The sequence below is a fragment of the Lissotriton helveticus genome, chromosome 8 (assembly GCF_964261635.1).
Source record: "Lissotriton helveticus chromosome 8, aLisHel1.1, whole genome shotgun sequence".
NCBI lineage: Eukaryota > Metazoa > Chordata > Amphibia > Caudata > Salamandridae > Lissotriton > Lissotriton helveticus.
The window spans coordinates 1,658,411,618-1,659,268,527 of record NC_136069.1 but is presented as its reverse complement, the minus strand read 5'-3'; the positions used below and the strand labels follow the sequence as shown (position 1 = coordinate 1,659,268,527).

Genomic DNA, 856,910 nt, shown 5'->3' with positions numbered 1-856,910 from the left:
AGCACTCCTATCACAGGCACCTGCTATGTTACAAAGTCACTTAATCACTTTATAACACCTCTTTAAAAGGAGGCGGAAATTAATCACCATTTAACTGGGACCTGAATTGCAGGAAAAGGTAAATAGCCAGTGTTTAAAGCTAGTTTAAAAATGAAATTGTATACACACACTTTGAACTAGCTTTGCAAATGGAAAAACACTATTTTAAAGCAGGTGTGAGCAATGTGCACTGGCTTTGTGTAGTCACTCAAAGTAAACGGGGTCTGACCCATTGCCTCATCCTGTATGCCTGTGGTCTTCAAACTTTTTTATAGCCAGCCCCCTCCCCCCTCAGAGCTTTTAACCCCTTCCCTGCGGGGCATATTCCCCCGCTGTGCTGGGGAGGGGGGCGCGCACAGCGCCCCGGTGAGCTTATCATGAGCAACGGTGGCCGTGTGCTCATGGCGAGCTGAGCTCGTCATGACCACACCAGTTTCTTTAGAACGCTTGCACAGCAGGGGAATTAGCCCACCGTGCGAGCGTTCTAACGGTCATGACGAGCTCAGCTCGTCATGAGCACACGAGCACCGTGGCTCATGACGAGCTCAGCTCGTCATGAGCACACAAGCACCGTGGCTCATGAAGAGCTCAGCTCGTCATGAGCATGGAAGGTGTTAAAGTGGGGGAATGGTGCTGAGGGCGAGGGAGCTTACTGAATCATCAGCACATTAAGAATTGCAGTGCGGGGGTGAAATCCTTTGCATATCCCTCATCGAAGACCCACCCAGACCTCTGCAATGTACCACTCTGACCCTTCTCTTCTAGGTCCTATTCTGAGCACTCTTTAAGTTCCATCCCATGATCACACCTCAAAGCGGTCACCTAGAATCCTATACCAATCTCCATCCAGATCCCCCTCTGTGACTTATTCCACATTCATCTGCAAAGCACCACCCAGATCCCACTTGCAGAGCCCCCTACCCAGGTCTTTACCACAAAGGACCATTCAGACATCCTATACAAAGCTCCAGCCAGGTTTCTCCCTACAGCTCCCAATTAAGGCCACCTCTTTCTGATGGATACTTCTGGCTGCAGATTCTTCACCTTGTGAAGTTCTCCAGATGCCAGACTACATTCAGAAAACTCAAAAGTGCGTGCTGGTAGGTGGTGCAGTGTAACCCTGTCAACTCCATTCCACTACGGAAGTGACAAACGAAGCAAAATATAAGCACCACCCATGTGCGCAGACATCAAGTTTTTCTTTCTGTGCCTCCAGACTCCGACACGAAGAACTGCTCCCTTTTTCTTCACTCCATGAACAGATTTTCTCCAAATTTTCCAGTATTACCTCCTAAAACAGCAAGGTTTAAACCCTTTATGGACTGTTGCTAAAGGATGCCAGTGACTGATCCCAACGAGGTGTACCTCTGGTGCCTGGCAGGGGAATAACGCAGGTCCCTGCAGCAGAGAGACCCGTCCAGGCAGCAGAGGTACTCGACCCTTCAAAGAGGCCTCCAACCCTTCAAGGGGGACCCCATTTAGCACAACATCAATAAATATTTGCGAGAAATGTTAGATTTGGCCACCTCGCCATATTTTGCAGGGGAGACTCATGATTTTGCGGTATGCCAATGGTGCTTAGGTTCGATGCACGATTCTAGAGCCTGAGACAACGCACCCGTATTAATCCAAAGGCCATTCAAGAATGCAAATATCTATGTGGCTAAACACTTGAAGGCTCTGTGCCTGTCCGGCTCCAAGTCATATTTGAGACACCGACCCACTCCCGAACCCGTACCCAATGCTGCTGCTCTTCTTTGTGGTCGCTGTCTTCAGGAAAGTCTGGGTGAAAAAACATTGAAAGTCCAAGCGGGACTTGCCCATTCCTGCCACTCTCATTCACCAGGAAAGGCTCAGGTGCATCACCGTGCATCCAGGTCTCGCTCTCTTTCCATAGAGGAGCAGGTCGAATCTTTTCGAAAGGGTATGCTGAGCATATTTGGTACTCTTCCGGCTTTGATCTGCAGGACCCCCAGCCAGGTTACTGCTGGCAGGTTTGCTCTTGGTGATGTCTGGGCCCCTTGAGCTTGATTTGGGTTCCACACCGGCATCTGGACTGGTCCCAAAATCTGCACCATCTCCCCATGCATCGACACATGGTTGCAGTCCAGGTCTTTTCTCTGACTGCTTGGATTTGTAATTCTGGTTTTGTAATGGGCTAAAGAAGACAAGTTCCATAATTCATTGAAAAAGCTTGGAGTGGGGCAGCTTGTTATGCATGGACCTAGAAAACTTGACCGGGCTGGAAAGCCCATACACCCACTTCAAACACCCATTCCCTTTCAAGCACCATGCAGAATACCCCTGCCGCTTTCAGTCTGTTTCCTGCTCTCGCCATTTTAAAATAGTGGCATTATCCCACAAACAGTGTATTGTATTGTGTTTTAGTGGAACTCAGGCTAAAAAGTCTGCTAAAAGGTGAGCAAGTAGTGCAAAGTGCTTTCGGGTCACAATGCTTCAGCCTCCATGACCACACTGCAATAAGCACCCGTCCTTCTACCGAGAACATGCCATCAACAGTACACGAGCACCTGAGGAGGGCATGGAGTTGTACCCCACTTCAGATTGCCCCACAACCTCACAGTTTGAAGCCACTTGGGTTTTTTGTGGTAGGTGGAATCAAAATAAAATCCATTCAAAATTGCCTGGCAAGACAGTTACAGCTTTCTAAAAGTCAAGACCTAGAAAAAAAGGTAGCACTGGGGCAGGTAAGTGGAGTAGCTGTGAAGACAGGGTTAGATGGAAAATGTGCAGTAAAGTAAGTTGGGTGCAGTATGCTCTTTAAAGTTGCTCTGGTTACAAAGCAGGGCTAAACAAATCTGCTCTATTGGAGCTCTAGAAAGTAAATCGGGCATGAGTTCTGGCTGCCTGAATTTCCCTGAGCTGCAAAGGTTCTCCAGACGTGCAGGCTGCCCATTGATATTGTCAATGGCTGCCTCTCAACCAATCAGATTAGTCTGAACTACAAGGCTCAGCTTTGATTGGTTGGGATCAGCCAATCAGAAGTGGTCAATATGGTTAGATGATTGTGATTGGCTGCTGGCTAGCCATTTAAAAAGGCCCTCTCACAGCAGCCCATCGTTATGTAGAACATGCTGTGATTTCTTTTATCTTCACAGCTGGAGCTATTTATCCCAGATATTGCAGATTCGCCCAGTTATATGGTTTGGCATGCAATGGACACATTAAAAACACAATAAAAACAAATTTATATGCCATAAAGTTAGTCCTACCAAAACTGGCCAGACCACAATAACTTCTGTGTGTAAGACTAGCCAGAAAAGGATTATGTGGTATTAACCCCTTCTGTGCGGGGCAGTTTCCCCCGCTGTGCCGGGGGGCAGGGGGGACGCGTACAGCGCTCCCATGCTCATGACGAGGTCAGCTCGTCATGAGCTACGGCGCTCCGGTGCTCATGACGAGCTGATCTCGTCATGACCACGCCCGTTCCAATGGAACGCTCAGCACAGCAGGGGAATCAGCCCAGCATGCGCACGTTCCATGTAACGGGCTCGTCATGAGCACCGGACCGCCGTAGCTCATGACGAGCTGACCTCGTCATGAGCACTCAAGGAGTTAAGGTAGCGTGTGGTATTAAAGCAATTTGGAACAGTTTTCTGTATGGGTGCAATCACATTTTTTGTCATCAATTTGAAGGGACACAAGAAAAAAAAAACTATTTCCAAATCGCACTATAACAGTTTCCTTTTGCACCTCTTAATAAAAGAGCGAGGGCAATATGTTTTTTTAAAATAGAGCTTCAGACTGGATTTTAAGGGTATGGTACAAAAAAGTGAGGTGTGAGGCCTGTATTCAGTATTATGCAAGGACACCCTCATGTCCAGAGATGTTAACCCTGCGCATGAAGTGCTTTTGCCTAAACTAGTATCTTTTAATCTTGGACCAAACAACTGATGGCTTGCAAATAATGGATTTGCTGACGGACACTTCTTCCTGCAGGTTCCTCACCATTAGAATAATCCCAGCGTCAGACTGGACCCGGAAAGTACAAGTCTCTCTTGGTGCCAGTATCGGGCACTTGCTTCATATCAATGCTAGAAAGTGGCGTCAGATGAGGTCAGCGAAGCCAAGTTGCTCTCACCCACGGACCCGGATCTCGCTCTCTCCAGAGTCATGAGTTTTCCTCACACAGAAAATTGTTTTAGTTTAGTACTAGTGCCTCCTTCAGGACGTTTAGGGGCATATGTATGAAGAAAGTGTTTTGCGAGTCCTTAATAGCGAATTTTTGTGATTCGCTATTAAGGACTTTCAAAAGGTAATGTATATAGGATTTGCAATATTAATTGTGATTCCTACGTATTTCTTAATTGCGAATCGCAATTAAGAAATACCTTCCCATTCATTCCTGTGGGCCTAGAGGCAATAGGAATACCCAATAGGTACTCGCAAATTGCGAATGCAATTTCAAGGGTGGCACAAGGACACCCTGTTTTCACCCCTGAAATAAGCATGTGTAATCCACGCCCTCGCTCCACATCATCCTATACACGCTGCACATTGGGGGCAAGAGTTACACTTTCACATTGCTCTCTGGTGATAACTCGTACCGAGTTGAAAACAAATGTTCGCTTTTTTTTTAATTAAAAACAAGGCGGCGGTCTTTAGTAAGGGGTTCAACCAAACACGGGGGCTGCGTAAGAAAACTTGAAGGGGCCTCTATGCAAGGTACGTGGAGGGGCCCCCTCCGGGCTCAATCAAGAGCGCTCCGGTCACAGAACTGGGCTGAGGGGGCCTCTCGGAGCTTGCCCCCCCACCCACTGTGGGGGGGGGGGCTGTGTTACCCCACTCTGTCGAATTTGTAAGTGGATTCTAAATGGCGAGAACACGTAAAGGTTTAGTTATAAAACCACTTACTTTCCTTGTGTGTCCCATCTCTCTTGTGGAAGTGTGTAGACAAGTGTGTGCTGCCCTTAAACATGCGTAAAGGGTGCGATTAGCCGTGTGTGCACACGAGCATGTGATCGAGGTCAGTTGCACTCGAATATATGTGAAATGTGTTAGTGACCCTGGCTAAGTGTGTGCCAGCGAGATCCGCTGCCCATTGTGTATGCACAAGTGTGCAGGAGCTCTCGTGTTGGATGCCCGCCGAGGGGGTACAGATAAGGGTACTAATGCGCAGGGAGTCTGTGCACCAGGGTGCTGGAGTCTCCGTCAGCGCCCAGGATGCTATCACTACCTCGACGCGCCTGCGTGTATCAAGGGTCTCTGGTGGGAAGGGCAGGCTGACCATGAATAAACATGTTCATAGAAATAAAGTAAAAGGGTACATTTAAGTAGAAGATGATTGTGAAGCCCAAACCCTCACTGTGCCACCCTTACACATAAACAAGATACAGCCGACCTGAAGCCTGAAGAGCGGCTTTAAGTTTAGCTACTTATGGTAGAGACGGTGCAGGACCAGTGTGTAGGGTTGCAAGCAGCTCCGTGAGGAAGAGACGCACACAGGGCGCGATCTTTGAAAAACCGTTCAACGGTGCCCGCACGAATCCAGCAGCTGGATGGAACAGTCCCATCGGTTAAAAAAGGCGTAAGAAGTTTCACTTAGGGCGGTATATTATTAGGATGTCCCGTTTTCCTTTGCCTGACCTCGGACTCCTCTGTCTGTGAATGAAAGTCAATGAGTGGATCACCAGACAAATATCCTGGAAACCTAGTGCACTGCTAGAGTCACTCAATTGAATGTACTACACAGAAACATTTAGCAACACATGATCAGTACCATTCATTATCAGGATACTATTAAACATTTGTATCACCACATTTAGAAAAAACTTGTAAACTGTAGTCTTCAAACGTTGACTTGATGCTTGTTTTATTTAAAGTTCATGGAAGTTGTTAAAGGTTTCACAAATTCCAAATGTATACAAGTTCTGTAGTGACATCGTGGTATAAGTTAAAAGTCCCAATGCATTTCGGGCAGTAACATTTGCCGTTCTTCAGGGGAATCTGTGGAGAACAATAGTATACAATATAGTGTATTTGCCTCATACAGCGGAAACAACTACAAACTTAGAATAGAGATACTGGAAGGCGTACAATCTACTTAAAGTCTTATAGGAGAAGCGTGGCTCAATGGTTAGAGCGGCAGACCCTGATGCAGAGGTCTTGCCCGGGACCAGGGTTCAATTCCTGCCTCGGCGGCTCTTGGACTCTATCTCCCCAGACCTGATCATTCTCGCCTCGGTGCCTATTCTAATCATGGGTCCCACTCTGTGACTCTGGGCAATAGCTTGCTTAATCTCCACAACGGCCCCAGCAGCGCTTGGATGCCTGGCTTCACCTTGGGGGTGCCCAGGAGTGGACATCTCACAGGAAAGCCAGGAAGGGTTCCACAGCGGTATGAATACAGCGCTACGAGATCTCTGGGTAGAAGGCGCTATATAAATACAAACACATTTACATTTACATAAATGGCGATCGTAGTGAACAGCTAATTTAACTAAAGAAGAAAGAGTTAGGTTTGGAAAGCATATGTATTTAGAAAAATACCAAGCCACCAGATGAATAGTGAGTAAAGGTGATTTAGCACCCAAGTGAGCTAAGTCGAAAGTTATGGCACGTGGCGAGGGATGAAATTAATCCTTACCCAGTAAGGTCAAACACGCAAAAAAACGGTAGGTGAAGGGTAAACTTCACGAGGAACCAGAGCCGCGTGAGGGCTTATCTCTGAGGACAAATGGCTGTGAAGAAGATTGACACAAACTATTGTAACGTATTGAAGAGCTGTTAGAGTAGATGGAAAATCTAGTAGTGCATAACTGACTTACCAACCGGGGTTTAAAATTGATAGAGCGTCGTGTTCTTAAATATCACAAAGGTGGAGTACACCATTCAGGCAAAGCGGAACGCTTTGTTTGATTCTAAAATGCGGGACGCTCTGTTTAATTAAAAAAAACACACAAGGCGCTCTGATAAGTTAAAGTGCAGAAACGCGATAGAAATCAGAAAGAAAGGTGTAGTTTACAAGCATAACTCACCAAAACGTGAAGTGTGCTCAAGAGCTAAGCTGTGCACCAAACGTTCAAAAGAGTCACCGGCAGCACGAAAGTAGTACCCGGAAGACGCGAGTGAGTCAGGCTACTATTCGATATAACAGTGCATACTAGACAGTAAAGACAGCCGAGAGGATTAATGGCGGCCATCTTCGAATGTATTTTAGATATGAGAGAGAGGAAAAGGTAAACTTAACAAATGGAGAAAAAAAACATTCACATCAGGGTTGGCCCAGCAGTTTGGGACATATTAAAACATAAGTACATTGAAAGCAGAATGAAAAGTGAGTGAAAGTCAGGCATTGGAATGTGCAGAAGTGGCAGCATGTCTTACATGCAAGGGTAGACTAAACACTAAGAAAGCACAAACAGCAGACCCAAGGTCAAGCACATTAATTCCGTGTCTTCCAAATATCAGGTGGTGCAGTCACTTCCAACATCCGCTGTTTAAGGATGTCTAAATTAAACCGGTATACAAAAACAAAAGGGATGGTGCACTCCAATGAAGTCAATAGAGTAAAAGGTATTTTAAAAAAAAGTCTCTTTATTCAATATCAAAGTTTTCAATCGTTGAAGGCACAGCCAACGCGTTTCGTTCCCCTTGTGCCACGGGAACTTCGTCAGGGCTACAAAGATTGTAACATATATATACATAAATATACATACAAATACCAAACAATCCACAAGTTACATTGCTAAAAAAGTCAACAACGTACATAGAATTTGACCCAAAGAAACACAGCAACTACATGGATATCCATTTTTAACAATTCTACAAAAAAGAAAACACAACACATATATATTAAAAGGCACCATAATTTTCTTAATCAAAATTAACAACTGAATCAGTGCATATAATTAGAGATAAAGGATTTAGAATCTGGTGCAGCAACATCTGCTGTAGGCTGTACTCCTGTTTTATTCTTCTTAGATAGAGAAAGTACCAGAGAAAATAAATAAAAAGAAAAAAAGACCAAGAATACAAATAGAAATAGGAGAGAAAGGAAAAGATAAAGACCAAAGAAAGAAAAACCAAAATTAGACTAAGAGAAAGGAAAAAGATGAGTCCATGTCTCGACGTCAGTGCTTACCAATAAAAATATATTTGGTGTGAATCCCAAAGTCAAATAGAAGAGTAGGCTGTCCTGGTAGTAAGCTTCCCAATGGTACAGAACTGGTGAAGATAAACAATATAGTATGAAGATCTAATAAAAAGTTAGTTTATAAAATCACATGGTCAGAATAGTATGACCGATCTATCATAGACCCTGTGAAAAGGTCATGCCCATCATAAAGGTCTTAAAGATATGTATACCTTTTTTTTATTACAACGATTCTGAGGGTACCACATTCATGTTCCCCAGGGCTTTCTTCAATTGTTCTTAATACAGTCCCATTAGTAGCTGAAACAAAAGACATGGGACGCCATTGAATAATACATACATCACGATAGTCTAAAGTGAACCGAACGGCATCATCACCCGATCCAACTCGACAATAATAAAAGGCACAAGAGAGCTAAGGACACATAAGGTAAGTGTGTGTTCTTACAACCGCAGAAACATACTGTACACACCAAATAAGCGCCATAATTGCTCGCTGATCTGTTTGGTTGAAGGGTGATTGCGAAAGTCGTAATAAAGACTAAAAAGAAAAAGTAAAATGAGGAGGAACATATCAGACACGCAGTTAAATTGATGTTCGTCAATCCAGTATTACTGACAACATTGTCCCTTGCAATCAATCAAATCGAAACGTACACATAAACCCTTCTTTTGATATCCTAATAATACTACATACCTTTTGCTCTATTCACTTCATTGGAGTGCACCTTCCCTTTTGTTTTTGTATACATGTAAGGGTAGATCGTCCTTCAAAGACTACTGAGCGGCGTCTTCCACTCCCCTCCTGTCCTGACACTGGGCCACTGACTTCAAATCCTACAAGATCTTCAAGCAGATAGGTTTTCACCAGAACATAAGCACAATAAATCCGATTGTTCGCTTCTGTGCAATATAATGGAAAACAGTGATACTGGAGAAGAGCCATGTGGTTTATGTTTTAAAAGCAGCTTTTGGCTTATAATCCCTCGCCACAAACTCTGATGTGTTCTAGTTACTCATGCATTTACCACCTACACACAAAGTAAATGTGTATTCAGGTATGTGTCCATCCGTGGCGCAGTGGCAGCGGGGCCTAGTTGACTCCACCTGCTCCACACGTCTGCAATTATTTTTAAGCCCGTTTTCAGGTGACTGCCTGAGGCCCTGCTTAGTGTTTACTTTTCAGAGGGAGGTGGAGGGTGGGTCTTAGGATGTGAGGAAAGGCTTGCTGTCACATGAAGAACAAGACAGGCTTCGAGGTGAGAGTGGAACCAATAGAACATAGAGGATGCCTATACCAGGGCGTGGCTGCTGCTTATCATAACCTGAGCTGCTGTGTGGACCACTAGCCGTCCAATTACAAACCAGTACTGGTGTGGAGGCTTCAAGAGGGGCCACTACCAGCCACACGCGCCAGGGGTTCATTTTGCTGCCTGACCACTCTTGGAATAGGACTGGATCCAACTGTAAAGATCTCCCATGCATGTTCCCAGCGCTAGACCGGGCGCAGGCATCCGTGGGAAAGATGGAGTGACTCTGGCATAGAGCTTCTTGGCTCTGCTCCAGTAACATGTGTTGCCCTCAGACCCGAACGTTCCAAAAGGGTCGAAGTATTCGAAAAGCGTAACTAACCTTTTGCAAAGCTGTAGCTCTTCATTCCTTTCTGAAACTCACTGGCCCTGGATAGGTGTACCCGGGGCTGGGTGATGAAGTTTGGTTTGTTTTAAGTTCCTTATCATAACAAGCATTTGCAATGCAATAGGTCTCGCATTTTCAAAAGTTTAAGCTATCAGCGTTGCAAATGACAATGTCTTTTATTTATGTATGGCTTTTAAAACATAAAAAAAATGCATTGTCATTTACATTGTCAATAGCTCAAACTTGTTAAATGCGAGACCTATTGCATTGCAAATGCTTGTTTCGCTTGCCTCAACCCTTGAAGGAACTGGGGAGGCACTAGACCCTAGAAGAGCTCAGAGCTTTTGCATCTGAAAGAAACAGGTTACCTTAGAATATCCCCAGGCGTCAGACTGTATCCGGAAAGTTTTGCGTAGCAGTAACCCTGCGCGTCGGTAGGCGTCGTCCGCGGCTCCGCGTCCGTCGTTGGCGCCGTGATGACGTCATCGGAGTACTTAGACGCCGCCCTCGTGCGCTGACATCCGTTCTTTTTTCCACACCAGCAAACGCCGATCCGGAAAAAGATGTACCCTAGTCAATTTTTGACTAACTTTTTCGATCCTTTTTGATCATCTTTCGAAGTCTCTCGACTCGGACGGTGCCGGTAGGGATGCCCGGGTTCAAACCCTGCGTCGATTGCAGCCGACTGATGTCGGTTACCGACCCCCATCGCCGGTGCCTTCACTGTCTGGGCCCCGACCACGACGACAAGTCCTGCTCCGACTGCCGAGCCCTGACGTCCAAAGCTAGACGGGAGCGGTCCCGCAAGCGACTCGAGCTCCGGCAGTCAGCCCCGTGCCGCTCGAGGTCCCGGTCCGAAAGGAGGTCGAGGGACCAGTCGCGGGGCTGGAGTCATCACAGTTCCGGGAGTTGTCATCAGTCTCCGGGCTCGAAGTCCTCAGGTAAGAGGCACAAGAAGTCGAAGAGGCGACATCGCTCTTCTGACTCCCCCCGATGCTCGCCCGACGCGGCCGGGGGTTCGGGCGACACCGCCTGCGCGGCTCCGCTGGAGCCGCAGGTGTCGCGGCCTGCTCCTTCCCCGTCGGTCCCTGGGCAGCACGCGACGCCGGAGGAGATCGAGTCATTCCTCATGGCCATGAGGTCGCTCACTCCTCCATCGGGTTCCGCGGCACCTTCGGGCCAAGCGGCCCCGACTGGGTCCCCTAGCGGGCCTGGTGCTTCGGCCCCGGCGCCGTCGGGTGCTTCGGCCTCGACGCCGTCGACGACTTCGGTCCAGACGCCGCAGGGCCCCGCTGGATCCGGACCTGGGTCCGGGTCGCCGCCGGTCGACCTCACGACCTCGCCGGCGCCGGCCCCCAGGGTGTCGCCTCCGGCGCCGTCCCAGGACGACGTCGTCCTCGGTCCTACCCTCGGTTCGGATCCGGCGCCGTTCTCGACGCCGATGGGAGACTTTTACTTCTACGACCCGGCCCCATCCTTTGAACCTAAGTACCAGGCGATGGGTGATGAGGGGGAGGGGGAGTGGGAGGGGTCCGAGGACCCTCTGGCACGTGAGTGTCAGTCTTAGCAGGACTGGACAGTGAGCTTGGGGAGGCCAGTGGTCTGGACACTTCGCCCGACACTGGTTTTGTCTCCCCTCCTACCGTGGCTACGGAGGAGGGGGCTGCCTATAGTGTGGGGCTGACGCGGGCTGCCAAGGCTTTGGGCCTTGAGCTCGCTGTCGCGGCTGTGAGGACTAACCTCCTCACCGAGGTCCTTAAACCGCAGGCAAGCTTGGCCAAGCCTTTTAATGAGGCCTTGTCAGACGTTCTTCTGGGCACTTGGTCCAAGCCCGCTACGGGTCCGCCTGTAGATAGGAACGTGGCCAGGCGCCACCGCCCGGCTCCGGGCGACCCTTGCTTCCTGTCCACCCACCCCACCCCCGAGAGCCTGGTCATCCAGGCCTCTAACTCCCAGACCGCATTCCCGACAGCTCCCCCCGATCAGGAATCCAAGAGGTATGAGCAATATGGGAAGAAGGTATTCTCCTCCCTGAGTTTGGGGTTGCGGTCAGTCAACACCGCATGCCTCTTGGGCCGTTACACCCACTCTCTGTGGGACACGGTCGCGGACGTGCTGCCACAATGTCCGGAGGAGGCCCGGACTAAACTCGCCCAAGCCCTTGCGGAGGGTCGAGATGCGGCACAGTATTACATCCGGTGTGGGCTGGATACCACGGATTCACTGGGCAGAGCGATGGCAACAACGGTGGCGATTCGTCGCCACGCCTGGTTAAGGTCCGCCAACTTTTCGGCTGATGTCCAAAACACCCTTCTGGACATGCTGTTTGATGGCCGTCGCCTCTTCGGCGACAAGGCAGACTATGCGCTTGAGCGCTTTAAGGACTCCAGGGCTACGGCCAAGTCCTTGGGCCTCTCGGCCCCGCGCCAGCAAACGGCTGCCTTTTGCCCCTTTCGTGGCCATGGAAGGGGCGCCCCAGACGTCCTGCCAGCCATGGGCCGCAGACTACCATCCAGCGTGGTGGCGGACGTGGAAAACGCCGTGGCAGCGGTCGGGGACAACGGTGAGGCCAGTCCACACCTGTCCCTGCAGCATCCGCCTCAAAAGCCTCCTAGTCCGAGCTTTCAGGCCCATGTGACGCCAGTGGGGGGCAGGGTTCGCCATCACCACCACCACTGGCGCATTGTCACATCGGACAGGTGGGTGCTGCAAATCGTCCGAAGGGGCTACTCCCTTCCCTTCGAGGCGTACCCTCCAGCCATGCCACCGCAGTACCACCGCGTGTCGGGGGATCACTTGAAACTTCTACAAGAGAAAGTTACGTCCCTCTTGGCCAAGGGGGCCATCGAGCGCATTCCTGGGCCAGAAGTTGGGTGTGGTTGTTACTCCCACTACTTTCTGGTACCCAGGAAGGGCAAAGGGGGCCTACGCCCTATCTTGGACCTGCGGAACGTCAACGGCTTCCTCCGGAAAGAGAAGTTCAAGATGCTGACACTGGCTCAGGTCCTGGCTGCCCTAGACCCAGGACACTGGATGGTAGCGTTGGACTTGCAGGACGCTTATTTTGCCACCGGCGTTACCTGCGGTTCATGGTAGGCCACGAGCACTTTCAGTTTACCGTGCTCCCCTTTGCCCATACCAGCGCCCCACGGGTGTTCACGAAAGTGATGGCGGTGGTCGCAGCTCATCTGCGCAGGCTAGGGGTTTCAGTCTTCCCCTACCTCGACGACTGGTTGTTGAAGGCGGGCTTGCCCTAGACAGTCGTCAGCCACCTCCAGACTACGGCCGACCTCCTGCACCTGCTGGGGTTCTCCATCAATGTGCCGAAGTCGCACCTGTGCCCCTCTCAGAAGCTCCTCTTCAACGGAGCAGTTCTAGACTCGGCGCAGTTTTGGGTTTATCCTCCTGAACAGCGGGTTCGGGATATTCAGGCTCTGATTCCGATCTTTCAGCCGTTATCCCGAGTCTCGGTCAGGTTGACGCTGCGGCTTCTGGGGCTGATGGCCTCCTGCATCCTTCTGGTGCATCACGCCCGGTGGCGGATGCGGGCTCTGCAGTGGGACCTGAAGTTTCAGTGGACCCAGCATCAGGGCAACATGTCCAACCATGTCTTGATCTCGGAGGGCACTGCAAGACAGTTGCAGTGGTGGCTCATGGACCGTGATTGGGTCAGCGGCAGATCCCTCTCCCTACCCCAACCGGAGCACGTAGTTGTGACTGACGCGTCCCTCCAGGGCTGGGGAGGCCACATGGGAGAGGCGGAGATCAGAGGCCTCTGGTCTCCGTCGGAGTCCCAGCTCCATATCAACCTTCTGGAGCTCCGGCCGATCCAGCTTGCACTGAAGGTATTCCTCCCCTCTGTCCGGGGGAGTGTAGTGCAGGTGTTCACGGACAACACCACCGCCATGTGGTACTGCAACAAACAGGGGGGGGTGGGGTCGTGGACCCTATGCCAGGAGGCTCTGTGCCTCTGGCAGTGGCTGGAACATCAGGGCGTGACCCTGGTGGTTCAACACCTGCCAGGTTCCCTGAACGCCAGTGCGGACAAACTCAGCCGTCGGTGCATGATGGATCACGAATGGCGTCTGAACTCGGACGTGGCGCGAGGCCTCTTTCGGCAGTGGGGAGAGCCTTGGTTAGATCTATTTGCCACAGAAGAGAACACGCAATGTCATCAGTTTTGCGCTTTAGAATTTCCAAGGCGGCACTTGCTCGGAGACACTTTTTGTCGCGAGTGGAGCTGCGGTCTGTTGTACGCCTTTCCACCTATACCACTTCTGCCCAGAGTGCTGAAGAAGATCAGGCGCGACAGGGCCCAAGTTATCCTTGTGGCTCCAGACTGGGCACGAAGATATTGGTATCCAGAGCTACTCAGCATGTCTGTCGATCCCCCGATTCATCTGCCTCTTCAGGAGGACCTTCTGTCGCAGCAGCAGGGGACGGTCCTCCACCCGAACCTGTCCAGTCTCCACCTCCATGCTTGGAGATTGAGCGGCGACAGTTGGGGCCATTTGACTTGCCTCCTGAAGTTTGTACTGTGATTCTGGCAGTCAGGCATCCCTCCACAAAGTCGGTATACACCTGCAGGTGGAACAGATTTGTGGCATGGTGCACAGCAAAGGCTGTGGATCCACACTCTGCCCCCCTTTCTGAGGTTCTCCTCTTCCTTCTTTCTCTTGCCCAGCAGGGCTCTGCTCTGGGCACTCTCAAGGGCTACCTTTCTGCCCTTTCCGCCTTCTTGAGGCTACCTGATTAGCCTTCTTTGTTCAAGTCCCCGATTGTTAACAGATTCTTGAAGGGCATCACTCATATGTTCCTCCCCTGTTCCTTTCGTGATGCCCCAGTGGGACTTGAACCTGGTTCTGACTTGTGCGCGCCCTTCGAGCTGCTTCATAACTGTCCTCTCCGTCTTCTTACGCTTAAGACTGCTTTCCTGGTTGCCATCACCTCTGCCAGGAGAGTGAGTGAGCTCCAGGCTCTTTCCTCTAAGCCTCCTTTCCTTTCTGTCCATCCGGACAAGCTTGTGTTGCGGACAAGACCCTCTTTCCTGCCCAAGGTAGTCACAGCCTTCCACATCGGGCAGTCCATCACCTTGCCCACCTTCTTTCCACCTCCGCATTCCTCTAAAGAGGAAGAGCGGCTCCACCGTCTGGACCCAAAACGTGCGCTGTCATACTATCTAGATCGCACACGCCAGTTCCGGGTGGTGACCAACTCTTTGTTGGTTACGTGGGCGCTAAGAAGTGGCGGGCGGTGCACAAACGGACCATCTCTTGGTGTTTTGTGTTGTGCATCAAGGCATGCTACTCTTTGGCTAAGAAGGAGCCTCCTGTTGGGCTGAGGGCCCATTCCACTCGGGCCACGGCGGCTACTACTGCCCTGGGCCGGGGAGTCCCCTTGCAGAACATCTGTCAGGCACCTACGTGGGCCTCGCTGCACACGTTCGCAAGACACTACTGCCTGGACAGCCAAGTCCGGAGAGATGGCTTTTTCGGCTGTTCCGTTCTCCAGGACATTCTGGTGTAATTATTGGTTCGCAGACCCGTTTCTGGGGTTGGTATTGCTGGGGTATCTATTCTAAGGTAAGGAATCTAATACTAACCTGTTTCTTTCAGATGCAAAAGTTACTTACCTTCGGTAACGATATATCTGTAAGAAACAGTAGTTAGTATTAGATTCCTTACCGCCCCACCCATCCTCCCCGTTCTGCGAACCGATATCTAGGGTTAAGGTTCATCCCTTTTAGGGCCCTAGTTTCATGGCACCAGTGTTGGTTTTTATCATGGCTCTGCGTTTCTGGCGCGGAAAAGCTGTGTATAAGAACTGACGTCAGTGTCTAAGTACTCCGATGTCATTACGGCGCCGATGACGGACGCGGAGCCGCGGACGACGCCTTCCGACACGCAGGGTTACTGCTACGCAAAACTTTCCGGATCCAGTCTGACGCCTGGGGATATTCTAAGGTAAGGAATCTAATACTAACTACTGTTTCTTACAGATATATCGTTACCGAAGGTAAGTAACTTTTGCATCAAGCACATGAAAGAATGGGTTTATGACCAGCTTTTTATCGGCTTTACCGGTGCGAAGAAGGAAAAGGCAGTCCAGAAGCAAACCTTGTCCAGGTGTCTCGTCCTGTGCATAAAGAGATGCTATGCTCTGGTCGAAAAGGAGCCTTCAGGTCCATTCCACCTGAGCCAAGACTACCACTATGTCAGAAGCAAGAGGTGCTCTGGTCCTGCCAGGCTATTGCATGGTGAGCATCCATACACACCTCCACCAGGCATTACTGTCTCAACAATCAGGGATGGCCATTTCGCCCACTCGGTCCTGCAGAGCATCCTGATGCACGTACACTACTCAGACCCTCCAACTTTTGGCTGGTGCTACTTTCGAATCTGTGACCTTGTCAATCACGAGACGGGTTACATGTTTGTGGAAAGGATGCATTAATAATTACACATAGAAATGTCCATTACATAATTGCCTAGGTTTGAAACCATCAATCATAAGTCTCTCATCCCAACGCTGGTGATAGTCACCGTCCCTGTTATAGGTTCTTGACCATACGTCACAGGAGAGATTCCGCCTCCTCCCTCCTTAGTCCTGGTATTTCCTCAGCTCTTGGTGGGTTTTGGGTCCTTCAACCTAAAATGAAGAGGAATCTGTTGTCAGGAGTGGCCCCACCTCCCAGTGGGAGTCCATCTTCCCTGGTGAAACCCTGGCATGGCCTCCATAAATGCACCTTTAACAGGGGGTATGATTCTAGGATGGCTGTATTGTTACCATACCCATATGCAAATCTTCACTGGTATGTGTCAAAAGATGAGAATTGTGGTTAGAAGTGTCCATCAGAAGAACAAGTTACTTAATCTCGCACACTGTCACTCTTCCAAATTGTCATCGATGATCCGCATCCGAAGGCGCGGAAGAGGATGAACTCACATAATTGTGCTGGGGTGGCACCTGTCTATGGCGCTGTTTCTTCAGTTCTAGAGGTAGTGAGGTGACCCCAGAATCCAGTGGTGCCACCTACCGACACACATGCGCTATTGTTATGAAAAGGTTCCAAATCCAGTTAGGGAGAGTCAACCGTTGCGGACTCTGCGGCTAGGGTATCCATCAGAAGGAGCCTTAACAAAGATAAGTAACTTTTTCTTCCTTGCATTTCTTCTATCCTTTTTTTTGTTACTACAATGTGCTTCATCAGCGTATTACCTTTTGTTAACATGAATTCTTGCCCTTGAGGGATGGACCGTTAAGGGTGTGCAACATATGCAGCAGACAATTTGATGATAAATCTCTTCAAATTTCACTAAAGCAACCTTCATGGATATCCTTGTCTCAACTTCAATTACAGGGCATGAAGGTTGATAATTTAGCAGGTACAAAGTGCTACTGGACATGTGGCAAATGATACGGAAATCTGCACTCCCCCCAACTTTGCAGGAGCAGGGCTAAAGAAGCAAGTGTTGGCTGATCATTGTCTGTCACACCTGATGCAGGAGGCACCGACGCTCTTGTTGCTCGAAGCAGGCATCGGTACAAGGAGTACAGCTTTTTCCATGATTCGGGGATTCTTTTTAACCACACTTTGATGGCCCTGGTGGGTGAGTTTTACTACACACTTTTTCCCAAGTAATCAGCCAAACGCTGTTGGGATAGACCTGGATTCATCCACTGGAACAGTTTTAAGAACTTAGAGGCATATTATCAAGATACGTTGTTATCGGCGGAAAACTGCAGCTAAAGCGGCGATAACGGGCTTGATAATATGCCCTTGTGAATTCCCTTACAAGCCCATGTTCTGGTGTGAACATGGGCTTATATGTGAATTCTCTACGGCGTAATTATCAAGCCCGTTATCGCCGCTTTAGCTGCAGTTTTCTGCCGCTTAATCGTCGATAATGTTAACGCCGAGCTTGATAATATGCCCCAAAGAGCTAGAACATACCACTGAGCGTGTTTGATCGTTCAAGTACAAGGTGTCATTTAACCATTTCGAGTAATAGAAAGGGGGGGAAACCCAATATACCCTTGTAGGTATGGGCAATGCAATAGTCAAGTAAAAAGAACCTGCAAGGGATTTTGTTTGAGTAAAGTAACTTCTGGTAAATTATATGATTTGATCTAAAAGTTTCACTCCAGCAGGAAATGACTTTGTGGTGTCAATAGACAACAAAGCAACAATGCAAACAGAAGGAAAAAAACAACACAGGAGGACTTGGATATTTTGAAAATGTCAGTCTTATTTAGACATTAAATATTAAAGTAGGGTACAAAATAAAAGAAAATATTTACAGCAACATATTTATGCAAAGAAGCCAAATACACATTGTGCTAACAATACATAAAAATGACTTTTCCAAATGTGATGATGAAAGTCACAAATCAAACAATAAGAATATGTAACTCTCAAAGGAATTTGGCTTCTTTGCATAAATATGTTGCTGTAAATATTTTCTTTTATTTTGTACCCTACTTTAATATTTAATGACTAAATAGGACTGACATTTTCCAAATATCCAAGTCCTCCCGTGTTGTTTTTTCCTTCTGTTTGCATTGTTGCTTTGTTGTCTATCGACACCACGAAGTCATCTCCTGCTGGAGTGAAACTTTAAGATCAAATCATATAATTTACCAGAAATTACTTTACTTAAACAAAATCCCTTGCAGGTTCTTTTTACTTGACTATTTAACCATTTCAGCTTCACTGGCCCAGAATCAGGCCATATATTTACTACAGCTGATCCAGTCCGACAGTATATTACCAAATCTTAAAGGGTACCTGTGTGTTGTCTGGCTGTTATTGAAACACCAGAGCCAAATCCAAACACACCTCACCATTGAACAGCGTCAGTGACAAATAGAAGTCTAGGGGCATGCCACACTTCACTGCCTTCCACCTTAATTGAAATCCCTCCAAGACCAAACAACTGATTCAGGAAAGAAGGTACCCAATCTTTTTCAATCTAAGCCCCTTGGACACCATCTCAGATTCAGTAGGACCATGTGGTCAAGGGAGTCACAGGCCAGCGTTGGGCCTTTTTCAGAAGCCTCTTTAACATGGTTCTGCAGGACTCAATGACTTCATTACTTGATCGGCCTCTTAAAGGGCAGTTCTTATCTAGTTCTACGAGCACTCAAGGGCGGCCAGTACCAATCACAAGACCAACCATCTTCAAAATGCATATTGTCAGCCACTCTGATGGAGAATGTCTTGGATGTCTTTTTTCTTTGGAAGAAAGGGGCCATCTTAAATAGTTGAAGGCAATATTCTGGGAAATTACCAGTAATCTTCATTACCCTTAGTCAATCTCCCCCTCATCACAGCCTAACATAGAGGTTGCTATCACCTCGAGACAGGAGCAAAGCGGGAGCATCCTATAATGCAAGCCCACCCACCCATACTAGGTACCATAAAGGGGCTGGCAATTTCAGGCTCCTCCTGTATGTATTCGAATGCCGCCAAAGGACCGAAAGGAGGCCAGTTGGATGCCATTTAATGACTGAGATGGACTGAGTGTAATGAAGAATAATGAAGAATACCAGTAAGTAACCAGGCCATTATCTCTACATCCTTCATCCTCGTCATTACTGATGAGGAATACAAATGAATTAAAAAACAGGCATGGTGAGGGTTCCTAAATATGCAACACCCAAATGTAACGCATATAGAAGAACACATCCAAGAGTAGTGTAGAATTCATTATGATAATGTCGATTTGAGGACCCTTGTACCCAAATTCGATTGCAAGTCTGACACATTATTCAGTCAATAATGTCTAACAAAGTATGTCCTGATGACTATCTTGCAGCTCTGCAAATCTTATAAATTCATAGCTCTTGCAACTCTGCCCATGATGGACCCCCCTCCTGTTGATCTTTCTTGAAGTGGAAGATTTCCATTACCTTAAAGTCCTGCCAGCAGAGGCGGATCCTCTTAATGGCGCAGGAGCTACCCCCATTTGTTTTCTGGACCGTGTGTGTGTGTGAATATATATATATATATATATATATATATATATATATATATATATATATATATATATATATATATATATATATTCACTGAAAAAACCATAGGTTATAGATCATATATAGTTAGGAATTAGCATTTACAAAACCTTGAAAATTCACTGAAAAAAACCATAGGTTATAGACCATATATAGTTAGGAATTAGCATTTAAAAAACCTTATTTTACTCACACAAAACCATTGAAATTCCATATATAGTTAGTTGCACTAACTATATATCGCGCACCCGCAATCCACTGCTGATGATGTCACATATTACATCATTCATGACATGGTCAGTGACATCACTGATGACATCACTGATGACATCTCAAATGACATCACTGATGACATCATCCAGTGACTGTGTGTTTCTGTAAAGTTTAAATATGTTTTACATATTGAAGAATGAGTAGATGTATAACTGTCTGGACGAAGGATTTAGTAGGTGCATGACTGAATGTATGAGTGAGTGATTAAATGTGTCTCACTGAGTGCATGGGTTAGTGACTAAACTGTCTTAATTTGTGCATCATTATGTCTGTTGTTCTGTAAACTGCTGCATGTGTTGATCAGTAGCTATATGATTAACTATATGGGTTATTGATTGATTGTCCAAGTATTTGTATGGGAGACTGAGTGTGTGTGTGGCTGGCTGGGAGGTGTGTGACTCTGTGCAGATCAATGTGTACTTGTATCAATGATTGTATAAGAAAGTAAGTATGTGTTAGTATATGTTTGAAAATGTAAGGTGCTCTATGTTTAACTGTATAGACAAGAAAATGGAAGTGTGATTGATTCTTTACAGGACTGACTAGGTGTGTGAGTAACTCCATGGATGAGTGGCAGAGTGTGAGTGTCTGTATAGGTGTATGAGTGCATATGATAGTGTTGTAAAGATGAGTGATTGTATGTATGAATGATTGTATGGGTGAATGAGTGAATGTGTGTGTAGACGTAGGAATCAGTGAGTACGTATGTAGTAACTAGTATTGGTGTGTCAATGGTTTCAAAAATTATACTCTGTATTTAACACTGGGTGAAACAGAGGTTATATTAAAATGTGAGGAGATGCATTGTATTGTCACATGAATAATATCATCAGTGATGTGGTCATTGATGTCAAATGAGATGTCATCAGTGATGTCATCAGTGATGTCATTTGAGATGTCATCAGTGATGTCATCAGTGATGTCACTGACCATGTCATGAATGATGTAATATGTGACATCATCAGCAGTGGATTGCGGGTGCGCGATATATAGTTAGTGCAACTAACTATATATGGAATTTCAATGGTTTTGTGTGAGTAAAATAAGGTTTTGTAAATGCTAATTCCTAACTATATATGATCTATAACCTATGGTTTTTTCAGTGAATTTCAATGGTTTTTTAATAGCAAATATCATAAGCTGTCGAATGTCAAGTACGTGGTAAGTGAAAACATTTTCGTGTTTATGCACACTGATCTGCTTTGAATGGTGCCCCCCCCCCCTCATTTCTATAAGAAGTACTCTCTCTTTGCACATAGTGAAGGGTAGTTAACGCAGGCCTTTGCCCCCGTTGTAATACGTTGTGCCTGCTTCTCTCTCCATTTGATTGATTGTTATCCAAGTATTTACTGTTTTAGAATTGGTTCTCTTTGGTTCATTCTCTATTTACAAACAAACACAGAGTCGCAATACTCTGTTTAGTCTTTGCAGATAACGAAAAATCGTGTAAAAAAAGAAAGAAAAGGAATCGAGCAAAATCAGTAGGCCACTAACGGGATCTCTTTTTGACCTCGCTAAAATAGAAACATTAGGAACAACCCCTCATGACAAATACAAAACTAGTGAGATGAACTGAACTCCACACAATGATGGCTGCAAAACAGCTCGGCTCCGCCACCCACCCCGCCCAAAATAACGATAAAGAGCGGCTGCCATGATTGGTTGCGGAATGGCCACGACGGAGCTACGAAATGGTACTGCTCTCATGCTAACCCCAGCTTCAGTCTGAAACATCCAGAAACACTGTAGACTACCAATTCGATCAGTTCCGGTAGCGCCCCAATGTAACCCGGTAGAGAAGAACTAGCCCTCCCCTCTTTGACTGATGGTTCTTGTTGCCTGTCCCTTCTGTTGTCATTTAACAGAACTATTTAGCCTGCTGAAAGGGGTTGTGTTCCGACCGCTGGTTGGTGGAGACATTTTGACTATATTCTGGACCTGCGTTGTCGCGTAATGCGTCATATGACGCGCCGCGTTAGCGCATCCGGAAGTCATCCGGGGCGCGCAGCGCGTAACGTAAGCATAACAAGTCATGTGACTTGTTAATAAAACTTTTCATTGGTTCCTTTTACTTTTCTTATTCTAATGATGAAAGGCTTGGTCATATGACCTAAAAATTACGCTTTTTATTACTTCCGAACATTATTTTTTCTTAAATATATGTTATAATGTTCCAGGCTAATGTACTTTCCCGGAAAATTTACAACTGTCCTGCAAGTAAAATATATTATTTTTTCGAAAAAAAGAGCGTTTCTTCGTCCCATGACGGAGCCGTTGAGCAAAAGAGGGTCGACCTGCTGTCTTAGTCGCCGATACGCCTGAATATGAGATTCTTATCGATCACTTTATGTTGCAGGAATAGAAAACACAACAGCCCTTGACCATTTATCTTTACTGCGTTCCTTCGTATTATACCTTTTACCCTTCATGTAATTGGTCTGCTTTATTTCACTTGCCTTTTAATGATTCTAAAACAGTGACTATTATTAAAAACTTTACCAATGTATATACTACTACCATGTTTTCTTTTAAAAACCTTTATTGTGAAAATTTCATTATACAAATACGAGCCTATAACCACGTGGGCCGGCCACGGAGCAAACTGTAATCGTATATGATGAGTAGACATTTACACTGTAGAGGAACGTAACGGGCGGGCCATTAGGTTGCAAGAACTAAGGTGTCTAACAGTTACGGAATCGGTGGACGTACATTTTATAATTAAAATACGACAGGGCCAGTTACAATAAAATTATCTAGATATACATTTGCGGGCAAGTACCATGGGTGACGTTAATTCGAACTTTCAATAGTACAGTAATCAATAACACATCAGAACTTAATATCAATAGGGATGTCGAAATATTCAATCAATTCTCGTCCCCGCCCGCCATGTGCTTCAAAACTGCATACGTATCTCGTGATTTCAAGGTTCTGCAACCAGTACACAACAAGGAGTTACGAGTCCCATTTATTCCGGCGCCATTTTGGGCGAGGACGGGCAGGTCCAGGATATAGTCAAAATGTCTCTACCAACCATCGACTATGATGATGTTCATATGCTGTATTTATTAGAGTAACACTCATCTGTCCACATGAAATTAATTTGCCACAATCTAAACATGTCATTTTAATCTTTCCAAAGTTCTTCTAAATATTTGGGACCGTTTCCCTTGCCTCTGATGCTGTCAGTGCCACTTCTTTGATGAATGTACTAGCAGGTCAGGGGTTCTCCTCCAAATCTCTCTTTTATGCAGCACTATAATTAATTGGTGCCACCTCTCCATATGACGATGCATGGTATAGTTACCATAACTATATTTTTTTTCGGTTCCTCTGGAGAGTTCATCGTGGCAGATGAAGCGTGTAACGTACCGGGCATTTACCTTTTTTTGCATGTACAGGAAAGGAAAAAAAAATCGAGCGTCCGAGTTCTAAGGTGTCCCAGGGCCATTTTAGTGGACCAGGCCCAAATCCAAAGAACAGGCCGCCATTTTGAGAGTCCTGTTGCAGCCGCCTGTCGCTGTAGCATCAAGAGCAGCCGAAACTCAGCTGAATGGCAACAAACGGTAAAGGGGCGCCCCACTACAGCAGACGAGCCTCCACCTAGGAAGGCCCGTTCACGCTGCCTCCCCCCCCCCCCCCTTCGGGCACCCCACGCCGTTATTCGGAGCAGTATTGTAGGATGGCCACACCAGTGCGGCAACTTGCTAGACATCACCTCGGTGGTAACCGAATCTCAACGCCTTGTGGTGTCTTCTATTCAGAAAACATTGTTATGCTGCCTTCGACCTATTCGCCGCAAGTGCGCACACAACTCAACTGCATAGCTTGCTAGACACCACCTCGATGCCATCCGGATCTTGGAATCTCAGCGCCTTTTGGTGTCTTCTCTTCAGAAAATATTGTTGCGCTGCCTTTGGCCCCATTCGCACATCGGTCCGCTACTGACGCCATCTCACAGGCTAATGGGGCGCCCCACGCCGACTTTCAGCATTGTAGGATGACCACACCAGTACAGCAACTTGCTAGACATCACCTCGGTGCCATCCGGATCTTGGCGCCCCACTGCAGATGAAGTGCCTCTCAACTATAAAACCACCACGGTGACATCTGGATCTTGGCGCGTTGTGCTGCCTTCGGCCTATTCGCACATCGGTCCGCTACTGACGCCATCTCACAGGCTAATGGGGCGCCCCACGCCGAGTTTCAGCATTGTAGGATGACCACACCAGTACAGCAACTTGCTAGACATCACCTCGGTGCCATCCGGATCTTGGCATCTCAACGCCTAGTGGTATCTTCCATACAGAAAATATTGTTGCGCTGCCTTTGGCCCCATTCGCACATCGGTCCGCAACTTAGACATCACCTCGGTGCCATCCGGATCTTGGCATCTCAGCGCCTTGTGGTGTCAGTCAGAAAATATTGTTGCGCTGCCTTTGGCCCCATTCGCACATCAGTCCGCTACTGACACCATCTCACAGGCCAACAGGGCGCCCCACGCCGACTTTTACCATTGTAGGATGGCCACACCAGTGCCACAACTTGCTAGACACCACCTCGGTGCCATCCGGATCTTGGCATCTCAGTGCCTTGTGGTGTCTTCTATTCCGAAAATATTGTTGCGCTGCCTTTGGCCCCATTCGCACATCGGTCCGCTACTGCCGCCATCTCACAGGCCAACGGGGCGCCCCACGCCGACTTTCAACATTGTAGGATGGCCACACCAGTGCGGCAACTTACTAGACACCACCTCGGTACCATCCGGATCTTGGCGCGTTGTGCTGCCTTCGGCCTATTCGCACATCGGTCCGCTACTGACGCAAACTCACAGGCCAACGGGGCGCCCCACGCCGACTTTCAGCATTGTAGGATGGCCACACCAGTGCTGCAACTTGCTGGACACCACCTCGGTGCCATCCGGATCTTGGCGCGTTGTATTGCCTTCGGCCTATTCGCACATCGGTCCGCTACTGACGCCGCCTCACGTGCCAACGTATTTTCTCCGCATTTTATACCCTATGCCGCATAACAGGTCATGTGACTTGTTTATAAAACTTTTCATTGGTTCATTTTACTTTTGGTTTCCTAATGATGGAAGGCTTGATCATATGACCTAAAAACAACACTTTTCATTGGATGAAAACTTTTTTTTTTTCCCAAACGATGAAAGCCCCACCTTGTTTCTGGATGTTTCAGACTGAAGCTGGCGTCAGCATGAGAGCACCACCATCTCGTAGCTCCGTCGTGGTCATTCCGCGAGCAATCATGGCAACCGCTCCCCACCAGAAGCCTACAGGAGTCGGGGGCCCCCAAAACTTTTGATGAATCCTCAAGGCGGAGGGGACGCTTTCGAGAATGGGGTCCAAGACCTAGCAGACAAGCGTCCGATTTCCAAGGTGTCCCAGGGCCATTTCAGTGGACCAGGCCCAAAAAGGAAAGAGCCTGCCGCCATTTTGAGAGTCCTGTGACAGCCGCCTATCGCTGCACCGCAAGAGTGGGCGCAACTCAGCTGAATGGCGGATTTTGACACAGTGGACCAAAAACGGACGGAATGGCAACTGAAACGGTAAAGGGGCGCCCCACTACAACAGATGACACTCCACCTGGAGAGGCCCGTTCACGCCGCCTCCCCCGGGGCGCCCCACGCCGTTATTCGGAGCAGCATTGTAGGATACCAAAACCAGTGCGGCAACTTACTGGACATCACCTTGGTGCCATCGTTCTGCTGCCTTGGAACTATTCGCACAACAGTTTGCTACTGATGACCCACCCCCCGCGACGCCCCACGCCGGAAATCTGGACGTTGTGCTGCGTTGGGACTATTCGCACAGCCGACCGCTACTTCGTTGTTTTTCCCTAAAAATGTTTATATGTTATTACTATTTTTGTTTTCTTGTATATATTTATAAGTTATTAAATTTTTATAATCTTACTACTTTGTCGGAGTGCTATATATTTTTAATGTGACACATAATTGTAAAAACTTTGATGTACAAAGAGTCATCCCTGGAATCTTCCGCTTCAGGCTCGGTCCCCTCCCCAATCACAATACAGGATGGTTTTCAGATAATAGGAACGCGTCTGCTGTGACGGATCTCATCGAGTGTGGGCCTTGATCTACTATAACTCCTTTGAAGAGGGGTGATTCTTTACAGCTGGGGCCATAAACTACATCTGCAGGGCTAGCTGATACCCTAGGACCAGCCTGGACAATCGGACACAGAGGAAAAGGAGTGTCAGAGGGTGCGGTAGTGAATAGGGCGAAAGGGAGGTGTCGGGCGGGCACAGGGTGTGATTCTCAGGGAAGAGCAGCGCAGATGGGGGGAGGTTTATTACCCATGCATAAGACAGAGAGCGGGGGTGACCACTGCCTGGGGGAGATGCTTGCGAGGGTGGGGAGCAATGCTAAGGATCGACAGCGTGCACAGAGTGGGTCTGGTCAAGGCATCTAAAATGGCTGCCGTGCACGACAAAAGTGTGGCATTTGAAAAAAGACAAGATGGCGCAGACAATGTTTTTCAACACTTCCTGATTTCCTTCGAATCGAACGTTAACAGACGTTGGGGCATATTACCAAAGTTAAGCGATATTTATCCCTAACGATGCTTAGCAACGATTTTTTTACCGCTAAGCATCGTCAGAAATTATCGCAGATAAACCTTGCTATTATCAAGGTTTATCGCAAATACGATAATAAACGACCGCAATGCATTAATATCGCTGAAAACTCAGCGATATTCATGCATTACCGAGCTAATGCTCTTAGCCATGTTATCCACCTCCCATTGGATAACATGGCTAAGAACTGCTCAGGGCAGGTGCTAGCTTTTGGAGAAATTCGCGCTTATCTCGAATATTTCCAAAAGTTGATAATAGGAGATAGCGATGTTAGCGACTGTTTCCAGTCGCTAACATCTTGGCATGCCCACTTTGCATGTCATTAGTGATAAATATCACTCACATGCAAAGTGGGGCCCAAGATGGTCGCTATCTCCTACTAGCCGTCGCTAACTGGTGTTAGCAACAGCTAGGTAATACAGATATAATTTTATCTCCGCGAAGCGGAGCGCTGTTACAGATATATATCTTGTTTTTGAACGTTAATTTCTCAAAATCCACTGAAGCACATATATTGAGACCTAGCAAAGGCACATCGAGCTACCAGTCCCTACAATTTTGCCAAGTTTCGTGCAAATCCATTCAGCCGTTCGATTATTATTATTATTTTTTTTTTTCCCGCGGGGCCCTTTTAAAACCTCCACATCAAACCTAAGAGGTCAAGGAGGATCTACTATGTCCCCTTATGGTCATTTGCCCCTTCGCTTTGGCCTCCTCTTGTCTCTCGATCCTACCGAGAGACAAGATGGCGGCCGCTACGGACTGTTTGCAATGTTTACAGACGCCGGAGAACCAATCAGCTTCGCAAACCTCCGTTACGCGAAGCGGAGCGCTGTTACAGATATATATCTTTTTTTGAACGTTAATTTCTCAAAATCCACTGGAGCACATATATTGAGACCTAGCAAAGGCACATCGGGCTACCAGTCCCTAATATTTTACCAAGTTTCGTGCAAATCCATTCAGCCGTTCGATTATTATTATTATTATTATTTTTTTTTGCCCCGCGGGACCCTTTTAAAACCTCCACATCAAACCTAGGGGGTCAGCGAGGATCTACTATGCCCCCTTATGGTCATTTGCCCCTTCGCTTTGGCCTCCTCTTGTCTCTCGATCCTACCGAGAGACAAGATGGCGGCCGCTACGGACTGTTTGGAATGTTCACAGACGCCGGAGAGCCAATCAGCTTCGCTACGCGAAGTTCCGTTACGCGTAAAGTCCGCGAACCGGAGCGCTGCCCGGTCCGCTGTTACAGATATATATCTTTTTTTGAACGTTAATTTCTCAAAATCCACTGGAGCACATATATTGAGACCTAGCAAAGGCACATCGGGCTACCAGTCCCTACAATTTTGCCAAGTTTCGTGCAAATCCATTCAGCCGTTCGGGCTAAAAGTGAGGCCAACCGCCCTATGGAAAACTCAATGTTAAAAACACGTTTTGGGACCCCCCTTTTTTCTCGGCCCCCCCTTGACGAACCCCCCCCAAATTTTCAAGGGCTGCTCAGAAACAAAATGTGCCATTTTCCTGAAAATTTCAGCCAATTCCGTCCACAAACGCCAAAGTTATTAGACATAGAATTTTCAAAAATCCCATAGAGAAAAAATCCTAACTATATATACCTACTGGCGACCGCCAGTAGGTAATATATATATATATCCAATTACCGCTCCAGGTGCTAAGATCCACCACACAGAGAAAACGGACACTTTGCAATTCAATTCACTTCTGACTGCAGTAATTCTTTATTTTATGTTTTTCATCAGCGCAAAAGAAGGACGAGATGACGAGTTTCGACCAGCAGGGTGGCCTTGCTCACATGTATATATTTCAGCTAAGCTCAGCACGCCCGCGGCATGCTGACCACCGCTCTTTCCAGAACTGACTTCTTCTGACCCCTGTCCATCCTAGAACCTCGGCGCTAACCCCCTTTATCACTGATAACCCTTCCCCACCCCCACGTGAACTCCGACCACACCCAACGTGACCCTCCCCGATACGCTATTCCCCCAGCTCATACCCCGTTACAAACCTACCTCCCCACCGGAAGGACACCCCTTTCCTTTGCACCGATCCTATCAACCCTGCACCCCTCCGTTCTCCCCCCCCCTTCCTACCCCAGAGGTCTTGCCTCCCCACTGCCCAGCTAGGATGCCACCGGCCGCACAACTGGTCACTCATTTCTGCCCCTCTCCCAACCACCTATCCCCTCAAGGGCAGAACACCTTCGCTATAACATTCCCACGCAACCTCTCCTTCAAAGCTAAAAAACGCTTCAAACAGAATATAATTAGGCAACACCCCGAAACGCTAGTTGTTGACTTCTACCACTGCACAACTAGAGGTCTGAAGAAAATGGACTTCATTTTCCACACCAACAGACCTGACGTATGGGCCACCATCTTCAACTCATCCCTTCCCGTCTCCAAAACCACCTTCACTGATCACAACCGCAAACTAACTATCGCCCCCCTGAACCATCAATCTCTGCCCGGAGACATCTCCATCACCATTTATGAGAATGGCACCGTCCTAATCCAGGCGAAAGACGAGAACCTCGAGTTCTTCGACTCTCTCTTCCCCACACTCAAGATGGCTACCACCCACTACCCTCACAAAACAACCCCCTCCACACCGATTGGCTCCTCACAAACTCCCAATCTACGAAACATGTCCTTGCCATCCCAGCGTCCCCTCACTACTCTACCTAGTCACTCCACCAATCAGATGCCACCATCAGCCCCAGCCCCCCCATTTCGCTACTCCCGTCCTCCACCCCTCACACCCAACCTCCCACCATTCAGCCAACATCACACCCCCTTAGGACCCCCAACTCCCCTCCCCCCGGCTCCCGAAACACCCCTTACTCTCAGTCCTCTGCCCTCAAAGATCCACCCCAGCGTCCCCTCCCTTCCTTGCTCTTACAATCTGCCATTTCCAGGCCCTCTCCAGCCCCAGCTCCCCCTTTCTCCCTACCCTCGTCCTTTCCCCATCGCTCCCAAACGTCCAGCATTCAGCCGCCCCCTCGTCCCCAAAGGTCCCCCACCCACCCATTCCTTAGCCCCCAAAGCACCACTAACTCTCAGCCTCCCCCTAGAGATCCTAGACCAGTCCCTAGCCCCCAAAACACCTCCAACTCTCTAACTCTGCCCCCCAGGGATTCCAGACACCGTATCAACTCCGTTTCTCAGTCCCCCACCCCGCCCATCCCCACTCCACTAGTTCAGACTGCCCCGATAAGGAAGAATACCCTCACCCCCTTCTGGTCAACAACCCCAGTCACGCTCTGACCCTCCCACAACAGATATATAGACCCGACAACTCCAATTCTCAACTCCCCTACCCACCTACCCACTCCCCATTAGTTCCCACCACCCCCCTCATTAAAGACAACTTCCACCCCCGAAGAGATCGCAACTCCCCGCCCTTAACAGCCTACTCACAACCGAACCCCAAACCTGATCTAGCCTCCTCCCCTCCTATTAACCCCCCGAGTAGAAACTCGCCCCAAAGCCCCTCACATCCATGGCTCAGTTCCGCCTACCCTCCCCTGCTCTCCCCTCGACCCAAGCTGTCGCGCCACCTCGACCTTATTGAAGCACAAATCACGACCCTGATCCTTGGCCTGAAGGAAACCCTATCTGCCCTTGGGAATCTCCAGCTACCCTCCCCCCCCTCCGCTCCACCCCACATCCCTCCGCCTCTCCCTAGGAATGACTATCCCCCCACCAACCGGCCTCATCCCCACCTTGACTCCCTGCCTCCTCACACTAAAGACCTGACGAAGTCGCGAACAGTCAACCCCAGAAGAAGTTTAACCTCCCTCTCCCCCCAGGAAGTGAGCGCACTCGTCGCCTCATACGATCTCCACCCGAACCAACCAGCCCAGGCCCCTCTCCTGAACTCGACTCTCACCTCCTCGATCCAAGTCATCACCGGAGTGGGTAGGAACCTGCCCCCATGTAGAGAATCTAGACCCCCATTGTTTCTCTCAGCCATTCCCAGAGCCAAGCCTGACAACTCTAATCCAAAAGAAGACCCCCCCTTGAACTGTATGCTTATTAACAGCCGGTCTGCAGTCAAACATGCAACAGAAATAGCTGAATCCATCCTCTCTCATGACCTTGATGTAGCCTTCATCACGGAAACCTGGCTAAACACCCTATCCCACCCCATTCTGGACATGCTGGTGCCACCCGGTTTCTCAATTATCCGCAAAGACAGGCCCATACACAGAGGTGGCGGCATAGCTATTATCCACAAAAGTGACCTCCACATCTCTGAAGCCCCCTCCTGCCTGTACAGCTCCTTCGAATGCCTATCAGTCAACATCAAATCACACGGTCATAGTTCACGTCAATGCCATCTCCTCTACCATCCCCCAGGCAACTCCAACGAATTTAGAGCACAGTTGTCAGATCTGATCACCCAATCTGCACTTAACAGCGACAACAGCTTAATTATGGGCGACCTCAACCTAAGATGGAACGATTCCAATAACCCGCTGATTCAATCTCTCAACACCCTTCTGCAAGGCAACGATTTGATCCAACACTGCTCAGAGGAAACGCATTACAGAGGAGTGACCCTGGATGCCATAATTGCGAACAAAAATGCAGTCTCGATTGATCACATCATCCCGGTGGACTGGTCAGACCACCACATCATTCTCTTTCAGATCATCCAGCCGGCCCTATCCCTCCCACCCACTCACGCCCCCCCTAAGTGGGTCAGGAACACCTCCAGAGTCCCCCGAGACAAGCTTGAGGAAGGACTCAGCACTCCTCCCGAACACGACAGAGTCCCCCATAACCTCGGAACTCACCTCGCTCTACCACTCCAACCTTGAGCTCGCCCTGGATCAGCTGGCACCTCTGAAACTAAAAAAACCCAGAAGCATTCCCTCTAGGTCATGGTTCTCTACTGACATTAATGATGAAACAAGACACCTAAGATCCTTGGAAAGAACCTGGAGACACAACCCCACCGCCAGCCATCGGGCCCAACTCAAGGCAGCACGCAAAAACTACTATACCCACATCAAAAGCAAAAAATCTTCCTTCTTCTGCTCTGCATTAGATACTGCCAAAAACCGCCCCAAAGAACTCTTCAACATCATTAGGAACCAAACCTCCATTCCTAAGGCAGCCAACTTAGGGGCGTCCAAGACACAATGCGACAACTTCGCAAGCTTTTTCAATGAAAAAATCGCCAAAATTGATCGTTCCTTCAGCTCGAGTCCTGCAACCAACGCCACCCACCCAATAACCCCGTCTATCCGCTGGTCTTCCTTCCAACCGGTCAAGGAAGAAATGACAAGCAATCTTATCGCCACTGCAAAACCCTCATCTCACTACCTCAATCTACTTCCCTCGAGACTGACCAAGGATTTGAAGCTCACTCTAGCCCCAATCTGGAGCAAGATCATCAATAGCTCCTTGAGCGAGGGCCACATCCCCGACTGCCTTAAACTAGGACAAGTCACACCACTGCTGAAAAAACCTGGCCTTAACCTCACGGACATGAACAACTTCAGGCCAGTCTCGAACCTTCCGTTCCTAGCCAAAATTCTAGAAAGATGTGTGCTTTCACAATTTAACCATCATCTCGAGAATTCTAACCTACTGGATCCCCTCCAATCAGGGTTCAGGAAAGGCTGCAGTACTGAAACCGCAATCCTAAATGTTCTCGATGATCTGCACTTGTCACTCGACTCCAACCACTGTAGCCTTCTCATCCTCCTTGACCTCTCGGCTGCGTTCGACACAGTAGATCATACCCTCCTACTTAATGTCCTCCGAGAGAGAGCGGGCATCGAAAAGACAGTCCTAAAATGGTTCTCCTCCTTTCTTAACAACCGCACTCAAAGAATAAAGATCAACAGCTTCGAATCAGACCCCCTCCCCCTCAGCAGAGGAGTCCCTCAAGGATCAGTACTCTCCCCACAACTCTTCAACATTTACACGGAACCCCTCACCTCACTTCTTAGGAAATCCAACATCCCCTTCCACCTATACGCGGATGACACTCAACTCTATTTAGAAACCACTTTGATCGCTGACATTCACAGATTAAATGCTACACTCATGGAGGTCCAACACTGGCTCTCAGCCAACCACCTCAAACTGAATGAAGAGAAAACGGAAGTACTCCTAATCTCAAACAAAGATGAAAACCCACAAATAGTAGAATGGCTCAAAGCCTTAAATGCCCTCAATGTCTCCATAACGCCAACAGACTCCGCAAAATCCCTAGGCATTACTCTCGACCCGAAACTGTTCATGAATAAACACCTCTCTAAAACCGCCAAAAGCGCGTTCATGAACCTGAAACTTCTCTATAAAATTAAACCCTTCCTCCCTCCCAAAGATGTGAAACAGGCCACGCAGGCACTTGTGCTCTCCAGAATTGACTATGGCATCGCTGTACTGACTGGAACAGCCAAGTCGCACCTGGGACCTCTCTCCTCCACCCTCAATGCAGCAGCAAGAATGGTCACAGGAACAAAGAAATATGACCACATCTCTCCGGCACTCAAAGAACTGAAATGGCTCCCAATCGACCAACGAGCCAACTTCCGCACAGCCTGCCTCACACATAAAGCCCTGCATACAGGCAAACCAGAATACCTAGCCACCAAACTCAAAAGGGCGGTTCAAACCAGGAACCTCAGAAGCTCCAACACACTACTACTCATCCCTCTGAAATCACAGAAAAGCAATACCTCAAATAAATCCTTTGCGGGGAACGCTCCCAGGATCTGGAATGCCATCCCCCCCCATATCAGAATGACCGCCTCCTTCCCGCAATTCAAATCGCTACTCAAAGCCCTCTTCCTTGAACGCTCCACTGCTTAACGAGAACTCCACGCCTGTTGGTGAAGTCCAATATCTCTCTGGATCCAGAGCCGATTGTTTCGCTCTTGAACTCCGTCCCATCTTGCGCTCGAGTTGTTGTTTTACAGACTCTATTTCCAACTTGTTGCTCCTGATTCTAGTTTTTCTTTGTTTAATTTTCCTGTTGCATTTCTCTATTTGCTGTGAAGCGCTCTGATACCCTCGGGTCCAGTTAGCGCTATACAAAACTTCAATAAAAAAAAAATATATATATATATATATATATATATATATCCATCCATCCATCCATCCATCCATACTAACAAAGAGTGTCCTCATTTAAAGGAAGCCGCATACAGGGGGGTAAATTCACACGTATTTAATAGAGAGCTGCAGCCAAGGAAACAGGATACTTCCCCAAACTTTCAAACACCCGACACGTTTCGTGTTGACAAGCACTTAATCATGGGCAAAGTCATTAACAGCGTTTAACTCTCAGCACCTGATTTAAGTGGGTGGGTGAGTTAGTGGCTGTATGGTTTAGTGCGTGTGTAAGTAAGGGGCTATATAGGTGACAGGGTGTGTATGTGGGTGTCAGTGAGTAAATGAATGTGTCGGTGGTATGTGGGTGAGTAACTTGATATGTGAAAGGCAGTATAGGTGAGTGGTGGAGTATATGAGTGACTGTGTGAGTGAGGGATCGTGATAGTGGCTGTATGGGTGAGAGTGTGCTTGTGTCTGTGACTGTATAGGTGAGTGAGTATATGTTAGTATCTGTATGAATAAGTGAGTGTGTATAACTGTAAAGGTGAGTAAATGGCTGTGTGAGTGACTCTCTAGGTGAGTGAGTAGGTGTCTGAGTACCTCTATAAATGACTGACAGTGCGTGAATGCCTGTTTGGGTGTATGGGTGGATATATCAGTGGCTGTATTAGTGAGCGAGTTGGTGTATGAATGGCTGTATGGGTGACTGAATGGATGTGTGAGTAGACCTATGAATCAGAGAGTGGGTGTGCAGGTACTGGTAAGTGTATGTCAATGTTTTTTAGAATGGTAGTGTGGAAGTTTAGAATTGGTGTAAGAAAGGTTATATGAGTGAGTGAGTGGGTGCGTCAGAGATTCTGTGGATGATGTCATCAGTGATATCATTTGAGATGTCATCAGTGATGTCACTGACCATGTCATGAGTGATGTAATATGTGAGGTCATAAGCAGTGCATTATGGGGGCGTGAGTTAGCTGAACTAACTATAACTGCTGAATTTCCCTGGTTTTGTACGAGTGAAATATTAGCCTAACTGTACCATCCCTGTAACTTTATTTTTTCACTGAATTGCTGTGATTTTTTAAATTCTATTTCCTAACTAGGACGCCCCTGTAACCTTTGTTTTCTTTAAGTGAATTTTTAAGGTTTTTGAAATTATAAATCGTCCCTATAAAGTTTTTGTAACCTTTGTTATTTTCAGTGGAGGAGGTCAATAAGTGACAATGAGTGAGTATGAGTGTGAATGAATTATAGTGAGTCAGGGAGAATAACTGAATGTAACTGTGAGGGATACTGACAGTGAGTGTTACTGTGAGAGCAAATTACAGTCAGTATAAGTGTGAGGGAGAGTGACAGTGTGTGTTACTGTTTGTAAAACCGAGTGAGTTACAGTCTGAATGAGACTGTGAGACTCACTGAGATTGATTTTGTCAGAGTGAGTCTGAATGAATGGGACTGAGTAGGAATGAGTGAGAATGATTGAGACTAGTTGAGTCAGTGAGACTGAATGAATCGGAGTAAGATTGATTGGCTGAGAATGAGTGAAAGCGAGTGGGACTAAGTGAGACTGACTGAGAATGAGTGAGTTTGAGTGAGTCACAGAATGAGCAAGACTAAATGAGTTAGAGAATGAGTGAAAGAGTCGAATGAGTAGGACTAAGTGGAAAAGAGTGAGACTAGGAGAGTCGTGTGAGGTTGAGAGATTGTTAAATCTGAGTGAGATTAAGTGAGAGTAAGCGGGGCTGAGTGAGCATGAATGAGATTGATTGAGACTGAGTGAGTTAAGTGAGAATGACTAAGACTAAGTGAGTGAGTCAGAGTGAGGACGAGACAGTGTGAGAAAGCCAATCAGAGTGGGACTGAATGAGCTTCCCCCTCCCCCTCTGAGAAGTCAGGGTCACACACTGGAGTTTGAGACACAGATTACACCCCGCCACTTTTAAAGCAGCAGTTGCCTCTGCCTGCTAGCAGCATGGTTCACTTTATCCACCTGCTCAAGGTAATTTTTGTTGCCTTCTTACCCCTTCCAGATTGCGCAAATGTCACAAACGAGTGACCCGTTTTCCTGCAATGCTGAGACCTGTCAATGTAAATTGAGAGAGCTCTTTTAACATGCAAGGTGCTCGACATTTTCTCTTCAGCAGTAGAAGGAGGATGGAAAGAATTATAATTGTCTGCAATCTGTGAAAACATAACTTTAGGAATCCAAGTAGAATTAGGTTCAAGAACCACACTGTGAGAAAGCGGATCATTCGTTGAAATGGATGGTTATCCTCTTCAAGTAATATTGGCACCATTCCTAACTAGCTCCAGTTAGGTCTCAATAATTTAAACCTGAGCTCAGTTCTAGATAGCTGTAGCATAGAGCACCCAGGCCTAACTTAGGAGAAATGTGTAAAACATGTATCAGTACTAAAACAGCTTCAAAGAAAAAATACAACACAATAAAAATTCCACTGCAATTCATAAAAATAGAGAAAATGTTAATCAACAGATAGGCACAAAAATGACAAAAATCGGAAGTAGGAAACCGGATATGTTATGTTATGTTAAAACCACACTTTTAGAGCGCACGGCTACCCCAAGAGGTGTCCCGGCGCTTTGACAAAAGGGGCCAGAGGTCCAAAAAACACGAGGCAAAAACACTGCCGTCACACAGGTTACACGGAAAAGAGCAGGGTCTTCAGCTCTTTTCTAAACACTAGGAGGTTATTAGCTTTGCGGAGGGGGAGAGGGAGTTCATTCCAAAAGCACGCTGCTACGAATTGAAAGGCCCGTCAATGGGCACCTCCACTGTAGCCAAGTCGGCTGATCGTAGCAACCTCCGCGGTGCATAGAAAGCAATACGCTTCCTGATGTATTTAGGACCGACGGAGTGGAGGGCTTTGAACGCCAGGGTAAGAATTTTAAACCTAATTCTTTTAGAGATAGGTAGCCAGTGCAGCCTGTTTAGAAGCAGAGAAGCACTGGCTCTTCTAGGCAGGCCAAATATGGCTCTGGCCGCCGAGTTTTGGACGATCTGCAGTCTAGCCAGGAGGTACTTGGGCAGACCAGCAAAGAGGGCATTTGCGTAATCTAGCTGTGACCCTACTAGCGCCTGAACTACCGTCTTTCGATATTGCAGGGACAACAGTGGAAGGAATTTCCTCAGCATTTTAAGAATGCCGAAGCATTTCCCAGCTAGTCCTACAATATGAGGCCGGAAGGAAAGGTCATCATCAAATACCACTCCCAGATTTTTCACTTGGGAGGATGACCTTTCAGGCGGGAACATATCCTGGGGCCACCACGACTTCCAGTTCGGGTCGGGGGCACAGCCAAAGAAAAGCAACTCAGACTTGTCCGAGTTGCATTTAAGGCTGTGCTGCTGGAACCACGCAAAGACTGCACTCAGACAGTCTTTGATCCTGCCGCCGTCGAAAACCTCTCCTTTGCCACACGTGAACAAGAGCTGGGTGTCATCAGCATATGAGATGACCCGGGCTCCGAAAGCCTCCGCTACCTTCGCCAGGGGTGCCATATAGATGTTAAAAATGGTGGGGCTCAGAATGGAACCTTGAGGAACCCCAACCTCTAGCGGTGCCATTTCCACGGAGGACGGCGGAGCCCAGATCACTTGTCGGCGGCCTGATAGAAAAGATTGGAACCAATCTAACACCGTCCCCCGCAAGCCGATCTCCCTGAGTCTTAAAATGAGACCCGCATGAGGGACGGTGTCGAAAGCCGCCGACAAGTCCAACATGACCAACATCGCCTTTCCCCCTCGGTCGAGTGTCTCTCTGATGGCGTCGGTCACTTCCACAAGGGCTGTCTCCGTGCTGTAATTTGCACGGAAACCTGATTGAGAGTCATGGAGAGCGTTGTTGTTCTCAATAAAGGTGGAAAGTGTATGCTGAACATGCTTCTCAACCACCTTCGCCAGAGCAGGGAGGAGGGAGATCGGTCTGTAGTTAGACGGTAGCAAAGGATCTAGCAGAGGTTTTTTGATCAGCGGCAAAATGAGTGCGTGTTTCCATCCCCTTGGCACCACTCCCGAACTCAAGGACAGATTGAGCAGGGGGTTCAGCAAGCTGTTTATAAGCTTTTTAGAAGTTTTAAATAATTCTACCACCAAAAAGTGCAAAGCACCAACCATGAGTATATGGTGGTGCTAGACCGGGTCAAAATCAAGTTATGGCCAAGCATGTTGGAGTGTGAAAGTTTACCTTTGGACTCAGTCATTTTTAGGGAGGAAAGTCCTTGTGGATGAGGTCGTCGGCAGGTCAGGCTGCAGGCTCGATGGCAGCCGGTTGAAATGCAGGGCCTCGGAGGGAGCCTCAGCTGGAAATTCGAGGCTCTCAACCTCAAAGGCAGGAAAACCTCGTGAAGGTGAAATCTGAAGTTGGAGCCTAGGAAAGCTTCATCAAGGTGCTGCTGCTCGACATTGGTTCTGGTGAAGTCCTTTCTCTGGAGCAAACCAATAAGCCAAGCTGCAGTTTGACAAAGGCGGCTGCGACTTGGCAGCAGTCCAACTGTACCCTAGTTCTTTTGGTGAAAAGTTCAGAAAATGTTTTGATATGTCCCGTCTTGCAATCTTGAAAGGACAAAAGGCACACTTTAACACCTGCCAAGGGTCGAATACCTTTTGGGTACGACTTGGGGGTTAGAACTCAATCCGCCAAAAGCAGCAGTGGAGTGGTGTGGCTCACTGGTTAGAGGCGGCAGACCCGGAAGCAGAGATCGGCCCGGGACCAGGGTTCGATTCCCGACGCGGCAGGGTCTTGGGCCAAGGTCAGCGGACTCGATAATTCTCGCCCCAGTGCCTTCTCTAACCATGGATCCCACTCAGCAACTCTGGGCAAAAGCTTGCTTAATCTCCACTTACGGCCCCATCAGCGCCGGGGATGCTTGTCTTCACCTTGGAGATGCCCAGGAGGGACCATCTCACAGGGAAAGCCAGGATGGGTTCCCCAGCGGTATACAGCGCCGGGACGCCCCTTTGCTGGGGCAGCTGTGCGCTTTACAAGTATACAACATTTAACATTTGTCCATGACAAATCCAGTTGGAACAGGTCAGCTGGGCTCAGCAGAAATGTGAGCTTCTTGCAGCTTTTGTGTTCATGGAGCTGAACAGGAGGCTGGCATCTAGCCCTTGGAGCCCAACCTTCTTTTCTGGAAACAAGTGAAGGAGTAGGTCCACCCCTTGGGGTGTCTCGCCACAGGTTCAACAGGAGCTGCAATTCTTCTTCTGTCTTTCACATGCCCAGAGATGTTCTAAAGAGGATACTGAGGGTGCCACTGTTATGCCCAGTCCCAGGTGGAGGAAACTCCTGGCCACTACCTAACCAATGAGGTAAAGGTTCCCTGGGGCACCCCTACCCACTTTTGCAGCACTTCTTGTGTGCTTAGCTGTAATCTATCCCACAGTTCCCCTCTCTACAGAAAAGTAGTATGATCAAACCTTTCTTCCCTTGTGCAGAACTCACTGGGCCCACTCAGAGGTTTGGCAAACCCTCCCGCATGGTCACTCTGAACCGATTCTGCGGCAATCACTCTCCCACTGTGAATGGTGGGCAGTTGACTATCAGGATAATGAAGCAGCAAGCCTAGCTGTGGGTTATATATACTTGTGACAGGGGGTAGGCACCTTTTGAAGTATAATTAAATTTCTGTGCACAGCCCGGAAGGCCATCCTGTTAGGGTGAAATCTGCCCATACTTTTTTCCGTTGTCTGGGAACAATACATATCTCAACCAAATAGTACCATTAACAGTCAGGTGACACTGACCACTGACAGAGACACATTTGGTGTAGGCAGGAAAATGCCAACTTTCAAAAAGTGGCATATTCAAAATAGTACAAAGTCTATGGGTCGCACACTTCTGACCTCACCAGCGGGTGTAACCCTCGAGCATCATGGTAAATGCAGTTCTTAGGCGAGTGCGCCTTTCGTAGCTCTGGACGTGTAACAGGCAAAGTTGCAGCACCAACTCTGTACACCGGTGTTTCGGAATTGTTGTTCCTCATCAGCAGAGTGTAGGTTATTCAGGGATTACTGGATAGGTCGCCAAAGTATTAACAGGTATGGTACCCCTCGTGGCGCGAAGATGCGGTGTCCGAGCTCGTCAGCTCCAAGGTTCAAGGGAACCATATATAGTACAAAGTCTATGGGTCGCACACTTCTGACCTCACCAGCGGGTGTAACCCTCGAGCATCATGGTAAATGCAGTTCTTAGGCGAGTGCGCCTTTCGTAGCTCTGGACGTGTAACAGGCAAAGTTGCAGCACCAACTCTGTACACCGGTGTTTCGGAATTGTTGTTCCTCATCAGCAGAGTGTAGGTTATTCAGGGATTACTGGATAGGTTGCCAAAGTATTAACAGGTATGGTACCCCTCGTGGCGCGAAGATGCGGTGTCCGAGCTCGTCAGCTCCAAGGTTCAAGGGAACCATATATAGTACAAAGTCTATGGGTCGCACACTTCTGACCTCACCAGCGGGTGTAACCCTCGAGCATCATGGTAAATGCAGTTCTTAGGCGAGTGCGCCTTTCGTAGCTCTGGACGTGTAACAGGCAAAGTTGCAGCACCAACTCTGTACACCGGTGTTTCGGAATTGTTGTTCCTCATCAGCAGAGTGTAGGTTATTCAGGGATTACTGGATAGGTCGCCAAAGTATTAACAGGTATGGTACCCCTCGTGGCGCGAAGATGCGGTGTCCGAGCTCGTCAGCTCCAAGGTTCAAGGGAACCATATCCTGTTAGGGTGAAATCTGCCCATACTTTTTTCCGTTGTCTGGGAACAATACATATCTCAACCAAATAGAACCATTAACAGTCAGGTGACACTGACCACTGACAGAGACACATTTGGTGTAGGCAGGAAAATGCCAAATTTCAAAAAGTGGCATATTCAAAATAGTAATTTAAAATCTGACTCAACCATTAGATTTGATTTTAAATTACTATTGAATCGTTGAATCATGGTTCTAGTTATTCCCAAACTGATGTAATGGTTTATAAGGTGTTATGATGTAACCCAGCTCTTATCTATGGGACAGCCAGCCTTGCCACAGTGAAAAAAGACTTTGGAGATTTTTCACTGCTACGATATGAAAATTGTAAGTACACACGTCCTACATTTTAAACACCATGCACCCTGCCCTATGGGCATTTAGCGCCTACCTTAGGGTTGACTTACAGGTATTAAAAAGAAAGTTTTAGGCCTGACAAAATGCATACTTTGCCAGGTCAAATTAGCAGTTTTTAAACTGCACACTCAGGCTGCAGGCCTGAAGACATGGTTTGTCTGGTCACGTTAGTGGTGGCACATTGTCCACTAGTGACAAGACAAACTTACAGCACCCTGGATACCCTGGGTACCATATACTAGAGACTGATAGGTAAGTTAAATGTGCCAATTATGATTTTTAACTAGTTATAAGGGGTCAGAGCACATTTACTGGGACCTGGTTAGCAGGGTCCCAGTGTACAGAGTCCAACAGCATCAGTTCAATAAAATGGATAAGGCATTTTTTATACACACCACGCTTCAGTCATCTGATACAAATAGGATGACACTTCAAAGCCCCTAATTACCCAATCCTGCATGCAGAAGTAATGGCCTACAAGAACAGAACCAGGAAAGATAGAAATTTTAAATCCACATGTTCCAGTGTTTCAAAAGAATGAATCTGTAAGGACCTTAACACCAAAGGAATGACCTACGCCGGAGACATAGAATTTGATATGGGTTTAGCGACAAAAAAGCTTTTAAACAACATGGAGATTAAAGAGTCCTTCTCAATATAGGTTCGAAAAATTCTCTAAAAGACTCAATAGCAAACTGTTAAGATCTCAAGGCTGAAAGATGAAGACCAAGGTGAAATCCATCCAAGAGAAATGACAAGACCAAAGAGAAATCGCAAGATGGAGCAGAAGCATTGTGAACAGAACATCATGTGTCAAAAGACCCCAGTGCGAACAGTAGGATTTTATGGTGGATGGTCTTTGGAAACCTTGAATGACCTCCAGCAATCTAGGAGAAAGTCCCTTGGTTAATACATTCAACCACTCCACTTCCAAACCAAAAGTGAGAAGAAGAGACCGAACAGAAGGCTTGAGAGCGCGCGGCGCTTGAGGAGGTACCCAAAGAGGCAGCACTACCAGGGACTTCAGCAAAGGGAACCATGATCTCCATGACCAAAACGAAACCAGAATTATCAAATTTGCTTCCCCTCCTGCAGTTTGGAGAGAACTTTCTGGATCAGATGAAATTGGATAAAGAAGCCTCGTGGGCCTCTTGATCACAAGTGTATCTTTTCTCCAAGCGCTCTCCTCTGGAAATCTGTAGAAAACCTGCAAAGAAGAGCATTGTCCTTTGTCGCTAACAAATCCAGGAAGGGTTTGCTGATCCTCTTGCACACTCTCCTAAAAGTCATTCTGGATAATGAACATTCCTGTGATGAAGGTAACTTCCTGCTTAAAGTGTTATTACATTGTACGTTCTTCTGAAATGGACTGCTGCAAGATTCAACAGGTTCCTTTTGTGCCCAAGAACTTGAGACTCTTGGACTGAATACTCCCATGGTGCATGAGACTGAAATGGCGCGGTTTATTTTGACCACAAATTTGTGTGAAGTACTAGGCTCCAAAAGAACTTCAATTCTGGAATCCATTATCAAAACCACTGGAGGATCCTGGTGCAGCTTCACCCCTTGACTAGATTTTCTACATTCAGTCACCACATCAAATCTTCCACCTTTATAAAAAAACCTGCACCAGCTTGCCCAGAGAATGAATGGACTGTGACCAACATCTGCTGCGATACCACAGAAGAAGGCATAGATGGAGCCTTGCTGGTTGAATTGTGTGGACACATGACACCATATGACCTTGAACCTTTATATGCAGCTGGCTGGTGCTTCTTGGATGGACAGCATGTTGAGAGGTTGGAAACATACAATCCTCTTCTCCGGGAGAGAGACGCCTTCCTTCGTCAGTTCTGAAGCACATCCGATGAAATTCAGGTTACTGGAAGGTTGAAGCTGACATTTCAGAAAGTTTATTAGAATACCCTGATATTCACCTGTGCTCCCACATCCGAACTTTGCTCAGATGGAGGATGGAGCAACCAGTCGTCTAGGTAAAGAAATATTGCTATTCCTTGTAGACACAGATGAGTCAAAGCCTTCATCTTCATGAAAAGCCAACTTCAGCTCAAAGGGTAGAGGTCTGAATTGCCAATACTGATTTCCTTCAGAGAACTTGTGATGGTATTCCGCAATAGAAATGTGCACTAAGCATCCACGGGCGATTGAGAGGGATTAACAGAAGCAACCTCTGTAAAGTCTCCATCTTGAATCATATGGTGTATGAAGATGTTGACGTTTTTCAGTTTGATGGAGTAAACCTCTAAGCCTCTCTCTTCTTTGGGTATCTGAACAAATGCTTCTTTCATCAGAGGAGTGGAAACTCTGCTGCTGAGGACAGCTCCCTGTTGACAGGGTTTTGAGGAAGTAGAAAACAAATGGCCCCAGCCCCAATAGGGTCTGACAGGATGAACTCTACTCTCCCATGTAGACATTTCCGACCACTTTCAGTACCCAACTAATTCATTGTGACTACCAGCCACTCTGAAGAGTATTAATGAATTTGACCTCCAACCTCTAATAGAGAATTCTCTTTGGATAGTCAGAAGAGCTCATTGTTTCCTACCTGCATCCTGTCACTGCTTCTTATAAGCTATGAAAGAGGAGGACTTCCCTTGAAATCTGGAAGGCTGGTCTTGACCTTGCTGTCTTCTCATGAACACTTGAACTTCGTTGAACTTGAAGTTCTTGCTGGTTGTTGATGGGAGGACGATGAGTGCTACAGCTACTAAAAAAATTTTTATGATATTTACCATCAATTTCAGCCCCAAAGAGTCTAGAGCCTTCGAACCGCATTTCCAAAGCTGCTGCCCTCAAAGCTGCTGCCCTCGAAGCTGCATTGATATTCCAGTCTTTGAGGTATAAGTTGCATCTAGAAGCAATACATGCCCCACTTGCCAGATCACACCAGATGTGAGAGAAACTATTTGCCATTCCATATCTTCCAACAAAAGTAAACATTCCACTGAATCTTGGATAGCCCTGAAACATTTGTAAAGTCTTAAATGAAAGACTGTGCTAAGCCAGCATTATACGTCCTGTCACTCATAGCCATATGCGAGCATGAGTATACCTTTCTGAGAGCTTAGTTGATTTTCCTATCAGCTGGTTCCCTAAGGATATTCTTCCATGCCACGAAGGAATGGCCCTCTAGATGGGCCACTTCAGAATCCACGTGAATGTTGTCCCCACGGCTTCTTTGAAGAATCTGCCAACCTGATGACGCGCCTGACCGAAAGGGGCCACCCGGTGAGTCTACTCAAGAAGGCCCACAAACGGGCATAGGTTTATTACAGAGAGTTCCTTTTAGAGCCCAAACAAAGGGCAACTCCTGAACAGGAACGACTGGTTTGCGTCACTACATTCTGCACTAAGAGTAATGAGATCAGAAACATTGTCAACCGCCATCGGCACCTTGAGGCAGATGAGATCGGGATCATTGAACCTCCCATGCATGCAATCAGGAAAGGCAAAAATGTGAGAGACCACATGGTTAAGTCTTTACTTCCCACCAAAACCAGGGATAACCAACTGTCGCTTTTGGAACATACCGCCTGTTAAAGGGCACTTCAAATGTGGACAGTGCAAGGCCTGTCCGATGACCAAGGAGATTAAACATTACACACAACAACTACACTCATACATTACAGGACCACACCAATTGCAACACTATGGGTGTAACATATGTGTACATAGCCTGGTATATGCTGTCCACTAATTATAGTAGGCAGCTTGCACCAGTCCAAACAACCCTTATGGTGATTTAAGAGGTCAAAGATAACCTTAGAAAGCTATCCAAGTGGTAGCTGTGGAGAGCAGCCATCAGGCTTAGTCTTGAAGGAATGTTAAGCAGCTTGTTTTACCAGAATGCAATCTTATTGTATTGATAAAATGAAAGGAGAACCACACAGTAGTTATAAAAATATGTATTTGTTATTATAACACACGTTAAATACCTCACAGTATCTGCTACACGCAGATCAACACAAAGCACACAACACTGTAGCACTAATACGCTGTGGGCTCCCGGGGAGACCAAACCATATACTAAAATAGAGGTACAAGAACTACGACTCGAGTCAAGACAGTGTCTAAAGGATGAGGAATCGCTGGGATCCTAAGGAACAGGAGAGTAAGTAGGGACTTCATGGAGGACGGGTGCAGTGTGTGAACACAACAGCGTGCTACGTACAATTCAATGGGAGAGTCGCGGTTGCAGTTTTACAGTTTAAGGACCCTTCCCAGTGGATTACAAGGAAACACTTTGGAACATAGAAGGTTAAAGAGCCACCCCAACCATGGATACCGAAGTACCAGAGTTACCTATACCAGGGAAGCTGGGTGCATAGGAAAATCAGAAAGTGCTGTTGTTCTCAATGGGAGTCTACAAATAAATGCCACTGCCGGAAAGAAGAAAAGTGTCTGGTGGAACCCACAGGTTCATTCTTGATGAAAGGAACCTGAAAGCAGAGGGGACAGAGTCTGGGTCACTCAGGAGTGACCAGGGGCTCGGTAGACGAATGCCCACCGATGTCAGGTGCTTTAGGTGTGAAGATGGAGACCTTGATTTTAAAGCTGCAGGGACCAGGAGAAGTCGAGGACAACAAGGAGCCGGATACGAGCCATCCCACGAAGAATGTTGAGTCCTGAGGGTTCAGTGTTCTGCGGGAGCACCAATAAGTCTTGGCAGCAGCAACCCCCGAAGAAGGTCAAAGAAGGTTACGTTCTTGCCCAGCAAGGACCAGGGGACTCACCACAGCAAGGAGAAGAGGGCAGGCCTGGAGCAACCAGGGGAGCCCAAGAAAAGCAGTGATGTCCCTCAAGTGAACCCACAGGCCGAAGGCACAGGAATCGCAAGGGGATCTCTAGCAGTTTCATAAAGTCAAAGCTTGCACGGCACAGACTGTTAGAAGGCCAAAGTCCTTTGAACAAAATGTGCGCAAAGGTTGGGGCTATCGATAACCCAATGCACTTTTTTCGGGAACGCCAACAAGCATATGTACTTGCAAAAGTACGCAGTACACAGGGGTTCGGGTTATCAGTCCCTACAAGAGATCCTGGCCTCAAACTCGGTGAGAGGGCAGCTCGACCTCAAGGAGCATAGGAACCCACCTCCTGTGCTGCTGGAGCCTTAGGAGTCTGCAGGAGCTCAGGATCAGCAGACTGGTCAGTTGCATTATGGTGCCTGCGACTGCAGGGGAGTGACTCCCTCACCCCAAGGGAGATACTTCGGTTGTCCTTGATGCTTCACAGGTCCTGCATGGAGCCTGTATGGTGCACAGGCACAGACAATGCTTTGGACGGAGAGGGAGACGAAGAAGGGCCTAGTCGAAGTCAGCAAAATCCAGAGTGTCCAGATGGTTTAAGGTCAGTTATTTCTTGATTAAAATCTTATCCACGAGGGGCGTGGCTTAGCCAGCGAACATGGCGGTCATGTAGAGCCGGAGCTCCGACCAGCCGATCATCATCCTTGCTTCAATATCCTAGCCCTGGTCAATTAACGAGGCTCCCTACACTTTGTCCTCATCCCGGGACACTTGAAATCCGCAGCCGGGGCCTCCTGCGTTGTATTCTGTGGTGGTGAGGCGCCCCGGAGAAGAACCGCGAGGCGGGCTGGTCGATGCGGCCTGTGACGCCGGGGCCTCGATTACTGGAGTGTCCCGCCGGGCAGGAGGGGCCGCGCAGAGAGTTGCTGTGGTGCCCGGGCCGAGTGCTGCTGGAGTGCCGGTACTGCTGAAGATCGACGGCTCCGGGCCCCTGGGGTGGCGATCCCCGCCGGACGACGCTGCGGGCGGCTGCGGCGGAGTGGGCTCGGCGGATCCCTGCAGTGAGGAGAACCAGGGAGCGCGGCCACCATTTTCGCTGCGAGGAAAGCCGCCATTGACGTGGAGAGAGCTGCGCTGCCCTGACGGGTGACTGTCTTGGGCCCGGCGAGAGATTGCTGCAGAGCCAGGTCAGAGTGGTGCCTGGGGGAAGGTGTGCTGGGAGGTCGCAGTGCCACATTGCCCTGTCGGGGGTCGGGTCGGGCCCCGGGCTCTCCTCCGCCCGTATTCCTGAACGACGGTCCGCCGCGAGGCCCAGACCCGCCTAGGAGGAAGGCGCTACCGGAGCCTGCAGGCCGCCGCGGAGGGTCTTGTGTGACCCGGGGTCCACATATCGCTGATCGGAGCTCCTGGGGGACTGGCTTGGGGACGAGACTGTGCTTCACGACTCGCAGAGTGTGAACAATTCCTGTGAGTCGCTGTTTTATCGCGAGGCACCCGGTGGCGGGTGGCACCGTCTGAGCGGCCTCAACCGAAAGCGGCAGGCGACAGGCCCCGCATCACGCCACCATGACTCGGGTGGAAGTGAGAGCCAGGGCAAACATGGCCCCATCGACAAGTTTACTGAAGCCGCTGGCGTGAAGGGGGCGCCCTCTCCAGTGCCGGACAATGCTGCACTCTTAGCCGCGATCACACAGTCCAGGGACGTCCTAGATGCCAAGATTGGGGCAGTGGGCTCCGATGTTATGCTCCTTCGGCAGGACCTGCGCAATGCCGTGGAACGCATAAAGGGCGCGGAAACACAAATTTCAGCCGTAGAAGACGACATGACTGCCATAAAGAAGAGGGTTGTTGCCCTTGAGAGGACGCAGAAAGGGTTCGTGGCGAGAGCGGAGGAGGCGGATGGTCGTGCCAGGCGCAGTAACCTTCGCTTCCTGGGATTTCATGAGGACTGTGAACAGGGCAATGCTGAACGTTTCCTAACACAATGGCTGGAGGGGTGGATGCCGGCCGACACTCTCTCACGCTGCTTTGTGGTAGAGAGGGCCCATCGGGCCTTGACCCAGAAACCTCCAGTGGGAGAACGCCCTCGATCCATGATCGCCAAACTGCTGAACTATGCTGATAGGGACGCTATCCTGAACAGGCGAGGTTGAAAGGCCAACTTATGTTTGAGAACTCTCCTATCCTTATCTTTCCAGATTATACGAAGTTGGTGCAGCAGCAGCGACAATCCTTCACCGCGGCAAAGGCCCGCCTTCAGGGCCTGAAACTACCCTATGCATTGCTATACCCAGCTCGATTGCGGGTTGTCTTCCAGTCCCGAACTTTCTTCTTTGACACTCCGGAAGCTGTCTTTCAGTGGACGGACGAGACTGTCAGAGTGCGGGTCAACACGGCAATAGGCGGAGAATCTGACTCCTCGTCCGGGGGCCCCTCGGGTAGGGGTCCTGAAGACCAGCATAGGCGCCGAGGCAGATCCCGATCGACTCGCAGTTCACAATCGCGGTCCAAAACACGCAAGAACGAGGAGTCGCAGGAGGCTACCGACGATGTGCCCTGACTGTGGGGGGAACAGAACAATTGCCCATTCATTTGACTGTTATCGTTGACCAGGGCGCTTTAGCTTGGCTGGGAGCCACGCTTGCTCTGGGTTGGGAGGGGGTCACAGCCTAGTTTGACATGGGTTGTGCTAAGGGGATCCATTGGAGGGGGTGCCCCCAGGCTCCCAGTTGGGGCCGGGAGCACACCCCGACCACGACAGGTGCTTCCATGTTTGGGAGGTGCGGGGTGAGGGGGGTGGAGGGGGGATTGTTGGGATTAGGGGTTGTTCTGGTTCAAGGGGAGGGTCTGTGCCTATTGTGCTGCTTCCAATCCGTGATGAGTGCTGTTGTTGTTGCTGGTGACGCACAGGCCTAAGCTATACGCCTTTACACAAATGTCATCTAAAAAAAACTAGTAAGTAAATTTATTATGTATAGTTAATTAAAACCAGTACATTCGTTACATTTAAAACAATTTCTTAAAATATGATGACAGTATGGTCTGTGTAATCGTCTTTGTAAAAAAGGCATGCAGTGAGAAACCGAGGGTGATTGTCGGACAGTATTTCCTGAGCCAGGGCAGGCTAGTCTTTTGTGGCCCAGAGTTCGTCCTTTAGGTCTCAGAGCCAGAAGTTGCTGCCAGTTGTAGATTTTGCAGACTTTGCTCTATCGTGGTCAGAAATTTGACATATCTGCAATTCAGTTTTGTATTTGCAGGGTTTAAGCATGCAAGCACAGCCTGCCTTCACGTGCTGGTCCCTATCTGCTTGAACTGGACCCTTAATAGCAATCAACTAACTTGTCGGAACTCTTCGCAGAGGCAAGTCATATGTAATATGTCTCCGATTGCCGATTTGCAGTGCGGACAAACTTCATGGCCGTTGCTCCTGAGCCATGGTGGTTGGTGCTCTCTGCTGGGCAGGATCCCTAGTCTATATTTCAAAAACTTCAGTTTTGTTATTTTTGGGTAGCCCTGGCTGAAGTAAGGTTGTGGTGTCAAGGATTTGTACGTGTTTAATGTCATCCACGCATGGTTTCTTTTTGCAAAAGCGGCCTTGTCCTCTATTAGGGATATAGTTTTTACGTTTTTCCAAACCACTTTTTTGAAAGGGTTATGCCCCAGTTGCATGTCCCAGAGTGCGGATGCCTTGACAGCCCCCAAGGCTGCCTTCAAGTAGGAGCGTGCCTGAGATTCGTCCCTGCTTTGTATGTCTTGCCACAGCGTTGCGTTTAAGGTGTCTTTAAAGGCTGAGCGAAGTTTGTGGCAGCAGATAATGAAAGCTCCTTGTCTTGCGAGGGCTTGTTTTTTTAAGCCAAACTCAAGCCTTATTTGGGCAGGTGAGGTGTAGGACGGGAGTGAGAACAGAGTTCTATATGCTTTTACCTGGATGTTGTCTAGGTTCTTGGAGTCTCTTCCTCGTAGTGCCTCGCTACCATAGGAAATTGAAGGGAGCAATTTAGCCTGGATGACTTTTAAGTATGGTGTTAGAGTCGGTCCCGCTAGTTGGTTTGCTAAGTTTTTCAGTGTGATAGCAATCAAGGCCCCTCTTCTTTTGATTTCCTCCATCTGCCGGACAAATGAGCCTTCGGTGTCGAAGATAAGTCCCAAGTATTTATATTCGCGTGAGGACTCTATTTTTTTGCCCCCCAGAGTCCAGGGCTTCTGGTGTTTATTCCTGGTATTGATCGACATCGTACGCGTTTTGCTTAAGTTGATTTTTAAGTTGTTTTCCGTTGCGTAACTGTGCATTTCGATCAGCAGATTCTGGAGGCCGATGTATGTGTGGCTTAGAAGCACCACGTCGTCCGCGTATAAAAGATTGCTTAGGGTTTTTCCTCCCAGCCTTGGAGAGTGGGAGTTGCATGTGTTGAGTCGGCCAGATAAATCTGCCATAAACAGGTTGAACAAGGTCGGGGCCAACACGCACCCTTGTTTTAGCCCTTTGGTCGTACGAACTTTGGAAGACAGATGAGTTCCACTTCCCAGCTTCACCTGCACCCAGGTGTCGTGGTGTAGTAACTTCAGCATGTTGAGAAGTGGTTGAGGTATTTGTGAGAAGTTGGCCTGATATATAATGTTCACTATTCTAGTGAACACTTTGTATCAGTCCAAACAACCCTTATTGATGTTTGGTTGTAAGTCAACCTGATAGACCAGCTATCCTAGTAGCATGGACACGTGCAGTCTTTAGGCTAAACTCTAGAGGGCGTGTTAAGCCAGCTGTTTTACCATCACATTTACCCCTTGAACACCAAGTGAAAGGACACCACACAAGTTGTTATGAAAATAAAGTATATTTATTTATAACAAGACTACCCTGAACTCTTTATGAGTCAGGGAGCTAAGCACAATACAAAACTCTTAAAGAAATACTTAGTCGCACAATTTACACAAATGCCCGAGGGGCACGAAAAACCATATACTACAAAAGTGGAATGCGAATTACTAGCAGGTAAGTAACTATTCTCATAGGCTTTGGGATCGCTAGGACTGGACTACTGAACCTTTAGATTACGAGCAGGAGGCCTAGGGACGTTGTGTGCAGAGTGGGAACTCTCGTGCGTAAGGCGGGAAAAAGTCTATGGAGGCTAGTAAAAGCAAAGTTAGTGTTCTCGGGCGAACCCGACTAGGTAGAGCTGAAACGACAAAGGATCCTGACACTTAGATAGTTAAACTATGCTGGAGCACCGAAATGCTTAGGTTACCTAGCCCAGGGGCTGCGGCTGCATAGGTCTGAAAAGACGTCGGGAATCCTCGTTGCAGTCTATGGAGCCTGAAAGAAGAAGTTGCTGGCGGCGACCAGTGAAGATGTTCGATGTGATCCAAGCCTGGATCGATGAAGATGGAGACCTGTAAGCAGAGGGGACCAAGTTCTGAATCACTAGCCAGTGATTAGGTGGGCACCAGGATGGCACCGGACGAAGTCACCTCGACCAGGTGAGTGGGTGACGCTGGGCTCTGCAGTCTCTCGGACCAGGAGGCGTTGCCGGCGACCAGGATGGAGGTGCGAGCTGTCCCACGGTGGTATCTGCTGTCGACGTCGCTGGACCCAGGATTGGGGCAACAACTCTTGGCAAATGCAAGCCCACGCGGTGGACTCAAAATGGCGTCTGGAGTGGTCCAGGAGGGTCCGGGGTGCTCCTCTGCTGGAGGGGAGCAAGGGCCAGTCTGGAGCAACCAGACCAGCGGTGTTGTCGTCGTAGTTCGTTGTCAAAAGGGCCACTAGCCAACGGGCAAGTGACCTGGACAACGCGGTGAGCAGCAAAGAGCAGAAGGGCCCCACGCAGATCTCGTGGATGCAAGGGGGCTGTACTTCGGTGCTGGAGCTGCTCAGGGTTGGGGCTTCTCGGTCCCCAAAGCACTTAGGCGAGGGTCACTCGGTGGTCGTGCTGGGCAAGCGTCGTGCAGTCTTGAAGATGGCCGGTCCCTCGAGGTCTCGTCACACCCATGAATCTCATCTGGGCTGATGATGCAGGTAGAGGTCAGAGGTGCCAGGGAAGCCGGTTCTCGTCGAGCTGGGCAGTCTTGATCCGGAGGAGAGACTTACAGCAGACCGCGATGCTTGGATGGTGCCTGCTGCTGCAGGGTGACTACTACTTAGTCACAAGGGAGAAATCTTAGGAAGAAGTCTTGAGTTCCTTTCGTAGAAAGTAGTTTCAGGATTCAAAGATGATCTAGTTTGGAAGGGGGCCTGCTCCTACCTTTATCCTGAGAAAGGGGGCTGGCACGCAACCAAGTCCTGCCCTATGGGTGGGACTAGGAGGGGGGTGGTTACACCCCTCTCCTTTGGCGGGCTTTTCCCCAGATCAGGGGCTGGAGTGCCCCTGGAACTGGTTCAAGCCGGCCTATGCACAGTGAGCACCGGGGTGCCACTTGCAGTCACCTTCCTCTAAAGCCCTGCCTACCTGGGATACACAAAATCCTGTCTGGGATGGTGCTGGCACCGCCCCTGACAGGAAACCCTTTGTCCAGGCCTCCGTTGCTGGAAAGACTCCCAGCAGCAGGAGGTCAGACTTGTGTCTGTGGTGGCAGCATCCATTTTGTGATGCTGAGGCTTGAGTTAACTTTAACCGGGGTTCACAGTTACATACATGTCGTGTCCCTCTAGAAGGGTGGAATGCTAACCCCGTCGCCAGAATTGGCGAGGGGTTAGTATTCCAATTCGTATGAAACCTTACTCGACATGTTTTGATAAAGCGATACCAGAGTTGGCATATAACCGCGAGGATTATAATGCACTTAAGAGTATATGGTATGCGTTATCATGGAACAGCTATTAGGACTTGGTTCCGCAAGCTGCAAACGGGCTTAGCTCATGCCAGAGCACCATCTCACATTATTCCAAGCACTCTGCCTTCAGGATTGATAAGGCCTGCCATAGGAGTGACTGATAGGAATATATGTGTCCATTTTAGGGTTAGATATAGGAATACTATATCTAAAGCAAAGGGTGTGTACACCACCTTGCCCCAGCTGTCAAGCAGCCAGTTGTGTCTGTTTTAGTTAGTCAGCCCAGGGGTGGCATAATACATGCTGCAGCCACTGGGAGACCTCCGGGTACACCTCTGCCCTGGTTACAGGGACACAAGAGAGGGCCCAGTGCCAATTCAGTACCTGGGTACAATTTGGAATAGAGAGAACAGCTAGGCTGTGGGTTTGATTAGCAGGCCCACAGCCAGGGAAAGTCGTAAACCAGTGAAGCAAAAAGCAAAAATCTGGGTGATCATAGGATTGCAGACCCTACTCTCCTACATGACCCCCCCCCCAAACTTTGGGAAAATAAACTAACCTTGACCAGGTGAGTCTTCTTGCTCTAAGTGGAAATACCTGGAGAGCCCATCAGCATTGCCATGATCAGTACCAGGTCTATGCTCCACTGTAAAATCCATCCCCTGTAGGGAAATGGACCACCTAAGCAGTTTGGGGTTTTCACCCTTCATCTGATTTAGCCATAAGAGGGGCTTATGGTCGGTCTGAATCTTGAAGTGAGTGCCAAACAAGTATGACCTCAACTTCTTCAGGGCCCACACCACAGCAAAGGCCTCCCTCTCAATAGCTGACCAATTTTTCTCTCTGGGGGTCAGCCTTCTGCTAATAAAAGCAATGGGCTGGTCGTTACCATCAAAATTCAGCTGAGATAGAACAGCTCCCACACCCAACTCAGAAGCATCTGTTTGGACAATGAATGTTTTGGAGTAGTCTGGACTCTTTAGGATAGGTGCTGTGCACATGGACTTCTTTAGGTCATTGAATGCTTTCTGACAGCTTGCTGTCCACTGAACTTTCTTTGGCATCTTTTTACTTGTCAGGTCATTAAGTGGAGTCACAATGGACCCATAATTCTTGACAAATTTTCTATAGTAACCAGTCAGGCCCAAGAAAGCTCGAACCTGAGTCTGGGTGGTTGGAGGAGCCCAGTCCTTGATGGCCTGTATCTTGCTCTCCAATGGCTGAACCTGGCCTCCACCTACAAGGTGGCCCAGGTACACAACCTGTGTCTGCCCTATCTGGCACTTAGTGGCCTTGATAGTGAGACCTGCCTTTTGCAGTGCCTCTAACACTTTCCTCAGGTGGACCAGGTGATCCTCCCAGGTGGAACTAAAGACAGCTATATCCTCAAGATATGCTGCACAGAAGTCATCCAACCCAGTGAGAACTTGATTCACCAGCCTTTGGAAGGTGGCAGGTGCATTTTTCAAACCAAAGGGCATTACCACAAATTGATAATGCCCACCAGGGGTAGAAAATGCTGTCTTGGGCTTGGCCTCCTCAGCTAACCTGATTTGCCAATACCCAGCTGTCAGGTCAAATGTACTTAAGTAGTTGGTAGAAGCCAATCTATCTATAAGTTCATCTGCTCTTGGTATTGGGTGGGCATCAGTCTTAGTGACTGCATTGAGTCCTCTGTAGTCTACGCAAAACCTAATCTCTTTCTTACCACCCTGGGTGTGAGGCTTTGGCACTAGAACTACTGGGCTAGCCCAAGGGCTATCTGAGGGCTCAATGACTCCCAGCTCCAACATTTTCTGCACTTCTGTCTTGATGCAGTCTCTGACATGATCAGGCTGTCTGTAGATTTTACTCTTGACAGGCAGGCTGTCTCCAGTGTCAACTTCATGGGTACACCAATCAATTTGACTGGGTGTCAGAGAGAACATATGTCTAAAGGATTGCAGAACCTGTCTACAATCCTGTTGCTGATGTTCAGAGAGGCTGCCACAAAAGACAACACCATCTACTGATCCATCATCAGGATTCTGAGTGAGCAGGTCTGGGAGAGGGTCACTCTCTTCCTCCTGTCCCTCATCTGTGGCCATGAGCAAGCCCATGTCCTTCCTGTTGACATATGCCTTGAGCCTGTTTACATGGAGCACCCTGAGGGGGCTCCTGGGAGTTCCAAGGTCCACCAGGTAGGTGACCTCTCCCTTTTGCTCAATGATTGTGTGGGGCCCAGACCATTTGTCTTTGAGTGCTGCTGGGGCCACTGGCTCCAGCACCCACACCTTCTGTCCAGGCTTGTACTCAGTCAGGACAGCCTTTTGGTCATGCCAAGCTTTTTGGAGTTCTTGGCTTGCCTCAAGGTTTTTAGATGCCTTTTCCATATACTCAGCCATCCTGGAGCGGAGACCAAGTACATAGTCCACAATGTTTGTTCCAGGCTGTTTGAGAGGTCTCTCCCATCCTTCCTTTACCAAACAAAGGGGTCCTCTTACAGGATGCCCAAACAGAAGCTCAAAAGGGCTGTAGCCAACCCCCTTCTGTGGGACCTCTCTGTAAGCAAACAAGAGGCAGGGTATCAGGACATCCCATCTTCTCCTGAGAGGTTCAGGTAGTCCATGAATCATCCCTTTAAGGGTCCTGTTGAATCTCTCAACAAGCCCATTGCACTGTGGGTGATAGGGTGTGGTGAACTTATAGTTGACACCACATTCCTTCCACATTGCAGTCAGATATCCTGACATGAAGTTTGCACCTCTGTCAGAGACAACCTCCTTAGGGAAGCCCACTCTGGAGAACACTCCAATTAGGGCTCTTGCCACTACAGGTGCTGTAGTGGTCCTAAGGGGAATAGCTTCAGGATACCTGGTGGCATGATCCACTACCACCAGTATAAACTTGTGCCCTGATGCTGTCTGGGGTTCCATTGGACCAACAATGTCAATCCCCACCCTCTCAAAGGGTACCCCCACCACAGGTAGTGGTATGAGGAGGGCCTTTGTTGGGCCACCTGAATTGCCACTGGCTTGGCAGGTGACACAGGAGCGACAAAACTCCTTGGTATCTTCATTCATGTGGGGCCAGTGAAAGTGTGTGACAAGTCTGTCCCACGTCTTGTTCTGGCCTAAGTGACCTGCAAGGGGAATTTCATGGGCCAAGGTAAGAAGGAAACCTCTCTGAGACAAGGGGATGACCAGCCTCCTGGTTGCACCAGGATTGGGGTCTCTTGACTCAGAGTACAGGAGTCCATCATCCCACTATACCTTGTGGGTACCTGTGGCATTCCCTGCAGCCTCAGCAGCAGCCTGCTGTCTGAGGGGTTCAAGTGAGGGGCAGTCTAACTGTGCCTTCTCCAGGTCTGCTCTGGAGGGTCCCCCTGAGCCCAGAAACTCAACCTGATCAGGTTCAAGCTCTTTAGGCTCAGTTTCCCTCAGTTCCCTGAGATCAGCCTCCTCAGAGACTTGATCCACAACCTGGGGCAAGGGGGAAGGCAATGCCTTAACCCTACTGCTCCTCTTCTTGGGAGGTGTCTGGTCCCTTGTTCCAGGATCCAGCACCTGTTCAGTGGGGCATCTTTTGGCCTGTGACCTAGTCACAGCAAGGACATGTGCTGGCAAGCCTAACATTTCCATGTGAGTCCTCTGCTCCACTTCTGACCATAGGGATGTTTCCAAATCATTGCCCAACAGACATTCTACTGGGAGGTCTGAACTAACCACAACCTTCTTTGGGCCACTTACCCCTCCCCAGGAGAAATCAACAATTGCCATACTGTGATTGGTAGTGACATTGCTGGCATTGGTCACCAGGTAATCTGCACCTGGCATGATCTGTCCAGGGAACACAAAGTTAGGTGTCACCATTGTGACACTGGCACAAGTGTCCCTGTAGGCCTGAGCCATCTTTCCATTAATTAAAGGTGTCTGCCTGTATTTGCCCAAAGTATTGGGACTGGCATCAGGGGATATATCCACATCCCCTGTACAGACAAGGACAGCCTGAGTGAGTGTGCCAACTAAGTTGTCAGACCCCTCAGTTCCCAAGGTTAACCCAACTATTCCCTTGGGAGGTGCACTACCACTACTGACTGTACTAGGGGGTGCAGTTGCCTTAGGGGCTGTAGTGGTAGGAGTTTGCCCTCCTCTCTTGGTGCACTCACTAAACCAGTGTGACTTACTTTTACAGTATTGGCACCACTTTTTTGACTGGCCTTCTTGAGTCTTCTTTTTCTGCTGTGAAGCCTGACACCCACCCTCTTTGGTTTGTTGGGGACCTGTTGAAGACTTCTGGTCATTTTGTTCACTCTTGTTACTACCCTTTTGGTCTGCTTTCTTCTGACCACCCTGGTTCTGAGTCTGATTCTGCTTGACCCTTGTTCTGACCCATCGGTCTGCCTTCTTTCCCAATTCTTGGTGGAGGTCAGATCTGAGTCAACAAGTTGCTGATTCAACAACTGGTTCTGACAGTTATTTAAAATCTGCTCTCTCATGATCAGATTGTACAACCCTGTATAATCAGTAACCTTACTGCCCAGCAACCAGCCTTCCAAAGCCTTAGTGGCACAATCCACAAAGTCAGACCAATCCTGAGACTGAGTTTTCTGGGTGTCCCTGAACAGCAACCTGTACTGCTCAGTGGTTAGGCCAAACCCATCAACCAGTGTATTTTTCAGGACTTGGTAATTGTTAGCATCCTCAACTCTAGTAGTGAGGAGCTTATCTCTACCTTTGCCTTCAAAGGAGAGCCACAGTATAGCTGCCCACTGACTCTGGGGGATGCACTGGACAGTGCAGGCCCTCTCCAGAGCAGCCATCCATTTGTGGATGTCATCCCCTTGTTTAAAGGGGGGCACTATCTTACTCAGGTGTTTAGTATCTAAACTCCTTTCCTTATCTCTAGGGAGATTGCTGCCACCAGTGGGAACTGCCCCACTCATCTGCTGCTCTCTTGCAAAGGCAAGCTTCTCTTTGGCCAGGGCAAGTTCTTCCCTTTCAATCCTCAGATTAGCCTGCTTCATCCTTGCTTCATGCTCTCTTCTCTGAAGTCAATCTCCACTGGGGAGAATTCCTTCTCCTCTGAGAAGAGGCATTAGAGTGCAGAGATCTATTGGAGTCCCTAGAATGAGATCTATCTCTTCTAACTCCAAGGTTAGGCCTTATTAGGGTCAGTACTGGGGGTCCCCCAGATCCTTCCCTAAGTAGGTCTAAGTTGGCCCTAGTAAGTCTGCTGACTAACTCAGACCTGTTGTCTGCCTCATCCCCAGAGAGTTCCTCTTCTTCCTCCTCCTCAACTGCATTTTCAGTGTCAAGGAGGTCTGGATCACCGATGGTACCCTCTAAGGCTGACATCTTCCCATCTGTATGTGAAGCTTTCTTAGCATCATACGTCTCTAAGAGACCTATCAGAAAGGGAATGGTGGGGTTAGACCCCTGTTTCAGTTTCCTGGAGGTACACACTTGTCTCATCTCCTGGAAACTGAGAGCTGCATATCTTGATTTGACCTGTGGAGGGTCATCAACCACCAGGGGAGTCTCTGAAGACTCTCCATGGGTAGACATGCTTTTCTAGTGAGGTGTAAGTGGTGCACTTACCTACACTATTTGTTTGCCTACTGATCCCTTGCTAAGAGTTGTAGTTTAGGGTGTGCTAAGCCCTAGGAGCTACAACAGCTGGTTCAGTAGAACTCAGGGTATTCTAAGCTAAGTTATATGTACCTTAGTACTTATGTGATCTTTCAAATGATATTCTTAGGATATGTGTGGTAAAACAACAGCAAGCTCAAATCCCAACCGCTGCTCACCAATGTGAGAAGTTGGCCTGATATATAATGTTCACTATTCTAGTGAACACTTTGTATCAGTCCAAACAACCCTTATTGATGTTTGGTTGTAAGTCAACCTGATAGACCAGCTATCCTAGTAGCATGGACACGTGCAGTCTTTAGGCTAAACTCTAGAGGGCGTGTTAAGCCAGCTGTTTTACCATCACATTTACCCCTTGAACACCAAGTGAAAGGACACCACACAAGTTGTTATGAAAATAAAGTATATTTATTTATAACAAGACTACCCTGAACTCTTTATGAGTCAGGGAGCTAAGCACAATACAAAACTCTTAAAAAAAATACTTAGTCGCACAATTTACACAAATGCCCGAGGGGCACGAAAACCCATATACTACAAAAGTGGAATGCGAATTACTAGCAGGTAAGTAACTATTCTCATAGGCTTTGGGATCGCTAGGACTGGACTACTGAAACTTTAGATTACGAGCAGGAGGCCTAGAGACGTCGTGTGCAGAGTGGGAACTCTCACGCGTAAGGCGGGAAAAAGTCTATGGAGGCTAGTAAAAGCAAAGTTAGTGTTCTCGGGTGAACCCGACTAGGTAGAGCTGAAACGACAAAGGATCCTGACACTTAGATAGTTAAACTATGCAGGAGCACCGAAATGCTTAGGTTACCTAGCCCAGGGGCTGCGGCTGCATAGGTCTGAAAAGACGTCGGGAATCCTCGTTGCAGTCTATGGAGCCTGAAAGAAGAAGTTGCTGGCAGGCGACCAGTGAAGATGTTCGATGTGATCCAAGCCTGGATCGATGAAGATGGAGACCTGTAAGCAGAGGGGACCAAGTTCTGAATCACTAGCCAGTGATTAGGTGGGCACCAGGATGGCACCGGACGAAGTCACCTCGACCAGGTGAGTGGGCGACGCTGGGCTCTGCAGTCTCTCGGACCAGGAGGCGTTGTCGGCGACCAGGATGGAGGTGCGAGCTGTCCCACGGTGGTATCTGCTGTCGACGTCGCTGGACCCAGGATTGGGGCAACAACTCTTGGCAAATGCAAGCCCACACGGTGGACTCAAAATGGCGTCTGGAGTGGACCAGGAGGGTCCGGGGTGCTCCTCTGCTGAAGGGGAGCAAGGGCCAGTCTGGAGCAACCAGACCAGCGGTGTTGTCGTCGTAGTTCGTTGTCAAAAGGGCCACTAGCCAACGGGCAAGTGACCTGGACAACGCGGTGAGCAGCAAAGAGCAGAAGGGCCCCACGCAGATCTCATGGATGCAAGGGGGCTGTACTTCGGTGCTGGAGCTGCTCAGGGTTGGGGCTTCTCGGTCCCCAAAGCACTTAGGCGAGGGTCACTCGGTGGTCGTGCTGGGCAAGCGTCGTGCAGTCTTGAAGATGGCGGGTCCCTCGAGGTCTCGTCACACCCACGAATCTCAGCTGGGCTGATGATGCAGGTAGAGGTCAGAGGTGCCAGGGAAGCCGGTTCTCGTCGAGCTGGGCAGTCTTGATCCGGAGGAGAGACTTACAGCAGACCGCGATGCTTGGATGGTGCCTGCTGCTGCACGGTGACTACTCCTTAGTCACAAGGGAGAAATCTTAGGAAGAAGTCTTGAGTTCCTTTCGTAGAAAGTAGTTTCAGGATTCAAAGATGATCTAGTTTGGAAGGGGGCCTGTTCCTACCTTCATCCTGAGAAAGGGGGCTGGCACGCGACTAAGTCCTGCCCTAGGGGTGGGACTAGGAGGGGGGTGGTTACACCCCTCTCCTTTGGCGGGCTTTTCCCCAGATCAGGGGCTGGAGTGCCCCTGGAACTGGTTCAAGCCGGCCTATGCACAGTGAGCACCGGGGTGCCACTTGCAGTCACCTTCCTCTAAAGCCCTGCCTACCTGGGATACACACAATCCTGTCTGGGATGGTGCTGGCACCGCCCCTGACAGGAAACCCTTTGTCCAGGCCTCCGTTGCTGGAAGGACTCCCAGCAGCAGGAGGTCAGACTTGTGTCTGTGGTGGCAGCATCCATTTTGTGATGCTGAAGCTTGAGTTAACTTTAACCGGGGTTCACAGTTACATACATGTCGTGTCCCTCTAGAAGGGTGGAATGCTAACCCCGTCGCCAGAATTGGCGAGGGGTTAGTATTCCAATTCGTATGACGCCTTACTCAACATGTTTTGATAAAGCGATACCAGAGTTGGCATATAACCGCGAGGATTATAATGCACTTAAGAGTATATGGTATGCGTTATCATGGAACAGCTATTAGGACTTGGTTCCGCAAGCTGCAAACGGGCTCAGCTCATGCCAGAGCACCATCTCACATTATTCCAAGCACTCTGCCTTCAGGATTGTTAAGGCCTGCCATAGGAGTGACTGATAGGAATATATGTGTCCATTTTAGGGTTAGATATAGGAATACTATATCTAAAGCAAAGGGTGTGTACACCACCTTGCCCCAGCTGTCAAGCAGCCAGTTGTGTCTGTTTTAGTTAGTCAGCCCAGGGGTGGCATAATACATGCTGCAGCCCCTGGGAGACCTCCGGGTACACCTCTGCCCTGGTTACAGGGACACAAGAGAGGGCCCAGTGCCAATTCAGTACCTGGGTACAATTTGGAATAGAGAGAACAGCTAGGCTGTGGGTCTGATTAGCAGGCCCACAGCCAGGGAAAGTCGTAAACCAGTGAAGCAAAAAGCAAAAATGTGGGTGATCATAGGATTGCAGACCCTACTCTCCTACAGTATTCCCCATTGTGCAAGTTTCTGCCACAGCATGCCTCTCTCGATGTTATCAAAGGCTGCGGAGAAATCGATGTAGCACAAATGCAACAGCAGTTTTTTTGTTTTAGCTCCGTCAATAATCAGCGAGATTGCCAAGATGTTAGTTGTTGTTCCGTTTTTTTTTTTCGGAAACCCGTCTGGTTCCATGGTATAATCCGCTTGTTGTCCGCCCATGTCATGATCTCCTCCAGGATTGCTCCAGCAAAGTATTTCGCCTCGTTGTCAATGAGGGCTATTAATCGGTAGTTGTCGGGGGTCGTTTTGTCTCCCTTTTTGTGTATGGGGACAATCGTCGACCCTCTCCAAGAGTCTGGAATTCTGTTTAGGAGTCTGACTTCTGTGAACAAAGGTTGTAGTATTGTTGCCCATTCTGTGTCTTTCGCCTTGAACAGGGCTGGCGGGATGCCATTAGGACCTGGAGCGCCTTCTTTCCTGCCCTTGCTGATCTGTTTTTTTCTTAGGGCTATTTGCTGGGCTACTGATGGTGCCAGAGTGTCGCCGGGTTGGGGTTGATCTCCCCGGTTTGACGATGTTGACATGGTCATTGCGAGTGCTTGCTCACCATTGGTACTGCTTTGCACCCCTGTCTGTCCCAAGGGATCATTGAAGTGGCTGCCAAGGTAGTTAATCCACTGTTCTTCCCCAATGTGCGAACCGAGGTCCTTATGATCTGGGCGTAAGATCTTATTTACTGATTGCCAAAAACAGGCACTATTGTTGCTTTTGGAGTCATATAAGAGTTTAGCCCAGCCTTCGCTTTCTGCGTCTTTCTTTATTTCCCATTTTGTATGTTTGAGCTCCGCCCTTTGTTTTTTCAATGTGACTCGGAGTTGTTCATTTTGGGGCGCTGCTCTAAGCCTCCGTAAGGATAAATTTACAGCACTTTTTTGTGAGCGTAATTGTGTTCGTTGACCCTTCTTTATGCTACTTCTGCTGTGCTCTGTTTTGTGGTTGTCTTTAGGAGCTGTCTTTCTTGCCAGTTTGTTTACCAGTAAGTCTGTGTATTGCTCCCAGTGCGAAATATGCCCAGCTGCGTCTGATGTATCTGTTTTGTATAGTTGGAGTGCAGTTTCAGCCAAGGTGGTTATATTAGTTGGCGAACATTTGATTTTTCTTAGATTGATTGTGTAGATCTCCCCCAGTGTGTTGTCTGGCCTAATTGCCGTTTGCGTCCTTGCTGTCAGATGGCTTTCCTGAGGACGATGATCACTTTCCCCCTGATCCCCCATTCTAAATTCCCAGATGTATGGGAATAGTGCCAGACTGGCAAAAGTGTAGTCCAGGATGGAGCTGGCACTGTGGGAGTAGAAAGAAGCTACTGGGGGGGAGTCCGTCGGAAATCTGCCGTTTAGTGCCCGGAGATTTTGATGTTCTAAATCCTGTAGAAGAGCATTATTTTGGCGCTTTCTCCAGTTTGGAAAGGAGCTTTGAGCTGGTATGCTGTAGATTTTGTTGAGTGAGAGGGCATCTTCGCCTTGTGACGAGCCAAGTAGGTTTTGGTTAAAGTCCCCCGACACGAAGAGGAGTGGGTTCTCCAGTTGGGTGGCGTGCTCTGCCAGTTGGTTCAGGATGATCCTTGAGTCTTTGGCTCTGTTTGTAGGTTGAACATATATATTAACAAAGCAGACTTCTTCTTCTTTGGAGCCCAACTGTAACTTGATCTTTACGGATAAGGTTGAAGATGTCGATGAGGCCAGATGAACTGCCGAGGGTATTGTTATGGTGAATACATATGTTGCCAAACCTCCTGACCGATGTCCAAATTTGTTGGTTTTGGCCGCGGCTGTTGAGAAGCATGTGAAACCCGGGATGTGTTTTGTGCTCGAGAGCCAGGTTTCCTGCAGCATTATAATGTCGAATTGTGAGATGTACTTAATGAAGTCCGGGTCATCCATTTTTGAGGCTAGGCCATGTATGTTCCAAGAACAGATGCCAAAGACTGGCGCCCTTCCTCTGGTGTCTTCTCCCAGTTGATGAGGGCGTCATACCTCTTCGGGGCATGTGAAAATCGTGCGGGACAGTGTTCCTCTTAGTAGTGCGTGGTTTGAGTCAGTTGCTTTCTTTGTGCATACTTCTTGCATACTTCTGCCCATTCCCCCGAGCTGTTTCCCTTGGAGTTGGCGATGGGGGATATACGAGGCTGATGGTTCCTTGGGGCTGATTTACGCCACCCTGTTGTGAGCACTGACTCCGCGCCAGTTGTCGTTGTCAGCCTGTCCAGTGGTTGCTGCCAAGCGCTGTTATCCCTTTTTATCGGTGATCTTCCCAGCGCACCCCTTAGTATGCTGCAGGGGTTGGTCTGTTGCATCGCTGGTACAGCACTGTTACTTCTGCGGAGTGGCGAAGGGTATGCTGGTCTTTGTAAAGGAACGAGCTTAATACCCCAGTTCTTAAATTGGGCTGCTTCTGATGCAATTAGGTCAACGACATCGCTGGAGGACCAAGTCGTCCTAGTCGCCTCCTGGCTGCTTGTATTCGGAGCGGGCAAGAATTCAACCAAAAGTAAATCTTTGGAGTTTATGCCCCCCAAGGTGGGGACACATTTCATCAATTTGAGAATGTTGCCTCTGTTCAGCACGTCCTGCTGCCCTTTCGATGTATATTCCGGGTAGAAGACAAGGATCTCAGTTAGATGCATTTTGTTACCGACTTCCTTCAATTTTACGTTTGCAGCATGGGCGAGTGCTGCAACGCCAAGATCAGATGGAGTAGTATACGCTACTGGATTTCTGCCGTCACCTGGCGAATTGGAGCTGTGGGTTGGTGCTTTGGTTGGTGCTTTGATTGCTTCAGTGTTGTTTGCATCTCTTGTGGCCAGATTGTCTTTGACTGTTCGGATTGGCTGTCGGTAGAGTGGATAGTTACGGTTGTCGTAAGTGTAGCCCTGGTTTGATCGTCTTGCGATTGGCATGACGTATGGCCTGTTGGTCTTTCTCTAACCCCCTCCCTGATGGTCGGTGGGTTAGGTGTTTTTGTTGCTGCTGAGGTTTGGTGGATCTGGTTGAAGCACTCGGAGGGATTGGCCGTTCGATATGAGGCTTCCCTGGTAGAAGATGTCAAGGCTGCCAATTGTTGTTCAGTGAGTGGCTCCTGCTTTGCGCGAGACACTATGGACTGTGTGTGCTGGCTAGTGCTTGTCGCAGTTGTTGTGTGTGTATCTAGGAGTCCAGGTAAGTTGGCAGCCGGTCGGGCTTGGGACCCCTGTCCGTCCTGATGCAAAAGGCTGCTAGTTGAGTTTTGCGGCTGGGTTAGACTGATAGCTGCTGGGGTTTGCCCTGCAGGGAGGTTGCTCGTATTTGAAGGCTCCATTCGTTTCCTGGTAAGGCCAGAGAATATTGGAAAGAGTTTTGTTGAGGTTGGCGACAGATTTTGTTTACGACCTTTTCTTTTTTGTTGTCGTCGTTGTTTTGCATTAAGTTTTTTGGGGGACTCAGATTTCTTCTGGGCAAGTTCCTCGTTCGCAAGGGATTCGTGGTTGATTGAGATTTTGTCATGTGAATTGCTGCTGGTGTTACTTTCTGCGAAGTTAGTGGAGCCCGTTTCTTTGGGGTCTTTGCCTTTGTGAAGCGATTTTATGTCCGCTATTAGATCTGTTAGCATTGAAGGCAGTGTAGCAAGTTTGTCTACTGCCTGATTGCAGTTACAGCTTAAATATGTTTTTGTTTGTGCTCTTTGTATCAGGGTGTTCAGGTTACCTAACTTTTCGTCAATCCCTGCAGTAAAGACTGCCAGTGTGTTGAGGAGATTGAGTTGCAGATCCATTTTGTCCGATTGATATTGCATAGCTTCCACAGCTAGCTGGATTGTATTTAGGAGGGAGGTCAGGCTCCGGTATTGTGGTCTTTTCCCTGGTCTCTGTCGATTGCTCCGATATTATGATCTTTTTCCTGCTCTCTCTCATTTACCAGTTGAGAATTCGCAATTGGGGCAGTGTTGATGGTATTTTTGTCAACCAAAGAGGAGTTGAGGGAAAGCAGGTTATTGTAATCTAAGTTGTCTAGGTTGTTGGTTGTTAGCATGTCCTCTCGCCCCTGTGCGTTCTGGTATGACGGTCTGGCCCTTCGTTCGGCATCCCAACTGGAGTTATGCTGGTTGGGCTTGTGTTGGCTGTATTCCGTGCTGAGTGCTGCGCTGCACGGGAGACTTGATGTTGAGGCATAATTGCCCGGTTCTGTGAGTGGTGAGGAGCCTGAACCAGCCAGGTGGACTTTGGTGAGGATGCTGTGGTTGGGGCTCCTGAGGTGTCCGCCCTGGTCAAGTTGAGTATCCTTGGGAGTGGCCAGAGTTTGTGTCTTTACCGCTGTTAGAGGCTGTAGTCCAGGCCCTACTTTGCCCGCACTCAAGCGTTTGTATAGAGGGTCCGGGTTTTTAGGTTTTCCTACTTCTTGTGCCTCTAAGGTGGATTTCAGGTTTGCAATGGTCCCCTCCGATGGTCGTTTTGGAGTACAGCTGGCCAGGTGGGCAGGTGTTGACTGCTGTTTGGAGGTAGAGTCTGGGGACTTCCCAAACACAGGTGAGGTCTCTAGAGGCTCAAATGATGCACTTGCACTTATTGACCTGTGGTTTGGAGTACCGTTTTGATGGAAATCAGCCATGACCGTGAAAGTTCCCTGGGGCAGGGTGCTTTTAGCACGTGTGGTAGTGTCGCGCAGTGGTGCACCTTTGCCCAGCGGCGGTAAGGGTGACAATGGGGATTGCAAACCCTGGAGGTGCTTGTTGCTTGAAAAGATGGCTGAGCCTGCGTCCTTTAGGAACTCAAACTTAGTGTAAATTTTAGGCTGGTGGAGCTTTTTCCTATTGAGGGACTCAGTAGCCGGCGACACTTGGGGCAACACTTGGAGCAGGTCCTTTGAGTGCCCCTGTTTCGCCACGTGCTGTCCAGACCCAGTGGTGACTCAATTAGGGAGAGAAGATCCTGCTCTATTCCGAGGGGTGTTGGTCCGTCGGTGGCTGTTTTCTTATTCTTATTCCCCTTTTTTGTCTTTGCTTTGTTGCTTGCTTTGTTACTTGAGGTTAGCTCCGGTGAACCCCTGATCTTTCCAGACCTCATTTTGCTCTCTCAGTCTGTTCTCTGAGACTCTCACCGTGACCCCCTCTGCACTTACTAATCGATCGATGCAGTGATCGGTGATGATTGGTGATAACAGCTGGAGCAGATCAGAAGTAGGAGGAGTCTGGTGGAAGGTTGCGAAAATATCACTGGGGGCCTAGATCACCTGTGAGCGGAGCGCGCCGGGGGGGGCCCCCTAGTCAGTCAGACCTGGTCAGACTGCCCATCAGCCAACCCCTGGGGCTCTTACTTCGCGACCGCCTCTATCGGCTGCCTCTATCGGCTGCCGCGCTCACAGCTTCCCCCCTCTTCAGGATCCTTCGGTGCTGTATCAGAGTGGCGCGCAGTCAGTTGCTTGGACAGCTTCCTTTCCTCGCCTTGAGCCTTGTCCTTGACCTTGCCTTGCCTCTTTTCTGCCAGTTAGTGCCTGAGTTTCCTTGGCAGCTGAAGGGCGCCGCAGCCTCAGTGACCTCAGCTTTGGCCGCAGCTTTGGTGCACAACACTCATGCCAACCACGGCTCCCCCATGGCTCCGGTACAGATTTGGTCCGGGTCGGTCCGGGTCAGGGGGTTTGGGGCGAGTGTGTGAGAGTGCAAGCAAGCAAGCAGGTACAATCATGGTGCTGACAGACAGAAATGTGCGTCAGATCCTGTATGTCGGACTCTTCCCAGATCAAAGGTATAGGTATAGGTGTATAAAGGTGGAAGCAGACACTGAAAAACCGAAACACTGAAAACACTGAAAAACAGACGAGTACAGGTGCAGGCAGATACGGCAGATACGGGTTCAGGTTACCTCTGTAATGCCTGCCTGCGTGACTGCCGGTGCGGACGCGGGACCTTGCTGCCTCTGGTGAGAGTCCGGTGACAGGGAAGAGGGAAGGTGCGCGGCCACCGCTGCTGTCCCCGCAGCGCCCGTGTTCACCGTGTTAGTTCGCGATTAGGAGCGGTTTCTCAGCGGTTTGCAGCTCTCGGCAGCCTTCCCGGCGTCCGAACCGAAATGGTGATACACAAATGTCTTCTGATACTGGGGGTGCACGACTAGGTCCCTGCGGGACACGCATACTGAGCTGGAATGTACGAGGTATGTTGGACAAGGTGAAGAGAGGGGCTGTTTTTGCCTGGGCTAAGAGAAGGGGTACTGACATACTACTACTTCAGGAAACCCACCTGTTGGGCACTAGGGCCTTCCACTCAGGCTTCACTAGGGGGTCACGAGGGGTGGCCATTCTGATCCACCGTAGAGTCCCCTTTACTCATAGACGTACGTGGCTGGATGCGCAGGGCAGGTATGTGTTTGTGCAGGGTGAGATTGGAGGTGTGATGGTAATCATAGGTAGTGTATATGCGCCGCCCCCACTGCAATGGGCCCTAGTGGAGAAGCTGATGTCCCTATGGGTGGATATGCCTACAGCTTTATCTATTGTGGGGGGGGACTGGAATGACGTCATGGACGTATCGAGTGATAGCGAGGCGACTGGGAGGGTGGGGCAGGTGTCTCGACTGAAGGCTATGGTCATGGATTGGATTGGATTGACTCCTGGGGATACAAACGAGGGGCGAGCAGGGAATTCACTTATTTTTCCTCTGCGCGAGACTCGTTCTCGCGCTTGGACTACATCTTCCTTCCGCGGGCAATGGCCAATAGGATCATGTCGGCGGAGATCCTGCCCCGGGCGCTGTCGGACCACTCTCTGATCTCTGTCTTGATCGAAACGGGGCTCTCCAGGCAGCCATTTAGGTGTCGCCTGTCGCCTTGGCAGTTAATGCAGCCCTCCTATCGCGCCCACATTAAATGCGAACTCGCGCACTTCCTGTCCACTAATGTGGGTTCGGTGGCATCCCCGGCAGTACTGTGGGAGGCCATGAAGCCCACTATGCGGGGCATAGATATTTCGTAGTGCTCAGCGGCTCGCAGGGAGAAGCGTAGAGACCTGGTGCGGCGGGAGGCGGAACTGGTGGATCTTGAGCGTAGGAGTCGGGGGGCAGACGACGAACGAGAAAGACGCCAGCTAGTGTTGGCGCAACAGCAATATACCTCGATACTGCTGGACGAGGCCCGCCAGGCTTGGCTAGCCACGCGAAGCCGCATATACCAATGGGGCGACAAGTCCTGTAAAATGCTTCATCGCCTGTGCCAGGGCGTTATGCATGCACAGCCACTACCCCAGATTGTTGCCCCGGACGGGTAGTCGCTGTTGGAACCCAGTGCGATAGCAAGTAGCTTTGCCTCCTACTTTGAGAATTTGTATGCACCCCGGGAGTGCCTGGATGCCGACATGGTACAACGGTTCATAGATGATCTTCCGCCGAGGGCCGTTACGGATGAGGTTCGCGATATACTGGACCGGCCGCTGACGGACGACGAGCTGGCCACGGCCCTGGGCGAACTGAACCCGGGCAAGGCACCGGGCCCGAACGGGTTTCTGAGCGAATTTTTTCGGCACTATGCGACACAGTTGACACCACACTTTCGACCAGTTATCGAAGAGGCACGCGAGAGGGGTACGCTGCCTCCGGACTGGAGACATGCGGAGGTGGTGGTCTTCTTGAAGCCAGGGCGGCCTCCGGAGAGACACGAGTTCTACCGACCTATTTCGCTGCTTAATACCGAGGCCAAGATACTGGCGAAGGCCCTCGCCAACAGACTCAAGCCCCATATCACGGACCTGGTCCACCCTGACCAGGCCAGCTTTATGCCCCAGCGAGCCACTCGGCATAACATTAGGCGAGCTCAAGTTGCGATTTCAGCATGGCGGGGTCTAGAGGAATGAGCTGCGCTACTGCTGGCGGACATGGATAGGGCGTTCGACTCCTTGAGCTGGACATATTTATTCGCCCTTTTGGGCCGTCTGAACTTGGGCCCCCGCTTCCTGTTATATATACGGCTCCTGTACACGGATCTAACAGCAGCCGTACGTGTGGGCGGGAGAATCTCCCGTTCTTTTAGTATTCAGCGGGGAACTAGGCAGGGGTGCCCCCTCTCCCCGTAGCTTTTTGCACTCGCAATGGAACCCCTCGCGGCGTGGGTGCGGGTCGATGCCCAATTGAGGGGTTTTCAGTGGTCGACTGGTGTGGCGGATAGGATAGCCCTATACGCCGATGATGTGCTATTTTTTCTCACCGACTTGGATCGATCGGGGCCTCGCATTCTGCGGATCCTCCAAATTTTTGGAGAAACATCTGGGCTTTAGATGAACCCCGGGAAGTCCACCCTCTGGACTCTGGGGGGCCCGCAACCCATTGGTGAGTGGGCCGCCGGGATTCCAGTGGCTGTAGATGGAGTGAAATATCTGGGGGTGTACCTCACGGAGGATGCATCCGTGGCCATGGAGCGTAATATTGTCCCTGTCTGGGAACGCACACGAGAAGATTTTAAAGCATGGGCCAGGATGCCGCTCTCCATTCAGGGCCGCTCTGCCATTTTTAAGATGGTCGCGCTCCCGCGCCTGTTATATCAATTACAGAATCACCCGGCGTTGGTTCCACAATCTTGGTTCCGGCGCCTGAACGCGGCACTGAGTGGCTTTCTGTGGGAGGGGGGCGCGGTGCGGGTCGCGCTGCGGACCTGCTTTCGCTCCACTTATACCGGAGGCCTTGCTACGTCGAACTTATTGTCCTACTACCAGGCATCCCACCTTCTGGTACTAAACGACTGGTGGTACGCGGACAAGGGAGATCCTGCTTATGCGGTAGAACGAGCCCTCATGGGCTCTGCTTCCTTACACATGCTGCTATACTCTGCATCTCTTCGGAGAGCCCTGCCTTCCGTCACGCAGGTGGTCTTTCAGATATGGCGACAGGCACTGCACAGGGTAGGTTGGTGGAATGTCCTGACGCTGGAGACCCCCTTGTGGCAAAATGGTAGGTTACCTCAACTAGCGACCCTGGTGGGCTTCAGGGGTTGGGATGCGATAGGCATCTCCACACTGGGTGATGTCATATCGGGGGGTGTGCTCAAGTCCTTTGCCATGTTGCGGGAGGAGTTTGAAATGCCACGCACACAATTCTATAGATACCTCCAATTACGTCACGCTCTGGCTCTGTATCTCCAGGGAGTGGAAGACATACCAGAATTTAGTCCTATTGAAGCCAAAGTCTTTATGAGAGCACTGCCAGATAAAAAGATATCTCGCATATACCACACCCTTGTGCGACACAGTGCACCTGACCTTGCCCATCTCAGGACCCAGTGGGAGCAGGATGTCGGGGAGCTAGACGAGGAGGATTGGGTGGAGGTGTTGGAGGGACCCAGGGGAGCGGCCATTTCCAAGCGCTTGCGACTGATACAATTCAGGTACCTTCATCGCACCTATTACACTAGACAGCGCTTGTGGAGGGCGGGACTGATAGCATCTCCAGATTGTATTAGATGCAGCACAGAGGTGGGGACGCTATTGCACACGGTTCGGGACTGCAGGGTTTTCCAGAGGTTCTGGGACAGAGTGTTTCAATGTTTGAATGAGGTTCTGGCCTGGGAGTTACAGAAAGACCCTAAATTGGCTCTCCTTCATGTGCTGGCTGGAGTGGGAGGTAATCGATATAAGCGCCACTTGCTGCTGTTGGGGCTGACCTTGGCCAAAAGGGACATTGTGAGATCTTGGAAGGCGCCCCGGGCCCCTTCTTTCATTGCTTGGCAGACCGGCCTGGACTTTTGCATGGGCCTGGAACAGCCTGTGTATGTGGCAAGGGGGTGCCCGCCCAAACACTACAAAATATGGAAGCGGTGGGTGGACTATCGGGGCCTGGACCTGGACCCACCCCCGGAGGAGGATGTATCACAACTGCTCTGACAGCCTAATGGCCTATGGTGTGGCGGACGTTGCAATGCGCCTTGCACGACACGGACGGAGTGAGCAGCAGCACAGGTGGGAGGGAGGGAGGGGGGGGAGTTGGGGGTAGGTGGGGGAGGGCGAGGGGGGTTGTACAATACTGCATTTCTCTGTTTCTTAACTCGACTGCCTATTGCATATGGAAATGTCTGCATGTTAAAGCCCGTGATAACTTGTTCTAGTGATTACCTCTGGGTGTCAGGGGATTACTTGATGTGTTCCTAACATGCGACAAATAAAATCTGTTTAAAAAAAAAAAATTCTTATCCACGTCGAATCTAGGGTCGTATAGCCAGGTAAGCCCCTTTGTAGCCACGGGAGAGGGTTGGACAGATTCAGGGTACTCTCCCTGGGAAGGGTCAGGACAGTGGGGGAGGTTACTCCCATGTCCTTTGTCCAATTTCGCACCAGAACAGGAGCCAACGGCTCCAAGGACTGGTTTGAACTGGACTATGCAATAGGACACCAAATGTGCCCCTCGTGCAGACTTTCAGGCACTTTGAAAGTGCACCCACCCAGCTCCAATACACTAAGGGCCAGATGTATCAAAGGGTTTTACCCATTTTGTGTCTATGAGAAAATGTGTTCATAATATATGGCCCTCAATCCTGTCTGGGAGGTCACCTTTTGTGCTGCCTTCCACTGCTCGAGCTTGGCTCAGCAGCAGGAGGGTAGACACGTGTCTCTGGTCGGCAGCAACCATTTTTGTTCTGTCTGGGTCGAGAAGGCTGGGACCGGGAAGATCAGGGACCCCATGAAGCTTGCTTCTGAAGGGTGGAATCATACCTCCCGCACCAGTTACCGGTGTGGAGGTATAATTCCAAGACGTGTTTAATACCAAAGACAACATAGTTTGTTGCAGCTGTTTTCGAGATAGCATTTTATGCACGTATATATTGCACCTCTACCCATATGTCGGGCTGTGTCACCGACAACTCGGGAGAATGGTCTCCGAAGGCTGCAGGGGTGCTCTGCTCATGCAGGGAAACCCTCTCACATAAGACTCAGCACCCTGACTTCAGGATTGTCAAGGCCTGCTATAGGGGTGACTTATAGGTTTTAAGTGTAGTGCCTATAGATATAGTAAGTATCTAAAGTAAGTGGTGCATGCACCATCTTATACCGGCTGCAATGGCAGGCCTGTAGTTCCATTTTGAATGGTCTTCCATGGGTGGCATAATGCATGCTTCAACCTGTAGGGGACCTCTGGGAAGTACCTATGTCCTGGGTACCTTAGTACCATATAGTAGGGACTTATAAAGGAACCCCAGTCCGACCTGGGATGTACCTAAGAACTGAGTATAACAATTTAGGGAGAAAGCAGATAAAATGGGGTCCTGATTAGGAGGATCCCAGTCAGACTAGTCAAATACAGCTTAGAACCAGGCAAAAAATGGGGGTAACCATAGAAGCAGATCCTACGTTCCTATATTGCCCATCACTGCTTAGTCATGATGAAAAATGTAATACGTTTGTCCCGTATGTCTGCCTTTTCCACCTGCCCTTTGACTGCATTGGCTTGCCCTCATCCTCGCTTTATCCCTCCCTTGTTGGCTTGCCAATACCAACCCTCCCTCCTTCCATTGTTTGTGTAGGTATGCCATTACCCTCCCTCCATTCGTTGTCTATGTTAGCTTGCCCCAATCCTTCCTGCCACCGTTTATTGTCTGTGTTGGCTTGACCCACCACTACTCACTCTCCCTCCTTCTGTAGTCTGTTTTGCCCTGACCCCTCCCCCCATTTTCCTTGTTGGTCCTTCCACCCGGCACAACAAATAAAAGTGACATGACAAAGACACCGCTGCCCATTTTATATTGCTTTTTTTATTCCTCCACCCTTTGGGTTGCAGCTAATGTAAAGTCCCTAAGGTCCAACTCCATTCGGCCAGGACCCCCACTCCATCTCGGACAACACTTCTCTTGAATTCTGCCAACTCACTGTCATACCTATTATGACCAACAATGACAAGGATGTTGCCTGCCCTTGTAATTTGTAGAACTGAGAGATTGTCAAGTCATTCTGATAATGACCTACTTATTACACTTAATGTGACACCCAGTCTGGAGCAAGTTTTCCTTTATCAATGTGTCAGGGCCATCTAGGAACATCCTTAGATAATTCTTCAGAGATATAGTCAGAATTGACGCCACTCGTCTCCCATTGTCCTAAAGATACGTCTAGGACCCTTTCCCTGGCGTCCTGAAACTGTCAAAGGTTTTTTTATCCCCAAAAATACTTAGGGCTTCATTTACTATATTTTGATGCACGGCAGCACAGCAAGCCTGCCTGCTGTGCATTAAAATAAAAGGCAGGAATGTGTTGTAGCTACAAGATACGGCGCATTCCTGTCCTTCTCACCTCCACTGGTGAACAAACAGTAGACGTTTGCCAGCGCAGACACCCATGCCCCATGGTGCAAGGGTCTCTGCGTTGCAGGGATGATTGTTGTTGTGCTTCCTGAACAAAAACTATCATTAATGGGGTTTTGTTCCTTCTATGTGTGCTGCAGAATGAAGCACATGCAGAAAGAGCAAAAAACAAGGAGATTTCTCCTTCTTGCACTACTCCTACAGCTCCCTTGGGGGGCGTGGGATTCTGATGCATTCCCCGGTTTACAGCACTTTGTAAATCTGGGAACGTGTCCGGTTCCATGGATGTTGCTTGGGACACCCACAGCAACACCCATGGAACGCCCCTTCCACACAGAGTAATGCGTGAAAGGGGCCCATGATTTCAAGTCCATGAAAAGTCAAACAGGGTAACATTAAGTGGCCTTTTAAATATGGGCAGGCACACTGCGCTGAGGGTGTGTCTAGAAAAGTGATGCACGGGCAGCGCAATTGACTTGTAAACGAGGTTCTTAGGGCCTCTTTATGACTTTTTGCCGTAGGGCAGCGCAGCAGGCCTTCCTGCTGCGCTTCCCTACGGCAAAAGAAAAGGGCAGGAATGTGCAGTATCTATAAGATACTGCGCATTCCTGTCCTTTTCCCCTGTGCCGGCGCACAATGGGCTACCTACGCCAAAGCCGGCACCTTTGCACAATGGTGCAAGGGTGCCTGTGTTGGGGATGATTATTTTTGTACAGGAAGGGAAACCTTTCTGTACAAAAATAATCACAAGAGGCTTTTCCTCTTTCTACGTGTGCTGCAGAATGCAGCACACATAGAAAAAGGAAAAACAAGGAGAAATAAAGTCATTTCTCCTAGTTGCGCCTCCCCTGGGGAGGCATAAGCTTTTGGCACTGCCTCAGATTTACGATTTCTCGTAAATCTGGGGCAGTGTCAAAAGGCCATGGATGTTGCTGGGAACGCCCCCAGCAACACCCATTGCACGCCCCTTTAACGCAGAACACTGCGTTAAAGGGACTGATATTTATCAGACAGCATTAAGCCCAAAAAAAAGTGGCTTAGTGCTGCCTGATAAATATCACGTGGCTTCTGCGCCACGGAACGGCTCAAAAAGTGACGTTCCAATGGCGCAAGGGGCCTCATAAATGAGGCCCTTAGTATTTAAGGACCACCACTCGACCCCCTGGGTAGAGAGGTCCTTCGCTCCAGACTATCCTGCAAGGTACTGTCTGGGACGATTTTGGTTATTACCGGCACTCAGAGAAGATGACGCCTCTTGCCTGACAGTTATGAGAGCCGAGCACACGAGGGAGGCTGCCACCTCGGTGTGTTTGCCTCTCTCAGGGAACGCTTCCTCCGCAGCTCTTTTGGTAGAGACAGTCTGAGCTGTCAACAAGGTATGTAGAGCACAACTTCTCCCTAAGAAACTCTAGACTGCAAGTAACGCCATTACATGCTCTCCTAGGGCCAATCAATCAGGATTTGTATAGCGCGGCTGCTTCACCCTTGGGGTCTCCAAGCACATACAGGTATGTTTTAGGATTTTAGATGGTATTTTAACCTGTTAGAAATTTTCATTTTATTCTCATTGTTGACAACGTGCCTTCTTGCTGTTTTTATGATTTCTAGTGTGATTATTTTAGTTGGACTAAGAAACAGGTTTTGCCCTGTTGTAGTAAATGCTTTTAGTTAAAAGTGTCTTCTCTTCTTACTGCTGTGTGTGATACTGTGAAATAAGTTTATTGTTACCACGGTGTCCCTGGTCCCTTTCCAGTTATTGTTAGTTACCCAAAAGCAATGACTTGACTTCAAATATGTATTGGATGGGGTTCTGTGAGACTACAATAACCGGTCTTTCACACTCTGCTCTGGTGCACTGAGCTAAGTTCATCTGTGTAACTTGTGGGTGGGAATGCAAACTTTGTAGAACTGTTCCACAATACCACCTGCCAGCAATTAAAAATAAAAAAGCACTATGACACCATTCTTCTGGACCCTGAGTCACATGTCTGTGTATAGGACAGAGTGCTTCTTGTTCAATACAGATGGGATTTGGCGCTTCACCTAAGCACCCATGTACTAGATGCCAGCACATATGTCCCCATCTCAATAAAGGCCAGGGGATAATCCTCATTAATGCTTAAAGCCATGGATGCAGAGAGGCAAACTTTACACAGCAGTACAGATACTCATAGTTCATTTTAATAGAAATCTAATATAGGGCCTATACACAACGAAGCAAGACGTTGAGCTCCTGCTCTGGCTATCACAACACGCTAACCGCATGCACATGCCGCTGGCTACACACGGATGGGTCCATCTTGGAGGTGAGTGGCAGGAACATCACAACCTGCTCCTGTGCTCGAATCACTTCATCCCCAGCGGTGCCCACGTAAAGCGGGCACAGGTACTTCGGAAACACTGAGCTTGTACCACACTCCTGCGTAGACGTGCGGACGGCACGGATCCACACCTCAGGGATGCTGCATGGTTTGCTGGAAAGGGTCTCTTGTAGGATGGACAGCCTGGTATCCCAGAGAGCATTGCGCACTTCAAGGCCTGTGAGGTAGAGTCCATGCTGCAGGGCTGACTTTGGTCGCACACTTCTCTGCATGACCTGAAAATAAAATACAGGAAAGTCAGAGGCCTGCTCTCCTCTAGAACTCAAGTGGCACTTGCATCAAATCGTGTTTATTTCCCTTAAACGCAAATGTAATCACAGCCTTTAATGCCCACACCTTTAAGGACATTAACACTCACTTTAGGATATTGCACTACAAAAATACATATTCAAAAACAAAGTACACTAAGGGGGGATTTTCTAAAAAGCGCAGCCCCCCCGCGAGGCTGCGCCGCGTTGCGCGACAGGAAGGGAGCAGGGACGCGCCATATCTTCAGAGATATGGCTCTCTCCTCCCCTTTACCTTGCGCTGGCGCTGATTTCAGCTGCGGTGTGCCATGCACACACCTTGGTGCCGCAGCGCTAGGGAGTGTGCATGAGTGTAACATAGGTTTTGTACAGGAAGAATATCCCAAGGGGCCGAGGACCACTCCTGTTACCCTAATCTATGCGCTAGTGGCATTCTGTTCTCACTGTGCATCTGACTGAATAGGAGTGTACTGGCAGGCCCCTACACTGGCAATGAGGCCAGAGAATGATGCCTCAATGTGCTGACAAAGCGTGCAGTCTTGCAGAGCCCCAGCACATTCTGTCACTCACCTGCTGGAAGAAAGGGAACAGCGTGAAGATGTGGTGTCCTTCTCCCCCCCTGCCACCCAGCAACATACTGAAGTACTGGCCAGAGCAGGCCTGCTTTTCTAGCTACCGCCCCCCTCACAGCTGAAGGTATCAGGAGCAATGCACACCAGCAGCACTTCAGGCTGCAGAACCTTCCTGGTCATGTGCCCGTGTGGGTGAGCAGCTTTCCTACCGTGCCACCGGTTGGCAACCTATTGGTCCATTCTCCGGCCGGTGAACCGAGGCCATCTCTGAGAGACTTCCTCAGGTGAGGATCCACGTGAGAGGCATAGAGCAATTAGAGGTGTGGTACAGGAGAGTGCTGGCCCACACACAGCGAGGGGAACAGGGAGAGGCATTAAGTTGCCACCTCTGGATCATCAGAAGGAAATACAACGAAAGTGAATAAGAGTGTGTCGTACCGTACCACCGGTCCACACACCTCACTGGCGTCATCCTGAGAATCTCAAAAGAAAAAAATAAGTAACCAAGGTGGTGCGGGGGCGCACGTACACCTAGACAATGGTGGACGACTGCCCCTCGGCGTCAAAGACCCCCTCAACCTCAGCAAGCGCACATGCATCCATGACTGCACTGCCACCCATCAGTGAGCTCTGCGACCCCTCCACAGTGGTCTCACAGTGGAAAACCTGGGCTGCAAGGCTGAACAACTATTTTTACGCCATGTACAAAAATGCTGACATGGTGAAGTGATCATTGTTGCAATAATTCGGAGGCGAGGACATCTACAAATTGTTCAAGAACCTCCCAAACAAAGAGGAAGAACACAACTATAAAGTGGCAGTTGCAGGCTTGAATGTGTATGTTGACCCCCAGTTGCATCATAACTATGAGAGATTCAAGCTGCACCAGGCTCGCCGGTGGGAAAATGGAACCATTGACGGGTGTCATGAGTAACTGAGAGCTCTAGTCTGCAAAAGTGTGGATGATGACCAGACCAAAGAAGTTTGAGCCAAGATCATACAGGGCTGCAGATCGTCCACCATAAGACTGACCCTGCGGCAACGAGTCTTCAAGTTCGAGGAGAGCCTCATTTTAGCAAGGTCACACAAGCTCTCCAACAGCAGGGTTGAAGAGATGAAGGTGGCTTTTTCAAAAGGAGGGCCAACAGCGGGAGGGGTCAGTCGACTTGAAATCAAGAAAGAAAGAGTCGATGTGGTGTACAGATAGCTGATGGGGACACACCAGCCGAAGGCGCCAGGTACCAGCCAAAGTGAAGGCCAGAACTGTGCCTGGATCTCCATGTACCTGATGTTTGCCCAGCTCATGGGAAGTCATGCTCACAATGCAGAAAGAACAACCCTTTTGTTTGTCTGTGCTGGAATGGAAACAAAGGACGCAGGTCACAAGCCAATACATGCAAGAACCCAACTTTGAGGCAGCTAACCCTCAATGATGAAGAGCAAGATGATGGGACGACCTGGCGTGTAGCAGAGACGCACACGAGAGACTGTGAGAATGATGATGATATCTTCATGGTGTGCACTATAATGATTGACAGAGTCAAGGTGCCAGCCCTGATTTATACTGGAGAAAATACAAGTTATTTACCTGTACACTGTGGTTCTCCAGTATTGTTAACTTTTAAAGATTCACATGCTTGAATCTTCCATGTCATCCTGGAGGGAATCGCACGGTAACAGTAGAAACAGTAGTACTGAATACATTACTTAGACCTCCATAGAGAGAAAATTCAATTGAGCACTCTATCACCCTCATTTTATAACATCCAAAGTTCAGTTAATCACAGCAGAAACCTCAGAGTAACCCTCACCACAGAGCCACCACACCTCAGATTTCGAGTAAAAGTCTGCAAAAATATAGATACACTACTGAGGTAGAATGGTGAGCCTAACCAGGGAGGATTGCGGGTCGCATGTATTTATTTATTTATTTATAACACTTATAAAGCGCGCTATTACCAGTCGGTGTCCTGGCGCTGAAGTGATAATCCCCAGGGAAGGTATTTCCGGGAGCTAGAGGGAAAAGAGCCATGTTTTGAGATCCCTTCTAAATGCCAGCAGATTCTCGTTCTGTTTAAGGGAAAGAGGGAGGGAGTTCCACGCCAGCGCTGCTCCCCTAACAAAGCTCCTTCCGCCCCAACGCACCTTCCTGATCCGGGTGGTTTTAACCAGCCCTAGATTGGCCGACCTAAGTTGTCTACCTGGTCTGTACCATTGAAAATGATCCTGAAGGAACTGAGGGCCAAGACCATGTAATGCCTTGAAGACTATGCAGAGGGCCTTGAACAGAATCCGCTTCTGCACCAGGAGCCAATGCAGCTTCTCCAGCTCTTTGGTAACTGTGGAAAACTTGGGCAGTCCCCCAATGAGGCGGGCGGCCGCATTTTGTAGGACCTGAAGTTTATTGAGCACCCCCTGTTGTCCCTCGAGGAGAAGACTGTTGCAGTAGTCGATGGGTGACAGTACAAGAGCTGTCACCACCGTCTTCCTGCTTCCCTCCGGTAGGAAGGGGAGAACCTTCCTAATAATTCTCAGGGTCCAATGTATGGAGGAGCTCAGTGCCTTGACTTGGGGTTTGAAGGAGAGTTGGTTGTCGATAATGACCCCGAGATTCTTCACCTTCAAAACCGGGCAAGGTGGCGGTCCCATGTCAGTGGGCCACCAGCTGGGGCCCCAAAGACTGGTATTTGACCCAAAGATAAGCACCTCAGTCTTGGAGGAGTTCAGTTTTAAACAGCTTTTTGTCATCCAGGTGCTAACTGCTGACATACAGTCCTGAAACCTGACTGCCACACCCACCTCTGTCCCCGGGAGCACCGAGACCACAATCTGGGTGTCGTCTGCGTAAGATGTTAGCTCAAATCCAAAGGATCTAATCACTGGGGCAAGGGAGGATACATAGATATTAAATAAAGTGGGGCTTAGGGAGGAGCCCTGTGGGACCCCCCCTGGGAGTTCGAAAGATCTTGATTCGGACTCCCCCATCGCCACCACTTGTACCCGGTCCGTTAGAAAGGATTTCAAGATGTTAAGTGCTTGACCCTGGACCCCGCAGCCCTCCAACCGATCCACCAGCAAAGCATGGTGGACTGTATCGAAGGCCGCCGACAGGTCCAAAAGGATCAACACTGCCTGGCCCCCTTCATCAAGCACCTTCCGGACCTCCTCTGTAGATTTAATGAGAGCGGTCTCGGTGCTGTGACCCTCCCTAAACCCATGTTGGGCTGGGTCTAGGCCCTTGGAGTTACGCAGATAAGAGCAGAGCTGGGAATTCATGATTTTCTCAACCAGCTTGGCCGGCAGTGGCAGCCTGGAAATATATCAAAGATATTAATACTGGAGAACCACAGAGTATAGGTGAGTAGCTTACCAATAACACTGGACCATTAATAGACGATTCCTTAAAATGGCGAGGAACCTCTTCCTCATAAGGATAACACGCCTGAAAACATTCTGGTAGCTGAACAGTAACCAAGTCAGTGAAAGAATACTCTCTTGCAAGGTATGAGAAAGGATTAATGTCCTCTAATTCCTTATCATCCTCAAAGTCCTGACATGTAACTTTTTATTTGGGAAGTACTATAGGTAGGGCTAAACGTGCCGTCATTCTCAGACTCATGGCAATCAAGCAAACGTATAGGAGACAACGGAGAAATTTTTGAAAAATACGGAACATTTGAAAGTCCAAAATTGATTTTTTCTCCTGTTGATTGTGTCAACGCTGACATCACCACTGTCAGAGGAAAGGAGGGCAGCATCGTCAACCGAGTGGTCGTATACAGAGAAATTCTCTTAGACGGAGCAAGGCTCGTCCACGAAGGTCTCGTCGTCGGAGATGATCTCGTCGAAGATGACGCCATCGTCAGAGTTACCAGCTGGCCGTTGATGCTGTTGCTGTAAATGCTGTCGATGGCAAAGAAATCACCTCAGGTCTGACAGAAATAACTCTTGTCGACGACGCTGTCGACAGATGAGAAGAAAGATCTCTCACAGGGGTTATAGAAGCAGAAACTGGAGCAGAATATGATTTTAAAGTTACGTCTACCTGCTTTCTGTGGCGTTTCTGCTCAGATCTTTCCTGCGATTTCGATATCTTGGAGTCCCCTTGGTGAGAACAGGAGCTACCTTCTTTTCTTTTCCTGGAGGAAGAATGCTAATTTTCCTCAGTGTCAGAGCCAGATACAGAAACTGCTTTTTCTTCTGGAGGCAAAGGAGCAGCCTTCCTGCCCTATCCTTGAAGGTTTTGGCCGTGAAGGTGCAGCAGTATTTGCATTCCCTGGGCTTATGGTCAAGGTAGGGGCAATAGAGACATTGCTTGTGGGGATCTTCTGAGAAAAGTCTAGACTTGCCACAAGTCTTACAGGGCCTAAAGAATCTTTTTTTATCTGGCATTGTGAAAGTCACAGAAAGGAATACCTTGAGCTGAAAGCTGGAGGTCAAAAGTTGAAAAAGCCGACTCCCAATCACACGACATGTGGTAAAAAATATGAGGTGTGGTGGCTCTGTGGAGAGGGTTACTCTGAGGTCTCTGTTGTAATTGGATGAACTTTGGCTGTTATAAAATGAGGTTAATAGAGTGCTCAGTGGAATTTTCTCTCTACGGATGTCTAAATAATGTATTCAGTACAACTATTTCTACTGTTACCGTCGGACTCCCACCATGATGACGGGGAAGATTCAAGCATGTGAATCTATAAAAGATTCAAAACTGGAGAATCAGTCAACATCATGGATCTGCAACGGTTCAAAGCACTAAGCCATATACTGGCCCTGGTGCCCCCCACAGCTAAAATCTATATGTATGGTGGACACACCCCATTGCGTCTAGCAGAGTGATTGAAGTCCGTGTAGCCAGTGGAGACATTGTCAAGCACACAAAGTTACACATCACCAAGGAAGGGACAAGCATACTAATGGGGTGCCACACAGCAGAGGATTTAGGGCTTGTCCATGAGATGCAAGCATAGGAAGTGATAAAGTACTTTCCACAGATATCTGAAGCCACAGGATGGGCACTCGGGTCAAGCTGCACATTGACCCTTTAGTAAAGTCCATCGCCCTGTGTCAAAGAAGGGTGCTTTTTCACCTGCAACTACTGTTGGAAGAAGTGCTGCAAAAACTGGAACAGCAAGAGGTGATTGAAAAAGTAATCTGATCAACACACTATGTTTCCCTCAGCTGGCAGCAATCCCAAAAACAAAACAGATTAGGGCGCTTCCCTGCAAGGAACGTGAAGGGGCCCTCTCCCGGCTCAATCAAGAGCTCTCCGGCAAGAGTGCTGTGCTGAGGGGGCCCCCTGGCGCTTGGGGCCCCCCCACACCGCGGGGGCTGCGGCAGCCTGTGTTACGCCCCTTGTGGACATGAGGCTGCTCAACAAGGCAATCGCATGGAGTGTCACCTCAATGGATGCCATCATCATGGACCTGAATTGCGTTTAGTGGTTTTCCAAGTTAGATCTGAATACCAGATACCACCAACTGGAGCTTGACCTATCTTGCTGGTATATCACAACTTTCTCCACACACCTTGGCAATAGGTACCAGTGCTGCGAAATGTCACTAAAGTCAGGCGCTTCCAAGGGATGGCCACATATTGTGGGCGCATCATGCCTGACATAGCCATGATCTCGGAACCCTGAGGACCATCACTAAATCCAACAAAATCTGGAAATGAGACAGTAAAGCAAATGCATAGTTTCAAGGTGTGAAGACTACAGTGCTGAGGGATGCCACAATGGCATACTCTGACCCTCAACACATCAATGAACTGATTGTGGACGCCAGTCCCGTCGGCTTAGGAAGACTATTCTTGCATGAGACGGAGCTATGCCCAGAGTGAGCGAGAGGCACTGGCCATCCAATGGGCCTGCACCCATTTCCATTTGTATCTGTGCAGGAAGTAGTTGAGTTCCAGGAAATTGACCACTGGTCTCACTCTTTGCCGTCACGTCCAGATACCCACCACCATGAATCGAATGGTGGTCGGTCTAGTTCCAGTTATACATGTTTGACATCATATGCAACCCAGCTGATTATTGTTTAGAACACCTACTGGAAAGCAGGAAAGAAGAAACAGAAAAAGATGAACGGCTGAAGAGTGTTTGAGGATGGTGATGGAAGGGGCTTGCCCAAAAGGCCATGACACTAGAAGAGATTTAGAAGTGACAGAAGAGGATCCCAGCCTGCAGAAAGTGGCTGTAGCACCACACCAAACTACATAGAAATACTTCCTGATTCATGCCGGAGCATGGGACCCCCAGGGAAAAGCAAGTGATGACACAACTCTGGAGAGTGTGGGACAAGCTCAGCAGCACCGGAGTTGGACTCCTGCTCTGAGGCAGGCATATAGTATTACCACAAGCACTGTAGAGCTGAGTAATTGACATAGCCTATTAAGGCCAACAAGGAGTGGCGAAGACCAAAGCAATATGTTGAAGCAAAGTCTGGTTACCAGCAATGGACAGGGCTGTTGATGACAAGGTGAACTTGTGTCACACTTATATGTATATATGTATTTTGTATTTATAAAGTGCACTGTGACCAGAAATGGTATCCTGGCGCTAGCTAAACCACTATGTAAGGGAGTCAACTGGAATAAGTCTGAAGAAGAAGACCCTAACTGTTAGTGAAGAAAGAGTCACGCTTTCAGAGACTTTCTAAACATAAGCAGATCAGTATGGGATCTCAATGGGGCTGGCAGTGTATTCCATATCTGAGCTCCTCTTGCAGTAATGCTCAACCTCCTTTTTGAACTTTTTTAAATCTATACTCTTAGACATAGTTACCTGTAGCTGATCAGAGGAGTCTGCCAGGGGTATATTTCCTTAGTTTGGCTTGTAAAGGTGTTGGTTCTATTGTTGTGTAATGTCCTGTGTACAATACAGAGTGATTTGAATATTATTCTCTATTTAATAGGCAGCCAATAAAGATCTTTAAGGGCATTTGTAGCAGAAGAGTATCGGGGTCTATTCAGTGTTAGCTTTTCTGTGACTACCTGGATGAGTTCCAACTTTTTTACTAAAAAGCTTGGAGCTCCTAATAGAAGAGCTTTACAATAGTCCAGCCTCCTTAATATTACACCTTGCCAGATAAAGAGAGAAGGAGTGTGCTCTGCACCCGTCATGACGAAGGAACGCCAACCAGACCCGTGGATTCACCACAAAATGTATTTTGGGAGTTTTCGGGATGGGCGAACTACAGTTGTGAGCATAGAGAACCATTCCACATACTTGGAGCCGAAGAGGTCAACAGCCTTCCTGTAGGTGAAGCTCAGCCTGGAGAAGATGTAAGCCATGCTCAGCCTCCACAAGGAAGTGGAAATAGACAATGGTTCACCATTCCAAGGAGAGTTCAAATAGTACTTAAACTCCTTAGGGATGTTTCGCCAAAAGGTAACACAAGAATGGCCCGAAGTCAATGTGGAGTTGGATTTCTTCACGTGCACCCTCAATAAGACAATTTTGGATTAGTGTAGACCAAGGAGAACACCAAGGACACTGCCTGGACCAATTCCAGAGGGTGTACCTCCACATCTTCACAACACCATAGCATGCGCCCCTATTTACCTAATGTTTCAGAGGCCAAATTGAGACAGCATTCCAGCTAGGTATGCCTGGTAACCAACCACCCTGCAAGTGGTGGCAGTACAGGACAAGAGGAGAGCAATAAATGACAGTGCCAGCCGACATAGGAGAGCAGAAGTCCCCATGACAGAGGTGGGCGACTGAGTGCTAATAAAAGACCAGCACCCAGTCTGGAAATCCAGATCACCCTTTGAGAGAGACCCATGTAAGGTTACCTGTATCCAAGTAACTATGGTTACCATCTCCCGGGGAGGCGAACAAGAGTTCTGGAATGTGTCCTGTTTCAACAAAGCAAACTTTGCAGGCACCTCGACCGCGACATTGGATGAATCTTCAAACAATGCCAAGGAAGATGAAGCATGGACCCCAGAGAAGCCCGGCTGGGGTATTCTCAGCAGTACCCAGCCGGTGGGTGAGGAATTACCCAGAGGAGCCTGTCACCACCCTGCCACACCAACTCAGCCTAGGAGAGGGCTGGGATCGTCCCTTTCGAGTGTAGAGGAATGTCAGGAAGAAGTTTGTGATTCCACCTCCAGACCAACCCTGTTCGCAGTACATCACTAACAGACTAGGTGTGTGAGCTCGAACCCCAAGACTAGCAAACTGCATAGAGTAGGTGTCTTCATCCACTAACTTCGCATCTACATCACGCCTAGATACCTCACATGCACTTCTTGGCTGGGCTCGCCCAAGCAGATAAATAACAGGGACGTGGACCGCTCATGTTACTCTCATCTATGCGGTGATGTAATTCTGTTCTCCCTATGGGCCTGACCGACTAGTGATGAACTGGCTAGACCTCTACAACTGCCAAGATCCCTGCTCCTCATCTCACTCCCCTTCACCCTACTGCTGGGCACTGGAACACTCTCCTGGCCGACCCCAGAACCACTCATCTAGTACTGCAGCAGACACAAACTACTGAAGCCCACCTCATCAAGCTTGGAACCCATCAATAATGACACACAACCACTGCTGCCACTGTAAGCCACACAGGCATGAGCGTAAAGCCCTGCTGGGCCCAAAGCTCTGAAACAGTCTCCACATTACTTAATAACAACACCACAATCTATTTATGCTCTTCCCAAGCTGCTGCCCGGCCCTTTGATTTGTGACTTGTTTGTATGGTCTTTAGGTTCATAAAACCCACAAATAAACAAATAAAAGGTCACACTTATAACATCTTGCCCTTCCACACTGTTCACGTTTTTAAGGTGACAACAGCCTTTTGGACACTTCGCCTTACCCTGGCAGTGCTTGGTGGCATGAGGGACAGCCCTTGAACCACCAGCGAGTGAGGGTGCAAGGGTCTGTGATTTCCTTAGTCTTACTGTTGTCCTCACAATCTATGTAGTCCTTGGTGCCACCCTCTTTAAATAACCAAAATAACAGAATTCTACACCAGGTGGATTAGCGAGGAATATGCTTTTTGTTCCTCATGTTAAACGAAGCAGTCACAGGCATTCCAGCATTTTTACAAAATTACATTTCACAAGAACCAGTCATGGAGAAAACCATGAACATCATTTGACCCGACAACCAATCAAAGACTGGAAGTCCTCAACGAAGTTCAGGGAGCCCTTGAAGCTGACTCTGTTGAACATTTTAAGAATAAACAATTAGAAGTAAATCCCCAGCAGCCTTCCACTTGCTTACATTGTGTCAAAACTGGCCCATTGTTTAAAACAATGATTTAGAAATGAAGATATCAGTTTCTATGAAGCCTGGTTCATTATTTAAAAACAATTACTGGAGAACGTCATTCAATCATGCAGACAACCCAAATATATTCAAGCAGATTTGAGGTTCCTCACATTATATCCAGTTAATCTCCATAAAATGTCTTGTTCAGTTTGTACCTTGTTCTAGGTAGGTGAAAGCATGACACCAAACACCTCTGAGGCTTGCTTTTCTCATCATTAAAGTAGATGTCTGAGGCCTGGTGTTCTTGTGGGCTATGAAACCTGGCTGCAGTGTGCCTTTTGCCCTAAAAGGGCCATTGGGGGTCTAAAAGGTCATGGCAAGTTTAAAAGTGCTGTTACTTTTCTAACAAACTAACAGATGTTGACCTTGAGAATGGTAAGCAAAGGCGACACGTAGAAGAAAACAGCAGGAGGATCAGCCATGCTATTAAGGTGATCATGATGTCCAGAATGTCAACACTTCTTCCTGATCCAAATGTGTTCTATGTTGTGGGGCGTGTGGTGGTGTAATTTAAGACTTGACCTGGTACAAGAGACTTGTATATCAGCAGAACTTGGAGGGTCTATGCGTATGCTAAATTCATCAGTTGTCGGTCTGGACTGAGTGCTTGATAAGGCTTCCTTGTGGTCCTTCAAAGTCCCCAGGGGCAGGAGTTGCATTCAAACATGATACTGCTAGACACCTTTCTGGAAAACCATTCCTGGGGACCACTCCATACCAGGAAAGAGCTTCTTGTCGTGCAAGAGCAGAGGTAACAATGAACGGCCCATTTTTGAAGCAGCTCAGGCCTTGCGCTGGATGGCTCTAAGCTCCACATACAACCTCTGGGAATACAACCATCTGTTCCTTACATATCAACTGGAAGCACCATGAGGTGGTTTCAAGGCAGATTTGTGAGTTCCAGCAGCCAAGGAGACCCTCCCTGGAGCCAGGACTACAGCTACCAAGGTTATTCCCTTGTCCTGGGGACCATCCCCCCGATTCATCATGCTTCTCTTTTGCGAGTCCTTAATAGCGATTTTTAAGGAATCGCTATTAAAGACTCGCAAAACGGGATGCATGTAGAAATCGCAAAATTTATTGCGATTTCTACTGCTTCCTTATTTGCGATTCGCTAATTGCTAATCGCATATAAGGAATGACTCCCCATTCATTCCTAACAAGCGCTCGCACAGGGCCAGATTCGCAGAATCTGGCCCTTTGCGGGCCAATTTTGGCTTGATGAATCTGGCTGTATGTGGCTGTCAGGAGAAGAGCGGAAACCTTGACTCTTTTATGTGATTCTAGAATTGGCTTCTGGAAAACCCAGAGCCTGAGCAAGAACAACTACCATCAGCTTTCAGCCTCATTCCCAAATGGCTTTGAATGGGTCTGTCTTCCTCATTTCTTGAAGGAAGAAAAACAGTGTAAAAACACAAAAACGAACTTGACTAAATACACGTAATAAAGCACTTCATCGATCAAAGTTCTATAAAGGAAAACACTCAATATTTGTTTTCCTCAACCAAAGCCTGAGCACTGAAAACCCTAGCAGATAATATTTATCTGCAAAGAAGAAAGGCTTCGATCTGGAGGAGTGCAGAAGGGGGGTGGTATATATTGCACCCAGTAAATTCTGTTACTCAAGGGGGGCTTAGTTACAGGGCGTGAGAAATACCTCCTCTGACAAGTTTTCCAGGTGGGAATGCCGCACAACAGGCAGTTCTCAAATGATGGAATTCTGTGTGTAGTGTCTTTACTCAGGGCCTTTCCCACCAGTAAATGTTGTCAGGTTCTTCTTTCTAAAATGTGTCAGAGGAAGAGAGTTTGGTGTGATATTTAATGCACTATTTGGATTTCTGCTCCCTGCGAAAATTCAAGCTCATTTGGGGATTGGAATTTACACCACAACTTGGAAACAGGGGCCCCAGTATCTTCAGAACCCCACCCAGTGGATGAAACCCTGATTCTAGCATGGAGAGGGACTCGTCTGGACTTTGGTGGGCTCGGTTCGGTTTGGCCTGGGCCTCAGAAGAGGTCTTTTTTTGAGCATTTTAGGGAGGTAAAGTCAAGCAGCTGGGTGGCCAAGGAAGTCTTAGTCAAACATTTTTATTTTAAAGTAGCCCCTCCCCTTTTATCATTTATCTACATATTTTTAACCTTATTTGCATCAGGTTTCTCATTTACCTACTTGGTCATTGCTTTGGTCAACTAACTACCATATTACTCAACCTTGGTGAATTGAGGGAGCAATTTCTCTGTATTTGTGAGTGACTATCGACGACTGACTGGCTCTTCTCTTCCAGAACCCCTCCACACCCATATTCATCTTCCCTGCGGCTAATGGTGACAAAAAAGTATCACTGTGGGCCTTAATGATTGCACCTCGAGATGTTCGTGGTAATGATGTTAGCAGGCCGAACCCCGGTGCCTTTGAGCATCGTGACAGCGCCTGGTGTAGGTGCATGTCGGACTGCCGCTGCGCCATCTTTTGTGGGATTCTATACGCAAAGCCTTTCGATCATCAATAAGCTAGCACGGCAGCAAGCGTTCGGATCACGAAACATACCTGTGCTTCGATGGAGTAATGGTCCAGGTCCTGACTTTCATTCTGGGCGCGTTCCTGCATCACTGCTACCAGGAGCCTCTTGGGACAGTGGAAAGCAGACAGGTTGTACAAGATGCTGTGGGGATCAGGTTCCATGTATTCCACCAGCAGCTGTTGGCGGCGCTGGAGATGTTGTAGCCACTGGAGCAATGTCTGCGGAGACTGGTCTTTGGTGTACATTGACCACGAGCTGGGCACTGTGCCCTGTGCAAGTCCTCGCGCGAGGTCATCACACCGGCTGCAGAGACAAGGGTCACCCAGCAGCTGGTCCTGGAAGCAGCACAGGTCTGTCAGCAGCCGGGAGATCATTCCAGTGAAGAGGCGGCACTCGTCAAGAAGGAACCTGTGCAGAGGCCTCTCCCGACTCCCGCTGTCCCTCTCCCCCACGCGGTTTACCGCCAGCGCCATATCCTTCAGCCGCGCCACACAGTCACTGAGGAGGGTCTTGACGCTGTCTGCCTGCGGCACTGCAGGAGGGCATGGCTTCCAGACTCCCTGCGACCTCTGTAAGTCTGCCAGAAGCTCTTGGCTTCTTCTGGTGTTGATCTTCTCTGCCATCCCTTCAGAGAGGCCGAAGATCACGGGGTCTGCGGAAACAGGCAGCTGCTGGATCCTCCTCTGCGTCTCCTGGATCCAGGACTCAGTCACTTGGGTACCTGTATGAGGAGCAGAAATGAGACAAGGCCTAGATCAGGTCACAGCCAACTCAAATATTTGAGGATATACCCCACCCTTCTTTCCAATTATCATGCTCTCTTATTTTTAAAATATGTAATACATACATCGATAACTAGGACACACACGGGCATCAGATCGATCGGCCCATCACAAACTTTCATTTGCAGCTCTGATTTGCTCTTGCACCAAGACTGCTCCTCTGTAGCTGTCACAAGACTTTGTTAATTCTGTCCCACCACTGGGCTGTGAAATTAGCAGAACACACTGAAAACCTGAACTTCAGTACTTCATCAAACTTGTACCTTATAGTCGGGCAGTACTGGGAACCAGAGGCCTACTGGACAATGACAACAAAAGAGCAGAAACAATTTGCTGGATTTTTTGCAACCTCATTGGCTAAGGCCCTTCCCAATGAATTAAACAGACCTTTCCAACTTAAAAAACAGGGCGTAGGCTGATGCCGCTGTGGGCAGCGGACTCTGCCTTGCACCACCGCTTACACACATCTCATGCACTGGTCACAAATAATTTTAGTCCCTGAGATGTTCGAACACATCTAACAAAGCTAAACAAGAGGTGCATGAACGAGTGGCAGATCTACTAACATACTGTGCTAGGTGACACAAACATGCATACAATATTTATTTAGGATTTCTTTCTCAGCACAAAGGGTTATCTGTGCGCAGGAAAGTAGCCCTAAAGCAGTGCAAAGTCATGCTAGCGCTGCTTTGTGTTACTTTGCGTCACAGGGGTGTACCATGGATGGTACAGGGGTGTTCCAATGCAACCAACTATGGTTTTTGATGCAAAACCCTATCTCCTAACATTTGTGGTCAGAGCTGTGAGCCAACGCCAGATATGGTGCTCCTGCTCCCTCCCTCTCTTTCGCTGCTGTGCTGCATCGTTTGACTACTTGGTAAATCCGCCCACAAAATCAAAGAACAAACTAAGCAGCCGGGCCGGCCACCATGCTGCTGTTACTTTTCTCCAGGTTCAAATGTTTTTGCAGCAGGTTTGGTCATATGCATAACATATCAGACTGTGTGAGCTTTACGAGCTCTGCATTTCTTCCAGAGCCTCTTTTTAAGTTCCACTACATCTAAACGCAGAGGATCAGAAGGTTTTAAGAAGGTTTTTCAGATACCAGCAATTTTAAATGTGAAAATTTTAGAAAGCAACTGATAAAATACATTAGGTAACTTTAACTAACATCTCTTACTGCTGCAAGGGCAAGGCATATCACCTTGAATTAATTTCCTTGATTAATTAATCATTATCCTGATGAAGGCCATGTAAAACTATTGCCTGCGGCCAAAACAATCAACACAATCTTTCCAGTGATCAAAACCATTGAGACTGGTCATGACTTCACAAGATCGACTAAAGTACTGCAAACATGCTTAATGCTTGTAACTTTTACAGGATCAATGCCCTTTTGGAAATACTATATCACCTTAGCATCGTGAGAAAATATTAAACACATTATCAAGGGAAATGCCCCTTACTGAACTATGAGATTCTAAACCCTGCATTAAATATAATTTGGAATGTATTTATTATAAGTGCAGTAACAACTAGGCCTCTCATTAACTATCCAACTGAATGGTAGATATTGTGTGCATTGGCAAAAGAGAAGAAAAGGCTCCATTTGAATAGCATTTGTGAACAGTCATCTCACGTTAACTCATTCATTTTAATTCCACTGGAGATACAGGGCCGCCACGGGTTCATCGTACACAGACAAACTCTGAGGTTTCGGCTCTGAAAATGGGGGGTAAGCAGTAACCCTGAGCAGAGCTGACGTGGTGCCTCTACGCGGAGTTCCACAGAGTTGGAAAAAACTCGGTGGAACTCCGCTCCGCTCCTCTCCCTCTCCCCTCCCTAATTAATTATAATTTTTTGAAAAGGCATTTACCTGCTGTGGCTGCCTCCTCCTTGCTATGGCCGCTCTCCTTCCTCGTCCTCCTTGTCTATTGGAAACCCCTACATTGTACGCCTTGCGCGCAAGGCATACAACGTAGAGGTTTCCAATAGACAAGGACGGCGAGGACGAGGAAGGAGAGCGGCCATGGCGAGGAGGAGGCAGCCACAGCAGGTAAGTGCCTATTTTAAAAATGATTATTAATTAGGGAGGGTGGAGGGGCCGGCTAACTCCGCTCCGCCAACGAGTCGGAGTTTTGCCTAAACTCTGGATTCACAACGGAGCGTGGAGTAGGCAAAACTCCGTAAACTCCGCTGGCGGAGCGGAGTTACCCGCCCGGGGTTAGTAAGCAGTGCTTCATTCAAGCCGGTAGCTGCTGGTGGGGGCCACGGCACTCATTTATGGGAACCAGCATTTATTTTTCCTTATGAGACATTTCCTGAGAGCACAGGGGGGGAGCGTCTGGTAGTGGGTTACGGAGATCTGGGGATAAATTCTGCACTAGCACCCTTGACATTCAGTGCACTAACATTTAAAAGCGCTGCCTGCAGACTTCTGAGCAGAGTTTTGGGCCCCGTCTCTCATTTTACAAATCAAGCGCTGGGGGTAGGTGATCAGTGTCAGCCAACACTCAGTTGTGGCATAGGGCTCTGGTATCCGGGCACGGTGCCCACACCCTCTGTTGTACCTCTCTACTGTGGTACTGGTATTCGTTCTCTGAGCTGGAAGCCAGGCTGTCAGTGTAATCTAGTACAGCGTGAAGGGTTGTCCCCCCTAAGTACCACTGAACAACTCTTCAAAGCCTCACCCTGCCCCTGTGTGAAGGACCCCATGTAACGTTACCTGCGAGTGACCGGCAGGTGAGGGCGGACAGCAGGCTGTGGACCCCACGCACAGGCAGCAGGCGAGAGCTGGTGTCCAGACACTGGCGAGCCACGCCCAGGACGGCTGCTTCATCCCCGGGGTTCAGGACATGTCCTCCGTAGATGACAGAACCTAAAGGCAACAGAGGGCTGTCAGTAAGACCTGCTAGAATCACACTTAGAGGACAGTTGATATCACGAAGACAGACAAACATTTACGAACTAACTTACATACTGAGCAGAAGGTTGGGAGTGGGAGCTAAGAGGGGTGAACATGAGCCAAGCGGCTCAAGCAGAGGGTGTTTGTGAGTGTCAAATGAGGGGGGCGGATGACGCCACTTCAGAAAAGGGAGATATTCTTCCTAGAAGAGCAGCAGGCGAGGATCAGAGATACTTCCATCACCAGAGGGGGGCAGGAAAGGACCTAAGTAATAGGAAAGGCGGACAGATGAGTGTAAGCCCTGGAGACGCAAGACTTCAGCACCGGTATAAGGTCGCATCGTAGCTTAATTCTTCAGCAGCCCACAAGAGTCTTTGAATGATCCTGTGGTCCAATCCGAGGTTTTACCACTATTACTGACAGGACCAAGTTACTATCACAGATGTTGGTGAAGGCTGTGAGCATCTTTAAAGGGTTGTGTGGCACACTGAGGTGCCAACTGTCTCACCACTGTAACTGACAGATGGTGGTGAATGCTGGGAGCATCTTTAAGTGATCCTGTGGTACACTCTGAGGTGCCAACTGTCTCACCAGTGTTACTAACAGGATCTAGTCACCCTAACAGATAGGACTATTTTGGTCTGCAACACCCAAGGCCTGTGGTGGTGGCGCCTCCCTGGGTTTTGCCTTTGGTGTTCTGTGCCTTGCAGGGGATGTTGTTTGTTCCTCTGGAGTCAGTTGGGCTGTGATTGGTGGCCCTCGAGGTGGTATGCCTGATGCGTTGGTGTGTTGGTCTCTCTTCCTTTGGTCAAAACCACATTTGCATTTTTGGTTGCTGGGTTGGTCTTGCAAGCTCACCTCCCCTTTGTTCCGATGGTTGTCTCTTGTTTCCACGGGTATGCAGTGGTAGTGCTCCCTGCGTTTTTTGCCCTGTTCCTATCTCTGTGGTCGAAGTTTGGTTCCATCTGTTGGGTGCGTTGAGGGTGTTGTTGAGTTACCTGCCTCGGACTGTGCCATTCTAGGTGGTGGTTGGTTTCTTTGGGCCCTTTGGCCCGGTGTGGAATGGGCGGATACCCTCAGGCTCCACTCTTTGGGGGTGGATTATACGGGTGCTTATGTTGGGCTTCTGATTCCCTGGGCCGAGTTGTGGCTGGATTTGTGGATGGTCTGCTGGATCCGTGGAGGCTTCTGGGCCTGCTCTCAGAAGGGTGTCTATGTTGGGTATCTGTGTTGAAGCCATATGGGCGACTCCTCCTACCATATGGACCTCTTTAGGTTGGAGGTTGTTGTTTGCTACTTCTGTGCTACATTCTAGTTTGGTGTAATTTATATGTGTGGGAACATATTGTAGTCTTCTGGATTGGACTGTGTTCTGCACTTTCTTCCGTTGGTTTACGTTTTCACTGTTGCTTGATAAAGCCGATTCTTCCTTTGGTATCAGCTCATTGTGAAATTACTGTGGCGAGGAAGACAGACGAGGAGGTAATGCCCCAGTTACTTGCCGGTAATCTTCATTACTCCGAGTCCTAGTCTTCCTTGCCACAGTATAGTATCCCATCCCTCCCACCTGTTGCGTGTGGCTTCATTTTTTGTTGGTTGTGACTTTGAAGACTCAATGTGCTGTGGGTGAACTCCCCTTTAAAAGAGGGACAGGACACCGGCCATATTGGAGGGATGGGAGGCTAGTGGGCTAACTTTTGACTTGGGAGATTCTGTGGGAGGCTAAAGCTCATTGTGTAATTACTGTGGTGAGGAAGACTAGGACTCAGAGTAATGAAGATTACCGGTAAGTAACCAGGGCATTACACCATTTCAGATCTTTATTACAATCCATTCATCTGTGCCTTCATCCACTTTCTTGCCTCTGATCTAAAGACTACAATGTCTCTCTTCCTACTTACTGCATCTAATACTTAGGCACCTGAGCACTAAGACACCCTGAATATGAATATGTCTTAGTACAACTGCTTGGTTTAGAAGATAATGACAAGAAGACAAAGCATACGTGAGTTGGTCTGATGCACCGTTCCCTGGATCTTCTGTAGTCTGAGGTGAAGCACACACCTCCAAGGTGCTTTTCTGAAAAGTCACACATTTTCTGATCTGGAGGCGTGGGAGCGCACATTACCATCAATGAAGCCGATTGAGTCTGGCTGAAAAACAATTCTACGCCAACGCAAATTCAGGACTCCGTTAATGCAGACGTCACCCCTAGATCATTTCCCTCAAGCCCCCAAAACAAACTGGAGAAATAAGAAACTGAAGCAAGAAGATCAGCAGAAAGACAATAGAAGAGATGCGTGAGCTGGTCAAACTGTTCAGCAAATAAGTGAGGAAACGGCAACAGAAACGTACAAGATCACAGATCCCCCGTAGAAGGATCTGTCAACCCAATGAGAAGCGGCCATGCAACTAGTAGAAAGCATGACTATGACATGCCAGCAATGAACTTACCTTAGCGTATCACTGCGGGGTGAAGCTTGGTGAGAAATAACAAACATGACATTAATGCATGAGACTGTGATATGGAGCGAGAGCCAATATGACATGTAGAGCAGCCATCTCTGCCACGAGGTCTACGGGCAGAGAGTCAGATGGTAGAAAGAGTTATGATGAAGATGGCTGGAACATGAGAAGCATATGGCTCCTCCAATAAATCTGTAACCAGTTCCCTCCGTTACCTGCTAGGAATACCATAGCTTCCTCCAGATCATCGCACAGGTTCCACACCCTCTCCAGGACGCTGAGAGCAGCAAACAGGTCCGCCTGGGTCCTACATCAAGAACAACGACGTGTTAGTCGAAAGAACAAAGAGGCTTCTATAGGCTCTGATGCTTACAACCATGGGAAACCACCCCAGGGCAGTGTTACTTGTAGAGAATACCCAACATACGAAGATGGGTGACACATGGCAAAGGACTGGTTTGGTAGACTGGATGCCAGGCTTTAGTAGGATTCTACATCATTTGCCACATCCAACTGCGGGCACCTCTCACCTTCAGTCATTTAACACCATGATCAGGATCTGAGCAGGTAAAGAAGACTGCTCCCAAAGGCTGATTAAATACATGAACAAATAATAGGTATGTTTAACATGCTATTTATTACATTGTCCGAGTGGGCGCGGCATAACTGGCGAGAGGAGAGCCATGCGTGGGTCCTCCTGCCCGCATCTCACTCAACAAACCAATGGCAATAAATACCATATCAGTCTCAGCAGATCTGCATGTGGGGTCTATGCCATGCTGGTTTCTATGTTGAGAAGTTGTAGTTAAGGGCATTTATCCAGCATCAGACCAGAAGGGGTTAAATCTCTGCAAGGGCATAAAAGGGCATTACATTGGCATCATGAGTATAATCCCATGTGTTTTCCAAATGGCAAGCACACATGGATCCACCCAATGTCTGATAGATACCCAGCAGTCAGGATTCTGTTCTTCCCATGAGAGTGCAAGCACCATATTGAATATCCCAGACAATATTAAACACATCCTAGGCATGGGAAGCCTGGCCTAGGTCCTTGGAGACTGGATGCAGACCTTGTACTTGCTGCACTAAACTATCTCAAACTGAAATCCTTGAAGCTGGAACTCTGAGAATTTGATCAATTCCTCAGTGTGACCCAGCATATTCTGGTCATTTTTGTATTTAGAGCTTTGTTATTGGCTATTTCTACACTTTTCATCTGTACCCTCAGTATCCAGCCTTCCACCCTGTGATTATTTGCATATAATTAATATAGGTGCAAAGTAAAATCCCAGTCCAATGTCAGGGAATCCGGATTGGCTGAACTTCACATTTCTAAGCACCGCTTGCACCTGGGGAAACCTTGTCAGTGTTTCACGACTGCTGCATTTGGAAGCTGGGCATTGAGGGCAGATTTGTGGGCATTTCTGCCAAAGACGGCGAACACCCACACGTTGGTCGGAATGCACTTCCCGCTGCAGATAGGTGCCATCCATAAAACATATGAAAAAGTGTGTTTACAGGGAGGGGGCGACAGCCTCCTTAATTAATGAGAATGTAAGTAAAGGATTTTCTTGGTGACGAAATTAGAACAACCATTGGCAATGCCAACAGGTTTGGCTTATAAAAGTGTCTCTTCAGTCAGTGCTGAGATTAGATGAAGAATAAATCGGCAGAAATACAGTCTGTCACGCATCATTCATTCATGCATCCATTTATCGACCCACTGACTTACTCTTGCATTCAACCTCTCACCTATCCACAATAAAATACACAGACTAAAATAGTAGTGGACAGTTTCCTTGCAATGGTGTTGGACATAGAGAACAGTTGTTTTAAAGTTAGAATATGGCCTCCATGCTTAGAAGCAACACGATGGCTAGCATTGCATAGCAAAACAATTGCACACTATTTTGTTTGTAAACAGATTTGTATTAATTTGTGGTAAAACAATCGATGGCATCGCATCAATAATACAGTGATGACAATCTAATTCCAGTGTATAACCTACTCTGGTTACACAGACTAACCTCAGGCTGGTATTCCGCAAAAGGTAATAGTCCTGCTCCAGTGCAAGGAAATGGTAATTCACCTAATGAAGCCTAATTTCTGCAGTCCTGTAGTGCTCGGTATCACACTTATCAGGTGTGAATCATCCCAGTAGTCTGCTCTGCTATTAAATCCTAATAAAGCAAAGAAAAAAGAAACCCTCCTCCCTCCAAACGCCCTCCCCCCCCTCTCCCCAGGCATGTCGCTTATTCATGGGATTCCCTGCATGTTAATGCTAATCAGACCAATAGGGCACCAGCATGCTATGTCAGGTAATGCAGTTCCGCAGTTGGGCCATGCTGAACAGGAGCTCCACGGGGCATCTCGATCCCTCGGGCATCAGTCCGGGTCGCCCAGTCAACTATTACACTCTATGGATAACACCATTCCAAGATGGCTGCCCGGTTTACAAGCAGCAGCCACACTGCAGATCAAAAGTGTCTGCCCGTGTTTTACACAAGGAGACATATTTGAGGGACAGCATCTCAGTGCTGTATTCATATGCGTACAACCCAAAGCAGCTTAGGGTGAGGCCTACGCAAGAAGAAGACAGTGGCGGCTGGTGACATTTGAAAGTGGTGAGGTGTAAACGTTCTGATGAGTGAGCTGTGGTGAGCGATTGTAGCAAGCGAGCCCGACTGCCATAAAACAGGTTTATCCCCTGAGATCATTTTGAAAAAAAGTGGGCAAATGGTGCATTTTCAAGCAAAGTTTAGAAAGCAAAAAGGTTAATAAGACAGTTGTGAAAGTGTAGTTATGACATCAATAAAGAGATTCCATATGATAATGATGTAGGTAGCTGCTTATTCATTATAACCACCGAACTTCAGTCCATTGGGAATGGGATTGATATGTACATTCTTACATACAACACGCCAAGAAGTCTCACTCAATCAATCAAGAAGGAGTTTGTAAAGCGTGGCCACTCACCTGTGAGGGTCTCGAGGCACACCACAACATATGGACAATGACAGAGATAGATTTCTGGTTCATTGCGTCATAATTGCCAAAACTAGGGTCTGTATGAACACCGGGACATGTTTTACAATACACTAACACTACCAATCCGCGAATACATCAATGCTTCAATTAATATTGTTTTCCACTGTATCACGTGAAATTGTTTGGTTCATTAAATGCTCCCGACTACAGTAGCACACTGTAGCAAGAAACATTACTAACAACATTTCCACCAGAATAAAGCAAATCGATATGGTTACTGTGAAAAACTGGGTGTAATAAAAATGTGCATAGAGGTTACACGTTCATCCTTCTCTACACTATAAATTCTCTTGATGCGTCAACAGGATTCCATTTTTTACCCATTCTCAGATATGGTCGGAAGGTACAACTGCCCAGGAGATGAAACATAAGAATACCTGTTTCATACACCATGGAACCATATTGTAATACTGAAACTAGAGCTTTATCAGCGGTCTGCAAGCTAGCAGAATGGTTGGAAATATTCTTTCAAGTGAATCAATTCAATTGTCAAACCTGGCACCTCATGGGGTCACTTTCTACAGACCGAGTCCAAAGTTATCTCTTAGTATTTATGGCGTTACTCAACAAACATACTGTGGTGCCGTGGCATGTACTGATAAGGCAGTAGTTATAAAAAAAAAATCTTTTGTGACACACACGGGGGCATATCAACAAAACATAGCGATAAACATCGCTGAGCGGGCTTAGCGCAGATTAGCTTAATGCCGGTTATCGCTGGATTTAATCGCAGAGATATCGCCACGGCGATATTAAATCCGGCAATAGCGGAGAAATCTGTGCACATTGCTGGAAATCCTGCGCTACAACGGAAGCGATCAGGTAATCCTTGCTAAAAGGGAGATGTGGATTCAGCCATAGAATCCACCTCCAATCATATGTATAGATAAGTCTGCTTTTTAGCAGACATTAGCTTTCTGCGTTATCCGCGGTTAGCGCGGATTCTAACGTCGGAATTGGTGTCCTGGGCCAGATTGTTGATAGGGAGTAGTGCTCTAACTCCTTCATTCCCGTGTTGTGTTAGTAGGAAATGCCCACTTTGCATCTCATTAGAGGCAAAGCTAGGCGTTGGTAATAAGGTTGCTAACATGCGCTAATGAATGTTAGCACTGCCTGTAAATAGGGCGAAAGCATTATCTCTGCTTTTTTGGCTTTTAAAACCAAAAAAAGCGGAGATGAGGCCCTAGATAATACGCACCTTGGTAACTACAATACGCTCAATGTTTGCAGCAATTAGCAGAGTGGGGCACATGTTTTTTTAAACATTAAACTATGAGGAATAAGGTACGGCAGAAGGCTAAAGGTGCTCAGCAAGCAGGCACTATTACTGAGTGTTGCAGAACTCGGCCACTTTTTTACCGTACGTGTCGTGTCGTGATGCAGTCTAGTGGTTGGGGGCGGAGCTAGGGACGAGGAACAGGAATAGGAGGGACAAGGACGGAAGGGGCAGTTATGAGCAGGCATGATAGAATAAAGGTCATGTTGCAACCTGCTCCTGGCTCCTGTGGTAATTAAGGGGAAGGCACGACAATGGCGACGAGGGTGGGATAGCAGCTGAAGCCCCACACTGCCTAAGTCCCCTGCCGCCCGTAGACGGCCAAGAAAACAGAGAGCCTGCAGCCTGTGTCAGCGCAACGCGTGAGGAGCGCGAAGATGAAATGCCCCACACGCCGCGCCTGAATGCTGCCTTTCTTGAATGACCAACAACTGAAGAAAAGAAGGGAGCTGCCCGCCGAGCACGGTGAGTCTGCAGCCTGTGTCGGCATAGCCTGCGGGAGCTCGGAACCAGGATCACAGCCAGCAGTGCGCGCGTATGCTGCTCGAAACGCGAAGATCAGCGCTACTCTAAAGAAATTGCTGCCCGTGCCCCAAACCTGCTGATCAGCATAGCGGAGGCATTGCCCGCCTACATGTGTGCCTCCAGAGGGTGACCCGACACCTGAGAGCCTGCAGGGGTCCCGACGTGATGCTCAGAAAGAGCGCGTAAAAGAGAAAGCGAAGACCGGACTCGAGACTGCCGGCCGACAGCACCAGAGAAGTTTGGGGTGAGTTCTGAGCATTTGCGCTCCCACATAATGAGCCAGAGAAATAAATAAATCAGAGACTTTAAACTCAACACTTACACGAAGAAATCTCGAGCAAACACAAGCAGTCTGTCTCGAGTGGCGGCCATCTTAGAGTCAGGCGCCAGCCATAGGCCCCATTAGACTGTATGTGTCGGCCATGTTAGAGTCAGGCAGTCGTGGAATCTGCCAACAAGTGTGAGAACATACAAGAGAAAAAAAAACACAAGCAAAGGCAAGAGGCCTAACAAAGAAACAAGCACAGGCAAGTGCAAGAAGGAAATAAGCAAGATGCAAGTGACGAAATAAGACTGACACACACACGACAAGCATTGATTGAATGCACGACAAACAAGTATAAAATAAGACTGCGTAGACACAAGAGATAGAATGAGGAAACAAGCACAAGTAAAACAACAGTAGAGTGAACAAGCACAAGTGACCGCAGGAAACAATCAGTGGTGAAGACTAGGGGAAACCACAACATGCATTGGCAAATACAAGAGAACAAGCCCTAATGAGAGCACACGACCAGTGCAAGCAAACACGAACGACCAAGTGACGACCAAGCTGATCTCAAGAAATCAAGTCTGTCTACCGGAAGCCTGTGTACTACACCATCATGCCTATGAGGAAAGACACGCATAAACCCAATCCCTGCATTGGAGTACCTCCTCCAGTGGCACAGAACAACGCTCACTGTTTAGGTCCTGAATGGTCCAAGTGGCTGGAGTCGGTGAACGAATTCCTCACAACGATCGGTGAGTGGAGGGATAGCAGACGTCGACTACTACTGCTTCAGCTGGTGGGTCACGAAGGCCGACGTTTAATCAAAATATTTCTAGCAAAAGACACAGAGACATATAGAGGACTCAGAGAGACGCTGGTCGCTCATTTCTACGCGAAGGAAGACGTGGATCATGAACGCACTGTCTTCAACGCAGCACGGCAGGAACCATTCGAATCCTTACCAAGCTTCATTACCCGGCTGCAACGTCTAGTGAAATGTTGCCACTTCGACACCTTCACAAATGAAGATGCTATCCGACTGCGGGTGATTGAAGGCTGTTCAAAACCTGACACCAAACGCAAGATCATTCAAGGGCGGTTCTCGCTAAAAGAGATCATCAGGAGAGCCGAAACTGGAGAGCGGGTCACAGCGAGGGAAGCGTCCAAAGAATTCCACCAGGACGCAGGAAACGACAAGAGAAGAAAAGAGTCATTCTCCATGTCCGCGAGGAAAGCTCAGGAGTCAAACAGAACCCGAGAGAAGGAGGGCAAAAGCGGACTAGAGGCAAGATGTCATGAGAGACAAAGTGACAAGGAAGCAGGAAACAAAAAGAGAAGAAAGGAGACATCCAAGGAGACATCCTCCATGTCCGCGAGGAAGGCCCAGGAGACGAACAAAACCCGAGAGAGGGAGGGCGAAGGCGGACCAGAGACAAGATACCATGAAAGACGAAGTGACAGGGAACTCCCTGAGTCACCAACACAAAGGACAATGGACAAGGGTGTACGAAAGACTGGGACAGCCAGGAACAACCGGATTGACATAACGCCGAGAAGTCACTCAACACACTACTCTGGAGACAACTACTCTGGAGACATATCAAGTAGTGACACAGACCACACAGAGGAGACCGAGACCAGTCTACTCAATGGTCATGATGAAAATACCAAACACCGGCGAGGGGACAAGTCACGTTATATTCGGAAACTAACATACTACTCTGGAGAACCATCAAGCAGAGACACAGATCACACAGAGGAGACTGACGACAGTCGACTCAACGACTATGAGGAAAGGACCGAACACAGGCGAGGGGACAAGCCACACCACCCTCAGAAACCAATATACACATACACTCGAATGACTCAAGACGCAGACGCTCAAGCCATCTGTGATCAGGAGAAAACAGAGAAGAGTCGAACATTATCCCAAGACCAAACCAAGAAAGTAAATACGGAGCTAGCAAACAAACCCGTCACAGCAATAACACAAAAGACACTTCAAAAGATGCACCCAGAGGAATGTCTCCTCGATAGCATCGACTCCAAGAGAGTGTCATCGCTTCAAGGGATGCACCCAGAGGAGTATCTCCTCGACAGCGTCGACTCTAGGAGTGCGTTATCGACCGATTCAGAAAGCATGTCCGGACAATCACTTAAATCAACAGAATCCTGGTACCGAAACGGTCACGGTGTCCACCACTTGAAAACACAGGGGAAGCAAAGACCGTTATCCCAGTCCGAAACAACACTCCTCAGGCCAACAACCCGCAATGCCTGAACTCTCCACAAGACACCATGCCATGCCAGCCCCAGGAACATCATGACGTGAAGAATATACCGTCACCGCTGAAGGGGTCAGCAAGGCTTACACAAAAGGGACACAAAAGAAGCACAGATGCCGGTGACTGTACTCATTGGGCGGGAAGGGACCACCCAGTCACCCTACCCAGAGGGGCCAACCCGTTGAGAAAGAGAGGTCTATCATCAGTCAGAAGGGAAACGGGCACCTGGGTTGTCTAGTATGCCTGTCCACGGACAGGAAGACAGGGAGGCCCCTGACCGAATAAGACAACGAGAAATAGAAGTGCATGCAGGCACTCGGAAGAAAACGAAAACAACAGACACACGTGTAAGAGATCAATTGCCACTCAAACAAGAACCACAAAAGAAAACGGACAGCCGACATCTAGCGGAGCCATCAACAGCCACATCACAAGAAGTGACACTCCTGTCAAGACAGTCGGAAAGACACAATGAAGTACCTCCATCAGACTGCACCCTGCTGACGCCTGAGAAACAGACCGAGTTTGAGTTTGTAATGGAGAGGTGTTTCATGACTCAAACAGGCGGGCCGCAGCCCTGTGCAGCTGACCACGGAACTATAGACACTTTGAGAATCAACTTTATTTGTTAAAAAGGGGGGAGATGTCGTGTCGTGATGCAGTCTAGTGGTTGGGGGGCGGAGCTAGGGACGAGGAACAGGAATAGGAGGGACAAGGACGGAAGGGGCAGTTATGAGCAGGCATGATAGAATAAAGGTCATGTTGCAACCTGCTCCTGGCTCCTGTGGTAATTAAGGGGAAGGCACGACAGTACGGAGCCAGGTGATTTCATATTTAACAAACACAAGGAGATGATGGACGGAGCGCTGAAACTTTTAGGACACTCACCCCCAGTCTCAGATCTGGGTTAAATCCATCATCGTTCTTTAGCTTCACCACCCCACTTCAGACCCAGCCATATGCAACCCCCGTCACTAATGTGCAGGCGGAGAGAGGCCTCTAGTGAGCATGTCGGGCTGGCCGGAGAAAGGTAGCCATCGAACCGGACATGCGCGCTTTGGGTCTAGGTGCTGTGCGCTAGCTGGCTTCATTTACTGGTGAGAGCCTGAGGTCAAAGCCCCCCTCTTCCCAGCTGCTGTTACGCCCGCTGCAGAAGGCTGACTGCGGCAGGCATGAAAATGAATGCATTCGTAGAAAAGTGTTTTAAGCTAAGTCATTTTATATAATGCACATAAAAGGGGGGCAGGGCCAAAATAATGAATGGGGCAACGCCCCAACGCTCAAATGCAGTAACCGCCCCCGCCATAGGGCCCCTTCACACCTCCTGATGTTAGGCTGGTTCTTCACTGAGGCCAGGATACTTAGCTTTCAGCAGCATCCTCAGCTCAACCTTTTTTGCAAGCCCCCCCCAAAACAAAATCATTAAAGATATCATTGCCAACGGAAGCTTTGGTTTTGAAGACATAACCTCATCAATGCGTAGGTGGATGGCTACTCTGAGAATGAGAGGTCCATTTTTTCACAACTGGACCAGTATCTGCTATTGATTGGTGGGCTGTGTTGGAGTTGGCTGCCATTAACAAGTGGTCCAGGGTAGCAGCTAGTGGGGGGCTCAGTGCTTGGCCGCCATCCCCTAAGCTTGGCAGAGTTGCATTGCGATTCTACTATTTTGTTACGTCAAATTAAGCAAGACATTGTTCCCGGAAGAGAGGGCTTTGTGACAATGCCGCTGCCATCATTCGGCAGGCCCTGGTGAAAGCAATGGTTCACCAGGATTGCCCGGACAGCTGCAGCCTGGCAGCCGGGGTGCTGGCTTGTACATGCTCCACCATCCGTGGGAGCTAGCCTCCCTTGGATTATGGTCTCGAGATGTGGAGTAAACCCATTCGGAGCAGTTTGAGTATTGCATCACTTGTAATTTGCCCCGACGCGTGTGTAAATCAGGCTGGTAGGTGGTATCATCATTGGCGGCTTTTGGATCGCCCGTAAGTTAACACATTGTCTTAATAAACCTGCAACATGCATTTCTTCCATTCGAATAAAGCATACTGAGTCTAATTGTACTTGATCTGGATGCAGTTTAAACATTCATACAATTGTGTCAATTAGTCAGGGTTGGTTGCTTGGCTTTGGGATATCAGTGCTATGACGTACGGTGCATTGCAGAGCAAATGAGTGACAAGCAAGTGGCCCATTGGCACTGTCTGGGGAACTGAGGTATGCTTTACAAAAGAAATAAAATAAAGAATGGAGAAGGAAAGAAGTGAAAGTTGATCTATAAAAGGAGAAGATGTGAAATTAAAGGACTGAACCATCTAGGCTGCCACTGAGCACATGCATTTAGGCGAATGTACATATGTGATCAGGGAAAATGCAGTCAATCACAGGCTAAAACAGCTAATGTCTGAAGTGAGCTGAACTACTGTCCTATACTGTTTGATGTAACGGAAGGGAGTGGAGTATGAATGACAAGTGAACAGACCAATAGCAGAATGAGTGGGGGTCAGGGCAGGAGAGGGGAAAGGGGGAGAGGAAGAGAGGGAAAGGGGGAAAGGAAGAGAAAGAGAGGGGGAGAGAGAAAGAGAAAGAGAGAGAGAGAGAGAGAGAGAGAGAGAGAGAGAGAGAGAGAGAGAGAGAGAGAGAGAGAGAGAGAGAGAGAGAGAGAGAGGGAGGGAGAGAGAATGAATGCATGCACACAGGTGTTTTTGTTTTGAATATAAGTACCTGAGACCTAAACCTCTCAGGCCGCTCTAAGAGGGTCTAACAAGGATTATCACCATGTAAATCTTATACACCCAATGTTTGTCAATTTGGGTAATTAACACTAAAAGCCTTGCCTAGGAAGGTCATGTTTGTGATTTGGTGTAAAAAATACATGCCTACAAGCTTTAACACTGTGTAATAAAAATCCACCCTTAAAGGCTCATTGAGATTAACATACATATATTCATAATAAATATGTGAGGCCTATTGCCTTTGTAGGTTTTCCTATGGCCTCAGTGATCTATTTTCTCAATGAAACAATCAGGCCCATAAGCCCGTACCATTGACACGTCACCAGGACCAACTGAGGACAACTATATTGCCCCACAAAATTAAAATTATCTATAAAACATCATACACCTCCTAAGTGGGTTTAGAAGAATCATACCAGTGCAACTCTTCTACCCCCGGGTTAGCCAAAGGGGGTTATCGACACCAAAACTCTTGCCTACTACGGTAATCTGTAAAATTCCATGCAACAATATGTCTGTCTACGGGCATTAACATAATCTGATAACAATTCATTCTTCAATGGTTATTTTCTTTAGCATCTGTACTTCTCAATACTAGGTCAGGCCTCCTGCCTTTGTTGAGCTTGTCATAATAAAAGGATCAGACTTGCGGCTCCTACCGAGCCAGTGAGGCCTGTAGCCTTTATCACTGGCTTTCACTAGAATCATGTTAGGTGTTCTAAAGGAAACATCAGCTTCAGCAACATGAGGCAAACATCAGGCACACAATCATAACAACAGAACTCATTACAAAATACACTTAGCAAAGCAATATACAACTCTGCTAAGCAGGGTTAACAAGATTGATGACAGTGCAATTCTTCTTCAGGTGGGATACCTGTTAGATTTGGGGGTCTCTGGTTGGCACAGGTAGGTACTTGTGACAAATAGGGACCCTCTCCTCTAGTCAGGACAGGGGGATTACACTCCTAAAATAACCCCTGCTCACACTCTAGGTAGCGTGGCACGAGCAGTCAAGGCTTATTTAAGAGGCGGTGTAAGTTAAGCAGTTGTGACCACATACAGTAACCCAGTGACAACACTACAAATGGACACCACACAGGTTTTATATAAAAAATAAGTAGACTTTATATAGAGTTACCACAAGACCATAAACGACAAAAATACACACTATGATTACTTTAAGATGGTAGATTAAGCTTAGTTCAGTTCTTAGATGCGTCACTCTGCGTCAATGTACCTTAAGTTGCGTTGTGCTTCCACGACAAGCAATGTCGCAGCGATGGGAAATGCGGCAAAGTTCAGATACAAAGAAATAAAGACGTGAAGATCTTCCAGATGCGGCACGCTTCTCGGGGATGCGAGAAGTTCTCGGTCTGATGCGTGGACTTCAGCGGCGACATCCAAGATGCGACGGCAGCAGCTCAGACGGTGGCGCGCTTCTCGGGGATGCGAGGTGCTCTTGATCGATGCGGTGCAGTGCGACAGTTCCAGCGGCGACACCCTCCTTTCTCCGGAGTTGCGATGGCAGGCACAGCGACCTCGACAATGCTTCTTCTCGTTGAGTCGCGCTTCCAGGTCCTGGCGACATGCAGTTCCTCAGAAGACCCAAAACAGCAGCAGGCACTTCCAAAAGAACTCTGGTGAGCTGGGGGTGAAGTCTGTTGTCCATGAGACTTCAGCAGGAGGCAAGCTCTTTTCCCAGACTTTGGAGATCCTTCACAAGTTGAAAGCAAAGTACACAAAGTTCCTTTCTCCTTCCTTTGGCAGTAAGGCAACCACTGCAGGCCAATCCCCCAAGCAGCACTTCAGCTTGGGAATAGTCTCTCCTCAGTTTCTTCAGGTTCCTCTGCTCAGTAAAGGTTTCTTCTTGTAGTCCAAACTGATCTAATTTAATGGGATCAGGGTCCCAATATTTATACCCAGAAATCCTTTATTCTCTGAGTGGAGAGGGGCCTTTGCCCAGTCCATACCAGTTCTGAAGCACTCTGTTTACCAGACTTCTCCTGTCCTTTCACAGTGCAGGGCATGCACATCAGACGCCCCACAGGAGGTGGAGCCAGCATTGTGGAAGGCTAGTACAGTCCTGGAGCACTTTGTTGACAGGACTCCTTCTCTTCTTTCAGTGTGCAGGGCAGAGACATCACCCGCTCCCCAGGGGGTGGAGCCAGCATTGTGGAAGGCAGTCACAGCCCTATTCAGAGTTCAGGTGCACTCCTCCCTCCCATCTAGATGCAGATCTCTCTATTCACCACTGGGTGACTCAGCCTGTCTCCTGGAATTCCCCAGCCCTGTCACTCACAGAAACTAGACATAGGAATACACAAACTAGCAGAGGCAGGTTTGAATGGTTAGACAAGCAAATACCTACTTTCTAAAAGTGGTATTTGCAAACACAGAATATTAAAACAAACTTTACTAGAAGATGTATTTTATTATTCTGAGTTCAGGCATACTAAACTCGAATTTCTACCATGTTCTCTGAGCCTGTTAGGATTATAAAATGTAACAATTCTAACAGCCCATTCTGGCCTATGGAGAACAGGTAGCCTTGCAATAGTGAAAAACGCAAATGGCTGTAATTCACTATTAGGACATGCCACACACATCAGGGCTTATCCTACCTTATACATACAATGCACCCTGCCCTTGGGCCTACCATAGAGGTGACTGATATGAAGAAAAGGGAAGGTTTAGGGACTGGCAAGTGGGCGCACTGCCCAGTCAGCACGACAGTACCAGACTGCACGCAGGCTCTGTAATGGCAGACCTTAGCCACATTTTACAAGGCTGCTTCTGTGGGTGGCACAACCAGTGCTGCAGGCCCACCAGTAGCATCTGGATTACACGCCCTGGCACTCTCAGTGCACTAGACTAGGGTCTGACAAGTAAACCAAAATAGCCAAACATGGAATCACTAATCCATACATCAATGTACAATAGGGAGCACTTGCACTGTGGCACTGGACAGCAGTGGCACAGTGCCCAAAGCATCTAACACCAGCAAAAATACATGAGGCAACAGCAAAACTGGAAGGAAGACCCACGCCAATGGTGCCAGGTCTAACAATACCCAACACCAAAACCAATGTCCATCATAAATAATGTTTGGAACCCAAGGCTTTACCACAGTACAGTAACAATCCACCCTTAAAACCTACTCGCTTTAACAAAGACACTTTACAATAAATATGTTGGGCATACTCCCTTTGTCATAACTTCTACAATAACAGGTCACACCTACGCCATCTACAGAATTGTCCTGAATGAACACATCAGATTTCCATACTTTATCTGTGGTCAGTCACCATAACCCTCTCAGCCTTCTGTGTCAAGGATAATCTTCCCCACAAGGTAAACATCATGCATACAATCAATCAATCAATCAGTGACACTTATAAAGCGCGCTACATACATACAGACATCTAATTACAAATGCATATACAATGAGAGTTGGCAAAACAACATACAACCCCTCATAGGTGTTAACAGGGAATATCACAGCGACAACCTTCCACCCAAGGATTTGTCAGAAGGGGTAACCAACACCAAATCCTTTACTACTGTGGTAATCAGTGGTATTCAATGTACAGAAATACCTCCCTACAGGCTTTTTTCTTTTATTTTAAAAACAGATTTTATTGGGTTTTCAGATAGTCATAGTTTACGTTAGGTCTTATCCACATTATGCATTTATAATTAGGTATAAGCCCTCTGGCGTGCTCTAACCTTAACACTAATAAACTCCCCCCTCCCCATTCCGCCCCTTGAGTGGCATTCAGTTACGGATAGTTTTTCCCATCCGCCATTACGCTCATGTTATTGATTTTACTTTTATTCTGGGTGTTATAGTGCTCAGATCACTATGGTGGCATCATCTGGTCAATCTGTCCCTGGTCTACCAATTTGTTTCCCCTTCTTCCTGGTCTAGTACTACTGGCTGCGGGGATACCGCTCTGCTGGAGCCATGCTCATTAGCTGTCAATTCTCCCCCTAGGCGCTCCCGTACTCTTGCTCGGTCTATGTTACCTGTTCCCCGCTTCGCTTCTCTGACTAAGAGTCTACTTTCTGCTCCGCCAATTTTCCCAATTCCTTTCACCATGTTCTCACCTGCGGTCCCCCTGGTGCCAACCAATGTCTAGCTATCTCCCTTTTGGGCAGGACATATGCTAGGTCTTGGAATTTTCCGGTTGTTTTTAATTTTGGCCGTGTGCGGGAACCACCCTAGCAGGTAATGGTCGGGGGTCTGGGGCAGTTTCTTGTCTATCGAGTCTCCTATTGTATGTCGTACTTCCTCCTAAACAGTAAGCAAGGTAGGGCAGTCCCAGAACATATGTAGTATGTGGGCTTCTCTCTCCCGGCACCTAGGGCATAACCTCCCCACAGGCTTTAACACAATGTAATAACAATTCACCCACCTGTTTGCATGAACACATGCTGTTCCTAACAAATATATCAGACCTACTGCTTTTGTTGTAACGTTTCATAACAAACAGACCAGGCCTACGGTTGCCATCTCAGTCCTGCTGCATGGAGCGTAAGCTTTCCTACGACACAAAAAGTGCAACACAGCACTGTTTCACAGCAGAAGAATGTGGGTTCCCCATGGCTTTTTTCAGGCCTACTCAGACCAGCTTGTGCAACCCCTTCTGCGGGTATATGAGGAGGCCTTCAATTTGGGGGTGTTACCACCCACAATGCGTAAAGGTGAAATCGTTATGCTCCTTAAGCCAGGTGGGAATGTTCAGAATCCCTCAACATATCGACCTCTGATGCTTGAGGCTCTTCTATACTCTTCACGGAACAGCTGTTTCTCGTTGGAGAAAGCCATTTGAGAACCCTCCACTCAAGGTACTCCCCCTTTTTTTGGTTTTACCTTTATTGCACTGTTCTTGCCCCTCGAGACGATCACTTCCGAGACACTGCCTGACCTTAAAATGGCGACCAAGATTGTTCTTCGATCCGAATCTACCCGCAACTCACCACAATATTCTGTCTCCTGTGTCATTTCTGATTTCCTAGTCTGCCTGCGCTCTCTTCTCTGCTCTCCGACTCAATTCAGTCCGAATACAGATGCTTTTAATAAAGCTATGATCTAAATGGTCCCCTACACTTGATAATTGACTGTTTAGAACCTACAATATTATTACTACCATCATTTGCTCTATTTGGGGGCAGCATTCGCCTGGGGACTTAACCAGGGTTTCAACTTTCAAATCCTCCTACAGTAATGACGGCCCCTAAGATGGCCGCCATGAGTGGGCCCTTCTTCAAAGCCCTCCTTCTCCCCTTGTTGGGGCATGTTTTCCCTGAGTTTCAGAGTCCCTTCTGGATGAGACCACAGCGACAAGGGAGACAGACTCAGGAGAGGATTGGGAATGGCCCCACTATCATTGGGAGCACAGCACCGTACACCGTGACCAGCGCTCTCGATGGAACTTTTTTTTGACGATGCGCCCCAAAGCGGAATTTAGAACCTTCTGTATACATTGCAATGCCTGACCTACCTTTGGCCGATGACTGGTAGAGTTGTCATATGCAGCTGTAGAGGAGTTCGGCCCTGGTTCACCCCTCAGCCGTCACCCACCTAGCCCGACGTCTGACACTGTTTTCCTTGTCTCCCCGTTATGTTTCCTAACCCCGCCCCGCCTCTTCCCTCTTTGTCTACCTCCTTTTCTGTCCCCCCCAAAATTTCTCTACCCTTGCCTATTTTTCTTCTTTCTAATGTTTATACTATGCTTTGGTAACTCATGTAACTACGTTCCTTGCAACTGATGTAATTTTGTAACTATGTTCTGAAACAATGCTCTTCCTCATGTAAAGCGCTCTGATACTTCCAGGTCTAGCCAGCAGTATATAAAACTTTTAAAATAAAGAAATAAATAAAACGATGATGAATTTCAATGTCAAAATATTATCCAAAATCCTGGCTGTTCAGCTGACCTCTCATATGACTCACTTGATACATAAAGACCAATGTTGGTTCATACCAACCAGTAATACAAGCATGAATATCAGAAGGTCATCCCACATTCTGCATGAAACGACAAAGAGACGAGGACTTGGCCCTAGTTTCTATAGAATTGGAAAAGGCCTTCGACCCTGTGGATTGGGGGTATTTACTGGAGGTGCTAAGGGTCTCAGGATTTGGCCCACGTTTTAGACGATGGGTGCAGATACTATACACGGCACCCAGTGCTAGAGTCAAGGGGGCCAACAGCAGGTCAGGATAGTGGAGACTAGAGAGAGGGATGCGACAGGGCTGCCCGCTTTCCCCACTATTACTGACTCTGGCAATGTAACCCCTGGCGATTTGGGTGCACAGGGATCTGGCCGGTTGGGGCATCGCATGTAATATCTTTGAATGTGGATGACGCTTTATTCTACATTTCTTCGCCTTGGGAAGCGGTACCAAGACTGGTATGCGTGTTGGAGGAGTTGCTCCGGGCTATGTCTAAATAGGCTCCAATCTTTGGGATTTCCCCTGGCTCATTTGGCTGGCCGCTCCATGGAGTTTAAGATGGGAGACAGGACATTTTAGATGCCTGGGCATCCAGGTAGTGGGTGAGGTTTCACAAATATTACATAATAATATTGATAAAATGATGGATACTTTAAGGGGCTCAGTCGCCTTTTGGAACACTCTTTCACTATCCTTAATGGGCAGGATAGTGATAGCTAAAAGGGAGGTTCTGCCTCGTTGCCTATAAGCGTTATAGAATGCGTTATGCCCCATACCAAGAAGAATATTCAGGGCCCTGGACTCCATATAGATCTCTAAGGGGCGAAATGGCACAGTGAATTGGCGCTTGCTACATTGAATCCTATGTATGGGGGGTCGAGGCTCCCAGAATGGAGCTGTATTATGCTGCCTAACTGCAGCACGCCACTATGCGAAAACGCCTTTGTCATAGACCAGCATTTCAAGGCGCTGAGGCCGACCCTTGGGCTAAAGCCGGACCCACCTGCCGGTCCCTCCCCCCAGAGCCCCGTAAGGCTGGGGGAGACCCTCAAGCTCATCAGGTTAATGCTGCACTACAAAGTCTGTTAAATCTACAGGAGGACCACATTGAACCAAGCCAAAACTGGATCAGACGAGGAACTGCTTGGAGCTCTCTATCGCCCACTTTGTAGGACCCTGTCACAGTCTGTGGCCTGAATGGGCATGGTGGTCTCAGTTCTGCTCTGTTTCGTCTATAGTTCTGCAGTTCACAAGAATCCTAACATAGGTAGTAGCCCATTGGGCCGACACAATGGCACCCAGGACACTTGTCTAAGCTCATGAGAAGCTCACAGGGTTGATGACAGCTAGTTTGCCTTCTGTAAGAAGCCACAATTAGGAACAACACACAAGCTGCTCCCTATGCCCAACTCACAACAACTAGCTATGGGCCATCTTCGCTCTGCAACCCACCAAGATATGTCGCCCCATGGCGCGAGTGGGGGCTTCATCCAGGGGAGCAGGGAAATCTCCGGTGCCTGATCACTCTGACCTCTTGCCCAAGCTGGACTCAGGACGGCAGCGGTGGAAAAGATTGGCACGGCGCTGGATCAGACCCACACCTCCCATAAGAGCAGGATAGACAGCATCACATCTGACTTCACGCTTTAACGGGCGGATCATCAGAAAGTGACCAAGCGTATCCATGAAACTGAGCTTACACTTGCAGACCTCCAACCCAAATCCCGCAACCATACAGTGACCTTACAGGATCTGCTGTATACGGTATGCACCCTCGAAGAGACGTTGGACGATGCAGAGGGTTGTTCATGCCGCAATAATATGTGTGTAAAAAGCATACATGAGGGGACGGAGGGGCAGGACCCGGTAGGTTACGCAGAGACCTGGTTGAGAGAGTTGCTTCCCCCAGGAACACTTTCCCTCCAGTTTGTGGTCCAGCGTGCACACAGGGTTCCCACCCATAGACCACCTCCTGAGGCTAACCCACGACCCTTCCTATTACACCTGTTAAATTTCCGTGACAGGAAAGCCCCGCATGCAATTGCCTGGCACCGCTCCTTGCTCAACTGGGCTGGGGCGGAGGGTGTGGCCCTGCAGAGGGAGGACCTGCTGTGACTTCGCAAATTTTCCCTAGCCAGTAGCTGGTAGGCTATTGTGGCTGATCTGTAGAGACTAGATACACCCACAGGGGATTCCCAGGGGGGGATGGGAGTCTGGGAGGTGGTCCCAATGTTGCAGCTTGCAGTTGCTTCCGTGGTGACACAGGTGGGGCAGAGTTCCACAATTTCTGTTCAGCCAGTTATAGCATAGATATTTAGTACAAGCTACAAGCAGATAGACATCTGATGTAGTACTTCACAGCAACAGGTCACTGGTGGTTATCCCTCCCCTTTATTGAATTACTTTGTCCTCATTTTGTTGAACCCGACTCCCACTGTTCAAATATGCGACAGAACACATATATACATAATTGTGACACATGTCACATGGCAATATCTAACTGTTATTGTTGCAGGCATGCATCCTTGGTTTTCTCATACATGCCACGCTAAACACACGATAATACCAACATCAGAAGGTCTTCTAATGTGATTTATAGTGTATGTTGACACCAAACTATTGTTGTTTAATATGAAATGTCAATAAAAAGATTTAAACAAAAAATCAGGGCACATGCTGGAGGTAACTGAGGTTAGGGTAAAACTGCTGAAGGGACATGTGGCTAACTTTGCACCACAAAGAGGGACACCAGGGTTATTCTTGAAGAGAAGTTGGGTCTGCAGAATGGCACAAAATTGAGGGTGTTCAGTGTACCCAAGGACATGTTCTTCAATGCCCTGCGGGTCAGGCTGGCTGGAGGTCTGCCTGGATTGCTGGCCTTACAATCTAACGAGGTAGGAGACATTGTGAAAATGACTATTAGGCTTGTGTCAAGGGTGCAGAGCTCAGGTGGTGCGTTGGGTGTCACTATTGTGGTGATAATCAATTCAAAAGAATGGAGGGATTGGGTTATCAGAGTCTATGCAGTGGATGATGTGCTTCTAAGTGGCAGGATGGCTTTGCTTTTTCCAAATCTGCCCCACCATTGTATGTTGGCGAAGAAGAAGACTTTAATTGAATCAAACTGGAGATGTTGGCAAAGAGCTCACAGTGAAGGGGCTCACAGTGAAGGGGCTCACAGTGAAGGGGCTCACAGTGAAGAGGCTCACAGCGAAGGGGTTCACAGCGGAGGGGCTCACAGCAAAGGGGCTCACAGCGAAGGGGCTCACAGCGAAGGGGCTCACAGTGAAGGGTCTCACAGCAAAGAGGCTCACAGCGAAGGGGCTCACAGTGAAGAGGCTCACAGTGAAGGGGCTCACAGTGAAGGGGCTCACAGTGAAGGGGCTCACAGCGAAGGGGCTCACAGTGAAGGGGTTCACAGTGAAGAGGCTCACAGCGAAGGGGCTCACCGTGAAGGGGCTCACCGTGAAGGGGCTCACAGTGAAAGGGGCTCACAACGAAAAGGCTCACAGCAAAGAGGCTCACAGTGAAGGGGTTCACAGTGAAGAGGCTCACAGCGAAGGGGCTCACCGTGAAGGGGCTCACCGTGAAGGGGCTCACAGTGAAAGGGGCTCACAACGAAAAGGCTCACAGCAAAGAGGCTCACAGCGAAGATGCTCACAACGAAAAGGCTCACAGTGAAGAGGCTCACAACGAAAAGGCTCACAGAGAAGAGGCTCACAGCAAAAAGGCTCATAGTGAAGGGGCTCACAGTGAAGGGGCTCACAGCGAAGAGGCTCACACCAAAAAGGCTCATAGTGAAGAGGCTCACAGCGAAGGGGCTCACAGCGAAAAGGCTCACAGCGAAAAGGCTCACAGTGAAGAGGCTCACAGTGAAGAGGCTCACAGCGAAAAGGCTCACAGTGAAGGGGCACACAGCGAAGGGGCTCACAGCGAAGGGGCTCACAGCAAAGGGGCTCACCGTGAAGGGGCTCACAGTGAAAGGGGCTCACAACAAGAAGGCTCACAGCAAAGAGGCTCACAGCGAAAAGGCTCACAACGAAGAGGCTCACAGCGAAGAGGCTCACAGAGAAGAGGCTCACAGCGAAAAGGCTCACAGTGAAGAGGCTCACAGTGAAGGGGGCTTACAACAAAAAGGCTCACAGCGAGGAGGCTCACAGCGAGGAGGCTCACACTGAAGGGGCTCACAGTGAAGGGGTTCACAGCGAAAAGGCTCACAGCAAAGAGGCTCACAGCGAAGAGGCTCACAATGAAAAGGCTCACAATGAAAAGGCTCACAGCGAAGAGGCTCACAACGAAAAGGCTCACAGAGAAGAGGCTCACAGCGAAAAGGCTCACAGTGAAGAGGCTCACAGTGAAGAGGCTCACAGTGAAGAGGCTAACAGCGAAAAGGCTAACAGTGAAGGGGCTCACAGCGAAGGGGCTCACAGCGAAGGGGCTCACAGCGAAGGGGCTCACAGCGAAGGGGCTCACCATGAAGGGGCTCACAGTGAAAGGGGCTCACAACGAAAAGGCTCACAGCAAAGAGGCTCACAGCGAAGATGCTCACAACGAAAAGGCTCACAGCGAAGAGGCTCACAACGAAAAGGCTCACAGAGAAGAGGCTCACAGCGAAAAGGCTCACAGTGAAGGGGCTCACAGTGAAGGGGCTCAAAGTGAAGGGGCTCACAGCGAAGAGGCTCACACCAAAAAGGCTCACAGCGAAGAGGCTCACAGCGAAGAGGCTCACAGTGAAGAGGGTCACAGCAAAAAGGCTCACAGTGAAGAGGCTCACAGTGAAGGGGCTCACAACAAGGAGGCTCACAGTGAAGGCTCTCACAGCAAGATGGCTCACAGTGAAGAGACTCACAGTGAAAAGCCTCACAGTGAAGGGACTCACAGTGTTTATGAGCTTCCCTGTAAGGCTGAAAGTTGAATACAAGTCAATGAGACATATATTTTCACAGGTCGAGCCTGCGGGTCTTTCATAGACACCTGAACCACAGCCAGAGATGATTCTCTTGTGTGGTGGTACTGGGTGCTACTTTCAATAGCATACACATGTTACAGCAGAAGCCTATACATCACTCGTGGCACCACACCATACTGTCATGTTTGAGTATTGAGCAATGATCCGGTCTTTGGGGTGATGCCCGCTAGGCAAAGCTTTTCAGGAGAGGAGGTTCTTTCTATTGGTATGATGAAGATGTTTAATTTTTATTTACTCTGCTATTGGAACTAAGACACTGGGACTTTCTTTCTCTGGGAATAGACTATTAGGAACAAGTGGCTATGTTTTCTTTTATGTTGCCGGATAACGGAGTTGGTACTACTGGCCCGGTAGGATTGAGGGTGGGAATTTGTGTCCCAATATCATCTAATAAATATGGTTAAACCTAAAAACTGTTCAGATGTTGTCAGTGTTATTCCCAAAGAGCACTATGAGGCATGGAATGAGCCAAGTAAGTTCATTTCTTAGTACAGCAGACTACTATCCAGCAACAACCCAAACCAGCTCTACTCCTAGAAATGAAGAGCCAAATGAGACACAGAATGACCCACGTGAGGTCTCCTCCTAGTAAAAAAAAACCCTAGGAGGCATGGAAATACCAACATCAGTTCTACTCCTATTAAAGATGGGTGCTACGGGACATGGGATAAAGCATGCCAGTTCTTCTAGCAGAGAAGAGCACTACAGGGCATAGAATGAACTACATACGTTCTACCCCAAATACAGAAGAGCATGCCCATATCAATGAACTACCACTGACATGCATGTGTAAGACCCTGATTCGGAGCAAGCCACTGATGGATGCCAGGGCAGATCTGGTGAGTAGCAGACCAGGAATAATACAATCCAAGTGGAGTGGCATGGCCTAGAGACAGGATGAAGCTGGTCCTGGATACGGGGTGAAGTTGGACCTGGAGACTGGGTGGAGCTGGTCCTGGAGACGGGGTGAAGCTGGTCCTGGAGACGGGGTGGAGCTGGTCCTGGAGATGGGGTGAAGCTGGACCTGGAGACGGGGTGGAGCTGGTCCTGGAGACGGGGTGAAGCTGGTCCTGGAGACGGGGTGGAGCTGGTCCTGGAGACGGGGTGAAGCTGGTCCTGGAGATGGTGTGGAGCTGGTCCTGGAGATGGGGTGAAGCTGGTCCTGGAGACGCAGTGAAGCTGGTCCTGGAGACGGGGTGAAGCTGGTCCTGGAGACGGGGTGAAGCTGGTCCTGGAGACGGGGTGAAGCTGGTCCTGGAGACGGGGTGGAGCTGGTCCTGGAGACGGGGTGAAGCTGGTCCTGGAGACGGGGTGAAGCTGGTCCTGGAGACGGGGTGAAGCTGGTCCTGGAGACGGGGTGGAGCTGATCCAGGAGAGTGGCCGGTGATGTGCCTGGGTTGCAGCAGTGATGGAGGTGGGCTTGGCTGAGACTTAAAATGGATCTGTGCAGCTGTAAGAAAGGTGTGTTTGGGCAGCACATAGACCATATATGAGGCAGGGCTGTAAGAGAAAAGTGAGGGAGGTGGGCTTTGATAGGATACTGACTGGATGGGAGGCATAGTTGTAGGAGGAAGCAGGGAAGGGGTGAAGCAGAATGGGTGAAGCAGTATGGGTGGCGGGGTTGAGTAGGACACTGACTGGATGTTAGGCATAGCTGTAGGAGAAAGCAGGGAAGGGGTGCAGCAGTGAGGGAGATTTGCTTGGATAGGATACAGATAGGATGAGAGGCAGGGCTGTAACTGGAAGCGGGAAAGTGGTGCAGCAGTGATGGACGTCACCTTGTGTACTAACATAGACCAGATGTGAGGCAGGACTTCAAGAGGAAGCAGGGAAGGGATGCACAAGTGATGGAGCAGGGCTTGAATAGGGCATAGATCAGATGTGAGGCAGGGTTCTGACAGGAAGCAGGGAACAGTGGGAAGAAACTCTGTGTGAGGCAGTGAGTTGGACCCATCACTAAACCACAATCACGATCCAATGCAGATGTTGAGAACAGAAGCATCGCCAAGGCTGTTCCAGGTACTTGCATTATAGCGATCATGCACGACTTCAGTTGACTGAGCCACTGAACTATGCAACACTGTCCTTGTCTTACTGACCTTCCATTTCACATCGGACAGTCTAGATCTGCCTCTAGTCTACATTCTGCATGGCCACACTCACCAGTGATACACCTCTGCCTCCGCCAATCCACGATAGTGCTGCCTGTGCAGCAGGACCGCATGCAGCAGAACCAGCACCAGTATGTGTTGAACAGGCGCCTGTGACGACAGCTGCCTGGTGCCTTGAGTGAAGCTTCTCTTTAGTGTGGATCTCAGCTCCAAGGGGGTGTCACAGAAGACCTTCATGGCCTGCTGCTTCAGGAATGCTGAAACAGAGGAGACATGATCAGTGAGACAGACACAAATCCAGCCTGCTGCCCTCCTCCTAAACCCAAGCTCTTTCGTTTCTGTGTATCATGTGTAAGGAAACCTTAGTCCACAATTCCTTCCAGGTAACTCCATCATTAGTTGTCTCACAGTGCCAAACTATTCTTTGACTTAGGAAAACTAGCCTCAAGCCTACCTTGAATGTGTGGTTAAAGAATTAATTAGGTCACTTCTATTGAAAAGGCCATGTATCAACAAGCAACTACAAAAGATTCCTATAATTTAAGGGATTGTATAATTGTTCTAACACATATTTTAGAGGGACATAACATCTCCCTGCTTCTGTTTTCCCCCCCTCATTTTGTCTTCTATGCTGAGCCAGATATTAGGGTAGTAAAATGTTGAACTCGCATTAAAATATTTGTTTTTCTTTTCAGGATACACAATCTCCCTGCTTGTACAATACCCTATACTCAAGAAACCAGGGGCGGACCCCAACAAGATCAACAACCTAAGACCTATCTCCAATCTTTCGTTCCTAGCTAAAACATTAGAGAAATGCGTTCTCCAACAACTCAACAAACATATTGACGGCTTCAACCTGCTGGACACCTTTCAGTCGGGTTTTAGGAAAGGCTGTAGCACTGAAACAGCGATGCTCAATATTTCAGACGATATCCACAGAGGCTTAGGTGAAGGTGAGGCCTGTCTCCTCATCCTTATTGACTTATCAGCGTCTTTCGACACAATAAACCACCCAGCTTTACTTGAGACTCTGAAGAGGCATTCTGGCATTAATGGCACAGTACTAGAATGGTTCACGTCCTTCCTCCAACACAGCTCGCAACAAATTAAAATCAACCCCTGCCTCTCAGCACCAACACGAGTCAAACTTGGAGTCCCGCAAGGAACGATCCTCGCACCATCCCTCTGCAATCTCTTCATGGAACCCCTTGCAATTATTTTGAAGCAAGCAAGGGTTCAATACCACCTTATACAGATGACACTCAAATATACCACAAAATCAAATCACCCAAGGATGTTCAACACCTCAATGCCACGCTACACAAGATCCAAACCTGGTTTAAAGCAAACCATTTAAAGCTGAACCAGGACAAAACTGAATTAATACTGTTCTCTCCGAAAAGTAACCACCGACCTCTCCAAGGCTGGCTCAAGAAGCTTGATGCCCTAAACTGCCCCCTCGTCCTATCTGACTCGGTACAATCACGAGGCATTACCCTGGATTAGAAACTATCAATGAAAGACCACATCAAGAACTCTGCAAAAGGTGCACTTTACTCTCTAAAACACCTCAGAAAATTAAACCTTTCATTCCCCAGGATGATCTTAAGACAATTGTACAATCCATAGTCCTTTCTAAACTAGACTACGGGAACGCCATTCTAACAGGTGCTCCAAAAGCTCACCTAGCCCCACTAAGGTCAATCCTTAACAAGGCAGCCTGAATCATAACTGGCGGAAAAAGATTTGAACACATCTCACCAACCCTCAAAGCACTCAACTGGCTTCCCATGGAAGGTAGATGTATTTACAAACTGGCCTGCATTACACACAAGGTCCTACCCGCCCAATCCCCCAATTACCTGAACAGCAAACTGGTAAAAGCAGGAAAATCAAGAACTCTGAGAAGCACCAACTCACTGCTCCTTATCCCCCCGAAATTGAAAAGGAAAGTGACCCAATGCCGTTCCTTCTCTGGTAATGTTTCCAGGATATGGAACACACTCCCTACGGACCTCAGATGCAACCCCTCCTTCCCCTGCTTCAAAAAAGACCTGAAACTCCTGCTCCTCAACTTCTCTGACCAAGCCAACCAACCTAGGCATCAATAGACTAATGGACTCCCCTCTCACGCTGAATTTCAAAGATGGGGGTTATCTGACTGTTCCAACCACCTGGGGTTTCCACTACGTCACTGTATACTTAAGTGTGATGTCTTTGCTTATATATTTATACATCCTCATGTCCTGTGATGTAGTGCAACTTTTTCTTTTCCTTTGTGTTTGTAAAGCGCTCTGATACCCACGGGTCTAGCTAGCGCTATAAAAAACTTTATAAATATATATATAAAACAAATAAAAGCTCACTTTTACCTTGTTCATGGTTCTGTCCTAAATTTGGTAGAATCAAAGCATTGCAATTATGTATATTCTTATTGTGCAATCAATGAAGGTAATTTGTTTATTCCTCTTGTTTGCCACAATTACATGATAGTCAGTCGATCCTTGTATGCTACTCTCTAAATATCTATTATTAGACTATTCATGTTAGCCTACTGTATATCGAGGCCCCTTCCCCTTGCTCCCTGTAACTTTTAGATACTGGCATAAGCCATCCCTTTAGCATAAGTTCTCCTGATTTTTATCGTAGTTGTATGTAAGACTCAGTATCGTCTTTTATTTTCGCTTATCTGATTGTTTACTGACATTCTATTAGAACATGACTGCTATCCGATCATGCTACTGACGTTTATATTGCACCCAATATTATGTCGCGTCACCCTCATGCTATCGTCACCCCCTGTTTCTGTGAAGCGCTCTGATATCTGTAAAGATCTTGTTCGCGCTATATAAAACTCTGAATAAATAAATAAATAAATAAAACTGCTACCCATGAGTTCTCTTGTGTGGAGATGTACATGTCCTTAGAAACCTTTCCAGCTGCTGAGGTCTCACCCAATGTATCATGTCTCGCAAGGGCCGACTTGGACCACAGAAGGCAGCACTGATCCATATCCATATCCCTGACCTATCATGGTACGTGAACTAGCATTGAGATAAATCAACATGGAAGGCAGGAGAGAACATTGATAAACATAATCACATTTATAAAGTGGGATGGAGCGCACTGAAAACCATCAAAAGCAGGCTTCCCACCGGGGCTGGAGGCTCTCAGCATCTAGACCATGCTAGAGCACTGACTGCCAGAGACCTTGAAATCAGCGATAAACACAAATTTCATAAATGTTAGTAAGCTTCATTCTGAGGCCAAGACTGAAATTAAGACATAGGAATAAGTGTGAAGAGGCCTAACATAGAATTGAAAGGAGACAGAGAAGAGGCTATTTCAGCAGCAACAGAGATAAGCACTGGCAAACCCAATAACCCAATGACCTCTGGATCCCAAAGTCCTTCCGTGCAGCACACAGGTAGCACACCACATTAGGCTCATCAAATTACCATACCAAATACCATCAATAAAGCCACCGACGGAAGCTGGACGCTTCTCAAGACAATCAAGCACTGCACCAATCCCCTCCTGTAGCCACTCCACTCAAAAGTGCAATGCCATCAACCTCTTTCAAAACGTACATAAGATCTGACAGCACATCGACAATACTAAATCTGCTTCCTCTCTTACACCCACCCCTTCCTGTAGAATCCCACACCGGTCAGTCTTCAAAACCCTGTCTCTCACGATCTCCCTGACATACTCCCTCAAAGCCACTTCTTATCAAGATGATGTTTTATCCTCATCCTTCAACAAAGTTCTTTCTGTAGATGCTCTCTTAGCCCTGCTTACCACTGCCAATGCCTCCCCCACTCAAAGCATTCTCAGAAGCTCTCAAGACAGGCCACATCCCCCCACTCCTAAACAAACCTACACTAGACTGTTCACTTGGTGCGGTTGTATCGGGACATTAAACCATTTTTGGAGGTGATATTAGATTACGCTATCAAGAAATTGGAGTAATTGATATGTAGAAAAGGAATGTAATAGTTTAAAGACAAAACTTTAAGATTTCAGGTTTATAATTTTGGAGTAATTGATAATTAATTCATAAGAAGACACTTTAAGATTTACATTGCTTAGTCCTGAAGAAGCGAAATGTTACAAAAATACATGTTGATCACACTATTGTCATCGGGGAATTTTAAATTTGGGATCAATGAATTGATGAGAATTGCAGCAATTTTATGATGATCATTCTCTGGAACTGAATAACAAACTGTGATTTGAAGACCATAGATTTGTCATGCTGAGAGCAATATATTTTCTCAGATTTCAAGGAATGAATATATATGGACATATATACAAACACTGATCAGGTTGCCAGTGACCTGGGAGCTAAGTGCCGGGCATTATTCTCGTTACCCAAATTGAATACTACACTAGACATCGATGACCTTGCCAACTACCAGCCCATCCCTCACCTTCCATTCATCGGCAAGATCACCGAGAAACAGTCTATGTTCAACTCCAATCTCACATCAATAATAACCATCCCCTGTATGACTACCAGTCTGGCTTCATATCACGCTGCAGCATGGAGACGGCTTCATACACATCATTGGCAATGCCCCTTAACTTTAGATGAGGAGAACCACTGCCTCCTGATATTGCTGGACCTCCCAGCTGCCTTTGACACAGGTGATCATCAAACCCTCTTATGCACCATAGAGATGTGTATGTGATTTACTGGAAATACCCTTTGCTGGATCTCCTCCTAGCTTTCCAACCGAAACCAGTCTGTACACATGGGCACCCCAGGTCACAAAAGATCTCCATCACCTGCGGAGTCTCCCAGGGTTCTATGGTGCCTCCTGTCATCTTCAACCTCTACATGCCTCCTGTCATCTACCCTAAATGTGGCCGTCATGCATGTTATTAGAGAACAATCCCTTATGTGTATGCTTCACTAGTGATTAAAAAATAACTTTTCATTTGTGCCATTCTGTTATTTTTATGTGAAAGCAACAAAAAGATATCATCACCCAACCAAGCACTCAATTTGCCCGGCAGCTACAATGTCACTTTAAAACGTTATAACAGCAACTTTTAAAAAGGAGAAATAAACCATCCAACTGGGCACTGGAAGTGCAGGCAAAATAAAGATCTGTTTCATACAGAAATAAAATTAAGCAACAACACTTTGAACCAGATGTGTCACTGAAGAGAAAGGAACTATATTTCAGTGTATGTAACCAATGTTTTCAAACTTCAAAGTGAACGAAGCCAATGGGTAAATTGGGCTAAGCCATGCAAAATGTAAATGACAATTCAGCACACAAATCGAAGAGGCGTGCAGACCAAACAAACCTCTGTGTTTATTATACTATGTAGAACGTTTTTGGAAACCAATAGACTAGCGAGGCAGCTAATGCTTTCACAAAGGCCAGATCTAAAAATGAATTTAAGATTTGGAAAGAACAGCCTACTTTTCCCTACTTAGTAGGGAACCCATTGAAGAAAATATTTTAAAGCAGCAGAAGGTGGTGGTGGTGGGGGCTGTAGGTGTGAACCTGCCTGTTAAATGGAAGGTTGTAAAAAGGAAGCACAATAAATGCTTTTTGGAAATCAAAGTAGGTTGGCGCTCTAGTTGGACCGAGGGAAGATGCAGAGAAGGCATTCCCAGTGGAAAAGACCGAGGTGAGGTAGCCGGTGGTGCGGAGACTGATGGACATTAGGAACCGGAGGGAATCCTAGAACAAGGAGACAGACCTGGTTCCTTCGGTACCTAGAGAAGGTAGCAGAACAAGTTAGGGTCAGGAAGAAGAAGAATTGAGACCAGGACTTCTGTGGTTGTGGTTATATATAAAGATCCACTTTCCTAATGTGTAAGAGTTGTGGAAAAGATAATCAGAGGCAGTGTATTTTCTAACTTACACGGTTTGAGTAATAATTCAGTTTAGAGTCAATTAAGTGTAAGCGGTGGGGGATTCCCAATGATATGCAAGTATTTTTTAGAAGGAAAACCAATAACAACTTCTTCAAACCACTTTTTAAGTGTCTCTTGTGGGATGGAAAGAAACTCTGCCACTTTAAGAAGACTAAAGCACCACACTGAGAGCGGGGGCTTTACCACCAAAGCTTCTCTGATTTGCAGACTAATCCCATGTACAACTTCTCCATGAATTTCCCATCTGACTGGCTGATGGTGTGTATTTATCTTGATAAATATCAACCTTTACATGGAGCTGCTTGGCGCTCTACTCACAAATAACAGTAGCAAGATTATCCTAGGGGGATCTAGGTGCTTGGCTTCATCTGCTCTAGACATCCAGACAGCTAGATGGACAACAAAACATTTTTTTAGCTTTGGCTATTAATGTCATTAAGGATAGCTTTTTCTAGCTCTAGCCAGGTCGGTGTATATTTCTGTTTTTCTGAAGCCCAGTGCAACACTTGTCTGGCTATGCAGGCCGCCTGGAATGTTTTTAGGTCCGCTAGGTTCAGGCCTCCTAGTGCTTTCCTCAGTCTAAGTTTTGGTAGAGCAATTCTGGGTTTTTTACCTCTCCATATGAATTTGTTTATTGCTTGATCTATTTTCTTGTGGAAGTCGTCAGTCATCTTTAGGGGGAGCATACTAGCTAGATAGTTAGCTATAGGAGTAACCATCATCTTGACTGTTTCTGTCCTACCCCACCAGGTTATAAATTTGGGTGACCAGTTGTCTAGTGTATCTCTTATTTTTGTCAGTGTCCTTTTTTCATTCCGGTCTATGGTGGTCTTCAGGTCCCTACCAAAGTCGATGCCTAGATCGATTGTGGCTGCCATACCAGCCCTGAGTGCCCTAGTACTTCCCTGGTCATGTATATGTTCATGGGCATGCATTCTGATTTGTCTCGGGGTAGTTTGTATCCTGAGTGGGTGGCGTAAGTGCTGATGGTGGTCATGAGTGCGGGTATGGATGATGTGGGATCTTCTGTCATTATCAGCAGGTCGTCTGCGTAAGCCGCTAGTTTGGCTGTCGTTTTGTTGATTGAGATGCCTGTTATGCTGTTGTTGTTGGTAATGTCTTTGATCAAGGGTTCTAGAACTAGTAGGAATGGCAGTGGGGACAGGGGGCACCCTTGTCTGGTTCCTCTCTGTAAGTCGAAGGGAGCTGAGTTTGTGCCGTTAATTGCGATCTGTGCCTTCGGGCTTTTGTACATGGCCATGACTCTCCTAGCAAACGTGTCTCCTAGATTGTATGCATGTAGACATTCCTCTAAGAAGTGCCACGAGACTCTGTCAAACGCTTTCTCTGCATCAAGCGCGATTGTGACTGCTGGTTTCTGTGTCTGTGTACAGTGTTCTATGATTTGGCAGAGCAATCTGGTGTTGTCGCTGGACAGCCTGCCTTTCATGTACCCTACCTGTGTGTTGCCTATCAGTTGTGGTAGCAGGTTATTTAGCCTCGTTGCTAGTATCTTGGCGTATAGTTTGCAGTCTAGGTTAATGAGTGAGATTGGGCGGTAGTTCTTCGGCCATTGTGGGTCTTTGTTCTCTTTTGGGATGACTATGATGTTTGCCTGTGACATTGTGGCAGTGACCTCCCCCGTGTTCCCACAAAACCACAAAAATGTAATGTTTTTGTTAGCGTGGGTATGGACATAAAGTCTTGGAAGGCACGAGGTATCTCACACCCAGCACACCTAGAAGAAGCGGGCAGCCCCCTCACCTTCAATACATTAAAGAGTAGACTCGGACTCTCGGAGGCGGAGCTGTACAACTTTCTGACCATTAAGACAGCGATTACAAAAGCGAATCTCAGAAGCCTAACCCCCTAACTCTTCAAATTCACAGAAAACCTAAACAAAATGGGGCACCACATATCTCACATATACAAAATCCTTCGACCTGCCACATCAAAACTCAACGACAAAAACAAAGTACTGGGAAAACAAGATAGGCAGAACACTCACAGAACAAGAGCTAACACACTTCTGGACCTCCTCCTCGCACAATATAGTTTCACCAGTACTCGCACAAAGCAAATTCTGGCTACTGCACCAAGCACACTGGACCCCAACAAAGCTGGCAAAACTGAACCTCAGAGAGGATGGCCAATGTTGGAATTGCAACAAGGCAACGGGCGATCTAGCGCATCTTGAGAGGGGCAGACAACACGGCTCTTAGAAATACTCCATGGAAAAAAACAAACAGACAGATGTGGGCATCCCTGGACAAGGCACTGGTCCCTTTCAAACCGCCCTAGATAATGAGTGAGCAGAGAAGATACGAAGCAGATTGCCGCACGCCGATCACCAACAAACGGCCAACACCTATATGTTTTCATGTTTTATGGTATATGTGTAAGAACAAACCTAGCGCCACCAGAGCCACATCAGGAGTATGTATGCAATGTTAACAAGGACAATGGGGGGCGTGGCCAGGCGCCGTAGGAAATGGCCGCCTGATTCCCAAGCTCCGCCGGGACCGTTAGTGTCCCCTACGAAATCCGTACATAATCCTAGCTGGGAGGCTCTCCCATAGCAGCCCCCAGCTCCCTCAGGCTTGGTGCTCCCTCGGAGCTGTTTTGCCGACCCTGACGACCGGCGGAGGCTCCGTGCGGTGGTTGCGTCTCCCGGCGGCGGCCCGACACCTTGCGTCTGGAGCCCTGGAGCCGCTGCCTCCGTCAACCGAGGTCCCGGCTTCAGGCCTACTACACAGCGCCGCCTGGGTGGCGCGAACAGCGGTGGGCGCGGCCTCGATTGCGGCGCCGAGGTGTCGTTGCCCTGGAGATGCTTGGGGAGGCTGACTACGAGACCCTACAGATCCGGAGGGCCTGCACAGCGGCATAGCAGGTACAGCTGGCCGCCTACCCTGGGAGGAAGGAGGGCTCTGCCATTCCCCTGTGATGCTGCCACCTGAGCGAGGGAAGGAGACGGACGGCCTGCGGTGGCCCGTAGCCTGACTGGCCGCCACGACCGCTGTATTGTGCACTGGGGGCGCCCGCCAGGTGGAAGGCACACTTCCACGGCTAAGGTGGCGGATTGAACATTGGAAAACCTGCTGGCGGCGCGGGGCAGTGGAGCGTGATCGCAGGCCCCGAGGCGCTGAGGACCACGGAGGACAAACCACGGCGCGCACCTCAGAAAAGGGGCCCCACGCTGCGCTACATCTTGGGAAGGGCAAATAGTGCTGGCTGCTGCGCTCCAGCGGAGGGGAGTGGACTGGAGCTGGCGCTGACCCGCGGACATTCCGGACAAAGGGCGGGCGAAGGAATATCCGGTCCCAAGGACACCAGCTCAAGCATGCGGCCCAAAGGGGGTCTTGTGACCCAGACTAACATACTAGACAACTACACGGTAGCTAAAACGCCGACGTAACCCGGAGGGGCGACAAAGGAGAGTACAGGTCAGGCGGAACCCTCCCTGACGTCCATAATGGCTGCAATCCAGACCCTCGGCACCAGCCTTGAAACAAAGATGGACAAGATCACTATCGAGGTGAACCTGCTCCGGACCGACTTGGGGAAAACCACGGACCGGTCCAAAACCAACTAGGTCGACATTAAAGCCCTGCAGGAGTCGGAGAAGAGGCTCGAGAGCAGGGTCAACGAGCTTGTCCACCAACACCAGCAGATGGCCCTACGACTAGACGACCAGGAAGGTAGGGCCCGGAGGAGCAACATACGCGTGGTAGGTGTGGGGGAAGGACTTGAGGGTGATAGTATGGAGCTCTTTCTTGAGGATTTGATCCTCCACCATCTGAAACCCAAGAGACTATCGAAGCTCTTCACTGTCTAGCGGGCTCACAGGGCCCCGATTCCGAAACCCAAACCAGGGGCCCTACCACGAACCATTATTGCTAAAATACTCAACTACCGAGACCGGGATGCAATCCTCCAGGCTGCCAGACAACATGGTGATTTACAGTACGAGGGGGCCACAGTTCGCTTCTTCCCGGACTTCACGCTTCAGGTGCAACAGGAGAGGCGCTCCTTCCAGGGGGTCAAGGCGGCACTACGTGACCGCGGAATTCGGTACATGATGTTTTTTCCCGCCAAACTGAAGATCATAAATGGCGGTCGATCCCACTTCTTCACTTCGCCTGCGGCGGTGCAGGAGTGGCTTGACACAGCGACGATTGCGGCCCATCCTCTGCAGGACGGCGGACAATGGCGAGACACAGGGCACCCCTCCCCGGGGTCAGCAGCGGGGGGAGCGGAAGGTGCTGAGCAGAGCCAACGTTCCTGGCGTTCGAGGTCGAATAGTCCCTGCTGGGACTCACCCAGAGATAACGCGGCGAGATAAGGCCACGCACACTTGATTGAGAAGCCGCCGAACAGTAATGTATACAGTGTGTTTATTGTAAGACTTGGTTGCTCCAAGGGGACAGCGTGCCTGCCGGCCCGGGGTCTCTGAGCCGGACTCTCTGTTTTATCTGAAGCACTCCTAGCCTGAGGGGCCGAACGACCTGGGGCACCACGGGAGGGCGGCCAGGACGGGGCTGGCCCGCGTTATTCCCGAGTAAAGTTTCCTCGGTGTCTCACCGGGGTAGGGTTGGGCGACAGGCGCTCTGCTAATTGGGGTGGTGGGTAGTTTGGAACTCACGGAGCAGGGGGCAGGGAGGGGGGGTTTTGTTTTCGCAGAGGAGGGGTGGATGCTGGGGACAGGTGGGAGGAGGGGAGGATGGAGTCAAATGTCTGCCAGAACTTTTAACGTTTGCATTGATCACACTTGCGGGGTGGGAACCAGGGAGGGATGGGAAGTTGGGGATTCACTACGCTGGGGGGGAACCAGGGACGGTCGGGGAGTTTGGGGTCTGTTATGGTCGTACAGAGTGAATGTTCACGGAGTCTATGATAGTTCCGGGGTGCTGAGTCGGAAAACCTTGCAAAGTAATGGTTATGGCTAAGAGATGGGAAAAAAGTCTGAAAGTCATGAGCTGGAATGTAAACGGATTGGGGGACAGACTTAAGCGCACCATAGTCTTGCAGTTCATTAAACGGTACCAACCGGACATAGTAATGCTACAAGAAACTCATCTAATGGGTAACACATGCCAGGCCCTCAACAGATGGGGCTACACTCTCGCTGCACACTCCGGCTTCACATCAGGTTCAAGGGGGGTGGGAATCCTCTTACGCCGCTCACTGCCCCTACATATCGACAGCACTAAATCTGACCCGCAAGGCCGCTTCACGGTAGTCACAGGAAGATGGGAGGGATACACATTGAACCTGCTTTCGGCCTATGTCCCGCCTGGCTTGCAGGCTCGAGCTTTCGCAGACCTGGGCAAATTGCTACTCTCCCTCCCTGACGGTCAGTTGGTATTGGGCGGGGACTTCAATTCAGTTGTGTCAGGAACCCTAGACAGGCGGCCCTCCAGAGACCTACCCCTAGGACAAAAATGGTTAGCTGACTTTCTTGAGGCCTTCGGACTCACTGACGTTTGGCGCCTTCTTCATCCCACAGATAGCCAATACACCTTCTTCTCTGGGCCCCATCATTCCTTCTCACGCCTCGATTACATTCTCACCTTACTGCAGCAACACACTACAGTGCAAGAAGGAGCACTCCTAACTCGGGGCATTTCGGACCACTCACCGGTCACTACCCACATCACATTCGGAACCAGGCGAGAGGGCTGCGTAGCGCCAATACACCCCTGGCACCTAAAAAACGAAGACACGCGGAAAAAACTTGACACCTCAATCACCCAGTATTTTGAAGACAATGTGGGAACAGTGAACTCCCCTGTTACGGTATGGGAGGCGTTTAAAACTGTGGTTAGGGGGAAAGCGCTGTCAGCCATCTCTGGTAAACAACGAGAAAAGCGCTGTCAGGTCACGGTAGTTGAGGCAGATCTTGCAGAACTTGAGACGGAGGCGCTCGAACAAGGGGCCAATACGTTCGACATAAGTTGCAGATCAAATTGGCCGAATACAAAGCGCTGATCTCTCAAGAGGCCCAGACGGTGGCCAGGCATAAGATGGGTAGGCTGTATGATCAGGGCGACAAAGCCAAAAAACTCATAGCCTGGCTCGACAAAAAGCAGCAGGGCAGGAAGGTAGTACCGATAATACATACGTTATCCGGGGCGGTTCTCACAGAGCCTCGGGACATAGTGGAGGAGTTTGCTAGACACTACAAGCAGGTCTATACGCGGGTGTCTGACCGTCCAGAGGAGGACTCTATAGCCCTCCTCGCTGATATACGAATGCCGTGTCTATCGGATGATGATCGGGAGGCCATTGACAGCCCACTCACGGAGGCCGAAATACAGCGTGCAATAGTGGAACTCCGGCCAGGTAAAGCGCTAGGTCCCAACGGCCTCCCGATAGAATTATACAAGCTTCAACCTGATACTATTAGTAAGCACTTTAAATCCATGTTCGAGACCAGCAGGGAGACGGGAATACTGCCGCGTGACCAACGAATAGCTACTATAGTGGAAATCCCAAAAGAGGGGAAACCCATGGAATCCTGTGCCTCCTATAGGCCAATTTCCCTCCTCAACGCTGAGCCCAAGATCCTGGCAAAAACACTCGCCAATAGGCTTAAGTCAGTACTGAGTACATTGGTCCATCCTGACCAGTCAGGCTTTATGCCACACCGCAATACAGCCCTCAATATTCGACGCCTAAACGGGGTGATCGGGCAACGACATAGACTGAAGGAGGACGCGGTTGTGGTCTCCCTGGACGCCACCATGGCGTTTGACACCCTAGAGTGGCCCTACATGTTCGCTGTCCTGCACAAACTGGGCTTCGGACCCCATTTTATGGCTTGGGTTTGTCTCCTTTATTCAGAACCGCTGGCACAGGTACTAGTGAACAACAAGGTGTCGGAGGTCTTCACTTTAGAGCGAGGGACTAGACAGGGCTGCCCCCTTTCTCCACTCCTGTTCGCCCTTTCCATGGAACCGCTGGCTGCCTGGATCAGACAAGACGTCTACCTTAGAGGAATAGAGTGGGCGGAGGGATGGGAAGACAAAATATCCCTCTACGCAGATGATATTCTTCTATACCTCTCCAAACCACGAAGGTCTATACTTGCTGCACTTGATATCTTCGCAAGCTTTGGTCGTAATTCCGGCTTCCGAGTCAACTGGGACAAATCGTATCTTTACGTCCTACGCGGGAACCCCCCGAGGCTCCCCGACACATGTCCCTTCACAGTAGCGGAGGACGGCTTCCAATACCTGGGAGTATTCATCTCCAAGGATAAGGCCCTGTCCTACGAGCGCAATCTTCACCCACCCCTAAGGCGACTTCAAAGAGAGGCCAAGTCCTGGCAGAACCTGCCATTGTCGTTACTGGGCCGAGCTGCCTTATTTAAAATGATGGCGCTGCCTAGGTTCCTCTACGCTCCCCTAAAATTTCCCTGACCTAGTGCCTAATGCCTACTTCACAGCAATTGAGGCGGCCCAACGTGTCCTCCTGTGGGCAGGCGCCCCACGCATCGCATTGTCAAAACTCACACTGGGGTGGTATGACGGTGGCATAGCCCTCCCCGACATCCGTAAGTACTACTGGGCTGCCCATCTTGCAGCAATTAATCAAGGGACATATGGGGATGGTAATGACCTGGCCTATGGGATGGACAGATGGCTACTCCCTGGGGGGAACTATGAAACTGCACTCTACTCTAAGACGGGCAAACATCAACTCACGGGGCCTACACAACACTCGGTACAGATATGGCACATAGCCCAGAAAAAACTGGGTTGGTCCGGGGTCCTCACCATGGCTACACCACTCTGGGCTTCTGAAAAGTTAGGCAACCTGGGTCGCACAAAGGGGTTCCGGAACTGGGACCTGATTGGGATCTCCCAAATAAAAGACATCTGGGGCCCTAAAGGTATTCACACATTTGCTCACATGCAGGCAACGTACGAGCTGGCGCACACCGAATACTTCAAATGTATGCAGGTGAGGCACTCCCTTCAGGTAAATATTCCACCTAACACTACACTGCCCCAAATCTCCCCTCTTGAAGACAGACTACTAGATGGCCATATGCCAGAACACGCCATATCTCTCACGTACAAAAAACTAATCAATAATCCCCCCGGCCTGCTCCTTCCCTTGAAAGAGAAATGGATTGCCGATGGGTTGGAAATCGATGAGGAGGAATGGATGTATGCTCTTGCCTCACCTCGTGAGGTGGCGATATCAGCCCGAATGCGCCTAATTCAACTGAAAATACTACATAGAATTTATATTTCATGTACGAGACTGCAAATGATGGGGAGAGGGGGGGACGGACTCTGCAGAAGGGGATGTGGTGCAACAGGTACCTTTTCTCATATACTGTGGGGATGCCACAAAGTGCAAACGTACTGGAGGAGGGTGGTGCACTGCATGCAGGAGGTGTGGGAGGTGGAGATTCGACTAGAGGCCAATCGATGTCTACTCAACATCTGGGAACCCACGGACTTATCGCAAAAAGGGAAACTTTGGGTAACGCTTGGGCTAATGGTGGCGAAAAGGAACATTGCTAGATTGTGGGGTGACCCTAATCCGCCGAAATTGAGAGACTGGCAATGTGACATGGACTGGTGTATGCTGCAGGAGAAGACAGTGTATGTCACAAGAGGCTGTCCTCGCAAGTGGGTGGAAATATGGTCCAGGTGGAACGAATACAGGGGTAACATCTGTGAGCCTCCTCCTGCCGCGCAGACTAGCTCATTGGACATATAACGCAGCTTATTACTACCTGACTCTAAGCACTTAAACGCAATTAGATACCATTTACACACCGGAACTGCACTGTACCCGATTGTGATGTAACTTATCGACCAAGTTAAAGGGGGGTTTGTTCTTTGTTTGTTTCCTTTTTGGACAAAAAATAAAAACTGTGGACCTTATCATATGCATTAATCTATAAAATTGGACCTTTCTCATCCTCCCTTATACTTCATGATCTCATGCACATATACTTTACAACGCCGCCGTACCCCCGGGTTGACGGCACAGGGCTGTGTCTTTCATGTTATGGTAATAACACTGCTTTGATTGTTTGCCGGCCTGCTGGGTTGTAGGCTAGAACTGTATGACGTGATCTGCTAAATAAAGGTCTTCAAAAAAAAAAAGAAAGAAAAAAACAAGGACAATGGACTTGAACTATACGCCAAACATACTTAGGGGCAACCCTGTATAACAGCACTACAACGCCCTGTCAATGCTTTATATGCTCATACTCCTGTGCTTACCGTGTGTATGTAAAATCAATACAAATATTTTTCACAAAAAAAAATAAAAATTAATGTCATTAAAAACGGTTGGCTCCAGAACTTCCATCCAATCATTTTTTCCCCTAATAAATGAATTGTTGACTCCTCAGCAGCCAACTGTAGCTCACATATGCTGCACAATAACTCTGTTATACTGCTTAATCCTCTTAGACTCACATACAATATCTCTGCTACGGGTCCTGTCCATCGCCCAGTACTGCAACCACCCATAAGAGAGCCATCAGCAACTGAGCAGGCATGGAATAACTTGATAGATCTGTGACATATTGATAGCCAATCAGAGCACGATAATCTGGTCCACCACTGCATGTCCTCAAATATCTACACAGTATGACTGCTTCTTTACATCTCACAATGACATTCAGATATGGGATGACCAACACAGCAGATCTCCCCACCACTTCTCTCTCCTACCATGCTTGATCAGGAAGTGTAAACACCATATGAAGTTGGAAACGAGTGTAGTAACCAGCTAAGAAACATAGGAATTACCATAAAGGGGCCTGCAGAGCTGCTCAAAGCATCCAGTGTACTGAAAACCATAAATTGCGCGTCTGTGTCTGTCACTCGTCTTCCTCCATCACACTGCTAAGTGATATGTCCCATAATATGATAACGCACATCGGTGGTCATCACGAACAATGAGAAAACCATTCTCACATAGCATTAAGGACAACACCCTTCCAACTACACACTCTACACAGCTTAGCTGGCTGCCCATGTAGGCAAGCGCTTCAAGGCCCCACATAGGAGTAGTACATGCTATATAAATGTGGCAATACAAATTAACACTATAAAGATACACTGAACACCAGTACAAGGTCAATCATGAAATCACAAACAACTCAAGGGGCCCACCTCACTAACTTTCTCCTGTGATGTCCTTTTGTATTAATGCAGGTTTTTTTCTTGACTTCTGGACCTACCTGCTCATAGCAAAATCTGTGTACATTGGGCCAATGCACTCACTATACAGATTAAAATTGTTCCCTGTAAAGTAAACCAGACTGTTATTGAGGACCTTGAAATCCTGAAATGGTCCAATTTCACCACATTTTGGGTAAAGGAAATGCTCAAGATCCCTGAATCCTAAAAACGTGACTGTGTGACATATTCAAACAGGTGCTTCAGGTGGTTTTGTTGCGACAAGAAAAGCATGCTCGGAAATGATTTCAAACAGGTGCCCATGGTGACAATCAATGGGAACATCATTGTGTAGAGCTGGGAAGACTTGCACATTCTTGTGAGTGGTGGGAAACATAACTGCAGACACCTGAACCACAGGTTCTGTGACAGGTGAGACCAATTGCAAGGTAAAATGCATCAGTTAACACTGCTTTAACAAGACAAATGCTGGATGTACGGTGTGTCCAAGGGGCCTTGTGGCCACCTCATCTGGACTGCTTAACAAGACAAATCATGGATGTACCGCGTGTCCAAGGGCCCGTGTGGCCATCTCATCTGGCCTGCTTAACAAGACACATCTTGGATATGTGGTGTGTCCAGGGGCACTTATGCTCACCTCATCTGACCTGCTTCACAAGACAAATCCGGGATATGAGGTGTGTCTAAGGACTCTTGTGGCCATCTCATCTGGCCTGCTTAACAAGACAAATCCTGGATGTGTGGTGTGTCCAAGGGCTCTTGTGGCCACCTCATCTGCCCTCTTTTCACACTTGAAGTAATTCTTCAAGAGGTTATCATTGAAAGACTAGACTTGGCTGTCCAATCACCTGTGTAACTCTCTGCTATACTGTTATTCATTTCTTTGATGTTAATGTATTAATTAACTGTAAAGCACTGTGACACTTCCTATTTAGCGCTTCAACAAATAAAGAAATACATGCAAAATGTAGATTCCAACTTGAGAATTGACCTGTTCTTCGTCCTTCTTAGAACCTTCACCAGCGCCTAAGAAATTATCAATAATCTGCACAGTAGGGTGATAGACCCATTGCCTCTGGACACAAATGTTTGGCAGTGGAATTATGGTGGAAGAAAATAACATTGACCTAATCGTAATAAATGAACTGGCCTTGTTTCAGGTGGCAATGGGATTTTATCCAAATGGTGTAATAACTGGATCAGTAAGCTGCCATCTGGTCTCATCACAGCACTGTTTTAGCAGAATACCCCCACTATTATCCAGCCAGTTCTTTGTATTGCACTGAATGTACCGATCCGGCACAGTGCAAAAAAGACGATACACAATTAGTCGCATAAGTTATGCCTGAATAATATTTAAGAGATTAGATTTAGGTTTGCGCTTCACTGCAACAGCTATAAATGCAGGGATGTGAGATACACAAAGGAGAGGAGACCTTTATCTCAGAGATTGCCTTCTCAAGCGGCCATAGTGAGAGCAGGCAGTAGCCCACAGACCACTGTTTGTCCTCCTAGAGGCCTCCACCAGTAGGAGCTGTCCACCATGGACCACTTCCACTTTGTGAAGAACTATTGATTGCCCTCAGCAGCCAGTCACCGTTCAAAGCTTTGCGGCTGCAGGAGCAGTCACAAAACTTGGCTTCCAAGTCAGGTGGAGAAAGAACTCTCCTTTGCCACTTCCCTTTGTATACGACTCACAAGCACTTGAAATGTAGGTGTTGCAATTCACAAAGGCATCTGTGACGCTGTTGTACATTCACATTAGGTATTTTGTGCTCCTTGTGTTTCTATTTTACGCTTATTTCTATGTACAAAATCAAAAAATCCTTCAAACGAAGCAAGACCGTGCTCTACGCATTTAACATCTTTGTTGTCTTCGGCAAATAATGTAATCTTGCTGCACTTTAGCCAAACCAGTGGAAAGTTGCTTTCGTTTGCAGGGAGGATTTTGCTATGAAACAATGTCATTTCCTGGCAAGGCTCTGTAGGGTGGGTACCTGGCAAAGACTGAGTGGCATCTCCGTCTACAATGATCCAGAGGCGGAAGTCAGGATGGACTTTACTCCTGGAGTCTTCTGCTGGCGCCTGCTGCAGTCTTGAGTCAGGTCCTTCTAGTATCTGTGGGTTCTTAGGAAGCATGCCACCTACAAGAAAATGAGCAAAACAGTAAAAGAAAAACAGAGTAAAAGCATAGTCGGCTGTGCTCAGAGGCTCAATGCACAACATAAAAAAAAATAGGAGTTGCCACATATTGGATCTTTTGAAATATCTGCATCCTTGAAGAAACATAAAAGAATAAGGTCACCTTAAGTAGTCACCATTACTCGCAGTCCTCAATCTTACTTCCACTCGCAACATGTGTGTGTCCTAAACACTAGTGGTGGGTTGTTCTCAAAGTCCTCGCATTCATGTGCATGACATATGCAGCTCTACCAGCTTCTCCAGTATGGTTGCACACTCTTGTCAGTTCTCTCTCTCAAACAAGCCTATTTGTGTTATTTTTTTAACCTGTGGCTCGGAGGGAGTTGGGGGAGGATACAGCATGCAGAGGAGAGGTACCAAAGACACCATAAGGTAAAACCTATGGACTAGCTCTCTCTTATTGCTAGCCTGTGGGTAGACTGTACATCAACAGCAAAACCAGGAGAAAGGCACCATTGAGCGGCTGATGACTTTATAAACATATTTAACAGGACTTCTTGACCTCATAAGGCCTGGTGACCTCAAGAGGCATTGTGCCTCCGTGCAGAATGTGTTTGGAGTGGTCCATATAGCTGCCATGCACCCCTTTCTCACAGGAACATCCAGGCCTGCTGGAATGTGCATGAACATTCAATGTTGGAGACACTGCCTGTGAAGTACAACAATGACAGATAAAGAAGGCAATTCTTTTGGCAACTGCAGTTTTAGAAATATGTTTCTGTTCACCACACAAAGGGATCATGTAAGAACTGGGACCACCAGTTCCCCGGGGGTAGCCTGGCACGAGCAGGTAGGCACCTGACAGCTCAGGTGTTAAGTGGCTACACGGCACACACATCCACTGAGACCGTAAAGCGCATGCAAGGACTGAGACCACACCAGTGAGTTTGGATTTAAACAATGTGCTTTTATCTGGAATAGAATGCAGGGTATGCAATAATCAATACATCAACATCTCATCACATTATTTCATCTGGGGTTCAGTTCAGTAAGCAAAATAGCATGACTCCCTAACCATGGCATTAAAGGAAATCAAGGGTCATTACTACAGCATCAACCAGTTCATTAGGCGAAAAAAGAACATTTCATTGGACATATGCAGAGCATTTCATCAAGGCAAGAATAAGCAGTGCCTAAGGAAACCAGGCAACATCTGATTATGTGAAAAAAATAACCACCTCCTTAGGTAAGAGTAAAACAGTTCCTTTAAGTAGAAATAACCACTTTCTTATGTAGGTCAAACTTTGCACCAGGCAGGAATATACATTTCATTAGAGATCATGCAACCTTTCACTATGTAACTGTAGGCAGTCAATCAATAACTCACTATAACTCCATGCCCATCTATCGTCTGGTAACTCACAGAATATTTCGCTGGGAGGCCCATCAGTAGCCCTGGCATCAGCAGGCTCGATGTCACCAGTCTGGCAGATCTGTCGCGTCTGTCCAGCTTAGGCCTACCCACAGTCAGCAATGAGGGCTAATGCCCAGTTCAGCGATCTCAGCAATATACCTGGGGCCAACAAGGCCCAACTACCACTTTCCCCGGGGGATGGGCAAACTCAGGGCCTCCTCCCTCCTCCCCGGGGGGGTTACCTGGATTCTTCGGCCCTCCAGGGCCCTTGCGGCGGTTCTCTGGCGAGGGGGGGGGGCTTCCTTTCCCCCTGAGCCCTCCGGAGGGTGTGGGGGCCAGTCAGGGCCCTCACTGGGCTGGCGCCGGCAGGTGGGGGCTCACTTTGAATCTTTGGCCCGTGCGGGGCTGGCTCTGACAGGTGGAGGGGCTCTGACTCACTCGGAGCCCTCCCCGATGGTAGAAGGCTGTTTCCGGGCCTCGCGCTGTGTCCGGGGGTCCGGGAGCCCATCAAGGACGGCCTCCGGGAAGGCGCGCCCGCAGCCGCCAATGGCAGTGCGGCCTGCCATGGGCGCGACTATCAAGGCCCAACGAGTGCGGGGCGGGGCGGAGCTTCCCCCGACACCCCGTCACGTGAGCGAGGTGGAGGCTCCAGGCCTCGTCAGGCCTACTGCGGCATAGCGCTGAGGTGCGGCGGCCCTCTCCTGCTCAGGGGGCCGCCGAGGGGCCTGAAGTTGGCAGCGCCGGCACCACCGGAGGAGCGTTGGGGCCGCGGCGGGGTCAGACGGCCTCGGGTGCGCTCCGGTGCCCCGCTCGGCAGACGGGAGTCTTTGCAAGACAGCAAGGGTCGTGGCGGTGAATCTTTGTAGCGCTACAAAGTCGCAGCAGCGCTGTGAGGCGGCCACAGTTTTCTTGGGCACTGCGCAGGGCCAGCACCACGAGGGGACCAGGGCCGCGGCGATGATCACAGGCAAGTCTGTTTCAGGGCAGCCCTCAGAGGGGCCAAGACCAGGGGCCCTGGCAAGGACGGCGCTCGCAGAGGAAGCGCTTGGGGCACAATAGGTCGACAGTTCACAGCGCTTCTCAAGGGCACAGTAGGAGAGCGCTGATTAGGTAGGGCAGATTTCGGCAGGACAGCAATTCAGACAGTTCAGTCAGGGGGAGGCAGGCAGGACAGCGCAGGCCCAGGTGGAAGCAGGGAATGCGCAGGGGCAGCACAGTCCAGTACCTGGTTGATCCCCCAGTAGTCCTTTGTAGTACAGGCAAGTAGTCTTCTCGGCGCTAGATAGGTCCTGCGCCCTTGACGGGTTGTTTCTTAAAAAGGGGGGGGGGTTGAGTTGGAGGCTTGTCAGCAGGTCACTGCAGATGGTCCCTGGGTTCCCCTCCCGCCGGGCCAGATCAGTGGGCTAGTTCAGGGTTCCTCACCCTACTTGGAAGGCAGCACCTAAGCCCTCTCACTCCCAGTGGCATAGGCCCCTGACTAGGCCCTACCGCCTAAATCTCCTGCGTGGGTCCCCCAGGTCAGTGATGCCCCAACTGACTAAAAAAGTTTCCCTCCCTTCCTTATATATGCCCAGGTCAGGTGACCACTCTCTAAGGCGGCAAAAATAGGCTCTGCCTCTCTTCTGGAAGGTTCCAGGAGCTTCCCCACTCTATCTATGGGCAGGCGATGGAAGGCTGGCATTGGGGTCCCAGCCAGCTCCTGGCAACTAGGGTGCTACTAGAAAAAGACCACGCTGCAGTAGCAGGGGCCAGTGGCAGCCATATTTGAAGTAGAGAGCACCTGCACCTTAACATGGATTGGCCATGGAAAGGTACCCGGAGACCTAAGGGCCAACAAAAAAGAAGGAGGGAAAAATGAGGCAAGGGCGAAAAAAATAGGGAAAGACCACCCTATGGCTGACAGGTCTAACATGCGTCCTCGAAAATAGAAAAGGAGAAACAACCCTGCCTTGTGATATAAAGGTCCTAAAAATAGGATCCAAACAGTATATGCGGGGTGATTTATCTAAGGGCCAGCATTGCACATGACAAGAATCAGATCAATCCAAGTATACTCAAAGAATTTTTTTTAGAATATATATATATTTTTATTTTTTTTGTATTCTTAAAATTGATATAACAAAAGGTACAAAAATCGATTGCATTTTAAATCCACATAATATATTTTAGAACATCAACGAACATCCATTAGTGAGGGAAAAGATAAAAAGAAGGAAAATTCATCCTACATTGAGACCTACCCAGTAATTTTTCACACTTCATTCATACTCTCATACTTACTAATTTCAGTTCACTCGACCTAAAATTCTTTCATTCACCTTACATTCAACTTTCATTCATATAGTCCTGGTATATACAACACATAGATGGTACATTTGTTGTATAAGTCAGAATGTTATTCCAAGGGGCAGATAACATATACACGGTCCTGATGGATATAGGACAGTATGCCGTATTCCTGGAAACACAAGCCGACGCGCGTTTCGGTGACAGGCCAATTGGGCCACACCTTCGTCAGGGCTAGAAGATGTTTACTGGGAGGGAAACAGGTATAAAATCTGTAAATAAAAAAAGGTTTTAGATTCTTGTTCTACGCAAACAATACAGGGTTAGATTATTCCATCATACATTTTCTATTTTTTAATAAATTTTACATTGTACATCAGTATTGGTTATTAGTATGATCACTGTACGATTGACTTCTTGAGGCTGTGCAATGCCCGACTACTTAGTGACACTCCCTACAACAGACTCCCGATTAGGTGAGATCTGCTAGAGGCAATATGATAACCTACCTAAGTGAACCATAAAATACATTTCATAACACCTCTCATACTCAAGATGTTTTTAAATATTCTTCATACATACACACATTCATTCTTTGCGCACATTTGACAGACTTCTGGCAAGAGGACCAAAGACTCATCGAGTGATAGTATAGCGATCAAAAATAGGGATCGGGAGTTCCGGTTTAGAACACCCGACCTCTATTGGACAGGTATCAATTATTGTCAAGTATATCATTTACATAATATTTTCCAAACAAGGGAGTTATTGGCATAGTCCTTTAGGGTGGTAGAGGTTTTCAGACTTTAGGAGTATGACATAATAGTCATATATCCTAAACATTATATATAAACCTGGTTTAGACATCAAAAAAAAAAAAAAGGGTTAAACAAAATGTTACCTATATTGGAATTCCAATCATAAGGTCCCAGTTACTTGTGGCTGGAGGTCCTAAGAACAAGAAGGGTAATGCTCTCTAATTCAATTCACACTGGGTGCTGGACGTTGTAGTCCTGTAGTTGAGATAAAGTTCAGTTCAGTTAGAGCCCGGAGGTATTTATGTATAGATTTAGAACACTGTTTAAAAAATTTTTTTTTTGTTTTTAAATATTAGTGCAGTTGTTTTATTTCGGAGAAACTTTTTATTATTCACAAAGCCATGGTTACACCTCCATATTTATCGTAAGACACACTATTTGGATATTGGCTCCAGTATTTTTATTTTTATTTTTAATTACGGTCGAAAGGCCGTCTAAGGTCCTAAAATCCTATGTAGCTGAACGGGTTAGCAATGTACTTTATAAAATACCTGAAGGATCCCTGAATGTACCCTCCAGTGGAAGTAGGTAATAGATAAAAATCCAGGGAACCGAACAATGTGGCTTTCGATAATAGTTCCTGATGAAAAGAAGAGGAAACACTGATTATGGCCATGTTCATGATCCTACTATGGACACTATTCGTTCTTACATACAAGGAATTGTTATCTCAATAGTCCAGTCGCTTATCAGAGAGAGGTTAAAATTGTTCACCTGAAGCACTATGTAGAGGATACAGTTCCGTGGACCACGGGTAAATAGTAGTGGGTGGGACGCCCTGCCGACATATGCTGCTATGTGGGTAGAACGCGAGTGGGTATAGATGGAGATTCCTAATGGGAAATAAAGGGCTTAGTGAGGATATAATTAGAGTAATAATCTACACGGATTCCGCCTAAGTAACCTAATGCACGTACCTTAACGAGAAGGAGAATCGTCCCTGAATTGGATTCCGTCAACTAGCCGGGTCGACCGACCGCACCGAAAATTGCAATGGACACAATTCCGTTGAAGGCAGTCAGGTAGCAGTAGGTGGGGCGTCGTATTATCGTTTGCTGCTAGGCGGATAACGAGCGAGTGGGTATAGATGGGAGTTCCTAATAGGAAATAGAAGGCCAATAGTAAAGATGTAATTAGAGTAGTCTACAGGGATTCTGCCTTAATAACCTAATACCAGGATTTGCACGTACCTTAACGGGAAGGAGAATCGTCCTTAATTTGGATTCCGGTGACTACCCGGGTCGACCAACCGCACCGGGAGACAGGGCGCTCGCCTGCTTAGTGCCTGTTCTCATTTAAATAGGCAATTCTTCGCGCCTCTGATGATACGCCTCAGCTGTATTAGAGCTGCAGACATAGACGACAGACCTATTTCTTCTAGTTGGCAGGTGGCGGCCATCTTGGAAGAGTGAATTTTAATCTAATAAGGTTGCTATTTAAACTTCCCTATCTCTTAGGGTCATGTATTAGTTTTTAAAAAACAGTGTTTATATTTTCTATTACGTTTATATGGCAGAACATGGCAATAAAGTGTGCCGTAATTTTGCATTAACTTATATAAGCCGCATTCAGACATCTACGGGTTCATTGTATTGGTCTATTCCATAAACTTCTATCGAATATTGGAAATACCCCCAATATAGGATTTTTGCCAGATATTAAAATGTATTCTCCCTGTTTATTATGCAATTCAAGAATCTAGTGATTGAAAATTGTTTTTACAGGAATGCCTGGTGCCAAGGACATTCTTCATTCAGTCCTTTGCTTACCGTATTCAAGAAAAAAATCCAGAACACCTCTCGTTTTTTTCGTAGACCCACAGGATCCACTCCTGGGCTGGCTTTTATTTTTTCCAAAATAAACCAACGAAGTTCCAGTTCCTTATGTTCTTTTTCTAGCCAATGTGCTACAATAGGGGCTGCAGTTTTCTTACTCCTGATGTTTGATTTATGTTCCCCTATTCGCACTCGACATTCTCTGCCCGTTTCTCCGACATATGGAAGATCGCATGGACACAATATCAAATAAATGATATTGCTGGTACGGCAATTAGTCATAGTGGCATTACGTCGTACCGACACCGTACGCGTGTTGGTAGTAACAGTTTCTCCTACAATGGCCTGTGGGCAAATATGGCATGTCCCACATTTATGGTTGCCATATATAGGTTCTAATCCAGTTATTGGAGTTTGGATGCTTTCAGATATTTCTGGGATTTTGCCTCTTACTAGGTGATTTTTCAAGTTGTGTTTTTTTTAAAAAGCAAATATGGGTCGACTCAAATGTGTCCTGTCACTCTCCAAGTTCAAGATGTGCCAACTTGAGTTGATGGCTTGTCTAATTCTGTGGTTCATTTCAGAGTGGCGGGTAACACATACTAGCTGGTTTGTTTTTTCAGAGTTTTTTTTTGTAAACTTCGCCTCTCTGTTTGAGTATCTAGCTCGTTTAAATGAATCTTTAATCAGTCTAGCTGGATAACCTCGAAAAAGAAGTTTTTCCCGCAAGATATCAGCTTGGGTCAGGAAGTCACGCATATCAGAACAGTTTCTTCTAATGCGAAGAAACTGGCTGTATGGGATGCTATCCCTCTGACTCCGTGGATGAAAGCTGGAATACTGGAGCAAGGTATTCCGTGCTGTGGGCTTTGTATATAAGGATACCTTGATGGTATTTTCGTGGTGTTCGATCCAAATATCCAGAAATTCAATTTTGGATGTACTGGTGTGGCAGGTAAATCTCAAATTGGCGTCCGCCGCATTGAGCCATTCAATGAATTCAAAGAGTTGTTCCTCGGCCCCCTTCCAGATGAAAAAGATATCGTCAATGAACCGTTTCCAGTTCTTGACGTTCTCAAAGAAGGGGGCCATTTCATTGAAGATATTAGTTCTTTTAAATTCTCCCATATATATAGGCAGGCTATACTGGGTGCACAGCTTGCTCCCATGCTAACTCCAGTAGCCTGCCTATACATGGTGTTGTCGAATTCAAAGTAATTCTCAAAGAGCACTACCTTGAGGCATTGTAGTATGAATTCCTCATTGATAATATTGGTGTTTCTTGAGAGTATGGTTTCGATAACTTCGTACGCACCTCTTTGGGGGATGTTGGAATACAATGATTCCACATCAAGCGTAACCATTATCTCAGAGCTCTCAAAAAATGGGGTACCTTCCACTTGTTGGATAAAATGTCCCGTGTCTCGAACATATGATTCTAGTTCTGTGACCATCGGATTTAGGAATCTGTCAATATATTTGGACAGAGGCTCGGTGGCAGAGCCAATTGTTGAGACAATCGGTCGCATAGGAGGATCAGTACTGTTCTTATGAGTCTTAGGTAACCCATATATAATGGGTATTTTGGTGTTACTGGGGGTGAGAAATTCAGCCTCTGCCTCACAGATATGATTTTGATTGACTGCTCTTTGAACCATAGTCAGTATCCGTTTTTTCAAGGTGTTTTCAGGGTTCCGAGTAATCCTTATGTAATGCCCCGAGGAGGATAGCAATTCAGTCATTCTCCTTTTATAGTCTGAGGTATCGAGTAAGGCGATGCCGCCCCCTTTATCATAAGGTTTGATTGTGATATTTTTATTCAGTTGGAGTTCTTTAAGGGCTTTACTTTCTGATGTAGACAAATTTGCTTTGGGTATGGGTACATATTGAGTCATTTTGTTTATTTTATTCATGACCGTTTTTTCAAAGATATTTACCTCAGGGCCCACCATTTCCAGCGTGGGTGTGAATGAGGAGGGAGGTTTGCATCCAGATTTATTGTCCTCGTTGTTGGTGGGCGGTGCTTCTAGGAAGAATTTTTGAAGACGTACCTTCCTAAAGAATAACTGCAGATCTTTGTTTAGTTCAAATTTATTGAAATTGACAGAAGGTACAAATGATAGGCCCCTCGTTAGAAGTTGGATAGCCATGGGATCTATAGTCTCGCTGGACAGGTTAAACACAGGGAGCCCCCTTATGTTCGCCAATACTGTTGATGGCGGGTCTGTACATACATCTGTGGTTGTCCGCGACCCTGACGGTAGTTCCTCGTTTGTGGGGCCCTCGACGGGGGACGGGTATTGCCCCGACGATTCCCTAAAAAACGATTCTGTTGATGGTTGCGATCATAACTATCATTTCTATTTCCTCGATTGGAGTTATGTCCTTGATCATAACTGGGGTCATATTCTTCAGGGGTATCCCCCTCAGAATCAGTGGTGTCTGAGAAGGTGGTAATTTTTCTCTGGCCCCATCTCTGTGCCTGTCCACGAGGTACACTCTCCTCCTGGGTAGTATAGAAATTGGTTCCCAGGTAGGGATATGCCCTTTCTTGAGAAAACATTCGAATATCTTTACGTAGTTTTTCTGTTTTTCTTTTTAGAAGATATTCGGAGAAGGACTCTAATTCAAGTTGGATCTCTTCTAGCTTCCTTTTACCTTCATCTACTGCATCTCCCTCCTTCAATTTATCTTCCAATTCGCGGATTTCTTTATTGAGGATGTCAATCACGGCACGGGCTGTTTCCACAATGAGCATCATCCAGTCCCTGGAGCAACGGTTGGAGATGAGGGCCCATCGCTCCAGGAACTGTCTGATCTCAATGAACATCCCTGGGATATTACGGACTCTAAGTCCAATGGGGATGGTGCCGGCTCGTAAGTAATCGAGCATGAATTTAGCATGTAATTCTGTCCTTTTTGATTTTTTTCGGAGATTGAGCAATTTATTCCAATCTCCATTTAGCCCTTTAGGAACAGAGAAATCTTGGTTACCATCAACTGGGAGCCCAAGCATTTTGGAAAAATCATCATCGGTAAAACCGAATGTTTTTATAGCGTCCATTTTAGGTGTTACTCCAATAGAAATTATTAGATTCCTGTCCTTTTATATTTGTATAATGAAATAGGCAGTCAAGGATTAAAGTCTAAGGAGAATATAAGCCAGCCCAGGAGTGAATCCTGTGGGTCTACGAAAAAAACGAGAGGTGTTCTGGATTTTTTTCTTGAATACGGTAAGCAAAGGACTGAATGAAGAATGTCCTTGGCACCAGGCATTCCTGTAAAAACAATTTTCAATCACTAGATTCTTGAATTGCATAATAAACAGGGAGAATAAATTTTAATATCTGGCAAAAATCCTATATTGGGGGTATTTCCAATATTCAATGGAAGTTTATGGAATAGACCAATACAATGAACCCGTAGATGTCTGAATGCGGCTTATATAAGTTAATGCAAAATTACGGCACACTTTATTGCCATGTTCTGCCATATAAACGTAATAGAAAATATAAACACTGTTTTTTAAAAACTAATACATGACCCTAAGAGATAGGGAAGTTTAAATAGCAACCTTATTAGATTAAAATTCACTCTTCCAAGATGGCCGCCGCCTGCCAACTAGAAGAAATAGGTCTGTCGTCTATGTCTGCAGCTCTAATACAGCTGAGGCGTATCATCAGAGGCGCGAAGAATTGCCTATTTAAATGAGAACAGGCACTAAGCAGGCGAGCGCCCTGTCTCCCGGTGCGGTTGGTCGACCCGGGTAGTCGACGGAATCCAAATTAAGGACGATTCTCCTTCCCGTTAAGGTACGTGCAAATCCTGGTATTAGGTTATTAAGGCAGAATCCCTGTAGACTACTCTAATTACATCTTTACTATTGGCCTTCTATTTCCTATTAGGAACTCCCATCTATACCCACTCGCTCGTTATCCGCCTAGCAGCAAACGATAATACGACGCCCCACCTACTGCTACCTGACTGCCTTCAACGGAATTGTGTCCATTGCAATTTTCGGTGTGTTCGGTCGACCCGGCTAGTTGACGGAATCCAATTCAGGGACGATTCTCCTTCTCGTTAAGGTACGTGCATTAGGTTACTTAGGCGGAATCCGTGTAGATTATTACTCTAATTATATCCTCACTAAGCCCTTTATTTCCCATTAGGAATCTCCATCTATACCCACTCGCGTTCTACCCACATAGCAGCATACGTCGGCAGGGCGCCCCACCCACTACTATTTACCCGTGGTCCACGGAACTGTATCCTCTACATAGTGCTTCAGGTGAACAATTTTAACCTCTCTCTGATAAGCGACTGGACTATTGAGATAGCAATTCCTTGTATGTAAGAACGAATAGTGTCCATAGTAGGATCATGAACATGGCCATAATCAGTGTTTCCTCTTCTTTTCATCAGGAACTATTATCGAAAGCCACATTGTTCGGTTCCCTGGATTTTTATCTATTACCTACTTCCACTGGAGGGTACATTCAGGGATCCTTCAGGTATTTTATAAAGTACATTGCTAACCCGTTCAGCTACATAGGATTTTAGGACCTTAGACGGCCTTTCGACCGTAATTAAAAATAAAAATAAAAATACTGGAGCCAATATCCAAATAGTGTGTCTTACGATAAATATGGAGGTGTAACCATGGCTTTGTGAATAATAAAAAGTTTCTCCGAAATAAAACAACTGCACTAATATTTAAAAACAAAAAAAAGTTTTTTTTAACAGTGTTCTAAATCTATACATAAATACCTCCGGGCTCTAACTGAACTGAACTTTATCTTAACTACAGGACTACAACGTCCAGCACCCAGTGTGAATTGAATTAGAGAGCATTACCCTTCTTGTTCTTAGGACCTCCAGCCACAAGTAACTGGGCCCTTATGATTGGAATTCCAATATAGGTAACATTTTGTTTAACCCTTTTTTTTTTATTTGATGTCTAAACCAGGTTTATATATAATGTTTAGGATATATGACTATTATGTCATACTCCTAAAGTCTGAAAACCTCTACCACCCTAAAGGACTATGCCAATAACTCCCTTGTTTGGAAAATATTATGTAAATGATATACTTGACAATAATTGATACCTGTCCAATAGAGGTCGGGTGTTCTAAACCGGAACTCCCGATCCCTATTTTTGATCGCTATACTATCACTCGATGAGTCTTTGGTCCTCTTGCCAGAAGTCCGTCAAATGTGCGCAAAGAATGAATGTGTGTATGTATGAAGAATATTTCAAAACATCTTGAGTATGAGAGGTGTTATGAAATGTATTTTATGGTTCACTTAGGTAGGTTATCATATTGCCTCTAGCAGATCTCACCTAATCGGGAGTCTGTTGTAGGGAGTGTCACTAAGTAGTCGGGCATTGCACAGCCTCAAGAAGTCAATCGTACAGTGATCATACTAATAACCAATACTGATGTACAATGTAAAATTTATTAAAAAATAGAAAATGTATGATGGAATAAGCTAACCCTGTATTGTTTGCGTAGAACAAGAATCTAAAACCTTTTTTTATTTACAGATTTTATACCTGTTTCCCTCCCAGTAAACATCTTCTAGCCCTTACGAAGGTGTGGCCCAATTGGCCTGTCACCGAAACGCACGTCGGCTTGTGTTTCCAGGAATACGGCATACTGTCCTATATCCATCAGGACCGTGTATATGTTATCTGCCCCTTGGAATAACATTCTGACTTATACAACAAATGTACCATCTATGTGTTGTATATACCAGGACTATATGAATGAAAGTTGAATGTAAGGTGAATGAAAGAATTTTAGGTCGAGTGAACTGAAATTAGTAAGTATGAGAGTATGAATGAAGTGTGAAAAATTACTGGGTAGGTCTCAATGTAGGATGAATTTTCCTTCTTTTTATCTTTTCCCTCACTAATGGATGTTCGTTGATGTTCTAAAATATATTATGTGGATTTAAAATGCAATCGATTTTTGTACCTTTTGTTATATCAATTTTAAGAATACAAAAAAAATAAAAATATATATATATTCTAAAAAAATTTCTTTGAGTATACTTGGATTGATCTGATTCTTGTCATGTGCAATGCTGGCCCTTAGATAAATCACCCCGCATATACTGTTTGGATCCTATTTTTAGGACCTTTATATCACAAGGCAGGGTTGTTTCTCCTTTTCTATTTTCAGTGTTTTTCCCCCCTATAGCCTGCCTTCATCCTTAAAACCCATTGGGGAACCCCCTTCTTTCACTAATTGTCTCACAGCCCGGTGCTGTGGGGGTATTCCGGGTCTTTGATCTAAGTGAACCATTGTGAATGTTGTGATGTGAGATAATAGATGTAGGAAACGAATGCATATTTGAGTGTGTGGCGCCTTTGACTTATATTCTCCTTAGACTTTAATCCTTGACTGCCTATTTCATTATCTAAATATAAAAGGACAGGAATCTAATAATTTCTATTGGAGTAACACCTAAAATGGACGCTATAAAAACATGCGGTTTTAGCGATGATGATTTTGCCAAAATGCTTGGGCTCCCAGTTGATGGTAACCAAGATTTCTCTGTTCCTAAAGGGCTAAATGGAGATTGGAATAAATTGCTCAATCTCCGAAAAAAATCAAAAAGGACAGAATTACATGCTAAATTCATGCTCGATTACTTACGAGCCGGCACCATCCCCATTGGACTTAGAGTCCATAATATCCCAGGGATGTTCATTGAGATCAGACAGTTCCTGGAGCGATGGGCCCTCATCTCCAACCCTTGCTCCAGGGACTGGATGATGCTCATTGTGGAAACAGCCCGTGCCGTGATTGACATCCTCAATAAAGAAATCCGCGAATTGGAAGATAAATTGAAGGAGGGAGATGCAGTAGATGAAGGTAAAAGGAAGCTAGAAGAGATCCAACTTGAATTAGAATCCTTCTCCGAATATCTTCTAAAAAGAAAACCAGAAAAACTACGTAAAGATATTCGAATGTTTTCTCAAGAAAGGGCATATCCCTACCTGGGAACCAATTTCTATACTACCCAGGAGGAGAGTGTACCTCGTGGACAGGCACAGAGATGGGGCCAGAGAAAAATTACCACCTTCTCAGACACCACTGATTCTGAGGGGGATACCCCTGAAGAATATGACCCCAGTTATGATCAAGGACATAACTCCAATTGAGGAAATAGAAATGATAGTTATGATCGCAACCATCAACAGAATCGTTTTTTAGGGAATCGTCGGGGCAATACCCGTCCCCCGTCGAGGGCCCCACAAACGAGGAACTACCGTCAGGGTTGCGGACAACCACAGATGTATGTACAGACCCGCCATCAACAGTATTGGCGAACATAAGGGGGCTCCCTGTGTTTAACCTGTCCAGCGAGACTATAGATCCCATGGCTATCCAACTTCTAACGAGGGGCCTATCATTTGTACCTTCTGCCAATTTCAATAAATTTGAACTAAACAAAGATCTGCAGTTATTCTTTAGGAAGGTACGTCTTCAAAAATTCTTCCTAGAAGCACCGCCCACCAACAACGAGGACAATAAATCTGGATGCAAACCTCCCTCCTCATTCACACCCACGCTGGAAATGGTGGGCCCTGAGGTAAATATCTTTGAAAAAACGGTCATGAATAAAATAAACAAAATGACTCAATATGTACCCATACCCAAAGCAAATTTGTCTACATCAGAAAGTAAAGCCCTTAAAGAACTCCAACTGAATAAAAATATCACAATCAAACCTTGTGATAAAGGGGGCGGCATCGCCTTACTCGATACCTCAGACTATAAAAGGAGAATGACTGAATTGCTATCCTCCTCGGGGCATTACATAAGGATTACTCGGAACCCTGAAAACACCTTGAAAAAACGGATACTGACTATGGTTCAAAGAGCAGTCAATCAAAATCATATCTGTGAGGCAGAGGCTGAATTTCTCACCCCCAGTAACACCAAAATACCCATTATATATGGGTTACCTAAGACTCATAAGAACAGTACTGATCCTCCTATGCGACCGATTGTCTCAACAATTGGCTCTGCCACCGAGCCTCTGTCCAAATATATTGACAGATTCCTAAATCCGATGGTCACAGAACTAGAATCATATGTTCGAGACACGGGACATTTTATCCAACAAGTGGAAGGTACCCCATTTTTTGAGAGCTCTGAGATAATGGTTACGCTTGATGTGGAATCATTGTATTCCAACATCCCCCAAAGAGGTGCGTACGAAGTCATCGAAACCATACTCTCAAGAAACACCAATATTATCAATGAGGAATTCATACTACAATGCCTCAAGGTAGTGCTCTTTGAGAATTACTTTGAATTCGACAACACCATGTATAGGCAGGCTACTGGAGTTAGCATGGGAGCAAGCTGTGCACCCAGTATAGCCTGCCTATATATGGGAGAATTTGAAAGAACTAATATCTTCAATGAAATGGCCCCCTCTTTGAGAACGTCAAGAACTGGAAACGGTTCATTGACGATATCTTTTTCATCTGGAAGGGGGCCGAGGAACAACTCTTTGAATTCATTGAATGGCTCAATGCGGCGGACGCCAATTTGAGATTTACCTGCCACACCAGTACATCCAAAATTGAATTTCTGGATATTTGGATCGAACACCACGAAAGTACCATCAAGGTATCCTTATATACAAAGCCCACAGCACGGAATACCTTGCTCCAGTATTCCAGCTTTCATCCACGGAGTCAGAGGGATAGCATCCCATACAGCCAGTTTCTTCGCATTAGAAGAAACTGTTCTGATATGCGTGACTTCCTGACCCAAGCTGATATCTTGCGGGAAAAACTTCTTTTTCGAGGTTATCCAGCTAGACTGATTAAAGATTCATTTAAACGAGCTAGATACTCAAACAGAGAGGCGATGTTTACAGAAAAAAACTCTGAAAAAACAAACCAGCTAGTATGTGTTACCCGCCACTCTGAAATGAACCACAGAATTAGACAAGCCATCAACTCAAGTTGGCACATCTTGAACTTGGAGAGTGACAGGACACATTTGAGTCGACCCATATTTGCTTTTAAAAAAAACCACAACTTGAAAAATCACCTAGTAAGAGGCAAAATCCCAGAAATATCTGAAAGCATCCAAACTCCAATAACTGGATTAGAACCTATATATGGCAACCATAAATGTGGGACATGCCATATTTGCCCACAGGCCATTGTAGGAGAAACTGTTACTACCAACACGCGTACGGTGTCGGTACGACGTAATGCCACTATGACTAATTGCCGTACCAGCAATATCATTTATTTGATATTGTGTCCATGCGATCTTCCATATGTTGGAGAAACGGGCAGAGAATGTCGAGTGCGAATAGGGGAACATAAATCAAACATCAGGAGTAAGCAAACTGCAGCCCCTTTTGTAGCACATTGGCTAGAAAAAGAACATAAGGAACTGGAACTTCGTTGGTTTATTTTGGAAAAAATAAAAGCCAGCCCAGGAGTGGATCCTGTGGGTCTACGAAAAAAACGAGAGGTGTTCTGGATTTTTTTCTTGAATACGGTAAGCAAAGGACTGAATGAAGAATGTCCTTGGCACCAGGCATTCCTGTAAAAACAATTTTCAATCACTAGATTCTTGAATTGCATAATAAACAGGGAGAATACATTTTAATATCTGGCAAAAATCCTATATTGGGGGTATTTCCAATATTCGATGGAAGTTTATGGAATAGACCAATACAATGAACCCGTAGATGTCTGAATGCGGCTTATATAAGTTAATGCAAAATTACGGCACACTTTATTGCCATGTTCTGCCATATAAACGTAATAGAAAATATAAACACTGTTTTTTAAAAACTAATACATGACCCTAAGAGATAGGGAAGTTTAAATAGCAACCTTATTAGATTAAAATTCACTCTTCCAAGATGGCTGCCGCCTGCCAACTAGAAGAAATAGGTCTGTCGTCTATGTCTGCAGCTCTAATACAGCTGAGGCGTATCATCAGAGGCGCAAAGAATTGCCTATTTAAATGAGAACAGGCACTAAGCAGGCGAGCGCCCTGTCTCCCGGTGCGGTTGGTCGACCCGGGTAGTCACCGGAATCCAAATTAAGGACGATTCTCCTTCCCGTTAAGGTACGTGCAAATCCTGGTATTAGGTTATTAAGGCAGAATCCCTGTAGACTACTCTAATTACATCTTTACTATTGGCCTTCTATTTCCTATTAGGAACTCCCATCTATACCCACTCGCTCGTTATCCGCCTAGCAGCAAACGATAATACGACGCCCCACCTACTGCTACCTGACTGCCTTCAACGGAATTGTGTCCATTGCAATTTTCGGTGCGGTCGGTCGACCCGGCTAGTTGACGGAATCCAATTCAGGGACGATTCTCCTTCTCGTTAAGGTACGTGCATTAGGTTACTTAGGCGGAATCCGTGTAGATTATTACTCTAATTATATCCTCACTAAGCCCTTTATTTCCCATTAGGAATCTCCATCTATACCCACTCGCGTTCTACCCACATAGCAGCATACGTCGGCAGGGCGCCCCACCCACTACTATTTACCCGTGGTCCACGGAACTGTATCCTCTACATAGTGCTTCAGGTGAACAATTTTAACCTCTCTCTGATAAGCGACTGGACTATTGAGATAACAATTCCTTGTATGTAAGAACAAATAGTGTCCATAGTAAGATCATGAACATGGCCATAATCAGTGTTTCCTCTTCTTTTCATCAGGAACTATTATCGAAAGCCACATTGTTCGGTTCCCTGGATTTTTATCTATTACCTACTTCCACTGGAGGGTACATTCAGGGATCCTTCAGGTATTTTATAAAGTACATTGCTAACCAGTTCAGCTACATAGGATTTTAGGACCTTAGACGGCCTTTCGACCGTAATTAAAAATAAAAATAAAAATACTGGAGCCAATATCCAAATAGTGTGTCTTACGATAAATATGGAGGTGTAACCATGGCTTTGTGAATAATAAAAAGTTTCTCCGAAATAAAACAACTGCACTAATATTTAAAAACAATTATTTTTTTTTTAAACAGTGTTCTAAATCTATACATAAATACCTCCTGGCTCTAACTGAACTGAACTTTATCTCAACTACAGGACTACAACGTCCAGCACCCAGTGTGAATTGAATTAGAGAGCATTACCCTTCTTGTTCTTAGGACCTCCAGCCACAAGTAACTGGGCCCTTATGATTGGAATTCCAATATAGGTAACATTTTGTTTAACCCTTTTTTTTTTTTTGATGTCTAAACCAGGTTTATATATAATGTTTAGGATATATGACTATTATGTCATACTCCTAAAGTTTGAAAACCTCTACCACCCTAAAGGACAATGCCAATAACTCCCTTGTTTGGAAAATATTATGTAAATGATATACTTGACAATAATTGATACCTGTCCAATAGAGGTCGGGTGTTCTAAACCGGAACTCCCGATCCCTATTTTTGATCGCTATACTATCACTCGATGAGTCTTTGGTCCTCTTGCCAGAAGTCTGTCAAATGTGCGCAAAGAATGAATGTGTGTATGTATGAAGAATATTTAAAAACATCTTGAGTATGAGAGGTGTTATGAAATGTATTTTATGGTTCACTTAGGTAGGTTATCATATTGCCTCTAGCAGATCTCACCTAATCGGGAGTCTGTTGTAGGGAGTGTCACTAAGTAGTCGGGCATTGCACAGCCTCAAGAAGTCAATCGTACAGTGATCATACTAATAACCAATACTGATGTACAATGTAAAATTTATTAAAAAATAGAAAATGTATGATGGAATAATCTAACCCTGTATTGTTTGCGTAGAACAAGAATCTAAAACCTTTTTTATTTACAGATTTTATACCTGTTTCCCTCCCAGTAAACATCTTCTAGCCCTGACGAAGGTGTGGCCCAATTGGCCTGTCACCGAAACGCGCGTCGGCTTGTGTTTCCAGGAATACGGCATACTGTCCTATATCCATCAGGACCGTGTATATGTTATCTGCCCCTTGGAATAACATTCTGACTTATACAACAAATGTACCATCTATGTGTTGTATATACCAGGACTATATGAATGAAAGTTGAATGTAAGGTGAATGAAAGAATTTTAGGTCGAGTGAACTGAAATTAGTAAGTATGAGAGTATGAATGAAGTGTGAAAAATTACTGGGTAGGTCTCAATGTAGGATGAATTTTCCTTCTTTTTATCTTTTCCCTCACTAATGGATGTTCGTTGATGTTCTAAAATATATTATGTGGATTTAAAATGCAATCGATTTTTGTACCTTTTGTTATATCAATTTTAAGAATACAAAAAAAATAAAAATATATATATATTCTAAAAAAAATTCTTTGAGTATACTTGGATTGATCTGATTCTTGTCATGTGCAATGCTGGCCCTTAGATAAATCACCCCGCATATACTGTTTGGATCCTATTTTTAGGACCTTTATATCACAAGGCAGGGTTGTTTCTCCTTTTCTATTTTCAGTGTTTTTCCCCCCTATAGCCTGCCTTCATCCTTAAAACCCATTGGGGTACCCCCTTCTTTCACTAACATGCGTCCTCCACAGCCGAAAGAGGGGAGAGCTATCCAACCTCTAGGGAGATCTCGTCACTAAGGCGGAAAAACCGGGAGAGACCGTCAGCATTGGCGTGGTCAACTCCGGGCCGGTGTTCCACCCTAAAATCCATCCCCTGTAGGGAAACGGACCACCTTAGCAACTTGGGGTTTTCGCCTTTCATCTGCATGAGCCAGCGAAGGGGTCTGTGGTCGGTTTGAATCAGGAAGTGAGAGCCAAAAAGGTATGGCCTCAACTTCTTCAAGGCCTAGACCACAGCGAAGTCTTCTCGCTCGATGGTACTCCATCGCCGTTCCCGAGGGAGGAGTCTTCTGGAGATGAAGGCCACAGGTTGGTCTTGGCCGTCGTCGTTGAGTTGCGATAACACGGCGCCTACGCCGTGCTCTGAGGCATCCGTCTGCACGATGAATTCTTTCTGGAAGTCAGGAGTGGCCAGCACCGGAGCGGTGCACATCGCGCGCTTCAGTGCTTCAGTGTTTCAAATGCCTCTTGGCAAGCCGCCGTCCAGATCACCTTGCGTGGCTGCTTTTTGGACGTCAACTCGGTCAAGGGGGCTACGATGGTGCCATATCCCTTGACGAACCTGCGGTAGTATCCAGTGAGGCTGAGGAAGGCTCGGACCTCAGTTTGGGTCTTGGGGGGCTCCCAGGTCATGATGGTCTCAATTTTGGCCTGGAGGGGCTGCACTTTACCCCCGCCCACCAGGTGTCCCAGGTACACGACAGATCCCTGTCCAATCTGGCACTTGCTAGCCTTGATGGTCAGGCCAGTACGTTGCAAAGCCTGAAGCACCTCCTGGAGATGCTGCAGATGGTCCTCCCAGGTGCTACTGAAGACAGCTATGTCATCCAGGTACGGCGCTGAGAAGGACTCCAGGCCAGACAGCACCTGGTTCACCAACCGCTGGAAGGTGGCCGGAGCATTCTTGAGCCCGAAGGGCATCACTCTGAATTGGAAGTGGCCCTCGGGGGTGGAGAACGCTGTCTTCTCCTTTGCTCCATCGGCCATGGCAATCTGCCAGTACACTGATGTTAAGTCGATGGTGCTGAGGTACTTGGCTGCTCCCAGCCGGTCAATCAGCTCATCTGCCCGTGGGATCGGGTGAGCGTCTGTCTTGGTGACAGAGTTCAATCCCCGATAGTCCACACAGAACCGCAGTTCTGGTGTGGTGCCCGGTGGGGCCGCCTTCGGCACCAACACGACCGGACTAGCCCACGGGCTACTGGAAGGTTCAATCACCCCCAGTTCCAGCATTTTGGACACCTCACCCTGGATGCTGTTCTTCACTTTCTCTGACAGCCGGTAAGACTTGGTTTTTACTGGCGGACTGTCCCCTGTGTCCACATCATGGGTACACAGATGCGTAATTCCAGGCGTGATGAGAACAACGAGGCGTGCTGCGCCAATACCTGGCGGCAGTCCCTCTGTTGCTCTGGGGTCAAGGATGGGGAGAGGACAACTCCCTCCACTGAACCATCCTTCTCCTGGGCCGCCAGAAGGTCAGGAAGAGGCTCACTCTCCTCCTCCTCGCTCCCATCCGTCACCATGAGGAGAGCAAGCTCCGATCGTTCATGCTGAGGCTTCAGGCGGTTGACGTGGAGCACCCGATGGGGCTGACGGGGGGTCTTCAAGTCAACGACGTAGGTGGTCTCGCCTCGACGCTCCACAATCTCGTACGGACCAGTCCACCGGTCCTGGAGGGCACTAAGCTCCCCAGGCTCCATGACCCACACCTTCTGTCCAGCGTCCAACTCCACCGTCCGAGCGTTGCGGTCATACCACTCCTTCATGACGGCTTGGCTAGCCTCTAAGTTGTCTGAGGCTTCCTTCCACAGCTTGGCCATCTGGCTGCGGAACGCCAGCATGTAGCTGACGACATCACGGGGAAGCTTCTTCGAAGTCTTCTCCCACCCCTCCTTGACAAGGCTGAGGGGCCCCCTAACGGGATGGCCATAGAGCAGTTCGAAGGGGCTGAACCCGACTCCCTTCTGTGGTACTTCGCGGTATGAAAACAGGCAAGGGAGGAGGATGTACCATTTCCGCCTAAAGTCCTCTGGCAGGCTCCGGATCTTCCCCTCCAAGGTCTTGTTGAAGCGCTCTACGAGCCCGTTAGTCTGGGGGTGGTAAGGAGTGGAGAACCGATAGGTCACTCCGCACTCCTTCCACATGGCCTGCATGTAGGCCGACATGAAGTTTGTGCCCCTGTCCGACACCACGACCTTGGGGAATCCCACTCGGGTAAATATCCCCATCAGGGCCCGCGCCACCACAGGTGCAGTGACGGTCCTCAGAGGAATAGCCTCCGGGTACCGAGTGGCGTGGTCCACTAACACCAAGATGAACCGTGTCTCGCAGAGGTCGGAGGGTCCAACGGCCAACGATGTTGATTCCGACCCGCTCAAAAGGGGTCCCGACCACCTGGAGCGGTTCCAAAGGGGCCTTCACTTTGGTCCCCATCTTGCCACTTGCCTGGCAAGTCTTGCAGGTCTTACAGTAGGTGTCAGAGGCAACGCTCATCCGGGGCCAATACAAATGTGAGACTAGCCTCGCAAAGGTCTTGTCCTGGCCCAGGTGTCCAGCCAAGGGTATTTCATGCGCCAGTTCCAATATGAAGGACCGGTAGCATTGGGGGACCACTAAGGCCCTCGAGGATCCATGCACCGGAACCTTAGGCTCACAGTAAAGGAGGCCATCCTCCCAGTACACGTGAAAACTGCCGGTCTCCTGATCAGTCGCTTGGGCTTAGGCCTGTTGCCGCATGCCTTCAAGCGTGGGGCACTCCTTCTGCGCCCGACAGAATTCCTCCCGGGTAGGCTCTCCTTCCACATGCCACTCGGCAAGGGTTGGCAAGTCCCCCACGGGAACAACATCCACCTCCACGGGCTCCGGGGGTACCTCCGCGGGCTTCCCATCCATCACACGGGGTGTGTCCTCCACAACACTCTCCTCTTCACGACCAGCATTGGGTTGGGCCATTATCTCAGGCTCCAACCCTGGTTGAGCTTCTTGCCGGGCAGCCATGGACCGCGTGACCACGCAAGTCCACCCTGGTAACCCCAGCATCTCAGTGTGGGCCTTAAACTCCACTTCCTTCCAGGCGGTATGTTCCAGGTAGTTTCCTAGCAGACAGTCCACAGGCAAGGCAGGGCTTATCGCAACTCTCAACGGGCCTTGAACTCCTCCCCACTCAAAGGGAACCTGAGCCACGGGATAGTAGCTCAGACTGCCGTCAGCCAACACGGCCGGATGGAACACATCAGGTACTACCTGCTCAGGGGACACCAGCCGCCTCACTACGGTGGTCATGCTGGCACTTGTGTCCCTCAGAGCGTCCACCTCCTCCCCATTGACCTTCACCCTCTGCTGGTACTTAGCAGTATTCGATGGTAAGGGCGTCACTGGGACCATCTCTCTATCCCCAAGTGAAACCAGGGTCAGGCCTGTTCACTCCCCTTCCCTATCTAGGGGCAGCTCCATCCCAAGCGCTACACTAGCCACCCCGGGACTCTTGCCACCTGTGGGGGCTGGGGGTCGTTTGCGACACTGGGCATCTCCCTTGTAGTGTCCAACCTCCCCACATTCATAGCACCGGACCACTTTTGGCTGCTGACTCTTGTCAGGGTAAGTGGGTTTTGGGGAACTGGACTGAGGTGGGGTACCTACTCCTCTCCCAAACTGTCTAGTTTGTGGGCCTCATGAGAACTCCTTCTTTTTATCTCCCCCCTCTTTCTCCTGGGAGACGCCCTGTCCGCCTTTCGGGCCATCTCCCCCGGTTCCCTTGTGTGACACCCGGGTGCTAACCCAAGTATCCGCCTCCTCCGCAAGCTCACGGGGATCAGTCAGCTTGCGGTCCACCAGATGTTGGCGCAGCTCCGGAAAACATTTATCCAAGAGGTGCTCTCTCAAAAAAAGATTGAACAGGCCCTCATAATCATGCACCTTGCTGCCACGCACCCAACCATCCAGAGTCTTACGGGCATAGTCAAACAAATCCACCCAATTCTGCGTGGACAGCTTATGGCTGCCACGGAACTTCTGGCGGTACCTTTCGGGGTTGAGGCCAAACTTTTTAATGAGCGCCTCCTTAATGGGGGAATACTTGAACTGGTCCGCCTTGTCCAAGTACAGGAGGGTGTCCCTCACGTTGGGAGGTATGTAACTGTATAGGCCACCTCCCCAGTGTTTCTCGGGCACCCCATGGGCAGTCAATACGCCTCCAACCACCTAGAAATGTCATCCCCCTGTGTGTAGCTCGCTATCACCTCCTTGGGTAACCAGAATCTGGGCTCCTGTTGAGCCCCTTGTACGCTGCCACCATTAGGACTTCCTGGCACACCCAACTGCAATGCTCGCAGCTCCATTTCTTTAAGCTGGAACTCGTGCGCCAATTTCCTTTCCTCCATAGCTAACCTTTCTTTCTCCAAAACAAGCTTCTTATCTTCCCTTTCTCTCTCCCTCTCGTGCTCTAGCTTGGCAAGCTCCCACTTCAATCGCCTCTGCTCCCTCCTGTCTTCATACTCCTGCGACGACACACTCCCCCTAGATGCACTACTCCCTGCCCCGGAACGTCTTCCTGGCAACACATTGTCGGACATATCAATGTTGAGCAGGCCGGGGTCTTCTGGAGTGCCCGCCTCCCCTTGTGTGACCTGTCACTCCTGTTCCCCATCCCCTCTCTCCTCTGGGTGGGCCCTTACCCATGCCCTCAAGGCGGTACGGAGTGCTTCCTTTGCGGCTCTCCGCCCAACCGGCATCCCCATCCCCTAACAAAATTCCCTACGCTGCACCACTGTGTACTCCTCCAGTTCGACTAGCTGGAACTCCATTTTGCCAGGTGGGGACCCAGATAAAATCAAGGAAAGATGCTAGGGCGTAGGTAACAATGCTGGATCAACACAGGGCCCTACACACTCTGCAAGCTAGACAGTGGGGGGGGGGTCAATTGAGTACGCTGGTAGGCACAATAGGTGTCCAGTCTAATTGCAGCACACTCTGTCCCACTGGAGGGTGCTGTATAGTCACAGGTCCTGGATCCCACCCCTCGGCACCAATGTAAGAACTGGGACCACCAGTTCCCCGGGGGTAGCCTGGCACGAGCAGGTAGGCATCCGAAAGCTCAGGTTTTAAGTGACTACACGGCACACACATCCACTGAGACCATAAAGCGCATGCAAGGACTGAGACCACACCAGTGAGTTTGGATTTAAACAATGTGCTTTTATCGGGAATAGAATGCAGGGTATGCAATAATCAATACATCAACATCTCATCACATTATTTCATCTCGGGTTCAGTTCAGTAAGCAAAATAGCATAACACCCTAACCATGGCATTAAAGGAAATCAAGGGTCATTACTACAGCATCAACCAGTTCAGTAGGCAAAAAAAGAACATTTCATTGGACATATGCAGAGCATTTCATTAAGGCAAGAATAAGAAGTGCCTAAGGAAACCAGGCAACATCTGATTATGTGAAAAAAATAACCACCTCCTTAGGTAAGAGTAAAACAGTTCCTTTAAGCAGAAATAACCACTTTCTTATGTAGGTCAAACTTTGCACCAGGCAGGAATATACATTTCATTAGAGATCATGCAACCTTTCACTATGTAACTGTAGGCAGTCAATCAATAACTCACTATAACTCCATGCCCATCTATCTTCTGGTAACTCACAGAATATTTCGCTGGGAGGCCCATCAGTAGCCCTGGCATCAGCAGGCTCGATGTCACCAGTCTGGCAGATCTGTCGCGTCTGCCCAGCTTAGGCCTACCCACAGTCAGCAATGAGGGCTAATGCCCAGTTCAGCGATCTCAGCAATATACCTGGGGCCAACAGGGCCCAACTACCACTTTCCCCGGGGGAGGGGCGAACTCAGGGCCTCCTCCCTCCTCCCCGGGGGGGTTACCTGGATTCTTTGGCCCTCCAGGGCCCTTGCGGCGGTTCTCTGGCGAGGGGGGGCTTCCTTTCCCCCTGAGCCCTCCGGAGGGTGTGGGGGCCAGTCAGGGCCCTCACTGGGCTGGTGCCGGCAGGTGGGGGCTCACTTTGGATCTTTGGCTCGCGCGGGGCTGGCTCTGGCAAGTGGGGGGGCTCTGACTCACTCGGAGCCCTCCCCGATGGTGGAAGGCTGTTTCCGGGCCTCGCAATGTGTACGGGGGTCTGGGAGCCAATCAGGGACGGCCTCCGGGAAGGCGCGCCCGCAGCCGCCAATGGCAGTGCGGCCTGTGGGGGCGTGACTAAAAAGGCCCAACGAGTGCGCGGCGGGGCGGAGCTTCCCTCAACGCCCCCGGCACGTGAGCGAGGTAGAGGCTTCAGGCCTCGTCAGGCCTACTGCGGCCTAGCGCTGAGGTGCGGCGGCCCTCTCCTGGTCAGGGGGCCGCCGAGGGGGCTGAAGTTGGCTGCGCTGGCACCACCGGAGGAGCGTTGGGGCCGCGGCGGGGTCAGACGGCCTCGGGTGCGCTCCGGTGCCCCTATCGGCAGACGGGAGTCTTTGCAAGATGGCAAGGGTCGTGGCGGTGAATCTCGGTAGCGCTGCGAAGTCGCAACAGCGCTGTGAGGCGGCCACAGTTTTCTTGGGCACTGCGCAGGGCCAGCACCACGAGGGGACCAGGGCCGCGGCGATGATCACAGGCAAGTCTGTTTCAGGGCAGCCCTCAGAGGGGCCAAGACCAGGGGCCCTGGCAAGGACGGCGCTCGCAGAGGAAGCGCTTGGGGCACAATAGGTCGACAGTTCACAGCGCTTCTCAAGGGCACAGTAGGAGAGCGCTGATTAGGTAAGGCAGATTTCGGCAGGACAGCAATTCAGACAGTTCAGTCAGGGGGAGGCAGGCAGGACAGCGCAGGCCCAGGTGGAAGCAGGGGATGCGCACGGGCAGCACAGTCCAGTACCTGGTTGATCCCCCAGTAGTCCTTTGTAGTACAGGTAAGTAGTCTTCTCGGCGCTAGATGGGTCCTGCGCCCTTGATGGGTTGTTTCTTAAAAAGGGGTGGGGTTGAGTTGGAGGCTTGTCAGCAGGTCACTTCAGATGGTCCCTGGGTTCCCCTCCCGCCGGGCCAGATCAGTGGGCTAGTTCAGGGTTCCTCACTCTACTTGGAAGGCAGCACCTAAGCCCTGTCACTCCCAGTGGCATAGGCCCCTGACTAGGCCCTACCTCCTAAATCTCCTGTGTGGGTCCCCCAGGTCAGTGATGCCCCAACTGACTAAAAAAGTTTCCCTCCCTTCCTTATATATGCCCAGGTCAGGTGACCACTCTCTAATGCGGCAAAAATAGGCTCCGCCTCTCTTCTGGAAGGTTCCACAAGCTTCCCTACTCTATCTATGGGCAGGCGATGGCAGGCTGGCATTGCAACAATGTTTGGGGTCCCAGTCAGCTCCTGTCAACTAGGGTGTTACTAGAAAAAGACCACGCTGCAGTAGCAGGGACCAGTGGCAGTCATATTTGAAGTAGAGAGCACCTGCACCTTAACATGGATTGGCCATGGAAAGGTGCCCGGAGACCTAAGGGCCAACAAAAAAGAAGGTGGGAAAAATGAGGCAAGGGCGAAAAAAATAGGGAAAGACCACCCTAGGGCTGACAGGTCTAACAGATCATAACAATGCTAAAGCCGAATTTTATCCAAACTGAGCAGGACAGGATCCTGAACATCAATACAATGCAGCCCGTCTTTCACCGAGGAGATAGGTGGGCGTGGGATGAAGAACAAGAGACAACCCTCCCTGTTCAAAGGAATTCTGGAAACCCCTATGCAAGGAAGGAAGAGAGGGTTCTAAGTATGGCCTTGTCCTGATGAATAGAATATATGGCCCATAGGGCGGGCAGCTGAATTATGCACTTGCAGTTCATCTATGCATCTCTCGAAGGTGAAATTGTTATCAAGAGGGACTGCGGCGTATGGGACTGGGCGAACCCTTTCTCCAAATGATCAGAGCCTTATATCACGACCCGTCTGCGAGACTGCGAGTGGGGGGCCTGGTGACAGACCCTTTTCCTTTAGGCAGAGGGACTAGACAGGGATGCCCCCTGTCGCCGCTGCTCTATGCGCTAGTGGCGGAACCGCTGGCCTGCGCATTGCGCGAATACCATTGGCATGAGGGTGTTAGTTTTCCGGCCCATAAGATCATAGTTTCTACATATGTGGATGACACCCTGCTCTACGTTTGAGACCCAGAAACTAATCTGGCTTCAGTGCTGAGGGAAGTGGTGCGCTTCAGCGCTCTCTCCGGCCTGAGGGTCAATTGGTCCAAGTCGGTGGCCTTTCCACTTACTCCGGCTACCAGACGATTCGAAGCGGAGTATCCTCTACAGTGGTCCCAGGAACCGGTACGGTATCTGGGGATTCAATTGCCGACGGATTTGGACGTCCTGATACGAGAGAATTATGGTGTTGCCTATAGCAGACTGGAGGATGAGGTGGAGAAGTGGTGTGGGTTGCCGCTCTCTCTAATGGGCCGCATTGCCATAATGAAAATGGTGGTGCTTCCAAGGTTTTTATTTCTGTTCGGTGCGCTCCCGGTGGTTTTGTCTAAGGCGTTTTTTAAGGCAGTCACGCAACTTATGATTAAACTTGCGTGGGGAGGTAAGCAGCCCAGGGTGAAATGGAGTACATTAACACTTCCATATGAGATGGGTGGTCTGAATGCGCCAGACTTGGAATTGTACTACAGGGTAGCGTAGGCCTCGCACCTGCATACCTGGATACACGGTGAGACCAACATCCCGCACGTCAGGCTGGAACATCTGTTCGCAGCTCCCCTCTCCCTCCCAGCCACGGTGTGCCTGCCGGTCGATCGTAGAATGGGCGTTCTGGACTCCTTAGCTGCTACGAATCATGCATGGCACTCCCTGACTCGGGCTCGAAACTGTGAAATTCTGTATTCCCCAGACATGCTACCGGAGTGGGGGCTCTGGCTTCCGCCATTGAAAGACAGAGGGGTGACGCAGGCATTAAGCACACTGGGCATTACTAAAATAGGTGACTTGTTTCTGGAGGGATGGGCGAAGATTTGGGAACAGGTATCTACTGGAGATGGTGCTATTTCATTGCTGACTCGCTTCCACTTCCACAGAGTGCGGGGAGCCTTGCTGAGCCTGCTGGGCCCGGACCTCGCTGAGCCGCCGGAAGTTCCAGAGCTCACACATACGATAAGGGTGGCGGAGCCCCGCAAGCTGGTCACAATACTATATAGGAAGGCGATTGGGTACAGGGAACAGAACCTTATGAAGGCCAGGGTTGAGTGGCAGCGTGATCTTCAAATTACTATAGATGATGCCATGTGAAGGTACTGTTGCGGGAACACAAAGAGGATCTCCCTGAACGGTAGACACAGACTTATTCATTTTAAGTTTTTGCAAAGGGTATATTATACTCCGGAGTGATTATACAGGTATGGCCTAAGGCAAACGGCGGAGTGTGAGCCATGCCATGCGCCGGTAGCGGATTTTCTGCACCTGGCATGGAGCTGCCCGACAATCCAGAAATACTGGGACGGTATATTTATGGAGTTGAGTCAGATTCTGGCGCTAGATATCGACCCGGACCCGGCGTTGGCACTATTGGGATATTCAAAACGATTGCCGGTGACACTGCGACGACTGGCGGATATGGGTATGTTGATGGCCAGGCGGGTGGTGGCGCTCCGATGGATGAGGGGACCGCCCCGACCATTAAGAGATGGGAGCATGACATGCTTTATTGCTGCACGCCGACAGAACACTATAGCGAACTGCTCCCCCCGACTTCCCAGCCTAAGAATTTTTGGGGGCTGTACCGCACACATTTGAAACGGATGAGCGAAGGGGAGGAGTCGGGGGTGGTGGGTGATGGTACACTTGGCTTCAGAGACTGCGTCACGACAGGGGACAGCTTAGACACATTTCCTGGGACTGAGGCTGCGGCACATAGGGCCTGGGGCTTGGGTGTTGCTCTGCACCTTCTTTACAGGAGGAGGCGAGCGACTGTGTGTGGGCTATGGCAGCGCAGACTACCACCTGAATCAGTTGAGGCGCTAGGGGTGTGTAGGATACACGATTTATCGGAATGCTCAGGGCTGTTATTGTGGGGTGGGGGCGGGAGGGATGGGGGTTGAGTTTGTTTGCTGCCACTGAATCGGAGTTTACTTATGCACTAGGGCGCTGTTACTCTTTGCTAAGCTTAGCTTGGTTCCGGGATGGAACTTACAGGGAGGGGGTCCTCTCTTCCACGTCAGAGTGAATAGTAGCTTATTTAATAGACCTGTGTAGAGTCAGCATCCAAAGATTATTACATTGCCGCCGAACCTCAGGGTTGTCGGCCTCTTGGCTGTGTTTTAGGTGTATGACATCATTTCCCTATCCGAATTTTGACTGCGGCCGGCCTCCGGGTTGTAAGCCTGAAGCTGTGTACCTCTGACTTGGTGACAATAAAGTTTGTTTAAAAAAAAAAATGTTATCAAGAGGGTTATTCTCCAGAAAAACACCTTCATGACCCATGTGGACAATGGGTCATGTTAGATATAATAGGACAAGGTTTAGGACCCTCCTGTCTCCACCCCATATTACAAAAGGCTAGTCAGATGTCCCTTAATGGCCTCACTTAAGGTAAAAATGGATCTTCTTATTTCTGTTGCCAATATATACGTTATAGCCTTTTAGCCTGCTGCTGAGGGTTTTACTGATTGTTAAAGGCCCTGAACATGAGTTTAAGGACCCGAGCCACTGGCGAGGGGCTATAACGAACAGTCCACCCACTCGGGTTACAATGTTACAAATTAAAAAGGGAGAATCAGAAAGACAGGAATGTTGGAACTCAGGGCTTATACCAGCCATTATAAGCCCGCAGCTACTCCATGGTCTTCAGGGGAGCTCTCAACATTCTAACATTCTAATGTCCATTCTAATGTCCTAGTGGAAATTATCCACGGACATGCCTGCTCAACGTATGGGGGCCCAATGACCTCTCCAGATACGCACAACAATGGTCCACGATAGGTATGATGACCGCCAAACGAGACATAGCACAGAAGTGGGGAGCGGCAGATACCCCGACACTACCACTATGGTGCACCAACATGGACAGGGCCATGATAATAGGAAGGACAGTATACACTGTTAGAGCATGCCCGCGCAAGTGGAACAAGATTTGGACCCCATGGAACGTCTTCAGGGGGGGTATATGTGAACCGCTGGAAGAAGAAGACGCATTGACATCAGACGAAGAGGGTGAAGATGATTAGAGAGGGAGATGGGGGGGGGGGGCGAAGTAGGGACACAAACACAGACCTGGGCACGTAAGGGGGAAGGGGAGGGAGATGGGTGGACTACTCTGTCCCGCTAGCTTGTAGTACGATACCACCCCGGCATGGGCGCGAACGGTAACAGCAAGGTTGAGGGTCCTAGACCTGCCTACACGACACAGACACATGACAACTAAGGCCAGATTAGGGTTGTTACACCCACTTTCTGTAGCATTGATGACCGAATGGGGTGACTTCATGTTTATTCTGTTCTTGTTGTAAAAAACAAAATTAGACCTATACGGATTAACACTCTGATTGTGAACCACTTACATACGAGAAGTTATAACGCCGCCGCACCTCCGGGTTGGCTAAAGCCTGCAAGTGTACAATAAAGGTCTTTTTTTTAAAAGAAAAAAAAAAAGAAATTATATATACAATTAGAACATTGAATTTTGAGAGATGCACTGAAAGCTATGGAGTAGCTCCAGGATTCTAATGGCCAGTATTCGCCTGGAGCTCCATCATTCCAATGTTTGCCTTCATGTTTGTCCCTTTTTAATTTAGAATATTTTACCCTTAGTGGGTGGGATGTTATTATAGCCATATAGCCCTTCTGCCTCGGGCTATACCAGTTGTTAAAAGTCCTCTCCCTCGTTATAGCCCCTCTGGCCTATAACTCGGGTTCAGGGTCTTTAATAACCAGTATAGCCCTGGCAGCAGGTTATAAGGCTATAATATATTTATATACAAATATATATTATAGCTGTATAGCCCACTGCCAAGGGCATACTAACTTGCAAGGGGCTATAACAAGGGAGAGGGCTTTTAACAACTGGTATAGCCCGATGCATAAAGGTTATAAGGCTATAATATAAATGTGTACATATATATATATAAACACACACACATATATATATATACACACATATATATTATAGCCTTATAACCCTTCTGCCTCCGGCTATACCAGTTGCTAAAAGATATATATATGTATAAAATAGCCTTATAGCCCGCTGCCAGTGGCTACACCGGTTGTTAAGCTCCCCGGGGTATATCCTCGCCATGACATATTGCAGTAAGAAGGCAAGAGAGACCGCAAACAAATTAAACCAAGCAATGTGACAGCACCTTCAAACCTCAATAACCCAGAGACTTGGGTGTGCAACAATGGACATGTGGGTGCAAGAGTGAGGCAGGCAGTGATGTGAGGTCTGGGTGGCTAAACTGGCACTGGGGAGGCAGTCTCTGGCTGATATGCATACACTCCCAAAGAAAGGGCGGTCATGATGAGATATAACTGGAAAGGCAAGACTAAGATAAGCTCTGAATTAATATACAGGTTTCTGTGCACAACAGAATGGTGAAGAACAAGCAATCCAGGACAGGGCAGATGCCAAAAATAGATCACAATGCTGCAGGCACCAGGGCCGAAGTGCTGACAGACACAGGCCGACCTTAAGTTGCCCATAAGACAGGAAGACATCATGGCTGCAGAGACATTAGCCACAACTGAAATGACCAGTAAGAAGCTGGAAAACAAGATAGATGCAATAATGCGAGAAGTGAATCCACTGAGAAGTGAGCTTTGGAAGGTTGATAAGAGACCGCTAAACGAACAAGTTACTTAACTTCGGTAAAGCATTATCTGGTAGAGACTTACCTTTGAATTTCCCAGGCGCCAGGCTGGATCTGGAAAATTTGGCTGAGCAATACCCTTGCGGGCGACATCGGGCGGCTCCTTTCGTTCCACGTGACGTTGTTGGCGTCAGTAGCATCGGTTATGACGGTGCGGTGCCTATATAGGCGCCACCCAGGTGTGCGGACATCAGTACTTTTGGTACTTCCCATGCCAGAAGTGCAGAGCCATGAAGTAACTGACGTAGTTGTGTGCAAAACTAGGTTCCTGAAAAGGTCGGGCCAAATGCAAATCTATCAGGGCGGGCGAGGTTACTATAGAGCACACTAAAACATTCTCCTATTTGGGGGTGCGTCTGGAGGGTGCGGGCTCCTGGGGCCCTGCGGTTAGGAGCAGGACCCTATTGCTCAAACGCTCAATCGCAGCCCTAGTGAACTTTGCTCAAAACTAGGTTCAAAACCACCAGAGATTCTCTTAAAAATATACGCCGCTAAATGTAAGAGTATAGCATTATACAGGGTGGCATTCTGGGGTATTCAAAATGTAGCGCCAATCCAAATTGCAGAAAAACATTTTTTAAGATATATTTTAGCGCTACCTCAGGGTTCTTCAGTTTTTAATTGCCATGCAGAACTAGGAATGGAATTTATAACAGACCTTATACAGCTACAACCTATGCTCCTCTGGCATAGAGTGTGGTCTGCAGACGCGCTGGGTCTCAACCGGGAAATCATAAAGGATGTAATGGCACTAGATAACGCCAGATGCATCCCTTGGTTAGCCTATGTGCATGACATCAAGGAAGCAATTGAAAACCCTATGTATGAACCATTTTGATCTGCTCAGATCAACGGGTGAAATCACCAAAACATCTGTGACCAAACACCAAATGACCTTGGCTTGCAATACTATTCAACCCTATTTACGCCATTGCATAAAGGGTTTTGATAGATTTATTCTGACCAGGCTCAGATTCGAAACATTTCATCGCCTGGTAACATTTCCAGCCAAAAATGATTGGTCAAGGAATCTGGATCCCTGTCCATGTGATAATGTATCAGTACAGTCCACCTTCCACGTGGTTTTATTCTGTAAATATTATGAGAACGAACGTAAAAGGTGGATTAAGCAATACTTGAAGCAGGGCGCTTGGCGGCAATGCCAACCAGCGTACTTATTCCTACAACAACTGGAAAATGAAGTGTGTATAGCAATCATGTCTGGTTTTCTAAAAAGTATCCTGAGGAAACGAAATCTTTTAGCCATTGACTGTAGTAATGAAAGACTTTATTCTGTAAAGCTAATGTATAATGAAATTGCTTACTATGATTGTCGCTTTTATGATTTTATGCTTGCTCGAAAATCGAATAAAGCTTTCTACTACTACTACTACAGAGCCATGAAGTAACTGACGTAGTTGTGTGCAAAACTAGGTTCCTGAAAAGGGGAACAACCCAAGTCCCCAAAGCGGGGAGGCTTGGGTGGCACTGTAAGGAATCTGCAGCTAGATAGAGTCTCTACCAGATATTGCGTTACCGAAGGTAAGTAACTTGTTCATCTGATAGAGACTTCTAGCTGCAGAATCCTTACCATTGAATCAGATACCCGAGCAATTCCATCCCAGCGGTGGGTTGCAGACTCACATCCTAGACTAAGACTGCAGGACTGAATGGGCAAAATGTCTGTCACTGCGTACTTGCCCATCATGGCAATAATGTTTTGCAAATGTGTGCAAAGATGCCCATGTCGCTGCCTGACAGATGTCTTGAACTGGGGCACCCCAAATCAAGGCCGTAGTCACAGCCTTTCCCTGGTGGAATGGGCTCTTAGTCTTCCAGGGGGCTGCTTCCTTGCCAAAGCATAACAAATCTTGATGCAGAGAACGACGCAGCGAGAGATGGTCCTTTTCTACCCTTCCCTTCTTTGCTCCCACGTACCCCACAAAGAGTTGGTCATCCACCTGGAACTCTTTTGAGCGGTCAAGGTAGAATGACAACGTTCTTTTTGGGTCCAGTCAGTGGAGACACTCCTCTTTCCTTTGCGGAGGAGCAAAGAAGATTGGCAAAGTGATGGACTGACCCAGATGGAATGGGGTCACAACCTTTGGTAAGAAGGATGCCCTGGTGCGAAGCACCACCTTGTCCAGAAAGGACATAAGATAAGGAGGCGAGCTGAATAACACCTGCAGCTCATTTACCCTCTGAGCAGATGTAATCGCTAATAACAAGGCTGTTTTGATGGTCAACAGCTGGAGGGGACAATTGTGCAAAGGCTCAAAGGGAGCACACATTAAGTAAGTGAAGACCAACTTAAGGTCCTACTGCGACATAACAAAGGGCATGGGTGGATACAAGTGAGCCAGCCCTTTGAGTAATCTATTAACAATAGGAGAATTGAAAAGAGAGGGTTGGTCTGGCAGCCGCAAAAAAGCAGACAGTGCAGAAAAGTAACCCTTGAGAGTTCCCAAGGCAGAGCGCTGCTGGGCAAGGGTTAAAATAAACAAAAGCTTCGCCCGCTGTTTCCTGGGAACGCAACATGGTGCCGGTGTGGGACCGGGTACAGTCCGAACTGAAGTCCTGGGCCCGTATGCCCCTTAATCTGTACGGCAGGTCGGCGATCTTTAAAATGGTTGCCCTCCCGAGACTCCTATATCAGTTACAGAATCACCCATTCCCGATTTCGCCGCATTGGTTCCGGCAAGTGAACTCGGCTTTGGGCCAGTTCTTGTGGGCAGGGGGGCTGTTCGCGTGGCTCTTCGTACCTGATTTTTGTCTACCTACTGTGGGGGATTGGCCACGTCGGATATTCTATCATATTATCAGGCGTCCCACCTCCTCGTCCTCAATGAATGGTGGTACGGGGACAGAGGCGACCCGGCCTACGCCCTGGAGCGTTATTTGATGGAGCCGCACACGATCCACACTCTACTGTACTCGGCGCGGCTGAAGAGAGGATTGCCCAATGCTACGCAAGTGGTCTTTCAGGCCTGGCGCCAGGCTCTCCGCAGAATGGGGCGGTGGGGCAAACTTACTGAGGAAACTCCGCTATGGGGCTATGGCCGTCTCCCAGCGTTGGCGTCCTTACAAGGTTTCAGGGGGTGGGATTCCATTGGAATCTCGAACCTGGGCCATGTTATGCGGGGCACATCTCTTAAATCGTTTCAGGACCTCAGTCGTGAATATGACATGCCTGGGACACAGTTTTTCAGATATTTGCAGTTTCGCCATGCTATTATGCCCGCTTTGGAGGGCCTCGACTCTTTGCCCGAATTCAGCCCTATAGAAGCTAAAGTGTTCATGGGGGAACTGGAGGACAAGAAGATCTCCCGTATTTATCAGACCCTTGTGGTACACTGTTCATCGTCCCTACAACATCTGCGGGAGGTCTGGGCGGGGGACGTGGGTGATTTGGAGGAGGAGGATTGGCGGGAGGCGCTTGAGGCCCCCAGGGGAGCGGCTATTGCTGTGCGCCTGCGCTTTATTCAATTTAAATATTTACACAGGGCCTACTACACCAGGGAACGACTGTGGAAAGCAGGATTGATTGCGTCCCCCGATTGTCTGAGGTGCGGACGGGCGGTTGGCACATTCTTACACACGGTGTAGAGCTGTGATGGGTTGGCGCAGTGGTGGAGCAATGTATGGGACTGCCTGTCGGAGGTGCTGGGCTGGGAGCTCCCGCGCACCCCCAAACTAGGGCTCCTTCATGTCCTTGAGGGAGTGGGGGGTAATATCTACAAGAGACATTTGTTGTTGTTGGGCCTCACTCTTGCGAAACGGGACATAGCACAAGCCTGGAAAGACCCTCGAGCGCCTAGATTGACAGTATGGAAACAGGGCCTTGACTTTTGTATGGGATTGGAACGCCCTGTCTATGAGGCCAAAGGGTGCCCTAAGAAACATTACAAAATTTGGACAAGGTGGGCAGACTACCAGGGGATATGGCTGGAGCCGCCGCCACTGTCTAGAGATGATGAAGGGTCGGCGAGATGTGGCCAGGGGGTGATATAGTACACGATGCATTTGTTTTCTTTTCATTGCTGTTTTGCAAGGAGACATGGCAACACTGGGCAGGGCCGGGGCTTGGGGATGGGATGGGAGTTGTGGGGGGGGGGTTTCTTGGGAGGTGGGCTGTTAAGGGTCGGGGCATATATCTATATAACTTACGGATCGTAATTGCTGTTGGAATGACCTGCTTGCAGTGCCTTCGGGGCTCGGAGACCTGCGTTTATATTGTGATCTTTCAATAAAAAGAGTTTTGAAAAAAAAGAAAAAAAAAAAGAACAGAAGAAAGAGAAGCAGAAAGGTCAATGGACTTTTCTGTAGAGTATAATACAAATTATTGCCAACGGCAGGCCTATTCCGTCTTAGTGAAGTGCTGCCTGGCCGCCAGAATAACGTTACAGACTTCGGGAGGAAGGTTAAATGCTATCAACTGTCGCCCCTCAATCTCCATGCATGGAGGTGCAGAGTTGACAGGTTCGGGTGGAGAACCCTCCCCTGCTGCTACGACAGAAGATCACGCAGAAGGGGCAGCCTGATCGGAGGATCAACACTCATTCTTAGAAGCTCTGGATACCAGACTCCCCTTGCCAGTCTGGAGCCCACAAGAATGACTTGGGCCCGGTCGCTCCTGATCTTCTTCAGATCCCTGGGTGGGAGTGGTATGAGCGGAAAGCATACAATAGGCCTGAGCTTCACATACAACAAAAGGCGTCGCCGAACGATAGCCGCCTTGGAAACTAAAGTGCGCAGTACTGCTGACACTGCGCATTGTCTTCGGAGGCGAACAAATCAAACCAAGGTTCTCCCCACTGCTGAAAGAGACCTGTGCCACTTCCGACTGGAGACAGCACTCGTCATCCGCTAGGCATCGACAGCTGAGTTTGTCCGCCCTGGTGTTCAGAGAACCTGCCAGGTGTTGAACCATCAGGATTACGCTCTGCTGTTCCAGCCATGTCCAGAGACGCAGGGCCTCTCGACAAAGGGTCCACCACCCCACCCGCACTGCTAGTTGAAGTACCACACGGTGGTGTTGTTGTCCGTGAACACCTGCACGAGCTTCCCCTGACAGAGGGAAGAAAAGCTTTCAATGCCAACCGAACCGCTTGAATCTCCAACAAATTTATGTGGAGCTCCGACTCCCCCGGAGAACCAGTGTCCCCTGATCTCCACCTCTCTCAGATGGTCGCCCCATTCCAGAAGTGACGCATCTGTCACGACTGTGAGATCTGGTTGAGAAAAAGAGAGGTGTCTGCCGTTGACCCAATCGTGGTTCGTTTAACACCACTGAAGATTTTTTGCAGTTCCTTCTGAGATCTGAACCATGTCGCAGAGATTTCCCCGATGCTGTGCCCATTGGAACTTCAAGTCCCACTGCAGAGCCCGCATACACCATCTTGCGTGTCTTACCAACAGAATGCAGGAGGCCATGTGGCCCAACGCCTCAGAGTCAGTCTAACCATAATGCAGGATAGAGGCTGAAATATCAGAATCATAGCCTGAATATCCAGGACTCTCTGCTTGGGAGAATAAGCCCAAAACTGCACTGTGTCCAGAACAGCTCCGATGAAAGGGAGCGTCAGAGAAGGAGTCAGGTGTGACTTCGGCACATTTATAGAGAACCCCAGCGAATGCAGAAGGTTCGCCATAGTCTAAAGGTGGGAGACAACTGCCTGGGACGAGGATGCCTTTGATAGAGCAAGATTTCGCATATTTCGCGACTTGCTTGAGTCAGGAACCTCGAATTTGTCATAACCCGGTAATCCAATTTGTTCGTTTGACTAATTTCATTTATTTTTGGATGTGTGTGTATCATAGTGATGCTTGCCTATGTGTTTTACTAATATAAATAATCCTTGTTCATAATATGGCCGCCGCTTAGAAATTCTCTTCTGCGCATGCGTTAGTCACACTCACGTGACGTGACGTAGTTGCAATTCTGGTGGGAAAATGTGCGCATGTGTAATAGCCACAAGATGGCTGCTTAATGTATTAAACGTGGTGAGGCTTGCGCAAGATGCTCTTGTGTTATTGTCAGTTGCACTAATACATAATGGCATAGTATATTTTTTTAGTAAGAAGTATAAAGCAAACTACTCATGGTATATTGTGAAATCATTTATTTCTATGTTTTAATTTGTTTTCGCTTACTTTTCATGTACCGCGATAATGTGAGGGTCTGAGTAAAACGTGAACCATCTTGAAGGTCCCTAGTGCGCATGTCCAGTATGCTGCTGATGGCATTGACCGAGTGCCAACTGAAGGTCCCTGCCAAGACGTGCCTGGGAAGATGCACCTTCACCCAGCAAGAGAAACTAAAATGTTCTGCATTTGTTACATTTGTATAAATCCTATTGTATTCTGTAGAATAGGTCATGGGAACCCCAAATCTGCTAGGCGGTACCATAAGATGTAAATTGAGACTTGTAGAAGTTTGTTCTGATTGGTGTGTTAACCTATCCTACTTGGGGACCAATCGAAATTGGGGATTCTGACACTTTGCAACATTGGGGGGTGGTACACTGACCCGAAAACGGTATATCTAGCCTAGGTTCAGCTAGAGAAATTGTCCGACTTGTCTGAATAGCTGACCTGTCACTGACCCAACGCACTCAATAGGTGACTGAATAACAGAGCGCTGCGGAGCACTCTGTCCGAATTTGACCATAGATTCTAAAGGTTTTACTAAACCTTAAGTGCTGGTGGAGCACTTGGCTGGGGAGTTCGCTAACCCAATCGGGGTTCTGACTGATAGCTGCAGAGAGGGTGGAGCGCAGGCGTTGCTTCCAAACTGCGGGTGCTGGTCGTGTCCTGGTGGTCCTGTCCTGATCCTAATCTGGTTTTCCTGTCCTGTCCTGGGTTGTCCATTCTGCACCTGCTGTCCCATTGATGACTATCCTTCCTTGGGGTATTTCCTGTCCTTGACTGATCCGTGGCCAGGGTTGGTTTTCACACCATTCTAGGTAAATATATCGCTGAGAACTCTATACTGCACCTTCTATTTTCCGTCTTTGCTTCAATAAAGACATACTTTTGCATACGTAATTTTCCATGCTTTCCGCAAATCTACTATATGAAGAATCAAAGCATATATTTTCATAGCGTGTTCCTATGTTTCCCTATCTTTAGGGTACAATTTCTCTCCATACTGTTTATGAATCATAGATGTGGTTTATAGTTTTCTCCTGAATTCTGATTTGAAGTAATGATGCTAGAACTATAGCGTGTTCCACTTTTTACCCTTACTATAGATGTATAGGTTTCACTAGAATCTCACTCATGAAATACGTTCCAATAGTATAATTCTGGTACGTGCATAAGCTTGCCCATTTATAAGTGTTATCCTTAAGTTCCATTTTTGCTTAGCGTATTCATTTTTCCCAGATTAAAGCCTTAAATGATTGCTCTTATATTCTTCCTGTATGGTTACGTGCTTTTCGTTATTCTAATTATCGATTGCCTTTTAACTGTAAGCCTAATGCTCCCTGAAACTGAATACTAAGATAAACTTTTAAAACTTCCCAGTTGTCCGTGGTTATTTCAATGAATACAAAGTGAGATATAAAATTGGGTATTTGTATTTTTGCCTACCTTTTCCTTTCACAGCTAGCTCCCTGATCTATCGTGGTCATAGGTACCCGTAGCGGTGAATGGTAAGTCGGGTACCCTAGAATAAAAGAGGAAGGAATCAGGGTTACTGGTAGTAGATTTGTGAGGTCATCTGATTAATGTATAGGTTGAACTGAAGTTTATGGGCCCGAAAACTATATGGTGAAATTATTGATCGGGTGACCCACGATCGCTATCAGTAATTTTCTGGTAGCAGAGGTGATTGTGTTTATGCTGATATGGAAGTAAAACTATTTGCATGACTTGATCACTCACGTAAAATGTTTGCTTTGAAAAATTATGAAATGTTTTAAATTGTTTTTCTTATTATTATACTGATATATGTATTGACCCACTCGTTAGTAAAGTGTTTATATGTCTGTTGGGAATCCCCGGGGAATTGAATAGCGAGTGGTGAAGAGAATCCACTTGCTTTGAGGTCACTGGCTCTAGGAAAGTTGGTGCAGGTTAGGCAGGACTGGAAGCACTAACTAGGGTTTTCTGAATGTATTTTTGAATAAATGATAGCGACGAGATCACTGGCAAAACTTCTATTGTGAGAAAAACTTAGTGAGGATCACACCGTAAGGAGTAGCAGGTTCATCGGAACTTGGGTGATAGCAAAGGGGTTCGCTGGTGAAACTTAGTATATATCCCGGAAAGAAGTAGATAAGTCAAAAGAAGTAGTAGGTTCCCTAATGCTTGCGTGAAGGGTAGGCGGAAGAGATCTATCCGTAGTGAATGAAAAGTAAATGGAAGTAGTTTACTTGCAGTGAAACAAATCTTTCCTGTCTAGACACTTGAGTACAGTGGCGAATGTGTATTCGTTTTGTAAAATAACAAGCACTTGCACTTTTAGAGAGAAATTAAGTTTCCGTTACCTTGTGAGGGAGGGAGTCAGTTGCGGAGCTGCTCTGACGTCACTCTGTGCCGCGCTGGGATTGGTAGACGCAGCGGGTGTGTAGCGGAGCTGAAATTGTAAAGGAGGGGTGAGTGCCGAAGCGCGAGAACCTGTCTCGCGAAAAGGCCGCGCACCCATTGGTCGAGACTATTTGAATCCGTGCACTCTATTGGTTGCACGGAAATAAGAGACGCACTTGGATTGGGAGTGATTTGTAAACAAAGTCGCTCGCAGAAATCGTATGTGGCACTCGTATAGACCGCATACTAGACCTGATCCACGATATTTAGGGTTTGAGAACGATCAGTGGAAAGGGCATAAAACCGACATTATGTACGGAAATAAGAGAAAAATATCCCTTGTAAATAAGGTGAAAAATTATTTCAAAAAGGACAAACCGATTAAAACCAGAGAAGGTGTTGTCATTCCGCCGCCTAATACTCCCGCATCTTTCATGATGTTTGATAAAGGGTACCACTCGTGGGTATGGTTAGAAAATTGGGCGGAATACACCAAGGATGACGGAATTTTGGCTTTTCCGTTAGAGGGTACATTCAATGGCAGAATTTTATTTAATTTGAGAACCCGAATGAATGATTTACATCCCAGACCTAGACTAACGCAGTACGAAGCACTAGAGGAATGGGAAATCGAAGCTTTTGAAAGGGATAAGCCCCGGATGGATAAAGGGTTAACTAAATTTTATCCGAAACTGAAACAAGAGACCTGTGACAAAAAGATGAAACAGTGGAGACAGAATATGATTGTGGAAGGACTGTTTCCAATGATGCCAGTGGGTGGTCCTCATGTAGGAGAGAAGAGAACAGAAAAATGCAAACACTGGGTGCCCATTGGAGAGTCGGATGATGAGTTGTTAGATGACATGTTTATGAGAAGTCCTCCTCCTTATAATGAAGGACACCGACCTTCTAGTGAAGGGGATAATTCTCGAAGACCTCCGCCCCAGGATGAGGCCAGATCCGCAAGTGTAGGAGGGAATTGTCAAATACCTCCCTATACCGAGAGTTTAGGACCCATAGATGCAAGAGATATTTATCCTAGAATACCCGCTAGTGGAGAAGCGAGATACACACGCGAAAGAGACTTTTTTCCTAGATCTCCCTACGTAGGTGAGGCAAGACCATCCAGTTCAGGAATGCCGTTCCTAAACCCTCTATATGAGGAAGAACCAAGATCCCTAGGCACAGGAACTTTGCACCCAAGACCTAATTATGGTGAAGGACCCAGAGAGACACATCCCACTGCCCTGAGTTGTGCTCCAACTTTAACCCCACAAGTATTACATGACAATTCAGTCGAAAGGATATTGGAGGACAGAGAACGAGAGGCACTAGCTAAACAGAGAGCCGAGATAATTCAGAAGATTTCCCAGTTAAATACAAGTCCTGAAGCCTTGACAATCCCGGTAACTATTGGACCAGTGGTTCCATTGTATGGGGACCGACAGGGAAGTCCAAAAACTCCAGTTATTACCCCAGTTATAGCCCAGCCGAGATCAGAGCCCTTAATTGTAGATGACTTAACAAGTGAGTGTGAGTTTGAAGTTTCGCTAATGGATCTGCCCATTAGGGAAACAGGAAAAAGGATGCAGAAAAGACATAATCCTTTCAATACGAGGGAGATTCAAATGGAATCAACTTCGGGTACTAAGAGCGTCACGGTAGTAACTCCCGAAGAAATTGAAAGATGAAGTCGAGAACTAGAAAAACAAACTCTTCAGTCGAAACCTCTAGATCTCTACAAACTGAGAGTAGAAATAGAAGAACTTATGGCAGGAAATGTAGGATTAGACAGACTAAATACCTACTCGGAAGAAGAGCTGTTGTTTATCTGCAAGAGCCTTACTCGAAATGCCAGAGTACTCCATGAAAAACGAACTGACACTGCAGCTAGTATGGGAATAGATATCTCGAAATCAAAACCTTTGCAAAAACCGTACAGAGCAGATTTCTCAGACAAGGATCTGGAAAACCTGAACATGTCAGGGAAGAAGGCACAGGTCAAAGAATTATTGACAGTATTACAGAAATGGGGAGATGTGGACAGATGGAAAGCCAGGTGGGCCAAAAAGAAAGCGGAGGCTAGATCCAAACAAGTGACTCCTGAATTCGTTCTAAAAGAAGCTGATAAACCAGAGCAGTTATGTCCCATGCGTGAAGTGCCAGGTGGAAAATACGTGCATGTTCCATGGTCCAGACAGGATATTGTGTCCTTTACAAATGATTTCCCAAAATTACGAGAGAAACCTGTGGACTGGTACTGGCAAGTGGAAAGGTTTGTAAAAGTACAGAAATGCCTGTGGAAAGACTTGGATGGGTTCTTTGATATAGTGGTTCCTGTAGACTTATGGACCGAGTGTAAGATCGCCATAGCTTGGCCTAGTGAGGAATACCCGAGGGATCCTAACACAGGAGCACCCTCTAATGAAGTGATGAAAAAATTATGATCAGGTAATTCTACACCTAAAGCAAAAGGTGCCTGCAAAGGAAACTGATTGGACAAAAATAGATAGAACCACGCAGGAAAGGGATGAGACTGTGCACTCCTTTTATGAAAGACTGTTACAGGTGTTTAAAACGTACAGTGGTATAGATAACATCGAGATGAAGGACATGACCCACTTCATTTACAGGTTTGTAAACGGTTTAAGACCTGAAATTTGCCAATGGATCAAAGACAATAAAATCTGTTGGCAGTCTAAGAAAATAGATGAAGTCTTGCGATACGCAAAGTATTGCGAAGACGAGATGGCAGACAAACGAAAGGCTTTGAAGGAGAAGGTGATGTGGGCACAAGTAAAGTTAGCCGAGCAGCAGGAAAAGCAATTAAGTAAAATGAATAAGAATACCCAAAATCAAGGAGCTGGGGATGGAGGGAAGCCCAAGGTAAAAATGAGTAGAGAAGAAGCTAAAAAGAAATTTCCCTGTCACCAGTGCGGAGAAATCGGGCACTGGAGAGACGAGTGTCCATATTTACAGCATGATAATACCCAAACCCCTGATTTAACTCCACAGACGCAGAATGAAAAACCAAGAAAGACTCAGCATCAGGTAAAGGCAAGTCAATTGCCCCGAGCGCCAAAGCCAAATTATAAGGGAAAATCACCACAGGGTGATGACATAGAGATCTGGGGAGGCGATGAAAATAGAAATGCAGCAACTTCGCAGTTTTTGTTGAATGATACCTTTTTCTGTGACGATCAATACTGACGGGGCCTGAGAGGGGAGGACAAGGAGTGTGTTCTTGGCGCCTCCTTGCCGGTAGACCAGTCAGGGCCATACATTGAAGGAAAGGTTGATGGAAATGATGTCACCTTTCTATTGGACACTGGTGCTACCCGTTCTACTGTGAGAACAGCGGACGTTCCAAACCTACCCCTCTCGGGAGAAGCAATCCAAGTAGTGGGTGTGTCTAATCAATTGATTAGTACCCCAGTTACTGAGCCCATGGAGATCACAATAGGGAATTTTAAAGAAATGCATAGATTTGTAGTGTGTGATACCAGTCCAGTAAACTTACTGGGACGTGATTTGTTGTGCAAAATGAACTGCACCATCTTTTGCACACCAAAAGGCGTCGAAATTCAAACCCCAGACGAGGATGGCATATATAAATTAATGTTAATCAGACCTGACTCAGAAATTAAACGAATGACAATAGAAGACTTACCCGAAGAACTCCAACAGACAGTGAAACCAAAAGTATGGGACTTTACTGGAAAGGATGTAGGATTGATGGCAAATGTAGACCCCATACAAATAGCCATGAAAGAAAATGCAGTTTACCCCAATACAAAGCCATATAAAATGAGTGCCGAAGTGAGAGCAGGAGTTGCGATTGAAATACAAAAATTGCTAGAAGCAAACATCATACAAGAAGTAATGAGTAGTCCATGTAACTCACCCATAATTGGAATCAAGAAGCCTAGTGGCAAGTACAGAGTAGTGCAGGACCTGAGAAAGGTAAACAAAATTGTTGTTCCTTGCTGTCCAATTGTCCCGAACCCAGCAGTGATCCTGTATCAGATTCCCTGGGATGCTGAGTGGTTCACTGTGATAGACCTATGTCATGCATTCTTTTCGATCCCATTGCATCCAGATAGCAAATTTCTTTTCTCATTTGCTTTCGACAGTCACGTGTATGTTTGGAATTGTGTCCCCCAGGGGTACACAGAAAGCCCCTCTATCTTTAATCAGATTCTGAAAAAGTGCCTTGAATCTTTAGTCTTACCTGGAAAGTCTGTTTTGGTGCAATATATAGACGACCTCTTGGTGGCGTCCAAAAGTCATAGAGATTGTGTGATTGACACCATTGCCTTGCTGAATCACCTAGGTGAAAAGGGACATAAGGTGGCCCCTGAAAAATTGCAGTTCTGTTCAAAGTCAGTGAAATATCTGGGGCACCAGATAGAAAAAGGCATCAGAAAAGTCACCTCAGAGAGAGTCAGAATAATTCAAAAGATGCAGTTACCCCGTACTCAGAAAGAAATCAGAATGTTCCTTGGGGTTGTAGGTTACTGCAGGCAATGGATTGTGGGATTCGCAGTCCTGGCAAAGCCTTTGATAAATATGACAAAGAAAGGAGCAAAAGACCCAGTGGAGTGGGATGATGAGAGCCTAACAGCATTTTCGAAATTACGAGATTGTCTGTGTACAGCCCCTGCTTTAGGGATGCCTGACTATTCTAAAGAGTTTGCCCTGTTCTGTGACACACGTGACAATTGTGCACTGTCAGTCTTAACACAGGAGCATGGTTTGACTAGACGTCCAGTGGCATATTTTTCTGCCAATTTGGATCCAGTGGCTGCTGGATTACCCGGATGTCTGAAAGCAGTAGCTGCAACTTGCACGAGTTTAGAGCAAAGTGAATCCATTGTAATGGGACATCCTGTAACTGTGTATGTTCCTCATGCAGTTGTAATTTTACTAACCCGAACTAAGACCCAGTATCTCACCCCTAGTCGGCTGACTAAATACGAGAGGATTCTCGTGGGTGCTGCAAATGTAGTCATTACTCGGTGTAATATCCTGAATCCAGCCACCTTACTCCCTGACTCAATGATTGTAGAAGCAGAGGGAGAAAATGAGCATGACTGCATTGACCTGACAGAATTCAGTACTAAACCCCGTCCAGACATTAAAGAAATACCTTTGCCTGTTAATGATGAGGAGCTGTATGTAGATGGCTCATGTATGAGACACGAACTAGTGGGCCTAAGTGCTGCTTATGCTGTAGTCGCTTTGGACAGCATTAAAGAAGCATCCTGTTTATATGGAGTAAAGTCTGCACAAGTAGCCGAATTGATTGCATTGATAAGAGCATGCAAAATTGGGAAAAACAAAAGAATAACAGTATATACTGATAGCCAGTACTGTTATTGGGTTGTGCATGACTTCGGCCAATTGTGGCTACAAAGGGAATTTTTGACTTCATCAGGTACACCCATTCGAAATGGGAAGGTGGTACAAGATTTACTGGAGGCAATCCAATTACCAAAAGAATTGGCAGTGGTCAAATGTGCTGCTCATAAAAAGGGCCTTGACTCTGTATCTTTGGGAAATAATTTTGCTGATGAAGTGGCCAGACATTGTGCAAAAAATCGCATGTCTGTGAATATTAAACTGGGGGGACTTGGAAACAGCTGCCAACTTATGGTGTTTGAAGAGGTGCCTACCTGGGATGAGGTGAGAGATTGGCAGCATGCTGTGCCATCGGAAGAGAAAGAAAAATGGAGGAAACTTGGTTGTAGACCAAGAAGTGAGGATGGTGTCGTTGTGGGCCCAAATGGTATGCCTGTGTTGCCTAGACATCTGCTTGCTTCTATGGCCAGACTGATACATGGAAATTCACACACTGGTAGGGACGCCATGGTTCTGGTTTTCCAACAAACATGGTACAATCCGAAGTTCAGGAAGGTAGCAGAATCACTCTGCCAAAGGTGCTTGACATGTCAGCAGTTCAACGCTGGCAAAAGAACAGTAGTTGAACTGGGGAAAATTGGGAAGTCAGGAGGTCCCTTTGTGAGAATACAGATTGACTTCATCGCCATGCCTCGTTGTGAGGGAAAAAGATATGTCCTTGTCATTGTCTGCCTGTTTTCAAAATGGGTGGATGCCTACCCTACCAAACAGAGTGACGCCATAACAGTAGCCAAATTGTTATTGCAAGAATTGATACCTAGGTTTGGGGTTCCAGTCACTATTGAATCAGATAGAGGCAAACATTTTCAGAATGAGGTAATCGATCAGCTCTGTAAAGCATTCCAGATCACACAAAAACTGCACTGTGCATATCGTCCAGAGGCTTCTGGAGTAGTAGAGCAAATAAATGGCACTATAAAATCAAGATTAGCAAAGATGTGTGACTCTACTGGCATGAACTGGATAAATGCCTTGCCTCTTGTTCTGATGGGACTCAGAAGTATTCCAGACCGAAAAACAGGCCTGAGCCCTCATGAAATCCTGATGGGAAGAGTGATGAGACAAGCATGGGTACCAGGATACAAACTGTTAAACATTTCTGATGATTCGGTACTTGAGTACTGCAAGCAACTAGGTGACCAAGTGCGTTCTATCTCTCGCCAGATTGGGGAAGACGCCGTCGCCAATCCAACAACTCCAGTCCACAAATTGGTCCCTGGTGACTGGGTCAGAATCAAGAAACATACTCGTTCGAGTTGCCTTGCACCTAGGTGGGGAGAAAAGCGCCAAATAATACTGGTGACCACGACAGCGGTGAAGTGTGCCGGCGTTCCAAAGTGGATCCATGCCAGCCATACACAGAAGGTGATTCCAGACGAGAAAAAGGGCGCTGAAGGTTGTCCAGCTGAGGGGTCTGCTGACGTTGGTCCTGAAGTAGCTGATGACGAACAACCAAGCACCACCCAAGATGATTGGATACCCATAATCGACCTAACCGAAGACCCAATCAGAACAAGAGAGCGAACCCACGAAGATAGAGAGTGGAATATAGAGGAAGAGATAGGCACAGGCGAAGACCCTCAGATCATTGAGATTCACGTCAAATCTGAGGAAGAAGAGGAAGGTCAGACAGGGACAGAACAGGTGATTGATACACCTCCACAAACTCCTGAAACTGAAAAGGGACAGACTAGAACTAGTACAAAAGTTTGAGCAGAAGAAAATCAAGAGATCGAAGTGATTGAACAGGATCAGATAGAAATAGAAGAACATGTTCAGGACTCATAAATAGAGACATTCGAAAGCCAAAACAAAAATTCTCCTGAACCAGGCCAGCTTAGTAACCAGGCAGAAGAAACAGATACAAGACCTGGAACTAGTCAGACAGGAAGGGAAGAATCAGAAGTGCCACAAACAAACGAAAATAAAAGACCATTAGAAGAAAGCCAAATCACAGTGCCAGCTAAAAGACTAAAGAAAAAGAAAAATATTGAACCAGGATATATTAAGAAACTGAGACTGAGAATAAAAACAGTAGAAGAAAAGCTTGCAGAAATAAGGAAAAGTCCCCGTATTACAGAACAAACTGGAGAAAGCTCCAAAAGAAGGAGTGATCGAATAAAAAGACTGAATGAGAAATACCAAGATCCTGAATGGACATACCTAATTTTGGAAGAGTTAGAAGAACTTGATATTACTGACGAAAGTGACGAAGAACAGGTTACTGATCTGTCTGCCGAAGAAGACGAACCAACCTGAAGTTGTGCAGGGTAAGCTACCTGTGCAGAGTTACAAAGAGGGGTTGAGAAATCTTCTTCTGAACGAAAATGTCTGATTCAAATGGGAATGGAAGGCCTGGACGCAATTGTTGCAAAACATGCTGCAAAGTATGTATATGTAGTATAGCTATAGTGATAATAATATGGATAGGAATAACAGTTTTTATTCCTTTTATGGTGAGCAAAAATACTAATATTGACCCTACTCAGACTGTGACCACTGACACTGAAGAACTGACAACACGAAATGTAGAAAGACGTGAAAAAGCACTCAGACAAACAAAACGAGACTTAGAAGCATCAGATGAGGAAGGACTACATTATCATGGAGTTAAAAACCAGACACAATTAAATGTTTTCGCTAATCTTTTAGTGCATTATGTAGAAACCATGGAAATAGAAGACTGCTATGTCTGCATGAAGCTACCTACTTCTGTAGCTGAAGGCGTGACTTATCATCACCTACCCTTGACTTATGGAATTTCCTGTAGTATTTTAGCAAGCTTATTTTACAAAAGAGGACCGTTACAGTACTACTACTCTAACGCAGACGTAATATTTTCTGAACTTCCTATACGTGGAAATCTAAATCCTGGACATACAAAAGTGACGTTACACGTTATATGGGAGAATACTTTCTGACTATAGGTACCATAGACTTAAATGAAGCACACAGAGACAACTTGACCTGTTCATTACATGAACAAGAGAAAATATTTTTAAACATGGCAGAGAAAAGAAGGGAGAGTTTCCAAAGAAAGGCAAATGACAAGAGACAGAAAACTCCTAAATGGGCTGAAAATATGGAAAGCATCTCAAATGGTGGGGCTGGTCCTGCTTTGTTGCTGGATTTCGAAAGGAAAGGGAAACTCTGTCTTCACCGCGAAAGAACTAGTTATTATAATAACATTTTCATTGGTTCCAGTCAATGTGAACACAATTACAAGGTAATTGGAGGTTGGGGTTTCAAAAATGGGTCAGAACCTGTGTTTCCCGGAATTTATTATATATGTGGAAACAAGGCTTATTTCAAATTGCCGGATCACTGGTATGGAAGCTGCTACTTTGGCATTGTCTTCCCGAAAATATACCATGTGAATAAAATTGCTGGAAGCAATGAAAACACTAATGGCTTAGTGCGTAGTAAAAGAGAAAGCGTAGGTGAAATAATGGGTAGTATTTTTAGTGCACTGATACCTGGAGTGGGAGTGGTTCTGAACACACACAGAATTTGCAAATTATCCACAATAGTGGATGTGCTGTCTACTGACACAGCTCATGGATTTCTATTGGTCAATACCGAAATGGTTGCGATCAGATCAATGGTTTTACAGAACAGACTTGCGCTTGACACCTTATTAGCAAAAGAGGGTGGAGTCTGCCGGATGCTGAAAGCGCAACATTGTTGCACTTACATACCGGTCAAAAGTGTACAGATCAAAAAATATGTGAAAAACATTACTAATTTGGAAAAGGAACTCAAACCACTGGAGGTTGATAGTGCCTGGAAGAGACTCGTTTGATGGTCTCTCCAATATAGGTCATTTGTTTGCTAATTTAGGTATAGGTTTATTGTTTAAGGTACTGATGCCAATTGGAGTGATAGGTTTCATCATATTCCTCATATTTGTCTGTTGTAAATGTCGCAAACACACAAAGAAGTACACCATGAATCGAAGAGGTGTGAAACGGAGTGTGGATGAGCTTGAATTGGAAGACTTAAATAATAAGATTTACAAAAAAGCGAAACATTCTCACCCTGATAAAGATGTGAAAGAGAAATTGAATCGAATGTTGGAAGAGATGGAGATGTACAAAGTGTGAGAAAAGTTGGCATCTGGTTCCATTAGATTGTGATGATAGTAAATATCATCAAAGAGGGGATTGATAGAGCAAGATTTCGCATATTTCGCGACTTGCTTGAGTCAGGAACCTCGAATTTGTCATAACCCGGTAATCCAATTTGTTCGTTTTACTAATTTCATTTATTTTTGGATGTGTGTGTATCATAGTGACGCTTGCCTATGTGTTTTACTAATATAAATAATCCTTGTTCATAATATGGCCGGCGCTTAGAAATTCTCTTCTGCGCATGCGTTAGTCACACTCACGTGACGTGACGTAGTTGCAATTCTGGTGGGAAAATGTGCGCATGCTTAATAGCCACAAGATGGCTGCTTAATGTATTAAACGAGGTGAGGCTTGCGCAAGATGCTCTTGTGTTATTGTCAGTTGCACTAATACATAATGGCATAGTATATTTTTTTAGTAAGAAGTATAAAGCAAACTACTCATGGTATATTGTGAAATCATTTATTTCTATGTTTTAATTTGTTTTCGCTTACTTTTCATGTACCGCGATAATGTGAGGGTCTGAGTAAAACGTGAACCATCTTGAAGGTCCCTAGTGCGCATGTCCACTATGCTGCTGATGGCATTGACCGAGTGCCAACTGAAGGTCCCTGCCAAGACGTGCCTGGGAAGATGCACCTTCACCCAGCAAGAGAAACTAAAATGTTCTGCATTTGTTACATTTGTATAAATCCTATTGTATTCTGTAGAATAGGTCATGGGAACCCCAAATCTGCTAGGCGGTACCATAAGATGTAAATTGAGACTTGTAGAAGTTTGTTCTGATTGGTGTGTTAACCTATCCTACTTGGGGACCAATCGAAATTGGGGATTCTGACACTTTGCAACATTGGGGGGTGGTACACTGACCCGAAAACGGTATATCTAGCCTAGGTTCAGCTAGAGAAATTGTCCGACTTGTCTGAATAGCTGACCTGTCACTGACCCAACGCACTCAATAGGTGACTGAATAACAGAGCGCTGCGGAGCACTCTGTCCGAATTTGACCATAGATTCTAAAGGTTTTACTAAACCTTAAGTGCTGGCGGAGCACTTGGCTGGGGAGTTCGCTAACCCAATCGGGGTTCTGACTGATAGCTGCAGAGAGGGTGGAGCGCAGGCGTTGCTTCCAAACTGCGGGTGCTGGTCGTGTCCTGGTGGTCCTGTCCTGATCCTAATCTGGTTTTCCTGTCCTGTCCTGGGTTGTCCATTCTGCACCTGCTGTCCCATTGATGACTATCCTTCCTTGGGGTATTTCCTGTCCTTGACTGATCCGTGGCCAGGGTTGGTTTTCACACCATTCTAGGTAAATATATCGCTGAGAACTCTATACTGCACCTTCTATTTTCCGTCTTTGCTTCAATAAAGACATACTTTTGCATACGTAATTCTCCATGCTTTCCGTAAATCTACTATATGAAGAGTCAAAGCATATATTTTCATAGCGTGTTCCTATGTTTCCCTATCTTTAGGGTACAATTTCTCTCCATACTGTTTATGAATCATAGATGTGGTTTATAGTTTTCTCCTGAATTCTGATTTGAAGTAATGATGCTAGAACTATAGCGTGTTCCACTTTTTACCCTTCCTATAGATGTATAGGTTTCCCTAGAATCTCACTCATGAAATACGTTCCAATAGTATAATTCTGGTACGTGCATAAGCTTGCCCATTTATAAGTGTTATCCTTAAGTTCCATTTTTGCTTAGCGTATTCATTTTTCCCAGATTAAAGCCTTAAATGATTGCTCTTATATTCTTCCTGTATGGTTATGTGCTTTTCGTTATTCTAATTATCGATTGCCTTTTAACTGTAAGCCTAATGCTCCCTGAAACTGAATACTAAGATAAACTTTTAAAACTTCCCAGTTGTCCGTGGTTATTTCAATGAATACAAAGTGAGATATAAAATTGGGTATTTGTATTTTTGCCTACCTTTTCCTTTCACAGCTAGCTCCCTGATCTATCGTGGTCATAGGTACCCGTAGCGGTGGATGGTAAGTCGGGTACCCTAGAATAAAAGAGGAAGGAATCAGGGTTACAGGTAGTAGATTTGTGAGGTCATCTGATTAATGTATAGGTTGAACTGAAATTTATGGGCCCGAAAACTATATGGTGAAATTATTGATCGGGTGACCCACGATCTCTATCACCTTCAATAGCCAATCTTTGAGGTAGGGGAAGACCGACAGCCCTAACCTGTGCAGATGAGCTGCAACCACCTCCATCACCTTGGTGAACAACTGAGGGGCATTGGTAAGGTCGAAAGGGAGCACGGTAAACTGAAAGTACTCACGGCCTACCTTGAACTGCAGGTAATGCCTGTGGCCAATCAGGATGGGAATGTGAAAATACACATCCTGCCGGTCCAACGCTACCATCTAGTCTTCCTGGTCTAGGGCAGATAAGACCTGAGCCAGAGTGAGTATTTTTAATTTCTCCTTTTTGAGTAAGAGATTGATGGTCTAAAGATCTAAAATGGGCCATAGCCCCTTGTTCTTCTTTGAAATCAGAAAGCAGTGGGAATAACAGCCACTGCCTACTTCTGAACCTGGGACCCTTTCTATAGCTCCCTGGCCAAAAGAGCCATAACTTCCTCTTGGAGCAACTTTAATTGATCCTCCATCAGTCGTTCCTGACTTAGAAGATAGTAGGAGGAAAAGAAAGGAAGGGTAGAGAATTTCCTGGACAATCTGCAAGACCCACTTGTCCGATGTTATGGATCTCCAGTGGGGGAGATGATGATGAATTCTACCACCAACTGGAGTAGTGTAGTCCCACAGAATCAGCGGAGGAGTGCTTGGAGGCTGTGGCTGCTGGGGGCAGTATGGCAGGCATCAGACTGGGTCTGGGAATTCCTGAGCAGTACCTCTTTTGTGCCGGTAGGTGACGTCCTTTGGCACTGCACCGAAAATGACATGAGTGGTGCTTATACAGACACCGCCCCAACATGATGACATCAGTTTCTTTTTGTGACTTTTCTGCACCAGAGGCACAGAACCACGTAAAATGCTGATAGATCAGTGTGCAGACTCCAAAGACCTACAAGGGTCACCCTATGCAGAGACATCCATTTGCAGAGCGGGAAGGATGGGAGGGTCGATAAGAAATCTGCAGCTAGATAGTTTTCACTGGATGCGACATTACCAAAGGTAAGTAACTTCTTTATCTGATAAAGAATTAATACTGCAGATTACTTACCTTAGAATGGATACCCAAGCATTACCTTCCCAGAGGAGGTTTTGCAGTCAGATTTAGACCAGGAAGTACCCAGAGGGCTGAACAGGTAAAGTAGAGACTATCTAGCCGCAGATTCCTTACCTTTGAATTTTCCTCGTGTCAGACAGGATGTGGAAGATTTTTCAAGCACCACTTTTGCCTGCTGGTAGGTGGCATGGAGTGGCTCCGCGTGCATCTTTGGCATTGTCCACACCGGAGTGACATTGCAGATCCTATATAGGCGCCACCAGGCATGCTGACATCAGTTACTTTTTCACAAAAGCGCTGTGCCATGAAGTGCACTGACACTGGTTTCTCCAAACTAGGGCCATGAAAGCGATCAGCCCTGACCCTAGAAATCTGTCCGCAGAGCTGGAAGGATGGGTGAGTCAGTAAGGAATCTGTGGCTAGATATAGTCTCTACCAGATAAGGCATTACCGAAGATAAGTAACTTGTTCATCTGATAGACTTCTAGCCACAGTTTCCTGACCTTTGAATGGATATCCAAGCAATACCATCCACAGAGGTGGGTCTTCGGACAAATTTAAACTAGGAAGTCCTGCAGGACTGAATGTGCGAAGTGCCCCTCCCTGTTGACCTGACTATCCAGGCAATAATGTTTAATAAACGTGTGCAGGGATGCCACGTTGCTGACTAACAGATATCCAGGACCGGAACCTTGCATGCCAACGCAGTGGTGCCAGCCTTAGCTCTTGTGGAATGAGCTCATAAGACTTCAGGAGGCTGCCTCTTTGCCGGTGCGTAGGAAATCCTAATGCAGAGTAAGACTGATCAGAAGATGGTGTGGTGCTGCGCTTCCTGACTTTTTTTTGCACCAACCAACCCCCCAAAGAGTTGGTCATCCAATCAGAACTCTCGTGTGAGGTTAAGGTAGATCAACAATGCTCTTTTTTGGTCCAGGCGGTGGAGTTGCTCATCTTCCTTGGGAGGATGTGGAGGAGCATTGAAGGTGGGCAAAGTGACAAACTGGCCCACATGAAATTGTGTGACCACTTTTGGAAAGAAAGAGGCCATAGTGCGAAGCACCAGTTTGTCAGGGTAAAGTGTGAAAAAGGGAGGCTTGGTTAACAAAGCCTGCAGCTCGCTCACCCTTCGGGCAGATGTAATTGCCAAGAAGGAAGGCTGTGTTAATTGTGAACAACCAGAGAGGACAATTGTGAAGAGGCTCAAAAGGAACACGCATCAAGAATGTGAAGATCAAATTAAGGTCTCACTGAGGCGTAATAGAAGGAAAAGGGGAAACATATGTACAAGTCCCTTCAAAAATGTATTTACAATGACTTTCAGAGGAAGTGAATCTGAGTTACATTGCTGAGGTCCCTCCCCCCCCTTTTGGGCATTCAAATTTGAGGAGACAAAGAGTTAAAGACTCGTTCAGTCTTTATTGGATGTGGGAGGATAGGAAAGTTACAGCAGATTTGTCCGGTTTAGTTTACGGGTAAAGCAGCTTGGTATGAAAAGACGGCCCAATACCAGGAGGCAGAGACACTGCTGGCAGGGACTGGTCATATCTCAATCAAAGCTATCTAATAAACAATATGTTTTGAGACAATACACAGTGCACATCGATTAACCTCATTACGTGGAATGTAAGGGGGCTAAAATGGTTTGTAAAGAGACAGAGAGTGCTCTCATATCTCCAATGCTACAAGACTGGACCAGCATTTACCCCAACAAACGCACCTCACTGATTCCGATGAGACAAAAGTGGAATAAACTGGAGGGACAAACACACTCAGCCATATACTTAGCATATGCTCGTATGGCCTCCATTTAGATATCACTGGGTATTTCACTCCAGACAGAATACACCGAGGTGGATGCAGAGGGGATATACAGATTTATTTATGGCTTATTAGATGGTAGAGCGCTGTCACTCATTAACATATATAGCCCCTAATACTCATAACTGAGCTTTCTATCGAGAGATCATGGAGATGGTATTACCATTCCTTGACCTCCCTTTCATATGGGCAATTGATTTTAATTGCATGTTTGATGGGGACAGAGCTACTCCCCAATGAAAGAAATTCTAAATATTATGGGGTGTGGAGATAGCTGTGAAAAAGACTATTCCTATCATTCAATCACACACAACACATACAGCAAATTAGATCACACACTCGTCTCTTCTGAATTATCAAATAGGATGCAGGAGGTGTTACCAGAACAGGTTCTTATCAGAGGGATCCAGGTGCTAAGAGACCATTAACCATGAGAAACACTGGTAGCAAAATTATTTATAAGGTACCAGCTAATAGGCTCCAGAGGGAGGTCCCTGTCCTGGTGCAAGAAGATCAATGTGGCCTTGTTTCTGTGCACAATACTCCTATGAGTGTTGGCAGACTCACACATGTAATACAGCATCCAATTACAAATGTGGAGGGGTCTGCAGTGGCAGCAGTGAACCTGAAAAACATTTGACACATTGGATTGGTCTTGTCGGACGGTAGTGTTGCAGCACACAGGATTTGGGATGGATCCAGATGCTGTATACCAGACTCGTGGCAAGGGTCAAATCTGGTGGGAAGGTCTCTTAGAGGTGGAGGGTGAAGCGTTAGAGAGCAAGTGGGGGCGTCCACTCTCCCCACTGCTCTTTGTCCTCACAGTGAAACTACAGTGATACAACTTAGAAGGTCACTACAAACATGGGGAATAACATATATGGCCTACTTTAGAAAGTAACTCTGTCCCAAACATGATGATTGTCCGTCCACTGTATTACAAATGCCATAGGATAAAATGCAATTGTAATACAGCAGACGGGATATATGTCACCATTGTGATGGAGTAGCCCATTCACGAACTCTAAATGAGGCCAATAGTCTCTCTGTATTTGGATGACACTCGTATTACCTAAGATGGCCCAGAGATTCAGTCCCAGTACTACTAAAAGCACTGGACAGGTTCAGAGATGTCTCTGGCCTGAAAATGATCCTCTGTATTATTCCCACTGAGGGCTTGACTGAGTCATTAAAAATTTGCCAGACTTAAATGTCACCTGGGAAGAGAGATTGGGGATGATGGCAGCACACATCCTGGGGAAACAATATGATTACAATATGGGCAGAGTGCTGGATAGATTAAAGGCTTCAGGGCAGCCTTTGAAATTCTCTTCCACTCTGTATAGTGGGCAGGGGTGACATAGCAAACATGATAGTCCTGCCTTGTTGTTTATAAGTATTGCAGAACTCCATGTGTCCAGGCGTTCGATAACATAATGATATTCCTTGTGTGGGCTGTGAAGAGACGCAGGATGTCTTTGGGAGCAATAAAACTAGACCTGGAGGACAGGAGACAGGGTATATCAGATCTGAAATTGCATTATACAGCTAGACACCTACAGCATACAGCCAAGTGGTTCAATGAGGTAGATACCTGGGAGAAGAGCTTGACACATGGTGGTCTCCTATGGTGAGCAGCTCATAAAGGGAGGGAATACACTGAGCTGTCATCCCTATATTTAAGGATCCTGTATATTTCAGTTATTCCTGGATTGTGGGCAGTGTTGCTGAACATTGTGGATCCTTACCTACAGTGGTGGGAGCTTGTCACTATTACCGATCACATGCCTATCTTAGTCTGTTCTGGTACATATTCTTTGGTGTGAGTGTGTGTATATTTTAGAGCACGCTTGTGCATGCCACCTGATTGTTGTGTATATTCTTAGATGCTTGTGGGCTTTGGTGAGTGCTTGTGCCTTTAGTTGGGCGCTTGTGAATGTCAGTTAGTGCTTGCGTATATTTGGATATTGGTGGGTGTTTGTAGATGTTGGTGAATTTCTTGTGGATGTTGGAAGGCGGCACTGGATATTGGTGATTCTGGTGGATGCAGTTAGAGGCTTAGAGGCTTTCTGGTGGTTGTAACTAAGAGCATGTGGTTTTTATTGGCTGGCAGTGGAGGATAAGAGTTATCAGCAGCTGGTTATTAGTGGCTCATATCGTTCCTAGTTAGGTGCCTGCGATTGTTAGTGGAGGGCACTTGGTTTCAGTGGGTAAGGGTGCTTTCATATGATTTCTGTGCTTATCATGGGCTGGCCTGTGGTTTCAGTGGATGTTTGAGGTTTGTAACCTGTCAATGTTAGTGAGATTTAGTAGACGCTAGTTGGTGCCTTTTGTCTGAAGTGTATGATTGTGTTTTGAGCATCTGTTTATGGCTGTTAGGGGGTGCTCTTGGTAGCTGGTGGATCTCTGTATTTGTGATTGGGAGTCTGTGATTGATAGTGGATTTGTGCGGGTGGTTTTGCACACCTGTAGGCATGAGATCACGGATTTATCTTTCTCACCCTCACATGTTTCCAGCAGCTCCCTCAAGTGGCTGGTAGCCTCCTGGCCCCAGTGGTCCAACAGGTGGCAGTTGTTAAGGACCAGCCAGTGTCCTTTTGCCTTCCCTTTCTGGAAGGCTTTCGGCAACTCAGCTTCGGAATCTGGAGATCCAAAGGACAGAACTCTGAGTTTGTCCTGAGTGAGAAAATGTGAGAGCCGGAATTAGCAGGGTGCAACCGGTACAGCTGAGCAAAGCAGTGTGATAAATAAAAGTAAGTTCAAAACACATGTATATATATCAACAGAGAATAAAGTATACACGCAAAATAATGTGTGACTGAATATGATGTCCATAAGAATCAACAACAATTTACAGAGATTGCAAAGCGAAGAATGTTGTTAAAAAAAAGGGGAGCTGTTGACTGAGTTATATAAGAGCTACTCTCCACATCTGAGGGTTTCCTACACTTTAGTATGTTTTTCCTTATTATGTTAACTTATAATACTGGATATTAAAGTTTCCATGTACAGTAATGCACATGATCATTATCTTCTGTTTGTTAAAGATATGAGCTTGCAGTCTCAAATGTGTGTGGACACACTACATGGCTCCCCTGCTAGGAATAGTTTGCTAACATTGTTCCCTCCTTCAGAGCACTTTAGAGCAGAGACTTTATAAGGCATGGGCAAAGTTGGCTCTGGACCAGGGCCCCCACTTTTCTAGGTGGCCCATTATTAAGCTTTCAGGACAGTTCTGGACTGTGGCATAACACACAAATAATGGGGCCCTCTGCACAATATGAAAGGGTCTCCCAAGTCTTTAATATCTCATAAATATTCAAAGGCTTTGCACTGAATCGAGGCCCCTGAAGGACTGGGGACCCCTTAAAGGATTGGGGGCCAACAAAGAGGGTTGTCAATGATCAGCTCATAGTTGCTGATGGAGTGAATGAGCTGGAAAGGGATAACAAATTCAGAGTTTATCTGAGTAGTAGGCCCCAAATTATGTTTGCCCCGGGTCCCCCAAAATCCTTAAGATGTCACTGAATTTGAGAAAGGATAGATTACATAACCTATTCGCCTACAATCTGTTCTTACACAATCAGAGACTATCACTACTTCCCCCAAAGATAAGTAATCCAAAGAGCAGAAGAACCCACTCAATGGCGCCTCACCCTCTGTGGTGTTGCTTCCAACCCCAGGGGAGGAGTTCTGACATCCAACACCACTACTAGGTATATGAGATACAAGGTATGGTAAAGTGCCTTACTATTTAGGGCATGGAAGCTCATTAACTGCCCTCACTAACGTCTTTCAGTCTTTCCGATATAAGCCTGTAGGTACTGACAATATTTTTTGTGGGCATATCGTCAAAACTTTATGATATGATTAGTACATAGAAATCCCCAAAGAAGCACTTATCATCCTCAACCCTGCTCCATCTCCTCTTATACGTTGACTTTAAGTTTGTCTTTGACCATGTACAGCCCTCAGCTGCCTTTCTGATAGGTCGAGCAGTAGAAATACTATTTACATACACACATACACTTACATCAGTTGTAATTGCTGGCATGCAATATACTAGGAGCCAGTGCGTGGAGCTTCTGCCAAAAAACTCAGGAGCAGAAGGTTGCCTTACCGCCCTGCTCAGAAAGGGGCTCCAGGAGTCACAGGCCAGCAACAGGATGCAAGATATGTTAATGCAGCAATGGGCAACCAAGCACCTGCATGCATCAATGGGCAACCAAGCACCTGCATGCATCAATGGGTAGACATGCACCTGCATGTGTTAATGGGTACCCATGCATCTACAGGCATCAATGGGTAGTCACGCACATGCATACGCATTGGAATTTGTTTTTCTATTGTCAGACTGTGTGTTTTTAAAACTAAAACTGCCACCTCACCTACTTCCTTTCTAATCGCGACCCCTTAGCTACAGCTGGAACTCCCCCTGCTCTCTCCCCTCAGGCCTCAGCCAATCGGCCTTCAAGGGGCAGAGCCTGGAGGCGGGACACTAGATAAAAACCTGCCCATCGCAGCAAACCGGCAATTGTGTATGTTGTTCGCGCTGCTTGTCGCCATCACGCTGCTTTGATTTAATAAGGCGCGCGTTTTAAACAAATTGATTTGGAATTTGTTGTTCTATTGTCAGACTGTATGTTTTTAAAACTAAAACTGCCACCTCACCTACTTCCTTTCGAATCGCGACCCCTTAACTACAGCTAGAACTCCCCCTGCTATCTCCCCTCAGGCCTCAGCCAATCGGTCTTCAAGGGGCGGAGCCTGGAGGCGGGACACTAGGGCTAAATGCAGTCCTTCCAACGGGAGCGCTGCAGACGCGCCGGCGGCGCACCGAAGGCGCGCCAGAGGCAAGCCGTCTGCGCCCTTCCACGCCAGGCCAGGCCCAGGGGCCGGGAGCGCTGCACAGCCCCTCTTTTATCCAGCAAAGACACTGAGAGAGCTACAAAACTCGAACATACCGCCCCCCTCAGGTGCGGTCGAGCAAATCTGGGCCGCAAGTATCCATCGCAGGGCTCGGAGCCCCCCTGATAGCAGGGAGCGTGAGACCACCCCCCTCCCTCTAACACCCTGCTTTTGGCACCAGGGAATGACACATCTCTTCTAGTGATGTATCTCAATACGCGTTCCATGGTAAAGCACCAGTTGGACTTATTCATCCTATTGACTACTGATAAACCTGATGTGCTACTAGTCACCGAAACCTGGCTCACCTCAGACTCCCTCCCGGACATTCTAGCGGCTCTCCCCCCAGATTACTACATCCTCAACGCCAATCGTTCATCCAGCCGCCCGGGAGGTGGGGTAGCAGACATCATACAGAAACAATTTAAATTCATCGCCATTGCCTCCCTGGCTTTGCCAGAGGTGGACAACTTAGTCATCAACCTTGAAACAGAGGCAGGGGCCCTCACGTTCGTACTTATTTATCGGCCCCCTCAATCCATGCCCTCGTTTCCCATCTCCCTGAGTGAACAGTTGGCAAACTTGATGATGCATCACACCAGAATTGCTCTCTTCGGGGACTTTAACTACTGGTTCAACGATGTCCGAGCTGGACCGCACGCCACGGAATTATTTGAAGCCTTAAACAGCCTTAACCTGGCTCAACAAATTACTGTACCTACTCATATCAAGGGTCACACTCTTGACCACATCTGGGCACACGATTTAGCAATTTCTAGCCCAGTCATCTCCCCCTGCACCTGGTCGGACCACCATTTGTATTTGTATTTGCGGATTTCTAGAGCGCATGGCTGCCCGTGAGCGTCCCAGCGCTAATGATAGAGTAGGTGGAAACAGATGAGTGGATTTAAGGGAACAGCCAGGTCTTCAGGAGCCTGCGAAAGGAGAGAAGATTGGGCTGGGACCGAATGTCCAGTGGAAGTGCATTCCAAAGTCTGGAGGCGTTGTACGAAAACAGGCGTCCTCCTGATCGGGACTTCTTGATCCTGGGTGTTGTCGTCAGGTGAAGATGTGTTGAGCGAAGGGTTCTACTAGTTTTATGTGGGGTGATGAAGTCTTTTAGGATAGGAGGGGCTTTGCCATGCAAGATTTTATGGGTGATACACAAGGCCTTGAAGTGTATCCTTTCGAGTATTGGCAACCAGTGCAGTGACCTAAGAGCCGGCTTCGCTGAGCAGCGGTTGTTGGTGCCCGTAAGAATCCGCGCGGCAGTATTTTGTACAACCTGCAGTTTGGCTGTCACTTTCTTTGGGGCGCCAAGATAAAGTGCATTTCCGTAGTCCAGTCTGGACAGTATAAGGCCCTGAATCAGAAGCTTTCTGGACTGTGAAGGCAGCAGTGGGAGAATTTTTCGCGCGGTGCGAAGGAGGCCGAAGCAGGCCCCGGCTGTCTTCCTGGCTTGAGTGTTAAGTGTTAGGCCTTGATTCAGCCAGATCCCAAGGCTTTTGATGTCGGACTTTGGGGTTGGGGATGGGCCCATACATGGCGGCCACAGCGTCTCAGGACGGAAATGTGACTGGTTGCCCATAACCAGGATCTCCGTCTTATCGCTGTTGAGCTTAAGATTGGACCTGCCCATCCAGCTGGTTATATCCTTCAGACAGGAGTGCATATCGGTGGGGGGATGTTCCTGTTGGCTTAGTGATACCACAAGCTGGGTATCATCAGCATATGTCAGGAGCTTAATACCTTAGGGGGTGACGATTTTTTCAAGTGGGGACATGTACACATTAAAAAGTGTAGGGCTCAGGGAGGAGCCCTGGGGGACACCACAAAGAAGTGGGGTTGTGTTGGAGCTAAAATTGCCCTCAGCTACCTGGAATGACCGATTATACAGAAAGGACTTAAGCCAAGATAAAGCAAGTCCTGAAATGCCCAGATCTCTCAATCGCTGAAGCAGCGTAAGGTGATTGACGGTGTCGAAGGCTGCGCTCAGGTCCAGGAGGATCACTGCCACTGATCCCCCTGCGTCAATGATCTTCCTAGCCTCTTCAACCACCGCCATCATCGCCGTCTCCGTACTCTGTCCAGGTCGGAATCCCGTTTGTGAAGGTTTAAGTAGGTTGCATGCTTCTAGGTAGCCCGATAGTTGGCGATTGATGAATTTCTCAGCCATTTTGCTAATACCTGGCAGAAGAGAGATAGGCCGAAAATTATTCATCTCCGTAGGGTCGAGATTGTTTTTTTTGGGAGGGCCTTGACTACTGCCATCTTCCAACTCAGGGGTACGATCCCCTGTGACAGAGAGATGTTAATCAAGTTTGCTATGGGGGCCAAAATATAAGGTGCAACTGATTTTAGAATATGTAGTGGGGCAGGGTCAAGCGGGGAGCCGCTTTTGATTGACTGAAAGATAGGAGAAAGGGTTTCGGTTGTGATGGGACCAAACCTATCTAATCTATGCTCAACTTGCTGTGTTACTAATGAGGGAGGCTTCAATAAATCAGTTGGGCTATCAGCAGGGAGATGATCGATGCCACCATCACAGTCAGAGGCAGGGTCAAGGCCCCCACCCTGGCAGGTGGGCTGTCTCGTAAAAGGAGCTCTTATGACTGCCAAGGCTTCCTAGATTCTTTAGCCAATATTCGACCCACCATCTCTCCTGACTCTAGTGTCGACTCGATGGAAGGAGAAATCGCCAACTGGCTGCAGACAGCTAGTTACCGGTTTGCCCCCCTCACCAAATTTGCGCGCACCAGGCATGGTAACTCGCAAAGATGGTTCTCAAGTGACCTTAAAGCACAGAAATTGAAGCTCCGCCAGCTAGAACGGAATTGGAGACAGGACTACTCCAATTCCGATAGACTGCTCTTTGTAGCGGCCCGCAAAGATTATAAAAGCGCGATCTCCACGTCCAAATCCACACACGTCTCAGACAGAATCCTCTCAGCCCACAATAAATCAAAAGAAATTTTTAAAATCATGAACGATCTCACTACTGACGACAGAACTCTCCCTGTCCAGGCTCCCACACAAGAGACTTGTAACGCACTGAACACCTTTTTTATCGAAAAAATTATGGATATTAAGAACACTATCCCCTCTTCCACTCCCATCAGGTCACCGGACTCCTCTCCCCCTAACCCTCTGTCTCTGACTCATTTTCCCGCCCTCAACCCCAACACCCTTTCAGAGCTCTCTATTCGTATCAAATCAGGGTCCCCTAACGACTGCTGTCCCCCCTCGGTTCTTAGGGATGTCTGCCTCTCCTTACCAGACAGCATCCTCCCCCTTCTGAATGCATCCCTCAGCACTGGCATGGTTCCTAGCTCTTTTAAGGAGGCCATATTAGTACCCCTATTAAAAAAGCCTGGAGCAGACCCTGCCACTCTCTCCAACTACCGTCCTATCTCCCTCCTGCCCTATTTGTCAGGAGCTTGGGCTCCTCGAGGCCCACGTAACCACCTGCCTCTCAAAATTCATCGAGAGCTCCTGCTATCTCGAACCCAATCAAGCTGGTTTCAGGCCGGCTCACTCCACCGAGGCCGTCATTCTGGCAGTACTAGACGTCCTGAGGGGGAACGCAGACAAAGGAGCCCTGCAGGCATTGGTGCTCCTGGATCTGTCGGCCGCGTTCAATACGGTGGACCATAACATCCTTCTCCACCGTGTCGGACAGGCCGGCATCCAGGGCCCTGCCTTTGAGTGGATTAAGTCCTTCCTCTCGCGCAGAGCGCAAACGGTTCGCCTGGGCCCCTTTACTGCGACTAAGGCACCTACGGTATGCGGAGTCCCTCAGGGATCTTCCCTCTCACCCCTACTATTCAATTTGTACCTCCGACCACTGATCCACTCGTTAAAGAGGTGGAGGATCACCGTCTTCAATTATGCTGATGATCTGCAGATCATCTTCCCTCTTGATTCCCCCGACGCTGCAACTGGATTTCATATAAAGGTAGAACAATATCCCAGGAGGTGTAAATTTCAAGACAATTTTCACTGTATGCAAAAAGCATTACATAACGTATTGGAAGGAGACACCTATTCAGATAGTTTTTTGCAAAAAAATATACTTTTTAGTTATTTTATATTGAAGCAACAATTTTTTTGAGACAAAAAGTAATCTACAGCACATATACCATATTTCAGGGTGACAACCCTAAGAAAGACTTGGTGCCCAGTATTTACAAGTGAAGGGTGGCGACTCAAGTGCAAGCGTGTGCAGCGGCGGACGGCGCAAAGTGAGCAAAGTGCAATATATACAATAAGTGGCTCAATAGTGACATAAAATCAGTGACAATTTTATAATACAGTCTGAAATTGCAACAAAAACAATTGGGGTCACAATAGTATGTGCCTGAAATTTGCACTGGGGAGTCGACGACGTTTCGGTCCTTAGTCAATGTGGACCATCTTCAGGACAGGGTTGTCTCGATTAGGGGTGCTGCGCGCAGAGGATCACGGCCGGGATTGAAATGAGCCGGCACGTTGTATCTGATCGCCCAGGGACTGAATCCTACATCTGTTGGGATCGGCGTCTCAGGAGTTCAATTAATGGTGCAATCCCCTGTAGTAATTAATTCCCCTCTTCTTTCGTATTGACGATTCGAAGGCTAGGAGTACTGGATGCCCGGGGACCTTTTAATTAAGAAGTTCACTCCGGGCGAATCATCGGGGAAGCGGCAGTAATGGCGAATCCCTCTCGGTGGTCAGGCTCCTGTGTTTTAGGGTGAAAAAACACACGCTAGACCCAGTTAATGAGGTCTAACATCGCTTGTCCACGATTCAGGCGAGTGCTTCACAGCATATCGTTGATATATTGCACTTTGCTCACTTTGCGCCGTCCGCCGCTGCACACGCTTGCACTTGAGTCGCCACCCTTCACTTGTACATACTGGGCACCAAGTCTTTCTTAGGGTTGTCACCCTGAAATATGGTATATGTGCTGTAGATTACTTTTTGTCTCAAAAAAATTGTTGCTTCAATATAAAATAACTAAAAAGTATATTTTTTTGCAAAAAACTATCTGAATAGGTGTCTCCTTCCAATACGTTATGTAATGCTTTTTGCATACAGTGAAAATTGTCTTGAAATTTACACCTCCTGGGATATTGTTCTACCTTTATATTTAGCACCCCTATCCCAACTGGTTTATGGGTTACACTCCTGTTCTTTTTATTAAAAAAAAAAAAAAAAAAACTGGATTTCAAGCAGTGCTGCTCCACATACAGCAGTGGATGAATCTTAACCAATTAAAGCTTAATCCAGGGAACACAGAGCTCCTCCTGCCAGGTAACAGCTTGGCATACTGGGGCCCTCAGTTCTGGCCTAACGAGCTGGGCCCATCCCCCGCACCGTCTGGCTCGGTAAAGAGCCTTGGGGTGATTATCGACTCGGACCTCTCCCTCAAAACTCAGGTGGGGGCAGTAATCTCGTCCAGTATGTTCCAGCTGCGAAAAATCCGTAAGATTTCCCACCTGCTTTCGCACGCGGCATTGGTACAAGTTGTGATCTCCTTGGTACTATCCCACCTCGACTTCTCTAATTCCCTCTATCTAGGCCTACCACAGTCATTGCTTTGCCCCCTTCAAATCGTGCAAAACCAGGCAGCAAGACTAATCCACAAAACTCCGAAATGGCAATCAGCAAGACCTCTGCTGCGTAAATTGCACTGGCTACCAATTGAACAAAGGGCAGCCTTCAAGAACGGCTATCTAATTTTTAAAGCCCTTTATTGCAACAGCCCAGACTTTATGAAAGCCCTCATCGTGAAGCACCACCCTGCTTGTAATCTCCGGTCAGCCCGCCTCCATCTGCTGGCCGCCCCTTTGTCAAACTCAAAAAATTAGGGGGCCGCAGATTCGCCCACCTGGCACCTAAGCTGTGGAACCCCCTCCCTCTATCTGTCAAGACCAGCGGCTCCCTACTGAACTTTAGAAAGTCCCTAAAAACCTGGCTTTTCTCCCAAACCGGCTAGCATGCTCCGCCGCAACCTCTGCACTCTCTTAGCGCCAGGAAACTTATGGTGTCAGTGCGCTTTATAAATTAAGCATAAGATAAGATAAGATGCGTCAATGGGTAGCAATGCACCTGCACATGTCAATGGGTAGCCATTCACCTGCACATGTCAACAGGTAACCATGCACCTGCACGTGTCAACAGGTAAACATGCAGATGCATGCGTCAATAGATAACCATGCAGCTGCACGCATCAACAGGTAGCCATGCACCTGCATGGGACAATGGATAGCCATGCACCTACAAGAGTCAATGGGTTTCCATGCACTTGCACCCATCAATAGGTAGCCATGCACCTGTACGCATCAACAGGTTGCCATGCACCTGCCCGCATCAATGGGTAGCCATGTACAGCACATGTCAGTGGATTGCCATGCACCTGCACGAGTTAAAGAGTAGCCATGCACCTGTATGCGTCAACAGGTAGCCATGTACCGGCACGCTCATTAGGTTGCCATGCACCTGCATGCATCAACAGGTAGCCATGCACCTGCAGGCATCAATGGGTTACTATGCACCTACATGTTCCAATGGGTAACCATGCACCTGCACACGTCATTGGGTAACCATGCACCTGCACACATCAACGGGAACCATGCACCTAAAAGCGTCAAAGGATAACCATGCACCTGCATGTATCAATGGGTAGCCATGCACCTCAATGTGTCACTGGGTAACTACGCACCTACACGCTTCAACAGGTAACCATGCACCTACACTTGTCAATGAGTAGCCATGCACATGCATGCGTCAATGCGTAACCGTGCACCCAAAAGTGGCAACAGGTAAACATGCGCCCATCAAAGGGTAGCCATGCACCTACAGGCATCAATGGGCAGTCAAGCACCTGCACGCCTCCATGGATAACCATGCACCTGCAAGTGCCAGCAGGTAGCCATGCACTTGCACACGTCAATGGGTTGCCATGCACCTGCAAGTGTCAAAGGGTAGCCATGTACAGGCAAGCGTCAACGAGTTGCCATACACCTACAGGCATCAATAGGTAGTCATGCACCTGCACACATCAATGGGTAGCTATGCAACTGCACGTATCAATGGATTGCCATGCACCTGCACATGTCAAGGGGTAGCCGTGCACCAGCACAGATCAACGGTTTCCATGCACCTGCACGTGCCAACGGGTAACCACACACCTGCTCATGTTAATTGGTAACCATGCCCCGCATGTGTCAATGGGTAGCCATGCAACTGCGCGCTTCAACAGTTATAATGCACCTGCAGGCGGTAACGTGTCACCATGAACCTGCACACGTCAATGGGTTGCCATGCCCTTGATGCTGGGCATACATCGTAACTAGACTCAAAACTGTATAGCCTTATCTTTTTGCTTAAACGTCAGACCAGCTCCTGGGGGAGACGTAGCTGGTTGCTCCCACCTCAGGCCACGTTCCAGTAATATGTCACAGTGGCATGAGCACACATGCCTGTTTACTTCTTGCCCGGGCCCAAACCTTCTGATCAATTCTGGGTAAGAATGCGGTTGGCTGCTCCCCTCTCAGGTCACGCTCTGCTGAAAAGCAACTTGGTTCCTGGCCCATGAATTCCAGTTCCCTGGCAGTGATGTGGCTGGCTTCTCTCTGCTCCGGCCATGGTCCGCTCACACCCCCGACACTGGTGCTTCAACGTAAAACAACACTAGCACAAGCTTTGCCTACTATTCTTCATGTGTGGTGCCAGGTGCGAGCGAGGTCCAGCATGGAGACCATGTACAACCTCCCATCTACAACTCTTACACAACGTTCTGATGGCCCCGCCACACACCTGCCTCTATGCCTTTACTAAATTACCGCCTCAGATTACAAAACTCTGCCGCCATGGCACTGTGGTTACTCATGATGGTCCCTGGCCATCTCCCCTTCTACTAGTTGCTACTGTAAGAAGTGAGTTGATAAAGATATATGTTTTGGCCAGTCATGCCCAGCTCTCTTTTGCTGAGTTTCACATAACGTAATGCATCGTATACATAAACTCCTCTTTAAAGGACGTGAATCTGCTAAAGAAAAGGAAATAACAGAAAAGAAGGAAAACCAGGGAAATGTAAACTTGCCTTGTTGTTGAACACAGGTCCAAGTGAGTTTCGGAGTCTTACTAATGGGACTTAGGAAAGGAAACTGAAGGAGTTAGGGAAGGAGCCAAAGCTTATGTAATGAGAAGGCGTTACATCTTGTAAGCACCATGCTACTTCAGTGCATTGCACTTGAATAAATACCCCTGTACTATGATAATATGTAAAAAGATTGATTGCCTCCTAGCCTATGGCCGGGATATCTCAGAAAAGATTAATCATTAGAAGGAATCTGGAGGCGGGAGACGCTCCTTGCCTCTGAGGTGGTCCGACACTCTGCTGGACTGGTTCTGAGGAATAGTCTATTAGAGATACCAGATTCCTGCCAGATGTGTTGAAACACGAATGTGAGTTGTGAGTGAACTGTGGGTGTTCATTTGTTGTAGAAGATGCTGGTATCCCTACACACTGTCCTTTCTTGTGAACTTGGCAGCATGCACATCCCTGTGCGCTTAGGACCTCCTCCATGAAGGTGGAGTAACCTATAGTGTGAGGTTGGATTTTCTGTCTCTTCTACTATTTAATGCAGGTTTCTCTATTCGATTAAACTCACATTTCCTGTGTTGATGGCTCTTGCCTAGGAATGGTGGCCCTCTGCTTAGCTCAGCCTAGGGCTAATGTATAGCTTGACTAAGATCACTCTAAACCACCAGACCCATTACTAACTGAGCTAAAATTCCATGAAAACCAAGGTCAAAGAGAAAGGGTGAAAAGGAGTAGGCTGTGGTACAGCAGGCAGGAAGCTTGGGCCAGACAAAGTAGGAGGAGTACAAAGTACTTTAGACAGAATCTGGGCCCACACATGGGTGCCAGTGACAGAACCTCTACTAAAAGCTGTACAGCTCAGGCTGGGGGCACACCCGAGACACCTTAATGCTGGGACCTGAACACGAGAAAGAGGAGATAGACTGTCCTGGGAGAAGAAGGGTTAATCTGGGACTGCCTGAAAGAACTGCACAAGGATCAAGTAACTTGTGATTATGCGTGGAGAACATTTCACAGAGCTGAGATTACCATCAGATTCCTGCAGTACAGCTGCTCTGGAGAAAAAACCAACAACCACATATCATACATTGCATTGGGTGTGAAGCAGCAGAGACAATGTCCTGTGAGGAGCAGTCCCGCCTCAGTGGTGTGCAGGCACACTGCGTTATGTTACAATGCTATAGACTCTGTAGTTGTTAGTGGAAGAAGTTGCCTACCTCAGAGGTGTGCAGTTGTCTTATCCTGTGCAATTTACTTTCATGACATGTAGTCTACACTACTGATGCTCGCTCTTACCTCGTGTCCTTGTGTTATGGCCATCTGCTCAATGGAGTAGAGAGGATGAGTAGACGGACCTCCTAATTCTGGTCCTGGCATGACAAACACCACCGGAACACTGGTACAGTTGTGAGAATCTTTTGAGTCTATGTCATTCTCAGGATCTTCTGTTAAAGACTGGCCAAGAATGCACATGGTGAGATCACTGATGACGTTCAGCAGCTTATCAGGACGCAAAGTGCGCCACAAGATGGCCTTTTCAATGAGGGTTAGTCGCGCGTGACTGGCACATGGGATAGGCCCAATCACTGAGGAGGAGAGAGCAAAGTACTCTTGCCATTGGCAGGACCGGTACACCAATGATGATCTCAGATATCTGAAGGCAGGAAGAATTTCTAAGCGGGAACATTCTGTCCATGCATCAGCAGACACCCACTGGGGCCGCGCAATGGGTGATTCTGAAAGGCTTTGGCCTACATTGATGTCTTTAAGCCCATGGAGGAAGACAAGCCACTCCAGATTGGTCAGCTGTCCAACAAGCCGCATTTGTACTGCAGCCACCAGAAAGTGAAAAATCTTGGCATGGCTTTCGGTGAGACACCGCCTTATGTACGATAGGATGCAGCTGGAGAGGGAGTTCATAAGATCCAACACTCTGGTCTGTAAGACCTCACGTTTCACAACCTCCGACCTCTTCTTGGACAACAAGACATTTTTAACCAGTGAAAGGAAGGTTCTGAAGTGAAAGCTGTAGATTTTGTGGAGGTAGGACACCTCTTGTATTGTGCTGTAGAGGCCAGCTCCAAGTCGGGCACATTTCCTATACTCATCCAAAGACTCCTCTTGCTGCTGTTGCAGCGCCACAAGATCCTGGAGGTTGGAAAGAAGTACAGCCACCTTCTTCTGACAGCGATGAACCATGGGAAGGAAGTCATGTTTCTGTAGCAAAGGCTCATTGGCTTGGATCACCTCCTCCAGTAACGAATCCTGTCAATGACAGAAAGAAATTGGGTTACAGGTCAAAACAAACAAGCACTGCTCAAGCTAACAGGTCTGGATATAATATGGTAGATTATAGAGCACCCTTGCTGCTGAGACCTGTGAGGTCAGCCTGTGTGTAGGGATACTGCAGTGTTGTCTTGGTGGGTAGAAACAGGTGTCACCAAGCTTCAAGGGGCAGAAGGGGTGTCGTTTTGGATCACTAGCTTCACGGGTGAAGTGAGGAAGGACAATTGATCACTTGCGACCCTCTTCTCGGTACGGTAAAGCGAGTGGCAGAGGTTGAGATGGGATGGGATGATGTAATTCTAGCTGCAGCACATACCGGTCTGCAGCAATGAGTTCAGAAGAAGCAGCATACCTCTTTCCCTACGCTGGTGAGAGGTCACTAATCTCAGCAGATTCTGAAAGAGTGAGCTCATTTACTACATGGATACATGGCGGCCATCTTAGAATGTGGTTTTCATTATCTTCATTGTAAATCCCTAGTCTAAGATGGTAGCCATCTAGCTTTATAACTATGCATAGCTCCCATCAATTACCAGCAAGAGAGGAGATAGGCAGCCTGTCACCCACGGCTCCTCTCTGTGAGGTGGGAAGCAGGCTGCAGTGGGAGAGCACAAGCCGAACAACACTCTGCAGTTACGGCACTCTGTACAGAGGGCAAGGCGGTGCTCTGCTGCAATGCCTGAAATGGAGTTGTTTGTCTTATTAATCAAAGTATTGAATGAAAAACTGTGCAAAACGTTGGAGCCGATAAAAAAAAAAAAGGGCAAACAAATAGTGGCTGAAGGGGAAGGAGCTAAAGTCAATCCCTGAAGGGGGTTATCCCAAATACTGCTCTCTGTACTTTGTTCACAAAAGGTCTTGACTACAACAGAAGTAAAAAACTCATCAACTAGTATGCAGAAGTGAGACAGGAAAAGTAGTCACATCCTAAATGGTGTTTACTGGTCTAAAACATCAAGGAAAGCTCTTTGTCCTCCTGTCTAGGGTCCTGTTCTCTTCACTATGAAAAGTACAGCTTCACCTTCTTTGAGGGCCGGCTGCCTTTGCAGTACTTCTCTAGAACCCAGGACAGATCCCAGCTTTGAGGGGAAATGATACCCACATTCATGTTCTGGACCAACGCCTGTCAGTGCTGATGCGAAAGAGCGTCTCCTTCAAGTGCAGATGACATGTACCTCATTGACTCAAGGGGGCAACGTTACCATTCTTCATAGGCACTAGCAGGACTTTGGGCCTAACTAAAACCACAAACAAAATAAAACCTTTGTTAGTTTAAAAATTACAACCTCAATCAAACTTTAGCCTACTATATCTCTGCAGGCTTTCTTCTATGTTTTTGCAGGACAAGTGAGGGGCAGGCTTCTAATGGTCAGGCTGCAGGTGCTGGGGGTCACTGTCTCCCTCAGCATGGGTAGCTTGCCATTGTTAGGCTAAACCCAGCATAACACATGGGGAGGAAGGGAGCACAGCTAGTGTGCCTGGGCAGTTGGTCTATCCCGACAAAGAAGAGATGTATACTCCCTTCTCCACCAGACTCCTCCGAGGTCCCCAAGAGTACGCTCCGGCCAGCAGCAGGAAGGTTCTTACTATGAAGTTCCAAGTTGTACATGCAACGTGGTGGCCCACTTTTGAAGTATAAAATAACATTCTAGAAAAGCTGAACAATATTTTATATTCTTTCAAGATGACTGGCTGGTGGTATTGGCTTTACCAACGCCGGTGAAATTGCACTGGCAAAACCAATAGCAGTGGAGAGTGGCATCTGCAGAGCAGAGTGAGAGAGAGGCAGAGAGAGAGAGAGACCAAGACACAGCAGTGTTTGATGCTGGGGGGGCGGTGGGGGGGCAACGAAACAAGAAACATAGAGGCAGTAGCTTTGAAGGGGAGAGAACAAAAGATGATGGTGGGAGATGCTGAGGCTAAGAGAGTGACTGCGAGAGGAGCGTAAAGAGCCTGCTTGAGAAATAAAAAGTGAGAAACAGATAGAGAGGGAGCAAGAGGGAGAGAGAGAGAGGCAGCAAGCCAGCAAGGGCAGACAGCAGCATGACATGAACTTTCCTGCAGTGTCAAGCCAGAATTCTTTTTTTTGTGTGTACTTCTTTGACACTGCAGTGGAAGGATACACCAAACCAATAGAAAATTAGGGATACATATAACTGCTCCGATGGTAGGTCAGGAGAAAGGACATCAGATCAAGAGGGGGGGAGTTGAGATAGACAAGACAGCCATCCATCCATGAGCAAAGGGGAGGCCCAAAGCCCACAATAAATATTGGTTACAATGATGTCCCAGACAAGTAGCTAACGTGGTCTGCAGCTCCCCCATATGAAATCTCTACAAAGATCATGCTTAGCTAGCCGCCCCCTTTCATGGAGCCAACGTACATCATGGGACTCTGTAGAAAGGCTTATAACCAGCAGAAGGAACAGCACCTCTTATCCTGGCTGCACAAATTGATATCGGGTGACGTAAGGCCATGACACTGACTTCAACCCTATTGATCATTCCATATTACTAGCCCTCATTGGGTGAACGGGAGTCCACTGGCAGAGTTCGCACAGACAATCACTCTTCCATTTTATGTTGTTTGCTTAAGGCTTAGATCTCAGTGTCTCCGGACACAGCATTTTCCCCCTCCTGATCCTTGATATATGTACACTCACTTACATTGTTTACGGCAACAACACCATAGTTTACAACTAGGAAGACAGGTATTTCATGCTGAAGCTGCAGGGCCCAGTGAGGGTCTTGGGTGACTACTCTGCAAGATGTCTATTAAAAGTGGACTGCTGTCCTAACCACAACGCTACCAAGACAGAAGCGAATAATCAGAGGCTTACGGGAGATGCTCAACACCTGAATAAACTGTACAAAATAGGAGGGGGGGATAAGTCTGGACAAGCCACATGTCAGAGCAGAACATGTATCGGATTGTGGAGTTCCCATTTTCTAGTGTTGGGATGAATTTATGGACTGATTCAGGGTTGGGTAAACGATACCTCTATGAAGGGGACATTACACTGGTGGGTTCTCCACTGCATGTAGATTTGTTTTTACAAACTGGAGGTTTTTCCATTACCTCCCAACCCTAAAAGAGGCTTTGAATTCAGATTTTTGGAGCCTCTACATTTCTTGAGTTTGTCTGCATTGCAAAGAGGCAGTTGTGGCTTGGTGGATCTGTATGTTTTGAAGGCTAACCTAGAACCAGAGTAATCCTTTAGGATCCAAGTAATTACATTGCATCTTTATGCCTGCGTGCTGATAGGAGAGTATCTTTTTGGGGTGCCACGATGAAGCTAGAGATGAGTCAAGGTTGCATTTTCTGAATTATTGCAGAATATGACTGTTGCTTGATTAGATGTAGGCGAGGTGCAAAATGCCTGGGATCTCTTAGTCTGGCGGATGTGGGGGTATCTTAAAAAAACAGTAGACAGTGGTGCTTCAGCTGGCTCCATTAAAAACCTCTGACCTAATGGCCTGTCTGCCACAGCCCACCAGGTCATAGTGACAGAGGCCTTACCCAACTTAGAGATGGCTGCCGACCGCTAGATTTTTCTAGTCAACAACAGCTATGAGAAGCATAGTGATTCTGGGCAGGAATATTAGGCAATGGCACTGACACAGAGAAAAAAATATTCATACTGACTAAGTATGTCAAGAGACACAGTACCAGGTGAGTGAAGTCGAGGACCTCTGCTTACCTTCGGCCTGGAGGAACAACATGATACTCCAAACGACCCCCTTAATAATCTTGTGTAGATATAGCTGGAAATTAGATCTTTCCTCCATCTTTCTGACTAATTCCACTGTTCAATCATCCCTTCATACCTCACAGTATTTTACACCTCCGCATCTGCAACTGCCAGCTCTTTCCAGGGTCCACCTGCCACGCATCCCTCTGCAGAGACCACTTCTCACCTGTATTTGCCTTAGCTCATCATCCACCTGTTGGACACTAAGAGCCAGGCCTCGTCTTTCACTCTGCAGTTCTGGCTTCTCTGAGTTCAGAATCTCCACCAGGACCAGTTCTTCTAGATCTGTTTCGCTGATTCCCATGTAAAACACACTCAGGTTCTTCAGCAAGGCAGAGTCAAGCACTAAGAAGAATAAAACACAACATTCAAGTATTGTGTTCATTCCTGTCTAGTTCAATTGCATCTCTGTGCACTTGATTTTATCAGATATATCACACATCATGGAGAATAGCTGCAAAACCTTCATCACATTCGTTTTAGGGCTGAAATAAATTAAAACCACCTTTAAACAATATATCTTATGTTTACATATAAACTAATCCACACTTATGTGGGGGAACTCAAATCATGTAATTCTGATGGTCTTGAACGAAGAGCGTGCAAGCAGAAGTTTGGCACAGAGGCTGGTCAGCCTTCCCTTACTGAATACACGGAAGCTGGGTCTCTCCTATTATATATATATATCTTACATTCAAAAGTGATTTTTCAAGACACTTAGAGGTGATGTGGTAGTTGCATTGGTCAGTGATATGCAGCACATTTCAGTACAACCTCCTAGAGTAGCTGAAAATTGTCAAGAAAACAAGAGGATGGGTCTAAAAATACAACTTTAATCTCCTCATCTTCCATCATAAAATGAAACAAAATAATGGAAGAAAGTCCTTGTCAAGAGACGAATGGCATGGACATAATATAGAGTTTCAATAAATCTCAAGGGGAGTGGGTAACTTTTAGGTTTCAGTGTAAATGTATACATGACCTGTGCCTATGCATGGGTGTGACCTATGCATGGGGGTGACCTCCAGAAATAATGATCAATGTGGAAATGGTTGTTGCCTAAATAACCTTTTTATCCTCCACCACAGCTTCAGGAAAGCCCACAGTTAGTATCTTTGCTGACCCACGGCTGCCTCATGCTTTTGGATTCCTGGCTCATGACACAAAAACTGTCTGGGTTAACATTCAGTAAGGAACTTATGGGTAGATGCATCATTGTTGCCTTTTGCGATTCCTAAATTGCGAAAATTAAGGAATCGCAATTTAGAAATCGCAAACGGCAATGCATGAACAATTCGCAATTATTTTTGCGAATCGGTATTTTTCCTTAATTGCGATTCTCAATTTGCGAATCGCAATTAAGGAAAACCCTTCCCATTGATTCCTATGGGCCAAAAGGCCCATAGGAATGAATGGGAAGGCAATCACTTTTTGCGAATTTCAAATTGCGATTCGCAAAATGTGAATGCAATTTCAAGGGTGCAGGGGGGGGGTCCAAGGAACCCCTCCCTGCACCCCTGAAATGTAACTTTAAATCCAATTTACACACACACATGCCCCAAGGGCATGTGTGCGTGTAAATTTAAACTTCCAAAAATGCAATTTGTGCATATTTGATAGTTTTAGGTAAATTAGCATGAAGTTCAATTTCATGCTATTTTACCCCTTCCAAACTGCGAATTCGCAATTTAAAAATAATCATGCATTGCATTTAAGAAATCTCTAATTGCGATTTCTTAAATGCAATCGCAATTTTAGAAATCGCAACATGGTTGCGATTCCTAAAATTGCGAAATGCATGATGCATTCCAAATTAGTCAATTGCATTCGCAAACGGCCGAAAAAAGCGATTCGCACCGTTTGCGAATGCAATTCCGTTTGATGCATCTAGGCATTAGGCTTGTCTAACAACATGGGGTGCAACTAGTTGAGGAATGGGAGCACCCAATACCTGATGGCCAATAGCCAAATGCTGATATTTTGGAAAAGGATTTTTCACAAATTCTGGACAGCTTGCACCATCTGTTTGAAAATTACTTAGAGCTGTGTTTTATAAGTCAGGGAGTAAAGGGCATGCGGACCCATGTATTCCGCGTGCATCCCACGTGTCCAACAACCTAGATAAGCGCTCCCTTCATCTGAAGGTTGAACCCACCCAGACACACTCTGTGTCTGGGTGGAGTCTCGTTGAGGAAACATGCCACTAGCTTGTTCTATTGGGGGAGAGTCCTTTTAATAACTTCAAGGGATTTAATCTCTAGTTGGGTTGGGCGAGATTCCTGGATCTTTGATAACCAGTGGAGTCATTAGGACATATCCCCTTCTCCTCTGCAACCAACGCACTCTCTCCATCCCCTGCTTGCCCCCCCTCATCCCATAACTCATCTAGCCCTCTCCTCTGGACTCATCCCACCCCCACCTCCTCTCTTGTGCCTCCCCTTACATGTGCTTCCCCTGCATGGTACAGAGATTGTCTGATTTTAAGGAGGACTGAGGTTTCATACTGTGATCACCTCTTTGTGACACCAGACAGCTTCGGAGGTGCTGTGAGGCTGGAGACTCTGCGAGGTTACAAATTGTGACACTGCACAGTCTCCAGCAGTGACATCACACAGGCCGTGCAGCATTTTTGTGGAAGGCACTTTTCTAATAACTGCAAAATACCATACAATTTAAGGATTCAGGTTGAAAATGTTATTTGCCCACAAAATTTGCAGGTCGCTGCTGTAGGAAGGTGGATACCTGACTATGGTTACCCCAGATTTTTTGCCTTGTGTTTAGCTGGTTTTCGACTTAGTTGGCCTGGGATACGGCTAATCAGGGCCCCAGGCTGTCGGCTCTCACTGTAAAATGGACTCCATGTACTTTAGGTACATCTCCAATTGGACATTGGATCACCTTATGAGCCCCTGTATAGTGTACCATAGGTACCCAGGGCATAGGTGCATCCAAGGCCTACCAGGGGCTGCAGCATATCTTTTGCCACCCCTGGCTGGCCATCCAAACTAACACAACTAGCTGATCACTCAGCTGGGGCAAGGTCGTGTAATCACCCCTTGCTTAGATATAGTATTCCTATATCTAACCTTATATCTAGACACATATACACCTATAAGTCACTCCTATGGCAGGCCTTAACAATCCTGGAGGCAGAGCTCTTGGTTTTATGTGAGATGAGGCTCTAGCATGAGCTGAGCCTGTCTGCAGCTTTCGGAACTATGTCCTTATAGCTGTTCTAGGATATAGCCATACCATATACTCTTAAGTGCATTATGAACCTCGCGGTTAAATGCTAACTTCGGTTTGGCTTTATCAAAACATGTCGTGTAAGGTGTCATACGCTTTGGAATATTACCCCCTCGCCAGTTCTGGCAACGGGGGTAGCATTCCACCCTTCTAGAGGGAGAAGACATGTGTTCCTACTAATCCCGGTTAAAGTTAACCAGAGCCTCAGCATCACAAAATGGATGCTGCTGCCACAGACACAAGTCTGACCTCCTGCTGCTGGGAGTCCTTCCAGCGAGGGAGGCTTGGACAATAGGTTTCCTGTCTTGGGAGGTGCTAGCACCACCCCAGACAAGCCATAGTGTATTGGGGCAGGGAGGGCTGAATGAAATGAGACACTGGCTGGGGCACACAAGGTGTCCCATGCATAGTCCGGTTCAAACCGGTGCTGGGGCACTCCAGCCCCAGCTCTGGCACGAAACTGGACAAAGGGAAAGGGGTGTAACCACCCCCTTCCCTGGTCCCACCCATAGGAGGGACCTAGCAGGTAATCCAGCCCCTAAATTTGGTATATAGGTAGGAGCTGAGTCCCAAGACTTTAGATTTTATCCTGACTGAAACTTGAAACGAAACTCTGGACCTTCGACGTTCTACCTGAAGGTAGAAGACTGAAGAATCTCCCTTGTGGTCAAGGAGTGACCACCCTGTGTAAGCAGGCACCATCAAGCGATCAACGGTTTGCTTTGTCGACGCTCCCGCCGGAGCCCGAGCACAGAGCCTGACAAGACCCGGACTTCCGGACTTCCAACAGCCCGATCCACAGCCACAGCAAAGCTGAGACCCGTGGAGGCGACGAGAGACGTGGGACAGGCCATCTTGGAAAGCCAGCGAATTGCTTTCCGTGCAACTTCTGAGGCACCCTCGAAGTTGTGCATTGGGGATTTAGAGACCCCAGCCCCGAGCACCAACTGCACCGAAGATTAGCCCTCCACACTCCACGAGTTCTGCGTGGGGCCCTTCTGCATTTTCCTGCTCGACGCGTCTGTCCGGTCACTTGCCCGTTGGCTAGTGGCCTATGTGACGACTAACCTTTGTATGTATAGGCATTTAGAAAGCGCACTACTTACCCGTAGGGTCCCAAGGCGCTTCGACCGCTGCGAAACCCTTCCTGGCTTCCCTGAGAGATGGTCCCTTAATGGGTATCTCCAGGGTGAGACCAGGCATCCCCGGCGGTCTGGTGGGGCCGTTAGTGAAGATGAGGCAAGCTAATGCCCAGAGTTGCCGAGTGTGATCGCTGATCAGAGTGGGCACCGAGGCGAGAGAATTATCGAGTCCGCTGACCCTGGTCCAGAAACCTGCCGCGCCGGGAATCGAACCCTGGTCCCGGGCGTCCTCTGCTCTCGGGTCTGCCGCCTCTAACCAGTGAGCCACACTACTTCACTTTGAATTTACACCACTGGTCTGGTTGCTCCAGACTGGCCCCTGCTTCCCTGAAAAGGAGAAGCCTATCAGACCTTGCTGGTCTGATCCAGAAGCCATCTTCGATTCCTGCGTGGGTTGCCTTTGCCAAGGCTTGTTGACTCCAATCCGGAAGCCGACACCGCCGACAGCGAGAGCCTTCGTGGGACAGTCCGTATCCAGCTCCTGGTCTTCATCGACACCTCCTGGTCCACGTGGCTGCAGAGACAAGCTTCATGACATCGCCTGGTTCCTTCCTGGTTCCTTCCTGGTCACTGGTTAGTGACCCAGACTCTGTCCCCTCTGCTTTCAGGTACTCTTCATCCTCGATCCGCCCTTGGATCCAACCGGACACTTTCCTCCTGGTCGCCTGCAGCATCTTTCTTCACGGCTCCACAGGATTCAGCGACGAAACCCGACACACTTTGACACTTATGCACCCGCTTCCTGTGGGTGAGGTAACGCGAGTACTCCGGTGCTCCTGTGGGTATTGACTATCCTAGTGTCCTAGTTTTCAGTAGCTTTCTCCTAGTCCATCCAGAACTGACCTAAAAGAACTAGTTTCCAATTATTTCGTTCCCATTCCAACTCTATGGTAACTCGCGTGTGTGTAAAGACACTGCACACACATCCCGTGGGCCTCCTGCTCCCTATCCTTTGGTAGTACAGCGTAGCGCCAGCGATTCTCCAGGCCCTAGGCCTACCCTTTGTTCGTGACGTGGTTCTTATACTACTATTTTAGTATATGGTTTTACGGGCCCCTAGGGCTCCACTGTATTTTGTGCAACTTATTGTATGATAATTAAGTATCTTGTTATGTGCTTGTGCCTCTGATCTCATAAAGAGTTCAGAGGATTAATTTAGTAATAAATACATATATATTTTATATATATAACCTGTGTGGTGTCCTTTCATTTGGTATTAAAGGGGTTACATATGGTAAAACAGCTGGCTTCACATGCCCTCTTGAGTTTAGCCTAAGACTGCTTTGTCCATGCTACCACTAGGATAGCTGATCTATAAGGTTGACTTTACAACCATCACCATAAGGGTTGTTTGGACTGGTGCAAGGTGCTCACTAGAATAGTGAACATCATATACCAGGCCAACTTCTCACAGCTGCCACAAAATCCTAGGGGGGTCTGTATAGTTGAAAAGGTTTTATTCTTCCTTTGGATTAAAACATTTTTGGCCAACAAGTGTTAAGCGAAAAATTTGCTTCCTCTGGGTCTTAATTTTGTGTATTTACACAAAAAGAAAACAATCAAATTTACAATTGGAAATCTTCATATAAAATAATATGTATAACTGACTGAAAATAACAGTCAATTAATTTTTAAATCATTCAGAATTATAATTATTTTCCATTATACCACATAAATGCTCATCTCAAACACTTAATCAGAATATTTCAAAGAAAAAATCATATTCACACAAACAATATAACATCTATTGAAACTGTGTATATCGCCTGGTATCAACCTGTACTCATAAACATGTTATATCATTATTACCTTTTATTGCACCTTTGAAATATATAGTATCAACTTTAGAATGAATTTCTGTGTTTCACAAAACAATACCATATTCACATCAGCAAATCCTCTTGAGCACCACCCTGTTCACACTGCCCTTCCTCTGACTTCCTAGCATCTTACATGTAGTTGTTCAGGACTGGTCGCCTTCCTGAAAGTATCCTCATCTTATGATTCTCCTTCGGTATGTCACCTTCATGAAAGTATCCTCATCTTATGATTCTCCTTCAGTATGACGCCTTCTTGAAAGAATCCTCATCTTATGATTCTCCTTCGGCATGACGCCTTCCTGAAAGTATCCTCATCTTATGATTCTCCTTTGGTATGTCACCTTCCTGAAAGTATCCACATCTTATGATTCTCCTTTGGTATGTCACCTTCCTGAAAGTATCCACATCTTATGATTCTCCTTTGGTATGTCGCCTTCCTGAAAGTATCCTCACCTTATGATTCTCCTTCAGTATGACGCCTTCTTGAAAGTATCCTCATCTTATGATTCTCCTTTGGTATGTTGCCTTCCTGAAAGTATCCTCATCTTATGATTCTCTTTCGGTATGGCGCCTTCCTGAAAGTATCCTCATCTTATGATTCTCCTTTGGTATGTCACCTTCCTGAAAGTATCCTCATCTTATGATTCTCCTTCACTATGTTGCCTTCCTGAAAGTATCCTCATCTTATGATTCTCCTTTGGTATGTCGCCTTCCTGAAAGTATCCTCATCTTATGATTCGCTTTTGGTATGGCCCCTTCCTGAAAGTATCCTCATCTTATGATTTTCCTTCAGTATGTCGCCTTCCTGAAAGTATCCTCACCGTATGATTCTCCTTCAGTATGTCGCCTTCCTGAAAGTATCCTCATCTTATGATTCTCCTTCAGTATCAACAGCCTCTTAGGTGGCTAAGATGACACTTAAGTGGGAGATGTATCCAGTGGCTTTCAAGATCTAGACGGCCCATTAAATGGTTTAACAACTGGCCTTTTGAAACATCCAGATAGGATAATCGACTATATTGTTATCACTGTCATGGTCTTCGCGGTCCTCGTTGAAGTTGGTATTGTGTATGCCACAGATGTGGTTATCATCATCAATGAAAGGAGTTGGCAGTACGGGCGATGGCAATGGGCGTCAATGGTGAGATGCTGATGGTGGAAGCAGGGACTGTCATTGGCACAGTCATTGACGGTGTCTCAGATTTTCTAAGATGGTTTTTTGGTGCTAGCGGAGTCTAAGAAAATGCTGTGCTCAGCTTGTCTGACTGATTTTTTGTGGCCTTTTTAGGTGGTTCTACAGATGTACAAGGCTACATTTTGTCCTGTCAGGTCGTTGTTTTTCTAAGTGTCTTTTGAAGGATTGCTTCTGCTCAGGGGAAGTCTCCTCTCCTGAAAATGAATGGAGTGTTGCTTTTTCTTTATTAAGCCATCTGAGCAGGTGACCTTCTCAGTCCCTGAAGGTCTTGTTGAGAAAGAGCAATATATTTTATAATCTTCAGATTTATGTCTCCATTGGCAAGCAGATAAGCCGCACAATTTATTTGATCGTATAAAGCACTAGGTCTTAGATGAAATATCCTGCTTGCAAGACACCAATCAAAGAAAGTTATAGGTATAAAGAAACTGAAGCAGCAGTTATCAGCAAGTTTCAATTCTCAGTAAGTTTGTAATTTTAAAGAGTTTGCATGTTTTAAATGTTGAATGAAAACCTGACTTTTTAGGCTTTGAAGATGCACCTGCTGATGCTGTACCTTACTTGTTAGATCAGAACCTTCACAGACACGAACATGCTTTGCACTGTCCATACGCACCAGTACTTACCCTTCTCGATGGCATCAAAAGGCAGCGAGGTGCTGATGTACAGCTGAAAGGTGGGGGAGACCTGACTGGAGCAGCTTTCCTTCCTCAGTAAGGCCTGCAGCACAGGGCTGGAGCATCCTCTCTCTATGTGTGTCACCAGAATGGCAGCACCTGGGAATGGTACATTTTGCAGAGAAGATAAAATATTAGCCTGAATAATATTCTCAAGAGAAAACACAAGGACTGTGAGGCTTGAGATTGGTTGCTCCAAAACTGTGATAGGGTCCTGCAGGTATACAGTCAAAATATCGAGTTAAAAATATAGAATTGCATTAATATCGAGTTAAAAATATAGAATGGACTAAATATCGAATGGACAGAATATAGACAACAAAAATATCGAATGTAATGGACAAAATATCGAATGGACAGAATATAGACAACAAAAATATCGAATTTGAGGTAAGTAAGTTAATATCGATTTACATAAATATAGAAAGTCAAAATATCAAAGTATATAATATAGATGTTAAATATATCGATTTTTTAATAATATCAAATTTTTGTAATTGTTTTTTATGTTAGTATATGTGTGAAAAGTGTATATTTATTTTATAATTTATTTTAAGTAATGAATTTTATGGTATTTAATTTTTGCGTAATTTAATTCTGTATCGGGTTGTGGGTTTATAGGGGAATAGGGTGGGAAGTAATTTAATTGTAAATTGGTAATTAATTTGTATTAATAGGTAATGATTTCTAATAAATATTTTGTATTTGTATTTTTTATTGATTAATTATTCTATTATATTAAATTGGTAATTATTTTTTATTAATTTGTAATTGGTATTAATATATATATTTTTTTAATATTATATGAAGTATTTACTTTCCCTACTGTTGCACTCACTGGAGTGGGAATAGTAATTTTTACCACTCCGCTATCCAGTGCTTTCCCTACTGTTGCACCCACTGGAGTGGGAATAGTAATTTTTACCCCTACGCTATCCAACGCTTTCCCTACTGTTGCACTCTCTGGAGGGGGATTAGTAATTTTTACCCTCCCGCTATCCAACGCTTTCCCTACTGTTGCACTCTCTGGAGTGGGAATAGTAATTTTTACCCCTACGCTATCCAACGCTTTCCCTACTGTTGCACTCTCTGGAGTGGGAATAGTAATTTTTACCCCTACGCTATACAACGCTTTCCCTACTGTTGCACTCTCTGGAGGGGGATTAGTAATTTTTACCCTCCCGCTATCCAACGCTTTCCCTACTGTTGCACTCACTGGAGTGGGAATAGTAATTTTTACCCCTACGCTTTCCAACGCTTTCTCTACTGTTGCACTCACTGAAGTGGTAATAGTAAATTTTACCCTTTCCGCTATCCTACGGTAAAAATATTGTAAATTATGTATTAATATTACGTTCATATATATGTATATATATCTATTAACAAATCAATTTATTACGTTTTTTTAAACTTACATTAATTATTTATTAATTTTAAGGTTATTTAAGTATTTTAAGTATGTTTAAGTTAATTATATTTATTATTTCATTAATTTTTAATTACTTTAAAGCATTTAAAAAAATTCGATATTTTGACTAACTTTATTTTTTACAACGATATTTTTGATTCAATATTTTTGTACTTACCTGTTTGGAGATAGGAATTCGATATTTTTGCATTCTATATTTTTTACTCGATATTTTGGTAGTTCTATATTTGTGCCATCGATATTGTTTCAGTGATCCGGTCCTGCAGCATAGCTAACAGTCCACTAGACCAATCCTTGGCCACTAGAGCAACCTTAATCGAATCTTATACCTGAACCCAACACAACAATGTTGATTACATTAATAATACCACATCCATGTTTCCACATTAAATGATCTTTCCTCTTTATTACTCAAGAAATACTGCACAGTGAGCTTGAGCGGTGGTGTGGGCACAGTGTAGCTAAACACTAAGGAGACACCTGGCGCCACACGAATGCAGGGCTTTTGACATTTCAGAACATTGCATCCCTAGGTGTCAAATTACTGACTCAAAGTAATGCACCTGACAGAGGTATGCCCACCTTCACTGGACGCAGCCCGGAGCTTCTCATCAATATCCGGGTCTGAAGCCGGCAACACGCATAGCTTCTGATGGTCCTCTTTTGGGTCTAACATTGGTGTGGGTAGGTTTGACCCATGCGCTTCAGGGGCAGGGTGGCCATCAACAGTTTCCACGCTTGGTGTCTGCAAGACTACAGAGAAGACGCAGTGTAAGAAGTCATTGATTCCACTGCATTGGTATTTGTTTCAGAACTGCTACCTTCATGTCTGTTTCCACCTTCCTCAATGCCTCTGTAGATTTCTAATTCAATTCTACTTTTTAGTCACCTTCACCTTTCATACTAATGTACCTATTTGTATGCTCATCTTTTGTACCACTCTTTCTATTGGTAAGCCCTTCTTCCACACCATTATGTCCTTTTGTATGCCCACCTTTCATACCAGTGTCCACCTCAAGGCACATCTTTCATGACATCCTCCCTAAACTTCCACGCCAATCAAACAACCACTCTGTCTATTCGTATTGCCATCTTTTAAACCATCGCTCATCCTTTGGATATCTTTCATCATGCCACAATGCCCAATATGATCTTTCCCTCTGTGTCACTCTGTTCAGTCATGACCTTTTTTTATACTCCTCTGTCCAAGCACATGCCTATCTTCCATACCACTTTGCCTTTTTCTATGACCGTCTTCTATACCACTCGGTACTTTCGTACACCCATCTTCAATACCTCTTTTATGAATCAATCTTATCCATCCTTCTCCTTGTTTGTCAGGATCCACCAGCAGCGGCCAGTGACGGCAGGAGTAGCGGGCGGAGGTCCGTATAGAAAGTGCTAAGCTCTGACCTGCAGGTTGTTCACAAGGCATGGTTTGGTACCAAACCCTCTTCTCACTTGCAGAACTCAGGAGATCTATACAGCTGAAATCTTCTCGGATAGGTAGTGGACAGTTTGTGGGTGCAGGACAGGAGGGAACATAGAGACATTTTTCAAGTTCCCTGCTCAAGTCATCTGGGGGCAGAGACACATCCCAGCCCCGACAGAGCCTCTGCCATTTCTCCATAAGCTCCTCTCGTTGCTTCAAGGAGAACGGGCCCAGGTAGCAGGTAAAGGCAGCAAGAATTAGAGCATCTCCCGGGATTGTGCGGGAGTGGTCTTCCAGCACCTGTAAGGTTTAAAAAGAGAGTAAAAGAGGGACATCAGAAAAAGCCTCCCATCACAAGCAAAGTCAGAGATGAGCAAGGAAAGTGCCTTCAGGTGCCCATCTTGATGGAATATTACGGTGCTTTTACACTCTTCACTCTGCAAAACCCAAACATAAGCTATTAAGCAACCTGAGCCTCCTTTACGCTCTCTTGGCTCGGTATTCTCAAAGCAAATTACTGAACTATGAGCATCACAATCCCTATGAAGTAATTTTTTCTAAATTTAATATATTAAAAAAAATTATGAATCAAGGGGCCTATGTATGAATGCTTTTTCCCATTCGCAAATGGGCTGATTCTCAGAATCGGCCCGTTTGCGAACGGGAAATCATCCCAAATGGCCCTCGCAATATAGGGAATTGCAATGCGATTCCCTATTTTACTAATGTATTTGAGGAATCACAAATTGCGATTCCTTAAATGTAATGCAGGAAGCACCTAAGTTGTGCGATTTTGCCCTAAGAAATCGCAAATTACCACCAACTTCAAGTTGGTGGTAATATGCGATTCTTTGAAAAATTCACTTTTTTGCATTTTTTAAAGTGGTTTGTGGCGCACATACATGCCCTTAGGGCATGTATGTGCGCCACATGTGCACACATACATATTTCAGGGGCGCAACAGGGTATCCTTTTGACACCCTTGCACCCTTGAAATTGCATTCGCAATTTGCGAGTACCTAATGGGTACTCGCAAATTACGAATGTCTTCCCATTCATTCCTATGGGCCTCCAGGCCCATAGGAATGAATGGGAAGGTATTCCTTAATTGTAATTCGCAAATTGCGATTAGCAATTTGCGATTCGCAATTAAGGAATACGTAGGAATCGTAAATAATACTGCCACCCCAACATATATTTCATTTTGCGAGTCCTTAATAGCGATTCGCTACAATTCGCTATTAAGGACTCGCAAAACGTATTTTTGATACATATGCCCCAAAAATCTAATCCACGACCAGTACAAAGGTTTCCAATATCTTCAATCATTAATTCAGCATCTTGTTAAAAAATTTAAGCAACACATGCAATACAAATAATCTATGCAGCTTTAATTATGATTAGCCGATAATAAACATATCAACCCAATGTATCAGCATGTAACCGCCCAGGCCTCTTATGGCTCCCTGTACTGATTTTGTGAAGATCAGCCATTGAGAAGAAATCGCTGCGTGTGCACCAACTGCTTCTCTGGATATAACTTTGAGAAATATTCCTATTAATCAGCAAAAACATATGCACCAAGGCTGTGCCGGTCACGTTTAGCTCCTGCATGTAGCAGAGACTACCAACCGAGTTAGAACAAACTACTATACCCATAGGAGATTCCACCTTCAGAATCTCTATTCTGAATGCAGTGGGTGTTGTATTTTGGCCAGTTGATACAACTGAGGGATCACACAAGAGCCTGTATAGGCCTCTTACTTTAATTATGGGTAAATCAATGGGCAATAACTCCTGCGGCTTCAAAACGTCAACATAGAGGGAAAAAGATGTAGATGTAGGTGTGCTACTACTCGAGCTATCTGCTTCATTTAATATAGTTAATCATACCATCCCTCATGGTCTTAAGGCTGTGCAACTCTCTGTTCTCCGGGGGTTACTTTATTTCTTGGCTATCTCGATTCAGGTGGTATCTCTTCCCCTGTACGATTGGCTGAGGCAAAGGTTCCCTACGGAGTTCCACAGGACTATCTCCTATTTTTTTTATTTGTATATTCCGCTATTCCGATAGCTCATCCAGTCTATTGGCTTTCAAATGTTGTCAGATGTTAGTTACACTCATTTTATGTGTTGCTGAAATCTGACCTATCTTCTACAGACTCTATTGCCCAACTGGAGATAGTGTCCTTTGGATCCAAAGCTGAATCCTAGCAGGTCTATCCCTACTAGGAGATACCAATATTTCTGCCCATACCACCTTGGACAAAACACAGATGAAAACAGCCCTCCATGGGGCCAAAGGGATTGAATATCTCAGAAAAAGCTGTTCCTAAAGGTTTCATAATATCAAATAAGCCAATGATCTTACAAGAGGTCCTCCACTTTAGAAGGGAATGGCTAAATATTGCATGGAAATGCACCAGGGATTAGTTGACCTTAACAGTTGACCTTAATAGTCAACACTGCTGAAATAACTTATGACACCATATAGCAAGATTAGGTAGTAGTGTTCACAAAGGAAACGTCCGCACTATTCAATAAAACACAATATTATTCTGCAAATAGTTGAAAGCGTGACATATTATTGAGAATTCGTATGAGTTTGGGTGCTAAAGAGCCGCAAAGCACCTACTACCTCAAGGTGCTATAGGTACACAAAGCTGTGAAACCAAACTGAGAATATTGGGGTTGAGGTTCTAATTACAGCACATCTTGCAGTCAAAATATTTTAGTCTTGGCTAAAGTAATATACCATCAGTAGACAAGTCTAACTACTATACACAGCATAAATACAAAATAGCATAGAAAATAAGTGAACAGGGATCCAAACAATCCACAATAATTCTAGAGAGAATCCTCTTCAGATTTCATCAGGTCATTCTTTATTAATGTTCATAATTTCTTAAAAAGATCTCCCAGCACGTAAATCGCCAACACCTGTTTCGTAGCATCAATGAGGGCAATCACCATATGGGCCCATTCAACACATCCACTTCTGTCTGTATCCAATGAAGAGATCCTACAGTGAATGTTTTAGGCCTTTTAAAAAAGCTCCCTTCACTTCGATCTACGTTCACACCTGTTTTGGCGTTCCCACGTTTGTTGTTTTTACCTTTCCCCGGTTCCCTCTGCAATTAGTTTCCTCATAGGCAGGGTTCTAGCCTTTATTTCACTATCCCCTTCTTTCATACAATCCCGCGCTATTCCCCAACTGACATTCCTTCTTCTCCTTGGTCGCCTTTAGAAGATTAACAGATCAAAGACTGGCTGGGCCAAGTTACATCCCCTTCGGTTCTCTGGCAGTTTCCTGGAATCTGGGGGCTGATAACAGAGCATCCTCTTCTTAACCCTGGTAAGTACCATTCTGAGTTCTGGGCCTTGGAAATGCTAATGGTAAGTAGTGATAGGAGTCTAATGTCTCCTGTGCTTTCTTATATGGAAACCCAAAGGTCTAGTGAGTCCTTTAGAACATCCTGTGACATACTGAGCCGTGCTACATGAGGACTTCACCTGTCTCTATCTTTTCCCCTCTTTTCCCCAGGGTAGTGTTATCCTCAGGCTTGTCTCTTTTCACACAGAGGGTATGCTTTCTTGGGGAGAGAGACCGTGTATCACCACTCCAGAGCAACCCTAACCAGCCTGGTAGGACCAACAATAATAACAAACGTAGAACATCTCTGAGCTCCTTCCTTAAACACTGGAAGTAGTAGCTCCCAGTGTTGACTAGGTTTTCAATTCTGGTAAGGAGGCCCCATATGATGAAGCATGTCACCTTCGGGTGAGTGAGGGGTCTTATCCTTAAGGGATGCCTTTCCCCCTTTTGGGTGATATGTATCACTATATTTAGTTTTGAGAGAGCCTAGGCATAATTTTAAAACAAAACTGATTTAATACACATGGACATGACTAAAGGTGTGTTGTTTGTTATTTACTAGGTATGACTTCTTCTTATTGTATCTCTTTCATATCCTGTAGTGTAGTGTACAAAGCTTCGTTTTTTTTAGGCTTCTCTGAAATTGTGTGTTCAGCTCCTTGTACATGCTTGGAGTCTGATCGCGTGAGGCACCCCCTTGGAAGATTCCCAACAGGATATCCTACTGACATATAACTACCCTTGACAAACCTCTTACAGAGGAAGAGATCCAGGAAACCATAACTGGGCTGTCTTCCAGGAAAACACACGGACCAGACAGCTATCCATTAGAATATTATTGGAGGTTTAGCGACGTTTAATGATCAACAAACACAACCTCTACACAGCTAACCTTTGTAGCTCCTATCACTCGAGCTCTCTCATTAACACTGAAATGAAGATTTTCGTGAAAATCATTGTATCTAGGATCTGACAGGTTACTTCCAGCCTGGTCCTCTCGGACCAGTGTAGATTCATTTCTAATCGGGCACCGATCACTGTATATGCCTCTTGCAGGTCGACTTGGCACGAGTGCGTGCGATACCTGAATCCTGAGCAGTCTTACTACATGACTTCGAGAAGGCATTCGATTCAGTGGATTGGAGTTTTATGAGGACAGTACTGATCAGAATGTGTTTCGGTCCACGAATACGGTGCTACATTGACCTCTTGTACTCCTACCCCGCAGCCCAAGTGCTGGTTAATGGGGTGTTCTCTGATCCTTTCCCTATCGACACAGGTACCTGTCAGGGGTATCCTCTGTCACCCCTTTTGTTTGCTCTTAATAAATCCAAATAAGTTGCTTATAGTGCCAGTTTGTGGCAACACTGTGATGACACAATGGCAGGCCTCCATACCCATGAAACGCTTGAGCTTCAAGTATATGGGGATTCCTATTTCCCTTGTCCCTGACATGACATGGAACCTAAATTTGCCACCCATTTTTACCCGGGTGAAGGTGTACCTGCAGTGCTGGGTGCGCCTCCCACTTACCCTTCTACGCGAGCGCGCGATGGAATAGCATAACACACTCACCCAGCAGACCCCACTGTGGCACGGCCACCAGGTCCTCGAGGGATCTAATCAATCACAAGACTACATAGGTATTACAACCATAGGCAACATCTGGGAAGAAGACTATATTAAGTCCTTCCAGCATACACTTGCGATTTATAAGGACGGCCTCAGCATACTCCCCGAGTGCCGTCCACTTGGAGCACAGTTGCTTATGGGTGAGATGTGTCCCATATCTATCATTCCGGGATTAACTGTGCCCCCAACGTATTGGTCCCCCTAAGGAAAAAATGGGAGGACTGGGTGGGTCCAATGAATGATGTTGACAGGTGGTTTGTCCATATGGCCTCCCAAGAGATAGCAAGTTCCTCACGGTTACATCTTATTCAGCGGAATTATCTTCACTACATGTACAGTACACCCCTAAAACAGTGGCAGGCCCAGAAATTGGATTCCAATACTTGCTTTCGCTACCCTTCTCTAAATGCAGAATTTTTTCCATAAGACGTGGCCATGTCCCCTGATTGCGAATTAGTGGAAGAGAATAGCCCAGTCCCTGTCTCGGGTTCTGGGGTACATGCTAAAGCTGACACGACAGAGGCTCTACTGGGGTTTTTAAAAGATCTTGACCACACCAGGGGGAGAGGTACCTTCTTGGGCTTGCCACGGTGGTAGTGAAAAGAGACATTGCTTGTAAGTGGAAATTGGCCATTGCACCAACGGTACTGAGTGGAGAAAGGAGATGGACTGTTGTACAGCACAGGAGGAACCCTTGTACGTGGCACGGGTTGCAACTATAAATATTGTCTCATATTGGGCTTCTAACTGGATCATTATGGTCTGACGGTGACAGTATAATGGTCACCGTTAGGAATCCATTGTTTACCATCATGAGGGGTGTGGTTGGTCGGCGAGGGATGTTTCTATATTCTTTTACTCTAATGTGTGTGGAATCAACAAAACTGGTAATCAAAAATAAAGGTGCGGTGAAAGGATATGATTATAATGGAGGCACCATTATAGTCAGGTGTCATTCCCAGAGAGGGAGCAGGTCTTGTTCACTAAAGAAACTGGGTAGAGGACTAAAATAATTTATAGCCTTAGAAGTGGACTTCACACTGACCACACTTCACACTGACCCATTCAGAACTTTAAGTATTTATATACATAGGTTTTTGAGAATTTCTCTCACCGTCCTGAGTTGTTCAACTCGACTGAAAAAATATTGCTTTTCATTTCCAGATAGAAGCCAGAGTAGAAGGAAGGGGAGATCTCTAAAATATACAGTGTAATTTGCATGTGACACCCTTCAAAGTCTGAGGGAGAGATGGGTAACTGACTAGGGAAAGATTGAATAAAGCAATAGGAATGACCCCCTGATGCATCCTAGATGCTTATCCTGGCCAGTTTGAGGTTGATACACTTCAATATTTAACAGATCTAGGGGCGTGGCTAAGATGGCAAATGGGTGAGCTACGTTATTAAGTCTGTTAGTCCTCAATGCTTCAATCGATCCGCACAGCGCACTTCATGCCATCCTTGCTTCATTCCCTCTGCCCTCCCAGAGCAGTGACCAGAAGAAAACATGTTGGGTGAAGCAGCAAGCCTTTTTTGACACACCAGACGGAGCTGCAAAGTGCTGCCTGAGGGTGTGAGGGATGGCGTTCAGTGGCATGATGGCAGCCACCCGACTGCGTTGAGATGTAGCGGCTCACGGGTGGTCCTCCTCGGGCTTTGCGCTGGTGGTGAACTACGCATGGGACCTACGGAACTGCAATAGCCTGAGCCACATAGCTATTTCATGCCGCAACTGAGAGGTGAGCTGGAGGTGTATGCTGACATGTCACAGTGCTAGAGGAGTGAACGTGGCCGTCTCCTGGACAGAGGGTGTGAAGCTGCTGCGTACGATGTCCCCAGTGGCCCAGGTGACGTCTCCAGTTTAAGTGGGGGGTGGTGATTGCAGAGAGTTTCCCCTCATACCATCCTTTGAGAGCAATGGCAAGGGGCTCCCACTGATCGGAGGAGGGAGAGGCGAGGACTTAACAAGGGCCTGACATTTCCCCACCTGGCTTTACCCACAGTTGGAAGCAACATAGCGGCAGCTGGGGGGCTTTGAGGACTGGTGGCCTGAACTTACCATCCCCCCTGGTTATAGTTCCTACAAGAACACCACACTGACACCGCATTAAATCTGCAGTCCTGGCTTCATGACGTAGCCCCCTCACCTATCTGCAGTGTGATTGCTGCAGGGGCACAACTCACTCTAACGTTGTACCTGGGGGGCTAGCCTGCATGTGAGTGCCTTAAATGACTGGTGTGTCTTGAGACCTTGCATTGTTGAACTTGGGGGGGAGGGCCTTATACTCCCTCTCTGCAATGCTACCGACCAACATCATAGCTGCAGGCCCCAATTGGAGCAACCATGGTGGCGGGGGCTCATTGTGGGTCTTTTGATTCACTGGGTCATCCTGGGGCCCATCACTCACCCCATGAATCGACTGTCTGTACAGGCAGTGTCCTCCATGATGTGAGCTCGCTCCCCCCCCAGCCCAACGTTGTGTGGTGGAGCAGCGCTGGACTGTTGGGCTTGCTATTGGACCCTTCTCTGTCTGCCTTGCCGTGATCAACTTAGCACCTCTTCATGGCTACTGCTACTGCCCTGAGCTGCTCTTCCTTTGCCTTTCGATAGAACCTAGCACCTGATGTTGGGGCATCCCGTTGTCTACCTCTTCATTATCACACTTCAAGATCACACCTCCTGTGCATCCTGGTGCCACTGGCAATGGGTTCAGAGGGTGTCTGAGGCTTAGAAGGAAGGCCTCCTTTTCACCACCTTGCTGATAGACATAAATGTTGGCAGGGCGCCCCATTAGACTCGCAGTTGCACTACGCAGGTCCTATGTGAGTTTCTCCTTGGGGATTTTGGGATTAGGGTACACTCGAGGGACGGCGTTTTTCCTCACAGGCAATCTTTATTTCTGTTGTATGGTCTGGGGATCCTGAGGGCCAGCCGCTTGCTTTGAGATACATAAGGAACCCACTATGGTTGGTTCCCTGACAGGCACTAAACTGATGCTTTGCTCTTTGAGATTGGAGCGGGTCACGGTGGGGCAAAGAAGAGTTCAGACTTCTGTGCTACGCAGGGGACGGGGGGTGCCACCATCTGGGTCTACCACTTGAGTTTCTCTGTGGAGGGGATCCTCGACAATTCCTTGTCCAGGACAAAGAAAGACCGCTCTCTCAGAGATATGCTTACGATAAGACACCTACACCCACTATGAGCCATAACGCTGAAGCAGATGATCCAGATGGTCCAGTGACAAGGTCATTCTTATAAGCTCTCTCTGGATCCCTTCAGGATGACCTGCAAGCAGTAAAGAAGATCCTTTCAGCCGACCTGCGTGAAGCTTGATGGGATTTGGAAGGGGTCAGGGATAGAGTTTCTGCCCTGGAGGAGCGAGAGTCTGGATGGGACGAAGAGATTGAATGGCTCCAACAAGAGGTTTTCTGTTTCAAAGACCAACACCTCAATCTCCAACCACATGTTGAGGACTTAGAAAAACGCTCTTGGTTTAATAATGTCTGTACTAAAGGGGTCCTTACACAGAGGAACTGGGAGTGTATATCGGGGCCCTCCTGTGGCACATCCTAGGCACCCAAGAAGATGTGGTAATCAAAATGGAAGATGTCCACTGAGTTGGTCTACCAAAACTGGATAGAGCCCCTCCTTCGGATAACCTGGCCTGTGTGCACGATTTTCAATTGAACTAGAAGCACAAGTTACTACTTGTGTAACAATATATCTGTAAGAGACATTAGTTAGTGATAGATTCCTTACCTTAGAATATCCCCAGGCGTCAGACTGTGTTATACCAAGACTTGGGCGCTATAACTCTTCAGAAACGCACAGACTTTTGCCCTGTCACAGCACATCTACGAGAAGCCGGCATATCCTATTCATAGGGACACCCATTTTGGATCATTTTTTGAGTCAATGGCAAGCCGTATCAATTTAGATCCTTGATGGAAGCATGCAGTGCTCTTGGTATTACTGACCACTCAGCAGAAGAGCGCCGCACCAACTCCCAGGATCGCGAGCCGGGTAAACGTTCCCAGTGCCGGCGCACTGCGCGCTCCACTGCCAATGCAAAACCAGAAACTGCAACCATGGCAAAAGAAAGACAATTGTTTTTGAAAACATTGACAGAGGGCACTGAAAACCGGAACTGCTGTGAAACCATCAAAACGTCTGCTCTGCAATTCTGTTCCTCTTGGCAGGAGGGCATCATGATGGTGGGAGAGGGAGAGGGCACACGTGTTGGTCTATGTGTCAGTTTATTGTTTTCCCCTTGAGCGAACGTTAACCACTTTTACAACCATGGCTGATAATACGCTCACATGCATGGCTCACGTTCACAGACCTGCATCATTCTCCGAAGGACGATGTTTCTGGTTAGATCTATTGTTTATATATAAAAGTTTTTGACAGATGAATTTCCTTTTTGTTTTCTTTCACTCCTCCGATTAGGCCTCCTTTCAAGCCATCTTTTGGATGCTCTTTGGGTTCTTCTATACTGGGGCTGCTCCTCAGCGATAGGCTCACTCCCTAAGATAAGACAGACATCATGGCTTATTATCCCCCCCCCTCCCAATATTCCAGGATCTTAAGATCACTAGCCAAAATGTATGGGGCTTAAATAACCCTACTAAACAGTCCGCTGTGCTCTCCCTTTTTGAACAGTCCGGCAGAGATATATGCCTGTTACAGAGACACATTTACTCTCAAAAGAAAAACCCAGAATGCATTCCTGCTGGTTCCCACGTCAGATCTGGTCTTCGGGTCCTACTAAGAAGGGGGGTGGCAATTCTTTTCTCTCAAGGTTTCGGGGCGGGGGGGATCTTGGATACAGTAACCAAAGTCAAGGGACGTCTTCTTGCGATCAGACTTAAATTGGGCGCTTTCCACTTCACCCTGGTGAACATCTGTACACCTAATGAGTCTCAGGAAGTCTTTATCATTAACTCATTGAACCCCGCATTCAAATGTTCTGACGCAGCCATTCTGATTGGGGGGTCATGAACTTAGTAATGAACACTGATGTAGACCGCTCAAGACAGCTCCCTGCCCAAACAGGAGCTTTTTCTACTGTGGCATTACAGTGGATGGCGGATTGTAGATTACAGGGCGTCTGGAGCCAGCTCCATCCATTGTCTAGGGACTATACATTCTACTCAGAGGCCCACAAAACTTATGCACACATTGATCACATTATGACAATGACAACTCTTCCAGCCCTTGTCACTGCCCCCTCTCACTTTCTAATCATTCCCCACCCTCCCTTTCTCTTAGGTTAGATGTTACCACAGATTTCATTTTGGCGTCTTAGAGATTCTTTGTTGCACTCCCTCGCCATGGTCGACTCTCTCCAAAATGTCATAACAGCTTACCTCCGCGCCAATGACACCGGGGAGGTTACCTTGTCATGAGTTTGGTAGGCCCTGAAACTGGTAGTCTGAGGGGACCTCATAAGCGGCTGAAAACAGCAGATGCCAAGACAAGCGGTTGCAGAACTCAAAGCTATTTATAAACGGGCAGGCGCCCCTAGAGTGTGGCAAGAGCTTGAGAAGACGAGGCTCCTCCTTAAACATCTTGACCTAGATAGAGCAAAGTAAGCGCTAGTCACCCTAAACATTAATTCTACCTCTGCAGCAATCCCTGTGGGAGGATGTTAGCACATCCCCTCTGTAGCAAAATCCATGCAGGGTTAGTCAAAGAGATACTCACTAACTCCCACTCTGCAGTCCGTTCTTTTCAGGCCTTCTATGCCTCCTTGTATTCCATGGAGGATGGCCCTGATGGAGAGCCGCTTCCCTACCTTAGAGAGGTCAACCTTACTGCTTTCCGGGTTGCAGAGGCTGACACCTTGGACCAACCCATATGAATTGAGGAAGTGATCTCTGTAATCACTTGCCTGAAGCCACTGAAATCTCCAGGACATGGTGGCTTTTGTGCTCAATTTCATACTTGTTTTGTCATGAACTTGCCCCTCTATTGACGCAGCTTTATCATTTTTACGCAGAATACAGTTCCCTCACTGACACTATGCTAGAGGCTGCCATTTTGGTTATCCCAAAGCCATACAAAGACCCGACCCGATGTGGATCATATAGGCCCATCTCTTTATTAAATATAGATGCCAAATTGTTTATCGGTATTCCGGCCAATCCCTTAAACCCACTCATTCCAGGTTTGATTGATCCGGACCAGGTGGGATTTATTCCAGCATGCCAATGTGGTGATAATACCATATTCTGGATAAGATACACAGGTCCCAGAAAGAAGTATAGCTCTTCTCAATAGATGCTGAGAAGGAAATTTACTGCGTCCATTAGCCCGGTCCCCCCACAACTCTACGCCGGTTACGCCTCAGAGACAAATTCTGCCGTTGGATCAGCTGCATATACAGTGTACCTTGAGCATCGGTGAGGACAAACAGTCTTTCTTCCGCTAGTTTTCCAATCTCTTGGGGCACTCATCAATGGTGCCCTCTATCCTCTCTTCCTTTCGCTCTCTGAGTGGAGCCCATGGCGCAACGTCTATGGCACAACCCAGACATTACTAGGATACCCTTTGGATGTGGTCAATACCTCATCAGCTTGTATGCTGATGATGTAATATTGTCAATAACCTACCCTATGTCCTCACTCCCTGCATTGGTCAAAGAACTCCAACTATTTGAAGGGATTTCAGTCTTTAAAATGAATTTGCAAAAATTGCAGGTTTCAAACCTCTAAGTAACTCTTACACACAAAAATGCCTTGCATGCTCAGTTTCCTTTTGTGTGGGCGAAAGATTCTATTGACTACCTAAGTATCAAACTGGCTGGGAGTCTCTCCAAGACTTTGGCTTATAACTATTCCATCTTAACATAACAGTATCTGGTGGTCAAAAGATAGAGAGCAAAAAAAGACCCCAGAAGTTACCACAACTAAAGTGTAAAGAACACTGAGAGGTGACCTCAATAAGGAAAAGTCAGATTTCCATCAACTGCCCAGAGTGGCCAGTGTCATCATTTGGATATCCTACCATCACCTCTCTTGATGATCGCAGAAAGAGGTGTAGAAAAAGTTACAAAACCATGAACCACAGTCATGAAATATAACAGATAGGGTAGGTGATGGAAAAGGAGATAGTGCAGTGCAAAGTGAGTAAACATTAAAAAGAATTCGGAAGAAAAAACTTCTTTTATTCTGACATCTCTTCCAATCCTAATAAAAACATGTCAGCAAGCGGCCTTCAACAAATAGGCCGCTTATCAAAAGCTGGTCAACTAGTTTCAGCCTCTCGGACCTTACGCCCAGGCTTTCTTCAGGACCTTGACTACAAATCAGCTACTGCATGCTTATTATGTGTAAATATGCATACTTATATTCATATACAAAGAGTACCTCAATACCGGCAGGGTGATCTTCACACCTGCTTAGTATGAGTTCTAGGCCTCACCTCACCTGGTAACTACTCAGGAGTAAGAGACCCCGCCCTCTCCGCCAGTGCCTCAGGCTTTCCCTGAGATTGTGGGAGGTCCAAAATGGCAGGTTTCAAACCTCTAAGTAACTCCTACACACAAAAATGCCTTGCATGCTCAGTTTCCTTTTGTGTGGGCGAAAGATTCTATTGACTCCCTAGGTATCAAACTGGCTGGGACTCTCTCCAAGACTTTGGCTTATAACTATTCCACCCTTATTTCCCAGATGCGCAGTGCACTTACCACATAGAATCAGCTTCATCTTTCTTCAACAGACCAGATTGCAGCTGTAAAAATGACTATACTTCCACGTATACTATATGTGTTCTAGATACTTTTGAGGACCCATCCACCCAAAGATCCTCATTCTCTGCAATTAGAGATTAATACATTTCTGTAGGACAGCAGATGACCTCACCTTAATCAACAGATACTCTACAGCCAGAAACGAGATGGAGGCCCGGCGGTCCTTTTGATACTCTGCTACTACCATGCAGTACAATTCCTATTTTTAGTAGAGTGAAATCGTCAACTTTCTGGAAAGCATTGGTCCTTTATAGAGCAAGCAATTGCAGGCTCCTGCATTTGGAAAGAGAGAGGTTTACTGCGTAAACATAGATGTTGGGGCTTATACTCCTCGCCAGGAACGAGTCCAGCGCTTAAAGTATGGGATTCTATGGTCGTTCGGGATGGCCTCACTATGTTCCCTCTCCGATGACTCAGATCTTGGCTAACCCTGATTTAACCCCAGGACAGGCTCTGGAGATGTTCTGGAGTTGGCCTGATGGAGAATGCAAGATAATAGGTTCCCATTTTGATCAGCATGGGAACTCAAAAATTACTATTCTTTGATGGATGCGATCACAAACACCTTATAACTGAACTGTATGTCCTGCTAGCTAGGGAGGCCTCATTAGCAAAAACCAAGGGGCAACTTCGGTGAAAGACACAGATCGGACTGGCCCTTACTCACAAAGAATGGGAAGACATTTTTACAGAGTCCATCATACGGCACATCGCATGGCCAGCACTGAAACTGCTTATAAAATTGGCTCCTACGGGTACCTGGCACCTGCACAAATCCACAAGAGGAACTTGGGATGTTCTGGGGAGTGTTGGATGGGGTGTGGCAACACGGAGACTCTCCTGCACCTCTTATGGCACTGTCAAAAACTTGCTAAATATGGGGACCAAATACTCTCTGACATTGACACTTCTTTTAATACATCCATCCCTATGTTTCCAGCATACACTATCTTAGGACTCTCAAACCCCCTGACCTATCGTCTACGCTCCATCCGGGGTAGACAAACGGCACTAGCCTTAGGAGCAGCACATCAAGTAATGTATTGTAATGTAAGTCAGAATTTATAAAGCACATACTGTCACTCCGCAAGGAGTATCCTGGCGCTGATCCTATTACTATGGGGTACTGATAGAATATCTGATCATACCTCCTAGTTGCACAAACTGTGGTTTATCCCGGGGATGGAGAAGCTGTCCTTATTGATGGATCCCCACAGTGCCTCCTACTCCAATAGCTGGGCTCCCTTCATCCAAATTCTGGCATCTGAATTTAGAGAACTAAAGTGTTTGTCTTATTGGCAGTTACTCCACCTGATTCTCCATGAGCCTCCAAATACTGGCTAGATATCAATGACTATTCAACTAGATATCCCTCTTCCTTTCTGAAGCGTTCTCGGAGCCCTACGATATATAGCCTAGAACTGGTGGTTTGTGGGGGGGAGGGAGGTTTGGTTATGGGTTCTTTTTCTTTTTTCTTTCTTGTTGATGTTATTTTTGCCTGACTTATGCTGCGAGCCCCAGTGTTATATGCATTCAGCTGCGTTATCTGGGTCATATTTAGTTATACGGCCGGCCGTTGGTTATAGGCAAACATCTGCACACTATGCTTGACATGCTTAATAAACAGAATGGTTTCATAAAAAGATCTATCTTGTTTGTTATTGAGCCAGAACTTGACAAGAAAAGCTTAAACCCCATTATATGAAGTTGCAATAGAATTCACAAATTGTGTGAATTTGTTAACGGAACTCAAGAAAAAGCACTACCACTTCCTTCCCATACAGCAGGTTTGAGTATAAAGGCAGACAGTCACGTGTGTAGGTACATGTTCACCCAATACACAATAGGTCTTTTGCTGGCCCAAAGGAGGGCATGGTAACGTGAATGGGACTGTGAATTATGAATGAATGGACTTGCTGGATTTTTGCTTTACTGTTGGACTGTGATGGGATATTTCATGACAGAAGTGATCTGTGCTAGATTTTTTCCATATTAGATTTTGTTTGTACCAGCCAATAAAAAAACAGTGATTTCTAGTCTATCATTTGCTTATGACTCCTGTCTCTAGTGGTGTCTGCATTTTCTGCAATCCACTCACCATGTTTTTTGTTATTGAAATAACCAATAAAATGTATTTTAAATTAATATTTCCAACCACCCAACATAGTCATATTACCTAATGGCCGTCGCCAGTAGGTAGTTATAGTTAGGCCCTAGTTTCCATACGAAGAGTGTTTTTTGTTTTGACAATAACTTTGGCATTGTTTAACGGATCCTCACAAAAGTTTCAAAATTAAAATGAAGCTCCCTGTAGCTGCTGTCTTGAAAGTTTTGTGGTGATCCGCCAAGCAGGGGCAGAGAAAAGGCGGAGTCCTAAAACAAATTTTCCTCATGTTACTTCCCATAGGATTTTTAGCCAAGGCTACAACCCGAACTGCTAAAGAGAATTACACCAAATTTGGCAGGAAGGTAGATGTTGGTCCAGGGAAGTGCTTTTTTTCAATGTAGTTTTAAAGATATGAACCGAAATCCAAATTTGTAAGTATAGGGAAGAGGAGGGTCCGCGACCCCTCCAGATCTCGCACTGAGATTTGATTGGTTGCCAACATTCAAACCAGGAAGTGTTGGCAGCCATCCTGGGACTCAGCTTGAGCTGAATCCCACAAAAATCATGAAAAGAAATAAGAGAAGGGGGCAGGGTACGAATGCCTTGAACCTCTAGACCTCTTGTGGGGAGGGGGTCCCAGAAGCAAAAAACCTTCTTAAAAAAAACTATTTTGTTGGGTATCACGGCTCCCGCCAAACAAAAGAGAAACGCGGGCTCCTGTGCTTCTCTACTGTTAAGCCCTTGGGTGGGTCAGGTCCTGGGGGCATGCAGGCATTATTATTTAAAGCAAATAGGGGGTCTTGTGGACCCCGTTTCCTCGGGACCAACATCTCCCGGGAGCTTATGCATAAGTAAAAGGAGGGGGTCTCACAGACCTCGCTCAGTGCCCCGGAGACAACCGCTTCCCCAGGGCTATTGTTTAAATTAATGTGGGGGTCCTCTGGTTTCCCCTACGGCCCAGGGACTCCCACCTCCCCGGGCTAAATGAGACAATTCGAGGGGGTCTCGCAGACCCCCATGCACCGGGGACCACCACCTTCCTGGGGCCACTTGGCACCCTCTTCCTGGGCCGTTCACGGTTCCGGGACCACTACTTCCCCGGGGCAGGCCCTACTCCAATAAAGGAGGGGGGGCACTCGCTCCTCTTCCTTGAGCCATAGATGGCCCTGGGTAGGAAGTGGAGCAGAATTGCTTTCAGACACAGGTAGCTGCATGTTGAGCAGCTCCCTATGTCTGAAGGAAATGCCAGCTCCCGCAGGAGGCGGTGAGCCATCAAAGACCGCAGGGGCCTTGAGACTCCCCCACGTTCCCCGAAAAGCATGACTGAGTGCTGTGGATGGGTCCAGGGCACCCACAATGGAGGCTGGGCCCTGGGGGATGGGGTCCCCGGGACCAAAATCGACCCGTGAAGGGGAGCCACGTGACCTCTCCTCCCCAGTAAAGAATATATTAAATGAAAGTGCGAGCCCCGGCGGTAGAGTCCCTGGGAGCGAAATCGGTCCAGGGAGGGGGCCACGCAGCCCCCATCGTAAAAAGACCTGGGCCAGTGGTTATGGTCCCGGAGGCCGAAATCGGCACAGGGAAGGGGGACACATGGCCCCCCTCAACGGATATAATTACAAGAATGTAAAAATTGTCCACCCCAGTAGAAGTCATCGGAGTCTAAACCTACATTCTCAACCATTGTGCAGAGGGGCTTCCTGGCGCACAACTTGTTGGGGGACAACTTTGGGTCCTTAGGGGCCAACAACCCCTCCCGTTACCTCCAGTAAGTCCCTCACAGCGGGCTTGCTGAGAGGTTGTTGAAAGCCATGCCCCCTTTCTCCACCACTCTGCAGACAGGTCGCCTGGAACACTACTGGTTGGGGATGAAGTCCCCTTGGATGCTGATGGTGCTTGGGAGTAAAGAACCCCTCCTTTTACCTCCAGTAAGTCCTACCCAGCGGGATTGCTGAGAGCTGGTTGGAGGCCCCACCCCCTTTCTGCACCATTTTTCAAATGCCCCTCCTGGCGCACTACTAGTTAGAGTCTGAAGTCCTCTTGGATGTTGAGGGCCAAGATCCCCTTCTGTACCTCCAGTAAGTATCACACTGCAGGATTGCTGAGAAGTCTTTGGAGGCCCGCCCCCTTTCTCCACCACTCTGCAAACACAAACTACTAGATAAAAAACATAGAAATTCACTTACAAAAAAACAAAGGTTACAGGGACGTTATAGTTAGGCTCAAAATTCACTCGTACAAAACCACTGAAATTCAGCAGTTATAGTTACCAGAGCTAACTATGACTTACTCCCCTGTAATGCACTCATATATTACATCACTCATAACATAGTCAGTGACATCATCCAGATAACCACTCACACACCCACTCACACCCAGTAACGGCTGTGTGGGGGTCATAGTGGGGGGTGTGACGGATGAGGGGCCGTACTCTCCAGCTCAAGAAACAATCTCCGGCTCGGGCCGGATACAGTGCAATCAATGGGCTGTAATGCAATTTTTACAAAAATGAACATTAGGAATGTAAGATAAATGGTAGAGGAGGTCATGAAAAACAGTTTGGGCAGGGATAAGGGTATGGCCAGACACTATATCATAACCCAGAAAAGTTTGCTTCTTTGTATCATGGTACAATTTGCTCTCCCCTCAGTGTTGACTGTAGTGTCAACACTACAGTCAACACCAAGGGCGCTCCCCTTAGTGTTGACTGTAGTGTTGACACCGTAGCCAACACTGAGGGGAGTGCTAACTGTGCACTGTATGTACCATGATGCAAAGGAGAAAACTTTTCTGGGATATAATGTAGTGTCCGGTCACACCCTTTTTCCTGCCCAAATTGATTTTCATGATCTCCTCTACCATTTATTAAACGTTCCTTATGTTCCCTATGTTCCCTTTTGCAGAAATTGCATTCTGGCCCATTGATTACACTTTATCCGGCCCGAGTCGGAGATTACGGCTTGAGACGGAAAGTATGGGCTTAGCCGGAGAGTACAGTCCGGGTGAGGAAATTCAAGCCCGAGTGCGGATGTAAAGATACGAGTTGGAAATGACTTTTGTGAATACCGAAATTTGTAAGTGATTTCTGTGACTACCAAAAGTCGTAAAGTTAGAATTTTGGCTCTGGTTACCTTTGTGAATTGGCCCCGCATTTCCTAACTGTAACGTCCCACAGTGTGCCGGTCATTCTAGTTGTGCATGGAAAGTCTCAGGGCGACCTGTCAAGCGGAGGTCGAGAAAAGGAGGTAGGGTTAAAAACAATTGCATTTCCCGTGTTAATTCCCATAGGAGTATTGAACACGACTACAGCCTGAACCACTGGATGGAATTGCACCCAACTTGGCAGAAAGGTAGATTTGGGTCCGCGAATCACCCTTTCAGATATTTGGTGTAAATCTGTTCGGTAGCTGTTGAGACTTAAAAAGAAATCAAAATTTAGATATATGGGGCCGCGACAATTTCCCAACGAATGAGCATGCCAACATGAATGCCATGATTGGCTGGCCGCAGCCTGAGCAGAGAGTTGCACCTTTCATTTACTTCATCAGAACAGTCTCTGGGGCTCAAATGAAATGTGAGAAAGTGGCATGAGGGGTCGGCTTGGATGTGACCTGATCCCATGTCTGCAATATAGGGATCATTGAGAGATCCCTGATGTGTGTATGTTGTGACAGAAGAAATTTTTTTCCATGCAAAATATTTGCGAATTAAATCCGTGTAATGTCGCTATGAATTCGCGAATATTGCTGATAAAAAATACATTCAGAGATCCATGCACACACTCATAGACCCACTCAGAGATTCATACACACACACACCCATGTACTCACTCTCAGACTCATGTACCCTCTCAAACACCTACTCGGACACTTACGCACCCATACACAGACCCACTCAGAAACTCATGCACCCACTCACAGTCATGCACCAACTAAGAGACCCATTCAAAGACTCATATATTTGCTCCTTGAACCACTCAGATACTCATGCACATACTCACAGACCTAAACAGACAGTCAATTAGCCACTCACAGGCTTACTCAGAGACTCACACACCCACTCAAGACACTAACACACACACTCACACACCCACTCAAAGACTCATGCACCCACTCAGAGACTCATGCACTCAGACACACACATACTCACAGACCCACTCAGACAGTCACACAGTTACTTATGGAGCCACTTATAGAGTCATGCACCCACTCAGAAACTCATAGACCCAATCAGAGACTCACACCCTGTCACAGACCCACTCACAGACTCATGCACCCACTCACACATGCACACTCTTACAAACCCACTGAGATAGTCACACATTCACTTAGTCATGCATCCACTCACAGACCCACTGAGAGACTCACACACCCACTTACAGATGCACTGAGAGACTCATGCACGCACTTAAAGACCCACTCAGATACTTACGGACTCACCCATTTGGAGACTGATGCACCCACTCACAGAGCCATTCACACAGCCACTTACCCTCTCACAGATGCAGTCAGAGACTTATGCACCCACTGACAGATGCACTCAGAGACTTATGCGACCACTCACAGATGCACTCAGAGACCTAGGCACCCACTCACAGATGCACTCAGATGTGCGGACACCTAATCAGAGCTCCTTTTGGCACTCATAAACCCACTTAGAGACTCTTTCAGAAAGAAATGCACCCACTCACAGATCCACTCAGAGACTCTGGCACCCACTCACAGACCTACTCATGCACCCACTCATAGAGATACTACTCAGAGTCATGCCCCCATTCACACACCCCTCAAACACTCATGCGCCTACTAACAGACCCACTCAGAGACTCATGCACCCACTCACACCCCCACTCAGACACTCATGCACCCACTCACAGATTCATGCCACCCACTGAGACACACACACACTCACAGGCTCACAGATACACCCACAGAGTAATGCACCCTCTCAAACACCTACTCAGACATTCATGCTCCCACTCTCAGAGTCATGTACCCTCTCACACACCTAGTCAGACACTCACCAGGGGTGTTGAATTCCTATAGTCCAACATATTGTCCTTGGGACAATTAGGCCCAACCCATTAGGCTGCAACACAAACCCTTTGGCTGACACTTGGCGCCGCGGCCAGGGCGACTGACGCTGGAATCTGGGGATCACGGTTCGATCCCCGGCTCCGGCGGCAGGTTAGCCCAGCACCATGTGACTCTGGGCAATAGCTCGCTTAATCTCCCCGACGGCCCCCCAGCGCCTAGAGACCCTTACGGGTGATTGTGCGCTTTACAAATGTGGACTTTACTTTACTTTACACTTTGGCTGACAGTTTACAGTGCGATATTATGGATCGGGGAAGGGCATTGCCTGCAGTTAAGGTAATATTTGTGTCCATATGTTAATACTGTTCAAACTTGTATTTATGGGTCATTAACACAAACCTTTCTTATTAGGGTGAGCACTTTAGGGAAATGATGCAAGCTCAGACTGCACTTCTGACAATGGTTCCAGTGTAAACATTTGTACACACCATGTTTCAAAGGTTTAATAATGGGAAGCTACATACAATGCTCCCAGAATGCTCTCTAAATAGATGCAAATATCTGCAGCAGCTTAAAAGTAAGATTGTTGATCCTTTGCTTTTAAAATAAAATGTTCACACAAAAATGGAACCGGGAAACAAAATGTTTTGCTAAAGTCAAGAAATTATTTATTTCCGCCTAACAAGGCCATAAAAACACAATTAAAAAGAAGTACAACACAATTCATGCAATATAAATTTTCCATGAATAAAATCCATGTGCATTAAAATAATGTTAGAAAATTCCTAAGGAAGTTTAAAAGTATAATACATATTTTAAAAATACACATTTGTGACACTTAAGATATAATAAAATCAGAATTGTAAAACAACCAATCACAGTGGTGGAATATGGTGATTTAATTGGGTGGGCCCTAACTTTAAAATAGCTTGGCGTGCGCACAACATTGAAAACAGATAGCGAGAAACTGAGTACGCAATGGGCATACTAGAATAGTATTTTAATATCCTAAAAGTCTGTGCACAATGAGTTGTTCCGAGCTTTCTGCATAACTGCAGTAACAATTGGTGTCTCCCTTTCTTGTATGCCGGGCAAAAAAATAATACATGTTGGTCCGTCTCCGGTTTATTATTAGATATCGGGCAGCCCTGGGTTGAAGTGCCCCCCCCAATTATTTGTAAAAAAACGTAGGGGCAGTGTACCGTGCCTAAACTGCAGATATATCTTTTTAGCAAGGGCTGGCTGCATATCATCAATAACAGGTTCTGACCTATATTGCAGTTTTAACTCTAAGAGGCTGCAGTCAATACAGCAGTTGCGGAACTCCCCTGTAATAAGGTAAGATTGTATTCCTTGTAATTCTTTGACAGGGCCTTCCTAGGTGTTGACGGGCAACTATCTTCGGTACTAGCCCATAGAGCACCCATCCCATAGCAATTAGAGAGTTTTTGATATGGGCCAACCTTGAAATTTTACTTGCTCCCTGTAAATCTACCACTTCCCTCAATTCTGGGGTGCTCCATAGGCGTCGCCAGTATAACAGGTGTCTAAGGGCGACCTCCGCTGCAATGGGGACAACCCCAAGATCCATTTGAAGCGGTGTGAGCGGTGTACTTTTGGGGAGACCCAGGAGTTGTCTAGCAAAGGAATTCTCGATCTTAGAAGGAAGATCAGATGGCCGATGGCCCCAAAAGTTCTGCCCCGTACAAAGCAGCCCCTCTAGCTTGTGCCTTGTAAATTTCCAACACCGGCCCAATCTTTTTGTATGTGCACTTCCTCTGCATCTTTGCTACCCCCCCCCCGTTGTCTTGGACAACTTTAAGCCTGGCTTCTTTATTTGTACACCCCACGCCATTTTCTCAGTGAGTGACAATCCCAACTATTCAAAAACAGACACTTTCTCTAATAATTTCCCATCTAACTGGGCATTAGGTTGTGTAGAGTACCCTGCATTAAAAGCCATGTATTTGGTTTTCTGAGTATTTATATCCAGGACCCTACTCTTGCAGAATAAATGGAAAGTATCTAAAGCCCTCTGTATTCCCATAGGGGTCTTTGAAAGCAGGAGGGTATAGTCGGCGAACATCAATGCTGGTACCTTGCGGTTCGCCAACCTTGGAGCATCTAAGTCCCTGCCTGCTATCAAGGCCTCTACTAAGCCAATAATGAATAAGCAGAAGAGGGTCGGGCCAATACGCATCCTTATCGTACACCTCTATCTATAGGTATGTGATCGGTAAGCTCTCCATTTTTCCCTTGCCTAATTTGAGCACAGTTATGTTCATGTAGTCGTTTGAAATGGTGGCAGAGATACGGGGGGACCCAGGTCTAGTAAGATGGCCCATCATTTCTCCCTAGGGACCAAATCGAATGTCAATTTTAAGTCCACAAAGATCATATAGAGGCTGCCACCCTCCAAGATCACTCTCTTCCAGTGCAGTAACTGCAACTTGAAGATTTGGTCAATAGTGGACATTTTTGCTCTAAAACCGGCCTGATATGGGCTAAGAATAGTATGCTTCTCAATCCAATTCTGTAATCGGCCCAGCAGCACTCGTGCGTATATTTTCTGAGTGACATCAATGAGACTGATGGGGCGATAATTTGTAGGATGGAGGGGTGAGCCCTTTTTATAGATCGGGATGATTTCCGCTCCCAACCAAGTTGTAGAGATCATCATTCCCTGGAGAATAGCATTAAATAGGGTCCATAAGTATGGGCCCAAATACTAGGCTCAGTACAAAAGAGATCACCAGGGATCTTATCTAGACCTGGGGCCTTTGCAGGAATTACCCGATTCAAGGCATCCGTTATCTCTTTTAGGGAGATTTCTGGAGCATCGGAGCAAGATAACTGTGGGTAGGGACACTCATTTGTAGCTTGCCCTACATCACCCTCTGCCCTTGCGTATAAGGACTGAAAGTGAGCCTTCCAAACTTCTGTCCCTAGATTTGCTTCTATTGCAGATTTACCCTCTATGCAACAAGTATTTATTAAGTTCCAAAAAGTCCTCATGTCCCTGGTGCTTAATGTTCTTCTCAGGCTCTCCCATTTATCTTCTTCCCAATTTTTTTTTGCCAGGTTAACAATGTTTTTGTAGGCTAACCGCTTAGCCTTTATTTGCAGCTTGTCATTAGATTTAATATCTAAAACAAGAGTTTGCTTAGCTTTGCGGCAATTTCCATCATACCAGGGGTGCCCAGGTACCCCCTTTTCCTTTGTTCATATGTTAGGGAAAAAGATATTGGCCTGGACAGTTACTAGACCTCGATGGTTTTCCACAATTTCAGGGAATGTGCTAGAGGAATCAACAGTCCCAATCAATTGTTTTTCAACCTTCCGAAATGGAATAACAGTTTGGTAGAGGGAGGCTATCTTTTCCTGGGATTGACAAAGTATACCCCATCTTACTCTCCTCCTACAACTAGTTAGGTTTAACCCAGGGGCAGTTGGAGATTGGCCTTTAAAAGCGTCCCTGGTATAAGGCAAAACCATCTCAAGAATCAGGGCATTGTGATCACTGTTATGTCTGGGCTCAATCTTAAATTGAATTACCCGGTGCCATGATTTGGTGTCCACCAGAATATAATCTAGAATAGAGGGACAACCCGATCTATTGTAAGTGAAATCTGCCGGGGAGTCAGATTTGGAGCGCCCATTGCAAGCCCTGAGGGAGTGATTCAATGAGAGGGTATTAATTTGAAGTACCAATGGTGTCCATGCCCGAGTTGCCGGGATATTGGACTCTGGAATGGCCCTGTGCAAGTCCCCTTCGCTGGTGTTACCCGCACCCAAATCTTGCAAAGGTTCATACTGACAATTTAAATCACCGGTCAGAATTACCAAATTATTGTCAGGATTGGTGAGCAAAAAGGATGATAGATGATCAAGAGTAGCAGACTCCTGGCCATACCCTACTGGACGAGAGTAAACATTGATCAACGTTATCTTGATCCTAGCAGGAAAACTCAAAATAACACAGAAATGTGACACGAGAGAGTGTCTCTACCTGTTTTGCTGAACACCCTAAGTGTGTAGCAATCCATGTGCAAAGGCCCCCCGCTGGTCTTCCCCTTCCCCCGCATGTGGCTGCTATGCTAAAAGTTGCATAGCCTAGTCTGTGGGTAACCTCCCTTGTCCAGGTTTCCTGAAACATGCAAATGTCGTTTTCTTGTATAAATGCCCCCCACTATGGGTTGTCGAATTTGGAAGAGAGGCCTGCAATGTTCCAGGATAGTACTTGGAATAATTCATTCAATGACTGTCTGGGGCCTCTAAACTTCTTTCCTAAGGGCCTTAAGCCAATCCCAGCAGTAGGATGATCGACTACTGGGGTTGTCGATATTAAGTTCTTTGAAGCATCATTTAGTAAAATGTTTTGATGCATGCAAGCATTTCCAAATATTTAGAATGGAAAATCAGTCAACCAGATTCAACAAGATAATGGGAAACATGAAAATATACAAGCATTGCCAGAGTCAAATGGTATGATATTGGTGGTCAGCCTTTTGGTTTTGTCAGTGTGTCTCTTGTTTTGATATGGTTTTTGTAAAGCTTTGAGGGAGCTGCTAAGCCCTCACCATTTTAACAAACATTGGCAAAAAGCAATCATATTTATTTGTCTCAAAAAGCAAACACTGCAATTCAGGGGCTATATCTGTGACCCGCCAATGCCAGACATGGATGAAGTGTCCGAGTGAGAGGGAGGGTGGGGTGAAGATGCCAACAGTAACATGTATGAAGCAACATGTATTATTAATGTGTGTGTGTCGCCGACTTTTGTTTCGATACGCAGTGATCAATGTAAAAGTGCCATGTGATTTTACAATATCCTGATTTTCTCTCAATAAAAAGTTTCCAAAAAAACAAAAACAAAAACATTGCCACAGTAGTCCCTGGATGTGTGCCGATATGCTCCTTCTTAAAGTGGATAGATGGATAGATGGATAGATGGATAGATGGATAGATGGATAGATGGATAGATAGATAGATAGATAGATAGATAGATAGATAGATAGATAGATAGATAGATAGATAGATAGATAGATAGAATTTTAATTTTAAAAAAGGCATTGGTTAACTACACACCTAATTAGGGGCCCAATTCTTAAAGGAAGTCACAAATTTGCACCTATGGTATATGTCCTTGCATTAGTGTACATTTACGCAAAAAGAATAATTGATGGACAGAATGCAGAACAATGTCATACATTCACCCCAGTACAGAGATCTGGGTCTAAATCCATCATTTGTTTGCTTTGCTCACCATGATATTTCAGTGTGGACCCAGCCATATGCAAAGCAGCCTTGACCCTGTGCCCGAACTGCCAAGTCAGATCCTCCTTGGACTGGAAACAAGCATCCTAGGACCGGTTTTGGGCTTTCAGCCCTCATCAGCCAGGATAGCTTGACTCCAGTGGCATGGAGAGCATGGGACCCACGTCGGGGCACACCCGTCCCACTCAGGTTGACAAATGCAAAAAGAACAATTGATGGACAGAATGCAGAACAATGTCAAGACCTGGCTTGGCAGTTCATTCTGGACTTCTCACATGAGGCACAGTGTCAAGACTGATTTGCATATGGCTAGGTATAAACTGGGGTGGCATGGTGAGCAAAAGAACGATGGATTTAACCCAGATATCTTGACTGGGGGTGAATGTATGATTTATTCAGCATTCCGTCCATCATTTGTTTGTGTAGCACTTTTCCCCCTGAGTGGGATGGGTATGCACAGACGTGGGTCCCTTGCTCACTGGGCCACTGGATTTAAAATAGCCTGGCTGATGAAGGGTAATACCCAGAAACCGGGCCCAGGATACTTGTTTCCGGTTCAGGAAGGACCTGGCTTGGCAGTTTGGTCTGGACTGTTCCCATGAGGCACAGGGTCAAGACTGATTTGCATATGGCTAGGTCTAAACTGGGGTGGCATGGTGAGCATAAGAACTATGGATTTAACCCAGATCTCTTGACTGGGGGTATATGTATGATTTATTCAGCATTCCGTCCATCATTTATTTACATAGCACTTTTCACCCTAAGTGAGATGGGTATGCCCAGAAATGGGTCCTTTGCTCTCTATGCCACTGGATTCAAGCTAGCCTGGCTGATGAATGGTAATACATAGAAACCGTTCCCAGGATGCTTGTTTCTGGTCAAATAAGGACCTGGCTTGGCAGTTCGTTCTGGACTGTTCCCGTGAGGCACAGGGTCAAGACTGATTTGCATATGGCTAGGTCTAAACTGGGGTGGCATGATGAGCAAAAGAACAATGGATTTAGCCCAGATCTCTTGACTGGGGGTGAATGTATGAATTATTCAGCATTACGTTAATTATTTTTTGCGTAGCACTTTAGTGTAGATTTACAGCTTTCATTAATTCAGAAGAATTTACAGAAGTAGGCCAGGAAATCATACTCCCAGAAAACATCTGTGAAGTGCTTTTTTAGCATGAGCAATTATGCAAGTGTAGATTTGCTCATGGAAAAATCTGTTCAGCATTTACAATTTCACTTTCTCCCAAACAACTTATTTCCCAAACCTGGAACAAATTTTACTTCTGCCATTGTCAGGAGGACATTTTCAACCTTTCTCACAATGGGAAAAGATAAGAAGATTTGGCAAAAATCCCCAAACATGCAATTTATTAGGTTTATAAAGACGCAAAAGAGCATTCCAACCCTGGAACACTGCTTAACGCTTCCTCCAGCCCCAGTATGTAGATTCGCGGAAAGTTGGCAAAATAAGGAAACTATTAGAATTCAAATTTTACCATGGCATGAGCCCTGGCATAATCAGAAATATTAGAACTCAAACTTTACCATTGTATGAGCCCTGGCATAATCAGAGAGGCTAATATCAGAGTTTTTATATAATTAAATTGCTGCTGTAATTTGCAGTTGTACTACGTGGCACCAAAGGGACAAGTGGATTTTCTTACAGAACAACTAGATTAATGAAGCAACCAGTCCCATGGGCCTTCTACACCCCTGCTCATGCACCCACCGAGACACTCACGCACACACTCACAGATCCACCCACTGACTCATGCACCCTCTCAAACACCTACTCAGACACTTAAGAACCCTCTCACAGATCCACTGAGAGTAATGCCTCTACTCACACACCCACTCATACACTCATGCATCCCCTCACAGACCTACTCAGAGACCCACTCACACAGCCACTCAGACTCATGCACCCACTCACAGACCTACTCAAAGACTCACAGACCCACTCAGAGACTCATGCACCCACTCACAGACCCACTCACAGACTCATGCACCCACTAACAAAACCACTCAGAGACTCATACATCCACACCCACTCACAGACCCACTCAGACACTCATCCACCATCACAGACCCACTCAAACACGCACCCACAGACAAACCCAGAAACTCATACTTGTTTTAATAGAGCTATTTAGATAGTGATGTACCCAGTAAGATGCCCAGAATAACTTATATAGTTATGAATTATTGAATGTGCTGGTGTCTATTGAATGTCTGCTTTTGCTTTAAGTAATCACGACGAATTCGCAAATATTTTCAAAAATGGAAAAATAAGATATTTCTGAAGAAAATTAACAACATTTTGGGCAACAAGGTGGCTCTAAGAAGAGCCTTTGTATTCATTGTGAGTATCTGACAGCTACACATAACACAAGATGCAGAGTTTGAGGTTGCTGAGAAACACCCTGTTGCCTTATTCTGTGAAGTGACCTCCATAACTTCTATGGATTCCATGTACATCAATACATAGGTTGTTTTTGTAGATAGTGCCCATGTTATGGTCTCTGAGGAATGCAGAAATTGTTTTATTGACATGTTTCCTGGCTTTGTCAATCTGTGGACAGAACTGATGTGACCACTACCATTTCTAGCTTTGGCATATGTTGGAGTACACCAAGCCTTCATGAGGATAAAGTGTCATTAATTATGCAAAGGTATATTTCATTAGGATTTCCAGTCAATCAATCAATCAATCAATTACATTTGTAAAGCGCGCTACTCATCCGTGAGGGTCTCAAGGTGCTGGGGGGACAAGGGGGGGGTGCTGCTACTGCTCGAAGAGCCATGTCTTGAGTTGCTTCCTGAAGGAGAGATGGTCCTGGGTCAGCCGTAGGTGGGTGGGGAGGGAGTTCCATGTCTTGGCTGCCAGATAGGAGAAAGATCTTCCACCGGTGGTGGTTCTGCGAATCCGTGGGATGGTGGCGAGAGCGAGGCTGGCGGATCGGAGCTGGGGGGTGGGTGTGTAGAACGTGAGGCGGTTATTGAGGTATTTGGGGCCCATGTCGTGGAGAGCCTTGTGTGCGTGGGTGAGGAGCCTGAACGTGATTCTCTTGCTGACGGGGAGCCAGTGCAGGTCTCTCAGGTGGGCAGAGATGTGGCTGTGACGGGGGATGTCCAGGATGAGTTGTGCAGTAGCGTTCTGTATGCGTTGAAGTCTTTTCTGTAGTTTGGCTGTGGTTCCCGCGTAGAGGGCATTCCGTAGTCCAGTCGGCTGGTGACAAGGGCCTGGGTGACCGTCTTTCTGGTTTCGGTGGGGATCCACCGGAAGATCTTTCGGAGCATGCGTAGGGTGTTGAAGCATGATGACGAGACAGCGTTGACTTGCTTGGTCATTGTGAGGGAGGAGTCCCGGATGAAGCCTAGGTTGCGTGCGTGGTCCTTGGGAATGGGGGATGGTCCCAGGATGAGGACTTCCGTCTTGTCCGAGTTCAGCTTCAGATGGCTGAGCTTCATCCATTCTGCGACGTCTTTCATTCCTTCCAGGAGGCTGGCTCTGGCGGTGGTGGGATCGTTGGTGAGGGAGATGATCAGCTGGGTGACTTCAGCGTAGGAGATGAGGTTTAGGTTGTGTTGGCGTGCGATGGCTGCGAGGGGGCTCATGTAGACTTTGAAGAGGGTGGGGCTGAGCGAGGAGCCTTGAGGAACGCTGCAGATGATGTTGGTGGCCGCAGAGCGGAAGGGAGGGAGGCAGACTCCCTGAGTTCTGTCTGAGAGGAAGGAGGTGATCCATTCCAGAGCTTTTCCTTGGATCTCCGCTTGGAGGAAGCGGGCAGTCAGGGTGCGGTGGCAGACTGTGTCAAATGCTGCCGATAGGTCGAGGATGAGGGCGGCAGTTTCCCCGTTGTCAAGCAGAGACCTGATGTTGTCGGTGGCTGCGATGAGGGCGGTCTCGGTGCTGTGGTTTGCTCGGAAGCGGGACTGCGATGGGTCGAGGGAGCCGTTTGTCTCGAGGAAGGCGGTCAGTTGTTTGTTGACGGTGTTCTCGATGACTGTAGCGGGAAAAGGGAGGAGCGAGATGGGGTGGAAGTTCTTGAGGTCCGTGGGGTCCGCGGTGGGTTTCTTCAGGAGGGCACTGAACTCCGCGTGCTTCCAGGTCTCTGGAAAGGTGGCAGATGCAAAGGAGTTGTTAATGATGTTGCAGAGTTGGGGTGCGATGATGGAGCCGGCTTTGTTGAAAATGTGGTGTGGACAGGGGTCGGCTTGGGAGCCGGAGTGGATGGTGTTCATCACAAGGGTGGTGTCTTTGGTGCTGATGGGGGTCCAGGTGTAGAGGGTGGTGGTGGGGGGGCATTGGTTCTGTTGTTGGGTGCGTGGTTGGGTGCGTGGTATGGGCGCCAAAGCTGTTGTGTATGTCAGCGATCTTGTGGTGGAAGAACGAGGCGAGTGAGTCGCAGAGGTCTTGCGAGGGCATGATGTCGTTGTTGCTGGCGCTGGGGTTGGAGAGCTCTCTGATGATGCTGAAGAGTTCCTTGCTGTTGTGGGTGTTGTTGTCCAGTCGTTCTCTGAATGCTGTCCTTTTGGTGGTGCGGATCAGCTGGTGGTTTTTGTGGATAGTGTTCTTGAGGGCTGTCATGTTTTCTGTTGACTGGTCCTATCCCAGTCAGTGTGCCTAGGTCATTGCCACCACTGTGCACAATCATGAGGTCAGGGGGTTAGCAAACTACAATGCTTTTAACCAAAGACAGCAACTGATGTCACTTCAATCCTCTCTGGCCAATTCAGGAAATGTCCACATTACGCAAAACCAAGTCCATGCTAATACCACTCTTTCTAGCAGACTCTCCAGCCCAAAACATATAGCTGTGGCCCTCAAGCCACACTCCAACCATTTTGAAGGGAAGCAGCAGAAGTAGAAAGGAGAAGGCTGGAGCTGAATGAGAAGGTTTGGAAAATGAAAAGCAGTTATAATGGAGGTGTGCTCCAGATTTTAAAAGAACATAGTTGATTGGATACTGTGAATATAGAGGTGAATAAAATTAGGTAGTGTCTTCAAAGGTTAAGTAATTAGATCTATGATTGGCTGTGTTAAAAATAGAAAAGTGTAAGGGAGACTTGGATATGGTTTTCATTCTGTTAAGTAAACCGCACCTGCTGCAACTCATCTTGTAATTAGTATGGTCCTTCTAGAATGTGCTTCGAACTCATGACCTAATGATGGTAGTGAGTTGCTATGGAGACTGTGCTAAGAGCGCATTGGGGGATAACCGTTAAAGAGAGGTGTCTTGTTATTATTAATTAGAGATGTTTAGGTTCATTGCTTTGTAACAAGGGTTACAATTCCTATCGAAGGCTTGCTAATAAAAAGTAAACTGTGCTCTAAAGTTCTAAAACTAGCAAGCTAAAAAGGTTTTTGGAATCCCACATTTCGCCAATTCGTCGCAATGATCGCAAATAAGTCGCAAACATTCACAAATGCACTAACATATTGGGCTTCTTTTTATAAGTACATGAAAGGGTTAACACATGCTAACTATTCAGAAGTGGAGTTACAAAAGTAAAATATGAAAGATATGTTTTTATTTGCTGCCTTCCGCAGTCTAAGAGAGTACAAAGTTGAAAAGGTTGCCATTAATGGTTGCTTTGTATGAGAGTGGTGTGCCATTCTTATGCTCAGTTTTTACAATTCCTGGGAGTACTGAATCTATCTAAGATCAAAAAACTATTTCATCAACAAACTCAATTTTCAGGTATGTGAATTACATTTAATTTTCAGAAAGAAAATTGATTGAAAACGAATACGTGTATGTGAATTTGTTAAAAGTGAGCATGACATATATAGAAAAGATTTGAAACTACAAGAGATGATCTACGAGTGGCAGTATGCGTGCATTTATAAATATATCAATAGGTGAGTAAAATGCTTTCCGAGTGTGTGAGTATGGAACAGTTTGTGTGAGGTGAAGGGTAGCTGAGTGACAAGTTAGTTCACAATGTGCTGCCCTGGAAATGAATATTGTGCATGTGCTGTTTTACTACATGGCCTAATTGCTAGAAACAAAACTGATTGCTAAGGGTTAAAGTTATACTTAACAATGTATTAGAAGATCTGCAAAGTTTTACATATCTATACGTGATGTGCTGCAAAGAAAGAATGTTTTTCTTTGAACTTTGGGACTTGTAGTCCAATTTATTCCATTTAAAAAAAAAGGACTACAAGACTCAGAACTGAAAGGAAAAATCATGTACTGTAGGTCTACATAACACGTGAACCTGTGAAACTTGACAGCTGTGTATTAGATACCCTTTAGGGTAGGTGCTTAGATGGTAAGACACACTCTTTAAACTAATACTGAGTCACATGTGCTGCATCAGAGTGCTAGGCGTGGTTAAATATGCAGTGTTTAAACATGGGTCAGGCCTACTAGTGAAGACCCTGTCTGTGCACCCTCACTGCTAGTTTGACTTGTCATGTAAAAGCTGTTTGTTAAGTCTTTAATCCATGTTTTAGTACACATAACTCACCTCTGAGATAAGCAAAGGGTATGCTATAAAGCACTGTGCTTTGTGATTAAGAGATAGAGAGATGTCCTATTGAATTTAAATGAGTTATTGATACATTTGCAGGATCCTATGCCAAGCACTACATAGAGTATACCACCCAAATGTAAATGACATACATGTTTCCAAAGTATTGAGCCTCTCTCTCACCCACTCACAGAGTGACACAGGCACTTATACATTCACTCTCATACTCAGAAACTACTTATCTATACAGTAGTATGAAAGGCATTTGCAGATATACCTACATACCCCTTTATATCCTAATATAGGCACTGAGGTATTTGTTCAGCCACTTACATACACATTTAGGGGGCCATACAAGTACTAAAACAGACAGTGACATATTGGCACATTTGCTTAAACATCTCTTGGCACAGCTATAGATGGACTCCTACAGTCACTCAGATATGTAGGTAAGTAGTGAAACAACCTTATCATCCATCCCGACAAATATTCCTTGAAACAGGGGGTCAGGCCTACTAGTGCAGACCCTGTCTGTGCACATTCACTGCCAGCACACCATGCTTTGTGCTTAAAAGATTCAGAGATGCTGTTTGGTGTTTTTGTAAGATAACCATGCACTTGTATACTCATATACTAAGCAGGGCATAGAGTATGCAGTCTATAATGTAACTGACAGATATTTCTAAAGCAGAGACCCTCTCTCTCACCCAATCACAGACTGACACAGGGACGTAAATATTCACTCACATACACAGAAACTATTTATGTATGCAGCAGTATGAAAGGCATCTGTAGATATACCTCTATTCTCAAACACAGGCACTGAGGTATTTGTTTAGCCACTTACATACACATTTACAGAGACATGAGCATACTAAAACAGACAGTGAGGTACTGGCACATTTACTTAAACATTTCATGCAAACGCCAAAGGTGGACTCCCTCACCCACCCCGAAATGTAGGCAAGTACTGACAGAACCTCATCATCCATCCAGACAAATAGTCCTCTAAATATGGGTGAGGCCTAGTAGTGCAGAGACTGTTTGTGCACTGTCACTACATACTCGACTTGGCATGCAAAAGCCTTTTGTCAAGCCTTACATCCATGTTTTTGTACACACATCTTACCTCTTAGATATGTATGCCATAAAATACGGTGCACTCTGCTTAAAATGTAACAGATGTCCTTTAAAGTTTAAGTAAGTTAGTTATGCACTTGCAGACCCCTATGCCAAGCACTACATAGAGTATATCACCCATAATTCAACTGACATACATGTTTCCAAACCATATAGCCTCTCTTTCACCCAGTTACACTGCAACAGAGGGACTTGTATACGGCAGTTGCAGACATACCCACATACACCTCTAATCTCTAACACAGGCACTGATATATTTGTTCAGTCACTTAGACAGGGTTACTAAAATAGATAAGTCATATACCAGCAGACTTTCTTAAACATCTTATGCGACTGGTGCAGGTGCATTCTTACACTCACTCAGATGTGTAGGGAAGTAGTGACACAACCTAGTCATCCATCCAGACAAATAGTCCTTTAAACATGGCTCAGACCTACTAGTGCAGAGGCTGCTGATGCACTGTCAGCTGTACTTGGCAAGTAAAAGCCCTTAATCAAGTTTTAAACCCACATATTTAAGCATTTAAACTAGGAACTAGCTAAGTACTTACTAGACCAAGAACTCCTGGACCCTTCTCAGAATGGGTTTAGGAGGAATCACAGTATTGAATCAGCGCTTATAGCTACCTCTGATATTATTTGAAGACAAGTAGATCAGGGAGGTACAGCAATTCTGGTTCTGCTTGACATGTCAATAGCCTTTGATACCATCATCATCATCATCATAAAATCTTTATTCAATAGTTAGTACAATCATAAAAGAACATAAAACCATAAATACATTCATATATCAACATAAAAATGAATTTAAAATTCAAATAATATATAGATGAAAAATGCAGCTTTAGTACCCTAACCCTATTAATCGGGCTTGGAACACCTAAATCTTACAGCAGCACACAAAAAACCTGAAATCACAGCAAGAACATATACATTAGGAAGTAGTTGTAATTACATGAGTGCTTGGCGGGCTTGGGCAAAATCAATAGCTTTCTTAATTGGTAAAAGAAAATTGTTACTAGGAATACTATAAAATATTTACACAGCGATACAAAATACCGCTATTGCCTAACACAGGCACTGAGGTATTTGTTCAGCCACTTAAATACACATTTAGAGGGCCATAGATGTACCAAAACAGAAAGTGACGTACTGGCACATTTGCTTAAACATCTCTTGGCACTGCTATACGTGGACTCCTACAGTTCTTCAGATATGTAGGCAAGTAGTGACACAACCTTCTCATCCATCCACACAAATAGTTATTTAAACATGGGGCAGGCCTACTAGTACAGACCCTGTCCCTGCACTCTCACTACCCACTTGACTTAGCAGGTAAAGCCCTTTGTAAGGTCTTATACCCTTGTTTTAGTACACATAAGTAACCTCTAAGATAAGCTGTAGGTAGCTCATAAAACATGGTGTTTTGTGATTAAAAGATTAGAGATGTCCTTTTGGGTTTAGTAAGTTACTCATGAACTAGCACACCCCTATACCAATTACTACTTAGAGTATGCAACCCATAATGCAACAGAGATACATGTTTACAAAGCATCGACTCTCTCTCTCTCACCCAGTCAGAGAACAACAGGACGTATACATTCACTCACATATTGAGAAGTGACTTATGTATGCACATTATAAAATGCAGTTCCACATACACTTACATACCCCTCTGTTCCTTAATACAGGCTCTGAGATATTGGTTCAGTCACACACATTCACATTTAAAGAGCTCTGGTGTTAGTAAAATAGATAGTCATATACTGAAAGACTTATTTAAACATCTCACATGACTCTTACACTCACTCAGCTATGTAGGGAAGTAGTGACACAAACTAGTCATCCATCCAGACAAGTAGTGTTTTAAACATAAATCAGGCCTACTAGTGCAGTGGCTGTCTGTGCAGTGTCACTGCCAGCTGTACTTGGCATCTGAAAGCCTTTTCTCAAGTTTTAAATCTAAACTTTAATACACATAACTCACCTCTGAAATACGCTGTAGGTATGACATAAAGCATGGTGCTTTGTGATTAAAAGATGAGAGATGTTCTTTTTAGTTTCATTAAGTTACTCATGCATTTGCTGACCTCTGTGACAAGCACCACATAGAGGATACCACTGATAATGCAATTGACATACATGTTCACAAAGCACAGACACTCTCTTTTACTGAGTCACATAGCAACAGAGGTAGTTATACATTCAGTGACATGCGCAGCAACTACTTAGGTATGCAACAATATCAAAAGCATTTGCAGAAATACCTACATACCCCTCTATTCCCTAGCTGCCTAAGACAAGAACTGAGGTATTCATACAGCTACTTGCATACACATTTACAGAGCCATAGAATTGCTAAAACAGACTGTCAAATACTGGCACACTTACTTAAACATTTCATGGCACTGCGACACTCACTCACATATGTAGGCAAGTACTGACACAACCTAGTCACCCTTCTAAATAAGTAGTCTTTCAAACATGGGAAGATACACAGGAACTCAGTAATGGATATAGTAGTGTCCCCAGTGAGATACTAATGCATACAATAACACATAGAAAGAAACGGAGACATAAACATGAAAATTAATTGATTAATGTTAGCTATATTATAATAAGAGAACTGTTTACGATGGTAGTTGACTACTTAAAATATGTAATGGGTTAGTAGATAATGAAAAGGTAAATGTACTTTGTTTCCTGTTCAGACATCAATTTCTAGTTAACTACAGAGAGATACAATGCCATCAACAAGTGAGAGAAGAAAGACACAGAGGAAAGGATACTATCTACTCACAAACAAGAAACCAAAGGGGCAAAATGCAGAGAAAGTGGTGAAAGAGAGAAGAGCTGCTGGTAAGAGAACAAATACTTAAAAAAATACTATGTGGACAACTTGAAGGCAGAAAAATCAAGTAAATAAAAAACAAAGTGAGCTCAACTAAGAAAGTATAAAGACTACATGATATGAAGAGTAAAATGTAGTATAAAAAAACAGAGAAATTAACCTTTAAGGAAATCAGACTTAGAATGTCCAGCTGCAGAGTAGTTCAGAATCTAATAAGATCTATGAAGAAGTGTAAAAGAAGCTGTCAGACAATAGGAACGTGTTGAGGCTGAAGTTGATAAGGTCTTTGCTCTCAAGAGAACAGTATTTTTTTTACATTTTAAACAGAATGAGCACACTAGATAAAATAGTACTGTCTATGAGGAAAAGAAGCCAAAAGAAAAGTCTTGTCAATAGAAGTAACTTTTGCCAAATTTTCAGTGGCGAATGGAGACTTCTAGTACTGAACCTTTCTTTAATGATGTCAGCTACTTCCAAGAGAACACACTAGTGCATGCAGTTGAATCTGGACAATGCTATGAGATGAAGGATGGTAGTTGTATTTCAAAAGAGGTGATGGTACCTAGAAATGTAGAGGAAGTTATAGCTGAAGAGGTACAGGGAACGAGTAGACAGACTCCTGTATATAAATGAAACTGTAGTGTTCTGCAGGAATCAGTTGATATATTGAGAGCCTTCATACGCCAGTTTCCCTGCAAAAGTCTGAAACAGAAAATTTGGATTTCGCAAGGCTTCAATCCCTGAAAAGTAAGGAAATATAATAATTTACAGGGACAGTCACTAGCATATCTATTGAAGAAAGTGTGCAGAAGAATTTTTCATCACTTTAGAATGTTAGATGTTTACCACTCTGAAATGCAAAACTTTGTTAGGAGTCTTTACTATGTTAAAACTCCTGCCAAATGTTTAGGAGAAATGAATAGAGCTCTTTAGCATGGTACAGTAGCAGAGTTAGAAAAAGTTTGTAATGATTGTTCAGTTTTGTTTATTTGGTCCCGAAGAGGAGTGTAGGGAAAATTAGGTCTTGGTATCTGCATCTGTAGTGGAACAGGACACAGGTCTTAATGTTGATAACTTTCAGGAAGAGATAAGAAAGTTTAACACAGTCTATTCAGGGAAACCAAACTGTATTTTGATGTTGTCGACACACTCACTACAAAAGTAAAACTCGTTATGTTATTGTGTCTTCAAAAATTGAAGAAGACAACAGAAATTAATGGCAAGAATTTGCAGCATATTTATTTGTAGAGGAACGCTTTGATTGTACCACACGACAAAATATATGTAAGTACTGTCATAATAAATTGGAGGATAATAAAATGCCAGCTAGGGCACTCCACCACAAGCTAGAATTAGCTCCAATCCCACAAGAACTTGAAGATTCAAATGTAGTGAATCAATTCCAATACAATGTATACGTCCATTCCAAGCTATCATTTGTACAGAGCCAACAACAGGGAAGTTACCTCCAAGAGAGCTATAAAAAGGTCTTAAAGGTAGAGTTGTGCACTTGCAATTAGATTTCAAGCAGAATATTGAAACTGTAGGGGTGCAGAGAGATTTGGAAGAAGCACTTATTATTCTAGTGAATGGTGTCCCTACCAAGAGCAAAACAATATGGCAAGAGTTAGTGGATGTTAGTAAAGTAAAAAAGCAACATAATATCCGGTAAAAAACAATATTTATTATAAAATATAGATCTTCAAGATATTACACATATGGCGGAAGACATATCATCATCAAGAGGTCAGATTGAAAAGGTGGATCAATCGAGATCAGGAGAAACGTAAGAACACTACAGTATTCCTCTTCTGCATTCTAAAGAGATTATTGGTGATGCTATTGATCACTTTCAAATGAAAGAAGAGAAAGGAGCTTCCTTGAGTGCGTGGGAGAAAAGTTTAGAAGCTCGCTGTTTCCTGCATTGGAGTAGGTGGTATATATGATGATAGGCCGATAAAAATACCAGCAGCCGAGTACAGATCAATTTGACTATATTCAGAAGATCCTAGATTTCACCAGTGTATTCCCTATATATTTCATCTGCTATCTGAGAGCGACTTGTCAGAGATTTCCTATGCTGTAAATCACATTCTCAAAACAGGAGTGAATCTGCAAAATCTCACTGCAAGGACATTTGTTGACAAAGTGCAAGGAAAAGACGAAAACATGGAATACAACTAGATTAATTTGGTGGCATGCCAGCATGGCACCAACAAATATTCATATCATCATCACAGTGAGCTGAAAAGCATGCTGAGAAACCTAGGAGCATCTACTTGGTTTCTAACACTAAGTTGTGCTGAGTATGTGCAGTATGACCTGCTTGAATTCTTGTGAGAAGCAAAGGGTAAAGTATATCAAAGTAAAGACAGCTGGAGAACTTTGCTCATTGGCTTCTGCAAATGTTTGCAGATATTTCAACCATTGGTTTCAAGCCATGATGTCTTTCATCTTCAACAAAAGTAATCCCCCTCTTGGTGAAGTAAATGATATCTTTTGGCACTAAGAGTGCCAAGTAAGAGGTTCTCCAGATATTCACATGCTGTTAGGGGTAAAAGATGCTCTGAAATTTGGAACAGACACCGATGAGTCTGTCTTGTCTTTCATACAAGAGTATGTGACATGCACATCCCAAAAGATGATGCTGACAAGGGCTTGAGACAATAAGAACTGTCATCAAAAATACGGATGCAAATGAAAATTCTACACAAGATGTCGTTATGGATTGCCACGATCTGTCATCTGAGAAGGAAGAGTCAACAACTTTTTGTCTGAAGTCAGATACAAACTGACACGGGAATCACAAAAAAAATACAGACAACTTCAGAACAATAGATGCTTCAAAGGATATCAATGACTACAACCGTGCGATTCTGAAGATGTGGAATGCAAATATGGATCTACAGTTTGTTGCAGACAGCTCCATCTCTGTTGATTGTTATGTAACTTCATATATAAGAGAAGGCAGAGATGGAAGAGATGTGGAAGAAGATTCCTGCAGAAAAGAGTCTTACGAAGAAATTGTAGTTTCAGTTTGACAATACCTTCCACAGAGAAATAGGATCCTATAAATGCTCGGACCAATTGAGCTTGGCTAGTTTGTTCTCCAAGTCAACAGGAATTATATGGGAAAGCCTAGGCCTTGCAAGCAGTTGGAACAAAAGTCTTACCCAGAAATACAGTACCTAGCAGAATTTGATCCAGAAAGTAGAGATTTTTTTAAAACTTATATGTTGGATACATACTACCCTAGAAGGAATCCTCATCTTCAAAACATATGTCTCTAAGAAGTACTTCAGAATAATACTCATTGAAATAATGTGACTGAAAACATAGACGAAGGGAGATATGCGGTAGTTAGATGTGACAGTTATTTGGTGAGACATAACTAAGGAAAACTAATTAACCACAGAAAGCTTAGTTGCCAAAGTCCAGAGAGAAGAGAGTTTTCCTACTTTTGCAGTTGTTCAAGCCATGGCGTGCTGAGTCAGACTTACACGGACACTATGACAGTTATGAAGACTCTTTCAATGCTGTAAAAGACATCATTGAGTGTTCTGTCTTTCCAATCGACTTGCAAATGTTGAAAGGTGCATTTTAACAGGAAGAAACCATTGCTTGCTGAGATAGCCAGAGAGAGCTCACAGAGCAGCCAAAGTTCTGCACCAGCAAGTCAAGATCCTCGTGGAGAAGGAGTAGTTTCTGTCCTGTAACTCCAGTTCTGTAGTAGGGGTATCTTTGTTATAGTCATAATCTAGTGAATAGTCCCACCCATGTGCGTGGAACCCGGAGCAATCAAAAATAATCTCTTAAGTTGTCAAACCATGCAGAACTGCATCGACACTTAAGAGAGAATTTAAAGACAGATAATGCAGCCTATATCCACAGGCTACACTGTCCAGTACTTCAACTAGAAATTCCACCAAAATCCACAAACAGCACAGCCTGTCCAGGGTTTTCCAAGAGAAAAACCTTGCCTTTAACAGCAAAACCCTCTGGAATGATAGAGAAGAAGCAGTGGACAGACAAGCCCCATAGGCTGCCATTATGTGGCTCAGAACAGGATACTGTGCCTTTAAGAGAACTTTCCAGAAATCTCACAGTATCCCAGAATGCACTGCAGGTCCCTTTTACTTTCAGTTCTTTTTGAAGGCAAAACACGCCAGACCTGTAGCATTTCTTACATGAATATCTCTCCCCACCGGGGAGGAGGGCGGGCGCTTATGACTATAACAGAGATATCCCTACTACAGAACTGGAGTTACAGGACAGAAACTACTCCTTCTGTAGTAGGGGATCTCTGTGTATAGTCATAATCTAGTGAATAGAATGGCAAGCCCATCCCCACACCAAAGCGGCGGTGGAGAAAAGAGAAATAACACCACTACTGTGCGAACAGATTTTGCAGCGAAGCCTGCCCAACCTGAGCGTCTGACCTGGCATCAGTGTCCAGGCAGTAATGCTTAGCAAAGGTATGGACCGACTTCCAAGTGGCCGCCTTGCAGATTTCTGCAATTGGAACATTACGGAGCAAAGCAGTCGTGGCAGCTTTGCCCCTGGTGGAATGAGCCTTAGGTTTACCCCCTAAGGTCTTATTAGCTTTTTGGTAACACAATTGTATACAGGACACAATCCACCTCGAGATGGACTGTTTAGATGTAGCAAGACCCGTCCTGACTGATCCATAATTGATAAACAATTGGTCTGACCTACGAATATCCTTGGTTTTATCCAGATAAAATTTCAACACCCTCCTAACATCCAGGGAATGTAGGGACCGTTCCGCTGGAGAGGAAGGATTCTGAAAAAACGTAGGTAAAGTTATGGTCTGGTTAACATGATAGTCAGATATAACTTCAGGAAGAAATTTAGGGTGAGTACGCATAACAACCTTAGAAGCATGAAATACAGTATAAGGTTCTTGGCAACACAACGCCTGAATTTCACTCACCCTGCGGGCCGATGTAATGTACGAGGAACGCCGCCTTCCAGGACAGGTGCTGCAACGAAGCCTTATGAATAGGTTCAAAATGCTCCTTCATCAGTCTGGACAGCACCACATTCAATTCCCATGAAGGCGATGGAAGCCGGACAAGAGGGAACACTTTCTTCAAGCCTTCCAAAAAATCTTTGATCACAGGGATCTGAAAGGAGGAAATCTGTGAAGGGCATTTCCTGTAGGCAGTCAGCGCAGCCAGATGAACCTTAATGGAATGGACATTAAGGCCAGACTGCGCCAGATGTAGAAGATACGGAAGGATGACATCTTCCTTACATGTTGTTGGGTCATAGTTCTTGGACTTGCACCAGATGCAAAACCTCTTCCACTTGTAAGCATAAGAAGTCCTAGTGGAAGGTCGCTTAGCCTCCTTCAGTATGTCCATGCAATCTTCTGGTAGATTCAGATGGCCATATTGCACTATCTCAGGAGCCATGCCGCCAAACTCAAAGACGAGAGGTTGGGGTGCAACATCTGCCCCCCGAACTTCGTGAGAAGGTCCGGCCTGCCCGGCAGCCGTATGTGTGGAAGGAGAGACCGGTGAAACAGGTCTGTGAACCACCACTGCCTAGGCCATACTGGGGCAATCAGGATCATCCGCGCCCTGGACTGGGACAGTTTGATGAGCACCGTCAGAATCAGGGGAATGGGTGGAAAAGCGTACAGAAAGCTGTTCGACCAGTTGATCCATAACGCATTCCCCAGCGTCCCCGGCTGGTAGTACCTGGAGGCGAAGTCTCGGCATTTGCTGTTTTCGGCGGTGGCGAACAGATCTACGTCTGGAGTCCCCCACCTTGTGAAGACTTCTCCTAGTACTTCGTCGTTTATGACCCATTCGTGGTTTTCCTGAATCAGTCTGCTCAGTGCGCCTGCCTGAACATTCTGCACACCTGGTAGATGGGTAGCCGTTATCGTCAGTCCTCTGGCTAGAAGCCAGTGCCAGATCGCCCGCGCCTCCTGCGACAGAGTGCGCGATCTCGACCCCCCCTGCTTGTTGAGGTAATACATGGTGGTCGTATTGTCCATCTGTACAAGCAGAGAGTTGGTTCGGAAGGACAGATGAAAGGCCTTCAGTGCCAAGTGAACAGCTCTGAGTTCCAGGAAATTGATGTGGTACGTGGACTCCGTCGGGGACGACGTTCCCTGAATCTGTAAGTCTCCGGAGTGCGCCCCCCAGCCGTGGAGAGACGCATCCATCATGATAGTCTGTGTGGGAATGTCCTTGTGGAAGGGAACCCCTCTGAGTAGATTCTCCGCTGAACACCACCACTTCAGAGACTGAAGAGCATGCAGAGACAGTCGTATCCTGTCGTCCCAGGATCCTTTCCTCTGATCCCACTGATCCTCCAAGCACTCCTACAATGGTCTCATGTGCAGCCGTGCGTGTGGCGTGAGGAAAATACAAGAGGCCATCGATCCCAGTAGAGAAGACACCGTCCTCACTGTTGTAGATGGAGCGGTCATAAGAGCCTGAGCCTTCCGAAGGAGTGATAACCGTCTCACCTCCGAAGGAGACACGATTGCTGACAGCGTATTGATGGAGGCTCCCAAGTACTGTATGCACTGGACTGGAGTCGGGACAGACTTGGACATGTTGATGTGCAACCCCAACCTGTTCAAGAGAACGCACGTCTTCTGGAAGTGCTTTTGAGCTTCCGAGAAGGAGGAGGCCTTGATCAATCAATCGTCCAGGTACGGGTAGACAAACACCTTGTTCTTCCTCAGGTGTGCCGCTACCACTGCCATGCACTTCGAGAATGTTCTGGGCGCAGACTTCAGCCCGAATGGCAATACTGTGTATTGATAATGATTGGCGCCGACTTGGAATCACAGGAACTTCCTGTGTTTGTGTGCAATGGGCACATGGAAGTACGCATCCTGTAGGTCTATAGCACATAGCCAGTCTCCCTGTTGCAGCTGAGGATAAATCTGATGCAACGACAGCATGCAAAACTTCTCTCTGCGAATCCACTTGTTTGCTTGTCGCAAATCCAGAATGGGCCTGAATTAGTTCTTGTCCTTCTTGCGAACCAGAAAGAACCGGGAGTACAGACCTCTTCCTCTTTGAGACAGAGGTCGTCTTCAATCGCCCTTTTCCTTAACAGGATATCGGCCTCCGCCTGGAGCTCTCGCAGTCGAAACTGCGAGCTGACCGGAGGAATCACTGGAGGCGGGCTGGTGAAACGAAGACTGTATCTATTGCAAACAATATTCAGCACCCACTTGTCCTGAGTAATTTTTCTCCACTCTGCCAGGAAAAATTGAACGCTTCCCCCCACCGTAGTGGGTAACGGATGTAGAGGAAGTAACCGCTCAGGGTCGAGACCCAGCCGGGCCTTTGTTCGCTGTAACGGACTGCTGGCCGCCTCTACCCTGCTGGCGCTTCTGGAAGGGCCTCCGGAACTGCCGCTGCTGTTGTTACTGCTGTCCCGAAGCCTGCCCTCGCCCTCTGCCCTGTGCCCCGAACCGTCTCTGGAACGGGCGGTAGGACTTCTTCTCTTTGGGCTTCTCCAACCCAACAGCCGTCAGGGTCTCGGCCTCCGCTTTACTGCGGGCCATCTCATCGTCCGCATGCTTGCCGAACAGAGTTTCCCCAGAGAAGGGCAGATTGGCCACTCGCTGCTGAGCCTCCGGCTTGAGTGATGTGAGCCTAAGCCAAGCATGGCGCCGTTGGTTGACCCCATGGTAGTACCCATGTGCCGCCAAAAGGGACACATCAGCAGCCGCGCTGATGGCCTTGTTCGACACCAGAATCCCCTCCTTCAGGATCTCCTGAAAATCCTCCTTCTTCACTCGGGGCAGGAGTTCCATGAACTGCTGGAGGGACTCTCACAGGGCATGATCATACCGCCCTAGCAGAACAGCATCGCTCGACGCCTTCATAGCCGTAGATGCCGTCCCACAGGCCTTCCTGCCAGCTGAGTCGATCCATCGGCTCTCCTTATCAGGAGGTACAGTAGACGACGGGGAGGTAGCATGTTGTTTTCTTGCCGCCGTCACAATAACAGAGTCCGGAATCGGATCCATCCGCAGAAAAGCCGGGTCAGAATCCGGGGCCCTGTACTTTTTAAGGAGCTGGGAGGGAGCGGCCTTCGTCACTGCTGGTGTGAGGAACAGCTCCTCCGCTGGCTCTACCAATCCCGGTACCAGAGGTAGTAAAGGGCGAGCCAAATGCTTCTTATGAAGTGTCTCAAAAATCACGGACGTCGTGGGTGTTGGAGCCGTCACCGTGATACCCAACTTTGCTGCACCCCGCAGGAGAACATCCTGGAATGTGCTGATGTCGTCCACCGGGGACACTCTCATCCCTGGGGATTCCGACAAAGTCGGTGAATAGGTCCTGGTCCTGGAAGAGTCCGTGCAGGACCGAGATCCGCGCCTCCTGTGGCGCCGTCTTGACCGCGTGGAAGACCTGTGCCGACTTCGCGATCTCCCCCTCCGTCCGGAGCGCGATCGCGACCTCCTTGGCTTCGGTCGCTCCGCCGGTTCCACTGGGGCGGACGACTTTGGCTTGGCTGGGGCCCTCGGCCGAGGGGTCCCCATATGAGGAGTCAGATATCGTGGCAGTGAAGCCGTCCTCGGAGGAATCGGAGGAGGCTTGTCACCTGGCAGCTGAGGTTGAGGTAGAGGTTGTTGAGGCTGAGGTTGAGGTTGTGGCGGAAGTGGTGGAAGTGGAGGCGGGGTGGGAGCCCGCGGAGGAAGCCCTCTCGGCAATGGAGGAGGCGGAGGAGGCGTAACCGACTTCTGCCTAGAAGGGGTATACACTATGGAGTACACCGAGCCCGGTAACCCGTCCTCCTTTCTAGGCTGGGACGTTGGAGAGTCTCCCATAGGCACTTGGCGCCTGCTAGACTGACTCCTCGCGCCAGAACTCCTTCCGCGCCTTCTTGGCGTCGAAGAACGGCGACCCGATGGCGAGCATTGGCCCCTCGACGGCAAGCGTCTTCTCCTCGACGGCGAAATGCTGCTCCTTTGACGGCGACCTTCTTCGCCTCGACGGTGACCTCCCACGCCTCGACGGCGACCTCCTGCGCCTCGACGGCGACCTTCGCCTCGACGTCAAGGATCCCCTCGACGACGACCGTCTCCTCTTCGACGACGGCGAACGGCGGTGTCGCCTTCATGGCGAGCGCCGACGCCGTGCCACCTCTCAACGTCGATTACTCGCCGGCGACGACGAAATCGTCACCGGAGACCTCGACGGCGGTCTGTTCAGTTCCCTCGACGCCGAACGTCGACGTCGCTTCGACCCAGAGCCCTAGGGAGACGGAGTCTTCCTGCTCCTGGGGAGCCCCCCAGAGGACTCAGCATGGGCAGAGGAAGCCCTTCCAGACCCACCTTGTGCCTTCAGCCTTCTCACTTCGAGGCCCTGAAGCCTGATCTTCATCCTATCTCTCAGGGTCCTGCTAGAGAAACCCTGACAAATGTCACACTCCTCTGGGACATGAGATGAAGGAAGGCAGATGATACACACCTCGTATGGGTCCGACTTGGCCTTCTTCCTGGAGCACTCTGGGCATTTGTCGAATAATGCAGGCATAATGACAATCAAGAAGTGCACCAAAATACACACAAGGAAGAAAAGCTCCAAGTACTTCAAGAAAAGCACTCAAAAAACTTGAAAACAGATTTTATGCAAACAGGTGCCACCTCACTCACCTATCGTAAATTGCTGAATAATCTCCCAGACCCCCTGCTCAAGCTGCGGGAGAAGTGGGAAACTGAATTAGGGTCCATGGATGAGACAGACTGGAACGCCGCACTAGTGTCACCTCGAGAGGCGGGCGTTTCAGCTCGATTCCGACTGATACAATTCAAAATACTTCACAGGGTATACTACACCAGAACCGCCCTGCATAGAATGCACAGGGCAGAACACCCGTATTGTCTTAGGGGATGTGGGGAGGAGGGGACATTACTGCACACACTTTGGGATTGTCCCATTATTTTGACATATTGGCAACAGATCATGCGCACTATCTCCCAAACCCTTGAAACCTCATTGACGCCAGATGCGCGTGGGTGTCTGCTGAATGTGTGGGGGGGAACCGACTTGACACATCGGAAGCGGCAGTGGATAACTATTGGGCTCATGGTAGCCAAGCGAGACATCGCGCAGCGGTGGGGAGTGCCTGACATACCTACGTTGACACTGTGGTGCAGAACGATGGATAAACTCATGTTAACTGAACGGGCAGTGTACGAACTGAGAGCCAACCCTCGCAAATGGAACGAGATCTGGAATGCATGGAATAGATATAGAGGGGGACTGTGTGAACCCCTTTCTGAGGAAGTGGAAGACAGTTCGGGAGATGAAGGGGACCTGGATGAATGAACATTGAGAGGTGGGACGGGGCAGAGGGGAAGATAGCGACCGTATGACATGGGGAACGCCCGGCCTAGAGCTCAGGAGGGGATTAGGACGCATACTGCAACACCTACACCGGCAAGTGGCGACAGAGATGCCACGAAATGTCTAACGATGACTATTTGATCTGTAAGAGTCTAAAGTTTTGTTTGATTTATATAAAAATGAGACGATGCATGATCCGAGACTACTTATGTATTGCCTAGCAACATTGTTCGAATTTGCTGCCGGACCAGAGAGTTGTCGGCTAAACAGCTGTGTACATTCATAGAGGTGATATCGCATGTGTAACAGTAACTGTTGATTCGCTGACTACTACCTTGTATTATTGGCATACTTACAATAAAGTCTTTTTAAAAAAAAAAAAAAAAAAAAAAAAAACTTGAAAACAGTGAAAAATCACCAAATAAACCCTTGAAAAGGGAGAGCTCAATGCTCCAGGGTTCTGCTTGCAGGACCCGGAAAAAAGAACTGGAAGTAGAAGGGACCTGCAGTGCATTCTGGGATACTGTGAGACTTCTGGAAAGATCTCTTAAAGGTACAGTATCCTGTTCTGAGCCAAATAATGGCAGCCTATGGGGCTTGTCTGTCCATTTCTTCCTCTCTATCATTCCAGAGGGTTTTGCTGTTAAAGGCAAGGTTTTTCTCTTGGAGAACCCTGGACAGGCTGTGCTGTTTGTGGATTTTGGTGGAATTTCTAGTTGAAGTACTGGACAGTGTAGCCTGTGGATATAGGCTGCATTATCTGTCTTTAAATTCTCTCTTAAGTGTCGATGCAGTTCTGCATGGTTTGACAACTTAAGAGATTATTTTTGATTGCTCTGGGGTCCACGCACATGGGCGGGACTATTCACTAGATTATGACTATACACAGAGATCCCCTACTACAAAACCAATAATTCAAAATAAGCAGCTATAGCTATTCATGAGGTGGAGAACGCAATGCAGCAAGCAAGAGAGGAAACTGTAGATTTTGAACAATTAACAAAAATAAATTTACAACGATGTTAAAGATAAAATCGAGAATGGATTTTCCATGAAAAGAAACAGTGTGAATGTTCTTTGTTTAAACCAATGCTACCTGTTGAACATGACAACAAACAGGAATAACAGAAATTATCTGGTGATGCTTGTCATGAGGTATCAAGAGTACTGAAAGAATTGAAGCTTCTAATCATTGAAGAAGTGATCATGGTATCGAACATAATGCTTGCCTTCATACACTTAAGAAAGCAGCAGGTTTTAAGAACAAACTATGATCTACTCCTCGGAGGAAAGAATTTAATTGTGTTCAGTGACCTACTTCAACTTACCTCTGTAGAAGGACATCCTTGTAGATAATGAAAGCAGAAACTGTCCAGGATATATTGGGAACGTAAATATTTGGTTAAACTTTGAATAAAAGGAACCAGTGAAAAATATGCGTCAAGCATCTGATTTGGAATATGGGGATATAATGAAGAACATTAGAGTAAGAGTTCTGACAAAGAGGAGAAACGTGCTTTGGAAAGTCGCCTTGTCAAAAGACTATTTCTATCTCACATTACAGCAACAGAACTAATGTACAATGCGATTGAACAACAGAAATCTTTTAGTTTGTTTAATGCCAACACTTCAACAATGCTCCAACTTTAATAAACAATTACTACAACTGGAGAAAGAAGATATATTGGAAATTATAGCTATTGATAAAATGGAACATCAGGGAGTCACAATACTACTCACAGATAAAGTACAAGCAAAATTGGATTATTCGGAGAAGTCTGCATCAAAACGTTTTGATTTCATTAATTTCCCAAATAGAGATGAGGTTGAATAAAAAAAATGAAAACATATTTTTATTAAACCGTTGCTCAGAATACCAACACAGAATGAGACAAAGAGTTCATGGCTTACAATAATAGGACAGTAGTACATTTTGATGATTGACAAGGAGAATCAATTAATCATGAGGTTGAATAATTGGCCATAAAACTTGATCAGATTGATGGTATCAAACAGATTGGCTGATGCGTTGTGCATTTTTTGCTAGTGAAAGACATATGTGCAGCGCCTGCAGTTCTGCCTCTCTCTTGTGTATTCTGTAATTATCCATAAATCACAAGGTTTAAGTGTAGATGCATCTTTTGTTAATATTGAAACTACTGTATTAAAAGAAAGAATATCATATGTAGCATTGTCGCGAATTAGAACATTGACCGGTTTGTTTTTGATTGACTTTGATGATAAGAAAGTTAGTGCTGATGCAAACTATGTAAGAGAGTACAACCGGTTAAGAAGTCTATACGCTCCTCATTTAGGCCACTCCCCTGCTTATGAGAAATGGATAATCTGTCGAAAGCGGATGTTTTAGAAATAGTTTACGGATTGACAAGAAAAGAAAGCACACAAGGACAACCCAGAGAGTGTTAAGAAAAGAGAAAACTGGAAAATGATAGTGAAATTGTGGGTTAACAGTTGGAAAACAGTTCAGGTGTCGAATGCTATGCGGATGTTGTTCTGAACGTACTGTTCCATTTATGACATCTAGTAAACGAAATTCAACAAAAATCAGATAAGAGAATGTGTTCTGTACTATATCATTTGCTCCAATGTTTACTGACTGACAGAACTGTAATACATTCCGCTTCAGGTATCCGAGATCTATATAGCGGATCACTAATATTTACTCTGAACCTTCAATGAGACGCAGAAGATTTTTTTATGGTCATCCTTGGAGCTTTAGAACAAGAAGAAGTAAATGTTGATGATTTATTTGGCCTGAGTTACAAATAGAACCATGACTGTGAAGAATGCTCTTTCACATATAGCACTGAAATCAATTCTGAACGATTTCTCTATTTAAAATTACTGGATTCTAAAACTGTGCATTTTGAGAAATTATTGAAAAAGGCTAACCAAAATATGACCTGCCCAGATGCAGATCAGACATTTAGTCTACATTGTTTCTAGGAACAATTGGAAAGTACCTTATAGTAATGCTACGATGATGTAGAGCAGATGGTTCCAAACTGGAAACTCAAATTTCAAACTTCAAAGCTTCACAAGTGTCAATTTCGGGAGGAACGTTTACTACCTTGGCTATCATCTTAACGAAGGAGTTAATACAACCTCTGGACACTAGACTGTCTATTTAAAGAGCAAAACTGGAGGGAAAGAATGTAATGACAGTAACCTTGCACTGAAACCAAAATGTCCTTTCAAACTACCAAACTAATTAATTTTCTTCCTTCAACCGAAGTTCTAAAGAGGAACTGTGGAAAGTGGTGTTAAGTGTTTCTTGTATGTGGTTCATCTGTGTTTTAGACATTATTCGGTATATTGGGGGTATTGTCTTCAAAAAGTTCTTAAAAATTCAAGAATCCTTTTAAATTCCAAAAAGGACTTAATATAACATCTAAATACTGAACTCTCTAATTAAAGTCTGAAACTGGATGGACATAATCCAATTACAGCAGCGTTAAATTGAAAGCAGAAACTGGCTTTGAAACTGAAAAGTTGCCCCTTTTTGTTTCTTCAACCAAACCTCTATGTTCTACTTGTGGAAAAATCATACTGTGTGGGAATTGGTTTACATTGATCATCATCAGTTTACACATTATTTGGCCTGCTGAGGTGATGTTTTCAAGAGGATCTTCAAAATTAAACAGTGGTTTAAATGTAATTGTAGTATTGTACCAGACATAATAATTTAGACAATATTTCTTACATAGGTTTGTTTAGATTAGTATGGTAACTACAGATAAAACAACTGATTCATGAATTGTAGTGGATTATTTATAGTGAAATACTGTGCATTTTTTGTTTTTTTATAATCTATTGATTGTTTTTCCCCACTGTTCGAGGATGATGCTTCGTACAGACCACCATTTATTGTGAAGAAATATGAAACTGAGAACAGTAAAAAAGGGAGATTAAAATGCTTTAATATAATGTGAGATACTATTAAAGCATACAAAGATGTCTACTGTTTTATATATAATATCAATGTTTTCTTTGTAGAAATTAATGGTTTATTATGTAATTTGTAAAATATAATACTAACTTATATTTATGTTTCTTTTTTTTAAACAGAGGAATCCCAGCATCTACTGTAGTAATGTAATCTCCTAATTAATTCTTTCTGTGTTGTTCAAGAAACTTATATTGTAAAGGTACACACAAAAGCAGAGAGTGATACAGCCACTGAGAAATCCATTCACACACCCCCTCACACACTTGTATGTGCACTCACACAGCTACTTATTTACCCATACAGCTACTCATGCATCCTCTCAGTCTCCCATACAGCCACTTACACATCTACTTACTCACCTATACAGCCACCGATACACCCACTCACTGACCCACAGCTACTCACACACCCATATACCACTCAAACACTCACTCACCCATACAGCTACTGTTACATCCATCCACTCACCCATGCACCTTCTCACTCACTAATAGAGTCGATCAGTCTCTCATACAGCCCCTCACACGCCCACTCACTCACAGATAGAGCCATTCACATACCCACTCACTCACCCTTGCAGTCACTGACACACCTACTTACTCACCCATACTCCACACAAGTACCTTCCAACTCATTGATATAGCCACTTACACACCCACTCACTCACCCATACAGCTACTTATACACCCACTCACTTACCAGTTACTCACATACACCACTCATGCACTCAATCACTCACACATACAGCCACTGACACACAAATTTACTCACCCATACTCCACACAAGTACCCTCCAATTCATATAGCCACTTACACAACCACTCACTCACCCATACAGCCCCTCATGCACCTACTCACTCACACATAGTCACTCATGCACCCACTCACTTACCCACACAGCTACTCACACACCCAATTACTCACCCATACAGCTACCGACACAGTCACTGATCTACACATGCAGCCACTCACAGTCACTCACTCAGTCATAGAGGCAGCCATGCACTCATTCACTCACTCACTGACACATCCTCTCACACAGCATCCCACTCACTCATATAAGCACTCACACACACTACTATCTCACTCATACAGCATGTAATACAGCCACTCATTTCCTCACAAACCCACTCATACACTCACTCACTCACTAATACAGTCACTCACACACTAAAACAGACATTAATCCATCAAGTCACTCACTCATAAAGTCAGTCACTCACCTATATAGACACTCACAAACTCACTCACACACCCACTCATGCACTCACTCACACAGTCACTCTCAAACGTTACAGGTTACAGTTAAGAACTAAGGGCCAGATGTAGGTACATTTATTTTACCGACTCATAAATACCGAATTTTACCGATTCGGTATTTATGAATCGGTAAAATAGAAGGAGGGAGATGTAGGTAAATCCAGATGTGCATTTACCGAATCGGTAATATTCGAATACCGACCGGTAATGGCCATTCATTCCTATGGGCTTTGAAGCCCATAGGAATGAATGGGCATTACCGATTCGGTATTTACCGAACCGGTAAATACCGAATTTCACAAGGGTGCAGGGGGTGTCACTTTGACACCCTCTAGCACCCCCAAAACAGGGTCGGGTGCCATGTGGCAGGCATACATGCCCTAAGGGCAGGTCTGCCTGTCATATGGCACAGGTGTGCATGCACACATGTGCATGCACACCGGAATCGGTATTTTACCATCAAATTGAATTTAATGGTAAAATACCGATTCAGTAAGGCTTGTGGGACTCAGAAGAGTCCCACCTACATATCAAATTTACCGAATCTGTAAAAATACCGATTCGGTATTTTACAGAATCGGTAAATTTACCGATCGGTAAATTTACCGATTCTGTAAAATGACTGGCCCTACATCTCAAAATCCAATTACCGGTCGGTAACGGCCGAATTCGGCCGTTACCGACCGGTAATTGGCCACCTACATCTGGCCCTTAAATTAAAAAACCTTAGATATTCACTTTAAAAAAAAGGCTACAGGGATGTTGTAGTTAGGCTCAGTTTTCACTCGTACATAACCATAAAAATTCACCAGTTATAGTAACCTGTGCTAACTATAACCTATGCCCTAACATATTACATCACTCATGACATATTCAGTAACATCACTGGTGACATCATCCACATAACCACTCACACACCCATCCACAGATCCATACCAGTACTCACACACCCAATCGATCAGCAATAGGGCCACTCAAACACCCACTCACTCAAACAGCTTCTCACTCATCCACTCACGAATACAGCTATTCTTATAACCAGTCGCTCACCAATACAGCAACACACCTACCCACTTATCCACCTAAACAGCTACTCACACACCCTTTCTATCACCCATGCAGCCTCTTACCACAGCCATTTACTCATCCATACAAGCGCTCACACATTCACACAACCTCTTACATATGCATTCACAGATCTATACAAGCACTCATACATCCGCTCATTTACCCATCCAGCCATTCACACAGAGAAACACTCTCCAATACTGCCACTCACACACCAACCCACTTAACTAAACACCCATTTAAACAGCCACTCACACACCCACTCACTCACTCACTCATAGTCATTCAGATACACACTCACACACCCACTAACCCACTCTTACAGCCACTCACATAGCCACTCACTTATTCATATAGCCACACACACACACCCATTCACTCATCAATGCAGCCACTCAGAGCCATTCACTTACACATACGGCCACTGACATACCCACTCACCCACTCACCCACACAGCTACTCACACACCCACTCACTCACTGATACAGCCACTCACAAATGCACTCACATACCCATAACCACTCATGTACTCACTCAAACAGCCACTCACACAACCACTCACTCTACAGCCACTCAGAGATCCACTCACCTACACATACAGCCACGGACATACCCACTCACCCACACAGCTACTTACACACCTACTCACTCACCCATACAGCCACTCACAAACACACTCACTTACACATATGCCACTCATGCACTCACTCACTCAAACAGCCACTCACACAACCACTCACTCACCCATACAGCTACTCATATAACCAGATACTCACCCATACAGCCATCACTCAACCACCCACTTATACATCCCTACAGCCATCACTCACCCACCCACTGGTACACCCCTATGGCCATTCAGATACCCACTCTCACACAGATGCATAAAGTCAAACACCCACTCATATATTATATGTTAGAAGTAGTAACACTCATTAGTAGCACACCTATCATACTACTTTAACTTTTGTAGTACCTCAGTATCTATGGTTAACAATAATAAACTCTTAGAAAATACTAACACTTACTGGATGATGTCATAAGTGATGTCATTTGAGATGTCATCAGTGATGCAACTGACCATATCATGAGTGATGTAATATGTGAGGTCATAAGCAGTGCATTGCGGGGTGTAAGTTATAGTTATCTCAAGTAACTATATGTGACAGTGCCACCCCGGAGGAGGACCTCATGTGCCCCGGGGTACCACGAGGAGTGATCTAACAACTTCAAATGGGTGTGGCCGATGGGCACTTCTGGGTGCGCAGTACGTGAGGAGGGCCAGAGGAGGAACAGGCAGCAGACAGTAGCTCGGTGGTGGATGGAGAGCAGGATCCAGAGCTGAGAGCCCCGAATGAGGACTCGACTGCGGAGGAGGAGACCCAGACCATAGGCGAGTAGAGACGAAACAGAGCAGCAGTGTCAACCACCCAAGCGCTGTACAGAATCTCGGCGGGACCTTGGGAATAGTATCCCTTCTTTTGTTTTGGGACAGAGAGACAGGCCCATAATTCTTTACCTATTAATTGTTTATTTTCCTTTTTGTTCTGTGTTAAAGTCCGCAAGGGTGAAGACAAAACCCAGGGATAGGGACGTGTACGGACTCAAAGGGCCAAAGAAAGAACCCACCCGTTTATATTACACCTGCTATATCCCTCATTTTGAGATTCTATAGTGCTGTTCTAGGTGGTCACTGAAGCCTGGGAACCCATATCCGTTTCTTTTTGTAAGCACGGCCCGGGGTGTTTTGGTGAAGGAACGAACTCTAGTGGTCCTAGGCCTGGGTATTAGCCGCCTGTCAATTCATAACCCTCCAGAGGGTGTTTCGGTACTGAAGAGGACCTTAAGGACGTATGTCTAAAGCAGGGCGCCCCATTAGGCCAGGGGGAACGACGAAGAAAGAGAAGGAAAAGTGTGATACAGAGAAAAGAAAATCGGGATCAAACGAAGGGAGGCATCCTGGGTTGTCACCCTCCTAGCAATGTTTGTTTTGTTATTGTTAATAAAACATCGACTAAGCAACCACTACGGTGTCCCTTGGCTTGTCCTGTGAGACTATAATTGCTAAATTTCTATGGTTTCTATGGTTTTGTATGAGTGAAATCTGAGCCTATTATATTTATATATATGTAGTCACTGAAACAAGAAAAGGTTACAGGGACATTATAGTTAGGGGATAGACTTAAAAAACCTTAGAAATTAACTGAAAAAAACAAAGGTTACAGGAACATTATAGTTAGGCTCACAGTGCACTCGTACAAAACCAGGGTATTTCATCAGTCATAGTTACCTGAGCCAACTAACTTATGCCCCGGCAATGCACTGCATATGACCTCACATATTACATCATTCATGACCTGACATGGTCAGTGACATCACTGTTGACATCATCCAGTGATTTTGAGTGTTTTCTAAAAGTTACTGACTGTTAAACATATATAATATGGTAAGTGGCTGTGGGAGTGCCTGTATGGGTGAATGAGTGGGTGTGTAAGTGGTATATAGAAGAGTGAGTGGGTATGTGAGAGACTGTGTGCATGAGTAATTGGGTGTGTGAGCGGGTGTAGGAGTAAGTGAGTGGCTGTGAAAGTATCTGTATGGGTGAATGAGAGGATGCCTGAGTGGCTCAATGGGTGACTGAGCAGGTAAATAAGTGTCTGTATGGGTGAGTGATTGGGTATATGAGTGGCTGTATGAGTGTATGAATGGGTGTATGTGTGGGTGTGTGAGTGGGTATATGGGTGTGTGTGGCTGCATGAGTGAGTGAATGGGTATGTAAATGGCTTTATGGGGCAGTGGGAACGAGAGAGGTTGCATGGGAGAGTATGTGCTTGTCTCAGTGACAGTATGGGTGAGTATACGTGTTAGTATATATATGAGTGAGTGGGTGTGTCAGTAATTATATGGGGGAGTGAGTGGCCATGTAAGTGACTATATGGGTGAGTGAGTAGGTATGTGAGTAGCTGTATGGGTAACTGATTCTGTGTGTGAGTGGCTGTATGAATATATGAGTGGGTATATATCTGTCTGTATGACTGAATATGTGAGTGGCTGTATTGGTCAGTGAATAGGTACATGAGTGGCTGTTTATGCGAGTTAGTGGTTGAGTTAGTCTGCCTTGGTGATCTCCCGGCTAGACTATGCCAATGCCCTGTACAACGGCATCCCGGCATATAGTCTACGCAAACTCCAGCTTGTGCAGAACCAAGCAGCCCGGCTGGTGTATGGTCTTCCCCGTTCCCACCATTCTACACCACTGCTGAAGGCGTTGCACTGGTTGCCTGTCCGGCAACGATCTCTCTTCAAGATTGGGTGCATGGTTTTTCAGGCACGGCAGGGAACGGCCCCTGCTTTTATCTCTTCCCTCTTAACAGATTATGTCCCTGTTAGACATCTTCGTTCTTCCTCTCAGTCCCTTTTGCAGGTTCCTCGCTATACCAGGAAAAAATGGGGAGGCTCCAATTTCTCAGTCTTAGCCCCTGTATTTTGGAACTCCCTTCCTGACCATTTACGAGCGATAAAACAATATTCCCTCTTTCGCAAGGGCCTGAAAACCTTTTTGTTTGTCCAGGCCTTCCCTCTCTAATAATCCTCTTTACTTTTCTCTGCATGCTGCCAAAAGCGCCGAGAAACCGTTATGGTGTATGATGCGCTATACAAGTTTTTTAAATTCAAATTCAATTCAAGTTAGTGGCTGTATGGGTGAGTTGATGTGTGAGTGGCTTTATGGATGAGTGAGTAGGTATATGAATGAGTGTTAGTACAGTTCTGTGAATGGGTATGTCAGTAGTTGTGTGGGAGTAGGTGTATGAGATGTATGGGTTGTAAACGGGTATCTGAGTGGCTTTGTGGGAAATGTCATCAGTGATGTCATTTGAGATGTCATCAGTGATTTCACTGAACATGTCATGAGTGATGTAATATGAGGTCATAAGCAGTGCAATGAGATGGCATGAGTTATAGTTAGCTTAGCTAGCTATAACTACTGAATTTCTCTGGTTTCGTACAGGTGAAATGTGATCCTAACTATAACGTCCTTGTACCTGTGTTTTTTTCAGTGAATTTATAGTTTTTTAAAAGTATTTTGCCTAACTATAACGTCCCTGTAACCTTCGTTTTTTTCAGTGAATTTTTAAGGTTTTTTTAATTCTATATCCTAACTATAATGTCCCTGTAACCTTTATTTTTTTCAGTGAATTTCAATTATTTAAAATTGTATTTCCTAATTGTAACCTGTTAAAGTTTAATTTCTGTGAAATGATCATAGTGGCAGACTGAATCCTACTCTGCATATTTATTCACTCTACCCAACTGAAGTACTTTTAATTGGCTAATTAGTTAGTGCTACCTCGTTGCCTAAATGTATAGTGGATCTCCTACACTACAGCTGTGTAAAGTGCACAGAGGAAATGTCTCCAGTGACATTGTGTGGCAGTAGCTTTGCCAATATGATTGTTCCTCAAGCGTCTTCTTCAGATTAACTTTACAAGTTAGAACTGCAGAGCAAACACACTTGGATTATTTGTACTTTACAGAAGTAAGTGCTTCCTGGTTTGGAAAGATGCGTTCGTATTCATAGGCATCAAGAACCTGTCTCCAAAATCACCGGGAAACGCGCTGGGCCGGCCTTCTAGTAAGCTGTCCATCATCCTGAGAAAAGGGCGGGAAGACGGTGCATACATCTAATGTATATGGTGTGGGGCCAACCAGTTGTTTTTCTAGGCAAGTTTATATACTTCTAGCTTTTAAAAGTTTAAAACACGATCTCTGGTTTCAGCAGCAGATGACAAGAAAGTTCCCTTTCATCACAAACACTATGTGAGACATTGCGCTCAAGAAATAAAGGATACAAACGCCTGCATCACGTATTACAGATACGTTTTCATGGTGGAAATGCAGAGAAAACACATGTGGCCTCCCCTTCCCTGGCTGATTTCGGCCTCGGGGCCCAGCCATTTAGAAATAGAGGGGAGGTATCACGGCCACCCTGGCTGATTTTGGTCCAGGGGGCCCCTGGGCCCAGCCTCCATTGTGGGTGCCCTTGGGCCACCTAGGGTACCCAGTGATGTCCGTTGGTGACCACAGGGGGATCCATAAGGCCCCTATAGCCCCTGCCAGCACCCTGCCTCCTGCAAGGGGATGGCATTACTCTACCAGACAGGGAGCAGAATAAAGGCAGCTCCCTGTCTGGCAGAGCAATCCTTTCCTCTGTTTCCCTGCTCCCTTGAAAGTGGGCAGGGAAACAGAGGAAAGCTCCACTTCTAGCAAACAACAGCATTTCTACGCTCTTGTTTGCTGGAAGCAGAGTGTTTGCTGTGACTTGGCAGGGGCTGTCAAAGCTCCCACCTAGCCATAGAAAGAGCTACCTATGTCCCAGGGTGGGCACCTCGGTACACAACAGGAACCGGCCTTGGGGGGTGGTGATCCCCCAGCATCATCTATGGCTCCAAAAGGGGAGCCGTGTAGCCACCTTCTTTCTCCAGAATGAGCCACCGAGGGGAGGTGGTGGTCACCAAGGCTAAGAAAGGGGAGGTCTCCCATCCAAGTACTAACCCGGCCCGACCCTGCTTAGCTTCCGAGATCGGGCGCATTCAGGGTGGTATGGCCGTAGGCTAAGAAAGGGGAGGTGGTGGTCCCCGGGGCACAGGGGGGTAAGCAGGGCTGTGTGCAAAATTTTACAAATAGCCCCGGGGAGGTTGCAGTCCCCAGGGCTGAAGAGGGGCCACGCGCTCCCCGCATACATATATTTAAATGCCCTGGGGAGGTGGTGGTCCCCGGTCTGTGGGCAGGCCGTGCAGGACCCCCCCCATTTATTTCACGTTTTCCCTGGAGAAGTGGGGTTAGCGAAGGGACGGGGTTTCCATACGGGCACCCCCGGCATAAATGAAAAGCACAGCCCCAGGGAGGTGGCGGTCACTGGGGCTTTTATAAGCCTGAGGAGGAGGGCCCGTGCACCCCCTCCCATTTTTATGTTATGCCACCGGGACCTGGCCCATCCAGGAGGTCATTTAAAAGCAAGCATGGGAGTTCATGGTTGGTCCTTTTAAAATTGTTCCAGTAAATTTGCAAATATCGAGATTTTGGGGCAATTTATTTTTAATGCTTTTTTGGCCTGGCGGAGTCTCAGGGGGACCTCATGACCAAGGCTTGGTGGTCAGGGTATTCCCACCCTGCCCCCTATTCTTTTTTTAAACTTGTTTTGTGGGACTCGGCTGAAGTTGAGTCCCAATATGGCTGCCAACACTTACTGGCTCTGCATTTCCCTGCACGAGCTCATTATTTCTTGCAAATTCTCCACAGCCAAAGATAGCACTAACTTTATTTTATTAAATCTCTCAACAACGACTGAACATATTCACACCAAATAACCTAATGCGTGATCTGCGTAACCAAACCTTCCTCTCTGCCAAATTTAGTGTAATTCCGTTTAGTGCTTTGGGCTGCAGCTTTGACTAAAGGTCTAATGGCAATTAACATGGGAAATGCACTTTTTTTATCCCCCTTTTTCTCTGCCCAGCTTGAACAATTGCCCCGAAACTTATCATGCACAACAAGATTCACCGGGACACTTTAAAAAAAAAAGGTTTGTGAAGATTCATCAAATGGCGTTAAAGATATAGGCAAGTCAAAAAAAACTTTTCCTATGGAAACATGGTCCTAACTACAACTTCCAACTGGTGTCCGCAGTAAGAGATATATATAAATATATATTCTTGATACCTTCCCCTATCACCCATGGCAGTATCCTCCTCAACCTTGGCATCTTGTCAGCATCCCCAACTATGCTCAGTGCTAACCTCCCTCTCCTGCAAAAAGTTTTGCCACCCTCCCTGTCCACTCTGATATACCATCTGCATAGGAAACTAATACATGGCACCCTGTCACCCTCTCCACATTCCTACCTGCTCAGTCTCCACCTAGCACAGCGTTCTTCGTTCTCTGTACAAAAGACCACAGAACCAACATTGTACTAACAGCTGCTCTGTGAGAATAATTGAGGAGCACACACAGTAATCCCCTGCTTATGTGGGTCTTCAAAAACCCATGACTCACACAAAAATAGTGCCTCCCGCATTCCCTCACCTTCCTCTGACTTTTGCAAACCCAAGAGGGGCAGATGAAAGCAGACACAATGGTAGGCCATCAACCACCATTCCACAACATTTCCATAGTTTGCAGGATACCCTGGGGATGTGTGAGATCAGCAGCTGTCAGATCTCAGTGCATGGTTTTCACTGGTCTGATATCGCAGCAGAGGGAAAACAAAACTTGTTTGGTTCAGTGCTCTGACACTAGAACAGAGCATAAACAGGGTTCAAAACCTGTATTTACACTATTGGCTTCCTATGTAACCCAAACACAAAATCGCCATTATGACATGGAGAAAAGATATATCATGTACCTGGGTTTAAGAGCCATACTAACGCCCATTGCAAAAGCTCATGTACTTGGCACAAATCTCCTCATTATCAGAGGCCTGAAGTGGAATTCTCCAGGACAAAACACATTGCAGTACACCCTCCTGAACTTGTTGTGTAACAGGGTGAGCTTATCTGTTTCCCTTCGCCCTGCTTTTGCTCCTGTTGTACAACTTAAAATGGATGAAGATGATGATCATCAGGATGATGGATGATGATCATCATGATCATTATCATTAATATTTTGGGGGCTTGGGGTATTTCTAGATCTATCACTCTGAAAGAGTTTCTTGATGCTAAGTAGCTTTGAAAGAAGAGCTGCTACTACCACTGGGGGATCTACGAATGAGATGTTGAGGGTGTAGATCCAGGTTGTTAACTCTTTTCTGAACCTTGACAACATCAGATCTCAAAGGGGATTGGGTTTTATATTATGGCCCCTTGATTCCGGATGACTCTACCACCCCATTTCTTGTAGTTTAAATGGGGAACCTTAAAGTTGGCTTTGTTCATAGGTCTGAGATTGCAGGCAGGTGAGTATGTTTTGAAATTATTTAGGAGAAATTTGGGGGCCAAGCCATGGGAGATTTTATATATCATGCAGGATATTTCAAGCTAAATTCTCTTTCTTACCGTCAGCCAGTGGAGTTGTCGGAGTGTCTTTGGATTGAATACCATGGTGTTTTAGATTTTTGAAGGCAATAGATAAACTTGGAAGGGAGGCCTGAGTAGGCAGAGTTGACATAGTCTATGAATTAACAAGCACACTTGTCTGTGTTATCTTGTGGGAAAGGGATAGAAAGGGTCAAATGTGTCAATATGCCCTAAATTGATGGAAGCAGATTTGTGTGACCTTAATAATCTGTGGATTCAGAATTATTGAGTCTAGTATAACACCCAAGTTTCTGACTGACAGAGTTGTCGCAACAGTTAATCTTGTTAGAAATGGACAGGCTCTCTAATTTGGTTGGGTTTAACTCCAGGTAATGTTTAATCATCCATCCGGATATCACTGTCAGGACGGTAGGAAGGCCTGTTGTGGGCCTTTGACAAGGTGGCTGTGTGCCGATGAGGACACACCTAAGAGGTTTGGAAGTGGGGGAAGCTGGAGGGCTGTGTTTTACACTGCCCCTCTTGCCCGTGTGGTCACAAAAAGGCTGATGAGTTTTTTGGGCTGGCTGTATCTGCTCTTGTTTTTGGAAACCAAAAAGCAAATGGCATATCCATTAGGCTAGCTTGGACATCACTGGAGAAGCTTGTAGACCTCACAAAGAAATGCCTGAGAAGGGCCACACTTGTGCCTACAGCCCTGCCCAAAGATTTGGCAGTGTCCAAGACGCAACAAAGTGTGAACTTGGCACCATTACAACCATCTTGTATTGCTTGCATCAAGAAGGCATGCACTTCATAATGTACTGCAGGAAGAACCTGTCCTAGGAGTCCCTAACAGCATGGAAGTAGCGACCCAAAAGGCAGCTGAAATTTTTTCAAAGTGAAGAGTTGGACTTGCGGAGGAAAACATATGTTTCCTAAATGTTTCAATCCGTTTAAATTCCCTATATGGTGGTGTAATAGGGAACTAGTAAGCAATAACCTTACTTGCTACATTCTACACTACAAGACTCTCAGGAGTGGATTGGTGATTCGAAATGTCCGGGTCACCTGGAGAAGAGCGTTGATACATCGCAATCTGTCAACTGACTGGGGGATGCAGAGCAAGGTTTTGCTCATCTTCCCAGAAGGGTATCCATTACCGCCTTGCTAAATGGAAGAAAGGGCTCAGAATTAATTTGCCCCAGTTGAAGGACCTCAGTCAATATGTTGGTCTTGACTTACACTGTAGGCAGAAATAGGCCAAACACCTCAGGCAGCTTTTGCATGACCGTTGGAAAAGAGGCCCTCTCTTCTGTTGCAAGGCTGGGAGGAGAAACCAACCCAGTATCTCGTGAGGTGTACAGTCCACTGGCATCTTGGAAGACTTCTTACCAGCTGTCCTCAGTTAATGGCTGTGTCATATGCATCATTATCAGAGTCAATAAATAAATACAAGTATTCAAGCCCTACACAGTATATGGAGAGGAAATGTGATGGGGACAATCACAACAGATTTTACCTTCAGAGTGGTCTCCCAGTCGAAAGAATGAGCTGATATTGTCTCCTGAAAATGCTCCGCCTCATTCTTCCTTTCCACCAATTTGTTCAGCTCCTGCGTGAGCTGGTCCTCTTCTGCCACAGCCTTCTGGTAGCTTGTTGAGCTCACTTCCACTTTCTGTTTAAGAAGCTCTTGCAGATGAATGGCCTTACTCAGTTTAACTTCTTCTTTATTGACTTTGGCTTCGAATTGCTGCAGTTGTAAAACTTTGGGGTGAAGCTGGCGCATGCGGTGGCTGTAGGTGTATACAGCCCGAATCCAATCACACAGTGAGGCGGTGGCTACGCTGGCAGTTTGGAAATTGGCAGGATTGAAATGGCCTTCACTTATTACTTGCCCTAGAGCTTCGTACATCTCATCAGACATGTGGTCCTTGTCATAAAACTCCAGGTCCTAGCAAGAGGTGAGAAGATAATACACATCAATGGACAATGTACCATGACCCTGAAAACAATATACATTGGAGAACTACGAAGTTTCAGGACAGAAATCAAAATTCAAAAACTCCAGACGCTCAAAATTTGCATCATATCAACCCATTGTTTTCTAATATAAAACAGATTTGCTAGCTTATGAAGATTCCTTGCTTAAGCCCTCAGAACAGCTGACCTTGACTGATACATATTATTTACAACTATTAATCACCACGACCACCTAGATACTACCGCAACCTATGGGTCATTTAGGCTTGTAGTAACTACACACAAAATAAGGCTAAAAGAGGGGGTAACCGTTTTTGACAGTTGTACCTCATTTATAAGTTATCCAAAAACATTCTCTGTTTTGCCTCTTAGCATAAAGAAAGTCAGCACTCAACTTTCAAAGTAACTCCACCAAATTTATTTTGGCAATATGTTTCAACCTCAATGGGTCTTCGTTATGTTATGTTATTTATGTTATGTTATTTATTGTTTTGTATAGCGCAACGGTTACTCAAAAAGAGTGTCCCGGCGCTTTAGGTAAGGGGAAGTAATGCAGGATAACACAACACAGTTTAAAAGAACATAAACAACCAACAGACAATAAAAGAAGAACTACCTGGAGGCCTACTGGGAGAACAGCCAGGTTTTGAGCCCTTTCCTAAACTCAAGAAGAGTAGTAGCCCCCCGAAGTGGGAGCGGCAACGAATTCCACATCTGTGGGGCCAATAGACTAAAAGAACGGCCACCCAGGCGGGCCCTCTTAACACGAGGGACCGCCGCCAAGAGTAGAGATTCCGACCTCAACGAACGAGCCGGATGGTAAAAGGCCAGTCTCTTTTGGAGATACTGCGCCCCCACCGCGTGGAGCGCCTTATAGGCCACGGTCATAGCCTTGAAGGCGATCCGTTTGCGGATGGGTAACCAATGCAGCGTCAGCAGTAGCCCAGAGACGCTGGTACGTCTATTTAGACCAAAAATGGCCCTGGCCGCCGCATTCTGCGCAACTTGAAGCCGCTGTAGCAGGTACTCTGGTAGGCCCAGGTAAAGAATGTTGGCATAATCCAACCTGGAGCCTATCAGAGCCTGCACAGTCAGCCTCCTATGCTCCTCTGACAGAAGAGGCAGAAACCTCCGCAGCATTTTTAATAGGCCAAAGCAGGTGCCGGTCACCCGGTCAGAGCTTCATGGGCATAGAAGGTACATTTTAGTTCCTGTCCCAATGAAATTAAACGGGTGAAAAATACAGTATTTCAAATGAAATAGAAACTAAATAGATCATGTCAAAACAGGCTACTTCTCAAATTCGAAATTAATTATAAATAGGGCTCCCTATTTTCCGTTTTTACTGATTTCTACAGATAAATACAGACAGAAAACATTTATTTTTTTGTCTGTATTTATTTTTAAATGTGGATAAAAATGGAAAATAGGTTGCTTTTCCAGTAAATCTAAATACAGTCTGCCATGCCTGCCAGGCCAATAGCTGTATGGATTGATAGGTACGAGGGTTAAAAAAGAAAGTAATTTTAGCAATGAGGCTTTACCAGCAGGAGATATGCACAAGGTTGATACTGAAATGTGCATATTTTCATATAAGTGCATTGATTTATCTTCTGTGGGTGTTCATAGCATTGAAACTTGGCAGGCCTTCAAGCATGAGTGCATATTTATTGGTCAAATAAATGTGGAAATATACTAATTTCAGCTTTATTTTGCCACAAAACCCAAAAGATATATGGATAAATACAGATAATATTAGCAAAAAATAAATATGGATAAATACAGGCGGAAATGTCAAAAAAATAATTACCATAAAACCGGGAGCCCTAATTATAAAGTAAATTAGCTTTTTCGTTATTTGAGGAAACGGTCTTTCACATCAGTGTCATTGATGCATGTATATTTTCACAGAAACGATGCTGATATTATGATAGTCAGTAAATGTATTACTCACATGTGCAGACATCATAGAACCCCAGGCGCATGTGCTTTTATTCATTACATTTGTCTCTTCATGTGGGGAAATTGTATCCAAAAACACACAAAAAAGAAATTCACATTGTAAATGCCAGCCCAGTCATCCTGCATGGCAGGGGGGGTTCGTCATTTTGGCCACTGACTTTGTTGGTGACTGGGGACATTCGTTTTCCTCTCTTCTATTTTTTCCGTGTCGAGAGTGGCCATCTTGCTCCTTTGTTCTGCCTGCACTGTATCCGTGGCGATGGTCATGCTTGGAGAGGTTTCATCGTTCTGGCCAGGGTTGACGGTGCTCCTCGCCTTGGCTTTGCTTGACCGGCTGGCGGAGACCCGGACTGTACTGTGTTTTACTATGCTGAATGTGTTGCATGTGCAGCTTTTCCCCATTTTAGATTGCGATTACTAAATTCTGTGTGTGTTGTGCCCCCTGACTTTACTGCTTACAAACTCGTGTACTCCTGGTGTCTCTGTGGAACTTTCTGCCACATTCGACGGATTTCCTGGTGACTCTTTGCGGCCATTTTGCGCTCCCATGTGGCTCTTTGCCATCGACTACCCGGCTGGCGAGAACGAGAATGGGACTGTTTTGTACATGCCTTGAGCGCGCACTGCGTGATGACTTTCTCCGCCTGTATTAGTGTGGCTATTTACTACTGTATTGGGTGTTCAGGGAGGGAGGTTTTGTGGATTGCGATCTTCCTACCCCAGCCCTACTACTATGTCTCATGCCCTAGGCGGCTAACAGCCTCGCCCTCAGCATTCCTGGAACCGTTGCTATAATACCTGGTTATCCTGGCCGACTGCGCCTATTCTGTGATGTTATCGATAAATTGTACTTTGCACCGCACTGATGTTTTGAATGCGTAGCTCCTTTTGCTCGATGGCGCTGTTTGGGAACGGTGGCGTCCATTTTGTCTAGGACCATCTCCTTTATGTTGAGTGCGGCCATTTGGTCTCTTTGTTTTCAGTGGGGGCGGGCCCTCTGGGGGTGTCATGTTCTGGGATACGGTTGCGGACGGGCCAGGGCTAGGGGGCTGTCATAACCAAATTGGGGGGGGGGGGCATTTGTCAAATGTTTCAATTTGCTTTGGAAGCCAATAACCTTTGATTAGTCATGTACAATTCATATAGCACATTTTTGGCCATTGGGCTGGCATTTACTTTTTTTTTTTTTTTTTTTTTTTTTTTGAAAACCTTTATTGTGCATGAAAAGGAACAAATACGGGCCCACAACCGTCAGGCCGGCCACGACACTGTGAAGCACAATCGCAAGCAATACAGTCCCTCAGCGGCAACGGATGACATAGCAACAAGTAAGAATCGTTACACTGAATAGAATCAGGTCACCGAGGAAAAGGAGCATTAAAGGTTAATTTTAAGTTCGTTCCCAATCTGAACAAAAATCAGTAAAGAATAAGAGATAAGGGGAACTGAGTCCACACATTAGAATCACAACATAGGCAGGTGGCATCATCATTGAGAACAACAACGGAAAATAAGACCACAGACAGTATGGCGGTGCAAAATAAAACAACAAGATAATGAGCCAGCATTTACGCCCCGCCTACAGCGCCATCCCCACCCCATCAACCCCTACCGCGGACCCAGTACAGAAACAGAGCAAGAAAGCGCAGAAACATAGAAAAATAAGGCCCATAGAAACTAAATGAAAATTAAAACCCTCCCCCCACCCTACACCAATGCGGAGGCTACGGCCTACCCCCCCCCCCGGCAAAGTGTCTGTCGCCCGTTAAAGAACCCGAAATATAGACCAAGAAAAAGGAAGAAAAAGAAAAGTAAAGAAAAAGGAAAGAAACCCTTCACACTTGAAATATAGGGAGTGAGAAAAGAATAAACCAATCCACAACTCCCAGAAAAAGAGAAGGTGGGGAGGAGCCCACCCAATATCAGATCTCCCGGACTCCCAGCCATACAAAACCGTCACACCGTGCAGAGCAGTAGATGCGGAAGAGATAAGTCCAAAAGAATGGCAGAATCAGTCACACTCAGATCCCCGGCCAGCACAAAGTATGCCCCCCCATCAACAAGAGTAAAGAACCTGACATAGCAATTACAAACTGAAGTGGGGAAAATCAGCACATTCAACGCTAAAAACATAATACAATGTCGTGCAAACTGGGTCCCCCAGGGCCAAATCTATATGCTCCCGGTCACCCCGGCCACAAGTAAATCGTCCACCCCGAACACAACAGAACAGCCCTAAGCACACGAGAGAGTGGGGAAAGTCAGTATAGAGAACAGCGACACATAATGAAGAAGCACCCCAGCCCGAATCCCACCCGCCAATCAAGCACATGGGCATAGAAAAAAAAAGGCCCCCTAGCCCTGGCCCGTCCGCAACCGTATCCCAGAACATGACACCCCCAGAGGGCCCGCCCCCACTGAAAACAAAGAGACCAAATGGCCGCACTCAACATAAAGGAGATGGTCCTAGACAAAATGGACGCCACCGTTCCCAAACAGCGCCATCGAGCAAAAGGAGCTACGCATTCAAAACATCAGTGCGGTGCAAAGTACAATTTATCGATAACATCACAGAATAGGCGCAGTCGGCCAGGATAACCAGGTATTATAGCAACGGTTCCAGGAATGCTGAGGGCGAGGCTGTTAGCCGCCTAGGGCATGAGACATAGTAGTAGGGCTGGGGTAGGAAGATCGCAATCCACAAAACCTCCCTCCCTGAACACCCAATACAGTAGTAAATAGCCACACTAATACAGGCGGAGAAAGTCATCACGCAGTGCGCGCTCAAGGCATGTACAAAACAGTCCCATTCTCGTTCTCGCCAGCCGGGTAGTCGATGGCAAAGAGCCACATGGGAGCGCAAAATGGCCGCAAAGAGTCACCAGGAAATCCGTCGAATGTGGCAGAAAGTTCCACAGAGACACCAGAAGTACACGAGTTTGTAAGCAGTAAAGTCAGGGGGCACAACACACACAGAATTTAGTAATCGCAATCTAAAATGGGGAAAAGCTGCACATGCAACACATTCAGCATAGTAAAACACAGTACAGTACTGTCATTTCCTGAAAAAGAAGAAATATATTATATTTATCTCTCTAAATTACAGCTTCCCACCAGCCCATGTTCAACATGTCAGAATGTCAAAACCCATTAAGTCATACATGTCCACCCTCCCTGAACCAAAACAAAATAAGAAAAACAGTTATGAAATTAAACAAGAAATATCCTTAAAACAACACAATAAATATATGTAAATCATTGTGGACTCACATAGAGCAGGTCAGAGGTCCACCACATCACGACACTGAAAGGAGGTCAAAGGCATGGGAGAGAAAGCAGATAAATGATGTAAGATCACTTTAATAACTACCACGTCAGCTGATGTGTACATGAAGCTCTTCATCCTCATTGAGCCCACCAGGGGACATGCTCCTGAGCCGAATAATATATTCTGACTCCAAAAGCCTGAGTCACTTTTCTCTGTCTCCTCCTCGTACATTCTTCTCAATCCTATCAATGCCAAGAAACAATAGGGGTCAGGTGTCTGGTTATGTTCTCTGGCTCAATGTCTCCCAACAGGGTAAGATGCATCCAGATGTTTTATTGCCCTGTAATGCTCAGGGACCCTCTTCTTCACACGCTGATGGTATTGCCAAGGTGCCCATAACCACAAGGACATTGCAAAACATAAACACAGTAATCGCTGCCACACGCGATGAGTTTGTTTATGTGTTGTGTCTTCCCATTGGCTATCCTGTATGTTTTTATGTTGTTACTCTTTCTGCTGGCCTTACACCTACCACACTTATAAAATCCCTTTTACTCCTGAAGCCAACCCTCCCTCCTGCCTCGTGTACTGGTATAGCTGTGTACTAGGATGTCTTGCAGTGATTTCGATTTGCAATACATGATCTGGGGCAGGGAGGTATCTTGTCACCTATTACTTGGTAACTTCCCACTAAGTGCCAGTGTTTAGCTAACATACTTTTGATAGCTGTGCTCTCACTGTTATATGTGATAATCAGTATTACTACCTGCTGGTCTTTCTTATCTATTTTCCTTTTGGTCAGTAGTATCTCCCTTGTGGTTTGTGTTGCATTAACACCTGCTGCCTTTGAGGCCTCAAAAGATAACCTCCAGGCCCGAATCTGCTGATCATCCTTGCCTCTTCCTCTTTGTAGGTCTTGTTGGTACTGCAGTTATGTTTGGCTCTGAGCAATTCCCCATTGGGGATGCTCCATTTCCGTTTGTAAGGATGATGGCTGTTCGCATGGAGAATGCTGTTGCCAGCAGTGCTTTTATGGTATAAATTAGTATTTATTTCCCCTTCCACAATATTAACTGAGGCATCATGGGAAAACAATCTCTGTGGTATGAATTTCGTGTGTAAATGTAAGGTTGAGATCATTACTTGCAATGTGTGCCAGAAAATCATGTAATTCCTGCAACTGACCTTCCCAGGTGATAAATAGGTGATCAATATAGGGGTCCGGAATGTTATATGTCTGGCCCATATCACATTTCCTTCCACCCACACATGCTTTGCCACCTACCAGCCCATGAAGATTCCTGCATAACTTGGAGCAAAACAACTGCCCATCAATCGACAGAACCAATCATCAATGAATACAAAAAAGTTGTTCTCCAAACATAAACATAACATGTCTAGTAATATCAATGAGTGGTCATACTTAAACATCAATCTACTACGGAAGAAATACCTAACCACCTGGATCCCCAGGTCATGAACAATACAAGTGTATAGAGACACCACATCCATGGTGACCAGTATGTAATGAGGTTACCACAGGATACCACATAGTTCGGTGAGGAATCTGTACTCTCTCTACAATACAAAGTTACGGCCAAGACAAAAGGTAAAAGGAAAAAATGAACGTAAATTGAGGTATGTTGAGGTATCTTCAAGGAGACTGCTATTGGCCAATAACGTTGGCACTTAGCGAGAAGTGACCCAGTAATAGGCAACAAGACATCTCCCTTCCTCCAGATCATGTATCGTGAATCAAAATCAATGCTAGACATCCTTGTGCACAGCTACACTTGTAAACAAGACAGGAGGAAAGGTTGGCTTCAGGAACAAAAGGGATTCTATAAGTGCGGGTGGTGCAAATCCTGCAGTAACAGTAGCAACATAAAACATACAGGATAGGCAATGGGAAGGCACAATGCAAACAAATTCATCAAATGTGATAGCGATTACTGCGTTTATGTTTTCCAATGTCCTTATGGTTATAGGAACATTGGCAGTACCTGGCTCAGATATTTATGAGACTGGAGTATCTATCTCTAGTGCAACAAGCAGCTCAAATGAGGAGGAAGAGAAAGAAGAGGAAGGAGAGGGTCCCGATGTTGGAGAGAGGAATACAATATACAAACTGTCTACAACAATCTTGGAGGCTTCGAACATCACAGTAATGGGTGCGCCTCAGGCATTAACCCAAGATACTATCCTTAAAGGGGGTAAAAAAGAGGAACGGGGAAAAAGAAGAATAAGAAACAGAAGGCACCGCCTTTCAACTGGCGAAGAAACTACAGATCCCGGAGGCAATACGGAGCATGACAAATATGGCAAACATAGGAGCGGCCGCGCAAGGGAATCAAGAGCACAACACTCACATAGCCAACATTGGCAAGAGCCACTGAAAAGTAGTATATTGCCAAATGAAGAGGGTTGCGATGTGCAAAATACGGGGGAGCCCTCTTTAAGTGAAGTTCTAAATTCAATTGAGCACTTTCATAGAGACGTTAAGAATGATAGTAACAGGAATCATGCTGCTATCCAGGAACTGCGAGGAGCCATTGAAAAAGTAGACCAAACATGTTCAGAAATTTCGAATAGAATGGCCTCTGTAGAGTCTCGCACTGAAAACTTAGAGACTGACTTCAGTAAACTCCAGAAGCAAGGGACAGAACACGAAGGAGTTATCAGGGATCTGATGCAAAAAGTCGAAGACTTAGAGAACAGAGGCAGGAGGAACAATCTTCGTTTCCTTGGTATTCCCGAAGGAGTTGAAGGAGATGACCCAAGGGGGTATATGATCAACCTGGTAAAGACAGCCTTTCCGGAGCTTGAAAGCTGGGATATGAACATTGAACTTCAACGGGCACATCGCTTCCCCCTGGCACTTCCAAAACGCAGTCAGAACACAGCACAGTATCCTAGAGCCATGCTGGTCAACATAGGTAATTTTAGGCTAAGAGAAGCCATTTATGATATCGCGAGGCCCACAAGGAAAAAGGAATTCAACGACTTTTCCTTCTTCGTGCGCCCAGATTTCGCCCATGCGACTGTAGAACGCCGTTGGAGGATGAGGCAGCTGATCACTCCTTTCGAACAAAAGGGAGCAAAGATATTCCTTCAAAACCCAGCAAGATTAAAAATTATCTATAAAGGCACAATTAAAACCTTTACCAGTGAAGTGCAAGCAGAATCCTACCTGAATGAAATCGGGGGAAATACTAATCAAAAAGCTGGCAAATAGCAGTAGTCCTGAAAGTTTTTTGGGAATGAATAAACAAAAAACAACAAATCAAACTCGGGACATAATTCATATATTAGAGCAAAATAAGTAGATATTGACCAGAATCTATATTGTAAGGCAGAGGCTCTAATTATTTTTGTAAAGCAGAGGTTTCTATTTACGTACTATAGAAATGTAGGGAATACATATGTTTGATTCCGGGCCACGGGACACGTCTGACACGCACTGCCCTAACTGACAACCACACCTGGGAATGTTGTACCCAGGACGTCTCATTGGGGAGGGGGGAGGTGGGTGGGGGGAGAATAGAGAGTGTAGGGCACGGGGTGTGAGGAAGGGTGGGATAGCAGGGGTGGGAGGGGTTCGGAGGGGAAAGGGCAGAAATGTTGCACAAGGATATGGTGTTTTGGTATTGGCATTACAAGCTTGGATAGGGAAAAGAACACAAGATATACAGCAAAGAAAAAATAAAACCGACAAATATCAGCATATGGTCAAAAGTACTAAAGCTATATGGCATGTAGAATAGCTTCGATAAATGTCTGCGGGCTCAATGAGCAAAAAAAGAGGTTTAAGGTAGCAGCACTACTTAGAACACTGCATGTTGATTTGGTTTGTTTACAAGAGACCCATATAGAGGGCAGCAACGCACACCTGTTGGGCCAATTAGGGTTTGAAGTCATGGCAAAATCAAATCAAGGGACCAAAACTAGAGGGGTGGCTGTGCTGGGCAGGAGTAGGGACACAATTATAAGGAGGAAGAAATAAGATCAATGGGGTAGGTGGGTGTTGACTGATATAGCCTTTAAGGGAGAGACATTCACCTTAGTTACAATATACGGATCTACAGAGGACGACCCAGATGTATTTCACTATCTGGATGGGGAATTAGCACAGTGGCCTGAGCCAATTGTATGCTGTGGCGATTTCAATTTGCACGACCCAACAAGTTCATTTTTGCATCTAGGCTCACAATATCGAGGCAGGAAAAGGAAGGTGTATAGTGCACTGTCTGACATGGCGACCCACAACTCATTGGAAGATCCTTGGATAAAATGGCATTCAAACTTAGATGGTAGCACTTTCTTCTCATCACCTCACCAGGTGCTGGTCAGACTTGATTACTTTTTAATTTCAAATAGATTAATTGGCGAATCAAAAATTGAAAAACAACCCCGAATTATATCCGATCACAGCCCATTGGTTTTGACAATAAAATTAGGGAATCTTAATAAAAAAGAGGTGGAATGGACTTTTGAAAGTTCGCTGCTGCAAGATAACGTATATAGGGAGTACATGAAAAAATGGATCAAGGATTTCTGGGATATGAATAGAGGGACAGCACCCCCAGGGATAGTCTGGGATGCCTTTAAGGCTGCTGTTAGAGGGGAGACGTTAAGCTTTGTATTGTCCGCACAAAAAAAAGAGAAACAGAAGATAGAAGAAATACGGCTAAATCTATTAAAGGCTGAAGAAGAACTAGTAGTAGCTATTCAACAACAGGTCGCGATAGAACAAAACATACTTAAAATAATATCGCTGAGAGCAGATGCCCTGGAAGGAGTTGCCCAAAAAATGGCTGAGAAATATATGGCGAAAAGGGAGAACGCACATGAGCTTAGTGAAAGGGTGGGACATATCTTAGCCGTGCGGACCAGGCAGAGAGTTGCAGCAGCAGACGTTAAAGAAATAGCTGATGCACAAGGAAATTTGGTAACAGAGTTAGGACAGGTAAGGGAGGTTTTTAAACAGTTTTACACAGATCTCTACTCCTCAGACATAACAGCAAGTACGGAAGAGGTAGAAACATACCTGAGCGAGGTGCCTCCCTCAGTACTCTCCATAATGGAAAAGGAGGAGTTAGATGCTGGACTCCGGGTAGAGGAACTAGTTACTGCTCTTGGCAGTTTGCCCTCTGGGAAGGCAGCAGGGCCGGACAAGATCCCGGTGGAATTCTTTAAAATATTTCAAACAGCGATTATAGGGGACATGTTTAACATCATGGCAATGGCACAAAAGGGTAAATCCGTCCCTGAGTCCTGGGGTGCAGCCAATATAATCGTAATATCAAAGAAAGGTAAACCAATAACCAAACCAGGTTCATACCGCCCAATCACCCTGTTGAATGCTGACGTTAAGGTTTACTCAAAGATATTAGCTAAAAGATTAGCAGGGGTGGTTGAGGGTTTAGTCAGTCCTTCCCAGCATGGGTTCATCCCAGGTAAAGGAACCACACAGCATGTTAGGCAGGTTATTACCATGTTTGATGCAGCAGGTACCCTAGGAGACCCTATGGCAGCACTGTTTTTAGATGCAGAGAAGGCATTTGATAGGGTCTCCTGGGGATACCTATGGTCAGCCATGAGGCGGAATGGAATTGGGGAGGGCTTCATCAAGGCCATTCAGACCTTGTATATCAATCCAATGGCTAAGATTAGGGTCAATAGGGGATACTCGGCAGCAGTCAAGATATGTAGAGGGACTAGACAGGGTTGTCCGTCATCCCCCCTGTTGTTTGCGTTATACCTGGATCCCTATCTGCGCCGGTTGGAACAGAATCCACAGATTGTCCCGATGAATATAAACAGCTGTGGAATAAAAACTCTTGCATATGCGGATGACGTCGCTATTTTGACACCCAACCCCTCCACTGCCATTAGGGAAATTGAGGCAGAGGCGGAACGCTTCGGTCAAATCTCGGGATATAAATTGAACAATCCCAAGACACAGATTGTTGAAAATAGATATTCAGGGTGTAATGACGCTAGGGTAGTTGGTTCAGCCATGTACTTGGGGGTGGCTATATCAGCAAATCTGGATAGGGTGGTAGAGATAAACATGGCTCCTCTGATGACAAGAGTAAAAACAGATCTAACAAGGATGAATAACTTACACCTCTCACTGATGGGTTGCACTAACGTTATTAAGATGCTGATTCTCCCCAAATTTCTTTATTTTTTTAGATCGATTCCTTTATTCTTTGAGAATAGTTGGTTTAATACATTAGAGACATTATGCAACAGATTTATCTGGGCCCATGGAAAGACGCGTAGGGCATATAAATATATGACGCTCCCAAGAGAAAGGGGGGGGTGGGGTGCACCGGACTTCAGGTTATACTATACGGCAGCTGCCCTACAGTACATGCAAGGGTTAATAGGAGGAAATGGCCTGGATGAAAAAGTTAATAACTTGTCTACGAAAGTGTATGCTACGGTCCTAGGGACAGATGCGGGAAACTGTTTTTTAAACTGTATTGATTACGGCTACTTTAAAAGAACAAGGTTCAAGACGGTTTCAACTGCTGTTAAGATATGGACTGCCTTTTTGAAAAGAAGTAAAATTGGGAAGTATAATAGATACACTAGACTCTTTAGAAACAGGTCGTTTCCCCAAGCAATCTTTGCAGATGAAGTAATGTTAGAATGGGCAAACAGTGGGATAATCCAGATCGGGGACTTATTTGATACAGAGGGGATCGCACAGTTTGCAGATTTAAGAACTATATATGGTATTAATAATAGAGATTTTTTCAAGTATCTCCAGGTCAGGAGTTTTTTTAATGATAAAGCAGGGGGGGTCTGTGGGAGTAGGCAGGAATGAGATACTGGAAAAAATTAGACTTTTGGGGGATCGCACCATTAGGTCTTTTTACGCTTGTTTGGTTAAAGGGAAAACTGATGACTTAGGAAAGGTGGGCAATAAATGGGCGGAAAAACTTAGCGTGGACGCAGGGTGGTTCAAAAAATCATTGGACCTGGGCCGTACTATACTGTGCTCATCCTCCATGCAGTCACAACACTATAAAACGCTGTATTCATTATATCATACCCCTGCCAAGATAGCCAAATGGGGAGGGAGCAGGGGTATATACTGTCCCCGATGCAACGCTAGTGAAGCAGATAGTATTCACATTTTTGCTACATGCCCTCAACTACATACGCTAATAAGGGACATCAAGGGTTTTCTAGATAGATCCCTGGGGATTCAAATTAATCTTACCCCAGCTAGAATAATTTTAGGTCTGGGTTTGGATGGGGCTGACACACATCAGGAATTTCTGTTTGTGGCAATGTCAGTATACAGATTGACCTTAGCAAGGGCTTGGCTTGACACAAACCCACCGGCACTGCAAACCTGGCTGGCTAATCTCTTGAATGCGTATAATATGGAGAAGAATATTTATGCACGAAAAGGGAAAAGGGGAAGGACATTAGGCCTAAGAATATGGCAATCCATAAGTACTTGGAAGGAAGGAATTGGATCGCAGGTAGTCCCAAGAAGGGCTTAAGGTTTAATTTTGGTTAAATAAGATCTTTATAAACACTGTTTGTGGAAATGTGTAACGAAAAGCTTGTATATCTTGAAAAAATTAGTTTATTTAGTTATGAAGCATGAAGTATTAATGCTGAAAAAATGTATAATGTACAAAGTGTGTGCAACATGGAAAAAATAAATATAATAAACATTTTTTTTAAAAAGGAACATTGGCAGTACCATCAGCCCTGTGAAGAAGAGGGTCCTAGAGCATTGCATGGCAATAACAAATCTGGATGCAACTTACCCTGTTGCGAGACATTGGGCCAGAGAAAATAACCAGAATACTGACCTCCTATTGTTTTTTAGGTATTGATAGGATTGAGAAGAATGTACGAGGAGGAGACAAAGAGAAGAGACTCAGACTTTTGGAGTCAGAATATTTTATTGTACTCTGTAACAAATGCCCTGGTGGCCTCAACAAGGATGAAGAGCTTCATGTTCACAGCCGCTGATGTGGTACTTATCGAAGTAATCTTACATCATTTATCGGCTTTCTCTCCCCCCGCTTTGGACCTCCTTTCAGTGTAGTAATGTGGTGGACCTCTGAGTCCACAAGGATTTAGATATATTTTTTGTGCTGTTTTAATTATATTTTTTATTTCATTTCACAGCTGCTTTTCTTATTTTTGTTTGGTCCAGGAAGGGTGGACTTTTATGACTTAATGGGTTGTGACAATCTGACATGGTGAACATAGGTTGGGAAGCTGTACTTTACAGAGATGAATATAACATTTTTATTTTTTCAGGAAAAAAACTGGCTGTAATAATCAAATTGAGGACGCATTTTTCAAATGTTTAAATTTCCATTGGAAGGTGATAACCTTTGATTGGTCATATACAATTTGTTTAGCATATTTTTGGCCACAGGGACGGCATTTAAAGCGTGAATTAAATTTTGGTGTGTTTTAGGGTACAATTACCCCACATGAAGAGACAAATGTAAAGGCCAATCTGACCTCTTTGGTCATGTTTTTATAATATATGCACATGCGTCTGGGGTTCTATGATGTTTGCACATGTAAATAATGAACTTCCTGTCTCTTTATCATAACCTCAGAGTCTCACCTGTGAAACTATGCATGCATCAATGACACTGATGTAAAAGACCTTTTCCTCAAATAAAGAAAAACAAATTTACTCTAGAATTAATTTTGAATTTCAGTAGCAGTCGGTTTTGACGTGATCTATTTTGTTTCTATTTCATTTGAAATACTGTTCGTATTTTCACCCGTTTAATCTAATTGGGACAGGAACTAAATTGTACCTTCTAAGTCCATTGTTGTGCTTTGTTTTAAATGGGGTTGGCCACTTTTACTTTGTATGAGGCTCTGATGAAGACCCGTTGGGGTTGAAACGCGTTGCTGAAATAAATTTGGTGGAGTTACCTCGAAAGTTTATTGTGGGCTTTCTTTGTGCTACGAGGCGACACAGAGAGTGTTTTGGATATTATAAATGGATCTTCACCAGTAACCCTGCTTCAGCCCGAGTGGTGGACGTGGCCGGCATTTGTGCAACTGAGCAGAACTCATTTATAAATTCTAGATGCTAAATTGCATAGCAAAGCCTAGCCTAAGTGGTAAGTGCTTTGCAGGGTTTGCCTCTCAATTGTGTGCCAAACGCCAATGGGTGGGTTTAATGGAAAATGCTCTCTGCACAGCCAAAAGCATTTTCTATTTCCTTGGCAGGAGATACATTTTGGCGGTACATAAGTCAATGCAGTGACCACCCATATAATACTATTCTTTCCCCCACCTTGAGAGGTCTTCTGGAAGTAGATAACCGAAGTCTATGTAGTGTATACTACCAGGAGAGGCCGAGGCCTTCCCTTAAAATAAGCCTTGGAGATTCCTAGCACAGAGACAGACAGCAAGTCTGGATCTGCTCTCATTGCTTCTCGTCCCTGTCTTGAAAGGGAGCCCAGAGACTCTTACGATAAAAGGTGCAGTTAGTGTTGTTGCCAATTTGTGACTTGTTAGAGTGGCTGCATAGCAGAATAACATGAGTTGTGAACGTAAGTTCAGCTCCCATTGATTTCCATCAGAGTTAATGGTATTTACCTGTACAGGTACTGACAGCCTCTAATCTACATACATCTTCTTAGTGCAATTTTTCATATGCATCTTTACACTTCTTAGTAAGAAGCTCAACTAAAGTACAGTACCTGAATAAAAGATGGAAGAGCATTTTCATTTTCACCTAATATTAAGAGATGTATACACTAAAAGGCAGTTTGCTAAAATCTCTACATGAGACCTCTGGCTTCCTCTCTCAAACACACAAATATTGTGTAACATACCTATGCGAATGACAGTGATCTGAAAGTTACCTCACCTAAAGACATTGACCTTGCTGCCAAGTATTGTCAGACAACTAGGCCTGGATGACAATTCACTTCCTCAAACTTACCACACTAAAAATGGACACCCTTTTGGACACCCCTGTTCCACATTTTGTGTAGCTGCTGTGACCATGCAGTTTGATTTCGGTTCTGTGCTGAAAAACCAGCCTGCCATTATGGAACGTGCCAACTCTTTAGGCATCCACCTGGGAAAGACCGTGAACCTTCAAGAACACATCAACGCAACTGCAAAAGGAGCTACCTAACAATTTAGACTCCTTTGAGGTATTAAACCCTCCATCTCAGATTATGATTTTAAACAAGTCACCCATGATCTGCTGCTCCCAAATCTAGAATACAGAGACTCACTATCGGGCGTAATCCTTTAAATAAACCAAGCTCTTCAAAAGGTAGTTTAACATGCAGAGGCAAGAATGGCTATCCATTAAATATGCTTTGACCATATTTACCCTGATCCTGATTACCCTTAACCCAATCCCCATTCAGGCACGAACTAGCTAAAAGCTACTATATATTGCCTACAAGGCTCTGCACAGCTGGAGAGCTTCCGCAACAGATTGCCACCTACCTTCTTTTTGAAATCCTATGATTAAAAAGGACAAAAACATTAAAGCAGTGTCCTCTGATAACGTCACCAGATTCTGGAACTCGATACCCTCCGACATTTCCTGATTCGATATCTTCATCTCTTAGAATAAGGATCTACATTCAACTGAAAATCCTGATGAAGTGACTAAAACTAACAGATACCCATCAAATAAAAATATCCTTTAGTTATATTTTGATTCTTGTCTGTCTGAATTATCTCAACATGTTTATATCTTATTTAATCCAGGACATAAGGTTGGCAAAGCCACGCTCAGTGTTTTTATTTAATTTAAGCCAAACCACACTATGAGAAATATTCCAATGTTTCACGTTCTAAGGTATCCCATTTGCTGTGATCTTTGTTTAATCTACTTTTGTAAGCTGATAACCTGTAACTTGTCCTGAAGCGTACTACTGTGCCACCCCTCTCAGTCTACTCTGTTTTGCATAAAACTTCCAATGTATAAATAAATAAAAGTAGCATTGAGCTCCACCTGGTTGTAACTTCCATAGGAGCAAGGATGTCAAAGTACTGAACTGACTATAAGGATCTCACCTCGTAAAAATCCTCCTTTCCAATCAGTAACTTTGCACTCTCCCAGCCCGGGTCTCGGCCAAACATCATACAAAGCACATCTGTTACTAAGATCACAGGGTGAGGTGGTGCCCGATAACTTCTGATCTCTTCGATATCATAGACGGTCAGCTTTCCGGCAATCGCATAGTACTCCTGTGCAATCTAGAACAAAACAGAGATTAGTGTCAAGGTCTTGAGGTCTGTCCTCTTTACAAACACTCAATTCTCCTTCTGCCTAGATATCAATTGTACATTTTGTCAAATAAACTTGCTGCTCACTTGGTGCAAAGATGTCTTCCTTTCATTCTGTAGTGTCTCCAGTTGGCAGAGTAGGCGCTCATGCGTGGTTTCATGGTACTGACATTCACGGATGATACGATCAAGGCTGGCTCTCTCCTCTTCCATCCGTTTGCGTATATTCCGAGTTTGCTGTCATATTGAGTAAATACAGTTTGTAAAAAAGAAATAAGATACTTTCAACAAGACACTTGTCTGCATTTGTCACATACAACTGATGACAGCAAAAAGCACATGGTATGGAGGTGAAGCTTTTTAATGATTGATTAAAGGGCTGATATACTACCACTAGGTAGTTCTACAACAGCACAATATCAAGGGGAAACAAAGAGGGGAGATGAAACAGCTCAACTTATAGTGAAGACGGGCAGGTGGATCCTGCCTTCGGTACCGCTTGAAAGACTAATGTTATGTATGATTTGAACGAAATGTTAAGGCGCACCGAGTGCTAAAAGAGAAACATGGGTTAGCAATCTTGGTAACTACCATTGCAGTAGCAAAGAGTGAAGGAGCAATCTGTGCATTACGTATATGTGTGAACATTATATTAAATCATTAACAGTAAGAGGATCTAACATTTTCAGGGGTCGCTGGAATTCTCCTTGACCTTGCCTCACAAGTTCTGTTTCTGGCATGTTGCTTATCCCTAAAAAGAGTCAAGCTGTGGATTCAATACTTTTAACTAATTTACAAAGCCAGATTAGTTTAAGATTTGCACGCAGCGTTGCTACTTTCAAGAGTGTAAGCTTCCCAACATATATGGATTTTACTTCGTTCATTCCACCAAGAGGAGTAGTTATGTGCATTGTCTCAGGACCATGCAGTGCAAGTGAGATGAACACTCAAAAAGTCATAACTCTGTGGTTACTAATAAACATTTGGAATCATTCCCCACGCTTATCTGCTCTTCTAAGGATCAGGTGTAAGTGTGATGGAAAATGTGAGCAAATGTGACAAAAATGCAAACATGTTTTAGAAGTAAAAAGACAAAAGATACACACTACGATTCCCTGTAATGTAAGACAGGGATTCTGTGGTGTTACTAAAATAAATGTGTTTACGCGTAGAAATGTATGTGAATACATAGCTGGTTGTTTAGTGGATCAGTTGAGCAATCATTGGCTGCAGTGCCTAGATGTTAGGAACACATCTACACATTCACAAGTGTCTTTTTGAATCAGGTGGTTTATGTATTCAGGAATACAGAAAAAATAAAAATACTTGTATTAACCGCTTGTGTTCTCCAATATAATTTATTTGTTTTATAACCCTTAGAATGTTGTTCTACTTTTCTTATCTACCGTTTTTCACAATTTCATAAGTTGATCTTCTATTCGAAATGATCTAGTTTGTAAACAGGAGATTTCATCCAGAGTATGTATTCTCCCATCTTACTCCTGGCTAATCTGATCCAAGATCTATATGAGGTGCCATGGACTGATTCCCAACAATACTTGGAATCAGCTGCTGACATTCAACAAAGCTTTTAGTCTAGTTATTTATAATAGCAGATCGCATGCTAAAGAGAAGGGGGTCACTGTTAAAAGTCTTTCAAACCTGTCTATGAATTTGAAAAACGTATGTTTCTAGAATAAAAACATACAGGGCACTGTTGCACCTTATATTTAATTCTCTTGAAGAGCAGAGTTGAAATGTGCCAACGCATGTACCCAATAGAAAAAGTTTTTGCCAGAAATGCTCTATTAGTATTTGTATAAAGAACCTCTAAGTTATAGCAAACCTTAAGGTGATCTGCTACACATCCTCTGTAACTTACCTTATTTTTTGGTACTGTAACCTTACTGAAAATATAAATCAAACGTTAAGCTGTTAGAAAAGACCTGGATGAATCAGGATGGGCGACCAATGTAAGCGTGGCTCTTGGAGTGCAGGCTGTGGTTCTTAAGTCAAGGGGCCACATGTATGACCGCCAGACTTTGCGAGTTCCTAGTGGCGACTTTTTGCAACTCGCAATTCGAAAGTTGCAAAATGCGACGTACTGATGTGTCTCAGACCAATTTAGCAATTCCTAACGGGGTCGCAATTGACCTATCTCATCAATTTGTGACAGTTGGAAATTGCTAAAAACACAGGGATGGTGGCCTGCTAGGGACAGCAGACCACCATATCCGTGCTTGCTTTTAAATAAACCAATGTTAAATGCTGCCCGTTTTCCTTAAAACAAAATGGGATCCGTTTCAAAAAGAAAAATGAAACATTTCAGTGTAATTTTTTAAGAGAGTGCAGTGTTCCATCAGGCCACTCCTTGCGATTAAAAAACATTTTTGGGGGGCGTGGCCTGAGGCGTCGAGATGGCGGGCGCACTTTTAGAGTGCTCTGGACCCCCTCTGTCATCCGCCCGTCCTCAGCTGCAACCTACCTCCTTCAGATGAAGATCTTGATCCCCTGCACTGCCTGCTCCACTCCGATCCCTCTCGCGAGCGGATCGGGCTTTTCCTCGCCGTGAACTGCCTTCTTCCCTCCGCCGGCTCTACCTCCTCAGAATGGCGGCCCCGGCAGCCCACCGCGCCTAGAACCTGCCACCGGAGCCTTGAACAAGGACGCCTTCCTCCTCTGGTGCTGGGGCAGCGTGGGGTGATCGCGGGGGTGGCGCTGCCGACCGGGGTGGCCTGCGCAGGTGCCCCCGCTGAACTGCACTGCAGCCTGGTGATTCCCGCCACGCCTCGGCTGTCACCACCAGACAGCGGCGCTCCTACCTGACGCCTCCACCTGGGCCTGCTGTAGATCGGACTGACTGGCGGGTCGGCAGGGCGAGGCTCGCCTGGGCTGATCCTCGTGGCCTCGATCTGCCGCCATCAACGGGAGTGAGTCACTCATCACCCCTTGAGGCCTGCGGGGGACGCGGCTCATCCTCTGGGGGCGCTGTGTCCTTACCCTGGAGGACCGGACCGGTGGATTGGAGCAGCTGCTGTGTGACCGTTTGGACTTCATCGCCGTCCCTAGAGCCCCGCACTTACTGTGAGTGGGAGGGATCGGCCACTTGGTCGGGTGGCGGCCGGAGTGACAGGGCAGTGCTTCGGCCCCCCTCCTCCTTTCCCCCTCCCTTGAGGGTGCCTCCAGTGGTGTTGCAGTGGGGTCCTGCTGAGCGACTCCCCCTGGCCGTCCCACGCCACTTTCATGGCCATTTTGAACTGACTGAAGGCGGCTGCCCTCCTTGAGCCTGAGGTTCTGGGGACGTCCTGCTCGAAGTGGTGGCCCCGGTGGCTGACGTGCTGGGGGGGCGGAGGGAGATTGGCCACTGTGTGGGGTTGCAGGCGGGGCAGGGACATCTGCGCTGCACCCCCCCTCCTGGAGCGCACTTCCTTCTGGGGGCACCCTTGATCATATTCACCAGCCTGGGGTAGCATCGCCTTGAACTAGCCCCCCCCTTCACTTAACTGAGTCCTCCATCTGCCGCTGTTGTACCGGAGCGCCGCAGAGGCCTCCCATTTCCTGCTGGGTCCACCGGCCCCTGGGTCATCTGGCCTCCCGGGTCTGCACCGGACGTTCCGTACCAACACGTGGCCCACCACTTTTACTGCTGCTGCGCTCGCTGAGGAGGCCTGAGTCCGGCTGGAGTTGTCGTGTGGGGGGGCACGGCGTCCTCTCTGTCCCTGATCGCACTCCGACCCCGTCTGAACTGAACAGTTCGTGCAGGCCATGGGTTCTATTGCGGGCGTTGGCCCCTCCCGGGACCCCTCACTGCTCCGGGCTGTTCCCTTGGAGGTGAGGTCATCCGCTTCGGTCCTTGAGACCAGGCTGGAGACGTGTGGCGGTGGTGGGTGTCTGGCTGGCCTGGCCCCCCTTCGCTGGGGAGCTCTGCTTGGCCCCGTGGGTGGTTCCGAGACACAATTCACTTCTGGACCCGAGGGGTTGGACTTGGACGCTTGGGCCCGAGCATTGACGGCCTAGGTGCCGGGGGGACCCCCTCCGGCCCTTGTTCCCCAGCAGATCTGCCTCCCGCCCGAGATTGGCAGAAACCGCCCCATCCTGAATCCAGTCCCTCCAATCCAAACAAAAATGGATCAATTTACCAAGTTGGATCGGGATCAGAGAGGTGAATCGCCTGGCAAGCCGGGCGCCGCCGGGGGAGATCTCTTCACCATCCTTCAGGCGATAAGCACCTCTCATGCCTCAGTAGAAACTAAGATCGGCGAGGTGAGGGTGGATATGGCTCTCATTCGCCAGAATCTACTCAATGCCACAGCGCGCATCACAGAGGCGGAATCACGTATCTCCACGGCAGAGGACGACATCAGCCAACTTAAGACCCAGGTGGCCCAACTCCAGACCCAGACCTCGGAGCTCCACCGTAGGGCTGAGGACGCAGAAAACAGATCGAGGAAGAATAACCTGCGTCTCCTGGGGTTTCCCGAGGGAGTGGAGCAAGGTCACACCAACACGTTTGTGGAAACCTGGGTGAGCTCCTGGATGCCAAAGGATGCCTTGTCACCCTGGTTTGCTGGTGAAAGGGCTCACCGCTCCTTGGCACCCAGGCCTCCCCCTGGGGCCGCTGCCTGACCCATAATCTTGAGGTTCCTCAACTTTTGAGATAGGGATGCCATCCATGGGGCAGCCAGGGCACAAGGGCCACTGCACTATCAGAACAGCAAGATCATGTTCTTCCCGGACTACACCACGGAGGTGCAGGCCCAGCACCGGACCTACGATGAGGTCAAGCAGAAGCTTCGCATCATGGGTCTCCGATACGGTCTCCTCTTCTCGAGGTCATCTTCCACAACAAGACCTTTTTCTTTGATTATCCTCAGGTAGCGTGGACCTGCCTCATGGAGGAGAGGCCCCTCCTGCCCCGGCCGGCTTCCTCCCCTCCCCGGCGGGTTCCTCAGCAGCCGCACCCGACCCTCCCCAAACCGCAGAGGCGCCGGACAAGGTCCCACAGGAAGACTGGCTGTCATGGGGAGACATCCCACTCTCCGGGAGCGACGTCCCAGCACCCTCCATCTCGAGCCTCGGTCTGAGGTTCCAACACTACCAGCTCGACCACCTCACTGATTGACTTGAGTAACCGCCCGGGTCTCTCGAACAATTTGTGCCACGCCATTTCCGACTCTGATCTGTCTAGCAGTCCAATGATCCGAGAAACCGGAGAATCCGAGGTCACCTGACTGATGACGCACATCGAGAGCGCATTTTCATAACCCTCGGAGGCGCCCTAAAGGCGATGGTCTTCGAGCTCCTCTCGATGGGGGTGATCTGCTCTCCTCAAAACCAACGGTTTCAAGAACTACTCCCTCCTTCACTCCCTGGACTCAATTTGCATTCCTTGTTGTTTATCTGTCCAAGGTGTATTTGCAGCTGTTCATGATTCTCTTATCCGATCACATGGAGGGTGGGGGGGATACATCTCTGCCACACTTATGTTCCGCTAATGGTTTTAGCTTAGCGACCAGTCTCATTGTAGCTACCTTGTTTTCCTTTTCAGGGCGACAGATGCTTCATGTTCGGAAGTGTAGGGTGGGGGGAGACCGTTGTCTCTAGTTCGTTTGTGTTTTTAGCCGCCCACGGGCCGCTGTTCTCTGTTCCTTTTGGTAGTCAAACATGCATGCACGCCACCAGTGACGACACATGGCTCACCTTGGTGCACATCTCTTGCCCAGAAGCTCTGACTAAAGGAATATGTTCACGCTGGGACCAGACACTGCCTGCGCTCACACCTCCTTTTCCCTGTACCACTCACCACGATGGCATCCACCTTACCTAGGCCCCTCCACGTTCTTTCGTGGAATGTAAACGGCCTACTAGACCATATAAAATGCACTGTTGTCCTTCAAGCGCCCACCAGCACGCACCAGATATCGTGTTCCTGCAGGAAACGCACCTTCTGGGCTCACAATGTAATTTCCTCGCCCGGTAGGGTTTCGACAGGGTCTGGCACTCTGGGTTCACGTGGCCATTCTACTCCGGAAAGGGCTGCCCTTCACCCTGACACAAGCTGACACATACACACAAGGCCGCTATGTGGCCCTGACGGGTAGGATTGAGGGACACCCCATTAATCTCCTATGCACATACACTCCTCCTGCCAACATGGCCCCTGCCCTCTGCTGCCTCACACAGGTGCTTTCCTCCTTTCCGCAAGACGTGACTGTGATAGGATGTGACTTCAACGCCATCCTACAGCCCTCACGTGACACGACAGGTACCCTGTCGGCGGCTCGCCTTGCCTCTGCAAAACGCCTATCTGACTGGTCCTCGGCCCTGGGTCTCTGCGATGCCTGGAGGGTGTGGAATACCCGTAAAGTCCAGTATACCCACACTCCGGCCGCTCACTGCACCCACTCTCGTATCGACCTGTTCCTACTATCTGCCGTGGACTGTCAACTGATGTCCGGGTCCACAGTCTTACCCAGGGGCATCTCAGACCACTCCCCAGTCTCCCTTCATCTCAGACACCCCCCTGGAGGTGCCCGCACGGTATGGTGAATGAACGCCTTGTTCCTGCAAGATGCAGATTTCACGGAGTCCCTCGGGCAGGAACTGCAGCAATACTTTGATGAATGAGGGCTCGGTCCCCTCGCCGGGCATGCTGTGGGAGGCCAGCAAGGCCGTGATGCGCGGGGTGGCTAGGGGTCTGGTAGATGCGAAACACCTGGAACGAACCGCCCGACTCACGCAGCTGGAGGCACAGGCGGCGCAGCTAGAGGATGCCCAGGCCACCAATGATAGCGTTGACACCGCCCGACAGCTTACACTGATCCGAGAATAAATATGTCAGATCTCGCTGGAGTCCGCAAAAATGCTTTGCCGCTCATCGGTTGCGCGTGTGTATGGCTGGGGTGATAAAAATGGCAAACTTCTCCACAATCTGGTGTCCTACCCTAAAGCCAATCGCATTATTCCTGAGATTTGGGATGGAACCGGAGCCCATCACACTACCTCCCAAGGCATTGCCCAGACGTTCGCAGGCTACTACGCAGCCCTCTACGCAGCTCACCCTCCCCAGACCTCGTTCGCAGCTTTGCTGACCGAGACCGGGACTCAGCTGCCATGCCTCTCCCAGTCGGACTCCGACTCCTTAGACCGGCCTTTCACCCCAGAAGAGATACACAGGGCTATCTCACTGTTGAGCTCCGGCAAAAACGCCCGGGCGCGATGACTACCCCCAAGAATACTGTGCGACCTACCGAGACACGTTGGTCCCGCACATACAAGACCTGTTTAAGCACGTAGTCGAAGTGGGGTCCTTCCCTCCAGAGACTGATGTGGCCACTATTGTAGTCCTCCCGAAGACGTAGCCACCTTCTCTCCTATGTACGGACTACCCCCCATCTCCCTTATCAATACGGAAGTAAAACTCTTCGCCACCATGGTGGCCCAACGGCTACGCCCCCACTTACAAAAATTAGTGCACCCCGATCAATGTGATTTCATGCCTGCCCGGGGGACCCGGCATTGCATACGTCGTCTCCACCTAGCCCTTGCACATCGCCACCTCCTCACCCCGTATTTGCCACTGCTTTTCATAGACTTTGAGAAGGCATTTGATACAGTGGATTGGGGCTACCTGGGGGACGTATTGGGAAGGATGGGCTTCGGCCAACCTTTCCTACGCCTCATCCGTGTCCCTTACTCTACCCCCAAGATGAGGTTCCTCATCAACGGCGCGGTTTCGGAGGCGTTCCCTATCTGGAGGGGCACCCGCCAGGGCTGCCTGCTCTCGCCGCTTCTATTTGCACAAGCAATGGAACCCCTGGCTTTCCTCATCCATCAAGACTCCCTCATTTGAGGCTGGGCCTGGGATCCACACCAGATTGACAAAATTGCCCTGTACGCCGATGACGTCCTCCTTTTCCTGGCGGACCCGGAGAGCTCTGGCCCATGTTGTCTAGAGGCCCTTTCGGCTTTTTAACGGGTATCTGGCCTCAGGCTCAACCCGGGGAAGTCTACCCTAGCTCCCTTGCACGCTTCCTGGGGGTGCTTCGACTGGCAAACAACCATCCCCCTGCGGAGGCAGTCCTTCAAGTACTTCGGGGTGGAGCGTGAACTTACACAAGCCTTGGGGTGGGAGGTCCGCCATGATCCGATACGCCTTATCCTGGGAGTGTTCAATGGCCTTGAAGGATCCCGGGCCGACAAGTGCTTTCTGGGCACGGCTGTGGCGGTGGCAAAGCGTTATATCACTGCACTCTGGTCCCAGTTTAAGCCGCCCACCATGAGGGGCTGGAGGCGGGGGGTGGATTGGTGCGGTACCCAAGAAGAGCCCCTCTTTGAGGCCCGCGGTTGCCCAGAACTCTTTGGCAAAATATGGGGCAAATGGTTTAATTTATCGCCATTGTGAAGGGTCCAAATGGTTGGGTATGTGGGGAGCAACGGGCCAGGGAAGGATTTCGCCCTTAAGTGTCGAATGAGTCTAAATCGTATTCCCCTTAATATTATGTATCTGTGTGACAGGTCTGATTGCTACCAATGTTTTCTGATCTGCAAACATTTTATAAACTTGATTAACGAAAAAAAAAACATTTTTGCAACCATTCACAAAGGGGAAGTTTTCCCTTGGGGACCTCTTCCTGTCTGCAACTGGATTACCACCTACTTGAAGTAGGCAGTAAACTGTGAATGTTTGGCAACCACATTTCGTTCGCAAAACATTCATAAATCCCCCATGACTCACTATTAGGAAGGGACGCCCTTGACACACCCCTTCCTAATACAGACTCGACAACCATATTTTGCAAGTCGGTAAAAGTTACCAACTCACAAAATACAGGTAGGACATGACAAAAGGCTTTTTAGTGGTCTCAAAAGGCCAGATTCTCAGTTTGGGACCACTAAAACCTTTTGCTCAAGTGGGCCAAGGTCCCTTCTTTCCATATTCCTATTATTATCCGTTATTCTTTCCAGTGGCAGCTTGACTTTTAGAGTGTTTCGGTATTGTCCTTCCAATTTTGTTTTGTCTCCATCAAGCCAAAACAAAAAGTAGAAAAAAATGTAAATTGAATATGTCAGCTTGGGGAAGCCTCTAGGCTCATCCAAACAGGCATGCATTCTGAGAAGTGCTGACTGGTAGAGCTGTGCTTGAGGGTTAGCAAACCAAGCAACGCTATCGGATGAGGCACTGGTCATCAGCCCTCTTTAGTGATGGAAGGTTCATTGTTACACTTAAAAGTGGAATTGACTGTATAGGGCCCCATCAAACCCTGCCCTGTCAATCACATAGTATGTAGCACACCAGGTCTCCAAAGACACCCGAAAACTGACCAGGAGCCTTGCAAGCAGTTCACGATGCATGAGCGCCTGAGGAAGTGATCCAGATGAATGCGCTTGAGTGGGACCCATACAAGCAGCCAGTGGATGTTGGGCACAGAAAGAATCTCTTGAATGCTGTGATGTCTGTGTGTAAGTGCAGGTGAATATGTGTTAGTGTGTGTACTGCATGTCTATGTGAGTATGTGTGTGTGTGTGTTGGTGCCAAACACTTACATATTTTAAGCAATTCTTGAGATTGAAGGGCCATTCATGACATGATGATGCCCACCTAGGGCAAAATGCTTGCCCTGGCATATTGATGACACTTCTTGGCATACAGGGGGCATACATGGCATCAAGTTGTTCATTCTAGCTAAAACACTGATATACTGCTTAAGTCTTGGCATATTTGGGGCGTTCATGGCATGATGGTGTGCACTCTTTCTCAAATGATGGCCCTGGCATGTCGATAGCAAGTCTTGGCATTTTGAGAGTAAGCATGTCATGATGGTGCCCATACGAAGTAAAACTTAGACGCAAGATTGATACAGTACTGGAGGATGTGAGGTCATTCCAAAGGTACTTTCTTTGCGGTCTCAGAGAGGGACAAGTGTATTCCCAGGCTGAGTCTCCATTACCCTTTCAGCGAGTCGCATACGTATAGCTGAAGGTAAAGTCTGATTAAAGGCCACATTTACTCCTCTGGACCTTACAACCATATGCTGGGTCTGGTGGCTCAGTGGACTAATGCATCGACTGTAGGGGTCTGTGTTTGACCTCATGGTCACAGGTTCCATACCGGCGGGGCCACTCAGCCTTTCTCCAATCTGAGGTCGATAAAATGAGTGCCATTGAGTTGGGTAACAACAAACATCTGTTATTCAGCGCCAATATACCCGCAGTGGTGAACCTGCGCTTTACAAATACATATGTTATGTTAGTTACACCATGGAAATGTAACCTAAAGTCCCCATCTCCATGATGGAAGATGTGCATCACTTGAAGTGCTTTCTCTCAAAGGTGTCAAAATAGAGTAGGAAACAAAGAGGCGCATGGAGAGTTCCCATCCTGCTACTGGGACATTAGGAACTAAGTGATACAAAAGGGGATGATGGACGGAGCGTTTGAGCAAATCAAACACTCACCCCCAGTCAACTGATCTGGGTTTAATCCATCACCATTCTTTAGCTCACTCGGCCACCCCAGTTCAGACATGGCCATATGCAAATCAGTCTGACCCTGTGCCTCATGGGAACAGTCCAGCCCGAGCTGCCAAGCCATGTCCTCCCTAGACCGGAAACAAGCATCCTGGGACCGGTTTCGGATTCATAATCCTCAACAGCCAGGCTATCTTGAATCCAGTGGCCAAGTGAGCAAGGGACTCACGTCTGAGCAAACCCTGCCAACTTAGGGCGAACAAAGCGATACAAAAGGCTATGAAACTAAGGAACTAAGCCAGGATGTCCCAGTAACGCAGGTGCTGAAAGCCAGAAGCGCTGGATGCTGAATTACTTACTCATGAGACAGAGACATCCATGATTCACTTTTCGTATTCATTCCTGGAAGCAGGAGTTTACTGGTGAAGGTATAATCCACCCGCTTTCAGGCACCTCTTCCGCTATGTTTTGGAGTGCAACAACAGGCTGAGACTGCCAACTCCCTGTTGTGTTTGATGCATTAATAAAGAACCTGAAACCCTTGCTGACCTTCACACCTTGATTCAAGATGTGCAATTTACTGTCTTGATCCAGGTAACTTGGAGGGTCAACCTAAATCCACCCTTCTGCCGATGTCGGCGGTGCCTCGTTATGCAGCTAGACTGCTGTCGGGCTATGGGAAATCCTACCACATTAGTCCTTCACTGCTGCACTCACACTTGCTGTCTCTGCTGGCTTGGGCTCAGTTTAGGATTGAATGTTTCAGACACAAGGAGGTTAGTGCCAACACTTTGTCACCTTACTTGAGAACTGCAAAATGATGACAGTTGCAGAGGATTAGATGCGAAAGCAGCTAATACTTGAGATAGCCAGATTTTGCAAAGGTGATACATTGTATTGTTCTTGTGTTCCAGGTGTTCCAGTAGGAGTATGGATTTGCTCCCTATTGAGTAAAGGATATGGTGAGTTTCTTTCTTTTCATACACTCGTTTAGGTTATTGTGCATGTTTTCTTTTCTCAGTGTTTTATTTATGTATAACCAAAGAATGACTGTGTCCTGGCTGAAGCTCTTTTACCTTTGTAAATTGGATTTTGGAACATTTGTGTTTATATTTTACAGAGTTCTGATAAACGTGTGTGCCTGGCTCCCAGCTTCAGAACCATACATTTAAAAAAAGGAGGCATCTGTTATTGAAAAAGAGGTCATAGTTTCCACCAAGGCCAATATGGTTCGAACTGTGTTTGCAGGGTAGTAGTTTGCACCCTAAGTTTGCAGGGTGATAGCTTGCACTTTGTTTGCAGGGTGGTAGTTTGCACTGTGTTTGCAGGGTGGTAGTTTACACTGTGTTTGCAGGGTGATGGTGTGCATTGTGTTTGCAGGGTGATGGTGTGCACTGTGTTTGCAGGGTGATGGTGTGCACTGTGTTTGCAGCGTGTGCTACACAGACAGTTAATCATATAACTAATATTCCTAGACCTGGGGTAATAAAAAGGATGGGTGTGTACCACTTGAGGAGTTACATGCAACAACGAACTTGGCCAGCAAATCAAACACCACCAATATGTGAGTCTGCAAATTATCTGTCAGGTGGTGAAGCGCTCCTATCAGGGGGTAATGTTTGTATTGTTTGTACCTCAGCTGCCTTCTGCTGCTTTTCAGTGACTTCAGCAACTTCTGTCCTGTATCTCTCAACTTCGTCTTTGACTTCGTCTGTCCGGGATACAGCTTTCTTCATTCTGGTCAAGTAGAAAAGTGAAAGAGTCAGGATGAGCGCTCCATCTGTATCTCAGGATGCTGAACACTGAATGACAACCCATTGAATCACCACTTTATTAGGCCTAAAACACTATAACAGACTCAACCACCCTAAAAACCCTAGGAATGTATATGTTAAATCCCAAATGTAAGCCTTCGTGAGGCTTAATGTTCCATTAAGAGGTTTCCCTGTATAAGCCGCACGGCCCACCGATGATGGTGGCAGACCTTTCAGCCATGAGTGGAAGGCATTGCAATGGTGGCAGTAGTTGTGTTATGGCACTGGTGGTATTGCCATTGCCAGAAGTAACGCTGCTGGCTGCAGTAATGCTTTTAGCTCAGGTGTGAAAACCACCAGTGGCAGTACTAGCTGTGGCCTTGAAGACTAGAAGCAGGCAGTTCATCCATAGTGAGGCTATCGGACCGACAATATTACCCTCTATGCAAAGCGATTTGTATTGTATTGTATTGTAATTGCAGTTACGCTTACTACCCCTGGCGAGACATCAAAGTGCTTTTTCGGCGAGTAGCACGCTACTCCGGAACCCAGTGTTGAATTAATATAGTGAAATATAAAAGTAATTTAAGTGGTGTCAGTTATTTGGATTCAGGATAGCGGAGAGATAGAGGAGGGGGAAAAGGTTTGCATTTATATAGCACTTGTTACCCTTGATGGGGTGTTGAAAAGCTTTTTTTAGCGAGTAGCATGCTACTCCGTGTGCTCAATGTCTTCGTGCATCTGCTTTGGCAAGAAATAATACTGGGTACATTTTCCAGGAGTTTCTTGCTTCTTGGTGTAATTTCTTCCTACAGTTAAAGTCCAAGAACCGTCTGTACAATTGTACTCTACATAAAGTTATTCTATTTTTATAGTTAGCTCTCCAAGGGGTGAGTTGCACAGTCAATGATTATTCCAAGCTGAGTAGCTTTGGAAAGTATTGTATGACACTGTCATCAACCACAATAAACTCAGTATCCTGCCAGAGGCAATGCTTTTAAAAAGGATAGGTCTTTAGGTATCTTAACACTTTAATAATTTGCATAGGAGGCAAAAGGCACCAGCAAAGTCTGAGTCCAAGGTGTGGCCACAAGCATTAGGGTTCTACAATGCACAATATCGGTGAGGACCACGGAGGTGTATTACCTTTTACGGCTACCTTAGAAAGTCCTTAGGTCTCCATTATTGCAGAATGACAGTGCCTACAATCCCTGGCCAAGTGAACCAAGTTCCAGCCCTGATAAAATGTATCAAATCTTAGTTTGCCAGCGTCCCACAAGCAATGGGGAGCAATCTAGGCAGCTAACAATCTGCTGAATTGCCCCAAAAGTCAAAGATACAGTACAACCTACAGCCTAAGTGAACTGCGACCCTCTACGTCTCCTCCTCACCGTGACTTTCCCCATTCTATCTCTTTCTCTTCCCACATGCAACCGAGCTTGTACCCCAAATTTTTTTTAATGACAAACTTTATTGAATTTCTTGGCATGGTAAAACAGCCTGTGAGAGGACCTCACCCATCGCCATCCAATGGGGCACCGCATATCATCCCAGAGAACAATAAGACAGAACAGACCTACTATGGTACATAAACTACATATGATAAATCATAGAGTCACACACCCACCGGCAACACCGAATAGTCCTACCAGGTGCCCCAGATCTTCGCATATTTATGAGGACAGCCCCTTGCTCTGTAGATTGGCTCCCCCATCCTGCCCACCAGTACCTCGCCCTCTGCCCCTCCAGTACCCTGAACTTTAATTTCAACTGCAGTTTCCCCAAGGTTGGGTGAGGGGACGTTGTAGGTCTTATTTTGTGTTGGTGGTTGTCGGTTGGCAACACCGGCACTTCCTTCAGGAGACCAGTTTTTTTTTTTTGCTCGAGCACTATCCTGATCCACTCCTGGGCACCTATTTCTGGAGACTGTAATCTTTTCATTTGCTGTAGCACTATCCTGATCTGATCTGCGCCTGGGCCATAGCGCCTTTAGATGTGTTGCGCAGTATGCCGTAGGTTGTTGGCTTTATTCCATGTGTGCTTATTTGGCCAGGGTGCTGGCTCTTCTGTGCCACTTTAGGCATGTCTGCTCTGCTGACTGACTGCGAGCCCGGCCCTATGTACCCATGAGCTTTAAGTGGGAGCGGATACCACCTGGGTGTAGTTTTGGGAGGTGAGGGGGCAAAGCGCGGCTGATGCTTCAACCCAAGATACCTGGCTACCTCTCCAGCAGCTGTGTTATTGGCCTGCGGTGTTTATAAAGTCCACATTTGTAAAGCGCACAATCACCCGTAAGGGTCTCTAGGCGCTGGGGGCCGTCGGGAAGATTAAGCGAGCTATTGCCCAGAGTCACATGGTGCTGGGCTACCCTGCCGCCGGAGCCGGGGATCGAACCGTGGTCCCCAGATTCCAGCGTCAGTCGCCCTGGCCGCGGCGCCACACCTCTACCCTATACTGTGGGCACCGGCACTTATTTATTCATCCATTCATTTTCTATTCTTCAGCATATGAAATACTGGGGAGTTGCCAACTACAACCCCTAGGGTACACAGTATGTCAGGGACAATCTTGTGTCCTGCTGGTGAACAACGTATCAACAACATGAAGCACATCTAGTGGGCTTGCAGCTGCCATGTACACTGGAGGAAAACAAAGGTCCAGATGGAGCGAATCAACATTTCAGGATAACACAGTTGCCCACACCAGAGTGAGAATGCTCCCCCCAGGTCATTTGCACAGGAGCCATTCCATGCCCGCTATCTATCTGGAACACCTGCTTTAAAGTCCGTCAGCATTATGTTGTGGACCACTGCCTGCCCTTAAAAAATATTTTCCTAAGCATTCCCTAAGGGGAAGGGGTCCCCAGTGGTAGGGTTCCCTGGGGACCCCTTCCCATTTGCAAATGTTTTACCACCTACCTTAAGTAGGAGGTACATTGTGACTGTTTTGCAAGTGCAATTGCGGCCGTAAAAAAGTCCTACATAGTTTTCAGACTCACTATAAGAAAGGTATGCCCTTGAAATGCTGTTTCCTAATAGCGAGTCACAAATCCTAATTAGCAAGTTGCAAATAAATTGTGATTCACTAATTAGGCTTCTGTTTGAGGAAGCCGGTCAAAACGACGCTCATGGGGACCCCGTAGGATTGCTCTTATCACGTTGCGACCCTGTCACTCATACTCAATTGGGCTACCTGTGGCATCTTTGTCTGCTGTTTAACTATACGTGTCCCCTAATAAGGATATAGCATTCATATCCAGCTCATAGATGATTACTCCATTAGACTAATGATTACTCAAAGACTGACTACTGCCACTAATCGTCTTCAAGTTCAACTTTCGGAATTCAATCAACATTAGAAGAGGGTATTGACAGACCCCCAACTCAGAGCGTATAATCATCTCTAATTTATTGTACCCAACACGTGGATAGTCTCTTGAAATATAATTCATGTTGTAGGAGATATAGTTCCTTTTTTATTGATGGTACCGCCCGACAGAGATCGCATATACATCGCGCTGAAGAAGTCCTATAGCAGGACGAAACGATTCGGCTGTATTGTTCTTTCCACACAACAAGAAAATGGTATAAAGAACTTAAATTGAAGATCTCGGACTTTTGCTATCTATTGTTTTGTGAACACTAAAACGAGTCCTACTTTGAATCATTGTTTATGTGATGCACCTGTGCATTTTTGTTTCAGTTTGTACATGGCCCTTAGGTATTTTTGCATGTGCAAATGGGTCGCACATACTTATTCGTACATCCGGCCCCTAGACCACAGACAGTCCATCCACATCATTAGAAGTGACCCAAACATGAGACAATCAGCCCCCTGACAGAGGTTTCCACCTGCCAAATTTTCTAGCTCGTCCCAGTGTACAACTGATCAAGCTAGATTCTCATGAACAGGTAGGTGGGTGGGTCTCAGGAAAATCTAAGAAGACCCAAAATTACAGGTAAGTAACCTTTTTTCATTCACCAGCATTGGCTCTTTCATAGATGTGCATGCTTAATTTAAGATGAGCAAAGCAACACAGTAAGCAGTGGAAGGTGGGGAAACAGGCTCGGGAGCACCACTCGTGCCACTGCTACTTCCTTTCTTGTCTGAATATCCATGCAGTGAAGTCATATGCTGAACTTCTACCACCTGTACACAAATAAAGGTGTGGGGTCCTACTACTGATCAGCCTGGACCTCAATAATCGCAAAACAGAACAAATTGGCTGATCAGGATTATTAATAGCAAATTGTGCAACAACACAGTCAGACCGTACTGTGTAGCCAAGAGGTTGTATATTTCCAAACAAATGTATTGAGTTCTAAGAATAAATTTAAATTATTTCATCAAAACACATGACATCAAAGAGACATTCCATCAAAACAGTTAGTGCAAAAACATAGAAGAATATATACAATATATACAAAAATATTTACAAAAAAGGAAACATACACTTAAGGAAAATACTCAGAATTTTTGGTGACACCAACTACAATGCTTCAAAACAAATTAAATAGCACAATAATTGCAATGTGTACAATTGTTACAATTTACGAGTGAAACAAGCCAGTCCTTTGGTAACAAAACCAGTGAGCCAGGCGGATCTAGGATGGATTTGCCTGCCTGTCACACAACACCTGTGGGTAGCGATTTGTAAGAAATGGCAGAAAGGGCCCACATGAGTGGTCTGAATTTGTCCCTAACTGCACCCTTTGTTCTTGCCACAGGCTGGGGGTCAACGCGTTTCGAACCTTAATGAGTCTAGGTTCTCCTCAGGACGAGGACCGGGTATAAGTGTGCCTGAAAAGAAATTTGGGAAGGGTGTCAGCAACTGTATACATAGGATTTTAAAGAAAAAGAGAATACTCTCTGACTAGATACCCATAAGTAAAATGGTTTACCTTCTCGGCCGACACAGAGGCTGCGTGGGGAGAAGTAGGAAAAGTCACCAGAATATGTTTCTGCAAAAAGCAAGGGTGGAGGCTGTCAATACAGGGGTGTATACAGTTTACTGAGTGCAAGAACGGACTAGGTAAGGGTAAATCAAATACCTGGATGCAGTGTCAAGATGCCAGAATCCGAGGCGCCCTAGGCGAGATGTGTGATACATTGAAGACTCACATTCTCTTATTTTAAATTGAGGAAGGCTGCGGGACAAAACACACAGTGGAAGCATCAGGCTCTAGCGCAAGGGTGACCCTACATCGAGTCATTAGGGAAATACATCACAAGAAGAGCGTCTCCTACCTGCACCAAAAGTGTGCTCGTAAGGAGAAGAACGGGCCGCGAGGAATTCAAAGTGGCGGGACGGGAGTCAATCTGCCGCAACCAACTGTGAAAAAGCAGTGATCAAAGGATTATTTTTTGGACCAGTTAGCCATGCGGCGTCAAGAGATAGGGACAGCCTGGGGGCCATTTACTTGAGACCTTCAGTGGACGGAGTCAAAACTTGTTCGTGCCTGGAAAACAGATCACCGAGTGAACGCCACCCTCGTAGGGAAAGAAGTAAACGCCCGGGGGCGTAACGATGGAGAACGGACAAAGATATGTCCCCGGGGATCCTGGTATTCGTAGTCCCCTAATGGTAACAGGTGGATTACTGAGTGTCTTTGAAATTATGACGATTGGTGACAAGGTTCGCGTAAGCAGGGGTTATGTTTCCAAGACAGGATATTTCCTAAGAGCCCCTTTTTTCAACTAAGGATAAGAGGGACCATTATGATATGACCTTTCCGGGATGAGGACATTATGCCATAAAATGTTTGATGAGTCTTTACAGCGCGATCAATTGGGGTTTGATACTATACTTGTTCCATCTCCATACAGATGTATATGTCAAGTGACACTAGGGGCCACTGTTTACCTCCATGGCATGTACTTTGACTTAGAAGTAACACACATTCATATGAAGAATCTGTATTCTGTGTTTGAAACGTGTTAAGTTCCTCAAATGTTTATAGACTGTGATGTCTTGGTATACTGTCGTTCATCTAGGTTGTCATATGTGAGTAATAAGTAATGTCATTATGCATTCATGCCTTGTGAGTTATTGGGATTGGATGTTTGAAACGTTCTAAGCCCCTCCCAAATGTGTATGTACTGTCAGGTCCGGTCATACTGTTGTCTACAGAGGCACTCACTTTCGATTAAGATGTAACTCCAACACTCATGTTCTTCGAGTCAGTTGGCGTGTACGTTCTAAATGTCCACATATCACAAATACGTCCCTGCTACATCTGGGCATGGCCGTCTATTAATCATCTATGTACCGTGTCAAGAGCGACATCCCGGTACGGTAAGGGTTGCGCTTCCTCACTCCCTCCCCCTGTAGCCGGCACCTGTTACCATTAGGGGACTACGAATACCAGGATCCCCGGGGACATATCTTTGTCCGTTCTCCATCGTTACGCCCCCGGGCGTTTACTTCTTTCCCTACGAGGGTGGCGTTCACTCGGTGATCTGTTTTCCAGGCACGAACAAGTTTTGACTCCGTCCACTGAAGGTCTCAAGTAAGTGGCCCCCAGGCTGTCCCTATCTCTTGACGCCGCATGGCTAACTGGTCCAAAAAATAATCCTTTGATCACTGCTTTTTCACAGTTGGTTGCGGCAGATTGACTCCCGTCCCGCAACTTTGAATTCCTCGCGGCCCGTTCTTCTCCTTACGAGCACACTTTTGGTGCAGGTAGGAGACGCTCTTCTTGTGATGTATTTCCCTAATGACTCGATGTAGTGTCACCCTTGCGCTAGAGCCTGATGCTTCCACTGTGTGTTTTGTCCCGCAGCCTTCCCCAATTTAAAATAAGAGAATGTGAGTCTTCAATGTATCACACATCTCGCCTAGGGTGCCTCGGATTCTGGCATCATTGACACTGCATCCAGGTATTTGATTTACCCTTACCTAGTCCGTTCTTGCACTCAGTAAACTGTATACACCCCTGTATTGACAGCCTCCACCCTTGCTTTTTGCAGAAACATATTCTGGTGACTTTTCCTACTTCTTCCCACGCAGCCTCTGTGTCGGCCGAGAAGGTAAACGATTTTACTTATGGGTATCTAGTCAGAGAGTATTCTCTTTTTCTTTAAAATCCTATATATACAGTTGCTGACACCCTTCCCAAATTTCTTTTCAGGCACACTTTTACCCGGTCCTCGTCCTGAGGAGAACCTAGACTCATTAAGGTTCGAAACGCGTTGACCCCCAGCCTGTGGCAAGAACAAAGGGTGCAGTTAGGGACAAATTCAGACCACTCATGTGGGCCCTTTCTGCCATTTCTTACAAATCGCTACCCACAGGTGTTGTGTGACAGGCAGGCAAATCCATCCTAGATCCGCCTGGCTCACTGGTTTTGTTACCAAAGGACTGGCTTGTTTCACTCGTAAATTGTAAAAATTGTACACATTGCAATTATTGTGCTATTTAATTTGTTTTGAAGCATTGTAGTTGGTGTCACCAAAAATTCTGAGTATTTTCCTTAAGTGTATGTTTCCTTTTTTGTAAATATTTTTGTATATATTGTATATATTCTTCTATGTTTTTGCACTAACTGTTTTGATGGAATGTCTCTTTGATGTCATGTGTTTTGATGAAATAATTTAAATTTATTCTTAGAACTCAATAAATTTTTTGGGAAATATACAACCTCTTGGCTACACAGTACGGTCTGACTGTGTTGTTGCACAATTTGCTATTAATAATCCTGATCAGCCAATTTGTTCTGTTTTGCGATTATTGAGGTCCAGGCTGATCAGTAGTAGGACCCCACACCTTTATTTGTGTACAGTTTGGTTGAGCGGGCTCTTGCTCGCAAGGTGTCTCTGTTTTTTCGACTAAAAACTGTGGTCGATTACATGCATTAATTACCTTCAGGCTTCTCTGAAAATTTACTATGGCTGAAAAGGACACTCTATCTTTCAGTGAGGATCACATCCAAAAACTCCTCTCTGACTCTACCCTCTTTTCTTCTGTTAAACTCAGCAACACAGCAAAACAGCTCAATTTCAGTAACAAACTTATCAGACTTCGAAAAAAACATGTGAGAACTGAGCTTCATGGCCACTTTCTACTTGCGAACCTCCGAGCCGGGACTATTCCGTGGGGGCTCCAGATCAAGAACGTTCCCGTGATATTTAGGGATGATCCAGTCTATCGCAAAGGATTCAGTTTTATCAGTACTAAATGCAGCAGGGATCTGATGGTGCACACCGTAGAAAATGCCCAAAGGATTTTGAAAAAGAAGGAGGAGGAAATTGAGGAACAACTGCGAGCAATCAAAGATAACCATACTGAGAGTGAAGTGAAAGCTCTCCTTGAAAAGATCGACAAGGAGTTAGTCACCTTTAGAGACAATACCATCAATTTCAAAACTTCTAAATTTGAGAAGGATCAAAAGAACTTCAATATTGAGACAGTGTATCCATATCTTAAGGATGAGTTCTACTCAAAATCTGAGTCCACACGATACCTTAATACAAACCAGGGTAGATCAAAGAAACGGTTCACCACCTTTTCCGAGACATCATCTTCAGAGTCAATGGAAAATTCCGATGCAGGCGAGGGTCCATCCAACAGGAACCAACAGAACAGAAACACTCCCAAGAGGCCTTTTTTAGGGCAGGGCCAACAGCAAAAGCGGACAAGATTCAAACCCCAGTGGGAGATGACGACTCGCAAACAACACTACAAGTCGTAGAACCTTCCTCAATTATAAACATCTCTGGCAAAGTTTTATCACCAGCCGAAAAGGAAGTGTTGGAACTTGGTCTTTCCTTTGTCCCTGGGATCGCTATGGACTTCACAAGAATCAAAATGGAAGTAATGGAATTTTTCAGGAAAATTCGTCTTAGATGGTTTTTCCGAGACTCGCCGGACCAGGTATCCTGCGAAGCATCGGGTCTGAGGAACAAATCCACGTTCTGTCCCCCTAATCACAACATCTCTAAGAATATCCTCGCTTTCGAGCGTTCGGTCATGTCATCCCTGTACACTCTCGAGAAAAAACTCCCGTTTGTACTAGCTAACATCACGAAAAAACAAAAAGAGGCCATACACCAACTCAAGGACCAACAGGAAGCTATTATAAGACCAGCAGACAAGGGAGGAGCAGTGGTCCTGTGGTCCAAGGACCTCTACAGAACCGAAGGACGTAGCCATGTCTATAATCAGGAGTGGTACCGTCGTATCACACAAGACCCCACCGCACAGATACTGAATGAAGTCACGAAACTTGTCAACAATGCCAGAGAGTCAGAAATACTGGGACCCAGAGAATCTGAATATCTCGTGAAGAAGCACCCACGGACCCCGCATCTGTACTTTCTGCCGAAAGTACATAAAGACTCGAAAACACCCCCAGGCCGTCCTATTGTGTCCAGTTGTGATTCAGTTCTGGAGCCGATCTCACAATTCGTAGACATTTTCTTGAAACCCCTGGTGGTCCAAGTTCCATCATACCTCCGGGACACCATGGACTTCATTAATAAGGTGGAAGGACGCAAGTTTGATCCATCTTCCCAATTGTTTGTGACTATGGACGTCTGCTCTCTGTATACACAGATACCCCAACAAGATGGCCTAGACGTTATCGAACTATACCTGGAAAGCAGACCCCGTCCCCACAGAGTCCCCACCGATCTGATTGTTTATTTTGCCACATTGGCTCTAAAAAAGAACTTTTTCACATTTGAAGACGAGATGTTCTTACAGGTGAAAGGCTCAGCTATGGGCTGTCCGTTTGCGCCCGAAATGGCTATTCTTTACATGGGCCAATACGAGGAGAAATGTATTTATAACAACAACCCCTACAGAGAGCATATTGAGCAGTGGCTCAGATATATAGATGATGTCTGGTGCATCTGGAACGGCTCTACAGCCCTCCTTGAAGATTTTCACACATGGCTCAACAACAGAAGCCCGGACATCAAATTTAGTCTGAGCCACGATGCCAAATCTCTGCCCTTCCTGGACGTGGAGATTGCAGTTAGAAATGATGAACTCTCATGTACATTATACCAAAAGAAAACTGATAAGAACAATGCGCTCCACTACAAGAGCTATCACCCGAGGAGCTTGCGGGACAATCTCCCATACGGACAATTCCTCCGGGTGAGGCGGAATTGCTCCTCAGTACAACAGTTTGAGCTCCATGGACAAGCACTCACGGCCAAATTACAGGAAAGGGGATACCCGCACAAGTTGTTCAAACACTCCATGAAAAGAGCCAGATGGACGCCCAGGGAACATCTCCTGGAGAAAAGATCGAGAACAGCTTCCCAAAGGATTGTGTGTGTATCCACCTTCGGACCCCACACCAGCCAATTGCAAAAGATCATTAGAAAGAGCTGGCATTTGGTCGAAGAAATTTTACCTGAGGCTGGAATACCCTTGTTTGCCCTCAAAAAGAACCGGAGTATAGGTCAGATGATCACTTCCACTAGGCCGCCGGCCAATAAAGACACCCAAAGTACCATCTTTGGTCCGATCCCGTCAAGGGACATCGCAAATGCGGGACGTGCACTGTGTGCCATATCACGATGGAAGGCTCGCTCTTCACTGATGGTAATAAATTCTGGCGCCACGAAGAACATACCAACTGCAAGACCAAATACACGGTGTATGCAATCCAGTGCCCTTGCAAAAAGCTTTACATCGGCAAGACCACGCAGGAAGTGCGTCAGAGAATCATACAACACAGGTCCCGTATAAACAACAAGAACTTAACGGCACCTTTGGTTGCCCATTTTTTACAATACAAACACTCTGCGAATGACATGCGATGGACTGTGCTGGCTGTGATTCGAGGTGGCAGCGGTGACCCAGATGCACGTCTGTCCCAAAAGGAAGCGTATCTCATCTTAAAATTCGACACATCAAACACTGGCTTGAATGAAATGTCTGAACTTTCGAACTTGGGATCATAGTACTTCCCTGCAAGCACCTGTACCAGTCTCGTCCTGGTGAACCCTGGCTTGAGATGTGATGCTGCTGCTATAGACTTTGGTGCAACTTTGTGCTGCACGAAACCTAATTCCTTTTTCCTTTGCTGTAAACTCTGTGTCTCACTTTTTCTGTTCTTTCACTGCAAGCTCCACTTTGCGATCAATGAGGGCATAAGAAGTGTGGATTACTGAGTGTCTTTGAAATTATGACGATTGGTGACAAGGTTTGCGTAAGCAGGGGTTATGTTTCCAAGACAGGATATTTCCTAAGAGCCCCTTTTTTCAACTAAGGATAAGAGGGACCATTATGATATGACCTTTCCGGGATGAGGACATTATGCCATAAAATGTTTGATGAGTCTTTACAGCGCGATCAATTGGGGTTTGATACTATACTTGTTCCAGCCCCATACAGATGTATATGTCAAGTGACACTAGGGGCCACTGTTTACCTCCATGGCATGTACTTTGACTTAGAGGTAACACACATTCATGTTTTATGAAGAATCTGTATTCTGTGTTTGAAACGTGTTAAGTTCCTCAAATGTTTATAGACTGTGATGTCTTGGTATACTGTCGTTCATCTAGGTTGTCATATGTGAGTAATAAGTAATGTCATTATGCATTCATGCCTTGTGAGTTATTGGGATTTGATGTTTGAAACGTTCTAGCCCCTCCCAAATGTGTATGTACTGTCAGGTCCGGTCATACTGTTGTCTACGGAGGCACTCACTTTCGATTAAGATGTAACTCCAACACTCATGTTCTTCGAGTCAGTTGGCGTGTACGTTCTAAATGTCCACATATCACAAATACGTCCCTGCTATATATCTGGGCATGGCCGTCTATTAATCATCTATGTACCATTAGGGGACTATGAATACCAGGATCCCCGGGGACATATCTTTGTCCGTTCTCCATCGTTACGCCCCTGGGCGTTTACTTCTTTCCCTACGAGGGTGGCGTTCACTCGGTGATCTGTTTTCCAGGCACGAACAAGTTTTGACTCCGTCCACTGAAGGTCTCAAGTAAGTGGCCCCCAGGCTGTCCCTATCTCTTGACGCCGCATGGCTAACTGGTCCAAAAAATAATCCTTTGATCACTGCTTTTTCACAGTTGGTTGCGGCAGATTGACTCCCGTCCCGCCACTTTGAATTCCTCGCGGCCCGTTCTTCTCCTTACGAGCACACTTTTGGTGCAGGTAGGAGACGCTCTTCTTGTGATGTATTTCCCTAATGACTCCATGTAGTGTCACCCTGGCGCTAGAGCCTGATGCTTCCACTGTGTGTTTTGTCCCGCAGCCTTCCTCAATTTAAAATAAGAGAATGTGAGTCTTCAATGTATCACACATCTCGCCTAGGGCGCCTCGGATTCTGGCATCATTGACACTGCATCCAGGTATTTGATTTACCCTTACCTAGTCCGTTCTTGCACTCAGTAAACTGTATACACCCCTGTATTGACAGCCTCCACCCTTGCTTTTTGCAGAAACATATTCTGGTGACTTTTCCTACTTCTCCCCACGCAGCCTCTGTGTCGGCAGAGAAGGTAAACCATTTTACTTATGGGTATCTAGTCAGAGAGTATTCTCTTTTTCTTTAAAATCCTATATATACAGTTGCTGACACCCTTCCCAAATTTCTTTTCAGGCACACTTTTACCCAGTCCTCATCCTGAGGAGAATCTAGACTCATTAAGGTTCGAAACGCGTTGACCCCCAGCCTGTGGCAAGAACAAAGGGTGCAGTTAGGGACAAATTCAGACCACTCATGTGGGCCCTTTTTGCCATTTCTTACAAATCGCTACCCACAGGTGTTGTGTGACAGGCAGGCAAATCCATCCTAGATCCGCCTGGCTCACTGGTTTTGTTACCACGGACTGGCTTGTTTCACTCGTAAATTGTAAAAATTGTACACATTGCAATTATTGTGCTATTTAATTTGTTTTGAAGCATTGTAGTTGGTGTCACCAAAAATTCTGAGTATTTTCCTTAAGTGTATGTTTCCTTTTTTGTAAATATTTTTGTATATATTGTATATATTCTTCTATGTTTTTGCACTAACTGTTTTGATGGAATGTCTCTTTGATGTCATGTGTTTTGATGAAATAATTTAAATTTATTCTTAGAACTCAATAAATTTGTTTGGAAATATACAACCTCTTGGCTACACAGTACGAACTTCTACCACCAACAGCTTGTCCGAGAGACATTAGATGGCCCCTGAAGGGCTATCTCCTAACGGTTTACAGAGCAGGAAGAGGTAGCGAGAGACCTGAAGCACTTGGATGGTGGAATGAAGGCTAGGGCAGTAGCATGAAGCACTAGTAGACATGATGCTTTCTGTATTTGCCCGCTGAAGAGGGCTCAGCGGGGATCAGCCATAAGCATGCTGGATATCCAGGGCCATGGAGCAGCACTGATGAGGCGGAGTGGAAAGCCCCTGGGTGGGAGGGAGCTCAATCTTTGACTTGATAATGGTACACCATGTCTTTGTCATGTATGTACAACTATGCGCTGCAGAGTTCTGTACTTTTTGATTTTGTTATGCCCTGATAATAAAGAAAAGTTAAAAACGGATTTCTCCTTGCAGTTGAAAAGGAAGCAAGATACTTCTACAGTTGAGAAAGGCAGCCAGAATCGATGTGAGGCATTCCCCCCAAGCACATGGACTATGCCAACATTATCCAGCAGAGAATCTCTCGGCATCGGCTCCGGACTTGCTCAATCTGGTACAATAAACTGGTTCCCCTAGGAGCCTCCGTCTGGTGCATTAGTACAGCTGCCTGCAGAAGCATTCACTTTATCATCACCTCAATTGCCTTCCTCCTGATGATCATCATCCTCAGAGCCTGGTTTAACGCGGTCACTCTCAGCTGGCACCATCCACAGGAAGGGATCTATGGATTGATGCCACTGATCTCGGTAGATGATCACGAGGAACATGTTTTTCCTACAATGTTAGGGTGGTGGTGGGGTTGATATTAAGTTACAGTACCGTTTTGCTGGGGCTCCTGGGGGCAATCGCTGCTAAATATCTTGATGCATGCTCTTGCTGTCAATGGCAGTTAGCAAATGAATCAGCTTTTGCACTAGAGGCATCAAAGGTAAACCCCTGATTATCTTGAATCCGATGAGGTCTTACAGCAGGTGTGTCAACTTGGAGTTACGCTTAGGTATATCTATCTTTTCCTCCTCTGCTTCTTCAGCCTGAGTATCCAAATATGGGGCATGCAAATCAGCTGGCCATTTGGTTCCTTCACCCTCCGAGTGATCTTCATCCTCGTTAAACAAAGTATCTCTTTGGCCAGAAGTGATTTTTCATCCCTCTCGTCACTCTCCTGTCCCACGGATGCATAATGTAAGATCCACCTTGGGAATTGCAGTGGCCGTGGTGAGACTATCAGGGATTGTAGAGGTGTAGCATACAACAGAAGAGAAATCTCAGAAGCTGATGACACCAAAGAAAGGACTGTTAAGTGTGCTGACACTGGAAAATCTGTAGGTGGTTGTAGAACATCCGTTGTCAATGATGGGCTTATCCATAGATGTAATTGCGCCATCTTAAAGGTACAGCTTGTCATTGACACCTACATTGTAAATGTAGGTACTGTAGACATTGACAGATGTGTCATCGGCAAAGGAGCGATGACGTTAACAGTGGATGTTCCTTTGATGGCGCTTGTTTCAGTGGGCTTTACGTCATGACCAGGGTAGAGTGCTGCCTTGCCTGAGTCCTCATCAACTTAAGCATTGTTGGTACCATAGGTGACACCCTTGTCGCCATCCTCCTTGTCCGCATATTTAAGAAAATGTATTAATAATTAAAAAAAAATTATTGGAAGAACAAATGAACATCTCAAACAATGAGCACATTACATGTCATATCAATAATCATCAATATTAGGCAGTCTTATGCAATAAGTCTAATTCAGAACCATACAGTCCGTGTCACATACCAGGCAACCTTTTACAGAATCCATCACCTAAACTGGTAGCAATGGACCATTCTGTCCACTGTTCATTAGACCCTCCTGTTCACTTCTGTTCAATGGTGGAATTGACGTTCTTTCGGTCAATGAGTCCGTCATTATAGGGGAAGCAATACCCTCTGCCAACACCAAATTATGGAGTGCTCGCAATCATCCAGTACCTGTTTGAATTTCTTGGGACAATCGCTGCTGATATACACCACTTTTGCAGCACCGTGCACCTGTCCACCACAATTAACAATTGATTACTTTGGAGGCATGATTGGAGAACACCACTATTGAGCTAGGTACCTTTTGCCACAACCAGACCTAACTGACAAAATAACAGCTGCTTGAGTCGTAGGTATTACGTGGGACATCCAAAAGCACAAATGAAGGGTTGATTTTACCTCAAACTCAACAACAGCATTCAGTTCATTCAAGATTGTAGTCCAATATTCCTGAAGCTTGGGACACTTCCAGGGTGTAACATGAAAAGAGCCCTCCACAGAGCTACATTTCCAACACACAGGAGTCAGGCCTACCCAATTTTGTTCAGTTCTGACATACCAAAGAACAGTTTCTTGAATGGGATCAGGCATAATCTTGCCCTAAAGGCCACTTCCAGGTGTGCATCGGGGCTGCTTCGCAGTCAATATCCTTGAGCCTTCCGGGGTCTTTCCTCAACCGCTGCCAAAGGGCCTTGAGGTTGTCAGGTATATTATCAATGAGTATTTTATATTTGAAGGATATCACACCTTTTTCGAGCTAACCCTGCAACACGCAGCTCTCTTGTGGAGCCCAATTAAGGACTTCTGTACGTACAATCATTAATGGCGGGAGGCACAGGCCTTTAGGTTTTCTAAGTATGATCTTTAGGCAGCTCCCTCACTTTCTACCTGCCACTAGCCAAGAGCGGCTAACCAGATGTCTAACACTTAGCAGCATGGTCAAATGGTCCTTTTGCCAGTGTCGAAGTCTTAGGAGCCTATGATTTGCAGGCATGCTATGCCAAGTGTCTTTCTCATGAGTGCAAACTGTAGTCATATCAGGGGTTAAGTGTAACAGATAAGCAAATTGGTCAAGCACGTAGTGTTTAATAGTCTGTGTGTTGAAAAGGTGCTGGTTTTACTTCCATAAAGAAATCATGGTGGCAGGAGAGAGGTTTAGCTGGCATGTTCATTTCCTTTTGGTTATAATTTAGCTGAGCTCCCTGCTGAATCTGGTGCTCCCTGGTGGCTCACCTCACAGATCCTGGTCAAAATAGTATAAAGGCCACATCCTTCATCATTCAGGGCCTCGGGTTGGGTTTGCTTGAGAAACAGGACACCTGAATCCTTCTGCTTTGTCAGCTTCATCACCTTCTTCCTGAGGGGTGGCACATGAAGCTTCACTTCATGAATGTTAACTCACAAGATTTCTCTCAGAATTCCTTCACTGAATTGTGGGGACGACAAACAGAGCAAACAAGCAAAACTTTAAAAGTTCCAAAAAACACTCCCTTTTATAGCACATGCTCACTGATGAAAAGCAAACATTGCAGGAGGGTGCCCTGCTTCTTCCTCCAGGGCTGCTCTAAGGCATCCATCATTCTTTTCAGTATTTTGGCAAACAGTACCCCAGGCTGTTGGTTTGGGGGAGTCGTACAATACAGGGAATTCGTAATGAACCCAACCCTCAGTTATCCCACATGGTCTTCACATGGATGCACTCTGTGTTGAAGACCACAACCTGCATGGGATAAAATCCCCAGGAGTGCTCTCTCTGGAGGGGAGCCACTGGATATGGTTTCAGCCACTTCAGTGAGAGAGTATATGTGCCTGTGGTTCTTGGTCAAAAGGGAACACAGGGCTACAAACAATGAGTTATTTGTCAAATGAAATCCTCTTGGTATATTTCTACATGTTATCTGTTGCATGACTTACAAAATAGGTCTTTCAATGGCTTGTACTTTGAATTTTAGGGTTAGGCCATCACCTCGACTCAACTCTAGGCCAGTTCACCACTTCAGCCTTACATTTGCTCAGTGACCTCACATATCGCTGCCCCTTTTCACATGATTAATCGGCCCTGCATCTTCTCCTCCAGTATTAGCCCACAACGTGCAATACTTACCTCACTGAGCTGTCTAGTCCCGTAACTGGATGCCTCAATTATGCACACTACCAGCCACCGCACTGATTCATTAGAATTAGAGGCTTACAGATTGTACAACCATAATTTATGCATGTACACAGCATCAGACTCCTGGTCTGCACAGGAGCACTGCACTGGAACATGGCCTTTAACAGCTCTCTCCTTCTGCTCTGGCAGCTGCCCAGTAAACAGTACATACTTTAACAACAGTAATTATTATCAGAGTTCATGAGGACTACACGCCCTTTGAGATGTGCACGGTCCTCACACTGTACCTCCATACCTGTTCAGATGAGCTCTATTTGCCTCCTGTAGTTGGGTCATCAGAATAAGGAAGATGTCAATAAAATCCAGGAAGGTCTTGGGTGTGAGGAGAGGCAGGCATGGGCTCAGGTGCCCCGCGTACTTCACAGCCAACAGGTGGATTTGGGTGAGCAGTCGACAGATGCATGGCAGTAGGCTCTGAACTTCCATCATCAGTGCAGATCCTAGAAACAAGCATCCGGAAGACATGAGGTTATACGTCCAATGCTGCATCATGCCTACATCCTCCAGGTGATGGGATGTTAGCAGCAGCTTGTCCAGCAGTGCTTCCCAGCCATCGAAGAGTTGTAGAGAGGGAGTCAAGACTAAAATCTCTATTTTACTATATGGCGGTAGAACTGAAACCCATTAACCAACTTACCTTTAGTCTGTGTAACCCACATGATCCTCACTGCTGCCAAGAAAGCCTGGACAGTGTGACACTCACTGGAACCTGACGAAAGAGGGGTCAGTCATTCATCTCTACCAAAACTGGTGAAGAGAAAGGAGTTGATGCATGCATACCTCAGTCTGCACTTGTAGGAGGACCCAGTGAAACTGCTACTCCTGGTCTACCCTTTGGAGCCCCTGGCACTGCCCTGGTGACCACAGAGATGGACCCGGAGCCCTGCATTAAGTCAGTGGGAATGCCACCCCACCAAACTCAAAGCTCCCCTGCCTCATTTAGAGGTGGGAGAAGCGACGAGTTACAGCAGAAGAACCTCAGCTGCTTACTCCATCTGAAAGCTTTGCCTGCCAGCTTGTGCACCATAAGTCCATCAGTCAATGTATGTCAAAAGGACCTAGCTATGTAAGGTAAATGCCTGGTTGGCCCACACAGGATATACTACAAATGACCCCCCCATTCAGGGAGAGAGATCCCTGGCAGATGTATATCTCATAAAGCAGCATGCCGTTCTCCACCAAACTGGCAGCCTACCACTCAAACAGAAAATTAGTCTTTTACTATAACTGGACACGGTAATGTTATCGCAAGGCACTAAGACTCTACAATTATTATCACCCTTCTGTGGAGCCAACACAGTACCTGACAGTGTCTTACTATGTGCCCACAGGGGTGGAGGGCGGCCTCTTTAACAAGAACTGGCACTCTTTGAAACAGTCCTGGCCTAGTAGAGCGACAAGGCTCAGAGTCGATAAGGAAAGATTTCGGTCTCAAATGGACTGTGGCGGAGCCACTGGCTGCTCAGCACTGATCCAGTTAGAATGCCAGAGGTTAGCTTCTAGAGCAGCAAGAAATATAGGACCTGATTCACAAACTGCATTTTGTAGTACGTACAGTACATGTAGTACTACAGTAGTACTGCTTACTTACAACAAAATGCATTCACAAACCTATGAGTGGAAATCTCCACCGCTTCTATCTTTGCTATTGGGAGATACTCACATATATATGTTTACTACTTAGGAGTAAATGTGGGAAGCACAAGGGCAGTGGCTGAAAAATCAGAATATTTACTACTAAATTGCTAGGGTTTAGGTGGATAAATTAGGGGTTTAGGGGGGCCAAGGAGGCGTTTGGAGAGGTGCAGACACCCACCCGCTGCTACTTACAAACAACACTTCTTAAAGTTATTACATCAAAAAGGCCTCACAACAGAAAATGTGCTCCAGCTCAAACCTGGAGTAAGTCCAGCACTACAGATGGCAAGTCACTGGTACAGCAACACCCGCCAATAGAAAATAACAGAGTCAGGGCCTTGAAATAGAACCCATTGGAAATAATGTTAATATTAATTACTTTGTTAAATATTTTTATGATAACATTTAAAAACATTTTAATTTTTAAATAAATAGAACTGTAATTTTTAAATAAATTAATCACATTAATTTAAATTGATTCCATATATGACTTTTTGTAATTTTGAAAACAATAAATAACTGTAAACATTTTACTTCAGGTGGGGTTTTTAAATGAATCTTTAAAAAATAATTTCAATTTGATACATTAAAATTAAATACTCAATCATAAATCAAGGTAATGGTGAAGTAGCAGTTTTTTTTGTCTACATTTATAATAAATATATACAATTAATTTACATTCGTATTTAACATGCACATATTTTTTCTAGTTTGTTATAAAGTTTAACAAACTTTCTAAATGTTTCCTATACTTTACCATAAGGATATCTCTACCACCTCTTTCAGGGGGTGAAGACCTGTAAATCCACACTTTGCAATACATTTACATGGTGAATAGTCAGAAGTAATAACTTCACTATAAAGTGTAGGAGTAAATGTACACATGTAAATTTAGTCACATGTAAATTTAAAGGGCCCGTTGCGCCAAAGCCTCGATGATCCATATAATGTATATGAGGTTGAGGCTGATTCACAAAGGCATCTAGGAGCATGTGAAGTAGTAACCCAAAACATCAACAGTGGGACTCAAATGGGAATTTTCAGGGAATATTCAAAGACAATTAGAATAAACACAAAGCCTTGTATGCTCTTTGCACTTTTACTAATAGGGATTTTGACATTTTATAGCCAAATAACATAGGTATTTATGAGCACATGAAGCAATAAGGTGGTAATACTTCTCATATTCGTAAATGTCTTTGTGAATAAGACCCATTATATTATTTAGGGCTTATCCCTAACAATGCTCAGAAAATATCTGAGCAAGCATCAACTGTGGCATATTAAATACCAGCATGATAAATGTACATAGAGAGGTGATTCAGCCCTGATGAAACTGTAGAAAATGCCTCATGAAGGAGAAGGTGTTTCTAAGGGAACTTCAAAAAAAGGCAAGTAGGCGGAGGGGTGTACAGAAAAAAGAGGGAAGTTCCACAGCTTAGGAACACAAAAAGGAAAAGATCTAAATCAAGGAAGGACACACTGTGTGGTGAATCACAGAAAGGTGAGAAGAAACATTGAGTGGTTACAAGGTTGTTAGGTATGGGGTAAGGGGACAATGTGAACACCTGTAAAGACAAGAAGCAGAACTGGGGACAGGGGGAGTAACAGAACAAACCGTTGAGGTGTGGAGAAAGTTGAGCACAGGAGGACGACAATTAAAAAGCAGACAATGGTGGACAGATTGTAAAGGAACACGTGTAGACAGGAGGGAAAGAACTGACCGGGGATGAACCCTGATCAGGACAAGTTGAACAAGAGTGAAAAAGAGAGCTTTAGTGACCTGGAATGCCAGGAATCGGCGAATATTGCTTAGATTGTAAAATTGAAAGAAACAAGAGTAAGAAACGATGGAAATATGTTGGGAGGAGAGAAAACCAAGATTTTGAGCAGAGAGAAAGATGGGAATTGGGAAAAGATCAAAAAAGGGGGAAAAGGCGAATGAAGGGAAGATGCAGAAAAAAAGGACATTTGTTGGATATGTGTTACAGGGTAGGGTATGAGAGGACATCAATTAGTGTATTGCCGATACACATGAGGAATTAGTGTCATCTAGGATAGGTGAAAGAGAAGAGGAGGATGAAGAGCTGGGAATCATCTGCATAACAACGGAGAGAAAAAATAAGATGCATGGGGCACAAACTGTTCACGTCATAAACTTGTGAAAAAAATTACTTTGAAATTCCTCACCCCAGGATCCTTAGGAAAGATCATCCAATGGTGGTTATTCCATTGTGAATCCCTTTTAATTTGTTCAGCACTGGGATATTTGACCTATCAATTAACCTATTGTCAGTGTCATCTGCTGCAAATAAATATCTATTTTTCCGAACCTTTTTTGAGAATTTTGTTGTCTAATTTGAGGCCAGTATTCACGTTCAGATGAAAATCAGGGCAGCATTGGTTTGGCTGACCAGAGAAAAAGCTGATCCGAAACGTAGCTTGGCTCAATTAAAAACCTCTCCCTGGCACCACAAATATGTTGTGGGCCAAACTAGTCCTAGTCAAAGCTTTTGAATTGGCAGAAATCAATGAGCGGCAGATGAAGGAAGCACTAAGGGCACATGTAGCAAACATTAAGGAATACATAAATAGAAAGTGATACTAATTCTAGAGAGTGCAACAGACCAGCACAAAACACCAAGAGATAAATCACTGAAGCCTTGGCATGGACCTTACACTATGTGGTTCTTGAACGACTTGAATCCTGAACTCACTTGGGCCTTGAGGATTAGTACAGCTGATGGCCATCCGCAGCTGGTGGGACGCGACCTCCATCAGAGTCTCCTCGCTCCAGGAGTGATACACATCCACGCTGCTGGCCAGCTTCAGCAAGCCAATCATGGGCGAGGAAAATGCCTTCTCTCCAGTGGATTCGATCAGTATCACAACATGCAACTTGTTCTTGACCATCTGGTGAAACCTACAAGGAACAAACAGAAGATAAGTCTAAGTATAAAGAGGATATTTGACCCCAGCTTAACTGGGGTCTGATCAAATCTTATTTGTTGAGGAGGTCAGAATAATGCTTCGTCAAAAGACATTGGTAGGTGATAATTAGTAAACTATTGTAAATGATAATTAGTAAAATATTGTTAATCTTACCTTTGTTCACATATTTTAAGATAAATACTAGGTCCTGAGGAAGGAAACAGTAGGTTCCCAAAAGCAGTGAGCAAAAAGAAGCTAATCCTCTATTTAAATAATTTAAAAGCAATTAGCAAGCTCTTGAAAATTAATGTAAAAGTAATGAATACATAAGGATATAAATTGGATAAAGTAAGTCAAAAACATGTGCCCCTTTTAAATGGCACAGTTCTATAAAAGATACTAGTAAAGTATACAGGCGAGCCATCATCGCTGCTTACCGATGGTAAGTAGTCAAAATATGTTCTTTGTAGCCTGACAAGAAAATAGACAAGCATTTACAATGCAATGGTCTCGGCTTTATTAAAGTTAGTGCTATTGGCATTGCAAATGGCATTTTTTTAAATTTTTTGTTTTTTTAAAAACATAAATAAATGGTATTGTCATTTACAATGGCAATAGGTGAGCATTAGAGAGTAGTAGAGAGTATTAGCGGACACAGAGCCACACACACACACACACACACACACACACACACACACACACACACACACACACAGAGCCACACACACAGAGAGCCACACACACACAGAGCCACACACACACAGAGCCACACACAGACAGAGCCACACACAGACAGAGCTGCATACAGACAGAGCCACACACAGACAGAGCCACACACACTCAGACAGAGCCACACACACACAGACAGAGCCACACACACACAGACAGAGCCACACACACACACAGACACACAGACAGAGCCACACACACACAGAGCCCCCCCACACAGACAGAGCCCCCCCACACACACACAGACAGAGCCCCCCCCACACACACACACAGACAGAGCCCCCCAACACACACAGAGCCCCACACACACACACATAGTCCCACACACAGAGCCACACACAGAGAGAGGCACACACACACACACAGAGCCACACACACACACACACAGAGACACACACACACACACACACACACACAGAGCCACACACACACACAGAGCCACACACACACACACACACACACACACAGAGACACACATACACAGAGCCACACACACACACACACACACAGAGCCACACACACACACACACACACAGAGCCACACACACACACACAGAGCCACACACACATACACACACACACACACACAGAGCCACACACACACACACAGAGACACACACACACACACACAGACAGAGCCATAAACAAACACACACACACACACACAGCCGCACACACAGAGAGCCACAGAGAGAGAGAGAGAGCCGCACACACACACATAGAGAGACACACAAAGAGCAACACAGAGAGAGAGAGAGAGCTACACACAGAGGCCAGAAAAAACAATCACAACGAGGGAACAGGGGGCAGAAAAGCAAGCACAATGAGGGAACAGGGGGGGGGGCAGAAAAGCAAGCACAACAAGGGAACGGGGGCAGAAAAGCAAGCACAACGAGGGAACAGGGGGGCAGAAAAGCAAGCACAACGAGGGAACAGGGGGGCAGAAAAGCAAGCACAACGAGGGAACAGGGGGGCAGAAAAGCAAGCACAACGAGGGAACAGGGGGGCAGAAAAGCAAGCACAACAAGGGAACAGGGGGGCAGAAAAGCAAGCACAACGAGGGAAGGGGGGCAGAAAAGCAAGCACAACGAGGGAACAGGGGGGGCAGAAAAGCAAGCACAATGAGAGAACCGGGGGAGGAAAGCAAGCACAACGAGGGAACGGGGGCAGAAAAGCAAGCACAAAGAGGGAACAGGGGGCAGAAAAGCAAGCACGAGGGAACGGGGGGCAGAAAAGCAAGCACAACGAGGGAACGGGGGGCAGAAAAGCAAGCACAACGTGGGAACAGGGGGCAGAAAAGCAAGCACAACGAGGGAACGGGGGGCAGAAAAGCAAGCACGAGGAAACAGGGGGCAGAAAAGCAAGCACAACGAGGAACGGGTGGCAAAAAAGCAAGCACAATGAGGGAACAGGGGGCAGAAAAGCAAGCACGAGGGAATAGGGGGGGCAGAAAAGCAAGCACAACAAGGGAACGGGGGCAGAAAAGCAAGCACAACAAGGGAACGGGGGGGGCAGAAAAGCAAGCACAACGAGGGAACGGGGGGCAGAAAAGCAAGCACAACGAGGGAACAGGGGCAGAAAAGCAAGCACAACGAGGGAACAGGGGCAGAAAAGCAAGCACAACGTGGGAACAGGGGCAGAAAAGCAAGCACAACGAGGGAACAGGGGTCAGAAAAGCAAGCACAATGAGGGAACAGGGGGGGCAGAAAAGCAAGCACAACGAGGGAACAGGGGGCAGAAAAGCAAGCACGAGGGAACGGGGGGCAGAAAAGCAAGCACAACGAGGGAACGGGGGGCAGAAAAGCAAGCACAACGTGGGAACAGGGGGGCAGAAAAGCAAGCACAACGAGGGAACAGGGGGGCAGAAAAGCAAGCACAACAAGGGAACAGGGGGGCAGAAAAGCAAGCACAACGAGGGAAGGGGGGCAGAAAAGCAAGCACAACGAGGGAACAGGGGGGGCAGAAAAGCAAGCACAATGAGAGAACCGGGGGAGGAAAGCAAGCACAACGAGGGAACGGGGGCAGAAAAGCAAGCACAACGAGGGAACAGGGGGCAGAAAAGCAAGCACGAGGGAACGGGGGGCAGAAAAGCAAGCACAACGAGGGAACGGGGGCAGAAAAGCAAGCACAACGTGGGAACAGGGGGCAGAAAAGCAAGCACAACGAGGGAACGGGGGGCAGAAAAGCAAGCACGAGGAAACAGGGGGCAGAAAAGCAAGCACAACGAGGAACGGGTGGCAAAAAAGCAAGCACAATGAGGGAACAGGGGGCAGAAAAGCAAGCACGAGGGAACAGGGGGGGCAGAAAAGCAAGCACAACAAGGGAACGGGGGCAGAAAAGCAAGCACAACAAGGGAACGGGGGGGGGCAGAAAAGCAAGCACAACGAGGGAACGGGGGGCAGAAAAGCAAGCACAACGAGGGAACAGGGGCAGAAAAGCAAGCACAACGAGGGAACAGGGGCAGAAAAGCAAGCACAACGTGGGAACAGGGGCAGAAAAGCAAGCACAACGAGGGAACAGGGGTCAGAAAAGCAAGCACAATGAGGGAACAGGGGGGGCAGAAAAGCAAGCACAACGAGGGAACAGGGGGCAGAAAAGCAAGCACGAGGGAACGGGGCAGAAAAGCGAGCACAACGAGGGAATGGGGGGGCAGAAAAGCAAGCACAATGAGGGAACGGGGATGCAGAAAAGCAAGCAGAACGAGGGCTGCGGGCAGAGGGAAGGGGGAGGCGAGAGTGGGACGGAGGAGGGCTGTGGGCAGAGAGAAGGGGGAGGCGAGAGCGGGACGGAAGAGGGCTGCGGGCACAGGGAAGGGGGAGGCGAGAGCGGGACGGAGGAAGGCTGCGGGCATAGGGAAGGGGGGGAGGCTAGCGGAGCCGAGCAGCTCCAGAAAGAGCCAAAGTACGCGATATCTGCATTACAAAGCTGCTTCAACAAGAGCCGTTTTTACACCCAGACTCATGCCTCCCACAGTCCCACTTCGTAAGAAAGTGCAGGCTGCTGAAGCTTGGGGCGTAAGGCACAGCAACATGTCGCCATACGCTGACACAGTTGAGTAAAGCAGTTAGCGCTCTAGTTGTTCGTAAGAGCTGCAGAATGTTCTCTGACTGTGTGAGCCGTTACCGAGAGGCACATTCTGGCCAGTAAGAAAGTGTCGGAGTCCCTAAGTAGGCGGGGGAACGGTCCCGGGGCGTGGGAAACATGGCAAGCTTATGGATGGGAGATGTGAGTATTTAGTTTATACCTTTTCTTGAGCCGCTTTCTTTATGGGATTCAAAGACTGGTACGCCACCTTTAGCTCTAACGTGCAGGCTGTATCTTGCCCACTCACTGCCCACGCCGCAGACCTCCAAAAAGGAATCCCTGACTGCAACCCCAGTTCCTACGGTACCCACGTAGTGCATTTCTACGCACAGCACCTCAGTGTACGCACCCAATACATCCCCATACTGCACTCTTCTCCACAGTGCCTTCTGTCTCCGCTATACACCCAGCCCCCGGTGTTCTAATCCTCCATCTGCAGGAGTTCCCTTTCAACTGCACTGCCAACTTGTCTGCGTTGGTGCCCTCAAACTTCGCTTCAAGGCGAGAGTAGGACGGAGGAGGGTTGCGGGCAGAGGGAAGGGGGAGGCGAGAGCGGGACGGAGGAGGGCTGCGGGCAAAGGGAAGATGGGGAGGCGAGCGGAGCCGAGCAGCTCCAGAAAGAGCCGAAGTATGGCCCTGCAGCAGGCAAAGGATGAATGCGCAGCCTACATGTCCCAGTGTCCCCGGCGACCCTCGCAGTTCTCAACTCTCCTGCTCTCCTGCCACCCCGGCTGTTCCCTCAGCTTCTCTAAGAACTAAAGCTTAGCAGCCAAAAAGTCCTGCAAAGGGGCGGGACGGAAGCATCCATTTGTCAAGGGAGGGGCGGAGCTGAGAATCAAACGACCGTGAACCTCTGCTTTTGTAACGTCCTTTTGTGGTTTGTGTTATGAGAAGATGAGGAAGACAGAAATACCGTATTTCAATCGACACGTTTGCAATAATTCATTTTTGGTGTGCTTGGATGTGCGCGTCTGTCACGGACGAGGACACCTCTCCCCGGAGTGGAGGGGTCCATTAGCTGTGGCAGCGAAAGACGCCGGCAGGGCACCGGCAGCACGTGAGGCAGGGGATAGGGAATTGTAGACTTTGGATACCCAGTGGTCTTGTGCCGGCACGTAGACACGCACAACCTTGAGAGGGCAGTCCTGCAGACTCAAGCGCAAAGGAGTAGCTGTAAAAATGAAAAGTCCCACCCCCCTTCAACTATATCGGGAGTGGCATCAGTGAAGCGAGTGAACCAGGCACTCGTTCGATTGCTTCCCTCTTGGAATTCTGACAATGTGTCCTAATAGAAATATGCAGGCCGAGACCTAATAAACTGTCATTTCACCAGAATGACATACAGCCTGATTCATCAACGTTTTGCGTGGCCCTAATAGCGATTCATAGCGAATCGCTATTAAGGACACGCAAAACGGTATTCATGTAGGAATTGCTAAATAAATAGCGATTCCTACACATTCCTTATTTGCGAGTAGCAAATTGCTACTCGCAAATAAGGAATAACTCCCCATTCATTCCTATGGACCAAAAGGCCCATAGGAATGAATGGGGAGTATTCCTTATTTGCGATTAGCAATTTGCTACTCGCAAATAAGATAGCGATTTAAAGGGTGCCAGGGGTGTCCAAAGGACACCCTGTAGCACCCCTTAAATGCACATTTGAACAGGTGTTGCGCACACACATGTCCAAAGGACATGTGTGTGTGTAACATGCAAAAGAAAAAAATGCACTAAAGTGCTTTTTACATTATTTTCGCAATTTACCACCAAGTCAGACTTGGTGGTAAATTGCGACCAACTATTGCGATTTCGCAATTTCTAATTGGTTGATGAATTGCATTTAAGGAATCTCTATTAGAGATTCCTTAAATCCAATTCCTCGCAAATATGCGATTTCGGTAATAGAGATTTTTGCATTTGGGATGATGAATCCCAAATGCAAAAATCGCACTCGCAAAGGGCCAGATTCTCAGAATCTGGCCCTTTGCAAGCGCAAATCAGCTTGATGAATCAGGCTGTAAGTACTGAATGCTCTGGTGCAAAATACGAAAAGTAAAAACTGTGCATTTTTCTGAATGGATTGGCAGAAGGCACTCTATTAGATAATAGAAGTTCAGTGGAAAACCATGTATTTCCTTTATATGCCCGGCACCGAAAAACGATGAATCGATTTTGATGGTGGAAATGTTCAACCTCCATTGTGGTGAATATCTTGCCTCTTTCAAGCCATCACACAGAGTTCTCAGCTAGGACACCACAGGTTATTCTACCAAAACAGCAGTTATCGGCCAGTAAGGAGCTGCTTTGTAGAGGGTCATTGTTGGAAAATCCACCAAAACCTGTAATGGAATTTCTACAATCAAATGTGAGCAGAGTAAATCTTATCCCAAAGTCAAGGTACATCATAAGTTCCTACATATCAAATTTAACTAAAATGCTGGTGTAGTTTTCTAAATTTATGTGTAACCCTCTACTTGACTTGCTTAAGTTTGTCACATTTCTGTAGTGCTATTTCAAGGAGATAACTCCAGACAAGGTGAGGGCACAGCCACTCTAGTCAGGTGGATGAATTCTCACAATTTCTGGCAGAGGTTTATCTGCACATTGGTCCAGAAGACAGAGGAGCTGGTCGAGTTTCCAATGACAAGACATTCGTCATCCACCAAACACTACTGGGAGGATATGCAGTGAGATGGGAATGCAGAAAATCCCCCCTCACAGCAGATCTTTATTGAGGTTTCTCTCTAAATCAGGCTATTGGCCATTAGAGCACCCACTTGTACAATCTGCATGTGAACCCGCTCACTCGTACCACAGAGGGTAGCCACTTGGGGGAATAAGAAACTTCTCATAATGACTCTGTTCAGTTGAGACTGGAAATTTAAGTTGTTAAGCAATCAAGATAACAGAGTCCTTTGTTGACAAAGGAGCCTCTTTAAATATCACCAATATTAAGGCCTAGTTACCTACTATAGAATGTCAATAACACAAATTAGAGGAGAAATGGTTGTACTAACTAGAGCCATAATTGCAACATTGTGTAATGATGATATTCATTCGGAAATGAACAGTTAACTTACTATTCACTTACTATCTATTGGAATATACCTGAACCTAAAGAAGGTTATGAAAGAGGCAGGAAATTACTGCACATATTTGGCCAAATGTATTTAGAGATGCTAAACAGAAGTTTTGAATCTGGCTTCCCAGTAAACTAAAAGGCTGGTTCTGTGTTCTGTCTTCAAATACTTTATCCTTGAAATAACCAAGCTATATGGAACTCTGAAAAACAATAATACACAGTGCCACAACATGAATAGTGCCACTGCGCTGTTGCATAAATGCTACCGCCCTGTCCAAGTCTCTCAGTTTCCCTTAACTTTTCAATATGGGCTTCAGAAGATTTGAGGTCCATGAAAGAAGAAAGGTTTGAGAAATAATTAATATAAAGATGGAACAAAGTATGTAACTTTCTTATAATACATATCTCCTCTAATGAAACAGCAGTGGCAGATTGGCCACTCAGCCAATGTGCAATAATTCCTAGAGAAGGAGCCTCACTGGTCGCTTCTTAGCCTCCCGTAACCTAATGCAAAGTCTGTCTCAGAACATTTACACCATTGGAAGGAATACCATGAGCAAAGAGTAGATGCCTGCCCATTTTATACTCGTCAGATGTGGTCCCTTCTCAGTTTAGATAGTTGAAGAAGAAGAAAGAACGTGGAAATTGGACTGATTGAGTCATGTGAAATTATAATCTAAGTCTGCAACATAGACTATTTCACCTCAAAGTTACTCTGTCGCTAGAGGAAAGTGAGGATGGTAGATCTGCCAACATCATACACGTGACCTTTTTGGATTAATTTTTTGTCTCCAGAAAAGCAGTCTTGAGAGTCAATAACTTCCCATCACAACTGTGCAGAGGCTCTAATCGGGAAACCATAAATTAAGGCAAAGTCAAATTTAGGTCACATCATACCACGATGCAATGTGCAAATGGCAATCTGAACTTTCCAGGAACTGTCAAGCAACAGAACTCTCAGAAAGTTAAGGTGCACCCAGCTTCCTCAGAAAAAAGGAGCAAGCCACTAAAAACCACAAACATTTAGGATATGTACCCCTTCCTTTACTCGCTACAACTTCAAGTTCAGTAACAAAGACAAAGAAAGCTGAGAGGGGATCCAAAAGACAGATAATGCCATCTACTGCCTCTTTAAAGGAACCGTATGCATAACCTTCAGAATTCCGCAAAAACATTCAACTCTTCAATGGCATGTCTATAAAAGCTTAACCTTTCAGGAGGCATGTGTCCAGATGAAGAAGTTATTTACCTTTGCTAATGCTCCTTGTGGAAGACACTCAACATGACCACAGATTCCTCAACTCTAGAATTATCCCCAGGTGCCAGACTGGATCCAGAGAATTATTCAGCAATACTCCTGTGCGCTGGTAGGCGGTGCTGTGCAGCTCCACAATGACTCTGTACTGCCCCAGAAGTGATGGAGCAGAGCCACATATAACTGTCACCCCTGTGCGCTGACATTTTCATGTAACTCTGTTTCTGCACCCTCAAGACAAGATGAGTAGACAATATTTCTGAGGTAGTGTGTTGAGTTTCTTCTGATGGATACTTCTAACCACAGGTTCCTCACCATCAGAAGTACCTCACAAGATGAAGGGTGCGTGGAGAGGAATCAGACCAAAAAGTCCTGCCAGACCGAGCAGCCAAAGTGACCATGCCCTCTGGTCAGGAGTGTTTTGTGAACATATGCACTGTAGCCCGCATTTCAGCCAGACAGATGTCCAGAATGGGCACTCCTTGTGCAGAGTCATTGTAGCGGTCTTGTGGCATGAGCCTACAGTCCTTTAGGGGACTACATCTTGGCCAGTGCACAGAGGTTTTCCTGCAGAGGACTATCTATCTGGACAGATTCCTCTTTTGCACCGCCTTGCTTTTCTTAGCAACAGAAAACCTCCACAAAGAGCTGATTATCCACAAGATAGTTCACATCACATGACCAACCTCCCTTTGCTGGAAATTTGTATTTGGAATTTATAATCATCAATGCAAGCTGTATAGACCAAGACAATTTTTTTGTGAACTCTTTTCCCAACCCCCTCCCATACCTGCCTGCTGCCCTTATTGTTGATCTCAGTAGAGCTTTAGTTGTCCCACCCCCATTTTCCGAGATTTATACCAATCAGGAGCTCAATACATCATTTGATAGCTGACAAATTGTTGATTACTAGTCGTCTCGTTTATAGATATCTAGACTCTTTAATGCTCGAAGTCTCTCGGGCGCGTGAGTTTGGTGCTAAACAATTCAAGTAGGCAGCCCCATTGTTTGGTAAATTCTCTTTCTTCGCCTCTTGCAGCTTCGGAGAATGTTTCCATACCAGGATCCACTACATTCCCTATTGGCCTGTTCCATTATCTCTCTATGTACTGTCCTTGATCTAATGTTGTGCCCAATTCCCTTTCCCGGAAATGTTGGAATGTAAATGTGCAGTCTCCCCATCTCTTATTTAAGATAGATTTTTGAGGTGACATATTTGTCCTCGGAAGCTTGTTTCCTTTCCAGTAAAGAATTGGCTTGGTAGTTTGGTCTGCCCTGTTCCCATGATGCACTGGGCCAGGGACAGACTAATTTGCATATAGCCAGGTTCTGAACTGGGATGGTGCAATGAGCTAAAAAACGGTGATGGATCAAGCCCTGATCTGTTGACTGGGTAGGAGTGTTCTGATTAACTCAGATACTCTGTCCATCACCACCCCCTTTTTGTAATTATATTTGTCCCCTGTGCAGTGTAAGAGATATTCTTTGAATGGGGTGAAGGCTCTATTCACTCCCTGCTTAATTTTTGGATTGAGCAACCAGTGGCACAGTTGCATATAATGTAAGCACTCTGTCTCGGGAAGGGCATATTCGCCTTTAAGTTGCTTGAATGTCATCATTATCAAACATATCCCTAAGGTTTTTGCATCCACCCTCCAGCCATTTGGAAAAGGGAGTCCTAGACAACCCTGGAATGCTCTTTTGAGTTCCCCACAGGGAGTGGCAGGGGATGGGAACAAAGTGATCTTGTATTTATTTCATACAGCCGGCAAGGCCCATGTGACTGGGGATATGTAAAGTGTTTTGTTCCACTGCGCATTGGGTTGCCAGGATACCTCCCAGAGTGGTCCTGCCACCATTGTGCGATTAATTATACATCATCTCTTCTCATTCTCCCTATGTGTCTTGTGAATCAAAATTGGGAGGTGAGCTGCCTCATAGTAGTGGGCTAGGGCAGGGACTACCAATCCCCCTTGGAGTGAACACAGTGAACACTTGTCTTCTGGTGAGCCATTCTCTTTTGCATATCCAAATATAGGAATAGAGCATTGACTGGACGTCATTCATATAGTCCCTGGATATGTGAATTGTCAGTACCTGGAAGATATATAGAATCTTGAGAAAAATTGACATTTTGTAGGCTTCTATTTGGTCTAGTACTGGAAGCGTCTTATATTTCCAGCTGTTAAGTTTGACCTTAACCCATCTTTTGCGTCATTGTAAACCTTTTCCTTGGTTTTGTACATGAAACAAGGCAAAGCCAGGCCAAGTTAGGTGATGTGGCCAACCTCCCATCGCAGTGGGGTTAACCTCCGCAGTTGTTCAACTACAGTTTTAGTACTGGAGATGTTCGGGATTTTTGCATTAGAAATATGGTATGTGGTCAGCTCCTCTAATACCGTAGAGAACGAGCCTTAGGGGTTTGTGATCGAAAGAAGCATACCATCTGTAAACAGGGTAATTTTTATTTCCTGGGTTTTTGGTGCCCTTGTTATGGGGGTGTGCTCAAATACACTCAGCAAAGGGCTCAACAGTTCGGGAATAGCGGTAGAGGGATAGTGGCACCCCGTCTCGTGTCTCTAGTGATGTTAATCGATTGTGAGTGGAGCCCAATAATTCTTACTCTGGTGCTAGAGTTACAGTGCCTCGCAAGAAGCCAGACAAGAAAGTGATCTTCCAACCCTATTATCCTCAATGTGTCCACCATAAAGTTCCAGTCAACCCTGTCAAATGCTTTTTCAGCATCCAGGGTGACCAGGATAGACTGTTTGGACCCTATGGCTTCTATATCTAAAAGATGTCTGGCCTTTTTAGTATTGTCACCCACCTGCTGTTCTTGAATGAAGCCTGACTGATCAGTATGCACCAATTTGCCGGTCAACATCTGTAATCTCAGTGTCGTAATTTTGGTAAAGATTTTTGGTTCAATCTTGTGGAAGTAGATCGGTTGGTTTGAGTCACATGCCCTTGGCTTCTTGCCTGCTCTGTGGATCAGCGATATGGTGGACTTGGGCATTCAGGGGGTCATCTGGCCATCCTGAAGCATCTCTTGATAGACGTGAAGTAGGGGGAGGAGTAAGGATGCTAAACATTTGTAATGGGCAGTTGTGAAGCCATCTGGGCCTAGTATTACCAAGCGGCATGCTTTAGCTATCACCGGGAGAATCCCCTTTTTAGTTATGGGTTTGTTAAGGCACTACCTGTCTGCCTGTTTCAGCTTGGGTAATGTGGCTCCCATTAGATAGGTAGCACAAGCTTTCAAGTGAGATATCGCCGCTTTTTTAAAAATACTATGGTTACATTGCATTGCACTTGCTTCCACTAGTGCATTTATCCTTCCTGAATGCTAGGAACCACCTGACATTCTCGAGCGCTTCACTTACCCGATTAGGTTATCTATCCCCTTCGCAGCCGAGTAAACGCTGACAGGGGTGTGACTGGCTTTAGCGCCCGCCATCTTGCTGCTGAAAATTGTGAGCGGTCCAGTGCTCGGCCCCTCCCTCACCCACAACTACAAAATGCCCCCCCCTACAGGGAGCGCAGCGGACGGGCGCAGCGGGCGCGCCGAGGGCGCGCCGAAGGCGCGCCAAAGGCAAGCCCGTCTGCTCCCGTCCGCGCCAGCACGGGGCAAGGGGCACCATACTCTGCGCATTTATTGAAATACACCGCAGTAGATTTACGCAGCCTACATGGAGCGCACCAACTATTAGATAAAGTCACAAGGGACCGCCTTGATAAGCTGGGACTACAGCAGCATCGTGACAGATTCCCGGAAATACAATGTGTTCTAAGGAACAACAAGGTAACCACTCCTCACAAACATACGAATTTTTGGGTCTCTTATCTAAATACTCGCTCCTTAGTCAAACACCAACTGGAGATTTTTACATTGCTCTCCACTGACTCGCCTGATATCCTGTTTCTAACTGAAACATGGATAACCCCCGACTCTGCTCCTGATATACTGGCCGCTCTCCCCACAGATTATTACATACTTCAAACCGACCGCCCATTAGGAAAAACTGGAGGAGGAGTGGCCGCTATTATCCGCCGCAAACATGATTTTATATCGATCGACTCCCTTAACTTAGCTGTCGCAGATAAATTAGTGATTAAACTCGAGTCGGATCACACATCATTGATCTGCGTAGTCGTCTATAGGCCCCCTCAGTCCATGCCTCTCTTCCCCATTGCCTTGAGTGAACAGATAGCCAACCTAGCAATCAAATATACCAACATTTTGCTGATTGGCGATTTTAACTTCTGGTTTGGTGATCAAAGTGGTGGTCCTCACTCACTTGAATTCACTAACCTTTTAACGAATTTTAATCTCACACAACATATTACTGTGCCAACACACAACAAGGACCACATATTGGACCAGGTTTGGACGACACATCCAATCATTTCCGCCTTGAAGGTATTGCCATGCATATGGTCTGACCATTTTCTGGTGACATTCCATCTCACTCTAGCCATCAGGGCTAAATCCCCTCTGGCAGAGGGTGGGACAGTTAGATGTTGGAAATCCATTGATATACCTGAGTTCACGAACTTCTTGGCCAGCTCAACACCTAGCCTGGCCCAGAATGTGGATTTTTCAGACACTCTAATCTCCTGGTGGTTAAAATCAGCAAGCGATCACTTTGCCCCTCCCAAAAAAATTAAGATAAACCGAAAGGCGGAAGCTCATAAATGGTTCTCGACCGAACTAAAGGAGATGAAATTATTACTCCGCCAGAAGGAGAGGAAATGGAGAGCCCGCTATGACCCAGGAGACAAGCTCCTCTATAAACAAGAGCAGGTAAAATACAATAAAGCTATTAAGGCAGCCAAGGTAGAATATTTCTCCTCCAAGATCTTAACGTCCACCAATAAATCGAGAGAGATTTTTTCGATTGTGGATGAATTATCCAACCCTGATAGAGTGTCATCTAAACCAACTCCCACACTGGAATTATGTGATAAATTGAACACATTCTTTCTAGAAAAGATTGCAGCAATTAAAGCTAGCATTGTCTGCGCCCCATCAGTCGTGAATCCACCTGACTCCTTCAGGAATACCTGTACTATGGATAGTTTTCCTACGATCGATTATGAATTGTTCATCTCCTTGCTGTCCAAAGTCAAATCTGGATCTCCCCGGGATTGCTGTCCCCCGCACATTATGAGGGAAGTCTTCTCCACTATTCCTCGACCTGCTCTATCTTTATTAAACGCATCACTTACTCAAGGTTGCGTCCCAAAATCATTTAAGGACGCCACAGTGGTCCCTTTGATAAAAAAGGTCGGCGCCAACATGTCAGAACCATCTAATTATCGCCCCATCTCCTTGCTTCCATATTTAGCTAAGGTCTTGGAGGCACATGTCACAAAATCCATGTCCACCTTCATAGAACAGTCTGGACATTTGGACTCCCATCAAGCCGGCTTTCGTCCAGGCCATTCAACTGAGATGGTCATCTTGGCAGTTCTGGACGAGCTCCGTAGGGAGGCTGACATTGGAACTCCTCAGGCCTTGGTGCTTTTGGATCTGTCAGCCGCGTTCGACACGGTGGACCATAAGATCTTGGTGGACCGTGTCGAACGCGCAGGATTTCAGGGCAAGGCCCTGAGTTGGGTCACCTCCTTTCTGGAAGACCGAACACAGGCCGTTCGCCTGGCTAACTTTACAGCGTCGGGACTGAATATCACATGTGGGGTTCCCCAGGGCTCCTCCTTGTCCCCACACCTGTTCAACATCTATCTACTCCCCCTGATCAAAGCTTTAAAACAGAGGAAAGTAACAACATTTAACTACGCAGATGATCTGCAGCTTTCCTTCACCATAGACAATTCCACTGAATCTGTTACCAACTTTCAGGATACTATGGTGTTCATCCGCCATTGGATGGATCATAACCATCTGAAGCTGAACCCCGGAAAGACGGAGGTACTGCTGATGGGAGACAGTCGCACCTCCTGGGGCCCTCACTATTGGCCGGCAGAACTAGGGCCCTTCCCCAAACCCTCCTCTTCCGTAAAAAGCCTGGGGGTGACTATTGATAGAGATCTGTCCCTAAACGGCCAAGTGGGCACAGTGGTTTCTAAATGTTTCTTTCAATTGCGGAAGATCCAGAAGATACATCACTTGCTCACCCAGGCAGCACTGATACAAGTCGTGATTGGCCTAGTCTTGTCCCATCTAGACTATGCATATTCAATCCACCTCGGCCTTCCCTCTTATCAGATCAAGAGGCTCCAGCTTGTACAGAACCAGGCGGCTCGACTGATTTATCAGCAGCCTAAGCGGCAATCGGCTAGACCCCTAATAAAAAAGCTACACTGGCTCCCACTGCTTCAACGGGCCACTTTCAAAACGGCTTGTCTCACATTTAAGTCCCTTAATCGTTATAGTCCTATTTTTATTTTCAATCTGATCTTGAGATACATTCCAACTCGTGACCTCCGTTCTAAGCACCAAAATATGTTGGTAAGCGCAAAGTTTAAACGTAAGCGGCATGGCGGGTGTCGCTTCGGTTATCTGGCGCCCCAACTCTGGAACTCACTCCCATGGGAGATCCGTTCCTGTCCCGATCTGCTTCAATTTAGAAAGCAGCTCAAGACATGGCTGTTCATACAGGCACATGAGTAAACTAGTCCTACTGCAGTCAACTCAGAACAGCTCGAAACAGCGCCATGAAACCTTGGCCGAAGTGCGCTTTATAAATAGATTATAACATAACATAACATAACAAGTCACTGGACTCCTTTGTATAGAGTTGTGAGCAAAACATGTGAAGACATCTGGCTCTCTCTGAGTCACAGGTGTGTGTTCGTACATCCTTCGACTGTACTTCAGCTATTATGCTTTTGACGTGGCATATTTGTAAGAGATTGGCCAGCAATTTGCCAGATTTATTTTTCCATGTATAATATTATCTAGTTTAGCCTATAAATATGCTGCTCAATCCGATTCTAGAGTTCTGATGTGGCTGCGAACCATGGGGATTTTCCTCCAAAGTTTTGGTGACTATGTATGTTTATGCACTTGCTCAAGTCCGATAAGCTCTTTTATAAGCTTTGTTTGCAATGCTCTGTGCATTTTACATAGAAGACCTGCCTCTGCAATGAAATTACATTGGTGAACAGCTTTTAAAGTGTCCTGGAGGTTGGCCGCGTAATATCATCTATGTCATTATGATGAAAATTTGAATATCAAATGCTACAGCGTTAGTCTGGCATTGCCAGGGTAATGATTGGCTGAAAAATCCTGAATCTGTTCAACAACCTTTGAATCTTTGAAAATGGATGTAAGGCAATGGCAGCTGATAAATGTAGGACACACCATTGCCTGAATATTCTTGTGCACAGAACATAGGATACATTGTGCTGAGGGATTTGAAAGCTAACCGACCTCAGGATAACCACACGTTTTTAACAGCTTTGGGACTAAGGAAGCCGGAGGAAAGGTCCACTTCAGCAAATATACTTGGAGGCTAGTGAAATCACTCATGTAGGCACTCTCCTCCCCATCCGCTGTGTAGCTTAGAAATGCATACCTTTTGAGATAGTCCAAATGCACACAATCGTAAATTGTCCTGCATACATTTTGTTGTGTCGACCAAGCCCTGATGTGTATTGATGCTCCTGGTTCTACACCTGTCTCCCCATATTCCTTACTCCCACCTTCCCATGCCTCTTATGTAGGTAAGAGCCTTCCTAAATATGCACCTTACTTTAGCTTTACCACATGAATCAGTTAGTTCACTGCATTTGTACAGTCTTGGAGAAGGCGCTTATAAATGTGGGGGATTCGCAAGAGTAACGCTGATATTAGCGAGTATCCTAGGCTTCTGTTAGCCTCCTCTCTTAGAAAAGAGAGGAGCCCAGGATATCTTGTAAATTTAAGAGAGTCCTTTCGTCTCCAGAAGGTTTACTTCTTGGTTTGAAGCAAAGACAATGGCCTAAATACAAGCGACAGCAAACCATACCAAATGTTACGTTACACTAAAGCATTCTTGAAAAACAGAGAATGAAGATTTTCTAGGTTTTAAAAAAATGATTATCTGATGGTTGTATTATATTTTCTTTGGTGCTGTCCTACTCTTTGATAAAGTCCCAAAGTGATGTCCACATAGCAGCATATGTAGCTATCTGGAGGGTCCGACCTGATGTGGCAGCAGTTAGCAGTGTTTTACATATGGGGTGTATACAACAATGTTCACAAGAGATGTCACTTTGGATTAGGAAAGCCGATCGAGTGATATGCTCTATAAATCACCTTGCTGGATATGAATTTGGTTTGTCTTTGCTGCATAGGCATCGTAAGTGTTTGATGCATAAGGCAACAAGGACAAACCAAATTCAGATAAATGCCGGATGCACAATATAAACTTTACTGACATTTATAACAGAACACACTGCAATTTTATATGTAAAGCTCAAACTCACACTGTGTGTTCACCTTTCACACTGGGCTCTCCCTTCGAGCCTGGTTAGATGTTGATGAATAGCATGTTAAAAAGTCGTGGTCATTTCTTTTTTCATGAATTGTTCTGTAATCTATTGATTAACTCTATTGGTTGGATGTATGATTCTAAAGTGCTACTTCTCGAGGACGTTGTTGTTGCATACCTACTAATGATCTTTAACCTTCTATAAGGGGTGAACCAATCCATGCCCTTTTTATTAATACCTAATCGCAGGTAATAAGAATGAAATCTTTTGTCCGCCAGGAGACACTTTAACAGCTCTTCCTTACTTTTTCCCCCTGCACCATTTCAAACTTGACACCCTCATCATTCATAGGGGATTCTCACAGGTATTTCACACCTCAAAAGCTTCTATCCATGAATGTTGCAGCCCAGATGGTCACCGGCTGCGTAGTCCATCAAAAAGGTGACAGATGTGCCATCCACCAAACTTGGGTTGCCTCACTCTGGTTAGAGTTGTGGGATCGCACCATGGTTCAACCGCCCATAGGATTTACAGCCATCAGTCAAAGTACTCCAGATCGTCTTCCTCAGTTAGTGCGATGACCAAAGTGCTTTTTACCTGCTCGGGACAGCATGTTGGTAACAAAAGACATTCCCCCCACACACTGGGAAAAAACACAATTCTTTTCTGTTTCTCAGTAACAAATTCCTGCATCGGAATGTTGTTTGTCAAGAACAGAAAGCTTTGCTGAGCAGGAAAATAAAAAGTGGCTCTAATTCAGGAAAATCTCATTGTCTTCAACTGAGTCACCTCCACGGAGGCTTTGCTGAAGACAAAAAGCCTGCCTGTCTGACCCGTGTATGATGGTTGATCTTCCACCATGCTAGCGGAATACAGCCTCTTCGCTGCCCTGGCGGAATGGCAGATTAGCTGCCATACTCTAAATCTGCCCATGATTATTTTTTATTAGGCATAAATAATCCGAATATTAAACATTGAAGTTTATTTCTGAGTGATTTGAAAGTGGTAGATATATCGATCCCACCCTACTATTCGATGTGGAATCTGTTACAGAACACAGCTTTCGTCCGTTTTCTTTGGAGAACCGAAAACATTTGTGATCCTTTTCTCTGGCAATTAAAGAGGAACATTTTTAACATCTTTAAACAATTAGGGGCAATATGTATCAACATTAGGAATAGCAATTACCTAATTGAGATTTTCTGCGAACCGCAATTAGGTAATCACTATTCCAAATGTATGAAACTCCAAAAGTTTCATTTAGCGATTCCTACGGGATCGCAAATCGATCTACTTCATTAATCTTAATGAGATAGGTCGCAATTTGCGCCCCCCTAGGAATTGCTAAAATCACAGGGATGGTGTCTGTCAGCAGAACGCCATGTCCATGACTGCTTTTCAATAAAGCAATCATTTTTTTAAAATGCAGTCTGTTTTACTTTTAAACAATATGCGTTTAAAAGAAAAAAATTACAAGTTTTCTTTTCATTATTTAAGAGCAGATAATGGTCCGTAAGACTGCTGCCTGCTCTTAAAAAACGTTTTTTTGCCACCATTCTTAAAGGGGAAGGGGTCCCTTGGGGACCCTTTCCCATGTGCGACTGGGTTACAACCAACTTGCAGTTGGCGGTAAAAATGCAAGTGTTTTACGACCGCATTCACAGTCACAAAACATTCATACATACCGCTGCGATTCGGTACTTGGAAGGGACACCCTAAACTCGCCCATTCCAAATAACGAATCACAAACCCATTTTGTGATTTGGTAACAGGTTACCAAATCACAAAATAGGATTTGATACAAACGGGCCGATTCTGCAGATCGGCCTCTTTGCTAACACAAAATAGGTTCATACATGTGGCCCCTATGACTTTTCATCATGATCTTATATTAGCATAATCATTAGTATATTTTAAAATTATCAAATATATATTTGTAGCATTTATTGACAAAAAGGTGATTTATTCTTAACATCAATATTACTTTTTGCACATAATTATTGTCACATTTCCTGTGGAAATAATGTTTGTGAGAGGATGCAAGATTTGTAAGTGAGTAATAATGTACTTCTCTAGATGCTAAGTACAAATTATATTAAATTAGACTTTTTGTCAAAATATATCATGTAGGCGGCTGAGGAAAATAGGGGGATTCATTCCTCGAAGCTAAAACAGTCGAAATTGTCTCATTATGAGTTGCATGGTACTCTAAGAGCGCAAACTCCGCGTGCAAAATTAATATTACCATGCAGTAACACCACACCAGTACTGTGCAAATATGAGTTAAACCTTGTTGATTGGGGAATAAACAGCTAGGACCGGATTTATCATTTGTAAAACCACACATAATTCCCAGTTCCTTGGGGTATTAACACATGCATTGACCGCCTGCTTTAGACAGTGGTCTCTGTGTGCATAGTGGTGATGGAGGGAGTGGGGTGTGGTGAGTAGGAGAGGGAAGGAAAAGTGTTTCTTACCTGTCACTGCAGTTCTCTCGTAGGGGTATTTCCATGATAGTCAAAAGCGTAGAATAGTCCAGCCCGTCGGCGAGGGACCCCCGGAGCACTTTTTCCAATATGTCTTCTTAACTGCTGAAGTTTGCGTTTCTTCAGGAAGGCTTTGAATAGTAACTTAAGAAAGTTAATATACAGCCTAACAGAAAGGCTACACTGGTCAAAATTCTTCATTTTCATGTAACAAAAGGGAGAAAATCCAAAGAAACATGCAAAAATGCATGGGAATTTTGAAGAATAACTGGAAAAATGTTTCACAGATCCCTTTTGTAATGTGAGAGAAGTATGAAGAAGTGCAGAGCAGTGTAGCCCACAGGCTGCCATTATGAAGGGAGAAAATGGAGACTGTACCTTTAAGAATCCTGGGACATCCAGTATCCCGTTATGCTCAGCCAGAGGCAGTTACCTCAGTTCTTTTTTTATAGGTGGTACTAGCTGAATTGAAGGAGAGCATGAAAGTGTCTGTCTAATCCACCGGCGAGGCGGGAGGGTTGCTTATGACTATCATGGAAAATACTTCTATGAGATAACTGGAGTTGCAGCTAAGAAACAATACCTTCTCTCGTAATGATTTCCATGTATAGTCATAAGCGTAGAGTAGCGAGTCCATCCCCCATATGGCGTTGGAGTAGACAGAACAATAATGAGATTGGCAATCAAGGAAAGAGATTCCCGAGGGATGCCAGCCCCACTTGAGTATCCGCTCTCGCATCAGAGTTGTGACAGCAATGTTTAGCGAATGTGTGGACTGATCTCCTTGTAGCAGCTTTGCAGATATGTGCCAAAGGGATATTTCTCACCAAGGCAGTAGCAGCTGCCTTGGCCCTAGAGGAGTGCGCTCTGGGTTTACCATTAAGAGACTTGTTAGCTAGCTGATAGCAGAAAAGTGGAGTGCAAGGTTGCGGAGAGTCTGACAAGGTGGGAGAATAGTCCCTGGTAGAAGACGATGTATTCCCATGGTGACGATGTGATTGTGATCAATTGCCTGACCTATGCCTTGAATGAGTGTGCGTCGATCTGGTATTAGAAAGATCAGATTCATTATGTCCATGACGTGGGTGATGGCATGACCTTGACTGCGAACGCGGTTGGGAAGCTGGAGATGGAGGCACTTGAGGCACCGAAGGAGGTGGAATGACAGGTGCTGCCAGGGCTGGCTGAGCAGTCAACCCTGGAGGCATTGGTACCCCTGGAGGTGGAGGAGCTGGGAAAGGCAGCATAGGATCCAAAGGCAGCGTCAGGCCCAGTGGATAATGAGGGATGGGAGACAAAGGCAGCTCTATCAGAGAAGAAGATCTGGCACGCTCTGATGATGATGAATAAATCCGCCTTCCCTAACAGGATTTCTGAGCATTGAGGGACTCTTCAACACCGATCTCCATCTCCTCTGTCTAGAATCTTCTCCCTGTCATGCATGGTGCATCTGGAAAAGGTTTTGCAGATGTCACAGGAAGTAGGCAAATGAGAAGAAGACAGGCAGATGATATAGACCTCATGGGGGTCTGTTTTGGCCTTTTTCTTACCACAGCAAGCACATTTGTCAAAAAGAGAAGGCATTTGAAAGCAGAAAAAGGTCTGTGTTCTGTCAGAAAAAAATCAGAAACTGAGAGAGAAAGACAAAAGACATCAAGTGAAACAGTTGTCACTGATATCTGAAGTACTTTTGTAAAAAAAAAGTAAAAAAGGTTGAATTCAAGGTTCCAAGGGTCCTGTCAGCAGGAGCTGGATAAAAGAACTGAGGTAACTGCCTCTGCCTGAGCATGATGAGATGCTGGATGTCCCAAGATTCTTAAAAGTACAGTCTCCTTTTTCTTCCTTTTAATGGCAGCCTGTGGGCTACACTGCTCTGCACTTCTTCATACTTCTCTCACATTGCAAAAAGGGTTTTTGAAAGACCTTTCCTGTTATTGTTTAAAATTCACATACATTTCTGCATGTTTATTTGGACTTTATTTTACATCAACATGAAGACTTTTAAACACTGTAGCCTATCTGTTAGGCTGCATATTGACTTTCTTAAGTGACTTTTCAAGGCCTTCCTGAAGAAAGGCGAACTTTAGCACTTAAGAAGACATATTGGAAAAAGTGCTCCAGCGTCCCCCGCAGGAGGGCAGGAATATTCTACGCTGTTGACTATACTTGAAAACCCCCTACGAGAGAAACTAAGTCCTGGCAGGGGGAGTATTGTAGGCTCCCCAGTGCCAGAAAAATAGTGTGAAAGAGATTTGGATGCTACTGCTGCAGTCAAAGCATCATGCAATTATCCATGTAGAATTACCACCCACGTAAACTAGATCTGGTGTTCCAACATCCAGGTAAACCAGATGTGGGAACACCAATCCATTTGGAATCAGGCAGAGCTGAATTCCATATGACAACTCCACTCTACCTGACTCATAATCAGGGTCTAAATGCAGCTCTGTAAAGGGAGGAGGATCCATATTCCTCTTACTCTGCCCCAGAAAGTACAGGTGTGAACCCCCTGCAGCGACAAACTCTAAATCTTGTAGTCACCACAGCTCGTGATCAAAATTGAGGCACTTGAAATCGACCCGTTATTATGTCTCAATGTTGAAGGCTCAAAGTACTCTGATTCAATGTAAGGGCTTCAACACTATTTCAACAGTGAGGTCCTCACCAATATGTATGTTTCCACTCTTCACTTGAATGTCGAGGTCAAATTCGAGAGCACAAATTGGTGTTTACAGTCAAATTTACTATCATTTGTCAAATTTGGTTAACTGGATTTATTTATAGGCATCTTTTCTTCTTAAAACTGCTTGCAAAACAAGTTTATTGAAAAGCATTGTCCTGGGATCTGTCATCTACTGACGGGGAAACTAGAATTTAACTCAAATAGCTTTTAGCCTCCACTGGTCCATTAGCAGAATAAAGTAATTGCAAATTAGATCCCACTAAACTACTCCCACAGTTTGTGCTCATTTTTGAATATGAACGGATTCACAAGAGATCCCAGGAGGAGTACTCTACAGGCAACTGTAGTATTCTTGGTGAACTCCAATGTGGAACCTTTACACAAGTACTATATGCAAAGCAGAATTTTGCATGCATACATGTGCAGTAAGTATGCTCTTACATATACAACATGGGTAATATAATCCTCCCTCAGTAGAAATGTCTTCTTCTGCAGCATCATTAAATATGGTGAAAGAGAAATGGCTTTTCAGGTGGCCGAGTTCTACAAGGAGGTTACTACAGACGTGGAGGCCTGATTTGCAAATAGTTGTCATTCGGTTGATAATTTTTCATGCTTATGGAATTGCAACGTTATGTCGTGGTGCGAAGCATAAGGCTCTGCTGGCTTGGAAATAAAAGGAAAATTACCAAACTAAGTAGGAGGGTTGAAATTAAAATAAGAATGGCCATTGATCCAAATAATTTAAATGATTTGCTTGATTCAATAAGGTACAGCAAACAAGAAAGTGGCAGAATAAAACAGCACCATATGAATAGTTTCAAAGAGGAGAAAGGACACTGACAATGCAGATGTGTAACATGTAAATGACTCCTACCTTTCAAACACCACTTCAGGGTTTATTGTCTTTTTGATGTTCTTGTTGGCTTTTAGGAATCCCTGAAAGAGGTCTTCAATATCTTCAGGCAGGTAAAGGCCTTGAAAGGTGCCCTCTGACATCACTGCCAAGAGTTTCTGCAAGTTGTGGGCCCCTGCCCTTTCATGTACCAAGAGTGTGGTGCTCTTTGACAGAATCCCAGCATTCCAGATAGCTTCACGTATTAAAGTGTTGATTTCTGCATCTGTGGCATGGTCTGGTACTTCAAACAACATGGATTGGGTGAGCTTGGCTGCTAGGCTAACCAGCAACCGTCTACCAGTGCCCAGACTCATAGCCATGAGGATGCTGTGCCCATGAGGTGTGATCAGGATTCGGAGGAGACGAGTAAGGTGCTGCAGAACCTCTTTAGAAAACACAAGTTCCTGCCCAATAGACTTCTCTGAATGTGTTTTATTTAGTTGTGTGTAAAGTTGATTAGCGAGTGTTTCTGGTTTGCATTCCTGGTATGCTTGTGTACCTGCTACACTGCTATTGGTTGGAAATGTAGCCATGCTAAAAATAAGGTCTTGCAGCTTTTCTTCTGGGCCCCGTAACAGGTTTGGTGGCAGAAGGGGGCCTGTGACAGTTATAGCCTGCTGTGTTCCATTTCTCTTTTTAGAAGATGCTGTTCTCCGTCTTCGCCTCAATGTGCGATGCCTTTTAACTGAGGATCCAGCACCTTGAGACCTGGCTGACTGTGGTGGCGGTGAAGGCTGCAAGGTCGGCTTCGTTTTGGCAGTACCAATGGCATGTTCTCCTTCCTTGCCTTTGGTCTTGGTTGCTATTGAATGACCAGGTGCAGAACTCAAACTCTTTGGCTCATCAACAGAACTAGAAAGTGGGACAATAGCCTTGGAACGGTTGTTCTGAACAACTGAAGGCAGTGTGTCGGTATCACTGGTGGTATCGTCAAACTCAGTCTCTTCCTGGCTCTCGCTCTCGTCCTCCTCCGCTGAAGTGGTGGTGTTGCTGGACAGCCGTCCACTGTCACCCAGACAAAAGACATTAAATGCATCGAATGTTATTGTGGGATCCACCATTACTCTATACTCATCAGTGACAGTATTTCCCTCTGTTTCTTGTCCTGGTTTTCCTTCCTGCTCTTGGCTCTTTTGCCCAGGTGTTTCTGATATGACAGTTTCATCTTTTCTATAATGTAAATCATGACTAGCTATGGGGTCTCCTTGAGGATTTGGGGGAAATAATTCATGCCCATCACTCTCCCAGGTTTGACCCGAAGACATATCTCCCACTGTCTCCAGCTCTTTAAAAGACAGCTTACGTATAGCATCCTTGGTGCAGAAAGATGATTCTGCAACGGCTGCCAATATCTCAACAAACTGAGCCTTTTCCTCTTCTGTCAGTAGACGATCACAATACGTGCGGAGGGATTCGTGGAGCCAGAGGCGGGCAAGAACTCTTGCATTTAGAGTTGAAGGAGAATACTCCTCTGGAATAGGCTGACTGCTGAGTAACTTGGATCCTTCCACTGCGTTGGAGAGAAGTATCACAATTTGGGGCGAGAGTAAGAACAAGCCTTTGAATAATTTCTCAATGTCATGCAGAGAGAAGAGATAATGGCTGTGGCTTGGAGAAGGCCTAAAGGCTCTTTTTGTAGAAAGGTAGATGTTAATGGTGGCGCTGACCAGAGCAGCGGCAGTCTCTGCTGGCCTGGCTAGTGAAGGGGCCTGCTGTAACCACTTTTCAGTCCTTGGAGTAAAAATGCTAATTAACGATTCTCTGGTTGCAGTTGGGAGTGAGACAACGGTGAAGAGCCTGGTAAAACGTGGTGAGATGGGGCATGCAGGATCTGCTGGTGTTGATATTGTGGCAATATAATTGAGTCCCTGGGGGTTGAGGTAATGCCCGAGCTGGAGCGACTCTGCACTTTGACTTGCATGTTCAGCGAGAGCTTGGCGGAGCACCTCAAGGATGGGCAGACTCTCTTTACCAGCAGCTGAAAGGTAAAAATACAGACACTCAGGTATCAGAGGAACAACTTGCATTTTTTTGCTTAACAAACTAACTGTGCTTGCCTCGAAGGCAGGTACTTAGCCTTTCATTTCTCTACCATGAGTGGGCAATGAGACCATAACTTGAAAAGTATGTACAAGTTCGTACTGCACACCAATAACTCCTCATGTCCTATTCTCTATTAACAACAGCAGCAATGTGCTCTACACTCACTCATATCAGTGTTCACCAACAGATCAAATCCTTTACCAGTCCTCTTGACCCAACCACACAGTTCTTACTCAGTTGGCATTAATTCTGTAACCGTTTATTCCATAATCATAAATGGGAGGCTATTTCCATACAAAAAAGACACTTCTTCGAGGGTCCGTCAAAATTAATAAAAACATGAACAAACATTGTACAATGGCTAAAATAAGTCATGGTGAATCAGAATAGCCCCAGGACAGTCACAAAGTAAAAGAAAATCAGAACCAGGATAACAAATGTGATAATGTTTGCTATTGGTCGATTAATCCCAAGCGGTAGTCCTCTTAGCAAGGGAAGCCACACTTTCGCCTAGAGAAGTGTCATGCGTTGCAAGTCAAGTTGGATTGGTGTTACCACAAGTTAAGCCCTTTCTCTCAGGGAATGGGTCATAGCTGAGCAAAGGAGAAGCTATATCCAAGAGAAAATGAATGCTGATTGGCAGCTGTGCCCCTCCTTGCCAAAAGATGGTTCCCTATATGCTGGTAAGAAAGCTTGTGACAAGGACATGGTTATATGGAGTGCCTGGAAAAACCCAATGCTGGGACAGTGGGACCCAGGCTCTATTGGGCCGGGTCTCATTATGGATTGTATGTGCATCGCAAAATCATTGATGTATCACCTTTTACCTGTGGAAAAAGTAAGAAACCTGAGCGGCATGGTCAGGAAAAACCAAGGCTGGAGTCAAGATTTGGACTGTAGTCAAGATATGGATGGCACTGAGAATTCTCACCAATGGTCAATAAACCATCTCTCTTTTATCGAGCACCCTGACACCTCCTGCTTCCATGCACTGCACTATTCTAGAAATGCTCCCAGTCGCTGTGGCAGAAGTCATGAAGATGAAACATTCACCAAGGGATATTTCACAGAAGCATTCAATACGTTAGCCTTCTAAGAAATAAAGTACAGATCCTATCATTCTGTCCAACTACCACCCAATTTACGACCTCACCCGCATTAATAAGACGTTAGAAACCAGATTCACATGACAGCTCTACCCACACTTAGAAACACAATATTCTCAGCTATTTTGACCCAGGAATTCACAATCACTGTAAGACCTGAACAACTATAATAAACAGAGGAAAAGAACTACTGAACATTCCTGCTCCTTGGCATATTAGCGTCATTCAGCACCATCAACCAAATGGTAGTGCTGTAATGACTACAAGATGTACCGGGTAATGTCCACAGCCTTCACCTGATTCCCATATTTCTGGGAAACTGCATTCACCAAGTACAACAGTTCTCTTTCCTCTCCAAGATCATACTCATCACTTGTAGAGACTTCCAGAAATGGACACTCACTCTCTGCTGTCCAATATGCTATGTGCATAATTATAAACATACCCATAATACTAGTTCAGGCCATCCCAACGCCCTATTGATAACAAAAAAAGCCCAATGCAATAGACCTCCACCCACAATTCAATGGTACTCCTCAACTGAGAGCTGTCATTCACAGCCCAAATCTCTGAAGTCATAAAAAGGGCCTTCGATCCTTTTATGCCTCCATAAGGTGTCTTCCACCTCCTGGCCGTTTGCCAAAAGACTGCGCCTCGGCACTAGAGTGAATATTTCCTGCCTAGATTATTGCAATGCCCTTTCCATAGGTCTACAAGGCAAGTCTTTGGGCAAACTCTAGATCCTACACCGCTCATTCAGCTTTTAAGCTTAAATGGGCGTCTTTTTCTCCTGGTCATGAAGTGCACACTGGCTGCCAGTGCAGGAAGGGATGCAGTTCAAAACTCTCTGCACTGCCCTCAAAGTTTGACACCCTCATAATTCCAGCTCCCTCAGTCAGATCATATCCAAATCAGCTCGCAACCAGATGCCTACGGTCAGCTTCCCATAATCTGCTAGCCTTATGCACATTTCAGTCCACATCTTTGCATCCTTAACACTTGTTCATACTGATCTGTTTTTAATTCATTATAGAATAAAAAATACATCAACCTTTAGTTTATCACATACATTCTTTTCAGATTAGTGACAAAATGTAACCTTAATTCGACAACATTTTCAAGGGTAGTCTTCACAAATAAAGATCTATGATTTCGTTTTATCTTTCCCCAAGAGAAATGTCCCTTGTCTCCCCATATAAGTGAGTCCAATTGAAGGTTTGTACTTTTTTAATCCTGATATGCTGGACCAGGCACTTAAAGTTTATTCAATAACATCTGCACTCTACAGGTTTATTTATACATCCACTCACTCAAGCAAAAGTGATAGTTCTGTCCTGTAGGTGAGACTTTCCTCTCCACAGTTTTATCCCTCCCTCCCTCTCTTTCTCTCTCAAGTGCTCCCTCATTGTTACAGACACATGCATGCTTTTACTCCTTATCACCAGGATAGCCTTGAATCCACTGACATTTTACTTGGATCCTCAGATTTGTTCTCTATCTCACCTAGTTCACTGTTGAATACACATCCCTGATGAAATAGTAATCACAAGCAAATGGAACAGTAATCCGTGTTTTCCCTGCATGACTGAAAAAGGTGTGAGAGCTCAGAAATAAAAGAATGCACGTACCAGGAGAAGCAGCATGGAGGTCTTCCAGGAGTAAAAGATAACGAGTTGGTAGACCTCGCAGAGATGTCATCTGAATCTCATGAAGTGGGGATAAATGGATGCCGGCCCTCTTGCCTTGTGGAACCTTACTGGCCAGTAGCTGCCGCAGGTGGGTTGCAGTTGGGCAGGTGCTGAGAGGAATGCGGTGATAAATGTGGCTGTGGTTGAGCAGCATCTTCATGAAGGACGACTTCCCGGACCCAGTCTCTCCTGCCAGGAGCACAGGGTGAGAAGAGCCCAAAAGCAGATCCATCAGGTAGAACAAGCTCTCATACTGCAAATAAAGAGACAGGTGAAACCACAATACAGCAAATACAATAATGTATTAGTATATATGACACGACTACACACCGACCAGGGTGAAATCACACTACAGCACATACCATAAGGTATTTATATATTATACAACAACACACAAACCAAGGTGATCCCAACTACAGCGCATACCATCCAGTATTAGTGAACTAGTTACTTACCTTTGGTAATGCCTTTTTCTGTTAGAGACTATCTAACTGCAGATTCCTCATCTTAGAATATTTCCCAGGTGTAACACTGGATCAGGAAAATCTTCAGTGGTACCACTGAGTGCTGATAAGTAGCATCGAGCAGCTCGGTATCCACATCGTCCATGTTGGTAGTGACATGCACGGTGACTATATAAGCGTCACTCTGCATGTGCTGACATCAGTTTCTTTCGTGGCTAATTCTGCACCAAAAATGCTAAGCCAGACTGAACTATGTGTGCCCATTGTTTAGATATTAACAAGGACTTTCTGGTAAAGAGCCCATTTCACAGAGGGGGAGGGTCAGTGAAGAATCTGCAGTTAGATAGAGTCTGTACAAGAAAATGTGTTTCAGAAGGTAAGTAACTTGTTCATCAGATAGAGATTTCTAACCACAGATTCCTCACCTTCGTGTAGATTCCCAAGCAATACCTCCCCAGAAGTGGGTCTGTGATTGGGCTCAAACCAGGAAGTCCTGGAGATCTGAACAGGCAAAATGCCAGACCCAACAGATATGACCGTCCAAGTAGTACTAGGTGGTGAACATATGAAGTGAAGTGGCAGCTTGGTCGATGTCCAAGACTGGTACCCTGTGTGCTAAAGAAGGCTGCTTCTTAGCTAGTGCATAGCAGATTTTAATGCAGAGTACAATCCATCGAGAGATGGACTGTTTCTCTAACCTTTTTTTGCTCCACTGAAACCAATGAAGAGCTTATCAACCACCCAGTATTCTTTGGTATGATCAATGTAAAAAGAGAGGGCTCTTTTTGGATCCAAACAATGGAGTCTCTCCTCTTCCTTAGAAGGATGAGGCATTGTGAAAAATGTTGGTTGATGCTTTCAGCGACGTGGAAAAGAATAACCACTTTCAGTGGAAAGGACATCCTAGTATGAAGTAGCAGTTTGTCTGGCTAGAAACAGGTGTATGGAGGAATAACCGAAAGAGCTTGAAGTTCACTGACCCTCCTTGCCTATGTTTATTGAGGTCCCATTGGGGTGTGACAAAAGGGCAAAAGGGGCAGGAGGGAACACATGTTGAGGGCCTTAAGGATATGATGCAAAAAAGCAGAAATGACGGAAAGATAACCTTTAATGGTGCCCATGGCAAGACCTTACCGCGCTAACACCAGCACAAACAACAGCCCCTCTGACAAGGAGGCAGAAACCAAACCAACTTAAAGGGAGGAACACAAAGCCACAATTTTGCCACCGGCAGGTGTATAGAGTTTTTGTTGAGGGATGCTTGGCTGCCAGGATGAAATCACAGAGCTCAGAAGGAAGATCGAAAGCATTCAACTGTTAGTGCTCAATCTCCATGCATAAAGGTGGAGCATGCACTGGTTGGGGTGTTGAACCCTGCCCTGCTGCTGTGACATGTGGTGCTCCAGAAAGGGCAGCCTGATCGGTGGGCAGAAGCTCATGCTTAAGAGTTGGGCATACCAAAACCTCATGGCCCAGTACGAAGCAGCTGAGATAACTTGGGCCCGGCCAGTCCTGATTTTGTTGAGAACCAGCAGCAGGAGTGGTATCCGCAGAAAGGTGTACAGGAGTCCCTGGTTCCTGTCTAATCAGAAAGCGACCTCCGAGCTAAAGCCACTTTGGAAACTTCAATATGCAGAAGCGCTGTCATTGCGCGTTCTTGCAGAGCTAAACAGATCGAGCCACGGTTCGTCCCATTCGCAGCACAGACTTTGCTCCACTTTCAGATGTAGATGTCATTCGTGATCTCAAGGCATTGATGGCTGACTTTGTCTACCCTGGTGTTCAGAGATCCCGCCAAACGGTGTACGTCCAGGAAGATGTTCAGGTGCTCCAGCCAACTACCACAGGTTCCAAGACCGCCCCCCAGCCTACTTCTTGCAGTACCACATGGCAGTGGTGTTGTCCGTGAACACCAGAACCAGCCTTCTCTTGATGGATGGGAAGAAGGCCTTTAGCACCAAGTTAAATGTATGAAGCTCCAGAAGGTTTATGTGGAGCACTTTCTCCACCGGAGACCAGAGTTCTCTGATCTCCACCTTCTGCAGAAGTCCAGCCCATCCAATTAGAGATGAATCAGTCACCACTGTCAAATCTGGGTGGGGAAGGCACAGGGGTCTGCTGTCGATGCAATCATTGCTTGTCAATCACCACTGTAAATCTTTTGCAGTCTCCTCCAAAATCTGGATTAGATGGGGAAGATTCTCCTAATGCTGTGCCCACTGGGACTCCCGATCCCATTGCAGAACTCACTTATGCCACCTGGCATTTCCAGCAGTGTCACTGTGAAGATTAGCCTATCAGCCTTTTACAGATAGAACTCATGTTCATGAAGAGTTGAAGCAGTCTAATCCAAAATCCTTCCTATTCAAGGATTGTAAGGAGTGGAGAGCTCAGGCATCTGATTGAGTGCATGTTTCTCCCTCTTCTTGGAATTTTAGCAAATGATGCTCACTATGTAGCTCAAAGTGGTCCATACATTTTATGTAGTGGCATCTTCCTTACTAGAGGCTTGCATGTTTAATTAGGATCCTCTTGGGACTCATGACACAGTGTACAATTAAGTAATTCTAGCCAGAGTAAATTGGGGAGAACAAGGGGCTCCCTTTGAGGAACGAAGACTGGTCACAAGATACCAAAGAAACATCCTTCTTTCAGAAAGATCCTCTCTCCTTAAATATAAGGCTCTTTGGCAATAATTGACAGCAGGACTAAGAGGTAAGTAAATACAATTTAAAGACGTTGCACACATGAGAGGTAAGATAAACAGAATAGGTCAGGCACTAACTACAGAGTCACCTGAACAAAACAAAATGAGACATTTCTGTTCAGCTATAACAAGGGAACTATAGGGTGAAACAGGTGGTGAAGGAACACACATAAGTACCTGCTGTTGATCTTAACTGCCCAACCACAAACAGAAGGACTGAAGGTAGCTAGAAGCACGGAGTTAGGAACAGAGCAGCACAGATGCATGTCAGACATTATACTAAAGTACTGTTACTATTGAGGACTTTCCATAATCAACAGCTGCTCTACAGTCCACAATGCTCATCACAACTTCACAAACAGATGAAATTGGAGCGAACCAGAGCGACAATTTCCCCAGTAGCTTTTCACCAAAGACACCCATTGGTTCTAGAGACAAACAGTATCCAGCATGCTATGAAACACCCACACAAAGACAACATCGCTTGGTCAAGGTAGGTTGGACCCCTTGGTGCCCTTGGAAATTAGTATTTTGACTTAATCATGACACCAAGCACCTACCAGGAGTTAGGTTTTTAGACCAACAGGCACCGTACTCACTCTTCTACCACTGTGACAATGGAGGCCAGGAATCCATGGAATTTCAGGGCATCCAGTAACAGCAATATATCCAGAAACAAATTGCAGTCCAGTGGCTAGCACAAGTCACAGTACTAGTCACAAGACCAGGGGTACCAATGACCTTCTCGGATACACTGCATCCATTCCCCCCCTGGAGCTAGCATTCGGCACGAGTAAGGGCACCCCCACAGACTGAGAGGATATGAATGGAGCACTCTTAGACATTCATAAGTGGCACAAAAGGACATAGCACAGCAATAGAAATGGCAGACTAAATATGTACCTGAGGGAGAGCAGTACAATTGGCTAGTATGTGGCCTTTGAGATGACTGCCATCGAAGGTCTTCAGAGAGCCCACCACTGGATCAAGATACAAGTCAAAGATGGAGCTTGCGAGCGGCAGTTCAACCTGACAATGGCTTCTCAGGAGGGCTTCGCGCACAAAGGCATCAAACTGGGACCAGTGCCTGTTAGACATGAAAGAGGTTTCGTGGAACAAAACGGGTACCAAAACCCTGAACATTCCGGATACAATCATACAGTCATTTATAGTCCTCTGCATTCTGCCTTAATGTTTCTGGTGGGGTCTAAAATGCTCTGTGTCAAGTTTACATTGATTTGTCTGCATGTTTGCAGGGGTTACAGTTTCATATATACATGGGTACTTTGGATTTATCGGATAATCAGTATGTGTATAGCGGGCAATGTCCCTTTATGTACCCGGAAAAACCAAATACAATATGTTTTAAAAAAAACAAAGAGGTACTGAAAAAAGATTTAGTGAAGAGAAGAGGAGACAACTGAAACAGGAACAGGAATGCAAAGGACTGGCCCAGTAAAGGGAGAGAGAGAGAGAGAAAGAGAGAGAGAGAGAGAGAAAGGGAGAGGGGGAGAGAGAAAAATATATATAGAGAGAGAGGGCGAGAGCTATTAAAGTAATATGTTAAATATGTTAATTGAAGAATAAAAGAGGTGGGATTCTTGGAGCAAAACAGAGAGTAGTGTAGACATTCATAACAATCTGAGAGAGACAAATCATAGAAGGCAATGTATGTGATTAAAATAGTGGTAGCATTAGCTGGAAATTATTTTATTTTGTGTGGGAAAACTTTTCTTGTCAATTGTATGCATTCTATGAGCACTTTGTCGTTTGCTGTCTTTCTCCAGAAGATTACCTACTAATTAAAACTAGACTTGCTCTATTTAAGGCTATGCTAATGTTTTAATTTTTTCATTACCTATTAATTGAAGCCCCAAAATTCTACTAATGTGCCGCACAACTTGCTGAATTTAGATTTGTAAAACAGAATATTTTTAAGCTTTTTTATACAGGTTATTTTCTTATGCATCAATTGATTTTGTAACTAACTGGGTGTCTACTTAGAAATCATTTTTTGAGAATTTAATTTATTTTTCTTATTCGGTTTTGTAACAGAATAAATCTTTTTTGTCTTTTTATTATAAGAATTTTGTGGGGGAACATGGAACCTTGGTATTTAATTTGAAGAAAAGAAAAAATTCCCCAAAATCGGCTGAATTTGCCTTTTGCCAAATTAAATTTACCAAAAACTAGTTACCTCTGCCTATCCAAATATTGCTATGAAAGAGAATGTCTGCATAAGAATGCATTGCTCATTCGGAAAATCTTTTATCCGTACCCCAGCTCACAACTGTGACCTATGATGGTTTCTTTGAACTTTGTGGCAGATTCTGCCCTCTAATCATTTTAATTATATATTTTTTACAGTGGCTTAGCCGACCAACTGACTTCCTTTTGTCCTGATAATCCCAGCCCCCTGATATACCTTGGTAGAAAAATTATTGTCCAGAGATTTTCATTTTTGATTTGGGTTTTTGGATCATTAGAGAAGTAATTTAGCTTGGGTAGAAATTGCTGAAGGAGACAATTTGTATTCTCAAAATGGCAGATGTGTTGCAGTGATGTTTCAGGAACCATGAGACCTATAGTCTTAATTTGGGGGTCATAACATAGGTTTTGGGGATCTTATGCAAACAGAAAATAACTCCTCTGGGCAATCCTTCTGCCATTTTCCAAAATGGTGGCTATATTAGAGGAAGAAGAGACATATATAGAATTTAAACAAATAATAATGTTTTTTGATCCCTTTATGTATACACTAAACAATATTTATGATCTGAATATGAAAAAAATGAATGTTTATCACTTCTGTTTTAGACATATTTTCATAGTTCCTTTTATTTATTTGTTTCGGCAATTGCTCGTGGTACATTTGCAGAATGCTGAACATTTGAGAAGAGCATATCGACAGGGACTTACTTCTGTAGCACAGGTTTTGCTCAATACTGACTACAGTTTTGCATCTAAAGATTTCAGCATCAATAAGTGCATTGTCTACGCCACATCCACTGAGATAACTTCCTGCACACCACAACACAACTTTTGTCATGTGGATAACACCTATCATTGGATAAAGATCATCAAATTCTACTGAATTGCTCATAAAAATGTCAGCTATAATACGGAAAACACCTTCATAGCAGAAAATTGACAGGCTAAGCACGCACATTTTGGAATTTCTTTAGAGCTGTATATACTGTTGCGTAGTTTGTGACTGGAGATGGTGTTAATAGTAAAAACCCATTTTTCTTCAGTGAGACTGTATTCTGGGAGATCAAAGAATGAATTCCAGCCCACGGTGGAACTGGCTTCTCTGTTCTCTTCATTCTTCAGTCTGCACTCAATAAGCAATATGATACATTCAGTTAAATCAGCTTCGCGGATTGCAGAATCAGGTAGAAGACCAATGTCATCAGCCTCGTTGGAACTTTCTGGTAGACTGGGATGTGTTGATGGCTTGTAATGATTTTGCATAAGTTGGCAAGGCAGTTGGGGTTATAACAGACCCTCCAGGATATAGCGGCATGGATAAGCAAATTTAGCGGTACAAATATGGAAATTTAGCGGCACAAATATGGCAATTTAGCAGCATTTTTGCGGCACTTTATTTTACTCATAATCATTAATTTTTAGCCTTAAATCAATGGAAACTGTTTTAGCAGAGTATTCCACTTTGAAATAGGCAACCTGGGATATGGAACAGAGGAAGCAGCCCACAGGTGAAGGCCGTTATCCCTTGGAAATGCAATCCTCCATTTGCTTTAGCATAGGTTCTGAGAAGCCCATCAAAGATGGCCTGGTGGCATTCCAGAACCTGCAAACCAGGCGTAAGGCTTTCTGTGTCTCAGGTAATTTACTTTCCTTCCAGGCATGTGGATCTCAGCCAATGGGTATCGACTGAAGGAATTACCATCACAAAACCAGGTTCTGTGGGCCAATTTGGTGGGCTGTCGAACTGCCACAAACTCGGTTTCTGGCGAAACCCCCACAGTTACTCTAACATGGTCGAAACAACAACGTAAACGGTTTAACCAGCCTGCCGCCAGTGTTTAGTTTGAGACGGTGCTTTCAGGTGCTTGGCACCAGCACTTAATTGTCAGCACCGGAGCTTGTGACAGACTGCCCCTAGGTGGCACTGTATTGCCATATTAGAGATGCCCACAACAACAGTTAAGTATTATTGAAATATTTTTCACAAATGACTATTACCTGCCACCCAAGTCCTTCCTATAGCTTTGGGGGCCTGAAAAATTTTCAAATTGTCCCACTTTTGGAAGTGTGATGATTAATAGTTGAGTTGTTACCATCATTGGCAGTGCTGGAAGGGGCAATCTGTGGTGCAAGCTGCAGTAGACTCCTGACGAGAGCCCTGGCACTTAATTTGTTACAAATTAAGCACTGCCTGCCACTCAAGGAGAACAGAAAGGGGCCAGAAAATGGGATGGTGAAGCAAAAGGGTTTTAGTGAAATTAAATATTTCCCTAAGATCACGCAATTTCAGCATGGAAGCCACAATTTTATCCTGATTTTCTGGTTTCACTCTGTACAAATCAGCAAGTACGTGGGTATCTATTTGTCTTTCCTTATGTTACGACTTTGTTTTTAGTTTTAACCTCCTAGTGCATTCTTCTGTAGTTTTTTCAATTATAGCTCCAACTTGACCCGAAGGTATTGAAGCGCTTCACATGCGCACCAGTAACACTACACAATTACAACACAAACACATGCATTGTTCCTAGGCATAGAGAGATTAAGTGACTTGCCCAGAATCACAGGATGACGAAGCACTACTGAGGTACTCGGATGCTACTGTAGGCTGTACACAGATAATGACGGCAGATAAGGTCCGGCACATCGCGAAAATCGTGGAGGGTCTGGTTAACTGTCAAGGGAGGAGCCTGGCTACCTCACTGAGTCATTGTGCCATCAGCAACTGCCAAGCAATCCGTCTGACTACCTCATTGATTCACAATGCCATTGAGTCATAGCGCCATCACCAACTGCCAAGCCGAGCTACCTCCGTGGGCCTTGGTGTCTTCAGCCTCTTCACAGCGCAGTGAAATCTTCATCAGCTGCTGAGCCAAGATCTCGCTTGTGACCAAAGCTTTTTTTGTAATAGGCAGACTTCCTAAAATTTGCTATTAATGTGAATGATTTTAAACTACCTACAAAATTCAGGGCCTTCAATTATTTTCAAGGGCTAAAATCTAACACTTTTTTTTCACTTAAATCTATTTATGCTAATTAACAGTTGCAGACAATGGGTGGCAGTTTGGGGGAGGTCAAGCAAACCCAGGGTCACACTAAAGGCTGTGTCATGGTGAGAGGTAAATCTTCATGTATTCATCAGCAGGTAATGACCCGCTAACGTGGCATTCCCAATCAGTTGATAGGCCTGGCAAAAGCGTGCACATGCAAGGCCCAATATTAGGCTGAGGGTGAGAGTGAGGCTAAGCAACACAGTGAAAGTTCATAGTTAGTCAGTGTGAGGGTAGGGGCTTGCACGCTGGTAAGGAGTAGGGTCATGGTAGGGAGTAGGGTGAGGTTTAAGGTTGAGCTACAGGCCAGGAGCAGTGTGAGGGGGCCTGGAAAATTACAAGCATGGACAATATTATTAACAAGGCTAGCACAGACATGGTTCCAAGAAGAGCTGCCTGATGTATTAGGCTTGATACCGGTGACACTATGACGGCAGCAAGGTAGTGTCTGTAGAGACAGGGACAGATTCAAAAACTGGAAGTGAGGAACCCGTGGCATCAGGGTCAGAGGGATCCGCACAAGGTCACCTGTTTTTCCACACCTAGTTAGGGATAAGAGACATTAGTAGGAAGTACAGACAATAGATACCATCCCTTGAGCCACTCCCTCACAAGGTCTCCCCATCTTCTTACCTCAGATGCAAGTGACCACCGAATCCCCAGATGTAGGCGTACAGAAAGCTATGCTGAACCACTGAGTCATGTTCATCAGGGTTGAGTTCCTCCAGTCGCTGTCTCTGCTTAGTAAAAACGGAGCCAGTGGCACTAGTGTTTAAATCATGACCTTCAACGGATAAATAAAAACATTAAACCATTGACATCTCAGCAGACTACCAATTCACGTACTCAACTCACCCTACTGTCTTCAGAATGCATGATCTTCAACAGTTACTGATTGTAGTTCTCCAGAGTAGTGGCACAGTCATGCTAAAATGTTCTCAGTTTGTGGCACAGTCATTCAAATATGTGTTCAGTTGAGTTGTATAGCCATATAAAAGTGTGCTTAGCTTAGCGGCACAGTCATTCTAAACTGTACAAAATTCAGTGTCATTCGAAAGTCTGCTCAGTTCAGCCATTCTAAAGTGTGCGCAGATTAGTGGTACAGTTATGCTAATGTTTGCTCACTTCAGAGCCAAAGTAATTCTAAAGTGTGTTGGTACAGTCATTCTAAATACATTAATTGATAGCTAAACAAACAAGTTACATACCTTCGGTAACGCTCTTTCAGGTAGATACTCTGTCTGACTGCAGAATCCTCATCTTGTGAATATTCCCCAGGTATCTGACTGGATCCGGAAAACTCTAAGGCAGTATTCCTGTGCCCTGGTAGGTGGTGTTATGTATCTCCATGCAGACGTCATTCTGCTTTGGAAGTGATGAGCAGAGCCGCCTGTAAGCACCACCCATGCAAGCTGCCGTCAGTTGCTTTCTAGGCTATTCCCGCACTGAGACAAAAGGGCCTACTGTCAGATTGGTAGGACTAGTGTGCAGATCTTTAGACTGAAACCTTTTTTAATGGGAAAAGAGTACAGTTCACAGAAGGGGGAGTTGGGGGGTCAGTAAGGAATCTGGTCTTGGATAGCCTATCCACTAAAAAGAGAGAGTAGCCCAAAGTGAGTAGCATATTCAAGAGGAAGGTCCAATGGAGTCACCTGTTGCCACTTAATCTCTAGGCATGGAGATGCTAACACAGCACCGAGACCGCCCTCATTGCAGCTACAGACGACATCCGAACACTACTAGACAACGGAGAAACAGCGGTCCTCATTCTACTCGACCTCTCCGCTGCCTTCGACACAGTCTGTCACAGCACCCTCCATACAACGCCTCAACAATATCGGAATTCAAGGAAAAGCGCTGGACTGGATCGTCTCCTTCCTCGCCGGAAGAACCCAGAAAGTACGACTTCCCCCATTCAAATCAGAGGCTACCGAAGTCATTTGCGGTGTACTACAAGGATCATCACTCAGTCCCACCCTCTTCAACGTCTACATGAGCCCACTCGCTTCCATCGCGCGTCAACACAACCTTAACATCATCTCCTACGCTGACGACACCCAGCTGATCCTTTCCCTTACCAAAGACCCTAACTCCGCCAAAACCAATCTTCACGAAGGTATGAAAGAAGTTGCCGAATGGATGAAAACCAGCTGCCTAAAACTTAACTCAGACAAAACGGAGGTGCTCATCCTAGGATCATCCCCCTCTGCCTGGGACGACTCATGGTATGACATTTACATTTATGGTGGCCTTCAGCTCTGGGCACAGCACCCACACCCACGGATCACGCACGCAACCTGGGCTTCATCCTAGATTCCACACTCTCGATGACCAGACAAGTCAACGCCGTCTCGTCCTCCTGCTTCAACATCGTATGCTCAAAAAAATCTTCCGTTGGATCCCCTCCGAGACAAGAAAAACTGTCACCCACGCACTAGTCACGAGTCGACTGGACTACGGAAACACCCTCTACGCCGGAATTACAGACAAATTACTGAAAAAACTCCAACGCATCCAAAACGCATCAGCGAGACTCATCTTGGACATCCCTCGCCAAAATCACATTACCGGCCACCTGAAAGACCTCCACTGGCTCCCCGTCAACAAGAGAATAACATTCCGTCTCCTTACCCACGCACACAAGGCCCTCTACAAGCTAGGGCCCGAATGCCTCAACACTCGACTATCCTTCTACACACCCACCCGCCAATTAAGATCTTCCGATCAAGGCCTCGCCGCAATTCCGCGCATCCAAAGATCCACCATGGGAGGTAGCTCCTTCTCCTACTTGGCGGCCAAGACCTGGAACTCACTCCCCACCCACCTCCGCCTTACACAGAACCACATCTCCTTCAGAAAAGAACTTAAATTCTGGCTATTCGATAAATAATGAACCCCATCCCCAAGCGCCTTGAGACCCTCTGGGTGAGTAGTGCGCTATATAAATTCTTGAACTTGAACTTGAACTTAATTGTGTGGGCCGGGGTGCTAGATCCTGCCATGCTGCTGCAACAGAAGATCTCCCGAACTGAGAAGCAAGGTCACATTCCTCACAGAAACTCTCACACCAACTGGATAACAGGCTGGAAGATGCAGAGCAAAGATCCAGAAGAAATAATGTACGGTTCATTGGAATACCTGAGCGAGTGGAGTGGACCACGCCAGAGTGCTATATAGAGCGATGGATAATGCAAACGCTGAGCCCACCGGCACTGTCCAAAATGTTTGCAGTGGAATGTCCTCATTGGGCATTGGTGCAGGTGCCCCCTCTTGGAGCCCCACCTAGGGCCATCATTTCTTCTAGTTTTAATCGTAAAGATAGGGATACTATACTGCAATATTCATGAAAAAATGAAGAAAAAAATGTGAGGGCCATCTGATCCACATTTTTCCCAAGTGCACCCACATAGTAAAAAACAGCACAAATCCTCTGACATTATTAAGGAAAAATTAAGAGCAATGGGGGTATGGTACATGTTGTGGTTTTCAGCGAAGCTGAAAGCCATCCACAATGGACACTCATTTTTTCACATGACAGGAGAAAGCATGGGAGTGGCTGGAGATGGGAGACAGAACCAGGCACGGAATGGGTACTCATCTGCGGTAGGAAGGAGGCAGCGGGCGGGGATGGACAGGCAGAACTCATAATGCGACACTGATGTAGATGACTGCACCCACTCTGAGGGTGCGAATCTTGGGAGGATGGCACCTTAGTGACAGACTCCTAGTGCTGCAGATCTATTGTTGACCACTTTTGAGGGGGAAGGGGGAGGGTGCCAAGTAGCAGATGCAATAATTCCAGGGACACCTATGTCAAAGGGATAATTCCCACATACGGAGACTCCTGACTCCTGGGTGCAGGGGGAGAATGCAATTACTGTAATGCTCCAAATACTACTGTGGTGTATGTGATTCTGCAGTTGCCAATGAACAAAGCTTTCCATTTGTGATTGATTGTGCAGTTGCCTGTGGACCTGTGGCGGAACACTGCACTACCATTCTCTAGATAGATTAGGGGCCCTAGGGGGGTCTGGTCCTGGGCGAGAGCGCATCTCCTCTTGCGAGGTGGGTCCCTGGCCTGCAGGGGATTGGAGCCCTTCAGACATGTACATATAGTAGGAGATTTTGTATAAAAGATGGGGTGGGGGATTTGTTTACATTTTGTTATTGCGTATTACATATGTGAAGTAACGATGTTCAGGGTTGGGCAAAGTGGGTAGATGCTCTTACAGGTTTACAGGTGCTCACTCTGGGGCAGGGTTGGGAATGGTTTATGCCAAACATGACTATTGTAACTATCTGTGAGCATAGCACACAAACACTGCACGGGGTGATGATCATGACTATATCATTGAGCAGGCCTCTGACAAAGTCAGAGGCCTGACACCCCATAGTATTAATGGTTGAATGGCACACACTAGTAGAAGCACTTTTGAATGGCAACTTGGAATTTGTGGGGCCTAAATGAGCATGTGTAGTGATACAATATGCTCACATACCTTAAAAGTGCAGGCAATACGATTTTAACAGATTTGAGAAGCCATTTAACAAACACGGATGCTGACAAGCTGTGCCGGAAATGGGAGGCCAGAAGCGGTCTGACACAAATTCATCCTATGCACAGGAACATAAGGCATTTAGTAGTCTTAATTTAGGATTTTGTCTTAAATTACGATTTTGTCTTAAATTAAACTTAAGTTTAACTTAAGTTTGTCTTAAGACAAAATCCTAATTTAAGACAAAATCCTAATTTAAGACAAAATCCTAATTTAAGACAAAATCTAAACTTAAAACAAAATCCTAATTTAAGACTACTAAATGCCTTATGTGAATACCAAAAGTAGTAAGTTTATGTTTTTGTCTTAAGTTAGTTCTGTGAATTGGCCCCGGAGTGTCTCTGTGGATAGGTCTTGGAGTCCCCTTTCAACACCAAGGTTCAGAGGCAGATACAATGGGGAGGTAGATAATGGTGTATGGACTGTTGGATAGGAAGGAGATCTGTTTTGTTAATGTTTACGCAGCAAATCTATATGATGGTCAGTTTCTCTGGGGACTACTGGAGCTGTTTGCTCATTATGTAACTATACTAACAAGATGGGCTGCGTATTTTATTTGCGTGCTGGATGATGAGCAGGTCCGGCACCCTCCCCGCCTTCACGCAAAACCCAGCACGAAAGGTAACATTAGAAAGGTGATGGACAGCATGGCCTGTGTTGATATCTGGAGGGTGCTACATCCTGATGAGAGGGAGTACTAGTGCCACTCAACAACTCACAACACAGACAGAAGACTGGAGTGCATATTGATCACAGATAGTGTGGGACACAGAGTAGAGAAGGGGCGGTACCACTACAAACATCTGTCTAATCATTCAGCACTGATAATTGACTACACAGAAACGAGGAGTAGGTCCTTTGAGCCCACAGGGAGGTTGAGGCTGGAGATACTACAGAATGCTGAGTTTTGAGCAGAAATTTAGGAGGCTCTGACAGTATATTTTGAGCACAACTGGGGCAAGACAGACTCTAGTGCTGTGGAGAGGGAAACATTTCAGTGTGTGGTCAGGGGGGAGTACATGGAAAAAATAGTGGGAATTCAGTGGGAGCTGCAAAAAGACCTACTGCGACACGAGGAAACAGTGATGGCTCTGCAAAGAGGGGAACCACTGGCCCCCAAAGATAGCCTAGACTTGCTCGCAGCATGCATGGCACTCCATGTCACATGGGAGGAATTGGACAGATTTACTCTGCAAGAGTATAGGCAATGGATGCACAAAGAGGGGGATAAATCTGGTAGACTACTTGTGTGGCTCCTGCGCCGTGAGATGCCACACTCACAGATCCTCTCCCCCACGAATCCGGAAGGTATGGTGGTTAACACACAGGCGGACATTAAGGAAACATTGATTCACAATCTTGCCAATACATATAAGAGCCCAAGGGGCTGGACAAGTAGCATAGAGGAATACCTGCATGGATGCCCACTAACTCGGATCTCTGAGGAGCAACGAGTATGATCCTGCGGAGAGCTTACACATGAAGAGCTGGCACCAGCACTCAAGGAGATACCGCACAACAAGACGCAGGGCTTGATGGCCTCCCACCGAAATTTTATAAAAGCTTTGCGCCCCCGGTCACTGATAAACTACAGGCAGTGTATTGCAAGGGTGACACTGCATTTTAACTCCCACCTTCGATAAGGGAGGCAGTGATGGTCCCTAAACCTGAGAAGAAGCCAACACAAATGGGATTCTATAGACCCCTCTCCATGATAAACGCAGATGCTAAAATATTGGCCAAGATTTTAACCAACAGGCTATGACCAATGGTTAATACATTGGTGCATGAGGATCAGTGCGGTTTCATCCCAAGAGGAGCACCACATTTTTTAAAACATATTTTTATTGGCATTTAGTTATTGTATTGCAATCACACATGAAAGAGCAAAACCTTCCGCATAAAATACATAAGGGCATATGTAGGTAAATTGAGAATACCGAATCCTTAATACCGAATTTTACCGAATTGGTATTAAGGAATCGGTAAATGTGATGTACATAAAAATTCTTTAAAGTTTACCGATTCGTTAAAATTCGGTATTAAATACCGAATCTGAACGAATCGGTAAAAAAAAAAAAATAAAGGCAAATATCGGTGTTACAGAATCCATTACCGAATCGGTAAATACCGAATCGGTAATTCAAAAATTCGTAATTTGTTGAATCAGCCAATCCTGATTCACCCAATTACCTCCCAAACAGGAAGTAGCCACACCCAGCCAGGTGCACAGGACCTGGAGCTCACTGTGAGGCAGGCAGGCAGGCAGGTGAGCTGAGGAGCCAGCAGCAACACAGCCACACAGCCACAAGCAAGACTGAAAAACCATAACAAGCATTGAAATGGCAAGCCAGGACAGGGAGAAGGAGGGAGGCGACAGAAAAAGAAAACTGAAGTTCAGTGACAAGGAGCTGGAGGTCCTGATCCAGGATGTCAGCCAAGAGCACCACAAGCTATTTGGAGCCCAGTCCCAACAAGTGCCAGAGTCACAGAAGAGGCAAATCTGGAGTGGCATTCGGGACAAAATCAATGCCATAGGTGTGACCAAGCGCACCATAGAGGACATCAGGAAGAGGTGGTACGACCTCAGGAAGACTGCAAAACTGAGAATGGCAAAGAGACAGAGGCAGGCTGGCAAAACTGGTGGAGGGAAAAACCGAGCCCCAGCACCAACACCACTGGAACTGATGGTGGAGTCCACCATCCAGCCGGAGAGTGTGAGTGGCGTGGGAGACGCAGACAGCTCCGCCAGAGCAGCAAGAAAACAAGGTAAGAAGCATGCCCAGCATGCTGTGCTACCCCCTACCCAACCCCAATCCCCATAGTTGCAAAGGGGCTCCCACTCCACCCCATGTCTTACTGGTTACCTGCAATGCATTATGGGTGATGTAGTCAGAGGGAACTCATGAGTAGGACAGTCAGGCTAGCAAACACAATAGCACGGTAAAGTGATTGGCAACGTCAGGACAACCACTGTGCTCTGTAGGCATGTTGTTTAATGTAATTCCATTGCAGACAGAGCATTGAGTATATCTACATTTGTGTCATTACAGGCGAGTCATCTCGCAGTGCAGCAGAGTGCAGCCGAGCTAAGTCAGCCAGGCCAGAGGGGAAGCAAAATGAAGATGTCAGCATGCCTGCAGGGACCACAAGCTCTGCGACATCACAACCATCTATTCCTCCACCACAGCCATCACCACAGCGCCATGGAAGTCCGCAATACCCTCTCACACAGTCCCCACTGCAAAGATCACCAACACCCCCACCACCACAGTCAGGCAGGAGGCATGCCGTGGCCACGCACCAGCAGATGGAGGAGTCGGAGGAGGAGGGCAGAGGGGGCGAACAAAGTCCCATAGGAGATAGATTCAACAGGGAGAGGGCTGGTTCTGCATCCGAGGGCGCCCGCATCTCATCAAGACGCCGCAGGGCAAGGCCGGACAGTCCTGAAGCAGCCGAGCAGGGTGACAGTGTGTTTGCTGGACTGGAAGGCAACATGCTGAAGGTCCAGCGCCTGCAATGGAGAGAGATGAAGTCAATGCACAGGGAGGTGGCACACATAAACAAGCACATGCACAGGATGGAGAAGGGCATCAGTGCTATGGGGGAGAACTTGTGTGCAGGAATGGAGAGAGTAGCTACCTCGGTGGACAACCTCTGCAGCCAGCTTAAGCAGGACCGTCTTGGCAGGCGCAGGGAGAGACAGAGGCTCTAGGCCTATACCAAGTCGGTGAACCGGCTGGCCACTGCAACATCACTGATGTGTCGCAGGTCCATCGCCATGCAGGAGGAGATGGCGCATTGCAGCAGGGATGTGGCCAGGGGGATGGTGTCCATGACCTCAGTGCTAGAGCTCATGCAGAATGCTAAGGCGGCCACAATGGAAGGGGGGGGCAGTGAGGAGGCCACCAGCCATGGTAGCATTACGCCCTCACCCACCGAGTGCAGAAGGCGTAGTGAACGCAACGTGCCTGCACAGGAACAGTCCAACACACCAGACAGTGTCGATAGGGAACGTGCACGTGCAGCACGTGGACGCAGGAAGTAAAGACCTATGGCTGTTTCCATGCATGAGTTGGGTGATGTAACCCATGTCCAATTGGACATTGCTCACAATACTGGAGGTGTGCCTAATAAACACCTTAACATGTAACTGTAACTGGCTCTGTGCCGTTACTCACTCAGAAATAGTTTGACGTAATCTCTGACCGTCTCTGTCTCCCATCATGTTCAATAGCAACACCTGCTGCGCAGGGCTCTGGCTGAGGGTTGTCCTCGTCCTCTGAGTCAGTTAGTTCCACTGCAGTTCCTTTTTTTGTGGCCAGATTGTGTAGCATTGCACATGTAGCAATTATCTTGCAACATTTGATGGGGCTGTACAGACGTGCACCTCCAGTTTTGTGGAGGCAACGGAATCTGCTTTTGAGCAATCCAAATGTGCGCTCCACCACGTTGCGTGTGCTCCTATGTGCCACATTGTATCTCCTCTCCCTTGGGGTGGCTGGGTTGAGATATGGTGTGAGTAGATAAGGCCGGAGGGCATATGCGCTGTCACCTATGTACAGATGTAAGTGGCATTAATTTGTGTGACCAACAGCTTGAGCCAGGGTGTACATCAGGGTGTGTCACATTGACTTACCTAGTATGTATCTGTCTCCAAATTCACCAGCAAGCAGACGTGTATGGATGCCACTGTTCCGGAAGATGTACGCGTCGTGGCTACTCCCGGGGAATTTGGCCACGATGTCAGTTATAATGTACTTGGTATTACATATCACCTGTACATTGATGGAGTGGGTGGATTTGCGGTTTCTGTATATGTATTAACTTGCTGCAGGTGGGCAGATGGGTATATGGGTCCCATCGATGCAGCCAATTACGTGTGGGAACTGTGCAAGTTGGTAAAACTCCAGCTTGGTCCTCTGCAGCTCCGCCTGTGTACTGGGGAAGGAAATGTAATGTTCCATTCTGTCCATCATGGCATCTAGGAAGGTGTTGAAGAAACGGGATAGACAGCTCTGTGACACTCCACCCACTGCAGCTATCACACCCTGGAAACTTCCTGATGCAAGGAGGTGCAGGCAGCAGAGTACCTGGACATGGGTGGGGATAGCGTGGGCCCTTGGTGTCTGATGCTCCAGATAGGGTTTTAGGTCCCGTATTAGCTCCAGGATGGTATCTGGGTGCAGTCTGTATCTTTCATGGATTTCAGGTTCTGTCAATTGGAACAATGTGATGCGTAGTCGGTACACCCGCTCTTCACGTCTCCAGATCCTCACTCCTGCTGCTCTCAAGCGTAGCCTCCTTGCAATGAGGTACAGGGCCGCCATTGTGTTCACACAGTTGCATTTTGGGCCTGTTTTTATGCACTGCACCTGATTACCACATGCTCTTGAAACGTGGTAAATACCGAATCGTTATTACCGAATCTGGTCATATTCGGTATTAACGAGGTTTGCTACATCGCATTTTTGGGGATTTTACCGATTCGTTATTTCCGATTCGGTATTCTTTGTTTCGGTATTTTTGATTCGGTAAATAAGGAATCGGTAATTTTTTACCGATTCGTTATCGATTCAATTCGGTATTACGTACATCTCACATGGCTAAATACCGATCGGTAACGCCGAAAACGGGCCTTTTTCGGTGTTACCGACCGGTATTTGGCCACCTACATATGGCCCATAATGGTTCACATCCTAGTAGGTTCGCCTTTCAGCCCGAAACGTACTACTGGTACCCGACCAGGTAATCACCAATGGAAGCTTCTGAGAACTCCAGGATCATTATATATTAACAAGGAGCACTTATAATAGTTTCAGTTATGGTGAGCTTCAGATTACATGAGTTAATATACCCTGTAATTTTCAGTCGAGGATGGAACAAATATATACATCAGTATTCTGTAATGCTCCATGTAATCATTGATAACCGGGAGTCGTGATAGTAAGCACACACATGCCTTAGATAGCAATCATGTCATTTAAACATGCAAACTGATACAACAAAATGAAAATCAAACAGAAATCATAAGGTCTCCTGGGGGCCTAGTAGGTCTAGCTGTAGAGAAAGTTGTGTCACAAGGTCTAAAAATAAAAATGTACGTCTTGACATGCTGAGGTAGGGGCTTGGGAGAAGGCGCTACTACATCCTTTCACTCTAAATTAGCTGCCTTCTGTCCAACAGAGACTCCTCATCTAGGGGGTTCTACAGTACCCTCATCCAAGTGTGTGCCATGTATCATGCCTTCTGGTGCTGCATTGTGTCGATTGTCCCAGGCTCTAACCACCTCCGTCCAAAGCGCCGGCAATAGGCGGCGCCTAATTCCCTGGGCATCCTCCCTAAGTAAAGCCTGCTCCTCTGCTCTGGCCCATGTATCAACGTGGATTTCCCAGACCTCGACTGTGGGGCCCACCCCAGTCCTCCATTTCAGAGGGAGCTATGTGCTTTTTGCTAGAATCAATGCAAGATCCACAAATCTAGTGTCTACCTTACGGGCTTTGGTTCTGGGCAATAATCCCAGTAGACAAACTTCTGCCGTGCAAGGGAGCGAGAGTGTTGGTACACCTTTGAGCATGGCAATTACAGCCACCCAAAAATCCTGCAACCTCAGGCAGTCCCATGTTACATCTGCAAACCCAGGGTCCGGTTCCTCGCATCTGGGACCTGCCCGTGGTTCACCTCCATACATAACCTGCAATCTATGGGGGAGTTTGGTATGTGATATGTAAGTAGTTAAAGTGGACATATTTGAAGTTAGCGTTTCTAGAAATGTGTTTAGGGCTCTCCATAGTCTTATTCCATTCGACGTCTGTTAGGTCTCTGCCCAGTATCAGTTCCCACCTTTCCTGGACCCTGGTCAGTGGTTTTGTGATCATTTCAAGTTGTGCTCTTTAGAGCCACTTCACAAGATGCCGCGCAGAGCCCAGAGTTAACAGCGCCTGTAGGACATTATGGGTATCCGGTTTCCGTCTACTCCTAGGCCAGAGATCCTTATACTCCCTTACCATGGCATGATAATTTAGAAATTGGCCGGGGGCAGGCCCCATTGATCTATGTGATAGTTCAGTGGGAGAAGTTCCCCCAGTTTGAAGCAGTCACTCACCGTAAAGAGACCGGCCGTTGTCCAATCAATGAATTGTTGGCTCGTAAATGGAGAAGGAGGATCCCCATGCGGCAGTCCCACCAGTGGCAAGTCCGGAGCATAAAGAGTTGCTCTAAACATGCCCCATACACATCTCTTCCAGTATTGGTGTGAGACTTTCAGTAAAATCTCCGGGTTGGGCGTGACTATCTGGGAATTAAGGAGATTCTCAGTAGGAGTCCCTGGCTATTAGCCTGTCCAATAGGGCCCAACAGCTCAAGGTCTCTACCATCTAGCCAGTGGGACAACAGCTGAAGATGAGCGACCGAATAGTACAATTAAAAGTCCAGAGCGCCCAACCCACCTGCCCCCGGGGCTGACTGCAAGACCCACACGGAAACCCTGTTGCTCCCTCCATCCCATATTGATTCTCAAAGTAAGGAATCCAGGCCATTAAACCAAGAGCGTGTCAGCATTAGAGGGAGATTTACAAAGTGATATAAAAGTCTGGGAAGCATAATCATTTTGGATAAGGAATTACAGGTCATCACCAGTAGCTTCAAGGAGCACCACAATTGTGTGCAGGTCTTAAGTGATCCATCACCAGTCCCACGTACCATCTTTCAGATCATCCAAGGTATGGAACACCTGGATACCCAGGTAGCAAAAGGATCGAGGTGGCAATGCCAGTCCAAACGGCACATCGGGTGGTCCTGCCATGCCGGCCATCATGGGGAAAAAGAGGATCTTTGGCCTTTTAACCCGAAGGCCAGAGAACACTGAAAACTCATCCAGTAGCATAATAGCATTGGCAAGGCTCACGCTGCGGTTTCCCAGGTACAGCAGCAGGTCAGCTGCGTATAAAGATATAATATGTTCCCTGCCCTCTAAGACCACTCTATGATTCGCCCATTGTCGGAAGAGCACTGCCAAGGGCTCAATAGCCAGAGCAAATGGAATGGGAGATAATGGGTATCCTTGTCCGGTGCCTCGGCAGACAGTATATGAGGCCGAGACCACCCCACCCGTCTTAACCTTTGCCTTAGGGTTGGTGTATAATAAGTGCACCCAGAGAGCCCAGCCCTCACCCAGTCCCATCCACCTCATGGTGGCTACATGCAGGAAATCCCATCTCAGCAAAACGAAGGCCTTCTCCAAATCAACTGACATGATCAAGGCATCTGAGCAATGAGAGCTATCCAGATGATATAGGATATGATATAATCTGCAAAGATGCCTCGAGGTGGACCTGGCTGGAATGAATCCCTTCTGGTCTTTGTGTACAAGATCTATCATATGGGGAAGTAATATCATATTCTAGTATTTTACTAAGAATCTTAAAATCTACATTTAACATAGAAAGAGAGAGGCATCCTGACGGGTATGCAATAGATGATTTAGATCTAGGGAGGGGGACCACCAGTTCCTCTCTAGGTGACGCCGGTAACAATCCCAATCGCAACGATTCCACATTTATGGTTTCTAGTTTGGGGGAAAGGATGGATGCAAATGTAGAGTAGAACTCTCCCGGCAAGCCATCTGGGCCATCTCTTTGATGGCTAGGAGAATTTCTTGTACCGTCACGGGCCGTCCCAGGTCAAAAAGAGCACCACATATAATATTCGCAGACTTACACATGTACTTCACTTCACGGCAGGTATGGATATAAATGGGGCCCTGGTGGCCCTAGAAATAGAAAAAGCCTTTGACATGGTGAGATGGGGCTATATGATTGAAATGCTGCGGAGCAGCGGTCTTGGCACATGCTTTAGAAAGTGGTTGTAACTGTTACACAGACTGCCCCCAGCAAGGGTGCGGGAGGGGGGCAATGTGTCGGAGGCTTGGAAAGTGGAAAAGGGGACCTAGCAGTAACTGGCGAACCCTGGCATGGCAGGAATACCCAGCGTAGGACTACACTAGGAAAAGCAGCAATTAAGATACCTGAGTGTAATAGTGTTGCATCAGTGTGAGAAGGAATATGTGCTTAACATAGGTAGGACAGTCAAGGAACTATAAAAATCAGTAGCCTGGAATACCTTACCACTGTTGCTGATCGTATAAGAGGATATGGCAAAGAGGGTTTTGCTGCTGCTGTCCCTCTGCCATCTTCAGAAAACACTCTGTGAGATCCCTAGAACCACTTTCAGAGAACTGGACTATGTTGGTATTGGTCTGGTCCGGTAGACATAGTAGAGTAGCACCAAAGCACTTAAAAGCTGGACAGGGAGGAGGGGGGGCCTTGCCCTTCCTTAGTTAGAATGATATTACTATGCGGCACATCTACAGCATGCCTTTAGTTGGTGCACCCAGATAGCTGATTGGGAGAACGGCTATTTGATGTATGCTATGGCAACCATGCACTACAAGCTGTACTGATGATGAGGAAAGAAGCACCCCCAGAACTCCCAGAAGTGATACGGAATACAGTGAAGATATGGGAAGATGTTGAGGGCTCAGGGGGCAGGAGCTAAATTGGCTACAGCCCTCCCAGAAGAAAGCCAGGGATAAGACCATGGTACATTGGCATGCAGGGGGTGCACAACATTGGGGGACTTGTTTCCGGGAGAACAGCTTCTGACATTTGTAGAGTCGCAAGACCAGTTTAGGGTGGAAATGGGGCTATTCTTACAGTACGTAAGGCTAACCAAGGGGATGAGCGAGATCTGGCCGGGATTTCCTTCATCCTCCCAACTTCTGGGACCTTATCAATACTCCTGGAGTTGGGTATGGCCGTCCAGGCTGTGAATAGACCATACAGGTACTAAAGGCTGAGAGGCGGAAGCTGGAACTGCCAATCCACAAACATACTAACAGACAGAGAGCTAGGGGGGCTTGTGCGCTTGTCAAAACAATCTCTAGTAATGCCAGATTCCAACTAACACAGTTTAACTTTCTGCACCAAACGTATTATACCCCATTAAAATATTTCGGAATCTACCCAACCAGATACTTGGACTGCTCCAGAAGCGGACAAGAACATGCTCATTTCTTACAGATAACGTGGACTGTAGACAGTTACAGGGCTAATGGGCATCTGAGGTTGCAAACTTACATAGGACCACTGAACTGCTTATTGATAAGATGCCCCACCACTGTTTGCTGGGCACTATACCACTGCCCAAGGGGAAGAGAATTCAGTACAGGTTTGAATTAGTGGGGATGGTGCTGGCAAAGAGGCGAATAGCAATCAGAGGGCTTAAGGGCAATGGGACCACATATCAAATCCTGGGAGAGAGACATGATGGAATGGCCCATTGTAGAGGAAAAACAGATGCAGATGGTCTGCACGGACGAGTCTTTGGCAGATATCCTGGAGGACTGGTCATTAATGACCAGAGATTTAATGGCGAGAGTGGAGGGGGGAATGAGGAGGCATTTGAGGACACACTAGTAGCAATCGAGCGGTGTATATGTGTCATGAAGTTCCATGCGATATAATATGTCATGATGTATGTCGCAATATGATCATGCTTCTGTTCTATGTCAAAAGTATAAATAAAATAATTTAAAAAATAAAGTCATAAAAAAAAGGAAAGCAAGAATTTTTCTTTGGTTACATACAATGGCCAACGGATTAAATAAGATGAACTACATAAAGTGGGGTAGGAAAGACATTAGCACGGTGATGTCTACTAGGTCTACTTGATATATTTGTCACCCCTAGGACACATGAAAAAAAACATGGGTTCATGGCGTAATATATATTATAATAAATTGTTGCAACACATAGATCTCTTACACCCTCAGGAAGAGCAAGACATTATCTGCAGTCAATGAATGAATACCAGAATTAGAAAATCCACTAGAGAACAAAAATGGGGGGAAAGGTTTAGACGTTAATGAAAATCTCAACACAAAGAATATGAATAAATGCGGACAGGGAGGTGGGAAATAACCAGTTAAATGGAATGCATCCAACCAAGACAATCCGTGAATCAAACAGTCGAAAAAATGCCATGTGTCTACGATGAAACAAGAATTAGTCTATAAGATGATCCGTACTTACCCAAAAAAAGGATAGGGGCAATGCCAAGTAGAGAGGTATGTATGACATGGTTACAATCAAATGGAGAGGAACAAATAGCTTCAACACATCCTGGCATTCCCAGAAGATCAGATTGTGAATAAACACTAATTGCAAAAGCCTGCATTGTGATGCACAGAAGTTGGTCCCTGGTGTGGGTTCCTGATGTAAGTGGGATGAAGAAGTAGGCAGGAGTCTTTAAGTGAATTTGAAGTCTTCTTTATTGTAGAAGATAAGAGACACCCACAGGTACACAGCTGCTCTGCTCCAGGACTCCAGGCAACTGACAAACGTTGCCCAGAGCACTAGAACAGAACAGAGAACTAAGAATGCATTCTCGCGCTGGGGGCAGCACGAGAATGCATAGCAGTATACCACAACTTCTCCCTCTTCACAATGAAAGAAAATAAAACATACATGAATAAAACAAAATCAGTTACTGTAAACCAAATGACAAATTTCAATCCAGAATATAATCATTAAACCTGACTGGTAACCTCCTACACCTAACAGTCTAATCTGAAGATTGACGAGTTTCACTCTCTACACCCTCTGAAGAAGAGAAGAGAGGAGAAACTGTGGGATTTGAAGGAGAACCTAAATCTGGATGAATGGATGCACCATCTAAAGTAGAGGAGGTATGAGAAACAGGAGCATTTATCCAAAATGACCAATCACATTGATCAAATTGTTCCTTAGTCAAGTTGAGCAACGAACGTGCTTGGGAATTAGTTAAATGTACCAAAGCCCTCTTACTCCACCATCCTCTACTACCAAGCAAAGCAGAGGCTTTACTAACAGAGGTTACCTGAACAGGAGTAGAACATTTGGAGAGACCTTTCAAAACTCTCTTTGGATTCCTAATAAGGACCCAATCACCAATCTTCAGATCAACAGATGTAAAACATCTTCCAACATCATGCTTTTCTTTCATCACATTCTGTTTTTGTAAAACTCTACTAGACACATTACCATCATGATAAATAGAAGTTTCCTTTTTAAGGTTGGTCTCAAGACTCTTTTGACATAACCAAGTGGGACACAATTTAGTATGAACATTCCTATTTCTTAACAAAGAAAATGGAGATAAACCTGTGGTACTATGAGGAGAAATGTTATAGGACCACAACTTATTTTCAAGAAAATCTTTTACATCACAGTGAGAGGAAATTGCAGTCTGAACAGCATCTTTCAACAATCTATTAGCTCGCTCTACTAAACCATTTGAATTAGGTGAATATAGAGCTACTTTATAATGAACAACATCATGTTCAGTCAGAAATGAGGAAAACTTCTCAGCAGTGAAATGAGACCCATTGTCGGTAATTACAATGGAAGGACACCCTTCAATCATAAAAACATTCTTAAAAAACTTTACTGCATTGTTTGCAGAAGGAGAGTCACAAAACATGTGATACGCCCATTTTGAGTGATAATCAATCAACAAAATGATATATTTCATATCATGAGGTAGTAATTCAAAAGGGCCAGAAAAATCCAACCCAACTTTTTCCCAAGGTTTGACTGGAAAAGGAACTGGATGAAGAGGAGTGTTCATCACTTTCCACTTTTTATCTGAAAGTAAACATTCACTACAAGAATCTATAAAAAATTTAACCTGTGACTCGATAGAAGGCCACCAGTAATGGGATTTGATAAGTTGAGACGTTTTAGTAATACCAAGATGACCTTGATGTGCGAATCCGAATACCAGAAGGAGGTACAAAAACATCATGCCTCATAACTAAATTGTTGACCAATGACAATTCAGAGGAAATCATGGCAAAAGCTTTTAATTCATTTGAAAGCTTCCTAGTCTCAGGCCATCCTTTGGTGACGTACTGTGCTACTAATTTTAAGTTATGATCATTATCATAAGGCTTGGACCAAGATTCTTCAGTAATGCATGGACACAACTTGACAGCATCAAGAGTAGCAACTACACATTCAATATCATCAAAGTCTTCCAAATCAGATGAATCATCAAAAGCCATTCGTGACAAACAGTCAGCCCTAAAGTTTTTACCACCCGAAATGTGTTTAATACAAAAATGAAATTCATGTAATTTAGATAAGAGTCTGACAAGTCTTGACAAGGCTCTTCCAAGGCCATCTCCATTAAGAAGTTGAGTGAGAGGTTTGTGGTCCGTGAACAAATCAAACTCACGTTCCCAGATATAGTTTTTAAATTTTTCTATGGCCCAAACGCAAGCTAAAGATTCACGCTCTATAGCACTATAATGCGTTTCTGAATCTTTTAGTTTTCTTGAAGAAAAAGCAATTGTGTGCTCTCTTCCTGAAACCCACTGCCCCAAAACAGCACCCAAACCAGTCAAACTTGCATCAACCATTAAAAAGCATCTAGCAGAATCTTGAAAAGGATGCAAAGCAGGTGCTCCAACAATCATGTTTTTTAATCTGAGTAAAAGATGCACCAACATCTTCTGACCACTCAAATTTTGAACCCTTGCGTAACAAAGCACGAAGAGGTTCCACAATCAGAGCATAACCTTTTACAAAACGAGCATAATACTCTGCCAATCCGAGGAAAGAACGAAGAGCATCTTTGTCCTTGGGGGGAGTGGCGTTAGAAATGGCCTCAATGAGAGAAGACTTAGGTTTGATTCCTTCTGAAGTCAAGGTATGCCCTAAATACTCTAAAGATTGAGTTCCAAATTTACATTTATCGGCTCTGACCGTCATGCCCGCATCATTAAGTTTATTCAAAACTGAAGTAAGATGTGACAAATGTGTTTCCCAATCAACCGAAAAAAATAAAATATCATCCTGATAGGCCTGCACACCTGATACGTCATGAAAAAGATGGTCCATGATCTTTTGGAACACGCTGGCGGCAGATGCCAGGCCAAAAGGAAGTTTTAAGTATTTGAAAACTCCGAATGGAGTTACAAATGTGGTTAGTTCTTGGGAAGCCTTAGTGAGGGGAACTTGATGGTATGCAGAACGCAAATCAATAATGGAAAAGTATTTTGCTCCACCCAAATTGGCAAGGAGGTCTTGAATTTTGGGAAGGGGATGGCAGTCAATCAAAATATTTTTGTTTGAAGTGCGCAAATCGGCACATAACCTAACCTCGCCATTTTTTTTCTCGCACGATAACGATGGGCGAAACCCATTCAGATGAATCTGAGGAAGCAATAATACCATCATCTTGTAGTGAAGTGAGACCAGACTTAAGTTCCTCCCTCGCACTAATAGGAACTGGTCGAACCTTATGGACAACAGGTTGAGAACAGGCTTTCAACCTAATCTCATGTTGGAATCCTTTAACCGTACCTGGTTTTTTTGAAAATACTTTTGGAAATGTATCCAAAACCTGCTTAATATCAGACTCTTGGTCATTGACATTCAGAAACAAAAGGTGGAGCAGGAGAATAATCCTCAGGTGGTTCACCTATTCTTAACGGGTTATCAGAACCAGGCACCAAATACAGACCCATTTTCGCAAGATCTTGCCACCAAATTATGTTGCGACCCTTAACAGCAACATACATTTTTGTAATAATGGACCTTCCCAAACACTCTAATCTGTAGTTGAAAAAGCCAAGCATGATAATGTCAGCTTCCCCAAACGCCTTAGGACTGACATCAGACTCCAATAAGGCAATAGAATTGAGCCATTTTTCATGAAATGTAACGTCCGACAATATTGTGATTGGGGAACCAGAATCTGCCATTATGGAGATTTCAACTTCCCCAAAAAGTGCTGTGCCCACCGGACCTTTGACCAACTTTGGAGTTTGAATATAATTGCATTGAATAGAAACAACTAAATCCTGAAACTCATCCACACATTCAGCAAATTCTGAACATTCAACTGTATTAACAGTCCTACATAAACTCTGAAAATGTCCCATTTTTTTGCACAAAACACATCTTCTGCCCAGTGCAGGACACGCTGGACTATGACCAAGATGAGATTTTGAGCCGCATCTGAAACAAAAAGAATTTGAATTTGGTTTCCTAGGCAACTGCTTAAAAGGCCTGTTAACATTTACTACATTGACATTTGAGTTATCATGTGGGAAAGACTTAAGAGGATTGTAAGGTTGATCATTGTTAAGAGCATTTGACGTTGTAATGGATCTCTCAATACTCTTAGCAATGTCAATGGTCTCTTGAAGTGTAGGCTTTTTGCAACTTAATAAGCGTTGTTGGATTTTCTTTGAATAGCAAGAAAAAACAAATTGATCTCGGATGTAAATATCAGGGTTTGACTCGAATTCACAAGTTGACGCCAAAATTCTTAGCTGTGCAATATATTCTTCCACAGTTTCGTCTTCTCGTTGTTTCCTTTTAAAGAAATTATGTCTTTCCAGCATTTCATTAGGTTCCTCACCATAATGCCTCGCAAGGCGAGATAAAGCTTCCTTATATTCATCCCAGTGGTCACCTGCCTCACCTGTAGGGGCAGGGGACCTGGGAAGATTTTCAAAAACATTTTGTGCAGTAACACCCTAACAGCCATATAAAATAGCCACTTTTCTCTCCGGGCTAAACTTCACAGCATCAATTGAAACAATATGGTTAGAAAATGCTCTAACCCATTGACGCCATGGAATAGCTGGTCTGCCAGGAAGTTGAAGAAAGGGTGGGGGCTGTGCAAATTGCTGTGGAGAAGCCATATTAAATAAAGTATGAGGAGAAATAGCTTCAATTAATTGTTAATTCGATTTAAAATTATTGTATTTATTTCCTAGAAAATATATCCTGAGAGACAGGCAATGGTGTGCCTGTCACCGAGAAAAGAAAACCATACCTTTGTTTTCAAAGTGCCCTAAATATAAGCCATCCGATGAAGGGCGAAATGCGAAGTAATATGAGGAAAGAACAAAGTTCGAAGCAAAACGGAGTCGGCTTCGTGAAACAGCTGTTCCGTGTTGTGTTGCTAAGTGACCTCCAAAATGGCCGCCAACGTCAGCGTGATAACGTCACCACGCTCTGGTCTGCGTGAGAACTGCGTACTCACAGAGTGGTCTCACGTCAGCTTCACGTTAGAATCCTCGAACCTCACAGATGATGACGAGTAGCATCTCAATACTGGAACACTCAGACGAAGCCTTGAACCGTTTGTCGATGACGTCACCAAGTATCCGTAGAAAGCCGAAAATCATCAGTTAAAGTCCACGAGGTATTTCCAATTAAACCTCCTACAATGAAGACAAAGTGGACCAATTTTAGATCGTGAAGTTGTCGAGAGCTGCTGTTATGAGGATGCGCCGAGTATCTTCCTGGTGGGTGTCTTTAAGGGGTTCAACCACTCTTTGCCAAATGATGTAAGTGGGATGAAGAAGTAGGCAGGAGTCTTTAAGTGAATTTGAAGTCTTCTTTATTGTAGAAGATAAGAGACACCCACAGGTACACAGCTGCTCTGCTCCAGGACTCCAGGCAACTGACAAACGTTGCCCAGAGCACTAGAACAGAACAGAGAACTAAGAATGCATTCTCGCGCTGGGGGCAGCACGAGAATGCATAGCAGTATACCACAGTTCCCATAGCAACGTTATTGAAGGATTGTCCTTGTAATCTAAAGATGCAGATTGAACTGGATACCCCGTTTGATGCCAGTTGATAGCTTGAGTAAAACACTGATAAGAGAATCCATTGAGACTTTCTCCAGATAAGGAAAGAAAAGCAGAATTCAAGGTACAACACAAAGGTATATGATTTAGAGAAGCTTAAGTGCTACAAAGAGTGTTATCATGAGTATGAATACATTAACACAATCACATGTATTGCATTTTGAGAGAACATCTCTCCATCAATTACTCGTGAAAACAAAAATAAAATATGCTAAGAGCTTTTTATCTGTTATGGGTGCTCACTACTAAGCATGTAGATTAAAATGTATGTTGTGGAGCAACTCTATTCATTCAAATTTCTGGACCACAGAATTCCTACCAAAAGGTGGCACTAAAGAAAAGATACAGTGTATACAATTCAAGCTTCTAGAGGCCAACTGTAATATAAAGTAAAATGTTTCTAGTGTGTACTGCCACTAATGAGTGCAATGTTTTTAAAGTTTTTCATATTAGGCTGGCATATACTGAGGACTGTAGTCCTGATGAAGACCTCCAATATTGGTTCTCTACCTCTACTAGAGGTTGAAACACGCCATCTCTGCATGATTTCTAAGAATAAAGGACTTTTTATAGCTATGAATGACCACGTATAGTCAAAGCAATTGTGAATTATGGACTTGTATATATAGCCCTAATCATCCTCAGTGGGTCACACGTAATGTATTGTATAGAATTTTTCAAAATTACAATTTGTAGTAGAGAAGCTGATATTTGAAATGCACATGTATAAAAACTTTGTTGCGCTGATAAGAAATTCCAAACAGTGAAATGAAAATAAGCGATGCTAGAAAAGAGTCTAAGCGCCAATTGTAATAAGTGGTAAAATTACAACTTTTGAAGTGAGCATTTCTGGCCAGAGCCTCGTCCTATCCCTGTTCTCATATAACCACCACATTATGTCACAAAACCGAGAGCTTGGAATGCATATTAATGAGGTAGGTTTTCCTCTAGAAATTGTAACCCTTGTTCCCTAAAGGGCAGAGACTACAGTATTTTAAAAAGTCGCCATGAATGAATGGGGGAGGAGCATGAAATAATTCTCTTGACTGCTACATGCTTTTCGTGATACTGTCTATTTGGCAAATGGAAATCGAAGACCATATAAATATATTTTTTGAACGGTTGCTGGAGTGATAGGTCACAAGTGACTGCAGGACATCTTAATGCATGCCCTATCAAGAGAAAGTTAAGCAAAATATTTCTGCCAAGACATAAAAAATACAATTCATAACCCATTTAAATCTTGAAGAGACTGCGGACATGAATATCGAGGTGGATTCAAAGTCACATTTTTCTAAAGAGAAGAACATTGTAACTTAACAGAGCAATAATATAGTATTTTATACATAATACTATCTCATCCCACTACTTAGTTTGAACCTTACCTCCTGCCATGGGATCCTTCCATGTAGGGATCTGTGTCTTGTCTCGACAGAGGTGCAGATCCAAGAGCACTTGGAATATCTTTTGAAATGATGTGATTTCCTGAAGCCCGTTGGCAACAGATCCCAAGCCCGTGGTCGCCAAGTGGGCATGTGGTTCTAGGACTGGACTGCATGTTTGCCCCAGAAAGGAGAGCGTTGCAGGGAAGAGATCCTGACTGAGGCTTCTGATCATGTCAGCCGTGTTTTGGGTGACACTGTACCTAATGCAGAGAGAAGACAAGCAAGCCGCAAGGACGGCCCGCCACGTCTGATCACCACGGTAGTACACAAGGCTGCACTGGGTGGACAAGGATGGAGAGATATTAGCCAGATCTGTAACCTCAAAGATAAACTTCATAGATGTAGGTGTTCCTATCTGCTCAGAGTTTGGAAGGCTCAAGAAAGGATGAGGACCAAGCAAGCAGCTAACCTGATCCAACAATTCTGATTTTGGCAAACCATCAAGTACCACCCACTTTTGGGGATCATACATGCTGCTCCTGAGACAGGTTTGCACTTTGTGAGCCTTTCTTGCTGAGTCCAGATGAGTGAGAGGAACAGTGCCAGATGTGCGAAGAAGCTTAGCAAACAGTCCATCATTCCATTTCCCATTTTCCCATCGACCTAAAAATTCTTCTGTTGTAAGGCTGCTAGGATAGAAGCATTCCGAGGTGACGGGTCCATAGCATTCACTACTCGGGATGACAGACTCTGTCTCTTGTTCTTCTTCTTCAACATATTTGATGCTTTGACAGTCATTGGATGCCAATCTGTTAAGTGCTCGGGCTAAGATTTTCCAAGAAGTGGTTTTGCCACTTCCTGGTGAACCCATAACGATGACCCCTCGTGTCTGAAGAAGAGCCTGATACAGTTGAAGCATTGTGCCAGTGAGATCTGGATTCGCGTGAAGCTTGGACTCCTGAAGCTCAGAATTCACAGCACTACCTAATCTGGGCAAGTAGACCTCTTCCGAAAGGAGGCTTACTGACATTGGGAAAACATTTCTTAAAAGTTCCTTGAGGTTGCTTAGTTCAGGAGAGGCTGGGGCAGAAAAGAGAGGAGAAGCGAGCAGAGCTCTGATCAAAGCCCGCTCCTCCTCCAGACCAAGGTTCACCGAGAAAAGTGCATTAGACCTTCTCCGATCTAGGACTAGAAGATGAACCTCTGTGCTTGGTGTGCACAATTGCTCCCCCTCTGCTTCATCTGCCAGGGTCTCAACATCTTCGTGGAGACTGGCAACACTCTTCCATGCGACTGACCCAGACTGATGTGACAAACAGCTGGCTGAACGACAAGATGCTGAATGCTTATCTAGGCATGCAACTGAAGCGATTATGATGCTTCGAACCATTTGGTGACAGCTGGAATGATGGACAGAGCCTAATTTTTGCGCCAATTCAAAAAAGGAATTCATTTTTGCAGCCAAGTGTGTCGCTTCTTGAAAACCAGCAGCAAGCATGCTCCCTTCTGCCATCCTTTTAATGTTAGGATAAACCACGGACACAGGCCTCATTACCATAGACAGGTCTGTAGGGATATTCTTAGCTGGATTGCATTGAGAAAGAGTCATGAAGCACCCATAGCTCTGTCGCACACTTATTAGATTACCATTAAAATTAATACTCCCAATAACGGACAGTTTCCTGGGGCTGGCGTTGTCGTTGGCCCTCTCAGCGATCTTTTTGTGTGCATCCTGTGTCCTAACAGCATTGGCCTCCTGTTCTTCTTGCCACTCATAACCTGCAGTCTCTTTATTTGAATAATGACTGGGATCTTTTGCTTGCATCATAGCAACACATGCCTTGCGCAAATCTGCCAGAGGTTGGCTTATCATTCCAAGTATCCCTTGGCTTAGTCGGTCAGCCGTCTCCAGGAGAAGCCATGCTCCAGCCTGCACTGCTCCAGAGAGATTTTGTGTGATACACTGCAACCCTGTCTGTTCTGAGCAGGTGAGGACAACAATATGGCGTCCAAGGGCATTGGCTAAAGTAAGGATTGTCTCCATTTTTGTCACTCCCTCGTGGCTGATTAAAGATGCACAGTAATACTCTTGTATGGCTAGAATTAGACCCAGCAGACTCTTCTCTGTTGAGGTGGAGCCCATGTGCATACTGTTAGGACCTGTATACTCATAGTCATAGGGCAGTCTTCCATCGAGAACTTCCAAGTAACAGTCTGTCTCTTGTTTCTGAGTCAATTCATCTTCAAAAGCGGAGGACCTTGGTTCTAGTCCTGTGCCATCTGGAAGATGGACGTTCATACGGTACTTAAAAAGCTTCGCCCATTCAAAAGAAGCTTTTGTTTCCACCCTATGCTGCAGAAGGCTGCTGATGGTGTCCCGATGATGCACGGAGTGTAAGATGAGAGCAGAGAGTAAAGCAAGGAGCAGGCTGTCTGGTGGGGCAAGGGATCTACGGTACCTCTGTGTATATTTCACCAAACCTTCAATCTTTAGTCTCTGCTTGTGCTTCAGGGTGGCCATTTTGGCTGGTGTAGTAAACAGGGTTTCTTCTACCTCACTCCACCAGGACACCTCTTCGGCTAGTAGGATACACTGGAAAGGGAAGGTGGATGCTAGTTTGCGCCAGAGCTCTCCTGCCATGTGCAGCTCAGGATCCTTCGCGCTGCTGGTGGTAGACCCTGGTCTGCTCCCATACACAGCTTCTAGTTTCTCTTTCATAGACATCCTTTCAGCGAGGCATCCTCTCAGCAAAAGTGACAAGCTTTCCTTCATGGAATGCTCAAAATGACAAAGCCACACTGTGGCTTTTAGGTCTCCTTTTACGGGAGAATACAGGGACACCCTTTCTCCGTGGTACCCTATGATGGCTTTGGCTATTGCTCTGGGAGCGTACAGTGCAAATGCTGAGCTGCTGTTGTCGGTCTCACGACTCTCGAATTCCACATCCTGCACATTCCGGAAGCACCTTTTAGCCCAGGTCACCCTATGAGTCGCCTCAACTGAGGCTGTCAGGAAAGCTATGACTTCATCATCACTGAGGAAATAAAGGCGTGGGCAGCTGGCTCTGGTGGCCTCCAACAGATCCTGCAGCTCCCGGATGATTCCCTCCATGACCGTGATTCCATCGGAGAGCGTCGCCTTCAGCGGCTCTCCCCGAAAAGCCCAATCCCTTCTGCTTTGTCCATGAGCCAGAATGGAGAGAACTAAAGAGTCTTGACACGTGGTCTGGATGAAGGCGCGATAACTTCTGTCCACCATCTCAAAGTTGGGAACCTGAAACAATATTAGATCTATAAGAGACTCATAAAATACTTCTAGCATGATCAACAATATCTGGTACTACTTAAGTCATAATGTACAGCACATGTAATACAGACAGCAGTGTATCAGTGATGATGGCCAGAATCACGCACATGTAATACAGACAGCATTCAATCTGCGGTATTGGCCAGAATCACACACATGTAATACAGACAGCATTCAATCTGCGGTATTGGCCAGAATCACACACATGTAATACAGACAGCATTCAATCTGCGGTATTGGCCAGAATCACGCACATGTAATACAGACAGCGTTCAATATGCGATATCGGCCAGAATCACGCACGTGTAATACAGACAGCATTCAAGCTGCGGTATTGGCCAGAATCACGCACATGTAATACAGATAGCATTCAATCAGTGATAATGGCCAGAATCACGCACATGTAATACAGATAGCGTTCAATCTGAGGTATGTGCCTGAATCACGCACATGTAATACAGACAGCGTTCTATCTGCGATATTGGCCAGAATCACGCACATGTAATACAGACAGCGTTCAATCTGCGATATTGGCCAGAATCACGCACATGTAATACAGACAGCGTTCAATCTGCGATATTGGCCAGAATCACGCACATGTAATACAGACAGCGTTCAATCTGCGATATTGGCCGGAATCACGCACATGTAATACAGACAGCGTTCAATCTGCGATATTGGCCAGAATCACGCACATGTAATACAGACAGCATTCAATCTGCGGTATTGGCCAGAATCACGCACATGTAATACACATAGCATTCAATCAGCGATAATGGCCAGAATCACGCACATGTAATACAGATAGCATTCAATCTGCGGTATGTGCCTGAATCACGCACATGTACTACACATGGCATTCAATCTGCGGTATTGGCCAGAATCACGCACATGTAATACAGACAGCGTTCAATATGCGATATTGGCCAGAATCACGCACATGTAATACAGACAGCGTTCAATCTGCGATATTGGCCAGAATCACGCACATGTAATACAGACAGCGTTCAATCTGCGATATTGGCCAGAATCACGCACATGTAATACAGACAGCATTCAATCTGCGATATTGGCCTGAATCACGCACATGTAATACAGACAGCATTCAATCTGCGATATTGGCCTGAATCACCAAGCCTTTTGTGCATGTTAGGTAAAACTAGGGATGCAAAATATTCAAACACTATAAAAAACAAAGGTCCTAGTAGTAAGGCAGAAAAATTATGTACAGTATATTTTTATAGACTAGAGTCAGCACTATAAACTCAGTTCACTCTGTGTACCCAGCCGGGCCGCAGGTGTTTATTTGACAAAAGATAAGATAATAACAATTTGACATACAAACAGGTGATAGGGCACAGTCCTGTACCTATCATTCAAAGCGAAGGAATAAATAACGTAAAGAAATAACAGGCAAAAAGAAGTGGAGCCAATTTTGTGACTTGTAAACCGTTACTTATCATTGCTAGCTCACAAATACAGTTACTACACGCATTTAAACACAATGGTCATATATGTAGTGCTGTATTTAAAAAGGTGGACGTTTCGATCCCCTGGCTCCTAATAAACCGGGATCATCATCAGGACTATTGTAATTAGTTGCCTGGTGTAGTTCCAACCAAGTCCCGTTATTAAGGCTGCTAGTATGAGAAGCCACAAGGCTTGTCGGGGGTTCAGGGTATTTGGCACGGTTGCAAACTGCTGGAGTGACCTGATAGGGAAAAGTGCAGCCGTACTTTTTTTAAAAAACCTTAATTATTGACGGACTCCGTGAACTCTCAGTAGGGTCGGGAGCCGCGGTCCGTTTGGTGAAACATATAGAGCCGCGAGGAATTGCCGTTTGCGTGCTCTTGTTGTGATGGGCGTCCCACGGTGGGGAATGGGCCCTTCGAAGATGGGCAAGGTGATGGCTCGATGGTCTCAACCTTTTAGCAGCAGTGCTGGATATCCATTATCTTATCTTTTGTAAAATAAACACCTGCCGCCCGGCTGGGTACACAGAGTGAACTGAGTTTATAGTGCTGACTCTAGTCTATAAAAATATACTGTACATAATGTTTCTGCCTTACTACTAGGACCTTTGTTTTTTATAGTAGTTGATCACCCATGGTCCTAGCTTACCCAATGGGTTCCCTTGTGTATTAAAAAAAGCAAAATAGTCAAACTGCAAACAGAAAATCTCAATTACATTTCAATTCCAATCACTATCATAGAATTTCACATTTATAAGTTATACCTACAAATGCTGCAATTCAGCCCATGCAGTAGAATTGCAAATTTCTCATTTTAAGGCTATGGGACTGGATTCTATAAGTGTTTGGGGAGCAACGTCCAAACGTGAACACCCTCAAAACTGAAAGTTGGTGGGTGCTCAAATATGCCTTGCAGGTAGTTTGACAAAATACACACAGCTTTGCTCCCCTAAAAACTAAAAGTAGGGGCTTTTCCATTGTGAGAATGGGGCGTGAACAATACCATGGTTGAGAGAGGCCTCCAGAGAAAGAGTTTCTCAACGGAGATTTTACAGGAAGAAAAAAAAATAAAGGTACATGTGCATGTCACATTTACATATACAGAACTTTCCACCAAACTCAAAACTTCAAAACATCAGTGTATGTTGTGTATTGTTGGAGGGCCCTTGGGATCCACTGTGATTCCTCGAATAGTCAGAAATGCGTCCCCATAACAGGAACAGTCCAGACAAAAAGCATTCTGATTTTCTTAATCTGACACTTGTGAATTGGCCCGAAGAGTGACGAAGATTCTATATAAATCAAATTTAAATAACTTATATGCAGTTATCAGACGCATTTACTGTTATAGGAGCACAGTCTGCAAAATAGAAACTCAAATATTATTAATCTGAATATAAATCAAGACATTTGTATCCAGTCACATGAACAAAGGGCTACAAAGGGCTCTCAAGTTCTTGTGATGAAGTTCTTTTGTCATCTTACATCCTATATTATCTGGGTCCTTGCACGGAATATATAGCTAACTTTACCATTATATATTGTATCACATGCACAGCATATACAATTAGTACACAGAATGTCCAGCAGTCTAAAGGCTTCCTTGCAGGTGAGTCTTACTTCTGGCTATGGGTAAGTGGCATCTTAAGATTTCCCTTGAAGTCCCCTGTGAGGACATTCCATAAGAATTATTTGCCGACGTGCTGCCTTAAAATCTGCTGCCAACCCTGGCTGCCTTAGACAACCCATATATTGAGTCTAATTGTCATGACTCTTGTTTAAATGCATGAAGCACCTATTGCTTCCAGCCATGATCCAGCGTATCTGAAGGATGTGGCCTAACGGCTAGGGCTGTCGATCTCAAATCTGGGGAACCGGGTTCGAGTTTCAGCAATGAAGCTCAACATCCTGTGATTCTTGGCAAATCACGTAATCTCCCTGGGCCCAACAAAAATCAATGTGTCCTTCTGTAACGCTACAGGTGCTCATGTAAAGCGCTCTGATACCTGATACATTCCGGTCAAGTTCGTGCTATATAAAACTCCAGAATTTTTGGGGGGATTTGGTGGAGTGGCATGGCCTTGTTCAGAAGACACTTTTAACTACAGTAAAGCAGATTCTTGAGTGATGTCAGGATGACACAGTGAGAGTAAAGTGATGAAGTGGGTAATGCATAGTGGACTACCATAACTCTGTAGATGTTCTGCAAAGACGCTCCCAGACCATAAATTGACATGACATCAAACTTGGCTTGTATAATATGATCACCTTTAGGTTTTTTTAATGAAAATCTTTATTCTTAAAAACTTCAGCAACCATAGAATATTAGAATCCATTAGATTTACAGACACAGACAAGTATAAAATAATGCCAACATAATTCTCTTTGACTGCTTCCAGCAACAGTCTCAATATTAGTATTCACTGATACAAATCGGTGTGCACAAATATGTTATGTTATGTTATATCATTTTCTAAAGCGCACAGCTGCCCCAGCAAAGGGGCGTCCCAGCGCTGATAGCAGAAAACTGCAAAGCTACAGGAGTGAAAGCCTGGAGCAGAGGCAAGAGGTACATTTTGATTGCCTTACGAAATGACGGATAGTTATCCGTGCTGCGAATATGCAGAGGTAGCAGGTTCCAAAGTTTGGCTGCCAAAGTACAAAAGGTGCGTCCGCCGCCACGTGCCCTCCTCACCCGAGGAACAACCGCCAGAGGCTGCCCCATCGACCAGAGTTGCCGAGCAGGAATATAAGGTACAAGCAGGTTAGCCAGGATACTGCCGAAGAGAGCTTTAACATTTTTAAAGCAATGCCGAGGGACTTAAACTCTACGCATTTGGCCCCAGGCAGGCAGTGTAGCCGACGAATGGCGCTCATCATAGAACACGTTCTGGGCAGGCCAAGAAGAGTTCTGGTAGCAGCATTTTGAACCCTCTGCAGTCTCTGGATTTCAGTCTTGTTTGTTCCTAAATAGAGTGAGCTAGCATAGTCCAATTGCGATAGGATGGAAGCCTGCACAATGACCTGCCCAATAGGTGGGTCAAAAAACCCCAGCAGTGGTTTAAGCCCACGCAATATGCCAAAGCAGGTCCCTGCCACTTTCTTGGTTTGAATCTGAAAAGTAAGGGCAGACTCCACCCAGACACCTAGATTTTTTACCACCTGTTTAGGGGCTGGTGCACAGCCCGAGGTGGCCGGCCATCAGTGTTCACTCCACAGCTCAGGATCTCTCCCTACTAGCAAGACCTCCGACTTGCTGGCATTGAGCTGGAGACAGTTGGCAGTCATCCACTCAGCGACAGCCTCGAGGTCGCTCTGAAACTTACAAGCGTCCCGTACGGAGTTGTCAGAGAGTGCAACTACCAACTGTATATCATCTGCATATGGTACGGCTGTGAGCCCTCTGCTCTTGGCAGCTAATGGTTGGACATAAAGATTGAAAAGTGTGGGGCTCAAAGCTGAGCCCTGTGGCACCCCATGTTTGGAAGTATGGAACATGGAAGCAAAAGGGGGGGCTGTTACCTGGAAGGTCCTCTCAGCAAGAAAAGAGGCAAACCAATCCAGGGCCGATTCCATAATGCCCACTTCCTCCAACCGCTGTAACAAGATCTTGTGAGAGACGGTGTCAAACACGGCACTGAGAGCTAATAAAATCAGTGCCGAAGTGCGGCCCTCATCTAGATAACCCCTCAGATGTTCGGTCACAACTAGGAGAGCAGTCTCAGTGCTGTGGCCAGAACGAAAACCATTCTGGGAGGGGTCTATTATGTTATTGTCCTCCAAAAATCTAGACAAAATGGAGTTAGTATAGGCCTCAGAGATCTTGGAGAACCAGGGCAGAGGAGAAATGGGACGAAAGTTTGCTAGCTTCGCTGTGTCAAGGTTGTTTTTTTTTAACAATAGGATCACTCTAGCTTGCTTCCAAGTCCTAGGGACAACTGCCGTGGATAGGGACAGGTTAATCAGCTGGCCCAAAGGTGAAAGGAGCACAGGTAGTGATTTCATGAATTGCTCAGGCTTAAGGGGGTCAGCCGGAGAACCAGACTTGAGCTTACTACAAAGCCCATACAACTCATCGTGAGAGATCAGAGGGAGAGCGGCCAAAGTGAGCATCAGAAGAGATTTGGACATGGGGTCAGGGCACGTAGTAGCTTGTGAGAAGGTCTTATAGTTATTTTCCACTTTCTTATCAAAGAGGAGGCAAGAGCCTCACATTGCTCATTCAACAAAATCACAGGCGCTATAGAGACCGCCAATGATTAGAGTATCGAAAAAATGCTTTTGGAGGGATTGCTACTGTTCCTAATCTCAACCGAAAAGTATGATGCCCGTTCAGTCTGAATAGCCCTATGATACATCTTAATGGCTGCCTGATAATACCCCTTCGAAATTGGGTCATAGTGCCGTATCCAGGCTCGCTCCAACTTTTTACAGGCTTTATGCAAGGTGAAAAGTTATCATTGAACCAAGGACTGGATTTGATGGTACTGCTTTTAGACCACTTTGCCAGAATGAGATAATCCAGAGAGCGGAGAACCCAGTCAGACAGTGCCCTATTGGCCGCATCTGGATCATCTGGCATGATAAAGGTGGTTGTAGAGAGAAGGTCGTGAAATTGATTGATGTTAAATTTGTGCCAAGGGTGCATAAATGAGAACTTCAGGGACACCCTCCGGGCGGGCACAACCCCTGAAAGGGTCATAGAAATTAGATAGTGATCGGACCAACACACCGGGGTAGGGGTGTGGACAGTATGGAAGGAAAGGTTGAAGAAAACTGGGTCCAACAAATGTCCCGCCGAGTGGGTGGGACCATGGGCCAGTTAAAACAGTTAACATGCCGTCAGGTCAGCTAAGAAATTACCCATTTCGGTATCATCGGAGCTATCAAGACGTAATTTCAAATCCTCGATAATGCTAAATTTGGCAGCTCTCATTGCCAAGGAGTTTATAGTGTTGATAAGTGCAACCCTAAACTCTTCAGAAGGTCCCGGCGAGCGGTATATCAATAGCCCAGACATGGTATAGCTAGCACTAAATGCAATCTCGAAGCGCACACATTCACATCCAGCAAGAGACTCTTTAACAAAGGTGCAAGAGTAGCAAGATTTAAAAACAACTGCAATACCATCCCCTCTAGACTCTCTAGTCAGAGTTACAATACTGAAACCCTGGAGGAGCGCCAAACCCGATTCCATATGTTGGGGGGAGGTACTGTGTCACAGTACTGGGGATGTGGGGGGCCAGGGGGCACGCAGTACTCAGGAGTCATCTTCGACTACCATTTGTCATATCCCATATGATGGGGGTTATGTGTCCCAAGTTGGGGAGTGTTCTAATCAGGTCCTCCATATCTCATAATATTTCTGAGGACATTCTCTGGCTTTGTAAATCTCTTCTTCCACAACTGAAAATTCGTTTTTTCCTGTCCCCCAGTCAGGAATGTTTGCACAATGTCTCTCTTACCCAGTATACAGCCCAATCTCAGGAGATGATCACATTTTCTAAGTATTGGCACCTGATCCTTCATGACCGCATTTCTGAAAACTGCCTCAAAGCCTTAGGCACAGTTTGCCAGCTTCTGGTGGGTAACATTTATTGGAACTCAAACTGGAGTAAATGCTCTTGAACACCAGTTTGCTTTATAAATCAGATTTATTATACTCATTTTTAAGGAGGAAAAACTTTTATATTTTGGCTTTATTAGTCCTTTGAATACTTTCCTCATTTGGGCGTTGTTACATAATATAGTAATAGCAGTAGCAGCAATTTATCTATACAAATATATTGATATAAACAGTACATCATCCTTTTTGTGCCTGAAAACATGAACATAAACAGAAGGTTTAACACTGGACTTTACTTGAACAGAGTATGATCATCTTTTGATTAACGCTTTGAACCAGTAACAGCTGAACAGCTATTGCAATCTAAAATGAACATTCACAGAGATATGGTAATGTTAAGCATGTACAAACCATCATATTATACTAGATTCTCGCTGGCACATGATGGACAAAGTGGATGGCTTGTAAAGTTATGTATGAAAATGATAATAAAAGATGTGTTCCATAGAATGAACATTTAAAAGTGTGACTTTTAATCGACTGATACTTTAAAGTTAGTTGAAAACCTATCCACCTATGGCTGAAACAAAGTGCAACTGTTAGTTTAATTGCCCCACAACCTGCTGAAATAAAGATATTTATTTCTAAGATTCAGGATATGTGGATAATACATAAAAGAAGAGCAACTGATTGAAGGAAGAGTTTACAAATCAGCCATTTGTGGATTCTTTTGAAGCTGCCCCTCCATGCAGCCTTAAACTGAAGAATGGGAATATATAGAGAAGAAATTCCGAAGTACCTTTTTTTAGGCTCAGATATCAAGTTTGACCATACATGGCATTGCATAGATGCAAAAAGGTGCCCACAGCATATTGTGCATGCTTATCAGATGCAAATCTAGCCACATCTAAAGCAAAGCATGATTTTTTGCTTCTTATGGTTACCTTAAGAAACACTGATCATTTGCTGTTTGACAACCATGATAGGTAATCCCACTGATTGGATTGGTATGTATCAAACAGTTCACATAATAAATATATTTCAAAGACCCATAGCTTAGGTGGACTGTAGTTTTTTTTAAATGTCTTTGAGTGCCACAGCTGTTGAGTGGCATGCTCAGAGCAATAACTGTGCACCCCCCCTCCCCTGTCACTTGCAGGACATCGGACAGTCCAGTCATTCATTACCAGGATGTGCATCATCCCTTGAAGATTGTCCACAGTGGGCAGGGGTACCTTACTTTAAGCCGGTTTGGGGGGCCCTGAAGGGCCCACTATTGATGCGCTGCTATCCCTTTTGAAGTTGCTTGTCAATGCTGTGCCGTTTCTGTCCCTTGGCCTGATTTGACCATCGGTGGTTCCTCCACTTACGACTGCCCTTTCTGTGTACCTCCCCCCTTTCTAGGGTGTCTATGCCCAGCTCAGCTCAGTTCTCCTGTGTTTCCATTAGTCCTTGGTATGCTTGCTGGGTGTACTGTAGTTATTAGCCAGTCCAGTGCCCAGAGCTGCATTTGAGGGTTCAGAATCAACCTTGGCTCTAGGCAGACCACCTAAAAACCAGGCATTTGTCACCCAGAGTACAGAGGGCGGCGATAACTAGTTGTAGTTGAATCATGCAGTACGGGGTAGACAAGTACACATTTAATAGCAGGCTAATACATGTAATGATCAAAGCATCAAACGTTTTACTGCCCCACACATGCATGTGTGGGTCAGGGCACCCAAACCTCCCCACAATCTGCCATTGACTGTTTAAAACTATGAATATACCTTGGTATTGTTAAGTGGTGTTTACAAAGTGTGAACATCAACTTAGTGAATTATTTCTTGTAACCCCTAAATATAGATATTTATTAACTTAGTTTTTTAACTGTTGACTTTCCATGACAATTTAGATGATTACCTTGAGAACCATATCCCTTAATTTAGCCTAATGTGCTCCTTTTACTCACTGAACAGGCTGTATAGGCCAATCCATATTGCTGCAGCCAGAACAAAGGGCCCGATTACAAGTTTGTCAGGCACACCGCCAGCCAGCTGCAGTCGAGAGAACGCCGCCAAGTCGGCTGCATCCTGACCGCTGCATCGCAAGTTTACAATGGGGCTGGTGGTGTGCCGCGGAGCAGCCACAGTGGCGGCATGCTTCAGCTCTAAGAGAGAGCCTGAAGGCAATGCCGGCCTCACTGCTGCGCCTCCAGGACATCAGGCGCACTGTTGCCATGCAACATGTCGTGCATGGCAACCAGTGCGCGCCCGGACAGTGCAGGCATAGGAGGGCACGTCATGTGTCACCGGCCACAATCCCCATGGGATAAATCACCCTAAATCACCCTGGGGCCCTTTGTGTCACCCTTTACCTGTCTTTCTGCTGATTTTTTCATGGGACCTTTGGCCCATCAGACAGGGCTGAAGGCTTCAAAATGTCTTCCACAGGCTGTGGTCTGACCCCAAAGTAAATAGTTGAAGGGAGGTGTGTCGTACTCGAAATGGGGCTGGTGGGGGAATGGCCTAAATCTGGAGCAGAGCATATCTGTTTTTTAATATATTTTGATGCTGGAATCCCACAAGGTGAAGATTGGCGCATGGGGAGAGAGGAGGCAGAATTGATCTGCCTGATAAGGGGGACAAAGGGCGGCTTTTACCTGCTACGCAACTGCAGTAATGGCGTGGAATCACTGTCCAGCGATGTTTGGAGGCAGCGCCTTCTGTTTTTGAAGTCTCTTGACTGTAAGGGCTCACGCAGTGGACTCCAAGGCCTAGCATGCAGTTGGGCTGCAGGAACAGCGCGAGGTGCCTTACACCTGTGAGGCGAAGGAGGGGCGAGTGGTCACGTGATGTGGAGTGGCCACACCTTTCACATCAGAGCAACGGACCCCCTTGAACACCAAGGACACATCTGAAACGGGCACTGAAGACATTTAAAGTCTGAAACGCATCTGCCTAGCGTTTCAGGGACCCTTTGCTTGCCTGCGCAATTTGCATCAATAATGCCGTCTGTTTGTTACCCCCAGAGCTGGTCACACTCTTTCTTTTTGAGGAGAGAGACTGGTTGTGATATATATATATTTATATATTATCATTAACATCCTATAAAAGCAATTCACTGGAGGTGGTGTATCTGAGTATGCTTCGGATCACAAGAGCACACACTGGCATATGTTGTTACATGAATGATTGTGGCACGCAATACAATACAATATAGTCAATGTTATGCTACAGTAGTTGATAACTAGAGGATCTGCTGCTGTGCCGTTATTTAACATGCACCCCTGCCTGGAAGAGTGCCGGTCCCCATTACTGCGACTTACACGCAGCACTGTGACCTGCTCTAAGGCCACCACACACCACAAACATCAGTGTCCGAAGCACTTTTACTCAACCAAGGGCACTTAGGTAGGGCCTGTTCTCCATGGACCTCAGCGAGTGCTGTGGGATAGCTCTCCTTCTGCAGTGCCAAATAGTTGACGACCGGAGCCCAAATATCTCAAGGGCGGGATTTGCCAGGCATGAGTTCCCAGTATTGTTCAAGCTGTTTGTGGCAGTACACTCTGTCCTTAAGCCAATTCTGCGTCCCACGGATCCAGTTTATTACTTAGCTAGTTTGAGCAATAGGGCTACGGGGCGGCTAATCCCTGCCGGTACATCCTCAACATATCCTAGGAGTGCCACTAGTGGAGTACTCTGGGGTCTAAAGTAAGTAATATTGCAGGTAATGCTGAACATGGATTCCAAATACCAATCAACACGAGAGTAGTCGCATAATAAATGCAAGAAGCCAGGGTCTTTGGCACTACAGCGGCGTGGTCGATAAGAACCATTTCTTTAACAGATCTTTTTATTCATTTTCCATTACAAAACAGTGCAGACACAATTAGTTGGCATAAGCAACAAAGCCTCCTGCCCTCCCACCACCCATCAGTGCCAGCAGTCCGCCTAAAAATCCTGCTAGGGAGATAGCTTTTCGTAAGGAAATGGCGTAAATGCTAACCCGTGAAAGGGAGGGTGTCTGTGGATGGGAGGAGGAGTCGAAGGAAAGGAGGGGGGTAGAGCTGGGGGGCCGTGAAGGGCGGTAGAGCTGGGGGCCGTGATGATGAGCATCATCCTAGTAGGGGAGAGGATGTGACCTTACAGCCAGAGCTGCCCACTTTGGAGCTGAGGAACCAGGTTTGAACTCTGGAGTGGCTCAACATCCTGTGATACAGGGGATATATACAAGACAGGGCCACCTGGACCACTGTCAGGAATCAGCACTTTTAGAACTAGAAATACTGTTAGAAATAGCACGTTGTAGATCATAGAATAATAATCACTTTAGCACACAACCAGTAACTACTGGTAACAGGTAAGTACCACCTACGCAACCCTAACCACCTTAGGAGAATATTGCGCAGGGAACCAGGACCTCACTAGCAACACCTGTACTAGGAGAAAAACAACCACCTAAGTATCACAGTTCATGTAGGGGTATAGGAATAAAAGCACAACACATGATGCAAAGAAACATTCAGAGGTGTAGGGAAGGAAAACACATGATGCATAAACATACAGTCAGAGGTGTAAGCACAATAGCGCAGAAATCACATTAGTCACCACCTGTGACTGTCCCTAGGCCAACTGGCCTTGTGGGGGCTAGGACGCCCTGTGTCCCAAAGTCAGGGGCCTAAACGGAGCAGCTGCCCACGAAGTACTGGGCAGTTGTGAGGACAATGATAGGGCCAACGTGGGAGCCTCGCAGGCTCTGGACAACTGACTGCCCCCTCTTGTAGCCTCGCTGGGCTCTCAACACAGCACTGCCCCATAGCCTCTCTGGGCTCTAAATAAACAAAATGCCCCCTCGACCCTCTGGGCTCCAAACGAAACAAATCTGCCCCAACGAGCCTCTTGGGGCCCGTAACTCAAATAGGCCACTTGAGCCTCTCAGGGCTCATTCACCAACATGCCCCCGGACGCTGGAGGAGCCTCGTGGGCTCTGAAAACAAAGCGGCCTCTCATGCGCTACGGGCCTGCCTGGAGCTCTCCCCCTGCCCGTCCACACTCACCGGGCTCGAGGGCGGAGGCTCCGACATCGCGCTGGCTCTCTGGCGAGGGCAGGGCCCTCCTGTTCACCCGGTCCCGCTCCTGGGGGCTGGGTACTGCTCACAGCGGCGGGCGGGGCTCTCTTCCTCGGGAGAGCCCCGCGGGGGGACCAGCACACTTCTTTCCCCTTCTCCTCTCTCCGGAGCGCGGGGTGGGCTCCCGTCCGCTTCCGGTTGTCCCGATGTCCCGCCCCCGGCCTGCCTGACTTCCGGTTCGGCCGCCAGGTGGTGGCAGGGACGATCTCGGGCACAATTTACGGGCCAAAATAGAGGGGTGGGCACCCTCGGACGTGGACAATGCCGGGTGGGCACCGGCCTTAACAAATAAAGCGCTCCCAGCGCTCGTGGCACACCTACAGCGCTCCCAGGCGCTAGAGGGAGATATACAGGTCCCAGTAAAAGTAAAAGCGCTCCCAAGCGCTAAAGGCAATACAAAGTCCAGTAGAAAGTCCTTGCAAGAATGCAACAAGATGGGGGGGGGGCAAGGCTGGGCCATGGGCCAGCTCACTGGGCCCTCCAGGCAGGAAGGCAGTCCCAAGTGGTGGTTCCTCCTGGCGCCAGCAGCAGCAGCCCCCTCAAGTAGGATCAGGAAAAGAGAACAAACTGTAAGGGGACACAGCCCCTTCTTATACTGTAAAATCCTTTGTCTGGCTTCAGGGTGAGGGGAAAAACCAGTTGCAGCTGGTTTGGGAGCATCCTTGATGTGCTCAGCCCCTCACTCTATTCACTGGCAGGGCTAGGGTCATCAGTCGCACCACAGGGGGCGGACCCAGGATTGTGTGGGGACAGCCCAGCCCTATTCAGGACCCAGGTACACTCCTCTCCAGCCATCAGCATGCTAATCTCCACACTCACCACCGGGCAGACCCATACAGACTCCTGGAGCCAGGCTCACCAGCCAGCTCCAGCCAATCGCGTGCCAGTACCTTTGCAGCACACGCACAGCCATGTCTAGAAGTGGCACTTCCAAACTAGACACATACACGCCACATACATCATTTCGCAGCATTCAATCCCACGAGTCCGCACATACCAGACTCGAGCCTGTACACCCCACGCATCAGGAACTACCAGGGACACATACATTTCCCATGCATTCCTATGGGAGGGCAGGCCTATCTCACCACATGCACTCAGAGTGCGCACGCACGCACTTTCCACTGGGACACAGTGAAAGTGTGTAGAAACCAAAAATCACTACTACTGGTTCACCATTAAAAGCAAAAAGTTTAGGGGTGAACCTGCCAGAAGGGCCAAGTCCAACAGTCCTTGTGTAAAGTAACTGGTACTCATGTAAAGCAATCCAATACCGTCAGGTCGAGTTTGCGCTATATAAATCTGCAAGAGTCTTGGATGGTGGATACCCATTGTCTGAGCTGGTAGTACTGGAATTGAAACATTTCTGTGATATTGAAATTTTATTTGCATTGTTCAAATGATTTAATGTTGTTGCCCCACAAGAGGTCACCCATATTTCTGCAGTCACCCCTCTCCCACTTTGGGAAAGTGGCGGGCTGTAGGGCTGGCATGAATTCCAAGTTTCTAGCAAAGGGAGATGGGAAGACCGTGACTCTCTTTCTGACACCTATCACATCGGCGTGCTCCCAGATATCTAGAGCCGTCTTTGTGGAGGTGTGAAAGCCTCTGTAGCCATGCTAAGTTCCAGACCAGGAGGCAGGTCACCACCCAATGCATGTGCAGCCAATGTTTGTCACTTTCACAGACTGTCAACACCGAAACATGTCGGAGGTGGGCCGCCCAGTAATATTCCTGGAGGTTGGGGCATGCCAGACCCCCATTTCTTGGGAGCTGTAAGATTTTGTTGAAGATTCGTGGAGTTTTCCCCGCCCAGATAAATGGGCGTCTATTGTTCTGGAGCTGGATTATGTCCTGGGTTAGTATAGAAGTCGGTAGTGTTTAAAATTGATATAGGACTCTGGAGAGGATATTTATTTTAACAATGTTTATACACCCTAACTAAAACAGGTAGAGTGGGTGCCATCGCTGGACGTTTTTGAGAGCATTTTTGCAGAGTTGCCTCCAGTTAGTTCCCAACCACCCCTCTAAGTGAGGTGTTTAGTCCCAAATATTTGATTGACTGCTGGGCCTACAGAACGGGGTCAATTCTTTGAGGATCAGGAGGTCAATTGGTATGATTTTGATATTCAGTTGGTGAGATTAGATCAAGTTTACTCTGAAGCCTGAGACTCTTTCAAAGTCCTCCAAGATGGGGTTAAAGCTGCAAAGAGTCTGCCGGGTTGGGCAGTGTGGAGGAAATCATCTGCAAACAGGCTTATCTTGTGTGATTGGCCGTGCTACTGTCGAACTATGGTGGCTAGAGGTTTGACTGCCAGAGCAAAGGGGAGGGGGAACTGGGAAAATCCCTGTCTCATTCACGTGTCAGGGTGATGGGTGCCATGCGTTGTCCATTTAATATGATCACTGTGGTGGGGTTAGTATAGGCCGCCAAGATATTTCCTCTAAAACCCAGTCTCTTCAGAAGTTTGTGTAGGACCACCATCATGAAAGCCCACCTCATGCAGTCGAATGTTTTCTCTGCATTGAGAGAAAGGAGTAAAGCTGGGCCCACGTGATTTTTTATTTTTTTATTTAGATGAGCCAGACGACAGATGTTGTAATTTCCTTGATGGTTACGAATAAATCCTATCTGGTCCGGATCTATGAGGCCTGGGAGTAGGCCATCTAAGCCATTAGCTAGTATTTTAGTACTGATTTTGGCATTTGCGTTTAATAGAGCAATGGGCTGGTATGATGCACATTCTGTCAGGATTTTAGCTGGCTTGGGGACTAGTGATATCTCCGCTTCCCACATGGTGGTGGTCCGGCTGTTGTCTGAGTTGTGGAGTAGGAGCAGATGTTCTAAAATATTAGATAAAAACACTTTGTAAAATTCTAGTGGTAGGCAGCCTACCCTGGCATTTTACTTGTTGGTTGGCATGGCTCAGATCGCCTGACACAGCTCTTCAGTATCCATGGGGGTTTCCAAGGAGTCCATGCATTGACTTACAATGGGTTCAGAGTCACATTTACTTAGAAAAAGTTGTGTGTGGGCAGGATCCACAGTGTCCTGCATATAGAGAGTCTGATAGAATTCACAGAAGGCCTCTTACTTATCCCTCTCCTTTAGCACCCAGATTCCCACAACTAGTTGTACCTAGGTGTATGGTCCTGGCCTGCTGGGCTTTTAATTTGTGGGCAAGGAGGGAGCTCACTTTGTTGTCTTGGTCGTAGAAGCACTGCCCTATTGTTAGGAGGATGTGTTCCGTGCAGTTGGTTCTATGGAGTTTTAGTTGAACCCTAGTTATAGCCAGTTTCCGTTTAAGGAGCTTTGTGGGCTTTTGTTTGTCAAGCACCTCCAAGTCTTGTATCACTGCTGTCAGAGAATTTTCCACGAGTCTTGCCTCTTTGGCCCTACCCTTCTAAATGCGTATGATTGTGCTCCGGATTGTGGCTTTGAAAGCATCCCAGCGTGTATGTACCAGGAGATCTGGGGATGAGTTGTGTGTGAAGTAGTCGTTTATGGCCTCCAAGATAGCAACCCTGTTCACCGGATCTCTCCGTATTTGAGAGTTAAGACTCCACAGTGCGGGATATCAGGGAAGACGAGGGTCTCTATGCCAAGTGAGTTCCACATGGATAAGGTCTGAGATAGATATATCAGATATGAAAGCCGAGACAACTGTAGTGAGAAGAAAGTAGTTTATGAATATGTAGTCAATGCAAGAGTAAAATGTGTGGACGTGGAACAGAAAGTGAAGACCCTAGTGTTGGGGTGGAGGCAGATTGTGGGTGGAGGTTCAGTGATTTCCTTTTTTAATAGGGCTGACATCACCCCTGCCCCCTGGTAGAAGTTATTGTTTGTATCATAGTCAGCATCCTATGCTAGATTGACATCTCCCCAACTCTGATGCCCCCTGTGGCTCCTCATAGCTGTTGCTCTGTTGGTAGAAACGAGTCTTGAGACATGTTTGAGGCATATATGTTAAGCATTGTAATTGTTTTCGCGCCTTTGTGGGAGATAATATTTTGGAATCTGCCCCCTGGGTCTTGTGTCACCGAGGTAGGGTCTCTTCCTATGTGTGATTTTCAGAATATTTCGATCCCTGCCATTTTAATGGTGGGGGATGCCCAGTATTGGTGAGGAAAGCGACAGTAGTCTTCACTCATTAAATGGGTCTCTTGTAAGAAGAAGATGCCAGGGACCTACTGAGCCAGATAAAGCCAATTTTACATAGTAGCACAATAGTGTGGTACACCCTGTGGAGGAATTTGATGTGTATTAGTTGCAATCAAAAGTTGAGTGAGAGCACACCGGTCTGAGTGCAATAGTACTGACATTGTTTCTCTGTGGGAGAGGGACACAAAGCCCTCGGCCATGGAGTTTTTGCTTTGGGGGCAAGTGCTTTGTCTTCCATGGTAGTGTACAGTCAAGAAGTTCTCTAGTGCATGCATGGGTACAGGAGCGATGGGAATGTACTGTGAAGTGCTTTGCAGGTAGTTCCGAGTCAGAAAAACTTGAACATGTCTAAGGGCGTGCAGTGGGAGCGTTCCCTAAGGGACTATAGCATGATACATGTTTTTCCTGGGTACAGATCGTCTAGGGGGGTCAGAAGCAGTTGGCTTATTTGAAGGCAGACTGTACAGTCTACCTTAAGTGGCAACACTGGGTTTCTAATTGTAGGAATCTTATCAGCAAAAAGACAGTTGAGTATTGCACGTTGCCTAAGGTGGTTCTAGGACCAAACAATGCATTTTACTGTATCTATTCCCGCTTTGGGGCATCCAGCAGGTACCCAAAGAATAGTGTTCAACAGGCATGGTGCCACATTGTCAGTCTCAATGGCAACATGCAGCCTAAAGGGCGTGGGGTGGTACAACAAGTACCCAAACTCCGCTTGGATGCAGTAATAGAATAGCTCCAGGTCCGGCGCACAGATCCCTCCCAGTTGAATGGTTATTTGAGCCTTTCCTATGTGACTCCAGGCGGTTTACCGGCCCAAGTTAAAGTTATTAGATTAGAGCAGATACAGTGGTGTTAGTGCCTAGTGAACAGGACTAGTACATTAACAAAGAGGCATAAAAACTTGGGGAGAAGTATTGTTTTGGCAACAGTATTTCTGCCAGCCGGTAACAGAGGAAATTTAGACCACACTGGGACACGGTCTTCAAGCCAAGTGAGTGCCCTGCAGTAATTCTCATAGTAGATCTCATCTAGATCCCTGCTTATTCATATGCCCAGACATGTGAACGCTGGTGAACTCAAGAATGAATTTGCTTGTTACAGCAGTAAGGGGAAGGAGAACTGACTTGGACTAGTTAATGATTATTCTCGCGAGGCAGGGAATTGCATAAGCTATCTACGCATTGGCGAGGTATTAGAAGTAGGGTCTCTGACATGCAGCGTAATGTCATCCGTATACATTGTGACAATTAGTCACCTGCTTGTATAATTCAATCCTTTATCGAAATGGTGTTGACACAACCTAGAGCAGAGCACATTAAGTGGGAGTTAATCCAGAAGAAGTGCGACCAGACTTGTATGCAGGTGATGCATTTGGGCATGGCTTAGTACTGGAATGTTATGGCCTGTAGGTGGCACACAAAGAAAAGGAAGAGGGCTCAGACTAGAAGGGGAAGGCCCACCTGTCAATGAATCTGACAAACAATGTGATCTTATTTACTCTTGGACTCTTTCAGCTAACTCATAAACAGGATCCTAACCAATGAGATGCTTCCAATTAATCCTCCCTTGGATTGGAGCACTACGACTAATATGGCTCACTACTGCGCACACGCAATGAAAGTCCAACGTTTGTATACATGCTTTAAAAACCTGACATGTATGTACATGTGAGACTATTCCATGTCTCATTAGCATGCATGCTTAATAACATCAGGAACTGCGATGAATGCATGCCTTCAATGCAGAATATGTTATTATGTACAAGTAGGAAGATGTGTATTTTTGTGATTTGCAAAAAATACAAAGCCTCAATAAAATCGAAGTTGTAAATAAATTGAAATGTACCAGACACAAATGTTTTGAGAAAGTACAAAATCCTCTCCTCATAGATTTACTGATAAAATTTGAGTAGCTTTACCACTTTTAACAATTCCCAAAAAATCCAAAGAATAGTCCTGGAAGTTTACATATAGGTCAATGTGCATGGATAAACATGGTGGATGTATCCATTGGGACATGTACCCTTTTATTCCTTTTTCCTTCATGGTTACACTGCTCCCTGTAGAGAAACACCTTCTACTACTTCCCGGAACCATATTTCAGCCTTTTTTCAGGAGTACCATTTAGGGGTGAGAATGGCAAAATGCTTATGATTGCAAACAGATTCATGTATTTGTAGTTGTGCCAATCAATTGACATAACCAACACCCAGTCAATGAAACTTCTCTTTCACATTCCCAAGTCAGAGTATGATTTGTCAAAAGTTCCATCTTTGGCCATAAACCTCTGCACGGCTTGATTATATGAATCTGGATCTGTGGACTTACGCTTGTAGATGATTTTGCTTGCACAAAACAGTGAATCCCTCTACCGGCATTCCTTCTCTAGCTCCCCATATGCATCCTCATATGTCTCACTCCTCCACTGCAGACTCCGGTCATCTGGAAATCAAGGTCCCAAACACTAGGTTTGTCAACACTAAGAGCCTGATTTAGTTTGACAGACAGGAATACTCCGCCATAAACATGGTGGAGTACCATGTCCACCACCTCACAGTCTGGCTCCTCTATTTTGAGTTGCACAGACTATCATGCTTTCAACAGTGGTGCCCCGCTGACTCTGCCGACAGAAATACTCCACTGAAGGTGCATCAGACCATCTGCCCTATTTAGAGCGGATGGGCTGATGAACTTTGATATTCAGTTTGGGACCACCATGGAAACCCTGGAAAAAAATATAAATGACCCATACATCCTTGAAGAAAACTCCCAGTTTGTCAGAGTCATTAGTTTTCAAAAACAAACTCCTACTTTGGAAGTTGGTTTTGAAAAACAGAAAAATCTGCTGAGTGGCTGCCTAATACATGGGCGCCGCTCATCAAACTTGTAATGCCTTCAACTGAGTTGCTGTGGTGCTGGCTCCTCTCAAGCAACAGAAATTGCAGTACCACTGGCGAAGATCTCAAAGTATGGCAGCGGGTAGTCTGGCCAGGGTGACAGAACGAATGCCAACCACTGCCTTGACGGTGCCCTATAGGGCAATCTATTCATGATAATGGGGTAACTCCATTTCCCTCAGAACCTTGGTGTTGATAATATAGTCTACAGTTGGTTCTATCGGGTAACCCAATTGCTTAGCACTTAGTAATCAATACAACACAACAAGGAACGTTTTGTCAGAGTCCAAATTCAAAATACTAATATTTTAGAGCAACCAACAAAACAAACCAATAGTACCAAGTAATTAGTTCAGAAACAGTATTTACTCTGTTTTCAAGGAAATTTATGGCTGTCACATAAACAATTTTTCCATTAACAAATAGACAAAGTGACTTTTGTGAGTCAAGTGCAATAAGGTGGTAAAGTGATATCATGAGTGAAATCTATACAGAGGCATACAAATAACACAAATAAATCCTACAAATCAATGTGTGTTTGTGTTTCCATAACTTGATATCCCATGTTTTCACAACAACCCTATCATATTTTTATGGCCTTGGGGTGAGAAAACTGGTGGACATGAGTTGAAAGAGCATCAACGCTTTGACCCAAAGGTATGCACCGTTCAACACCAGTCGCAGCCGGTCTTTTTCAGGACTGAAAACACAGATGTGGACAGCCAAATCTTACTCTGGTAAGTAGGGCAATCTGGCAATGCCCAAGGGGTGGTCTGACAGGATAGTGTGTGGGCCTGGTTTGTGGTCCTTTTTATGTTCTTTTTTTTACTGTTGATTTCCCTTGATACTACCACAAGCATCACCAGCAACAAGCACAAATATAGTCCCTCTCATACCTTGCAAGAAACATATACATCATGTTGTTACACATTCAAAACTGCTGATTTGCAAATGCAAGCCACTTTTTAAGCTTTCTGATTCGCTAATCAGGGCCATTTTTATTATGGTGGCAAGGCCTATTTTCTGTCCTAGTCCAAACCTGCACCCTCTATACTTTAAATGAGACCCTATCTGTGCTTAAAGATAGTAAATGCTGATGAAGAAAGAGCGGGAATTTGAGAACAATTGGAGGCCTCTGGAAACAATTCATTGATGTACACATGGGACTTCGGGTTAAACAGATTCACACCATGGTTGAAGAGGATAACAACAAAAAAGACTCCCACATAACATGAGCAGAGAGGGAGATAAGCAGACCCAACTTACCATTTCTGAACGTGGGAAAGGAACGTCCATCTCATGTAGCACTTTATTCAAGAAAATCCACTTCTGTTGGAAGGTGATCCACAGTTCTAAGAACAGCTCTGTTGAAATATGACAAGAATGAGGAAGTGTGTGATCTGAATATAGGGGTGATCTTAAAGAGGGCTGCAGGTACTGCAGAACTTCATCCCCTCCTCCTCTCCCTCCACAAACTATACCTTTGTTTACTGCATGATAATCAGATTGCAGACCTTTGACACAAACCACTATTTAGGAATAATACAGTTTTACCGTGTTACTGAATTGAAGTCATACTGCATTAAATCATTCATGGGAGAATCATGACCGTCACCCCCATTTCTCTGTAAGGAAAATGTGGAACCCCTGCAGTGAGATGTGATCACCACAAGTGATTTGCCAATGATAACTGGAAAAGGTTCCATCTGGAGTAACTGCTGATTCTGAATGACTGCACTGGAGAATTGTCTGATTTAGCACAACAGCCTAAATGAGAGCCCAAGAGAACTTCTTACCAAGCCCTGTCCCCTCCCAGCCTCAGTGGCACTCAGCAGCAGGAAAGCAACTTCCCCTCTGTTGAGTTCAGTGCTTGAGATGGGAAGACGCAATACTCATGCTAGAGGTGCCGCACCTGCAGAAAAGGGCACGTAAATATTCCAATATTTAGCGCTTGATGGCTCCTGCCTACTTGTAGGGCTGAATTAGCTAGATTTTTAATGACTACTGGGGCCATATTATGGAAGTGCCCTGGGGGTGCAACAGGCATTTACGCCCGCTTTGTGCGCCACCGGTCCACCTCAATATTACAGAAGGGGCAGCAGACGCTTGTGCGGCCCCTTCTGTAATACTGATTGCGCTTGTGCCCATAAAGCGACAGCGCTATCTTCAGAGGGTGTTCCCTCATTTGCATGGGGGCGTGCCCTATGTAAATGAGGGAATCCCTTTGCCTCTGCGCCCGTGCCGTATTACAGACGCAGGCCCAGAGGCAAAGAAGCTCTCAGGAGGCGCACTGACACCTAGGCCCTTATTATGCACATGGTGACTTTTCATTGTTTGCGCTGGGCTCACCTTTTAAAAGGTGTGTTAAGCGCAAACAATGAAAACGTGCTGCATTATGGTGACTGCGCTGCCCCCAGGGCAGCTGCGTACTCGTGCTGTCCTGGGGGGCAGCGCATTCCCGTGAAACCGCAGCGGCAGCTTTGAAGCCGCTCCGTGGTTTTCACAGTGCAGCCGGCAACCCACCTACGCTTTTAAAGGGGATTCGAGATCCCCTCGCAAGCGGATACAGTGAGTGACCGTACCTGCCTGCAAGGGGATGTCTGGGGGGTCCATGGGACCCCCTTCCCCCGCCAGAGGGCTGCAAAAAGGGGGAGCATTTTCCTTGATTTAGGTGCACCAGGCGCAATTAAGGAAACTGTGCTGTATGTATAATAAGGTCCCAGATGTTAAAATGTTATATTTAAATTTGATGTTTAGATTGATGAAATTAAAACATTGATTTAATTTTAGGAAGTTATTCGTTTAGTGCAAAGAAATGCCTTGGTTGTTGGTGAATAGGTCTGCATACATTTACATTTTCTGGAATTGAATGATTGTTTTTTGCATTGAAAATGATACCTCTAAATTTCGTAGGGGACCAGCTTATAATATGACAACTTCTTTCAAGTTAGTACCCAGATTGGTTATGTCACATCACGCTACTGTTAAGTAACAGATGTTTTAGTATTCTGACACAATGATACTAATTCACCAATCTTGGTAAAAGGTTGCATTTTCATGCGAGAGTTTAAACATTTGAACTCCAGCTCTCACACACAGATCAACCCAAAACACCTCTGGCTGCTTAGCATTCTAGGCCCAAAAGTGAAGCATGTACAAGAGGGAAGAAGTGATAGGTACACTGCCCAGGTACTACTCATTTTCAAAGCCTCTCTCGAGTCTCACCAATGTCCTGGAGAGTAGCCGTCCAGACCTCCACCTCCGGCCAGAGACTAGCAGCGTTGGGCGAGTAATGCAGCATCTGCAGGGTCATAAGGCTATCTTCCAGGAGGAGCCTCAGCTTTTCAGTGTCTAAAAAGGTAGAAAGAGGGATAAGGGATAAATCCAAAACCAGCATGACAAGGTAGGAGGCAGAGAAAAAACAGAGGAAATCATGAATTCATGTAGGAGAAGAGATGAGGATGACAAATCAAGGATCAAATTAACTAGGCTTGGACGTAAAATCCCGCTCTGCTCGTGGAGTTTGCAGAGCTTTTCTCACTCCGCGCCAGGCGCGGAGTTCCAAAAAACCCTGCACAGTGGGGTTTTTGCCAACATTAGCAAGGATAATCATACTCCAGACCACCTCTCGGAGAGATTTCTCAAAGCGGGCGGTCGCAGATGGTCGCGACCGCTCGCTTTGGGAAACCTTCCATTGGCGTTGAGGAAGCTGCCGCTGGAGTAGAACATCTACTCAAGGAGCAGAAAGAGGCAGCGCACTCTTCAGATGCCCGTGGTGCTGTCCGCACTGATTTTACATCGCAGGACAAACACACGGCGCTAAAAATCAGCGCGAATGACGGAACGCACTCCGCCGCTTGTGCAACTCCGCATAGTGCGGCGGACTTCCCTGGAACTCCGCAAACTCCGGTCAGGCCTAAAATTAACAACAAATTTAAAGAAAAGTGGGAAATAAGCAATGAAGAAGATATGTATACTCTAAAAAAAATTACATTCTTTATAATCAATCCTTAAGCCATGGAAAAATACCTTAAGTATGCAAGTCTTCTTAATCAAATTCATACATTGGCACCACTATATAATGCCCTCTATCAATGTACAGGTCATATAAACCTTAATCGTGTTATCCATGGTCCAACACGTAACACCAGAAACAGAGGAAGGTAGAGAGTGACTTAAAATGGTTCAAAATGTTAGTGTGAAGAAAGTCTTCACTCGAAGAACCATTTCTTCTGATGAACACGTCTTTGTTTTCTAAATGTACCCCACTGCTAGGCTGGGATTATGGAATTGTTCTTCACACTCTTGCAGCACCAGGAGCACCAGCAAATTGGAGCTTATTCCAGGTCCTGCGGTAAGTCTGGTGGGAATGGTGTTCCAGTTTCCAATTCGAAGCAGTGCACACATTTTGCAGTGGCCCACAGTTTTTCCCACACCAAACCCTACATGCATTACATGCATGAACATGTGCAGTGGCGGCTGTTGGCCCAGCCAGGATTGAGACGGGGGGGTAAGAGTGCCTGACCTTTTGAGGGTGTGAAATAGAAGCTTCAAAAAGGCCAAGCCTTTGAAAGAAAATCATCATGTAATGAAACAAAAGGAATCTGCAACTCCAGAGACTCTGAAAGACTTTGAACTGATGTTAATAAACACCACCAGCAAAGTTGTTGTCAGAAAAAAGAAATAAGCCAGTTAAGGGGTCGGGATAATCCCAACACAACATCAAGAAGCCAATAAAAGGGCTCCCTAATGAAATAAGATTTTTTTTAAAGAAAGACGTAAACAAACTGACATATCAGAAACAGAGTTCTATGTTACTGAAGATATATTTAGCAACATTCTTGCACACATCTGCATTTAGGAGTAATAGAATTGAGGAGTGTGGCCCAGCGGCCCGAGGTGGCAGTCGTTTTCCAGTGAGGCACCGTCCGAACCCCATGGATCCCGTCTTAATCCTATGGATATCCTGCCACTTGCCCACTGTACCTGGTCTTCTGAGTCTGCAGGGCTAAGAGAGGGGTGCCTGTGAAATCCTGGCTGGCGGCTCACCTCCTGCAATGATGAATTGCGCTGTGGCCTAAACTCCTAGTGAGCAGCGTGGAGCCCCACGGCATCAGTGCAGGAGGGCCTACAAGCAGCAGCCGCAAATGGACAATGTCGGTCCAAGGTTCGCGCCTGAGGGGCGGGACCCTGGCTGTGGCTGCTCATGCCCCTCTATCTACTGTTCCTGACCCAGTCAGTCCTAGAAGAAGGGCTGTTAAGGGAGGATCTGTGATACTGTGGTACTGTGGTGAGAGTAGCAGTCCTCAAATTGAGTCCTGTGGGGCTGCTGAGTAAGAGGAGGTGGAGAACAGAAGGGGCCCAAGGGAGGAGGTAGCCATTTGGCAACAGAAGATGCAGCACCTGACCAGAAGCCTGGGGCGTAAGGCAGACCATGCAGAAATGCTTCTGGATGCCGGATTCCATTTACTGCCTTACGCTTGGCTGCGCTCCAGCCTCTGGTCTTTCCCCTACACCCACTTGGACTTGAGATGCGGGACAGATGGTGTTGGCTGGGGGGAGAATACAGTGAAAGGAGGGGGCTCAGCTCAGGCTGCTAGGGGTAGGCCATGAAGTGGCATCAGATTGACTAAGGTCTACTAGTACCTCGAGTGTTACATCGGGTGCAAAAGTGGCCCTTTTGGTGGCCCAGTTTCCTGATCTGGACATGCATGTTCACACAGAAGTGGTGAGACTGACCCATACAGTGGGGTGCCACCAAAGGGGAGCAGAGAACTGGGCATCACTATACTGGATTGGAGCCCCATCTTCTCACTTGGGCATCCCTTTCATAGTTGGAACCACCTCCACCAGCTGGAATTGTGGAAAAGACTGCCAGGTTCACAACGGTAACCACTTAATGGACAGGGGTGAGGGTGGAGTGGCAAACCAGCCTTTGGCAAAATTGCCCCTGGTGCTCTCATTCATACTCTGGAAACCTCTAGACCCACTCTCTCGGGTGACCTGGAGAGTCGACTACATGATTTCACCAGCTGGGTTTCAAAGGCTGTTAATTCTCTTGCCCCGCTGAACTCACTTAGGCCCGCTAGGGGATCTCCCTCTAAACCCTGGTACAGCCCAGACTCAGAGAATTAAAACCCGAATGCAAGATTCTTGAGCGAGCATGGCGCCGCAGTGACTACTGCCCTGCGGCCAAGCTGAAGCCCAGAGCCAAGCAAAAAATCTATTATGAGGCCATAGCTCAGGCTAAAAGGGAATTTTTCACTACACGTATCGACTGTGCTAAAAACAATGCTAAGGAAATGTTCTCGATAGTACAAAGCTTTATGTCGCCTCTAGCCCAGGCAAGTGCATCTCCATCTTCAGTCGCCTGGTGCGAGACTCTTTCTACTTTTTATTTGGACAAAATCCACACGATTCAGGCGACTCTTTTACCAGGTGTTAATGAGATTGAGGCAATGTCCTCGACTCTTCCAGTGGGCACTATACACGGCCAATATGCCTTTATTACGGTGAACTTGGCTGATTCGCTTAAAGTCCTGAAGAGCCTAAAGTCTGGCTCTCCTTCTGATCCTTGTACGGCCAGGTTGCTAGCAGAAGCTGCCGAGACGATCAATCCCGAGGTGAATAGCATTGTTAATCTGTCCCTCCACACAGCTAGCGTCCCCGCGTCCTGGAAACAGGCCAAGATCTTACCACTTATAAAAGAGCCATCATTAGACACTCGCAGCCCAGGAAACTACAGGCCTATCTCTCGGTTACCTGGTCTGACCAAGGTGTGTGAGAAGGTTGTCACCAAAAAACTCACAGAGTTTGTCGAAAGAGAGGAATCTGTGCTGGTAGAGGTGGTGGAGGCCATTCGGGAGTGCTTGGACGCTGGCGGGAGCGCAGCATTGATTTTGCTTGACCTCTCGGCGGCGTTCGACACGGTCCCTCATTCTCTTCTCCTCTCACGTCTGGCCAGGATAGGTGTGTCTGGACGGCCTGGAATTATCTCAGGCCCTTTCTTGAGGGTCTGGCCCAGCAGATCTGGCTGCCTCTCTTCTTCAGTCCCCTTCTTTTTCACATTTATGTGACCCCCCTGGTCTATCTGGCTGAAAGTTTGGGAGCTAAGGTGATGGCCTACGCCGATAACACACAGCTGCTCTTTACCTGGGACAGTGATGACAATTCTGTTGCCGCAGTCCATCACTGTCTCTTCCATATTCAGGTGGCTCGCGAGGGCTCAACTAAAATGCAAAGAGGAGAAATCAGAGATTTTGATGTTTGGAAAATTCTCTCCCAGCTTCTGGGAAGCTCTGTGGCCACCTGAGTTTCCCCTTCCCTCCTCGAAAGGGAAGCTGGCGAAGAACTTGGGGGTCTGGTTCGATGAGAGTCTTTCTTTCTCTTTTCACATCACGAAGCTTGCCGGTACCTGCTTTGGACTTCTCAAGACTTTAAGAAAATTCTTTCCTCTCCTGCCTCAAGCAGCTAGAGAAACGGTCACTTGCGCCCTCATCCTGTCACAGCTGGACTATGCCAATGCACTTTACATTGGCATCCCTGGCTACTTATTTATTTATTTTTTATTATTTATTTTTATTTGAAAGTTTTATATAGCGCGGACAAGATCTTTGCAGATATCAGAGCGCTTTACACAGATGGGTACATGAGGGAGCATAGTCAGACAGATATATCAATAGATCAAACAGTAGGTGGCTACAATGCCAATCAAGTGGGTAAAAAGATAACAATACAAATAATCACAGGGATCAAACATGTAGTACAGATCGGTGCATATAGTCTTACCAGAGTTCGAGATAATAGTTCAAGTGTATTTAGCCATGAGGATAGCTTTTACTTCATTTTTAAAGAGTGTAGTGGAAGAGATAAGCCTGGTTTCGGGAGGGAGTGAGTGAGTTCCAGATCCTAGGCGCCATTCCTGAGAAGGAGCGCTTATATGTTTTTTCCTTCCGGAATCTTCGAGGTTTCAGCAGAAGATTGTTTGTGCCTCTAGTGTTTCTAGCTCCGCCAGAGATTGTCAGTTTCTGAGTGAGGTAGCCGGGTGAGTTTAGGTGTAGCGCCTTGTGTGTCATGCAGGCGATTTTCAGATGAATTCTGGCTTCAAAAGGCAGCCAATTCAGGGATTTCAAGTCAGGGGTGATATGGGAATGCTTTTTTGATCCAGTGATGAGTCTCGCTGCAGCGTTTAGAGAAGCTCTTAGGGGTGCGGTTGAAGTTAGGGGGAGTCCGCAGAGGGCGATGCTGCCGTATTCAATTCGGGGGATGACTAGTGCTTGTACTGCGGTTTGGAAGTCTTTGGTTGGGAGGAAAGGTTTGAGTTTCCTCAGAGTATTGATCTGGAAGTTTGCACCCTTTGTTGCCTTGCTGATATGTTGCTGCATGTTGAGATTGGTGTCAAGTGTTATGTCTAGAGATTTTGCTGAGTCCACGATGGTGGGTTGGACATTGAGTGCGGTTAGGTGTTTAAGCCAGATTTGGGTGGTGGAGATCTTCGCTGGAGGTGAGATCAGAAGGAAATCTGTTTTTAGGGCATTGAGTTTGAGATGATTATCGGCAAGCCAGGATTGGGTGCTTCTGATCGTTGAGTTCAAGAGCAAAATGTCTTTGGGGGACTGTAGTTTGAGATAAAGTTGGGTGTCATCAGCGTACATGTGAAAGTGTACATTGGATGCTTGTAGCAGGGTAGTGAGAGGTTCCATGACTAGGTTGAACAGAGTTGGGGATAGCGAGGATCCTTGGGGGACGCCTAGCGTTACAGGTATTGGCGAGGACATCAGGTTGTTGCTCTTGAATTTCTGCGACCTGTTGTGAAGAAAGGAAGTGAACCACTTGAGAACAGTTCCAGATAAACCCATTCTTGTGTTTAGTAGTTCTAGTAGATTCTCATGTTTAACGGTGTCGATTGCTGAAGAGAGATCAAGAAGGATGAGGAGGCAGGTGTCGTTTTGGTCTAGCATTTGAAGTGCGTCGTCAATTATGTGAGTCATAGCAGTTTCTGTACTGTGCCCTGCTCGGAAGCCTGACTGGTGAGGGTTAAGGAGATCAAATTGTTCAATGTGTTTAGTCAGTTGTAGTTGTGCGCATTTTTCCTGCAGTTTGGCGAGAGTGGGGATATTGGTAATTGGACGGTAATTGTTGAGGTCAGAGGGGTCGGCTGTAGGTTTCTTTAGTAGAGGTGTGACTTGACCAACTTTGAGGGAGTCAGGTATGCTTCCTTGTTGGAGAGAGCTGTTGATAATTTTGGTCCAGAGCGGGAGAAGCACCGGGGTAAAGTCTTTTACTGCGGTAGCAGGAAGGGGGTCCGTGAGGTGATTGGATGGTTTCAGGGTGCTGAGCAGTTTGCCAATTTCTTTTTCCGAGTATGTGCCAAAGGTTGACCATGTAGCCTTGTTTTTTGGTTCAGTGGGTGCTAGGCACTGGCGTTTGGAGTAGAGGCTTGCGTCGATGAGGAGATCACTCTTTATGTTGTCAGTTTTTTGGATAAAGAAAGCGGCGAAGTCTTCACAGGAGGGTGCCTCACGCACAGTGTTGACTGATGGGGGTTGACCCTTGGATTGTGATTTGATTAGCTCAAACAGTTTTCTCGGGCGGTTTTTTGCTTGGTCGAGCTGGAGGCTGAAGAAGTCTGATTTTGAGCGTTTTATTTTCCTGAAGTAGGCGTTTCTCTTTTTCTTCAGATCTTTTAGGTGCATTGCAGAGGGCGTTGATCTCCAGGTACGCTCCGCCATTGGCATGTCTCGTCTATCCTCATTGAGACTCCCGTTGTACCGTGGATTGGAGATTTTAGTAGAGACTCTTTTTAGCTGCATAGGTGCAGCCTCATTAACTATTGAGGTCATAGCGTTGAGATATTGGTCAGTCAGGCTTTGAACGTTCGTAGCGCCAGTCGGCGGGCGTAGGAGATTGCAACTGTTAGGGGGCAAAGAGCCTGGGTTGAGTTTTTTCATGTCTCTTTTCCAGACTTTGGGCTTGGGGAATTGAGCCGGGTTAACTTTAACCTTTTCATTGATGAAGAATGTGACAATATGATGATCTGACCAGTCACAGGTTTGGATGGACTCGAGTTGGATAGAGTCTTCATTGGAGATGATCAGGTCGAGTATAGAACCTTTCTCGTGGGTCGGGCTGTTGCATATTTGGGTGAGGTTAAGGGCATCGAGGAAACTTTTAAGACTATTTACCACCGCGTCCTTGCGATCGTTCCAGTGGAGGTTGAAGTCACCAAGGTATATTTGGGTGAGCTGCCGTCCGGCATTGGTTGAGGTCATATCCATGATTTGTTGGGAAAAGGTGAAGTTGTCCCTGGGTGGGTGGTAAATGCTGTGAAGAGAGCAAATCGGTTTGCCCTCACTGATAATGTCGAGGCAGATGTATTCCCAGGATGTTGGGGATGGTAGGGAGGTGGAATTGACTTTGAGAACAGAGAGGTTGTTCCTGTAGATGCATGCGATTCCCCCACCTATTTTGCCTGATCTGTCGAGCCTGATAATGAGGTAATTGGGCGGAACCAGAATGTCCATTATAGGTGTCGAAGATTCAGTTAGCCAGGTTTCAGTCAGGATGATTAGGTCAAGGTCCAGCGATAAGAGGAGATCAGCAATGGCAGCGGAATGTTTCGAGGCCGATCTGCAGTTGAGGAGAGTGCATTTGAGACGGGGTGCGTCGAGGGTGGTGGATGATTCTAGAGAGAGAGGGACTTTTCTAAGGTTATTGGGGATGGAGAATCTGCTGTTTTGTGTGGGGGGTCTAAGGGGATTTGAGTGTATCGTGGGGATGGTGAGGTGAGGGGTCGTTGTGTCATTTTGGGGGGCTGGGTCATAGGAGCGGAGAAGGGTGAGTGTGTCGAGGTCAGAAGTAGGGCTGTGGGTGCGATGCGGGCGGTTGTTGCGATTGCGAGCTGGGATTGAGGTAAGGGTGTGGGGGAGTTGAGTGAGAGAGTTAATCGGAAGGGTGGGGGACTGGTTGGGCGGGGAGGTGTAGTTGTGTGAAGGGTTGCAGGGGCAACGATGAGGACGAGGGCAGTTGCTGCGTCTATGAACAGGGATTGACGCCCTGTGTGGGGCGTGTTCATTGAGGGAGTCAGCCGGAGGGGTAGAGGACAAGTTGGGAGGGGTCACCCCAGGCGGGGAGGTGTAGTTGTGTGAGGTGTTGCAGGGGTGGCAAGGGGGACGGGGGCAGTTGCTGCATCTATGAGCAGGGTTTGACGCTCGGTGTGGGGCGTGTTGATTGAGGGAGACAGATGGTGGGGTAGGGGACAAGTTGGGAGGGGAGATGGATGAGGGGTGTATGGGGTGTGTGGAGAGTAGTTCTTTGATGATGTGTATGTCTTCTTTGATCTGAGTGAGGGTGGCCATGATGTTGTCCATAGTGGGGTAAGTGGTGGAGGTGGGGGTGGCAATTAGAGGTGAGTGACTGACCAGGGAATTAGCGGGCAGGTGGGAGAGTGGGCTGGTGTTGGTGTTCGGGCAGGGATGCGTTGTGTTAGTGTACAGGAAGGTGTTATGGAGGGGAGACGTTTTGGGCGGGAGGGGTGTGGATGGGGTAGGGAGGGGGTTGGTGGTATGTGGGAGGGTATTAATGGTAGGCGGGGGGGTCAAGGTGTAGGCTGGAAGACTGATAGTAGTGGTGGGGGTGCAGGAAGGGTAGTGGGGGCTGAGAGTAGGAGGGGAAATGGGATTGGAGATGATCCTGTTGTGGGGAGGGGGGGATAGATTAAGAGAGGAGGTGTGTTCTGCGTTGTTGGTTAGAGGGTAGTGTGGACTGAGAATGGGGGGGATTTGTCGATATGCGTGTTGTTGTGGTGTTGGAATAGGCTAGGTGTGTTGTGGGTGGGAGCTGTGCTGTCAGGGGTGAGCGGAGTGTTAATGCCAGCTGTAGGTGTGGGAGGAGAGTTGATGGTGTGTGAGGATGTCCGACCGTTTGTAGAGGGGGTGGGGGTGTGAGTGGTGTATGATGGGGAGCGATCTGTGTCTGTGTTTGAGGCGTGTGTGATAACTGCCTGGTGCTGAACTGGGATAGAGTTGTTGTGGGTGGGAGATGGGAGGTCAGGGGTGGTAGATGTGTCCCTGATTGGGGAGTATGTAGTAGCTAACTGGCGAAGTGGGTTAGAAGTGTTGTGGGTGGTGGGAGATGTGAGGACATGGCTGGTGGGACTGGGGGAAATACGAGTGTTGGTCCGTGAATTGAGGAGGTGCTCTTTGAAAGTGGGGAACAAGTTGTCTAGTAGTTCCAGGTTCCTGTCTGTGGATTGAGAAAGGACAATCCCATTATTGTATATAGTTATGGTGGCTTTACATGGAAAGAGTTGGGATGGTGTGATGGAGAGAGTTAGGCTATGAGCGGTTTTCCTGGTGGAGGAGACGGTGAGTAGAGTGAGGAACGTTTCTCTCCATTGAGCTCTGCGTGTGGTGTGGCAGATGATATCAGTGTTCAGGGATCCATTGACCGGTGAGAAATAGGTGTCAGCAAAGGGGATTTCTGGGTGCGACCTAAGGAAGTTGTGTTTAAAGCGTTTAGCTGCTTTTTTGGTGAGTGTCGGTGGGTAGTTGAATTTATATGTGTGATTGCCGATAGGATCCATGTTGGGATGGTGGTTTAGGTGGGAATGGTTGACTGCACTCTAGTGGTACACATGGGCCGAAAAACAAATATATACAGTAAGTTCCACAGTACAAAAGTAGTACTAGTGATCAGCCAGCATAACCCAAATGTAAGAGTGTGCAGGGAAACAAATACATACAGTAAGTTACAAAGTGCCGAAGTGACGTTAGTGATCAACCAGCATAACCAAAATATAGGAGTGTGCAGTAGAGCAAATCCATACACAGTAGAGCAAATGCATACAGTAAATTACAAAGTACAAGAGTCAGGTATAATGCTTCAGGCAGCAGTATAATACTGGGACAGGATATAGATGCAGATGTCAAGTTACACGGATCAAAAGTGACCCTAGGGGGGAGAAGTGACACTAGTGAGCAACCAGAGATATATGAGGTAGCGAAGAGGTTACAGGATACAGATGCCGATATCAAGTTAAATGGATCAAAAGTGACCCTAGGGGGCAGAGGTGACACTAGTGAACAGTCAGAGATATATGAGGTAGCGAAGAGGTAGGAGAGAAGAGTGAGAATGGATGTAGAACTGTGAGGAATAGTGTAGAATACAGTAGAGGTATATGATGTATGAGGTAGCAGTCGGTGCAAAACAGGAGAGAAGAGTAGGAATGGGTGCAGGTTGTGGAAATGTACAGAATAGTGCAGAATACAAGTGAAAGTATAATACTGATAGCATATAAGGACAGTATACATATGCAAACAACAATTTACATAAATCAAAAATCAAAGGTGATATTAGTTAGCAGCCAAAATATATGAGTTAGCACTCTGTGCATTACTAGTGTTCTACAAGTTCTATAAGTATACTACTGAACGAGTATAAGAACAGAGTACAGGTGCAAACAATAATGTACCTGAATCAAAAAATCACAAATCAAAAATCAAAAGTGACATTAGTTAGCAACCAAAGTGTATGAGGTAGCAATCTGTGCATTAAAATGTTCAAAATACAGGTAGAGGTATAATACTGCAATAATAGGCAGACATTCTTTCATATATGAGGTAGCAATCTGTGCATTACAAATGTTCAGACTACAGGTAGATGTATAATACTGCAATAAGCGGCAGACATTATTTCACAAGAAGGTGTAGATACATAACTGAGCAACGTACTCAGTAGCTGAGATAGGTGTAAAATGAAAGATTTCTTTTTTTTTTTATTATAAACTTTTATTTAGCTTTTCATCAAATTACACAGCACCAAATACATTCAGAATCAGTTGATCAATTAGACATTTTACACATTAGGTCGCTTTCAAACTTCTCAAGACATTATAGGTACGTCAATTATGACTAATATCCTGTATATGTACATTGTTTGGGATCCCGTGATGTCCCTACGGGACGTGGTCAGTCGTGCCTGTTTTGTTCCTAACCCCCCGTAGGATCTTACGTTAAACATTTCTCAGTACTAGACCCCAACAGTGATGGAGCACACCTATTCCCTCCTTTCTATAACCATACAAATCCTACACATTCGTAATATGCCGCTTCTCCCTCCACCCCCTCATGGACTAGTTTCTGGGTCCGACAAGTCCGGTGGGGGATCACATATCTGTCCTCTGTGTTCGTTCCACTTTCCCCAGATCTTGGACCATTTCTTGGGGCAGCCCCTGTGTACATAAACAGCCCTTTCAGCAACCATAGCTGTGTCCAAAAATGAAAGATTTTTAGTGCATGTTCAGGTAATGATGAAAATGAAAATGAAAAATGACTAGTCCAGGATGGCCTCCCAAGAGAGAGCCTAGTCAAAAAATGGCCGCCAAATGGGTGAGATAGAGACAGTAGTCCTCTGTTTGTTGCTGTTGCTTGCTTGGATAGCAGGGAGGAGTAGCTTCCCTTCCCACTCATGCAAGGGGATACAGAGATAATAGTCCTCTGTCTGCTGCTATTACTTTGAGCATAAGGGAAGGAATTTCACTGTCTATTTGAGCAAGCAGTGCTCAAAGCTAGCTGGGAGGAATTCTTATCTCTGTGTGGGGGAGTTAGTCTGAGGAGCCTCGTGGACATCAGAGGTACTGGAGGAGATTTATTGGTACAGTTTTATGGCCCCAGCCATTTTGAACAAAGGAGGCAGTTTAAAAAAGTTTAAAAAGTTTAAAAAGTGAGCAGGCGGGTGGGAGAAATAAGTACCTTAAGAATCTGTGTGCCTGTTGAGTTTGCCATCAGAATTTTGCAGAGCAGTGTTTCCATCCAGGAGTTTCTCAGTCTCTTCCGATTCGCAGATGTATGTGTGTGTGCTCCCAAATGTTTAGATCAGGGCTCCAAATCTCAATTCACAGATATTTTAGATCAGGGCTCCAAGCCTGTATTACACTGGGAAGCGGCCGATGGGGGCAGGCTCCGGATTTCTGTCGCCCCTACAGCTCTTGTTGGACTCAGGGCTCACTTCAGACGCTCCTCTGGGCACCGGCGCCACAACCTCTGGTCGCCTCCAGTCTCCGGTGCAGCCGGGGGCAGTCTCCACAGACTCCTCGCTGCCCCTCAATGCCTCTGGGACTCCTTTGCTGCTGAAGGCTGATCGAACTCCTTAAACTCCCCTGGCCCGGAACCCGGCACACCAGCCCGCGTCTCTGCCGTGGAGCGGGCGGAGGGGGGGGGGGCCTCTCTCAGCCCTCCGATGCCCTCGAGCAGGCAGGCGGTAACTGCTCAGCGGCTCCCGGAGCTTCAGCCGCGCTGTGGGTGCCCTCCCGCCGTGAATTGAATCCCCAGGCAGGCGGTAACTGCTCAGCGGCTCCCGGAGCTTCAGCCGCGCTGTGGGTGCCCTCCCGCCGTGAATCCAATGCTGGGCTGGTGGCAGGACGAGCTGCGGTGCAGGCTCAGCGGTGCAGGCTCAGCGGTGCAGGCTCAGTGGTGCAGGCTTCAGAGATGAGGATGTCCGAGGTGAGTGTCCGATCGCGGGGCTTTTTAGGCTCCAGTCTGCGTAAATCAGGTCAGCAGGCAATCCAGTTACTTTTGTTATTATTTCTGCTTTTCGGTCCGTCGTGCTGGTGGGGGCTGGTGAGTGCTAACAGGGATGAAGCCCGAAAAGGAATCCCAAGCACTGGGAGCTCTTCACAGGAGCTCCTGCACGGCGGCCATCTTAGCTCCTTTTTTGATTAAAAAGCTGCAGGTAGTCCAGAATTCGGCAGTCAGACTTCTGCTGGGCATTTCCATCAGACATACCGTGCGGCCCTACTTGCGCTCCCTTCACTGGCTTCCCTTGGCAGAACGGGTAAAGTTCAAATCGCTGGTCCTAGCCCATCGTGCCCTTCACAGCATTGGCCCATCTTATCTGCAAAAGCGTTTTACCTTCTGCGTGCCCTCAAGACTATTGCAATTGGCATCCCTCCGACTCACAATGGTGCCCCGTTTTCAGTCTTAGAGGTTGGGAGGCAGGTCAATGACTCGGAGGGCTGTGGCAGCATGGAATGCACTTCCCCTAGCTCTACGCAGTATTGAAGGTCTGTCAGCATTCAAGAAAAATCTTAAAACGTATCTTTTCATCTGCTAGTCTCCTGCTCCCCTAAAGACATTGTGCCGGAACACTCACGAGTAGCTGTGCGCGCTATAAATCCAAATAACATAACATAACATAACAAACCTGGGCATGCATGTTAAGTCTGTGCCTGTCCGATAAGGGGGGGTGTGCCCTTGATGAGAAGGGTTGGCCGGCTGCATACTCAGACTGCAGCACAGAGATATGCGGCTCTGGAGTAGACCACACAGGATGAGCGCCTCCACACAGACAAAATGGTGAACACCAGTGGGACAACGGCCTCCACCCAGGGAACGATTTACTATTTCACTAAGCCAGGGACAGGTGGGTGCACAGGCAATCAACTCTGGAGGACCTGGTATAGATCCGTATATCTAAAAAGTTGGGTTAGCACTATCAGCGGCAATTTCACCGGCTATTTCTGAGTCCCATGATGCTCTGGATGGAGGGATTGATGGAGTGGGCATAGAAGTCTCCCTTCTGTGTCAGGGCCTATCTAATGCGGCAGACCACATGACAGAAGTAGAGACCTGGGTGAAACAATTTGCATCTGGTGGGGGTCCCTGAAAGAGTCTAAGGGCTGCAGCCGGAAGACTTATTCTCTAAATGGTTCAAATAGTGGTTCCCGGAACAAGATCTATCATCCTGTTTTGAGATTGAAAGTGTTCACTAGGCCCTCACTAAGAACCCCTCAAGGGGCACCCTCACTGACCCATCATTTTAAGGCGGCTTAACTATCTTAATACAGAGGCTATTCTTAAGTCTGCTTGCACCAGGCAAGCAATCATGTTAGACTCCACCAAGATTATGATATTTCCAGACTTGCCCAACAACAGGTAAACACTTTTTGATGTTACGTTCAAACGCAAGGCAATGCAACTTAAATACATGATCCACTACCCGGTGAGGCTCAAAACTGTCCCCAGAGATAAACATCCTTTTATTTACAACACCAAGTAGGCCTGGAGCTGGGTAGGTGAGTGAACCCTGGTCGTGGGGCCTCAAGGGGAGCAGCCGGCCCTAGAGTCGATATGTGGAGGGCAGGGCCCCCTCCCAAGATGAGGCACAGGAGGCGTAGAGGCAAGGTGAAACCTGCATCCGGGAGAATGGGAATGGATAGGGAAGGAGACTCAGCTTCTGAAGGTGGAAAGATGGAAACCCGGGGTCTGGCCCGGACCCAGGATGATAATTCACAGAGACTCAAGGCTGCCCCACTAACGGACCAGCTCTAGTTGCTGCTGAAAGAGCTGGCACAACTCATGCCCTTATTGCTTAGCGTGGCCAGGTGGGAGACATCGGGCCTCTTCAGGACATGGCTCTTTGTTGCTTGTTGGCAATGTTCTAATTATGCTTCTTGACGTTCCGCAGCTTAATGATGCATCCGTTGGGGCTAGAAGAGAAAGGTGGGCGGAGGGGTTCCACACCATGTGAGGAGCGTAGTTGGCATTTTTCCTAGATGGACTACTCCCAATTCCCCTTTTTGTGACCAATAGAGGAACTCATGCTTCTACAATTGTTATTTATTATTTGATGGGTGTTAAGTTACAAAGCGACAGATACTTCCAGTCCGGATGTGTAGAGTAGGGTGATGCTGGGTCAGGGTCACCAGTTGAACCCAGAATGAGGTGTATTTTAGGTTTTGTTTACACTGCTCAGCAGCACGTTCCCCACTTTGTTGCAATATACACCATGAGGAAGCGCAGTTTATTATATGGCATGGCTGTGTGGCCTCACTGTGTAATAAACTCACAAACCTGTCTTGGATCCAGTCCAGACTCGTTTGCAAAACCTTAACTTAACCCTGGGTAGCTGGCTTCAATCAGTCAGTCTTTAACAAAGGAACTAGAGCAACGCATTTAGAAGTACCAAAATAATTGAATAAGAAAGGAACACAAGACAAAATAAATCCAACAGCAATTTATAAAAATATATTGCATTTGTATACATTTTTAGACATCAAAACAAGCAAAATCTACTGGAGGGTTACAGAGATATGAATTTTCGAGTTAATGGTAGATCACAGCTTTTCATTAAAAATGCAAACAAGCATTGGCAACTACCACAGTTAGCAGTTACCGGGAAACCTTTTGAAAGCTTTTTAGAAGTTGGGTTCCGGTAATCTGGCCCCTAATGGGCAACCAACTACAGCAGTCCAGCAGGGAGCAAGTTAAGGGGGGGCAATACGTTTTAGCAGGAAAGTTACCTTGCAATCCAAGCAGTCTCCAGTCCAATCCCAGAATCTATGGGCAAACTCCCATAGACTTCAATGAAGTGGTCCTGATGCAAGGGATACAGGATGCTGAAGATGCTGATCTAGTTGACAGGGGTCTTCCTGGGGTCACTCCTCAGTTCACAAATGCAATGAGGTGACTTTGGCCACAGAGGTTGATGTCCATCGAAGTCCAGGTGGAAGTCCTGTCAAAAACCAGCTGTCAATGGTCCACTGGTTTCCGGTCACAACACAGTTCCCTTTAACTGCGGCTAGTGTCTATCTTGGCTGACCAAACTGCACTTTGACAACGTTCCCAGGTCCAGCGTACTTGGGTGCAACGTTTGAGTGTTAGGATTCGGTCTCCCGGACTGCTCTTCGGCGGTTCGCAATACACACGCAGCTGTGGCTACCACCCTGCCAAGGCAACTAATTCAGCTTTTATGGCCCTGTTGCAGGGACAGGAAGCCAGCCAACCAACTCTATGACTTCTGTCTGGGGCTCAGGGATGACTTTTACTCAAGCAGGGCACAACAGACACAGTCACATTTTTGCTAGCCCAGGAGCAAAAGTAGCAGTCCAGTCTTTGGTGCAGCCTCTCTTTACCAGGTCCCGAGAATATTGCAGCAGTCCTTCTTTAGTCCTCTCTCCAGAGCAGACGTGATCTGAGGTCAGGGGTGGCACTTTTATGCCCACACCTGGCCCTCATGGGATACTGTCATTACTAGCCAATGGGCCGTCTGGTTCCCTCCGCTTAATGAAGACTTCCTTCAATGTGTCCATTATGAAAAATGGGGTTACCCAATCTGGTCGTGGACCTGGGTTACGTATAGTATCAAAAACAATGGTCCAAACCTAATAATCCAAGATCAACCTAATGAGTACTTGCAATCAATATTCGTACAATTTTTATAAGCCTGCAAACAATTTGGCTATGGGGTTTCAATCCGTTTACTAGTAACTCTGAAAGAAAATAAAAGATGCTACAACCTGACAGGAGACATTTAGATGATCAGAAGGAGTTTTCAATCACTCCATCCTTGAATTCATTTTTAGGTTTCGCTGGAGGGCGGAGCTCTTAGCTCCGCCTCCAGAGAAATCTCTTGTTAGGTTTCGCTGGAGGGCGGAGCTCTTAGCTCCGCCTCCAGAGAAATCTCTTGATTCCAGAAAGGAAAATGGAATACGCCCCCCTGTCCCATTGGCTAGCTCCATAAATGGAGGCTAGCCATTGGAACAGAGATCTGTCCGTCAAGGCCGGACCAGATTCGGGGGCGTTCCCGAGATTTTTTCCCAGGGCGGAGTTACGTTTTTTCCCGTTCCCTCCCCTTTCACTGAAAGTCTGTCCATTCCCGCCCCCTCCGTGTGCCTTTCCGCCCCCCCCTCGCTGTCCTGTGCACGTTTCCCGCCGTCCGTGTCCTCTCCCGCCCCCTCCCGCCGTCCGTGTCCACTCCCGCCCCCTCCCGCCGTCCGTGTCCTCTCCCGCCCCCTCCCGCCGTCCGTGTCCACTCCCGCCCCCTCCCGCCGTCCGTGTCCACTCCCGCCCCCTCCCGCCGTCCGTGTCCACTCCCGCCCCCTCCCGCCGTCCGTGTCCTCTCCCGCCCCCTCCCGCCGTCCGTGTCCACTCCCGCCCCCTCCCGCCGTCCGTGTCCTCTCCCGCCCCCAGGGGCGTAACACAAGCCCCCGCAACCCCTGCGTTGCGGGGGGCCTCGCGCTCCTAATACATTGATGATGGAATGGTGCGGGCCCCGGCCGGGGCCCATGAGGCTGGCAGTAGAATGGTGCGGGGCCCGTGAGCGAGCGAGGCTGGCAGCAGGAATGGTGGTCGGGGCCCCAGCCGGGGCCCGTGTGGCTGGCAGCGGCTGAGCGGCTCTGCTGACTGCTGCTCTCTGCCTCTTGATTTGAGCCTGCCCTGCCTGACTGGAATCAATGGTGGGGAGGGGGGGGCAGCGGACTTAGTCCTGGGCGCTGGCGGGCTGGCAATGCAGCAGGCACTCCAGGCAGAATGGTGCGGTGCGGTGCGGGCAGCGGGGCCCCCGTGGCGTGTGAGCAGCTGAGGCTGAGCGCCGGTGTTCTACTGCTACTGACTTGAGCTAGTGTCTAGCTAGTGCGCTGTGCACTAATGGTGCGGGGCCCCGTCTGGGGCCCGAGAGTGAGGTTGGCTGGCAGCAGCTGAGCTGCAGCAGCACCGCACTGCAAGAATGTGCGGGTCCCGGCCGACGCCCGTCCGTGAGTGGCTGCGGCTGGCACTTCCACTGACTGGCAGCACTGCAGGAATGGTGGGCCGAGGCTGGCAGCAAGCTGCAGAACTGGACTGGCTGTCTGCAGGAAATGAATGGTGCGGGCGGGGCCCGGGCCGGAGTGTGTGTGAGACAATCCGGATAGATTATTTGCAGCAGGAATGGTGCCCGCCGCCCGTGAGGCTCGGCTCCCTGCTGCCTCTTGAAGTGTTGTTGAGAGCCACTGCAGCCTGAGGATTAAATGAATGGTGCGTGCGGGGTCCCTGCCGGGGCCCCTGAAATTGATACAAATGGGTAGGCGGGCCCGGCCGGGTGACACGGTGTGTGACTACTAGTAGTAGTAGTCTTAATGGTGGTGGGTGGATCAATGGCGGCGGGACAGGGTTGTTTACTCCTCACTCTCCAAGTCCTGCTGACTTTCACTTTCCTTTCCGCCCGGCCTTCCGGGACGCATATGCGCACCGCAGGGACACTGGGCAGGGGGGGGCTGGCTGGTGACCAATGGCCTAATTACGTTTGTTAGGGGGCAGGGACAACACATGCGCATTGCGCAATGAGCTAATCAAGACACACGCAATACGCCCGTTACTGAGTGTAAGGTGTGCCATCAGGTGCGCGCAGCAGAAGACAAAGGAAGCCACGCTGACCGTTGACGCTCAGGTCAGGACTTATCACCATCGGGGCCTTTATTTGCAAATTGCAAATTGCATTCATTTAAATTGCCCGGCCCCGGCCCCTTCCACCTGGCTAGCCTTGAGGCTTGCGCTGCCCCCCGCCTCCCCTCTCAGCTGCCCTGCCTGCCTTCTGCCCATCCGCGCCTCCAGCTCGCCTTGCGACGCCAGGCCCAGCAGGCCCCCAGTCCTCTAAGATCAGGTGAGTGCATTCTCCAGCTCTGCGTGTTAAGGCACTTCAAACGTACTGTGTAACGCACGCTCATCATGTATCAGTTTTGTTCCTATTGTGAAGCGCTCGCCTTACACGGCATGATGTCTCGTCACTTTATTTATGCGTTTTTGAGCGCGGACTTTACGGTAAAGTCCGCGCTCAAAAACGCATAAATAAATAAATCAAGTGACGAGTCATCATGCAGCCCACCACTACTCTCTTAATGCTGCTGCAATCCATCCACTTAGGTTGCCCCTCTCTGTTGCTGGTAAATTAAATAAGCAATATAAATGGCATTGGAACTTGTGAGCAGCAAGCACATACCCCTTTCTACAACGGCCCCCCTCCACCCGTGGATTCCACTTGGCATTCTGGTAGTGGTAGTTTTATTTGTTTGCATGATACAAGTACCAGAATGCAATGAAAGTTTAGGTGTTACTGTGCCTGGCTTGGGGCAGTATAATCCGTTTGGGTGGCATTTTCTACTGGTGTGGGTGGCAGGCGTAGGTAAGGTTCTGTGCTGGGGGAGAGGTTGCACAGCAGAGTAAGACTTGAGGGATTCTGGGCATGGGTGCGTCTTTGATGAGGATTATTGGGCACAAGATGATTGTAAACCGGCCCTTATGCTTATACACGAGTAAAATGAGTTTGAAGTTCAGCTACATCAGAAATGAGCCTGCACACCGAGAGAACCTGGCAATCCCATTAAATGTCCCTCATCTTGGTATCGTCCTTTAGCAGCCCTTAACCCCGCCCCTTAAGCCTTCCTGGTTTTTACAACGTTTGGTGAGTGCCAGACTTCTTTTTAGGTTTCGCTGGAGGGCGGAGCTCTTAGCTCCGCCTCCAGAGAAATCTCTTGATTCCAGTAAGGAAAATGGAATACGCCCCCCTGTCCCATTGGCTAGCTCCATAAATGGAGGCTAGCCATTGGAACAGAGATCTGTCCGTCAAGGCCGGACCAGATTCGGGGGCGTTCCCGAGATTTTTTCCCAGGGCGGAGTTACGTTTTTTCCCGTTCCCTCCCCTTTCACTGAAAGTCTGTCCATTCCCGCCCCCTCCGTGTGCCTTTCCGCCCCCCCCTCGCTGTCCTGTGCACGTTTCCCGCTGTCCGTGTCCTCTCCCGCCCCCTCCCGCCGTCCGTGTCCACTCCCGCCCCCTCCCGCCGTCCGTGTCCACTCCCGCCCCCTCCCGCCGTCCGTGTCCACTCCCGCCCCCTCCCACCGTCCGTGTCCTCTCCCGCCCCCTCCCGCCGTACGTGTCCACTCCCGCCCCCTCCCGCCGTCCGTGTCCTCTCCCGCCCCCTCCCGCCGTCCGTGTCCTCTCCCGCCCCCTGTGTCCTCGTAGGTGCTTGTTGATAAATTGCACGGTGTGGAAGCTGGTCAGCTGACTTACTGCACTGCGGCCTAGAGCTCCGGTAACGAAGGGAACAGAGGGCTTTGCGTATAGTTTGAGTCTGTCTTGAAGAGCCGAGCAATCCATTTCGCAGGCAGCTATGAAGTTGCTGGTCGTATTCCCGTTGGTGTTAGCAGCAGGTAAGGGCCCTAGTTTTTCGGATACACCCGAAAAATACAAATGCCCCTAACTCTTAACGCATTGCACAATCCCTCCCGTATTAGGAGGCTCGGTGGTGGTGTTTGGGGATGTTGAGAGGGAGGAATCTTTACTGTATGAGAGATAGATAGCATTGACCTCTCATCCTGGCTATAGAAAGGGAGAATCAATTTGTTTACGGGGCGTTGGGGTATCCTGGTAATGTGGAGTTGGAAAGAGGATGACTAGATCTTGAAACTCAGGATCCACCCGAAAGTAGACTCCTATTTTTTAAAAAAAAAAATAGGAATTTAACCGTGCGTAGGTATCTCTTTATTAGTCTTGTATGCTCAAACGTCACTCTAAAATAATCGCCTACTTTTACTTCTACTCCTCCCGTACAATCGGTGTGTGCACGCGCACTACTAATTTTCAAACAAGTTTACCTATGACAGGACCTTATTCCTTTGGTGGGATCATTAACCGAGGATCCACCAGAGCCGTTCCTGTACTGCTTTAAATGGGCTGATGCAGTCTGTTTTAAGAGATGACCTACGTTCCATACTAGAGCCACACCCGTGGAAGTCAAATGCTCCCTCCCTCTTTTAAAATAATAAGATCTATATTTGAAGTTGCTAAAATCACCGTAGCAAGCTTCTGAAAACCAATACGGCCTCGTGAAATATGGGACATCTGGTCACTCTCATTCATTGCAGTTTTATATAGCGCGGACATTGACCAAAGGTGTCCGAGTGCTTTACAATAGCGCCATAACCTTAACAAGCATTTACAATGCAACGGTTTCGCCTTTGGAAAAGTTTGAGCTATTGGCATTGTAAATGACAACATTTGTATTTGTGTTGGTTTTGAAAACAGATAAATAAATGGCATTGTCCTTTACATTGCTAATCGCTCTAACTTTTCCAAAGGCGAAACCGTTGCATTGTAAATGCTTGTTTATACATTTTAGTCATTTGAATCATACATTTACGGTACAAAGGAGTGTGGTACTTCTAAGAATGTGCAAAGAAGGAATGTGCAGTGTGTAGAAAAGGGTGAAAAGCTGGTAAAAACTCGTGACACAGAAGTGTAATGAGAAAATAAATTTAAACTGATTTTTGATAGAGCTGGTTTAAAAGTTCCAGCCCTTCGAGCAAATGGCCACTCCTTGGTATATTCACACTTTAATGTTGTTCATTTTCATTTATACAGTCCTAAAACAAGAATTTCCAGGTCACATGTATAATGAGATTGGGTAGAGTGTGGTCCAATTCGCAATTTGAGAGGCGTTGACGTTTCGACCCGACTAAGGGTACAGGGGTGAGTAAGGGCCTCAACCTGCGGGTCTTCTTCAGGACGAGAGGGGCAGCCTTAGTACCGTGGATGGGACATATCCATGAAGCGTTCGTGTTCGGGTTAGCAGGCTCCAGTGCACTCTGAATTGAAAAACTAGCAAGATCGTGCAAGATTTTGAGATCGACCATGCAAAATGAGGCATTTACTTACATGCACTCAGCCACCATGACACATGCTGGCATAGACAGACAATAACACATCCTCTCATGGATCGTCAATGGGCTAAACAGCAAGTTAAAGAGGGCGGCGGTTCTCAGTTACGATAAAAAGCTTCCCCCTGACACTCTCCTGATACAGACAATTCAACTACTGAGCAATAATTGTAACTTTACGGGCCAGAATGGATGCAGCTGAATCTATCATGATGGGTATGCCAAAGGCGCAAGAGGAGTTGCTGTCCTTCTCTTCATCACTGCTTCCATCTGTGATCGACAATGACAAATGAAGTCACTTTATAACGATTACTGGTTTGCAAGAGAGACAAACCTTGTCTAATATAGCATATACATTTCCCCAGCGTTGATGGAGTCCTCCCAGACTGCCCTGGCCAATCTACTGACAGAGGCGCCTGCAGGTACACTAATACAGGGTGGAGATTTTAACACAGTAATGATCTGGAAGTATCAGCTGAACTCATGTATGCTCTCTTGGCTTGCCTCTCAGAACAAAATATATGAACGGGGACAAAGCGAGCACATTGCTATTCTGGTTGGCAACGTATTAGCTGGAAGTCACAATAGCCCTTCAAATACTTCAGGAGAAGCGGGGACATGGTAAGAAACACCATCTTCCTAGGGGAGGCGTTTGCCAACCTCTATGTGGCACAAACCCCCACGGACATAGAAAGGTCCCTCCCTGTATCTGTAGACCTGATAATAAACACTCTCAATACAATTCAATAGAAGGAGCTCGATGCACCACTGACATTAGAGAAAGTTCAAGAGACAATTTCCTATATGAACAAAGGGAAGATCCCTGACTCCAACAAATTTCCAGTGGAATTTTCCAAGAAATACTCCTCAATATTGGCTCGGCACATCTTGGCGCTTTATGAGGAGGCATGGATATCTTGGTGGCTGCCACATGATCTCCATGGCAGCACAATCTTGGTTATTCCCAATCTACAAAGAACCCTAGGGGAGGCTCCTCATACTGCCTCTTCTCTGATCAACACCTAGACCAAAATCATGGCTGTAGACTAACCTAGGTAATACAAACCCTTGTCCAAGCTGATCAGAACAGCTTCATGCTGAACTGCAGTACTCACCACTGCATCCACTGCTTGCAGATGGTCATGGTAAAAGCAGTTGAGCTAAATAAAGACGCCACCTATAATTCTGATTGACTTAAAAAAAGAAAGCCTTTGATTCGACTCACTGGCCTTTCATGTTTCAAATCTTGCAAAGAATGAACTTCAGTTCCTTGTTCCTGAAATGAGCTTAGACTATAATGATCCCTCTTCGCAGGTTTGAGTCAATGGTGTGCTGTCCTCCCCTTTTTCGATTAGAAGAGACAAAGTAAGGATGGCCATTCTCCACACTCCTCTACACGATCACTGTGGAGCCACTGACAAGGTATATCTAGCAAGATGCTCAATTGTGGGGGATTAAGCGGCGCTCGGGCCAGGAAGACTGAGGTTCACTTAATGCCAATGCCCTACTCGTATCCTTGCAGCACCTGGAGTGCTCCACTCCCAGGCTGCTGGATCAATATTACACATCCATGGGGACACTTTGGGCCTTAGGGTTAACTGGTTCAAATCAAAATACGTTCCGATTGTTGGGCATCACCCACATTTTCCTATTTTAAATATCTAAGAATTGACATAGCTAGGTACTCAAAGCAATGCTGGGACCTTAAAATTGCCCCACTGCCGACGCAAACGAGGAAAGAAGTAGCTGCCTGGGGTAAAGCTGCCCCTATCAATCAGGGGCCAAGGAGCACTTTTTAAGAAGGTGGCACTGCTGCGATTCCTTTATATGCTTCAGAATTACCCACACACATTGCCTACGACCCTGTTCACAGACACCAACTCCAAACTAGGCAGATTTCTATAGGCGGGTGCACTTGTCAAATGCATGCAGGCTTCATATGATGGTGGGCTGGAGGTGCCAGCTTGTGGTCAATAATCACTGGATCTTCGGAGACCACTAAGATTTGGCATTAAGGCTGGAATGGTACCTAGCCCAGACATGAATTCTTGAGGCAGTGATGTACGGCTTCTCCAACCCACAGAGGCCTGTCTGAGCAGACTAGGATCTCTTGTTTGTTGGCTCAGTGCCTTGAGGCACACTCAGTGGTTATGTAGGAACCACTCCATGGCACGGCACCTGAAAAACGTATATGTCTCCGGCCTGGCTGGCTTCGGGGTCAGGGACCTTATTGGCATCTCAAAAATGTGGGATATATGAGTAGGCAGCCCCATTAGACTGCATCAACTTGTGAATTTCACTCTTCCTAAGTCCCAATTTGACCGTTACCTGCAACTCTGCAACGCTGTCCTACAACACACTCACTTACTGACAGCAGTCACAGAATTTAACCAGTTGGAACGTAAAATGGTGATTGAACTGCTAGCTAGAAAGGGCATATCACTCATATACTGATCCACAGTGGTGGCATATCACTCATATACTGATCCCTAGTGGTAAACTCCCCAGACTCCCTGATACGCCGGAGGGCCACACGGCAAAAATACGTAGGTGCCTTGAGGACGACAATGGTCAAGGCCAAAACGGCTGTGAGATACCTGCCCATTTTGGCCAAACTGAGGCCCATAAAGCTTAAATATTTTCATAAAAACTACTAAGACTTAAATAAACTCTGGCACATGGGGTAAAGAAGGACACCTGCCTGCCCGCGTTGTCATGCAGATAGAGGGGAATTCTTTCACATGGTGTGGGCTTGCCAAGTGCTCACTCACTATTGGTCAAAGATATATAAAGCGGTGAGCAATCAAATAGTGTTCGCCTAACCCTTTGTGCCGCAGCCCAAAAAACGGTTTAAAAAACCCTTGGCTGTCAGCTCAAATATCAATAAATATGGTATGTATGGTGGGATCAGTGTTCTTGAATTACATTTGGCAAGTGGGTGTGGTGGGGACAAACTCATGTGGTGAATATAATTTATACTGAATTAAGTGAATTGATGAGTTGTTTACTGTGGCAGTGTTTTGTTTCTATTTTTTAATTGAAAAAAATACAATTTTAAAAAATGATTTAAAAAAAGAGGAATGGAGTTATAACTGAAAACTGAAACTAAGATGTGAAACTCATGAAACGTACAGGAATACTGCAAGTGACGGATGTAGACAATCTCCACCAGTCATCCAAACTACTGCAAACACTCACCTATCAAGATAAAGGTCCCAGTGTCCTTTGAGAATAGACCCTCCTCTGGCTCGCGGAACCGTCCACTGGAGGGTCTCCGAGAGGGGTCAGGGGAAGGATCCCTTCGGCGGATGTTGAGGAGAAACTTTGCTAGTCGAAAGTGTTGCTCCTCCCAGGTGGCCTTCAGCTTTTGCAGTGTCTGCAGACAGGACATCTCTGCCATCGCACCACACCAGATCTGTCATCCAGGAGAGCAAAGGGTTTAGCAAGAGAAAAGAACAATATATGAGATGTCAGACATTGTGTCCTGTGAATGCTCTACAATAAAAAAAAATCTCTCTGCAGGCTGTCCTAGGCCCTGAATGACTGGAACCTTCGCTGGTTAAAGGTACATGGGCAGACCTCTGTTCTGAAAAAGGTACGGTGGTCCACAAGCCATGACACTCAGTTTAGGATCAAGAAAAAAATGGGTCGGATAAGGACTACATACACATATGGGCAACGAGGCTGGTTTGTTAGGGTGAGGTCCTGGGGAGAATCCAAAGATTTTGGAGTCGACGCCTCACTCGCTAAAAAGAGGCGTGCTTCATCATCTGCGCATATCCACACCCTGGCAGGATACCTTATTTGGTGTAAAAGACTCCTGCAGAACAGACAAACCAAAGGCCCTAGGTGCAACAGCTGAGACATGAACTGGAAATGTCACAAATGAGATTGTTGCGCTGACATGAAAAATTGGAATATATTCTTTCTTTGCTCTTGTTCTCAGGGATTTTGGAAAACTATTGAGATCCCCAGGTGTATTCAGTTTCACTGAATTCCAACAGATTTTTTTCTTCACATTACAAATGTATTAGTATAATCCATTTTTGAGATGTTTTTCAAAATTAAAATTTGAATGTAGTCGCCTTAGGAAACAGTGGTTTCCCAACAACCTACACTTGGTTAGTCATCCCTTAGAAATTGCCTTTTTTTCATATTCAGTCAAGTTCACCTGATTTGACAGATAATTGTGTTATTTGTATAAGTGCTGAGTTTTTGGAAATAAATATATGTTCTGTATGGAAATATTTCACTTGCTAAAACTACTAGGACAATGTTTGTTTCTTTCATGGTACACAGTGATATTTGGAAATTAATAAACCTGTTATACTCTATGAAAATGATGCATTCAGGTAGAAAAAAAGTTACTCCCCTATAGTGAAAAGCTGCATACTTAAGATCTAAGTTCGCCACCCTTGGCCTCTTCACTGCACATCTAAACACTGAATGTCTTCATACACATGTGGGATTGGGATCTCAAAATGCTTTATCAAGAGAAAACATTCCTTCTATAAACTAATACTATCTAAAGGAACATATTCTTACTGTAATTTACAACATAGCCAATTGAACATTCTAAGAAGCTACAGCTACTAAATATGTTTTAATTCAATTATTTGGAGAGTAGGCACCTAACCTCTCAAACACTGGAAACTTTATGGTCACTCTTCCTGCCCCAGAGAGCAGTGCAGTGGAAGCTAAAAGCGGATTTTTATGAAGTGGAGAGAGAACACTGCTGTGGGTAGAATAAACCAGCATAAAAGTGCATGCGGGGGTCTTCATTACACAGACCCGTTCATATTAATGGGACGGGGAACATCGTCCCATCAGAAGTATGAGTTTAGAGGGAATGCCGCGGGTGAGTGGTGGTCGCTGCAAGCATGCGAAGTGTCAGGTAGGTGGAGGAAACGTGCAGACGGTTAGATAGTAATTCTGGTTTTCCATGTTATTGCTCAACAATTTATAGTGCCCATTATTACTCCAACTCTGAAATCATTAGAACCCCTGGTAATGGTAACTCAGAGGAAGGAAAGGAAACCATTAGTTGTCATTATCTTGGAAAACTGCATCGATTGGAAGTGACCATGGTTGGGCTGACCCTGCTCCAACACCTGAACTTTGTTCCTCCCAACAAGTCTTCAGAGGTGTTCTACACTTTTACTTTCCAGCCTGCTGGCTGAATGTCTCTGGGTGACAGGGCAAGCTCCTGACTTTCCCATGGGAACCGTCAGGGCCGTAGGGCATATTACATCCAAAGTAGAAGCGTACCCCTTCCCTAGCCTTCGGACTATGTTGATGAATCTTGGAAGCCCGGTCTTCCTCTTTACACAATTAAAGACCCTGGTCATCCTCTTTACCCATTTAAAGGGCCCGGTCTTTCTCATTACCCATTTAAAGGGCCCGGTCTTCCTCGTTACCCATTTAAAGAGCCTGGTCTTCCTCTTTACTCATTGAAAGAGCCCGGTCTTCCTCTTTACCCATTTAAAGGGTCCGGTCTTCCTCTTTATCCATTTAAAGGGCCCGGTCTTCCTCTTTATCTATTTAAAGAGCCCGGTCTTCCTCTTTACCCATTTAAAGGGCCCGGTCTTCCTCTTTATCCATTTAAAGGGCCCGGTCTCCCTCTTTATCTATTTAAAGAGCCCGGTCTTCCTCATTACCCATTTAAAGAGCCCGGTCTTCTTCTTTACCCATTTAAAGAGCCCAGTCTTCCACTTTACCCAATTAAGGGATACGGTCTTTCTCTTTACCCATTTAAAGGACTCGGTCTTCCACTTTACACAATTAAAGGATACAGTCTTCCTCTTTACCCATTTAAAGACCCCGGTCTTCCTCTTTACCCATTTAAAGGTCTGGGTCTTCCACTTTACACATTTAAAGAGCCCGGTCTTCCTCTTTACCCTTTTAAAGAGCCCGGTCTTCCTCTTTACCCATTTAAAGGGCCCGGTCTTCCTCTTTACCCAATTAAAGGATACGGTCTTCCTCTTTACCCATTTAAAGAGCCCGGTGTTCCTCTTAACCCATTTAAAGGGCCCGGTCTTCCTCTTTACACATTTAAAGTGCCCGGTCTTCCTCTTTACCCATTTAAAGAGCCCGGCCTTCCTCTTTACCCATTTAAAGACCCCGGTCTTCCTCTTTACCCATTTAAAGAGCCCGGTCTTCCTCTTTACCCATTTAAAGACCCCGGTCTTCCTCTTTACCCATTTAAAGGGCCCGGTCTTCCTCTTTACCCATTTAAAGAGCCCGGTCTTCCTCTTTACCCATTTAAAGAGCCCGGTCTTCCTCATTACCCATTTAAAGAGCCCGGTATTCCTCATTACCCATTTAAAGAGACCGGTCTTCTTCTTTACCCATTTAAAGAGCCCAGTCTTCCACTTTACCCAATTAAGGGATACGGTCTTTCTCTTTACCCATTTAAAGGACTCGGTCTTCCACTTTACACAATTAAAGGATACAGTCTTCCTCTTTACCCATTTAAAGGGCGCCTGTCTTCCACTTTACCCATTTAAAGACCCCGGTCTTCCTCTTTACCCATTTAAAGGTCTGGGTCTTCCTCTTTACCCATTTAAAGGGCGCCTGTCTTCCACTTTACCCATTTAAAGACCCCGGTCTTCCTCTTTACCCATTTAAAGGTCTGGGTCTTCCTATTTACCCTTTTAAAGAGCCCGGTCTTCCTCTTTACCCATTTAAAGGGCCCGGTCTTCCTCTTTACCCAATTAAAGGATACGGTCTTCCTCTTTACCCATTTAAAGAGCCCGGTGTTCCTCTTAACCCATTTAAAGGGCCCGGTCTTCCTCTTTACCCATTTAAAGAGCCCGGTCTTCCTCTTTACCCATTTAAAGACCCCTGTCTTCCTCTTTACCCATTTAAAGGTCTGGGTCTTCCTCTTTACATATTTAAAGTGCCCGGTCTTCCTCTTTACCCATTTAAAGAGCCCGGTCTTCCTCTTTACCCATTTAAAGGGCCCGGTCTTCCTCTTTACCCAATTAAAGGATACGGTCTTCCTCTTTACCCATTTAAAGAGCCCGGTGTTCCTCTTAACCCATTTAAAGGGCCCGGTCTTCCTTTTTACACATTTAAAGTGCCCGGTCTTCCTCTTTACCCATTTAAAGAGCACTGTCTTCCTCTTTACCCATTTAAAGGTCTGGGTCTTCCTCTTTACACATTTAAAGTGCCCGGTCTTCCTCTTTACCCATTTAAAGAGCCCGGTCTTCCTCTTTACCCATTTAAAGACCCCGGTCTTCCTCTTTACCCATTTAAAGAGCCCGGTCTTCCTCTTTACCCATTTAAAGACCCCGGTCTTCCTCTTTACCCATTTAAAGGGCCCGGTCTTCCTCTTTACCCATTTAAAGAGCCCGGTCTTCCTCTTTACCCATTTAAAGAGCACTGTCTTCCTCTTTACCCATTTAAAGGGCCCGGTCTTCCTCTTTACCCATTTAAAGGGCCCGGTCTTCCTCTTTAGCTATTTAAAGAGCCCGGTCTTCCTCATTACCCATTTAAAGAGCCCGGTCTTCTTCTTTACCCATTTAAAGAGCCCAGTCTTCCACTTTACCCAATTAAGGGATACGGTCTTTCTCTTTACCCATTTAAAGGACTCGGTCTTCCACTTTACACAATTAAAGGATACAGTCTTCCTCTTTACCCATTTAAAGGGCGCCTGTCTTCCACTTTACCCATTTAAAGACCACGGTCTTCCTCTTTACCCATTTAAAGGTCTGGGTCTTCCACTTTACACATTTAAAGAGCCTGGTCTTCCTCTTTACCCATTTAAAGAGCCCAGTCTTCCTCTTTTCCATTTAAAGAGCACTGTCTTCCTCTTTACCCATTTAAAGGGCCCGGTCTTCCTCTTTACCCATTTAAAGAGCCCGGTCTTCCTCTTTACCCATTTAAAGAGCACTGTCTTCCTCTTTACCCATTTAAAGGGCCCGGTCTTCCTCTTTACCCATTTAAAGGGCCCGGTCTTCCTCTTTAGCTATTTAAAGAGCCCGGTCTTCCTCATTACCCATTTAAAGAGCCCGGTCTTCTTCTTTACCCATTTAAAGAGCCCAGTCTTCCACTTTACCCAATTAAGGGATACGGTCTTTCTCTTTACCCATTTAAAGGACTCGGTCTTCCACTTTACACAATTAAAGGATACAGTCTTCCTCTTTACCCATTTAAAGGGCGCCTGTCTTCCACTTTACCCATTTAAAGACCACGGTCTTCCTCTTTACCCATTTAAAGGTCTGGGTCTTCCACTTTACACATTTAAAGAGCCTGGTCTTCCTCTTTACCCTTTTAAAGAGCCCGGTCTTCCTCTTTACCCATTTAAAGGGCCCGGTCTTCCTCTTTACCCAATTAAAGGATACGGTCTTCCTCTTTACCCATTTAAAGAGCCCGGTGTTCCTCTTAACCCATTTAAAGGGCCCCGGTCTTCCTCTTTACCCATTTAAAGAGCCCGGTCTTCCTCTTTACCCATTTAAAGACCCCTGTCTTCCTCTTTACCCATTTAAAGGTCTGGGTCTTCCTCTTTACACATTTAAAGTGCCCGGCCTTCCTCTTTACCCATATAAAGAGCCCGGTCTTCCTCTTTACCCATTTAAAGACCCCGGTCTTCCTCTTTACCCATTTAAAGAGCCCGGTCTTCCTCTTTACCCATTTAAAGACCCCGGTCTTCCTCTTTACCCATTTAAAGGGCCCGGTCTTCCTCTTTACCCATTTAAAGACCTCGGTCTTCCTCTTTACCCATTTAAAGGGCCCGGTCTTCCTCTTTACCCATTTAAAGAGCCCGGTCTTCTTCTTTACCCATTTAAAGAGCCCAGTCTTCCACTTTACCCAATTAAGGGATACGGTCTTTCTCTTTACCCATTTAAAGGACTCGGTCTTCCACTTTACACAATTAAAGGATACAGTCTTCCTCTTTACCCATTTAAAGGGCGCCTGTCTTCCACTTTACCCATTTAAAGACCCCGGTCTTCCTCTTTACCCATTTAAAGATCTGGGTCTTCCACTTTACACATTTAAAGAGCCTGGTCTTCCTCTTTACCCTTTTAAAGAGCCCGGTCTTCCTCTTTACCCATTTAAAGGGCCCGGTCTTCCTCTTTACCCAATTAAAGGATACGGCCTTCCTCTTTACCCATTTAAAGAGCCCGGTGTTCCTCTTAACCCAATTAAAGGGCCCGGTCTTCCTCTTTACCCATTTAAAGAGCCCGGTCTTCCTCTTTACCCATTTAAAGACCCCGGTCTTCCTCTTTACCCATTTAAAGGGCCCGGTCTTCCTCTTTACCCATTTAAAGAGCCCGGTCTTCCTCTTTACCCATTTAAAGAGCACTGTCTTCCTCTTTACCCATTTAAAGGGCCCGGTCTTCCTCTTTACCCATTTAAAGACCCCGGTCTTCCTCTTTACGCATTTAAAGGTCTGGGTCTTCCTCTTTATCCATTTAAAGAGCCCGGTCTTCCTCTTTACCCATTTAAAGAGCACGGTCTTCCTCTTTACCCATTTAAAGACCCCGGTCTTCCTCTTTACCCATTTAAAGGTCTGGGTCTTCCTCTTTACCCATTTAAAGACCCTGGTCTTTCTCTTTACCCATTTAAAGAGCCGGTCTTCCTCTTTACCCATTTAAAGTGCCTGATCTTCCACTTTACCCATTTAAAGATCCCAGTCTTCCTCTTTACCCATTTAAAGGGCCCGGTCTTCCTCTTTACCCATTTAAAGTGCCTGATCTTCCACTTTACCCATTTAAAGATCCCAGTCTTCCTCTTTACCCATTTAAAGGGCCGGGTCTTCCTCTTTACCCATTTAAAGAGCCTGATCTTCCACTTTACCCATTTAAAGATCCCAGTCTTCCTCTTTACCCATTTAAAGGGCCGGGTCTTCCTCTTTACCCATTTAAAGAGCCTGATCTTCCTCTTTACCCATTTAAAGGGCCCGGTCTTCCTCTTTACCCATTTAAAGAGCCCGGTCTTCCTCTTTACCCATTTAAAGAGCACTGTCTTCCTCTTTACCCATTTAAAGGGCCCGGTCTTCCTCTTTACCCATTTAAAGACCCCGGTCTTCCTCTTTACGCATTTAAAGGTCTGGGTCTTCCTCTTTATCCATTTAAAGAGCCCGGTCTTCCTCTTTACCCATTTAAAGAGCCCGGTCTTCCACTTTACCCATTTAAAGAGCTCGGTCTTCCTCTTTACCCAATTAAAGGATACAGTCTTCCTCTTTACCCATTTAAAGAGCACGGTCTTCCTCTTTACCCATTTAAAGGGCCCGGTCTTCCTCTTTACCCATTTAAAGAGCACGGTCTTCCTCTTTACCCATTTAAAGACCCCGGTCTTCCTCTTTACCCATTTAAAGGTCTGGGTCTTCCTCTTTACCCATTTAAAGACCCTGGTCTTTCTCTTTACCCATTTAAAGAGCCCGGTCTTCCTCTTTACCCATTTAAAGGGCCCGGTCTTCCTCTTTACCCATTTAAAGTGCCTGATCTTCCACTTTACCCATTTAAAGATCCCAGTCTTCCTCTTTACCCATTTAAAGGGCCGGGTCTTCCTCTTTATCCATTTAAAGAGCCTGATCTTCCACTTTACCCATTTAAAGATCCCAGTCTTCCTCTTTACCCATTTAAAGGGCCGGGTCTTCCTCTTTACCCATTTAAAGAGCCTGATCTTCCTCTTTACCCATTTAAAGGGCCCGGTCTTCCTCTTTACCCATTTAAAGAGCCCGGTCTTCCTCTTTACCCATTTAAAGAGCACTGTCTTCCTCTTTACCCATTTAAAGGGCCCGGTCTTCCTCTTTACCCATTTAAAGACCCCGGTCTTCCTCTTTACGCATTTAAAGGTCTGGGTCTTCCTCTTTATCCATTTAAAGAGCCCGGTCTTCCTCTTTACCCATTTAAAGAGCCCGGTCTTCCACTTTACCCATTTAAAGAGCTCGGTCTTCCTCTTTACCCAATTAAAGGATACGGTCTTCCTCTTTACCCATTTAAAGAGTCCGGTCTTCCTCTTTACCCATTTAAAGAGCACGGTCTTCCTCTTTACCCATTTAAAGGGCCCGGTCTTCCTCTTTACCCATTTAAAGAGCACGGTCTTCCTCTTTACCCATTTAAAGACCCCGGTCTTCCTCTTTACCCATTTAAAGTTCTGGGTCTTCCTCTTTACCCATTTAAAGACCCTGGTCTTTCTCTTTACCCATTTAAAGAGCCCGGTCTTCCTCTTTACCCATTTAAAGGGCCCGGTCTTCCTCTTTACCCATTTAAAGTGCCTGATCTTCCACTTTACCCATTTAAAGATCCCAGTCTTCCTCTTTACCCATTTAAAGGGCCGGGTCTTCCTCTTTACCCATTTAAAGAGCCTGATCTTCCACTTTACCCATTTAAAGATCCCAGTCTTCCTCTTTACCCATTTAAAGGGCCCGGTCTTCCTCTTTACCCATTTAAAGAGCCTGATCTTCCTCTTTACCCATTTAAAGGGCCCGGTCTTCCTCTTTACCCATTTAAAGAGCCCGGTCTTCCTCTTTACCCATTTAAAGAGCACTGTCTTCCTCTTTACCCATTTAAAGTGCCTGATCTTCCACTTTACCCATTTAAAGATCCCAGTCTTCCTCTTTACCCATTTAAAGGGCCGGGTCTTCCTCTTTACCCATTTAAAGAGCCTGATCTTCCACTTTACCCATTTAAAGATCCCAGTCTTCCTCTTTACCCATTTAAAGGGCCGGGTCTTCCTCTTTACCCATTTAAAGAGCCTGATCTTCCTCTTTACCCATTTAAAGGGCCCGGTCTTCCTCTTTACCCATTTAAAGAGCCCGGTCTTCCTCTTTACCCATTTAAAGAGCACTGTCTTCCTCTTTACCCATTTAAAGGGCCCGGTCTTCCTCTTTACCCATTTAAAGACCCCGGTCTTCCTCTTTACGCATTTAAAGGTCTGGGTCTTCCTCTTTATCCATTTAAAGAGCCCGGTCTTCCTCTTTACCCATTTAAAGAGCCCGGTCTTCCACTTTACCCATTTAAAGAGCTCGGTCTTCCTCTTTACCCAATTAAAGGATACAGTCTTCCTCTTTACCCATTTAAAGAGCACGGTCTTCCTCTTTACCCATTTAAAGGGCCCGGTCTTCCTCTTTACCCATTTAAAGAGCACGGTCTTCCTCTTTACCCATTTAAAGACCCCGGTCTTCCTCTTTACCCATTTAAAGGTCTGGGTCTTCCTCTTTACCCATTTAAAGACCCTGGTCTTTCTCTTTACCCATTTAAAGAGCCCGGTCTTCCTCTTTACCCATTTAAAGGGCCCGGTCTTCCTCTTTACCCATTTAAAGTGCCTGATCTTCCACTTTACCCATTTAAAGATCCCAGTCTTCCTCTTTACCCATTTAAAGGGCCGGGTCTTCCTCTTTATCCATTTAAAGAGCCTGATCTTCCACTTTACCCATTTAAAGATCCCAGTCTTCCTCTTTACCCATTTAAAGGGCCGGGTCTTCCTCTTTACCCATTTAAAGAGCCTGATCTTCCTCTTTACCCATTTAAAGGGCCCGGTCTTCCTCTTTACCCATTTAAAGAGCCCGGTCTTCCTCTTTACCCATTTAAAGAGCACTGTCTTCCTCTTTACCCATTTAAAGGGCCCGGTCTTCCTCTTTACCCATTTAAAGACCCCGGTCTTCCTCTTTACGCATTTAAAGGTCTGGGTCTTCCTCTTTATCCATTTAAAGAGCCCGGTCTTCCTCTTTACCCATTTAAAGAGCCCGGTCTTCCACTTTACCCATTTAAAGAGCTCGGTCTTCCTCTTTACCCAATTAAAGGATACGGTCTTCCTCTTTACCCATTTAAAGAGTCCGGTCTTCCTCTTTACCCATTTAAAGAGCACGGTCTTCCTCTTTACCCATTTAAAGGGCCCGGTCTTCCTCTTTACCCATTTAAAGAGCACGGTCTTCCTCTTTACCCATTTAAAGACCCCGGTCTTCCTCTTTACCCATTTAAAGTTCTGGGTCTTCCTCTTTACCCATTTAAAGACCCTGGTCTTTCTCTTTACCCATTTAAAGAGCCCGGTCTTCCTCTTTACCCATTTAAAGGGCCCGGTCTTCCTCTTTACCCATTTAAAGTGCCTGATCTTCCACTTTACCCATTTAAAGATCCCAGTCTTCCTCTTTACCCATTTAAAGGGCCGGGTCTTCCTCTTTACCCATTTAAAGAGCCTGATCTTCCACTTTACCCATTTAAAGATCCCAGTCTTCCTCTTTACCCATTTAAAGGGCCCGGTCTTCCTCTTTACCCATTTAAAGAGCCTGATCTTCCTCTTTACCCATTTAAAGGGCCCGGTCTTCCTCTTTACCCATTTAAAGAGCCCGGTCTTCCTCTTTACCCATTTAAAGAGCACTGTCTTCCTCTTTACCCATTTAAAGGGCCCGGTCTTCCTCTTTACCCATTTAAAGACCCTGGTCTTCCTCTTTACGCATTTAAAGGTCTGGGTCTTCCTCTTTATCCATTTAAAGAGCCCGGTCTTCCTCTTTACCCATTTAAAGAGCCCGGTCTTCCACTTTACCCATTTAAAGAGCTCGGTCTTCCTCTTTACCCAATTAAAGGATACAGTCATCCTCTTTACCCATTTAAAGAGTCCGGTCTTCCTCTTTACCCATTTAAAGAGCACGGTCTTCCTCTTTACCCATTTAAAGGGCCCGGTCTTCCTCTTTACCCATTTAAAGAGCACGGTCTTCCTCTTTACCCATTTAAAGACCCCGGTCTTCCTCTTTACCCATTTAAAGAGCCTGGTCTTCCTCTTTACCCATTTAAAGACCCTGGTCTTTCTCTTTACCCATTTAAAGAGCCCGGTCTTCCTCTTTACCCATTTAAAGGGCCCGGTCTTCCTCTTTACCCATTTAAAGTGCCTGATCTTCCACTTTACCCATTTAAAGATCCCAGTCTTCATCTTTACCCATTTAAAGGGCCGGGTCTTCCTCTTTACCCATTTAAAGAGCCTGATCTTCCACTTTACCCATTTAAAGATCCCAGTCTTCCTCTTTACCCATTTAAAGGGCCGGGTCTTCCTCTTTACCCATTTAAAGAGCCTGATCTTCCTCTTTACCCATTTAAAGGGCCCGGTCTTCCTCTTTACCCATTTAAAGAGCCCGGTCTTCCTCTTTACCCATTTAAAGAGCACTGTCTTCCTCTTTACCCATTTAAAGGGCCCGGTCTTCCTCTTTACCCATTTAAAGACCCCGGTCTTCCTCTTTACGCATTTAAAGGTCTGGGTCTTCCTCTTTATCCATTTAAAGAGCCCGGTCTTCCTCTTTACCCATTTAAAGAGCCCGGTCTTCCACTTTACCCATTTAAAGAGCTCGGTCTTCCTCTTTACCCAATTAAAGGATACGGTCTTCCTCTTTACCCATTTAAAGAGCACGGTCTTCCTCTTTACCCATTTAAAGGGCCCGGTCTTCCTCTTTACCCATTTAAAGAGCACGGTCTTCCTCTTTACCCATTTAAAGACCCTGGTCTTCCTCTTTACCCATTTAAAGGTCTGGGTCTTCCTCTTTACCCATTTAAAGACCCTGGTCTTTCTCTTTACCCATTTAAAGAGCCCGGTCTTCCTCTTTACCCATTTAAAGGGCCCGGTCTTCCTCTTTACCCATTTAAAGTGCCTGATCTTCCACTTTACCCATTTAAAGATCCCAGTCTTCCTCTTTACCCATTTAAAGAGCCTGATCTTCCACTTTACCCATTTAAAGATCCCAGTCTTCCTCTTTACCCATTTAAAGGGCCGGGTCTTCCTCTTTACCCATTTAAAGAGCCTGATCTTCCTCTTTACCCATTTAAAGGGCCCGGTCTTCCTCTTTACCCATTTAAAGGGCCGGGTCTTCCTCTTTACCCATTTAAAGAGCCTGATCTTCCTCTTTACCCATTTAAAGATCCCAGTCTTCCTCTTTACCCATTTAAAGGGCAGTGTCTTCCTCTTTACCCATTTAAAGGGCCCGGTCTTCCACTTTACCCAATTAAGAGATGCAATCTTCCTCTTTACCCATTTAAAGGGCCGTGTCTTCCTCTTTACCCATTTAAAGGGCCCGGTCTTCCTCTATACCTATTTAATGAGCCCGGTCTTCCTGTTAACTCATTTAAAGACCCCAGTCTTCCTCTTTACCCATCTATAGGGCCGGGTCTTCCTCTTTACCCATTTAAAGAGTCTGATCTTCCTCTTTACCCATTTAAAGGGCCCGGTCTTCCTCTTTACCTATTTAAAGAGCCCGGTCTTCCACTTTACCCATTTAAAGACCCTGGCCTTCCTGTTTACCCATTTTAAGTCAATATCTACAGCTTTTGAGCAGACTCCTCTGTGTCTTCTCCGTCCCATCACTGGACACTATAATGGAGTTAATGCCGCTGCATACTACAGCTATACGTGTGGTAAGCCTAAGCCCCCTTACTCCCATGGCAGCTTGCAATTAAGTTGCCCTATACCAAGGTTTGTGACAGTGAGTCCAGCTTCTGGAAGAAGTTCTTTTCTGTATACAGGGAAGTGTGGAACAAGAAAGGAAGCTAGGCTCTATTATATTTCTACCCAAAGCTACTGAATCAATGGTAAGAATTCATGTGGTACAGAATAGACTAGAACCTAAACTGAAGCCTACGTATCTAAACACAGAAGATTCCCACCTTGGTCACAGGGACAGTAAATTTACCCCAGCTGCTTCATCTGAAGTTTCCAATGAGAGTGGCATGTCTTATCCTAAACAGACATAGAATACCAAATTTTTCACCATTTCCAGAAGGATCGGTGTGAGTATAACTGGAGTTTTCATATACACCGTCAAGCCGTCAGCAGCTAGTAATCATTCACTAATGTTTTTCTATTCCCAGCCACTGCATGCCTTAGGATGCAGGAAAGGGTTTGCACCATTTCAGCAAAATGCAGTGGGGGCAATGAGCGCCCTTCCCTGTTTCCCTCTGCATCGCTTAGGATTATGAAATAATCATCCCATTCTAAAATGTGTCATAAGTTTATGATACAACATCTGGGTTGTCATTGTGGTGTCAGGTAGGAAAGGCCGCAAGTAAGGGGTACACATAGTATGTGCCTTACACCCCTACTTTACTGTCGCATGACTGGGAAGTGTGTGTGTTTGTTGGACTACAACTCCCAGCAGCCTGAGGGTTTGCAGACAGGAAGGTGTTTTCTGCAGGGCTGGATATAAGACCCACCTCTGCACTGAGTCGGTGCTTGACAATCATAGTTCCTGTGTGTGTTCCATCATGCTGGGATTCCTGTTGCCTGGCACCTTCTGAATTTCTGCAACTTTAGATTATCCTTGGTGAGTCTGCAATGCTCTCCTAGGAGGTTGTTCCGCGCTGGCTTTCTTTCAGTGCCTGTTTCCTTTGCGGCTGTCTACCTTGCCGCATATCCGCTGCTTGGGCTCGGTGGTTGGGACCGCGACTGCAAGCCTCCTTGTTATTCTTCAGAATCCTTCCGGCAACATGCGTTTGCCGGATACTCATTATCGGCTGTATCACCTGGGATTTCCCGCTGACAGACGGTTATGGGAGATATTATGGGGACGCTGTGGCAAGCGTTCCTCATACACCTACTACCTCTGAATTTCCTCTTGCTCCTGTGACGTAACAGCGAGCATCGCCCAGAGACAAGTAATCAGATAAGTGGTTGAAGCATGCACTTCTGATCATTTTCCTTTATTTTTTCCATATTGTTGGTAATTGGTACTCTTGTTTTGGCATTTTTGATTTATCAGTAACTCCTGGAAGAGAGTGCATGTTACCATACATGGCAACATTTTAGGACAGGGACGTGGGAGATTAAAAATCGGGAGAACGAAAATTCCCCATTGACTTTTATTGTAAAAAATTCCATTTCAGGTGGGATATAGCTAACATAAAGCCATTTTTGGCTTGAAAAATCTGTAGTCTCCCACATGAATCGGGTCTATTAGTATGTATGCATGTTACTTAACCCTGACTTCCCCGCACTTGAGTACCTGTTGTCTTTGCACCCCAACATTTGGGCGGACGGCGTCGACTGGGACAAAACTGAAGGGTGCTTATTAAACATTCAAGGTGTGCTGTGTGAGTACTGGATGTAAGTATCAAGGATCAAGGTGGTGTGCTAATTTGAGAATAGTATCTATGTTTGTATGCCATCTACATTTATGTTTCCTCTCTTTCACAAGGGACCTTTCCCGTATGGTCAATGGCTCCCTGAGACCCTAGAGGCCTGCTTCTTCACGAGGGGTTCTAGACCAGCGCATTCCAGAGAAACTCCGCAGCCTTTATTATTTTATCCATTCCCCTTTTCCCTGGTGCACTCCCTCACAAAGTAGTGAATGTAAACACTCTTTGGGTGGAAACGTAGAAGGGAATAGTAGAACTCACTTCTCACATCATCCCCGATGGACGGCTACCAAGGTCAGTGGTGTTTCAATCTGACAGTCCTGACATAGGTCCACGCCATTAGTGAGGAACAATGATGTCTGCAACAACAATTCCTATCATATAAAGCCAAAGGCTTTCTTAGCATTCAAAAATGCAACTGCACGATCATCTTTATGACTCCTTGTTTAATCGGTGATGTGAAGCAGCGTCTGTTGCGCCTACGTTTACTCCGGATGTTTTTTGCCTGGTAGAAACAGGTTTGGTCTCTGTAAACCATCCAGTAATCAAATTTTGAACGCTAGTTGCTATTATTTTACACAAGATCACAGAAGTGTGCATATTTCATATACAAGAGAAGGGGTCTTTTTAACTGAAGGGACAGTTCAAAATTCTTTCATGTATTCAATCTGGTGCAATCCTTCAAGGAAAATCGGGCAAAAGCTTCATCACTTTAAACTTGTGATCCTAGGGACATCCCATTACTTAATCTGGGATTGGGCCATCCCAAAAGTAGAAATATGGAATATATTGTGTGCAAAATAAAACATTCCCCCCAAAAGTGCTGGAATATAGTATTGCCAGTGGGTGCTTTCCTGAAGATCGAGGTAGCAAACCCCTTCACAGTTTAGAGATTCTAATTCTATAATAATAAAAAAGTTATTTTAAAGCTTTTATCCAAAGAAATGTACCTGGGACATTTTGTGCACAGTACTGCTCTCTTCTTATGAGGTAACCTTTCATACTTCTGGGATATTTAAGTGACAGAGTCCCACATAGCAGTATTTGAACCTGGGACCTGAAGATCAAATACAGATCTCAGAATTGAGTACTTCACCAACTCCCTACTTTTGAAACCAGAGAAGTTCAACAAAAAGAACATTTACAACCGCTCCTTCTCCAGCCTATCACCAAGAATATAAAATGCTCTACCTCCTGACACCAGGACAAACCCCTCGACTATCTCCTTCAAAAAAGAAGTAAAGAAGCTTCTGATGACAGATTGTTCACTAGTAGTCCTGAAGTCTCGCAACTTGTCTAGTTTCTGGTGGACACCCCCAGATCGTGCTTCTTCCAAGTTGGATGATATTTTGTATTTGTTTTGATCTTTGCTTATTCTTTCTTGACTGTTACTGCTCTTTTTTCCCTGTATGTTAACTTGACTGCTATTTGTACAATGCTCTGAGACCCTGATGGGTATGTAGGTGCTATATAAAACTTCTCAAATAAATAAATACCTAAAGAATATTACTATATTTGATCCCTCTTGGAATCTGGCCATATGTTAGCTTTACCAGCCTCAAAGTTGGGTCATTATCTTTTGTATGGCACACAAAATCAAATAAACTGAGCACTAATGCCATTGGTTCCAGAAGTGGTGCAACTTTGGGTCTTCTAGCACATGTGACCGTTTGTTCAATGTCAGTCTTTGCTGAATTTGTGGACAGGCCCCATTATGCTAAGGCTTCTATCATCATCACCTCAATATATATGTACAGATAGTGTTTGAATATGTAAGACATAGAATACAAAGGAGAGAGAGTGTAATTATCATTCAACTAGTCCAAGTCACAGTATATTTACAATATTATTCCACACATCCAAAAGATACACAACTGCAGTCCAAATATGCAAAGACAATTCCTAGATGAGAGGATAGTCTTTATTTAATTCTTGTAATATAAAGAAGAATACAGCTGGCGCGTTCCATTCCAAAATCAGCAGAACTTCTTCAGGGCAAAGACTATTGAACTACTCAATACTTTAAAGATTATTTCTCATTTGAGAAGCAAGGCTTAATGGTTAGAGCGGCAGACCCTGGTGCAGAGGTCTGGCCCGGGACCAGGGTTAAATTCCCGCCTCGGCGGCTCTTGGACACAATTTCCTTGGACCTCATAATTCTCGCCTCGGTGCCTAGTCTAATCATGGGTCCCACTGTGTGACTCTGGGCAATAGCTTGCTTAATCACCACAACGGCCCCAGCAGCACTGGGATGCCTGGCTTTACCTTGGGGGTGCCCAGGAGTGGACATTTCACAGGAAAGCCAGGAAGGGTTCCACAGCGGTATGAATACAGCGCTACGAGACCTCAGGGTAGAATGCGCTATATAAATACAAACACATTTACATTTAAACTTCTAGATAAGTTTGATTGTCTTTCAATCTCTAGAGCATGTTGCCCTGTGTCCAATATGTAGTCCTTGCATGAGTTACATCCGATAGACATCGCAGCGTCATCATGGACAAAAACTATTATCTCATCTATGAATGATCTTCGCATATTTGGACTGCAGTTGCGGGTCGTTTGGACAGACGTAGAATAATTTTGTAAATGAACTTTGACTTGGACTGACTGAATGATAATTACACTTTATGCTGTGCCTCTCACACATTTTTGTGTGAATTGTCTTATATATCAAGGGTTTTGGAACAGTTAACCCAGGGAGTTGGGCAGCCATGACCTGGAATGACTTTTGAGTGTTCAAATTCATATTACAACCATTTGAAGTGGTGTTTTTCAGCATTTGAGTATATAATCACTAATTATTATAACAAGATACAGTAGATACTCATCTGATTGACAGTCAATAGAAGGTCAAATGGCAGACTAGCAAATAGCCCAGACCAAAAGGGGTCAAGGTTTAGGATTGTCTATGAACTGGTAAAGGAATTTGTGTGGTCAGTCGAAATAGAAATTTAAAGGGGAGTTGCATAAATTTCGGGGATCAATCATGAGATCTAAAGTAGAATCAAAGAGAGTGAGAAAGTAGTGTTGTTGTGTGAGGTGGTTGGTTGATGAACATGAGCGCTGCGCAGCAGAAAAAACTGGTTTAGGTGAGCAACGTACACGAAGGCTCACACTCCACTGTTAGGTAATCTATGACACTAGAGTGTTTTTATAGCTCACCTAAAAGCATTTTTAATGTGGGTGCTATCTGAGCAGGGTTTGGTAGCCCTCAGTTATGGCTTATCTTTCAAGGAGCAATTTTTTACTGAAGTGGAACTCTGGTGCCAACAGGCAGCTCGATTATGTGACAAGGCCACATGAAGGCATTACTAAAACCACCCTCAAATCTAAACCAATTCCCAGGAGATTAGGAGATACAAAAAGGAAGCACTGACCTTAGCAATAGCATCACTGTTGGGCCGCAAAGGCAACGCAAGTAGATCCGAGAGAGTTGACTGCACATCCCCTGGGTCCTCTTCACCCATCACTACAAAAGAGGGAATCATGTGTATCAACTGCTGATCACGCGGAACCACTAGTAATTACTTTTGGAGTATATCATCGTACTGTTTTTAGCTCTACTGTTACATTACAAAACAGAGCAACCATGTGCAGATCAGTCTTGACTCTCTGACATAAGGGGCAGATCAGCTCACCTCCCCGCTGAATGGAAACCATGGGCAGGAGTAGCAGACAGACATCACTATCATTCACCTCCAACTCCACCGACAACAAGAATTCTAAGACTTTATTGACTGCCAAGGATACCGGTGTCAGTAGGGGGGGTGGCATCATGGTGGTTTGCACATCTGCTGGGTGTAGACGCCACTTCTAAATTCCAACAGTAGTTCAGGACTGGAGGTGGCATGTCCATGATGCTACCATGCAAGGGTGCTCATGGGTCATTCGTACAGTCATCAAGAGAGACTTTTAATGAGAATGACAACACAATATATAGGGAAGAGGGAAACAAAATAAACCAATTCTGCCACACTTGCTTACAGAGGCTTCTAATTAAGCTCCAATTGAAAATAAAAAGAGAAATTAACAGTAACAGAACAAGAAGATAGGAAGCATTTAACAGAAACAGTATGGTAAAGTCCTCAGTAGAGTAACTCTATTGTAGCCTATGTCGTCCTTACTCAGTTCTTGATATTGTTTGCCCATTATTAGCATAAGGTACACCACAAAGATTGTTTCTCGGTTAGGTGAAAATGGAGAGGACACCAGGGTGATAGATTTGAACATGGAATAATTGCAGCAGGGAGAGCTGAGCCCTTATTTAGAGTTCTGCAGGATGGCACCACCGCGATATATCAGTGGTGTCCTCGTCCTGCCCAACTTGTGGTTCCCCCACGTCATTTAGATTCCCCACAGTCGACTAGGGATTTCCAAGGGAGCAGCATCAGCTTGGCTGCCAATGGAAACCACTGACTCAGTGGTCTGTCCACCACTGGGTTGCTTGGCCACAGTAGTGGTCATACCGTCCTATCCGATGCAGGCAGACAGTGGCTGTTTTTCCACGCCTAGGTATATCGTGCTCATCTATCTGCGAAAAACTGTGGAGTGAAATATGTGACATCAAAAAGGAGTTACCACATTTATCACAATTAACCAGGGGCACACGTAATTGGGGCCAAATGAACCCAACAATTTCCACAAATTTGCTTCTACAATTTTTTTTTTATAAATAAATGGGGGTGTTCACGTGGGACTCCTGCATTAACATTGTTTCCCACATACTAAAATGTTTACTTTACTTATTTTTGTCATGTGCTGTACTGATGATGTAAACACTTGTTGTGGTGTTTTTAAATACTGTACTCCCTTAAATAACAGACCTCCTTCCCATTGTGGGATGTGAGTGAGAAGACCCCATTTGCACACTCCTATAGGGATATATTGTTTCCGGCCTTCTAACAAGCTTCTTTTAATTGTGCCATACACTACAAAGATTTTGTTGGTGTTTTTTCATTCATCAAAAATATTTTATAACTTGAATGGTTTTTCGATAAATTTGTTTTTAAATTATTTTTATGCAGTAAATTTGACGTAAGATATATACTTTGTATACCTTGTATTGGTAGTGCCAATTATGTTTGTTCTGATGCACTTTTGATGTATAGTGTAGCGCTGTAGTCCATTCACATTTCATATACCACAATGTAAACTCTCACGAAATATGTACGTCTGACTCTAATGTTCGACGTGTGGTGTTAGACTGAAAGAGGTCATATCATAATGCATGCTACAAGGAAGACAGGCAGAGAGGAAATTTAAATAATGCATGTCTCCACTAAACAGAAGGGCCTTGGGGCTATTCACAAACTGTTGGGGATATTCACAAAGGTACATTACACTTGTGAGTAAATCTACATGTGTAATTTACTCTAACACTTTATAGTACATTTACAACTTTTGGATATTCACAAAATCCAAGTGTAAATTAATTTAAAGTGTAAGTCTGTGAACTGCTGCCAGGCCATTGAATATGGTGGAGACATGTAAGTTACACTTCTGGGGTACGTTTACAATCGGATTTTGTGAATAGCCAAATAGTAGTAAACTTACTCAAAGGTGTAAGGTGCCTTTGCGAAACAGGCTCGAAGTGTGAATATACAGTGTCATATTTCTGATGGTGTGCTTTGGTATGGTTTATTTGGCTAACTGTGAAGCACAGGGAGCTGTTGTTTATTTGCTGATGCTGCAAATAAATTGACTTCTGAAGAACTACACGACAGAAAAGCAGCAGCAACATTTCAGAAACAATGTGTGCTGGTGCCAGAGAATGATTATGTGTTGTGTTCTCCATAAACAATAGGTAGGAATGCATTTTCCAAGCAAGATCTCGAACTTTTATATGGAATATCTTTGCTGGCAATGAGCCTCGACTGCATCTTCACACAGATGGCCTCCTCAAGCTTGAGGAGTAGCATCTGTAAAGATTGATACTGTGTATGTCCTCTGAAGAAGGTCATGCCTTTTATGATGTGCTCTCGTGACCCACAAGCTCTGAGAGGACTACCTTTTCTGTGATGATAAATTGAACCTCCAGTCTGCTTAAACATGCAGCCACTGGCAGCTCACACACTCTTGGAGAGCACTTACAAGCAGCCTGTCAGTTGGACCTAGATAACTACAGGAAGACCTGGCCTCTCACAGTAATTGTGCTGTTGTTAGTGTCAGACTGAGTCCTTTGCTTTAGAAATGATACTTTTGTTGATGGAAAGGAAGACACATTCTCTCAAGTCACTTAAAAATCTGGGATTCGCAGCAGGGATGTCATGGCCTCCAAGGATTGTAACACAAAAAGGTAAACACTTAGTTTCCCAAATCACATGTAACATAAAATCCTTGCCTTCTGTGATGGCAGGAAACCAAAGCCTTACCTCGGAGAACCCATTCAGAGCTTATTTTACCCAGAGTGGCGCAACTCTGCGCTGATATTGTGAAGAGCCTGTATTAGACTTTAGCAGATGGTACTCCATCCATCAAGGTGGCAGAGGACATTAGCTCTGCCCCCCTGATGCACTACCTTCTGCCAGATTTAGAGATGACCACCCACCCAGCAGTCATCTCTGTATGCGATTCCCATCAAGGTACAAAATGTTTGGTGGGCGGTTGCTGTTGGTGTTAACGGCAGTCCACCAAAATGTTAACACTTTTGTTTGTGTTTGCGAAGGAGTACCTTCAGCTACAAGCTCTAAATCAGGCTCAGAGACTCGACATCTCAGAAACTTCTTGTGACACACCAGTTTTGCAACGTGGAACCTGGCATCCTGCAAATCTATTGTACAGCCATAATTGACGTTTGGGATGCAGAGGAACATCTGTTGAAGGGGATCTATACTGAAATTCTCCTTTTGATAACTGTTTTGACATATTTCAGATCTAGCTTAGGTATCAGGTCTTCAGATGAAGCTTTTCTTTCAATCAAATATAAGGTCAAATAGAAAATGCGTTATTTTACGACAAGATGACCACACCCTTTTGTAAATGCTGTCAATAAAACTGACTGTAACTTGTGTTTGGAGGCATATGATCTCAAGTGACTTGAAAACTACCAACCATAAGCATGTTTAACATCAGGCACAAATACATCTGTCTTGGATCCCCTTCAGAAATTGAGAACACTTCCCAACGGATCCCTTCTGGCTCAGCAGAATATTAGGAATGTGGATTGTGGCTTGAGCAAGATGTGTGGGATCTGCAGGGCTGGGGTCTTGAAAGAGAGCTGTAATTTATGTTAGAATCAAACCATTCTAACCACCAGCATATGACAAGGATCTCAGCATGGAGAACTCTCCCTCTTTAGCCTCCGCTGCCATACAGGGAACACACGCCAGAATAAAAGATAAAAACAAGAAAAAAGTCCTCCTAATATGTCTCCAACTTCTGCAACAAACTGACTCTTAACCTCAAACTAACCCCATACTTTTGTTAGTCAGGAAAGACCGAATAACTCAACTCTTCTCCATAGATCTCAGCTGTTCTCCAACCTCCAATGGTGGACAGCACCTCTCCCTTTCCTTCCTTTGCCATCCACTTTAGCTCTACAGTTTATGCATCTTCTACCCACACACGTGTCTTTATCCACTACGTTTTGTAAACCACTGTCTCCTGTTAATTCCAAGAAACGTGCAAACCCTGTTATCTCCTGGCCCCTTGATTTACAGGGACCCTTAGTAATGGTAACTGTGGGAAAGTAATAGCATTACTCTGTGCAGCTTGTAATGAGTGTCTTGGTCTTGGCATCACGGTTCAATACTTCTATGTAAAAGTGGCAGCACGTAACTAAACTTCAAAAAGACACAGCCCACAAAGGGCAGCAACACTCACTGACAGCTACAGTGAAACTGAAGGCTTCGAAGGACCGCCAAAGTAGAAGGCAGCACTGACTGACAGCTAGAGTGAAACTGAAGGCTTAGGAGGACCGCCACAGAAGGAGGCAGCACTGACTGACAGCTAGAGTGAAACTGAAGGCTTAGGAGGACCGTAACAGGAGGAGGCAGCACTGACTGACAGGTACAGTGAAACTGAAGGCTTAAGAGGACCGCCACAGAAGGAGGCAGCACTGACTGACAGCTACAGTGAAACTGAAGGCTTAAGAGGACCGCCACAGAAGGAGGCAGCACTGACTGACAGCTAGAGTGAAACTGAAGTCTTAGGAGGACCGCCACAGGAGGAGGCAGCACTGACTGACAGCTAGAGTGAAACTGAAGGCTTAGGAGGACCGCCACTGGAGGAGGCAGCACTGACTGACAGCTAGAATAAAACTGAAGGCTTAAGAGGACCGCCACAGAAGGAGGCAGCACTGACTGACAGCTAGAGTGAAACTGAAGGCTTAGGAGGACCGCCACAGAAGGAGGCAGCACTGACTAACAGCTCGAGTGAAACTGAAGGCTTAGAAGGACCGTCACTGGAGGAAGCAGCACGGACTGACAGCTCGAGTGAAACTGAAGGCTTAGGAGGCCGCCACAGGAGGAGGGAGCAATGACTGACAGCTAGAGTGAAACTGAAGGCTTAGGAGGACCGCCACAGGAGGAGGCAGCACTGACTGACAGCTAGAGTGAAACTGAAGGCTTAAGAGGACCGCCACAGAAGGAGGCAGCACTGACTGACAGCTACAGTGAAACTGAAGGTTTAGGAGGACCGTCATAGGAGGAGGCAGCACTGACTGACAGCTAGAGTGAAACTGAAGGCTTAGGAGGACTGCCACAGAAGGAGGCAGCACTGACTGACAGCTAGAGTGAAACTGAAGGCTTAGGAGGACCGCCACAGAAGGAGGCAGCACTGACTGACAGCTAGAGTGAAACTGAAGGCTTAGGAGGACCGCCACTGGAGGAGGCAGCACTGACTGACAGCTAGAGTGAAACTGAAGGCTTAGGAGGACCGCCACAGCAGGAGGCAGCACTGACTGACAGCTACAGTGAAACTGAAGGCTTAAGAGGACCGCCACAGAAGGAGGCAGCACTGACTGACAGCTCGAGTGAAACTGAAGGCTTAGGAGGACCGTCACAGGAGGAAGCAGCACGGACTGACAGCTACAGTGAAACTGAAGGCTTAAGAGGACCGCCACAGAAGGAGGCAGCACTGACTGACAGCTCGAGTGAAACTGAAGGCTTAGGAGGACCGTCACTGGAGGAAGCAGCACGGACTGACAGCTACAGTGAAACTGAAGGCTTAGGAGGACCGCCACAGGAGGAGGCAGCACTGACTGACAGCTAGAGTGAAACTGAAGGCTTAAGAGGACCGCCACAGAAGGAGGCAGCACTGACTGACAGCTCGAGTGAAACTGAAGGCTTAGGAGGACCGTCACAGGAGGAAGCAGCACGGACTGACAGCTACAGTGAAACTGAAGGCTTAGGAGGACCGCCACAGGAGGAGGCAGCACTGACTGACAGCTAGAGTGAAACTGAAGGCTTAGGAGGACCGCCACTGGAGGAGGCAGCACTGACTGACAGCTAGAGTGAAACTGAAGGCTTAAGAGGACTGCCACAGGAGGAGGCAGCACTGACTGACAGCTCGAGTGAAACTGAAGGCTTAGGAGGACCGCCACAGGAGGAGGCAGCACTGACTGACAGCTAGAGTGAAACTGAAGGCTTAGGAGGACCGCCACAGAAGGAGGCAGCACTGACTGACAGCTAGAGTAAAACTGAAGGCTTAAGAGGACCGCCACAGAAGGAGGCAGCACTGACGGACAGCTCGAGTGAAACTGAAGGCTTAGGAGGACCGCCACAGGAGGAGGCAGCACTGACTGACAGCTCGAGTGAAACTGAAGGCTTAGGAGGACCGTCACAGGAGGAGGCAGCACTGACTGACAGCTAGAGTGAAACTGAAGGCTTAGAAGGACTGCCAAAGTAGGAGGCAGCACTGACTGACAGCTAGAGTGAAACTGAAGGCTTAGGAGGACCGTCACAGAAGGAGGCAGCACTGACTGACAGCTACAGTGAAACTTAAGGCTTAGGAGGACCGTCACAGGAGGAGGCAGCACTGACTGACAGCTACAGTGAAACTGAAGGCTTAGGAGGACCGTCACAGGAGGAGGCAGCACTGACTGACAGCTAGAGTGAAACTGAAGGCTTAGGAGGATCGTCACTGGAGGAGGCAGCACGGACTGACAGCTACAGTGAAACTGAAGGCTTAGGAGGACCGCCACAGGAGGAGGCAGCACTGACTGACTGCTACAGTGAAACTGAAGGCATAGGAGGACCGTCACAGGAGGAGGCAGCACTGACTGACAGCTAGAGTGAAACTGAAGGCTTAGGAGGACCGCCACAGGAGGTGGCACTACTGACTGACAGCTAGAGTAAACCTGAAGGCTTAGGAGGACCGCCACAGAAGGAGGCAGCACTGACTGACAGCTAGAGTGAAACTGAAGGCTTAGGAGGACCGCCACAGGAGGAGGCAGCACTGACTGACAGCTACAGTGAAACTGAAGGCTTAAGAGGACCGCCACAGAAGGAGGCAGCACTGACTGACAGCTAGAGTGAAACTGAAGTCTTAGGAGGACCGCCACAGGAGGAGGCAGCACTGACTGACAGCTAGAGTGAAACTGAAGGCTTAGGAGGACCGCCACTGGAGGAGGCAGCACTGACTGACAGCTACAGTGAAACTGAAGGCTTAAGAGGACCGCCACAGAAGGAGGCAGCACTGACTGACAGCTAGAGTGAAACTGAAGTCTTAGGAGGACCGCCACAGGAGCAGGCAGCACTGACTGACAGCTAGAGTGAAACGGAAGGCTTAGGAGGACCGCCACTGGAGGAGGCAGCACTGACTGACAGCTAGAGTAAAACTGAAGGCTTAAGAGGACCGCCACAGAAGGAGGCAGCACTGACTAACAGCTCGAGTGAAACTGAAGGCTTAGAAGGACCGTCACTGGAGGAAGCAGCACGGACTGACAGCTCGAGTGAAACTGAAGGCTTAGGAGGCCGCCACAGGAGGAGGGAGCAATGACTGACAGCTAGAGTGAAACTGAAGGCTTAGGAGGACCGCCACAGGAGGAGGCAGCACTGACTGACAGCTAGAGTGAAACTGAAGGCTTAAGAGGACCGCCACAGAAGGAGGCAGCACTGACTGACAGCTACAGTGAAACGGAAGGCTTAGGAGGACCGTCATAGGAGGAGGCAGCACTGACTGACAGCTAGAGTGAAACTGAAGGCTTAGGAGGACTGCCACAGAAGGAGGCAGCACTGACTGACAGCTAGAGTGAAACTGAAGGCTTAGGAGGACCGCCACAGAAGGAGGCAGCACTGACTGACAGCTAGAGTGAAACTGAAGGCTTAGGAGGACCGCCACTGGAGGAGGCAGCACTGACTGACAGCTAGAGTAAAACTGAAGGCTTAAGAGGACCGCCACAGAAGGAGGCAGCACTGACTGACAGCTCGAGTGAAACTGAAGACTTAGGAGGACCGTCACTGGAGGAAGCAGCACGGACTGACAGCTACAGTGAAACTGAAGGCTTAGGAGGACCGCCACAGGAGGAGGCAGCACTGACTGACAGCTAGAGTGAAACTGAAGGCTTAAGAGGACCGCCACAGAAGGAGGCAGCACTGACTGACAGCTCGAGTGAAACTGAAGGCTTAGGAGGACCGTCACAGGAGGAAGCAGCACGGACTGACAGCTACAGTGAAACTGAAGGCTTAGGAGGACCGCCACAAGAGGAGGCAGCACTGACTGACAGCTAGAGTAAAACTGAAGGCTTAAGAGGACCGCCACAGAAGGAGGCAGCACTGACGGACAGCTCGAGTGAAACTGAAGGCTTAGGAGGACCGCCACAGGAGGAGGCAGCACTGACTGACAGCTCGAGTGAAACTGAAGGCTTAGGAGGACCGTCACAGGAGGAGACAGCACTGACTGACAGCTAGAGTGAAACTGAAGGCTTAGAAGGACTGCCAAAGTAGGAGGCAGCACTGACTGACAGCTAGAGTGAAACTGAAGGCTTAGGAGGACCGTCACAGAAGGAGGCAGCACTGACTGACAGCCACAGTGAAACTTAAGGCTTAGGAGGACCGTCACAGGAGGAGGCAGCACTGACTGACAGCTACAGTGAAACTGAAGGCTTAGGAGGACCGTCACAGGAGGAGGCAGCACTGACTGACAGCTAGAGTGAAACTGAAGGCTTAGGAGGATCGTCACTGGAGGAGGCAGCACGGACTGACAGCTACAGTGAAACTGAAGGCTTAGGAGGACCGCCACAGGAGGAGGCAGCACTGACTGACTGCTACAGTGAAACTGAAGGCATAGGAGGACCGTCACAGGAGGAGGCAGCACTGACTGACAGCTAGAGTGAAACTGAAGGCTTAGGAGGACCGCCACAGGAGGTGGCACTACTGACTGACAGCTAGAGTAAACCTGAAGGCTTAGGAGGACCGCCACAGAAGGAGGCAGCACTGACTGACAGCTAGAGTGAAACTGAAGGCTTAGGAGGACCGCCACAGGAGGAGGCAGCACTGACTGACAGCTACAGTGAAACTGAAGGCTTAAGAGGACCGCCACAGAAGGAGGCAGCACTGACTGACAGCTAGAGTGAAACTGAAGTCTTAGGAGGACCGCCACAGGAGGAGGCAGCACTGACTGACAGCTAGAGTGAAACTGAAGGCTTAGGAGGACCGCCACTGGAGGAGGCAGCACTGACTGACAGCTACAGTGAAACTGAAGGCTTAAGAGGACCGCCACAGAAGGAGGCAGCACTGACTGACAGCTAGAGTGAAACTGAAGTCTTAGGAGGACCGCCACAGGAGCAGGCAGCACTGACTGACAGCTAGAGTGAAACTGAAGGCTTAGGAGGACCGCCACTGGAGGAGGCAGCACTGACTGACAGCTAGAGTAAAACTGAAGGCTTAGGAGGACCGCCACAGGAGGAGGCAGCACTGACTGACAGCTACAGTGAAACTGAAGGCTTGGGAGGACCGCCGCAGGAGGAGGCAGCACTGACTGACAGCTACAGTGAAACTGAAGGCTTGGGAGGACCACCACAGGAGGAGGCAGGACTGACTGACAGCTACAGTGAAACTGAAGGCTTAGGAGGACCGCCACAGGAGGAGGCAGGACTGACTGACAGCTAGAGTAAAACTGAAGGCTTAGGAGGACCGCCACAGGAGGAGGCAGCACTGACTGACAGCTACAGTGAAACTGAAGGCTTAAGAGGACCGCCACAGAAGGAGGCAGCACTGACTGACAGCTCGAGTGAAACTGAAGGCTTAGGAGGACCGTCACTGGAGGAGGCAGCACGGACTGACAGCTCCAGTGAAACTGAAGGCTTAGGAGGACCACCACACGAGGACCCCCACAGGAGGAGGCAGGACTGACTGACAGCTACAGTAAAACTGAAGGCTTAGGAGGACCGCCACAGGAGGAGGCAGCACTGACTGACAGCTAGAGTGAAACTGAAGGCTTAGAAGGACTGCCAAAGTAGGAGGCAGCACTGACTGACAGCTAGAGTGAAACTGAAGGCTTAGGAGGACCGTCACAGAAGGAGGCAGCACTGACTGACAGCCACAGTGAAACTTAAGGCTTAGGAGGACCGTCACAGGAGGAGGCAGCACTGACTGACAGCTACAGTGAAACTGAAGGCTTAGGAGGACCGTCACAGGAGGAGGCAGCACTGACTGACAGCTAGAGTGAAACTGAAGGCTTAGGAGGATCGTCACTGGAGGAGGCAGCACGGACTGACAGCTACAGTGAAACTGAAGGCTTAGGAGGACCGCCACAGGAGGAGGCAGCACTGACTGACTGCTACAGTGAAACTGAAGGCATAGGAGGACCGTCACAGGAGGAGGCAGCACTGACTGACAGCTAGAGTGAAACTGAAGGCTTAGGAGGACCGCCACAGGAGGTGGCACTACTGACTGACAGCTAGAGTAAACCTGAAGGCTTAGGAGGACCGCCACAGAAGGAGGCAGCACTGACTGACAGCTAGAGTGAAACTGAAGGCTTAGGAGGACCGCCACAGGAGGAGGCAGCACTGACTGACAGCTACAGTGAAACTGAAGGCTTAAGAGGACCGCCACAGAAGGAGGCAGAACTGACTGACAGCTAGAGTGAAACTGAAGTCTTAGGAGGACCGCCACAGGAGGAGGCAGCACTGACTGACAGCTAGAGTGAAACTGAAGGCTTAGGAGGACCGCCACTGGAGGAGGCAGCACTGACTGACAGCTACAGTGAAACTGAAGGCTTAAGAGGACCGCCACAGAAGGAGGCAGCACTGACTGACAGCTAGAGTGAAACTGAAGTCTTAGGAGGACCGCCACAGGAGCAGGCAGCACTGACTGACAGCTAGAGTGAAACTGAAGGCTTAGGAGGACCGCCACTGGAGGAGGCAGCACTGACTGACAGCTAGAGTAAAACTGAAGGCTTAGGAGGACCGCCACAGGAGGAGGCAGCACTGACTGACAGCTACAGTGAAACTGAAGGCTTGGGAGGACCGCCGCAGGAGGAGGCAGCACTGACTGACAGCTACAGTGAAACTGAAGGCTTGGGAGGACCACCACAGGAGGAGGCAGGACTGACTGACAGCTACAGTGAAACTGAAGGCTTAGGAGGACCGCCACAGGAGGAGGCAGGACTGACTGACAGCTAGAGTAAAACTGAAGGCTTAGGAGGACCGCCACAGGAGGAGGCAGCACTGACTGACAGCTACAGTGAAACTGAAGGCTTAAGAGGACCGCCACAGAAGGAGGCAGCACTGACTGACAGCTCGAGTGAAACTGAAGGCTTAGGAGGACCGTCACTGGAGGAGGCAGCACGGACTGACAGCTCCAGTGAAACTGAAGGCTTAGGAGGACCACCACACGAGGACCCCCACAGGAGGAGGCAGGACTGACTGACAGCTACAGTAAAACTGAAGGCTTAGGAGGACCGCCACAGGAGGAGGCAGCACGGACTGACAGGTCGAGTGAAACTGAAGGCTTAGGAGGACCGCCACAGGAGGAGGCAGCACTGACTGACAGCTAGAGTGAAACTGAAGGCTTAGGAGGACCGTCCCAGGAGGAGGCAGCACTGACTGACAGCTAGAGTAACTGAAGGCTTAGGAGGACCGCCACAGAAGGAGGCAGCACTGACTGACAGCTAGAGTAAAACTGAAGGCTTAGGAGGACCGCCACAGGAGGAGGCAGCACTGACTGACAGCTCGAGTGAAACTGAAGGCTTAGGAGGATCGCCACAGGAGGAGGCAGCACTGACTGACAGCTCGAGTGAAACTGAAGGCTTAGGAGGACCGCCACAGGAGGAGGCAGCACTGACTGACAGCTCGAGTGAAACTGAAGGCTTAGGAGGATCGCCACAGGAGGAGGCAGCACTGACTGACAGCTCGAGTGAAACTGAAGGCTTAGGAGGACCGCCACAGGAGGAGGCAGCACTGTCTGACAGCTCGAGTGAAACTGAAGGCTTAGGAGGACCGCCACAGAAGGAGGCAGCACTGAACCCTGCTGCTGCTCCTTCTCTGCTGTCACTTTGTTTGTCACAGTCCATCAGTACCACTTACCTGCATAGATAGCGTTCCAGTGCTTCTGCTTCAGCACAGGGCTGGCCAGCATCTCCAGCACAGGTAGGTAATGTCCGAAGTCAAGCACAAGTTGCTTGCATGCGTGGAACACAGGATCCCCGGCAGGGAGGGACTCTTGCATTGACAGCAGTGCCCTCTGCCAGGCCGCTAGCTTCTGCCGAGCTCCTTCAGGGTGAAACTGGAAGAACAATGGAGAAAGGACATCAATTATCATCTCTACCAGATCTACAGCATAACTGGAAGATACTTGCCAAGGGAACCTGCTATCAAATTGTTTAATGGCTATACAATCCCAGCAGACTGCTTTTAATTCCCTGACCCGGCTAACCTGCCTAGGTGCCACTGGGGTCAGGGGTCCAGCAGCATCATTTTTCACGGATACCGAGGTATAAAGCCATATACTCTCCCACTCTAATAGGTGCCATACTAGCTCGCAAGCTTCGGGTGTCACCAAGGATAATGCCATGTGCTTTGCTGCCCTGCTAGAGGGCATAGGGCAACCCCTCCTTCAACACTGTGGTGGTGGGTGGCATGATGCACTACATGCCCACACCTCCATCGGGGGTCATACTGCCAGCGGGCTTTGAGATGGCAGGAAGCTGCAGTTGTTTTGGGGGGAGACAGTGCTGAAACCATGAGCTCCCTTGTCCATGTGTGAATTATACAGCCTGCTAGTCCCACTAATGTACTGTTTCTCTGCATTCAGACAACCTGCCTTGATGATTAGGTTAATCTCTGGATTTAGCAGGCTGCTGCATGTACAAGCTCTTGGGGTGTCTGTATAAAGTGGCACAAAAACAGTAGGTTTAGAACAGACCCTGTGGAACATCGAAGAGGGATTTGAGAACCCCTTAAATAGCCTTTATGCTTCCTTTTTTTTTCCTTATTTATTTCTCGCAAGAGGCATCCCATCTGCTAAGTGCATTTAATGCTCACCACCTGTGCTCTCTTGAACTCCCGGGGTCAGAAAATAAAGTCCACTCCATGCATTTATTTTCAGCTGTTTTGGTCCAACGCTCCCGAGAGTATGCCAGAGTGTGTTACTCTCACTCTGAGGCCAAGAGAATGCACACTGCAACTACTCCTTCTCGATCATCGCGATACGCCTCCTTCCAGAAACAAGTCACTCCACCTCTTGCATAGTGCCCTTGATTTACTCTGATTATGCCCACTCTGCTGCTTACATCTTAGCTAGCTGAGGTGTGCACCCATTTGTCTGGATTGGAGCTACTCTGAATTATGTTGTTAGGTTAAGTACCTCGTGTTCCAAGTGGATCTGTTTCCCTTTGACTAATGCTGAGTCCCTCATGAGTTTGCAGATCCAGGTCACCTTTCTGGCTGCCCACAACATGTGTGCGGATGCGACAGAGTCAGTGTTATCATCTACATATTCTTTGACGTGGTTTCTAAGTGCTTTGTTTCTCATCAGGGTTCTTTAATGAGTAGTCCTCATAGACCACAGTGCTGGGGCAGTTTTATCAGCTTGATACCTTGCACCAATTAGACTGGGGCATGATCTGTGATCCCACCCTCCTGTATGCTGCAGCTTTGTATGTCCACTAACACTGAATCCTGTAGTAATTATAAGTCAGTTCTGGATTATGTGTTAGGATTCTTTGATAAACAGGTGCATCCCTTATCACTTGGGAGTGTCTAATGCCATACATCCAACAGATTGTAATCTGACATAATGTCAAGGACATCATCTCCATCTGTCCTATCCAGTGGGCCTGTCTTATAAAGTAGGGGGTCTTGCATCAGATTCCAGTTTCAACCCCATGTCAATCTAGAGCCGCCAAAATAATGCATAAGCTTGGATATATGCACTAAAAATTATTTCCTGTGAGATACATACATGTCCCTATCATTGACCAAGGATTTCAAGATCTCGTGAGGTAGCGTGTTTGATGAGGGCTGCTCCACCAAATTTCTTCGAGCATGCAGATCAGATCTGCTCACATGCGCCCTGGGCTGTACGGTTTTTCACTAGTACTAATTATCAATCTCAACCAATTACGCTTCAGCTTAGAGGACTCGTTTGTCGGTAGGTGTGTTTTCTGAATTAATGCGATATCAGCCTCTTTAGAGAGCATGTATTGCAGTATTTTTTCCTTTTAATACATTGAGAGAGCTCCTTTAAATTCAAAGATACAAGCTGAAGTGGAACAGCTAGGTGACCATGCTTATTTCCAAACTGAAGTCCAGCTGATCCCAGGTTTCCTTTCTTAGTGGACGTGGAAAGATGAGTTTGGAGGTGTATATACTACCATGATACAGAACACACATGTAAAGGTATGGTAGGTTTATCTAAGCAAGAGTGTGTACACAGACTAAAACCAGATATATGTTCCTTGTTAAAATGATGAACTTGCCCCTACAGCTAAAACTGTAGTCCAGGAGCTGTTGTTGGATTCTCCGGGTCTTGACCCATGCAGTATCTTACAGAAATAACTAAATTGTCTATGGTTGCATATCTAATTTGATACTGGTGCGGGAGGTGTGCCGAATGATTTCTGTCTCTCTGGTAATATGGATGGCAGTAGAGGGGCAGTCTCCCATACCTATGGCAGGGAAGGAGTGATGTATGGGATCACACTACATAATATACAGTCTTATAGGTGTCAACAACCTGTATGTAGAAGCAAGTATGACAGTGTCAAGTAATGTTGGTTATGTCCATTAGGTACAAATTTAGATACATAAGTGTTCCAGAAACACTAGGTGTTGTCTTCTAGCAAAATTAACTTATTGTGCCCCCCTCGATTCCCCCCCAAAAATGCAAGGCGTAAAGTATTTGACCTACGAGTGGGCAAATAAAGACAGAAAATGTTAACATTACATAGAATATTATCATAAATCAAATCAAAACATGAATGTGACTCCCTAGTGTGATATCAAGCAATATTTGCATGGTTTCCTGGCTCAGCATGCATCACAAACAATTTGTGATGCGACCACTGTTCTCAATCTACTTCTCCCCATTGTTGTCTTTTAGTGGGAATCTCCACTTGCAATTCTACATGATTTTATTCGAGCTTTCCCAGTCTGATTGGAAGTTCATATGTTCATGTACTATTTGACAATGTAATTTACCTGCCTTATGATGGCCTTGTGGCATGTTTTGCTTATCGTCGTCCACAACTGCAGAAGGTGTTGTGATTGTCTCCATGTCTTCTGATTTTCAATCTATCAAACAGCATTCGTAAAGCGCAACACTGTCACGCCTAGGGCTATCTAGGTGCTGTGTCTCCGTTGTAGAGCCAGATCTTGAGTCTCTTTCTGAAGTCTGCCAGCGAGGGGGCTGTACGGAGCTGGAGGGGGAGGTCGTTCCAGAAGTCTAAGAAGTATTCCAAGTCTGCTGGTTCCTTGTACTCCAATGTTTTGCCCTCACCGTTATTAACATTGTCACAGGTTCTAATAAGTCAAATTTTCAATCCTTTTTTGAGGCGGGGGATACGCAGAAGGAAACTTCATATTTTCACGTTGATCTCCGCTGAATTATCCACTGACATATGTATCGTATGACGATCTATGTTGAAGTGCCACTATTTCTGTTTAGCAGCAGCCAAAATGTTCTTGTTGATGACGAAGGAAACAGACAATAATTAGACATGGCTTGTCATTTTCTCTCCACTGCCGGGTCCGGAGTCTTTGTACCCTCTGAATTTCCAATGGTTTCAGAAAGGTCAGATGAGGAATGAGTGATCATCGATTCTACAACATCATCTTTCTTAATTTATTCCGGAATTCTATGGATTCTGACATTGTCCCTTCTTACTCTGTTTTTAAGGTCTGTAACTTTCGTCTCAGAAACCAGACATCAGGGACTCAGTCTGTTGTAATGTCTAAGCACTTTTCCACCTCAGATATTCTTTTTACACTCTATCCTTCATGGCACTGAATGAGAACACGTCTGACTGGATCGATGTTAGGTCATTGAAAAGTTCTAGTGTTTAGTTTTACTTTGGACTGGCTGATTTTTGCCATTTGTTTCAAGTTCACATCTAAATTATTTTCTGCCATTGCTGTGGCTTCCAGTTGATGTGTGCTCTTTACTCCTATCAGTGTCTGTAAAAACCCATTGTCGGGCAGGCTGTGCGGTCGACATACCCTCAACAGCAGCGGTGGGAAGGTCAAAGGGAGTCTTTTCTGAGATGCCTTGGCATTCCCCAGCACGTCAACAACAAATGCAAAACTATTTGGCCCTGGGTGAATATGAATATGAAGGTTTGAAAGACAGGAATAATGTTGGAACACAGTCGTGTGGTATGTGCTGATTAGCACCACTGCATTATTAAAGGGTTACTGTGGGGTGCTGGTCATAGCGTACAACAACAACAATTGCAGAACAGGTGGGAGGAGCCTAGCTCGCGGCCGTAATGGTCGCCCTTTAGAGCTCGGCTCCCGCAGCCCTCCGTCCTGATTGCCTATCCTGTCTTCTATCCTGTCCGGGGACGACACATTTTTGGGGCATTGGAAACATAACGGCTTGTTTGTACTTACCATCCGACCCCGGGGTCTCGGTGTGCAGTGGCTCCGGAGTTGTGGCCTCTGAGAGATCGGGGCCTCTGCGAGACTTGGACCGGGACCTGGCCGGTGGGATCCGACGGCTCTCTGCCCTGGCCGAGAGCGAGAACCAGTGTTGGGAGCCGATGTGCGAAGATCCCGGCGATCCTGACCCGGGCCTGCCCGGGTGGCCGCGCGGCCGACGTGGGTGAGAGGCCCGGGGACCTGAGTCTGTGAAGGGGTCTCTCCCCGCCGCTGCTTTGTCCGACGGCCCTGGTCCTCGAGGCCCGGACTCCGCTTGATTGGGGCACCGGTGCTGGTGCTGGCGGAGACCCGTCTTGGGCGGATATCCTTTTGGCATCGAGGCCGCCCTTGCTGGGACCCCAGGAGCTTGTAAAGTCCTACATTTGAGAACTGTTCTTTCCGGGGGTCTTGGTGAGCGGCGATTGGGCTGATTCACGAAATGGCGGCCGACCCTCTGAAACGAGAATCACCCTGTGGCGGCGGGCCCGTGTTGCCTATTGGTGTGGGGAGCGGATCTGGTGGACGTGAGCCGACGGTCAGAGATATCCTGGAAGCCCTGAGATCCCTACACGCCTCCCTGGCCCTGGGCGTCTCGGTGGGGACGCCACGATCTGCCGCCATTTTGGGCGGCCATTTCCTCTTGTCGCCCTCTTGTTTCGAAGACTTCATTGCCTCGCCCCCCTCGATTGACTTGAGTGTCTCCGCCACTGATCGAAGATCGTGTAGTGTGTCGGTGACTTTGGGGCGCCCTGCTTTTCAAGGTTCGGACCCCGGGGACTTGGATGCTGTACTGCGACCCTGTTCGACATTGTTGCCTGAAACTATTGATGGACTGCCTCCTGTGCCTGCTTCGATGACTTTGCCTGTGTCTATAATTGGGGCCACCTCGCCCGCTCCAGCGGCGCAACTGAACTCCTGTTTTTCATTGCTCGTGCTGCGATATTTGATGCATCGATACTTTCTGTTTGGACTATTGCTCCCTTGTGGATCTATCTACCCCCCAAGTAACTATGCTAGTCACCATCCCACTCGATTATATGCTGATTTCGTATTTAGTATGTGGTTTTACATTGCCATGTGGTGGGTGGGGTTTGTCGCTCGAAAGGGTTGGGGGTGAAATGTACGACTTCCGTTTGATTCCCGGTATACGATTTAGTAGCATAATTGTTTTTAATCGTAGAAAGGTGGGAGGTCCCCTTCTCCTACTGTTTTGTGGCGCGTGATGGGGTGTCGTCCTGGTCTGTTTTTGACTGTGCTTGTCTGGTTGGGCGGAGGGCTGCGGCCGCCCGTTCGGATTATGGTTATTCTGCTCCTCCCTCCTGTCTTCTTTTCTCCGCTTTTCTTGCCTTTTTGTCTCTTTCTTCTTTCTTACTTCTCGCTATATTTCGGGTTCTGGTTTAGGGCGACAGGCACGCTGTTTGAAGGGTGGGCCATAGCCTTCTACAGGGGTGCAGGGTGGGACGGGTGGGTTGGGCTCTATTTTTGTTTGTCTTCTGGTTCTATGGCCCTTTTGTATCTCTTTTTCGTGAGGCCGCGTCTGTCCCGACCTCCTATGGTGTGTTTCGGGTGGGGGGTGTGGCGTCGTTAATCCTCCTGCTATGTTTCGGCTGTCTTTCTCCCCGATCGCCATACCCCCACTTGGGCCGCTACTCCTTTTGTCTCCTGTCTTCCCGCCACGGGGGGCCTGTGTCGGCGTGCCTTCTTCCTGTCGTTTTTCATATTTTCCTATTTTCCTTTTATTGTTTCATTTTGTCTTCCCTCCATTTTCCTTTCCCTTCCCCTTCCCCTTCCCCATTTCGTCCCCCCCCCTTTGTTTTTCCTTCCTGTGTCCCAGAGGTTACTATGACGGGCTGGTTTTGATGCATTGTTTTTCCGATCCCTCTGTTCTGGCTTGGTAGTGTCTTGGGTGGCGGGCATGTTACGAGGATAATGCTCAGGGGCTGATTGTGTCTCACGCATCCTGATTTTCTTGATTGCATTGTGTTGTCCCCCCGATATTTTGCCCCCATGCCCCCTTATTAATGTTGAGGTTGGTTTGGGATATCGGATGCCTCCGTATTGAAAGTGAGCCTGTCATATGTCTTCTCCCCATATTATAAAATTAAGCCTTATTTACTCCTGTGTTTTAGCCCTTTGGTTTCTGTATCTCTTTTCCCCTTCTGTGATTGTACGGCCTCTGCTTTGTATTGATTGATTATGTAATATTTGCCTGGTGACTCCTGATTATTTTGCACATTGCGGCCGGCCGGCTTGGTTGTAGGCCTCGACTTGTCTCACCTTTTGATGTCAATAAAGGTTTTAAAAAAAAAAAAAAAAAAAAAAAAAACAATTGCAGAACAGCCATCAGTTATCAGTGCCACTACAGATGATATATCCTAGAGATCAGGCTATACAGACTCTTATGCAGCGCAACGGGATATTTAACCCAATAAGGCAGTGCTTGCATGGTAAGGTACGGATTAGCGAGGTTGCTGCTGTGGCAATAATTCTGATGTCAATTTAGAATCGATAATCTCATCAGCATGGTTTAGAGTACTCTGTGGGTTCTACACCAGCCTCCTAGTGTCCTTCCCTTGCTGGCTCTCACTTCTTTAGTTGTTGCTCCACTCACCATGAGTCTGCTTTCAACCTCAGGGTACCTTTTGCACAGCAATGGCGTTTTTGGATTCACGCCTCACCACTCGTCTAACTGGTTCTCTTCCTCCATCGCCACATAGTCATGGAGCAATGCACGGAGGAGACCGTCATTCATGGGCGTTCTCACTAGCGATGTCATTTCATCTCGTCCGTTGGCATCTGATATCGGTTCATTATATTGGAAGCTCTTCTTTCAAATACATCTCTCTTCGCTTGCATGGAGTACAGGCATCTAGGCCTGTGTCCTGCCTACTCTGAATGCTAAGTTTTGGTGGTGGTCCCGTCTGAATCATCTACAGCACAGGTGTACCTTCATGTGACTGTACTATTTCAATGGTAGTGTGGCTCAGTTCCAGACCTCGACAGATGCACCAGATTTTTCAGTAACAGGATGAAATTGTTGGCGCTTGTGAAGAATTGCTGGCACAAAGTTTTGGAAAAGACTGCATGTATGTTCCTGAACATTTATGGTATCCTTGCTTCTGGCTGCTACAAAAATGTTGTCTTTACTTTTCAAACTATGAATCTTGACGACAATATTTCTGTGTCTCGTAATTTCACCACCATGCCTGGTGTCAACTCTATGAGCTGTTTCAATGCACGTGGCAGGTTGCTCCTCCCTTAGGAGCGATGCAAATAAAATAAAGGTGTCAGAAAGTCAAGTCCTTCTGCCCCACTGGCGAGATCTTGAGTGCATATATTATTGTGCACTGCAGTTTTTTCCAAATCTTCACTTTTGAGGATTATATCTTTCACTTGAGATTTTAGGCAGTTAATTCCTAGGTTCAAATCACAGTTGCCACTTTCTAACTTTTTGATTTTTGCTTCAGTTTTCAAAAGACTGGACTCACTTCTGCCTTAAGGTCTGCAAGGCTCCTCAGCATATTTGCATTGATTTCTCAGTTCAGTTAGAATGTTTGCAGACTACCAAGTAAAACATTTTTGGTTAATGACATTGAGTGGGTTGCCTCAAGGACTCCGAGGAGGGGTCTGCACCGAATATATGACGTAATCCCGCATACCATCGGTCCGCATACCATCAGTCCGCAAAAAAAATCCCGCATGTACTATTAGGCCGCAAATTAAAATAACGAAAACTTTTAGAACGAATATGCCATTAGCACGCATGCCTTTACAACATAAAGGCATGCATGTTAAAGGTATACTCGTTGTAAAAGTTGTAAAGGTAAGTAAAAGTACACTACCCTACCCTACACTACCCTACACTCTAATGTAATGCCCAGCACGACCCCCAACACTACCATAAAGCACTTTAGTACCCTACACAAACACTACAACAGTACCTTAATACACTACCCCCAGCATGACCTTACACAAACACTACAATACTACACTAAACCACTACACCCCCTAAACCCTAAAACACTACCCCCAGCATGACCCTAAACTACAACACTACCTAAACCCTAAACCACTACACCCCAGCATGACCCTACACTACACAAACACTACAACACTACCCTAAACCCTAAACCACTACACCCCAGCATGACCCTACACTACACAAACACTACCCTAAACCCTAAAACACTACCCCCAGCATGGCCCTACACTACGCAAACACTACAACACTACCCTAAACCCTAAAACACTACCCCCAGCATGACCCTACACTAAGCAAACACTACAACACTATCCAAAACCCTAAAACACTACCCCCAGCATGACCCTACACTACTCAAACACTACAACACTACCCTAAACCCTAAAACACTACCCCCGGCATGACCCTACACTATGCAAAGACTACAACACAACCCTAAACCCTAAAACACTACCCCCGGCATGACCCTACACTACGCAAACACTACAACACTACCCTAAACCCTAAAACACTACCCCCAGCATGACCCTACACTGCGCAAACACTACAACACTACCCTAAACCCTAAAACACTACCACCAGCATAACCCTACACTACGCAAACACTACAACACTACCCTAAACCCTAAAACACTACCCCCAGCATGACCCTACACTACGCAAACCCTACAACACTATCCTAAACCCTAAAACACTACCCCCAGCATGACCCTACACTACGCAAACACTACAACACTACCCTAAACCTTAAAACACTACCCCCAGCATGACCCTACACTACACAAACACTACAACACTACCCTAAACCCTAAAACACTACCCCCAGCATGACCCTACACTACGCAAACACTACAACACAACCCTAAACCCTAAAACACTACCCCCAGCATGACCCTACACTAAACAACCACTACAACTCTACACTACACTAACACAACACTACACTACACAACACTACACTACACAATCACTAACCCACGAAAAAATTAACACAAACCCACTTACCTCTCTCGTCATCGTGGTTTTCACAACGCAAATGCATTTACCATACATGCCTTTAAAACGTAATTCGTTGTAAAGGCATGCGTGATAAATGCACATGCGTTTTGAAAAAATGCGGGATAATGGTATGCGAGGTCAATGACCTTGCGGGATAATGGTATGCGGACTGAAAGTCCGCGGGATAAAAAATGCGGGAAAATGGCTGCAAACTGTCTGCACCAGGTCTTCCACTGCTCAGACAGCCACAGAGGAAACACTTATGACTTTCTTTTGTTTATTTGATTTATTAGGTGGCATGTGAAGAGAGGGCCTGTTGTTTGAGGATTCTAAATGGAGAAGCAATGTTAGTTCTCCCTAACATTGCTTCTCCATTTAGAATCCTCAAACAACAGGCCCTCTCTCACATGCCACCTAATAAATCAAATAAACAAAAGAAAGTCATAAGTGTTCCCTCTGTGGCTATCTGAACAGCTACAGGAGATCACAATGCAGCCTGTCATACAATTCATATAGACGTTATTGTCTTTACCTATTCTTGTCCACTAAAGTCTTGCTTTTCTGTGAGTGGTTCAAGTAAACAGTTCCCATGTTAAGATTAAGTGCCCTGAGAAGAGCCAATGGATGTGATATTTGGCATCTAGGTACTCAATGCTCTCACTATGTGGAGGGTCAATCCAGAAGCACCTAGTAGTCCTAACTCTCTATCACATTCTGCGGGCCAAGGCTACCTCCAGTTCTCATCCCTTCACATAGTACTGTTCCTCAGAAGGTAGGCCTAGATCTCGGTCCACAGCAAAGGAGAAACATTCCCTCCAGGTGAGAGCCTTCAGTTTGCTCTCACCTGGCGTTGGTTTAAGGGGCTCATGTTGACAGCGCCATGCAGCAGCTTACTCACCAAAGTCCACCAACAGCATTTTCTAAGGCACCTCTGGTGGTTCACGGCTCGATTACCACGTCATATGGAGAACGTCACCCTGGTTCACATTGGGGTTCCAAGCTGCAAATTCTCTTTTCTCTTAGCCTGGCGGCCTGCATAGTAAGGATTTAGCACCTCCACTCCTCACAAGCTGGGCTGTGTGGTTTCCAATCAGGGCTCAGTTACCCCCTGTTGTCAGTGCTCGCAGTAATCAGGCTGCAAACAAGCATGACACCCTTGCCCGGTCCCACCAGTCCTGGAGCTCATTTAGAGCTTGAGCTGGGTAGTTTGTGACTTCTTGCCAACAGGGCATTGTCCTTTTTAAATCAATGACTTGGATTTCTGTATTCCTAGGGATTTCTATAGGCGCCGTCAGAGCAGGCAGGCCATGTTGTGAAGTCCGCACCCCTGTTATTTTTTCTCCATTTTAAACAAAGACCCACAGTGTCCTATGGGATGATGATATAAAATGTGAAGAATACTCCAGCGAGGTAAAATATGTAGGGTCTGCCACAAATTTCCTCCAAGCAAAGGATGACAACAGACAGTCCACATGTCCCTCTACACAGAGTTACATAAATGCTGACCAATGAAAAGATGAGCTGCTGTGAAGATCGTCTATAAAGGACCGGAGTCAAAGTCCCTTTCTCTGCAGTGGTTTTCATAGCTTTTTTGGTTATTAGATGAGCTCTGAAACACAACAGTAACAGCTGTCTCTAGCCAGATCTAAAAGGGGCACATTTTCTTCTGAGGAGCATTCCATTCTTCTCCATGAAGAGCCTTTAAATGTTCATTAACTTAGGGAAGATTCTCATGCTGAGTAAATAAGCAAACTCACATTAGATTGCTTGAGTGCCTAATTTCAATAAACAGTTTATAGCAAACACAACAAGATGATGGATGGAGTGCTAAAACATTTCAAACACTCACTCCCAGTCAAGAGATCTGGTTTGAATCCATTGTTCGTTTGCTCACCATGCCACCACAATTTGGACCCAACCATATGCAAATAAGTCTTGACCCTGTGCCTCCTGGGAACAGTCCAGACCGAACTGCCAAGCCAGGTCCTCCCTGGACCGGGAACAAGTATCCTGTGACCAGTTCCTGGGTATTACCCTTCATCAGCCATGCTAGCTGGAATCCAGTGGCACAGTGAGCCTGAGCTTCTGCATAGTGACCAAAAACCTCTGCTGTGCTACACGGACTTACGCAAGCGGTGGAGTGCAGTAGGTCACGCAGTTAACTCTGATTTTTAGTGCCAGGTGTTTGTCCCATGCTGGAAAATCAGTGCGGACGGCACCATGCACAGCGCAAGAGGGTGCTGCTACCTTCTGCCGCTTGAGTAAATGTTGTATTCGAGCGACAGCTTCCTCAAAGCTAGCGGTCCCGACCATCTGTGACTGCCCACGTTGAGAAATCTCGCTGAGAGGTGGTCTAGCGTTGGACTTTCCTCACTCGTGCTTGCCAACTTAAAGTTGGTGAGGGAGGAAAAAAGTCTTGGAACTCCTTGCGCTCCGTGGAATGCGGAAAACTCTGCGAACTGAGCAGAGTTTACCACCCAGGCCTATTTACAGTCCAGCTCGAACTGCCAGGCCAGGCCTTTCCTGGACCGGAAAAAGCGTCTTGGGACCAGTTTGGGGGTATCACCCCTTATCAGCCAGGCTAGCTTTTGAATCCAGTGGCACAGCGTGCAAGGAACACATGACTGGGAATACTCTTAGTCACTTAGGGCGAAAACAGCAAATACAATAAGATTATGGACGGAGTGCTGAAACCTCCCACTCACCCCATGCAAGAGATCTGGTTGAAATCGATGGAATCCAAGTCTGGGCATACACTTGTTTGCTGTGCCACTGTATTCAAGCTATTCTGGCCGATGATGATGGGTGATGCCCCAAAATAGTTCCCAGATACTTGTTTCCGGTCCAGGGAGGGCCTTGCCTGGGCGTTCTGATAAGGAGCAGTATCAAGACTGATATGCATACGGCTGGGTTGGCATGTGAGCAAAAGAACAATGGATTTAACTCAGATCTCTTGACTGGGGGTGAGTGGCTGAAAGGTTTCAGCACTCTGCTCACAATCTGCAATCTGTGTTTGCAATCAATAGTTTATATCAGCCATCTAGTTACAGTCTAAAGTCCATATTAAGAGGATGTTGCATTAGGAAACAGATTTACATTGCCTCTTAACAGACAGTATAGCCATGACTGACAGACATACCTTGGAAAAGGGCAGACTCTTCCATGTGTTGAGCTGTTCAGTCACTCTCTGAAAGAGCTTCCAGATCTCCTGCCGGAAAGTAACTCGTTTCTCACCAGGAGAAATGAATGACAGGTCAAAAGGTTTACCTGGTAACACACAAAAGAGAAAGATGGGTGAAGGAGAAATGAAAGCCCCTCTGGACAAATGCTACATAAGAAAAATACTGGGCTCCAAATGCACAAACCATCAGTTGACATGTTTAAGAGTACAGATCTTAAAAACAGAGAGATCATTTAGTGGCCCCCAAATGTGTCTCTGACATAAATCATGCAATCACATGTTGGTTAGGGGCCTGATTAAAAAAGGGACTCTGCACTCACGGTGGAGGAACCGCAGTTCTGGGGGAGTCTCTGCACTCAGGTGGAATGGCCACAATGAGAGTTCTCATTGCGGGGGTTCAGCCTTCGAGTTTGGAGACTCCTTGACAACAGCCTGGCCTCCACCATGAGTATGGAGCTCTTTATGAATCAGGCGATTAGAATCTGCACTAGGGCATTCAAGAGTCATGTCACACGTGACACGTCTAAGTCTGCACTAGTCGGGAATGGGAGACTCCAGAGCTCTGGAGCAGATTGTTTAGTGAAACTAGAAGCTGTCCAGAAACTCTCAAATCTTTGGTCCTATCTTGATAACAAGCAGGTACTTTTCACATAAAGATAACATTGCGGGAACGTCTTTGCAAAAAGCGTTATTAGGTTGGCAGTCTCATGTTGGTGGAAAAGTTGTTTCACTTGAACTTGTTCAGTGTTTGGTAATTCAATTCAGTGGAATAGGAGAAAAGAGAAAAGACATTCAATAACTACTTGGAACAATTAGTTAAAAACTAATTTCCAAAACACCTACTGTGTGACGTCCACTTCTGAGGAAGGGCGTTTTTCCTTTGGCGTCAAAATAGCTATAGGATGAGAACCCTACTTGCTGAAACGGAAATGCGGCACCTCTGAACAGCAGCTCCTATCCGTGTTCCTCTACTAGCTGCATTCTAGAGAGAAGGCTAATCTGAGCTCCAACACGGAAAGGAAGTTCTTGCTGTACTAAGATGCCTGCAACACTATATCCAAGTGCCTCTGCCTTTCAATGTCAAATATCTCATACTAATTGAGAGACAGTAAACCACTGACCCATAAACAACCTTCGTCCAGTAAACATCCTTCTATCACATACATCATTCTAGATTATAGCAGTCTCCTACTACAATGCGGCACTCATACTACTACCACAAACAGAGTCTTAGGACATAGAATACTATTCTAACACTCGTACTGCTTCCATGTACTTCAGCCTAACTAACAGCAGGCTCCTCCAGTACTTTGGCATACCACTACCCCACATGTCATTCTTGCTCACAGCACTCTTCTAAAGCTGTGGTAGCTACCCTGTACAGTGCAAAGGTAATGGTCACTGCCTAGGATGCAGCGGGTGGCCTTAGTTACTTGCCATAGTGTAAGGACAGATGGTTGTTGTGCAGGATGATGCATTTGTTGGAACAGCATAGTTGCTGTGGATGTATTCTGGATGCTACCCTAGGAGTTAAGCACTATTTAAAAGTGCAGAGCAGAAAGTGAGTGGTTATTGCTGAATACCTTTCAGGGTTAGCCTGGAGTAGCTCAAGCTGTTAAGGGTTGATATAAGGGACTGGAGCTTCTTCTGTAAATCCCCCAGTTCTTTCAGAACCGCTGGGACACTTTGTGATGGATCCAGAAAATGTCCAGTGGTGGAGGTGACAATGAGGCTCAACATCTCACTTCGGAACGCAAGGAAGGACTGCTTGAGGTTACTTTCAATGATGGGCAGCTTGCTGCTGATGAACTCTGAGGCCTCCTTCAATAGGCGCTGAAACGTCTCCCAAGTGTCTAACATCTGTGAAAGAAATAGCCACAAAATTACCACATCACAATCCATTGCTGCCAGAAACTGCTCACTTTTAGCTTCACCATGACCCAGAATGCTAGTGTTTGGAGATAGATTTTCCCTGGCAGACACAGCAGCAGATTAAGTCTCACTGGGTCTTAAATGTCAAGCCTGGATTCAGGGAGTTAGCCACTGACTTAGATTTAGTGGGCAGATTTTTCAACAGTACATGGATGTACAATGCCAACTGAGGTGTCAAGATACAAAACCTCTTCAAGCATTGAAGGTACATACTATCAGCCTTGGTTACAAAGGGCATGACCTCCCTACACATCTCTAGACACATATTAATCAAATACTGTGTTTGGGTACTAGGTTGAATCCAGGAGGATGACTTTCACTCTCTCTAGTTCATCGCTTTCAGTATTGAATGAAATTAATGAATTTAAATGAAATTTGTGTCAACTGTTGGAGTTAGAAAATATTCTTTCCAGAGAAGCACAGGAGTAAAACAGGAAGGGATAAAATATGTGTGGACACCACAACATCCTATGAGTAAATGGACAATTTCCACTATGATGTATAGTTTTTCAAGAGATTAGTAAGCTGTTTACCCCTGAGGCGGAAAGCCGGGGGCCGTAAAGATTGCAGAGTTCGTTTTTTAATATACTGTGTTGTTTTTAAATTGCGGCGCTACATGCTTTTATAAATTGAAGCTTTTTTAAAATTGTGTATTTAGAGACTGTTGGTGGATTTTAGATTACTTGAAATCCTACCTCAACGACGCCCACTTCGTCCAAGCCACTCCCTGACCCCTATTCCCTGCACAGCCGATTAGGGGCTGGTGCGAGAGAGGGGTGGACGCCATCTTGGGGGTACGGAGGGGTAGCGCTCTAGCTGCTGGCTACCTCCCGCCCTCTCTGAGCATTTAAACCGCGTTGTAACGCGGGCGTGCAGATTAGTAAGCTGTTTACCCCAGAGGCGGAAAGCCGGGGGCCGTAAAGATTGCAGAGTTTGTTTTTTAATATACTGTGTTGTTTTTAAATTGCGGCGCTACACGCTTTTATAAATTGAAGCTTTTTTAAAATTGTGTATTTAGAGACTGTTGGTGGATTTTAGATTACTTGAAATCCTACCTCAACGACGCCCACTTCGTCCAAGCCACTCCCTGACCCCTATTCCCTGCACAGCCGATTAGGGGCTGGTGCGAGAGAGGGGTGGACGCCATCTTGGGGGTACGGAGGGGTAGCGCTCTAGCTGCTGGCTACCTCCCGCCCTCTCTGAGCATTTAAACCGCGTTGTAACGCGGGCGTGCAGATTAGTAAGCTGTTTACCCCAGAGGCGGAAAGCCGGGGGCCGTAAAGATTGCAGAGTACGTTTTTTAATATACTGTGTTGTTTTTAAATTGCGGCGCTACACGCTTTTATAAATTGAAGCTTTTTTAAAATTGTGTATTTAGAGACTGTTGGTGGATTTTAGATTACTTGAAATCCTACCTCAACGACGCCCACTTCGTCCAAGCCACTCCCTGACCCCTACTCCCTGCACAGCCGATTAGGGGCTGGTGCGAGAGAGGGGTGGACGCCATCTTGGGGGTACGGAGGGGTAGCGCTCTAGCTGCTGGCTACCTCCCACCCTCGCTTCTTCGCCTATAAAATGATTGCCACTTCCCAGCGGCGCAGCGGGCGGGCGCAGCGGGCGCGCCAAAGACAAGCCCGTCTGCGCCTGTCCGCGCCAGGCCGGGGCAAGGGGCCACAACCCCTGCATCTCCCACAGGGAACACTAAGAGCTATAACTCAACTGAATTAATTAGAGTAGGAACACAAGTCAAAGTGACATGTCGCCACTTTTATTATCCTTTAGATTTGCCTACGCACTGCTTGCAATGCAATGCACAGCTCAAACCTGTGCCCCCTACTGATACGCAACAGGTTTATAAAATGTATCTCCTAAACTGTAGATCTTTACCTAAACATTCTATAGAAATATCTTTATTGCTCGAAGAACTCAAGCCGGATGCAGTCTTCCTTACCGAAACGTGGTTAACCCCGCATTCGGAACCTGATCTGGTACAAGCCCTGCCGCAGGGCTATCAAATACTAAGGACTGATCGGCCTTATGAGAAGGGAGGCGGCTTGGCTATTATATTTAGAGACCACTATGCCTGCCGACACTCCCCGAATCCCTTTACTGACTGCAAAAGCATGTCCTTCTGTCTGGAGTTCTCCCCGAACATTAGCTTCTCTGGGGCACTTATCTATCGTCCTCCAGGCCCCGTAAAACAGTTTTATGTATCACTACCTTCGGATGTTGCGGATTTAGCTTCCTCCCCTTCCAATTTTACGTTGTTAGGTGATTTGAACATTCACTTCGATGACACTACTGACCACATTGCCCAAGAGCTGATTGGAGACCTTTCTGCTCTTCAGATGAGCCAGCTTGTTTTATTTCCGACGCACTCTAAAGGCCATCTGTTAGACCCAGTGTTCAGCAATTGCCCCAATCTGAAGGAAGATCCTCCGATCGCTCTTCCCTGGACGGATCACTCTCTAATCCCCTTTGTCTGGGAGACTCACAAAAACCCTGCCTTAACATCGGGATTTCGGGAAGCACGGAATTGGCCCAAACTCCAGCTGGATCAATGGGTCCATGAGTTGGAGACATCAAAACCACTAATTAACCAGGATCCTTTGGTAGCTAATGATAGGTTTAACAACTGGATTACGAATGCTCTAAACACTATACTTCCCACTAAGAAAACTACCTTAAAAACCCCCTGGTACTCAGCTGAGCTCCGGGAGAAAAAGTGTCAGTGTAAAAGACTGGAAAGGAAATGGCGTTTGGGGTACGCTGAGTCGGATAAAACCACCTATAGAGAAGCCATTAGAGCCTACAAAAAAGAGATAAAGACTGCTCAATCCACATATTACACACTAAAAATCTCTGAAGCCAGCTCTAACTCCAAAGAGATCTACCAGATTGTGAAAAGCCTTACTAAGCTCCCCCAACCTCCCTCAACCGATCACAACTCGCAATTAGGTTGCGAAGATCTGGCGGAGTTTTTCTTCCATAAAATTAACACCATCTACACGTCATTCTCGGCCGCGGATCAGGTTGACTCGGTGGACTCACCATTGCCCTCTTTGCAGGAAGCCATATGCAGTCTGTCGCCCTTGCTAGATGAGATCCCCTTGCTGAGCGCGGAACCACTCGCCATTCTAATGACGCAAGTTAAATCAGGCTCTCCCAGTGACCCTGCTCCACCCCGTACAATGGCTGCTGTCACTCGCACCATTCTTCCTACTATGCTGAAATTACTTAATGCCTCAATTTCCACAAGTACGGTCCCACCTGCGTGGAAACGGGCCATGGTGCGGGCGCTTGTGAAAAAACCCAATATGGACGCTAGTAACCTTAATAATTACCGTCCCATCTCCCTGCTTCCTTGGGCCAGTAAAATCCTAGAGAAATACATAAATGGTATTTTAACACTTTTCCTAGAGAGTAATCAGCTGCTAGACCCCTCACAGACGGGTTTCCGCCCCAAACACGGGACGGAGTCCGCTCTGTTGGTGGTTACGGAGGAAATTAGAGAAATCTTGGATCGAGGAGGATCGGTGGCAGTCATCCTCCTCGATCTAAGCGCTGCATTTGACACGGTTAATCATAAGATCTTGGTGCAGCGTCTCTTAGATATAGGAATATCAGGTAGAGCTTTGGAGTGGCTTAAATCCTTTTTGAGTAACAGAACCTTCATGGTATATGAAGGAAATACCATCTCCTCAAGTAAACCTTTGGGCTGTGGAGTCCCACAGGGCTCATCTTTGAGTCCGACGTTATTTAACGTCTACATGAGACCGCTAGCTGAGATCGTCCGTACATATGGGATTAAGATCGTCACATACGCGGATGATACTCAACTGGTGGTCTCTCTGGCACAGGAGGACGACGCCTCAGCCAGGGTGGATCTGGCAAGCTGCCTAGAAAAGGTTAAAAGCTGGATTACTAAGTCTTGTCTCAAGCTTAATGGAGACAAGACAGAGCTTATGCTGCTGGGTCGATCTGCTCCATCCTCTATCAACTCGATCTGGCCCCCCTGTTTGGGCCCACCACCAACCCCCAAGGACTCCATAAAGAGCCTAGGAATATGGTTAGACAGGTCTCTGACGTTTGACTATCAGGCAAACAGACTGTCTGCTACTTGTTTTGGTCTTCTAAGAATCCTTAAGAAGATTCTTCCCTTGTTACCTTTTGAAGCCAAATAAATAGTAATGCAGGGCCTGATCCAATCTCGTTTGGATTTCGGTAACGCTCTCTATTTAGGAGCCCCTGACTCCACTGTGCGTAAATTGCAAGTAATTCAAAACTGTGCTGCCCGAACATTATTGCAAATTCCCCACAGGTTATCTGCCAGGCCTGGGCTGAAAAGCCTACATTGGCTTCCTGTCAGAGAGAGAATTAGCTTTAAGTCCCTTTGTATCGCCCATCAGGCATTCTGGGCTACTGGCCCGGCGATCAACCTCTCTCTGATTACTCCGTATCACCCCACTAGACAACTGCGCTCAGCCCATGCCCTTTTGGCTATAGTGCCTAAGATTAGGATATCAAGAGCAGGAGGCCGCTCTTTCTCCTTTAACGTGCCCAAGTTGTGGAATGCTCTCCCTCTCTACTTAAGGGCTACTTCTGAACTGACCTCCTTTCGTAAACAATTGAAAACGTTCCTGTTCAATAAGTAGAGATTCCCCCCCCCGGCCCGTATGTCTTTCCCAAACTGCACTACTAGTCTTAGTGCTTGGACGCCCTTTGGGCAGCTATCTGCGCTTTATAAAAATTATTTTCATTTCATTTTCATTTCAAGAGGGTCTTAGTGGAAAGACTTAAATTGTGTTTTCTGAAAAAAATCCATTACCATCAAATTTTACATATATATAATTATAAATAAACTTCAACAGAAGCTGTGCTCACTGTGCTGGAAGAGGACATGTGCTCAGTGTATACAACATATGTTCTCAAGCAGTGAAGGCCCACTCCTCACTGTCCCCCAAGCATTTTATTTCACGAGAGGGCAAATATCTCAGTTTACAAGGGACATCAACTCCAGCCGCAAAGAACCCCTTAACAGGAAGCACAGCTGAGGGCTGAGTGAAAATGTCTCCCTAAATTATAAAAGTAATTAAATCTGAACTAAGAACCCCTAAGACTAAACTTGGGCACTGGGAGACAAGTTATGTCTGGGTTACAAGAAAGTGCAGCACAGGACAAATTAGAGTGTTCGGACAGAATGTCAGATCAGTACAGAAAGAACCCGTCATTTAACAGTACTACATTTTCCTAGTACCAGTTGGGTTAACACGAGAGGAGGCAGTGCACGTCCATCAGTATGGATCTATTTAAAACAACACTAGTGTCGTGGGTCACGTAAGCATTTAACAAAAACCATCACTTCCTGCAAACTGGCCCTTCATTAACATCCTATCCCAAAGTTCTCACTGTGTTTTCAAGGCTCTCCTCTTCTGTGGTCAGCTGCCGATAATGCATTCGGATCACTTCACTTAGAGAACGGATGTAATCAATTTTCTGCTGGAGATCTGGGATCAACGTCTTGTATTTTTCCACCTATTAGTAACACAGGAGAAAGACACTAGTTTTACGTGGTAGCTATATGTGACCTAAATGGACATCATTTTAAACAAAGATTTCAATGTCAATATACCACAACACAGGGTTTCACTGTGAAATATTTAAACCATACAAATAGCTTTATCAATCCTTCAAATAAATTTCAATCTCACACAGCACACTTGAATCCTTATTGTTCCCAGTAAGAACATGCATATTGTCAGGTGAGAAATGCATGTCAAGAGCTACAATATTTTTCTTGTAAATAACTATTTCCAAACCTATATCATGATAACCTGTACTACTGTCTATTCTGCTTTGACAACTGATGGGCCTGAAGATATTAGGGATAATAATTTGAGCAAGCCTAATGGATTGATCCCAGTCGAGCCATCATTTCTGGTTACACTGTCGCAGTGAACCACAACCTTGAAGATGTATGAAGAGGAAAGGCTTGCAAGGGGTTCTGCAAGACTGCTTGGCCAAACCCAGGTTTGGTGTACTACCAGAATATCATGGGCAGAATACACATATACAAAAATATTACAGCCCAAATATTGGCTATTAAAATATAAGGATGATAGGTATATATATGGATAAGTGGAGGTGTAGTAAAATTACCTCCACATATATGTACTTTCACTATTATATATATATTGTAAGTTACCTGGATGTTTTGGTTCTAGATATGTAGTCTACGATATTTTGCGAACTAACATTTTGCTCATGATATTCTCCCATACAAGCATGGCACCAGATCTAGTGTTAGAATCCAAACAAGATTATCTGCTGAAAGATCGAGCATTGAGTTAGAAAGAGGGACTATGGGCAAGGGAAGAGGTACAGAGGGTGGAAGACACAAGCGATGTGGCACATGAGGACATGAGTTACGTTACTGGCCTTTCTCTAGCGCACAGTAAGGTACGGTAGTGTCATCACCAGTCTGGGAGTGCATCAACATGCAATGCTGGAGACTTCACTCACAGGCTGGACTCAAGAATCATCCTATGGAAATCTGCTATGGGTTGGGTGGCAGTGTCATAATGAATGAGCTGTGAGTGAGTGAATGTTGTTGTTGGTAATATGTACTTTGAAGTTAAGAAGAGATAGTCTGTGCCTGGTGTTTATGGCTAAGTGGCAACTTTCAGCTGTGCTGGTGTATGTGACGTGTTCTGCGCCCTGTTGGATACTTTTGTATGGTGTATCTTGGTGGGGACTGCTGTTTGGAGCAATGTGACAGTACACTATGAGGCACATTGGGGCTGTGTTAGATGTACATGGGATGTGCTGCCAAACGTGCATTATTGCATTTGTGAATGTGTGTGTTTTTCACAAGTGTTTTGAACTTGACATTTTGGAGTTACCTACATATTGCAGATCTAACCAAAAGGGTGAGGAGAATCTGTGTTTGTTTACATTTAAACTGCATTAGAGAATCACACTCAGAGCCAAACTCATGGACCGAAAGGCAAAACAAAACAGGTGATGTTCAGATACAAAGCCCTGGTCGGGACATGCCTAAAGCCCCAGCCATACTTAAATATACATTTATGGGCAAGGACTGGACATGAATTAAGGGAGAAACCATGGTTATGAAGTGAGGGATACGGATAGGTGGTGAAGAGAAATAGGAGGTGCCAAGAGAAGGATGGGCCTATACAAAGACATTTATAAACGGTTGGCAGACAAAGAGAGAGTGAGGAGAGCTACGTTGAAGTAAAAGGGGAATACAGAGAATACTGGGTGAGAAAGGCGGAAGATGAATAGTTGAAGACGTCTAGATGGGTGAGGGAGGAGAATGGAAGCAAGGAGAGATGAAGAGGTATGAAGAGTAAGGAGAGAAGGTTGAGAATGGGAGAGGATATGGATGGGGAAGAGAAGGTGAGGACACTGACATTTTATGTAAAATAGAGGGGTGGAGAGAAAGGCTAGTGAGATAAAACATAAGAGGGCAGGTGAGGCGAAATAGACAGAAGAGGAGAATGAGCGGACATGGACAGGTTAAGATATGTAGAATATTTAACGACAATAAGGGCATCGGCGATGAGATATAAAGAGAGCGGAGAGAATGAGGCGATGTAGAGAGGCAGCAAGCTGAGGAGGAATGATGAAGAAGGGGGCATCTGAGATTTGGAAGGATATAGGTGACTAAAGAGGAATGGCACATGATACGTAAGGAAAGATGGCCATGAATAGGCGAAGACAACCAAAAGGGGTGGGAAAAAATGGGAATGAAATCCGACAAGGAAAGGTGAGGAGATATCTAATAATGTTCATGATGAATGAGCGAATGTGACTGAAGAAATATTGGGAGGTGGGACATGGGAGACGTGTGATGTGAGGACAAAGAGAGGTGGGAGAAAAGGGCGACAGATGAACAAAAAAGGAAGGGCTGGAATGAAAGAGATGTGGACATATCAGAAGCTATCAGTTGCTGGGACAAGGGACAAGGACCGGTGAAGAGATGAAAATGAACAGGAAATAAGCTGCCAATTTGGACAGGTGAGGGGTGTGAAGGGGAGGGGGAGATGGAAAAGGACTATCACTGTTGGACGCTTAGGAGAGGGGTTAGTTTCATTATGCAGATCTCACTCCCATTCAGTAGAAGCCTGGCTTCCCTGAGCAGCAGGCAATATATCCCTCCTTGATTCTTCCTAGTTGTTGATCTAACACAGGGCAGTGATTTGTGTCTGTACTACTAACAATGAGCTTTGGATAGAAAAGGGTTCCATGGCTTGCGAGAGTGTATCTAGCCCTATAATTCTGATCTGAAGCCTGATGTCACCAGAGACCAGAAAGGTTGGTTACACAGACACCTCGGCCTACACTGGAAGAGGCAACTATGATGGCAAAGGTCTCTGTGTCCTTACGTTAAATATCCAACTAGGAGGAAATTCTGACTGTTCTGCAGACAATTCTGACTTTTGAGCTAGTCACTATGATATGTGTGGCACAGGCTGGAGCATGAACCGAACCAGCCTCTAGGCCTGAACGACATTAACACAATATTACAACTAGAAATCTTCCTTTAACAATGACTTTTAGAGTTTAAGAGACTGCAGCATGTAAACATTCTCACAGTGGAGGCGTAGAGAACGGTCCAGAGGTAAAGCTTTCTCTCTGAATGGATCAACTGCAATGTTTACTGATTCTGTGTCAGGCCCAAAGAGGTGCCAAAATAGTGTGGTTTACAGATACAAACAAGCTAGTTGTATTGTATTGTATTGTAATTTCATTTATATAGCGCTTACTACCCCTGACGAGGCGTGACGCAATATCAAGTAGCAGAACATTGTGGTACATTTTTATCATGGGAAAAATATTGTCTACAAAAATTATTGTATTTTCAGTAAATTCTGTGTATGTTACCATAGCCTCTACAATTAAGCCATATTTAATGATTTTGGTTTAAACATACAATATAAGTGTAGTCAAGATAATGGAAGAGCATATAGCACATGCTAAAAATATTACTACACACTGAGCCCTAACATCAAAAGGGAGTGCTCTGCATTATGAAGGATAAGTCCCACTGTAAGGAAGAGAACCCTCTCATGAACAGATCTTTAATGGCTGTAAAATGAATGCACCCGTCACACCAAAAGCACAAATCCAGCCAGTTTCTCAAGGAAGGGGCAAACTAGGCCACAAACACACCAATAGTATTTCCTTTCCTATTCTACAAGAATAACTTACACAGCCCCATAAAACAACATCACCTTCAAGTCCTGCTGAAAAAGGAGGATGGATGGAGAATGCCACGTCAAAAAGAGGATGGATAGAGAAATGGAGTTGGTCAGGATGGGCTGGACTATTCTGTGTTCTGCACCTTCAGCAGAGAATGCTCAGAAGTTCGCTCACTTTATGATAAACAACAAGGATTCCCTCAGATTCACAAAATATAAAATGTAAAATCTTCAAGAGGGAAGCCAAATTGTGCTAACCCAAAAAGTACAGAAAAATTAATGTTTAAGCCAGTAAAGCATACATTGAATACTGTGCATTGAGTATACATCAAGTCAGGCAAACATTAATCAACATTTAGGTGCTCCATGCAACAGGGCAGTGCAAGTGACTAATGAAGAAAAGGTTGTATGTTTACAGAAAGACAATGTAGGAAGGCAAACAATGCTTTGGGTGTGTACAAAAAGTCCTAGAGAGCACAAAGTATATTTTGTAGTACTTTAGTACTACAATAGGCAGTAGCGGCTTCTAACAAACCCAGGTGGTTAGGCAGAGGGACGAAAAAAGGAAACAAACAAAAAAACACTTACCTAAAACGGCTGCCGCCTCTCCTTCGTCCTCTGTACCTCCGACATCTTCCGGCACTCCCGGCCAGCAGCAGGAAGCACCTGCCCTCCCTGCCACCCCATAGCCAATCACAAAGCTGCAATGCAGCGCTGGGATAGATCTGAGCTTTGTGGATCGGCACTCAGACAGGGACTGGGAAGGTTTGCATGTTCCTCACTAGGCGGTGCAATGCAGCTAGGTGGGGAAAATGCAAAGTGCGCATGACCGCTTGGCCGGCCCAAGAGGGACAGCGAAGCAGCCGTGCGCATTTCAGGAGTGAAAACCACTCCTCTTCCTACTCTGCCCCACCCGAGAGTCACTGAAGTATAGAGGAATAATAAGATGAAAAGAACACTAGTGTTATCATTTTATTATTCCTTTTGTCAGTAGGGCGATGCTCCTCCGTCTTAGCAGAGGAGCTGCCACTGATAATAGGACTACTGAAGTACTACAAAATGGAAATGGCAAAGATGTGAGTGTGCATCTCCACTTCCACTTTCTATGGGGAGATCCTCACAAATGTACTGCCTAATAGTAAATGTGGGAGAGCTATGGGGGCCTGGCTGGAAAAGGGGGCATTCTTATTGCTAAATGGGAGGTGTTTAAGAAGAAGTAAGGTGGGGTTTAGTGAGGGTTAGGGAGGGACAAGTGTCCACCCATTGCTATTCGCCAACTGCACTTCTAAAGTTACTACATCCACAAAGGGACCCAAAGCAGTAGTAAATTACTCCAGCTTAGAGCTGGAGTATGTCCAACACCAGACATGGCAAACCACGGCTACTGCAACAGCTCCCCCCCATAGGAAATAATGAAGATAGGGACTTAAAACAAAACTCTATAAGAAATAAAATACAATGACATTATTTAAAATAGTTACACATATAAATAAATATTACATAATTTAAAAAATCTCAAAATAAAACAATTAATTATAAAATATTTTAACAACATTTTCTGAATTTATAAATTAGTGTAACATTATGCTTTATTAAACTCTATTGAAATTACTTTTAATTAAGACTATAAACACTATACTTACTTTTAATTTACTTTTAATCATCATTAATGCGTAATAAACATGTATTTATTTAACTGAGGTGGAAATCTATTTTTCAATTCAAACTTCAGGCAAATAGTTTTTCTTTATATGTTAATTAATTAAGGATTTAATTCAAAATTAAGTTAATAGTTCTGAATTTCTTATATAGTTTTCTGCATTTAAAATAAATATGTCAAAATAATTCAATTTAATATTTAACATTAACATATGTGCGCTAATTTTGTTTGGATAAATACATTTCTTACTTTTAAATATAGTTTACTATAGGGAGACTCCACAGTTGTGATGGAGATCTCCCTATGATAAGGTGTAGGGATTTTTTTTTAAAAGTTTATTAAACTTTATAATAAAGTAAGATAGGATACAATAGGATTTTGTGAGTAGCCAAAAGTAGTAATGCTACTCAAAAGAGTAAGGTGAATTACATGTGCAAATTACTCACAACTGTAAGTTACCTCTGTGAATAGCCCCATCTATGTTCAGCCAAAACAATGTTGATGTTTTAACTCCCGAATATTAATTATCTAAAGGTTCTTCAACAGGACAAATAGTTGGCAATATCCTCTAATGAAGTAGACAAGTAACCTGGCACAGCAAAACGTAGCAGTAAACATTCACGGTTGGTTTTCATTACTGAATCCCTTCCTTTTAAGTGTGGCTTCAGAGTTGTAAAATTAAATTATTTACAGTTAAATTCTCCATAGGGATCAAAGCTGCACTGTTTCTGACTGACAGGATGCCACAGGCTTGTGTTGTCGTGTCAGTCAGGAGCAGCACAATTTTGAGTACTCAAAAAGCTGAGAACCAGTGGCATACTGTCAATCAGAAGCAAAACTTGCCTCTCCTCTTGAAGTTAATAAATGTCATGCTTAGTGAATCTGAGGGAAGCATTATTGTTTGTTTACAATTGTAAGAGCACCCAGTTTTCTTGGAATATCAGATTACCCATTGTTGTTGCAGTACTTTCTGTCAAGTACATGTATAGTATATGACTGAAGCATGATGGTATAAAATACTTTAAAACACAACAGCATCTTCGAGGATGAAGTCCACTTTTACAAGAAGGGCTTAGTAAAACTATCCTAAAAGATTGCCATTCCTTTTTTTTTTTTTTTAAACCCAAACTTTATTGAGTACTGCGGATGTTTCAGGAATAGTAATACAATTGATTATACATTTTTGTACCTTTTTATGACATGGTGTTTAGATTCGCGATCATGTACGCCATGTACCTTGTATGTTACATTACCAATGTAGTACCATGTATGCAAACAATACATTGACATGAATATGATCTATTTATAGGACATTAAACTGTATCATTGTGCTTAGTGTCATAGTTAGCAGTACCCGTAAGTCCCCTCCCAACATATACCCACCCCAGAAACTAACCCTTTAACAAAGAAAAGGGTTTCCGCTACAGTATCATCATACCTTGAAAGGTGACTTGTATCATGTGGCAGTCATCGCTGAAATCATGGGGGAAGCGTTAGGGAGAAAGCACGGGGAAAGGGAGGAGGAAGCAGAAAGGAGGAGGGGGAGGGATGACGGGGACACTCCCCATAAACCAGGTCATCATACAGGTAGTAATCAAGTGTCACCATCACAGTCTTCCCTTGTAGTCTGAGAGCCCTCCGACCACTCCACAGCGTGTGCCTTTAAAAGTTCTATCAGTTGTGCCCAGTACAGGGATATTGGACGTTTTCTCAGCCCCCTATACTCTTCGCACTGCAGCACCTCTCTCTCCGCTACAGCCCCGAGAGAACTTCCTCCCTACATTTGCCTTCATGAGGTGCTGCGCGGACTTTCCAGCGCTATGTAATCAATCTCTTTGCAAGCATCAGGGCTAATCCTGCAAAACAGCGTAGAAGCTTTGCTTTCTTAGGGAGCGGGAAAAGGCCCAGGAGACCGGCCTCTATTGTGTCCAAAAGTGTGCGCTCCGTTAGTGATTATAGACTATGAGTAACCTCCGACCAGAACCCGCACAACACAGGACAGGACCATAACATATGAAGAAAATCAGCATCCTGGGCCGGACATCTTGGGCACCCCAAAGATGCGGTAGGGTACATCTTCCGTAGTGTCAAGAAGATTGCCATTCTTAATATGTTATGAAAAGAACATATCTATGACACCAATAGTCCATTAATCGTACTGCATAATTTGTCATCTTTATATCAATGAAAGATTATATGAGGTTTCACAAAATAGCAACATGCCATTACATTTCATATCTAGAATTATAATCACATATGGACTTTAAGTATAACCATTGACTTAATATTTGTAGTATTCATATGATACGGACCAGGTACCGAGCTGTGTAACAGAGAAGATATACGTAATTTAGGGATGATAAAAAATCATCTGTAAAACAGGGTAAAATACGTCAATACGTTTTATATTGACCCCAGTATATGGAGGTGGAGCACATAAACATGAGGCACACTTTGCAATTGCATTGCACACATTGTAACTTGATGGTGCAGCAAGCGAAACATGTCCCGCAAAACATAAATAGACTAGGCAAGGACGTAAACAAGCAGTGCAAATGCTTAGCATTACGTGAAATATTGCAACAAGAGGAAGAGGCATGCCACTGCATAACTAGGCAGGATGATAACCCCTTGAGAGCAACCAAACCATGGATTCTTTTCTTTTACATTCTACCCAGGTTGTTGAGAAATATGCCTGATGCACAGGAGTCATCCTCTGGAATAAGAGAGTTCAGTGATTGAGGGATCCTGGAGACTGACTTCACCTATCATATACCAGAGTTTCAAATTTACCGGGCTCGTCGGATAAGAATGAATGAATCTGCTTTAGAGATGAATGTAAGTGAGATGCTATGGAGTGAAGTAGTGCACCAACACTAAACTTATCTCTATATTCTTCAGTATTCTAAGTGGATTTGGTCAAAAGAAACGAGGTATATGAAAAAGTTAAGAAAACAATGAGTTGGGAAAATGCAGTTCGCTGTTAACCACTAGAGGAGATTACTCCTAAAGACCATAAAACTGAAAATGTAGGGAAAGGACATTGTCGCTCCTTTTTTATTGGTACCTTTGGAAATATGTGAACATTAAAAGATCCACATCTAGCTATTCATATCACATTTAATCTTTGAATATTACAAACCTTGTATTTGCATGTCCCATTATTTGTATGCAAATTGATTTCTACAATAGTTCAATAATGTTATTTGCATTATTTGACCAATGAAGCTCAAACTCCTGCTGAGTAAAATGTACTCCTGAGTAAGTGGTAAAGTAGTGCTGCTCCCATACCTTTCTGGCACACTGAGACACTGTAGGGATGTCAGTGTTAATGGTCTCCAGAACCTTCACCACGTTCCCAAGCTCTTCCAGTATGAGTGTCGTCCTGTGGCGACACTCCGAAGTCAGTAGAGACAGAATATCCTCGGTTATGGAAACCAAAAGAGTCACTATGAGAAAAGAGACAGAAAATACACAATCAGAAAACATCAGAACCCCTAAAGAATACTTCAATTCGTGGTTAGTTCATTCACAAACAGCCTAGAACAGTGGAATGGAATGGAATGTTAACCAGAGGAATTGGCACTGGTTAGGAATTACTCGCTCAAGCTTTTTCATTCATCCATCACTTTCTCCTCATTTTAGTGTCTCTCACTAGGTTGAAGGGTATACCTGCATGTGGGCTCTCACTAGGGTTTGAATTATAGCCAACTGCTAGTCTTCAAAACAATAACACCAGATCTATATTACACTGAGATTAAAAGACCCATCCCTCTCCAAAAGGATTTGAGCGAAAGTTCCTCTCCAACTCACATTTAAAAAAACAAAAAGAGGGGAGGAGCCTAGCACGGGACCAAGATGGCCTCGTGATCGTGTAGCTCCGTAAGACCCGTTCCTCCGTTCGTCTATCCTGCCACATATCCTGAGACCCGAGGACCGTGTTCGATGGGAGAATAGTATCGCTGCACCCTGGTGAAATTGCGACTCGAAAGGCGCACTTCTACCCCCTCAAATTGTCGTCCGAAGTTTTGGGCCTCGCCGTCGCCTGGGCAGCGGACTCTGGTGTCAGATGTGGCCGGGACCTAATGCGACAACAGCGGCAGTGTCTACCGGAAGTGGTGCCCCCTCCTGGAACCATCCCTAGGGCGCTTCTAGGTGGCTTTCCCTGCACGAATCAGCCACCCTTGGCTCAGTTCTTGGAGCGTTGGAGAGGTGTGAAGTACTGTTGGAGGTGTGAACTAGTATGACAATTGACTGGTTTGCCTGAGTCCTCTTTGATCACCCTCCATGGCGGCGAGATTGGACTCCGAGAAACCCTCCACCAGGGGTGGCAGAGTCCAGAGATCGGTCTAGTCCAATAAACTGGACAAATATACGTTCTCTAAGGGATCTCCTAGCGACCAGAGACAACTTCCCGCAACCGGGACCACCTCCCCAAGTGTCTGCTCCGAGCCTTCCTTGCAAGACATAATGGAGGTCGTCACCAGAATTGAGACATCTATGGTGACTAGAATGGATGCGCTTGACACCAAATTGGACTCGGTTAAGATTGACGTTAACCTTCTGCACACAGACCACGCTAAAACTAGCGAAAAAGTGAAATCTCTCGACATCAAAACATCGAGCCTGGTAAATGACATCGCTGAGCTCCTGCGAGAGGTCCGGGCCTTACAAGCGGCACGGGAGGAGACCCGACGGCTGCTTGATGATTATGAGGGTCGTAATCGGCGCAACAACGTTCGCATTTTGGGTGTACCCGGAAATGCGGAAATGCGCACGCCTGATCTCTTCGTTGAAGACCTGATCCTTAACCACCTGAAGCCTAAGGGACTCAGCAAGTTTTTCATGGTGGAAAGGGCGCATAGAGTGCCGGGCGGGCCGCCGAGGGTGGGGGCGCCAGCTAGGCCCATGATCGCGAGGGTTCTGAACTTTCGGGACCGTGATGCCATTCTACAGGCCTCGCGAACGGACGGCCCGCTACGATATGAGAATGTCACCGTGTCCTTCTTTCCGGACTTTACGCAAGCTGTACAGAAGATGCGTCAGAGTTTCCTCCAAGTCAAGCGGAGGTTGAGAAACAAAGGGATTAAGTACTCTATGCTATATCCTACAAAGCTACGAGTTGAAGCGAATGAGCGAACTTGGTTTTTTGATAATGCGGAGATGGCGTCGGACTGGTTAGACAATGTGAGACCTGATGACACTGGAGAACAGAGACAGGACACTGAGGATGGTCGGCAGGGCCCAGAATGAGAGACTCCTGTCTTGAGCGCTTGCTTGGTTTTTGAGCGTGGGGGAGGATATGGCCTTTTATTATCGTGTAACTGTACTGATTTGGACTAAAAAGTTTGTTCTTTGGGACGATTCTTTTGGGGGGATGGGTTGGGGGCTGCGCGGCAGGCACCTCCTCTTCCTACTTTTAGTAACCATTGTTGGGCGGGGCGACAGGCACACTGCGAGTTGGGGTTGGGGCGTTGTCCTGATGCAGGGGTGCAGGGAGGGGGGAGGACTTCTGAGTGAGGGAGGGGGGTTGTTCGCTATTTTTTGGTTTCAGTTTCGTTTTGAATTGCATTGGGTGTTTACAGATGTAAGTGTGCGTGGGGGAGTGGGGTGAATATCTTGCTCCAATCAGGGATCGGGGATTCGGGTGCTGAGTTGGAATGTGAATGGTCTGGGGACAAAATTAAGAGGGGCATGGTCAGTCAGTTTATCAGGCATCACTTGCCGGATGTGGTTCTTCTGCAGGAGACTCATCTTGTTGGCAATCGCTGTATGGCCCTTCATAGAGGGGGTTATAAATTGATCGCACATGCAGGGTTTACGACAGGCTCTCGGGGAGTTGGGATTTTGGTGAAGAAGGCTTTTCCGTTTGAGGTGCAGGCTACATGGTCGGACCAGCAGGGCAGATATGTGGGAGTGTCCGGGAGGATCGGGGGTAAAGCTGCTACTTTCCTTTCTGTTTATGTTCCCCCGGCCCTCCAATCTGACACTTTTAAGGATCTGGCTAATGTTTTCCTCTCGCTCCCACTTGGTCTCTTGGTCCTGGGTGGTGACTTTAATACTGTTCTGGATGGCAGCTTGGAACGTGTCCCGCAGAGATCGCTTCCTCCGGCGCGTCAGTGGCTTTCCGAGTTCTCGGACTCTTTGGGTCTGGTTGATGTTTGGCGCCTCTTGAATCCTGTACTTAGGAGTTATTTTTTTTGCAAAAACAATTTTTATTGGCGTTTCAGAGAAAGACATTCAAGATACTGGTCATTGTTTACATGCACACTGAAGAGTGTAGGAAGATGAGTCTTTTCTGAGAACATACCATTTAGAAAAACAATCCCACAACCGGTCCCTCCCTGGATCCCACCCCCCTAGTCAGTGTGCCAGTGTCCTCCGTCCAACAGTGAATGCTCCACAATCCCTCCCTCCTTCCGGGCAATTGAAGGGGAGGTAGATGATGCTTCCCAGTGGGGGGCCTGAACCCTCGCAAACTTTGTCTTTATTCATGGCAGGTGTGTGTCGTATCCGGAACAGGGAACCTCACCCCTACAGCCCCCTATGGCGTCGGCGCCTCACTATCCTCCTCCCGGTCGCCCTCAGGGAGTCGCAGCTCGGCCACAAGGGCCTCCCACGCTCTGGCTGTGTCCAGTGCCCTGTCAGTATCTAGTCGCCTGGCCTGTCGCAGCTGCAGTGCGCCCTCTGCCGTAGCCCACCTCTCCAGTGTAGATCGCCAGCGCAAGTAGCTGGGGCCCTGGCTGGATTTCCAGTGCATGGTAATTTCCCGTTTGGCCAATATCAGGCCCAAATCGATGAATTTGCTGGTGACGCGGGTGCGGGGGGTATGAGGGAACCACAACAGCAAGCACACGCCCATATCTGCTCCAATATTCCGATCCGTGACAGCATTCAGGCAGGCCATCACCGCCTCCCAGTAATCGGTCAGCTTCACACACGCCCAGAACATATGGGCGAAATCCGCCTCCTCCATTCCACATCTAGGGCAGAGCGAAGGCGCGCCCTCAAAGTACTGCGAGATCTTGACCGGTGTCAGGTAAGCTCGGTGAAGAGAGAAGAATTGGATCATCTGGAACCTGGCATTCCTCGTGCCTTTCCATGCACGCCGCAAAAGCTGCGGCCAAGTCGTGTCGGGAATCGGTCGACCAATATCCGCTTCCCATTTGGCTCTCAGTCCGTCCAGGGGCTGCAGCGTCGCCGACGACAGCCTCCGGTATAGACAGGTGACGGCCTTGTAAGTACCAGCCGCCATAACCACATACTGACAACTCTCAGACGTGGGCGGTTCAGAGAGGCCCTTCCTCCAGTGGCGCTGGATGCTAGCCACGAGCGAGGCGTGCAACAGGTAATCCCCCCTCGGGAGGTCGTAGACATCACGCAGCTCCTGGAATGACAGCAGCGATCCCTCCTTGTACAGATCACCGACCATTTGCAGGCCTAGGTCCTCCCAGGTCGCCAAAGCTGACCAATCCCCTCCATGCGGGAAGGCAGTGCACATCCCCAGTGGGATTTCCGGGGCATATGGGCGAGCGACGCCGGCTCGTCTATGGCATCGCAGCCAGCAATTGCGGATCGTCCGTTCCTCGCTGGAGAGTAGGGAAAGGTCCAGCTTCTGGGCCAGTATAACGAAGGACATGACATGTCTCGGAAGGAAGCCGCCTGCAGCCCCCTCCGGGCCTCTGAATTCAAGAGCCACTTCCTGAGTAAGCCATTGCAGCTGGGCCGCTAAGTAGTACCATTCAAAGTCAGGGGCGGCTAGTCCCCCGTCCGACCTAGGGCGCATCAGTGTGGTCAGCGCTACTCGCCTCCTGCCCGCACCCCAAAGGAACTCGGTGACCAAGGATCGCAATCTGGCGAACACGGAAGCCGGGATCCAGACTGGTAGAGTGCGAAACAAATATAAGAGGCGGGGCAGCGCCACCATTTTGAGTAACGCCACTCGCCCCGCGATCGCCAGCGGTAGCGTCCGCCAAAACCCCATACAGCCTCGCAGGTTCCGGATCGCTCTCTCGATGTTACCCTCCAAGAGGTCCAATTGGGACCGGTATATACGCGTACCCAGATAAGGGAGGCAGTGAAATTCCCACCGCAGCTCATCCTCTGGTTGGGAGTCGTCCGCTCCTGACCCTAGCGGGAAGAGGCATGACTTCTTCCAATTGACCCTTAGTCCCGAAAGGTGGCCGAAATCCGATAACAGGCGTCTAGCCCCGCGTAGGGCGGCGTCCGCATCGGCCAGAAACAGTAGGCAATCGTCAGCGTAAAGGGAGATATAGTGCGTGTCGCCTCTTAGCTGTAAGCCCTCATATGCCTGACCCAGACGGGCGTGAGCTGCCAATGGCTCTATAGCTAACGCAAACAGGAGAGGGGACAAGGAACAGCCCTGTCTAGTTCCACGTTCTACCCTGTAAGGGGCCGAAATAGTGGCCCCAGTTTTGACTCGGGCTGTGGCCGCAGCATAGAGCAAGGAGGTCCATTTCACATATCGCTCACCCAGGCCGAAGGTCTCCAGTACGCGAAGCAAGTACGGCCATTCGACGCTGTCAAATGCTTTCTCAATATCAGTTGACAGAACAGCGGGTCCTGGCAGGCCGTCAACATAGCCCTCCATGACCCGAAGCAGTCGTCGCACACAGGTAGCGGTAGTGCGCTGGGGGATAAACCCTGCCTGGTCCCGGTGTACCAATGCTCGCATGTGGGGCAGCAATCGCGTCGCAAGAACCCTGCTCAATATTTTATAGTCCGTTGTGAGCATGGACAAGGGTCTGTAGGCCGAGCGTGAGGTGGCGTCGCCGTCCCGCTTCAGTAAGGGAATCACCAAAGCTTCCCGGGTCGACGAGGGGAGAGTCCCCGTGTCCCACGCCTCTCGGTACACCACAAGCAAGCGCGGCACCAACACGTCAGCATAAGCTGCATAAAACTCGATCGGTATCCCATCTGTACCGGGAGTCTTCCGGCGAGCCATCTGTTTAATGGCCACCCGAATCTCACCTTCAGAGATGTCACCGCCCAGTGTGGCCACATGGTCAGGGTCTAGTCGGGGGAGCTGCGCCACCCGGAGGAACTCGTCCAAGTCCCCTAGCATACACGGTGTCGCACTCTTATAAAGGCGCGCGTAGTATGTGAAAAACTGGTCATTAATCTCCGATTGGGAGTAAACCTCAGTCCCTTCCGGTGTAGCGATAGCCACAATCGGGGTGCCACGAGTTCCTGGAGAGGCCAGCCAAGCCAGGAGCGAACCCACTTTGTCGCGCTCAGCATGAGCTCGAATCAGGAACTCTTTATAATCAAAGCAGCGCAGCTTTTCCAACACTGCCGCCACGGCCTCCCGCGCCGATGAAACCGCCTCGCGAGCTTCCGGGGCTGCGTGGAAGCGCCTCTCCTCCTCACGCAAGCGATCCTCGCTCTTCGTGAGGTCCCGCAAGAGAGTTTTCCGGACTCCCGCCGTGGCCGATATGCATAGACCCCGAACCACCGCCTTAAAAGCGTCCCATTCCAGCGCTCTACTAGAAGCCGTGCCCGCGTTATCGCCAAAGTAGCCCTCCACCCCGATACCTACTTCTGTTCGAAATACCGGGTCCTCAAGCGCCAGCGGGTTCAATCGCCACGTCGGTATAGCTTGGCGTTGCCGCGTCCAGTGGAACGTTACCAGACAAGGGTTATGGTCAGAAATTGTCTTGGTCAGGTACTCACTATGACGGACCAGGCACTGAACATCTGGCGTGCAGAGAATGCTGTCAAGGCGAACATGAAGCTCGTGCGGAGGGGAATAGAACGAGAAGTCTTTCTCCGTTGGGTGTTGGGTACGCCACGCATCAACCAGGCCCCAGCCACTCTGCCATGCTCGCCTACTCTGCGCTAGCCTGTGCGCCGCTGCCTGCGCCAGTGGAGGGTGAGACCTGTCCATCCCCACATCAAGGACCGAATTAAAGTCCCCCCCTAATATGACTGCATTGGCTAATACAGACGCCAGCTTCCCTGAAAGACGCGCAAAAAAGGCAGGTTGGTCTACATTGGGGGCGTATATACAACAGAGTGTGACATCCCTCCCGTCCAATCGGCCCTGTACAGCCACGAACCTCCCCTCAGGGTCAAGCACCGTCTGCAGCGGCTGAAAGGGGACCCCCGCCCGCACCCAGATCAGGACCCCTCTCGCAAATGCCGAGTAGCTCGTGTGAAACAGCTGACCCCGCCACCTGCGCTGTAAAGCCCGCCCTTCGCAGTGGTCAACATGCGTCTCTTGCAGAAAGGCTATGTGTACCCCCCTACGGACAAGATAGGCATGCACCTTGTGGCGTTTCAGCATGGAGTTCAGTCCCCGTACATTCCAGGTCACACATTTGAGGTCAGGTATGGCCCCCATTCACAACAGTGAAAGTAGCTCCGTCGATAACCCAGAGTCTGGACACACTGACATCACCCCCAATCCAACCCCAGAACATCACCCAACAACCCCCTGACCCACCCATCCCCAGAACAGGCCCTAAACAGCAGAGTCCCATCCAAATGTCAATAACCTCAGTTGAAACGTCTCCGGTAACTACCAGAGTCCCACAATAGGTGTGAGGAGGAGGGGCGGCTTGTCGCTACCTCCAACAGGGCGTGAGCGAACCGTGTCCCCTGGCCAGCCCTCCCTATCGTGTCCTCGATGCCCCATATCCCCGCTACCGTAGTGGTCTAGATCGCCAGCAGCGGGAGGGAATCCCCCCAGCACCCCGTAACAACCCAACACTCCCAGCCACGTGCCTCCGCCCCAGTTCCAACCCAATTGTCCCACAGCAAATACGATACCAGCAGGACAGGTCCCGAAGGTCACTCATCCAATAAATCATCAGCCGTCCCAGGCGTGACCGAAGGTAGTCCCTTATCACCAACACTCGATTCCTCCGACACTGCTTCCTCCGAGCCCATTTTGGAGCCCGTCTCCGCTGCAGAGAGCACCGCCACCGCCTTGGAGATGTTTGAAACCGCCTGAAGGGCCTCCCTGCGTTCTAACTCGGTTTGCGAGACAGAAGGTGTTCCAGCCTTCGGCGGTCTCCTCCTGGGTCTCCGGGATCGCCTGGATTGTTGCGGCTTCCTCCGTTGTTCGTCAGATGCAGGGGGACCATCCGTCCCAGCTTTATAGAGCTCCAACCAGTCCCACACTTCATCTGGAGAGTCATAGAAAGAAGATTTACCATCCATCATAATCCTCAGACGCGCAGGAAACAGAAGCGAGTAGCGGATGCCCTCCTCCCGTAATGCTCTCTTGACTGCCAGAAATGTGGAGCGTTGCCTCTGCACCTCTAGGGAGTAATCCGGGTAAATAGAGACCTGAGCGTTGTCCACCCGGTAGGGCCCCAGTGCTCTCGCCCTCTGCAGGATAAGATCACGGTCCCTGAAGTGCAACAAGCACGCTACCACTGGGCGTGGTGGCCTGCCCTCCGCTGGGGGTCGAGCTGGCACCCGATGGGCGCGCTCCAACGTGTAAAACTGGGTCAGGCCCTCCGGCGCCACCACGCTGCGCAGCCAGGGCTCCAGGTAGCCTACCATGTCAGTCCCCTCGATTTTCTCCGGCAGGCCAACCACGCGGATGTTGTTGCGGCGATTGCGCCCTTCCGCGTCCTCCGCTCTCTGCTCCAGGAGGTGTACCCTGCGCTGCAGCTCCCCTATGGCAACCTCGTTCGCCTTGGTCGTCGGTTCCAGCGCGTCCAGACGGCCTTCAGTCTGCTTGACCCGGTCCGCTAGCTTGCCGTGGTCCGCTCTCAAAAGTCCCAGGCCCGTGGACACTTGGCCGATATCCAGACGCAGGGCCTCCCTGGTGTCCGCGATGGCCTGTAGAATCTGCTCCAGTTGGCCTTGAGGCAGGCCCGACGGCGGCCCCTCACTCACGGCAGAGCTCTGGCTGCTCGCCGCCCCCTCCTCCACGTCCGTCGGGGGCTTCCGAGGGCGCCCCATGGTTCACAAGGCCCCACTACTCCCCTCCTCCCGGAGGGCACAGAGTGCGTAGAAGGAATCCCGGTAGTTCCTCGCCGCAGCCCAGCACTTTTCAGCCAGGGGTTCAGGCGATCAAAGCATGTGTATCCCCTCCAGGCGGGCAAGCCGTGTCTCAAAGCAAAGCAAAAGGGGGGCCAGTCCCAGTATATAGTCAGCCAGCACCAGTCCCGGGAGTTAAGGCTCCCAGTGCAGAGGATTCCCCAGTAGATCAGCCCCCAGGTCTACAGCTCCCAGCAGAGCGTTCCCGGTCGAGATACCTCAGTGGCCCCCCCCAGTGTCGGAGCCCCGGAGCATCTACCGAGTAAGGCAGGCAGGAGGAGTGGGGGGAACGTCACCAACCAGCAAATGCCCCCTCCTGGGGGTAGGCCGCGGATCTGAGAGCCCCCGCCAGCACCAGCGCTGGTCCGATCAGTTCTCCGGGGGGGGGTCCCACCAGCTGCCGCCGCCCCCGCACCACCGCGTCCGTCCGACCAGGTCCCTGCGGTTTTGCCGCCAAGCCGGCCTGCGCGGGCGGCAGAGGCCGAGCAGCCCGCACCGCAGGTCAGCCGCTCGCACACGCGAGGCCGGGGATCCCGCTGGGCGCCCAGGCCGCCCACAATGGCTGGCGCTGTGTCAAGGCCTCCTCGGTCAGCGCGCCACTCTCCGCAGAATTGGGGCCAGCGATGGCCCTCCTAAACCCAGGCAGGGGTACAGGTGAGCGCTCGGCAGCGGGCGCCTCCGGCGGGTCCCGGTCGCCGGTTGTCGTCCGCGACCCCAGGCCGCCCGGTAGGTGTCCAGGTCCGGGGGCGCGAAACTCTAGGTCCCCGGCTCCACCTCACTGGTGCAGGCCTCCAGATGGCACGTCGGCTCGCGTCGCGTCCCCGGCTCTGGGAGCTCCGCTCAGGGCACCGGATCGCCGACAGGCAGCCCCAGACCCCGTACACTGGCAACGGGCGCCTGAAAGCAGGGCAGAGGCAGGATAATCACAGGAGAAGTAGCGGGCCGGCCGGAGCTCGCTCAAGCTGCGACCACCATCTTCAAGCGGCAAGCCACGCCCCCCCCTTAGGAGTTATACGCATCTCTCAGCGGCACACGGCTCTATGTCACAGCTTGATTACATCCTATTGCCCGCTGCTATGGCTGACACGGTCAGGGAGGCACGTCATCTGGGTAGGGGTATCTCCGATTATTCCCCAGTTTGGGTTCGAGTAGAGATGGGACAGCCTACGGTAGGTAGAATTGCACCCATCAATGCCTGGCATCTTCGAGACCTAGTTATTAAGAAAGAACTATGTGGTGCTTCCGAACGCTATTTTCAGCATAATCAGGGGTCGGTGGATTCGGCCCAGACGTTGTGGGAGGCCTATAAAGTGGTCTTGCGTGGAGAGGCGTTGTCTCTCATCGCGGGCAAGAAAAGGAGACGTTTGGCGGAAATCAATGCGGCTGAGGCTGAGATGGCCCGCTTGGAAGAACGAGTCGCCGGTGATGCGACTGCTGAGAACCGGCATCAGCTGCGCCTCAAACAAGATGAGTATCACAGGCTGTCTAGGGAGTCGGCTGTAACGCAACATAATGAGGTCCAGAGTAGGATCTATGAACATGGTGACAGGGCTGGTAAGCTTATAGCGTGGCTGGAGCGAGGGGATCGTGCTTCTCGGTTAGTCCCTGAGCTTGACAGTGGTGGTCCTGAGCCTCTAACAGACCCTCAGTTGATCGCGGATTCCTTCGGTTGTTACTATAAAAATGTCTATTCTTCGTCGGATATACATAACGGCTCTGAACATGCTGAGATGATTAGAGATATTATTATGCCTAAGTTGTCCGATGATGACCGGAAATATATGGATTCCACTATTACGGATGACGAAATTGGGGGAGCTATTAGGTGCATCAGCTCAGGGAAGGCGACAGGCCCCAATGGTATTCCCATTGAGCTCTATAAATTGAATGCTCATAAAATTGCGCCGCATCTCAGAGCCATGTTTGTTAAAAGTAAGGAGGTCGGAATCCTCCCTTATGATCAGCGTATTGCTAATATTGTTGTGATTCACAAGCCAGGTAAGCCCCGTGCCTCCCCCTCTTCTTATAGACCTATCTCCTTGCTCAACGTAGAGCCCAAGATATTGGCCAAGCTACTGGCGATCAGGCTGGTCAAGGTGATTTCCACCTTGGTGCACCCGGATCAGTCGGGCTTCATGCCACGCCGTAACACTGCACTTAATCTTCGACGTTTGCATGGCGTTCTGGGTAAGGCTCGTGACTTGCGCCATGTTGGTGTCTCTTGATGCCACCATGGCCTTTGACCGGATTGAATGGTCTTATCTCTTCGCCGTGTTGGAGAAGCTAGGCTTCGGGCCCGAGTTTATCGGATGGGTGCTTTGCTTTATACTGCCCCTTTGGCTCGCGTGGTTGTCAATAATTGTCAATCCGGTGACTTTGAATTGGAGAGGGGGACGCGACAGGGATGTCCACTGTCGCCCCTTCTGTTCGCGTTGGCACTGGAGCCCTTGGCGGCTTGGATTAGATGGGACAGGACGGTGCATGGGCTGTGGTGGTCCCCTGATTGGGAGGATAAGATCTCTCTTTATGCTGATGATGTGCTTCTCTATCTCACCTCATCTAGGTCCTCGCTAGATGTTTTTCTTGACATTCTCAGAGTGTTTGGTGAGTTCTCAGGCTTTGCTATTAATTGGGCTAAGTCCGTATTGTTGGTACTATCCGGGGATCCGCTGGTGGTCCCGCAGAACTGCCCTCTCCAAATTGCTACTAAGGGTTTTGTATATCTGGGAATCTACATTGCTTTGGACGCCAAGACAAGATACGTTGAGAATTTGACTGCGTGCTGATGTTGAGCGTTGGAGGACGCTGCCTTTGTCACTTCTGGGCAGAGCGGTACTCTTTAAAATGTTGGCTCTTCCGCGATTTTTATACGTTCTCCAAAATGCTATGGACCCAGTGCCTGCCAAGTACTTCAAAGAGGTTGAGGCGCTCCAGGGGTTGCTCCTCTGGGATGGTAGACCCCGTATTGCCTATACCAAACTCACCTTGGCCTGGCATGATGGTGGTATTGGGCTCCCCGATTTAAGGAAATATTATTGGGCCCCCCAGTTGGCAGCTATTAATCAGATAGTCTACGGCCTGCCGGGAGACCCTGGATATGCTATGGATCGTAGTCAGTCCCCCGGGGGGGATTTCCTTCGGGCCCTGTATAATCGGCCGGGGCGGTTTTCTCTTGCGGGTCCCACCTCACATACAGTAAGGGTTTGACATTCGGCTAATAGGCATCTGGGATGGGAAGGGAGATTGACTCTTGCGACCCCTCTCTTTAGCTCCGCCAAGTTGGGCAATCTGTGGACCACCAAAGGCTTTGACAGGTGGGAGTTGATTGGAATCAGTCAGATAAAGAATGTCTGGGAGAGGGGGGAAATACTGACCTTCGGGGCACTTCAGCAGAGTCACCACCTTCATAATAAAGAGCACTTCCGCTACCTGCAGGTCAGGCATGCCCTTCTATCTCATGTCGTGCCGGGAGACACTCTCCCCGTGGCCTCCCCCTTGAAGATCGTGTACTGGATGGGCATCTACCCGAAAAAACTATCTCCTTGATTTACCGAAAGTTGATCAATCACATGGAAGACCCACTGAGGTCTATTAGGGAGGCGTGGGTAGGCGATGGATTAGAGTTGGATGATGAGGACTGGGTTGAGGCTGTGTCTTCCCCCAAGGTAGTAGCGATACAGATGAGGTTGCGTCTGGTGCAATTGAAGATTCTACATAGGTCTTATGTTACTGGTCCGGGGCTGGTGAGGATGGGATGGAGTACAAATGGGGAATGCAAGAGAGGCTGTGGAGATGTTGCGACGTTTCTACACATACTGTGGCACTGCGATAGAGTTCAAACCTATTGGCGCGCCATACATGAGACTCTGCGAGATGTCCAGGGTTGTGAGGTGAGATTGGAGGCGCGCAGATGTCTCTTAAATGTTTGGGAACCCACGGATCTTAATCAATATTTGAAGCGATGGGTTACGCTGGCCTGTATGATTGCCAAGCGCAATATAGCACACCTATGGGGAGCCACCCAATCGCCGCAACGCGCCAAGTGGGCCCAAGACTTGGACGGGTGTATGTTCAGAGAGCGTGCTGTGTATGTTGCGAGGGGCTGCCCTGAGTAGTGGATAAAAATATGGGGGCCGTGGAATGTGTACAGGGGAGATATTTGTGTTCCCCCAGCCAGGCGAACTGATTTGTCACTCTGGATTCCCCTTGATTCCAAGTTTTTACTATTCTGTTTTATGTCCTGTTTGCGAGACGACCTCTGCTCCGAGCACTGCAGTGATAATGCTGATGTATTCCCAATGCAATTGTTATGTTTGTTTCTTTGTTTTATGATTAATAAAAAGAAATATTAATTAAAAAAAAAGAGAAAACAATTCATTTTATGGCACAATTTCCAAACACATTGGTTAACAAGCCATCGGTTTAAGGTCATGTCTGAGGGGATATAGTAACAATGAAAGAGGTGGTATGCACACCGTGTTTCACACAATGTAGTCCGTTTTTCTGTGGTCCATTTTCAACAAACTTTGCGGATTGCGTGCGGAAATGGGCTGTGCTAAGCCCTGAATGCACTTTAATCAATACAAACCTGTGGGGTGTGCGTGAATATGGAAGCTTCCAAAATACAGCACGTTATATATGTGGATTGGGCAAATGAGATGAAGAAACTTTGACAAACATTATGAACATTATTTGATGAATTCTGAGCTAAGTTAAATGGTTAATCACAGGTTGGATCTGGTATCCAGTAATCACAGTGTGACTTGGGGTGGAGTGTGTATCATGCGCTCCCCACATGTTTGATGGGATATAGCGCCATACTTAATGGTCTGGTACGACACCCAAGAGCGTTACCTCTCAGCAGCATATCATGTCTGAGCATAAAATTATTGTCAGCTCACCAAGGACTCCTCTGATAGCACCAGGGCTTGCGTTGCCTTTGGATGAAAGCATAATGTCACCTGTAGTGGAATAACCATGTGTTGCGGACATTGTAAATGTTGACAAAGTAGTAGCTCTAGATGTACTGATATAAACATTTGCAGCAGGGATTGACCCTTTTATGGAGAAGCCAGATTTACATTTGACTGATCCTCTTCGGTAACATCACAGAGGAAATGAAGATGTATGGAATAGAATGCTACTCATAAAAAGTACCTGTGGATATGAAGGGTTGGCTACATTAGTTTGATCCATTACTTATGTGCTGCACCAGCTGAGGAATGGCACCACCCACTTCCAATTTGCAACACGATAACATCATTTTCTCCAATATCGGCCATCCAGAGTTCTCCGGATGGTGGCATCCTAGACATCTGAATACACAGAGTCTTGGCTTACTACTGAGCTGGTCCTGGAGCCATCGCAACCGTACTATAATTCTTAAAGACCTGCTAGTGTCTCATCCACCTCATAGCAGCTCAATGTTGGTAGCTCTAATCATCCTTCAGGTTTAGGAACTTTGATTGTAGCCGCCTCACACTGAGAGAAGTCAGCCTCTTATCCAATAATTGTTATCCTCATCAGCTAAGGCAGCTTGACTAGAAAATTGCTTAATGTGACTAATATTTGAAATCGCTATTTCAATCTTTAGGTATCATGTGTCTTAATAGGTCTATTACTCAGAAATGTTAAAGACTCAACTCTTACAAAAATAGGAAACTGAATATTAAATTAATTAAAATCATAAGAAGAAAACGTATAATACGTGTCATGACTCAGTTAAAATGTTTGAAGACCTATACCAAGTATAGTAGGCTAAGTGATTATTGCAGTTTGTTTTTGGAAACAACTATTTCTAAATGTAAAATTGCTTTATTCCTGCAGGTATACAATTTAAACCATGAAGTAATAATGAAGAAGCTTGTGTTTTTTCAGAGTACATCAAATTCAACTGCAAACCCCTCTTAGGTCTGATAATTTAGCAGAAACACTAGTTTATGACATATATTTATCGCTGAATTTGTGCAAGATGTACTGTTTATTTGCCACATCTGTTTTGCATCTTTGCATTTTGCTGTGTGTGCCCCTGCCTATTGCGATTATCCTTGTCTAAATTACTTTCTCTGTTCCCCTCCTGTTCTCTCCCTCTCCTTCTTTGTGTATAGTCATGCGCACGTGTGTGTGTGTGTGTGAAAGTGTGTGTGTGTATGTATGCATCTGTATATCTCAGTAACATACCAATGTCATCATTGATGCAGCTGCATATCACTGACAGCAGTCTGTTCTGTGTGAGGAAGGACTTCCTCACATTCTTCACTCTTCTTATCCAGACCTGTAGTTGGTTAATGTGTTCCTCATACTGCCTGGATGCCCAGCCGTGCATGGCTTCTTTCTGCGCATGACTCCACGAGTGAACGAAGATGTGGATCTCAGTCAGCCAGGCATGGTTCAAGCAAAACTCCTGGATATCTCTGAGCGAGTCCTGGAGGAAGAAACAACTCAGGGTGAAGGAGAGCTTTAAGACAGATGCATTCCACACTTAACTGTGAAGATATGAACCACTGACCCAAGATAGGTGGATGCAGAGTAAGCAGATCATAAACAGTTGTTGCTATAATCTTAAAAAGTGGTGAGTGTTTATCATAAATTCTAAATTCCAGTCTTATTTCTGGCGTCTCATGACACAACTTTGTGAAGGATTGTGAAACAAATAAACAATCTATGGGAGGACTTAACATCAGACGGTTACATTACAGAGTTTACAATAATACAATGGCGGAAGGGCTCTCACCGCAAGAAAAGTGGTCAGAGTAGAAAAAGCTTGCTGGATTTTTGTATCGGAATGTAGATGTTGCTTCAGGTCTTGCAATGAATGCGACAAGTAGTGTTTCTTCATCCTGTGACCCACAACAGTAAGGCCACCAATCCGGGAGAAATCAAACTTGTGAATAAGGCGTGGCTGTGGTCCGAGAAGCGCCTTGCCAAAAAGCTCAGTCTGATACCCAGTGTAGAACTGTGGATCCAAGACATCAGCAAGTTCATCCTGATGTGCAGGAACTGTGGATACAAAAACATTCAGTTTACAGCTATTAAACCTTCTCCGGTAAAAGACAGTCTTTTTGTTTTTAACCAACAGCTTCTATTTACACTTGATATACTCATGATGATGCATCATGTCATATGAAGTAAAGTCCATTTTTTCCACAGACATGATAGCAAAGGTGTAGTGGTTTAGTGCTAGGAGGGAAGAGATATTCTTCAATGACATGGGCGTAGGGGAGGCGCTTTTAGGTATTTTAACTATTTATTCATAAAGTAATTCAGGAGCAGAGCACTAGCCCTGTGATAAGCTTCTTAAATGAGTTCCAGCCTTAAGCTTAAACACAAACTGGTTCCCAGCTGTGATAGGGGTGGAACAGAGAAACAGGTTTTCTTGACAAGAACCTTGAGCACCAACAGTCTCCCTTTTGGATATCTACTTTGGAAATTACTTTCATCATTGTCAAATTCTGCTTTATCTTACTTCAACCTTTGATACTTTGACCACTCTAGGCTGCCAGAACAATCGGAGATAGTGGTGGTGGGGTCAGAGGTAGAAAAGACATGCTTGTCATCCTTCCTCGTAAATAAGAAACCATTAGAGGGTCGTGTATTGGAACAATGTTGTATGGGTTTTGAAAGGTTTTCATCTATTCCTTTTACTATTTAATGTTCACTGAGGTACTTGATTTAAATTCTAAATACACTCAATCTAGAAGCTAAACAGCTTTCTAGTTATCGGACGGTGTTTTTTGGCATCATCTGATCACCGCGTCCATCCTACTTCACTGCGTACTTCGGCGTCATATGATCACCGCGTCCGTCCTCCTTCACTGTGATCATATACCAATGGTATTTGATCGCAGTGCCAAAAAACTGTCCGATAACTGGAAAGCTGTTTAGCTTCCAGATTGATTGTATTCCAAATTTAAATCAAGTACCTCACTTCAAAATAGGACATCTATACTATGCAAATAAAACCCTGATTGATCAGCTTGACGTTTTTTTATCAACACCTTTATCTACGAGCACATAAGCATTCACAGTGTCATAACAGCAAGTAAATAGGATTGAAAGTTATCCACATAATCCTAAAAACAGGCTGCATATTGCCTCACCTTACTATATATTAGGATATGACACAGAAAATGGCAGTTTTTTTTTTTTGTTTGTTTTTTTAAACCTTTATTATATCGTTCAACACAAAATACAGAAGTAGCCCTGCATCGACAGGGGCCGGTCACCACATGTATGCAGAACGTATCAGAAAATCCAATAACACAGCTCTTCAGCCGACAACCCATGGGTCCGGCAGCGGTAGAGGATAGACGATGTATTGAAAACATTTCGAGATCAAGGATATGCCTAAGGTTTCATTTTATATTTAACCCCCCCCCAAAAACAAGATAAAGAAGAAGATACAGGATATCCGGAGCTACACACTGGAGGTATAAAAATGCGGGTAGGCGGTAAAAGGCAGTCATGGATCAAGATAGACCAACAGTAAAAATGCAAGCGCCAGTATGTTCACTCAGGGAGAAGAACAAAGCTACCTATCTATCATCATAACCACCCACCCCAAACCCCGCCCACTCATATGCTGCAGGATGAGATCGAAAGTATCGCTACCGGACCCTGCGAGAAAAAAGAAAAGGGGCCATAGAACACAACAAAGGCAAAATAACAAACCTCCCCCGCACCCCCCACCCTGCACCCCTGCAATGGCTACGGCCTACCCCACTAGCAGCGTGCCTGTCGCCCAGAGGAATACCCTAAAGAGAGAGAAAGAGAAGAAAGAAGGGGCCATGGAACAAAACAAAGGCAAAATAACAAACCCCCCCCACCACCCTGCACCCCTGCAATGGCTACGGCCTAACCCACTAGCAGCGTGCCTGTCGCCCAGAAACGTCCCTAAAAGAGAGAAGGAAAGAAGCGGAGGAGGAGAGACAAAAAAACACACTCCCGGACTCCCTTACCCTCCACCAGACGCAACCACCCGGAAACAAGTGCAAAATAAATGTAGCGAGATGCACAATAAATCCGGGAAGTACGAAACATACCACCCGACTCCCGCATTTCACAGGTCACAATCCCAGCAGCAGATTAAATTATTTTCACGTATCCTAAAAAGTCCCACAAGTTAACCCTGGCCAGTACGAATGTCCACTGGAGCACTTATAACCCAGGCCACTGCAACAATGAGAGAGGTAAAGTTTCCATGAAAGTTCAAGTCAATATGAGCAAGCCAAATAAAGGATAAAAGTTCACGATCTCCACAGAGCAAGCGAGGAAAAGCGTGGAAGGATGATAAAACTTTCCAATAGTCACAGGTGATCTTGTTAAGGCAGTCAAAGTTGTCCATAGTGATATTCGGCGAGATAGGATTCAAGCAAGGGACGCTGACAATGTCCACGGGCGCGCGATCTGTCTCATAGGAATCAGCAGGGCGAAAAAGATCCGGCGTCTGCACAGGGACCTCGAAGTTGGATACACGATGTTTCACTGGTGGCACCGCTGGCTGCGATGATGGCAAAAAGCCGCTGTCCGGTCTCCGGCAAAGATCATCCATTGTTACCGACAGTGCCTGGTAGTTGACGATGATCTGTGAGTGGAGCGCTCTAATGGCCGCCATTACGGCGCGCAGCGGTGGTGTGTCTTTCGTCCCCTCCATCTCCTCTCGTAAGCAACAGATCAGGTTGCAGACCCCGGAGGCCGGCTACTCCGGGGAAGCAGGCAAATCTGGAGCGGACACCAACCACGGGCGCTCTCACCTCACAATTTTGCACCTTCGCCGCTGGTCGGGGCTCCCGTCCGCACCCCCCCGACAAGCTTACTATGTCTCCGGGCGTCGGATACAGGGCCGCAGCAAACGATGTGTCACGCCGTGGCGTGTTCGTTGCAGGCAGGATACAAAATCGCCGTTTAAAACAGGTAGATTATGTCTCCGTTCGGGAGACCGGACAAAGCCCAAGGTTCACAGCCGATGTTGTTCAATTCCAGCCCGGATGGGTTAGAAATCGAGGCCCCGGCTTCCACTCCCAGGTAGGCCGAAAATGAAACACGGCGTATCTCCTTCATCCGGTGTGATAAAAAGTTCGGGATTGCGCCTTCAGAGTCAGTCACTCCTCATATATACGGGAGTCCGGTTGGAAAACAGGATAACTTGCAGGATATACGAGCTGCTGGCGGAGGTCTGCGGAGCCGGGAGCTTATGCGGCCATCTTGCTTGCTAGCGTAGCTCCTCCCCCGAAAATGGCTGTTTTTAATCATTAGGAGGAATTAGATATTTTTAGTTGTCCTGAGGAAGGTGGCTGTAACCCAGTAGTCCACCGAAACGCGTTGATACTTCCTATTCTTAGATTTGTGGAACCCAGTGTTGGATATTAAAGGAATTCTTAATACTATGCACTGTGTGTTTACCCCTACAAATTAACCCTTGTCAATGACATATGTATATGTCTTTATATGTTTCTCTTTCCCCATTTGTGATAAACTTTGTTCTTATTTGTTTCCAACTGATTTTTATGCATGTATTTTATTAGGATGTATGAGTTATTTTAAATTAAATTTTGACAATAGTAATGAGCATTAATTATTGTGTGGCTTCCATTAATGACTGGTTTAGAGATCGGTGTGACTGATGTATGATGTGTGATCTCCAAGAGAATTTTCTTTTGATAATTTAATCATATCTGTAACCCTGTCTCATGGTGTAGTGGGGTCCCTCTCGTCTTTTGGTTGCCTGGGTATCTGTACCATTTTATCCCAGACTAGAACTCTCTATTTCTATTTACCCTTTATAGCAGTATGTGTAATATTGTGCTTTCGAGATCTGCCCAAGAGTCAGTCTCCCTTTTCCATCATCTGACGCTGGTAGATACATTCCATGTCATCACTCTGCATCTTTCAGTAAGTGCCCATTGTATGGTCTATAAATGTAGTATTTTTTTCCTGCTTCTAAGTCACAGTGTCAGGCCCTGAAGACATTCAACAAATTGGGGGTCTTATCAATTCTTCAGGCTATATAACTTTACCCCTGTACACGGAAATAGCTTAACTTATCCATACCATGTGGTATAATCCTGCTTCCATTTCCTCGCATTTAGGGAAAACATTGGTTGCGTTTGTGTATATTTTACACCTGCTCAGATGTTATGTAAACCATCAATTAACCAGTTAGTTAATTTTGCAAGATTTCTTACAAGACATTGTTTGATTCAGGGCTGTATATGTGAAATCTGGTTATTCTTCAACCTAAAACTTTGCTCCACACTTTTGTAAATTGTCTAAGGTAACAGCTCTACAGCAAACTTCTTCTACCTAATTTTTTTCCGAACTGGTTCACCTTGTGAGCTATTAGTACATGGATATAATTTCTGGTTTATATGGATGTGCTGGAGTTAGATTTGAAGATAAACTGAGATACATAAATTGATAATGTCCATGCAGTGTCTAAGGCAATGAATGTCAACGGTTGATTGCACTGCAAAACATATCCATGAGTCATCGGATCCTGGGATCGGTGATTTCATATTTAACTAGTCGGACCTCCAAAAGCTCCACATACAGATGGACATTAATTGGGGGAAAGATGGAACAGCATGGGATTTATCTGACAGGCAGTAGAAATTATATGAATAAGCCAGTTTGTGTGTATTGTTGTTTGCCTGCAACAAATGAAATAAAGCAACTGAGGTTCTAGAGATGTCAATATTGGTGGAAAATGTGTCAAGTAGGACTTTATGATCGAGGTGTCAAAGATCACAAGGAGATCAAGGAGCACCAAGCCCATGAATCACCCTGCCCCATGATTTTCAGGGTGCCATCAACCACCTGAACTGTGGCAGATTCCCTGCTATAATCAGGCTGGAAACTAGATAGATGGGCCTGTAGAAGGCTGTATCTGACATGTAGTCTTGGAGCAGCAAGTCTGCTGCACTTTCAAATGAAGATTGTTGGAGCCTCTGTAAACAAATTTGAGCAGCACGAAGATCGGGATAGTTTTCAAGGTGCATGGGAATCTTCCAATGTGAATGATGCTCTGATGATGTGTAGGCAAAGAGCGAGAGATCAGGAGAGAGAGAGAGAGACTAAGCGTTGAGACTGTCTCTTTTGCACATAATGGCTTAACTTCGAGAGGCCAGGTTTTGGCCAACAATCCTTTACCGCCCTGAAAAACTAAAACAGGTTCTCATCATTGGAGAGCCCTTTTACCACTTGGTTCTATCACTGCATGCTTCCATAACATTAGCAGAACATCGGACAGGATCCTCCAGAAGTAGTGTGTACAAGAGCCACCCTTTTGTGTGCACCTGCTGTGATTACATAAAGATAAGATTGATAATATCAAAGTGGAAAGACCTGGAACTAAAATACAAAAGTGTCTTTAGCTCTATAGCATTGAACAGGGCAAGTTAGAGGGGAGCTCTAGAGAGGTATATTGAATATGGGAGGGGTGAAGAGCAGGAGAGAAAGCTCCATTTGTGGAAATTAAAAGCTTACACGTTTAGAACACAGTTTACAGTATAAAAGGCGAGCAAGTGGAGAGAATTAATGTGAGGGAATGAAGAAGGTGTGGGACCTCCAAGGCATATCCAAGTCTGGGAATGTATGAGGTACACAGGGCAGGCTGACATTTGCTGAACTTCAGCAACAATTTGAGCTTGCAGATTCCCAATACCATAAATAGATTCAGTTCAGACACAAGCTCGCTAAAGATCATGGTAGAGTCGACAGTGGAGTACAGGATACAAATGGCAACATAATACAGACAAAACAAAACATTATGAAACAACTGCCAAAAGCCTCTGGGTAAACTCAAGCACAGATGGGAGGAAGATTGGGTATTCTGGAGGAAGGAGAGTGTGGATGCGGCATGTAAATACCTAAGGGAGTTTGCAATTAGAGAAGGCTTCTGGCTGATGCAGCTAAAAATACTACACTGCGCATACTATACTAGAACCATGTTATTCAAGATGGTTATGTCATATAATGACAGATGTCTGAGGGGGTGCCATCAGGTGGGTACATTACTACATAAAATATTATGGACCTGCCCAAAGTTAAGATGGTTTTGAACAGAAATTAACAGTTTACTCAAAAACACTACTTGGAGAGAGATAGATCTGGACATGCTGGAGGCACGTTTGGGAATACACAGGGCCAGACTTTGCCTAACTATACGCTGCTGTTTTGGACTATCGCAATGATGATAGCCAGAAGAGAAATTGTTAAACTCTGGAGGAGCATTAGGATCCACCTGGAGAGATACTGGGTCCAGAATATGGACTAGTGTATTCAAGCAGAGGGATTTATATATCAGGCACAAGGAAAATGTGTAATTTATTGCAAAGGACCCAATAATACGAGTAAGAGCGCTTTTAAATAAAAGGGAGGTGTGTGTGTGACTCTTCGGTCCATGGCTAGCACTACTAGAACGTTTCTACAGATAGAAATTACGTTATTGACTTCACGAATGCTAATATATGTTTTAAGGTTGTAACTGAGCCTCATCCAATAACATTGCGTCAAGGAGAACATTTAATTCCTGTGCTATTAGACCGGCGTACTCAAGAAACGGCAACATGGTTTATGAGTGATGCATATTTGTTCTATGTACATTTAAAGATATTAAAAACCAAAGAAAAATGTTTAAGACTTCCTCACTGTAAGGAGAAAGATTTAGAGAGTGTGGCGGATGAGCCAATGAAAGGAAATCTCTGCTACGGTCAAAGGGAATGTTGATAACAAAATGGCTATCTCAGCTGTCTTCAGAATAAATGTTTGCAATATTTGTAACAGAAAACTGCTAATAGGAATTTAAAATAAAATAAAAAATCATTGTTTCTTGGACATAACCCTAGCCAGAGTTAGCAAAATATCATAGTGTTCTGAGATTATTTAATTCAGAGCTACATGCACCTCTTAGCTTGCCATGAAGAAGGAAAAGGCAAAGGGGATGGCCGATTGATGTCTTTGTACTCGGAGCTCATATGTAGTTCACATTTACACCTGGCAAACACAGTGTCTCCTGCAGTCTTAGGACAAGCAAGAGGAGCACTTTCAATCAGTGAGCATTGGCGTGCCTGGGGTGCTAGGCTGGGGTGGAAGCAATCACTGAGCTGATGTGTCTCTCAGCCACAAGCAGGGTTTATAGAGGTCTCTTCAGAGTTCTGCAGTACCTAAGGAAGAGAGCAGGAGGACATCTCAGAGGGTTGAGCCTTGCACTGGGATTTATCTGCCTACACATCTCTTGTGTCTAGTTACAAGTATCCTGAGATAAGGAAAAAGGAAAAACTCTGGAAATTGGGGTTCAACATTAGATTAGAATGGATTTTTCTTGAGACTTTGAAGCATAACATTTTTTTTTAAAGCAGACAATTGTTTTTACTTTGCCAGGAGGAATTAAACAGTTATGAAGGCTCCTATCTAAAAGTATGTGACCATTGTTGGCCAACAGGAAGCAGGATTGTGTTGCTACTAACCTCGCTCTCTAGTAGGCACTGGGGATACCCAACATTATCGGATGACCTATCTGAATGTGAACTCTAATAATGAACTGGATTTGGTATCTGTCGTTGAACTCTAACAGCGCACAGAGCCACATATCACCATAAGAGCCAAAAACTACAACAAAACACTTTCAAAACCAGGAAGTAATATCACTGTGACAGTTAATACTGCAATCTATTACTTACATCCTACTTACCTGTCTGTCTGTTTGTTCAATATGCATGTGCACATAAATTACTATCGACTCCGGTAATACGGCTGGCATATTGTCAGATGTCCTTTTATGTCCTGTTATGTACAAACCTTTACATGCATGATGCTTGGAATAATAAGCATGGAAACATACACACTGTAGGTCATGGAAGCACACCTTCTGAAACTGCTGTTGTTCTTACACTCATGAGTAAGAATCTTAAGCTTCATACGTACAGCACTAGCATGGAGGAACCCATGGAGAAGAGCTTGTAGACCTGAGGAGTTCACAGCAGCAATGAAATATCTTCTCAACATACCAGCAGCCACCGGGTCCTGGGACTTCTGTGCTGGGTCCTGGGAGTTCTGTGTAGGGTCCTGGAACTTCTGTGTTGGGTCCTGGAGCTGTGCAGGTGTGACAGTCCTGGTCTGTTCTTCAGATCCTTCCTTGGGCATCTCATCCCAAGACTGCACCACCTGAATTTAATTCAAAGGATGATCTGAGTAGGGGTCTACAAAATAACTGATTTTATAAAGACAGCAATATGTCCAAGCAAAGAACAGAACCAATTTTCTTTTTTAAGTGGACGAGAAATCTTTATTAAACCAATAACAATACTTTTATAAATCTGTGTTGCATATTACTTTAGTTTTCATACAATTATCAGTGCACTTACACCTTTTTACAAAAATAAAAACTGTTGTTTCTTGCTATTGATAGAGCAAGATTTCGCATCGCGACTTGCTCGATTCATGAACCTCGAAACCGTTGTAACCTCGTAACAAATTGTATGTTTTACTAAAATCTTTTATTTTCGATATATATGTATGATAGAGAAGCTTGCTTATGTGTTTTACTAATACGATTAATCCGTGTTTTAAAAATGGCCGCTGCTTGACTTTCCTCCGCTGCGCATGCGTCAGTCACACTCACGTGACTTCGTGTAGAGATAGTTTTGGAGGGAAAGGGTGCGCATGCGTAATATGCAATAAGATGGCTATAACGTGGTGAAGCTTTGTGCTGCTGCTCTTGTGAAATTGTTCGTTGCAACTCACCAATAATGCATAGTATATTTTTATAATGATGAACCTGTAGTGTGAACTCATGACATGTAATACATTCATTTATTTCTATGTACTAATTTGTTTTCGCTTACTTTTCATGTATCACGGGAAATGGGGGTCCGAATGGGTCGTGAGCCATTTTGAAGGTCCTTTCTGCGCATGCTCAAAATGCGAGGCCACAGACAAACTTGGACCGTGGAACTCAGCCAGCTGGCAGCCACAGTCGAGATGCTCCTGGGAGAATTACCTCTGACCCAGGAGGATGGAGCACATGTTCCTATATTGTAACAAATGTATAAGTTTTCATTGTATTCCGTGCGACTTCTCGTGGGAACCCAAAATCTTGCTAGGCGGCACCCTAGGATGCTAAGTAGGGCTTGTAATAGTCTGTTCTGATTGGTGTGTTAACCAAATCCTACCTTAGGACCAATCGAAATTGGGAATTCTGACACTTTGCAACATTTGGGGGGTGGTACCCTGTCCCAAAACAGTATATCTACCCTGGGTTCACCTAGGGAAATTGTCCGACTTGTCTGAATAGCTGACCTGTCACTGACCCAACGCACTCAATAGGTGACTTGATACAGAGGTGCTGCGGAGCTCTCTGTCCGAAACTTGACCACAGACTCTGAAGGTTTTACTGAACCTTAAGTGCTGGCGGAGCACTTTGCTGGGGAATTCGCTGACCCAATCGGGGTCCTGACTGATAGCTGCAGAGAGGGTGGAGCGCAGGCGTTGCTTCCGAACTGCGGGTGCTGGTCGTGTCCTGGTGGTCCAGTCCTGATCCGAATCTGGGTTTCCTGTCCTGTCCTGGGGTGTCCATTCTGCACCTGCTGTCCTACTGAGGGTTATCCTTCCCTGAGGGTTTTCCTGTCCTTAACTGACCCGTGGCCAGGGTTGGTTTTCACACCAGTCTAGGTAAATATTGCTCTGAAATTCTTAAAACTGCACCTTTCTATTTTTCTGTCTTTGCTTCAATAAAGACATACCTTTGCACGTGATAATTTTCCATGCTTTCTCCTGCAACCATTGCATTTCATAAAGTCATTTGCATTTGATTTCATAGAGTGTTCCTATGTTACCCTACCTTTTAGAAATCATTTTCTGTATTGCAGTTTGCAACTTCCTGATATGGTCTTGGTTTTTCTCTCGTAAAACTGACTAAAGTAACTCAGAGTTATAGCGTGTTCACCTTGCCCCTTATCTTAGTTTTCCTCTCACTTAGCGGGTTCCCTGTCGCACTAGCATTCTTTTGATAAAGTTGTATGACTGCCTTTTTACTTGAATTTAAGATAAAGCTTTCAAAATTTCCAGTTGTCCGTGGTCATTTCATAAATAAAGCATAAAAGTTGGGTTTGTATTTTGCTGCCTTTCCTTTTACAGCTAGCTCCCTGACCCATCGTGGTCATAGGTACCCATAACGGTGGATGGTAAGTTGGGTACACTAGAAGTCATCGAAAGGGAACTCACAATTATTGGTAGTAGATTGTGTGGTCACCTGATCAATGTATATGATAAAGTAAAGTATATGGGCCCGAAGCCAGAAGTGGCGAAATTATTGGTCGGGTGACCCGCGATCTCTAGCACTATCGATGGGCTAACTTCTGCCAAGTCCAGCAATCAAAAAGAAACTATTTGTATTTATTTTATTTGCCTAGATTGTGCCCCCTAGTGAGCTGGTTTTAGGCTTCGGACCTCAAGGCACTTCCTGCCCTTAGCAGGAAGTGATATCATAGGAGCAACGGAAGTTTGACGTGCAGATTAATACTGCAAACAAATACAGCTGCTAAGTGCAAGTATAAAGGCGAATTTTCTTTTATTGTCAATTAGAATGGAAAAAAGAGCTTTTAACTTCAAAATGTTGATAGTGCAATGTTTGTATAGACTTCCCTTTTCTGATGACATTTCCTTTCATGGGTTAGAGACAGAGCAACAAATTATGGCCAGCATACATAAACAAAATGCCTAAAGAAACATGAGGTAATAAGGAACCTGTGTTGTTTTTATATCCAACAATGGGGCTACAGCATAAGACAACCATAGAAAGAACATCATGGCTAAAGATCAAATGATGTCTCAGCAATGGTCACTGAAGCTTACATTCTCCCTTCAATTTAATTTTATTTGGAGCAGGAATCACTCTTCATAAATGTTTCATTAATATTATTTGTTTGGTTGCATTTGTTCTCTTCCCGCATGTTTGCCTCACTCTTATCTGATTTCCAGTCACTCTAAGGTGTTCTTCAAGCTTGACTAAAGGTGTTCCTTGTCTAGGAGGCTTCTCTAGGAATATGCTTCAGTCAATATAGTGCATTCTATGTTGCCGGGTACACTTCCGACATCAGTGCATGGTCATGGTTTCTCACTGGGGTTTTGTATGCAAGCTGCTGTACATTTTAGCGTTAATATAATGAACGCAACAGGTCTCATCCTTAGTAAGGGCGTTCTAGGACAGTGGAGTCTACAACCTGCTTCCAACATGAAGAAGACTGAACTAGATCAACAAGTAACAGATGGCTATTGCTTTATTTCTACACTCCCATATTAGTGATGCCCACAAAGTCATTTCTTTCAAAACCACCAGCTAAAGAAACCCATGCCCTGTTTGTTGCGGAGGAGCGTAGCGGTCAGGGCTTTGATAACTTCTGGATTAGCTTGTTGTAAAAGTCTGTTTATCTCCACAGCCTCAAAAAGCTATGGCCAGCTTAAGTCTCTATAACTCATTAGCAAAATGAACTAACATCATGCACCTGAGTTTTCTACCAATCGAGCGATGATGGCTGGATTTAGGGAAAAGTAATTAAAGGATGGAAAAACCTGCTCAGAAGGTGTGTCCTAACAGTGTTCACACCCAAGATGGTAGTGATCAGAGAGGCAACAAGTACTTAAACCACTGAACGGGGTCCATGCATCTGCTCTGGGAAGCTTACCTCCATAGTGGTGACAAGGGACTGCAGCAGTGTCGCTGGTACAAAATTAGGCGGTGACCTACTGGCTTAAATTCATGACGCAAACAGCAAACTCACCTGGGCTCGCCCAGGGTCCTCCTAAAGGGGAAGTCTCTTAAGCTGACCCATGCCTCGTTCGGGTTCAGGGAAGCTGCCATATGAGAAACAGATAAAAGGGGGAGGGGCAAAGTCCTCCTGTTTGGTCATTCACATCGTATAGGAGGCACATAGGGGACAAAGAGTGCTGCCTCAAAAGGGAAACTTAAAGTGGATTTGGAGTTAAGTGAGCTGGCAATATCGCACCTTGAGACTGTGGAGAAGAACAACGCATTTAGAGGGTAATGGCTACTGAATTGGAAAGTCTCTAGTCACTGGTCACTGAGGGTGCACAAAACGATGCTGTCAGCATGACTACGGCTTCTGGACAGTAGATTGCCAAAGGTGACTTTTGAGTTTCCTCTGCCATAGCTACAACCAAGAATGAATGACGTCAGTACTTAGCGAGCTTTATGAGAAAAGATGGCCACTGTTCATAAATTCTTTTTTAATTGAATACTGGTACTTTTTCTTCATACAAAAAATGTACTCAACCACAGATGGACACTAAAGTTCGATTTGTGCTGCTTTCCAGATAAGGTTCCAGATGGGAGGTGTGCTATAGCAACCGTTCAGCACTTTGATGCCTCTATTACCATGCCCTACTTTACATAGATCCAGAGGATTTTCCCATAGGCTGATGGGAACTGTAGATCCAGAGGAGGGAATCTGCAAACCTATCGCTTTATATTCTGACCACTCCTTTCCTAAGAGACTACCTAACTGTGTGACCCATGCTATAGGCCGAAGGGAAGCTGTGCGTAGTACCGGCTAGGCCAACCTAATCCTGACATTAGGACTGAGCTTGGTACACGCAATCCACTTGGTAGTGCTGTTGTATAACTTACCCTCCGGTGTGGAGTCTACTAGTGGTGCAACCTTTCCAGGAGTACCTTAGGCCAGCTGAATCACAGACGCAGATCTACACACATCCACATGTCCTGGTCTTTGCCTGTGCTGGAGCAGCCGGCTACCTGCATGTATTATACCCAAATCTGGGTTGGAGCAAGCAAGCCTGCCTTCATAAGGGGCCTTCGGCCTGGTTTGTCCACGTGATTTTTTTTCTTAAAATGGTCCCATATAGTACATTTTAGCCCCTCATTTTGATTTAAATTTGGCAAAAAGCCAAATGGTCTGAAAGGGCTATTATGAAATACTGCAAACTTTCATAGCCCAGTTTAAAGGGAGGAAAAGGGCTGGGGTATGTGAAGAGGCTTGCCTTCTGTGCCACTAATGCAAATAAAAGATAATATTGATGTCTATATACATAAATAAAGATTTTGCAGACATATTGGCTGAATCAGACATTCAGGCTGAATGAACCTGTCATTATTTAGCAATTTTGAAATTAAGAACAATATCTGAGCAGTAAAGGCCCTGTTACATGAACTAATCTGCTTTTAAAAAAATCATCCCTCCTCTCTGGGACAGCTCTACCTGCAGACTTCAGGAGTACGAAGTACTGTACAAAGATGGCGTCCGTTACCTGGACAACAGAGGTCACCACGGTGTCCAAGGCCTTGGAGAACAGCTCTTCCAGCTCCAGCGGGCAGGGAACCATGATGAGCTGGCTCTGAGCATCAAAGTGCAGGCTCACTTCAAGAAATGCCTCGCGCCCAGGGACTGCTGTCTGCACAACCGGAAAGAGACGACAAGAGCATTAGAACCTGACCGGAAGCACAAGGAGAATGAAACAGAGGCACAAAGAAAGAGGCACAGGAGAGAGGGTGTGTGAGAGAGGAAAACAAGAGAAGGGGGAGGAAGAGAGACAAGCCGAAGAAAGAGTGATAGATGGAAGAGAGTGAGAGAGATGTGTAAGGAGAGAGAAACAGGTCAAAAGAAGTTGGGATGAGAGTTAAGGGAAAGAGAGGAGAAAAAGAGAGAGATAACAGCGAAACTAGCGGAAGGCAGACAGAGGAGGAAGTAGACAAAGGGAAAGCAAGACTGAGGGAAGGTAGAGAGCGAGTAGGAGAAAGGACAGAAAGAGAGATTGAGAGGGGTCAGAGTGAGAGAAAGACATTGAAAAAAAGACCATGATAGAGAAGGGGTAAAGAGAAAAATAGAGAAGGACAAAGAGAAAGGAGCTGAATGAGAAGAAGGAAAGACAGACAGAAAGCAAAGTTGCAAAGGCTAAAGAAACGGTCACGGAAAGAGATACAGAAAGAGAGAGGCAAAGCAAGAGAGAGTTAGAAAGAGAGAGAGAGTGCGTAATATCAATACATCATGGCAATAAAGTATTATACTATTATTGAACTAATTTGGGAGTGATGTTGAGAGAGGGAGTTGGTGAAAGACAGGCACTGACATTTGGAAACAAAGAAAGAGGGCAAAGATGATTCAAAGTGAATCTATGACACACAGAATCCATCCAGGCAATCGGACCAGTGTAGCAAACATGAGAGCTGATTCCCACAACTCTGGCAGACCATGAAAGAACTCCAAGACAAGAGGAAAGAAGATCATTGGACCAATAATAGCAACAATAACAATAGTACAAATATTAATAACAGTGCAGTAATAACAAGGCCAACAATAATAATGAACACAGTAACTAAAGTAACATAAGTACCACAGTGAAACAGATCACACAATCACAATAATAATAACATAGTACTAATAATGAAAACAATACTACTGATATAATAACAATATTATTATTAGTAGCAGTATTAATAATAAACAGATCACCAAGCCACTAGGCACCTGATGTGCCTTCAAGACCCCAACAACATAAAGTTTACTAGCAGAATGTCTCGGGAGACAGGAGACTCAAGACCTGGTTTACAGTACGTTGGGAGGGGTATCCGTTCTACCATACTGAAGGTCCGACTGCCTCATTTATATCTGTTCTACCATACTGAAGGTCTGACCGCCTCATTTATATCTGTTCTACCATACTGAAGGTCCGACCGCCTCATTTATATCTGTTCTACCATACTGAAGGTCCGACCGCCTCATTTATATCCTTTCTATCATACTAGAGGTCCGCCCGCCTCATTTATATCGTTTTTACCATACTGGAGGTCTGCCCGCCTCATTTATATCTTTTCCACCGTACTGAAGGTCTGCGTCCCTCATTTATATCCTTTCTACCATACTGGAGGTCTGCCAGCCTCATTAATATCCTTTCAATCGCACTGAAGGTCCGCCTGCCTCATTTATATCCTTTCCACCATAGTGAAGGTCTGCTCGGCTCATTTATATCCTTTCCTTTGCACTGAAGGTCCGCCTGCCTCATTTATATCCTTTCCACCGCACTGAAGGTCCGCCCGCCTCATTAATATCCTTTCCACCTTACTGAAGGTCTGCCTGCCTCATTTATATCCTGTCTACCATACTGGAGGTCAGCCCGCCTCATTTATATCTTTTCCACCGTACTGAAGGTCTGTGTCCCTCATTTATATCCTTTCTACCATACTGGAGGTCTGCCAGCCTCATTAATATCCTTTCAAGCGCACTGAAGGTCCGCCTGCCTCATTTATATCCTTTCCACCATAGTGAAGGTCTGCTCGGCTCATTTATATCCTTTCCTTTGCACTGAAGGTCCACCTGCCTCATTTATATCCTTTCCACCGCACTGAAGGTCCGCCCGCCTCATTAATATCCTTTCCACCATACTGAAGGTCTGCCTGCCTCATTTATATCCTGTCTACCATACTGGAGGTCCGACCGCCTCATTTATATCCTTTCCACCGGATTGAAGGTCTGCATCCCTCATTTATATCCTTTCTACCATACTGGAGGTCTGCCAGGTTCATTAGTATCCTTTCCATCGCACTGAAGGTCCGCATGCCTCATTTTTATCCTTTCCACCATACTGAAAGTCTGCCTGCCTCATTTATATCCTGTCTACCATACTGAACGTCCAACCGCCTCATTTATATCCTTTCTACCATACTGAAGGTCCGACCACCTCATTTATATCCGTTCTACCATCCTGAAGGTCCGACCACCTCATTTATATCCTTTCTACCATACTGGAGGTCTGCCCGCCTCATTTATATCCTGTCTACCATACTGGAGGTCTGCATCCCTCATTTATATCTTTTCTACCATACCGGAGGTCTGTCAGCCTCATTAATATCCTTTCTACCGCAATGAAGGTCTGCCCACCTCATTTATATAATTTCCACCGCACTGAAGGTCCGCATGCCTCATTTATATCCTTTCCACCATACTGAAGGTCTGCCCGCCTCATTCATATCCTTTCCATCACACTGAAGGTTCGCCTGTCTCATTTATATCCTTTCAACTGCACTGAAGGTCTGCCCACCTCATTTATATCATTTCCCCCGCACTGAAGGTCCGCATGCCTCATTTATATCCTTTCCACCATACTGAAGGTCTGCCCACCTCATTTATAGCCTTTCCATCGCAATGAAGGTCTGCCTGCCTCATTAATATCCTTTCCACTGCAGTGAAGGTCCGCCTGCTACATTTATATCCTTTCCACCATATTGGAGGTCCGCCCGCCTCATTTATATCCTTTCCACTATACTGAAGGTACGGCCACCTCATTTATATCCTTTCCACCGTACTGAAGGTCCGCATGCCTCATTTATATCCTTTCCACCATACTGAAGGTCCGCATGCCTCATTTATATCCTTACCACCATACTGAAGGTAAGCATGCCTCATTTATATCCTTTCCACCGCACTGAAGGTCTGCCCACCTCATTTATATCCTTTCTACCGTACTGAAGGTCCGCCCGCCTCATTGAGGTACTGGGTTTTTAAGAACCGGCACAGAACCGGTAACCCAGCGGTGCCAGGGGATCAACACCCGGAGACCTCGGGTTCTTCCTGATACAGACCTACAGAAACTCGGAGTCTTCTGGGTGAAGTCAAAGATTAGTTTATTGGCTGCAACCAAGGTAACAGGTGTCCTAGAAGTACAATACGGGTATGTTCTCAGGAGACTGTACACTTTTACAAAGTCAGGCTTCTCTTCTTATACATAAGTTTGGGCCTCGGGCAAAACATTCTTGGTTGTAAAGTAAATAGTTAACATATTCTGGTTCAAAGGAAAAGCAGAGTCATGATGACATGTCCATATTTCACTTAGTGCTGCCTACAACAAATCATTTGGCAAGGCCTAACATTTCATCAGATAACACTGGACCCCTAATAAAAACGGGCACCACCCCACCATAAAGTACGTGAAGGAAAAGAGTGGAAAGAGATGTGAGCGAGATATGGCAGGTGTGCGCGCTGAAATGGTTTTATGGTCCGTTGAGCCTAGATGCTATCTTGCTCGGCCACTGGAAGGGAACTGACCTAACGAGATCGGCCTGGGGCAATGGTTCCAACTTGTACTGAGGTCAGGGAAACGTCGATCAAGGAGTACGTGTCCTTGTGGAATCAAATTCAACTGGATTAAGGCCTATGTAAAGGGCAACATATAAAATGGGAGTCAAGGGTTCAGAATGTAAATGACGATTTCGAGGTGAAATCGTCACTCGAATATGCTGAAAATACATGTACATGATGTACTCGTCATTCTCGGTCTTTTGATACCAAATTCGTCATGTTTCGACGAAGTTTTAATTCTCGAGTCCAGAACTATTACATGAATCCAGATTTTCAGAACCACAAACCCTCCTTTTGCCCTTACATAGGCAATTAATCTATCCTCATGTTAGTCTGAGTCCAGATCTATATTCCTAAAGTCATTGAGATGTTGCTATAACATCATTCTAGTACTTAGTTCATCTCTTGACACAGGCTTCCTTACACATGATGTAACGCAGAGGCCACATATTGCAGGAGCACACTGTATGCACAGACAGAACAGGAAAAGAATGGCTAAGACCATCCCAATGACCATCAGAATTTTCCATCCCCAGGCAGATATCAGTTCCCAGAACCATCCCATTAACGACCAATCTCCTTTATCCACATGGATAGATTCAGAAATCTTATGTAGTTTGGAGATGGCCCTGTACACGGTTGGAGCATTATCTGGGATGAAAATGCAACAACTAGATTGGATCAATTTGCATACTCCACCTCGGTCTGCAAGTATAACATCCAAAGCGACTCGGTTCTGAAGGGTCATAAGTCGATCCGACTGGAGCTCAGCAGTCAAGTTACTAAGGGCACCAGCGGTTTCAGTCACGGTGGGTTCAACTACCCTTGTTAATTGCCTTATGTTTCTACTGTTAGCCATGGATCCCCAGAACGGCAGAAAACCCTTTGCAAAATCCCCAAATTCTTGACCTGCAGTGTCTTCTTTACTCAAGACACCTCTAACTACCCTTGTCCGGTGGTAATCCGCCGCTGCTGTGTAGGTGGGAGGCAACAGGAATGAAACAAAACATGAGCCCGAGAAGTCAGGGGGCAACCATGTATAGGCTCTATCATGGCAGATGAAATAAGTACCCTTAGCGGCTAAAAAAGCAGGGGAGGTCTGGGATCCAAAAACATATGTTTCCGTACAGACACTCTTCCCTAGCTGAGCTCTGGGATTCCTGCCAATGCCTTGCAGACATAGGTGACCTTGATGGAGTACGATCCAGATGGGGGAGGATCTTTTGACTTGCTGTTTCTCACTCAACGTAGTGCCATATCCGGTCACGTTCCAACCTACATATGCAAGTATCTCATCATCCGGAGTATCTTCATAAGAAGTCACTTCCCTGATCATGTCAACTATACCTTTGACTAGGGCGCTAGTCTTGAGGTTGTCTTTTACAGAACATAGGGGTTGGATTTCTCGTGCATATATGAACATTGTCCTATACGCCCATACTGAACCATTGTGACTAAATGGCAGGACCAAATAGGGGATACCTTTATCCGTTGTGTGAGGCATGAGGCCGCACACCCAACAGTTAGTTGTGTTCATTACAAGTTGGTGTTGGTGTAATAACTGAACGAAGGAGTTATTAATGAATTCTAACCTTCTATTGGATTCGTGGTCAGGCAGAGGGTGGAAAGAATGAGAGGAAACCGTAGGAGGAGGTATGGGTGATGTAGTAGGCGCAAATGTTACATGGAAAGAGAATAAAACATAACTTATCAAAAAGATCATTACGCTGGATAGCATAAAAATACACAATATTATAAAACTTTTCTTCGCCATCGTGTTACATAGTCTCTGCTTAAAGTTCATTTGTTTGGCAGGTCTCTCCACATCAGGAAACTCCATCCTCTCTAAGGTGCTGCCCGCGACGAGGAGGTTGATTCTGCTAAGGAGTGCTTCTGTCAGTCTAGGGCAACTCCCTTGGACCGACCAGAACCACCGACCTAACGTCGTTGGCTGCACTTCCGAAGACTTTAACCAATCGCGGCCCTAGCAGCGGAACCCGGATGGCGGTTCGAAAAACAAAAATAAGCAAGTTTCCTAAATGGGAGAGCTGCACAAAAAGTGTTTGGGAGAAAAAATAATTTATTAGTCCATAGGTCTTGGTCTCAAAATCATAAAAAGGAATCACTCTTATCAGTTCGTTTTTCTCGGTCTCAGATTGTAACGTTTCTTTCCTGGTACTGTCTGATCCTGAAACAGGAGTTCAGGTTCCAAAGAGTTCAATTGTTCTGGTGGTGGCACAGTTTCTTGGAAAATGTTCTCGCTTTCACATTCAGGGTTAGTTTCTTTCACACGGTCATCGCTGACAGGTATGATACGTGGCACAGCTGTGAGCTCTGAGTCAGTGACACCCTTCTGGCTCCACTGGTCATAGGGCAGAGGGAAGGGTACTTTTTTACAGTGGATCCCGTGGACCCAGTTGGCCTTCCCCTCCACCCGGACAGCTGACCTCGTGGACAGAAGGACGAGGTGAGGCCCGGTCCACCTGGGCTGGTCGTTTCTTGTTCTTTGAAAGTTGCGGACGAGAACCCAGGAACCGGGGTCAATGGAGTGACCCGGAGTCTCAGAGACCGGAGGCAGGGTGTTGTGGACCTGTTGATGCAAAACACGCAATTTAGCCGTCAATTCATACAAGTAATCAAGCAAAATAGGGTGTTGCAGCTCGCTGAACTTTGTGGGCCTAGGCACTCCCCATATGTTGGCTGGCCGGCCAAAGACGATCTCATAGGGGCTGAGTTTCACTCGCGAATGCACAGTCATTCTGGTGGATAGGAGTGCTAAGGGTAGAGCGTCAGGCCATTTAAGACCCGTGCTCGCTTGGATTTTGGCCAATTTAAGTTTTAGCGTGCCATTGTAACATTCTACTAATCCAGCTGATTGGGGGTGATTTGCAGCGTGGAACTTCTGCCTAATGCCTAGCCCTTAACACACTTTTTTCATCACACGACCCACAAACTCACTTCCGTTGTCAGACCAGACCATTCTAGGCATTCCAAACCTGGGGAAGTACTCTTTTACAAGGGCTTTCGCTGTGGATAAGGCAGTATTGTCTTTTAGGGGATAGGCTTCTACCCATCTTGAGAAAGCACAAACAACAACAAGCACGTATTTTAAGTTGTTGCACCTCTCCATGTGTATGAAATCTAGCTGCAAAACCTCGAACGGATACGTAGGAGGTGAAAAATGACCAGCTGGAGTTGGGGTTCCCCTACCAGGATTGTGTTTCAGACATACCATGCAATTCTTGACAACATTCTCTGCACACTTGGGAATCCCTGAATTCTTCCATACTGGGGCCAACAACTCGCAAATCCCTTTCGCGCTGATATGAGCCATTCCATGGGCCATTGTGACCACTGCAAGTACATATGCATCGGGTAACAACCATCTCTGATGCTCTGTCAATTCGATCCAACAACCATTTGCATCCATTCTTCCTGTACTCTCTCTCCACGTGCTCAACTCTTTCTCTGTGGCCTCAGCTTGGATGGACTTCACACTCTCTATCGTGTCCTCACATATTCCAACTTCACCAGTCCATCTTTCAGGGCCTGCAACATATATTCGGCTCATCACATTCTTTGCAGTTTCCTTAGCGGTCTCATCAGCAAATGCATTTCCACGACCAACATCATCAGTCACCTTCTTGTGAGCACTACATTTCACAATCGCTATTTGCAAGGGCAAGGTCAGTGATTCAAAAAGCTCATTCACCAACTGACCGTGCTGAATCTTAGCTCCATGCGAAGTCAGGAATCCACGTTCTCTCCACAATCGTCCAAAACTGTGAGCCACTCCAAATGCATACTGACTATCAGTGTAGACAGTCACTCTCATTCCTTTAGACAATACACATGCTCTCGTCAGTGCTACTAGTTCTGCGGCTTGAGCTCAACCATGTGGTATTCGTGCAGTTTCAACGACTGTGTGCAAAGTTGTGACAGCATATGCTGTAGTCACGTTCCCATTTGGGAGTTTAAAGCATGAACCATCTACCCATAATGTACCATCACATTCAGCAAGAGGAGTGTCAAACAAATCCACTCTCCCTTTTGTCTCTTCCTCTGTTGTGAGAAAACAATCGTGCTGTTCTGAAGCATCTGACTCCTCTGCAATTGGTAACAATGTGGCTAGGTTCAAGGTACTGCACCTTTTTATGTGCACATGGCTCGCTAGTAGCGTCAATTCGTAACTGGACAGTCGAGCACTAGTTAGGTGCTGTGTCTTGGTCCTATTTAACAATGTGTCTGCTGCATGCGGGACCATCACGATTAGTGTATTATTCATTACTAGACCTGCAGACTGTCGAATAGAAACAGCTGCTGCTGCTGTGGCCCTTAAGCAACTTGGCAAAGCTTTAGCTACAGGATCCAAAGTTGACGAAAAGTAGGCGCATGGCCGCTGTCTATCTCCGAATAACTGAGTCAATACAGACAATGCACAGCCTTCCTTCTCGTGGACATACAATGTGAAAGGCTTACTGTAGTTGGGGGTACCTAACACCGGGGCCGAACATAATGCTGTGCGTAATTCGAGAAAACTTTTCTGACACTCTTCAGACCAAGGAATGGGATTGGGTGTATTTTTACACGTTAATGCCACCAAGGGTTTGGCCAATAACGAAAAATTTGGAATCCATTGTCTACAGTACGATGTAATGCCCAAGAAAGCACGCACTTCTCTCTGTGTTCTTGGCACACTCAATTTCGCTATTGCCTGAATTCTTTCTGGTGTCAGTTTCCTTCCCTCCTTCGATAAGAGGTGACCTAAGTAGGTCACTTCTTGTCGGCTATATTGAAGCTTGGAAAGTGACACCTTGTGATGCAGATCACACAGATGACGCAATAATGTCAACGTGGCCTTTTTACAAATTTTCTCAGTATCTGCAGCAATGAGCAAATCGTCCACATACTGTACAAGAGTAGCACCTTTTGGTAAAACAATCGTGTCAAGCTGTGTTTTCAGGGCTTTACTGTATATTGAGGGGCTTTCACAGTAGCCTTGAGGAGCGCGTTTAAAGCGGAAGCTTCGACCTCCTAAACTGAAGGAAAAAATATCCCTGCTCTCCTCAGCAATTGGGATGCTGAAGAAAGCATTCTTCAGGTCAATCACCGAAAACCACGAAGCAGAAGCTGGAATCATGGTCAATAAGGTGGTAATGTCGGGGACAACTGGGAATTGTGGCACAACTATTTTATTTACTTCCCGAAGATCAATCACGAATCTGTACACAGGTGGCTGAGAAGGGTCAGTCCGTTTTAAAAAAGGCAGAACAGGACTATTGCAAATATTTCCTCGTGTTTCCTCAATCACATCTTTTCCAATTAATTCGTAAACAATCGCTAGCAAAGCTTTTTCACCCTCATTAGATATTTTGTATTGGGGAATTCGTGGCATTTTGACATTAGATTTCAATGTTACAACATATGGTGTAATTTCTAAAAGACCTACATCATTAGGACCAGTAGCCCAAAGAATATCTGGGAGAAGCGACAATTCTGCTGGAAGTGCATCTCTCGACAAATAAATGGGAGAAACCACTTTCTTACCTAAAGTGAGTTGTACTCCTGAAGGAGAACAGTACAAAGTCGCATACAATCTTTTTAGTAAATCTAGTCCTAGCAAATTTTCACCACAACCTGTCGTCAGAATAAGGGGTGCTTCGAATTCACAAGGACCGACAGAAAGAGATAAAGGGTCAGAAATCGGATTTCTAACTGGGGCGCCAGAAAAACCTACAGAAATGTTCATTTCGCCAGACAAAGGTGCGCCAGGGAGTTTTGAGTGCATAATAGAACTCTTTGTAGCACCAGTATCCAACAGAAAAGGTTCTGACACACCTGATGTAATCACCTCAACGTAAGGTCCACTCTGATCTACTGGAACTGAAACAACTCCCTCTCTTTGTCTATGGCTGTCCTAGCAATCATCATTCTCCCACTGCTCATTTTCTGTGTAATAATCATCAACATAGTACTGAGCTGTCCTGTCAGATACGTTATTTTGCTGATCAAACCTGTTCATAGAGTTTTGTGGTGGAAGGGGACGTGCGTCCTGTGGGGCGTTTCCACGCCCTCTACCTCTAGGTGCTTGCTGACTGCCACGACCTCTAACACTAGAAACTCCATTTGTACGTTGTGATAGGGCAGGACAATTATACTTGTAGTGACCCTCTTGTTTGCAATATAAACACTGGTTGGGACCTACAAGTACACGGGGTTGGTTATACTCGAATCTTTGCGAGTTTCTCTGATACTGTTGAGGTTGCTGAAAAGTATTTTGATAGTGATTCTGACCATTATTATTTTGATTACCACCACCACGTGGCGGATAGGCTTGCTGTAGCAAAACCTTAGTTTTTAGTTCTCTAGTTTTCTTTTCTACTTTATCTTTCTCATCCTTGTCTCTATTTTCGTAATATTGTGCAGTAGCCAATATCTGGGCTGAAGATGAGACTGCCCAAGAACTTTCTGAATCTTTTAATTTCTTACACAATTCTGGAAACAGATTGTGCACGAATTTATCGATAAACAATCTCTGACCACCTTCTGTGGTCATATCTTGACCGCTGTGGTCAACGAATGTTTCTTCAAATCTGGTGAAGAAATCTGAAACAGTTTCTTCTTTCTTTTGCTTGCATGCAGACAATTTATCCCAATTTACGCGTATTGCAGGCATTATCGTTTTCATGTAATCTACTATTTTACCAGGGAGTTCCGCTATCAAAGGCTCAGGCTTGGCACCACCAACTTGTCGGGCATCTGCAGTAGTAATATTAGCCTACGTGTCACCCAATTCCTGGTCATGATCTATATGACGAATTTTACCCCATAAAGGTTGTGGAACAACATTCCCAAATAACATGTCGATATCTGCTAAATTCATTATACATGACCCAGCAGTTTGTGACAATTCTTTATAGTACCCTGCAGGACTTTTACGCGGATCGGGTAACATTTGTTTGAGTGCTAGAACTTCAGCTCGCTTCCATGGGACATGTACCCATACTCGTTGGAAGTGTGGCGGAATAGGTGGGTTTGCGGTTGTGTCACCCTCTCTCCATTGTGGGGGAACTTCTCTCATAGGGTATTGTCGCGCCTTTTTCCTACTAGATGTACTAGATTCAGATGGTGACCCAGAACCGTTTCCCTTACTTCGGTATGATAACAACATTTCAACTGCTTTTTCCACATCGGGACCTACAATCATACCCTTTCCAAATTTCACATCTCTTGCGGGATGCATTCCTGATCATTGTCTTCTAGATCCTCGCAAAGGAAAACACACATTTGTTCGAAAACATATCTCTGTGTCGCTGCTTCCCATTGATGGAAGACTTCCATGACAGACTGTAAATCGTATCGTACAGTGTCCGTGACCCATTTCCGAGCTAAACCGTTCAATGAATCTCTCTCTTGATAGTCAGGCAGTCGGCTTCGCAACTGTCTTCTTCCTATGTTAGGGGTCGTAGTAGGCGACCCGAAAAGAGGTAAAAGAAGATTAGTAACAGTGTTGGCCATTTTCTGCCGAATAGAAGGTGAAACTGAAGGACAAACAGGTGGAAGAACCGGGTGAGATAAGGCAGGGGTAGAGATAGCAGAAGAGGTATCAGAGGAAATAGAGGGGGCACTAGGCGAAATCGTAGAGGGAGTATTAGAAGACGTAAAAGGTACAGTAGGCAAAATCGTAAAAACCACAGGTGAAACAGAAGTGGTCGGTGGGCCTGGAGGAGGCTGCACCGAAGAAGTAGGAGCCAGCTGGAGAACAGCTGGTGGGTACTGTTGAAGAGCAGGAGGCATAGTTTGCGCAACTAAAGGTTGCGGGGGTGCTGTAACATTCTGCGCATAGGGGGTGGTGAATTTAGTAAATGCGACATTAAGGGGTCTTTTCCGTGCTCTTTTGCTGCCTCTTGCTGAAGAGACGGCAAAACTGGATAACACTTATCTATTGCCATTTTACGTTGCCTGTGCAACTGTTCATTTATCTGTTCTTCCTCATTATCTTTAAACTGCACAGCAGCTTGCATTACTGAAAGTCCCCCTTCTCTCTTATTTTTCTTAGCTAATTTAATTTCTTTTTGTTTGGCCTCTTTACGCCATGAGCGGAAAGAGTCAAACATCGCCGGCCGGGCTTTATTTTTGAAGAGTTTAACTTCAAGGTTGTCTAAGATTTCAGAATCAAAGCTACCATATAGGGGCCATTTTAAAACACCATCTTTTCTAGTGTATTTAATCCATACTTTGTTGTAGGTGATGGGGCCTACCCCATGCTTTACATACAGCTCGTAAGTTGGAGTTCCAACTGGAGGAACCGGACATGAGTCCTCCAATCGGGAGTCCCTGTTATTACTACCAAGACAAAACAAATTCCCAAGTCTAAGACTAGGCATCCTCGCTCTCTAGTCTAGTTCCAAACTTCAAAGGATTATCGATTACGATATTTCTCGTGAATACACGAGTCCTTCTGTTATGGTGCTTGCAAGTACCAATATAAACCTTGTATCCAAAAGATACCACAAAGGAAGTCCAACTAAGGACTGGGAGACGCTCCACTTATACTTAACTGAAATGTGTCGATGACGTCACCAGAAGACTCGTCTCAGTGTTTCGCTATACCAAAAACTTCAAGGGTCCACATCAAGGCGATAGCCAGGGCAGCAGTCCTTGTAGCCGCCGGGAAGCGGGGAACCTCGCAGCAAAGAACTTCGGACCACGTTGACATGCAGGGGTCGATGAGGTGGTTGTCCGTCCTCCGGAATTTTCACACGAAGCTCCTCACGATCTTCAGGCTGACTGGTACCACTGGAATCGCCCCACGTTGGGCGCCAACTGAGGTACTGGGTTTTTAAGAACCGGCACAGAACCGGTAACCCAGCGGTGCCAGGGGATCAACACCCGGAGACCTCGGGTTCTTCCTGATACAGACCTACAGAAACTCGGAGTCTTCTGGGTGAAGTCAAAGATTAGTTTATTGGCTGCAACCAAGGTAACAGGTGTCCTAGAAGTACAATACGGGTATGTTCTCAGAAGACTGCACACTTTTACAAAGTCAGGCTTCTCTTCTTATACATAAGTTTGGGCCTCGGGCAAAACATTCTTGGTTGTAAAGTAAATAGTTAACATATTCTGGTTCAAAGGAAAAGCAGAGTCATGATGACATGTCCATATTTCACTTAGTGCTGCCTACAACAAATCATTTGGCAAGGCCCAACATTTCATCAGATAACACTGGACCCCTAATAAAAACGGGCACCTCCCCACCATAAAGTACATGAAGGAAAAGAGTGGAAAGAGATGTGAGTGAGATATGGCAGGTGTGCGCGCTGAAATGGTTTTATGGTCCGTTGAGCCTAGATGCTATCTTGCTCGGCCACTGGAAGGGAACTGACCTAACGAGATCGGCCTGGGGCAATGGTTCCAACTTGTACTGAGGTCAGGGAAAAGTCGATCAAGGAGTACGTGTCCTTGTGGAATCAAATTCAACTGGATTAAGGCCTATGTAAAGGGCAACATATAAAATGGGAGTCAAGGGTTCAGAATGTAAATGACGATTTCGAGGTGAAATCGTCACTCGAATATGCTGAAAATACATGTACATGATGTACTCGTCATTCTCGGTCTTTTGATACCAAATTCGTCATGTTTCGACGAAGTTTTAATTCTCGAGTCCAGAACTATTACAAGAATCCAGATTTTCAGAACCACATCATTTATATCCTTTCCACCATACTGGAGGTCCGCCCGCCTCATTTATATCCTTTCCACCATACTGGAGGTCCGCCCGCCTCATTTATATAATTTCCACCACACTGAAGGTCCGTCGCCTTCATTTATATCCTTTCCACCATACTGAAGGTCTGCCTGCCTCATTTATATCCTTTCCACTGCACTAAAGGTCCATCTCCTTCATTTATATCCTGTCCACCGCACTGAAGGTCCGTCTCCTACATTTATATCCTTTCCACCGCACTGACCGCACTGACCCTGCTTGCAGGTCTTGTCGCACCCCCTACTGCCGAGCAGCACCATCTGTGTGTGCTCGCCCCGCGGCTGCCGTTCTCCGCGTGTTCAAGTCCTCAGTGCCCCAGGACCTTTGTGCCGTTTTTGGTCTGCCTTCAGTTTTGTTTTTTCCACTCTTGTTCGGTGTTATTTCTGTCTCCATTACTTGTTTTTCTGCCACTGTAGCCCAGTATTGTTCCCCCCTACCACCCCTTCTTTGCCTCTGTGCCCGCTCTCTTCCCACTGTTGACCCCGCAGCCACGCCCCCTCGCCGCCCCGCCTCTCAGCTGCTTCTCCATCCCTCCCCACCCTAAATTCCGGCCACTGCCAGGGTGCGCAGCGGATGCACGCAGCGGATGTTCGCAGCGGACGCGCCAATTGCGCGCCTAAGGCGTGCCAAAGGCAAGCCCGTCTGCGCCCTTCCGCAACTAGACAGCGCCAATTGCGCCAGAACCCCTGGTCCCCGCACATGCCACAATGCCAGAATCCGATACGACGCCAACACTCCACGCTCTCAACATCGTCCGAGACCACCACTGCTTCCAGGCCTCCCCGAAACGCACCCACGGACCGTTCTCCTGCCTCACCTGCAACTTCACATGCGACAGAACCAACAAAACCCCAAGGAACGGACCCAATCACCTCCGCTGCATACTCCTCAACACCCACTCCGCATCCAAACACGCTGTCGAGCTCTGGGACCTGCTCGACACCACCGCCCCAGACGTTGCCTTCCTGACGAGACCTGGTGGAACGACTCATCGGCACCTAACATCACCATAGCCATCCCGGACGGCTACAAGATCTCCCGCAGAGACCGCACCAACGAGATGGGAGGAGGAATAGCCATCGTCCACAAATCCACCCTCCAGGTCCACACCCTCGCAGACGACTCCCTCAACTCTGCCGAACACCTTCACTTCCGGATCCACACCAACCCCAACACCACCCTCAGAGGAATACTCATCTACAGACCCCCTGGTCCCCGGGTCCTCCTCAGCGACTCCGTCGCCAACCTCGCCAGCACCCACGCACTCGCCTCCACGGATTACATCTTCTCGGAGACCTGAACTTCCACCTTGAGAACAACAACAACGCCAACGCCACCGCCCTGATGGACAACCTCGCCAACCTCGGCCTCCGACAACTCATCACCGAACCCATCCACGCCGCCGGCCACACGCTTGACCCAGTCTTCTCCACCAGCACCCACGTTGCCTTCAACCACACCACCGAACTCCACCGGACTGACCACCGATGCATCCACTTCACCTTCAAGAAACCAACCACGCACCACCGCACCCAACAGCTGCCTCGCCGCTGCTGGAGCAAAATCACCGAAGATCAGCTGACCTCTACCCTCACCCAGAACTCACCCCCCGACCCCACTGACACAGACGCCACCGCCCGAAATTGCAGACAGTGGATCAATGACTGCGCCAACACCCTTGCCCCAATCAAGAAACCCTCCATCAACCAACCCATCAACCACCCCACCGAAGAACTCCAGATCTCCAAACGAACATGCCGGAAGCTGGAAAATAAATGGCTACACGACCGCGCTCCAGACAGCCACGCAGCCCACAAGGACGCCATCCGCAGACATTACCACCTCATCAGAACAGCCAAGTGATCGTCCGTCAAAGCCCGACTGGATAACAATGCACATGACAGCAAAGAACTGTTCAACCCCAGCGCCAACACCAGCAAGATCGCTGACATCCACGACAGCTTCAACTCCCCATCCACCCAACCGCATCAGACCACACCCAGAACGCCTCCGGCACCAAACAGCTGACCTCCTGGTGCCACGTCAACGATGAAGAGACACGCAAGGTCATGAACTCCATCCACTCAGGATCCCCATCAGACCCCTGCCCACACCACATCTTCAACAAAGCTGACGCAACCATCGCACCCCAACTGCAGAAGATCATCAACATCTTCTTCGACACAGCGACATTCTCGGAAAGCTGGAAGCACGCCAAAATCAACACCCTCCTCAAGAAGCACAAGGCAGACCCCAAAGACCTCAAGAACTTCCGGCCCATCTCTCTGCTCCCCTTCCCGGCAAAGGTCATCGAGAAAATCGCCAACATGCAGCTGACCCGCCACCTCGAGGACAACAATATCCTGGACCCATCCCAGTCCGGATTCAGACGCAACCACAGCACCGAGACTGCCCTTATCGCCGCCACAGACGACATCAGGCACCAGCTAGACACCAGCAAAACTTCAGCCCTCATCCTCCTGGACCTGTCAGCCGCCTTCGATACTGTCTGCCACCGCACACTAAGAACAGGCTGTAGAAGAGTAGGGTCTGCTTTCCTATGGTCACCCCACTTTTTGCTTTTTGCTTCACTGGTTTTCGACTTAATGTGGCTGTGGGCCTGCCAATCAGACCCACAGCCCTGCTCTTCTCTCTCTAGATTTAACACCATGTACTTTAGGTACATCACCAATTGGTATTTGGGTCACTCTTGTTAGACCCTGTACAGTGTACCATAGGTACCCAGGGCATAGGTGCACCCAAGGCCTACCAGGGGCTGCAGCATATCTTTTGCCACCCCTGGCTGGCCTTCCAATTTGACACAACTGGCTGATCACTCAGCTGGGGCAAGGTGGTGTAATCACCCCTTGCTTAGATATAGTATTTCTATATCTACCCTTATATATAGACACATATGCACCTATAAGTCACTCCTATGGCAGGCCTTAACAATCCTGAAAGCAGAGTACTTGGTTTTATGTGAGATGGTTCTCTAGCATGAGCTGAGCCTGTCTGCAGCTTTTGGAACCATGTCCTTATAGCTGTTCTATGATATTGCCATACCATATACTCTTAAGTGCATTATGAACCTCGCAGTTAAATGCTAACTCTGGTTTGACTTTATCAAAACATGTCGTGTAAGGTGTCATACGCTTTGGAATACTACCCCCTCGCCAGTTCTGGCGACGGGGGTAGCATTCCACCCTTCTAGAGGGAGAAGACATGTTGTTCCTACAAATCCCGGTTAAAGTTAACCAGAGCCTCCGCATCAAAAAATGGATGCTGCTGCCACAGACAAGTCTGACCTCCTGCTGCTGGGAGCCCTCCCAGCGAGGGAGGCTTGGACAATAGGTTTCCTGTCACAGGGAGGTGCTAGCACCACCCCAGACAGGCCATAGTGTATTGGGGCAGGGAGGGCTGAATGAAATGAGACACTGCCTGGGGCACACAAGGTGCTCCATGCATAGGCCAGTTCAAACCGGTGCTGGGGCACTCCAGCCCCAGCTTTGGCGCGAAACTGGACAAAGGGAAAGGGGTGTAACAACCCCCTTCCCTGGTCCCACCCATAGAAGGGACCTAGAAGGTAATCCAGCCCCTAGGTTTGGTATATAGGTAGGAGCTGAGTCCCAAGACTTTAGATTATCCTGATTTTGCAAACTGAAATGAAACTCTGGATCTTCGGCAATCTCCTTGAAGAAGATGACTGAAGAATCTCCCTTGTGGTCAAGGAGTGACCACCCTGTGCAAGCAGGCACCATCAAGCGCTCAACGGTTTGCTTTGTCGTTGCTCCTGCCGGAGCCCGAACACAGAGCCTGACAAGACCCGGACTTCCAGACTTCCTTCAGCCCGATCCACAGCCACAGCAAAGCTGAGACCCGTGGAGGCGACGTGAGACGTGAGACGTGGGACCGGCCATCTTGGAAAGCCAGCGAATTGCTTTCCGTGCAACTTCTGAGGCACCCTCGAAGTTGTGCATTGGGGATTGAGAAGCCCCTGCTCCGAGCACCAACTGCACAGAAGATCAGCCCTCCACAGTCCACGAGTTCTGCGTGGGGCCCTTCTGCATTTTCCTGCTCGACGCGTCTGTCCGGTCACTTGCCCGCTGGCTAGTGGCCTCTGTGACGACGAAACTACGAATCTACAATGCTGGTCTGGTTGCTCCAGACTGGCCCCTGCTTCCCTGAAAAGGAGAAGACCATCAGACCTTGCTGGTCTGATCAAGAAGCCCTCTTCGAATCCTGCATGGGTTGCCTTTGCCAAGGCTTGTTGACTCCAATCCGGAAGCCGACATCGCCGACAGCGAGAGCCTTTGTGGGACAGTCCATGCCCAGCTCCTGGTTGTCGTCGACACCTCCTGGTCCACGTGGCAGCAAAGACAACTTCAAGACATCGCCTGATTGCTTCCCGACATCGCCTGGTTCCTTCCTGGTTCCATCCTGGTCACTGGCTAGTGGCCCAGACTCTGTCCCCTCTGCTTTCAGGTACTCTTCATCCTCGATCCGCCCTTGGATCCAACTGGACTCTTCTCTCCTGGTCGCCTGCAGCATCTTTCTCCAAGGCTCCATAGGAATCAACGACGAAACCCGACACACTTTGGGACCTATGCACCTGCTTCCTGTGGGTGAGGTAACGCGAGTACTTCGGTGCTCCTGTGAAGATTGACTATCCTAGTGTCCTAGTTTCACGTAGTTAGTTCCTAGTCCAGTCGGAAGTATCCTAAAAGAACTACTTTCTAATTCTTTCGTTCCCATTCTAACTCAATGGTAACCCGCGTGTGAGTACAGACACTGCACACGCCTCCCGTGGGCCTCCTGCTTCCTAACTCTTGGTAGTACAGCATAGCCCCAGCGATTCCCAAGGCCTTTTCTTTGTTCGTGACATGGTTCTTATACCACTATTTTAGTATATGGTTTTAGGTGCCCCTAGAGCATTACTGTATATTGTGCAACTTATTGTATGTTTATTGAGTATCTTGTTATGTGCTTGTGCTTCTGCCCTCATAAAGAGTTCAGAGGATTAATTTAGTAATAAATACATATATTTTATATATATAACCTGTGTGGTGTCCTTTCACTTGGTATTAAAGGGATTGCATATGGTAAAACAGCTGGCGTCACATGCCCTCTTGAGTTTAGCCTAAGACTGCTTTTGTCCATGCTACCACTAGGATAGTTGATCTATAAGGTTGACTTTACAACCATCACCATAAGGGTTGTTTGGAATGGTGCAAGGTGCTCACTAGAATAGTGAACATCATATGCCACGCCAACTTCTCACACAGGCCTCCAAGAAGGCGGAATCCAGAAGAAGGCCCTGGACTCGACCACATCCTTCCACTCCGGCAGAACCCGAGAGTCCGCCTCCCGCCCTTCCTTTCCGAAACCACCAACATCATCTACGGCGTACCCCAGGGCTCATCCCTCAGCCCGACCTTGTTCAATGTCTACATAGCCCCACCTCGCACAAGTGGCCCACCAGCACGACCTGAACATCATCTATTACGCCGACGACACCCAGATCATCCTCTCCCTGACCAAGGACCCGCACAACGCCAAAACCAGCCTCCATGAGGTAATGAAGGCTGTCGCTGAGTGAATGAGGAACAGCCGTCTGAAACTGAACTCGGACACGACGGAGGTCCTCATCCTAGGTCCCACCCCCTCTGCGTGGGACGACTCCTGGTGGCCGACCACACTGGGAGCAGCGCCAACACCCACGGACCACGCACACAACCTAGGATTCATCCTCGACTCCTCCCTCTCCATGTCAAAGCAGGTCAGCGCCATCTTCTCCTCCTGCTACAACACCCTCCGCATGCTTCGCAGGATCTACAAGTGGATCCTGATGGAAACAAGAAGAAAAGTGACCCAAGCCCCCCGTCAGCAGCAGGCTGGACTATGGCAACGCACTTTACGCAGGTATCTTGGCCAAACACCTGCGACGACTACAACGCATCCAGAACGCCTCAGCGCGACTGATCCTCAATGTCCCCCGCTGCAGCCATATCACCTCCCACCGAAGAGACCTGCACTGGCTCCCCGTCAACAAGAAGATCACCTTCAAACTCCTCACCCACGAACACAAAGCACTCCACAACACCGGACCAACCTACCTGAACGACACTCAACTTCTACACCCCTGCCCAGCAACTCCGCTCCGCCAGCCTCGCCCTTGCCACCATCCCGCGCATCCAACGAATAACCTCCGGCGGCAGATCCTTCTCCTTCCTCACCACCAAGAACTGGAACCCCCTCTCCACTCACCTGCGGCAGACCCAAGACCTGCTAACCTTCAGAAGGCTCCTCAAGACCTGGCTCTTGGAACAGTAGCAGCACCCTCACCCCTCAGTACCTTGAGACCCTCACGGGTAAGTAGGGCGCTTTACAAGTTCACTGATTGATTGATTGAAGGTCCGTCTCCTTCATTTATATCCTTTCCACCGCACTGAAGGTCCATCTCCTTCATTTATATCATTTCCACTGCTGCAAAGGTCCACCCGCCTCATTTATATCCTTTCCACTGTACTGAAGGTCCACCTGCCTCATTTATATCTTTTCCACTATACTGAAGGTCTGCCTGCCTCATTTATATAATTTCCACTGCACTGAAGGTCAGTCTCCTTCATTTATATCCTTTCCATTTCACTGAAGGTCTATCTGCCTCATTTATATCCTTTCCACGGTACTGAAGGTCCGCATGCCTCATTTATATAATTTCCACCGCACTGAAGGTCTGCCTGCCTCATTTATATCCTGCCTACCATACTGGAGGTCCGACCGAGTCATTTATATAATTTTCACCATACTGAAGGTCTGCCTGCCTCATTTATATAATTTCCACCATACTGAAGGTCCGCCCTGCCTCATTTATATCATTTCCACCGCACTAAAGGTCTGCCCGTCTCATTTATATCCTTTCCACCGTACTGAAGGTCCACCTGCCTCATTTAAATAATTTCCACTATACTGAAGGTCCGCCTGCCTCATTTACATAATTTCCACCATACTGAAGGTCCGCCTGTCTCATTTATATAATTTCCACCGTACGGTAGGTCCGCCTGCATCATTTATATGATTTCCACCGTACTGTAGGTCCGCCTGCATCATTTATATAATTTCCACTATACTGAAGGTCCGCCTCCCTCATTTAAATCATTTCCACTGCACTACAGGTCTACCCGCCTCATTTATTTCCTTTCCACCGTACTGAAAGTCTACCTGCCTCATTTATATAATTTCCACCATCCTGAAGGTTCGCCTGCCTCATTTATATAATTTCCACCATACTGAAGGTCCGCCTGCCTCATTTATATAATTTCTACCGTACTGTAGATTCAACTGCCTCATTTATATAATTGCCACCATACTGAAGGTCTGCCTGCCTCATTTATATGATTTCCACCGTACTGTAGTTTCACCTGCCTCATTTATATAATTGCCACCATACTGAAGGTCTGCCTGCCTCATTTATATAATTTCCACCACACTAAAGGTCCGCCCGCCTCATTTATATCCTTTCCACCGTATTGAAGGTCAGCCTGCCTCATTTCCACTGTACTGAAGATCTGCATGTCTCATTTATATCCTTTCCACCGCACTGAAGGTCTGCATACCTCATTTATACCCTTTCCACCATACTGAAGGTCCGCCTGCCTCATTTATATCCTGTCCACCGCACTAAAGGTCCGCCCACCTCATTTATATCCTTTCCACTGTACTAAAGGTCCGCCTGCCTCATTTATATCCTTCCCATCGTACTGAAGGTCCGCCTGCCTCATTTATATAGTTTCCACTGCTGTAAAGGTCCGCCCGCCTCATTTATATCCATTTTGCCATACTGAAGGTCTGCCCACCTCATTAATATCCACTCCACCGTACTGAAGGTATGAATGCCTCATTTATGTCCTTTCCACCGTACTGAAGGTTTGCATGCCCCATTTATATCCTTTCCTCCACACTGAAGGTCTGCCTGCTTCATTGACATCCTTTCTACCTTACTGAAGGTCCCACCACCTCATTTATATCCATTCCACTGCACCGAAGGTCCCCATGCCTCATTTATATCCTTTCCACTGTACTGAAGGTCCGCCCGCCTCATTTATATCCTTTCCACCACACTGAAGGTCCGGCTGCCTCATTTATATCCTTTCCACCGTACTGAAGATCCGCATGCCTCATTTACATCCTTTCCACCGTACTGAAGGTCTGCATGCCTCATTTATATCCTTGCCACCGCACTGAAGGTCTTCCCACCTCATTTATATCCTTTCCACCGTACTGAAGGTCCGCCCACATCATTTAAATCCTTTCCATCGTACTGAAGGTCCGCATGCCTCATTTATATCCTTTCCATTGTACTGAAGGTCCACCTGCCTCATTTATATCCTTTCCACTGTTCTTAAGGTCCGCCCGCCTCATTTATTTCCTTTTCACCGTAATGAAGGTCCGCCTGCCTCATTTATATCCTTTCCACCACACAGAAGGTCCACCTGCCTCATTTATATTGTTTCCACTGTACTGAAGGTCCGCCTGCCTCATTTATATCCATTTCACCATACTGAAGGTGTTGCGGGGCACGTCAGCGCTGATCGCGCAGGCAGACGCTGAGGCAAAGGGAAGAACTACATTTCCCATGATCCCCGGCACGCGCAGGACGCCACGCAGGACTCCGCACTCACGTGATCCGGAAGTCCTGAAATGGCGAGATTGGGGAGAAGACGATGCCGATTATTCTCCGGTGTTACTGCCTTGCGGAGGCCATCTCAGAGAGCGTATTTGGTGTGGTAAGGGTGCCGAGTGCACCACTCTTCTGCTTACCTGTATTTTGGAACTTTACTGCCTCGGCATTTTTTTGAGTCTTTCTAACAGTTACAGTGTGGGTGATTTGATGTTAGGTATCTCCTACCTGTTATCTCTGCCCGCCTTATTGATTCATAGTATACAGGGGTTCTTCTGGAGAGCTCTGGTTCGAGACATTCTCAATCCTTTCGCTACGTAGGCGAACTCTTCCCTGATCCTATTGTAGAGTTCATGCGAGGGAGAGGGGTCATGGTTGTGCTATGCTTTAACAACCTACATGTCCTGTTCTAACATTGAAGAGGTGTTTCTGATGTTTGAGTGATGTAACTCCATCATTGTACTTTTGGAATTCTATTTTGGATGACTTATGATTGTTTATACTGATATCCGCATTGAGCTGGTGACAATATTTGTAGTTCTACTCATCGTTGGATTGCTGTTTTCTTTTCCTCCACACGGGTGATACATGATTAGTATCTCTTTGAGCTATTGGTGTGTTCCTTTCCTTTCACAGGTATACACATGTATAATAAGATATAGTTTTAGTGACACTTCATTAAGACATGAATGTGCTAATAGTATTAATATGTAATTACGGCTTTGTGCAAGTGTATAGAGAACTAACGCTCAACCACCCTTGTCAGCAGGACATTGTTATTTTCCTTTACAGGTTAGTGTAAGATGCGGTTTAAGGGAGGTTAACATTTCAGTAGAACACGCATAGAGATTCTAATCCTCGGCTCCTGTGTGTCTCACTCCCTGCTGTCCCCGTCCTTTCCTTCCCCCGCTTAACCACTCTTTAGTCTGTGTTTTGGTTTTAATCCAGACTTGGGGAGGTTGAGAGGTGGACCCACCAGAGCATCGATTCGATCCTGGGGATACGTTCAGGCCTGGGACAGAATAATCGGCCCACGAATAGATTTATCCTCCCGGTCTAATCGATTTTACAATGGCCACGTTAGATGATGTTATGGCGGCTCTTGCTTTAGTCCAGGTAGAACTCACAGCCTCACGTAACAAACTGCGGCCCTCCAAGACAGAGTAGATCGAATGCAACGTAACCCGTTTGACTTTGGAAATCCCTCACAACCCACGTCTAACTCGATGGTAGTAGAAATATCAACTCCAATACCTCTAGCCCCACCAGAGAAGTTCTTGGGAGACATCCACAAGGTTCAGGTATTTTGTATCTCAGATTTGATTACACTTTAATTGTAAGCCTAAAGTATTTTCCACCAACCAGGCCAGGGTTTCCTTTCTAATCTCTTACTTAGGGGGTGATGCAGCACAATGGGCAGTTCCTCCGGTGAGAAGAGATGATCCCATGTTGCTTGATTGGGACACTTTTAGGGAGGAATTCGAAAAAACCTTTGATCGTAGAGCTGACACCTTTTCTGCTGACAAAGAACTGTTGGAACTGAAACAGGGAAGTAAAGATCTTCTGTGAATACCTTCCGATGATAAGTTGCTGAGACTCAATGGCCCGAAAGTAAACAATCCGCGATCTTCTATCAAGGTCTCAGAGAAGACTTGAAAGATGTGATCGCACAAGTGGACCCGCAACCTCAGACATGTTCTGCGCTTATCGAATTAACCATGAGATTGGATCATCGTTTGCGAGAACGCAGAGGAAATGGTAAGAAGACTGAAAGATATCCCGTCCGTTTGGATAAACCAATATCTTCTGAACTAAGTACATCTTCCCCGGAACCTATGGAAATCGGATCAATACGTGCATCATTGACCGTGGATGAAAGAGACCATCGGAGAAAAAATGGCCTATGCTTATACTGTGGGAAGAAAGGCCACTATCTGAGAGAGTGCCCCATCAAACCCAAGTTTAACCGTACACGTTTGACTGCTCCTAAATCATCGACGGAAAACTAACGAGCTCGAGGATGGGAGAAGGGGAATCTTCGAGTGGTTTGAGTATCCCTTCACTTAAAAAGGAACATGGAGTGCTAAAAGAACAGTTCTTTATTTCTATGGTATTGCACATCAATCAAGAACGATGCATGACACAAGCAATGGTGGACTCTGGGGCAACTGGGTGTTTTATGGACCTCACCGAAGCTCAATGTTTAGGGGTACAATCGGTTCCCAAAACCATCCCGGAAGCAGTGTATGCAGTGGACGGCAAACGATTGGAATCTGGACCCATATGCCACGTCACGGAACCCTGTATCGTTGGGGTTGTACAAGGACATCAAGAAATCCTCACGTTTAGCATCATCAAAACCCCGTCCTATGGGATCATATCGGGTTTACCGTTGTTGTCTCTCCCCAATCCGGAAATCGACTGGATCAAAAGGACGGTGAACTTGAATTCATTCTATTGTCAGGAAACCTGTTGGAAATCGCTCGCCTCTGTTAGCGAAACACCCCTTCACATCGCTACTGCTGAGGAAAAAGATATCAAGTTACCTCTTTGTTATCAACAGTTCCAGGACGTGTTCAACGATCAGAAAGCAGAAGAATTGCCTCCTCATAGGCCCTACAATTGTAGGATTGATCTAAAACCAGGATCAGTGGTGCCTTGTGGCCGGGTTTATGCTTTAACCGAGCCAGAGAACCTACATCTAAAACAATACTTGGACAAGTATTTAGAGTTGGGGTTTATTCGTCCATCTAGTTCACCCGCGGCATCTCCTTTATTTTTTATTCCTAAGGCTAACGGAAAACTGAGAACCTGCATAGACTTTCGCGCCTTGAATAATATCACTATACGCAATCAATATCCGCTACCACTTATTTTGGTTCTTTTGGAACAAGTGAAAGGAGCGGTAATATTTACCAAGTTGGATCTGAGGGGAGGCTTATCACCTGGTGCGTATGCGTCCTGGTGATGAATGGAAAACCGCCTTCAAAACGAGGTATGGACTGTACAAGTACCTTGTGATGCCTTTTGGCCTATGTAACGCGCCAGCAGCGTTTCAATTCTTTCTGAATGACGTCCTTCGGGAATACCTTGACAAAATAGTCGTCGTATGCATTGATGATATTTTAATATACTCAACCCGAGAAGAGGATCATGTACGACATGTGGCTTTAATCTTACAATCTTTACGGAAAAATCACCTTTTTTGTAAGATCAGTAAGTGTGAGTTCCACGTCACCACGGTAGAGTTTTTGGGAGTCATGCTGACTCCTGAGTCATGCTGACTCCTGCCGTTCAAGAAATGGTGGAACGAAAGGTTAAGGCGATAACTGAATGGCCAAACCCCAAGAACGTCAAGGATATTCAATGTTTCATGGGTTTCGCCAATTTCTACAGGCATTTCATCTCCCAATTTTTCAAAAAGGCGGCTCCTCTTACCCAGCTTACAAAGAAAAACGTACAGTTTCAATGGACACCCGAAACACAAAAGGCCTTTGATGTACTCAAAGAAGCGTTCACAACGGCTCCCATTTTAGTACATGCTAATCCGTTGCTGCCCTTTGTTCTAGAAGCAGATGCCTCGGATGTGGCGACTGGAGCAGTAATTTCACAGAGGGTTCTCAACACTGGACAGTTGCATCCCATAGCGTATATGCCCAAGAAGTTGAATCAAGCCGAACAAAACTACACCATCACCGAAAAGGAGTTGCTTGCGATCAAGGTAGCCTTCGTTGAATAGAGGCATTGGTTATTGGGAGCCAGACATACAAACACGGTTTACGCTGATCACCGCAACCTCCAATTCCTGAAGACAGCTCGCCTTCTGACCCCACGGTTACTGCGGTGGATGACATTCTTCGAGGAATACGATTTCATAGTTACGTTTCGGCCTGGGAGTCTGAAGGAAAAGGCGGATGCCCTATCCAGACAGGAATTCGATGCAGTCCATTTTTTGCACCCAGAAAGAACGATTCTGAGCCCCCAGAAGGTTATACGAGTGACGCATACTGATAACTTTTTACGTGATGTGAAGAGAGGTCTTCAAAATTTTCATGGAGGGATTGGTTGAAACATCACCCTGAGTGGATAAACAGACAGGGAGTGGTGATGAAAGGAACACAGATTTTAGTGCCCACGGGACAGCTACAAAAGCTTGTGTTTCAGTGGTGCCACTCATATCCAAGCGCAGGTCATCATGGCAGTGAGAAAACAAACAAAAAGATATTGTGACAATTTTGGTGGCCCTCTCTCAAGAAGGATGTGTCCGCATGGATAAAACTTTGTACAGTATGTGCTCAAACCAAAACCCTACCGGAAAAGCCACAGGGGCTTTTGCAACCTCTACCTACACCCGAAGTGCCTTGGGAAATGATATCCTTGGATTTCATCGTAGGACTTCCTGCCGACCATGGTTATACTGTGATTTTGGTAGTCGTCGACTACCTAAACAAGATGGGTCACTTTGTGGCTTGCAAGACAATACCATCTGCAGGGCAATTAGCTACCCTGTTGATGGAACAAGTGGTGAAATTACATGGATTACCGAAAGTCATGGTGTCAGACAGAGGTTCCCAGTTTACGTCCAAATTCTGGAAGGTGTGGTGTTCTTCTTTACATATCTCGTCAGCCCTGTCTACAAGTTTCCACCCCCAAACGGATGGGCAAACCGAAAGACTGAACCTTAACCTTGAAATAATATTTAAGGAGTTACGTTGAGTACAATACAGACATTTGGGTGGAGTGGCTCTGGTTGGCGCTTATAATAATGCCCAACATAGCTCCACTAAACATACTCCCTTCTACAGCACATATGGTTTTCACCCCAGGTTTATTCCGTTCAGTGGGCCCGGCAAGAGTGATCAGATTCCCGAAGTGCAGGAAAGAATAGCACACATACAAGGAGTTTTAAGACATACTAGGAGACATTTGCTCACATCCAAGATCCAATATAAGCGACAGGCTGACAAACACAGTAGGCCAGGTCCTGATTATGAGAAAGGGGATTTAGTGTGGTTGTCTACGCGTAATATCCAATTCAAACGTTTGAGTGTATTCAACCCTAGGTACATAGGTCCCTATAGGGTGGTGAGGAAAATTAACCCTGTGGCGGTGCGACTTGCTTTGCCCCCTCACATGAGAATACATCCAGTTTTCCATGTGTCGCTGTTGAAACCCGCTCGGGGTCCGGCGAGTGCTCGACCTGCTCCTGTTTGGGTTGATCAGAATGAGGAGTATGAAGTTGAGCGGATTCTTGATTCCAAAATCTACCACAAAATACTATGGTTTTTGATTGCCTGGAAGAGGTATGAAGCTGAAGAGAACTCCTGGGAAACTGCTTCTTCTGTACATGCACCTAGGTTGGTAACGGCCTGTTTTCGTACTCACCCTCGGAAGCCGTGCGCCTGCCTGTGCCCTCCGGGAGGGGGATGTACTGTTGCGGGGCATGTTACCGCTGATCGCGCAGGCAGAAGCTGAGGCAAAGGGAAGAACTACATTTCCCATGATCCCCGGCACGCGCAGGACGCCACGCAGGACTCCGCACTCACGTGATGCGGACGTCCTGAAATGGCGAGATCGGGGAGAAGACGCTGCCGATTATTCTCCGGTGTTACTGCCTTGCGGAGGCCAACTCAGAGAGCGTATTTGGTGTGGTAAGGGTGCCGAGTGCACCACTCTTCTGCTTACCTGTATTTTGGAACTTTACTGCCTCAGCATTTTTGGGAGTCTTTCTAACAGTTACAGTGTGGGTGATTTGGATGTTAGGTATCTCCTACCTGTTACCTCTGCCCGCCTTAATGATTCATAGTATACAGGGGCTTCTTCTGGAGAGCTCTGGTTCGAGACATTCTCAATCCTTTCCCTAAGTTGGCAAACTCTTCCCTGATCCTATTGTAGAGTTCATGCGAGGGAGAGGGGTCATGGTTGTGCTATGCTTTAACAACCTACATGTCCTGTTCAAACATTGAAGGGGTGTTTCTGATGTTTGAGTGACATAACTCCATCATTGTACTTTTGGAATTCTATTTTGGATGACTTATGATTGTTTATACTGATATCCGCATTAAGCTGGTGCAATAATTGTAGTTCTACTCATCGTTGGATTGCTGTTTTCTTTTCCTCCACAGGGGTGATACATGATTCGTATCTCTTTGAGCTATTGGTGTGTTCCTTTCCTTTCACAGGTATACACGTGTATAGTAAGATATAGTTTTAGTGACACTTCATTAAGACAGGAATGTGCTAATAGTTTTATTATGTAATTACAGCTTTGTGCAAGTGTATAGAGAACTAACGCTCAACACCCCTGTCAGCAGGACATTGTCATTTTCCTTTACAGGTTAGTGTAAGATGGGGTTTAAGGGAGATTAACATTTCAGTGGAACACGCATAGAGATTCTAATCCTCAGCTTCTGTGTGTCTCACCACAGGTCTCACTCCCTGCTGTCCCCATCCTTTCCTTCCCCCGCTTAACCACTCTTTAGTCTGTGTTTTGGTTTTAATCCAGACTTGGGGAGGTTGAGAGGTGGACCCACTAGAGCATCGATTCGATCCTGGGGATACGTTCAGGCCTGGGACAGAAGTTCTGCCCGCCTCATTAATATCCATTCCACCGTACTGAAGGTAAGGCCACCTCATTTATATCCTTTCCACTGTCCTAAAAGGTTTGCATGCCTCATTTATATCCTTTCCATCATATTGAAGGTTTGCATCCCTGGTTTATATCCTTTCCACCGTACTGAAGGTCCGCCTGCCTCTCTATATCCTTTCCACCACACTGAAGATCTGCATGCCTTATTTATATCCTTTCTACCATACTGAAGGTCCGCATGCCTCATTTATATCCTTTCCAGCGCACTGAAGGTCCGCCCACCTCATTTATATCCTTTCCACTGTACTGAAGGTTCGCATGCCTCATTTATATCCATTTCACCATACTGAAGGTCTGCCAGCCTCATTAATATCCATTCCACTGTACTGAAGGTATGGCCACCTCATTTGTATCCTTTCCACAAAACTAAAAGGTTTGCATGCCTCATTTATATCCTTTCCACCGCACTGAAGGTCCGCCCACCTCATTTATATCCTTTCCACCGCAATAAAGGTCCGCCTGCCTCATTTATATCCATTTCACCATACTGAAGGTCTGCCAGCCTCATTAATATCCATTCCACTGTACTGAAGGTATGGCCACCTCATTTGTATCCTTTCCACAAAACTAAAAGGTTTGCATGCCTCATTTATATCCTTTCCATCGTATTGAAGATCTGCATCCCTCATTTATATCCTTTCCACCATACTGAAGGTCCGCCTGCCTCATTTATATCCTTTCCACCACAGTGAAACATTTACATTTACATCAGTACTGGGGACTGGTATAGGTTCTGTTGTAGGGTTGCGATTAGCAGAGTCCTCTGCCCTTAGAGCACTCCCTGTTCTTGCCTTCTTATTCATGGTTGCCCTCCCAGCTGTCTGCTTACGCTTCCCCTTCTTGCGAGTACCCATACCCTCATCAATCAATGTTATTGAGTCCGTTGCAGAGTCCACTTGGTGTAGGGGGGGTATAAGATCATCTCCAGGTGGTGGCAATGGTCCAGGAAGAGTGTTGGGACTAGGCCGGTCCGTTATAAGCGGAAAGAGTTCAGGGGTGATTGATAGCCGCCTTTCGGTTAGTTCAATTTCAGAAGTAACAACACCTATGGCCCTTTGTAACATTTTATCAATTGACGTCGGGGGGCGGAGAAAGAGCCGTAACTTGAGCCCGAGTTTTTTTAGGAATACAGGTGCTCTTCCCCATTTCACTTTAAACAAGATTAGCCAATTACCTACTAGCTAAACAGATAGAATCGGTGGCTAAAATACTAGTACTAGGCAAGCACACAACAGGACATAAATAAGTTCCCAACCTAGGGAGCCCCCGGAGCAATTTTACCTTTGTGGCCAGGCAGAAGGGTCACTCAGTCATGGTAAACAGTAGTTGGAAGTGATAGAGGTCCAAAGTCCACCAAATGTGGCTTTTCTACTTGCTGTTATGGTGGACTAGGATTAAAGTCCAACGATGTCCTTGATGGCGCTGATCTTTAGGACGGCTGATGTAAGAAGAGAGATCCAAGGGGGGTGGCCCTGTCCTGTCTCTTCCTGTCAATGATGGGCAAGGACGGGCCCGTCCTTGGCCCTGGCTTTGCCCGGGCACAGCCCACGCACGGCCCGCGCCTCGGGAAGGCTGCAGGGCTTTTCAGCGCGTGGTGGCTCCCCCCCTGCAGCTGTGGCCACTTTATGGTAGCGCTGTGCACCCTGGGATTTGAAGTCCCACTAGGGTCAGCGCGACTCTGTCACAGCGCTGTTGGCACAGAAGGAGTAGCGAGGGTGGCAGCAGATAGACCCTGGGACAAGGGCCCCATCAGGGTACAAGAATCAGCAGAAAACTGTCCCACAACGAACTTCTCTGAGACCCGCGCCGCGGGATGGCTGCAGCAATTTTCATCACGTGGTGGCTCCTCCCCCAGCAGCTGTGGCCACTTGACGGTAGCGCTGGGCACCCTGGGACTTGAAGTCCCACCAGGGTCAGAGTGACTCTGTCACAGCGCTGTTGGCACAGAAGGAGTAGCGAGGGTGGCAGCAGGTAGACCCTGGGACAAGGGTCCCACCAGGGTACAAGAATCAGCAGAAAACTGGTCCCCAACACCACTAACTTCTCTTAGACCCGCCCTTTCTTGTAAAGGAAGCGGGTATGTCTCCTTCTATGCATTCATTTAATATAACACCATTTATTACTGGGAGAGAAGACAATACGATATTTAAACGGTTATCTGCTTTAATTCCTGAAGGAAATAGTGGAGTAGGGATTAGCAAAGCTTCCTCTTGTTCGCCATATTCCCATTTTTCGAAAAGATCATTGGATATCTTCCCATTGAAGTCTCCTAATAGGAAAACAGAAGAGGATTCTTCAGCTTCCACCACCTTTTCTGTTTCCTCAAACGCTTTAAAGATGAGAATGTCTATTGGGGAGCCTAGTGGGAAATAAGAATTGAAAATTATTAGATTGGATAAAGTATCTGTGGGAGTACTCCGACATTTGACCTTTACACATTGGGTGTTTTTTTGACGCATAGGTAAACTTCTTGGTCCCAAAGGTAGTAATCGTTGAGTAAGCCGGTAAGCCGGGGACACACCAAAGGAGGTCTCCTTTGGTGTGTCCCCGGCTTACCGGCCCTGCTGGTATATCATATACAAAATAGTCATTTTGAAGAAAAGGTTTTATTAGTCAAGTTTCTTGTAATGCGACAATCGCCGGGGAGTCTTACAAAATTAGTGCCAGGTTCTCCAGTCGCTAAGACCAGTGTTGTTCCTTAGATGTAGTCTCCTTTTTAGGGCTCGCAAGAGAGCCCTCTTGAAGGCGGTTTAAAAATAGGCCTGCAATAACTCACGCTCGTGCGTGTGATTTTCTTTTTGTGGCCTGCTATTGGCCTTTCACTGCTTGCTGTTTTGTAAGGTAGACACCAATAGGCCAGAGGCGGGCGCATAGCTCAGCCCCATGCCCATTGGTGTCTATTACGCGCATTTCCTGACATATGCTTTAAATTATCGTTCCCAGACACAGGCCGCGATAATTCAAAGCATATGTGCATGCGCGCACCACTCCCGGCTTAGTTGTTTTCAAAAGCGATAGTAATCGCTTTTGGTTTCGCGATGGCAACGTCGCTTTTTTTTTTAAAGAACAGCCGCCTTTAGACGTGCTGCTTCAGCAGGGAGGTAACTCATTTTAAACTTGTTTCAGAAAGGGATTCCACTCTGGGCTTGCTTATTCAGCGTAAGAGGCACGCGTGCATTCACCGGCATGCCAAGGTCCATGTGTGCTATCCCCGCAGTCCAGCATCTGCGAGAGGGTGGGGTTACACCCGAGTGTGTCTGGGGGCTTCACTGCGTTGTGTGACACGGGGGAAAGCGCAGCGTCCAGTATACAAATCATGAACTGGCGAGAGCGCTGGTAGTGCGACGGTTGAGGGGGTGTAAGAGACGGGCGGAGGGCTAGCCCAAGAGTGAAGCCGGAGCCCTGCCGAACCTCGCTGCCACCACAGCCCCTACTCTGCAGCAGGCGCTAGGTTGGAGCGCTGCGGCCATTGCTTTGTGTGAACGGTGTGCGCTTGTGTTTTTTATCACAACTGAGACAACTGTCTGAGGCTGGCATTGTTTTGTTCAGTTTTTGCTGCTTGTTTTTATATTGTTGTTAATTATTGCTTTCTGCTCGTCGCCTCTTTGCACCCTTACTGGAATAGGAGCGGGTGTGGCAGGACGGTGTTAAGAAGTGACAATTTGTGACTTTACCAGTTCTTGCTGGTCTACTGGTTTGCTTGTGAAGTACAAGCAGGAGATACAGGTTTGAACCCGGGTTTCCCTGCGTGACCAAAATATGTGTTGTTGAACAAATCCCCTTATGTGCTCTAGTTTCTAATATCTGCCAAAATGCAAAGCGAATAGAAGTGGGCTAAAACGTTTATAAGCGCTATCCATGCCAAAACGTCCTTCTGGCTAGAACTTCATCTAATCACTTCTCTGGTACAAAACGATATTTTGGCCTCAATGTTTATTTCTAATCTTTCATGAAATTATTGTGCCTTTTTGAAAATTGTCCACTGGGCAGAATGCTCTATAACTATATTTAAATAAAGAACTGGATAGTTACATATATTGAATAGTTCCCCTGTCACGGTCTTCGCTGTTTGCTGAAGGCAGTAGTGCCTCTAGTTTTTCTATATTTTTGTTCCAGATCTCTCTCTCTCTCCATTTTTGAGCGAAATAATTAGATTTCCATCCTGGTTACTGGTAAGATTTTTGGAACCACTAACATTTTGATCAAAGGACTGTGTTTTCATGTTGTTTTTTTCTTTAAAATTCCCTGTAATTGATTTCCTTTGTATCACACTTTCTTTTAGGATTATTGTTGGAATTACGTTAGACCAGAATTCACCAGTAGCCACCGTAGTTTTAATCTTTATCGGAAACATCACTCATTTTATTTTAGAGCTTTTTATATACTGAAGCGCAGGGATTTTTTGGATTAAGTTCACTATTCTCCCTCTATTTAAAGGGTCATTACCTACAAGGAATAGATCAGAAATTTCCAGAACACATGACTGGCTTTGCTGTGGCTGAGGACTAGTAGCCCCAGAGGTTGGCTCCATGTTTTGGGCTGGGATCATTACCAAGTTCTAGTTGTTAGACCCAGATATGGAAAAACTTGGAGCAGATGGATTCAGTTATATGCAGTTCTTTCTCCCTTTGATTTGTAAATTATAATGATCATTTGCCTGTGGGTCTATTTCAGCTTTTGAAGATTGCTCGTTTTCTAGAGATTTGCATTCTGAAGATAAAAACTTCGGGAATTTCAACTTCTGAGCTTTCTTTTTCAGGAATCTTCTTTTGGCTTTTTTCGTGGTTTTTTGATGTTGAGCCTTTTGATTTTTTTTTTCCTTTTTACTTACGACTGAGTCCAGAAGATCCAAAGTTAAAGATTACATTTTTATTGTAGCTTTTTTATCTATAACATAATTGTTAGTAGTACCTTTGGCTCCTAGCTGATTGAAAATTTGATAATAAGGAATTACTTTAGTGTGATCTTTTTCTTTATTTGGCTGTTTAAATAACCTTTTTATGGAGAAAATATTTCCATAATCAGTTTTCTTCCTCATTCCTTTGTGAGACTTCCATTCCGTTTGGGTCGCCTTTTGTTTCTTACATGAAGTTGAAATTTCTATTAGAGTATTATCTTCAGTAGCATCAGGATTTCCAACTACCTCCCCTTCGCCTCTTTTTTGTGGAAGCTACTGATCAATTTGTTGTAGTTTCTTTTTCTTATTGACTAAGTATTGGAGCATACCTATTTGTGTGTCCAACATCTGATCAGAATGTTCCATTATATTTCCTAAAAGGGATAATGTTGACTCCAAGATTTTTTGTAGAGTGAATAATGAGTTGGATACCGGAGTACGACCGTTAGATGAATATGTATTGTTTAAAAATAGTAATTCTGGGGATTGAGAATAGTTCTCTACTAGAGCGGGTGTTTTTTGTGGGCTGCTATTTAATGCTACTGGCTTCTCCTTTGTTACTAACTTGGTGAAAAAGGGAGTCATTAATATTTATGTCTAGTAGGGTAAATCAGTCTGAGGGATTTGACGGATCTTACAACCAGCTTGACTAGTACATGGATCTAGACCCCCTTGTTGGTCATCGTTTTTCACAGATGATAAAGTTGTGCTGTAATTTATTTTATCTTCGACGTGCTCTTTATTTCTTCTTATAGGAGTACTGCCTTTCTCCGTTTTGTCTATTCCTTTTTCCTGAGCTTTACCTTGTTCTAGTCGTGAGTTCCCTTGGTCAAACTTTGGTATTTTTACAAAAAGAAAATTATATTTTAGTACTCCCTGAAAGAAATCTAATAAGGGGGGCCTGACCAGGGCGTTTTCTTGATGATTGTTCCGGACCCATTCTTTTCATGTGGATAGTACGTGTTTGTAATTTTTTGTAAGGCATTATGAAAAGAAAGTAACACGTAGTAGTCCGGAAAAGTTTAAATTAGTTGTTTCATTTTGTTTTTTAGCACTATGCCCAATTATTGAATTAATCTTGGAGTATACAGGTGAAATTAAGGCAAGGTCGGTCTCTTTTTATATCACAAGATCCAAACAGATGTCCAAGACTGGTGGGGGAGGCTACAAGTCACCTACTCTCACTTTCACCCCTCTGGAACTCTTGCCGCAGATTTTCTGCCTCAGATAAGACTCTTTGCTGATGCAGTAGTTTATGGTATGCAGCCTAATAGCGAATGGGGCTCAACAGGAGGGCGCGAGCTGCACCCGGTACTAACCGGGCCGCCTCCAGGTCTGCCTGGGGCACACTTTCAGCTGCCTCCGTCTGACGGGGGCTGCACTCGCTAAACGCATGAAGTGCCCAGCAGGATTCTGATGTTGCCTGCTATGCCCAAGGTACGTTAAAGTTTTTGGTCCTAAGTCATATACTACCCAACAGGACTCAGAACTGTGATGCCCTCGCAAGTACGCTCACCTGCGTCTTGGGTCAGACTGGCTGATGGTGGTAGTAAATCAAAGGCACTCCGTCCGCCTTGCCTTGCCTCCTGTGCTGCCTCGCAGGGAAGCCACGCATTTTCCGTCTTGTTGTCACCGAGTAAGCCCCGAGGATAATTTGGGCTGACTAGAGCACTGGGGTTGGGGTACTGAGGCTTAGACCCACACGTTTGCACTTGGCCACAATAAAATGCAGGGAAATGTGGCAGGCTAGAGCCCCCTGCCCGAGCCAAACAGCATCTCGCTGCCCTCCCCCGGCGAAGAAGCCAAAAGCAGTGTCCAAGGCAAATATCGGCGGGGGCTGCCAGAAGCCGGGAGCCGAGAGCTTGACCACAGTAGGTTACCGGTTACAGGATACCGGTTGCAGGAGTAGCAGCTCGATGTCCTCCCGCTCACTCGCGGCTGCCGGCGGTCAAAGCAAAAACGTGGCAACTGGACTCGCTGATTGCTGAACGCTCTTTGCTCAAATCATCTATGTTATGTAATTATACATTAATCTCACATGGAGGGACAGGGGCTTAGGAGGTCCAGCATACAGGCCCCAACCAATAAAGCGAAACAAAGGAGTATGCTGTTCCTAAGGAGGGAGGGAAAGAAGAAGAGAGGGGGAGGAGGAAAGTGAGTGGGGCGACCAAGCCTCCACAGGGCTTGGTCGCCCCACTCACTGCTGCCGCTCCTGCCTGCCTTTACCGCCTCCTGCCTGCAGATTCCTTCGCTCGCTGCCCGCTGCTCCTGGGAATTTCCCGCTACTCCTGGGAATTTCCCGCTGCTCCTGGGAATTTCCCGCTGCCCGCTGCTTCTTGGAATTTCCCGCCGCTGCCTCCCTGCGGCCCCGCCCCCCTGTGATTCCATTCGCAGCCCCGCTCCCGCCACCCAGCTGCTCCTCCCTCCCGGCTCCTTACTTATGACGCCCCCAGAGTGACCACGCAGCGGACGCGCGCAGCGGGAGCGCCGATTGAGCGCCAAAGGTGCGCCAAAGGTAAGCCCGTCTGCGCCCGTCCGTGCCTGGCCCGCGCCCAGCGCCAGGACCCCTGGCCCTCCCCGCCGAGGCAAGACGACCCGACTGACCTACGACGCCGCCACTCTCAACGCGCTCAATGCCGGCCGGACCCACGCCTGCTGCCGAGCCACCCCGAGACGCACCCACGGACCCTTCACCTGCTGCACCTGCAAGTTCACCTGCCTCCAAACCTGCCCCGCACCCGCCAAGACAAACACCAGCAGCAACCACCTCAAGTGCATCCTGATCAACACCCGCTCCGTCCACAGACACGCCGTGGAACTCTGGAACCTCCTCGACCCTACATCACCGGACATCGCCTTCCTCACGGAAACCTGGATGAACGCCTCCTCTGCACCCGACATCGCCATCGTCATCCCGGACGGGTACAAGATCATCAGGAGGGACCGCATCAACCAGACCGGAGGTGGCATCGCCATCGTCCACAGGAACACCATCCGCATCACGACCGACGCCAACGACTCCTTCGCCGCAGCCGAACATCTCCACTTCCAGATTCACACCGACCCTAAGACGACCCTCAGAGGCACCCTCGTCTACAGACCCCCGGGACCACGCACACAATTCAGCGAAGACATCACAGACTTCATCAGCCTGCACGCCCTCCCCTCCACTGACTACATCCTCCTCGGGGACCTCAACTTCCACCTGGAGAACAACAAGGACCGCAACACCACTGCCCTGCTGGAAAACCTCGCCAACCTCGGACACAAGCAACTGGTCAACACCCCCACCCACTACGCCGGCCACACGCTTGATCCCGTCTTCTCTTCCAGCAAGTACATCACCTTCAGCCACGCCACCGGACTCCACTGGACCGACCACAGCTGCGTCCACTTCAGCTTCAAAAGATCCACGACCCACCACCACCCGCAACAGGTACCTCACAGGAATTGGAGCAAGATCACTGCAGACCAGCTAACCACCTCCCTCAGCCAGAGCCCACCCGCCAACACAACGGACCCCAACGAAGCAGCCCGCAACTTCACACAGTGGCTGACCGCCTGCGCCGACGACCTCGCGCCACTAAAGAACCCTCCCAGCAGACCCAGAAGCAAGAAGGCATCCTGGTTCACCGACGACCTCAAGGACTCCAAGAAGACCTGCCGCACCCTCGAGAAAGCCTGGCTCCTCGACCGGACCACCGACTACATGACCGCCCTCAAACACGCTACCCGCAAGCACCACCAGCTCATCCGCACCACCAAGAAGAAATCCCTGAAGGAACGACTGGACAACAACTCCCACGACAGCAAAGAGCTCTTCACTATCGTCAAGGAGTTCTCCAACCCCAGCACCAGCACCAACGACATCACTCCGTCACAAGACCTCTGCGACTCCCTCGCCTCGTTCTTCCACCGCAATATCGCCGACATCCACAACAGCTTCGGCGCCCCCCCCACGCATCCAACCGTCGAACCAACGCCCCCCACCGCCACCCTTCGCACCTGGACCACGGTGACCACCGAAGACACAGCCCGCACGATGAACACCATCCACTCCGGATCACCGACCGACCCCTGCCCACACCACGTCTTCAACAAGGCCGACTCCACCATCGCACCCCAACTTCGGAACATCATCAACGCCTCCTTCAACACCGCCACCTTCCCGGAGAGCTGGAAGCACGCCAAGATCAGTGCCCTCCTGAAGCAACCTACAGCGGACCCCACCGATCTCAAAAACTTCCGCCCCATCTCGCTCCTCCCTTTTCCTGCTAAAGTCATCGAGAAGATCGTCAACAGACAGCTGACCGCCTTCCTCGAGACGAACGGATCCCTTGACCCCTCGCAGTCCGGCTTCAGAGCCAACCACAGCACCGAGACCACCCTCATCGCAGCCACCGACGACATCCGGACCCTGCTTGACAAGGGGGAAACAGTGGCCCTCATCCTCCTGGACCTCTCCGCTGCGTTCGACACGGTCTGCCACCGCACCCTAGTCCAGCGCCTCAGCAACATCGGTATCCAAGAGAAGGCACTGGAGTGGATCATCTCCTTCCTCGCCGGAAGAACACAAAGAGTCCGCCTCCCCCTGTTTCGCTCCGAGGCCACCGAAGTCATCTGCGGCGTCCCGCAAGGATCTTCACTCAGCCCCACCCCCTTCAACATCTACATGAAACCTCTCGCAGCCATCGCACGCCAGCACAACCTCAACATCATCTCTTACGCCGACGACACCCAGCTGATCCTCTCCCTCACCAGAGACCCCGACACCGCCAGAACCTGCCTACATGAAGGGATGAAAGACGTCGCCGAGTGGATGAAGGATAGCCGCCTGAAACTGAACTCGGACAAGACGGAAGTCCTCATCCTGGGATCTTCGCCCTCTGCCTGGGACGACTCCTGGTGGCCCCCAGCCCTGGGCACCGCACCCAAGCCAACCGACCACGCCCGCAACCTGGGCTTCATCCTGGACCCCTCCCTCTCGATGACCAGACAAGCCAACGCCGTCTCCTCATTGTGCTTCAACACCCTGCGTATGCTTCGCAAGATCTTCCGCTGGATCTCGACCGAGACCAGGAAGACTGTCACCCAGGCACTCGTCACTAGCCGACTGGACTACGGAAACGCCCTCTACGCCGGAACCACAGCCAAGCTACAGAAAAGACTCCAGCGCATCCAGAACGCCTCCGCCCGACTCATCCTGGATGCCCCCAGACGCAGCCACATCTCCAGCCACCTGAGGAACCTGCACTGGCTCCCCATCGACAAGAGGATCACGTTCCGGCTCCTCACCCACGCACACAAGTCTCTCCACGACCTGGGCCCCAAGTACCTCAACGACCGCCTGACCTTCTACACGCCCACCCATCAGCTACGATCCACAAGCCTCGCCCTCGCAGCCGTACCACGCATCCGAAGAGCCACCGCCGGAGGAAGATCCTTCTCTTACCTGAATGCCAAGACTTGGAACTCCCTCCCCATCCACCTTCGCTGACCCAAGACCATCTCGCCTTCAGGAAACAACTCAAGACCTGGCTGTTCGAGCAGTAGCATACCCCTCCCCCCAAGCGCCTTGAGACCCTCCCTGTGAGTAGTGCGCTATACAAATGGCATGATTGATTGATTGATTGTAGTCCAGGCGCTAGGATGAGAGTGAGTAATAGCACAGGGATAGCTCCAATAAGGAGCAAGGGCACTCACACACCCGGAGGGGTGTCATGCTTCATCATTAGGCAGCTCCTTGTTGGGCCGGAGCTGCAATGCCCAACAGGCCCTTCAAGGGGGGCTCTCTGCCGGAGTTCTTTTCTGGTTGCCGTGGTGAAGCTAGGTGTTTTGAGGGGGCTTGTGTGTCGTGTGTAGAAGTTAAACGAAGTGAATGTGATCTAAAAATAGCTACAAGAGGCTCCAAAGGTAATTTTGAAGGCAGTACCTGTTTTGTGATGCGAAGATCCACATATTTCCAGATATCAGAAATGCCACTGTGAAAAGACGGAAGGATCTTGCACTGTCACAGAAGGCCTTATTGGACCTAGGTGTGCAGAGAGACAGATGACTTTCAGCCAAACTGAGGGTCACCCATGCTATCAAGCAATAGCTTTTGCGCTCTGGAGCAAACTGCACCCCTCCAAAGTGAATGACAAAGGAGAAAGAGGGTTGCTAGTTGAGGGGACCGTGGGAGTGTGGGTGCCCAAGTAACAATTAGCCAAGCTGTTACTGATGGGGGATAGGTTCCTTCCCATCAACCACCCGCATTGCAGGTCAGACAGATATTTGACTGCTATCTGATCCTTGGTCACACTGGTATGTTTAGCACTTACATAGCCTTATAAGGTCTGGTAGAGGTCTTACATGTGTTGTTATCGCCCCCACTGAGTTACTGGTACTATCATATAGAGATAATGCCACAAAGGAAACTTTGGAACAAAAACGTCCTCTCACCAAGGAGCAAGACTGATACATGGTAGAGAACGTGCCAGAGAATGACAAAATAACATTTCTACTTGATAAAGAAAAGAGCTGCACAGTATCCAGAATGCACAAATGGAGAATACAACCCACCAGCAAAGCAAACCACATCAAACCAGCTAATCAAGAGGCACACAGAACTATAAATAGATTTTAACAGGAAATGCATGCACAGTAAATACCTGTTCCACAGGAAAGCTGTGTTACAAATACCAGGACAAAGCATCTAATCAATACAAGACAATCAATCTGATTTTGACGAGAGCGGCAGTGGAGATTCTGCCAAAAGGCTGAGAAATTCTAAACTGGGGTCCAGCCAAGATATTTAGTGTTGCCGTAAGCAGTGGAGATAAAAAGGTAGCAGAGACCTCTTTGGCTGTGAGTAGACTCCACTACAGTCAACAGATCTGGCCTTGACCCTTGTATAGATACTCTATTGCTGGTGGTAATGGAGCCATAGATGAATGGCAGTGATACCTCTTTACAGCATTCCGAGTTGCTGCACACTAACAGCACAATGAATCACAAGATAAATTATGAAATATAGAAAATATGTAGTTTCGAATGTCAAAAACAGCCACAGAAAGAGAGATAAATAGTTCAGGAACTTCCAATTACACCACTTTCATCAGAACCAATGGGAGACTAAGGGCCTGATTTATATTTTGGCGAACTGGTTATTCCATCACAACGGGGAATGGATACCGTGTCTGCCGAAATATAAATTCCATTATATCCGATCAGATTTATGTTTCGTTCAAAGGCATATCTGTCACCATTGTGATGGGGTAACCTGTCCAGCCAAACATAAATCAGGCCCTATGTCAAAATTACCTGACCATACCTGGCCAAAAACAAACAGAGCAAACAAGAACCTACCATCACAAGCATTCATACCTGAATAGCATAACCGCACACAAACAGACAGCTACAAATCCGAAAATTTACAATTACATGTTGTACAAACCCACTGACCACAAATACCCACTTGTCACAACAAAGAGAGAAAAAGATGCCATACTATGGGCAAAGTTAAAACAGAGAAATAAAATGTGTGGCAGATATACATAGGAAACAAAGCATGGCACAAATGGACGAGTGACCAGATCTTTAACCAGGAATACCTATAACATCCAATGGCACAAATGAGGATTTTACTGTGGCCCTCTCCAGGAAATAATTTCTTTTGATAACTACAGATGTGCAACTCAATGCTAGATCTATTTCCAGCTCTATAATTCATGGATTACTTCTCTTCTTGACCACTTTGCCCCTGCTAATTCTTCCTCTTCTAGAGGGCTTAACCCTCAAGAATCTTGATACCCAGGAAATGTAAGCTCCCTCATGAAGCTCCCCCATGAAGCCTACAAAAGGACTGAATGTCTCTGTCCAAAGTACTGCTTTGTGGCTGCCACAATGAAATAGAACAGAGCGCCACAACCTATAGATTTGCCATTACATCAGCCTGTACTGACTATTACAGATCCTCAGTACTGATTTCCACCAACACAATGCCAGAAGTGTTTATGATAGCAGAGAGCTCTCTAAGCCCATCTACATCTAATTATCAGTACCCAATTCACCATCACTCAAGAATGACCAGACTGCATCCCCAAAGATAAGAAAATCAGTTCATGAGTCATTCAGAATTCTTCCTCACTTCATTTTCCCATCCTGCTCCTCATTTTCCTCCCGCTCTGCTTGAGGCTATCACTTCGGCCAAACTTTTGTTTTATCCGGTTTAAACAGATCTGTGTGGGGTCTAATCACTGAGACTTGCCCTCTCCGCCAGAGCTCCTGTTCTCACTCACATGCACAACTCCTCTCATTGTCCAGCAATAGTTCCATTCTCCTGGAAGCAAGCGGTAATGTTTCCGCTTCTGAAAACTGGTCTCGCTCTACACTATGAAGGAAGCTCTACCTCTCCTCTTCCCCTATCTTCTAAAATTTTGCTAAGTGTAATTAACTATGATCTTAATATGTGGCATCTAAAACAAGTTTGACAAGTCCCAAGCCAGGTACCGCCTTTAGTCAAGCCTGAAGTCTGTCTAGTTGCTGTGGCAGACGACCTCCAGGTAACTCTTGAAAAGGGAGGCTGCTGTGCGCTTATTAAGCTTGATTTTTCTCCCACCTTCGAAAAAAGAACCTCACCAAATTTAGAGACAATACTTGGTTGAGGTGGATGGATGGTAGATGAAGTGCCCTATTTTGACATACCTAGTTCCTGGATGACCTTATCATGTGGTTTCCACCTGTGCTTTCCCACCTTCCTTCAAGGCACTACCCTGAGAAGTCCTCCAAGCAATGTTGTAACCACTACCATGATAACATAGATGCTCTGCCACTTGAGTCCCTTAATCACTTCTTTGACTTTTCCATTGTTTGCTACTGTATGGCACACAGTTATTGGTCGGACTGGATCTGTCTGCGACACTGGCATCAGTTTCAGAACTGTCTTAAAGCTGCTGCTTACCTGAGTTACCGCAGATGAACAGCAAGAAGATGAAAGTACTTCTGATGAATACTAGTCCTTCCCTCTGGTCTGACAGCTGGTGATGAGATTCTGTGGGTGCACTTCTTTTACACACACTGTTTTCTAGAATATCAGCACCCTATCTGATAACAAGCTCCTTTTCCACCCCAGATAAGCAAGGTTTCCTCTACTTAGTTACTCTGCCTTAAAACTCATGGACATTTTCCTCTTTTCCCTTCTGACTTTCAAACAACAGCTGACTAGGAAGTGATTACTTCTAGATTGCACTATCAACACTCCTTGTAGCTGGAACTGCCAGGTGTAGTGCTATCCAACTCCAGGCTACTCAGAACATTGCTGCTAGACTTATTCCTAATGTATCTTGCACATCCCTGTACCTTACCATATCCATGCCCTCCAATGTCTCCCAGAAGAAAAACGAATGTGCTTCAAAAGTCTCTTCATAAGTCATCATTCCACACAGTTGAAGGGCCTGCTCTATTTGCCCTCCTGTTTTTCCTGCTGTGGACCTCCTCATGTTCTAAGGTCTGCCTCTTCAGCCTTGTTCAGTGTGCCACCCCTTTGCCAGGTTTCTCTGGGCAGACGATTTTTCTCTTTTCCAGAGACACATCTTTCATACACATCTCACATCCTAGCCCTTTACTGACACTCTGTCCTGCTGATCTCCTTGTACTGTTCTGCTGTTCCTGGTTATACCTGCATTTCCTCCTGTGCTGAAAGCAGTTCCAATGTAAAGAACAAATAAAAATAAACACAAAGAATGCACTACACATTCCACAATGTTTGCTCCAAAGGGACACCCTCCTGCACCAACAGCCAAAACCATCAATCCTCACACTCACAAAGCATGCTCAGTGGTGCACATCCTGGAGACAGCTGATGCCGAAAACCACGTAAACTCCTAAAATTCCACTGCACCTCAGATGCATACTCAAGTGAACCCCCAGGAGGAGGAGGAGGAGGAGGAGTTAGAGGTCAAACAAAGGGGGTTTTCAGCAAATTGCTACACTCTTGGATTACAGCAACCAGGAATGCAGTCAGAGATTCATATTCAGTGGAGGCACCAGCATGTTTCATCTCACCCACTCATTTTTGTTGCCCCAGACCACACTCTGCTATCTCTCATCTGACACATATTTCATGTGTTAGCTCAACCTTTCCCTACCACAGATCTCCTAGGTTCTTTCTGCTAGCTCCAAGATGCTCCTTGGAGTGAACGCCGCACTTTACAAATAAACCCATTCATTCATTCACCCAAAGAAAAGAAGCCTTACACCATAACCAAGGACATAACGTTTAACAGTACTCTGATACTATGCGACTTGGTCCCCACCGAGAGGTAACAAGACATAATCGCCAGTCCACACACATCTGCAGATTTCAAGTTGTAAATAGCACACAGACTTAACAAGAGAGACAAGGAGAGAGAGAGGAAGAGGGAGAGAGAGAGAGAGAGAGAGAGAGAGAGAGAGAGAAAGAGATAGAGAAAGAGGATGAGAGAGAGAGGTAGGGAGAGCGAGAGAGAGGTCTGGGGAGAGGGACAGACAGAGAGAGAAAGAGAGGCAGAGACAGAGGCAGAGAGAGCATCCACAAGAACAAGCAGTCTTGTTTTCAGCAATTATATTTTTGACCTCTATGCTCACCTGCAGGATGTTTTGGACAAATGTTGTGATCTCCTCCTGAACAATCGTGAGCAGGTTTTGTTCAATCATGTGGTCCACCAGGAACGCAAGGTTCCCCAGTCTGTTCAGCCAGGACTCAGCCTGATGCAGCCTCCTTTCCAAAGATGTCTGCTGTGTTTTATGCAAATAAACAGAATCCTTCAAAACAGCGGGTTTAGAATTTTCCAACTGCTTCTGCAGGATCTCCACCATCTTGAAACTGTCCCTTCGAACCTGCAAACCAAGCATATTTAAAGACTCTTTGCAGCAGAGATTCCTCCCATTGCATGCATTGTACCGTAACACTCAGAGCAACTGAGTACTTACAGAGACAGACAGCTACAAGGATAGACAGACAGATAGATAGATAGATAGATAGACAGATAGACAGATAGATAGATAGATAGATAGATAGATAGATAGATAGATAGATAGATAGATAGATAGATAGATAGATAGATAGATAGATAGATAGATAGATAGATAGATAGATAGATAGATAGATAGATAGATAGATAGATAGATAGATAGATAGATAGATGGAGTGAGGGCGATAGATAGATAGATAGATATAGAGAGAGAGAGAGAGAGAGAGAGAGAGAGAGAGAGAGAGAGAGATAGATAGATAGATAGATAGATAGATAGATAGACAGATAGACAGATAGACAGATAGATAGATAGATAGATAGATAGATAGATAGATAGATAGATAGATAGATAGATAGATAGATAGATAGATAGATAGATAGATAGATAGATAGATAGATAGATGGAGTGAGGGCGATAGATAGATAGATAGATATATATATATATATATATATAGAGAGAGAGAGAGAGAGAGAGAGAGAGATAGATAGATAGATAGATAGATAGATAGATAGATAGATAGATAGATAGATAGAGTGAGGGAGATAGATAGATAGATAGATAGATAGATAGATAGATAGATAGATAGATAGATAGATAGATAGATAGATAGATAGATAGAGTGAGGGAGATAGATAGATAGATAGATAGATAGATAGATAGATAGATAGATAGATAGATAGATAGATCGATAGATCGATAGTTAGATTGAAAGATACACAGGGAGACAAATAGATGGATAGAAGGATAGACAGATACGCAAATATGCAGATAGACTGACAGAAGGCCAGACAAATAGACCAGTGGATACATCGATAGATAGACAGACAGATAGATAGATGGTTTCAGTCTTGAGATGTTACATAATCAAGTTTTGTGAAGATGGACAGTGTCTTTTGAGGGTGGTGTGATGGTATAAACTACATCATTTGACAAAGAAGAGTATAATAGCACAATGAGTAAACAGAAACTTGAATCATTCAATCTCTAAAATACCCTTCGGTGTCATCACAAAACATGTATCAGGAGATTTCTTGCTTTACAAATCTTAAGAGTGTATTTTTTGTAAATGTTATATTATTTCTTCAAACTTTTTTTTCAACTGTTAGTTTAATACAGCACTATCCTAGCTTACTGGAGAAGCAAAGCTCTAAACAGAGAAGATTTTTATTGTAGCAGTGACATCACAGATGTGAAGTTCTGTATATAAAACCCTGCTGTGCATGGAATGAGATGGAGAGTGAAATGCAGAAACAAGAAAGAGATAGAGGGAGGGTTAGTTAAGTACAGTTATTTTAGCTATAATGCGAACCACAAGGGGACAAAGTTAATCACTCAGAATTGCACAGGTCTTAGGTCGAGCCTGGGAAGCGCATGCACTGCTCTGCGAGGCATGCTGTATTCGTATATGGGCTATCGGGGACTTTGGACACATCCTCACCACTTTTGGTTGTTTAGTTGGGCTGCTTTTTAAAATCTCTTTTCTCCGTTTGGTTAATAATATTGTGCAACTGTCCCGCCTTAGAGTGCTTGTTTCCCTCCCAGCGGACATCACCAATAGATTATTTTCATTGGCTAGCTCTAACCATCTCTTGACTTTTCGCACACCCTCCTCCCCTCCCGTCACGCGCATATGCAGCATGTCGTTAACTAGAGGGGGAACATTTAGGCCCTTTTCTACAGGCCACTGGCCTGCTGAAGAACTCATGGGACCCCAGAGGTAAGATCAAGATTAAACAAGCATTTTCAATGCAATATGTCTTACATTACTGAAAGTTTGAACTACTGGTGTTTCAAATAATAATGCAATGCGAATAGGTCAAGCTTTCAATAATACGAGACCTACTGCATTGTATCAAGTGAGGAAGACAAGATTACAACAAAGACCTCTAGGTTCCAGATAAGCAATTTAATCAATGGACCAAAGCTCCTCCATAACATTTAATGCAGTATTTTAGTTCACAAAGGGCCAGAACTAGACTTTAGCAGACCGTACTCTGTCCATCAGGATTGCAGGGGACATAACGTCCACCATCCGCCAGATTTACTGATCACTATTGGCCCGGCAGAGAGCTCGTACCTTGACAGGAACCACTATCATCGTGGTTCCTGTCAAGATACAAAATGTTTGTTGGACAACCGCTGTCGGTTTTGAAGGCCATCCACAAAACTTTTACAAACGTTTTGTTTTTCAAAAACAACGTCCCAAAGTGGGAGTTTGTTACTGAAAACAAACAACTAAGGATCCCAAGCATCCAGGGAGTTTTTTGCTTCAACGCTATGAGTACTGTAAATTTGTTACCAGTAACATTTTATATTAAGGGACCAAAAAAAGTGTCGTAATATCAGGAAATCCGCACCCGCTTATTGAAATGTTACTGTTTTATATTAGCGACCTTATCGCAGATGTCAGAAAACAGATTATTAATTTGGGAGAAGGTTCCCAAGCTAGCTGAACAAACACAATCTAGTCAGATCACTGTGAATCTCAGCTTAAAAACCTGGTATCTATGCTAGCTAGGACACACACAGCAGGAACTTCAGCACAGAAATGTGTGCTAGGTTCAAGCAACAGCAAACAACATTAAAGTTGAGAACACGATTACATTCCAACATTTTTGTAAAAAAAGAAAAAGTTAATAATAAGAAGACAAAATTAATTAAACCTGGAGAAGGAAGGGAAAACGAACATTGCATATAACTATATTTATATGATGCTTACTTACTTACTTACCATGACGAGGCGTTGAAGTGCTTTTCATAGAGATGTTTAAAGTTTTTGAGGGGAAAAGCTTTCAGAACGCATAATCAATATTGAGTGTTCATTGTAGACCAGGTCTTAGGTGTGATTTCATGCTGATGGTAATTGAGGAGGGGTGAGCTGTACCTACAGGGTTGCTAAAGTTAATGTTTTTACCTTAGGACTTTGTCACTTTCAGGTTTTTAAAATCCTCCAGCAGTGCAAGGCAGAAGTCGGAAGCCAGCGAGGGACCCTCACAGTCAGACAGGTGCCATCAAGCGCCAGCTGAAAGCTTCTGTTTTGGCAGCAATAGGTCAGAGCAAGACAAAGCTGGATTCATAGTCGCTGGGGTCGCTTTGCAGCTGGGATACCAATGCCACCTTGACCCAGTCCAATGATTCACTTGGAATTGTATCACTTTTTCTGGTTCTTGAACTCTTCTAATCGGGACATGCAGGATTCTGTAGTCAGGTAGGGCTACATGTGGTTGAAACACATCACAACCAGGTCCATATACAGACTTTTTTCCTGAAGAAAGGATGTAATCCTTTGTGGAACCAACAGAGTGCTTTGAATTCTCCCACCAGGGGTCTCTATAGGACGAGTGGCAACTGGTCAGCTTGATATTCTTGAGAGCAGGGAGACCATTTGCCTTTTGTGTCCACATAGTAGCAACAGAATGCCAAGCAACTGATCGATGGGGAGCAGTTCCAATCCCTCGGTGCAAGGAGCAGTCAGGAGTCCTTCAGTCGCCCTTTGGACAATTCTGGCAACATTTCCATGGAAACCCAACCTCTTGTACTGCACTTGCTTTTGCCCTTTAATGTAGGATTTCTTGAAGTCCTTCATACAAGATGGCCGTAGCCTTCATCCATTGGCAATAAGCTAGGGGCTTATTTATGAGATCCCTGCAACACTTTTGCACCAAGTAAAGTCCTACATGCGTGACACTGGGCTCTCATAAAGATTTATGAAGCCACGCAAAGCCACACAAAGCCACCCTGTGTGGATTTGAGTGGCCTCATAAATCCCGAGTAAGGTGACGCAGCTCAAATTGCTGCGTTACCGTACTCTGCGTCCAGGAGGCGTTTCATGGACGTTGCGGTGGGTTTTCCCACACAACACCTATGGAATTTGACGCTGACCCAGATTTAAAAAAATTTGTAATACTGGGGAAGCGTCAAATACGTAAGCCTGCCCAGGTGAAACATAACACAGAGAAATGACTTAATTTCTCCTTGTTTATCCCTCTTCTACATAAAAACGCCGCTTAGGATTGTTTTTGTGCAGGAAGGTGCCCCTTCCTGCACAAAAATGATCATGTCGCTCCAAGATCCCTGCTATTCAGTGTGAGGGAGGTAAAGAGGTCCGGGATGACGATCAAATAGCAGAAGCGTTCAGGGAGTTCTATGCCTCTCTCTACGCAGCTGATACGACCCTAGACACGGAAGCAGGGGACGCCTATCTAGAGGAAGCAGCGATTACGGTCCTCAATGAGACTAACTCCCAGTCTCTGGAGGCCCCGATACGCTTGGAGGAAGTAATATCAGCGATAGCGCGCCTTAAACCGCTCAAAGCCCCGGGTCCGGGCGGCTTCTCCGCGGGGTTTTATAAATCTTTCTGCCCCCTCCTGGCCCCAATCCTGACCAAACTCTTCAACTCCTTTCAGGGTCCTGGCCCCATCCCACAGGACATGCTAGAAGCCGACATCATTGTCCTGCCGAAGCCGGGCAAGGACACGACCAGGTGCGCGGCCTATCGGCCGATCTCACTGCTTAATCTGGACCTCAAGCTATTCACCGGGATTCTGGCCGCTAGGCTCGGCCCGTGCCTTCCGGGTATCATAGAGCATGACCAGGCAGGCTTTATACCTCACCGCCAGAGTTCCGACAATACCAAACGCCAGCTGCACGTCGTTGACAAGGCCCACTTCAATGACTCGGATGCAGCCCTCCTGTCGGTGGACGCAGAAAAAGCGTTCGATAGGGTAGATTGGAAACACCTCGACAGGACGCTAGCCAGGTTCGGCGTAGGTGAGAGATTCCGCTCCTGGGTCGCCAGCTGTTACGCGTCACCACGGGCAACCATCCGGGTCAACGGAACAGGGTCTCGGCCCTTTGACATCAGACGTGGTACCAGACAGGGGTGTCCGCTCTCACCGCTCCTGTTCGCCTTGTACATAGAACCGTTCGCACAACGGGTACGCGACAACCCGTCCATTAAGGGCATCCGCTTCGTAGGGGAGAGTCAAACCATCAGCTTATACGCGACGACATCTTGGTAGCCGTAGACAAACCCGAGGTATCGATCCCTGCCTTTTTAGGCGAAATGGTGGCCTTCGGGAGAGTATCAGGCTTTAAAATGAACATCGGGAAGTCTGTGATCCTACCCCTGGGGCACAATACACGCCTAGCCAACAGAGACCTGATTCACATTGGAGGACTATCCACCAGCATGTCCTTGCCGTACCTCGGGATCGTGCTGACACCCAACACGGCCCAAACAGTCGAAAACAACTACAATCGGCTTCTGGCCACAGTGCAAGGGGACATTCAGCGATGGCGCCAGCAGCCGCTGTTGTGGCTCGGGCGTGCGGCGGCGGTGAAGATGTCCTTGCTGCCCAGGGTGCTGTATCTTTTTCAAACTATCCCGGTCACTCCCCCAATAGGTATGGTCAAGAAACCTCAGGACATCATACAACACTTTATATGGGCTGGAAAACGGCCCCGGTTCCACCGCGACTTAGCCATGCGGACAACCGCGGAGGGCGGCCTGGGTGTCCCAGACTTACAACGTTACTTTCAGGCAGCGCAGCTCCGCTACCTCTTGGAGTGGTCCCGCCCTACTTCGGAGAAATACTGGTTATTCCAGGATAGAGCGATGGCTGGCATGCCCCTGTGGAGAGTCCCTTTCCTGGCACGACCGGACAGGCCGGCATACATCAGGAAATCTCCCATCACCCAGACACTCCTCCAGGTGTGGGACGTGGTGGCCGTCGCCAAGAATCTCACCTCCTTCCCATCGCCGATGTCACCCCTGCTGGACAATCCGGACTTTCCGCCAGGGATGGCCCCCGGCTCATTCCCTCAACGGCGACAGTCGGACTGTAGGTCCGCCGGACATCTATTCGACACAGACGGTTTCATGCCGCTAGATACCATTCAGGATATGTACAGGATCGAAAAACCACATCGATTCCAATACTTCCAGCTCTGGCACTGGCTCACGAGTACAGCCATTGTCCCACATGTTAGCCGGCACCTCACGGCGTACAAGAAGTGGCTCGTTACAAAAAACACCGACGCTCGGGCTATATCAGACCTATACAAACTCCTAGCCCCCCCCCCCTACTACAACACGATCCGCAGGTCAAAGACGATGGGAGCGGGCAATAGGGCGCACACTTACGGACAAGGAATGGCAGGATATCTATTATAGAGCCCGCCACACAGCCAGTAACGTGGCCAGTCGGGAAGTGGCTGTGAAAGTGGTGTATTACTGGCATTTGACTCCGGCGAAGCTCCACCGGAGCAACCCACGCAGGGATCCCCATTGTTGGAGGGGCTGTGGCCAACCTGGGACACTGATACACATACTTTGGGAATGTGCGGTAGTGCAGGAATATTGGGAGGCAGTGCTTCGGGAGGTGGACCAACACTTTGACACAGACTTCCCCCGCTTCCCAGCCTACACGGTGCTGGGCCTGCCAAACAAAATCACGTTCCCGCTCAAGTCCATACGGGGAAGACAGATGGGGCTGGCAGTAGGAGCAGCGACACACCACATCCTCTCACTATGGGGTACTTCACGAAAACCCATGCACTTCGGGTGGCTCCATAGATTATGGTACATTATGGGCATGGAGAGGATACAGGCCTCCCTCACACAAAAGTCTGACTCATTTCGGGAGACTTGGCAGCCCCTAGTCTCACCTTTGACCCAAGAATTTAATGAGCTGACATGCCCGAAATATCTCAGGGTCCTTCGCCTGGTGGATGAATTCCACAAAAACACAGACACCGAGCATACACGGCGTTACATGGATATGCAGCGGATCACACCGAGGGGGGGTGAGGGTGGGGAGGGGACTGTTGGAGGGAGGGGTGGGATCTGGGGCGGGGGGCAGGGGAAGTTCGGGCACAGGAGTTGTTATTTGCAGGATTCCGGCTCATATTGCCCCCACTGGCTTGCATGGACACATTTCACCCTCCCAGGGATGGGGAGGGGGGTGCGAGCAAAATGCGATATGGGAATTGTCTGACCGATGTTGTGTGCCATGTTGATGAAACCAATAAAACAGAGTTGATAAAAAAAATGATCATGTCTGCAACGTAGGCACCCATGCACTATTGTGCAAGGGTGCCCTATGTTGGCACTAGGCTGCAGAAACGGCGCAAGGGCAGGCAGAAAGAACAGAAATGCACTGTATTGCTTAAATAAGGTGCATTCCTGCCCTTTCACTTTGACATAGGGCAGACCAGCTGCGCTGCCCCACGCCAAAATGCCATAAGTGAGGCCTTTAGTGTCCAGTGTCTGACATATCTCTATTAAATGAGGGAAACTGCCATCCCCAAAAATTGGAACCAGTTTCTCCTCTTGATGTGCACTAGATGAATGTTCAAAATGGGCTCCGGGAAGGAATGGTTCCGTCCTGGGACCCCATTTGGGATTGATACTTCAAACACAGGACTGTTGGGACAGTCCTTTTGATGTCAGCTGTTCCTGTCCCCTCCCAAATGGCTCATCCTTGCTATGTTCTGGCTATTTACACCACTGGAGACTTCCTGCTCCCATGATTACACTGTTTAGCGATGGGATTAATTGCAGAGTTAAGTCCAAATGGTGTTAGTCAAATGCTTCCTACAATTGGAGTGCAAACTAAAAGGATATTCAGGGAGGGACAAAAGCTGGTGTGTGCGGCGTTCACTACTGGTGGGTGTTGCGGAAAACACCACAAACAAAATTAAACTAACTTCAAGCTTGCAGAAAGCAGGATTTCAGATACCGCGGCCATTTTGAACAAAGTCAGAGTCTCATCACTTCCCAAAACAGTTTGTGTTTGGCAGTCGTCAGAGGATCATCTTGGAGCCAGTGTCTTGAGGTAGGAGTGTCGAATTGGAACTTTGGACTTTTTACTTTTTTCATTATTTTACTAAGATCGTTTTCCCGATCATTACCATTTCCAAGGCCTTGTATATTAGAAACTATTTCGCGTGCACAAAATTTTTTATCACTTTTTTTACATTCTTATTTTGTATCCCTCCTGTTTTATTGTTGACACTGCATATAGGGTCATTTTCTACTGGACTGGAACTTAGTGTGAACTTACATCCATTGAACTTTCCAGTAAGTTCATAAGTCATACGCAAAGCCTACACCGCAAGGAGAACAAATCATTGTTTTCTTATGTTTTCAGTGAGAAAACTGCATTAAGTTTTAGAGGAGAAACAGCTAGAGGACTTGTTACTTCAGGTAATTAGGTAAAAGGATTGCTTATGATTCGAATGTTGATAGGTTCTTGTCATTGCAGACTTCCATAAGCAGCTTCCGAAGAGACTGTGACAAACCTTGCGCTAGTGTTTTCTCTCTCTTCCATTTCCCCTTTCCCCTCTGTAAGGGCTGCTGCGATTTCTGTTACAATTAGAAACCAGGGTCTCTCTACAAAGGTGGATAGGATTAGCTTAATGGCACTCCTGCACACCGGTAACAACATCTGTGAACTGCGATGGGAGACCAGTCATTCACATATATTTGTGGATGTTTATTCTAGTCCTACGAGTGGGGCTCCACGTTAAACATTCTTTATCCAGTTTGTTCTCAGGTAGCAGACAGTGAATTTTTAAAAGTTACTTTTCCATTAAGTTTATCAACAACCTATGTTCATCACTGAGTTATATTTTTGTTACCAAGCAATAAAACACTTTCAATTCAATTTCAAGCATATTGCCAGGCTGAACTGTGAAAATTGATTTTTATTGACTGTCAGGAACCACATTTGTGCAACCTTACTTGGCCAGAGTAAACCTAATAAAAAAAGAAGAGAAGGATTAAGGTCCTGGTTAAACCTTGTCTGGTCAACCTTTGGAGAGACCTCTAGTTAGGGATCTTTGCACATTATTAGATGGCCGCCGCATTTACTGTACTAATCCGTGGCATCTTAAGACTCCCATGATGCCATTATTGCCAAGAGGTGTGCGCGCGCTTCCTGCTGCGCACTTCAATTAGTTTCAGGAGATAGAACAAACGCATGTTACCGCTCCTCCTCACGACTCTCGAGTGAGGTAGCGGTTATTCCTTTCTGCCAAGTCATTTCTGGAGATTCTATCTCCACTCCTAGTGGCAGAATCCGGATTTTCTGTGAGCAGGGCGAGAAGCATATTTCTCGCATTCTTCAGAAGAAGTTCAGTCTTCGCGTTCCTGTCGGCTCTTTGTAGTAGTCCCAGTCAGAGTTTTATCTGCCTTCAGGATCTGCAGAGCGGACTTTCAGCACTTCGAAGCGACCCTGGTGAAGTACCCGTCTTTGTGGTGAAATCAGCATTCAAGTAAGCTGTACGGGTCTTCACCTGTAGACAGGGAGGCAGTTCTAAAACTAAGTGGGGGCCGGTGATAAGTGAGTGGAGTTTTAAAAACCATTACAGTTACCAAATTAAATTTAATAGAAGAGGCATCTATATGGTATTAAAATAATGTGTACGGTGAGCATGGGGAAATTATTGTCCGCTCACCGTGGTAAAATTGGTCAACATGTTTCTGCCAATTGGCCCAAAAGGTTCCGTGGCATTCATCAGGACCAAGAAAGGGCTCAGTTCTTACCAAAATTAGTGGTGAGAAGGTACCACTTGGTGGGATGACCTTTGTCACACTCCACCGGAGAAAAGGACTCTCATCAAGCCCTTGGAAATTACCCTTATCTCAAGGGGCGTCTCTCGTTGATACACCTAGTATCCCCTTCGGGGTGTACAGATGGACACAACTAGGAGTATCAGGTGGAAAAGTGAGAATAGAGTAAAGAGTGAGACTGCTTGAGGCAACTGAGACAAGAATACTGACACAGAGTTAAGTACAGGATCCCTTCTGATCTGTGTGTTAGGTTTGCATGTTAGCTATTGATGTATTTAGAATGTGTGTAATGTACATAGGCTAACAAAGACTTATATACCACTATTATTCCTATGGTCATTCTTGACATTTTCTTAAAAACTCATATTTACTGTCGAGTAGATATGATTTTTATCATGCTTGTGCCATTTTGTTTATTGAATTGGTCCTGATTTTTAAAACTGGTTTGATTACGCTCAAGAGCACTTCTTGCTTGGGACGTAGATTTAGGCACACCTCTTGCTGGTAGAGACTGAGACAGAGTTAATGAACTTCCTCATATGGTGTCTTGTAATGCAGGTTATAAATTGACTCATTACAATTTCTTGCACAGGTCCTACAGAACACCACGGGGACTTCAGAAATAGGATCTTACCCGCTCAACAGTTTGCCTCAGGTGTGGAATGGACAGGGAGGATTTTATGCATCTGGCCTGGCATTGTGGAGGTGTACAGGGATACTGGGCACAGGTGGTCCTGGAAATACACAGGGCAGCATACATCGCCTTTCATTTCACCCCAGCATTCTGTCTATTGGTGTCTATTGGGCAATATTGTAAGGACAAAGGGTAAAAAATCTCCTATAAATTTTTGCAGTTGGCTCTGGTGTCGGCCAGAAGGTGTGTGGCCATCACTTGGTTGGGACAAGCCACCCCTAATTTTGGTCGCTGACGCGGGGATTTCATGGAATGGGAGGTTGCAGAGGAGGCTCATTTAAGACTTAGCATGAGCGATGAAAAGCCGCGGAGGATATTGTTGAGTGGAGTGGTCCCTGCGCTGGGTTCCTAGATCCAGAAAGGGATACTGAGGTTGAGGGCGTAGGGATTGTTAGTGACTACGAAGATGAGTGATTGGTTGGGTGGAATGTATGGATAATGCATGATCATTGTTTCTTGCTAAGGGTGGATTGTACGGGAGTGGTCAGTTCATCCTGCAAGAGACTGGAGAGAAATGTTTCAATTTATGTGTCACTTCATTATGTTGAACCACCAGGGAAATAATATGATATATACTTCTGTCTTCCTCTCTGCTTTGGGAATTTTACTGTATGGGGTACTTAACGTCAATAGTGTATGGTGACTGCTTGATCCCATCATGTGTTTCTCTGGGGACTAGCCTGCTGCATGAGCCACAACTACCACTGGCGGGTAGAATGTCTCAGTCCCTGTGACTCAATAAGACAGTGTTAAGTTACGTTGGTAGGGCAACCCCTTCCCACATTAACCTGTTTTCCGACACCTCCCCTTTATCATTCTTTATTGTGGTGTTGCTGACCTAAAGGCTGATCCTTGCCACTAATTAAACCACAAAACTTGCCTTTGTAAAACATAACTCTTCCACTTATGCTTCCTGACCTTGTTTATCAGTGTAATTTGTTCCTATAACACCAAGAAGCTTGAGTGATGAATTACATTACACATAAATTAGCATAACATAGAATAACAAAGGCAGTCAATATGCAACATTTGACAGTAACTTGCTCGAAGTTGGACAATGCAGAAGACTGGATCTTTTGCTGCTCTTGTGATATACAGTGATAGTTCATTTACTTTAACTGTGGGCATCTCTGAATGTTGACTACAAAATAGGAGAAGGCGAACGGCTAGTCATATGCGGCTGGTGCCTGGAGATGTGATGATAATGTGGTACAGTAATATGAGGAGGCCACGTCCTGCCAAAGTGAGGAGGCACAATGCTGAGGATGTGAGAAGGATGAGACGTGATGAAGCAAGGCTGGTAAATTCTGAGTATTAAAGAAGCTCTGTGCATAATAAATCATCCTGGAAGACCTCTGTTTGTAAGAATGCTGGGGCTTGAGAAAGGAACCTATTGAGAAGGTTGAGATGTCAGCATGTGAGGCCAATGATTTCTGAAGTTTAGATATGGCTGGGAATATATTAATATAACCAGTCACATCTCAAGTAGAAGAGAAATGGTGTCCTAAGATGTAGGAAGATCAGATGTTTTTGACCAATAAGTACCAAACAGTTGGAACACATAGACCTTGACATTGAGCAGGTAAAGGCTGAGTGCTGTGAGACAGGCTCAAGTCCGAGGATAGGTGATGTTTAGACTGCAGCCTGCAGGGAGTGCTGAATGCGCAGAAAAGGCGGAGTTTGAAACTAAAGCCAATACAAAAATATAGGTTTGTGAGATGTGTGTTATAAATATGAAGGGTAAATAAAGACTGTCCCATTTAGATAAGGCAGATCCCATAAGCCCCCAGAGGATGGACCATTCCAAGGTTTATTCTCACATGTCACTTTGAGGTTTACAATGTATTCCTTACCAGTTCTAAGATCGTAGTACAAAGTGCGAGAAATTTACTGAGCTGCCCTTTTGCTTCCTGGTTCTCATGAATGAATGCCTCCTGAAGATCTGCGAAAGAGAAACAGTGAGACTGGCCCAAAGGAAGCCAGTGGATAGTGTGGAGCTCCTGAAGCAACCTTTGAGGGGAAGAAACAATAGACATCATGATAAAGTTCCTTTAGTAAAATAAAAAAATAAATCCTTACTTCTTATTTAAAAGAGTATAGTTAATGAATCTTGACTGTACAGGCATTACAGCACTTTAAACACCATCTAAATACCAACCTTGTAAAGTGGTCCTAGAGAGATGGCCGTGCCCTAACTGTACCTGTGACCCGACAGCCCTGTGATGGATGGGCCGTTAGAACAGAGGACAAGGATGGTGGAGCCAGCTAGGGACCCGCTATCAGAAAGCCTGTGGCTGCCCTGCCTCTAAGGCCTTGACTATAAGTTAAGCAGGGTGTTATTCCTGGGTGGGATACGGCTCATTCCAATCATAACTAGCCTGGTTTTTCTGCTGCCAGGTTTTTTTGGGCAGAAAACTTGACTCAGTTTTACAGGCTGGATCACTGTGGGATTGGGTTGCAAGTATAGCGTAGCTTTGATGACAGACCCTTGCCCAAACCCCCTTCTGAGACAGTGGGAGAGAAACATATCATGCTCCCTCTGCCAGGTCACATCATCCCCTTTCTGCTACTGCCCTACCCACACCCACCTAAGTCCCAAACCAGCACCCTGCTCTCATGTTCCGCCTCCTCAGAGCAGGTGATAAGGGAGAATATTAATCCCCACATAATTGGGAACTATGTTGGAATTTCACCAGGGAAAAATGGGTCCAGGCTGTTATTCCTCATCCTGTGCAGATTAACGTGCAATAGCTGGATTTATGTGCGGAGATACCAAGCAGAAATGCTATTTCTGGCCTCAAGGTTGTTGTGTCATGGGACCTAGGCCCACAGCTGCTAAAATAACGGACACTAGTTGTGATGGTGCATAACTGGCTCTGGACGTGTGAGCCTGGTCACTTTTATTGGCAGCGTCACCTGACCGGTGACACCTGTGATGGGTGGGTGGGGGAGGGGCTGCCTTATCATGTGTCCAGGAGAACACTACAAAGGCATCCGCGCACATAAATCTGCATTATTTGTAGTTGATGCCTGAATGGGGCAAGGAATCTGCGAGTTTGACTGAGGAAGCATCTGCTGTTTTGTGTACAATGGCTGCCCCTGTCAGACTCTAGGACCGCTTTTGTTCCGTGGGCATTTTGATGATAGCCACAGATTGGGGTTGAGATGGTACATCCAGTGGGTGCAGTAAGGTGCTGTTTCCAAGCACTAGCCTTGGGTATCCATCACACAGATACAAATAATACAATCCATTGGCAGGTATGGCAGAGATGCTACAGACACAGGTACAGACCTGGAGATATGCTGCAAGCTGGCACCAAAGTGTGGCACTGCAATGAGAAGTTGGCATCCTAAAGCTTCCTGTTTCTTCACCAAATGCAGATGGTTCACATTCCTGAGCCAGCTGTGGACAAAGCACAATGCTGGTTAATCACAACAATCACAAATGTATTATGATGTAGATTTCTTGATTCATGTAGTCAAAGTCACGAGCTATAAATGGCAAAAATCAACAAAAGTTGGTTTCCGACTCTACTTTTGATTATTTCTTTGACAATACAAGATTTTTAAAAAACTAGATATTTATGCTGAGAATTTGACGGACAGTGGAGGAGCATCAGCAGAATGGCACAGTATTTGAATGGATGAGGGACAAAGAGTGCAGGAATTAATTTTGACATAAAGGCCTTCGATCAGGAAGGATTTTCAAGATGAGAATCAATGAGAGTATGATTGAATTTGGAAATCATGCACATAGCCAGTGATTATATTAAAAACCTATCATGGATGCGGCCCACCAGGACCAGTATTGGTCAGGATCAGGATGATGGGGTTATGTGAACTCCATCTTGGAGCATGTCAAGAAAGTGGCCTGTCTTTGGTGAAGGGTTTAAGCCCAGATGAAGTCTCACTTACCAGGTAAAAGCCTTCCTGACGAGGTAGAACTTGAAGAAGGGAATGTCCTGAAGCAGTTTCCACTGAATGGCCTCTCTGTGCCAGTCCCCCAGAGTCATCGAATCTGCCCCTTCTTCCGGGTGGGTATGTAAAACGCCAAAGGGGGAGAAGACATAGTGCTCGGGGTTTACTTGAGTCTTCGGGACCACTACCAAGTCATAGGGCCTGCAAAAAAACCCAGAAGCTATAGAGAAGCCAGTCAATAACCCTTAATATGTGTGCCCTTACTTCAGTCAAAATCTCCTCCAACACACACAAACAATATTTCAATGGGATACATTCCCAGGCACGATAATAGAGCAAAGTACCCTCCGGGGCACCTCCTGTACTCCACCTAAAGGACAACTGCTGTACTCAGGCTACAGGGCATCTCCTGTACTAAGGATACAGGGCATCTCCTGTACTCAGGCAACAGGGCATCTCCTGTACTAAGGATACAGGGCATCTCCTGTACTCAGTCTACAGATCATCTCCTGTACACAGGATTTAGGGCATCTATGCCACATAAATAGTTATTAAAATACACTTATATTAGTCCCTGACGCACCCCTAACAAGCGTGACCTTAAATGACAAGCACATTTCGGAAGCACGTTCTATCTCACTTCCGAAGGAGTTGAGCAATGTAGACTTTGCCAACTCCATGTGTTTTTGTGCCATTTGGCAGACTAGCTTGACTCCAATTGGAAGACTGGCTTGACTCCAATTTGGTGCAATCTTGAACTAGTAACCATTGCTCCTTTCGGAGGTGACACAGAATTTAAAGGACCTTAAACTCATTTATAACCTGGGCCCTGACCCTATATATTTCCACCTTCTGTTTAGCTGGCATCAGCTGCATCAAGCTCCGTCATGGATCCTAAATCAAGCACTATCCTTACTAATTTGGGACCTTCCAACCATTATGCTTATAAAATCAAATATCCTCCTAGCGTAAACAAAAACGCATCTATAAACTATAAACAGAGACTCCTCAAATCTCAGAAACCATTCATTCGGATCCCTACTTCTGCACAAAAAAGGAGCACCAATAAGTGATATTATCTTCTATACAAAAAGACGTGCTCAATAGAGGAAGCCTCTATATTCACTGCTCCTGATCACCCCATCTAAGACTCACGGTTGCCCCCTCATTCGTTTGCAGAGTAAAAGCAACCATCTCCCTTTACAATAATGGGACTATCCTTATCCAATCATCTGAACGCTATCTCGAAATGTTTGATGATCCTTTCCCCAACATCAAAAACACAGAGACTAGCATGGAATCCACCCCTTCCCAAAGACATTTGAGTACCTCTTGCAACCTCCAAGACCCTCAAGTAGTTTCCTTTCATAGCCATGACTTCTAAATTAGCCCTTCCCTCTTCCCTTCCTTGCTCCTCCAGTGGTATACTAGTGATTTCCAAGTTGGATTATGGAAGCACAACCCTCAGCAGACTTCCTAGATCTAAGATGGCTCCACTAAAGGCCTCTCTTAACTTTCCCGCAAGGCTCGTCACAGGTTCTAAAATAAACTATCACATGACACCAGAGATGAAGTTCCTAAACCGGCTCCCATATGATGCAAGGACACAACAAAAAATTCGCTGCATGACCCATAAAGCCTTACACTTCAACACCCCGATATATCTCGCACAAAAAACTGTGCTATCTGGTGGCTCCAGATCCTCTAGAAGTGCTAGAACCCTCCTGCTGAAGCAACATAAATTCCATTAGAAGAAAACTTACAATCGAGCCTTCTTGGATATCGCCTGAGAATCTGAAATTCCTTGCCCCTGAACTCACGAAGAACCCCTCAACGACATCTTTCAAATAGGAAGTTAAAGTGCTATTGATGAACAAATTCCTGCTCTAGAACACCCGCTTTTCAAGCACTCTATAACTCGCCCTCCTCACCCTTGTTTACTATTTGACTGTATTTTGATCTGTGGGTTTTAGAGTTACTACTTCTTGACCTGTCCGTGTTTACCTTGTCGACAGATCCTCTGGCTTCTGCCTCCTTGTGCTTATACTTGATCCGCTTATCTCCAGGCCCGCTTTGACATGTTTCCCTCACCCTTGTGATTACTTAACTGTGTATAATTGTGCTTTGTTCTGTTGGCCTAGTGTTACTCCTGCTTGTTCCTTTTCACTTACGCTGTTTAAACGCTTCCTCTTTCCCCAATTGTAGAGTGCTCAGATAGCCCCAGTGGTGATGTTCGAACTATATAAAAGTTTTAAAATATAATAAAAGAAAAGAAACATTTTCCGGAGACAGGTCAATTTTGGGCCAATCCATTCAAAACAATGTCAACAGATCCGTTTCCTCCTCCTCGAGCCCTTTAGCCCAACAACTAAAGACCTTCTCCTCTTTATTACCTTTGCTGAGCACTCTGGGCCTTGCTACACCTGGGTCTGAGAAAAAAGAAAGCAATTGCATGGCTGAAAATCCCTCTAAGGCAATTTAAAAATGGACTATTTGGATTCCTTGCCCATTAATGCAGCAAAAGAAGATGAGGAGGCATTCTCTGATGCGTCAGACGCATAAGATATTATCGAAGGCGCCTCCGATGCTCTGGAGCGTTCATTGTACCCATTACCTATACAAATAAGACTACGGGAGGAAGCTGGGGAAGGCTCATCAAAGGTGCCGCTTTATCTTTCCAATCTTCGTCATAATAGTTTAGACCCAGAGGACATTACCCACCCTTTCATCTTTGACTGGTTCCCTTCTCCAAAAACTGAAGACCATGACCAATAGAGGCTTCGAAATCCGCTTTAAGGAAGAAGACAAGGTCACAGGTAGCCCCTGAAATTGACCTTAAGTTAGCCTCTTTTTTATTCAAATATATCAAAGACTCTAAAATGTAATCCACAAGCCTTGGCAAGCCTCTCAAGACAAACTTCTTGACCTGTCAGGCCATCTTTCAGACATTCTTTATCTATCCATCTCAACCAACGAGCAGGGGACTCCTATAGACACATATCTTCTAGCAGGACAAGTTCAACCAGCCATTTAGATTCTGGGCATCGCAAACTGCAAACTATCTACAGAATGGCGCAGATCAATTCTCCTGTGAGTAGACCCCAAATTTGTGATCTAGCCACCAATGAAGCAGGCCATGCAGCCGATGGGATGCTATTCAGTGAACCCTTTGTGATAGAGGTCACTACATTTTACAGTACAGTAGTAGACAACACTCAGACAGCCCCGAACAGATCCTTCAATCAAACTTTTTTAACAAGGTCAGTGGAGGCAGAGGGTGCTCCACTGTCCGATCTTGCTTCCAAACTTCCTTTAGAGGTTATCTGGGATGTCAAGATGGCTGCAGAGACTACTAGAGAAGAGTGTTTTATGTCCTGTCCAGGTCTTTCAGGGGACGTGATTTCCGTGGATAGAACAAAGAACTCACAACCTTTCATTTCCCAGAGGAGACACTTAATTTCTTCCCTGTCAGACCTGGTCGGTAGAGTTGTGATAGTCTACCTAAATCAATCCCGAATCACACAGGATGCATCAATCCTCCAAACAGCGCTAGATTCCATTTGGAGTTTTAAGACAAACTGTATCAACCTCTACTTGCACATCCAATACTCTTTCTTCTGGAGAAGCATTTTTGTATAGAACTGGAAATTCAATCTCTACACCAGAAGAAGGAGATTGTTCACCTTTACAACACCCAAATGGGTTTATCAGCAAACTTTTTCTAGTGAACAAAAAAGGAAGAGGTTACAGGTTAGTATTCCTTCTTTAATGAGACTTCCAGATGTGAGGAATCCATCTTTTACAAGCCCTGTTGGGCAAAGGCAATTTCATGGTCCGTCTGTACTTGAAAGATGCATATCTCTGAGTACCCATCTTTCCACCTCAGAGCTGCTTTCTCCAGTTTCATTTTATTTACAAATTCTGGATGCTTCCCTTTGGTTTCTCATTAGCCCTTGGTGCTTTAGCAAACTGATAAAACCAGTAGTTCAATTCCTCAAGGAACAGGGAATTTGCCTTATTGTCTGTTTCGACAACACCTTTGCCTGCCAACCAACAACATCAAAGTTATCAAGAAGGAAAGCCATAGAGTGCTTGCGAAAGATTTGATTACCCTACAATGGATAGCTCACCTAATAGGACTCCTTTCGTGTTCCATTCAATCGATCTTCCCGGGGCCGCTTATTTACAAAGCACTATAACGCTTAAAGATTCAACATCTTCAAAAAGGTGTATCCTTGTCCCAAACACTTCCTGGAGGCAAGGGAGGAACTTCAGTGGTAGTTGGACCACATGGCATGGAATGGTAGTTTGATATTCAATCTATCTCTAGATCTGGTAATCAAATTAGATGCCAGCAGACTCGGTTGCAGATAAGATACGGCGAGATGTCTACAGGAGGCAAATGGTCTCGGGAGAAGTAGCAACTATACATGAATGCTCTAGAGCTTTTAGTCATATCCTTTGCACTCCGCTCTTTTATGCCCAGAAACACAGAATGTTGCATTCTGTTACGAATAGACAGTGTTTCAGTGGTACATGACATCAACCGCTTGGGGGTAACAAAATCTCAAACCCAAGTCAATACTGCAATGGAGTTTTCGCAAAATTGCCTAAACAATGATATCTAAGTCCTAGTGGTACACCTCCCTGGCAAAGACACCAGATTTTGGATTGAAACTCCAGAATCCTTCACGACGTCAGTGAATAGAAACTCCATCCAACTTTGTTCTTGAACTTCATGCTGCTAGACTGACTTTTCAGATCTCATTATTCTACAGTAGGAAACCGGACAATCTGGCCTAATCAACAGATGCCTCTCCAAGACTCTATTGGATGCGGCTATGCTTTTCTGACCTTCGCATTGATCCCCAGATTGAATTCACAGATTAGGAGACAAGCTGCAGAAGCCATCCTACCCAATAATTCATTTATAAGACACAGCCATGGATCCAAATCCTCTTAGAACTATCTGCCAACCTCCCATTCCCATTCCCATTTACCTCCTTTTCCTTCCAAATGTACTCTTGAGGTAATCTCACCCTCTAGTTGTCCTCCACCAACTATATCTGATAGCATGGAACCTTTCAGGACACGCTGGCAAATGCTATACCGTTTGAGCCAAGCTCTCTTCTATATCCACAAGCCTGGTCAGATTTTACCCAGAAGTGCTTTCACTCAGCATGATCAAGATGGTCACGCTGGTGCTCTGAAGGAAATCTTCATCCTATGGGGCACATGTGACTTTTGTGGTTGACCTTTTGGTGATACTTAGAATTCTATTAAGGACACAGAAGCGAGGATTATGCCACGCGATACTATGTTACAATCAATGTCGTATCCTACATACTAGATTATGTTTGATTGCTGTAAATACCTCCCCGATGAACAAATGAAAATAAATACTTCAGTTGCAGATCAGAAATAGGAGTGAAGTTCAGATATGATTTGACAGGATACCCTTGCTGCAACTAAACAGGGGGTTACAGTTTTGAGGAGTGTTTATACCAGACATGGGTCTGTGATTGGACAGGATCACACTTTCTGGGATTTGTAGTCTTTTACTACTCAGGAACTATAGGTGTCGAACTTATTAATCTTAACTATACTTTCAATATGGCTGTTGTTTAATTAAAGTAGGAAAAAGAATGCATCATCCTTGCATCTGTGTCCTTAATAGAAATGAAAATTCTTGTACACAAATGCTAGAAAAATGTCAGTTCACCTGCCACCAACTATGGTGCAGTTTAAAAGAACAAGGGACAGATGTATCAAGATACACTTTTGCGATTCTCAAATAGCGATTTTTAAGGAATCGCTATTTGAGAATTGCAAAAAGGTATGTATGTAGAAATTCGCTATTTTTTAGCGATTTCTTAAAATTCCTTAATTGCGATTAGCAAATTGCTAATCGCAATTAAGGAATAATTTCCCATTCATTTCTATGGGCCAGGAGGCCCATAGGAATGAATGGGAAATTATTCTCAATTTGCGATTCGCAATTTGCTAATCACAAATTGAGAATAATTTCAAGGGTGCAGGGATGCCCAAAGGACACCCTGTTGCACCCCTGAAATAAGCATGGGTGCACATGTGGTGCACATACATGCCCTAAGGGGATGTATGTGCATCACATGGCACTTTGAAAAATGCAAAAATGGGCATTTTTCAAGAAATTCGCAAATTACCACCAACTTGAAGTTGGTGGTAATTTGCGATTCCTTAGGGACAATTAGCAATTTTTTTTTGCTTCATACATTGCATTTAAGGAATCGCAAATTTTGCGATTCCTTAAATGCAATCGCAAAATAAGGAATCGCAAATTTGCGATTCCTTATTTTGCACTGAAATTTGCTACATACATTTCGGCGTTTGCGAACCCATTTGAGCTTCATACATCTGGCCCCAAGTGACTTACTTCTGGTAATGTTCTCTCTGATAGTTGGTAGAGTTTCCACAAATCTGTCTGGATTCTAAGTGTGCCTAGGGGGGGAGGTTCACGTAAAGTATCTGCGGGAGCCTCTCTCCGTAAGAAACATCCTTTATGACAATGCTGTTGTGACAGTAATATCTATGGCGTAGTAAACAGGTGTGTACTCCTGCTATGAATTACTCTACTGCCCGTGAAACATGGTATCCTGACTTTTTTGGCCCAGCTAACATGCTAATCTGGCATGCACCCTGAGGCTGAAGTCCATCTATGATGATCCTGAGACTCAGAACCAGTTCTTTTACCTGGACGTGGCACTAAGCATACACCTAGCTTGATATAGGGCTACTGTCCCTGTCGTAGGTTGTTGACATAAAGCGGTGGTGGCAGCATACTGTTTTCTTGCATTATGGCATTTTGGGGGTTCAGTCTGAGTGTTTCGCCCACAGGTCATACGCTTGTAAAGTGCTACCTTTAGGTGCAGTCAAACCCTTTTGGTGACATCCCTTGAGCATATCGAGTGCTTGTGTGTAAAGTGTAGATGGTAGCAGAACTTCAATTTGTTTTGAGTGTATGGCGGCTGAGACCGGGGGGGGGTCCATTTTGGATTGCCCCTGGTTGTATTTGTGAAGAAAGATAATTCTGCATGTAACACAGATGAACGATTGCCATTGCGAACCCATTTTGGTCAAGATACTATTTGAAATGACCTACAGGTTGCTGAACAGAGTACTCACTAACACTGGCAAATTGGAGGTTTGCATCTGGTTCATGCCTGTGATCTTTTCATTGCTGCTAGAGGCTATAGTCTGTATTGTTTTGTGTGAGATTAAATGGCTCCTCTTTTCAATTAATCAAGCCCTGGGATGAAATGTGAAATATTGAGTCTCAGCCACTACCTACCTGTGAGTCCCGTGACTGCTTGCTCCTGCTACCCTAAGAGTCAAGTGCAAAAGGGGTTTATCTAGACCAGTCTACAGGGTCATTGTAGGACGAACCCTAGGACACCACTGGCAATGGACCTCAACCACCAAGCTTCTGGCCCGGCAGCCCCTGCTAGCCCTGTGGACCCCCATCGGGGTCTGACAAATGCACTTTCACAAAACTAGGTGTTTCCCGTACATCAGACAGAGAACCTCATAATATGCCAAGATGGCGACTGCAAATGACAGATCCAGATTTAGAAAATCAAGATCTGCAGACCTTTATGATCACAGATGGGACTCACAAATGCAGAAAGTCTGCAAAGGTATGTATTTTCCTAGAGACGGAAAATGGGAGTTTCCAGCTGAACAGCAGGTGGAGCTTTGGAAATATTGAGCACACCCAGAAAGATCATAACTTTGCGGGTATTCACAAACAATCTCAAGCTTTTTCCACTCTAATGTCACATCACATGTACATTTTGGTGGAAGAATGGATTGAAGGTGGGAAAACTCCCCAAACAGCTCATATATTTCCTGGGGTCACTGAGGAAGGGATTGCTCTGCAGGAAAAAGGTTTACTTGTCGGCTAAAAATTTAGAAAAAATGCAATAACATGTTTCCTTCTTCAGCACCAAAAATGATGTGGTCAACCTTCTTACAATCATCTATCAATTCATTCATTTGTTTATTCATTCCACTAACAGACAATCTTCAGCTATAGAAAAAGTGGAAGAGGACACCTGGAAATCTGATAATCAGGGGTTTCCAAGCATGAGTCTCACAATGGGCCTCATATATTCATACTTTCACATTGGGTGTCTTTGTGAAACTGTATTATTATTATTAATTTACAGGAAAGCATGCACGTTCTCACCTCAGGAGAATTAAACACTGGATGGTCCTTCTCACATGTGAGCGTTTTTACTACCGAAGCCCACATTAAGAGGTTAGAAGTAACAGTGATTCGGACAGAAACAGCAGTTTCCAATAGAACTGGGGATCCTCAGAGCGTTAACAATTGTTCTTTTAGATTTTTTCCCAAACTTTATTTGCCATTTGTTCTTTGAGTATTCACCCAGACTCATTTTACTGAGAGCTTTAACATTTGTTATTTTAGATATTTTGCCAAACTTTGTTTAACATTTGTTCTTTTGGGTATTTTTCCCCAAGGTTCACGAGCTTTAACATTTGTAATTTTGTATATTTTCCCAGGCTTGATTTACTGAGAACTTTAACGTTTGTACATTTGTATATTTCCCAGGCACGTTTTACTGAGACCTTTAACATTTGTTCTTTTGGGTATTTAGCCAGACTCATTTTACTGAGAGCTTTAACATTTGTACTATTGGATTTTTACCCCAAGGTGAAAGAGATTTAACATTGTTCGTTTAGATATTTTCCCAGGCTCATTTTACTGAGAGCTTTAACATTTGTTCTTTTGGGTATTTACCCAGACTCATTTTACTGAGAGCTTTAACATTTGTACTATTGGATTTTTACCCCAAGGTACAAGAGATTTAACATTGTTCGTTTAGATATTTTCCCAGGCTCATTTTACTGAGAGCTTTAACATTTGTTCTTTTGGGTATTTCCCCAGACTCATTTTACTGAGAGCTTTAACATTTGGACTATTGGATTTTTACCCCAAGGTATACGAGCTTTAACATTTGTTCGTTTAGATATTTTCCCAGGCTTATTTTACTGAGAGCTTTAACATTTGTTCTTTTGGGTATTTACCCAGACTCATTTTACTGAGAGCTTCAACATTTGTTCTTTTGGGTATTTACCCAGACTCATTTTACTGAGAGGTTTAACATTAGTTCTTTAGGGTATTTACCCAGACACATTTTACTGAGAGCTTTAACATTTGTTCTTTTGGGTATTTACCTAGACTCATTTTACTGAGAGCTTTAACATTTGTTCTTTTGGGTATTTACCCAGACACATTTTACTGAGAGTTTTAACATTTATTCTTTTGGGTATTTACCCAGACTCATTTTACTGAGAGCTTTAATATTTGTTCTTTTGGATACTTACCCAGGCGCAAGAGCTTTAACATTTGCTGAGAGCTTTAACATTTGTACTTTTGGATATTAACTCAGACTCATTTTGCCAGTGAAAACTGAGTAGAATTTATTTGAATAAACATTTTGGAATAAGGTAAAAACAAGTGTACATTTTTGCTCTGACAACAGTTTTCGCAGTTATTTCTATTTCCGAGTACTGAAACTTGTAATGGTGTGTGAAATTTGCCACAAGTAATTTCTATATCACCTAATATTGCCATTTGCCCAGGATTTAGTTCTCAGCCAGAACAACTGGCAAACCCGCAGTGATGGTCTGAGTGTTTGCCAAGTTGATAAGTTTTTACTTCGCCAATTTTTTTAAGTATATTTCACAACTTCACAAGCTTTCTGTGGGAGAATTTTCTTGCTGAAACATTTATTCCCTAAAACTGGACCCTCAAGCTACATTTTTTTAACCTTTAAAAATTATAGAGTTGCACTTAGTGCTAAGGAACTGTGAACTTACACTACCTTTTCCTATCTTGAGCCTCAATGGAGCCATCAGAGAGTAACAGTAACATCTAGAGACTGATACAGCCCCTAGTCACATGCACCCAGGTTCACAAACCTGAACATGGGCTGCACTCTACAATGCTCTGTACAGTTGTGAGACATGAGAGAGACAGTCCTACAGAGTGGAACTCTGTGAGGAGCATACAAAACATGCATATTATGATGGAGAAAGTGGTGCATGAAATGTGTATGTCTGTCATAGTCATGAAATCAGTATTTTTAGCAGCGGTCACTCACGACGGAAACTGACTTTAGCTACTGGACTATTAGTTGTTACTGCAATATCTCCACCTTGGGAGAATGTAAACCTTATTTTACTCTTCGTTCTCACTTTTACTCTGTATGTCACCAGCATTTAAATAGCGTACTTCTACCACACGTATGGTCTCAAAGCTTAGATGCCGTATACAGATGTGGGATTTTCATTGGCTGTATAGAAGGTGTGGAGTGCCCCCTCTTCAATCTTTGGTGCAATACAGGTAAAACCAGGATGTGTCTGATCCAGTCATCCGTCTTTATGTTTACATATGGATGTTTCACACAAAGGTATTTACCATTAAGGTACCGTCTTCCTCTGTTCATCCTAAAGCTTCATTGGATGATTGCGGCCCATGACATTGCAACATAGGGTCTTCCAGACGCTACACAATGCCTGGCCAATCCATGACACGTGGAACGTGGATGCTATTACCTGAAGTGTCTGCTGGGAGCGATGTTCAGATACAGGAAGTTGATTTTGCCAAGGTGTCTGTGTTGTACAAAGAGCTCCGCAGCCATTTTCCCTGTGATTGGACGGTGTTCTGGAGGGCCGGGCTTTTTATGCTTCTCCTCAGCTGGCGGTTTGTGTTGCTCCACATCAGCCACAGACCTGCAAGGACAAAAGAGCATGAGCTTTACAGCAGAGTTCTACAATTGGTATTACTTGTGGATGCAGTTACTCACATGGTTACTGAAGACTATATTTCATTCTCTTCCCAGTCTAACAGTTGTTTGCTATTGTACATTGCCATAGACTGTAGTTGATTTAATTCATTATAAAGTTATTTTCTTTGGCTCATTGACCCCATTCTATATTACGGTGTCTCACGCCACAAGTTAATACATTCAGGTTGGACCAGTCTGCGGCCCTTTTGCTGAGTCTACGCTATACATTGTTAATAAATAAGAGAAATAAAAATGTCCATGCACCCGTACCTTTGGGGGCTACTGCTATGACATTGGGGACCTGGAAAAGGATAGATCTTGTAGCATTTAACCACTGTCACACAATAATCACCATGTCAGACGAGACAGCAGGTTCTCCCTATTCCTGCACTGGAACTTGGCCAGGTCAATCAATCATACATATTTTAATCGGTAGGACATACCATCAAAGTACACAAAAATACAACACACGAGTTATAATTAAAAGTTGAATAAAAACAAATTAAAAAGAAGCACTAAAAAGCAGCAATCCCATATATCAAAGTGCATCCATTCCTAGTTTAAAATCCAAGAAAAATATTAAAATTAAGCTAAAAAGTACTATTAGCTGTATCCCCTCTAATCCCTAATGCACGGCTATTTGTTTCTGCTGGGAATTCCAGTGGCCTGTGGACGTCACATTATATAGTTTTATCTCAAAAACATCTCACGCTAATACCAGACATTAAGAAGAAATCGTCTCACTGAGAACCCAATAGGTTCTGATGCCTCTATTCTCAGTAATCGCTGCGCCTGCCAATATTGTGTGGCCGCCACATTCAGACATTGGTTGAAGCCACTTATGATGGAGGCTCCAGTAAATAACGATTAAAATGTGATCTAGTGACTCCGAAACCAATTAACAAACTGGACATACTGTAGAAGCCTGGTTTTTATTCCAGCTGCTGCTAAACTAAACACTCTCAAAGGCAAGCAGCCATACCTGAATCTTGGATGAAGACTTTTGGCAAGAGGAGGGGTTAAAGAATCCATGATATGCTCAAATGACTGTGCTGGTTTGAACTCAAGGAACCTCTCAGTCAAATGACCCAACTGTCCTTCTTAAATTGTAGTTCATATACATGAGACCAGTATGCAGCTTTCAGGGCCTTACCATTCACCTTTCAAATTTGTTCAGGGGATTCCCAAAATTTGAATGGCTTCAGTTTCTTACACCAGCTATAAGCACATCTTAACCAGGGGACCTTTAAAGCATGATCCTGTTTTATTAGATAATTTCAGCAGTCTCTATAATTGTGCAATTCTGGTGTCGACCATATGCATACCCAGAATAGAAGTGGTTTCAGGTGCACAATATCAGAAACAGAGTTCATGCCTAGATCATAGCGGAGTGGAATGAAAGGTGTTGGCACTTCCACCAAAGTCCTAATAAAATTATTTTATGTTACTGCAAGCTTCTGTGTGTCATTGTATCTCCAAATTTCTGCACCGAATAGTGCAGCACCCAAGGCCTTAGCACCATAGGCCTCTAGGGCTGGAGAAATTGATCGAGTGTAAGTGGCTTTGTAAAACAGGGAAATTGCTTTTAATGTATGTGAGGGAATAAGTGAGCCGTTGTCTATCTGGTGTGGTCCCACTTGGAACTTATCCGACAGTGTAACCCCCAGATAATCAAAGCTAATAACCCTGCCACGTTTTTCATTCACAGCTTTGACACTACTGCATCTAGAGTTTCCTGCACCAAAGACCATATATTTAGTTTTAGAGCAATTCGGTCCTAGACCCCTTGACTCACAAAAAGCCATGAATTTGTCCATCAAAATTTGAAGACCCATAGATGTTTTTAATATAAGCAGCGAATCGTCAGCAAAAAGGAGAATCAGGATTTTGCCCCCTTTCAAAGAAGGGGAATCATTAACGCATTGCCGTAGGACCTCATCATGTATATAACGGGCGAACAGAGTGGGGGCGAGTACGCACCCTTGCTGCACTCCACGTAGCATTGGGATATGATTGGTTAATCCCCCCCTTCTTTCCCCATCTGACCTGGGCATGTTTTCTTTTGTGCAGCTTACTGATAATGTTAATCAAGTCACTGGGGGCACCCATCTTAAATAAGACTCTCCAAAGATTATCACGGGGAATCAAGTCGAATGATGCTCGGAAATCAATAAAACCTAAATAGAGCTTCTGTTTAAACAGCAAAACGTACTTCCAGTAAAGCAGGGTACATTTGAACCACTGTTCTAAAGTACTAGTTTTGGCACAGAACCCCGCCTGCAAGGGGCGACAAAATCTGCTCTTTATAATCCAGTCTTGTAACTTCACTAGGACTTGTTTTCCAAAAACGTTTTGGAGATATCTATTAGGCTGATAGGCCTATATTTAGCTGGACAGCCCCTCTCCAGGTGTCTGGGAGCTCCCCCTCTGCTGCAATTGTATTCGGCAAAAGATTCACATACCAAGCCCAGAGGTGGGGTTCGGACTTGTAACGATCCCCAGGAATGCAATGAGGACCAGGTGTCTTTTGGGAACTTTAGGCTATTGATGGAGGAAAGAACTCCTCCAGGCTAACAAAAGGTCTCAGTACATAGCCTGGGAACCTGTTCTGCACAGTCAGTACTAAAGTCGCCCTCGCCATCAGACAAAACATACTCCTCAAGTCTATCTTTAGAACGTATGCAAAAGAAACAATGGATGGACAGAATACTGGACAATGCAAACATTCACCCCGAGTCAGAAGGATCTGGGTTAAATCCATCATTCTTTTGCTCACCACACCACCCCAGTTTGGACCCTGCCATATGCAAATCAGTCTTGAGCCCGTTCCTTGTGGGAACAGTCCAGCCCGAACTGCCAAGCCAGGTACTCCCTGGACCGGAACCAAGCATCCTGGGACCGGTTTCAGGGCATCACCCTTCATCAACCAGGCTAGCTTGAATCCAGTGGTGGTCCAGCACGGGACCCATGTCTGGGCATACCCTTCCAACTTAGGGCGACATATGCAAAAGAACAGAACACAGAAAAATGGTCCTCCCATTTATCATGGGGGATGTGACTTGCGTTGGGCTATGATGCCCACTGCTCCCATGTGTGATTACTGCTTACTTTGAGAGCCTACAGCAGGTATTTCAGTTATTATACTCTCATTCATGCTTGACTTTTTCTAGTGCAGCGACGTAGCTAGCCCCGCCATTTGCTAATCCACAACAGCCGTATTGTAGGGGTGTGGGGGGACTGGCAATTGCCCCCCACCCAAAATGGCAGGTAAGAGTGGGACAGGGGCCGCAGCCCCCAAAACTCGTGCCGCCAGAGGCGGACCGCCCCCACCCCCTCTTGCTACACCACTGTTCTAGTGTCGCCTTATACCTATGGAGACCAGTACCTATTTCCGCACAGTGAAGAACCAGGCCTTTAAGGGCCTAGCGGCGCAGGGCACGCCTAAATCTCCGAGTTCACCTACTTCGTTGTACAGAGACACAGGACACTCTGTTAAGCGTAGACAACAGGATTTATTAGCTGCAGCTATGCACAGTGATCCTAGAAGTACACCAATGGTATGTTCTCAGGAGACTGCCCTTTACTTCGGGGCTCACAGTCTTTTATATTCTTTTACATTTGCCTAAGAACACTCCCAATGCCCAAAATTTAAACCAATGAAAAGATATATCTTTAAAGGAAAAACAAGACGTCACATGATTAGGTTAGCCACCCCCTGGACCATGTTTTGACTAACCCCACAGGTGATTCAATAATGGTGTCCCTGAGTTAATCAACGGTGGTAGACATGTTTGTGTATTGCAAAAGAAGTCAATTTGCGAAGCAGTATAAGTCGGGAAGAAGGACAATGAAAACAAACAAATGGCCTGAAACAAGGATTAGTGTGTCGAGACAAGAATACTGAAGGCCAACAGACAGTTTGGATGAGGATTAGTGAGTCGGGCTGGTTCCTGGAATTGACTTTACCTCAAGGATAGAGGGGTTCTTCGATACGTGATAGTACGAAGGGCAAGAGTTTTCTAACTGTTAAGCTGCCTGAGTGAGGGCAACACAAAAAATGGCGGAGAAACACAAAATGGAGTCGGAACTGAATTGAATTTCCTCAGACCCTCCTTTTGCCATTATGCAGGCAATACATAAACTCACGTTAATCTGAGTGTACTTTGATAGCCATAATGTCTTTAAGCTGTTGTTGCAACATCATTTGTATGTTTTTCTGTCTGCTGCGAAATGGGTCTTGTCACACACATGGTGGCACAAAGACCACAGATGGTGTGACCAAATTGTAAGCAGAGGCAACATGAAAAGACAATGGCTAAAATCATTCCAACGAAAGTTAGTAGCTTCCATCCCCATATTGACAGTATCCCCATAACCATTCCATCAGACACCAACTTCCTTCGTCCTGGTGGATGGACTCAGCAATGTGGTGCAACTTAGAGATGGCCTGGTATACTGTAGGTGCGTTATCAGGTATGTAAACGCAGCAGCTGGATCCGATCAATTTACAGACTCCACATCGGTCTGCAAGAATGATGTCTAATACCATTCTGTTTTGTAATGTCATAAGGCGATCTGCCTGAAGCTCGACGGTGATATTACCCAGTGCTCCGACAGTTTCATTAAGTGTGGCTTCAACTACTCGAATAAGATGCCTGATGTCTCTACTATTGGCCATAGGGCCCCAAAATGGGAGGAGTCCTTTAAGGAAGTCACCTCCCTCTTGTCCTGCTGTGTCCTTTTGATCAAAGACACTTCTCTTGTATTTATTTCTATGATGTCCTGAAGGAGCGGTATATGTTGGAGGGAGGAGGAAAGCCATATAACAAGTTCTTGAGAAATCGGCTGGTAGCCATGTATAGGCTCTATCATGACAAACAAAGTATGTTCCTTGAGACGCTACCAGTGGTGGAGAAGTTTGGGATGCATAGGTATATGTAATGTTACAAATGCTTTTTCCCAATTGGGCCTTAGGACTCTGGTCATTGCCTTGGAGACATAGGTGACCTTGGTGGGGTACTGTATATATAGGGGGAGACCTTTTCTTTTTGGCTTTTTCTGTAAGGCTTGTGACGTAATGAGTCACATTCCAATCAATGTATTCTTGGCGTTCGTCAGTAGGGAATTCATTTAGTTTGCTGTAGTGTTTTGACATGGCCACTATTCCTTTTATTAGCGCGTCATGACTAACGTCAACTCCATCCCTATATGGACCGACAGGATGTCGATGTTGGTTTTCATAGGCATTGGCAAACATAGAGGTGTAAGCCCAAGCAGATCCTTTCAGGGAGAAGGGTAAAACTAAATATGGCATTCCTTTATCTGTATTACGGGGTAGGAGGCAACAAACCCAACAATCTGTGGTATTAATCACTAATTGATGCTGGTGTAACAGTTGGATGAAGGAATTATTGAGATATTCCATTCTCCTAATTTGCTCATGCTTAGGTAGTGTACGAAATTGGTGTGGGGAAACAGTAGTGCGAAAGGGTATGGGCTGGAAGGTAGATGTATGTTTGTGCTGTATAATATGAACAATCCAACCCACACAAGCTAACAAAATACATAATGTTATACAACATTTGGTATATAATATTTTACAGTATTTTTGTATTATATTATTTTGATCATTTTTCTTTAATACAGCAGAATCCATCTTCTAGGTGTTGCTCGTGGCAGTCTTCCTTCTTCACTTAGTCGTGATTATTAGCCGTCCTATGACACCGCAAGTCCCGCAGACCTATTGCCACTACTCGGGTCACTAACTAAGGCTCTTACCACGACCCTGCAACCTAATTTTTATTTTTTATTTTTATTTATTTGTTTGAATTTATATGGCGCACAGCTACCCAACAAAGGGTTTCCCGGCGCGAATTAGATGGTCAATGTCACAAAATACACAACAAAAGAGTTTCTTAATTGTTCTTGGTTACTCTGGATCTCAAATTGTATCTAGCTTTGTTCGGCACAGTCTGACTTTGAAAAAGGGTTTCTGGATTAGTTGTATTCAACCTTAGATGTGGTGGGACAGCTTCTTGCAAGACGTCATCATATTCTTTTCCAGATTGAGTCCAATTCTGGTGTGCATCGGTAAAAGGTACGAATTGAGGTATTCTTTCGCTTTCAAAATCACCAATACCTTCACGGACCCACTGGTCATAAGGCAAAGGCAATGGTACCTTTTTACAATGCACACCATGAATCCAGTTCTTTTTCCCAACAACTTTCACGGCTGTACGTGTTGTCAGCAGGACCTGTCTCGGCTCCCGCCAGTGAGGCTCCAAATTCTTTGATCGCTGAAAATTCTTCACACACACCCAGTCCCCTGGGTGTATGCCATGTCCAGGATCAGTTGAAGCCTGAGGCAAGGCGTCTTGTACCTGTTGGTGGAGGACACGCAATTTAGTGGTGAGGTCATGTAAATAATCAATTAACAATGGGTACTCTATGTCAGAATATTTCCTTGGCCTTGGGACTCCCCAAACATTTGCTGGGCTTCCAAAAACAACCTCGTAAGGACTGAGTCCCATACGGGAATGAACAGTTGTTCGAGTGGACAATAGTGCTAAGGGTAAAGCATCGGGCCAGGCAAGACCCGTGCTGGCCTGTATTTTTGCTAGTTTGAGTTTAAGAGTACCATTATAACATTCCACTAAGCCTGCTGACTGAGGGTGGTTTGCTGCATAGAATTTTTGTCTTATTCCAAGACCTGCGCATACTTTTTGCATTATTTGACCTACAAATTCACTGCCGTTATCGCTCCAGAGGATTCGGGGCAAGCCGAATCTCGGGAAAAACTCCTTCAATAGAACTTTGGCTGTAGACAGAGCAGTGTTGTCCTTTAGGGGGTAGGCCTCTATCCATCTAGAAAAGGCACACACCACCACAAGGACATACTTAAGATTATTGCATCGCTCCATGTGAATATAATCTATTTGCAATACCTCAAAAGGATATGTTGGAGGAGCAAAATGACCTGCAAGGGTTGGTGTTCCTTTTCCTGGGTTATGCATCAAACAAACAATACAGTGTTTAACTAAATTATCTGCACATTTTGGAATACCCTCATTCTGCCATACAGGAGCCAGAAGTTTGCATATTCCTTTAGCACTGATGTGAGCTGGACCATGGCCATGGTAACAACCGGAAGCACATAAGCATCTGGTAGCAACCAACGCTGATGTTCAGACAATTCTGTCTAACATCCTGTTGCGTTCAATATTCCTGTAGTCTCTCTCCACTCATTCAATTCTGTCTCTGTAGCTTCTTCCTGAATCATTTTCACACTCTCTATTGTGTCCTCACACATCCCTCCTTATCTGACCCATCTAGCAGGGCCTGCAACATACATGCAGCTAGAAATGTCTCTGGCTGTTTCTTTCGCTGTTTGGTCTGCAAATGCATTTCCTTGACCCACGTCATCAATAATTTTCTTATGCGCATTACACTTGATAATTGCTATCTGAGTAGGCAAGGTAAGTGATTCGAGAAGGTCATTCACCAACTCACCATGTTGTATCTTAGCACCATGGGAGGTGAGAAACCCACTCTCTCTCCATAAGCGGCCAAAACTATGGGCCACTCCAAACGCATATTGACTATCGGTGAACACATTCACTCTTTTTCCTTTAGCCAATACACAAGCTCTCGTTAGAGCTATTAATTCAGTTGCTTGGGCTGAATTCTGCCTGATGCGTGCTGTCTCTACAACTGTATGCAAAGTGGTAAAAGCATAGGCTGCAGTCGTTTCACCATTGGGGAGCTTAAAACATGAACCATCCACCCATAGGATCCCATCCGGGTCCGCAAGCGGCGTATCTTTTAAATCAATCCTACCTTTTGTCTCCTCCTCTGTACGGAAGAAACAATCATGCTGTTCTTGAGTATCTGTTTCTTCTGGGATTGGTAACAATGTGGCTGGGTTTAGGGTATTGCATCGTTTGATATGTACATGACTAGCAAAAAGCGTTAGTTCATACCCTGACAACCGAGCACTAGTGAGGTGTTGAGTTTTCGTCCTATTCAAAAGAATATCTACTGCATGTGGCACCATGACAATAAGAGCATTATCTAGCACCAATCCAGCAGACTGTCGAATGGACACTGCCGTTGCTGCTGTGGCTCTCAAACAACTGGGTAATGCTTTAGCCACTGGGTCTAATGTGGCTGAAAAATAGGCACATGGGCGTTGCTTATCCCCAAATTGTTGTGTTAAAACTGACAATGCACAACCTTCCTTCTCATGGACGTAAAGTGTAAAGGCCATACTGTAATCAGGAGTGCCCAACACAGGAGCAGAACACAAGGCAGTACGTAAATCATTAAAACTTTTCTGACATTCTGTAGTCCAAGGGAGAGGTTGGGGTGTATCCTTAAGAGTGAGTGCCACCAGAGGTTTTGCTAGTAGAGAAAAATTCGGAATCCATTGTCTACAATAAGAGGTAATACCTAAGAAAGCACGTACCTCCTTTTGTGTGCTTGGGACAGACATTTGAGCAATGGCTTGGATACGCTCTGGAGTTAATTGTCTTCCCTCCTTTGACAAGAGATGACCTAAATAGGTAACTTTTTGCTGGCAATATTGCATCTTAGAGGGTGAAACTTTGTGGTCAAAATCAGCCAAGTGTCGTAGCAATTTAATAGTAGCCTGTTTACAAATATCTTCAGAATCAGCGGAGATCAACAAATCATCCACATACTGAATAAGAGTAGCACCTGTAGGTAAAGTGAGAGTAGGCAAAAAACAAAAGTAGGGAGGGTCCGTGGGGAAACAAGGATTAAAGACCCAATAGTACCCTATCCCCTAATCTAACTAACAGAAATACACAAGGGGGTACTATAGGTCTACAAAAGCTGGTGTGTGCCTACTCTTTAGCAGTACACATGCTAAAGATCGTGTGTGCAAAAAGGTGTGAGAGAGAAGTGAGAAGACAGAAGAGGGAAGAAAAAGAGACCCATCAGCCCACCCGTTGGCGGAGCTTCATCATTTGGGATTTTGGTATTATTTACTGGTACCAGCCAGGCTCCTCACTAAGTTATTATGAGGAAGCACTGGCATACAGTCCACCAATGAAAACCAGCTACGGAAAGAAGATGTAAAGGCTGTGGGAAAGAAAAGTTGCAGTGTTCAAACTAAATTTGTAAAGGTTGTGTGATGTCAAAAATTGTCTAGTATACTACTACTACAAATACTGCTATCAAACGATGTGTTCATTGGCCAGTCCAGACCAATGAACACATCATTTGATAGCAGTATTTGTTTCCAATACTATCATACACTCTGCCTTTCTATTTTAATCTTGTCAGTATGGTGGCCTCCCCAATAAAGGCGTTTCTTTTGGCACTATACTAGACATCACACAACCTTTACAAATTTTGTTTGAGCACTGCAACTTTTCTTTCCCACAGCCTTTACATCTTCTTTCCGTGGCTGGTTTTCATTGGTGGACTGGATGCCAGTGCTTCCTCATAATAACTTAGTGAGGAGCCTGGCTGGTACCAGTAAATAATACCAAAATCCCAAATGATGAAGCTACGCCAACGGGTGGGCTGATGGGTCTCTTTTTCTTCCCTCTTCTGTCTTCTCACTTCTCTCTCACACCTTTTTGCACACACGATCTTTAGCATGTGTATTGTCTAAAGAGTATGAACACACCAGTTTTTGTAGACCTATAGTACCCCCTTGTGTATTTCTGGTAAAGTGAGAGTATCAAGCTGTGTTTTTAAAGCTGGACTATAAATGGAAGGACTCTCACAATAGCCTTGAGGAGCACGTGTAAATCGGAAGCTTCGGCCTCCTAAAGAGAAGCCAAAAATATCTCTGCTTTCTTCAGCAATGCGAATACTGAAGAATGCATTCTTCAAATCGATTACAGAAAAGCAAGTAGCAGAAGCAGGTACCGTTGTCAATAGGGCAGTGATATCTGGTTCAACGGGAAATTGGGGTACAACAATTTTGTTAACTTCCCGAAGGTCGATCACAAAACGATAAACGGGAGGTTGTGAAGGATCAGTACGTTTAAGAATAGGTATAACAGGACTATTGCATGTATTCCCTCTAGTCTCTTCAATCACACCTTTCTGAACCAAATCATAAATAATAGCCAAAAGAGCTTTTTCACCATCACTGGAAATCTTGTACTGGGGAATGCGTGGTAACTTAATATTTGGTTTGAGGGTGACAACGTAAGGCGGAATTTGCAAGAGGCCAACATCATTAGGGCCTGTAGCCCAAAGAGTAGTAGGAAGAGAATGCAATTCAGGGGGAAATTTGTCTTTAGACAAATACACTGGGGAACTCAATTCCCTACCGAAAGTGAGGTGTACACCAGAAGGAGAACAATGTAGGGTTGCATACAATCTTTTTAGTAAATCCAAACCTAACAAATTTTCACCACAACCAGTTGTTAAAATAAGTGGCCATCAAGAAAATGGGGTGACCCAATTAGCCAGCAGACCTGGGTGATCAATATCATTCAAAAACAGTGGTCTCCAACTATTCCTTTTTCGATAATGAAAATTCAACAAACATTTGAAATTTCTCTTATTTCAAGGGCACATATAACGAATTACCCTAATCAATCAATGCCTGTTATATCCACAAAAAACACAACAAAAAGCAACAAGCAACCAATTATTTTACGTAGGGCAATTTTAATTCACTTCATTGCATTTCTAACTGTCTCAATAAAAACATATTAAGAGTAGCCCAAAGAGGGATGTGCAAAAAGGGTCGAGTTATAGTGTGCTAAGGAGATAGGTAATTAGAAAGAGACACAGCAATAACAAGATTATATTTACAAATTCTTATAAACAAATATTAAATTTCATTATACAATTCCTTAGGGTCCTGGTGTGTTAATGAGTAATTTGAACACAGTTTATTTTGTTTGGAGATATTACTTCCAAATTAATGATGCACTAATTGTATTAACAACATCATCCAGGACAAAATTAAAGCGTCGACGTTTCGACTCGTCTTGTGGCCTTATGGTGATTTAAGCCGTGGCCATGCGAGTCTTCATCAGGACTACAGTTTGGGCAACCCAAGGGAGCAGAAAGGGAAAACTCTTAGGCTATTATTTCCTGTTCAATTGGCGGTGGAATTAATACCTTTAAATCAGATGTAGCTGGCGTTATTAATACTCCAGTACTCTTGCTGCTTCGAGTTCAAACCGGCCCGGACGTTGCCTATCAAAGTCTATGGCAACACACGCTAGCTTCAGTCCAGTCAAGAAACCTCCTTGCCGGTCGCTAGTTATGTAGATGCTTTACAGAGTCAAGCATCCAGGTGAGGACACCATGTCGACTCACCCCTTCGTTCTCAAACTGCTTCAATACCTCGCTGCTTAGAGCCGTTTCTCAAAGTTTCCACACGAACGCCGAGTCCGTTCGGTAGGATCAATTACCCTCGATGTGGGTAATTGAGGGTAATTGATCCTACCGAACGGACTCGGCGTTCGTGTGGAAACTTTGGGAAACGGCTCTAAGCAGCGAGGTATTGAAGCAGTTTGAGAACGAAGTGGTGAGTCGACATGGTGTCCTCACCTGGATGCTTGACTCTGTAAAGCATCTACATAACTAGCGACCGGCAAGGAGGTTTCTTGACTGGACTGAGGCTAGCGTGTGTTGCCATAGACTTTGATAGGCAACGTCCGGGCCGGTTTGAACTCGAAGCAGCAAGAGTACTGGAGTATTAATAACGCCAGCTACATCTGATTTAAAGGTATTAATTCCACCGCCAATTGAACAGGAAATAATAGCCTAAGAGTTTTCCCTTTCATTACCATTGGGGCCCTATACTGCTCCCTTGGGTTGCCCAAACTGTAGTCCTGATGAAGACTCGCATGGCCACGGCTTAAATCACCATAAGGCCACAAGACGAGTCGAAACGTTGACGCTTTAATTTTGTCCTGGATGATGTTGTTAATACAATTGGTACCTGCAAACACAACAATGATGGACAGAATGTGGATCAATGTCACACATTCACCCCAGTCCAAAGATCTGGGCCCAAATCCATCGTTTTTCCACTCCACACCACCCTGGGTTAGACAATGGCGATATGCAAATCAGCGCTGACCCTGTGCCCCATGGGAACAGTCCAGTCCGAACTACAAAAGCCATGTCCTTCCCAGAACGGAAACAAGCATCCTAGGACCGGCCCGGTTTCGAGGTAACACCTCTCATCAGCCCGGCTAGCTTGATTCCAGTGGTGTGGAGTGCCTGGGACTCACGTCTGAGCATCCCCAGTACACTTAGAGCGGTACCTGCAAACACAACAATGATGGACAGAATGTGGATCAATGTCACACATTCACCCCAGTCCCATGTTCTGGGCCCAAATCCATCGTTTTTCCACTCCACACCACCCTGGGTTAGACAATGGCGATATGCAAATCAGCGCTGACCCTGTGCCCCATGGGAACAGTCCAGTCCGAACTACAAAAGCCATGTCCTTCCCAGAACGGAAACAAGCATCCGAGGACCGGCCCGGTTTCGAGGTAACACCTCTCATCAGCCCGGCTAGCTTGATTCCAGTGGTGTGGAGTGCCTGGGACTCACGTCTGAGCATCCCCAGTACACTTAGAGCGGTACCTGCAAACACAACAATGATGGACAGAATGTGGATCAATGTCACACATTCACCCCAGTCCAAAGATCTGGGCCCAAATCCATCGTTTTTCCACTCCACACCACCCTGGGTTAGACAATGGCGATATGCAAATCAGCGCTGACCCTGTGCCCCATGGGAACAGTCCAGTCCGAACTACAAAAGCCATGTCCTTCCCAGAACGGAAACAAGCATCCGATGACCGGCCCGGTTTCGAGGTAACACCTCTCATCAGCCCAGCTAGCTTGATTCCAGTGGTGTGGAGTGCCTGGGACTCACGTCTGAGTATCCCCAGGAAAAATGATGGATTTGGGCCCAGATCTTTTGACTGGGGTGAATGTGTGACATTGATCCACATTCTGTCCATCATTGTTGTTTTTGCAGTAACCGCTCTAAGTGTACTGGGGATGCTCAGACGTGAGTCCCAGGCACTCCACACCACTGGAAGCAAGCTAGCCGGGCTGATGAGAGGGGTTACCTCGAAACCAGGCCGGTCCTCGGATGCTTGTTTCCGTTCTGGGAAGGACATGGCTTTTGTAGTTCGGACTGGACTGTTCCCATGGGGCACAGGGTCAGCGCTGATTTGCATATCGCCATTGTCTAACCCAGGGTGGTGTGGAGTGGAAAAACGATGGATTTGGGCCCAGATCTTTTGACTGGGGTGAATGTGTGACATTGATCCACATTCTGTCCATCATTGTTGTTTTTGCAGTAACCGCTCTAAGTGTACTGGGGATGCTCAGACGTGAGTCCCAGGCACTCCACACCACTGGAAGCAAGCTAGCCGGGCTGATGAGAGGTGTTACCTCGAAACCGGGCCGGTCCTCGGATGCTTGTTTCCGTTCTGGGAAGGACATGGCTTTTGTAGTTCGGACTGGACTGTTCCCATGGGGCACAGGGTCAGCGCTGATTTGCATATCGCCATTGTCTAACCCAGGGTGGTGTGGAGTGGAAAAACGATGGATTTGGGCCCAGATCTTTTGACTGGGGTGAATGTGTGACATTGATCCACATTCTGTCCATCATTGTTGTTTTTGCAGTAACCGCTCTAAGTGTACTGGGGATGCTCAGACGTGAGTCCCAGGCACTCCACACCACTGGAAGCAAGCTAGCCGGGCTGATGAGAGGTGTTACCTCGAAACCGGGCCGGTCCTCGGATGCTTGTTTCCGTTCTGGGAAGGACATGGCTTTTGTAGTTCGGACTGGACTGTTCCCATGGGGCACAGGGTCAGCGCTGATTTGCATATCGCCATTGTCTAACCCAGGGTGGTGTGGAGTGGAAAAATGATGGATTTGGGCCCAGATCTTTTGACTGGGGTGAATGTGTGACATTGATCCACATTCTGTCCATCATTGTTGTTTTTGCAGTAACCGCTCTAAGTGTACTGGGGATGCTCAGACGTGAGTCCCAGACACTCCACACCACTGGAAGCAAGCTAGCCGGGCTGATGAGAGGTGTTACCTCGAAACCGGGCCGGTACTCGGATGCTTGTTTCCGTTCTGGGAAGGACATGGCTTTTGTAGTTAGGACTGGACTGTTCCCATGGGGCACAGGGTCAGCGCTGATTTGCATATCGCCATTGTCTAACCCAGGGTGGTGTGGAGTGGAAAAACAATGGATTTGGGCCCAGATCTTTTGACTGGGGTGAATGTGTGACATTGATCCACATTCTGTCCATCATTGTTGTTTTTGCAGTAACCGCTCTAAGTGTACTGGGGATGCTCAGACGTGAGTCCCAGGCACTCCACACCACTGGAAGCAAGCTAGCCGGGCTGATGAGAGGTGTTACCTCGAAACCGGGCCGGTCCTCGGATGCTTGTTTCCGTTCTGGGAAGGACATGGCTTTTGTAGTTCGGACTGGACTGTTCCCATGGGGCACAGGGTCAGCGCTGATTTGCATATCGCCATTGTCTAACCCAGGGTGGTGTGGAGTGGAAAAACGATGGATTTGGGCCCAGATCTTTTGACTGGGGTGAATGTGTGACATTGATCCACATTCTGTCCATCATTGTTGTTTTTGCAGTAACCGCTCTAAGTGTACTGGGGATGCTCAGACGTGAGTCCCAGACACTCCACACCACTGGAAGCAAGCTAGCCGGGCTGATGAGAGGTGTTACCTCGAAACCGGGCCGGTCCTCGGATGCTTGTTTCCGTTCTGGGAAGGACATGGCTTTTGTAGTTCGGACTGGACTGTTCCCATGGGGCACAGGGTCAGCGCTGATTTGCATATCGCCATTGTCTAACCCAGGGTGGTGTGGAGTGGAAAAACGATGGATTTGGGCCCAGATCTTTTGACTGGGGTGAATGTGTGACATTGATCCACATTCTGTCCATCATTGTTGTTTTTGCAGTAACCGCTCTAAGTGTACTGGGGATGCTCAGACGTGAGTCCCAGGCACTCCACACCACTGGAAGCAAGCTAGCCGGGCTGATGAGAGGTGTTACCTCGAAACCGGGCCGGTCCTCGGATGCTTGTTTCCGTTCTGGGAAGGACATGGCTTTTGTAGTTCGGACTGGACTGTTCCCATGGGGCACAGGGTCAGCGCTGATTTGCATATCGCCATTGTCTAACCCAGGGTGGTGTGGAGTGGAAAAACGATGGATTTGGGCCCAGATCTTTTGACTGGGGTGAATGTGTGACATTGATCCACATTCTGTCCATCATTGTTGTTTTTGCAGTAACCGCTCTAAGTGTACTGGGGATGCTCAGACGTGAGTCCCAGGCACTCCACACCACTGGAAGCAAGCTAGCCGGGCTGATGAGAGGTGTTACCTCGAAACCGGGCCGGTCCTCGGATGCTTGTTTCCGTTCTGGGAAGGACATGGCTTTTGTAGTTCGGACTGGACTGTTCCCATGGGGCACAGGGTCAGCGCTGATTTGCATATCGCCATTGTCTAACCCAGGGTGGTGTGGAGTGGAAAAACGATGGATTTGGGCCCAGATCTTTTGACTGGGGTGAATGTGTGACATTGATCCACATTCTGTCCATCATTGTTGTTTTTGCAGTAACCGCTCTAAGTGTACTGGGGATGCTCAGACGTGAGTCCCAGGCACTCCACACCACTGGAAGCAAGCTAGCCGGGCTGATGAGAGGTGTTACCTCGAAACCGGGCCGGTCCTCGGATGCTTGTTTCCGTTCTGGGAAGGACATGGCTTTTGTAGTTCGGACTGGACTGTTCCCATGGGGCACAGGGTCAGCGCTGATTTGCATATCGCCATTGTCTAACCCAGGGTGGTGTGGAGTGGAAAAACGATGGATTTGGGCCCAGATCTTTTGACTGGGGTGAATGTGTGACATTGATCCACATTCTGTCCATCATTGTTGTTTTTGCAGTAACCGCTCTAAGTGTACTAGGGATGCTCAGACGTGAGTCCCAGGCACTCCACACCACTGGAAGCAAGCTAGCCGGGCTGATGAGAGGTGTTACCTCGAAACCGGGCCGGTCCTCGGATGCTTGTTTCCGTTCTGGGAAGGACATGGCTTTTGTAGTTCGGACTGGACTGTTCCCATGGGGCACAGGGTCAGCGCTGATTTGCATATCGCCATTGTCTAACCCAGGGTGGTGTGGAGTGGAAAAACGATGGATTTGGGCCCAGATCTTTTGACTGGGGTGAATGTGTGACATTGATCCACATTCTGTCCATCATTGTTGTTTTTGCAGTAACCGCTCTAAGTATACTGGGGATGCTCAGACGTGAGTCCCAGGCACTCCACACCACTGGAAGCAAGCTAGCCGGGCTGATGAGAGGTGTTACCTCGAAACCGGGCCGGTCCTCGGATGCTTGTTTCCGTTCTGGGAAGGACATGGCTTTTGTAGTTCGGACTGGACTGTTCCCATGGGGCACAGGGTCAGCGCTGATTTGCATATCGCCATTGTCTAACCCAGGGTGGTGTGGAGTGGAAAAACGATGGATTTGGGCCCAGATCTTTTGACTGGGGTGAATGTGTGACATTGATCCACATTCTGTCCATCATTGTTGTTTTTGCAGTAACCGCTCTAAGTGTACTGGGGATGCTCAGACGTGAGTCCCAGGCACTCCACACCACTGGAAGCAAGCTAGCCGGGCTGATGAGAGGTGTTACCTCGAAACCGGGCCGGTCCTCGGATGCTTGTTTCCGTTCTGGGAAGGACATGGCTTTTGTAGTTCGGACTGGACTGTTCCCATGGGGCACAGGGTCAGCGCTGATTTGCATATCGCCATTGTCTAACCCAGGGTGGTGTGGAGTGGAAAAACGATGGATTTGGGCCCAGATCTTTTGACTGGGGTGAATGTGTGACATTGATCCACATTCTGTCCATCATTGTTGTTTTTGCAGTTAATACAATTGGTGCAACATTAATTCGGAAGTAATATCTCCAAACAAAATAAACTGTGTTCAAATTACTCATTAACACACCAGGGCCCTAAGGAATTGTATAATGAAATTTATTATTTGTTTATAAGAATTTGTGAAATGTATTATTTGTTTATAAGAATTTGTAAATATAATCTTGTTATTGCTGTGTCTCTTTCTGATTACCTATCTCCTTGGCACACTATAACTCTACCCTTTTTGCACATCCCTCTTTGGGCTACTCTTAATATGTTTTTATTGAGACAGTTAGAAATGCAATGAAGTGAATTAAAATTGCCCTACGTAAAATAATTGGTTGGTTGTTGCTTTTTGTTGTTTTTTGTGGATATAACAGGCATTGATTGATTAGGGTAATTCGTTATATGTGCCCTTGAAATAAGAGACATTTCAAATGTTTGTTGAATTTTCATTATCGAAAAAGGAATAGTTGGAGACCACTGTTTTTGAATGTTAAAATAAGTGGAGCCTCTTGATCATACGGACCTATCGAGATGGGCAAAGGTTGAGAAATTGGGTTTTTAACTGGGACGCCAGAAAATCCTACAGAAATATTTGTTAAGCCAGACAAAGGTGCCCCAGGAAGTTTAGAGTGAATGATAGAACTTTTTGTTGCACCAGTGTCCAATAGAAATGGCTCTGAAACACCTAATGTAACTACCTCAACATAAGGCCATTCAGGTCCACTGGAACTGATATGACTCCCTCACTTTGTCTATGGCTGTCCTAGCTAGTATGAAAATCTTGACTCTCAGTCTCGTTATAATAATTATCATTATAGTATTGAGCAGTTTGAGTATTTTGCTGATAAAAATAATTTGTAGAAGTTTGAGGGGGAAAAGAGCGCTGAGGCTGATCATAAGATGATCTACCTCGTCCCCTACCCCTTGGTGTTGATTGGTAGCCACCTCGGCTACGTGACCCAGACACATCACCAATACGATGTAACAAGACCGGGCAACTATTCTTGAAGTGACCTTCTTCTTTACAATAAGCACATTGATTAGGACCCAATGGAGACCTTGGAACAAAGGGTTCAGGTTTCTGTAACAGCCTTTTCTGAAATTGGGGAAATGGCCGATATGGGCGCTGGACAAAAAGAGGAGGATAAGCTTGCTGCAAAAGAACTTTCGTTTTGAGGTCCTTATTTTTCTTTTTTGATTTCTTTTTCTCCTCCAAATCCCTATTCTCATACCATTTGACCATCGTCAAAATTCCCGAAGACGTTTCCACAGGCCACGCACTTTCGGACATTTTGAGTCTAGTAGATAATTCCGGCAATAAATTAGAGACAAACTTATCGACAAACAATCTCTGACCACCTGGTGTTGCCATATCTTGTCCACTGTGATCAACAAATGATTCTTGGAAACGTGTAAAGAAATCAGACACAGACTCATCCTTCTTTTGCTTACAGGCGGAAAACTTATCCCAATTAACTGCTTGTGCAGGCATTAGAGTTTTCATTAGTGTTATTATTCTGTCGGGTAATTCTGTAATCATTTGTTCTGGTTTAGCTCCACCCACTTGTCTTTGATCTGCTTGTCGGATAGCGGCCCAATCACCACCTAATTCAACAGCGTGATCCTCTCTACGAATTTTATTCCATATCTCGGATGGAACTACTTGACCCATCAACATGTCTATGTCTGATAATGTTAGTGTGCAAGAGGACAATGTTTGCACTAATTCTTTATAATATCCTGCCGGATTTTTACGCGGATCAGGTAATGCTTGCTTTAACGCAATTACTTCTGACCTTTTCCATTGAACATGTAAATGTAAATGCAAATGTCATGGTACTTATAGAGCGCACTGTCACCAGACGGTCACCTTGCGGTGTCGCCTATTCGGCTTCCTGGCGCTGATACTCATACCGCTGTGGAACCCCTCCTGGCTTTCCCTGTGAAGTGTCCACTCCTGGGCACCCCCAGGGTGAAGCCAGGCATCCTTAGCGCTGTTGGGGCCGGTGTGGAGGCTAAGCAAGCCATTGCCCAGAGTTGCAGCGTGGGGCCCGTGATTAGAATAGGCACCGAGGCGAGAATTACCAGGTCTGAGGAAATTGAGCCCGAGACCCCGCCGAGGCGGGAATCGAACCCTGGTCCCTGGCCAGAACTCTGCATCAGAGTCTGCCGCTCTAACCATTGAGCCACACTCCTCCACACCAAACTTGCTGGAAGTGGGCAGCTACAGGGTGAGCTCCTCCTACAGCATCATGCCATAATGGTTGTACCTCTCGCATAGGATATAATTTGTCTGTCGAAACAATTCCTCTTGTCCCTGAATTCTTACAAAATAGCAGATCTCTATATGCTACTAAATTCGATATCGCGTCTTTATAATCTTGTCCTATTACTGCTCCAGAAGCTACTTCCCCTCTTAATTCTAATAATCCCCTAGGTGGGCCATTTTGGATTGTACTTTCCCACATTTGAATCAATATCTCACACATGAGATTAAAAACATAACGCTGAGTAGATGTGGGCCATTGCATGGCTAAATCTTGGATATCAGATGACACATTCATATTACTATTTGTCATCCATTTTTTAGCCTATGATTGAAGAATCGTAGCTTCATGAAGATCGACATGACTCTGACTTCTAAGAGTTCTCTTCATAATAGGGGAATCACGTACTCTATTTATAAAAGAAGTTAAAGCTGAAAAGAACCCACTATCTTTTCGTCTAACTGACTGTGGAGTAGAAACTTGTGTCACAGGGGTAGAAATGAGTGTCGTTACTGGAGGTATTACTACAGGACCCGCAGTGGTAACTGGGATCATAGGTTGAGGCATAGGTAAAGGCGGAGGTGGAGGTATAGCAGGTAATATAGCAGGTACTGGTGGAGGAGCTAAGGCTGGAGCATAAGGCGGTGGAGCAGACAACATAAGGGACATTAAGGGATCTTTTTCGTTTTTCTCATCTAATGATGGAGAAGTAGGCAAAGCTGGATAACATTTATCTACTGTCAAACGATGTTGCCTGTCTAATACCTCAATCACTCGATCGGTTTCATTGTCTTTAAATTGTTGAGCAGCCTGTATAACAGACATTTCCTTTTCCTTTCTATCTCTTTTTGCTTGTTTTATTTCTTTTTGTTTTGACTCCTTTCGCCAAATGCGAAATGAGTCAAACATTGCCGGCTGAGCTTTTCTTTTAAATAATCTTTCCTCTAAATTATCCAACACACATGGCTCAAAACTACCATCCCTCGGCCATTGTAAAATACCGTCATTCTTAGTGTATTTTTCCCAAAGGTCGGCAAAGATGATAGGTCCAGTTTCATGTTTGGAATAAACTTCATACTTTGGAGTCCCTACTGAAGTCACTGGACAAGTGTCTTCTAGTCGTGAATCTTTTTAACAACAACAACAACACCATTTTTTGAACTTACTGAAACCAGGCATCATTATTTCACGGGTCTCTTACTAACATCAAGGGGTTAATCAACTAATACAGTACAAATGTACTCACCCCTCGGCTTCGGTTATTGCAACAATCGAGACAAAGCAAAATCAAAAACAAAGATGTGGGAGCTACCCACAATTTCTTAACTAAATTGTTCTCTCACACCAACAGAGGCCCGTCTATCTTCTCGAGATTCCAGTCATTACCAACGCGAACCAAAGCAGGGCGGCAGTCAGGGCAGCAGTCATCAGTAGCCGTCGGAAAGGAGAAGCCGCGTTGTAAAGACCTTCGGTCCACTTCTGACATGCAGGGGTCACTTGTGTGGTGCGCTTCCTCTCTAATTTTCTCACGTAGCTCCTCACGACCCTCGGGCTTGACCACGACCTTTGACACTGCCCCACGTTGGGTGCCACTTGAAGAACCAGGTCTTTAAGGGCCTAGCGGCGCAGGGCACGCCTAAATCTCAGAGTTCACCAGCTTCGTTGTACAGAGACACAGGACACTCTGTTAAGCGTAGACAACAGGATTTATTAGCTGCAGCTATGCACAGTGATCCTAGAAGTACACCATTGGTATGTTCTCAGGAGACTGCCCCTTTACTCAGGGGCTCACAGTCTTTTATATTCTTTTACATTTGCCTAAGACCACTCCCAATGCGCAAAATTTAAACCAATGAAAAGATATATCTTTAAAGGAAAAACAAGACGTCACATGATTAGGTTAGCCACCCCCTAGACCATGTTTTGACTAACCCCACAGGTGATTCAATAATTGTGTCCCTGAGTTAATCAACGGTGGTAGACATGTTTGTGTATTGCAAAAGAAGTCAATTTGCGAAGCAGTATAAGGCGGGAAGAAGGAGAATGAAAACCAACAAATGGCCTGAAACAAGGATTAGTGTGTCGATACAAGAATACTGAAGGCCAACAGACAGTTTGGATAAGGATTAGTGAGTCGGGCTGGTGCCTGGAATTGACTTTACGTCAAGGATAGAGGAGTTATTTGATACGTGATAGTACGAAGGGCAAGAGTTTTCTGTCTGCTAAGCTGCCTGAGTGAGGGCAACACAAAACAAGCATTGGAAATGCAATAGGGCTCGCATTAGGAAAGTTTGAGCTATTGGTCTTATAAATGATTTTTTTTTATTTGTGTTATTTTTTAAAATAGCTAAATTAATAGCTTTGTCATTTACAATGCTCATAGTTATAACTTTCGCAAATGTGACACCTATAGCATTTGTAATGCAACATGTTTTGTATTTACGCGACTTAGATGTATTGATATTACAAATAACAATGGCTTTTGTTTTAAATAATTAATACTTAAATAATTTATTTAATTTGTAATGGCAATAGCTTAAACTTTTGTAAATAACTTTTGTGAAGATTATGTTCAGTGTTTTTTAATGTGACGAAAATCCAAGAACAGAAGTGAAATATTAACATCTTTTTGTGATTTGTAATAAAGCGTGAAAGCTTGAAAACAGCTTGAAACATTGAAAGAACATATTTGAACCAGTGATGCTGTGGTTGCGCTGAGGGATGCTGTGGTTGCGCTGAGGGATGCTGTGGTTGCGCTGAGTGGTGTGTGCATCGGTGGAGCTTAGTGGGTGCATTGGTGGAGCTGTGTGGTGGGTGCATTGGTGGAGCTTAGTTGGAGCATCGGTGGAGCTGTGTGGCGGGTGCATCGGTGGAGCTGTGTGGTGGGTGCATCGGCGGAGCTGTGTGGTGGGTGCATCGGCGGAGCTGTGTGGTGGGTGCATCGGCGGAGCTGTGTGGTGGGTGCATCGGCGGAGCTGTGTGGTGGGTGCATCTGTGGAGCTGTGTGGTGGGTGCATCTGTGGAGCTGTGTGGTGGGTGCATCTGTGGAGCTGTGTGGTGGGTGCATCTGTGGAGCTGTGTGGTGGGTGCATCTGTGGAGCTGTGTGGTGGGTGCATCTGTGGAGCTGTGTGGTGGGTGCATCTGTGGAGCTGTGTGGTGGGTGCATCTGTGGAGCTGTGTGGTGGGTGCCTCGGTGGAGCTGAGTGGTGGGTGCATCGGTGGAGCTGTGTGGTGGGTCCCTTGGTGGAGCTGTATGGTGGGTGCATGGGTGGAGCTGTATGGTGGGTGCATCTGTGGAGCTGTGTGGTGGGTGCCTCGGTGGAGCTGTGTGGTGGGTGCCTCGGTGGAGCTGTGTGGTGGGTGCCTCGGTGGAGCTGTGTGGTGGGTGCCTCGGTGGAGCTGTGTGGTGGGTGCCTCGGTGGAGCTGTGTGAAGGGTGCCTCGGTGGAGCTGTGTGAAGGGTGCCTCGGTGGAGCTGTGTGGAGGGTGCCTCGGTGGAGCTGTGTGGTGGGTGCATCGGTGGAGCTGTGTGGTGGGTGCCTCGGTGGAGCTGTGTGGTGGGTGCCTCGGTGGAGCTGTGTGGTGGGTGCATCGGAGGAGCTGTGTAGGTGGAGCTGTTTGGTGGGTGCATTGGTGGAGCTGTGTGGTGGGTGCATTGGTGGAGCTGTGTGGTGGGTGCATCGGTGGAGCTGTGTGGTGGTGACTCGGTGGAGCTCTGTGGTGGGTGCATCGGTGAAGCTGTGTGGTGGGTGCATCAGTGGAGCTTAGTGGGTGCATTGGTGGAGCTGTGTGGTGGGTGCATCGGTGGAGCTGTGTGGTGGGTGCATCGGTGGAGCTGTGTGGTGGGTGCATCGGTGGAGCTGTGTGGTGGGTCCCTTGGTGGAGCTGTATGGTGGGTGCATGGGTGGAGCTGTATGGTGGGTGCATGGGTGGAGCTGTATGGTGGGTGCATGGGTGGAGCTGTATGGTGGGTGCATGGGTGGAGCTGTATGGTGGGTGCATGGGTGGAGCTGTGTGGTGGGTGCATCTGTGGAGCTGTGTAGGTGGAGCTGTGTGGTGAGTGCATCGGTGGAGCTGTGTGGTGGGTGCATTGGTGGAACTGTGTGGTGGGTGCCTCGGTGGAGCTGTGTGGTGGGTGCATGGGTGGAGCTGTGTGGTGGGTGCATCTGTGGAGCTGTGTAGGTGGAGCTGTGTGGTGAGTGCATCGGTGGAGCTGTGCGGTGGGTGCATCAGTGGAGCTGTGTCGGTGGAGCTGTGTGGTGGGTGCATCGGTGGAGCTGGGTGGTGGGTGTATCGGTGGAGCTGTGTAGGTGGAGCTGTGTGGTGGGTGCATCGGTGGAGCTGTGTCGGTGGAGCTGGGTGGTGGGTGCATCGGTGGAGCTGTGTAGGTGGAGCTGTGTGGTGGGTGTATCAGTGGAGCTGTGTGGTGGGTGCATCAGTGGAGCTTAGTGGGTGCATTGGTGGAGCTGTGTGGTGGGTGCATCGGTGAAGCTGTGTGGTGGGTCCCTTGGTGGAGCTGTATGGTGGGTGCATGGGTGGAGCTGTGTGGTGGGTGCATCTGTGGAGCTGTGTAGGTGGAGCTGTGTGGTGAGTGCATCGGTGGAGCTGTGTGGTGGGTGCATCTGTGGAGCTGTGTAGGTGGAGCTGTGTGGTGAGTGCATCGGTGGAGCTGTGTGGTGGGTGCATTGGTGGAACTGTGTGGTGGGTGCCTCGGTGGAGCGGTGTGGTGGGTGCATGGGTGGAGCTGTGTGGTGGGTGCATCTGTGGAGCTGTGTAGGTGGAGCTGTGTGGTGAGTGCATCGGTGGAGCTGTGTGGTGGGTGCATCAGTGGAGCTGTGTCGTGGAGCTGTGTGGTGGGTGCATCGGTGGAGCTGTGTAGGTGGAGCTGTGTGGTGGGTGCATCGGTGGAGCTGTGTCGGTGGAGCTGGGTGGTGGGTGCATCGGTGGAGCTGTGTAGGTGGAGCTGTGTGGTGGGTGCATCAGTGGAGCTGTGTGGTGGGTGCATCAGTGGAGCTTAGTGGGTGCATTGGTGGAGCTGTGTGGTGGGTGCATCGGTGAAGCTGTGTGGTGGGTCCCTTGGTGGAGCTGTATGGTGGGTGCATGGGTGGAGCTGTGTGGTGGGTGCATCTGTGGAGCTGTGTAGGTGGAGCTGTGTGGTGAGTGCATCGGTGGAGCTGTGTGGTGGGTGCATTGGTGGAACTGTGTGGTGGGTGCATCGGTGGAGCTGTGTGGTGGGTGCATCAGTGGAGCTGTGTAGGTGGAGCTGTGTGGTGAGTGCATCGGTGGAGCTGTGTGGTGGGTGCATCAGTGGAGCTGTGTCGGTGGAGCTGTGTGGTGGGTGCATCGGTGGAGCTGGGTGGTGGGTGTATCGGTGGAGCTGTGTAGGTGGAGCTGTGTGGTGGGTGCATCGGTGGAGCTGTGTCGGTGGAGCTGTGTGGTGGGTGCATCGGTGGAGCTGGGTGGTGGGTGCATCGGTGGAGCTGTGTAGGTGGAGCTGTGTAGGTGGAGCTGTGTGGTGGGTGCATCAGTGGAGCTGTGTGGTGGGTGTATCGGTGGAGCTGTGTCGGTGGAGCTGTATGGTGGGTGCATCGGTGGAGCTGGGTGGTGGGTGCATCGGTGGAGCTGTGTAGGTGGAGCTCTGTGGTGGGTGCATCGGTGGAGCTCTGTGGTGGGTGCATCAGTGGAGCTGTGTCGGTGGGTGCATCGGTGGAGCTGTGTCGGTGGGGCTGTGTGGTGGTTGCATCAGTGGAGCTGGGTGGTGGGTGCATCGGTGGAGCTGTGGTGGGTGCATCGGTGGAGCTGTGTAGGTGGAGCTGTGTGGTGGGTGCATCGGTAGAGTTGTGTGGTGGGTGCATTGGTGGAGCTGTGTGGTGGGTGCATCGGTGGAGCTGTGTGGTGGGTGTCTCGGTGGAGCTCTGTGGTGGGTGCATCGGTGAAGCTGTGTGGTGGGTGCATCGGTGGAGCTGTGTGGTGGGTGCATTGGTGGAGCTTAGTTGGAGCATCGGTGGAGCTGTGTGGTGGGTGCATCGGTGGAGCTGTGTGGTGGGTGCATCGGTGGAGCTGTGTGGTGGGTGCATCGGTGGAGCTGTGTGGTGGGTGCATCGGCGGAGCTGTGTGGTGGGTGCATCGGTGGAGCTGTATGGTGGGTTGGCAGGCGCATTGGCAGAGGTCGAGCCCTTAAAAGGGGAAAAAAGATGGCCACTGAGATTTTGAAAGGTCATTCACAAGAGTAAATGCACCAGATTCTGTTACATAAGAAATCTTGCATTAGCAAAATGTGGCTGCACATTAAAAAAAAATTAAATCACAAACCCTGGAGTTTAAGATAACATCTGGTTCAATATTTTAAAAACGGAGAAGGACCGCTATTGTGAACGGACACACCAGAGAGCACAAGTTTAAGCGGGAAAAACCCCCAAGATTACAAAGCATTGTGATCACCGGTAGCGGCCACAGAGGAAATAAGTGAAAATTAAAAACGGCAGCTAAACAAGCAAGTTGGTATGAACTGTATTATCACTACAATAGCACAAAGTTGCAAGAAAAACAAATCTACTTTGCAAGGTCGAGTCCTGTGAAAAGCATCTGCTGGGTGCCAGAACCGCCCCAATCAATAGACATACACTGCACACGTGTTAATAATACTAAGTCTAAACTACAAATAGGGGTAAAATTAACATAGCATTCTCTAATTCAGAATGCAGTACGAAGTCTCAAAACAATAAGAAAGAAACCCCGGATTTCGGATAAAGACCACCACCATGTTTTTTAAAAGTATTTCTTTAAAGAAGAATACCGGCAGGGAGCTTCCCAGTACAGTCCAACAGTTCAAAAGCAATCTACAATGGCAGAATAATACGAGAAGATCTGTACATAAAAAAAAACAAAAGAAAAGTAAGGTCTCATGTACAATGATAGCATCTAATGTAAAGAGCTGACAATGACACCAGTAAAAGCGAGACACACGGGGAGCAGCAGCCTTTGATGTGCCGGTCGGCCGTGGGCAGTGAATAATTAAGGGAGGAGAAATGCCAGAGCTCACGCTGGGGTAAGCTTGTGGAGGGAGGCTGGTGGCTTTGATGCTGTGCACGCGCTTTTTCACGGGCACAGCATCAAATCGATCGTTAGTTAAGCTCTGGATAAGCTGCAATATGTCTCGACATCTGCAATGCTTGCGCATGGCAGAGGTCGAGCCCTAAAAATGGGGGAGAAACACAAAATGGAGTTGGAACCGAATTTCCTCAACAGTTGGCCAGTTCGTTTTAGTAACAGATTATAGTGTACTCCAGTTATCTACCACTTAAAGAATCACCAAACATATTTTGCATGAAGCTCTCAGTTTGAAGTTTTTAAATTATTTTTACACATTACTAGAGACAGAAAACAATCCATTAGCCAGTCTGCATCTATTCATAAAAACAGAAAAAACAACAAAAGGGTCTCTCGATTAACTCCACATGCTGTCGCCACCATTTGGAGGTGCCCTCTATTACCCATGCCAGGCAGACTCCCAAATATCTGAATCCATGACTCAACTATCGAAGGGACTGTTCCAGCTTTCAGATCTAGTTCTGAAAACTCTTGTGATTTCCCGAAAGTCATAGATCTGCACCTAAGCAATCTTATAGGAAAATATGAAATGCACTTTGGTGACTCTCCTTAAGAATGAGGACCCATAATTCATTCATTTTTGTGCATGTTGCACACAATGGATTAACAATGATTCCCCATTTTCTTTAAATGAGTATTACCACACATCTAACACATTTTTATTAAATGGTGCCATTAAGAAAAGGTGTTTAAAGTTGTCCTTAAAAACACAATAGCTTGGTCTGTGTTTTTTCAAGTTGCAATTTTGTTTTGGTTCATTTTATTTTGAAGCAAACATAGTGTACAGTAATTTGGCAAAACTGTCAGCATATGTGCCCGTTTTTTCAAGTTACAAATATTTTTGGGTACACTGTTTCATTTCAAAATAAATCACCACACTTGCTTCTATTCTTCTGCATTGAGTTACAAAAAATAAAGAGGCGTTCTGGAAACAGTATAAGTTGCCAATAAATGGTAAATGTTGCTATTTATATGCATAACTTTTGCATGGGATCCACTTTCAGTAATGCAAGCTGAGCCTACATCCCACTGTGTTTCCCTACAGCACCCGTCCTAACAGTGAAGGCTTTTTGTTAATGAACCATAATAATAACTTCACACAGGAGCGGCTCCGACCTTAGAGCGGATGAATGTCACTCCACGTACAAAAATGCCCCCCAGAAAAGCCCCCGAGATGAAAAAGTAAAATGGTAATAATGCTTATTTATTACCATTTTATTCTTTATCAACCTGTTCCAAACCGGGTGTCAGGACGGGCCATTGTTGCAGCAGGGAGCAGTGGTGGGCTGTGCACTTTCAAGTGCGCACGTCTCTGCGACGTCCAGCCAGATATGCGTATTTTAAGCCTCTCTAACTCAGCTGTCCTAGATCATATTTATCATTGTAACAACAAATGCCACAAGCATGGAAAAAATTCGACAAAAAGTTGCAGAAACCAGTGAATCACAACAAGAATCCAATTCTTCTGAGAAAGCGATGACAATAAAACCCATTGCCCATCCACTTAGAAGATCGATGGCTCCCCCTCGTCCACCTCCAACAACTGATCAGAAAGCAGAGGATCTGCAATGTGTCATCTGCGGTTAACATATATAACGTGATGCTAGAGAAACTCTAGTGTCATCCCTGAGTAGGCACACATTGATTGTCGACCTCCCTTCAATGAAGGAAAAAACGACTTAAATGAAGTTCCTTATGTTTCTTGGTTTTATTTTGTTTTTCAAAATTTCCTTGTTTCAAGATTTACTTAGAATACGGCAGATTCACATAACTGAAAATTAAATCATTTTTCAACGTTGCAGTTCAGACATTGTCTAATGAGTGTGTCCAATGCATTTCGGGCATTTTGAGACCTGCCCTTCATCAGGGACTTGACACTAGAAGCAAAAATGAATATAAACATAATTTAGTAAATTTATGGTAATCAGATAGGAAAACATATATGGCTGTACGCATTATATCCTAAAAAACATTTTGTCCACAAGAACGATTGAACAGCAAGCGCTATACAACACAGTAATCATAACAGTTAGTACAAAATTGTGTTTCTGACCGTTGGGGCAGAGTTATACATGTGACGAAAAAAAGTGGCTCGGTGTATCACTTACATGCCTGTGTTCAGGATGTTGGGTGAAACCTAAAAAAACAAAGGTTGCAGAAAAGCGGGATTAGAACCACTACGCTAGATATGAGGTGGGTCAAAGTTGGTTCTTTTACCTAGCAAAGGGATATAAACTAACCTGTTGAAAATCGGTGAAATGCTTTTGGTCCGGTACTCGTCTCCGCCAAAACGCCGGCTGAACACTTTGGTTTGCCGCGTTCATTATATTCAAAACAACTAAATCATGTGACTAGTCACATGGGTTTCGAGACACTGAAAAAAGACTATGATCAGGAAAGGTCTACTCGTGTTACAAGAAAAACTCGTATATGAAGTTTATTTAAAAGGGGAAATGTAGACAGCCTGCTTAATTGCAAATATATGTTAAATCCTTTTATCAAAGCGGGAATAGCAAACGTATAAATTAATCGTTTGATTATATAAAAAAATCTAAAACTGGGGGAAGGTTCGAACTGCGGTAAGAGCAGTCGGAAGTCCTGTGCGCTATTACTAGAGCCATGAGGAGGGTGATGAGAATCGGGTTAAGAAAAGTGTCAATGTGTGTGGTGATGGGAAACGAACACAATGGCTACAAGCAGGTATTTAGAGCAATACAATCATAAATCATAAATAACATGAGAATTCAATCCTCTCGTTGAGTCCTGTAGGTTTCTGAGTCGATAATTTGTGAATCCAGTAATTCTCTCTTTGCAGCAAAAATTTATTATTGTCTCTGCCTTCAGTTTTCAACACAGTTTCAAGAACTATAAACTTGACTTGGGAGACGTTATGCTGAGACTCCACAAAATGTGCCGATAAAGATGATTTTAGGTTTTTCAGACGGATGTTTGATTTATGTTCAGTTAAGCGTACTTTCAACTTACGTTCAGTTTTTCCTACATACAGCTTCCCACAGGGACACTTGATGCCATAGATCAGATTGCTAGAATCACAGGTTGCACTGACTTTAAGTTTGATAGGATATCCTTGTGTAGGATGATTAATGATGTTTCCTTTAATGGTATTGTTACAGTTACCGCAATTTAAACAAGGCTTTGTTCCAGAGAATGAACCGGACTGTATTGATTTGTATTGAACTAATTCTCCCAGATTCTTGGCCCTGGTAAATGCGAAAATCGGTGGTTGGCAAAATGAATTTCTGAAATCTGGTTCCATATTAAGAATAGCCCAAAGTTTGTTGATGATTCCCTTGAATTTTTTCTGCTAGTTGAGTATTTTGAAACAACTACTGTTCGTGTTTGTTCTTTTTTGATGGTAGGTGTTAGGAGTTGGGCTCTATCCATGTTCTCAATTCTCTTTTTAGTTGTTTCAACTAAGGTCTTCGGGTAACCTCTATTGGTAAATTTGGTTGACATTTCCAAGAGTCTCTGTTGAAGGGTGGTTGAATCTGAGGTGATCCTTTTAACTCTTGCCATCTGGGAATATGGCAAATTCCGTATCAAATTTGGTTCGTGAAAGCTGGAATAAAGAAGCATGTTATTCCTATCTGTTGGCTTAACATATAGATCGGTAATGAATCCTTGTGAAGTTACTGTGATACTAGTGTCAAGAAAGTTGACTGAGGTATCCGATATGTTCCAGGTTAGCTGAATGCGTGGATCAATTGCATTGAAGTTGTTCAGTTCTTTTTTCAATGATTCCTCCGAATCCGTCCAAATGATGAAAAAATCGTCAATATATCTTACAATCATTTTGAGATATTTAGTCCAGTTTATGTTGTTGAGAATATGTTGATTTTCATACCATTCCATGAAAATATTGGCGTATACGGGGGCCGCTGAGTTTCCCATAGCCATCCCGGTAAGCTGTTGGTACCATTCATTTTTGATCTTGAAATAGCTATGGTACAAAGTATAGTACATGAGTTCCATGAGGAATAGTTGAAATTGTTGGTCTAGATCTGTTTTCAGTAACGCTGATTCAATAGCCTCAATCCCCATGTCATGGGGAATACTCGTGTATAAACTACAGACATCCGCAGTGCATAGGAGTACTTTTTCTGTGATGTTAAAAGGTATCTTTTGTAGTTTCAATAAAAAATCTGAAGTATCCTTTATGTAAGTTTGTGCTGCTTGTACTGACGGTTGTAAGTATTTGTCAATAAGTTGCCCAATGGGTTGGTGGAAACTCCCTTTGGTGGAAACTATTGGTCGCATGGGCGGATTTTGAATGTCCTTGTGTATTTTGGGCGTCATTCTTAAGGAAGGGCTTTTAGGATTTGTCGTAGTTAAGAAAGTTTTGGTTCTTTCAGTGATAGTACCTTCTTTGTGAGCCCGCTCAATGATGTCTTTCAACGTGGTGTAGTATTCCATCGTGGGGTTGGTGGTAAGTTTGTTATACGTTGTACTATCATTAATATGTTCCATTACTTTATGATCATACATAGTGGTGTTCATTATAACGATAGCTCCCCCTTTGTCAGCCTTCGTAAGGATTATTTTTTCATTTGTGGATATTTTTCTTAGGGTGTCCAGATCTTTTTGAGTGATATTTCTTTTAGATGGTTTATGATGTTTGATTTTGTTAAGGTCTTGTTTAACCATATTTTCAAACAAATCTAGGGCCAGATGTAGGTAGGGTTTTACCGGTCGGTAACGGCCGAATTCGGCCGTTACCGACCGGTAAAAGGAATTTGAGATGTAGGGGGCAGAATCGGTAATTTTACCGTTCTGTAATTTACCGATCTGTAATTTTACAGAATCTGTAAATATACCGGTCGGTAAATTTACAGAACGGTAAAATTACAGATTCTGTAAAATCGATATGTAGGTGGGACTCTGATGAGTCCCACAAGGCCTAAGAAATCGGTATTTTACCATCAAATTCAATTTGATGGTGAAATACCGATTCAGGTGAGCATGCACATGTGTGCATGCACACCTGTGCCATATGACAGGCAGACCTGCCCTTAGGGCAGGTATGCCTGCCATATGGCCCCCGAACCTTTTTTGGGGGTGCTAGAGGGTGTCAAAGTGACACCCCCTGCACCCTTGCCAAAAATCTGTATTTACCGATCGGTAAATACCGACCTGTAATGCCCCATTCATTCCTATGGGCTTCAAAGCCCATAGGAATGAATGGAGCATTACAGGTCGGTATTTACCGAATCGGTAAATACCGACTTTTAAAGAATCGGTAAATCCACATCTGGATTTACCTACATCTCGGTACATCTATTTTACCGACTCTTAAATACCGAATCGGTAAAATTCGGTATTTAAGTGTCGGTAAAATAGATTTACCTACATCTGGCCCCTAGTGTTTTATGGCTCATTGGTGCCTGAAATGAGCTTTGTGGTCGTAATCCCAACAGTTGATCTTTCTCTTGTGGTGGGCGTTCCGGTATGACATTATCAAAAAAGTGCCTAAGTCTAAGTTTCCGCATCAACTTGAAGAAACTGACCTCCAGTTCCAGCTGGTCGGTGGACGTGGTTGGTACAAAGGAAGTACCTTTTTGTAGTAGTTGTAATTCATGAGTATTGAATCTTTGGTCACTGATGTTAATCACTAGGTGTTCCGTGGTTGAGTTTTTTTCGGGTTCTTGTCTTTCTCCTTGGTTGTCGATGATGTACTTCGTGTATTGGGAGGTTCCCTTTCTTTCTCCTTTTCTTTTTCTTTTGCCTCTCCGGGGTCTCCTTTTTGGGATTGGCCCTGTTCTAAAAAAGGACTCTTATCAGGTATTTTGCTAGTAGTTGGTTCTACTATGATGCTGGGTTCTTGTGGTACCCGTGTCGGTTGAGTTTGACGTTGTTTTTGACTGCGGTCACTATCAGTGGATGAGGTATCGGTATTTGAATTATAAGGGCGGGTTCTTCGTTTCTGGGCATAGATGTCTGCCCATGTATATACCTCTCCTAGTCGGTAATCCAAGGTATCCCGTTTAAATTTCCTGATTTTACGTTCATTAATTTCTCTTGTATGCCGATCAATCTGGTTTTTAATGTCATCCAAAGTAGCACTGAGTTCTTCTTCAGTCATCATCTTAGAAAGTTCAGTTGATGTATCCTCAATTTCTGTAGAAAGTTCTTCCAAGATAGTAGAAAGCTCTTGAATAATTAGGAGAATAAGGTCCAAAGAACATTTATTTAAAATCTCATACCACCGTTCCTGGAATTTTTTGGAGTGTTTACATAGGGAAGGTTTTAGGGCAATCCTCAGTCCTCGCGGTATACGTAAGTTCTTGTGATATTTGATGAGAGTGCTTGCGTGAAGTTGTTGATTAGTTTTCCTCTTAGATAAATAAAGTAACTGTTTGATTGTTTGCTCTTTGGACCGACTTGTGGTTTCTTGCGTTAGTTCCTCCCTGATGAGAGAATATATTTGGTCCACATCTTTTGATTCAAATGCAAAGGTGGAGGCTCTGGCCTCAGTACTCTTAGAGATCTCATCATAGTTACTCATGTTGTGAATCAGAGTTTGGTCAAATATGGAAATTCAAAAGTGCGTGCTATCAATCTGTCGGACGCAGTGGGAGGTAATGAACTTGTAGTAGTTGATGCACAGCTGATATTTGCTCAAAGTTTAAACTCAAATTATAAGATTGTTTCTACTGTTCGTTGGTGCTCTACCAGGAGGCGTCGCGGGTCCTACCGACGTCAAGTAAACATATATAACGTGATGCTAGAGAAACTCTAGTGTCATCCCTGAGTAGGCACACATTGATTGTCGACCTCCCTTCAATGAAGGAAAAAACGACTTAAATGAAGTTCCTTATGTTTCTTGGTTTTATTTTGTTTTTCAAAATTTCCTTGTTTCAAGATTTACTTAGAATACGGCAGATTCACATAACTGAAAATTAAATCATTTTTCAACGTTGCAGTTCAGACATTGTCTAATGAGTGTGTCCAATGCATTTCGGGCATTTTGAGACCTGCCCTTCATCAGGGACTTGACACTAGAAGCAAAAATGAATATAAACATAATTTAGTAAATTTATGGTAATCAGATAGGAAAACATATATGGCTGTACGCATTATATCCTAAAAAACATTTTGTCCACAAGAACGATTGAACAGCAAGCGCTATACAACACAGTAATCATAACAGTTAGTACAAAATTGTGTTTCTGACCGTTGGGGCAGAGTTATACATGTGACGAAAAAAAGTGGCTCGGTGTATCACTTACATGCCTGTGTTCAGGATGTTGGGTGAAACCTAAAAAAACAAAGGTTGCAGAAAAGCGGGATTAGAACCACTACGCTAGATATGAGGTGGGTCAAAGTTGGTTCTTTTACCTAGCAAAGGGATATAAACTAACCTGTTGAAAATCGGTGAAATGCTTTTGGTCCGGTACTCGTCTCCGCCAAAACGCCGGCTGAACACTTTGGTTTGCCGCGTTCATTATATTCAAAACAACTAAATCATGTGACTAGTCACATGGGTCTCGAGACACTGAAAAAAGACTATGATCAGGAAAGGTCTACTCGTGTTACAAGAAAAACTCGTATATGAAGTTTATTTAAAAGGGGAAATGTAGACAGCCTGCTTAATTGCAAATATATGTTAAATCCTTTTATCAAAGCGGGAATAGCAAACGTATAAATTAATCGTTTGATTATATAAAAAAATCTAAAACTGGGGGAAGGTTCGAACTGCGGTAAGAGCAGTCGGAAGTCCTGTGCGCTATTACTAGAGCCATGAGGAGGGTGATGAGAATCGGGTTAAGAAAAGTGTCAATGTGTGTGGTGATGGGAAACGAACACAATGGCTACAAGCAGGTATTTAGAGCAATACAATCATAAATCATAAATAACATGAGAATTCAATCCTCTCGTTGAGTCCTGTAGGTTTCTGAGTCGATAATTTGTGAATCCAGTAATTCTCTCTTTGCAGCAAAAATTTATTATTGTCTCTGCCTTCAGTTTTCAACACAGTTTCAAGAACTATAAACTTGACTTGGGAGACGTTATGCTGAGACTCCACAAAATGTGCCGATAAAGATGATTTTAGGTTTTTCAGACGGATGTTTGATTTATGTTCAGTTAAGCGTACTTTCAACTTACGTTCAGTTTTTCCTACATACAGCTTCCCACAGGGACACTTGATGCCATAGATCAGATTGCTAGAATCACAGGTTGCACTGACTTTAAGTTTGATAGGATATCCTTGTGTAGGATGATTAATGATGTTTCCTTTAATGGTATTGTTACAGTTACCGCAATTTAAACAAGGCTTTGTTCCAGAGAATGAACCGGACTGTATTGATTTGTATTGAACTAATTCTCCCAGATTCTTGGCCCTGGTAAATGCGAAAATCGGTGGTTGGCAAAATGAATTTCTGAAATCTGGTTCCATATTAAGAATAGCCCAATGTTTGTTGATGATTCCCTTGAATTTTTTACTGCTAGTTGAGTATTTTGAAACAACTACTGTTCGTGTTTGTTCTTTTTTGATGGTAGGTGTTAGGAGTTGGGCTCTATCCATGTTCTCAATTCTCTTTTTAGTTGTTTCAACTAAGGTCTTCGGGTAACCTCTATTGGTAAATTTGGTTGACATTTCCAAGAGTCTCTGTTGAAGGGTGGTTGAATCTGAGGTGATCCTTTTAACTCTTGCCATCTGGGAATATGGCAAATTCCGTATCAAATTTGGTTCGTGAAAGCTGGAATAAAGAACCAAAACTTTCTTAACTACGACAAATCCTAAAAGCCCTTCCTTAAGAGCCCAACTCCTAACACCTACCATCAAAAAAGAACAAACACGAACAGTAGTTGTTTCAAAATACTCAACTAGCAGTAAAAAATTCAAGGGAATCATCAACAAACATTGGGCTATTCTTAATATGGAACCAGATTTCAGAAATTCATTTTGCCAACCACCGATTTTCGCATTTACCAGGGCCAAGAATCTGGGAGAATTAGTTCAATACAAATCAATACAGTCCGGTTCATTCTCTGGAACAAAGCCTTGTTTAAATTGCGGTAACTGTAACAATACCATTAAAGGAAACATCATTAATCATCCTACACAAGGATATCCTATCAAACTTAAAGTCAGTGCAACCTGTGATTCTAGCAATCTGATCTATGGCATCAAGTGTCCCTGTGGGAAGCTGTATGTAGGAAAAACTGAACGTAAGTTGAAAGTACGCTTAACTGAACATAAATCAAACATCCGTCTGAAAAACCTAAAATCATCTTTATCGGCACATTTTGTGGAGTCTCAGCATAACGTCTCCCAAGTCAAGTTTATAGTTCTTGAAACTGTGTTGAAAACTGAAGGCAGAGACAATAATAAATTTTTGCTGCAAAGAGAGAATTACTGGATTCACAAATTATCGACTCAGAAACCTACAGGACTCAACGAGAGGATTGAATTCTCATGTTATTTATGATTTATGATTGTATTGCTCTAAATACCTGCTTGTAGCCATTGTGTTCGTTTCCCATCACCACACACATTGACACTTTTCTTAACCCGATTCTCATCACCCTCCTCATGGCTCTAGTAATAGCGCACAGGACTTCCGACTGCTCTTACCGCAGTTCGAACCTTCCCCCAGTTTTAGATTTTTTTATATAATCAAACGATTAATTTATACGTTTGCTATTCCCGCTTTGATAAAAGGATTTAACATATATTTGCAATTAAGCAGGCTGTCTACATTTCCCCTTTTAAATAAACTTCATATACGAGTTTTTCTTGTAACACGAGTAGACCTTTCCTGATCATAGTCTTTTTTCAGTGTCTCGAGACCCATGTGACTAGTCACATGATTTAGTTGTTTTGAATATAATGAACGCGGCAAACCAAAGTGTTCAGCCGGCGTTTTGGCGGAGACGAGTACCGGACCAAAAGCATTTCACCGATTTTCAACAGGTTAGTTTATATCCCTTTGCTAGGTAAAAGAACCAACTTTGACCCACCTCATATCTAGCGTAGTGGTTCTAATCCCGCTTTTCTGCAACCTTTGTTTTTTTAGGTTTCACCCAACATCCTGAACACAGGCATGTAAGTGATACACCGAGCCACTTTTTTTCGTCACATGTATAACTCTGCCCCAACGGTCAGAAACACAATTTTGTACTAACTGTTATGATTACTGTGTTGTATAGCGCTTGCTGTTCAATCGTTCTTGTGGACAAAATGTTTTTTAGGATATAATGCGTACAGCCATATATGTTTTCCTATCTGATTACCATAAATTTACTAAATTATGTTTATATTCATTTTTGCTTCTAGTGTCAAGTCCCTGATGAAGGGCAGGTCTCAAAATGCCCGAAATGCATTGGACACACTCATTAGACAATGTCTGAACTGCAACGTTGAAAAATGATTTAATTTTCAGTTATGTGAATCTGCCGTATTCTAAGTAAATCTTGAAACAAGGAAATTTTGAAAAACAAAATAAAACCAAGAAACATAAGGAACTTCATTTAAGTCGTTTTTTCCTTCATTGAAGGGAGGTCGACAATCAATGTGTGCCTACTCAGGGATGACACTAGAGTTTCTCTAGCATCACGTTATATATGTTTACTTGACGTCGGTAGGACCCGCGACGCCTCCTGGTAGAGCACCAACGAACAGTAGAAACAATCTTATAATTTGAGTTTAAACTTTGAGCAAATATCAGCTGTGCATCAACTACTACAAGTTCATTACCTCCCACTGCGTCCGACAGATTGATAGCACGCACTTTTGAATTTCCATATTTGACCAAACTCTGATTCACAACATGAGTAACTATGATGAGATCTCTAAGAGTACTGAGGCCAGAGCCTCCACCTTTGCATTTGAATCAAAAGATGTGGACCAAATATATTCTCTCATCAGGGAGGAACTAACGCAAGAAACCACAAGTCGGTCCAAAGAGCAAACAATCAAACAGTTACTTTATTTATCTAAGAGGAAAACTAATCAACAACTTCACGCAAGCACTCTCATCAAATATCACAAGAACTTACGTATACCGCGAGGACTGAGGATTGCCCTAAAACCTTCCCTATGTAAACACTCCAAAAAATTCCAGGAACGGTGGTATGAGATTTTAAATAAATGTTCTTTGGACCTTATTCTCCTAATTATTCAAGAGCTTTCTACTATCTTGGAAGAACTTTCTACAGAAATTGAGGATACATCAACTGAACTTTCTAAGATGATGACTGAAGAAGAACTCAGTGCTACTTTGGATGACATTAAAAACCAGATTGATCGGCATACAAGAGAAATTAATGAACGTAAAATCAGGAAATTTAAACGGGATACCTTGGATTACCGACTAGGAGAGGTATATACATGGGCAGACATCTATGCCCAGAAACGAAGAACCCGCCCTTATAATTCAAATACCGATACCTCATCCACTGATAGTGACCGCAGTCAAAAACAACGTCAAACTCAACCGACACGGGTACCACAAGAACCCAGCATCATAGTAGAACCAACTACTAGCAAAATACCTGATAAGAGTCCTTTTTTAGAACAGGGCCAATCCCAAAAAGGAGACCCCGGAGAGGCAAAAGAAAAAGAAAAGGAGAAAGAAAGGGAACCTCCCAATACACGAAGTACATCATCGACAACCAAGGAGAAAGACAAGAACCCGAAAAAAACTCAACCACGGAACACCTAGTGATTAACATCAGTGACCAAAGATTCAATACTCATGAATTACAACTACTACAAAAAGGTACTTCCTTTGTACCAACCACGTCCACCGACCAGCTGGAACTGGAGGTCAGTTTCTTCAAGTTGATGCGGAAACTTAGACTTAGGCACTTTTTTGATAATGTCATACCGGAACGCCCACCACAAGAGAAAGATCAACTGTTGGGATTACGACCACAAAGCTCATTTCAGGCACCAATGAGCCATAAAACACTAGATTTGTTTGAAAATATGGTTAAACAAGACCTTAACAAAATCAAACATCATAAACCATCTAAAAGAAATATCACTCAAAAAGATCTGGACACCCTAAGAAAAATATCCACAAATGAAAAAATAATCCTTACGAAGGCTGACAAAGGGGGAGCTATCGTTATAATGAACACCACTATGTATGATCATAAAGTAATGGAACATATTAATGATAGTACAACGTATAACAAACTTACCACCAACCCCACGATGGAATACTACACCACGTTGAAAGACATCATTGAGCGGGCTCACAAAGAAGGTACTATCACTGAAAGAACCAAAACTTTCTTAACTACGACAAATCCTAAAAGCCCTTCCTTAAGAATGACGCCCAAAATACACAAGGACATTCAAAATCCGCCCATGCGACCAATAGTTTCCACCAAAGGGAGTTTCCACCAACCCATTGGGCAACTTATTGACAAATACTTACAACCGTCAGTACAAGCAGCACAAACTTACATAAAGGATACTTCAGATTTTTTATTGAAACTACAAAAGATACCTTTTAACATCACAGAAAAAGTACTCCTATGCACTGCGGATGTCTGTAGTTTATACACGAGTATTCCCCATGACATGGGGATTGAGGCTATTGAATCAGCGTTACTGAAAACAGATCTAGACCAACAATTTCAACTATTCCTCATGGAACTCATGTACTATACTTTGTACCATAGCTATTTCAAGATCAAAAATGAATGGTACCAACAGCTTACCGGGATGGCTATGGGAAACTCAGCGGCCCCCGTATACGCCAATATTTTCATGGAATGGTATGAAAATCAACATATTCTCAACAACATAAACTGGACTAAATATCTCAAAATGATTGTAAGATATATTGACGATTTTTTCATCATTTGGACGGATTCGGAGGAATCATTGAAAAAAGAACTGAACAACTTCAATGCAATTGATCCACGCATTCAGCTAACCTGGAACATATCGGATACCTCAGTCAACTTTCTTGACACTAGTATCACAGTAACTTCACAAGGATTCATTACCGATCTATATGTTAAGCCAACAGATAGGAATTACATGCTTCTTTATTCCAGCTTTCACGAACCAAATTTGATACGGAATTTGCCATATTCCCAGATGGCAAGAGTTAAAAGGATCACCTCAGATTCAACCACCCTTCAACAGAGACTCTTGGAAATGTCAACCAAATTTACCAATAGAGGTTACCCGAAGACCTTAGTTGAAACAACTAAAAAGAGAATTGAGAACATGGATAGAGCCCAACTCCTAACACCTACCATCAAAAAAGAACAAACACGAACAGTAGTTGTTTCAAAATACTCAACTAGCAGTAAAAAATTCAAGGGAATCATCAACAAACATTGGGCTATTCTTAATATGGAACCAGATTTCAGAAATTCATTTTGCCAACCACCGATTTTCGCATTTACCAGGGCCAAGAATCTGGGAGAATTAGTTCAATACAAATCAATACAGTCCGGTTCATTCTCTGGAACAAAGCCTTGTTTAAATTGCGGTAACTGTAACAATACCATTAAAGGAAACATCATTAATCATCCTACACAAGGATATCCTATCAAACTTAAAGTCAGTGCAACCTGTGATTCTAGCAATCTGATCTATGGCATCAAGTGTCCCTGTGGGAAGCTGTATGTAGGAAAAACTGAACGTAAGTTGAAAGTACGCTTAACTGAACATAAATCAAACATCCGTCTGAAAAACCTAAAATCATCTTTATCGGCACATTTTGTGGAGTCTCAGCATAACGTCTCCCAAGTCAAGTTTATAGTTCTTGAAACTGTGTTGAAAACTGAAGGCAGAGACAATAATAAATTTTTGCTGCAAAGAGAGAATTACTGGATTCACAAATTATCGACTCAGAAACCTACAGGACTCAACGAGAGGATTGAATTCTCATGTTATTTATGATTTATGATTGTATTGCTCTAAATACCTGCTTGTAGCCATTGTGTTCGTTTCCCATCACCACACACATTGACACTTTTCTTAACCCGATTCTCATCACCCTCCTCATGGCTCTAGTAATAGCGCACAGGACTTCCGACTGCTCTTACCGCAGTTCGAACCTTCCCCCAGTTTTAGATTTTTTTATATAATCAAACGATTAATTTATACGTTTGCTATTCCCGCTTTGATAAAAGGATTTAACATATATTTGCAATTAAGCAGGCTGTCTACATTTCCCCTTTTAAATAAACTTCATATACGAGTTTTTCTTGTAACACGAGTAGACCTTTCCTGATCATAGTCTTTTTTCAGTGTCTCGAGACCCATGTGACTAGTCACATGATTTAGTTGTTTTGAATATAATGAACGCGGCAAACCAAAGTGTTCAGCCGGCGTTTTGGCGGAGACGAGTACCGGACCAAAAGCATTTCACCGATTTTCAACAGGTTAGTTTATATCCCTTTGCTAGGTAAAAGAACCAACTTTGACCCACCTCATATCTAGCGTAGTGGTTCTAATCCCGCTTTTCTGCAACCTTTGTTTTTTTAGGTTTCACCCAACATCCTGAACACAGGCATGTAAGTGATACACCGAGCCACTTTTTTTCGTCACATGTATAACTCTGCCCCAACGGTCAGAAACACAATTTTGTACTAACTGTTATGATTACTGTGTTGTATAGCGCTTGCTGTTCAATCGTTCTTGTGGACAAAATGTTTTTTAGGATATAATGCGTACAGCCATATATGTTTTCCTATCTGATTACCATAAATTTACTAAATTATGTTTATATTCATTTTTGCTTCTAGTGTAAAGTCCCTGATGAAGGGCAGGTCTCAAAATGCCCGAAATGCATTGGACACACTCATTAGACAATGTCTGAACTGCAACGTTGAAAAATGATTTAATTTTCAGTTATGTGAATCTGCCGTATTCTAAGTAAATCTTGAAACAAGGAAATTTTGAAAAACAAAATAAAACCAAGAAACATAAGGAACTTCATTTAAGTCGTTTTTTCCTTCATTGAAGGGAGGTCGACAATCAATGTGTGCCTACTCAGGGATGACACTAGAGTTTCTCTAGCATCACGTTATATATGTTTACTTGACGTCGGTAGGACCCGCGACGCCTCCTGGTAGAGCACCAACGAACAGTAGAAACAATCTTATAATTTGAGTTTAAACTTTGAGCAAATATCAGCTGTGCATCAACTACTACAAGTTCATCTGCGGTTAAGCCAGAACAAGGGCCAAAGGGATTAGCGAAAGAAAAAAGTGCAGAGTATCTGAGTCTCAAACGGCAAACATGTTTTTATCTGCAGCTTGTTTCTTCCAAGATGAAGTTTTCAGCCGAGTATCTGATCTAAACAGCGAGGTGAATGTATTTGTAGCAGATTTGTATGCCCACCCGAACTGCATGCATGCATACATTTGAAAATATGAATGTACAATGAGCTCCCAGAAGCAACGTAGACGCCAGCCTTCAGTTAAGTTTGCACTCTTTGAAAAAACAAATGAAGTTTTAAAGCCACTATTGAGTGCTGGCTAAGGATTCACACACAGCGGGATCACAGAAATAATGGTCAGCATTGATTAAACTGTATTGATCCATAATAATGAACGTACAATTTTTGTGGTGAGAATCTACAATGACAGAATTCGTTTTTGTCAGTCTTAACAAAAAGAATGAGCCACTTATGGTGGTCTCAGCTGATTTGACTCCTGAAGTTCTTGCTGCCAAAATAATATCACAGAATGTAGTACAAGGAGCGGGAACCATTTTAAGAAATGTCCTGAAAGATTTAGATTTTGGACTTAATGACAAATTGTGTGATGCCCCAGAGCTCCGCAAATCATGGGAGTCAACAAAAATGCCTGATGTTGTCTTAACATTTTTTATATCATTGTTTAATACAAGTAAAGCAAAAGTATTACAAACTAAAGTTCTTGAATTTGGAACTGAAGGCAGCAACATTGATGATTACTTTGAAGATATAAGTGAAGAAGTGGAAGACAATCCACTGTGCAAATATACTGTAGTTATAAACACATGTTTAATGAATTACATCACCGGAAAAATAAACGTTAGACATGATGACTGCCCACACAATCTACGACAAGTGCAAAACTAGAGAGCTAATCACTTCAATGACTAGGGTTGGTGGGTCAACAAGTTATAGTGACATAGTACATAGCAGGAACTTATTAGCAGCTTGTGCTGCAAAATCTTGTGAATCCGACAGCACACTACTTCAAAGTCACTTTACCAGGAAAGGATTTACAATTGCTTTTCTTGATAATTTTGATTTTGAAGGCAGCTCTTCTTTGTCTGGAACATCCAGAACACATGATACTGCCATGGTGCTTTTTCAAGACTGTACCAATGAAGAAGCTGTTGGAAAACAAGCTGTGTAAGCTGTATTCGTAAACAAAAGACACTGCAAACGCATACCACCAACTGCCTTGCCAACATGTGCAAAATCACTACAAGCCATCAAAACGTCCCAGTCTACCAGAAAGTTTCAAAGTGGCTGAGGACATGGATCTTCTTCTACCTGATGCTGGGGTCCTCAAAGCTCATTTAACTGAATTTATCATATCTCTTATTCGGTGTGGACATAAGAATGAAGAAAAGTCAGTTCCTCCATGGGTGAAATTCATGCTTTGATCTCCCAGAATACTGTCCCACTGAAGAAAGATGGGTGTTTTTGCCAATAATACTATCTCCAGTCATAAATGACACAACAGTATACAAAGTTCTAATTACAAAATGTGCATGCCGAGCTTGATGACCAGCCTATCCTGCCAATTTATTGCGATGAAGGTGTTTTCTATATTGTAGCTGACATTTTTGTGAGCAATCCAGTAGAACTTGATGATCTTTATCCAATGACGGGCTATTTCTCCATAACAAACATTTTGTTGAGGTGTGCAAGAAGTTATCTCAGTGGATGTGGCATAGACGATGCACTTATTGAGGCTGAAATCTTTGGAAGCAAAACTCTCCAGTCAGTATTGAGCGGAACTCATTATGTTTGTTTGTCACAAGGTATGCTCATCATATCTTCAGCTATAGAAACATTGCGTTGGAATTATTTCTGGAACAAGAATGACAATTTAGGTTTTGCATATCTTATCTCAGAAGTGAACAAGGCACAGAGTGCACTTCATTGAAAAGACATAATGCAAAGCCAGGCAATGTTCAATACACTCAGTTCAAAATCAGAAAACCTGAAAAGCAAGTTTGTAGAGTTTGTCAAAGAATGTGAAAAAAAACAGAACTTTGCAAGTACTGGGGAAATGTTTTAAGTCTGAAAGTGAAGGTTCAATGCTGTGGCTCCAGATATGAAACTAGACAGACAATCCAGAGATCACAGAAAACCTCCAAGGGAATCGTTGATTAGACACGTAAAAGTGAATATGTTGCTCAATGGGCACTAGATTACCATCAATTCCTTACTATTTGCAATGTTTTCAGAGAGATGAGAAATTAAAAATTAATGGCCCATTGTCAAACTGTTCCTCACCACGAACCTGTGCGAAAGAGAGGGGAACATTTTGACAGCCTTCTTCATTTCATGAAGCAGCAAGGAAACTCCTTTGAAATAACTGAGCCTGCGCGACTACACAACTTTGTGACCAAATAAGATGTGGATAACGATATATAAGACACGTCTACTAGATGTCCTGGAACATGGATGAAACTATACACAGAACTGAAGCAGGAGAGATTGGTATTGAAACTTCCATACTAGTAAGAGTTTTGTCCGATCGGCCACTACTAAACAGGTTTTTAAAAAAGAACATTCGGAAGCTCATAGAGGGATGGCTGTAGCAAAAGAAAGGGTGAGTTTATGAAGGTCATTCTGTGTCATGATCTTCTTCCAACAAACACATTATTTGATGGAGATGCTGCAAGCAAACCAGTGAAGCACAAACTCATGGAAGGTGCTCGAAAAAACTTTCACCTAAAGAATATCTGTCAGGGTCTGAGTCAATAAGGCGCCTGCTTAACAGTAGATGACTACGAGTCCCATAACTCCCGGTTGGAGTGGAGGCGGGATCTATATAACTTCCACAACCCGGAAGTCGGGTTGTATTGGATTCTGGATTACTGGTACCTAGCAGAGCGGCTGCTCGCTATCTTGCTAAAGATTTGTGGTGCTTCGCAGACAGTCTGCTGAAGACACGAACCTCTGCCCTGAAGTATTTTCAGATGTGGATTGGTGCGGTCATTTTGCCGTGCAGTTTGGATCTAGGGTGTGTCGGCTGACTTACCTTCGGTGCTCTGTGGTGCTTCGCAGACAGTCTGCTCAAGACACGGACACTGGCTGTCATCATTTTTTCCCGGTTGGAACGGAGGGGAGCCTCGTTTGGTTGGGCGCTGAAGTAAGCGTGCGTTTTCTTTTTCACGGGACCTGAGAGCTGAAAGTCTTTGACTCAGGCTTCTCGTCGGAAGGGAGATTCGTTTGTTTTGGAACAGGATTGTTCGTCTGCTGTTTCTTTCGGATTGGAAGGCGGTCCCTAAGAAGTACCTGAAGCAACCCAAGGCACTGGAGCCCAGAGGTACTGTAGACTCCGGTTGTGCTGGGCGTGAGGAGTGATAGGGAATCTTGGGATCATCTTGCTTTGATACGTTTGTTTTCCTAAAAGGAACCCATTCTTACCTTTTACTTTCGTACTCTGGTGCTGTGTTTACCGTGGGACATGTTCTCGACTTCTGTGAAGTAACAGAAGAGGAGCCATTTTCGGAACACCTAACTATTTCCTCAGTTGCTGTTCCTTACTGTGGTGTGGCTGTTCAGTCCCGTTCCCTTGCGACAAAGTGGGGGTACTCTGGGCGATATCCCAGGTGGCTCCGGGATAGGAGAGTTCAGCGGGTGGCAGTTCCAGTTGACCCTCCACAGTACACTCAGCGAGGTTACCTAATCCCACACAGCGCCATCCCGGCCCCCTTCTTTTTTCCCTCGCCTGATCACCTCTAGGCTTCTGGGTAATATCGGAACAGAAGCTTGGGGAGGTCTGGAGGTGGACCCTCTGAGCATCACCCAGATCCTGGAGAGCTACGAAAGTCCTGACAATATCAATTAGAAAAGGTGTTCTCGTTAAAAATTGCTGTTGTTGTGAACAATGTGTCACAATTGTGAATTGTCAAGATTTCATCTATGCAAAACTTCGGAAAGGTTGTTCTACAGATATCAAAGTCAGTGTGCACCTTGCAAGTACTGCACATTATCTTTGACAGTTACCTTAAAAGAGCTGTCAAAGAATGTGAGAGAATCAGACGAAGGTCTACAAGTGGAACAATTGGCATTGCCAGCATCAGAAATTTGACACCTATACCTGCCCAACTTGACTCTGGTCATCAACATCGAACAAGATAAACTTTGAGATGTTAACTTGCCAAAACATTGCTGAGGCTTCAGTGAACGCTGAATTTCCAATTATTGGAAGTGGAATGATTGTCAATGAGGAGTTGGTGCATTTAGAGTTAAAGTCAAAAGGTACGACCATATGTTTCAAGAATTTAAAAGGAAATTGGAGGAAGCTGATCATTGTGTTGTGCCACATGTTGAATGGGGCCATTCAAAATTATTCCAATGGAGTCATTGAACTGTCAAATTACACAGATATTATTATTGCGCTTCATATTCTGTACAAGAAACTTGACCCAGAGATGCCCAGTGTTCTTATCAATGAAAAATGAACAATTGATGGACGGAATGCTGAACAATATCAAACATTTACCCCCGATACAGAGATCTGGGCCTAAACCCATCATTTTTTTCCCACCTTGCCATTCCACTTTGAGCCCAGCCTTATGCAAATCAGTCTTGACCCTTCTCCCCATTGGAACAGTGCTGCCCGAACTGTCAGGCCAGGTCCTCCCTGGACCAGAAACAAGCATCCTGTGACTGGTTTCTGTGTATAACCCCTCATCAGCCAGATTAGCTTGAATCCAGTGGCATGGTGAGCATGGGACCCACTTCTGGGTAAAACCCGTCCCACTCGGGGTGACAAATGCAAGAAGAACAATTGATGGAAGGAATGCTGAACAATCTCAAACGTTCGCCACCACCAGTATAGAGATTTGGACATAAATCCTTCATTTCTTTGCCCACCATGCCATTCCAGTTTCTCTTCGTTCTGCCTCATTGGCATTAGTGTGCACTCCGGTGGTAAAGCGCTCCCGAATAGGAGGTCGCTCTTTTCAGTTCCAAGTGGCTCAGCTATGGTACAATTTACCACCTGCTCTGAGACTTTCACGGGATCTGTTCCCTTTCAGGAAGGCTCTTAAGACATGGTTATTTCAGTAATAACTCAGCACTCTGCTTCCCAATATTTCTTCCCCCCCTTTCGTGCTAGTCTTCACTCACCCAGCGCCGGGACACTCAGTAGAGTAGCTGTGCGCTTTATAAAACCCCATTTAACATAACATAACATAACATAGCAGTTCTACAAAACCTGTTGGCCCTATGTCGTTTACGATATCAGGATTGCCGGGAGACCTTCTTGTCAACCGATTCTGTGAACCAAACAAATGTTTTTTCTATTAATAAACATTGTAAGCCCTTAATTGGCATGACCGCAGGGTTTTCTTTGACACTATTGGGCATTTAACAACTTTTGAAATTATTCCTATATAGAGAGTGCTGAGCTCACAAACTCCAGCAACTGTTTTTATTCCTATCAAGTGGTCTTTTTTTTTATTCCTTGTTTGGAGCTGCATTTATTTTTTAATTGTCTCTGTGGTGGTCTTCTGCACAATAGGGTTTTCCAATTTTCCTTTTTTTGATGGATTCAGTTAATGAGTGGAATTAACAAGAGCAAAACAGAATATCCAAAATCGAGTGCGAGGAACCACTGGTGTCTAATGTCGGCATCTGCCCGAGGTTTCAACTGCAACTATATTCCTTTTATGAATATCTACCTTAGCTCAGTTTTCCCAATTGTTTACATCTTGTGTGTTTGTCAGGGTAAAGATAATGCCAGCATTCTACTAAAATGTCTTGCATTATCAATATCAATAGGTCTCTAATTCCTCTTGTCCAATTTTTTACAGTCCTTTCTCACGCCTCCTGTGAGCCAGACAGTCACCAATTTACTCTTATATATCAAACTAAACATTAAATAAAACTGGGAATCTATTCAAACCAAATCAAAAAATCTATCTAAAACATTATATTCTACACCCTGGAGGGCTGCTTCTTGATTAAGGAAAATGCATTCTTACAAATTTCAGCATATTTCAATATAGTTTCACTAACAAATGTCTAAAAGGTCATAGACTATAGAGACAGTTCAAGATAATCAATTTCACATAGTCTATCATTCACTACAGCATCTATCTACAATTCAATACATTTTATTTTCCAACCAGCCCCATCGAAGTAGAGTCTCAACCATACCTTATGACTGAGAATCTAATTGGAAAGGTAGGAAGGGAACTTACACCTATCTCCCATATCAGGCAGCACAAACGAAATAGACCAAATTTACGGGAGCACACAGCAATGTTCTCACACAAGTTATGTAGATCTTACAGGTTCAGACAGTAAATCAGTTGTGCTAATCCTACAGATTAGAGTTTCAGGAAGCGGAAGGGACTATCAATTAAATATCAGCTTTAAATATACATTTGGAAATTTAATGATTTATCCCCTAATGTCCACATATATCCATATTTCAGAAAACGCTAACATTTTCCTTTTTCCCAAACAAAAACATATTTTCATGAAAAAAACAAATTTTTGCCCTGAAATACCAGTGTTTTTTTTAGTACATACATATCGGTGTACACACATCAATGTCATTTTCATTAAGTACCCACGTGGACTGCAGATTCAAATGGATACCTTCTGCCATGCATGCCCCATATATCGGCATAGCATACCATGGATGCCCATCACATGCCTTGAACTATCACTATTATGCTAGGGACTGTGTCACACCAAGAGTGGGAATCATCATGCTATTGATGTTCAATATAGGCCATTCATGGCCACAATATACCAAGAACTCTCACCATTATTTTACAGTCAGCATTTTAAGAGAATGGGCACCATTGTCCAACTTACTTACTTAATTTATTTACATGAGCAGCTGGGTGTTTCTGCCAGAAAGATTGTATATAAGGTCAAAGAGGTGGTACATAGCTCAACTGCCCGAAAATCTAAATGACATAAACCAGAGGGAACCTTTGATGCCTTGCATAAAGCTGCTGTTTGTGAAGGATAAACAGAATAAATGTCTGAAATAATTACTATTATAACAAATGCAGCATTGTACTTGGTTGGGGAGAACAAATAAGCCACGGTTGGCAAATTTAATTGGACCCTTCACTGTCAATTACACAGTACTTATAATTACAAATGGGGGTGGGGTCGCACACTACTCACACACCGGCGGTGTCGCCCCTAAGGACTCTGGTCAATGTAGTAAAGTGTTCGCGATGCATCATCTTTCGATCTTCTGCTATCTTCGCTGTCTTCGCCATCCCTGGACACGTGTTTCGGGGTATCACCCCTCGTCAGCAGGGATAGGCCGTGTACTGGGGTTGCCGATGGCTGCCAATATCTGCCAGGTATAGTACCACTCAGGCGCGTAGGTGCGGGATCCCAGGATCGTCAGCCCACTGCTCACGGGAGCTTTAAAGTTACAAATGGGGGTGGGGTCGCACACTACTCACACACCGGCGGTGTCGCCCCTAAGGACTCTGGTCAATGTAGTAAAGTGTTCGCGATGCATCATCTTTCGATCTTCTGCTATCTTCGCTGTCTTCGCCATCCCTGGACACGTGTTTCGGGGTATCACCCCTCGTCAGCAGGGATAGGCCGTGTACTGGGGTTGCCGATGGCTGCCAATATCTGCCAGGTATAGTACCACTCAGGCGCGTAGGTGCGGGATCCCAGGCTCGTCAGCCCACTGCTCACGGGAGCTTTAAAGTTACAAATGGGGGTGGGGTCGCACACTACTCACACACCGGCGGTGTCGCCCCTAAGGACTCTGGTCAATGTAGTAAAGTGTTCGCGATGCATCATCTTTCGATACAGCTGGTGTGTGAGTAGTGTGCGACCCCACCCCCAATTGTAACAGTACTTATAATGCCTGGCCTTTCACTGATTAATAAACATTGACTGCTGCGCTCCTGTGCAGAGGTGGGGTTCATTTTTTACAGACCTTACATCTCAAATAGGGCATTGTCCATCAGTTTTATAAACTAACAAACTGCGCATGTCTGATTGGCCAAGCACTGATTGCCTATTAATCTGTCATAAGCAGTTGTAATATTTTTTTGCTCTCATTCCCAGAGTCTACAGGTATGCTTTCGCAAACTTTCAGTCCCTTAAACTGATGAGGAAAAGTGGAGGGCAAGCAACCGGGCACCCTAATTAGTGCATCACTCCTGCTCTTGATTGAAAGAGAATCAGCACAGAAAATAGGTTCTTCTCTTGATGGATTCCTCAATGGGCACGAAGAGAGAGAAAGCCACTTAGTATGTGGATTCTCTGTAGCTATCTCTCTCCACGGTGGCTGCTAGCGGCAACAACCAGTCCCTGGGGAAGGCAGGCTTTTTTGTTCAATTTATTTGAGAAGTTTTATATAGCACTGGCTAGACCCGGAGGTATCAGAGCGCTTTACATGAGCATCAGCGGTTTAAAAGTTACATAATTACATCAGTTACAGGAGCCCAGTATAAAAACATGAGATTATACAATAATAAGGGAAATTGACGTATAGTATAGTCAAGACCGTGGGAAAAGGAGGGGGAAGGGGGAAAACACAGCAGGGAGACAAGGAAAACCGTGTCAGATGTCCGCCTGGGTAGGTGCCAGCCGTGGGAGATGAACCCTAGCCAAACTCCTCCATAGCTGCATGGGACAGCTCCACCAGGCATCGGCCATGGTTGCCTGGGTACTGCTGTAAGTACGAAGAAATTCAGGAATCCGCCCAGGGGGCATCTTCATAGATCCATCAACGCACCGGTCCCGGTGTTACTGGGAAACGCCGACTGCTTCAGCTTCCAATTTGCCCCCAGATCAAGAGGAGTAAGATCAGAGGGGCAAAGAACAGATCCAGAGGCTGTCGAGTTGAGGGACAACCTATCCTTCTTGTCTACAGTTCTTTTGGCGGGAGTGAAATTGAAGAGAGGTTGTGAATAGAAACTTGATTATCAGAAATTACTCCTCAATAGGCCCCCATTGTGACAATGCAGATATTGATCCTAGAGAGCAGATTGTCCCAAATTCAGCATTGTCCCAGGACCATATTGTCTGGTTACCCCCCTCTCCCCCCTTCCCCCTGGTGTCCAAATAATACCCTCTGAATGGGGATTGAACGCTGCTGTTTGCTTGTCCTCTCCGCCATGCACTGCATTACACGTCCCAGCCCAGCGCCATCTTGGAGTCAGGCCCGGGTGGTAACTAGCTCCCGGTCGGGTCCCGGGGGACTTTTCCTCTGCTCACAAAAGTACCCTCACTTCATGCCACCCTGCCAGCCACAGGTCCCATCTTCAGGTAATTGAGCCTTGACCTGCGGGCCCCCACACACACCAGTTGCTCAGTTCAAAGGATGTCAGTCAAAGGCATACGCGCTCTCCCAGCAACCAGCCAACGGTCCCAGCGGCATTCTCTGCTGGGGCACACCGAGAGCGGAAGACCACGCGAGCCTCAGAGTGCAGAGCAAGCGAGCCCAGACCCCCACCCCTGCTATCCACCTCGTTACATCTTCTCAGCGTCTTCTTCTTCGTTACATCTTCTCAGCGCTTGGCTTTTCACCAAGGGCAGGTCTCTCCAGCCAGTGATAGTGTCCAGGTCAAGGAGCTTCCTCTCATGCAATGAATGTTCTGGTTAGTTCTTGTCATCTAAAGTGTCCACCTGTGGCTGGTTGTCCTTCACCTGTCCATAGTTCTCTGTGATTGTGGCCTGCTAAGGATCAAGGGCTCTTTCATACCAGAGCCTTGGGCAGTTAAGCCAAGTCTTACACACCTACAGGACAATCTCTGCATTCAACTAAACCCCATCCTCTGTGGATGGGGACTAGACGTGTACTGGAGTTTAGGCCATCTCTTTCAAGTGTGTTTTGTGATCTGCAGCCTGGATCCCTCTCAGGTCAATGAGGACTGGACATCTGATGAGGGACCATCCTTTACCACCCCACTGACCTGCCCAGTAGCTCAACTGAGAGTAATGTAGGTGTTACATTTCACCTACGTCAAAATCAAGCTTGCACAAGTAAAAGACGTAATCACACCTCACTGGAACATTTCAGAAGTGGGTCTGCGAATTCCCTCCCTCCACTTGACAAATGGCTTAGCGCTGGGTGCCCGAGAAAAGTTGAGGTTGATATAACTACAGGAGTATGTGGGGATAGGCAAGTAGTGAGACATTGTGTCAAGGCTGTGGAGTCCCAGGCAAATCGAATTGTTTGCACTGGGGTGTTAAGATAATTGTTAGAGGTTCTCCATCTTCTCCCCAGTCAAATCAAACCCCACAGAGATCTACCCTTTACAGCTCTCTCGAGGCGTGGGCATATTTTATTTGTCTTTGATTTAGACCATTCAATTATCATTCTCAATTGGGATGCCTGATAATACGCTTTAAAGACTGGCAGGGCTAATTCAACTTGCCTCTGGGTATGGAGGCCTTCCATTTGGAATGAAAGTCAAGCTGGTTGAGAATCGCAAATATTTGAGGCTCAGCCATCACAAGGAAAGTATCGAATAGGTACAAGACTTGTAGTAGGACATTCATGTTTATTGTCTGAATTTTTCCCATCCACGAAACAAAGAGAGAGGACCTCCTCGTCATGTCCCAATAAATATCAGCTAACTGAGGCTGGATGGGAACAGGGGGAATATTTAGCTTTGACCTGTTCCACCATAGAGGGTACAACTGTGGCTCTCAGATATTTAATATGAGTCATAGATCAATGAAATGGGCGATTGATTAATTGAGGATCTTGGATATTTCCAAGTGTATTTTGCATCTAGCTATGTTTTGGAATGACTGTAGCTAGTGAGCTGAAGCAGGGAGAGGTTTATCTGGTTCACTCAATGTAAACATCACGCTTTTAGTGAAAAGGACTCATTTATGTTTGTTTGCTCCAAAGGCTATACCATAAATCTCCAGGGGACTTCATTTGGGACAAACAAGGAGTTCAATACATAAAGCAAATAGGAGCGAAAACAGAGGTCACACCTGCGTCACAAACTTTCCGGGGCACTACTGCTGAAGTCTCGCCATTCACAGTTATTCTAACCATAGGGCCTGAGTAGTCAGTCATTACCAAGGGCAGACATTTCTAATGACCAGTCACAATGACATCACCCATGCTTTATTCCAAATAGAAATCCCACACTCGTTCAGTAGTCCACAGACTGTGAAAGTGCTACTATGGTTTGCTAATGATATAAGTGCACTGCACAAATGCTAATGCAATAACTTCAAATAAGGTGACATATGTGCCCTGATGTTCTTCTACATAAACAGGCAGCTTGTTTTGGGTTTATCTGAGTCCAGACATTCATTGCTGCATCCAATCCACTTCATTACACAAACATACTTGCCATCTCATGACCCTGCAATGATTGCAGGTGCAGTGTTTCAAGCAGACTTTGTCTCTTTTACCATATTGCATATATTATATGGATCAGACATGACTTTGAGACCATCCTCCTGAACTGAACCACAATATTGTGCTCTGAACTACCTAGGGCAGCCACTGGTACTCCAGTTCCTCTATCCTAAAACTACTGGTTCCAAGTTTGAAGCAAGACTAAAGTATAACGTCCAAAACATGCTTCACAAAACCCATCCTAGGATGAGCTCGGTCTATTCAGCAAAGCAAGAACTTCACACTCACTACAAGCGGACTACCCCCCAGAGGCAACAATATGGATTAAATCACACAGTAAGTAAGACTCTGTCGCTGAGAGAGTCTTCTCCTTTGTCAGCTCTAAACTATGGACCTGACCTGCACCAACCTGCATATTTACAAAAATATGCTTATTTAGTAAACACCCTTAATTCTTGGTTTAATAATTGTGGGGTGGTAGATATTTACAAACAATTTCTCTGCATTGGTCTTTCTCATTATAAAACACACAAAGCTGGTGGCTCTATGTACAATGCATTATTTTAAGTAGAAAGAACAGGCAGGTTTGTTGATCTGAAGAATACATTCAAAGATCAGATGTGAAATATACAGTAGGAGCACATATTCAGCTAAGAAAACTTCAAAATTAATTAATAACAGAGAAGAATAACTCAAGTGTGATATTGTTTTGTATTCATACAACTGGGCATTAAACACCATATACAATTACAAGCATTGCTATCATACTGGACTATGGCCTAGAAGATGAACTTCAGAGACACCAATCAACAGATGTATGGAAATATTAGCAGGGGTTTAGGCAGATACCAGACAAGATGCTAAAATGTTAATTACCTTTCAACTTCAGTCTCTTCCATGGGCTGAAACTCCACAGGAAGATCAGTCCTGAAAGCGAGAGATGTTGTCCCCAAATTTGACCTCCAGAGGGCTTCCCCCTGAGCAAGCTCCGCCCCCACCACACTCACGCCTCTCGACAGGTCCTGCAGGGACACGGGTGCAGGACGGAAGACGTTTTCGGACCTACAATGATCACGCTCCAGAACAAAGGGGTACGGCTGCCCAGAGAAGGCTGGGTTTGGGGCAGCATGAAACTCCTCAGTCAAGGGCTGGAGTTGTGGTGGCCCTTTTCTTCGAGCCCTTGGATGGTGGGGTCTGTGGTACAGCACAGAGGAGTCCTTTGGGAAGGCTTTATCCATGGCACCCAGTATGTCCAGGTCAGACAGGAGAGCCTGGTTGCTCTGGTATTGGTAGTAGACATTCTCTAGGTAGGGCAGGAGCTCCTCCCTGCTTCGGAGGTGGTCTCGGTAGGGTCTGAGGAGGTGGAAGACCTCCTGCAGGTACAGCCAAGAGCCTCGACTGTTCTTCTGCAGTGTTGTTACAAACACGTTGATGAGTTCAGCTGTGAGAAGGTCCACATCCTGTCTCATGGGTTTACCATCCTCCTTCAGCTGGCGGTTAATCCGTTGTCGCACACTGTGAGCCCAGCTTCCAGCCCGCAACTGAGTACTTTTGCTCTCTTTACTACCTGCAAAGATTAGTTATGAAAGGTAAAATGTGTTTGTATTTAGAAAGACTGCATACCAATAAGGAATTTACAACAATACACCCATAATAATGCATGTCAACAAAATACAGACACTATATGAGTTTCATAGATAAAAATAAATGTACTAACACCTAACTATAAAAATAGCTATGAATCTTGAGCCCAAAATAACTAAGAGTTGTTAGCCATTCATAACCTCGTCAAGTTAATTTGAAGTATTTGTTACATCTTTATGGGATTAATACAAATGCAATCTTTTATTCAAGCTCCACAAATATTGCTAGCACCCATACAGCTTCTATTAAAAATGTACTGCCAATGTGTTTATCATAGGTAAAGCTGACCAGTAGGCAAAAAACTAGCGCACCTCGTATGTCTTGAAAATAACACTGAGATATCTTTTTCTAAGAGCAGTTTAAGTTTCATGTTTGTAAGCCTAACATTAGGATGCAAACCAATAGTTAAATAGCCCTGAGATATCTCTTTCTAAGAGCAGTTTAAGTTTCATGCTTGTAAGCCTAACATTAGGATGCAAACCAATAGTTAAATAGCCCTGAGATATCTCTTTCTAAGAGCAGTTTAAGTTTCATGCTTGTAAGCCTAACATTAGGATGCAAACCAATAGTTAAATAGCCCTGAGATATCTCTTTCTAAGAGCAGTTTAAGTTGCATGCTTGTAAGCCTAACATTAGGATACAAACCAATAGTAAAATAGCCCTGAGATATCTCTTTTTCTAAGAGCAGTTTAAGTTTCATGCTTGTAAGCCTAACATTAGGATGCAAATCAATAGTTAAATAGCACTGCGATATCTCATTCTAAGAGCAGTTTAAGTTTCATGTTTGTAAGCCTAACATTAGGATGCAAACCAATAGGTAAATAGCACTGCAATATCTCTTTCTAAGAGCAGTTTCCGTTTCATGTATGTAAGCCCTAATGTTTAGATTGCAACCCATAGTTGAATAGCACTGAGCTATCTCTTTCTAAGAGCACTTTACATTTCATGTATGTCTGCCTAACATTAGGATACAGACCCATAGTTAAATAGCACTGAGATATCTCTTTTTCTAAGAGCAGTTTAAGTTTCATGCTTGTAAGCCTAACATTAGGATGCAAACCAATAGTAAAATAGCCCTGAGATATCTCTTTTTCTAAGAGCAGTTTAAGTTTCATGCTTGTAAGCCTAACATTAGAATGCAAACCAATAGTAAAATAGCCCTGAGATATCTCTTTCTAAGAGCAGTTTAAGTTTCACACTTGTAAGCCTAACATTAGGATGAAAATCAATAGTTAAATAGCACTGCAATATCTCTTTCTAAGAGCAGTTTCCGTTTCATGTATGTAAGCCCTAATGTTTAGATTGCAACCCATAGTTAAATAGCACTGAGCTATCTCTTTCTAAGAGCACTTTACATTTCATGTATGTCTGCCTAACATTAGGATACAGACCCATAGTTAAATAGCACTGAGATATCTCTAAGAGCAGTTTAAGTTTCATGCTTGTAAGCCTAACATTAGGATGCAAACCAATAGTTAAATAGCACTGAGATATCTCTTTTTCTAAGAGCAATTTAAGTTTCATGCTTGTACGCCTAACATTAGGATGTAAACCAATAGTAAAATAGCACTGAGATATCTCTTTTTCTAAGAGCAGTTTAAGTTTCATGCTTGTAAGCCTAACATTAGGATGCAAACCAATAGTAAAATAGCCCTGAGATATCTCTTTTTCTAAGAGCAGTTTAAGTTTCATGCTTGTAAGCCTAACATTAGAATGCAAACCAATAGTAAAATAGCCCTGAGATATCTCTTTCTAAGAGCAGTTTAAGTTTCACACTTGTAAGCCTAACATTAGGATGAAAATCAATAGTTAAATAGCACTGCAATATCTCTTTCTAAGAGCAGTTTCCGTTTCATGTATGTAAGCCCTAAATGTTTAGATTGCAACCCATAGTTAAATAGCACTGAGCTATCTCTTTCTAAGAGCACTTTACATTTCATGTATGTCTGCCTAACATTAGGATACAGACCCATAGTTAAATAGCACTGAGATATCTCTAAGAGCAGTTTAAGTTTCATGCTTGTAAGCCTAACATTAGGATGCAACCCAATAGTTAAATAGCACTGAGATATCTCTTTTTCTAAGAGCAATTTAAGTTTCATGCTTGTACGCCTAACATTAGGATGTAAACCAATAGTAAAATAGCACTGAGATATCTCTTTTTCTAAGAGCAGTTTAAGTTTCATGCTTGTAAGCCTAACATTAGGATGCAAACCAATAGTAAAATAGCCCTGAGATATCTCTTTTTCTAAGAGCAGTTTAAGTTTCATGCTTGTAAACCTAACATTAGAATGCAAACCAATAGTAAAATAGCCCTGAGATATCTCTTTCTAAGAGCAGTTTAAGTTTCACACTTGTAAGCCTAACATTAGGATGAAAATCAATAGTTAAATAGCACTGCAATATCTCTTTCTAAGAGCAGTTTCCGTTTCATGTATGTAAGCCCTAATGTTTAGATTGCAACCCATAGTTAAATAGCACTGAGCTATCTCTTTCTAAGAGCACTTTACATTTCATGTATGTCTGCCTAACATTAGGATACAGACCAATAGTAAAATAGCCCTGAGATATCTCTTTTTCTAAGAGCAGTTTAAGTTTCATGCTTGTAAGCCTAACATTAGGATGCAAACCAATAGTAAAATAGCCGTGAGATATCTCTTTTTCTAAGAGCAGTTTAAGTTTCATGCTTGTAAGCCTAACATTAGGATGCAAATCAATAATTAAATAGCCCTGAGACATCTCTTTTTCTAAGAGCAGTTTAAGTTTCATGTTTGTAAGCCTAACATTAGGATGCAAACCAATAGTTAAATAGCACTGCAATATCTCTTTCTAAGAGCAGTTTCTGTTTCATGTATGTAAGCCCTAATGTTTAGATTGTAACCCATAGTTAGATAGCACTGAGCTATCTCTTTCTAAGAGCACTTTACATTTCATGTATGTCTGCCTAACATTAGGATACAGACCCATAGTTAAATAGCACTGAGATATGGATTAGTTACTTACCTGTAATCCTAGTTCTCTTCCAGGGGTATCCTCATCAAAGTCATAAGCATTAGAATATTCCCGCCCATGCGCGGGACCCCGGAAACAATATATTATATGTGCCCCACATATATATAGACATATATATATAAATATATATATATATAAAAATAAGCAATTGCAGCCAAATAAAACAATAGAGCTGGAATATGCCGTGAAGAATTTCCACAATACAGTGTATTTTGCATTAGAAAACAAGAGAAACAACACCAATGCTTGTTTAGAAACTGTTTTAATGCTTAGAAAACAGTAGAAATTCTCATAACACACTGTAAGCATATACAGCTCCCAGGCTGCATTGCAAAATCCCAGTCTAAAAAGACTGAAAAGCTAACCTGTAGCTGAATGTACTAAAACTGACGCTGTGCCTTTAAGGCACCTCAGCCCCTAGCTTCCCATCATGCCTCAGGGGTTACAGTTAGGTCAGTTGTTCTTTTCGGAGACTGAAAACCAAACCATGGTAATAACAGGTTAAAAACCATCTCCTATGTAATAAACAAAGTCCTTTGCCCGGGGAGGCGGGAGGGTTGCTTATGACTTTGATGAGGATACCCCTGGAAGAGAACTACGATTACAGGTAAGTAACTAATCCTTCTCTTCCAGGGGATCCTCATCAATAGTCATAAGCATTAGAATAGAGTAGCGAGCCTCACCTCATCCCTGCGGGCAAAGGAATCAACAGATAACATTCATATCCGTAGGCCCAAAAATAGGCCTTATTCTACCCAAATAGGTTTCTCAAGGAGGCTTGCCCTACTTGAGAATCCGCTCTGGAATCAGACTCAAGGCAATAATGCCTTGTAAAGGTATGGACTGATTTCCATGTCGCAGCCTTGCATATTTCTGACATAGGAATGTCATGCAAAAAAGCTATTGTGGCTGCTTTCCCTCTAGTGGAATGAGCTTTGGGTGATTGCAACAAAGGTTTGCCAGCCAGCTGGTATGCCAGTTTGATACAAGAGACAATCCATCTGGAGATGGATCTTTTGGCTGCTGCAAACCCGGTCCTCATAGCACCATAATTGACAAAGAGTTGGTCTGTCTTTCTGGTGTCCTTAGTTCTTTCTAGGTAAAACTTTAGCACTCGTTTAAGATCTAACGAGTGCAACGACCTCTCAGCTGGGGTCGATGGGTTAGGAAAGAACGAAGGAAGGGTAATCGTTTGATTTATATGAAAATCCGATACCACCTTTGGAAGAAAAGATGAGTGAGCCCTCATTACTACTCTGTTGTGGTGAAACACAGTGTAAGGTTCCTTGGTGCAGAGTGCTTGTATCTCGCTAACCCTACGCGCAGAGGTTATTGCCACCAAGAAGGCCGCCTTCCAAGTGAGATGCTGCAAGGAGGCCTTGTGTATAGGCTCAAACGGTGTAGACATCAGTCTGGAGAGAACCAGGTTCAACTCCCAGGGAGGAGAAGGATTTCTCACAGGGGGATAGACCTTCTTTAATCCCTGAAGGAAATCCTTCACCACTGGGACTTGAAAAAACGATGTTTGTGCAGGTGATTTTCTGTACGCTACTATGGCGGATAGATGAACCCTAATAGAAGCGTATTTCAACCCTGATGTCGCTAAGTATAGGAGGTATGGAAGAACTACCTCTTCTTGTCCTTTGGTAGGATCAAAGCCATGGTCCTTACACCAAATGAAAAATCGTTTCCACTTGAACGCATAAGACGCCCTTGTGGAAGGTCTCTTTGCCTCTCTTAAAATATTCATACATTCCGGAGGCAGATTTAAGTGTCCATATTGCAAGACCTCAGGAGCCATGCAGTCAGGTTCAGCGACGGGAGGTTGGGATGCAGGATCCTCCCGTTCATCTTGCTCAGCAGGTCTGGCCTGCACGGAAGACGTCTGTGTGGACACAGCGACAGATGTAACAGGTCTGGATACCACCATTGTCGCGGCCAATCTGGAGCAGTTAGGATCATGTCCATGCTCGATCTGATGAGCTTGGCCACCACCTTCGGAATCAGTGCCAGAGGGGGAAAAGCATAAGCGAACATTCCTGTCCACTCCAGCAGGAGAGCGTTCCCTTGCGTCCCTGGCCGGTGGAACCTGGACGCGAAGGCGTGGCATTTGGCGTTTTCGTCGTCCGCAAATAAGTCTATGTCTGGACGACCCCAGCAACGGAAGAGTTCTTCGACTACTTCGTCGTGTAGCACCCAGTCTGGCTGATCTTCGAAGTGCCTGCTGAGTGCGTCTGCTTTCGTGTTTAGCTCGCCTGGAAGGTGCACTGCCACCACCGACAGTCCCCGAGCTAGAAGCCAGTGCCAGATTGTCTGGGCCTCCAGAGACAGAGGGCGAGATCGAGTTCCTCCCTGCTTGTTCAGATAGAACATAGTTGTAGTGTTGTCCGTCTGAACCAGGATTTTGTCCGTTGATATTGCTGGAAAGAACACTTTGAGCGCCAGATGAACTGCTCGAAGCTCCAGCATGTTGATGTGGTATGTCTGAAGGTTGGTCGACCAGCGACCCTGAATCTGAAGATGACCCATGTGAGCACCCCAGCCTTCTAGAGATGCGTCCGTTACCACAGACAGCGAAGGAAGAGGTTGCTGAAAAGGGACTCCCTGCAGGACATTCCGAGGGCGAGTCCACCACTTTATTGAGGTCAGTGCTGATTGAGACAGGATGATTCGGTCCTCCCAATCTCCAGTCGCTTGGTCCCACTGATCCTCCACAGACTCTTGTAGAGGCCGCATCCTCAACCTGGCGTTCGGTATTAGGAAGATGCAGGACGCCATGGAGCCCAAAAGAGACGCTACTTCTCGCACCTTTGGACGAGGAGACTGAAGTAACTTTTTGCATTTTTGCCCCATGGAAGACAGTCTCTCCTGCGAAGGAAACGCTCTTCCTAACTTTGTGTCTAGAACTGCACCCAGATAGTGGATAGTTTGCGTGGGCTGCAGGACTGATTTTTCTGTGTTCACGTGGAGGCCGAGCCTGTGTAGTTGTTGGAGACACAGGTGACAGTCTTTGGTGGCTTGACGAGGGGACGGACTCTTCAGGAGCCAGTCGTCTAGATATGGGTACACAAAGAGACCTTTTTTGTGTAGACACGCCGCTACCACTGCCATGCACTTGGTGAAGACCCTTGGTGCGGATTTGAGCCCGAAAGGAAGCACTTTGAACTGGTAATGCTTGGTCCCTACCAGGAACCTCAAGTACTTTCGATGACCTGGTGTAATAGGAATGTGGAAGTACGCGTCTTGTAAATCCACCGAACACATCCAATCTCCGATTTGTAGATGAGGACATATTTGGTGGAGTGCTAACATGCGAAACTTCTCTTTGACCACCCCTTTGTTGAGGAGTCGAAGATCCAAAATCGGTCTGAATTTGCCTTCTTGATCTCTTTTGGGGACAAGGAAATATCTTGAGTACACTCCTTTCCCCCTTTGGGAAAGGGGTACCTCTTCGATTGCGTTTTTCTTTAAGAGGACGCTCACTTCCCTTTTGAGGAGCTCTAGTTGGTACGAGCGAGACTTTTTTGGAGGAATCGGTTGTGGTTTCTTCCGGAAACGTAGCGCATATCCATTGCGCAGTATATTCAGCACCCACCGATCTTTTGTGATGCTGACCCACTCTGCCAGGTGTTGTGCAGCACTTCCTCCCACTGGAGTGGGTAACGGCGACAGAGGAAGCCACTGCTCAGGCCTTGCCTCCTCTAGGCGTGGTAGAGGACTGATTATGTCCGCCTCTGCCTCTGCTCGACCTTCCTCCTCTGTATTGCGGCTTTCCTTGTGTCTTGTTTTGAGACCATTGAGGGGTTTGAACCCTCTGTTGGCCTCCCCGGTTCTTGTTGGTCTTGAAGCGTCGTTTGAACGGCGCTTTCTGTTTTTCCAGACCCACTGCTTTTACTGTGTCTAACTCAGTCTTCATACGGGCCATTTCCTGATCGGCATGCTCCCCGAAGAGTGAAGATCCGGAAAAAGGTAGATTGAGGATGCGCTGCTGGGCATCTGGTTTGAGTCCAGTTAAACGCAGCCAAGAGGATCTCCTCGCACATATCCCATGTGAGTAGTTATGTCCTGCTAGAAGGGCGTTATCTGCTGATGAACTAATCATTTGGTTTGCCACCAAACAGCCCTCCGTCACTGTCTCCTCAAAGTCCTTCTGGTCTTCCTTGGGCAATTTCCCTTTGAATCGCTCCATGGAGTCCCATAGGGCGCTATCGTACCTTCCCAGAAGGGCTGATGCACTAGAGACTTTCAGGGATGAAGCTGCTGTGCTGCATACCTTGCGTCCCCAAGAATCTTGCGTCTTGCTGTCTTTGTCAGGAGGAACTGACGAAGAAGGAGCGACTGTGTGATTCTTCTTAGCTGAGGCTACTATAACTGAGTCCGCCGCAGGCTCTCCTTTAACAAAGATAGGATCTGAGTCGGCCGGCCTATATTTCTTTTGGATACGTGCCGGTACTGCCCTGATCGTTGCTGGCGTGAGGAAAACCTCTTTGATTGGGTCCATTATCCCTGGAACCAATGGGAGCAAAGGCCGTGTATATGATTTGTGATGAAGGGTCTCAAAAATCACAGTGGTGGACACCTCTGGAGTAGTCATCTCTATATTAAGTTTGTGAGCACCCCTTTGCAAGACGTCCAGATACGTGTTGACGTCGTCAAGCGGGGAAGCTATTGATCGAGGACTGTCTGCCAGCGTGGGAGAGTAATCCCCTTTAGAAGATCTAGATGAAGAAGAAGATGAGGATGATGGAGTTCTTCTTCTCTTGTGGTGAGAATTCCCCTTCCTCACTGGTGTCCTAGGTCGTTCCTCCCTTCGAGGAGAACGTCTCGATCTCTCAGTCCGTACCTCCTTTCTCGGTGTTCGAGATCTGGGTTGTTCCCTTGGTGATCGGGAGACCCTGGGGGTATGCGATCTGTCCGCTCTTCTCTCTCGTGAGCGTGATCGATGAATGGCAGGACTCTGTCCATCTACCTCTTCTGCCAGCTGCTGAAGAGGGGACCTGTGGACTGGACTCAAGTACCTTTGTAGTCTCTCCGTTGCTCCAGAATCCTTCCATTTACTCAACGGACCATACCATCTTGGCGAGAGTCTTGCCTGTGTGATGTACCGCCGCTGGGGACTCTTTTGCACAGGACTCCTACTCCTAGAAGAGGACCTCGATGAACCAGAGGCACTTAAGGAGGAATGGAGCGAAGCAGATTGTGTCACTAGGACTGTTGAAGGCACTGAAGGAGATCTCCGTCTCACCGGTGTTGGAGGACGCCTCAAAAGCCTTTCCCTCGACGTCGAATGCCTCTGCGGAGTCGACGGAGTGATCACCTTCGACGTTGAATGCTTCGACGTTGACCTGCGGCCCCTCGAAGTCGATCGGCGGTGACGAGCCGACGACGGAGTCTTCTCCCTCGACGTCGAACGGCGTCGTTCTGCCGTCGACGGAGGTCTCGACGTCGAACGGCGTTGCCCTGCCGTCGACGGAGGTCTCGACGTCGAACGGCGTTGCCCTGCCGTCGACGGAGGTCTCGACGTCGACCGACCTTGGTCTGTCGGCGACGGAGAAGTCAATCGACGTTGTCCTGTCGTCGACGATGCCCTCGACGTTGACCTAACATGCGACGTCGAGCGCCGACGTGCCGTCGATGACGATCCCTTTCTCGACGGCGAGCGTCCGAGGGAGTTCCTACTCCTCGACGCCGAGCGTCTCCGTGGAGACGTCGGCGGAGGTGTCACACTCTTAGAAGCCTGTCGACGTTGAGACGACGGCGGGTGTGATCTGTGCCTCGACGCCGATCGCCGCCTGGTTGACGACGGCGGAGGTGATTTAAATCTTGACGCCGATCTTCTCGTCGACGGCGATCTCGTGGCTTCTCTCGACGCCGATCGTCGCCTAGTTGACGACGGCGGATCTTTCTTCGTCGTCGGTGAACTCTTCGACGACGACTCCCTCATCGACGCCGGTCCCGACGTCGACGGAGCTTTTTCTCTCGAACTGTCCATCAGATGCCGTTTTTTCAGCGCCGAGCCCGGCGCTGAGGTTGATGGACGCTCTGACTTGCCTTTGGAGGGAGTTCTGGGTCTCTTTGAACTCTTCCTCTCTGTAGATCTTCCTCTCATGGATCTCTGGGCCAGACCAAAGAGCCTGTTCCTCTCTCTGTCTTTAAGAGTCCTGTCAGACAGATTTTTACAATGTGAACAGTCTTTAGGATCATGATCCTCTGGCAAACATAAAATACAGACCTCATGAGAGTCTGTTCTTGCCTTCTTGTGGCCACAAGCAGGGCAATCATCAAATAATGAGGGCATCCTGACAGGAAAACCTCTCAAAAAAACGACTGCTAAGCAGCTATTTACTTGACCCTGATGTTAAAAGTCAAAGTAAATCAAAAAATTGTTCTTTAGAAGATTTTCTGACTGAAAAAGGCAGAAAAATGTGGAGCTGTGTATCCAGGGTCCTTCCTGAAGGAGCCGGAAAGAACAACTGACCTAACTGTAACCCCTGAGGCATGATGGGAAGCTAGGGGCTGAGGTGCCTTAAAGGCACAGTGTCAGTTTTAGTACATTCAGCTACAGGTTAGCTTTTCAGTCTTTTTAGACTGGGATTTTGCAATGCAGCCTGGGAGCTGTATATGCTTACAGTGTGTTATGAGAATTTCTACTGTTTTCTAAGCATTAAAACAGTTTCTAAACAAGCATTGGTGTTGTTTCTCTTGTTTTCTAATGCAAAATACACTGTATTGTGGAAATTCTTCACGGCATATTCCAGCTCTATTGTTTTATTTGGCTGCAATTGCTTATTTTTATATATATATATATATTTATATATATATGTCTATATATATGTGGGGCACATATAATATATTGTTTCCGGGGTCCCGCGCATGGGCGGGAATATTCTAATGCTTATGACTATTGATGAGGATCCCCTGGAAGAGAACTCTAAGAGTAGTTTAAGTTTCACCTATTAAAAGCCTAGCATTAGGTCACCAACTCGGTCGACCAGCAAAAACTAGGCATGTTCTGCAGATACAAGTTCGACATTGCTGAGGCTACACAGGGAGATGCATAGGCGTTGGGACACCCTAGACAGGACTACCCTTAAAACATACCAACAGCTTTTACACACGGGAGGGCGACAAATCAAGCAGGCTATACGCCTGGATGCTTTGGCGCAAAATAGAGGTTCCTCCCATAAATCCAGGACGCTACTGGGGTATTGGTGACTGGTCAGCGGGACATCTTGTCCGCCTTTATAGATCACTTCAAGGTAGTATAATCGGGCTGACCCAGTTTTGCCCAGATGGGACAATAGATAATGGCTTGGGCTGCCACGGTTGAGGCCGGGCTATATACAGGGCTCGGAGGAGGAAATCTCTGGAGGAACTGGGTACCACTACAAAGGCTCTTAATAGGTCTAAGGCTCCGGGTGCGGACAGATTTCCAGTGGAGTTTTACCATATCTACTCTACTGTGCTTAAAGAGAAATTATTGGAAGTACTTCTTGAGGCAAGTGAGGGGGGTCTCCTTCCGGGGACCATTCGTGGCAGGATTGTGTTTTATGCTAAAATCCAGGGGTGACTCAGCAGATCCTTCCTCGTATAGGCCCCTCACCATGCTCAATTTAGACATTAAGATATTATGTAAACTTTTGGTATCCAGATTGCAGGGTGGGTGTGATTCGTGAGCAGCTTCACGAGAATCAATGCAGCTTTATGCCAGCACGAAGTACAACCTATAACTTGCGTAGACTCACCCAAGTATTACATGACACCATGGGTGATGAGGAGGAGATGGCCCTGGTCTCTCTCGACTTGGAAAACACATTTGATTGTGTTGAATGGAGCTATTTGATGGCAGAGTGAAGAGGAATGGGGTTTGGACATTAATTCTGTGTCTGGGTGCAGATCTTGTACACCAAACCCTCTATACGTAACAAAGTGGGTGCAGAGCTTTCTAAGGGGATGGAGTCATGAGGAGCTTGAATGGCAGAGTCTGACAGTCAACTTCCACATTTTTAAAAAAAACAGCTGCAAAGAAATTGGAAACAAGGACATATCTGACAGTAAATGTGTTCTAGCTTACTTAATTTGCCACAAAAAGATCGAATTATAAAATATCCTACAGGTTTAAGACAACTTCTGCAAAGATCCTTGTGCGCCCAGCAATTTTGAGCGGATTGTAACGCTGTTAAAATAACTCTAGTTATTAACACAATTCTGGGAGGGTGCTGTGTTTTGTCCAGTCAGAGTTCTGTGTTTTGCCCGGTCACAGTTGTGTCTCCTAAAGTAGTATAGAGGAATAATGTGCTGCTGCAAAGCACATCGGGTAGCATGCAGATCAGTTTATTTAGATATCTCAGTGGGCTACTGCTTTTGACACTGAGATCATTTTGTTACTTCCAGCTCTTAAGTTGCAATCCCTCTGATATAGCACAGCGATCTATGTACCAGCATCAGTGAGCTGCCTGCAAACTGTAAGTCACAGTTTTAGATCTTTATTGTTTTTCTCAATCTTTTGTTATTTCAAGTGTGCAAAGAAGGGTTCCTTTGGTAAGAAATAAAGTTATGCTAGAACAGACAACAATCACTGCGTTATGTTTTATACCCTGACTTTATGTTTCTCCGGACTTTCACTCTGAACTTATAATGTCGACAAGTATGGATGATATATAATTCATTCACCTTATATCCCTCATTATTTTATGTAACATTTTCAGTAAATTACACACTTATATGATTTAGTGTGCCTCTGTCTGTGATGTAAAGCTCTCTGACACCCTACATTGGAATGAGTAGAGCTATAAAAAAGAAATTAAAGAAAGAAATTGTAGGTGTGATTTAAATAAATATTTGTGCAATTCCTCACACAGGCAGACAAATCTTGCATTCTTACAGTGCAAGCACATCTCATACAGGAAGCTGAACGAGGTTAAAAACCTACCTCCAATACTTTCTCCTAAGTACTTGTGTGGTACCAAGCTGTGTGCCTTTGTTGTCTTCCATTGTGTTAGGCTCCAGATGACTCCCAGGCAGGATGATCCTTGAACAGAAGGAGAGTTGATGGCCCTTTATACCAGGCCTTTGTTTTAGGCCCAGCCGGATGTTAAAAATAAAAATAAAACTTTTGCTGCCTCCGGGTTGCTGCTCCTAAAGTAATACAGACGACCTGTGGGCGCTGCTGAATTATGTCTGTGTGTCCAAAAAAGACACTAGGACACCATGTTTCCCTGGAGCGACTGGATCCCAGATCTTATAACAGAATTAGAAAAATAAAGGGCGGTGTCAGGATCCAAAATTAACAAAAATAAGTTTAACAAATGTTATCTTTCTTTTCTGACCAAACAGGTGGGAGAAATGCAGAAGAAATTCCTGTTTCAGAGGGCAAAGCTTCAGTCTCATATTTAGGACTGTAGCTTGCACCGACCATGGCAAGAATGGTTCAAGCTAACTCTGCCCCCGGCTACAGATGATACAATGGGACCTGCAGCTATGACATAAAGGGGGGCTGTCTTAGTTGAGATGATTGTGTCTGTTAAAATGACCACCTTCTACAAAATATTGCTTTTGTTCCAGACCCTTATGTAACTGTTACCTGCCTCGTGCTCCACAGAATTCAGGGAGTGCTTGCCACTTTCATGTGTCTGTAGCTAGGTGTACAATGCAAAAGACACCTACGACGGAATGCTTGACATCACTGACGCTGCAATGTACTATCAGGGAGCGGAGCTTTATTATATGGTGGGATTCAGGAACGGAGCGAGCCAATTAACAGTGGTGTTTCGGGGATCAAAATCACCGGGCACATCCTTTGGGAAAATCCCCTGCCTCCTGAGGGGGGCAGAGCCTAAAATTCCACTTCTGTCACCAAGGCCACCAGCCCTGATGGAGTGGAACAAAGGAGTCCCAATCTGGCTTTAGATCCGGATATAGCACGGAGACAGCAGTGTTGGAAGTTGCGAATACTGTATGGATAGCGTTAGACCAGGGCAACTCAACAATGCTTGTGCTGTTAGACTTATCTTCAGCTTTCGACACTGTATCTCATCGGATTCTGCAGGAGAGACTTATGCAATTGGGAGTTAGGGGTACCACACAGGCCTGGTTCCAGTCATTTTTGGAAGGCAGATCTCAGCAGGTCCTTCTTTGACCTTACGTCTCCTCAGCCAAACCCCTCACGTGTGGGGTTCCCCAGTGGTCAGCTCTAAGTCTGACATTATTTAATGTCTATCTGGCCCCCCGCGCGAAGGTAGTTGAGCATTCTTTGGCTATATACAAGTCCAGCACTAGGCTATGCACTCTTTAGTAAGACCCTGGAACCCTGGACCAACTTCCCACTAACTATATTTATGCACTGGCTCGTCAAGAAAAGCGACAATAAAAACCAAACTGATTTTAAGTATCTATAAGGTCTCTGGGGACAAAGGGATCCACTCGTGGAGGTGTAGTTGGGGGAGAAACACATTAAAATGCACACCACAAGTAGGTCAGCTGTGGTGAAAGATGCAGTGATTAAAGTCAGCACTTACTGGGAATAGGCCATGTTACAACGCATGCATTGTTACATCACAAACTATTACAACGCAAGTCATTACAATGACTAGAGGTGGGGAGGCACTGGATGTTGGAACAGTATAATTTACAATTCCAACTTCAGTCTGTGCAACAGTAGGGAAGGTGTTGGATTTTAAATCCAACATGTCTGCCCCCTACAGCAAGTTTTTGTAAATAAATGTAAATGTACCGGTATTTATAGAGCGCACAGCTACTTCCCTGAGGTAGTGTCCCGGCGCTGTCCGTATACCGCTTAGGAACCCTTCCTGGTTTTCCCTGTGAGTGTCCACTCCTGGGCACCCCCAGGGTGAAACCAGGCATCCCAGCGCTTTTGGGGCAGTTGTAGAGATTAAGCAAGCTATTGCTCAGAGTCGCAGAGTGGGACCCATGATTAGAATAGGCACCGAGGCAAGAATGATCAGGTCCGAGGAAATTGAGCCCAAGACCCGCCAAGGCGGGTATTGAACCCTGGTCCCGGGCCAGAACTCTGCATCAGGATCTGCCGCTCTAACCATTTGAGCCACACTTCTCCACTAGTGAACCACGACTTGAGTTGTAATGGTATGCGATGTAACCACGCGGTCGTTGTAATGACTGTGTTGTAATGGCATGCGTTGTATCGCATGTGTGGTAAATGATGTTTACCCTTACTGGTCCAAAAAGCCAATATAACCATAAGAAAGGGACAAGAATAGAATAGAAAGATGCTGGAGGGGCTGCGGAGAGAGGGGAACACTGCTTCACCTGCCTTAGCAGTGTCCAAAGCTACAGACATGTTGGGAGAAAGCACTGGATGCCAGATATACCATGTACCGCAACGTTCAAAGCTACAGACATAATAATAATAATAATAATAAGGTAGTTTATAAAGCGCATAGTGACGCCTTCTCGGCGTGTCCCCGCGCTGTGGAGAACAAGTATTCAGAGAGCAGACAACCACTCTCCCTTCATTAGTGCAGCTGCGTATAGTTTAAATAAGTGAGTTTTTCACATAGTTCTGAATTTAGTTTCCGATTCTTCAAGTCTTAGGGGCGTCGGGAGGGCATTCCAGTTTTTAGCCACTACTGCTCTGAAAGAGCGACCACCGAGTTTCGCTCTTTTTATCCGAGGGATCGTTAGCAGACCCATCCCCTCCGAACGTAGAGCTCTCGCCGGCTCATACCTATGTACTAGATTCTGCAAATAGGGAGGAGCTTTGTGTTGGATTATCTTGTGACACATTAAGAGAGCTTTAAACAACACTCTTTTTTTCACCGGGAGCCAGTGTAGGGTCGGCAAAGCTGGTTTGGATGCTGCTCTCCTGGGGAGTCGGCGAATCATCCGGGCTGCTGTGTTTTGGAGAACTTGTAGGCGCTGTAAACTGTGTTCAGTGGCACCCAAGAACAAGACATTCCCGTAGTCCATACGGGATGTCACCAGTGCCTGAGTCATAGTGCGTCTGGCCTCCAGCGGTAAAAGATCAAGGGTGCGATTTAGAGTTTTCAGGACTCCAAAACACTTGCCTACGAGGCGACGAATGTGGCCTTCGTAGGACAAGGTGGGATCGACCCATATTCCCAGATTTTTGGCCTCTTTACAGGGAACCGGCATAGGATCCAGGCATGTTGGCCACCAATCAGGGGACCAGCACATATTGTTCCCACCTACAACCATTACCTCTGTTTTTGATCCATTGAGTTTCAAGCAGTGTGCGTTCATCCATTCTGCTAGTGCTTGCATACAAGCCTTAAAGTTGGAAGCCGCTGTGAGAAGTTGGCCTGGTATATGATGCTCACTAGTTCTAGTGATCACCTTGTACCATGCCAAGCAACCCTTATGGTGCAGGTTGTAAAGTCAACCTTATAGACAAGCTATCCTAGGGGTAGCATGGACTAAGCAGTCTTAGGCTAAACTCTGTAAAGGCATGTGAAGCAAGCTGTTTTACCATACACAATCCCTTGAATACCAAATGAAAGGACACCACACAGATATATATTGAAAATATATATAGATTTATTTCTACAAATATCCCTGATACTCTTTATGAGCACAGAAGCAAATGCGTTAAAACAAAACACAGTTTAAATACACAAAAGTTGCACAATTATGGATGAGCCTTAGGGGCCACCTAAACCATATACTAAAATAGTGGTATAAGAACCACTATGGGGAAAGTGAAGAGGCCTAGGGCCTGGGGAATCGCTGGAGCTGTTCGGGACTAGCAGTGAAGAAGTCGGGAAAGGCCCGCGGGACTCGGGTGCAGTGCGGAAAGTGCACGCTTTACCAATGCAATGTCAATGGTGCGTAAAAGTTACAAAGTTAGTTAAAAAGGAACCTTCCGAGTGACCTAGAAGGATGAAACTTTAGACACAGACACTAGAGGTGTGTACCAGTGTGGGAACACCGGCGGAGCTGAGTTACCTCACCCACAGGAAGCGGGTGCATAGGGTCGAAGTAGTGTCGGGTTTCGTCACGCAGGTCGATGGTGCTTGGAGCTGAAGATGCTGCAGGCGGCTCGATGTGAAGAGTTCCGGTGGATCCAAGGGTGGATCTGAAGAGGTGACGACCTGAAAGCAGAGGGGACAATGTTCAAAGTCACTAGCCAGTGGCTACCGTGGAACCAGATTGGAACAAGGCGATGTCGGGTGCAAACAGGTGATGTTGTGTAGCTTCTCTCTGCAGCCACGTGGACACGAGGGGTCGAGGACGTCCAGGAGTCGGTCACGAGCTGTCCCACGCAGGCTTCTCGCTGTTGGCGGTGTCGGCAACTTGATTGGAGCAAACAGGCCTTGGCTAATGCAAGCCACGCAGAAATCGAAAAGGGCTTGTTACTCGGACCAGCAAGGTCAGAGCAGGTGCTCCTTTTTACAGGAGCGAGGGCAAGTCTGGAGCAACCAGACTCGCAGTGTAAGTTGAAGGTTTCGTCGCCAAGATGGCCGCTAGCCACGTGGCAAGTGGCCGGGATGGCGCGTCGAGTGGCACGGTGCAAAAGGGCCCCATGCAGATCGTGGAGATGCTGGGGGGCTGATCTTCGGTGCAAGGGCTGCTCGAGGTTGGGGCTTCTCAAACCCCAAAGCACAGCATCGAGGGTGCCTCTGATGCTGCGCAGTCAGCGTTTCGGGGGTCTTCCAAGAGGTCCGGTCCCACGTCTCTCGGTGCCTCCACAGGTCCCTTCTTTGCAGGGACTGTGGATCGGGCTGTGAGAAGTCTGGGAGTCTGGGTCTTGTCAGGCTCTGGGCTCGGGCTCCGGCGGGAGGCGGCGGCAAAGCAGACGTCGAGTTGCTGGTTGGTGCCTGTGTTCACAGGGTGGTCACTCCTTGGCCACAAGGGAGATTCTCTTCCGTCTTCTGTGCAGCAGAATGTCGAAGTCCAGTCTTCTTCTGTATTTCAAGTTGATTCAGGATGATCTGAAGTCTCAGGACACAGCTCCCACTCTTATTCGAATCTGGGGGACCGGATCACCTACTAGGTCCCTCCTCTGGGTGGAACCAGGAAGGGGGGTGGTTACACCCCCTTTCCTTTGTCCAGTTTCGCGCCAGGACTGGGGCTGGAAAGCCCCAGCACCGGTTTGAACTGGCCTATGCACAGGGACACCTTGTGCGCCCCAGGCATGTCTGATTCTATTCAGCCCTGTCCTACCCAATACACAAAATCCTGTCTGGAGTGGTGCTAGCACCTCCCCAGGCAGGAAACCCTTTGTCCAAGCTGCCCTCGCTGGAAGGACTCCCAGCAGCAGGAGGTCAGACTTGTGTCTGTGGTGGCAGCATCCATTTTGGGATGCTAAGGCTCTCTTTAACTTTAACCGGGGTTCAGGCTAGGTACATGTCGTGTCCCTCTAGAAGGGTGGAATGCTACCCCCGTCGCCAGAACTGGCGAGGGGGTAGTATTCCAATTCGTATAACTCCTTACTCGACATGTTTTGATAAAGCCAAACCCAAGATAGCATTTAACCGCGAGGTTCATAATGCACTTAAGAGTATATGGTATGGCAGTATCATGAAACAGCTAAAGGACATGGTTCCGAAAGCTGCAGACAGGCTCAGCTCATGCCAGAGCACCATCTCACATATTTCCAAGCACTCTGCCTCCAGGATTGATGAGGCCTTCCATAGGAGTGACTGATAGGAACATATGTGTCCATTTTAGGTTAGGTATAGGCATACTACACCTAAGTAAGGGGTGGTTACACCGACTTACCCCAGCTGAGTGATCAGCCAGTTGTGTCAAAATATGGAGGCCAGGCCAGGGGTGGCATAATACATGCTGCAGCCCCTGGTAGGCCTTGGAAGCACCTATGCCCTGGGTACCTGGGTACACTGTTACAGGAGCCAATAAGGTGAGCCAATTCCAATTGTGTATGTACCTAAGGTACATGGAGTCCATTTTAAGGAGAGAGCAATTAGCCTGGGGCCCTGAATAGCAGGATCCCAGGCCAACTATGTCAAAAACCAGCTAAACACCAGGCAAAAAGTTTGGGGGTAACCATAGTCAGATATCCACCCTCCTACATAAACCCCCCCCCCCAAACGAAAGGAGATAAGGCTATCCTTGACCAGGTAAGCCTATATTGCCTAAGTGGCCATATAAGGAAGTACCAGCTCTGGCTTGGTTACCCCCTGTCTCATGGTCCACTAAGCAATCCCTCACCCTAAGGGTATCTGAGGGTCTCCACCATAGGGAATCTCTACCTGTGGTGTGTCTTTGCAAAGTTAAAGGCTGGTGTTGGGATGGAGTACCGAAGTGAGATTCCTCTGTAGGGCTCAGCTTCCTCCAATCACTCTCCACCATATGTGCCTTTCTTTCTTTGACTGAGTTGCACTGTGCTCTCAGGGTCAACCTCTGGCTACCTAAAGCTGGAGGCTGGGTCCCTCTTGTTGGTTTACTGGAGGGACAGTTCAGGTTTGGGCCCTTGGGGTCCCAGGTTTGGCTGTGCCCAACAGAATCCATCTGTGGGAAGTCCCTAACTACTTTTAAGGGGGCTCCCTCAGGAGTTTTTAAAGTTTTCACCTCACTAGGGCTACTAGTTTCGGTGCCCCTAATCTGTTGATGGGGGTGCTTTATTTGACAGGGGGCCCTTTGGGGCTCACTGTCCTTCTTGTCCTCTGCAGCCCTGGGCTGACTAAGGCAAGGTAGAGAGGGGCAGGTTACCTGCTCCAGACTGGGTCCCACCTGAGAAGGGTCCACTGTCATCAGAGGCTCTGTCAGGCCAGGCCTAACAACCTCTGGGACAGTTCCTTCATCAGGGGTAGGATCAGTTCCCTGAGGAGGCTGATCCTTTCCTAAAGTCTGGTGGGAGGGAGATTTCCCTTCCTCCTCAATGCTCTCTGTTTGTGTGGAGTGATCCATCTTTTCAGGCTTCACAACACATGTATCAGTTTGAGTTTGGGCTGTGGCCATCACAGCCCCACCAACCTTTTCCGGAGGAGACTCAGTTTGGGTATGGGCTGTTACCATCACAGCCCTGCTAATCTTTTCAGGAGGGAAGTTAGCTAAAGATGGGGCTGAGGTTTGCTCAGCCCTACCAACCTTTTCAGGAAGGACATCTTGGATTGGGGCTGTAGCCATCACGGCCCCAATAACCTTTCCATGGGGATTTACCATTTTAGAATGGGTTTCTTGTTCCACCTCAGCCCAGGCTGAGATTTCTAAATCATTCCCCAGTAGACAATCTACAGGCAAGTTTGATGACACTGCCACTCTCTTTGGGCCAGTGACACCTCCCCAGCTAAGATTTACTACTGCCATGGGGTGATTGGTTTTTATTCCATCAATGTTTGTCACCTGATATGTGGCATCAGGTAAAAGTTGCCTTGAGGGGACTAGACATTCAGCCAACATGGTGATGCTAGCCCCTGTGTCTCTAAAGGCCTCAACTTTCAAGCCATTGATGAGGGGCTCCTGTCTATACTTGCTCAAAGTGTTTGGGCAAGCAGTGATATTGGCAAACCCCATGCCAGTCTCATAGACAAGAGTATCTGAGGTAGGGGACCTGGTTAGGCCAGAATCCACCTGTCCTCCAAAAGTAAACCCACTCAGATTCCTGGGTGTGCTCCCACTTCCTGGGGGATTACTGCTGACAGTAACAGGAGGTGTTGGAGCTGGCTTTGGAGGTATATTCTCTTTATTGCCATTCTTGGGACAACAGCTGTCTGTTTTGTAATGCCCAACCTGTTTACAGACATGACAATAAGGCTTTTTCTGGGTTGAAGAAGTGTCTTGGGACCCACCGCCATCCTTGGAGATTTGGGGCCCTGGGGAAGTCTTTTCCTTACTTTTATCCCCACCCTTCTCTTGAGGCTTGGTAGTCTCTTTCTTTTGGTCACCACCCTGGTTCTTAGGCCTGATCCTGGTTCTGACCCATTTGTCTGCCCTCCTACCCAATTCTTGTGGGGAGGTCAGATCAGAGTCAACCAGGTGCTGATGTAGAAGCTGATTTTGACAATTACTTAAGATTTGCTCTCTCATAATTAAATTATACAATCCTGTATAGTCAGTAACCTTACTTCCCAGCAACCAGCCCTCCAGAGCCTTAGTGGCACATTCAACAAATTCAGACCAGTCCTGAGTCTGTGTCTTCTGGGTATCTCTGAACATTAACCTGTACTGTTCAGTGGTTAAGCCTAACCCATCAATCAGAGCACTCTTCAGGACCAGGTAGTTTCTAGAATCCCCATCACTAACTGTGAGGAGTCTGTCTCGGCCTCTACCTTCAAAGGAGAGCCACAAGATTGCTGCCCACTCCTCCTGAGGGACCTGCTGTACTTTGCAAGCTCTCTCAAGTGCAGTCATCCACTTGTGGATATCATCCCCAACTTTGTAGGGGGGCACAATCTTACTCAGGTTTCTATTGTCATAGGACCTGTCTTTATCCTTAGGGATAGTGCTGCCACCAGTGGATTCTAATCCACTCTCTCTAGGCTGCCTTGCTCTAGCAAGTTTCTCTTTGGCCAGGGCAACCTCTAACTCTTGCCTCTGGATCCTAAGTTCACCCTCTCTCATTTTGGCCTCATGTTCCCTTCTCTGAGGGCTAGTCAACTCCTTTCTGGAGTTGCCATGAGAACCTCTAGAAACATGGGAAGTATTGGACTCACCTGAGTGATTCCTCCTCCTCCTATGCTCCTGGTTAAGTCCATTTGGGGGTCTGAATGGGTTGGACCCACCTTCAGTCCCAAATAAGCTTAGGTTAGCCTGGTTAAGCCTGCTGACTAACACCTGGCTATTTCTACCATCATCAGAATCACTTTCTTCCTCCTCCTCCTCCTCTTCCTCATCCTCTGGCTGAGTATTCCCAGTGGTCTGGTCTTCCTCATCTATCTGGATGACAGGGGCAGGGGCATCAGGGTTATCATCTTCAGTGGGAGAGCCTCCATCCCCAGTCCCTGAGGTGCCTGGCTTGGAGTTCTTTAGAGCTTCAGAATTGGTCTAACAGCTCTCTGAGGTGTCCTGCTGTAGGAGTAGGACCTGTTTTGATTCCTCTCATGGAACACAGTTGCCTCAGTTCCTTAAATGGAAAGATAGCAAATTTGGATGGTGCCCTTGGAGGGTCACTCTCAACAGAGGTGGTTCCAGTGGATCCCTCTGCTCCAGACATTGCTCTAGTGTGGTGGATGTGTTGCAATCTACCTACACTTGTGTTTTCCTACAAAATCTATCTAGTAGTTGTAGTCAGGGTGTGCTACTCCCTATCCTCTACAACAACTAAGTTCAGTAGAACTTAAGTATATCTAGTCTTGTTTTAGTGTACCTATCAGGTACCTGTATGATCTTTCAAATGATATTTTCAAAGATTGTAATGGTAAAACAACAGCAAGCTCAAATCCCAATCCGCTGCTCACCAATGTGAGAAGTTGGCCTGGTATATGATGCTCACTAGTTCTAGTGATCACCTTGTACCATGCCAAGCAACCCTTATGGTGCAGGTTGTAAAGTCAACCTTATAGACAAGCTATCCTAGGGCTAGCATGGACTAAGCAGTCTTAGGCTAAACTCTGTAAAGGCATGTGAAGCAAGCTGTTTTACCATACACAATCCCTTGAATACCAAATGAAAGGACACCACACAGATATATATTGAAAATATATATAGATTTATTTCTACAAATATCCCTGATACTCTTTATGAGCACAGAAGCAAATGCGTTAAAACAAAACACAGTTTAAATACACAAAAGTTGCACAATTATGGATGAGCCCTAGGGGCCACCTAAACCATATACTAAAATAGTGGTATAAGAACCACTATGGGGAAAGTGAAGAGGCCTAGGGCCTGGGGAATCGCTGGAGCTGTTCGGGACTAGCAGTGAAGAAGTCGGGAAAGGCCCGCGGGACTCGGGTGCAGTGCGGAAAGTGCACGCTTTACCAATGCAATGTCAATGGTGCGTAAAAGTTACAAAGTTAGTTAAAAAGGAACCTTCCGAGAGACCTAGAAGGATGAAACTTTAGACACAGACACTAGAGGTGTGTACCAGTGTGGGAACACCGGCAGAGCTGAGTTACCTCACCCACAGGAAGCGGGTGCATAGGGTCGAAGTAGTGTCGGGTTTCGTCACGCAGGTCGATGGTGCTTGGAGCTGAAGATGCTGCAGGCGGCTCAATGTGAAGAGTTACGGTGGATCCAAGGGTGGATCTGAAGAGGTGACGACCTGAAAGCAGAGGGGACAATGTTCAAAGTCACTAGCCAGTGGCTACCGTGGAACCAGATTGGAACCAGGCGATGTCGGGTGCAAACAGGTGATGTCGTGCAGCTTCTCTCTGCAGCCACGTGGACACGAGGGGTCGAGGACGTCCAGGAGTCGGTCACGAGCTGTCTGTTGGACCCGGCCTCATGGCGTGGTCCTACCCCTCCCGCCTGGCGGGCCCAGGACGATATCCGCCCTCCACCAGACCTCGGGCGGCCCCTTCGGCCCGATCCTGCACGCCCCAACCCCACAGGGCCGGCTACCAGCCCGGTCCACCAACGCAGGCCTGACCCCAGCGTAGGCCCAGCACGACCTCGGCACGAGGCCGTGCCCGACTCCATCTTGGACCCGCCATGTCACAACCACGTGGCCTCGGCCCCAGCCCAGGCCCCAGCGAAGCCCCGACATCGAGGCACCAAGATCCACCCAGGTGGTCGAGTAGCCACTCGACAGATCCCGGAGGAAGGGGAGTTTCGATGGGCCCCCAGTCGTCCCCGGACGCCTGGTATCGATCGCCCTCCGGCCTCCCTGGGCGCTGGCTCCACCCCCCTGCTGGGTGTCTGGACACCATCATCCCGGCCCCTCTGACCCCCAGGCGCGAGGGTCCGGACTTCAAAGACCTCCAGACCTATATCTGGGCCAGCCCTGGATTAAGACTTCAGTTGTATCCTGGACTGGAAGCCCTGCTGACGCTGTCACGGCCGACACCAGACGAACTCATCCGTAACCCGACGACCATCTGAGAGCCTGCTGGCGCTGCCGCGGCCTACCTTGCTGAACCATCCAAGAGCCTGCTGGCGCTGCCGCGGCCTACCTTGCTGAACCATCCGAGAGCCTGCTGGCGCTGCCGCGGCCTACCTTGCTGAACCTTCCGAGAGCCTGCTGGCGCTGCCGCGGCCTACCTTGCTGAACCATCCGAGAGCCTGCTGGCGCTGCCGCGGCCTACCTTGCTGAACCTTCCGAGAGCCTGCTGGCGCTGCCGCGGCCTACCTTGCTGAACCTTCCGAGAGCCTGCTGGCGCTGCCGCGGCCTACCTTGCTGAACCTTCCGAGAGCCTGCTGGCGCTGCCGCGGCCTACTTCGCTGAACCACCTTGCAAGCCTGCTGGCACTGCCGCGGCTCGAACATCTCGGAACCCCCCAGCTCGAGGATTGAGAGCTGTGCGTAGGGTATCCCTTCCTCCGCCCAGAATAAGACTGTCCCGCTACCTTACCCCCCTTTACGAGACTTTCCAGATCCCTCGATCTGCTTGTACATACTGCCAAGAACCAGCAACCGTTTATTCCCTATAAAAGCTTGAGACCTTAACTTCTTGTGTGGTGTCCATCTGTAGTGTTGTGATTACTCTGCTGTACGATCCTAGGAGAGGACCCTCATTCAGGAGGCCTCTCAGCAAACGCTCGGCTACTCCTCGACGGAGAGGTGGCCCTAGGGGTGGTCAGTCAGACATCTTCTGCCTCCCCCGGGGACGCCTTTCTAACATTGGTGGCAAGCGCTGGGATCCGAGCCCACGCAGATCGTACAGAGAGTAATTCGCTCACTACCAAGAAAAAACCACTGCAACCATGAACACAGAATTTCAGAAAGAGAAAATGGAAGACTACAGTCACAAGGAGCTAAAGCAATTCTGCAAGGACTTAGGCATCGCTACCACTGGCTTAAGTACTAAAGAAGACTTTAAATCGGCCCTGCAGGCCTGGGTGGACGCCGGCGAGGCGCCACCCCCGAGGGAAGATAACCCGGGCCCGAACGGAGGCACGGAGGCTGCGACGAACCCAGCGGGAGGGAGACCCGCGAACCCAGACACGGGCCTCTCCCACGAAGATGCCAGAGAACGAGAGAAGAACCGGCTCCACGAATTGGAGCTCGTTCGACTCAGACAAGAAGGAGAGATCCAACTGGCAGAAAGGAAGTTAGCCCTCGAGCAGCTACGGCTAGAAGGAGACCTAGAAGAAAAGCGAAGACAAAGAGACCTCGAGGAGAAGAAACTCCTGCTCGAGCACGAGCGCGTCCTCAAAGAAATGGAATTTAAAGCCAAGGCAAATGAGACTGATCGCTCCGGGGGGAAGACCTCACCTCCCCCGGGGGACACCAAGGTGCACATACCTAAGGATGTCGTCAAAGAGTACTATAAGAACGACGACATCCAACAGTGGTTCAAAGCCTACGAGGTCGCCATGACCGCCCATCGAGTACCCCTCAAGGACTGGGGTGCCGGCCTGTGGGGGAAGTTTATCAACGAAGGGAGAGACGCCCTGCTAGAGCTCCCCGACGCCGAGATGACCTCGTACGAGCACATGAAGACCGCCCTCCTCACTCGCTACGGACTCACCCCTGAGATGTACCGGCAGCGATTCCGAGACTGCAAAAAAATCCCCGGTACCACGTGGGTGGAGTACGTGAACTATTACAGCAGAGCCTTCGAGGGGTGGACTCGGGGCTGTCAGGTCACCACCTACCAGCAGTTGGTCAACCTCATTCTGTGGGAACATCTATCCAATAACTGCTTCATCGAACTCCGGCAACGCCTCCTCGACAGCAAACTGACTGAGCCACGAAAACTCGCTGTCGAGGCGGATAGATGGGCGAGCACCCGAGTCGCCCGGGGTCCGACGGAAGACTCCGGCCGGGGATCTCCGGGAAACCACCGACCCCGAGGCGGCAGAGTAGGCCAGAGCCGGACACGAGACGCCCCCCAGGGGTCATCCCCTGCCTCCACGTCGCCACCCTGGGGCCAGAGAGGGGGCCCCCCAGCCAGACCAGGGCCCCGCCCGAATGTTACGTGCCACAAATGCCAGCGACAGGGTCATTACGCGAATGACTCCCTCTGCCCGATGAATCAGCGACCCGGCACCACCGGGCCCCCAGCCCGCCAGATAATGGCCGCGGCCCTGGGTGAAGAAGGTAGTGAGGAAGAGGACAACGGCCCCGAGCAGGCCGGGTGGGAGCCCGCCGCCATGACCTTAGCCTGCCTGGGGACTCACGACCTAATCCCCCGAGGCCCGATCCCCGGCAACACCCAGAAGTACCGCCAGTGGGTCACCATCAATGGTCGCCGAACCGAAGCCCTCCGTGACACTGGAGCCAGCGTAACAGCAGTCCGCTGCCATTTGGTGACCTCCGAACAGATCCTTCCTAACGTCCTGTGCCCAGTCCGGTCCGCAGATAACTCAGAGACTTTGTGCCAGATGGCCCGCATCCCCTTCGAGTGGGGGGGAGTGTCGGGCATGCTAAAAGTGACTGTCCGCGACGATGCCCCCGTGGACTGCCTCCTTGGGAACGACCTGGAAAGTTCTCCCTGGGCAGGCGTCGAAAGAAGAGAGCACCTAGGGATGCTAGGCCTTCCCGAGTGGGTCTGCGCGACCACCCGTTCCATGTCCGCCCGAGCCTCCACCCCAGCGGGGGAAGCTTCGACTGAAGAGCCGGAGTGGCCCGCACCGCCGCCACCCGTCATCCCCGAGGACCCTGGCCTGGAACACGGCTCCCAAGAGCCCGACCAAGAAAATCTCCCCGAACTCCAACACCTCCCCGAACTCGCGCAATGGCGCCAAGAAGGGGGTCCCACTCGCAAACAGTTCTGGCAGGAGCAGAAAACCTGCCCCTCTCTTGAGGGGGTCCGACAGCAAGCCGCTACTCAAGCCGCGGGAGACCCCGCGGGGTCCCACTGGGTCTATTGGGACAACGACCTTCTCTACAGTGAGCAGAAGATTGCCGAACTAGGGGCCAGCCGGGTGCTGGTCGTGCCCCTCCGATTCAGAGACTTCCTCCTAAACTTAGCACATGATGTGCCCCTCGCCGGGCACCTGGGGCAGGACAAAACTTACAGCCGCCTGGTGACCCATTTCTACTGGCCGAAAATGCGGAACGATGTGCATAACCACTGCAGAACCTGCCCGACCTGTCAAGCCAGCGGAAAGAGCGGGGGGAAGGTGAAGGCCCCGCTCCAACCCTTTCCCGTGGTCACCACCCCCTTCGAGCGAGTGGGGATCGACATCGTAGGGCCCCTGGATCCTCGCACCTCGCAGGGGCACCGCTTCATCCTCGTCCTGGTGGATCATGCTACCCGCTATCCCGAGGCCATCCCCCTCCGAACCATCACGGCCCCCGTGGTGGGCCGAGCCCTCATGAGCATCTTCTCCCGAGTCGGCTTCCCTCGGGAAGTCGTGAGTGATCGGGGCTCCAACTTTATCTCGAAGCATATGCGGTCCCTCTGGCAGCAGTGCGAGGTCGCCTATAGGTTCACCACTCCGTATCATCCCCAAGGAAATGGACTAGTCGAACGATTCAACAGGACACTGAAGGGGATGATCAAGGGCCTAGAGGAGCCCCTCCGGCACAAATGGGATGTCCTACTGCCTTGCCTCCTGTTCGCCTACCGAGAGGTACCCCAGAAGTCCCTGGGGTTCAGCCCTTTCGAACTCTTGTACGGGCACCCGGTCCGAGGCCCCCTCAGCCTGGTCAAGGAAGGCTGGGAGACGGCAGTCCGAGATGCCCCACCTGATGTCTACCGGTACCTCCTGACCCTACGCAATCAGACTCGGAAGTTTCAGGGACTTGCCGAGGCCAACCTGGAGGCTAGTCAGGAGGAGATGAAACGCTGGTATGACCAGAACGCCTCGTCCATCGAATTCGAGCCGGGCCAGCAGGTCTGGGTCATGTCCCCGGTCGAACCTTGTGCCCTCCAGGACAAGTGGACGGGGCCCTTCAAGGTGGTGGAGCGCAAGAGCCCCGTCACCTACTTAGTGGACATGGAATCCCCCAGGAACCCCCTCCGGGTTCTCCACGCTAACAGACTCAAGCCGCACTTTGCACGCACTGAACTAAGTCTGCTGCTGGCGACCGATGACGGAGCTGAAGACGACTCCGAGCCACTACCGGATCTCCTCAGCACCACCGAGAAAGACGGCTCCTTCGAAGGGGTCCGGCTCTCCTCTACCCTGACCCCAGAGCAGCAACAAGACTGCCGGAAGCTGCTGGGGCAGTTTGCGGATCTGTTTTCCCTCACTCCGGGGGTCACCCGGTGGTGTGTCCACGATGTGGACACCGGAGACAGCCCGCCTGTGAAACACCGAGCTTTTCGAGTACCCGACCGGGTTCGGGCCTGCATCCAAACAGAAGTGGCCAAGATGTTAGCTCTGGGGGTAGTCGAACCCTCCAACAGTCCCTGGGCCAGTCCCGTTGTCCTGGTCCCTAAAGCCGCCGCCCCCGGGACAACTCCGGAGCTCCGGTTTTGTGTTGATTACCGGGGACTGAATGCAGTCACCAGAACCGACGCCCATCCTATCCCCAGGGCAGATGAACTAATCGATCGCTTAGGAGCTGCCAAATTCCTCAGCACCTTCGATCTCACGGCGGGGTATTGGCAGATCGGCCTCACCCCGGGTGCACAAGAACGATCAGCCTTCTCGACCCCCGATGGCCACTATCACTTCAAGGTGATGCCCTTCGGCATGAAGAACGCACCAGCAACCTACCAGAGACTCGTAAACCAGGTGCTGGCCAGACTAGAGGAGTACAGCGCTGCCTATCTCGATGACATTGCTGTGTACAGCCTTCACTGGGGTGAGCACCTGACCCACCTCTGGACGGTCCTGACGGCCCTTCGGCGGGCCGGACTCACCATCAAAGCCAGTAAGTGCCAGATAGGCCAAGGGACTGTGACCTATCTGGGACACCAAGTGGGGAGCGGCCACGTGGCTCCCCTCCAACCAAAGATAGACGCCATCCGGGACTGGGAGCCCCCAGTCACCCAGACCGCCGTCCGAGCCTTCCTGGGGCTCACTGGATATTATCGGCGGTTTATAAAAGACTACGGGAGCATTGTGGTGCCCCTGACCGAACTGACCTCCAAGAAGCTACCAAAGAGGGTGCACTGGACCCCTGCGTGCCAAACGGCCTTTGAGACTCTAAAGACTGCCATGTGCACCGCCCCTGTGCTCCAGGCCCCCGACTACAGCAGAGAGTTTGTAGTCCAGACCGACGCCTCGGAGCACGGCATCGGGGCGGTCCTGTCCCAAGTCAACCCCGAAGGAATCGACCAACCTGTGGCCTTCATCAGCCGACGCCTGCTGGCGAGAGAGCAACGCTGGAGCACCATCGAGCGGGAAGCCTTCGCCGTGGTGTGGGCCCTCAAGAAGCTCCGGCCCTACCTCTTCGGCACCCACTTCCGGGTCCAGACCGACCACCAGCCCCTGCGTTGGTTGATGCAGATGCGGGGAGAAAACCCGAAGCTGCTGCGCTGGTCCATCTCGCTGCAGGGAATGGATTTCACCGTGGAGCATCGCCCCGGCAACGACCACGCCAATGCTGACGGCCTGTCCAGATTCTTCCGCCTTGGCGAGGAGAATCCCCAAGAAGATGGGTGACTCTCCCCTGCCTTCAGCTGGGGGGGACGCGTGTTGGACCCGGCCTCATGGCGTGGTCCTACCCCTCCCGCCTGGCGGGCCCAGGACGATATCCGCCCTCCACCAGACCTCGGGCGGCCCCTGCACGCCCCAACCCCACAGGGCCGGCTACCAGCCCGGTCCACCAACGCAGGCCTGACCCCAGCGTAGGCCCAGCACGACCTCGGCACGAGGCAGTGCCCGACTCCATCTTGGACCCGCCACGTCACAACCACGTGGCCTCGGCCCCAGCCCAGGCCCCAGCGAAGCCCCGACATCGAGGCACCAAGATCCACCCAGGTGGTCGAGTAGCCACTCGACAGATCCCGGAGGAAGGGGAGTTTCGATGGGCCCCCAGCCGTCCCCGGACGCCTGGTATCGATCGCCCTCCGGCCTCCCTGGGCGCTGGCTCCACCCCCCTGCTGGGTGTCTGGACACCATCATCCCGGCCCCTCTGACCCCCAGGCGCGAGGGTCCGGACTTAAAAGACCTCCAGACCTATATCTGGGCCAGCCCTGGATTAAGACTTCAGTTGTATCCTGGACTGGAAGCCCTGCTGACGCTGTCACGGCCGACACCAGACGAACTCATCCGTAACCCGACAACCATCTGAGAGCCTGCTGGCGCAGCCGCGGCCTACCTTGCTGAACCATCCGAGAGCCTGCTGGCGCTGCCGCGGCCTACCTTGCTGAACCATCCGAGAGCCTGCTGGCGCTGCCGCGGCCTACCTTGCTGAACCTTCCGAGAGCCTGCTGGCGCTGCCGCGGCCTACCTTGCTGAACCATCCGAGAGCCTGCTGGCGCTGCCGCAGCCTACCTTGCTGAACCTTCCGAGAGCCTGCTGGCGCTGCCGCGGCCTACCTTGCTGAACCTTCCGAGAGCCTGCTGGCGCTGCCGCGGCCTACCTTGCTGAACCTTCCGAGAGCCTGCTGGCGCTGCCGCGGCCTACTTCGCTGAACCACCTTGCAAGCCTGCTGGCGCTGCCGCGGCTCGAACATCTCGGAACCCCCCAGCTCGAGGATTGAGAGCTGTGCGTAGGGTATCCCTTCCTCCGCCCAGAATAAGACTGTCCCGCTACCTTACCCCCCTTTACGAGACTTTCCAGATCCCTCGATCTGCTTGTACATACTGCCAAGAACCAGCAACCGTTTATTCCCTATAAAAGCTTGAGACCTTAACTTCTTGTGTGGTGTCCATCTGTAGTGTTGTGATTACTCTGCTGTACGATCCTAGGAGAGGACCCTCATTCAGGAGGCCTCTCAGCAAACGCTCGGCTACTCCTCGACGGAGAGGTGGCCCTAGGGGTGGTCAGTCAGACATCTTCTGCCTCCCCCGGGGACGCCTTTCTAACACTGTCCCACGCAGGCTTCTCGCTGTTGGCGGTGTCGGCAACTTGATTGGAGCAAACAGGCCTTGGCTAATGCAAGCCACGCAGGAATCGAAAAAGGCTTGTTACTCGGACCAGCAAGGTCAGAGCAGGTGCTCCTTTTTACAGGAGCGAGGGCAAGTCTGGAGCAACCAGACTCGCAGTGTAAGTTGAAGGTTTTGTCGCCAAGATGGCCGCTCGCCACGTGGCAAGTGGCCGGGATGGCGCGTCCAGTGGCACGGTGCAAAAGGGCCCCACGCAGATCGTGGAGATGCTGGGGGGCTGATCTTCGGTGCAAGGGCTGCTCGAGGTTGGGGCTTCTCAAACCCCAAAGCACAGCGTCGAGGGTGCCTCTCATGCTGCGCAGTCAGCGTTTCGGGGGTCTTCCAAGAGGTCCGGTCCCACGTCTCTCGGTGCCTCCACGGGTCCCTTCTTTGCAGGGACTGTGGATCGGGCTGTGAGAAGTCTGGGAGTCTGGGTCTTGTCAGGCTCTGGGCTCGGGCTCCGGTGGGAGGCGGCGGCAAAGCAGACGTCGAGTTGCTGGTTGGTGCCTGTGTTCACAGGGTGGTCCCTCCTTGGCCACAAGGGAGCTTCTCTTCCGTCTTCTGTGCAGCAGAATGTCGAAGTCCAGTCTTCTTCTGTATTTCAAGTTGATTCAGGATGATCTGAAGTCTCAGGACACAGCTCCCACTCTTATTCGAATCTGGGGGGCCGGATCACCTACTAGGTCCCTCCTCTGGGTGGAACCAGGAAGGGGGGTGGTTACACCCCCTTTCCTTTGTCCAGTTTCGCGCCAGGACTGGGGCTGGAAAGCCCCAGCACCGGTTTGAACTGGCCTATGCACAGGGACACCTTGTGCGCCCCAGGCATGTCTGATTCTATTCAGCCCTGTCCTACCCAATACACAAAATCCTGTCTGGAGTGATGCTAGCACCTCCCCAGGCAGGAAACCCTTTGTCCAAGCTGCCCTCGCTGGAAGGACTCCCAGCAGCAGGAGGTCAGACTTGTGTCTGTGGTGGCAGCATCCATTTTGGGATGCTAAGGCTCTCTTTAACTTTAACCGGGGTTCAGGCTAGGTACATGTCGTGTCCCTCTAGAAGGGTGGAATGCTACCCCCGTCGCCAGAACTGGCGAGGGGGTAGTATTCCAATTCGTATGACACCTTACTCAACATGTTTTGATAAAGCCAAACCCAAGATAGCATTTAACCGCGAGGTTCATAATGCACTTAAGAGTATATGGTATGGCAGTATCATGAAACAGCTAAAGGACATGGTTCCGAAAGCTGCAGACAGGCTCAGCTCATGCCAGAGCACCATCTCACATATTTCCAAGCACTCTGCCTCCAGGATTGATGAGGCCTTCCATAGGAGTGACTGATAGGAACATATGTGTCCATTTTAGGTTAGGTATAGGCATACTACACCTAAGTAAGGGGTGGTTACACGACTTACCCCAGCTGAGTGATCAGCCAGTTGTGTCAAAATATGGAGGCCAGGCCAGGGGTGGCATAATACATGCTGCAGCCCCTGGTAGGCCTTGGAAGCACCTATGCCCTGGGTACCTGGGTACACTGTTACAGGGGCCGATAAGGTGAGCCAATTCCAATTGTGTATGTACCTAAGGTACATGGAGTCCATTTTAAGGAGAGAGCAATTAGCCTGGGGCACTGAATAGCAGGATCCCAGGCCAACCATGTCAAAAACCAGCTAAACACCAGGCAAAAAGTTTGGGGGTAACCATAGTCAGATATCCACCTTCCTACAGCCGCCATCGAGGGAGCTTGCGACAAAGAGATCAGCAGTTGGGTGTCATCAGCGTAGGAGACCAACTCTACCCCGTATGCTCGCACCACTTCGGCCAAGGGGGTCATGTATAAATTAAAAAGAGTTGGACTCAGGGCCGAGCCCTGAGGTACCCCCTGTTCTAAGGCTATCTCTGCTGATCTGCAAGAGCCTCGTTGTACTTGAAAGCTCCTGCCTGTGAGGAAGGACTTCAGCCACCCCAGTGCGGAGTTGGTGATACCCGCTTTGCCTAGACACTGTAGCAAGATGGAATGGGCTACAGTGTCGAAAGCCGCACTGAGGTCGAGCATCACCAGAGCCATGGTGTAACCAGCATCTGCCCCTTGTCTAAGGGTCTCGGTTGCTCTTAGGAGGGCAGTCTCTGTGGAGAAGCCCGCCCGGAAGCCCGATTGGGAGGGGTGCAGGATATTAGATTCCTCTAGATATGTCATTAGCTGACCGTTCGCCACTTTCTCCACTACTTTGGCTAAGTACGGGAGCAGAGAAAAAGGTCTAAGATTCTCTAGTATGTCCTGACTAATATTGGGTTTTTTCTTTATGGGAAGGACTATTGCTTTTTTCCAGTCTACCGGAAGATTTTCCGTAAGAAATGAAGGCTGGAGAATATGCCTGATGTATGGCTCCAGTACCAAGAGGCTTTCACCCATTACCCTAGGAGGGGCCGGGTCTCGAGGGGAGCCCGATTTGATTCCCTGACAGATGCTACGTAGCATCTCTGGGGGAGGAACCGAGAAGAATTTCAATCCCCCTTCGGTGGCGGCTACTGTTCTAATTACTTCGAAGCTTGTTCCATGTACTGGTTTATTAGAAAAAGTATCATATATCTTTCTAACTTTTCCTGCAAAGTACTCAGCTATACAGGGGGAAAGCACTGGATGCCATAGATACCATTATCCGCAATGCCCAAAGCTATAGACATATTGTGAGAAAGCACTGGATGCCTTAGATACCATGTTCCTCAATGTCCAAAGCTACAGAAATATTGAGAGAAAGCACTGGACGCCTCAGATACCATGTTCCGCAACGTCCAAATCTACAGACGTACTGGGAGAAAGCACTGAACGCCATAGATACCACATTCTGCAACTTCCAAAGCTACTGACATACTAGGAGAAAACACTGGACGCCACAGATACCATATTCTGCAATGTCTTAAGCTACAGACATATTGAGAGAAAGCACTGGACGCCATAGATACCACGTTCCTCAACGACCTAACCTACAGAGGTACTAGGAAAAAGCACTGGACGCCATAGAGACCATGCTCCGTAATGTCCAAAGCTACAGACATGTTGAGGGAAAACACTGGACGTCATAGATACCAAGTTCCGCAACGTCCAAATCTACAGACATACTGGGAGAAAGCACTGGATGCCATAGATACCATGTTCCGAAATGTCCAAATCTACAGACATGTTGGGAGAAAGCACTGGACATCATAGATACCAAGTTCTGCAATGTCTGACGTTACAGACATTTTGGGAGAAAGCACTGGACGCCATAGATACCATGTTTCGCAACGTCCAAAGCTAAAGAAATGTTGGGAGAAAGCACTGGACGCCATAGATACTAAGTTCTGCAACGTCCAAATCTACAGACATACTGGGAGAAAGCACTGGATGTCATAGACACAACGATCTGCAATGTCTGAAGCTACAGACATGCTGGGAGAAAGCACTGGACGCCACAGATACCATGTTCCGCAACATCCAAAGCTACAGACATATTAAGAGAAAGCACTGGATGCCATAGATACCACGTTGCGCAACATCCAAAGCTACAGACATATTGAGAGAAAGCACTGGACGCCATAGATACCACGTTCCGCAACTTCCAAAGCTACAGACATACTTGGAGAAAACACTGGACGCCAAAGATACCATATTCCACAATGTCTTAAGCTACAGACATATTGAGAAAAAGCACTGGACGCCATAGATACCATGTTCCGCAACTACCTAAGCTACAGAGATACTGGGGAAAGCACTGGACGCCATAGATACCATGTTCTGCAATGTCCAAAGCTACAGAAATGTGGGGAGAAAGCACTAGACGCCATAGAAACCAAGTTCCGCAACGTCCAAATCTACAGACATACTGGGAGAAAGCACTGGACGCCATAGACACCACATTTCGCAACGTCCAAAGCTACAGACATGTTGGTAGAAAGCACTGGATGCCATAGATACCGTGTTCCGCAACGTTCAAAACTGAAGACATATTAGGTTGATCCAATTTAATGTCCTTCATAGGACCTATTTTGATAGAGCACAACTGCACAAGATTGGTAGAATAACTGACCCGCGCTGTCTGAGGTGTGGCACTGCTATAGGGGATTTCTATCATACTCTATAGACATGCCCAAATATTCAACTCTTCTGGGGGGCGGTCCTGACAGAGCTGGGGGAGGTGCTAGAGATCACTATACCCTTAGATCCCAAACTGACGCTACTGGGAATGACGAACGATGTAGACCTGGCACGACCACTACTGATCTTCCTGGTACTGGCTTTAGTGGTAGCCAAGAGAGATGTGGCCCGGAAGTGGGGGGCACCAGACACACCACAAATAGAAGAATGTAGGTGGGGGATGGACCTCTACTAGGCCGCCGAGAGAGTTACGTATAAGGCGAGGGGATGCCCCAAGAAATTTGGCAGGGTATGGGGTAAATGGAGACGCTATCATGGGCTTGATGGAGGATTATGAGTTACAAGGGGGAGAGAATTCCTACGCTCCTAAGGGGCAGAACGAGACAAAGGGACTGAGGCTGATCGGTAACAGGATTTGGGCTGGAGACTTACCTGACTGTTACGCTTGGAGCGGGTAGGGACGCAGCATGGATGGGCAACAACCGAGCTCTGGTTAATTGAGGCTTTATTGAGGATAGTAAATGGTCAATACAACTCTTTCTGACTGGGGTACGCCTCTGAGGGGATCTGCTGCGGCTTCGTCTCTGTGGGCGGTCTTTCTCCTTCCTAAACCCCTCCGTACTTCTGTGGTATCGTTCTTCCTCTTCGGAGTCCGTCGCGGCTGGGCTCGGGCTCCCCAAACGAGGGAAACAGAAAATAAAAGGGCTGTGTGAGATTTCTGTTCGGACACGTTGCACAGGGTTAGGGAGTGAGGGAATGTCACCGGTGCCCCACTTCTAGTAGTACAATAGGGGTGAGTGAAGGGTAAAGTGCACAGGGAAACAGGTACCGGGATTCAGGTTTCCCGTGGCTTCGTACCTAGAGTACTCCTCCCTCCGACCCAACCCCGCAACCGGTCACGCACCTGTACAAGCCACGCACCTCCCCTGGGTGAGTGGCTGGGCGGCTCATGGGAACGGTGGCCTCCTGGCTTTCCTCCGTCCTCGGCAGGCGCCGACGCTGCCTCGGTCTGACGACTCTCCTCCGTGTCACCCCCGGCCTTGGATGTTTCTCGCCACTCGCCGTCTCCCTCTGCACACAACGATCCTCCCTCCGATGTTCCTCTCCTTCCGACTTCCTCTTCTCCGTACTCCGTATTCGCCTCCTGTCTCTCCGCACGCCAACCACTCCTCTCCGCTAACCTCCGGGTGAACAAGCACACCTGCGTCTCCGGGGATCCTCCCTTTGACGGGAAAGCGTCGTTGTCCGGCTCCTCCCACTCATTCACCGTCCACGAATTAAAGGGCCATTCCCTTTCTGATGTATCAGCAATACTCGACTCCATGTCCTGTGTTGTGGGGAGAGAGAGAGAGAGGGGGGGTGGTAGAGGTTCAATGTCATTCTCCTCCCCTTCTGTCGACCCGTCCCGAGGGCTTCTGAGACTGGTAGGCGGCTGGTATGAGGCACATCCCTGAGCTCTACGGTACACCCCGTTACACTGACCCATTGGACTCTGTGGACTATGTTTTTGATCTAATAAAAGAAAAAATGGATAAGGGGGCGGGGGGGATGGGTGTGTAGCTCGACATTGAAATGCTGGATGTTTGTTATCATGATGCAAAATGCCAATAAAAATGTTTTTTTTTTAAAACTGAAGACATATTGGGCGAAACCACTGGATGTTACAGATACCATGTTCCCCAATGTCTTAAGCTACAGACATATTGAGAGAAAGCACTGGACGCCAAAGATACCACATTCAGCAACGTCTTCAGCTACAGATATATTGAGAGAATGCACTGGACACCATAGATACCACGTTCAGCAACGACTGAAGCTACAGAGATACTGGGAAAAGGCACTGGACGCCATAGATACCAAGTTCCGCAACGTCCAAATCTACAGACATACTGGCAGAAGGCACTGGACCCCATAGATACCACGTTACGCAACATCCAAAGCTGCAGACATATTGAGAGAAAGCACTGGATGCCATAGATACCACGTTCCGCAACTACCTAAGCTACAGAAATACTAGGAGAAAACACTGGACGCAACAGATACCATATTCTGCAATGTCTTAAGCTACAGACATGTTGAGAGAAAGCACTGGACCCCATAGATACCATGTTCTGCAATGATCTAAGCTACAGACATATTGAGAGAAAGCACTGGAAGCCATAGATATCACATTCCGCAACGTCCAAAGCTACAGACCTGTTGGTAGAAAGCACTGGATGCCATAGATACTGTGTTTCGCAACATTCAAAGTTGAAGACATATTGGGCGAAACCACTGGATTCTACAGATACCATGTCCCGTAACGTCTTAAGCTACAGATATATTGAGAGAAAGCACTGGACGCCAAAGATGCCACGTTCAGCAACATCTTCAGCTACAGATATATTGAGAGAAGGCACTGGACGCCATAGATACCACGTGCCGCAATGTCCAAAGCTACAGACAGCCGCAGTGATACTGGGAAAAAGCACTGGACGCCATAGATACCATGTTCCGCAATGTCCAAAGCTACAGACATGTTGGGAGAAAGCACTGGACGCCATAGATATCAAGTTCCACAACGTCCAAATCTACAGACATACTGGGAGAAAGCACTGGATGCCATAGATACCACGTTCTGCAATGTCTGAGGCTACAGACATGTTGGGAGAAAGCACTGGACGCCATAGATACCACGTTCCACAACATCCAAAGCTACAGACATATTGAGAGAAAGCACTGGACGCCATGGATACCAAGTTCCGCAACGACCTAAGCTACAGAGATACTGGGAGACAGCACTGAACACAGTAGATACCACAATCCACAACTTCCAAAGCTACAGACATACCAGGAGAAAACACTGGACCCCACAGATAGCATGCTCTGCAGCATCCAAAGCTACAGAGATATTGGAAGAAAGCACTGGACGCCATAGAGCACTACCATCCCAAGGTTCCTGAGCATGGCAACCCACTAAACCTGTAATTTCCATTTGTGCAGGAGTAAACAGATAGAATTGGTGTTATGCACAATGAAACAGGTTACCACCTCTTTATGGGGAAAGAATGTGCTCCGAGTTTAGAGAATGGTTGTACAGGCTATTGGACCCACTGACATGTAAAATATTTAATTCACTACTTCCGGGTAGGGCATAAGATTACAAAGTCAACTGGGCACCCTTCTTGGGCCTCCTGTGTATAGAGTTTCTGGACCCCATAGGTCCCCGTAATCTGAGGGTTCTAAGGCTAACACATAAGATAGCTCTGTGGATGGTTTCCTCACAGGCGAGCGCCCACAGTCCCCACATATCAGCAATGCATAAATAAACCAGCATGATGTCTCTCTAGTTCTCCTATCAATTGTTCTTTTTCGATTCTGGTTTCAGAAGTTGTTGAGTTTTAGGGACATGGGGATGGGATAGAAGGGGTTAACGGGTGATTCTTGTCTGAGTTGGTTTATTGCTTCCTTCCCTTTGGGTGTAGGCACGTGTATGTGTAATCATGAAAATAATATTAAAGTGAGAGGTACCCCTTAAGGAACTCAAGGGAAATGAGGTTATCTAACCAGTCAAAGCGAAGGGATTCCGTTAAACAAATAACAAGATAATGCTGAAACATAGCCTAAATATTCACAATGAAATTAATTGTATTACAACCACAAAAATATAAAGTACAAATCATTTATTATACATCATAAGTTAAAAACAATTTGTTACGCTACTGAACATATATGCATTCCTAAGTAAATGGTTAAAAAAGCAAAACAATTTCACGATCAATTATGACCTGCACAATTGAAGAGACAGACATAAAATGTAAAACATAAAAATCGTAAAATACAATTTGTACATTCGTAGCTCACAAGTACTATCACCTATGTTTTATCATTACACATTTTTATATATAAACATTGGTGGTGGAGACATAAATTGTACTGAAGAGTGGGCGTCAACGCGTTTCGGTGGTTGGAACAGATTAATTCCACCTTTTTCAAGACCTTTCTTTTCGTCTGTCGTAACTGGGGGTCTGATAAATTACCCTACGATAAACATACATAAGAATTACAATTTAACATAACAACTTTCTCTTACATCATATATACATAAGTCTGTCCCCTATTATCTGGGTGTGATTTAAGGTACTGGGCATTTGGCATTCAAGGTTTAAAAGCTCTAAACTACACATTGAGATATCTAATATACATGCATTGAGCGTTATGAAACAACATCATAGTTAGAAGGATATTTCAATGATCTTCTCAGTCCTATGTAACAGACACCTCATTATTACTTGAGTAGTTTGAGTGATTACCATACAGTCTACGGGCATATGGAGATATTGTGCCTATTCTCTAACGTGCCTATTAGGCCTGCACTATGTGACTTACCCTGATTATGATCTGAAGGTTAAGAGTTCTCACTGTTTCTTAATCCCATTCTGTGTAAGTCCCGGAAACTTAATATGTATGTTGGTTGGATAATATTGGGACTGAAAGAAAGAATATATATATATGTGGAATCAGCTTATTGCTGTACCATCATAAACAACAGCACTCATAGGTTTTCTAAAAACCATCAGAAACATGTACATTTACCTGTTAATGCTAGGTAGAACAAAAGGGGATGCGGTGCTGTGGTGCACGTCCAGTCATAGATTACATGCTACACACAGGTTTCGGCATAAAGGAATGTTTACCCTAATTAAAGAAAAATAGAGCACATTATAGTTGGAAAATTTACTAGTGTGCAGGTTGAGCTTCTCAATTTATCTATCTAATCGGCATACCTGCAGTGACAGAAGCTTGAGGAATTTGTCCAAACTGCACCGTTAATAGGCCGAGATGAAGCGATCCTATTAGTGGACTAGTGGCCTGATAGAGGGAAATAATAAGTTGACAAAGTATTAGTAGTATTGGGGCTCCAAAAACCAGGGCATGTTATATGGTAAGGGAGTCCCTATGTCGCGTACAGCAAGCATACCTGGAGTATGAGAGGCTCCAATGTATTATTCCAATTGGCGCTGTCTATATGCAGCTGAAGTGCCGTACTCGCTTCCAACTCCGTATGTCTAATAGATCAAAAAAGATGAAATACCATGGCGTGGTATTAGTATGGAAGACAGAGGGATCGGCGTACTTCTAATGTCTCTGCTCCCATCTAATTCTTACCTCCTGGTCGAGTGCTATCCCGCCTCTGCTGGGGTTCTGTTACGAATGTGCGGCTCACCTGTTCGTGCCGCGTTTTAAGAACCAGCCTATCACACGTGATTGGATGGGGGGAAGACCCTCCCAGCCAATCGCGTGGTGTAGGTATTGTGAAGAATAATTAGCATAATGCTATTACTAGGGAGTGAGCGATATTGGTCTACAAGTGTTTGCGCTATGCTCCTCCTCCTGTATGTGGTTCCCACTCTGGTACACCACAGAATTCCCTGGTGCTACCGATTCTTTATGATGTTTAGGATACGGAAGTACTTCCTATTGGTAGATGAATATGTAACAGAATAGACACACGGAAGTGTTGTATACAGAACTGTTAGCGAGAATGACAGGCTGTTTAAATTTAACTTTCTGTGTGTGTGCATCTAGCGTGTTTAAAGATACGGGCTGCTGTCACGTTTTCTACCCGTGCAATGAATCGCTGAGAGAGGAAGACTTCCTCTTATATTGCCTGGCTTAACACCTAAATAAAAAGAGTGACAAGAGTCAGTCAGAATTCAACTATCTCGAATACCGTCAGAGATCTATATTATAAAGAAGAATTCGTAACGGCTTAACTGTAGTTTTGTTGTTACTATTTATGCTGGGTTCTGATCTTAACGTCTACCCTATGTGATACTATAGAGAGATACATATAGCTTCTTCACAGTACGCGATACTTCAGGAAAAAATGGGCAAATGGTGTAATTCATAGGCATCTAGCCCAATCTTCCCTTGTATTAAGGCCTTGCAGAATGGTATTCATGTGACAGAAGTACCATTGTTCCCTCCCTTTTCTCATTTTATCAGTATCTTCACCTCTTCTGTTAATCCTAACTTTTTCTAATATAATCCATCTGATGTCCTCACAGGAGTGGTTCAATGTACTAAAATGTTCTGTCAAAGGCGCGTTGCATTTGTTAGTGCGGATGGCCGATTTATGTTCAAGTACCCGTATTCGTAGCTCTCTACTGGTCTCTCCCACGTAACCCAAGTTTTAGGGGCACAGGAGTAAATAAACTACATTTTGGCTGCGGCAATAGTTGAGAGTTGAGGGAGTTAGTTTTTTGACATTGTATTCGATACTTTTACTCACTATGCAATGGGGACATACTGAGCATGTTCCACATTTGTAATTCCCTGAAGCCAGACTTCCCGTCAGGGTCCGTTGGCTTTCGGTCGAGGGCTTGTAGGTATGGACCAAGCTGTTTCTGATTGTTTTGTTCCTACGGAAGGAAAACAGTGGTTTGTTCAATTGGGTTTCGCTGTTGTAATTCAGGATTTTCCAGTGTCTATTAACAATATTTTTAATTTGGTTACTCACGTGTGAGTACTGTGTCACAAACACAATTCTATCCAGAGGCGTATTCTTCTTATTACTATTCCTACTTTGGTCTAGTAAACTGTCTCTATCGTAGAAACGTGCACGCTTGAGTGCATGTTTAATCAGTTTGTTTGGGTAACCCCTGTTTTTCAGTTTGATTTTTGTGTGCTCCGCATGTCTGTAAAAGTCTTCTAGATTGGTGCAATTCCTTCTCAATCTGAGAAATTCACTGAATGGCACGTTATCTTTTTGTGCTTTAGGGTGATTACTCGAATAAAGAAGTAAGGAATTCTTATCTGTCGAGGAACTGAAGAACTGGGTTATTTAGGACCCAGCGGCGCCAGGGGCACGCCCAAAGTCTTCGGGTTCACCTGTCTTAGAATACAGAGACACGGGACTCTTCGTGGTGGCGTCAAAGATCAAATTTATTGGCTGCAGCCAGTAACAGAAGTCCTAGAAATCATCACGGTATGAGTTCTCAGGAGACTGCTCAATTTTACACAGCAAGTCATCCCTTTTTATGCCAAACATTATGCTTCGAAAACAGAAAACAAGGGAAACCCTACTCACAAGGAACCAGGGTAAAGTGTTTATCCAAAAAAACAACGGTTCCTGTGGAATATCACTCAATAATTCTACGATAAAGAGGGTACTTAATACCTATCCAACTATTAGAGAGAGGGTGGCAAAGAGAAAAGACACAACTGAATCAGTCTCGAACCATTCTTTTATATGTTTCAATTGAAAAAATCAATAATGCTTTAGACTACAACATATACTACAATATATATAAACAGTGCAATGTGTCCCCAGTGGTTTGTGAAGTAACCAAAACAACGTGTGTACATTTAAGTGAGCTATACAGGTTACAATAGTGACTATTTACAGAAAGGAGACATGACTCCAAAAAATATTTAAATCAGTCATAAAACAGTTGCTACACAATCATAAGCACTGTATGAGTCTCATTCGCCTCCAGTACGTCGACGGCGTTTCGACCCTTAGAGTGAGGGTCTCATCAGGACAGGGAGTGAGGGACGTCTAAAAGACATAATATATATTGTGGAATTTTAATTGTATGTAGTCACCTTGAATATTGGTAAATATTCTAAGAGAGGTGAAATGATTTACCTTAGAATGGGCTAATGAATACGTAACCCATGCGTGTAGAAGTAAAATAAATTTACTTACAGTGAACCCAGCCGGGCACTGTCGAGGGACAGACAAGAAGAAGCATATAATTAGCCACGTGCGTGAAAACGTCAAGATTGTGTATCTAAAAGGCACAGAATGAACAGCTTACCACTGTCTTAGACACTTGGTAGTTGTGATATCTCTGTCTCAACAGGGAGAGGTAACGCCCATTAGCAAAATCAGTCAAGGTTCTGCAAATATAATAAACGGTGTCTGAATAATTTAGGAACTGGCAGTAGCTATGTAATTTAAAGTGCTGATTAATCATCACGCTGTGATGCCTACCTGAGCGTGTTGTCCACTAGCACAATTGCTAGCTTCCGTAGTTTGTTTTTTGACAACGGACGATGCCGTCTCAGCGCGAAATGGCCAGGGGATCCCTGCAAGTGCAGCCAACAATAACGGAATTTTAACATGGGCTGGCAGTGTCCCAAAGTTACCACACGTAAAATCCTTTCAATTCACAGAGCCTACCTGGGCGCTTTAACCACTTGCTGGATCGCTATTTTCCGAGAATCGTGTGGTGCCGAAATGGATGTACCGTTGTTCGCATATAAGAGGGCTAAAAACTTGAAAGATCATCTAGTGAGGTCATCCACCGAAAAAACTTCTCAGAAGACTAATAGCCTTGAAACGGCTTGGAACCTTCCCCCCCTTCTTGGTCACTATCCTTGTGGCAACTGTGTGATCTGCCCACTGACTTGCAAAACCACTAGTTGGCCATTTCGCGCTGAGACGGCATCGTCCGTTGTCAAAAACAAACTACGGAAGCTAGCAATTGTGCTAGTGGACAACACGCTCAGGTAGGCATCACAGCGTGATGATTAATCAGCACTTTAAATTACATAGCTACTGCCAGTTCCTAAATTATTCAGACACCGTTTATTATATTTGCAGAACCTTGACTGATTTTGCTAATGGGCGTTACCTCTCCCTGTTGAGACAGAGATATCACAACTACCAAGTGTCTAAGACAGTGGTAAGCTGTTCATTCTGTGCCTTTTAGATACACAATCTTGACGTTTTCACGCACGTGGCTAATTATATGCTTCTTCTTGTCTGTCCCTCGACAGTGCCCGGCTGGGTTCACTGTAAGTAAATTTATTTTACTTCTACACGCATGGGTTACGTATTCATTAGCCCATTCTAAGGTAAATCATTTCACCTCTCTTAGAATATTTACCAATATTCAAGGTGACTACATACAATTAAAATTCCACAATATATATTATGTCTTTTAGACGTCCCTCACTCCCTGTCCTGATGAGACCCTCACTCTAAGGGTCGAAACGCCGTCGACGTACTGGAGGCGAATGAGACTCATACAGTGCTTATGATTGTGTAGCAACTGTTTTATGACTGATTTAAATATTTTTTGGAGTCATGTCTCCTTTCTGTAAATAGTCACTATTGTAACCTGTATAGCTCACTTAAATGTACACACGTTGTTTTGGTTACTTCACAAACCACTGGGGACACATTGCACTGTTTATATATATTGTAGTATATGTTGTAGTCTAAAGCATTATTGATTTTTTCAATTGAAACATATAAAAGAATGGTTCGAGACTGATTCAGTTGTGTCTTTTCTCTTTGCCACCCTCTCTCTAATAGTTGGATAGGTATTAAGTACCCTCTTTATCGTAGAATTATTGAGTGATATTCCACAGGAACCGTTGTTTTTTTGGATAAACATTATGCTTCAGCGGTACAAAAGGGGGTGGCGATGGACGGAGTATCTGAACCAATCAAACACTCACACCCAGTCAAAAGATCTGGGTTTGATCCATCACCGTTCTTTAGCCCACTCTGCCACCCCAGTTCAGACATGGCTATATGCAAATCAGTCTGACCCTCTGCCTCATGGGAACAGTCAAACCCAGATCTCTTGACTGGGTGTGAGTGTTTGATTGGTTCAGATGCTCCGTCCATCACCACCCCCTTTTGTACCGCTTTGGCCGCCATAAGTGTGGCAGGGTATGCTCAGACGTGAGTCCCTTGCTCACTTTGCCACTGGATTCAAGCAAGCCGGGCTGAAGACGGCTGGAATGCCAGAAACCGGTCCTCGGAAGTTTGTTTCCGGTCCAGGGAAGGCATGGCTTGGCAGTTCGGGCTGGACTGTTCCCATGAGGCACAGGGTCAGACTGATTTGCATATAGCCATGTCTGAACTGGGGTGGCAGAGTGGGCTAAAGAACGGTGATGGATCAAACCCAGATCTCTTGACTGGGTGTGAGCGTTTGATTGGTTCAGATGCTCCGTCCATCACCACCCCCTTTTGTACCGCTTTGGCCGCCATAAGTGTGGCAGGGTATGCTCAGATGTGAGTCCCTTGCTCGCTTTGCCACTGGATTCAAGCAAGCCGGGCGGAAGACAGCTGGAATGCCAGAAACCGGTCCTCGGAAGCTTGTTTCCGGTCCAGGGAAGGCATGGCTTGGCAGTTCGGGCTGGACTGTTCCCATGAGGCACAGGGTCAGAATAATTTCCATATAGCCATGTCTGAACTGGGGTGGCAGAGTGGGCTAAAGAACGGTGACTTAATCTTGATCAGCTAAAGGGCAGGAACTGGTTTAACAAGGTCAGCTTCAGGCAACAGGGTCAGTTCACTCAGGTCAAACAGGAGTCAGCACGAACTGGAGCTAAGGTGTACATGTACTTAAAAGACTTGTTCAGCCACAGTCATCGGCCTATGTGAGGGCAACCACAAAATGGATCAAACCCAGATCTCTTGACTGGGTGTGAGCGTTTGATTGGTTCAGATGCTCCGTCCATCACCACCCCCTTTTGTACCGCTTTGGCCGCCATAAGTGTGGCAGGGTATGCTCAGATGTGAGTCCCTTGCTCACTTTGCCACTGGATTCAAGCAAGCCGGGCTGAAGACGGCTGGAATGACAGAAACCGGTCCTCGGAAGTTTGTTTCCGGTCCAGGGAAGGCATGGCTTGGCAGTTCGGGCTGGACTATTCCCATGAGGCACAGGGTCAGACTGATTTGCATATAGCCATGTCTGAACTGGGGTGGCAGAGTGGGCTAAAGAACGGTGATGGATCAAACCCAGATCTCTTGACTGGGTGTGAGTGTTTGATTGGTTCAGATGCTCCGTCCATCACCACCCCCTTTTGTACCGCTTTGGCCGCCATCAGTGTGGCAGGGTATGCTCAGACGTGAGTCCCTTGCTCACTTTGCCACTGGATTCAAGCAAGCCGGGCTGAAGAGGGCTGGAATGCCAGAAACCGGTCCTCGGAAGCTTGTTTCCGGTCCAGGGAAGGCATGGCTTGGCAGTTCGGGCTGGACTGTTCCCATGAGGCACAGGGTCAGATTGATTTGCATATAGCCATGTCTGAACTGGGGTGGCAGAGTGGGCTAAAGAACGGTGATGGATCAAACCCAGATCTCTTGACTGGGTGTGAGTGTTTGATTGGTTCAGATGCTCCGTCCATCACCACCCCCTTTTGTACCGCTTTGGCCGCCATAAGTGTGGCAGGGTATGCTCAGACGTGAGTCCCTTGCTCACTTTGCCACTGGATTCAAGCAAGCCGGGCTGAAGACGGCTGGAATGCCAGAAACCGGTCCTCGGAAGCTGGTTTCCGGTCCAGGGAAGGCATGGCTTGGCAGTTCGGGCTGGACTGTTCCCATGAGGCACAGGGTCAGACTGATTTGCATATAGCCATGTCTGAACTGGGGTGGCAGAGTGGGCTAAAGAACAGTGATGGATCAAACCCAGATCTCTTGACTGGGTGTGAGTGTTTGATTGGTTCAGATGCTCCGTCCATCACCACCCCCTTTTGTACAAACATTATGCTTCAGGCAAACATTCCTTGTTTACAGTTTAACCAATCACATGTTCTCACAACTAAAGGATCGCATGACGACAAACCCACTTTTCAGTTGCTCAGCCCATGATCAATCATCGGTCAAACCCAACATTCTTCTTTAGACAGGTCAAACGAACCCATAATAAAAAAGGCCACAACCCAATCATAAATAGACCATAAAGAAAGGAGCAGAAACAGGTGAGAGTAGGATAAGGCATATGTGTGTGCAATAAAACTTTACGATGTCCTGTGCTCTGATCCTTAATCTTGATCAGCTAAAGGGCAGGAACTGGTTTAACAAGGTCAGCTTCAGGCAACAGGGTCAGTTCACTCAGGTCAAACAGGAGTCAGCACGAACTGGAGCTAAGGTGTACATGTATTTAAAAGACTTGTTCAGCCACAGTCATCGGCCTATGTGAGGGTAACCACAAAATGGCTGCCATACACAAAATGGAACCCAAGGGTTCAGAACGAAATCCCTAAATACGTAGTGAGTCCATCAGTCTAACATGACGAAAACACTCATACTTGCCGCACTAACTAGTTACGGTTCGCTAATATCAAATTCATAACGAATCCATGACCTTTATGGAACGGGTTCAGAATTCACGGAACCTCAGCCCTCCTTTTGCCCTTACATAGGCAATAACCTAAACTCACGTCAATCTGAATCCAGGTCTATATTCATCAGATCATCAAGATGTTGCTGGAGCATAATCCTATTACTTAGTACCTCTCTTTGGACAGGTCTCCTTGCACACGTAGTAGCACAGAGGCCACATATAGCAGGACAGAAGACAGAACAGGAAAAGAATCGCTAATGCCATCCCAATGATTATCAGAATCTTCCATCCCCAGGTCGATAACAGTTCCCAAAACCATCCAATCAACGACCAATCTCCTTTATCCACATTTATAGACACAGAGATCTTATGTAACTTAGAAATGGCCTGGTATACTGTAGGAGCATTGTCTGGTATGAAAACAAAGCAACTCGATTGGATCACTTTACATACCCCACCTCGATCTGCAAGTATGACGTCTAAAACCATTCGATTCTGTAACGTCATAAGGCGATCCGCTTGAAGCTCAGCGGTCAGATTACTAAGGGCACCGGCAGTTTCATTTATGGTGGATTCAACCACTCTCGTTAATTGCTGTAAGTTTCTACTGTTTGCCATAGGTTCCCAAAACGGTAGGAAACCCTTGAAAAAGTCTCCCACTTCTTAACCAGTGGTATCTTCCTTACTGAAGACACCCCTATCGACTCTCGTTCTGTGGTAATCTACGGCAGCAGTGTACATAGGAAGCAACAAATATGCAGCATAACATGTTCCCGAAAAATCAGGGGGCAACCATGAATATGCTCTATCATAGCAGACAAAATAAGTGCCCTTAGCTGCTAAAAACGGTGGAGAAGTTTGGGACGCAAAGACATACGTCTGAGTACAAACACTCTTCCCTAACTGAGCTCTCGGATTCTTGCCTTTCCCTTGCAGACAAAAATGACCACGATGGGGTACAATCCAAATCGGAGGTGACCTTTTTCGTCTCTGCTTCTCACCCAGACTAATACTATATCCGGTTGCATTCCAACCAACATATGCTAGTAACTCATCCTTGGGAATAGTCTCATACGTTTCGATATCTCTACTCATATCTGTAATTCCCTTCACCAAGGCTTTATTACTTGAGTTATCTCTCATGGAACGCAGGGGATAGATTTCGATGGCATAAATAAACATCGTCTGATATGCCCATACGGACCCATTGTAACTGAATGGCAGAACCAGATAAGGAATACCTCTATCCATAGTATGTGGCATAAGACCACACACCCAACAATTAGTGGTGTTTACTACTAACTGGTGTTGATGGAGAAGTTGCACAAAGGAATTATTCACAAATTCCGACCTTCTAATCTGTTCGCGTTCAGGTAAAGTATGAAAAGAATGCAAAGAAGTAGTAGCAGGTAAAGTCGTAGGTTGGAAAATGGGTGCAGAAATCAGTTGAAGAGAAAATACAAACCAACCCACCAAAGCTAACGTCATGCTAAAAAACATCAAAAGACATGTGATCAGAAAACATTTGCTATGCATAATTTTACACAGTTTCTTCTTAAAGTTAATTTTCTCAACGGCTCTCTCAATCTCAAAAAACTCCATCCTCTAACCGATGCTGTTCACGGCAGTTGTTTTTCTTCTGCTAAGGAATGCTTCTGTCAGCCCAGGGAACTCCCTTAGACCAACCAGAACCGTTGACCTTGCGTCTTCGGCTTGCACTCTCTAGTCTTTACACCGTGACCCTACAGCTGAACCCGGATGGTGGTTCACAAAAATATACCAAAAAAGTTTCTTGGCTGAGAGAGTTCAATTCCTGAGAGAGTTCAGTTCCAAAAATCAAAAAAAAGGAATTCATTTATTTTATTAGTCCATTGTTTCTAGGACGTAGATTATAACGCTCTTTTCCAGGCCTCGTTTGAGGCTGAAACAACAGTTCAGGTTCAGTAGTGTCTAATCTTTGAGACACAGGCACAGCTTCTTGAAGGACATCGTCATCTTCTTTCTCTGAGCCTCTCCACACCAACTCAGCGTCGCTAAACGGTGCAAACTTCGGCACCCTTTCCGTCTCTGAATCTGCAATACCTTCACGGACCCACTGGTCGTACGGCAGAGGACACGGCGCCCTCTTACAATGTACGCCGTGGATCCAGTTTTTCTTACCGAAAACCTTTACTGAAGTCCTCGTAGATAGCAGGACTTGGTACGGTCCATTCCAGCGGGGCTGATCATTCTTGGTTCTCTGAAAGTTCTTCACCAAAATCCAGTCACCAGGATTGAGGGTGTGACCTGGATCCACAGAAGCTGGCGGCAATTTAACATGAACCTGTTGATGCAAGACACGTAATTTAGTCATACAAGTAGTCCACTAGCATAGGATAATCGATGTCACTGAACTTCGTTGGCCTCGGCACTCCCCACACATTTTCCGGACGGCCAAAAACTATCTCATAGGGACTTAGGCCTATTCAGGAATGTACTGTAGTTCTAGTTGACAAAAGTGCCAACGGTAAAGCATCAGGCCATTGAAGACCAGTGCTTGCTTGAATCTTAGCCAGCTTTAACTTTAACGTGCCATTATAGCACTCAACTAAACCAGCTGATTGGAGATGATTCACAGCGTGGAATTTCTGGTGAATTCCCAACCCTTCACACACTCTCTTCATCACCTTCGCCACAAATTCACTTCCGTTATCACTCCATACCATCCTTGGCAACCCAAACCTAGGGAAATATTCTTTGACCAGGACTTTAGCAGTGGACGAGGCAGTATTATCTTTTAGGGGGTATGCTTCTACCCATCTAGAAAAGGCGCAAACAACTACAAGGACATACTTTAAATTATTGCACCTTTCCATGTGGATGAAATCCAATTGCAAAACCTCGAACGGATACGTCGGAGGCGCAAAATGACCAGCTGGAGTTGGAGTTCCCTTGCCAGGATTATACATCAAACACACCATGCAATTCTTGACCACATTCTCTGCACATTTGGGAATTCCAGCATTCTGCCATACTGGAGCCAACAACTTACAAATCCCTTTCACACTGATGTGAGACAAACCATGTGCCATAGTAACCACTGCAAGCACGTACGCATCTGGCAACATCCATCTTTGGTGTTCTGACAATTCAACACAACAACCAGTCGAATCCAATCTACCCGTAGTTTCTCTCCAAACATTCTTCTCACTTTCAGTAGCTTCAGTCTGTATCGATTTCACACTCTCAATCGTATCTTCGCACATTCCAACATCACCAATCCATCTCGCAGGGCCTGCCACATACATTCGGCTCATCATATTTCTTGCTGTGTCTTTCGCAACTTCATCTGCAAATGCATTACCACGGCCAACATCATCCGTAACCTTCCGATGAGCACTACACTTCACAATCGCAACTTGCTTCGGCAAAGTAAGTGATTCGGGAAGCTCATTCACCAACTGTCCATGCTGAATCTTAGTCCCATGGGATGTCAAGAATCCCCTTTCTTTCCACAAGCGTCCAAAACTATGAGCAACACCAAACGCGTACTGACTATCGGTATACACATTCACTCTCTTTCCTTCAGACAAAACACACGCTCTTGTTAATGCAATCAATTCCGCTGCTTGTGCTGAATTATAGCTCACTCGTGCAGTTTCAACAACTGTGCTTAATGTCGTGACAGCATATGCTGCAGTCGTATCACCATTCGGAAGCTTGTAGCATGAACCATCAACCCATAACGTACCATCAGGATCCGGAAGAGGAGAATCTTTTAAATCGATCCTACCCTTCGTCTCCTCTTCCGTCCTCAGAAAACAATCGTGCTGTTCCTGACCATCTGTATCCACAGACGTCGTTAACAATGTTGCTGGATTTAATACATTGCATCGCTTGATATGCACATGACTAGCCAAAAGTGTCAACTCATAACCCGACAACCTTGCACTAGTAAGGTGTTGAGTTTTTGTCCGATTTAATAAAGTATCCACTGCATGTGGAACCATCACAATCAACGTATTATCCATCACCAGTCCAGCAGACTGTCGGATAGAAACAGCCGCTGCCGCTGTAGCTCTCAAGCAACTCGGCAACGCTCTAGCTACCGGATCTAAAGTTGACGAGAAATACGCACATGGACCCTGCTTATCACCGAATTGTTGAGTCAAAACTGACAATGCACAACCCTCTCTCTCGTGGAGATAGAGTGTAAAAGGCTTACTGTAGTCGGGAGTACCCAACACAGGAGCAGAACACAATGCATCACGCAACTCAGAAAAACTTTTCCGACAATCGGCAGACCACGGAAGAGGATTCGGTGTATCTTTACAAGTCAAAGCCAACAGAGGTTTCACCAGCAAAGAAAAGTTCAGAATCCACTGTCTACAGTACGACGTGATACCCAAGAAAGCACGCACTTCTCTCTGTGTACTTGGCACAGTCATTCGAGCAATCGCTTGAATTCGTTCTGGGGTCAACCTTCTTCCCTCCTTCGACAAGAGTTGACCTAAGTAGGTCACTTCTTGGCGACAATACTGCAACTTAGAAGGTGACACTTTATGATGCAAGTCCGACAGATGTCGCAACAAAGAAATAGTAGCCTCTTTACAAGTTTTCTCATCATCAGCGGCCACTAACAGATCATCCACATACTGAATAAGAGCAGCACCAGCAGGCAACACAAGAGTATCAAGTTGAGTTTTCAAAGCCTGACTATAAATAGAAGGACTTTCGCAATAGCCTTGGGGAGCTCTCTTAAACCAGAAGCTTCGGCCTCCTAAAGAGAAGCCACAAATATCTCTACTTTCCTCGGCAATTGGAATGCTGAAGAAAGCATTCTTCAGATCTATAACCGAAAACCAGACAGCTGAAGCAGGAATCAAAGTCAACAAAGCAGTAATATCCGGAACAACTGGAAACTGTGGCACAACAATCTTGTTAACCTCTCTAAGATCGATCACAAACCTGTAAACAGGTGGCTGAGAAGAGTCAGTGCGTTTCAGGACAGGCAAAACAGGACTGTTACACACATTACCTCTCGTTTCTTCAATCACATCTTTCTCAATCAAATCATAGATGATCGCTAAAAGCGCTCTTTCACTATCGCTAGAAATCCGATATTGGGGGATGCGCGGCAATTTAACATTTGCTTTAAGCGTTACAACATAAGGTGGAATCTCCAAAAGACCCACATCATTAGGACCAGTAGCCCAAAGAGTATCAGGGAGAGAACGCAATTCCGGTGGAAGCCGATCTTTAGCCAAATAAATCGGAGAGATCACTTTCTTACCCAATGTAAGCTGTACTCCCGCAGGAGAACAACGTAATGTTGCATGCAACCTTTTCAACAAATCCAAACCCAACAAATTCTCACCACAACCTGTCGTTAAAATGAGAGGTGCTTCCAACTCACAAGGCCCTATAGAAAGAGACAAGGGACTAGAAACTGGGTTACGAACTGGGCCAGAGAATCCTACTGAAACATTAGTTAAGCCAGACAAAGGTGCGCCAGGGAGTTTAGAGTGCATGATAGAACTCTTCGCTGCACCAGTATCCAAAAGAAAAGGCTCTACCACACCCGATGTGGCTACTGCAACATAAGGCCCACTCTGATCTACTGGAACCGACACTACTCCCTCTCTTTGTCCATGGCTGTCCTAGCAATCATTATAGTCAGCATTCTCACTCTCAACATAATAGTCATCAGCATAGTACGGAGTCGACTGACCAGATGCAATTTTCTGTTGATCAAAACAATTCATAAAATTCTGTGGGGGAAAGGAACGTTCGTTCTGAGGAAATGCACTACGTCCTCTACCCCTAGACACTTGCTGACAACCGCCACGGCTTCTCGGGGCCGTCATACCACTCGCGCGATGTCGCAACACAGGGCACTCATTTTTATAATGGCCTTCCTCCCTACAATACGCACACTGATTTAAACCCAAGGGTGGTCTTGGAGGAAAATACCCAGCGTTCTGTGGCGGTCTCTGAAATGGGGGAGGTTGCTGACACTGTGGGCGTTGCTGTGACTCTTGCTGATTCGAGCGAGGCGGATACGCCTGCTGTAAAAGAACCTTTGTCTTTAAGTCTTTTGTCTTCTTCTCTGCTTTTTCTTTCTCGTCCTTATCCCTATTCTCATAGTAGTGTCCAGTCGCCAATATCTGGGCCGACGATGAAACAGCTCAAGAACTTTCAGAATCTTTCAACTTATTAGAAAGTTCAGGGAGCAAATTAAAGACAAATTTATCTACGAACAATCTTTGCCCACCTTCTGTACTCATATCCAGACCACTATGATCTATAAATGTTTCTTCAAACCTAGTGAAGAAATCAGATACACTTTCATCTTTCTTCTGCTTACATGCTGCTAACTTATCCCAATTCACTCATAAAGCAGGCATCGTCTTCATTAAATTAATAATTCTGCCTGGCAATTCCGTAACCAAAGGTTCAGGTTTAGCACCTCCCTGTTGTCTACCATCCGCAGCAATAATATTTGCCCAAGTATCTCCTAATTCTACCGCATGATTCTCATGACGAATCTTTGCCCATAGAGGTTGGGGTACTACATTACCCAACAGCATATCTATGTCTGCCAAATTCATGATGCATGCGTCAACTGTCTGGGACAATTCTTTGTAATAAACAGCAGGATTCTTACGGGGATCAGGTAAGGTCTGCTTAAAAGCCAAGACCTCTGCTCTCTTCCATGGCACATGTACCCATACTCGCTGAAAATGAGCGGCAACAATACCCTGATTTACATTAGCCTGAACAGCTTCCTTCCATACAGGAGGAACTTCTCTCATGGTATACTGTCTCGCTTTTCTCCTAACTGCGGAATCAGGTTCAAACAGTCGCTGAGAAGGGAAATCGCTCCTTAACGCAAGTACCATCGCAACTGCATTCTCAATTCCGGGACCCACTATCGTCCCTTTCGCAAACTCAGACTGGACATTTAGCAATTCTACAGGGACTGAACCCAAATCATTATCTTCCCATTCCTCACGAAGGAAAGTACACATAACTTCAAAAACATACCTTTGCTTGGGTGCTTCCCACTGCTGGAAAACATCCATAACTGACTCTAAGTTATACCTCGAATCATTCTAAACCCATCTGCGAGCCAAGAGATCTAACACTGCCCGTTCTTCGGGACCAGGTAGCTGACTACGCATTTGTTTACGTGCAGAAACAGGGGTCATACTCAATGACCCAGAGAAAGGAGACAAAAGACCAGTAACAGTATCAGTCATTCGTTGTCGAGCAGAAGGAGAAGCTGTCATAAGGACAGGAGACAAAGTATTTTGAGGTGATAGAAGCATAGGGTTAGTAGCAAGAGAAGTTGAAGGTACAGGAGAATAAGGCAAAGTAGTTCCAGACAAAACCGATAGCAAAGTCGGCGGACCCAGAGGAGGCTGCGCCGTAGGAGGAAGAACCAGCTGAGGAGGAGCCGGTGGCGGAACAGCAACAAGAGGTTGTGCAACTAGAGGTTGCGGAGGTGCCGTAGCACTCTGTGCATAAGGGGGTGGTAATCTCAACAAATGTGACATCAAAGGATCCTTCTCAGGGTCCTTCGTTGCATTCTCAAGAAGAGATGGCAAAGCTGGATAACATTTATCAATAGCCATATTATGTTGCCTATCTGACACCTCAATTGCTTTATCTTCTTCGTTTTCTTTAAACTGCCTAGCAGCTTGCATTATTTATACATCCTTTTCTCTTTTATCTCTTTTAGCTTGTTTAATTTCTCGTTGTCTGGCTTCTTTACGCCAAAGGCGAAAGGAGTCAAACATTGCCGGCCGGGCTTTCTTCTTAAATAATTTAGTTTCTAAATTGTCTAAAATCTCTGTGTTAAAGCTACCATGTTGGGGCCATTGTAAGACACCATCTTTTCTAGTGTAGTGGACCCATACTTCATTGAACGTAATGGGGCCCACACCGTGTTTAGAGTAAAGTTCAGAAGTCGGAGTTCCAACTGGAGGTATCGGACATGAATTCTCCAATCGGGAATCCCTGTTGCAACCACAACCAAACCAAGTACCAAATTTGCTATGATTAGGCATCTTCGCTCACTAATCGAGCTTCAAACTTCAAGGGATTATCTCTACCGATACACTCGTAAATATACAAGACCCTCGGCTTTGGAAATTGCAATTTTCAAATCAAAACTAAGGACCAAACAAACTAAGAACCAAAGGACCAAAAACTAAGGGCTGGGAGCGACCCACTTATACTTAACTGAGGTATCAGTCACGCCACCAGAAGACCCGTCTATCGTCTCGCCGTACAAAGCATCACAAATGGGTCCTAGACAGGGCGACAGTCAGGGCAGCAGTCCTTCGTAGCCGTCAGGAAAGCGGGAAGCCTCGCAGAAAAGACCTTCCGTCCACATTCGACATGCCGGGGTCGATGAAGTGGTGGCCGTCCTCCAGAATTTCCTCATGAAGCTCCTCACGAACCTCAGGCTTGGACCGGTACCGCTGAAGTCGCCCCACATTGGGCGCCAACTGAAGAACCGGGTTATTTAGGACCCAGCGGCGCCAGGGGCACGCCCAAAGTCTTCGGGTTCACCTGTCTTAGAATACAGAGACACGGGACTCTTCGTGGTGGCGTCAAAGATCAAATTTATTGGCTGCAGCCAGTAACGGAAGTCCTAGAAATCATCACGGTATGAGTTCTCAGGAGACTGCTCAATTTTACACAGCAAGTCATCCCTTTTTATGCCAAACATTATGCTTCAGGCAAACATTCCTTGTTTACAGTTTAACCAATCACATGTTCCCACAACTAAAGGATCGCATGACGACAAACCCACTTTTCAGTTGCCCAGCCCATGATCAATCATCGGTCAAACACAACATTCTTCTTTAGACAGGTCAAACGAACCCATAATAAACAAGGCCACAACCCAATCATAAATAGATCATAAAGAAAGGAGCAGAAACAGGTGAGAGTAGGATAAGGCATATTTGTGTGCAATAAAACTTTACGATGTCCTGTGCTCTGATCCTTAATCTTGATCAGCTAAAGGGCAGGAACTGGTTTAACAAGGTCAGCTTCAGGCAACAGGGTCAGTTCACTCAGGTCAAACAGGAGTCAGCACGAACTGGAGCTAAGGTGTACATGTACTTAAAAGACTTGTTCAGCCACAGTCATCGGCCTATGTGAGGGCAACCACAAAATGGCTGCCATACACAAAATGGAACCCAAGGGTTCAGAACGGAATCCCTAAATACGTAGTGAATCCATCAGTCTAACATGACGAAAACACTCATACTTGCCGCACTAACTAGTTACGGTTCGCTAATATCAAATTCATAACGAAACCATGACCTTTATGGAACGGGTTCAGAATTCACGGAACCTCACGTGCACGCTTGAGTGCATGTTTAATCAGTTTGTTTGGGTAACCCCTGTTTTTCAGTTTGATTTTTGTGTGCTCCGCATGTCTGTAAAAGTCTTCTAGATTGGTGCAATTCCTTCTCAATCTGAGAAATTCACCGAATGGCATGTTATCTTTTTGAGCTTCAGGGTGATTACTCGAATAAAGAAGTAAGGAATTCTTATCTGTCGGTTTTGTAAATAATTCAACTTTGAGGGTACCCTCATCGTCCTTAATCATTATGTCGAGGAATTCCACTTTTTGATTACTATGGTGTCCTGTGAATTTTAAATTGGGATCAGCAAGATTGAGCCACTTTAGAAAATTCTCTAATTCCTCGCTGGCACCGCTCCAGATAAAGATGATGTCATCTATATAGCGGTGCCAGCAGGAAATATTCTCAAAGAAAGGGGCAACCTCGTTGAAGATATGTTTATCCTCAAAGTTGCTGACATACAAGCAGACCAGACTGGGGGCACATGTGGCCCCCATGCTGGTCCCCTTAACCTGAAGGTATAGATCATCTTTGAAAATAATTTTTTTTTTCTTAAGTATCAAATAAATACAAGACATGATAAAACTGCTGTTCACACCTCTCAAATCTTTGAGCCAAAATGTAGTTTATTTACTCCTGTGCCCCTGTAACTTGGGTTACGTGGGAGAGACCAGTAGAGAGCTACGAATACGGGTACTTGAACATAAATCGGCCATCCGCACTAACAAATGCAACGCGTCTTTGACAGAACATTTTAGTACATTGAACCACTCCTGTGAGGACATCAGATGGTTTATATTAGAAAAAGTTAGGATTAACAAAAGAGGTGGAGATACTGATAAAATGAGAAAAGGGAGGGAACAATGATACTTCTGTCACCTGAATACCGTTCTGAAAGGCCTTAATACAAGGGAAGATTGGGCTAGATGCCTATGAATTACATAATTTGCCCATTTTTTCCTGAAGTATCGCGTACTGTGAAGAAGCTATATGTATCTCTCTATAGTATCACATAGGGTAGACGTTAAGATCAGAACCCAGCATAAATAGTAACAACAAAACTACAGTTAAGCCGTTACGAATTCTTCTTTATTTTTATGTATAATATAGATCTCTGACGGCATTTGAGATAGTTGAATTCTGACTGACTCTTGTCACTCTTTTTATTTAGGTGTTAAGCCAGGCAATATAAGAGGAAGTCTTCCTCTAGCAGCGATTCATTCCACTGGTAGAAAACGTGACAGCAGCCCGTATCTTTAAACACGCTAGATACACACACACAGAAAGTTACATTTAAACAGCCTGTCATTCTCGCTAACAGTTCTGTATACAACACTTCTGTGTGTCTTTCCTGTTACATATTCATCTACTAATAGGAAGTACTTCCGTATCCTAAACATCACAAAGAATCGGTAGCACCAGGGAATTCTGTGGTGTACCAGAGTGGGAACCACATACAGGAGGAGGAGCATAGCGCAAACACTTGTAGACCAATAGCGCTCACTCCCTAGTAATAGCATTATGCTAATTATTCTTCACGATACCTACACCACGCGATTGGCTGGGAGGGTCTTCCCCCCATCCAATCACGTGTGATAGGCTGGTTCTTAAAACGCGGCACGAACAGGTGAGCCGCACATTCGTAACAGAACCCCAACAGAGGCGGGATAGCACTCGACCAGGAGGTAAGAATTAGATAGGAGCAGAGACATTAGAAGTACGCCGATCCCTCTGTCTTCCATACTAATACCACGCCATGGTATTTCATCTTTTTTGATCTATTAGACATACGGAGTTGGAAGCGAGTACGGCACTTCAGCTGCATATAGACAGCGCCAATTGGAATAATACATTGGAGCCTCTCATACTCCAGGTATGCTTGCTGTACGCGACATAGGGACTCCCTTACCATATAACATGCCCTGGTTTTTGGAGCCCCAATACTACTAATACTTTGTCAACTTATTATTTCCCTCTATCAGGCCACTAGTCCACTAATAGGATCGCTTCATCTCGGCCTATTAACGGTGCGGTTTGGACAAATTCCTCAAGCTTCTGTCACTGCAGGTATGCCGATTAGATAGATAAATTGAGAAGCTCAACCTGCACACTAGTAAATTTTCCAAATATAATGTGCTCTATTTTTCCTTAATTAGGGTAAAAATTCCTTTATGCCGAAACCTGTGTGTAGCATGTAATCTATGACTGGACGTGCACCACAGCACCGCATCCCCTTTTGTTCTACCTAGCACTAACAGGTAAATGTACATCTTTCTGTTGGTTTTTAGAAAACCTATGAGTGCTGTTGTTTATGATGGTACAGCAATAAGCTGATTCCACATATATATATATTCTTTCTTTCAGTCCCAAGATTATCCAACAAACATACATATTAAGTTTCCGGGACTTACACAGAATGGGATTAAGGAACAGTGAGAACTCTTAACCTTCAGATCATAATCAGGGTAATACACATAGTACAGGCCTAATAGGCACGTTAGAGAATAGGCACAATATCTCCATATGCCCGTAGACTGTATGGTAATCACTCAAACTACTCAAGTAATAATGAGGTGTCTGTTACATAGGACTGAGAACATCATTGAAATATCCTTCTAACTATGATGTTGTTTCATAACGCTCAATGCATGTATATTAGATATCTCAATGTGTAGTTTAGAGCTTTTAAACCTTGAATGCCAAATGCCCAGTACCTTAAATTACACCCAGATAATAGGGGACAGGCTTATGTATATATGATGTAAGAGAAAGTTGTTGTGTTAAATTGTAATTCTTATGTATGTTTATCGTAGGGTAATTTATCAGACCCCCAGTTACGACAGACGAAAAGAAAGGTCTTGAAAAAGGTGGAATTAATCTGTTCCAACCACCGAAACGTGTCGACGCCCACTCTTCAGTACAATTTATGTCTCCACCACCAATGTTTATATATAAAAATGTGTAATGATAAAACATAGGTGATAGTACTTGTGAGCTACGAATGTACAAATTGTATTTTACGATTTTTATGTTTTACATTTTATGTCTGTCTCTTCAATTGTGCAGGTCATAATTGATCGTGAAATTGTTTTGCTTTTTTAACCATTTACTTAGGAATGCATATATGTTCAGTAGCGTAACAAATCGTTTTTAACTTATGATGTATAATAAATGATTTGTACTTTATATTTTTGTGGTTGTAATACAATTAATTTCATTGTGAATATTTAGGCTATGTTAGCTTTATCTTGTTATTTGTTCAAGGGAATACCTTCACTTTGACTAATCATGAAAATAAACATGATGTAGTTATACTGTATTTAAATGAATAACCTAAAATATGTAGTTAGTAGAAGTAATCACATTTTCCCCTACAGAAAACACCTCAACTTTTGTACGCACCCTGGGGATTCTTGTTTCGGTAATTAATGTGGTGATATATTTAATATGCTTTTAAAATTAATGCAAATCCTTGTTCATGTGTGGTGCCCTAAACAGACCACTACACTTTAGGGCCCTTGCTGGAAGGCCCTCGGAAGTCCACATCATGACAGAAATAGCTGCTTGAAAATTGCACATGCCACTGCAGGCTGATGCAAAGCATCAGAATGGGCATATAAGGTGTGATGTAGTATGTGTGTATCTGTGTGTCTGTAGAGGGGCTTTACTGATTGTAGAACAACTACATGAAAGAAGCAGAGGTAACCAGGGCACGACGACACTACAAATGATAGAACCTCAGGTCCAACAACACCACCAAGCCCTTAAGGACCTACAGGCCAGAGTCCAGACACTGGAACACAAAACTGATGACTTGGAAGGGCGCTCCCGGAGGAGCAACATTCGCATCATAAACCTGCCGGAAGGAGTGGAGGGAACCGACCCGATCAAGTACATCACGGACTGGATTGCAACATTCACGCCCTCCAAGGATCTAACCCCCTACTTTTCCATTGAACGGGCGCACCGGGTCCCCGCGAGAAAACCCAGGCTGGGCCTCCCGCCCCGACCGTTCCTACTTAAGCTACTTCACTTCCGGGATCGGGACACCGTCCTTCGCGCCGCCAGGGCGCACGGACGTCTGCAGGTGGAAGACAAACAGGTGATGCTGTTTCCGGACTACTCCCAAGCAGTGCAGTGCCAAAGAGCTACTTTCCAGGCGGTTAAACGTACCCTGCGACAACAGAACGTACAGTATGCTCTTCTGTTCCCGGCCCGTCTCCGAGTCGTCCACAGCGGGAACACAAATTTATTCACAGACCCAAAGGAGGCGGACTCCTGGATAGAACAAAATTTGCAGCACCGAGACAACGCCTCGTCCACACAACATGACCGGTCGACGCGCAGAACAGTACGACAAACTCGGAAAATCACCGTGACACAACTAGAGACATGACCTGGCCCTTCCGGAACGGGCTCCCCGAATCTAACACAAATTATTGCTGAGCGCCGGAAGGCCCTCCGAGCGGTGGCCGCCTTAGACCCCGAGAACAGAGGCTCCGACCTGGAGGAAGGTCCCCATCTGTTTAGCTCAGAAGACGAGGGTAGCGATGCACCTGCGTCCCGGGAGGGATCGGTGACACCCCCTATGGTCACCCCCTAGACAGCTGACACTGTCAGGATCTGAGTTGCATTGTATGGCGCCTGCCTAATACAGTAGGACTACGAGTCCCACAAATCTGTGCGGCAAGGAGGCGGGGACTATATAACCATCTTCAACCCGGAAGTCGGGTTGTATCGGATTCTGTTTACCTGTTCTTTGCGGAGCGGCTGCCCGCAAGTTCGTGGTGCTCTGTGGTGCTTCGCAGTTCTCTGCTGAAGACACGGACACCCCTCGTTTGGATCCCGGAGTTGGAGCGGTGAGGTTCGTTGCCGCGCATGGATTTGGTTGAGTGTATCGGCTGATGCACTCCGAGTGTTCTGTGGTGCTTCGCCGTTGTTTTCCGTGAAGTCACAGAAACTCGCGGGGTTGACCTTGATTTCGAAGGAGGATTATGGATTGTTTCCAGGATTAAGGAGTGGTTTGTTTTTGCCGTATGCAGAAGGATCATCTGCATTACTGAACGGGGGAGCTATCTCTTACGCCCCTTTGTGGAACGTTCGGACGACCCAGGAGCCCAGAGGTACTGTAGACTCCATTGCTGGGGGGGGAGCGTCAAGGTGTCAAGGGAGTCCCTTGTCCCGTGACTCTTTGTTTGCTTACTTGTGACTTGCTTATAGATTTCTTTTGGGCTCTGATGCTGGTAACCGCGGAGATCAGTCATTCGTTTCTGTGACGTAACAGAAAGGTGATCCGGTCCAGAACTTTGTACAGTCCTTGCTGAAGTATCTCTTCGTTTTGTGGGGTGGCTGGCCATTTCCTTTAGGTTTTCCTGATGTGTTCCCTGGTATGTAGATGGAAATAACTACATGGAGGAGGGATAGGAATAGGAAGCGGCATGAGTGTATGATATGTGTTTGTGTCTTTATAGGCTCTGCCGCAAGTGGTTCTACACAAGAGAAGCCTTATGGTGTCCCCCATTAATGCTACATCACGGTGTTCTCAGCAAGGTGTGTAGGGCAACATCAGGGAGAATATAGAGGAGAGAGAGCTGGCCTGGACATTTATTAACGGGTTGTCCTTTGTCTTTCAGATTGCCTTTACCCGAGCAGCATCATCCCGGCCCCTCCTTTTTTCCCTCACCTGATCACCTCTAAGCTCTGGGTACTAACTGAACTGAGCTTGGGGAGATCTGGAGGTGGACCCCCTTAAGCATCGCCCGGATCCCGAAGAGCATCGAGAATTCCTGACAGAATCCGATACCCACGAAATTCTGCTCTTCTTGGTCTGAGTGATCCTTCAGGATGGCAACGATAGATGATGTACTGCAGGCCCTAGTGTTGGTCCAGCAGGAGTTAGCTGCTTCAAAAGCAGAAACCGCGGCATTAAGGGAGAAGGTGGACAGGCAGGCACGCAACCCTTTAGATGCCTCCTCTTCCTCTTCTCAGATACATGTGACAGTGCCTCCTCCCATTCCCTTGGCTTCACCGGAGAGGTATTCAGGGGATCCGCTTAAAATACAAACCTTTCTCACACAGATCGCGTTACACTTCTCTTGTAGGCCCGCCTCCTTCCCTAACTGTTAGAAACGGGACCTCTGGCTGGCCAAGGCTTGCGCCAAGGTCAGTCAGAGACCACCACTTCCAAGGTCAGGGCAAGGGAGTCACACACCAAGATAACCCCCGCTCACCCTCTAGGTAACGTGGCGCGAGCAGCAAGGCTAATCTCAGAGGCGATGTGTAAAGCGTTTGCGCGCGCACCCCAGCGACAACAACCAAGGGCCCACCACAAAGGAAACTCCACACAAGGTTATATCAAAAATAGCCTTTGTATTATAATAATAAAAACACATTAGATAACACACACACTTTACAATGTGCCAACAGGCACGGGCAAGATTTACAAGGGATTATGTACAGGACAGGGCCACCTGGACCACTGTCAGGGGTATGCACTTATTAGAAATAATACTTGTAGGTATAACACTTTAGCACATCAACATATAATGACTAACACAGAAATAGAAAATGTAGCATACAACCAGTAACTACTGGTAAAGGGAAAATACTTCCTACGCCACCCTAAACACTGTAGGGAAATCACGCAGGGAACTAGGACCTTATCATCCGGACCTATGGAAGGAAAACCTATCACCTAAGCAAGTCACATTTAGCAAAGGGAAGGAAACCTAAAATAATCACCTAGGCAAGTAACATTTAGCAAAGGCAATAAAACATCAACATTCCTCTAAGCAGGTCACTTTTAGCAAAGGGGAATAAAAGAACAAAGAATTACCTAAGCAGGTCACTTTTAGCAAAGGTAATAACAAACAAGGGCACATGAAACATTAAAACACATTCAGAGGTGCAGGTAGAACATTTGCGCAGAAATCAAATAAGCAGGAATCATAAATTGCGCAGGGTGCACATGGCATAACACTAGAAAGGTCCCTCAGGCCAACTGGCCTCGAAAGGGGCTGAAATGCCCTGAGTCTCAAAGTCAGGGAAGGCTGCGCAGGCAGCACAGCACAAAAGCCTAAACGTAGCAACTTGTCCACTAAGTGCTGGACAGTTGTAAATAGCAAGTAGGCAAACGTTGGAGCCAGGTGGGCTCAAGAACAAAGTGGGGAGACACAGAGTGGGAGCCTCGGGGCTACAACCAACTAGCTACCTGTGTCCCCCTAGAGCCTCTCAGGGCTCGCTAAACAAATGGGGCGCCTTAGAGCTTCAGCGCTCTCAAAAATAATGATGTGGGCGCTCAAGAGCCTTTCTGGGGCTCATAAACAAAATAGGGCACGCAGGAGCCTCTCTCAGGCTCGTGGAAAGGACTGTGGCTGGAGCCTCATGGCTCAACGATCAACTGGGGGCCCTGGAGCCTCTCAGGCTCGAAATCGGGAATGCCCTGAGCCACTGGGGCTCGAAATGTACAATTTGCCCCCAGGAGCCTCGGGGCCACTCAACACAGAGGTGCGGCACGGTGGAGTCCCTCACGGGGGACTCGAAATGACGTAATGCCCCCGGAGCCCTTGTGGGCTTTGAAATCACTGTGGTGCCTCTCGCAGGCACCGGAGCACACCGAGAGCTTCCCTCCCTCGTGGCACTCACCGGCTACTTGGACAAGCTGCTCCTCGGGCGGGACGGCAGTGCGGGGAGCTCCTCTCACTCTCCGGGGCTCTCAGGCTGGGCACTTCCGGGTCGCGGCTGTCGTCCAATCCCAGCGCGGCCCGGCAACCAATCACCAGGCGGGAATGCTTGCTCCGGGGCCGCCAACCACAGCGCGGCCCTGGATAGGGAGGCGGGCGCAGAGCCTCTCCCGCTGTCTCCGGGCTGAGACGGTGATTTCTGCACGGGGCAATGAAGCGGCAAAGTCCGCGGTAGCACACAAGGCAGGGTGGGCACCTGCCTGGACCAAGAAGCGCTCTCAGCGCTATAAGCATAAAATAAAGCGCTCGAAGCGCTAGCAGGCAAATAAGCGCTCCCAAGCGCTTAGGGGCTAAGCACAGCGCTCTCAAGCGCCAGAAATAAAAGCAAAGCGCTAGGGCTCAGGGAAAGCGCTCCTAGCGCTATAAATCAAGTAGAAGCGCTTCCAGGCACAGCAACAGCTCCAGCAGGGTCTGGAGGCAGGCAGAGGGGCAAGGCAGGGCCAGAGCCAGCACACTGGGTCTCCAGGCAGGGAGACAATCCAAGTGGCGGTCCTCCTGGCCCCAGCAGCAGCAGCAGCCCCCTCTGGCAAGGATCCTAGAAGAGAACAACTTCTGTGGGGACACAGCCCCATTTTTATACCATGAAATCCTTTGTTAGGAGGTGCAGGGTGGGGGGAAACCAGTTGCAGCTGGCTTGGGAGTACCCTTGATGGCCCAACCACCCCTTTCATTCACTGGGGAGGCTAGGGTCATTAGACAAACCACAGGGGGGCGGAGCCAGCATTGTGTGGGGAAAACCCAGCCCATCCAGGACCCAGATCTACTCCTCCCACACATCACTCATGCTGATCTCACACTCACCACCGGGCAGACCCATCCAGACTTCCTGGAGCCTGGCATGCCAGCCAGCTCCAGCCAATCACGCTCCACCATCCTCACTGCACACATACATCAATGTCCAGAAGTAGCACTTCCCTTCTAGACACATACATGCCGCAGACACCATCTTGCAGCATTCACTCTCACGAGTTCATACACACTAAACTCGAGCCTGCACTCCCCACACATCAGGAACTACCAGGGCACACACATTCCCCATGCATTCCTATGGGAGGGCAGGCCAGCCATACTACACGCACGCACTTTCACTCTGGGACACAGGGAAAAAGTGCGCCAAGACCCAAAAATCACTACACAGGGTCACAAATAAAGGCAAAAAGATTAGGGGTGAACCTGCCCTAAGGCCCAAGTCTAACACGACCCCCTTCCAGCCAAAACGCAGGGCAGACCGATCACCACCGTGATGGGCTTCCCTGCTTGGGGCGATAAAACAAGGATGCGGGCCCACAACTGCAGGGACACCCTCCTGTGTTACGCCACGGTGAACCCCTAGGGTTCCTTCTAAAACTACTGTAGGGACTAACTGGGGTACCCCACTGATACTCTCCAGCTGCCCTCGGCCAGGACCAGGCCCTAGGCCATCCAGGTACCACTGGATCCTGCCTACTCACAAAGTGGGGGGTAGTAACCCCTGGCACATAATAGCCATGCTCCACTCTTCCTGTCTGCAAGACAGGGCTAGACTTCCACTGGTTCTCCAGCCTAGGGTCTACAACCTTAGGTGGACCAGGAGTCTCAGGGAAGGCTCTCCTCCCCTTACCTCTTCTCCTAGGGTTCCTCCTCCTCCTGCGAGGGGTCCCCTCAAAACAACATTCTCCCAACCTAGGGTTTAACCCCTCAGGTGGTACCGTGGTCAGAGGTGGGCTCTCCCACCCTCTGCACCCCCTTCCAGAGTCCTGCTCCCTCCCAACCGGGGCGGTACTTCTGGAGAAAGAACTGGTCAGGACACTGATTACAGTAGTCCCACCCTTCAGGTCAGGCGGATCCTGAACCTGGACCTCCAACCTCCGGTCTAGAACCTTTGGTGGAATCACTGCCTGGCACTCCAGGACTTCTGGGGATTCACACACCATCTCCCTGAGGCTAGCAAATGACACATATGTTGTGTGACTGTCTGCCTGGCGCAGATCTCCCGCCTCCTGTCCACCTGACAGTGCGCAAAGATCCCCCAGCACAGAAGTGGTGTCACCATGGTCACTACACGGGATCCTAGCCCCACTGGGTAGTCCCTGACCCACTATTGTTGGAATCACTCACTAGTGACTCTAAAGAACCTCTCGCACTGTCCCAGCGTTCTGCTTCCTCTGCGAGGGTGTCTGGATCAGTCAACCCATATTCCAACAGGTGTTGGCGCAACCCTGGCAAACAACTATTGAGCACCTGCTCTCTTAGAACCAGATCAAACAGCTTGGTAAACTCAGTTCCCATGTGAACCTCTAGCCAATCAGACAGTGCATCTTGACATTCATCCGCAAACTCTTCCCAAGACTGGTGAGACAGTTTCCTAAGGTTCCTGAACCTCAACCTATTCTCCTCCTCTGGGGAAACAGGTACCATACTCGGGGAACTGGGAGTGGGACTGTCTACACTGACACTTAAATCGCTGCCACCACTGGACTTCACCCTCCCTGGGGAATCCAGACAATTACAACTGTGCGCAGGGAAGAGTCTATCCTCTAGGGCTGCTCTCTCACGGATGATGGCCCTTCTCTCCACCTCTATCCTCTCCTGCGCTAAGAGTCTTTCGATCTCTAGCTGCGCCATAGCCTGGGCATGCTCTAACATGAGCTGTTCCATTGCTAACTGATGCTCCTTTTCTTTCTCCCTATCTTCCCACTCTTCTGGGGACAGGACAAGGGATGGGGCGCTGGTACTGACACCGGGCCTAGCAAGGGACTCCCTATCTATGGGGTCCTCACTATCTGCTGGGGCCCAACCACTGTCATCATCCAACTCACATTCTTCATCAGAATCTTCAGGGCTCCCCACAGACTCACCACCCTCATGGCGTGTGGCCTGGGCCCTTTCCTCGCTGCGCTCAAGATCCCTTTGATCCTTATACCATTGGACCAGGTGGTTCCTAAGTTGGTTCTCAGTATCTGACTCATCCACCCCTATGTCTCTCTCTCTACAGAACCTTTCCAACTCCTGCATACTGTACCAAACTAGATCACTGAGATCAAAAACAGGCTCCATTTTGGCAGACGTTCTAGAGAGGAGATCACACAGGGAACCTGGGGGTCTGAGCTAACAGGAGTATACAATCAACAAAATTCAGCAAGATTCCTATCTCAGAACTTGCACTCCACTATCCAGCGTAACACCCACTCATTCACACACAACCCTCCCCTCGGACTGGTAAGGCAGTTTCTACCACCCCTGATTATCTCAACCTGACCACTAGCGACACAGGTACCAAACTCTGGGAGCAGGGCGGGGAACAAGGTACTGGACAAAATACAAATGACACCTTTCAGGAGAAGCAAAACTGAACTTCCCTAAAAAACAATAATCCCAAAAATGTGGTTATCTAAAATTGCAGAGTTTTGAAGTGTGGCCTGTCGCCACTGTGGTACAGCGCAAATGCAAGTCCAATCCGCACCGCTAGCCACCAATGTTAGAAACGGGACCTCTGGCTGGCCAAGGCTTGCGCCAAGGTCAGTCAGAGACCACCACTTCCAAGGTCAGGGCAAGGGAGTCACACACCAAGATAACCCCCGCTCACCCTCTAGGTAACGTGGCGCGAGCAGCAAGGCTAATCTCAGAGGCGATGTGTAAAGCGTTTGCGCGCGCACCCCAGCGACAACAACCAAGGGCCCACCACAAAGGAAACTCCACACAAGGTTATATCAAAAATAGCCTTTGTATTATAATAATAAAAACACATTAGATAACACACACACTTTACAATGTGCCAACAGGCACGGGCAAGATTTACAAGGGATTATGTACAGGACAGGGCCACCTGGACCACTGTCAGGGGTATGCACTTATTAGAAATAATACTTGTAGGTATAACACTTTAGCACATCAACATATAATGACTGTAACACAGAAATAGAAAATGTAGCATACAACCAGTAACTACTGGTAAAGGGAAAATACTTCCTACGCCACCCTAAACACTGTAGGGAAATCACGCAGGGAACTAGGACCTTATCATCCGGACCTATGGAAGGAAAACCTATCACCTAAGCAAGTCACATTTAGCAAAGGGAAGGAAACCTAAAATAATCACCTAGGCAAGTAACATTTAGCAAAGGCAATAAAACATCAACATTCCTCTAAGCAGGTCACTTTTAGCAAAGGGGAATAAAAGAACAAAGAATTACCTAAGCAGGTCACTTTTAGCAAAGGTAATAACAAACAAGGGCACATGAAACATTAAAACACATTCAGAGGTGCAGGTAGAACATTTGCGCAGAAATCAAATAAGCAGGAATCATAAATTGCGCAGGGTGCACATGGCATAACACTAGAAAGGTCCCTCAGGCCAACTGGCCTCGAAAGGGGCTGAAATGCCCTGAGTCTCAAAGTCAGGGAAGGCTGCGCAGGCAGCACAGCACAAAAGCCTAAACGTAGCAACTTGTCCACTAAGTGCTGGACAGTTGTAAATAGCAAGTAGGCAAACGTTGGAGCCAGGTGGGCTCAAGAACAAAGTGGGGAGACACAGAGTGGGAGCCTCGGGGCTACAACCAACTAGCTACCTGTGTCCCCCTAGAGCCTCTCAGGGCTTGCTAAACAAATGGGGCGCCTTAGAGCTTCAGCGCTCTCAAAAATAATGATGTGGGCGCTCAAGAGCCTTTCTGGGGCTCATAAACAAAATAGGGCACACAGGAGCCTCTCTCAGGCTCGTGGAAAGGACTGTGGCTGGAGCCTCATGGCTCAACGATCAACTGGGGGCCCTGGAGCCTCTCAGGCTCGAAATCGGGAATGCCCTGAGCCACTGGGGCTCGAAATGTACAATTTGCCCCCAGGAGCCTCGGGGCCACTCAACACAGAGGTGCGGCACGGTGGAGTCCCTCACGGGGGACTCGAAATGACGTAATGCCCCCGGAGCCCTTGTGGGCTTTGAAATCACTGTGGTGCCTCTCGCAGGCACCGGAGCACACACCGAGAGCTTCCCTCCCTCGTGGCACTCACCGGCTACTTGGACAAGCTGCTCCTCGGGCGGGACGGCAGTGCGGGGAGCTCCTCTCACTCTCCGGGGCTCTCAGGCTGGGCACTTCCGGGTCGCGGCTGTCGTCCAATCCCAGCGCGGCCCGGCAACCAATCACCAGGCGGGAATGCTTGCTCCGGGGCCGCCAACCACAGCGCGGCCCTGGATAGGGAGGCGGGCGCAGAGCCTCTCCCGCTGTCTCCGGGCTGAGACGGTGATTTCTGCACGGGGCAATGAAGCGGCAAAGTCCGCGGTAGCACACAAGGCAGGGTGGGCACCTGCCTGGACCAAGAAGCGCTCTCAGCGCTATAAGCATAAAATAAAGCGCTCGAAGCGCTAGCAGGCAAATAAGCGCTCCCAAGCGCTTAGGGGCTAAGCACAGCGCTCTCAAGCGCCAGAAATAAAAGCAAAGCGCTAGGGCTCAGGGAAAGCGCTCCTAGCGCTATAAATCAAGTAGAAGCGCTTCCAGGCACAGCAACAGCTCCAGCAGGGTCTGGAGGCAGGCAGAGGGGCAAGGCAGGGCCAGAGCCAGCACACTGGGTCTCCAGGCAGGGAGACAATCCAAGTGGCGGTCCTCCTGGCCCCAGCAGCAGCAGCAGCCCCCTCTGGCAAGGATCCTAGAAGAGAACAACTTCTGTGGGGACACAGCCCCATTTTTATACCATGAAATCCTTTGTTAGGAGGTGCAGGGTGGGGGGAAACCAGTTGCAGCTGGCTTGGGAGTACCCTTGATGGCCCAACCACCCCTTTCATTCACTGGGGAGGCTAGGGTCATTAGACAAACCACAGGGGGGCGGAGCCAGCATTGTGTGGGGAAAACCCAGCCCATCCAGGACCCAGATCTACTCCTCCCACACATCACTCATGCTGATCTCACACTCACCACCGGGCAGACCCATCCAGACTTCCTGGAGCCTGGCATGCCAGCCAGCTCCAGCCAATCACGCTCCACCATCCTCACTGCACACATACATCAATGTCCAGAAGTAGCACTTCCCTTCTAGACACATACATGCCGCAGACACCATCTTGCAGCATTCACTCTCACGAGTTCATACACACTAAACTCGAGCCTGCACTCCCCACACATCAGGAACTACCAGGGCACACACATTCCCCATGCATTCCTATGGGAGGGCAGGCCAGCCATACTACATGCACGCACTTTCACTCTGGGACACAGGGAAAAAGTGCGCCAAGACCCAAAAATCACTACACAGGGTCACAAATAAAGGCAAAAAGATTAGGGGTGAACCTGCCCTAAGGCCCAAGTCTAACACTAACAATCTATCGAGAGTCGCTTTTGCGATTTCATATTTCACAGGGGACGCGGCTGATTGGGCCGTTCCGCTGGTTCGAAACGATGATCCCTTACTTTCTGATTGGGAAGAGTTTAGGAAGGAGTTTGAAAGGGTGTTTGACCGAAGGGCTACCACCTTCCGTGCGGATAAGGAGCTCTTGGATCTCAAGCAGGGAAAAAGGGATCTGGTATCCTATATGACGGCTTTTAACCGTTTGATAGCGGAAACCGCTTGGCCGGAGGAGAAGAGGATGTCCCTCTACTACCAGGGTTTGTGCGATGAAATGAAGGACGTATTGGCCCAAATAGACCCTCAACCCACCTCCTGCATTGATCTGATCAATCTCACTCTGCGGTTAGACCATCGCATGTCAGAACGTCATGGGGGAAGTGGAAGGGGGGATAAGCCCTTATTGGTGAAAGAACATGAACACCGACCTCCGGCAACCTCTATGAATGTAGGGCCAGAGGCTATGGATATCGGGGCTGTGAGACCACCCTTATCCAGATCAGAAAGAGAGACCCGTCGGGCCCAGGGTCTATGTATGTACTGTGGCAAAAAGGGCCACTATGTCCGGGAATGTCCGGCCAAGCCTAAGAGAAGGAACACTTATTTCTCCGGGAAGAAGGTGGCTGTGAGTTTGGTGGGGGAAACTTATCCGAGTCCGTCATCCCCTGCAGAAATCGGGAGGGAGATCCCGGGTCCGGTGTGGCAAATCCCGTCTTTGGCCATACCGGAACAGAAAAACACCGAATCACACATAATCCTAGACATGCTATTGACAGTCCAGCGCACGACGTATCCGGTCCAATCCATGATAGACTCCGGGGCCACGAGGAATTTCATCGACCAGAGACTGGTACAGCGGCTGGGGCTGAACCGAGTGCGCAGTGCGAAACCCGAACCAGTCTTGGCGGTGGATGGCACCCCACTGAAATCAGGTCCTATAACCAAGCACACCGAAATGTTGGAACTAGCGCTTCCTGGGGACCCTCAGGACCACGTGGAAAACGTAGTCCTCAATATCATCGAGGCACCCCAGTACGAGCTTATATTGGGTATGCCGTGGCTGTGGCGAGTGTTTGTCACAATGCATGAGAAACCATCAGTCTGTAGCCTTGACTCTTTCCCTAGTACATCAAGTGGCCACAGCAGCCGAGAAAGAGGTTATTCTGCCACCGGAGTATGCCGCATATCAGGATGTGTTTAGCGAGGTTAAAGCTGAATCGCTACCACCTCATCGTGAGTATGACTGCCGGATTGATCTGGTGGATGGAGCAGTCACTCCGTCCCGCAGAGTGTATGCCTTGTCAGAACCAGAGAATAGACACCTCCTTGAATACCTGGATCATTACTGTGCTATAGGGTTTATCCGACCCTCTCGATCTTCTGCAGCCTCTCCTCTTTTTTTTATCTCAAAGGCCAATGGAGACTTGAGGACCTGTATTGACTATCGCGTCTTGAATAAGAATACGGTGAGGAACCGATATCCGCTTCCGCTCATCCCAGTGTTGTTGGACCAGGTTAGAGAAGCTACCATCTACACTCGCCTCGATCTCCGAGGGGCTTACCACCTGGTCCGCATACGCAAAGGAGATGAGTGGAAGACGGCGTTCAAGACGCGCTATGGATTGTACGAATACTTGGTAATGCCGTTCGGACTGTGTAATGCTCCGGCGGCATTCCAGTATTTTTTAAATGATGTCCTGAAAGAATATCTGGACCGCATAGCGGTCGTGTACATCGACGATATTCCTATTTATTCAGCTTCCCCCGCACAACACTCCAAACATGTGTGTATGATCCTACAACGGTTGCATGAGAACCACTTGTATTGTAAACTAAGCAAATGCGAGTTTAGCGTCCAACAGGTGGAATTTCTAGGGGTGATTCTGAGTGCCCAGGGGTTCAGTATGGCTGAAAGGAAAGTGGCAGCGGTGCAGGAGTGGCCTGTCCCAAGGAACGTACGTGAGGTCCAGTGTTTCCTTGGGTTCGCCAACTACTACAGGCGTTTCATTTCATACTTCTCACAGTTGGCGGCCCCTATAACCAGGCTGTTGAGGAAAGGGGTTCCTTTTGTTTGGACTCCTGAATCTACGAAAGCTTTTGTGCAACTCAAGGAGGCCTTCTGTTCAGCACCGATATTACATCACCCTCAGGTCGATATCCCTTTCCTCCTTGAAGCCGACGCCTCGGACGTGGCAATAGGCGCGGTCCTGTCACAAAGGGAAAAGGAGACAGGACAGTTGCACCCAGTGGCGTTCCTGTCCAAGAAGTTGAACCAAGCTGAGATCAATTATACCGTGGCGGAGAAAGAACTTCTGGTGATCAAAAGAGCCTTCCAGGAATGGAGACATTACTTGTGGGGGGCTCAACATCCTGTGACGGTATATACGGATCATCGCAATCTGCAGTACATGAAAACTGCCAGACACCTGACACAGACAGATGCGATGGACCTTGTTCTTTGCAGAATACAACTTTGTAATAACCTTCCGCCCTGGCTCAGACAATCGAAAAGCAGACTCTCTATAAAGGCAGAGCGATGAAGGCAATCCACGCTTGGCCTCTCCCAAAGCTATCGTAGCACCTGAGAAAGTCTTATGTGTTGTCACCGTGGACAAATTCCTAGAACAAGTAAAAAAACATTGCTCTTTAGCTCAGTGGCAGGAATGGGTTAAGAAGGACAGACAACGCACTCTTCAACATGGCATACCCTTACACTGCAACCGTCTGTTTTTGCCACAACATGAGGTCCGACAGAAGGCGTTCAACTGGTGCCATAATGCTGTGTTAGCGGGACATCCAGGTTATAAAAAGACGCTTTTGTCCTTACAACGATCTTTCTGGTGGGAGAACATGGCGAAAGATGTGAAGAAATGGGTTTCCCAATGTGATACTTGTGCTCGGGCCAAGGGAGATACCTGTAGAGCAAAAGGGGTTTTGATGCCGTTACCCACTCCGTCCAGCCCTTGGCAGATCATTAGCCTCGATTTTGTGGTGGGATTACCTATGGATCAAGGGTGCAATGCAATTCTGGTGGTGGTGGATAGTCTAACCAGAGCAGGTCATTTCCTTCCTTGCAAGAATCTGCCTACCGCCGCCCAGACAGCCCAAATGTTGCTCCAACAGGTGGTCCGGTTGCACGGCCTTCCCAAGGTCATTGTTTCGGACAGAGGGCCACAGTTTGTTGCCAGGTTTTGGAAGGCGTGGTGCACGGCGCTGCAGGTGGAAGTGGCCTTGTCCACGAGTTTCCATCCGCAAACCGATGGCCAGACCGAGAGACTATATCAGACTCTTAAAAAATTCTTGAGATGCTATGAGAAGGAGGCCTCGGAATCCTGGGTGTCATTGTTGTGGTTGGCGGAACTGACGTACAACAACTCCTGGCACAGCTCCATTAAAGAAACCCCCTTCAGGGCTAACACAGGGTACCATGCCAACACGTTGCCCCTGACTGTGCCAAGTGAGGTTAAGGATCATCCGTCGGTCCATGCCAAGGTTAAGGACTTACTGAAGGTACACAAGCGGATACATACGGAGCTGGTTCGGGCCAAACTTACCTACAAGAAGTGGGCGGATGTCCATCGACAGGTGGGGCCTCAGTACAAGGTGGGGGACTGGGTGTGGTTGTCCACCAAGAACATCAGGTTCCGGTACCGTAGCATTTTCCACCCACGCTTCATCGGTCCGTATCCGGTCCTCCGACAAGTGAACCCGGTGGCGTATAAGTTGAAACTGCCTGCATCTCTACGGATTCATCCGGTCTTCCACTGTAGCCTCCTGAAACCGGCGGTTGGTCGACGGCGTCTGGCTACCCCTCCAGTGGTAAGGGACGGCCAGTTGGAGTATGAGGTGCGAAGGATCTTGGATTCTCGGTATCGGCGGGGACAACTGTGGTACCTCGTTTCCTGGAAAGGATATACCTCGGAGGAGGACTCCTGGGAACCCTGACGGGTGTTCATGCCCCGAGAGCCGTGCGTATGTTCCATGCTCGCTATCCGGGGAAGCCTGGTTCTGGAAGGCGCTTGGGAGGGGGACGTACTGTCAGGATCTGAGTTGCATTGTATGGCGCCTGCCTAATACAGTAGGACTACGAGTCCCACAAATCTGTGCGGCAAGGAGGCGGGGACTATATAACCATCTTCAACCCGGAAGTCGGGTTGTATCGGATTCTGTTTACCTGTTCTTTGCGGAGCGGCTGCCCGCAAGTTCGTGGTGCTCTGTGGTGCTTCGCAGTTCTCTGCTGAAGACACGGACACCCCTCGTTTGGATACTGGAGTTGGAGCGGTGAGGTTCGTTGCCGTGCATGGATTTGGTTGAGTGTATCGGCTGATGCACTCCGAGTGTTCTTTGGTGCTTCTCTGTCGTTTTCCGTGAAGACACAGACACTTGCGGGGTTGACCTTGATTTCGAAGGAGGATTATGGATTGTTTCCAGGATTAAGGAGTGGTTTGTTTTTGCCGTATGCAGAAGGATCATTTGCATTACTGAATGGGGGAGCTATCTCTTACGACCCTTTGTGGAACGTTCGGACGACCCAGGAGCCCAGAGGTACTGTAGGCTCCATTGCTGGGGGGGGAGCGTCAAGGTGTCAAGAGAGTCCCTTGTCCCGTGACTCTTTGTTTGCTTACTTGTGACTTGCTTATAGATTTCTTTTGAGCTCTGATGCTGGTAACCGCGGAGAACAGTCATTTGTTTCTGTGAGGTAACAGAAAGGTGATCCGGTCCAGAACTTTGTACAGTCCTTGCTGAAGTATCTCTTCGTTTTGTGGGGTGGCTGGCCATTTCCTTTAGGTTTTCCTGATGTGTGCCCTGGTATGTAGATGGAAATAACTACATGGAGGAGGGATAGGAATAGGAAGCGGCATGAGTGTATAATATGTGTTTGTGTCTTTATAGGCTCTGCCGCAAGTGGTTCTACACAAGAGAAGCCTTATGGTGTCCCCCATTAATGCTACATCACGGTGTTCTCAGCAAGGTGTGTGGGGCAACATCAGGGAGAATATAGAGGAGAGAGAGGTGGCCTGGACATTTATTAACGGGTTGTCCTTTGTCTTTCAGATTGCCTTTACCTGAGCAGCATCATCCCGGCCCCTCCTTTTTTCCCTCACCTGATCACCTCTAAGCTCTGGGTACTAACTGAACCGAGCTTGGGGAGATCTGGAGGTGGACCACCTTAAGCATCGCCCGGATCCTGAAGAGCATCGAGAATTCCTGACAGACACCCTGATCTGACGAACTACCAAAAGATTAAGACTCCTGACGTAGTCGCTGGGGGACATGGACAAGGCTGTGCCTCACTATGGTATTGTCCCGCTCATCGGAACCCGCAGCCTGACGTTCGTTGACCTGCTCCACTAAATGCAAGACGATCACGGACGCCATAGCACAACCATGCACACGAAGGACAGAAACGAAACGAGTGGACATTTCTCAACGATGATCATTGGCCGCGGAGCTGTGCCGGCGGCGGCCGGAGAGATACCCACCCACGACCCCGTGACAACGAACTAAATTTTATTCTAATATGCAACCCAGTTTGGATGCACTGCCTCCGACAGTGGGTCCCCGATGTTGGGATCATATCCCAGAGTTATGTTTTTCAATCTCCCCCCCCCCCTGTTTTCAACCCACTTTATCCACTTTCCCTTGGCCGGGCGAGGGGGGAGCGGGCGTGCAACATGGTCCTCTTAGGCAGCGGCGGGCGGGATGGGCTAGACGGGGGAGGGACGAGCACGGGGGAGGGACACACAGCAAGGGAGACACACAGACCACACGGGCGACACATGGCCTATTAAGCATCAACTACCGATTACAAATTCGTCACCCAGGGGCATACACACGGGCAGAAAACGGTATTCGGCATATGCATACATCAAGCGACAGCAGGCCCAGGTGGCCCTCCTACAGGAGACGCACCTGACATCACAGGAGGTGGATCGATTACACAAGAAATGGCGGGGAGTGATATGCGCCACAGGGTACTCAGCCTTCGCCAGAGGCACACTTATATGGATTAGACCAGGGGTCCCCTTTAAGGAACATACCAGGCTCATAGATAGGGAGGGTCGCTACGCTATCCTGACGGGTCTGTTAGAGGACCAGCCGATACTCATAGGATGTGTGTACGCCCCCAATGCAGACCAAGATCGCTACTGGACTACCCTCACAAGAGTACTGGCCCGACACGTAGGGATCCCATGGCTCTTAGGGGGGGGGACTACAATACTGTTTTAGATTTGCAATTAGACAGGTCACATCCCCCACCAGTACACTCCCCAGCACACAAACAGGCAGAGCGTCTACGCCGCTGGTTGGACCACTGGTCTCTAGTGGACGCATGGAGGGCACTACACCCATCAGATAGGCTTATATTCCTTCCATTCCATCCCGCACGACTTGCGAGTCAGACTACACAGGTTCTTATGTTCCACAGACCTGCTACCCAAGCTGCAGCACACAGATTACCTGGGACGAGTCATATCAGATCATGACGCCCACGTAGTGATCCTCCGATGGAGACCGCCCCGGCCCCCAGTCCCAACATAGAAACTACCACAGGAGTGCCTTACAGATCAAGTTTTCCGTCAAACTCACGGAGATTATATTAGGGACCACTTCCTGCGCAACACTGGCACAGCCTCCTCCAAGGCGATAGAGTGGGACGCATACAAAGCTAGTGCCAGGGGCCATTGCACCCAACGGGTGGTGGGAGTGCGATGCACGTTAGAACAGGCGCTGGGTGATACAGAGAAGACCCTAGCGGAACTCTCTTGCGGCGCCGACCAGGGAATAGCCACACTAGCGCAGCTTACAGCACCGAAACTGGCGCACGCAGAAGCCATGAGAGACCTGCGCAAGTATAACTTCCGCACTTACGCGGCTAGGGTGCACAAGGAGGGTAACAGAATGGGAGCGCTTCTGGCCTGGCTGGTCCAACAGGACACGACGCCCCACCCCGTGACTGAACTCATGGACGCGAGCGGACAGCTTAAGCAGTCCCAACTTGACATCTTGCACATATTCCGTGACTACTATGCCAAGGTGTATAGCACCCCGGCGCCGACGGTGACCCGTGATCTTACTCAATTTTTAAGCCCGTCGCACATGCTAATAATTTCTCAGACGGACAGGAAAGACTTAGACGGTAAAATTACACCCTCCAGCATCAAACATGCCATAAGTTCACTAGCGAGGAAAAAAGCACCAGGTATGGATGGGTTCCCCCTGGAATACTATAGGACATTCCTGACTGAGACAACACCCCATCTGGCTCTCATATTTGAGGAGGCCCTGACCGAGGGCGAGTTGCCACAATCGTTCCGCGAGTCGATAATCGTAACCTTATCGAAGCCACACAGGGATCCCACTCTCCCGGCCTCTTATAGGCCAATCACACTGCTGAACGCAGACTGCAAAATTTTGGGGAAGATACTGGCCGACCGATATAGTCAAATCCTCCCGACCCTGGTCCATCCCGACCAGTGCGGTTTCGTGCCCAGGCGCAACTCCTCCCATAATCTGCGCAGGCTATTCCACATACAAGACTCTGTCGTGGACCGGTTTCAGCGTGCTGCCTGCCTGATATTCGACTTAGAGAAGGCGTTCGATACCCTGACCTGGTTCCACCTCTTCGCCGTCCTGCGGGCAATACAGATAGGCCCCACGCTGCTGGCGTACACCCAGCTCCTCTACAGGGTCTTACCTCCAGGGTGAGGATCGGGAAATTTATCTCGACCCCGTTCCCGGTGGAGAGGGGAACCAGACAGGGGTGTCCCCTCTCCCCCCTCCTGTTCGCAATGGCGGTGGAACCCCATGCCATCCGGTTATGGAGAGACCAAAGCCTGACAGAATAAATCCATTTATAAGCTTTGTATTGCAGCTGAGTGAGATTTTTTTTGTTCTGGCAACCTGTTATATTAAAAGATTCAGAATACATCCTGAGACAGGTGTTAAGGCAATGGTATTTAGTTTCCAGGCTCTGCCATAGAAACCCGTTCTATTTAACCCCATATCTACCTCAATCCCGACTTCAACTCTTGAACCAGATGTCTTATATTTTTCAGGAACTACTTGTAAATGATTTATCTAAAACTGCGTGGTTTTAATCAAAAAGAGACTAGCTCAAATTATTTTAAGGGGGGGGGGGAAAGACTCTGGTATGTTTTGTCACGGAGTGTGAACACCTGGCAAGTGTGTTCATAAAGCCCTCACCCACCAACCTAGTTGGTGGCATGCTTCATCATCGGGCCCACCCAGTGGCACCTAGCGTGCCCCGGGTGTGCTTCAACGCCTGACTACAGCGGAGCTGGTATGTTGCTGAGTGTGCGGTGAAGATAGCTAAGGAAGTGATGTTAAAACGGCTGAACGGTGGTCCCAGTACCCGAGGGTAAAATTAGACTTTAATACCTGGGCCTCCGTCAGCGGTTAAAAATAAGGCAGGGGGATGTAAGGGGCGAGTTACGACCTCTCACATCCAGTGGGTCAACATGTTTCAGCCAGTGCCTTATGACTAGACTGGCTTTCTTCAGGACCTAAATAAAAAAGTGAGTGCAAGTAAACTAGTGGGGGTGTAGGAGAGACTATGTGTCTACACGCCCTAAAGTGAGAGGTCGTAACTCGCCCCTTACATCCCCCTGCCTTATTTTTAACCGCTGACGGAGGCCCAGGTATTAAAGCCAGCCCGCTGTAGTCAGGCGTTGAAGCACACCCGGGGCACGCTAGGTGCCACTGGGTGGGCCCGATGATGAAGCATGCCACCAACTAGGTTGGTGGGTGAGGGCTTTATGAACACACTTGCCAGGTGTTCACACTCCGTGACAAAACATACCAGAGTCTTTCCCCCCCCCCCTTAAAATAATTTGAGCTAGTCTCTTTTTGATTAAAACCATATATTAACCGGGGACATGGACTAGCTACCTGGTCCTACCTCTCTCTCTTGATTACGCATTATCTAAAACTGCCTCATACCCAGTTTCTAGTCTTTGAGAAATGTAATTTCCAGTGGATCAAGGGCTTTTTGTATGTCAATATACTAAAAATATGTCCTATTCTGATCTCAATATAAAAATCTCTTACTAACAAACTAACCCAATCATGCCCTTTTCAATTTTTTTAACTTTGCAAAATTAATTTGCTAATTTCTTCATCAGATTTACGTTGTTTCCCAATCTCTTATGACCTCTAGCCCGCTTCGCAAAAACACTCCTGCCAATATCAGTGCTCATTTAAAATGTGTATTTCATATGATTGCTAATTTAGCCAGAAGCAGAGCAAAACATTACTTCAATTTCCAGCCGCGGCCTGTGCAGGTAAGAGTGATGGGGTGGTAATGCTGCGTTGGGGGGAGGGGGAGGGTGATTCGACAGCCGACCACGAGGGAAAATTTAAAATATCATTAATTTTTCCTCGCCTGTCGAAATCACCCCCCCCCCCCCCTCTCCCCCAGCCCCACAACTCTTACCTGCACGGGCCCCAGCTGTCAATTTTGTTCTCTGTGCATTGACTTGGGTTACATTATTTTGTTAGGATTAAGTTCACGTGTATTGTATTCTGAAAAATATAGGTAGGCAGATAACAAGTCTATTTCGACACAATTGTCCATAAAACATTCTAAAAACACATAAACTGTTATAATAGATGTTTTAAACCCATCTAGCTGGCCCGACACGCCCCCTCCTACTACATTTAATCATTAAAACTCTGATTGAGAGATCGTAAAACTGAGCAAATTCTACTGCTACGTCTAAATAAAGCTTTTCTGATAACAACTCTACAGCCTTCCTACTTTGGACAATTCTATATTTGAAAAACAAGGGTCCTAAAACCTTAGTATGATTTGAAAGATAAAAAATACAGTCCATAAGTATATGCAGCAGAGAGCATTTTACATTCAGGGACAGAGACCACTGTTATCCTGGACCCTGGCCCAACATGGGTGGGATGAATGGATTGGATGACATCCCACTCTAGCCCTTAAGATTTCATTCCATAAGCCAGGGTCAGGGAACTGCATCAAATATGGAAGATATAGAGCGTGACCTCGTATTCTCTGTGGAAGCTGGGTATACAATTAAGAAATGGAGAAATAATCCCAGGAGAATCCTTTTCAATACATTTTTAAATGTTCAGAACACTGCTTAATGCCATGTATTCAGTTTCCACCTTTTACGAACAAAGGAATGTTAACAATGACACAAGAAACGAAAGAGATTGACCTATTCACAGCAAAAAAGCAAGAGATGCTCATTACTTGCCACGCGTACATCAGTGTCCAATTATTCATGAGCGATCAAATGTGGGTAATATTGTGGTTGTGTGCAAAGGCAACAAGTGCAGTGAAAAGTGAAACTATGCACAGTTTGAACGTGACAAGTCATAAAAGAACATCACTGTGGAACAGTCGGATTGTAGATTAGACAAAATGGCACAGAGAATAAAACAAGAATGAGCTGGAAAACCTAGCTCAGGAGAAACAAAGGTGGATTTTACGATTCAGCCTTACATCATTTTAGACATAGGCCTTCATCGGACCACCTGGTACCACCTTCCAAGGAATGATTGAATCACCACATCCACTAATGTCCAAGATGTATTAACTGATGTGAGTGAGATGCCATGAAGCACGGTGTTTCATCGCCAACTAGTTGGCACCGATATTCCAGGACAACAAAGTACAATAAATCAATTTGTAACCAAGGAATTTGGCTAACAGTTCAAGTGGAATGAATCACAGGTTATGAAAAAAGCTGAACATCTCCCAGCGTGACATCCACAGTTAAGCATTTGGTAACTAAATTCTCAACATGGGCACAGAAAGCTATACCACAGTGTCCTCCATATTAAAAAAAACACTAAGTGTTTGTCTTCACTATCTTACGTGCATTTTCTTTAATTTGACCATGATTCATTAGGTCCCATGAAGAATGGCTTGTAGAAGAAGTTATTAATCCTAAAGGAAACACCATGGCTTCAGGATATTATCGTTTTAAGGGCGAAAACTATCCCAGAAAACGTTGTGTTACAGTCCTTCTGGTCAGGAACACACGTCTTCTGCTTTGTGACACAAGCAGTACGGTGTCAGGACAAATCCAACTGACAAGACACAACATAACAAGACCCCGTAGTGTGATAGATCTGGGAATAGCTCAAGTAGGAATGTCTGCTGGCAGCTGGTGCTACCTCTTGTTAGAAGCTATTCCCAATGAGGGGAGACAGTCCTTACCTGAGACAGGAGCTGCTGGCAGAGGTGGCAGAGAGGGGAACGGGTGCAGTGACGCTGCAGGGGCATGTGTCTGATTCCGGGGAGAAGCCATGCTGCAGTCACTCATTGCAATGCTGTCTTCAGGGATCCAATGTCATGAACTGCAATGAAAAAAGCAGCATGGTGTTTACACATTTGTGTAATTTTATTTTTATTTAATGCGATTTTATATAACGCGAACATTACCCGAAGGTGTCAGAGCGCTTTACAAAAGAACCAGTTGCGTTACAAAAGGACTTTGGATTACATGAGTTACATAAGCGATAGAAACAGGGGGGGGAGTGCAAAGATACAAGTGGAGCGAAAGGAGGGAAACTTGCAAATGTACAAGTTGTAAAGTCACTGAAGGAAGAGATACAAACAGATGAACTCTAAAATAACATAGGAATGGTAGTAAGTAAAAAGGTCACATCAACGTCTGTTATACATCTGCACTACAATGAACATGTTGGAATGTGAAACTATAGATTAGCTTTGCTCCATTACAATTTGTAATATCTGTTACGGCTCTCATATCGATCATACAATGCACTGCATTAGTGGAAAGTGAATGTTCAGCTACAAGAATCCCACATTGCCCCGTTTCAGCAGATGGCAGTACGAAAGCTAGGAAGACTGAAACACATAGAGAACACAGGGATAAAAGGACAAGTGCACATTGTATTTTGACTATTAAAGCATCCCTTTTATCACAGTCGGTTTGGGCTGTCAGCAAAGGACAGTGCGATAAAAATCCAAAACTTGCATACGATGCCTCACGTTTGGTAGGGGTACATACCAGTTTAACTAAGGAAAAAAGACGGGGTGAGTTACTCACACCTTCCCTTTAAATATAATGAATTAAACACTACAGAAGAAGTGCAGGTCACTGCAGAAGCACAAGATCCCACTTACTGAAGCCGGCTTCGGGTACCTAGGATGCCCCCAGGCCCGCGGGGTTCCCCCGGCGGTGCAGCCCCATGTCACCCCTAGATCCTGCCCGGAGCGCCCTCCGGGATAGAGTGAACCCAGAGACTCAAAGCACCAACCCGGCGGTTGCTAAGGACTCTTTGCGGATGTAACCAAGGGACGGCGAGCCTTAGGAGCCAAATTACACAAAGCGGTGACGTAAAAGAAGGACTACAATTAAACATCCGCACTGACGGGGACCGCGGCCATCTTGGAATGGGAAAGCTCTCTGATGACAGGAGGGCGAGGAGATGCGAGTAAAGGATTACACACAAACGTTGATACTTCTTACCATTCGCTTCTTTGTTTAATTTGGCGGTAGTGGCGGAGCCAATTAACCTTTAGTGCTAAGGCACCTCAGGGATTTCCATTGAATTTCCATTGAAATGAATGGGCACTCCATGACGAGTTACCCTTGTCATTAGCATCCAAGTGGTTAAGGAGGCCAAAAGTTCATACACTTATGTGTGACATTTCCGTGATTTCAAAGCAATGAAGTGCACTGAAATAGCTATTAGAAATTGCATTTTAAGAATGAGAAGCTCTAAAACATATCTTGAAAGTGGAAACTAATACAAAACTCCTGAAATGAATGGTCTACAGCCTCTTTCTGAGTTTAAAGTGCTTTATTGAACTTATATGGAGAGACAAATATAAAGTAAACACAATATTAAACAAGCACTGGCGTTGCCAATAGGTATCGCAGTAGGAAAGTTGGAGCTATTACAATTGCAAATAACAATGCCTTTTATTTTTGTTTTCATTTTAAAAACATAAAGGGCTTTGTCATTTACAAAACCAATAGCTCCAACTTTCCTACTGCGAGACCTATTGTGCACTGCACAGTGTGGGTGAAAGTGGCACTGCGTGGGTGTGAGTGGCGTTGCGTGGACGGGTGGCGTTGCGTGGACGAGTGGCGTTGCGTGTGTGAGTAGCGTTGCGTGTGTGAGTGGCGTTGCGTGGGTGAGTGGCGTTGCGTGGGTGAGTGGCATTGCGTGGATGAGTGGTGTTGCGTGGATGAGTGGCGTTGCGTGAGTGAGTTGCGTTGCGTGTGTGAGTGGCGTTGCGTGGGTGAGTGGCGTTGCGTGGGTGAGTGGTGTTGCGTGGGTGAGTGGTGTTGCGTGTGTGTGGTGTTGCGTGTGTGTGGTGTTGCGTGTGTGTGCATCAGCTAAGCCAACCAAACGTAAATATTCTGCGTGCAGTGGAGCGCGAAGTGCAGCACGAAGAGCAGCACGAGTCTCTAATGTAAAATAAATACGCTGTGAGTAGTGAAGCGTGAAGGAGACCTCGAGCCTTCAAACTGAAAGGGAAAAGGCGCGAGGATCAAAAAGCGACGAATATCTCATGCTGGAAACACATTATATGAAATGCTACTGCTGCTAATTAAATATAAATAAAAAGTGTTTAGGGAGTCACGGCTGCCGAGAGTAACAAGGCAGTGCTGGGAGGGGGGCTGCGCACCAACTGAAGTGCTCTGGTTGCACGGCCTGCGGCCGTGTGAAGTGATAAGACTTTGAAGTATGTCACGGCGCCTGAGGGGAGAGCAGAGAGAAGAGAAGGCGACATGCTGTGACGGAGGTGTGAGAGGTCTGGCAGGGAACAGATGGCCTGGCCGTAAAGCAGGGGGCGGGGCAGCGCTGGGGAAGCCTGTGGGAGGATGATTGATGCATTTGATGTGGAGAGGGAGGAGAGCCTTTTGCGAGCCTTGTGCTGGAGAAATGCTGCCTGGTGCACCTTTTGTTAAGTAGAGTCTAAAAAAGCATTTTAAATGCACTAAAGATTTATCAAGTCCCACTCTTAAAAGGCGGAGTGCTGCTACGGGCTGGGGAGGGGGAGGAGAAATGAAAGGAAAGGCTGTGTTTGCGGGGAGAGAGAGGAGAGGTGCTGGTGTGGGAGGAGTGCTGCTACGGCAAGGTTGTGTTTGCGGGGAGAGAGAGGGGAGGTGCTGGTGTGGGAGGGGGGAGGTGCTGGTGTGGGAGGAGTGCTGCTACGGCAAGGCTGTGTTTGCGGGGAGAGAGAGGGGAGGTGCTGGTGTGGGAGGGGGGAGTTGCTGGTGTGGGAGGAGTGCTGCTAGGGGAGGAGAAGCCCTGGCCGTGAATGCTCGTGCATGTTTGCTCACGTGATTCACGTGAACTGCAAGAAAACCGCGGCTGAAAGCCCTTTGGTTTGACGAGGATTTTGCCGACTTGAATTCTCGCTCCGCTCGATGCGCATGCGCGCATCGATAGGTCGCGAGACCTAAAACTACAATGCAAGCATGGTGAATTAAAGAAATATATGCAAGCTTAACAGTTCAACATACCCAAGCTCGAATTGAAAAAGATAAACTATTTACAAAACAATATGCACTTTTAGGCGATTTTGTAAGAGAAGAAAAGAGGGAGAAGGAAAAAGAAAGAAAAAGGGAGAAGAGGGGAAAAGAGGAAAAGGAAACGATAAGCAATAACAGCATTGCAATAATAACCATGTTAACTTTATGAAGATTTAAGACATTTATGGAGGTTTATAACTAGTGGCCATAGATTTGGATAGAACAGCTTGTCTGGATAGGAATGTTGTGAGTGGCAACCATAATAAATCTTTTTTAATCAGTAAAGGAGTGGAAGTGGCATATGCACAGTCCAATCTGTGATGATGACATAAAAGATTCCACCAGGCAATAATAGTAATTTTAGTGGTATCTTTCCAATTTGTGGTGATAGTCTGCAGGGCATAAGCTATAGCCAAATCAATAAACTTTCCTATATTCCCTTGAGAACACCGGGGGTCTTGAGTGACTACGAGGACCCTCCAGGGCTGAATTGGCGTGGTGCAGGGCTGCGAGCGTGAGACAGGGACTCCGTATCCCAGGAGTCCCTGTGCGCCCAACAGATTACACCTGGGCCGCTCTCCCTGCAGGACACGCCCCCTGCCCTCAGACTCAAAATCGGCTGCCTGTTTCCCACCGTTGGGATTCTCTACACGACACCAGAACTGCTTGCTGGACTTAGCTTGCTGCCTTTCTGTGCTTTCGCACGTTGTTACCTCCACGGCTCGCCGGACCCGCTGCGCGGGTCCCGCAGCGTATTTTCTTCAGCGGGAGTCACCGGGGGTCTTGAGTGACTACGAGGACCCTCCAGGGCTGAATTGGCGTGGTGCAGGGCTGCGAGCGTGAGACAGGGACTCCGTATCCCAGGAGTCCCTGTGCGCCCAACAGATTACACCTGGGCCGCTCTCCCTGCAGGACACGCCCCCTGCTCACCTCTACTCCTATTAAAGGTTGATATAATCCCCGCTGCGCGGGAGCGTCGCCGGGAGAAGCCCGGGACAAGGGCGGGACCGTCTGTGACCGTCAATGGCCGAAGGTGGACGGGCTGGGCCACCCCTCTAACTATCTTTGTTTTTTACTTATTTATCTTCTTGTATGGGTCCGTTGTCCACGCTATCCTGATCAATTCTGCGAGTAAGTCATGATACATTAATATTAACTGTTTATTGTGTGTTTAACTCGGCTCTCTTTTGTATTACTCCCCCATTGTTTGGCCTTTTTAACTATTGCATTTTTAATTAAGGATGTCTAGTCCTGTTTTAAACTCTCTTCCTAATTGTGTAGGCGTATCCATACTTGGCCCACTTGATAAATACTTTGTTAGAGCCACCAAAGATATTGATAGGGAGATAGCCCTAGCAGAGAGGCGGGCCGAGCGCCGCCTCTCTATTGAGCTTCTTAAGAGACAGGCTCCTCTCAATCTCGAGAAGGTCGCTATGAGCATATCAGCACTTGACACCACGCACTCTGATACCGATGCGGAACTGTTTAATACAGAACATATTCCTTTAATCTTTCAAGATATCCCGCCACTACTAGAAGACTTGGAAGTAATTGTGGACGACGACAGCAATGCGTCCACAGCTGCATCCAATAATCTTATAGATCTTAATACCCCTTTACTTTCAGATTCAGCCCCCCCACCCTATTAGCAACATCTTACCTTCAGTCCCGAAGATCCAAACTGAGGTAGTCACGTCGCTGGATTCTCAACCTACTGCTAAAATTAGCAGAGCACGTCACAATCTGACAAGTAAAGGGAATAGAGGAGCAGTACGCTCCCCAGTAAGGAAAAGAAGGAGGAAGGGAGGGCTAAAAAATGGGGTTGGAAACCCAGGGAAGGCTCCGCATGTAGCAGATCCTAAACAAATTCCACCAGATGTAGTGGGGAAGGAGGGAAAAACAGGGCAATCTACCTTAGATTGTAAATCTTTTTCTAACAAAGGGCTTTTTGAGGCAGTTGAAAGTCTTTTAAAGGCTCTCATTCTTCCACTCACTGAGAGGCTTAAAAGGCTTGATGAAAAATTGGATCGACTCCTGCCGGAGTTTACTCCGTCAGAGAATTCCAATTTAATTATTCCATCTATCCCAACTGAAACCCGACCCATAACTAAACAACCTACTAATAACCAATGTAGGCAACATACACCTATTGTAAGATCTAATAATATGACTGCTGATAGAAATTCCATCAACTCAGTAGGCACATTAGACACTACAGTTATAAAGGCTACAAGTAGAGAAAAGACTCAATCAGCAGTACTAAAACCTGTCCACACCAGCAGTTTACCCCCCACTAAAACAAGTTTCTCGATTAGAGGAAAACTTAACTCCAAAAACGTAGTAAACCTGCCCCCGGAGTCGTCCAATTTTGTCATTATCCTAACAGGTGTCCCTGTCGTACCAGAGGGAAATGTGGAATCAAACATTAGTTTGAAAAACAAAGTTATCCACTGGTTACGCATAAATAGACCATTACCTTTACACCTGAATGGAGACATTGTCTCAGTGAGAAGGTGCCACTGGGTGGGCTTACGCCCAAAAGATATAGAAGGCGACTTGATCATTGTAAACTTTCGGGACCATAGGGTGGTCACTTATATTAGTGACTGGTTCCCGGGTAGAAGTAATGGAGGAGTATCATCCCGAAACTTGACTTACTTTTACCCGGAAACTATGATGTTGCCCCCCCATAAACCTCTAAGGGGGCACGGTTTTGACGTCCCTTACCACTTAAAACAAATCATCAATTCTGCCATCCCTACTCATTATAATAGAAATGCTGTCCCCTTTTTCCCGCCCAATTACCCCAACAGGTACCCAACCCCAACTCCAACTGTTAATAACTATCCTCCCACAGACCCAAAGGAATTTTGGAACATTCCCTTCTATAACATGTTTCATCCCTTAACTGGCATGGACGTAAATGATTGACTGAATCCAACTCCCCCACAAGAGAGATCTGTCCGTGAAAACTTGTCAATATCTCCTTTTCCGGTCGAGAAGGGTATGCCTGTATCGGTGACTCATTATGAACTTATTCAGTGGGATGTTTTGGAGAAAAGATACTATGAAGTAGTGGGTCCTCGGGCTAGTAATATAACCCGAACCCTTGGTTAACAAAATACTAATCCTGCACCCCATAGCGGAGATAAAGATGATGTTACACACATGAATATGGGATCTGCAGGCAAAGTAAATCTTAACTCTGTCTTAGATCAGCGGAGTAGAGAAAACCCCTATAATAATATTAGAAGCACAAACTCCCCCTATGCTGATGCAGCAAATAATGTTATAGAAACAAGAGTGGGTGGGAGTGATATAGTTCACCTTAATGGAAAATCATTACGGGATGAAGAGGGTAATCGGGTAGAGGACAGCTGCTTTCGTTTAATTTCCTGGAATATAGCTGGCCTTTGGCGGAGGCTAGAGGATCCTGCCTGGCTAAAATGCATTAAATCCTTTGACATTGTCTGCCTTCAGGAGACATGGAGTACTATGGCCCATAGCTTGGATGGCTACCAAATGTTTAATGTTTTTGCTGAGCCCTCACAAGCAGGGAGAGCTAAAGGTGGGCTTGTGACAGCTATCTCTGTAAAGTATAACTTAACACACGTGGTTCGAGTGGTGGAATCTCCTTGGTACCAATTACTTATGATCAAGGACTTATTTCCAGTAACCCTTCTTCTTATAAATTGGTATTATAATATATTTGATCCCCATACAACCACAGTTATTGAAAAACTACAGGAGGAAATCGTTAAGGTCACAAACAGGGTTTTCCCTCTTTTTATTGTATGGTTAGGCGATTTTAATTGTGTGTTATGCAAATTTAGTGGGTCTAGAGTATGTTGATTGGTGGACTCAAGTGACCAGCCTATGGTTCATTTTACTCATTCGAAACAGGGGGAGGCTTTGAATAGTATTGTTATGAATAATGATTTATGTATCCTGGATATGCCTAGCTTTTTTGGCTTATTGAGTATACCCACCTTCCAGGGTACAGGGGGCCGAGTGAGTACAATCGACTTTGTTATGGTATCTAAGGGTTTTGCTCATCTTGTAAAGGATTTTAAGATTGAGGTGAATCCCGCCAGCGACCATAATCCCCTAATTTTGAGTTTTAACTGTGTCCTTAAGAAAACCCAGACTGCGGAACAACCGATAAAATATAGTCAAAATCAGGGGGTCACCTTAAGGTGGGACAAGATAGATGTGAGACAATTGGAGGCGGACATCTTCAAGAAAAACAAGAATGGGATAGAAATTTGTCTGACGCCTATATCCGACCCAGATTTTATAATCAAGATTTTTGAATCACTACTGGGAAACGTGGCTTCACACCTTGTAAAAACAGGGGGGAGGAAACAAGGTAGGGGACCCAAATGGTTTGACGAAGAATATTCTGCTGCTCAAACAAGTTTAACAAAGGCTTTATGCCAAGTACCACGTGATAGAGATCTGGTTAGATCAGTTAGGAAAAGGTATAGAGACGCACTCAGTAGACGGAAAAATGAGTTAAGGATTAAGGCTTGGGAAGATCTGGAAAAAGCGGCCGAACTGAGGGATACCAGGCTTTTTTGGGAGGTAATAAACCGACCTTTTTTAAAAACTGGAGAAGAAGGTACTATCCAAGCGCACATACCAGAAGACTGTTGGGTAGCTCACTATAGTAAAATCTTCAATCCAAATGAGGTATTGCTGACTACTACTGTGGGAGTTGGCGACTTCAATATGGAGTCAACAAAATTACTTAGTGACTCATTAACGCTACTAGAGGTAAAGATCGCCCTGAGTAAGGGTGCTGCTTTAAAGGCCCCAGGGCCTGATGCAGTACCCTTGGATCTTTTTAAACATAACTTAGAGGTCTGGTCACCACTACTATTAAATGTTTTTAAGGCAATAGTGGTGGGGTCTATTCCGATTTCCTGGAAAGAGGCGGTTGTGGTACCCATTTTCAAAAAGGGTTACAGGTCTGACCCATGCTGCTACAGGCCGATATCACTAATAGACGCGTCCTGCAAACTAATGGGCAGAGTGATATTGGCACGCCTTAAAACATGGGCGGAGTCAGCAGGCATTATTGTGGACTCCGAATATGGGTTCAGAAGAGGTAAAGGAACCACCGAGCAGTGTCTCAATTTGGCACTAATTATGGGCAAGTACATGGGTGCCAAGAACAGTTCCATCCACTTGGCATTCATGGACTTGTCCAGTGCCTTTGACATTGTATGTAGGGGTAAGTTGTGGCGGATGATGGAGTCCATGGGGTTTGAGGAACCTTTGGTTACCTTGCTTCGCAGGCTCCATGCCGCCACAACAGTGAGAATATGATATGGCCCTGGTGGGGAGAAGACTAGACCCATATTATCCACTGAAGGTGTCCGCCAGGGATGTATTTTAGCTCCCTTTTTATTTTTGGTCTATACCAATGGATTAGAAAGTTTTTTGTTAGAATCTGGCGCTGACTTTCCACAGGCTAATGGCAAAAGGATACCAATGTTGTCATATGCAGACGACACTGTTTTAATGACTCTCACTTCCAATAGCAGGCAGATTTGTCTGAATGCTTTTGATACATTTATGGAAAGCTTAGATCTTAGGGTCAACTTCACTAAATCCTTTGCCATGACTTGCGGTCCGAGAAGCGTAAAAACCCGCAGGTATATGGTGAAGGACTCAATTATAGTGAAAGTTGATAATTTTAATTATCTGGGTAACCTATTTAATAAGAAACTGAATTTGGCCCCTTTGATATCAGTTCGGGTCTAAAAGGTTACACAATCAACTGAAGCCCTTTTTCGTTTTGCCAGTAAACTAGGTCAAAGGCGAATAGCAGAAATAATATCCCTGTATAAAGCCAAGTGTGTCTCCGTTGCAACTTTCGGCGCTGGAGTATGGGGGTCACAAAACTGTGAAAAGATACAGATTATGGAAAATAAATTTATAAAGCGCCTCTTATCTGTCCCATCTGGCACGTCGAACAGTTTTTGTCATGGGGAGGTGGGCATGGAGTTTGTAAGTGACATTATACATGTAGCTCCACTACTGCTATGGTCCAAAGTTTGGCAATCTGAAGTCAAGTCAAAAACCACTTTATTCGATTTTGTTAAAAATCATAAAAGCATGCTACAACAGTTAAAAATCATTCCAAGTACATGTTATAAAGATTTCATATGATACAATACAATTTAAAACATTAAAAAAATCAGATTAAAAAGACTCATCATGTGCAAAAAAGCAAGAAATACCAAATTCATCCCAATCCCCACACTTCAGCTTGTACTTTCCTCCTCCTGATTCGAACGGCGGCGACAAGGTAATTTGCCACACTGAACATTACCAAGGGAGTATCAAGCATTTGTAGGAACAGAAGAGCGGGTTTTGCTTGCGTAAACGCTTTCCCCTTCAACAAGGGTAACAAATACTTTTGTCTAGGAACATGATAAAAAGGGCAGAATAACATAAGGTGCATATTGTCTTGTATGGAAAAGTTGTCACATTCACATACAGGTGCATCCTCAAGCTTGAACCATCCCTGTCTACCACAGAGTACCAAATAGATCAGGTTAAATCTAAACTTAACCAGAAGCCATCTGTGGAACGGGATGTTGACTAGAGCAAGATACGGTTGGATGGCAATACAGGTGATTGTCATGTAGTGTGCTCTGACCGTGGCTTTTGTTAACTGGAGTTGTTCTCTCTCCAAGGATTTAAGTTTGTAAAAATTTTCCTTGACCCAAGCTAGGTCTGCTTTTTTTAAGTCAAGCGGGGAGGAGAAAATCTCCGGGCGTCCAAGTTCTGCCGAGCACTTTTTGATGTATGCCAGCCAAGCGATGTCTTTAAACTTATCCAATTTTAAACAGTCCGTCAGAATTTTGTGGTTGAGACCTAAGTTGTTATTGGTCCACACTCTTATCCACAGAAGTATAGGTGACATAGAGAGGATATCACTAATGTATCCTACTCCGAGCTCCTGATGGACAGAAAAAGTGGCTGTTGAGAAGGGGAGTCCTAATATAGAACAGAAAAACTTGTTAACCTCCGTTTGGATGTTTTCAATTTTTACATAACCCCATAATCCAGCTCCGTACCTAGCTATAGCCAATGATTTTGCCCTATACAAGGCTAGAAGTGCACCACTTGGTTTCCCCCCTAATCTCCTTGAAAAGCTCAGAATGGCATTAACCGAGCTCCTCACTGCTTTAGTCTTTGCTAATATCTGGGGGATCCAGCTACCCTTAGTGTCAAAAATTACTCCGAGGTAAGTGAAAACTTTAACATTACTAATCACTTCCCCTTTGCAGTAAAAAGATTTAGTATTATTTTTAGCTGCCCCAAAGACCATAACATGGGATTTCGCGTTATTAACCACAAGGTCAAGAGAGGACATGAAGTCACTAAATGCATTAAGAAGTCTCTGGAGGCCCAGATGTGTCCTGGCTATTAAGGCAGCATCATCCGCGTACAGGAGCACTGGGATGTGAGTGTCCCCTGCACGCGGAGTGTCCACAGATGCAGCCAAGAGATTTTTTTCCAGAGAATTTATATACAAAGTGAACAGCATAGGGGCAAGGATGCAACCCTGTCGCACACCCCTGCCTGATTTAAACCACGCAGTACGATGTCCCTCTTGGTCCATTCTAATGGAGGCCTTTAGATCCTTGTGGAGTTCAGCCAAGAAGTGGACCAGAGGAGGGTCCAATCCCATTTGTAACAACATACCCCACAACTTGGCTCTATTCACTAGATCGAACGCTGTTGACAGATCCATGTAAGCAACAAAAAGTGTCCCTTTTTTAGCCTTAGTGTATTTAGAAATTATCATGTTCAAATTCAGGCATTGGTCCTCTGTCCCTCTACCTGACCGAAAACCATACTGGGCATTGGACAAAATATTATTCTCTAAAGTCCATTTATTAATTTTCACCAGTAGTACTTTACCCAAGATCTTCAAAGAGGAATCCAGCAAGGATATAGGGCGGTAACATTTAGGGTCATTTCTTACTCCTTTTTTAAAAATTGGTACAATTATTGAACATGCCCAGGTATTGGGAAAACCCCCTTTAAGTACATTATTATAAACGTTCGTTAGTACAGTTGCCCACAACTCTGGGTTTAATTTATATAAGTCCAAAGGAACCCCATCGGGTCCCGGGGCTTTATTCTTAGCGGACCCAATTATTGCGACCTTGACCTCATTTTCAGTAAAATCTACAATGGGTTGCATGTTAGAATAACAAGGTATACAGAATGTTTCATAAACTTGATTGCTCCCATAGATAACTGAAAAATGATTAAGCCAATCTGACTCAGGTATATTTGCCTCAAGGTCAGTGTTACATGTTTTAGCAAATATGGGGTTATTTATTATGGACCAAAATTTAGAGCTGTGTTTTAAGGTGGTGGAATCCATTAAAGCATCCCAGGCTTCTTCTTTTACAGCTTTTTTGCGTGTTTTTACCGCCTCAGCGTTTTTTTTCCTTAGTTGAGCTATCACTAGCTTATTTCTAGGTGAATGTTTTAATGCTGCTATCAGTGCAGAGTGGGCTTTTGAGCAAGAATGGTCGAACCAACCGGAAACTGGAGCCGGTCCCCTTTTTGGGCCAAGTATGAGCTCTTTCTCCACCTTCGAACAGATAGCTTCAAAGGCGGCAATGATCTCTTTATCCCCCCTAGTAGGGTCCCTGCAAGTCTGGAATTCCTCCACCATTTCGTGTTCAATAAAGTGCATAAAATCTTCTGGGCAAACTTTGCACCATTTTAGTCGCCGCCCTTGATCTTTGCTCTTAACGTGTTTCACAGAAGTAACCAGCAAAGCCCCCTTCAACAATCCAAGCGAACCATCCAGCATTAAACACACCGGATTGTGGTCACTGAAACCACTTTCAATGGCGTTATAGAAATGGACATAATGGAGGAGCCCTGGGGACATAAAAATGTAATCAATGATGGATTCACTACCCCTTGCGTTATAAGTAACCACCCGGTCCTTTGAATCGACAAAGCTAGGTTCATACAGATCGTTTGAAGATAACAAATGTTCCATAGCTGAACCCTTCAGGCTATGCTCAAAGTGGGGAGGGGTCGTGAGGTCAGGCCCATGGAAGTCTTTGATCTGGCATTGTAATTCACATAAATGAACATTAAAATCGCCCATTAAAATGATTTGAACAAAGGTGGTTTGTTTTGACATGTAATCCTTTACAAATAGATTTAGACTTTCTAAAACAAAATTTTGGGGACCACCCTGCGAAGAATTATAACAGTTAATAAAAAGTGTTTTATTTTTATCTACGTGACGCAACTCTAGCAGTTGAAAATAGTGTGAGCAGCTTGTGATTTCCCTCACACTCCCAGCAATGTTGAGAGATACCAAGAACATCAAGCCACCAATGTCCCTTCCTGCCACAGAACACTGTGCTTTAACAAAAAATGAGGAGTAGCCATCCAGCCAAAATGAATTATCCCTAGCCCATGTTTCCTGCATGGCTACTATATCGTATTCTTTCAACTTACCCAGCCAGATTGGATCATTTTGTTTGGCACGTAAGCCCGCGATGTTCCAGGACAAAATCTTAGCTGTTCTATTGCCTCCCTCTGTTGTCGCCTCCCCTTCATTAAATACCACATTACAGGGGGTGGGGATGTTAACAGTATTACAGGGGCTAGGGATGTTAGTGGAGTCATCCTGGGCATTGGCTGGCTGATTTGTTGGCTTGGGCTCTAGTCAATCCATAGCATCCTGATTGGCAAGAGCCGCAAATCTATTTGAAAGAGGCAGGTTATCTGGGTGTGTATTCATGACAGGTGTGGCTACACCACCTCCCCTGGCCTTCTTAGTCACCCATTCATTCCCTTGCAGAGGGAAATTTTGTTTACCATGAGACCCAAGGTTATTGTTTAGCAGGGGCCTGCCATAAGCGCCTCCAGTTATCCTGAATGCAGGAGGGTAGAAAAAACCCAGCGGCATGGCACGCACACCCTTGCCTAAAGGATCCAAAGGGGAAGCATCCCAAAAAAGGCGGCTTATGACATCACGCGATTTAAAATTAACTATGACACAATCGCCAGCCACATATTTCTTTGTTTTGCCAACCCAGTTAACCCTTCTGCACATCAATATGTTAGCTGCGATATTACTTTCACCCGTGCAATTTGCATTGCACCATTTTTCCGTGAGGTTACGCAGTGTTTCATGATGTTCTACCTCTCCCGCATTTAATTTGGGTACATTAACAAGTACAGCCACAAAAGGTGTTGCATCAGGGGGTAGGTGCACTGGGGGCACCCTAGCCCTCTGGTCTCCCATAAGACCTAATGGCTTTTCCAATATAGGCTTGTCTAAAAGAACACGGTTAGGCACTGCTTGGGGCAAGGGTGTATATCTACTATTTACAACTTTCCCTCTTGCTGGCACAGAGTTTTCTGCCGGTATATTGGTTACTGGGTTAATTGGCGGGTCAATTTCTATTGGAGCTGAGACCGGGGCCTGACTAATCAGAAAATTGTTAAAGCGTTCACATTTGTTCAACAAGTTATTGACACAGTCCTTCAAAGTCTCAGTAATGTCTGTTGCAATTTGAATTAAAGCGGATTCTAGCCTTTCAGTAAAAAGTTTTTCCAAGAGTTTCGTGAGACCCTCTTCGGTGACATAGGAAGCCTGCTGACCCCCAGAAAGGATGTTGGCCGTGTTTTCTTTAACACCCATGGCATCAGTGATAGGTGGTATTACAGTGATAGGAAGTTCTGGGGAAGGCAGGACAATAGGTATCTGTGCCAAGTTTGACCGGCATGATTCGATTATGACCCTCGGCTCCAATGGTACACAACTGATGGGCGAAGAGATTGTAGTGCTAATGCTTCCAGAAGAAGTTTCCAAGCCCAGTGCACGTTCGGAAACAGCTATCTGAGATGATAGTTCGTCCACTTTAGAAGTCAGATAAGTAATAATGCTAGTCGTATATTTTGGGACCTTAGCCTTAGCTTCTTCCGTCACCGGAGTAACCAATTTTCTCTTACCCATGATGTTAAGGACGTGGCCCGTCCCGTCCCTGGTCGTCCTTGGACGGCCTTAGACGGCCCGCCCTCTGCCCGGGCTCCGCCCGCGCGCGTCCCGCGACGTGGAGGGAAGGGCGCTCTGAGTACGCCTCCGGCGGAAGTCCCTGATGGCAGGCGGCGTCCCCGCAACTCCGGGGACGCTGGGTAATGTAGTTTTTTCCTCTCCCAGCCCCTCTCGGCGGCCGCGAGTGGTCAGCGGTGGCGGGGGCGGCAGGGAAGACAAGGGAGGCTAGAGTCCCGGCTGGAGTCCTGGCAGTCCTGGCAGCACAGCGGTAAGCCCCGTAGGCAACAGTAGAGGTCCCCGCTTTGCCGAGGGAAGGGCGCTCTGAAGTACGCCTCCGGCGGAAGTCCCTGGTGGCAGGCGGCGTCCCCGCAACTCCGGGGACGCTGGGTAATGTAGTTTTTTCCTCTCCCAGCCCCTCTCGGCGGCCGCGAGTGGTCAGCGGCGGCGGGGGCGGCAGGGAAGACAAGGGAGGCTAGAGTCCCGGCTGGAGTCCTGGCAGTCCTGGCAGCACAGCGGTAAGCCCCGTAGGCAACAGTAGAGGTCCCCCCCTTGAAATTGACAAAGGATATTTTACAAGATTGCCTTAAACTTGACCACTATAGGGAGATTCCTATATGTTAGGGATACCTTTTATAAGATTGGGTTAGGTAATATGTTTGAAAACCCTGATACGATTAGTAAGGATTCTAAGTTAACTATTAAAAATGCCTACTGTTCTAATCTGGGTGCCTTAAGGAATAGTGAGCATGCACTGTATGCTAGGGGCAAATTGCAGCGGCCTTTTTATTTATCATATATCATCAATACGCAATGGCGTTTTTATTTGACAAGGTTTCGCCTTAGTACTCTACACTTCCTTTTTGCCTTTCCAAAGCAAGGGGGGTGGTGTGAGAGACTACCTCCTTGCCCCTGTAATGATAGGGTATCACAAAGTACTTTGCACCTTATCCTTTTCTGTGCTTTGTATAAGGTCCCAAGAAACACATTCATTAGACCTGTCATACTATCCTTTGGATCACGCTATTATAAAGAGGGCTATGAACATTTATTGTCCTTGTCAACTTCAAACATTTGTAATGCTGTACTTAGTTTTATTAGATCGGCCTCTGCTATTAGAAATCGATACTGAAATAAGTTGTGGGTGGAAATTTCCATAAATGTTTCTCCTGTTGGCCTGTTGATGAAACCAACCTAGCACTTTATGTCCTGTCCATATATATGATCAAGGTTATTTTTAATGTCTTGTAAATGCTAAATATGTAAATATGTATCGTGGATTTTTATGATAATCTATGTATTTTATATTAGTGTATACTTTTATGACTCCTTTGTGGAATCGAAATAAAGTTATTTGACTTTGACTTTGAGAACACCACAGGGAGGAAGAGCTGCCAAAAAAAATATGTTTAATATCAAAAGAGAACGACATGGACAGAATTTCATTAACTTTCTTCCAAACGAGCCACCAGAGCCTATTAACCAAAAGACAAAGAGAAAAATGTGTCAAAAATCACTTTTGTCATGAGAACAAGACCAGCAATTTGCATTGTTAGTCAGGTGAAACTTACGGAGGTCCTCAGGGGGTCAAGAAGAGCCTGTTATAAAAAATAATGCAATGTTTGTGTTGTGCTTGTGGAACAAGAGGAAGTGTGGATCTTAGCCTATATGGAGCTCCAGGTCTGGAAGGGAAACTTCTGGTGAAGGTCTCTTTCCCAAAAGAGTTCCACATTGGATTTTGATCTTAATTCTGAAGGACGGGTACAGCCTCTTTCTAAGATCACCATACTGTAAAATAATTGTTTCACATTCAATCGCAGTAGACACACCATGATGAGGAAGTTTGCAGGAGACTGGTGGAGCCACTTGTTTAGCCTGTCCTGACTGGACACATACATGCCAACAGACCAGATTCAGACAAGAGACTCCTGATTTTCTGAGCCAAAAATGGCTTTATTTTGGCTGCTTCCCATCTGAAATTGCCTCTGCTTCAATAGAAGTGAATGGAAAAAATCCATTCCCCCATTTATTTCCCAAAATGTCCCACTTGGTATGAAATGTTGGCATATATGGGGACATCAATCATCGACCGACACTATGCAATAGGCACCGAGTAACTTCAGTCCTGCCAAGCGCCATGCATCAGGCATTAGATTAACGCAAATTCAAGACTTTTCCTGCATCTCAGCACTTGACAGATTGGTCACGGATATTAAAGTCTTCTTAAGAGACCGAGCTGATTTATAAAGGCATTTAGGAGTGGATGCAGGCCGGCGCTGGCTCCTCAAGGGTTTACTTAATCATGTGCTGAACTTGACTAACATTATGCTGCTACCTGGAAGGTGAGGAGAGGTGGTTGTCATAGTTAAAAACTGGGGCTGTGACTTCAGCAGATGAGCTCTCAAAAGTGAAAGCAAGAGGAAAGGGGAGAGCCTGGCTTCCTAGGAATTGCGCATGTGAGTAACAGCTTGTAAATTGTATGTGTGTTTCTGCCAAGGGGCGATTGAAGACAGTGAATGGATCATGTCCTTGCTGCCTGCTATGTCTGGGCTACTACAGAGTCCAACCTCACACGCCAACAATCACCATTAGTTTTGGTAAGCTACACAACAACTGCTTAAGTAACTAGTGGGGTAATTTCCTGTCTGGTTGGTGACAGCCTTGGTTGAAATGGGGATGAAAGCCCTTTGTCTTCCTGCAACTCCTCCTTGTACCAGGAAATACCACCTGGGGCTTGATTTGGCTGGGACAGGAGCAGGTCAATCAATCAATCAGAGGTTTATATAGAGCAGCTACTCACATGTGAGGGGGCTGCTAATCCGTCTGGGTGGGGAGGGGGGTTCAGTCGAAGAGTCAGGTCTTGGGGTCCTTTCTGAAAAGTGTCAATGACGCAGATTGCCTGAGGTGGAGGGGCAGCGTGTTCCAGGTCTTGGCGGCGAGGTAGGGGAAAGATCTTCCTTCGGTTCTGGTCATGTGGATCCGTAGGACGGAGGCCAAGGCGAGCTGGGCAGAGCGGACTTGTCTGGCTGGTGTATATAAAGCAAGGCGGTGGGTCAGATATTCTGGTCCTGCGTCGTGGAGAGCTTTGTAGGCATGTGTGAGGAGCTGGAAGGTGATTCTCTTGTTGATAGGGAGCCAGTGGAGTTGCTGGAGGTGTTGTGCCATGTGGTTGCTGCGGGGGATGTTGAGGAAAAGTCTGGCTTATGCTTTTTGGACGTTATCTAATTTCCTGAGCTGTTTCTGGGTGATGCTGGCGTAGAGTGCATTGCTGTAGTCCAGTCTACTGGTGATGCATTGATGGGTGACCATCTTCTGGACTCTGTGGGGAGCCATCTGAAAGTCTTTCAAGTAGGTGGAGCATGTGGAAACAGGATGAGGATACAGCATTGATTTGGCTTATCATTGAGAGCACGGAGTCCAGTATAATGCCACGGTTGCGTGCCTGGTCCGTAGGGGTGGGAGGGGTTCATAGTATGGCGAGCCACTAGGAGTCGTCGCAGGCTGAGGGGGTGGGTCCCATTGGAGTACTTTGGTTTTGTCCGAGTTGAGCTTGCGGCAACTCTCTTGCATCTAGGTAGCGACTGACTTCATTCCATGGTGAAAGTTGGTTCTGGCGTTTGAGGGTTCGTTGGTGAGGCAGATGATCAGCTGGGTCTCGTTAGCGTACGAGACGATGTTGAGTCCCTCGCTTCTGACGATGGCTACGGGGGGGGCACATAGATGTTGAAGAGGGCGGGGCTCAGGGAGGAGCCTTGGGGCACTACGCAGCTGATCTCTTTAGGTTCTGAGAGGAATGGTGGTAGTCTGACTTGCTGTGTTCGGCCAGTCAGTAAGAAGTGAATCCAGTCCAGTGCCTGGTCAAGGGTGCTGGCGTCGTAGAGTCTCTTGATTAGTGTGCGGCGAGAGATGGTGTTGCGGGCGGCTGACAGGTCCAGTAGGATGAGGGCTAAATTTTCTCCCCGGACGAAAAAGGAGCAGATGTTGGTGGTGGTGAGTAGTACCGTCTCTGTGCTGTGGTTGCTTCGGAAGCCCAATTGGGTGGTGTCCAGGACGTGGTTCTCTTCAATGAACTCGGAGCATTGGGCATTGATGGCCTTCTCGATGACCTTGGCTGGGAAGTGGAGGAGGGAGATGGGTCTGAAGTTCTTGAGGTCTGTCTGGTCGGTGGATTGTTTCTTCAGCAGAGGGTTGATGTCGGCGTGTTTCCAGTCTGGGTAGTTGGCGGTTTCAATGGAGCAGCTTATGGTGCTGCTATGTGGAAGATGTGGTACGGGCAGGGATCCAATGGGGTTCCTGAGTGGATGCTCTTCATGGTCTTGATTTTATTGTCTGTGGTGAGCGGAGTCCAGTTGAGCACGATTTGTTGGGGTGCGGCATGGTTGAGTGCAGTGTTAGTGTGTGTGGTGGCGGGGTCTTGGGTGTCAAAGCCATCATAGATCTGCCGGATCTTCTGGTGGAAGAAGGTCCCGAGTTTGTTTCAGAAGTCTTGGGAGTGTGGGACGTCCGTGGTCCCGCTGTTGGCCATGGTGAACTCCTTGACGATGGCAAAGAGTTCTTTGATGTTGTGTGCGTTGGCGTTTATTCTGTCTTGGAAGACGGTTGTCTTTGTGGTTTTGAGGAGAAGGTGGTGTGCATTTCTTTATCTCTTCCTGAGTCGGTGGCAGGTGCATCTGGACTTGTGGAGGGCGGGAGTGAACCAGCTGGCTTTCTTGGAGTGTTGCTTGCCTGGTGTCTTCTATGGGGGTGCCAGAGTGTCGGCACAGTTGGAGATCCATCCATGAGGGTTGCGAGCTGTGGTGTTGACATCTGTTGGTGTTGCTAGGGTGGTCATGCCGAGGAGGTCACCAAGATGTTCTTCAGTGTCCTTGTTCCAACTGCGTGGAGGGGGAGATGATGAGCACAGTGGTGTACGGTGGGCATGGCGAAGGCGAGATACACATAGTGGTGGTTGGTCCAGAGTAGTTTGGTGGTGTGGTTGTACGTGATGTTCCCGCTGCAGGAGACAACATGGTTTAGCGTGTTTCGGCTGTGTGGGTTGGTGCGGTCACTAGCTGCTTGAGTCTGATATTGGTGAGGTCCTCCAGTAGGGAGTCGGTGCTCTGGTCACTGGGGTTGTCTGGGTGGAAATTGAGGTCCTCGAGTAGGATGTATTCGGTGGATGCAAGAGCCTGGGGTGCAATGAGGTCTACAATGACGTCGGTGAATAGCGGGCGGAGGCCGGGGGGCCTGTAGACGAGTGTGCCATGGAGGAAGGGAGGCAGGTGGTGGCTGCTGCTGTGTCACATTGTTGTCAACCGAGCTTTAGAATGCTCCAGCATTAAATACCATTTTATTTATAACTCCCCTAATGGAAGAGTGTAATTAATCCCACATAACTGTGTGTTTTTGTCTTGATGAGCGGACATCACAACATAATACATAATCTGGCATGCTTTGCTGACACAGCTGTGCAAGGATGCTCCGGCCTTCAAGGTGTACAGATAAGAGACTGTGCTAACCGCAAACTGTCTGCTGGTCCTGAATACATATTGTGGCCCTGCATGCATGGTGTCAGCAACATGTAGAAATGGGATCTCTGATGTGTGCACAAAATGTGGAGCATCATGCTTCAGTAACAGAATGTGTGCGTTGGCGTTTATTCTTTCTTGGAAGACAGTTGTCTTTGTGGTTTTGAGGAGAAGGTGGTGGGCATTCCTCCATCTCTTCTTGAGTCGGTGGCAGGTGCGTCTGGACTTGTGGAGGGCGGGAGTGAACCAGCTGGTTTTCTTGGAGTGTTGCTTGCCTAGTGTCTTCTAGGTGGGTGCCAGAGTATTGGCACAGTTGGAGATCCATCCGTGAAGGTTGCGAGCTATGGTGTTGACATCTGTTGGTGTTGGTAGGGTGGTCGTTCCGAGGAGGTCACCAAGACATTCTTCAGTGGCCTTGTTCCAACTGTGTTGGGGGAGGGGAGATAATGAGCACAGTGGTGTACGGTGGGCATGGCGAAGGCTAGATACACATAGTGGTGGTTGGTCCAGAGCCAAAGAGTAGGTGTCATTTCTGATATTTATATAAGCTTTCCTCGTCTTTATTGCTTGATTTTGCTCACCAGAAAGTGTCATTCATAGTCATTGGATGTCACTCATAATTACACTGAAATTAGGAAAATGTCACACACAAGCAATCTGAACATTTGGCAGCTATGTACGATTTAGAGGCCAGTGCATCTGAAAATAAAACAAATTCAGAAAAACATGCCTCTGGTTTGCAGTACAATATAACTAAAAATTGAAGGGTGGCCTAGTAGGTTCCTGCACATCCTGCAGAAATGAACAAACTTCAGTGCATAAAGAGTGCATGACTTACCTGACTAGACTGAGCCACCAGAAGTATCAAAGGAATGTGTGCCGGGATAAGCCCTCGACTCAAGTGTCTTCCAAGTTCTTTGGCTGGGATGGGCAGGGGGTACCAGGATGCGTCAGCAGCCAGTGCTGATTCATGCAGGCTGAAGAGCTGCGGACAGGCCAGTCCTGAGCTCTTAGGGAGCTCAAATGTGTCTGCCAGCCACACCGGAGAGAAACATCCCCCCACCAGGGCTGGACTGGGACAGAAAATAAACCTGTCACCAAAATAAAAGTAGCCCATTAGCAAAGCAGACAGATAAAAAGTGGGCCATACTTTAAAGTAAGGGCAGGTTTGCAATTGTCAAGACATGGCTGTACAGTGTTTGGCAAGGTCTGGGAGAGAACTTTGTGCATTTAACCTTGGGTGGTGACTGTGCATGTGGGCTTGCACCATATAATGTTTGCTAATATTGTGGAATTCTAAAGTAAAAACCCACATACAAGCGAACCTTCCCAATTCAGATGGGCGACTACCGATTTGAAGGCTAGTCTCCTGCCTCCCGATTCCTGTGTGCAAAAACCCGATTCTTCGACAGGGTTCAGCCGACAGGGACTGGTCTTGCATGCCTCACAGAATGCACTGCCAGTGACCTGCTGCTGCAGACCAGTGCACAACATTTTTGTCACACTCTCTTTGCCTGCCCTATCGCTTTCCCTGTGCTCCTGACAGGTAAGGAAAAACGTATATTTGCATTTCTGATACCCGATCTTGCAGCAGCAAACTTGCGAGTCCCATACATGCCAATAGACCAGATTCAGGCAATGGAGAAATACATTCTCCGGATTTTATATATTTTTTAAATCTCCAACTTTCCTCTTCTTAAAATGTTGGCATGTATCCAGTGGGGTGGCGCCTTGCTAGAAAATAAACAGGCAGGACAACGCTCCAATCCACAAGAGGGCATGTTGGGTCCTCCTGACTACACGTGATGCTGAAAGTGTGGTATGCTGAAGCAGGAGGCTGGGCTCAGCTAGTGGATTGAAACCCCGCCCCCAGACACAGCCCCATATACTATACCGTTCAGGCCACAGGCTCTAAGGCAGCACAGAGAGCCCTCCCTGGCAGCGGGCTCACTTCTTAAAATAAGCTCCAGACTCATTGAGTGTGCCTCACACAGGTTTGTCATAGCACCAAAAATGTGTGATTAATGGATTTTAGTGAGGTGATGTGTACACCACGCTAGAATGCGTTAGTCTAACCCCTGATGTGTGGTACTTGGCAGGGCTGTGGGGGCAATTCCTTCTCCTGGAGCTCCCCATCTTCAAAGAAGAGGGATTCACTAGCCAGTCACTCTCCCTGAGCCCTCGAATGAGCACACGCCATTCTACCTTCAAGAAAGATCTCCAAGCCTTTCTCTGTGAAAGACACTTGTGTTAAATCCTTTTTCTCTCACTAGCTCTCGAATATCTGCATTTATTTTTTCTGTTATTGAATCTTAAATATACTTCTGCTTTGATTGCTTCATATTTCTTTGCTTGTAAAGCACTATGATGCCTCCGGGCAGTGTCAACGCTATATAAAATCACAGCAATACATTAAATGAATACATAAGGGGCCATGTCCCTTCCGACCCCCATCACACGTGTTTGCTTTGTTTATTTGAGGCGCCCCTTGCCTGGTGCAGGGTAAGATCAGAATAACAATTATTTGCATTTTACATTTGAAATGCAAGCATTTCATTTGCAAACATAGCCACAGGTATGGGGTGATTAAGGAGTATGTATGTAAAAGATATGTCAATGGTTATACTACAAGGATTTTGTTTACTTAAAATTTTTTATTGTGTGATTAATTGTGCAAATGAATTGTTTGTAGTTCAGAATTAAAATGCATCACAATTAATGCTGCAAAACTTGCTTAATTGGGCTGCGGTCAAGGTTAATATGAGGAACATCGAAAGGACTGCCTCAGCAAAGCTGCCAAGTTCCCAGGTGCTTGCACCACTACTTAGGCCAGCTAGTATTTCCTTCGAATTGTGGGACTTGTAGTCTGTTTGAATCCAATATAAAACCAGGACTACAAGTCACAGAATTCAAAGAACAATAACCAGAAGTGGACTAACTAGTTACTCACCTCATGAACTGGGACACGTGGCAGCTATGTCTGATACTGCCCCACACTAGACTGGGCCTGTTGATGATTTCTTTGGTGAACAATCCAGGAGATACCTCGTGGCTAGAGAAGTGAAGGAAGCATCTCCAGGCGTGTTGCTGTTATGTAGCAGGTGCAGTGGCCCCAGGAGTATTGGGGCTCTCTGCTCCTAAAGTCTGGCTGTCTTTCAGAATCCAACCAATGGATAGGGGCACATCTTTCTTGCTTGCACCACTTAGCATTTTCTGAGAGCAATACCAGCAGGAGTTACCTTGGTAGGAACAGAGGTGCCAGCACAGTGCTGCAGGCAGGATGTTAATACATCTAATATTACACTCTTTCCATGTGCATATATAGTTTAATATATCACACTGTGTCTATGTGCATATATGGTTTATGCCATGCCATTTTGTGTATTTGTTGCTATTTTGTTTGTTTTTTAAAGGCATTTACCCAAGACTAGTACTCAAGGGATTACATGTATGCAGTAAGTTGAAAATAAATTGAAACAGGCGTTGTGACTATGAAGAGAATTGCTTCATTGTGAAAAGACCATGTGGAATGTCCATTAACACAAATGTATTCACATCATTTGACTGTCATTATGCATAAAATGTACTTCATTGACTAAAATATTGCATTCTCCTGGCATCATCGTTCAGCCCTTGCATGCTCAAGTGTTGAGGCTGTTCCAAATTTATTCAAGACCATGATACAGCCGTGAGAAATTGGGTTATTGGTTGACTGTGGTGTGAGCCCTGGTCAAGCAACAGCCACAGTCCCTTGCAGGGTGAACCAAAAAAAGTCACTAAATGAACCTGTATTTAAGCCTGGGTAGCTTGGCACAAAAAGCAGTCATGCTTAACTTAGAGGCTATGTGTAAAGCATTCATGCAGCACACAAACAGTAATAAGGTGAAAATATGACACAAGAAAAATCTAAAACCAATTTAGAACAGTAGAGTACATTTTAATAAATCATTTGACACAAAACTGACAAAATTGCAACCAGTAGAAGCAGGGTTATGAATTTTTAACATTTAAGTTTCAAAATAGAGCCTAAATGATCATACCTCCAACCGCAGACATCTAGCTGCTTGAGACCTGGACGGACTGCGATGGAGCACGGTTCAGATGCAAGAAGTGGATTAGGCCCAGCAGCGCTTCCCTAGGGACTTAAAAAGAATTCTGGTTGAGAAGGTAAAGTTTCGCGGGGCAAGGCTGCAGGAGGTGTCCTATGAGGAAGCATCATCATTGGATGGCGTTGGGTCGAGCTACAGTGAAGATTTCTAAGTTCGGACTTAGTTGCTGAAATGGAAGTCAAAAAACTTCAGCTGGACGAGGCAGAGGGCTGTAGCCAAAGACAGTTCCACAAGGCCAGATACCCCTTTGGCGAAAGACTGCTGAAACTGATTTGCTGCTGCGAAGAATGTAGCAGGATGTCATGTAGTTCCTACTGAGCCGTAGGATCTGCATATTTGTTTGGACAACATAAACTTTGGGTAAGGTGCCTAGACTGATTTGAAGCACCACAAGCCCCCCTATCCTTACCAGGGAGTGAATGGTTTTTGGAAACCACTGAACATGACAACCCTGACCCCTCAGTGATCGTGGTCACAGATCAGAAACGTTCGCTCAGACACCCGTGCTCACTTGTGCTCGGAGAATTATATAGAGAATGCACAGTGGGATATTTTTCAGTATATTTATTGAACCAACGTTATTCTTGCAACGAATACATGTGCTGCGATAATCAGTAGATAGAAGCAGATGAAAGTGATTACAAGCACCAAAAGAGTGAATCGTAGCTATAGTTTTACCATGGTGCTAAATCAGTGTATATATGCAGGCATATAAAAGAAGGCAGTAATCAGGAGCACTACTAGTACACAAACCCTACTCTGCATGTACTGGAGTGTGTAGATGTGAAGCCAAGTATCCCCTCCAAGTGACAATCCAACCCCATTAGCTGGCAGGAGAGACAGTAGGAGTCTGTCTTAGTCACAAACTGGACACCCCCTCATGGAGATGTCAGACAGCTCTGAGGTGAAGTATCAGCATGCAGGGACCCTCGATGTCACCTGAAGTGCCTCCTCTGCTAATCTTATGAGATTGTGATTATCTAAAATGGTAAGCATCCTTGTGATGTATGTATAGATTAGCAATGTTATGGATTTGTAGATAGATTGCCCTGTCACCCCGTGGATCAAGATAGAACGACATTTGTACATTCATGCATAGAGGCCTTGTACTTGATGTTCAAGGCATCGTGATAATGTTATGCGAAGCGAGATGTGTACAGAAGTAGTTTCAGAGAAACAAATTCAACATTATTACGCACGTGAATGTGCGCAAAAGCTCACAGTAGAAATGTTATTGTGAAAAAGAGAACAATGTAAGGCAATGAACAGCTCCGTTTCATAGGCCAACCCGGGCACATAACAAGGAGTCAATCCAACTAACAATGCACCGTGGGCGGATCAGCAAGTTGGTCACAGGCTCCTCCTGGTTCTCAGAGTCCCTAGTTTTGCATAATGGCCTTCAGGTCAACTTAAGCAGCACAACCAAGGGTCCAGGACTCGTGAGACACCTCTTGGGGATTCAGGACTCACGCATGCTGGGTCCAGGTATGTGTTCAAGATGGTGGGAGCCTGTTATGCCCTTGTGGTTCTGAAAAGGATGCCAGCAAACTATCCCTTGGAGTCACACTCATAGTCCTGGGTGCAGGTGTAGATGCAGAGCTCAACAGCAGGGCTGGCCTCTGAGGGTTCAAGGGAGGCTCCAATCAGCCAAACAGTCCTTCCAGGTACAGTACCAGTCTGGCAGAGTGCACAGCAGCAGACAGTCCTTCCACAGGTCCAGTAGTGAACTGAAGAGTTGGTCTGAAGGTTCTATTTTTATGCCCTGGTGATCTTCTTCTGGAAGGTGGAAGAATCTTCTGGAAAAGCTCTTTGAAATGCATGGGCTTCCCTGCACTGGCTCCAAGCTGGCTGCAGTGACAATACAGGCTCGTTAGGCCCTGTGCGTGAAGGCAGTGTACAGGCTATTCAGATGAATATTGGGCTGTGCTCAGCTCTGCCCCCATCCTGCCAGCAGATGGCCCATTCACGCACACCTAATCCCTCTATTGTGTGACTGCCTGGGAGGAATTCATAACGTTTGTCAGTTACACCCAGTCACATGAACCAAGGCAGACTGCAGGTACAAAGGGCTAAGGGCAGGAAAATACCAACTTTCTAAAAGTGGCATTTTCAAAATTGTATTGAAAAATCCGACTTTACCAGTGAAGAGAGGTTATCGTTACAATTTCTTCTGTACCAAACATGACATATCTACCTCCTCTCAATTAGGAATTACAGCTTATTAAATAAAATAAGGAATTCCAATGTTATCATATCGGGGGTAGGCATCACAGTAGTGAAAATGAATTTGGAAGTCTTTCACAACTGGGACATATAAAACTTAAAAGTGCATGTCCAACCTTTAAATTGCATGGTGCCCTGTCCTTTGGGCTGCATAGGGCCTATCTGAGGAGTGCCATATGTAATAAAAGGGGAGTTTAGGGCTCGGCAAGGGAGTTCAAAAGCAAAGTCAACATGGCAGTGGGTCACTGCATTCAGGCTACAGTGGCAGGCCTAGGACATGTTTTTTAGGTCAACTTAAGTGGGTGGCACAATAAGTCCTGCAGGCCCACTGGTAGCATTTAATTTAAAAGCACTGGGGATGTGGTATACCACTTTGCAAGGGAATTATAAGTAAATTAAATATGCCAATTAGGAATATGCCAATTTGGATTTTCGGTGGTGTCATATGCCGATGATACCAAAATAGTGGTATCTATATCTAGCAACACTGAAGACGCTTCTTTAAAATTTAGTTGTTGTATTTCTCCAATAGATTGTTAAATGAGGCTAAATTATTTAAGGCTCAACTCTGGGAAAGCAGAGGTCCTTCTTTTAGACAAAGACAATTATTTTTGGTTGTCAAGCTGGTGCCCTCAGGATATAGGGGTACTTCAATCACCAGCAAGGAAAGTGTAGAACCCGGGGATTGTCTTTGATGATAAACTTAACTACAAAGATCAGGTCAATGCTCTAGCCTCATCAGTGTTTTTTACCCTAAGAATAATTGGGAAATTCTTTCCCTTCATTTCCTCTGACCTCCACCAATGGTGGTCACTACTCTAGCCTTACCAAATTGGATTATAGGAATGCCCCAATTTTTGGGCATCCAGAAAAAAATCCCTCCACAAACTTCAGATATTACAGAATGCCCCACCCCGACTTCTGTTACGCATACCAAAATATCAGTCAGTTTTGCAGGCCTTGATTAAACTACATTGGCTTCCAGGTGGTAAAGAGAATTGCATTGAAGGCTCTTTGTATAGATTTCAAGGCACTACACAGCATTGGTCAAGATTATGTTCAATAGAGATTTGTCTGGTACACGCCACCCTGGAAACTCATATCAACAGAAGTTAAGCACTTAGTACGTAAGCACTTAGTACTGCCTAAGGTCAAGGGGCATCATGGAGGGGGGTGGGTTAGGAGTTTTGTTTTGGGCACTGCAAAACTATGGAACTCTCTCCCCATTAATTAAAAAAACTGCCAGGCCTCTTGTCCTTCTGAAAGTCTCTGAAGGTGTGTCTCTTTAGTCATTAGAGCAGCATTTTCTTTCACTGTCTTTTTTCTCTCATGAAAGCAGCAGCGCCAAGATGCCCCAGGGCATTTGAGCACTATATACAATTATAAATCAGATCAAATCACACCATGTTAACAGAAGTGACCACAAGCACCTTAGCACTGGTTAGCAGTAGCAAAGTGCACATAGCCCTGAGGCCAACAAAAGCAAAAATACAACAAATAATTGGAGGCAAATGGTTTGGGGAAAGACCACCTGAAAGCTGCCAGGTCTAACAACACCCAATTGAGTGTTCCAACTAGTCCAAATATATAATTCTAGCGGCCCCTACGTTACATTGCCCAATTTCATGAATTCCATCATTTTATAGAATTCATTAAATGACAAATGGAGCAGAATATGAGGTGCCACCCATGTACGTATAGGTGCATTGTGTCTATGCACCTTTGTCCACAGTCACTTGACCCTGGTAACAGTAGTTATAGCTGAATTAACATCAGCTTGTCATGTGAGTGAGTTGCAAACACTCTATGGTCAGCCGCCTTATTCAACATTTTCCCCAAACTAATTGGTGTCGAGAACTCGAGCTTCATTTTTACCACTTTCTACGTTGGGCAGGCTATCACACTTCCGGCATTCTTTGCATGCCTCATCGAGGAGAGACTGCATTGATTGGATCCCAAAAGAATCCTCAATTTTTACACTTATTGTACCAGAGACCACACTGCAGACGATCATCTCTTTGTGGGTTTCTCGGAGTAAATATAGACAAGAACCATCTCTAGGTGAATAGTCTTCTGCGTTATAATCTACCACGCAGCTAGTGAGTTCTGCGTCTGAGGGCACAGGCAAGCCTGTGAAAAACTGTCAGCATGTGTGGGTGGCACTTATAGGTAGCTCCATTTGTCATTTCCAGAATGGAACTTATTCGGTGCATCACCTACCGCGAAGCAGAAGAACTTCTTTCGAGTTCTGCAAATCCAGTGGGACGCCTGGAGAATATTCACAAGGTGAGGAATTTGTGGTTAGAAATATCCATCAGAATCCCCCATTTAATAATATCCCAAGTCAGTCTCATTACTTTTTGCTATTCTTTCTTTCATACTCTCAGGTTGGTGAGGGGAAAGCTATACTATTTTACTCCTCCCGGATCCTCTCTGACTCTTTTCCTGTCTTCACCACTTTCAAGTTTCACTTTTGTTTTATAAACACAATATGTATCCTGAGCTAACAGATATTAGGAAGTATAAATAAACAGGTGACAAATCTTATATCTCTTCTTTTCGTCTTGTATTTTTGCTGTGATTCTTCTTAAAAATTCTCTAGCCGTTTGCCAACACGTGTTTCGTCTTTGGTGGTGTTAAACCACAGACTTCTTCAGGGCTGTCTCATCTAAGGTAAATTTCTCAATTCTTCTTTCTCATAACCCAATTGTTAATATACTGTAGATTTGCGGTCTTAGTAATTTCAAATGTCCGTGTTTCCTGGCTCCGTATAACCGCAAGTTAACAATATACTCCACGTGTAAGGAGAAACCATGCGTTCTTCCTAAGACGGAGTAACGTCTTCTTCTGAGAAAGTTGTAACTGGCGTCTAGCCAGTTACAACTTTCTATACAGAGTATTTCTTATACGGAGTATTTTCTATACGGAGTATTTCTTATACGGAGCCGGGAACCACAACTCTCAATGTTAAATTTTGCTTGCGTCTCCGGCCCTATCCACTGCCTCTCTTCAGCTCCATCTTGACATGGACTATGCTGCCCATTCCTTCTCTTGCACCATTCTCCTTCCTTGGCTAACTCTTTGCCTCTGTGCTTTCTTACAAAGTAGAAGTGGTCCAAACCCTGCGTGCTTAATGACTGTACATCTTCTTTATGACAAATAATCTCACTAATGACTCCGGTAACGGTTGCCTTATTTCTCTACACTCTCAGTACTTCTTCTCTTTTATCAAACGTATTCCCGCTCCTTTCTTTTGGCCTCTAACTTTACTAACGTCTTCACTTCTAAAAAATAATACCTTACCATATTTCTTTCCTCCAGCCTCTGTCCTTCAGGGCAACCTGCATTAAATCTCTTCTTTCTCCACTTTTTTGTTCAGGCAGGTACCCTCTGACCCTGCCCCAGCCTCTTTTATGCCTGAGCCCCTCCCTTTTTGTTCTGCTTGTTTAATCTTTGACTCACATCCGTGTGCTTCCATCTTTCCTTTAAACATGCTGTCACACTACAAATGGGTGAGCCAACAAGTTAACAGGAGATCCAAGCCTTGTAAATATTGGACATGTCAACCATGCAGCAAAAATCAGGCTAGAATATAATAAGGTGTCTTGCAATTCAAAATAGTGTATTCCTTTAACACACAGAAGCGTTTCACCTTAGTATCTCAAACGAGAGTTTTTAAACATTAACTGAGAAACACTTCTGCCCCCACCCTGATGACAATGCTATTTGTGAACTAAGAGGCAAAACAGGGGTAGGGTAATATGTACTCTACATGCAGCCTAGATTCTTATTATAGATTGAGCAACATTACAGGCTAGTATAAAAAATAAAAGATGTTTTTCTACAGCACACATCGTGAACTCACATATTTATGGGTGCTCTCTTATGTCATAAATAACTAAAAGAGGCTTGATGAAATAAAGTATTGCCTAGAATCACACACTTTGGTCCTGCAGAGAAGCTGGGATTGATCTCAGATTTTCCAGTTTCACAAGGTGCAATTCAGGTACTATATGAGTATCTTGTTATGACATCAATGGTTACTGTTTTTTCCTTAATTCTTGGAGGATGAGATTATAGTGTGTGTGACAGGCAGCATTCACATTTTATTTTTGGCCATTGCACACCGCTCAAACCTTGCACAGTGTCCCAGGAACACTCTAAAACAGGCACACAGACTGTGTTGCATTTTTTTTTTTGTGAAGTGAGTAGATTCACATGTTCCTTAGCCGAGAAAGGGATACAAACCTGGTTCTCCGTGGTACATTGTCGGCAGCTATAGCCACAAGGGCACATATCCTCTGATGAAAGCTCAGCTCCTTTTGGGCTCAAGGCTCCAAGGGAACCTCAAGCTGGGCGAGGGCCTGACATCTGGCTCAAGCTTTCAGTTGCTCGCCCACCTCTAACTCAAACTTGTTCTTCTCAAAAAACCCAAAAGGTGGTGTGTGCGGACAGTCATGCCACCATATGGCAATACTTGGGAAAACAAAGACACAAAAGAAACGGTATGGCTTATTCACTTTAAACCCTCTTAACAGAATGCCGATAACAGCTTGTTACACCAAAATTAAATTCAGCACAGACTGCCAAGTTTCTCTCATAGAAAAACTTCCCCTTTTACCAAGAAAGCCTCTGGAAGATAGAGAGGAAGGGGTGGACAGACAAGCCCCATAGGCTGCCATTATGTGGCTCAAAAAAGGGATACTGTGCCTTTAAGGAAACTTTCTAGAACTCTCAGTATCCCAGAATGCACAGCAGGTCCCCTCCACTTTCAGTTATTTTTGGAGGCGTATAAAGCTAGAACTGTAGCATTCAGTACATGAACATCTTTTCTCCACCGGGGAGGAGGGCGGCGCTTATGACTATAACAGAGATACCCCTACTACAGAACTGGAGTTACATGTAAGAAACTACTCCTTCTGTAGTAGGGGATCTCTGTGTATAGTCATAATCTAGTGAATAGAATGGCAAGCCCATCCCCAACACCAAAGCGGCGGTGGAGAAGAAATACAACCCCACTACTGTGCGAACAGATTTCGCAGCGAAGCCTGTCCAACCTGAGCATCTGCCTTGGCATCAGAGTCCAGACAGTAATGCCTAGCAAAGGTATGGACCGACTTCCAAGTGGCAGCCCTGCAGATCTCTGCAATGGGAACATTACGGAGCAAAGCCGTCGTGGCCGCTTTGCCCCTGGTGGAATGAGCCTTAGGTTTACCCCCTAAGGTCTTATTAGCCTTTTGATAACACAATTGTATACAGGACACAATCCTCCTCGAGATGGACAGTTTAGAGGTAGCAAGACCAGGTCTGACTGACCCATAGTTGATGAACAATTGGTCTGACCTATGAATATCCTTGGTTTTATCTAGATAAAATTTCAACACCCTTCTGACATCCAGGGAATGAAGAGATCTTTCCGCTGGAGTGGAAGGATTCTGAAAAAATGTAGGTAACGTTATAGTCTGGTTAACAAGGAAATCAGAAATAACCTTAGGAAGAAACTTAGGGTGAGTACGCATTACAACCTTAGCAGCTTGAAATACAGTATAAGGTTCTTGGAAACACAACGCCTGAATTTCACTCACCCTGCGGGCCCATGTAATGGCCACGAGGAACGCCGCCTTCCAGGACAGGTGCTGTAGCGAAGCCTTATGAATAGGTTCAAAAGGCTCCTTCATCAACCTGGACACCACCACATTCAATTCCCATGAAGGCGAAGGAAGACAAACAGGAGGAAACACTTTCTTCAAGCCTTCCAAAAAATCCTTTATCACAGGAATTTGGAAAAAGGAAGTCTGTGAAGCGCAGCTAGATGGACCTTAATGGAATGGAAGTTAAGGCCAGACTGCGCCAAATGCAAAAGGTATGGAAGGTTGACATCTTCCTTACATGTCGTCGGACATAGTTCTCGGACTTGCACCAGATGCAGAATCTCTTCCACTTGTAAGCATAAGAAGTCCTAGTGGAAGGTCTCTTAGCCTCCTTCACTATGTCCATACAATCCGCAGGGAGATTCAAATGGCCATATTGCACTATCTCAGGAGCCATGCCGCTAAACTCAAAGACGAGAGGTTGGGGTGTACCATCTGACCCCCGAACTTCGTGAGAAGGTCCGGATGGCACGGCAGCCGTATGCGAGGAAGAAGAGACCGGCGAAGCAGGTCCGTGAACCACCACTGTCTGGGCCATTCCGGGGCAATTAGGATCATCCGCGCCCTGGACTGGGACAGTTTGATAAGCACCGCCGGAATCAGGGGAATGGGTGGAAAAGCGTACAGAAAGCTGTTCGACCAGTTGATCCATAGCGCATTCATCAGCGTCCCCTGCTGGTAATATCTGGACTCGAAGTCTCGGCATTTGCTGTTTTCGGCGGTGGCGAACAGATCCACGTCTGGAGTGCCCCACCTCTGAGTACTTCGTCGTTTATGACCCATTCGTGGTTTTCCTGAATCAGTCTGCTCAGCGCGTCCGCATGAACATTCTGCACACCTGGCAGATGGATAGCCGTTATCGTCAGTCCTCTGGCCAGCAGCCAGTGCCAGATCGCCTGCGCCTCCTGCGACAGAGTGCGCAATCTCGAACCCCCCTGCTTGTTGAGGTAAACATCGTGGACGTATTGTCCATCTGTACAAGCAGAGAGTTGGTCTGAAAGGACGGATGAAAGGCCTTCAGTGCCAAGTGGACCGCTCTGAGTTCCAGGAAATTGATATGATACGTGGACTCCGTCGGGGACCACGTTCCTTGTATCTGTAACTCTCCGGAATGCGCTCCCCAGCCGTGGAGAGAAGCATCCGTCACGATGGTCTGAGTGGGAATGTCCTTGTGGAAGGGAACCCCTTTGAGGAGGTTCTCCGCTGAACACCACCATTTCAGAGACTGTAGAGCATGCAGAGACAGTCGTATCTTGTCGTCCCAGTTCCCTCGCCTCTGGTCCCACTGATCCTCCAGACACTCCTGCAGCGGTCTCATGTGCAGCCGTGCGTGTGTCATGAGGAAGATACAGGAGGCCATTGACCCCAGTAGAGAAGACACCGTCCTCACTGTTGTAGATGAAGCGGTCATAAGAGCCTGAGGCTTCCGAAGGAGTGATAAACATCTCTCCTCCGAAGGAGACACACTTGCTGACAGCGTATTGATGGAGGCTCCCAAGTACTGGAGGCACTGGACCGGAATCGGGACCGACTTGGACATGTTGATGTGCAACCCCAGCTTGTTTAAGAGAACGGACGTCTTCTGGAAGTGCGGTTGAGCTTCCGCGAAGGAGGATGCCTTGATCAACCAATAGTCCAGGTACGGGTAGACAAACACCTTGTTCTTTCTCAGGTGTGCCGCTACCACTGCCATGCATTTTGAAAAGGTCCTGGGCGCAGACTTCAGCCCGAATGGTAGTACTGTGTATTGATAATGATTGGCGCCGGAACTTCCGGTGTTTCTGTGCAATGACCACATGGAAGGATGCATCCTGTAGGTCTATCGCGCACAGCCAGTCTCCCCTTTGAAGTTGAGGGTAAATCTGGTGCAAAGACAGCATGCAAAACTTTTCCCTGCGAATCCATTTGTTTGCTTGCCGCAAATCCAGAATGGGCCTGAACTCGTTCTTGTCTTTCTTGCGTACCAGAAAGAACCATGAGTAAAGACCTCTTCCCCTTTGAGACAGAGGGACGTCTTCTATCGCCCTTTTTCTTAACAGGGTATTGGCCTCCGCCTGGAGCTCGCGCAGCTGAAACTGCGAGCAAACCGGTGGAATTGCTTGAGGCGGGCTGATGAACCGAAGACTGCATCCATTGCAAACAATATTCAGCACCCACTTGTCCTGAGTAATTTTTCTCCACTCTGCCAGGTAGTATTGGACACTTCCCCCCACCGGAGTGGGTAACGGAGGACGGGGAAGTAACAGCTCAGGGCCTAGAACCGGCCGGGCCCTTGGTCGCGGTGGCAGATTGCTGCCCACCCCGGGCCTTCTGACGTTTTTGGAAGGACCTCCTCTGGAACTGCTGTTGTTGTTGCTGTCCAGTTTGCTGTCCTCGCCCCCTGCCCTGTGCCCCGTACCGTCTCTGGAACGGGCGGTAGGTCTTCTTTTGTTCCTTGGGCTTCTCCAACCCGACAGCCGTCAGGGTTTCAGCCTCAGCCTTCATCCGGGCCATTTCATCATCAGCGTGCTTTCCAAAGAGGGTCTCGCCCGAAAAGGGTAAGTTGGCCACCCTTTGTTGGGCCTCAGGTTTCAAGGTCATAAGCCGCAACAAGCATGACGTCTCTGGTTGACTCCATGACAGTACCCGTGGGCTGCCAGGAGCGATGAATCCGCAGCTGCGCTGATCAGTTGATCAGAGACCAGCAGCCCTTCGTTCAGGATCTCCATGAAATCCTCCCTCTTCTCCTTGGGAAGGAGGTCAGCGAACTGTTGGAGGGACTCCCACAGAGCCCGATCGTACCTCCCCAACAACGCCGAGGCACTCGCGGCCTTCATGGAGGTGGCGGACGTCCCGCAGATCTTCCTGCCTGCCGAATCCATCCAGCGGCTCTCCTTGTCTGGAGGCACTGTAGATGACGGGGTGGTGGCATGTTGTTTCCGTGCCACCGTCACTATCACCAAATCCGGTGCTGGATCCACCCTGAGAAATGCTGGGTCCTAGTCAGGAGCCCTGTACTTCTTTTGGAACCTGGAGGGGGCTGATTTCGTAGTCGCAGGAGTGAGGAACAACTCCATGGCGGGCTCCTCCAATCCCGGGACCAACGGCAACAGAGGTCGAGACAATTGCTTCTTATGAAGGGTCTCAAAAATGACTGAGGTCGTCGGCGTGGGCACAGTAAGCGTTATGCCCAGCTTGCTCGCTCCTCTCAGCAGTACATCCTGGAAGGATATAATGTCGTCCACAGGTGACACCCTCGTCCGAGGGGTCCCCGACAGGGTAGGCGAGTAGTCCCTGGCGCTGGACGAATCCGTACGAGATCTAGACCTGCCCCTCCTGTGGCGCCGTCTAGATCTAGTAGACGAACGACGGCGACTCCTGGATCTCCTTCTCCGTCCGGAGCAGGATCTAGACCTCCTCGGCCTTGGTCGTTCCGCAGGTCTCAGTGGCGGAAGTTGTGGCGGCCTGACCGGAAGCCTCGGAAGAAGAGGCCCTGCAGGCGGAGTCAGAAAGAGCGGCAACGAGGTCGACCTCGGTGGAACAGGCGGCCGCCCATGAGGTGGCGGAAGTGGAGTCGGTGGCAACCCATGAGGCGGCGGAGGAGGAGGATGATGAGGAGGAGGTGGAGGCGGCAGAGGTGGCGGCGGAATCCGAGGGGGCGGATCTTTTGGCAATGGAGGCGGTGGTGAAGTCGACCTCGGTTTAGGGGGCGAGTATACCACAGAGTACTTAGAGCCCGGAGACTTCTCTCTCCTCTTATTCCTAGCCTGACCCTACCGGGGAGACCGAGAGGCCGTGCCCCCTGTCGTTGAACGACATCGCCGCCGTGCCCCCGATGATCTGGAGGAGCTTCTGGCGTCAGAACGTCTCCTGGAGGACGAAGCCTTCCTTAGGCGCAGAGCGCCTCTTCGGCGTCAACAAACGCCTCTTCGGCGTCGACAAACGACTCCTCGACACCGACCAACGGCGTCTCGACGTCGATGATCTATGTCTCGACGTCGGACTTCTCCTTCTCGACGTCGATGATCTCCTCTTCGACGCCGAACGCCTAGTCGACGTCGAACGGCAGTGTCGCCTCGACAGCGAGCGCCGGCGTGACTTCTCTCGGCGTGGAAGACTCGACGACGACAATGAATCTGTACCCGACGGAGGTCTCGACGTCAGTCCCCTCGACGTCGAACGTCAACGCCGCTTCGACACAGAGCCCTGGGGAGAGGGGGAACAGACCGTGGTCATTCCTCTCGACGCCGACGTCGAGGCCATCGACGTCGGCGGAGACCGGTGGCGTTTTCTGGCCTTCTTCTCACTGGGGAGCCCCCCAGAGGCCTCAGCACGGGCAGAGGAAGCAGATCCAGCATGCCCAGACCCACCTTGACCTTGATGTTTTCTTTGCTCCAGTCCTTGGAGCCTGATCTTCTGTCTTTCCTTCAGGGTCCTGGAGGTGAAAGTCTGGCAGATCTCACACTCCTCAGGAACATGTGCAGAAGGGAGACACAGGATACACACCTTGTGTGGATCGGATTTGGCCTTCTTCCTAGAGCACTCAGGGCATTTATCAAATAAGGCAGGCATATTTGATAAATGAGGGCTCTGAATTACCAGAAAAACACCAGTAATTAAGGAAGGCTCAAAAACACGTCGAGTGAACACACTCTAACACTTTAAAAGTGCAAAATAATTGAAATAAAACCCTAAAAAGGGAGAGCTCAATGCCCCAGGGTCCTGGGCGCAGGAGCCGGAAAAAAGAACTGAAAGTGGAGGGGACCTGCTGTGCATTCTGGGATACTGAGAGTTCTAGAAAGTTTCCTTAAAGGCACAGTATCCCTTTTTTGAGCCACATAATGGCAGCCTATGGGGCTTGTCTGTCCAACCCTTCCTCTCTATCTTCCAGAGGCGTTCTTGGTAAAAGGGGAAGGTTTTCTATGAGAGAAACTTGGCAGGCTGTGCTGAATTTAATTTTGGTGGAATATCTAGTTGAAGTACTGGACAGTGTAGCCTGCTAAGTATAGGCTGTATTATTTGTCTTTAAATTCTCTCTTAAAGATTATTTTTGATTGCTCCGGGGTCCCCGCACATGAGCGGGACTATTCACTAGATTATAACTATACACAGAGATCCCCTACTGCAGAACATTACAATTCCATCTAAACACCAGCGCAACGGGAGCCGTGCACATGAAATAAAAGAAGGACAAGGCACAGGAAGGCGATAAGGGGAATCTAGACAACAATAAAGAACAAATCAGACAATAAATAACAGCATATTATATCTTCTCCCTCTACCAGGGAATGAATTCACATAATCCTTGAATCAACCTGGGGAGAGGGTCAACATTCCTTCTGGTATGAACCTCATCTACAAGAACTGTTCCCTCATTAGGTGAAGTAACACTGGCAGAACACCCAGCATTATTTTTTCTCTCCATCACTTCACCATTCACATCATGCATAGGGCCATCCAGGGCATCAGTGAGAGTATTGAAGCCTGATACAGACCTCTTGGACGGTTCGGTTAGCTTCATCACAATCACATTTGAATAATTGTCTAATAGGATTGATGTAACTCTTGGCTTATCCACAGCGTAGGCTCAATGAACCTCCTCATGTTCAGTGTACTCGTAGGGTATCTTATCCTTAACGGTCACCAGTCTGCAGAAACATTCTCTTAGCAGAACTTCTGGCATAATTGCATGCACAAAGCACGTTGCCTTTAGGAACCTACTTCCTGGATCTGGACTTCACCCTCTGCCAGAACCTTACTTTCCATACAACTGACCAATATAAATACAGCTGGGTTATGGCTAATCTACGCATGAGCAAATCATATTCAGTTTTGCCAGTGGTGTTGGGGTTACTTGTTGGAAGAGCTGCATCAGTTTGAAGACGAGTTCTTAATGCTGTCTGGATAGTCTCTTTCACTAAATGATTGCCCTACTCAACTTGCCCATTACTTTGGGCCTGGTATAGTGAGGGTGTCATGTTGTATTCAAGTCCTTTTTAAGCTATTTACCATTCCTTGTGAAACAACTGTACCCCATTGTCACTAATTGTTGGTGAAACCCTTTGTGACCGAATATCTCTCTTAAGAAAGTTATCACCTCGACAGTGCTGGGTCGTGGCGCAACTAGACCTCAGTCCATTCACAGAAATAATCTGTTAGCGCAATTGCATGACACATGGATAATGCATATATAAATCCTATGAAATCAATTACGACCTTAATTGAGGGGCCTTCGGGTAATTTAAAAGAAGGCGTGGGGCATTTACGTACAGTAAGGGCTTTGTCAGCATTGGTGCCAAGTAGAACATCTGCTCGCATGAATGTCTGTCTCAGTCCATTGAGGGCCACCAGTACACTACTCCGAGTTTCTTTTTTGTCCAGTTATACCTACATGAAACTCATGGGCTGAAGTTATTATGCCCCCTTTTAATCAAATTAGTGTTACTAGGATATCACCATGTAGCATGACTTCATCTTTTTTTTAGGGTTGCCTCTTTTATTTCCCAGTATGGTTGAATACTTTGAACCTGCACCCTTTCAAAAAGCCATCCTCTCACAATATATTATTTTATTTTTTTCTGTACCTCATCACCCTCGAGAGCCACCAATCATACTTTTTAGGTCGAGCTGGAGAAAGCAATGTGAAGCATTGCGTCCACAAGGAGTATGCAACAACTAGTCAGCTGAAACATTAATTCTGCCAGAAATGTGTTCCATTGTGTATTGATACACCAACTTAGCAATCCTGGTCGATATTTTGCCTGAAGTGCCACAGTCCAGGATAACTACATAGGGCTTGTGATCAGTTTGAATTACAAATGATTTTCCCCATAGAAAACGTTTGAACTGCAAGATTGCGGCGGTGTGCTAGACCGCCGTGAGATAGGTCCTGACCAGTGCCGACAGTAATGAACAGTGCGAGGGTGAGAAGCATGTTGAGACAAGCGGGATAATACACTCATATATGCTGCGGTTTAATCGTTCCTGTTTTAAATTCTAAAAAACTATTGTGTCTCTCGGAGTGCTTAAAAAAACGAAGAGGCTGATAATGGACATGGATGCTGCTGGTGCTCATGAAACCACAGAGTTGACAAACGAGAGGAGGGCTGCCTTACAAACCCAGCTCTCTCTGTGTACCTCCCTAATTGGTGTTGCTGTATTACGAATATTAGGAGGTCTGCGGTCTGCCAAGACTACGTTTAGCAACGAGCCACGAATAGACACCCACCTGATTGCAAGGCTGGACGCGGCAGTCATGGCTCCGAAAAACTTGGCTGCTGTAGCGGCAGCAGCGGCGAAAACAAGGGTAGCAAAACAAGCTCTCCGGGATAGGGAGCTGGCGTTGAAACGCAGTGTTGCTGGTGGTTCCAGCGATTTCGATTTAGGAGCCTCCGCCATGGAACACACGCATACGCCGAAAGCAGCAAAGCAACCAGGAGTCTCACCCGGACCCTCAGTAGTGGAGCTGCTACGTAGAGCACCAAATGTTTCACTACCTAAGGCATTGTTGAAGCTCCCCTCGGCAGGTAGCGCGAAGACACAGCTCACTGTTCTTTCGAGTGAGCTACAAGACGCGGTAGCTGGCGGTAAATCGCTGGAAGGGAATGGCGGGACTGAAGGTGGGACCGAAGGCAGTGTTAGATCCGAGCCTCCTTCCCTTGCAACTTCCCTTGCAACTCCGCTAGTGGAAACCACTCTAGGCTGCTCAGAGATCGCAGATAATACACCTGAAGGCTCTGACCGCATGGACCTACCTGAGATTGACGCTGAACGCAAAAGTATGACCCCTCAAGTGATTGTTGCCAATTGTTCAGAAATGTTGCCTTTAACAGATACACTAGCTAGTTTAACTCCTACACTCTGTGTACAGGGCTTAACCCCAATAATAACAAACTTTGCATCTGGAGACTCTGGTGAGGCATCTTCTCTATCTTCCATGGCTGACGCTCTGGGGGCTCAGGACTCCGTACAAATATCCCCGCTGATATGCGATGCTGGGGAGGCTGTGCTTACTAGCCAGGCAGCTGTTAATAACACAGATTTAGCTGACGAAAATATGGATGGAAGAATCTCTGCTATAATAAATACAGCACATACTCCTGGGGCTGTGCCTTCTAGTCAGGCTTTGGCTGACAACACAGACATGCTTGAGGAAAACCTGGAGGGAAAAGACTCAGATATAATAAATGTGAAAAATACTCTTGGGGATGTAGCTGCTGAGACAATTGCTGAGATAATTGAAACTGATAGGGATCCTACTGATTTTTATTCATTTTCTGAGGATGCTGGTTGGTCAAATGAGACTGAGGAAGACTTCGAGGGCAACACTGAATCTGATGCTACTACAGACAGTAACCAGGTCTTGAAATCTAACGACCCCAAGGTCAGTCGTAAAACTGTTCTTAAAAAGAGAAGGAATCATCATGGAGCATCAGAATTGATCTGAGACTACTCACCCTCAGTCCAGTCCATAAGTCAAAATCACCCTCCTCATACCTCACCTTCAATATCACTGGACCACCCCGCCCAGTCAGGGGCCACTTTAACCATAGTGATGGACACAGTACTCCAGGCTATTGCGTCTCACCGTGAGGAAACATCAAAAGACGGACGTAAGGCACAGGCAGCCATTCATAAAGTTTAGGGGGTTGCACGAAAGCTAACCGAAACACTGGGCACTTTCAGTGATCGAATGACTGAAATGGAATCTCGCATTGTGTCTAACGAGATAGAAGCTTCGACAATTCGAGAACACGTTGATTCCCATGAGGCTGAACTAGAGGATGTCAGGTGGAAATTAGAAGATTGCGAAAATCGGCTACGCCGAAATAATTTGCGCGTCCTTGGCATTCTGGAAAAAATTGAGGACGAAGACATCCGTGCCTTTATTATACAACTTTTCCGAGATACTTTGCCTCAATTTTCCACCTGGAATTGGGACCTGGAAGTCCAACGGGCCCATAGAGTACCACTGACACTGAAGCCAGCAATTAAGCAGGGTGGCTATCCCCGAGCAGTTTTAGTTTATTTTGGGAATTTTCTTTTAAAACAGGCTATTTCAGATAAAGTAAGGCCCGAAGCACGACGCAATAGAGACTCTATTTCATACTTCGTACGTCCAGACTTCTGCCACGTAACTGTGGAAAGAAGATGCCGCCTACGTCAATTGATCAAACCCTTTTTGGAAAAGAAGGCGCAGGTTTATCTCAATAATCCGGCCAAATTGAAAGTTATAATTGGAGGGCAAACAAGATTTTTTACATCAGAGATTAAAGCGAAAGAGTTCCTGGACAGCCTCAACTGACTAAGCATAGAGTTAAGAAAATGAGGAGGGGGTAGTACAATCAAAATCACCCTGACTATTATTTAAATATGGAAATCTGTTATGTAGGCCAGCTGAAAAGAGTGATGTATATGATATTTATGATTTTTACGAATACATAGCGTAGTGTTGTAAAGATCATATGTGAGGATTTTCGTTTTCCCTCTAGGACTTTACTTCCTTCTCTGCTCCTCTTTTTCATGCCTGTTTTTTTTTTTCTCCTTATCACTTATTGTGATCTTGTTTTTTTTTTCTCTCTCTCTTTTTCCGTACTCGCACTGTAATTTTTTCTCTTTCCTCGTTTTTTTTTTTGTTTCTTTACAAGTTCAAGACTGTCGACCATTGGTTAGGAAACATTTCTCCATCACCACAGACTCTTACAGAGTCTTATTGCCTTTTTTGATGGTGCAGGGGGGGGTAAGGAGGGAGGGGGGGAGTGTGAATAATAAAATAAAAAAGAGCAAGCTTAAATACTTAAGAGATGTATCAAAAGTGGTAATTAATAATGTTCAATTACTAACTAGAGATTGGAAACAATGGTTATACCTATGTATGCAAATAATGTTTTATGTTGGTATTGCTGGTATGTGTACTGAATTGATACGATGGGGAAGCTAAAGCTTTGTTGCTGGAATGTAGCCGGCCTCAACGATAGGGCTAAAAGGATACAATTATATCAGACGATTCGTCAAGAATCCTACAAGATTGTTTGTCTACAGGAGACCCACATTTCAGTGGGGGATAAAGAGCTGCTGAAAATGCCTGGGTATAATACTCTGGCTATTACAACTCAAACTTCTAAAACACGGGGGGTCGCCATTTTGGCGAAGTCATTTTTGGGCCAACCGAGGCGGAAATTAGTGGATCCCTTTGGTAGATGGGCCATAGTACAACTCAACCTAGGTTTTACCATCTGCTCGGTTTACGGATCAAACCTAGACGACCCCCAGATATTTCAAGATCTAGAGTTAGAACTGGCATCTTGGACAGGCGCATTGATTTTCTGTGGGGATTTTAATGTAACTCTAGGTGCTACATCAAATAGTCAAATACAGCAGTCTTATAAGTGGCGGAAACCCAAGGTTAATGGGGCGGTAAGGCAACTTATGGCTAGCTATAATTTAATTGACGTCTGGGATCTGAAGAATAGTAATGATCCAGGCTATACCTACTTCTCCTTTCCCCATAACAAATACGTTAGGATAGATTACATAATGGTATCTAATGAAAATGCTGTAGACTCTATGATAGCTAAATCTCCTAAAACCATATCAGACCACAATGCGCTCACTTTTATTTTTGATATTGCTAGCTATAGGAGGCCCTATTATCAGTGGTCATTTGATCGTAAGCTCCTGGAGAACAGAGACTATATAACGTACATAATGCCATGGGCCCAGGAATTTTTCGATCATAATCAATATAGTGCCCCTAGATTTGTGGTCTGGGACTGCTTTAAAGCGACTCTCAGGGGTGAAACTATTACTTTCGTGGCTAAGCGTAAAAAGAACCAGGATAACTTAAATTCGCAACTCAACTTGGAGCTAGCAAATTTGGAGACCCTGCATGCCACCCAGATACAGCTTGGAGAAGAAAGTCAGAATAGCCTACAGAAAATTTTAGTCCTTAAGACAGAGATCAACAGTGGTCTTACACAAAAAGCAGCTGAGACCTTTTAGGCAAATCAAAGAAACGCTTATGAGAATGGGGAAAAGGTGGGTAAACAACTCGCCCTTCGTACACGACAGAAACAATCTTACAATGCGATACAAACTATCGAGTTTGAGGGACAGAAATACACTTCCTCCGTTGATATTGCAGGGGCTTTCCAAAGTTATTATCAAAAACTATATCAAAATGAAGATCTACAGAGTGTAGCAGATACCAAAAACGTTTTCTGTGACTGGCAGTTGAACCCGGAGTTAACTGGGGCAATTGACGATCTAGTTAAGGAAGATCTTGATAAGGAGATTACAATCACCGAACTTGAATTAGCACTTTTAGAACTTGCTAATGGAAAAGCCGCAGGTCCGGATAAAATCCCTTTGGACCTGTATAAAATTCTCGGGAAGCAGATTATGCCCTATTTATTAGATTTGTTTCTTGGAGTACAATATAGTGGCATTCCACCAGAATCCTGGAAAAACACAAATATTGCCATTTTCCCTAAAAAAGGAAGGAAAGCCTGCTGAGTTAACATCTTCATACCGCCCCATATCGTTAATAAACTCTGATTCGAAACTCTACGCCAAGATTCTTGCCAATCGGCTCAGCAAGGTCGTTGAACGTCTGGTCTCCCCGTGGCAGCACGGCTTTATTCCCGGCAAGGGTACAACAGACCATACCCGGAGAGCTATTTCCCTTTTTGACATCATGGGAGTCACGGGGGGCCGGATGTCGATGATCCTGCTTGACGCCGAGAAGGCTTTTGATCGGGTCTCTTGGCAGTTCCTGTGGGAAGTGTTGGAACTAAACAACTTTGGAGAGGCCTTTATTAAATCTGTCACGGCTCTCTATGTAGAACCTAAGGCCAAACTCACCATAGGCGGTGTAGAGTCAGAGTTTATTAATATTCAAAGGGGCACGAGACAGGGGTGTCCGAGTTCCCCAATCTTATTTGCCCTTTATATCAACCCACTGATACTGAAATTACTTAAATCCACCTCAATAGAACCTGTAACAACTGGTACATTCAGCACTAAAATTCTAGCCGATGACGTATTAACATCTAACCCCACCGAGGCCATACAGGAAATAAAGCAAATTACCCAGACCTTTGGTTCCTATTCAGGGTACTCCCTGAACAGGGATAAAACAATGGTGTTGTGCACTGGAAACACTGTATTCGAGAGCCCTTATAAGATCAATCAGGCTACATATCTAGGGGTGGCTATAACTCCCAATGTCAAAGAAATTACTCAAATCAACTACGACCCCTTGATTAAGAAAATAAAAACTGATCTTATCAGAGTTAATAATCTTCCTCTCTCAATAATAGGTAAGGGGAATAATCTCAAAATTAATATCTTTCCAAAAATATTATATTTATTTCGAGCTATTCCCCTGATGGTCGAGGATAGTTTCATTAAAGCCTTGGATTCCTGTATGTCTAAATGTATATGGAACTACGGAAAATTAGGAGAGCGCTTTCATTTTTATCACTACCACAACATAAGGGAGGGTTAGCTATTCCAAATTTGACACTGTATCTATGGGCAACTCTTATTCAGCAAATGGCCCCTCTATTCAACACTAAACCCATTGCCGCTATCATAACAGATCAATATATACCTTCGATCTACGAATTGGTATTGGGGGATAAAGCAAGAGGGCTGCTACTAAGGCAGGTAGAACCTTCATATTTTAGAAAAATCAAATTTAAGGTTATTACTGAAGCCCGGAAGATCTGGAAACCGGTATCAAAACACCTAGCTATACCAAAGTACACTAAATATACTCCTCTCTGGCATAGCTCGATTTTACCATCATATCTTAATGATAGTACCTCTAAAAGATGGGAGCGGGCAGGTATTATTACCTTGGGTAATTTTTTGGCCAAGGACATGCACCTACATTTGAGGGTCTACAACAAAATTTCTTGATACCCACTGCTGACTACCTAACATGTATTCAAGTTTATTCGTGTATTTGACATTGCTCACCAGAGATTGAATTAGAAAATATTTCGTTCTTTGAAATTGTTGATAAGCAGAACACTAGGATAGGGACCATACATGAAATACTGATTTAAAATCTAACTGATGATATGGAGCGAGTTGAGGCAGGATGGGTAACTAAATTAGATAACCCAAATGTAGATATTGACACCTCATTGATACTGTCCTCTAAACTGAATCGTTTTTGGCCACTATAGGTGTGGCAGGGTATACTCAGACATGAGTCCCTTGCTCACTGCTCCATCAGGATTCAAGCAAGCCGGGCCGACGAGGCTGAAATGCCAGAAACCGGTCCCCGGTAGCTTGTTTCCTTTCTGGTGAAGAATTGGCTTGGTAGTTTGGTCTGCCCTGTTCCCATGATGCACTGGGCCAGGGACAGACTAATTTGCATATAGCCAGGTTCTGAGCTGGGATGGGGCAGTGAGCTAAATAACGGTGATGGATCAAGCCCTGATCTTTGGACTGGGTAAGAGTGGTCTGCTTAATTCAGACACTCTGTTCATCACCACCCCCTTTTCTAAATAGTTTTTGGCCACTATAGGTGTGGCAGGGTATACTCAGACATGAGTCCCTTGCTCACTGCTCCATCAGGATTCAAGCAAGCCGGGCCGACGAGGCTGAGATGCCAGAAACCGGTCCCCGGTAGCTTGTTTCCTTTCTGGTGAAGAATTGGCTTGGTAGTTTGGTCTGCCCTGTTCCCATGATGCACTGGGCCAGGGACAGACTAATTTGCATATAGCCAGGTTCTGAGCTGGGATGGGGCAGTGAGCTAAATAACGGTGATGGATCAAGCCCTGATCTTTGGACTGGGTAAGAGTGGTCTGCTTAATTCAGACACTCTGTTCATCACCACCCCCTTTTCTGAATCGTTTTTGGCCACTATAGGTGTGGCAGGGTATACTCAGACATGAGTCCCTTGCTCACTGCTCCATCAGGATTCAAGCAAGCCGGGCCGACGAGGCTGAAATGCCAGAAACCGGTCCCCTGTAGCTTGTTTCCTTTCTGGTGAAGAATTGGCTTGGTAGTTTGGTCTGCCCTGTTCCCATGATGCACTGGGCCAGGGACAGACTAATTTGCATATAGCCAGGTTCTGAGCTGGGATGGGGCAGTGAGCTAAATAACGGTGATGGATAAAGCCCTGATCTTTGGACTGGGTAAGAGTGGTCTGCTTAATTCAGACACTCTGTTCATCACCACCCCCTTTTCTGAATCGTTTTTGGCCACTATAGGTGTGGCAGGGTATACTCAGACATGAGTCCCTTGCTCACTGCTCCATCAGGATTCAAGCAAGCCGGGCCGACGAGGCTGAAATGCCAGAAACCGGTCCCCGGTAGCTTGTTTCCTTTCTGGTGAAGAATTGGCTTGGTAGTTTGGTCTGCCCTGTTCCCATGATGCACTGGGCCAGGGACAGACTAATTTGCATATAGCCAGGTTCTGAGCTGGGATGGGGCAGTGAGCTAAATAACGGTGATGGATCAAGGCCTGATATTTGGACTGGGTAAGAGTGGTCTGCTTAATTCAGACACTCTGTTCATCACCACCCCCTTTTCTGAATCGTTTTTGGCCACTATAGGTGTGGCAGGATATACTCAGACATGAGTCCCTTGCTCACTGCTCCATCAGGATTCAAGCAAGCCGGGCCGACGAGGCTGAAATGCCAGAAACCGGTCCCCGGTAGCTTGTTTCCTTTCTGGTGAAGAATTGGCTTGGTAGTTTGGTCTGCCCTGTTCCCATGATGCACTGGGCCAGGGACAGACTAATTTGCATATAGCCAGGTTCTGAGCTGGGATGGGGCAGTGAGCTAAATAACGGTGATGGATCAAGCCCTGATCTTTGGACTGGGTAAGAGTGGTCTGCTTAATTCAGACAGTCTGTTCATCACCCCCTTTTCTGAATCGTTTTTGGCCACTATAGGTGTGGCAGGGTATACTCAGACATGAGTCCCTTGCTCACTGCTCCATCAGGATTCAAGCAAGCCGGGCCGACGAGGCTGAAATGCCAGAAACCGGTCCCCGGTAGCTTGTTTCCTTTCTGGTGAAGAATTGGCTTGGTAGTTTGGTCTGCCCTGTTCCCATGATGCACTGGGCCAGGGACAGACTAATTTGCATATAGCCAGGTTATGAGCTGGGATGGGGCAGTGAGCTAAATAACGGTGATGGTTCAAGCCCTGATCTTTGGACTGGGTAAGAGTGGTCTGCTTAATTCAGACACTCTGTTCATCACCACCCCCTTTTCTGAATCCTCTAAACTATTTTTAGCATCAAATCTCAAAGCTCAGTATTACAGAACTATTTATGACCTCTATTTTACACCTTCAAAACTATTCGCCTGGGACCTACGGACTAATGATGAGTGTCCTAGATGTGGCCGGTCTCAGGGACTTTGACGCATATGTTTGCTGAGTGCCCCAAACTGGACTTGGTTAAAAGGATGATTTCAGAATATTGGACTGAAATCTTTGGGCACGAATTAAGATCCTCATTGACTGTATATGTTTTGGGTCATGATGAATCTCTGGGATACAACAGGGAGGAAATGGTCTCAGTATTCCTGGGTATGGCAGTGCTACGAATCATATTGGCTGCTCGTTGGAAAGAGTCTGAAGCGCCTACCTTTCAAATGTGGTTAAGTCGGTTCTTGGTAATTTATAAGCAGGAGATAGCCATCTATAAAACTAGAGGAAGGAAGTCAAGAATTCTCGGGGCTCAGATTTGGGCTCCTATTACCAACTGGTACGATAATAAAAGAGGCCTCTAGGCTTTCCCCAAAATGTTAGAAGTATGTACTATTACTAAATACTGCTTTATGAATTGATTTTTTCTTTCTTGTCACTTCTTGTTTTTTTTTCTTTTCTCTTTTTTTATATAATAAGAGATTACTATTCGCTAATGAAGGATGTATTTATGGATGACCTGCTATTTGTATGACCTAACATATATGAATTGAATGAATTTAATGTTCCGTTTTTTTTTTCTCTTTCTATTTGATATATGTATTATGACCTTGCTCAAATAGATTAAAAAAAAAGAAAACTTTTGAACTTATTAACTACCCAGACATAGGCTAATAATTAGCATTCAATTACTGAATATTTACTTTCTGCCCCTCTTAGTTTGTGTGAAGCAAACCCAATGGTGTTTTCACTTTCAGCAGTTTTGGTTGAGCACAGTTCCTAATCCAATCTGGCTCGCATCAGTAGTGACAATGGGGATGGTACCAACACCAACTTTTTTTAATCGCATGCATGCTGGTTTCACACTCGTCATTCCATACAAAGCCTGTGCGTTTCTTTACCAACTTGGGCATAGGTTAAACCTTGACAGGGTATTTATTTTATAAATATTCAGTAGAACTCACACGTACCTAGAGAAGATGACAATCCCTTTTTGTTGGTGATTTAGAAACTAACAGATGGTTTTGGTCTACAGTATTTTCTTAAATCAATGCCCTTAATATTCAACAGTGTTTAAAAAAAAAATTGCTCACTTTCCAACATTCTTTGTAAAACTTGCTCCAAGATTGAAACATGTTAATCAGTTGTCTTAGTGTAAATTAACAAGCATTAGTAAAGTCAATAGGTCGCTCCTATGAAAACATTATTGGCTTTGTTAAGGGCTTTTAGCCATGTTGTACAGCAGTGTGGCTGTGCCAAGTGGCTAAAAATAAAGTTAGAAAAAAGTGCTATGACGCGGCCAGCGCTTTTTGTCTAACTTCACTTTTAGCCATGTCCTAAAGTATAGCTTTTGCATAGGTGAAACCTATTAGATGGGCCTCTGCTTGTTATAAATATGTATATAATCTGAATTGAAAAAAAAAATATTACAACATCGAAGATCAATAATGTTGAGAAATGTTAAGTTATAAAGAACTTCTAAAGCACACGTTCACAGAAAGGTTTCATGGTGCTGAGAGCACTAGCAGCAGAGTGAAGAAGCAGTTATCGTGGGCTAGTCTGAAAAGCCATGTTTATAGCAGGGTTCTGAAATGCTTGTAGGAGGTTGCGGCTCTTATGTTCTTCAGAAGAGAGTTCCAAACACAGCAAACCTGGTTCCCCCCAGTTTCTCCCTATTGCATTTGAATACCTCTAAGAGATTGAGGTGGGCTGATCTGAGATTACGCCTGGAGATGTAGTTCCGTTTTCTGGAGGACACAAAGGTGGGCTTTTACCATGGTAGATTTTAAAAATCATACATCCTATTTTAACCTTGATTCTTTGAGCAGCTGGGAGCCAGTGCAGTTTCTTTAGCTAAGGATTAGTGTGGCAGTATCTAGGTTGTTGATAGACCAATCGGCTGCTTTGTTTTGAACAAGCTGCAGTCTTTGGCTCAAACCTTTAGGGAGACCTAGTTAAAGAGCGTTGGTGTAATCAATATGGGACCTCACAAGTAAGATTACAATTTGAATGATGGCCTCAACAAAGAAGAATGTACAGATTTTTTTAAATTTTTGTTAATGTAATAATTGTTTGTTTAGGATAATAGCACCATATAAATGTTTGCAACGCGATTGGTAATAAATTAATTTTATATACATATTTATAACAAGCTGCAATATTGTGCGTTTATGTTGAAAGCCAAACTCAACGCAAAGTTGTGGTATCCAATCAACGCATGCTTTTAGAACTTCGACAGAAACCATCTATATTTAAAATAAACATAAGCACATCACAGATGTTATAAAATCAGAATCAGGAAGTACAAGACAACGAGGAAGAAAGTGGAGAAACACGCGCAGGGTCCTCTCCTGTCTGAAGGGCTGGGGAGGCAGCAGTTTCCAATCAGCACAGGGAATGCTATGGCAAGTTATGTAGAAATAATTACTGGGCTTGTCAGCTTCACATCTTAATCCAAGCTGATGTTTAGAGATTTATATATATTGTCAGACAGAGCTGTTAAAAAGCCATGTCTGGGCAAGTAGGGCTCACGCACCTGTAAGGTTTCGGAGATATTATGGAGTAAAGGTCTCCCTCTACAACACTATAAGACGGTATAGAACAGTGGGTTAATTCGCTTGCCACAAGTATCATGTCAATTTGCACTAAAACGGTATGCAGAGCACTATGAAATAAATGCAGAGACGAGCAGCTCTTTCTAAAAACAAACAAGACCTTGCGTAACAACTTCGCGTTACAACTTGCGATCCCTCAGACGCAGAATAAGGAGTGAATGCAGTGTGTGTGAAATAGTTTGTTTCAAGGATTTTGCAAGATTTGATTAGGTTGTGTTTTTTTCTCTACATGGCATGTGTATGTTTTTTATTGCTCTAATGAAGTACTACATGTTTTATCAAATGATTGTGATAACTTTAAAGTAAAGAGGAGAAAAAGATGAAATATATTACTCACATAAAAAAATAATAAAAACTATATATGAAAAAAGTTTATGTCGTCACCCTGTGTTAAAAAATCATTTTCAAAGTATAAAAATTGTTAATCTCAGAATTGTGTAGGTCGTGAGGGAATATTTCTGTGTGATATAATTGTGTTCCTCTCTTTCCCTGACCTTAAAAATACGAATAGAGGGGGTCCCATATCTATGTTGGTAAAAACAAACAAGTGTCAGCACAAAAAGGAACCGAGTAGGAGGAAGGACGGTATCACGCAACAGAGAGGAAGAAAAACAAGTCACTTATCTTTCAGCGCCTAAATAATTAATCAGTCATCCACATGTTACATGATGTGCTATTTAAGGGTTATTACAGCCTTGTAAAATGGAGCATAGGTAGGGCACCAGTGGAATCCATGCAGAGACTAATTTGCATTCCTCTTTCCTATAAACATTCTCACTTTGAAGTCAGCTGAGCCCTCAGGAAAACGCAGCTTGACATTTGACCTATGTCTGAATGCCTAGCAAATGTGATGAGATAAGAACAAGATCTACAGGCATGTTTACAGAAAGGGAGCTCTCGGAAAAATACCGCTAAATAAGGTTATGGCATGCGAGGGAGAAAGTGAACCTTTATAGCCTAAGCCAGCAAATTAAAAGCAAGAAAACCGGAGTTACAGACCACAAAGCCAATGGCATGCAACGGGCAGAATACATTCCCGGGATCCACTTTTTGAAACTCCTCAAGAGGTCTTTCGCATACCACGTGGCTGCATCATCTGGTAGGCTGCGACCTGAAAATCAGCCTAGAAAGCTCTTCCACCACAGATTACTTCTAACATTTGATTCGTGAAATAATTGAAAAACTACAGTTGCTGAGCAAAGTCCAAATAGTAATCTGCAAAACTGGTATTTGTTTTCTCCATCTTGGTGTGCTATATTTGCTTGTAAAGCGGCCTGAAGTGAAGGGTTGTGAAAATTTGGGCTTGGTCCAATATCATCACCATTTCCTTTATTAGTGGTTGGCAGTCTGCCACTTTCTTGTGATTGAGTAGGTGAAGATCAATGCACATTCGAAGCATGCCACTTTTATTCCTTGCATTCACTATGGGCAACAACCAAGCTGCATCAACACTGACAGGTTCAATCACATCATTATCACGCAACTCCTTCAGTATGGTTTTCAATTCAGTGTGTGCTGAAAGTATTACATTTCTTAGACATTGCTTGACTGGATAGGTACCAGGTTTCAGGATAATTTGATGTTTAAAGTCCTTTAGACATCCACGTTTTTCTCTGAATACTTCTTTGTATCGTTCTCATATTTCTTGGATAATGAAGACATAGGGTGTTTGAAAGCATTTATCATCATTTTAAATTTCTGTTGTTCCAACCACCCTAGGATGCTACATTGTAATTTACAACAAAACAAATTGTCACATTTCTTTCCATGAATGCCAGCTATGCATGAAATACTCCCACTGTCTAAATGTTATATCCGCTCTAGGGACCTTGAATAATTCTGATGGCCTCAAGAGATGCCTGGTTACTGAGGTTCTTGCACATGTCCTAGGAAATTATAGTGATTTTGGATCCAGTATCAACAAGGCTTCCACATCATTTCCATTCACATGCAAAGTGAAAACAGCTTCTGGGTGTTTTCTTTGTAATCATCTTCTGTGCTGTCTGATAGCAATAAGTAATACTAGGTTTTCAAATAATTTTAGTACTGTTCTTCGACTTCATACATACATACACTTTTGTCGGGGGAGCATACTTTGCAAAATTTGCCTCTTTACTGTATCCTTTCCCTACTTTGTTAAGAGCAAGGCAATTTTTGCTAGCAGCCTCAAGGTAGACCCACAACAATAACATGCAGTCCTATGTTTTCTTAACTTTTGTATTCTTTGTTTGAAATGTTCTTTGTGACTTCTTCTTTGCGGATGAAGTGGACTCAGAGTGAGGAGTATCATCTTTCTGAAATATATTTCACTCCTTTTGTTGTCCCTTCCATGGTTTTTGTAGTTGACACCACTTTGCCCAAGCTTAGGTTTTTATGCCATAAACGTTTCCTTGTGCTTTTGCATAAGTGGTGCACTTTACTATTTGGTCACAAATCCTGCATTCGACAGTAAGTCAGTATAATACCAGAACAGGAAGGAACCATGCAAGGTTTATTATCTTAAAGCAATCCTAACAGAATGCCAGTATTGGCTCCTTTCATCATTTACAGCGTTCTAATTTCATTTCAGCTGCCGTGCGAGGGGAGCCACATACACACAAGGAAAGGTCAAAGAGCGGGAAGGAGAAAAGGGGCATTGAGACAAGAATAAAGTACCAGGCAGACAATAAGGGACATCTCAGCATATAACACCCTCTATGTGAGCTCTGTGTTGGGTCTCTGCTCTGCCGCTCCTCCTCCCTATTATTGGAGTCATCTCAGAGATGATGCAGATGAGGCAATAAGCACAGACTCTGTAGGGAGCAAGTTTTGTGGACTGATGAGGCATCCATCTTGGAGGCTTCCACGTGCCCACCACTAGGCATGTGTCGCTGCACTGCAGCACATGACAACGGTGCTGGCATCCATAGATCTGCCTTCCATCGGGGGTGGTGTTTGAGAGCATAGTATGACAACAGATGAGACAGAAGGCAGGGCTGCCGCTGTGATCACAGTTTAATTGGTGCCTGAGGTTCCAACAGAGAGAGAGAAGGAGTTGCTTATAATCCCTAAGGCAGGTGGGGCCAGTACCCAAGATATTAGCTTTGGCCCCCTGGATATCTTCACAGAGAGTTAGGCTAACTGTTGTACCGGAGACCATGTTGGAGATTCCTGTGGAGCCCAATTGGGGTGAGCTGAACCGGTGGATCTAAAGGCCACTTTTCAAGCAGTACGCTCGCCAGAGCCAAAAGGAACACATTATGGCAGGAAGGAGAAAAGGAGAGAAGACGTCTTTTCTCCACATACGGCGAAATCTACCAAGCAACCAAAAGAAGCACTTGCCAGATGCTTCAGAAGAGAATGAGTAGTCACTAGTGGAAAGAGCTTTTGTTTTAGGTTCATAAGAGGAATGAGGACCAATTTACATGAAAGATCTGGTAAGACTGAGCAGGCAGTTACCGGCATTGAACAAAAACTAGAAACTATAACCGGTAGTGATGAGGATTGAGAAAGTAGTAGAAGAGGTGTGGTCGTTTGTGCATAACTGCAGGATCGCTTCACTGCGACTGCTGACAATCTGCTGAGTTGGAATCGTTCTAAAGGTAGACAGTGGTATCCCTGGTTAAAATGGAGGACATATAAGGGATGATCATCAATTTGAGGAAGGGCACACACCTTAGATTATTTTAGACTCTGATGGGGGGCTGCAGGGTCATCTCCCAAAGCAAGGAGAGGTGCTGTGTGGGCTCTTGGGCTTGTGGGAGGAAAGGGTGTGCAAGGTTCTGCTATGCGCCTATAGACTCTCTCTCCGAAAAGAAACATCTGGAACAAAATCAAGAAGTACTGTGATGGTGGGAGGGTTACCTGCTGCTTTTTCTGGACCTGAATTCAACCACAACAGCTAGGGAAAAGAGCTACCGAGTATTAATCAAGAATTGACACTGAAAGGGTGTCACAGCTCAGATGGATATTTAGCACACATTAATAGAGCATAAGGGGGGGGGGATTCCTATTTTGACATGATGAGAGGGTGGTTTCATTGAGGTTGTGTCCGTAGGGATTCTAGCAGGAGTTGAGAGATAGCGTAGTACTTCCTTACCTTGCAGTGCTTGCGGGACTGGAGAAATGGCCCTGGGATGAGGAGGGGGTGACAGGAATTGGGTTTTCCTGTTGCAAATGTTGGGTTATTTCTCTGCCAATTTTCTTTTGAGCCACTATGGTGGTAGATTTGTTTCATCATGGGGGAAAAACATATTCAGAAGCTACAGCAGTCATCAGCGTGGGTGTATTAGAATTCGTAGCTGTGGCCTGTTAAGTTTATTTGTATACTGTGTTGTTTAGAACCATGCTCATGATAGGTTACATTGTATACCGATTCTGCTAATAAACACGTTTAACATAAAAATAGTTGCTCATCTAGTCCTTGACTGGTGGCCAGCTGCCCTGCATCTGAACTCCCAGCATAATTCACAGATCTCCACCATGGCAGCAGGGATTGTTATACCAAAAGTGTTTCCTGTGGTGTTGTGGAAGAACATTCAGCAACCTGCAAGGCTGGGCAGTCACCTGTGGCCCATACGCATAGGGAGCTCGCTCCCTACACATGCGGACAGGCCCTTGCAGATTGTGCCCAACTGTCTTACATTGCATAGCAGATCCAGGAAAGAATAATGCAGATGGGCCACTACCAATGAGGGATGGCAGGTGAATGCTCCACCAACGGGCAATCAGTGGTCGCCCCAGTGTAAATAGGGTTTGTCAGAGAGGTGCCCTGCACCTTCATTGTGCTGGTATTTTTTTGAATATCAAATGATGTCTCTGTACAGCGCTTAGGCGCAGGGCTTTATAACTAAGATAACATTAATGAAACAATGGGTGCTTAGGCAGGGGGCAATACCTGCACTACAGGGGACTCCAGGAGATGGCCAGGGCAACCTGGCCCCAGTTCCCGGAGGCGCCTCCATTGACCCACACCCTTAACATCCTCCTTTCCTGCGGCAGGGGAAAGCGGCTGATCACCTTATTATAGTCAGCCATGCAGCGGGACTCAACTCCGCCGATCGCGCCGTCCTGGGAAGCGGACCTGGGGATGGCGCTGGAGCCGGGACAGTGAAAACGTATTGGGCTCCTCACCCGAAAGGTGTTGTGCAATGCACGGTTTAAATTGATTCATTTTAATTTTGTGCACCGCACTTACATGACCCCGGTCTCCCTGCACCGTATCTCTGTGGAGAGGTGCGATGCATGTCCCAGGTGCGGGGCAGAGAAAGCCGGATTTTTACATTTGGCTTGGGAATGCCCGCTGGTTGGTAGGTTCTGGGGAGAGGTGGTCGAGCACATTGGCCGCGTCACGGGCCTCCGGATTGCCCGGACTCCGCTTCATTGCCTCTTGGCCCTGGTCCTCAAGCCCAAAAAGAGGAATTTGTCCTACAAACTGCTGCAGCTGCTACTGGTGTTGGTGAGGAGGCGCGTGGCTATCACTTGGATGGGGCAGAGGGCCCCCGAGATGTCCTTGTGACTTAGGGATGTCAGGGAATGGTCCTTGGCTGAGGAAACACACATGCAGCGCACGCGCCGCGATGAGAAGCTTCAGGACGACTTATTAGCGTGGAGAATGATGTGTGCTGAGGGCGATGCCCAGTGAGGATTCAGACGCCAACAACAATAAGGAGCAAAGAGGGTTTTATGGGATCTAGGTTGCCCTTCACTCATCAAGTCTCAACAACAATTATAACCTAGACCACCGGCACGTTTTTCTCATCTATTTTTTAAGGATATTAACCTTATTGTAATCAATTCCAACAACCTCCCCTCTTTTAATGATTGTGGGGTAGGGGTTATATATCACTCTAGTGCCAAACTTAAAAAGAGCCCGTCCCTTGGAAAATTACAGCTGTGTGACCAACAACCAACAGTGAAAAAAGTGTGTGAGAGCGAGATGGCACCTCACGGGCGCACCACCAGCGGGGAACCTGGCAGGTACTCACCAGGATAGCCCTGTTCTCATCATTGGAGCCATCAAGCTCAAAGACAAAGTGGAAGTGTCCAAGTGAAAGCAAAGTGTTTGCAAAGAAAGAGTGCAGTGGAACAACGAACAGGACAAACAATTAATGTCACATAAAAATGCACACCAACACAAATTTTATTCTTATTTATTGTGCTGATTGCATGGATAAAAAATAGTGAATATGCCTGCTATTTATGCAGCCATACTCTACTTGCCGACATGTTTCATTGCCATAGCATTCATCAGGCAATTTCTTCAGGGCATATAATTTTCTGCCACTGCTTTGGACATCCGGAAAACACAGCTGTATGAATACATAAAAAAAACACCCAATTTTTAGGTTACTCCCTGCCACGTGGGTATTTAAAGCCACCAAGCTGCGCAGACCTACTATAGGACTCATCAATATTTACCCTCTCCAAGCCACAGTCTCTCCTACCAGCCGAGAGGCGCTATAAAGTTGTATAGACTAACTCCTTCTGTGAGTTGTCAGACATCACCCCCGTAGTTTTCACTGAGAACAAAAGAGAGTTTAAAAAGGTTAGACCTTACTTTCCAAATTTCGTTAGGAGCTGTATTCCAAAGGCCCCTCTCTTCCGTCCAACCATACACCTTTCCGGTAGATAGATGTCTTCCGGCTTTACCTCGACCGTAGTATTTGCGGTCGATAGCGTTTCTTTTGACTCATTACGCGGGACAGACGGGCCGTGATTGGCTACTCCGCTCTCGCGCTACAAGCGGCCATCTTGGATTGGGTTATTCTCATACGAAATACATGGAGGTGCCTTTTTTACGTTTCTTCTCGCGGGATTACGCTTTATACATTCTCTCTTAGAATAACTTTATTGGAGCCTATATGCACAATCTCCAATCCCAGATTTTATTTCTAAAAAAGACAGAGTTATGTGTCTGTTCACATGCCTCAAAAGATCGATATGATCCAGCTTATTTAAAGGACAAGGAATTGTGTATATCTCCTCTCCTACCCCAAATTACGTTATTCAGAATGCCTCATTTAACCAGAGCCTTCCAACATCACAAACCCTACACAGGAATTATCTCTTTTTTCAAAACCTTTGGCCTGATTTTATAAGAGATGATTTTATTTTATAAAAGGGTTGTATGTATAAAACCCATTCGATGTGGTGCACTATGTAGTACTCTCAAGATACTGATATTATATTAATCAGAGAGTCAACAAACAACAATTATTTAGAAATAGGGACCTCAAGTTGGAAAGCACAAGTTATTTTGACCCCAATCATGGACTCAGTGGGTGTTAAAGCATGTACGTGATTTTCAGAAGAACGTGTTTCTTCACTTGTCTTCACAATCACACACGCAAAAGAACACGTACTTAAAAGTAACTAACCGTGCCCATAAGGCTACCTAAATCCTAGTGTAGTTTATTCCACTCCAAGAGTTCATTCAACCCTCTCTGTTCGCTTCTTTCCTGATATATCCATCTTGCCTCTTTTGTGGCCAGTAGCCTGTCGATCGTGTGGGGGTCCCATGTCACCTTCTCCAGTACCACCCAAGTGAAAGCATGTTTATTTCTGTGGCAGTGTTCAACCAATTTCGTAGTAATCTTGCCAGCTCTTATCGTGCTAAGATGTTCTTGGATTCTTAACTTCACCTTACGTGTAGTCAGGCCGATGTATTGAAGCCCACACTCACATTGAAGTCTATACACCAAATTAGTGGTGTTGCAATTACTGAATTGTCCTAAACACCATTCTCTTCCAGATTGTAAAGTCACAGTCGAGGTTTTGATGGTTAGCGGGCACACCGAGCAACTCCCACATGGGAAATGCCCGTTGGGGATGGTGTTATTTTCTTTCAATGGTTTTACCCTTGTGTGTACCAACTTATCTTTTAGGTTGCACGATCTTCTGAATGAAAAACGAGGCGGTGGCATCTTAAATTCATTGTTTGACAACATATGCCAGTGCTTCCTAATTGCCTGTCATATTTTTGTGGATAAGGGGTCATATGTCATAATGACTGGGATGCATTCATCCTTCTTTTTCTCTTTGGTTTCCAAGAGCACACTCCGTGGAGTATTTAACGCTCTCTTTTTAGCATGTTTGATAACTCGCGTGGGGTAATTTCTGTCTTCAAGCTTTTTACTGAGGACCATGGACTGTTCATTGTAGCCAGCAGTAGAAGAGCAGTTTCTCCTATAACGGAGGAACTGCCCCACCGGCAGATTGTCTCTTAATGCCCTTGGGTGGTATGACTCATATGAAAGAAACGAGTTTCTGTTAGTGGGTTTTTGATGGACGCTGGTTCTAAGACCACTCTCACTGGTCTCAATGTCCAAATCTAGATACACAGCTGTGTTCCTGCTGTAAGACCATGTGAATCGAAGGCTTTGATCTTGCTCATTCAACCAATTGAGAAAATCCAACAAAGTGGTTTCCTCTCCAGACCAGGCGCAGAGCACGTCATCTATATATCTCCTCCAAAGGAGGACATGTCCCTTGAAGGGATTGGTGGTAGGGTAGATGACGTGCTCCTCGAACTGGCCGACATAAATGCATGCCAAGCTCGGTGCCATGGTTGCGCCCATTGAAGTTCCGGTGGTCTGGAGGAACAGATCGTTTTTATAGCCAAAGAAATTTCGTGTTAAGGCTAGTTCTATGCATTGTAGGACAGAGCTTTGGGGGGCATTATAGAACCATTCCTGTGTCGCCAATGCTCGCGCTGCTGCTACCAGCGCGGCATCTTGGGGAATACAGGAATATAAAGATTCAATATCAATGGTGACCAAAATTTCGTTTGAAGGGTCAAATGTCATTTCACTCAATGTATTAAGAATATCCATTGTATCCTTTACAAAGGATTTTTGAGTGACCACGGATTCACGTAGGAAACAGTCGCCAAACTGCGATAGCGGCTCCAGAACTGACTGGATTCCAGATACAATCGGCCGAGCCGGTGGGGGCCGGGTCGGCTTATGTATTTTGGGTAAGATGTAAAAGGCGGGGGTCCTGGGATTGGTGTTTACCAGGAACTCCGCCTCTTTGGAGGTTATCCACTTTTTTTCTTTAGCATTGCCAACCAATCCTTTTATAATTTCCAGTAGTTCCGGCGTGGGATCTTTTTTCAAAGGTTGGTAATTAGCTCGAACATTTAACAACCGATACATTTCGGCCTCATAATCGCAGGTGTTTAAAACGACTATGGCCCCCACCCTTGTCAGCACTTTTTATAGTGATTTCAGAGTTGTTTTGTAAGGACTTCACTGCATCCCAGTCTAATTTGGACATGTTTTTAAAAGATCCTCTTTTTATTATTAGATTCAATAAGTTCGATATCCTGTAAGACTTTTGATTCGAACACCGTCACTTCTGGTCCTGCCGCTCCACTCGGGGGGCAGAATGTAGAGGGCCTTCTTAGGTTGGTATTAAATCCCCCTTTCTCCTCATGCGGTTGTTTTGCAAATAATTTTTTCAATTTAATACAACTTTATAGCGCCTCTCGGCTGGTAGGAGAGACTGTGGCTTGGAGAGGGTAAATATTGATGAGTCCTATAGTAGGTCTGCGCAGCTTGGTGGCTTTAAATACCCACGTGGCAGGGAGTAACCTAAAAATTGGGTGTTTTTTTATGTATTCATACAGCTGTGTTTTCCGGATGTCCAAAGCAGTGGCAAAAAATTATATGCCCTGAAGAAATTGCCTGATGAATACTATGGCAATGAAACATGTCGGCAAGTAGAGTATGGCTGCATAAATAGCAGGCATATTCACTATTTTTTATCCATGCAATCAGCACAATAAATAGGAATAAAATTTGTGTATTTGTGTTGGTGTGCATTTTTATGTGACATTGTTTGTCCTGTTCGTTGTTCCACTGCACTCTTTCTTTGCAAACACTTTGCTTTCACTTGGACAATTCCACTTTTTCTTTGAGCTTGATGGCACCAATGATGAGAACAGGGCTATCCTGGTGAGTACCTGCCAGGTTCCCCGCTGGTGGTGCGCCCGTGAGGTGCCATCTCGCTCTCACACACTTTTTTCACTGTTGGTTGTTGGTCACACAGCTGTAATTTTCCAAGGGACGGGCTCTTTTTAAGTTTGGCACTAGAACGATATATAACCCCTACCCCACAATCATTAAAAGAGGGGAGGTTGTTGGAATTGATTACAATAAGGTTAATATCCTTAAAAAATAGATGATAAAAACGTGCCGGTGGTCTATGATTCAGACGCCACCAGTGCCGAGTTGTTTACCCCTGTGGAGTCTGGTTCCGAGGAGGATGTGGAGAGAAGGGGGGCGGAGGTCCGTGTTTCGGAGTAGTGCCTTATTGAGTGCACACTAATGTTCCATTTTCTATACCTATGTCATTTGCCTTGATTCCCAATGGTCTACTGTTAACTGTGCTGTCTATACCCTATTGGGCCTGGCAAAGATAATCGAACTGTCTACAAGTACTCTATTGACAATGCCAAATGTGGGGGGGATGTTGTTATGTTGCTAGTTATTAGCTTGTGTTCTTTATTGAAAAATTGTCTGTAGTGGCGGATGAGGGCTGAGATCAACGGAAGACATGGGTGGGAATATAACGAGGAGGGAAAAAAGCAGCGGATAATGGCGATACGCATGTCTTTTACGCAAATGTTTATGTTTCCTTTTGTGGAACTTACCAATGTACGCCACCTGGCCTCCGGGATGTAGGCTACATGGCCGTGTGTTTTCCTGTATGTTCGATCTGGTTTATTGCATCGATCAGTGCCTATAAGTAGATTTATTTGTCAATGTCTTTTATGCTTTCCGCAATAAACATTAAAAAAAAAAAAAATGAAACAATGGGTGGATGGTGCATGTGCCGGGACTCCCCCAAGAAAGCAAGTCTGTATTGGGGAGGGTTGACTACATGCAACAAGGTCAGTAGGCGTCAGAGCCGCTCGTCCGGTCCCATTACTCTACCTGCTCCACTGCCCTGCTGATGAAACAAGTTGCTCACACTATACAACAGATACATGCTTCTTTCCAACCCGCTCCACAGTAATGTAACCACTCCCACTTCAACCCCTATTGCCTCTGCTTGCATGGGTAGTGTACCAACAAAAACCTGTTGTCAGAATCACCACTACAAGCATGAGTGAGGAAATGTACTCCTGTGGTTTACAGTAGAAGCAGAGGGAGTGCCTCGAACAGCCACATTTAACACCCAATTCTTTAAATGTAGAGAAAGTACAAGCATTGTAATAGCAAAAGATAGAAAATAAATACAAACAGATGTGACCAAACCACTTTATGGCAAAACGATTAAATTAAAACGCATATTTGGAATCATGCGGAATGGGCATATGGACTGAATTCTCCTTTTCAGAGTTAAGGCAATGACACCGGGGACAATTCAGAAGAACATGAACTTTATCTGGCTCGGAGGTCAACATATTCTGGCATCTGTTGATCACCAGAGCATCCCAAATAGAGGAGATTAATCTGTCCAGAACGGTAAAATTAGTCCTACTATAGAGAGACCATACAGGGTGCGTCACCCACAGAGACCCACACGCTAAGATAGTCACAGAACAAGCTGGCAGTCACAAGCGACAGGCAAAATGAGTGGCCGCCAGCCAACATTATAGCAGGTAGAGAGGCACTATCCATTGAACAGATGGGAGAAGCCAAACCCAACTCTGTTGGTGCATGGAGCAATACCCCTGTAATTCAATAAACACTACTGCTGGGGCCCACTTCAGCCTTTCGGAAAGTCTATCAGTGGACCATTAGCTGCCAATGCTCCGTGATGGTCTTCGAACCCCTCGCTCCGGTTTCCTCTCTTCTGTTTTATTACTGTGATTATCTCTTTATTGGACTCCTCACCCCCATTGACACAGGCCGGAGGTAAGCACCTTCAGCTCCTGAACATTACTTCTTTAGCTGGCTCATAGCTGCCAGGCGGGCAGAGAAGGTGGCAGTTAGTTCTTGCATTTCAATTATTCCAATAGGCACTGAGCCAATGCAAGACTTGCATACCATCTTCTGCAGATATTATTGTAAATGTTAATCCGCCATTTTGAGATTGCACGATGTGAGGAACAGGTATCTGTCGTCTCAATGTTCATTAACCTAGAACAATCTTGAGCCGGCTCCAGGCACTCAAGAACCCAAGACTAGCTGCTGCCGTCTGCTGCGCTGCTCGGTATGGGCTGCAGGCTCTCTCCACTGGGAATGCTTTGTACGTCTGTGCCATCCCCGGACGCCAACTCAGGGGTCGATTCTGAGCTTGAACTCTGGTTCAGCTCAGCAAGCTTGGCCTCCTGGTCACTGAGTCTGCGTTGCACAATTCCAGGCATCAACCCCACATAGGCACTCATTAGCCGGTGGTTGGAACGGATCAGCTTTGAAGCACAACTGTCCAAGCATCTCTCCTGCAGGCAAAAAAAAAAAAGAATGTAACTTCTGAGCATAGCCTAAAATTTAGTTTCATTCCAACCCAAAGAGATAACTTAATGACATGTATTCTCAGGAACGACATATTAGGACATCTCTACTCTTCACACAATTTTCAGGTTTGAATACAAGAAAGTTGATAAAATACAAGAAAGTTGACGATGTTAATAGCATTGGCATATAGTATAAATTTTGAGTAGCATGATCTTTAGTAACAGTTGAACCAGTTCTACAACGTGTAGTCCCACTTTAATCCTCAACCAGAAGTGAGCGAGAAGCAGAGTTTGCAGAGTGGTGGGAAAAGGGCGCATGGCCTCCAAGTCCTCTCAGCAAGCCTGCTGTCTGGGACTTACTGGAGGTAACAGAAGGGGTTCCACGAACCCAAGGACCCTCAGCATCTAAGGGGACTTCGCCCCCTAACCACCACTGCACCAGAAGGCACATTTGCAGAGGGGTGGTGAAGGGGGCGTGGCCTCCTATGACTTGCCGGAGGTTTTTCTTTTTATCTTTCTTTTTTACATTTTAAGGGAGGGGGCTGCGTGGACCCCAACCCCCGGCTTTTTCTTTTTGACTTTTTATTTTATAGAAGGGGGACCCCAAGTGGCCCCCCTTCTGGACTATTTTTGGCCCCGGGGACCCCATCCCCCGGGTTTTTTTTTTTTAAAAGGAAGGAGGGAGGGGCCTGCGCAGCCCCCCTCCAGGGCTGATTTCTCCTTGGGACCCCATCCCCCGAAGCATGGCCATTTCCTCTTTTTCTTTAAAAAAATGTAATAGGAGAGGGGGGTCCTTTGTTAACTTTAGCCCCAGAGAGGTGATAGTTCCCGGGCCTGCGCGGGCCGCGTGTCCCCTGTATTTGTTTTAAAAGATTTGCCATGGGGAGATGTCCATGCCCCGGGGCTGAGGGGGAGGCCCCGAATTATTTTAATTTGGCATTTGGGCCCTGGGGAGGTGGTGGACCCTGGGGCAGCAGCGAAGCCACGAGGCTCCCCCAGCTATAATTAAAATGACTGCCCCAGGGAGGTGGTGGGTTCCTTGGGCTTAGAATAGCCTGAGATGGGGTGCCCCGTGCACCACCTCCTATATTTTTTATAATGCCCCTGGGCCATTACCCACTTAAACAAAGTGCGGGAAGCCACGCTCTTTTTAACATTTTGCCGCAGATTTACCTTCAGGTCCGCGGCACAATTGAAAAAAAAAGTCGCTTTTTACCCCAGGCGGGGTCCCTAAGCAAGTGAGCCCCCCACCACCATATCTGGGGGTCAGGGTATACCTACCCCATTTCTTTTATTTTTTACTTTTTTCTGGGACTCTGCTTCAAGCTGGGTCCCAAGATGGCTGCCAACACTTCCTGGCTGAAATGTTGGCAGCCAATCAAAGTTTAGTAGGATCCACGAGTCCACCATAAGGACCCCCGTCCCCAGATATCTATATTTTTTTAAGTTAGATATCTGAATAACTACTGAAGAGATTTACACCAAATCACAAACGCACACTTTCAGGACCAACATCCACCTTTCTGCCAAATTTGATGGAATTCCGTTCAGCAGTTCGGACTGCTGGTCAACACCCTCAGAAGCAAAAGAGAGGAACTGGGTTTTAAAAGTGAGTACTTCATCCTCTCCTTCACCATTCCAGAACCAATCAAGCGATAAATGATGGAGGAATACATCCCAATATATTACCAACAAAACGTCCAGAGAGGAGATAAAGAATAATAACCCTCTTTATCTAATGTACAAGGCTCATCTAAGAGGAGCCCTTATTTGATGGGCTGATGACTCACTCTTTTCTCAATCAGAAAGAAGAGGAAGAAATTAACTGGAAGCGGGCACTGGAAAAAAATGTCAAAATTACGAGGTGTTCAAGGTACAGGGAGGAAAAGAAAAATGGAATAAAAGAAACACTAACTGAAGGTATATTTGCAAGGTGAAAATAAGAGGTTCAAAATTCCAAAAGATCCTAGCCTTGAATTAACCTGAAGAGAACTCTGGACACATTGAAATGAAACTGGGGACAAGTCAATTCTGGGAGATTAGATATAACTGGCACAGCAAAGAAGAGTCTTACAGGGGGGCGGAGCTTGCACGCAACCGTAATGGCCGCCTAAACCGAGAGCTCCGCGTCGTAGTACCATAAATCCTCCAATATCCTGCATCAAGGCGACACCAAGCCGCGTTCTGACCTCCCCTTGTGCTTGGGGACTACTGAGGCAAGCATCGGAGGCCGTGCGGAGGGGCCCCGGAGCCGGGAAACAAAGATTGACGCAACGTCGGCCCTGAGGCTTGCTGGGCCTTTAAGCCGCGGCCCACAGTGCTGTATCGGGCCTCCTTACGTCGCAGAATGTGCGGCTGGGAGTCACAGAGAACCGGCGGCAGCCCAGAGTGACAGTTCGAGGGCGGCGGACAGAGAGCTGCAGGACATCGTGCGCTCGGACCAGGTGCAGGCGGTGAGCAGTTGCCCACCACCCCCCTCCCTCCCCTTAGCTGGCAGACAATGAAAGAAGAACGTTCCGGCCTAGCTCGGCAACGGGCAGAAGTAACACCTCCACTGTGATCTGAGCCCCAGCGCTACGCCCAGAAGCACGGGGGAGCCTGCTCCCTGAGACCTTGAGCTGGGGGGGGCGCCCGGGAGGGGCCACAATGGACTCCACCTACCTACTGAGACACTGTGAGGGGGACGGCGAACAGCGTGCATCGGAGATCCTCCCTGCCACCCGAAGCCACAATACTCACAGGCCCTATCGGCGGGCGACCACGAGTGGAGGATTAGTGGACCCGTTTCGGGCTAAGCCGCGCCATATGCCCTGCGGCGCCGTTGCACCTAGCGACCCCCCGACAAATCAATGGTCCCTCTCCACCTCCTTACCTCCTACTTCGCGGCAGACCTAGCCAGCTCACCAAGGGGCACATCTTTCGGCAACAACCAGGGACAGTGAAGGGGCGCACTGAGCGCGCTGGGCAGCGGAAGCGGCAACCACTCCTCGGGCCCTAAACACAACGTGGGCTAACCTGCGGCCTGTGTGCCCTGGGACTCTGCTATCCCGCGCCAGGGCATATAACTAAACGTGCTCCTGTGGCTTGATCAAGGCCGTGGTCCTTGAGCGGCTGGGTGGCTACCCCAGGGTGCAATAGGGCGCCTTCTCCGCGACTAACGGAGCCCCAACGTCCAGTAGAGTCCCAGCAGCGGCGTGTCGTAAGCACAGAGGCACCCTGCCTCGCTGATCAATATGGGCAGAGGGGACAAAACCCAGAGCAAGTTATCTTTCGCCCAAAGGCGCTCTAAATCACAGGAAACCCCTGGAGAGGACAGAGAGAATGCGCACGCAAAGGAGGACTCGGCAACGGGACTGGACATTAAGACCATGTTATTAGCCATGGAGAAGGGCCTCCAAAGTAGCATGACATCCTTGGGGGCAAAAATCGATGCCCTCACCTACAGGATGGATAGGATGGCAGAGCGAATCGACAAACATGCAGAGAGGCTTGACATGTCGGAGAGGAGGCTCACGGAGGTGGAGGAGGCCCAAACAGTGCTAGAAAGTCGAGAAAATGATGCTGGCGCTACAGGAGAAAACAGAGGACTTGGAGGCACGTTCACGACGATACAACCTTCGGATCACGGGCTTGCCAGAAACGACACCGACGGGCAACATGGAGAAATATGTGGAGAAACTGTTGGTCACGCTCCTCGGCGAAGGGGTATTTGCCCCAATGTTTGTCGTGGAGCAAGCTCACCACTCGCTGGGCCCTTGTCCACGGCCGGGAGCGCCACCGCGCCCCATCATAGCCAAGCTTCTCAACTATAGCGACAGAGACGCTGCGTTCAGGACGGCCAGAGAAAAGCAAAAGCTACGCTTCGAGGGCTCCAAGATCTCACTCTATCCAGAACTGCCAGGGTGCAGGAAGCCCGCAAACACTTTGCCCCGCTCAAACGTCAGCTCAGAGAAATGTGACTTGACTATGCAATGTTATACCCAGCTAAGCTGCGGGTAAATCGACAGGGACACTCACACATATTCACTGACCCGAGAGCCCTTCAGCAGTCACTTAAGGGTTGGGCGAAAGAACATCGCAGAAACGGAGCCAGCCCTACTACTGGAGAGAACGAAAGCAGCCGTGTAGATGAGCAGGAGTAAACTCTACCTTAGTATCTCCTCCTAAGGAACACTATTGGCATAAACCCCAGTTACAGTGGACGCCATCCTGGTGGGCGCTATCCGCCCAGCTTTGCCGCCTTACGAGTCCATCCAAGAGGCGCATGCAGGGGTCTCAGAGGCCCACAGTATTCACTGTGTTGACTGAGACTGTGATGTTCCTGATGCAGACAGAAGTACTGTTATTATGATGTTACGATTCTGAGAGTAAGAAAGGCGGGACTGTATGCGGCAGCGCCAAGTTACGCGCAGGGAGGGGCGATAGTGGATAGACGAGAGGCTTCCTCAGATTGTGCTATGTATACTTGCTCACTGTTAGTGCAAGACTACTCTTGATGCTTAAGATGTACTACAACAAGGGGCTGAATTTGAGAGTTTTGTTATCGGTGCTTTTGCACCTCTCACAGGGTGTACGGCAACCTTGGCCCTCGCGTGCAAAGCACCTTGTTGACCTCTAGGAGCTCTTGATGTTTGTGTTCAGGGTTGGCGGTGGGGTGGATGGTGAGGAGTCCTGCTGGGTAAGGTTGGGGGTGGTCCGCTGTGGGAGGGAGGCAGGGGAAGTTCTGGGTTGGGAATGGAAGGGGGCGGGAGGGAGAGTTGAGTATGGTTTTCGGCACACACAAGTCACGGAAGGCACACAAAGGGTCGGGCACCACAGGGAATTGAAGACAGGGAACCATGTCAGGCACCACTGAGTTAGGGACTACCCGATCCTCCTCCAGGATTAGGGCCCTCACGTGGAATGTGCGGGGGCTCAATGGCCATCGTAAGGTTAGAAAGATTCTGAGTAATCTACAGCGCCAGAACATTGATATAGCACTCGTTCAGGAGACACACCTCCCGGCGACAAGTAGAATACTGCTCAGTAGGGGCCTGGGGGGCAATAGTGCTGTATCTGGATTCACCTCTCACGCCAGGGGAGTACTAACCTGGGTCAACCTCAAATCCAATCTTACGCAGACGCTCCTGAGAGCGGACACGGCTGGCCGTTATGTTGTTTCGAGGTGTGTGGGCCTGGGGCTAGACCTCGTAATCCTCGATGTGTACGGACCAAATTATGAGTCCCCTGACTTCTACCAGTCACTTGCGGAGATTGCTAAAGACCACAATGCAGCCCACTACATGTGGGGTGGGGATTTTAACTTCGTGTTGGACCCGTCCCTAGACAGATCCTCTGGTCCCTCACGTAGGCCGTCTGCGGCCGCGCTTACTCTATGCAGTGTGATCACTAGTCATGACTTGGAGGACGTGTGGAGATCGAGACATGTAGAGAAGGGGGATACACACATTATTCCACGTATTATGATATCCATACCAGGATAGATTACTGGCTGATTTCCTCCCTCATGATGGGTCAGATACTGAACTGTAAGATTCTGCCGCGCACTTTATCGGACCACTAGCCGATACTGTTGGTGCTTGATGCCCCAAGGAGAGCCATTCTGCCGTTTACGTGGCGATTCCCGCCGTACTCCCTACTGGACCCCCTGTTCCGTGGCGAGATAGCGGAGGCTATAGATGTCTTTTTTGAAGCGAACGTTGGTTCGGTGGAAGACTTTCAGGTCATATGGGAGGCTTTCAAGGTCTACATACAGGGCATAGTGATGACTAAACATTCCGGGGTGCTCCGGGCCATTAGACAGCGGCTAACAGATTTGGAACGGCGACTGGGGCAGTTGGAAAACCGCCAGCTTAGACAGATTGACACCGAAGTTGCAGATGAGCTAAAGGCCCTACTGTCAGAATACCATGAGGAGGCTGACAGGGAAGTTAAACATATGGGAAAGTATGCAACGGCAAGAGTTTATGGCGAGGAGGAGAGACCGGGCACGTTTCTAGCTAGAGTGATGAAAGGTAAGAGGGGGAGACAACAGGTGACGGAAATGAGGAATGGGGAGGGTACAGTACTCACGAATGAGCAGGAAATTGACCACCTGTTTAGAGCCTTCTACTCAGACTTTTACTCTTCCAAGAGCGATGATTTAGATGACGAAATTCTTGATTATTTAGAACACATAGATCTACCCTCGCTCACCAACACGCACAGGGAGTTCCTTATGCATCCTATCGAGAAGGATGAAATTATCAAAGCACTGGCTGGTGTGCACTCGGGCAGCGCCCCTGGCGCAGACGGCCTTACGGTAGGCTTCTTCAAACATTCCGGGGCCAGCTAATCCCTCACCTTTCAACGCTGTTCGATGACATTTGCGTGGAGGGCAAAATGCCGCACTCCGTGAGGGAAGCTCTCTTGGTTACCATCCTGAAGCCCGGGAAGGCGCACGATGACTGTAGCTCCTACAGGCCACTCTCTCTGCTTAATGTTGATACCAAGCTGTTCGCCAAAATACTGGCCAATCGGCTGGCACTCCTGGCGCCATTGCTAATAGCTCCGGAGCAGGCTGGCTTTATTCCAAGCCGGAACCTTACGTACAATATCCGCACAGTCCTGGGCACCATGCAACACGTGCGGCAAGACCGAAAGGCAATCGCAGTGTTCCTGGATATGGAAAAGGCCTTAGACTCTGTGGAGTGGCCTTGTATGCGTCTGGTGTTGCGCCGCCTGGGGCTGGGCCACCCGTTCCTCCAGATGATAGGCGCTTTATATTATCGGCCTCTGGCCAGAATACGCCTTGGCAACCTAGTTACAGACTCATTCTCCATTTGCAGGGGGACAAGGCAGGTGTGCCCACTCTCTCCCCTGCTGTACGCATTGGTGGCAGAGCCGCTAGCCTGCGCACTGAGAGAGTACCACGGCAATGAGAGTATAGGCTTCCCCACATATAGAATCGAAGTCTCAATGTACGCTGATGATACTTTGTTATATGTTCGTGACCCTGAAAACAACTTAACAACTATGCTGCGAGAGGTAGTGTGCGCTTTGGCGCCCTCTCTGGCTTAAAAGGAAACTGGGCAAAGTCCTTGGCCTTCCCACTCACCCTGGTCACCAGGCACTTTGACATGAAGTACACTGGAGGACGATGTAGACGCTTGGTGCAGACTCCCGCTATCGCTCCTCGGCCTCATTTCAATTATGAAAATGGTGGTGCTACCTAGATTCCTGTTCCTGTTCGCCACTGTTCCTATGACTCTGCCCAAAGTCTTCTTTCAGAGACTGACGCAGCTCCTGATCAAACTGGCATGGGCTGGCAAACAACCACGAGCGAAATGGACCACCCTCACATTACCATACGCAATGGGTGGCCTTGGCGCCCCAGACATGGAGCTTTATTATCAGGTAGCCTAAGCGGCACATTAGCACACTTGGGGTCACGGTGATGGACGCATCCCCCATGTTTGCATGGAAAGGGTATTTGCCGCCCCCCGTTCACTTCCGGCAACAGTCTTCGGCCCAATGGACCGCAGCACTGGCATTCTGGACTCCATCACTGCCACAAATCACGTGTGGCATAGTCTCCTGCGGCTTCGGGGTGGGGCGCTGCTTTACTCCGCTATTATGCCAGTGGAATGGGCACAGTGGCTTTCCCCCATGGCTGAGACTGGCGTAGTGCAGTCCCTACACAAGCTTGGCATTAACCAAGCTGGGGACCTATTCCAGGATGAGAAGGTCAAAACCTGGGATCAGGTTGCTTCGAACTGCGCTAACACCTCCCTGCTGCTGAGATTCCAGTTCCATCGAGTTCGTAGCGCTCTTTTGTGACTGTTGGGGGATGACCTGGCAGAACCTCCTGACGTTCCTGAACTTTCGTACATAGTGAAAACTGAGTCGCCCCGCAAACTCCTAACCAACCTATACAAAACTGCGATGTCACAGCGGGAACAGCAGTTCACCCCAGCTCGTCTTGCATGGCAAAAACATTTGCAGATCTCCATAGACTATGACATGTGGCGATATTGCTGCGTAAACACTAAGCGCATCTCACTAAACGGGAAACATAGACTGATCCATTTCAAATACCTCAATAGAGTCTACTACACCCCGGAACGGCTCCACAGGTACGGACTTTGCGACTCAGCGGAGTGGGACAGGTGCCATGCGTTGCAGGTGGATTTCTTTCACATAGCTTGGCAGTGTCCGGGAGTGCAGGCATACTGGGCTTCCATATTCGCGGAGATGAGTAGGATTGTGGAGGTAGATCTGGCCCTTGACCCAGCGCTTGCGATGTTGGGATATTCTAGGAAGCTGCCAGTTGCAGTCCGACGATTGATAGACATGGGGATGCTAATAGCGAGACGTGTGGTAGCGCTATGCTGGATGAGAGGACCGGTGCCCACCATCAAACGCTGGGTGCGCGACATGTTATATTGCTGCACACAGACAGAAAACTACAGCGAGCTTCTTCCCCCATCCAGCCGCCCAAATCATTTCTGGGGACTATATCAGAGTTACATCAGCGGCACCGCATTCCCCCCTGCCCCCCCCCCCCCGGGAAATCAATGGAGGCTCACTTAAATCTCCTTTCCCATCCGATAGCTCTACTCGACTGAGTGTGGCATCTCTGACAGTTCATGACGCCGAGGCCGCCACCTTCACACTTTTACACTAGATGGTTTGTCTTGGGGGTTCAAAGCGTGTTCCTCACAACTATCACTGTGCAGGGGACCCAGAGGGCCATTCACGTCCACCTCACTAGCGGGATTGAGGGGTTAGGTGAGGTGGGAGGGGTAACTACACACTGGAGGGTAGAGGGGAGTGCTATGGGCGGCATGGTTCCTTGTTGTTGTATGGCCCGCCTATTGTCATGATGTCCCACGCCGCCTGCCCTGCCTTGGGTTATTGGCTTAAAGGCTGTGTTACGAGGGTGACCGAACTTAGCTAACTGCGGACTTGACTTGATTTGCACTGTGTGCTTATTTGGGGGGGGGGGTGGAGTATTTGAATGTCATGTCTTATGATTACATAAACTCAATAAACAAAGTTCAAAATAAATAAAAAGAAGAGTCTTACACAGACTAAGTCATACCTAAAAGGAGAAAAGGGATGGATTTGTATTGAAGCAATGGAAAACTAGAATCTGAAATAACAGTCACTCTGGTATTGTATAGATATTTCACAAAAACCTCTCTGCACATCACTTCCTGTGTCACTAAACTAACTTGGCAGGGAGCCAATGGGTTGTACTACAAGGCTCCCACAATAATAAGCACTGGAAACCATAAGCCTCTGCCCAGCCTCCCAAAAGCTCGACCATTTTAAAGGACATTTTAAGGTACCACAGAGATACAGTGGAAAATTCCTCAATGCTGCGGACTGACTATGCCATCATTCTGACGACACCTCTGCCCTGACAATAACAGGGTTTTATGCCTGGTTGATCCAATGCATTTTATATCTTAGCCTACCAAGCAATCATAAAAAGACATATTGGTAACTACCAAAACACTCAGACCAATAAACAGGTATAAGCCCGGTAACTGAAACATGCCACAGTTATATTACAGGGTTTTTATATAATGCACTACTGCAAAGTACTTGTCTTTTTAATGCTTTTCTTTACAGACGTGTGTCTGAGGTTGTGGACTTGCCAATGAAGGGTGTCTGTGGGGCTTTCCATATTTGATATAGTTAAGATTGGTGTCTTCCCTGCAGCCGAGTTGTGAAAGGGTAGAAGGGTCCCTGTGACCTGTCCACTCCATGCCTGATCTCATAATATACAGTAATGCTGGGACACCCCTGCAGGCACCGCTGCGCCATACCTCATCCATGGTCACGGTCCGGTAGTTCAAGTTGCTGACACATTTGCTGAAGCATATTTCTGTCATTCTGTTGTAGACCAATAGGAAGTCTCGCAGCTGGAACAGAAAAAGATCGAGAGGTAAGTGAAGCACTGTGCACAAGACAGAACCTTGATGTAATGAACAGCAGGCAACTACATATTGGATGCAAATTATCATTGATATGTTCATTGGATACCCTCAACTAGCAGCAAAGTGTTCTGGTGCAAACACAGACGTTTAGCGCTCAAGATCAAAACTAATACCACCCGTCAATAGTTTCCTTGACACTAGTTTCCCGCTAGCCTATGCGTTCAATATTCACCAAAGACCTTTTCAGGTCTCCCTAAAGGAAGCTTCTGCCGTCTCTGCCAGAGATTATATGATCAACAAGCAATAAGCGCAGAGGGCCATTGGGTTTCATTTACATTTTGGATCTTCCCAGTTGACATCCATTGGGAGTTGTACCTCTCAGTCACGACATTTGGAGTCTTGCCACTTCGTGGCAAATTAACATTTCATTCGTACAGTAAGATTTACGGGTCAGCAGAGTGAGGGGCGATCTCTTTTTTATCCATCGCAAAGTAGCCAGTATGCCTCACATAGACCGCTGCCTGTGTCCTTAAAGAGGCACTGCGAGTCAGACACTTTTTAGGTCGAGCAGACGTACTCTCAATGCGTGAGCATTGAGAGAGTCTGCTTCAGACCTAATGTTGCCCGTTATTGGGAGAGTGGACAGCTACCAGACGCGCGCTTTGACGAGGTCGGATTTCACCTCGGGAGCGAGCGTCTGGTAGCTGCGCATGCGCAGTGCAAGTCCCTTGCTCACACACAGACACAGGCAGCCCCCACCCCTCTGCATGCACGCACGCACACAGGCGCGCGCATGCACACGCAGGCATACGGCACACATACAGGCACACATACAGGCACACTATCCCCTACCTCGCATTCTCTCTCAATCACACACAGTCACGCATGCGCACACACATTCCCTCGCGCACACACGCACGCACATACACTCCCCCCCCACCCCCAGGCATACACACAGGCACGCACGCACTTCACATCAGCCCTGGGCCCCACTCACCGACTGCGCTCTTCCGGCGGGGCTCCTCTCGTGCTCCGCGTCTCGTCTCCTCTCCTCTCCTCTTCTGAATCGGGGCTCCCTCAGGTCAGAGGAGCCCCACAACAGGCGCCACACTCCTCCTTCTCCCTGGCCCCCTCCTGGGGACCCGGGCTACCCCGGACCGGCAGGGCGCTCCATGCGCCGGCATGCCTGTTCACGGACCTCGGGAGGCGGGACTTCCGGTCGGCCGCGAGCGGATTGGCCGGGCCTGCCCTCAGAAGTGATTGCCGTGTACTGGCTGTGACTGCGCAGGAAGAGGGGGGATCCCGGATATCGTGACCTCATGTCCTGGAACAGCCAGGAAGGAAGTGAGGTCGGTCAGAAACGGCGGGGTATTTGACTGGAGTTGTGGTGTCCGCATCTATCTTATCATCCGCGCCATAAACTCTGAGCGTGCCCCTGGCCTCCAACCTACGCATATTACCCGGGGTTGCATGCCAGACTGCAGCTCTCTTTGTCAGTCATGGCCGTGCATGAGAGAGGCCTCGGGGAGAGCTACCTGCAGTGCTGTAGGGTCGCAGCGAGTGTTCAACTCTTGTTTACAGAAAGTATGAGACACTACTAGTGCCAGCTGCCTGTTAGACTACACAGATGTGGAAAAGTAAATTTTGCCATGTTCTGTGTCTCTACGTGTCATCCATCATATGTTATGTGTGCATGACCAATATGCATATGTTATTCCCCATGTCCGATTCAAGACGCAATTACAGTTGTGTCCTCCTCTAGTATGCCAGTTTCCAGTCCTCGTGAATACTACGAATATCAGGCCTATGTAAAGTAATGTTGCCACGTTTCTCAGTGTGCACGTTATTTCATTATAAAGTCCCCGTTTCCAGGCCTCAACAGGGCCCGGACATCAGATTCAGCTCCTGTCTCCTGAAGCCTCGCTGAGGAGCGATCCAGCCCCCACCTGTATCCTCGACCTTCCACTTACTTCCTGCCTCGCAGTGCCCGGTGCAGCTTGGCTCTGCCTCTGAGTCTGCCAAGACTATGTTATGATTCCAGTTATCAGTTTAGTCCTCCTTCTCTGCATTCCTAAGCTACTGAACTACATCAATAGTTTCCGTCATTGTCTAGCCTATGCGGCTCCATGTTAAGAGAAATACTGTATTTAATGGTCATTTAATATTCTTCATCACGCACTATATGTAGAATAAATGCATGCTCCAGTCTTAGAGTCAGTTAGCTTTTCCCCTCATGACTTCTAGTTTATATCAACATGTTCCCTAAACATCAGATACTAGATAGGGTTTAGGTACATGTCGCTCCGACCCTCCAGACTTTAGTCTCTGCTCCTAGCACAGAGTTCATAGCCCCCAGCTTCTCCTCGTAACACGTCATTGCCAGTTTGCGCGCACCACCAGGTTAGAGGTCCCGGCTCCTTAGGTAGCCCCCTCCTATGTTTCCGCCCATTCATGACATATTCTGTTACGTTTGTATCACATGTCTGAGTTACACCTTCTTTTTACTCTTATCTTTCGCGACTGCTACGCGTCACGCCTTCTGCTCCACCCACTGCTACGCCTACTGCAATGTAATGCTATGTGTTTGCGTTATGTATATATGCTCATGTATTGTTATTAAAAGTCAGCGCGCTCATCCCAGACCCAGCCCCAGCAGCTGCTGGGCCCTGTCATCCTATTTCTATGCAGGTTGTCCTGTTCCTGTCCTTATGCTGTATTAAACCTGCAAAAACTCCCACTACCTCGAATCTTGACTCTTATTTATTGAGCTATCTGTTATGATATATGTCTAGTCAAAAATAGGGTATTATTTATTTATTTACCACATAATGGCGCCCGAACAGGGACTTGCCCTTTCCCCACGCGTCGGTGAAGCCACGCCGACCCCCTGACCCTCTGCAGTCGTGACGGAACTCTTCTGCGCAGTGGCAGATATTTCTGCTCAAGTATCCCTCAGGCCCACGGAGGAGACGGAGGAGGCGGTCCAGCATCCAGACGAGACGGTGGAGGAACGCGGCGAGTCCCGACCAGAGCCCAAGCCAAGAGTCCAAGGTCCGAGGTATCCGGAGGTCCACCCGTAACTGAAGTCCGAAGTTCGTCGTCGTAGCAGTCCAGTCCAGTCCGAGGCCTTCCGTTCTTGCTGCCCGGTGAGTACCGTTACTGGGGTGGTATCTAGACAGGGTCAATTTAATTGACTCTGGTCTGTGGGTTGGTGGTACACAGTCCCACAAACGAAGTGTCCACTTCGGTGGATGCGGGTCCTGACGTGTCTCTTTAAGAGACCGGTAAGTTTCGTACTGTTTCAGCAGTGCATCTAGTTTCTGTTCTAGTCAGTTCTGTTCTCGAGAAATTTCAAGTATTTTCAGGTGGTATTCTGTTCGAACTGTTATTCATAATGTTCTTCATGTATTTTAATGTTGTGGTATGAGTGCGACGTGATTTCGTGTTTTCATTGTGTATTGTATTATGTCCAGATTATAGTCCAGTCATGCCGCTCTTCTCAAAATTACGTCAGTTAAAAACTAGAAAGGGTCTGCTGGAAGCAGCAGTTCCCGTCCCGCCCAGGGACAGTCCAGGTCACTTTATGTATCAGAAGCATGGCATAAGCGCCATATTGTATCTAGATTTATGGGTAGAGTATACCAAACAGTTAGAAGAAAAGTATAGATGGCCCGTATCGGGTACATGGGATGCCGAATGCATCATGCGAGTAGAAGAAGCATTATGGAAAAAGAAAGCCAGACAATCACAGAAAGACTCCATCGAGTTATGGCGTAAAGAAGCTCATAAAAGAACCGAAAAAGAAATCAGAAAGACAGAACTAAGTAGAGAATCCCAAGAACGAGCCCAAGAAAGAGAATTAATCGAGATAGGTGAACGAGTTAGAACTGAGCAATCAGACAGACAGAGGAATGCCCTCATTAAGGGTATGTATCCTCTTCTTGCCGAGGGCTTGCCAAAAGCGACCCCGGAGGCATCCAGTAATTTCCCGCCACCGTTAGTTCCGACCAAGCTACGTCACAAACCGACCGCAGCTGATATTTTTATTTCGTCCTATCTGGACGACACAGTCCCCGAATATGCAAATCCTGTTCGCGCTCCGCCAGTCCCTGTAAATCAGGTAATTCCTGCTCCTCCAGACACCGGGGTGCCCTTAACAGCCCCCCCGGGTCAGCCCGCCATACAAGTCCAGCCCACGTTACAATTACCGACCCTGCCAGGACGAAAAGCATCAGTTGATGATTCTAGTTTAGGGGCCGCAGGAGGAGGTCTTCCTCAAACCCCGCCGCCATACAAGCGTTTATCAGCACTCGAATTACATGCTCAAGCATCACAGCGTACTCCTAAAAGTAATAAGTCTGTTGCAGAGATCAGGCAAACCCTTGGCGAATGTGTCTATGACCCAGTTCCAGGCGAGTTTAATATGGTTTTATATTCCGTACGCGTAAGGAGAGTGACCGAGTATCTAGTCACCCTGCCGAATATGAAAGAAGATCTAGACAGGATATATCGTTTCATCCGTACAGGGGATGACCCACAAAGTATTAGTGATGCCATGTCTCAAAGGAAAGCCGAGATTCAGCGCATGATATTAAAGTTCTTAATTAACTGTCTAATAAGAGAACAAGATTACCCGTCTAAAGACCCGGAAGAAATGAAAACTCTGACAAAGTGGAGTGATAATATAGCCGAAGGAAAGCACAATACCATTGGTGCCATGGAAAGTATGTACAAGAAAATCCGTAGAGAGATAATAAAGATACACGAACAGCGTAAAGCAGCACAAGTAAGCGAGAAAGAAAGTACCTCTGATCCTGAAGAGGAAGACGACGAGAATACTGCCAGAATAGCGTATGTAGGAAAACCTAGATTTCCAGATCGCCATTTACGTCTAGAACACAAGTCTACTTTCCATCATTCAGCACCAGAACAAGGTTCCCTAGAACAAGTATTTCAAGCTACCGATCACATTCTGAAATCACAAATCGGTTATAGTGAGTTAAGTACTATGCATGAACAGGAACTAGTCCGATCAGCAGTCAGATGGATTACTGATTCTACCACTTTTCCAGACGAAATAGTGGCACAAATGTTTCTGAAAATGCCCCCAGCCGAGCAGCGACTGGTGGGTATGTATATGATTCAGCACCTCATTACTCTGTATGAGGGTCAACATTCTGATCCAGGCCCGTTACATGATATCCTGAACGAGTTACTCCAGTACAAATGGAGAGGTTTAGGTACCGATTTAATTAGTGTCATTCTAGAACAGCGCCACAAATATAGAACATTCTTAAACCCGCATTTTGTTCATGTCTCACCCCCAGAAAGTAAATCATTCTACATAGACAGACAGAATCCGTTACGAGAAGTCCACCCAGTCAGAGGAGCGGGTGGCGAAATGCAGCGAGTGTTTGTATACACTCCGATCACAAAGATGGAACTCCTCGAAATGAAGAAATTAATTCCCTGTCATGACAAAGATCCAGCAGGGTTCCATAGAGAATTAAAAGACATGCTCCGTATGGGAGAATACACTTACCCAGATATCATTAAAATGTTAAAGGTTCTGCTGCCCGCAGGGGTGTATGAAAAGCTAAAGGAAAAAGAATGGGAGGTGGGAGAGAAAAAGATAGATTGGGCAGTCCTAGAAGCAGAAGATAAGATACGTGTACCAGGTACTGGTCTTGGAGAGAAATGTAAAGAATTACCAGAATTATTAATTCAAGTTTTACCCAGATTATTAACAACGAGAAAAGAAGACTGGGATGCAATCTCAGCCTGTAAACAGAAACAAGATGAAGATATTAGTGATTTTTATTCTAGGTTTGAAAAGTGCTTTAGTATCAACAGTGGTCTCAAGACAAGTAGTGAGTCATACCCTCACCTTTTCGTTACCAAATTAGTCGAGAATTCAAGTCCACCAATTAAAAAACGAGTTCTGAAAGTCGAAAGTACCTGGCAAGCAAATACTCCGTCCCAGATGCTTCAGATGCTCCAGTACCACCAGAATAGAATCAGGGAAGAGCAAGAACACGAGAGAAAACGTATGAAAGACACGAAAATGAAAGTACTAGTTGCACAATCTGTTCCTCAAGACAGTCAGAAGAGGGGTCCGAATCAAGCCAGTCATCCTGCAGCTCCCGTTAAAGGGAACTGCAATTATTGTAAACAGCCAGGTCATTTTATAAATGAGTGTGCAGTTCTGAAACACAACATAGCTACTGGTAAGACTAAAGAAAGACCACGTCCGCCTAGACAGGAACAAGTTTCACAGATTCCTCAGCCACAGAATGCACAACAGACAGTTACAGTACCGCAGCCTATTGCTGCAACACAGCATGTTACATCGCAGATGTACCAGTATGCACAGTCTGAGTATCCAGAGTACCAGCCATATTCATGAAACAGCCTAGAGAGGGAGGTAGGCTTGCCTCTCATCGAGATACCTGTAGATCAAGAAGGTCCCTATGTTCACAGTCAAGTATTAGGGAAAGACAGAAAGTTTTTGATTGATACAGGGGCAAGTAGGACCACAATTAGTCATGCCGAAGTTCCAGGGGCTCCGCTCTCAGGCTCAAGAAATGTTTCCCTTGGATTTTCAGGAAAGCCTATCGTTAATGAGATTTCAAAGCCTGTCACTCTAGAAGTAGGTCCATTGTCCCGCACTACTGATCTGTTACTTACTAAGTCATGTCCAGAAAATCTATTAGGCATTAAAACACTGAAAGAGTTAGGTGCAGTTATATGTTGTTCCCCAGAGGGAATACGATTGTTCCTACGTGACTTTAAGGGTCACTATGTATTACGAGATTTTGATTCCAGACTGTCTAAAGTTCCGCAGCATTTATGGGCGCAAGGTCCAACTGATGTAGGTTACATGCAAATCACACCCCATCGTGTGACTCTCAAACCAGGTGTAGTGTTACCACGAATCAGACAGTACAGATTGCCACCCGAGGCTGTAGCAGCCTTATCCAAAATTATAGACGAGCTCATGGCTCAAGGAGTAGTTGTAGAAACTGACTCCAATGTATGTAACTCTCCGATCATTCCAGTCATGAAACGTACTGATCCAAATGCACCCCCAGTATATCGACTAGTGATTGATTTACGGGAACTTAATAAATGTATTATTCCGCAGTACCCAGTTGTCCCAGATATCTCTTCCCTGTTAACTGCTATTGATTCCGAAGCCACGTTCTTCACTGTCATAGACCTCAAGAACGCATTTTTTAGTGTTCCCATCCATCCAGACAGCCAGTTTCTTTTCGGATTTTGTTTAAATGGAAGGAGCTATATGTTTACACGAGCTCCTCAAGGTTTCACAGAAAGCCCTAGTATTTACAGTCAAGCACTTAAGAGACAACTAGATAATATTCACATGCCAACTGACACTGCCCTGCTCCAGTATGTCGATGATCTACTGATCACAGCCCGTTCTGAACGTGCTTGCGAGCGAGCATCCCTGACGGTTCTGTATTTTCTAGCCGAGATGGGGCACAAGGTGTCCCCTTCGAAGCTTCAATTCTGTGTCCAGCAAGTGGTCTACTTAGGACACTTACTGTCCAAGAGGGGTAGGCAGTTGACACCAGACCGTATCCAGTTAATAGTGAGTCTTCCTCAGCCCAGGACCCAGAAGGAGGTACGTGCCTTTATCGGCCTTACTTCTTATTGTAGACAATGGATTCCCCAGTATGCATTTCTAGCCAAGCCACTGATACAGTTAACGACACAGGAGGCAGCCGTATCGACTGTCCTCCCTTGGACATCTGAACATACACTTAGTTTCAACGAGTTAAAGAAAGCTTTATGCCAAGCTCCAGTTCTAGCTACACCGAACTACAGTAAGCCTTTTACACTTTTCGTTACTGAACGTGAAGGTACAGCATTATCTGTTCTCACACAAGACCAAGCAGGACAATACAAGCCCTGTGCTTATTTTTCTAGCACATTAGATCCTGTAGCCCAGGCTCTGCCTGCGTGCCTCAAGTCAGTTGCAGCCACAGCACTAGCTATCAGACAAAGTGATTCCATAGTCTTAGGACATACCTTGACAGTACAAGTCCCACACTCCGTGGAAGTTCTTTTAAATCGAACACAAACTCAGCACTTGACAATTGCACGTTTAACAGGTTATGAATTGACACTGTTCCAGCCACACATAGATATTAGACGCTGCAACATCCTGAATCCTGCTACACTGTTACCATCAGTTAGTTCAAATCCTGCCGCACACGACTGTGTGGAAGTAGTCAACATTACGACAAAGCCAAGACAAGACCTGACAGACATTCCGTTACTAGATCCCGACCTGACACTTTATGTGGATGGGTCATGTATGAGAACTAGTACAGGAGAACTAGTAGCCGCGTATGCAGTGACTACTGACACCGAAGTTATTGAAACACACCGTATTGATACCCTGTCCGCTCAAGCAGCAGAGCTAGTTGCTCTGACACAAGCCTGTATACACGCCAAGAACCTGAAAGTTAATGTTTACACAGATTCACGTTACGCATTTGGAGTTGTACACGACTTTGGAGTGCTCTGGCAGGAGAGAGGTTTCATGACTTCTCATGGAACCAAGATTCAGCATGGTTTCCTTATCCAAGCTCTGTTAGATGCAATACATTTACCGACATCTATCGCTATCATGAAATGCAAAGCACATACGAAAGTCACTGACATTATTTCTCAAGGTAATGATCTAGCAGATCGCACAGCCAAGCTTACAGCACAGACTCTAGACAGTCCAGTTAACATGACACACACTCCAGATCTGACTACATGTATGACAGTTAAGGACCCTACTCAAGATGTCATAGATATCCAGTTACATGCTACTCCCGATGAAACCAAGAAGTGGTCTGAACAAGGAGGGGTCCAGACAGATCAAGGATGGGTGACGAAGGGTAGGACCGCATGGTTTCTCCCCGACTCTATGGTTCAAGTCATCATTAATACCGCACATAGTCCAGCACATTTAGGAGAAAAAGCTATGTTAGACAGTATCCAGAACATTTGGTTCAACAAGCATTTACGAGCTGCAGCCAAGCAGAAAGTCCGTACCTGTATGATATGTTGTCAGTTTAATCCAGGTAAAAGTGTCCCGGTGGAACAAGGTGGTTTCCAGCCTCCTGACCACCCTTTTGAGGTCCTCCAGATGGATTATATTCAGATGGAGCGATGTCGAGGTTTCAAGTATGTCCTTGTAGTTGTATGCGCTTTGTCCAGATGGACAGAAGCATATCCAGTCCCAGATTACACAGCCGCGACCACTGCCAAGCAGTTGGTTCGTGAGTTTTTCCCTCGATATGGACTCCCTAGAGTCGTATATTCTGATAACGGTCAGCCATTCTCATCTGAGTTGATGAAGCACGTTTCCCTGTTGTTAGGGTACCAGTGGAAGTTTCATTGTGTACGCCATCCTGAAGCAGCCGGTCTAGTCGAGAGACATAATCAGACTCTGAAAATTCGAATTGCCAAAATATGTAAAGATAAGGGTGTGGACTGGCTAGTAGCTCTGCCAGTCGCTTTGTTTTATATGCGCATGGTCGCACATTCCAGATCAGGTCTGTCCCCGTATGAGGTCGTATTCGGCCGCCCCCCTAACATGTGGGGTACTCCTAGACCCCGAAGTATTACTGATGTTTCATGTAATATGCTGACAGATTACCTAGCTTCCTTGATGTCTGCCCTCAACTCATGTCGTTCACAGGTTGCCGCCACATTTCCAGACAATACCGAGGTGGCACCGCATGAAATCGTTCCAGGTTCGATGGTGCTCGTCCGCAACTTTGACAGATCAAGTCCGCTGGAGCCTCGTTGGAAAGAGCCCCGTCAGGTCCTCCTCACCACCCGTACAGCTGTGAAATTGGAAGGACGCCGCGGCTGGGTGCACCTTTCGCACGTCAAGAAATTCTACGGATTGAAACCGGTCTCCAAGAACATTTCCCAGGATATCAAGACTTGTCAAAACATTGTTTCTAAGGACTGTCCCGCAAATGACATTGACACAACCCCTCCCCTGTTAGAGAAAACTCCGCAACAGGAGTATAAACAGAAATTAAGGTCTAATAAAATAAGTCAGCCAGTTTGATTGTCTAAGTCCTCCCCTAGGTGAAACGGTTAGACTGTTTCTGACATGTATAAAATAGACCCCCATAGTGAGAGAGTTAGTCAAAACTCAATCCGATGTATCGTTTTTCTAAGTTTCATATTATTTCTCAGCCTTTTGATTTCCTGCACTAGTTACGCATTTTTCCTGTGTTTTCCAGTTCCTCATGTAAATAAGCCTTCTAATGTTACAGTAGAGCACACGTTTAGTGATCTGCCTCCTCACGAATATTCATACCGCCTCGCTATGCGTAACAATACATTTATCCGCATGTTACATTATTCACATCAAACCAGCAATGCCACTAATTGTTGGGTGTGTGGTCGACTCCCCCCTTTCCAGACGTCAAAGGGAGTTCTGCCACTTTTTCCTTATCCTTTTTCACATAATGGTTCGTGTGGAGCATGGTCCACGTTAACGTCATCCTTAACAGATATGTCTTTTCTTAACAGTACATGTTTCCCAGACAAGCAAGGTTTCCCCCACAGAACAGGTTTAGATCTAGAAAATGAAGTGTATAATTTAGGTAACTATTCTTCGAATTTCATGGTCCTGAATGTTCAGTCTGATACTACTCCAGACTCACCTACTATTTCAGTATTACCAGTCAAAGGCGAATTATGTGTCCGTAATTATGGTTCTGTACACGTAGGACATAGTGATTGTACTGCTATTATCCAGTATAGTGACAGTGGGAAATCTATTTTTAAAGCTTCACGTCATTCTTATTTTGTTTGTGGTCAAACCGCATATGTTCGTCTGCCCCTCGATTGGGAGGGAACCTGTTACATTGCCTTCCTACTGCCACCTGTTTTCCTAGCCCCACCTGACTACCATAGGAATTCCTTCCTAGTACATACTAGACACAAGAGAAACCTCCCGATTGTCGATTATACTGAAACTGCTGCAGAGCAATTCATTGATATTGATAAAGGTGTGTTCCCTTATTTAGGTACAGTTGTAAACAGTAAGCTAATCCGTAGGTTAACAAGAACCCTTGAAGCTGTAGTAGATGAGACTGCCTCCGCTCTAGGTAACTTAACCGAAGAGCAATCCTTTATGAGAATTGTTGTGCTCCAGAATCGTCTCGTCCTTGACGTCATACTGGCCGATAGGGGCGGGGCCTGTAGAGTCATCGGATCCAGTTGTTGCATTTTCATTCCAAATAACGCGCCGTCTGTTTATTCAGCTATAACCAGACTTCATAAAATTGCCCATCTATTACACCAGGATCCAGGCACCTGGACATGGTCCGGTTGGTTCTGGAATATAATTTCCGCCTGGGGATGGAAAGTCCTGTCCTTTCTAGGTATCGCAGTAGCGATCATATTCAGCTGCTGCCTCTGTATACAATGTGGCCCTGCGATTTGCGGCATGTGTGCTACCACTTGTATTCCTAGTCCCAAGCCCCGTTCTAAATCCCGTTGCAAGACAATTCGAGATGAACAAATGGTACTGTATGAAATGATAGATGGTATCATGAATATTGATGTTTCCTGATGGAAACGTAGTGACAAGGAGGGAATGTGGAAAAGTAAATTTTGCCATGTTCTGTGTCTCTACGTGTCATCCATCATATGTTATGTGTGCATGACCAATATGCATATGTTATTCCCCATGTCCGATTCAAGACGCAATTACAGTTGTGTCCTCCTCTAGTATGCCAGTTTCCAGTCCTCGTGAATACTACGAATATCAGGCCTATGTAAAGTAATGTTGCCACGTTTCTCAGTGTGCACGTTATTTCATTATAAAGTCCCCGTTTCCAGGCCTCAACAGGGCCCGGACATCAGATTCAGCTCCTGTCTCCTGAAGCCTCGCTGAGGAGCGATCCAGCCCCCACCTGTATCCTCGACCTTCCACTTACTTCCTGCCTCGCAGTGCCCGGTGCAGCTTGGCTCTGCCTCTGAGTCTGCCAAGACTATGTTATGATTCCAGTTATCAGTTTAGTCCTCCTTCTCTGCATTCCTAAGCTACTGAACTACATCAATAGTTTCCGTCATTGTCTAGCCTATGCGGCTCCATGTTAAGAGAAATACTGTATTTAATGGTCATTTAATATTCTTCATCACGCACTATATGTAGAATAAATGCATGCTCCAGTCTTAGAGTCAGTTAGCTTTTCCCCTCATGACTTCTAGTTTATATCAACATGTTCCCTAAACATCAGATACTAGATAGGGTTTAGGTACATGTCGCTCCGACCCTCCAGACTTTAGTCTCTGCTCCTAGCACAGAGTTCATAGCCCCCAGCTTCTCCTCGTAACACGTCATTGCCAGTTTGCGCGCACCACCAGGTTAGAGGTCCCGGCTCCTTAGGTAGCCCCCTCCTATGTTTCCGCCCATTCATGACATATTCTGTTACGTTTGTATCACATGTCTGAGTTACACCTTCTTTTTACTCTTATCTTTCGCGACTGCTACGCGTCACGCCTTTTGCTCCACCCACTGCTACGCCTACTGCAATGTAATGCTATGTGTTTGCGTTATGTATATATGCTCATGTATTGTTATTAAAAGTCAGCGCGCTCATCCCAGACCCAGCCCCAGCAGCTGCTGGGCCCTGTCATCCTATTTCTATGCAGGTTGTCCTGTTCCTGTCCTTATGCTGTATTAAACCTGCAAAAACTCCCACTACCTCGAATCTTGACTCTTATTTATTGAGCTATCTGTTATGATATATGTCTAGTCAAAAATAGGGTATTATTTATTTATTTACCACACAGAGCAAGTAAGTACATTGGCCAGGCTGCCTACTGCCACTGACTTCAGTAGTGTTGTTGTTCATGTAATTTACTATTTAAAATCTGCCCTGAGAAGGATGCGCGAAGAGGAGCAAAGAGAAGGGAATTAGGACTTGAGCTGATGTGTGATTGTCTAATTCAAAGCTCGTAGGAGTCTATAGTCACTGGAGCAGATTCCTGCACTTCCTCTTCAGTCCCTCTGATTTGAACTCATGGTACACTTAATTGCCGCAGTCTGCTTCTTTTTTGTGATATCGTCGTGCTGATGCCGCTCGTACTTAGCTGGCCGCGGTGCAGTGCACAGTGACTACAATAAAAATATTGACTCAGACTGACAGACATAACTACCATTGTTGAGTTAACCACGATTATAACACACCACTTAATAATTTTAGCAGCCCGGGCGTCTACCTGGTAGAAGGCTGCTTACAGTGTCTCGAGCCTTCATCGGGCTCTTGCCACGGTTTTGGTGCTGGGCTCAGCTGGCTGCATTAGCAGCTGAGACCCCACGATTGTCTCAACTCTCTGTCACGTGGCTGATGCCTGCAGAACTAACTTCTGTGCCCGGTCCCTGTGCAGGTCATTTACATCCATCGCACAAACTGCCTGAACCCGTGCCTTGCTCGTCAACACTGTTATCTTTAAATAGACAGTCAGTGCCTCGTGTGTATCCAGGGGGACTGCGCTTTGCCTTTTCACATCTTCTGCCAAGTTGTGCCTCTCACTGTACTCATGCAGTGGTTGACTTCCGAGGCAAACACAACAGTGGGCGCCTGCTTAAAGTTTTGTTTTTCCACGCGCCCAACACTCCTGCTAGTGCTAGCGTCAAGTGTTGCCTGGCCTCCGTCGGAGTTAGGGGATCGAGTGTGTCATTCTGGGACCGTTCGATGCACCATGATTCTTTACTACTGGTTCCGGTACACAATCTACAGTGTAGGGCTGCAAGTCCTTCATGTAACATGTAGACAAAACATGCAGCAAAGAATTACGTTTCATTTTATGACATCATGCTACTTATGATGTCTCCTAAAACCCCAGCACACACACCCTGTTTCCGTATGGTACAACACCACTATAAACTAACCTGTGTCTGGTACTTGTAGTGCTTTTGCTTCAGCTACGGTTGTTTCCTTTCCACCAACAAAATACTGGCCAGTTGTTGTTTTAAAAGTCTGAAAGTCCCGTGTATCATATGAAATATGATTTTAAACAAAATCATATACATTTATTTATAACATCACTTTTTTGCCTTTGTTGCCTACAATTATTAACCAGGTCTCGTTAAAGTAGCCCAAGCACACATTTAAAAGTGCTTTATATTTATTGTTTGAAGTATGTACAGATAATGTATACAAATACTGCTTTCGTGATTTTGCTTATTGTTGTGCCAGCCTGTACAGCAAAATAAATACCAGTGGTGCTGGTAGAACACTGGCCAGGTCCCAACACAAGCCTCAGCAGTCCCTCCTCCCGGAGCATTTCACCCTCAACTGGCACCGGGCCTGCAGGCACTGAACCCGTCCCTTGCCCTCCCAGGTGTGTTGTGAGAGCAGGGTTGGGGCTGCAGGGCCTCGTGTCCCTCCGAGAGAAGTGAAGCAGCCTGTCAAGGTAATGACATGACCCAGCCTGCTGTGAGAATGAGTGACAGTATATCTCCTTGTTGCACTCGCTATGCTGTAAGATTTGTTTTTTAGGCTAGCGTGCGGTTATGAAGGATCCAATCAATGAGACAATCTCAGCAGCTGCAGTGCCTGCCTTCCCTCTGTCACTGAGAACTGCAGTCCCTCAGTCCGTCTTCAGTCATTGTCCTTCCATTTCTGGTGCTTTGCAGGAGTTTTAAGAATTTCTTAGTTTTTTGTTGCTCAAATGGGTGTAATTTGCGATATTTGTATTTTTCCCTCGTCTTCATTGCTTGGTTTTGCTTGTGAGAAAGTGTCACTCATAGTCCTTGAAATGTCACTCATAATTACACTGAAATTATGAAAATGTCACACATAGCAATCTGAAACCTTGGCAGCTATGCAGACTGTGTATTTATTATTCCTGGCCTCCCGTGAGGACTCAAACCCCCTTCAGTGCATTGGACCCTCCAGACCATCAAACATAGAATGTCAACAGCTCCGTGCGTCAGCCCTGGGACCCGGAGATAAACAAATTCACATTCGAGACCCTGGCTCACCTGAGAGGGTTCTGGAAGGGGGAGGGGCTTCTTGTTCCCCAGATAGCAGCGGTAGGCCAGCTCAGCGGAGGAAGATGTGCCCCTCTGCACGCGCTGACTCCGAGAGCAGTCTCGAGCGCAGCTGCGGGTGCTTCCTACCGTGTCCTAATGCCCCAATTATCAGCTTATTGTTTTACAGTAGCTGAGAAAAACCTTTTAATATTGCCAAAGGACACGGTGCAGCAGAGAGTCCGCAACAGAGGTTTATACATTTCATTCGAAAACAGTGCTGGGCCGACAGGATAAGCGCCAGGGTGGACAAACTCTTGGTTTATTAAGGATTTCGCTCCTCCTAACCTCTCGCTGCCCTCCAGAGGCGACGGGACCTCGGGACGTTCCCTCGGATTAGCAAACTCCCACTGCGCGCCAAAACTTTGAAAGTAGCAAAAATAACCAGGTTTCGTGTTCCTTGTTAGCTGGCTGACAGGCAGCTGAGGGTGCTAATTCTGAAGGGGCTAACAACCGCGCTAGGGTCCTATCTGGCACGTGCCCTACAGGGCAGTTATATGTGGCACTGCTGAGAGCCGAGCCACAGAGATGCTTATCTGCGGATGACACTGATGAGGAGTACCTCGGAGGAAATGAAGAACTGACTCTCCCACCCACTCACTGACTCTCCCACCCGCTCACTGACTCTCCCACCCGCTCACTGACTCTCCCACCCGCTCACTGACTCTCCCACCGGCTCACTGACTCTCTCACCGGCTCACTGACTCTCCCACCCACGCACTGACACTCCCACCCACGCACTGACTCTCCCACCCACGCACTGACTCTCCCACCCACTCACTGACTCTCCCACCCACTCACTCTACCTCACACTCACTCTCCCTCCCACTCACTATCCCTCCCACCCACTATCCCTCCCACCCACTCACTCTCCCACCCACTCACCCACCCACTCACTCTCCCACCCACCCACCCACTCACTCTCCCACCCACCGACTCTCCCACCCACTCACTGACTCTCCCACACACTCACTGACTCTCCCACACACTCAATAACACTCCCACCCACTCACTAACTCTCCCACCCACTCACTGACTCTTCCACCCATCCACTCACTGACTCTCCCACCCACCCACTCCACCCACCCACTCACTCACTGACTCTCCCACCCACCCACTCACTGACTCTCCCACTGTCACGCTCTCCCACTCTCAACAATACATATATTGCATTACAAATGCAATAGGTGTCACATTTGCGAAAGTATAAGCTATTGGCATTGTAAATAACAATGCTATTAATTTATCCATTTTCAAAACCAACACATAAAAAAATATTGTCATTTACAATGCCAATAGCTCAAACTTTCCTAATGCGAGACCTATTGCATTGCAAATGCTTGTTTAATTTTGTAAGCACGCTTTACTGAGTTGTATTTGAAAATGACAACACGGCCACCATGGCCCACACAGTAAAAGAACATTAGAAACATATTTACGGTATAAATAAAATATAACTACCCTGTCAACCCCTTTCCTACTCCCACCCAGTCACATCTGCATAATTTTTTAATTTTAAAAGCGGAGAAAATAAAGAAATGCCTGACTCAAATATGGCTGGCAATGGTAAAGGTTGCTCCCATCATGCTTTCGTGGTGCCACCCCAGGGAGCACCTGGGTCTCCTTTCTAGATTAGCCCCAGTCCAGCTCATACCCCAAGAATTTCCTACCCTGATACTGCCAGACTGTTCATTGTGAACACCTCTACATTGTTAAAGAGGAGGGGTGTGACGTAACCTCTTGTCCATCAGACCACAGACTCATGCCCTCCCCACTTCCCTTGCCATTGCCTTACTATACTGGAGATGGATTCTGATCCAGACTGCTTCTGAACCCTGGGTCAGAGCTCCGGCTGTCCTGGATCGAGCCGCTTACTTCCACCCGTATAGGGCCACCTGTGCCCAGGGTAAGCATCACAACCTCTCCCGCTTCAGGGACCACTCTTTGGTGTGGTACGGCCACCCTTAGACCCCACAGGATCGTAATGATGCTTGGTCTGCAAAACCCAGCATGGGCTGGAACTCTTGAGGATGGGGGACAACAACCAGAATATATCCTGTGACAAGGATTGTGCAAGCAACATGTAGAAGGGATCAATAAGTGTATGCCGCATGCAGTGACCCCTATACTTGTTTTGTACGGGGACCTTGGGAGGGAGCCTTTATTGAGCCCTGGTTTGAATGACCCTACTAACTACACTGTGCGCCCGTAGTGTGAGAGCCATCACAGGACGCAGCATGCAGTGACCCCACTTATTACTTTTAGTGTCTGAGAACCCTGCAACAGTAATCTATCCCTACACATGTTGCATACTGTCCACCCCCCCCCCCCCCAAAAGTCAAACAGCCTTTGGAGAGGGGCTTTGTAACTGCACAGTACATGCAGTGATCATCTACACTGACTGTAAGACAAGCATGAAGAGATGGCCAACCACTGTACACCATCTGCAGTGATCCTGCGATATGCCCTCTGACAGCGCTGAAGAAGAGGTTTCAATATATGTTACATGCAGTGTCACCATACCTCTACTATCCGATAGCCATGGTGGGGGTGGCTAGCTCTGTAGAAACCATGTAGCGAGCCAGGTGACCCTCCCTACTGTCTGACCACCCTGGGTGGACCTGCCAGTGTGCACTGCATACATAGAGCTTCTTGTTGCCAACACCCCAGCTAGGCATTTGTGTTCAAGCTCGCAGGCTCCCCTTCGAAGTCAACGTTTTAAGCAGATTCAATACCGAGGCAGATTATTCGATGTTCTACTACCAAATGTCTGGAACAAGCTGCCGCTTTGTGTTAGTCTCATAAGGAATCGTAAGCTTTTTAAAATGATTTATTAAGTTGGACAAACCATAGAAACTATAATCCATAAAAAAAAGTATGACAGCACAGCAGTTAATAGCATTCAACACCACACTACAGAAACGTCTACCTACCTTCTTAATATTTGTATTAGGTCTCAAAAACCTAAATACTCTAAGCTATTGAATATTTCTCAAGTTTCCCAATATATGCTTTGTTGAAAAGGCTTGTTCTACACATGAAATATATTTCTAGGTGGCAGGGTAGTATATGCTCTTTGTTATCATTTAGAGCAGAGAAAGAAATACCACTCTGCTCAGTCAACAAAGGTAATAAACAGCATATGGCAATCAGTGGAGCTGCATAAATGGTTTGTGCCATGCGGGTTTTTTCATGTGCAGTTTATAGTGTGACCTGAGCCCAGTTGTTTCTTCTGCATAGTGATTCTAGGAATCAGAGTGTTTCCTCAAGTTAGTTATGCTCTACTATGGTAATAACACCTTAGCACTGTAGTGATAAAAATGTAAATTGTGTTTATTAGTAAATTCGTTCAAAATAATGTGTTGCTGAACACATTCATTTTGAATGGCAAGAAACACGCAGGCATTGGTGTGGCCTGCTTGGCGATGCTACCAGTGCGCAGACGCAGCTCTCGCCACCAGCCTGCTGGCGTGTATCTGCTTCCAAGACCACCACATAACTAGTCTGGAGGGTGGCGGATGCCTTGGTGGTTACTTGCACACGGTGCAGGGGTACAACAGCTTCCTTCCTCAGAGTGGGCAGACCCCAAAACATACTCCAAGACTGGCTAGTAGTATAGTGGCCTTTGTAGAGCTGTGCTGAGGACAGCTTGTCTTCATGAAGCTGCTGGTAGATTCCGGAAAGAGGACAATCCTTGATGGCAATTGCTTTTTTTGTCCTTTCAGAAGTTTAATCCAAGACGTCAGGCAGTCACCTTTGCCATTCTACTTCCTGATTTCTCATATTTAAGGAGGCGTAGGATGTCGTCTGACTGCTTTTAACATAGTTGTGTATTTTTTGGCAGGTTAGTCACCCCTAGCTCGGTTTTTGGAGTACCTTTTTAGCGCCATGCTTTCTTACAATGCTGTTTGATGCCTTCCATGCCCGTCAGTTCTTGCTCTGTCATTTTTTGGTATTTTCAAACCAGAATTGTTCTGTTTCCCCTGCAATCAGCCTTTCCTTCCAGTGTGGGACCCTTCTGGGAGATACCCATCTATAAGGAAGGTGTCGGCCCAACTTCAGAGAAGCCAAGTCAAGGTAAATGGACAAGTTTACACATCCAGACCCCAGCGTGTGGCGCACACACTGTCCTACCCCCCACACTCTTTGTCAATTTTGCAAGAATGTGACTGACCATTTCCAGAGGACGTTGTTGTTCATGACGTGACAGTCCCAATTAGTGGCCACTAACCTGCAAACATTCTAAAGACCAATGTGAATCAGGAACATGATATCGCTGTCCCCCTAGGTCATTGGATCCTGGAAGTAGTTATTAGATAACCCAAGTGGACTGATGTTCGAAGAAATATGGTATGTGACCAAAGAGGGCCTAGGCAATCAATGCCATTCATTCCAGTCCAGATAATAGTAATCAATGGTATCTCTTCTCGCTTGAAATCTGAAAGACTGAGCCTTTGTTTTTAACCAAAGATTGAAGATCTAGGCTGGGTAGGAAGTTGCTTGTTTACACTTGAAGAGTAACTGTTGGTGAGTCGGCCAATTCTCTTGTTGTTTGACTGCTAAAAGCGGGGACGTTTCCAGGCATGGCATGACGTTTTACCTACCCTGAAGGCTTCTTCAGGGAGGCTGATGATGGCCAATGTCCTCACATGTCATGTGCCCATGCTCTGGATCCTCCTGCATGGAGCCAGCATCATCAGTGCTGGCAGTGACAGCCAGCACCCTGCACATAGGCTGCAGCCAGAAAATAAATGCATTACAACGAGGACCACATCAACCCTGTTCCAGGCCCTTAGACAATAGGACGACATCCCATATCTGGAAAATGTGTATAGAAATGGGCCAGAACCACTTTGTTAAAGAAAGGATATATGTTGAAAAGGTGCGTAATTATATCAAATACGGTTTCTTTTATATAGATATTCTATTTCAAGTACAAATTGTCAACAATATCCACCAAAGAATCTAAAAATCAGTCCAACCTATGGAATTTCACTGAATCAATCCTCTGGGTGTCTTTAGAAAATGTGCAAAATCCAATTTTAGTTATGTTCACATATCCCAGTTTTTGAAAAGAGGTGAAAGTATGAACATAGGGACAAAAAAACTCTTGAATACCTGTACATTGTTAGTTGGCAGCTGAAAGTTAATTGGCACAGCACGGTTTGCTTATCACAAAAATACCAAACTAATGTTAAGGACTTTTAACGAATTAGAAATGAATGGTTAATTTAGGTGTATTGGTTAGCATGCCGCAGCCTGCTGCACTGAAAATAATTCACATTTATTGAAGAAAAACGTGTTTAACATGTACGAGCTTTATTCCTGAATGTGCCATTCTCTATTTTCAGAAATTAAACGAAAATACAAACTCACCCACGGTCTCTGTAAATTGTTCTAATCTGTTCTGGAAGGAATGGGGAAGGGTGCCTTATTGTAACAATGGCAAGGTCACTCAACCGAAGCTCTGCACTGTTAGCAAAGCAAGCTATTGTGTTCCTATTTTTTCCTAATGTGGAAGCTCATTTCTTTGCACTGCCTCAACTAATAGGCTGTAATAAGAAGTAAGTGTTGCAGGATTGTTATAGAAAAGGAGTTTGATTGGCTATTGGAATTGAAATACTGCTTCTACGTAATTTCAAGTTATACAATACAATAGGATTTGGAAAGCGCACAGCTGCTGCTGAGGAGGCGGCCAGGCACTAGCAGCAGGGTTCCCAAAAGGACCTAGAGCCTAGCAACAATGCCGAAAACACAGAATCGAAGCGTTAAAAAGAAGGGTTTTCAAGTTTTTACAGAAAATAGATCAAGGGGAGGGGCGACACGCAGTCATCGGAAGGAAATTCCATAGTTTAGCAGGAAGGCCCACAAAGGATCCATCATCACCTCTTCTAACCTTGAGAACACTAGAACTTTCTTTGCAGAAGCTTTCAAGCATTGGAACTCAAAGTTCTGCATTGGCAATAGGCTCTAAGACTTCTTAAGTCCAGAGGGCCTTTCTGCTCAAAGGCCCTACAGCCGAAAATTAATGCCTTGAATTTGGCAGCCAATGCAGTTGATGTGAGTTGGCAGAAACTTATAGATGCGCCAGCTGCAGCATTTTGAATAATCTGCAGACAGCGCAGCAAGTAGGACGGAAGGCCCAGATATAAGCTGTTCACGCAGTCTTAAATTGGAGGTAACCAGAGAATGGACAGTAGTCTTACGGGTGGCCTCGGGACCAAGATTTCAGAGTGGGCAAGCAGCTTGCAGAAACTGCTTTAACATACGGTTCAAAAGACAAGTTGGGGTCACATTTAAAGCCTAAACTTCTCACAGTCGGAGATGGTATCGGGAGGGGGGATTGGTACCAAGCTCACAAAGCCACCAGATGTGGAAATCAGGAAAATTACTGATTAGGCCTCAAAAAATCTACTAACCCATTCACTAAGGCGTGTCAGTCTTTATCAGGTCAAGCTATTTTTAGCACTAATTCGTCCCTTAGAGTAACCTTAAGCTGGAAGGAGCAGGTGTTCTGTTCATTCAGAAAATGAATGAGCAACAAAGACACCTTTAAATCTTGTTTTTATCTTGACACATTTGCTATCTGTTCAAGGACAGAGGTCAAATGTTAGTTTATCTGTTTATTAATTGTTTCTTATCTCATTACTCTCTCCCCAATATGCTCGCTTTTGGTATACAGGCCTCCGGGGGCGATCGGACAATTTTGTGAAGAGCTCTTAAGCTCTGTTATTAATTTGTCCTGCAATGCTCCTAATTTCACGGTATTAGGAGATTTTAACATCCAGCTAGATAAATCCAACACTCCAGTATGTCAGAGTTTGCTGACTGCGTTAGACACGGTCCAACTTAAACAAATTATCAAAGGTCCTACACACAAAGCAGGACATACGCTGGATCATTGTTACACTAACCTAAGCACGCTCGAGTTAAAAAAATCCACCTCAATTCCTTGGTCTGACCATACCCTCCTGTCCTTTTCCCTTACTCGCCAGGAACAGACAGGTCAGGCTTGTTTTTCAAAAAAGACTAGTCGATCATGGTCCAAACTATCAAAGGAGAAATGGGTTCTCAACCTTTTAGAATCTCTACCTGACCCTAGTAATGACCCCTCAGAAGCAAATGATCGCTTTAATCATTGGCTAGAGGTATCATTGGACGTGGTCCCACCTAAGGCTGAACTCTCCCATCGTAGTGGGGCGAATAAAAAAGCCTGGTACACCCCAGAGCTCAGAACCCTTAAACAGCTTTGTAAGCAGAAAGAGAGGATGTGGAGGAAAGATTACCTTGAAGCCAGTAAAAATAGTTACAGGACTGCGCTACGTAATTATAAAAAAGTTATCAAAATTACTCAGTCCAATTATTATCAAGAAAAAATTACTTCTGCCTCCAGTTCCTCCAGGGAAATCTTTAAAATATTTAAGTCCTTAGTTACCCCTCCTACCCCCACGATTGACCCTCTTCTTGCTCACACACGCTGCAGGGAGTTAGCAAACTTCTTCGCCTCAAAGATAGCAGATATCTATTCTACATTCCGGGGCTCCCTGGTGGCACTACCTTCGGCCCCAGGGCCAAATACGCCCCTCCTTGAGACTTTCCCCCCTCTTGACTGTCTGAAGGTTCAGTCACTTTTGGGCAACTTGAAATCAGGTTCACCGGTTGATGTAGCACCTCCCACTGTCCTCAATCTCGTCTCTGACATTGTGGCCGCGGTGATTCGGGAGGTGATTAATACCTCCCTGTCAGCTGGGGTAGTCCCTCTCCGCTGGAAACAGGCAAGAGTAAAGGCGCTACTGAAGAAGCCCAATCTCTATCCTGATGATTGGGCCAACTATCGCCCTATTTCCTTCCTGCCCACGATCAGCAAGCTTGCAGAAAAATATGTAAACTCGCTGATATCCAGCCATTTAGAAAACAACAACTTATTACATCCAACCCAGACCGGATTTAGGTGCAAACAAGGCACTGAAACTGCCCTTATTGCAGTAGTTGAGGAAGCAAGGAAGATTGTTGATGGAGGTAGCTGTGCAGCCATATTGTTATTAGATCTCAGTGCGGCCTTTGACACCGTTAACCATTCTATTCTGATTCAAAGGATGAATGATGTAGGTGTCACTGGGACCGCACTGAGGTGGCTGCAATCCTTCCTCTCCGAGCGGACTTTCTCGGTATTTGAGGACGACATCTCCTCCCCTCCTATGCATCTACACTGTGGCGTCCCCCAGGGTTCATCCCTCAGCCCAACCTTATTTAATGTATATATGAGACCATTGGCTGAGGTGGTGCTACCTTGGGGGGTGCAACTAGTGACTTACACTGATGACACTCAGCTTATCATCACTCTCTCTGGGCAGATGACGACATATTACAAACTTTCCGCATGCCTTAGTAGAGTCCGTGAGTGGATGGATGATTCTTTCCTAAAACTTAACGGAGCAAAGACGGAGATCATGATGCTAGGGCATGATGCACCCTCCTCGGTGGATGGCTGGTGGCCTAATACTCTGGGCCAACCTCCCCTCCCAAAAGAGAAAATCAAGAGTCTGGGAGTGTGGCTGGACCCAGCGCTTAATTTTTTGGTGCAAGCCCAGAAGGTAGCAGCTATCTGCTACGCTTTGATGAGATCACTTAGAAAAATCATTGGGCTGCTCCCGTTTGAAGCAAGGCGGATATTAGTCCAGGCCCTGATTTTAACGCGCCTCGACTATTCCAACGCAGTCTACCTAGGGGCCCCACAGGGGACACTTAGGGTCCTACAGACCGTACAGAACTGTGCAGCCCGGATGCTTCTACAGATCTCTCGTAGAACCTCAGCCAAACCAGCGCTCCGGCAACTACACTGGCTGCCGGTACAACAAAGGATTGAATTTAAGGCTATGACCATTGTCCACAAAGCTTTAACCAAGACAGGACCTGATCTTATTCAACCTTTGTTTCGTCCCTATCAAACTAATAGGACCCTTAGATCCAGCAACAAGAACCTTCTTGCAGTCCCCAGAATAAGGAGAAGCCGTATGGGTGGCAGGCGTTTTTCTGTTCAGTCAGCAAAACTTTGGAACAGCCTGCCCGACTCTATTCGGATGGAGGAGAACCATCTTAGATTTAGGAATATGCTTAAAACTCTCTTATTTCCCTAAATCATCGGGATGAATCGGACCACTGAAGCGCTGGGATGCCTCCGGGTAACCATGCGCTATACAAATGAGTAGTCATTCATTCATTCATCCTGGAAAATGGTGCTTCCTGTTCTCTGTCTTCATACAGTTAAATGTTTTTGTCAAGTGAGCCGTCTGACACTCATTGTGGAAAAAAAGGTGTAAGATGTCTTGGTTTGTTTTCTAACACAACATTTAAACAGCTTGTAAATGAATAGTACAAGTATTTCAAAATATATCAGGAATTACGAAATATTTTTTTATAATTCAGAAGTGTCATGCAAACAAAGATTTATGTAGGAGCAAAACAAATCAAACAATTGACTTGGTGATGTACAAATGACAAATATTTGTAGAAACTCGTTTTACAAACATACACTATATAGTTTTATCAGTAAAACCACATATCAGCGGGGAAATGTTGTGGCCATTTCAATTGAAAATCTGCTAACTACAAATAAGTGTGCTACTACTTTATGCTTCAGGTATGTATTTATTAAAAGTGTTTTTCATCATGATTTGGGAAACATTCCTGCCCCAGTCCTGATGATAATGCGGTTAAGGAACTAAGAGGCAAGTCAGCGGTCATATGTATCTTAAATGTAGATAGCTTTGTATTATTTTTGGAGCAAATGCTTAGCCTATTAAATCAACAGTGTTTTTTGTACAGCAGACATGCTGAACTTGAGTATTTGAATGTGCTCTCATATCTGATCAAGAAGAAAATGACGGCTTAGAAAAATTAATATATTTGCTAAGGATCACATAATATTAACCAGTTTATGGGTCAAGAGCATTATAATTAGGTTGAGAGGATTATTTAAGTCACTACACCTGCAGGTCTAGTAACATGTTTATGATTTGTCAAGGCCTGCTGATGCCAAAGAAAAGGATTTTCATTTTATCGGAATTCAATTTAAGGTACTTGTTACTAATCCACTCGAACACCTATTTTAAACGAATTCAAAGCTTCCACATAATTATGCTGAAAGGACAGAATAAGCTTAGTATCATCAACGTAGGATATCACCTACAAGCCCCAGTCTTCCACAAAGAGTTGAAAGAGGTGCAAAGTAAACATTAAGGTCTTCGACAGCCCACCCTGCCATCAGCAGTCACCGTTCCCGACACCTGCCTGCACAGCAGACTATACCGCAAGCTAGCACCTCAAGTTCCTGTTCCCCCTAGCCGCCTCGCTGTTTTCCTGCTTCACTATTTTCCCTCTCCACACGATTCCTGCCTCCCCAGCACCCCTTTCAAAGACCTATTTAGTGAAGGTCGCACCACTGACGCGTCAAAGGCAAGTCTGGATCGGCCCAAGACCCCTGGCTCCACCACCATCCACCACTACTCCATCGAGGAACTCCTGTTTCTTCACTCTCGATGCTGCAATTCCCACTGCTTCACGTCCTGTCCTTTTCCAGCCACACAGGACGTTCAACTCAAGCCGAACCCTACACCACTTTGTCAGGAGGTCTTCGGGGTTCGGGACTCGTCCGACCGGAATATTGATGTACCACCACTTCCTACACAGGGTGTAAGCGGCCCCTTTAAGGAAAGCAAAGCAGGTCCACAGGAGGAGTGCCCCGAGGCGAAGTCAGCACAAACCACCCTATCCCAGAGCGAGCCGGTGGTTAAGGCGGAAGACGCCGAATATGCAGTGGCGCTTGCCGGGATTCCAGCGTGGAGACCAGAGAGCCTACCGAAGACGCCAGTAGAGACGGAAGGAAGCCGCCGACCGGTAGAAGGGTCCGAAGAGTCCGTGAAGGTGCCAACCGACCCGGAGACTACAGGACACCAGATACGCCACGCGACGTCCCTCCACACTCCAGGAGGAGCGTGGCTGGCGCAGGTACGTCGCCGCATACGGGGGTTTGTGTTTTCACAGGGAGGGAACGAATAAAGGGTGGAGGGTGGTCACCGGTTGTTCTTTCACATGATGGCGGAGCTCGGTGCGTCTCTCACACCCCGTCCCGGTTATCATCCCGAAGAAGGTTCCCCAATATTGATCCTTGGTTTTCATTTTTCTTTCCTACAACGCGGATCCTTCGGAGAGAGACGGAAACCACAGTACTCCTTGGGAACTCCCACAACGAGGATAAGAAAATAAGCGAAGACCCTCAGAGTTGCTTATTTATTGACTACCTATTTTGTTTCGCTTGCACGATAAAATATAACAAAAACAAAAATAAAGGATGTCTCTAGCTCCGAGGGAGAGGGCTGACCTAAGAAACATGTCTAATGAATCAATGCACCTGATGCTGTAATAAGATTTTTCGAGTATACATGACTGTCCATCTGTACTTTAACAATGCTACTGTCGTAATGAGAATTACCGTGTATGTATGTTACTTTGATAAATAACAAAAATTGTTTTCAAGTTAAAAAACAAAAAATGATGGACCTGTAGGCCATCCGGACATTGAACTGATTGATCTATGTACATTTTATCTTACCGCGCCGCCGGACCCCAGGGTTGTCGGTTAAAGGGCTGTGTTAATTCGAAAGTGTTGTAAGGAAATTGTGAAGAACGTGGTCGGCCCTTGGGGTTGTAAGCTTTATGCTGTGTCTTTGCAGAATTGTACAATAATGGTCTTTAAACAAAAAAACAAAAACAAAGCCCCACTATTCGATAGTCCTGCCAGATTCTTTAAAAGGGCAAAGTCATAGCGAGTCATACCCCTTCCCCAGATCTGTCGGGACAAAAGTGGTGGAGAATGCTGGCAAGTACCATCTGATAAAGGATGGAGAACCTGATAGCACAAATGAGAGAAAGCCAGAATAAACTAGAATGGGAAATGGAACAGAACGCCAGCCAAGCAGAGAGGGATCGGGCAGTCTTTTCTTCGGCCATACAAACTTAAGCGGACAATTTAACCAAATTGGCCGAGGGACAGTCCCAGTTAATGTTAGCGCTTACCCAGAGTAGGGCCCCTACATTACCAGGAACGATTATTCCGCTCCAGAAGTACGTTCCAGGTGACGATCCCCTCTCCTTCTTCCTAAACTTTGAGCGAGGGGCTAGTGCATGGCCTGCAGAGAGATGGCAGTTCTATTTAGCCCCCTTGCTCACCGGGGAAGCACAAGCCGCATATCAGATGGCTAACAAAGAAGGCACCGCCACATACGGGCACGTAAAGCAGTTTATCTTAGATAGACTGGGGGTGGATGATGAAACCCACCGTCTAAGGTTCAGACAGGAAAGAAGAGCACCAGGAGACAGCCCAAAAGCTTTATTTTACAAGTTAAAGGATGCAGCCGACCGTTGGCTCAAACCCTTGGAGTCTACTCCAGAAGAAATTATGAGCAAGATTTATCTGGAACAGTTCCTGGAGGCTTTGCCATATGGAACCCAGAGGTGGCTTCGTCAACATGCCGGATTGACGATCGAGCATGCAGTGGAAATGGCCACTTCTTATACCAGGGCCCAAAGTAGAAATCTACTGCGAGAGCGAGAAAAAAACCTTAAGACTTCTTTGCCTGCAAAGAATGAAAGAAAACCAACCAAAACCCAGGCAGAACCCTTACGATTACGTATAGGAAAGATAGAGACCCTGCCTTCGTCCGGACCTCAGTGCCATCTTATATGCTCATGAGACGGGTCCAATATACTATGTAAGTTTGTGTATGAATGGTCAACAGGTAACTGCCCTATTAGACTCAGGGTGTAAGCATTCAGTAGTAAGAAAAGAACTGTTCCCCTATGAGTATTTGGTCCCTGGAAAGATGGTAAGGATCAGGTGTGTCCATGGAGACATAAAAACATACCCGGTAGCTAGAGTCACTCTTCAGACAGAACTGGGGACAGAAGTAAGGACAGATGTAGGAGTCCTGCCTTTTCTTCCTGAACCTCTCATAATAAGGTATAGACAACCCATGCTTCCCCAGTCTCTTGTTAGGGAACATGCAGAATAGCCCCACTCGGAAGACACCCCATGATGACCTCTTAGCCTCAGAACCTTGGGCTATGGATACTCATTTTAGGACAGCTCAATTAAACGACAGTAGTCTCAGCAATGCTTGGCAAAATGCTAAAGAAACACAGGATTCCCCTCGTAAGACCTACCCGTTTTTTAGAGAACGTAAGGGGCTTCTGTACAGGATAGCAAAAGAGGGAGAGGAACCACAGTTGGTGGTACCCACCGGCTTTCAAGATAAGGTTCTTTTTTTTGCCCATGCCCATCTCCTGGCAGGACATTGTGGGGCAGAAAAAACATCCCAGTCAATACTTCAGAATTTCTATTGGCCAGGAATCCATGCCCAAGTGAAGACTACTGCCAAGAGTGCCCAATATGCCAAAAGAAGAACCCCTACACCCCTGTAGGTCCCGCTGAACCCTCTCCCCATCATTAGTAAGCCTTTTGATCGTATTGGGATGGACCTCATAGGACCTCTTCCTTAATCCACCAGGGGTTATCAATATGTCCTTGTCATAGTGGACTACTCAACCCGGTATCCCGAAGCCCTTCCTCTGCGCTCTGTTACCTCCACCACTATAGCACAACGACTGATTGAGGTCTTTTCACGAATGGGATTTCCCAGAGAGATCATTACTGACCAGGGGACCCCTTTTGTGTCCCGTTTAATGAGACAGGTCTGTAAACAGCTAGACATAAAACATATCAAAACATCAGTCTACCACCCCCAGACTGATGGTCTCGTAGAACGCCGTAATGGTCATCTTAAACTTACTCTCAAAAAGATGTTGACGGGAAGAATTGGGACCAGCTTCTCCCTTTAGCCCTATTCGTCATCCGGAGCCAGGTACAAAGTAGCCTTGGGGTTTCCTCCCGAACTCCTGTTCGGGAGGAAACCCCGCATACTTCTTGAAATAACTAAAGAAAGCTGGGAAACCGATGGGGTCCAAGAAGCAAGTTCCTTATTGAATTATACCAAGCAGATAACAAGCATTGGAAATGCAATAGGTCTCGCATTAGAAAAGTTGGAGTTATTGGTCTTGTAAATGACATATTTTATTTATTTGTTGGTTTTTAAAATTGCTAAATTGATGGCTTTGTCATTTACAATGCCAATAGTTATAACTTTCGCGAATGTGACACCTATAGCATTTGGAATGCAACATGTTTTGTATTTACGTGACTTAGATGACAGCTCTGGTCGTTAGGCCACATCTCTAGAGAGCAGGAGAGTGCAGCAGGGGAGAGAAGCACAGCAATGCAATAGGTCTCGCATTAGGAAAGTTTGAGCTATTGGTATTGTAAAGGACACATTTTTTATTTATGTGCTTGTTTTGAAAATAGCGAAATTAATAGCTTTGTTATTTACAATGCCAATAGTTTTATCTTTCGCAAATGTGACACCTATTGTAACACAATATGTGTTGTGAGGGTGAGTGAAGGGTTGAGGGTGAGGGTGGGTGAGGGGTTGAGGGTGAGGGGGTGAGTGAGGGTGAGGGGTTGAGGGTGAGTGAGGGTGAGGGGGTGAGGGTGAGTGAGGGTGAGGGGTTGAGGGTGAGTGAGGGGTTGAGGGTGAGTGAGGGAGGGTGAGGGTGGGTGAGGGGTTGAGGGTGAGGGGTTGAGGGTGAGGGGTTGAGGGTGAGGGGTTGAGGGTGAGGGGTTGAGGGTGAGTGAGGGTGAGGGGTTGAGGGTGGGTGAGGGGTTGAGGGTGGGTGAGGGTGAATGAGGGTGAGGGGTTGAGGGTGGGTGAGGGGTTGAGGGTGAGTGAGGGTGAGTGAGGGGTTGAGGGTGAGGGGTTGAGGGTGGGTGAGGGTGAGGGTGAGGGGTTGAGGGTGAGTGAGGGGTTGAGGGTGAGTGAGGGTGAGTGAGGGATTTAGGGTGAGTGGTTGAGGGAGGGTGAGGTGTTGAGGGTGGGTGAGGGGTTGAGGGTGAGTGAGGGTGAGGGGTTGAGGGTGAGTGAGGGTGAGGGGTTGAGGGTGGGTGAGGGGTTGAGGGTGGGTGAGGGGTTGAGGGTGAGTGAGGGGTTGAGGGTGAGGGTTTGAGGGTGGGTGAGGTTAAGGGTGGGTGAGGGTGGGTGAGGGTGAGTGAGGGTGAGTAGGGGTTGAGGGTGAGTAGGGGTTGAGGGTGAGTGAGGGTGAGTGAGGGTGAGTGAGGGTGAGTGAGGGTGAGTAGGGGTTGAGGGTGAGTGAGGGTGAGTGAGGGTGAGTGAGGGTGAGTGAGGGTGAGTGAGGGTGAGTGAGGGTGAGTGAGGGTGAGGGTGAGTGAGGGTGAGTGAGGGTGAGTGAGGGTGAGTGAGGGGTTGAGGGTGAGTGAGGGTGGGTGAGGGTGGGTGAGGGTGAGTGAGGGTGAGTGAGGGTGAGCGAGGGTGAGGGTGAGTGACGGTGAGGGTGAGTGAGTGTGATGGGAGATGTATATGGGCATATAACGAGAAAGCGAAAGTGAAAGAACAGGTGATGTGGAGGACTCAGAGGTAATCAGAACGGGGCCGAACGCAGAGGAGATGGCTTCGAGCTCCAGTACACCACCCTGGCAGCAGGTGTAAGGTGGCTGAAGCAGACAATGCGCATCTTGACGACGGAGAAATCCCATTTCAAAAAGCATCCAGGGCCCTGCATTATAGCTTTGGGCTTTGCTGACAATCACTGATCAGGAAGTCCTTTGCTAACTGGTAACGACCTCTGCTACTGGACGCAGCCTGTGGTGGGCACATTGCTTGTACTGCAGAAAAAGACAGAGTTTAAGCAGCACGTGAGAAGATACCTCGGGCTGCAGGTGGGAGCAAAGTACAGGCCCTGCACCCTCCTCAGTCTGCATGCATGCACGGAGCTTGAATTGCCGTGGCTCTGAGATTTTGGTGGCTTACTACAAAGTTGCCAGGTTTTGCATGTATGTGCACTGAACACCAGGTTTGTAGAACTGAGCTTTGATTTAACAAACGAGTGTCTTCTGGGAGTTGTAGTTTTCGTGTGCCAATATGTAAAAGAAAATAGGCTAATCTCCATGCCCGATAACTATCTGTAGTAGAAAATATCAGGAGTAAGAGAGATGGTGATCGGCACAAATGAACGGCTGGTAACCTTATTTGTGGCACAGAACCGTTTGCAACCAAAAAGATTGGCTTTCTGGATAAGAAAGTAAGGTTAGCAATAGGCAAAGAAAAGAGACTGCTAGAGGCACACACAAAAGCCAGCTGCTGCTGTGTGTAGGACCACCGGTGAGCCCAGCCTGCCTTGAGCATGTAAACACACTCCATTCAGCGTCATCGGAGTGCAAAGTTCCCAGAGAAACAAGAAAGGAAACAAGACGGAGGGCATTGCTGTGGGGAGGGGGGGAGGAGAAATGCACACGGCGGGCAGGGGAGGGGGCGGAGCGGGGAGAGCGGCATGAGGGTGTGAAGCAGCCGGGGCCTTTGAAGTGAAGCTAAGCTTCACTTCAAAAGGTGTGGGAGGAATGCGGCTGAGGGAACAGACAGCGATTTGGTGATGTGCACGCGCATTTTAGGTCAATGCGCTTGCGCATTGACCTAAAAGCCACGGGCACAGCAGCAAATCGCCACAGTTAGGTAAGCTTTGTTTAAAGCCCTATAGTCTCGCTTCTCTCAATGCGCATGCGCATTGATAGGTCACGAGACATAAAAACCTGGCTACACAAACTCAGAACACTGGCCTATGACACCTTAGAGAAAGGCCAGAACAAACAGAAGTACATTTATGATCAAGGAAAAAAATGGAGAGAACTGAATACTGGGGATTGGGCTTTAGTTTTATTGCCTTCCCCTACACATAAAATGAAGGAGTGGCAGGCTCCTTTCCAAATTAAAAAGAAAATCGGGAAAACCACATATGTACTATCCCTCCCGAATTCTAAGACACAGATGTACCACATCAATCGTCTAAAAAAAAATGGTTGTGTCCCCTCCCTAAAGATACACATAACATCTCTACTATGGAGGACATCCCACATACTGATGATGCTGCGGTCATCAATTCTGAACTGACAAAGACAAAACAAGGAAATACACTCACTCCTACTTTCCTTTAAAGATATATTTTCAGACCAGCCGGGAAGAACATCCCTGACCACACATTCCATTCCTACTGAAGAAGGAAAAATAGTTCAGCAAAAACCATATAGAGTCCCAGAAGCCCGCCGAGTTGCCCTTCAAAAGGAGGTGTCCCAGATGTTGAAAATGGGTGTCATAGTGCCTTCCCGCAGCAACTGGTGTTCCCCCATAGTACTAGTACCGAAGCCGGATGGTAGCATCCGGTTCTGTATTGACTTTAGGGCCTTGAACAAGATATCCAAGCAGGATGGCTATCCCCTTCCCAGGGTTGAGGAGTTAATAGAACACCTTGGTGAGGCCCGTTACATCTCCACAATTTACCTCACCAAGTGCTATTGGCAGATATCCCTGAACCCAGATGACCAGGAAAAGACCACTTTTTCCACCCCTGATGGTCTTTATCATTTCACTGTGTTACCCTTTGGGTTACACGGGCCCCAGACAGTTTTCAGCGGCTAATGGATACACTCTTAGCACCCCATCTAAAGTATTCATCAGCCTACTTAGATGATATAATTGTATATAGGAAGTCATGGGAGGAACACCTAACCCATCTAAACGCCATTCTTTCTGCTCTTCAAACAGCTGACCTCCACATAAATGCCAAGAAATCCAAATTTGCTTTTCAAAAAGTGAGGTTATCTGGGCTACCTTCTAGGAAAGGGAGCAGTAGAACCACAGACAGAAAAAGTACGGGCAATACAAGACACGCCTTTTCCCACGACAAAACGCGAACTTAGAGCCTTCTTAGGGCTAGTGGGATACTATCAGAGGTTTATTCCCTAATTTTCGGAAGTCGCAGCCCCCCTCACCGACATACTCATAAAAGGGACATCTCCAAGCCACCTCCGATCTCCCTCAATCCTTGAAAGACAGGCCTTTCAAAATCTCAAAACAGCTCTAACCACCTCTCCTGTATTAGTTACACCTGATTTCAATAAACCATTCATTCTTCAAACGGATGCGTCAGGGGTAGGCATTGGAGCAGTTCTATCACAAGAAGATGACCTAGGTAATGAAAGACCTGTCCTTTTCACCAGTAGGAAGTTATTTCCAAGAGAGAAGGTTTATCCCACTATAGAGAAGGATTGTCTGGCGGTTAAGTGGGGAATTGAGAAACTACGTTATTACCTTGAGGGTAGATCCTTCATACTATGTACTGACCATGCCTCTTTAATTTGGCTCCAAAGGAAAAAAAGGTTGTAATGATCATGTACTTCAATGGTTCTTGGCTCTCCAACCATTTCAGTTCGAGGTCCGCCACCATAAAGGTACTGAACAAGGGAACGCTGACTATCTGTCCTGTTACCCTCTTTACCCCAATCAGGGAAATCTTAAGGGGGGGGGGATGTGTCAGGAGGTCTTCGGGGTTCGAGACTCGTCCGACCGGAATATTGATGTACCACCACTTCCTACACAGGGTGTAAGCGGCCCCTTTAAGGAAAGCAAAGCAGGTCCACAGGAGGAGTGCCCCGAGGCGAAGTCAGCACAAACCACCCTATCCCAGAGCGAGCCGGTGGTTAAGGCGGAAGACGCCGAATATGCAGTGGCGCTTGCCGGGATTCCAGCGTGGAGACCAGAGAGCCTACCCGAAGACGCCAGGAGAGAAGGAAGGAAGCCGCCGACCGGTAGAAGGGTCCGAAAAGTCCGCCAAGATGCCAACCGACCCGAAGACTAGAGGACACCAGATACGCCACGCGACGTCCCGCCACACTCCAGGAGGAGCGTGGCTGGCGCAGGTACGTCGCCGCATACGGGGGGTTGTGTTTTCACAGGGAGGGAACGAATAAAGGGTGGAGGGTGGTCACCGGTTGTTCTGTCACATGGTGGCGGAGCTTGGTGCGTCCCTCACACCCCGTCCCTGTTATCGTCCTGAAGAAAGTTCCCCAATATTGATCCTTGGTTTTCATTTTTCTTTCCTATAACGCGGATCCTTCGGAGAGAGAGGCGGAAACCACTGTACTCCTTGGGAACTCCCACAACGAGGATAAGAAAATAAGGGAAGACCCTCAGAGTTGCTTATTTATTGACTACCTATTTTGTTTCACTTGCACGATAAAATAAAATTTAAAAAAAACAAAGCCCCACTATTCAATAGTCCTGCCAAATTCTTTAAAAGGGCAAAGTCATAGTGTGTCATACCCCTTCCCCAGATCTGTCGGGACACACTTCAAACCCAGAAGACCACCAACAACTTGGAACCACTCCAATGCATCCTGCTCAACATATGATCCCTCAGCAAACGTGCCCCAGAGATCTGAAACACCATCGCCACCCTCGCCCAAGACGTGGCTCAACCCCACCATCACCCCTCCCGACAGTTACAAGCTGATACACCAAGACCGCCCCCACAAACAAGGTGGAGAAATCGCGATAAAATACAAGGAATCCATCCAATGCACCACGATGAACAACAACCCAACAACACTCATGGAGCACCTCAATTTCCTACTACAAACCGACACCAAGACCACAATAGGAGGCACCCTTGCATACAAACCACTGGGACCCCAACCAGCCTTCTGTAAAGCCATTGCCAACTTCATTGCCCCACTCCCCATCCACTCCCTCAACTGCGTCCTGCTCGGCGAACTCAACTTCCACATAGAGGACACCAAGGGCCCCAATTCCACCTCCCGTCTGGAGAACCTCAACAACCTTGGCCTCACACAACTAGTCACTGAACCCACCCACATAGCACAGACTTGACACCATCTTCTCCTCCAGCGACAGTATCAAATTCCCCCACACCACTGAGCTCACTTAGAACGACCACTTTATCGTCCACCTTACCATCTCCACTGCTCAACACACCACCACAGTACCACCCACCGTAGCGGGAACAAGGTAACCAAGAGCCAATGGACACAAACCCTCAGCGCCACATCTCCCGACATGTCAACCGACCTTAACCAGCCCATCCGCAACTTCTCTGCCAGGATCAGCAACAGCATCGACAAGAGTTACTCCATTGAAACAGAACAAAACTAACAAAACCTCAAGGAAAGCCGGCTGGTACACCTCTGAGCTCCGAACCACCAAGCGGAACTGCTTACGACTCGAAAAGCGATGGCCCATCACCAAAGATCCCTCCGACAGAGCTGCGCACAAAACAGACCTCAGCGACTATCACCGGCACTTCAAGGAGGCCAAAAGGGCGGCCCTCACCGACTGCATCGACGCCACGGCAAACCATACTAATAAACTTTTCAAAATCATCAAGGAATTCTCCAACCCAGCAGCCACAGAAAACAATGTTCACCTTATCCCGCAACTCTGCGACTCGGTCTCTGACCATTTCCACAGCAAGATTGCCACCATCTACATCAACTTCGACCTCCATCCCACCACAATCAGCTAAACAACCGCATCCAACCGGTGAAAAATGCCCTGCCATAACAACATGGGCGCCACTTGACATTCACACCACCATCATGTTCTCCATCCACTTCGGTACACCTACTGACCCCTGCCCCCACCACCTCTTCAACCTCAAAGGCAACCTGATTGGCACGGAACTCACCAATATCCTAAAAACCTCCATCGCCACGGCTACCTTCCCAGATGAATGGAAACATGCAGAGGTCAGACCCCTCCTTAAGAAGCACTCATCAATCGCATCAACCTCCTAAACTACCGACCAATTTACCTGCTCCCATAACCAGCAACAGTTCTTGAGAAAGCCATCAACTCCCCGACCACCTTGAATGAAACCACCTGCTCAATGCCTCACAATCAGGATCCTGTGCCAACCACAGCACTGAGACTACACTGATCGCCGCCACTGACATCAAGGTCCTCCTTGACCGAGGAGAAATGGGGGCCCTGATCCTCCTCGACCTCTCTGCAGCATTTGACACAGTCTCCCACTACACCCTCTTCAACAGACTCCACAAAATCAGCATCGAACATCATGCCCTCAAGAGGATCCCTTCATTAATGTCAGGATGCACTCAGAGTATGTCTTACACCATTCAACTCTGCCCCCAAGGGCATCATATGCAGCGTGTTCCAAGGATCATCCCTCAGGGCCACCTTGTTCAACATGCTCCCCCTCGCAAACATTATCAGGGCCCACAGTCTCAACATTATCTTCTACACGGACACCCAGCTCATCCTCTCACTCACCGATGACCCTTCCAACACTAGAACAAATTTCCTCAACACCATGACCAACGTAGCCAACTGGAAGAGAGACAGCTTCCTTAAACTAAACTTTGATAAAACGGAGGTACTGATCTTTGGGAAGAACACCTCCAAATGAAAACACAACTGGTGGCTAGAAGAACTAGGATTCACACTGACCAACCATGCATGCAACCTCAGCTTCATTCTCGACAACCAACTGACCATGAAATGACAAGTCAACTCTGTTGCCTCTTCCTGCTTCCAAACCCTATGCATACTCTGTAAAATCTTCAAATGGATCCCAAGAAGCACCAGAAAGACCGTTACCCAGGCCCCCAGAACCAGCCCCTCGACTACATCACTCTCTACGATGGGATGCTCACCCAGCTTCTCAGAAGACTCCAGACAACATTATAATTTTGCAAGATAGGCCGAGAACATATCCAGGGACTGGACTATCTACACAATCAGTAATTTGGCGACAGTATATATTAAAGCAGTGTTATGGGGGAGATAGCATATCCATTAAGGTGGGTGAGGGAGTCAGAGGGGTCAGTACAATTCCTCTATAGTCTGCCCAACGCTGCCATATACGTGTGTGTTTCTGAGGGCAGCTCCGGGCCTTGAAGATGGGTTCTTCCAATCCCATGCAAAAGTCTAAGCCCCGTTTCCAAACCCCTAATAGTGGTGCAGGGGGTGTTTTCCAGGAGCGTGTGATATCTTGTTGGGCCAGGGTTAACCCTAAGAACAACAAGTGGTGCTTATATCTATTGCCCCCAATATCTTCTGCAACATGACGTAGGGCTATTTGTGGTGCATTGCCAATTGGCCACCCAGTACCTCAGATAAGCATCTATGAACTCCCTTCCAGAATTTGTCTAGCACTGTGCAGGTCCTCACCGTATGTAGAAAGGTGGCCTCTTCTGCTCCACAGCATAAACATGTAGGAGACGCAATGAGCCCAGCTCTATAAAGCTGTACCTGGGTAAAATATATTCTTTGTAAATATTTTAGCTGTATCAGCCACAATCGTGATGAGATGGCAGCTCCTCCAAGGGACTCCAGAGCCTTGCTCCAGTCATCAATATCGATTAGGCCGATATCAGCCTGCCAAGCCTCTCGAAGGGACTCTAGATATGATGCACTGTGGGTAACTACGGTTTGATATATTTTAGAGATTTTATGATCTTGCAGGCCACCCATAAGACGTTTTCCCTCCAGTTGGCTGAATTCAGGGCGGTCCATGAGGTTTTTGAGATAGGTAAGAAGTGCGTAACGGAACTGTAAATATTTATAAATTTGGGTGCATGGCATAGAATATTCCCTCTGTATGCCTGAGAAGGATTTAAGAGCAGTGCCCTGTAGGACTTCCCCCCCCCCCCCAATGTAGAAATCTTAATTGGGTTCCATCCTTGAAAGCCTTGGAATTGTTTAAGAAGGCGGTTGCAGCATAGTGAGGCACTGCTTGTAAGCCTATTTAGCCAGCAGATACGGCGAAGAAACTGTCGCCATACTTCAAGAACCACACTTGTGATCGAAGGGAGGGCCTGGGTATTAGCCCGTCCATATAGGACTTTATGTGCCGATGGGTCTCCCAAAAGCCATCTCTCAACACTATATACAGGTTCTTCTCTTGGGCAGCCGTTGCGCACCTGTAGCTGAGAGGTTGCACAGTATGACTATACCACCACAATACGAGGAAAGGAAATGTGCGGAGCGCCAACCTGACTGTCCCCTCCCCTCCTCTCCCCCTGCCTCTCGTCCCTCCCAGAGAAACCCAGGTTTACATGGATTTTGCTTACATTTTTTGCTGCAAACTTTGGCTCAGATGTTTTGATAGCAGATATTTGCTCTGTCTGAGACATTTGAGTTAAGCTTTATTGCTCTGCCCGGAGAGCTTTTTGAGCTTTATTTTGGAGAGCTTGGTAATCTATTTGAGTAACTACTTTACTTTCTGTAATGAAACTACATTTCTTTAATAAACAATGAGGAGATAACTGTAAAAATACAGTAATGTACTGTTTATAGATCACCTTAGACTAAGAGGACAGACAGTTCCAGTCTCGCTAATAACCCTCGATTTATTAACGAGAGTATCAACAGTTGGAACGTTAGGGTCAGTTGCAAGTCATGATTTTTGGTTTTGAAAAGGAGGCACTATGACATTTATTCCCAGTGGTTAATAAACCATCATTAGCACCAGTTGCATAATTCATTCGCCCAAGGTCCAGTGCCCTTTCCATGTCATCCGGTGATTGTCCAGGTGATCCAGTGATTGTTCCCTTCTCACAAGGTCTCGTGATCATTTCCCCTTCACACTAGGAAGAGCGCCCCCTTCTTTCTTTAATCCAGTAATTCATGTACTTGTATATACCATTATACGCCTGTCATGTTGTGTTCGCGATGCTGTTCATGTTTCTATTTGCACAATGTATTTGTCTACAACGCCCACTTGGTTTTCCCTTTGAAACTTAATTGCTGTGCGCCTGTATTCTCATTTCTCCATTAAGCCAGTATTTTAACTTGACAGGTACTGAGTGCTTGCACTCCATTAGTGAAAGGGAGAATACCTGCACCTGTCAGCAGGGGCTAATCACGTTTAATGGGAGAGGGCCAGCACTTCTCAGGAGCACAGAGGTGCTCTGGACATGGAGTACCTGCACTTCTATAGTTCAATTTCAGCCCCCGAGTTAAACTGGCACTTTTGATTCTGGAGTCAGGTCTTCATTTAGGTGCAGGGCGGCCACTGCAGTCCTTAACAGAGATGAGGAAGGCCCTCCCTGGAGAGGGTCCAGTGTCCATGCCCTCTGAGGTGTGCGCCATTGGGATCTAAGGTACCCCCTCCCAACCGCATCCAGGGGACATTCCTTTTAGACTACAGTGCCCCGCCATGCCCAGTGAGCACACCCTCCGCCCTTCTGCCCGCACTCACGTTGCGGAGCTGCGCCTGGTCTCCCTCCATGGCTGTCCCTGTGGGGCTCGGCTGCAGCGCGCGGCCACCTTGTCTGCGTCATAGACATTGAAGAAGGACGCTGCGGTAGCGACGCGCGCGGCGGCCATGTTGGAATACCTCTGCTTTCCCAGAGAAGGTGGGCTTTGAGCAGGGGGCACAGGTGTAAAAGAGAACATGCAATGGGCTCTTTCACTTTACTTCAGTTTAGGACTACTCGGATGCTACCAGACGGCCTTAAATACAAAACTTGACTATATCTATTTAATTAATATTGGAGCACAGACAACTATGGGACACTAAATAAAAACACGATGACTTTATAATCTAAAGTAAAAGCCTATTCAATGTTGTCCCGCCTGTCTCCATATTCCTGTATCTATCGTATCGAGGAAATAATATAGTTATTCAAAGATGGCCGCCACTAGCTCTAGCCTACCGAGTTCCCCCTGGCTGTCATGGATGCCGCCATCATGAAATACCAAGCCAGTGTGACCTCTGCCCCCTTCTCACGCATTACTGGGTTTCTGTCAAAGGAGCGCTATACACACACACACACACACACACACACACACACACACACTCACCTTATTAAAGACCCACACTGCCTTTACCTTACATAAAACGCCATGCGAAGAAATGATTGCAAAACTCTAGTGAGTAGTTCAACCAAACTTTGCATTATGGTACTTGTTGTTTGGCATGTAGGAGGACACTTTTAGACATGACAACATTTTAGAACAACAAAGTGGCAGTCTTTGAAGAAATAAATCGTGAAACCATATTTCCCCATTGGCTTTTTTTTTTTACTCTTTTTATTAACATAGCTCATAATACCATACAATGGCAGACATTGTTCAAACAGCATGCCAAGGAATAGCAATGTGATATACAGATTAAAACATTTGAGGACACAAGTGGGACATCAAAGTGCTGTATTTATGCCCCAGGCTCTCTCTCTCTCTGTCTCCCTGTATTTCAGCTAAGGCCCCCAGATTTTCCTCCATTTCTTAGTGCAGCCCCTACTATTATAAATAGTTTCTTCGGCCCTCTGGCACCAGTCAAGGTCTTGCCTCCACTGTTCCCATTGTGGAGGTGTCTGTGACCCCCACCCACTGGCAATGTTCCTTTTCGCTACACCCGCTGCCATTGTTAGTCAGATCTACAAATACCTGGACCAATCAGTGTCATCCTTGTATAATGTACGATTATATCATCCTAGTGCCAAAAACGAGCGCTTCACAGGTTCCATGCATGCTGTCTATTTAAATATAGTGCTTCTGTTTATTGCCCTGTTCTTAAGCCCAGGCTTTTGCACTTCTGCCTTAAAATACACACCAATTTACTGGCATAACACTGTTTCTCAGTGAGGCACGCTACATGTACACCTGTGTGTGTATTGATGTGTGTGTCTGTGTCTGAATGTGTGTGTATGCATATGCTGGAGATAAGTTTTCACTGACAGTTACGTTTACTATGACTACTGACTACAACATAATATATTCTAGAAAGTACTATAATTTACTAATGAAGCTGCTTTAGCCCCTCCCATGCTTATGACGAGCTAAGCTCGTCAAGAGCCACGGTTGCCGTGTGCTTACGACAAGCTGAGCTCGTCATAACGGCTCCAACGCTCGCACGTGGGGCTAATTCCCCCACTGTGCTGAACGTTCCACACAAACGGGTGTGGCCGTGACGAGGCACACGGCCACCGTGGCTCATGACGAGCTGAGCTCGTCCTGAGCACAGGGGCGCTGTGCGCGCCCCCCAGCACAGCGGGAGAACTACCCCCGCGACCAAGGGGTTAAAACACACGAAAGCACTGTGTAAGTCACACAAATAATATATGGTTCATGATCCCCCGCCTTTCGCAACAAAAGTAATAAATTTTCTGTTCTCATGTAGATTTCCCTCTACCACATAATAAATGTGTAAATGTGTTAGTACAGTTACTGTTAATAATATCTATTATTGGTCCACATTTGCTTTTACTGACATTAAATCTATATAGATGCATATAAGAACAAGCATTAAAAATGCAATAGGTCTTGCCTTTCATTAAGTTAAAGCCATTTTCTTTGCTATAAAATACCATTAGCAAAGCAAATGGCTTTAACTTAATCAAAGACGAGACCTATAGCATTTTCAATGCTTGTTTATTTGGTCACCCTCCACTTTTTTCTGGATTTTACTGCTGGTGCATGGACTCTGAACACTGGGGCGCTGCCGTCCAGTGCCCAGTGTAAGTGCTCTGGCCCCTAAAAAAATGTAGAATTGGCTAATCCCTGATTGGCAGATTTAATGTCCCTATAAATTCCTAGTATATAGAACTCTGTGTAGCCAGGGCCTGTAACTTTGGTGTCACCAGTGGACTGCAGCATTTATAGTGCTACCAGTAAATTAATAAGTGAAAACAGGACTCTGTGCCTGCACTGTAGTCTAGTTGTACAGTCTTTAAACTGTAAATATGCCCTGGCAAAATAAACCTTTTGCCAAGCATAAACCTTTATTTTTAATACTTATAGGTAGTCCCCAAGGTAGGCCTTAAGTGCCCAAAAGGGCTGGGTTTACGGTATTTAAAAAGTAGGACACATGTAGTTAAGTTTTACATGTCCTGGCAGTGAAAAATCCCCAAAGGCGGTTTTCATGGTGGCAAGGTTGGCACTCCCATAGAAATTCTCTGGGTTACATTATAACAACTTATAATACCACACTTCAGTTTGGGAATAGCTAGAACAGTGGTTTAAGGACTCAAATTAATAGAAATGTAAAATCCAATCTGATGGTAAAGTTGAATTTTAAATTACTATTTTGAAAATGCCACTTTTAGATAGTTAACATTAACCTGCCCAAAGCCTCTAGTAGCCCTTTGAGCGAGTTAATCCCCAACTATCACCTGGCAACATAGTGGGGTGGGAATTATTCCCAGGAAAGTGAACAAAAATGCCTTGGGTGGGAGGAGATGTGACCTTCTCCTGACAGGATGACCTGGGGGATGTGCCCACCAACTGTACAAGCTTGAAAGAGGCAGCCCTGTCACAGGCAGATGTAAATCACACCTAGGCCTGCCTTGCTGTTGTCTAAGTATTCAGAAGATCACCAATCCCAATGGGAGAAAATCCTGTTGCAGAACTGATTTTGCAGGCATAGTCCCTCGCTTCCTTTGCCACATCGCAGCACTGTGCCTAGAGCTCTGACCAGAGGAAGAAAGGTTCTGCCATGTTGAATTTTGGCAGAGCAGGGCACTGTAGAATTGCTAGTGCCAAACTGCTAGGAAATGATGTTAAAGTGTGTAGGATTGCATTAGGGAAATTTCATACTATTGGTGAGGGAGTTACCCCTATTCACAAGCTAGTGCCATGCATAAAAGTGCCACCCCTGGGTGCCTTCTTCAGAACACTTGGCCTGCATGTTGCCACTCTGCAAATCTCATGGATAGATATTTCCAGCAATTCTGACCAGCAAGTAGCCATCTTGCTTGTAGATCTTCATTGAACAGGCATATTTACCGTACTCCCTTGTCCTGAAAGCAAAATGATTAACTTGGTACAGTTGTTAAAATTAATTGTTGTTGCTTTCTTACCTCTTCTAGATTGACCAAACATTACGAACATATGATCAGTATTTCTGCAATGTTGAGACCTGTCAATATAATTGAGAGAGCTCTTTTAACATCTAAGGAACGCAACATTTTGTCTTGAGCAACAGAAGTGGAAGAACAGGAAAAGAAGAAGAATAATCTCTTAAAACCTATTAAAAACAGAGTTAACTTTTGGAATAAAGGCAGTACTAGGTTTAATAACCACATCATCTGATAAACCTGATAAAAGGAGGACAACACCTCAAGTCACCTAATTCTCCAATTCTATATGCCAATGCAATTGCCACCAAGAAAAGGATCTTATAAGATAGAAATATTCTTACCATCTCCTCCAGTGACTCAAATGGATGAATATGTAAAGACCTTAATACAAAAAGAAGATCCTATGCAGGAGAGAGAGGATGTAAAACAAGATCAGCCACTGGAAAACTCTTAAACAATATAGATATTAGAGAATCCACCACCACTCTAGGTTGAGAAAATTCCATAAAAGCCATGATTGCAAACTACTGAGACTTCAAGGTTGAAAAGGAAAGATTAAGGTGAAATCCACTCAGGAGAAAGTGTAAAACCACAGAGAATTCACAAGATGGAGCAGTAAAATTGTGAACAGATATTGCTGACGGGCGCGGGGTGTATCTAATTGCCATAAATGTAATACTTCCTATCATGTGTTTTTGTATCTGGATCCTATATTTACCACTCTCTATGTATGCACACAGTGATTTTTTGTATGCTCTATGTTTGCTTTGAATAATAATAAAAATTGTTTTAAAAAAAATTGTGAACAGATACCACTTATTGAAGGACTTTTAATGTTTAGAATATGATTTTAATGTGGAAGGCCTCCTAAAGTTCTGAATTACCTCCGCCAATCTAGGAGAAAATCATGTGGCTGTTAAATTGGACTTCTAAAACCAATAATATGTATTGCAGAGGGAGAGATGGAATAGAAGGTTATAGAGGAGATAGAGATTGCGGAAGTAGCTAAGCCTGTCGAAATGTCAGGGATTAAGCTAAGGGAATTACAATCTCAATGACCAAAAGGAAATCACCAACTCCAGATCTGCTTTCCACTCTTGTAGCTTGGAGAGAACCTTCTATATCAGGCAAAATGGAGAAAAGGACGCAAAGAAGCTGCTTGGGCCACTTCATCACTAGTGTTCGTCCTCCCCAAGCTCTCTTCAGTGGAATCCTGGAGCACACCCAGCGAAGGAAAGAACTGTTCTTCATTATAAACAGGTCGAGGTAAGGTCTGCCAAACCTCATGTTCACTCTCCCGAATAGTATTGTGGAAAATGAGAGTTCCTGTGAACACAAGGACTTCCTGCTTACAGTGTCCACCATTACATTGTCCACTCCTCTGATGTGAACTGCTGCAAGAGTCAACAAGTTCTTCTCTGCCCAAGTAGTCAATTGAACTGCCACCTTATTGAGACTCATGGACAGGGTACTCCCTAGATGATTTATGGAGGAAACTGACACTGTTTGTCTGTCTTGACCAACACATTTTTGTGAAGCAAAAGGATCTGAAAGACTTTCAATGTTTGGAAATTGCCACCAGCTCCCTCCACTTCAATGATTCACAATTCTCTGTCGACCACTTGAACTGATAGCTCTTGTTGTAGACAACGGCTCCTCGGCCAACATGACTGGCATCTGTTGTCAGGCTCTTTGAGAATCTTATCCCCTCTTGGCAAAGTCTCCACATCTAGCCACCAGGTTAGACTCACCATGACATCTGGAGGTTGTGTAACCAGCTTGTCCCTTCGATTAATGGATGTCATGCTGATGACTAGAAGTTGTTGATATGCCACAGGAGAGGGTGCAGATGAAGTCTCGCCCACTAGTCTTTGTGAACACACTCTGCCTTATAGCTCAGGACCTCTAACCGTAACCTGTCTGGAGCCTCTAACATGGACAGCAATATGAGGATCACTGACTGAAGAAGTAAAATCCTCTCTTCTGGGAGAAAGACCTTTCCCAGGTCTGTTCTGAAGTGAGCACCAATGAACACCAGATCTCTGGAAGGCGGTAGTTGGCACTTTGAAATATTGAGGAGGAGACCCACATGTATGATGGTCATTTTTGTATGATTCCAAATCTGAATTGTTCCTTCCACCTATGGAGCATGAAGTAATCAGTTGTTTAGATATGAAAATCCTGGAATTCCTTGTAAATGTAGATGAGCTGCCACTGGAGCCTACATTTTTGTAAAAACTCTCAGGACCAAAAGAGAGGATTTTGATCTACTAATGGTGATTTCCTACTGCGAACCTCAGGATACTGTGTGGCAATCTACAATAGAAATGTGCAGATAAGCATCTGTGAGGTCCAAAGTTATCAGAAAGTGTTTCAGATGAAATTGCAAGGTTTCCATCTTAAATTGGATGCTCTGAATGAAATTGTTGATGTTCTTTAGGTCAATTACCAGACAATATTCGTCAATCAAGTATTAGTTCTTGACTACCTCAAATACCCAATAAACCCGTTGGGATTCCTTGCCAATCTGAAGCAAATTGCTTACTCTGACCTCCAACCTTTATAGAGAATCCCTTGTCTCGGCATAATCAGGAATGCTGGTTCTTGTGACCTGTTTCTGCTTCCAATAGGATTTCAAGGAAGAGGTCTTCCCTTGATGAAAAGAAGACCTGGATTTCGATGAACTGGAACCTCTTGCTGGTTGCCACTGAAAGGATGAAAAATGATTCCTCCCCTTAAAAATCTGGTGTAACTTATCCTCCAGCTCAGCTCCAAGGAGTCAATAGGCTACGAATGGCATCTTTAGGGCTGTCGCCCTCTGAGCAGCATCAGTATTTCAGTCTTTGAGGCCCAAATAACTTTTAGACGCACTGAATGCTCCACCTGCTAGGGCTGCTGACCTGATCACATCGAATAAAATGTCTTAAAGGAACTCTATCCGATGCCTCATATCCTCAAGCACGAGTAGACTGTTCACATCCTCTTGAACAGCTTTGATTTTTTAGGTCTCGCTGGTGTTGCAGCGCGAAGCGCTGCCGCCAACGAGACTTATAGTCGCCTTGCTCCCTCCCAAGGGAGACAGAGCTGGGCACGAGCCGATCCAGACCTGGGCACGAGCCGACTCAGGTCTGTGAAAGCGCGGGAACACCAACGTGCACGTTCACGGCATCACCCTCCTGTCCTCCCGCGTCTCTTCCGAGGCGCGCTCCAGGCCGACTTGCGGTGTGCGTGCTCCAGCGTTTCTGTGGCCGGAGGTAGACGGCATGTGGTAAGTGAGGGCCGGGGGGATTTGTTTGCTTGTTTACTTTAGCATCCGGGTGTATGCTACATGTAGAGTTTTTGCTATGCTTAGCATTTTTACAAAACAAACTATTTTTGTTACCAGCAGGTGAAGTTTAGTTATTTGAGATTAGGTGTAACTAAACATTGCCACATTTTTCTCATACGCACACTATACTTTTCTGTAACATGGTGCGTAAGCTTTTGGAAAAACCTGCACTAGTATAGCCTTATTTAAACTTTAATTTCACTGTGGCTTCATTGACATGAAGTTTAGCGCAACGGCCACAAGCTCCGGCTTATTTACAGGATCTTGTGTCTGTTTAAACACAGTGTATGCGTGCAGGTTAACAACTCTTGTTAACATTGCCACAAAATTTTAATAACACGCAAAATTTTCGCTTTTTGTTACAAGGTGCGTAAACTTTTTAAAGAGCTTTTACTCATGTGACATTATTTAAACTTTTATTTTCTGCAGTACTTTTATCGACATGAAGTATAGCGCAGCAGCTACAGCAGTTAACTTCGTAGCACAAGGCTCACGGTTCGATTCCTGGGGCACGTAGCAGGTCATCTCAGCACTATTATTACAAGCTATAGCTTGCTTAATCTTTCCTACAGCCCCCAGCACTCATATTAACTACAATGTTCTTGTTTTTTTTCATTCTTTCTTTTCATACTTTTATTTTCCATCACTAATTACATTATTCCCAGTCTATTTTATATCCTTCCACTATTATTTGTTGATTCCATCTTACTTCTTTCTTTCACATTCTTTCATTTCTTACTGTTGCGTTTATCGTGTAGTCTTCAACCTCACTTTACAATATATAGCTGGATTAACAGCGGCCATAAATCATAGCTAAAACCAATGCCAATGGGGCCAAAAGGTATAGCCTGTGGCAAGGCCTAATACCGCACTGATGCTATCATGGTGTGGGTCAGGGGTGCTGTAATGAGGACATAGGGGGAATCAGATGAACATGACGTGGTCAGTAAGTTGTGAAGTTATTTTAGGTTTAAATCATATTCTTCCTATGCCTTAGTCCTCTAAATTGCCATTATGTGATAGGGGTGGGTGAGCCACAAAGGTTTCGAGTCAAGCTCTAGCCAGATGCCTAGCTGTGGCTCAGCTCGAGGTGCTCTTGGTACCTCACGCTCAAAACAAACCCAGCCTTCATGTAGCTTCTGTCTGCACCAGGAAAACTTTAGCATTCTCTAGATTCCAGTCCATAGAAATTCTTCCACAAGCACCCGTAAACAATAATATTTTTTTCCAATCTTGTATCATCAGCGATATGACCACCGAAGGCACTGATTTTATATTAAAAACTGAGCTTTGGACTATACCATTATCCACTGAAAGGCACAATTTCTCTCCATGTGTTCCCATACCTGGTGTGTCACGCAGTTTGGTGCTTACTTTCCCTCCATGTTAAAGAACAGTAGATGTTTCAGCACCTAGGTTAATGTGCTGAATAACTAAATACATATAGGGTCCCAAAGGCGAGACCGATTGCATTGCAAATGCTTGTTTTTAATCTGGCATTACACAGAGTATGCACCATAAATCACAACCCTCAGAGCAATGTGAGAGCCCTAGAAGACTTTCTTAAGTGCAGAGTCAACTTTCTTATCCCATGGATCCTTTACAATATTTTCTTCCGCTTTGGAAGACCGACCCAGCTTACTAGTCACAAAGAGATTCATGTGTACATTGTCTGGTAACATATTGTCCACTTCTCCAGAGAGTACAGCTTGACCATAGATTCTGGAAGTATAATGCTATCAGAGTCATTGCATTATTGTTTAACAACATTGATGATGAATTGATGGATTGGCAAACCAACATTAGACCGCCTCTAAAACTGCCTTAGAAGAGACTCAGCTGAAGTCTCAAGCCAGCAACAAACCTATTAATGTCAGCTAGGGTCTACAGATACAACTTGTTGAATTTTTCCTCCCCAGCCTCTCTGCCATCTCTCCGGCACTTGAGAGGTGGAGAGGAAGGATCAGGAGAGCAGGAAGATGAAGGAGCAGGGGAGGCATACCTTCATTTATTAGAGTGTTTCAGCATTCTTTATCCACAACAAAATGCCAAGCTCTCAAAATACCTGCAGAACAGATCAACTACTACAACCTTCCCTAAAGTGATCCTTAGGAGGTGGAAGAAGCATGCTGATCCCGCGAGTTCAAAATGAAAGGACGCACTTGCACAGAATCTCCCTACTCCACCGCACATGTGCAAGGCCACTTGCAATGTCCATGCTCCAGTCTGCAGACGCTTCCCTCCACCGGCATACTGTGGGGGAGGATGACCATCTCCTGATGCCGAATGCAGGAGAATACAGAACGCCATAGCTAGGAGCCACCAACTCCTTATCTTCAGAGGAATCCCACGATGAAGGCAACATAGCTTGAAGTCCTAGCAAAGAAGGTCAAGAAGCTTCAATGATGATCAAAGCCTGACAGAGACCTCCTGCGTTCCTTGTTCCAGCAAAACACGAAAATAATAAAGGAGGAGCCTGTATTTGACGGCCCCTTGGGCTTGGATTTTTAGCACTCCTCTGCTTCCTTTTGGTCACTAGGTGACAACCACCTCATTGGTAAGGTAATGTGTAACCCACTCACATTTGTTTGCTAGCTGAGTTTGAGAGCACTCTGCATATCTCTCATCCTGCAGCAAGTGATTGGTGTTTTATTTGGTGCCCCACTGAAGTAGGTGGAGGTGATATGTTTTTTAGAGGAAAAGTGGAGTCGCTGGGGAATGGTTGGCTCAGTAATGTCACTAGTGGAATCTGACCAAGCCTCTTCATGAATCGCTGTGAGGTGAAAGGAAAGAGCACATTTTCAGGATCTCAACACAGCCTTGCTAGCTGAAGCCACCATGGCAAACTTAGAAATTGACAAGGAGACTGAATAATTAGTAATCTTGCATTAAAATATGGAGGCTATATGCATTTTAATCCCACTATGCAATGTATATTTAGATTGGCATTTCGACTGCTTGGTTTTATCATTGCATAGTTCCATTGGATCTCTGACACTTTGTAAGCTCCGTGAGGGTGGTTTTGCTTGATTCTTATATGTGTTGCACTTTTATGATATTGGAGATGGAAATAAAGTTATTATGATGATGGCTAATGAGTAGACACCAGCTGCAATAGATTGGCCCTCATGCCCACCGAACAACACTGCTCACAAATATAAGAAAGAAGTAATTGTTAGGGTCTTGCTTCGTCACCATTTTCACATACATCTGTATGTATATTTGTTTTGATGACCCAACACGGATATTAATCAATAATTAAGAGTTTATTATAATATTAACACCAATAAAAGAAAACAAGCCATCAGCCGGCATAACTGCCATCTAAGTCCCAACTTTCTGTTCACAAGTGTTTCGCCATCCCTGGGATGTTCGTGGGGAGAAGTCCAGCCTGCGACAACATGAGCAGTGTAAACATCATTACAACAGCGTTGTAAATAGCTCAACACAAGCTACAGCAGATAGCAGCTCGGGGAGTATTCTCTCCATCCATCTTGACCTATAGAGAAATGCCATGCGCTCATCTGGCCATCCATTAGCATCACATCCATTGACATCAACTCTCACTCTAGTGGGTTGTAGACTGAAGGAGCTCACCAGGGAGTGTGCGCGTGTGCCTCTTGATCTGCAATGGACATTGTTACATCATAACTAGCAAGTTTTAAGATGACATATCTGTAACATTTCTGTGGTCTGTTTATGTGTGAGATGTACATGCCTCATGTGAGATACTTTCAGATGTATTTTATTGACAGAGGTTGATGAAGAAAAGTGCAATGTAGAAATTCCCACTTACTGTTTATTCTTTCAATCAATCAATCAATCAATCAGGGATTTGTAGAGTGCACTACTCACCCGTGAGGGTCTCAAGGCGCTGGGGCGAAGGGGGGTTCGGGCAGCTTCGAGGTAATCCGAAGAGCCAGGTCTTAAAGTCCTTACTGAAGACTGCAGTGTAGGGCTTCGTCTGATGCCTGAGAGGGATTTTCTTCCAGGTCTTGGCTGTGTAGTAGGAGTAGGTTCTGCCACCCGTTCTGGCTCTGTGGATCCAGGGGACCTCGGCAAGGGCTAGGTTGGCAGAGCAGAGCCGGTTTCTCTTGGGGGCGTGGAAGGAGATTCTTTTGTTGGGGTATTGTGGTAGGGTGTTATGGAGGGCTTTGCAGGCGTGTGTGAGCAG

General features: G+C 46.4%; 2 protein-coding genes across 3 annotated transcripts; both read right to left on the bottom strand.

Annotated features, from left to right (window-relative positions):
- Positions 1 to 75,422: 75,422 nt before the first annotated feature.
- On the bottom strand, positions 75,423 to 735,397 carry DNHD1 (dynein heavy chain domain 1). 2 transcript variants are annotated; one of them, XM_078658741.1, is made up of 43 exons: positions 735,309 to 735,397; positions 734,376 to 734,515; positions 652,772 to 653,462; positions 598,846 to 599,022; positions 587,597 to 587,707; positions 586,158 to 586,314; positions 573,647 to 573,898; positions 529,229 to 529,372; positions 523,954 to 524,110; positions 515,682 to 515,947; positions 515,129 to 515,372; positions 500,225 to 500,382; positions 491,459 to 491,584; positions 485,701 to 485,977; positions 484,076 to 484,203; positions 471,405 to 471,603; positions 459,316 to 459,407; positions 442,074 to 442,290; positions 417,637 to 417,762; positions 415,678 to 415,775; positions 391,893 to 395,166; positions 369,874 to 370,024; positions 364,886 to 365,069; positions 360,752 to 361,064; positions 355,954 to 357,952; positions 333,102 to 333,307; positions 328,982 to 329,186; positions 311,539 to 311,641; positions 299,523 to 299,672; positions 299,223 to 299,405; positions 282,474 to 282,905; positions 220,498 to 220,933; positions 219,784 to 219,954; positions 217,722 to 217,871; positions 209,859 to 210,037; positions 204,951 to 205,919; positions 193,159 to 193,333; positions 135,678 to 135,824; positions 117,656 to 117,860; positions 94,634 to 94,725; positions 91,773 to 91,925; positions 88,292 to 88,986; positions 75,423 to 75,852 (listed from the first exon to the last, which is right to left on the bottom strand). In XM_078658741.1, exons 2-43 carry the CDS (start codon positions 734,479 to 734,481, stop codon positions 75,502 to 75,504), a joined length of 14,649 nt encoding a protein of 4,882 aa, XP_078514867.1. In that variant the 5' UTR covers positions 734,482 to 734,515; positions 735,309 to 735,397; the 3' UTR covers positions 75,423 to 75,501. The 2 variants fall into 2 exon arrangements, with proteins under 2 accessions (XP_078514867.1, XP_078514868.1); XM_078658742.1 differs by having other exon boundaries at positions 193,165 to 193,333.
- A 60,042-nt stretch (positions 735,398 to 795,439) lies between these two features.
- TIMM10B (translocase of inner mitochondrial membrane 10B) lies at positions 795,440 to 845,931 on the bottom strand. Its single transcript, XM_078656288.1, has 3 exons — positions 845,808 to 845,931; positions 806,411 to 806,506; positions 795,440 to 796,580 (listed from the first exon to the last, which is right to left on the bottom strand). Exons 1-3 carry the CDS (start codon positions 845,835 to 845,837, stop codon positions 796,323 to 796,325), a joined length of 384 nt encoding a protein of 127 aa, XP_078512414.1. The 5' UTR covers positions 845,838 to 845,931; the 3' UTR covers positions 795,440 to 796,322.
- Positions 845,932 to 856,910: the final 10,979 nt, after the last annotated feature.

Coding starts and splice junctions, on each gene's coding strand:
- TIMM10B (XM_078656288.1), bottom strand. CDS start 845,837: ATGGAGGGAGACCAGGCGCAGCTCCGCAAC. Junction 806,507..845,807: donor ACCAGGCGCAGCTCCGCAAC/GTGAGTGCGGGC, acceptor TTTCTGTTCCAG/CTGCGAGACTTCCTATTGGT. Junction 796,581..806,410: donor GGACCGTGACCATGGATGAG/GTATGGCGCAGC, acceptor TTTTGCCTGCAG/GAGAGATGCTTGGACAGTTG.
- DNHD1 (XM_078658741.1), bottom strand. CDS start 734,481: ATGAGTGACTGCAGCATGGCTTCTCCCCGGAATCAGACACATGCCCCT. Junction 299,406..299,522: donor GGAAGACATCTTTGCACCAA/GTGAGCAGCAAG, acceptor GTTTTGTTCTAG/ATTGCACAGGAGTACTATGC. Junction 217,872..219,783: donor CCGGGCTGCGTCCAGTGAAG/GTGGGCATACCT, acceptor TACCATTCCCAG/GTGCTGCCATTCTGGTGACA.